This window comes from Polypterus senegalus, chromosome 1 (assembly GCF_016835505.1).
Source record: "Polypterus senegalus isolate Bchr_013 chromosome 1, ASM1683550v1, whole genome shotgun sequence".
Lineage (NCBI taxonomy): Eukaryota > Metazoa > Chordata > Cladistia > Polypteriformes > Polypteridae > Polypterus > Polypterus senegalus.
In genome coordinates, this window is record NC_053154.1 from 282,771,736 (window position 1) to 283,925,168 (window position 1,153,433).

General features: G+C 39.8%; 4 protein-coding genes and 1 long non-coding RNA gene across 34 annotated transcripts in view; 2 read left to right on the forward strand and 3 right to left on the reverse strand.

Moving 5' to 3' along the window:
* Window positions 1–8,688: 8,688 nt before the first annotated feature.
* Window positions 8,689–15,388, reverse strand: LOC120519172. Its single transcript, XR_005631405.1, has 3 exons — window positions 15,279–15,388; window positions 11,112–11,186; window positions 8,689–8,817 (listed from the first exon to the last, which is right to left on the reverse strand). It is a non-coding gene; the product is annotated as an uncharacterized LOC120519172 (long non-coding RNA).
* Window positions 15,389–176,060: 160,672 nt separating this feature from the next.
* Window positions 176,061–216,758, reverse strand: trub1 (TruB pseudouridine (psi) synthase family member 1). The gene is made up of 8 exons (XM_039775625.1): window positions 216,567–216,758; window positions 205,299–205,391; window positions 205,044–205,099; window positions 202,168–202,249; window positions 192,554–192,626; window positions 187,882–188,021; window positions 182,426–182,482; window positions 176,061–178,080 (listed from the first exon to the last, which is right to left on the reverse strand). Exons 1-8 carry the CDS (start codon window positions 216,751–216,753, stop codon window positions 177,821–177,823), a joined length of 948 nt encoding a protein of 315 aa, XP_039631559.1. The 5' UTR covers window positions 216,754–216,758; the 3' UTR covers window positions 176,061–177,820.
* Window positions 216,759–233,907: 17,149 nt separating this feature from the next.
* fhip2a (FHF complex subunit HOOK interacting protein 2) lies at window positions 233,908–288,952 on the reverse strand. Its single transcript, XM_039775638.1, has 17 exons — window positions 288,601–288,952; window positions 272,366–272,444; window positions 271,949–272,118; window positions 268,540–268,644; window positions 265,920–266,042; window positions 260,032–260,295; window positions 259,726–259,922; window positions 255,137–255,251; window positions 254,001–254,077; window positions 253,518–253,710; window positions 244,831–245,000; window positions 244,506–244,649; window positions 244,300–244,390; window positions 243,931–244,074; window positions 243,239–243,379; window positions 241,336–241,439; window positions 233,908–236,685 (listed from the first exon to the last, which is right to left on the reverse strand). Exons 1-17 carry the CDS (start codon window positions 288,643–288,645, stop codon window positions 236,580–236,582), a joined length of 2,268 nt encoding a protein of 755 aa, XP_039631572.1. The 5' UTR covers window positions 288,646–288,952; the 3' UTR covers window positions 233,908–236,579.
* Window positions 288,953–345,084: 56,132 nt separating this feature from the next.
* Window positions 345,085–858,167, forward strand: ablim1b (actin binding LIM protein 1b). 29 transcript variants are annotated; one of them, XM_039775700.1, is made up of 27 exons: window positions 345,085–345,284; window positions 595,315–595,449; window positions 650,010–650,193; window positions 655,075–655,184; window positions 683,483–683,609; window positions 702,835–702,928; window positions 758,207–758,294; window positions 762,034–762,092; window positions 777,209–777,253; window positions 785,903–785,980; window positions 789,296–789,451; window positions 789,908–789,952; window positions 793,768–793,812; window positions 797,720–797,755; window positions 805,114–805,243; window positions 809,123–809,242; window positions 822,152–822,256; window positions 833,871–833,918; window positions 836,840–836,986; window positions 837,689–837,774; window positions 839,553–839,679; window positions 842,156–842,220; window positions 843,924–843,984; window positions 845,679–845,686; window positions 846,352–846,426; window positions 848,491–848,571; window positions 854,318–858,167. In XM_039775700.1, the coding sequence occupies exons 1-27, from the start codon at window positions 345,272–345,274 to the stop codon at window positions 854,429–854,431; spliced, it is 2,382 nt and encodes a 793-aa protein (XP_039631634.1). In that variant the 5' UTR covers window positions 345,085–345,271; the 3' UTR covers window positions 854,432–858,167. The 29 variants fall into 29 exon arrangements, with proteins under 29 accessions (XP_039631634.1, XP_039631710.1, XP_039631649.1 ...); XM_039775665.1 differs by lacking the exon at window positions 345,085–345,284 and adding an exon at window positions 493,474–493,770 and having other exon boundaries at window positions 836,858–836,986; XM_039775649.1 differs by lacking the exon at window positions 345,085–345,284 and adding an exon at window positions 493,475–493,770.
* Window positions 858,168–940,267: 82,100 nt separating this feature from the next.
* Window positions 940,268–1,153,433, forward strand: part of afap1l2 (actin filament associated protein 1-like 2) — a 246,254-nt gene continuing 33,088 nt past the window's right edge. Inside the window, exons 1-12 of one of the 2 annotated variants that reach the window (XM_039775882.1) lie at window positions 940,268–940,707; window positions 1,046,832–1,046,960; window positions 1,047,890–1,047,967; window positions 1,065,093–1,065,184; window positions 1,114,510–1,114,600; window positions 1,124,264–1,124,353; window positions 1,125,832–1,126,037; window positions 1,128,715–1,128,894; window positions 1,137,223–1,137,309; window positions 1,139,562–1,139,646; window positions 1,141,884–1,141,988; window positions 1,145,390–1,145,601. In XM_039775882.1, the coding sequence (XP_039631816.1) occupies window positions 940,692–940,707; window positions 1,046,832–1,046,960; window positions 1,047,890–1,047,967; window positions 1,065,093–1,065,184; window positions 1,114,510–1,114,600; window positions 1,124,264–1,124,353; window positions 1,125,832–1,126,037; window positions 1,128,715–1,128,894; window positions 1,137,223–1,137,309; window positions 1,139,562–1,139,646; window positions 1,141,884–1,141,988; window positions 1,145,390–1,145,601 (1,371 nt within the window). In that variant the 5' untranslated portion in view covers window positions 940,268–940,691. The remainder of the gene's footprint in view (window positions 940,708–1,046,831; window positions 1,046,961–1,047,889; window positions 1,047,968–1,065,092; window positions 1,065,185–1,114,509; window positions 1,114,601–1,124,263; window positions 1,124,354–1,125,831; window positions 1,126,038–1,128,714; window positions 1,128,895–1,137,222; window positions 1,137,310–1,139,561; window positions 1,139,647–1,141,883; window positions 1,141,989–1,145,389; window positions 1,145,602–1,153,433) is intronic. The other variant, XM_039775894.1, reaches the window with a different exon arrangement.

Consider the following 1,153,433-nt stretch of genomic DNA (forward strand, 5'->3'; position numbering starts at 1 on the left):
AGAAAGAAATATGGACCAATTTACAACAAAGAATAGCTTTATTAAATGTAACAGAAAAGATTTAAAGTGCATTCTAAATTCAAAAAAAATGTAAAAGAAAAATAAAAAAGCATGTTCCCCGAGGTCAAACGCCCCCCTTGACGCGCCCCACTATTTGAGAAACACTGCCATAGAGGAAGGTTGCCACTCATGGACACGCTACCAAAGAAGACGGAGCTCACAACAGTGTTTTGTTTTTTAGCTGATTGACAATTTTGTTATTAAACGGGGCTACCCGGACTGAGACCCTGAACCCTTGCACCTGTGTCTCATGAATTTCTCAAAGTACAAAAGTCAGGTATAGTTTCGGCAAAACACTGTTTTTTGCTTCTCTTGCTTTTAAATTTTTACCTTTTGCTGCACCATTTGACTTTCATTTTAAATGACTATCAAACTTGCTTTTTATTTTCTTATGCGGCACAATAACACATCAAATGCATGATCCTATAAAAGTGACCTATTAAACACCTGCTCTAGTCGTGCCCTATTCTCTTGTGTTTTTCTTCTGAAATCTTTTTATTTCAGTTTGATTGGACAGGTTTATAATCATGATGATCGAAGTTTGGTCCAAGATGGCTCCTGGGTAGTGGGTTTCTGTGAGTGAAAATTTGGATTTTTCCTGTTATTGTGCATTTTTCTATAGAATATTCTAAAATCTATTTGGTAGCATTGCTGCTGAAAGTGCATCTGAGTACCACTAATGGTAGTATTATCGTGATATTTCCCACTACTTACCCTTTACCTGTTTTCTTCAGGGGTAAGTGATATATGTAAGTGATTTAATGATATTAGAAATAACATAGTATATCCCTCCAACACTAAGGATCCTCCTAAACCCCAGCATCCTGTTATAAACAAATTAAACTCTTTCACTAGGATAGATTTACCTGATTTACAAAAAATAATATCTCAATTAAAATCCTCCACCTGCGTCCTTGACCCGATACCAACAAGGTTTTTCAAAGAAGTATCAGGCGTGCTAATTGATAATATTCTTGACATAGTAAATTCATCATTAGATACGGGGGTCTTCCCAGACTGTCTTAAGACTGCTGTAGTTAAACCCCTTCTTAAGAAACATAATCTTGACCCCTCGGCTCTTGAAAATTTTAGACCCATCTCTAACTTGCCTTTCTTAAGTAAAGTTCTGGAGAAGGCAGTCATTATGCAGTTAAATGACCACCTAAATAAACATGCTATTCTTGATAAATTTCAGTTGGGTTTTAGAACAAATCACAGCACAGAAACTGCACTCGTTAAAGTAGTAAATGACTTGCGGGTAAATGCAGACAGAGGCCATTTATCTGTTCTCATCCTCTTAGATCTGAGTGCTGCATTTGACACCATTGATACATAATATTCTTAGAAATCACTTTAGACAATGGGTGGGCCTCTCTGGCAGTGTCTTAAATTGGTTTGAATCCTACCTGACAGGGAGAAAATATTTTGTTAGTTGTGGTAATTACAACTCGAAGACACATGATATTCGATATGGTGTTCCACAAGGCTCTATCCTGGGTCCGCTGCTCTTCTCAATCTACATGCTTCCGTTAGGTCAGATTATCTCAGGGCACAACGTGAGCTACCACAGCTATGCTGATGACACACAGCTGTACTTATCAATAGCACCTGATGACCCTGATTCTATTGATTCACTAACACAATGTCTGACTTGTATCTCAGAATGGATGAATAGTAACTTTCTCAAGTTAAATAAAGAGAAAACTGAAATCTTAGTCATTGGCAATAATGGATACAATGTGGCTATTAGAAATAAACTGGATACATTAGGATTAAAAGTCAAGACGGAGGTAAAAAGCTTAGGGTAATTGTTGACTGTAATCTGAATTTTAAATCGCATATTAATCAGATCATTAGGACAGCATTTTTCACTTAAGAAACATAGTAAAGTTAGACCTCTTATATCACTGAAAGATGCTGAGAAATTAGTTCACGTTTGTTTTCAGTCGACTAGATTACTGTAACGCACTCCTCTCAGGACTACCCAAAAAGACATAAATGTTTGCAACTAGTGCAGAATGCAGCTGCTAGAATCCTAACTAGGAAAAGAAAATCGAACACATTACTCCAGTTTTGATGTCACTACACTGGTTACCTGTGTCATTCAGGATTGACTTTAAAATTCTGCTTATGGTTTATAAAGCCTTAAATAATCTCGGCCATCTTATATATCGGAATGTCTGACACCTTATATTCCAAATCGTAACCTCAGATCCTCAAATGAGTGTCTCCTTAGAATTCCAAGAACAAAACTTAAAAGAAGTGGTGAGGCGGCCTTCTGCTGTTATGCACCTAAAATCTGGAATAGCCTGCCAATAGGAATTCGCCAGGCTGATACAGTAGAGCACTTTAAAACACTGCTGAAAACACATTACTTTAACATGGCCTTTTATAACTTCACTTTAACTTAATTTAACTTAATCCTGATACTCTGCATGTTCAATTCATCATAACAACTATTCATGGTGGCTCTAAAATCGTACTGACCCCTACTCTCTTTCTGTTTCTTTTTCCGGTTTCTTTGTGGTGGTGGTCTGCGCCACCTCCACCTACTCAAAGCTTCATGATGCTCCAACAATGATGGATGGATTAAAAGGCAGAAGTCTACGTGACCATCATCATCATCAAGCCCTTCCGTGAGAACCCTAAATCCAAAGAGGACTGTTTCATTTATGTTAGGTAGAATGCCCAGAGGGGACTGGGTGGTCTCATGGTCTGGAATCCCTACAGATTTTATTTTTTCTCCAGCCGTCTGGAGTTTTTGTTTTTCTGTCCCCCCTGGCCATTGAACCTTACTCTTATTCGATGTTAATTAATGTTGACTTATTTTGTTTTCTTATTGTGTCTTTTATTTTTCTATTCTTTATTATGTAAAGCACTTTGAGATACTGTTTGTATGAAAATGTGCTATATAAATAAATGTTGTTGTTGTTGTAAGTGTACTTATCAGGTTTGTTACTGGGTTGGTCTACTGTTGCACCTTAAGATTAACACACACATACATAGATATACACATACACACAGACCTTAACCACAAAAGTGCCATATAAAAGACGTATACACATTGTGATCTTTGGCCGGCTTATCATCCCGGCCAATATCCCCAGGCCGCCAGATGGAGCCCTCCCTGCAGTATGGAGGTGCCCCGAAGACCAGCAGGGAGTCATGGGATATGTAGTTTTTATACAAGACCCTGCTGGTTACCACAGGGGCCGCAAGAGGGAGCTGCAGGGAGGACCGAAGACTTCTTTGTGCCCTATAACCCGGAAGTGCGTCAGAGGAAGAGCGACGTGCTTCCGGGGTGTGAAGAAAAGGACTTGTACCTGACCCGGAAGTGATTGAGAGTCACATGGACTGGGGATTGGAACACTTCCGGGTTAAGATATATAAAACGACTATGAGAGCTCCCAGATGGTGAGCTGAGCTGGGTGGAAGGGTGGCAACGCATCTGGGATTTGGAGGATTTTTTATTTGTGATTGATTATTGTAATTGCATGAGTATAGTGGAGGAGAGGGTGCTTTGTGCACTGTGGAGATTTAATAAAGTCAGTTACAGTATTGGACTTTTACCTGGTGTCTGGAGTCGTGGACAAGGGTTCAAGGGAACGATTGCGCCCCCTATCTGTCACAACATGCATGTTATTCCCTAGCATTTTAACCCACACAAGTACTGCTTTCCTTAGTACTTCAAGAAACTGATTTATCATAGGCAAGGACAACGTGCAATGTCTTAGATATATCTCAGACCTAAATATTATCTTTGGTCTGCAAGAATATATTCAAAAATACAAAGGCTCTACATCCTTGGCTATAGGCCATTCATCAACCAGTGAATGTTTTACTTTAACGCACTGTTCATTATTGGACAGAACTCTTCTTCCACAGCTCGGTAAAATTTGTAGTATGGATCATATGCAATTTCGTACTGCTACAGGTTCTCTTAAAAAATTTCCTTATTACCTCAATCACTCTTGATATGAAGACAAAGTATAGAAAGTTAAAAGAAACATGGTATTTATGAAAGAGCAATAATACCAGTGGAGAGAAGCTTAAAAGAAAATTTGAATAGCAAAGTCTCTATATGTATAGTCTTTAGAAAAGCTTACGAAAAAGTAAAGATGTCAAGGATGAATGTCCCAGGCAGCTTGTGATCTAGCCCTCGAGGTTGTCCATGAGATGCTTGGCTGACGATCAGATGGAAATGACTGTAGTTGCTTCTGTTGTTGCTCTTAGACGAGGCGTATTTATTACAGATTTCTATGTGGGAGTTTCGCAACACATGATTATTACATACTCTGATTGGTTGGCTGTCAATATGATGGATTAATTCACTCAGACTCTTTAATCTATTTGAATACGTCCATTTTCCCAAACAATAAAGATTTTGATGTTTTAATAATCTCCTGTCTCAAACAGTAAACCAGTTTAGTGCTGGTGCCCTTCCCTTCACAGGTGATAAAATCATCAATACAGCTTGAGGCGTCTTCTGAATTCCTGCTCAGTTCAAACACATGGTGCTGCGATTGATATTGGTACAATCAGGAAAAGAGATTGCCTTGATGTTAAATGACCAGTGCAAGTGTCCTGTGTTTTTTTTTGTCTTGTGCAAAATATAATGAAAATATAGACCAAAATTTACAGATTTTGCACATCAAAACATAGATCCAGTCATGACTAGAAGGAAACAGATAGGCTTAGAAAAAAGAATTTAAAAGGCCTGGACATTCTTCAAATATGGGTAAAATTTCACTAACTCCAGTTCAGTGCGGCAAGTGCAATACAAGCTTGGAGAAACAGAGATAAGTGAAGCAAGTTCTGTTTATGCAAAATTAAAACTAAAATAAAATGCAGTATATATTTCCACCAGCACATCATAATAAAATACACTGTAGTTTACAACTGCATTAAGCCTGGGAAACAACTTAAGTTCAAAAAATGCACAATGCCTGAACAAAGTTATGAAGAAAGCCTCCTTCATCACAGGGTGAACTATGGACACACTGAAGCTGTCGTCAAAAAATTAATGGTAGCAAAATTGTATGCCATCATGAATAAATCCCCTCCCTTTAGTCACAGGCTCATTCCTCCCTGGCTAAGAATTTGTGCTAAGAAGCGCCTCTGGTGATCTTTTCTGCCTGCTGCTATCAAGCAATTCAATGCTTCCTCCAAACATCCCAGGCTATATATTTATATTCTTTAATTTGCTATGTCTGCGCAATATACATACATTATTTATTTATCTATCTACCTATTGATTGATTATATTATTTGTCCTGTGAGTCTATATCCATCCATCCATTATCCAATCCGCTATATCCTAACACAGGGTCACGGGGGTCTGCTGGAGCCAATCCCAGCCAGCACAGGGTGCAAAGCAGGAAACAAACCCCAGACAGGGCGCCAGCCCACCGCAGGAGTCTATATCTTTGTTTTTTATGTTTCATCTGCTTATGTTTATGTCAAACTAACAGAAACGGGAATTCAAAATAAAATAGGTGGGGGTTCAAAATAAAATAGGTGGGATTTCAAGTTGTTGTTTGTAAACGAAAGCAAATTTGGCTCAGTCACAGGAAGCAAAGGGTGATGGTGTGAGGAACCTCATCAGAATTGTCCGATGTTAAGAGTGGTGTTCTATAGGGGTCAGTGGTAGAGTCGCTGCTATTTTTAATATATATAAAAGATTTAGATAGGATTTAGATATAAGTAACAAGTTTGTTACGTTTGCAGATGATACCAAGATGGGTGGATTGGTAGATAATCCGGAAGCCATTAAATTATTACAGACTTGTACAGCATACAGGCTTGGGCAGATTTGTGGCAGATGAAATTTAATGTCAGTAAATGTAAAGTATTACACATAGGAAGTAAAAATGTTAGGTTTGAATACACAATGGGGGGTCTGAAAATCAAAAGTACACCTTATGAGAAGGATTTAGTAGGAGTCGTAGAGGACTCCAAGCTATCGACTTCCCGACAGTGTTCAGAAGCCATTAAGAAGGCTAACAGGATGCCAGGTTATATAGCACACTGTTTGGAGTACAAGTCCAAGGAGGTTCTGCTCAACCTTTATAATGCACTGGTGAGGCCTCATCTTGAGTACTGTGTGCAGTTTTGGTCTCCAGGCAATAAAAAGGACATAGCAGTGCTAGAAAATGTCCAAAGAAGAGCGACTAGGCTGATTCCAGGAATACAGGGTATGAATTATGAAGAAATATTAAAAGAACTGAGCCTTTACAGTTTAAGCAAAAGAAGAAGAAGAGGTGACATGATTGAATTGTTTTAAAGGGAATAAGTACAGTAGCTCGAGACTGTTATTTTAAAATGAGTTCATCAAGAACACGGGGACACCGTTGGAATCTTGATAAGGTTAAATTTCACACAAACATTAGGAAGTTTTTCTTTACACTGAGAACCACAGACACATGGAATAAGCTACCAAGTAGTGTGGTAGACAGCAGGACTTTAGGGACTTTCAAAACTCGACTTGATTTTATTTTAGAAGAATCAAGTGGCTAGGGACTTTGTTGGGCTGATTGGCCAGTTCTAGTATAGATTGTTCTAATGTTTGAATGTTGCTGAGAAGACAGGACTGAACTATAAATTAATACGAGCCAGGACATAAAACCAAAAATATCAGATTACAAATGTGCAAAGAGTTAAATGCCAGAGACCAAAAGAAAACCAAAAATACCAAAACCAAAACTGTCAGTGAAGCTCCTTTAAGGATTTAATACTGGCTCCACAAAGATCTGCTTTGAATGCAGACACTTAGGCACAGAAGCTATCTCAACTGCATCTTAAATATACATTGAATGTCCTGCAGTCATGTGATAGCATCCAGATGTCTTTACAAACAGCAACAAAAACTTGGAAGCGTGGGATAAATCAAAATGGCAGTTACCATAACCACATTTATAGTACTAAATGGCACCCTGGTGACATCAAAGAAATAACATTAAAAATATCCATGTAAAGAAATAACGTTTGAAAAAAAATATGAAAGAAATAGAACTAAGGGGTCCAGATTCAAAATTTACAAGAACCAGAGCCTAAGAATGAAATCCAGGGCAAAGGATAGGAGACAATACTGGATGGGTGTACAGTACCTGGTACTGTAAAGAGCAGAAGGTACAAACATCACAGAAACTGTGTGCAGTCCAGGAGTTGAAGCAGCACTACTAACTGCTGCACCACTCTGCACTAGAAAGTGATCACCAGGAACAAGCAGTATTAATCAAATATTTAGAAAGACTTCTGCAGAACTGACACGCACAATGACTTTCAAACAAGAATTGGCTTCAGATTAAGAAACTGGTACAAGAAAAAAATTTGCAGGACAAGGAATGAATGTCAGCATGGTGGGCAGGGGTTCCAGCATCCAGTGTTCAAATACTATACCTGGTCACTGTCTGTGTGGAGATTTTATGGTCTTACCCTATAAGTGGGTTTCTCTCCACAGCCCTCAAATATGCAATTTAATTTAAATTCCATGTTGTCTCAGTCTAGATGTGCGTGTAAGTCACTGCCCTTTGATGAACTGACTCCCTTTCCTGGGCTGCTTACTGATTTGCACCAAGTTTTTCCAAGACGTGTCTCTGTTGCCATTTCTTATGATTATTCTGGCTCCATGAAACAACGAATGTTGAGGACATCAAAAGTAGACCTCAAAAAAAAGTCTCAACCACGAGAGAAGCCTGGAGGTCAAGCTTTTAAATTCAAAAGGAATAACCAAGAGTATCAATAGCTTGTAGTATATCTCTCCAGGGGAAGAAAGATCAAAAATCTAGCTGGGGGTAGAGACAAATTCACAAGAAAACTTTTTAAAGTTGAAGATTCATAATCAAAAATATATATATATATAAAAATATAAAATGCTCAAATGGCAAAAAGGAGGCAAGTAGGATTTCCTAAACAGCAATCCTCAGCACACAAGTCTTAATACATAAACCAGAAAACAAAATCCTTAACAAAGAAACAGAAAACGCCCCAAAAAAGACAGTAACTACAAAGAGTAGCAATAATCAAAAGAAGGACTCACCAAGCCACCAAGCACATTCAATGAACAGCAAGGGACTACATTTCGCATCAGCCTTTATAGGGCTGGGAGCAATCCTTCAGAACCACCTACAAAATACAACGAACATCAGAGAATGACTCTAAGCACACAGAAACTAAATAATAAACAAAACCTACATAAAATACATAATTAGACAAATAAAATAATAACAATAACAACATAAATGATAATAAGCAAAGAAATAAAAATGAATTAAAGGACATAAAAAAGGAATTTAAACATAACCCTGACTTTAAAATAAGTGTTGACCACTGAAAGTTGGACTTAAAGTTACTTTTTGTTAAATAAAAAAAAAAACATACAGGGAGGTAACCAGGATGCAAACTCACAATCTCCTTACTGCGTGACAGCCATGCTACCATTGCTTGATTTCCACTTGTCAACTGCTGACATTCGACTCAACCATTACTATTCTTAGAGGAGCAGAGGCATATAATGCATTTCTTTTAACATATTCAACTTAAATTGGTTTTATTGACATGAAAATCTGTATTTTGTTGTGCTGCTCTAAAGGAAACAAAAGTCCTCTTCTTACAATGCAGAAGAACAGAACAGACTTTGATAAACTTCACATCAGAATGCGACGACCATCTCTGGGGTCACTGTGTTTTTATATGCTGCTGACAGGAAGGGGAGGAGCTTTCTTCAGCTGGATGCCCTCAAGGGGTGGCTCCTCCAGGCTGTAAGGGAAGAAGGACACAAGTCTGTCAACGGCAGCGCCCCCTCTTGCCCCAGGGTGGTATTACTTACTTTAAGATGGCTTTAAGGCCTGGAAGATGACACTCTGGCATGCATGCATGAATCTATTATATAAAAAAATCATCTCGGGGAGACACTTCTTCCACGTCACACCCTACTTACAAACAATTTCTTGGAGACACTTTAACGTCCTGGGAGACAAGGAAGTGAGACAAAAGGACAGTTGCTATACAGGATTTTAAACGTTCGTCACTCAGCACGACATGCAGATCACACAGCTCGGTAGCAGCAGCTGCAAGCTAGCAGCTGATTTGTCTGCATCTCCTTAGCATGTGTTCAGCCACTCCCTTCACAACGTGAGTGGCAGAGACGCGAAGTGGCAAGCATGAAGTGCACCCCTGGAGAGAGGGGTTGGTCGGTGGGTGAGCAAAGCCAGTAGGGGGCAAAGACCCCTAGTATATATATATATATATATATTGTCGGAGATGGCTGGGGTGGCGACCCGGCCGGGACGCCTAGGAAGAACGGAGGAGGGCTTACGCCTTCCCCAGACTATGTGGGGGCGGCCACCCTGGTTCCTTTGTGGGCCACGGGTACAGAGCTTAGAAGTTCATCCCTGTAGGGGCCCATGGTCACCGCCAGGGGGTGCCCCTGTGCCTTTAGAGCCCTGGACCTCTGCACTTCCGCCACACCCAGAAGTGCTGGGGGGAAGAAGACTGGGGACACCCGGAGTGCTTCCGGGTACGCAGCTGACACTTCCGCCACATGGGGGTGTGTCGGTGGGAGATTGCAGGGAAGCACCTGGAGCACATCCGGGTGCGTATAAAAGGGGCCGCCTCCCTTCATACGATGGCGAGAGTCAGGAGCGGAGTGGACTGAGATGAAGAGGAGAGAAGGAGGCGGTCTGAAGAAAGGCATTGTGTGGCCAGGACTTTGAGGACTTTTGGGGTTTGTGCACACTTTAAACCTGTAAATCCATATATATATATATATATACACTCACCTAAAGGATTATTAGGAACACCTGTTCAATTTCTCATTAATGCAATTATCTAATCAACCAATCACTTGGCAGTTGCTTCAATGCATTTAGGGGAGTGGTCCTGGTCAAGACAATCTCCTGAACTCCAAACTGAATGTCATAATGGGAAAGAAAGGTGATTTAAGCAATTTTGAGCGTGGCATGGTTGTTGGTGCCAGACGGGCCGGTCTGAGTATTTCACAATCTGCTCAGTTACTGGGATTTTCACGCACAACCATTTCTAGGGTTTACAAAGAATGGTGTGAAAAGGGAAAAGCATCCAGTATGCGGCAGTCCTGTGGGCGAAAATGCCTTGTTGATGCTAGAGGTCAGAGGAGAATGGGGCCGACTGATTCAAGCTGATAGAAGAGCAACTTTGACTGAAATAACCACTCGTTACAACCGAGGTATGCAGCAAAGCATTTGTGAAGCCACAACACGCACAACCTTGAGGCGGATGGGCTACAACAGCAGAAGACCCCACCGGGTACCACTCATCTCCACTACAAATAGGAAAAAGAGGCTACAATTTGCACGAGCTCACCAAAATTGGACAGTTGAAGACTGGAAAAATGTTGCCTGGTCTGATGAGTCTGGATTTCTGTTGAGACATTCAAATGGTAGAGTCAGAATTTGGCGTAAACAGAATGAGAACATTGATCCATCATGCCTTGTTACCACTGTGCAGGCTGCTGGTGGTGGTGTAATGGTGTGGGGGATGTTTTCTTGGCACACTTTAGGTCTCTTAGTGCCAATTGGGCATCGTTTAAATACCACGGGCTACCTGAGCATTGTTTCTGACCATGTCCATCCCTTCATGACCATCCCTTCATGACCACCATGTACCCATCCTCTGATGGCTACTTACAGCAGGATAATGCACCATGTCACAAAGCTCGAGTCATTTCAAATTGGTTTCTTGAACATGACAATGAGTTCACTCTACTAAAATGACCCCCACAGTCACCAGATCACAACCCAGTAGAGCATCTTTGGGAGCTTCGTGCCCTGGATGTGCATCCCACAAATCTCCATCAACTGCAAGATGCTATCCTATCAATATGGGCCAACATTTCTAAAGAATGCTTTCAGCACCTTGTTGAATCAATGCCACGTAGAATTAAGGCAGTTCTGAAGGCGAAAGGGGGTCAAACACCGTATTAGTATGGTGTTCCTAATAATCCTTTAGGTGAGTGTATATATATATATATATATAGAGAGAGAGAGAGAGGTTCTTTGGATTTAAGTACTTACAGCAAGAAGTGGTGGGTCCAGGTGGAGGAACACTTGCAGTTTTATCATTGATGGTAATGTTTTCAGTCTTCTGACCTGCAGAGGATGATGTAAAAAGGTGTTAGTACACAGCACCATCCTGTGGAATAGCAGGAAATTACCATTACTAGAGCCCTTAGCCCTAATACATGAATGGGGGGGGTCTCCAAGACCCCCAGTCGCAGATTATCAAATTCTTTCCCTTTCAAGGTAATACGATGGCCATGAAATTTCATGACTTTTCATTTTGTGCTGTCTTGAAAAATGTGCCAAAATCCCCTTCTCAATAGCTTAGTGCAGTAGTTGGGGGTCTCCGAGACCCCCACATTTATGGAAAAGTTACCATTTTTGTACGAGCGTTTTTGCTTTGTTTTATATTTTATATTTGAATTTTCTATTTAAATTTGTATTTTCTTTGGTTTAGATTTTCTTAGTCCTGCCTGAGACATTGCTGGTGTATAGTTTATTGAGGAGCAAGTCTAGTTGATTTGTTTATGAACAATGAGTTGACGACCAACAAAGAAATTCAATGCAAGTGAAGCCCTGGCTGAAATAATGAAGGAGTTGTCGGATTTTGATACATCAGACAACTCAAATGAAGAGGACAATGATGATGGAAGTGACACTATGTCAAGTGATGAGGAAACAAAAATTGATGTTGATTATTGTGACAGTGAAATGGAGTTATGTTCTGGTGACAGTGACTCAGAGGAGGAACAGGACAATAACAGATCAACAAGTGATGAGGAATCCGCTGAAATGATGTTGCGTGATGGCAGAATCAAATGTTTGATGAAGAAACCTTGCAACAGAAGAACCCCAAGTCGAAATATTGTCCGTGACAACCGAATGGGAATACCAGCTTCCGGACTCAATCCAGCAGATGTAAAAGCATGCTTTGATCTCTTTCTTAAACCAAGGATGAAAGACATTATTATTAGATATTCGAATGAAAAGGGAAGAAAAAAATTTCAAGACAATTGGAAAGACATATACAGTATGTCATAGAGTTTGATGGATTCATTGGCGTGCTACTGTTGATTGGAGTTTTCAAGGCAAGGAATGAAGATGTACAAGAATTGTGGGAAGAGAAGTATGGAAGGCCCCAAATATGAGCAACAATGAACAGTAAATGATTCGATCAAAGCCTAAATTTTGGATGGTAACCGATGCTGTTACAAGTTATTGTATAAACTTTCAGTTGTTCTCCTTGAAAGAAGGAACTGCTCCAGAAACTCGTCAAGGAGTAAGAGTAGTGCATGACTTATATAACCACCTGTACGGCACAGGCAGGAACATAACGTGATAATCTCTTCACAGACTACAAGCTGGCTTTGGATTTGATGCAGAAGCTTACTACAATCCTGGGCACAATGAGAAAGAGTAAGAAGGAGATCCCACAAGAGATGTTACCATTGAGAAAAGAGAATGGCATTTTCAACAGTTTTTGGATTCAGAAAAGACCAAGTTGCAATGTGCTCATACGTTCCAAAGAAGAATAAAGCAGTAGTTCTTCTAAGCACAATGCACAATGATGATAAAGTTGCCACTGATGAAACAGAGAAGCCCAGAATGATAACTGACTTTAATCATGAAAAAAGGGGGTGTTGATAATCTGGACAAAATTGTTCCCACGTACAGTGTCAAGCGCAAAACCAAGAGATGGCCTGTTGTTGTGTTCTCCAACTTGCTGGAAATTGGTGCCTACAATGCCCTTGTAATCTGGATGTGCCGCCATCCTGAATGGAATAATCATTGTCGACTCTTCCTGTGTGAGTTAGGTGAATCTTTGACGAAACCACTGACTGAGCGCCATTCTGAAACACAACAAGCACTACGACACAGTGTCAAACGTTCCATTGAGAGCACTGGAGTTGCTGTTCCGCTGAAACGGCCCCGTGGAGATGCAGCAAATGTAGCTAAGAAGCGACGCTGTCACATGTGCCCAAGGGCAAAGGAGAGAAAGATAAAGGCTGCTTGCTCCTAGTGCAAACTTCCGGTTTGCCAGGAACATTCAGAGCTTTCCATGGATGAGGGTTAAGCTGCCCCCTATGCATGTGGGTGCACGTGTATTATTTGTAGGTATTAAATAACATTTCACTGTCGATTTTCAATATTGTTAGATGATTATCACTTATAATGTACTTCCTATTTATGTTATATATTCAATTATGGTCATAACATGCTGGGGTCACAAATGGATATGTGCTTAATAAGAATAAACTGAATTAAATAAACAATTGAATATTGGTGCTTAAATTAGCCATATGTGTCTGAGTATGCCTTGAAATAGAATGGGGTCTGCCCAGGGTTGGTTTCTGCTTCCTTGCACCCACTGCTGCTGACAATGGCGGTACCCTCCTTGCGACTCAGGTGTGATTTGCATGAAATGGGTTTGAGGATACATGTTAAAGGAACAAGAACTGTGACTTAAGGCAATATAGTAAAAGACAGATAACTCAGTTTGTATCTTCTCTTAAGGCAGAGCAATATAATCCATTTGGAATGATTAGGGTCATAATAACTTAGTCACATCTCTTTATGAACTGAACACCATGTAGCACTCAGTGGAACTTACAGGTCCTAAAACAGAGCACTTTATTGCCTTTAGTTGGTGTCACCAGCACTAACGATTTTCAATAAGAAATAAATTGCATGTGAATTATACTGGTCTTGGCTGCTGCTAAAATCAGAAGACAGTAAAACATACTGTTCAGATTTATTTAGCTCAGGAGGAACAAGGCGAGCTCAAGGACTCTTGTGGAAATTGAAAGGGAATGAAAGCAGGGAGCACTTCTTTAAACATTTTGGAACAAAATGATCTGTCTTGTCATGCGAACGGACACCCTGCTGCTTTTTAAACACTCCCTCATACAGGCCTGCTACTGTAACAAATAGACAGCGGTGTTATATAAAGCACCTTTCATAGTGCACACCACCCCACGAGACTATGCATGAGCTCTTATTCACATACTTTAAATTTGGAGCATGGCCTGGTTAGGTGACGGTTTAGGATCACCTAATGAGAACTTTTGATTTATAGTCTGTAACTAAGAAACTGGAGGAGCTTTTTTATGATGTATATTGTATCTTTTATTGTGAGATTTGGTGAAATGCAAAACAAAACACATTTAACAGTATTTGAATAAAGAACAGCATGATATCACTACACTAAAATAAAAGGGGACCTGTTGCAAATATACCTGAACTCATTGTACATGAAGGAAGATGGACAGCACAGAAGAACAGGAGCCTTTATAGCTGGACCAGTAGAGTCAGTTCAGAAATACAGATAAAGATATAATTAGCCAAGATGCAAAGAGAAAAAAAAGTCCGCTTTTAGGTGTAATTTCATGCTTGGCCATTAACTGATCTTTATGGACACATCTAGGGAGGGCATCCGAAGAGCAAAAAGTGGAAAACGAAATAATAATTCAGCTAGAGACACATACAGTGACTACAAAATAAGGGAAGTTTTTACATTTTATTATTATTGAATCACAGAGGATTTCCTTTTGTTTTTTTATACGGATCGTAAGAACCATTTGCTAGTTATTTAAGTTATTAAGTGTTTGCCTATAAATTAGTGCATAGTCTATGGGAAGGTTCTTAAATCCCCCAGAAGCTGAATTGAATTGGTTTATTCTAACTGTTTCTTGTCCCTCTGACTATAAATTAGTCTCAGTTAGTGACCTGCCTTGCCGTGTGTAAGGTATGGAGTGCACACATTTTCAAACCGTGCCTTAATGTGCTCAGTTGTATGTGCAGAGCCATACGTGTATGGCATATTGAATATGAAGCAGAGCATAGAGAAAAACCTAATCTTTAAATATAGAAACAATTGAAGTTTAACAAGAAGAAACCTTTTTCCTTTTTTTTGCCTTTTATTCTACATGCATAACAACTTTTCTCTATTCTTGGGTGGACTGTCTGCTGTGAAATTTCATTAAACCCTTTCAAAATAACTTTTGGACTGAGAGATTTCTTTTGGTATGCATTTGGCTCATGCTTGATCCTGGCTTACTCACCAGCAGCTAAACTGATCAACAGAAAAAGACTCTTTGAAGTCAAAGTCAAATAAATTCTATGTAAAGTAGTCAAAGTTAATTACAAATATAAGACAAAACAATTAACTGCGTAATTACTCACCCCCTTCTAGTCAGTATTTAGTGGATGCATCTTTGGCAGCCATGATAGCCTTGAGTCTCTGTGCACAGGTCTCTCCCTGTCAGCTGTGCACATCTGCACACTGCCATCATTCTTCTTTGTTAAACTGCTCAAGCTCTGTCAGGTTGCATGGTGAATGTGAGTGAAGAGCCTTTAACAAGTCCAGCCACAAATTCTCAATAGGATTGAGACCTGAATGCTGACTCAGCCACTCTAGGACGTAACCTTTGTTGGTTTGAAGCCATTCCTTTGTAGCTTTGGCTTTATGTTTGTGGCCATTATCTTGATGGAAAACAAATGTTCTCCCAAGGCACAGGTTTCTAGCACATTACCTCAGGTTTTCCTCTAAAATTACCTTGTATTTTGTTGCATTCATTTTACTCTTTTAAGCCTTCCAGGATCTATTACAGAGAAGCATCCCCACAACATGATGCTGCCACCACCATGCTTCACAGTGGGGATGTTGTGTTTCTCATAATGTGCAGTGGTTGGCTTTTACCAAACATGGCATTTAGGCAGATAGTCATCAGATCATAAAACCTTCCTCCAGGAGACTTCAGGGTCTCCCGTGTGTCTTTTGCCAAGGTATTATGTTTATTTTTTTAGCAGTGGTTTTCTCTTTGCCATTCTCTCATAAAGCTGAGATGGTGAAGCCCCTAAGGCACAGTCTCTCCAGTCTTATGCACTGCAGTTTGCATCTCCTTCGGAGTCCTTATAAGTACCCTGGTGGCCTCTCTCACTCATCTTCTTCTTGTATGATCACTCAGTTTTTGAGAAAAACCTGCTCTAGCAGATGTGCAACTTTGATATACTCTTTCTATTTCTTAATGACTGCTTTAACTGGACTTCAAGAGATATTCAGACACTTGGATATTTTCTTGTCTTCTTAACCTGACTTGTGAATTTTAAGTCACCTCCTCATGGAGTTGCTTGGAGTGTTTTTTTTTGTCTTCAAAATAACTAATAACTCACCACAAGATGGACCATCCACGTAAGGTGAATTTGTACCACAATCAATTGAAGCCCCTGACAGTTGATCTCCAATGAACTAATTATGGGACTTCTAAAACTAGTTGGCTGCACTTGTTACGAAAGAGCAGCACACAGAACGGCAAAATGGTGTGAGGCCTTCGAAAATTCAAAATATGAATACATGTCTTGAAAATATCACAGTGCCTCACTCGGCAAAGGAGACAACCATAAAACCCTTTGGCCAAAGAAGCAGGCCACAACAAAAATCTTTCTAGAAGGAGAGTTTAATAAACAATAGAAAAATATAACAAAAATATTCAAAAAGGCAACAAAGATGTGCTCAGAAAAGACAAACAGAGGTAACCACAAGAGCTGAGAAACAGAAAAGGTGAGCAATCAAAGCCAAAAAGCCGTGCACACAAATTCCAACTAACTTCCCAGTCTGCTTTTTATGGGCTGGGGCAGTCTGTAGCAGTGATGCAAGGGATAGTCTCACCTCTTGGGGTTGTACCCACAAAATCCAAGGAACATAATGATGTTTAAAAAGACAGCGCATAAGGAAGGAAGGAAGGAACCCTGCCTTACACATAACAACACCAGTGATGATTTAGATGTTTCATATTAAAAGGGGGCGGCACAGTGGCGCAGAGGTAGCGCTGCTGCCTTGCAGTTAGGAGACCCGGGTTCGCTTCCTGGGTCCTCCCTGCGTGGAGCTTGCATGTTCTCCCCATGTCTGCGTGGGTTTCTTCCGGGCGCTCCGGTTTCCTCCCACAATCCAAAGACATGCAGGTTAGGTGGATTGGTGATTCTAAATTGGCCCTAGTGTGTGCTTGGTGTGTTTGTGTGTGTCCTGCAGTGGGTTGGCACCCTGCCCTGGATTGGTTCCTGCCTTGTGCCCTGTGTTGGCTGGGATTGGCTCCAGCAGACCCCCGTGACCCTGTATTCGGATTCAGCGGGTTGGAAAATGGATGGATATTAAAAGGGGCTAATGACTTATGTGATCAGTTAATCTGTGTTACATATTTATAATTAATTTAGATCACTTTGCAGAGATCTGTTTTCACTTTGTTACAACCCATGTAATGGCTTCAACTTTGACCGTTTAAAAAGGTAAGTTTCTTTTTTTTCACTCTATGTGTTAGTTGTTTTTACTCTTCTCTTAGAACTTTTCGTTTAAATTGGTAATGCCGAGCAGGCAGATTACCACACACTTAGACATTAATGAGTCATCTTCTGTTGACCAGAGTAAAAACATTCAAATTAAATCCACAGTGATTCAATGTATTATAACAATAAATTGTGAACAACTTTCATAAGCACTGTATCATGTCTCAAGAAAAATGAAAAGAATGACGCCAGAGCACCTCTGCTTGTTCGAGAAAGAAAGAAAACCCACAAATATCTCGGTTTTACCTTTTCCTCAGGATCCTCAAAAATGGACAACCCTGCATGCAGCTATCCCATTACTCATATTTCAGCTTTCCTCAACAGTGTTATGGGGCCACTGGATGAAGGTCTCAGTTTATACTTGGAAGATACAAACCATGCTTTCCAATTGTTTGACAGCTTTAGGTTTCACAGTCCTGACTGCTTTATCTTTACTAGGGGCATCACCTCATGGCACACAGTCATTCCTTACAATGAAGTGCTCATCACCCTCAGACAGGCAACCAACAGACATCTAGCCCAAGATCATCCTGTGAACACCCTCATCAGACTGGCAAAACTGGTTCTTACCCTCAATGCTTTCTCTTTTGATAACCAGGTCATTGACATTGCAATTGGATTTAGCTATGTGGACAACTTCGTCAGGTTGGTGGAGGAGTGTTTCTTTTCTTCTTACCTAGGCATTATACCGGACCTGTACAAAACATTTATCAACGATTATGTTGGTGCTGCCTTCTGGTGCTCCAGAAGTCGGCTACGGGAATTCATTAGTGATTTTACTTAACTCCATCCGTCTCTCAGGTTTATAGATGACATTTCCACCATAGTTCTACCATTTTTAGATATCAGTCTTTAAATCAGCTTTCAGGACAAAACCTTGTCTATTATAAGCCAAATGACTCACACAGTTACATTCTCTACAGCTTCTTCAATCCCTGCTATGCTGAAGACTCTCCACCTCTTTCACAATTCCATAGACCAATCCCTGGAGCCAATCCCAGCCACAGCTGCAGTGATAAGGTTGACTTCTGTAATGAAGCACTCAGAATGAAAAGTTTCATTATTGATAGAGGATACACTTCTCACATTGTGGATAGGGAACTCAATCAAGCCACGATTAGACCTTGTAACATCCATTCTTAAGTGGCCCCCCAATAATGAAACCCACATCCCGCTAGTCCTCCAATTCCACTAACACTCTATCCCCAAAAAAAATTTCCCAGATTTGCAGACAGATCCTTCGACATAAGCCTTTAGTCTTAAAGATCCCTTTATCTCCTTCCATTGACCACCAAACTTATATAAACTTCTTGTCCGAGGTGAGCTGCATTCTCCACCAGATACTTTGAGCTGCCACAGGAGCTGCTGTGTCACTTGCAAATATGTTACCAACAATGCCTTTGTATCTGGTCCCATCCATCATCCAACCCGCTATATCCTAACTACAGGGTCACAGGGGTCTGCTGGAGCCAATCCCAGCCAACACAGGGCGCGAGGCAGGAAACAAACCCTGGGCAGGGTGCCAGCCCACCGCAGGGCATGCACACACACTAGGGACAATTTAGAATCGGTATCTGGCCCCTCGGGTAAATTTAATACTTAACAATGGACCTACTGCTAACCTAAAAATTGTACTTATTGCATTTCTTGTAGGAGTGTTTCACCATCTAGCTGAAACAGGGAGACGGTTTGCAGACTGTTTCCGAGAACACATGTGAGCCATTAAATCAAACCCCTCACAAAGCCTGTTGTACCACACTTCACATCTCTTGATCATATGCACACTGATATCTGTTTGTGTTCTTTCACAGGGCTTCAAAGACACTTTTCAATGAAAACAGAAGAAGCTAAGCTCGGTCTAAGCCAGGGATCACACATTTCTCTAGATCTTAATGACTGACTAACTTTTTAATCTCTGCCTTCACGTTCTCACACCTACTGTCACCGTTTCTCCTTTCATCAGCCCTGGCTTTGCTCCATACTTCCCCTTCTCTATATGCTACCTGCTCTTTCATTTTCGGCTGTACACCTGATGTTTAACACTGTGTCTTTAACCTTCTTTCCTTTTCATTGAAAGTTATTTCTTGGCTGCCTTTTATCAGACACGCACTAGGTATGAAGGAAGGAGAAAAGAATACACAGACACACACTAGCTTGGGTCACCGACCAGCACTTTATATGTCATAACTTAAAGAATGCCTCCACTTCACTCAGGAATTTCTACTCGCTCCCACACACATGTCTTAATCAAATCCAGAGAAACTTGAACATACCAGGCAGAGAGGATGGCATGATAAGAGGTAGTCTAACGTGCAGAACCAAATTAATTGTCAGCTGTAATCTATAAACTGTAATTCTGGCAGTTAGTTTGATTTGAGCCTGTGAGTTGCTGAGTTTAAATTTCATCGCTTATCAGTCACTCCACACACAATGACAAATACACATCATGAGCCATAAACTACATACAATAGGCAGTAATATAATATGTAATAATGGCACGTAATGCAAAAGCTAAAATATGGAACTGGCAAGGAAAAAGCCGCTGCTTAAAATCCCATCATATGTAGCCATCTGCATGTCACTTGTAAATTATTTATTAAAAAGCCTGTGGTGTGAGGTCTGTGGAAGGCTTTGGGATTGTCAGTGTTAAATTAGGATCAAGTGTGGACATTTGTTGTTGAGATCATACACAATAGAGAAAAATTAGTCCTGTAGTTTAATCAAAATAATGTAAAAAAAAAGATAAATACAGATAGACACATCAGACAATAAAAAAACAAGAATTACGAATTGCAAGTTCAATGGAGGGTTGTTATTATGCGTGCTGACCTCATTTCTCTTCCCAAAGTAGGAAACTCAAAGGCATTACGGGAAGCCTCCACCAGATGTTTCCTGTGTCCTGCTAAATGTAGAACAGATAAATTGAAGTCATTCATCTATATCTGGTACCCAAATCTATGAGAAATGAAAGGCGACCAGAGGAACGGGTCAGGTTTCGAGTTCTGTGTGCCAGATTGCAGCACCAGGGCCTTCTTAGCTGTGAAATGCAAACTTGGCCTCCTCTGCTCACCACCTTCGTTTCTCCCACGAACAGCATTTCATGTCATTCTCAGTCCAAAAATGATGATGAATGATAGCAGTGGCAAAGCAACCCCACAAAGAATGTCTTTTTATCACTAAAGAGATCCTGTATGATTTTTTTGGCAAAAGTAAAATCATTGTGAATAATAACAGGAAATCTGATAAAAGTGAAAGGTGTAATTTATTTTCTGTGGGGATATAATGAAACATAAGGAACATATAAACTCTCAACAATATTCAGTTTTGTGTAAACATTTTCCTATTAGCCAACAATGCCAGGTTTGAAGTGTTAAGGGGCCAGTGGATTTCCATGTTCTGGTATCTCAGCCCTTCAGCTATATGAAAAATAGGAAAAAATGATGCATGAGTAGTGACACACAGCCTTTCAAACTGTGTGTGTGTGTGTGCTCTGATACATTTGAAAATGAGTCTTCTCAGTCAGCTACAGTGTTGAAAGGAGCTAAGACCTACTCCTAGAGCACTGGGTCAAAGACAGGTGCCAACACAACTCTGTACAGGGCATTGATCTACTGTTGGCCAGACACTCATTCACACTGGGACGTTTTATAATTTTCATTTATCCTAACTGGAATGTCTTTAGAATGTGAGAGGAAACCCAACTATTCAGAGATTACCAACACACACACACACAAAGTGACCACCAACAGTGGGATTTGAACCTAGGTTCAATAAACTGAGATTCACAAATGCTAAATACTGCACCCTAGTGTTGGTCGGTTTCTTTATTTAGTGAGTTCTACAAGAAACATTTGTCACTTATATTACAGGAAATGCAGGCAATCTAAATTCATTTCAAAGATGTCGCAAAAAAAATCCTATGGCTAAATGGACCATCTTGTAAGTAGCATTGCTTGGTTAAAAGGTGGAGAGATTGACACACTGGTGTCAGGCCAACAGTCTTCTACTGAAAGTCAGCAGGACAAAGCAGCTGATTGTGGACTTTAGTCCAAGCACATCTGCACCTTGTTGAAGAAGGAATGGCAACTGCCTCAGATGTCTCAGGCTTCCCTCACAAATACTAAAGAACTTCTATACATCCACCATCAAAACTTTTCTGTCAGAAAATATTACTGCCTGGTTTGGGAGCAGCATGTAGCAGGGCCGCAAGGCTCTACAAAGAGTGTGGACAGCTGAATGCATCATGGGGTGGGCACTCATTAACCTCTAGGATGTCTACACCAAGAAATGTCAAAGAGAAATTACCCATGATACCAAGCCATCCTCTTTTTTAGTGCTGCAGTCAGGTAAATTCTACCGCTGTCTAATGTGCAGTTCAGAGAGACTGAGGAGGAGCTCCTGTCTCACATTCCACCTGCATATCAAATAAGGAAAGTGTCTAGAAATACATAACACCCTATTGCTAACTCCCTCACATTGTTTTTTTTTAAGTTTAATCATCTATTCAGTTAATATTATCATTATTTACTAGCTGCGTGTGGTTTTCAGGACAAAAAGCAAACCAAAGACGCTCTAGCAGTTTTACTGTATTTGTGAACTTGGAGTGGCTTCAGATAACTCTTAAGAATTAACCAGAGCAGAGGACATGGACCCACCTTGGGCTTACTGCCCCACTGTCTTTCGTAAGAAGACACTGGCGATACCATATCTTAGCCGTATCACTGGCATATGAGTCCAATTAAACTTTGTCTCAAGAAAATACCACCAGATAGACAATGTGAAAAAGTCTTGCCTTCCATTGCTGAGGTGTTTCACTCACATGCTATTGAGCCGCAGCGTTTGCTTCCTTTCTACGTCGTGTCTCTTCATCTGTGTCATTAGCATGACGTCTTTGTTGTGTGGCACCGTTTGCTGCACACAGATCTTTTGTAGTGAGAAGTGAGGTTCATACACGTGCCGAAAAAATGTAAAAGTGCATGCATGTGCCATCTAGTGGCTGTCGTTGAGCATGAGCAGAGTGGACTACTTCAGATACACATACACACACACAATGGTCTATTGTTTTTATATGTCGAATTACGTATTTATTATTGTGTTAATGATTTTTGAATTTGTAAGAGTTATGTATTGTTATTGTCCCTAAATATTTGTCTCAAGGCACAGTCATAAGAGTTGAGCAACTATGCATTGTACAATATGTATAATTTGTATGTGACAGATAAAATTTGATTTGATTTAAAAGAAGGATGGATCATAAAATAAATGGAGAGAATGAACATCTATGCTATTGGCATCTAGTGGTCATCCAGAAATTCAAAGACCGGTCACCAATATGAGCACAATTATAAAAACGCTGGATAAATTCACTCACCTAGGGGCATAGGAGTGTTAAGGCGGGCACAGAGGGTTCTTGAGGTTCCTGGATGATAACAAAAGACAGTGAAGAGAGATGTCCATCAAGTCCACCAGTTGTTGGTGGAGCACAATCTTGGAATCTGGAATTGGAGAAGAACAGTGTGCTATCAGTCCTCATATTTTTTTGCAGGGAAAAGTGGTGTGGTTTCATATCATTTGCTTATCACATCCTTTTACAAAATTTACGATTTAATAGAAACAACAGCCAATAGCCTGCTGCTCTTTAGTTCCGCTTGCCAGAATATTGTGGTGCTCTTCACAGTGTGACTATATGAGGAAGGAGGAGTCAGGAAATGGAAAGCAATACCAGTAACTGTGGATGAAAGGGGTGCTCAGAATGGGTCTCTAACTGCCTCTAAAACAACTATAGTTGTAATAGCTCTCACATTCCCTTTTTATATTTTTATAACACCTTTAAATAAAATTCAGGAAGACAGACTAACATGCTACAAAATATTACGATTTAATTGGTTAAATACAGTTGTTCAGCTATTGTTAAAAATATAATTTTTGGCCTCTCCACCTACATGACAAGTTCTTTTGTGGTACACACACACTTTCACACTGTTAGTGCTTGCTAAACTGGGTGTTGGGCAAGGTCTTGAGGTTCAGCAGCTGTGGGGCATCTGATGGTGAAGAAAGATTCACGGATCTTGACTTTGCTGACGATGCTGTGATCTTTGCGGGGTCAATTGAGGTTCTGATCGGGGCTCTCGAGAGACGGAGTGAGGAGTCTAAGTGTCTGGTCTTGTGAGTATCCTAGATAAAAACCAAGATCCAGACCTTTAATGACTTCTTGGGCACAGTCATCAGCAGTGTGTCTACAGAGAGAGTTTCAACCTTGTCAAGAGGTTTACTTACCTTGGCAGTGACATTCATGTCTCTGGTAATTCTTCCTATGAAGTCAGTAGGCAGACTGGGAGAGCATGGGGGATCATGAGGTCACTGGAAATAGCTGTGGCTCTACTGTTATTTATGCAAATGGATGAAGGTCCAAGTCTTTAGAGTCCTGGTGCTTCATCTATTGTTATATAGTTACGAGACATGGACACTATCCAGTGACCTGAGATGAAGACTGGACTCCATTGATACTATGTCTCTTTGGAGAATCCTTGGGTACTGCTGGTTTGATTTTGTGTTGAATGAGAGTTTGCTCATGGAGTCTCAAATGAGGAACATTACCTGCATTGTGAGGGAGCGTCAGTTATGGCACTATGGCCATGTAGCGCGATTCCTGGAGGGTGATCTGGTTCACAGGATCCTCATTGTTGAGGACCCGAGTGGCTGGACCAGGTCAAGGAGACGCCCATGTAACACCTGGCTGAGGCAGATAGATGGTCATTTCTGGAGGGTGGGAGCGGAACGCATGTCTGCTGGTGGGTTGCCAACCAGGATCCCGAGCTGTTTCGTCGTGTGGTGGGTGCGGCAACATGCTGTACCAGTGCATGCACCCCAACCTGACCTGACCTGACACACTTTCTGCCAAAAGTCTACTATGCAATGCCACACGAAGAGCCCTCAGGTAAAATGATTCAATAATCAAACTTATTGGGTGCTCCTAAAGGTTGGAATCACAAAGGTGCAAAGCTTTGAACTGCAAAAAATGAAATCTTAGCAAGTGGAACATACTTATATCATGATATTAAATTTTGTTTATATTTTGTATGCCCCATAGAACAGATATGTTAGCTAAAGAAAAGCAAAACAACTCCCATTTAAAGTTTATTTATCTAGTTTTTGTATGTGTATTTTTTGCAGCGAATAGGATTTGGAGATATGCTGAATCTAGTTTTGCTCTTTTTAATGCATATTTGTTTAAATTATTTTTGAAGACATTTATAAATGTATAGGTGTTTTTTTCACAGCATTTTTCCCCTAAGGACAGGCAAGTGTCTTAAAGTCTTTAGGGCTACTTTACAATTCTAGTAAATTAGGGATCTTTGAGATTCTTTAAAGGAAGAGATTATGGCACCCACTTGGACCAATTTTATTTTTTATTCAGAATGGTGCCTTAGTGTACAGCCTGACTCAAAAACCTTTTTCAAAAGTGAGTACATTTAACACAGAAGGAGTTTGGCTAGATAAGGCTGTGATCTACATCTGTACATCAAAGAACTGGAATTACAGCACATTGCTGCCTTACTCCTCCTTTATGAATTGTGTTGAAATTACATGTCTTTTACATTTTATTATTAATTCTGAATAATTATGTCTCACACATTTATATTTTCACTATTGGTTTCATTGTGATGTTGTAATTATGTAATTACGTCTCCGTAAATGTACCAAAATTCCATGTCCTTTGTAGGTGGATCCCCTAAAAGGCGGAGCCAGCCTGATGTCATCACTCCTGGGTCGGCTCTCAGGCTATTTAAACTAAATGCAAAGTCCTGGGAGTAGGAACCATTGTCGTTTACTGTCAGAGTTTTGCAAGTATTGCTGTTTATGGTTGGATTTCCTGGTTATTGGTGATCCTGTTTCGGATTACTGGACCGTGTTTTGGGACTTTGCCTGCTTTTGGATTACCTTTTACGCAATTACTTTGCAATTCCTTTTTGCTGTTTTTATATTTTCAAAGAAAACTTTGCTAGGAAATGTTCTTTTTATAAAGACTCTTTACTTACCCTTTTCATGCAAGGATAAGATTGACAGTTATCTTTCTCCTTGTGGGATTTTTGTCATAAATTTTGAGATTTTTAAGAGTTGTTTTGTCAGCTTCTCACTTTTGAGCCTGCTTCACCTGAAACCAGCAGGTTGTCTTGGGGCCTGGCTTTGATGATAGCTACTATTCAGAGCATCTTGAAGTTGTGAAAAAGATTATTTGATTAAAAAAGTTGTTAAACTAAAATACATCCTAGGAAATGGTCTCATTACACCAAAGGGTCAAATTACATTTCTGTCATTTACTGTTATATAGGAATTGAAGCTGTTTTAATTTCTTTGTAATCAGAACATTACCAACTGAGGCATGAGCGCATTGTGACGTCACTGACACGATCCTTTAAAAGGTCAGTGCTGTGCACTCCTGGGTTATGTGAGATTGGATAAAAAGCCTTTCAACCAGCATGTGCATTGTGTTGCATTTTGACTTTTGGTTAATAGGTTTCTTTTTTTTTAATTTAAACCTTGTATTCATCTCAAGATCTTTTGGTAAATTAATACATTCATGACATATGTTGTCTAATTTTGATTTTCATTTATAGTATAATAAATTTCTTGTCAAGCCTTTTATGATTAAATAAGTTGAACACTTAAACAAGGCAAAGGGCCTAAGCTGAAAACTGGTGGCTTTTAAACAATCTGGAAATATGAGGCGGCATGGAAAGCACACATCATTATGAGCTACTGAAATAAAAAGAGATGCAGACATTAAGCAGATACATTATTATTTCATCCATGGAATATCACTTAGAAGGAGTGCTGCATTCAAGCCACTACAATGATAAGCAGTACTAAATATTTTTAAGTCAAAAAGAAAATTCTCTATTTTAGGGACTCGTATCAAACAGCAACCATACTCTAACCATAAAAAGCCCTCCATTAGTAATGAAGTATGGTACTAAAAAAAGGATATATCTAGTGCCTTCAGAAAGGATTCAGACCTTTTCACTTTCTCCACACTTTAGTTTATTGTAGATTAAATATTAAGTGGATACATTTGAAAAATGGAAAATAAATATGTAACAACAACAACAACATTATAGCACATTTTCATACAAATTTAAATCAGGTAAATCTATCCTAGTGAAAGAGTTTAATTTGTTTATAACAGGATGCTGGGGTTTAGGAGGATCCTTAGTGTTGGAGGGATATACTATGTTATTTCTAATATCATTAATTTTTTGATTGAAAAATACAGCAACAGCCTCACAGGTTTCATATATAATAAATATATATATGTATATATATATATATATGTATATATTATATTATATATATATATATAAATAAATATAAGCTAGGAAATCAACTCTGGCTGTAACATAAGAGCAGCCTCAAATAGTAAGGCTTTATTTATTGTCTAAAAATGTAATTATACATACATAACAGCATTGGGGCATTTAATGTATTTCTAGTAGGATTGACTACTGAAATGCAGTGTTCACTGGCTGTTCACATCCTTTTTTTATAGAGTTTTAAGTTAATTCAAAATGCAACTGAAAGACTTTTTACAAGAACTAGAAAGTACAAACACATAACTTCAGTTCTTAAGTCCTTACACTGGCTCCCAGTTAGGTTTAGGGCTGATCTGAGAATCCTCCTTTTTACATATAAAGCCTTAAATGGCCAAGGCCCCGCTTACTTACCTGAATTTATCATTACTTACAAAACAAAGTGCACATTAAGATCTCAATGCTGGTCTGGTTATGATTACCTGGATTAATAAAGTAACATTGGGTGGCCGAGCTTTTAGCTACAGGCCCCCGAAGCCCCCGTAAAATGATCTGTCTGCTACCATAAGAGGTGTCCTTTCAGTCTTAGCCTTAAAATCCAAGCTGAAGACTCATTATTTCAGTTTAGCATATCCTGCCTAGAGCTGCTGATTAGCTGTGCATACTGCACATCTGTTGTTGCTTGTTAGTACAAAAATATTATTAATATGATATTTATAAACTGTTACAGATCTTTCCCTATTCTGTTTCTCTTCTCAGTATTCTCATGTGGCACTTGGTGCCACTACCCTACTGCCAAGTTGTGTGCCTGTCTATGGAAAAGTCATCTCTGATAAAGGAACACTGAAATCATCGGGGAGAAAGAGTCCTTTCATCAGATTGGCCAGCCCATCACTGACTCAGCTATTGAATAGCAAATAGCAAGTGGTTGGGGGAGTATAGGCAGCTTGTTTGCCAAAGTCTCCAGGACTCTGACTGTGTCTGGCTTGTCTGTCTCTTTCTCTACGATCTGGCTGTGATGCTACAATTAGCTGATGGACGGATGTTGTTGTTTGTCATTCATGTTAATTCGTTTCTATTTAGTTTTCTATGTATTTTTATAAAATCTGTATTCTTATATGTGACAGTTTTATATTTAGTGAGTGGTATTATGTATTCTTGAATTTTGCCTGGAGAGTTGACACTGCACTGTGCACCTCCACTTTGTGAGGAATGCTGTGCAAGAATAAAGTAGTTTATACTGTTGTTTTGTATTTCTGAGGTGGCAATGATAAGTTGGCCTTCTATCTCTATGAAGAGATTTGTTTGTGTGTTATTTGTTTTGTGTGTTATATTTATCTAGTTTTTTAAACCCATTTCATGCTCTACCAACCTGGCAAGGGGTCTCTCTCTGAATTGCCCTTCCCAAGATTTCTTCCATTTTTTTCTACAAACATTTGGTTTTGGGAGTTTTTTTCTTGTTTTCTTAGAGAATCAGGGCTGGGGGCTGTCAAAAACAGGGCTTATTAAAGCCCATTGAGACATTCCTTTTGTGATGTGGGCTATACAACAAATATATTGTTGTTGCTTTTGCAGTGTTTTAAAAGCAAACAGGCTCATAGACCACTGCAACACACTGATCATTAGTTGTTCCTCACCTCGGGCTACATCATTCATTCATTTACATTTTCTGTATCCAGGAAAACGTAGCTGGTGCTATTAGAGGGAGATTTAGGTGTTATGAAGGATCACTGCCAGATAAACCTTTTGAGCATGACTGGAAGATGCGTGTAGGGAAACAAAAGGGTCTGACAACTAAAGGAAACTGAAGCCAAAACAAGAGATAAGATTTGAGGTTGAGAGAGTGGAGTCTGTGAAGCCTGGTTTAGTGATGTTTGGTGATGTGATGGGAATGTTTGTGTGCAACACCTTGGCTTAGGAAGAAGGAAACAAGTCTATTGTTGATCAGCAAAATTCGCTAAAGCGTCTTTCGCAGTGGATATGCTGTGACCTTGCTTTTTGAATATTATCCTGGAAATTTGCCATGCAGCTAGCTTAGGCGAACATTTTTTTCTCAACGCTTTATGATGCTTTGTGAGCCTAGCATGACAACACAGAGTTGTAGAATCCACGCTAAAAACTTTCTTGCACCTGTATTGAAAGATCGCTGCCCAATCTGCTTTGCGCAAGCATGATGTCTTAGCCTGATCCAGCTGGATATGTAGCCCACATACCTTAAAAAAAATGACAGTATTTTCATTTGAGTGGTTATAATGAGAATATTATGAATACTGCTACTACATATATAACACTGTTTCTGGGGACTCTCTTGATTTTCCACAGCACCACATGGTTAATTTGCATGTATAATTCGCCATGTGCTGCAATTAGAGTGGAAACGGGCCTTAAAGAGATCGACCTTCCCCACTTCTCCTCAGAAAACACAAGAGACCCTGAGAAATAATAATGATAACAAAATATTTATTTTTATTTACAAGACATTTGCACAGATTAATCGAAAAAGATGTTCCATCTGTGCCTACAGGTGCTTCTTCATATGCTGGAATGAACCATTGTCTTGTGGTATGGTCAATGTGTGCCCTAAGATTGGAACTGCGTGAACGCAGTGTTCTGCATGTTATTTACTTATTATGTTTGTGGCCAATTGTTGTATTTTGTTTGTGGTTAGTATCTCATCTTCATCTTTTGTTGTTTGAGGAACAGAAGTTCAGTGACTAGCACTGCTGTCTCACAGTGCAAATCACATTTTTGGCTTCAATATTCAATATTCTGCATAGTTGGCATATGTTTCATAGCCCTCGGGAACCCTTAGAAGACTGCAACATCATTATAATCCACTCAAAGCTAGTTCAGATCCTGCTTCTGCCATTGACTTCAAAACATTTTGTGGCATACAGCAAAGTTCCCAAACATTTCTGCCATTTTGACAAGCTCACAGTAATGTGAACTCCAGAGGTTCATGCATCACTATTGGTGACATATGAATATGGTGGTCAAAGATGCATAATAGATTATTTGTTGGTGATGGAAGTTGATGAAGACATGGTGAAAATGCTGAAGGTAACATTATGATTAACAATAATAATATTAATGATGCGTGGAAGAACCTTGAGAAGTTGTTGAATGAAGAGAAGAAATGGGATCATTGATGTTCTTTGAGAGAAAGCAGAATTATTGAGCCGTAAGATTTCAAATGAGATGGTTGCAAAATCACCAAAAAGGTTAAAATGGGTAAAACAGCAGGCCCCACTGGAATGGTGCTGAAAATGTTGTTAGGAGGTAGATAGTAGAAGGTAGAAGATCTTGGAATTGAATAGCTTGTGGAGCCAACCCGGACACAGACAGGTGGACATGTTGTTACTCACCACCACACGTGTTTATTTACAATAATATATACAATTAAATGGTCACTCAGTCCCAGTTTCGTGCACAAAACACCCCAAAACTCAGTCCTGGCCACTAATGCCTTTCTTCGGGCCGCCTCCACTCTCCTCTCTTGCCTCGTCCTCTTCCACCCGACTCCAGCCCTGAATAAAGGGAGACGGCCCCTTTTATAGTCTCCCGGATGAGCTCCAGGTGGCTCCCAGCATTCCCTCGTTGGCCACGCCCCAGCGTGGCGGAAGTGCCGGCTGTTCTCCCAGCAGCTCTCCGGGTGTCCTTCTTAATCTTCCCTCCAGCACTTCCGCCACACCAGGTCCCCAAGACATTGGGGCGCCTCCTGGCGGTGACCACGGGCCACTGCAGGGTGGGGCTTCCATGCCCTTAACCCGTGGCCCCCAAAGCAACCAGGAAGGTGGCCCCCACGTGATCCAGGGTGGGCGCAGACCCACATCCGGTCCCTCACGGCATCCCGGCAGGGTCGTTGCCCCTGGCATCCCTGACAAGCTGATAGACCTATGCAATATGATTTTGTGTCAAGGGAAGACTAGAAAAGAAATGTAAAAAAGTAAGGGTGATCAGTTGGAGTGTGTGCCATATTGAACAGTCAAGCTTTTGCAGCAGGTAATGATGGTGGTTGAAAGAGGTGTGGAAAAATAAATCGAGGTTAGCTAAAAGTTTAGGGAAGCAAGCTGAAGTATTGAGCAAACTAAACTAAACTAAAGGCATTATTTATACTCTGGATTGTTCTGGAACAACTACTAAAAATATATGAAATTCCTCAGCAACAACAGGAGGAACTCTTATCCATCAGCTCCTTTATCAATATTCACTCAAAGATTAAAGTTTTAACTTCTCACATTCAAATAAATTCTCTGTTTCAACCTACTGCAGGACAATGACCTCGTTGAAGAGCCTTGTCAAGGTCTACAAGCGACTGGATGCATTTTGGCTGTTTTTGTGCGCTTTTCTCATTTATATTATTCATTATTCATTGTACAGTATATTGTTGGCTTGGAGAGCTTGCTTTGTTTCAGAAATCCAAAATGGCTTCCAAATAATGAGATCACATTGAGAACAAGAGGTCCAAAAATCATGATTATAACAATGGTGATGTCAATACAATTAAGATAGATTTAACAATAACATTGAAAGCAAAATGAAAAACTTTAAATAAATATTATTACGAATCTGTAAGCTAGACAGTAAGATTACAACAGTTCCACCTTGGTGGTGCTCCTGCCCCAGTAGCCTTTTACCAACTACCACCCCTCAGAAGGTAAATTATTTTGAATCACTCAAAGAACATGGTCCCTGGTCAAATCAGACCAGATGCATTTAGGGAATAACTACTGTTGTTTAGCGTTTGTGTTTCCTAGTGTGATTTGTTTGTTTTTTTACATAAATAAATAAAAAAATTTAAGCTAAAACCAAACATGAGAGCTTCCTGAAGTCTGCTGTCACATAATCTTGTATTCTGCTCTTGAACTGATGGAAAAGCCTGCAGAATGTGTGCAGTGTACCTGTAACTTATGAATATTTTAAAGGAAAACTGCAGATAAACATCTGCAGACAGAAAGGACTAAAATGAGAAGCAGTAAATAAGGGAATAAAACAGAGACATAAAAGGACTCATAAAAGACAGAATCCTAAGATCTCAAACAGTAAAGCAGAATGAAGCGTTTCCAGTAGCTTAGCCGCCTTAACTCACTGATTTTAAGAGTGTGTCACATCAAAGGCATGAACTGTTTAGGAAGGATGGCACAATTTGTGTGGCAAGTGGGCTTTTCCTATGCCTAGGTTTTTGTGTGGGACCATAATACGTTCTCTTTGGAGGTTTTCTCTTTCACACTGGTGAGAGATCTAGCAGGGATTCTAAATACCTTGTGAGTGTTTTTCTGTGAGTGTTATAAAGACTGTATAAATGAGCACACATTTTTGTTCACAATATACTGAATGTACTATGTAAAAAGGGAGACAAAACAGAAAAAAGATTTGGGGATCCACCCTGTATATTATCACAAGCAACTGTATTCAATAGTGTGAGAGTAATCATAAAAGACTGAGTCAAAATGAGACTGTATGGGAAGGAGAGGTGGTTGGGTCTTTACAGGCGGAGGGCAGGAAGAGGCGGGTCCTTGGCGGAAGTGAGGAAAGTAGGAGGGAGTGGTCTGGCAGCAGAAGTGGGTGGAGCTCTAGATGTGTTTCCATTCTGGTGGTTTGTGGAAGAGAGAGAAAAGGCATTAGTGCACTTCATTAGACCCCGACTCTGCATCTTACCCTGAGTTAAGCCCTTAGACTGCCTCCCATGTGCACATATGTGACAACTACCAGTCAAATGTCTGGACACATCCAGTTATTTTCATGTTCTTGATAGAAATTGATACCTTTTCTGTCAAAATGGCATTACACTGATTTAAAAATATAGCCAAGGCCTTACTGTTATATCCTGTATAATGACTATTACTGCTTGAAATTACTGATTTTTAATTTATTACATGCATATGGCTGCAATTCAGCAACAATTTGTTCAGTGTCCAAATGGTCAACTCCTTTAGCTTATCCTTAGTCATATTTACATGCTAATTGGTTTTTAGAGAAACCTTTCCAATTGCATTTGCATCATTAAAACATGTTATTCTGTTTACTTGAGCTGCAACGTACTGGCATTCCTAAAGATCAGTTTTGGATTCACAAATGTCCAAAATGAAACAGCTTCTCAAGAATCATATCAGTCTATTGTATTTTTGCAGAATGAAGGCTAATCCATGTGACAAGTGGTAAAGATTTCATATGAAGTTGTCTTTTACTATCCTGACAGCACAGGGAAAACTGCATCTAACCAGGACAGCAAAAGAGTGGGGAGGCCAAGATGTACAACTGTGTAGGAGGACTAGAACATCAGAGTGTGTAGTTTGAGAAACAAATCACTTATAGATCCTATACATACATGGTCAGCAACAATACTCAGGTAGGCTGTGACATTTAAACGATGTTGAATTGGTACTAAAGGGCCGAAAGTGTGACAAGAAAATATCCCCCACACAATTACACCACCATCGCCAGCCTGAACCATTGATACAAGGCAGGATGGATCCATGCTTTCCTGCTGTTGATGCCACATTTCAACCCTACCATTTGAATGTTGCAGCAGAAATCAAGACACGTCACACCAGACAATGTTTTTCCAATCTTCTCTTGTCCAATTTTGGAGAGCCTCAGTTGCCTATTCTTACGTGACAGGAGTGGCACCTCGCATGGTCTCCTGCTGCTGTAGCTTCGATGTGTTGTGCTTTCACAGATGCCCTGCTGCAGACCGCGGTTGTAACTACTAGTTATTTGACTTACTGTCGCCTTTCTATCAGATCAAACCAATCTGGCCATTCTCCTCTGACCTCTGACATCAACAAGGCATTTTTGCCCCGAGAACTGCCACTCACTGGATATTTTTCCTTTTTTTGGACCATTCTCTGTAAATCCCAGAGATGGTAGTACAAAAAAGTCCCAGTAGATCAGCAGTTTCTGAAATACTCAGACCAGCCCATCTGACACCAACAACTATGCCACATTCAAAGTCACTCAAATCATCTTTCCTCCCCATTCTGATGCCCAGTTTGAATTTTAGCAGGTCATCTTGACAATGTCTACATGCCTAAATGGATTGAGCTTCTGTTATGTGATTGGCTGATTAGTTATTTGTGTTAACAAGCAGTTGAACAGGTCTACCTAATAAAGTGGCCAGTGAGTGTATATTAAAGTATTATTAATTACATATATTTATATGGGCAGCTTCATTAGGGGCACTGAATTGCTCTTTGTCTGACCCTCTTTGTCAGAAATAAAGGAATTCAGCATTGAGTAGGCTTGAAAAAATTCCCATATGTCAGACACTTTATATGTTTTTGAGACATCTTGAATTATTGGACAACTAGGAAAGTGAACCAGGCATTTAAAGCAAGCGATCTATGCCTTGGTTAAAAATGCAATCAAAATGTTATGATACTTTCTAAGTAAGATTTTAGTAAGACAAATGAAGGACGAAAAATCCTGAAGATAAACTTACTGGCACACCAGTTGTTAATATATAGGTTGGGCAGAATCAGCAGAGTTCCATGCAGTTTTACAGCTACAACTCACCAGAGGCCTCTGTGATCTGCAGTCATCCAGGATGTTACAAATGAAACTGACTTATGAATCAATATCCATACTTCTTAACATTTAAAATGCAATACAGAATGAAACACCTGTCCCACCCATCCCCTCCTCTGTCTCGATGATCTCTTAAGTGCAAATGAGTCAGTCTCCTGCCAACATAGGAAATGTTAGCCTGAATACTGGTGAGATGAATTAGGAGTTCATTTAGTTTTCTATAATGATTTACTCTTTTGATATTACAGCTGATAAAGTTCAGAGCCCAACCAGATGTGTTATATCACTTAATTCAGACCACATAAAAATGTGCAGGTAATATAAAAAGATAATCTTCTGCTTGAAGGAAAAAATAACAATGTGTCCCCCAGAGTAAGCAAAGTGAAATAAAAAGCACAGTAAAAAGGTTAAGTGAATGTAATAAAAATTCCCTGCATCTAGAAATATTTCTGTAAGTATGGCTGCTTTAGTAAGGTTTTATATTCAGTTGTCTGCTGTCAATTTAAAATATGAGAGAAAAAATTGCACCTCATGTGAAAGGCAATCGCTCTGAGGCATAATCACACAGCATCTTTTTGACAAAAAATTGCCCTTGATGTATTTATAAAGCAACTCATGGTGGTGTTTAATAAAGATTAATATATTAAAGCAAATGGCTTTTTTATTATGCTGTAGGACAATTGTTTACTTCATATCTTCCAAAAAAAGATAAAAAATAAGACAGATAGCTGGCACCCCATCCAGGGCGCTTACTACTGTGAGAGGTAACTGTCAGTAAGCCCCTGGCCACACAGGTAACTTAATTATAATTAAAGACATTTACTAAATGAAATAAAAAAGATAAGGAAAATCCCAAATCTAAGTAATTTGAATGTGAGTGTCAGTAGGCTTTGTGCCCCAAGAACCAAGTTACCCAAACTATTTTATAACAGTTCAGTAATTATTTACCGCTATTTACTGCAACTGATGAGAATAATTCATAATTAATTGCAGAATTACAGTATTTCTCTTACATAATATGGCTCAAAAACTAATCAGCACATCATCATTTCGGAACGGGCTTACATTTTGAGTTTGGTATTTTTTCCATCCAGCCATTTTAGCCCTAGACCGTCACAGACGCACACTCAGACAGACACATCCATCATCATGAGATCGATGTTTTTGCTATCAGGGGGTCCCTAAAATATCAAGATCCATCAAAAACCAGAGACCAAATTTTTGACAAATCTAAAGCTTTCACTCCTTCTCCATAGATGATAGGATATTGTGGGGGAGGGTGCAAAAAAAAAAAAGACTATAAAAAGTAAAAAAAATCAAAAATCTAAATGTCAAAGTAATAATAAATGAACAAAGAAAATCATGAAACTGGAAAAAAAACTAAAACACAGCCAAAATTCAGATTCCAAGTGTCTAATCCATAATTGCAAAGTCAATAATTAAAAGGAAAACAAATCATTAGAAGTCCAATAGCCAAAAGAATTGGAGCAGAAGAGCACACTTAAAGTTAATGCCACTGCACCTTAGCAATGGCAGCTGGCGCTTGCGATAGCTCTCAGTGTTAGGATTCTCGGTTTTGATTTGGGCTTTTTATTTTTTTCATTTTTCTTGGCCTCTGATAAAACTAGAAAATTTTGTTTGGTGTTGTTTTGGGTTTTTTGGATTAGATCCACTATTTAGATGTTTACTTTCATTTCATGTCTTTTTTAATGACATTTTGTTTAGCTCAATATTCAACACTTTATCTCTCTGCTTTCACATTTATTCTTTTCACTTTGTAAGTTCTTCAATCAATGAAGCAACAACAAACACACCTCTAACCAATGCCATGCCTCCATTTTGGGGGATATCCACCAAGTTTAAGAGATCCTCAAAGTGCTGCATCCATCTCTTAAAGGTCTGCACACACTGTGACAAATAAGATCCAGACGTTCAACTTCCATACAAGCCTGAATGTAGCAGAACATCAAATCATGGTAGGCTGTGTCCAAAGAAGGTGAGGAGTCTGCTTTTGTTCATGTCCCACATACACTTTATCAGAGACATTGGAGATAGTTAGAGCATGTGGGGGGCTCATTACCTTGTTGCAAAATGCCACCAGGCAGGACCCCACTTGCCATCTTAGATAATCTTAAAGTGAGGTTATGAGTCTGTGAATATATGAAAATATTAGACACCAGCACTTCCTTGCCATTTCATTTGTTTTCCTTATTAAGATGTATTAAAGGCCTTTTATTGTATTTTTTTATTGCTAAACAGCATAGTAATAAATAATGACGTAGTATAGACAGCAAGACCAAAGTGTCAACTGAAACTTAAAAAGGCCCTGCTGGTAATAGATGAATGTAAATGTAAAACTAAAGATAAACATGTCAGCTCTGGTTATTCTTTTTCTGTCATGACCATCCTTGTGAGCACTTTGTCTGAACTTCATCGATCTCTGTGTTTTTCCTAGTAACTAAACAGATAAGGCTTTTTCATTTTTGCAGTCTGTTTAAGTATCAGCTTGATGTATTAAAAACAATAATAGTCTTCACTTTCCAAGATAATATGTAGCCTGAAACTGCGGAAATTTGGGGAATTAGGCTGCACCAGTGGAAAATGTGAAAACTCCCCCCATGACAGCCATTGTGAGCAGACAAGTAAACGGGAAATGCACACTTACTTCAAGGAAATAGTACTAAAAATGTGTGATAAAATTTGATAAACTTTCAGTTTACTTTTGTTGCCACAGGCATCCGTCAGAAACATGGAAGGCATGTGTTTGTAATTTGAAACCTTTGCTGTTTGAAGTGATTCTTGTTTTCACATTTGGACCCTGGCTACTTTACCTCCATTTTTTAATGCAAGAACAAGTTATGTATCTTTTTAAATAAAAAAAAAAAATGCTTCCACTTAGAGCACAATTTTATGTGGTAAATTAATATATATACTGAATTAGCTCTAGTGTGTGGTCTGGATTGAGTGGGTCAGAAACTGACAAATCAATATCTACAAACGAGAATCAAAAAGTAAAGGCAACTTACCAGTTAATAGCAGTAACTGTTAACAGGTGAACATAACCGTTACCGTCACTTCTCCACATAGTCTCACTGCAGGTTGATGCACTTCTTGTATCTTTCCACTAACTTCTTCATTCCTATGGAAAAGAAGCTTTCAGTGCCTCCTGAGTCCACGTCTGCACCACTTCCTTAACCTCATCATCAGTGGTGAACCTGCAACTGCATAAAGTCTCTCTAAGTGCACTGAAGATGTGATAGTAACATGGTGCTGCATCATGGCTGTAAGTGGGATGTGGAAGATGTTCACACCATAGCTGTTGCATTGCCATACTTTTGCTGCCACTGTGTTGTCATAGAGCATCATGGATGTTTTTGACAGCATTCCTCTTCTTTTGCTGTGAATTGCAGGATTCTCTCTCAGCATACCACAATGTGTTGCACTAGTCATTGATTGTCTGTGTTCCTGGAAACGCACCAGAATGGACTCGTTGTGTTCCAAAAGAAGGTCATCATGATTTTCTTGGAAGAGGGCTGTTGTTTGAATTTCTTCTTCACTGGAATAGTTGGGTGTTTCCACTGCCTGCTTTGTCTCTGACCCATGTTTCATCTCCAGTGATAATCGGTTCCAATTGTCTTCTTCACAACATTTCAGCTGTTGCTTGTGTAGATCAAAAAGCTATTTGGGTATCCATCCTATGCAAACTTTACGGTATCCCAAAATGACATCTAAAAGTGCAGCAAGAGTAATCCGTCAGTCTCATCTGATGAAGGCTTTCGCCATGTTGATGTGGGCTTCTGTGAGCGATGTTGATGGTCGACGAGATTGAGTTTTGTCAGTTACACTTATTCTTCCAGCTTTAAACCTTTCTACTCATTCATAAACTTTTTGCTGAGTCATGCTATTTTTACTTCCATACTGAGTCAACATCACTCCCTCTACCCAAAGAAATCTCACTACAGCATGTTGTTCAACAATGATATAATCCTGCAGCAGAACATCTATGTTCATTTGACCTCGGTTTCAACAAAGCAAAGTGGTACTCTTTTCATGTTCAAACTACCCATAAGCCATCACAAATGTGTTGTATTGTGTCAACTTCTATCCATAGTGGTTACAGCGTTATTTTCAAATTGCTTTTACTTTATGATTTGCTCTCGTACTATTATTGTGAAAAAATAATTTCGATTTGAAAAATACCAAACTTTAAAGAACAGCACATCTTCATGCATGTATCAAACATAGGCTGTGCTTTCTACTAAGAGAATCTGACCCACGGAAACACTTATTTGTCAACTATCATATTCCTATCTGACAAAACACGACAGTACGAAACAGAACTGGCTAATGCTGCACCCACACGTTCAACCTGTAGGCCTCTAGACCAAACACCGCTGAGACCACTGATCTCTTCCTAAGACTGCCAAACCTGCCTCATCACTCTCTGAAATCGACTGCATGCTACTAAGTTGAAGCAAATCACTTTTGCCGTAACCCCTCATATAATTCTCTTTAATAAAAAAGGAACATCGATGGTGCTCAAAGTTCTTTATTCTGATGAGTTCCCTCACACCTATTTAACAAAATTGTAAACTGGAGAAGAAAGAGTTGAGACACACCTCTGTTGCAATAAAATGCCTCAACTCAAGGACTCAACTTTACATCACATATGTGGATACAAATCTCACTCCACAAATACTTGGACTGAATGGCATGCTGCAGTGTCTCAGGAACCCCATGCGTTTGAAACAGCTTCCATGAGATACTACAGACTACATGGTCTTAAACTTTTTGCAGATCCACAAATGAAATGTAGATAGGATCTACAAATTTACATGAGCCCACAGATGGGTAATGAATTGGTCCACATTGTTCCACCTAGATTTGAGGTTTCACACATTTCGTTTCAGAACCCCTACACAGGATTTCCCATGGAGGATGAGAAGTAGGACTCCTTGGTTATTAGAAACACACCCTCGTGCTCCCCTTTTTAAAAACAGGGACCACATCCCTCGCAACATTACAGAAGCTAGAGCTCATCTACATCTCTGGTTTGCCATTATAGAACTTTTTAACCACTACAGCAACCTCAGATACAAAGAAGGACCCAAAGCCAACGAAAGCTTCTTCCACTTCCTCCTCCATGGAGGTTGTACCCACTGGATTTAGGAACTTCAAAGATGACAGATCAGTATTTCTCTTATCCTGACTTCCCAAAAAATATGATTTCAGATCGGATGAAACATCTGTACATATCTGTAAAGTCTGCCCATGAGCTTTTGTCCAAAGCACTTTCGTACCTGACCCACGTATTAGCATCCTGTTATTCAAACATGTCTAGAATAGAAATCTAATACCCATTCATCACTCAGATTCAGATCAAGCGAACCATTCCTCTCAATAACATCCCTCCAGGTACTTCTCTGTGATAAATATTTTGTGGTTTCAAAATATACAGCATTTTAATTCATTTTTATTTTTCATTCATCTTCTTCACTGCAGGATTGAAAAGAACTGAAGCCTCTCCAGATAATATCAGACTAGGCCAAATTAGCCATTTAAAAAAATCTGATCAATTCCATTTCTCTTATCTTTTTTGTAGCTTATTGCTTGGATATAACGTCTAAAAAACGCTACAATATGGTGCATGCAGTATGTGAGATGATATAAGCAGCTGGGATCATGAGGGATGGATTTATGAGTAGTTTAAACGACAGACGCAGCTAGTAAGACAAAAAGCGCAAGGGAGCAGGTAAGCATGTGGTTAAGAAAAAGTGGAAGGATCTTTATAGAAATAATAAAAGTGCAAGTGATTTAAGACTGAAACTAGGAAGCATTTTGGTATGCAAAGAGTTCTGAGAATCTGGAACAAACTACCGGGTCATGGAGTTAAAGCAGAATCCTTGATAATCTTTAAGAAGCATCTGGATGAGATATTGGGACAGGTTAGCTATTAGTTAAACAAACGAGCCTGATGGACTGAATGGTCTCCTCTCAATTTTTGAAGTTCTTATGTTCTGAAAACTAAGAAAAAGACTAAACATGAACACAGTTTTCAAAAGCAAGAGACTATAGATAAGGAAAGTAGTAACTACATGAAAGATTTAGTGAAATGGAGACTTTGAGGAAGTTCTGAAACTTAATAATGATATTAATTATATTGTTTTTGTAACTCTTTAGTTTAGGTACTGCAAAAATGTTCATTTACTTGTATGTAACAAGCCCACGACAAAGGCTTCTTTTGGTCTTCATTATGCTCAGAAAACATTAGTGGATAGGTTATTCATCTCTGTGATCTGTGGCATAATGAGGCCCTCTCCCATTCTTGTAAAATTACTTGGTAATATGAAGGATTTGCAGATTTTATAATGAAGTATACAATATCAAGAGACACTTAAGCCGCCCTGACCATTTCAAAGGGATGTTTTGTTAGTAATTCATGCTGCATAGATGAACAACCGCTATACTGATGTTTTGTAAGTGTTAAGAAGACCAAAAGAAGTCGTTGTTAAGGTCTTGTTATATACGAGTAAATGAGTAATAGATGCATTTTTGCAGTACCTAAACTAAAGTGTTACCGTTCTTTTTTCAAAATTTTGCCTAGAAGGAATTTTATTCTTCTATGGGTATGCCTGATGCAGCCCAACGCTACCTCTTGGGTTACTTCCCATGTACAGTATGTGCTGCATATCCCCTGAGGTAACGTAATTTGAAGGGTCACCTCTGCCATTTCTTCTGTGACCAGTCAGTGTCACAGCAGTCTCTGTGGCCTCCATCCACATTCCCTTCTGGGATGTACCCTTTCCATTTTGTGGTATGTCCTGATCCTTACACTTTCTGCTGTCTAACACCTTCACAGAAATTCCCCCTGTGCTCCCTGAGAGTCAACACAATGAGACGGAGTGACAGGAATTCCAATATGCCATGATGTAAATGGGATCATGTTCAAAATAAATAAAGTAATCCCTCGCTATATCGCGCTTTGACTTTCGCGGTTTCACTCTATCGCGGATTTTAAATGTAAGCATATCTAAATATATATCATGGATTTTTCGCTGGTTCGCCGCTTTCTGCGGACAATGGGTCTTTTAATTTAGGTTACATGCTTCCTCAGTTTGATTGCCCAGTTGATTATATACAAGGGACGCTATTGGCGGATGGCTTAGAAGCTACCCAATCAGAGCATGTATTACATATTAACTAAAACTCCTCAATGCTATAAGATATGCTTCCCGCGTGGCGCTTGTTTTGTTTGCTTCTCTCTCTCTTTCTCGCTCTCTCTGCCTGACGGAGGGGGTGTGAGCAGAGGGGCTGTTTGCACAGAGGACACGGACGCTCCTCTACAAAATGCCGCTTTATCGCGGTACTTCTGTATACTTAAAAGCACGTATTGATTTTTTGATTGTTTGCTTTTCTTAGCGAGCTCTCTCTGACATTATCTGCTCTTCACGGGGCTCCTTTGAAGATAAGATATGTTTGCATTCTTTTAATTGTGAGAAAGAACTGCCATCTCTGTCTTGTAATGAAGCACAGTTTAAACGTTTGACTAAAGGGTGTTATTTCATGTCTAGAGGGCTCTAATAATGTTAACAGTGTGGGAGAGTTTATAAGGGCTTAAAATATATAAAAATAAAACATATGGTTTCTACTTCACGGATTTTCACCTATCGTGGGGGGGTCTGGAACGCAACCCCCGCGATCGAGGAGGGATTACTGTACTGCATTTATTTAGATTGACCCGGTTGGTGCAGAACATATGTGATTAACAAAATTATAAATGTGATTAAAAATGATTCAATGCTAATTTAAAAATGCTGCCAATATCGTTTAATTGCCATATATTATATATATATATATAGTGAACGCTGGCCCGGACACACACAGACGGACATCATAAGTTCACCCTACACATTGTTTATTTACAATTATTTACAAGTTTTGCTCACGTGCAACCCCAGTGCTTCTTGCACCGATTCCCCCAAAGTCCAGGGCTCACAGTCCTTGTGCCTTTCCTCTGGCCGCCTCCTGTCCTCTCTCCAGCTCTGCCAACTACCTCCTGACATCCACCCGACTTCCGCTCTAGACTGAAGGGAGGCGGCCCCTTATATAATGCTCCCGGATGAGCACCAGGTGTTCCCGCATTCCTCCTTGGTCACGCCCAGCGTGGAAGTGCCGGCTGTCCTCCTGGCAGCTCTCCGGCGCCACATTAAGTCTTCCCCCCAGCACTTCCTGGTGTGGCGGAAGTGCTGGGCTCCAAGGTTCCTCAGGCACCAGGACGCCTCCTGGCGGTGACCACGGGCCCCTGCAGGGTGGGGCTTCCATGCCCTTAACCCATGGATCCCAAAGCAACCAGGGAGGTGGCCCCCACGTGATCCAGGGTGGGCGCAGACCCACATCCGGTCCCTCACGGCATCCCGGCAGGGTCCTCCTGGCCCGGCCGGGGACCACTATATATATATATATATATTTCAGTTTTTCTTTTTTAATAAATCTGCAACAATTTCAAAAATTTTTTTTTTGTCTGTCAATATGGGGTGCTGTGTGTACATTAATGAGGGAAAAATTAATTTAAATGATTTTAGCAAATGGCTGCAATATAACAAAGAGTGAAAAATTGAAGGAGGTCTGAATACTTTCCGTACCCACTGTATATATATATATATATATATATATATATATATATATATATATATATATATATATATATATATATATATATATATATACAATATATGACACACAGAGTTTTGGGGTCAGAGCATAGGGTCTGCTATTTATACAGTACCCCTGGAGCAATTTTGGGTTAAGGGTCTTGCTCAAGGGCCCAGCAGAATAACATTTCTTCTGTCACTGCCACAACCTTTGAGTTACAAGCCCAGATTCCTAAGCCAGAGAGCCACCGCTCCAGCCAATATGCTGTATACTAGCTTAAAAAGTGTGACGAGGTGAGCTTTGCCTTCAGAGAGCCATGACAGAGTTGTTTTTATCGTGTACTGGAACTGCTAAAATTTTTGCTGGCCTCAAATGTATTTCAGAATTTGTTTTGTATACCAATAATATTATCAGTTCATGCATCTATTATCAAACCTGCTTATCCCAGTAGCACATCAGGGTGATGGGAGGCATAGCCAGTCAGGGCAGCATCAGGCACTAGCTAGAAATCAGTCCAAGGCACACATAATATTACCTCCAAAAGACATCCTCCATATCATCGATCAAAAGCATTTAGCCTTCTTCGCAGAAGCAAATGACAGACTGAGCACCTGCACAGCAAGTGCTAGCAACCTTTTGTATCCTGCAATTACACATGTGACTACTGGGAGCCATTTCATGTAAAACATCAGTTTAATTTTACTTTAATTATTTTATGTTGCAGTACAAAATGCCAACAATCCACTTTTCAAGTTAGTTATTCAGGTCAGGTTTTGGAAAGAAGATAGATGGCCTCGGGGGGGAACAGCCCTGGACTGAGCACCAAGCAGAATGTTTTTTTTTTATTATACTGTGTACTGATTTTATACTTTTTGCATGCTTTTAAGGATGAGAATGGAGGGGGGGCATCCCATGTGCCTGCAGGCAGTGCCAGTGCTAGGTTATTTTGTGCCTTAGGCCAAGATTATTAGTGTGTCACCGACTGTTCGGTAGCTAACTTGTGTGGCTAGGTCTCCCCCACCCTTATGATCTGTGCCCCAGGCGAATGCCTAATTCATCTTAATGGTTGCGCCGGCCTGAAAAAGGCAAACCTTAGAAGAACACTCCAGTTCCACATGGACAATGCCCCTAGTGCACAACAAAGTGCCCCCTTATGTCATTACATGAAGTATTTTGAAGTATTTGTGGGGAAAAAAACAGCTGATCTTTTGTCTTGTAGAGTATTGTGGTGGCCCTATTTTCCCCTTTAGACCCTTTATTGTGTTGACCTTCACAAAATGTCCTAAATGGCATACTTTCAGCATTCATATGTTACACCACCTTTTATATCTCAAGTCAAGTTGGGGAGCATGCACTGGTACAGTGCATTGCTGCACCCACTACACAATGAAACAACTCAGGATCCTGGTTGGCAACCCCCCAGGCAGGCACGCAGTCCAGTCCCACCCTCCGGAAATGACCCTCTATCTGCCGCAGCCAGGTGTTACGTGGGTGACCCCTTGGCCTGGTCCAACCACTTGGGTCCCCAACAATGAGGATCTTATGAGCCTGGTCACCCTTGGGAAAACGCACCACATGGCCGTAGTGCTGTAACTGACGCTCCTTCACAATGCATTCGGGACTCCATGAGCAACCGTTCATTCAACACAAAGTCAAACCAACGGTGCCCAAGGATTTTCTGGAGAGACACAATAACAAAGGAGTCCAGTCTTCGTCTCAGGTCACTGGGTAGCGTCCATGTCTCGCAACCATATAGCAAGACAGGAAGCACCAGGACTCTAAAGATTTGGACCTTCGTTCTTTTGCATAGTTATCGGGTGCGCCACATACCACTTTCCAGCAACTTCATGACCACCCCATGCTCTCCCAATCCGTCTACTGACTTCATAGGAAGAGTCACCAGAGACACGAATGTCACTGCCAAGGTAAAAAAACCTCTCAACAAGGTCGACACTGTCTCCACAAACAGACACACTGCTGATGGCCATGCCCAAGAGGTCATTAAAGGCCTGGATTTTGGTTTTTATTCAGGACACTCACAAGCCCAGACATTCAGACTCCTCACTCAGTCTCTCGAGCGCCCCGATCATAGCCTCCATTGACTCCGTGAAGATCACATCATCGTCAGCAAAGTCAAGATCCATAAATCTTTCTTCACCAACAGATGCCCCACAGCCGCTGGACCCCATGACCTTGCCCAGCACCCAGTCCATGCAAGCATTGAACAGAGAAGGAGCAGGAACACACCCCTGACGAACCCCAGAATCAACTGGGAAAAACACAGAGGTCCTGCCTCCACTGTGAACAGCACTCACAGTACCAGTGTACAGGCCGGACATGATATCCAGCAACCTCGAGGGGATCCCACGAACCCTCAGGATGTCCCACAGGGCAACTGAGTCGAATGCTTTACAAAAATCGACAAAGGCTGCAAAGAAACTCTGCTGATATATTCGATATTTTTTTATATCCACATCCTTAGTCAATTAGAGTAAAGAAACAAGCAGGAGAGAGTTATACTTTAAATGAATTAATACGTTATAGATAACATACCCAAAATAACAAGCAAAAATTAAATGAGTATGACAAATATACCATTGCAGCCTAAGTATCAGTGTATCTTGCATCTATAGGTGGCTTTCCACTTACTTTCAGTCTAGCATTGTTTTTGCTACCACATGGCCTTTAAATGGAATACTGAAACAGGCCAACATGGATGTCTCAATATGGTTGCCAGGATAGAGTTGTCTTCATCATGGAGAAATGGCAAGAGAGAAAGGTGGTAAATAAATAAGACGGAGTTAGGACAAGGGAGGCCCTTGTGTTATTCTAGTCAAGCATCTTTTGTTATACCTCTAAGCAACTCCCTTGGTTCATCCAGTCCTCTTTCAGCCACAATTCAGTTCCAATGACCAATAGGATATGTCTGCTTGTCCCTTCCTAAGCCATTCACCAATGAAATCACTCGGGTACAACCATCACCCAGTTTCTTTGTTCAGTTATAGCTGGGCAGTTCATGGCCTTCCAGTGATACCTAAAGGCTTGTGTAATGTCCAAACAAAGCTATAAGAAAGACCCTTGCCAACCAGCTTGATGCATACTCCCACCCTCCCTACCATACTTTTCACACCTCAAGTCAAAACTTACAAAAGACTGGTAAATTAAACCATGCCTCCTGAAACACTATCTAATATTGTATTCAGCTTGTCCAGATTCCTGACTCTTTAATATATATGCTAGATATCACTCAGTTACACTCCACTTCAATAGATTTTATCATACTCTAGTTTTATTGACACAGATATACAGTATGATCTCACCCAAAAATTGATCATAAATATTCAAATCTTAATTTTTGGGATCCAGAAACATTCAACAATATGCAGTTATGCTACTATGCATTTAGACTTAACCATTTCATGACATAATTTTCTTAGACTTTCAAAACGTTTTCCATGCCAAAGAATAATTTGGAAACAAGACGCTGCTGGCAGTGGATCTAACCTTCTAGAAGTTGACCGGCAGAATACAAAGAGTAAAACAAAGGTAGTAAAGCCATCAGTGGGCCCACCCAAGGGTCTGTCCTTGGACTGCTACATTTTCTAATTTAAATTAAGATAAATTAAGACATAGATTCTGGTATAGTGAGTACACTTGTGAAAGTCAAAGACCTGGACCATCTTCAGATCTGGGAAAAATAACTTTAAAGAAGTACTTCACCCAAAAATTTATAAATTTATATGCTACTTACCTTATGTAGTTTGTAGTAAATGCAGAGAAAAATTTAGACTTCAGGTTTTCATGCAGAACCAACAGATGACGGATGAGGTATCTTTGGTGACCAACACTGGACAGCAGCAAACAATATCAAAAAATCCATGTAAAAAATCTCACTTTACTTGTGTCATATAATTTATATGTCGCATCCAGTCCTATGCAAACTATGACCACTTCCAGAAAGAGCTCTTGTAAGAAAATGCACACAGATGCACCCAAGCAATTGAAAAGACCTGCCTGTGTGCCTCATTGATTGGTCAGGACTCCTGTTCAGTAACAGCTTATCAACTAGATAACAATGAGCCTCACATAATATCAAGGAAAAGTTGAAACATGTGAAACCAAAGATTAAGTGTTATAAAAAGTGAGTGAAACAATTATCAGAAAGAGAGTATGTCTTCGACTTGTGCCTATCCAAAATGCTTCAACTAGCGGAAGATCAGTTTCTGGGCATTGTCTGTATGGGCTTTTCTTTAATCCATCAAACAATATCCTGCTGTCCCACATCTTATCAAATTCAAGCAGAATAATTACATTATTCATAAATCTTCAAATTCCGTTAATCCAGTTCAGAATCTCAATAGTGCCTGTACCTGTTCTGATGGCATCATGTAGCCTGTCCTGGATGGGACACCAGTTCTTCGAAGGACATGTTAAGCCATATTTACACATTCACAGAGGGTAAATCAGACACCAATCAACCCAAAGTATATGACTTTGGGGTCTGAGAGGAAAACCCATACAGACACTTGGAGAAATTAAACTCCTAAAATGGGATTCAAAGGCTGGAATCTGGATCCATGTTGCAGTAGCACTAAGCACTGACACTTCCATTGTTAATCAAATGTTATTTTTTCTTTGGTTCTCAGTAGTCAAATGAGTCAATTATCAAGAATTAAGTAGTTAGAAAAACACAACAGTAATTTTTATTTGTAGCCATTGTAACAAAGGCGCTATATAGGAGCCCGACCCGACACAGAGGGACGTATAAACTAAACAAGACTTTTATTTTTTCTTCACCCATGGGAGCACGTCTTTCCCGTGACCCACAGGCAATACACAGTCCCCAAGCACAGCAAACACACCAACAATCCTTTTCCTTTACCACCACTCCTCCTCAAGCATAGTCTTCCTCCTCTCGACCCTGGCTCCTTGAGTGGTGGTGGCTGGCCCTTTTTATAGCCCACCCAGAAGTGTTCCAGGTGGTTGACCACCTGGTCCTAATTGCACTTCCGGGTCGGGCTGAAGATTCGTCCAGCCAGGCTGTTGAAACCAGACAGCGCCCCCTAGCAGCCACCCTGGGCCCCAACCAGGATCTGGAGGACTCCATCTCCCATGGAGCCCTGCGGGAGGTTGGGGAATCACCGGATCACAGGGAGGCTGCCACCCAGCGTTCCGGGGGAGGTACTAAGCTGCCCATGGTTGCTCCCCCGGAACAGATGCAGAAGGGGCGTCCCTGCTGGGCATGGGTCCCGGCTGTCCACCACACCATGGTTATAAATCAACAATTTCATTACATTTGTTTTAACAGGTGCGGTGGGCTGGCGCCCTGCCTGGGGTTTGTTTCCTGCCTTTCGCCCTGTGTTGGCTGGGATTGGCTCCAGCAGACCCCCGTGACCCTGTAGTTAGGATATAGCGGGTTGGATAATGGATGGATGGATGGATGGATGGATGTTTTAACAGGTGCAATTAGCACAATATCCTCATTACTGGTTTGCTCAGCTGTAAATTACCAAACCCTAATTAGTGCAAGAAGAGCTTGTCTACATTTAATTTCGTTCCATTTCTAAAATCTTTCATTTCAGTGGAGTGACATTGGAGGATAACATGACAGGCATGGCATCTGATATTGCCAAAAGACAAATAAAGATCTGTTGTTGGCCCATTATGCTGGGAAAGGTGAGCTCATGGAAAGAGGCTTCTGTGTGACTTCCCTAGTTAGCACCAACAGCTTTAGGAAAATTCAGGATCAGTCTAAGACACTTTTCCAATGTATGCCGCTCATCTACGTAGACTCCAAAAGTGATGCTGATTCAATGAGATGCTGTCCACATGACGAGCTGTGGTGAGGTGGGCTTGTATGTTCGCATGGTGAGGTTCAGTAACTTTGTAACGTGTGCTGCTCACATGTCTTCTTATGTTATCCTGAGCCTCAGAACTCCAAAGCAGATCATGAACTAATTGGATAAGCCCAGGAAAATCCAAAAGGCCATTCCTTTGAATATGAAAAGGTCTAGGGAAAGCGTTTTATTTAACATTTAATGCTGGGCAATGTCTTGTTAGAGTTTACTCTGATAATTAATGTCATGAATAAGCTAGTCTGTCAATGTCTGTGTAGTTTGGTGTTATTTGAGCAAAAACTGGGTCATTTTTGTGGCCAGGAAATGTCTTCCATTTAAAATTATTGTAATGAGGTATTTGCGTGGCAAAAATTCTCTTTACAAAGGGGGTTTTCAGGAACGGATTAACTTCTTCTTAGAGCAAAGAAAGTCTGCATGCCTCTCCTGTTATTGCCTACACAAATGAATTAAGATACAATCATTAAGATGGCTGCTCATGCTGAATCTTGCAGTTACTTGGCTCATACTTTAGTGATTGTAAGATGACTGACAGGCAACAAGGAGGCAACTTGAATTATTTACGTTTGTAACAATGATTTTTGACTGTATAAAACAGAATGAGGTCCTACATTTCCTTTTAATGCTCAAGTATACCTAAAGGACGAGTTTGGTATTTTTCAAGTTGAAGTTATTTTCTCACTAACATATGCATATTTACCAGACAAAATTGTGCTGTAAAGTTAAGCACTTTCTATAAATTGGAGGCTATGGGGCATGGAGGAAAAGCTTAAAAACTTACCAAATACATCAATTTTTCAAGCTAGGACAGTCAATGAGTATTGATCCGCAACTTGCAATTGCACACACATTATAAAATAGTTTATACAAGTAATTTTTGATGAACAAAACCAATATTACGAGATTCAGCCATTTCAACAGAAGACTAGCTTTCTGTGATTGTTCAGCACCTTTCGCCCATGCGTAGTGGTCTCCTCTCAAAAGACCAAATTACAGTAAACCAACATGTTTTTTGTTTTTTTGGATTTACATCTGTATTTATGTACAGTGGTATGCAAAAATTTGGGCACCCTTGCATAAAATGTCTGTTACTGTGAACAGTTAAGTGAGCAGAAGATGACGTGATCACCAAAAGGATGTTGGAAAGGTTTTCTTCTGCTGACTCTACCATGAAGGTCATATTTGTTCGGTAGAACAGTGCACCACCACTCCAGAGTCTGCTAATTCTTCCTGAAGGTCTTTTGCAGTCAAATGGATGGATTGTATTTGCTTTTCTAGCAATCTAATGAGCAGTTCTTTTAGAAAGTTTTCTTGGTCTTCCAGACCTCAACTTGACCACCACCATTCCTGTTAACTGACATTTCTTAATAACATTATGAATAGAGAAACAGCTACCTGAAAACTATTTTGCTATCTTCTTGTAGCCTTCTCTTGCTTTGTTAGCGTCAGTTCTTTTATTTTTTAGAGTGCTAGGCAGTCGCTTAGAGGGACCTTGGGACAATGTTTGAGGAGTCAGAATTTATAAAGCATTGCAATTTGCATTGCCTGGGGTTTCCTAATAATGACTGTGAACAAGCCATAGCCCTAATGAGCTAATGAAGGTCTGAGACCTTAGGAAAAGTTATCTGAAACCTCAGACATCTTGGGGTGGCCAAAAAATTTGCACGTAGGTTTCCTTTTTTTCACTGTGCAATTGTATAAAACATAAACAATAAACTAATATCACATAAAATGCTAAAAAAAGAGATAAAAAAAAGTCTTTATCTTTATGTGTTTTGGTGTTCAGTTCATCTTCTGCTCACTTAACTATTCACAGAAACAGACATTTTTAAATAAAGGTGCCCAAACTTTTGCTGCCACTGTAAGAACTCACTCAAGCAATAGAAAACATACAGTTGCCACAAGAAAAATAGGACCAGGAACATGTAGTAAAACAATTACTTCCAGATCCCTTTTGTTGTCACAGATATGTGTTGGAAACATGGAAGGTGCAGATCAATGCTTGACAAATGTCTTAGCTAAAAAGTGGTCGTATTTGATAAGTTGTTCAGCTTTTCCTCCATGCCCCAAACCCTCCATTATAAAGTACCAGTGTGGCCAAGTTTTGTTTTGTTTTTTCTTTTTGATTTATAGAAAGTGCTTAACTTTTAAACACAGTTTAACATGGCAAGTACATATTGCATATTATACCATGTTTGTGAAGAAATAACTTCAATTTGAAAAAATGCCAATCTTATCCTTTAATATCGGATGGTTTAAGGGCAGCTTAGCGTTACTTGAGTCACTTTCCAGACAGGCATCGCTACGTTTACTGAAGCAGGGCTGTTGCACACTTTGCACAGCACTAACAGTGGCCGTGACGAATCACACTCAGACTGGTGCGTCTGTGAATGGGATGGCCTGTAAGTCCCTGTTTGTGTGTGAGGCAAGTACAGAACAAGCTTAAAGCCTTTGTCTTATATGTGGCCTTCTATGCATCCTACAATCTGCACAGACACTTTTTTGGTGAATTTGAAAAATATTCTAAATAAAAGTAAAGTTCTCTTGCGGTTGAACCCAACAATAAAGCCTAAATGTTACAAATGCACAATGAACATGTTATCTTACAACAATGCTGCCTTGCAGTTCTAATAACTTGTGTGACCTGTAAGGGGTGTTGCAGCATCCCATACCCCTGAATCAACCAGAGTGACACAACTGGCTTCTGTCTTAAATGAAAAAAGACCCCCACAAAGTGTATAGCTTACAAGATGATTTAATATTGGACAACTAAGCCAGCAGGGTCAGAATAAATGAGGGGTAAGGTGTTCATTGCATTCTTATATTTTTAAATGTGTAAGGCAGTGTTATAGACTTCATTTTCAGGCCTGTTAATGCTAGTTTTGTTGATAAGGGTGATCATAAAATGAAGCAAAAAAAAAAAAAGTGCCTTAAACCAGTGGAGATGAAGCTGTGAAAGTGTTAAGGCAAGACCCACCACAGAAAATGTGGAGTCCAGCTGCCTGGAAGAAAATCGCATAAAACTCTCAGCATCATCTCAGTGAATCCCGAAGGCAGTGAATCTTAGGACATTTTGTAACACAAGACTGAAAACACAGTTTATACTTCAGTTCTGGGGGCTCCACTGCCCAGTGGTCACAAGGAGTTTGGCACACCTGACTACAATGGTTTAGCCCCTGTTAAAACAATCAGCCTTGACACACAGAAAAAGGTTTGGGGCAGCCATACTGTAGCTATACTTAATCCCTGGCTGCACAAGAGCAAATACAGTAAAGTTGTGAACAGGTTTGAGTCCAAAACAGACCAGAATACATGTGAGGGTTGTCCTGCTTTTATAGTAGGTTGATGGAAGTGACATCATCTGAGGGCCGGAAGCGGAAGTGACACCTTCATGGCCAGAACCAGAAGTGACGTCTTCATGGCCAGAACCTTAAGTGATATCTTCACGGCCAGAACCAGAAGTGATGTCTTCAGGGTTTCCTGTAGTTTATCAGCAGGAATATTAGAGGAAAGATTAATGTACCCTGCCGGCCCCTGGCCTGGCATGGAATTACCTTTGATTGGTCCCTCAAGCTGTCCCACATGTGCACGTGTGTGACACCTCATCACCCTTTTCACTGTGTGCCACTGAGGAGCTTGCTTCACCTGTTTGTGCTCACTTATTGAAGAAATATGGAAACAGCATACACTTCTGTTTTTAAATTGCATTGCATAAAAAATACACTGCCATGTACATGACATCAGGGACATAAATGATATACGAAGTAAAGAATAAACTCACTTCACGTAGGAAATGATACTAAAATACAAAATATTTAGGGGTCCTGAAAGCTGATACTATATCCTTCATTTTAATCCTCCCATTGGTAAGACAAGTTGACGAAACAGAATTTTGCTTTGTTTTGTTTTTTAACAAATAGGCCTTGCATTTAAAAGATGGCAGTTTCGGTCACCTTTTCTCCCTTCACTAGGCTCTGGTGACATTCTCCATATACTGTAGGTGTCTCTGCTCTGTCACAGTCTGTCAGAATGTTCTGAGATTTATGATTAACTTTAAATTGAATCACCGTTATAACCTTAAGAAATGTCACCTTGTGAATAAGACGCTAGACTACAACCCACAAGGCTACTGCTGCTCTGTGACCACGGGCACAGCGCTTAGCGTGCTCTCTCTACTGAAATAGTTGTGCTGCGTGTGCCCTTGCAATTTGTAAGTCACTATAGAGGAAGGAGCTTGCTAAATTAAGCCATTCAATTTGGTTTATTCTTATAATACACACCTCCACTTGAATGCCCAGTGCACCATGCAGTAATTTGAAGTATGAGGTCCTCCAACTATTTTCTTACCCACTCATTCAGTTTGTGGTAATGGAGGGCTGGAGTCTATCCTGTCAGCAAAGGGCACGAGGAGGGAATGAAACGAGGACAAGACAGACAGATAGACGTCACTCTGAATGTGGTCAAATAGTATTCCAAGGTGGCCGAAAGGCTGAAAGTTTGAGTGTAGTGTAATACTTTCTGCATATACTGTAGCTAAAGGACGTAAAGTAAAAATGTAAAGCACAGCTACATATTTGAGCAAGTAAACAAGTGAGCAATCACTTGATGTCTGTTGTCATGTTTTATTTTAAAGATAGCCATGCATGTGTCTAAAATGATGTCAATCCATCCATTCCTTAAACAGATATAACCGAGTGCAAAGCAGGAGCCAACCTTAAATGAATGCCAGTCCATCACAGGACTTAGTCACACACTGGGCCAGGTTAGACAGATGGTTCCTTACCCAGCCAGGAAGCCTTTTTAGCTGAAGGATGTGGGTGAACGGGCATCCCAACTGGGTAGGTTAGTGGATTCTTTCCCAGATGAGATGCCATTATAATGGATGGACTGGTGAGACTGCTTCTCATAGCCATATGCTCCCTGGGTGGAGACATCCTTCTGGCATGGGAGTTGTTGAGCTGGTGGGCAGCCATATTGGGGTCCCTAGATACTGCTAGGAGGAGCTGCTGGGAGCAGACTCTCTTGTCATGGGTGGGTTCCAAATGACCCAGTACAATAGCTTCTGGGTCCAATATAAAGGAAGCTGCTATGCTTCATCCAGGAGAGTTGAAGTCGGATGGAAGAAAACAAAGCTCACCTGGGAGGAGTGGAGGAAAAGGGAAGAAGAGAGCTGTGCTTGTGTTGTGGATATTTTTATGCAGAAGCCTTTTGTAAAGGTAAATTATTATAATAAACCTTTTATTTGAACATAGAACTTATGTCACTGTGGTTGTGTCTGGGGTTTGGGGTACTGCAGTGCCCTCTACTGGTCACAACATGTATGTTGAAACATCATCTTGGGGAATTTGAAGGCCAAGGCATCTAGTGTTTATTTAATCCAAGTTTATTTATCGTTTCATCATATTTTTTGGTGATGTTAACATGAAATGCTTTCTAATGTGGCACCATCTTATTATGCTTAAGAGCACCTTTTATGTATTGGTTCAAAGTTATGAGAAGACATCTTTTATTGGCTAATTAAAAAGATTACAATATGCAAGCTTTCGAGGCAACTCAGGCCCCCCCTTAATCCTCAATGGCTAACATGGTACAACACCCTACCACTTCAAATTATGAATATTTTATGTTTTACTGGTTTTGTTAATTTTCATGTCTTTGTATTATTTCTATTATTCTATTAAATGTTCTGCCATTCCTTGTTGTTTGTGGGTGGAGCCCCAGGAGGCGGGGTCACTTTGACAACTGTGCTCCTGAGCTCTCCTCTGGCTATATAAGTGAGCTGAGAAGGCTCAGGAGCAGGAGATCATTCGTTCATTGTGGAGTATTGTGAATATCGCTTTTTATGTTTGGTTTACAGTTTTTTTGATTATTTTTCAGCTCTTGGATTGTTCTTTTGGCTATCATATTGGGACTTGTTTCCAGGGGATTGCCTCTTTATGCAACTCCTTTGTGCTTCTTTTTGCTCTGCTGGGGAGGTACACTGAGTGCTTATCTTTCCCTGCAAGATGCTTAAATTGTCTTTATATTCCAGCTGACCTTAATTTTTGACAAGGTACAATTAATTTATGTGAGCCCAGTGACTAGTATGTGCTCAGGGAGGCACATCTCCATTCCCATCACAGCACTTGTGCACCTTAGTGAATTTATGTTCAATAAGGAAATGCTGACTTTTTATCTCAACTGTACAAATTGCATTTTTTCAGTCTTATGATAGGTAGCTCCTTTCACAGTAATCATCAATACAAACCCAAATATGACACAAAACAACTCAGCACAAGATAAAATGGTGACTGCAGTAATGAACTCAATTTATGTTGTATATGTACAAGATACAGTAAATCATATGGAAATGGAGGCAGAGTACAAAATAATGACCTGAATGTGATGTGATAGAATGGAGCGGCTGAGAATGTTGCTATAAAATAATCAGATACAGGCAAGATGGGCTTTGCTGCCCTTACTTTATATGCAGTAGCACCATTCCAAATACCATTCCCACAGTATGATAGCAAACTAAGATGTACCGCAAACAGTCCCACTGCAGATGAAGCACAAGTAGATGAAGTGATTTGTTCAGGGACACACAGTGAAATTAAAGTGGGAATCAAACCAGCAATTTAAATCCTCGATAATACACCAGAGTTTAAGGTACCATTGGAAAACTGCCAGTGTGTTAACATGCACACACAAAACTGGAGTAAGATGAGTAACCCGGGGTTAAGGCAAACACCTGGTTTCTTAAAACTTCCAATTACATGCTGTCGGGTACAAGTAGATAGACAAAGACCTAAGAAACTTGAGGGTGCCAACCTGGCCACCCCGCTTAATAGAGGAACAATAAAAAAGTGGCTTTAGTGGAAAACTAAACAGGTGCTCAATGGTGCAAGCACTGGAAAAATAACCAAAAGAACTGAAATGTAGAGTCTGTAGACCGAGGTCAAGACTGAGACACGTCCTTACAGGAACGGCCGCTTTTATATAGCTTGGAATGGAATGGTGAAATGTTTCAGAGCGTTTGGGGGGCTTTGTCGGGGGGTGGGGGTTTGTTAATGCTGGTCACTTACCCTCATAGCTACAGAGGAAAGAGACAGTGCCCCCTCTTGTCCTGGAGTGGTCTGAGCCGATAAGGTGATCCATAAACACACGTGCGTGATAATGTGCAAGTACGCTTCTGCAATTCTCCTTTGCCAAAACACTCCCATGACCTTAAACTGAACAAAAAAGACTTAAAAGTCATCATCAGCTGCCATGAACCTGAAAACAAACATAAAGCTTGTGATCATTTTCTTGTGTTTTATAAATATGTTTAGTCCTTCATGTTCTGTGAAGTTAACACCATCCATCTCCTTTTTACATCCTCAACCTGAGTGACCGATGAATTGTGGCATGGTCACTGGCCACTGTGTCACCTGATCACACTACCTCAGCATATCTATAGCAATTAACTAAACTGGCACTTTATCTTTAGGTTTCTGTTACCGAATCGCATGCAGCACATTCTTTTCTGCTATGCTGTGTGAGTGAGTCTTGACAAAGGAGCAGTACACGGGTACATGTGCTTATTGCCTTACACCCAGTGCTGCTGGGATAATATTAACACAAAATAATCATTGCCTCCAATTACTTATTTAACAAGTAATTGAACTATGTAAGGCACGTTACCTTTGACGTGTCACCTGTTACACTGCCCCTGACATTGTGCTGGTAAATCTTAGCACTGGTTGTCCAGCTCATCAACATAAATTTCGCAATTTCACAAATCTATATAAATAAAAGCCAAATACCACAGACTCACTCATCACGAAATCTCCCGAACCAAGAGGACTTGGAATTTGAAATTTGGAATGTAGGTTATCCTTGGCCCATAGGTGCTCGCTAAAAAACGGTTTAAAAATTTCGTGGTCCAAGCGCGCTCTGTCTGTATGTCTGTCCGATATTCACGAGAGAATTACTTAACAGATTTAAATCTGGTTGCTTTCTATAATTTGCTTGAACTTTCTGGTTGATTTTGCGACTTCTCTCATCGTGCTAAGTACCATAGTTCACTTGCCGATGTATTTATGCAAATCTAAGAGAGTGGCTGTGGGTGGAGAGCAGGGGGACAGGGCCTTCCTCACTCTTACGCCAGCCTCCGTTCAGGTTGGTCTACGTCTCACCATGTGTTGGAGTGAACCTTGTCTCTGCTTAGCTAGCAATACCCATTTGTGACTGACTGACTGACCTGTTTGTTCAACAGACATTATCATCTACAGATTGTTAAGGAGTAACGTTTGACATTTTTGAGAGAGAGATGAGTGCTCCATGTGTTTTAGAGGGTAGCTGTCGATTGCCAGAGATATCACAGCCATGTGCTTTTTTCCCCATGCGGGTAATGCTCTCCAGTCAGAGCTGAACACGATCAGATACAGTGCCAATGTCTATTGATTTTTAAAGTTTGTCCTGTTTCATTACTATGTGGGTGCATCCACGGGGTACAGCTAGTACTGCATATTGAGACAAATGATGTCAACCAGGAGAAGGAATAATGTGATCACAGATGATATTATTAATGGCTGCTGAAATCATGTGCAAAGCAAACACATGCACATTGTAAGAGAGTACAACAGACACGTGCAGGCTACAAAATCCTTAACTGTAACCTCCGTGTTTACATGACCACATAATTTGGTTATTTCCAGAAGAATCTCCCTTTGTTAACCTGGTTTGTCACAGGCCAATAATACAATTTCTCTAACTGCAATAAGTGTTTACACTTATTGCATCATAAAAGTCAGGTTTCTGTGAAATAATGGGGTTGTTGAAGCCCATGAAAATGCACTTTGCGACTGCTAGAGCAACACTACATGGTCAAAATTCTGTGGACACCCCTCCAAATTATTAAGTTCCAGTGTTTCCGTTGCTCCCATCGTTAACGGGTACATAAAATCAAACATGGGGCCATGCAATCTCCATTGTCACTGGCAGTAGAATGGGTCATGCTGAAGAGCTCATTGACTTTAGATGTGACACTGCCATAGTATGCCACCTTTGCTACAAGTCAGTAGGTAACATTTCAGCTCTGCTAGATCTGCATAGGTCAGCTGCAAGTGTTATGACAGTGAAGTGAGAGCATCAGGAGAAGCAATAATTCAGCCATGAAGTGGTAGACCACACAGACTCAGAGAGCAAGGACTGCCAAGTGCTGCAGCACATAGCACGTAAAAACCAGACTCACTCTTGGAAGCAACATCAGCAGAAGAACTGAAATGGGCTTTCATGGCCCAGAAGCTGTTCACAAGCATGAGGTCACTATGTGCAATGCCAAGCATCAGCTAGAGTGGCTTAAAGCAGGATGTCATTGCTACAGCATACAAGGGCATTTAAGAAAATGTGAGGAATACCATAACCTGTCAGAGGACGGCTGTGCTCTGGACCCAAAACCAGGTCCATAAAGATACGGAGGAACTTGAGTTGCCTGCCCTTAGCCCTATTAAACACCTTTGGGATTAATTGGAACACAGTTTGCAAGCCAGTTCTTCTTGTGCAACATTAGAAACTGACTGCTCATTTGACTGAATGGGCACAAATTCCCACTGACACACTCCAGAATCTCGTGGAAAGCCTTCCTAAAGGAGTTTAAGCTGCTGTAGCTGCAAAGGGGGTCGAGGAACTCCATATTAAAGTCCATGGTTTTGGAATGGGATGTCCAACAAGTCCACAGAGGTGTTATGGTTAAGTATTCACAAACCTTTGGCCATACGGTGGGTGGTGACACTGTGCTTAGTTCTTCTGTTGAATACCTGGTTTAATATAGAGCTTGCATGTTCTCCCTTTATTATTAGCTACTCCAGTCACCTGCCATACCTGTTTAGCCCAATTGACAATTCTACATTTTCCCATGGGTGCTTATTTGAATTCTGTAGCCTAATGTCCTCTCTCGTCACTGGTACTCTCAGAATAAGTCCTGGCTACCCATGTCCCTCAGAGCAGCATCAGGAAATGAATGATCAAATGACCAGCTTAAGGGAAGAGTGACTAAGGTGAATGAGCGTCTACTGAGAGTTGTGTAGCAGAGCCTTAAGACAGTCGTGGAGGATTTAAATTGTCATTCAGCACATGAACCACTGTAAATTGTCACAGCATCAATGGAGAGAACAAATCTGATTGAAGCAGTGAAGTCCAAAGTATTATGAGAAAATACTAAGATACAACAGAAAGCCTCCTGAATTTGGAGGACATTCTCCTGTAGGTAGCAATTTGATTCAATGAATATTCAATATGTCACTGTGGCAAGCATTTTTACTGTAGTAACACTGCACTCATACATACATAACATGTTTATGAAACATTACTCTTTCAAATGCAATATCTATCTATCTATTATATAGTGCCTTTATCTATCTATCTAATTATTATTATTATGTTTACAATTTATTTCTGCATATCCCAAAAATCACACAAGGAGTGCTGCAATGGGCTTTAGCAGGCCCTGCCACTTGACAGCCCCCCAGCCTTGACTCTCCAAGAAGACAAGAAAAAACTCCCAAAAAAACGCTAGTAGGGAGAAAATGGAAGAAACCTCGGGAAAGGCAGTTCAAAGAGAGTCCCCTTTCCAGGTATGTTGGACATACAGTGGGTGTCAAAAAGAAAGGGGGTAAATACAATACAATACACAGAACAGAACACAAGTAATCCTGAATACAATAAAATAGTACAGTAGTAATATTGCAAGTACATAGCAAAATTCAGCAGTAGATGATATCACGTAATAGGATTCTGATTTGTTCAGAGTTATGGAGACCTCAGCCATCAAGCTGCCTCCTCCTTACTGGCCATTCCACAGCCGAGTCAGTGGTGAGCCAGCCAATCTGATGAAAGGACCCCTCTACCCAATGATTCCTGCAATCCTCTATCAGAGATGGCTTTTTCTTTGGCAGGAAGACAACCTGGCAGGTTGGCAATGGCACCGAGTGCCACATTTGAGTACCAAGAAGAGAAACAGAATAGGTGAGGGTTAGTAACAAATTAGAACTATCACATTACTTATGTTTGAGTGCTAATGACTGACAACAGAGATGCAGTATGTACAGTTAATCAGCAGCTCTAGTCAGGATATGCTAAACTGAAGTAGTGAGTCTTCAGCTGGGATTTAAAGGCTGAGACTGAAGGGGCATCTCTTATAGTAGCAGGCAGACCATTCCACAGTTTTGGGGCCCTGTAACTAAAAGCTCGACCTCCCATTGTTATTTTATTAATCCTTGGAATGAGAAGCATCTTCAGATCTTAATGTGCACTCTGGTTTGTAATTCATGATAAGTTCAGATAAGTAAGCCGGACCTTGGCCATTTAATGCTTTATATGTTAAAAGGGGGATTTTTAAATCTGCCCTAAACTGAACTGGGAGCCAGTGTAAGGATTTAAGAACTGGAGTTATGTGTTTGTATTTTCTTGTTCTTGTAATAATTCTTGCAGCAGCATTACGTATTAACTAGAGGCTGTATAGAGAACAGTTTGAACATCCAGTGAACACCGCATTGCAGTAGTCAATCCTACTAGAGATAAACGCATGAATTAATTTCTCAGTATCTCACATATTTAGAAAACGTTTTAATTGCCAACATTTTTAAGATGGAAGAAACACATTTTGAATAATTTTATAATGTGCACTTTAAATGACATGCTAGAGTCAAAGAGAACTCCTAGATTGCGGGTTGGTTCAGTAAAATTAATGGTGATTCCAACCGAGTTAAATGATGACAGAATATTGTTGTGATCAGCGTCATTCCCTCCAACAGTTAACAACTCTGTTGTATCTGTGTTTAAAGACAAGTAGTTCTCATCCTTCCACTCCTTTAATTCACTAACACAACTAATTAAAGACAATATTGGAGAAAAATCATTTGATCTAAAAGACCAAACTGAGTGTCATCTGTGTACGAGTGAAAATGAATATGATGTTTCCTAATGAGAGATCCCAGTGAAAGGATATAAAGTGGAAACAGTAAAGGTGCCAGTACTGAGCCCTGCGGGACACCATATCTCTCTTCTGTGTATAATGATGGAGTACTGTCAGCACATTTCTGTACATATTGGAATCGATTTGACAAATAAGAACTAAACCAAGCGAGTACAGTGTGTATGAGCCCAACATCATTTTCTAGTCTGTGCAGTAAAATAGAATGGTCAATGGTGTTAAATGCTGCACTTAAGTCTAACATAGTTTCCTTCATCATTATGTTATATTGCTGTATCATCCAATTATGTTTTATTGCTTACTTTTCTTTCACTATTTGTTCTCATTATAATGCTTCATCAGTCTACAGGAAAATATTTCCTGGGATCTGACAGGAAAAAAGCTAAGAAAGTTCTTTGTTTTCAGAGGTGTCTAGCAAAAGAGGCCTGAAACTCCCAGTTAAACACCAACTGATTGCTTGAACCAAAACAATAACATCTTAAAGTTATAAAACCCTACAACTGTAGGACCCTGGAAACACTGCAGCACTACAGCCAGTGACCCATTCAACTCGAAGACTTTAGATTTACGGTCTTTCATTACCTTCCACCCTCCGACAGGATCTGGACAACATAAAGCCCGGAGAACACGTCGGCTAACAGAAAGATGCGGACAAAGAGAGCACAAGTGAGTGTCCTTGTGGCTGAATTTATTGTAAATATTGATATTTTAAGAACCTTTTTTTTGTTTTTTGAGCTAGGTGTTTTACAGCCCCCCTCTCCCTTTTTGATAAATATAGGCTTGGCTCTCTTACTAGTCCTGAATTTGAGTTTTGGGGCCAGTCTAGAATTTAAATAATAGTATTGAAGCCACTTTCAAGTTTCATGAACCCTTCATTAAGAACAGTTTGTAATTCTTTTAAACTTTGGCACTTGTTGGAGGTGGCAGGTTTACATTAAATACAGGAGTGTTGGCCATTTAAAAGAAAAGCAGTATTAACAAGCCATTAGTGAAGGATGGACTATTGACAGCATATCTTGAGTGGTGGGCCAGAAGAGGTTGACACTCTGATCTTATTTAACATTCAAGGTAAGAACACAAACAAAAAGATGCATCCTTTGCATTTTGTTAAACCAATCCATCATTCTTGTAGAAAGAAACAAACAATAGTGTTTCTTGGCTATCCCCAGTGGAGATTCTTTTCGATACATAGTATGTCACTGGCTGATGTTGATATAAATACACACACACACACACACACACACACACAATGGTTCTTGATTTTGTTCCCTTTTCAACACGTAATTTATGAAAACATTCAAAAGATGTCAAAGAGTCAGTTAGTTAGAACACACTACATTACCTGTCGTTCATAACCTAAGCCCCCAAAACAAACCTTAAAAAGCAGCCCCAAAGGAACTATTTGCTTTTATTTCTTTATAATGTGAAGCAACAGAGTTAGGAAAATTAGGCTGTTATTCCAGCACAGTCATTATGCTTCACCTTTGGGACAAGGTGTCATTCTGTCAAAGAAATCCTGGAGAACAAGAGAGGTAGCCTTGTAATCTCTTTGAATACCCAGGGCTACACAAATCCCAAATCCTCACTAATTGGCAACGTGTAGGATAACCTCATTTTCATACAGCAACCTCCGTTCTCGATGTGAGATATTAAAAAAATATGCGCATCAGAGCAGAGGAGGGACGAACCAACCGGTCCAGAACTAAAGGAGGAAATTACAATTAACACGCTTATTTGTATCCATTTTCTCTGACTTAGCCAATCAAGTCTTCCACTAAGAAAAAGGCATTTAACTTTTGTTAGGCTAATAGCTAAGTGGCCTGTCAGTGGTCATGATTAATTCATTTTTATTCCAACGAGAAAAGGAAAATAATTGAAAATATCACAGTGGAATGTTTCATTAGGGGCTGGAACATGATTGACATGTTAGGATACTGATAGTTGTGCCATCGCCGCAGAGAGGAAGATCTGAGACGGTGGGTTAGTGCACGCCATTAATACTTTGATTCTGCTTGGTTAAATGTATTATTTCAGGATAAATCTTATTGTACTAATACATTGAACATTTTAAATACAGAAAATGTTTTCTTTCATTTAGAATGACTAATATAAAATGTGTGCAGATTTAAAATTCTTGCTTGTGAGATACATTCACAATTTACTGTTGCAGGTTCAGGTTCAAAAATAGTATTTACAGTATTTAATAAGCTTTGAACTCAGATATGCAGCCTGCTTAATTTTATGAAAAATTGTGTTCATAAGAAATACCGTACTTATGAATGTTTTGAAATCACTTCAGTCAGTCAGTCAGTCATTTTCCAACCCGCTATATCCTAACACAGGGTTAGAATTTGTTTTTTGCCCAGTGTCTTCTGATTCACCGATACGAGAAAACCTCACATTTGATATACTAGGCCATTCAGCTCGTCTTGATATCTACTTATTGGAAGACATCTTTTTAAGATGCCTTTATTTTTGCCCACTAGACCTGAAAAAAACTCAATTTGGACCATATGTTGGCAGGAAATTACGCCCTTATGATAAAGAGTAAACTAATAGGTATGTCATTAAAAATGATCAGAAGGACTTGACGTTGCGAATGCCACATCAACCAATCCCAGTGCTTGGAGGAGTCAAAGTTACTCCTTGGGGATCAGTAATTTAGATATGTAGAATGTCATCTATTCTATTTTAAGGTTGCTGATCACAAATATGATAACGTTTTTGCTACTGGTGATATTGGTGGTCCTAGAAAGTCAAAAATGACAAATTTCAAACATAAGCATGTGGGGTATCGTTTTAGACTATTTCAAGGACACTGATTACAGATACACTATAATGTTTTATTTTTGTTTTGTTTTTTGATATACTTTTATTAATCCCCAAGGGGACATTAACTGCCTTGAGCATGGGAAAGGCACTATATAAATAAAATGTATTATCTCTATATGTAATTCACTAAGGCAAGACACCCATGGAAAACACGCCAGAAGGGGCGTGGATTCACTAAGCTCCCGACAAGTAAGACACCTATGGCGCACGCAAGGAGGAGCCACGCCCACCAACTCCAAGACCATTGGATATGACAATAACTTGCAGAGCCACGCCCACGAATTCGGACGCGACGACACAGAAAGAACAGTGTCATTTATATTCGTCTGTCGTAGAGGCCTCATGTATTTCTGAGCCACCTTGACTGTTCATAGAGGTATGTTTCTCGCGGAGGTGAATCGCCATATGCAGCGTGTGAAACGGTTTGCAAGGGGTATCCCATAGAATCCTTAAAACAATCCTTTCCAACTGAGGTTAAAACACAATGAAGTAAGCAGTCTTTAAAAACCGACTTTTCGTTCTGACGCGATCGCATGCATCATAGCAAACTGTTTTACACGCTACATACAGCAATTCGCATCCGCGACAAACATGCGTTTTCTTCACTCACGGACAATTGTATGTTGCTCTCTCCAGAGTTCCATCTTTTCATTCAATTTCTGTTGTATCCTCAAACCCTCCCTTTTTAGACAACTGTGTCTTTCCAGAAGTGTTCAACCATCAATAAATAATTATGCGCCGTTTGTTATGCCGCGGGTTCACTATTGTGTTGTATTTTGCTCTCTCCAGAGTTCCATCTTTCCATTCACTTACTGTTGTATTCTCACACCAACCCATTTTAGACAACCGTGTCTTTCCAGAAGTGTTTAGCATTCAATACATAATTATGCATGAGATTTAGCGTGTGTCTAGGCGATTGTGTGTTGGTTTGTTCCGTGTATTGTTACAATGTTGCTTTTCTTGCTGATTTATTACATTAGCGATTTTTCAAATGTTAATTTTCTCCCTGTGCTTAAAAATCATTAAAAAACCGATTATGCGGCGTATGGTACGCCGCGGATTGGCTAGTTATTATTATTATTATTGTCTTTTCACATGACCTTTGGGGGTCAAAGCACAGAGTCAGCCATTGTACAGCACCCCTGAAGCAATTTTCAGGTTAAGAGCCTTACTCAAGGGTCCAATAGAGCAGAATGTTTGATCCTTTACTAGGGATCTATCCCTCTGCGGCTCTCTATCAGAAGGTGAATACTCACAAATTTATTTAGACTAAACGTTTTAACTAAAGCACACACTTCAGTTTTTTAAATATTTGACTCAACTATTCTTGTTGATTGCCTACCTTAACCTCTGGGAGTAAATCATTCCATTTCTTATTAACACCCCCTATAAGGATAGCTTATGCAAATTAATACTTTTACATTTATCGTGTACTTTTTTTTTTTTTTTTACTTTTTATTATTGTAATAACACCCTGCGATAGACTGGAACCCTGCCTAGGAATTGTTCCTGCCGTGTGCCCTGTGCTTGCTTGTTTCCCTACAACCCTGCTTGGGATAGCACAAGTTTGGAAAATGAATTTATGAATGAATTAAGGAATGTTTATTTTGTTACATTTTCCTTTTTATTGAACATTCTTACTTTTTATTTCCATTATTATGCTGTAAAAAAGTATTTATTGGGCTCTGCCAGAAGAAGAAGCACTGAGAAAGATCTTTATTTCCAGAGATTTCTAGTAAATTGAGAGGCAAACCTCATGGTTAAACACGGATTGGTTTATTGTACCATAACAATAATGTCTTAATGCTATAAAACGTGTTACCACACCCTGGCATTTGCCCTACAACCCACTGGGCACCTGGATATGCTAGAGCACCACAACGACTGACCATCTTGAATTTGGTCTTCTATAACCTTCCACTCTCCAAACTTGTGCACCGTCTGACAACAGGAACATGGATGGTCAAGAGAGACAGAGAGACACACAGAGTCTTAACTACTCCATTCACCTTGATGATAATCCTTTGTGGCCTCAGAGGCTGTGAGAATTCTTTAATATGAACCAAGCATAAAATTTTTATTTGTGTTGTGATTGTTTTTCATTATTTTGGAGATTTTTACTTTGAGACAGCAGTTTGAACAGTATTACCTTTCATAGTAAAGAAGCAAATGTTGTGATATGCGGTCACAGATATTTGGCAAAAGGGATGTGAGGCAAACAAAAGCTCAACATGCAGGCCCAGACCTTTATAGACCTGTCCAGAAATGGCTTCAATTTAATGGCAGAGCAGCAGTGACATCAGGGTGGCCCCCACCTCCTGGGGTTCCACCCACAAAATACATTATTTAAAGATATAGTGCATAAAAAAACAAAAAAGAAAAACTAGCAGAAATTACATAAAAACTTGCAAAACAATAATTCAAAAACAACCATAAAACAGAAAATACACCTAAGCCAGGGAATAAACCATGCCAGAACAATAACAGTAAAATGTGATTTTTAACATATTATTTGGCATATTATGAATACTCTGGCCCCATTAAACAGTACAGGACGAAGCCTTTTAAAATTGCCCACAGAACAGGTCTCAACCCAAGGCAAGTCTAACCACAGGAAAATGGAAGGCTGAAAGCCTGACAAGGCCCCAAAATGGAGATCAGGCTTTTAGGTTAAAAAATCTAGAAAACAAAGTCAAAAACACAATCCATAAGAATACACAATTTCCAGAGCATAAAAGGTCAAAAGGCAAAAAAAAAAAAATCAGAAATCACAAAGAGAACAATACTTACAAAACACCAAAGCACAACTAAATGAACTGATGGGAGTTGCTGTTCCAGCTGGAATTTAAAGGTGGCAGGCAATCCTCTAATCGACAGGGTCAGGTTAGCCTTGCCTTGTGGGGGTTTAAACAACTTAAGATGTTCAAAAATATAACAAAAGCCACAAAAGAGGAGGGATGGATGTAAACCTTCAGATTAAATTAAAAGAGAAAACAAAGCAGCTTTATAAATTGAAGCTTTGTTCATCAAAAATACAAAAAGGGAAGTGTTCTAATAAGCAAAAAAGAAACACGGATTCGCTAAAGCGTTGATCCTCAGCAAACAAGTGAAAAAACACAATCCAGAATTCAGAATCCATAATACAGAGCAAGAAATTAACACAAAACAGTAAATCTCACAGACCACCACTTTAAATGAATGACCTCCAGCTCCTGAACCTTCTCAGTGGACTTGAATAGAGAGTGGGTGGGGTTCAGAGTGGTGATGTCCAACTGGCTCTGTCACGTGAGGCTCCATCTGCAAAGCATAAGGAACAGTAAACAATTACAGAATTACACCAGAAACCAGCAGAAAGAATATAAAGACATGAAAAATAATGACTCACAATCAACAAAAACAATACAAAATATACAAACTGTACAGTCACACTGATACATAACAGTCATATTGTACCTTTGAAATTCAACATCACCCCACAACTCTTTGGCTCTCTAATGTCACATAAAACATGCCCCCATATTCTACGATACAAATTAAATCTTGTGATCTCTGTGTTTAGCAGGAGCGTTGCACACAACTGACATGACTGACTGTACCCTACCTCTTAAATCCACTTGACGTGTGTCAACCTCCACCAGGCCCAGTGTGTTTCAGACTACAAATGTTTATAGTTATTGGTTCATTTTTGATACTTTAAGAGACCTCATGTATAAATGGTGCATAAGCACAACAATGTTGCATACACCCATTTCCAAGCTCACATTGCGATGTTTAGTTTTTATACTTGGCGTAAAGCTACACATCTTTTCACAGCAGTCTCAGATCACGCGTACGTACATTTCTGCTCAGTTTTGCAAGCTAGAAACACCCAGTATCAAAGCAGTGTTACTATTTCTGTGTGGTTTCCCTTTCTCTTTTAGATGTATCAAATACACTGAAATTAACTGCATATAATTTGCAAATATAATACACCTTGAATGTAATAAATCTGTAACAATATAATGGTGCGTGGAATGAACAAACTATTCCAACTACCAAGGCTGCATTAGCATTGTTAGAAGACATTACAAATGGAAACATTAGAGGAGAGCACGTATTTACAGATCATACTGATTTCTTGTCAAATGATAATGACTGGCATCTAATTCGACTTATATATTCAAGAGCTATCCTCTTGGAGCTGCGTGATGAACTGGCATCGGCTTTAGAAAGGCAGATTTTGAGAAACTGTGCTCCACTTGCTCTGTTACAAGTTCTGTCCACTCTCAGGTTTTAAGCCACAGGAACTTTTCAATGCGAACTGGCTGACCTATTAGGTATTTCTCAGTCATAACTGAATCGAGCCAGGTGGTTGCCTGATAGTTTCAAAAGCAGAAGTGCGTGTGCAGCCAGCGCCCAAAGATTTGCTTGGAACAGCAGCACCATCACTGCCTGGGGTCACCTTTTCTAATATTGTCTGAAACAGAATAAACAGTAATATTGCATCTGCTGCTTGCTTGTTTGTCTTATTAAACATGCTAATTATGTATATGAGTATGGATAGTGGCAATTGAAAAACAAAATTAAAACTCACCTCAACCTGCAGTGATGTTGACGTTCCCCTAACCCACCAATAATTGCAGCAGCTTACTGCTCAAACGGTGCGAGTCCCAGAATTCTGCCATTTCCTCCAAACAGTTTTCTTAGGCTCGCTTTTTCTTGTTGACTTTGATATCTGACCATTTATTATTTATTTTAAGCACTGTGCGAGTTTCTGAACTTGAGGTTTTGAGTGCCTTTGTCATGCTGTGCCAGTCCATCAGTTTCACTTTGTTGCTTATGCTACTGCTTAAGCCACCAAATAGTTCATTTTTCCTCGCCTCCGTTCCCCCGCCATTTCACATTCACTGAAATTCTTATTTCCACACACTTTTGCCACTGCTCCCGTTAGGTCAGATTATCTCGGGGCACAACGTGAGCTACCACAGCTATGCTGATGACGCACAGCTGTACTTATCAATAGCACCTGATGACCCGATTCTCTTGATTCACTAACACAATGTCTGACTTGTATCTCAGAATGGATGAATAGTAATTTTCTCAAGTTAAATAAAGAGAAACTGAAATTTTAGTGATCAGCAATAATGGATACAATGAGGCTATTAGAAATAAACTGGATACATTAGGATTAAAAGTCAAGACGGAGGTAAAAAGCTTAGGGGTAATTGTTGACTGTAATCTGAATTTTAAATCGCATATTAATCAGATCACTAGGACAGCATTTTTTCACTTAAGAAACATAAGTAAAGTTAGACCTCTTATATCACTAAAAGATGCTGAGAAATTAGTTCACGCGTTTGTTTTCAGTCGACTAGATTACTGTAACGCACTCCTCTCTGGACTACCCAAGAAAGACATAAATCGTTTGCAACGAGTGCAGAATGCAGCTGCTAGAATCCTAACTAGGAAAAGAAAATCCGAACACATTTCTCCAGTTTTGATGTCACTACACTGGTTACCTGTGTCATTCAGGATTGACTTTAAAATTCTGCTTATGGTTTATAAAGCCTTAAATAATCTCCCCATCTTATATATCGAATGTCTGACACCTTATATTCCAAATCGTAACCTCAGATCCTCAAATGAGTGTCTCCTTAGAATTCTAAGAACAAAACTTAAAAGAAGTGGTGAGGCGGCCTTCTGCTGCTATGCACCTAAAATCTGGAATAGCATACCAATAGGAATTCTCCAGGCTAATACAGTGGAGCACTTTAAAACACTGCTGAAAACATATTACTTTAACATGGCCTTTTTATAACTTTAACTTAATCCTGATACTCTGTATGTTCAATTCATCATAATAACTATTCATGGTGGCTCTAAAATAACGTACTGACCCCTACTCTCTCTTCTGTTTCTTTTTCCGGTTCCAGAGGGGACTGAGCAGTCGAATGGTCTGGAACCCCTACAGATTTTATTTTTTTCTCCAGCCGTCTGGAGTTTTTTTTGTTTTTTCTGTCCACCCTGGCCATTGGACCTTACTCTTATTCTATGTTAATTAATGTTGACTTATTTTATTTTCTTATTGTGTCTTTTATTTTTCTATTCTTTATTATGTAAATCACTTTGAGCTACTGTTTGTATGAAAATGTGCTATATAAATAAATGTTGTTGTTGTTGAACAGAAGGGGCTATTTATATTGATTTAAATATTCAAATAGGCAAAATTCTGTTTTTTGTTGTTTAATGTTTGTTAAAATTCATGTTGATCGAGATTTATAAAAAGAAGGTACGTAGAACTTTGCTTACACACAGTTTTATGCATCTGAATTTTTTTGTGCGCATGCACATTTCTATTCTTGTTCGCATACCAAGTTTTAGTGTGAATTCTATGCAAGGCTTTATACTTGAGGCCCCAGATCCTAATATACTTAGGGTTGCATAATGCATTCAAAGCCACTAAAATCTTTAGTTTCGCATATTCTCCTTCTGAATTGCCCATGTGATTTCAATAGCAGTATTTGCAGCTGTGATGTCGTCTCCAGTTGAACAGTTAATGTAGTGGAAAGGAGCAGCCAGACCTAACCAAATACAAAGTGGCACAACAATCATCGTGCATTATTTTCAAGTAAGATTCACATGAAACAAGACCTTAGCATATTATGCACCCACACACAGATTGATTTTCTTAATCTACTTTGACCAGTTATATTTGAAACATGCTTGCACCTAATCTCAGTGTCATTGTGCCAAGTTGTTGTGCCTGCCTAAGGTAAAGTCACCCCTGATGGAGGACTGCAGGAATCGTGGGAAAGAGGGGTCCTTTCATCGGATTAGCGCTATTTCAGCTGTGGAATGGCCAAATGGGGGAGGCAGCTTGATGGCTGAGGTCTCCAGATCTCTAAACAAATCCAAATCCTATTATGTGATATCATCTACTGTTACATTCTACTCCGTATTTCTAAAATGTTTATTTTTATACTGTATTGAGGATTTGTTCTGTTCTGTGCATTGTATTGTATTGTATTGTATTAACCCCCTTCTTTTTGACACCCACTACATACCCAACCTACCTGGAAAGGGGTCTCTCTTTGAACTACTTTTCCCAAAGTTTCTTCCATTTTTTCCCTACAAGGGTTTTTTGGGAGTTTTTCCTTGTCTTCTTAGAGAGTCAAGACTGGGGGGCTGTCAAGAAGCAGGGCCTGTTAAAGCCCATTGTAGCACTTCTTGTGTGATTTTGGGCTATACAAAAAATAAGTTGTATGGTATTGTATTGTGCACAAAGCCAGCCCTGCCTAGGACACCAGTCCTACACAATGCATGCTCGGCCATTTTGTCAGTGAACCCAGTTCTGATGAGTTCGACTTGAGCCACCCGCAGATCTAAACTGGATAAGCACGTCAGATAATAGACGGCTGTACGGCTTTGAAATGTGGGATGAAACCAGCATACCCAGAGACAAAGAAACACTTCACCGCTGTAGCTGTGAGACTAACCACTGGACCACCATTCCAGAAAGAAGTGATTTAGAAAAATTGAGCAATGCAGTCTGCAAATGACATTCAGCAACATCTTCTTTGTTCAATTTTAGAGGAATATTTTCTTTTGTCAGAACAAGCTGTAAGTCCAGTAGCTCGTGTGTACCCAACAAAGGCAAGAAAAAGAAAAAATGCATAATTCATGAAAGACAAATTTGATTAAAATCCAAAAGACTCCTCGGGAGGCAAAGAAAGTAATATCTTAAAAGAATTACTTTCTGTCAGTTTTAAACCCCTAGACAATCATATAAAGAAGTTATCTTTCTGCAGAATACCCTGGCAGACAACATTCCCTTTTAAACTATATTTAAATTGACCATTTCCCTGGGAGATGCAGAGAGGGCTCTCTTGATCCAGTATCTCTTTTATCATGCAGGGAGAAGATTTTCAACATTGCAGTAAAAAGCTGTTAAAATGAAATATTATTACAAGTCACAGTAAGAAGCAGACAACTGGCAATATATGACAAGCAAAACAGCATGATAAGAAAGAGAAAAAAATGTCAATGACAGCCATCGAGAGGCTCATCTCCATACTGCTGAATTAATTTCAGGGCGATGTTAATAAAATATATAGTGAGATAGGTGCAAAAAAAGTTATTTCCAACTTTCATACTCTATTTATAGTAAAAACCATAAGTGGATTCAGTCCAGTCCTGATAAACAACAAAATAATTAATTATATAATCATCTGAAGGCAGTATGGCGTGCCAGTTAAGGAATTACACTTGTAGCCATAAAGCTGCCACTATGTGACCCTGAGCAAGTCAGCAAACTTGTTTGTTCTTGGAAAGAGATGCCACCAAAAATAAATAAATAAACATTGCTCGCGTGCCTCTTCTTAAGTGTTACGATGAGTACATTTTATTATATTTTTTGCACCTTTTTATTTCTATTTTTTTGAGATCCACGTGGCTAAACTGGGGTTTTTATACTCAGGTAATTAAATTTTTCCATTGTTTACCTTCTTTTGGAAATGAAATATCATTATCTTCTTCCCATTTTGGATTGTTCACAGGCACTGCTGTTTTGTGACAGAAGTGTCAGTCATTGCCTAGGCAACTTTCCCAGAGTTCTGTGGGAGTGTGCAATGCAGGTCATCATCATTTGAATATATAAGTTCCAGAGCTTGTGATTTGTTACTGGATAAAAATACTTAACATGCATTTCTCTGTGCCTTTTTGTTCTTGGTTTTCTGGCTTTCTTTGTGTGCAACAGTTTGTGATTCTTGTCATATGTTTCTGGCTTGGCGAAGGACTGGTTTGACTTTATTTGGTAACAACCCCTGCTTCAGAACAATCCAGACAAGAACAGGCCATTCAGCCCACAAAGCTCTCCAGTCCTGTCCACTTAATTCTTCTAAAATAACATCAAGTCAAGTTTTGAAAGTCCCTAAAGTCCTACTGTCTGCCACAGCATTTAGTAGCTTATTCCAAGTATCTATGGATCTGTCTGTGAAGAACAACCTCCTAATGTTTGTGCAAAATTTACCCTTAACAAGTTTCTAAAGGTCTGTCCCCGTGTTCTTGATGAGATCATTTTAAAATACAAGTCTCAATCCACTGTACTAATTCCCTTCATAATTTTAAACACTTCAATCATGTCACCTTTTAATCTTCTTTTGCTTAAACTGTAAAGGCTCAGCTCTTTTAATCTGTCCTCATAATTCACACCCTGCAGCCCAAGAATGAACCTAGTTACTCTTCTCTGGACCTTTTCTAGCGCTGCTTTGTAATTTTTGTAGCCTGAAGACTAAAACTGCACACAGTACTCCAGATGAGGCCTCACCAGTGAGTTATAAAGTTTGAGCAGAACCTCCTTGGACTTGTACTCTACACCTCAAGGCGCTATATAACCGAACATAATCTTAGTCTTCTTAATGGCTTCTGAACACTGTCTGGAAGTTGACAATATGAAGTTTTCCACGAATCCTAAATCCTTCTCATAAGGTGTACTCTTGATTTTCAGATCTCCCATTGTGGATTCAAACCTAACATTTTTACTTCTTACATGTAATACTTTACATTTACTTACATTAAATTTCATCTGCCACAAATCTGATGTTGTCCAAGTCCCTCAGAAACGATTCAACAGATTTCTGGCTATGTTTCATCTCCCCATCAAAACAATTAAATTCTTTTTCACTGTCTTTCATTGAGAGAGTACATTAAGGTTATCCATTCATTTACTGAGCCAACTTCAGGAGCTTGAGATGGTTCTGTTGGTGCCCCTGGACAAAAACCTCAATCAGGTGTAATTCCTGAGTAGGTCCTTTTGCTTGAGCAGAACACGTTTGTCTTTTATCTGTCTGTGGTTACAATGGACTTTTTTCGAATTGCATGTTTGAAGTATTTCAGTACTTTTCATTTATTTTAAAGCTTTTGTTGTTTTTTCATTTTATGCTTATTCTATCTTTGGATTGGTTTTATCTTTTTACAAGCTATGTAATATTATGATTTTGGTAATATAATATTTAATTTATGTGTTTATGTATTGTGTTTCATTGGTATATCCCTTCTGATATGTAAGTGCATTCATAATTAGCCATGCGGTGCTGGTACACAGGGATCAGCGTCATTTATCTGTTGGCACTACTCATAATACTGTTTGTTGTTAATTTTTTTAAAGCATGTGGGATGGAAATCTGGCAGTGTTTCTCAACTGTTGTGGCTTCAGGGCCCATTTTTTAAGTTCATTGATGATTTACAGCAATTAAAGAGCCCTGGGGCTTGGAAGGACCACAAGCAGAAGAGACTAGTGCAGTTAGAGACTGGGAACAATATGGCACAACACTGCCTGAGGCTTTGTTTTGGTGGTCAGGGGCTTTAGTGCTTTTCAGTAGCTGAATTGGCATTTTTTTTTCTTCTTGTGCCTGTGACTTAGCTGCAGCCAAATCTTCTAGTAGGCATGTGTGAAAGTTCTGTGCAAGGCAGCTATAGCTCTGTGATGTCACCCTGTCCTCACAATGCACCATTGAGGGCTTGGAAAAAAATGTTTACCTAGGCTGGTCACAGGGTGTATTTCAAGGAAAATATTTGAACAAGATTCCTGGCCATCACACTATATATAAAGGAACTTTGTTTGCTTTTACCCTTTAAGCCAGACGTTTATGGTTATCCTCTCTACTGAAGAGTGCATTTGACTTTGAATTTTAAAAATCTGTACACCATTTTGGGCCCTTTCAAACCAGAAAGCCTTCCATTTGAATTAGGGGCTAGGCTGCCTGCTGTACGGCCTGTTTCTGAGGGCCAGGCCTAGTGGAGTCCTAGTCTGGCTATTGTTTATATTAAGGCCTGTTTACCGTTTTTGCTATTTTGGGGTTGCTGAAAATAAAAAGCGGGGGTGTTCTAGCCATGCCATGAACCAGAAATTGTACTGAGTGGTTAATTTCACTTGAAAGGTTCCTGGTTGAGGTGAATTCTGAAATTATCATATGATTGGCTGTAGGGTGGCCACCTGGAATTTTTAAAACCACTCCCTTGCAGTCATAAGTCAAAACCTCTTTCCATGTGAACCTACTAGATAATACCAAAATGAATTTGCACTTGTTCTGATTATCTTTGTGCCTAGCTTAATTTATTATGATTCTGTAACACACCTTTCTTGTCACGAATAATGAGCCTTCCCCTGAGTGTTCACACTGATTGATCAGTGTTTGAAAACTTTAATAACCAAAGGGGCTTTGGCCAAATGTGGGATGAGTAAAGGGCTCTTACTAAGGCCTGGACTCATTCTAGTAAAATGGGCCTGAAAAGATGAGGCAAGAAATGAGGTGTTGTGTTAGTAAAGCGATAAGATTTTTAAAGGGCTAACCAGGAGAGAGACATGAAACAGAAAATAGACAAAACCTGAAGATCAATAAGTTCCGAAACAATGAAGCCAAAGAGCAAGATGAAAAACGAAGTCAGAAGGACAATAGAATGTCCGGACCCCAAGACATCAAATCAGAAAACAAGAAATATTTGTAATAGGTTTAGCATCTAATTACTGGATTTCAGTTGAGACTTGTTAACCTTAGGTTGCCATTTTAGAGAAATCCTTTTTAGTTTCTTATTTCTTGCTTATGTTGTGCTTCTTTTATTATTTAATAATTTCTTAAATAATTAAGGACTATTGTTTTAAGAGAGAGGTTTGCAGTTATCCTCTCCCTTTAAGTGTATTTTTGAGCATTATGTTTGAAGTTGTGTATACCTTGAAGCTTGCCTTTGAAGTTTGGGGACAGGCTACCTGGGCTGAGGCCTGTTTCCGAGGAAGATCAGTACATTCATAATGGCTAAGACAGTCCAATATCCTAATACTACTGAGGACAATCAGTGAATGTGTGGTCTGCTTTTTGTTTATTTTGAGCCCTGTTCACCCTATCTTGCCATTTTGTGTTGCAAGAACCACAGCAGTTTGCATTCGTAGTTTCTTCAGATGCTCCTCTCTTCCTCTAACAACCTATTCAAACATGTTAGGTGAACTGGTGACTCGTTATGAGTGAGTGTGGGTGTGAGATAGTATGCACTTTGGTGGCCTGATACCCCATCCAGAGTTGATTTCTGCCAGGCACTTAATGACACTGGGCCCCTGGCAATCTTGAGTTGGATAAGTGAATTAGTAAAATGGATGAAGAGATCTTCCACTAGGAACCCAAACGGTTTCAATCGAGAATGCAATGTCTGGTTCTATGTGTCCCCTAAACACACCCAGGATTTTCTTTTCTGCTTCTCAGTCTGAGACCTACTGCTAGTTTCATCCTAATTAATTCCTCAGTAAGCTAATGGAATGTCTTTGATCAATAAGATGACCATTTTATGATTACATTCTGAAACCTCTGCCAGTTATTTTTCACAGAAAATTAAGTACTGTTTTGTGGATGCCCAAATGAACCCGCAGCCCCTAAATCTACCTTGCTTCCCTCTTATTTCTGTAGATATCTGTTTCCACAATGACATAATCTATCAATGGTAAGAAATCTCTAAATATATACACAAAGAGTTCACATTGCAACAATAAAATTAAGAGAAATCCAAAAGGGTGAATCATGAATGTAGTCATTCTAGATAATTCCTCCAAAATACTTCCAGTGTAACTTGAGGCTTTTGCTATATTTTTTTAATTAAAAAAGTAATGATATTAGACATAATATAGTACATCTCCCCATACTGATCCTCTTAAACCCCAGGACTCCATTATAAACAAAGTAAATTCTTTTACCAGGATAGATTTACTTAATTTACATAAAATAACTTCTCAACTGAGACCCTCCACCTGCGTCCTTGATGCAGTACCAACAAGATTTTTTCAAAGAAGTATCAACCGAAATAATTTATAGTATTCTTGACATAGTAAACTCGTCATTAGATATCTTCCCAGACTGTCTTAAGACTGCTGTAGTTAAACCCCTGCTCCAGAAAAATAATCTTCACTCTTCTGCTTTTGAAAATTTCTAACTTGCCTTTCTTAAGTAAAATTCTAGAGAAGGCAGTCATTATGCAGTTAAATGACCACCTAAATAAACATGCTATTCTTGATAAATTTCAGTCGGGTTTTAGAACAAATCACAGCACAGAAACTGCACTCGTTAAAGTAGTAAATGATCTGCGGGTAAATGCAACAGAGGCCATTTATCTGTTCTCATCCTCTTAGATCTGAGTGCCGCATTTGACACCATTGACCACAATGTTCTTAGAAATCGCCTTAGTCAATGGGTGGGCCTCCCTGGCAGTGTCTTAAATTGGTTTGAGTCCTATCTAATTATCTAATCTATCTATCTATTAAAAGGCAGAAGTCTACGTGGCCATCATCTTCATCAAGTCCTTTCATGAGAACCCTAAATACAAAGATGACTGTTTCATTTATGTTAGGTAGAATGCCCAGAGGGGACTGGGCGGTCTCATGGTCTGGAATCCCTACAGATTTTATTTTTTCTCCAGCCGTCTGGAGTTTTTTTGTTTTTTCTGTCCCCCCTGGCCAAAGAACCTTACTCTTATTCGATGTTAATTAATGTTGATTTATTTTGTTTTCTTATTGTGTCTTTTATTTTTCTATTCTTTATTATGTAAAGCACTTTGAGCTACTGTTTGTATGAAAATGTGCTATATAAATAAATGTTGTTGTTGTTGTTGTTATCTGGCAGGTAGAAAATTCTTTGTTAGTTGTGGTAATTATACTTTGACGACACATTATATTCTATATGGTGTTCCACAAGGCTGCGGTGGGCTGGTGCCCTGCCCGGGGTTGTTTCCTGCTTTGCACCCTGTGTTGGGTGGGATTGGCTCCAGCAGACCCCTGTGACCCTGTAGTTAGGATATAGTGGGTTGGATAATGAATGGATGAATGGATGTTCCACAAGGCTCTATCCTGGGTCTGCTGCTCTTTTTGATTTACATGCTTCCGTTAGGTCAGATTATCTCGTGGCATGACGTGAGCTACCGCAGCTATGCTGATGACACACAGCTGTACTTATCAATAGCACCTGACGATCCAGACTCTCATGATTCACTGACGCAACGTTTTACTTGTGTTTCTGAATGGGTGAGTAGTAATTTTCTCAAAGTAAATAAAGAGAAAACAGAAATTTTAGTGACTGGCAATAATGGATATAATGAGGGTATTAGAAATAAACTTGATGCATTAGGATTAAAAGTCAAGACGGAGGAAAAGAATTTAGGGGTAACTATTGACTCTGACCTGAATTTTAAATTGCATATTAATCAGATTACTAGGACAGCATTTTTTCACTTAAGAAATACAGCAAAAGTTAGACCTCCTATATCATTGAAAGATGCAGAAAAATTAGTTCAGTCGGCCAGATTACTGTAACGCACTCCTCTCAGGACTACCTAAAAGAGAAATAAATCGTTTGCAACGAGTGCAGAATGCAGCTGCTAGAATCCTAACTAGGAAACAAAAGTCTGAGCACATCTCTCCAGTTTCGATGTCACTACACTGGTTACCTGTGTCATTTAGAATTAACTTTAAAATGCTGCTTATGGTTTACAAAGCCTTAAATAATCTCGGTCTATCTTGTATTTTAGAATCTCTCACATCTTACACTCCAAATTGTAACCTTAGATCTTCAAAAGAGTGTCTGCTTAGAATCCAAGAGCTAAACTTAAAAGAAGTGGTGAGGCGGCCTTCTGCTGTTATGCACCTAAAATCTGGAATAGCCAATAGTCTAATCGCCAGGCTGATACGGTGGGGCACTTTAAAAAACTGCTAAAAACACATTACTTTAACATGGCTTTCTCATAACTTAATTTTAGTTTAATCCTGGTGGCTCTAAAATCCATACTAACCCCTACCTTCTATTCTGTTCTTTTTCCGGTTTGCTGTGGTGGTGATCTGCTCCATCACCACCTAATCAAAGCACCGTGATGTCCTTACCTTGATGGATTAAAGGCCAGAAGTCCACGTGACCGTCATCATCAAGTTCTTCCATGAGAACCCTGAATACCATAAGGACTGATTGAGGTCATTTCTGTTAGGTTGAATGCCTGGAGGGGGCTGGGTGGTCTCGTGGCCTTAAAACCCCTGCAGATTTTATTTTTTTCTCCAGCCGGCTGGAGTTTTTTTTGTTTTGTTTTTTTCTGTCCTCCCTGGGCATCACCTTATTTGAGTTGATGACTGGCAGCTCCATTCATCGATTATTAAACATGCTTAATGTACCTCAAGGTCATATGGTGGGCTGGAGACAGAAGAAATTAAAAGTCTAAACAACTAAGCCAAAAAAATCATCAAAGTTGATTCTGAAATCTGTGACTGAGGTTAGCACCCTTGTGACATTCAAAGAGGAGTAAATCCCACTCTACTGGTGACGTCTAACATTGCAGACTGGAGGAGATGCACGCCATCCGAAATTGTGGGCGGCAAAAATAATTTACTTTGGCACTGGACTCTGTTCTTTTGTCGTTTCTTTTGGCACTCAGTGTTATGACCTTGGTGGAGGCGTATTTGCCTTTATTGAAACAGCACACGGTCAACACAAAGCCTCTCTTTGTAAGGCCCAGTGACGTGTGTGCAGCCCGTCTCATACGCAGTGAAGATAAACAACATTAAAGCAGGCGGAGGAGCGGGTAGCTACAAAAGCCACAAACATCTGAGATGATAAGGTGTGTCCTGTCAGTCCGAGTTGACAAGTCTTATTTTATCTTAGCTCATTCCAGATAGAGAAGATCAAAAAAAACATGCATGGCATGTCATTGTTTGCTGTAAGTCAGGCCAACAATCCATTTTCTCAACTTAGCCTAATCCAGTTATAAAATCGTAGAGGATGACAATGCCAGTACATTGGCCACAGCTAACCCTGGTCATGGCATCAGACCATTGCAAAGCAAACGTTTGCTAATGTCGCATGTATTGTTATTATTATGTGTGGATGTTACAATTGGTTGTTTTATTAATCTGCTTTTGCTTGATTGTTTGTATTGTGTTTATTTTAATGCTTTTTTTATAGTACTTTGGCGCAACCTCTGTTGTTTTAAATGTGCTTTTATAAATAAATAATCTAAATCAATCATTTTATGATCATTAACTAAATCAGGGTGGCCAACTCTGATCATAGGGAGCTGCAGTGACAGCAGGTTTTCCTTCCTGCCACTGTCTTCGTAAGTGACCAATGTCTGCTTCAGTTCCCTTCACTTTAATTACCTTGTTTTTTTATGACTCAAGTCCCTAAATTGCTTCATTTTTCTTAAATGGCAGCCAAACAAAACAACAAGATGTGAAGTGAGTCGACAGATGACACGCTTAAGTCAGGGACTCAAACTCCAACCAATTTCATTCCAACCAGTTTCTTAGTTAGAAGCCAATTCTTGATGTTTATTTTATTTTATATATTATTTAATTCCATGGCTTGTTGTCCCTCTTATTCTGCTCCAACAGACTATGATGTCCTGTGTCCGTGGCCATCAGCACAAGCCCATAGTGGGGTATCTTGTTGTTAATCAGCAGTGAGAGACGGAGAAACTCGGACACCAAAATATGTAAAAATATTAATGGGGAATGCATTTTTCTTCAATGGATGAAGTGAAGACAGAGATGACAAGCCTCCAGCAAGAAGACCTCCAGCACTGTTTCAATCAGTAGAAGATAATGTACTGTCAGGGATGCCAGGGGCAACGACCCCGCCAGGACGCTGTGAGGGACCGGATGTGGGTCTGCGCCCACTCTGGATCACATGGGGGCCGCCGCCCTGGTTGCTTTGGGGGCCACAGGTTGAGGGTATGGAAGCCCCACCGTGCAGGGGCCTGTGGTCACCGCCAGGAGGCGCCCCAATGCCTTGGGGACCTGTTACCTCAGCACTTCCGCCACACCCGGAAGTGCTGGGGGGAAGATTTAAAAGGACACCCGGTGAGCTGCCGGGAGAACAGGCTGGGGCGTGGCCAACGGGGGAGTGTCGGGAACACCTGGAGCTCATCCGGGATATGAATAAAAGGGGCCGTCTCCCTTCATTCAAGGCTGGAGTCGGGTGGAAGAAGGACGAGGCACGAGAGGAGAGTGGAGGCGGCCCGAAGAAGAGGCATTGTGTGGCCAGGACTGTGTGTTGGGGTTTGTGGTGCACATGACTTTATTTGTAAATAGTTGTGAAAATAAACGTGTGGTGGTGGAAATCAACATGTCTGCCTGTCTGTGTCCGGGCCGGGTTCACAGTACGTATAGATTGGTGTAGAGATCAGGAGGGGGAGTATGTAGAAGGTGACAATGTTTAGAATGCTGTAATTCATCGATAAATATTTTTATTTTTTACCAATTTGGTTATTTTTGTGTCTCACCTCATACGTGTACCCGTTTTCTGTACCCACATTGTGTCCTCCAGACTTGATAGGTTCCAGCTAAAGGTTCTAAATTAAGAAAACAAATTCATCCATTTTCAGTTCCTACTTATACCATTTTGTTTCTTCATGCAGAAAAACAGACACATGGAATAAAACACTAAATAGTGTGGTGGAGTGTAGGACCTTTAAATATTGATTTCAAATTAGGTGGATAGATCTGTGGAGTGCTGGCACCCTGCCCGGGGTTTGTTTCCTGCCTTGCGCCCTCTGTTGGCTGGGATTGGCTCCAGCAGACCCCCGTGGCCCTGTAGTTAGGATATAGCGGGTTAGATAATGGATGGATGGATAGAGTGGGCGAGACCCATTGGGCTGAATGGGCTGTTCTTGTGATTTTTTTTTCTAATGATCTAATCCAGGCTTGTGTTTTGGCAGAGCCTATCCCAGCAGCACGAGGTACAAGGCAGGAGACAGCTCTGGATGCATCACTGATCACTTCCCCACCCACTTGGTCAATTTACGACCACCAGTTATCCTAGCTTGGACATGTTTGGAACATGACATGAAAAACTATACCAACCTGCATTATTTATGAATGTTTAATAGGTTATTAATTGATTTTATGGTTCTTTGTATTGTGGACATCTTGCCTGAGAAGTCATTATGTTGGATGTTAGGCTCAAGTCCAAGTGGAAGTACATTTTTTCATTTAATAACATTACTTGGCAAAGTGTCTCTCCCTCTCATTGTCAAAGTACTTACTGTGAAATTTCACTCTTTTAGCTAAGCAAAAACCCTGCAGGCACATACATTTGAAAAAATCATGGCGCCATTCTCAGATAAGAGTTTACAGTACTTAGCTTTACAAAGAATAAGAACCACATTTTTGCGTTTCCTTTTCAAATTTCTTTCAGTTCATCCAAGGAGATGTTGGCTTCCTCCCAGCTGCCCACTCTGCACTGCCCCAAGGGTATGACTCTTTGTATGGGGGGACCTGGGCATGAAACAGCATAGACTGTCATAACGTTTGAGATGCAATCTGTAATGACTCAGTAAGGTTCAGCGTGTTTATCTGTTGACTCATATTACGACCACATGATAGGCTCCTATTCGTGAAGCCGGAGGAGCTTAATGAAGTCCTCCTGAGAATGTCACAGTTCAGAAGAGACATGCGGTTTAACAGGTGAACTGTGCACAACATGCTAATGATGTAGCTGCTCCTCTGGCCATCCCATGTGGGCCTATAAAATGAAAAATACAACTCAAGAGCATTTGCATTGCAAATACAAGATAATTACCCAGTGATGAATCGACCCGCTCTTTAAACAATATCCGGTTATTATAATCTCTGGCATGTTTATTTAAAATGCCATAATGTGTTAGACGTACCACTTTTTTCAATAACAAGTTATCTGTACTCCTGTCCTCCTATCTCTGTCATTGTCACAGAATATCAGCAATAGCCTGAATTTCACATCCTGCATGTCGCCTCCAATTAGATAATACATGACTTTCTTAGCCCAATAATATTCTGAGGCAGGCTGTAAACCTACAGCCCACCCATTCAGCTGCAGAACGTTTCCCTGTCACTTGCTGTTCTGTTCACTTCCTTTGGGCTTAAAATCAAGTGTGGCAACAAAATGAAGAAAGACTTCTCATTCATTTTTCTACTTTAAGATGCCTAATCCATTCTTTGACAGGCAGTAAAAGGCAAGTAGTGTGGTACAGAGACTAAAGTATGGAGTTGAACCACCGGGCTGTTGGTTCAGTTCTCATCACCATCCGAGTGTCTGACCCTGAGCAAGTCCTTTAACCTGACAGTTTTTAACGTTGGTGTGGCCTGCAGGGGGCGCACCAGATCCCCAAAGCCAACACAGACAGAGGCAGGCAAGTTCCAGCACGGCACAGGCTTTTATTTTGCTGTGGGATACACTTCCCATATCTCCCATACAGTAAACACAGTACAATAAAACTCCAGGTACAATAATAAAGCAGCACACAGCCCTTTCTTCGCCTTCTTCTCTCTGTCTCTGTCTTCCTCCTCCTACAGCATGCGAATCTGGCACCTGGAGCAGTGCCAGCGGGCTTCTTTTATCCTGCAGCCGGGACTACTTCCGGTGGCCCATTAGTCCAAAAGCACTTCCAGGTGAGACGGAAACCTGAAAAAGTAGGGTTCAGCAACCTCTGTAGCACTTCCCTGTGGCACCCTGGAACACAAACAGGGCTGTACTGAACTCCAACTCCCATGAAGCCTTGTGGGAATCTGAGGCACTGCTGCAATCCCGGGGGGACTGTCATCTAGCGCTCTGCCCTGTGCATATTCTCTCCCCCAGTCCTTCCTTTATGAAGGAGTCCCAGCAAGGTAAAGGCCAAGCTTGTCAGCCACAGAAGGCAAAAAAATAAATAAATAAATAAAATTAATTGAAACATGGGAGGCACGGTGCGTGTCTCAGTAGAGCTTGCATGTTCTCCCCGTATCTGCGTGGGTTTCCTCCCACAGTCCAAAGACATGCAGGTTAGGTGCATTGGCGAGCTTAAATTATCCCTAGTGTGTGCTTGGTGTGTGTGTGTGTGTGTGTGTGTGTGCCCTGCGGTGGGCTGGCTCCCTACTTTTTGGCTCTAGCAGACCCCTGTGACCCTGTAGTTAGGATATACCAGGTTGGATAATGGATGGATGGATAATTTAAGCATATTAATTTTCTTATGGGGCAGCACAGAACTTAGAGTTGCTTCTTCATGGATTCTGCTCCCTTTTCACGCGCTTATTGTATGTTCTTTCAGGATTATGTTTCTTAAGAAAGCCTTTTTTGAAAACTCCAAAAAGCAACAATGCATAGATGAACAAGTTAATTGGTAGTGAGAAAAAGCAGAAACCAGCCAAGCAGAGCAGTAGTCCAATTTTAGGACTTCACTCATTGTTTGCAGGTCCTCCCTGTGTGCGCGTGGGTTTCCTCCGGCTGCTCCAGTTTCCTTCCACTGTTCAAAAAAAAGTTAGGTGAAATGGCAATGCTAAGTTAGTCCTGGTGTGTGGCTGTTTGCCCTACGATGGACTGGTGCCCCATCCAGGGTTTCTTCCTGCCTTATACCCTGTGCTAGCAGGGATGGGCTCCAGCTCCCCCTGTGACCTTAGTCTGGACTAAGCGGGGGGAATAATAATCAAACAAACTCAGCACAGTGGCTCCTGCCATTATTTTGAGGGTCTGGGGTGCGTTTTCTTGCCATTCTACCATTTGTTCTATCATTTTTCTTTGCTGTGACCATTGTTTGACTCTTCTGCTATTGTGCATTCCTATCCTTGGTGGACTCACTGAGACAAATGCACTGATAAGATACCAAATGCATGATTGTTCAGTTTTAGCGGAAACAATATGAGTGAAGCCATCTTGTGACATGTTCAATAGAGTCTGGCTACAGCCATCCACTGTCAGGCCAGAAGTCCACCTAGGTGACAAAAGTGGCATTTCATTGGTTGTGGAAATCCGGTCACGTCCACCATAAGGCTTGAAGTCTACATTGATGTTACAAAAGATTTGTTACTGCATAGTCTACATGATCAGATAGATAAATAGATAGGATAGATAGATAGATAGATAGATAAGAGGCACTATAAGATAGATAGATAGATAGATAGATAGATAAGAGGCACTATAAGATAGATAGATAGATAGATAGATAGATAGATAGATAAGAGGCACTATAAGATAGATAGATAAATAGAGATAGATAAATAGAGATAGATAGATAGATAGATAGATAGATAGATAGATAGATAGATAGATAGATAGATAGATAGATAGATAGATAAGAGGCACTATAAGATAGATAGATAGATATTTTTTTTTTATTTTTAAAAACAAACTTTGACAAAAACATCAAATATACAACTTACACATTATTATAAATATATTTACATGTTCATTTTTTTTTTTTTTTTTTTTTTTTTGAAAAACACAATTGAACAAACAAACCCCTAAAAAACAAACTGCAGTTCCTCATTATCACAGTCACACAGTACACTATTCACACACCATATTGTTTTAAACTTGTCCATATTCTTTGTGGATTTGTAAAAATTAAAATCAATCAAAATGCGACTAAGGCACAGTATTTTAAAAAACACAATCGGATCTTGTAAACCATTCCCTTCAATTTTGTGCTTTCTCGTTTTCCAAATAGCTAATTTACTTTGCCCCATAATAAAGTTTGCCAAATTCACATTATCTGTGTTTCTTTTAGTTTTTTTAAAACCAAACAGAAAGCCCACCCTAGTGTACACCATTTCCAATCCCCAACAAGCCTCTCTAGTAAATTAAACAAAGGCTCAAGCCTTGGACAAAACATAAAACAGTGAAACACGGTCTCTCTTTCCCCACAGAAACAACAACAGTCAGACACCCCAGGTATAATAATTGACAAGAAGGAGTTCACAGCTAAGATCCCATGTAAGACCCTCCACTGTAAATCACCCACCCTACTGGTCAATGGTGGCTTGTATAGCGACCTCCAGGCTGGCTCTGAGAATTCTGTGCAGTCCATCTTTCTCCTCCATGGAGTGTCTGTTATCATCCTCAGGGAGTCTCGATGTCTAACTTTTACGCACAGCCAGTACAATTGTTTCCCTGTAGCCGTTGGCAAAGGCAGGTCCATCAGCCTCTCCACGAAAGAAATTTGCTTGCTCCGCCGTTGTCCAGTCACCCCAGGAGATACCAAAAGTGTAGGAAAATCAGGATCCTCAGGTGGATGAGTCCGTTCATTGAACATGTCTCTCAGGAGTGCTGAGCTCTCAGCTGACAGTGAAGCCTTCACTTGTGTTAAAAAGGTCTGCACCACTCTCACTGACCGCACTCCAATTTGGTGGGCAATTTCATTTGCGTTTTTCCAACAAAACTTCTCACAGTCAATAACATGTTTTAGTTTTGTGCACACTCCATGTTTAAGATGATTAATGAAAGTTTGAGACAGTCCCACTGAACTACTGTACTTCACATTATTAACAATGGGCTCTTCCAAAACCCAGAACAATGACAGGCTGTCCTCATCCCCTTTAATTGTCACCATCTGCCAGGCTTTAAAAGACTCTTATAAAAGTCCGGTATGTCCGACATATCAAATTTATTCACCTGGCACAGCAGCAGAGTTTTTCCAAATTTCAGGTTTTCAATGTGGTCAAAGAAACGTTGTGCCAAATCCATCCACGGCTGGTGCTCAGAAGGATACAACAATTTTTGTAAAGTCTGTAGCCGAAATGCAGCAACTCTCCCGAACACATCTATAATGCCTTGCCCACCTTCATCCAGTGGCTGAAACAGGACACTTCTCCTAAGCCAATGCAGGCCATCCCAAAAAAAGTTGATTAAAACTTCCTGAATATTCTGAAGCAGCTGTGCAGGAGGCTCTAAACAAATGCATTTATGCCACAGTCCTGAGGCTATGAGGTTGTTAATGATGAGCATCCTTCCTCTGTAGGATAACTGAGGTAGAATCCACCTCCACCGAGCAAGCCGATCCTTCACCTTCTGCAGTACTCCATCCCAGTTCTTTCGTATGAAGTGTTCATCCCCAAGAAACACTCCTAAATATAACAATCCTTCAGAGGACCACTGCAGGTCACCAACCAGTTGTGGTGGTTTTAAACCAGTCCAGTTGCCCAGTAAGATAGCACTGCTCTTTCCCCAGTTTATTTTAGCTGATGAAACAATTTCAAAAGATCTCTGGCATTGAAGCAAAATGTCAACGTCCTCCTGATTTTTAATGACAATGATGATGTCATCAGCGTATGCTGAAACCTTAACAGGCTCCGCAGTGCAACATGGAATTGATAGACCAGTCAACACTCCTCTCAGTTTAACTAAAAAAGGTTCCAAGGCCAACACGTAGAGCATTCCAGACAAAGGGCACCCCTGCCTGACTCCTCTTCTGACATCAAAAGGTTCGCACAAACCACCATTGACCTTAACTACACCAGAAATGTCACTATACAATAGCTGAATATATTTAACAAAACGGTCCCCAAACCCAAAAGCCTGCATGACTTCCCATAAATATGAATGTCTGACCCTGTCAAAGGCCTTCTCTTGATCTGATGAAATAAGACCAATTGGAAAGTTAAAGAGTTTGGATACTGCAAAAATATCTCGAATTAAGAAAATATTATTAAAAATCATTCTATGAGGGACACAATAGCTCTGATCAGGATGCACCACCTGAGCTAAAACAGTTCGCAATCTGTTAGCTAGAGCCTTTGACAGGATTTTGTAATCAGCACAAAGGAGGGACACAGGCCGCCAGTTTTTGAGATTCTGTAGGTCACCTTTTTTTGGCAGTAGTGTTATTACGCCCTGCGGCAACTCTGAGGTAACACAGCCATTTTAATACTGTAGAGGAATACCTCCAACACATCAGGACCAATGATATCCCAGAAGTCTTTATAAAATTCCACTGGAATGCCATCAATGCCTGGGACTTTTCCATTATTCAATTCTTCCAGTGCAGCAGTGAGCTCTCCTAAGCACAACTCCTTCTCCAGCTCTTCGGAGTCTGCATCACGAAGGTGCGGTAAATCCTTCAAGAAGGTCTGCTGTTCCTCAGCCTCACCTTCCTCTGTTGCAAAAAGAGTCTCATAAAACCTCCGGACCGCCCGCCTTATCTCACCCGGGTCCTGAGTCTCCTCACCATTATCCTGTCTTATGCAATGTAAAACCTTATGTTGAGAGTTCTTTTTCTCAAGTCCAAAAAAATACTGGGTTGGTGCATCCATATCAGTTATCTGTTGGAATCGCGCCCTCACTAGAGCCCCCCGAGCCCTTGTTTCCAATAAGTGGGCAAGGCCCTTCTTTTTAACCCCAAGAGTTTCCAACAATTTGACATCTGGACCCTGCTGTAGAAGCTGCTGAATCTGAATGATTTCAGTTTCTAACATTGCCATGTCAGCCTGTAGTGACTTAGTGACATTTCTGGTGTATTCCTGACATAATAAACGAATGTGGGTCTTCCCAACCTCCCACCACTGTTGTAAACTGGTGAACTCCTTCTTCATGAGTCTCCAACTTGCCCAAAAAAATTTAAATAAGTCTTTAAAACTTTGGTCTTGAAGGAGGAGCGTATTAAAATGCCAGTAGGCACTACGGGGCTTATAATCAGTTAGGATCACAGAACAAGACACCAAACTGTGATCTGTGAACCCTGCAGGGGTAATGTAACCGTTTTTAAATAAACCAATATGGTGCTTGAAACAATAAAGACGATCAAGCCTCGCCATTGAAATAATCCCCCATGTATATTGTCTGGTGCCCCCATTTTTATTTGCCACACATCTTCCAGTCCCATTTCGCTCACAACTCTCTCTAATTCCTGGGCTGAGCGTGTGTGCGGCTCCAGCCCGTTATTTCTGTCTTTTTGAGTATCAAGGGTGCAGTTAAAATCCCCACCTAGAACGAGGACTTCATTTGTGCAACATTGTGTCAGCACACCCTCCAACTTCTTAAAAAGCGATTTTCTCATTCCCATCGTTCGGGGCGTATACATTAATAAAAGTAAAAGAACTGCCTTGTGTAGCCTCCCCTTCACTATTTCTTCAACATCACAAAGAACTACGTGAACATTCTTAGAAAACAGAATGGCTACTCCAGCACTAATATTTGTACCGTTACTGTAATAAATGTCTCCTTTCCAATCCCTACTCCACTCCCATTGATTTGCTGTCTATATGGGTTTCCTGTACAAAGGTAACTTTTAAGTCTTTTTGCTTTATGAATTCAAACAAAGCTAGCCTCTTATTATTACTTCTTCCACCATTAATATTTAAGCTTCCTACATTAAAGCAAGCCATGTTAAATGAAAATATAAAAATAGTCAAAATAAACCACAGATCCCAGAATATACAGGATCTTGGAAATGGTGCAGTTGCCCTCTCCATTACTGCTTATTTAGTTTGAACTGTTTCTTCAGTCTGCTTGACAGATTCTTTAGTCTAAGAAGCTCTTTATCAGTGAACAAGACAGAAGAGGATTTTTCTTTTCTTAGGCTTTGTATTGAAGAGATAAAAAGTTGCACATCAGGAAAGTAATCGGTCACATCTACACCCCTTCTGCCCTCAGTTTCCGTCACAAATGTTCTGATACTTTGAGCACTGTATCCCCTCTACCTTTACATTCTTGTAGGTCAGACACAGTTGAACTATCCGACATTTCCCCCTCCGCCTCCTCGTCTCCCTCACTCAGCCCAGCCGCGTTTTCACTGTCTGCCTCAGCTAGGGCCGCGTACCTGCCCTGCGTAACCGGTGGGGCTGCAGCGGGACCTTCGCCTTCCTCAGCAGCACAAGCCGTAACATTACTGCGTTTTCGCGCGGTTCCTTCCTCCTCCCCAGCTTGTCTTTTTTTAGCAGGCCGTTTAAACCCATCGTATGGCTCAGGTGCGTTATCATCGCCTTCCTCCATTTCAATCTCTCCCCACACACTTCCCTGTGCTGTAGCAGAATCTTCTGCTGCATTTTCATTCCCGATGTCCCCCATCGATGCTGGTCTGTGCATTTCCCCATCAAGCAACTCATCTCCCTTATTTAAAGGTTCAGAAACATTTACACTCTCCTCGGGCCGCGCTTCCTCTGGTGTCTTTGTGTTTTCATTACCATTAAGCAGTAAAGGCTGATCTTGTAAATCGTCATTAGTGGCATGCAGGTTATCACGAACAACGGCTTTGTTCACTTTCACTGGACAATTTTTAACTAAATGCCCCTCACTTCCACACCCAAAACATTTCATTTCATCCGAACTCAGAAAAATCACATAATCGAAACCATCAATCTTAAACCTCATAGCAACATTTAAACTTTCATCCATTTTGTTGAGCACCATGTAAACTTGTCTCCTAAAAGACATTACATGTTTTAACTCCGGCGACTTGCACCCCAAAGGAATATAGCGGATTTTTGAAACTAAACGACCGTGACGTACTAATTCTTTTTCTATAGTCTCATTCCTCAAAAATGGGGGGACATTCGATAACGTTACTTTACGTGCTGGCGCCGCCAACGGAGACACCTGCACGAACGAGCCATCGATCACTACACCCTTTTCTACAATTGTCTGCACCAGATCGACAGAACTCAAAAATAGTACGATTGCGCCGTTCATTCGTGAGGCGGACTTAATGTTCTCACAACCGATCACATTGCCTACCGCCAACACCGCACTTTCTAAGGGGAAAAAAACATCACACAGAAGTTTTATCCCATCGACTCAATCGTTCTAAATTCGCAGCCATTATGGCTGCTGTGGCCAGATGCCACTTCACACAAAAGAAAACGGAAAAACTTTCAAACAATTCACCAAGAAAATTGGTGAATTGAAAATGGGAAAGGGGGTAAAAAAAAAGTTAAACAAAACACTTCACTCACCAGACTCAGAGCCCACCACCAGCACTCGCGCCAGATCAACCACCCAACATGCACTGCGACAATGAAACAGGAAGGAAGCAGATAGATAGATAGATAGATAGATAGATAGATAGATAGATAGATAGATAGATAAGAGGCACTATAATATAGATAGATAGATAGATAGATAGATAGAGAAGAGGCACTATAAGATAGATAGATAAATAGAGATAGATAGATACGTAGATAGATAGATAGATAGATAAGAGGCACTATAAGATAGATAGATAGATAGATAGATAGATAGATAGATAGATAGATAGATAGATAGATAGATAGATAAGAGGCACTATAAGATAGATAGATAAATAGAGATAGATAGATACGTAGATAGATAGATAGAGAAGAGGCACTATAAGATAGATAGATAGATAGATAGATAGATAGATAGATAGAGAAGAGGCACTATAAGATAGATAGATAGATAGATAGATAGATAGATAGATAGATAGATAAATAGATAGATAGAGAAGAGGCACTATAAGATAGATAGATAGATAGATAGATAGATAGATAGATAGAGAAGAGGCACTATAAGATAGATAGATAGATAGATAGATAGATAGATAGATAGATAGAGAAGAGGCACTATAAGATAGATAGATAGATAGATAGATAGATAGATAGATAGATAGAGAAGAGGCACTATAAGATAGATAGATAGATAGATAGATAGATAGATAGATAGAGAAGAGGCACTATAAGATAGACAGATAGATAGATAGATAGATAGATAGATAGATAGATAGATAGATAGATAGATAGATAGATAGATAAGAGGCACTATAAGATAGATAGATAGATAGAAAGAGGCACTATAAGATAGATAGATAAATAGAGATAGATAGATAGATAGATAGATAGATAGATAGATAGAGAAGAGGCACTATAAGATAGATAGATAGATAGATAGATAGATAGATAGATAGAGAAGAGGCACTATAAGATAGAAGATAGATAGATAGATAGATAGATAGATAGATAGATAGATAGATAGATAGATAGATAGATAGAGAAGAGGCACTATAAGATAGATAGATAGATAGATAGATAGATAGATAGATAGAGAAGAGGCACTATAAGATAGACAGATAGATAGATAGATAGATAGATAGATAGATAGATAGAGAAGAGGCACTATAAGATAGATAGATAGATAGATAGATAGATAGATAGATAGAGAAGAGGCACTATAAGATAGATAGATAGATAGATAGATAGATAGATAGATAGATAGATAGAGAAGAGGCACTATAAGATAGACAGATAGATAGATAGATAGATAGATAGATAGATAGATAGATAGATAGATAAATAGATAGATAGAGAAGAGGCACTATAAAATAGATAGATAGATAGATAGATAGATAGATAGATAGATAGATAGATAGATAGATAGATAGATAGATAGATAGATAGATAGATAGAGAAGAGGCACTATAAGATAGATAGATAAATAGAGATAGATAGATAGATAGATAGATAGATAGATAGATAGAGAAGAGGCACTATAAGATAGATAGATAGATAGATAGATAGATAGATAGATAGATAGATAGATAGATAGATAGAGAAGAGGCACTATAAGATAGATAGATAGATAGATAGATAGATAGATAGAGAAGAGGCACTATAAGATAGATAGATAGATAGATAGATAGATAGATAGATAGATAGAGAAGAGGCACTATAAGATAGATAGATAGATAGATAGATAGATAGATAGAGAAGAGGCACTATAAGATAGATAGATAGATAGATAGATAGATAGATAGATAGAGAAGAGGCACTATAAGATAGATAGATAGATAGATAGATAGATAGATAGATAGAGTCACTATATGATAGATAGATAGATAGATAGATACTTTATTAATCCCAAGGGGAAATTCACCTACTCCAGCAGATCAGTACTGTTTTACTGTTAAATTATCCTACAACCAGCTGTTTTTTTCTATTTAATTTATTAACTGACAAATATCATGTAGACATCCATGTAGATTAAATTGTTAAGGCTTTCTACTTATTTTGAATTATGTTTGATAAATTTTATTTTGATTTTGGCCTGTTTTCTTTTTTCAATTTTTTGCAATGATTAATGTGAGGATATACAGTAAGCACGGTGCCATCTCCTTTATTTGTTATCTCTCACTTTGCTTCATGCACATCTCTTATTACTAGCAATCATCTTTACTTCAAGTAGGCCCTTGTGTCAGGTCTTGCTTTTCACTTTTGAACTTACAGCATTTTTATTTGGTTGCCTGACACTTTCATCTGCCAGTTCTGAACTTTTTCCTGTCTCTTACTACGAATTTTGACAAGCATTTTCATCTCCTGGGGCCTAATTTATAAAACTTTCCATGGAAATATGCACTAGCCAAAAACAGGGAAATGCGTATGTCAAAAAAAAAAAATCAGAATTATAACACCTGGCATATGCACATTTCTAAGTTATCTGCCCATTATAAATCTCAATCACCTTGTAAATATACTGTACATAGTTTAATGTGCCTCGAACACAGCCCTGAAACATCCATTTATGGATCATGCTAATTAACCTCATGCATATTCAATCACGATGCTGCAGAACTTCATTGGCTGGTAGAGATGCCTCCCACCTGACATACTGAGACCCTGCCAGTTACATTCAAGAGTATCTGACTGTGCAAGATCACGCACAGCTTTATATCACCTCTCCTCTGCATTCTGTGGGTCAGGGAAAGGTGAAAGTAACCACCGTCTGCATTTGTAGGCACTATTAACTGGCACATGTGAGATGTGGTTGCTGTTATAATAAGTAGTACTGGCCACACGAAACAGTGAGGGTCCAGCCAGTTACCTTACCAACAAGCCAGCCACCACATACAGCACCGTCACATCTGTCAAAGCTACAGTACTTTACCTCAAAATAAAGGAATCACAGACTGACCCAGGCCAACGGAGACGAGATGTTTGCCAGTCACATCTTTGAAGACTTGTTCATTAATTGAATGTAACTGTTTATGTTTAACAAAGCAACTTTGGTCTTGCTTGATGCTCTTATTGCAATAGGAATAAAGTAAAGTGCACTGATTAGATTAGGGGAACCAGAAACTGTTGCAAATTGCATTTTATTGTTGACAAAGACATATTATGTTTTACGTACAGTATGTGCACCTACACCACACGAAAACTGGATGTAGGGCCTCACCGGTCAGTTAATGGCTTTCAGTACCTCAGTGCGATTTACAAGCCTGATGGCATAAGGGAGAAATCTTTCTTTCAGCCTTGTTATTCTTGCCGTTATGCTCTTGTAGCATTTCCCTGGTGGTAGCAGTATGTTGTGGGTGGGTTGTGTCCTTAATGTCATGGGCCCTCCTGAGAACTCTGTTGTTGTGGATGTCCTCTAGTGCAGGGAGTGCTGCTCCAATGATATTTTGCACCGATTTTCCCACCCGCTGTAGAGCTTTGTGATCCCGTGTTGTACCGTACCCAAACCAGACTGACGGAGTAGGTGAGGATATACACAATCATGCATCTGGAAAAGTTGTTGAGGAGAATGCTTGGCATGCTTAACTTCCTCAGCCTTCTCAAAAAATACAAATGCTGCCAGGCCTCTGTGATGTTGTAGTTGCCAAGTGAGATCGTCAGAGATGTTAATGTCAAGAAATTTAAATGTGGCCACTCTCTCCACCTCAGTCTTTCCAATGTACAGACATTGGTGCTGACCTCCGTTTGTCAACCATCTCCATTTTTTGCTGATGCTACAAAAGAGATTACTGTCCTCATACCACTACCCTTTGGCTTGGTCCAGTTGCTCGGGTCCACAGGATCTTGTGCACCAAATCACTCTCAGGGAATTGCGCCACATGGCCATAGTGTTGTAACTGACACTTCCTCACAATGCAGGTAATGTGTCTCATTCAGGACTCCATGAGCAATCGCTCATTTGACACAGTCAAACCAACGGTACCCAAGGCTTCTCCAAGGAGACAATACCGAAGGAGTCCAGTCTTCGTCTCAGGTCAGTGGATAGTTACTTGGACCTTCATCCTTTTGCATACAGTTAGGTCTATAAATATTTGGACAGAGACAACGTTTTTCTAATTTTGTTTCTGTACATTACCACAATGAATTTTAAATGAAACAACTCAGATGCAGTTGAAGTGCAGACTTTCAGCTTTAATTCAGTGGGTTGAACAAAAAGATTGCATAAAAATGTGAGGCAACTAAAGCAGTTTTTAACACAATCCCTTTATTTCAGGGGCTCAAAAGTAATTGGACAAATTAAATAACTGGAAATAAAATGTTCATTTCTAATACTTGGTTGAAAACCCTTTGCTGGCAATGACAGCCTGAAGTCTTGAGCTCATGGACATCACCAGATGCTGGGTTTCCTCCTTTTTAATGCTCTGTCAGGCCTTTACTGCAACGGCTTTCAGTTGCTGTTTGTTTGTGGGCCTTTCTGTCTGAAGTTTAGTCTTCAACAAGTGAAATGCATGCTCAATTGGGTTAAGATCAGGTGACTGACATGGCCATTCAAGAATTTTCCACTTCTTTGCTTTAATAAACTCCTGGGTTGCTTTGGCTGTATGTTTTGGGTCATTGTCCATCTGTATCATGAAACGCCGCCCAATCAATTTGACTGCATTTAGCTGGATTTGAGCAGACAGTATGTCTCTGAACACCTCAGAATTCATTCGGCTGCTTCTGTCCTGTGCCACATCATCAATAAACACAAGTGTCCCAGTGCCACTGACAGCCATGCACGCCCAAGCCATCACACTGCCTCCAACGTGTTTTACAGATGATGTGCTATGCTTTGGATAATGAGCTGTTCCACGCCTTCTCCATACTTTTTTCTTGCCATCATTCTGGTAGAGGTTGATCTTGGTTTTATCTGTCCAAAGAATGTTTTTCCAGAACTGTGCTGGCTTTTTTAGATGGTTCTTTAGTAAAGTCCAATCTAGCCTTTCTATTCTTGAGGCTTATGAGTGGCTTGTACCTTGCGTGCACCCTCTGTATTTACTTTCATGCAGTCGTCTCTTTATGGTAGACTTGGATATCGATATGCCGATCCCTGGAGAGTGTTGTTCACTTGGTTGGCTGTTGTGAAGGGGTTTCTCTTCACCATGGAAATGATTCTGCGATCATCCACCACTGTTGTTTTCCGTGGACGTCCAGGTCTTTTTGCGTTGCTGAGTTCACTAGTGCTTGCTTTCTTTCTCAGGATGTACCAAACTGTAGATTTTGCCACTCGTAATATTGTAGCAATTTCTCAGATAGGTTTTTTCTGTTTTCGCAGCTTAAGGTTGGCTTCTTTCACCTGCATGGAGAGCTCCTTTGACTGCATGTTGTCTGTTCACAGCAAAATCTTCCACATGCAAGCACCACACCTCAAATCAACTCCAGGCCTTTAATCTGCTTAATTGATAAAGACATAATGTCGGACTTACCCACACCTACCTATGAAATAACCTTTGAGTCAATTGTCCAATTACTTTTGAGCTCCTGAAATGAACGGATTGTGTTAAAAAATTACTTTAGTTGCCTCACATTTTTATGCAATCGTTTTGTTCACCCCACTGAATTAAAGCTGAAAGTCTGCACTTCAACTGCATCTGAGTTGTTTCATTTAAAATTCATTGTGGTAATGTACAGAACCAAAATTAGAAAAAAGTTGTCTCTGTCCAAATATTTATGGACCTAACTGTAGATATTGGGAATGCCACACATCCCTTTCCAGCGACCTCAGGGCCCAAATGCTCTCCCAATCCGTCTACTGACTTCACAGGAAGAGTCGCCAGAGACATGAATGTCACTGCCAAGGTAAGTAAACCTCTCGATAAGGTCGACACTCTCTCCACAAACAGACACACTGCTGATGGCTGTGCCCAAGAGGTCATTAAAGGCCTGGATCTTGGTTTTTACCCAGGACACTCGCAAGTCCAGACACTCGGACTCCTCACTCAGTTTCTCGAGAGCCCCAATCACAGCCTCCATTGACGCCGTGAAGATCATAGCATCATCAACAAAATCAAGATCAGTGAATCTTTCTTCACCATCAGATGCCCAAAATGAATCACAATGGAGGTACTGCAGAACCGTATCAACATGTCAAAAAGAAAAACAGCAGAAGTCATGTCTGGAAATGCAGGAGAATTTCAGCATGCAATTGCAGGAATTGTGATTATTATTTAAAAAAATGCCAAAACGCACACAGGCTTTCATTATTGCCATTTTATCCCATTACAGTTTTAAATCAGAAAGAGATTTTTTTTTTTTTGTGCTTTGACAGCACAATGATGTGACCGATTAGATGTACGTTATCACCGCAGTGTCATCAAGTTATAAGAGGAGATGAAATGATGACAAGATTAATCATATTTTAATACCATCTCCTAGACTGCCTCGATAAAGAAACAGAGGCTTAACTTTTATTCTGCGTTTGTAATGAGTGAATCTACAGATGTCTGCCCAGGCCTCTATTCATTTTCTAACAAGCATGTACAGTTGGGGGTCACAAGAGAAACCTCGCATGCACCCACAATTGTGCAAATAGGGCTGTGCGATGTTGGAGGAGATTGCACACTGCAAATGCCAACTCCAGTTGTAGCAAGTAAAAATCAAGACAGGCTTCAGACAAAACAACTATTTGGCTTGTATACGCAGACAGTGAAATGAGCTGTTCCACCTGGTAATACCAAAATATAATGTTTTAAAGCACAAAGCATATCGCCTTAATAACACAAATACACTGTGTGAACAGAAACATGTATGCGTCGAGAGACCCAGTTCAGGCAAAATAGCATACTTCACAGCTGAAAGTGAATATGCGAATGCTAAAATCATGGGATCCATTTAGTGTATGAAGGCAAATTAACATTTATGAATATAACACTAAAATGTGATGACCATTGTAAAAGCACATGTGTCATATATTGGAATTGTTGTGATTTTTTGACTACAGATAACAACAGTCCAGTTTGTTACTACTTAACCTGTGTACTAATCCAGAATTAGAAAACAAAGTCTGATCACTCATATAAGACACTCTGAAAACAGCACAGCAAATATTGTTTTACAAGACCTCTGAAATAATGGAGTAATGTAAAACTGCCGAGAATGAGTTCACATAGGAAGCTTTAAAGTTTGGACAAATCTAAAAATGGGAGGAACAGACCTGGACAACTAAAGCGCCAGGTCATTTGATTTCATTTGACTAGTACAGTATATTTTTTATTCTATTACAGAAAAAAAGCACAATATGGTTCACTTGAACAATGAAGGTACCTTTAATAAAAACATCTTTAATGGGATTTCACTGTAAATATCATGTATCATAAAATTTCACCTGCATTGGTATCAAATGCAAAGATTCTGGTATTGCGACATCCTTACCTCAAAATATTTGGCGTCATTGTGCACCACCATCTTGTTTTCCTAATGGGTGTAATCATTGTGAGCAGTGTTTGTTTGTGGTTGCCACCACATGATGAAACAGTCAAAATGTGTAATGTCACCATCACTCTTGTATAAAGGTCAGCACTCTGCACGTCCCGCTGTCTGGATTCAGAGAACAAACTTTTCACAGTGTTATTTAGAGTAAAAGGCCTTTCAGGGAATTAGGATTGTGTGTGCTTTTGACAATGAGTTTGGTTAGTGTTTTCATTCCTTCTGATTTTCTAGCTGTGACTCTTCTCCGAATACTGGGTCACACACGTGTGTTTGCGAGTCAACCAAAGGGACCAGAAAACACCAATTCCACGCCAGGTCTGGGGCGGCGGGTTGCGCTAAACCTCTCTCTTTTCTCTCCGCAGACCAGATATGAGAAATCGTACCTGTCCCGGCCCCAAGGACGTCAACTTCCAGGGAACCGACTATAAAAACGCCTCATCCTCCATACTTGAGCAGTTCTACTTCGAACTTGAATCCGTACGCATTGTACTAAAACTTAAACCCTTTTGCAGCCAGGGAAACTAAACGGGTGGCTGCCCCAAACCTTCGTTGTGTGTCCGGACATTTATTTCACAACTGATTTCAAGTGCTCTTGCCTTTTGTAATCTTCTTTGTGCTTTTATCCCTCTGCCAGTTTCATTCTAGAATTATCCCAATGACTCTCTGTGTAAAGAAGTGCTTCCTAGCTTCTATTTCAAATACATTTCTCCTTAGTGCCTAACCATTGTTCCTGAGAGCCTGCGTCACTATTTAATTGAGAGGTTCTGCTCTCAAATTAATTGATGCCTTTTTAAGATTTCTGTAGTCCTATATTTGGTCCTGCACAGCCGGCACTCCTCACAACTGAAGAGGTTTAATTACCACAGCCTGTCCGAGTAGGGTACATCCTTTTAATACTGGGATGCTTTTTCTTATTGTACCAACATTTATTTCAGGGAACTTTTATGGCACTCCATTTGTCCAATCAGATTTCAGAAGCTTCTCATACTTATCTGGAATGAGACTTTATCAAGTAGGATCACAAGGTAGCTTTACCTCAACCTAAGAGCAGCCGTTCACACTTCAGTCTGTGCATACAGCAGACTGACCATCTCACTCACTTACAGGCTCCATTCAGCTTTGACTTGCTCCTCTTTCAAAGTAAAATAAAACTTTACTGGACAAATCTGAGAAAACATGAAATAGCCATATGCAATGCAAGCTGCTGAAGATCTTGATAGTCTGTGTGATAAACCCAGGGCATCAGTGAGCCCCAAACCATAACACGAACACACTTGTGCAGTCCCGCGTTCAAATAAGCAATGGTTTTTATTCTAACTATTTCCAAATGTGACATAAGCACAAGCAAATACTGGTCTCTCTCATAACAGCTCTCTTTTGCTCTCTACCGCACTGCCCTCCTCCACTCGAGCGTTGCTCCACTACCTCCCAGCTCCAACTTGCTTGAATAAGGGAGTGCAGTCTCTTATTACAGTCCCGTGAATACTTCTGGTGCCAGGGCAACTGCCTGATGAGATGTTTAATGTCACTATGCTCTGAACAAGAAATTATTTTATAAATCCATTCACATGTGCAGGCCAGGCCAAAAGAGGCTCTCAGCATTTAGAAGTGTTTAGCCAAACATAGGACAAGACGGACGGAGACAGCTTGAGGAATACATAGTCAGCCTAAAGACAGGTGCTATTTTGTCCTCTGTTAAGAGATGAAATTGAATCCTTTCCTTTCCTTGTTTGGAAACCAAAGAAGGGCCTACATGTGAAGAAGACCGTATGAATACTTGGGCAGCAGCCAAACACTTCGAACCCGAAGGACGGAAGATTATGTCATCTGTCCGGAAAATCCTTTCAGCGCGGTGACGAAAGATGGCAGACTGTATTTATCAAAATCCCACCTTGATAAAGTTTGTCATGGCTTCCTCGTCTGTAATGTTGCGTAAATCGTCATTAAAGAAAACTAAGTTATTTTCTGTTATGTGATTTTTTACTGCCATATCACTGTGGGAGGGATAGCGCCTTTTACATTATATCTGTATAGTTTCTGGTTACTTAAAACACCGCAATTTAAAAGAACTTATTCCAATTAGGGTTTTCCTAAAGGAAACATAAAAGTACTTCCGGGTCGCATGGAAGCCCATAATAGGGAGCTTGTCTCCCTACAGCACCCTCTAGCGGCACCCAGTGACCCCAGCAGGGCTGCTCTGCCGGACTACTTATCTCAGCATACCCTGCTGGCTTCTTACTGTGCACCGACCTCCAGGGCTGCTGCCATCTAGTATGTTGGGGGAATAAAAAACCTCCAATAACTTCTCCTTTTAATGGGCTGTCCATCCACCCTTTCTGGTCCTTCCTTCCAGGTCTGCTCCTTCTCCTGGCCGGGATGCCTGTCCAGCCCGTGTGGCATCTACACCTGTGAATTGAAAATCATGAGATAAAAATGAAAAAATGTCTCAAGAATCACACTGGAACAAATGACACACATGTTAATGAAAGGACAGAGCAAGTCTAAAGTCCAGTATTCAGATATTTTACTAGAACATAAGTCCAATACAAATCAAAGCAAAATATGGATTCATAGGGAGTAGTGAGTGCAGGTTTGGAATGCATTCTGAATTCAGAACTAAACAGGAAGGCAAGCGATGATAGGCCACACTCCTTAAAGCAGCGTTAAAAATAACAGCGACCAGCAATATGTGCCTTCGAACCAGTTAGTATAATATTTACAGCAGTCTTTAGTGTTTGAACCAGAAACTAAACAGCAGCCAAACTCTACTTCAAAAAAGATTCATAGAGTCAGGAGTTAACGCCTTGCTCCAATTTTATCTTGATTTTATAAAGTTAGAGTGAAGCTGAAAAGAAGAACATTACAAATAAATACTGATTTAAAATAAAAAAATATCACTTTAATACATATTTATCCAATTAATGTAAAATAATACACTGATTATTCGAGAAGCTTGCTGTCTAACAACTGACTTCCTGTAATTCTATTTCTGCTTCCTTACAACTATTTACCTGAATATTCAGAAAGTTATGTTAACATTCCTTTGAATAACAAACAGCTATTCTCCGAGGCAGATCAAGCAGTATATAGCTTGTTCATTTTTTTGTGAAATAAAATAATCTTTAAGAGGAAGCTGGATAAGGCAGTTGTTGCTCAGGCACATTTATGACCCTGCTAGATCAGATATGGACTTGTTAAGTGTTGGTCTGGGATGTGCAATTCCTTGTAGGGGTTTGAGAGCTCTGCACTGATCTTGTCGTAACTGATTGCACAACAGTGCTTTGCTATAACCTGCATCCCTGCTGAGTGCAAGCTGCTCCTTTGATACTCTGCTATGGCATCAAAAGTAGAATTTATGATCCTTTGGAATGAGGTCAATTTTTAAAAGCCTGAGCACCTCCTCCCCTTCTGGGAAGACAACCTGGGAAACACAGATGGCCGAGGTGAAAGGACAATTCGTTAAACGGTGGAATGGAGGCTGAGTTGTGCCTGAGGCTGAACTAGACACTCGCTGGCCAGTGAGGTGTGTCACGAAACCATTAAGAGAGGATAAATTAATGCTTGCAGAGGCAAGGTGTGTTTCTGCTACTCTATTCATGTAGATGACCATGCTGTGTCTCTGCCATTCCAACCAAGGGCCATGCCAGATCACATTGGACCAGAAACCAATCAACACACTGTCACACACGTGTGAAAAGGGGGACGTTGTGTGGACCAAGTAAAGGTAATTCCACGCCAGGCCAGGGGAGGGCGGGGTGCATTAAACCTTCTCCTGCTATCTCTACAGACCAGTTGCGGGAAAACCTATCTGAATCAAGAACATCACTTCCAGTTCCGGCGCCCAGAAGATTGTCACTTCCGGTCCCGGCTCCCAGGCTGATGTCAGAGAAACATTACTTCCGGTCAACCTACATCACTTCCAGTTAACACACATCACTTCCTGTCTAAATATTTTAAAATCGCCATCTTTTTCAACCTTCAGCAGTTCTGTCTTGGACTCTCCACAATCAACTACTCTGTTGAATGAAAAACCAAACCTTTGCAGCTAGGAATATTATACGGGTGGCTGCCCCAAACCTTTTTACATGTGTCCAGTCTCTTCCTTTTTACAACACTAAGACAGAGAACCAACTGGTACACTAAGCACACATGATGAGGTATAATGGACCAAAGTTATGGAGTGATTTGGAGGTGTTAAGTAAAAGAATTTTAAAATCGATGCAGATATTTACAGGAAGCTAATAAAGCTGTTTAACTCTTAAACTGCCACATACTGGGGGTTAATGCACCCCTGGACACCAAATACTTTTTTTGCTTCACTTTTTAAGGAAACATCACACTTCATCAAGAAAAAGCTGAAATTTTTAATGGATCACATTTTTTCATGCAAAGAGCATCACAATTACTGCAACACTGATTATTTTACACACTGTCAATGAACTATAAAAAAAAAACTACTGCACCAATCTATTATTATATGTACAAGGTGCAACTGACACCATTGATGAAATTCCGTAAATCACCGAGCCAACTGTGCTTGAACTGGCTATACACAAGCACACTGAGGCCAACGCTGATGCTTCCAGGCTAGTCTAGTGCAGCGGCTGAGTCCAAGGGACACTGATGCTGATTCGCTAGGGGGCGGCAGTGGTCATGAGCTGACTGCTCGACGGATGTACGCCACTGACTGATCAGCACCAGTGTGCTGGCAAATTACACTGGGAACAGACTATAGCCAGCTGCGGCTTTCAACGTATATATTTGGTTCCAGCGTGTTGGAAAATTGTATTTGGAACCAAATATAGCCAGTTGTGGCGGTTTAAGGGTTCAGAGTTTCTGAACAACCTAGGGTTTATGGAGAAGCTTTTTCAGGAGACCAAAGAGAAGAGAATTACAATAATCAATGCAGGAAGTGACCAACACGTGAGTATGGATAGCGGTGCTATTTATTATGTGGAAGTTGAAGAAAAGATGACAATATATTATTATTAATATTGATATGAAATCCAAAAGACAGGGTACTATCAAAGATAACCTCCCCAAACTCTTAACCTTAGGGGAAGGAGAGAGTGAGGTCTGTCAATGTTAAGTGAGAAACTACTAGATTTCGATAAAGTAGCCTTGAAGCCAAAGAGGAGAACCTCTGTCTTGTGGCTATTGAGTTAGAGGAGATTGGACCAAAACCAAGATTTTACTTCAAGTAGACAGTCATTGAGACAGGAACGAAGATTGACAAAGCTGGCCTTGGTAGACATATAGAGCGGAGTATCGTCTGCATAGCAGTGGAAATTGATCCCAAATGTCTTAAAAATGCCACCTTAAAGGAGTAGATATATTATAAACAGTAACAGGCTAAGCACCAATCCCTGGAGAGCACCTCTAGTGCCTGGGAGGGATCATGATCAAGAGTTTTTAACTGAACAAAATGAGAACAATTAGACTAGTATGAAGTAAACCAAACAAGGGGGGTATCACTAACACCGATGGTAGCCAAACAATTCAACAAAATACTATGTGATACAGTATCATAGGCTGCACTCAGATCAAGTAGAATAACGACTGTTAAAAGCCCAGCATCAGCAACCATTAATAGGTCATTAGTGACCTTGACCAAGACCGTTTCCATACTATGCTTTGGACAAAGCCAGACTGAAACATCTCAAACAGGTTGTTATCAGTGAGATGAACATTAACCTGTGCTGCAACTACTATTTCAAGAGTTTTTAAACGGAATGATAGATTTGATGTAGGATGATAATTGTTGAAGGCTTTTGAGGTCAGGACCAGGCTTCTTTAAAATTGGAGTTATTACAGCTGATTGGAGAAATAAAGGAACACGAGCAGATCTTAGGCAGGACTGCATGATATCAGTTATAAGTGAAGAAAGTGATGGCAAGTAGGACTCTACCAATGTGATCATCACAACAGATGGGTGAGTGCGGTGAAGGTCATCTCAATGTTTATTTCATGATTTGCATCCTAGTTTTATGTGCAAAACAGACTATGAATAATACAATAAATAACTTCTGAAATATCATTTGGTATGATGGTTATGGCTGATACCTCATAACTCCAGAATCATAAATTAAAAATCTTCACTCAGTCACTGGCAGTGTTCAGTTAGTTACTTTAGAGGAGAAGGGCTTATTATCATCTGCAACTGAGTAAGTGTGTGAATGAGCCTCATTATAAATAATAAACATAAAAAAGGGTGAGATGGTTAATAAAATAGTTGAAATAAAACAAAAAATAACATACAGTAAAAAAACAAAACAGTTCATTGAACAAATGGTACAGAAATATGGGTAAGGAGTGCAACAGGGAAGTTGCTTTTTGTTAAATAAAATGTTATGAATTTCATCATGGTACCATTATCATTGGTTGGGCATGCAAATATGAATATAACCGTAGTCCTGAACTGGATTAATCAGATTCAATAATGAATGGACGTTCAGCATTGGAAATTCAAAAAAAATCCTGCCATGATTGCTATTTCCAGTTTTGACTTAACTCCCCACCATTCACTCACTGGGTGACTCTGTATGAGTCTTTAAATTCACTATAAAATACGGTCAGGTCAGGTCAAGTTGGGGAGAATGCACTGGCACAGCATGTTGCCATACCCACCACATGAAAAAACACCTCGGGATCCCAGTTGGCAACCTTCCAGTCCTACCCCCTGGAAATCACCATCTGCCACAGCCATGAGTTACATGGGTGTCCCCTTGGCCTGGCCCAGCTGTTGGGGTCTTCAATAATGAGGATCCTGTGAGCCAGATCACCCTCAGGGAATCTCACCACATGGCCATGGTGCCATAACTGACAACCCCTCACAATGCAGGTAATGTGCCTCTCATTTGGGACTCCATGAGCAAACGCTCATTCAACACAAAGTCAAACCAGCAGAACCCAAGGCCACTCTGAAGAGACAATACCGAATGAGTCCATTCATCATCTCAAGTCACTACACAGAGTCCATGTCTCGTAACTAAATAGCAAAACAAGAAGCACCAGGACTCTAAAGGCTTGGATCCTCATCTCTTTGCATAGATATTGAGAGCACCACACACCTTTTCAAGCAACATCATGACCTTACATTCTCTCACAATCCTTCTACTGACTTCATAGGAAAAGTCACCAGAGACATGAATGTCACTGCCGAGGTAAGTAAACCTCTCGACAGGGGTTGACACTCTCTCCGCAGACATATACACTGCTAATGGCCGTGCCCAAGAGGTCATTAAGGGTCTGGATCTTTTATCCAGGACACTCACAAGTCCAGATACTCAGACTCCTCTCTCAGTCTCTCGAAAGACCCGATCAGAGCCTCCACTTGTGCTCAATGAGACCCCCTCAGTGCCAGGATGTGGTTGACTTCTTAGGCATAAAATCAGACAGCTCCACTCACTGGCAGGTGAGCAAGTGATCACGGATCCTATTTAGGATGACCTTAGCAAGAACCTCACCAGGCACTGAGAGCAGTGTTATCTAGTGATGGGTTGTTCTTGAATGAATCCTTAATGTGACTTGGGAAGAACGAGTTGTCTCGTGGGAGTGATTCGTTCAGTCACGCATGTGCATTTGCGCAAATTCCTATAGTTTCAGTATTGGAATTGATTCACCTGTTTCGAGTCTGGGTTTTTCGAGTCGTTCGTTCATCACGTGACAGCCCCATAAGCTTAACCAACTTAGTCTGAGCCGGAAACAGAATTGATTAGTTCATCTCTCGAGTCTTCGGGTTTGAGTCATTCGTTCATCACGTGACAGCTCCATAAGCTTAACCTATGCAGTCTGAGGCGGAAACAGAATTGAAAAAAATGACTCGAAAAATGATTCATTCATTTTGCTGAACGAGATTCAAAGGTCCGAGTCGGTAAAATGATCCGAATTTCCCATGACTAGTGTTATCCCCCTGTAGTTGCCACAATCCAGGAGATCTCTTCCCTTTCCAGATAGGGATGACAAGCCCCGTTTTCCAGTCAGTTGAGATGATGCCAGTCTCCCAAATAGAAGCAAAGATTGCTTGCAATGCCAGGAGGGCAGCCTTACCACCAGCCTGGAGAAGTTCACACCAGATATCACAGATCCCTGTAAACAAATAATTGTAAACAAATAAATGAATAAATAAAATGTTAGTGTCTTCTCCAGATCTAGCTTAAAAAACACATTAGAATTGTATTTAGTATAGAAAGACACTTTATAAAATGAAAGGTTTTCAGGACAGATCCATACCTGAAGACTAAAGTAGCTCTTCAGCACACGAGAGGCACTTGCTAAAAATAAGCAGTTAGTCAGGATTGGTTGCAAAGAGTCCACAAAGAAAAAGTGAGAGATCAGCACACAAAGAACAGCTTTCAGACCCCCCAACCCCCCCCCCTTTATCTCCTAGAGATGCCTGAGGCTGGGCCCACGCTGCTCCCACGTGACTCTTGACCTCTGCATACAAGTGTTCTTTTGCCAAGGGTGTAGGCATTTATATCAATATATCTAGCAATGACAAGGGTTCTTTGCTCGGGCAGTTTTCATTTACAGTAGCACACTCGAATGCACTTAAATAACATTAGAAGGGCAATTTATGGATTCAATGTACACAATATTGATAGCTGTGGCCCTTGTATGTGTGCATAAAACGCAATAGCCTTTCATAAAATGCCATTTAAGTCAACTTTCAATTATGTGACAGTGAAGTAGCACAGCCTCTTCAACATATTAATTATTGTTATATTTAAAACTATCCAGTAACTTTGCTGGAAAGAACACACAAAAGATAAGCACTTAAAGGATGATAAAGCTATAAATAACAATAAAATAAAAGAATGAAGTGCTCTGGGAATATATACGAAATGTAAACAAAAGAGCCTTGTTCACAATTGTGGAGCTTTACAAACCACAATTTATTGCAAAGTGTTATTGCACTGTCTCACACCAACACCTACTGGTCTCATGCTTTAAGGGCCCGACTCAGAACATCTCTCTGTCTCAAACTGCTGTGGAATGAAAAGCAAAGCCTTTGGGAAGGTCTGCCACTGAGCCGTGAGGAGCTAACCGAGGGCCAATACGTAGCAACCTATTCTAAAGCCATTGGCACTTTATACATCGTACTAAAACCAAACAAAACTTGTTAAGGTCTTGTTAAGTAACAGTAAGTGATAATCATATGGAATTTAGGAATCCCCCTATTGTGAAATTTTAAGTGAAAAACTAATTTTTAGAACATTGCAAAAGTTGTGACAAGTACATGTCATTCAGTTCAATGAGCTCATCCATCCCGTACACCTAGATTGTCCAAAATAACATCAAGCAGACATCTGAAGGTCTCTAAAGACCAACTCTCCAAACCATACTTGGTAAGTTATTCCACATGGGTAAACTTTCTGAAATTTGTGCAAAATATTATGCACAATAGGATCCGTGATCACAGCTGCATTCCGGTATTCTTGTTGCAGAATTTATGTTAAACTAACAAATGGAATCCACTATACATATTCCTTTCATAATTTTAAATAAATCTCTTAATCTCCATTTGCTTAAACTGAAAGGTTTATCTCCTTCAATTTCTCCTCATGTCTCATTCTGCTTAGTCACAGAATCTGCCTAGTCGCTGTTCTCTGGAGTACCTCTAGTGCTGATATGTCTTCTTCTTAATATGGAGACCAAAACTGCACACAGTAGTCCAGGTGAGTTCTTAGATTAAGCACAACCTCTGATGACTTAATTGAATGGGGGCGGCAAGGGGGGGGTCATCACTCGCCCACCACACAGTCACCTGCACTACAGTATCCTGCCTGCAGCGTCCGCCCACCGAGAACGAACACATTGCAGCCAAAGGCGGGTAATGAATCGCCCCAAACTGCCCCCATTCAACAGGCAGCTACCCGAGGAACACTACAATGCTACTCCCCGCCGCCCCGTTCACCCTCAATGGCCTCCGTTCAGCCACAACCGGGGAAACGTTTGCAGCATCACCAGACGCCCACCGAGAACCCCCTCGGCTCCATCCAGATCACTTCCAGTCAGGAACAGTAGCTGCTGCAGCAGCGTGGTGGATGGGCAGCGAACCACCCCATCACGCCTCCGTCCTGCACACGAGCGATAGCTGAGGCCCTGGTGACTATGGACCACGGGTCACCGCTTGCTGCTGGGAGCCACTCGAGGGACACTACACCGCGCAAGCAGCGAAATCGCCTCCACCCAGCCACCGCTTGCGCGTCCCCAGGCCGAAGATGACGGAGTGGCAGTTACTGAGGCACATGCATCGCAGCTGCAGCCCCGTTTATAAGTATACCTATATATATATATATATATATATATATATATATATATATATTGTGAACGCTGGCCCGGACACAGACAGACAGACATCTTTGTTCTCACCCAACACACTGTTTATTTACACTAATATTTACAAGAGTCTACCGTGCAGTCACACCCCAGTGCCTTCAGCACCGATCCCCCAAAGTCCAGGCCACACAGTCCTTTTCTGGCCACCTCCTGTCCTCACTCCAGCTCCGTCGTCTTTCCACCCAACTGTCGCCCCAACTACTGGGAGGCGGCCCCTTTTATGGGAACCCGGATGGGCTCCAGCTGCTTCCCGGCACTCCTCCGCAGACACGCCCTTGTGCGGCGGAAGTGCCTGCTGCGCACCCGGAAGCCGTCCAGGTGTCCCGTCGTCTTCCCCCCAGCACTTCTTGGTGTGGCAGAAGTGCTGGGCTCCAGGGCTGTTCAGGCAGCGGGGCGCCACCTGGCGGTGGCCACGGGCCCCTACAGGGCTGGGCTTCCATGCCCCCTACCCGAGGCCACCAACGTAACCAGGGCGGACACCCCCTCGTGGTCTGGTCGATTTACAGGCCCTCCTCCGGTCCTCCTGTGCATCCCGGCCCTGCTCCTGCCTCGGCCAGATGTGGCAGATGATGGTCTGGAAGTGGGGCGCCGCCTGGCGGTGGCCACGGGCCCCTACAGGGCTGGGCTTCCATGCCCACTACCCGAGGCCACCAGCGTAACCAGGACGGATGCCCCCTCGCGGTCTGGAGGAGGTACAAGCCCTCCTCTGGTCCTCCTGGGCGTCCCAGCCGGGGCGGGCACAATATATATATATATAGGAAATATTTTAGGAAAAAAGAATAAAAATATGACAACCTCAATGATGTGGTGTTGTGAAGCAGCTCTAAAAAAAACCTTCACTAGCCTGCAGAAAGAAGCCTCTGCCCAGGCATCCTGAATACCCCAGGCTAAATGTAATAATGTACTGTAGAATGGAAATGAAGAATCATATCTTGTTGAAAAAGATTAAAACTATCCCTCCCTGATTGTGGGACACAGATGAGAGCAAAAAACTCAAAATCGTTATCTCTGTACAGGATTCTGACACACAGACATTACTACAATGGTCACTTTGTGTTCACGGTTGTGTCAATTGTGTAAATTAAGTAGAACTTCCAAGTTCAAATTTTGACTCTGTGTTTTATAGTACAGGAATTGTAAGTGATGACTATGCTCTCCCTGGTAACATACAGTGCTAAACCCAAATATTACTTACTAACATTTGTACACATCTGCCCGTTCTTAAATCACAGACTTTCACAACTCTCTGTATTGTCGATTTCACGTACTTCTTTTAATTTAACCACTCAGTTCTTGGACAGTAAGTACAAAGAGTACAAAGGAACAAGAGAGTGGGTTTAAAATTGTAATCACTCACTATCACTTAAAACATCAATAAACAGGATTTAGCATTCCTAAATGTACCTAAAGCAAAATGGTTTTCGAAGTAACCCCAAATGGATGCATACAAGCTCTTCTTTGTAGAGATCTAGATGCCAAATTTACCAAGATATCAGGTTGCCCTTTCAAGCTTGCATGTGCTTTTGAGCGGATAGGTCTTTGATCCAAGATGGCCAAAGGATGGGTATTAATAAAAGGAGAGACAAACAACTGTTGGCAAGCCTTATATTTATGCCAGTCTTGCTCTTCCTTACCTTTGGACCAACAGGGTGTTGCAGTTTAGGGGCCCAACTCTCTTGCCATGTTCTGGCCTTATTCTTCCGGACCAATCTTGGCTAGGCACAACCTAAATTTTTGAATATAAGCAGAAGAAAAGGGCTTTTAAAGGTGGTGATCAGCATGAGCTGATCAGGGCGGTGAAGGAGCAGTACAGGAGAAAGCTGGAGCAGAAGTTGCAGAATAACAGCATGAAGGAAGTGTGGGATGGGATGAAGATCATCACTGGCTGCAGCTTGAAGCGGGGTGCCACCATCGAGAGAGACGTGGAGAGAGCAAACCAAATGAACAACTTTTTTAACAGGTACTGCATCCTCCAACCATCCTTCGGCTGATACCAGCCTAAGAGAGACATCCCCACCCACAATTACAGCAGCGCAGGTGAGCAGAGAGCTAAGGAGACTTTGTGCCAGCAAAGCAGTGGGTCTAGATGGAGTATCGCCACAACTGCTGAAGGCCTGTGCGCTTGAACTGGGGAGTCCTCTACAGCGCATCTTCAACCTGAGACTGGAACAGAGGAGAGTCCCGAGACTTTGGAAAACATCTTGTATCACCCCAGTCCCAAAGTTATCACGTCCTAGTGAGCTGAATGACCTGGGGCCTCATGTATAAACGGTGCGTACGCACAGAAATGTTGCGTAAGAACTTTTCCACGTTCAAATCGCGATGTATAAAACCTACACTTGGCGTAAAGCCACACACTTTTCCACGGTACCTCATACCTTGTCGTACGCAAGTTCTCCGCTCGGTTTTGCAGACTGGCGGCACCCAGCGTCAAAGAAGTGCTACTGTTCCCGTGTGGTTACTCTTTATTTTCCTGACGCGGCTTTATAAATACACTGAAACTAATCGCATATTGTTTATTAGTGTAATGCATCCGATTGTAATTAACTTGTAACAATATAATGATCCAGGGAATAGCCATAATATTCCAAATACCATAACTGCTTTTGCGTTGTTACTCTAACTGCACCTTCTTCTTCTTTGAGCTGCTCCCGTTAGAAGTTGCCACAGCAGATCATCTTTTTCCATATTACTCTCACTGCACCACTCGGAGTATTTATATCACTATATCTGAGTGTGAATCACAGCAGCAGCTGATCGGAAAAAGAATTATCGGTATACAGCTTCAAGGACACGCTGTCTCAGCCACGGCAAAACGTTTCAAAGCCTTTCCTGTACGGACCTCGCGGCTCAGAAACAGTTTCATCCCAAGAACTTTAAATGCACTCAATCAATTGCTCCTTGTAGAACGGTTTGTACTTATAAGTACAATCACCCCACTGTAAACTTGCACTACAGTTATAATATCTTACAACCTGAGCCACTTTATAAAGCGCCTAGTTACATATAATGACAATATCATTTTTAAGGTGAAATGCAGCAAAATATGTTTATTATATTATACAGATAAAACTTTAACTTCATTTAAATAATCTATATTCTTCACTGGGAGTGTCGTGAAGGATAGAATAATTAAACATGTACTACAAAGATATTTCAATGTTCCTTAAACGTTTTGAAGAATCGGCGCTAAGCTTACAGATGGCTTAACTTCTATTACAGAGCTGATTGTGTGGTGATTGGGTATTCGGGGAAAGAAAAGTAAGGACTGCAGTGGCGGCTACTCCAATATATATTGAATATAAAACAGAAAGAGAAAAAAACAACACAGCTAAAACGCAGCGACAAATTTCGGCAAAAGTTAAATGCTTGTGTCATGAGCACGAGGCGGCAATGCAGTGTCTGCAGCGGACGTGGCCATCCAGCGTGCATAAGCTACCTTACTGACATTGGCGGGCGAAGGAGCCACCGATTCTTCCTCTGCCCAGTGCCACCACAAGCCTAGAGCCGCCCCTGAGTACTGCTGCAATAAATTATTTCATCGAAGGTCGCACACAATCACTGCGCCGTGAAACTCATGTTTAATAACGTGCTTTAACTCCTATCATCATAAAAATGATATCACGTATACATCTCAGTATTTTAGTTATTTAGAGAGCTGTAATATCACAAATGTAATGGACTCTGTGTCCAGTTGGAGGAAGAGAGCCGGTTTAAGAAGCAAGAAGTGATTCACACACATAGAGCACATAGAAGATTAAATACAAAACAAAGCATTTAACATGCTACTTTAATTACGATGTGATTTGAGAAACTGGTTATTTAAACGATTTTAAGATGAAGATTATGATGTTCTACTTTAATGACAAAATAAACTACGTGATTAAAGTGGAAATGTCGAGATTGAAGTTGACATTTCGTGCTTTTTCCCCACTGTGTGCCCTTTTTTCTCTGTACCCTAATAAGCTTTCATATGACACTCAGAGAGTGGGCTAGAACTCACCTTTTCATGGCGACTTTGATATGTGACTTCTTTATTTCCGGTGTTCTGATGATTTGTCCTACTTTGTCGAAGTATCCTGCCGCAGTTTATTTAATGCCTGAAAGAGAGCCTGATGCAAAGATTTCACAAGACGGCCATTACTCGTGCATGGATACAATGGCCTGTACAAGATTAAAAGTCACACATGCAAAATATACAAGTTATAAAATGTTGACAGTAAATACCTATGCAGTAAACTGTAATAAATGCATTAATGTAGTAAGTCTAAGAAAATCATACGTATTACTGAAATACAGTAACACAAGCTTCGAGAAAAGTTGCGTAATTTTGGTCTGCGCATGCGTAGTATGAGTGAGTAGATCATTTCGATGGGTAGGATGTTTTGTTAGAACACCGGCACTGTGCGATTTTGTGAACGTGAGCTTTCAAGTTTCTCAAACACGCTTTGTTACTCGATCAACTTCCTTTTGTTGTTTATACCACGGTTTATTAAACAAATAGTATGTTTTTCCTTTGCCTCCACTTGGTATTTGCTGAAATTTTTATATTTTCCCCCGTGCTTTTCCCATTGTCTTTTCACAAAAGGCTGAGCTTAAGGGCGATTTATATTGATTTGCATATTCAAAGAGGCGTAATTCTGGGAGGAGTTGGGGCGTTACATAATCTTGCGTGCGGCGTTAGTTTTCACGCTGATCGGGATTTATGTAGCGGAAGAACGTGGAAGTTGGAGTACACACAGATTCCTGTATCTGGATTTGTCTGTGCGTAAGCACATTTTGGCTTTTGTGCTTACGCCATGTTATAGTGCGAGTTCTACACACGGCGTTATACATGAGGCCCCTGGCCTGTTGCTCTGACGTCACATGTGATTAAGACCCTGGAGCGGTTGCTGCTTCACCACCTGAGGCCACAGGTCCGCCAGGCCCTCAATCCTCTGCAGTTCACATACCAGGAGAAGGTGGAAGCAGAGGATGCCATCATCTATATGCTACACCGATCCCTCTCCTACTTGGACAGAGGCAGTGGTGCTGTAAGAATTCTTTGGACTTCTCTAGCGCCTTCAACACCATCCAACCTCTGCTCCTTAGAGACAAGCTGACTGAGATAGGAGTAGACTCACACCTGGTGGCATGGATCGTGGACTATCTTACAGACAGACCTCAATATGTGCGTCTCGGGAACTGTAGGTCTGACATTGTGGTCAGCAACACGGGAGCGCCGCAGGGGACTGTACTTTCTCCGGTCCTGTTCAGCCTATATACATCAGACTTCCAATACGATTCGGAGTCCTGCCACGTGCAAAAGTTCGCTGATGACACTGCTATTATGGGCTGCATCAGGAGTGGGCAGGAGGAGGAGTACAGGAAGCTAATTAAAGACTTTGTTAAATGGTGCGACTCAAACCACTTACACCTAAACACCAGCAAGACCAAGGAACTGGTAGTGGATTTTAGGAGGCCCAGGCCCCTCTTGGACCCCGTGATCATCAGAGGAGACTGTGTGCAGAGGATGCAGACCTATAAATACTTGGGAGTGCAGCTGGATGATAAATTGGGCTGGACTGCCAATACTGATGCTCTGTGTAAGAAAGGTCAGGGCTGACTATACTTTCTTAGAAGGCTGGCATCCTTCAACATCTGCAATAAGATGCTGCAGATGTTCTGTCAGACGGTTGTGATGAGTGCCTTCTTCTACTCAGTGGTGTGCTGGGGAGGCAGCATAAAGATGAAGGACGCCTCACACCTGGACAAACTTGTGAGGAAGGCAGGCTCTATTGTAGGAATGAAGCTGGACAGTTTAACATCTGTGGCAGAGCGACGGGTGCTGAACAGACTTCTGTCAATCATGGAGAATCCATTGCATCCACTGAACAGTGTCATCTCCAGACAGAGGAGTAACTTCAGTGACAGACTTTTGTCACTGCCCTGCTCCACTGACAGACTGAGGAGATCGTTCCTCCCTTACATTATGTGACTCTTCAATTCCACCTGGGGGAGTAAATGCTAACATTATTCAAAGTTATTGTCTGCTTTTACATGCATTTTTATTACTCTTTAATTTAATATTGTTTTTTGTATCAGTATACTGCTGCTGGATTATGTGAATTTCCCCCTGGGATTAATAAAGTATCCATCTATCTATCTGATAAGGTTTAATTGTGTTGGGTTCACTTTTAATTAAACTTGATATTTTTTACCATCTTCACCTCCAAATTTTGGGTCTGTCATTATGATCACATGCCATGTTTCTAGGGTTGTGGCCTACCAGGATACAATTGCCAGTCCATCGTCACTATGAGATTAAAAAAGGTCAGCCAAGAACTTACAGTATATCTTTATCCAATCTGTGGATACAAAACATTTTAAAAAAAAAATTGCTATGCTTTGCATCTTCCTTAAAATTTGACTTCTTGTTTGGTTTTGACTTTGATTGTTGCCTCTCATCTAGGCTTTGGTCACTATTTTTATTTGTATTTGATTTGTTTTGTTTTTACATATATTTCCTGGTTCTTCTCTGAAAGAGTTCAACTTTCATTTCTGAGGCAGGACAAATGGAAGTCATTACACTATACTATTTAGCCCTATACTTTACTCTACGCTAAAATACTGCACAATTTAGGGCGGAGTGGTGGCTCTGAGGCTAAGGATCTGCGCTGGTATCCCGAAGGTTGCTGGTTCAAATACCCGTCACTGCCAAAATAAATCCTACTCTGCTGGGCCCTTGAGCAAGGCCCTTAACCTTCAACTGCTCCAGGGGCGCTGTACAATTGCTGACCCTGCACTCTGACCCCAAGGGGTATGCAAAAACGAACAAATTCCTAATACGATAAATTGTATAAGGCGAAATAAAGAACAAAAAAAAACAAACAAACAGTTTGAAGCACTATAATATACTGTACTCTTCTCAGCTGTGAAGCCTGGTACCATACCAACAAATAATTACTGGGCTGATATTGTCAGTTTCCATTTATATTAATCTGCTTCTGTGTGTTTTAACAAATCATGTCTAGTAATAGTGTATTTAAGTCAGGTCAGAGAGCATGCCCCGGTACAGCTCATTGCCATACCCACCACATGACGAAACAGCTCAGGATCCTGATTGGCAACTCTCCAGGCAGACATGCGGTCCAGTCCCAACCTCCGGAAATGACCCTCTATCTGCCGCAGCCAGGTGTTACGAGGGCATCCCCTTGACCTGGTCCAGTCACTTGGGTAGTCAAAAATGAGGATCCTGCAAGCTGGCTGACCCTCTGGGAATCACGCCACATGGCCACAAGTGCTGTAACTGACCCTCCTGCTACCTATTGACCATGCAGGTAATGTGCCTCATTCGGGACTCTATGAGCAACCGTTTGTTCAACACAAAGTCAAACCAGCGGTAACCAAGGATTCTCCAAAGAGACACAGTGCCAAAGGAGTCCATATAGCAAAACAGGAAGCACCAGGACTCTAAAGACTTGGACCCTTGTCCTTTTGCATAGATATTGGGAGCTCCACACACCCCTTTCCAGTGACCACATGAGCCCCATGCTCTCCCAATCCATCTACTGACTTCACAGGAAGAGTCACCAGAGACATGAATGTTACTGTCAAGGTAAGTAAACCTCTCGACCAGGTCGACACTCTCTTGACAGACAGACACACTGCTGAAGGCTGTGCCTAAGAGGTCATTAAAGGCCAGGATCTTGTTTTTTATTAGGACACTCACAAGCCCAGACACTCGGACTCCTTGCTCAGTCTCTTGAGAACCCCGATCAGAGCCTCCATTGACTCTGTGAAGATCACAGCACTACCAGAAAACTCAAGATCAGTGAATCTTTCTTCACAAACTGATGTCCCACAGCCACTGGACCCTGAAACCCAGCCCAACGCCTAGTCCATGCAGGCATTGAACAGAGTAGGATCAAGAACACACCCCTGACAAACCACAGAATCAACTGTAAATAATGCAGAGGTTCTGCCTCCACTCTACACAGCATTAGCAGTACCAATGTACAGGCCAGCCATGATATCCAGCAACTTTGGGGGGATTCTGCAAAGTCTCAGGATGTCCCACAGGGCAGCTCGATCAACTGAGTTGAACGATTTACGAAGATCGACAAAGGCTGCAAAGAAACTCTGCCGATATTTGCATTTGCGCTCCATAAGAACATTCAGTGCCAGGATGTGGTCAATGGTAGATTTCTTAGGCATAAAACTCGACTGCTCCGGTCGCTGGTAGATGAACAAGTGATCATGGATCCTATTGAGAATGACTCTAGCAAGGACCTTACCCAGCACCAAAACCAGTGAAACACCTAATTCTGGGCACACTGGTAACACCAATACAAACCTCAACAACCTTCAGGGGCTTGTCACAGAAGTTCTCCCAAATCACATTAGCATCAGCAGTTGCACCCAAGTCTGTAGGTTCCTCACACAAACTTCATGCAGACTCATTAGACACAGCCTGATCTTGGAGTCTGGCAAGGTCCAGCCTCATTCTAGTAGTAGGTGGTAGACTACTAGACCTAAGATGGATCTTGAGAGAAGCAACAAGTCTGTGGTCATAATTCATAATCTGGGCACTTCTGTAGACCCTGTAGTTTTGTAAGAGCCTCTAGCTTCTGCTCATGAGGATTTGATCAATCTCTTTCACTGTACCTCCAGTATTGGAGGACCAAGTCCAATGATGTGCCTCTGGGCGCTGGAACCAGGATCCAGCGATCCGCAGCCCCTGACCTTTTGAAAAGTCAAGGAACATGGAGCCAATTTCACCCTGGTCACCAGACCCATGGGAACCAACACAATCGTCATAGCCAGCCATGTCAGTGCCAGTGGTCACATTGAAATCACCTATGACCAGAGGAGTGTTACCTTGAGGATACCCATCAACCCCGGAGTGAAGTTGCAAATAAAATGTCTTCTTCACCATGACATCACTCACTGCGGTCGGAGCTTACACAACAACAGACAAGGCACCCAGAAAGTGCCTTAATCTGAATCTCATAATACACTCATTTAAAGGAGTCACATCAGACACCATCGGCAGGAGCTGATCCACCACAGCAACACCACAGCTGTTCCCTAAGTATGACAGCCATCAGAGCAACAGGACCAATAAAAGGTGTACCCACCTACAGAGATCTGGCCAGACCCAGGTCTGCAAACGTCAGAGAGTATTGCCACTGAAATATGGAGTTTACAAAGCTCCTCCGACAGCAGAGGAAGGTGATCATCATGCCGGAGAGGCAAGATGTTCCACATGACTTCCCGATTGGGTTGCCTCCAATTGGAACCAGAGTGCTGCCGTGCGGCGGGCGATGCCTGAGAACTACACCAGTTCTGATCCCCAACAGAGAGGCCTGACCCTATTTTGACTCTTAATAATAATAATGATAATAATACATTTTATTTATATAGCGCCTTTCCCATGCTCAAGGCACTTTACAGAGTTTAAGAAAGAATGGCAGGGTATACAGTATATAGCATTGTACTAAACCAGATAAATAAAGAAGAGTAAGATAGTAAATTCAGAGAAAAGCCTAACAGACAACATAATTGATGGTCTAGCACACACACAGAGGTTACATGAACATTTTGACATAGAGGTAAAGTGAGAGAAGGATAGTAAAGTCAGGTAGAGCTAAAAACTTCCTGAACAGATGAGTTTTGAGTTGTTTTTTAAAAGAAGTCATGGAGTCAGCTGACCTGATTAATTTCAGTAGGTCATTCCAGAGTCTGGGCGCTATACACCTGAAGGCCCTGTCACCCATGGAGTGTAGATTAGTGTGGGACACAACAAGATTACCAGAATCAAAGGACCTTAGTGGGCAAACAGGCACATAGTGACGGAGAAGGTCACTAATGTAGTTTGGTGCAAGGTTGTTTAAGGCTTTGTAGGTTATTAGTAGATTCTGTAAGACACGGGGAGCCAGTGAAGGCAGAGCAGGATGGGTGTGATGTGTTCACTGTTGCTGGTTCGAGTAAGGACTCTTGCAGCAGAGTTTTGAATAAGCTGGAGCTGTGATATAAGATTAAAAGGGGCACCTGCCAACAGCGAGTTAAAATAATCGATGCAAATGTGATAAAAGCATGGACAAGTTTCTCAGTGTTAGAAAAGGAGAGGAAGGAGCGAACACATGATATGTTACGGAGCTGAAAGCAAGAAAGTTTCTTAATGTGATTTACGTGGGTGGAATAAGAAAGGGAGGAATCAAAATGACACCAAGATTCTTTGCTGTAGAGGCAGGTCTGATGAGATCACCGCCAAGATGGACTGGGAAGGAGCTCATTTTATTAAGTTGCACTTTAGTCCCAATTTGCAGGAGTTCAGTTTTGTTGCAGTTTAATTTTAAAGAGTTCTGCTCCATCCAGGTTTTAATTTCACTTAAGCCGCTTTTCCACTGCATAGTACGGCACGACACGGTTCAGTACAGCTCACCTTGGTTCGGCTCAGTTCAGCTCGTTTTGCGTTTCGACTGCAGTTTAGTACCGCTTTAGAGTGGGCGGGATTATTCACGTGTCGTTATAGTTGCGCCTCTACTGCTCGCTCTTCATTTTTTTTAACTTGTCCCTACAGTGTTTGTAAGTCCTATGGTAGCCGTGTGCGGCCAAGAGCTGAGCGACCTCCTGGAAAGTTTTTCATTCCGTCGCCCATCCAGCTCTCGCTGGATCCGCTCCTCGGCTACCAACGAGAGGAACGTCTGTACTTCCTCAACAGACCACGGAACAGCCATTTTTGGTTAAAACCAGTTTGAACCTTCGCGGGTCTGTTGTGTCTCGTGTCGCAAGTTCAGTGACGCAGTAATGAGGTTTTTCCCCGGCCAATCAGTGACCAGCAGAGTTTACACGTCACATTTTGGTAACGGTTTGGCACGCTTGGAACCTCGGCTGAGGTGGTACTAAAAAAAGGACCAGGTACCAGGTACTGTTCCCAGTGGAAAGCCCCGCAAAAGTGAGCTGTACTGAAACGTGTCGTGCCGTACTATGCAGTGGAAAAGCGGCTTAAGGCAGGTTGTGAGCTGAGAAAGCTCTGATGAAGTTTCACTTTTGACACTGAAATAGAGTTGAGTGTCATCTGCATAAAAATGATAACCCAATCCAAAGCTGCGAATAATATGGCCAAAAGGAAGCATATAAATACAGAAAAGCAGCACACAGACCTGAGGAACTCCTTATGTGACTGGCGCTGAGCTGGATCTGCCGTTACCAAGACTGACAAACTCTTGCCTATCAGTCAGATAGGACTTGAACCACTGGTGGGCAGTGTAAGAGATAACCAGCATGTTCTCCATTCTAGACAGTAGAATGTCATGTCTGACCTGAGTGTCAAATGCTGCACTGAGGTCTAACAGAATTAATATGCTGGTTTGTCCAGAGTCTGCTGCCATAAGCAAATCATTGGTTACCCGTAGCAGAGCAGTTTCACAGCTGTGCTGCACCCTGAAACCAGACTGTAAGGGTTCCATCAAATTATTAGAGGTTAAGTAATTGGTGAGCTGGGAGGCTACAATACGCTCAAGAGCTTTTGACAGGAAAGGTAAGTGGGAAATAGGTCGGAAATTGTTAAGATTGTCAGCATCAAGACCAGACTTTTTTAACATTGGGGTTACAGAAGCGATTTTATAAGTGAGCGGCACAGAGCCAGTGTCAAGGGATGAGTTTATTATTGTTATAATAGTTAGGATTATGGCATGAAGGCGGGATTTAAGTCACAGGTGTCGGACTCCAGTCCTGGAGGACCGGTTTTCATTCTAACCATCTTCTTCATTAGTGACCAGTTTTTGCTGCTAATTAACTTCTTTTGCATTTAATTAAGTTTAATTAACTTGACTCAGGCCCATTTGTTGTTTCTTTTTCCTTAATTAGTAGCCAAACCATAATGAGACACACAACAAGCCACCACATGACCAGCTCGCCTGTACCCATCACACAATATCTGAAAATAAAGAAAGGTGATGGTCTCAGTAAGGTTGATCTCATAGGTCACCAAAAGATTTTGATGGTGTTCTTAGAAAAAACAGAAAAATCAACAGTTTTGGAAATGTCTGCTGTGGCAGAATGAGAGCAGCAACAAGCCTTGGATTTAAATAACGGGTTTAAGTAACAGGAAGAACTGGCTTCTCATTAAGAAAGTGGTTTGAGTGAAATTGGTTGGCGTTTGAAGCCCCAATTTAGCTAGGCATCTGTTGGCTCATTTCACATCTCACTTCTGTTTGGCTGTCATTTAATGAAGGAATGAATCAAGTCAGAGGACTGAATTCTTAAGAAGAGGGATATTGAAATGAAGAGAAAAGGAGTTAATTAGCAGTGAAAACTACTCACCGATTGGGAAAAGGGTTAGAATGAAAACCTGCAGCCACTGCGGCCCTCCAGGCCCGGAGTTCGACACCCCCGATTTAAGTAGTGTGCTGGAGATGGGGTCCAGTACACAAGTAATCAGCCACATCTTAAAAAGCAGGTTATTAAAAAATGCAGATGTGACTGGTGAGAACTTAGAGAAGAAGCTGCCTGGAGTGGGAAAACAGAGAAAGATGTAAACAGATGATGTATTTATGTTAGTTGAATTATTTAGATCTTCAATTTTGTGAAAAGTTAGAATTAGAGTTTATGTAAAAAGTGGAGGAATTTCTCTCGGACTTCAGTAGAAGAGGTAGTTGGGCCAGATGCAGGTTGGAGTCGTTTATTAACTACAGAGAACAAAACCCTTGGGTTATCATGGCCACTTTCTATTATTTTGCCATAATGGGTGTTCTTGGCAGCAGTTAGTGCTTCTCTGTAAACTCTTTGGTGGTCAGAGAAAGCCTGGATGTGCACGGTGGGGCCAGACTTGCGTGACATTCTCTCAATGTGTCGGCCAGCTGCTTTCATAGATCGCAATTCTGAATTATACCAAGGAGCTGAACGCTTAAAGGAAACCTCATTATGTTTTAAAGGAGCTGATTATCTAATGCTGAATGAAGGGCTGAGTTATAGTGGTCAACAAGACTGTAGTGTTGATGGAATAGGTGAAGACAGTAAAACATCAGGAATGGACCAAAAAAGGATAGAGGGACAGACATTTTTAAGGTTTCTGTAAGAAATTTGTTGTTTACAGGGAAGAGGAGGGAAAGGTAATGACACAGTGAAAAATACTGCTTTATGGTCAGAGAGTCCCAAATCAGAGCTGTAAATATTGGCAACAGATAATCCAGATGTACAGATCAGATCCAATAAATGACCACCAGAGTGGGTGGGAAAATCAACATTTTGTGTCAAGTCAAAATAGTCCAGTAAGGATAGGAATTAATTTCTCAGTTTAGATGTGGGGATGTCAATATGGATGCTGAAATCACCAAGAAGGATGGCTTAGGAGGGTTAAAAGTTCAGTCAGATCAGATAAGAAGGATGCATTGTATTTTGGAGGACGATAAAGAACAATGAGTAAGACAGGACCTGTTTCCGTTATTAGTTTAAGAGCCAGACACTTGAAAGACAACGGACAATCAATTGGGCTTCTTTTGATGAGTAAATCCACTCTGACAATTACTGCAAGTCCTCCGCCTTGTCTCGTCTCCGCCGAGGCTCTGTGAGGAAAGTGTATCCGAGAGGTGTAGCCTCTGTGAGAGACGAAAATTCTTCTGGAGATGGGGCTCCGGGGGGCTTTCCTCCGTCCCCTTCCTGATGTGAGCTACACCCATGGAGAGCGGAAAGGAGTCCTCTCTGTCGTTTCAGAGCTGAATTAAGTTGTTTTGGTTTTTTTTATGGTGGCTGGACTGCCAATCCTGTCACCAATCCCCAAGTTTTCCCTGCAAGTTGGAGAACCGTTTGCAGGGCGGATGCAGTTTAACGCCATACCCAGGAGAAAGTGCAATTAGTAATTTAGTTATTAGTAATTTGTAAAATCAACAGTTTACCTCACAGAAATCTGTGCCTACAAAAATAAACTGAATTGAATTGAGCACTATACCATACTATACTATACTACACTCTGCTATACTAATACATTTTCACAGTTATTTAAATAGTGTTTTTTTGATTTTTTTCAACTGATAAACATTTTAAATGTACAATTGCTTAAATTATAGTTTGGTTTTGTTATAATGATGTTTTCAAAATATATTAAACTTAACCATAATAGTAATAATTGCAGACTAATAACTGTTATGCATTCTCAAATTGGACCCTAACCAGAATGATTTTCCAGCCATATGATTTTATTAAATCATTCTTCTCTGCCACCACCATTACGTCTTGCAGCTCTCTTTATAGCATCCTACTTTTTTCACCCTGTGGAGAACAGCAATAATTCATAGAATAATTGAAAGTCTAAAGCTGAATAAGAGTTTTCTGACAAACATGTCAGTTGCTCTTGAGGTCACTCCTATGGTAGTACCACATTTACAATAATGTAGCGTTTGGTTGCAAGCTTTTAATATGAAATATAAATTATAACAAGTGAAACAAATGAAAGAATCTTCCTGAATGCAAAGAACATGTCTTAATAATTCATACCACTACCGATTCAATTGTTCTTCACCTTAACATGCCCTTAAGGTATTACTTTGTCATTTTCTTTTTTATTTATTTATTTTTCCTTTTCATTTGATATAATCATCACAGTGATTTTTTGAGTGTAGAGGGATTGACCAGAATTAAGCTGAACAGACAATTGAAATATGTGAGTTTTGATTTTAAGTTTCCTAAAGTGTAAAGCAAGTCAAAAAATCTGAACTCTCCTATGAACTATACTGTGGAAGAACACACAGAGGGACTCAAGCCAGAGGGTAAAGGGAAACAAGACTGGGAAGTAAACGGGAGTCGATAAGACAAAGTCGAAAGTCATAGCTTAGAAGACGATAACATCCAGTGCCAATGCCAAATCGTAAACTCGTAGTCAAAAGTCAGGCACGAATTGCTGCCAAGAAAACAATCTTCTTCTTTTGGCTGCTCCCATTTAGGGGTCACCACAGCGGATCATCCGTCTCTACCTTTCACTGTCTTTTAAATCATTTTCTGCCACATCGACGGCCTTCATGTCCTCCCTCACCACATCCATAAACCTCCTCTTTGGCTTTCCTTTTTTTCTCTTGCCTGGCGATTCCATCCTCAACATTCTTCTTCTGACGTACCCCTCGTCTCTCCTCCGCATGTGCCCAATCTAGCATCTCTCACATTGTCATCAAACTGTCATCCCTGTGTTGTCCCTCTTGTTTCTTATCTGGTCTACCCTCGTTTCTGAGCAAAAAGCATAGCATCTTCAACTCCGCCACTTCCACCTCTGTCTCCTGTCTTTTCGTCAGTGCCACCGTCTCCAAACCATACAACACAGCTGGTCCGACTACAGTTTTATAGACCTTCCCTTAAACTCTTGCAGCTACTCTTCTTTCGCAAATCACTCCTGCCATTCTTCTCCACCTTTCTACCACACTCTCCATCGCTTTGGACTGTTGAACCCAAGAATTTAAATTTGTCTACCTCTACCACCTCTTCTCCACTTTCCCTCCTAGACAACAGTAACACTTGACTTTCTTTGGAGCTTCTGCAAACTCGAACAATGCAAAAGTCAAAGACACTGATCTTTATTCTTAATGGCCACTACACCAAACAACGTAAAATTCTAACATAACGTTACGTGCATCACAAACACAATGGTGTCCATGGAGTATTGTGAAGAAAAATATAACCTGATCTCATATTTATCAAGCATCTTAGAAATACTTCTCGGAATTGCACTTGTGACTCTAGGATAAAAATGTGTCCTATCTATGGGTAGGACGTAAGAAGAATGTACACAACGTGCTAAGAATGATGATAAAAAAAAGATATAAAACAAACAATATGACTTAAAGGACTTACTATACAGTACTATACATACGCTCAGGTCTAAATACATATACAACCGGTCTGTCGGAACTGAACGTGGTCGTAAGTCAACAACTACCTGTATCTAAGTAAATACAATTAAATGTACAACATGGGATCATCTTCTGAGTCATCCACATAGCATTTATTAAAGCGAGAAGGAAAACTACATGAAAAAGCTCATCCTTACCATGTTTTCTTAAATTTACCTGTTTGTGTGCACAAAATATAAAATGGTTGAGCCACCCGTCCAACGGGCCCGACTTAAGCTGGGCTGCTCTGATTGCACCTCACTGCAGACGTGTAGTTGCTGCCGTAAGCGCGCCCCACGCCAACCGCACGTGCATTTCCTTTTGCTCATCAGTAAGGCTGCAAATAAACACATAACATGGAACTGCTGCTTTCTTATCATGATAAGTACAATGTCCTCTACTGAGATACAGTAGAACTGCAAACAAACATTAAAGTCAAAGCTGTAATATATGAAAAAAAGTACATTTTGCTTTTCTGTGCAATTTCAGACTTTTGTTTTGACTAAGTTAACAGGTGAGAAAAGAATCCATCCATCCATTTTCCAACCCGCTGAATCCAAACACAGGGTCACGGGGGGTCTGCTGGAGCCAAGGTGAGAAAAGAATGATAAAATAAAACCAAGATAAAAGCCAGATTGCTACTGGAGACACCAAGATTTTTAGTTTAGAACAGCTAATTAGAGCCTCACTAATGAAACAAGGTAATAAATATTAGAAAATGTTTAAGAAGTAATGTGGCAGCATAGGAGCACAGTGTTCAGTGCTGCTGTGGGACTGTATTCCTATCCAGGCCTGTTACCGTCTGTGAGCAGTTTGAATGTTCTCCCCAAATGAAGAAGCCTCACAGATCCTGAAAGTGCAAACTCTACACAATCTGTCACTGTAGCCATACCCCCTGCACTTCAGAACAGGTCATCCACTGGAAGCTAAGTATGTTTGGGCCCAACCAATACTGACATGGGAGACCATCTAGGAAAAAAGCTTGGGTTGCTGCTGGATGAAGTGTTGGTGAGGCTAGCAGGAGATGTTTACCTTTTGGTATGTGTGTGGATCCCAATGCCCCAGTGCAGTAATGGGGACACAGTGCTGTAAATATGGAGCCGTCCTTCAGATGTGGCATAAAAATGAGGTTCTGACTCTAAACAGTAGGGTTTATCCTGATATCCTGACTAAATTGCCCTCCATGGCCTAGCCTTTCTGGCTTCCTAATCATCACTCGTCTCTAAGTGGCGATGTCTCTCACCACCAAACAGATAATGTGTGGTGAGCGCATTGGTGGAATAATGGCTCATCCAGGGAGGTGCTACACATTGGTAGTGGTTCAAGTGGTTCCCCTCTGTCTAAGAGCTTTGAGTAGCGAGAAGAGTGCTATATAAATGCAATTAATTATTATTATTACTGACCATTACCCCATCCCAATATTTAATCCAGCTCAAAGTTGCCGGGGAAAGAGCGTAGGCCTCAATACAGAACCAGTCCTGGATTGAATGCCAGCCATCACAGCATCCTCTGCCTCTGTATAGTGGCAAGAAAAAGTATGTGAACACTTTGGAAATAGCAGAATTTATATGTATAATGGTCTAATCTTAATCTGAGGAACAATAATCAACAAGCACGTCTGGTTTAACTAACAACGTACAAATGTTATAGTATTGTTCTTGCACGTATAAAATAGAGTATTCAAACATTGACTTTGTAGGTTGGAAAAAGTATGAACCCCTAGGCTAACGACTTCCACAAAAGCTAACTGGTATCTGGAGTTTACAAACCTGAAGCCCAATCAATGAAACGAGCTTGCAGGTATGGTTTAGAGCTACCTTGACTAATAATACCAAACATTTGAATATTTTAAGTTTGCTATTCACAAGAAACGGCTGATGTGAAGCATGCATTGCAAATAAAAGATGATCAAGAATTGTTGATTTGCATACAAAGTCACGTCAAAGAGTTCACATATTCATTAGTCCACAGTTAGACAAACTGTGTATAAATGGAAATGATTTTGAGCTGTGGCTACTCTCCCTAGAAGTGGATGCCCAGCCAGGATGACTCAAAAGGCAGAACAAAGAATGTTCAATGAAGTTAAAAAAGAAACCTGGAATAACAGCTAAAGCCTTTAAGGAATCATTGGATTACAAAAAATAGGATTGAAAACAAATCAACCCTGATCCCTGATAAAGAGAGCATGGTCAACAGAATAAAACTAAAAGCTAGTAAAAATACATAAATTGACGAGTTTATTATGAGGCAGATACAGATAAATGGAGAAGATAAAGAAATGGGAAGAGAATCTACTTCCTCAGTACTTTAAGAACTTAATCTAAAATATTATTGATTAGATCCCGCCAGGTTTTGAAAAAGTCCTGCATAGATCCTCTAAGTGAGAATTAGATTTTTTCCAATTTCAAATAATATAAAACATCAGTTACTCACTGACTTAAAAGAGGAGAGTTAGGATTCTTCCAGTCTGCATGCCAATAGTGTAGTGAAGGCAATCACAGTTTGTTTGTCCTTCTCCACTTTAAGCCCATCTGAGAGTCCACCAAACACAGCTGTTAGGGTTAGGAGGGATTGTGACACCAAGGCTGTCTGAAAAGCACTTAAAGATTTTTTGTCCAGAATGATGTTAATTTGGTGCAGGCCCAAAACGTGACCCAGTGAGGCTGGGACTTGATTGTAGCGTTCGCAGGTTGGATCCTGCCCTGGAAACATTTTTGGACAGTTTTAAGTGAGACAGATGTGCTCAATATATAATTTTGAGTTGAATAATTGTATGCTTTGTGCATATGGAGCTCGAGTGAATTCTCTGCATTGCTACCTTCCACTCCTTTTCTAAAATGTTGAGTGAGAGATCGTTTTCCCATTGTCCTCTTGGATCTTTGAAAGGTAGGAACTGTAAAATAATTTTATATATGCAGAAATACTGTCCGAGTCCTCGAAACTGAGCAATATTTTTTCTAGCACAGAGGAAGGTGGGAGATGAGGAAAATCGGGCAGGTTCTGTTTGACAAATTTCTAATTTGAAGATAGTGAAAGAAATGCGTTGCTGGAAAGTTAAATTTGGAATGTAATTGTTCATAGGATGCAAAGATTTTGTCTATATAAAGATCTCTAAGCAATTTAATCCCAAATGTTTTCCAGATATTAAAAACTGTATAAGTTTGCGAAGGCTGTAAAAGATGGTTCTCATGCAGAGGTGCCACAGATAAAAGATTCTCCATCTTAGAATTCTTTCTACATTGGTTCCATATTCTGAGCGAGTGAAGCACAATTGGGTTCTTAGTATATTGGTGATAACTTGCATTTATTGGGGCACAAAGAAGGCAATATAAAGAAGTACTGCAGGATTTTATTTCTATTGCGGACCAAGTCTGTGTATGTTCATCTATTTGTGCCCAGATTTTTATAGCTTGTATGTTTGCTGTCCAGTAATAAAACTAAAAGTTAGATAGAGCCACGCCACCTTCTGCCTTAGGTCTTTGTAGGGTCGCTCTTTGGATACGTGGATGTTTTAAGTTCCAAATAAATTAGGTTATGGTTGAATCTAATTCCATAAAGAATGATTTATTAATGTATATTGGAATGTTTTGAAAAAAGATCAATATCCTTCCCAAGCTTCTCTTTTTAACAACATAATTCTTCCAGCTAGAGTGAGATGAAGGGCTGACCATCTACTGTATGTTTACTTGTGATATTTATCCCTAGGCATTTAAACTGATCTGCAATAACAAAAGTGAAGGTGTCCAACCTAATATTATATGCTTGAGAATTCACTGGAAAGAGTACACTTTTATTCAAATTAATTCTGAGACCAGAGATCTTTTGAAAGTGCTGTTAAGACTGTAGGCACAGTATTTTGTTTGTCTGATATATACAGTACCATATCATCTGCATAAAGAGAAATTTTCTGTTCAAGTCCTTCTCTGATAACTCCCTTTATCTGATAAGCATTTCGACAGTGAATCGCCAGTGGTTCAATGGCGATTGCAAATAGCAGTGGTGACAAGGGGCATCCTTGTCTGGTACCTCGTTCTAGTTTAAAGTAGTCTGAACAAATGTTGTTGATACAAACAAAAGCTTCTGGATTGATGTACAGTAGTTTGATCCATGCACAAATGTTCGGGCCAAACCCAAATTTCTCTAATGTAGTGAAAAGGTGGTTCCATTCAATCATATCAAATGCTTTTTCTGCATCCAACGATATCATCATCTCTGGGGTGTTTGACTTTGCAGGTGAATATATTACATTAAACAGGTGTCGAAGATTGGAAGCTAAGTGTCGGCCTTTAACAAATCCAGTTTGATCTTGTGGCATTACCGAAGTCAGCACTTTCTCCATCCTTCTAGCTAGGACTTGAGAGTATCTTAACATTATTATTCAGAAGTGAAATTGGTCTGTATGATGCACATCGTAATAAGTCCTTATTTTGTTTAGGAAAGACGGTGATTAATGCTTGGCGAAAAGTTTGAGTTAGAATTTGATTGTCCCTAGCTTCCGTAAATGTTGCTAATAAGAGGGGAACTAGCTGATTGGAGAATTTCTTATAAAATTCGATAGGGTAGCCATCAGGGCCTGCTGTTTCACCGCTCTGAAGTGACGTTATAGCATCTAGTAATTCTGATAGCGCCAGAGGTTTATCCAGTTCCTCTGCAATAAAAGTATCTATTTGTGGTATCTGTGATGTATCCAGAAATGCATTAGATTGTGTGTTGCCTTCTTTAAACTCAGTAGCATATAAGGGTTTATAGTAGTCTTTAAATGTGTGCATTATATTTTTATGGTCAAGGATTTTATCTTCGTTCGTGTTGGTGATTGCTGGGATTGCATTGCGAACTTCCTGTTTGTGGAGTTGTTGAGCTAAGAGCTTATTAGCTTTCTCTCCATGTTCATAGTAATGGATGTCTTGATTTAAAAATGAGTTGTTCAGTTTCTTTGGTTGTTAAGAGGTTCAGCTCTTAATGCAAAGCCTGTCTTTTCCTATGAAGAGCCTCACTTGGACACCTGGCATGTTCTTCATCTACTCTAGTAATTTCACTGGTTAGTTCTTATACTTTCTTGGTTTCAAATTTATTTCTGTAGAAAAGATATGAAATAATCTGTCCTCTTAAGAAGGCCTTTAGAGTTTCCCAAAGTATTCCTGCAGAGACCTCTGAGAATGTATTTGTCTCTAAGAAGAACCCGATTTGTTTTGATATAAATTCTGTACAGTTCTCATCTGCTAATAGAAGTGGAATGAATATGTCGGACATAATGATTTTAGCTCCAAGATCAGAGGGGCATGGTTGGAAATAAAAATAGCAGGGGTCTGATAAGTTGTGGTCAGTTAAAAACTGTGCAATTGTCTTGGCAGTGTTAGATGTCATCCCCCCGTGACACGAGACCTATCTAAGAGTGGATTTAAAACACAATTAAAGTCCCCAGCCATTATAATTTTATGTGTGTTCACATTGGGAATGGATGCAAATACATTTTGCATGAATTCCCTATCATCGACATTGGGTACATAAACATTTATCAAAATTACTTTGCAGTTAAATAAATTGCCCATGACTATCACATATCTCTCTTCAGGATCAGATACCACATCTGACGCTACAAATGAGACTGTTCTATATATAAGAATTCCCGCACCTCTAGTTTTCTTTGTAAAGCTGGAATGGAACATTTGGCCAGTCCAGTCTTTTTGCAGCCGGAACTGATCCTTGCTTAGTAAGTGGGTCTCCTGTAAAAATACTATTTTAGCGTTTAAACCTGTTAGGTGAGAGAATACTTTCTTTCTCTTTAATTCGTGATTCAGGCCTTTAACAGTCCAGGTCACAAAGTTAACTGTCCCATCATGGAGACATTGATTCTGAATTTTTGATGTTATTTTGTAGTCTTAACTGGAAGTGGGGCATCTTTAACCTTCATTTCCAATTTTCCCACAAGTCACTGCCATGCAGCCTATTGTTACATTGGAAGTTATAGTTATAAGGATTATAAGGATAGGTTAGATATAGCTTGCTCTCTTGCTCTCCCCCCCTTATCCCCCGACCTCCCCATTTTGCCTCCCCACGTGAGGCTAAAGTCCCGGTCCTCTGACATACCTAGAGACAGAGCACGTCCAAAACAAAACAAGCCTCCCAGCAGCGGCGTTTGAGGATTAAAAAGTAGAAATATCTATTGCCGATAAAGTCTAAATACTATAAGCATAAAATATAATCTTCAACAGTCTTGAAATATTAAGACAGTAAACCCAGGGAGTGGTGTTAAAAAGTGGCCCTGGATAAGCACATTAAACCCTAATGCAATAATAACAATAACAATAAATCAAGGGTATGATGTTAAACAGTCTCCTTTAGAAAAGTAAAAAAAAAAACTAATTTCTTCCACATATATACGCATATAATTGTAATTAAAACAAAAACAAAAAGTGGCCGAGAAGAGAAAAGGATTTTCATTATGGTAGCCTTATCGTTGCAAGCGGATCAGACAGTAGGTAATGTCTTCTTGCCTTTCCATGACAGGATGCGACTCACTATCATATTTCAAAAAAAGTGTCAGGATCAGCTTTCTTAATTCTTTTTCTTCTTCTTCTGTGGAGAAGAAGATGTGACATTTGTCTTGAATATCCACTTTCAGTTTGGCAGGATACAAGAGGCTGTACCTGATAATAGCTTTCCGTAACCGCGGTTTAATGTTTAGACACATTTTCCTGAATGTGTTCCTCAGTTTTTCCCCAGCATACCTTTAAAGGCTGCATCAAAACGATTATATACACATTTTTCTTTATTATCTTGGCGCAGCTCTTGCAGCTCCAGCCACAGCTTCTCGTTTGTCTTGAGCAAGCCATTTATTTCTTTCTTCATATTTTTCTGAATGTCTTTCTTGAGCTCATTTATGGCCATGGCCAATGTTGCGATCATTTCCTTCAGTTCGGACAAATCGTTTCAGCTTTCATGCTCCGCGGGTGAAGTGGAAACCCCAGTTACAGCTGATGCTTCTGGCTCGCGAGGAGTAGATGAATGCACGGACTGCAAGGCCATTTCTAGTTTCAAATGATCTTCTGGAATCGGCGAGCAATCGTGACCTGCATCACTTGCACCTTCGCTCCCATTTTCACTCTTGACTGCAGGTGATGCAGTGGAGCGGGGTCCTGAGAAGTCTGTGCTTTCACCTGCCTGTTCCAGCTCAGTCTCTGAAAGGCCATACCTTGCACTTGGGCTTGATGCCTATCTAGGCTGGGGTGTAGTTTTAGGTTTCTTTTCCATTTCTTTCTGACCTCGTTTCTTGTTACTCATGGTTATATACTGTTGTAGAAACTCCTCTGGTTGGGTAAATACAAGATACCTCGGGATAATAAGAAATAAAAGAAAAAAATAAAGCCGCTGCAACAGATCTCTGCTTCAGACGTCCATCTCCTGTAATGGACAAGAACAAGCTCTAATTGGTTTTTCTTGTAAAGCACTTAAAGCTACATTCTGTGTATGAGAGAATGTGCTAAAAAATAAATGCTGTTGTTGTCATTGTTGTGTTATTAGCTTAAGCATATTGTGTTTACCTGTACTTGTGACTTAAATGAAGCTCAGATAACTCTTTATGACCAATTAATGCAGAAAACCAGATCATTGTTAAGGGTTTGTATACATTTTCTTGACACAGTATATTATTTTTGCTCAGTGTTAAAACTCTTGGAAATTGTGTTACCTCTGAACTTCACTATGTGTACTCATGTGCTAGTGCACTGGTGAGGCCTCATCTTGAGTATCGTGTGCAGTTTTGGTCTCCAGGCTACAAAAAGGACACAGTAGCATTAGAAAAGGTCCAGAGAAGAGCGACTAGGCTGATTCCAGGGCTACAGGGGTTGAATTATGAGGAAAGATTAAAAGAGCTGAGCCTATACAGTTTAAGCAAAAGAAGATTAAGAGGTGACATGATTGAAGTGTTTAAAATTATGAAGGGAATTAGTACAGTGGATTGAGACTGTTATTTTAAAATGAGTTCATCAAGAACACGGGGACACAGTTGGAAACTTGCTAAGGGTAAATTTTTCCCAAACATTTGGAAGTTTTTCTTTACACAAAGAACCACACACACCTGGAATAAGCTAACAAGTAGTGTGGTAGACAGTAGATCTTTAGGGACTATCAAAACTGGACTTGATGTGTTTTTAGAAGAATTAAGTGGATAGGATTGGCAAGCTTAATACCTTGTTCTCATCTAGATTGTCCTAATGTTCTTATTTCTTAAAGGATTTCTCTATATCCAGGTTTACTATTGCTTATGTGAGGTAGCTGGTGCTGCAGGATATTCATTAGTAGCAAACTTAGTAGAGGAGCTTCCAGATCTGTGACATGAATAGTGCAATTTGAAAAACTCCACAGTTCTAATGCCAGGTCGATTTCCTGAAATCCCCACTCATGAGCCCACAGGTGATCACAAACCAACTGCTAGACTGACTATGTGTTAATGATAATGGAATCCCCAAGATGCCTCACTGCATGACCAAACAGGCCTAAGGTAAATGTGCACAGACAATAGGTTCCAATATGAGTGAACTGGAATTTTGTGACAAAAGAACTTGCAACATCAGAAAGGTGCTTGCAGAATAATGAAGAGAGATTAAAAATAAACCTTGTCTTCAGATCTACAAGGTTTTGACTTTTAAATCTTGGCTGCTGCATACTGTGAGTGACAGGATGCCAATAGGCTTTGCATTAAAAAAAAAAAGAAAAGAAAATCTGGCTGATTAGCTACAGAAAGTAATATTTACGTGGGGCCACAAGGCAATTCTATTACAGACCAGTTGATTTAGGAAACGAGTGCCTCAGAGAGGCAATTAATGGAATGATTGTCAAGATATACAAGGACACTCACAGTCTTGGTCAGTTCCTAGGCAGACCAGACCAACAGATTGATCTTGATCACTAGTGACAGGTCAGGCCAAGACGCAGTAAGGCTGGTAGAGCTAAGCCTGGAATCAATTTAGAAACAAAAGCAAGAGCAGAGAGTTGTGAGTCAGTTCAACCTAAAATACCACTGCCGACACACAAGAGGGTCATTCGTCTTTGTCAAGATGAAAATAAAACAACTTCTGGGGAACCGTGTGAGAGGTTTGGCAAGTCTCTCTTATATACTGAAATAACATGCATACCTCTGTATACACAACTCCGTAGTCCAAAAATGAAGAAAGGCTGACACAGTGAAATGGGGGTACCACATACCACCTGAAGAACTTCTACAATCCGTGGTGTGAAAATTCAACATGAAAGTCCATCAACTTCAGATGTCTCACATGATGTTTTAGAATTGGCCCCTAATAAATACTGGATTATGAATGATATTGGGGGGGGGGGCTTTGGGGGGCAAAAACTGATAGACTTGCCAAAAAAAAAAAACAACCTTTATCATAAAATGTACAGCAGTTCCCTTTCAGTCATCCTCAAAATACTCTCTCTGAGATGTAATCCACTTGTCCCAGCGCTTCTCTCATTCCTAGTAACATTTCCTGTACTTATTTTTTTATTTCTGTATCCACAGCCTGCTGAATATTTTCCTCGGTTTCTTTCACAATAGCAAGTCTTTTATTTTGGAACAAAAGAAGAGGGGCTGCAAATCAATAACCGTATTGTTTCTGGTCAAAAACTCTACCTGACAATGCAGTGTGTGCAGGTGTGCGTCACGGTGCTCATGCAGCTTTGGGTGCGTCACTTCTCTAGACGTTTTCTTGCCCGATACTTTGAAGTAGGCACCTCAGCAGTTCAATGTAACATCAATGATTAGCAATCTGTCGGAGAGGAACAACACTTTATGAACAAATCGAGCAATGTTGAAAAATGCAGTCATCACTGTCTCTTAAAATCTGCCATCCCACGGGAGTGAAAAATCGGGAATGTGCTCCCCTCGACTTTCTGTATACTGAGATAGGGGAAAAGGTCATCAGAACCACTTCCAGTTGCACAATATTTCTCAGATTTCATATGCCTTTGTTTATATCAAAATGATATTTTCACACTTAGGGAGGTCGAAAACGGTGGTGGAATTTTTATATGATTACACATGCATCACCTAGATTACATGCAAAGTAAAAAAAATTATAGTCATCTAAGAACATCGAAAACATGTTAGTCTCTTTATATATAATACGCTACCGTGGCTGTTCGTTTATCTGTCCAGGATTTTAAATCACCTGTAGCTCACAAACCGTTTGACCTATTGACCTGAAATTTGGTACACATATACTATGTGACGTCTACTGTGCACTTTCGGGGTGATGATAGACCTCCAAGGTTATTCCTCTTTATATTTTTACTTTATTTTATTGTAGAATTAACTCTTGCCAGAGGCCAGTAGGGTGGCTGTGCGGTGCATGCTTAAGGGCGCTGTTCTCATCCCTACCACCTTCATCGTCACTTCGCCTACCTCTTGATATCTTAAATCATTCTTGAGGCAGATTGATGACTTAAGAGCCAGTATAAGTGAAAAATTAAGGAAAATGTACTAAGTGATTGAAATACAAACACTGACTTAATCGGTTTTAACGTGAAAGAAGAGAAGAAGCAGGCTGCTAGGGTGGAGAAAAGAAGAGCTGCTCAGGAAGCAGCAAGCGCATCAACCTCTGAGCAAACGAATGATAAACGTACAGAGAAAGAAAGAGGATGAAAAGTACGAATGCTCGAGACAAGTGGATTCACTGCAGGTTATCGTGCAGTGCGCCGTTACTGGCCTTTAATATGTCATGACCCCCACTATTACAAGCCTTGCCATCATCATCATCAGTACTTAATGTTGATACAGCCATATTAAAACAACAGTGTTGGAAAACATTGGTAATTCCACATGAACAGCTTGCTTTATGATTCACATTTGGCTAATGTACAGTACAGACCAGTTTTATTTAAGGTTTGCTGAATTGTAGCAAGGTTTGAAAAATGTATAATAGTGGTTTTGATAATGCATAGAAATAAAAAAAACTAATGTGTTTTACACTGTACTGTACTATTCCCACAGTTCTTAAATGTACATGCAAGAAGTAGCTATGACACACATTTAAAAATGCACAATAACTCAAGTAACCAAAGATTGTTTAAAATATGCAAAAGTAAATATAAAAAAATATTAAAAAGTAAATGAATTATATTCACCTTCTTAGTTGCTAAATAGAAATATGGCTTATATGGAATGGCAACCTGCAAATACAAAGATGCAAACAGACTGATATTTCATATTTAGGAAAAAAATAGACAAATGCGGTCTTAAGTACATCATCTTTAACAGAACACTAACATTAAACTACTGAAGAGATTTAAAACAGCATTATAAACAACACAATGACAGGTGAATGCATGATATTCAGAACACAAAAAGCACTTGAACCTAAGTGTGTGTGTGTGTGTTTTAGTCTCATTTTATGTAATTCTTTCTTTATAACGGTTCATTGACACCCACAACTAGTATTATATAATATTTGTTGCAATAAATTGCTATAGGTAAAACTGCATTTAGCTACATTTAATTATGATAATGATGGCGGAAATAAAAAAAAAATATATATATCATAAAATTAAATGTATTACCAGCAACACGACGGGAATGTAACAGCTTATTGTTCTTATTACATCTTTATATTTACATGGCATGTTCAAGGTTTACACATTATTGTTAAACTGATGATGTATTATTTCAAATAATATTGATAATAGTTATTGAAAGAATATGCATTATATTGAATACAGTTTTTAATATTGTGTACACATTTATATTTCCATGACACAAAAAATAGGTTCTTTAAATAAAATACCACTTCAGGTTGAGTAATTCTTCTCAAATTTCATATTTGTTTGCTTTTTATCATTATAAATATCTATACAAAATCTGAATCATCTATCTGTAAATATAACCACATATATACTTGAAAATGTCTCAAAATTGTTCAGTTGAAGTACTATTTCCTATTGTCGAAGTGGCCCAAAGGTTGATAGGATTCCTTAATTTTGATATAAAGCAGGTGTACAAAATCTCATTGACCGATGTCAAAGTGTTTTCAAGGAAGGTCTAAAAACGTCAAGATTCATCAAAATCTCAAGGTCAACTTTTTTCACGATTCCTATACATTACGTATACAAGAAAGTAAAAAGAGATCTTCGTAATATCGTTTGGTTTTTCCTAGACAACAATGAGATGAGAAAGAAATAAAAGGAGGCACTTTCTTTTGTTTCCTGCTTATCATATTTTTCTCCCGCGTGAAAATGCCCTGATATTTTCAGCAGCTATCACACAAAGTCAGCAGCAAAGTCACACAACAGACTCAGATTTTCCAAGTAGTGTCTTGACATGTTTTTCCAGTTTCAAAGTATTTGTATTGTGTGCTCAGTAATATGTGGTGAAATGTATGGACCATTGTCTGTGGTAATAAAAACACTTTATTGTGATTACAAAACTGTAGTCCTTTTCTTTCTGATGAATACTATTAGTTGCTGTGATTTATATTGCTGTGCTCCAGTTAGATCATAGTCACTCTGGAAAGAAAGGCAGGCAGTGTGGCCTAGTGGTTAAGACTTTGGACTTAAAACCCTGAAGTTGTGGTTTCAAATCCCACTTCTGACACCAAATGGCCATGAGCAAGTCACTTCACCTGCCTGTGTGACAACTGGGAAAACAAAAGACATGTAACCAAATACATCTCAGATGTTGTAAGTCACACTGGAAGAAGATATCAGTCCAATAATTAGTAAAAAATATGAAGTCTGGAAAGAGATTAATACCAGATTAGACAGCAATCTCACAAAATACAACGTGCTTTTCAAAACAAATTGACAATTTTCACTTCTTTTACCTCAGTTGTATCTCACGTCTCCTTTTTGTCTAAAGCTATTTCTCCAAAGGAATTTTTGGAGAAGCATTTGTGACAAAGCATAAAAAGAATCTCATTTAAGTCTCATGAGCCATCAAAGCAGTAACATTTTCCTATGGGATGGTGTCTTAGAGAAAACAAAATGCCCAAATCACATGCACAATTGTAGAATAATCACCAGAAATCCATTCTCGATCAACTCAATGGATAGATTAACCAAACTCTGGGCATACGATACCTAACAGCATATTCAATAACCACACCTTAGTCCTGTGCTCTCGTCTGATTCCACGAAGTTTTGTGCTCCCCTCGTATTGTCAGCCTTGCCAAGCCACCTATGGACTATCTACAAGGGAGAACCCAGACCAGATGGAGTGAAGATCACCACTCATAATCATCCATCATCTTTCTTCTATTCCAGTGGTTCCCAAACTCAGTCCTGGGGACCCCAAGAGGTTGCAGGTTTTTGTTCCAACCAGATTCAGTGTCAGTGATAATGACTGATCTCATTGAATTAGCTGGTCTTCTTTTCACTTTTTTATTCTGTATTTAGAAAGTCACAGCAGTATGATTTTTACATTTTAAAATGTCTATCTTTGCAGTACCTTGAAATGCTTAACTATTTTGTTGCTTTCCTATCATTGCGTCCTTTTTCTGTGTAGTTTACTTCCTTCATTGTATCCTAATAATGATAGCTAAAAAACACGCAGAGCACACACCCAGACAAACAACACTGAATGATGAAAGGCAGCAGCTATCTCAGTGTCAGACCCACTAATTAGTAAATAATGGATCAAAAAAACAGAAAACCTGGAAATGCAGAATGAAAATCAGGTGGAAATATTGGGGAAAAAGTAAAAAACAAACTACATTATCCCTTGTGAAGAAATATTCAGAGAGAAGCAGGTTAAGGTTTGGGGATCAATCTCTGTATAATCTGTGTAGCCCAAGAAGATGAATGGGTCTGACACTAAGGTCAGCATGAACCAACCAAAACAGAAGACACGAAGCAAAATAAGGATTGAGCTTTTATCCAATTATGACTGGAAGTATAGCAGACACATGAAACAAGGATGACATGGACAGCAAGTGACGGGGTTGACGTCATCAGCGGAAGTGAGGACATCGGAGAGGGACCGGATGGATTCAACACGGGAGGACAGAGGTATTAGGAAATAGACTGGGAGCAGAAGTGAGGTCGTCTATTGACGTCAGAAAGGTACATAGAGGAGTGAAATTCAAGGAGTTGTGGCTTTGTGGTGGTCTTGTTTTCTGGTGAAAAATCTGGTCTTAAATCCCTGTCTTGCATTTTTTTTCCGCTCCATCGGGCCAGTTGGCTGCTCCCTAATCTCGTGTGTGTGTGTGTGTGACACCCCATATAACTGCTTACTAAATTTTAATAAAGATTTACCAAACCTAGTTTTGTAATTTCTACACTGTTTCTGTCAAAACACAGAAAGTGAGAAATAACAGCTCACTTGAGTCCACATCAAAACAGAAGTTGGTTTCTGAGTTTGAGAACCAATGTTCTAAGGAGACATGCATACAGTGCATCCGGAAAGTATTTACAGCACATCACTTTTTCCACATTTTGTTATGTTACAGCCTTATTCCAAAATGGATTAAATTCATTTTTTTCCTCAGAATTCTACAAACAACACCCCATAATGACAACTTGAAAAAAAGTTTACTTGAGATTTTTGCAGATTTATTAAGAATAAAAGAACTGAGAAAGCACATGTACATAAGTATTCACAGCCTTTGCCATGAAGCTCCAAATTGAGCTCAGGTGCATCCTGTTTCCCTGATCATCCTTGAGATGTTTCTGCAGCTTAATTGGAGACCACCTGTGGTAAATTCAGTTGATTGGATATGATTTGGAAAGGCACACACCTGTCTATGTAAGGTCCCACAGTTGGCAGTTCATGTCAGAGCACAAACCAAGCATGAAGTCAAAGGAATTGTCTGTAGACCTCCAAGACAGGATTGTCTCGAGGCACAAATCTGGGGAAGGTTACAGAAAAATTTCTGCTTTTTTGAAGGTCCCAATGAGCACAGTGGCCTCCATCATCTGTAAGTGGAAGAAGTTCGAAACCACCAGGACTCTTCCTAGAGCTGGCCGGCCATCTAAACTGAGTGATCGGGGAGAAGGGCCTTAGTCAGGGAGGTGACCAAGAACCCGATGGTCACTCTGTCAGATCTCCAGAGGTCCTCTGTGGAGAGAGGAGAACCTTCAAGAAGGACAACCATCTCTGCAGCAATCCACCAATCAGGCCTGTATGGTAGAGTGGCCAGACGGAAGCCACTCCTGAGTAAAAGGCACATGGCAGCCCACCTGGAGTTTGCCAAAAGGCACCTGAAGGACTCTCAGACCATGAGAAACAAAATTCTCTGGTCTGATGAGACAAAGATTGAACTCTTTGGTGTGAATGACAGGTGTCACGTTTAGAGGACACCAGGCTCCGCTCATCACCAGGCCAAAACCATCCCAACAGTGAAGCATGGTGGTGGCAGCATCATGCTGTGGGAATGTTTTTCAGCGGCAGGAACTGGGAGACTAGTCAGGATAAAGGGAAAGATGACTGCAGCAATGTACAGAAAACCTGCTCCAGAGCGCTCTTGACCTCAGACAAGGGGTCTGAGGCGACGGTTCATCTTTCAGCAGGACAATGACCCTAAGCACACAGCCAAGGTATCAAAGGAGTGGCTTCAGGACAACTCTGTGAATGTCCTTGAGTGGCCCAGCCACAGCCCAGACTTGAATCAGATTGAACATCTCTGGAGAGATCTTAAAATGGCTGTGCACCGACGCTTCCCATCCAACCTGATGGAGCTTGAGAGGTGCTGCAAAGAGGAATGGGCGAAACTGGCCAAGGACAGGTGTGCCAAGCTTGTGGCATCATATTCAAAAAGACTTGAGGCTGTAATTGCTGCCAAAGGTTCATCGACAAAGTATTGAGCAAAGGCTGTGAATACTTATGTACATGTGATTTCTCAGTTTTTTTATTTTTAATAAATTTGCAAAAACCTCAAGTAAACTTGTTTCACGTTGTCATTATGGGGTGTTGTGTGTAGAATTCTAAAGAAAAAAATGAATTTAATCCATTTTGGAATAAGGCTGTAACATAACAAAATGTGGAAAAAGAGATGCGCTGTGAATACTCTCCGGATGCACTGTACAAGCATGACTACACAAAACCTACCAGCTGCTCAGCCCTTTCATGGACGACTCAATCATCAGTGTCACATTTCATGCCCATCTCATTCTGAATAGCTGAGCCCCTCACTATATACAAGTAGCATTTGAGGACCTTCTGGCTCCATGCATATCTGTCTAATTGATTATGGCTTTTAATGACAGATTCTTGTAACTAAAGAAAGATGAACGAGTCTTGTGTTGTTCTGTTCGGTGTAAAGGACTTCACTTGTGATGGACAATTTTGCAACCTTATCCTGTAGCACTTGTTCCCAAACAGTGTCCCCAACTGATGTTTACTTGATGATGTCAACTTCTTTTTGTAAGTCACTTTGGATAAAAGCATCTGCTGAGTGAGTAAATGTTATGTAATCATAGCCAAGGGGGAAGACAGGGCTCCTAGGTGGCTGGTTGACCACGTCAAGCTTGGTGCTCTGAACGGGAAATAAGTAAGGGCACCAGTGCTGACGAGGACATGAGTAGGTGCCAGGGGATATTTGACCCTGTATCAAGATTGGCAGTGGGGTAGCAGTGGATTTCAAGAATGACAAGTCATCAGCTTGGAAACTTATGACCAACTTGCCTTTTCAGGAGTGAGTTCAAGGAGGCCTAGCCGGAGACTTGCATGCTCCTGACCATCTGTGGGGGGTGGCATACAGTAAATGTGGTGACTACATCTCATTTTGGCGCCATCCTTTAGCAACATCGCAACTCAAAAAGCAATAAACCAAATGCTATTCAGCATCTGTCTATACACAAAGGGTATAAATTATAGCGCTACGGCAATGTAACTTTCAACGCTTAAGGCACACATGGTGGCCAGATTGAGCCCTGTAAGATTTCGAAGTCTATAGAGATGTCTGACTGGCAGCATTTAAAGGAGTGTTACAATAATGGATCATATTGCCTGAATAAAAGTTACCTTTTGTAAGGTTTGTATGCTGGACCTTCACAGTTACACAAGACTTCATTGCATCTTCAGTTTCAATTTCCTGACCTGCTTCATGCTCCATTAGGACTCTTCTTTGTCATTGTGCTGAGGAGGTAGTTTTCTTTTTTTCTTTTTTTTTGCTTAGGCCTGCATTCTCCTGAAGCCCCTGAGATGGGAAGTGTGGGAGCCTCTTTAAGCTGACACAATGAGATTTTAAACATGGAACTTTGCAATTTTTCAGGTGTCAGATGGTTTTTGACCTTTTAACATGCTGCAACTTACTGTCGACCAACAATGCCTCACCTACTGATCGTAATTAGCAGCAGTGCCACCAAGATGGAGGTGGGTGGCCCGACACCTTCCACAGCCATTCGACATGATTAGAGAGACCTTAGTGGGATGCTGTGCACTGAGTTCGAAGAAATGGCCTGCAGAGCTTAGGGACAAGAGTATGTGGAGGCACAGTTCTAGGGAAGGCTACAAAAAAAATCCTGCAGCATTGATGCTTCCCAAGAGCACAACGGCCTCCATAATTCTTACATGGAAGTTTGGAACAACCACAACTCCTTCTAAAACTCGCCACTGGGCCAAATTGATCAATCGGAGGAGAAGGGGCTGGGTAAGAGAGGTGACCTAGAACCCGATGGCCATTCTGCATGATCTCCAGAGAACTGCTGTAGAAAAGTAAGGAACTTCCAGAAGGACAATCATCACTGCAACACTGCAGTAACCTGGTCTTTATGGCAGAGTGACCAGATGTCACATGAAAACCCACTTGAAGTTTGCTAAAAGGTTCCTAAAGGACTATCAGACTATGAGAAACAAGATTCCCTGGTCTGAGGAAACCAAGACTGGACTGTTAGGCCTCATTTCTAAGCATCTGGAGAAAACCAGCCATCACTTATCACCATCCTACGGGGAAGCACGGTGGTGGCAGCATCATGCTCTGGGGTTGTTTGTCAGCAGCAGAGACCAGGAGTCTTGACAGGGTTGAAGGAAAGCTGAATGGAGCAAAGTACAGAGATACCCTTAATAAAAACCTGCTCCAGGAGTCCTGAGCGACCTGAACCTGAGAATGGGCTGAAGGGTCACCTTCCAAAGAGACAATTACCCTAAACATAAAGATGTCCGCATAAAGCTGCAACGTAACACACAGGGTTATTATTTTGTGAATTTCCCCTTGGGATTAATAAAGTATCTATCTATCTAACAAAATATCTAAAAAATGAATACTGAATACTTTGTGAAGGCTCTGCATATTAATACATACATATAAAATCCATAAGAGCCTGTTGAGGTACCAAGCAGGATCAGGGTCCCGGAGGGGGCTATACTGCACAATGTTGCATTATTTGGTGAGTTGAGAGGCTGGGCACATTGATTTAGCTTTATGCTTAAATTATCTGAGTAACTGATACATCTGTCAAAGAAAGCAAGCTTTATCGTGGCACTTAATTTCTTTTTTTTTGCCATATCTTAAATTATGTGCTTTTGCAAATGTCAACACGTGAGAAGAAGCATGGCCCACATTACCTGCCTATGCCAGGGTTATTAATTTTTTGGAAATTCTGCTGAGCACACAAATCAGGGGCCCTCCGTTGCCTGAGAGCTCCCACCGACTGAATACAAAACAAGCTGCTCTCCGCCACAGGAGATCTGCCTTATCAGCTGCATTCGTACTTTGGACCTCTAAACTCCGAGCCCAGTGCACAGAGGACACAATTAGGGGAGGAATCGACGGCAAGCACATAATGAACATGGATGTGCTAGGAATATTTGACAGGCTGCGTCAGTGAAGTAAGAAGACAAAGGAGGAGGCAGAGACAAAGGCAGAAGGCTGCCACCTCTGATCTCAGCTCATTGTAAGGCTCCTGTATAGGGGATCACACAACTAGCCGCCAATTAACAAACCCACCCTAGCAGCCCAGTGTGGGGTGCTGCCATATACCCCGATATCTGGATCAAAAAATGTTACAAAAGATTGTAAAATATCATTCTTTAACGTTGAGAGTTGGGGGGCATTGGCTAAAAGGCAAGAACAATCCTTAGATTGGGCACCAGTCTATCACAACACCCACTAACACACACACGACTACTCGGCCAATTTGGAGTCATCTAGCCTAACCAACGTGTGTTAAAGATGATGCCGAACACCCACCCAGACACAGAGGGAACATGCAAACTTCACGTAGGTAATAACAGGGCACAGAATTCAACTCCCCAGAACGCTCGATCTACAGGGCAGCAGTGTTACTGCAACTTCATGTCTCCCAGGCCAGACTGCTACATAATTTAACCTTCATTCATCCATTTCCTGAACCTGCTTACCCAAAGCAGGGTTACGGGGAAGCTGGAGTCTACTCCCAGCAAGCATTTGGCACAGGCAGGAACAATCCCTGGATAGGGCCCAGATCATTGTAGGGCAAACACACACACATCAGGGGCCAATCTAGCATTCCCAATTTACCCGCATGTCTTTGGACTGTGAGAGGAAACCAAAACACCCGTGGAGGAAACCATGAGGACATGTGCAGAACATGCAAACTTTACACTGGGAGCTATTGGCAATAATGGATTCAATGAGGTTATCAGAAATAAACTTGATGCATTAGGATAAAAAGTTAAGGCGGAAGTAAAAACTTAGGGGTAACCGTTGACTGTAATCTGAATTTTAAATTGCATATTCATCAGACCACTAGGACAGCATTTTTTTCATTTAAGAAACATAGCAAAAGTTAGACCTCTTATATCATTGAAAGATGCAGAGAAATTAATTCACGCTTTTTTTTTTTCTTCAGTCGACTAGATTACTGTAACGCACTCCTCTCAGGATGACCCAAAAAAGACAAAAATCGTTTGCAACGAGTGCAGAATGCAGCTGCTAGAATCCTAACTGGGAAAAGAAAATCCGAACACATTTCTCCAGTTTTGATGTCACTACACTGGTTACCTGTGTCATTCAGGATTGACTTTAAAATTCTGCTTATGGTTTATAAAGCCTTAAATAATCTCGCTCCATCTTATATATCGGAATGCCTGACACATTATATTCCAAATCGTAACCTTAGATCTTCAAATGAGTGTCTCCTTATAATTCCAAAAGCTAAACTTAAAAGAAGTGGTGAGGCGGCCTTCTGCTGTTATGCACCTAAAATCTGGAATAGCCTGCCAATAGGAATTCGCCAGGCTGATACAGTAGAGCAGTTTAAAACACTGCTGAAAACACATTACTTTAACATGGCCTTTTTATAACTTCACTTTAACTTAATCCTGATACTCTGTATGTTCAATTCATCATAATAACTCCAATATCCATACTGACCACCTACTCTCTCTTCTGTTTCTTTTTCCGGTTTCTCTACTCACCTACTCAAAGCATCATGATGCTCCAACATAAATGGACTAAAAGCCAGAAGTCTACGTGACCATCATCATCCAGTCCTTCTGTGAGAACCCTAAATCCAAAGAGGACTGTTTCATTTATGTTAGGTAGAATGCCCAGAGGGGACTGGGCAGGGGAATGGTCTGGAATCCCTGCATATTTTATTTTTTTTCTCCAGCCGTCTGGAGTTTTATTTTTTTTGTTTTTTCTGTCCACCAGACCTTACTCTTATTCTATGTTAATTAATGTTGACTTATTTTATTTTCTGTGTCTTTTATTCTTCTATTCTTCATTATGTAAAGCACTTTGAGCTATATTTTTTTGTATGAAAATGTGCGATATAAATAAATGTTGTTGTTGTTGTCTGGGAACCCTCCTTGCAAGGCAGCTGTGTTACCATGCTACCCGACCTAACGTTCTTAACCCTACTTAAGCCAGTTCATTTTGGTGGGGGACCGGCAAGGACTGACCCGTGAAGGTTTAAAAAACACAAAGCCCACATACGCACACGCTGACACTCATTAGGGGTCAATTCACGGTCACCAGTTAGCATAATGGATGCATGATGTTTCATTTGGCATTGACTGGCTATACATTATGAGGCTAAATCAGCTGTGTAGTGAGGGCACCACCTGGTGCCTCCATTGAGAGACACAGCTCACAGGGACAAAAATCACAGCAACCAGGGATCATATGCTGGAGTGATGGCCTTTCCTGCCTGCAGATGTCCCAGAAGTAAATTTGGACTGTGACTGTGAGAAGAGCAGCATTTGTCAAACTCAGCCCTCACCAGAAAGAGAGAGCAGAGACAGAGAGGCGAGTGTGAGCATCACAGGACCCTAAACCTCAGTGAGCCTGGATGTGCTAATTGGCGTGACAAAACTCCTGGGTGGGCCACAAATACACTGTGTCAAGACTGAGCCCTGCTTTCTTTAATCATCTCCATTTTCCTCAGAACACCAGTCTTGACCGCAGTTGATAAACAAGAACCCTCCGGCTGCCAAACACTCGTCTAATGTGGATTTTCAGTGGTTTACGGGGGCAACTCTGAGTGGTAAACAGCATCCAGTGAGGGCAGGCCTTTCATGTTGGGGCTCAGACGACGGGCACAAGTTTGCCTGCCAGTATTCATCTCTCAACAGTTACTCAGGGGTATCCATCCATCCATCCATTTTTTAGACCCCCAAATTCAGTCTGATTGTTTCTTTTTTTGTCCTTTTATTCTTAGAAGTTTCTTATTCACCAATCAAATCAAGATGTCCCTGTGAAAAAGGAGTGTGAAAATATGCAATTTATAAAATATCTTGTATGCATATTTGTGCACAATTTACACTTTATACAGCAGAAATTTGAAAAGGGCCACATGAGAGGTTTAGCATCAAAGTAAAAGAAGGGGGAGTTCAGGGAGTTGCATGTAGATGGGGAAAGAATTGGCTCAGACACAGGAAGCAGAGGGCGATGGTGGAGATGCCTTATCGGAACTGGCTGACGTTAAGAGTGGTGTCCAACGGGGTCAGTGTTAGGGCCATTTTTCATTTGTGACGCATGGCCGGGAGGCCATCGTAAAGGAAGGACCAGATGTGCACAGGGCACTGGCTCCCACAAGAGCTAGATAGCAGCCCCCTGGGTTGCAGCAGGGCTACATGGGAGTTGGAGTTTAGCACAGCCTTGTTGAGTTTCTTGGGGGCTGCCAGGGGGAGCTGCAGAGCCCTAATTTGGGTTTCCACCACACCTGGGAGTACTTCCAGATAATGCTGATGGGCCACCTGAAGTGCTCCCTGGTGCAGCACAAAGGGGACCACCTCACTTCATTCGAGGAGGATGAGGACAATCTCAATCCCATGCTTGCTGGAGGAGGATTGGAGGTGGAAGACAGAGAAAGAAAGAAAGAAAGAAGAAGAGAGTGCTGTACTGTGCAGAAAATAGTGAGAAGTCAAGCAAAATGACACCTTTTATTGGCAAACTAAAAAGATTACAATATGCAAGCTTTCGAGGCAACTCAGGGTCCTTCTTCAGGCAAGATGTAATAAAATGTGTGTGTTGTGGGACTTGTGCCTGGTGTCTGTCTGTGTTGGGCTTGGAGAGCTGCTGCGCCCCCTGGTTGCCACAACAAATATATATATATATATATATATATATATATATATATATATATATATATAATCCATCCATCACCCAACTCGCTATATCCTAACTGCAGGGTCACGAGGGTCAGCTGAGCCAATTATATATAAATCATTTGGATAAGAATATAAGTAACAAGCTGGTTAAGTTTGCAGAAGATACCAAGATAGTTGGATTGGTAGATAATCTGGAATCCACACTTACACCATAAAAAAACTGAATATGGTGCCTCATCAGGCTGTTAATTACTTAAAGCACAGCCAGCATGATGGAGCTGCAGCTTGGCAGAGATATTCCTGAGCTGTTGGACAGTTCCCTTTGGTAAGTTCCTGTTGCCTAAAAGCCAACTGTTGTTAAAACCTGGATACAGTGATCCCTCGCTATATCACGCTTCGACTTTCGCGGCTTCACTCTATCGCGATTTTTTTCTCATACACGCTTACGTCACTACGCATGCGCTTTCTAAGAACTTTTATCTAAGCCCCATGATGGCTCCTAAACATGCTGCTTTTTCTAAGCCTTCTGACAATAAAACTAAGTGCCGGAGGAAGATGCTTACTATCCAGGAGAAGGTGAAACTCTTGGATATGATCAAAGATGGCAATACCCTACAAAAGACTCCTCACGCATATGAAAAGACAGCGCCAGCAAGTGCCTATCAAGATGTTCTTCAGCTGTGCACCCAGATACCCACTGCCTACTCTTAATACTCCTTCAGCGGATGAAGACAATGATGCACCTGCTGAAGATACTGCACCACCTGAAGACTCTCCTACTGAGGTTGTGCCTTCATAGGTTAGTGGTTGTGTGTAAGAACTGTGTGTGTGTGTAATTAAATGTACAGTACAATAATCTACTATATAAAAGCTTTCGCAATTGTCCTTCCGTCCCGTGAGTGCAAAGCGTAGTGGTATTCCGCTTATTACAGACTTACTACTTGCGGCTTGAGGTACGAAATGACGCGATGTGAGCAGAGTTCTGGTGCTCTCATCGTTCCTTTGCTTTTGTGCGCAATACGCTGGAAAAATAGACAAAATGATGTCTCTGGAAATAATTAATGTTGATGGAGTACAAATGCCTCACCGCGTAGTAAATATCAGGGGAGATGGTGCTTGCTTATTCTCATCTATAGCTTATTTAGTGCATGAAACTCCGTCTTTAGCGGTACAGATTTGGGCTGACATTGTACAACTTTGGACAGGCACTCGAGGGGATAAAAAAAAACGTAGGTTTTTGGGAGATGTTATGAATGGGCACTTTGATGTTCTCATTCCCTACACTTACATGCCTGATGTACACATGGAGCGCACACAAATTGAGGATAAAAGTCGGTCGCCTTTAAAGGCGGGTGAGCCTAGTAATAATATGATATTTGTAACGTCTAATATGTCTTATTTTCTCTTATTTTGTCTAATATATTGGGTAATACGAGTGTAATGGTGACTAAAGGGTGTTATTTCATGTCTAGAGGGCTCTAATAATGTTAAAAAATGTATTTAGAAGGTCGTAAACAGGTTTTCTATACTCCAACTGTGAAAATATTCGATTTATAAATAAAGAATCCTACTTCACGAAAATTCATTTATCACGGTAGAGTCTGGAGCAGATTAACTGTGATAAACGAGGGTTCACTGTATGTACAAGTAGAGCCTGACTTCAGAGAGCCTGCCTTTCTGATGATGAGCCCAGTTCAGCACATTGTTTCAACAGACTGACTCTTTGAAGCCTAAATGCACTTGTAAGCCAGTCATCATTATGGGCAAAAACAAAAAATCCTCCCGGTCCTTTAAAGCTCAATCTCTCCAATACAGGACCATTTGCATAGTCTTGAAGCAGCATCAAACATGTCATGGTGTGTCAAACCATTAGACTAGGAATAGACTTAAGGCATGACATTTAGAGCTTTCTGTACACAAGGAGAGAATCCCACCTGTGTTTTTACCTTACACAATTATTGACAAGTGATTGCAAGGCTTTCTAATCCTGAGAAGAAAACAACTGGAAGCCAAAATAAAACTGCTGTTGCTATCATCTGGAATTTATCAGGGTGGAAGTGTGGTTGATGCTGCAGCCTTTTGGATTCTGTGTCCGAGACTTGTGACTTATTACACATCGATGTTGGTTTAAGCCGACATCACATTAGACAACTTCTAATTTAGCTTCAGCAGTTACTAATTTTATCGCCTGAGCGAGTCACTTCGCACAACTAGATTACAGTGGAACCTTGGATTGCAAGCATAATTCGTTCTGGAAACGTGCTTGTAATGTAAAGCACTCATATATCAAAGCGAATTTCCCCATAAGATAATGGAAACTCCGATGATTTGTTCCACATTCCAAAAATATTCATATAAAAATGATTAATACAAAATATAAAGTAAAAATACATACAACAAATTTACCTGCACTTTATCTTTGAAAATAATCGTGGCTGGTGTGAGGGAGACGAGAGAGAGGAGAGTTGCTGTGTAGGACGACTTTCACTCTAACTAACAGAATCACTGCTGTCTGTTGGCTCACTGGAATCACCTTTTTTTTTGTGACTTTAACAAGAAAACCTATCCGATGACAGTTGCTTTTGCCTGAAGAGTCACTACACTTGGACACAAAATAAAAAAATGTTTTACACACTGTAAGGTTTCTAAACTCTTTTGGGATTCCACCCAAAGAAAAGCGTCCCGAAGCAACCGCAGGCTCCCAGCTCTGTAACAGTTCGCCATAAGAGAGAATCCAAAAAGATCACGCTAGCGCTATAAGCACCTGATGTCGATGGGTGATACAAGGAACATTATAAATCCGGAGGGCACAGTATTACTTGGCGACTAACCTGGCCATGACGCTGCCTGACTGCTGTGTTTGTATATAGTAGAGTGGCAGATCCCGCTACAATAAATAACCGCGCTGTTCCTGTTTCAAGCTGAATAAGGCTGGTGTTGTTAAAGTACCGAGACTCAGCTTCATGTTTTGGGGTGCAAGACAGGGGCTCACACGTTACAACACACACACGCGGTCACAATGCTATAGTAAACGGTATACGCTCATACAGAGGTTGACTATATGAGTGAGGCACGGGAGACAACAACACCCACAATCCCGCAGCAACAGAGAGAGAACCACCATCAGCTCAGTTGTGATCACGTGACACTCAGCAGACAAAGCGTATACGTACTACTCGTATTGCAAGACCTCGCTCGTTTATCAAGTTAAAATGTATTAAAAAATTTAGCTTGTCTTGCAAAACACTCACAGACCAAGTTTTACAGTTTCACATTTCTAAAGTATTGCAAATTTGCCAGTTTCTGACAGCCAGTAACAGAGCTGGTGCTGTACAAATGATTTACAGTTCAGCCACAATCTCATCTCAGCCTTTTTTTTTAATAACCTATAGACGTGGTAAATCAAAACACTGTGTCTCTTCTGTTTGTAAGGCCCTAAACACTCACATTTCTAACTCCCCATAGCTGCATCATATGCCTTGTACTTCTGGCTGAGTGCTCATTGGCTGTTAGCCGTCACATGCACAGAGTCTGCCCTACAACTCGAGACACTGTTGGGGCGAATCGCAGGCAAGTTGGACGGGGTCTCTGTCAGACTAAACGACGCTAGGCATGGGAGTCTGTGACTTAAAAATCTCTGGAAAAATCGAATTTCTCTAATTTCAAGTTCTTACTGGGAGTTATAAAATGTGTATTTTAAATCTACACATGTTGCAGCGTGCTACGCAAAAATGAAATTGACTTGGCAAAGTTTATCCTGGCGGCACTGAGCACATGTAAACACAAAGTCAAAGGAGTCTGCATGTTCTCCCTGTGTACATGTGTGGTGTTGTGTTTCGTTTCTTTTGCAATCACTAGGCTGTGCTGGTAAAGTTGACTGGCATATCTGAATGCATCCTGTAATAGACTGGCAGCCAATGTAGGCTTGGCACTTGCAATGGACCCGACTCTGCACCCTGAATTGGGTTTAGGAGCTTAAGATGGTTTTAATTTAATATGATAGAGAAAACCTTCTTTTGAAACAATAATTGGATACTTAGCTCTAGATAGAATGTATGAGCACACTGGAAATAAAGTCACACTCACCATTTACTGCTTTATCCATTTATCTTGTCACATGCTTATCAACACTGGGCGTGGGGCAGAATCTGTCCGGTTCCAGAAGAAGGTGCCAGTCAATTGCCGTGTTGACTCACATGGGCCAGTTTAGAATCGCCAGCTAACATGCATGTCCTTAAGAAACAAACACCAGGAGAACATGCAGACATACAGACACAGCTGCTGATCTGAATCCATGTCTCTGGAGTAGTCTGCCACCATGCAGCCCCACTGTCCCTTGATTCAGCTGAAAATGTCAGCATAAAGCTGCTCGGCCACATACATTACACTCCCAATGGCTTTGGTTTTGCTTTGTTTGATGTATTACTGCCATACAAGAACAATCCCTTGTTTTTTGGTTATGTTGTACTTTTATGCACAATGCTGAATCTCAACACATAAAAAAATGATAAACTGCATAAGCTTATTGAAGAAAATGAAAAATGGAGAAACAGAGCAAATGGGCCAAGAACATTATAAACAGAGAATAATGAATAATTCATGGAGACGGAAGTCGCAGAGGACCGTGTCTCTTGCCTACTGTCATATGCAAAATTCATCTTAAGGATGCAAACCGCAAAAGGTCACATATTTATAAATAAAAAAAAAAATGTGGAAATGGTAAATCCACAGAAAAGCAATTAGTCTGAATTTTATATAGTGCCTTTCACAAAAAAAGCATTAATAAGCACACCTAAACATGACTCACTATGATCACTGCTTTGTATCCATTTCTAAATGATGTATGCTGAAGATCAAATGCAGGATTCCTTCGGTATACCAGACAGTAAAGACGTGCATGAGGCACTGAAGGAGGTTCCAAGCAGTAGAAGAACACATCCAGGCCTGGTGGCTTCCAATCAGCCCAGCAAAGGCAGGTTCAAAAACAACAGAGGCCACGGAAAGAGAGCCAGCATCAACGTTCATTACAAGGGTCACTCGGAAGAAGATCTGTAACTTGGATGGAGTCGACATCCAGACTGGAAATGGACAAAGAGAAGACTAACAGGCAGGTGTCGAGTGAGCCGAACAGGATCGTTCCACAGCTGAGTCAGCGATGGGCCGTTCAATCCGATGAAAGGACCCCTCTACCTGATGATCCCTGTGATCCTCCATGAAAGAGGACTTTACCTTTGGCAGGCAAAACAACTTGGCAGGTGAGCCGTGGCATCAAGTGCCACATTTGAGTACAAAGAAGAGAAACAGAACAGGTGAGGGTTAATATCAAATTATAAACTATCATGTTACTTATGTTTTAGTGCTAATAATTATCAACAGAGATGCAGTCTGTACAGTTAATCAGCAGCTCTAGTCAGGATGTGCTAAACTGAAGTAGTGAGTCTTCAGCCGGGATTTAAAAGCTGAGACCGAAGGGGCGTCTCTTATAGTAGCAGGCAGGCCATTCCACAGTTTAGGGGCCCTGTAACTAAAAGCTCGACCTCCCACTGTTATTTTATTAATCCTTGGAATCATAAGCAGACCGGCATCTTGAGATCTTAATGTGCGCTCTGGTTTGTAAGTCATGATAAGTTCAGACAAGTAAGCCAGGCCTTGGCCATTTAATGCCATATATGTTAAAAGGAGGATTCTGAAATCTGCCCTAAACTTAACCGGGAGCCAGTGTAAGGATTTAAGAACTGTAGTTATGTGTTCGTATTTTCTTGATGTTGTAGTAATTCTTGCAGCAGCATTACGTATTAACTGGAGTCTGCATAAAGAACAGTTTGAACATCCAGTGAACACCACATTGCAGTAGTCAATCCTACTAGAGATAAATGCATGAATTAATTTCTCAGAGTCCTATTTAGAAAGTGCCTTAATTTCCCAACATTTTTAAAATGAAGAAACATGATTTGGACAACTTAGTAATGTGAGCTTTAAATGACATGCTAGAGTCAAAGAGAACTCCTAGATTGTGGGCTGACTCAGTAAAATTAATGGTAATTCCGACTGAGTTAAGTGATGACAGAATATTGTTGTGATCAGCGTCATTCCCTCCAACAGTTAACAACTCTGTTGTATCTGTGTTTAAAGACAAGTAGTTCTCATCCATCCACTCCTTTAGTTTACTAACACAACTAATTAAAGACAACATCGGAGAAACTTAATTTGGTCTAAAAGACCAAACTGCGTGTCATCTGTGTACGAGTGAACATGATGATTTCTAATGATAGATCCCAGTGGAAGCATGTAAAGTGAAAACAGTAAAGGTGCCAGTACTGAACCCTGCGGGACACCATATCTCACTTCTGTGTATAATGATGGAGTACTGTCAGCACATTTCTGTACATATCGGAATCGATTTGACAAATAAGAACTAAACCAGCCAAGGACAGCGCCTGTATGTCATTTTCTAGCCTGTGAAGTAAAATGTAGGGTGGTCCAGATCTAATTATGCAAATTTTAATGCAATGCAGGAAAACAGTGCAAGACAAAAGAATTGTTTGAAATATCTTATAATAAACGAAAATGGACTTTCACTGATTTTCTATGTGATGTCCCAATTGTCCTCTCTTCAGTTGTGAATTCTCTATGTAACAAACTTAATAAGTTATAGCGTAATGAAAATTGAATAATTAGATCTGAACCACCCTGTAGAATGGTCAATGGTGTCAAACGCTGATTATACTAAATGATATTTGAAAACTTTGTAGAAAGACGCACCACTTTCCTGTGACATTCCCTGTCTTGCTGTTCAAACTATGTGCGATACGTTCGTTAAAGCTCTCTATAGGCTTCCCCCTTAGTTAACTGATAATAATTGGATAGAGGGCACCTATCAAAGTGGGCACAATTACAGTTAGACAGACACCTCCACAGTGCTACTTAAAAGACTCCAAATCTTGGGATCGCTCAGGCCAGAGGTTCTCAACAGGGGAGCAGTAGCTCACTGGTGGGTCTTAGTGAACTTTCTGGCGCTGCAAGATGAAAGAAAAATCATTCAAAAAAAAATAACTGCAAAGTACTCAGATCACTAAAAATCAAGCTACAGCACGGCTATCAAACTTCTCTTTTTTGAAGTGGACCACTTCATCAATATCCAAAATACTGAAGCATCTCGGCTGGGATGCAGTGTGGCCACTGAGAGACATTTAGATCTGGCAATGGAGGCAGAGCACCATGGAGAGCTGCCTGTCATGTAAATCAGGGCAACATGCAAAGGTGTGAGAGCGAGACAAAGAACGGGGTGGCACCGTGAAATACAAATGGAGGGCAGTGCAGTCGTGAACAAGTCGGCTGGGATGAAACGGTGTGGACTTTGGGTGATTTATGTCTATGGAGAACAGAACAGCAGAGCGGTTATTGGCTGTGCATTGGTGGAGCAACTGAAGTGAGTATAAAGTGGAGAGAAAAAGGGAATGGTGGTGGTGTGTCCTGGGCCTGACACCAGGTGGAAGATCCTAGGTAGAGGAGCATGCTACAAAACAGATAGAAAGTACTAGATGACACTTTGGTAGCTAGGGCATCCTTTACACCAAGAACAGTGAGGGAGTTATAGTCACACAGAAAAAGATCCCAGTTTGGTTCCTTTTATTACTGCTTTATATTATGTTCTATTTGCAATGGTTAAATAAGCCGTTTTCTGCAACAAATTCAATATTCTGCTGCACGTTCCTCCCAAATTGAGTACATGGGTCACTACAATATGTTACACCTGCTAGTTTTTTCAAAGACCCCCTTTAACGTTTGTTTCCTATATGCCCCAGTTGGAGTACTAATCTGAAGTCAGAATGGGTACAGGCTGCTAATGACCCAACAAGAACAGGAGAAAAGAAAGTGACAGCCTCACTGCCATAAAGATCTTTAATGTTTGAGCATGAAGGCAAAGAAGTCACATCTTCACAAAGGACATGGCAGGGTGACTTCACACACACACAGCAGTAGTGCTCACTTTTTGAAGCTGCAGAGGTGTCAGGGCTGCCTGTCCTTTCACGTCTTTTCCGCTGACTTGATCATCTGAGGCTAACCTGCCGGGTTCTGCTGATGCCTGCAGTGCCACCCTGGGGAGTGAGGGGGTGCTGGTGCTAACTGTATTGCCAGTGAAGGCAACTGAGCCTTACCCACAATGCTCATGGAAACCCCACCCCTTCTGGTCAAGCCTTATAAATCCAGACATCCCTGGAAGGAGCGGCGTCAGTTGGGAAGCAGACCTTCTGCAGGATGGATGTGTCTGACAGTCACTCGCTCCTTAGAGGAGACGTGTAGGTGACCAGGCAGTTATTACACCTCTCAGTGTTTATTAAAGTTTGATTTTTTTTGGACTCTTGCATTAAACTTCTCCTATGGACTCCTCTGCTCATTTGCCTGTTGACAGTGGAGAGAAGTGAACTAGTTTCCGTAATTAAGTTATGAAAACATGCCTGCAGAGATTCATTCTGTGTTTTAAAAATAAATGTCGATTTTTTTATATTCAAAAACATGTAATAATTTATGCTTCATTTAAAAAGTAATATACTTAAGCCAAGTGAGTAGTGAGCAGCTGTTATCAAAAACATCTGCATTTTGGAAATTACCGGTAATTACTTACTCTTAAGAAATACCTACTTATTGTAACTTGTGATTAATAAACTCATGCATAAGTAAAATAACTTATTTAATAAAATCACACATGCTGCTTTGAAACGGCTTCTTATTTTTACTTTAAAATTCAGCACTAGCACCACATATGACTTTGCTAACAAACAAAAATATGAGAAGGGTAAAATATCACGTAGAGGGGCTTCTCATACTCACGTGGTCCACTGGGGGTCCTGGAGTAATAAAGGCTGAGAAGCACTGACTTAGACTGTCTTTGCTTTTCAGGCAGGGGCTGACACCGAGGAAAGTGCTGGATTTCAAAGGAGCCATGACAGGCCAGGAGGTGAGATTTTCATTCATTCGTCTCATCACTCACCAAGTTTTGATGGCCATTCCACAAGTTATAATTGCATCCCAGGGATTGCAGTCACTCTCAGGATTTGTGTGCACTTCCTGCAAGGTCTTTACTTATTGCGAGTCTTCAGTGTGTTTGGAATTCATCATGCTCCTTCATCACAGGATTACAATGGACACAGACGTTGCACTGTAGGACAAAATATTCCCAAGAGCTGTTGATTTGCACATTTATTTATAACTGTCACATACGAGGTGTGACAGTTGTAATAAGTAAAGAAAACTCATGACAACTTCACAAAGGTTTGGGGGGTAGCCCCGTATAATGTCCATCCCAAGGACACAATAGGAAACACAGGATCAAAAACAAAATTGTTTGACCAAAAAACAGAAGTTGATACGTGGCTATTTATGCAAAAGAAAATCAGGAAATTAAATCAAAATATGGGGACGGAAGGGACATTATTGGCTCGTTTACAGACGAGACGTCGTCATTGGAAGTGACGTCATCAAGTCGGCATCAGACTCGGGAAGCGGTGAGTCATTGTTTTCCTTCGTTGGTTCTGTTGGCAGAGAGAGAGAGAGAGAGATGTTAGTGCCATGATTCACCCCTTTGTCCCTTGCGGTTTCACTCACCTTAGGTCTTGTTGGCCATCCCCTAAACACTCATGTGTGATGCAGTTTAATTCCCGAAATGGCTGTGTGGTGTCACCCGTGCTACTGAAACATTGGAGCGGTTCAAAGTGACGTATGTTGTGGATGCAATAAAAAATGTAAGTGTCTTTAAGTGGCATAAGAAGTTCAAGGAGGGGTGAGAAGATGTGAACGACGACGCCAGAAGTGGCTCACGCATCATGACAACACCCCAAGCCATGATGTTCCATTCCCAAATTCCATCATCCACTGACTCAGCTCCCGGATCTTCCCAAAAATAAAAACTGCCATGGAAGAATTAAGATTTTTAGACATTTGTGACATGCAGCGTAACGTGACAAAGAAACTTACGGGTATTCCAGAAACAGAGTGCCAGGTGTGTTTCCAACTAAATGCATAGCTGCAGAAGGAGCTTACGTCAAAGACGATATTCGATAGGTTCGTCCTGGAAATTAAATTGTTATCTGTAAATCTGGACCGTGTTTTGGGTTGTGTTGGTGGGCATCTAATTGTTTAACGTATGCTGATGCTGTGGGTTGTTTTGAGGGGTTTTGTGTCTATTTGTATTATGGTTGTGTATGGAAATAATAACTCTATACTTTTATATATTGCTTTTCTCTATGAGTGGGTAGCCACCTTCATCACCACTAATGTGTAACATCCACTTGGATGATGCAATTGCAGTCATTTTTGTGTCACACATGAGCTATTAGGTGTTGAAATGGTGAGAGAGAAAGTGAGAGAGATGGCCAATTAGAGACAGGGGATGATTAGCGACCCAGAATGACTAAGGCCATGGAGGGCAATTTAGCCAGGACATAGGAATACACCCTACTCTTTTCGAGCAATTCCCAGGGATCTTTCATGAACACAGAGAGTCAGGAGCTCCGGTTTTACGTCTTGTCTGAAAGACTGCACCACTTTTTACAGCACTGTGTCTCGGTCGCTGCACTGGCGCATTTGCCCTCCACATTCAGAGCACAGGGGAAGCGCCCCCTGCTGGCCTCGTCAGCCCGGGCTTTTCCTAGATGATCTCAGATCAGAGTATACTGGCCGGGCCTAAACATGCTAAGCTTCGGATGATAGATGAATGGGAGTAATAACGATTTATCTTATCTAATGTAAAAAGTTCATTTAATGTATTATTTTGGACCTTTTAATATCAGTGTCTCTGTGGAGGGGTTGTGTGCCGGACCAGGCCGGGATGCTGTCCTTGCGTCCCCATTTAAAACTAATAATTCACTATTTTTGAAATGATGTAAATCTGAGTTACTTACAGCTGCAACAATGACACACTACCATCTCATTACAGATCACCAAAAGTGGAGATCATCACTCCGCCATTGTTCAAATTGAACTGACTACACACACACACACACACACACTGTGATCCTTCCTACTTTAAAAGTTGTAAAGAGATAATCAAAGTAGTTGAATAGAACAGCAAAAACACAGGCCTTGTCTCCTCTACTCCGCCTGCACTCCAGAACAGATAAGCCACCTGAAAATAAGCAAATCTGGGTCTGGCCAATACTTGGATGTAAAACCAACTAGAAAAAGCTTGGGCTGCTGTTGGAAGTCTTGGTAAGGCCAGCAGAGGGTGCTTGCTCCATGGCCTGTGTGTGGAACCCAATGCCCCAGTGCAGCTAAACGGGGACACCGTTCTTCAGATGAGACGTAAAACCGCGGCCCCGACTCTATGGTCGTAAAAGAACCCTGGACGTCTTTCAGAAACAGTAAGGTGTACCGCAAGGTCCTGGCTAAATTGCCCATATCATCCCCTGTCCCTTTCTTCTCTTTTGTGTAGCTCCAAGTCAGATCTTTCTTACATTTAGGGTTTATAAAATAAATATCTGTTTTCCTTATCACTGTATTTTTTTGCTGCTTAGCTCAATGTTACAGATTATGAAAAATAATAATGATAGTTGGGATAGTTGAAGAGGAATAGTAAGATTTATTTGGACATTGAACAAATTAGTAAATGTTTTTTTTTTTTGGTTGGAGCATCACATCCAAGTTATTGAAAAATGGGTTATCCTTTATACAGGTAATAACAACAACAACATTTATTTATGTAGCACATTTTCATATAATCAAAGTGCTTTACATGCTGTAGAAAAGAAAAATAAAAGACAAAATAAGAAATTAAAATAAGACAACATTAGTTAACATAGAAAAGGAGTAAGGTCCGATGGCCAGGGTGGACAAAAAAAACAAAACAAAAAAAAAAAAAACTCCAGACGGCTGGAGAAAAAAAATAAAATCGGCAGGAGTTCCAGGCCATGGGACCACTCAGTCCCCTCTGGGCATTCTACCTAACATAAATGAAACAGTCCTCTTTGTAGTTAGGGTTCTCACGGTGTCACTTGACATTTTCATATGTAGCTCAAAGTGCTTTACTAGTTAACAAGAGAAGAAAAAACAAGATCAGGCAATAAAATTAAAGAATAAGTAACAACAAAACAAGGTAAGGTCAGATGGCTTTGAGGACAGAAAAAACTAAATGTTTGTTAAGATTGTTAAACATTTTGCTTTTGATGGTGATACGTATTAAATTTGTAGTCTTTGTAACATCAGAACTGCATTTTTGTTAAGCATTCAGCCGAGGTAGCATACAGCCCTGAAGAAGGGGGTGGGGCTCTCAAAACACAGCAGCTAATTGGTTAATTACATAATTGGACTTCCTATGTGAACCCCTTGGTGGTTGTGAAATGTGTAATGTCACAAGGGTTATGGACTTGAGGGAAGTATTATAAAGGTTTTCTTGCGTTGTGTTCCATTAGGTGGTTATTATATCTGGGGTGGAACAAAAAAATTGAAACCGACCGTGAGACGATACATAAAACCGAGGCCCTCACTCTCTTTGGGCTTAAAAGATCCCTAGGCATCTTTCAAAAAGGGTTGGGTCCTTCCCAGCGTTGTGGCTAAATTGCCCACCAAAGCCGGGACATTCTGGTCCCCTAATCAGCCCTGGTCTCTTATTGGCTAACACTCTCTCTCACTCGCTCTCTCTCACGCCTTCACCACCTAAATAGCTAGAGTGTGTGGCGAGTGTACTGGTGCAAAATGGCAGCCAAATGAATATTCCCCATTGTCGATGTAAAGTGCTCCAAGTACGTTAAGAAAAGGCTAATTATAGGTGGAATTAATTCATTATTAAAGCTGCAGAGCTTGAGAGGAACTACAGAGAAGAACAGCAGAAAATCTCCAAATCCAAGCAACACACCCAAGAAGACTACAAGCTGGAGTCACTGCCAGAGTAAAGCAGGGGTGTCCAGCTCCGCTCCTAGTGGGCTGCAGGTTTTCATTCTAACCATCTTCTTAGCTCAATGTTACAGATTATGAAAAATAATAATGATAGTTGGGATAGTTTAAGAGGAATAGTAAGATTTATCTCGACATTGAACAAAATAGTAAATGTCGTATTTTGTTTTTAAACTTTTTTGGTTGGAGCATCACATCCAAGTTATTGAAAAATGGGTTGTCCGATGGCAAGGGTGGACAGAAAAAACAAAAAAAAAAAAAACTCCAGACAGCTGGAGAAAAAAATAATATCTCAGAGTAAAGCAGGGGTGTCCAGCTCCGCTCCTAGTGGGCTGCAGGTTTTCATTCTAACCATCTTCTTCATTAGTGACCAGTTTTTGCAGCTAATTAACTTTTTTCATCTTAATTTTAATTAACCTGTCTCAGGCCCCTCAGTTGTTTCGTTTTCCTTAATTAGCAGCCAAACGATCATGAGACACAAAACGAGCCACCACATGACCAGCTCACCTGTGCCCATCACACAATATCTGAAAACCAGTAACGGCGCACTGCACAATGACGTGCAGTGAACACACTTGACTTATAGTTTCCATACTTTTCCTCTGTCTTTGTTTAGCATTTGTTTGCTCAGAGGTTGATGCGCTTGCTGCTTCCTGAGCAGCTCTTCCTTTCTCCGCCCAAGCGGCCCGCTTCTTCTCTTCTTTCGTCGGCATCTTTTCACGTTAAAACTGATTAAGTCAGTGTTTGTGTTGCAATTGCTTAGTACGTTTCCTTAATTTTTCACTTAAGCAGGCACTGAAGTCTTCAATCTGCCTGAAGAATGATTTAAGATATGAAGAAGAGACGGCGAAGTTGGTAGGGATGAGAACGGCGCCCGTACGCATGCGCCGCATGGCTGCCCTGCTGAGAGTCGATTCTACAATAAAATAAAGAGAGGAATAACCTTGGAGGTCTATCATCACCGTGTCAGCAGATAGTAGAGATAGTAGACGTCACGTAGTATATGTGTACCAAATTTCAGGTCGATAGGTCAAACGGTTTGCAAGCTACAGGTGATTTAAAATCCTGGACAGACAAACGAACAGCCATGGTAGAGTATTATATAAGAAGATAAAGAAAGGTGAAGGTCTCAGTAAGGTTGATCTGCGCAGGTCAGCAAAACATTTTGATGGTGTTCTTAGAAAAAACAGAAAATCAACAGTTTTGTAAATGTCTGCTGTGGTGGAATGAGAGCAGCAACAAGCGATGGAATTAAAATAACAAGTTTAATTAACAGCAAGAATTGGCTTCTCATTAAGAAACTGGCTGGAGTTTGAAGTCCCAATTTAGCTGGTCATCTGTTGGCTCGTTTCATGTCTCATTTCTCGTTGGCTGCCATTTAATGAAGAAAAGAATCCATTCAGAGGACTGAATCCTTCTAACAGGGTTATTAAAATGCAACAAGAAGTTAATTAGCAGTGATTAGGAAAAGGGCTAGAATGGAAATCTGCAGCCACTGCGGCCCACCAGGACTGGAGCTGGACACCCCAGGAGTAAAAGATCTCAATATTTGTGTCAAAGGGATATTTTAGTTTTTTTATGTTTAATAATGTACAAAAAAATTCATTCTGGGGCAGGGGTCCTCAATCACGGTCCCGGAGAGCCGCAGTGGCTGCAGGTTTTTGCTCCAACCCAGTTGCTCAATAAAAAGCACTTATTGCTAAAGTAACACTTCTGCTTCACTTTAGTGATTTTGAGCCCTTATTGCTTAATTTTGTCTTAAACAGCTATTTTAATTGCTCCTTATTATCAATAACATGCAAATGACAAGAGAGAGCAGCATTTCTCCATTTACCTTCTTTACATTTACACCTGTGTGTATTTATCTGTACTATTGGGTTTAATTAAATACTTGGAAGAAAAATGAAGAGAAAAAAGTGAAGGACTGAGAATTTCTCGTCCATTTTAGCCTTCAAATCATTTGCATGATAGAAAGGGAAAGAAAATCTAGGATATGAGAATGACCTGACATAGCAGAGTTAATTTAATTTCATAGCTTGTTAGTGCTTTATTGGCAAGAATTGCTTTCTAATTAAGCAACCAGGTCAGAACAAAAACCTGCAGCCACTGCGGCTCTCCAGGACTGGGACTGAGGACCCCTGTTCTGGGGTATTGAGTGCTGCTTGATGAGGAAAAATTGCATTGAAATATTTTTAGCATAAGGAGGCAGCGTAACAAGATGTGAGAAAGTCAAGGGGTCTGAATAGTTTCTTTAGGCCCCGTAACACTGACGCAGACTTGATACTCTGTTTGGGGGATTTGCATATAAAAAAAGAAAGAAAAAAAAAAGAAAGACTTTTCAGAATGCAGCTCTGCTCCTTTTGTTTAATGTGCATTTGAGCTGGAGGTTTATTTGCTCGATTAGAGTTCCTATAGCCGTCAATTATTGCCAGAAATACGTTATTTACTTTGTGAAATTGCATTTCACTTGGAATCAATGACCCGTACTTGTCACTGCTGCACAATTCTTTGGAGGAGACAAAAAGATTTATTCCAAATTTTAAACAAAGGGAGAATTGCTGGGTGCTTTTTCACATCATCAGTCTGGGTTTAAGAGACAGTCTATTAACGTCGCTCTTTTTGTGCTCCACGTTTGCCGGCCTGATGCCTTCACAATGGCGTTGTTTACTTTCTTAACAATGCCAACTATAAGATAACTGAAAATCCATATCAGTGTCTGCCGGCAGGACTGCCATCTCACATTTTCAGTTAATGCCTTGGGAAAAAAGAGAGAAAAAAAAATCAGAAGCAGCAGGCCTTCAAAGTGGCAGAGCTGCTCATGGACTTGCTGATCAAAATTAGCTTGGATTTTCGGCATATTTTGTTGTACTTTCCATATATTTTGTTTTCATGCTTCAGATCAGACACATTCCTCTGAGAAATCGAATGTTCGCAGTCTTTTAAAGAAATGAGATTTAGTGCTCAGACTACCATCTACCCGCTCTGTTGTCCTATTCACAGACTTCACCATGAAGATACCTAGAAAAGCAGGATTGTGAGGAACAGTTTGTCTGATCTTAATCCAAGTGTTGAAATGTTAATCAGTTTCTGCGCCAGTCATGGACTGCCCTTGAACATAAGAACGTTCATAGGTGTACCTGAGCATCTTGGGCTAAACTTCAATAGCTGACTTTATTGTTGCATTACCTGATCAAAGGTCAGATGTTCTGAATACTCAACAGGAGGAGCTGTCAGCTGATCACCACATAACGTTGAGTTGGCTCAGACTGATCTGGCACTCTTCTTCTGCATTTTGCCGAGCTCAGCAATGGAACCTAAACGGACTCTACTCAAGATCTCAATAGTAGAGGAAGCTGCAAGGAGATGACGTCAGAAGTTTTTTGGTGCGTGTCATGACGGCAACCCTAGTATCTGTTGTTACCAGCTGTAACAGGTCATGTAACATTACAAATTGGTACCAACAGGACAAAGAGGTGTCAGGTACAGCAGCAGATGAAGCAAAAGCAGGTTTGTAGGGGGCATTTGGTGAGGCCATGAAGAATCACCTTGGGACAGTCCTCAAAGACATTCTAGCAAACCACTCATTGGCTAAAGAAGGCTAAGCGGGAATCACCTTGGCAGGGCCATCTTAACATATGGGCACTGACCGGGGGCGCCAGGAGCATAGGGGCCCACCATGTTTCTGCTTTGCTATCAAAACAGAGGTCCCAGCGCACAACTTTGCCCAGGGGGCCTATGATGCTGTTAAGATGGCCCTGCACCTCGGTTGTTACTGGCAAAAGTTAAGAAATGATGACCACAGTCAATGTTGTCCAAAGAAGGAAAGAGTGTTTTTGAAGATCTCCGAAACGCAGTGGAGAAGCCCACATTGGAAGAGACAGTGGTGCTGGATGGGATTGTGTCCTCCTCTGTTGGCTGTGGTTAGCGCAGAGATTTAAAAGCTGTGCCATGGCAAAGCCACAGGGGTAGGTGAGATCCCACCAGAAATGTGAGAACGCCAGATATGTTAATGTTTTGGCTAGCACTGCTCTTCATTGTTGCATGGAAGACCGGAATGGTACTGTGGAACCAGCAGAACAGATTGGATGTCCCCATCTTTAAAAAGAATGTGTTCCAGTTTCCAAGAAACACAAACATCAGTCTCCCTGTGGACAGCTTATGCCTGGATACTGAAACTAGAAAGTCGAACATCAGGATCAGGATGAGCAATGCAGATTCAGTACTGGCCGTCGAACAGCACACCGACTCTTTGTCTTTACACAGGTAGTTGAGAGGGTCATGCAGGTTCACCAGTCCTGTCCTCCTGTGTGTTTTGAAGATCTGTAAGAAGCTTGTGGTTTTTCAGAAGTGTGGGGCTCCATCACTGCTGTTGTAGTTGCAGCGTTCGAATTTTGGCATCGAGTCTGATCAGTGCAAAAATTGCCCTCTTTCTTCGGCATCCAGCTTTCTTTTGCTGATACTTAATGACAAACCCCATTTCAACCAAAGTGTTAAGATTCTCTTTGAAATGCAGTATCTGGGCCTTGGTCTGGTAACAGTCGATTGCCGCTTTCTCCAGGCTTGGAGACATCTCAGTCTTGTAATGCTTTTTCACTTGCAGTTTGGAACATGCGCCGATACCCCACCCACAACACGACAAATCACCTAGATTGGGACCCGAGTACAGCAGGTGACACCTCAGCACCACACTGGAACAGTGTGAGGTTTTTAAGGCGGCTGGAGTGCCTAGGAGTTGGAGGACCTGCCTGCAGGGCTGGATGCAGATTAACGTCATACCCAAGACGAAGCAATTGCAGGTTAAGGGCCTTGCTCAAGAGCCCAACGTAGTAGAGTCACTTCTGGTGTTTACAAGACTCGAACACAGACCCCTATTCCTTCAGAGCCACCACTCTGCCACTTGGCCAGAGACAAAAATGGCTGTAACAGAATTGGCAAAGCTTTACATCAATTATCAACCTAAAAAGTTAGGTTGATGTTCATTCAACTAATGACAAAATTTTCATTCCATCCTTTATAACTCCATTTTTGCTCCAGCTTTCTGCTCTCCCTGCAACACCAAAGTCTTGGGTTCAACTTCTGCTCTACCGCAGAAGCCCCTAATGCCTATTGCAATGCCAGGGGTAATCTAGTGCCCAGTGTTAGCAGCAGGACAGCCTGTATCGGATTTAGGCTTGGGTGCCACATTGAGATCAGCCTTGCTAAGGAACAGCGAGGTGCACACGCAGGAGAGCTCTATACAAAAACACTGCATTTGTATTGGTAAGGAAAGAAACTGGATAACCGTCAGCTCTCAGCAAATATATGTTATGATCGCAAAAGATGATCACTGTGTAAAATCACAAAGACTGTACGGGTGGTACAGCCGCCCAACACAAGCTGCAACCAAAGAGAGAAAAGCATCTGGACAGACAAACACAAAGCACGCTCCTCACCTTTCTCAAATGAGACTCTCCATGGGTCCTGATGAGTGAAGACTTCAGAACAAAGCACTGCCTCCATCCTGAGAGACAACAGTAACTGCACCAACTTGAGCATCACTGAATATAAGAAACTGGACAAACGAGAGACCATTCAGTCCATCAAGCCTGTTTGTTTAGCTAATATCTATGCTATTCTAAAATCCAGATTCTTCTTAAAGGTTGTTGAGATTTCTGCTTCAAGCCCACGGCACAGTAGCTTATTATTGTGTCCGATAATTCTTTGCATAAAGAAGTTCTTCCAGTTTTAAATGCACTTCCCCTTGATTTCCACAAATGTCCTCAAGTATGTGATTCACCATTAAAATGAAAGAATGTTGCTGGATTTACTTTTTCAACATCTTTGAGGATTGTAGATCCCTGTATTAGGTCCCCCCTGTTGCCTCTGCTCAAGACTAAACAGGTTTAATTTCTAATACTTTCGATTTTCTGCTTATAACCTTGTGGAAATGCTCCCAACACGTCTCTCGTGTCCAGTAAATGACAGGGTGACTAGAGGAGTTGTGGTATTGTATATGGAAATCGGGAGAGGCAGAGAAGTACGTAATAGTTGTACAGGATATGTTCGAGGGAAGTGTGACCATCGTGAACTCTGTGGTAGGAGTGACGAATGCATTCAAGTTGGAGGTGGGATTACATCAGGGATCGGCTCTGAGCCCTTTCTTATTTGCAATGGTGATGGACAGGTTGACAGATGAGATTAGACAGGAGTCCCTGTGGACTATGATGTTTGCTGATGACAGTGTGATCTGTAGCGATAGTAGGGAGCAGGTTGAGGAGCCCCTGGAGAGGTGGAGATATGCTCTAGAGAGAAGAGGAATGAAGGTCAGTAGGAACAAGACAGAATACATGTGTGTAAATGAGAGGAAGGTCAGTGGAAAGGTGAGGATGCAGGGAGTAGAGTTGGTGAAGGTGGATGAGTTTAAATACTTGGGATCAACAGTACAGAGTAATGGGGATTGTGAAAGAGAGGTGAAAAAGAGAGTGCAGACAGGGTGGAATGGGTGGAGAAGAGTGTCAGGAGTGATTTGTGACAGTGAAAGGGAAGGTCTACAGGACGGTAGTGAGACCAGCTATGTTACAGTATATGGGTTGGAGACAGTGGCACTGACCAGAAAGCAGGAGACAGAGCTTGAGGTGGCAGAGTTAAAGATGCTAAGATTTGCATTGGGTGTGACGAGGATGGATAGGATTAGAAATGAGGACATTAGAGTGTCAGCTCAAGTTGGATGGTTGGGAGACAAAGTCAGAGAGGCGAGATTGCGTTGGTTTGGACATGTGCAGAGGAGAGATGCTGGGTATATTGGGAGAAGGATGATAAGGATAGAGCTGCCAGGGAAGAGGAAAAGAGGAAGGCCTATGAGAAGGTTTATGGATGTGGTGAGAGAGGACATGCAGGTGATGGGTGTAACAGAACAAGATACAGAGGACAGAAAGATATGGAAGAAGATGATCCGCTGTGGCGACCCCTAACAGGAGCAGCTGAAAGAAGAAAAACAAGAAGAATTTTCAGCCTGATTTTCATTCTGCTTTTCTAGGTGTTCTGATTTTTAAATTATAATCTAATAATTAGTGGGCCTGACGCTAAAGTTATTGCAGCTTTTCATCATTCAGTGTTGTTCACCTGGCTGTCAGTTCTGTTTGTTTTAATTATTATTAGGATACAATGAAGGGTGCAAACTGCACAAAAAATAAAAAAAGCAATAGGACAACAACAAAAGAGAGGTAAGTATTTCAAGCAAAAGTGGAAATATTTCAAAATGTCTTATCAATGTAAAAATCATACTGCTGTGCTTTTCTAAATAAATGAGATCAATTATTATCACTAATTTTGAATTTGGCTGGAATAAAAACCTGCAGCCACAGTGGGTCTTCAGGGGAAGAGTTTGGGAACCGCTGCATTAGCATATTTAATTCTGGGCTTTCGTGTTACTTCAAGTGAAAGTAAACACCTGCGTGGTGTGTAAACCTTTAGCTTTTACACATTTATTTTTTTAAACAGCGAGTCTCGCACACTCGCTCACAGTGGTGATGCATGTGGGAGGAAAGTGAGTGCCTACAGGTTGTAAAGATATCACTGCTGCGATGTCAAAACAAATCGTCACGGAGGAACTTCTAAACCACTGGTTTGCAAAACTGTGGCCAGCAGCAAGGTTGACTTGCTAAAAAAAAAAAAAAATAATAATAATAATAATAATTCATTATCATTTAAATTATTGTCATTCAATTGCCTTGCATAATTTTATATAAACATACAGGTAATGCAAAATGCAGAAGAATGATTCTTTCTAAATGTAGTTAAAGAGTACAGCAGCAGTCCTCATTGCTCAGGTGTGAATGCGAGGGAACAAAACACACAATTGGGGTACAAAGGAGGCCTTAAAAGGGCCACGAGGTACACAAGAGCCAAACCTGGGTCTCCATGCTCAGCTGCACTTCAGTTCCGCCGCTCTGTCTCATGGTGCTCATGTTACAAGACTCCACTCCCGTCTCTCCCACTCGTGTTTTCCTCCGCCATGCAGCCACTGCTCACGAGGTCACAGGTACAGTGACAGCTCCTTCTCACTTCCAAACTCTCTGCGCCGATTCATGCCAGGATGGAGACTTTACGGAAACGATGCACCTAAATCAAAAGAGGTTTGCAAAAGACAGCCTTGTAGGGTAAGACCTAAAATAAATTAGAAATGTATATCTCTTCGTAGTCCTGACATATCAATCGAATGCAAGAGCTAGCCCACAGCATTAGATTCTGCAAATGGTGCGCCTTGTCTCCTGGGATCTTCATAATGTTCCTGTACAGGATTGCAAGACACGCGTAAAGGATTGGCCAGCATTCATTGTGGGGACAGCAGGACTGCTTCTATGCTGCTTGTTACCTCTTGGCCTCAAACAGCGTTCTCTGCCAAGCACTGGAACAATTCACTGATTTGCGTGATGCGGCTAGGTTAGGGCCGATTTATACACTCAGAACACTTACACTCCCAGCATTCTTTTGACGCATTGTCTGAGCAAGGCATCAGAAATTAACAAGACGTATACAGTAATCCCTCGCTATATCGCGCTTCGACTTTCGCGGCTTCACTCTATCGCGGATTTTATATGAAAGCATAACTAAATATATAATGCGGATTTTTCGCTGCTTCGCGGGTTCTGCGGACAATGGGTCTTTTAACTTCCTTTACATGCTTCCTCAGTTGGTTTGCCCAATTGATTTCATACAAGGGACGCTATTGGCGGATGACTGAGAAGCTAACCAATCAGAGCACGCAGTTAAGTTCCTGCCTGCTGAATGCACTGTTAACCAGGAAGTCTCGTCTCGCTCATTCAGCATCAACGTGTTTCGCTGTGTAAAGAGTTGTGCTCTTTTGTGTTTATCTTTGTGCATAGTCAAGCCCTTCATTATGGCTCCAAAACGATCTGCTACTGCTTCAGGTGCCGTGCCCAAGCGCAAACGGAAGATGTTAACGATTGCCGAAAAGGTAAACATTTTGGATTTGGTGAAGGCTACGATTCTTTTTATTTAAAAAGTAGGAAAGGAATATAAGATCTACGGCCGCAGTGTCCTTTTAACCAGGGTGCAAAACAAGTTGTAAGTGGATGTAATAAGGCAGTAGTCTGGATGGAATCTGCTTTAGGGATTTGGACTGAAGGCTGCCAAGAGAAGAACAATGGCCTGAAGTGGCTCCTTTAAGGGCTGTAACGCTCTCCTTTGTTGTGCAGTAAAATAAAACTCATTGTTATCGGACAAGTCATCGTGTCACTGTTGGTGAGTAACCATAATTAATTTTCTACTTACAGTACTTAGTACATGTACGTACGTTTAGTGTCACTGTACACACACATTTACCGTATACTATTTTTCTTGCGTTGTACGTATTTATTGCTGGTGGCCTGTCTATCGTAATGGCTGTAACATATGTGATATCGGAGACAGTCAATAGCTTTAAAATAATATTTAGTTTTTACTGTATATAAGCAGTGTGCTTAATTACATAATTTCAATGAATCTTAACTAATATCTAAGAGAATACAAAGGGATGATGCTGTATAACTCTGCGGGGAATATTTATAAACAGTGTGGGACAGTTTATAAGGGCTTAAAATATATAAAAATAACCATAGAAACATATGGTTTCTACTTCACGGATTTTCACCTTTCGCGAGGGGGGGTCTGGAACACAACCCCCGCGATCGAGGAGGAATTACTGTACATAAGTTGCAGTACCAGCAAAAATATGGGTGGACGTGTGTGGTCTGGTTTTGGTACTTGACATCAGCGGTGTTTACTATCAACATGACAACAAGCTGCATTGCAGTTCCAACAGGATCAATCTGTGTGCTTTGATGTTTGATGAATGGTTCAATGCAGTGAAGCAAATCAGCAGACTTAACTGCTGACATGTGAGTATATTCATGGTGCTTTTCTTCATCCATTTCTCACTTATGCAATCCGTGTATTGCCTATTTCCCATCGCAATGACGCAATACATTTAAAAGGTCTAATATACAGTGGTGTGAAAAACTATTTGCCCCCTTCCTGATTTCTTATTCTTTTGCATGTTTGTCATACAAAATGTTTCTGATCATCAAACACATTTAACCATTAGTCAAATATAACACAAGTAAACACAAAATGCAGTTTTTAAATGATGGTTTTTATTATTTAGGGATAAAAAAAATCCAAACCTACATGGCCCTGTGTGAAAAAGTAATTGCCCCCTTGTTAAAAAATAACCTAACTGTGGTGTATTACACCTGAGTTCAATTTCCGTAGCCACCACCAGGCCTGATTACTGCCACACCTGTTTCAATCAAGAAATCACTTAAATAGGAGCTGCCTGACACAGAGAAGTAGACCAAAAGCACCTCAAAAGCTAGACATCATGCCAAGATCCAAAGAAATTCAGGAACAAATAAGAACAGAAGTAATTGAGATCTATCAGTCTGGTAAAGGTTATAAAGCCATTTCTAAAGCTTTGGGACTCGAGCGAACCACAGTGAGAGCCATTATCCACAAATGGCAAAAACATGGAACAGTGGTGAACCTTCCCAGGAGTAGCCGGCCGACCTAAATTACCCCAAGAGCGCAGAGACGACTCATCCGAGAGGTCACAAAAGACCCCAGGACAACGTCTAAAGAACTGCAGGCCTCACTTGCCTCAATTAAGGTCAGTGTTCACGACACCACCATAAGAAAGAGACTGGGCAAAAACGGCCTGCATGGCAGATTTCCAAGACGCAAACCACTGTTAAGCAAAAAGAACATTAGGGCTCATCTCAATTTTGCTAAGAAACATCTCGATGATTGCCAAGACTTTTGGGAAAATACCTTGTGGACTGATGAGACAAAAGTTGAACTTTTTGGAAGGCAAATGTCCGTTACATCTGGCGTAAAAGGAACACAGCATTTCAGAAAAAGCACATCATACCAACAGTAAAATATGGTGGTGGTAGTGTGATGGTCTGGGGTTGTTTTGCTGCTTCAGGACCTGGAAGGCTTGCTGTGATAGATGGAACCATGAATTCTACTGTCTACCAAAAATCCTGAAGGAGAATGTCCGCCATCTGTTCGTCAACTCAAGCTGAAGCGATCTTGGGTGCTGCAACAGGACAATGACCCAAAACACACCAGCAAATCCACCTATGAATGGCTGAAGAAAAACAAAATGAAGACTTTGGAGTGGCCTAGTCAAAGTCCTGATCTGAATCCAATTGAAATGCTATGTCATGACCTTAAAAAGGTGGTTCATGCTAGAAAACCCTCAAATAAAGCTGAATTACAACAATTCTGCACAGATGAGTGGGCCAAAATTCCTCCAGAGCGCTGTAAAAGACTCATTGCAAGTTATCGCAAACGCTTGATTGCAGTTATTGCTGCTAAGGGTGGCCCAACCAGTTATTAGGTTCAGGGGGCAATTACTTTTTCACACAGGGCCATGTAGGTTTGGATTTTTTTTTCTCCCTAAATAATAAAAACCATTATTTAAAAACTGCATTTTGTGTTTACTTGTGTTATATTTGACTAATGGTTAAATGTGTTTGATGATCAGAAACATTTTGTGTGACAAACATGCAAACGAATAAGAAATCAGGAAGGGGGCAAATAGTACAGTGGTGTGAAAAAACTATCTTCTGTGTCGGTGTTGCCTTCATTTTTTTTTGCACTTTCACAACAGCATCAAAAAGCAGAATTTTTTTTTTTTTTATCTTTAACATCTTTCTTCCCTCAACTCACAACACATTTAAACCAGATGTTTTCTGATTGTGATGATTTCTCACACTGCCAACTGGTGGAATCCTCCAGAGTTACTTAACGTACGCGCACAAGTATAGTCAGTGCACTGCTTGTGTAGCAGCAGCGTAATCAAGCCTATGCATCATGTAGCGTTAAGTATATCCCCGGCCTCAGACAAGGCATCTCTCCTTCTGAAGTCGAGCTCCTCTCTTGGACTGCTTTGTTTTGTTCCAAGGGGTGAGCAGCAGGCCCTGGCGGACAAGTTCAAGTACTCGTACATAGCTCTGCAAATGTTATCCAGTGCTTTCCTGTTTAATGAACAGAAAAATGAATCATGTTGTTATTGAAAAAATAATTTTGTAACAAGTCCAAATTCTGATTTTGATGTCCTTAATTCATCATCATAATTTTTTATTTCTTAGTGTATGGATCAGAGAACATCCGAAAAAAAAAACCAAACAAGAAAACTACGTGCCGTATTTTGCTTGCTTGGTGCCAGCCTCATCACAGAGTCGGATTTCACAGGCGCAGTAAATGTAATCGACCCAGCTGACATGACAAGCAGATACATGGAGTAGTAGTACTGATGTATTAATGTGGGCAGAGGAGGGCACATATGATTCCTAACCTGGTTAGTATCTGTCTGGGATTTGCCTATTCTCCTAATGTTTACATTGCTGGAGTGCAGAAGATTACGTGTTTAACAAAAGTTTATTCACGTGTTTTTGTTAATTCAAATCCACACCGTTTAGGCAAACAGAGTGCTACCAGGTGGATACCTCTGTGGGGCTCAATCACGCACCATACCAAAGCAGATAGTTAGAGAGAGGTATAGGAAGGGTGCTGCTAGCAATCCAGTAGTAGAAAACTATAAATAAAGCATCAGTTTAATTTTAAACCAGTCCTGCACTAGAGAGAACATTGGGGGGTCTAGTGGTGCAGTGCCTAGCATTCCTACCTCAGGGCTTCAGGCTTAATTCTTAGCCTTGTAACGCTCAGTGTGTCGTGTGGGCCAGTTGCCCTGTGTGAATACGTCCAATGAAATACAGGGGGGCTCTTTCCAGGACTGATCTCTGAAACAGGCGTTGGCATTACATGTTTTCCAATACATTTTGGGGAAGCAAAGTTGTTGATGCATAGAAACAGTAGAACAGCCCTATGGGAAGATGTACTGTAGCACTTGCAAGGCGCCAGGAGACAGAACGCTGATAAAATGTGAACTGCAAATTGCTTACGTTCTGACTGACTGGAGATATTGCTGTAACATGTGCAGCATGTGACATGTATAAATGAAATATATACATGGCAACACTGTCAACTATAATTACTGTTATTAACAAAGTTCACACAGTGACTTCAACAGCACTTTAAAAATAAACAAAGTAAGAATCCCCTGTACAAAAATGCATTTTGAAAGTTTGGAAATGAGAAATGACACAGTCCATATGAGTAAATATCAAAAATAAATACATGTAAAAGCATACAATGGGAATATTACCTACATATACCCTTCAGCTCCCAGATTGCAACCTTCTTCGAAAAAGTTTAACCTGACAAGCTCACCAAATGGGGAAGAATTGCTGGGGTCAGTAAGACAATACCGACAACTATATTCCATTTTAAACTGATGCTTATTTGTTAAGAAACCAGGCACATCAAATACAAGACGACAAATAGAGAGAAAAAAAAAACACAAACCTGAAAGATTCAAATCAATATTGCTAAAGCAAGCTTTGCATCAGTAAATCCAAGAGTATACACCGATAGGTTTCATTGCTTCTTCAGTACTCTCTCACATATCATCTATGTGCTCTTTCACCTTTCTTTGTCTTATAACTGTGACCCCCCCAATATCAGAACTGTGTGTCATCAAGTAATCTCAAACACAGCACACTGGTTTAATTATGTTAGCCTAAATGAGGAAAATCTACAAGTTACTTTGAGCTATGAGAATCATTAAATGCAAAGTCCCAATTTCTCATTTTCACATCTTCTTATAAGTATATACACACTGATTAATTTCCCCGAGTTCAAACATATACAGAAATAAAATAACAGCACTACTTTAGCATTTTCATATCTTTCATCTTATTTGAACATCTCCCCAGTCTAACATCCTATCCCTTGACAAACATCCCATGAGTGACTGGTCATACAGCCCCATTATGAGCTATGAGAGAATTTCACCTGCCTATTGTCTCTATTACAGAACATACAACAGCTTTCCCTTATGAACTCGGAGCAGTTTATTCACTTAAAATCTACACCTATATAATCCTAAAGTAACCCTAATATCCCCACAAATGAAAAATTACGATATTTATTTAACAAACTGTAAAAGGCACTATTTTTTCAACCTAATGCACTGACTGAACAGTAAAATTAATATACTCGTAATCTTTTTAAAATGAACATCTTAATGTCAGGAAGGTAAAAAATGATCTTAGCTAGTGCTCCTACAGCACTGCAGTAGAATCAGCCTGATGGATGCATACCGCAGGTTAACCTTGGTGTCATTTTATTAATTTTCACAAATTCCAGTCTATATTTCTTATTAATTGAGTTGAGAAGGTAACAGAATTAGACAAAATTAATATGAAGTAATCTAGGCTGTTGGCACTGCAACCACTTCAGTCAATTCATAATAGTTCTCCAAGTGAGGTGAAGGTCTTATTTTGAGGAAATTCAATAAGAGTTGTAAGGACAGTCTAGGGTCAATTCACTAAATGTTGAAGATATCAAAATAGAAAGTGCTCAAAAACAAAAAGGTACTGCACAGAAACTACAAGTTCAGGCAGTGACACTAATTTAAACAGGATGGTCATCAAAACCACACAACCACATGCCAATTATATCAATCTACACATACATAGACAATCACCTGGCAAGTGGCATCCCCACAGAAAATAAAATCCAAAATACTGAGATGACTCTCAAAATGTCAAAAAGTAAACAAAAGACAAAAATAAACTTTCTGGTACTTAAAATATATTTATATTTTTAAGCTTCAATTATTGATATATCTTTAATTATATGTACATTTTGGCTATAACCAAGTACACAGTTTTTGGACTTTACCTTCTCTACACAGCTACTGGGGGGTTCATTTCATTCTGGACATGCACTCTCTTGGCATGTCAGAGGACTGGGACTTTGTGAACTGTGGTTTGCCTCACTGGCAGAAGCAAAATTGGGGAGGGGAGTTTAGGGGAGAGAGCAATGCCATTTCTTATTTATCCCTTCTACCCCAATGACCACAAATGCCAACATAATAGGTTTCATAGCCATAACACCTGACGATAATATTAATGTCAAAGCTATTATATGTAACAATGTACTTACTTTAACTTAAGGTTACAAAATGTCAACAAAAGTTCAGAAGCACTTTCTCTATGATCAAATAGTGAACTTTGTGAGCTGGAATGTCAAGGGTCTCAATCATGAATAAAACAGAAAAGAAAGTACTCCTGCACTTAAGTCTAAATGCCAAGAATGTATTTTCACAGGAGACTCAATAAGTAAGGACCAATTTCAGCTGCAAAGAGAGTGGACTGGCCAAATTTTTCACTCCAGCTATATAAAGAAAACTAGGTATAGGAATCTTAATGCACAGAACTATTCCATTTGTATTTTCAGATGTAATATTTGATTCTGAAGGGCGATATTGTCATGGTGATGGGCAATTTATCTAATATTAAAGTGATTTTGATTAATATCTATGCACCTAACATGGATGATTGAGGTTTCTTCCAAAATGTATTTGCATCTATCCCTAATGTGAACACTCAGAAAATTAAAATGGCTGGAGACTATTTTAAATCCAGACCTAGACCGATCCTCACATACAGCCATAATAACATTTAATACTGCAAAGATAATTACACAGTTTGTAACAAATTTTAACTTAAATGACCCATGGAAGTTTTTAATTCCTAACTTAAGAGATGAAGGGACAATGGATGGACAAACATACCACATAAAATTGCAGGAGAACTTCTTCCAGCTTTCTATGAACTTTCAATATGACAATGACCCTCAGCATAATGCCAAAGCAACATGAGATTGGCTCAAAAACAGAAAGATGAATGTTTTGGAATGACCAAGCCATGATCTTGACTCTTTTGTGCAACTGTGGTGCTATTTAAAAACGTCTGTCCAGAGGTGCCATCCCACCAAACTAAAGGATCTCTTATCAATTCTGTCAAAAAGAATGGGGAAAAGTCACTCCTGAATAATGTGCAAAACTGGTACATACTTATACCAAAAGAAATAAGGCTGTAATTGCAGCAAAAGGGTTCTCAACAAAGTATTAATGTGTAAGGCTTGAATACTTATATAAATGCTAACAATAGATTTTCTTCTTCTTCAGTTAAATAACTACAGAAAATATTTTAATTTTGGAAAAGTATTGTTAGAGCATAATAGTTCAAATTAAAAATAATGAATGAATAAAAATGTGTACAAATCTTTTGTCATGCAGAAAATTATGATGGCTTTCCAGGATACTAAATACGTTTGTATGCCACTGTAGGTATAATGGTCAGGTGCCACAAACATTCAGTCATATAGTTTAACTATTAAACACAAGAATGACTGAAAAACTAGCTGGAATAAATATCTGCAGCCATAGGATACAGTGGGGGAAATAATTATTTGATCCCCTGCTGAATTTGTAAGTTTGCTCACTTACAAAGAAATGAACAGTCTCTAATTTTTATGGTAAATTCATTTTAATGGAGAGAGACAGAATATCCACCAGAAATCCAGAAAAAAAAAAACTTTACACAAAAGTTATAAATTGATTTGCATGTCATTGAGTGAATATTTGATCCTCTACAACCCAGCGTGAATTCTACAATCAAACAATAACAGATAACCCTGATCTCAACTCATTATGTTCATAAAGCACACATACAAGGAAATTTATATATATATATATATATATATAAATAAATAAATAAACTACTGAAATGAATGATGTGTGATTTTTTTCATAGTTGATGGAGATGCTCCATTTCAGAATGTGATAAGAAGTGAACAGGACTGTCCCTTTGAGTGAGTAAAAGTAATTGGTAACTTTTGTGGGGTTTGTTTTTTTTTTAATTCAAATCCACTCATTACCGAGGCAGTACTAATTTTAACCTTTGATGCTATCAGAGTCGAAGTATTAAGCAGTTTTCAGCTCTGAATGATTCAACTTTAAGGCACCCTTGCAAGATTATTGAAGTACTGCTTTAATACAGAGTTCTGTCGCAATCTCTTCACACCAAAACCACCAAGGACTGTATGTAGCTTGTTCAACAGTAAGCCACTCAAGTGAACTAAATATCTTAGCCACGATTAAAAAAGTCTAGATATTTTTTGACAGAAAAATGCTTAGTTACACAGTATTTCTGATATATCTGACGAATCAATGGGGTTAAAACTGAGGCCTAGTGACTTAGAAAATTTCCAGGGTGAAGCCAGGTAGCGCAGCTTGTCGTTTATAAAGTTAATATATTTCATGAACAGACTCAAAACTGAAAAATAACTGTTAAGTTTGTATTTCTTTCAACTGTTAATCTCATTAAAATTACATGAAAACTCATATTCAATACAAGAAAGCACTTACACTTGATTAGAATTAATTGATTAATTGATTAACTTACTTGATTGTTTTCACTTGTTTTATATTTCATTTAGCCCCAAAACTGACAGAACTGAGTAAAGTTTGTAATGTACTGTGTATTCTTAAATCTGTGTGTAGATATGAAAAAATAAATAGTTTTGGTCCTTGAAAATTGTCTCCACTTTTTCTTTTTTTTTTCCACAACTATGCATGCTTTTTAGCTCCAGCTAACAGATTTGTCAGGTAGATTCACATGACCAACACAACCATCATACCTCTATGTTATATCTGTAATATCTGAATTAAATTTGCATGACATTCAAAAATTCAAGGAATCTCATTTTTCATACATGCATTATTTTATCTTTTAAATAGAAACAAAGCTAGATATAACAATTTCAGATGAAGATTTGTATAATGAAATCTTAAATTAGTAAAATCCATTTAACTAAAAAAGCATAATATAAATAAGAATATTACATTATGTATAGCAAAACACTAAGTATACCTGTTTATATGTAAATATTTACTGAAAAAGTTCAAAATTAACTATATATGCTAGATCAATGTAAAGAATAGTTTTTCTGTGACAAACTAAAAAAAAATAAAAAATACAGTTGAAAGGGATGTATACAGTAACATTTAATCTACACTAATTATTTAGGATGACTGCTGGTCTCTATTAACCTGGGGATGATATTCTTATCTTTGTTATACAAACAATTGTCTTATTTTTAAAAACATGATATTCTGAATAACATACAACTTTGTAATTTTTGGAAATCATCATATATTATAAACAGAGGCTTTTAAATAGTTTCAATGAAAATCAAAATATCTACTTACTGTGAGAGTTTAAGGACATTAACCATAAGATATCAAATGTACATTACAAACGTTACTCCATACTGTTCACAATTTTATACATTTAAAAAAAATTGTAATGAATTAATTACTAATCCGTATAACTGGTAACATTCACTTTTTTGTTATTAATAGTTTTTAATGAAACAAAAATACCCATCATGGGTACCACATATGGCTATTTATAGTTCAAAATGAAAAAAGTTGAAGGCTAACAAAAAAAATATTTCTCGTAGTCACAAATGGCATAATTATGAAGTCAACCGGCCTAGTAGTCTTAGAAGGCAGAGGAAATGTAACATGGGCCACACATTACTTTATACTGCACAGTCTCCTAATATAATAGCTTGATCGATGTTCACTTTCGCCTTCAAAGTTCTTAAGTTTCAACTTTTCCTTCAATATTTTTAGTGCCTTCACGGTCTACATTAGATTCATCAGACTGTGGAATATCACTTGTTGTATCTAATTTAATTTTCTTTGCAGAAGATTCTTCAGTTAAAAGTGGAATGCCAGCTTGAATGGATTCTGCAATGGCATCTATTGTCCACTTATCTTCATGAAGTGCATGTTCCTCAAGTGTAAAAGGACCTTGTTTGGTTCTGATTAAATTTTTCACATGTGCACAAGAAGATAGCTCTGTAGTTTATAAAAAAAAAAAAAACAACATTATTTGGGTCAAACAAAAGATAAATTAAAATTGCATGAGAGGCTTTGGGGTACAATATGGGAAAGGTGGAACATCAAACTGTTTATGGACAGGTTCCCATGTACCTGTAGATGCATTTTAATTAATTCTACCAGATCATTAGCAAAATAAAATGAATACCTACACCAACATCAATTATCTAAACCTCCTCTGTCCACTGTTTCAAATGTTTAATGAATGCTACATTAAAAAAACATACACACACAAAATGCATGCTTATAGCTTGGTTTCTCCTCTATCTATAAGATGAAAAATAAATTCTAATAAACACTCTGGGTAAGTTTAAAGAATCAACATCACTTTCTATCTTTCTTTTTTAATATTTCATTATTTTCCATAAGTAACTACTGTACTGCCAATTTCCGTCTTAACTTCACAGCATTATTTAACCTAATGATGTATGACGTAAGTTTACCTACAGATGATTGCAGCAGCACTACACATTGTATACACAAGTACTTTAAATTTCATTATGAGACACTAACAAAAACCATGTGGAACTCTAACGTGAAATGCCTTGCTGTACTGGGAAAAATACTACATCAGCATCTGAAACAGTGACAGAATGGAAAAGCGAACAAGAAGAAATGATTCCCCCCCCAACTTTGCTAGGTCCATATTGATGCCACTTTAAAAAACATTAGGTATAAGGTACAAACAAAAAACTTCAACTGGAAAGACTCCTTGCCAAAAAATTCTACTTTTGAACAATCTTCCCCTTATGCTGTGGACATTGTCACATTTAGGATACAAAAAATTTAGGACCCCTCCTCAAACTGCCACCTTATCGTGGTGGAGGGGTTTGCGTGTCCCAATGATCCTAGGAGCTCTGTTGCCCAGGGCTTAATGCCCCTGGTAGGGTCACCCAAGGCAAACTGGTCCTAGGTGAGGGATGAGACAAAGAGCGGTTCAATAGACCTCCTATGACGAAGAAAAAATTTGGATGCCGTTTTCCCTCGCCCGGACGCGGGTCACCGGGGCCCCCCTCTGGAGCCAGGCCTGGAGGTGGGGCTCGATGGCAAGCGCCTGATGGCCGGGCCTGTACCCATGGGGCTCGGCCGGGTACAGCCCAAATAGGCAACGTGGGTCCCCCTTCTCATGGGGTCACCACCTATGGGAGGGGCCAAGGAGGTTGGGTGCAGTGCGAGTTGGGTGGTGGCCGAAGGCAGGGACCTTGGCGGTTCGATCATCGGCTACAGAAGCTGGCTCTTGGGAAGTGGAATATCACCTCTCTAATGGGGTAGGAGTCTGAGCTAGTGTATGAGGTCAAGAGGTTCCGGCTAGATATAGTCGGGCTGACCTCAACGCACAGCTTGGACTCTGGAACCAATCTCCTTGAGAGGTGCTGGACTCTCTACCACTCTGGAGTTGCCACCGGTGAGAGGCGCCAAGCGTGTGTTGGCATACTTATTGCCCCCCAACTTGGAGCTTGTACACCGGGTTTACCCCGGTGAACGAGAGGGTAGCCTCCCTCCACCTTTGGGGGTTGGCTGGGGTGTGGGGGCGGCTCCTGACTGTTGTTTGTGCGTATGCGCCGAACAGCAGTTTGGAGTACCCAACCTTTTTGGAGTCCCTGAAGGAGGTGCTAGAGCGTAAACCTTCTGGGGACTCCCTCGTACTGCTGGGAGACTTCAATGCTCACGTGGGCAATGACAGTGAGACCTGGAAGGGCATGATTGGGAGGAATGGCCTCCCCGATCTGAACCCGAGCGGTGTTTTGCTATTAGACTTCTGTGCTCCTCACGGATTGTCCATAACGAACACCATGTTCAAGTATAGGGGTGTTCATATGTGCACTTGTCACCAGGACACCTTAGGGCTCAGTTCAATGATCGACTTTAAGGTCGTGTCGTTGGACTTGCGGCCACATGTCTTGGACACTCGGGTGAAGAGAGGGGCGGAGACGTCAACTGATCACCACCTGGGTGGTGAGTTGGCGTCGATGGTGGGGGAGGATGCCGGTTAGGCCTGGTAGACACAAATGTGTTGTGAGGGTCTGCTGGGAACGGCTGGCAGAGTCCTCTGTCAGAAGTAGCTTCAACTCCCACCTCCGGCAGAACTTCAACCACGTCCCGAGAGACATGGGGGACATTGAGTCTGAATGGGCCATGTTCTGTGCCTCTATTGTTGGGGTGGCTGACCGAAGCTGTGGCCGTAAGGTGGTCGGTGCCTGTCGTGGCGGCAATCCCCGAACCTGTTGGTGGACACCGGCGGTGAGGGATGCTGTCAAGCTGAAGGAGTCCTACCGGACCTTTTTATTCTGTGGGACTCTAAAAGGCAGCTAATGGGTACCGACAGGCCAAGCAGAATGTGGCTTCGGTGGTTGCTGAGGCAAAAACTCTGGCATGGGAGGAGTTTGGGGAGGCCATGGAGAACGACTTTTGGACAGGTTCAAGGAGATTCTGGTCCACTGTCCGGCGTCTCAGGAGGGAGAAGCAGTGCAGTGTCAACACTGTATATAGTGGGGATGGTGCGCTGCTGACCTCGACCCGGACATTGTGGGTCGGTGGTTTTAGTACTTCGAAGACCTCCTCAATCCCACTAACATGTCCTCCAATGAGATAGCACAGCCTGGGGACTCTGAGGTGGGCTCCCCCATCTCTGGGGCTGAGGTCACCGAGGTGATCAAAAAACTCCTTGGTGCCAGGGCCGCGGGGGTGGAAGAGATACGCCCGGAGTTCCTCAAGGTTCTGGATGTTGTAGGACTGTCTTGGTTGACACGCCTCTGCAACATCGCATGGACATCGGGGACAGTGCCTCTGGATTGGCAGACTGGGGTGGTGGTGCCCCTCTTTAAAAAGGGGGACCGGAGGGTGTGTTCCAACTACAGAGGGATCACACTCCTCAGCCTCCCTGGAAAAGTCTATTCGGGGGTTCTGGAGAGGAGGGTCCGTCGGATAGTCGAACCTCGGATTCAGGAGGAACAGTGTGGTTTTCATCCTGGTCACGGAACAGTGGACCAGCTCTGCACCCTTAGCAGAACCCTGGAGGTTGCATGGGAGTTTGCTCAACCAGTCTACATGTGTTTTGTGGACTTGGAAAAGGCGTTCGACCGTGTCCCTCAGGGAATCCTGTGGGGGGTGCTCCGGGAGTATGGGGTACCGGACCCCCTGATAAGAGCTGTTCGGTCCCTGTACAACCAGTGTCAGAGCTTGGTCCGCATTGCCGGCAGTAAGTCGAGCCCATTTCCAGTGAGAGTTGGACTCCGCCAGGGCTGCCCTTTGTCACCAATTCTGTTCATAACTTTTATGGACAGAATTTCTAGGCGAACCAGGGTGTTGAAGGGGTCCGGTTTGGTGGACTCAGGATTGGGTCACTGCTTTTTGCAGATGATGTTGTCCTGTTTGCTTCATCAGGCCGTGATCTTCAGCTCTCTCTGAATCGGTTCGCAGCTGAGTGTGAAGCGGCTGGGATGGGAATCAGCACCTCCAAATCCGAGACCATGGTCCTCAGCCGGAAAAGGGTGGAGTGCCCTCTCAGGGTTGGAGGAGAGATCCTGCCTCAAGTGGAGGAGTTCAAGTATCTCGGGATCTTGTTCACGAGTGAGGGAAGAATGGAGCATGAGAACAACAGGCGGATCGTTGCAGCGTCTCCAGTGATGCGGGCTCTGCATCGGACTGTCGTGGTGAAAAAGCAGCTGAGCCGTAAGGCAAAGCTCTCAATTTACTAGTCGATCTACGTTCCTACCCTCACCTATGGTCATGAGCTATGGGTAGTGACCGAAAGAACGAGATTGCGAATAAGCGGCTGAAATGAGTTTCCTCCGCAGGGTGTCTGGGCGTTCCCTTAAAGATAGGGTGAGAAGCTCGGTCATCCGGGAGGGGCTCAGAGTAGAGCCGCTGCTCCTCTGCATCGAGAGGAGTCAGATGAGGTGGCTCGGGCATCTGATCAGGATGCCTCCTGGACGCCTCCCTAGTGAGGTGTTCCGAGCACGTCCTGGGTCTTCTCCCGGTTGGACACGCTGGAGGGACTGTGTCTCCTGGCTAGCCTGGGAACGTCTTGGGATTCTCCCGGAAGAGCTAGAAGAAGTGGCCGGAGAGAGGGAAGTCTGGGCCTCTCTGCTCAAGCTGCTGCCCCCGCGACCCGACCTCGGATAAGCGGAACAGGATGGATGGATGGATGGATGATGTATGTAAAAAAAAGAAAATTTTAATACATTATTAACAAAATATCTGTTATATTAATACATTTTGCTCAGTAATGTACCTATAAACTACAGAACAATGGTCACAAATATATGGATATTCTAAATGTTCAGATTAAGAGACGTCTTACCTTTGCCAATGTCACTGACTAAACTCCTTACATAAAAGCCGCCACCACATTCAATATCTACAACAGAAATACTGGTTTAGCTCCAGCAAAGTAAACAAAATATGCATATACTCTAAATTTAAACTAAGAAACCAATTTCATTAGACACATTAAATTTGTAGTTCATTGGGTAAAAGTAAATTAAATATTGTATCTGCATTTTAGTTTCCATGCAGAACGGTTAATCATTTCTTGAGATAAAATGTAACTGGCCTGAAACTTTAATTGAATATAAACTTCTCTGCAGTATTTTCATTTTTTAATCATTCATGTATTTCAGTGTTTTGCAAGCCCTCTTAGTTGAACAAAACCACAGTAACTTCTATGTTAAATTTGTACTTTGTGCCCAAGTCCACATGCAATTTCTCCATGTGCTCCTAGTTTCTCCTGCATCTGTAAAGCAGGTTTATGTGAACTGACCTGGTGAGACTGAATAGGTAAATAAAAGTATGTACAAAAACTACTATTGCCTTGGACTGTCATCCTATTAAGTGGTGGTTCCTTTCTAGCACCCAATGCATCCATCATGACCATTAGCTCCCTATGACATTAAACTGGAAAAGAAAAATTATTAAATGGATAGAAAAATTGAAGAGTTTTTCATCCAGAAACGGTCCTCTTTTATACAGAGAAAAATATGTGGACTGGATGGAATTACATTCAATTTTTTTAAGTAACATCCTCCTGACTACCAGGAAAAAAATATTGTCCAATCACATTTTTTTAAATTCTCTAATCTTTGTAGGGTAATTAGAATACTGAAAACATTTTTTCAAAAAAGTTTTTATTTTCCAGATATCATGTGTCCACAACAGTGGACATCGAACGCCATACATGTGAAACTGAATCTTGATGGCAATCAGTTAGTGCCAAAGAAAATACAAAAAAGTCAACATAAGAATGAGTTTAACATCCATAACTGTCAATCATAACTTTTGTTTGTCTGTTTTATTTTGCTTTGTTGTGCTTATTTGGTATGATACTTCAAAAAGCAATTCCCCTTCTTGGAAACACAAAGGAATACTTTGCACTTCGTGCACATCACATATGTTTTGCTCTTGCAGCCAGATCTGCGACACCTTGATGCATGTGTTTGTCCACCATCTCTGGAAGATGGATGGCCATAGTGTCTCAGAGCTGCATTTGGCTGCCGTTTCCACTTTTGGCGTGGGGAGTGTAGTCATCTTCGCTGTCACTTGCGATTCCTGCTTGAGCCCGGGTAATCAACTCCTCACCAAGGAGCAGTTTGAAGTCAAGGAACTTCAGTGGTTTCTTCCCCAGAAACTGGCAGTCACTCTTATACTGAAGCCACGAGTTGGTGATTGCCAAGTCAAAAAAGTGGAATACTGCACGCACTGTCCATTTCCGAGTCGAGGCCATCCTGTAGAAACTCAACATTCGGTCAACCAAGTCCACACCACCCATGTTGGTGTTGTACTCAGCAATTGCCAGTGGCCTTGACACCTGGACAAACCTTTGTCTTTCTTGGACCATCTTCTGCGTGTGTCCTGAGGTTCAATGCCATAGGCAGAGGATGCCATGACAACTGGCTTGTTGTCCAACCACTTTATGACAGCAAGTTCAGGAGGGTTTCGTCTAACTACCATCTCTGATGTCCCTCTTCCTTTCTTTTGAAGGGCTTATCCCTATGATCTTGCACTCCTTTGGAACCCTGTTATTCATGAGGGTTCCAGTTCCTGTCAGCCCTTTTGTCATCAGGGTGTCGAGGAGGTTGACCGTTGTAAAGAACCTGTCAAAGAACAGGTGGGTTCCTTGGGGAACAGACTCTGCCAAATGAAGAACAGCTTGTTCTCCAATGCCTTTTCCTCCTGTATCTCTGAAAGTAGTCTTGCCTTGGTAGACTACAAAATCCAAGACCAGACCATTTGGTGCAGCCAAGACAAACACCTTCAGTCCAGTTGGGTATGGTTTGCCCGGTACATACTGGCGCACTGGGCAGCGACCAGTAAATGGAACCATTTGCTCATCAATGCACAATTTTCCTGTTCTAGGCAGATTTAGACATCCTTGCCTTACTTTGGTCAAGAGGGCCTGATTCTCCACAAGAGATCACTTCTTTTTCATCGTCTGGAACATCAAGGTCGTTGGCGATCTTAATGGAATTTCTCAGCTTGTAAAACCGATTTCTGGTCATGGATTCAGAACAAAGTGGAGGAAATAACTACAAATGTCCACTACAGAGGACATTTTTTTAACACTAAATACTACACTAAAATACAGTTAAAATTATTCAGACAATGTTTAAATGTGTTGTTAAAAGACTTACATTAAATATGCCACCAACATTTCAAGCCAGAATTTGCTCAATAAAAGTACAATGCACTTACTTTTCCTCTTCCCATAAAATGTGCCTGCAGTGATGGACGCCATTTTCCTTAATGAAAAAGAGAAAGGTACCAAAGCCCCACCCCTTCACATTTGGCATCATTGAAAAGCCCTAAATGTCCTCAGTAGATGGCAAAAGGAGTTAATTCAGTAGTATGCAGTGGGTTGGAGATATTCAGGTTTACATATGTCCTCCAGAGAGGACAAATTTGAACTACTGGTAGTCAGGAGGGTAACAATATTTATTCCTCTGCATAAAGTAAAAGTGATTATCTTTTCAAGTGAGCCTTTTGGCTGATGTAATGTGAACTGCAGGTTTCCAATTAAAATAATTAAAAATCCATTTAAATATGCTATAGAAAACAGATCACTGGAGCTAATTATGCAATTAATTACAAAAAAAATGAATCCATTTATTATTTTATACAATATATTAATTCAGCAAACTTGTAAAAACAGGCTCTATAATAAATTAGCTGAAAATTACAGGTAATTGAAACCTATTGTTAAAATTTATTTTGAATGCAGAAGGTAATTAATAACAATTTTGTCTGCAAAGACATTTGCAAGAGCACAGCATGCACTGAACTAAAATATATGGATTCAAACCAAATCAGCATTGAGTAAATTATAGGAGTAGTTTCTAAAACAATTTGATGATGAAGCTGGCTGCAATAGTGCTAACTTCACTTATGTGTAACGCTTATTTCATCATAACATAGTACTGAGATTTTAAAAGAAATCAATAGGACAGAATTAAAGATGGCATGAAGAAATAGAATAAATGGTGACATATTTCCATAAAGTAAACAGAATAAAATAAGCATTCAGCTTGCATTTACCAATGTAGGACGAAAATCAGCAAAATGAAATTAAACAAACAAGCTTCCTATGCCAAAAAAACTTTTTATCGATGAGCATTTCTACAGAATGGCCCTTTGTTCTTAACTATTCTAGCAAACCAATAAAAAAAAAATATTCATATCAAACTCTCAACTTGTACTTTACATGAACTGCTTTACTAAACAGTGTGACGGTGTGGGTCGGCCCAACACTACCAGCTGCATCCCAGGAGCCTCTGGAACCCGCTACCGCAGATAAGGTACCTGAAGGAAGAGCCAGCAGATGAGAACACAATACACAAAGCAAGGAATGGTGGAAAAGTGCTCCAGTGCTTTTATTAAAAACAATCAAAAATCAAAACAAGTGTTCAAAATTGTGGAGGTTACAATCCAAATAAATAATCCGTTAAAACAAGGGTAAAAACACAGGCAGGAAACTGTCCTTTACTATTCTGAGCCCTGGTGCCTTCCTTTTAAAATGGGCATCTCCACAGCTTTCCCAGCTCGGTTCTGGCAACACTGTGAGACATCAAAACCAACAAGCGCAGACAACCTTTTATCTCGACTCATGTCGCCACTGCCAAACCCATGACGTTCCACGAGGAGTCGGCGAGCACTGCGCTACTAACACCACTGCCAATACCTGGCTCCTCCCGGCATGAGCACACACTGAGCATAATTGTCACTCAATAGAAGCAATCTCACAGTCCGTTCCTGAGCGTCGGCCACACACTCCTTCCTGGGGCTCACCTTTGTGTACGGCTGCTTCCTCACATTTTGTACAGGCTCTCCCATTCTGCTGCCTGTTAAGTCTCTGTTACTCTCTTTAAAATCCCTACTCTCTTTATTTTGTCTTCTTTTCGTTTCTCTTCCACTTCTCTTGGCTGCTCTCCCTTATAGGTCTCTGTGGACACAGCACCTTAATTGCTCACCTCAGAAAGCCAATGAAATAATGGAGACAGACCACACCCACATGTGCAGGTGTGTCTCGCTCCAATTACTTCAACTTCCCGCAGCTGCACGAGCGCACACATCCATGGACATCATAAATAAGAAAAAATAACTCAAATGTTTCCTTCTTGTGTAGATTATTGTGCATTTCTTTACAGCTTAAATATTATAATTACACTTATGGCATAATGCACTCAATAACTATGATGTACTTTGGATTCAATTTATTTTATTATAGCACTCTTAACAGGGAATAGGCTCACAGTACTTACATATAGTTATAATACAATATAGTATATAATATAATAGCAAATTTATTGGACCATAAATATTATTATCCATAAATATGCAAATAATGGTAGACACGCAAACTGTAAGTATGTAAGATCCTGTTAACATTTGTTGCATCTAGCTGATGACCGTGGTAAACTAAGCAAACACTGTAGTTAACAGTATTCCTGAAAAGTTTGCCTGTTCAATGAAAGTCACACTTTTGAAAGCCTAGGTAACCTGGCTTCCTTCCCACTTCTAGAAATTCTTAAACTACCATATGCACATGCTTAAAATGTATTAAAACAAACCAAACAGTAATCCCAATAAAAATCCAAGAAGTATTTCATAGTAAAATCATGTTAGGTGTTCCACCCGGTACGTAGCCATGCAAAAAGTGATGCACTATGAGCCATAACACATCCTTTGCTTTACAGCACACAAAATTGCATTCACTTAGTTTATCTGTATGTTTTGCAATAAGATAGACAGATTTAAGATGCTGTCAAAATAATACATTTGCAAGACAATAAATTGATGGATTCTATTCAGGTGGATGAAAGTCAATTATTGTAAAATTTGTGCAGACAAGTATAAAGCATTAGATAGTGGTAACAACATGGGATAAGTTTACACTAGCAACCAGGTCAGGCTCAAATGCCACAGGCAGTATCTGATCAGCATAGAATCATGATTAATTAACTAGTGTTTTTTTTTTTTTTTTTTACTGAAGTGGGATTTCCTGAAACTCCTATTTTGGAGTTGGAGGAAATTAAGTTAACTTTTATCATCAGGTGATTACTGATTACGGAAGCCAATATACAAAATTAAATTACATAATTTCATTAGACTACCTTACTTATTAATGTGAAAAACATGGTATGGTAATTTTTGTCTGCATATTTATGGCAACTTCCTGAATGCTTTGTGCATAAGAAAAGGCACTGCATAAAATTTAAAATAAAGAAAGCTAAGGATATAATCCTATCTGAACAACTGAAGACATACCAAGTGTGAATAGGGGCAAGCTGAAATTTTGCAACTCAAGATTAAAAACCATAACGGGCCTTGCTGGTTTGGCTTCTACAGGAAGTCCTTTCTTCACCAAAACAGAAAGTCTCTGCCCATCTTTTTTTAGTGCAGAGTATCTGGAAAAAAAGATATGAACATGAATTTAAATATAGTAAGATCAACAGAAAAAAAATCAATATTACTATCGTTTTTATTATATTTTCACTCAATCCAAATGATTTTACCATTAAAGCAAACATAATTATAGACACAGATACACATGCTTAACTGTACTGTTAAAAGTAGTGATGACCTGCTAGAGTGTATTGCTTGATTCAAGCTAGGTGCTGCAAGAGTGTATATTTAATGGTCTTTACTGTGAGGACCAATACGTTTATTTCATTTACCTGATCACTAAAGCTAGACGAGCATAGATTGAGGTGCTTTTCTCTGCCAAGAGTTAAAGGCAGCCAGGTTATGGAAGAAAAATACAAGAAAAGACTGCATAGGAGACAGGAGGTTAATAAGGAAAACAGGAAAGAAAGATTGTGTTCTGACATACTGCATGTTAAGTCAGCAGTGGTATCTCGCTGATCAGTACTGAAGCTAGCACTCTTCAGTTTAAACAAAAGATTTACAGAAAAACAAACAAAAGGGGCTACATTTATATAGACTATGACAAATTCAGACTCATTGCACGATTCCCTTGAGTCAGTAAAATTTCTGCAGAACACTGGAAGTGGGAAATCAGACTTGGTCAGACGTGGCAATTGAAGTTTAAAGTAAATAAAGAGTAAACTTTTAAAAGGAATAACTAAAACTGGACGCATAATTTACAGTTTAAACCAAAAAGTACACCCAATGCTGCTTTTATAGTCTGTGCTTTCCAGTTTTCATACAACTAGAATAGTGCAGCAGAAGTACTTGCTCAGAAAAATATCCATCCATCCATTATCCAACCCGCTGAATCCGAACACAGTATCACGGGGGTCTGCCGGAGCCAATCCCAGCCAACACAGGGCACAAGGCAGGAACCAATCCCGGGCAGGGTGCCAACCTACCGCAGGACACACACAAACACACCCACCCACCAAGCACACACTAGAGCCAATTCAGAATTGCCAATCCACCTAACCTGCATGTGTTTGGACTGTGGGAGGAAACCCACGCAGACACGGGGAGAACATGCAAACTCCACACAGGGAGGGCCCAGGAAGCGAACTCGGGTCCCCTAACTATGAGGCAGCAGTGCTACCACTGCGCCACCGTGCCGCCCTCAGAAAAATATAATTCTTAAAATTTAGTAATTGTTACTTGAAAAGTCACATAGATACGACAACACTGACCCTGCAGTCCAAATACTGTATGTGTATTAAATAATAAAAGAAACTAAAAAGCATTAAAAATGTTTTGATATATCTATATACACATGCACTTTAAATTATGCTCCGCATGTTATACCTATAGAATAGAGTTTCTCTGTAACAGTGAAAATCTTTACTATTTACCTTTACCATTTACTACACAGAAATTACTAAACATCCACCAAGTATGAAACAATTTGTGCAGGTTTAACTTTATTTGAACTTGTCACAGAAATACTAATTTGTTTTAATAATAATCACATACAATATCCAATAATGCATAGCAGTAAGTAAAAGTGAAAATAAATCTGAACAGTATTTGTTTAGCATTTTAACAAAAAGGATTAGAGACATAAGCTTTTTTTAATTGTATTAATTTTTGTTCATTAACCTACTGTGCATACAGTATAATAAAGCTAATATACAGTATACTCTTGATGTTTCTGATGTTGACCCAATAGTCTCTTTCCTTTTAAAATTTAAATTTTGACTTTCGTGTGTGTGTGTGTGTGTGTATGTACACAACACATTTTTCTCTGTTGGTGTAGAACGATTCTCAAAGCTGCTACAGCAGCTCTCTACAGCAGTTTTCAAGATGTTCTCATTATTCACATGTTCTTACCAGCTACTCTTCTCTACTTTTTTCGATTCCATTCGAAAACCGAATTTCTTTTAAGAAAATAGCTTTTACACTCACTCTTTCTTCAAGAACAGTATGGTGAAAGAAACACACTTGCTTCAGATCACCCATGCTTAATATCTATATATTTTTTTTTTAAACTGTCTAAAATGCCAAAACCTAACGGAAAGCTTTACTTTTAAAACAGAAAAAATGTATGCTTATGAACAGTAATTTAAAAGATGTCAATTTATTTATATAGCACATTTAAAACACAGAAATGCTGTGACCAAAGTGCTTCACAACAAAAGAAAAAATATACAACATAAATAACAAATAGAAATATAATAAAAGAACATAAAATACTGTAAATAGCAAATAGAAGTAAGATTACAAAATCACAATGAGGAAACCATCAGTATTACTGAAGGTCGTGGAAAGCAATAGAAATGAGTCTTTAATCTTGTTTTGAACAGTTCAATTGTAGATGACTTCTTTCTGTAAAGAGTTCCACAGGCGAGGAGCAGCAGCTCTAAAAGCCCTGTCCACCTTAATTTTACACTTAGTACGAGGGACAACAAGAGACAACTGATCAGAAGATCTAAACACTCTAGATCAGGGGTCCCCAATCCCCAGTCCAAGAGAACTGCCAGCAACAGAGATTCGCTCAGTGAAGGGCTACAGCAAAAAGGCTGCCCCCTTCACTGAGAACACTCTTCAGAACGCTAGGCGCAGAGAGAGGAGAAAGACCGAGGTGAGAGAGTATTACAACAAAGTATTTTTATGTTTCTGACAGTTTCCCCAAATCTCGTTACTACGAAGTACATTCACCAGCAGATACTTTCATTACAACACAGCACATTTGCACAACAATCCCCAAATAGAAACATCGTAAATTTGTTTTTCTTTCTTGAAAATTTCCTTGTAATGTTTTTTTTTTCTGTTTTTGTTTTCTGTGGTTTTCACTGATGCCTTCTGCTTATTGCTCGTCAACATTTGAAAAACATCCATTGGAATTTAACTCATTGTCGCCCTCCTATAGAAACGGCAGACACTAATAACGATAACAGTGTTAATGTGTGTGATGTGCAATATGTTGGAATGACAAATGCAATGCATATAAAGAAGAAAAATCTCGGGTTGCCAACGTATGCGAACTGTAGCATTTAAAGATGCCAAAAAAGCAGTTTTTATGTGGTTCAGTGATGCTTGTTCAAGAAACATTCCTATTAATGCAGCACTCATTCAAGAATATTTGAGGTTTTTAAACTCTCTTGGGACCTCTGTCAACGGGACAACACTGTGAGCCTGCTGTTGCCTTGCCCCGGTAACCGACAAACAATATTACACAGACACGGGAATTGCGCTTCGGGACGCACTTCAGCGTGTCATTCCTGTTGGGTGGGGGGGATCCCAAAAGAGTTCAGAAACTTCACAATATGAAGAAGAAAAGGATGATTTGACTTCTGATTGAAAACTGTGCTGCCCACAACATGCTTCCGCATTTATATAATGTTCACGTTTAATTCCTCCCACCCAATTGCATAGTAGTGCTTCATCCATTGGATTTGGGTATCATTCGCACCTTGAAAGTGTATTATCGCAAGGAAATGCTGAGAAAAATTCTCGTCAGCATAACGTGTAGACAGGAGATGATTAAAATAACGAGAAAAAAGCTATTGAAGCTGCTTCCATTTCCAACATCCTGTCTTTGTGAGGCAGCGTTTTCTGCAGTGACAGGAACCAAAACGAGATTACGGAGTAGACTGAACATAAGCAATACACTTCGCGTGTCATTGTCTTCCATCGTCCCCAGATGGGATCGTCTGGTTGCAGGAAAACAAGCTCAGGGCTTTCACCGATTCTGCATTATGATAATCTGTATAATTTCTATTACTAAATTATAACTTAATAATAATAGAAATGCAAGGTAAATTGTGTATAAAACTGCCCTACGAACCCGCCCATAATCACCCCACAAACCCCAGCCCAGCAACCCCCTCCCGTCCCCCACCAGTACGTGAAAAACTTTGCTTCAAGTAAAGCGGTCCTTGGTGTCAAAAAGGTTGGAGACCACCTCTCTTGATGGATGGTGTAAAGCACACAATCCAGATAAATAGGCAGTAGCAAGCCCATGTAAACATTTAAAAAACTAGCAATAAGAGTACCGTATTTACTCGTGTATCACACGCCCTCGTGTAAGACGCGCACCCTAACTTTTACAAAGAAAATTGCGAAAAAAGTTTTGCCCCGTGTACGACGCACGTTGTGATTGTATAGGAAGCGTGAGAGGAGGAGAGAGCGCGAGTGGGCTAGCGAGCGAGAGAGAGAGAGCGCGAGTGGGTGAGCAAGCGAGCATGAGCACGTGAGCAGGCGAGCGAGAGAGAGAGCGCAAGCAGAAGAAGTTTCCTCGTGTATGATGCACACCTTATTTTCTAATGCTAATTTTCGGGAAAGAATGTGCGCGTGGTACACGCGTAAATACGGTAATCAATTCGAAAACTGACAGGCAGGCAGTATAAAGAAGCTAATATTGGAGAAACAGAATCAGACTTTCTTGCCCCAACCAGAAAGCAAGCGGCAGCATTCTAGACCAACTGTAACCTGCATATCAGGGATTTGCTAATCCCAGAATACAGCAAGTTGCAGTAATCAAGGCAAGAAAAGATAAAAGTATGATACTTACAAAGGTGGAACTTGCATTATGTTACCAGAAAACTTCTTCAAAATCTTTATTAAGTCGTCCTTTTTAATGTGATCTAGGAGTAAAGAAAAGTCAGTAAAGTGAGAAATGTGAATTTACTTTTGGCCACTATATTTGGGGTGACCAATATTTACTTTTTAACATAAATTTCAGACTGGGAGACCAAGCAAAAATTCCACAGGACAATTAATCCATCTGAGACATCAGTTAAAAAATTACAGTTGTGAGAAGAATTTAATGTAATTCCACCCTGGGAAAAATCACTCCTTTTAATGACAAGACAACCTGGTCAGGCCTTAACTTAAAAAAAAATATTATTTATATAAAGTTTATTATTTTGTAAAATATAAAATATTTTCAGGGGCCTGCTTACAGCTCACAAATTTAAAAACAGACTATTAAAGTGTTTACAGATTAAAGGTTTTACAAATAATGCTTCCTGTTGATTAACAAATTTAGAAAATCTAATTAGCTGTAACAATTAAAATGTGAGAATAACTATTACAAATTCCCTTAAGCCCCGAGATCATTAATGAATGGCAAGTGTCCAAGTTTTTTCTAATCTCCCCTAAGCAATCCTCGAACACTTTTTTGCCGAATTACATTAAAATTATGCAAAATCTGTAAATGTAAGCCAACTATAAAAAAAAAAAAAAAAGTACATGCAGGTGATAGTTAAAATTAACAAGACATGCAAGGTGCTTTGCTCGCAAACCCCCCCCCCCCTTGCCTGTGCTATGCGCCAGCCACTTTGCGTCACTGCAGCTTGTGTTGTGAAGAGGGGGGGCTGAACGCACCCCAAGGAGATATGGGTGCTCCTCTGAAACCCCCTCTTGGGAAACAAATAGTTTGTTTTTTAACTTCCTCTTTTCTCGATCAGCTGCTGACTTGCTATTGCTTCCGTGCCGCGTGATCTGCATCTTGCATGGTGCTTTGAACATTTAAAAGCCTGTACAGCAGCTATCCTACTCTTTGTCTTATTTCCGGCCCTGGGCGTAGTTAAATGTTTTGGCACAAACTCTCGTCACGCAGGACGCGAGTATTTGATATTTTTTAGTTTATAAATTAAAAAAGGAGTAAGAGTCTGAAAATCTAACAACATCACATTAAAGTTCGATAAATTCTGAAAAGAATGATACAACACACATACATATATGTTTTAAAATAAGCCTGATTTGAAGCGTGATATAAAAGGTTACATAAAATCGTTGCACTTTTAGGCTTTAGACAGATAGATAAAGAAGACGCACAGACAGATAGACAGAAGTAGATTAAATCATTCCACATTTGCAATTTTAGTTTTTAGGATGCACACCATATAATTCACAACAAGATCATTAAATAATCACTCCTCATTTGCCACTTTGATTATAAAGACAAGACCTAGAAGCAGGGCAAGCTAGACTGCTCACCCCGACAAAACTAAGAGGCACAAATTGTTATGTGCACACCCAGAACCTTCAACCCCTGCATGTGCTTGCCAGTCCTTTCTGAATTTTGCTCCATCAAAATATTAGACATAAATGCACAGTTACACCACATCAGTGTTGATGGTCAATTCATAAAATGCTAGGGATATATGACCAGCTTCAAATGATATTCTTTGCAAAAACATGAACACAAAACGCAGCAGCTGCAACTGAAAAGAGGTACCTGTTTCATAGATTTACTAACATTATCTATTTATCACAAGCAACCGTCAAGAAAATGTTTAACATACACTGCTTTAATACTTCCACATGAGTAAACGGCTTTATTGTGCTTAGTTAATATCCATTTAGTTTAGAGGTGAAGGAACGGATACACATTCTTTTTCAATTAGTGAATGGGTTAGTATTATTCTGCTCTGATCATAGCTTATTTTCAAGGCCTTGAGTTTCTTACACTAGGCTTTAGACTATGGTGGATAACAGTCAGTGAATATGCCACACTTCTAAAAATTGGGCTCCTCACATTGCATTCTTATGGTAGCAACTGTTTCATTGCTGATCAGACAAGTCAGCTAGATATTACAGAGTGATAGCATTATAAAGATTTATTTTCTAATCTATTCATCAATAATTTTCCACTTGAGGCATTTTGAAATTTTTGTTACCTAACTTGGTTTGAAAAGTAACATGAAAAGTGATTTTTGAACGTTACTTACTGGCTAATCAGTAAAAAGTTATCTAATTGGGTACAACCACTGTTGCATTTAACGAAAAACAATATGAATTTAAATGTTTGAGCTCAGGACTTAATATAATAACAGCTGAATACATTAAGTGAAACATGTAAGTGATGATTCCTCATCTACCTTGCATATAAAATTTGACTTCAAAATTCAAGCTGCCTTAAATTGGGTATGATGTGAATAAGTGGGTGACTAGATGAGAATCTCCAAAAGTGAATGAGAGAGTGCAAGGGATGTGTATGGAATATGAGAGGGATATAGTAGGGTCTGGCTCAAACAGCATCTGCCCTGTGAGAATTTGGCCCCAGGTCAAATTTACTTTATGATCGTTGCTTTAATTTATTATTTATATGACTTTATAGTTGGCATAGAAATTAATCATAAGTTATGCCAAAGAATACTGAAGTCTTTATTACAGCTAAAGCTCAGTCTCCTAAATATAGGTTCAAGATTCTTTAAGATTAGCCCATTCTAAATTATTCCTCAATTAGTTAAAATCTGTCTCTCAATAAAGTTAGAGAAACTAACAAACCACACAGGAAGAAACTGTAATCTGTATGCACGGTTAACTAAAAATGTGCTACACAGCACTTCAGTTATCAATCATGACTGTTCAAAATGTGTGGAATTAACTTATTCCAATACTGTGAGATGCACTCCTTATTGGTCAATGTTCCTCCAGACTACTACTTTCTATGTTGAAAAATGAAAAATTCTAGTGTCCTGGGGCCTCATGCATAAACAGTGCGTACGCACACAAATGTTGCGTAAGAACGTTTCCACGTTCAAATCGCAATGTATAAAACCTACACTTGTCATTAAGCCACGCACATTTCCACGGTACCTCATACCCTCTCGTACGCAAGTTCTCTGCTCAGTTTTGCAGACTGGCAGCACCCAGCGTCAAAGCAGTGCTACTGTTCCTGTGTGGTTACTCTATTTTCCTGACACGGCTTTATAAATACACTGAAACCAACCGCATATTAGTGTAATGCATCTGATTGTAATTAACTTGTAACAATATAATGGTCCAGAGAATAGCCATAGTATTCCAAATACCATAACTGCTTTAGCGTTGTTACTCTCACTGCACCTTTTTTTTCTTCTTTCAGCTGCTCCCGTTAGGTGTTGCCACAGCGGATCATCTTTTTCCATATTACTCTCGGTTCCCCACTCGGAGTATTTATATCACTGTATCCGAGTGGGGAACCACAGCAGCAGCTGATCAGAAAGAGAATTATCGGTGTACAGCATCAAGCACACGCTGCCTCAGCCACGGCAAAACGTTTCAGAGACTTTCCTGTACAGACCTCGTGGTTCAGAAACAGTTTCATCCCAAGAACTTTAACCAATCAATCAGTCCATCATGTGCTCCTTGTAGAACTGTTTGTACTGATAAGTACAATCACCTCACAGTAAACTTGCACTACAGTTAATATTACACAACCTGCGCCACTTTTTAAAGCGTGTATTTACATATGACGACGATATCATTTTTAAGATGAAATGCAGCAAAATATGTTGATTATATTATATAGATAAAACTAACATCACTTAAATAATCTGTATTGTTAATAATTAAACATGTGAGGACACAGTTCTACAGCGCTAGCTTGTTCACGGATTGATCCTACCCTGTGCTGTATTCTTTCTGATGCAACACTGGAAGGATAGAATTAAATATGTACTACAAAGATATTTCAATGTTCCTTAAAGGTTTTGAAAAATCGTCATTGTAAGCTTACAGACGGCTTAACGTTTATTACAGAGATGATTGTGTGGCGATTGGGTATTTGGAGAAAGAAAATTAAGGACAGGAATTGGAGATTAGTACGTTTAAGAGACAGTACGGCTACAATAATTTCATCGAAGGTCGCACACAATCACGCACCATGATCCCGTTTAATGATATGTTTTAACTCCTATCATCATGAAAAAGATATCACGTATACATTTCAGTATTTTAATTATTCAGAGAGCTGTAATATCATGAATGTAATGGATTCTGTGTCCAGTCAGAGAAAAAGAAAGCGGAAGCACGTAGTGATTCACACACAGAGCAAAAGATCAAATACAAAACAAAAAATTTAACGTGTGACGTTAGTTACGATGGGATTTGAGAAAATAGCAAGTTAAACGATTTTAAGATTAAGTCTATGATGTTCTACTTTAATGACAAAATAAACTATGTGATTAAAGTGGAAATTTCGAGATTGAAGTTAACATTTCGTGCTTTTTTCATACTGTGTGCCTTTTTTGTTTTCCTCTGTACCCTAATAAGCTTTCATGAGACACTCAGGTGATGGGCTATGTCTCGCCTTTTCACGGCGACTTTGATATGTGACAACTTATTTTTTATGTGCGACTTTGTGAACTTGGGCTTTCAAGTTTCTCCAACATGCTATGTCACTCGATCAACTTCCTTTTGTTGATTATACCACTGTTTAAACCAACAAATAGTACGTTTTTCTATGCCTCCACTTGGTATGCACTGAAATGATTATATTTTCCCTCTTACTTTTGATATTGCCTTTTAACAGAATGTTGAACTTAAAGGCTATTTATATTGATTTGCATATTCAAAGAGGCGTAATTCTGGGAGGAGACGGGGTAGGACAGAAGGCACGTGCATTATTTTTCACGCTGATTGGGATTTATGGAGCGGAAGAACGCAGAAGTGAGCGAACGCACAGATTTATGCATCTGGATTTTTCTGTGCGTAAGCACAAATCTGGCTTTTGTGCTTACATCATGTTATAGTGCAAATTCTATGCTCGCCGTTATGCATGAGGCCCCTAGAGCTGACAAATAATAAAATGTCCTCATCTATCATTTAAAAGAAACCAGAGCAAGCCGACAAGTGTGGACAATGCTCTAACTGACCTTGGTAAGAATCAGTGTAACAACTTTTTAAAGTGAAAATTGCAAGAAAGTAGACATACTTTAAGGACACATCATGCCAGCCAGGCTGAAGTTCTTTATCAGACACCAGGAATTGACCACTTGACTGTTGCCAAAATAAACTGTAAAGTATTGCGCCAGAAATAGAAGAAAAGATGATACTTTTTTATTATTAACATATAATCTATACTACAGCACTGACTGACTGACTTCCCGTGCAGGTGGAAGGCTGACATTTGGCAGGCTCATTCCTTACAGCTTACTTACAAAAGTTGTGTAGGTTACATTTCGAAATTCTATGCGTAATGGTCATAACTGGAACCTATTTTTCTCCATATACTGTAATGGAGTTCAGCTCGATGGCCGTGGGGGGCGGAGTTTCGTGTGATATCATCACGCCTCCCACATAATCACGTGAACTGACTGTGAACGCAGTACGTAGAAAACAAGGAAGAGCTCCAAAGAGCACTGAAGAAAATATGCATTATACAATTGAGAAGGCAGCGAAACAAGCAGCGAGCGAGTGACACATACAAGCATATTCTTAAGTGCAGCAACTGCGGAAACAAAGCACGGTGTAAACCGTAACTTTAAATTAAGTTTACAGACACGCTCCCACTGCCGTTTGTCATGCACAGTGACGCATACAAGTATATTCATGACTGCAGCTACTTCGGAAACAAAGCACGGTGTAAACCTACAGTTTACATTAAGTTAATAGACAGGTTGCCGCTGGCGTTTGTCATGCCCACGACTAATGCGGGATACAAGTTTAATGAGAGGACGCAGGGTATAAACTAAAGTTTTGATCATTTTGTAACTAAGTTAAAATTGCTGGTGAAGGGCTGTGCTTATGCAAATTCTGAGAGACTGTTTTTGTGGGGGGGATTGACAGATGAGGCGGGTGGGGGAGTGACGTCATCATCTCCCCTCCCATTCACCTCATTTCGCTCTGAGCTAAGCTCCGCAGCTAACGTGGTCTTGGGGAAGCAACTTTGTGACGCTGCCACCAAATACTCACAGAAAAACCACAAGTTAATACACACGCGGTCTCTAGAGTTTCTCCACACTCTGAATCCTTCAGGCACTACTTACAAACGGTTACATTGACAATCATGTTATGTTATTTTTAAAATGTTTCCTTGTCTTAGCACAAGCACACCTGAGAAGCTTCAATGCATGTGCTCCATAACGCGTTAAAAAACACGTTTAATCACACTTTGCATTCCAAGCAAAGGGGAACTTCTCTCAATGCATGATTTCCTGGTACACCGACATATATGACAGCAACACTCATGAGAATAATAATCATGTTACGTTATTAAAATGTTTCCTTCTCTTTTTCATTACTTCTTTAACACACTACTTCTCCACTGCGAAGCGCGGGTATTTTGCTAGTCTATACAAATGAAAGCCGACTGACTGACTGACCAACTTCCCGTGTAGGTAGAAGGCTGAAATTTGGCAGGCTTATTCCTTACAGCTTACTTACAAAAGTTAAGTAAGTTTCATTTCAAAATTCTACACATAAAGGTCGATAACAGTCGACAACGTCCGCCATGTTGAACTTTCTTATTTATGGCCCCATCTTCACGAAATTTGGTAGGCGGCTTCCCTGCTCTAACCGAAACCAATGTACGTACTTATTTCGATGGTATGACGCCACTGTCGGCCGCCATATTGAACTTTCCAACGTCACTAATTTTCCAACTTCCCGTGTAGGTAGAAGGCTGAAATTTGGTATTTATTTTGGTGGTATGATGCCACTGTTGAACTTTTCAACGGTCTTTGTTACTTATGGGCCCATCTTCAAATTTGGTATGCGGGTTCCCAACGCTAACTGAATCCTACTTACGTACATATATACGTCCATAGCTTGCAGCTCGGTCACCGTGTGAGGCCGTCCGTCGCTCCAGTCTCTACATTCCCTTCCTTGCTTCGCCACAGGATTCACGTCTCCCTGCTGATAACTACAGCCTTTTTATTTAATCCACGGCTTCTCCGCTGTTTCATTGTTCATTTATTACGATTATAGTTATTGTGTAGTTTTTTTAGACTTACTTTACATTGTTCAGGTACCCATTTCCTTTATCATTTCAACCGTAACCCCATTAACATGTCTATCAAGCTGATCACCATTGATCAAAGAACTGTCACTTACCGAGTGGTTTCCATGCCCGAAGATGGCACCTGGCCTTTTCCATTCTCTTTGTTACATATTGCACGGCCATATCAGGCTCACTCTTGATATCCAGAGGAACATTGTGTCTTATGTATTGAATGACTTGGACAGGTTCAAGGTGTGGACTGATGACGGTGCAGGAGATAATTATACTACACAGGAGCACTATAAGAGTGAAATGCTTAAGCCCTTCACCTATGCATCTGCATGTGAGTTGATGGCTGCCGCTGAATTGTTCGGTTGTCGCTTTCAAGTGTACCAAAACTGCCAAATATTTTACACCTTTCGACAACCGCCAGTGCCTCTTAAACATCTTAGATTGACAGGTGACGATTTCAGTAGTGCACACTTTGATGTTTATGAATGTTTAAACTCTCAAAAGCTGGATGTGAAGTTATCGATGAAGCCGGTTGTATACTTACAACGCTTGACAGATGCCGAATGTCACTTCAACACAAGTCCTAAAAATACTGTCGTAATTGAAACAAACCATGAAACTCAAACCGATTAGGACAGCAGCAATCCAAGCTGTGAGATTTGAAACAAGATTACCGTTCACATGGCCAACTGTACGTTGCATGCTCAAGAGTAAGCTCAGCACACAGCTTGGTCATATTACAACCGGAGGGCAGGACTCACAATGTGGTATATAAAGAGATCCTTAACAAATAATTATTGGTATATTTTCCCTCAGTTTAAAAAGGTTTCATTTTCTTCTTAATAAAAATTAAGGCAGTACTTCGCCACTGCGAAGTGCGGGTATTTTGCTAGTAGCAGTTATAACATACAATGTGTAAGCTACTGAGCTGGGATCCTAACATATGACATGTTGAAGTTGTTGCAAATAAAACATATTTGGACATAGCCAGCTATACTTTAAAAATAACTCATATTTTGTTTATTATTAAATGCCAAACAGTTGTGTAGGGCTAGGAAATTAAAATTTGCTACAAGATAAATTAATGAATGAATACAAACTGCCACGGGTATTGGTGTGTTTAGGTACTTAATAACCATTGCAAAACTATACAGTAATCTTCCAGAGAGATTCACCACATATCTCCAAAGATACGTTACTTTCCACAAGACTATTATTTTTTTTATAACCGATTGTTACTAGAAGAGAAATGTTTATTTAAGTCATTAACTGCAAGTGAAAATTTGCAGTGCTCGTTATTATAAAGTTCCAGAGCATTTGGAGCATGGTCTGAAAAAACAATGGCATAATTGTACGACTTGCAGAAGGTAGCAAACTTTAATCAATAAAAAAATAGTTTGTCAATAACAATAAGTTTAAGATGAAATAACTACTGTCTTGAATATACAGTAGGTGGGGAAATCTCCATGGGTCCAACTGTTCATAATGCTTTATGAAATATACAAATGTGGATACAGTTTAGTGTAAATGTATCTGAACAAGAATGACCTAAGGTAGTTTTTAATACACAATTAAACTCTACTTCTATTAGAGGTTGTGACTGCACATACTAAGGAGCTTAAACTTTTGTTCACTGTACTGGAGACTGTTTTTATAACATACAAAAAAAGACATACTGTCAAGACTCTAGGCATTCAGTGTGAAATTTATAAGCTGCTGTGTAACTGTGCTTCAGATCCCATGCATAAACACATATTTCATGTATAGCTAACTTATATGTATTAGTTGTTGCAAGGGCAGAGTCTGGTTGGTTAACACCCTAAACTGAATGAGTGGGTTGATAAACAAAAAATGAGGCTATTTAATTAAAAAAAATTAACAGTTTGATCAATCCAATTAGATCTCATTAAATTCACTGTAATTTAGTGTTTCTTACTGTGCTTTGTTTGATTTAGTCCTCAATTAAAAACAACCAATATTATGTATAACTAAAAATACAAATTATCAGTGGCAGTAGCTTATACTTTTCTGTTTAGTCTTTAAAAATATTTGACATAAAAAAGAAAGTGAAAGCACTTTTAAAAATTATATATTATTGGGGAGCATTCAGTGTTACTTGGGAAATTAAACAAAATTACCACTCAATACACTCTCTGCAGCTTAAGTCTATGTTTCTTAAAATAGGTTTTTATGATTATTAAAGCCACAGGAAGTGCTTTTATTAGTTAGTCCTTTAACAGAATATTTTAATGAGTTTTATAAACATAAAATTGAAGGCAAATCACAGATAATCAAGTACAATTTTATTGCAAATAAAAGTTAGATGAAAACAACCAAACCTTAAAAACACAATCATAATTTACAACCGAGGACTTCCAAGTTGGCTTGTAAACATCATACATTTTATGAATTTATAGAATTACTAACTACATATACACACACTCAAGCACATTTACACTTACCATATGAGAGTTCTTCTGTTACTTTGCCTGTAGCGTCTAATGTGTCTGTAGTTTTTCCAAATTCACCAACTGTTGTATATTTCTAAAAATGCAAAAAGATGCAAAGATTACAAATAAGGGGCAATGCTTTTTAAGCTTACATGAATCATTAGCATGTTGTTATTAATCTGAATTAAAGTTATAAAGAAAGCACACATTAAAATGAACTTCTCTTTTTCAAAAGTATATATTTTGTGGCCTGTACATGGTATCCAATGGTAACCCCAAACCAGTGACAAAATTTCCACCACAACTGTTCAAATAAAAATATTTTTATTAATCAAAATTCTTTTTAGCAATTTTGCTGCATTCTCCTTTTGCTTCTCCTTCACTTTTCCAAACAAAGCTTTACAGAGTTCCATTCCCAACTCCGACTCACCTGGGATAGGCTATGGGCTCATTTTTAACCTGGGCCAAGGAATACTTCTGATACATCAGCAAGTACTTCCAGGTCAGGTGGAACTTTCCCTTAAAAGGGGAGCTTACCCCAAAGGCTCTCTCTGGCAGACCCTAACAGGCCTGCCCACCAGAACTACAACTCCCATGCAGCCCGGTGGTTGTCCAAATAGAAGCCATACCAGTCCAAGCTTATGTAGTACTATAATGAGTATTTTTTGTAACAAAAATTGACACTTATTTTAGATTGTTTTATTCAAAACATTCATAATTTAATACTACTTAAAGACATGAATGAGTGATAATGGTTCTGCTAGTTTTAGCTATGTATAATTAGACAAGTAAAAAACACAAAATAAGCATTTTTTTTAAATGATTCACCAAAAACAGATATCAATATAGATATCAATTCCACTTGGAGAAACAAATCCTCCAAAACCCAGCCCTTGGGTGGCTACTTTTATGATGTTACAGACTACTTGAAAATTAAAGGAAACTGGCATTTGCAGTTTTCGATTTGGAAGTGTAATGTTAGGATGTGATACAATACTTCTGGAATATCAGTGGCTGAAAGTGCTGGAAGGACCTAATGGGACTGAGTCCATTGCAAAATTGCTCAAGCTTTGTAAGGTTGCACGAGGATTGTGAGTGCACAGTCTTTTTCCAAATCTAGCCATAAGTTCTCAACCTGATTATGATATGGACTCTGACTTGTCCCTCAAGACATTCCTGTCTAGCTTTGTCTTGCTGTAAAACAAATCTTCTCCCAAGGTGCAGGTTTATTGTAAATTGCATCAGATTTTCCTACAGCAAGATGATTAGCTCATTAATAAAGTGCCATGTATAGTCCAAATAAAGAAACAAAGGTTTCACATTCATTTTCCAATTGTTATGAACATGGATGCACATATCCTTCAAACTCTCCAATCATAATGCTAAGAGCCTTATCCAGTTCAATGTCTCTCAAAACCCTCAAAACCAACTGTAGCTGGAACAACAAAGAATCCAACACGAAATAAAATGCCACAGTACAACTTAGATACAGATGATGTAGCAATTGCTGCTTATAGCTGAACTTCTTTAATGGTGCCCACTGTGTGGTGCCATGCTAATGCGAAGGGTAGGGGTGCAGCAACCATGATCTCACCCTCTGCACTGCAATTACTTGAAGTTTCTGGCTACTGAATGTTCAGAAAGTCTAGTACTCCAAGTACTCAAATACAGTTGTGCTTGAAAGTTTGTGAACCCTTTAGAATTTTCTATATTTCTACATAAATATGACCTAAAACGTCATCAGATTTTCACTCAAGTCCTAAAAGTAAATAAAGAGAAACCAGTTAAATGAGACAAAAATATTATACTTGGTCATTTATTTATTATGGAAAATGATAGAATATTACATATTTGTGAGTGGCAAAAGTATGTGAACCTTTCCTTTCAGTTTCTTGGAGAGCAGCGGCTTTCTCCTTGCAACCCTGCAATGCACACCATTGTTGTTCAGTGTTCTCCTAAAGGTGGACTCATGAACATTAGCCAATGTGAGAGAGGCCTTCAGTTGCTTAGAAGTAACCTGGGGTCCTTTGTGACCTTGCCGACTATTACCCGCCTTGCTCTTGCAGTGATCTTTGTTGGTTGACCACTCCTAGGGAGGGTAACAATGGTCTTGAATTTCCTCCATTTGTACACAATGTTTCTGACTGTGGATTGGTGGAATCAAATCTCTTTAGAGATGGTTTTGTAACCGTTTACAGCCTGATGAGCATCAGCAACTATTTTTCTGAGGTCCTCAGAAATCTCCTTTGTTCGTGCCATGATACACTTCCACAAACATGTGTTGTGAAGAGCAGACTTTGATAGATCCCTGTTCTTTAAATAACACAGGGTGCCCACTCACACCTGATTGTCATCCCATTGATTGAAAACACCTGACTCGAATTTCACCTTCAAACTACTAATCCTAGAGGTTCACATACTTTTGCCACTCATAAATATGTAATATTCGATCATTTTCCTTAATAAATAAATGACCAAGTATAATATTTTTGTCTCATTTGTTTAACTGGTTTCTCTTTATCTACTGTTAGGACTTGAGTGAAAATCTGATGTTTTAGATCATACGTATGCAGAAATATAGAAAATTCTAAAGTGTTCACAAACCTCCAAGCACAACTGTAGGTTTAACAGAAACAGTTAACAGGTACCAATTTTAGTTAAAAGTAAATATTGCACAGACATAAGGAAATAAAATAGACAAATACAAAGAAAAAAAAACGACTGCAGTTGAAAGTACAACCATGGAGATCTCCATTTCTCTACATAAAGGTCAGAATAATAATAAATGCTAAATGGCATCTACCTGTTAATTCGATTATGCTGTAAAAAAAATCTGTAATTCAAAGATTATACATTTGTGAGTAATGTAAATTATCTAATACACTCACCTTTGAGCCTTTTAGCATGTTGCTTAGCATTTTTGTTCCTTTACCAATTCCAACAACTGAAAAACATTATTAAACATAATTATACAACAGTTATAAATAAAGAACACTATTAGATCAGTAAAGTCCACTCAAGACATTTTTCACCTTATACATAGTCAATATTAGTACAGTTCCTTTAATTGTAAATGTTGTTTTACTAAGAGGTCTATAAAACTAATTACAAAGTTACCATAAATGATAGAAGTCCCTCCTCACCTAGTACACCAGATGCAGAATTATCCAGTGTCCCTCCATGTCCAACTTTCAGTATCTGTTTTTTTCTTTTAAGATTCTGCTCCATGCCTGCCTCTGTTCAAACAAAAGTAAACTAGTTATCAGAAAAAAAAATGAAAATAAAATATTTTGTAGGCAGGGGTTTAAGTAATTCTCTGGTACAACAGAAACAAGTAAAAAGAACAATCAAATAAATATTCCCACCACCGTGAATCCCCCCACACAACCCCCCAAACCCCGGTCCTGGCCTCAAATCTCAGCCTAGGCACTGTTTATGTGCGGAGTTGTCATAATTTACCCTGGCCTGTGTGTGTTTACACCAGTTTTCTTCATGCATTCCAAAAAAGTGAGGGTTAGGGTTAGTGGTGGCTGAACCAGGGACCAGGGACCTTATGCATAACGGCATGCTTAGAATTCACACTAAAACATGGCTTAAGTACAAAAACGGAAAGTTGCGTATGCACAAAAAATCCAGATGCATAAATCTATGCGTTCGCCAACTATCACATTCTTCCGCTCCATAACTCCCGGTCAGAGTATAAAGTAACACACATGCACACGCCTGCTGCCACTCCCCACACTCCCAGAATTACGCATCTTTGAATATGCAAATCAATATAAACAGCCCTTAAGCTCATCGTTCTGTAAAAAGGCAATGGCAAAAGCATGGGGAGAATATGGGGAATAAAAGAATTTCAGCGAATAGCAAGTGGAGGCAAGGAAAAAACGTACTATTTGTTGGTTTAAACCGTGGTATAAACAAAAGGAAGTTGATTCACTGACAGAGTGTCAGATAAACCTGAAAGCTCAAGTTCACAAAGTCGCACAGTGCCTGAAATAAAAAAAGAAGTTGTCAGATATCAAAGTTGCTGTGAAAAGGCGAGTCATAGCCCACTGTCTGAGTTTCATATGAAAGCTTATTAGGATACAGATAAAAAAATAGGCACACAGTGGGGAAAAAAAAGCGCAATACGTTCAACTTTAATCTCGTAGTTTATTTTGTCATTAAAGTAGAATATCATAAACTTCATCTTAAAATGACTTCATTTACTAGTTTCTCAAATCCCATCGTAACTAAAGTATTTGATTTTCTATGTCCTATGTGTGTGTGACACTACATGCTTCTTAAACGGGCTTTCTCTTCCTCTGAATGGACACAGAATCCATTACATTCGTGATATTACAGCTCTCTGAATAATTAAAATACTGAGATGTATACTTGATATCATTTTCATGATGACAGGAGTTAAAGCATGTTATTAATTATGTGAACACGGTGGTGCAGCGATTGCTCAAGCCTCAAGCAAGATGTTTGCTTTGCCGAATGCGACCTTTGATTAAATAATTTCTTGCAGCAGTACTGTCTATTTCAAAAGATACTAACCCCAAATTCCTGTCCTTACTTTTCTTTCTCCAAATACCAAATCATCACAGCTCTGTAATAGACGTTAAGTCATCTGCAAGCTTAGAACGCAGGTTCTTCAAAACTTTTAAGGAACATTGAAATACCTTCATACTACATGTTTAATTATTCTATCCATCTATCATTCCAGTGTCACGCCAGCCACAGCAAAAATACAGCGCGAGGCAGGAATAATCCGTGAACAGAGCGCCAGCTCCTTGCTATGTCCTTATATGTTTAATTATTAACAATATAGATTACTAGCAAAATACCCGCGCTTCGCAGCGGCGAAGTACTGCCTTAAAATTTTTATTAAGAAGAAAATTAAACCTTTTTAAACTGAGGGAAAATATACAAATAATTATTTGTTAAGGATCTATTTGTATACCACATTGTGAGTTCGGCCCTCAGGTTGTAATATGACCAAGCTGTGCGCTGAGCTTATTCTTGAGAATACAACGTACAGTTGGCCATGTGAACAATAATCTTGTTTCAAATCTCACAGCTTGGATTGCTGCTGTCATAATCGGTTTGAGTTTCATGGTTTGTTTCAATTACGACAGTATTTGTAGGACTTGTGTTGAAGAGACATTCGGCATCTGTCAAGCGTTGTAAGTATACAACCAGTTTCATCGATAACTTCACATCCAGTTTTTGAGAGTTTAAACATTCATAAACATCAAAGTGTCCACTACTGAAATTGTCACCTGTGAATCTAAGATGTTTAAGAGGCATTGGCGGTTGTCAAAAGGTGTAAAATATTTGGCCATTTCAGTACACTTGAAAGCGACAACCGAACAATTCACCGGCAGCCATCAACTCACATGCAGATGCATAGATGAAGGGCTTAAGCATTTCAAGAGTGAGCCTGATATGGCCGTGCAATATGTAACAAAGAGAATGGAAAAGGCCAGGTGCCATCTTCGGGCATGGAAACCACTCGGTAAGTGACAGTTCTTTGATCAATGGTGATCAGCTTGATAAGACATGTTAATGGGGGTACGGTTGGAATGATAAAGGAAATGGGTACCTGAACAATGTAAAGTAAGTCTAAAATACCTACACAATAACTATAATCGTAATAAATTAACAATAAAACAGCGGAGAAGCCGTGGATTAAATAAAAGGCTGTAGTTATCAGCAGGGAGAAGTGAATCCCGTGGTGAAGCAAGGAAGGAAATGTAGAGACTGGAGGCTGCCAAAAGCGTGGGAGGCGTTGGGATCGGGGACCCAACGCCTCACACAATGACCGAGCTGCAGGCTATGGGCGTATACATATACATAAGTAGGATTCAGTTAGCGTTGGGAACCCGCGTACCAAATTTCTTGAAGATTGGTCCATAAGTAACAAAGACCGTTGAAAAGTTCAATATGGCGGCCGACAGTGGCATCATACCACCGAAAACTTTTAAGGAACATTGAAATACCTTCATACTACATGTTTAATTATTCTATCCATCTATCATTCCAGTGTCACGCCAGCCACAGCAAAAATACAGCGAGGCAGAAATAATCCGTTAACAGAGCGCCAGCTCCTTGCTATGTCCTTATATGTTTAATTATTAACAATATAGATTACTAGCAAAATACCAGCCATAGCATGGCAAGTACTGCCTTAAAATTTTTATTAAGAAGAAAATTAAACCTTTTTAAACTGAGGGAAAATATACAAATAATTATTTGTTAAGGATCTATTTGTATACCACATTGTGAGTTCGGCCCTCAGGTTGTAATATGACCAAGCTGTGCGCTGAGCTTATTCTTGAGAATACAACGTACAGTTGGCCATGTGAACAGTAATCTTGTTTCAAATCTCACAGCTTGGATTGCTGCTGTCATAATCGGTTTGAGTTTCATGGTTTGTTTCAATTACGACAGTATTTGTAGGACTTGTGTTGAAGAGACATTCGGCATCTGTCAAGCGTTGTAAGTATACAACCAGTTTCATCGATAACTTCACATCCAGTTTTTGAGAGTTTAAACATTCATAAACATCAAAGTGTCCACTACTGAAATTGTCACCTGTGAATCTAAGATGTTTAAGAGGCATTGGCGGTTGTCAAAAGGTGTAAAATATTTGGCCATTTCAGTACACTTGAAAGCGACAACCGAACAATTCACCGGCAGCCATCAACTCACATGCAGATGCATAGATGAAGGGCTTAAGCATTTCAAGAGTGAGCCTGATATGGCCGTGCAATATGTAACAAAGAGAATGGAAAAGGCCAGGTGCCATCTTCGGGCATGGAAACCACTCGGTAAGTGACAGTTCTTTGATCAATGGTGATCAGCTTGATAAGACATGTTAATGGGGGTACGGTTGGAATGATAAAGGAAATGGGTACCTGAACAATGTAAAGTAAGTCTAAAATACCTACACAATAACTATAATCGTAATAAATTAACAATAAAACAGCGGAGAAGCCGTGGATTAAATAAAAAGGCTGTAGTTATCAGCAGGGAGAAGTGAATCCCGTGGTGAAGCAAGGAAGGAAATGTAGAGACTGGAGGCTGCCAAAAACGTGGGAGGCGTTGGGATCGGGGACCCAACGCCGCCTCACACAATGACCGAGCTGCAGGCTATGGACGTATATATGTACGCAAGTAGGATTCAGTTAGCGTTGGGAACCCGCGTACCAAATTTCTTGAAGATGGGCCCATAAGTAACAAAGACCGTTGAAAAGTTCAATATGGCGGCCGACAGTGGCATCATACCACCGAAATAAGTACCAAATTTCAGCCTTTTACCTACACGGGAAGTTAGAAAGTTCAATATGGCGGCTGACAGTGGCGTCATACCACCGAAATAAGTACATACATTGGTTTTGGTTAGTGCAGGGAAGCCGCCTACCAAATTTCGTGAAGATGGGGCCATGAATAAGAAAGTTCAACATGGCGGACTATGGTTAGAATAGAATAGAATGGAATATGGTTAGAAGACAGCAATTAGCCTCTGATGAAAAAAATAGAATGAAGTATAAACCTGTACCCTGGGCAGCTCACCATGGCTAATATTAAAACAATTCACACTGAAATATTTTCCAGAGATTACAAACAAATACAAATAATACTTTCACTCAAATCTTACTTCACTAGATAAACAGACCAAATCATTTCTATTCAAATAACTTATAAAAGTCAAATATGTATGGAAACAAATCCTTAAAAAACCATCCAAGCAGGAAAATGCAGCTACTACATAACAGTTATTCCAAAAGTAGATGCATGCAAAATAAGTAAAGCAAAACTCACATTTAGAAATGCATATAACTTTAAGATGCTTCATATTAACCACAACAGGATGACAGTCCCCAAAGGAATACAAGTATATTTACACTGTGGCAGGGATCTCAGTCAAAGGTTACCAAATCAGAAATGTTTTATTGATGGCTGCACACCTCAAAGCCTGCTCTTAATTTCCAATACTTCCATTAGATTTATTTACAGAGCAGTACAAAACTAACATTTTTTTTTAACTTTTAATTGACTAGCAGCAAACAAGTTGCATTATTAATAGCTATCAATAACATTACACTTTATCTATGTAATTAGCAACTTTGGTTTTCTGTAAAGCAGTTAGGGCACTTTGCCAAAGCACGCATTTCGTCTTGGTAAGGATGTCAATTAACAAAGGCTAACTTTACTTAATCATCACAGACGATGTCTGACAACTGGCAGATTTTTTTGCCTTTTATTTTATAAGTAATAAAAAATGAAGGGAAAAAACTTTTACCAAAGATACTAAACCAACTGCAAAAAACAAAAAAAATTACATACTATAAATTGTACTCTATAATCCACTTGAAAAAGCTTCAGTTTAATCAGTGATTACTCCGTCCTTAAAAGATGGATTCCAAGAGTATAGGATCAAACTTTCTGAGTAATGTGAAAGCAATTATAGCTCTACTTGCTTTATTTGCAAATGCAATGCTGTATGACAGAAACAAAATGCATTCATTAATACTCCTCAAGAACAGAACTTAAAAAAAAATAAATAAAATGTAGCTGAGCTTTATAAGAAAACATAGGCATATTTAGCATTCCAAGGAAAACAATGAAAATACTAAGCATATACAGTAATAGACTGCATTTATGTACATCTGCTATCTATTAGGTAAAAAGAGTCCTTAATCCTTCCAGTCAAGTAAGAGCCTATCAGAAATCAGTCCGCCAGCTTCTCATCCAAAACGAAAACAAGTCTATATTAAAAGCACATTTAAAAAAAAAAACAACAATAATGAGCAGCATAGATCTTTGACCCTTCAACATGCTCATACAGAGACTGGAGATGTATCACTATAGCATTCACCAACCCTTCTTCACACTACATGCAAAATGGTAAGAATCAAAAAAAGCCTGAGACTTGTTTACTCACTCTCTTAATGAACTTATCCAATGATTTCATGATATAAAAAGTTATTGAAATTAGTATGAATTTCATGTTATTTGATGTGCAGTTTAGGCTACCTGGACTTACACTGGCCTGCTTCTCGAGTCTGGGCACCTGTTGTAAACCTACTGACATCTGAAACATGTATTGGTGCATTGGACAAAATAACAGAGTAGTGAAAGGGTAGTACAGTATAGTAAATTAGACTCAGTAATAGCAGAAAAAATAAAGTCATAAATATATTTTCCTTTCTTTTTATCAAGAAAAAAAAGCTGTCAAGACATAAGAAATTTATTGATCCAATAAAAAAAAAAGTTTCCATGTAAGTTTGTGGTAGTCAAAGAGTTTCTGTCTAAAAACAAAGTTGCAAGTCAAAGATGCAGCAGATGTTAACCCAGTATTACTGAATCGGGTTTTCACATTTCCAGATTCCAGCTCATGAGCCGGAATAAACTTTTGTGCATTAAAACAGGTCAACAGCTGGAAGTCTGATAAGACTGAAGCAACAGAAGTGGCCTGCAATTAAAGGGATTATAATGGCCAGAGTTGGGCTCTCTAATGTGAAATCTGAAGACCTGCACAATGACCAATACTGGACAGAAAACAAGTTTTTAAAATGTGCTCATGCAGACAAAGTGAGGGGCTGATACACATGTCAATGTCAATGTATTTATATTGCACATTTAAAAAAACATAGTAGTAGTGCTGCGGCCAAAGTGCTTTACAATAATAGAATAAAAGAAAAAACAAACAATAAACAATAAAACATAAATAGTAATAAAATATATGAACATAAAATAAGATAGATAATAAATAGAAATAATGTTATATGATCACAAAGAGGAAACCATCAGTATTACTGAAGGTCACTGAATGCAAGTGAAAAGAAGTGAGTTTTTAATCTTGTTTTGAACAGTTCAATTGTAGATGATTCCTTTATATGATGAGGTAAAGAGTTCCACAGTCGAGGGGCAGCAGCTGCAAAGGCCCTGTCCCCCTTAGTTTTACACTTGGTACGAGGGACAACCAGAGACAACTGACCAGAAGATCTAAGCACTCTGGATGGCTAGTGTAAAACACACAATTCAGATAAATAGGCATGAGCAAGCCCATGTAAAGATTTAAAAACTAGCAGCAAGATTTTAAAATCAATTTGAAAACTGACAGGCAGCCAGTGTAAAGAAGCTAAAATAGAAGAAACAGAGTCATACTTTCTTGTCCCAACCAGAAAGCGAGCGGCAGCATTTTGGGCCAGCTGTAACCTGTGTATCAGAGATTTGTTAATCCCAGAATACAGCGAGTTGCAGTAATTGAGGCGAGAAAAAATAAAAGCATGAGTAGCTTTCTCAAGATCTTTAGAAGATGAAATAGGCTTGATCTTACCTAATAGACGAAGTTGGAAAAAGCAACTCTTGACTACAGAATTTACTTGTTTCTCAAAAGAGAGGTTATTACCAAAGGTAACACCAAGATTGCAGGATGGAGTCGAACTGAAGTAAAAGTTGTTAATGTGTGCTAAGAAGCCAGATGATGACATCTAGGTCTGAAACAATTATTCAGAATGTTGATAATATACATTTTTGAAGACTGTTAATTATTCACACAAATTTTCATGCTTACATCTTCTTTTTATAAAAGGGTCTCGGCACACTCTCACCTGCTCCCATTGACTGTAAAGAAAGAACTAGTGAATTAATAAACAGATGAAATACTCAGTATACAATTTATTTTTGTATAGCCCAAAATCACACAAGAAGTGCCGCAGATGGGCTTTAACAGGCCCTGCCTCTTGACAGCCCCCCAGCCTTGACTCTCTAAGAAGACAAGGAAAAACTCCCAAAAAACCCCAGTAGGGGAACAAAATGGAAGAAACCTTGGGAAAAGCAGTTCAAAGAGAGACCCCTTTCCAGGCAGGTTGGGCGTGCAGTAGGTGTCAAAAAGAAGGGGGTCAATACAAAACAGTACACAAAACAGAAAAGAACAAATCCTCAATACAGTATAAAAATAAGAATGTTACAAGTACAGAGCAGAATTAACAGTAGATATCACATAATATGATTTGGATTATCACAATGTTCTAATTTAAACCCAATTTCACATTTTTAGAGGAGATAAGGAATGTTTTAGGGAGAGAGTGCTGCTGCCAGAAAGTAAATTAATGACATAATTACATTTTAATAAAATAGTGAACTGTGCAGATTTTATGTGGAAACATACCCATGCACTGACTGCATTAATTATGAAGTAAACTATGCACATATAATAGATTGCCATCAATTTTCGGTAACCGCTTTGACCATCCTGTTAGCAGAAACCTAAGGCCAAAAAAATGTGCACAAAGTACAGAGGACTCTGATTTTTTTAGCTCTCCTAATTCAGCACCAGTTTTATATACACAAGTATAGTTACACCCTGAACTATACTCTGGCTTGTTTGAAAAATGAACATGTGGTAAAGTTCCAGACCCAAGCCGGGACAAACAATCACCCAACAACAGTGCCTAAATACTGTGATTCCACAGAGGACACCAGTATATTATCTGCTCAGGAGCAAGGGTAAAATATACATTTAAACTTTCAAGAGCACAGCAGAATATAATATTCTGGTAAACAGCAAACCTTAAGAGAGTGCTAATTGCAGCTGGTATGCTCAATGCAACGGGACCATTTCCAAAGACAATACGTACAAGCAGCACAAAATTAACATGCAATTGAAAAAGTAAAAATAAAAAAGATTAACTATGCTGAATGTACACAGTCATTGGCTCACTATTTAATTCTGAAATGAATGCATACACATGAAAAGTTTAATCAAAAGATTTCACTGAACTTACACACTATGACTTATACCCAATAACACAAGTGGCTGAACAAAATGAAACTCAAATTTCTAGTGCTGATTGGTAAAATGTTCCCAGTGTTTTTAACATTGAATATGCCGTGTTTGTGGGTGACCTTGTATGCAGGGAATTTTCCAGGAAATTAACCTTGCAAATGGGCCGGCTTAGGGGAACATCTTCTTCCAAGAGCCCCATGATACTTTATGAGGCATTACATCTAAGAGCTCTAGCAGCCCTGTGCTGAACATTCACACATGGTTTACTGTAAGATCACGGTAAGCAGACTGCAGCTGATGTATAATGTCATGACCCTATCAGGCCAGATTTGCATCAGCGTTATAAAAATAAATAAATAAATAAATGAAATAAAAGACACCTTGCAGTATTTTCTTTTGAGGGGTACATTACTTAAGCATAATGTGAATATTATGAGTACTGCCACCGGATACATAAGAGCGATCCCAGTGGTCTGGCAGCACAGTGCTACATGACCAATTTACATGCATAATTAACACACTTTAAAGAAGCCCTCCTTCTACCCCTAATCGAGTTACAGTCAGACTGTGTGACATAATAAAAACAAAAGATGTATTACTAGTTACAAGGCATTTCTAAGTTCTTAATGCAAAAAGAAAGTGCAAAGTATCTGAACAGCCAGATCAGAACAAAAATGACCTTGCAGATGAGCCCCGACTTCAAACAGTTTAACAAGCCAGTTCCACACTGCTGCTTTGACTCATGGCCAATGTGTGCTCCAACATTGAAACTCTCTGAGGATAATGATGTATAAATTAATTTATTGCTAGCTTGTGGCCATTTGATGTACTGTCTGTGGTTATCCTTTCCTCTGCATTTTCTGTTGTTGTTGGCCCTCAAGGACCCTGAAAAGACCACTGCACCATTATAATTCACTTAAAACTATTTCATTTCCTCCTTCCCCATTGACTTCATTGCATTTCATGAAGTCTGTCAAAGTTCCTAAGCATCCAAACTCAGTGGGGTTCACTGATTTCTATACTAAACTTGAACTGAAACAACTACTGCCATTTAAACCCAAAATCCTAAACACAAAAAATGAAAAATGCAACAGGGTTGCTCTGCACTGGTTCCAGTAAAAAAAAAAAAAATTACAATAATCAATAATGGCTGACCACTTTAAATAAACAAAACAAAGTATGAAAACCTTATTTCAGGAGCACCAATTAAAGAAAAAAAATCAACACAGTAAAATGTAATTTTTTAAACAGATATCTTTTCTTACTTATTCAAATTTAGCCTATGATGAAATTAATTAACCAAATAAATGCTTTTAACATAATTTTTCTTATCCATGCATCGTTACCAAACTTAACAGACTTTGGGAATGCAAGTGCAGGAGCCTATCATAAGATTACTGTTTACAAGAGAAGAACCAGTCCTGTACAGAAATTTTAGTATTAAGAAAGAAAAAAAAAAAAAACACCACAAGGAATTACAAAATAAATACTTTTTCCTCCAGTCTCTCTCGGAGAATGTTATATAGAAATTTAATTTCAAATCATGGTGCAATTCCATTTATTGCTTGTGTCAAATTTTTGAGCTTGGCAAATATTTAAATCAATGAATATTTCTGTAAAACAGTTAATCGATGCCATGAATTTACCTTCTCTTAGAAATGGTAGAAGCCCTTACTTAAAGCATCTTATGACTCCACTGAAAAATTCTCTTTAAATAAAAGCAAAAAACATGTTAAAGTCAAGGGATGTTGAAAACAATTTACACAAGTGTATTATGTCTCTGCCAAGTATCTCCTCTTGCTCCATGTCAAGTGATGGCCAAAACTGAGAAGTAAACTCAGATGTAAACTGTCATTTAAAAGAAAGTTGATTCAGCATTGTTCTCACACTCATACAAGAGCATGTACAAGAAAAAAAAATTAAAGAAAAAAAAATCGACACTGTAAAATGTAATTTTTTAAACAGATCTCTTTTCTTACTTTACCAATTTAGCCTATGATGAAATTAATTAACCAGATTTGTTTCCACTCTCAGTCCAATTTCTAGGCCTATTCCAAGGGGTGCTAAGAGCAGGTCAGCAACCAAGCGTGGGCGAAGCGCAAGTCCATTGAAAGAAACACAAAGGCACTCGGGTCAGATAGAGTGCTTGAAATGACGGATGACACCGAGTACTCAATGAAAAAGTACCTGAATACAGTGAGAAAGTGCAACTCTGCACCAGAGGGTCTCAAACTTAGTCTTGGGGATCATCTGTGGCTGCAGGTTTTTGTTCCAACCGACTTCTGTTTTTAAATGTGCTCCTGGTCTAATTAAACAGGATCATATTTCCTATGACATTAAAAATAGACTATGAATCCTAAAAATGTATTGCACATGCAAAACGGCGTTCAACATTAGAATCTTGAGTTGCACTCATTTTTAACAAGAAATGAGAGCCTGTCATTGTGAATGTTGTTTATGCTAGACAAGGAAGCTGAAAGGTTTGAGAACACAAACCACTTGTACACTTTTGAATATTAGCTTTATCCAAAAAGAAAAAATCCGTTCAATCGGTTAATATTTCCCTGACATATTGTATTTAAAACCCATTTTTAGATCATTTGACTTTAATTGAGCTCCATACCTTCTAAAAGCTTTAATTTTAGCGTATTCAGAACGTCTGCGGATGTGGGTCCTTCCTTTTTATACACAGCAAATACGCCATTCAAAGACTGCAATTTTGTAGCCTTCTGCAAACTTGTGCTTGCAGCCATGCTTCTACAGTTGTGTACGCGGACCAAGAGTCGCGCCGTGATGACGCATGTCTTCATGAGGTATTCTGGGAAATGTAGTGTAAACAGGCGTAACTGGGGCAATGCTCAAGCAACGTCCAAAGTGACGTCCAGTTTCAACCAGTGCGCTTAATTCATTTTGCTCCTCTTCATCTATGTGATTAAGGCCAACTCTGAAAGACTGACTGGGATGTGAGTAAAAGGTGTCCCAAGGGGTTGAAAAATTACAAAATGTAGTATTTTTTTGTTTGTGTATATAATAAACGTTTTCATTTTGATAATAAATGGGTTTGTGTGCTCTTCCCTGGTAAGAGATAAAACCAAACAATTACATAAATTAGCATTCTGTATTTTAATAAAAAAAATACTTTTTATAAACAATCTACAGGTATAACTGCTATTCCTCAATTTAGTCTGTTATAGAGCAAATAATCTTAACACTTTCACTCAAACTATACAGTTCTTATTATGTTGTAAAGAACTTTGCTTTGGATGTTTCAGTATAAAAGTAAAAGTAAAAGCCTCATGCTTATTTTATATTTAAAAGTCTTAATTATGGTTTAAGAATGTATATATCTTTCTCAGACTCACTTAAACCAGGGTCGTGAAGGAGCATGGAACCTTTCAGAGTAGCACTAAGCTCAGTGCAGGAGCCAGCGCTGGATGGTGTGCCAGCTCGTCACAAGGTCTACTTATCAATACTGACATTTAATTTGATACAAAAAGAAGGTACATGCATATTCATGAACTGTATCTCCTCATCATTAAAATGCAATTGCTATGTCATTTACTGAACAAATTGTAAAGGATGGCAGTGATGAACTGGCTTCCAAATTGGGTTGGATGGTTCCTTGTCTACCCAAAGGACCCATATACAGTAATGGACAGAGGACACAAATGGATGGATCTCCCAACTGGGATGGATTGTGTTCTCTTTCTAAGATGGGACTGTGTAATTGAAGGGAAGGGTGTGATAAAAGCCTATCAGAATGACATACTTCCCTTAACACATGCACTTCAGAACAGGTCATCCACCTGAAACTATGCATGTTCAAGCCTGGCCAATACTTGGATGGGAGACCAACCAGGAAAAACTTGGTTGCTGTTGGAAGAGATGTTGATGAGGCCAGCAGGTGGTGCTGACACTTGCCATTGCACATAATGATCTTAGGTTTGTTTGCAGCTGCTCGATCATAGAAACCCCTTTCCTGATGCTCAGTTCTTTTACTGATGCTTCTTCCAGAGGCAGTTTAGACCTCTGTTGTGAGTAATACAACAGAGGATAGGAGATCTTTACATGCATTTTCAGCACTAGTGGGCCCTACTCTGTGAATTTGTGTGGTCTACCACTTCACAGCAGAGCTGTTGTAACTCCTAGACAAGTGGTCTCAAACTCCAGATGGCCACAGTGGCTGCAGGTTTTCATTCTAACCCTTTTCTTAATTGGTGACCAGTTTTTGCAGCTAATTAACTCCTTTTCCTTTCATTTTAATTGACTTGTTTTTTAAGATTTCTTTCCCTGAATTTCTTCATTGTTCCTCTGAATTGCTTCATTTCTTTCCTTAAATGGCACCCAAACAGAAATGAAATGTGAAGTGAATGAGCCAACAGAAGACCAACTAAGTCAAGGCCTCAAACTCCAACCAATTTCACTTCAATCAGCTGCTTAATTAGGAGCCGATTCTTGTTGTTAATCAAACCCGTTCTTTAATTCCATGGCTTGTTGCTGCTCTCATTGTGCAATAGCAAACATTTCCAAAAGTACTAAGGGTACTTTTAAAATTTTTTGTGGACCTGAGCAGTTCAGCATTCCTGAGACATTCATCTTTCTTTATTTTCAGATATTGTGTGATGGACACAGTTTACTGCTCATTTTTTGTTTCATTTTATATCTCATTATTGTTTGACTGCGTAAAAAGGATCAAACTCAACACACTCAGAAAGATTTGGGGCAGCCACCCGTATGATCTCACTGGCTGAAAAAGGCTTTTAAAGGAATAGAGATGTTCACAAGACAGACTGTGCGCCGGAAGTGACGTTCTTCTGGGTGCCGGAACCAGAAGTCACGCCATGCTGGGTGCCAGAAGTGACATCATCAGCTCTGAATCAGACAGGTTTTTTCACAGCTGGTCTGTAGAGATAACAGGAGAAGGTTTAGTGCACACCGCTGCCCTCTGGCCTGGCGTGGAATTACCATTGCTTGGTCCATACAATATCCTCCTACTCGCACGTGTGTGACAACTGCTAATTAAGGAAAAAGAAACAATTAAGTCTTCAAGAACAAGTTAATTAAAATTAATTCAAAAGAATTAATTAGCAGTAAAAACAGGTCACTAATTAAGAAGAGGGTTAGAATGAAAACCTACAGCCATTATGGCCCTCCAGGACTGGAGTTTGAGACTACTGTCCTAGATACTTCTACTTTGCGATAATAGTACTTAAATTTGACTGGGGTAGATCTATCCATCCATCCATCCATTATGCAACCCGCTATATTCTAACTACAGGGTCACGGAGGTCTGCTGGAGCCAATGGGGTAGATCTACCAGAGCATTAATTTCACATAGTGACTTAGAGCAAATGTGGCATCTTATGACAGTGCCATGCTTGAAGTCACTGAGCTCTTCAGTATGCCCCATTCTCTTTCCAGTGTTTGACAATGGAGATCGTATGGCTATGTGGTTCATGTTATGCACCTGTTATATCACCTGATGTTGTATTCACCTTCTGCATTTCTATTCATCATCTGTTGCTGGTAGATCTTCATTATACTATGTACACACATGGCCAGATTTAGACAATAAGATTGTGAGACAAGCCTGGACACCATCAGACAGACACCGCATCTTTCTGAAAAGTTCTTTTATTTTTTCCTCCATCACACACACAACTCAGTCCCGCACAGTCCACTGGGCCTTCTTGCCCCAATCACCTTGATACTGGTCCTCTCTCACTCTGTCCCTTGGACCGCCTTTCCTCTCTCCACGGGAACCTCGTCCTGCTCCCACTCCCGACTCTAGCTCTCAGACTGTAGGAAGGCGAGCCCTTTTATCTTCACCCAGATGTGCTCCAGGTGCTCCCTCTGACGTCATTTTTTGGTGTGGCGGAAGAGCACTCGGAAGCACTCCGGGCGACCCTGGAGGAGGGATTTTCCTCCATCTTCCCGGGTGTGGCAGAAGTAAATCCATCCCGGGCCCCCTGAGACTCAGGGCACCCCCTGGCGGTGGCCACAGGCTAAAATAGGCATAAGCCTCCTTGTTCCTCTCGTGTGGTCCTCCTCTGTTCCAGGGCGGTTGCCCTCTCGTGGCCCAGAGGACATATGTGCCACTTTCCGGTCCCTCCTGGTGTCCCGGCCGGGTCGTAGCCCCAGCGACTCGCCACAAGATCAACATGTCACACCTTAGGAAATCACAGTCTGAAGGGATCTCTCAACATTTCAGAATTTCTTTCATTTGTTACAGTTGTACTTTCATCATTTTAAAGTGCTAATGGAGCAACACCCCCCCACACACGGGTTAGTAATGCAACGTAGCAGCATTCTTGTGATTGAATTATTACACAGCCTTATTCTCTGTTAACATTTGCCAAAAAGGACCTTCATAGCTTCCCAAAACTAGGAGCCTCACTATATCTAAATCCAGTTCAATGTAAACATGGCAGGAAGTGTGAACTTAAAACACATTACAGCTGAAGAAAGCAGCTCATTATCTCAAGTGTACTGTTGTATAGGTTATATGCAATAGTGAATCTGAAGCAGTGGGACACCCTTTACTTTAAATGATTTCTTTTATTCAGAGTGCACCACCCTTCACATCTGTTAAACCAGACCACAGATTTGCTTGTCTTCCAAAAGCTCCACATATCTACACTCTTTTCTAAAAAATCCCTCTAAATGTTATTCACTTCACATATGGCACATTCCCAGGTCAGCCATAATCACCACAATGGAGACTGAAAATATTCACTTGAAATGGAGACTGGAAGTGATTAACAGGAGACAGTAAGATATCCTCCTGTTGTTCATTTAAGAATCCATGCAGGTATTCCTTTGATAAGCTTTTTCATAAGCAGCTCCTCAAGACACTCATTCTCTTTGAAATGTTACTTTATTGTCATAAAAATACCAGCTGCAAGGAATTTGATTTAGTGAAGGCCATACAAATATGAGAGCATCAATACAAACGCACGACATAAGGACGACAGTAATTATCATTCCCCAACCTCCCGCAACCAACCACTTTAACAAAAGCACTTACACATCACACATAAAATGAAAAACCTAAATGAGCAACTGTGGATACATTAGTGTGTGTGTCAAATGTTCTGTGAGCAGAAGGAAGCAAGCCATTTTCCCTTTTTGATGCAGAACTCCACTTAAGATGGGTATTTTTTGATTTATGTAAGAATGAAAATCTACTTGAAACTATCTGCCTGTTTAACTAGCACATCCTGACACTTGTACCAGCACATTGCAATTACAAAATAAGGTCATATATAACATTTCACTTTATATTTTGTTCTCTGATAACAGTCTTGTTTCTTTGACCTAATACTTGGAATACGTTTAACTAATTTGGGACTTTACATAACTACAATTTACCATTTATCTGCGTGCTGATTTGAGTCAATTTCAGTAAACTTTATTTGTATGTTATGTACCTTAGTGATAAATGGAACTGTTCTCTTAAGACACACCAGTCATGCTATTGAGAGTTTTGCTGTTCGCAAGGCATGGCTTCACTGACCAGCTGTAACAGTGGAGGCCCATGTTTGAGTTCGTTATATGAAATGGCTCAAGGCTCTTCTTTATCTATTAAGTATTTTCCTCTACTCTTTAGTACTAGGTTGTTGTACCGTGTTAGCCATTATGAATGTAGAGAAAAGCCAAGCATAATGACACCTTTGGTGTCATTTTGCTTGGCTTTCCTCTACTCTTTGAAAGCTGCTTTGAAAGAAGCAGGTTTAGAAAATGAAGTAAAGGATGAATTTTTGATTTTTAATGTAAGGGTACCATTGTACAAGGATAAATCAAAAATTAAAGGCAATTTGAAAATTACATAACTGCAATGGATAGAAATCGATGCAATACAATATGTTCATGGTGGCTTATAGGTAGTTTGAATACGCTCTGCTGTTAGTTTAGTTGAAGCAAAGGTCAAATGAACATGGAAGCACCATGTAGTCAGATTTCTTTGGGCAGAGTTAGTGAAACCTGTTAAAAATTTACTGAAGGGTGTTGGCTTTTGCAGATCAGTAGGCTGTTTGAGTGCCCATCTTAAGCAAATCAAGTCCTTACTCACTATGGACTGTGCAGAGCCAGAGTTGATATCCAAATGTACAGCAACAGTGGACAACGTAACCTGCCAGTCTTCTCGGATAAAGGCATTCACCATGTCGATATGGGGTTATGTGAGCAATGTGGATGATCGACCAGATCAAACTTTGTTAATACAATTGTTCTTCCTGCTTTAAATCTTTATACCCTCTTCATAAACATTTTGTTGAGTCTTGCTGTTTTCACTTCTATACTGAGCCAACATCCTCTGCCAAAAGAAATTTCACTATGGTGTGTTTTGACTTCACCTAGACTAACAGCAGAGTACTGCGCTGTGTGTGTTTGAACTACTCATACATCATTTGGAGTGTGTTGTATTGTATAGGCTTCTGTTTGATGCAGTTATTGCGTAACTGTCAAAGGGCCTTTACTTTTTCATTAACCCTTGTGTGTGTGTATATATATATATATATATATATATATATATATATATATATATATATATATATATATATATATATATATATATATATATATATACACTCAGCAAAAAAAACATCCCTTTTTCAGGACTGTGTATTTCAACAATAATGTTTTAAAAATCCAAATAACTTTACAGATCTTCATTGTAAAGGGTTTAAACAATGTTTTCCATGCATGTTCAATTAACCATAATCAATTAATTAACATGCACCTGTGGAATGGTCGTTAAGACCTTAACAGCTTACAGAAAGTAGGCATTTAAGGTCACAGTTCTAAAAACGCAGGACACTAAAGAGACTTGTCTACCGACTGTGAAAAACACCCAAAGAAAGATGCCCAGGGTCCCTGCTCATCTGCGTGAACGTGCATTAGGCATGCTGCAGGGAGGCATGAGGACTGCTGATGTGGCTAGGGCAATAAATTGCCATGTCCGCACTGTGAGACGCCTAAGACAGCTACAGGGAGACAGGAAGGACAGCTGATCATCCTCGCAGTGGAAGACCACGTGTAACAACACCTGCACAGGATCGGTACATCCGAATATCACACCTGCGTGACAGGTACAGGATGGCCACAACAACTGCCCGAGTCACACCAGGAAAACACAATCCCTCCATCAGTGCTCAGACTGTCCGCAATAGGCTGAGAGAGGCTGGACTGAGGGCTTGTAGGCCTGTTGTAAGGCAGGTCCTTACCAGACATCACCAGCAACAACGCCGTCTATGGGCACAAACCCACCTTCACTGGACCAGACAGGAGTGGCAAAAAGTGCTCTTCACTGATGAGTCACAGTTTTGTCTCACCAGGGGTGATGGACAGATTCGTGTTTATCATTGAAGGAATGATCGTTACACCGAGGCCTGTAGCCTGGAGCGGGATCGATTTGGATCGATGGCTAGGGCCATTCCCCCCAGAAATGTCCAGAAACTTGCAGGTGCCTTGGTGGAAGAGTGGGGTAACATCTCACAGCAAGAACTGACAAATCTGGTCCAATCCATGAGGAGGAGATGCACTGCAGTACTTCAAACAGCTGGTGGCCACACCAGATACTGACTGGTACTTTTGATTTTGAGCCTCCCTTCATTCAGGGACACATTGTGAAACATTTTTATTTTATGTCTTATGGTGTTGACTCTCTTAGTGTTCATACAAATATTTACACATTAAGTTTACTGAAAGTAAAAACAGTTGAAAGTCAGAGGACATTTCTTTTTTTGCTGAGTATATAAGGGTGGGCCATTTATATGGATACACCTTAATAAAATGGGAATGGTTAGTGATATTAACTTCCTGTTTGTGGCACATTAGTATATGTGAGGGGGGAAACTTTTCAAGATGGGTGGAGACCATGGTGGCCATTTTGAAGTCGGCCATTTTGGATCCAGCTTTTGTTTTTTCAATAGGAAGAGGGTCATGTGACACATCAAACTTATTGGGAATTTCACAAGAAAAACAATGGTGTGCTTGGTTTTAACGTAACTTTATTCTTTCATGAGTTATTTACAAGTTTCTCTTTGTTTACAGCCATTGACATGTCGCAGAGGTTAACACGTGAGGAGCGGATAGAAATTGTGTTGATGTCTGGTGAACGCAGTAACCGTGTCATTGCAGCAGATTTCAATGCAAAACACCCTACGAGACCACCCATCTCCCATGCTACAGTTAGCAAACTGCTTGCTAAGTTTCGTGAAACTGGTTCAGTGTTGGATTTGCCAAAATGTGGAGGCATGAAAACTGTCATTAATGAAGAAACATCAGTGGCTGTCCTAGCTTCATTCAGCAAGAGCCCACAGCGTACCACTCGCCGCATGTCACTGGAGAGTGGCATTAGTCAAACATCCCTTCGGCGGATATTAGCTACTCACAAATGGCACCCTTACAAACTCCAGCTACTGCAGCATCTCAATGAGGATGACCCAGATCGGCGCACTGAATTTGCAGAATGGGCAAAACAAAAATTGGAACAGGACCCTCAGTTTACGCAGAAGATTTTGTTCAGTGATGAGGCAAACTTTTATGTGAATGGTGAAGTTAACAAACAAAACCACCGCTATTGGTCTGACACTAACCCACATTGGATAGATCCCTCCAAGACTGTTGGAACAAAAAATTGATGGTATGGTGTGGTATATGGGGTACAAAGATAGTGGGGCCATTCTTCATCAATGGAAACCTCAAGGCCACTGGATATGCGAAATTGCTACATGATGATGTGTTTCCCTCTTTATGCACTGAAGCTGGCACGTTCCCTGAGTTTTTCCAGCAAGATGGTGCACCACCACATTATGGGTGTCAGGTCCGAGCATTCCTAGATGAACAGTTTCCTGGAAAGTGGATTGGTGTCGTGGGCCAGTTGAATGGCCCCAAGGTCTCCGATCTGACCCCTTAGACTTTTATCTTTGGGGTCATCTGAAGGCAATTGTCTATGCTGTGAAGATACAAGATGTGCAGCACCTGAAACTACAGATACTGGAAGCCTGTGCTAGCATTTCTCCTGCGGTGTTGCTATCAGTGTGTGAAGAGTGGGAGAAGAGGGTTGCATTGACAATCCAACACAATGGGCAGCACATTGAACACATTTTATAAGTGGTCAGAAACTTGTAAATAACTCATGAAAGAATAAAGTTACGTTAAAACCAAGCACACCATTGTTTTTCTTGTGAAATTTCCCAATAAGTTTGATGTGTCACATGACCCTCTTCCTATTGAAAAAACAAAAGTTGGATCCAAAATGGCCAACTTCAAAATGGCCACCATGGTCACCACCCATCTTGAAAAGTTTCCCTCCTCACATATACTAATGTGCCACAAATAGGAAGTTAATATCACCAACCATTCCCATTTTATTAAGGTGTATCCATATAAATGGCCCACCCTTTATACTGTATGTATACTGTATATCTAAACTGCTCAAAAAAATTAAAGGAACACTTTAAAAACACATCAGATCTCAATGGGAAAAAGAAATCCTCCTGGATATCTATACTGATATAGACTGGGTAATGTGTTAGGAACGAAAGGATGCCACATCGTTTGATGGAAATGAAAATGATCAACCTACAGAGCCCTGAATTCAAAGACGCCCCAAAAATCAGAGTGAAAAAATTATGTGGCAGGCTAGTCCATTCTGCCAAAATTTAATTGCAGCAACTCAAAATTGTACGCAGCACTTTGTATGGCCCCTGTGTTCTTGTATACATGCCTGACAACATCGGTGCATGCTTCTAATGAGATGACAGATGGTGTTGTGGGGGATCTCCTCCCAGATCTGGACCAGGGCATCACTGAGCTCCTGGACAGTCTGAGGTGCAACCTGGTGGCATTGGATGGACCAAAACATAATGTCCCAGAGGTGTTCTATTGGATTTAAGTCAGGAAAGTGTGGTGGCCAGTCAATGGTATCAATTCCTTCATCCTCCAGGAACTTCCTGCATACTCTCACCACATGAAGCCAGGAATTGTCGTGTACCAGGAGCCACTGTACCAGCATAGGGTCTGACAATGGGTCCAAGGATTTCATCCTGATACCTAATGGCAGCCAAAGTGCCTTTGTCAAGCCTGTAGCGGTCTGTGTGACCCTCCATGGATATGCCTCCCCAGACAATCATTAACCCACCACCAAACTGCTCATGCTGAATGATGTTACAGGCAGCATAATGTTCTCCATGGCTTCTCCAGACCCTTTCACTTCTGTCACATGCTCAGGGTGAACCTGCTCTCATCTGTAAAAAGCACAGGGCACCAGTGGTGCATCTGCCAATCCTGGTATTCTATGGCAAATGCCAATCGAGCTGCATGCTGCTGGGCAGTGAGCTCAGGGCCCATTAGAGGACATGGGGCCCTTGGGTCACCCTCATGAAGTCTTTCTGGTTGTTTGGTCAGAGACATTCACACCAGTGACCTGCTGGAGGTCATTTTGTTGTCCTGTTCCTCCTTGCCCAAAGGAGCAGATACTGGTCCTGCTGATGGGTTATGGACCTTCTATGGCTCTCCCCAGCTCTCCTAGAGTAACTGCTTGTCTCCTAGAATCTCCTCCATGCCCTTGAGACTGTGCAGGGAGACACAGCAAACCTTCTGGCAATGACACGTATTGATGTGCCATCCTGGAGAAGTTGGACTACCTGTGCAACCTCTGTAGGGTCCAGGTATCGCCTCATGCTACCAGTAGTGACACTGACTGTAGCCAAATGCAAAACTAGTGAAGAAACAGTCAGAAAAGATGAGGAGGGAAAAATGTCAGTGGCCTCCACCTGTTAAACCATTCCTCTTTTGGGGGTCATCTCATTGTTGCCCCTCTAGTGCATCTGTTGTTAATTTCATTAACACCACAGCAGCTGAAACTGATTAACAACCCCCTCTGCTACTTAACTGACCAGATTAATATCACATAAGTTTCATTGACTTTATGCTATACTCTGATTAAAAAGTGTTCCTTTAATTCTTTTGAGCAGTATATATCAGAAATATTATCAAACTAACAACAACCTAACTACAAATACACAATGTTACATGAAACTATTGTTTTGAATTGAAATGGATAATTAGTAGACAGTAGTAGTGCTACAGTATAGTATTATTGTTCATTTTTTATTTATTTTTATTTTATTATAATGGCTTTATCCTGAATTTCACAGCCAGGCAATAAAGTTCAGACATTGAATTGTCGTTTCCTTTAACTTATTACGACATTGACGTTTACAGGCTACACATTGTTTTTTGATTATTTTGGTTTATTTTTTTGGTTTGATATTATTCATTAATTATTAATTATAATTATTTGATTAATTAATTAATAATTCCCAAAGGGAAATTGTCTTTTTGCATGACCTTTGTAGGTCACAGTGCAGGGTCATTCACTGAACAGTGCTCCTGGAGCAATTTTCAGACTTGCTGACGGGCTACAGCAGCAGGCCCTGCTGGGTTCTACTCCTGTTAGGTAAAGAGACCACAGTACAGGACATGTTATCACCAAAATTGGACGATTGAAGATTAGACAAATGTGAGTTTCTTCTTTGGCCTGTAGATGGTAGAGTCTGCATTTGGCAAAAACATGATTGAGCTTTTCTGGTGTTGATGGTACAGCAGCATGAGGAAAGTTATCCTAACATACATTAGGCCACTTAAAACCAGTTGAGCACTGACTGATTGCCTCAGTGTATACCAGTCAGAATGTTGTTGAAGGTATGCATTCACCTTTTTTCAGACTGACAGAAAGCGCCCACCATTTCAAGCTGGTTCCCTGAACACAGTGACTTCAGTTTCCTACAGTGGCAGATATCAACCCTAAAGAGCATGTTTGACATGAGGTAGAACAGGAGGTTGAAAATGTGGCAAAAAAATCCACAGAAATTGCCTGAGGTTATTAGGTCACATTGGATTAAAATCCCAAATTAACGTTTCTGGCAATATCTCTATTTATATAAAGTCCAACCTCTGTCTGTCTGTCCGCTTTTCAGGAGAGAACTACTTAAATGGGTTTAGATCGAGTTTTTTTCTATAATTTGCCTGAACATTCCGGATGATTTTGCGACTTCTCTCATCGCACCAAGTATCATAGTTTGCTTTCAGGAGTGATTTATCCACGCTAATCCGAGACAGAGACTATGGGCCTAGGGAAGGTGAAAGCGTGACGTCAGGAGTAGGGAGCTGGTTGGGGCTGTCCTCACTCACACGCCAGCCTCCGTTTGAGTCGCTCTACCTCTCGCCACGTTTTGGCCATTGCTTAGCTAGCAATACCTGTTTGTTTATTGATTGTTAAAGTGTGTCCTGTTTCACTACTACACAGGTGGAGCCAAGGGGGACGACGACTAGTACTAAATATAAAAAATTAAAAAGTAGTGCTCCTCATTACTGCAGAGATGGAGAATAATCTGCTTCCTAACCTCAAAATAGTGTTCCATGTTAAACAACAGACTCTTGCTGAATTTCCAGTGGTTGGGAAGGAATCATAATTAAACATTTATAGGGAGTTAAAAAAGTGTAAACAGTCATAATAACAGACAATAAAAGCACTGTTAGTTGTTGTGCTCATGAGTTCATAAAAAAGTCAAATGGAGCTCATTGAGCTTCCTCACTCCAGGCAGTCACCATCACCAGTTATTTTAGGATGTTGTGGCACAGCCTGTCCAAAGCAGAACAGCGAAGTGTGGGTTTTTGTTTATGGAATAGTTCTGCTCAGATTTGTGAGTGTAGGCAAGACGGGTGCCCACGGAGTGTTTAATAAAGGAATGGGCAGGGTGTTCCCTCATTACTGGCTCTGTGGATCATTTAGTGAAATAGATATAAAAGGTATGAGTAATCCAGTGAGTAGGTTGAAAATGGGGAATGAAAAAAGAAAGCAAAAGGTTTGTGAAGTGAGAGAGAGAGATGAGAATCTTCAGGTTAATGTAGTATGAGATAAAGAGAAAGCTGGTTGGGGGAAGCCCCTTGGAGGAGTAAGTAAAGGAGTGTTGTTCAGGCAGAGTGCAGATCTAACCTGCTGAGGAAGAGGGCGTAGGGGCAATTAAGGGCGTTGAGATCTTCTTGCGGTGACCGATGGAGGAGGTGGGGTGGTGGAGCCAAAGGAGACCGAATGTGCAGATGTCATATGTCTGTTGCACGAGACTTAGGAGGGAAGCAGGGGAGACAGAGAGTGAGTGAGAGAGGCTGGAGAGTAAATTTGGTAGCATGGCCGACTGTGACTAACTTTTGGTTTTATGTGTTTATTGTATTTCCTTTGTTTTGATTTTATCATCTTCACTGCACTGTTCTATGGATTAATTATTGAAGCCTTTTTAATTGAACTGCACAATGACACTTTTGCTTCTTGGTTTTCATTGTTAAATAAGCATGCACTTTCATACTTTACACCTAAGCTTGTTGTTGAGTGCTGTGGTATAGCAGGTCTGCGGCTCAGAATAAATAAATAATTGAATGACTGCCTCGATCTCCGTGGGTGTGCGGCTCATGCAGATGCGGGGGGTTGGTGAAGTAATTGGGGTGAGACGCACCTGCACGTTAGGGTATGCTCTCAATTGCATCATCAGCTTTCTGTAGTTTATGTTTGAGGCGCTGTGCCCACAGAGGCAGATATAAAGGGAGCTGGCACTGCATGAAGGGCTCAGAAAAGAATTGGAAAGAGAAGGCCAAAGGAGGAAAATTAGCCTGGCAAGTGAGAGAAAGACAAGCAAGAGAAAGAGATTAAATGGAGAGAAGACAGAGACGTGAATAGAGACAGTGAGAACGCCCGTGCTGCAGGGAGCGAGAGGCAGGTGGTCCGGAGTGAGCCTCATGGCTGCAGGAGCCTGAAGCTGAAGAAAGGGTGCTCCTCCTGTGTAATTGTCAGTGAGCCCGATTGATGTTGTCTCCCGCAAGGGCCAAATGTGGCTCAACAGACGGTGATGGAAGGGCAGCAAGGAACAGAGCCAGGATATAAAGGTTGAATGCACCTGTCGATCAGCGTTTCCTCCTCCTGCAAGGCCTGAACAGGATAAGGTAAGTGTCAGGTTTAAAAGGGCAGTATTCGGGGCTAAAAGTTTTATGGATTGTCTCTGGTTTTAACATCTGATTTTATTGGAGCATTTTGTTGTTTTTCTTCACCGTCACCTTATTTATTTATTGAGCATTTTTTGAACACTGCACTTATTGGACACTTTTTGTTGAATCGTTTTAGTAAAAGCACTTTTGCACCTACCCCTTGTTTTGCGTGAGTGTCCTCACCCACTGGCTCATCCCTTGGGTACATTATCCGCGGCATCAGGTTCAAGAGGCTCCCTAGATCAACTGGGAGTGTGGAGCCGACCTGTACCCTCACAAGTCCTCACTTCTCCTATTCTTAGTTACAAACTTCAAAATGCTCTGGAAAAGAAAAACTGCCTTTTGGCTGCATCATCTTCTTTCAATTATTTTTATTATTTATTATTTTTATTATTTAGCAGACTACTTTATCCAAGGCAACTTTGAAAGCAAGTTAAATACATACAAAAATGAAGGTGCAAGCATCAAAAGCAACAGTGAACAAGACAAAAAGCAAACACAAGGGAACTAGACCAACTGCATCGTTATAGCTGAAGCTAGAATATTACAGAAATCAGTATCCAAAACAGCAGCTATCCTGTAGGGGAGAAATGAAGCAGTTCCAAAATTTGATGCCTAAACACACGCACTGTAATAGATAAAGGGAGATCAATCCCACAGCTTTGAAGCAACAAAAGCAAAATATTTTCCAGTCTTGGCACACCTAGCAGAAGGAGGGACAGTTGGAAGACAGGCAGAAACAGAACAGAGACATCTTGAGAGGACAGAAGGAGAGACCAAGGATTGGAGCTATTGAGGAGCAGAAGCATTCAGAGAACTGTAGGTCAAGACAGGAGTTTTGAACTTGATCCTTCCAGCAACAGGAAGCCAATGGAGAGACTGAAGGAGAGGAGTAGTATGAGTCAAGCAAGGAACAGACAACACCTGGCAAGCAGCTGCATTCTAGAGAAGCTAAAAGAAGTCCTGCCAGAAGAGAGTGGCAATAGTCCACTAGAGTGAGAACTCTTCAACTAGTCCTGAACAATCCTCTGAATATTATGAAGGAAGAAACAACAGGACTGGATCATTGACGATGTATGTTCGATAAATAAAAGTGAGAAGTCCAGAGTCACGCCAAGACTCCTAACCATGATTTATTGGTGAAAGGGTGACATTTTCCAGGGTGATGCTTAGAGACAAATCTAAGGAAGGAGTATTAGAGGGCAAGTACAAGATACAGTATCTAACTTTGAAAGGTTAGGTTTAAGATGATGATCATTCATCTGTGATGAGATGACAGAGTGACAAGTTGAGAACCCTAAATACAAAGAGGACTGTTTCATTTATGTTAGGTAGAATGCCTTAGGTCTGTCCTCCCTGGCCATCGGACCTTACTCTTATTCTATGTTAATTAATGTTGACTTATTTTATTTTCTTACTGTGTCTTTTATTTTTCTATGCTTCATTATGTAAAGCACTTTGAGCTACATTTTTGGTATGAAAATGTGCTATATAAATAAACGTTGTTGTTGTTGTTGAAACCTGTGGACTGTCAGAGAGAAATGAGAGGAAGATCTGTGGTTCATCAGCATAGAGATGGTAGTAGAAGCCATGAGAAGAAATAACACTGCCTAAAGAACATAGAAAAGAGAAGAGGACCCAGTACTGATCCTTATGGCAAAACCATAGAAAGTTCTTGTGGATAAGACAAAGAGTTAGTCCAGGAGATACAACAGGATCAGTCCGAGAGGCAGGAATTGAACCAGTCCAAAGCAGAAACACTAATTCCAAATTTATTAAGAGATTAGAAGTGAGTATGTGTTGTTAAAATCTGAGAAGATCAAGGGATTGCAACCAGAATGTTTTTAATTAGGTAATCAGTATCTAAGCAAAGTGAATAACATTATTGACGTCTTGAGTTGTTTGAAAGAATGTGAACATTGGTTTCCATGAAGGCTGTTGATTGCCAAACCATATGGAAAAAGTATGTTTAGATTTGCCCTCCTGTTATGAGGAAAGCATGGAAACGTTAACAATCATGTTGAATCAGAGACCAAAGGATGGCCAAAGGAATGTCATCTTCCGAGTAAATTGTTTAAGGTTACCTCTTCAAGAGAGAATGTATTGTCCACTTCTTTTTGGGAAGTACATAGATTGATTTTGGTGGGTATTATGCTGCAGTATGTGGTTGCATTGCTAATGTAGACTAAGACTCACAAAAATAATGTTGAGGGAGGATTTCAGCAGCACAATCCAAGACCATACAACTTTGAAAACGTAAAGCAATCATAAAACTCACATAGACTGTTTTACATCCATCTTACAGCCCAGGTCTGTGCTCCATCAAATTGGGAGCTCTCGAATATGTCATCCATGGGAAAACGTTTGGGAGTATTTGGTTATTGAAAAAACATAAATAACCATGATTCAGACTAGTACAAAGAAAGAGATTGTTTCTCATTAGTGCAAGGTTGTTAAAGGTGACCGAATTATGTACAAAAACGAGGACTAGAGAAAATCAATCAGATTATCCTATGTGTACATTTAGACAATTATGGAATAAGTGACATTAGCATCCAGAAGTTTGGAATCACTTAGAAATGTTAATGTTTCTGAGATAAATTAATATTTCTTAAAAACATACCAAGACACTGTATGGCTATTACTGTTTCAAATGGCTTCTTTCTTCTTGTTCTTCTTACGGCTGCTCCCATTAGTGGTTGCCACAGCGGATGATCTTCTTCCATATCTTTCTGTCCTCTGCATCTTGTTCTGTTACACCCACATGTCCTCTCTCACCACATCCATAAACCTTCTCTTAGGCCTTCCTCTTTTCCTCCTCACTGGCAGCTCTATCCTTAGCATCCTTCTCCCAATATACTCAGCATCTCTCCCCTGCACATGTCCAAGCCAACACAATCTCGCCCCTCTGACTTTGTCTCCCAACCATCCAACTTGAGCTGACCCTTTAATGTACTCATTTCTATTCCTATCCATCCTCGTCACACCCAGTGCAAAACTTAGCATCTTTAACTCTATATCAACCTTCCTTCTCTGCATCATGTCTGCTAACTCTTTCCCCTTACCAGTCATACTGCCAACATTCAAAGTTCCTACCCTCAGTTCTAGTCTCTTTATATTCCTCCTCTTCACCTGCCTCCGGACACGTCTCCCCCCCTTTTCTTCTCCTTTGGCCAACAGTAGCCCAATTTCTGCCAGCACATTGTTGGCTAACAGTACTGGTGGTGGTCGTTGTTAACCTGGGGCTCGACTGATCTGGTATGGAAAATTGTATTGTTGTCCACATATTGATTTGGCAAAATTTTACACCGGATGCCCTTCCTGATGTAACTCTCCCCAATTATCCGGGCTTGGAACCGGCGTGAAGAAACACACTGGTTTGTGCATCCCCTGAGGCTATGCCATCGATGAGGCCATTGCCCTTGTTACTGTTGGTACTCCCAGACAGCATCTACTCATTCACATTTCTTTACCGTGTTCATGTTCAAAACTATGTCCTATCAAGGCAGCTGACAATTGTCATGCTCACTGAGCTACATAACCATTTAGTGAAAAATGAGGGATGGTCAATGGTGATGTTCCCTGTAACAAACCAGTTATTACTGTAAATAAATAATTATGTATTTGTTCCATCATATACAACTCATGTCTATCAGTGGTCACATTATTAAATGTTACTTACCTTTCTAACAAATATTCTGCAATAAAGCACTGAGTAGTCATTATGGCGAGGTGGAATTTTCTTTTGTTTTGAGTTTGGGGACATGTATGGATCTGACCTTGCCTGAGAAAGCCAACTCTCACATATCTACAACAAAATTCTTTTAAAGACTGACAATATTGATTTTGATCATTTTTAAATAGTTACTCCAGAGTCTAACTAAATAAACACACAAAAATGAGGCAATATTACTTTGATGTCTCAAATAAAACACTTTTGTTTAATGCAATGGAAAATGGATAGCAAAGTGATTATTTACAACAGCAATGTAAAGCAACCACAGCAAGTACATTTTTAAATTGCACAAATATGACATATGTTTAATTTTAAAGAACTTCCCAGCTGAAGGAGGATAAAAATAAGGTGCAAATGTAACATTTATATTGTGCACAAAATGAAAACAATTATATTGAAGGTAGCAGACATGACAATTTTTATTTATTTAAAAAGAGAACATTCTAAAATTGACCAATATGGTTTGTGGGTAAGAAATTCAAAATATTTTACAATATATGAAGTGATACCAACCTGGTTCCATTGAAATGCTTTAATTACTATATTTAAACTGAGCAGCTATACATAATGAGTAGGTTTTCTTTCAGAACAAGATATGAAAAATACTACCTGTAATGATTTCACCCATGTTGTGGCTAAAAAAAGCTACAATATATTATTTATACATGATATCCAACATTACGCAGTGGATTATGACTTTTTTTCTATTTAAATTTACACCTACAACCTGATCTTTACTATGGGATATCTGAAGTGAAGTATCTATATACCACGTGTTTACGCTACATGGAGTCATGGATAAGAAAAGAGTACAGAATTCTTTATAAAACAGTTTGTTACAGTGTTCATATTTCAAGGATGTAGCACCAGATCAATATTTCAATGACTAGTGCAGTAAAAAGACAAATACAGGATATTTCTTCTTATACAAAAAATGCCTAGTCCATCCTTAAACTAATAAATCTGTGATCGGGGTGACTCTAACCATTACAAACGTTTTTTCTTCATCAGGCAAGAGACTTTAAGTTTATTATCAAGGTTCTGCGAAAAGATCATTTTATTCTCCAGCAATCTGGAAACACTGTAGAATAATTTATGCTGTAGAGTGCATGTCTTAATAAATATTTGGTATTTGTGAATATAATTCTATTTCCACATCAAATGCACATAAAACAAATAAGATTTACCAAGTTTGACAACTTGTGAATGTGCATATATATATATATAATCCTAAATTTGCATGTGCTATGCATGCATAATAAATGAAAGTTTTTTTTGTTTTTTTTTACCCTATACTAAAATATAAAATAAAAAACTTTATCTACGGATAACCTATGCATATTGCACCAATATACAGTATCTATTTTATTACCTAATCCAGGTATTTAGGTTTATTCTTACCAAAAGGAATGTCTGCTACCTGGCAAATAATCAGAGATAATTATTAAATCTGCAGGCTTACAACAACCCAAACATAGAACTGTACAACAGAATTCGATTTGAAAGGTACACGTTTCTTTTCAAGAAAATCAGGAAAGTATTAATTGTATACTGTAGGTTGGTGCACCTTACATGAAGTTGAAAATCCAGAGTGCATGACATGTTTTAAAACACAACTGTAAACATGAGTGCAAAGTTTAACCACTAAATAATGGAAGAGATTCCAATAACAACTTAATGAATACTGAAAAATATGATCATGTATTATATAGAATTGGTGGACTTTTTAAGTCCATAATAAAAAAGATACTGCATTCATTTCACTATTATTAAACTGTCTGTAGTTCAAACAAGTTATCCATCATATAAAACATTCCCACAGTAATAGAAATAATACTTGTGACATGCCTATTGTCAAGGCACAGTTGATAACATTTTTTCTACAAATTCAAAAAAAAAAAAAAAAACCCCTACACATACACACACGCATATTGAAAAACTCTCACGTGGCCCACCATAGATTACACTGCTAAAAAGCTCCCTAGTTCCTGTCTATTTATTTTTAACATGGGGCCTTTCAAGCATAAAACTTGTGTGAAAGTGGAGGCTGGGATAAATACACTGTACACCCAGCAAAGTACAAAACAAAAAATGGCCACCGATGATAAAAGGGTAGCAAGACAAAAACCATCAAAGATTATTTTAAAGGCAGTGCTTCATAGCATGTTTATATGGACATTTTGTTTTGTGTTGACAGTGAAGGACAAAAAGAAAAGGCTGATTTTCCTAATGGACTAATCCTTTCCTTTACACATTGACCTTAAAAGAACGCAGCAAAGGCAGACTTGTTTCTGTTATTTAAAGTATTTTTTCATGATATCACCATTAAATGTATAATTTTCAGTTGTAACTCAGAAACATAAAAATGAAAGCATGCCCCAAACCAGGGTGGTAATCAGGCAGTTTTACGCAAATGCAACCTGTTTTTCTTTAAGGCAGTCAGAATGTTAAGGCATTTTATGCATGTAGGCCCCAGATGTTAAAGAATCTCTGGTTATTAAAGTGAAGTTAACACAGCTTGACACTTAATATAGTTCTTTGCACTATACAAAATAAAATAAAACAGCACTTGATCCAAAAGGGTTTTTCCTGGTTCTGTTAAAAGCCATTTTCTTTTTATCCATCATGATTCCCAAAGGGTAGAGGATTATACTTAGCAGATCAGTTTTATAATTTTTTAAGACCCAGTTGAATATTTCAAGAGTAGAAACTGGCATTTTATCCACAGTCAAATGAGAGGATGGATTGGATTAAAACAGCGTATTATCGCAGCTGTGCTATGCTGATGATCTGTCTCATCTCAACTGTATTCATGCTGAAGTGCCAGAAATTGTCTGTAACATTCATGAAGTTGCTTTAAGGTGTTGTAGAAGCATGAAATTTAACAAATGCTATAGCTGCTAATTCCTTGCAAAATTCTTCTAGGACAATCACACCTTCCAACAATGTCATGTTTTCAATGCTGCAATAAAATACATTTTTGTTAGGCAAGTTTGGTAATAGTCATATTTATATTAAAAAAAAAAAATAAAAATAAAAAAAAGAGCAAATACATAAACATCTATGTGGTCATTTTCGGTCACCATATATTCTGCTTCAGGCTTGAGAAAACAGGAAGAGCCTATCTGAGCAGTACCAGGAGTGAACCAAGAACCAGTCATCAATAGAACAACACACTACTCACTGGATCTACAAAAAGCTACAGGCATCATTGAACAACAAGCACACCATAGGGTGGAATAGGAGTACTCTGAAAAAAATGCATAGACACCACGAGAGAGTGCAAAATATATACAGAGAGTTCGGTGTCAATTTGCAAAATATTATTAGGATCTTTTTTATGTACCTGTATGCTAACTTTACAACAATAAAATGGAACTCACCAATCATCACTGGTTAGTAAATCAACAAAGCAAACACACACAAACAATAAATATAAACTGATTGTCCCAGTTCGAGAATTTTTCCTTGGTGGCCACCGGCAACCTTCAAGTTACAAAGACACAAAGAAGCTGTTTGCATTGCTGGACAGAAATAGATCATCTCCACTCCAATGTGGACAAGTTTCTGCTTCTAAGGTGTATGTGGTGGACTTCTGAGTTCTCTTTTTAAAATTTCACTGATGCTTGTACTCTGCTTCACCACACAGAGCAAATCTGGGTCATGGCACCATTTGTCTCAGAACGTGGTGCCTGCTGGGCAAGTGCTGCTCTAGAGACAGTGACCACTGGGTCCCAAGACACAAAGAAAACTGTTTGTATTCCAGAGAACAACAGGAAGACAACCCATTTCTTATGCTGATAGCACACGTTCTAAGCTACACTCGGTAAACTTAACCCCTAGTTCCAATGTGCACTGCCAGACATTGTTTTGATTGATCTTATTAGTGATAAAAAAAAATAGATTTTATTGCACCAAGTGAAATGTGGCTTAGCTCAGACTGCGCGGCTGTTTTAATCGAATATGCGCCTCCGGATTACAGTTTTACTCGTGCAGATCGCCAAGGAAAAAGGGGAGGCGGCTTGGCAAACATTTACTCGAGCCGGTTAAAATGTAAAGATGTTAGTTTTGGTAAATTCAAGTCCTTTGAGTATCTCGCCGTTGTTATCCATGGAGATTCTCAAGTTCTAGTATTATCCGTGTATAGACCTCCAAAATTAACGCGTCTTTTTGAGGAATTGTCTGAATGTCAATTTTAATTATGAACCATGACACACTCTAATAGTCGGCGAATTTAATTTTCATATAGATAATCAGTGTGACCAAAAAGTAAAAGACTTTATAAACCTCCTGGACTCTTTTGATTTGAGACAACTCGTTATTCAGCCTACACATAAAGCAGGTCATACGTTAGACTTAGTGATTACTAAAGGAAAAAAAATTGATATAAAGCAGGTCATTGATATGGGTCTTTCAGACCATTTTCTTCTACTTTTTAATATAGAAATAATGATAGAAAACACCCATGAGAAGCATATTGTTAAAAAACGCTTCTTTGACTCATCAGCAGCTTTAAAACTTACAAACATTCTAAGCAATCAGTCCGTTTATAGTGCCAACTATAATAGCGAGGATAATGTAAATAGTAAGGTGGAAAGATTTAATACTAAAGTGAGAGCTGCTGTTGACATAGTTGCACCTGAAAAGACAGTTAAAAAATCTTCTAGCATTGTTATACCATGGAAGACCCAAAGAGTGTCTGATTTAAAGAGAACATGCGTAGAGCTGAGCGTAAATGGAGGAAGACTAAACTAACTATCCACTATGAAATATTAAAAGTTAAAATAACAGAATACAATAACACTGTCCGTCTTGAGAGGCTGCTATTTCTCAAGATTATAAATAACAATGCTAGTAATCCCAGAGTCTTATTTCTACAATTGATCGTCTACTAAACCCAGGTAACTCAAAGGAATGCCTCCTAAGTACTTCCAGTAAAACCTGTGAGGCTATTGCTGTATTTTTCAATCAAAAGATTAATGATATTAGAAATAACATAGTATATCTCCCAACACTAAGGATCCTCCTAAACCCCAGCATTCTGTTATAAACAAATTAAACTCTTTCACTAGGATAGATTTACCTGATTTACAAAAATAATTCTCAATTAAAACCCTCCACCTGCTCCTTGACCCAATACCAACAAATTATTTCAAAGAAGTATCAGGCGTGCTAATTGATAATGTTCTTGACATAGTAAATTCGTCATTAGATACGGGGTCTTCCCAGACTGTCTTAAGACTGCTGTAGTTAAACCCCTACTTAAGAAACATAATCTTGACCCCTCGCTCTTGAAAATTTTAGACCCATCTCTAACCTGCCTTCTTAAGTAAAATTCTGGAGAAGGCAGTCATTATGCAGTTAAATGACCACCTAAATAAACATGCTATTCTTGATAAATTTCAGTCGGGTTTTAGAACAAATCACAGCACAGAAACTGCACTTGTTAAAGTAGTAAATGACTTGGGTAAATGCAGACAGAGGCCATTTATCTGTTCTCATCCTCTTAGATCTGAGTGCTGCATTTGACACCATTGATCATAATATTCTTAGAAATCGCCTTAGTCAATGGGTGGGCCTCTCTGGCAGTGTCTTAAATTGGTTTGAATCCTACCTGACAGGGAGAAAATTCTTTGTTAGTTGTGGTAATTACAACTCAAAGACACATGATATCCATATGGTGTTCCACAAGGCTCTATCCTGGGTCGCTGCTCTTCTCAATCTACATGCTTCCGTTAGGTCAGATTATCTCAGGGCACAACGTGAGCTACCACAGCTATGCTGATGACACACAGCTGTACTTATCAATAGCACCTGATGACCCGATTCTCTTGATTCACTAACACAATGTCTGACTTGTATCTCAGAATGGATGAATAGTAACTTTCTCAAGTTAAAGAGAAATCTGAAATCTTAGTGATTGGCAATAATGGATACAATGAGGCTATTAGAAATAAACTGGATACATTAGGATTAAAAGTCAAGACGGAGGTAAAAAGCTTAGGGGTAATTGTTGACTGTAATCTGAATTTTAAATCACATATTAATCAGATCACTAGGACAGCATTTTTTCACTTAAGAAACATAGCAAAGTTAGACCTCTTATATCACTGAAAGATGCTGAGAAATTAGTTCACGCTTTGTTTTCAGTCGACTAGATTACTGTAACGCACTCCTCTCAGGACTACCCAAAAAGACATAAATCGTTTGCAACTAGTGCAGAATGCAGCTGCTAGAATCCTAACTAGGAAAAGAAACATCAGAGCACATTTCTCCAGTTTTGATGTCACTACACTGGTTACCTGTGTCATTCAGGATTGACTTTAAAATTCTGCTTATGGTTTATAAAGCCTTAAATAATCTAGCCCCATCTTATATATCGGAATGTCTGACACCTTATATTCCAAATCGTAACCTCAGATCCTCAAATGAGTGTCTCCTTAGAATTCCAAGAACAAAACTTAAAAGAAGTGGTGAGGTGGCCTTCTGCTGCTATGCACCTAAAATCTGGAATAGCCTGCCAATAGGAATTCGCCAGGCTAATACAGTAGAGCACTTTAAAACACTGCTGAAAACACATTACTTTAACATTGCCTTTATAACTTCACTTAATTAAAATCCTGATACTCTGTATATTCAATTCATTATAATAACTATTCATGGTGGCTCTAAAATCTGTACTGACCCCTACTCTCTTCTGTTTCTTTTCCGGTTTCTTTTGGTGGTGGCGCATCTACTCAAAGCACCATGATGCTCCAACAAAGATGGATGGATTAAAAGCCAGAAGTCTGTATGACCATCATCATCAAGTCCTTCCGTGAGAACCCTAAATTCAAAGAGGACTGTTTCATTTATGTTAGGTAGAATGCCCAGAGGAGACTGGGTGGTCCATGGCCTGGAATCCCTACAGATTTTATTTTTTCTCCAGCCGTCTGGAGTTTTTTTTTTTTCTGTCCACCCTGGCCATTGGACCTTACTCTTTTCTATGTTAACTAATGTTGTCTTATTTTAATTTCTTATTTTGTCTTTTATTTTCTTTTCTTCATTATGTAATGCACTTTGAGCTACTTTTTGTATCAAAATGTGCTATATAAATTAATGTTGTTGTTTTCAGTCAAATCTGAAATTCAAGCATTTTGCATATATCTGGCATACTATATTTAGAAATCATTTTAAAATTATAAGCAATGTAGGAAATGGGTATTTGGTTTACTTTAATTACATTATTATTTCTTTAATTTCATATTAAAGGTTTAATTTTAATTTTTAATCTGTTTCTCCAAGCTTTATTTTTCAACAGTGGCAAAGTGTAGCTATGGGACAACAATGAAACCAGTCGTTCAGATATAGATATTAAAATTTAGATTTTACTACAGCTTTCAAAACCTTTTTAATTATCCCTCTTGCATTAAGCAACTGACTAGGAAACATCATAAAGGATAATATCACTAGAGTAATATTATATGATACAGTAAAACATCATAAAAGTATGTTTAGTCATTCTGTATATAAACAAAATTAGCCTGAAAAGTCTGTAATGTAACTATCCTTAGAACAGCAACTCAATACATGCATTTAAAAAAAAAAATTATATATATATATAAAAACTTACGTGGGGCCTTCAGGTTCTAATCCTAGTAATCTTTTTCTGACCAGCAGAAGTTTAGGGGTAAAATCTGGGATCCGCTGGATTCTCAACATAAGGTCTCCAACAACCTAGAAAAAGAATTATCTGGAAATAAACATGCTAACAGTTTTGAAGAAAGAAAAATGTAATTACTAATTATTCTGATACTATCAAAATTTTTTCTCAGATACTTAAAAGAACATAAAGCGCAAATATGGAAATTGGGCAAAAAGCACCGAAACCATGACAGATTTTTTGTTAAAATACCTGATTGGACAGACTAATAAAAATTGCCCCTTAACTGTAAATCAATAACATATGGAGGCAATTCTACTCTTTAGGGAATTTCCAAATTTTTAATTCAAGTATTGTTAAGATCCTCACAAAAACTTGATAGTCCAGCCAACTTTGTATATACAAGAAACATTATTATGTAAAAAGGTAATAATATGAGAAAAGCAACAGTCAATAAGAAGTGCTGAAATAAATTTTTATCTTCAACATTCTTGTTGCTTCACTTGCCAGCAAAGCCCACATGCAAAGGCAAATGATATAAACTTACACTACACTGCAAATGTGATATTTTCCCTTCATGAATTCAAGGAGGATGAATAGTTGCTCAAGACAACCTCAAACATGACTAAAGCAAAAAGCTAATTTCTTGCTGTATTAGAGATTTTATATAAAAGTACGTCTTTTTATCTCATCATGGGTATTTAGTCAATTTTTCTCTATTTACTTTCATCTGGACCCTTCTGTGAAAAACACATAGGTTCAGAAGGGGTGTGCAGTGTTGCCAAACCCTTAAGGAACAATGTGATATTATACATAACCAATGGGGTAAGTTTTGCTGTGCTGGACAAGGACAGTGGTCAGTCTGCTCTATGTTGGTCAAACATGCAGATAGGAATTTCACTGCAACAGGTACCCATGGCAGTAACTCCAAAACTAACCGATGACACTATATTTTTATCAAAGCAAAACCATTCATTTTTGAAAAAGATGATGCTATCTCACACCTCCATATCCTTAATATATGTGAAAGAAACAAAATTAAAACACATTTATAGTACAAGCTTTATTACTGTTCTAAACAAGAGAACCACTGGGGACAGCTTTGGTAACTTTTCCTTTATTAAATCCCATTTTATGAAGCAACACTTATAATTTTAGGCTATGACACCAATATAATGTTATTATTTACAGATATTTTAATTTAATGTTGAATGAATCATCTTTCAATTATCTTTATAACTTCATTGAATGCTGATACTGGTGCTGTCTCCTGTAATAATACAGTGACCTGAAGCGAGGTCTACAAAACCCATTGGCATCCCCTTCCTATTGTAGATGTTTTCCACTGTCCATGGATTCAATTGTTCAATAAGCCATACAATTTATTATGCCATATTAAACATCTTTTTGTGAAACCACACTAAACCAGGAAGTACAATGAATTACTGCTCATGGCTACAACTCAGAAAAGAGTTATGGCAAGTATGGAGTCAAATTATACACAAAAAGAACAAATTCTAGACTTATGAGAAAAGAGGAATTGATGGTTTTTAGAGAGAAGCATCAGACAATTACATTTCAGCCAGCACTTACAAAAGGGGCAATATTTAAAAACCATATACAGTATATTTGCTTTCTTACCATAACCCATTATACAAATATACCTGCGCAATACTAGGTACTTTGGCTCGTGCACTATTTAAAAACTCATGTTTATAGAGTTGTTAAAAATGTTTTATTATAGTTTTGTTTTTTAATGAGTTTTTTAATATACCAAACTTCTAATACACTATATAGAAACCAAGGGACTAAAACAAAAATTTCACAACAATACAATTAAGCAAATAACTGTTATTATAAATAACTTACTTACTCTGACAATGACAGAGAACAGAGACCTGCATCCTGGAGCAAGGTTGATATAAGGGTCTAATAAAAACTCATGCATATGAGGGTGAGGGAATAGGGAGAGCTTTGACAGCACTGATGTCACTTGTAAATTTACATCATATGGCTGAAATCACAAAATATAAACACTTTATTAATACAATTGCAACATTAGCTGCTTGTAAACATTAAATTAAGGTTACATAACAATAAATTTTCATTAAAATCAAGTAAATTTATTGAAATGATTTACATTGTACATAAATCAGCAATGTGTTCTCTCATATGATTTTTCAAAATAAGAACATGTCCTTCAGCCCAACATAGCTGATCAATCCCTAATAACTCAGAGTGAAGACAACAGTTTCAAAATTTGAACATTCTGAAAGTGCTACCTATAACTAAACTGCTTACTAACCTGTTACATATATCTAATGTTCTTTTTTTAAAAAAATACTTAGCATTAGCTTAGCTTTGTATTATTATTCTTAATATAATTTTCATTTTCACTAACATGTCACAAATCCACAAAATATTACCCTTGATTTAAAATCTTATCTAAAATATTGGAATCATTATTTTCTGGACAATAACTATTAAATAGTACACCTGTATCCATGTGATGTGTATTCATAAAATTACAACTGCACTAAAATAGTTTAGTGAAGGAAAAAATACCTGGTCAAGAATTCTGCCCATTCGATCAAAAAGGACTTTAAGAAAATGCCCCTCATAAAAGGTGGCATTAAGATCACACTTTTCAAAAGCTTTTGGCAATCCTGGCCAATCCCATCTCATGCAAATAGCACAGTAATCCCGGAACTAGCAAACAAAAAAGAATAAATAAATATGAATCACATAATGTTAATTTCCACTTTAAGTTTCAAAGGCCTACAAAAATATACTAAAACCTACATGGCTTGTGAAGAATGAAAGACACATGTTTTAATATGTATGGTTTATGTACAAAATAAAAAAAAAAATTATGTAATATAGATGAATGAAAAACAATCAGCTCTAACTGCGGAAATAAAAGAATAAAGGAACCTGTCTATGAGCATCTCTGAGGTAGGTATCGTATCCTGTCCCTTCTACTTGATAAGATGACTTTGCTTCATCAGGCACTAAACAAAGAAAACTACAAGAATAAAAAATAATTAGCAAATCTTTTATTTCTACGTTCACATAAGGTATATTAATATTTAAATATTTGGATGAAATGATTAATAACAGAGAATAATGTGCAATTTTACCTATTTACAATTTTGTGAACCTCTGTTTTCCCATCATTTTTTGAATGATCGGGTGTTTGTGGAGGGGATGCACTTAACCAATCAGAGTTACAAATTCTGTTATCTGGAGCAATGTCAGCAAAAATTGGATCTTCTTCTAGATCACTAAAATAAACAGAATGGGTCATTTAGTGTCATATTACTAAATGCATAAAAATGTAATTAAATTTACATTTTTGTATAATATGAGCAGGCAATGGCTAAAATAACACTTAATCAAAGTATTACACTTGTTTTAGTAAATATAACATTCTTTGAACAGTATGATTAAACTTTGCAAACTTACATTGCTTCAGCTATCTGTCCATTTTCAACCAAGTCTTTATCCTCTTGACAAGGTGGTTTGTATTCAGTATAGTTTCTCTCCTCCAGGTTTCTTAAGACTAGGTTGTAAAGGATGTGTTCATTGGGTTTTTGTAAAAGGTGCTCAAACAACCTTAATGTCATAATACTAATCTAAAACATATAAATATAAAGAAACTGTTCACCAACTCAAATATACCAATAATGTTATTTAAAATGTTCAGCTTTTGTCAGTTTGGTACACAGTTGCATATTCAGTGTTACTTACAGTAAATGACTTTAGTGAAAACATGGCATTATAGTTTTTAATTACCATAATTTGCTGTTACCTGTTAACCATAACAATATATTATCTTTTCAACATTATTTCTTCAGCTTTAAGAAAATTACATTTAATATAAATTTATGTATATTTTATATTTTCTGCAACTTTAACCAATATCATTCTAAGGGAAAATGCTGGCAGAGAAACAATTGATACGACAGAATTTAAGGAAATAATAAGATAATAATAATAAGAATAATCTTCAATTATTAATTACAAACACAGAACCTGATAGATTGTGTTAAGTAACTAACTTAATGCAGCATTACATAAATTAAACAACTTAAGTTGGATTTGGGTATTATTTAAACCCTGAGGTGGTGAGCCCAAACCCACTCCTGACCCTGTGTGACCAAGAGCAAGTCACTTCACCTACCTGTGCTCCAACTGTGAAAACACAAGAAACTGTATTTCAAATGTTGTAAGTCACCTTGGATAAAGGTGCCAGCCAAATAAGAAGAATAATATTATAGCTAGTTTTTATAATGCACTGTGAATGCAGCTAAACTACAGTATCTTCCAATTACATTTGACAACCTGAAATAGAAAATCATCTAAGGGACAGAAGAAAACAAAACATTTATAATTATCCATCCATCCATCCATTATCCAACCCATTATATTCTAACTACAGGGTCACGGGGGTCTGCTGGAGCCAATCCCAGCCAACACAGGGTACAAGGCAGGAAACAAACCCCGGGCAGGGTGCCAGCCTACTGCAGTTGTAATTATTTAAAAAGGAAATGTAATGTTTTGAAGGAGTGTGACTGAAGTTGTTCTACTTGAAAACCTCATGAACTTGTCATAGAGATTTGTCAGACAGATTCTAGAAAAACACTACTGGAAACATGCATTCACAGAAAGCTACTTAAAAATCTCTGGAATAAAGAGTAGGCCAATACAAAGTCTGGAGTGGCTATTATTTCAGTTGTCTACTGATGAATGCTTTATTTTCTCCACAAATCTGTAGATTTCAGTTTTGTTCATTCTCACTCTTTGCTGAACCACTGCTAATGTGCATACAAGTCTTCTCCAGTATAAGCTTGTGTCCTGAGTTATAATTTATTGCTAACTTTGGTCTTGAACAATTTTTTTTTTCAGTATGTTAAATGAAATTGCCTTCCTACAATCAATGCGTATCTTTTTATCACAAATGTAACAATATGCAGATTTAGTGAGAGAGAAGCCTAATGACTAACCCAGGGAGTGGCAATGAGCAACAAATGTTAAGGTATTAGCAATGTCTTTATGTCTTTTTCAAATACATAATAAAAAGATAAAATGTAAAATGTAGTCAGTACATAATGTGGACAATTCAGTTGGTAAATGTATATTTTGGTAGAATGATAATTGGTGATTAGTGGCTGATGCTATTGACTTAGTTTGAACTCACGTCTAAGGCATTTAAAAAAGTGAAGGCTACTGCATTAGGAAGATGCAGTTCTTACGTTATTAGTAACTGAAATCTTAACCTAGTATCAGGACAAAATATTGTAACTTAACACTGGCATTAATTTAATGTGTCACGAATAGAATATACACTCACCTAAAGGATTATTAGGAACACCATACTAATACGGTGTTTGACCCCCTGTCGCCTTCAGAACTGCCTTAATTCTATGTGGCATTGATTCAACAAGGTGCTGAAAGCATTCTTTAGAAATGTTGGCCCATACTGATAGGATAGCATCTTGCAGTTGATGGAGATTTGTGGGATGCACATCCAGGGCATGAAGCTCCCGTTCCACCACATCCCAAAGATGCTCTATTGGGTTGAGATCTGGTGACTGTGGGGGCAATTTTAGTACAGTGAACTCATTGTCATGTTCAAGAAACCAATTTGAAATGATTCGAGCTTTGTGATGGTGCATTATCCTGCTGGAAGTAGCCATCAGAGGATGGGTACATGGTGGTCATGAAGGGATGGACATGGTCAGAAACAATGCTCAGGTAGCCCGTGGCATTTAAACGATGCCCAATTGGCACTAAGGGGCCTAAAGTGGGCCAAGAAAATATCCCCCACACCATTACACCACAACCACCAGCCTGCAGAGTGGTAACAAGGCATGATGGATCCATGTTCTCATTCTGTTAACGCCAAATTCTGACTCTACCATTTGAACGTCTCAACAGAAATCGAGACTCATCAGACCAGGCAACATTTTTCCAGTCTTCAACTGTCCAATTTTGGTGAGCTCGTGCAAATTGTAGCCTCTTTTTCCTATTTGTAGTGGAGATGAGTGGTACCCGGTGGGGTCTTCTGCTGTTGTAGCCCATCCGCCTCAAGGTTGTGCGTGTTGTGGCTTCACAAATGCTTTGCTGCACACCTCAGTTGTAACGAGTGGTTATTTCAGTCAAAGTTGCTCTTCTATCAGCTTGAATCAGTCGGCCCATTCTCCTCTGACCTCTAGCATCAACAAGGCATTTTCGCCCACAGGACTGCCGCATACTGGATGTTTTTCCCTTTTCACACCATTCTTTGTAAACCCTAGAAATGGTTGTGTGTGAAAATCCCAGTAACTGAGCAGATTGTGAAATACTCAGACCGGCCCGTCTGGCACCAACAACCATGCCACGCTCAAAATTGCTTAAATCACCTTTCTTTCCCATTCTGACATTTAGTTTGGAGTTCAGGAGATTGTCTTGACCAGGACCACACCCCTAAATGCATTGAAGCAACTGGCATGTGATTGGTTGATTAGATAATTGCATTAATGAGAAATTGAACGGGTGCTCCTAATAATCCTTTAGGTGAGTGTATAACACTAACAAAAATTACAAAGTCGCGATTTAAATGTTCACCAATACTGGTCACTTTGGTGTTTTATTTGGAGTAAACTGTAAGCCATACATCACAGTTGTAAATCAGAAAGGAATAAAAAAAGTTGACTAATAAGTGCTAACTTTGATCAGTTGGTTCTTCGCTCACTGAGAGTGAATTGGTGAAGAATACTAAAGAAAAAAAATCTGATATGCAATGGACTATCATTTCTTACATGATTACTACTCACTGTTTCCAAGATTTATGGTACCACACAATAGTATCAAAATAGTAGTAGTAGTAGAATTGTGGTAAACACTATCGTGTTTCTACTGAAAGGTTACTAGGGTCAGAATGTGAACACAATAATCATTCAAACTTTTGGTTACAACATATGTGCAGTAAGGTTTGGGAACCCAAATAGATTATGAGGGGAACTATGTAAAGACTGTCAGAAAATGACATTCTGCAAGAATCTGACCAGTAACTGGTATAACTGGTAAATATTTTTAATAATCAAAACACAAATCTTTTTCTGTGTAAGCGAAGCAGGCAGACAATGTGTTAACTATTCATCTAATTTATCGATCAGGTGTTAGTAAGGTCATGCTTTAAAGTGACACACAGTTAGGGATGTCCTAACTGATTAGTCACCAGTCTAAATTGTTCAATTTTCACAATAAAGACTTGATCAGTGATATAAATTGACTAATCAGAAAAAACAGCTTTATATCAGGATCTCCTTTTCTAAGCTTTATGCTAGTTTTGTCATACTGCTCCTTTAGATGACATATAATGCTAGTTGAGCCTACACGTTTTTTGTTCTTTTTTTTTTTTGCTGCGAACTTACATTAAACAGAAAGAAGACTGGAATTTTAGTCTTTACAGTAAAGAAAGTGTAGTAATCAACTTACAAAAAGGAATCAAAGAAAACATCCCGTGCTGCACGACAAATGGTAAGAAAAACTACTGTAATAATGTGTTAAGTATAGAAGCTCACATTTTAAATTGAAAAAGAATAGATAATGAAGAATTTGAAATTGCTGCTTAGTAAACAATAGTTTTTTTTAGCTTAAAAGCATAATTTGTCTGTTTCACTTGTAAGCTTGCTAAGCAATTTAACCTTGCATCTTCTTGTTAAGCACCTTATGTAGATCTGTGGCTTTTTTAAGGGTTTGTACTGTTGTATTTGTTTGTGTGTGTCATATAGTGTAAATTTCAGTAAGAAACAAATACTGTATAATTAAAATGATAACCCATATTTATAATTACTCCTCAAGAATTACAAATGGCTTGCTGGAACACTGAAATAAAAGACAAAAAAACACCTTTATAAATATAGTACATGTATATTTTAACAGCACAAAAGCTGTAATGCAATTAATAATAGTGCTGGTCGGTATACTGGTTCATACCGAAAACCGTTTTTTTTTTTTTGTTGTTATGATATGGATTTTTCTTATACTGCAACACTGGTTTAAATTGCCTAAACAACTTTTGTAACGTCGCGCAGCGGGAACCTGTTTAAGGGGAACCCTTTTCACTGCTAAACCGGTAAACACATGCCACAGAGGTGTTGCGCAGGGGCTCTTTTTCACTGCTACACTGTTAAACAAGCATACAACGAAGCACATGCATTAGTAGAGGTATTGCGCGGTGAAAATGGACAGAGAACATTCCGAAACTGAAGCTGTAGCAGAAGATAAAGTTGAACATGATGACACAGAAGAACTTTTGCTAGAAAAAGGAGTCACATCTGTTGTCTGGAGAGATTTTGGATTTAAAAGGTTGGATGTGGACCATTATGTTCAAATGTGTGAATACTGTTTCTATACTACTGGACAATATTGCAAGCCAAGTTGTATTTTTTTTCAATACTGTGTAATGTACCTGGGTACTGTGTAATAGTGTGACAACATGTTGACTTTATTCTCGACACTTCCACTTTAATCTCGAGGCTTATGACAAGAATAAAGTCGACATTTCTACTTTATTCTCGCCGTTTGTTGAGATTAAAGTTGACATGTTGACTTTATTCTCGTAATTTGTTATTAAAGTAGAACATCGTAAACTAAACTTCATCTTAAAATAAATATTTAATTTTCTAGATTTTCTCAAACCCCGTCACAGGTTATGTAGCACATTAACTGCTTTGTGTTGTATTCCCGAGGCCATGTTAATCGCTATGTGCTTCTTAAACTGACTTCCTCTTGCAGTAAGAGGAGGCGCAGACAGCACACAGAATACATTAATTTAATGATATTCCTGCTCCCTGAACTTTTAGAATGCTAAGATAAATACTTGATATATTTTTCATTATAAAATGCATTAAAGCATGTATTAATCATGTGGAGGTTGCACTGCTGCCTCGCAGCAATGAGGTCCCGGGTGTTCCCTGCTTTGAATTTGCATGCTTTTCTGGTAGGTTTACTCATGTGCTTCAGTTTCCTTTCAAAGTCATGTAGGATGGCAGGTTTTGTTATGCTGCATTAACCCTGCTATTGTATGTGTTGCTCGTATTCACCCTGCGATGTGCTGGCGCCACATTCAGGATTTCTCCCATGCAATAAAGAAAGACCGCACAGAAGAACATCCATTGAATTCTGTGGTCGTGTCTTCAATCACCAGATCACGAACCCAACATTTACACAATATTTAAGTTAAAACTGTGCGATACCCATTCATACATCCAGTTTTTTGGAACCTCGTCACATCTGCCATAAAGTTCTCTACACTGAACGTACACCTGGGGACCTCTTACTGCGAGGGAGCAGCACTACCGCCACACTACCGTGTATGTTTAATACCTGTTTTAATGCATTTCATAATGAAAAATTATCTTAGCATTCTACATTTTCAGAGAGCAGGAATATCATGAAGTGAATGTATTCTGTGCGGCGATCACTGCCTCTTAGTGCAAGAGGAAGTCAGTTTTAAAAAAGCGTAGCGATTTACAACTGGGTCAGGGAACACTTAACAAGCCATTTAATGTGCTACATAACTTATGACGGGGTTTGAGAAAATCTAGTGAATTAAACATTGATTTTAGGATGAAGTTTAGTTTACGACATTCTACTTTAATGGCAAAATAAACTACGAGAATAAAGTGGAAATGTCGACTTTAATCTCGACATATAGTTTTTTTTTTCTTCACTGTGACCCTAATACGATTCCGTAGGGATATACCACAAATAGCATTATAAATGCAAGTTGCAGTTTTATTATTTATGTATATAGCTTAGCTTGAAGCAAGGTCCATATTAATGCAGTTTGCCTTAATGATGGTTCAGTTGGTAAAGATGTCATAACCAAACTGCAATTGTTTTATTTTATTTTTATTTGGTGAATACTGTGTAATGAACCTGGGCTTGAAGTTTTGGAAGTAATAGTATTATTACTGGACGTTGCACTATTATTTATTTTGTTATAATTTATTAGTTTAAATATTATGCACTTTAATGATGGTAAAGTTGTTTAAAAAGTCACTTTAACATGTCAGTTGGCAGAGATTGTTAACATTAACAAAGTGTAGTTGGTTTAAAAAAAATATTTACTATTTATTCCTTTTCTAAGACATTGATCAGTGCAATACAACTTTTGACAAGCAGCTCTGGATATTTTACTAAGTTTAAGTGCCTCTTTGGATGGTTGAAAATATGTTGTCAAAATTTTAGTTTAAACTGTTTGCAAATATCGTTCAATAAAAAGGCTGTATATTTTGACTGCATCTGTCATGCAGTGTGATTCCTTCTCTTTATTAGTGCCACCCCCTTGAAAACTATCACTTTATGGGGCCACGAAAACCTGTATTAATACTTGTGTGCACATTAACTCTTTCAGGGCTGATGTCGACTTTTGTCAAAAGAAGGAGTTGACGATGGTAATCAACTGTAAACTGTGCCAAAACAAACCATTATGTTTTAGTTGGACTGTCGTTGCTAGAAGGAAAGTTAGCTTCATTAGTTTGACCAAGATTTTCTGCGCTCGTGTGAGTAGTAAGGTGCAAACAAGAGCAAACATGGCACTGACATAATGGCGAGAGATCAAAGCTAATGAGTAAAGCAAAATACTGCGTGGACGACGTTTTGCCTATTATCTCTGAACTGCACTATGACTTGCTGAACTCAAGTCCAAGTGATCAAACACGAATATGAAGTTCCAGCTTCAGCTGACTAGTCCCCCAACTAATCGTGTAGCTGACATGCCTACAGCAATGTTCGCCAGGAGGACTGCCACTTAACAATGGTAAGACGTAGAAATCAGATTGCAATGCACTGTGACAGTGACTGCCGCTACGGCTGTGCAGCATGCAGCAACAAACGTTTTATGTTGATTTCTGTGTGAAACCTCTGCTTTTCAGAAACTATTTTTCGGAAAAAATATTCAGCCCTCAAAGAGTTAAAATGTTTTTGTGTACAATGTACAATTCTCATGACATTGGAATAGGTTATTCTTAACCAGTAATTGCAGTGGAAATGTGGTTAACATCCACTCGTGCATGGGAAAAAAAAATACCGTCCAATACCGTGAAAATACCGTATAATTTTGAAAAATACCGTGATATAGAATTTTGGTCATACCGCCCAGCACTAATAAATAATAAAAAAATATTAAAAACTTTGACTGTATATATATTTACATATAAGCAGTGTTTAACTGCAATATCAAATAACGGAATCGCTGTGTGAGAATACATATATTCTTTGTTATAGAAATGGTGAAAAGAACTTTTTAAAATTAATTGTTTCAGATGAGTAAACTACAGAAGAAATTGAACAATATGACAGCTTATATTTATGAGAAGCATTTTAGTTTCTTTTATATCATATGTATTATAGATAAATATTTTCTGTACATATAATTAAAAAAGTATGTATTTAAAGGTAATTTTATTTATTGTAGTATCTTTATGGTCACTGAAAAATATGTCTACAGGATTTTATTTTGTCAATAAAATAACGAGAAGGTTTTGTCAATAAAATAACGAGAAGGTAACACTTGTGGTCTATAGTTTGGTATTTCTAAAAAGTAAATACTGTAAGAGGAGCTATTTACAAAGAGACTTTCTACATTGTTTACTTTGATATTTTGTTTGTTTGGATGCTGACAATTTTCTTCTTCATGCATTGCAGAACTATTTATTGGTGATTGATTTTAATAGCTTTAATGTACTTGAAGTGTGCACCGTGCAACTGCATTATGTAGGAAAATACAAGTATCGGATCAGGACTCGGTATCAGCGGACAGTCAATATTATATTATTTCGGATCTGGATTAAGGGCCAAAAAAAAAAAAAAACTTGATCAGTATATCCCTAATTCCTATTTCTAGGTCACTGCCAATACATGGTTACACTTTGCCCTCATTTAAGTCCATGAAAAGAGAATGAAAATAAGGGGATCCAGATCACTGAATCAGATACACTGTCATCTGTTACTGTTAAACACTCAAGGATTAAACAATTCTATATAAACAGTTTTCTCTGAATGATTAAAATATAAAATTTGAGATTAAAATTTAAAATAGCAGACTAACATCAATCCTATAATTATAAGGTAAATCTTAAGAATCTCTTAAGACTCACTTCATCTGAAAGATGATCACAGTGTTCTATCAGTCGGTGCCTTAGAATATGTTTGTGGATATCAGCTGTGGTTTCTGATCCTCTCTGTTCCCCTAATATAAAGAAAACAGTCTCCTGAAGCAAAGCAGCTGAAGAGACCTGCCGAATGATGCGATTTAAGAGAGCTGTTGATGTCAAAATTCCAATCTCTGACCTACAGCACACAGAAATCACATAAAGTTAGTAATAATAACAACACAATGTTAACTTTATTTTAAAATATTTCCTATGTTAAAAGAATACTGCACTTTGAAACTGGAATCCAAAATTAATTAAATTTACTTTTTTTGAAAACCACATTATGAAGACAGGTAAACTAATAAGTTAAAAAAAACAAAACTATTACAGTATGTTTTAAACAAGAGCCTAAAACAAAAGCTAAAATGTATAATGATGCCAATAAAGCAATTATGACTTGTCTCATTTATAAGTATTATAACTTACGTCTGCATTAACTGAGGCTCCAAAACTGAAACAAAGAACCTGTCCCTTACAGCTCTGGCAAGATAATGAGCTGCAGTCTACAAAGAAGGGAAAGAAACATGTGTTACAGTATCTTTGAAAGTTAGTAGAGAAAATGCAGCAGCTGAACAGGATTTAGTTTTACAAGTAATTCAAATACTTAGGTGAAAAAGCTCAAGATCAGGTTAAGCAAAGCAAAAATCAACTACATAATTACTGTAAAACTTTAATGATAGTGCAATCATTTTACTCATTTGTGAGGTCTAATTTTTAAATGGATGAACACCCAACAAAATGTCTGGAATGTCCATATGGGAATACTGCTTCTGAGCACAATGCAAGTTAACAAAATGTAAGCCAACAGAACTAGTTAGTAAGCCTACATCAGTCTTCTTCTGGAAGACTCATGCACTGATACCCCCCCTCATGTATCTTACTCTATTTCAATATGTACATGTTTCCACATATGACACATTGTGATAGGTATTTAAACTAAATTAACAATGATCCATTCTTTACAAAGATTAACTATATAAATATGTATATTGGGCATGCTTTAGTTTGTTGCACAAGGTGTGATTTCCACAGCACTGCAACTTCAAGATGAAATGCGTGTTTCTACTGTCAGTCCTAAATAACACGGATCAAACCCACAGGACTACCAATCCAGTGCATATCTGTCTGCTAAGACATCCGATTTCTTGGCATCTTTCTTGCAAGCAACCTGAAGAAGCCAATATCCTTGCTGTCTTTTTTAAAAAGTCCATCAGTGAATATTGTAAAGAGCTCTCTTGACTTTACACTGGGATTCCCTGGAGTTCTATACTGTACTATGGGAGTTCTGTATTGTATTATCACAGACATTATATTTTAACTAATTAAAGCATATCCATATATCCATGTTGAAGGCAACATGGAATGGAAAGGAAGTTCTCCTTTACCCATCATTATGCCTGGCATCCAACTATCCCAAACTTTCTGATCCATAAACTGTCATTGTTGTTAAATAAGAACTGACAAAAACTGCATGACAGGCCCCCAATTCCCACACGTATTTTGATTTAATGTGAAATTTCTCATTTTATACAACAGACTTTTAATTAAATGTAAGAATATACCTTCTGTGCTTCTTTGATAAGCTGGTCACAATAATCCAACCAAGATAAAAAAGAAATGAGAGCTCGTTTCCCTGGGAATGCTGTAGCATCTTCTTTCACATTATACGCATCCAAACTAAAATAAATCCAAAAGTTTTTATATTAAAAATCTCACTAGGATGTTTAAACCAAAAAATTAAACAGAAGTGAGCTTTTGTACTGTATATGCAGAATTCAGTGCGTGTATACAGTTAGGTCCATAAATATTTGGACAGAGACTTTTTTCTAATTTTGGTTCTGTACATTACCACAATGAATTTTAAATGAAACAACTCAGATGCAGTTGAAGTGCAGACTTTCAGCTTTAATTCAGTGGGGTGAACAAAACGATTGCATAAAAATGTGAGGCAACTAAAGCATTTTTAACACAATTTCAGGGGCTCAGAAGTAATTGGACAATTGACTCAAAGGCTATTTCATGGGCAGGTGTGGGCAAATCCGTTGTTATGTCATTATCAATTAAGCAGATAAAAGGCCTGGAGTTGATCTGAGGTGTGGTGCTTGCATGTGGAAGATTTTGCTGTGAACAGACAAGATGCGGTCAAAGAAGCACTCCATGCAGATGAAAGAAGCCATCCTTAAGCTGCGAAAACAGAAAAAACCCATCCGAGAAATTGCTACAATATTATGAGTGGCAAAATCTACAGTTTGGTACATCCTGAGAAAGAAAGCAAGCACTGGTGAACTCAGCAACGCAAAAAGACCTGGACGTCCACGGAAGACAACAGTGGTGGATGATCGCAGAATCATTTCCATGGTGAAGAGAAACCTCTTCACAACATCCAACCAAGTGAACAACACTCTCCAGGGGTGGCAAGAAAAAAGTATGGAGAAGGCGTGGAACAGCTCATTATCCAAAGCATACCACATCATCTGCAAAACACGGTGTAGTCAGGCAGTGTGATGGCTTGGGCGCGCGTGGCTGTCAGTGGCACTGGGAAACTAGTGTTTATTGATGATGTGACACAGGACAGAAGCTGCCGAATGAATTCTGAGGTGTTCAGAGACGTACTGTCTACTCAAATCCAGCTAAATGCAGTCAAATTGATTGTGCAGCGTTTCATGATACAGATGGACAATGACCCAAAACATACAGCCAAAGCAACCCGGGAGTTTATTAAAGCAAAGAAGTGGAAAATTCTTGAATGGCCAAGTCAATCACCTGATCTTAACCCAATTGAGCATGCATTTCACTTGTTAAAGACTAAACTTCAGACAGAAAGGCTCACAAACAAACAGCAACTGAAAGCCGCTACAGTAAATAAAGGCCTGGCAGAGCATTAAAAATGAGGAAACCCAGCATCTGGTGATATCCATGAGTTCAAGATTTCAGGCTGTCATTGCCAGCAAAGGGTTTTCAACCAAGTATTAGAAATGAACATTTTATTTCCAGTTATTTAATTTGTCCAAATACTTTTGAGCCCCTGAAATAAAGGGATTGTGTTAAAAAAATACTTTAGTTCCCTCACATTTTTATGCAATCTTTTTGTTCAACCCACTGAATTAAAGCTGAAAGTCTGCACTTCAACTACATCTGAGTTGTTTCATTTAAAATTCATTGTGGTAAAGTACAGAAACAAAATTAGAAAAAAGTTGTGTCTGTCCAAATATTTATGGACCTAAATGTATATACAAACTCATATACAAGCTTAAGTAAATTCTGCCTACATTTCCACAGTCTCAACCTATGAGTATATCAGTAAATTTGTTTTTTAAACATTTTATCTTATACAAAAATGAACATTATCTTTGCCCCTTTAATATTCTAAATTATTCCTCCAACTCCTTTTTCTCAGGAAACAGGTAAAACAAATAAATGTGGAGTAACATTTTTTTCTATACGCAACATTTTTAGGATAAAAAAAATAAAAAAGGTTGCCATATTTTTTTTTTTTCAAATCACATAATTGTATGTAATTAATCTTAAATAGCCACATCTAACATATAATTATAAAATGAATAAATAAATCATGAAGTAAGCAAACAATGAATCACAAAATGAATGTAGAATCAACACAAAGGAATTAAAAAATAATGGCATAGTTTAAACTTAAACAATGACCTTAAAACCTAAACTTTTAACAAAATACTACTTGAGCAAGTACAGCCTGAATTTAAATGCATTCCTAAAAGTGGAATAAGAATACAAGGCCGTTGTATTAATTTTCAAATTGGCAAAGTATATGAGACATGGAGGTGCGAAAGTAAAAAAATGATCAAAATGATCCTCGACTTTGAATGCACTGCTAAAGACTGATTTCACTGAAAGAATATGCATCTCTTAAATGGGCATACATTAAAACGTGTGTTAAAACTCTACAAATACTGTCAATTATACTCCACACAAGTGTTTTTCATTTGGTGCGCCATGGAAATAACAGTGTAATGCCCATGGGTTTGACCTAAAAGAGACATGCTCATCAGGTGGTTGAGATCTGTCTGAGGAAGACAGGACTACCTGGAGAAGCTGACCTAAAATCAGCTCCACAGTCGCCATTTTGCAGACACAGCATTTAGCACTTTAGCAGCCAGGAGACATGTCAAGGGTTGCCTAAGTGCATGTTTGCTGGCAACTCTCGCAGAGCCAAGGGACAGAGGGCATACGAGTTGCCACTGATCCTGGGTCAGTTGAGTGAGGCAGAGAGTGGAGTGTCTGTATGAATGTGCAAAGGGATGAAGCAGCTGGGAAATGCCTCCAAAGATACCACTAAGAACTGTGCCTGTAAATGGCAATCTGAGGGCTACATTTTTGCCGCTCTCCTGTCCCGCCCCTTCAGACGGTTTAGCACGTCTAAGAGATTCAATGTTGTTTTTGGTTGGTAGAATTGTGGTGTGCCTTGGGATTTTTTGGGTTACAAAAAGTGTGCCACAACAGAAGAAAGGTTGGAAAACACTGTTCTACCTATACCCTTGCTCCTGACACTAAGAAGACCTCTGTGGCTGCAATTTCATGGGTATGTCATGTATTTCACTCATTGAGCAGAAAGACTTTTTTTCCTGGGAAAAGTTATCAAAGAGTATTGATAATAGTTGCATTTGCACAACACTGCATTTGCCATAATTATTTGGTTTATTTACCAAACACAGCTTTATAATCAAAATACCTATTATTAAATAACTATAAAAATACTTGAAAAGGACGTGTTTCAAATTGGCAAGTGTACAAAAGAAAGTAAGCTCTGGTGAGGATAAACACTGATATGACATTAGGCGTATCAGAAGGCAAGTTTCATTTACCTTTATGATGTTGCATGTTTACTCCTCTGTAATCACCATATGAGTGTACCCTCATTTCAAAACACAAGTCTACTGCCTTAATTCCTATAACTATTTGTTAATAATGTTCATTTTAGAATCTCTGATTAACATTTACTACATATGTCAAGGTAAGTGAACCTGATTATCTGCATTGTGCCTGAAAAACAACCACATTGAAAGGATGCTCCACCTGAGTGCATCACTTTTGTGATATAAGATTGGGGGATTGATTGTCAGTTTCAGAGGACACTACTATTCATATCTTGCAACCTCTCTTAATATTTGGTAGAATATTATAAAAACACTTAAGAATACTCATTTTAGTATTTTTCAATGCATTCCAACATATACCGACAAATTCTTAAAAATACAGGCCACAGTTTTGACTTCATTTATTGAGAATACAAAGATGCCTTTAGGGATACAAAAACCAAAGGAGACAGTGTTACTAATGTATTTCTTCTACCAGGTCACAGATATAAGTAAGAAAAGGGTAAGGAAGGAATCAGACAGTAATGAACTTGTACCTATTTGATTTACCATGAGAGAAAAACGTGCACATTCTCTGTGCACCAACTGCCATCAAAAAAACAGAAAACCGATGGATCAAGACTGATGCAGAATATGGTACTAGTGCTGGATAAAGATAATATTATTTAAACTTTTCCTAAGTTACAAAATATTTAATATTTGGAATTGGGACCCTCAAAGCCTGGAACAATGACAATATAATGTATTTCCATCACTGAATAACAGTCCCTCAAATGTAACCTTCCAATAAAATATTTCTTCTACAGCATAAAAATCAGACTGTTTTAAAACATTGCTACTTTTCCAACTATTCCTTTTCTATCTACTGTAAGAAAAATATATTCTCTAGTTGTGACAAGAATACAGGTAGTGTTTCCAAAGTATATCTGAGCTCTCCAAAGTATTTACCTCTAAATCTTAGGCAAAGCTAAAAAAATGTAACTTCTAATTCAGCTTCGGAATGTGAACAGGAATCAGCAAAAATAAAAGATTATATTCCTTTACTGTGTAAAACATGGGAAAACTGAACTCAAATCACATATTAAAGTTTTGTACCTCTTTGCTCTTTAAGTAGGTATGTGAAATCTCGAAGTCTGTAAGTGGGTAGGTGAATGAGCATGTAATACGAATAAAAGAATGAATGGTAGTACTGATTTGTTTTATTGATCTATAATGTATGCAGTGAAATCTAAAAAAAATAATAAAATAATGAATAATAAATACATAAAGAGGCATATAAAACAAGTTCAAGGTATGCCTACCCCCAGTTAACTGACTCTACTGTCTCAATGTCCAATGGATCCATGGACTGGGGTAAAGCTTTGTAGAAAACTGTCAGCCTGTCAGTCAGAAGTTCGCATAAGGCAGTATTCTCCATCAGGCATTTAGCAGCTGCAGCCTCAGGCAAACTTGCCAATAACAAGAGACCTTCACAGGCCTTTACAACTATTCGACCATCCTGTGAAATACAAGAAAACATAAAAAACATTAATAAAATACAGTTTTCACTTTATATCCAATGTATATTTTTCACAAATCATTATTATAAACACAAAGAAGTGACTCACTGGGCTCTTCGTGAGGTTTAGTAATGAATTAACTAAATTATAATCCTGAACTGGTCGATTTTCTGTAGTTTTTTGGGTTGAAGATAAATTTATATGATTCTCTGAGGCAGATGCATTGGTTTCCTGCTTGCAAGAAGCAATTTCACCTTCGCTTATAACCTGTGTCTGTCCAGTGTCTGGTCTGGATAAATCTTCACATTTACCCATGTCATTTTCTGCAACAGAAATGGAGGAATCCTTGACGGCTGCTGTTTTTGATTTATTCTTTGAAAAAACATAAAGATAAAGAAAACTTTTAATATTTCCATGCATAAAGAAGACTCATAGTATATACATTTTTAATATATAAAAAGTTATTCTGTATGTTTTTGATAATGTAGAAAATAATTTTCATACAAGCAAACTACATATTTCAAATATAGAAAAACACATTTCTAAATAGCTAGCATTCAGAGTTCATTTGCACACATCTCTATACAACAAAATAATATCAAAACAAACTAATAAAAGTCAGCTATTTATTTATATAGCACATATAAAAACAACAGGAGTTGACCCAAAGTGCTTTCCATTTAAAAATAATTAAATAACATACATAGCAAAAAATATAAACAAACACACATAGGAGAATATAATATATATAAATAAAATAACCTGAAAAGATACATACAAGAAGTAAGAAAATTAAAATTAAACTAAACGTAATACAATAAGCAATAGATTAAAAAGAAGTGAGTTAGGCTGGATTTATACTTCACGCGACGCGACGCATGCTGCAGCGGACGCTCCTGCTACGCAAGCGTTGAAGTGTTTATACTTGCCACCAGATGGCAGTGTGAGATATTATCACGGTGAGAACATGTTTGGCTTCTCTGTGTTGTGAATTGCCTAAAACACCTATTAAATTCCGATAACACCTTACCGCAATATCTGTGAAAAGGATGTTTATTGATTAAATCCATCAATCCAGGGATGTGTCCATTCCAACAAGCATTGGGCACGACTGAGAAACAATCCCTGGACGAGGTCTCCGCTCATCGCAAGGTGAATACAAGCACACATACACTAGCGTCATTTTAGCGGCACCAAATCCCCAAATCTGCTTATCTTTGGAAGGAAACCGGAACACTGTGTGGAATACAAGCAAGAAATACCAGCAACGTAACTCCCTGCGAGACAGCAGTGCTATTGCTCCGCCACCGTGTCACCCTCATGTGTGTAATTATTAACAGTATTCATTATTTAAATGAAATTATATGTAAAATGTAACATACACACTTTAATGCATTTCATCTTGAAAGTGATATCAAGTATGAATCTAAAGATTCTAAATGTGCAGAGAGTTAGAATATCATACATTTAATTTGTTCTGTGTGGTGATCTATTGCTGCTTGCCGCAGCAGTCAGGTACAAGAAGCTGGTAGCGATTAAAAACTGGGATGACGTTTACGATGGTCTGCTTTAATGATAAAGTAAACTACGAGGTTAAAGTGGACAATTCGAGATTAAAGCCGAAATTTCCACTTTAATCACAAAATACACGTTTTCACTGTGTCCTTTATTTTTTTCTCAGTGGCTCAAATATAACGCTATAGATTATGTTGCTGTTGTTAAGTTGCAAAAATAAAAAAATTAAAAAAGACGACACAAAAGATGGTATGTGAGACTTTTAAAATGTATCGTGTCATTACGATCGGGAATATGCGACGCTTGAATATAAAAGCACCACGAATGCATCTGTATGTCGGCATTTTGCTTCAACACTTTGAACCATTCATCAAACAGCAAAGCGCGCACATCGATCCCCAAAGGATCTCCATAGAGGCTTGCTGTCACATGTAGATAGTAAACAGAGACTCTGACGTCACGTTCCGACTTTTAGCACACTGCCCCGACTTTTGCTGGTACTGCAACTCGCGCGACGGTGGCGTTAATTTCTGAGGACCTGCTCAGAGGACGCGTGAAATGAACGCTGGGAACGTGTGGCAGCCATGATGCGGACGCGTACGCGTTCTGAGCGTGAAGTATAAATGAGCCCTAAGAGTAATTTAAATGAAATTAAAAGTAATATATTAGTGGACTAAAAAAACTCTGGGAGAACCTCAAACTGAAATGAAAGCAAGAGAAAAAAAGGTGGATCTTTAATTTAGATTTAAACTTATCAAAAGTAGGGCAGGACTTAATGTTGAGTGGAAGACTATTCTGAAATTTGGGGGCAGCTACATAGAAAGCCTGGTCACCTCTGAGTTTGAGATATACAGTCATATTAAAAAGTTTGAGAACCCCTCTCAGCCTGCATAATAATTTACTCTACTTTCAACAAAAAAAGACAACAGTGGTATGGTCTTTCATTTTCTAGGAGCATCAGAGTATTGGGGTGTTTTCCGAACAGATTTTTAGTGAAGCAGTATTTAGTTGTATGAAATTAAATCAAATGTGGGAAAAAAAACTGGACAAAAATGTGGGTACCCTTGTAATTCTGCTGATTTGAGTGCATGTAACTGCTCAATACTGATTACTTGCAACACCAAATTGGTTGGATTAGCTCGTTAAGCCTTGAACTTCATAGACAGGTGTGTCCAATCATGACAAAAGGTATTTAAGGTGGTCAATTGCAAGTTGTGCCTTTGACTCCCCTCTGGAGAGTGACAGCATGGGATCCTCAAAGCAACTATCAAAAGATCTGAAAACAAAGACTGATCAGTTCAGGTTTAGGGGAAGGCTACAAAAAGCTATCTCAGAAGTTTAAGCTGTCAGTTTCAACTGTAAGGAATGTAATCAGGAAATGGAAGGCCACAGGCGCAGTTGCTGTTAAACCCAGGTCTGGCAGGCCAAGAAAAATACAGGAGCAGCATTTGTGCAGGATTGTGAGAATGGTTACATACCACCCACAGATCACCTCCAAAGACCTGCAAGAACATTTGCTGCAGATGGTGTATCTATACATCATTCTAAAATTCAGCGCAATTTGCACAAAGAACATCTGTATGGCAGGGTGATGAGAAAGAAGCCCTTTCTGCACTCATGCTACATACAGAGTCGCTTGTTGTATGCAAATGCTCATTTAGACAAGCCAGATTAATTTTGGAACAAAGTGCTTTGGACTGCTGAGACAAAAAATGAGTTATCTTGTCATAACAAAAAGCACTTTGCTTGGCGGAAGAAGGACACTGCATTCTAAGAAAAACACCTGCTAGCTACTGTCAAATTTGGTGGAGGTTCCATCATGCTGTGGGGTTGTGTGGCTAGTTCAGAGACTGGGGCCCTTGGTAAAGTTGAGAGTCGGATTAATTCAACCCAATATCAACAAGCTCTTAAGGATCACAAAGTTGAAGTTACACAGGGGATGGATATCCCAACAAGACAATGACCCAAAACACAGTTCGAAATCTACAAAGGCATTCATGCAGAGGGAGAAGTACAATGTTCTGGAATGGTCGTCACAGTTCCCTGACTTGAATATCATCGAAAGTCTATGGGATGATTCGAAGCAGGCTGTCCATGCTCGGCAGCCATCAAATTTAACTGAACTGGAGAGATTTTGTATGGATGAATGGTCAAAAACACCTCCATCCAGAATCCAGACACTCTTCAAAGGCTATAGGAGGCACCTAGAGGCTGTTATATTTGCAAAATGAGGCTCAACTAAGTATTGATGTAATATCTCTGTTGGGGTGCCCAAATTTATACACCTGTCTTATTTTGTTATGATGCATTTTGCATATTTTCTGTTAATCCAATAAACTTAATGTCACTGCTGAAATACTACTGTTTCCATAAGGCATGTCATATATTAAAAGGAAGTTGCTACTTTGAAAGCTCAGCCTATGATAAACAAAAATCCAAAGAATTAAGAGGGGTTCCTAAACTTCTTTCAAATGACTGTTGTGACAGGTAGGGGGCGCTATCGCTCCCTTGAACCCGTGTCCAAAATGCCAGACACCAGATAAATGTCCAAAGTAGACTATATTTATTAACAACAGTGCACAAAGCACCCTCCTCTCCACAATACTCATTAATAACACAATACCAATACTCAATAAGCTCTCCACCACTCCCAGACGCGTTGCCACCCTTCCACCCAGCTTAGCTCGCCTTCTGGGAGCTGTCACAGGCCTTTTATAGTCCCTGACCCGGAAGTGTTCCAATCCCCAGTTCATGTGATCTTTATCACTTCCAGGTCAGATAAAAAGTCCTTTTCTTCATCCCGGAAGTACGTCACTTCTGCTGTTGCTTTGCCTATGACACACTTCCGGGTTATAGGGCACATATGACTCTTTGCTCCTTCCTGCAGCTCCCTCTAGCGGCCCCTGTGGTATCCAGCAGGGCTGTAGATGAAAACTCCATTGTCCATAATTCCCTGCTGGTCCTCGGGGCATCTCCATGCTGCAGGGAGGGCTTCATCTGGCGACCTGGGGGTATTGGCCGGGATGACAAGCCGGCCATAGTCTACATTGTACTGTATATATACGCTATGCACAAAACACTTTAAAAACACATCAGATCTCAATGGGAAAAATCTATACAGCCCTGTCCAGCTCTCCCAGAGTAACTGCCTTGCTCCTGGAATCTCGTCCATGCCCTTGAGACTGTGCTGGGAGACACAGCAAACCTTCTGGCTATGGCACGTATTGATGTGCCATCCTGGAGAAGTTGGACAACCAGTGAAATCTCTGTAGGGTCCTGGTATCAACTCACTACTCCTACCAGAAATGACACTGACCATAGCCAAATACAAATAAACAGTCAGAAAAGATGAGGTAGGGAAAAATGTCAGTGGCCTCCACCTGTTAAACCATTCCTGTTTTTGGTGTCGTCTCATTGTTGCCCCTCTAGTGCATCTGTTGTTAATTTCATCAACACCAAAGCAGCTGAAACTGATTAACAACCCCCTCTGCTACTTAACTGACCAGATCAATATCCCAGACGTTTCACTGACTTGATGCCATGCTCTGATTAAAAAGTGATCCTTTAGTTTTTTTGAGCAATATTATATATATATATATATACATACACACACACATATATATGTGTGTATATGATATGTATGTATGTATGTGTGTATATATATATATATATATATATATATATATATATATATATATATATATATATACATACACACACATAGTTGAATAGTTTACTGTCAAATACATTACTTGACAGTAAACTATTCAAACATTCTATGATCTGCTTCTCGCAACTGAAAGAGGGCACCTTGGCGGTTGTTTGCCGACTTGCAGACCAACCACAAGCGTTACCTGGTAGGTAAGCACCCATACAATCAGACTTTGAGTCAGACTACGAATGCCATGACTATATATAAATAAAAACTCAAATCCCACATACATTTTAAAAAGATATTTTGCAGTTTGTCCCAAGATGTGCCCATTTAAATTCATGTCTTAAGAGCAACTTTAAAGGTGAGTTTAGCTATCCAATATGCAATCTTTGCTACAACTTTGTGATGCACTGTCTTCCTGAACACCACCATAAAATGCACATATGTAGTGCATTTTATTTACTTATAACATATACATAATGTTCATGCATGTATGATGGATGAGTTGTTTAAGTAAAAGGATAGGGTTACTGGTGATAATGGTAGCACACATGTGATGATAGCAGTTACACAATAAAGCACTAGCTATATGCCAATAAATTCAAGGTCCATGTGCCTTGACAATTAACTAGATAATTCAGGTCTTTCTGTGAAACTAGTCAAACTATCAACTCATCCATTAAATGTTAGACTATACTTTATATAAACATGCTTAGAAGAAAAATGAACAGTACATAATTTTGGTATGCTTAGTTTTGACACCAACTATGTAATTCTCTTTAAGAAAAACCTAAAAATGTGTAATTTATAACATTGATAGTCTTACCTCAAGGAAGAAGCTGACAAGATAAGGGTCCTGCTTGAGTTTTGCGCAAACTATGCAGAGAAACTGTATTTCTTCATTTTCTGTAGGAGCTGCTAAGACTTCTCCACAAAGCCGAATAAGTTTCTAAAAAATTTAAAAAATCAAGTCAAATCCAGATTCCTCCAAATCATTTTAGAGTGAAAACTCTGACTATTGAAAAACTGACTATTTAAGCTATTTCTTATTTGAGTTCTATATAGTCTGATTTTTCTTGATTTATTACATTTCTTGGAGGAGATTCTTACAACCAATTTAAAAAGAATGTCTCTAGGTAGAGCAGGAAGATGTAATGTAGAATTCATCTTCTGCAAATGCACTTTAGGTACTTCTGGCATGTGCATTAGTTTAGTTTGCTAAATTTAAGCAACATATGAATCTTTTTTGACATTTAATATGTCAGCAGCTTTCTTCAAAACAGCCAACAGCTAATCAATCACACATCCTATGATTGTGGAGGTCACGCTTATGTTAATGTGCTCACTGTCAAGCTTGCTTTACCTATATACCAAATACAAATGATTGCTTCAAGTAGAAAGAAAAGCCATCAAATACAGAATGAGAGTTCACCACCTTACACTAAGGAAGAGAGAGTATTTAAATCCACTGTGTTTTTTTTTTTTTTAATTACAGGGCAGTGCTTGATGCTGCTTTCATTAATAGTACTGTCTCATTTTGATATGATTTATAGGATGTGGTTATCCTATAAGATGGAATGATTCTCATTGCTGGTTTGATGGGCACAACAGTTTGTAAATTCCAATGATAAGGTAGTCTATAATATGCGAGTGGCTTTACATAGACTCTTTTTGTGGATTGTCATATGTGTGAACAGTATTAATATAATTAAACAATATGGGTGCACATTCTAAAATCACTATTGCAAACTTTAGCATTAGAAAGCATTAGAAAATTTGAAAATGGGGGCAGGGGTCATTTTGTCTCTGGGAGAATCTTGCCACTCTATTTATATAAATTAACAAAACAATATTTACACTTTGGAGACATTGTGATGCAGTAGGTGGTGCTGCCACCAAAGAGATTTAGCATCCTGGGTCCAAATTTGCACTGCGTCTGTGTCAATGTTCCATTTGGCACTTTAGTTTTATATACATATCCATAAATATGTGCTGGTTAGATCTGGCCGACATTTTGAAATATAATTTATAAGCCACTGAATATGAAGGAGTCAGCCTGGTACAGGGCCTTTTTCTGCCTTGCACCTAGTGCTGCTAGAATAGTCTCTGGGCCCTACCAACCCCAAATAAGATTAATTGCTATGTATAAACTACAGAATTCAGATTAAAATATAGGTTTCCCCAAATTACTAACAACCGCTTTATGAAAATCTGTGCATATGAAGCAAGTGTTTTCTTCCCTCTTTTCGTTTTAAAAATGACAAAGAAGCTGAATTTTTTTGATCATGAAAACTAATTCTGGAATGACTCCATGGAGTGATATGAATTGATCAAACTAAGTCATTACCTATAAGTGAGCCACATGATTCTCATACTGAATCAAACCCTTGGTTCTTGGGTAGCTGACAAACTACACAACAAATTCTAAAACCAAATTCATGTTGGCAGCTAAGAGGTTTGTTCAGCACTGCAAAACTAAATGCTATTCATGGTGCCAACTCAGATCCTGCTGTTAAGTCAAAAAATTAACTTATTTAAATGAGTAGTTTAAAAAATCTAATCAGTAAAGTAAACCATAAAACTCATAACTACCTAGGACACTACACTTCCACTTGTGGAACTGAACACAATGGAAGCTTTAGTGGGGCTGCATACTGGTAACATTCACTCCCAGTCTCGGTCATTCTCACAGCTAATTCAGAGACTATATTTGTAGTAACCTGCTGAACGGGGCAGAGCTGGATCCATGTAGGGAAGTGTACTTGTGTGTTAACATGATATGGTTCAGTTACATTATCAAGTGTTGCTCACATATTTTCACACATTATCCTGAGCACCATAGCTCAAAATAATTTGAAGTGACAAAGCCTAGGTAAACACTCTTATTAAACATTCTTTAGCACTTGCCCTTATACTCTAGTTCATGCATAACATTCCTATGAGGTGCAGGAAAGCAGCCATCAAACTGCGCTCAGCATTCTGAGAGCCAAGTGATTTTGGTTATCCACCAGCACTAAGTTCAGCTTTATAGCAACAGACTATAGGTACTGGTTCACCATGACTCTGAACTGGATAAGAGGGATAAAAAGGTGGATGAAGTTTTATAGAAAAAAATGTGTGAAGCAGTTTGGTGGAGCCGGTATATCTGTCAGAACAACATGGCGTGGTGCATATGTGGCTTTTTTCCTAGAAGATGCATCTCTTAATCTAGAAGGAGCCTAAGAATTGATTGTGTCAAAGAATAGACTGAAGGAGGTAGTAAGATTGTCATCCACTGCTATAAGAATTACTTTTTTCTATTTAAAGGTTTAGTTTTTTCCTGTTCAAAAAATTGCTGGCAAAAATATTTCCTTGATAGAAAAAGCAATTATGCGTTTTTCATATCCCCTTTATTATGTAAAAGAGTTAAAGAACACATGTACTGTCATATCAGCCAAGCAACTTACCTGGACCGGCCTATGCACATTAATATGAGGAAGCAAAGGCTGTTTAATTCTTCCTAATAATTTGGTGTAAAACAACAACACCTGTTGCTTCATTCCAGGAGGACACTACAAACAAAAAACCAGTCAAGAATAAATAATTGCACATAACATATACAATACATAGGCATATGAATTTCAGTTTAGCAAAGAAAAAAAGCAATGTAATTGATAGGCTTTCAATATTTAACATTAAAACATTCATGCAAAATAATTAGGATAGACCTTTTTCAAAACATGGCAGGATCTAATCAGTAATATTTTAAAATAAGTTCATAAAGCACAGAGATTTTTTTTTTTAAATTAGGTATGTTTACAAGCCTTAAATTTAACGTTATTTGGCTTGCTCTCTCTCTCAGGGGTGGGGATCGATCTGTTCTTAACTCAATTTTTCTTTTTGTAAAATCTTGATTGCTTTGTATGGATTGTAATAAAATTAATAAAAAAAAAAATAAAAAAAATAATTAGGATAGACCCTAATATTATTTATTTAAGAAATATATAGAAAATGATTTACTGTTACTTTGACTGACATTTCTCTAAATATAGAGTGCCTCATCTAATGTATAAATGGTGCTTATGTACAAAAATGTTGTGCATGACTATTTCACAATCACAGATGTATAAAAACTAAACTTGGTGTAAAGCCCTGCACATTTTCACAGCTGCCTCAGACCACACATACTTATATTTCTTCTTGGTTTTGTAAATGGGTGGCACCCAGCATCAAAGCAGTGCTACTCTTTCTGTATGGGTTTCATTTCTCTTTTATATTTGCATCTTTGACATTGGATTTATCAAATACACTGCAATTAACTGCATATCGTTTACAAATTTAAAACACTTGAATGTAATCAATTTGTAACAATATAATGTTGCACAAAATGGACAAATTATTCCAATTACCATGGCTGCTTTAATGTTGTTAGAAGATATCACAAATGGAAAAATTAGAAGACAGCATGTATTTAGAGAACATACTGATTTCTTAAGAGTCCCAATGATGATGACTGGCTTCTAAGTCAATTTAGATTTCCAAGAGCTATCGTCTTGGAGCTTTGTGCTGAACTGGGGCTGGCTTTACAAAGGCAGACTGAGAAATTGTGCTCTACCTGCTCCTTTGAAAATTCTGTCAATACTTAAACGTGAACTGGCTTGACAGATCGGGTATTTCTCAGTCATCACTGAGTCGCACCATGCCAGCTGTATGGGATGGTATTTCCCGCTTGTCATCCAGATGTATAAGATTTCCTTACACTTTGGCTGAATGGGCAAACATCAAACTGCAATCCGCAGCAATGTCTGGTTTTCCAAATGTAATCAAAGCGATCACACGCACATTGCTATAAAGGTGTCTTCAGAAAATAAATTTTCTTATATAAGAAGAAGCATTTTCACTCTATTAACATGAAAATTATCTGTGATATAAAAATGCTACCTCCTCTAGTGGTGTTGTACTGCGATTCGCCATTTCACGTCGACTTTTATATCTGACCACTTCTTTTTTATTTTGGGCACTTTGCAACTTTCTGAACTTGAACCTTTGGGCGCCTACACCATGCTGTGCCACTTTATCAATTTCCTTATGTTGCTTATACCACTGCTTAAGCCACTAAATAGCATGTTTTTCCTTGTCTCCACTTCACTCAGCAGGACCTTCATTTTGCATTCACTGAAATTCTTCTTTTTTACATGTGCTTTTGCCATTGTCTTTTAACAAAACACTGAATAGAAGGGCTGCAGTGTGTTGGTGCCCTGCCCGGGGTTTGTGTCCTGCCTTGTGCCCTGTGTTGGCTGGGATTGGCTCAAGCAGACCCCCGTGACCCTGTAGTTAGAATATAGCGGGTTGGATAATGGATGGATGGATGAATAGAAGGGGCTATTTATATCAATTTGCCTATTAAAATAGGCAAAAGTCTGGGAGGAGCCGTAGGCTCATGTATGTGTGTTAAAATTCACATTGATTTGGATTTATAAAGGGAAAGTGTGAAGAGCTTAGCTTATGCACAGTTTTATATAACTACATTTTTTCGTGCGTACTCCTGTTTTGGTGTGAATTCTATGTAAGACATTATACATGATGCCCAGGCTCTCCATTTCAGTTTCTGCAGACAATTAATACCCATTGGTACATCATTAAATGCATTTGGACAGGTATGTCAAATCAGCCAAAAATTCAAGATTTTAATGTTCATATTAAAAACAGGTATTCATATGAATACATGTTAATGTTTATATGCATGCTGCAGAAGTGTTCCTATATCAGCTGCATTACAATAGCAAGGTTGTTAACATGCTGCAATTTTAAATTTTATATTATCATTAAACATCATTAATAGTAACTATCACCCAAACCCAAAGTAGTCACATTTGCTCGAATACATTAATCACTGTAATCAATTAATTGTTTTTTTTCTACCTATGCTTTTTTATGTTAACAAATGAAACACAAAACACTAAATGTTGAACATTTTATACAGTATACGTTATTTGAGACATTTAGCATCTGTAAGCAGAATACACTGCTGCAGATGAATTCCATCACGGCATCTCTTCCTTTCGCTTCTTTATGTCACTCACTATGCATGGATCATGATTCCTTCCACAACACCACTACATATTAATCTGTTCAACATATCCATTTTTAAACACATGCAGTTACATTTGCATATATAGTTTATGCAGCAATAATAAAAGAACCAAATGATATTAAAAAAGAGAGAGAACAGCTGCTTTGAACTCATGAGAAACTATAAACTCATGAACACTATAAACCAAAGCTCTTTTATTACACAGATTATATAAACACACTATACAGGTATACCCTCATTTACAACAATTTATATCAGGATTTTTGGGGCAAAGCACTTTCACAAAATATAAATTATTATAGTGAAATCTATGCATACCATAGGCTTTTGGGCATTAACCTTGAACACTGCTCACAGGTACTGAAAACAGGAAACTGTGCTAATGCCATAATCCACTTGTACTCATTTCTTCTTTTAATATAGAAAATAGACATGCTAGATCCAATTACGGAAATGTATTGCTGGACACTATAACATTTCTAAATCACAGGTGCAAGCTGTACAGTGTCTTAACTTTAATCCTGTGGATAAAGTGTAGAATAAGGTTGATGGACCTTGTTATAAAGATTTTTATATTTAAAACTGTATGCAAAACTTTCAACAAGAAACTTTTTCCATAAGTTAAAAAAAATATGTTATGCAAGATTCATAAAGTTAAACAAAACCTGTTAAGCTCCTTTTGCTTGACGCTTTTGCAAATGTAATTCTTTATTACCTTATAAACAAAATCAGTGAGAAACTCTAAATAAGATAGATGGGGCAGTGAGGGTGATGATTCTTACATCAGCTTTTCCAAGTGTATACAGGGTCTCTAAGATCTTGTGATGCAATAAATACTCCATGCAGGGTCCTGTCTCGCCACTCTCTCGTTCATTCTCCTCTTGAATCAGGATGTCTAGCATTTGCTCCATATGAGAAGGTATATTTGTATCTGTCACTGGCGCTTTATCATCTGCAAATAAGAAAATGTAAAAAGTATAAAATTTAAATAACTAAAAAATGTTTTTAAGCATGTATAATTGCATACAAATGTGAAAAATTCAGTCATGAAGAACTCATGTTTTATTTCTTTCATTGTTATCTCTTAAGAGTGTTATGAATTATTAAGTGTGCATATTCTTATAATTTAAGAAACAAAGTCTGTGGAGAATATCCAAAAGAAAGCAAAATAGGAAGCCATAGATAAGAACATCTTTTACCTGAGGTTTCAATATAGTAATGTGTGATAGCCTTCCAATGGTAGACAAAGTCTTCTTGAAGTGGTAGCGATGGAGCTAGCTGGAAGAGAAAAATTAAATAGGTAATTTACACAAACGTGTTGGAATATACAGTAAAGGCCAAAAGTTTGGACACACCTCCTCATTCAATGTGTTTTCTTTATTTTCATGACTATTTACAGCACTTCATCACTCTCCTTCTTGGTCAAATAGCCCTTACACAGCCTGGAGGTGTGTTTGAGGTCATTGTCCTGTTGAAAAATAAATGATCGTCCAACTAACCTGACTTCTGCACAACACAACAGCTGGTCCCAACCATATTGATAAAGCAAGAAATTTTACTAAATAACCCTGAAAAGGCACACCTGTGAAGTGAAAACCATTTCAGGTGAGTACCTGTTGAAGCTCATCGAGAGAATGCCAAGAGTGTGCAAAGCAGTAATCAGAGCAAAGGGTGGCTATTTTGAAGAAACTAGAATATAAAACATGTTTTCAGTTATTTCACCTTTTTTTGTTAAGTACATAACTCCACATGTGTTCATTCAAAGTTTTGATGCCTTCAGTGAGAATCTACCAATGTAAATGGTCATGAAAATAAAGAAAACACATTGAATGAGGAGGTGTGTCCAAACTTTTGGCCTGTACTGTATAGCCCTAAGCATTTTGAAAAAGGTGTCAATTTCTGCTAAAAAGAAGCACAAACTGTGTTAAACATCTGTCTAAACAGAAAACTCCCTTTGCCGCTATTAACACAAGCAAGGCAAGCATGTCAGCAAAACGAAACCTCAGAAGAAAGACAAAGTCATTTAGCCACTAACATCAGCAAAACGGTATCCCTTTTACTTTTCCTCCCACTGCTAATGCACAAGTGATATGAGCATATACATACATACACACACACACACAATCAGTTAATTGGTACTGGCAATTAAACACTGTAAATTCACCTGCACTTATAGGTTTTATTCATTTGTAATCATTAATTGTACTACAGCCTATTTTTTTTTACTGTTACCAAGTACTGTATACATTTATTATATTTATACAGGCGTGTTTTTTCTTCAGTGTATCAGATAGACATTTTTAATTCCTGAAATGTAGTTATAGATATGGATTACCATTTTAATAATACAGTACTTGTTTCTTACCAAAATTTACAGCATGACACACAGTAACAAATAATAAACACAGTACAAATCTTTAAAATAGCCACAAATGTATCAGATGTTCACAAGTTGTTTATCAAGAAGACACAAGACTAACGTGCTTAAAGATTTGTTAAAGATCTTGGTTGTTATACATGTATTTCCTTTCTTTTTATACTTCTATAATACGCTGCCACTGCTGTTCGTTTGTGTGTCCAGGATTTTAAATCACCTGTAGCTCACAAACTGTTTGACCTATTGACCTGAAATTTGTTACACATATACTATGCGACGTCTACTATCCGCTTTCGACGTCATTATTGACCTCCAAGGTCATTCCTCTTTTTATTTTTATTTTGTTTTTTTGTAGAATCAACTCTTGGCAGTGGCCAGCAGGGCAGCCGTGCGGTGCATGCGTACTGGCACCATTCTCATCCATACCACCTTTGCCGTCACTTCGCCTACCTCTTCATACCTTGAATCATTCTTGAGGCAGATGGAAGACTTAAGTGCCAACTTAAGTAAAAAATTAAATAAAACGTGCTAAGTAATCGCAACACAAACACTGACTTTAGTTTTAACGCAAGAAGAAGCGGGCCGCTAGGGTGGAGAAAAGAAAAGCTGCTCAGGAAGCAGCAAGCGCATCAACCTCTGAGCAAATGAATGCTAAACATACAGAGAAAGAGGATGAAAACTAGGAATGCTCAAGACAAGTGGATTCGTGCAGTGTGCCGTTACTGGTATTACTATATTAACCGTCACACAGCAAGAACAAACAAGCAGCAAAAAAAAAAAAACACCCTAGGGGCACTTGGACAACTGTTATTTAAATACAATTCACAATACATTTACACAGCAAGACCACCATATGAGTGCTACAAGACACACAGAACACTAACATATGCAATTTGTGAATTGTAAAGGCACTGCAAGTGGGGAAAAAAAAGAGTAAAAAACATTATTATGTAGCGGAGCATGGTCCCAACACACGTGGCTTGTAAGGGTTTAAGCTCCTTTTCGTGGCTGCTTTGATGGCAAGCTGTCCAGACAACAATCAGAACAAATACAGGTCAATTAGTAAGACCAAGACAGGGTGAGAATAGCCTTCATCTTTAAGTACTGTACATGCCAAATGTCAGTGTCATCTGCAACAGAAAAAAGACGATTCTGGGATGCTGGCCTTAGAGGCAGAGTTTTTAAAAGAAATAGCCATATGTGAAACTGGAAAATTGAAATGGTTAAAACTGGCAAAAGAACACAAATGTTAGACAAAAGATGACAGGAAAGGATCTTTTCTCTGTTGCAGAGGACATTTGATGTGTATATAGTGAAAAAGACAACTGAGGACCTGATCTGACTTATATTTATGAAGATGCGAAATGATCATGAGACACTGACTTGGAAAATTAAACTGGTGCATGATACAATATTGCATGTCCAAACAGCCATTATATGTCTGGTAAATTAAAAATGGTGCCGTTAGCAGTATGAGAAAAAGGCAAAATAACTGCGATCGAGTGCAAGGACAAGCAAGATATTAGCCTCCTATGCACTATTCACAATATGATAACTGTCAATGTTTGTGCAAGGAGAAATGTGGAAATCACTAAGCCTTGCACTGTGGTAACCTGCAGTAACACAAGGGGTGCAGATCAGTTACTGACATTTTACCCTCTAGAAAAAAATATAAGCATGCAACTTTTCTACTGTCTTGATCAGTTCTGGGCTATGTATTTGTGACTGTTTCAAAACATATCACATAAAGGACATGAATCTTAATCTACATCTGTACAGTTGTGGATGGACACCAGTTCAAAGTGGTACAGATATAACACAGATGTTATATGCAATACATTTTTCTTCTTGTTTTTGGCTTGTTTTCCCCAGGGTAAACATAATGCTAAGGAGGTTAAATAATAGTTGAATAACTGCTTGATGGATAAACCGTATTTTAAAGCTGTTGGCACTGTTAGTATTTATATATTTTACATTGTATAATAGAAAAAGGAACAATATCATTCACTTTAAAAATGGAAATGCAGTAATCCCTCCTCGATCGCGGGGGTTGCGTTCCAGACCACCCCGCGAAGTAGAAACCATATGTTTCTATGGTTATTTTTATATATTTTAAGCCCTTATAAACTCTCCCACACTGTTTATAAATATTCCCCACAGAGTTATACAGCATAATACCTTTGTATTCTCTTAGACATTAGTTAAGATTCATTGAAATTATGTATATAAACACACTGTTTATATACAGTAAAACCTAAATATTATTTTAAAGATATCGAGTGTCTCCGATATCACATATGTTACAGCCATTACAATAGACAGGCCACCAGCTATAAATACATACAATGCAAGAAAAATAGTATACAGTATATGTGTGTACAGTGACACTAAATGTACGTACATGTACTAAGTACGGTAAGTAGAAAATTAATTATGGTTACTCACCAACAATGACACGATGACTTGTCCGATAACAATGAGTTTAATTTTACTGCACAACAAAGGAGAGCGTTACAGCTCTTCTAAAGGAGCCACTTCAGGCGATTGTGTAGCACTGCCGTTGTTCTTCTTCTGGCAGTCTTCAATCTAAATCCCTAAAGCAGATTGCATCCAGACTACTGCCTTATTAAATCCACTTACAACTCGTTTTGCACCCTGGTTAAAAGGACACTGCGGCCATAGATCTTATATTCCTTTCCTACTTTTTAAATAAAAAGAATCGTAGCCTCATTGATGCTGTAATGGCGTCCTACAGCAGTGTAGCTTTTCCCTTCCTTCAGCAAATGCAAAACGTTTACCTTTTCGGCAATCGTTAACATCTTCCGTTGGCGCTTGGGCACAGACCCTGAAGCAGTAGCAGGTGCAGATCGTTTTGGAGCCATAATGAAGGGCTTGACTATGCACAAAGGTAAACACAAAAGAGCACAAAAGTTAACCTTTTACACAGCAAAACACGTTGATGCTGAATGAGCGAGACGAGACTTCCTGGTTAACACTGCGTTCAGCACACAGGAATTTAACTGCATGCTCTGATTGGTTAGTTTCTCAGTCAGGAGAACTTAACTGCATCCTCTGATTGGTTAGCTTCTCAGTCATCCGCCAATAGCATCCCTTGTATGAAATCAACTGGGCAAACCAACAGAGGAAGCATGTAAAGGAAGTAAAAAGACACATTGTCCACAGAACCCGCGAAAAATCTGCGTTATATATTTAGTTATGCTTACATATAAAATCCGCGATAGAGTGAAGCCGCGAAAGTCGACGCGCGATATAGCGAGGGATTACTGTACTTTAATCAAAAGACAGTGAATGGGGTTTCTGTTTTTGTAATGGTATTGAAAGGTAAAATTTCACTGACATTGGTATTGAATACAAAAATTCTGTTTTTCACTCTGGGATAGTAAAGTCTATCTAGTCTACCTAATTTCGGCATCGTGACATACTGTATATCAGGCATGTCAAACACACGGCCCGTAATAGAAATTTGTGCGGCCCGCATGACAGATCCTAGTTAACACCAAACTTGTACAAAATGATTACTATCATTTGTGATTGAATCATTCTGCATCTTCAGCGTTACTTATTGACTTTTCTTACTTCTGCCTTCTGTCAAAAACACATTTTCCCATGGCATTATGGTACCGGAAACGTCATCTGCTAGTATAGTTGCAGCCGCGAAGTCGCAACTGAAGTGCTAGGCTGCAGTCCGCGGCCCACTACCAGGCCACGAGAGAACTGCCAGCAATGAAGACTCACTCGGTGAAGGGCTACAGAAAAAAGGCTGCCCCCATCACTGAGGACACTTTTCAGAACGCTAGGCGGACGGGGCTTTGCAGCGGCGCAGAAAGAGGAGAGACAGCGGTGAGAGAGTATTATAACAAAGTATTTTTATGTTTCTGACAGTTTCCCCATATGACAAGAGTCCACAGAAATCTCGTTACTACGAAGTACATTCAGCAGCAGATACTTTCATTACAACAAAGTGACCTTGAAATGCTTGAATGAATCATCCACAGAGCAGTTAGTTCTGTGGTCACAGCTCAGTTTTGAATATTTGCACAATGATCTGCAAACAGAAATACTGTAAAAAAAAAATGTTCTTTCTTCAAACTATCCTTGTACTGGTTTTTTGCTGTTTTTGTTTTGCGTGGTTTTAAGTGATACATTTTCCTTATTGCTCGTCAACATTTGAAAAACATCCATTAGAATTTAACTCATTATCACCCTTCTATAGAAACGGCATACTTCTTATATGCAAAAAAGAAGAAAAATCTCGGGTTGCAAACATATGCGAACTGCTGCATTTGAAGACGCCGAAAAAGCCATTTTTATGTGGTTGCAGTGATGCTTGTTCAAGAAACATTCATATTAATGCGGCACTCATTCAAGAATATATGAGGTTTTTAAACTCTCTTGGGACCCGGACAAACAATCTCACACATGGCAATAGCGCTTCAGGACGCACTTCAGCGTGTCGTTCCCGTTGGGTGAGGGGGATCCCAGATCCCAAAAGAGTTCAGAAACCGCACAATATGAATAAGAAGAAAAGGATAATTTGGCTTCTGACTGATAACGGTGCTGACCACAACATGCTTCCGCACTTAGATAATGTTCACGTTGAATTCCTCCCACCCAATTGCATGGCAGTGCTTCAGCCATTGGATTTGGGCATCATTCGCACCCTGAAAATGTATAATCGCAAGGAAATGCTGAGAAAAATTCTCGTCAGCATAACTTGTAGACAGGAGAAGATTAAAATAACGCGAAAGAAGCTATTGAAGCTGCTTCCATTTTCAACATCCTATCTTTGTGATGCACGTTTTCTACAGTGACAGCAACCAAAACGAGATTACTGAGTAGACTGAACATAAGCAACACACTTCGCGTGTCACTGTCTTCCATCGTCCCCAGATAGGATCATCTGGTTGCAGGAAAACAAGCTCAGGGCTCTCACTGATTCTGCATTATGATAAGCTGTATAATTTCTATTATTATATTATAACTTAATATTAATAGAAATGTAATGTAAATTGTGTATAAAACTGCCCTACGAACCCACCCATAATCACCCCATAAACTCCAACCTCCAACAATCCACCGATCCCTGGTAAAATTTGCTTCTAGTAAAGTGGTCCTTGGTGTCAAACAGGTTGCGGACCACTGGGCTACACTACTGGCTGGGCTGCTGAGACTGGCCACTGGGCAGAACTGACCATCACGAGGAGTAATAGCTTGCATATTTTTATGTTTTTTTTGCTCTAGTTTTATGTGATTTTGTGCTAGTATTGTAACAAACAGTTAGTGCAGACTACAGCTGAAGATCTGAAGTGGACGCGAGAGGTTGGTGAGTTGTTTATAAACAGATTTTTGTGATTTTGAGTTTGTATAAAGTGTAGGTCAGGGGGCTTTTTGCATATCAGCTTATTTTACAATATAAACTTTCAAGTAAACTTAGTAAAGTAAAATTTGATTCGTTTTCCAACATGTATTACGGAGCAATGAATTCAGTGAGCGTTTTCATGATTTCAGTTCACACGAACAGGACTTTGTGCTGTTTACGTCACTATACTCTTACAACGTTGAGAATGCGCCTGAGAATATCCAAATTGAATTGATTGAACTGCAGTCAGATTCTATTCTGATGGCAAAATACAACAAAGTTGGTGTACCAGGCTTGTATGCTTACCTGCCACCCTCATATGTGCAGATCCATAAGTTGGCATCGAGAGTACTTTCTATGTTCGGAAACACTTACCTTTGTGAGCAATTGTTTTCATTAATGAAAGCTACCAAAACCCCACATCGCTCAAGACTTACTGTCGAACACCTTTCATCCCTCATAAAAGCTGCAGCTGCACAAGATTTCAAGCCTGATATTGACAAACTGGTTACTAATAAGAGATGCCAAGTGTCGGGGCAAAAGAAATAAATCTCACACTGTAAGACTCCTATATAAGCAATGAATATAATATAATGAATATAATATAATAATATAAGGACCTAGCTAAGAGGCTAAGACTCTAATTGTATGCTGTTGTACGGAGATTGTATGGAAATAAATTGCTTTTCTTTAAACTTTAAGTGTTACATTTTTTAAAGTTTTCAGTATTGGAAAGAAAGCTACAGTAACTTTGTATAATAGTGTAATAGTATTTGTTACAGTGCGGCCCACTGACGCACGTATGGCAGTCAAAGCAGCCCACCAATGGTGGCGAGTTTGACATGCTTGCTGTATATCATCTTTTTGTTTCCTTATTTTTGATTCTGGAAATGGTAAAATGGCACATAGAACAAATAACACCAGGAACACACACACAAATGTATTTGCAATCATGAAATCAAAGTTTTTTGGGTTTTTTTACACCTTTAAACTTTCAGTGTTGTTACTTTGCAGTAAAGGACAGCTTTCCCATTTAATCTGCTGTGACAGTATTTGTTCTAAAAAGCTTCATAACAAATTGTGCATAAAGTTAACAACGATGGCTTTATCACTTTGCATTTTACTTACATACTAAAATGTTGTTTATTGCTGTTTGGCAAAAGACTTTTCACAGTAAAAGCCAAAACAACTCAGAAATAAATCAAAATATAATTTACAGAAATGTTGACTTTAAAGGTTTGAAAAAATGTAATTTAAAGGTAAAAGCTGGCACTTAAATGTAAAAGCATGACTGTATGTTTAATGTTACTCCAGAAAAACTGTATAGTATCAGTGTATTTTACAGGTCATTTCTTGCACTTCATTTCCATGATCAGCCATTTCATCATTTTGTATGATTAGGACATATATCATTAGAGAAACGGATAACAGCTTCCCCTGGTTCTTAAGTACATGCTATAACAATGCAGCTTGGGGTGAGTTTTCTGCCACACTGTTCTGCTCTTCGATCTACAATTTGCCAAAAAATAGATTTTTAAATACTGTATTTATCTGACACACTAAAAAGTATTATTCTTCTTGTGACCTTATTTCAATCAGCTCTTCAACCTGCTCTTTGAATACTGCAGGCTTATGCTAGAGCTGTGAGGCATTCATCACTGCATTCTTCCTCATTAATGAGGAAGGAAAAATAAAGACCAAATCTCTGATTTTCTTTTTACTACTACTGTAACAGCTTTAAAAATGGACATTTTAAAGACTCATTTCAGAGATGGCATGCTCATTTAGCTACTTTAGGCAACATGCAATTTCATATGTAGCCTGTGTCTTAGCAAACTAAAACATTTTCCTCATCGGTTGGCTGCAACAAATGGCAGTGAATTAAGTGGCAGACTTTGTACAGTTGAGAAGTTTCCACTGCTTCTTCGGGTCCAGCGCACCTTTTTTGATTTTGGCAAGACAAATTGCAGTGCTAATGGTGTCAGCAATGTGTTGCAAATATACTTTTATTGGAGGACCTTGTTTTTAGGACCTTGGAGTCTCTCTGACAGGTCACATAGCACATATCTTATAATGGGTTCTTTTAGGTCTCTTTGTAACATGTGTCCTACAAATAAAGGACACAAATTACACTTTTTCTACAACTGTAAAGGTAAAAAACTCTCTGTATGTTATTCCTTGACTGACTGCCACTGTATATTGCAACTGTATCAAGTTCCCAAGAAACGACCATCCAAAAGCTGCGTTTTTTTTTAACCTGTAGCTTACGTTTCCTATAATTCAATTAAAAATTGGTTCTATATTGTCTGATAACTCATTTGTAGGGTATTTAAGTTGCTGCAGATAAGAGTGTCTGCTAAATAAGTAACTATAAGGAAATGCTTAAAGAGTTATTATGTAACAATCAGTACATTTAATTATTTAATTTGTTAAATATAGATGGTTCACCAATTTTTATAATTGAGAAACAGGTGGTGATGTTACATTTTTTGGTAACAACATATATTTAAATTAATCACTGTTTTGAACATGTTTTGAGTAATCATACATGATTTTTTTCTTCTGTTTCTTGTGCTTTTTGGCATCAAGACAACCCCTTTTACTATTTTCAAATGTCACATTTATAGGCTGTAGTCTTCACACGCATCTTTTAAATAGCAGTGCATAAGTAATAAGCAATTATGTACTGCTAGAAAAACAGTAAAATCATGAATAAAATATGAATGAATAGTAACAATAAAAACAAATACTTATTTTCAATATTAATATTTGATGATTCATTTTTGGCTAATTTGACAGCCCTAAACCCAGTGGCTATTTTCATTTATAAAAGTATCACTGGCATAAAACATACAAGCAACAGTTGTCCTGGTGTTCTTTTAATGGACAAAAAGAAAAGACCTTTGCAGAGTCAGAGTAACAACAGAATTTGTTTTATTTTGTCATATACAAGGTAGGGCAGTCCAATCAATGCTCCATCCTTCCAGGGAAAAAACATAACGGGAGTACTTTTGTAGCTGTCAAAAGAACACAAAAAAGGAAGACTGGAAGAAAATCTGTACTGTATGATGAGTCCTGGATTCTGCTGATCTGTTCCAATGGGAAGATCAAGATAAGGTTAAAACCTACACAAGTCCTGAACCCATCCTTCTAGGTGGCAACAGTGTGGGGTAAAATTAGTGTAATGGTATGGAATATGTTTTCATGGAACACATTTTGTTCTTCAGTATTAAGACTGCAACATCTGAATGCCAATGATTTTAGAAAGCCACTGCCAATCCACTGCATTTTTTTGCTGGCAGTAATGTACACAGCAGCAAAACTGCATTTTAAGGATAATGTTCTATGCATTGAGGCCAGAAAAGGCCTGGAATGGTTCCAGGGACCTGACAGTGAATTCAGCTTTATGAAGTGGCTTTTCCCGTAACCAAATTGCAATCGAATTACCCAAGTCGGTAGAATAAGTGGGAGCTATTCAGAGCAGGGATCATCCCCTTGCTAATTTGATGCAACGATGGGACACGATAGAACTAGTGCTGACTGGCATACCTGTGTCAGTATTTTAACACCTTAAGCCTTTTTAATGGTGAATATAGACTGTACTGGATGGTTTAATCCACAACCAGAAACACTGTTGACTGTATGTTGTTTTCCTCAATTAGTTTGTTTTTATCGTTTATATCCTGAGGACATGCACATTAGGTCAACTATAAACACTAGATTAGCTTGGTATAAAGACAGTGTACCCTGAATGGCCTGGTGCAACATATAGTACAAGATGAATCAATATATTTCATTATTTCTTCTTTAAAGACACAAAATAAGTAAAAAAATATTCTCAACTATATTCAGTAAGACAATATAATATACATCATTTTTAATAAAAGTATGGATTTTATAGATATTACTAGGGGGCTCCGCACCCTGATCGCTTTGCTTGCTCACTCCCGGGTTTGATTTACCGAATATACAATTTAAAAAGATTGTTAGTTTCATGGGAATTGTTACATGTGCATTATTTTTCACTTTTATTTTAAAACTTTTGTAAAAACAATACTTTATTTCCAGCCACGGGTGTGGTTACATCTCTTTCTCGCAGGATGTATAACAGTGCTTGCGTTGTGAAGGGGGTGTGGCTGAACGCACACGAAGGAGATGCCATCAGATCATCTGCTGTCTTTCTGCTGCTGGCAAGCTGCCTGTTCTGCTTGTCTCACTGCCCGATCATTTCAAAGCCTGTATAACAGCTGTCCTTTTGCCACTTCACGTCCTCTGCCACTCGCGTTGTGAAGGGGGGGGCGGCTGAACGCAAGCTAAGGTGAAAGGTTGGATCATCTGCTGTCTTCCTGCGTGTTTTGCTTGTCTCTTGTCTTTGTTTTAAGAGCTGGGAGCACAAGAAGCATGTCTGCCAACAGCAATCCAACAACTACTAGGTTAGATGTCCGTGGACTTGTTTTAAATGATGTCTCACGTGACGTTGTAAAAACAATGCTTGTCCTTTATTTCCGGCCCCGGGCGTGGTTAAATCTCTTTCTCGTGGGACGTATAATGCTGCTCGCATTGTAAAGGGGGGAAAGGCAGCCGAACGCATGTTAAGGAGGTGCCATCGGATCACCTGCTGTTGCGCTGCCTGTCAATCATTTTAAAGCCAGTACAGCAGCTGTCCTTTTGCCACTTTGTGTCTCTGCCGCTCGCGTTGTGAAGGGGGGGCGGCTAAACACAAGCTAAGGAGAAAGGTTGGATCATCTGCTGGGTTTCTGCTGCTGGCGAGCTGCGTGTTTTGCTTGTCATTGTTTTGAGAGCTGGGAGCAAGTTAATGTGTCTCTCGCGGGACTTCAAATTGTCTTCTGAGAAGACCACGTCTCGTCTCCCTAGTCTCCCTCCCAAAGATTTTTTTTATAACAGAGAGATATATTTAATTTAAAAAGAGTAACTAAGTGTTACTTGCACACAGTGGTGACAGGTTAAAGTTACGATACCCTGATAATTTGTAATTATCTCCAAATAGAATGACCTTGAAGTACAATGTCTTTAATATAACTGCTGATTTTGTTGTTCTCAACAGTAAACAAACACAATTGAAGTCTAACATTGAAATGTCCTTCCTTGGCAATATTTAAATAAAAATAATAAGCACCCTGAACAAAACACTCTAATACAACAATTCAATGACCAGACTCTTAAATTATTTTAAAGTTTATTTCTCAATTACCAGTCCTTTTTTTATAGTTACTGTATGTAGAATGGCAATAGGACTATAAATACTGGCTATAATCATGTTGTGTGTAGCTGAAAGAAGCAAGCAAACAAGCCTGTTTTCATTTACTGTTAGGTAGTGGTTATGTTTTTTCAGTTAATGCCCAAAACACAGCATTATGCCACATTGTGAAATTTCAATTTTGAAATCTCTGCATTCATCCACTCAGTTTATTGAATCTACAGCTCCAGCAAACAAAAATGGAGTTTTACACCAAGTTGACTATCTATACCCTTAGCAAGTCTACAAAGTTGTTCAAATGATTTAAATATTTTTCATTCCAAAACAAGATTTAAATGTCCATATTTCAATATTTCCAATTTGATCAGGTGCTCAAGCAGTTCAGCTCCTAATGCTACTGCTTTAAAACAGAACAATGAAGTACACCAGCTTAATGTTACTCTGTCTAATGTGGCAGCATATACATCACAACAAAACACACTTAGTAGAGGTATAAGTGAATTAGCAGATCATAAGACTGTGATGTCTGTTAGCCTTTTGAAGACAATATATTGTCTATCTGTTCAGTAATATGAAAACAGTGGAAACACATACATTATGTACAGTATTTAGAGCACACACTGACACAATGTGCCATTTAGGGCACAATTCACTTCTGTAATACTACAGTAGAACCAACAAGCAGTTTCAGTACTCTAACTGCCCCGCCAAGTGTCATCGGAGTAGTTTTCTTTTAACTAATGCCATGGGAACATTACATGACTTCTGTTCCAAGGGAATCCCAACTTTGACTGCAGATGCTGATCTTGTTGCCTTCAGAAATTGTAGAGAATGATAAATTACCAGCCTCCATAAGGACTTTTCAGTACACTTTCAAATTTCTGAAGTATCACAAGAACACCAGTGCTACATTAAGGCGTTCCACCAGTTCGGCTTTACTCTAGGCCCTTTTTTGGTTTTTTTTTTCTTTTCTATCATGGAATCACAAACACCAGACATCAGACAGATGAGCCTCTCTTCTGTTGGTGCAGTCCAAAACACCCATGTTCTTTCTTCCCTTGGGATTGTACTTTATGGCCTATATTTCAGGGTGAGTGTTCATGCCAGCTCTTGCACAACCCCATTATCTAGGACAGGGGTACTCAATTAGAGTCCTGCAGGTCTGCACTGGTTACAGGTTTTCATTCCAACCAGCTTTACAATTAGAAGCCAAGCCTAATAGATAACGAAATTTGGTATTAAATTATATGGCTTGTTAGTGCTTTCTTTCCTCCAAGACAAAAATTGTGTTTTTTTTGTTTTCTGAGAACATTATCCATGTGTTTTTTTGGTTCTTCATTTCTCTCTAATTTGTTTCTAAACATTGTCTTTGCATCGATAATTTCATGATGCTTTACACAAGTGTATACAGAAGACATTAGCTGAAAAGCTTGAGGTTCCTTTATCATTTGCACCTCAGTATTAACTGACGGCTGATTAAGAAAACAGGCAACAAATAAAACCTAAATGACGCAATTTCCAACTAATATAGGCAATTAATGGTAGTGAATTATAACAAACAAGTTAACTAAAACTAAGCCCAAAAAATATTGCTTTATTAGTAAATAAATGAATTCTAATTAAAAAACTAGTTAAAATAAAAATCTGCAGCCACTTCAGATCTCCAGGACCATAACTGAGTAACCCGACCTAGGATTTAAAAGAAAATCAAACCTGATTAATTTAGCGAGTTGGAGACCACTCTAACAGAGCTGCTAGGGATGTCAAACTACATGACTTGCACTTACGGTTTGCATGCCATGACTACCCCACACTCACTGCAAGTATGTAAATGAAGGTCTGCAGTGGAAAATGGCTTTAAAAATCCAATGTGAAAGGGCGTTAATGACCAATCAGCTCTGCATGCGAATAGTGCATACCTACTGCACCTTAAGGTCCATGTCTTAACAACTGCCACCTACTTCTAAAAACTAATCTGATTAAGAACATTTCTTCTTCAACTGTACTTCATTTCTATGTAGTGGTGTGACACACTGGTTACCACTACTGCTTCAAAACTCTAGAAGACCTGGCTTTAAACTCAGCACGTGCTACAGCTGCCAAGGAATTAGATTCTCGGCCATTTGAATGCCCAATTAACTGCCTACTTTCAGATCTTTGTACTTGTATGACATACAGCAGTCTTTAAACTAGCCAGTACATCAGTAATTGTAAAGTACAGTATCTTGGGAAGGTATATGCAACAGAAAGTTGCCATATAAAATAAATGTTAATTAATTCTAACAGTATGATGAATGATAGTGACTTTGTGTCTCTTTTGACAGACTGGTAATCATTCTAAGATTGGCTCCTCCCAGAGTAGGCATCAGCACCCTGTATTCTTGTAGAAGAATTAAGCTGTTTAAGACAATTAATAAGAGAATGGAAGGTTTAGCTTTCAAACTCACTACACTAAAAAAAAATACAGCAACCACAGCAGACAAAGACAGTGGTCAGTTGCCCCTGAACTATAAAGGTACAGTAAATTTTTAGATGATTCTGCATTTATGGGGTGTATTGATAAGTGGGATGAAGTCGAGTATGGGAGATAGGTACAGAACATCATTTGTTGGTGCAAAATTGATTGTCTGCATATTAACATCAGCAAAACCAGGGAACTGTTTATTGACTTTTGCTGCATCTAAGAGCCTCAATATCCGGCCACTACTCAAGGAGTGGATGTAAAAGTGGTCCAGTCCAAAAAGTACTTGGAGGCCAACATTAAAAAAAGGTCTTAGAAGACAGAAGAACTATATAAGAAATGGCAGAGTAGGCTCTTTTTCCTTGGAAGACTATGTTCCTTTAATGTGGGTAGTGACGTCCTTCACATCTTCTGCAACTCTGTGATGGCCAGTGCAGTTTTCTATGCTGTGGTGTGCTGGGCTGGTAACATCACTTTAAAAGAGTCCCACCAAAACAACATGCTAAAAAGGGCAAGCGCAGTTATTGGATGCATTCTGGACCCCCTGACCCTGGAGGTAGTAGCAAAGGAGAGTATTAAAATAAAACAGAGTGCCATTATGAACAACGCTGCACATCCACTCTCTAACAGCATGGACTTTCACCCAATGAATCATTCAGCAGAACTGTGTCAGGAGATGCTGCGAGGGCTCCTTTATACTGCATAATGTCTCACTGTGACTGCCAAGTCAGATGTTTTCTTTCTTTTTAGTCATTCTGGTGTGTGTTCAGACCATAGTGTGTCTGTGTATATATATATTTATCTACCTATTTAAGTTTTTTATTTATTTAAAGAGCTTCTGTAAAAAGCCAAATTTCCCCCTGGGGACAAATAAACTTCTATCAAGCTGTCTGTCTGCTGCAAAAGAACAGACCAATCCCAAAAAACTGTGCAACCCTTGATGTCAGATCTCAAAACTCGTAGTTTGTTTTGTAATTTTCCAATACCATAAAAAGGGTAAATATTATAGAATAAGACATTTTTGTCAATAGGTTGAGAAATCTAACATACCCTGTATTAAAGTACAAACCTAGCTGTATGAAAAGTAGGATACTTGTCAGGCATGGTGTTAAAGGTTCGCTGTCATACACTCAGCATGCTATTTATAACACATATTGCTTGGTCTTGGAAGGAAAAAACTTTGTGAAGAGGCAAAGATAAATGTGCAACTGGAGAAACAAGTAAACTGTTGTACTTTAACAACCTTGTTCCCTGTGATTAGTATGTTGTTTTTGAAAAAGTGTAAAGCGTAGTAGGCACTGCTGTTTCTTCTAGACTCTAGAGCAGAATTGAAGTGTCAAATTAATCCAAATATTAAAGACAGGCATCAACTTCTTGTTAAAATTCAAAGCATACTGCATAGGCCGTAGCCTAACAGTCCCTTGTCCTGGTCCAGTGAATCGCAGGTAAAAAGCTGCAATCATCATCATCATCTCCGCCGGTGTAGACTCTCATGTTTACCTGCTCTCCATGGAGCACAGGAAATGCTCGCTCCCCTCAAGCCCACTCATTCTTAACAGACCTTCAACACAAGGAGAATGAAGTCGACTTCACCATTCTTAACGCGTGTTGATTAAGAAGGGAGTCTTACGTACTGTTTCAGTAAAACTAAACGAAAACCACATCAGGATACCATGCGCCTGCCTTATGTATGTGGGCATCCCACGTAACATAAAAGCCAGAAATGACTTCGATCAACTGACAGCATTTTGAAACGTGTTTATGGTGACGTCAGTTTGTTTACATGCTGTATTCTCTCAGCTAACTACGAACCACAGCAACAATTTCTTTTTCAAAACACTTTGTTAATTCTAACAGTTACTCAGGTACGAAAGGCACAAAACCTTTTCCCCAATTTGTACTGCTAGGCCCTGCGACTCCCGAGAGCCCGGCCCTCTCGTAATGGAAGAGCCCGATAACAGCGCACCCTACATCGGGCTTCTCGGTAGTAATACTCACCGCCTCAACAGCATGCTGCAGGATGGAAGTGAATTTGGAGAACATTTTGCTTTTGGACTGTAGTATTTTCTCTCGAGAAGACCTGGAGAATTCCTCAATCTTCTTCCTGCTACTGCTGCCGCGATCCAGATTGGACGGTTCTTACGGTAATACTCGACACACAGAGAAAAGAATATAAATACATTAAAAAGAAAAAAAAAGAAAATGTCGCCGTAAATTAAAAAAAAATTAAAAAACGTATGACAGGAAAGCCGACTCTACAGTCCCCCTGTCAACACGCACATACACAACACTCACAAATAGACACACACGCACACACACAAGAAGACTTCGAGCGACACCGTGGCGTTTCTAAGACGACATGCGCTGATCTACCGCTAGGGGGCTACCGAAGACTGAGAAGTTCTCTATCGCTCACTAGTGGCCAATACCGAAATAGCCATTAAGATATTTTCCATTTTTTCTTATTTACTGGATACTTGTAATAAAAAAAATAATAGTAATAATGATGATGAAGATGAAAAGGAATTTTTATTCACTTCATGCAATGAAGTTACTTTCTAACCATCCACAAGAGAAAGAACATGGTCCTGATTTAGAGCTTGACAGAGGACTTTTCAGTTGAGTACAATAATAATAATCCTATTATTACAATGCACCTCAAAGATTAGGATGCAATTACGACGTCAAGACAGCATTACAAAGTCAGACATTTGCTCACTCCTGAACAGGGTCCATGGGGTCTGCTAGAGTCTATCCCAGCAAGCATAGGGCACGAGGCAGGAACAAATCTTGGACAGGGTGCCAGTCCATTGCATGGTGAACACACACACCCACACCCCAACACTAGGACCAATTTAGGATTGCCATTTAACCTAACCTGCATGTCTCTGGACTGTGGCAAGACACTGGAGCACCCAGAAGGGACCACTAGGGGGACATAAACCCTGGTCTCCTTTGTGTAAAAGTAGCAGCACTACCACTGCACCACAATGCCACCCAGCATTACTATGTGATGTATTAAAAGTTAATTAACTATTTGTAGCAGAGTACATATTATTTTTCTTAAGGACATGCAAATATTCATTTATTCTTCTTCCTCTTCATATTTTCCCATTTCTATGTGGAGTTGATGTGTTTCCTTACCCTTCTCCATACAGCTCAGTCTTGCACCTCATCCTCAGTCAGACCCTTTTCCTTCAGATCTTCTTTTAGTTTATCAGTCCACCTCTGCTTTGACCTCCCTCGCTTTCTCTTCCCCTGTAGTTCCATTCCTATCACTCTTTTGCTGACATATCTATCTATCTATCTATCTATCTATCTATCTATCTATCTATCTATCTATCTATCTATCTATCTATCTATCTATCTATCACATGTCCATACTACTTCAGCCTACTTTCCTGTACTTTCTCCGATATCTCTTCCACTTTTGTTGTACCTCTGATTGTCTCATTTCTTATTCTATCCGTCTCTTCTACAATATCCATCTCAACATACTCATTTGTGTTATATCTAACTTCTTCTCCTGTGCACCCTTTATAGGCCTCACCTCTGTACATTATTGCCTGTCCTAAAAACCTTACCTTTAACCTTTGCCTTAATTCTTTGATCGCACAATACGCCTGATACATTCTTCTAATTGTTCCATCTACACATCACTCTGTGTTTTTCTCTGCATCTAATTATCCATCTTGGACTACCACTGATCCTAGTTATTTAAACGTATCTACTCTTTTTAATAGCTCTCCCTGCAGGCTAATTTCTGAATCCTGATCATCATTAAACATTAAATACAGTATTCTGTCTTCTTTTTATTTATCTTCAGTCCTCCATTCTTACAACTTCCTCCCCTTTTCCTCTTTTCTAGTGCTACACAAAATAATGTCAGCAGCAAAAAGCCTACACTAGGGGGATTGGTCTGTTATCCCATGATTCAACACATTCATATCCAAATCAAAGAGGTAAGGACTTCAAGAAGATCCCTGGTGCAGACCTCCTCTAACTGGCATCTTGTCTGCTTCCCCTGTCCTCTCTCCCTCATATTTATCATGGACAATCTTCATATACTTCTCTGGTACTCTTTTCTATCTTATGAAGCTCCACACCGCTGGACAAAAACAACAATAATAATAATAATAATTTACATATAATAAACTGCTTAATCAGATTTACATTGTTTCATATAATTTTGAAGTATTTCAAAAACAATAATACATGGATTTTTTTAAATTTGTCATGCTTATTTGAACTTTTTTTATTTTACATTCTCAAGTCTCACTTAGAGAATATGCTTTGTATTTTTCAAGTCAGAGTTATTTTTTTGCAATCTATACATGACGCAAAGTTGCCTTACTGACTGACTCATTCACTTACTCAACAACAAAAATACTATTTCCTGTTTAGTTAAAAATTGCTTTCAGGCAATGATTCTCAAACTCAGTCCTGTGGACCTACTGTGGCTGCAGGTTTTTGTTCCAAGCAGATTCACAATCAGTGATAATAACTGATGTAATTGAATTAACTGGTCTTTTTTCTTTTCTCTTATTTTGCATTCAGAAAAGCATAGCAATATGATTTTTACATCTACAATGTATTTAGAAATATTCTTGCTGTGGCTTTAAATGATTAACTTTCTTTTGTTGTTGCCCTTTTTGTGTGTAGTTTGCTCCCTTATTTGTAGCCTAATAATAACAATTCAAATCCAGCAGAGCAGACACCCGGGCAAGCAGTACTAAATGATGAAAGGCTGCAACTTCTTCAGAGTCAGACCCAATAATTATTAAACAATGGATTATATAACCAGAAAACCTGGAAAAGCAGCATGAAAATATCGTTAAAGCATTAAAAAAACCTATATTATCCCCTTATAACTGTTTTGTCCATTTACAAAATATGTATGAAACTTAGTCTTGTAATTTCTGCATTGACCACAGAACAAAGAAAATGGGTGATAATGTAATTAGGCTGGGAGTTCAATTAAAAACAAAAGTTGGTTGGAACAAAAACTTGCAGTCAGACTGGGCCCCAGGATTGAGTTTAAGAACCAAAGATCTAGGGCACTCAGTGTATGCACTAAGAAAGGACAATTTGATATATAAATTTATAGAGGTAAAACCTCATAAATAATAGAAAAACTAAATACCACAAAATCTCCAAAAAGGTTTTATTGAAATTTGGTTATAGAATAAAGAAAATTAGCCTGACATGTTTTTTCATTTGTTGATATTTGTTGATAATAATGCTATAGTAAGTGAGCTATTCTTAGTTATGGCATCCTTTTTTTATTGACTTCTGAGAAGTGATAGCATGCAGAGAAATGGGACAACTGCTTTATACAAATGAATGATTAAATGGAAGTTCCACAAAACTTAAAGAAGACATGCTTAACAAGTTGTGTCCTGTAGACAGTACCGGTGACTGGTTATTTTTGTGCCCTAGGGCAAGCTTATTAGTGTGCCCACTGACTGTTTAGTAGCTAACCCATAGGGCTGGGTTTTCCACCCCACTTATGATCTGCTTCCAAAGGTGATTGCCTGATTCGCCATAATGGTGACTGCCTATAGGTACACACCGTACTCCCTAATCTGTCATCTTCTTACTCCTCGTGATATGGTATGGGATACGTACAAATTTGAGGGGGTTGGGGGGTATGTTTGTCCCCCCTTGGAATGTCAATCTAGCTTATAAAACAGTATGTATTTCAAACAATGGGTTGGGTGTGTGAGCCAATGGAGGTGAAATACATATAATACTGCAGAAAACCGGTGTGTCCCCTTGGAGGTTTGACCGTGATGTGCCCTTATGCTTCAGTTAGAATAACAGAAACAGTGTACTGGCCCCCTTCAAGCCCTCTATACAACACAAGCCAGGGGTGATGGTATGCCTTGATCAATTTAAACACTTGCACAACTCAGTAAACACAGACAGACAGAACATAGACAAGGTGGACATTGAACGGGGTGGTTGGTGATGTTAAGTGCATAGCTGGTCTTCTTTAAAAATGGCCAAATATTTGGGTGGGGGTTGAGTTTTGCTTTGTTAAGTTAGACTTGACTGCATGGATTGTTACTTGCTTTTAAATAAAATCAAATCAATTAAAATCAAATAAAAATGGCTAAATCTCACAACAATGATTTGCTTTTTGCTTTATTACCTTATTAAAACATCTTGGATACACTGTAATTCAAGACAAGGATCAGTACATGATAGGGTTAAAAAAAAATGGAAGCATTTGGCATTTTAAGGCATTTTATTCAACTATGGCCACGTGTAATCTTAAGCCCTATTTTAAGATGGATGAAAAGAGAATGTGTTTTTAAAATTTATAAAAATGCTTTACTTTAGAATGCAATTTTATGTAACAAATTATTATACACTATGATTGTGAAGAAAAAAACTTAGACTTAAAAAATACCAAACATATTATTTAATCCAGCAACCATACCACCTGCAAATCAGAACAGATCATTCACCTTCAGGTAAGCATATCTGGGCCCAGCCAATACTAGGAAAGTTTGTGATGATACTGGAAGAGGTGTTGATGAGGCCATCAGAAAGTGCTTTTCCTGTGGTCTGTGGGGGGATCCCACTGCCCCACTGCAGTGTGGGATACCTTGCTGTAAAAATAGGTGCTGCTCTTCAGATGGGACCTACAATTGAGGTTGAGACACTCTGTGCTCATAAAATATTCCTGTACAATGTTTGAAAAGAGTAAACTGCCCACCACAGCCTGTTTATTCTGATCCCCTAATGATCACCTGCCCTTTATTGACTAACTACATCTCTTACCTGCTAGCTAATGTGTGGTGACCATACTGGCACAAAATGGCTGCTGTTGCATCATCCAGGTGGGTGCTGCACATTGATAATGGTTGAAGAGGTTCTTAACTGTTCATGTACAGTGCTTTCAATGGGTAAGAAAAGTAATGGAATTAATTGTTGTTTCCATACTAAAACTGGAGTCCTCACACATGAAGTGGATTATTCCTACAGGAGCAGTTATATTTTGACCTGTCCTTAAAACAACAGAGTTGAAGAAATACTTATGGTAAGTCCATCTGTCTTTCCATTTCCTAAGTTAATTTAATCGAAGTCGAGATTGACAAAGTTATCTGTTATGCCCAGACCACTTCTAGCCATTTTGTCACTTAAGGAGGAGACTATTTAGGGGTAGAAGTGCTGAAATTCCATCCTGTCTATGGCCTCAAGCAATCAGGAAGCTTGTGTATGTAGTGCAGTCGAACTGAGCATCCCCAACCCCTACATGAGTAATGCCTTCTGGATGAACATCATGCATGTTTTATTTATTTGGCTTACATATTTACTCAAATTACAAGTACAATTCTACCCATAGTTTGAAATTTGGAGTGACAGGAGGTGACGTGACTCATTTAGGGTCATAGAATGAATCAGTGTTGGGGACTGAAGCAGCAGGCCTATGGTTTACAGTCCAACACCTTGACCACTAAAGTCACACATTTTGCATGAATTATTTTAACATGGTGCTGTTTATCAGAAGAAAACCAGTCACTAATGCAACTTAACAATTTTCCTCAGGTACCACTGTAACAATATTATTACACTGAGAATTTAATATCTAATGTGACTCTTGTCAAAACAGCATTTTTGGACATGTCCTAAGACGCTTGTACTAAAATCACAAGCCTGAAAGAATTTTATAATTAAAAAAAAAATAATCTGCCTTAGAAAACTGATCTACAGTGACCAGAATAACAGCACATCCTTCAGGCAAATCAGTAACAAGATCAACTGAAATGTCTGTCCAACATCTTTCATGCAGAGATGATGGGCCAACAATGACCCTCTGGGCAACACTGTAATGCCTTGCTTTAATTACACGCCTCACAAGTTATAGCACTACATTAAAACTGATTATAGGTCACTCAAAAAATCTGGATATAAGAATTCTTGGCCTTATGTGGACACTGCTGGCTCACAATAAGGTGACAGGGTTTGAATCCTGGGTGCTTCTTGTGTGGATTTTGCATGTTCTGCCAAAAAGCTTCCTGCTGGTGCTCTGGTTTCCTCCCACAGTACAATGACATGCGGGTTAAGTGGTTTGGTGATGATAAATTGGCCCAGTGTGTGTGTGTTCTCCCAGTGATCTGTGAATCTCCCAGTGAATCTTTCTTTACCAACTGATGCCCCACAGCCGCTGGACCCCACAACCTTGCCCAACACCCAGTCCATACAGCATTGAAAAGAGTAGGAACAAGAACTCAACCCTGAAAAACCCCAGAATCAACTGGGAAAAAAGCAGAGGTTCTGCCTCAACTCTGCACAGCACTCACAGTACCAGTGTACAGGCCGGCCATGATATCCAGCAATCTTGAAGGGATCCCGCGAACCCTCAGGATGTCCTAAAGGGCAGCTCGATCAACTGATTCGAATGTTTTACGAAAATCGACAAAGGCTGCAAAGAAACCCTGCCGATATTCACGTTTGCGCTCCATGAGAACCCTCAGTGCCAGGATGTGGTCGATGGTAGACTTCTTAGGCATAAAACCAGACTGCTCTGGTTGCTGGTAGGTCAGCAAGTCATCATGGATCCTATTGAGGATGACCCTAGCCAGGACCTTACCTGGAACCAACAGCACTGTTATCCCCCTGTAGTTGCTGCAATTCAGGCAATCACCCTTCCCTTTCCAGATAGGGTTGACAAGTCCCGTTTTCCAGTCAGTTGGGATGATGTCAGTCTCCCAAATGGAAGCAAAGATTGCTTGCAATGCCAGGAGGACAGTCTTACCACCAGCCTGGAGAAGTTCACCCCGGATACCATAGATCCCTGCAGCCTTCCATCCCCTCAGCTAGTTCACCACCTGTGCAATCTCAGTGAGATTGGGTGGTTCACAGATAATTGGAGGATCAACCTCAAGAACCATGGACCCAGAGATATCCAACATCCTAGCCAAAGGATCAGCTTTGAACAACTGCTCAAAGTAGCCAGCCCAGCGGGTCACAACTGCAGTGTCATCCGTAAGGACCGTTCCATCAGCTGCCCTGACTGCAACTCTCCGAGGAACAGATTCAAATGTGCATAATGCTTCGATTCCTTTGTAAGCAGGACATGGGTCGCTAGACCACAGATGGTGTGTCACTTGCTCACAGCCTCTTTATCTGCCCTCAGAGCCCTCACAGCCATCCTTCTCAGTTCCCAGTACAGACCAGAGTTGCCATTGAGCCATGCGCTGCGACTCCTCTCGATGATATCCAGGGTGCCCTGTGAGATGAAACACCTCCTTCTGGGAACACCGGTAACACCAACACAACCCTCAGCAACTTTCAGAGTATTGTCACAGAAGGCCTCCCACATCACATTAGAATCAGCAGTCGTACCCAAATCTAAAAGTTCCTCACATAAACTACGTGCAAACTCATTAGAAACAGCCTGGTCTTGGAGTCTGGCCAAGTCCAGGCTCATTTTCCTAGTAGGTGGTAACCTACTGGACCTAAGCTGGATCCTAAGAGTAGCAACAACAAGTCTGTCGTCAGAATTCACAAACTGGGAACTTCTGTAGACCCTGCAGTTTTTCAAGAGCCTCCAGCATCTGCCCACGAGGATGTGATCGATCTCCTTCATCACACCACCAGTATTGGAGTGCCAAGTCCAACGATGCGGTTCAGGGTGCTGGAACCAGGATCCAGCGATTCGTAGCCCCTGACCTTTTGCAAAGTCAAGGAACATGGAGCCACTTTCACCACGGTCACCAGACCCAAATGGGACAGAGACAATCCTCATAGCCAGCCCTGTCAGTGCCAGTGGATGCACTGAAGTGACCCATGACCAGAGGAGTGTCACCTCGTGGTCACCCATCAACCACCGAGCAAAGCTGTGAATAAAATGAACTAAGTCCCATCAAATAACATGTCAAGCCCCTGTACCAATACTATGGCTCAGGCAACATTTTAGGAAAATGGACATTGACATTGTCATGTAACTTTTTAAAATATTACTAGGGGGCTTTGCCCCCTGCTCGTTTCATTTGCCAACCCCCAGCGTTGGGTGCTGGGTGCCCGCTATCCTGCAGCTCAGCTGCTTAAAGTGTGTCGGGGTACCCTTCCATTAGAGAAAGCAATCATATTTAAAGAGGTGGAATACAGAAGAGTAAGCGGGGAGCAAGAGGAAGACAGTTTGATCCTTAGCTATTAAAGATAGAAAATCAGTTACTTGAGTATTTCACTTTAAATACCAATGAATAATAAAACGTAGTAAAAAGTAGAAGTAAAAAAGTTAAATATAATAAAAAGTAAATAAAAATGTAAATCACATTGACGCCTTGTCAAAAACAATATTATGAATTACCCTTATCCTGTAACTTACATTCTATAAACGTTGCTTTTTTGCATTTCTGTTTGCATATTGTTCAGGATATTTTTCTCTTTTTCATTTATTGGACAATTCTCTTTGTTCTTGATTTTTATTATATGCAGCTCTTCTTTGTTCATTTTCTTTTTTTCAATGTTCAGTATTAGCTCTTGACACTTTTTTTTGTATCGCAATCTAAAATTCAACATTCTTGAATAGATAATTTGCTTTTCTGCCTTGCCATTATAACAGACTGCTTTGAAGGGCGAGTTAGCACTGAGTGTGTCATGCGGTGGTATGCAGTAGGAGTAATGATTGGGCGAGCAGTGTGGAGGGGAGTGGTCAAGTATAACAAATGTGAAGAGTATAATCATCAAGTCATTGGTGATGCTGAATAACAGAGGATGGGATTTGCAGAGTTTTAATGCAAGTTTGAATGTAAGCTTATTTGAGAAATGCTTATACAGTACTACTTGGAAACAAGTCTTTCGCAGTGTATTCAAAGTCTAACGTTGTAGTCCTGCTTCCATGTTTTAAGTTTAATTTTACTTTGCTACATCTGTGTATTATAATAATTATTATTTCTATTGTTATTGTTGTTAATGGGTTATTATCTATTCTGAACACCAGGGGGAGTTGTAGCATCCCAAACCTCAGACACAGCCACAGTGACACTAGTCCCGGGTTCAAATGAAAGATTTATTAAACACAAACACATGACCTCCATCAGGTCCTTCATACTCCTGCTGCATGATGGGATTTGTAGTCCTGGTATTGATGATGCTTTTTTTGGGTTGCCCTTCTCCTGTTATAACCCATGTCTTCAATACAACATATAGTCCTTATTTTAAGTCAGACTAATGGTAAGACACATGCAAAGTTTCATAAAAACTGGTTCAGACATTTTTGTATGATCAGATAAACAGACATCTAAACGGCTTATGATTTTATTTATATAGATGTTACATATAATTGTTTCTGTGTATGTTTTTTTCATTTGTGTATGTCTCTATTTTTTTCTCTGCAAGGCAACACCAACAATGTGCTGAACGATGAATGCAACAGATGTATTTAAGATTACAATACAGTTTATTTTTGTATAGCCCAAAATCACACAGGAAGTGCCGCAATGGGCTTTAACAGGCCCTGCCTTTTGACAGCCCCCCAGCCTTGACTCTCTGAGAAGACAAGGAAAAACTCCCAATAAAAACCTTGTATGGAAAAATGGAAGAAACCTTGGGAAAGGCAGTTCAAAGAGAGACCCCTTTCCAGGTAGGTTGGGCGTGCAGTGGGTGTCAAAAGTAGGGGGTCAATACAATACAATATACAGAACAGAACAATTCCTTAAGACAGCATAATAATAAAAATTTTAGAATTACGGTTTAACAGTAGATGATATGACATAATTAGGTTTGGATATTTTTAGAGTCCTGGAGACCTCATCTATCTAGCTGCCTCCCCATTTGGTCATGCCACGGCTGAAACGTTGCTCAGATGAAAGGACCCCTCTTTCCCATGATTCCTGTGATCCTCCATCAGGGATGACTTTACCATAGGCAGGCAAACAACTTGGCAGGTGGGCCGTGGCACCAATGGCCACATTTGGGTACCGAGAAAAGAAACAGAATAGGTGAGGGTTAGTATTCAAATATAATTATCATGTTACTTATGTTATAGTGCTAATGACTAACAACAGAGATGCAGTATGTACAGTTAATCAGCAGCTCTAGTCAGGATATGCTAAACTGAAGTAGTGAGTCTTCAGCCGGGATTTCTTGGCTTTTTATCTCTAGTCACTAACCCTCATTAAGTTTTAGATGGGGACAGGGCACCCTGTGGCAATAGAAATTTAGGTGCTCAGATGGAATGACCACTGCTGTTTTGTGCCTAACCCCACTCATCATGGCTCTGGCTCATATTAAACAGACCTAAAAATTAACCAAATATTCTGCTTGAAAAATTATATATTTTTTCAAAGTTTCTGATCTCCAACATCTGTAATATGCTTTGTGCTTAACATTAATGTCTATATTTTAGTAAGGATTTTTTATTGTCAAATCAACCTCCACAACCATTTTAACCCCATAATGTCTGATTCAAGCCCTGAACTAAACCTCCATTAATCACTGTCAATTTCAGATATTCAGCTGTCTATTATTAGTATCTCAGTCAAAGCTGTTTGAGGGGTTTGACTGATCCATCAGTGATACATTCACTGGCTCTTGGCTCCATCACTGAATCTGTTCTTGAGTCAGATGAAAATTGAATTTTTTTTCCCAAATCATCTAATTAAGAGGCTCTTATTTAATCTATGAGGAGCTTTGTGTGCCAGCTCATAGTGCTGATTGCTAACTATGTTTTGTACACTTTAGATTCTGCTGTATATTTTTATTCTCTATGCATGTGTTTCATAACTCTTTTAAAGTATTGCACCCCCCTCATATTTATTATGTACAGAAACATAGCCTGGTGGCACAGTGGTTAGAGCTGTCCCACAGCTCCAGTGTCTTAGGTTACAATCCTGGACTGGCTACTGTCACTGTAGAGTTTACACATTCTCCTTGTGACTTAGTGTGTTTTTCTTTGGGCACTCTGACTTTCCCCCAAAGATGTGCTTGTTTGGTGATTAAAATAATCCACATATAACTGAATCTAGGTGTGTGTGCGCTCAAATGTCTATGGATTAATAATTAAAGAAAATTACTGCAAAAGATAAAGATTGAATAACTGCTAGCAGAAAGGAAAATCCCCATTGAAGGGTTCATAAAGTTTGACAAGAGTTATTAAATTTCTTATTTTTTCACTCATACTTTTTCCTGATTATCAAAGCGAACATAGCCCTTTTATCAGCTTTTGGACCTTCCTGTTCCAAAAAATTATAGACTGTAACTAGAACTGAGTACTGGTTGACAACAGATATGTAACACCAGAATCACAAAAACTCCAATCTGGCTGCACTGCACTGCACATGAATTAGTCTCATCTCATCTTCTCAACTGTTTATCCTGGTGTGGGTTGTTCAGCATGTCACCTAAACAGTTTTTTTTTTTCCATATGCAGTTGTTCTTACTAATCAGGTCTGAACTTCTACTCTATATCTATGTTTATCTGGACTCTAGACTGCCTGGTCATTTTAATTTTACTATCTCTTTATTTTTTGTATTGCCCTTGTATGCTGCATCATATTTTAACATTTATTTATCTTTTGTATTCTGTGTTGTCCTTGTATATGGCACCAGTACTATCAAGACAAATTCCTAGTACACATTAGCGTACCTGGCCAATAAAGTGAATTCTGAATCTGATTATGATTCTAGTGGCACAGGCCAAGCAGGCCAGTCCCAGACTTTCCTGTCACTATCTACAGATTCCATCTCTTCCTGAGGAATCCTTAAGTATTTCCAATTAGCTAAGCAATATAATCCCACTATTGTGTCCTGGGTCTGCTGCAGGGTCTCCACCCAGTAGGACATGCCCAGAACAGCTCCAGAGGAAGCAGCTCTAGAGGCATCCTTACGACATACTTAAACCACCTCAACTGGCTTATCTCAATTAGGAGGAGCAGCAAATCTACCCTGAGGCTAACCTCAGCCATTCATTTTCTCACTCTGACATCAGCCCAGCCACCCCGCAAAGAAACCTCATTGCTGCCACTTGTGCTCTCAATCTCATTTTGGTCATTACCAACAGCTAATGACCATAGCTAAGGGTAGGGATCTAGATCGACCAGTAAACTGAGAGTTTTGTCTTTAGACTCAGCTACCGCTTCATCACCATGGACTGGTACAGCTCCCACATAACTACTACCATCTCCCCTATCAGTTAGCCTATTTCACATTCCCTTTTCTGTCACTTGTGAACAAAATCCAGATATATTTGAACCCCTCCACTAAGGGCAGTTGTTTTTCCCTGACCTGAAGATAACAATCCATTCTTTTCCAAGAGAGGACTATGACTTCAGACTTGAAGGTGCTGATCCTCATCAATACCATTTCACATTCAGCAGTGAATCACATGAGTGTTTGCTGAAGGCCACAGTCAGAAGAGACAAAGGGGACAACATCATCTGCATCAAACAACAATGCTTCTCCATAGCTTCCCCAAATGTAACTTGATAAACACAAACAGGAGTGGTGACAAAAAACAGCTTTGATGGAGTCCGACACCAACAGTAAACAGATTCAACGGCAATTATTTGGACACAGCTCTCACTGCATTATTAAAAAAGCATAAATAGCATTCAAGAATGGCCCTGTTACTCCAAATTCCTGCAGTACCTCCAATAACACATGTCAAGGAACACGGTCACATGCTTTTTCCAAAATCTACAAAACCCATGTACTGTAAACTGGGTTATCATACTCCTGTGCACCCTCCAGCAACTGTGTCAGAGAGAAAAGCTGGTCTACTGTTCCAAGGCCAGGATGGAATCCACATTGTTTATCCTGTACCTTTATCTCAACTATCAGACCAGTTCTTCCCTCCATCCCCTCCTGAGGAGTGTGATCCCTCTGCATTTGGAACACACCCTGTGAATTAGTCTGTTCCATAACTACGATGTGCTATGAAAGATGTTTTTAAAATGTTGCCATATCTTTCTGTCTTCTGCATCTTGTTCTGTTATACCCATCACCTGCATGTCCTCTCTCACCCTATCCATAAACATCTTAGGCCTTCATCTGGCAGCTACAACAACAATATTTATTTATATAGCACATTGTCATACAAACAGTAGCTCAAAGTGCTTTACATAATAAAGAATAGAAAAATAAAAGACACAATAAGAAAACAAAATAAATCAACATTAATTAACATCGAATAAGAGTAAGGTCCAATGGCCAGGGGGGACAGAAAAAACACAAAAAACTCCAGACGGCTGGAGAAAAAATAAAATCTGTAGGGATTCCAGACCATGAGACCGCCCAGTCCCCTCTGGGCATTCTACCTAACATAAATGAAACAATTCTCCAGCTCTATTCTTAACATCCTTCTCCCATTATACTCAGCATCTCTCCTCTGCATATGTCCAAACCAACACAATCTCGCCTCTCTAACTTTGTCTCTTAACATGAGCTGACCCCCTAATGTACTCATTTCTAATTCTGTCCATCCTCGTCACACCCTGCAAATCTTAGCAAATCTAACAGAAATTATGGTAAATGTATGCATACCTGGATAGTATTTTTTTAAACAAACAGTGCATTTCTTTTATTTTTCAGTCTCCATTACACAGAAATGTTAGAACCAGATGAAATGATAATGTATTGCTATTACTTGTTTTATGCATTTACTTGTTTCATATGTTTGCTGGGATAGACATTTTTTCACCCAGAAAGAAAAAAATACAGATGTTTGAGAAATAACACACAAACTGCTGACACTCATGTTTCTAATTTTAAACTTGTTTTATTAGCATTTTTGTGATATTCCTTCCATCCATCCATTATCCAACCCGCTATATCCTAACACAGGGTCACAGGGGTCTGTTGGAGCCAATCCCAGCCAACACAGGGCGCAAGGCAGGAACAAACCCTGGGCAGGGCGCCAGCCCACTGCAGGGCATTTGTGATATTTTAATACAAATTTCTTGTTTCCATATACCTTTGACACAGTAAAAAATCTGAGCTATTTTAAGATAATATTTCTTGCTGTTGAATTTCCATGTAAGAAATTCTTCTATGTAAGAATGTTAGAATTGTCAGAAATAAAAAATGGAAAACTGGAATTAAACATTAGTTTTAATTATAAGCCATTATTAGGCCACCCTTCACAGGGTGCCATTTTTTCACAGAATATCTCTCTGAACACCTTTGACCTAATTTTTTACTTAAGGTAGAATCTCTATTGAAAAATATGTCATTCATATAGAAAATAATTCAGATCATATTTAAACACTTTAATAATGTGATTCTAATTACATATATGTGTGTGTTGTCGCACAAGTGCACTGGGGAGGCAGCTAATGGGCTTAAAAGAAGGTAATTCCTGGTCAGACCAGGGGGTGGCAGAGTGCACTGATCCCTTGTCTTTTTTCCCCACAGACCAAATGTGGGAAATTCTGCCTGGGCCCTATGATATCACTTCCAGTCACACCCCAGAAGGCGTCACTTCCTCCCTTCCGACTTTACAACCGACTTGTTTGTACCATAACCTCAGTTCTGTTTTGGACTCTTGTCTGTAGAGACCTTTTTCAACAAACCTTCAACTTTTTCAGCCACTCTACAACTATACAGGAGGCTGACCCAAACCCTCTCAATGTGTCAAGATTTGATTATTCCCACAGTGTGTATTGTGATTGAACGGTGCGCCAGCAAGCCCCCAAACCCCAAACACGAACACACCAAGACAAATTTCAAATAAATGGTTGTTTTATAATAAAATACCTTATATAAACAAGCAGAAGTAGAAGTCATCTCTCCTTCAATCACCTTCCTCTCCACTGCATTGCCTTCCTTGTTCCTCCCAGCTCCGATTTGCCTGGACAAGGCAGCACAGTTCCTTTAATTAAGGACCTGGGATACTAACAGTTTAGGCTGTTGCTCATTGGACGATTCTGGGTCACATGAATGTCCTACATACCAGGGAGTACATTTCCCTGCAGCGCCCTCTTGTGGCACCCATGGAAACCAGCCGGGCTGCACTACCAGACTACAAATCCAGACCTTCTCTGTTGGTTCCTGAATGGGCGTTGGTGTCAACGGTTGCTGCCATGTTGCGACTGGGGGAAATAAATATCCCCCAGAGACAGTTCTTCCCTGTCCTCCTCTTCTATCCCAGCCAGGGAAGGTGTCACAGACATGTTCAGTCGAGACACTGGTCCATTTGCTTGGGGCTTCCCACCCAGGTAAGAAGTCATCTTCTTCTAATAGACTATCCGTCCATCCACTTGGGCAGTCTCTTTCAAGTCTGGCACCTTTCTCTCCCTTAGCCAGGGTGTCTGTCTGCCTGCTAGGAGCCTCTCATCCAAGTAAGGAACCATTCCCTCTCCTGGTTGGGATGCCCGTCCAACCCATGTGGCACCTACAGTATACACACGTGAGCATTGTCACACACACATGAAGGGGAGACAACGTCAAGGCTTGTCATATCTATCTATTGTGGACACTAGAGGTCGCTGTTGCCCCGTTAAACCCACCAGACAGATGTCCAAAACACACTTATAAAAGCACCAAGAATAATTCTTTAATAATTTCTTCAATAAAGTGCACAAAGCACCACATACTCCACAATTCTTCCAATAATCAATAATCAATAATCACAATAATAAACACAATCCTTCACTCCCAGCAGCTCTGTTACACTCCCTCCCAACTCCGGCTCGGCCTACTGGTTTCCTCAGAGTCCTTTTATAGTCCATGACCCAGAAGTATTCCTTCTCCGGGTCAAACGCCACATCCTCCTACCTTAAGTATCTCGGAAGTACTGCGGGCTTCTGTCCTCATGACTCTGAAGTACTTCCAGGTTAGTGTAACAGGAATAGTCCCCAGGTTCTTAGTGAGCTCCCCCTGGCGGCACACATGGCATCCAACAGGGTTGAAGAAATGGACTCCATGTCCCATGCTGCCCTGAGGGAATCCGGGGAACCATTTCCGTCCAGGGGAGCTGCCATCTAGTGTCCTGGGGGATGTAGTGCCCTGAAAAGGCTGCTTTTCTTCCTGCTCTCTGTTGAGGGACATACCGGCCATACTGAAACGCTGACCATTCATCACACTATCTATCTATCTATCTATCTATCTATCTATCTATCTATCTATCTATCTATCTATCTATCTATCTATCTATCTATCTATCTATCTGTGTTTTTCTGGTTTTCTAAGGTTGCCACCCAAATCTTTTGCCTATGCTCTCCTCAATCTTCTGCATCCTTTGGTGTTTTTATATAATCCAACATCAACCCCCCTCTTAAATGATTTATTGTTGGAGTGTGGATGAAATGCTTTAGATACTGTATATCAAACTGAAGAACATTTGCAGAAGGCATTTTAAAATGGAAACGGAATCATAAAGATGTTAAGAGGATTACATGTTATAGGGTAAACCAAAGAAAAAAAAGAGCAATGCTCAGAACAGGCTTAAAGAAGACATTTACTAAAACCAATTGGAAGCAGAAAATGACACACAAAAATGAACACTGAACACTTTATATTTGTATTTTTCTGTTATGTAAAAAGGATACATTTTGCACGTTATTGGCTTTTTACAATTTTTACTCCATTATTGTGGTAGCCATTATTTTATTTCAGGGATTTACTACACTTTTTGTAGAGTATTTTAATTTGCTTTTAAGTAATTATGTGCATTTATTATGATACATGTACTTGTGAAATATGTGTATATGTTAACATATGTTCATTTTCTGTATAGTAAAACATGCTTGATGAGTATGGCTTCTCAGGGGAGCTAATCTGAAGCAAATGGATAGCAGCAAAGAAGAAGAAAAAGAAGAAGAGGAAAACTGAATCTTTTTGTGCAGATGATGTTGTCATCTTTGCCTCATCTGACTGTGGCCTTTGAAGAATATATATGTATTACCTCACCACTAGGGGGCAGGATAATATTATGCTGTGTGTCAGACCAGCCATATTCTACACCATGTAGTAAGTACATAGTCCATCCATCCATTTTCCAACCTGCTGAATCCGAACACAGGGTCACGGGGGTCTGCTGGAGCCAATCCCAGCCAACAAGGCAGGAACCAATCCCGGGCAGGGTGCCAACCCACCGCAGGACACACACAAACACACTAAGCACACACTAGGGCCAATTTAGAATCGCCAATCCACCTAACCTGCATGTCTTTGGACTGTGGGAGGAAACTGGAGTGCCCGGAGGAAACCCACGCAGACACGGGGAGAACATGCAAACTCCACGCAGGGAGGACCCGGGAAGCGAACCTAACTGTGAGGCAGCAGCGCTACCACTGTGCCACCGTGCCGCCCTAAGTACATAGTATTATCTGAAAATGATTCAATAGTTGCTGCCCATAGATGACAGGTTTTTACAAACATTTCTAGAATTATGTTGATATAAGTTTTGCCTTTGTGTCACCTACAACTTAGCCTAAAGACGTCTCCGCTGTCTTAAAACATTCTAATAAATGAAGCGGGTATTTGACTCAGCGGGGAGGGTACTGCACTGCCACCATATGGGATTTACACTATGTATTGCACAAATACTTAAGGAGGTCAGGCAGTACTTCCTGATGCTTATTCTGGGCATTACAAAGAATTAGATTTATACTTTTAGATAAAATACTGGTATTTTACGTTATTCACTTGGAGCCACGTAATAAACAGATAGCACTTTATTTTTGCCAAAGACGAAATTTTGCAAAAAAAAAAATTTTTTACAAAAGCTCAATAAACAAACAAATATTAAAACAAACAACATAAACACCACCTCCCAAATATAAACCAGAATTACATAGTTTAGATTATAGATAGATTAGATTATTTAGTTTGCAGTCCAAAGGCTTAGTGTAACCCTTCCCAATAACCAGTATCTTCATTAATGTTGTTATTTTTTTGAGTAAACTGCAAAATCACTCCTGAAGCAAGGAACAAAAATAAAAGTAGGAATCAGGCTATAATTAAATGTCAGAAGATATAAAAAACAGGACTAGTGATGCTCAGAGGTGTTTGAGATGTCTAAAGGAGTAGGCGCCCATAACTTCTTTAGAACAGCTGAGAGCAGAGAAGCAGAGCCTCACTTATCATCTTAGGTCGCTCTGCTGCTAACTTTTAGCTTTGAGAAGTGTTTTCCTTCCAGATGCTGCTGGTGCCCTTTGGTAGTGCCAATCAAGTATACTCTTTACACCAATGGGGCTCATAGGCCTATGGGTGTCTCCATTCCATTATGGATTCCTCATTCTTTCACTGATCTCTGACAGATCTGTCCCAAATCGTTTTCATGAGGTTCCTTCTGTTCTTGGCATTCTGTTATAATGTTAGCAGTATTTTACAGCATATATGCTACAAATAGTTCTACACTTAAGCCAGGGTCCAATGTGAATGTTGTACTGCATCGAAGGTCAGCATTGCTAACACACGTGACAAGGTGTGCAAACCAAAGATACTATTGTATTTATTTTATTATTATTAATTTATTTAGCAGATGTCTTTATCCAAGGTGACTTACAAAGCAAATTACAATACATATAAAATGAAGGTGCAAGTGTCAAAGCAACAGAGAACATGATAAAAAAGCAAGCACAAGGCAGTAGAACTACCACAGAATTATACCTACAACTCAACTAAGACAAATGTCAATATCTTAAACCCTATCAGTACAACAGCAGCTATCCTGTAGGAGAGAAGCTAACCAGATCTATAATATTTAATGAAATGGTGCATTTTCAAAAGACACCTAAACACAAGACAACTGGGTACAGTACGAATAGATAAAGGGAGATCATTCCACAGCTTTGAAGCTGGTAAGACCAAGGATGGTCAGTAGACAGCCAAAGGCAGAATGGAGGCTTCTTGAAGGGACTATTAGAAAGAGCAAAGGATTGAGATACTGAGGAGCAGACCCAATCAAAGAACTGTAGGTCGACATAAAAGATTTGAACTGGACTCTTGCAGCAACAGCAAGCCAGTGGAGACCCCGAAGCAAAAGAGTAGTAAGAGAAAAACAAGGAACTGAGAACACCAGATGAACAGCTGCATTCTAGAGGAGCTGGAGAGGTGTGATAGCAGCTGAAGGAAATCCAGCCAGGTCACTACTTGAAGGTCTTGTATCGGAGGAACCAAAAAAATCCAACGATGGATCAGAGCCGCATCAAGGCAGTCTCAGGATGTTTGAGCAGCTATTATAGCACACAATGCTTCTCAATGTACATACTCCCATTAGGACTGATCATTTCAAAACATGAAGTGAATTTTCCCAGTTATGCAGACAATACTCTGATTTCTTTGTTGAGAACACCAGATGACCCTGAGGCTCTAAAATTTAGAGTCTAAATCCGTAGTACTAGGGTGTTGTACCGTGTTAACTATAATGAATGTAGTGAAAAGTCAAGCAAAATGACACCTTTCATTGGCTAACTAAAAAGATTACATCTTGCCTGAAGAAGGAGCCTGAGTTGCCTCGAAAGCTTGCATATTGTAATCCATTTAGTTAGCCAATAAAAGGAGTCTAAATCCTCTAACCTAGTGTCATACTAGCATCAGCAAATGGAAGAGTAATTTCCTTAGGCTTAAAGAGAAAAAAAAACATTTTTTACAAACAAAAAAGTGAGGACTAGGCCATTTTGTTTTACAAGTAACGGTAGAAGTAAAGAATCTCTGTGTCATTTTAGATTCACAGCTAAACTTCAAATCACACATCAAGCATGTTGCCAGAAGTGCATTCTTTCACTTAAGAAGCACTGCATGTCTTAAATCTCTGCTATCACTACAAGATGCTGAAAAGTTTTGTCTTTAGCAGTGTCGATTATTACAATGCACTCCTATCGGGATTAGGAAAAAAGTTTTGGAATACATTGGCTGTAATTAGTCCAAAAATGCAGTAAAAAGGATTTTAACTAAAAAGAGCATACCTCCCCAGTCTTGGCATCATTGCACTTGCTGCCTATGTCCTTTAAGACTGATTTCAAAATACTTTGAATGTATATAACGCTCAAACAATTTAGCACCTTCTTGTATTTTGGACTGCTTGTCCCTCCACATTCCTAATTGTAATCTTGGATCCTGTACCATGGCTGGCTTGCTCAGTATTCAGAGAGTATTGCATAAAAGAACTGGCAAAGTGGATTTCTATTACTACTCACCAAAAATCTGGAATACTTTACCATTAGAGATAAGTCAGGCCAGGACAGTTGAGCACTTCAAAAACCACCAAAACACACTTCTGACTTTCTCTTGATCACTTTAATTACTAGCATCACTAGCTTTCCTGCATACTGGAGTTGGGAATGGGTTCTCTTCATTAAATGTAATTCTATTTGTTGTTTTATAGGCTGCTTGGCTAATCACTACATTTGTGTGTTGACCTTATTTTCTGGTACTCTGTGTTAGTGCTATTGACCACTGCCCCCTGGCCTACGTATGCTGCAGCCACCTGTGATGCTGACAAGATAAAGAGAAAGAGATCCAGAAGACTAATCCCGTTAATGTGACAGATTCATGGACAGCAGAAGGCCTAGTGGGGGTGAATGGTCTTTTGGCCTTGGGACCCACGCAGATTTTGATTTTTGTTTGTCCAGTCTTTCATTCTTGGAGTTTTTAAAATACTTTTTCTGCTCTCCCTGGCCATCTGACCATACCATTGGACTTTCTTTGTCATCTTGTAAAGCAATTTGAGCTACCGCCTTTGCATAAAAATGTGCTGAAGAAATAAGTGGTGTTGTTGTAAATGCTTTTTCATGAGGAGCGAAACACAAGAGTTTCATTTTGTACACGGTTTTGTGAAAGCGCCCCATGAATTTGTTTTGAATGTTATTTCACAATTGTACAATTCACCAAAATAGCTTTTTAAAATTTGTTTTCAGATAAAGCAGGAAATACTGCTCTCTAAGTTTATTCTTCAAAAAATGAAGTCTCCTTCTAAGCCACCTTCCATCACTACCCTGGACTTCAATGACGCTATTCATGCTCTACCAGCAGCTCCAATGTGCCTTGTGTACTGCCTGTCTGCATATTCACCCTGACAGTTTCTCCATTTACCACACATTTGTGGTCAGCATCATACTATCTATGCTCACTTTCCTGAATTCTATAAGACATTCCAAGTCAGGATCTTTCAGGAGGATCACTGGAGACCACATATCCAGGCCAGTGTTGTACATCATGGATGAATTTTTATGAAGAGACCAGGAAAAGAAATGAAGCAATTAAATTATACTAAATTCTAAACCTAAAAATCAGCCCTATCTTTCTTCAAAACCAAAATGTTGAAGAAAAATCATGGTGAGAAAAAAAAAATCAGAAGTCTGTTATTTTAAGATCAAAAACAAGCCAAGCAAACACCAACAAGTAAATATTTATCCAGTCTCAGATAACCAGAAATTTGTGGTGCTGACCTTAATATTATTGATTTGATGACATCACAGGTCATGACCTCAGGTCATCCCATGCTGGCAACCACCCTAGCAACAGCATACAAAGAACACTACAAAATGGCACCTCCCATTAAGACAACTCTCCCATAGAAAAAGACACAAAATATTTCTAACCAAGTGTCGAAAACTAAAAATAAATATAAGGAATAGATTCAGCAACATATAAAATTGCCTGAATAAACACCAAAATATTGTTGAAAAAGTGGCAAAAACAAGTAAAACAATACTAATTCCTAACTTCCAATGGATGTTAGCAGCAGAGGAGGGCTTCTGAGATGTTTCCAGGTAAGTGCTGTCCAGCTGTGACCCTCTCTTCTATGCTCTGTGCCAGAATAATTTTAGCTCTGTTTTGGCACAAGGAGAAAATGGCTGCAGGTGAAATGAAATGTATGTGCTAGTGGCAAGAATTTTGCATGTAGAGAAACAGCATTTGTTTTGCAGATATTTTTGCAAAGTGAAACTCGTTTCACTGCCATTTCAGTTTCACACAAATCATTTCACTTAGCACCAACAGTTATTTACAAATAAGTAAGTTTGACAAGGACAAAATCCTTGGATCTTGGCGAGGCAAGGGGACCAACTTGTCCTATTAAGGTAGGTGTAAACTTTATGGATGTGTCACTGGAGTGACACTGAGAACATCAGGAAGGATGAAGTCATGCCATCACAGTGGCTATGTCAGCACTTTCCAGCATCCACAAAGATCTGCCACCCTGCACGATTTGGTGAGGAACATGTCATGCCATGGAGGATGACTCACAAATGGGGCTCCATACTTAAAGCAGCCACTAGAAATGCCTAACACTGTCAACTAGATCTGCACTGGCATCATACTTTGGACAGTGCTCTTGAGACAGATAGCCACCGGATTTGTACATGGAAGTGCATTTTGAATATGTCAAGATTTTGTCATTTTTTGGGGTGCAAATTTTCAGTTGTGATCAATGTCTATCCTTATACAACTTGTGTTGTTTTCATATAAAAATTACCAGCACTGGTGCCTCCTCTGTTTAAAGGGTGCACCAGGAACACTAAACCATTACAGAAGTTGTGTGGAATAGGCAGAAGATCAAGTGAATCTTATCAAACTCCCAGCATAAGATCATGAGGGGAAAGGAAGAGCCCTCTGCACTATTATGGAAAAAGAAAAACCAAAGGTGGCCTTCTAATAGGTAATGATGATCGATGTGCAGAAATACTGGGCCCAAGGTGGCACGTAGTACTTATGGAGATACATGTACAGGTCTTTCTGATCACATTCCTAACTACAGGAGCCACCTGAAAATAAGGCATATGGTTATTCCTTGGACAATGGCTGTTTGAGCTTAGAGTTGAGAGGAGGAGGGACAAAGAGGAAAGAAAAGATGAAGAGAAAGAGAGATAGAGAATCGGAGCCTTTGGGAGATGGCTGGCATTTGGGTAAGATGACTGGGTCTTACCCTTGGGAAAAGTGTGCACAGTTACATGTATAATAAATCGAAGAGTATGGGGGTCAGCCTTGGATTTTTGACTGATTTTGTATTTGTTTATCCTGCCACCTTATAGTTCTATGTGCTCAATACTACCTAAGCTAAATCGTAAAGTGGGGGTTGCCTTGTCCCTGTTTTAAATTATTTATCGAAACATGCAGCCAAAACTGGGACTGTCCCAGGAAAATTGGAACATCTGGTCACCCTATGTTTTAGGAACGGTGATTAGGTGAGAGAGACACCCCACCTAATAGACTGGGTCCACAATTTGTGTGGCTACATCCCAGGTGGCAGCTAGGGATTTCTTTCTGTTTACTAAGTTCATACTCTGGGTTGACTGACATTTATTTTGTGTAGTAAACATTAATTTTTAATGAAGACCTTGTTTATGTGTCTCTTTTTTCTGGTTTTGGGCGGTGGTACACAGAATTGCCCTGTCACAATTTATAAACCTATAGAAGAAGGAATGGCATAAGTATGGCCTCCATGACTGCTGCCCTCAGAATGCCCTTCTTTGTCTTAACACCCGCAGTATAGTGACTTCTGATAATACAGATTAGCATCTCTGCAGAGCTAAGGTCAGGTCAATGTCTTGTAGCTCTCTTTGTGACTAAACCTCTGCTGCTAGGTGTTTATGATGCTTGCTCAAACTGACACGAGATGCTATTTATAGAATTAAGTGTCTCCTGCATGTAATTGTGATGATGTTTCATATATGTGGTGGCAAATCTGTTCTTTCTAGTGCTTTGTCAGCTTTCATTGCCTCCTTCCCCTGCCAGCTCTCTGCTCACATGGCTACAATGACTTAAATCAAAGCTTTTACAATCTCTGCAAAGACAACAGTGCAGTCACTTCACTAGGGGAAAATCAAATCACTATGCTATAATTGAGGTTAGCACAGTGGTACAACTGGTAGCTCTGCTGCTCCAGGAGACTCAGCTCAAATCACCAGCCTGGTCTGCTTGGTTTTGATGTTGTTTAATTCTAAATAATGCTTATAATATAAGGATGTAAATTAGAATATCAGAAGTGCAAAGCATTCCTTCCAAAATGGCTTTATTCATCTTACTTGTTTAAAATAATTGCATCCAGGATATGTATCCAGTATCTTAATAGAAAGGAAAGTAATATTCATTTAAAGGTCTTGCACTGTGCACCATGTACCATGCAATGAACTGAATGAATATTAAGATATAAAAAGAATCGAATAATTGTGCAAATGCTGAATTTAATTGTTCAAGGTGTCTCTATTTGTTAAATGCATGACAAATTCTGTTAGCTTGATCCTGGTCACTCTGATTTTGTCCACTAGATGGTGACCTAGGCAAATTTTGGAATTATGGCATTTCAGTTTTTACAAGCAACTGGGGTATCACAACAGAAGCGGCACCAAATGTCTGCAGACTGAGCAATCTCCAGTCTGATAATATTTTTTGAACCATTTTGTCAATAATTTTTTGCATGCACTTCCCTCAGCTCCTCTGTATGTTTCTTACATTTGTAATCTTAGTTGTTACCCTTCCCCAATCAAATGGATATGTGTAGTCAGTTACTAACAAACTGCTTGAGGTTCCATGGCATTATAAATTGCAAGGATTATTCTGAGTTTTTGTGTTTTCTATCCAAAGCACTAGGCACATATCCTAACATTCTTCTAGCTTTTCAATAGCATGTTCGCCATTCTGTGCTCCATACTCAAAACTGTACTGTACAGTAAAATTCCAACGGCAAATCAACTCTTAACAATTTGAATCAATACTTGATAGAACCTATATGTTTGTAAGTGAGACCCAACAGAAACCAGTTGAGTTCTGGTCATATTTAGGGTAGTGCCTACGCTTGCCAATGTTGGTAGTTCAATTCCCACCTCCAACTCACTCTGCCTGTATTCCATTTATAAAGAAATATATACAGTCATATGAAAAAGTTTGGGAACCCCTCTCAGCCTGCATAATAATTTACTCTACTTTCAACAAAAAAGATAACAGTGGTATGTCTTTCATTTCCTAGGAACATCAGAGTACAGTACTGGGGTGTTTTCTGAGCAAAGATTTTTAGTGAAACAGTATTTAGAAGTATGAAATTAAATCAAATGTGAAAAACTGGCTGTGCAAAAATGTGGGTACCCTTGTAGTGTTGCTGATTTGAATGCATGTAACTGCTCAATACTGATTACTTGCAACACCAAATTGGTTGGATTAGCTTGTTAAGCCTTGAACTTCATAGACAGGGGTGTCCAATCATGAGAAAAGGTATTTAAGGTGGTCAATTGCAAGTTGTGCTTCTCTTTGACTCTCCTCTGAAGAGTGACAGCATGGGATCCTCAAAGCAACTCTCAAAAGATCTGAAAAAAAAAAGATTGTTCAGTTCAGGTTTAGGGGAAGGCTACAAAAAGCTATCTCAGAGGTTTAAAGTGTCAGTTTCAACTGTAAGGAATGTAATCAGGAAATGGAAGGCCACAGGCACAGTTGCTGTTAAACTCAGGTCTGGAAGGCCGGCATATGCACAGGATTGTGAGAATAATTACAGACAACTCACAGATCACCTCCAAAGACCTTCAAGAACATCTTGCAGCAGACAGTGTATCTGTACATCGCTCAGCAATTCAGCGCAATTTGCACAAAGAACATCTGCATGGCAGGGTGAAGAGAAAGAAGCCCTTTCTGCACTCACGCCACAAACAGAGTTACTTGTTGTATGCAAATGCTCATTTAGACAATCCAGATTCATTTTGGAAGTGCTTTGGACTGATGAAACAAAAATTGAGTTATCTTGTCATAACAAAAAGCGCTTTGCATGGCGGAAGAACACCGCATTCCAAGAAAAACACCTGTTGACTGCTGTCAAATTTGGTAGAGGTTCCATCATGCTGTGGGGCTGTGTGGCTAGTTCAGGGACTTGTTAAAGTCGAGGATCGGATGAATTCAGCCCAATATCAACAAATTCTTCAGGATAATGTTCAAGCATCAGTCACAAAGTTGAAGTTACACAGAGGTTGGGTATTTCAACAAGACAATGACCCAAAACACAGATCAAAATCTACAAAGGCATTCATGCAGAGGGAGAAGTACAATGTTCTGGAATGGCCATCACAGTCCCCTGACTTGAATATCATTGAAAATCTATGGGATGATTTGAAGCAGGCTGTCCATGTTCGGCAGCCATCAAATTTAACTGAACTGGAGAGATTTTGTATGGAAGAATGGTCAAAAACACCTCCATCCAGAATCCAGACACTCATCAAAGGCCATAGGAGGCATCTAGAGGCTGTTATATTTGTAAAAGGAGGGTCAGCTAAGTATTGATGTAATATCTCTGTTGGGGTGCCCACATGTATGTACCTGTCTAATTTTGTTATGATGCATATTGCATATTTTCTGTTAATCCAATAAACTTAATGTCACTGCTGAAATACTACTGTTTCCATAAGGCATGTCATATATTAAAAGGAAGTTGCTACTTTGAAAGCTCAGCCAATGATAAATAAAAATCCAAAGAATTAAGAGGGGTTCCCAAACTTTTTCATATGACTGTAATATGTGCCAAAAATGTGGTTAACTGTAATTATTACTATTTGATTAAATTGATCTGATAGATCTTCTCATTTCCTAGGTAATTAATGTACACAAATCTTAGGGCATAAAAAGTATCAGTTAACATTCCTGCAGGAAATAATGAATGGTCAGACTTATAGTTGGCATGCTGAGGAGACAGAATCCATCAAGGTGTGATGAAGTTAATTACTTATCATTTATATCACTAATTTAAATTGTCATTAAGAATTTTAACTGTATTGCTGCATTGTAAAGCTAGTGTCACAAAAACAAGACATAAACAGATAAAGGTTTTGGAGCAGCCACCCGTATACAGTGATCCCTCGCTATATCGCTCTTCGACTTTCGCGGCTTCACTCTATCGCGGATTTTAAATGTAAGCATATCTAAATATATATCACGGATTTTACGCTGGTTCGTGGATTTCTGCGGACAATGGGCCTTTTAATTTATGGTACATGCTTCCTCAGTTTGTTTGCTTAGTTGATTTCATACAAGGGACGCTATTGGCGGATGGCTTAGAAGCTACCCAATCAGAGCATGTATTACGTATTAACTAAAACTAGTCATTGATATACGATATGCTTCCCGCGTGGTGCTTGATTGTTTGCTTTTCTTTGTCTCTCTCATTCTCTCTTTGACATTCTCTGCGCCTGACGGAGGGGGTGTGAGCAGAGGGGCTGTTTGCACAGAGGCTGTTTGCCTAGAGGATACGGACGCTCCTCTAAAAAATGCCGCTTTATCGCAGTGCTTCGGCATACTTAAAAGCCCAAAAGCACGTATTGATTTTTTGATTTTGTTTTTGTTTGCTTTTCTCTCGCTCTCTCTCTCTCTGACATTCTCTGCTCACGCATTCCTTTGAAGAGAAGATATATTTGCATTCTTTTAATTGTGAGAAAGAACTGTCATCTCTGTCTTGTCATGGAGCACAGTTTTAACTTTTGACTAAAGGGTGTTATTTCATGTCTAGAGGGCTTTAATAATGTTAACAGTGTGGGAAAGTTTATAAGAGCTTAAAATATATAAAAATAACCATACAAACATATGGTTTCAACTTCGCAGATTATTTTACATCCAGAAGCAGAACAGAAGCTTTCAGCAAAACTGAAATATAATAAACTTTGGTTGAGAGTAATGTGAGTGAAAGAATGATGAAGTTCATTATTGCTGTATAATGGAGACAAAAATATGGCAAAAAAGCTGTTAGATGTTCTATATGGTCCACTAAGTGGGCGAGGACCTTCTCTGGCTTGTCTAGAAATGACCTTGCTCCTTGCAGCCAGCCCCCAACTACCCACAGGCTTTGGCCCAGGCCCAAAATAATAAGATGGCTTTTAAAAAAAGGTTAAAAACACTTAAAATGTTAAAAAATATATTAAAAAGGAATTGCAAGGGAGAAGATAACTGTAAACCTCTGGCTTATTAAGGAAAATCAAAACAAAGCATGTATATAAATTGAGAGTTTATTTATAAAAAGTAAAAATAAACACAAAAAACAGAAATAAACTGGGAAAATGGGTAAAGCACACTCCAATGCAAAATCCACAAATAAAATTCAATAACAGAAACAAAAATCACCACACACCCACAGATCTCCAAACAACTGTCAATGATCCACTGCTACGGCCCTCTCTCTGACCTCAATATAAAGACAGAGGGCGGACCCAGCAGCAGTGATGTCAGAGTGGCCCCTCCTCCTGGGTCTTCACGCACAAGGAATGCTGGAACATTTAAACAGATAGTACACAAATAACAAACATTAAGTAAATCTAACAGAACTTACATAAAGACATAAAAAACAATAATTCACTTACGCCAAGTAATAAACACTGGCTAAAACATAACAACCATGAAAGTTTTCCTCACTTTATGTTTCCAATAAAAGAAGACTTATTATGTCCAAATCTTATTGAAGAATTTCATCCCGAAGGGTTTTCAACAGAAGAAATGAGTACAGGGGCAATCCAAGCACTGAGAAACGATGAAGTCAAACAAATTGACGCGAAAATTGTCGATCGGTTACTCAGCAAATTGGTTAAATCAATAGACTATGCAGCAACAGTTGGTGGTGATGGTGTGGAACATGAAAACATCATCTTATAATATCCCGCAGAATATCTACAACCGTTAACACCGTCCGGTCTTCCACCGGCTGAATTACTGTTGAAAGAAGGATGTATCATAATGTTATTGCGTAATTTATGTCTGACTGATGGGCTATGCAATAGAACATGATTAGCTGTATTCAAAATTGGTGGAACAATTCTGACATGTACAATCTTGTAACATTAGACACCAAAGGAGATCTTGATATACCATCCATCCATCCATTATCCAACCTGCTATATCCCAACTACAGGGTCACAGGGGTCTACTGGAGGCAATCCCAGCCAACACAGGGCGCCAGCCCATCGCAGTACCTTGATATGCCATACGTATTGAAATGTTTACAGTTTACTGTTAGAACAGCTTTTGCTATGATAATCACATGTGATAAAGTATAATATGCTTTGTGGCATCCGGCCGGGGCCGGAGCCTGCCTGGGACGCCCAGGAGGACCAGAGGAAGGCTTGTGCCTCCTCCAGACCGCGAGGGGGCGACCGCCCTGGTTATGTTGGGGGCCATGGGTAGAGGGCTTGGAAGCCCAGCCCTGTAGGGGCCCGTGGCCACCGCCAGGCGGCGCCCCGGTGCCTGTAGAAGTCTGGAGCCCAGCACTTCCGCCACACCAGGAAGTGCTGGGGGGAAGAAGACAGGGGACACCCGGAGGGCTTCTGGGTGCGCCGGCACTTCCGCCACACTGGGGCGTGTCTTGGAGGAATGCGGAAGCAGCTGGAGCCCATCCGGTTCCTATTTAAGGGGCCGCCTCCCTTCAGTCGAGAGCGGAAGTCGGGTGGAAGAGAGACGGAGCTGGAGAGAGAGGACTGGAGGCGGCCAGGAAGGCACAAAGGACTGTGAGGCCTGGATTGAGGGGGATCGGTGCTGGAGGCACTAGGGTTTGTGTGCACGAAAATTAACTTGTAAATATTGTAAATAAACATGTGTTGGGTGCAAAACCGATGTCCGTCTGTCTGTGTCCGGGCCAGCATTCACAGTGGCATAGTCGTCAGGATGCTCCACCTGGGTCGAGGTGGGCACCTGTTCTTAAAACAAATTGTTCTGTGGACGGCCCGGCGCAGCAGTGGACCCCACACACTCGCACCGGGAGCAGCACGTGCACAACCCCGCGGGAGCGGTTTACCCCATGGGCTGCCGCCGGACCACAGTATGACCATGATCCCCGGGTGCGGAGAAAGGACAGGATCCGGGAGGTGAGTGCCCTGCCCTGCAGTAATCGGCCCTTCAGGGTTGCACTTACCTTGTTTCCCACAGGAAGGGCGATCCGGATCCGCGTCCGTGGCAGGAGCACGGCGGGCCACAGACTGTCGACAGCGTGAGGGCGGCAGCGGAGGAGGCTGCGAAATTGGAGCCGCTGCAGCTCGAAGAATTGCAGCAGCTGCGAGGCTGCCAGGAGGCACGCCACCGCACCCAGAGAAGGGGAGACAAGATGGCCGCGGGCCGGATGTCCCGCCCGCTGACAGGCACGGGATTGGCCGGTGTGTCTTGTGTGCCCGCCAATGACGGTACAGAGGCGGGACCAAGGAATGTCAGTCTCGTGTTGGGAAGAGACCCAATTGGGCCAGAAGGAGTGTCCCACAGGAGGCAGACGACGAGTGCGGCTGATGGACAGGTAAGCCCACCGACGTCTGTCTCCTTGTTTTCGCCGGTGGCGCTGGGCGAACCGGAGGAGTCCCTTCGGCCTGTGGAGTCACCTTTCTCACAGATGCTAAGTGCTCTCGCCATCCAGCTGGAGAAGCTGAAGGGGAAGGCGGTCGCGTCATGGGAGACGCCGTTGGACACGGAGGATCGGCGCGACGCTGGAGCCTTTGACCGGCAGAGTACTGCGGGGAAGGTAGGTCTTGCCATTCCAGTACAGCATAAGGGGGGATTCGCCGAAAACGGCCGTGACTTTAATAAGGAGGACCGGCAACAAGTAGGCAATGCCGGTTCCTCCGATAGGATGGGACGTGTCGCTGGGTGCGCGTGTCCAGTGAAGGGCCGTCCTCTGCGGAGGGAGAGGGAAACCCCTGGGCGGGTGGAGGAGCTGCCTGCGAGAGTGGTCCCACCAAAGACGAACGGACGGGCATGGAACCTGCGGCGGAGGAGCCAGACAGGCAAGTCGTGGGCTGTTGATGGGGGGAGAGTGCTGCTGGTACAGAGACTGACGGGACGCTCGGGGCGAGTGTCCAGGCAGTGCTTCTGGCCCTCCCTTTTCTCTTTTTACAGGACCGAAGCCCGACGAGCGCTGGAGCCGACGTCGTTCGGAACCTGCCCTCCTGGAACGGGCCGCTCTGCGGGAGGACTCCCCACTGGAGAGCGGATGGTGCCCCAGCTGGTGGGGACGGTGGAGGTGACAGCGGCGCAGACCAGAGGGGCGTGTTGGCGTCGGAGGGGATGCCGAAGTAGGGTGTCCCAGGGTGCCGTGATGGACCCTGGGTACGTAGTAGGACCCACTCCGGGGACGTGCTGCTCTCTCGGGAAGTGGCGCTCGGACCGACATGTCTTCACTGGCTGTGGGGCACTGTGGCATCCAGCCGGGACACCCAGGAGGACCAGAGGAGGACTTGTGCCTCCTCCAGACCACGAGGGGGCGACCGCCCTGGTTATGTTGGGTGGAAGAGAGATGGAGCTGGAGAAAGAGGACTGGAGGCAGCCAGGAAGGCACAAAGGACTGTGAGGCCTGGATTGAGGGGGATCAGTGCTGGAGGCACTGGGGTTTGTGTGCACGAAAATTAACTTGTAAATATTGTAAATAAACATGAGTTGGGTGCAAAAGCGATGCCCGTCTGTCTGTGTTCGGGCCAGCATTCACAGCTTATAGACTGACTATGTTATGAACCCGTGGATCGATAGCAGGTGCCAAGATTAGATATTCATTATCTAATCTTCTGTGGCAGTTTCATAGATGGCACCTGGAAAGGCATAAAGGTGTTATGAGGTCCACCTTAGACGCACTTTTAAAGGTAAGCTTTCTGTTTTCTATTTTGGTATACTACTTTATGTCTTTATGCTTATGTATTATGTTTAAAGTTGTAAGTAATGCTAGCATGCCACCATTTGTTCTTCTTGTGTGTTGTGGACATTTAAGAATTACATTAAATATTAATCAAAATTACAAGTGCCCAATGACAGAGAATGAAGAAAATAAATCTAAACAAAAAAGCCCCATTCAAGCTTCATATTAACGGTTGACGTCCGTATTGTGCTCTGCTTACATAGTGATGCCTCCACCCACCGACACTTTGATTTATAGCTTTGAAACCAGAAGGAGCGTAGTCAGGTGCCATCGCTGGGCATCTTGGTGCTGTGGGAGAAATAGGAGAGGACATGATTAGCGACAGCTCCCTCTCTTGACCCTGGCTGGTATCACTTACCTTAGAGAAGCCCTGATGGTGATCCACAGACAGGCATATGTAGCAGTGTACAACTCAATGCTGTTTCCAGTCATGTTGGTTGGTTTTTGGTGTTGCATCACACAAAATTTTTATTAAGGAACCAAGAGAAGAATCAAAGTTGTTATATCAAACTAAAGTCTGAACTTAAAATCTGTCCTATCTTTCACCAAAACTCAAGTATTAAACAAAAATCATGACCAATAAAACAAAGCTCAGATGTCTGTTATTTAAGGTAAAACGTCAACAGGTTAAGCTTTTATCCAGTCTCAGATAATCAGGAAGTGAGTGGCACTGACTTTTATAGTGTGGACCTGATGACATCACAGTCTGCGACTCCTGGTTGTCGTCTGCTGGTAACAACGGTACTGAAATGGAGGCACTAATTAAAAACAAAATGACAGTGGAAAAGACACAACTAAAAAATAAAAATTGATATACCAGAAACAGACCCCCCTAATATAAATATAGTTTTGAAAATTGTGGAAAAATTAAAACAAAAACCATTCCAAAACAGTTGCATACACACTATTTAAGACTGAGGTGCGCAGTGCATGGTGTCCTTGTTTTGGGGTAAATGCCAAATGTACTGCCAGATATAGAAAAATATGACAGGACATGAAGCCAGAAAGTCATATCCGGGAGATAAAAAAATACCTAAATGCTAGTCAAGAATGAGTTGCAAAGAATTTTAATTAAGTAAAGATCTATAAACCACATATGGCAACTTACAGTTGCACAAACAATAGATGTGAAAAATATAGATACCCTTGTTTAATCAACAGACTAAAGTTACGGAATACTACAAAGTGCACCAAGGTAATAATAATAATAATAATCTTAAACAGGTGCTTTGAATGCAAAAATAGATTAAAGAACATAATAATCTCTGGAAGTATGCACATTTTATATCCCTTAAATGTACACAATAATAAATGTACAGAGCTTTAACAACTGACATTTAACAAAGTTTAAGGGTGACATGACATTGTTTTCCAGACACGTGAGGAAGATGTGTTTTCGTTGAAGCTGACTTTAGATATTGTAAAAGTTCATCTGAAATGACATAAATGACGGGGTTGTAAAATACATCTAAGTAGTTGCCTCTATTACTTTTTACTATATTATTTATCCATGCTATTAACCTCCCTGGCATTAATCCCAAGCTTAACTGGAGCTCGGAATTCTATATAAATACATTCAAGTCCAAGTCAGACTCACAGTGATGTGTAACAATCCACTTTACAGTGTTAAGCCCAAATAACTCTCAAGATAGTATTCTGCTGCCTTCTAGTGGATGACGTAACATGATGCTGCAAAAAATTATGAATATTTCTATTGTTTCTGAACCTTTATGGTAACTCTATGGTAACTAATTAATATTCATGAGTGGGTGGAGCCTTCAACCAAAAACACAATGGCAAACAAAAAACCCTAAAACCAGAACAATCTGAAATGGAACCATTACTCAAATAGAAGTGAGAGTGCTGTGAATTGCTCCTCGGATGTAAATGGACACTGACAGTGAAACTGACACCTACCTGTTTGGTAGCTTCGAACCTGCAAAGTTTTGTGTTTGCTGTCTGCTGACAATCCTGCACCTCCTTATTGCCTATTTCTGGGTTCCCCAAATCCCCCCCAAATGTCTGTTGATCATGATTATCTGGACTATTTATGATTTGTCGATTATAGTCTGATAAAGGAAGTTGTTGTTGACAATGAGCCACGATGCTGGACATTGCTGAAAAAGACGCAGTAGACCATTTTCTTGTCGTGGTCACTACAGACGACTTAGTGGTGTTTTTTAGGTGTTCTGATCGTGAAAGGTATTTTGTGTAAACCAGTCCAGAGATGTTACTGGTCCACACATCGGGTGTTACAGATACCCCTTTTTTCAGTGAAGTTATGAGTGAGTGTCAGTTTTCACTCAGTATGAAATACCTGCACTTCACTAGTAACGATGACTATGATGAAGCTAATCACTCAGCACAGAAACTGCACAAACTGTGACATGTAGCAGGTGTATGTTCTCGATCGTGACAGAGTGATTAACAAATGTCTCATGTGTTACAAGAGAAGGCCTTCATGGATACAATACATTGCATCCAAACAGGCATAATTTGGTATCAGGTTCTACATGACGTGCCAAGCAAGCTCTGGGTACATTTGGCGCTCGATACTTTACACTGTGTAGCGGGACCAAGGGGGATGACAAGTACAGTCAATACGTTGTCACTGCATCATCTGAGCTGTCACTTTTGGACCCTTTGCTTGACCAACTGCTTGATTTTACTTAAAATAAAAACGGGTGCATATGGCACATTAGGAGCAAACCACTGTGATATGCCTGGAGACTCTGGTTGAGTAAATGTGTCAAGCAGCATGGTGCTGTTGCTGTAGGCCATAAAGGCAAAATGAATGTGATTCAGTGGAAGACAAGAATGATGTCTACTTCCTAAGAACTGTTCACGATGCAGCAACTAACTGGCAGTGCTGGGGAAATGTGGAAGTCACTATGCCTTGAGCTGTGGTAGGCTACAATGGCGGGTGTTGATCATGAAGGTCAGGCACTATGTGCGTTAGTGATGGTTTCAAAACATATCACACAAAGCACATATACTAAACCTGCTCCAGGACTGCAATCACCACTATCTTTCCTACTGTGATTATGTTGATGTTTTGGTATTTACTGTACTGTACGTGCTTATGTTACATACTGTATAATAACATCTTTTATTGTTGAAAAAAATTCTATGCTCTTGGCTTATTTTTCTGGGGGTAAACATAACACTAAGGAGGCTTCATGCTCAGGGATATTAAACACAATCAAACCCTGGGGCATACTTCCTGTTCACTCAATATGATAATGGAGCACGCTTAGGTAGTAGGATTAATTAGGAAATTATTATGACATTGCAGCAACTTAGGCTAAATGTGTGAGCTCTTCCTTAAAATAACCTCCAGGCTAACTTTGCACATCCATTATCTACCACAGTGAGCTTATTTGGTTTTCACTTGTGCTAATAGTGACAGCAACAAGGCGATAAATCAAACACAATTTCCACAAAGACAGAAAGTTTGAACCTCTGCATTTTGTTCACCTCTCCTCTTCTTCATTTTTCCCTTTTGCACCTGATAGCTTTTGCTTTTTTATTCTGAAAAACTCGTCCTCATCCTCATTTTGCCACTTCACTTGCAACATACTTTTTTGGTGGTGGTGGTGGAAAGGGGACTCACACTAAACTAGCCTAATGGCAGCCTTGACATCTTTCCTATCCCTCAAATTGTGTAGCTATTCTGTGCTGGTGCTGCCAAAGTGTGTAGAGTGTGGTATGCAGGTTGTGAGACAAAACAAAATTGGCTTGCTAAATCAACCCTCAAGAAAAAAATGCTGCCACCCATGTTGCCTATTGGGTTTATTGGCCACAAACTTGGACAATCAGGAAATGCATAATGCAAACCTTTATACCTTCATAATGACTTCAAGCCTTGTGCCACTTCAGTCATCCAAATAAACACTTTAATAACAATACACACAAAAGGTCCCTAAAATAGCAGCACACAAAAAAATAAAATGGCGTTATGGAAATAAATACACCCAACAGCAAAAAAATAGTGACAAGAGTTAGAATCTCCTGTAGTGTGCGGATGAGGCCTTTGCCTTCTTGGGACGCCTCCACGCAGGGAGGACTGGGGATGCAAGCATGGCCAGAGTGTTACCTTCCTACTAGAAGGTAATGATGCCTCGGACTCCAGCAGGGCTTCATGGGAGCTGGAGTTTGGTGCAGCCCTGTTGGCATCCGCAGGAGCTGCTGAGCCCTTATGGGCAGTTCTTCCGTCACACCCGGAAGTGCTGCCAGAAAGGAGTCATCAAGCACCTGGAGCATTTCCGGGTGCCTTATAAAAGGAGCCAGCAAGTGGAGAGAAGAACATAAAGAGAAGGAAGAGAACTGTTTGTGGGCTGTGCTTGTGCTGGACTGTGTTGAGCTTGTGGGAATGGGGAAGGTGTTGCCCACAAGGTAGAAAAGAAAATAAAAAAAAATCAGTGTGTGCCTTGAATTTGTGTGCCACGCTTGTCTGTGTTGGGTTAAGCTGGCAGTGCAAGCCTGAGTGGTCTACACTCCATAACACAAAAAAAGTAATTCACTGTTTATTTAGATCAGTGACACCCTGGGTAAGATCTCATCCAGCTTCTCAGCTTGAGACTAACTTTTTTTCTGTTACTCTTTTCAAAACATTACTATTTTTTGATAAAAGGTACTTGTGAGACCTCAGGTTCAGGTCAAACATTCACAATCACCATAATTAGTTCTAAAGAAATCATCCAAATGTAATGTTGATCAGTTACTGAATGACCTTTGTTTCCTCCAAATGAGAATAAGCATTCAAATTTCTTGTAATTTCAGTTTATTTATTTTTTTCAAAGTGTAGTTTTTTTGCCATTAATAGAGACTTACAAAGGTGCCCTTGTTGCTGCTTATTCTTTGAATCACAAACTTCAACCACCTGACGTTTCTTCTCTATGTTTTTGCGGAAGCCAACAGCTCTGGAGGCTTAGAGTCTCCATTAAGAACTCTTTGAAACTTTGTTTATAGTTGGTGCTACTTTGTAATTGTCCCTTTTAAATGAATATCTTTTCAAAGCATTCTTTTGAGAAAATAGGATGGGATTTGTCACTTCATCAACTTCACCTGTTTAACAACCCACAATGCTTTATTAAGAATGATTATAGCATACCAAAATTTAAGAAATTACTAATACTTTACACTTTTGGAAATCCAAAGGGAAATGGCTTACACAAAGCATGAACCTAATGGGAAAGGGAGATTAACTCTTTACCTGATGCTTTCTTCAGGTGCACAGTACTACTGTTCACAAGATTCTAAAGTCGGGACAGTTGCAGGTGAAGTGACCTGCAGAGTCAAACGGGAAGTCAGCAGCATACAGTCTGGTACCTTAACCATTACAACACCACCATCTTTTTAAATCAAACTCCACCATACAATTACAGAAATATAATACATTTATTTATCTAGATGATTTTTTCCAGATCCTCTGATTTTCCTCCTGCATCCCAAAGAAATACATATAAGGTTGATTGATGTTCCCCAGATGAACCCACATGTGAGTAGGTCTTGTCCAAGAATGGTCTTTGCCTTCTCCCCCAGTTCTGCTGAGTTAGGCTTCAACCACTGTCAGAGTAAATCGAAAGATGAGGCAGTACAGAAGATGCTTTTTAAATAAAAAGAGACATGAGAGGGCACTCTCTTTAACATCTTCTCCTATTTTGTCTGCAGACCAGAGGATCAGAGAGTCGATGACACCTGATGATACACCCAATTCCTCGACAAGCATCTCCACTTACAGGGAATAACCCATATAAAAGCCACCACTTCCCAAATAAACAGTCATGTTTATGGACTTGTGTCTGGAATGATGTCAGTCTTGTTTTACTTTAAGCTTTCATTGTACAGTACTATCGTTTCCATAATTACACATTACTTCTGGATTCCAGCCCCCTGAGCTTGCCATTCTGCCTTGCCCACCTCTTAACTGGCTCCACTGCCATCTTGCCTCAGTCTAATCATAGACTCTGGTCTGAAAAAGCGTTATTTAAAGGACACATGAAACTTGTGTTTATTATTTTGTTTTCAAATATACAGTACTGGAATTGCATGAGGGTGCCCCGTAATCGCAATGCTTTGTTTGTGCTTCATTTACTATACTATATACAGTATATGCATGCTTGGTTGATGGTTTTATCCAAGTTGACTTACAAGATGAGCAGAGAGTGCAGTCTGCACATGTATTTAACATATACAGTATATACAGGGTTAGTCAAAATTATGTTAACACTAATGGTACTGCTATGTATATACTTATATACAATTTTTGTGGACAATTTATGTGCCACATATGGTACATGTGTTGATCATGATGGTGAAAAGGTTGAGACATTCCTGTAAATTATCTTGCACATATGAAGTATGTTTTATTAAGAAATTATTTCCGCCATTCAAATGTTAGCATAATTTTGACTAACCCTGTACATAAACATATATTATGGACACAAAGAATAAAAGGCAAAAGAGGGTTCACAGACAAAAGCGCAATAGACATATGCTCCCCGACAAAACCGTGACGGACAAATGAGCGCCGTCAAACCCACTATCTGGTTTTCAACAAATGCGCGCCGACAAAATCACGAGAGAGTCCAAGAAAGTGGGACGCCCTTGCTGCAATTCTTCCTACATACGCAGGGCGTGATCTAAAGGACTATCTGCGTGCCGTGCTGATGGCATGCCGCGTCTAATAATATTGACTTCTAAAATAAACATTATTATATATGCTTTAAACTAGTAATTCATGTTTAACGAAACTTTCGCGATTTTGTCGGCACGATTTTGACAGCGCATTTTAATCGGCGCTATTTTGTCGGGGCGCATATGTCTATCGCCTAAATGTCGGGTCACATAGAAGAGTCTGTTATTGTGGGAAACCCTTCTTGGACAAGCATTTCCCACCACCACAGCCATAAGTATAACCTCAATTCCAAAACAGTTAGGATGCTGTGTAAAATATAAATAAAAACAGACTGCAATTACTTGCAAATCTCGTACACCCATATTTCTGTGTTTAACAGAACACAGAAAACATATCAAATGTTGAAAGGGAGACATTTTACTATTTCATGAAATATATTATTTCATTTTGAATCTGAAGGCAGCAACATTTCTGAGAAAAGTTAGGATGGGGGCAACAAGAGGCTGGAAAACTAAGTGATACTAAAAAGAAACTGCTGGAGGAAAATTTTGCAACTAACTAGGTTGAATGGCAACAGGTCAGTAACATGATTGGATATAAAAAGAGCATCTTAGAGAGGCAGAGTCTCTCAGAAGTAAAGATAGGCAGAGGTTCACCAATCTGCAAAAAAACTGCATCTACAAATTGTGTAATAATGTTCCTCAATGTAAAATTGTGAAGACTTTGTATATCTCATCACCTACAGTAAATAATATCATCAAGATTCTGAGAATCTGGAGAAATCTTTGGATGCTCGTGATCTTTTGGCCCTCAGGCACCACTGCACTAAAACTGGCATAATTCTGTCATGGAAATCACTGTATAGGCTCAGGAACACTTCCAGAAATCACTGTCTATGAACACAATTTGCCATGCCATCCACAAATGATGCATGGAAGAAGCCATATATGAGCATGATCCAGAAAGGCTGGTGCCTTCACTGGGCCAAAGTTCTTTTAAAATGGATTGAGGCAGAGTGGAAAACTGTTCTGTGTTCAGACGAATCAAAATTTGAAATTGTTTTTGGAAAACATGGACGTGGAAGTAAAACCATCCAGCTTTTTTATCAGTACTCACTTCAAAAGCCTGCATCTCTGATGGTATGGGGGTGCATTAGTGCCTATGGAATGATCAGCTTGCACATCTGGAAAGACATCATCAATGCTGAATGGTATATACGTCTTTTTCAGGGAAGGCCTTGCATATTTCAATAATAGTAGTACAAGAGTCCAGCAGTCCAGATCTTTCACCAATCGTCCATCATGTAATGAAAAATACCACAAAGACGACCCAGGACTGTTGAGCAGCCAGAATCCTATATAAGACAAGAATGGAACAACATTCCTCTCCCAGTCCAGCAACAGGTCTCCTCAGTTCCCAGATATTTACAGACTATTGTTAAAAGAAGAGGGGATGCTACACAGCGGTAAACATGGCCTTGTTTTTGAGATGTGCTGCTGCCGTGAAATTCAAAATAATCTTATTCTTTTCTTAAAATGGTACATTTTCTCAGTTTAAACATTTGACATATGTTCTGTGTTCTATTTTGAATAAAATATGGGTTTTATAACATTTGCAAATTATTACATTCTGTTTTTACTTATATTTTACACAGTGTCCCAGCTTTTTTGGAATTGGTGTTGTACAATTAACCATAATCACAGCACAACTCTTTGCATTTTCCTCTGTCTTCCACTGCCTCCCCCACTCCTCCTCACAAGCATCATCCACCTTCCACCTGACTCTGGCTTGGTGATGTGAGGCAGGCAGCTCATTTGCTCTAATCCCCCAGGAGTACTTCCAGTGATATGATGCTGCAGCACCGAAGCACTTCTGGGTGAGGCTGGACCCCTACAGAATAGGGACTCCCAAATCCTGCAGCTCCTCCTGGCAGCCCACATGGGACCCAACAGTACTGTCCCTCAGGACTAAATACCCAGCATGCCTTGTGGGCACCCATACTGGGAACTGAACCTGGGCTTGTGGCCATCTAGCATACTGGGGAGACAAAGCACTGTGTAAACTGTCTCCCCCTGTCCTTCCATCCTAAGGGTGACAGGATTAACTCATCATATATATACAAGTTTATTGTAGATTTGGCGAAAGTATTTACATAAAACAACTTACAAGATCAGGATATAGCATAATTGCATACATTAATATTTTACACTGATACAGCAGACGGTTTATTGAATTGTCACACAATGAGTTGGAGGCCTTGTCATTACACCACACTCCCTACTTAAAATGGAATAAATGAAATAGATAATACAATATAAGGATTGTGATAAGACAGCCCACAGGCACAGACAGGCAGACAGTGGATGTCCAAAAACACACACTGTTTATTCTCACAAAATGTCCTACACACAACACAGTACACCAATCCACCCAAATGCAGTCCCTTCTTTCCTTGACTCTCTGTATTCCTTTCCACTTTTACTCCTATCCTCCAAAGCCTCATCTTTCTCCTCCCGACTCCGGCTCCTGAATGGAGAAAGGTGGCCTCTTTTATAAGCACCTGGATTTGATCTTCTGGCGGCACTTTCTGGTGTGGCGGAAGTGCTGCATGAGCACCCAGAAGCACTCCAGGTGTCCCTGGAAATTCTTCCGTCAGCACTTCTGAGTGTGGCGGAAGTGCTGATATGCAGGGCTCCACAATCATCCGGGCGCCCCCGGCGGTGGCCATGGGCCCTTACAGGGTTGAGCTTCCATGCTCAGTTCCCATGGCCCCCATACAAACCAGGGTGGCTACACTCTCGTGGCAAAGGGAATGTATAGTTCCTCTTCGGGTCCTTCCAGGTGTCCTGGCTGGGCATAGCCCCCAGCCATTCGCCACAGGTTATAAAATGAAATGTGAATTACATAGAAATTATAATGGAAAATCATATGTGCTGCCATCTTCAGCAAGATTTTATTTTTATTGTCAGTGGGAGTTCTGATTGAATTTTGAATAATTCCTCATGTTTCTGCATTTTCACTGAAATGTAATGAGTAGGATGTGAACTTCATGATTAGTTGCTTGGCTGACACTTTTAAGTAAAAGCAATTTATAAGCGACGAGCATGTATTACAACTGTTCAGGTAAATCTACGATGTGATCACTGTCAGGGTGCACTCTTTAAGCCAGACGGCCACACATAAAAGTGCAGTGGCTGGGGTTGGCCTGAGGCTAACACTAAAATGCATCTGACCTCAAAGATTTACAAATTAAATGGTGCAGCTGTATATTAAAACAGCAGTAAATGACTGAAGTAAATATGTTTTTTTTGTATGATTTATGAGGCTAGTACTTTCATTTTCCCATTCGCACATGGATCATCCATTTAAGAAGAAGACAATGAATAAAATAATACAAGACTTGAAGAGGAGAATTCCACTTGGTAATAGCAATGATAAACTGAAGACCTTGATCATTTAGCAGATGTGATAGACTCACCTGAGAACAGATAGCTGGAACACATATCAACAATGTATGGAAAGCATCTGTCGTGACACTCCTCTGTGACCAACAATCATGTTATCCTATTGGCTGATTACACTTAGATTGCTCTTTGATTGGCTGCTTTTCTAATAAAATGGCATGTCCTATCACTCTGTTGTCTTCATTAATCACTCCATTGGTGGACTATTTCCAAATATGTCCATATCAATTCATCACACTCTTGTGTACTTGTACATGCAAATAAATAAAGCATACACCGGTAAAAAAATGGCAGCATTTGAATATTAATAAATGAACTGTAATTATTTCAGATTCTATATGGGAGGAGTTTTGATATGATCAGTGGAATAGAAATCTTTGAGAACCGTAAGTTTTGAAAAAATCTTTGACTGCATCATGAAAGACACAGTTTCTATCTAGGCATCCAGCCAGAAATTGGAGACCAGGGGCCTCATGTATAACGCCATGGGTAGAATTCACAGTAAAACATGACATATGGAGAAAAACAGAAATGTACGTACTCACAAAAAAATCTAGATGAATAAATCTGTGTGTACTCCACTTCCACGTTCTTCCACTCCATAAATCCCAGTCAGAATAAAATATAACACACGTGCATGCACCTGCTGTCTCACTCTGACTAATCCCAAAATTACGCCACTTAGAATATGCAAATCAATATAAATAGCCTCTTAAGTTCAGCGTTGTGTGAAAAGACAATGGCAAAAGCACAGGGAAAATAGAAGAATTTCAGTGAATACCAAGTGGAGGTTGGTTTGAACAGTGGAATAAATAACAAAATAAAGTTGATCGAGTGACATAGACTGGTGAAGAAACTCAAAAGTTCAAGTTCAGAAAGTCACACAGTGCCTGAAATAAAAGAAGAAGTGGCCAGATATCAAAGTCACCGTTAAAACGTAAGTCGCATCTCACTGTCCGAGTGTCATGTGGAAGCGTATTAGGGTACAGAGAAAAGAAAAAAAACAGGATCAGAGAGGAAAAAAAGGTTGAAATTTCCACTTTAATCACGTAGTTTAGTTTGCCATTAAAGTACAACGTCATAAACTTTATCTTAAAATCATTTACTAGTTCCTCAAATTCCATCGTAACTAAAGTAGCATGTTAAATGCTTCGTATTCTATGTGTTCTTCTATGTACTGTATGTGTGTGTGAATCACTACGTACTTCTTAAATGGGCTTTCTCTTACGCCGACACGGCAGAGAATACATTACACTCATGATGTTACAGCTCTCTGAACAATTTAAATACTAAGATGTATTCTAGATATTTTCATGATGATGGGAAGTAAAGCATGTATTAAACATGTGGGCATGGTGGCGCAGTGGTAGCAATGAGCTGGCGCCCCGTCCAGAGATTGTTCTTTCTCCCGCAAGATGCTTGCTGCACTGTGCTCGACCCTTAATAAAATAATTTAATACAGCAGTACTGACTCTTTCAAACATACTAACCCCTGATTCCTGTCCTTTCTTTTCTTTCTCCAAGTAAGCAATCAACACACAATCAGCTCTTTAATAAATGTCAAGCCATCTGTAAGCTTAGAATGCATATTCTTCAAAACCTTTAAGGAACATTGAAATATCTTCATATTACATGTTTATTCTATCCATCTATCCATCGAGGGTCGCACCAGTCCCAACAAGCATAGAGTGCAAGGCAGGAATAACCCTGAACGGGGCGCCAGTTCATTGCTACCACTGTCCACCATGTTCACACATTTAATTAATAACAGTATACATTATGTAAATAAAGTTAAAACTCTATCTGTTGTGGAATATGGCCGATTGGCCGGCCATTCATCCTGGCCAATACCCCCAGGCCGCCAGATGGAGCCCTCCTTGCAGCATGGAGATGCTCCGAATGCAAGCAGGGAATTATGGACATTGGAGTTTTCCTTTACAGCCTGCTGGATACCACAGGGGCCGCTAGAAGGCGCTGCAGGGAGGAACAGTGTTTATTTACCCTACACCCTGGAAGTATGTCCAAGTCACATGGACAAGGGGAATGACGTGTTTCTGGGGTGAAGAAAAGGACTTTTGATCTGACCCGGAAGTGATAGGAGATCACATGGACTGGGGATTGGAACACTTCCAGGTCAGGGATGATAAAAGGGTTGTGGGAGCTCCCAGACGGTGAACTGAGCTGGGTGGAAGGGCAGCAACTCATCTGGCAGTTGTGGAGAGTTTATTATTGTGTATTGTGATTGATTATATGAGTATTGTGGAGATGAGGGTGCTTTGTGCACTGTGCAGAATAAATATAGTCTACTTTTGGACTTTTATCTGGAGTCTGGCGTCTTGGACAAGGGTTCAAGGGAGTGATAGCGCCCCCAGTCTGTCACACTGTATAATATAATATATATACTTTACTGCATTTCATCTTAAAAATGATATCAAGAGCACCCAGAAGACAACCCTTGGAAATCTAAATTGACTTAGAAGCCAGTTGTCATCATCTGTAAATACCGCACTCACTTCTATTGAATTGAATTGAATTCCTTTATTGTTATTGTATGGCACAATGAGATTCAATATGCAAATCCTCCATAAACTTCTTTTCCCATAAAATGGTAAAATAACAACAACAACAATAATAATAATAATAACAATAATATGATAAAAAAAACAATGAAAAATATATAATATGACTAGGGGGCTCCATCCCTGCTCGCTTCGCTCGCCCACCCCCATCTTTGGTTTACTGGATATACAATATAATACAATTTATTTTTTGTGTAGCCCAAAATCACACATGAAGTGCCGCAATGGACTTTAACAGACCCTGCCTCCTGACAGCCCCCAGCCTTGACCCTCTAAGAAGACCAGAAGAAACTCCCAAAAACCCTCGTAGGGAAAAATTTCAAGAAACCTTGGGAAAGGCAGTTCAAAGAGGTTGGGCGTGCAGTGGGTGTCAAGAAGGGGGTCAATACAAAACAGTAAAATACATAGAACAGAATAAACCCTCAATACAGTATAAAAATAAAAATTCTAGAAGTATGGAGTAGAATTTCACATGAGATGATATCACATAATATGATTTGGATTTGTTTTAAGTCCTGGAGACCTCATTCATCAAGCTGCCTCCCCCATTTTGCCATTCCACATCTGAAATAGCGCTAATCCGATGAAAGTACCCCTCTTTCCCATGATTCCTGCGATCCTCCATCAGGGATGACTTTACCTTACGCAGGCAATATACAATTAAAAGAGATTGTAATTTTCTTGTGAATTATTACATATGCATTATTTTCACTTTTACTTTAAAAACTTTTGTAAAAACCATACTTGTCCTTTATTTCCCATGCGTGATTACATCTCTTTGTTGCCAGACGTATAATGGTGCTCGTGTTGTGAAGGGGGGGTTTGGCTAAATGCACGCTAAGGATATGTCTTTGGATCATTTTCTGTCTTTTTGCTGCTTGCGAGCTGCCTCTTGTGCCTGTCGCATGTCGTTGTTTTAAGAGCTGGGAGCACATGATGCTTGTCTGCAAAATGCAATCCAACAACTGTTAAGTATGGTGTCTGTGAACTTCTTTTAAATGATGGCTCACTGCGGGGTCTCGTGTGACGGTGTAAAAACAATAGTTGCCCTTTATTTCCGACCCCAGGCGTGGTTAAATTCTTTTTTGTGCAGGACATATAACGCTGCTCCCATTGTCCGAGGGGTGGGGGTCGGGGGGTTTGCGAGAAGGGCAGCGCGACGATATTCTTAAAGCCTGTACAGCCGCTGATCCTTTTGCTACTTTGTGTCTCTGCTGCTCACGTTGTGATCGCTTCTCCGTGATCATAAATATACACCTCACCGAATTGTGTTTTCTTTTAAATTAAACTTGTAGTTGCTTTAACTGTTGCGGGTCCAAGATTCTCATACTGTATGTTCCATTATTGTGTAAATCTACGTTTTGTGCATTGAATGATGCGAATGCGAAAATACTTTTCTTCTGCTCTTTTCCTTTTATTTCTGACCTCGCTTTGACCTGTGTCAGGGATGCCAAGGGCAACGACCCGGCCAGGACACCTTGAGGGACCGGAAGAGGGTCAATGCCCACCCTGGATCACGTGGGGGCTGCCTTCCTGGTTGCTTTGGGGGCCATGGGTAGAGGGCTTGGAAGTCCAACCCTGTAGGGGCCCGTGGTCACCGCCAGGGGGCGTCCCAATGCCTTGGGGACCCTGGACCTCAGTACTTCCGCCACACCAGGAAGTGCTGGGGGGAAGAAGAGAAGGGACACCCGGAGAGCTTCCGGGAGAACAGCCGGCATTTCCGCCACGCTGGGACGTGCACTGAACTAAACGTGTGTGGAGGCGAGAGCAATGCAGACCAGAGGGGTGTGTCGGCCTCGGAGGGGGTGACGAAATGGGGCGTCCCAGGGTGCCGTGATGGACCCTGGGTACGTAGTAGGACCCACTCTGGGGACGTGATGCCCTCTCGGGATGTGTCACTCAGACCGACATGTCTTCGCTGGCAGTGGGGCACTGCCGCAGGCGGCTGGGGGTGGAGCCCAGCCGGGACCAGAGGAGGGCTTGTACCTCCTCCAGACCGCGAGGGGGTGACAGCCCTGGTTGTATTGGGGGCCATGGGTAGAGGGCTTGGAAGCCCAACCCTGTAGGGGCCCTTGGCCACCGCCAGGCAGCGCCCTGGTGCCTGAACAACCCTGGACCTCAGCACTTCCGCCACACTAGGAAGTGCTGGGGGGAAGATGAGCAGGGACACCCGATGGGCTACTGGGTGCGCAGCCGGCACTTCCACCACACTGGGGCGTGTCTGCGGAGGAATATAAGGGCCGTCTCCCTTCATTCAGTAGCGGAAGTCGGGTGGAAGAAGGACAGAGCTGAAGAGAGGACTGGAGGCGGCCAGAAGGAAGGCAACAAAGACTGTGAGGCCTGGACTTTGGGGGATCGGTGCTGGAGGCACTGGGTTGTGTACTAACTTATATATAGTGTAAATATTATAAATGGGTGTGTTGGGTGAGAAACCGTTGTCCGTCTGTCTGTGTCCGGGTCCCGTTCCACACCTGCTATTTTTTTAATGACACCTGGTCCTGATTAATTTCCTTTTTTTTGCGCTAATGCGATCTTTTATTTGTCAACGTTTCACTTATAACATATTGTACTTTATACGCTTTATATGCACTGAGACACCTGTATCGGTGGTGTGTGCTGCTTCCCGTTACACTACTGATTTCTTTTTTTTGCCCATTCTCTTTCGTCTAGCGCAGGGCTATTCAATTACAAATTCAGTTGGGCCAGATTGTCAAACCAAGAAGGTTAGCTGGGCCAGTCATTTTAGCGGCAAAGCAGCTCGTAATGACAAATTTTAAAACCAACACAAACAAATTTATTGAAAAACATAAGGTTTATTCGTTGTTTCTCTTTTAACTTTGGTCAGTTTGCAGAGCAAAAGGTGCATACAAAAAGAGCTGAATTAACAGAATCTGAGGTAGCCCCTATTTTTTCCACTTACAAAAGAAAAAAAACTGACCTAGGCTACATATCTGACCTATCTGATCACAAAGTGCATAAAACAAAATAGTGCACAGTAGTAGGCTATTAGAAATAACATTGTTTCCTTTTGAAACAAAATAAACAACTTGCACACATTTGACCCAGGAACATCTCAAAGTGCATAAAATAAAAAGTGCACAGTATTCACAACTATAACAACACTGAGGGAACATATTTTAAATCACCATGTGTGATTAGGCATGCCTCTGTTACACATCCCACATTATATTGATGTATTGTAGGCTACAGTTACCCTGCTGACTTAGTGGGAGAAGTGACATTTTTTTTTGAACGAGAGCAGTGACTTTAGACTCGTAATTTGTCAAGTTGTCAATGCAATTCGAAGGCATTGGTGGAGAGTATGGTCAGTCAGGGAGCAACGAGTTGCTTTTTATGGAGTTCATGTGTGAAAAACTTGACTCACATGTATATGTTGATCCAAACATACTGAGCATGACGATCGCTACTTTCTTAATGTTAGGGAACTGATGTGCGTTGACATCAGTCCAAAACATTGCAGGCCCGTTAGTGGAAAGCTCCTGTGCCATGGTTACAGATGACTGCATGTCAACAAGTTTGAGTGTGAATTTCCCCTCGTCAATGGAAGGGACCAGTTTCTTAGCTCTGGCGGATAAGTCCCATTCTATTGCAACAGTGAACGGGTCTCTGACAAAAATGGCCAACTCTGTGGGCAGATCAAGTCCATCCAATCGACCAGCAAAGTTATTTTTCAACATCGCAATGAAACCTGTCATCACATCCGTGATTTGTGCGGGGGATGAGATGCATTTGCGGAGTGTTGGAAAATGCAGCATTCGCCTGTGCTCAAATCATTTGCGAAAAGGTCCAGTTTAACTTGGAATGCGCGCATCTGTTCCACAAGGTCGATGACAGTTTTGTCTCTGCCTTGTAGTCCCAAATTGAGATCGTTCAGTTGTTTGAATATGTCGCTCATGAAAGCAGGCATTGGCCATGAAGTTGTTGTCCAGTATGCCACTCAAATGCGTTTCTGCCTTTTTTTGCTTGCTGCCGCGGAGGTAAGTTATGATCTCTTCTCTGAGACTGCAGAAACGCTCCAGTGCTTTGCCTTTGGACAGCCACCTCACGTCATTATGCAAAAGACATTTCTGACAGCAGCATGCGGAATAAGCGGTGTTGGAGGCTTGATGTGGAGCGAATAAAATTAGCCATAACGCTGTCCATTGTCGTTTTGAGTGCCCGCTTAGTTTTGCGCACAACACCGCCTGATGCACAATGCAGTGTAAGGAGATCAACTGAGGTGCAACAGCGGACCAACGTGCTGCCAAACCATTCACTTTCCCTGTCATGGACGGAGTCCCATCTGTCACAAGCATGCACACACGCTTCATATCCAGACCACTGTCTTTAAAAAAGGCAAATTTTCCCAAAGACTATATCGCCAGTTGTGTGTCCTTCTAACGGCAGTAGGCGAGCAGCTCCTCTCGGAAGCATTTGCCATCAAAAACGGACATATATGCACAACTGAGCAGTATCAGTTTTGTCTGTGGACTCATCTACTGCTATAGACATAGTATCAGCTTTCATCAGGTCTCCTAACAGCGTTTCATACACATCTGCAGCAAGAATTTCAACCCTACGAATGTTTGAAGTATCTGACAGGGGTAAGTTTTTTTATAGCAGATACCACGCTCATTTTAATTTTATCGTCATTTATCACCTCATCCACGACAGCCAGCATACAGTCCTTCACAGTTTCAGAGTCTGTGAATGGCCTTTTCTTTTTTGCCAGTATCCAGGAAACACGAAGGGATGCTGCAGTAGCTCTCTCTTGGGCTGTGAATGACCGCACCATGGTAGTACTGCTCGGTTGTAAGATGCAATCAAACTCTGCACTTTTGCAGCCCTCTCTTGAGATCCCTCTGGAAAATTGGTGCGAAAAGTGTGATGTTTCTCAAGTGTGTTTCTCATGATGCCTCTGCACATTGTAATCTTTAAATACTCCAACGCACTCATTACAAATTAAACACATCGGTTTGGCATTTGGATGTGGCGGTAAAATAAACAAGTATTTGTCAGTCCAGGCAGGGTTAAACTTACGGTTTTTATTGGCAATTTTACGTTTCAGTGTTGAGAAAGACATATTGATAGTAATCTAAGCTACTACCAGCACGCTCTGCATTGTTTGCGTGTTGCAGGCTACGTAATTTATGTAGGAATGCGCGTTTTAGGGGGACCATAGACATAATAAATACTTTATATTTATATTAATATACAGTATTATATATTTATATTAATATAATATATAAATATATTTATATTAAATTATATTAAGTAACAATTTATGAATAATATATATTAATTTATTATCTATGGGCGGAACCACGGGATGGGCCACTCGGAGGTTGATTCTGGGCCGCATGTGGCCCGCAGGCCGCCAATTGAATAGCCCTGGTCTAGCGGGTCTTTAAAATGTCTTTCGAGAACTTCCGAGAAGATCATGTCTCCTCGTCTGGCTTTTTCATTCAAGGATTTTGTTTTATATATAGAGAGAAAACATATGTGGCTCAGGTTGTGTAATATTACAACTGTGGTGCAAGTTTACAGTGAAACCCAGCCAGAGGGGATGCACAAACCAGTGTGATTCTTTGTGTTGGTCCCAAGCCTGCATAAATGGGTAAGTTTACATCAGGATGGGCATCCAGGGTAAAATTTTGCCAAATCAATATGTGGACAACAATACAAATTTCCATACCTGATCGGTCGAGGCCCAGGTTAGCAACGACCACCACCAGTACTGTTAGCCAACAGGGTGCTGGCCGAAATTGGGCTACTGTTGGCTTAAGAAGAAGGAGAAGAAGAGGGGGAGATGTGTCAGGAGGCAGGAGGAGAGGAGGAAAGTAAAGAGAGTGGAACTGAGGGTAGGAACTTTGAATGTTGGCAGTATGACTGGTAAGGGGAGAGAGTTAGCAGATATGATGGAGAGAAGGAAGGTTGATATATTGGTATGCAAGACACGGGGGAAGAGGAGTAAGGCCAGGTGGATTGGAGGTGGATTCAAATTGTTCTATCATGGTGTGGATGGGAGGAAAAATGGGGTAGGAGTTTTTCTGAAGGAACAGTATGTCAAGAGTGTTTTGGAGGTGAAAAGAGTATCAGGCAGAGTAACGATTATGAAGCTGGAAATTGGAGGTGTGATGATGAATGTTGTTAGTGCATATGCACCATAAGTTGGGTGTACAATGGGTGAGAAGGAAGATTTTTGGAGTGAGTTGGATGAAGTGATGAACGGTGTACCCAAGGGATAGAAAGTGGTGATTGGAGCGGATTTCAATGGGCATGTTGGTGAAGGGAACAGTGGAGACGAGGAGGTGATGGGTAGGTATGGTGTCAAGGAGAGGAATGAAGAAGGTCAGAGGATAGTGAATTTTGCCAAAAGGATGGACATGGCTGTGGTGAATACGTATTTTAAGAAGAAGGAGGCACATAGGGTTACGTACAAGAGTGGAGGAAGATGCACACAGGTAGATTACATCCTATGCAGAAGAGTTGATCTGAAGGAGATTGAAGACTGCAAAGTGGTGGCAGGGGAAAGTGTAGTTAAGCAGCATAGAATGGTGGTCTGTAGGACAACGTTGGAGATCAAGAAGAGGAAGAGAGTGAGGGCAGAGCCAAGGATCAAATGTTGGAAGTTGAATATGGAAGACTGCAAGGTTGAGTTTAGGGAGGAGGTGAGACAGACACTGGGTGGCAGTGAAGAGTTACCAGACAGCTGGGAAACTATAGCAGATGTATTAAGGGTGACAGCAAGAAGTGTGCTTGCCATGACATCTGGAAAGAGGAAGGAGGAAAAGGAAACCTGGTGGTGGAATGAGGAAATACAGGAGAGTATACAGAGGAAGAGGATGGCAAAGAAGAAGTGGGATAGTCAGAGAGATACAGAAAGTAGACAAGAGTACAAGGAAATAAGACTCAAGGTGAAGAGGTGGCAAAGGGTAAAGAAAAGGCGTATGATGAGTTGAATGAGAGGTTGGACACTAAGGTGGGAGAAAAGGACCTGTACCGATTGGCTAGACAGAGGACCGAGCTGGGAAAGATGTGCAGCAGGTTAGGGTGATAAAGGATAAAGATGGAAACATACTCACAAGCGAGGAGAGTGTGTTGAGCAGATGGAAATAGTACTTTGAGAGGCTGATGAATGAAGAGAACGAGAGAGAGAAGAGGTTGGATGATGTGGAGATAGTGAATCAGGAAGTGCAATGGATTAGCAAGGAGGAAGCAAGGACAGCTATGAAGAGGATGAAAAATGGAAAGGCTGTTGGTCCAGATGACATACCTATGGAAGCATGGAAGTGTTTAGGAGAGATGGCAGTGGAGTTTTTAACCAGATTGTTTAATGGAATCTTGGAAAGTGAGAGGATGCCTGAGGAGTGAGAAGAAGTGTACTGGTGCCGATATTTAAGAATAAGAGGGATGTGCAGGACTGCAGTAACTACAGGGAATAAAATTGATGAGCCACAGCATGAAGTTATAGGAAAGAGTAGTGGAAGCTAGGTTAAGAAGTGAGGTGATGATTAGTGAGCAGCAGTATGGTTTCATGCCAAGAAAGAGCACCACAGATGCAATGTTTGTTCTGAGGATGTTGATGGAGAAGTTTAGAGAAGGCCAGAAGAAGTTGCATTGTGTCTTTGTGGACTTGGAGAAAGCATATGACAGGGTGCTTCGAGAGGAGCTGTGGTATTGTATGAGGAAGTTGGGAGTGGCAGAGATGTACGTAAGAGTTGTATGGTATATGTACGAGGGAAGTGTGACAGTGGTGCGGTCTGTGGAGGTGGGAATACATCAGGGATTGTCTCTGAGCCCTTTCTTATTTGAAATGGTGATGGACAGGTTGATAGACGAGATTAGACAGGAGTCCCCGTGGACTATGATGTTTGCTGATGACATTGTGATCTGTAGCGATAGTAGGGAGCAGGTTGAGGAGACCCTGGAGAGGTGGAGATACGCTTTAGAGAGGAGAGGAATGAAGGTCAGTAGGAACAAGACAGAATACATGTGTGTAAATGAGAGTGAGGTCAGTGGAATGGTGAGGATACAGGGAGTACAGTTGGCGAAGGTGGATGAGTATAAATACTTGGGATCAACAGTACAGAGTAATGGGGATTGTGGAAGAGAGGTGAAGAAGAGAGTGCTGGCAGGGTGGAATGGGTGGAGAAGAGTGTCAGGAGTAATTTGTGACAGACGGGTATCAGCAAGAGTGAAAGGGAAGGTCTATATGACGGTAGTGAGACCAGCTGTGTTATATGGGTTGGAGACGGTGGCACTGACCAGAAAGCAGGAGACAGAGCTTGAGGTAGCAGAGTTAAAGATGCTAAGATTTGCACTGGGTGTGACGAGGATGGATAGGATTAGAAATGAGTACATTAGAGGGTCAGCTCAAGTTGGACGGTAGGTAGACAAAGTCAGAGTGGTGAGATTGCGTTGCTTTGGACATGTGCAAAGCAGAGATGCTGGGTATATTGGGAGAAGGATTCTAAGAATAGAGCTGCCAGGGAAGAGGAAAAGGGGAAGGCCTAAGCGAAAGTTTATGGATGTGGTGAGAGAGGACATGCAGGTGATGGGTGTAACAGAACAAGATGCAGAGGACAGAAAGATATGGAAGAAGATGATCCGCTGTGGCAACCCCTAAAGGGGGCATCTGAAAGAAGAAGTGCAAGTTTACAGTGAGGTAATTGTACTTATAAGTACAAACAGTTCTAACTGGAGAACTTGATGGACTGATTGAGTGCATTTAGAGCTCTTGGGATGAAACTGTTTCTGAACCGCAAAGTTCCTACAGGAAAGGCTCTGAAACGTTTTCTGTATGGAAGTGGTTCAAATAGACTGTAAGCAGTGGTGCACTGAGAGTAACAACACTAAAGCAGCTATGGTATTTGAAATAGTTTGGCCATTCTGTGCACCATTATATGGTAACAGGTTGATTACAATCACATGCCTTAAGCTAAAAAATGATATGCAGTTAATTTCAGTGTATGTGATAAAGTTGCATCAGGAATGTGAATCTAAAAAAATAAATGGAAACCACACAGTAACAGTATTACAGCTTTGATGCTGGGTGCTGCCAGTTTGCAAAATCAATCCGAAAACCTTAGTTTAGCTTTTATACATTGCGACATGAGCGTGGAAACGGGTGTACACAAAATTTTTGTGCGTACACACTGTTTATACATGAAGCCCCTAGTGAGTAGCAGAGAAGAGTTCAAGACCACTGGGTAAGTGCAAGGGCTGCATTAGACAACACAGTATTCTCCTGTGGCCCACTGTACATTACTGATAGGCAGATTCCATTATATTTATAGGTGCTTAGCTCTACCACAAAGTCTCAGCAGTATGGCGCTGCACAGGTGAAAGAACAAGCTGCAGCGCCCCATTAGAAGTTTGAACAAGGACTTCACAGTTACCTAAGCAAGGGAACCATGGCAATTCAGAATTTCAATAATAATGGAAGAAAGAAAATAAAGTGTAGTCTGCCTATCTTCATATAAAATGAAAGTTGGGCAAAGTAAATCAGGAGGGGGAGGAGGACAGGATATGTTAAGGGGACCGAAGACCCATTGCGAGTGTTTGAATAAATGAGTCCAAATGTCTGGACTCAAAGATTTCATAAGGAGTTCTACTTCATGGATTATTGAGGATCCTGTAGCTGTCACAAAATATATATTGTATCTTTCTTTGAATTGGATAAAAGGGTACAAAATAAATGTTTATGACTTTTTAATTTTTTTTCAGGTTATTAAGGCTCCTAATAATAATAATATAAAAAAATGGCTGCCGTCACATCATCCAGTAACTACGAAACACTTTTTGAGGAGTGAGAAAAGCTCTCTATAAATTTAAAGAATTATCTATCTATCTATCTATCTATCTATCTATCTATCTATCTATCTATCTATCTATCTATCTATCTATCTATCTATCTATCTATCTATCTATCTATCTATCTATCTAATAGGACATTCTATGATTTTCATTGAACATGGCTGGGGTCTGAGACAGAACCTAACAGTTTTGGTGCAGATTTGTCCTAACCACTCTCAGACACAGTTCTAGTGCTATGACAAAGAACCTGACCAAAATGGCACTGTCATCATAAGCAACCAGAGGATACTAAGTAAAGAAAGAAAATGGTTAAGGTTTAATAACAACCAATCACAAAGATTATTATTGTTGCAATTAACCTGTTCATTCTCACTGGCAGGTCTATCTAACAGGACTATGCCATGATTCAAATGCTGAGACCAAAGGACACAAATCTGTGTTTTGTAGGTAGATTTTTCTAGAGTTTAAGGACTCTCACTGAAAGCTCTGTCTTCTATACTAGTTTTATTCATCCATAAAATTTTAAGAGGATATTCATCTTGTGAACATGTTTTTGTTCTGGAGTATAGGCATCTTATTTTGTTAGAAAAGGGAGAGGACTAAACCGTTTATAACATTGTATGGCAAAAGGAAGATTCTACAGTCTTGCTAGTATTTTAACCCAGCCTACTGTTGCTGCCAGAGAGCGATGCCAAACACTGTCAAATAAAAATGTGCTCTCCTTGGTTTTACTTTGTCAAAGACACTGTTATAGCTGCTACCAATCAATCATACCAGCAAAGCAAGATTTTGTTTGTAGAAAGTAAAGATCTATGCATAAAATTAACATAACACAACTTTCTTAAACACAAATAATCTAACTGAAGTCTGCAGAGAGCTGAAGCCTATCCTGGAAGCACTAGGTCCAAGGCAGGACAATCCCTCTAGGCCATTAGAGGCTCTCATAGTTCCAGTCAGGGCTGGTGATACCATTAAGACAAATTAGGCATTCACTAAGCATGCATATCATAAGGGGGGGAACCCAGTTGCACTGGTGAGCTACCGAACAGACGGTGACGCACTAATAAACTTGGCCTAGGGCGTAAAATAACCTACCACTGGCACTGGTTCTAATTCATCTAGTATAGTCTTCTCTCTGGATGTCTTCGAGGGGGACATAAACATCCAGAGGAAAACCCACACAGAGATGGAAAACAACAGCAAAACCTACACTTACAACAAATCCATGATCTGTAAGATGTCATTGTTCTTCATCGTGCCACACTGTTCCAAAAATAAAGTCTGTTAACTCTTTTAGTAGTGAATTAACCACAACAGAAATGAAAAGACACAATTTTTTCTCATTTATGCCCTGAAACTTAAAAATGCTGATTCAGTTCTCACTGCTAATTTGCTGTTTCATGCCGAACAAGTCATTTAATCAAAAGGTGCTCCAGTTCTGTAAATATGGCAACAGTTTCACTGTTCTGAATCTGAACAAACCCCAATCAGTCAGTGTTTGCATTGCAGGGCACTATATACAACAAAGTGTGCGGATAGTGGGATGCAGTTAAAATTCATCTTTCTTGTATTTAACGTGCTAAATAAATCTAATGGTTCTTTGTTTTTACACTAGAATGTTTCTTGGTAGAGCACCATGAAGCCACCAAATATTGGATGCTGTAGACTTGAAACATACTGGATTTCTCTGTTGGTCCAGAATTGGTTTCCGCCAACAACTTCTGTTTTTTTAAAACACACGCAAGCTCTTTGAAGTCTTCTGCTAGAAAATAAATAGACGGATGGGCGTTAGTTTTACCTGCAATGTCTTCATTGTTGCCTTAAGTTATTTCTTGTCGGTAAAGGGTAAAGGCTTGACCCTGGTTACAGCAGGATTTTGTCTAAAATCATGGGAGCAGCGTGTCCGTGCGTCGTTAGGATACAACTGGATAAATCGCGTTGCTCCTGCTGGTCGGCAGGTACACCACACCTGCGATGCTCGAGTCCAGGCGGTGGTTTGCGTCTTAACTATGAAGTCACCACGAACTGCAGACGTCACATCTGCTCGAACATCTCAATCTGTGCCACTCTCTTTTAACCTTTCACCTAAAGTTAGTTATTCCGAGATTATTCTGAAATGATAATAATTATTCTTGCGTATTTAAATAATAAACCCACCCCCCACCTCCACCCTCCAGTACACTCGCCCTCCACCATCCCCACATGCAGTCTAGCCTCCTGAATCCCTGGACATTTGCAGATACACACATTTCAGCTGTCCTAATTAGGAGGGCATGAGCTTCATGTATAAAATATGTATACGGCTAACATGAATCTTTCATTATTTAACACGCAGTTTAATTACATATAATCCAAGCGCGCAGTTATCGCCACCCAAGAATGAAGGACACGCCCAGCGCGGTGCGCTCTATGTCTGTATTGGCTGAATTGTCTCCCCTGTTATTAATGTACACGCACCTTTTCGCTGTGATCGCGTTCTCGCTTCGCAGGCGCAGCTACATGAAACGGCAAACTGCGTCCTTCGTCCACGACCCTCCTCTGTAGTCAGCGCTCTAGAAATCCGTCTGGATTGGCCAGCATACCCGCAACAGCCGAACCTGCATTGGCAGACTAGTGAGGAAATATTGCCGCTGTTCCGCCAGACATGTCTGCAAGAGGTAAGCGATCCAACCTCCGGGATATGCGGCAGTGTATGTCTTGTGAGGGAGAATGGGGAGAACAGCTTGCCGTTTTGCTTGTACGATTACACCAAGGAAGCCTTTAATTTGTAAAGCGAGATTGCCGTCTGTTGCCGCTTCACTTCCTAAACTTCATTAGACTGTTTTGGGGGAATTTGGCTGTGGGTACTGACACGGCACGTTTCAACTGCAGGTTGCTCTGCGCTCAGCTATTGCAGTCCAGGCGGGTGGTACAGAGCTGTCTCGCTGCTCATTTGGGAACAGTCGTCCAGCCCAAAGCCTTGCTAATCTGACAGGCCAACATGCTTAAGTTGTGCTTTTTTCTCTCTCAGACATTCATGATTACTATTTACCCTTATCTCCTTGTTAACGTCGAGCTGTATGAATAATGGTTCAGAATTTAAAGGTATACTCTCTGTTTTTAGCGTCTTACTGTTTGCAAGTTGGTGACGTCTTGTTAATGAATTAAATACTCCAGAGCGCAGCGAGGTAGAGTTTATTAATCGTTTACATTTTTTTCGGAGGGTGGAAATATCCCCCGATCCTTGTACTCGTGTGTGAAGACACAGACATCAGAGATACAGATGTACTGCACGACGGCGCGTTAGGTTAACCAGGTGAATCCAGATTGGGTACAGTCCCTCTGTGTGGCATGGAATGCCTGTTTACACTTGACTGTCCGCGACTCAGAACTGATTAAGACGTGAATTGTAAGCGCCCGTGGCTCACAGTCAGGGTCCTGAGTTCGAACTACCGGTGCTTGTGCCTCAAAGGCGATGGACCCGAGTTCGAGTTCTAGAAAGACCAAGGATGGTGTGAAGTTTACATGTTCCTCGCGTGGGATTTTCAGTTCATTCTAAAGACGCGCAGTCAAACCTGCATTCTTCTGAAATAAGTGAATGCAGATCTGCCGTGACCTCCAGTCCAGGATTGGTTTCTCAGTTGTGGCTGACAACTGCCAGAACGTTTAGACAAGTAGCAACTCTTCGTAAAATGGATGAACGTATGTGATATTGGGAAAATATTGTATATACATAGGGTATATAAATAGATAATAATAATGCATTATAATAATACATTTAATTTATATGGCCCCTTTTCTATGCTCAAAACGTGTATACCGGTTAATCCAGTTTTAAATTGGTAAACAGCCGCTTCAACCAACCCTGGATGCGACGCTTCAGACGTCAAACTTGATTCAAGGTTCAACGGCCAAAACGATGCATTTACAACATTTTTTGAAAAAATACTGTTTCGGCATGGTTTACAAGATTCTGCAAATTACCTTTAAAGATTTCGTTGAAACGACGAGCACTTTACGATGCAGTGCCATTCCATCTACAGCGCCAGTTCATGTGTCATTCTTCCATCTCTCATTTAATTCACTTTTCCTGCGGTCAACGCTTTCATATAATTTGACCCAAGTGAGCATGTCGTTATTAATGTCAGGAATTTGAAGTATATTCTGTACACGTTATTCGCAGTCAGGTACAGTATTTGCTTTACAAACCGTTATATCCACCGGTTGATCGCTGGTACTACATTATGTGTTTAGAACAATGTTGAGTGCCAAAGGAGTTGGTGGCGCGTTCAAGAGCACGTGTTTCAATTTCTTTCCGAGCCAAATTGGCTCCACTTCTGTGCGATTGCGTAGTATGTGCTTCGGTGTGTGGCGTTCATCTTAAATACAGTATGTTGTTATGCGGCTGGAAAAAGACAGTGCATTCTGGGAATCGTAGTTTATATCTTAAAACACAACGAAGAGAGAATGACAGCGTGACACGTGTGCATCCGTGCTCGATATCCTCCAGCTAGGGAACAGCCAGGGCCGGATTTAGACTTGATAAGGCCCTAAGCTATTTGAGACATGGGGCCCTTTATAAGTCCAGATGTTCTATGTAAGTGCCAAATATGATTTGTTTTGGGGGCCCCCAAGAAGGCGGTGGCCCTAAGCTATAGCTTGTGTAGCTGAACAGCATGCGGTTCAGGGTTAATTCTGGGCTGTTACAGGATGCTGCTTATGCATAAGCTTCAGGGAGTCAGCGTGGAATAAACAGAATAAAAAAAAACTTCAAAAGTTACAAAACTGCACATCGTCAAACAATATACATGCATCCACAAACCTGCTTAACCCAATTCAAGGTCATGAGAGTCTTGGACATGTCGCCAGTCCAGTGGTACCTTTTTATATTCAGCATAAGAGATGCATTTTAAATTGTATAATAATAAATTACATTTATATAGCGGACTTCTCGCAAATCAAAGGACTTTCCGTCGCCATGGGAACCACTTCAACCACCACAGGACCAAACATAACTATTTAAAATATTAAATACTAATTTGAAGTACAGTTTAAAAGCTTAAACTGTATCAGTGTTGATCTTCCAGTTTCTTTAGCGCCAGAGGACAGAACTACCATTTTTCAACTTTAAATGGTATTTGGGTTTTAAATAGGTTTACTAGCTGATGTACCCAGTTTTGCCTGAGTATATTTGTGTAATGAATTAAGGTAAGAAAGTAAATATTTACTGTCTGTGTTTTTTAAATGTTAACCCTTTTGTCATTTCTGGCTGAAACGGTACTGTCCCATCTGTCATCTACAATACCTCGCAATCAGTTTCACTGCTGGCATGAGTTGAGAAGTTGTCTTTTTTGTGTATGGCTGGATTCCATAATTGTGTTATCTTTTTGCTGGGTTAGAGCCATGAACACAACTTCTTTTTTATATTCTAGTTTACTAAGCTTTCACAAATTGATGTCTAATGCCAAAATTACGAAACTAGCTGACTTGTAGAATAACTGAATCAATGATGCAGCATGTAAGCTGGGCAGAATGTTTGGTTTTTGTGTTGTTTCCTCAACTGATCCCCTAGTTATGAAGAAACCTTTGAAGCTTCTTATACTTTATATGTCAAGTTGGGTTAACTGTAATATACATGCAAAATTTAACAAACATGCACTCAGCTGTTTGGAATAATGTTTCATTTTTGTGGTGTTGCCCTCTCATCACGACTTCCCAATGAAATTCATAAAACTCCAGGAACCCTGTTTTAAATTCCATCGACAATAATATAAATACAATTTAGTGCAAGTAGAATTAGCCATTTTTGTGTGATACATAATTCTGGTTTTGGTAACCCAATCACATCACACAACAGACCCCTTGATATGACCACTGGATCACTAACGTGTAATGTAGTCTTCACTGTAAGTAGGGTCTAGCCTAAACAGAATGCTAAATTCATTAACATCAGCTAAACTGTTTTAATGTTTAAAGTTGTACCAACCATTATCCAACCCGCTATATCCTAACTACAGGGTCACGGGGGTCTGCTGGAGCCAATCCCAGCCAACACAGGGCGCAAGGCAGGAAACAAACCCCAGGCAGGGCGCCAGCCCACCACAGGGCACACACACACCCCAAGGACAATTTAGAATTGCCAATGCACCTAACCTGCATGTCTTTGGACTGTGGGAGGAAATCGGAGCACCCGGAGGAAACACAGGGAGAACATGCAAACTCCACGGAGGGAGGACCCAGGAAGTGAACCTGAGTCTCCTGACTGCAAGGCAGCAGCACTACCCACTACACCACCGTGCCACCCAACAGTAACATGCATGCAAAATTTAATAAACCTCAATTTAAGAGAAGAGAACTTTTGCCCAAGCACAAACCTCCTGATTTACAAGGCCCTTAACCTGCAATTGCTCTGTCCTGGGTATGACGTTAACCTGCATCCAACCCTGCAAGCGGGTCCTCCAGTTTGCAGGGAGAACTTGGGGGTTGGTGGCAGGATTGGCACTCCAGCCACTGTAAAAAACCTCACACTGTTCCAGTGTGGTGCTGAGGTGTCTATGTCTTACTGATGAAATATCTGAAACAGCATGTAGCCTGGATTTTACATCTTTCATCTTTATTATACACTAGCTGTGTAAGCCCGTATAGTAAAAAGCCTGGGCTCCTAGAAACCATGGATTCTGGTACTTCAATCAGTCAATCGCATTGGTTGTGTATTAGCGGCTAAGTGAGGTTCTTTTTCCTCGGTGGTTTTGTTTTGCTGACGTGCTCGCCTCTGTTGTCTTACCAGTGGCTAAGCATGTTTCTCTCTCCTCTGAGGTTTCGTTTTGCCGATGTGTTCCCCTCGCTTGTGTATTAGTGGCTAAGCGAGTTTCTCTTTTCTCGGCATTTTCACTCTGAGCTTCATGCTGTAGCCTCACACTTTATAATATATACTGAAATTTAAATTATTGTAAATAATTTACATTGTAAATAAATATTTGCATATTTCAGAGTATATGTATATTTTTTAAATACTGTCAACAATTTGTGTACTTATATTGCAGCTAGATTTAAAGATGGTCCATGCTGGGGGACGTGGCGTTGGCCAGGGTGAAATGTCAGACTCAAACAATCAAATGGGACCTGCCCATGCATTCTGATGGAACAGATGACGGTACTCACTTTGTATGGTGAAGAATAAATGCACAATACCTTTGCACTGAATGCATGTATTTACCTACAGTGCATCTGGAAAGTATTCACAGCGCATCACTTTTTTCACATTTTGTTATGTTACAGCCTTATTCCAAAATGGATTAAATTCATTTTTTTCCTCGGAATTCCACACACAACACCCCATAATGACAACGTGAAACAAGTTTACTTGAGGTTTTTGCAAATTTATTAAAAATAAAAAAACTGAGAAATCACATGTACATAAATATTCACAGCCTTTGCTCAATACTTTGTCGATGCACCTTTTTGCAGGAATTACAGCCTCAAGTCTTTTTGTATATGATGCCACAAGCTTGGCACACCTATCCTTGGCCAGTTTCGCCCATTCCTCTTTGCAGCACCTCTCAAGCTCCATCAGGTTGGAAGCGTCGGTGCACAGCCATTTTAAGATCTCTTCAGAGATTCAAGTCTGGGCTCTGGCTGGGCCACTCAAATACATTCAAAGAGTTGTCCAGAAGCCGCTCCTTTGATATCTTGGCTGTGTGCTTAGGGTCGTTGTCCTGCTGAAAGATGAACCGTCACCTCAGTCTGAGGTCAAGAGCTCTCTGGAGCAGGTTTTCATCCAGGATGTCTCTGTACATTGCTGCTGTCATCTTTCCCTTTATCCTGACTAGTCTCCCAGTTCCTGCCGCTGAAAAACATCCCCACAGAATGATGCTGCCACCACCATGCTTCACTGTAGTGATGGTATTGGCCTGGTGATGAGCGGTGCCTGGTTTCCTCCAAACGTGACGCCTGGCATTCACACCAAAGAGTTCAATCTTTGTCTCATCAGACCAGAGAATTTTGTTTCTCATGGTCTGAGAGTCCTTCAGGTGCCTTTTAATAAACTCCAAGTGGGCTGTCATGTGCCTTTTACTAAGGAGTGGCTTCCGTCTGGCCACTCTACCATACAGGCCTGATTGGTGGATTGCTGCAGAGATGGTTGTTCTTCTGGAAGGTTCTCCTCTCTCCACAGAGGAGCTCTGACAGAGTGACCATCGGGTTCTTGGTCACCTCCCTGACTAAGGCCCCTCTTCCCCCGATCGCTCAGTTTAGATGGCCGGCCAGCTCTAGGAAGAGTCCTGGTGGTTTTGAACTTCTTCCACTTACAGATGATGGAGGCCGCTGTGCTCATTGGTACCTTCAAAGCAGCAGAAATCTTTCTGTAACCTTCCCCAGATTTGTGCCTCGAGACAATTCCTTTGATTTCATGCTTGGTTTGTGCTCTTGACATGAATTGTCAAATGTGGGACCTTATATAGACAGGTGTGTGCCTTTCCAAATCATGTCCAATCAACGGAATTTACCACAGGTGGACTCCAATTAAGCTGCAGAAACATCTCAAGGATGATCAGGGAAACAGGATGCACCCGAGCTCAATTTTGAGCTTCATGGCAAAGGCTGTGAATACTTATGTACATGTGCTTTCTCAATTTTTTTATTTTTAATACATTTGCAAAAACCTCACGTAAACTTTTTTCACGTTGTCATTATGGGGTGTTGTATGTAGAATTCTGAGGAAAAAAATGAATTTAATCCATTTTGGAATAAGGCTGTAGCATAACAAAATGTGGAAAAAGTGATGCGCTGTGAATACTTTCCGGATGCACTGTAAATGTATAAAATAATTAACTAATAAGGTAAACATTTGAAGAGCATAAAGTACGTCTATTGTCATGCCCTCATTGTATGGCAATGATCTAACATTTGGCCCCACCCATTCTGCAGCTAGGATTACTTGAGGTTTTCTGTACTGTAACTGGCTATTTGAGACATGTAATTTTAGTTTTTTATGGACATTTTGATATTGTAATCAACCTGGGGCCAGCATTACTAATGAGTCACCAACAGTATGAGCAGCCATTCCATCTTGCAAGTAGGCAGCTTTAGGATCTGCTGCAGGGAAGCCTATAAAATAGCAAACTTGCCAAAGTCACTTGAATTCCAACTAGTGTGGCATCAGCAAACTGAACTTTCAAGGACAGTGAGCTTTACAAAAGCGAAATATTAAGATCCAGAATCCATTATGCTGGTAGTAGTGAGAACCTGCTTGGTGCTACAATATGTTTGCTGTTGTTCAGTGTTGGTTCACATTAACGCCTCTTGTTTAAGGAAATATTTGTTATCTCCATTCTCCATAAACACATAAGATTAAAAGCTTTTCTGCCATAACTACAAAGAATATGGGGTAAGTGGCAGATAAAAAAAATAAATAAATAAAAAGATCATTTTTAGGTGGAGTATTCCTTTAAGTAATAGGAATGGCTTGTGTGTGTGCACAAGTGCTGACAACCATTAAGCCTGCATCATTGAAGTTCAGTGTATATAATGTGACGTTGAGGCAGGTGGGAGTTTTGGTTTTCTTAAACAGGAGACAGGCTTCTCTGTTGGATGTTTCGTGTTTGTTGCTACTATACTACTATGATAAAATTGAAAAAAGAAAACAAAAGGACCAAGATTGCTGCTGAGCTTGGAAAGTCTTTGTACTATAATTCTTAGGTAACACATTCATTAGAATGCAGAGAGTGTGCAATACTTTGGAAATATGAAACTGCGCTGAAAAGTCTGGACTGAATTGTGTAGTTTGTCATCCCCTGTGGTTCCTGTTTGTGTAAACTGACATCCTCAAGGAGAGAAGATCCAGCAAATTAACCCATTAAGTTTGAAATCCCCTCCAACTAGAAGTCACGTGCTGCTGGCTTTAGAGGTATCTTTCATCATAGACAGTAATAATCAAATAAGAATAGTGCCTGCCTAAAGTTTGTGTTCATTTGGTTTGTTATACAAGGAAGATGTTTAAGCAGTGTATTACTTCTACTCTGACTGAATCAAACTGAAGCACAGAGCACATACCAACAGAGCAGATATGGTGGAAATTAATGTGCATATGTATATACATACAGTACTGTGCAAAAGTATGAGGCACTTTATGCAGTTTACAAAATTATTTGTCTTAGACGGTTATTTTATGTCTTCTAGATTATTGATTCAATACAATAAGATATTTGAATATCCTTAAGAAACAAACTAACAGAGTGATAGACCATTTTTCATTTAAAAAAAGAATGAGATCTTTGTATGCATATAGCCCAGTACTTGATTTGGGTGTACTCACACTAGGCACATTTGTTCCGTACTGTGCCCAAGTGTGATTGTCCCCGCCTCCCTACTCCCCCAATGCGCATAGCGTTCTGGGCACGGGCACGCTTTTGTCATGACCATGCGACTTCATTTAAAGCCAAAACAAGATCCAAACACAGGGTGACAACATGCATGTCAAAATGATTTTAATTATTTTGTGATTGTTTTGCAGTCGTGCAGGACAGGATAACACTCTACCTTCTTACAGATTAACTGAGTGTGTGGCGCAGCATTTTGCTGTTAATTGTGTTGCATGTGTGAGAAGATTTTTACGGTGACAAATGATGTTAAGGGAGGAATTTGTAGCTTTTCTTGCCAACTACAATTCACATTCATGTGTAAGGTGAGAATAAAAACCTGTTTTTAACTCAAAAGATATTGAATGAAATGAGATTATCACTATCTGACTTGTTGCATCATTGACGTCATTTCTGTTCTCCGTGCTCAGGTATGTTTAGCGATCACACTTCCTGAATGCTACTGAATCATACTCGGGCCCACCTCTTCTAAGCAGGCCAGGGCATGGTATGGTTGGCCTGGCATTGAGCGATCACACTAGTCAAGCAAATTAGACTTTGTGGGGTTACATGTGGAGAAACGTTCTCGGGCACAGAACGAATTGCCTGTGTCAGTACGCCCTTAGTCTAACAAATCTAATAAATGGGTGCTCATGATCAATAACATCACTGTTAGGTTGAACCAAAGGGATTAACTGAAACAGAACCAACTGTGTAGAAGGAATAAGACTGGGCAAGTGACAGCCATACTAAAAAGCTGAGGGTGCAGTGGATACGGAAGATTAACCTCCAAATCTTGCACCTTGGCAAAAGTGAGCATTGAGACAAGACACCAGGTTGTCATCCTGCATCACCAACATCATTCCCAAGGAGAAATGTTACAGCAGACATGTGTTTCCAGATCTGCTGTCCAAGATCTTCTGCAGAAGGATAATGACGACCCACAGTGCAGCCAGTAGTAACTACGATGTAACTGCAGCTTTGTTGAAGTATTGCATGTTCAGCCTGGGTCGAACATCCAGTACAGAAACAACCAGTCTAAGGAAGTTTAACTCCAGGTTCGAGAACATAATAGGAATGAAAGAGGAATTAGGCATATTATATCTGGTCCTGTTTGCTAGTAGGTAAGTGGCATAAAGAAAAGTGATTGCATTCCATTTTGTGGTTTCAGTAAATGGAGATACTGTATTTATGGATTTACAAGTTCCAGCTTTTGACTATAGTAGTGAAGAGGTGGGTGTTTAAAATCTAGGCCCTAGAGGAACCACCCTCACAAAGTAGGTAAAGAGCTCCAAAGAGTATGCATGTAACACAAAGCCATCGATGCCGCAGAGTAGGTGTAGCAGCGCTTTAAGGCTTTACAAAACAAAAGCTGAAAGACTGGCCAATGGCAATCTCCATCGTGATAGAGATTTACTTGGAATGAGCAGTAAAAAGGCATACTTGGGAGATTTGGAATCTGAAGCTTTGTGCTGAAGTAGAGTATCAGTAAATGTTTAATTAATTGTCCTTATGTATTCATTTTGGTTATGGCGGTCTCAGGCTAAAGAAATCAGAAATGAGTATTACTGAGCCAGGCAAAGATTTTAGTTAAAATAATACAAAAAGGGGAGGAAAATGAGGGTAATAATACAGAATGCAATCAAAAAAGTAAATCACCCACAGAAACAGCCTTCTATGGGCCTATCTTTGATGGCAACAGGACCATCCACTAGCTGATGGGGCAGTCAGCTTGCTTTCTTTTCTAGCTCTATAACTCCTCCCTACTTGGGGTAGCTGCTCACCCCTAACCTAAAGATAATAAGCCACCCTTTTCTAAAATAAGACCATGACCTCAAATTTGGAGGTGCCAATTCAATGGCAGTATACTTAGATGTGAATTATTCCAGTGTGTCCAGGAGGTCAGTCTGATGAAGCCAAAAGGACAACATCATCTGCAAAAAGTAAACTACCAGGAGTGTCTGGTGGGAAGATATCGTACCTAGGAAGAGAGTGGCGCAGCACAATGCCGTTTTACTGATTTTTCAGTGTAGTTTTTGGTTTTGCCATTGGTGTTCCAACCTCTGGATGCCCTTGGAAAAAACAGAACTTCTTGTAAGTCACACCACTGCACCAGTAATCAACGATAGCATTATCTTTGTGAAAATGGTGACCACACAGGTGTTTCCTCATCTCAAGAAAACAAAAAGAAGTCAGATAGTGTGAAATCTGGCAAATAAGGATTGTGGATCAACAGTCTGAAATTGCATTCTTGCAATAATTCCATTTTCATGTGCACTTTGTTTGGTGGGGCATTGTTGTGGTGAAAGAGGACTCCAAGGGACAACTTTCTGGGACTTTTTGCAGCACTGGCAGGAAGGAGAAACAGTTGTGGGGTTGAACGTTGGTGGGAATTACAAATAAGGTCTTAAGAAACGAAATGTAGCTGACATTACTCCTTCTTAGATAGGCTCACTTCCAATCAGACATCCCTCGTAGATATTCCTAGATCTATTATGTGTCCATGAAAATCATGAACAGGATCAGAGGCAAAGTGCAATCTTGGTAGAGCCATTGCTCATACCAATTGATCTGAACTTCCTTCCAAGTATGCTTTGGGAAAGTCTCTGGCCCCTTGACCCAAACCTGGGCTTGACAATGGATGGATTGCAGCAAGCAGTTCATGATTTTACATTGCAGAAAGCTGAACCCATAGGTATACTGCACTTCTGAAGACAGAAACATGAAGTTAGACCCGCATGCCAGGATTTTTTGTTACAGTGTAAACAATTAGTGCCCACTCCAGGGTGCCATACGTCACGTGACATAGAAGGCTTTTGTGGTATGTGACAGCTGCTGATTCCAGCATCCACAATGTTCAGGCAGGAAAGCACAAACATATCTCTCCTGAGTGGAAAGCAGTGGCCTATGAGGTTTGAATGTTGTAATTGCTTTGGTGAATTAGTTTAATTATTTTGCAATGCAGCCATGCGTTGAAGCACTGCAGTTAAATACTTAGAATTACTGAAATCCAACTAAAGGATATATTGGAGCGAGAAGTTCTCATTGGCAAGGCAGCTTTGGATTTTGAATTTTAAGTCACTGGAATTCAAGATGTGCTAATATGTTGCTTTGTGCCCACCATGTGAACTTTGTATTTGGGTTCAGCCTGATGTCTGTCTTATACCCTTTGTGGTATAGCAGGCACCAGGGCCAGTAGAACGGGCACTGCAGTTGTATTGTAATAAACTGGTCTACTTTAATGAGTTCTCATCAGCTTTGTCTCACTAACAGGATTTCCTATAATCCATTTTTTCTCTAGTGACTTGTAGGTCTCTGTATTAATGTGTCGCTGTGCACTCTGGATTTTGACCGTCAGTTGCTCTGGTGCTGTACTTTTGCTGAACTGCAGACAGTCATGTGTCTTAGATTTACTAATATAACATTCTCAAACCAGCTTATTCCAATCCAGGCTAACAGGGAGATGGAACATATCCAGGTAGCTTTGGGCACATGCCAGGAAACAGGCCTGGACAGAATGCCAGTCCATTGCAGGGCCCACTCACACACACACCAACACCTAAACTTACACTGGGCTAATATGGGATCACCAAGTAAGCTAACATGCACATTTTTAGAGATGTGGGGGGACTGGAGAAGCCAGAAGAAAATCCACACAGCGAAACAAGCAAACTCCATAAACACAACTAGAAACATTAGGACATTAGTAAAACGAGAACAAGCCATTCAGCCTAACAAAGCTCAGCAATCCATGTCCACTCAGTTTCTTCAAATTTATTCCATGTGTTTATAGTTCTCTCTGCAAAGAAAAACTTTCTAATGTTTGTATGAAATATACCCATAACAAATTTCCAACTGTGTCCCCATAGTCATTTTAAAGTAGCAGCCTGGATAGTTCAACTTCTTTAATGTTTCTTCATAGGTCAAAGCTCTCAGTCCAGGATTCCTAGTTGCTTTTCTCTAGACTTCCTCTAGTGCTGCTATATCTTATCTGTAGCCCAGTGAACAAAACTACATGCAGTACTCTAAGTGAGGCTTCACCAGTGCGTTACAAAGCATAAGCATAACCTCCTTTGACTTGTGCTCCACACATCATTCAGTATAACCTAACATTCTATTAGCCTTCGTAGTGGCTTTTGTGCACTGTCTGCATGTGGACAGAAATGAGTTCACTCTGTGTCCTAGGTCCTTCTCATGGGGGGTACTTTCAGACTCCAGACCTCCCATTTGAGACTTGAACCTTGAATGCTGGATCCACAAAGTGGCAGCACTAACCACAATACCACTAATGATTTAATTATACACTTTTTTCCTGCTTTTCAAATTAATGGGCTTTAGTTGTGATCCATAGCATTTCAAACACACTGCCTGCATAAAGTGAGGAGGACAGTGAATTCATTAGCAGACTTAACATGTTTACCTGATGGTGTTTTTGTAAACCCATACACATAAGACACAGAAACTGGCTTTACGAAAAGAATATCAAATTTCCAAAATGTTTGTTTGTTTTTGGGACTGTAAAACCCAGTCCAGCAGAAGGCTTAAGTAAACAGTCTTGGGTGGAAGCACCGTCACCAAAAAAAAAAAACAAGAGGCAGTGTGGGTGGGTGTACCACACATTCTGGGCATTTTGACAAAGTTTGGATCCAGAAATATTTATTGCACATTCTGGCCTTCTGTCCTTTTGAAACGTGTTTTGTAGCCCCTCCACTCTGAAGTGAAACTAGAGGAGTACAGTATATGAATTTGACAGTTTGATTTGGCGTAGTGGCGGAGGTTGTGGGATGTCAACCCCTAGGCTATGGGTTCAGTCTCCACCAGTCCATCACACACACTCACTCAGACAGGGACAATTTAAGTCACCAGTTGACTTTATTCTGCACTTCACCATAAGGCTGTGGAGTCGGTACATAAAACCTTCGATTCCAACTCCAGCTCTGACTCCTCAGTTTATAATACCACCGACTCTGACTCTGACTCCTCATCTTCTGGTACCACCAACACTCCCACTCTGACTCAGACTCCTCTCTTTGTAATCAGACTAATATATTTACTATGTTGATTAAAAGTACACGACACACAAGATACAAGGCACTTCAACACTGCCAGCGTGAATCATCAAGCTTTTAGCTCCCTAACCTGTTAAAGTTTGTGTTTAAAGGCAGTAGTATTGCTGGTGTGGCTTACAAACACTCAGTAACATTAACATAGGACTAAACTTAAAAAAATAAAATGGAAGATATATTATCAAAAGACTAGTATAAAAAATAGTTTAATTGAATTGGTATATGTGAAATTGGAAATTTTATCACATTACATTACAATTACATTTAGTCACAGTTGGAGTCGGAGTTGGTTCATTTCTACCGACTCTTACTCTAGTAACCCAATAATAGATTCTGATTCCGACTCCATGACTCTGACTCTGATTCCACAGTCCTGTTCTGGCAGGACAGATTTCAGCTACTAGTCCCTGTAGTTTGTTCCACATTCTCACAACTCATTGTGTAAAGAAGTGCTTCCTGGGTTCAGTCCTAAATGTTCTCGAGTATGTGATTCACTGTTAACCTGTATGGGTGGAGACCTAGGGCAGGCACCAGTCCATCACTGGGCACATCCATCCATTTGTGACAGCCACTTTATCTAAAATGACAATTTTGAGTCCCTAATTAATTTGTTTATGATGCGGGATTTCAAACAGAGAATCGGGAAAAAGCCCTATGTGAGCATGGGCTGAATGTGCACTCTTCATACAGACAGTGCCAGACCAGTACTTCAACTTAAGCAGCTGGATGTATGAAGCTGCAGTCCTGACCAATGTGCTTAGTCATATCAGATCATTTTAGTGTGAGAGATTAAGCCCGGACACAACCAAACGGACACCAACAGTTCATAAAACACACGTTCTTTACTAAACAAGTGTCCCCAAACATAAGTCCCGCACACACAGTGCCCCAGCACCACAATACCCTTCCTCTGGGCCTTTTAACGTCTATGGGCCACCTTTCTTCCTCTTGTCACTGGAGCTTCATCCACCTCCAGCTCCCGACTCTAGCACCAAAGCTGTAGGAAGGTGGCCCCTTTTATAATCACCCGGATGTGCTCCAGGTGCATGCTGATGACCTTCCGGTGGCATTTCCTGGTACTAGTACCGGAAGCACTTCGGGTGTCCCCAGAAGGTTCTTTCTCCACCTGCCCAGGTGTGGCGGAAGTGCAGGTTTCCCGGGCTCCACGATGCTTGGGGCGCCCCCTGGCAGCGGCCATGGGCCCCAGTGGGTTTGAGCCTCCTGGCTCCGTCCCTGTGGTCCCCTCCTTATCCAGGACGGTTGTCCTCTCGTGGCCTGGGGGATGTATAAACTGCCTCCCAGTCCTTCAAGGCGTCCCGGCTGGGTCTGCCCCTCAGCCTCATGCCACATTAGACTAACTAAGAGGGCATGGTGGAACAGTGGTATGCCCTTCTGCTTCATATATCAGCTATCCGAGTTTGATTCTCACACATGGTTATTGTCAAGGGAGACTTTGCAAGTTCTCTTTGTCTGTTTGTGTACAGTAATTTCCTCCCACATCCCGAAAATGTGTGTTCTAGCAGTTCTAAATTAGCTCCGCAGATCCACAACCTAAAATCGGATTAAGTGGGTTGTGTTATTTTCTGTAATTCAGTTCACCTGCATCACTTTGGGATTATGGTGGACGATTTAGTCACTGGAAAAAAGTCACACAGTGACCAGACCTGGAGTTGAACTCTGATCACTGTAACAGTGAGCCAGCAGCACTGAACACAGTTACTCGTAGTGTTAAAAATGTTATTGCACTTTAAGCCAAAATAAAATCTAAATCAAGACAACTAGATAGATTTTGATGCATATTAACAACAAAATACCGTGAGGCTGCTTAAGTTCCCGTGGTTTGTTGCTGGCATGGCCCTTGGAAAACATGAATTTCCAGGAAATTCTAGAATATGAGGAACGATAAAGTGCTCCTGGGAAGTGCCACTGCTAATGTGCTCACCACTTTTCATACTCCTAGGATTTGGATCTGTTTCAGCCTGCATGCAGGAGGGAGCTCTGTAGACAGCATGCTGGAGTTCACGGCCATGTATGGTTACCATATTTCCATCCTTCCATATTTCAAGCTTTTTTTTTTTATTTTACCCAAAGGTTGTGATTTTCAGGGTTGTATAATTTAGAAAATGTAGTCTATCAAGCTTACTGTTGTAATTTTGTTACATAATTATAAGGGCTTCCTAGCAGCCTGAGGGCCTTTAAAGTAAAACATTCAGACTAAGTATAATACTTAGCATAAGGAGCCTCTAATTAAAGTGGGTAAAACTGGGGATGAAACAATATTCAGACTAGTCAAACAGGAATTTAATGTTCACACGTGAGACAGTTGATAGGCTCTGTGGTACACTGATTGAGGACAAAAATGTCTAACGTCGACCTTTGGAAAGGGAGCAGCTGCTACAAGAGGTTTGAGCAATGACACTGGAAGAATACAAGGGTTCTTCTACATCCCAGGGTGGGGAACCCAGTGTTAATGCCTTAGTCTTCTGCTCTCCTACATTTCTGTCTGTCTCTGTCTGACTTTGTGTGTGTTGCCGCCATCTACGACCTTTAAGTGAAAGGAATGTGATATTTGGATCAGGAGATAGATTTGTTACTTAGCACTTAATAGGATGGTAGCAGTTGGTAACAGGTACATGTTAGGGGTCCAGCATAGAACACACTTACATACACCTGACCTCTGGCCAATCATCCTGATGATGTGCATGTGGACTGTGAGGGAAAATCTATATATGCCCAGAGATCAAAGACACCCTCGACAAAGTGAACTGTAAATTTAGATTACAGCTTTTTTTAAGTCCTTTCTATGCGAAGACATGAAGTCAGGAGGTGCAGCATTCAAACATTCAGAAAACTACTTTATTCCCTTCAGCATGCTTGTAGTGAGGCTGCTCCCTTATTTCTCCAAGTAATAAACCAACACTAGTACACGTTATGATATATTCTGATTGACCCTTGTCTGCTGTTTGTGGATAAGGCAAACAGTGTGACATACTGGACTATAAGACACAAGGGTGTCGTTTCAGTTTCTGCCTCCAAACCAAAGCACCTAACCTACTTGTACGCTGTCATGTACGCAGACAGTCTTTTAAGTCACCTTGGCATCAGCCAATAATACTGAGCACTTCTTTTCATAGTAAGGCACCGTTAGTCACACTAGACTGAATGTGCAACATTTGAGCCACTATGAAAACTGTTTGCACTGCTTGTTCAGATACCAACCCATTAGGCACTTATCATGGTGCTCACTCTGTAGCTGATAATACAGAAATCCCTTCATCGATATGTCTTAGCATGTCTTATCAGTGGTCAAATGTGAGGGCTCACAACATCCAAACTAGTGTTATCCGCTCCAAGGCTAAACCCATGAATTCTGCTTCAATGGCCCAACTATACTCAATGTGGTACCTTACATGAACTGAATGCGGGAGGCAGTCTCTCTGCAATATTTAACAGAAATTTATTTAGTTCTGAATTTTTTAAAAGTACGTGGCACAAGTACATGATTATTTGTGTAATGTGAACCTGGCAGGTTAAGTACTTGCTCTGTGTCACATAGTATCCACACCAATAGGCTGTACATACTGAAGTTCAATGCTTTAGCCAATAGGTCTCTACCCTGAAATGCAGTCTAACAGGATGGTGGCACCCTCTGTGTTCAACTGTAATGATTAAGGTTTTTGTATTCTTCAACTGTCTGTTCTAAACCATATTGTTCTGAAATTCAGGAAACATATGCCATGTGTGTCCAAGTGGGCAAGAAAACATTTAGAAAATGCATTTTAGTATGAAACTAGAGTAAAATTAATTTTGGGCACTAGTAAAGAATCTGTAGTTTTCAAGGTAAGGTCCATATTAGACTAGAATTCTTTGATGACTATGATGCTAGTGATTTTCAGGTTGGTCAGACATACACGTAAAGATGTAATTATCTAGGTACTGTGGCGGTGTGGGTGGCTCCACAATACCACATCCTTCCGGTAAGCCTCTTGCTCCTGCTACCACTGATGACGTACCCTAGAGATGAGCCAGCAGATGAGGACACAATATACAAATATAGCAAGGGGTAGGTGAAACAGTGCCAGTGCTTTTATTAAAACAATCAAAAACAAATCCATGTCCAAAACAGTGCAGTGCTCCAGTCCAATAAATAAATAATCCATAAAAACAGGGTGAAGGTGAAGGTAAAAATTCCAATAAATAAATAAATCCTTTAAAATCAGAGGTTAAAACCAGAGACAGTCCATGGAAAAAAAAATGAGCCCCAATGCTTCCTTCGTAAATCCAGCCTGCCAACAGGTACAGTCAACCTTCAACCTCAGCTCCCCATTACCCGGCCTTTGGCAATACTGGGGTGCCACTCTGTCAGCCCCTCGGCATCTGTGGGAACACCGCATATCAGGCCGCTCCTACTCCCAGGCAAACACTCAGTAGGAGCACCCTTTCATGCCCCAAGACTCCCACCCGACCACCTGCTCACCCAGTTCAGCTATCTCAGTCCCTGCTATTTTTCCATTCTTTAACCTTCTTCGTGTTACCCTTCTCTCTCACTGGTCAGTCTATTGTCTCTTCTTCTTTAGAAAATAACATTTATAAAATAATATAAAAAAAACTGAATCCTTTAAAATATTTTCTATTTTAATAAGAAACAGATAACATTCCATAAATCCATACATCCATCATCCAACCCACTAAATCCTAACTACAGGGTCATGGGGGTCTGCTGGAGCCGGAAGGCAGGAAACAAACCCCGGGCAGGGTGCCAGCCCATCGCAGGGCACACACACACACACACCAAGCACACACTAGGGACAATTTAAGATCACCAACCCACCTAACCTGCATGTCTTTGGACTGTGGGAGGAAACTGGAGCACCCGGAGGAAACCCATGCCAACACGGGGAGAGCATGCAAACTCCATGCTGGGAGGACCCAGGAAGCGAACCCAGGTCTCCTAACTGCGAGGCAGCAGCGCTACCTACTGTGCCACCGTGCCGCCCCACATTCCATACAGTTGAGTCAAATTTAACAAATCAAAGCATAATTCGACCCCCACCCAAGACAAAGAGGCCCAATAAGAGAGGCATGCCCCAGGAAACACTGGAAACAGACTTAAAGATGGAAATAAACACTAGTGGCCTTTGACAACCCAAAAATCATGCTATATCATGAGAGCGGTTCATGTAACAAGTCAAAACACAAAAAAGGATTTTATAACTAGAGAACCTTTTAACAAAAAATAATTACTCGACAGCTTTTAGGGTGAATTCACAACATTAGACAACCAAGTACATGATGCTGACCTTTATACCATTGATCTGGAGATGTCACATGCTGCACACTTCTGGTCGAACTTACGTAGCAACAGCATATCACCGTCAAGAAAACACTCAAAAACATTTTTTGTGTTTTCCCATGGAGCCATTTTTTTTTTTTTATGGGTGCTGCTGGTTAACACAAAACATTATTAACATAAGTAGAAACACATTGGAAAAAAAAAACAAAAAGTGACTTTTGGATTCCTGGGTCTCAGAGCTCCCCAAAAACCACGTATAAATTATTTTTAGAGCCCAAGGAACCATTTACAAAAAATAAAACCAGAATCAAATCAAGACAGAATTAGTCGTGTGGGTGCATTATCAGGTGTGCCCTGTGATGTATTTGTGTCCCACCAATTGCCTGCCACCCTGTGATGAAATAGCAGGTCCAGAAAATGTGTGTGAGGTAAAAAGAGTTTTAGGATTCAATTTACTGAAGAAGAACTCAAAAGTTATGAAAGGAACCGGCAAGTCAGTCATTCACCTAATATATCCAAAATAATGTTGAGGTGAAATTTAGGATGTTTCTAATATACTGTACTATTTTATATTCTCAATCAAACCATTAATGAATCAAATATCTTGTAGCATTTGTTTACCAGCTACAAGGGATATCCATGGATCTTTCATGGCCTCTCTTATGTTCATTGTTTAAGCTCTGCTCTTTTAATCTTTGTTTATACCCTGCATTGCCTATTAATTATTTTGAGACAGAGAGATGTCACCCTAGTTGCACATTACACGTCTTAAATAGGGCCTCTCTAGACTTGTACTCCACACACTGTGTTCACCAAGAAAGGCAAATTGCTGCCAACACCACTCTGTGCCTATTAATACTATTCAAAGCAGGCGACTTTTTACTGTCCAAGATTTGGGGAAGTAACCTTAAATGAGCTCCATGCCATAAAGATATCATCTGTTATGCAAAAAATAAAAATAAAAATAGACAAGACACACTAGATGTCCTGTCTATTCCACCATAGCACTAGCTTGTGTTTTTTTTTATTTTTGAGGGTCTAGGCATGCACAAGAACAAAATGTGGCACAGAGAAACATACTCTACTAGTGGGAACAGTCAATACTACATTCTTCATTCCTTCTATTTAAGTATATACGAGGGGAAGTTAAGCTAAAGTTAGAAAATGGGATTTATTAGAAAATGGAATGAACCTTGACAAAACTGATAATGTCACATCCATCCTTTTCAATGCATTTACACCACCTGCCTGGAAGTGCCTGGATTCCAGCAGAATAAAAAGATTTGTCTTGTCCTCGCAAACCACTCGTGCACCTGAGTTATTGTCAAACACTACATGTCGAGGGGTATCACAGTCACTAGTGAAAGTTACTGTGACCTGCTGGAGACCAATGTGAAGTCTGCTATTCGATCCTAGTGGCGGGGTCTGCTGTCTTAAGGAGTCCCTTTGCTGCAAGACAATGCCCACCCGCCTGCTGACACATTGCTAAGAACACCAAGGCTTGTCTGGAGAAACTGAAGTTTGAGGTATTGCCACATCCTTCTGATTTGCCAGATTTGTCAACCGTGTGATTTCCACCTTTTTGGACCACTAAAAAGCATCTGGGTGGTCATTGATTGAAGACAGATGATGACGTGAAGAAAGCAGTGAACGAATGGTTGTGAGGACAAGCCAAAACCTTTTATTCTGCTGGAATCCAGGCAGGTGGCGCAAGTGCATTGAGAAGGATGGAGACTCCATTGAGAAATGACATTATCAGTTTGTTAAGGTTCATTCCATTTTCAAATAAATCCCATTTTCTAACTTTAGCTTGACTCTCCCTCTTACAAATAGCAAGTGTGACAAATTTGGTCAGTTATGTTTACTGATTTTAGTTTTTGAAAAGTACATTGTGATAGATTTCATTCATATTGAAAGACCTTAATGATATATTCTTTGCATAGTACAAGAACAGATGTTTGTGGGGAGTCAATAAAAATCATTTTACACATCCAAGGAATTAATTTTAGACCAGTTTAATTTAATGACATTCTGCCTTACAGTGCTATTAAAAATGTTTTTCATCCATCCTGTTGGTGCAGAAAAATTAAACTGCAGTAGTGACAGAGCAGGCAGAAATTATTAAAAAGAGCATTTAAAATAAAAAAAAATAAATGCAAAAATAAAAATCAGCTATTGTAATATGTGCATCAAAACAAACTTGTAACATTAAGGCAGTAAAACTGAACCTGTAACTCAAATAGTAACATTGGCTATCAGGCACAAGGCAAGAACGATCCCTGAATAGGGCGCCAGTCTATCGCAGGGTGAAAGCACTCACACACAAACACACACCAGGGCCAGTTTAGCAGTGCCAGTTAAACTAACCTGAATGTTTTTGAATTGAGGGGGATTAGTTTAAATTCAAAAGCTTGAATTATGATTGCTGCCTGTTGGCAGCTTACATATTATCATGCTAATGACCTCTGTGACCACACCCCTGTTAACTCCACAACGTGTCGTGGCAATGGGATCACAAAAGGACAACATCTGCAATGAAAACAAAATGTCGCTGTGGTAATTTTCAAAATAAAAAATACTTTAAATTATAATAAATAGTAACGGGGTCATTTTGTTTGTAATAGCTGTGATTGACTCTAGCATGTCATTTAAAGTGCATATTACAAAGTTGTCCAAATCATGTTTGTTCCATCATAAAAATGATGGGAAATTCTAAATAAACAGGATTCTGAGAAATTAATTCATACATTTATTTCTAGTAGGATTGACTGCTGCAATGCTGTGATCACTGGATTGTCAAACTGTTCTTTACACAGACTCTAGTTAATCCAAAATACTGCTGCAAGAATTATTACAATAACAAGAAAATACGAACACATAATTCCAGTTCTTAAATCCTTACACTGGCTCCCGGTTAAGTTTAGGGCAGATTTCAAAATCCTCCTTTTAACATATAAAGCATTAAATGGCTAAGGTCCGGCTTACTTGTCTGAATTTATCATGACTTACAAACCAGAGTGCACATTAAGATCTATACTGCTATACTACTGCTACTATAAGAGATGCCCCTTCGGTATCCGCTTTTAAATCCCAGCTGAAGACTCACTACTTCAGTTTAGCACACCCTGACTAGAGATGCTGATTAACTGTACAGACTGCATCTCTGTTGTTAGTCATTAGCACTAAAACATAAGTAACATGATAGTTATAATTGGATACTACAGTGGGTACGGAAAGTATTCAGACCCCCTTGAATTTTTCACTCTTTGTTATATTGCAGCCCTTTGCTAAAATCATTTAAATTAATTTTTTTCCTAATTAATGTACACACAGCACCCCATATTGACAGACAAAAAAAAATATTTTTTTAAATTGTTTCAGATTTATTAAAAAAGAAAAACTGAAATATCACATGGTCCTAAGTATTCAGACCCGTTGCTCAGTATTTAGTAGAAGCACCGTTTTGAGCTAATACAGCCATGAGTCTTCTTGGGAAAGATGCAAAAAGTTTTTCACACCTGGATTTGTGGATCCTCTGCCATTCCTCCTTGCAGATCCTCTCCAGTTCTGTCAGGTTGGATGGTAAACGTTGGTGGACAGCCATTTTTAGGTCTCTCCAGAGATGCTCAATTGGGTTTAAGTCATGGCTCTGGCTGGGCTATTCAAGAACAGTCACAGAGTTGTTGTGAAGCCACTCCTTCGTTATTTTAGCTGTGTGCTTAGGGTCATTGTCTTGTTGGAAGGTAAACCTTCGGCCCTGTCTGAGGTCCTTAGCACTCTGGAGAAGGTTTTTGTCCAGGATATCCCTGTACTTGGCCGCATTCATCTTTCCCTCGATTGCAACCAGTCGTCCTGTCCCTGCAGCTGAAAAACACCCCCACAGCATGATGCTGCCACCGCCATGCTTCACTGTGGGGACTGTATTGGACAAGTGATGAGCAGTGCCTGGTTGTCTCCACACATGCTGCTTAGAATTATGGCCAAAATGTTCTATCTTGGTCTCATCAGACCAGAGAATCGTATTTCTCACCATCTCAGAGTCCTTCAGGTGTCTTTTAGCAAACTCCATGCGGGCTGTCATGTGTCTTACCTCTCCTTTTTGTCTGTCAATATGGAGTGCTGTGTGTACATTAATGAGGAAAAAAATTAATTTAAATGATTTTAGCAAATGGCTGCAATATAACAAAGAGTGAAAAATTGAAGGGGGTCTGAATACTTTCCGTACCCACTGTAACCCTCATCTATTCTGTTTCTCTTCTCGGTACTCAAATGTGGCACTTGGTGCCACAGTCCACCTGCCAAGTTGTTTTGCCTGCCTAAGGTAAAGTCATCCCTGATGGAGGATCACAGGAATCGTGGGAAAGAGGGGTTCTTTCATCGTATTAGTGCAATTTCAGCCGTAGAATGGCCAAATGCTTGATGGCTGAGGTCTCCAGGTTTCTAAACAAATCCATCCATCCATTTTCTAACCTGCTGAATCCGAACACAGGGTCACGGGGGTCTGCTGGAGCCAACACAGAGCACAAGGCAAGAACCCACCGCAGGACACACACAAATACACCCACACTAGGGCCAAGTTATAATCGCCAATCCACCTAACCTGCATGTCTTTGGATTGTGGGAGAAAACCGGAGCACCCAGAGGAAACCCATGCAGACACGGGGAGAACATGCAAACTCCACGCAGGGAGGACCGGGAAGCGAACCCGGGTCTCCTAACTGAGAGGCAGCAGCGCTACCACTACGCCACCGTGCCGCCCTCTAAACAAATCCAAATCATATTATGTGATATCATCTACTGTTAAATTCAACTCCGTACTTCTAAAATTTTTATTTTTATACTGTTTTGAGGATTTGTTCTGATCTGTGTATTGTATTGTATTGACCCCCTTCTTTTTGACACCCACTGCACGCCCAACCTACCTTGAAAGTGGTCTCTCTTTGAACTGCCTTTCCCGAGGTTTCTTCCATTTTTTCCCTACAAGGATTTTTTTGGGAGTTTTTTCTTGTCTTCTTAGAAAGTCAAGGCTGGGGGTCTCTCAAGAGGCAGGGCCTGTTAAAGCCCATTATGGCATTTCTTGTGCGATTTTGGGCTATACAAAAAAATAAATTGTATTGTATTGTATTATATTGTCTCTTTGTATCGTAATATAATTTAAAGCAATTAGGGTCCAGTGTGCACTTCTCCCTTGAGATTTTTGTAATCACTCCTGTTGTATTTTAAAATACTCCATCAGAGTTAACTGTTTACCATTATTGTTTAATTGCCTTCTTTCTTTATATTTACAGTTTAGTTTTATACATTTTATTGTTTTCCTGTTCCATTTAAGTTTCTAACAATTGATTATCAGTTTTATTCAAAGTTTCAAATATTTTCTTTGTTACATTAAATTTTGCTTTCTTAAGGCCATGTCACATTATGCAACTTTTTCAGCGATTTTCAGTCATAGCACTGCCCCAGCACTGTATTGCATTTGGTTCCTAGTAACTTTAAAGAGTAATCAATCTACACAACGCACATCACTTTTAATGTGTTACCCTACTCATCTCGAGATTGTGTTGCAGAATTAAGCACTGTACATTCAGCTCATCGACATAAACTTGGCAATTTCTCAAATACTGACACAGATTTTTTTCAGCTAGGAGAAGGAATAACGTGATCACCCAAACATTTGTCACTGAAAATGTATTTTGAGGACGCCTGTATGTGTGGCTGCTGAAAGTGTGTGCAAAACAAATAAATACGCAAGCTGACAGAGTGCAGCGGGCATGCACAGACTACAGAATCCTTAACAGTATACCAGTTAAGGGTTTACTTGCAAACATTGTTGCATTATTTGTGGAGAAGTCTACCTCTGTTAATCCTGTTTCTCACAGACCAATGGCTTGAATTCTCTAATTGGAATAAGGGTTTACATGGCATTTTAAAAATTAGGTTTCTGTGAATAACTGGGTTATCGAAGTACATGTAAATACACTATACAGTATGTGTGTTTGACTTCTCAAATAAAATAGCTACAAGGTGGGTCAAGCTGGAAAATAATTTACTATTTTCATGAACTAAAAAATGGTAGCATCCTGAATGTGCATAGTATATTGTGACAAATTTTAGGTTAGATAGACATTCCCAGAGGGAAAGAGGAAAGTTTGTTTGCAGCAGACATCTTACGCTTCAAATCTCATTGGACATCTCATTGTGTTATTATTTGTATATTTGGCTGATCATTTTATTTAGAATAAATGATGAAATCGGACTACATGACAGTTTTTTAAGTACATTTTTTATAGTTGGCTCCCAGACAGGTTAAGTGACTTTGTCAGTTTAAACTATAAGTCAGAGGCAGGAACTGAACTGCTACACTTGTGGTATAAAACCCAGGGCCTTAGCCACTACAGCGTAATCACAAGATCTCCCCTCTCTTGACACTGTCACTGTCATGTGTGAATGATTTAGACCCAGCGTAATAGTGAATACATTCCCTTAAGAGTGAAAAAGCAAGTCCCACTGATAATCTGAGATTTATCCATTAAGTTAAAGTGGCTTATGCAGGGAAGAGCATGCAAGATTGAAACCATCTACCAGACAAGGCGTATTTTGATCAACAGAGATTTCTTTAGGGATATGTGACAAGACTGGCATCAGACAGGAGTGTGGTTCTTTTCACTGGAGAGTCAAAGACATGGTTGTTTTCCCCTTTATTTTTAAACAAAGATCAGACTATTTACTTGAAGGGTGGCTCAACTTTAAACAATATGGCCAACATAATGTGAAACATTGTGTTGTGTGAATCCTGCACCTGTAAATGGCGTAGCAACAGTAGTGCAGAATGGAGAAGCAGGAGATGTGATTGCCAAGTGACACTCTGCAAATGTAATGACCCACAGGGAGACATTTTTATGTAAAGGACGGTGAGAAATGCGTAGTCGAAAGCAAGCTGAGGTCAGAACTGAAAGTCAATCACATCTTTCAAACAAACTTTAAATTTAATCAAAAATCAGAAGTCAGAAATGAGAGCAAAACATCAAAAATGAAGAAGTCAAAAATAAATGGCTCAGAAAGATTTTGAACACAAGGTATATTTGCAAAACTTAAAAGAAACATTAATGTCCGATCCGACCTTTAATCGCTAGACCCAGCGAGATAGGCGTCATGACTAGGAATGAGAAAAAATGTATTGAATTTTGCGATACAAAATACTGCCAATACAAAATGTGGCCGTATAATTTTGTATTGTTACCATAGGACATTTCCACATGATTGAAATGAAATTCCAAGGCAAACAAAAATGTGAAAAGCAGGAAGTTTAAATTTAAACAAGTGATTTAAAAACTAAGACTAAGGTATAAGGTGACAAACTGACAGCACTTTGGCAGAACCGTTATTCACAGAAATATAACATTACATGTTCTTAATAGATCCACTTAGGACCCATAGCTCATGGTCAGTAATGCATTCAAGAGGGAAATTAAAGAGCAAGCATTGTTGGAGTACTGTTTTGGCGCTTTTCCACTGCATAGTACGGCACGACACGGTTCAGTTCAGCTCACTTTTGGGGGGTTTTCCACTGGGAACAGTACCTGGTACCTGGTCCTTTTTTTAGTACCACCTCAGCCGAGGTTCCAAGCGCGAACCGTTACCAAAACGTGACGTGTAAACTCTGCTGGTCACTGATTGGCCGGAGAAAATCGTCATTACTGCATCACTGAACTTGCGACACGAGACACAACAGACCCGCTAGATTTTTAGCACAGCCAGCGAAGGTTCGGACGCACCATTTTGTTTTAACCAAAAATGGCTGTTTCGTGGTCTATTGAGGAAGTACAGACGTTCCTCTCGTTGGTAGAGGCGGCGCAACTATAACGACACGTGAATAATCCCGCCCACTCTAAAGTGGTACTAAACTGCTGTCGAAACGCAAACCGAGCCGAACTGAGCCGAACCAAGGTGAGCTGTACTGAACCGTGCTGTGCCGTACTATGCAGTGTAAAAGCGCCATTTGATGTTAACTTAGAATGCAAAAAAATAAATTAAAATGGATTGTTTTGCGCTGCAGTAACATTATAGTGTTGTTATTGTTATATTATAAGTTTGCAGGGTCACTATTGGCATGTGTACAAAGTACAGTGCAGTTCTTACTTGCATGTACTTAACTAAAATGCAACACATCTTATGTTACTACAGTGCAATTATTTTATGCTGATATCTTAATAAAAAAGAAAAAGCTTTTAAAAACAAACATTGGAACTTGTGTGTTTTCACACTGATATGAAATAATTTTTTAGTGTTTTGATTTATGAATGTCTAATAATAAGTAACATTAAATATTAATTTTACTATAAATGTAAATGTAAAAAATTTTTTTTACATTTTTTTAATGAAAATTTAATATTGTAAAAATTTCATACTGTGAAGACTGAATCACAATATGAATTATATCTTGAGATAAGTATACTGTATCATGCCTAGTCATAACTGCAGTGAACTCACCACCAGCGACTGGAGGATTCATAATAGCATCAGGATCCACAGGTGGCACCTGAGAGAAACAAAATGGCATTGCAATAAAATACAAATAAAATCTAAATTTTGCCAAAGAGCATTAAACAAAAAAATAATTGTCAGATTCAGAATCCTTGAGTCTCAAAGCCCTAAGAAAACATGTTGCTTACCAGACAACTGGCAGGAATTTGCACATTAAATTTTGAAAATTCACAGATCATAACAATGAGAAATTATAAACATAATATAAATGAATTCTTAAATAGCAGTGATTAAACAATATACATTATAATAATATCCTAACTGATCAAAACCAGTGTAGCTGACTGTAAAGTCCTCTAGTGAGACGAGAAACAACCACAACGGTGAAACAAAATAAACAATTGATAAGATGACCCTTAGAGATTCATTACTTCCTTTCCATATTTAAATAACTTTATGTCACAAGGCTTTTTACAACATGTACGAGTGTACTGTTTTAAACACTAACTAACTTTGGCATCATTAGTAAATTACTGGTTAACTGACTAAAACACATGTGTGTCATCCTGTAGCTGGAATGTATCTTTATAAAGACAGCTTATTGATGACTATTGTGTTCTTATATTGCACCATCAGAAGGGACCTATATTAAAAAGAAAAAGTAAAAGTCAATCAATTGTCAAAGAGACGTTTGAACACCCATCCACAAAACAAATTGTTAAATCATGGTACCAATTGCCTATCAGTGTGAAGCAAAGTAGCACCCAGGGGAGATTTAAGCAATGGTTTATTGATTAAGTAAATGAGTAAATGAATGGACGAATAAATGGACACAGCAGGAAAGAATTCATGGTGCTTAATCATGGCTTGGCAGGAGTGGTGGGGAGGCCTTTACTATACCTGGAAGTAATCTGAAATGCCATACATTTTGAAAATGAGGAGCTGCTGCATGGAGAGAGTTGGGACTGAGAAGAAGGTTTGGCAGATTACTACTTGCTGATTAAACATCTTACATCTTGCCTGAAGAAGGGGCCTGAGTTGCCTCGAAAGCTTGCATATTGTAATCTTTTTAGTTAGCCAATAAAAGGTGTCATTTTGCTTGGCTTTTCTCTACATTCATAATGGCTAACACGGTACAACAACCTAGTACTACTTGCTGATTGAAAGGGATCATCCTTCTTCTTGAAATCTCATTAAAGGGAGCATAAAAATATTAAATACATGTCTGAAAAGAGCAAACAATTCAGGGGAACACATACAAGGCGTACCCATCCCCATGTTAGTGCATTTTCTCTCTGGCAGTAATGTCAACTTTGAGTTGCCTGGCAGCTACAATTACCTGGGACTCACATGAGGCCATTCTGTGATAACTGTGACAGGCCTTGCATTCTTTATTTGCTTCCTGTTTCTAGCTTCTTCATGCCTTTTGATTGTTGCTGTTTTGAACTGAGTCATATTTTTGACTTTAAGCCACTTGTCTCATTAAATATAAACCTGCATTTAAATGAATCACAATCACATTAAATTATTTGTTCAGTTCTAATATTATTGTGATATCACTCCACCTCAATGCACAAAAAGGGAAATGGGCTTTCAAAAAGATCCACACAAAAGACCAGACCTGTCCATAATTCTGGTCTGAACCTGCTGGAAAGGCCTCAACATGAGTTGCCTAGACTGAAATTCAAAACACAGGCTTTGAGGCTTGCACAGGCCCAAAATGTTGCTAAGACTTTTAAAATTCAAAAAAGTTGATATTTTCACAATAACAAAAAGGGAGCAGAGCCAAAAAACAAAAAAACAGTATTCCCTGAATATTTCTCAGTTTATTTAAGAAAAGGGAATAACAAAAGGCAAGACAGAAAAAATACTAAAACCTAAAGCAAACAAATCCAAATAAATATCTAACCAGAAGACAGTATCTGAAAGACAATACAGGGGGTCCTCGGGTTACAACGTTTCGAGTTTACAACACTCACTCCCATAAAAACTTTAAAAAATTGAGACGAGAAGGAATAAAGGTAAGCATTTTTTACACTCATTTTTTTCTGTTACTACAGTACAGCGTACAGTACGGTATATTTATGTCCTTTTCTTTTTTCTCAGGCTTAGATTTTGTGTTTTTATGATTTAGACTAGCAAAATACCCGCGCTTCGCAGCGGAGAAGTAGTGTGTTAAAGAAGCAATGAAAAGAAAAGGAAACATTTTGAAAATAACGTAACCTGATTGTCAATGTAATTGTTTTGTCACTGTTGTGAGTGATGAGTGTTGTTGTCATATATATATTATATATTTACACACACACACATAAACATATATATATATATACATATCTATACATATACACATATATACATACATATAAACACACACATATATACACACAAATACATATATATATATACATACATACACACACACATATATAAGCATATATATACATATACATACATATCTACATATATACACACACAGCTATTTCGTATCAGTGCAATACGCTGTTTGTTAAAACAGTTGACTCCGCTCTTACGTGCAATAACAAATCAAATCATTCAGTTGTCTTTGCTCATATGTCATTTTAGAGCTGGACGCCTGGCATCTTTTTTTGGCCACAGGTTCGTTTATGTTTGGTGTGAGGTTCTGTGTTGTGGAGATTCTCAGGATGGATTGCAGGTGCTCATCAGTGAGGCGACTCCTGTGTGCTGTTTTGTTAGTCTTTATCACTGAGAAGAGCTTCTCACACAGATATGTGCTACCAAACATGCACAAGGTTCGAGCCGCATGTAGACGGACTTTTTTTGTTCTTCAAAGTCACCAAAGCGCCATGCAAACTCAGTGCGCAATAACTCTAGCTTCGCGAAGCGCTGCATTATGGGATCTGTAGTTTATTGTGTTACCAGCGCTTCATATACCGGGCTTTAATAACAATAATACAGTATATAAAATGATCTCGGGCGGATATAATTACGCGGGCGGATGTGGCCCGACCCTTGAGTTTGACACATATGGACTAAATAGAACTTGAAAAGGTATATTTTTTCAAATGTGATCGCGCAATTCAGATAGAGTTGACGCACAATACAGCCTGCATGCCTCAATGAGTCATCCTCCCCTCGCTCTTACTTTTTTACCGTTCATCTAATGAATACACTGAGTATGGCTTTACCAAAACAATCATTGATGGCGAATAAAGTATCCATTATTCGAGTATGTAGAGCGGGATATATATATATATATATATATATACATATATATATACCCGCGTATCGCAGCGAGAAGTAGTGTGTTAAAAAAGCTAGAAAAAGAAAAGGGAACATTTTAAAAATAACGTAACATGACTGTCAATATACAGTATTTGTTTTGTGAGTGTTACTGAGTGTTGCTGTCATCAAGGATTTGATTATCATTATTTCTTTCAATCAGGTTTGTATTTGTAGGATGTGTTGTGTTCAAGTTGCATTCCGTGTTTGTCAATCGTTGTAAAGATGACAGGTTTCTTTCATCGATTCGTTTCTTACTGCATCAATAAACAGCTCGTCTTCTTCTTTATCTGAGACCTGACACACTGCATGCACGGGTTTTTTACACTGTCTTCCTTTAGCGGGACATTGACTTTTTCCACCGTGTGCTTTGTTTCCACAGTAGCTGCATTTATGAATATGCTTATCAGACGCTTCATATTTTTGCTGCCTTTTCAATTGTGTAATTCAGTTTTGTTCAGCTCTTTGGAACTGTTGCCTTTTATCTGTGCACTCGTCAGTTCACGTGAGCCACTCGGTGTACATGCATCGAAGGTTCCCAGCTGTGCTGGTGCCATCTCGTGCTATGTCCGTGGCTGTATTTAATGTTACCTTAGTCCTGGCACTTAAAACTTTCTCTCACAGTTTCGCTGAGTTTGTGTCAAACACCACCCTGACCATCTCATCTTCCTCTCCATAAGCACAGTCCTTCACCCGTGAATATTTACCCGTGGCAGTTTGCTATTGGATTGCCGCTGACGGACGGCCTTATATGGGCAGGCACTAAATTACAAACGCCAGCGCAGCCTGTCTATGAACTTAATTTAAAGTGTAGGTTTACATCGTGCTTTGTTTCAGTAGCAGAACTCATGAATATGGTTGTATATGTCACTCGCTCGCTTCTTATTGTTTCGCTGCCTTCTCAATTATATAATGCATGTTCTCTTCAGCGCTTTTTTGAGGTCTTCCTGGTTTTCTATGTACTGCGTGATTACGTGGGAGGCGTGATGATGTCACACGAAACTCCGCCCCCACGGCGTTGAAGCTCATCTCCATTACAGTAAATGGAGAAAAACTGCTTCCAGTTATGACCATTACGCGTAGAATTTCGATATAAAACCTGCCCAACTTTTGTAAGGAAGCTGTAAGGAATGAACCTGCCAAATTTCAGCCTTCCACCCACACGGGAAGTTGGAGAATTAGTGATGAGTCTGTGAGTGAGTGAGTGAGTGAGTGAGTGAGTGAGTGAGTGAGTGCTTTGCCTTTTATTAGTATAGATTATGATTTTGCAAATGTGTTAAGATAGGTAAGTGACTTAGGCTAGAGTGTGTTTCGACTTACACCAAAATTTGGGTTACATCACTGTTGTAGGAGCGGAGCTGTGTCGTAACCTGAGTACAGGAGTCGAAGCCAAAAAAAAAAAAATAAGAATCAATCATATTTTGAGAATTAAAATCATGCACCTAAAATCAAAGCTGTTGAACTTTCTTCAACTTTGGCTTAAATTCTGCTGGGCCCAGTCCCCTAGCTGCCTAAGTAGGTGGCCCTGCCACTCCAGGCTTAACATACAAGGCACACTAAGACATAGAAACTTACCATAATACAAAATTGAAAAATAATGAATAAAACAGACAATATTAAATAAATAAAATACAAAAAAATCAAAGGCAGAACTACAAGTAATAAAAAAATATAAAAAAACATATTTGAAAAACAATTAAAAGTTAAATAAATGGAAAAAACACCTGAGCCAGGGACAACAAATCCCTGGCAGAACCGTGACAGGTATTGAGTACCAAACCACTAAGGCCGATTAAAGGGAAAATGCTTCACCTCCAGTAACTGGTTCAACTGGCCTGTACTCATTCTGTGCTCTTCTAATAGTATATTGTTTCTGTTTTGTATTTTTGAATTGCTAGTTATGTGGCTGTTGCCATGCCGTTGTTCACCTTACCTAGCTAATGATTCTTTTTTTTTTTAGTTTTAAAAGCATGGTTTGATCAGATCCATATCATCAGAGTAAGGTAAATGGTTATTCAGCTGGGCTACAGTATGTGGATACATCCAGTGGGTGCTCTAGTGTAGAGCACTGTGATAACTTAATCCTAGTGGTCACTGGTACTTATTTTCTCATTACAGACTTACGGTCTTTCTATAATCTCATTCAAGATACTATAGGATCTTAACAGAGAACTTTATTTTCAGAAGGTGGTCAGCACTGCCCCAAATCCTTAGCAACATAACATTTAGTTCTGATTTCCTGAATATGCAGAAACTTATGTCCACTAATAGAGATCTAAAGGTTGACAATGCACCATTAGGTAACTTGAACTATGTACTCACAGCTCTTGTTTTTAATTGTAAATGAAAAAGGTTCTTTTCATTCTACTCCGTTTTTGTGTTGTAGGTAATGTGGCGTAATGAGTAAGATACTGGTCTGCAAATTACACCTTGCTTAACTGGCTCAATGTGTGAACAAATCCATCCCTCTGCCAACTGTAATATTCTATATCCTTTATACAATGCTTTACTATACTTAAATATTATAGTGTACTGTATAACTGCTAGAACTTTCTTTCTATACATGTTCTTTATACTGCACTATATGACGGCACTAAATATGGAAGGATTGATCGGTCCATTTAATCAGCTAATTTAGGTCTTGCCACACATTTACACTCAATGAGGACTGTGAACCTCATATTTTTCTCAAGCTTTGCATGTCAATACAATCTTTGTTTCAATTTCCTCAATTGCCACAGTTTTCACTGATTAGTATTACAAAAATGATAAATAATTTTGTGTTTGTTGTCTGTGCTGTGACATGAGCAAGTCTGTTATAAAGAGTGTTAAATAAACACAAGTCAGTATTTTACTTATAATTCTTTAAATTGATTAATACAGTTTTAGGTCATGGGGCTGTAGTCTGTCTTGGCAACACTGGGTGAAAGAATTGGACCAACACTGAGCAGGGTGCGCTCTTAGAGGACCAGTTTAGAGGTGCCAGGGAATCTTCCATGTATATTTTGCAGGATTTGGAAGGAGCACTAGAGAACATGGAGGTAAATCAGGGGTGGGCAAAGTCTTTCCTGGAGGGCTGAAGTGGCTGCAAGTTTTTGTTCCAACCCAATGGCCTAATAGGAAGCACTTATTGATCAAGTAACACTACTGCTTTATTTTAGTTGTCTTGCTCATTAAGATTTTGAAACCCTAATTGCTTATTTTAGTCTTAAACAGCTGTATTCTTCGTTTTTAATTGATCCTTATTAGCAATAACATGCAAATGACAAAGGAAAGCAGCATTTCTCCATTTAGCTTGTTACCATTTACACCTGTGTGTATTTATCATGCACTATTGGGTTTAATTAAATACTTGGAAGGAAAGTGAAGAGAATAAAGTGAAGGACTGAGAACAACTTGTCTGTTTTAGACTTTAATCTAGGATATGAGAATTATTGGTAATTAAATTATTGGCAAGGATTGTTTTCTAATTAAGCAACTGGATTGGATCAAAAACCTGTAGCCACTGCGGCCCTCCAGGACTGACTTTGCCCACCCCTGAGGTAAAGCTATGTGTAAACTGACACTCTGCTTAGGCCTGGTCCTGGTTCCTGCATTTTAGGCAATGCTCACATGACCTATAATTTGACTAAGAGGGCTTAAAAATGGATGGATTCTAACCTATTCATATAATAATGATTTTCAATAATAAGAAATGTTTGTGTAACACTCTTTTAAACTGATTAACTGATTGATTACACAACTGTAAAACACAAACATTGGTTATTAACATTGAAAAGACTGAGGTGTAATGCAAATTTTGGCAAAAATAAGCCAGCGGGTGCTGAGGGTCCTCAAAAAGCAACCCTCTGGCGACCATACTACAACTGGGTCACCATCCAGTCTCCAGCAGTAACACTATATACAGTCGGAAAATGACCAGTACAGAGTACACGACCAAGGTGGTCGCGTGGAAAGGGTAATTTCAGTCAGGCAGAAGCCAACAGATAGGCATTCTGTTAAATTCATTTGAAGAGAATAATGGAGCGGTGTGCTTTTCTGTCTTGTGTTGGAAAATATTTGGATAATTAATATTGAGTCAATATATATTTTTACATAGTGTTGAGTATAGGTGCAGAGCACTATTCAACGATACAATGGTAATGTACACTCTTAAAAATGAAGGTGTCAGAGTGGTTCTTCAAAACAATGCCATAGGGGAACTCTTTTATGTTTCCAAAACACTCCTCCACATGAAGGTTCCAAAAGAGTCTTTATTTATTGAGATCTGTAACAGGCATAGTACAGTAAATAACCATTAATAGATGGTGACAGATTTGTGAAATACCAGTGAGTCGCGATTTTAAAAAGACTCCCGCTGCATATAATAACACAGGCTAAGTACAGCTGGTCCTTCATTTTTTTTCTACATATTAGAACATTTTTCAAAGCAGAAACAACCAACTTCATAGGCAAAGAACCCTTCTGAGAATGAAATGGTGCTTTGTCAAGTAATGGCTCTATGAAGAACTGCACATCCCAGCATGTGCAATTAAAGAACCAGTAATTTCTAAGGGTGTACTAACAGTAAGTTATTGAATTAGATATCATCTGTACTGTATACACATTACATGAACAGAATGAATCACACTGGTCACCTGTAAGACAAGTTACTGATGGTATGCTTTGAAGCTTCATAACCACCTCGCTGGGTTTTTGAATGGGACACAGTGATTCGTCTGAACTGTAAACTGCAGAGGTCTGCATGTTGTCCAGTAAGCACCTAAGGCTAGATTCCCTCTCAGTTAAGCACATTACCCATTGCTCATATGTTTTAGGAATGTTGCTCACAGATTTTACATGGTTGTTCAGAATAAGACCCGACTTTCAAACAAAATTAATGAAACTAAATTAATTGCTAAATAAGTTTCCAACAGAATTGTGCTATATGAAACCGTTTGTACTGTTGTTTCTTTGTAACCTCTGTTGTTTCTTTGCCAATTTAACGATGTCTAAGTGTAAAGCTGAATAGAGTTCACGTGGAAAATTGAAGAAATGGTGCTTGGGATTTAAGACAGAATGGTTGACAACATATTTAGTATAGTAAAAACGGACCTACCGCATAGTCCCTGACAGCACGTGCTTTGGGGAGAAATTTTTCATTACTTGAAGACGGATGGTGTCATTAAATCAGGATCACACTAAGGAGTTTAAGAAGTTATTTTCACTTTTGGACATTTGTGGCACGTTCCAGGCTTTGGGTGCTGACTGTGAAAGGGGATTTAGTCTAATGAATATTATCAAAACAAAATCTAGAAAATTCTTACAAACTTGGTGAGAATTAAACTCTTTAAATTCTGGACAGACTGTTAATGTTGATAGAATTTACATAAGAAAAAGAGAATACTCTGTGAAATTTTGAGAAGAAGTAATCTATACTAATAAAAGGCAAAGCCCTCACTCACTCTTAAACACTCGATTATATATATAGAAAAGCAGCCGGAACCGAAAAGAACAATGAAAAGTCAACGTGGCTCAGAGGTGTATGTGGACTGTAGCACGGACAAAAGCGACTGAGGCTGTGTTTGGTGAGTTGATGCGTGCGGGCACATGAGCAGGCAGTGCAAATGCCTCGAGAGCGATGGTAGACGCGTGAGGAGGGTTACAGTTGGCGGGCCTGGCCCTGTCGTGCATATCCCATGGTATCCCATGGTCTTACAGTTTGCGGGCGGGGCTCTGTTAGAGTTGGCGGACGTGGCTCTGTGTCTTCTGTGCGTCTTGCATGCCTGTGAATTATATATATAGATATCTATACTAATAAAAGGCAAAGCCCTCACTGACTCACTCATTCACTCACTCACTCACTCACTCACTCACTGACTCACTTATCACTAATTCTCCAACTTCCCGTGTAGGTAGAATGCTGAAATTTGGCAGGCTCATTCCTTACAGCTTACTTACAAAGGTTGGGCAGGTTTCATTTTGAAATTCTACGCCTAATGGTCATAACTGGAAGGTATTTTTCTCCATTAACTGTAATAGAGTTGAGCTGGAATGACGTGGGGGAGTTTCGTGTGACATCATCACGCCTCCCACGTAATCACGTGAACTGACTGTCAACGCAGTGCGTAGAAAACCAAGAAGACCTCCAAAAAGTGCTTAAGAAAATATGCATTATATAATTGAGAAGGCAGCGAAACAATAAGAAGCGAGCGAGTGACATATACTACCATATTCATACAAGTTTAATGAGAGGACGCAGGATATAAACGAGAGTTTTGATCACTTTGTAACTAAGTTAAAATTGTAGGTGAAGGGGTGTGCTTATGCAAATTCCGAGAGACTGTGTTTGTGGGGGATTGACAGTTAAGGCGGGTGGGGGAGTCATGTCATCATCACCCCTCCCATTTACCTCATTTCGCTCTGAGCTGAGCTCAGCTAACGCCGTCTTCCGAAGCAACTTCGTCAGACTGCCACCAAATACTCACAGAAAAATCCACAAGTTAATACACACGCTGTCTCTAAAGTTTCTCCACACTGAATCCTCCAGGCACTACTTACAAAAGGTCACATTGACAATCGTGTTACGTTATTTTTAAAATCTTTCCTTTTCTTAGCACAAGCACAGCTGAGAAGCTTCGATGCATGTGCTCCATAACGTTAAAAATAATGCATTTAATCACACTTTGCATTACAAGCAAAGGGAGCTTTTGTCAATGCATGATTTCCTGGTACACGATAACATTGATCAGCGCATCCCGATTCATTTTACCCTCGCACCACCTTAGTTTGAGAAGAAGTATGAAAAAATATGAGGTTAACACAGAAAAACAGATCACCAATTCAAGCTTTATGAATAATCGATTCGCCATCAATAATTGTTTTGGTAAAGCCATCCTCCTTCCATTTTATAATTTTTGCCATTAGCCATGATTAAATGACGGTAAATAAAGTAAGAGCAAAGCGAGGGTGACTTATTTAGGCAGGCATATATATGACAGCAACACTCATGACAATGTCAAGCATGTTACGTTATTATTAAAATGTTTCCTTATCTTTTTCATTACTTCTTTAACACACTACTTCTCCTGCGGTAGCGGGTATTTTGATATATATATATATATATATATATATATATATGAATGACCTCCAAAGAGCACTGAGACTTTTGATATCGTGAGCGTGTCTGCAAAACTGGGGTCTCCTGGCCAGCAAAAGTCGAGCAGCCGCGCGCATAGCTGTGCCAGGATTTGAGACGCTGACTGCGCTTCTGCCTTAATTCAAAGTAAGCACTTTTAATTTTTTTCATCCTCCCCCTGAGCTATAGCCCAGACAAGTGCAAACACGGGACCCCTTTTCTACACCACGGCAAAATAATATCAAGGCGATTCACACTTTCTTTTGCACGTATACGATTATGAGGTCCTCCCCTCGGATTATGAAGACACGCACACGAGTGGAGGACTGACAGTGCCATCACAGCCGATTAATGGCGGGGCGTCTCACCAGTCTACACAAGACCCACGCGACTGTCCCCAAAAGGCGATCATAACGTCAGCGAACACATCTCTCTATACTATATAAAAGAAAAAGGCAACTTTCCTTTCTTTACACCTTTTTCCTTTTATCCCAAACCAAAGCCTTTCTCTCTTAACACTGCAGAGGACACAAAACTAATTTTCTTTAATTGCCGGTAAGGCACATTACCAGAGACACAAATTTGAACGTTCACATAGAAAATGTAATTTCTATACCACAGCCGTCGTGTAGCGCCTTTCAAAAGGGATCTACTACCGAGAGATGATCCATATACATTTTAGCTGCTGTTAGTTACTTACCTGTTGTGTTACACAGTCTTTAAAATGTAGTTTACCCAACCACTCCAGTAGTGCTCAATGTACCTCCATCCATCCATTTTCTAACCCGCTGAATCCGAATACAGGGTCACGGGGTCTGCTGGAGCCAATCCCAGCCAACACAGGGCACAAGGCAGGAACCAATCCTGGGCAGGGTGCCAACCCACCGCAGCTCAATGTACCTGTACTTCTTAAAACGTTAATGTTTTACTGTTTAATAACTTATAGACTATATTTTATTATTTTTCCCTTGCACTCAGTGACCAAAGCTATACACACACATATAGACACATACAAACATACACACAAGTATATGTATGTGTATATATGTATATATATATATATATATATACACACACACACCCCTATCTAGATTATATATATATATATATATATATATATATATATACACACACACACACATACATACATACACACATATATATAATTTGTGTGTGTGTATGTATGTATGTGTATATATGATGTAGATAGGTATGTATATATATATATGTGTATATGTACATATGTATATAGATATGTAGATATGAAGATACGTATGTGTATATATGTATATATATATGTATGTATGTGTGTGTGTGTGTGTGTGTGTGTGTGTGTATATATGACAGCAGCAATCAAGCTGTGAGAAAACAGTAAAAGGAGGCGTGTCAGGCGTGGTGGTACATTTTCTGATGCAGCTACGAAAACAACCGTGGCGCTGCGCCAAATACACAAAACAATTACATTGACAATCATGTTACGTTATTTTCAAAATGTTTCCTTTTCTTTCTCTTTCCTTCTTTAACACACTACTTCTCCGCTGCCAAGCGCGGGTATATATATATATAGATAGATAGAGATATATATATATAGATAGATATGAGAACAACACTCATATCAATGACAAAACAATTACATTAACTACCATGTTACGTTATTTTTAAAATTTTTCCTTTTCTTTTTCGTACCTTCTTTAACACACTACTTCTGCGCTGCGAAGCGTGGGTATTCTGCTAGTTTTTTAATAAAAAAGAAAATCTTTATCATATCTGTTCAGTACGTTTTTCAATACTTAATATTAAATAGTCATAAGTGTGATGGTTTTTTGTGCTATATACAGAAATGAATTGCTAATACTGGTGCTCACAACTTGTTGGTTGTTCAAATGAAAAAAATGTGCACTCCTCACCAGGCCTCTCCTTAGAGAGAACGTTAGTTCTGTCTGTCAACAGTTGGTGACACATGTAGAAATGTCCAGGTCTTTGACATATTTAGTCCACACTGAGTGTGTCATGAATCACCACTACTCACAGACTGGGAAAGTTTGTTAAATAGATGTTTTTACTGGGATTAATCCATTTAAATATTTAATTTAAGTGCTGAATCTTTAGTTTATATAAGGTCTGTCAAAGTAAGTGGTGTATCAAAGTACTTCCTAAAGTGAATTTGTGTCCTTTGAAGGACATACTAGTGCCTCTGTGCTGGCTAATGTCAATACAGATGTTTCCAGCGGTTGACTTGTGATTCAACGTAAATGTTCATTACTTTGCCTCTGGTCTCCTTCTGATGCGTGCTTATTTTTCACTCGGACAGAATTACAGATACATTAAGCAGTTGTGCTCACAGACGAGAATGAGTTTTGTGACGCCTGATGATTTCTTCACATTTAAAGTGCATCTGGGACAGCTGGAAATGAATTGTTACATCATAAAAGACTTGAACTCTTAACTCTGCAATGGAAAATTATTTTCAGAAAATGAATGGCTCTACGATGTATACCAGCAGTTGTCTTCATTTTTGCCAGGTCTGCTAATGCCAGTCATGTGCTAATACTACCAGGCTGGGTGGGGAGAAACACATTAAACCATGTATGACATTGTTGTCATAGCGAGTCTAGCTAAGAGAATGATTTAACTGGAATAGAACTAAACTGAAAAAGGAAGAATAAGTCAGTGGACAACGACACATACCATGTCTCATGCACCGCACTACCCAATGTCAAACACCTGCAGAAACACAAGTTGACCAGCCTGCAAAAAAAAACCCCAGAGGTCATTCTTAGCACACCAATCGGAATGAGCCTCTGACTAAAAGTGCTCCAAGATAGCGCCCCCTGGAGGGGATGAAAGGGATTTTTCATGATTGGCCCCCATCCCATTTTCCACAATAGCTTCCCATGTGTCCAGTGTTTGCAAAGTTTAACTGCTGCTTTATTTATTTATTTGCTGGCATCCTTTTCAAGATTTTCAGATGCATTTTTATGATTGCTCATAGATTTTAAGGTAATGAAACTAGTGATGCCATCTTGTTTCTTGTTTAAGTTTGGTCATCACCATTTTGCACCAATCTTTGCATGACCATGTCCAAAATGTTTATGGTTGCTACATCCATTGCTTGTCATGTGACACAGAGGTCTTGTGACCTGTTATCTCATCCTGCCTATATAACACATAGCAGCATACCGCTACGGGCATCTCAACACTGGATCCATTCTATAAGAAAGATTAGCTTTAACTAATCAAACAAATAGTGTGAGGACTTTGCAATGCTGATTTTGACTATGACTTTGCTTTTGTGTTTTGGTTTTGACATTCGGTTCTGACAGCTTCTTTTGGTTTACTGACTCTTGCTAGTACCCAAATTATAGTTCTGTCTATTCGTTCCATCTCTTGGTCATTTTCTATCATTCCAGATTCCTCTAAACATCTGTCTCTTACCAGGTGATCATAACACTGATGATACCAGGGCATGATCTGGTCCCTGCCACTCAGAAATGTATTAAGTGGATTTGAAAGTGAATGGATGAGTCATAGTAATGTTTTTGAAGCAAATTAAAGCAATACACGGTAAAATGTTTACACCGTGACAGGCCATTGTAGACACTACCATACGACCTTGAGGTAAACAGCCAAACGCAGATCAGAAAATTAAGAATCTTATCTTTTTGACCTAAAGAAATTTAAATTTTACACAGGCACCTATTTAGTATAGGGTTGGTGATATCACTGCATTCATATTGTCTCTTTTGCTCAGTTGCTTTTATTTTGTTCTGAAAGACTCTCATATTCTGATATTAGGGTAAGGCGGCCGTGGAAAGCCCTCTAAACCTTGGTGTCATCCTGAACTCACACTAATCAACTTTGACATGGACTGGAAAAACATGGCTAAGTTTAGCACATCATTCACCATTCTGGAACATCCACAGCATTGTGCTGGCTTATCTCTTTCTGTCTCACCATCACAGGACAAGTGCATCACTACGCCAACACAACTGCGCATTTTCAGTTTTTTGGTGGACTGTGAAAAAAGATGTTCTAGGAATTCTTATGGTATGTCTGTGATCTGTTTGGTTACAATTTTCCAAAATGGTCAAAATGATAAATCAACAGTATCTAGTAAGCTGCAGCAGCATTTTGAAATAAAAACACCAGTCACAAATACAATGTTCAGTCATGCGGTGTAGCATTTAATGTTTAACAGTACTCAGGATATGTTCAAGGTCACTTTCCACAACAGTGTTAGTTTGCTGTGCAGTTGTTATAAAAACGAAGCACACATACATTGTTAAAGGAGAATTATGAATGAATGGAAAAGTAATGTGTTATGTACTGCCATGAGGTAGAGCTCAGTGCTTATTCAATGATTTTGCCACCAGCTACAGCAGATTCAGAAAGTATTCTTTTTCACTTTTTGCACACTTTATAGTGTTGTAGATTTAATTTGAAATGGATAAATTTGCCATTTTTTGCTCATCAGTCTACACTCATACACTCATTATGATGAAGTGAAAACATGTTTTCAGAAAGCTTTGAAAATTTATTCAAAATTGAAAACTGAAATCTCTCATTCATAGAAGTATTCAGTACTTAGTGGAAGCCCCTTTAGCAGCAATTACAGGTTTGATTCCCAAGCTCAATTAGATTGCATGGGAAGCATTTGTAAAGTGCCATCATCAAGTCTCTCCACTGATATTTTATGGGCTTTGGCTGGGCCACTCAAAGACAGTCAGAGGCTTGTCCCGAAGCCACTTGTCCTGGCTGTATGCTTTGTGTCATTGTCATGCTGAAAGGTGAACTGTCACCTCAGTCTTAGGTTGGGTGCACTTTGGAGCAGGTTTTCTTTAAGGACCTGTTTACATTTGGACCTCCTTCCCACAATTCTTACTAGTAACTCTGTCTAGGCCAATGAGAAGCAACCATATAGCATGATGCTGGTACCACCAGCTTCACTGTAGGGATGGTATAAGACAGCTGATGAGCATTGCCTGGTCTTCGCAAGATATAGTCTGCCCAAAAAGTTCAGTTTTTGTCTCAATAGACAACAGTCTTTTTTTCATACTCTCTGAGGATAAATACAATTTGTCAAACTCTCCAAGCAGGCTGCCATATGTCTTTTACAAGAGTGGCTTCCACCTAGTCATGCTATCATAAATGCCTGATTGATGGAACCCTTTTGAGTTGGTTATTCTTCTGACAGGTTCTCCCACCTCAGCCTTCTGAAGCTCCGTTAAAGTAACCATTAGGGTCTAGGTCACTGACTGACCAAAGCCCTTCTTCTCTGGTTACTCATTTTGGCTGATTGGCCAATTCTAGGAAGAGACCTGATGGTTTCAAACGTCTTCCATTTCACTGTTATGGATGCCACTATGCGGAAACACTCAAGCTTTAGAAATGGTTTGGTACCTTTGCCCTGATCTGTGCCTCACAACAGTGTGATTGTGGAGGTCTACAGAGAGTTCCTTGGACTTCATGGTTTGTTTTTTGACATGCAGTGTGATTTATGGACCTTATATACACAACTGGTGTGTGCCGTTCTAAGTGATGTCCAATCAGTTCAGTTTGCCACAGGTGGACATCATTCAAGTTCTAGGCTCATCTCAAGGAGAATTAAAGCAAACAGGATGCATCTGACCACAATTTGGAGTGCTACCGCAAAATATTGGCAGAATATTTACATGAATGAGAGTTTTCAGTTTTTCATTTTTAATAAATTTGCAAACCATACTGAAAACATGTTTTCACTTTGTCATGATGTGTTGAGTGTGCTGAAAATGAAGGGGTCTGAATCCTTTTTGAATCCATTATCGTATTATTCTGGGATAGGAGGCACTGTGCTGGGACAGCTGAAGCTCTGGGTTAGGACATGCCCACAATTCTCTGACACATCCCACCCCATTGTGGCTGAACACACTCTCAATGCCAGGTCACACTCCACTCCACTCCACATTAGGCTGCCATTCCAACTGGCCTGCCAAGTTTAACAAATATTCCTCCTCCAGAAAGGTACAGTTGCCCTGGTTGTGTGTGTTGGTGTGCTGACATCCTGGCACCTTTTGTAACTTGCTCACCCCGTCAGCATTTTATGATATTTTGGGTTGTGATTGTGCCTGTCAAAATGAACCTACATACCATATTACCCAAAGAGAGTATGTTTTTAACTGAGCTTTGTAACCGTTTCCATTTTGATTTAAGTTCAAACTGAGGCACTTAAAGAGACTTGTCGAGATTCACTGATGGTATTGAATCTGTAACACTGTATTTTACGGTTAAGCAGTTTAGCCATTCATTTTAAATGCCTTCCTGGAATTAAGGAAAAATAGTCAGAAAGCGCCACACTGGTCCATTTGTTGCCCCTCACCCCCTTCATCATGCTAGAAACAGTAGCTGACGTGAATCAGTAGTGCTGTGCTGAATAGGGAAAATGTGCTGTTAAATGAAGAGGGATTTAATTGTTTTTTTTACACTAATCGGGCATGAGTTCACCAGGAAGCTCTTTCTCTTTGGTAATTATTGCTCTCCACAGTGAGGCTTTCACTGACAATACTTAAGCATTCCTGTCGCTCAGATGTAACCACTGTTTTAGGCTGCATAATGAAACTGGACAGCAAGAACAACCACGTGTCAAAATGAACAGTTAAACATCCCCCAAAAATAAAGAGCGGCATAGTAAAGAAAATCTACTTCAGGGCCCAGTGTTGCTTGTTTGTTTTCTTTTTGTGCTGGAAATGTTATGCTTGAAAGCACTAAATGTAGTCTTATTAGTTATATAATTCATCCATTTTTTTAACTGGGTTATTCTATTGTGGTTTGTGGTTAGCTGACTGCAGCTCAGGCGCCCAGACCTAGACAGGGAATCAGTACACTGCTAGGCATAATGATGCACGCACCAGCATTGGTCTAAACTAATCCGCATGTTTTTGGGTAATAGGAGGAAAATTGGAATATCCAAAGAAAAGCCCTTGCAGAAACATGCAAGATTTGAACTTTGTTAGAACTCTGGGAGGCAGCAGCAATAGCCATCGAGCCATTCTGCTGTCATACTTTACCATTGACTGCACAAAGCCCAATCTGGATGGTATTCTTCTTTACTCTTTATGCAATTATTTACATTTGATTCCATTATAAACAACCGTAGTAGGTATCACCTTCATTTTAAAAATGAATTTAGGAAAGCTGTGATGGACTGAGAGAGGTGACGCTAGCAAAAGGAATTATCAAAGATATTGTCACAGAACAGGCAGAAGTCTGAAAAGAGTAAAGGCCACATCACTTTACATAACTTTTCCAGTGATTTTCTTTTGAATAATCTTAATGAATTTAGGCAGTCGCAACACGCTATCATGACCACAAGTCACGTAGTCTGACATACCAGTGATTCAGATAAACCCATCTTGTGATTCACAGACAATATAGAAACAGATTTGATTTCCATAAAGTGTCATGAGGGCGGGCTTGTCAGTGTGTAATACTGGACAACTAATTAGCACTTATGATGCAGCTACCACAGGAATTCTGAACTTATCAAACAGAAGAGAAACTTATCTGTCTTAGGTTGCGTGCTTTATGTTCCACAATAGAATGGAGAAAAAAGAAGAGAAAATAAGGTCTGAGATTGTGGCTGAACTCGCCGTACCTGTAAAGCCTTTGCACAGGCACCAGCTCTGTCAGGCAGCATGTTATTAGCTGTCAGAAAAAAAGGGTGAGCTTACAATACTTTGGAAATATGAAATCAACTTTGTAAAATTGTGCTGGAAAAGCCATTATTCAGTTGACTAATTTGACCTACACTTTAAATTCTGGTTGTATAAAATGACATGCCCAGGTGACAAGGTCAGCATTGCATTCATCAAGTCTGACATCCCCTCCAACTGGAAGTCATGTAATGTGGCGTTAGAGTAAGTCTATTGATTTTTTTCACCATAACATTATTTACAATCCTCAGTCCAAGTCTCACTGAAGTTGTTACAAAACTAAACCTATTATATCTTTGGTTAAGTCTAATTGATTTTATTTTCTTTAAATTGCTTTAGTGCTAAGCTATCACAAGTTTTGACTTTGAAGTTTAGATAATTGTCTGTGTGTGCTGGTATCTTTTTTTATAGTGGTATTGTGCTCACATTGTACACCACAATGCTGCTGGCTGTAATAGCGACTAACAGCGCTGTTGCTGTCAACAACGTGCCATTGCCTATGACAGACAACACTGGACAGGTCTTTGTCATTGTTTCTTCTCACCTCACACACTCTTGAGTGAATTTAGAGTTAATAGCATTTCTTTTGGCTGTGGGAGGAAATCAAAGAACATGTAAACTCCACAGGGAAGTATTGTGAGGAGTCAATGCCACCTATAATACTAATGTGTAGTGTTGATTAAGTAAATTAAAAGCCAAGTGTAATAATTTGCACACACTTTACTATAAATAAACTCTTAACATGCATGAAAGGACACAAGCAGTTTAGAGAAAACAAAATGAGGCATACCTTCCACTTGGATTCACTTGTACAATAAAGAAAGACTGGTTTCCATTGCCTTGCTTAAAACTTTATTGTAGATCATTAAAAAGCAAAAACATACATAAGACTAGAAGAATAATATTGATACTGTTAGGTCAATCACAATAGCACTTCTTATCATTTACACAGTTGTTCACCTGATATTTCCAAAATTTCATCGACTTGAGATTTTAAGGCCAATAAGCTGCTACTTTCACATACATTGCTCAACAAAATGTTCCATATTTCCATAGTTCTCTGTGTGAAGAAATACCTCCTTAAATTTACCATTAAGCATCTTCTACATTAAGGATTTGCCGTATCTAATCACCAGCGTTATTGAGTAATCTTGGGAAAATGTTATATGGCCCTGGAAGCTTGTTTGTTTTTAGCCATTATAGTTCAGTATGTGTAAATTTGTTAAGAAGACCCAATCACAATTCAACATTATTGTGATTTTTAAAAAATGTTTTGCAATATGCTGTATTAAGGATTGTAATTCTGTACTGCAATTATTTTTTTTATTTTTGTTTGTCAGAAGTTAAAATTGAAATCATATTACCAAAGTCAAAAATATATGTTGTTGCTGCTTTGATATGCTAATTTTAAAAATATTACTGACTCACCTGTCATTGTTTGAAATGTAATTTCTACCCCATTTAGGATTTTTTGTTATACAGAATCCATTTTTTTCTTCATTTATTTTTGTATCAAAAAAGTTTTTTGGATGCTGAAATATCTCCTTCCACAACGCCATGTTGTTTTTCATGGACACCACTGTTTTATCAATGGTTTTGTTGTTGCTACTACATATGGGTGACTGGTTGTCCAAGATTTTGGATTCAAAGCAAAACTTTTTGTGCGATTCTTGAGAGTTGGGATTAATGGCTTTGATCCTTTGATTTTTAATTTGTGATTTAGATTTTTTATTAAGTTTACGTATTAGATTAAATGAAGTTCCGGTAACAAACCTTGACACATGTCTTAGCAACTACATTTTATCTCCTAATCCATTTTCCTCAACAAATAAATGACCAAGTATAATATTTTTGTCTCATTTGTTTAACTGGTTTCTCTTTATCTACTTTTAGGACTTGAGTGAAAATCTGATGATGTTTTAGGTCATATTTATGCAGAAATATAGAAAATTCTAAAGGGTTCACAAACTTTCAAGCACAACTGTAGATAGATAGATACTTTTATTAATTCCAAGGGGAAATTCACAAAAAAAAAAGTTTACTACTTGAATAGACGAGTCTCGCCGTGTAAAAATCCATGTCCATGTAGTAAAACGTGTCCAGGGAACGAGTCCACATAAAAGAAAGTGATAGGAGTGATCAGTAAAATAGACAAAAAGATAGAAAAATAAAGTCATACACAGAGCTGCTGGAAAGGCTGCCACTCGCGGTGGCGCCTGAGAATTATTGAATTATCGATTTCAAGTATCTCAGCAGTTAAACAGCAAGGCTGGGAATATTTAGTTTTTCTACTTAACACAAATTCTTAGTTGTTGTGTGATTTCTTGTAAAGTGAACCCTTATGTTTGTAGTATGACTGACAGCAAACAATTTAGAACAGGATATTTAATTTTGAAACTATACAATTTGAATATATACATATATGAGTTTGCATGTAAAATACTGTTTGGCTATAGAAGTATAAGGGATTTGACTATTAACATGCTGTTTTCACAATAAATTATTTATTCAGGGCTCATTGTGTGTAAACACTACAACAAGATGTAACACACAGTTTCAGCATTAGAGCATTAGAAAAATTGTGACGACAGCAGACCATTCAGCCTAACAGGCTCGTCCATGCTCACCCAGATTGCCCAAAATAATACAGTATCAAGTTGAAATTTGAAGGTCTCTAAAGCCCTACTCTCCACCACACTATCTGGTAATTTATTCCTTGTGTCTATTGTTCTTTGTGTGAAGAAAACTTTTTTTTTTTTTAATATTTTTGAGAAATCTACCATTAAGAAGTTTCTAACTGTCATTTGTGTTCTTGTTGAATGTAATTTTGAAGTAACAACTGGAATCCACTGTACTAATTCCTTTTGTAATTTTAAACACTTCAATCATTTCCCCTCTTAATCTCCATTTGCTTAAAGTGAAAAAGGTTCAACTCCTTCAATCTCTGCTCATAGCTCATAACTCCCCATCGCTGAATCAGACTACAGGTTCTTTTCAGACTTTGTCTTGCACTGCTATGTCTTTTTTGTAATATGGAGACCAAAAGTATAACCGTCCTTGATTTGTGCTCGACACATCGTCATATAGAACCAAACATCCTATTAGCTTTATAGATCGCTTCTGTACATTTTTTTGATGTAGATAGCGATGAGTCCACTATTATTGGGAAAAGGATTCTTAGGATGGAGCTTACAGGTCAGAGGAAAAGAGGAAGGCCTAAGAGGAAGTTTATAGATGTTGTGAGAGAAGACATACAGGTGGTGGGTGTAACAGAACATCATGCAGAAGACAGGAAGATATGGGAAAAGAACATCTGCTATGGAGACCCCCAATGGGAGTGAGAGAAAGAAAGAGAGAGGGTGGTTGGAAGCATGTGTTGATAGTGTGTTGCCGCACCCACCACATGCTGAACCACCTGGATTGGGACTACAGTACAGTGGGTGACACCTCAACACCACACCGAAGAGTGTGATGTTTTTTCCGGTGGTTGGAGTGTCAATCCTGCCACCAACCCCCAAGTTTTCCTTGCAAGTTGGAAGACCTGCTTGTAGGCCTGGATGCAGATTAACGTCATACCCAGGATGAAGCAATTGTAGGTTAAAGGCCTTGCTCAAGGGCCCAATGGAGTAGAGTGACTTCTGGCATTTACAGGATTTGAACCAGCAACCTTGCAACTGCCAGCGCAGATCCCTAGCCTCAAAGCCACCACTCCACCTATTCACCTAAGCTCAGAGAGGAATACTAAAAACACTTGGCCAATTTAAAACTTAAAACTGTAAAATACAGTTGTGTCTAATTCTGATAACAGAGCAACAGGTAAGCTATTGACACTAATGTGAAGGGTGACACTGGGATCTGGACTTCAGTACACAGGCCAGGTCTGCTTCGAGAGCAGCAGTAGACAAACGTAAAATGTCACATAGTTGGGAGTCACTAAGTCTTGATCTCATCCGGTTCTTGTTTAAGTTCAGAACAGAGATAGTCTGCTCACACAAATATGTAGAGCTAAACAAGCTCAACATTTTCTTTGGAAATGTTCGCATTTCTGGAAACTTGCCTTTATCCAGCTGCCGGGAAAAAGGCATGAGAGAGAGAGCTGCTGCTGTTGGCTACGGCACACGTTGTCACACTGAAGCTCAATCAGCTGTAGCTGTAGGTGAGCTGGAGTCTCATCAGGGTCCACGCTGAAGGGAGAAGAGAATAGCAACAAGTAATCTCAAAAGCAGTCGTTGAACTTGCTAGCCAGAGATGCGATGATTACTGCATACCTCTTTGTTTGCACACCCATATTACCAACCATGACATCCTGCAAAGCTGGGAAATGTGTGGTGCAGGGCTCCGTTTGTGACAACTGTCTCTGGAAAAGTTGCAGTTTCATTTTAAAGGCCTTCATGTGTGAATATAGTTGGCTCACTACTGTGTTTTGTCCTTGAAGGCTAACGTTCAGTGCATTGAGATGCTTTGTTATGTCAACCAAAAAAGCCAAGTCTGCAGTCCACTCAGTATCTGACAGTTCTTGCATTGGCCGTTTCTTTTCAGCCAAATACTGTCCAATTTCCCCTTTTTAAAAGAGAAAAATCGCTGCAGTGCTGATCCCCTGCTGCACCACCTCACGTCATTGTGATATATTACATCTCCATATTCAGCCTGGATGTCAGTCAAGGAACTGCTGGAACTGGCGGTGGTATAGAGCTTTAGAACGGATGAAATGAATTGCCTTTACCACTGGATTCATGACATGATCAAATCTTAGATGTTTGCCACAAAGAACCTGCTGATGAATAATGCAACTGAGTTTAACAGCGTTGCCTTCTTCGTTGCTGACTTTGTTACAGATAAGCATGGACAATCCACTTCGTTCACCAGCCATGGCAGGCGCACCATCTGTAATAATCCTACAAAGCTTGTTCCACGGTAGTTTCATGTCATCAGCAGCTGAACAAACATTATGGAATAAATCAGTTCCTCTTGTTTGGCCTTTGAGGCTTTTAAGGTCCAGCATCTCTTCTGTTATGTTTAGGTCACCATCAACACCTCTGAACAAAATCAGTAACTGAGCAGTGTCTGACACATCTGTGCTTTCATCGCAGGCTAAAGAAAAAAAATCCAGATTTGTTGACTTCCAGTTGTCTTCTAACATCTGATGACAGCTCTTCAATTCTCCGTGCCACACTGTTACAAGCGAGGCAAATGTTGGCAAAGTCTTTCTTCTTTTCGGGGCAAATGTGTTCTTCTATTTTCAGGACACAGTCTTTAACAAACTCGCCTTCTAAAAGGTAAAAGGTTTTCCATGTTTAGCCACTTCATAGCTAGCTTTGGTGAAGTTTTCATTTGACTCATGAGCCTGTGTAAAGAACTGCTGCTGGGCGGCTAAGCTCTCCTCGAGTTGCTTCACTTTTTCAGCACAGTCAATCTCTGTTAGCTTGTCATATGTACTAGCATGTTTGTCTCGTAGTGTCTCTTCACATTATATTCCTTATACAAAGCAACAGTGTCGTGGCAAATTAGGCAGACAGTTGTTTTGGTTTTCAGTGGAAAAAATATTGTAACTTCTACCTTGCCTGGAAGCGGCGTCCTTCATTATCAACTTTCCTTTTTTTACTTGCTGTAGCCATGACAGTGGTAGGGTCACAGCAAATTTTACAGTGTACCTTCAAATTGGCAGCGTACACCTGCAGAATCCTCAGTGTTAATCCCACCAAAGCTCCACAGCATCGTGCGTCCAGTGAGAACTGGGTCCATCATTCAGTCTTTTTCTGTTTGAGGTTTTATGGCAGTTTGCAGACTCTGTTATAAAGTGCTGCCACCATGAGTTCAAAAGAGAAACTGCATGTTGAATTGGTATGATTTATTTATTCTGTTTGTGCATGCGGGCCAAAAATAACACATTTTGAGACAAAAGGCACGGGCCATATAAAATCTGATCTCAAGGCTGTGATTGGCCCGCGGGTCGGACTTTAGACATGCCTGGTTTGTACAAATCTAACATTTTTTTCTTCCTACGTATACTATTTTACATTTACCTACATTAAATTTCATCACCCACAAATATTCCAAAGCCGGTGTACTATCTGGGTTCTTTAATAACAGTTTAGCTGATTCTATATTATTCAAACCTAGCTTGGTGTGATCTGCAAACTTAACCAGCTTATTGATTATATTCCTGTCCAGGGGCCTCATGTATAAACGGTGCGTACGCACAGAAATGTTGCGTAAGAACTTTTCCACGTTCAAATCGCGATGTATAAAACCTACACTTGGCGTAAAGCCACGCACTTTTCCACGGTACCTCATGCCTTGTCATACGCAAGTTCTCCGCTCGGTTTTGCAAACTGGCGGCACCCAGCGTCAAAGCAATGGTACTGTTCTTGTGTGATTACTCATTATTTTCATGACGTGGCTTTATAAATACACAGAAACTAACCGCATATTGTTTATTAGTGTAATGCATCTGATTGTAATTAACTCGTAACAATATAATGGTCCAGGGAACAGCCATAGTATTCCAAATACCATAACTGCTTTAGCGTTGTTACTCTCACTTCTTCTTCTTCTTCTTTCAGCTCCTCCCGTTAGGAGTTGCCACAGCGGATCATCTTTTTCCATATTACTCTCACTGCAGCACTCGGAGTATTTATATCACTGTATCTGAGTGTGAATCACAGCAGCAGCTGATCGGAAAGAGAATTATCTGTATACAGATTCAAGGACACGCTGTCTCAGCCACTGCAAAAAGTTTTAAAGCCTTTCCTGTACGGACCTCGCGGTTCAGAAACAGTTTAATCCCAAGAACTTTAAATGCACTCAATCAATTGCTCCTTGTAGAACGGTTTGTACTTATAAGTACAATCACCCCACTGTAAACTTGTACTACAGTTATAATATCTCACAACCTGGGCCACTTTATAAAGCGCGTATTTACATATGATGACGATATCATTTTTAAGGTGAAATACAGCAAAATATGTTTGTTAAATTATACAGATGAAACTTTAACTTCATTTAAATAATCTATATTCTTCACTGGGAGTGTCGTGAAGGATAGAATAATTAAACATGTACTACGAAGATATTTCAATGTTCTTTAAACGTTTTGAAGAATCGGCTAAGCTTACAGATGGCTTAACGCCTATTACAGAGCTGATTGTATGGCGATCGGTTACTTGGGAAAGAAAAGCAAGAACTCTTGGGGCGGCTACGCCAATATATATTGAATATAAAACAGAAAGAGAAAATAACAACACAGCTAAAAACGCAGCGACAAATTTCGACAAAAGATAAATGCTTGTCATGAGCACGAGGCTGCTGTGCAGTGTCCGCAACGGACGTAGCCATCCACCGTGCATAAGCTACCTTACTGACATTGGCTGACGAAGGAGCCACCGATTCTTCCTCTGCCCAGTGCCACCACAAGCTTAGAGCCCCTGAGTACTGCTGCAATAAATTATTTCATCGAAGTGAAACACATGTTTAATAATGTGCTTTAGCTCCTATCATCATGAAAATGACATCACGTATACATCTCAGTATTTTAGTTATTCAGAGAGCTGTAATATCACGAATGTAATGGATTCTGTGTCCAGTTGGAGGAAGAGAGCCAGTTTAAGAAGCAAGTAGTGATTCACACACATAGATCACATACGTAGAAGATCAAATACAAAACAAAGCATTTAACGTGCTACTTTAATTACGATGTGATTTGAGAAACTGGTTAATTAAACGATTTTAAGATGAAGTTTATAATGTTCTACTAAATGACAAAATAAACTACGTGATTAAAGTGGAAATGTCGAGATTGAAGTTGACATTTTGTGCTTTTTCCCCACCGTGTTCCTTTTTTCTCTGTACCCTAATAAACTTTCATATGACACTCAGACAGTGGGCTTACAACTCTTCTTTTCACGGCAACTTTGATATGTGACTTCTTTTTTATTTCCGGCACTGTGCGATTTTGTGAATGTGAGCTTTCAAGTTTCTCCAACACGCTATGTCACTCGATCAACTTCATTTTGTTGATTATACCACGGTTTATTTGAACAAATAGTATGTTTTTCCTTTGCCTCCACTTGGTATTCGCTGAAATTCTTATATTTTCCCCGTGCTTTTCCCATCGTCTTTTCACAGAAGGCTGCGCTTAAGGGCGATTTATATTGATTTGCATATTCAAATAGGCATAATTCTGGGAGGAGTTGGGGCGTTACATAATGCGTGTGCACGAGCGTTAGTTTTCACGCTGATCGGGATTTATGTAGCGGAAGAACGTGGAAGTTGGAGTACGCACAGATTCCTGCATCTGGATTTTTCTGTGCGTAAACACATTTCGGCTTTTGTGCTTACGCCATGTTATAGTGCGAGTTCTGCGCACGGCGTTATACATGAGGCCCCAGGTGTATATTAAAAAGAGCAGCAGCCCCAGCAGTGATCCTTTATGGACACCACTTTAACATCACCTAATTCTGAAAAAGTTCCCCCTATATTACACTTAGCTTTCTGTGTTTAAACCAATTTTGTACCCACCTATAGACCGTGCCCTAAATTCCCACTTGTTATAATCAGTTTGTTATAATATTAAGTTTAATGTCACTGTCTCTGTGCACACTGTTATGGATTCATTCATACAGGCAGACCAAGTATGGTACACAGGGGCTAGGCTGCATTTAGAAACCATTAGCCTAGCAGTTTGGAAAATGAGACAAACTGCATTGTGCTATTCTTGTTGGAGGTGGGGTGTGAGTTTTTTACTGTCCTTGTTTGGAGACCAGAGAAGACCAGCACGTGGAGAAACCAGTATATAAGGCTTGAACTGCTGCCAAACCCTTTTAAGTTGATGGCCGGATGATATCGTCATTCGTCCCGAAAATCCTTTCAGCGTAGTGACGAAAACATGGCAGACTCTATAGATCAAGATCCGACCTTGGTAGTATCTGCTATAAGCTCCCTTTTGTCTGTTATACTGCGTAAAATCGTTATTAAAGAAAGCTAACTATAATTCTCTCATGTGATTCTTTTGTTTGTACCGCCATAATCACTATGGGAGGGATATCGCCTTTTAATATCATATCTCTGTATTTTCGGTTACTTAAAATGCCGCAATTTAAAAGAACTTATTCCAACAAGGGAGCTTTTGCTTCTAAAGGAAACACCACTTCTTCTAGTTTGATCACTGACCTTTTATGTGGTGCCTTATCAAAAGCTTTCTGAAATCAAGAGAATATCATATGCACCTACCTTATCATGTTTTAGTTGCTTCCGCAGGTAATTTCAGCATATAAGTGAAACATGACCTTTACACGTTACGTATTTGCTAATATTCTTGTACTGCTTGATTGCTTTCTTAATAACTGTTCCCATTAACTTACCTGTGATGCATGTGAAACTTACTGACCTACAGATAATTGGATCAGCATAATCACCCTTTTTTTATACAACTGAATACTTTTTGCTAGCCTCCAGTCTTTATGACTTATCCAGTTCAGTGAAGGTCACACAAGGAGTTCTTTAGGGCTCTGTCTTCGGCCCTCTGTTCTTCTGTATCTGTATGTTTCCCCTCGGCCTTCCACTAGACCTCCTTCAATGCAAGGAATCTTGGTGTCATTTTTTATTTCTTTTTTATTCCACCTACATAGACCACGTTATGAAACTTTCTTACTTCCACCTCCGTAACATATCCCCTGTTCACTCATTCCTCTACTTTTCTAATGCTGAGAAACTTGTTAATGCTTTTATCACATCTCACATTGATTATTGTAACTTCCTACTGGAAGGTGCACCTTTAAATATTATATCACATCTTCAGCTGATTCAAAACTGTGCTGCATGAGTCCTTACACAGACCTGCAGCAGTGAGCACATCACACCTATCCTGCTTTGCCTTCACTGGCTTCCTTTGTCTTACAGGATTGAATATAAAATTCTATTAATAACCTACAAAGCTTTGAATGGCCTTGCACTGGACTACATCAGTGACCTTCTCCAATGCTGTGCTCCTGTTTACCCATTAAGGTCTTCTGATTCTGGAAACTTTATTGTGCCCCACACTAACCTGCACTCAATGGTTGACAGGGCCTTTAGCCCTGTCAGTTTTTAGAGTTCTAAGTGGATATTATTTTTATCCAACATTACATATACCCTGTTGTTCTTTCTGAGACTCTGTAAGGTGCTTTGAACATGGGAGGGTGCTATATAAATAAAATGTATTATTATTATTATTATTATTTAATTTCCCCAGTGGGCAGGGATTTTTGAGAAATATGTGCCAAGGGTTTACACATGCACTCACTAACTTCCTTACACACTCAAGGATTTCTTGTACAAAAAATGATAGTAAAAGTCTGTGCACAATACAAAGAAAGAGACCAGAAGAGGAGAGATTGTCATAGTTTATAGTGCAGCGGATTGATTGGTTTTCATGTGTCGGTGTTTGCAAATTGCATGTTTCTTAAGCTCTTCCCTTAACATTTGACCTAAACTTTGACACAGCATTTTCTACTGGAAACTTGGCAACACTGTGGTGGGCTGGCGCCCTGCCTGGGGTTTGTTTCCCGCCTTGCGCCCTGTGTTGGCTGGGATTGGCTCCAGCAGTTAGGATATAGCGGGTTGGATAATGGATGGATGGAACTCTGCAACAATGCTAATGTTAATGGCGTACCATCCATGGGCAAGTAGAAGCAATAAATTTTGCTATGGAAATGTTTTTAAAATGCATTATGTGTCCATTTCTGAAAATGTTGCAAAAGAAGCAAAACAAATCTCAGCAATTATCCTCAGTATAATTAGGATCCATTATCACAAAACCTAGTGCAATACATTTACATTTACTTTTTCATGCTGTGGTAGATAGGGGGCACTCTTGCTCCCTTGAACCCCTGTCCACAACTCCAGACACCAGGTAAAAGTCCAATCCTTGACTTTATTAAACTTCCACAGTGTACAAAGCACACTCTCCACCACAATACTCCAGCTCCCAGACGCGGTGCCACCCTTCCACCCAGCTCAGCTTGCCGTCTGGGAGCTCCCACTGTCCTTTTATATCTCCTGACCCGGAAGTGTTCCTAATCCCCAGTCCATGTGATTCTCAATCACTTCCGGTTCAGGTAAAAGTTCTTTTCTTCAACCCGGAAGCCCGTCGGTCTTCCTATGATGAACTTCCGGGTCATAGGGCACGAAGAAGTCTTTGGTCCTCCCTGCACCTCCCTCTTGTGGCCCCCATGGCATCCAGCAGGGCTGTGCATAAAAACTCCATTGTCCATGATTCCCTGCTGGTCTTCTGGGGACCTCCATGCTGCAAGGAGGGCTCCACCTGGCGGCTTGGGGGTATTGGCTGGGATAAACGACTGGCCATCCTCCACAATACTTATATTACTTTATATTTTTTTCCCTATCCTTAAACACTACAGGCATACTTTGTCTTCACAGGTGAAATCTTAAAAAAGACAACTTGAGAGTGTACAGTATATTATTTCTATCTAAATATTTTATTAAACCCCCACCATGTTCTTAATGTTGAAACACTTTTTTAGGTTTGACGTTTTTATTTTAGTGGTGTTTTCCCATTAACCCCCCTTTGTCACCTTTAATTTTCTTTTACTTGTCACTCACAAATGTTTATCATCTCTGTGGCTTGCACTGGTGTTACATTTCTTTTAGTAGGTATGGAACTACCTTTTCTTTATTAATTCCATTGTTTTTCTTTTTCTAATCCGTTGAGGAGACCTCTTAAATTTCCTTCTGCTTTGATTGAATGTGTTTGGTAGGATGGGTTTCAGGTCTTAAGGAGCCACTTTTAGTGTCGTTGCCATAAGTGGCAGAGATTTCAAAGAGCTTTTATTTGGGAGATGGAAAGAAAGTAGATGGTGATGCTTAGTGGAGCTACTACATGGGGCTTGTTATTAATCTTTTTTTACGTTACTAGGATGAAACTGGAAACAAGGCCACAAAATAAACCATGAGTGAAAATCCTTACCCTAATTGATTTTTTTTGGTGTTTGAGTGCCAGTCTGTCATAAAGTCTTTTCTCTGATTAGTCTCAATTTAGTCTCTTTGCTGTGTGTGCCACCTTCTTTTGCAGTTCAATCAATCCAGCATCAGCTGCTGCATTGTTGTCTGCCAGGTGGCACGGCAGCACACTACATCTGTGGCCACAACAGAAAAAAAAATGATTGGCATTAAATACTAATGCATATCTTACAATCACTGCAATTATGATTGACAAATAATAATAATATGGAAATAAAAAATTACTAACATACTGTAGCAAAAGCAAACATAAAAAAATAGTTTTTGACACTTATTGTCTCTTATTTTATGAAGTGTACCTTTACCATTTAGAGATATAGTGAGAAGTCAAGCAAAATGACACATTTTATTGGCTACCTAAAAAGATTACAATATGCAAGCATTCGAGGCAACTCAGGCCCCTTCTTCAGGCAAGGCATTTTGCTTGACTTCTCACTACATCTATAATGGCTAGTACTACATTTAGAGATGAAAACTCAGTGATAACACTGAATGGACTCAGCAGCCATCCTCCCATTGTTACGCCTACTCAGGGAAATTCAGGTGCAAGGCAGGAACCCATCCAGAGCTTACAATAAGTGGTCGTCAAAACTTCTGAAAGTTTTAAACTTCTGACTTTTCTGATGAAAGTGTAGTAAATTTAAACTTGGGTATTAGCAATGGAGTGGTTTTGGGCAAAGTAAAGAAGTCTCTGTTACTTATAGTTAATGACCTGTTTAACACTGATGGAAATTCAGGTGCCAGCAAGAATGAGATGAACAGGAGCAAAATCTCAAGAGCTGCAACACTGACAATGAAGGGAAAATCTCTGTGTGAGGAGTCGCATGGTGTTTGAGAACAGGATGGATCTGATGAAGGTTTAACTTTAAGTTCAGTATAAAATGCCATTTACTTTCACCGCCAAGCTCATTCTGTGATATGGACACAATTTAGTCATCTGACAAGCACATCTTAGGGAAGTGGGAGGATAATTTACAGAAACACAAACAGAACAGGGAAACTCTTGTAGAATCTTGAGATTCTGTAACATATACCACTGCGTCACCAATCTACCAAAAATTTTAGGCCAGAAATATTATGGCATTACAAGGCCATTTGGCTTGTTGCCTGTGTAACTAATGCTGGCTTTGTACAGGTCACCAAATATCAAGAGGCTTCATGGAATGAATAAGCATGCTGAACTTCTTGAAATGTGTTAATCCTACCTTGGTCAATTTTCTAAATGATCTGTCATCTTAAACTACTTGAGACAAAATTATTGGCAGTGCTTAAAAGTAATTTCAGCAAGAGACACGGCGGGATTTTGTTCACAGTAAGTTAAACATAGTTATTTTGATTTGGATTCGGTGAAAGAGAAGGTCAGTTGCTTATTGACAGAGGCATTTTGCCTGCAGGGTAAAACCTTGGTGTGCGACTTATTAAAATGTATTTTTATATGCTCCACTTCGTCTCAGGCCACTTTGTTCTTTTGTGTTTCATTTACACTCTTACTGTATGCCAAAAAGGAAGAGGACACTGAAATGGAAAGTGGGTGTGCAAGAGAAAGGCTTGAAGGTCAGTGCAGGAAAGACCTAAATGATGACTGAAGATGAAGGAGCAGGTGAATGGCTACTCATCATTGGGTGATGGGAGAACTCTGGTCAGTGCACAGTCAATGTCTGCTGGAGATGGGCTTACAAAAAGTGGAGGGTGAAACTTCTGGCATGGTGTGTTGAAAGTGCAGTAAATATAAACTTAAGCGTTAGTAATGGAGTGGTCTTACTATGTATGGTAGGTGACATGTTTAACACTAATGGCGTTGCAGCTGTTAGTAAAAATGAGATTTGCAGGAATAAAGTCCCAAGAGCTGCCACTCTGACACTGAAGGGAAAATCCCCTTTGTAAGAAGTATGGTGTTTGATGACAGGCGTCACACATGTGCGTCTGCAGGTTGCCTTCCACGCTGTCATGAGGTATGCACTACCATCCCAAAGTGAGCGAGGCACTGACGCTAACTTTGTCACCTGTTTGCACTTCCACAGCTCAAAGAAAATGCCCACTGAGGGCAACTGACCCGTCCCTTCTGAGCGAGGTACTATAAGGCCATGTTTCCCCAGAGTTACCAGCGCTAACTGCAAAGATGAAGTTTCAATTAGTCTGACGAGCAATGTTCTGTTTAAGGAGGGAGGCAACCACCTTTGTTTTCAGTTTGTAGCACTATTGTGTGTTATTCTAGTTTTAAAGTAAAAGAATTAAATAGAACAACCTGTTGCGACCACACAGGGTGGAAGTGATGAAAGTTTATGTTTAGGTGCAAATTTTTTGTTATGTGCGCACAGTAAAGTTAAATTCTTTTTTGGTGCATACATGTCCCCCTCACCAAATTCAGGCAATGAATACAAACACAGTTACTACAAAATCATACATTAAATACATTAGAGATACATGCAAGAAACACACGTGCAGCAGTCAGTACTACTGGTTTCTGACTAGCCTTCTGATCTGGGGATAAACTGTTCTAGAATCTCATGGTCTGAGCGCTAACTATCCTGAACCATTTGCCAGAAGTGGAGGATAAAAAGTGCTTGTGCAGAATGGCTGATATCTATAATAATAATGTGTTTTACAAGTCCTGAACAATATGAAGTTTTGTGCCAATAATATTCTAAGCCAACTTCATGGCCCTCAGTACTGTCTTGGGGTCTTGAGCTGAGCAGGTCCCATACCAGGATCTAATGCAGCCAGTGAGAGTGGACTGTGAACCTGTAGAAGTTAGTGAGCATATATGGAGACATGCTGGCTTTCCTCAGACAGACATCTAAAAAAGACATTGGTGAGCCTTCTTTATGAAACTTAAGAAGTGTTGTGTCTACTTTTAAGTCATCAGTGATGGTGACTCGAAAAAAATTACAACCACTGGTCTTCTCCACAGAATCCCCAACTAATTTTAGATGGCAGTGTGACAATCAAATCTATTGCTTTTCTTAAAGGAGAGATTTTTGTGGCACCACAGGGTCAGAAGGCCAGTATCTTCTCAGTAAGCCATCTCATCACATTTGAGGTGCAACTAGAAGTTAAAAAGGACACAGGTGGGAACTGATCAGTAATATAGCAGAATGAGGTGCTTCATCAAAGTAGAATCAGTAACTTGCCAGATTTTAATGAGAGAAAACTGTGTAGCCAGCACCATTGTGGTCCAATGAAAGGTTTACTGTCAGCTTCTCTGACTGTGTGTTTGCATCACAGTGGTGGTGGTGGGGTCTTCAGCAAATGTAATGATGGAGGTGTATCAGAGTTTGGACATGTAGTCATAGGTGAACTACAGCACAGTGGAGGGTCCAGCGCAAGTTAGACTGGAAACCTTTTAACTGATCTCTTCCAGTGTAGTGGACAATTGAAATCATCAGAGCCTACAATATTTTACTTCATATTTCAAAGTCAATTGCAGAATGTGATGTTTGCTGTTGTCTACTGTGTGCTTAATTGTGTTTCTCTGATTCTGCTGACTTCTGCCTGTAAACTAATAATGTACACCTGGACGGATGGATTGATCCCATGTTTAGGGTTGGATCCTGCCCGGATAGAATTGGACTAATGGATGGATGGATGATTACATTAACATCTAAACACAATTCTATCTGTTATTAACAAGAGGCCCCTCTAGATAAACTGAAGTATATTAAATGTTGGAAAGAATTAAAAGAATGGATCCAGCATCTTGGGCTTCAGTCTTGCACTTGGTTATTGTCTGTGTGGATTTATACATCGCTGTCATGTCTATGTGGGTTCTCCTCTGGGTATTCTGATTTTACTGCAACTGTGATGAATCTTTGGAATCATTTAGTATTATTTTACATTTAGTGTACATTAGTGCTGGGAGGTATTCCGGTTCGAAACTGAAAAGAGTTTTTTATTTTTGTTATGATATGAATTTTTCTTATACCGCAACACAAGTTTAAATAGCCGAAACAATGTTCGGAACCAGGTGCAGCGGGAAACTGTTTAAGGGAGGCCTTTTTTCACTGCCTCAACACTAAACACACATGCAGTGGAGTAAATGCGTTAGTGGAGGTACTGAGCGATGAAAATGGACAGAGAACATTCAAAAACTGAAGCTGTAGCACACGATAAAGTTGAACACGATGACACAGAAAAACTTGCCGAAAAAAGGAGCCGTGTCTGTTGTCTGGAGATACTTTGGTTTTAAAAGGTCAGATGTGGACCAAACAACTATTTACTGCAAATTCTGTCCAGCTAAAGTTGTTGCCGGAGGCAGCAACACGAGCAATTTGCTGTACCACCTTAGCTGCAAACATGCTTTGGAGTACCATGAATGTATGGAACTAAGATTGGGACCCTCCACGTCCTCAGGTAAAACTGAAAAAGCTAGAGGACACTCGAGTCAGACGTCACTTGTAGACGCGTTTGCTAGAGGTACTGCCTATCACAAAAAAAGCAAACGGTGGATCGAGATAACCAACGCCATTACAATCAATATAGCCAACGTGTCAGTGGACAGTGATTGTTAACATTAACAGAAAGTGTAGTTGGTTTACAAAAAATATTTACTCTTTATTCCTTTTCTAAGACATGTTCAGTGCAATACAACTTTTGACAAGCACCTCTGGATATTTTACTAAGTCTAAATTCTTCTTGGGTGATTGAAAATATGCTGTCAAAATTATAGTTTGTTTTTTGCAAAATCTGTTTAGTAAAAAGGTTCTATATTTTGACTGCAGCTGTCATGCAATGTGATTCCTTCTCTTCCTTAGTGCCACCCCCTTGAAAACTATCACTTTATGGGGCCTTGCAAACCTGTATTAATACTTGTGTGCACATTAAAATGTTTTTTTGTACAATGTACAGTTCTCATGAGTGGAATAGGTTATTCTTAGCCAGTCTACTGCAGTAATTGCAGTGGAAAATGTGGTTAACATCCACTCACGCATGGGAAGAAAATACCGTCGAATACTGTTTACCTGGTATAATTTTGAAAAATACCGTGATATAGAATTTTGGTCATACCGCCCAGCACTAGTGTACATTTTATTTTTGAAGATTATTATTATGTTTGTGGTATCATTTTGAAATCATTGTCACAAATGCCTCCATTTTGTGTCCATCTTTGTATTGCTGTGGTCATGTTTATGGTTGTTATACCTGTTGTCGGTTGTGTGATGTGCCTTGTCATCAATTATCTTCCTGTATAAGATGCCAATCCTCAGTAGTGTGCATCAAGCGGGGATCAAGGAAAAAAGAAATTGTCAATTACTGATGTGAGTTAGGGGCAAAAAAAACTTAGTAGCTTCAGAAATGTTGGATTCATTAGTGATTAGTGATTTGGTTTTGGTGCACAGCTCCAAATGATGTTTGTTTTTAATCTCACCTTGGCAAAATAATTTGACTATGCTGCTCTCACGCTGTTTTGGAAATCTCCAGCCCCTTGTTCTTTATTATGCTCATTAAAATGACAAACACAATGCTCATGACACCCACAACCCCAAAGATTTTGTGTTCTAAAGTGGCCACATGCGAGTGTGGACCCTGCAATAGACTGGTTTTCTGTCCAACTACCACTACAGGCTCCAGCTTCCCGAGACCCTGAAATCAATTAAGAATATTTGAAAATGTTATTATTTTGTGCTGAGATATACGGTTATGATGTCATTAAATGCCACCAGTTGGAACTTGATTGCACTGATGCCATGTGATCCTAGGGTGTGTGTCTTATGTGCGTGTATTCATCGGGTGGTGTGCTCATATGTTTTTAACAGCCATCTTATATAAGGCTGGGTTTGTCTGCAAGTTTGGAAACCAAAGGAAGCCATTTCTTTTTGATTGTGACTAAATCTTTTGTGTTTGTTTTGTTTTTTTGTTTGGCTGCTGGTCTTCAGGCCCAAGTGTTACAATTTGTTTCAACATTTAGACACGTTTATGCCTTATACTCATAAAGAATCTCTGAAGAAGAAACTCATTATAAAAGATAAAGCCCGTACTAATCCAAATGGTCACAATACGTGTTAATGTTACAAACACTTGTAAATGACAATGCCAAGGGTGACCAGTAATTTGCTAGAACAGTGAATGGGGCAATGGCTTTTTTCTTGTAGTGTTAAGTGCTTTCTGTTGAGTTAGTAGGCAGGCAGGGGGTGTAGTGGTTAAGCCTTTGGACTTTAAACCCCGAGGCTGTGGTTTCAAATCCCACTACTAACATTGTTTGACCATGAGCACGTCTCTTCACCTGTCTGCAATCCAATTAGGAAAAAACAAAAAAAGTTTAATCAATTGTATCTCTCAGTTGCCTTGGATAAAGGCGTTAGCCTAATAAAATATTGACAAAGAAATTATTAACAAATGAAAAAATGAACTGATTGAAAAATGACTGATACAGTTAGACAGTATAAGAGCTGCAGTTTCAATAATATGTTTTATACTCTTTCCACTTGTGCTGGTGAGAAGAAATTATTGTCTTTCCATAAATATGATTCATAGCCATTCGACATATTGCATCTTTTTACCTTTGGGAAACGTAAATGTATTTGTAACAGGAGATTTGTCCTCATGCAGGATACTCTTAGCCATAGGCAGTCATTGTGTCCTCTTAGAAAGCCAGTGGATGTTAATTCTTGGTAAGACAACTGGGGATGATTTAAAATAAAAGGATGAAAAAGCTAATATGAGAAAGTAAATAAATGTGATACAAAGACAGGGCTTGCTCTGAGCCCCGTACTGCGAATGTAAGCACTGGCTCACCATAATGCTGAAATTGCACTATAATTGTATAAATTAAAGGATTAATTAAAGGATGAATCGATGAACAAACACACTCACATACACTGACTGCACTTACTAGGGAGACTCAGGTCTTTTGATGTGGGCAGCAAGCTACTAGAAATGTTGTACAAGTCCATAGTAGCCAGTGTGGTGTTCTATGCTGCAGTGTCCTGGGGAAACAACCTGCGCTCAAAAGACACACAATGCCTGAACAAACTTATCAGGAAAGCCTATGCCATCAACGGGTGAACGCTGGACACACTGGAAGCTGTTGTAGAAAAGAGAATAGCAAAATTGGATGCCATCCTGAAAAACCCCCTCTTTTCCCACTAGGAGGCATTGTCTTGGAGCACTTTTAGCCATTGGCTCATTCCAGCATGGTGTACTAAGAAGTACCTCTGGGGTCTTCTCTGCTAGCTGCTATTAGGAAATTCAGTGCCTCCTACTGGGGCACTTGATAAGTTTATTTTGAAATACCATTTTGAAATATCCAAGCAATAAACATTTTATTTATTTATTTTTATTTACATATTGATTGATTGGAAGTATTGTCCTGTGAGTCTCTATCCTTGTTATTTATGTGTCTGCTGCTGTATGCATGTGAATTTAACCTTAGGATTAATAAAATGCTGCGGTGGGCTGGCGCCCTGCCTGGGGTTCGTTTCCTGCCTTGCGCTCTGTGTTGGCTGGGAATGGCTCCAGCAGACCCCCGTAACCCTGTAGTTAGGATATAGCGAGTTGGATAATGGATGGATGGATTAATAAAATGTGACAGAATAAGTCTCAACACACTGAAAAGGTTTGGGGCAGCCACCTGTATATTGTCCCTAGCTGCAAAAGGTTTAACAAAGTTGTTGTCATGTTGCGTTCCTGGATCGAACTGACAAGGCTTTGGAAAATGGCGGCTTTATAAGCCATGAACTGGAAGTGATGTCATCCAGCCAGAACCGGAAGTGACGTCAGTCTGGGTGCTGGGGCTGGAAGTTTCGTCAGTCTGGGCGCTGGAACAGGAAGCAATGTTAAATCAGGCAGGTTTTCCCGTATTTGGTCTGTAGAAATAATAGAGGTAGGTTTAGTGCACCCCGCCACCTCCTGGCCTGGCGGGTAATTACCTCCACTTGGTCCAGTCAGATCCTTTCTAGTCGCACGTGTGTGACAAAAGTTTATCTAATCTAATTTAATGTAATATATACAGAGTGCAATGAAAAACTATTTGCCTCTTTCTTATTCCCTCTGTTGCTGTAAATGTTCAACGCTGAATGTTTCCTGAGTTAACCGACATCTAGTATTAAAGTAGTAGTAGCAGTTTTATTATGGTTACGTGTATAGGACATAATGAAATTTCTACAAGTCTAACCAACCTGCAATACATCACGACCCTCCGACAACTCTCCAACACCATGGTAAACAACACTGTATTAAAATACAGAACGTTATTTAATTTAATAGAAAACACAAGTCAGCAACCCTGATATGTTCCTATTTATTTGCTCCCATTTCCTGAAACATTCCTGAAAAATAAAACTCCAGTATAGTGTGAAAGCGAGACCCTAAAATCTTAGACAAGCATTGCACACTCACCCCCAGGATGCAACTCTCTCTTCCCTCTAGTGCTCCTGTTCTACTGCACCTTTTTGATACCACACACAACTACAAAATATATGGTGCTTTGTAGCCACATTAACAGAATAAGCACTGCACCTGACCTGTCTTTTGTTGTCTTCCCCCTACAGTTCTTGGCATAGCCTTGCCAGCCTGACAGCCCATCACATACATGTATAAATAAGAGTATTGGCCATACTTTAATGAATAAATGTATACACTCCATTTTCATTCTTCTGGACTACACTGCCATTATTCTCAGCAAGGAGAGAGACTCTGCTGGTGACAAATGATGGCGGTGATCATGCAGTGGAATGAAATGTGATTTGTAACGTGGTTTGTCCCTAAGGGCTACAAGAAGGCATTTCAACTCAGGTAAAAATGTTGAAAGATGTGATGAAAAGTGAGTTATTGGATTAGGACAGTCACTAAATTACTAACTGAAACTAAACTTGTACTAAACAAACAAAGACCGCAAAAGGCCAAAGTTGTGGACTTCCCTCACTCAGACAGACAGTTTTAATTGTTATACTGCATTTACAAATATCACAGCTTTTCTATGCCATTTACCTTAGCATTAAATAAAGCAATTGAATCTTCACTTTTGCATGCAAAAGACATTCAAGTGCACAAATGGTTTTTGCTTATGTCATGTACTGAATGAACAGTTTTCTAACATTAAATGCAGTGAAAAAGTAACCAACCCATACTTATAATAATTGTTTGTGCCACCATGAGCTGCAGTGACTGCAAAGAAATACTTTTTATAATTAAATATTCAGTACTATTGATAGGAAAGTCCTGCCACAACATCACTGTTACGTTTAGGTCTGTACTTTGACTGGGTCAGTTCAAAACGTTTGTTTTTCTTCTTCTTTTCGGCCATTGTGATGTCACCTTGCTTTTATGCTATAGATCAGTGTTTTTCAACCAGTGGGCCACGGCACAGTGGTGTGCCATGGGAGCTATAAAGAGGTGCCATTGAAATAATAGTGTAGCGCATGGTGGTCTGAACTTGAGAGGGACAATCTGTCTGAGAAATACAGGACTACCTAGAGAAGCTGGCATAAATAAACGCAGCGGCACAATTGCTATGTTGCAGACACAGCACTTTGAGCACTTTGGACGTGTCTCCTGGCTGCTAGAATCCATCTGCCTGGGTGTGTGATCGGCAGCAAGTCTCACCGGGCCAGTGGATAGTGGCCGTACTGTACACGTTGTCTCTGAAGCAGAGACTGCTGGGCAAAGGGAGAAGGGCTAGTTGGCTGTGTCTGCAAATGCTTATCTTGGAGCTACTTTTTTTTTTACTGGCTTCTCTAGTACTATTCCCGTTGGATAGTTGAGCACGAGTATGAGATATAATGAGTTTGTGGTCAATAAAATAGTGGTGTGCCTTGGGATGTTTTTGGTTACAGAAAGTGTGTCACCACAGGAAAAAGGTTGGGAAGCACTGTATAGATCATTTACTTGGTACATGACCCAACAATGATTTAGCCTGCGATCTTTTAAGAATTTTCTAATAAATAGTAGAGTTTATGATTTATTAATTATGTTAAGTCATCTAGGTCCCAAGTGCAGCACAGCATCTCTGCCTTATCATACCTCCACCACCATGTTTAACTGGTGGCATGATGCTCTCAGTAGAATGCTGTATCCTAGTTGTAATGGAACCCATGTTGTCCAGAAAGTTCCAATTTTGTCTCATCAATTCCATAGAAACATTCTCCTTAAAGGCTTGGGGAGAGGTTGTCATTTAGATGCTATTTGGTAAATGAGAGCGGAGCAGTAATAGCCCTTTTGGTTAGCAGTGGTTTTCTCCTTGCTACTTATTCTCCAATACATGCCATGCTCGACCTGTTTTTCTTTCTGATTGTGGAGTCATGAGCAATGACTTTTGTGTGAGCAAGAGAAACCTACGGTTCTCTGGACTTTCATTAGGATAATTTATGACTTAACTAGATAATTTTATGCCATGTCCTTACAGCAGTTATGGTCGGCTGGCCACCCCGGGGATGATGCGTCTCAGAGCCTTAGAAGTGACTTGTAGCCCTTTCTACATTTATAGATATTAGGGACTTTTTTCTTATAGTTTCTGATGTTTCCTTCAATGGTGGTATTATGTGCTTGTTAAATCTTTGTGTTGGCAACTTGATGAAACTAAGTGAGGTTTAGGTTGAATAAGGTTGCATTTAATCAAGCCTAGCTTACTGTTATTATCCTTTTAACTGGGTTCATTTAACTAGGGCGGCAGTTATTTGTTCACACGATGTTGGATGACTTTGCTCATTAACATAAGTTAAATAGATAAAACGTATTATTTGTTCACTCAGGTTCTATTTATCACGTATTCTATTTTAACTGAAAACCTGGAAACATTCAGTGTCTAAATTTGTAGTTATAAGGGTAATCAAGTAGGGAGGAAATACTTTTTCATTGTGTATGATATGATGAAAGATGGGAACTGAGACACTGACCAAAAGCTTAGTGAGGGAGCGGCACCACTGCAAGTGTTGAATTACACAATGGTGTTGAAATGGTTGCTAAATTCTAGGAAGAGTTTTTTCCTCTATCTGTTCCTCCATGTTGCCATCATAAGTTGTGAAGAAGAGCTATGTGCAGTGGTCAAAAAACAGATTGGACCAAGAGTTCTCTGAAGGACCACGGATTTTATTTTAAATAATTTGGCAGAAGGGTAATGGCAGTGCAGCAGGCAATGCTAAAAAGAGCTATAGCATTGTGGATTGAGATGAGTCAGCTGAGGAGCTGTGGGCCCTTTTGCCGTCTCCCTTTGGAGATGTAGCAGCATTGATCACTGGACAGAGGTTTGGAGCAGACCATGTTTATGACAGGCCTAAGGACAATTTTATAATATGGAGAAGTCTGCTTTGGCCTGATGAACCTTCTATCCTGGCATTACTCTGAGAAAAATGACGTGCGAGAAGTAGCCTTAGCTTGAAGGCAGAGTGACTAAATGTGTTGTTCTGTGATCACTCATTTTGATCATCTTGCTGTATGAACTCACTCATTCAAATGCAGAGTCCTTAGGCTCACTGATAATGTAAAATGCATACAGTATAACAAGTGCAAACTTGTTTTAGAAAACCTTTTCATTTACTTCACAAAAATGAAATGACTTTATTTGGCACAAGTAGAGCAATCACCATAATCACCTATTAGCACTGTCAAAAAGTACAAATTATTCAGAATTTACTACAAGAAATAGGACAACATGGAGAGCAATAGAAATTAGTAAAAGCCCAGGAGAGTCATTACATGTGTGGCTGTTCATTAGCACAAAGCCTTGCGGTGAAGGCTGAATGTGTGGCATAAAACGATTCCTTTATTTTCCATGATGACTTTAGAATTGACCACGGCTTGGAATGCAATCTAATTTAACCTAGACACTTGTAAATTGCACTAATTTGTAAGTTGTGGGATACTGTTAACATAAAATTGTTAAGACAGTGAACATCTCATTAAAAACACTACATGCTATGTGGTAAGACAAGCCTACATTATTGGTTAGGGCTACAAGTCGAATATGAAACCAAAAGGTTGCACCTTTAAGTCCCATTCTTGCTGCACTCAGCCTGGTGCTTTCATGTCAGGCCTTGAAGGGACTGCATATATTGGAAAGCAGATGTTGTTTCTTTTATGATCATTCATCAATATCTACTGTACATTTAGATCACATTTAGGAGTGACTAATATCAGACTTAATTCAGTATTACAAAATGATTCATATCATAAATCAGTTTACAAAATGAATAAAAACTTAGGACTGTATGTACAGTAAAATGGAGTAAGCAGAATATGTTTAAGCAGTGGATGGTGATAGCCGACTGGGCAGACCTCACACAGAACTGAAGCCAAAGCACTTGCATCAAGAAGAGACATGGTACACCTTTACCTCAGAAACAATGGATGAAAATACTGGGATTGTGGAAACTGTTCAAGAGTGGGATTGCCCCAGTGATTAACAAGCCTCATATCTTTGAGACTTCGGAGTACCTTGGAGGCCAATGTCAGAAGCCCTCATTTGTTACAGATGCAGGATTACTCTGGGGTGTTCTTTTTCTGAGCTCTGTGCATATGAGTTGCATAGCCAGAACACAGAAACTACAACAGAGTTTGTAGAAAACAAGCAAAACATCATCTCTACCTGGAGAATAAACATTGGAGTGGAACATGCGAGAAGTTTGTTATACAAACAAAATGGAATAGACTGTTGGGCAAATGACTTCACAGCATTTTCTTACCAGTTGCCTTATGAATTAACTGTTATTGGCATATTTGGATGTTATGGTAGTTCTCAAACATCTATCTATGTATTGAGAATTTGTTCTGTTCTGTGTATTGTATTGTATTGTATTGACCCCCTTCTTTTTCACACCCACTGCACGCCCAACCTACCTGAAAAGGGGTCTCTCTTTGAACTGCCTTTCCCGAGGTTTCTTCCATTTTTTCCCTACTGGGGTTTTTTTGGGAGTTGTTCCTTGTCTTCTTAGAGAGTCAAGGCTGGGGGGATGTCAAGAGGCAGGGCCTGTTAAAGCCCATTGTGGCACTCCGTGTGTGATTTTGGGCTATATAAAAATAAATTGTATTGTATTGTATTGTATTGTATTGTATTGTATCCATTCATTGTGAAATCTGCTTAACCCATCTTTTGAACACAGATAGCAGGTTATAGGGTACTACTGTTTCACAGCTCTAAAATCCACATGTTGCCGCACACTAAACACATGCTGGTTTGCCTGACTGGCCCTGTGCAAGTGAGTGTGCGAGGACAAGCAAGTGTGTCCTCTGTCCTCGTGGGTTCCTGTATTTTGCCCACTTTGGGGAGCATTACTTTTTAAAGTAGCTTAGCTGCATTACTCATTACTTAAAGCAACTTAAATATGTTCTATAGTTACTAATCTTCTACATAAACGTCTACGCGTGGAAGTGTGTGTGTCTGTCGGGCCCAGAAGTGAGAGGTGGAGTTGGGGTAAGGGCTCTGCCTCCGAGGAAACAGAAAACTCGCTTAACTGCTAATAACACAAGAGAGGCCAGAATGTCAGCAAAATGAAATGTCAAAAGAAAGAGAAAGTCACTTAGCCGCTAACATTGGCAAAACAGTATCCCTTTTACCTTTCCTCCCGTCGCAAATGCACAAACGATGCGAACACGTTGGCAAAACAAAACCTCATAGGAAAGAAATGCCCAGAGTAGTTCCTTTCAATTCCTTGACATCTCTATATTTCCAGATTTCAATAGTTTCTAGGACCCCAGGCTTTTTACAGCATGGGCTTACACAGCTAGTAAAACATAATGGATTACAGTGAGTTACTTTTTCATTACGTTTCTTCTTTTGTGTGAAAAACTTCACATTTCACTGGTCAGCATTTATTATTAAATCTTATGCCCATATATGAACCTTCATGAAACTGACAACAAACACAGCCATTTTTGATCATTTTCTTGTGTTTTATAAATACATTTAGTCCTTTGTGTACTGTGAAGTAAAATACATCCATCCAGTTTTTCCATCCCCAAAATCAGCCCAGGAAGATCTGCAGTATGGACACTACCTGATCTCACTGTTTCAAAATATCTATAGCAAATAGTTGGGTGCAAACTAAACTGACCCTTTATTAGTAGGATTCAGTTACTGAATTGAGACCTGCAAAGGACCGGCATACTGTCCACCATGCTTGCTTCTTCCCTTACACCCAGTGCTGCTGCGAACTGAGCTGATTAAATGTACACCTCCACACATGCAGGATTAAATGTATACTTCTAACTTTTTTCAGTTTTTTTCACTGGATTACATACTGCACGCGTGATTAACCTTCTCCTTGCTATGGCTTGAGCACATGCATTCATGATGTCACCACAAAAACAAAGTACTACTGTGAAATAAAGCAGTAGTTTTAATGCCAGGAATAAGCTATGGTAGTAAAGCAGTAATGCGCATATATATATATATATTTTTTTTTTTTTTTAAGTGATGCAGGTATTTTTACTTCAATACAATATGTGTCGTGTTAAGTTACTTGTTACTTTAAAAAGTAATTTAACTACATAATGCACATTACTTTTAATGTGTTACCTCTTACACTGGTTGTGGCTAATGGTGCTGGATGAAGTGGGGTTGATAATATATAGTTGTTGATTTTCAAAAGTCCATCCAGCCTGGTATGAATTGTAAAGGCCAACCCTGACACAGACAGGCGTAGGACACAGTTATAACAGAACACGTGATTTACGTTTTCTTTTCTCTTGTGGGAAAAACCTTCCCCATTTCCCACAAATATAACACACAGCCCCAAAGCACAATACGCTTCTTTTCTTTCTTTTTCTTCTCTTTCTCCTTCACTCTCCCACGGCAAGCATCGTCCTCCTCCTCCCGACTCTGGCTCCCCGAGTGGTGGCTGCTGGCTCCTTTTATAATGCACCCAAAAGTGCTCCAGGTGCTTGATGACCTGTTTTCGGCAGCACTTTGGGTGTGGTGGGAGCACTGCTCTGTAGAGCTCAGCAGCAGCTACACCACCCCCTGGTGGCACTTATGGATCCCAACAGGGCTGCACCAAACTCCAACTCTCATAAAGCCCTGTGGGAGTCCTAGGCACTGCTGCAACCCAGAGGGGCTGCCATGTAGCGTTCTGGGGGAGGTAATGCTCTGGATAGGCTGGATCCCCCGATCCTCCTGGCGTGGAGGCGTCCTGGCCAGGCAAGGGGTCCGGCCGTCCGCCACAGAATACACGTTTATATGCACATTTTAACTAGACATTTTCTTGTTCTCACTCCTTTTTTATTGTTTGTGAACAAACATGTGGCTAGTCTGTCTTCTCAAAGGACTGGCCCAGCCTATACGTATCAGGAAACCTTTTATTATAAGAACTTCCCAAAACCTTCTTATCAATCTCTTTCTCCCTCCCTCCTTTCCTGATGTTTCCTCTCAAGTACGCCTTTCTTTTATATAACACCTGGATTTATTATTTCTGTAGCAAGCTAAATAAATATGAGCATGAACAGAGTGTATATCAAAGTCTATAGACCCTTATCGAAATGTTACCTTTTGCTGACGTAAATGTTAAAATCAAGAGATCACCTTTTCAACATTTAATAAGACTTTGGAATTAAAAGTATTTATGTTAAAAACAAATGTTTGGGTGGAAAAAAAAAAACAACTTCCAGCCCGAGTTTGGTCTCTAGCTTTGAAACTCTTTTTCCAGCATGAGTATGTCGTGTTTATTTCATTTGTGCTAATATAGTTTCTGATTTACTTGGGAGTCTTTCTTTTGCTGTAAATGATGATTTTGTGTGAGATTATTAATATTTGCCAGTTGGCATTACTTAACTTAGATTTTTTTTTACTGGTCATTCATTTTGCTCTCTGCATTTCTCTTATAGCTTTGGTGTAAAAGATATTGCTTATTTAGTTCTCCTAGTTAGTATGTTAATGTATTAGTTAAGTCAGTATCCTTCTTTTAAAAAATGGTCAGTTTTCAGTTGATTGTCTTTGAATTTTTTTTGAGTGGTTTTGGTTTCCTGTGGATATTTCAGTTATTTATCTAGTTTATATAATAACTAGAAACTGTTTCTTTGAGTCAAGTTTCTTGTGGCAACATGATGGTTTCTTTTCAAAGTACTAGCTAACCCTAACACCAATATGCATATCTATGAAAGACAATTCTGCTCACAGACTACAGAAACAAATTCAGTATTTATTAATCACCTGTGGCTACATTACAAGTACTTTATAGTGAGTAGTTTCAGTCATGCACCTCCATAATAGTTCTTAATATTGAACTAGTTCGGTTAGACTGGTTCATGATAATGTATTTATTTGGTACTACACATTAACGTGCTTAGCTATTCTATAGGCTGCAGTCTAGCATAAACTTATTGTGCTTGGTGACAAATGTAGCCAAAGAGAAACATGTGTGAACTAACACTTATAGCCTGCTGTTAAGAAGTGTAGGTTTATAGTGAGACTGCATAATCTATTTGTCTTTAAACCCACTTTGCACAGAAGACTTTACTTGTGGAAATATTTTTTGTGTCGACACTGTGGTGTGCAAAAAATAATAGCAATAACTAGTACGTCAATGTGATTTAAGCTACATTTAGCCATACAGATATATTGCACATATAGTTTCTTGCTATATATTCATATTTACACATAGATTTAGTCTCCATAAATAAAATATAAATTTTGTACTGGCAATATGAGACATTACAGTTAATAAGCTACAGAAAAGGGCCCTATAGAAGGTTAAACATCCAGAGAGAAGCTAGAAAAGACAATTACAGGCAAAGGCCAAAGCTGAGCAATAGAATGGAGAAAAATGAGGCAAACCTGTATATGGAATTCTTTTATTGGGCAAACCTTACTAGTAACATATAAATAAGATGACACGAAGGGGGCCAACAACCATATTGTACTGCTGTTTGCCTTCATGAGGTAACATCTTAGAGCTGTCTTGTTGGAAGCCATCAGGCCAACCTAAGTCACCAGGACTCCGCTGAAGAGTCAAAAAGAAAACTCAAAGGCAGACAAGAACTGCAGTCTGAAGATGACGACGTTGATGATCATATACTCCTAGCCTCTAAAGCTGTTTGTTCCAAGTTAAACCATCATTAAAAGCCAACATAATTTCTATTTTTTTCTAATATTCAAGTATTCTGACATTTGCTGCCCTGTTTTGAGGTAAAATCAGACTTCCCAATTCTCCTGGAAGGCTGAATTTATGTGTTGTATTTAAACAATGGTTACAGGGAGAAAACATCATTTTTGGCTTGACTAAATGGGTTAAAACATATTTTATTGCTTGCTTTTACTCATTTGGTACATAGCAGTGGGCAGAAGTGGGCATAATGGAGGAAGACACTCACACATCCCACATCCTCCCCTCTCAAAGTAATAAATGTACAAGCTAAAGAACATTAGCAACATTAGAGAATTAGGGATTAGAATTTTAGATTTATACAGTGTTTTTCAATTGCTACAACTAAACAAAATAAAAATCAACAATGTCATGTATCACAATTTGTAACCTGAAGAGATTACATCTTTATTTAATCTACAAGATAATGTAAATATTGCACCATGAAATAGTGATAGTTAAATCCTTATCTGTTATAATCGTCTGCAGTATTGGCATAAATCAGTTGTACAGATAGAAAGACTTGTTGGATTACATTTGTGTTGCCAAGTAAAAGATGAATTGTTGCTTTTGTTACCTGGAGGATAAATGCTAGCAATTTTCTTCTGTCTAATTTCCTCCCTTCACCTAGTTTTCTGAATGTTCATGGCAGCAGGTGGCCTTGTTGTATGGCACATAAGTAATCCTTTACCAGTGGGAGAAGCCTTTCAGTTCTGAGCCAGAGAGAGATTGGCTCTTAAAAATATAAGGCAGCTGCATTATCTATTTAATAATTTAATTTTTATCTAACACATTCTTCAGCTTCAGTGATCGTTATATTCAGTAAATAATTGCAGAAAAACGAGAGGAGGTAGGCGTTTAAGAGAATAAAAAAAACTCTATACCAACATAACTTGAAATGTATTTTATGGGAATAAATAACAAGTATACATATTGGCTTAGTCGCAGTTAACATTCATCTCCTTGTACTCCTGTGTATCTCAGATAGGGTGGCAAAGTCATGAGCACAAATCCTGGTGTTGATGTCACAGAGAAGTATCGCTCCGAGAGGGACACAACTCCTCTGCATGGCAGTACTCCTTAGCAGCTAAGGTGCTGGACTCTTACTTAATAATCATTTAATTAGGAACTCGTGGCAAATGCACTGCACTTTGGACCTTAAGGCTAATGGTTTAGTTCCTGCCTTTTGCTCACTGTAAAGAAACGAATGCAAAAAAATTGTACTGGAGCTTTGCACTTGTAAAGCACCTTAGAATAGTATTCACTGTTGGAAGGTGCTATATAAAAATAGCAATATTTTGATATTGCCTTTCATAACTACCTTTTCTAAGCTTGTTATATTCTGCAGCAATAATGTGTGCATTACCATCCCTGAATAAGGCACAAATTTTCTGCATGGCACGCTCACACACACCTATATAGATTTATCAGTCACCTAAACAGCAGGTGAGGTGGTAAGAAAGTGGAGTCCTTACATGATGACCACCAGACTTGGCTAGAAAGCTCAACTATTACATTAAAGGGAAGTGAACCTGGGTTTAAAAACTATAAGGTGCCTGTACGAGACATTTGTTAGTTATTTAGGTTATGTTAAGTTGATACAAGTATTTTCCTAGTTAAGCTAAAACATTTGCCTATATATTAGTGCATAGTCCATTGGAGGTTCTATTATAAACCCCAAAAGCTAAATTGAAATGGATTATTCTAAGATTTTCTTGTCCTTCTGACTATAGATGAGTTGCAGTTTATGATCTGCCTTACAGTAAATAAGGTATGGAGGTCAAATAATTTCAAACCGTGCCCTATTGAATGCAACATTCACTACTGAACATGCTGTGCCGTATGAATGGAAAGTACTAAAGGTATTAAGTAAAGCTTATGTAAGTTTTCCATAGCGAAATAACACAACCTGTAAGTATACAAAACAACTGAAGTTTAACAAGAAAAAGCTTAAGTTTATGAAAGAGCCAAATTTATTCTGCGTGTTTAACACTTGTGAGAACTGTTTTGCTTTGATTTTTCATTAAACCTTTTTAAGATAAACTTTATTGGACTGAGAAAGTTCTTTTGTACATGTTTGACTCATGTTGATCCTGCTTTATCAACTCAGTAGCAGATTGATTTCAAGATCCTGGAAAAGACGCAGCTACAGTGACACTACTCTATCATCCACCTGTAGTTAAAAGATCAGTCAAGGAGGAAATGAAGTGTATTAGGAGTAGTAATGGCAGGCTAACAGACACAGACAATGAACCAGTGAATCCTCAAAAATGACACCTTCATATGTGCAGATGTCAATAACACCCCAGCAGTTCCAGGGTTTATGAAGGAGGTACTCCATGATTTGGAAATTGTAAGGAGAGAAGTGCTGCTTAGATCTAAAAGGTTAAAAGCAGAAAATTGCCAGAACCAGATGACATTGATCTTAGAGGGTTAGTGAGTACTAGGTTTGTCAGGTTGAACACCACTATTTGAATATAATTTGAATCTAACTGCTCACATTTGATTGTAAAAGAACACTCCTTTATTTTACCTTGCATTCATTTTGCTATTGAGTTACACTATAGACACTATGCTGCAATACTTCTGTACTTTGCATGTCATTTTCACATATTTTGCACATCACTTCCGTAATCAGTGTTTTCCATAATTTTTGTTAGTTTGTGCATTTATAAAATGTACAGATTTTGCTACCGCATTGCTCAGGTTTTTGATTAACAAGTGCACTAACAACAGACTTTAAAAACTTCTCCAGCATTCTAAACAGGTTGCTTTGCTCCTGATTCTGTTCTGTTTTACTCTTAAACTGGAGATTCCAGATTTGCTCTTTTGTATTAAAACTGTTAAGTATTTGTTGAAGCAAACCAAAAGCTGGTTTCCTTTCTCATTAAACATAATAGGAAATAATAACTGCCAGATTTCTGAATGTCCTCTTATTACAAGAGCTGTATAATCACCATTTTGAAGAGCATTTTTAATGTCAAGAAAGCATGCATAGCTACCTCAACAAATGTGTATTTTTGAGGCTTGATGCATAATTCCTGTAAAGGCGTAATGAAATATAAACATTAAGGTAACGTGTTGTGGCATATGGCTGAGGGTGTTACTCAGTTATGACACCCAGGTGGGACCGGAGGAGGGCTTACGCCTCCTCCAGACTATGAGGGGTCGACCGCCCTGGTGGCTTTGGGGACCACGGGAACTGAGCTTGGAAGCTCAACCCTATAGGGGCGCGTGGTCACCACCAGGGGGGAAGATGACCAGGGACACCCGGAGTGCTTCCGGGTGCGTAGCCGGTACTTCTGCCACACTGGGGAGTGCCGGCAGAAGCTAATCTGGATGCACCTGGAGCACGTCCAGGTGTGTATAAAAGAGGCCGCCTCCCTCCATTCGATGGCTGGAGTCGGGAGTGCAGAGGACAAGGTCTTGGTGGAGAGGAGTGGAGGCGGCCTGAAGGAAGAAGAAGCATTGTTTGAGGGCCTGAACTTTTGGGGAGTTTGGGTGTTGTGTGTCCACTGTAAATATATTAGTTTGTAAATAAAGTGTGTGTTGGGTGATTATAACGATGTCTACCTGTCTGTGTCCGGGCCTTGGCCCACAGTGTATTATTTTTTTTCTGACTCTATAAAGGCTGAAAGAACCCAGTTTAGATTAATCCTGTTGTCTTTTAACCATCAGCACCTCACTTTACAAACTTATCAAACTGTGCTGTTCCGCGTAGTTAATAAACCTTCCACAAGCTGCAAATGAGTGTGTTTAAGTAATCATGAGTGATTTTAGTATGGCTGTCATATGAGCATTAAAGGCATATGAAGTATCTCAGGTCCATATTTCTCTTTGATCTGGTCACTTTTCATGCACAGAAAGTCTTATTTGTTTGTGAAGGGCTGTGTTATCTACTGTAAATGAAGGTTGTGTTAGTGCACAAGTTATAAGTTACAAGTCCCGGGTCCCAAACAAAGATTATTATTTTAAAGAAATACCTCTATACTACAATTATAAGCACTCACTTCTCTCTTCTTTTAATTGTTGTTCATCCCAGGCGAGTGTTGCCTACCTCCTCTCCCAGCTCCGACTGGCCTGATCAAGGCAGTGCAATTCTTTTAATTAAAGACTGGGGAGTACTTCAAGTGCCCCAGCATCACCCTTTGGAAGTATTTCCAGGTCATACAGAGGTCCCATAAAGTAGGGAGTGTAACTCCCTGCAGCACCCCCTGGCGGAACTCATGGACCTCAACAGGGCTGCACTAATGGACTACAATTCCCAGCATTTCCTGCAGGTGTTCAAATGGGTACAAAAGCCCAGGGCTGCTGCCATCTAGTGGGCTGGAGGGCATAAAGCTTTAAAACAGAGTCTCACCGATCTCCACATTGTATTGACCTCCAGGCCAGTCATGGAACTGTGGACCAATTCCGGCAGGGACGCCAACCCATACATGTTGTCCATTACACTGCCTCACCCCAAGCTGAGACTTGTGTGGCAAGGTGGCCAGACCTGTGAGGGTTAAATTTCCACGAACTGTGTGTCCATATGGCCTGTTGGGAACAGAGGAACTATAGTCAGTAATGATATGGCCCTGCCCGCCACTATTTCGACTCTGGGCACTTTGCTGTATCTTGTAGGGGCAATGCCTCCATCCATGTCTCCGTCACTGACACTCGAAGCATCGTAGTCTCCCTGCTGAACGTTTTGTTCTATAGATCTGGAAGCAGGAGGGAAATCTTAGTTCGTTTCTGCCATCACAGTCTGGGTCACCAGAGATGGAGGTAGTATGAACACATAGCCACCAGGATTCTCATATTTGTCTGTCAGGGGAACCTGGTACGTGAACAGGGCTCTCCTTTCTATTTTGCGTTACGAGGACGGTCTGGGACGCTCAGTGGGCAAGAGACTAGCCCTTCACGGTCTGTATCATTTCAGTCTCTTTCATAAGTTTTATAGAGTCTGAATAACTTGGACGTACCAGCCCTTTTTATTCTGCACCCTTTTTCTCCAGCCCGACTTGAGCTTCTCTGTCTGAACAGACATTTCACTGACAGGGTGTTCAAACCTTGAAACATTTACCATTATACCTTGGTTACCTGTCAGAACTGTGGCTATTCAATTCCTTCCATATATGTCCAGAACCCCTTCCACTCTGCATTCCTATTTCTTTTCTCATCCTGACCTCTATAGTCTGAGTGGCAGCCTTGGAGACTCAAGGTTCAAGCAGAGTAAACCTTTCAAACATGTTTGTCATCTCTGTTGGACCGAGTGCTACTTACTTTCACGCGGTGTTTCCTTATTACTCACCTGTATAGCCAAAGTAATGCTAGGCAGCTGCCCCATTCCTAGATGGCGTAAGTTCTGATCCACTGTGTCTAGTGTTACTCTCACCAAACTTTCGAACTCCTTAATTGCAGTTTCCATGGTTTTAAAGACAAACTGAAGCATTCAAACTGGCTGCAGTAGCTAAGCCATCTTGTCTATGTCAACTGGCTGTTTGGACCTTTCTGATGGTTATTGGCGTGGGCTCTGTCAACAGCCTCCAAGTCAAAAGGCATGTGTACCTCTAGCACATGCCCTAGCAAGGAAAGTGGGGCATCATGAGAGAGATTTCAGGCGATACCTTACTTTGACTGATCAGTCTCTGTGGTAATAATTTATCCTGCCCCATCCGATTGCCCCTAGCAAAAACTTAACAGTCACTGAAAAACATTTTTTTTCCTGTGGGATTTTCCTGGGTTGTAGTCTGGTACTTGTGAGTTGATACTCCACTCATCATTGCAGCTTTCCCAGACATCCCAGGAGTTATCCAAATGACCATCATCCACAAATAAGGCCTCAAGGTTTTTGCAGCTAGACCAGCACATCAGCTTATTGTTGCCATCTTGTCAAAGTATGGAGCAATGCTTGCAAACTGTAAGTTGCATTTCGTCTGTCTAAAAGATATTAACATGGCACACAGTTATAGCTATTCTCTGGCATTTCAAACCCAGCGGTGGCACATACCTCAGTATCAGAACCTTTGCTGAAAACATCACTAAGGTTGTCCATAGTGCCCTGCAGCATCTCCATCTTTGTCGTGGATGAGGTTTATTGGGTTGACTCCCATCCCTGTCCTCTTTGCCTCCCACCAAATATGTCCATAGATGAACGATTTTATCTGGACACCTGCTCCTTGAAGGTTTTCTGTTCTTTTGTCAAGATTTTTTTCCCCATTTCAAAATGTATGCCAGTCAGAATAAAAAGCAAAAATGCAAAATTGTGTTGGAGTTTTTAGTCACAAAAAATTATAGCAGGTCCCTGCTACACATACAGTCACGGAAAATCTAACCAACTAATTCAATTGTGATCAACAGGGGCTGCTACAAAGCCTCAAACCCCAAGTACAAATGCACAGCCAAGTCCTAGGTTCAAAACAAAGGTTTTTGTTGTAATGCAACAGCAATACTCCATACTACAATTATAAGCACTCATGTCTCTCTTCTCCTCACTGCTGCTCCTCTCAGGCGAGTGTTGCCTGTCTCCTCTCCCACTTCTGACTTGCCTGGACAAGGCAGCGGGGTTCTTTTTATTGAAGACCCAGGAGTACTTCTAGTGCCAGGGCATTGCCCATTGGAAGTACTTCCGGGTCATATGGAAGTCACATACAGTAGGAAGTGTAACTCCCTGCAACATTCACTCACTAGTGGCACCCACAGATGCCAACAGGGCTGTGCAGGGGGTTCCCTGCGGGTGTCCAAATGGGTATTGAAGCAAGGGATGGAGAAGCATAAAGCTTTGAAATGGAGCCTCCCCTGATCTCTCCATTGTATTGGCCTCACGGCCAGTTAAAGAACTGGAGATGAATTCCAGCAGGGATGCCAGCCCATACATGTAGTCCATTACACTGCCACACCCCAAGCTGAGCTTTGTGTGGCTAGGCAGCTAGTACTGTGAGAGTTAAACTTCCACAAGATGAGAACTTGGGAACAGAGAAAACTATAGTCAATAATGATATGGCCCTGCCCACCACTATTTCGACCCTGGGCACTTTGCTGTATCTTGGCAGAGACGCCAGCCCATATGTGTTGTCCATTACAACTAAAATATATAAAGGCACATTAAGTACAATTATACATTTAGTAACACTTAGAATTTTCAACCTACTTTTGAATATATTCAGATATTTAACCTATTTTTAATATTAGTATTCAACACCTTAATTTTTGTTTAATTTGACAGCTCTAGTGAATATATACAATATATAAAACATTGACATTTTTTTTAAATAACTGCACCATGGGGAAATTTCTAAAACTGAAGCTAGCAAATGTTTTCCTATTAGATAACAAACAAGTAATCATGGAAATAAATGTCACAGAGGTTGACTAGAGGCATAGAGAAACGTTTTTTGTACATTTTAATAATTTTCCATTACCAATATTATATAAATTATTATTTAACTTTATTTTTTCTCTATTTTCACAGTGCCTTAGTGTATTTTTTTCCACTTGGCTCTTTATCTTTGGATCTTTGCTTTATTTTCTTCTCATTTTGAAAATGCCTTATTCCAAGTTTGGCCACAATAGCAACATACCATTTGATACTACTGAAACTAGATTGACCAAATACATAAGAAAGATCTGTGCAAAGGGAAACAAGTAAGGGACAGAAATTGTTATTTTATGCTGGTGAGTTCTTAATACTGTAACAATATAGCTAAACCTCATTTTGCTAAATCAGCGGATAGCAGAAGTAAATGTACAAAGAAGACAATAGTACAATAAAGCTTTCTCATGGAGTTGGAAGAATGTCAAGAAATAATGCTTATTTTTTTATAGTTCCGTTTCCGTTTTGAACACCATTTACAGTTACTTTGCAAATACAGTACCGTGCTAAACACTTTTCAAAAACTGGAGCTGAGACAGGTTATGGAACTTAAAGAATGGCAGTTGAGGACGGGTTTGAAAACAAGCCTCTGGGATATATGCCATGATGGCCGCTACTGTTCTTAAATTAACAGCTTTGCTGTGCTCTTGGAAGTGAGTTTTGTTTCTGGTTTGTCCCTTTCGTTTACCCTGAAGCAGTTGAATGTGAATGGCTACTTGGCTAATTCTAGCTCCCTGCAGGTGTCTCTGCTTACGTCACTGGGAGACAGAAGTAGTTAAAGCATCAGCAGTCAACTGGAAAAAGAGAGAGGAGAAAAAGAAAAACAGCTGGGCCATTTGTTGTGCTGTCAGATCAGTGCATAGTAAGCAGATGCCAAAAATGGAAAAGGAACTCAAAATAAGCAAGACAAAGAGCAAGAGTGCATCTTTTAAAAGCAGATTGTGATGTTGCTGTAAATATAAGCAAATCACAAGAGTGGTTCCCAAGGTAAGAATTCATGAACAGGGACTGAGAAACTTAGCAAGGTGCACATTATAACTACATTTACCTATTTAAACATGTTACAAATCAGATGGACACAAGGTAGCCATAAAAATGATAAACCACAGTTAATAAAACTTAACATTTTCAACCCATTTAATTCACTTCTCAGTCACAGGAGCATAGTTGAGATTAGATTATTTATTTATTAAAGCACATTTAAAAACAACAGAGGCTGCGCCAAAGTCCTTTAGAAAGAAGCATTAAAATAAACACAGTGCAAACAATCATCCATCCATCCATTATCACGGGGGTCTGCTGGAGCCAATCCCAGCCAACACAGGGTGCAAGGCAGGAAACAAACCTTGGGCAGGGCGCCAGCCCACCGCAGGCAAACAATCATGCAGAACCATATTAATAAAACAACCAATTATAACATCCACCGCAATCCCATTATATACAGTGAAAGGCGGAAGAAAACAAGTAGGTCTTAAGCTGACTTTTAAAAACCTCGATAGAGGATGAAGACCTGATGTGAAAAGGCAAGTCATTCAAAGCCTAGGAGCAACAACTGAGAAAGCTCTGTCTCCTCTAGACTTCAGCCGAGATCTTGGCACTACAAGGAGAAGTTGTTCAGATGACCTCACTGCAGTTGGTGCCACATAGGGGTGAAGGAGGTTACAGATATATTTTGGAGCAAGACCATGCAAGGCTTTAAAAACAAACAACAAGATTTTAAAATCAATGCAACACCTCACCGGTAGCCAGTGGAGAGAGGCTAAAATGGGGGAGATGTGATCCTTATTTTCTTGTCCCAATTAAGAATCTAACTGCAGCGTACACTGGAAGCATCAGTTGTAAGTCAGGAACAATCTCTGAATGAAGAGTTACTTTATCACAGAGCACACATCCACTTAGGACATATTTAAAGTTAACCTCACATTCACACTTCTGGAGATATAGAAAAAGTTAACCTCACATTCACACTTCTGGAGATATAGAAGTAAAATCCCACATAGGCAGGGGACACAATGTGCCCACTATATTGTTCTAGCAACCAGGAACAGGATTGAAACCTACAATATGAAGCTCTATTCCGTAAGTAGCTGCACTATCCATTGTGTCACTGAGTAAACAACAGACACTGTCAAATTTATTTCTACTGCATGTGGAGCTGTGATGCGAGGTACTACAGTACCTGCTGCTTCCCTCGCCAGTGAAGGGCTGGGCCATTGAAATCATGTCAAGCCACACATTCTGTTTTTACAGATTAAAGAATTTATAGAGATGCTGCTGCCAAAAGCCAGATGTTCTGTCAAAAAGGCTGAATAGCAGGGTGTCACATCAAGGTGATAAATTCTGTGCGTTCTGAGGAGTAAACAGGTTCTTTTGTGTACCAGGGTCACTTTGAATGTAAATTGGGTTATTTTAAGGATGGACTAGCACTTTGTCTCTTGTCCTCCTTGTACACTCTCAATGTGACACTTGCCCATTGTTACTTTATGGGTCTGTTCCTGAGTTGAGGCCTCACCCCTGTATCACCACCATACAGACAATTTCCAATAAAAAAGAAGGTTCAATAATTAAATAAGTTCTATACCGTGAGGAGGTTCTTTAGGAGTGGAGCTTATTTAAATATCAAAACAAATGTAAAAGGTGGAATCGGAAAAGCCTAAAAGTACCCTTACAAGTAGCCTCATCTTATACTAAAAGGCCTGTTTCTCACCTCTTGATACCTCAGGCCTGCATTGATGGAGGACCCCGTCTCTCCGCCTTGTTACAGATAAAGAATCCTTTTTTGCCAAAAAACCTCCATTTCTGAGAATGAAAGGTTAATTTTAAGGTGGGCCTGGAACTACTTCCAATATTATGGTTATAAAGCTATTAAGTACTTTTAGGTCAGGGGTCCTTTTCCTGAAGCTTCCTCCAATGGCCCCTGATCTTCTCCCTCAGCACCAATCACACTAATACACAGTGCTGTAGCATCCCTGGCATGGAGATTACACATTCATTTACATTAAATGACAATAAATAACATTAAAACAAAGGTGTCACAGTGGTGTAACATTTGATAACTTTGCCTTGCAGCTTCAGGGATTCAGGTTTGTTTCCTGGCCTGGTCACTGTCTCAGTGTGAAGTTTACACATTTTGTCACTGTGTGTATGTTATCTGATTACTTTGGTTTTCTCCCACATCCCAAACATGTCAGTGTTAGGATAGCTGCTGACTTTATTTGAACGAATGCGGCTGTATGTGCGAGTGTGCACAACAGTGGCTTTCCATTTTAGGCCTCTTTCTGCCACTAGCACCTCCTGTGTACGGGCCTGTAACCCATGTTCAATCTGGGAAGTAATGGCTACATGCAGTTTCATTTAATGTCTGTATTTAATACATCACAAACTTAGCTGATGCTGCAAAAAGATGTCATTTGTTTACTGTATTTGCACACAAACTGAATAGTCACAGTTGAATTTTTTTTAATAAGAGGAAAGCAACATTCCCCTGGATACACAATGCCAAGAGATTAGGTCCTTTGTTTCGTCACACTGTGCAGTGCCATTTGAAATGGTCCTAATCATTACTGACAATGAAATAGAAAGCTGTTTATTATCTGGAGTCATCAAATAACATATTTGTGCATAATTTAACTCCTTTTGATACTCCCCCCTTTGTCTAATGGATTTTTTTAATAGTGCATCATTTTGTGTTTTAAAATGTACATTTATTTCACCGTGCCCTAGAATTAAAATTCAGCTTTGTTAAAAAGCAGTGAATCACCACTCCTGCAATCCCATTGCATTAGTCACTCTGCAAAAATAAAGCAAAAAAACTGCATTCTTATAGGTGAAACTTAAAGAAACAGTTCAATAATGGTGAAAATATAAAAAGCCGTGAATTCTGATCCAAAATGTAAAAATCACAGGTAATCTACTGTTCTCAAAATTGCTTAATCCAATTCAGGATTTTATGGGGCTGTAGCCTATCCTAGCACCACAGGGTATACAACAGAATGAAGGTACACGCAGGGCACCTATTCATCATAGGGCTTATCCATGCACACAACCACACTGGACAGTCTAGAAATGCCAGTTAAGCTAACCAGCACAGAACCTAAGGCAAACCCACACAGTCACAGGGAGAATGTGTAAACTTCAAACTGGATAAGGGATTCAAACAGAGGACAATGAATCTGAGCAAACTCTTGTACTACAATGCTTTTCCATAAATTGCAGATAATTAAGGTTATTATGCATGTCATTTTTTTTAAATAGGCATTCTAGATATCGAATCATAAGTTATTTTTTAGCCATTTATTTAAGGAACTAATCTATCCCAGAAACACTTGGGCACAAGGTCTTGTTTTGTATAATTAACATATACAGCTGTATACTGAACACTAATGTGAATGTCAGTTCACTTTTACATGGGTCTGCCCATTTTCTTTTTAAGGGGTGTGTGGCTTTGTGGACCTTATCCGAGCAGTACATAAAGATGTAAAACAGAAACATAACCAAGATGAGGCTCCAACACCACTAGATGACTAACAGTACAGTCATCAATATTGCAACCAGGGTCCAAACACTATGGAATGGCAAAGATATATTCTGTGCCAACCATTCCTCCTAGCTACAGGCCAATCACAGGCTTTGTGCGGATCAGCTAATCTTGTTTTTATGCAAGCCATTAACAGCACACAACAATGAAAGGTGCTGCATAGGGCTATCAAGATTACAGCTCAATTTCTCTTTTTTTGATGTCTCTAAAAATGTTAAACAGATTAAAAAAAATGTATTTCTTTTTATTTAGTAAATAAAGCATAATAAAAAGTGCTGACTAATAATACAATGAAACATTCTCTAGGGGAACTGAAAACATGTTAAGTCATCTAGATATGCTATATAAACACCAAACTGGGAGTGTGTGGCTGAAAGAATGCAGATGAGTGAGCTGAGTAAAGTAGAAATATTTTGTTACAGTGAGAGCTAATCTTGTAGCACATAAGTAGCAACAAAATTAGTAAAAGATGCATAAATAACATTGCTGGAGGCTTTGCAGTGGATAGCAGCCATGCAGTTTGAATAAAGCAAGGCAGACAGCAGGAAGCTAGGTGACAGATGGTGGCAGCTGGAGCACCTAATGATATCTGGTTAACTCTTACCTGGGCTTGAGGTTGTACTTGATGAAGTCAAATCATGTTTCTGCCCTTTAATAGGAATGCCCCAAAATGATGTGGTCACATTCATCTAAAGCATTTTAAGATGATATTCACAATGAAAATAGATAACAAAGTTTAATGAGTTCATGCTACAGAAAGCATTTGTAAAGTCATGCCTGCAATACTTTGTGCAAATGTTTTCTCCACATTAATAGAAGGACATAACAGTGATAGACAAATTCCATGGAACTGTCACTGGACCGATTCCATGACTAGAAAGTGTGAGATATGAGGAAAGATGGAAATCTATGTCTTTACCTGTTTTCATTATGTAATTAGTATTTTGTAAAGTTTGTAATTAATTTAGCTGTGAACCTGTTGCAGTCTAGATGTGCACTCAGAAAAAACACTGAACAGAAATAAACTGAATTAACTTGAATTCGAAGGTGCTGAATAACTAAATCGGGAGAAAGTGTTTAAAACGTAATGTTCATGCCAAAACTAAGGAAAAAACTACATGTTAGTTAAAAAAAAATTTACAAAGATGTTAGAATGGACTTTCAAACAGCTGTATATTCCATGTATGGTACTAGCAAGAGTAATACTATTAACAATAAGGCTGATATTTAGATCTCTGCCTAGAACTAGTAAATATGCTTGTTCTCACATTCTAGTTTTAGCTTTCTTTCTGTTTCTTTATAAGTATCACAAAAATAATAAAGCTATGAAAGTTTTCTGCTCATATTGAATGTAAACAGACCAGTGGTTTGGTCTTGTGGCTAAGGAATTGACTTCAAAACACAAAGTCCCTGAGCAAGTGCCTTAACTAGTCCAGGCTGCAAGACCAGAACTATATCAAATTAACTTTTTTTTTTTACTTTACAAAAAAGGAGGTCTCTAATGCAAAAAAAAAACAATCTTTTGAGGTTGTAAGCATATTGGCAGCACAGTGATGAATCCATGTGTCCACTTACTCTCTGAATGGGGTTTGCTTCTTTTCCCTGCATCTACTGATGTTTTTGTCTGGGTACACCAGTTTCCTTACACACCCCAAGTACCTTAGCTGTTTTAATTTGGCCTTGTGCAGAAGTGTGAGAGTGAGCCCTACAATGGGCTGGCATTCAGAATAGGTATCTGCCATGTACCTGATTCTGCTGGGATAGGTTTTGGCTTCCCATGATGATTAAATTAATTAAGTGACCTTAAGATAGTAACATTATAATGAAGTTAAACTATATTCTGAGAATTCCAAGTCATACCTGTAGTAAAAACCACAGCACCTAATACAAAACTCTGCAAACAATATAGTTTAGTAAAATACATGCCCATCTATTTGCAAGAATTTTTCAGAGCATACAAACTATTAAAATATTTAGACTGGAGTATTATATTTGTTTACTTACTGGATCCTCTTCAGAGTCTGAGTCACTGTTTAATAGTGGACATTCCAACTTGTGTCTATGTTGCAATGTCAGAAAGACATAATGTACTAGTGAAATAAGAAAAAAAGATTAAAAGACAGTAAGTCAGAAGTATGTGAAACCCATCTGTCAATGCTATGCATACTGAAAGATCTTATTTAAAGAATTTAACTGTATTAGTTCTGAGTAGAATTTATTTTCAAGGAGTGGTTACCTGTTTAGGACTGATGTACTGTTAGATTAAATTAATTTAAAACAGATGTAAAACTCTGTATATTTGATTGTTCTATAATGTGTTGTGATATTCTCAGTCCTCTTTATTCCAGTTCAGGGTTGTGGGGAGCTGAAACCAATCCTGGTAGCATTGGGAGCAAAGCAGAAGCCAGCCCTAGACCAGGAGGGAGTCCATCACTTGACCCACTCAGGCATACACTGCAAAGTGCTAGTTAGACTAACCTGCACAGCCGCGATAAATGTGGGAGGAACACTGGAGTGCACAGTATATGGCTCTTCTGAATTATAATAAAAAGGATAAAACTTTAATATTTCACTCATTAATCTTATACTGCAACAGAGTGAATTTTTGTAATTATTTATATACTTAAAGAGAATGTGGTTTTCTTTTGGGAACTTAAATGAGTGCTACTGCCATCTTCCCTTGCCTTTTAAACATGAAGCCTATTCAAAAATAGCCTGAAGAACTGTAACTACTACTGCCAGAAGATAATTTATTAAATTGTAGTCACTCAAATAAAAATATAAGCTAATAAAAAAGTATTCTCTCATTAAACTTGAAATTTGGATCAAATAAAATTTAACATGAAAAACTAACAGAAGGTAGGACTAACAAAAACTTTAAAAAAAAACCCCAAAACATCTAATTACATAAATAGGTCATTGGTAAAGAGCAGAGGCTTTTGTATGTACTATTCAAAGCAATGAGAAAACAGCAAGCAGATATGTGATATGTCACTTACTTGGTAGAACCTATTTTTATAACACAGTGAAGTAATGAGGTCATTGTTTCTGAGCAGTAGTCCAGTGAAAAGGAAAGACAACGGCTGCATAATACTGGAGCAAAACCCAAAATGTACAAGCAACAGACTCTCAGGTGTAGATCTAAAATACTGTCACAAGATGATAAATATCAAAAGGTTTGGAATCACGGAATAGGAAGGAATAAAATAAGCATGCAGGGAAGATTTACCCATGTAAACAGCAATTCATTTTTTATTTTTTGTGTTTTTGTAAGCATTGTAGTCTTCTTAGGTCTGTAAAGTGTATGTCATTAGGTATGTTGTCAGTGCTACTATAGAAAGCAAATATTCATTGATTTATATCTTGCTTTTTACAAATAGGCATTGTCTGTTTGTCACTGTACAAACTCCAGTTCTCAACATACAAAAAAAAATCACTTTTTATTTTATTGATATCATTCCATACAAATAGATCAATTTTTACAAAAATAGGATTGAAAACAAATCAACCCCCACCCCTGAGAAAGAGAGTATGGTCAACAGAGTAAAACGTAAAGCTAGTAAAAATAAGTAAATTGATGAGTTTAAAAAGAGGATAAAGATAAATGGAGAAGAAAAAGAAATGGGAAGAGAATCTGCTTCCTCAGTGCTTTAAGAGCTTAATCTAAAATGTTATTGATTAGATCCTGCCAGGTTTTGAAAAAGTTCTGCACAGATCCTCTATGTGAGAATTTGATTTTTTCCAATTTCAAATAATATAAAACATCAGTTACCCACTGACTTAAAAGAGGAGAGTTTGAGTAAAATAAGTCTACGTGCCAATAGTGTAGTAAAGGCAATTACAGTTTGTTTGTCCTTCTCCACTTTAAGCCCATCTGGAAGAACACCAAACACATTGGGTGGGATTGTGACACCAAGGTTGTCTGAAAGGCATTTAAAGATTGTGGTCCAGAATGGTGTTAATTTGGTGCAGGCCAAAAACATGTGACCCAGTGAGGATGGAACTTGATTGCAGCGATCGCAGGTTGGATCTTGCCCTGGAAACATATATAAACATATATATGCTTGATATATAAATTTAAGTTGAATAATTGTATGCTTTGTGCATATGGAGCGTGAGTGAATTCTCTACATTGCTACCTTCCACTCCTTTCCTGATATGTTGAGTGAGAGATCTTTTTCCCAGTGTCCTCTTGGATCTTTGAAAGGGAGGGACTGTAAAATAATTTTACATATTGCAGAAATGCTTTTTGAGTCCTCGAAATTGAGCAATATTTTTTCCAGCATAGAGGAAGGTGGGAGATGAAGAAAATAGGGCAGGTTCTGTTTAACAAAGTTTCTAATTTGAAGATAATGAAAGAAATGTGTTGCTGGAAAGTTAAATTTGCAATGTAATTGTTCATAGGATGCAAAGACATTGTCTATGTACAGATCTCTAAGTAATTTAATCCCAAATGTTTTCCAGATATTAAAAACTGCATATGTTTATGAGGGTTGAAAAAGGTGGTTCTCATGCAGCACAGTGAAGCAAAATTGGGTTGTTAGTATATTGGTGATAACTTGCATTTATAGGGGCACAAAGCAGGGAATATAAAGAAGTACTGCAGGAAAAAATCAAAACCAAGCACATTTTAAATTCGAAGCATAATTACGTGAACGTCACTTATTAGTACAGAAACGTATTCCTGCAACATTATTTTGCAGAAGTATTATATTATTTGTCATATGTCTTGCTGCCGCACATGAATTGGTCATCAAGTGACAGCTAGTGATGTTACAGTCTAATGATACTAATTGAACAGAAGGTTCAGGTATACATTTAGTTTTAATCAAGTTAGATGTTTAGTGCAGACGTTTAAACACAGGCAGTGGTAGCACAAAGACAGCATTCCTGCCTAACAGCGCCAGGGTCTGCATTGCTTTTGCACGTTGTCCCTGTGCGTTTCTGGATTGATTAGTATTAGTGAGTGTTTTTAACTGAACACCTGTTTTAAAACTGAATACTGAAATATCCATCCATCCATCTTCTAACCCGCTGAACCCGAACACAGGGTCACGGGGGCCTGCTGGGGCCAATCCCAGCCAACACAGGGCACAAGGCAGGAACCAATCCTGGGCAGGGTGCCAACCCACCGCAGATACTGAAATATGTCAGTAATATTTCTCAGTAAGGCAAATATGTTTAGTCCTTCATGTGCTGTGAAGTAAATAGCATCCAGCCCTTTTTCAATCCCTAACCTGAGGCCCTAAGATTCAAGGTCTGAACAATAACTGCTACACCACCAGATCAAACTGTTTCAAAACATCTATTTGCAAATAATTAGATTTAAACTAAACAGTTACTTTATATGTTTTGTTATGGTTATTTTAAAACATCTGCACTAAACTAACTAAACTTTAACCAAAAACTCTTGTCACTTGACACATATTACAAGCTGCATATGTGCTTAATCTCTCCATCAGTATCTGTCCCTAGTCAACCAAAATATCCACATACAATAATGGCAGCACCCAGAAAGATGTTAGCAAAAATGTTAGCCATCGTTACAATATAATACTACTAAAATACAAAGCATCCCTTTTCTACTTCAGTGTAAATAAATGTAAATTATGATGTAATAAAGGCTAATTCCTGTCATGTTAAAATATTGTAATTAAATAGCACATTAATTACTTCATAACTACAATTATGCATGATCTTCAAATTTTGTGAGAGGGTTTCACTGTGACGATCTCAGTACGGGGGGTGAAAAGATCAAAATCACATGAATTAAACACAATCGAAGTGAGAAGTATTCTATTCTATCCATCGAATTGGCTCTAAAGCTACAAAGGACAAAGAATTGTGGGAAACTGAAGTGCAAAGCCCCACCCATTGACCCACACTATTTGCATGTTGAGAACTTGAAAACGAAAATGCAAAGTGGAAAAAGTGTTTTACTTTTCATGTTTACAGCTTCATTGCTGTTCAGGCTGTATATGAAATTGCAAATGGGGTTATTTCATTTTGCTTTTCATTTTTACAGAACTCCTGCATATAGACTTTTGAAAATAAAATTTCAAATGGTGTTATTTAATTTTATTTTTTGCAGTATTACTGCACGTAGACTTTGAAAATGAAATTGCAAAAGGGATATTTTCTTTTTTGGCAGAACACACCTCCCAATGGAAACAAAATATGTGAGCATAATTTGAAAACAAACCACTGCATTCACATTGAACACTCTGTTCTTGTTTTACTTACAAGGGCCTATTAATGGCAGTAACAAATACTTAAGAGAAAATGTGTAAATGAATATACTTTGATAAGATGATAAACTGCTATAAAGTTTCACATTCATTCTAAGATACTATTATGCATCAAAATTTGTGACAAAAGAAGGACAAACCCTTAGTTAATCAAAACATTTGCAGCAAAAAAAATTCCATCATATTTGCTTGTCAATGGGCACCTGGAGCAACATGTGGGAATCTTCCAGTTTTATGTTCCTTTTCTTTGGATTAGGATAAAGCAGGTTTTAAAAAGGTATGGATAGATTTGAAGTAATATTTCATTCCCTAATCAACAATTTACAAATAAAAATATATAATCTACAACTTTATAGATAAAAATATGAATGTATGCATCAGTAGGCCATACTATTATAAACAAATTATCCATAACTTATATTTTATTATAATTGTGCGTAACAGAATCATCGGTTTATTGTCAAACGCACTTAATATTATACTTGGATTCCTGCCTTTGCTCACGTGACAGTTCAGCTCTACTGTATTGTTTTATCTTCACATACCAATCTCGTGCAGCTTCAGGTGGCCCTCGGGATCAGTCGTGTTTGAAGTAAATGTTACAGGGCAGAGAATTAAGTCGCCTTCTAAATATGACCTCAAAAAAAAAGCATGTAAATTTACAGGTCTAATTAGTCAAACACCTTCGGGTGGTAGGTTGTCTGTTGATATGAATTACTACAAATGGCTGTCCTAAATGCAGACAGTACTTAAAAAATACACTGTACGGAGTAGACGCTCAATTGGTCTAAGATAAACACCGTAAACAGGGTCAGTCTTATGTTGCGTGTGCTCAACAAATTGAACAATTTATGACTCAGTTTCGTCAGCCTTTACTACTCGTGGCAACGCGAGATATATAAATCGGAATTTTAGCGCACTAGCTGGCCATCTGCATTTTTCCCAAACGAAGTAATTCCTCGACTGCCTACTTATAATAACCAAATAGCAAACCTCAGACCGAACAGGTTAAGAGAAGAAACACATTACATCGATAAACAGCAATTATTCACAGAGAGTTTGGTAGTGTAGACTATAGCCTAGCAGTATCCACTGTCCTGATTGGTTGGTAATATGTTGTTCATTGGTTGATAAAATGAATACAATTATAGACGTCATTGGTGTAGCTCCTGCCCCAGGATTGGCTAGTATCTCTGTTGTGATTGGTGGCACGCAGCATGCTTGGTCACGCCTCCTTATACTGCTCTCCTGGCACTTTAGATTGAGGTTTCCTCAGCAACTCAAAGCTTTGCCAAAAAAAAAAGCTGTCACTATATTGATGACCATAATTTGCAACCTGTATGACGATTTTAATCTTACTAAAATCTTATTTTTTGCAGGAAATACAAATGTTTGTATTTAGTGTTTTTTCAAATTCTGCACGATTGGAATATGACTAGTAGGCTCACATCAAAATGTATTTATGTATTGTTTATTTTTTGTCGACTTTCCAAGTATAGGTTGAAATCAACGATTATGTGGGCCACAGTTTTAACGTTTGCAGGGTACCATGCAATGTATATGTCTCAATTATACACATTTTGTATTGCATTTGTAAAAGTAATGTTGATGTTTCTGATGCACCTCTATTAGAATGGCAAATGCAATACATTTTTTACTTAAAAAGGATAAGAGTTTGTGATGCACCATCTTTTGGAATCAAAGAGACATAGAAATCTTTTGTTAAGGTGGATGACAGACATACACACAATTGATAACTACAACACAGAGAATGAAAACATGAATAAAAAGTTCAAGGCAGTGAAAGAAATATTGAAATACAATAAATACTGAAATTGGCATTAGTAACATGTAAGAATGTTGCAAGATATTGTAGCGACCTCCGTGTCAGGCTCGAAAAAAGAAGTAAAAAAACAGACAGACGTAGTAAAGTCTCACCAAAAAGTTTTTACTTGAACAATCAAGAAAAACGCCGACCTCAAAACCCCAAACACACCCCCTTTTAAGCACCCTCTTCAACCCCTCCTCTCATCCTGGGTCCGGGTCCCACTCTCCCTTATCGCCTCAATCAATACCCCTCTGTCAGTCTTCCATGCTGTACTCCGCCAACCCTCAATCGGACCTAACAATCGGTCAAAAAAAAGGCTTCAACCTGGCTGGGATGCTACAATATTGTTGGGGTCCCCAGACTTAGCAAGAACAGCCAAATTAATCATTTGTGAGCTTGATTGGTCTGTGAAAAGAAACTTTTCTTATATCTGCTTGTTTTAGTGTAGTTTAGTTTTTAACACCTGTCAGATGAAAGATGTTAAAAGAGGTTGTGGCCTCAATATGAGGAGCCAGCTGTGATTTCCATGCCAGCTTCATGACTCTGGAATAGTACAGCTCCTGTAAGGTAAGAATACTGGTACCAGTGATGTTTTTGGCAGACCTTACTATTCGTTGTCGCCTGTTCTTGTCATGTTTAGTTGCTGATTAAACCACACTGTATTGGATGATGCTAGAAGAGATCTGGTGATGGCTGTGTAGAACTGAATCAGCAGCTCCCCTGGTAGATTGAACTCTTGTCAGTTGTGGAGCCGACCTGGATACAGACAGGCAGACATGTTCTTAATTACCACCACACGTTTATTTACAAACTATTTACAACAATGTCACACAGACTCAGTCCATTTAGTGCACAATTACCCCAACAATCACAGTCCTGACCACAAATGCCTTCTTCTCGGGCCGCCTCCACTCTCCTTTCTTGCCTTGTCCTTCTTCCACCCAACTCTAGCCCTGAATGAAGGGAGATGGCCCCTTTTATATCCTCCCGGATGAGCTCCAGGTGATTCCCGACACTCCTTCATTGGCCACGCCCCAGTGTGGCAGATGTGCCGGCCGTTCTCCCGGCACCTCTCCGGGTGCCCTTTTAATTCTTCCCCCCAGCACTTCCTGGTGTGGTGGCATTGGGGCGCCTCCTGGCGGTGACCACAGGCCCCTACAGTGTGGAGCTTCCAAGCCCTGTTCCCGTGGACCCAGAGCAACCAGGAAGGCGGCCCCCACGTGATCCAGGGTGGGCTTTGACCCTCTTCCGGTCCCTCACGGCGTCCCGGTCGGGTCGTTTCCCCTGGCATCCCTGACACAGTGTACATAAGTACATCTTCTGCTATGGCTTTTTATTTATTATGAATTTTATGTTGGCCTTCCATGTTAAGTCCTGGGGGGGTATAGGATTTGTTACATTTTAAACTTGATACATGAAATGCCGAATAGATTTTTAAAAGCAATCGTTCACATCATAGTACTGTACATCAAATCAAAGATTTTTTTTTTGTTTCTCCATAAAATGCCTATTATTGGTCAAATATTTAGGAAGACACTAGAACTAACCATTTGGTACCATATGTTACCATTCTCTTTTGTTCAAATGACTATCATCAAGGAAAACTAACATTTTTTAGATCCAGAACCATGAAGTATACTGTGTGGGGAACAGCACGGACACAGACAGGTAGACATCTTTGATTGCCCCACAACACGTTTATGTACACTATATACACAATGTTGAACACACACAACCCAGTGCCGCTGCACCAATCACCCTCAGTCCAGACCTTCAAAAATGCCTTTCTTCACTGCCTCCTCTCCTCCAAGACTCTGTCCACTTCCACCTGACTTCAGTCGTCGAATGGAGGGAGACGGCCCCTTATATACATGCCCGGAAGTGCACCAGGTGCTTCCCGACACTCTCCCCTGTGTGACGGAAGTGCTGGCTGCGCACCTGGAAGCACTCCAGGTGTTCCCGGTCCTCTTCCCCCGAGCACTTCCGGGTGTGGCGGAAGTGCTGAGGTCCAGGGCTCCAAAGGCAGCAGGGCACCCCCCTGGCAGTAACCACGGGCCCCTACAGGGTTGAACTTCAGAGCTCTGTACCCGTGGCCCCCAAACCAGGGCGGTTGCTCCCTCGTGGTCTGGAGCAGGCACAAGCCCACCTCCGGTCCTCCTGGGCGTCCTGGTTAGGTACCACCCCCAGCCACTCGCCACAACTGTAAAATGATTTATGTTCACTATACATTTTTGCTTTTGTTTTCTATGTGTTGTCCAGCTTTTGAGTTTTATAGCAAAATCCTCCTTTTGGATTCCGTGTTTTGATAGGTAGCAATGGCTTCATCTGTGTTAATAGTGACTTCTTTCTTGGAGAAATCACACAGATTTATGAGATTGGTCTTAATTGCATTGAGTTTTGAAAAACTTTTTTCAGCAGTTGTTGTTGATACCAATCAATGTGACATACTGTAGATGTTTAGTAATTGAAACAATGCTGGAAGCACTAATTTAGCATAAAACCCTTTGTTCATACATAACAGTACTGGGGAATTGTAGGCACAGTGAAATACTCTCCACTCTGTTAGTAGAGCCAGACCAACCAACCTTGAATGGAACTGCCAATATCAGTCCCTTCGTCGTCCTCTCAGAGCAGTCAGACCCACCTATAGATATGGAGATGCAATCTCACAGATGCTTGTGGTTTTGCGATGCTTTGGTTTGCTGCAGTGCACTTGAGTTGATAGACAAAAGGTGGTGTGTAGTTTATAAATCTCTTAAAACTTTTTGTAGCTGATAACCTTAACCAGCCTACTAAAAAGTTACTATTACAAGTAAAATTAACATGCTTTTTATGTCATAACGTAATACAAACCAACACAACTCATTAACAATATTTACTATACATTTTTTGTGGAATTAGAAGCAGTAATTATCTTAGACCATACTTAATTTCCATATGGGTTAATATAAAGCAACCTAACTTGCTTTAACAAGGCACATTGTTGCTTTCTCTCTGTTTCTTACATTGGAAAGAAGATACTCATTTGTGCTTGGAAGCAATCAATTAGGCCCTAACATGTGAAAATGGCACTTGAGGGGAAAGGGACAGGGGTGTGAGTCCCTGTAGTGGGCAGGGGTTTGAATCTCTTTTGTACACATCCCTGGTTTGGGACATGCACGTGATGTCAAATGGTGGAAATTGCATATGAATTTAAATAGTGAACATGAAAAACAACATTAATTTATAAGGCAATTTTTATCAAACAATGTAACTTAAAGTAAGTAAGTGAATTTGTTGCTATATGCACAGCAAACATTCAGTTGCACTTAACAATGAAAATATTATTTTGCATGCTGTTCTGGCCATCAGTCTGGGCCGACACCACCATTAAGGCGAATTAGGGATTCACCTAGGGCTCTGATGTTTGGGGGGGGGGCATGGGGGCGCTGGTTGGGGGACCCAGTCGCATTTAGCTACCTAACGGTCGATAGGCGCACTAATCAGCTTGACCTAAGATGCATAATAACCTAGCATCGACACTGCCATCAGTATACACAAATTAAATGCAACACAATACAGTTAAGTTGCTAATAGTCATTAGATGATTTTCCACAATAAATACAGCAGTGCAATGTAAGCACATACTGTATAGTGCAATTACAGTATAATGTAAACATATTAATCAGGTAGTGAGATTGAAATGTAAAATCCAAAAACATAACCGGTACTGCAGATATCATATTTTAAAAGGTAAACAGAACATATAAATTGATGGTTAGATCCATGTGTCAGTAAACTCAGATATTGTGATTGCAAGAGGTATCATTCATGGGTCTAATTGCATGAAGATGAAAACTGTTCTGTACTCTTGCAGTTATTGATTTCACACTCCAATAGCATTTGTCTGATGATAGGAGTGTGAAGAGACTGTGCTGAAGATGGGTGAAGTCCTGTATAATTCTACAGGCCCTCATGATCGATTTAGCATAGTGAAAGTCATCCTAAGAAAGAAGAGCTGTTCCTGGAATGGTTTAGTAGTCCTGACCCCTCACTGTAGGGCTTTGTGGTCCTATGCAGAAAAGTTACCAAACCAGACTATGATGGCATTGGTAAGAATGATCTCAGTTGTGCCTAATAAAACCTACCAAGGATTGTGGATGGCATGCCAAAGTTCTTTAGTTTTCTCAGGAAGTTAAAATTTCTTTGTCAAATGACTAGGGTTGTGGGACTAGGTGAGATCCTCATTAATGTAAATACTGAGAAATGTATAGGTTTTCTCTCTTTCCAACTCTGCCTCACTGATATTCACAAGTATATTTACAAAAAGTGAAAAAAAGTAAAAGAGAAAATTACAATTACAAGAATAAAAATTACATAAATAAAAATAAAAAATGGAAAAGTCCTCAATGAATTTATGCAACGAACAACATAAATTAGATTGCTGCTAACCATAAGCAGTATAGTTATAATGGCTAAAGTCTAAGTCAAATTTTGTAACATATGCTATGGCTAAATGGCCAGGGAAGAAAGCTGCTTTGACCAGGTTGTCGTTGCTTATTGACTAGTGCCAATCTTTTAGTTTGTGATAGTGCAGTACCTACTTTAGTATAACTTACAGTAACTGGTGCAAAAAGGAATTATGAAAAGGCCAATTTTGAAAACAGGTTTTTTTTTTTTTTGTATTTCAGATCATTCCACATCATTAGTCTGGCATATCTCTTGTAAGTAAAGCATTCCAGAGCAACAAAGCACTTTATGTAAATAAATACTGAGTTCCCAGGAATAGTTGCAGCAATTAGGAATGATTTAAGAGAAGGCAACTTAGAGTAGAACCAGAAAAGGATGAGGGATGGCAAGTGGAAGCGCCTGGCACCCACAATACTAACAAGAAATGCACAAGATGTACTTTTAGATAGCGACCTTAAGACAACACACCATCAAAGGTGCAGTTTACAAAGTAAACTGATCAAATAGAGGGTCACATTTGTTTATGTGTCTGTTTGTTTTTTTTTTTTTGTTCTGCTTTGTCTAATTCAAACCAGGCAGGCAGAAACAACCCGGGATTGGGTCAAAATATAAGTTAATCAATTACATGACAGATTTGAAAGGGAAACAAACATGGAAGAGCTGCTATAAATTAGGAGGAACTAAGTATGGATTGACAATATGAGATGACAATAAGGTGCAGTAGATTGTTAATAAGGAAACACTTGCAGTACAAGTTTGGAAAATTCAGATTTAATTTACACGGTAGCTTTTAAACGTTCCTGTCAGCCTCTCCATTTGTGGTATCACTTGTCAGACACTCCTAATTTGAATATCGTTTGTTTCTGTTGATGGGTTTTATACCCTTAGGTATACATTGGGTTCATTTATTTTTGAAATATAGTTTTAATTTTGATTTGTACTTTGAGCCATTATGTCGCAGTGACTCTGACTATGCTTAAGCTGATTGCAATGGCTAGGATCATCCTGGAGTGGGCGTGTCCTCTGAGGCCATGGCCTGTCAATCACGATGCAATGGGATAAAAGGTCATCCGGGGTATGCTTCCCCATCCGACTACACAAATTCCAAAATCCTTTAAACCTTTTTTGAAAACAATTTGTTTCTCTGATTTTTGAAGTCTTTGTACTCCTTCTGACTTTGATTTTGTCTTGCGGTTATTGGCATAGGTTACTGATTGCTGTCCTGGTTTTGACTACTTGCTCTCCTGGTCCTTATCCTCCATTCACCCTCTGAATTCTCACATCTGCCAGTCATAAAAGCAATATGGTTGGTACTTCTGCCTTTCATCCACCCGAAGACTCATTTCCTATGTGCTTTGTTTATGTTTTTATTCTGTAAGAAACTTCTGCTTTCTCTCCCATATTCGGGAGGATGTGCAAGTTGATTAACTGATGGGTTAACCTGGATGAGTGGACATTTGGTGTTTTGCCTGTTCCAAATGTCACCAGATAGGCTCTGACCCCTGTGATCCCAAACTGAATTAAATGGGTACATTAATGGATGGAAGGAAATACTAGATTGAAACTCTGGTAGTCATGTGACTTGAGGGCTTGACTCCAACATGACATGCCTGACTTCATTACAGCTGCTTCATTTCCTTTTTTCTAAATTGTTTCCTGACACTAAATAAATGTCATTACATAAATGACTGTGTGCTGTTTATACTGTCACTGTGCCTGGCCATTAGACAACAGTCATAAGGATCTAACCAATCATGTAGCTGCACAACTGGGAGGCACCTAACTAGTAATGTACTGGCCATGAGCACATCTTTCATTTTGAGCCAATGATACGCAATAGCAGTGTGCATGGTCCTCGTAGACACTTTACATAAGGAGTTATGATTTTGTCTTTTAAAAAAGATTATGGCATAACTACTTAGCAGCTCTGCTGGAAAGTGCTATTTAACATTCATATCCTCATGTACAAAAAAGGAAGACTGAATGTAAATCTTGTAGTGTGTGGGAATGTTTAAATGGAGTAGCCAGTGAAAAGACACTAAAGAATTTTTGTGTCTTTGGCAGTTCTTTTTAGTTCGAGTTATACTGCCACATTTTCATAATGGACTTTGTGTAATTCTAAAGAAACCAGAAATGATTGAATAAAAGAAACTAATAAGCAGTGTTGGGAGGTGTGGTGGCACAGTGGTAGCGCTGCTGCCTTACAGTTAGGAGACCTTGGATTCGTTTCCTGGGTCCTCCCTGCGTGGAGTTTGCATGTTCTCCCCGTGTCTGTGTGGGTTTCCTCTGGGTGCTCTGGTTTCCTCCCACAGTCCAAAGACATGCAGGTTAGTTGCATTGGCTATCCTAAATTGTCCTAGTGTGTGCTTGGTGTGTGCGTGTGTGTCCTGCAGTGGGCTGGTGCCCTGTGTTGGCTGGGACTGGCTCCAGCAGACCTCCATGACCCTGTGTTAGGATATAGCGGGTTGGAAAATGACTGACTGACTAATAAGCAGTGGCTTGAAGCATGTAGATTTCATTGCTTATTGCTAAAAAAGTTCTCTTCTCAGCTGAACTATTTGCAATACAGCTGCTGTCAGAAGAGACGACCAGCTTGACTGTGTGTGTAATGGGCCGTTGAACTGAAGTTCGTCATCCAGAGTGGGAAATGACTTGTCAGCAGATTGTTTGTGCCTGTCCTTAAGTATTGACTTAGACAAAATAAGGCCCAATTTATGTGTATTAGTTAGTAATGGTGGATACTGTATTTTAAATATTCACTGTGTAGCCAGGTAAACAGGCCAGCGAAATGTAGTGATGTGCCCTAAACCCACTAGAGATACATTTTTCTGCTTATGAAATTAGGAAAAATACACTTGAAAGAGTGAAGATGCTTAAAATGATTATGAAGTTGCAAGTTTTAAGGTGGTAATGAACCGCATTCCCCAACTATCCATTCATTTTTTCACATTCCTTTTTTTTATTCTTTCCTTAATGGTTCCTGCTCATTTTCTTCTCCACGTATGTAGTTCATGGGCACAGTAAGCTCATGAATATCTCAAGAGCATAGAGAAGAGGCAGGATTCACCCTTGGAAAGGGCTGTAGTTTCTTGCAGGGCACTCTTATGCACAAATCATCTTATACATGCTGAGACAAAGAAAATAACTGGCATATCTTTGGGACTCAGGAGAGAACATGCAAACTCCATGCAGAGGCTGAGATCTGAACCCAGTGTCCTAGAGTTGTTACATTCCTTCATTTACAGAATATGCTTTTTCAAACCCTAAATATAAACATGGGGGATCCACCTGTATGGAGGCTGTCACTAATAAAGGGAAAACGAAAAAAGGAAAAATTAAGAACACAGACATTTTATCAGTAATCAGTCAAGGAAAACTACTACAAAGGTTGAATAGTGTAGCTCTCTACCTTTAATATACTACATGGGAAGGACTGGGCAGCAACGTGCATATGCCAGCCCTAGTGTTAAGCCATATTACCCTGTAAATGTTCATCTGTGAGATTTTCTAGGTGACAAGATGTTATCAAGTGGTGCCAAGGTGGCACAGAACAGTAGTAGAGCATATTCAGGTACAGAGAATGCAGTGATAAGAACTCCAAGCCCCTTAATAACGGTGCTGGTTGCAGTCATTCTCTTTGCCTCTTTCCAGATCTTAAAGAGTCTGACTCCTTTGGTGTTCTGACAGTTTGCTTTTCGTGTTCCTTACTAGTTGGGGATTTTGGGAGATTGCTTGACTTGCCCTATAGCAGCTGGCAGAAAAGATCCCCTTAGGTGCTTCTTAGTACAACATGGAGGAATTAGTTTGTGGCTAAAATTGCTCTCAGAGAGCACCCACTGGAGAGGTTGGAGGCATCGTTTCACAATGGCATCCAATTTTGCCACCATTCTCTTCTCCACAATAGCTTCCAATGTGTCCAGGGTTAACTGTATGATGGAGCAGGCCTTCCTGATAAGTTTGTTCAAGCACTGTGTGTCTTTTGAATTCAAGTTGCTTTCTCAGGAGACCACAGCGTAGAACACCTCACTGGCAGCTTACTACGTATTGACAGAATGTATTTCCAGCAACTTGCTGTATACATCAAAAGACCGGAATCTCCTCAGAATGTACAGGCTGCTCGGGTTTTCTTGTACAGCGACACTGTGCTGTCAGACCCGTTCAGTGTGCTATTTAATGAACTCCCAGTTACTTGCCGCTCTGCATCACCTCCACATCATCACAGTGAATGGTGACTGGTCTCAGTGGCTCTTTGGCATGCCAGAAGTCCACCACCATCTCTTTTGTCTTTTTGGTATTGAGCTGCAGGTGGTTCTCCTTGCATCACAAGATGAAATCTTCCATAAGCCTCCTGTACTCTGACTCATCTCCATTAATAATGTATCCTATGATGGTGGAGCCATTTGAGAATTTCTTTAGATGGTCTGATGGAAACCACGGTGTCCACCTGCCACAAGCTCCAACACGAACACAAAAATAGTCCCGGGTTCAAATAAAGGATGATTTATTGACAAAATTCCTTCAAAGGTAACAAAAAGCACATGTTTCTTTCACTCTCTCCACAATAATCTCTTCTCCTTCCACAATACTCTCTCTCTTTCTCACCACTGCACTGCCCTCCTCCAGCTGAGAATTGCTCTATGTCCTCCCAGCTCAGACTCGCCTGAACAAGGGAGTGTGGTCCCCTTTATAAAGGACACGGGAGTACTTCTGATGCCAGGGCCACTGCCCGATGGAAATACTTCTGGGTCACATGGAAGTCCCATTTTAGGAAGCACATCTCCCATCAACGCCCCCTTGTAGCACAAATGGACCCCAGCAGGGCTGTATTGCTCAACTATATCTCCCAGCATTCCCTACTGGTTCCCAAATGGGTGCCGATATGGAGGGCTGCTGCCATCTCCTGTTTTGGGGGAATAAAATGTCCCCAGCAATATCTTCCACTTCCCGTGGGCTGTCCATCCATCTCCTCCGGCCGTCACTTCCGGTTCTGGCAACTTCCTTTCTTTTGATCGGGATGCCCATCTGCCTGTTCGGAACTTTCTGTCCTCAAGTTAGGTTTGATTAAGGCAACGAGGGACAAGAATGGGTGGCAATGTGGAGCAGGGCAGAATAGTAATGACTTTGAAGTGTTTCAGCAGTTAAATGTTAAGCAGGACAGCCAACTGCCATGGCAGTGAACATATGAGCCATAAGTCAGTTTGGGATCCCCTGTCCTTCAGTTATAAGCTCAGCTGGATGCTATGGAACAGCAGAAAGTAAAGAAATGTATAGTATCCTTATGTGGCTCAGTGCATTCAAACCCATCCTTTTACTGAAATGGCTTAATACAATTTTAGGGTTGCAGAGAGCACAAGACAGTGTGGACTTAACTCGACACAGACGAGCGTGGGACACAAGTTCAAGGCACACACTGATTTTTATTTTATTTTACCTTGTGGGCAACACCTTCCCCATTCTCACAAGCTCAACACAGTCCTGGCACAAGCACAGCACAAACACAATATTCTCTTCCTTCACTCTTTTCCTTCTCCTCCACTCCTCTGGTCAGGCTTCATCTTCATCCTCCTGACTCTTGCTCCCTGAGTAGTGACTGCTGGCTCCATTTATAAGGCACCCAGAAGTGCTCCAGGTGCTTGATTACTTATTAATTGTGCTGGGTGTGGCGGAAGAACTGCCCATAAGGGCTCAGCAGCTCCTTTTGCAGCACCCCCTGGCGGCGCCTGCGGATCCCAACACCAAATTCCAACTCCCATGAAGCCCTGTGGGAGTCCGAGGCACCACTACAACCCAGGGGGTTGCCATCTATCGTCACGGGAGAGGTAACGCTCTGGCCATGCTTGCTTCCCTGGTCCTCCCAGCGTGGAGGCATCCCGGCTGGGCAAGGGTCCTGGCCGCACGCTACAGCAGAAATCGGAGCTGGATTGGGTGTCAGTACATCACAGGGCCCAACCTAACTCAAATACATAGATGGTCAACTTACAATCACCGACCAGCTTAACGTTTATGGAATGTGGGAGGAAAACCAATTGGGCACAGGGAAAATATGCAAACTTCATACAGAACTGGAAGTGTGACATAGCGCTGCCAACCACTGACTTCAACCTGCCACCTAGTGCAAAATTAGTAAGCATTACAAATTTAAACATACAAATGATGTTTGATGCATTGAAGTATTGTCCAGTCTGGCTAATTTGTGCTTGGACTAACATATAATAGTTATATTTCTTACAAATATCCATTCTCTTTTAAAAATGTTGAAATATAATTAGAAAGCACAATTTCTTGGGGGACAGTTGGTGGTTACAAATGGGTATAATTTATTATATCTAATTAAGAATATTTATGTTAGTCTAAAAGGAAGTAATTTTGATGAAATGAATATAAGTGAAAGAAAATTGAAGTCTGGGGACTTTTTACACTGGATGGCATGTCTTAGTGGCTAAGTCAAGGACTGCCATGAACCACTACTCACTCACTGCATATTAATCTAACTGGAAACATCATTGAATGTGCCTGAATTAGTCATTTTTTATGTTTAATTAATGCAAAATGAAAGTCTGCTGTCATTCTGAGTGTTGATAGTATCACTTTGTGGCTAAGGCTTGGAATTCCAGTGGGGAGGATGCTGGTTCGCTTAGCATGGCTGACTCAATGTATTTTAGTTTAACTGGTCAGTTAATTGATTATGACTAAGTGAATGAGGATTTACTTCTGATATGTAGTATGGCATAATGGTTAAGGCATTGGCCACCAGTGGTGATAATGCTGCTTCACACATCTCTGCTGACTTTACTGACTACTGCATTACTGCAATGATTGAACCTACTGGAGGGTTTCAGGTTGCTTTGAGAAAATTAGCAAGGAATACATACATGTGAATATCCCCTTGGGATTAATAAAGTATCTATCTGTCTACAGTTAAATAGAGAAAGAAACCGTTTTGCCAAAGCAATTCTAATGAAGGTGTGAGGCTACATTGTAACCGAGAAAACTGGCCTGCTTATTGACCAAGTCTGCCTTTTATAATTGCATGTATATGAAACATGTGAGAGCCCTATGGCTGCCAAGAATGTAAATCCTGTTAATTTATGGCAAGTGCTCTGCAATGATCAAAGAATCAGAGTGCTAACAACCTGGTGACTCATAAGGTTCATGGAATTTCTGTAACATTACTTTTTGTCATGCTTTTCATTTTTGATATAAATGATGTGCATTGGAATGAACCACACTACGCTCCAAGAAAAATTTAAGACATTTAAAATGAGATGCATTTTGGCAAATCCCGAGCATTGAAAATGTGCATAGTTGCACTGTGCAGAAAATCAGTCTTATTATTACTGAATGGTAACATACAGCATAGCAAATGAATAAGATCAAAAAATTACTGGAGAATTGAGAGGTGCTGTTATTATCAAAAAGACCAGCATTCCCATGTAGGTCATCTCGCCACGTTTTATGTCTAACTGTCATTCCTTTGAACTATGAACTGCATTGCCAGGCAATATATTTGCTATGAATTGCTCTTGGTGTCACATCCATACATGTACACAGGTAAAGGCACTTAAACAACTCAATGTATAATCCATAACACCATCACAACATTATATACTGTACAGTATTACAGTAATCCCCCGCCTATTGTGGAAGTTACGTTCCAGACCAACCCGCGATAGGCGAAAATCTGCGTTATAGAAAGACCACATTTTTTTTATAGTTTAAGCCTTAAAATACCCATCTCACATGCTTTAAACACATGTAAACTTATTAAAACACACTTTGTAAACACATATGATATGTGGAAGTCGAGCTAAGGATATGAGTAACATCTCTCTATTATAAAACATTTTAACTTCACACAAAACAAGGCAGTCATACAGGATAGGCTTTTAAATGATTGACACGCAGAGCGACAAGCTGAAAAAGCATTTTGGCAGATGCCAAAAGTCCACTTCTCCTTAGCATGCATTCAGCTCCCCCCCTTCACAACAAGAGCATAGCGCGCCTGGCAGGGGGTTTGAGCGAAGCGATCGTGACCAGATCCGAGCACTTCTCCTTAGCGTGCGTTCAGCCGTCATACCCCCTCCCCCCATACTCCTCCTCCTTCTCCTCCTCCTCCCTCAGAACACACAGATCAAACAGAACAGCAATCTTGGCAGAAGCAGCATAAAGCCAGTAGCTGATCTGTCCACTTCTGCTTAGTGTGCGTTTAGACTCCCCCCCTTCACAACGCGGGGAGCATTATAAGTGCCACGAGAAAGAGATTTAACCATACCCGGGGCAGGAAATAAAGGACAAATATTGTTTTTACAAAAGTTTTAAAGTAAAATGAAAATAATGCATATGTAACAATTCCCATGAAAATAACAATATCTTAAAATTGTTTATCTGGTAAACCAAACGAGGGGGTGGGTGAGCGAAGTGAGCATTACTAGTGATAATAATAGTAATAATAAATCCGCGATGTAGCGGGGGCGCAATAGCTGAACCAATATAGAGTGGGGGATTACTGTGAAAAATATATTGCACAAAAACACAAGTATCTCTTATATATATTTCTCTCCTGGTTTGTCCTGTTTCCACTTCAAAACCGGTCCCTCCCACACGCAGCCAACACAGCATTTCTCAATTCCTATTCGTCCTCTTCCAAACCCTTCCCCACGCTGCCTGCGGCCTCCCATACACCTTGCTATTTTCGTTATACTGTGACGGTTGTTTCCTAAGCCTTTGTTATAAAATGAACAACAGTATCTTCTCTGTTGACAGGTTTTTGTACAACGTCATCTCTATTCCGGGAACCCTGCAACTGCCTGTTCTTATCAATGGGTTATTTCTTGACACAAACGATTGAGGAAGTCAATGCACCGTTTTCCTATTCTTACACCGCCGTATGCTACAGCGGGCATCGGCTATCTAGTATAAAATAATGTTGTAAAGTAGAATTGCACCCAGTGGAACATATCAAGTAAGTCCTTATATTAAAGCTGTCATTTGGATTGGATGGAGGAGTTTAGAAATAAGCAAAGATGGAGACAAATAAGAGACAATGTTTAAACATAAATGACTGCAGTAGGAAATAAACTGTTTCTATGTCTTGTTGTTCTTGCCTTTAGTGACTGGTAATGTTTTCTCGATGGTAATAACTAAAAGAGATGATTGCCTGGGTGAGTGTAGTCTTTGATTATATTTCTGGTGCATTTCCTGACCCGAGATATACTGTATATAGAGGACCTCAATGGAGTCCAGTTTCAGACCTACAATCTTTTCTAATTTACAAATAACATTAAGCAATATGTTTTGAGTGAGCAGATGCATTGCCAGATCAGTGAGGATGCTTTAAGTAATGACACTATAAAAACTGTACCAACAAGGATTTGGACACGTAAACTTTTTAAGTTGACAGAGGAAAAACACACTGCTGAACTTTTCTGATAAGAACAGCTCTTTTTTCATTCCAGTTCAGATTGTCAATGATAGTTGCGGCACAATATTTAAATGGTTCCACCATGTTGACAGCAACATCATTTATATCTAGGGGTGTAGGAAATACGAATTGTCTTATAAAATTCACAATAATTTCTGCTGGTTTTAAGGAATTCAGGTTAACATTGTTGAAGGTGCACCAACTGGCCAGCCAATCCATCCTCATCTTTGATCAGGTCAATTTAAGGTGGTGTTATCAGCAAACTTCAGCAGTTTAACAGATGGGTCACTGTAGGTGCACTGATGTTGAGAGAGAAGAACAGAGGACACAGAACACAGCCCAGAGGGGACCCTGTGCTAAGAGTCAGGGGTGCTGACTGATATTTGTCCAACTTCACTGTCTGTCGCCTGTTCCTTAGAAACTCAGAGATCCAGCGGAATGTGTCAAAGAGCACAGTCATGCTAGAAAGTTTGCTTGGAGGAAGATCTGGTATGATCATGTTAAATGCAGAACTGAAATTCACAACTACGATTCTGGCATGAGCAGCTGGAGAGTCTAAATGCTGCCAGATGTAACGAAGAACCACTGACCTGTTGGCATAGTAAGCAAATTATAGTGGGTCAAGAACAGAAATTTTGACAGGTCTGAGACACTGACAAATCTGGCATTCAAATGACTTCAAATGACTTCATTTTTACAGAGGTCACTACCAGTGGCCTGTAATCATTTAGATTGTAATGTATGTAAATTAACTATTTTGCTTCTTAGGCATGAAGATGATTGTGGATTTTTTGAAACAGGAAGGGGCTTTTCATTGAGTCGAAGGCTGAGTGAAAATGTATATAAATACAGGTCCTTTCTGATCAGAACAACACCTTAATCTGGAAGGAGAAATGTTGTCTGGACCAGAATCTTTACAACGTATATGTCTCCAGAAGAGCAAATGGAATTCATGCTTTGAAATGTGGAGAGGACAGGTGCAGTTGGACTGAAAGTTTGATGTGTTGAGTGCAGGAAGGGGGCTTCTCAAACCTGCAATAAAAAGTGTTCAATTGGTCAGGTAAAGGAGGATTAGCGGTGTTTCGTATAGCACTTTTATGTAAAAGGCTGTTCATTTATCAGACGTCTTTATCTAATTTGGATCAAATTAAGTACCAGTCTTGTGTCTGATGATACTGGGAAAGGCTGTAATCCCCTGTGACTTGGAATTAGATTAAGTGGGTTTAAAAATATTATATTATGTAATTAGGATGTTAATGCACCATTATAGTTATACTGTTATACTGAATTACATTATTATAGTTATTCTAAAAATGAAGGCATCAGTATGAGTAATACATATATATTAGACAAAATATATGGTAATATAGTAGTATTACTAATTATATATATTGTGAAAGCTGGCCTCGACCGCGAACAGACACCAAGACAGCTATGTCCAAAACACACACATTTATTGTACTTTCTCTTCACAATATCACAGCACAATGCACAAGTCACTCACAGTCCTTTTTCTTCTCTTCAGGCCGCCTCCACTCCTCTCTCACAAACTTTCTCACGCTACCTCCCAATTCCGGCTCCTGGAATGGAATGAGGTGGTCCCTTTTATACAGCACCCGGATGTGCTCCAGGTGCTTCCTGACGAACTTCCTGCAGCACTTCCGGGTGTGGCGGAAGTGCTGCATGAGCACCCGGAAGCACACCGGGTGTATCTGTCTTCTGGTTTTCCAGCACTTCCTGTTGTGGCGGAAGTGCTGCAGTCCATGTTTCTTGGAATGTTCAGGCACCCCCTGGCGGTGGCCACGTGCCCCAACAGGGTGGAGCATCCCAGCTCCAATCTTGTGGCTCCCCTGCACACCAGGCCGACAGCCCTTTCGCATCCCGGGGAAGGTATTGTCGCTGTCCCGGTCTTTCCACATCCCAGGCATCCCGACTGTGCAGCCGTCTATCACTATATATATATAAAACAAAAGTGCAGTAAGGAAATAAAACTCTTCTTTGGTAAATTCCCAGAACAAAATGACACTACAAAATAAAATTGCCACTTAAATGAGTATAGTTCACAAAAGCTAAGGGAAAAATACCAGAGATAAACAGAGTTTTAACACATAAATAAAGAAATGATGATGATATTTTGCAAAGAAGCTTACAAATCATAAGGTTTCTGTATTTCATCAGGTTGCGCGCTGGTTGGCTTACTCAGTGTCACATAGTAAGTCTAAGGTGGGGACTGATCTATCAGTCTCAAAGTTTACTAGCTGCTAGTTTACACCATCTAACAGACTAAAATCTAAAGTTACCCCTTATATACTGCATCTCCTCCCATATTACAAAGACATGTGTATTAGGTTATTTGCTGTATCTAAACTGTGCGTGTCTATAAGTATGCCCTCAACTGGCACCCTGTCTTCTGTTGGTTTCTGTCTGGCACCCAGTGCTTCAGGGATAAGCACTCCTCTCCGCAAGACCTTGAACTTAAAGAATCTTTTGCTAATGCATAGCTGTACCTGTCCTTGTTCTTTTCCTAATATTCAAGTCTGTTCAGTAATAAAACCTTGCACCTACAACAGACACTGATAAATGAAGGGTGTTTATGGTGTGTTAGGCTTAGTTGGGGGAAGCAGATTTTGACGCCTTTCATTAGTTGTGCATTACTGCTTTGGTAATACCATTTAATGATGAGTTTCACTTGTTAATGAGGAGGAACTGTGTAAAGTATTGTCTCTTAGGGGTCACCAATTATGGACATTGGAGAACTGCTGTGATTGCAGTTAAGCAGCTCCTTTGTGCGATCTGTGGCCTGTTTGTTAGGAAATCTCTGATCCCTTAAGCAGCATGTGTAATTCAAATTAAATATTGTGTATTATAAAAGAATAAAAAGCGTGACTCTTACATTATTGCAAATCAACAAGAGCAGCTATTTAACAGCTTGAGGTCTCATTGCAGTCATGTTAAATAACAAGCTGCCCTTTGCTTTCTCAACCAGGTTTTCTTGTTTGTGCCATAATAATGATAATTCATTCCATACTAATGTAACAAATAATGACTCATTGCCCCCAACAGCTGGTGAAGCTGAATCCCCAGGAGTTTAAAGATCAGTGGTTCAAATGCCTCCACTTATTCACAGTTGCCAATATTAGTGCTCACCTCTGTAAAGATTTTAAAGTTTCAGTCATAAGGAAAGGTGCTATATAACATACAGTACAAAGAGAGTGAACTGAAAGAAAGTCCACTATGCTAGGTATTATATTAAATAAAGTGTTGTATCTTTTGGTTGGTTTTCACTATGAAAGGTCCATCCATCAATCCATTATCAAGTGGGCTCCTTCCAGTTAAGGGTGCTGGAACTTACTAAGGAAGATATCAGTTAAAAAATGATAGTGCTTTAGAGCACTGGCAACCAATCCAAGACTCATCCCTGTTTTCCGATAACAGACTTATGATTTGGGTTGCTGCCATGCCAGTGCAACAGAAAAAGCATATCGAGGGATGTCATGCCTCCTGATAATAGAAGGATTCGTGGAGGTACTGTATATGATCCAGGAATGATAAAACAATTAAGGGGCAGTATGGGACATTGGCTAATAGAGTAACAATCCCCAAGCCCTATAACTTGTAAGGGAAGATCATTATGCTATGCATGGCCCCTACCCCTACCACATATTGAATTATACAGTCCTCTTCAGGATTGCCTGACACTTTAAATTAAAAATGAGTGTCAGAACTGCAGGGACAGAGGCAGCCAGCAGGCAAGTGGCCCGTGGAGTTCCAGAGGGCATTCCTGGCCACTGAAGTGGTCCAGGAGATCAACCAGATGTGATTCTTATATGGAGCTGAAAAGCTATTTGCAGTCATTACTCTGTGGACAGAGAAATTCGGAAGATGGGTGTTTCACAATGGACTTGACTGTTAGGAGGAAGAGAAGGCACAGGTCATATTCTGGTTTGGAATGGTTCAAGATTGTTCCTGTTATCTACAATATGCAAAATATATCCTTCCATTCAGTTGAAGACCTGGGCATTCTAATTAGATGGTCATGGAATTGCAGGGCTCAGTCCAAGCACCACTGGGCACAACAAAAGAACTAGTCTTGGACAAGAACATTTGCCCATTGCAATGGCCTTCAAAAGATATATGTGTGTTGGTACAGAATTTAATGCTGCTCCTAACAGCTTCAGGGTTCAAGCCCTTCACTGTCTAAGCCGAATTTGCATGTGTTCTGTGTATGTGTGTGGATTTTTGCCCAAGTCTCTTAATTGGCTCCAGATGAGTATGTATGGATATGGACATAAATGTACCCCACCAAGGACTGCCACCACATACAAAGTTGGCTCCTGATGCTGCTAGAAAAGGCAATGGTTTACCAAGACCTGTGGATAGGAATTAGTAGATTAGATAATGGATGGATGACTGGGTGAATGGATGCATGATATCACACGGTTTATAGTTCAAACAATCTCCTTTTCTTATAACACCTTTCATCATGACCACCCATGGTCATCCATCATCTTGGATTGGTTTCCCGAACTCTAAAGTATGACAGATCTTTCTTTTTTTTTGTTTATCTTTTATAGTGGGTAGTGTGGTAGACAGAGTTTCTACCTCATGGATCTTGTCCCCATAGTTCAAATTCAACCCTGGTGGCTACATATGTGGAGTTTGCACATTCCCCCCATGATTTTAGACTTATCTACAACTATTCAGGTTCTCCTCTCACATCCCAAATATATATCTGTAGGTTATCTTGTGACTCTTAACTTCCTCCTTACATGTACATGTGTCCCATCTGGTACCCTGTCCAGAGTTACTACCTACACTGTGGCTGATGCTGCAGGGATAGGCTCTGCCTGCTACCATCCAGGATTAAATTAAGCAGGTTTCATGAAAAGTGGACTTACTGTAGGCCAATAATAAAATGAAATGTTTTTAATACAAAGTATGTTTAACAGCTAGGAGGTGGAGCAGTGCTGAAGTAGCACCACATATCTGGTTAGGTACAAAATCTGCAACCATCCCTGGATGGACACCAGTCCATCGCCCACAGTCTGAGCAACGTTAAAGTCATTGATCTATGGGATTAGGGTGGTAATCAGATAACATATACATATGAGATGTGTATTGTCTTATTATTCAGCTCTGCTCATTTTACTTTATCTTAATACACCATTTGTTCCTTTTTAATTTCGATATACAGTATATTAATTTCCGGTTACTACCGTTTGTTATTTTTAACCTTTGATTTAGAGGACTCCATAGTGGCGGCTTTATTGCTGTAATGTTTCTTAATTCATTTTGATGAAAACCTCATGACTGATGACTGGCTGCTAATCACAGACCTATAAGTGCTCCACTTGTGATCTCATCCTCTGGTATTTTGGCTCATACTGACTGCAAGGTCAATGTCAGACTCTTAGCCCTGCCATGGCTAAGCAACACAGAACAAGAGCTCTGCTTTGTCTGCAGGTCAGCAAATGCTAAACACCCCCCCAAAGGAGGCTTTCTTGAAGCAGCAGCCATTAGGAAGACAGGGGGAGCTGGGAGGCCTTCAGTGATGCCATGTCAGGGAAGAGGCACTAAATTCTGTAAAGCACCCAGACAGACTTGTGTTAAAACTTCACTTGATATGTCACATTTTCATATTTCATATTTCACAAAGCATGGTGTAGCATTTAGCACTTCTGTCTTTGTACCTGGTCTGTCAGCATTGTGTGCCTGGTATAGCTCACAGCTACGCTAAGTGATAATCAAATGGAACTATGGAAGAGGTTGAGCTTTGTATGATTTACCCTTCTATCCAGTTCTGTCCTCTGCCCAATCTCAAATACAATATTTACTTTTATCTTTTATGCTGTAAGGTACCTGTGTTCACTTCTTTATGTATAGCTACAGTAAGAGAGGTTTTTATTAGTTACAGACAGTAAATGTAATAACATAACATTCAAGCTACCATTTGCATAGTTGAGACAATCTGTCACATTACAGACTGATTTGTATTTTACCAAGTGTTATAAAACTTGCAAATTGTTTTAGAACAGTTGCATTCAATCAATTCACTTGTCATCACTTATGTAGGAAAAACCTAAAATCTTGGGGAGCACAGTGGCTCAGTGGCTAGTGTAGCAACCTCACAAATTCAGTATCCTGGGTGTGAATTCTTTCACCAGGTATTCTGGTTTTACCCCATATTCCCAAAAAACACATCGTTGACAGTAATGTCTTCCTGTATATGTAAGTGTGGTCGGTGATGCACCTGTCTCCTGTCTAGGATCTACTACTGAGATAGGCTCCAATCTCTGCCACCATAAATTGATATGAAATAGTTTGCTATATGTATTTTATGACAATTTACAAAGGAAATAACACAACACTGTGCATTTTAGTAGTGGAGGATTTGGGCTATAAAGCACATTGGTGCTGTTTCAACTCCCACCTATAATTCATCGTAGCACCCTGAGCAAGTCACCCGCCTGTATCCAATAAGTGAATAACTCCACTGTCATTTTTTGGTTGCTTTGGATAAATGCATTGTTTAAATCTAAATAAAGTTAGAGAGATATATGATAAGAAGGGACTAGTAATAGATAGAAGAGTCACTCTACAATAAAGAATTATATTGTAGTGAATGACTAATGATAGATCAGTAAATTTATAGACAGATACAATACTTTGAGAACAAGGGACTAGTAACAGATAGGATAGGCACTGTAGACTAACAAATTACATGATGATGAATGACTAAAAATAGATGCTGTAGACAGCCAAATAAGAGGTAACTACTAATAAGAAATGCACTTTAAATAAAAAAATGAGGTGATGAAAGACTATAGATAGATAGATGGATAGACTAAAGGACAGCACACGGGCTGGCATCCCTGCTGGGATCGGCCTAGTTGTCTTAACCTTCTGGGACGCCATTACAACAGAGAAATTGGGAGACATTCCATATCAAGGCGGTATGCTTCCCCAACCTGATAGATGGCAGCATCCTAGGGCTTCGGTACACATTTGGACAACTGTAGGGAATGCTGGGAATTTTAGTCCAGTTGGCAGCCCTGTTGAGGTCTGTAGGTGCCACCAGGGGGTGCTGCAGGGAGTTACTCTTCCAACTTTGTGGGACTTTCGAATGAGCTTTAAGTGCTTCCAATGGGCACTCCTGGGTTTTCAATAAAAAGAACTGCACTTCCTTGTCCAGGTGAGTTGGAGCCTAGAAAGGAGATAGGCAACACTCGCCTTTGAGGAGTAGTACAGTAGTGAGGAGAAAAGAGAAGAAGCGAGCTTGTGATTGCAGTACGGAGGTATTTTGTTAAAATACAAAGCTTTGTTTTGAACCTGGGACTTGTCTGTGCATTCGTGTTTGGGACTCTGTAGCGTCCCCTATTGATCACAAGAGATAGATAGATTATGAAGTGAAGAATGGAGCACCAATCTGACCACATCCATTTAATAAGAGAATAAAAAGTTCAAACAAAACAACTATTCCACAGGATACATAAAGCCCTCTAAATGAACAAAGTTTAATATGCATCTCACATGACTAAATGGTGCTGAACGTGATCTCTCTGTCTCCGTGATCCCCAGCAGGTCAGATGACATCATCCATAGCTTATATTCATCCAGACCTGGAATGGGCAGTGGTTGGTTTGGAAGGAGGGGCGGGGCTAGGCGTGGCAACGGGTCAATGATGTGGAAGAAACCAGAGATCCAGTTAGCGGCAGCTCCACTCCTGCTTAGCGGTGGGATTGTTCAGCTTACCTGAGCCTGACAAGACAGACCGATAGATACACAGTGTGATAGGGGGCGCTATTGCTCCCTTGAACCCTTGTCCAAGATGCCAGACACCAGATAAAAGTCCAATAATTGACTTTATGTATTAACAACAGTGCACAAAGCACCCTCCTCTCCACAATACTCATAAATAAACAAATCACTACAATAAACAATCCTCCACACTTCCGGACGCGTTGCCACCCTTCTACCCATCTCAGCTCGTTGTCTGGAGTTCCCAGAGTCCTTTTAAACTCCCTGACCCAGAAGTGTTCCCACAGTCCTTCAGTCCATGATTCCTTATTACTTCCGGGTCAGATAAAAAGTCCTTCTTCTTCACCCAGAAGCACGTCACTTCCGCTGTCGCTTTGCCTATGATGCACTTCCGGGTTATAGGGCACATGTGACTCTCTGGGCCTCCCTGCAGCGTCCTCTGTTAGCCTCTGGGGTATTCAGCAGGTTTGTAGGGAAAAACTCCATAATCCATGATTCCGTGCTGGTATCCGGGGCACCTCCATGCAGAAGGGAGAGCTCCATTTGGCGGCCTAGGGGTATTGGCCGGGATGACAAGCCAGCCATAGACCACAACAGATAGATAGATGTGTTGCGAACAATTCAGTTATTCTAGCAGCTACATACTATAGAATATCAAGTTGTACTGCAAAACAGCAAAAACAAACTGCAAATGATTACATCAGTACAAGACCCAGAAGTGTACACACAATGCAAAATCCCATGTGACGGCTTCTCAATGCTAACTACTTCCTGGAAATGGACTGCATTGTGTCCATGAGAAAAGAGTGAGCTCCTCCAGGGTCATTGCTCCATTAACAACAGGCTCCACAGAGTCTACTGATTAACAATCACTTCAAGAAAAAAGGATATTATATCACTTATAGCTCAATAACCAAAAACTGAATTGGCCAGATCTGTGATCAGTTACTCCCGGCCTCATTATTCTTAGGATGGGGGCAAACTGGGATCCATGTGCTTCTTGTTGGCAGCGTTGTATTCATCAGGCGCCTTCCTGCCACACTTAAACAGGAGAGATTACCTTTTACTGTTTGGTTAAGAAAAGCAATTGAACTTTGTCCAAGTAACGGTCTTCTTTAAAGAGGAAGGAAGTCTTTATTTTTTTATTTTCATTGTCTTGCTACTTTTTTATTATGCCATGAATTTATTATTAAGTTCCTCATAGCTGTACTCTCTGCCTTTACAAATATATTCTTGGCAGTAAATTGCCTTCAGCCATTGAGCCTTTGGCAGAAGCCCTTTCGGGATATTGAATGTTTAACAACAGTCTGCTGCCTGAAAAGAGTCTTTAACCAGTTTTAGAGCGGATGGTTTAAAAAAAAAAAATAGCATATTGGTACTGGATTTCGAGATGACCCTTGGGTTATTGAAGAAAGGAATAATTAACATAGTGGAAATCCATAGTTACTAGAAGAAAGCAGCAGTCTGTCTGTAGGCCAGATGCTTTGCATTATACACCATATGTTTGTGTGGCAGCAACTGCTGTGCTTGTAAACACCTGGTATTATGAATATTTTAATATGAAGGAACACTAAGGAAGTTTCATTTAGATAAAACATTTTTTATGAAAGGAAAGAGAATGAGATTGACTTGAACAAAATGACTCCACAGTACATTTCATGCACCTTAGCTTTACTGTTAAAATCTTTCTTCTTTTCATTTTCCAACTGGCTTAATCCAGTTTGAGGTCACTAGAGGCCACAAAGTTGCTGTACACAATCAAATGTATGCACAGCGGCACAGAGAAGCCGTGAACACAGACGTACCATCCATTTAAAAAATTTTAAGGTAGACATGCAGCAAGGTAAAGTTCTTTGTTGCTTAGTTTGCCTTGAGCTGAACGTGAAGTGACACATGAAGGTGTTTTCTGTAACATAAGTGGATATGAATTCATTCATCCATCAAGCAATACTTCCTGCAATGTTGTCAATGGTCTTTGAAGACATACACATACATCCACCAAAGTGAAGAGTTCGCATTTGCAAAAGGCAGACATCTTAAGAGCAAAGAAAGACCTGGAAGGGCTGTGTGTGGTAACATAAATAGGTTTTACTATTAATAATAGATGGTGTCACTTCAGACACGTCTTGATTCATATTTAAAAGAATCTATCCGTTCATCCATAAACCTGTTTAATTCAGTTCAGGCCTGTGGGGAGATGGAACATTTTTCAGCAGAATTGGCACAAGTTGGGAAACTGCTCTGACTGGGACACCAGGGTACACATGTGCAGATGCTCTTAGTCTCCTTAAAGCCACCGACAATTCTGTTCTATTCAATATTAAAATGTATGAAGAAAACTGAAGTGCTTGGAGAAAACCCCGCACAGACATGGGGAGAAGGTGCAAACTCCAGACAGTGGCCAAGCCAGGGTATCAAAAGTCTCTTGGAGCAGTGAGACAGCAGCACAAACCACGGCACCATACCTGTTCAAAAGAAACAAAACTAAATCACCACCAACAACAAAGAGCGATGAATGAAGCTATTATACAAAGTATGAAGGAAGTGAACGCTCTACATAAGATTAAAAAATAAACCAGAATGAATTCTGTAAGTTTTTGGGAACCAAACAAGCATTCTAATGGTCAACAGATTTTAGATTTGAAGAATCTTCTGTCCCCTTGGCTTACAGTTACAGGAAATGTTAGTCAAATTCGGACTGCAGTGCATACATTTGAAAAAAGCTCTTCAAGCTGATTTTCATAAATACATTTTGAAACTGATTCTAGAGTTTTTTTTCTTCATTTATTCTGTGTGATAACAGTTTCATTTCAAAGAACAAGTCTTCTCCATTTTTGTCTTTTGAGTCTCCATCTGTCAGTGTCCCCTTTGTTTATTTGCATTTATTCATTAACTAATATTCTGGTGCTTTTAAAATTTTGTGGATTTCATAAAGAAATTCAAATGGTTTCAATGTACTTTTTATTATAGATACTATAAATCAGGGGTTCTCAAACTCGGTCCTGGGGGACCCCTATGGCTGCAGGTTTTTGTTCCAACCAGCCCCTGTTTTTAATTGGACTCCTGGGCTAATTAAGTGAACTGTTGTTTCCCAGATTCCATGTTTTGGGAACAATATACAAATTAGAAAACTATCCATCCATCCATTTTCTAACCCGCTGAATCCACGGGGGTCTGCTGGAGCCAATCCCAGCCAACACAGGGCACAAGGCAGGAACCAATCCTGGGCAGGGTGCCAACCCACTGCAGGACACACACAAACACACCCACACACCAAGCACACACTAGGGCCAATTTAGAATCGCCAATCCACCTAACCTGCATGTCTTTGGATTGTGGGAGGAAACCCACGCAGACACGGGGAGAACATGCAAACTCCACGCAGGGAGGACCCGGGAAGCGAACCAATTAGAAAACTAAGTTTGGTTAAAAAAAAAGTATTAAAATGTACTAAGCAGTTATATGTATTTTTTTCTTTTTAACAGTATTGTCATCTTGATTATCATTCTACTTTTCTAGGTGTTCTAATTGTTTAATTAATTTGTTATTTACTACTTTGTGGGGCTGACGCTAAAGTAGTTACAGCCTTTCACGATTGAGTGTTGTTTGCTTGGGTTTCTGCTCTGCTTGTTTTTAATTGTCATTATTAAGATTCAATGAAGGGAGCAAACTGCATAGAGAAAGGGCGAAATATAATAAAAAGAGAGTTAAGCATTTAAATCCATAGCAAAACCAGAAATATTTCTAAGTTTCTTGTAAATGTAAAAATCATGCTTCTGTGCTTTTCTGAATGTAAAATAAAAGATAAATAATACCAGCTAATTAAATGAGATCAGTGCTATCAGGTGCTGTCACTGTTTAGGATTCTAGTTGGAACAAAAACCTGCAGCCACAGGGGTCCCCCAGGACCGAGTTTGAGAACCTCTGCTATAAATTATTTTAACAATAACATCAAAAAACTTTGTTTTGAATTTAATTTTTAGCTAAACGTCCATTGAGTTGTTATTGTTTGGAATCCAATTCATCAAAGTTTTTTTTTTCCTCTTTCATATTCTTTGCTTTGATTCCGTTGTAAAATTATCAGACAGATTCGCCTCTTTAGTCAAAGCTTTTGCAGAAAATTTGTACTTTACATATTTTTCTTCATTAAAAAAATGAAACTAAAGTCAAGTGTGATTTGAATCCACTTGATGTGGGTTTACAGCGACAGACTTTGATTGTAATTGTTTGCTTCTACAATTCATATAAGACAAAACGTCACGCTTTCCCATGTTTACTGCAGTTGATTCCGTTGTTACTGTGGTTTTTGAGTCCTTTTCTATATTTACAATTTCACTCAGTTCAGTCAAGTCAGGTTGGGGAGCATGCACTGGCACAGCACGTTGCTGCACCCACCACATGACAAAACAACTTGGGATCCCGGTTGGCAACCCTCCAGGCAGAGCCAGGTGTTATGTGGGTGTGCCCTTGGCCTGGTTCAGCCACTTGGATCCTCAACAATGAGGATACTGTGAGCCAGATCACCCTTGGGGAATCGTACTACATGGCCGTAGTTCCATAACTGACGCGCCATCACAATGCAGGTAATGTGCCTCATCTAAAACTCCATGAGCAACTGCTCATTCGACACAGTTAAACCAGCGGTACCCAAGGATTTTCCGGAGAGACACAGTACCGAAGGAGTCCAGTCTTCATCTCAGGTCACTGGATAGCATCCATGTCTCACAACCATATAGCAAGACAGGAAGCACCAGGACTCTAAAGACTTGGACTTTGTCCTTTTGCGCACCCCTTTCCAGTGACCTCATGACCCCCCCACCCAGTGCTCTCCCAGTCCATCTACTGATTTCATAGGAAGAGTCGCCAGAGAAATGCTGCCAAAGTAAGTAAACCTCTCAACAAGGTTGACATTCTCTCCTCAGACAAACACACTGCCAATGGTTGTGCCCAAGAGGTCATTAGAGGCCTGGATTTAGTTTTTTATCCAGGACATTCACAAGCCCAAACACTCAGACTCCTTGCTCAGTCTCTTGAGAGCCCGATTAGAGCCTCCATTGACTCCAAGAAGATCATAGCATTATCGGCAAAGTCAAGATCAGTGAATCTTTCTTCACCAACAGATGCCCCAAAGCCGCTGGACCCCATGACCCTGCCCAGCACCCAGTCCGTGCAAGCATTGAACAGAGTAGGAGTAAGAACACACCCCTGATAAATGACAAAATCAACTGGGAAAAGCACAGAGGTTCTCCCTCCACTTTGCACAGCACTCACATTACCAGTGTACACGTCGGCCATGATATCCAGCAACCTTGGGGGGATCCAGCAATATCTCAGGATGCCCCACAGGGCAGCTCGATCAATCGACACAGAGATCGTTTAACCATTAGTGAAGAGCATTAAAAATGTGCCAGTTTTGGAGAGCTAAAAAACATTAAATAGAGACTGAAAATGGGGGAAAAAAAATTATAATATGACTATGTTTTACAATTATCAAACTGCCAATTTGATATAATACATAGCCAATAGCATATGTGTAGACAATCTAGAAAATATCTCTCTATTATAAAAAAAAAATCTTGCAATGAGGCATGATTGTTGGAACAGAGATCTTTTGAAGGGAGACAAAGAGACACTTTCACGTCCCGTGAGATTGACAAATCACATCATACTTACAATCTTTGGAACCAAGTCCCGTGATACACATGCAGAGCAGGTTAGAGATAATTGAAGCAGGAAAATTCGAAAGTCTCAAACAAAAAAAAGAGAGTAAAGATCGCATTAGCGCAAAAAAAGGAAAATATTACTTGGTGAAATAATGAAACAGCAAAAAGAGATCGAATAGTGTTTGAGGATGTCTAGGGGGAAGAGAGACAAGGCAGTGAGACAAAAGGACAGCTGCTGTACAGGCTTTTAAACGTTTGAAGCGTTGCACGAAATGCAGATTACGCGGCGGCAAAGAGGAGGTAAAAAAAAACAACTGTTATTTGTTTCCCATTGTATCACCGTTAAAGAGGGGTTTCTGACGAGCGACTGCGTCTCCTTGAAGTGCATTCAGCCCCCCTCTTCACAACAGTGCTTACCACTGGTGGGGGGGTGGAAGGGGTAGGCAAGCGAAGTGCAGAAAATACGGCACAGCAGCAGCAGCAGCAATCCAGCAGCTGATCGAGCAAAGAGGAGGTAAAAAAAAAATGTACATGTGTTTGTTACCCATTGTATCACTGTTTAAGAGGGGTTTTGGAGGAGCGGCTGCATCTCCATGGGGTGCGTTCAGCCCCCCTCTTCACAATGGTGCGTAGCTGTGGTGGTGGGGGGAAAGGTGTTGGTTGAGCGAAGTGAGCAGGGGTGAAGCCCCCTAGTAGTATTAAATAAGATGTATAAATTAATTTATTAATTTATTAATTAATATGCCTTTTTCTATTGTGTGGCAAAAACCCTTCACACCTGCCACAAGCTGGCCCTGAATTTCGGGATGAGATTTTGAAGCAAGCTTGCTAATAGAACTAGCTTGATGGAGTCTGGTGCTAGTCTGTTCTTGTTTGTTATACGTTTTATGTTCTTACTTCAATCCATCAGGTATATTAAAATGGAAAAATTATGTTTACCCTCCGCAAACAAATCATTCTAAAATTTAAGGAAAACTGAGACATCTGAAAACAGAATGCAGTCCTTTGTTTAACTAGAGGCTTGGACACATTCTCTATGGTAGGCACTTTTTGTCCCTGTGTTTATGAGGGCTTCTGTTCTTTCACAGTCCAAAAAGAGCCCTCCAGATTGAGTGAGTGTGTCCCGATGATGGAATGCCCTTGCCATCTTGGATTGACTTTACACTGGGTGCCGAAAAATGTATTTTTTATTGTATGTTTTAAGCAGAAGAACAACTAACTGTATTTTATCTTTTGAAACTTTATACTGACATAGATGTACACATTTTCCATAATATGTTATTTTATTCCATTTCGCACACTAAGTTAGTCATGAGGACTGGACCTGCAACCTGATGCCTTATTCACTCATCTGTACTGCTAGGAATGAGTCGATAGCAGAGTTGAATACAGCCTGCTGATAAGCAAAGGACTGTGTTCAGATCACCAAGGAGAGTCCTTGGTCAGGCCATAACTGGTTCAAGGCTGTAAGTACAACATGATGTTTAGGGTGGAAAAACAGTTCAATAAAAGTGCAGTAGAGTGTGTTCTGTATGCCTGGGGCTCTGCTCTTTATATTCAGTAATTGTCCCCTTTGCAGTGGTCGTGACATGGTGTTGCTGAACATTTTCAGACTTGGTATTGTTAAACTCCAACATCCTAAGGTGAGATCTCTGGAAGATCTGACTTTACTGTTTTAATATATAACCTGTCATTATAAATGCAAAGTGCTTTAATGTAAATGTATCATGTAACGATTTTTTTCTTTAGACCACATTGTCTCCTGGCTCTTAATGGTCACTTAATTGGCTTACCAATTAATATTGTATGGGAGTGTAGTATTTTCCTGAAGATGACATGCCGTAAAATATAATTCTAACCTGGTAACATCAGAAGAACATGGAATGGGGTACACAACATTTAAAGGTGGCTTTTGTTTGGGGCAACTCATAACCTATGTTTATTTATTGCTGGAACAATATCAAATGCATAGAGTTTCAATTGATGAATCTCATAACAATAGAATGAAACTCCCAACTTAGATCATGGGTCAGGAATAATTATCAGCAATAGCTCCCATATTTAACACAAAGAAACTTAGTCATATTCATCTTCACATTAGTGTGGATGAGTCTTGAGGTTAGTTTAGGATAGATTCTGTATTTTAATTTACCTCAAGCAGCAGTAGTTGTGTTTTGACCAACTTACACTTGGGATTTTACCAGCTACCGGACCAGTAAAAGAGGAAAATATACAAAATATACTACTACCATAATTGAATTTACATAGAATATTAATCTGTGTTAAAACAGACAAATGAACAAATTCACCAATGCTCTTCAATGGGAAATTTTGAAATTCTAAAGTTTTATACATTGCACTCTATTGTAAAGTTAGTCAGTCAGTATCCAACCCAGGGTCATGGGGGTCTGCTGGAGCCAATCCCAGCCAACACAGAGTGCAAGGCAGGAACAAATTCCAGGCAGGGTGCCAGCCCACACACACCCACACACCAAGCACAATTTAGGATCACCAATGCAGCTAACCTGTATGTCTTTGGACTGTGGGAGGAAGCCCACACAGACACAGGGAGAACATGCAAACTCCACACAGGGAGGACCCGGGAAGTGAACCCGGGTCTCCTAACTGCGAGGCAGCAGTGCTACCACTACACCACTGTGCCGCCCTATTATAAAGTTACCTCAGAAATTGAATTGTCTTGACACATTTTCTCAATGAATAAGTATGCCAGATTTCAGCAAAATCTGTCCATTGGGAAACGAGTTGTTTTATTCGGAAAGACAGACAATAAGACATAGCTATTGCAGCAGATACTTTTCGCATTAAATGTAATCTCACCTTAAAACAGATAAAAACAAAACAAAATTAATTTTTTTAGCTATTCTTAGATTCAATTAATGATATTCTGGACTTGCTTATCCCATTGCAGTGTTGTTGCTGACTGTTTACTGTTTACAAGGCACCATTCTGTCACAGGTCACACACGCTCAGTCATTTACATTTGGCCAATTTAGTGTCGACTGATCACAAACGTCTTAGTAATGTAGAGCTTGGAGTACTTGAATGGCTGTATTAAGATGCAGAGTGGATATTTGCTAGACAGATGTTTTTTATTACTTTAATTATTTCAGTTATTCTTGCTGTTAGGGTAGTATAGTATCACACTGGGTAGTTTTCTCACCAGTATCTTCATTGTTTTTATGAAATATGTACTTTTCCCCATGTTTGCATTTTTTTTTCCACAAGTACTCAGATATCTTAAAGACATTGTAGTGTGTCGTGGTCAGGCAAGAATCTGAGGCTGTCCTGAATTGCTGCGCTTCTCACCCTGTTATGGAGTGTCAGAGCAGCCACCCTGCAAAGAATCTTCATTTCTGCCACTTGAACTTGTGATCTCATTACTTCGGTAGGTGATTACAGGGATGTAGAATCAATGGTAAACCGAGACTGTTGTCTTTATACTCAGCTCTTCCCTCACGACTATGGACTGGTAAAACACTTGCTGGACAGCTCCTGCTGCCCCAGTCCACTTGATGAACTCCTGTTCCCATTTTCCATTACTTGTGAATACGATTTTGAGATACCTGAACTCCTCCACTAAGGGTACTTGTTCACCCTCACCTGGACAGAGCAATCCACTGACCTCAGACTTGGAGGTGCTGATCCTCATCCCAGCTGCTTTATACTTGCCAGTGAATTGTATGAGTGCATGCTGAAGATCATATTCAGATGAAACAAAGTGGACAACATCACCTGCATAAAGAAACAATGCTACCCCTAGACTCCCCAAATCTTCATTACTATCAAGAAGTTCAAGATTATGTATAGTAACTGAGTTTCTAATGCTTAAGAACAATACGCCTTTGGAGATTCATTCTTGTACTTTCCTTTTTTATATGCAGCAAGTATATAATTGTTCATGGAGATGATATTGAAAAATCAAAAACTGATTTTTCTGGTGTTTATCTTAATTGGTTACCATAGGCTACCATGGTCAGATTCATAATGTGAGTATTGAGAAAATTCACGAATGAATTAAACAGCTAGTTGTTTCCTCTTCAAAACTTCATGTTTGTTTCCCAGCGGTGGAGTGATTGACAGGTTATTCCACCAATCGGCTTAGTTTCATGTCCATACCTAGCCTTTCAGCTTCAGTAGGTCTCCAGTGAGCGGTACAGCTGCGGCTGTGTCATTGGTGTGCTGCTTTGTGTTTCTCTCTTGTTTATTCATAGAAATTCAGCAGCCAGTAATGAAAGTCATGATTAGTAACACCACTTCTGCATAAGCAGAGCCTCTCCTTTTTATTGCCATCTCTTACACTTCTTCACTTCATCGACCCCACTGCCATTTTTTATTCCCAGCATCTCTTACATCTCTGCCAAGACCCTGCAGGGAGCTTAGCTGTCGCTTACTCAGCATAGGCCTTTTCTCTGGCTTTGCCTTCTGAACGCCTCATGGTGTTGGGCACCCCTGGAGCCAGCTGTGTGAGTCAGGCTTGCTGCCTCATTTGTTGGCAGGCAGATTTACTAAGGTCCATATCTGTGGATTTGTTTTAAGGAAACCATAAAGCAGCAACACGTCTACAGCATGGTTTATGATTTAAAAACATGTAGGTGTCAAAAGCTGAAATAAGCTAGAATATGAATTAGGTTTATTCCAGTTTTATCAAGAGCTTTGTGGATCTCGGCTTCCATCCATGAGCAGGGATTATTGGTATATGCCCTGTGACGGACTGGCACTCCAACCAAACATGAGCCTGATGCCCACAGGATAAGTCTGAAAAGCTTCAGCCTTTTTATGCAATAAGTAGGAAGAACGGTTTATTATGTTTTTTTTTTTTCATTTTCAGAATCTGCTAAATTCAGTAAGGGCTAATGTGGACCATAGAACCTTTCCTGCAACATTAGGCACAAGACAGGAATCATTCCTGGATGAAATGTCTGTATATCAGAAAACATAATAAGATAGGGCGCAGCTCTCCAAGAGACAGCAGTCCATGTTAAGGCAATCTCTTTTGACAAGCCGAGTCACAAATCAATTTCTGTAGTTTATAGTATCTCTCTAATATAAAATAAAATCTTGAGACAAAAGACTATTTCCAAGAGATTTTTTCAAGTCCCAGTCTCTCTATTATAAAAGAAAAGCTTGACAAGTCACAAGATTATTTCCAAGAGAGCTTTTCAAGTCCCACCCTCCTCTCATTCTTTTCAGGTTAATGGCCCACGCCCACGGTCCTCTCACCTCTCATTCGTACGAATGCTTTTGTCAGACACAGTTCCTGCGCTCTCATCTTTTATAAATTTTTAGGTTTTCCTCACTTTAAGTTCCCAATAAAAGAAGACTTATGTCCAAATCTTAATGAAGAATTTTATCCCGAAGGGTTGTCAACAGAAGAAATGAGCTCATGGGCAATTCTAGCACAGAGAAACGATGAAGTCAAACGAATTAACGTGAAAATTGTCGATCAGTTACATGGCAGATTGGTTAAATGTGTATCAATAGATTATGCTGAAACGGTGGTGATTGCGCGGAAGATGAAAACATCAACTTACAATATCCCGTAGAATATCTACACCCGTTAACAGTGTCAAACAAACAAATTACTGTTTAAAGAAAGATGTATCATAATGGTATTGCATAATTTATGTATGAGTGATGGGCTTTGCAATAGGACACGATTAGTTGTATTCAAAATTGGTGAAACAATTCCGACATGTAAAAGTTTAACAGGCGACAAGAAAGGTAATGTTGTACATCTTCCATGGATATGCCATTTGTATTAAAACGTTTACAGTTTCCCGTTAGAATAGCTTTTGTTATGACAATAACAAATTACAGGAACAAACATTTGAAAAAGTTGGTTTATTTATTAGAGAGAAAGAAATGATATTCACTCACGGGCAATTATACGTTGTGTTGTCACGATGTAACTTTAAACATGGAATCAAAATTCAAAGCGATATTGATGAAAAGTTAATTCCAAATATTGTTTTTACTGAAGTTTTACAGCAAAAGTGTAAGTTTAAAAAGTATTTGCATGTCAATTTTAAAGCCAAACAGAACGAAAACATATAATGCAATGAATACCTTTTAATGCACCATGAAACATAATTTTCTTTCAATTTATTACGTTTTACTATTTTTTACTATGGTTAATTACTTACTGTAATGTATGTAACAATTACCATGAAAATAACACTCTGTCTAAATTGTACATCCATTTCCCCATATGCGAGCGCCAGAGCCACATAGTGGCTAACGCGTAGCGTCCGCACGGGGGTTGGCAAGCAAAGCGAGCAGGGGGCAGAGCCCCTAAGTATTAATAAAAATATAAAGAGTTATGGTTATAAATACATTTACCTGTTTAGCTCTCAAATGAAGGGCAACGTGATGGCAGAGAAGTCATACCAGCATTGGGCTTCCCTGTCACGAGTCGTACACTGTCCTCTAGGCCTACATGTCAGATGTGCTTCTCCGGAGTTCAAATTGGACTGATGCTGAAGCATTTGTCTGATCCTACTGGGAGAGAAAGACACAGAGCTCTTAGATTAGTTCCTGGTATATATGTGTGTACTTTGAGTGCTTAGTAAAGCAAGTAAAGTTCATAGAATAACTAAATGAGTATGTGAATAAGTGACAGACCCAAGTGTGATGTGAATCATGTCCAAGAGAGAAGAAGATTTAGAGAATTTCCACTTAATCAGAGGCTGATGCACAGTGGACTTCTCTATATTCTTTGTGATTGGTAGGTCCCTAAAGGCATATATGAGGATTAGTCCAGAGGAAAAATGCTGGCCATGTAAAGTTCTGGTCGAAATTTTTAGAATATCACAGTTTTCCCAGTTTTTCTTCAAATGTAATGAAGTGAAATGCAATGAATGGCCTAAAATATTGAAAAGGTAAGTAGTAAACTGTCAGAGGTTTAAATTTAAAGTTTGGGTGAGCAAAAACTGAAAAAAAGTTAAATTTAAGAGTATTAAACATGGGCCTTCTTTGGGGAACAACTAATAGGTTACAACCTACAGATGTTCTGCAGCAATTAAAGTAAATTAAGCTTTGTAAGTTGAATCACACAATTTTTACAGGTGTCCCAGCTTCTGGTGCTTACTTAAAAACTCTCTGTCTGTCTTAAAGTAGAGTTCACTAAGGCCGCTCCTTTTAGTTACTTATTTGTAGGTTTGTTTTTATAAAATTTTCTTGGGCTGTGCAAATGTTTTCTGTCAAGCTTGTGTTTTAAATTAAAGGGCATTTAAATGTTATGTACTTTCTTTTTCTTATTAAATACATATTTGAGCCTAGTTAATTTTTTATCATTTTGTTATGAATATTACTACTACGATAACACCTTTTTAATTGTGCTATAACACAATGGGTGGTCACAGAGTTGTGTCCCAGAAGTCGCACCGCATGACATCATCAATGTGATGGTATTATGGTTTAGCCAGCTTAATTTGAAATCAAGGCTTGGCAGTATGGTAACTCAAACAAAAACTCATGTTTGAAATCTTAGTGTATTCAGCTGAACTCTAACTTGGCATTATGAGGGTAGTGTGACTTAAGTTCCAGCCATGTTTGCAATCATAGGCTGTTTGTTTGTAACTGAAATCCTTCCTTAATTAAGTTTCTGTCATCTAGTCAAGTAGTTTAACAATGCTTAATCAAGATTTCATTTTAGCTCACAGATCTGTAGTGTGTCTCCCTGGGAATCTTGTGAAAAAGGCCTTTCCATTAGTTTTGCTTAATTAATGCTGCTCCTCACATTGCTGCCATTTTTTGGTGTGTAAACCCAAACACATAGGCGTCACATTCTGCTCATCAACCACTAACCTGACATTTATGTGGAGAACTGGCTCACTTTCAAGAACTACATCAGCCTAATTACAGTTGTTAGGGCCCTGAAAATGTATAACCATTTGTGATATCATGGCAAAGAAATGTTGGAACAGGGAATTGTGTGGCCAGATTAAGCACTCGTGTATAAGAAGGTTTGAAGGAATATGGCAGGTAGGGAAGTCAGCAGACCCAGCACTGCTGGAGGAGCTCAGTCTGACACTCACTTGTTTATGAGGTAAAAGGCCAAGTTACAAAAGAATTCAATTAGAACTGAGAATAAAATATTGCTTGGAACTTAACATCCAATAGGAGACTGTAGGTAAGGCTGCCCTGTCATGCTGTATGGTGGTGGTGTGATATTCCACACACACGTGCTTTTGGTTAGATAGTTCCTGCTTTAGTACACTATAAATGTAAACACTCGGACTCTTTTAGACTTGTTTCTGGACACAACAGTGCCATGTTGGACTCTACAAAAGATTGGAACTCTGTTAAGAGATTGATTGGCATCTCTGGATCATTCTGGTGTCAGTCAGCATGAAACTGTGTTGGTTCTGTCCAGCGTTGGAACCAGCCATTATTTATTTGATGCTAAATTTGAGATTAGTTACTTACAACCCTAACTTGTATGAATGTGCAGGAAATTAGATAGTAATATTCTCCCAGCCAGCCATGTGAGAATACAATTGTACTGTTTCAGGGATCCAGTCTTTCACAGAGTCCGCCTACATTCACTGTTAAAGAGTAACCAACCTAATTGTGTAGCCAGTCTGCCACAAGTCTCACACACACACTCACCCACAGTACTGACTTTAAATGGCAGGTTCCTGTCACTGCATATTGAATTTGAGCAGTGGCCGGGGGAGGAGAGCTGAAGGTTTAATATTATAAGATTGTGAACTTGGCCCGGACACAGACAGGCGGACATGTTGTCTTAAAACCACCACACGTTCATTTACACTATATACAATATAATAATGGTCACAAAGACCCCAGTTCAATGGTCACACAGACCCAGTCACGTGCACAAACCCCAAATAACACACAGTCCTGGCCACAATGCCTTGTCTTCGGGCCGCCTCCACAGCTCCTCTTGCCTCGTCCTTCTTCCACCCGACTCTAGCCTCGAATGAATGGAGATGGCCCCTTTTATAGAGGACCCGGATGAGCCCCAGGTGTTCCCGGCATTCCTCCTCTAGCCACGCCCCAGCGTGGCAGAAGTGCCGGCTGTCCTCCCGGCTGCTCTCCGGGCACCGTCATAAATCTTCCCCCCAGCACTTCCCGATGTGGCGTAAGTGCTGGGGTAACAGGTCCCCAAGGCACTGGGGCGCCTCCTGGCGGTGACCACGGTGGCCCCCAAAACAACCCGGAAGGCAACCCCCACGTGACCCACATCCGGTCCTTCCTGACGTCCCGGCCGGGTCATGGCCCCTGGCATCCCTGACACGATACACAGGACTTGAGGACATTTCCTACACTGACAGTCTCTGAGAGTTATTCTCTGTTTAGTCTCTAGCAAAGAAGACCATGTAGGGATCTAATCCAGGTCTTCAAAATTCTGCAAGGCGTCAATAAAGTGGATCCAGCGGAATTCTTCCAACTTAATAGTGAATTGCGTACTCAAATACACCACTAGAAATTAAGGGGCAGTGTATTTAGCACTGAAACAAGGAAGCACTTCTTTATTTAGAGAGTTGTGGGAATCCAGAACAAACTGCCGAGACATCTAGTTGAAGCAGAAACTTTGATTGCCTTTGTTTCTGGATGAGATATTGGGACAGCTTAGCTATCAGCTAAACAAGCAAGCCTGATGGACTAATTGGTCTTTTCTCATTTGCCAATGTTCTTATGGTCTAAGGTTTAGTGTTAGCAGATGCCAACTCCTAAAATAACAGACATGATCAGGATACATTCCAGATGTTTTCATAAGTTATTTGCAACTGTAGTGACTATCTCAGGGACAGATTGAGAGCCTGAAGCAGGCATTGAACTGGCACTCATGAGGTTTAAAATCCAGTGATTTGGCCGCTACACTACACTGCCTTATTGTGAGCAAACCATCTGAACTGTTAGATGGGAAGTCAAGAGAGGTTTATGAAACATATCTTCTGTTGTTTATACATGTTTCACCTCACTATTACCCTTTTCTTCTCTTTTCTTTTCTTTTGTTTGTAGAAAAGAAACAAAAAGTCAAGAATTGTGTTTTCTAGTTAAAAGTCCTCCTGCATGGTGATTTTCCCCGTGTTCATAAGACTTTGCTCTGGAAATAGCAATTTCCTGGCACAGTCTAAAGATGTGTCGTTTTGATGGACTGGCAACAAAAGCACTGTCAAGTGTGTATGGCGTTGACCCGTGGAGGGGGGACTTTTTATTTAGAGATGGGTTTGGACTTACTTCTGTTACTGTTGACTTAGGCTAGAAATGGTGAGCGTATATTGGAAACTTTAAACTAGGTTTAAAGGATTGGCAAGCTTTGTTCGGCTAACTGGCCTGCTCTTGTCAAGATTTTTCCAGTATTCTAATATCATATTCTCTTTTATTGTTTATCAATTCCAAGTTGGTGCATTGTCAAAGTGGGTGGCTCTGCTGCTTCATAGCTTTCTAAAGTTAGGTTGGAATTCCAAATTAAGCTCTGTTTGCGTGTTTTTGCCATTTCTGTGTTGGTTTTTGTCCCACACCATAAAGATATGTGTGTGTTAAGTTAGCTAAAATCTCTAAAGTGGCCTTTTATGCATGATGGTGGGTGTTTGTGAGTGGCACTTAAGAGCTAAATGTGCCCAATGCTTTTGGAATGCTGTGCTTTTGCCCCTAAGACCCTCAAGAGGATTAAGCAGGTATGATAATGGATGGTTGGGTTCATTCATTCATTTTCTGATCCTGTTTAGGATTGATTAATGATAGATAGATAGATAGATAGATAGATAGATAGATAGATAGATAGATAGATAGATAGATAGATAGATAGATAGATAGATAGGTCATTGAGAAGAAAAATTCAGTTGTTTCAGTGACAACATAGTGTGGCAAATGTGTCAACCCGACACAGACTGACAATGGAGGCACATGTAAAATAACCAAAAAGAAATTATTATTCTTCAGCCGTGGGGCACGTCTTCCCGGTGTCCCATATGCCCAACACAGTCCCCAAAACACACACAAAGAAAAGAAGAACCACACCACAAAACACTCTTCTTTCTCCTCCAAGGCAGCTTTGTCCTCCTCCTCCTCCCAACTCGCCCGGAGTGGTGACTGTCGGCCTCTTTTATAGCCCAACCAGAAGTGCTGCTGGTGCTTGTTGACTTACTTCCGGCTGCACCTCCGGGTGTGGCTGCATTCCCGCCCAGATGGGCTCATTAGGCCGTGCAGCTCCCCCTGGTGGTGGCCACAGTGCCCAACAGGAATGAGCTTCGGTGTTCCAAACTATTTGCTCTGATGCAACCCAGGGGGGCTGCCAACAAGTGTTCCAGGGGACGTAGTGTGCATCCCATGACTGCTCCCCCGGATCCAGTGTCAAAGGTAGTCCCGACCGGGCATGTTTCCCGGCCATCTGCCACAATAGAAAACATAAAACTTACTGAACAATTGCCCAAAAATTGTAAATATTACATATGGCCAAGACCATAACTACTGTATATTGTCTCTATATAGTGTGTCTGTTTTAACTGACTAGGGTTTAGCCAGGCAAGATGAGAGGAGGCATTACGCAGTATGATAGTTGCAGACAAAACAAAATAGCTCCAGTAATGCCTCCTACCACTCCATGTATCTAACAACACTATCTACCACTACCACTTCACTCCATGATCTAATAGCTAAAGGTGCTCCAGGGCAACATATCATGAAGAGGATGGTCAGAACTGGCCTCTAATTTTGTCCTCAGGCTCTTTTCTGCCACTGCCTCCTGTTACTCCAGGATGATTTCTGTTATCCAGCAGACCCCCCTGATCAGTTTAATCTCCTGAGCTGATGTTACAAGACAGAGTAGAAGTATTTTATAACAAAGATATGAAAAGAATTTTTAAAAAGTTGAAAAAAAAAGGAAAAATAAAAGGAGAATTTTACATATTATAAGAAAAAAGACAATTCATCCTGTCTGTTAAACTCATCTCTTTAAAAACTGATTTGTTCTCCATGTGTATGTGATTTTATAGTTTGACAGGCAATATTTTGTTGTGTTATAGTGTTTCTATGGACTGGTAGAACACACAGGCAGCAAGTTAAATTACCTAAGTGTCCATTTTGTGCAGCTTATCTCTTGTTATGTTCCTAATCCAGTCTGCTTTTACTTGGACCACAGACACATGGAATAAATTACCAAGTAGTATGGTGGAGAGCAGGACATTTCTGACCTTCAGATTTCAATTGAATTTTATTTTGAACAATCTAAGTGAATAACATGGTCAAGCTTGCCTGACTGAATAGCCCGTTCTCATCGGAACTTTTCTAATTCTCTAATGGACTCCCAGGCACTTGTATTCCTGCACTTCCTCCACATCCCTTCCCAATATGGTGACCGATTTTGGCACCCCTCCCAACCTCCCCTGACATACAAGGACTCCATCACCAACTGCTTTGTGTTTCGTTAGGGTCATACCTGGAGGGTACAACCAAGACTTGCAGCAGGGTATGAGCAAAGAGCTGGCCTTGGACTTATGGACACTCATGGAAATTCATTATGGTCTATCAACCAAACCTGCACATATCTGTAATGGAGTAGAAAATCCACATGGATGTTGAGAGACTGTAAATACTCCAAACATACAAGGTCAAATTTGAACCCATGTCTGTAAAGCTGCTAGGCAGCAGCCATAACTACTATACAAGAGTGTTGCCTTTTATTTGCTTTATTTCTAAAACATAATAGAGAGGCTGAACTCATTTGTAAACTACAGCTTTAAAAAGAGTAAGAATACTGTTGTTCATTTATTATTCTGTGATCGGTTAAAAGGAAGAAGTAAACCTCCGATATTATTTAATATTTGCTTAAAAACAGGACAGACTGGCTGTGCAAAATATTTATGTAATAGCCTATACAATGAAAGGAGTGCAGACTTGTTGATCTGCAGGATGCCCCAGGGTGCTCCCGGATTACTTATTGTGTTGAAGTGTCTGTCAAAAGCTTTAACAACTGCCAGATAAAACAATTAGAGGTACTGTACATTGTCAAACATGTGAGTGTGGAAGAGAAATGAGCAACATTCAGAAGAAAACTCTCACCTTTAAATCTTTAACTGATATTTTTATCCAAAGCATCTTACAAAGCACAACTGTTGTTTCCATGGTCTGCTGATAAATATGAAAGGCAATGTATAATATAGATAGATAAATAGATAGATAGATGGATAAAGGCGCTATGCAGTATGATAGATAGATAAGAAATGCACTATATGATAGTGTGACAGATAGGGGACACTATCACTCCCTTGAACCCTCTGACAATACGTCAGACACCAGGTAAAAGTCCAAAAGTTTGACTTTTTATTAATAAACGTGCACAGAGCACCCTACTCTCCACAATACTCATAAACACTACAATAATCAATAATAATACAATCCTCCTCTCCTAGACGCGTTGCCACCCTTCCACCCAGCTCAGCTCAATGTCTGGTATCTCCCACAGTCCTTTTATAGTCCCTGACCCGGAAGAGTTTCTCATCCTTCAGTCCATGTGACTGTTCCGGGTCTGGAAGTATGTCACTTCTGCTGTCGCTTTGCCTATGACGTACTTCCGGGTTATAGGGCACAAACGAGTCTCTGGGCCTCACTGCAGCGTCCTCTGTTGGCCTCTGTGGTATCCAGCAGGTCTGTAAAAGAAAACTCCATCGTCCATGATTCCCTGCTGGTATCCGGGGCACCCCAATGCTGCAGGGAGAGCTCCTTCTGACGGTCTGGGGGTATTGGCCGGGATAACTGGCCGGCCATAGACCACAATAGATAGATAGATAGATAGATAGATAGATAGATAGATAGATAGATAGATAGATAGATGACAATAGATGGCACTATACCAGCGCTTAACCTGACACAGACAGACACGGAAGGCACACTGATAAAAATATAAGTGCTTTTTATTTTTCTTCATCCTCATCTTCCCCGTTCCCATGAGTCCACAACACACAGTCCAAAGCACAATACTGCAGGATACTTTTTCCTCCTCTCTATCTCCACCACTCCTCTCCAGCAAGCTTCGTCCACTATCACCCGACTCTCACTTTCGGAGTGGTGACTGGTGGCTCCTTTTATAACACCCCTGGAAGTGCTCCAGGTGCTTGTTGACCTACTGTACTTCTGGCAGCATTTCCAGGTGTTGCAGAAAACCTGCCCAAGAGGGCTCAGCAGCTGTTGCAGCACCACCTGTCAGCACCCCTGGATCCCAACAGGGCTGTAGATAACTCCAACTCCCACGAAGCCCTGTGGGAATTCGAGGCACCACTGCAACCGATAGGGGCTGCCATCTAATGTTCCGGGGAGGTACTGTTCTGCCCATGGTTGCTCCCCTGGTCCCCTCTGTGAAGAGGCGCCCTGGCCAGACAAGGACCAGGTCATCTGTGACATTAGATAGATAAGAATTGCACTGTCTGATGGATAGATTAGAAAGGCAATGTATGATAGATAAATACAAGAAAACAGACAATTGATACATAGATAGATACAGTAGTACCATTTAAGCCAATCTTACAAAGTCTTTCCTCACTCCTGTTAAACACTACCCCCAGCTTTCTGACAGCCCACTTGGTTGAATGCTATGAAAATGCTGGCGCTGCTGTGTAGTCTTTGTAGGAGGAGGCGCTACATTAATTACTTGAGTCAAAAATTATATTTCAGCTTTGAAGCCTGGCACACACCAACATAGGCTGCATTTGGTGACTAATTACAGCATGTAGGCGTTCTCATTTATTTTTGCATGTTCTGTAGAACAACATATAGCTGTGGTTGCCATCACTCTGCTCATCATGAATCCTCTCAAACACTTAAAAATGAGCCTTAATTATTCCCTGCTGGTAGGCTTGTACTGTGTTCATGGAGATTAGTGTTTGAATCCCTGCTGTGAGGTATACTCTGTGCAGGGATTCCATGTTCTCTGTATGCTTATGTAAGATTTATTTTGTTCCCACACCATGTTTTCAGGTTAACTGTTGACTCGGTGTATTTGATTGTGGGTTTGTGTGTAAGGTGCCATGTGCTTGTACTGGGGTTTCTAGAGGTGTTGCCACTGATGCTGAGACAATTTTGGGTCATCCGGTTCACTAAATATTTGGACCCAGGGAGAACATGCAGTCTCCACATGGACAGTACCCAGGTCAGTATTTGAACCCATTAGCTATGTAGCCACAGTGCAGTTTTCACATCCCATTTAGTATACTGTATTACTTGCACAGAGCGCATACGTTGCACCATTAACCACTGTAGCAGCATACAGTTTATTCAGTTATGATTATGATGGTTACTCTCAGATTATCCATAGTCTCTTGTCCTCTTTGGTTAATGTGTAAAGTTTTTCCAATCTTTTTTTTTCTACCTAGTTGTGTCTTCAGTAATCTAACCAGACAGAAATGATTGTTGGTGTATCACATCATTCAAGTGGCCACCCTTCCAAAGCTATTTTTTTTCCTCTCCTATTTTAATCAGTATATGGCATATACAAGTGCCTGTAAGACCCTAACATTTCTACTATATACATTTGACAGTCCATCCCTTCATTACCATACCTGCTTAATGCATTTCACGGTCATAGGGGTTAAAGGCTATGCTAGCCACACTGGTGCAAAGTGGAAAGAAACTGTGAATTCACAACATGGCACACTCACACACACACCAGTTATCTCATTGCACAAATCAGTCAAGTTTATAGCATCTGATTAAGCCAACTTTAACATGAGATGTGTGAGGAAACCCAGGGTGCCTTGAGAAACACCCTCTGAGATAAACTTGGGGGTAAGTCATTATAACTCTTACTATAGTTACTATAACATATACATACCTAATGTTACATTTTCAATCCCACTTTATCCTTTTCAGAATGACAAGTGACAATGCTTGATCCAACAGCACTGGGCAGGGCACAGCATAAGTAACCCTGAATTAGTGGGCTCATGCACGCACCCACATTTACTTTGGGTGAGATATGCCAATTAGCCAAACATACCTGTCTTTGATGATTTAGAAGAACAACTGGAATATCCATGCCAAAATCCACACAGGCATGGGAAGAGCCAGTGTTAGGGCATGGGATTCAAGCTTGGGATGCTACATCTGTAAAGTAGCACCATTGAGCACTGTGCCACTTCTTTACAGGTACAGTGCAGTTCTTATTAGTACGATTGTTCAGTTATGGCCCCCAGCTTCCAACCCCATCAGTGGGTTTACAGATATGGAGGCTCTAGGAAATAGTATGCGCATTTGCTTGTAGACACTGACCCTTTTATTGTAGTTTATTTTTCTTTTAAAGGGCACAAGAGTGATGCATTTCAAACCCTTTAGCGCCCTGTTGGTGCAGTTTGAGCACCCCATGTTACTCTTGAAGGCCGATATCTGACACGCTAGCATTTGTCAGATTGTGTTGCAGCTCTGCCACTAAGCCTGCTGGACGTTTTCAAGCTACAGAGCTGCTCAGGTTAACATTTTGAGCACAGACCTCAGAAAATTATAACCACAGCTTTTTTATTGTAATGAATAACTGGTTTTGAAAATATGTCTGAAATGGTGAAGCTATTTTTAGGCTCTTAATAATAGCTACAGCAGGACTCTAAGGAGTTGTTTACAAGGTTTTTACTCAATTTGGGCTAATTTAAGTAAGGTTACTGGCATTGACTGGGAATTAAACTACAACATTGTGCAGACATACATGGCAGCATTATATGTGCTGTTCTGCCATGTCCCATTTTTTTTTAAATGCAGTTAGTTGTTTTTTCTTTAAATATTACAACCCAAAGTAATGCCAGTGCCTCTTTATGGCAGGCAGTTTCACCCCTCACTGAACTAACATGCCAGTGCTCCAGTTACGAGTTTAACCCTAAAAATCATGCTGTTTTAGCATAATCATTGTCAGTCTTTCATTTATATAGCTCCTTTCACAGAAAACATTTTGCAAAGCACAGAAAACTTCAGTCTAGCACAGGGGTGGGCAGCGTCAGTCCTGAAAGGCCTCAGTGGCTGCAGGTTTTTGTTCCAACCCAGTTTCTTAATGAGAGGGCAATTATGGCTGATGAAGCACTTATTGCTCAAGGGACATTTTGATTCTTCATTTCAGTGGTCTCGCTTGTTAAGGTTTCCCACCCTTAATTACTTATTTGAGCCTTACAATGCTGCATTCTCTGTTTTTAATGGCTCTGTATTAGTAATAAGATGCAGAAGACAAAGGAGCCAGCAGTTCTCCGTCTGACTTGTACCCATTTACACTTACGTGGATTCATCCTGCACAATTTGGTTTAATAAAACACTTAAGGGAAGAATGTGACAGACTTAAAATTATCTGTTTTAGACTTCAAATCATTTGGATGATATCCTTGAGTAAGAACAAAATCAATGATATCAGAATCTATCATTGCGGACTAACAAGCCATTAAATTAAATAAGGTCTGAGATTGGCAAGGATTGGTTCCTAATTAAGCGATTGGGTTGAAATGAAAACCTGTAGCCACTGCGGCCCTCTGGGACTGACATTGCCCATCCATTGTCTAGATAATAAGATAAGATAATGACAAGTTGCAAGATAATTTAAGTGTGTGAAAAGTCAGAAGGAGAAGAGCTGGATTGGAAATTAGGAACCAACCCAGTGGAAATGCCAGTCTGCCACAGGGCACACTGCTTGTACAAAGCCAGTTTACAGTCTCAGACTAATCTAACTTTCACAGCTTTGTGACATTTAGGGATAAAGGAATAAGCAGAGAAAACCTCAGACTGGTAAAGGGTGAACATGAAAACTCCCCACAGACACTGTCTGAGCTGTCTGCTACACCATGCTATCCACTATTGTAGGAATACAAGTGATTTAGCTTGGTTAATTATCAGTTTTGCCTTTGGCAATGCTGGCAATTAATTTAATAATTTGGTAAAACTCCTAATTTATTTACATTACCTTTCTCTGTTGTAGGAGGCGGGTCTCATGCCATTAAACTTGTACCAAGGTAGCTGAAGCATACATAATAGTACAATTTATAGGTGAGCACAAGGATTATAGAAGTGTGATGATTGCATATAAACTGTATTGACATATAAGACAGGACACAGACAGACTAGACAGACAAATATGGAACACAGACGCTATTTAGACGCTTCATGCTATTTAGAGTTCTAAATGGATAAATAATTTTATGATACAAAGTCTTTATGGATGATGTCCATTGTTGTGTGGAGTTGCTGTTCCAGGTTCAAGTGGAGTATTCTTATTGTGGTGGAGTGCACTCTTGCGACGTGGTCCTTTGTCTATGGTATCCATCAACCCATTATCCAACCCACTATATCCTAACTACAGGGTCACAGGGGTCTGCTGGAGCCAATCCCAGCCAATACAGGGTGCAAGGCAGGAAACAAACCCCTGACAGGTCGCCAGCCCACCGCAGGGCACACACACACACCAGGGACAATTTAGAATCGCCAATACACCTAACTTGTATGTCTTTGGACTGTGGGAGGAAACCGGAGTACCTGGAGGAAACCCACGCAGACACGGGGAGAACATGCAAACTCCACGCAGGGAGGACCAGAGAAGCAAACCCAGGTCTCTTAACTGCAAGGCAGCAGCGCTACCACTGCACCACCGTGCCGCCCTGTCTATGGTATGCTATGGTTTTTCTCAGCTTGCTCTCTCCAGTGTCCTCTGCGGCTTCATAGTCAAAAGCATTCCAATTTCTGGCACAAGTGTTTAGATATGTGAAGTAATTGCTTCCTCTCAGGCTTCCAGATCAGACTCGGTGCTTGGCTTGGCAGACTGGATCTCAACTTTCAGGTCCATAAAGAGAGGAGGTTTCAGTTTTTGGCTCCCCAGAGAGAGAGCAACTCATCAGCTATTTCAGTTTCCCAGAGAGGGTTTCAGAGATTTTCAGTTATTTTGGAGAGTGAAAGCAAAGCTCCTGTGGAAGTTCCTTCAGAGTTCCCTCAAAATTCCCTTCAGAGTTTGAGTGCAGCTAGTTTTTGAATGAATGTGTAACCTCTTGTGATTGGATTAAAGTTACTTCCAGTTCAAAAATCAGTGCCTTCTCAATGACACATTATTTTGTTCATCAGAGTTGTTCTTCATTAAACTATAGCTCTTTGTTCTTGGGTGTCTTTTTCATGTCTTCTAGCTTCTGCAACAATGTCAGTTCAGCTCTCAATCACACTTTTGCTTTCATATGAAGTACAGGCTTAGATTTGTACAAACAGCAGTTCAACCTCTTAGACTGGAATGTAAGTAGGAGTTTGGTGTGGCTGGATGTTTGCATCTCTGTTTGCATCCCTGTTCAATCTGATGGGAAGTGAGCACAGTCCACTTTTTTGTCCTTTGCACAGGAATAATTGTTGTCTTTTAAAATACTGCAGACTGGGACCACAGATACTCTCAGTGAAATGTTAAAGTTTTCACTGAAGACAAAACTAAATGTTCACTAGACGTTTTTAAAATTTGTCATGGAATTATATCCAAACCAGACAACTTATGTTTGTTAACTCATTCAGAAAATCCTCCTTGGGTCTTACACAAAAGCACAGAAGGACGAATGACGAATCATTCACTCTATTTAAAGGGCAATGGAGACCTGGGGCCTATCCTAGCAGACTTGGGTACAAGGCAAGAATAAACTTTGGATGGGGCACCGGTCCATCAAAAAACACAATCAGGGACCTCAAATTCAAGCAGTCACACTGAACTGGTTTACAATCAGCAGCCTGTGTTTTGATTATTTTCAAGAGGCATATTTCTAAATTATCATCATTTAAGCATTACAGTTTTGGATGCTAGTTTTTTGTCTCACTTTAATTTTATTATTGTTAGAATTTATTTACAACTTTTCAGACTCTATTTTGTTTGCTTTGGAGGCCATGAAACATGACATCAGCAGTGTGATGCTATGAAGTTTAGGATGTTCACTTGCTCTTTATCTGAGTTTGACAGACAATCCCTGTGACACTTAGTTCTCTGTTTTTCTTCATTAGTGTTCCAGGTATTCGATTCTTTGGCAACATTATTTTGATTACGATTTTGGGTTTTGTTTTGGTTTGGTGAAGAACTTAATGTGTTTCCTTACTTATGTTTCATCATCTGGTATTTGATTCAGATTTTTTCTGCTTATTTTATCAAAACAGCCTGGAATTTCCTGTCATATTTTACTTGATGGCACTGTGGGTGTCCAATTTGGACAAACTGTTATCTTCAGGGTGAGTTACAAATGAATGAATTGTAAGCATATGGACAGTTCCGCATGGAGGATAGCTTTGTTTCATTTTGTTCTTCTGGTTGCACCAAAGAGTAAGACCATAACTGGGAATGTGTCCATTATGTTTAGGAGCACCAAAGGATTTTTATCCATAGTGCACATCCTGACTGGATCTCTGCTGTCCTCCATAAGTGGTCTGGTATGATGTGACTCCACAAAACAAGACCTTATAAGGCACTTCCATTACTACAGAGGACATTTCAAGAACAGTAGAGAATCGATCTTGTTGACCAACATCAGTGTTAAGTTACAAGTGGGGAAGAGATGTCCGACAATGTGCAATGCTGAGAGCTGGCAGGAAAAAGCAAGGCGCCATCACAGTGTTGCACTCAAGTGCAGTAAGAACTCAGAGCCACGAATCAGCCCATTAAAACATCATAATAAGGGCTTTAGCGTTTACAAATACACAGTGCTGGGTATTTGTATGAAGTATGCAGAAGAGAGTAAAACTTGGGTGGTTGTGTAATTTGCTTATATTATAATCGTAAATCTAATCCAGGATCAGGACTACACAAGTTGTGGCCACTTCAGACTTGCTCCAGATGTTGTTACTGTGTAGCTTACCATTCAGGGGACATATGCATGAAAAGTTCAGTTTTTTAATTCTGCATACACTGTATGATATAATCAGACTGGGAGGGGAAGCGCCAGATATCAGCATAGAGGCCACTATTTCTATAAATCTCAATTCCATATCTCATCTTTCATCAAGACTCAACAAAACAAGGATTGATGCAGCAGTTTGCAGAGGGAGATCTGGTTGATAAATTTGTATGTTTTTTAAAATTTTGTTTAATGTTGGTCAAACTATTTTACAATTTACTATTCTCAATATGGTAACTGCACAGCTTCCAGGGCAGTAAAAATAACTGAAACATGCTCAATGGATGATGCCCATCCATCCATATTTGAACCTGCTTAACCTGAAATTTGTCTAGACAGCACTGGGTACAAGGCAGGACCCATCGCGGGTCTTATTATTAAATTTCATACATTTTGTTGTACCTTTTGCATTGTAATAGACTGCCGTTCCTTCCAGGGTTTGTTCTTGTGTTTTCACCAGTGCTGTGGGGTGGACATCCACTGCAAGGTAGACCTCCACTCCTTGTGATCCTGTGTTATATGTCAAGTGCATTTGCCTATCTATGTAGAGCTCCTAGACAACCAACTAAGGAAGGTGCAACAGATTGAAGTTAAGTGACTTGGGCACAGGGTGGTCTGGTGGTGCAGTTGTTAGCGATGCTATCTTACAACTCTTGGTGTCTAGGTTTGATTTCCGGTCTAAGTACTGTTGGTGTGGAGTTTGTATTTTCTCCATATTATCATGTTTAGGAGTTACATAAATGAGGAAAAGGGAGTTGAGTCCCTCAAAGAGACCATAAAGGCAGGCCAGGACCTTCCCTGGCCAGTCCAGATGAGTGTCATCCAGTCCAGCAATTCAACCTTATTAGGCCCAAGTTCAAAAATAAAATGCCTCCCAAGAGGAAGAAACTATGGATAACTCCAGCATGTGACCAGAAGGCATCACAAATCCTTTATAAATGCAAAATATTTATTTTACAAAAAAGAAATAACAAAAAGGTGCTCAAAAGAACAGACAGGAGTTGCCTGCTAAGGTGAACAAATCTCAATAGACTTATCAAGAGATCGTAATCAAAATGCAGTATAAAAGTGATCAATTAACCAGCAACATGCCAAAAAAAAAAAATTCAATACTCACAAACACCTCAGATGACTTCAAATATAAGGCCTCTTGTCAGGCAGAATATACACCTGAGGAAAAGGAGGTCTCAGCAGTAGTGACTTCAGGGCAGATGCTGTACTCCTAATATTTTGTAAGTTGTGATTTTTTGTTTTTTTTTAAGCCTTGCTATATGGAAGAATAAGGTATGTGTTGAACTTACAGTAAGCTACCCTCCCAAATTTACCAAAGGTGTCTTGTCTTGGTAGGGTATTACGATTACCCTATTCTCCCATTATGTAGACCTGTTGAAAATGTCCAAAATCTCTGATGTAGCCCTCAATTGTTAAACTGCCTTTTGTATCTATGACCTCTGGCAACAAGACAGATTACCAGAACAAGCAGAAGAGAAAGTTACACATTCATTCAGAATATATTTTAAATAATATGCCCAAAGTAATAAACAAAATACAAATGTGAGTGTTGTCAAAATTATATTAATACAACCTGGATAATTATCAGATCATCTTGCTTAGGCTGCCAGGTGGGTTTCTGTTTCTTTCTTTGGTCTGGCTTAGTCTGGTCTGGCCCTTGATGCAGCATGCCAGGGTAGTATAAATGGCCTTTCATCAAGAAGAAAAATGGCAAAGACAGAGCATGGCCTTCTACATGGATGAAACACAGATGTTTTTCCTTTCTCTCAGCCCTTAATCTTCTCTTTGACACACCTGTTGATCATGTATTCTTCATCCCCATTCCAGTCCAGTTGGGAGCAGGCCCTGTCACTCATTCTGTCCAGGTTACACTCGGGATACACACATGTACTTTTGACCAAACAAGAAAGGAGACATATACAGGTAATCAACTCGTATACTGCCTTCTCAGTCCTGCTTCTTTCTCTGGGACATACGTATACTATATTTACTTGTCCCTTCCAGAGCAGGAAGCCTTATAGAATATAAAATGTTCCTGCACACCTGCTAGTCTAATATATAAAGCAGAGTCGATGTATGTATGTGTTTATGTATGTTTGTTTGTCCGCCATACAAATTTGCACCGGGCATCCGATCGCCAACAAACTGGGGATGGGGCTCCTTTGTGACCAGGAGGAGGTCATGGGGTATGTTTGGTTGGAAAAAATGTTTGTGGTGAAGCGCAGGGCACCTTTTCACTGACACAACGTTCGGCACACGTGTTGCAACAGACGTTCACGGCGGTGCCATCTAGCGGCATGTTTGGTCCCTGTGCATCGCTCTTTACCCATGTTTCTTTAAATTGCCAAGAGATGGCGCAAGTGTCCAAGTAGAAGGCCGACTGCTTTGATCGGGTGAAGGCGTACTGCCATATGGAGGTAAAACGTGAACGACCCAGTGCGCGTGACCAGGTGACACACCTGCGTTTCTGCGGGTCACACTCCCACGCGCACTGATAGCTCTGTATTTCATTCGCCAACGTCCGTTATATGCAAGCACATTTCAACAGAGACTCGCTTTAAAAAGACAGCATTCTTCGCCCACCATTTTCCCCAGACGCAGCAGTGGTTGTATGTCACTTCTCTCTGTAGTTACGGAATCCAGAGTGGAGCAACTTACAATAAAATGTGAATCAGAAAACTGTTTCTTCTATTTCTATGTTCTGTTTCTTTCATTAGCCTATATGCCAGATATTCTTCTACATGACAGAAGGTATATGTTTTAGGTGACTGCCAACAGCCAAGAGTATTATTTTTTCTTCCTCCACACCCTCTGGCACACTCATATCTGGTCACTCACATCTGCACCAGTAAGTTTGGCTAACTATCTGGTAACTAAACGGCTAAGTGCAGTGGTGTGACCTGCATCTGAGTGGCATCCTCTCCAGCGTTTGTTCTTGCCTTCCACTTCATGTTGCTAGGTAATCAATTGGAATAATCAAATTCAAAAATTGATGGAATTAAAAAGGAGAGTCTTTGGTTGTGTATGATGTGTCCTGCCGAAGCTGGAGAAATTGCAATTTATATTCAAAGGGGCTGAAAGACGAAACTTAACCATACTTTGAGCAAGTTCGAGACAAGAATTCAAACATATTTTTCAGTAAAGTCAATAATCCCAACTCATAGACATAGTAAAAACTTTCAAAGCACAAAGTCAGTACAAAGAAAAGCAAATCATGAAAACATATTCGCCACATACTAAAAGTGTTATTTTCCTAAATCTCACCAATCTCTGATAAACAGGAAATGTACAGCACCAAAACAACGCTATGGTGATGTTACACACCTTGCATCTCCATTTCCTCCTGCACAGGAATTCTATAGCAACCATACACAAAAATGGAGGGGCCCAGTTTGGGATAATAATGGTGGCATGGTGAAACACAAAATACGTCTGTATATATAAAATCCAGTGTCTGTCTGTCTCTATGTATGTCTCTTCACTTTTCACGAGAGCACTACTAGATCGGGTTGATTTTGTGACTTTTCTCATGGCGCTAAGTATCATAGTTTGCTTGTGGTACCAATGTATTTGCGTGAATCTGAGAGACGCAGTGGACCAAGGGGAGTGGGGCGGGAGCCTCCTCACTCACGCTGCAGCCTCAGGACGTACCTTACTTCTTCTTAGCTAGCGAACGAAAGAACTCCTTAATGGATTTAAATTGGGTTTTTTTCTATAATTTGCTCGATCACTCCAGTTGATTTTGCGACTTCTCTCATCGCGTTGCTTGCAAGAATGATATATTCATGCTAAATTGAGACAGAGGCTGTGGGCCGAGAGGGGGAGGAAGTGTAACGTCAGGAGTAGGGAGCCGGGCAGGGCCCTCCTTACTCACGCGCCAGCCTCCGTTCGAAACTCTTTACTTCTGCGTTTTGGAGTGTACCTTCCCTCCGCTTAGGTAGCATTACCTGATTGTTTATTGATTTTTAAAGTTTGTCCTATTTCACTACTATGCGGGAGGAGCCATGGGGGAAGACTAGTTTAACATAAAAAAAAATATTCTTCCTGTTGATGAAAAAAAAGGATTGAACTCTCCATCTAAAAAACCCTAACAAATCAAAAATTTGCCAAAAATTGTGCAGGAAAAAAACAAAAAACAAAAATACATCCCAGTCTGTAGTAGTGGCTCCACTGTGAAGATTGTAAGCATTGCCATGTTCCTTGGTATGCACATAACCGAGGACCTCACATGGACAAACAATTTCACTTTGAACTAGAAAGGCCCATTAGAGACAACACTTTCTGAGGTGACTGAAGCAAGTGAGTCCCCCATTTTCTGTTGTCACCATGTTTACAGATGCACCACTGACAGTGTTTTGACCATTTGCATTATGGCCTGATAATGGCCTCCCAAATCACCAAACTTCTCGTCCTATCACAGAGTGTCAACCCAGCCACCCTGTGAAGAAACCTCATTCCTGTCTCTTGTAATTGCTACCTCATTCTTTCAGTCATTACCCACAACTCAAGACTATAGTTGAGGATGGTGGTGTAGACTGTCTGGAAAACCAAGAGTTTTGCCTTTAGAGTATTTTCCCCTTAACTCCACCATAGACTGGTACAGCACTGCTGTTCCAATCCACTTGTTGACCTTTTTCTTCACTTGTGAACCCGAGATACTTGACCTCCTCCACTAAAGACAGTTGTTCTCCCCTCTCCTGAAGGGCGCATTCCTCTGTTTTCCCAAACGAGAGCCATGACCTCAGACTTGGAGGTGCTGATCCTCATCCCAGCCACTTCATACTCAATTGAGTGCTGAAGATCCCAGTCAGATGAGGCAAAGAGGACAACATCATCTGCATAAAGCAACAATGTTACTCCTAGCTTCCCTAACTGGGCATCCTCTTATCCATGGCTACGCCTTGATATCCTGTTCGTAAAAACCACAAACAGGAGTGTTCACAAGTCACAGCCATGATGGAGCCTGACACCAGCAATAAACAGATTCAACTAATTCAACTTAAGTATTTGGACACAGCCCTCAATGCATTTATAAATGGAATGAATAGCACGCAAGAGTGGCCCTGTTACCAACTCATACTCCTGCAGCACTTCCCACAACACATGCCAAAGTACACTGTCATATGCTACTTCCAAATTCACAAAGCACATTAAAGAGGGAGTTCTTGGCTCTTTGGCTGCTATATCAGAACTGCCCTACTGTCTGTTCCTTCATATTGAGGCTGAAGGTCAGGTGACCGAAAGCAGTAGATTTATAAATTCCTTCTTGGGACCTCACTGGGTGGATCTCAGCCTCTGGAGTTACAATGACCTTCCTGGTTGGGTCCTTTCTGGCAGTCCTCCAGATTTCACGTAGAAAGAAGAAAGAACAAACTTTGTGGTACCTGGAAGCCCTTTTCTTGAATCTGTGGTTTCCCGTTTATTCTCGTGCTGGACCTTACAGGAAGATGGTATGAAATGTGACAGAAGTAATCGGAAGGGTGCTAAGTACAATTTTTTGTGATGAATAACAGGCGATCCTACCAAGCAGGGATACATCAGACTATAAAGGACAGCTTTTTGCTTTGGACTACATTGCTGTTGAGGTTCGGCTTCTTAGCAAATGCCTCTGTGCACTTTTCCTCCATTTTAAAAGGTTTTAAAGGTTTTCCTCCAGTGTAAACCTAGGTGGGCTTTGAGTTGATAGATACATTGGTGTTTTATGTCCTGTGCAGAAAATCAATGAAATTAAGAGCTCTCCAACCAGCCTGCATTAAAAAAAAAAAAAGCAGAGTCATAGCTGTGAATGTGATCCGCATTACAAACCTGCTTCGTCTCGGACATCGCTGGACTGCTGGCACGCTTACCTCTCTTGTTAAAAGCTCTCTGGATCTTTGCTTTTGTAGCGAACAGACTGCTCGGGGTCAAGGCTGCTGCTTGTGCCAGGTAAGGCACTACATTTCTTAGGGGGCAGGACAGCTGCAGGGCTTACATTTGCCAAGTGTCTGTGCAGGGAGTGTCTAGAGGGCTGCATAAGCAAGGAAGAAATGGAGACTAAGCCCCCCTCACTTTAGATTTTTTTGATACTGAGAGGTGTTCTGCCTCTCCCAATTTTTAAGTACCGGATGTGAACCTCCTGATAGACATTAAGTGAGCAGAAAGCTCTGGCTGCAACCCCTTGCTTTATGAGCTGTAAGGTGACCGCCATCAAGTGCAAGACACACTTGACAGAGAGCTTTACAACAGTGAGTCGTTTTGCAGTGCCGGCAGCCGGCTTGCCTCCATTCTTTCTTTGGATTGTATGGCAGGGTGTGTGCCTGAAGCTGTGCCAAGCAGCTGAAGAGAAAATCGCACACCCCTGCTTTTCCCCTTTAACCAGCTAGCAAGCATACGGCCGTCTCGTTTTTGCCAGGGCCACACCCACCCCTCCGCTGCATTTGTGAGCAACCTGTTGCAATGCAGTAGCGTCGCGTCTGCGGAGACGGGGAGTGGTAACCCGAGCTCCCTTACAGTATTGGCAAGTGCACCAATAACATGGTAGTGCTTAAAAGGTGGCCTTGGGCAATGGATCTGGGGACTCAGCAGTTTTTTATTTGCAGCCTGAATTATTGATGGAGCATGAGTGAAAAAGCCTTGGTTTTTCTGGCTCATCAGCTCCAGACCTGTATCCAGTGACTGCATGCCTGTCTCAAAGAAATAGGAGCGAAGGTCCAGATGGAGGGGACAGAGTATCAAGGGCTGTGTCAGTACGCCCAGAAAATTACATCTTGCTTCGGTGTGGACGGTAAGTCATTCTTGATCGGTTGGGGTTCTGGGATGGATGTCATTTTTTATTTTTCTGATTTTATGGGAGGTGAAAAGATTGTCAAGAAAATCAGTGGTAGTTAAATGTCAGGAGGCAGAAGAAGGCTGCTGATTGGTGCACACCCGTCTAATGGAACAGCTGAACGGCAGACTTGTATTGCTTCTGGTGACCTTTCCTGCGCTCAAACAAAACACCCAGGTCCAGAATAATTTGTAGTTGTCATTTGTCCAAAGTAGTTTGTCCATTTGTCATGACCTTTAGGCTTCCCGCTTAGTCATTTGATGGTTTGTTTAGTTAACAGTTAAGTTGTTTAGATGGTTTGGCAGATTCCATCTAAGAGGAATTACTGCTTAAATCACTGCTGGACCACAGACCCCTGTCTTAATTCTTTGGACTGCAGGCTCTTCACTGGATAGGAAAATTTCCTGGTTAGCAACTCACACCTCACTGAACTACACTTTTGATATTTTGGTCTCGGTTTGTGAGTTCCGACATCATTTGTAACTTAGCATATTTTACGTAACTGGCTTGAAATTTGTTCTCATAAAAATAAAACACTGTCATTCCCGCATTTAATTACTGACGGCAATCATTTTTGACACTTTTGCTGTTATTTATGATTTCATTTTACTGTTGCTACTCTCATATTATCGTCTCGTTGACTTGCTTTGTCTATGGCTCAGTGGCATTGTTGTGAGTGATAATCTGGTGAGTTAATAATTGGGGTTCAGTTCTGGGCATGGATGAAGTTTGCATGCATTTCTTCATTCCCTATGAGGGTCTTCTCAAGATCATCAGATTTCCACCCACATCCCAATAATCTGTGTTTTACACGTTGGCGGCCGATGTGAAACTAGTCTGTTTTGAGAGATTATGGGTATGTGTGAGGTTTGTCTGGAATGAGCTGGTGTTCATCTGAGGTTGGTCCTGCCCATCCATTGATACTTGGAGAAGTTCCATCCCTTTGTGAACATGTTGTTATAAAAAAACAGATTCAGTATATGGGTAGATACTTGATACATTGTTTTATAATTATCTTTTAGCTACATTGTTGTATGAAAATGTGCTATAAATAAATATTGTTATTGTTATCTTTACTATATTGTTTTACAATTCCCTTACTATGAAATGCACTTATAAAAATAACTAATGAATTACTTACATGTTAATCTTAGTTTCTGGATGGCTGTTCCACAGCAAGGAAAGAGAAAACAGTGTTCCGAGGTATGAGACATAGCAGGAGGTAGAAGGTTGAGAACGAGTGCACCCAGTACACTTTATGCTGCTCATATCAGTGATCAGGGCCACCACCAGGCTCCGGTTTGTCTCTTTGTTGGGTTGACTCACTCATTGTTCCGTTTCATTTTGTACTCCATGGGCTCCCTCATTGGCCTTGTTACTACAATTGCTTCAAAGATGACCGTGAGAGCCACCTGCCAGTTGAAGTGATCACATACTCATCCCAAATTCGTGTTCCTAAGCATTGAAATTCAATGGTAAGATGATTCACTTTATGTAGAGAAGACAGATGCGCTAACACTGATTGACTCAAAGTGCCACTGAAAAGAGAAGTACTGTTGCCATCATGTAAGCCCCATGAGTTTCACTGCCCAAGATGAAATTGATTACAAATTTACAGTAGGAACGCCCTACAGGGAGTGACCTTCTCATGAAACTGGAGCTTTCTGACGACCACGCTTGGGTATGCTAACTGACCATGTAAGAATGACATACTCCTAGAGCAATATTTTAGTTCTTTAAGGGTTTATGAGCAGATCTTTTTATATAGTGTCTTTCTGTACTTAGTGCTGTCCTACGGGCATTTTAAGTGGAATAATACAGTTGTTTCCATATTTCTACAATGTAAGCAGTGCACCAAGTGAGTGTAAGCCAAAGACTAGACTGTGCCGTATATCCCAGTGCCTTAGTTACTAGGCCAACAGGCCTGGAAGATGACCAGTGAATGAGATCCCATTAAGAAGAGCATTTCTAAAAGCAGGAGAAAGTTATACAGACATAAAAAGGGCTAATCAGAAGCCATAACGAGCTAAAATAGCGAAAGAGATATCCTAGATGAAGTGGCGTGCCAACTAGAACAAAGATACTGTGTGTGGTTACTTCCCAACAGACCTGCCCAGTTTGTGCAGGAAGTCGGTCATTTTGTTTAGTGCTGGTGTGGTTTTCTCGCATTTGTTTTCAGCTATGATATGTAAATCACTTTGACTAAAAGCACCTGTATCTCAACACGATGTTAACAGGTTATTAATTATTAAAGTGATACTAAACTTCTCCATATTGCAGAAAGAGCCAGCAAGAGTCATAAAGAAAACGTAATTTGTACTGCTCATAAAGAGGAGCAAAACAGGATATCTGTGTTAATGGACACCATGTCCAGCAGCTCTGCCTGCACAGTCTGTCAAAGAAACTAAATTTAAAAGAGGAAGTCTTCCGGTTGAACTTAAAGTCTTAAGATTGACTGGATTGATAGTTGAAGGATTGTTCAAAAGGATTTAAATATTTTACATTACATTCATTATGTTGCCTCCATATTCTCTTTGCAGATAGTGAGTCACACAGTATCTACAATGACTTTACATTTAGGGTGTCAGATGTTTAGTCAGGTTAAGCCCCTTGCTCCTTTGTCAAACAATTAGCCAGCTATGAGGTTAGAATCAACTAACCAGTGGGCCATGGTGCTGGTGTCAAGATCAGTAAGAAACAAGTTCACCTCTGAATAAGAAATTCTGTTTATCCTTCATCAAATCCGCCGCTTATGTCAGCACTGGGTCCAAGGTTGGGACAGGATGCCGATTCGTTTGATGACCATCTCCTGTCCCTACAGTCACTCACACAAGGACATTTAGAGTGTCCTGTCAACTAAACACGGGTCTGTGAGAGGAATACCCACATGCACACAAAGGCTGAAATTGAAACCTATGACTCCAGAGCTAAGAGACAGAAGTTCTAAGCACTGAACCACCACCACCACCATGACACCAAAAGAGCAAATATACATATGCTGTTTTAAGTCCACATTTTCCAGAGGTTTAAGGTACCCAGGAAATAATGGGGCATACATGTTTTTCCCCTTATAGATAGATAGATAGACACTTTATTAATCTCCAAGGGGTTAATCTCCAAGGGGAAATTTGCATACTCCAGCAGCAGTATATTAATTAAAGAGTGATAAAAATGCAGTGCAAGTTAAAAAATACAAGGTGGAGAGTGCAAGGCAGGTATAACAGTCAATAACTTTGTATAATGTTAGCGTTTACCCCCCCGGGTGGAATTAAAGAGTTGCATAATGTGGGAGAGGAACGATCTCCTCAGTCTGTCAGTGGAGCAGGACAGTGACTGCAGTCTGTCGCTGAAGCTGCTCCTCTGTCTGGAGATGATACTGTTCAGTGGATACAGTGGATTCTCCATGACTGACAGTAGCCTGCTCAGTGCCCGTCGCTTTGCCACGGATGTCAAATTGTCCAGCTCCGTGCCTACAATAGAGCCTGTCTTCCTCACCAGTTTGTCCAGGTGTAAGGTATCCCTCTTCTTCATGCTGCCTCCCCAGCACACCACCGCGTAGAACAGGGCGCTCACCACAACCGTCTGATAGAACATCTGCAGCATCTTATTGCAGATGTTGAAGGATGCCAGCTTTCTAATGAAGTATAGTCGGCTCTGTCCCCTCTTGTACAGAGCATCAGTATTGGCAGGCCAGTCCAATTTATCATCCAGCTGCATTCCCAGGTATTTATAGGTCTGCACCCTCTGCACACAGTCACCTCTGATAATCACGGGTTCCATGAGGGGCCTGGGCCTCCTAAAATCCACCACCAGCTCCTTGGTTTTGCTGGTGTTCAGGTGTAAGTGGTTTGAGTCGCACTATTTGATTAGGTTCCTATACTCCTCCTCCTGCCCACTCCTGATGCAGCCCATGATAGCAGTGTCGTCAGCAAACTTTTGCATGTGGCATGACTCAGAGTTGTATTGGAAGTCCGATGTACGGTATATAGGCTGAAAAGGACCGGAGAAAGCACTGTGCCCTGTGGCGCTCCTGTGCTGCTGACCACAATGTCAGACCTACAGTTCCTGAGACGCACATACTGAGGTCTGTCTGTAAGGTAGTTCATGATCCATGCCACCAGGTGTGAATCTACTCCAATCTCTGTCAGCTTGACCCTAAGGAGAAGAAGTTGGATGGTGTTGAAGTTATAGTATATTGTAGAGCTGACTGTCTTTGAGTACTCAAGATTTTCATCCCAGGGGTGAGCAGATTAGACCTAAATAGACCCTGTGTTGATATGTGAGTAAGTGTGTGGTGTGATGGACTGCCATCTCAACCAGTGTTGGTTCCTGGCCCTAGCATCCCTGGACTGGATTAAATAGCTGGAATAATAAATGAAGGAATAGTACTTCCACTTGACCACACCAGAGTCCTGTTTTGATAAATTCTGACCAGGGCACATTCTCCCTATGTCCACATATTTTCCAGTATTCTGGTTTTCTTGCACCACCTCACAGATCTTTGGGTATGGATGTTTGAGTATGAACATGCCCTGTAAAGAACTAGCACTCCATTCATGCTTGGTTCCTGCCTTGCTCATAGTGTTGGTAGGTCAGGCTCTGGTTCGCAGTGACCCTTTATTGGAATTGATGGATGGATGGATAGATGGATGGATTCAAACTCGAAACAGACAGCATCAGGGCAGGGATTCAAATACATTATTCTAGAGCTGAGAAACCACAACACTAACCATAAAACCACCAAGACGCTGTAGATGAAAAACTACCTGTTAGTGTAAAGTCAAAGAAAGCGTTACTTAATGCAGTGCTTCCATTGAGCAGAAATGCGGGCAGATGAGTGTCAATATTATAATGATGTCTTCTAAAACCTGAGTACATCTTAATTAAAATGGGGTATAAAGATACTTTTACACTTCTGCTAAAACTATTATAGTGGTTTTTGTGCGGGCCGTTTACTTACAAGGACAGCACATTGGCTATCAGGCTGTCTCACACTCCTGGAGCTGTCTGTATGGAGTCTGCACGTTGACATCGTGCATGACAGGGGTCTGGGTGTGAAAGGCTCTTCCACAATTAAAGCAATGTGTCTAACAGCAGTGTGGCCATATCCTAACATAGCACTGTCAGTCTCTGAGGTTTCATTAGGATAATCAGCAAAGCACAAATATCCTCAGACGAAAGGTGATATGTCTTGAAATTTAAATATTCATGGCAAAACGACACATCAGAATATAAATAAAATACAGTAAGGATTTTTTGTGATTTGAAGAATGATCAAGGACATTAGAAAGTGCAAAAGTGTCCAAGTAAAACTGGAGGGTGGCAGTGCTTATAATGGCCAAGTATTTGGTTCAAAACCTGTGCATAATAATAATAACTAAAAAGATAATTAAATTTCCCTGTTTATACAAAGTCATTAACTTTTTCAATATTTTTAGCTGACCATCTGTCTATTTTATGGACCGTTTTATCTGGATTCTAAGTCAAAACTGAGTCAAGCAGGCAGGCCTTCTGTTTTTAAGGAAGCTGACTCTCAGAAAAGGCAGTAGCACCCTGCAGCCCTCTAATCGAATTAAGCGGGATAAGACAATGAACGAATAAATGAATGAGTCAACTGTTCAAGCTTCTTGTGGATTAATTACAAGCCAGAGGTGGAAGTCAGTTTAAACAGGAGAAAGTTGTCGTTGTGTGAAAGCGTTACAACAGACAGAGGTTACCGGCTGGTGAGCCTATAAGCCTATTGCTTAACAGAGTGCTTTATAATGTGTGAAAGGTGGTATAAAAATAAGATTGGTCAAGGAATGTGCATCATGGTGGCCTAGCTAATGCTGCTGCCTCATAGTTTCTAGAGTTCTGGGTTCAGATCATGAGTCGTTCATTTGTGATCTGACTCATTCAGTCTGCCATCATGAGGGTTTTCACTTTGATTTACTCCCAAATCCCAAACACGTGCAGTTTTATTTGTGTGAATGAGTATGCCTTGTGACGCACTTGCCCTGGACCAGGGGTGGCTTCATCACTGTTGTGATTGGCTCTAGTCCTTCTTGACACTGAATGTATTGTGCTCTTACACAAATATCCTATATACCTTCAGGTTATGCAGTATGTTCTTTTTTCCTGTAACCTAATAACTGGTTGAAATGAGTTCACTAAGTACCGACACCACAGTGGCTAACACTACTCCCTCACAGGTTTAGGACACTGAGTTTAAACCTCAGTTTTCATTTCTGCTGCCTGCTTCAAGTTTGCATGTTCTGTCGATGTCTAACCGGCTCCTTGTCCGGGTACTCCACATTTCTTCCAATTTCCCAAAGACATGCAGGTTATGTTGGTGACTAACTCTGAACTGACTTAGTGTGAGTAAGCGTGCCTGACAGTGGACCGGTGCCTCGTTTGAGGTTGGCAATGCTTGAGGACTCTGACCCTTGTTTGACCCTTGTGACACCGTACTGGACAAATTGTGTGGGTTGATTAAATGGACGAGTGAATAGAGATTAGTGAGTTATACAAAGTGGGGTCACCATCTGAAGGAAGTTCTCGTCCCTCATGATGACTTCTCTTAGCACTGTTACCAGAACACAGAGGCACACTATAGAGCGCTTTGTTGACTGTCGCTGTCTGGATTTATTTAAGAAGGACGATCCTTCTGAATAACAACAAATTTAAAAGATGAAAATGAAACAAGAGAGTCCTATGAGTTAAAATATAAAAAAAGATCTTAAAAAAAAAAAGTGAATCTGAAGTGATTTACTCTCCATCTAGATACTGTACCAGAGACGAAATAGCCAGCTAATCAAAACAGGAGTTAAATTAAAGAAAGAAACTTGGAGCTGATTTTGAAAAAGGTCCAAAAAAGCCCCCAAATATAGACATTGGGGACAACTCCGCTAACAATCTCCAACACTTCACAAAAACACAGCATATTGGGTGGTCCTGAATTCATATAACAAGCACCAGAATCAGATTTATAAACAGTGTCATTTAATACTAGTTTTAAAAAATGGTTGGAATAATAACTTTAAACACTTGTGGAATCCCAGCATCAGCATTTCCTCCCTCTAACCCAGAGAAGTGTGCCTTTGGTAGGATGTTTGTCTTTGTGTGTACACCAGGGGGCAGTGTTTTTTATATTGTATATTACAGCCTGCTTAATGTAGCTTGGAGTTATGGGAGACCAAACTCTATCCAGGCAGCGTTAGGCACCGACAGGCAGGAACCACAGCTTGATGTGGTGCATTTTAGGTTGACTGCAGCAATTCAGAGTAACTGATCATCCAGGCCTGCCCATTTTCTCTGATTAAAAACCAGAGTATCAAGAACCTCGAGGATCTCTCTGGATAGACGGGGAATATGCCTGGATTTAAACTGACCACTCTAGAAGTGTGAGGCAACAGTGTTATTATGCTGCCACTCTTTTGGACTAGATTATGTGAAAAGGATGATGTCTGTTTTGCATTAGCATTTTTGTTTTTAAAGGGAATTTTATATATTTAACACTTTCATTATGAATGTCTAAAAATATCAGGTGCAACTAATAGGAAAATTAAATAAGGTTCAGAGTTGAAGTGAAGACATGGTGATGCATTGGTCATGTACTGCTGGCTTATGGATTCAGTGGCTGGGGTTTGAATCCCACGCCCAGTTGCTCTCCATGTGGAGTTTGCATGTTCTCCCTGTGTCTGTGTGGGTTTTGTTCAGGTACTTGGGTTTACTTCCTACTTGCCCAACAACATGTATGTTAGGTTGAACGATGGTTCTAAATAGGCCAAGTGTGGGTCTGTGATGGACTGGCATCTAGTCCAGCGTCAGGTCTTCTAACACGGAAATGGATAAAGCAGGTTTAAGGATGTTTTAATTATGTTGTAATTTATTTTAGATATTTTAAGTAAATCAATAAATGAGAAGTGCATTTAGACTGCTTTACTCTGAAGAATATGAAGGTCAGGTTATACACAGCACTCATTAATGGTAACCAATCCACTTGCCTTCTTTACTCAAAACCTGCCAAGATTACGGGATGTTATGGAATGAGTTACAGAATGGCTTTCTCCTGCTTTGTTTGTGTATTTGTAATTTATTAATAACTCAAAAGAGAAATGAAAGTACATTATTTAGGAACAATTCAGCATGTTTTGATCCACGAGAAGGTAGAATTTCACCCTTAATGTCAGAAGGGACTCATTCAATTCCCCAGATGTGCTGTACGACTTTAAGTAAATCGCTCAAATCTTTCTTCTACACTGACTTTCGGTGAACATGTGAAGACTCAGGTTTGACATTTCTGGATCTAGAAGAGCTTTAGGATATGCTGGAGATCACCAAATTCATCAAAACGGGAGCAGTGCAGTTACAATTGTTTTCTTCATTCTGAAAGTTTAATGGTTATAACAGAAATGTGTAGAGAGACGTATACAAGGGTTGTTCAAAAAGTTTCCGCACTTTTATATTTTTGTTGGAAACAGTGAAGGTGGGTGTCTGAGAGTGTCATGTGACTAATTCTGTCTGGCAAGCTGGCTGCCCTTGCAGTGTGGTTATAAGAGTTGTCACCCTGTGGTGAAGATGGTTGTGAAACTTACAAATTTCTCCAAAGAGGAACAGCAAATTGGAATTTTTTTTTTCCCTTTCAAATAGATGTTACTGGAGAGGTATGGTGGTGCAGTGCTTAGCACTGCTGCCTCACAACTCTAGCAGTCTACCTTTGAAATCCCTGATTGGTGGCTCTTGAGTCTGCATTTTCTCCCTGTGTTAGGAGTGAATTGGTTTACTGCTCGTACTCCAGAGAAGGTGAAATTAGACTCCATCTCCGATCCGTCTTTTTTGCCTGCTGTTTACCTCGGCGCCTCCTATTAGCTAATGACACAGCAGTCATGTGATGTGAGGGGCCTGATCAAAGTGCTTGATGGGGTACACTAAGAGGCCAAGTTGAGACCCCATCCTGACCCCTGTTATATCAACTATAAACAGGCGGGGTGTGATGTACTTTGGGTGTCTTAGTGAGCGGACTCTGTGATGAACTTGTGATAAGGTGCTGCACCCTCCAGGTTTTCCTCCCATCATGGATCTCTTGCTCCTAGGATTGGTTTCAGACCAGGCAACCTTGAAATTTGAATGATGTGGGTTTCATAAATATGCAAGTTGCTATTGTCTCTTTCGTCGTCTAAAAGTAATCTTTTGGTACTAATATTAATTCAATACTGAAATGAAAAAATTTAGCTTATTTCAAAAAGTATCTTTTTTATTCATATATCTGTATACTGTGGCATTAAAACATAATGTAAAAGATTTGGGAAAACATCAACAATTGTCCTGGGGTTCAGATGCACAGATGTCGAAAAGCTTACTGAAAGCTCAGCAGTGAAGCAATTTGTTTTGAATAAAAAAAAGTTTGTAAGCTTCTTAAAAAAGACCTTTGCTTGGGATTTTAAAGTTGGCACCAGTTTTATTTAATATTCAGTGCTCACTGTGCTCTGTATTGAATGGAAGATCATTAACCGGAGGGGCGTAATGCCTTGGCCACCTGACCATCTTAGAAGATAATCACTAAAAATACATCATCCCTAATCTTCTTAAGTCAGAATCAAGGAGCTTCTTGGGAACTGAAGGCTACGCAGGAGACGTCCGTTGCCGGCTTTTTCACTTCGTCAGGTCTTTTCTGGTGGAGTGCTTTGAGGAAGCAAAGTTACCATGCCCTCACTTCCCAATTTAAACAGTCTAGGAAAATTATGTGGCTCATCAAGAAGCAGCAATGTCATTACGCAGAAGGTGAAGCGGAAGAATTCAGTCAAGAGGATGTCTATCATTGAGGATGGGCAGATAGCAGAGGTGTTGTATTTAATTCCCAAACAGTCGGTACTGAGACAATTGCCTAACCTGAACCCAGATGACTACTACTTGTGTGAACGTCTGTCAGATGTGGCAACTGATCCCGATCGAGGTAAAGTACAGCTAAAAACTTAAATCACATGTGTAACAATAGATGTTTGAAATGTAAATTCTGATTTTAAGTCATTTTGGGAGTGTGGGTTATTAACTTGTCAGATGAAAACTTCCCAAATTCTAATGTTATTTTCCATTTTGTTTTATATATTACTTCTTCATAGTAACACAAAGTAATAGTAGTGAGTGTTCCGTTAAAAGAGTAACATTCTCAAACCTCCGGTCATAAGGATGCAGAATTTTAGCCTAGTATATAAAAGTTTGTAAATATCATGGGCGGCACGGTGGCGCAGTGGTTAGCGGTTGCTGCCTCACAGTTAGGAGACCCAGGTTCGCTTCCCGTGTCCTTCCTGTGTGGAGTTTGCATGTTCTCCCCGTGCCTGCGTGGGCTTCCTCCGGGTTCTCTGGTTTCCTCCCACAACCCAAAGACATGCAGGTTAGGTGCATTGGCGATCCTAAATTGTCCCTATTGTGTGCTTGGTGTGTGTGTGTGTGTGTGCCCTGTGGTGGGCTGGCGCCCTGCCTGGGTTTGTTTCCTGCCTTGTGCCCTGTGTTGGCTGGGATTGGCTCCAGCAGACCCCCATGAACCTGTAGTTAGGATATAGTGGGTTGGATAATGGATGGATGGATGGATGGATGTAAATATCATCAAGGCCTCTCATATATGAACTTCCAGAACTGTTGAGAATAATACAATAACAACAAAAAAGTTTAACTGGGATGCAGTATACAGTTACTGTATATACTATACATACAATATAATATAATATACTCACAAAGTACTTGTTTTACCATATAGTAGTGTAGGGCTGGCTATGGCCTTGTGCCTGAGTAGACTCTTGACTCCAAATGTCCCTGTAATTAAATAAGCAGCTTCAGAAAAAGGATGGATAATACTATATATCATTATTTTGTGTAAGAATCATTTGCAAACATCCCCATGACTCTGGTCTGGATTAAGCGGAGTAGAAAATGACAGGACATGGCAAGACATTTGCAAACACGTTCATCCATCCGCATTCTGAACCGGCTTATTCCAGGTGAGGGTCACAGGGAGAGGGAGTCTCACCTAGCAACACTTAGCACAAGGCTGGAAGCAAGCATGGATGGAGCAGCAGTGCATTGCAGGGCATAGTCACACATGTGGCTGATTTGGCAGATACCTAACATGCACAACTTAGACGCGGGAGGTAAATCAGGTTACGGAAATAGATGTGAGGGGACCCAAACCAAAACAATTTCCAAACTTGTGAAAAATGACAAAACTTTTATTTTAAAATTCCCTTTTAGTCACCTTCAAAATACTCTACTTGAAATGCAATGCTCGTGCAATGAAGTGCTGAAGCGTCTGCAGAAAAGCATCAAGAAAAAATATTCACAGAAGTGGCGCACCCAAAATTGATTTTTACGCCTTGACATTACGTTTTCAGTCAGTTTTTGACCAAAATACAATGTGGTTGATGATTTGTAAATGCCACCGTTCATATGATCTCACTCCCTTTGACTTCTATTTGTTCCTGAAATTAAAATTGAGTTTGAAAGGACAAAGATTTGCTACTGTGTTAGAAATCTAGAAGACAATGCAGGAGGCTCTGCACGCGGTAATAGAAGACGAGTACAGGAAATGTTTCCAGGAATGAGAGCAGCGCTGGGACAAGCATATTGCATCTGATGGTGAGTGTTTTGAAGGTGGCTAACAGAAAATTTATAGTATAGTTTTATAGTAAAGATATTTTATTTTTAAATTCCAGGAAGTTTTGGGTCCCACTCTATAAATGGATATGGGGAGAATGTGAAAAGTCCACAAAGATAGTGCATCGGTCAGGATTGTGAAGTGCCAAGACTCAATTTATTATTAAACCTCTTTAATTCATTCTGAAGAATTTGGTCAAGTGGGTGTCTATCATTGAAGAAGTCTCAATTTATTATTAAACCTCTTTAAGCCAGTCCTGGCGAATCAGTGCACAACTATTTTGGTAGCCACAGTTGCAAGACAGCAGTCAATGGTGGATGGGCACACCAGTTTAGCACAAGACACATTCACCCACTAACTACTGCAGGGCCAGTTTAGAGCTGCCAACGATCCTCCATATCTATGGGGTGTGAGCTGAAAACTTGGTGGGGAGTGAAAGGGTTAACTCCCAGCGTCTTTCTTGTCAGGGAACATGGATGTGCTGTAAGGTATACCTGCCCTTAAAGAGCGACTCGTCTGGGGCAGCATGAAGTGCACATTATCACTTTAGGACATTGGCACCCCATGGCAGCAGCATTTCAATCTAACCAATTCTGAGATCGGAGGTTAATTCCATCCATCCATCCATCAGCATCCTTTAATCCAGTTTAGGATCGTGTTGTCTGGAGCTCAGCATTAATTATTTCTATCTTAAGTAAGTCCGCCATCATTTCCTAAATTTCACTTTTACAAACTAGAAATACCCAAAAGGTTTGTTCACTTTTAAAAGAATGTTTCAAAGCTTTATGATTTTCAATACAAGTGAATGCCTTTGTCTTATCATTGTATTTGTTCCTGGCCTGTTCCTTTAATTATCTTCTATTATGCTGTATTTTGTCCAATGTGGGGATCTTAATTTCAGGATGACCTCTGATCCACAATCTTCAAAGGGCCTTAATGGTAGACCAAAGGCTTTTAAGGAAGACAGGGAGAAACTCTGTTGCTTGAGGTCTTGAAATGGCAGGGCACAGCTTAACAGTAAATAGTGTTATACCATTTCTCATTATATCTTACTTCTTGCTGTAAGGAGACCAGGGCGTGTGCCCTGGGTGCTGCCTACATGGAGTTTGAATGTTCTCCCTATGTGTTTTTGAAGGTGTTCCGATTTCCTCCCGAAGTCCAAAGACATGCAGGTTTGGTGAACAGCAAGGATAAATTAGCTGTAGCATATGTCTGTGTTTATGTGAGTTCATCCTGTGACAGATTGACAACCCGCTCAGATGTTGTCCTGCCTTGCACCTGATGATTACTGGGATAGGCTACAGCTTTCTCCTGACCCTTCCCTGGATAATCAGGTTGGATGGATGAATTGATTATATCTTAAGGACAATTAACTTTAGAAAAATGTAGATTTATATTTATTTATATATATATATATATATATACTAGCAAAATACCAGCTTCAAGAGAGAAGTAGTGTGTTAAAGAAGTTATGAAAAAGAAAAGGAAACATTTTAAAAATAACGTGACATGATTGTCAATGTAATTGTTTTGTCACTGTTATGAGTGTTGCTGTCATATATATATATATACATATACACATATCAACATATATATACACATACATATACATACATACATACAGATAAATATACATATATATACACATACATACATACACACACATATATATACATATCCATATATATATACACATATATACATATCTACATATATATATATACTGTATATAGCAAAATCCCCGTGCTTCGCAGCAACGAAGAACCTATATCTATAGATATATATAAATATATATCTATATCTCTATCTCTAGATATCTATCTATATATATCTATATCTATATATCTATCTATCTATATCGATCTATTTCTATATATATATATATATATATATATATTTCTCCCTTGGGATGCGAGCAGCTGTTGCTGGGGGTGCCAGAAAATTGTCATTGTGAAGCAGAGCCTTACTGGAAATTTGAGGCATTTGAATTGAAATGGGAGATCAGAGGGTATAACGGTGATGCGAGTGTGTCACTCTGCTGTTTTTTGTGTGTAGCTGCCTTCACACAGCTTCTCCGCTGCTTTATAAACGAACGCCATATAAGGCCGTCATTTCTCTTTGCCTCGCGGTTCTGTACTGTTCTATTGTTCGTTTATTACGATTGTTATAGTTATTGTGTAGCTATTGGAGACTTACTTTACTGTTCAGGTGCCCATTTCCTTTATTTAATCCGCGGCTTGTACGCTATTTTTTGTTCATTTATTACGATTATAGATATTTATCGATTCCCTTCTTTAGCTGACTGCCTGCTCATATAAGGTGCTCCGCTGGTTTTTTGTGAAGCAGCCTTTACATAGCTTTTCCGCTGTTTTATAAATGAATCTATACTAATAAAAGGCAAAGCCCTCACTCACTCACTCACTCACTCACTCACTCACTCACTCACTCACTCACTGACTCATCACTAATTCTCCAACTTCCCGTGTGGGTGGAAGGCTGAAATTTGGCAGGTTCATTCCTTACAGCTTCCTTACAAAAGTTGGGCAGGTTTTATATCGAAATTCTACGCGTAATGGTCATAACTGGAAGCAGTTTTCTCCATTTACTGTAATGGAGATGAGCTTCAACGCCGTGGGGGGAGTTTCGTGTGACATCATCACGCCTCCCGTAATCACGCAGTACATAGAAAACCAGGAAGACCTCAAAAAGCGCTCAAGAAAACATGCATTATATAATTGAGAAGGCAGCGAAACAATAAGAAGCGGCGAGTGACATATACAACCATATTCATGAGTTCTGCTACTTGAAACAAAGCACGATGTAAACCTACACTTTAAATTAAGTTCATAGACAGGCTGCGCTGGCGTTTGTAATTTAGTGCCTGCCCATATAAGGCCATCCGTCAGCGGCAATCCAATAGCAAACTGCCACGGGTAAATATTCACGGGTGAAGGACTGTGGAGAGGAAGATGAGATGGTCAGGGTGGTGTTTGACACAAACTCAGCGAAACTGCCAGAGAAAGTTTTAAGTGCCAGGACTAAGGTAACATTAAATAAAGCTATGGACATAGCACGAGATGGCACCAGCACAGCTGGGAACCTTCGATGCAAGTACACCGAGTGGCTCACGTGAACTGGCGCAGTGCACAGATAAAAGCAACAGTTCCAAAGAGCGTGAACAAAACCGAATTACACAATTGAAAAGGCAGCAAAAATATGAAGCGTCTGATAAGCATATTCATAAATGCAGCTACTGTGGAAACAAAGCACACGTTGGAAAAAGTCAATGTCCCGCTAAAGGAAGACAGTGTAAAAAAAACCCGTGCATGCAGTGTGTCAGGTCTCAGATAAAGAAGAAGACGAGCTGTTTATTGATGCAGTAAGAAACGAATCGATGAATGAAACCTGTCATCTTTACAGCGATTGACAAACACGGAATGTAACTTGAACACAACACATCCTACAAATACGAACCTGATTGAAAGAAATAATGATAATCAAATCCTTGATGACAGCAACACTCAGTAACACTCACAAAACAAATACTGTATATTGACAGTCATGTTACGTTATTTTTAAAATGTTCCCTTTTCTTTTCTACCTTTTTAACACACTACTTCTCCGCTGCGATACGCGGGTATATATATATGTATATATATATATATATCCCGATCTACATACTCGAATAATGGATACTTTATTCGCCATCAATGATTGTTTTGGTAAAGCCATACTCAGTGTATTCATTAGATGAGCGGTAAAAAGTAAGAGCGAGGGAGGATGACTCATTGAGGCATGCAGGCTGTAGTCTTGCGTCAACTCTATCTGAATTGCGTGATCACATTTGAAAAAATATATCTTTTCAAGTTCTATTTAGTCCATATGTGTCAAACTCAAGGGCAGGGCCACATCCGCCCGGCGTGTAATTATATCCGACCGCGAGATCATTTTATATACTGTATTATTGTTATTAAAGCCGGGTATATGAAGCGCTGGTAACACAATAAACTACAGATCCCATAATGCAGCGCTTCAGCTGCCTTGTCGAACACTTACGCGTTAATCAAGTCTACCTTATGATGCTGCAAGTTATTGCGAAGCTAGAGTTATTGCGCACTGAGTTTGCACGGCGCTTTGGTGACTTTGAAGAACAAAAAAAGTCCGTCTACATGCAGCTCGAACCTTGTGCATGTTTGGTAGCACATATCTGTGTGAGAAGCTCTTCTCAGTGATAAAGACTAACAAAACAGCACACAGGAGTCGCCTCACTGATGAGCACCTGCAATCCATCCTGAGAATCTCCACAACACAGAACCTCACACCAAACAGAAACGAACTTGTGGCCAAAAAAAGATGCCAGGCGTCCAGCTCTAAAATGACATATGAGCAAAGACAACTGAATGATTTGATTTGTTATTGCATGTAAGGCGGAGTCAACCGTTTTAACAAACAGCGTATTGCACTGATCTGAAATAGCTGTGTGTGTATAAATGTAGATATGTATGTATATGTATATATATGTTTATATATGTGTGTGTGTATGTATGTATGTATATATATATATATATGTATTTGTGTGTATATATGTGTGTGTATGTATTTATATGTGTGTATATATGTGTGTGTATATATGTAGATATATATGTATGTATATATGTGTATATGTATAGATAACAACACTCATCACTCACAACAGTGACAAAACAATTACATTGACAATCAGGTTACGTTATTTTCAAAATGTTTCCTTTTCTTTTCATTGCTTCTTTAACAAACTACTTCTCCGCTGCGGCGTGGGTATTTTGCTAGTGACATATAAAGCCATCCTTTTTCCTAGCTTTACCAAGGATGCTGCCTTTTATTTAATCCACGGGTTCTCCGCTGTTTTATTGTTCGTTTATTACGATTATTATAGTTCTCTTTATATATCACGTTGTCAGTTCAGCACTCTGGTTGTAATATGACGAAGCTGCGTGGGCTCACTCTTGAGAATGCAACGTATAGTTGTCCAGGAGAAAAGCAATGTTGCCTCAAATCAATGGCAACCTTTTGTAGGGTCTGTCCCTGAGACTTATTACTTCTCATCGCGAAGCTCTTCCTTCTTTTCTATTTACTGCGTTGACAGTCAGTTCACGCGATTACGTGGGAGGCATGATGATGTCACACGCAGCTCCGCCACGCCATCGAGCTAACGTCCATTACAGTATATGGAGAAAAATAGGTTCCAGTTATGACCATTACGCGTAGAATTTCAAAATGAAACCTGCCCAACTTTTGTAAGTAAGCTGTAAGGAATGAGCCTGCGAAATTTCAGCCTTCTACCTACACGGGAAGTTGGAGAATTAGTGAGTGAGTGAGTGAGTGAGTGAGTCAGTGAGGGCTTTGCCTTTTATTAGTATAGATATCTATATATATAATTCACAGGCATGCAAGACGCACGGAAGACACAGAGCCACGTCCACCAACTCTAACAGAGCCCCACCCGCCAACTGTAAGACCATGGGATACCATGGGATATGCACGACAGGGCCAGGCCCGCCAACTGTAACCCTCCTCACGCGTCTACCATCGCTCTCGAGGCATTTGCACTGCCTGCTCATGTGCCTGCACGCATCAACTCACCAAACACAGCCTCAGTTGCTTTTGTCCGTGCTACAGTCCACATACACGTCTGAGCCACGTTGACTTTTCATTGTTCTTTTCGGTTCCAGCTGCTTTTCTATATATATAATCGACCAAGTCGCCCGACCATGGGGTACGCACGACAGAGGCCCGACTGCCCACTCTAACCCTCCTCCCGCATCATGGGGAACACACGACAGAGCCCCGTCAGCCAACTCTCACCCTCCTCCTGCGTCCACCCTCGCTCTCGAGGCATGTGCACTGCTTGCTCATGTGCCCACCCCCAACACGCCACCAAACACATCATCACTTGCTTTGGTCTGTGCTGCAGTCCTCATGCAGCAGTAAGCCACGTTGACTGTTCACGTTGATAATTATGTGGCGATTGCTACGCCGCGGGTTGGCTAGTGTGTGTGTATACAGTATACGTATATATATGCTGTTTATTTGTGTGGCATGGTAGTACACAGATTGTCACTGCTACCTCTTAGCTCTGGAGTCCTTGCCACAGCCGCAAGACATGTGGGTTAGACTACTTGATGACTGAGTTGGGGGTGGCTTACACTTAGTGCTGCTTTAATTGTCTTTGACCCACCCAAGATCCATAACTGCATAAGGCAGATTAGAAAATCTATGTATATGTATCTGGTATGTTGTAATATATTAAGTAACTACTACTTCTTCTTCATCATCTTCTCCCACTTCTATGTGAGGTCAATGTGCTTGATCAAATTTTCTTCAAAAAAAATAATATATTGATTAACTGCTCTCTAATAATAGACTTATAGTATATATTGCTGTTGGGTTTGTAACAGTTCAGATTCAACTCATTGGTCAGTTTATGGGTTTTCTGGTAACCCCAATAATTTTTTTTACAGTAAATGTTACATAAAGTACTTAATTGAACAATGCCATCAACAACATTTATGTCTATAGCACATATTTATACACAGAATGTAGCTCAAAGTGCTTTACATGATGTCAAAGAAAATACTACAAGAAAAGAAAAAGCAAATTAAAATTGCATAAGAATAATAATGAATTCATAACATTCAAATCATAAATAATACATAAATATTCATAGTCAATCTTGCTCAATAAATTATTCAGGATAATATTAAAAAATACATTAAAAAAACCCTTACCTCGATGTAATAATATGATGCTACCTCAAAGACTGAAACAACAAGATCTATCTATCTAATATGAAAGCCATGGAGACACGTTTAACTGGAGACTTGAAATTGGCCCACCATGTGTGAGTATACACTGCAATCTGCTTAGTAGTTTCTGTTTTGCAAATAGTGCTGGAAGCATAGTCAGGGCATGGCTTAGGTAACCTAAGCGACTGCAAAGGACCCTTACGGCCACCAGGGGGGTCCCATCTGCCCAGTTTGCAGTAGGAAAGATGGGGAAGTGAAAGTTGACAAATACAGTCATATGAAAAAGTTTGGGAACCTCTCTTAATTCTTTGGATTTTTGTTTGTCATTGGCTGAGTAGCAACGCCCTTTTAATATATGACATGCCTTATGGAAACAGTAATATTTCAGCACTGACATTAAGTTTATTGGATTAACAGAAAATATGCAATATGCATCATAACAAAATTAGACAGGTGCATACATTTGGGCACCCCAACAGAGATATTACATCAATACTTAGTTGAGCCTCCTTTTGCAAATATAACAGTCTCTAAACACCTCCTGTAGCCTTTGATAAGTGTCTGGATTCTGGATGGAAGTATTTTTGACCATTCTTCCATACAAGATCTCTCCAGTTCAGTTAAATTTGATGGCACGAGCATGGACAGCCAGTTTCAAATCATCCCATAGATTTTCAATGATATTCAAGTCAGGGGACTGTGACGGCCATTCCAGAATATTGTACTTCTCCCTCTGCATGAATGCCTTTGTAGATTTCAAACTGTGTTTTGGGTCATTGTCTTGTTGAGATATCCAGCCTCTGCGTAACTTCAACTTTGTGACTGATGCTTGAACATTATCCTGAAGACTTTGTTGATATTTGGGTTGAATTCATCCGACGCTCGACTTTAACAAGGGCCCCAGTCCCTGAACTAGCCTCACAGCTCCACAGCATGATGGAACCTCCACCAAATTTGACAGTAGGTAGCAGGTGTTTTTCTTGGAATGTGGTGTTCTTCTTCTGCCATGCAAAGCGCTTTTTATTATGACCAAATAAGTTAATTTTCATCTCATCAGTCCAAAGCACTTTGTTCCAAAATGAATCTGGCTTGTCAAAATGAGCATTTGCATATAACAAGCGACTCTGTTTGTGGTGTGAGTGCAGAAAGGGCTTCATCACCCTGCCATACAGATGTTTTTGTGCAGATTGCACTGAATTGTAGAACGATGTACAGATACACCATCTTGCAGGTCTTTGGAGGTGATCTGTGGGTTGTTTGTAACCATTCTCACAATCCTGTGCATATGCCGCTCCTGTATTTTTCTTGGCCTGCCAGACCTGGGTTTAAAAGCAACTGTGCCTGTGGCCTTCCATTTCCTGATTACATTAATTACAGGTGAAACTGACAGTTTAAATCTTTGAGATAGCTTTTTGTAGCCTTCCCCTAAACCATGATACTGAACAATCTTTGTTTTCAGATCTTTTGAGAGTTGCTTTGAGGATCCCATGCTGTCACTCTCCAGAGGGGAGTCAAAGGGAAGCACAACTTGCAATTGACCACCTTAAATACCTTTTCTCATGATTGGACACACCTGTCTATGAAGTTAAAGGCTTAACGAGCTAATCCAACCAATTTGGTGTTGCAGGTAATGAGTATTGAGCAGTTACATGCATTCAAATCAGCAAAATTACAAGGGTACCCTCATTTTTGCACAGCCAGTTTTTCACATTTGATTTAATTTCATACAAATAAATACTGCTTCACTAAAAATCTTTGTTCGGGAAACACTACAGTACTCAGATACTCCTAGGAAATGAAAGACATACCACTGTTAATCTTTTTTGTTGAAAGTAGAATAAATTATTATGCAGGCTTGGAGGGGTTCCCAAACTTTTTCATATGACTGTAAGTGCAGCTTACTCCAAGGGGAATAAATGTGGTCTTCAATCAGATTCAGTACTCCAAAGGACACTCCCCCTACTCATTGATTGTGCTGATTACTTCAAGGTGGACCAATATCTTCGGTCACAGTAATTATTTGAAGGGGGACCATCCCACTCCTCAGACAGGCTGCCTAGATCAAGGGGATCCACCCTGCTCCCCTCTTTAATCACGCTGCTTCCTCCTACTTTTCCCAAGTGATGCGTCAACCTTTGTGAGATCTTTTAGTAAAACGTGTTAACAAGGAGCTCTTTAGCTCAACAAGAACAAAACCGACAGTGGTTGGCAAGATAGGCTCTGACTTCCTTGGAGATCTGAATTGCAATAAATGGGTTTGAATGAATGAGGTCCAAAAATCTATACATGAACACATCTCTAGTAGGTGATTGGATTAGCTTTATTTCTACTGTATGATTGTGTTCCCAACCTGCCAGACTTTAGCTATTTTGTTTGTTTGCTGATTATGACATTCATTTCTTATCAGATGGCTGTGCAGTAGCAGTCTCAGTGAAAATCCTGTCAGTCGTGCTGTGTGCGTGCGCCTGTTGCCATGCTGAACTGTGGTAGAGAGAACATTACTGCAGTGTTACAATGCCTGCATACCAACTAGCACATTTCCATACAATTATTACATCTTTGGAATTTTGTATTATTTTAAAGTGCAGCAAAAAAGTGTGACGTAAACATTTAGATGCTGTGGGGCTGATGAAGAAATCTGAGAAACTGAATTTCCCTGGTTGTCTAGCTGTGAAAGTGGACAGTACTGACTTGTGTTTGGAAAACATTTTAAATATAAGCCAATCTAAAAAAGTCATTTAATATTCACTTTAGACTGTAGTTTTTATATACCTTATCTCTTTTCTAATTCACGGTATTTATAGACTTCAAGTATACTATATGTGTGTCAGTTTTTCTTTCCACTCGCCAGACATTTTAGTAATTTCTGGAAGATGCAAAACATTAAGACTGTTATGCTTTTTTATGGCAAGCAGTTAGAGAAGAGTGGCCTGCATCACTTCTAAAATTAGTTACCTTCTACTCTCCACTGTAGATTCATTCTACTTTTCTCAGAATGAAATGTAAAGCCATTGAGATCTTTTATGGCCAATTGTACTGTGCTTATCCTTTGTTCACTCTTCAGACCACCTGATGAACGGCATAGGTCAATCAAGACCAGGACCCTCAGATTTCATAATTTTAGCCATATATAAGATGTGGTATGCGTAAACGTAACATTTTGACTATTAGAGCATTCACCAACATGATGAATATGTATAGGTATGTTTTTGTTGATTTGGTTGCTCAAATGTTGTTGTGATATTAGGAATACTATTGTCCTAATGCACTATTTCTTTTATCAGTTTATTGTTTCTTTAATTGTATAATCTTCATCAAATCAAATTGGTAAAGAAAAAATTCAGTTCTGTGGCAGAGCTGTTCCACTCTTTCACATCCTATTTGCCCCTTCCTTGACTCCTCTACCTTATTGTTTGGTAACAATACTGGCACTCAGGTGGTTGAGTACTAGCTTAGTTCATGTTAGTGCTCGAGCATTGTGCTAAGTGGCCATCCATAAAATGCAACATAATTCTCTGAATTGTTTTTGGCTGATTATGCTCTTTTTGCTCTGCCACAAGTTGATAAATGGCAAGCAACTCCTCCTGAAAGAAAGGAAGGGCTGGGAGATAAAGTAGTCGGGAATGGGAAAAAAATATCAGTACCAGAAAAACTTGTAACCGTGTGTCAAACCCTAAGATGCTGTTTTGTCAGCAAACTGGCAGGTAAACTTCGGAAGAAAAACCGGGAGATACACTTAAAAAACAAAACCAAAAAAAAGAAAGTTACAAAGTGAAATGAAACCGAAGCCCAACAGAAGAGACAATAATTGTGGCTGAGAAAACAAGAGGGTCAAAACCGAAAGTACACTCGTGTGACGGTGCAGGTTGGCTCCTTGCTCCATCTTCGCTTTTGGGAGCCTCTTGAACCCGACATGTCGATCATTGTGGCTGGGATAAGTGTAGCAGATGAGGACAAAACACACCAGGCAAGGGGATGGTGAAAAGTGCAAGTACTTTTATTATTAAAAAAAAACAAATCCAAAAGTGTTCACATGGAGATTAAAATCAATAAATGGAAAAATCAATTAAAAACAAGGTTAAAACAACGCAGTACAGGAAACTCATTTTAAAATCTGACAAGCCCGGTTGCCTTCCTTTAAACTAGATATTTCTCTGGTTTATCCTGTCTGGACCTTGCAGACCAGAGAGACGTCGACCAACAGGTGCAAACGCCCATCTCTTTGAAAGATTTCTGTTAAGGCTATTAAGTATTACTTCTATCATGTTAGCAACGTTCTGAGCTTGCGGCTGCACTGGGCTTAGTCTCCTGGGGTAGCAGTGCACTTTTATATTTCTTTAAACCTATGCTTTACTGCTTTATTGACAAATTCTGTATTGACCATGTTTTCTGTTTCCCAGCTATTCATCTCATTTATGTGAATCTTTATTTAATAATGTTGAAGGCTGCATTAGCCATCCCCCACTTACAGTAACTAAGATCTCTATGGTCACAATACTCCCTCAGTAATGGGCAGCTGGGTATGAATACCAAAATTAAGATGAAGGTTGATTGTGCAATAAGGTGAGCAAGCAGTGGCATGACAGATTTGTGTTGGTGTGCACCAGATGTGCAGTGGCCCACGCGTGAAAAGCAACTGACAGAAGACTATCGTCAATGACAATGTCAATCAGTGGGTGCCTGATGATCTGTCTGTCTACTGCATTTTGCTTGACGTTGCAACAAAATGCTTGGAACTCTGTCCCATATTTGATTCTCATAAACTGTGGTAAAGAAAAAATCCCACTTTTATTCTGTACTCTACAGACCAGTATTGGTATAAGTGGGTTTAGTAAATGAGTACCCAAATGAGTAAATGAGTGAATGTTAACTTTAATATAAAATCGACGTACTGTAGCTACTGGGATGTGCTGAGGCATTAATGACTGCTGTTACGTCACACTTTTTTAAGGGTGCCTTAAACTGTGGATACATTTTGTACTTTATGGACAAGAGGCAGAATTGTACATAACAATGAGCTGACTATAGGTCATTTGAAACTGCCTTTCTGTATTGTTGTGCCATTTTCTTTTTGCTATACCGGTAGATTGCATTTTTGTTATTGGCAATCAGCAATTTTTATGCTTTCAGCTTGTTTTTTTTTTCTGATTTCACTGCAATTGTTTGGACCAATAAACACAACATTACGGAACTGAAAAGCCAGAGATGGTTGTTTTGTGAAAATGTGCCCTGTCTACTGATAGGTTACCTTGGGACAAAGGGGCACAGAGGGGGCACACAGAATTTAAATATTTAAGACTACCTATGTGTGATCTAAAAAAAACAAGCCGAAGACTCTCTAGCAGTTTTACCATATTTATGAACTTTAAGATGTGTGAGCTAACTCTTAAGAATTACCCAGTGCAGAAGACGTGGACCCAACTTGTGCTTGCTGCCCCTTTGGCTTTCGTAAGAAGACACTGGCGATACCATATCTTAGCCATATCGCTGGCTTATGAGTCCTATTATCTTTGTCTCCAGAAAATACCCCTAGATAAACACTGTTTTTAGTTATAACTTCAAGCCTTGCCCTCTGTTGCTGAGGTGTTTCACTTCTACATTGTTGGGCTACGGCAATTGCTTTGTTTCGACATTTTGTCTCTTCATCTGTGTCATTAGCACGACGTTGTTGTTGCAGGGCACCGTTTGCTACACAGTTCTTTCGTAGTGGTTGTGTTTGAGCGTGAGCAGAGCAGACTGCGCCATACACACATATACACACACACAAAGGTCTTTCATTTATATATGTCTAATTTGTCTAATTACACAACGCATGTTACAGCCATTTCTTTGACAGTCCCACCTTGGCTACGTCTTCAATTTGGAAGTTGGTCCACAGTAGGGAAGTCTGAATAGAAAGAAGCATTGCCATTTAGGAACTGAAGAGACATACAGGAGACAAGCAGCTGAACCCTTCCTGTCATGACATACAAGTAATAAGTACAATCAGGCTCTTTAAGTGTGGATGAGTATGGCCAGGGGGATCTATCAGAGTAGGGGACCCTGAAACAGCAGCAGCATGAATTGCTACCCTGCACATTTGAAAAATCTTTGATTCTGACTGCAAAAGAGAAAATGGCAGATTAACATGGAAATGCTAAATGCTTTCAGTGGCAAAGGGTCTTATTTTGTATACGAGGTGAGACACAAAAATAACTGGATTGGTAGAAAAAAATATTTATTGATGAATTACCTCATTCTAAACATTGTCTACAGTTTACCTTCTATATACTCCCCCTCCCGATCTCTACACCGCTCCATACGTATCTTCCATTGATTGAAATAGTGCTGGAAGTTTTCTTGCTTGAGGCTCTTCAACAGGCTTGGTGTTTCTGTCTGCACTTCATCCATTGAAGAAAAATGTGTTCCCTTCAGGTCACTTTTGATTTTCAGGAACAAGTAAAAATCACCGGGAAATAAATCGGGCGAATAGGGAGGATGATCAAGGACAGGAATGTTTTTGTCAGTCAAAAACAGCTTTACAGAAAAAACATTGTGTATGGGAGTGTTGTCTTGCTGAAGCACTCACTCTCCTCTCAACCTGGGCTTTGAACGTTTTCCACATTTTCTTGTCCTTCCTTGAAACGTTTGTGCCACTCAAAGATTTATGTGTGAGACAAACAATTATCACCGCACACTGTTTCTATCATTTCATAAGTTTCTGTGGCCGTTTTGTTCAATTTCGCAAGATTCGCTGTTTGATTTTTTTCACCTCACATTATAGCGACAACTCGTGTAGTGATTGTTGTGCAAATACTGACTGGGCTATTCACAGGATATACCAAGCTGGTCGGCGGTTTGAGAGGGCATGTACGAGGGGATATAGTCCTATGATTCACTTTTGGCCGACCTCCAGAGGGTATTCCAGGAAAGCCCCAAGCCCAGTCCGGTTATTTTTGTGCCTCACCTCGTAGACAGAATCAGAGGTTCTGGCTGTGAAACAGTAGACCATATCTTCTCTCTGGCGCAATTGCTGGAGAGTGCATCGGAGTATGATAACTCAGTCTATGTCTGTTTCATTTATATGAAAAATGAATATGACTGTGTACCTTGACATGTGTTGTGGGAGGAATATGGAGTGAAAGTCCATGCTACTCATTCCCTATATGAACTCTGTGAAAGCTGTGTCCAAAAATTTTGATGTTATGTTGAATTCATCCACTGTGGGTGCCGGACTCCGTGAAGGCTGCAACTTTCCATCAATCCTGGTTGTGTTTCTATGGACTGGATATCAAGGTGCAGCTGAGGATGTGAGGATGTCCAGTTTGAGAGTCTGAAGTAGCATCATTGCTCTTTGCAGATGATGTTGTCCTGTTTGCCTCCTCTGACTGTGATCTTTAGCCAGCAATTGAGCAATTCACTACTTAGGGTGAAGTGGTAAAAACGAGGATCAGCACCTCCAAGTCTGAAGGTTTTCTCTCTTCAGGTCAGGGGAAAAATCTGTCCTTAGTGGAAGAATTCAAGAATCTTGGGATCTTTTTCATGTGTGATATGTGAAAGGAATATGACACTGAAGTGGATTGGATCGGCAGCAACTCTTCTGCGGATGCAGTATTAGTCAATGGGGATGAAGTATCTAAAGTCGAAACTTTAAGTTTATTTGATGATCTATATCCCCATCCTCACTAATGGTCATGAGCTGTGGGCAAAGAAAGAAAAAAATTACACCTTGAATATAAGTGGCATAAATTGGTATTTTTTATAGGGGGTACACTGCTTGAAATTGTGAGAAACTCAGCAATTAGAGAAAGCCTCAGAGTGAAGTCCCTTCTCCTCTGGATTGAGTGGAAGCAGCTGAGGTGTTTCGGGTATCTCATAAGGATGGCCACTGGAAGCCCTTGGGGCTGCTCTGGGTATGTCTAACTGGGTGGAGACCCTGCTGCAGACATGCTGGAATGATTATATCTCTCGACTGGCTTATGAACACCAGGGAGTTCTCCAAGAAGTGCTAGAATGTGTAACTGGCAACAGGGAAGTCTGGGCAGGGCCCCATGTGGGGGATAAGGGGTTGTTGCTGTGACACTCACCAGGAGAAATGGATTGGGATAATGAGGTAAATGGACAACAGCCATCATGGCAGCCTCTGAGAAGGACATGACCCCTATTTATTCAAGAAAGTGTATACCACATCTACAGAAAAATGACACATTTACAGTGTGCTCTGTATGCTGCTTGGATGATGGCTACCTGTTGCAACCCCTCAGCGGTGTTGAGTGTTGAATTTTGCTTATTGGTGATAAGGACGCATAGAGAAAAATGGTGCAAATACAAAACTGGGAAAGCAGGATCCAATGTAGCTGTCAGCAGGGGGGTACTCAGCCCAGTGGTCGGAAGAAAACAAGAATATGTATAGTTGGGCCTAGTGGGGTAATGGAATAGGAACCATTTCTGCGTGTCAGACTCTCTCTCTAATCTCTCTTTCTCTCAGTCTTTCTGACTTCACTATTTTCTTGCTAGGTGATTCTTACTACCAACTTATTTCCTAACGACATCAATACAACATCATCAAACGAGAATACATGTCTGGGGCCAATCCATTAAAATGTTTGTATGGAATAGTGACAAAATATGCATTGAAAAGGCTCCGCCCACGAGGCTTCGCTTAAAAACCTGCCCCCAGGTTCCTCCAGTCCATGCAGTGGAAACAGTTGGGGTTGCAGCACCCCATTTCTACTCAGGTATTAGAGAAATACACAAAAAACTATGGACGGGGTAGGAGTAAAGAAACTAAACTGAAGACTTGACATTGATAGAAGATAGAAAGCTAAAACGCTTTAGGAGCTTAATAGCACAAGATAACAGAAGCTTAATGGTTAATTTGTATATTGTAATAAGTGCAAAGACAGTACAGACAAACACACATGTAGACCAAAGCAGGTACTTGGCCCCACGTGTTTGAGAAGTGCTTCTATCTGCCGTCATATCTTTCCGTCATTTTGGTTATTGCACCACTATACGGAATAACGATAGCAAACAGAGTTTAGATAAGCGTTGTGGTTTATGTTTACACCACATTTTAAAACACTGCGGCTATATTTTGGGTTGACATGTTTGCATTTCCAATGAGAAAGCAATGTTATCTTACTTTAGTTATTTGTTTAGATGTGCCAGCAGAAGGTAGATACTGTGCCACCTGTGTCGGTTGTTTTGAAAAGACAGGAGAAAGAAAAAGGTTTTGGGAATCCACCCCGTATGATGACAGGCAACAACAAACAAATGCAATGAGAAGTAAAAAAAAAAAAAACGGAGCCCCAAATAGACTACCTGAGGAAGGAAGGTGCGGGCTTTTATAGTTGTTATAGAGGAAGACGTGGGTCTGCGCAGGGGATGGCGGAAGTGAGGTCAGTTGCAGGGTGTGGTCTGGACAGGAGGACGGATGTTTACATGGGTTTCCCATCTGTGGATCTGTAGAAGAGGAAGAAGAGAGGTTATTGCACTTAATCAACTCTTGAGCTAAAATCTTACACTCAGATAAGCCCTTTGACTGCCTTCCATGCGCACATGTGTGACACGGTGTTGTTAGGCACCTTTACTGAGTCAGGTGTTTTGAGTATCAATATGTACATCTCCTGTGGTTCTTCATCATCAGTTCTCTTAATGGCAGTCCTTTTCACTTGTTTTTAATGGGGTATATATAACACACTGATCTTTCGCAATTCATATTTTTACAAATGTAGCAGCCAGTTCTTTCATCCGTATATCTGACACTATCAATGTAACTTTGAACAACACTGATAATGTATCGTTCACTTTTACCACTAGTCCACTGATGTCTTTAAATACCAATATATAATCTAAATTTATAGAAAGGGGTTTCCCTTGCAACAGATCATGTTTTTTTTTTAAATATGTAATGCGCTCTCTGCAAACGCAGCACACATTTATATGTCTAATAGAGCCTTTTTTAGAAGACTTTTTGACTATAGACCATTCATGATAAACAGATTCTTGCTGTCTTTCTGACCAGGTTATCAAGAGCACCATTTTTCTTTGTATTTCAGAATCACCACCCACTACTTTGAGCGTCACCTTCATGAGGCGTTGGATTGGTTTAGAAATGTGACACTCAGTTAAGTCATCTAATTGTTCCCACCCACTTTTAGGCAAAATTCACTCATGGTTGTCTCCAAACGTTTATATTATATGTTTGACTCTGCTGAGACTAATGGGTCATGATAGGCAATGGCCACACTAGCATACACACACAGACCGGACCAGTTTAGATTAACCCAATGATATGTTGATGAAGTTCACCGAGGAAAAGCCAGGCAGAGAAATGTGCAAATGCCACACATGCAGTGCATGAGACCAGAATGTGAATTTAGGACTGTGGAGTCGAGAGGCAGCAGCGGTACTCCCTGAGCTGAGTTGCTATCAGAGTAAGATATGATTGAGGTAGTAGAGGGATGAAGAGTGATGCCCTGCCGCTGTGTAATATGATACCCTACCTGTTCACTTGCCTGATGGTTCAAATAGGGATGAGGGAGGGTCCCTTTACTTCAACTGGGTGAGTTGCTTCTTGCTGATTTGGAGGCCCTGGGTGTCCCTGTGTTGGAACGTTCAACAAAAAGTGCGTGCTGGACATTTAGTTTAGTTATATAGCTTGCAAGTGTGTTGTCTCATTATTTATACAGATTTTTAATGTGTTGACTGAACTATTGACTATTGACTTGTAACTAATGAATGTTCATGTGAAGCAGCAGCAATGTTAAAGTAACTAAAGAAATCACATTGAAAACGTGTGACAAGTGAGGTGTTTGTGATTTTCATAAACTAAAGGCATCTTTTGTTATGTGCTGTTATCTTCCTCGAGAATCCATTTCCTGAAATCTGTTTCCTTGAGTTTAAAAAGACGTGCCTGTCTGTGAGGGTTATGGGGATTCATGTAAAGGAAAAAAAGAATGAATTTACGATATTCTGTTCGTTATTGTCAAAACAGGACATGGCATGGCTTTAATATATGTACAATTTGTAATCTCGAGCATGAGTATATTCGAGAGCAAAGAAAATTAAAAATGGATAATCCTGTAATACTGTCTCAGAATTCAGGTTAAGAACCGTCTGTAGGATTCACATAATCCAAATTGTTGTATAAGAAAGAAAGCCAAAAGGGCATCATTGGTTTTTAAAGAAAGGGGAAAAACAAATCTGCTGAACCTAAAATGAAAAACAATGACAACAGCCTATATTTTGATTTTAATACCAAGAAGCTTATTTATGCTTGCACTTATCTACCCTACTACATTTGCCAGAGTCCTAGTAATATGTATTTAATTAAGCTGCAAATTAAATTAGTAGCTGGCCATTACATTTACAGTTCACTTGTATTTTGCATCCATTTGCTGCCAGTTCAGTATTTTTTCTAGTTTGCAGATGTCTTAACTTTATTATTTGTCATCCTGCCAAGACTGCAATAATTTTGCACGTTTTTGTTTTCTGTGGTCTCTGTGAAAGCAGTGAGACTTTGTAACCCACAAGGTTCCTGGTCCGCCTTCGGTGACTTTTTGCATGACCTACCTCAGCCTGTAGTCCAACAGAGCATTTGTGGAAGACTCCTTAGTATGGTGCTTATTACAAAAGCGGGTCGGTGGTCAAATCAGTCTCAGTTACTGCTTTGCTCCGTGTCTATAAGCTAATCACGTCTCTATTGCTCTATTTGTGGGGCAAAGAAACAATTATATGAATGCACTTGTCACTGTGCCAGGCCCCCGAAAGCCCACTGTGGCTTCAAGTTTGCATAATATTCTTAAGAGCTGCTACATTTATATAATGGCGACACTTGGAAACCAGTCCTGGTTGGGGGCTCCAGTCTGTTGTACTGCCCATTCACACACACCCACCCACATTCATGCTCATAGTGGGCAAATGTAAAATCACCAATTAACCTAACGTTCACATCTTTAGGATGTTGTGGAAGACTCAGAGAGAAAAATGTAGAAACCCAAAGAGACAGCAGCAAAATGCAGGATACAAACCTAGCTAGGCCACTGGTGCTAACCACTGTGCCACTCTGCAGCCCTAGTCTAAAGAACCGCTAAACAAATACTTGAAATTGTGCAGAATTCAAAAGAAGACTGCAGCAATAAAATAAAAACCTTTTAGCCTTTTCCATGTTTTCTGTTTTTTATTAGGCTTAGGTTAATATTCAGCACCTCAATTTAGTTTGAGTTCACTGCATATTTTCTAGCGAATGCTGCAGATGATCTCACACTTTAAACCTCTTCCACTTCTGTTTCATTTTAATTGCCTTGATTGTCCCTCGAAATAACCTTAAGCAGATTAGCAGAGAGATTGGATTGATAACCAGAATCCCTTTGACTTCAGTTGTAAATTATTTAATCCTGTACTTCCACTGCCTAGTTTGCCTCGCTTAGGCCCTGTTGTCTTCCTCACCGTTTGCCCAAAAGCAAACTTAGGACTGGTAATATTCTACAGCGCTCTTTCTCTAGCCTGAAGATTTTTGATGTATTTCCTTTGTTTTATTGTAGGCTCCCTATCAACACAAACACAAAATAAGAGTTTTCCTACTGCTTTAAATAAAAGTCTATTAGTTCTTTATTTGAATCTCATAAGGTAAGACACTGTCACAAGAATACTCCAAAGACATCGAAAAAGGGTTGGGGCAGTCATCCGTATATTGTGCTCTGGCTGCAGATGGGTAATTTGTATTGAGATGTTTACAGGTCTGACTCCAAAACAGAACTGCCTTAAAGGCTGTAAACATGGCGGCTTTAAAGGCCGTGACGAGAAGTGATGTCATCGGAACCAGGACTAGAAGTGACATCATTCATGGGTCACGGAAATGGAAGTGACATCATCTGTGGGCCCGGAACCGGAAGCGGCATCATCCAAGGGGCCTGGAAGCAAACAGAAGTGATGTCATCCAAGAGGGCAGGAAATAGAAGTGACATCATCAGTGGCGGCAGAACCATGCAGGATTTCCCGTTGATGGTCTGCAAAAGATTGAGAGAGAAAGTCAGGGCAGCTCGCCACCTCGTCTCTGACATGGAACTACTTTTATTCAGACCTATTTTAACTGCCTCCCACTCGCATGTGTGTGACAACACATAGTGTTTTTTAAAAGTCATTGTCCCATCTAACCTCTTGCTAATGACGTACTCATTTGCTGTGCATTAATTAAATTTGTTTATTAGAGGTTGGTGTTGTTGGTAGCACTGCTGCCTCCCAGGGCCAGAGTCCTATGCCTAATACTGCACCTCAGTGTTGCCTGCGGTGTGGTAATTTATATTCTTGGGTGGGTTTTCTACACCAATTGGCCAAATGTATGTGGAAACCCCTTTAAGTTCAAGTTCAAGTGTTTAATTAGCAGGTGCATAAAATCAAGCACAGAACTATTCAATCTTCATTGGGAAACCCTGGCCATTGAATGGGTCGTACCGAAGAGGTCAGTGACTTGAAACGTGACGCTGTCATAGGATGCCACCTTTGCCAAAAATCATTTTGTGAAATTTCTGCTCTGGTCGGCTGAAAGTGCTATTACTGTGAAGTGCACGCGCTGCTGAGGAGCAACAACATCTCAGCTATGAAGTGTTAGACCCCACATACTCTCAGAGCTGGTCCCCCAAGTGCTGAAGTGCGTAGCATGTAAAAATCTCCTATCCTGTGGTGCATCACTCGCAACAGAGATCCAAACTGCCTCTGAAAGCAACATCAGTGCAAGAACTGTGTGTCAGGGTCTTTATGAAATGGGATTCCATGGCTGAGCAGCTGCATGCAAGCCTAAGATCACTATCTGCAATACCAAATGTTGACTGAAGTGGTATAAAACATGCCATCATTGGACTCTGGAGCAGTGGAAATCCGTTCTCTGGTGTGATGAATCAAGCTTCACGATGTGGCAGTCTGATGGATGAGTCTGAGCTTGGCAGATGCCAGGAGAGCACAACCTTCTAGACTGTGCAGTACCAATTGTAAAGTAAGGTGGAGGAAGGATAATAATCTGGGGCTGTTTTTCAGGGTTTGGGTAGGCCCCTTGGTTCCAGTGAAAAGTACTGTTAATGCTACATTTTAGACAATTGTGTGCTCTTGACTTTATTGCAACAGTGATGGGGAAGGCTTTTGTATGTTCCAGCAAGACAGGTCCATAAAGACTTGGAGGAATTTGAGAGGCCTGTACAGAGAACTGACCTCAACCCTACTGAACACCTTTGAGATGAATTGGAACACTGAGGCAGATCTTGTCATCCAACCTCAGTACCCGACGGCACAAGTGGTAGTTTGGCTGAATGGGCGCAATCCTAGAGGAAGGGAGGTTACTGTAGCAGCAAAAGGGGGGCTGGCGACTCGGCATTAAGGCATATGGCTTTGGAATCGGAAATCCATCAAGTCCATATTGGTGTAATAGTAAGGTGTCCTTTTGAACTGTTTTAGTTATTTTTTTGTGGAGAATTTGATGTTGTTAGAATTTGATGTTGTTAATTATTTTGGTTTTTAAGAACTTGTTTATTTTGCTTTTATGCAATGGCATCCTGTGGTCATGTGACCTATTAGGACATAAGGACTCCTAGTTATAAATTCAGCAGTGTCAACATGAGAAGGTATCCATTAGTGGATAAATAAATGATTTTTTGTGTTTTCTCAGTAGTTTAGCTTTTAAATTTTAGGAGAGAGATTTGATATTTGTGTTGTTTTGAAGACTCTTCTTTTGGTTTAACTTGCTGCTCAGTATTATATTTGCCTGTCTGACTAGACTTAGAGCTCTCTGCTCTCGTCGTCTCTTGCTCCTATTTGCTCTCACAATAACATTCGAGTACCTCGTATGCTCATAATAACTAGTGGCAAATCACAATGCAGTCATGAGAATGCATCACGTTCAGTGCTGACACCATTGTAGTTGCTGTTCCTCAGTAAATTAGGATCGCCATGTCAGCCTGCCTACTCAGAGTCGTGGGGGTCTCAGTAACTCAGAAACCACATCTGTGCAGCACCACCAGTTCCCAATATATTGTCGCAGGGGTAAAATTCAGGACCACCCAGGAAGGAAATTGGCCAAAATTATCAGCCTGAACCCAAATCCTGTAAAGAATCCATCCATCCATTATCCAACCCGCTATATCCTAACTACAGGGTCACGGGGGTCTGCTGGAGCCAATCCCAGCCAACACAGGGTGCAAGGCAGAAATAAGCCCCAGGCAGGGTGCCAGCCCACCGCAGGGAATGCGCACACACACACACCAAGCACACACAAGGGACAATTTAACCTGCGTGTCTTTGGACTGTGGGAGGAAACCCACGCAGACACAGGGAGAACATGCAAACTCCATGCTGCAGGGAGGACCTGGGAAGCGAACCCAGGTCTCCTAACTGTGACGCAGCAGCGTTACCCACTGCGTCACTGTGCTGCCCCCTGTGAAGAATAAATAAATAAAATAGTTGAGAAGTAGACATGATTAAATGCAGTAAATCCATGAAAAAAAAATAAAACAAAAGAATCTTAACTGAATAATCAACAGAATTGAATCAGTTAACCCAGTTAACTTAAAAAACATTTTATCATTAAACACCTGTGGCAATAAATTAATAAAACAGTCATTAACGGTCAAACACAGAAAACTTCAAACCACAAAATGAAGAAGTGAATTGGGAAAGCCAGTCGTGGTGGCCCATGACCATGAACTCGATACAGTAAATTACTGCAGACTCGAATGACTGTCTAAAGCCAAGAACAGAACTTGATCTTCACAAACAAAAATAATAAAATGGAAACTGCAGTTAAATAGCAAAGTGTGGCCACTAGAAATATTATATAAAAAAATAGGATTATTAGAATACTTTTAAGGAGATGAAGTTTATGTTAAACTTAAACCAAGAGTCAGGATACAATGGAAATCCAAATAAAAAAAGTAGACAAAAATCTAAAAACCACCAAATATGACTAATCCTTTAACACGAGTGTCAGGCCACACAGCTGCACAAACCTGATACCCACTAAGGACACTGGCAATGCTTGAATGCTTTTTATTTGCTCGGAGCTCAGGCAGTCACTAGCAGACGTACCAGTTAAAGCAATGACAGATACTTAAACAGTAATTAGAGGACATGCGTGCTACATTGGGGTGGCATGTGGCGCAGTAAGGAGACCAGGGTTTGTGTCCTGAGTCCTCCCTGTGTGGAGATTGCATGGTCTCCCCATGTCTGTGGGGGTTTCCTCTGGGTGCTCTGGTTTCCTCCCATAGTCCAAAGACATGCAGGTTAGGTGCATTGGCAGTCCTAAATTTGCCCTAGTGTGTGTTAGTGTGTGTGTTCAGTGTGTGTGTGTGTTTGCTCTGCAATGGACTGGCACCCTGTTCACGGTTTCTTCAGGCCTTGTGCCCTGTGCTAGCTGGGATAGGCTCCAGCCTCCCCCACAACCCTGCTCTGAATTAAGCGGGTTACAAAATGATATGACTTATTACATTTAGTAACTGGTGGACGTAACGTGTTCAGAGAATGGTAACAACCCAAGTATGGCAATCCACTTACACTCTACGTGAAACAGCATAAAAAGCCACACCTGAAAACAATCATGTGCCGTGTTCTTCTCTGAGTGGGTCTCTTGCTGGATTGTGACATTCTATACTTGGCCAATGCACATGATAATACAACTACTACTGCTACTTCTATTACTATATCTTTATTGTAGGGAATGTAAAAAGTATTGTACAACCAAGAGACAGAGGAATGGATTCAGCCAGCTTACACCAGACCGCTGGTGTGGCCCTAAACAGGAGTTTTAGCTTCATCAGTGATGCCTCCACCACACTGCCCAGGATGGCTGCAGTGCCACAAGCTCCCAGCTGCTTCTTTTCCTTGGCCTGCACACACATGCTGGCTAGCTCCACCTCACTTCACTTTCCCGGGGTCAGGGGCAACCCAACTGCCACACTGTCCCCCCAACCCCAGGTTCCACAAGCCCATTCAAAGCTAGGGTTCACACCTGAGGCTCGATGGCAGCCACGCGTACTGGCCAATAGTCCTCAGCAGCAGGAAGACGAGGACTTAAAAGTTTACTCACAGTGCTCTGTCTGCAGCCCCCTCTCTTGGTGTTCACGGGGCTGACTATATAGTTGGCGTCTCCGGGTATCCAAGCCCCCTCTGCTAGTCTGCTGCCTCCTGAAGAGCGCGTCCCTGTCAGGTCAGGATCCTGGGGACTATAGTATGTAGTGTGTGCAGTAAATTAGTGGCTGATTAAGAACAAGGGGCGACAGTCATGCTCTTCAAATGGCTCCTTTGCCAAATTCTTATTTTATATATTCTGTACATACTGTATATGACAAGGAGTTTTTCCATTACTACTTTTTTTTTTAAATTCAAGACAAGTGACAGAAGGCATCTGTTTTTACGCAAGCCCTGCAATAGGATAAGACGGAGCAAAGAGATTAGATGATGAGCAATTTTACATACATTTCAAAATGATCTGGGCGAGCAAAGCCGCTTAGGGGGATTTGCATCCTTTCACTAGTTAAGCATATCTGCTGTTCGAGTTTACTTTTGTGACTTTGTATTAACTTTGGGTTTTGGTATTTTAATATATTTTTATAGCTTCCCTTCGTTTATAGACAACTGATGACATACTGTAGTCTGATCTGTATCCTTGGATGAAGTCAGTGTATTCTGAAATTGCTGATATAATATTTTGTTATGTTTTTATAATTATTTACATTTTTTTTATTGTTCTTTATTTTGCCTTATATAATTCCTTGTATTAGGAACATGTTATTTTTTGGATACCCCTGCGGGTAAGAGTGCAGGTTCAGCCATTGTACAGCACCCCTGGAGTAATTGCAGGTTAAGGGCCTTGTTCAAGGGCCCAGCAGAGTAGGAGCTCCTTTGGTAGTAATGGGGATTCGAACCGACAACCTTCCAGATACCAGCGCAGATCCTTAGCCTCAGAGGTACATAAATGAAATACACCAAAAATACAGTGGGAGCAAAATGTCTGCAGAAAAACGGTACATTTACATGTGGTGTTTGTTGTCAATTTTCTGTGTTTTTGTTTAGTTCACTAGATTGTGGAGATTTGATGTCATTTTGCAACTGTCCATTCTGTTAGTTTGAAGGTCTGCGTCATATTCTGCTGGCATATTAAGCGCAGAACAGACTTACTGTGGAATGCATGGTGGGGATGGACAGCCAGTTGGCCGAGGTCTCCAGGACGCTGACTGTGGCTAACTTGGTCTGCTATAACTGACTGTGGACCCCTAGACATTTAGTTTCTCCACGGATGCTACTGACTGGAATTTTTGTTTTCCTCACCTCTGTTATCAACAATAGACTGAATATTCTGGGCTGAACGTATGGTACTTAATTTCAAACTGCTTTTTTTTCCTGTCCCTTTAAACAACTCTGTGTCTTTATGCCTTCTCATTGTGTAACTGGTAGTTTGTATGGTTTGCTTTTGCTTTTTACTTGTGAATTTGTCACAGTGCTGTGCCCCTGCTCACAATGAGGAGCGCTATACAAAACAAAACCAAATTGAATTGGTATTGAATAATGTTTGACATCATGTAACAAATAAACATAAATGAATGGCATCAGTTAAAGCAAAGCATCAAGAACAGTTTCCTGATGTAAAGAACAAGTCAAATGAACGTCAAGTTTATGGGCATGAGCACATTATAGACTTGTATATCTCCTCATATACAGGGTGAGTCAAAATTATGTTAACACTAATGGTACTGCTATGTATATGCTTATATATGATTTTTGTGGACAATTTATGTGCCACATATGGTAGATGTGTTGAACATGATGGCGAACAGGTTGAGACATTCCTGTAAATCATCTTGCACATATGAAGTATGTTTTCTGAATAAATTGTTTCCGCCATTCAAATTTTAACATAATTTTGACCCACCCTGTACAGTATATGGTGTATACAGTGTATATATAATATTTATCTATTGTGGTGGACGATGCACATGGGCGGGCATCCCAGCTGGGATAGGGCGAAGTTATTTACCTGGATAGGAGGCCCGCCCTTCGGAGGCACAAGAAGGAAAGCAAGGATTGTTCTGCCTCGGGCAGGAGATGCCAGTGCAGAAATGGGAATGCTGGCATCTTGGCAGGGCTGGACAAAAGAATAATACCTTAATGGAAGGCTAGAGGGACACAACCTATCAGAATTACATGCAAGATTGATGATGAAGATGGGAGTGGGTTCACACCGAAGGGACACAGGGTGGCATAGACATTACACACTATGGGGCACTCAGCCTTTTCTTCCTCTGTTGTCAAACAAATATTGCAGAAATAGTAGGTGAAGGTGACTTTTCTATAACTAGTAAAGGAAATGTGGCGTATGTATATAATTAGAATTGACCGAGTTTGTCATTGAGATATGTCTGTGGTTAGGTACTGATTTACAGATTTAGCTTATCTGCCTTTCAGAAAACAGATGTCAAGCTTAGCAAACCAAGAGAATCAAACGCATTACTGTACTCTCATTCACGCCCCAGTCAGCATTACTCACCTAATAACAGGATCCCCATCCTAATGGATTTGCTTTAAATGTTTTAGCAGCTTCTGCCTCTTTTGTAAGAAACCAGAATGCCAATCAGCACACTGAAGTGTGATTCTGGCTGTAATGATGCAGTTCCCATTTCTCTTCATATGTATGTACGAGGTTATCCTTGTGTTTAGCTTCCACATTTGTGCAGAAGCTCAGTTGTCTTGCTAACACTTCCTGTGCTTCTAGGTGGAATAACAACTGAGGCCAAGCTGCATGAATCGGTAATCCATAAGTTATTCACAAAAGTGTCTTTAATTAAAGAGGTAACCAAATCCTTTAGTTGTGGAGCAGGCTTTGTGAGCTTGAGAGCTGACGACCAATGAGCACTCACCATAACGTACAATTCATAGAAAGTAGCAACAAGGAATTAGGAATGCGGGCATTTTGGAACTCACAAACAAAAGGGAAGCACAAGTCTCTGATGTTTCATGTTTTACATACCACAACACAATGGAAATAAGAAAAAAATGTCAAATTTATGGTTGAACATGCTGTGCCTGTTAACCCTTCGTACGACACCGACTCCATCAGGCAGCAAGATATTGGCTGTTAGAAAAAGGGGTTGAGGAAGACTGTGCTGGAAAGTTCTCATGCTGTTGCCTTAGTTGACATGGCCTGTGATTTACAGTCATATAAGCTGGCATGGTCCAGTGGCAAAGAGATCAGCAACTGCAGACCTACAACAAAACGTGCAGCTTCAGGCTTTATTCTGCTTGTAGAAGAATGTCTGTGTTGTGCTACTTGTGTCATAGACAAGTCCTAATTTGTTGAAGGCACTGACCGACTTTGCTGTCTTTGTGGTTCACATTCATAAGTACAAGTGACTTGCATCTATCTGTAATGTTAATGCATCTGTCCCCCGAAACGGCATGCATGCACACATTGAGGGTATTAAAACTGACAAAATGAATGTCTTTGTCGTTAGTGTATGCATTGCATTGTGCTCTGGAGGATGGCAACCAGTTCATCAGCTTTACATGATTAAGTAAGAAAGGTGAAAAAAATCCAGACGGCTGGCTATTGTTGTTTTTGTAACTATTGCTGGCACTGCTACACCAAGTGGGTACAAGAAGGGACTAGCAATGGTGGGACCGTGACTGTTTTCACAGGTATAGCTCTCCTCCATTGTTGTTTTGCTGCACTGCTGGTGCTGGCTGATGACGACAGCGCTCAATCCATGCGTATGGGCAAAAAAACAGATGAATTCCAATCTGACCGTTCTCATTCATGTCACAAGGCCACGAATCGGAGACATATCCAGTCTAGGATCACATATGAAAGTGACTCAAATCTGATTTGAAAAAATTGGATTTCTGTGTCCACACGCCCCTGAAAATATCACATTTGTGTCAAATTAGGGCAAAAAATTGGATTTGAGTAACTTTAGCCTGGTAATGCAAGCAAAACCTTTGTCTTCTTTAACACTGCGTGAAGTGATTGATACATGATAAACACTCTCAACAAAGCCATGGTAACATCACAGTCGCTGATTGGGTTTAACTCTGCATCATTATGCAGATTGTTTTCTTTTATGTAAAGCTTTATTTCAAACATAACTGTGGGAGCAAAACTAAGGAGTACATCTGCATTGCAAAAAGGAGACAAAACAACCTCAAAGTGTTGGGGTATCATCGTATAGCTCAGAATTGACTCAAAATGACCAAACTTCCAGGCAGAAGGGGCAGGTCCAGGAGGCGGATAACAGAAGTGGTGGCACAGCTGTCAATCTTCCATTCAGTAGAGGAAGGAAGAGAGACGTCATTAGAGCACAGCACCAACCCCTGGTTCAGCAGGTAATTAATATCACCAGAGCCCATAAGCTGTCTCCCATGAGCACACACGACTGTATATACTGTATATATTCATCTGCCTATTATCCATCTGTTATGTCAGTCATGAATACTTAAAGTGACTTAGCTTGACCAAAGCACAAACCTCCTTCATCTACTTTTTTAACTCCAGCCATTCTCTTCGTATTGTCTCCTGACAAAATGGGCTGCAAGCAACTGCAAAACTTTTTAAAATGGATTTGGGGATGTGCACATTTTTTGAGAAAATGGACCAAGTGCAGTATTGTAGCATACTGAAATATTTTTATCCCACAAAATACACATGTTGTGAGATGAGATCTTAAACTTTGCAAATGGGTGTGAGACCACCAAATACAAACCAAGAAGCAGGCCAAAGGCTCACCCAGTCCAATTTGCCCAAAGCTATGATTACTGGGCATCTGGCCTGGAATTCTGTGAAAAAGAGAGCTTGCAAAAGAACTAGAAATGTTCCTAATAGAAAGCAAAATCCTACAAGGAGGAAGGTAACCATAAACCCCTGGCTTGTGCACAAACAAAATAGAAAATTGCAATGATTAGCTCCAAAAGGCAAAAAAAAAGGAGTTGCATTCATAAAGCAAACAAGTCCCAAATCACAATCCAGAAACATTGAATCCTTAAGATAGAGCAAGAAAGTCATTAGAAACCAGAAAAATCGACGTAATACTGAAAACTCCTAACAAACGCAATGATCTCCTGATATGAAGCTAATGCTCAGCACTATGTCAGATTGCTTGCCATTAGTCAAGTTTAGATGGTGTTTAAAGAGCATAAATTACATGTAATAGAAGACTCGTCTTTTCTTGTGAGGTGACAAAGAAAGAAAAATAGGAAAGTTGAACCACTGCCCTTCTCTGGTCACAATAGTTTATAGTCGCTGGTCGAAACTATCAACATCTTGAGATATTGTCATGGCTAAGTACTCTGAAAACCAGAAGAGTAGAGACCAACAGTGGGTCGGAGGTAGATATAGTGATGTTCTTCTGGGCCGTTGTCTCCAACTGTGGAACAAAAAGACAAATGGGAGAGATGGGGTGTAACCTCTGAATCCTTTGCCTGTGTTCCCTTTAAGGGCGATGATTACACCCCAGAAATCGTTTTAAATAAAAATGAAACCCTTAAAATAATATTCTTGCTAAATATTTTTGAAAATATTTGAAATCAATATTAATTTATTAAAATTATATTTTGACATCTAATTGAACAATTTTAAAGATGCCATTTGGATAGATAATTCACCATTTAACAGGAAATGTAAGTCTTTTTGTGTAGTATGAAATTCATACGCATGTTATAAAATAATAAATAATTGACCAGAATTCCAGTCAACAGTATTACGAGAGAAAATAAACCTCAGGGTTCTGCGTTCATTTGTAACAGTGAAAGTCACAGTCTGGATGACCAAGCCCAACTGTGGAAAGCTGGGAATTCTAAATTGTGATAAGTACCGGATATACCTGATAGCCTAATAAGACTCTGATTTAAGTGGTAGGTGCCTCCTCAAACCTAATGTCCACTGCTAGTGAACTCAGGCATGCCAACAGTTTCATCTATAAGGAACACATGCCAGGCAGCTTCAGGTTCTAGATTATACAGTATATTGAGCACTTCTGCACTGAACAGTGTCTGCATGTTTTCATAATTGTAGTGTTTGAACCCTCACCTATGAAGTGAGGTTCTACTTGCAGTTCAATGCCTCAGTCACTAGGCTACGCTGACAGGCCAGGATCATGTTGCAGTTTTTGGGGTCAAAGTCTTCTTGTAATCTTGTGGCCTGCAATAGGACTTATCAGATGACAGTGGGCAGAATGACCTTTGTTTGCCTAACTCCATCCTGAGTGTAAAGGGGGCCTCTCTGGAATGCATTACGAGATGGGCGTCCACAGGGTGAGGCTTATTGTGGAGTGCTGCTCAAACAGGCGAACAAACCAGATGATCAATGGAATGCCTTCTCTCCAATTACCACAGAGGGCAAGCCTTGCTAAGCTTCTGGTAAGTGGCAGAATCAGCAGTCAAGATCATAAAGTGACACGCAACCAATGATTAGAATTAGAATGTCTACGATGTTTTTAGTTCTCCTTTGTAGTGTTTCTTCTCTAGTATACTGTGCATTGCAAAGTCGTTATTATCAACAGTGGGCCATTTGGGAACAAATCTAAAACCCCTAATCAGAGTGTGCTAAGCATACAAGCTGCTCTTTGTCTAGATAAGGCTGAGCTGAAACTAAGAATATCTATAAGATAAAGATTTGTAAGGCAACGTGAACTTCTTGTATACATGATTGTTTTCTGTCCACCCTGGCCAACTGGACTGCCAATCCAGGGGGTTCGTTGTGTTGTGGGTGCTATCAGCGCATTCTATATTTAAGGACTATTTCTCTTAATTATATATCTGTCTTATGCAAGAGAACATTTTTTATTTTTGTAATCCTAATTATGCTGTAGTTTTTTTTTTATCTAATTTTTCTTATTATTGTAACTACTTTTTGACATCTTGCAAAGCACTTTGACCTTCATTATTTGTAAGAAAATGTGATATGGAAATGTTGTTTTTGTTCTGAGTTCAGGCAAGTGCTTTATGCTTTTGACTTCAGGATTTTATTGAAGATTATCTCTCATCTGCCTGGAAAAAATGGTACAGTTTTTGTAGACAATGAGAGACATTTTAACAATGTAATACTATTAGGTAGAACCCATCTTCAAAAATGACGCACATTCAATGCTGGATACTCAAAGACCAAAAGCTTGTGATGTGGGTATGAAATAGTACCATAAAAAGATCAAAAATAGTAGAATAAGATTACTTTACTAACACAGTGAAATACTTAAATAATTTACAAGCTTGTCATTCCAGGAAATTATCATCCACTACTTTTTCAACTAAATAATGAACTGATCAATATTTGATATAGAATGTGTCATACAGTACGCTATGGCACCAGGCACTTTATACACCTGACAAAAATGAATTTCAAAGACAGAGGAAAATATACAAAGCTTGTAAACATATGTATTGTGGAAAAAAAAAATCAGTAGGGAATGCAGTGTTGTGCATGGAATCATCTATCACAGACCAGGTGGGGGCTTTAATAACAGTTTTACAATTTTAATTGAGTTGTTCTTGTGTAGAAGAGTGGAACAAATATAGGCAGTACAGTAAAGTTATAAGAGGTGTCCATCCATCTTACGATTTCAGGACGTCTTGTATAAGATCAGGGCCCGGCAGCAGTGGGTACAAAGCAGAAATCAGTCTTGGCTGGGACAATGGGCAATAGGTTGATGGGGTCATGATTGTCACATGTACAGTGAAATTCTTACTTGCATGTGATAATCCAAATGTAACACGTCACCTCTTTCTGGTACCAGGGTTAGTGAGTCTGACTGATTTACCTGGAAACTTCTTTCTTCCTTACATGAAATATCTCAGAACATATTTGTATTCACCAATGCAAGTTAAATCTAAAGACCTATTAGATATATTATATACAGATATATTAGCTGGGATTCTGAAATGATCACTCCAGTTCATAGGGCACCTTTAAACACAGACAACTTTGGACTCTTGGAGTTCCAATTACTAAAGGGTGGTGATGGGTCAGGATGCTACAGTCCATTGTGCAACAGAACAGTACTTTAAAGTAGCACATCATTACGTTCAAAACAAGAACCAGTTGTGAATGGTACACTAGTCCAGTTCAGTGTTGATAGTTCATTTTCTACATTCACTATGTCCAATTCAGGATCACGGGGGGTCAGTGCCAACTATAGCAGTGTGACACACAAAGCAGAAACCAGTTCTGGATAGGATGACAAATTCACGGGTTATACAGTTTTCACTCCAGACCAAATTAAACCTGTCAGGTAACCTAACACAGCATTTGAATGCTGGAAGTAAACTGGAGTGTCTGGGGGAAAAAGTGTATGTGGACAACAGGGAGTGGACCGGGATCTAAACTCGGTCTGCAGAAGCCACGAGGCAGCAATGCTAACCCCCGCGTCAGAGACATGACATCTGTTCCCACATGTATCTACCATCGCTGTACTTGTCTAAACATATTTAGTGAGTAGAAAAAGCTACACCGTCTACTTTTACCTTCATTTCTTATCTTATAAATACTTAGTGTAGTAGTACTCTCTCTATATATACATACAGTATACCGTACTCATCTGTCCATTATTCATCTGTTATGTCCGTCACAAATACTCAAAGTGGCTTGGCTGGACCACAGCACAGACCTCCTTTTTTTACTTCAGCCATACTCTTTGTATTGTCAGCTGTCAAAATGAATTGTGAGCAACTGTGTAAATATTGTTAAAGACGGACCTGGATATGTTCACAGTTTCGGTAAAATGGAACAAATGCATTTTTTTTGAATTCCAGTATTGTTATGGTGGACCCAGACAAGTAAGAAGAAGACAAGTATTAAAACCAGAAAATGAAATCAGATTGGAAAACAAGATGAAATTCATTACTTGCAGGAAAGAGAGATTGAAAATGACTAAGCCAAAGCACAAAACAAACTCAAAGTCAAAAGGACATGCCAGAAAAGCAGAATAAGCAAATGTGATACATATCAATGGTTTTTTACTTTGTTTATCAAAACACAGATAACAAGATGAATATCATGCAATGTATCAGAATTTAAACATGTTTCTCCACATGAAGGAGCTCCTACAGCAACCAACTAGCATCTAGACAGCAGACAACCAAAATGGTGTGGTGCGCAACAAACATCTAAATAGTGATGTACACAACGCAGTAATTAAGGGTATAATCCAGCTATAATTAAGGTATAATCACAACAGATACATTGTTAGCAGTATATCAAAATTGTGAGACAGCAAATTGGATGTGAGACCTCCCAATATAAGCCAAGAAGAAGGCCAGAAACTCATCCAGTCCAGCATACTTGAAACTATGACCAGTTAGCTCCCCACCTAGCAAGCCTTGAATAAGGCAAACTGAAAACGGACCAAGAAATGTCCCAAAATAAACTAAAAATCCCACAAGAAAGAGGATAACCATCAACCCCCGACTTATGCACAAAAGGCCAAACAAAGACTCTTTATACATTAGAATTTATTCACAAAAAGTAATCCCAAATCACAACCCAGAAACCAGAATCCAAAGAAAAACAGCAATACTTCCAAAACTCCCAACAACCACACTGATCTTTTGATCTAAACTCTCTCTACTCTGGTCCAAATAGTCAGAGGTAGGGCTCAGGAGAAGTGATGTCACTCACAGAGGGCAAGGAATGAAGGGACATTTAAAGTAACACAGCATAATTACAACCATAACAGAAGATACATGAAAATATGAAAAAATAAGAATTGAATAATGACAAAAACAACATTAAACATAAAATAGAGCAATTCATGCTATGAAACAGCTAAACCATAAGTGAAGTCAAAACAAAAATTGCTAGGAGTCGTTCCAAAATTATGAAAATAATACAAGAACGCTAGGACTGTGAACCAAAACGAGGAGTGGGAAGCTATGAGTTGTTAACCATAGTACCTAACACTGTGTTAACTGTTCAAGGGTTAAATCCGTAATCTCGGACAGCGAGCCAAAGTGTTGCACTGAGTTTTATAGCAGAGCCTTCATCATGAGCTATGCAGTGCCTCTTGGGAAGAGTTTCTTTACAATGCTTCTGTACATCTTAGCAACTCATCAAGAAAAATGGCAGTGCGAGACACTTAAAATTAAATGATGAAAATATAGATATTGTTCTCAAACTCCAGAATTAATTCAAACCACATATATGGTCATGCTGTTTAAAAGTAAACCTTTAAGAATATTGTTTTTCAGTCAGATGTCTGAGGTTTTCTGATTCATGACACCATATTTTACTGTGCAAGTGTGTCAGTGCGCTCACCCTATGATGGTTGGCACCCTGCCCAGTGATTGTTCCTACCTTGTGCCCTGTACTTCCTGGGTTAGGTTTCAGCCCCCACGTGACCCTGCTGAGAATTAAGTGGGCTTATAAAACAGAATGGTTCGGTATACAGCTGTATGAAATGGGCAGTATTTCACACAAGAAGAGCCATCCTTAAATGAAGGTGCCAGTCTGTTTTAAGGCACACTCATGCATGTGCCCACACTAAAGTTGCCTACACAACGGGTTATGGAGCAAAAATACAATGGTAAAGAGCACAAAGCCACTGCTTTGGTGCTGTGCTTCTCAATTTTTATTTCAATTAGAAGATAAAAAACGCAAACCATTTTAGTGAAACAGCAACAGAAGAGACATGCGTCATCATTTCAGAGACATTGGTTTGAATCCTATGCCCAGTCGCTGGCTTTGTGGAGTTTTTCTGCTTCATCTTGAGAGATATGCCGGTTAGCTGGCATCTTTAAACTAACTGCAGTGTGAGTGAATATGGAGTTGTCTGTGAGTGACCCCCCAAACCCATGCTCAGTTCTGCTGGGATAGGCGGTGGTCCCGTGACCTTCAGTTGGATTACAAAGGTTTACAAGTGGCTTTATTTGTACACTTAATTTGTGCCATTCTAATGTAAGTCAGTGGGTGATATCATGAAACTGTCCTGTAGCCTTTTTCATTTTAATTCTTTGTGTTTTGAGTGCATATGGTTTATAATCACTTCTCAGTGTTTCTATATTGTAGTTATTGCTTAAACTCAGCTTTGTGGTGCTTGTAGTGTGTCTCGATATATTGTTACTGATTCACATGTTCTGGTTATGAAGTCAGTACTGGCGAATAGATGAAAAGTAATTCAACAATGCTCTGAAAAGAGAATTACATTCTGAATGTTAACTTTAAAGGTGATAATTAGATTTAAAATGTGATTATCAGAGGGTGTGGGACATTTCACAATTATGACAAATCCCACTGAGTCATTCAGGACTAACAACATTTCTGTAAGTAAATTACTTTATCATAACTGAGAGATACTGTAGAAACGTGAATTAATGACTTAATTAACTATTCACGATTCGGCCTTGATGTCCAGTACAGGGTGCTAAGGTTCAGCCCTTTTGATGGTCATTATGGTAGCAGGTTTTTGGTTCAAACCAATTTCTTAATTAAACAATTACAATTAGTGCTCAAACTTGTTTCTGTGTCTCATAAGAACAGAAGACAATTGAGAGAAGATCATTCAATCCATCAGGCCCGTTTCTTTAGCTAAGCAGCTAAGGGCTCCCCATAGAACAGGGGTGTCTAACTCCGGTCCTGGTGAGCCACAGTGGCTGCAGGTTTTCATTCTGACCATCTTCTTAATTAGTGAGCTGTTTTTGCTGCTGATTAACTTGTTTTGCCTTAGTTCTAATTGATGTGACTCAGACCCCTTAGTTGTTTCTTTTTTCCTTAATGAGCAACCAAACAATAATGAGACACAAAACAAGCTGCCGCATAACCAGCTATCCTGAAAGTAAAGAAAGGTGAAGGTCTCGGTCATGTTGGTCCAATTTAGCTGGTCATCTCACATCACATTTCACATCTCATTTCTGTTAGGCTGCCATTTAATGAAGAAACAAATTCAGAGGACTGAATCCTTGGAAACAGGGCTATTAAAATGAAGGGAAAAGAAGTTAATTAGCAGTGAAAACTGCTCGCTGATTAGGAAAACGGTGAGAATGAAAACCAATGCAGCCCACCAGGACCGGAGTTGGACACCCGTGCCACAGAATGAAGGCTTTAGATTAGAACCCTGAGCTTTTCAACGCCAGGCAGCAGCATTAGCTCTGTGCCACCGTGTCACTCATTTTAGTTGACCTGCTTATGAAGTTTCCCAACCCTTAATGGATTCATTTAGTCTTAAACAGCTCCATTTTTTCTCTATCTAAGTGCTTCTTATTTTGTGTCTAGTTGAGAATTAACAATGAGTTGCAGCAGCTCACCATTTAACTTGGTCCCGTTTACAAATGTTTGGGCTCATTAAGAAGTATCTGTTTTAAAAAATATTAAAAAAAAAAAACAAAAGAATCGTTAAGGACCACAAATCATATAATAATATCCTCAGTTAAGGAAATCTCTATAAGAATGGCTAGGTGTGAGGTATTGAGATACAGTAGGTTGTCTTCTCAGCAATTGGTTTTTGCTTAAGCAATGCTTTTGGAATAAAAACCTGCAGCCACTGCAGCCTCCCAGGGCCGAATCTGAGCACCCGTCGATGAATATCAAGACCTCAAGGAAGGCACATCACTAAGACTCCTGCCTGCGTAGTCTTTAAGCTAATGATGGTCCTAAACTGGAATAAGCAGGTGCACAGATGGATAGGTGCATCTGTGTGTGTGTGTACAGGACATCCATATTAAATTCAACTATCTAAAAACTTTATAGTTTATGATATAATCCATCACTACACAGAGTATTGTTGAAAATGTTACCTTCTTTAGTCTTGATGTGAGCACTTGGTGACGTCAAGGTGATGCTTGGTTTTTCTTTGGTTTTTGTCAGCCACGCTTGACATGGTGATTGCTGCCATACAACTGTCAGATCTCCCAGATGGCACTTTTTTCAAGTGTTGTTTACTGACTGGATGCCAACCTTAAAATATCTAATGGTGACTTTTGACCATTTGCCCCAAGTTCACTTGCCAAACGTAGGTAACACTGGTTACCCTTTGGATGGATGACTTATACATGTAATGTTTGACAAAATCTGCAGACGATGAAGAAAAATGGGTATATTTTGTGTAGCTGTAAAGATTATAGCAGAGTGTTTAGTGGCACAGAAGGTGCTGGAGCTATCCCACCTAGCATAGGGCGCAAGGCAGGATGGCAGTTCATCACAGGAAGAACACACACACACACACACACACACACACACTAGAGCCAATTTAGTAACGCCAATCCACCTCACCTGCATGTGTTTGGACTGTGGGAAGAAACCCACCAGACATGGGGAGAACATGCAAACTCCACACATGGAACACAAACTCCTTACTGAGAGGCAGTTTCACTACCAACTGTGCCACCATTCCATTCTTGGCTGGTGTTACTCAGCTCATTTTTTTCTATGTACATCTGTATATACGTAGTTTATGTCTTGCTTTCTGAGTTTTCATGTGAAAGCATCATTTGTTGCTGTGTGAGCACACTGCCATTCTTCAGCAGAAAGTGCTGGTTTGCTGTTTGGTACTCAACCCAGTTATGTTTCGATGTGCCTGAAAAAGTGGAAAATCAAAAATAGTGTTGGAGGAGCGTAATGCACATTACAGTTTCAAAAGATTCTCAGGGCGAAGTGTGCAAGTCGTCAGGTTTCTGGAAGATGAACAGAATTGCTAAGACCTTTAGTTTAAACAGTTTAACAGAGCTCATGGCAATGAGCGAACAAAACTGAAACACACTGGAGGATCTGGTTTGGTACTGCTACACTTTAAAATTTTCTTTTACGAACATTTAGGTACCTGGAGAGTTTATTATTAATGTTTGCCTGACACATTTATTTAAGGTGACTTACAACGTTTGAGATACACTTGGTTACATTTTTTTTCTTTTTCCAGTTGCAGCACAGGCAGGAGAAGTGACTTGCTCAGGGTCACACAGTGTTAGTAATGGGGTTTGAACCCACAACCTTAAGGTCTGAAGTCCAATGCGTTAACCATTATGCTGTATGAACCTGAGGAGCGAGGAGCACAGAGCAGTGGCTTTGAGTATCGCAACACAATTTCTGTGGCTTCCTTATTAGAAATTCAAGTGCTACTGTTGTACCTAAGACCAGTGTTGGGTTATTTTGCTATTGTAAGTATCACCATTGAAGATCGGGTGATGCTGGTGGGGTTTGGGGTACTCCAATAATGTTTAAATGTTACAATTGAGAAGGCGGTGGTAGGTGGGGATCAGACCCCCTTTGAGTTTTCAGCACTGGAGGTCGATGGAGTGGAGAGTCGTTACGCACTGTGGAATATAACCCGACCACAGACAGACACACTTTCACACACAGTCCCTTATACAACACAGTGCACAAATGATTCACGTGTATTTCAGTCCCTTTTTTCTTGCCTCTTTTCCCTCTTTTCTGCCGCCTCCACTCCCTTTCCTGCAAGCTCCATCCTCTGCCTCCTGACTATAGCTCCCTGAATGGAGTGAGGCGGACCCTTTTATACTACACCCGGATGTGCTCCAGGTGCTCCGTGAAGACCTTCTGGCAGTCCAAGGCTCTGTAGTCATCCGGGCGCCCCTTGCCGGTGGCCACGGGCCCCAACTGGGTTGAGCTTCTAAGTTCTGATCCCATGGTCCTGATGCAAACCAGGGCAGCTGCCCTCTCGTGTCCCGGGGGAGGTTGAGGTATTGTCCCTCTCCTGGTCCTCCCATCTTCCAGGCGTCCCGGCTGGGCAGGATCCCCAGCCGTCTGCCACAGCATCTATGAGTGTCATGTCATTTTCTAACCTGCTAGGGTCACAGGGATGGAGCCTATCACAGCTAACACAGGACACAGGACAGGAACAAACCCTAGACAGGGCACCAGTCCATCGCAGGGTGGACAAACACACACCCCCCCAACCACACACCAAGGCCAGTTTAGTGTTTAATTTGTCACCAGAAGAAACTCATGCAGACACCGGGAGAACATGCAAAATCTATGCAGGGAGGTCCTGGGCTGTAAACCATTACGCACTCCACTGCCCCACCATGCCACCTGCATCTAAGAGTGCTGATGGTCAAATGCAAAAAGCAGCGCTTGCTAACCAATGAGCTTTACCTCTTCCTTGAGCTTCGACAAACTTTCTCTTTCCATTTTAAAATGTCATCACGTCTCTTTGTTCCTGTCCAGGACGCCGCACTGTCCCCCCTATTGGTTACTGGTGCTGTTCATGTGGCCTGCCAATCACTTCTGCTTTGTCTTTTGTTTGCAGTGCAGTGCAGCACATTAAGCTAGCATAATATCACTAAATAGCAACAAATGAAAAAACACATGTTGGCTAATTTTTAATTAGTAAATGAGTCGACCTTGCATTATATATTTATATAGATTACATGATTAATAGTAATAATAATTTAATGGAAAAGTCAATTGTATCATAAATAATACAAATTATCTTCCCTCTTGCCCCTTCCCGTCTCATTTCTTTTTGAACCAATAAATCCCAGTACTGTATACTGTTGTGTGCAACCAGAGAGCCTGCTGAAAATGGAGGAAGCAACCCAGGACAGGACACCCATCACTAGTCCTAGCTGGAGTCCTCAATCAGCCTAACCTGAACGTCACTGGGATGTGGGAGGACACCATAGTTTCTCAACAGACAATGTCCAGGCCAGGATTTGCACCCTGGGCTCTAGATTTGTGAAGTAGCAAGTATCAGCTATGGACCACCAGGGGGCGTACCAGCCACCCTAGCCCACACAGACAGGCAAAGACACAAGTGCAGGTGCAACACACGTTAGTTTTTCCATGTGGGAACAGCTTCCTCCTGCTTCCCACCTTTACAGCACAGTTTTCCAGCACACAAAGCTCCAAAGTGCACAGCTCACAGTCCTTTTCTTCTCTTCTTTCTTTGCCGCCACTCCTCCTCTTCCTCCTCCTCTTCCAGCAAGCTTTGTCCTCTTCCACCTGATTCTGGCTCCCGGAGTAGTGCCTGCTGACTCCATTTATAAGGCACCTGGAAGTACTCCCGGTGTTCGTTGCAACCCTGGGCTCTGACAATGTCCAAGCGCCCCCTGGTGGAAACCACAGGCCCCAGCAGGGTGAAGCTTCCAAGCTCCAAACCCTGTGGCCCTACAGCAAGCCAAGGGGGCTGCCCGGTAGTGTTCTGGGGAAGATAATGCCCTGAACGCAGTCTCTCACCTGGTCCTTCCATTAAAGTGGCGTTCCGGCCAGGCAAAGGTTCCGGCTGTCCATCACACAACTCTACTTCTCAGTGAGTTGTTGTGCCATCCTGTTCCCATCGCAAATATTCCTTGTCGAAGTTCCCATTTAAAATGAGGGGAGAAAGTTAAGTTCATTAGTGGCATTTGGTAGAAACGAGCAGAAGACACTGATAGTACTTTATCAATTTGTAAAGGGCATACGATTATATTTTTGGTGCACATTCAAGTGAACTGTTAGGGGTGTTGGGAATTGAGACTCTAATTTTACAGCTTTCCGTCTCACTTGATAAACACCAAGCAATGTCTCCCTTACCTAAATGTTTATTAATTATTAATAGATATTTGGTGGCACCGCGGCACAGCTGTCTAACGGCTCCAGGACGCCAATTCGACACTGTCTCGTTGTTGTAGTGGTTCTCCTTTTTCTTCCCATGCTTATGTCTAAAGCAGGGCCGAATGTGAGCTCTGAACCGGCCCGGTCTGAACATGCCTTGTGATGAGCTTCCACCCTGTCCACAGATGGTTCATGGCCCGCACCCAGTAGCGATGGCACAGGCTTTAGTCCCCCATGACCATATCCTGAAAGAAGCAAGTCCAGATAGTGAAGGGGAGGCTTATGATTACTCGTATTTGTCCAATAATGCGTTTTTCCAGAAGAACTGTCGGCCTCAATTTTAGGGTAATAAATATAAATGTTACAACAGCTGTGCATGGTTTCTTGTAGACTCTGGTCCTTTTAATATAAAAAATTCATAAATATACTATCTAATGTGAATTGAAAGAGGAATGATGAGCATTCATGCATCACAAGTACTTTCATGAAAAAAACGCAAAAAACTTGAAAGTGTATTCACTGTATTGTAGGAATGAGGGAGTAAATCTACAGGAACATCGAAACTCCACACTAAAGCTTGAAAATAACTTGTTTTACCAAAGGTTAAATGAAAAACTTGGCTAATTTATATTCAACAAAAATACATATTCCTAATGAAAAGAATGTTAAAGAATAGCTAAACATAAAAGTAATTTGAAAAGAAATCGCACTCTTTCTTAACCACAAATTAGGCAGACAGGGAAATAAGCGAAAGCAGTCCTGATCTTTTATACTTTATACAAAAGCAGACCAATATTTGATGATTCTCTCCTGACTTTACACAAGTGTGATTTTCTTCACCCAGTGTGCCTTCAGTAACAGACCGCCGCCAACAGTCTCAAAGCACTGCAGTATGCGCATCTTTGCATTTCTGCTGCTTTCTATGGTGGGCTTTACAAAGTCAACAGTCAGCCTTCCAGAATTTAAGGTGGTGTCACTGATTTGTCACAGATCAACGCTGCTGGAATTTGCATTTGTTACCCAGGAGCAGCTGCTGCCTGATTATTGCAGCAAAAGAGGGCAGAGTCCACACTGGGAATGTGCTGTCATTCCTGACAAGGGAAAAAAAAAGTGAGACAAGAGGGACAGAGAGCGTCAGAGAGAGAGAGAGAGAGAACACGCCAGCAGGCATTTCACTGCCTTTCTCTGCATCTCTGAGCTTTGAGACTTCATTCAGGATCTGCTGCTCGACTTGCACTACCAGGAGATCTAAAGACATAGAACAGAACTGGGAGTTTCACCGCAGACAAGCCCTCCATAGCCTCATTAAGACTCTTCAGTACAAAGAGAGAAGGCGAAGGCGAGCCGATGGTCATGGTCAAAGAAAAAGGTATTGTACCGTATGTCTTGATGGCACACGTGTAGAAGAAAGGAGCAAATCTTACCAAAAGGAGAAAATTCTTAGTGAGTCTGTGGATAGATTCTGACAGGCTGAGCACAAGGTTTGTGTGGTTGTGTGAAATGATAAGAGTAAAGGAAAAGATAAAATGAATAAGGCTGTCACTGGCAAGTGTTTCTAGTACAGCTAGCCTAGTACAGAGTATAACAGAAGAATGAGAATCTGAATAGCAGGATCCAGAAAATTCATAGCACTTTTAAATAAAAGTCGTGCCGCTTTATTTCATGTGACAGTGAGCAACAAAAACAGGCGGGTTAGTCAATTGTGTGAAGGGGGACATGGAGGGGAGAAAAACTGAAAGTTTAGAGATAAAAGTAATTCTTTGTAGTCTGCTGATTGCTGCCAAAATGAGCAGAGAGGAATTCCCAACTCCTTTATTTACAAACTGCACTCTGCTTAAATTGGCACTACTTAATATTCAAATATCTATCTATCTATCTATCTATCTATCTATCTATCTATCTATCTATCTATCTATCTATCTATCTATCTATCTATCTATCTATCTATCTATCATATAGTGACTCTATCTATCTATCTATCTATCTATCTATCTATCTATCTATCTATCTATCTATCTATCTATCTACATATGCATATCCTATAAAATTGGTCCAATTTGAAAATTAATCAGATTCTCTGTTTTAAAACCGATAGAACAGATGTACATTTATAAGTGCAGATGTGTGCATATCCTATAGTTGTTGTTGGACTGGCATTCAGTCAGGGGTTGAGTATGAATGCACAAATCAGTTTACTTAGTAAGCCATCCCAACATTTTCAGAACTTGCTTCTTTAAGGATAATACTCTGTCCTCTATGATGCTAAAGTTATACTATACTGTATGTGCTTTAGATGTAGATACATAGAAAATATATGTCTCTCTAGTATATAAAAAAAAATCCTACGACGAGACAAGACTTTTTATCCTGGGATGAGACGAGACTTTTTCAGGGAGATAATTTCACGTCCTGCGGAACGAGACTCTGTGCCAAGAGATTTAACCACGCTTGGGGCCAGAAATAAAAGACAAAGAGTAGAAGACAAAGTAGAACGTCGTAAAGAGGTTCAAAAACGTCGGCGTGATACACATGCAGCGAAGGTTTGAGATTATGAAAGTGTTAAAATTTGAAAGTCGCAAAAAACTGATAGTAAAGGTCACATTAGCACTAACAAATGGAAATTATTCCTAGGTGAAATAATGGAACAGCGAAAAGAGATTGAATATATGGACATATCAGAAGTATGTAGATATTGTTCAGCTTTAAAGTTTAAGTCAGAGACTTGTAGATCGTCTAATTTGTGATGAGATCAGGGATAAGTAGTGTTTCTTCCCAATGAAGGGGCATATCCACAAGAAATAAAAGATTTGTTATTTGGTGAAAGTGAAATCCACAAACACTATAGGCAAAATATCTGAATCTACAATAATCTGGTCGCGTTCGCATCATTCAATGCTCAAAACGTAGATGTACACGATTGAGGACCATACACTATGTGAATTTGTGGTCCTGCAACAAATAAAGCTACTACAAGTTTGATTTCAAAGAAACCACAGTTTGGTCAGGTTTATATTTATGATCACTGAGAAGTGCTGCAACATAGAATCGAAAGAGTTAAACGATCAATTGTATTAATAAATTCTACAGCCAATTTTGGATACAAATCCAGGCATCCAAAAGTATTGAACTTTACATGAAATTTATCTAAAAAACACAGACAAAGAAATTTTCTTGGATTTCTATATGAATCCAAAAGATCATGCTCGCATATAATAAATCAACATGTGATGAATTGTCATTGATAATAGTTTTGAAAGACGGAGATATCAAAAACAGTCGATATTCATGCTTATTCAAAAGCGCAGCATGATTCGTCGCAAGTGGCAGATATGGGAAATGACTAAAGCGTAGGGCCCTCAAGGGGGTTGGTAAGCGTAGCGAGCAGGGGACAGAGCCCCCTAGTAATTTATAAAATAAATATAACATATAGAGAGAGAATTTTCTATAATTTATCAACTACAAAGTAAGAGTTTGCATGCAGCGCTGCCGGGATATGAGTCTCAACTTCATGTAATTCATAACTGAACTAAGTAGTTTGTGAAAAAATGGATTGATAGATGGATGACTGAATAAGCTTCAACATGAATAGATGTAAACATTACAACTTAGTCATAGCCCGAGTCTGCCTGTGTATTTACTGTATATATTAGTATATATGCATACACCCACACTGTAATGAATGCTGTATGTGTATGTATGCTATAGCTTTATATTTCTTTAAATATAAACTATACATATACACTGCCATTATATCTTGGCTGTTAAGTAATGTTTTCTTTAGTAATGCCTTATAATTCACATACATATGCGAGTCACCTTATTCACGTAACTAAGCTACATTTTAGTATTGCTGGAGTGTATGGAGGATGAACAGGAGCTGTATGCTGTAATTTTAATGACTCCGCACTCTTCTAGGCGCTGTATTTTGACGACGATTTCAAAACAGCACACATGCCCCAGCACATTGTGTCTCACGTTTCCTAGAACTGTGTGTTTTTTTTTTTTATTCTGCAGTGCTAATTATTTTGCCAACAGTGCTTCATGTATGGACTGAACAGTTGACCAGTGGTTAGCTCTGCAGCCTCACCTCACCATGGTTGTTGCCTGCATGATCTTTCTGTGTCTGCTTGGGTTTTTATCTGCTTAACTGGGGATTCTAAACTGGCACTGTGTGAATGTGAGTGTAGGTGAGTGTACAAGTGGTGTGGAGCGGCTCCCAGATCAAAGTTTATGACTTGCTGTCAGAAAGTGTGTCCAGTGCTCACACAACCCTGAATCGGGTTAAACAGCCTTGGAAATGTTATGGTTTGTGTATTTGGCATCATCTGGACATGACCTCCAACATGTTTACTGCTGCGGTGTTCTTCTTGCAGGTTTCTGCTGTAACCTTAGGCTCCCTTTACATCGGCAAAACATGAATGTTCGTATAGTTGCCCAATCAGGATTTGTGTATAAATGTACCATTCAGTGTTCTTACCTCCCTGCTTGATGATGTTAGGCAAGGCTTTGTCTCCTTGTAACCCCGTAATGACAGACGTCGGCTTAAAAAGTGGATTTATACTTACAGTACAGAGTAGGATGTGTGCATTCTGTATGGGCATTTATGTAACTGATTTTGGTGGGTTTATAAATTATTTGGATTCAAGGCTGCACTGCGTGTTTTACTGTAGCCTACGTTAAAGACAAGTCTATGTAATATAATGTGTGACATATTGATTAAGGTGTGGGCAGTGGGTGACCCCTAAGCAAGCCACTTCACCTGCCTGTGTTCCATTTGGGAAAAAAACAAAAGAAACTCAGCCAATTGTATGGTTTAAGTCACCTTAGATAAAGGCATCAGCCAAAGTCATCAAAAAAATAATATCTCCATTTCTCAAGTGGAACATGGTTTTCAGTCAGAGTTGTGGGCATTGAGAACGAACTGCAGGTCAAATCAAAAATTACCTTCCATCCAACTGAAACATGATAACCCTAATGGTCAGACATTGGCATGTAAAATATTTTAATTATGAAAAATCTGTATTCTGTCAAAACAATAATGAACTGTATTCACATTATTTCACTCAATATTCCTGAAATCCAACGTTTTATGACAATTAGCTTTTCTCATCATTCCAATGGTTCTCTGTCTACTGATGGTTTATCTTTTCCATTTTTCCATGAACTCTCTGCCTTCTGACATTGAAGACCTGAGCGTTCCCCATCATCACTTTCATTTGTTCCTACCCTCGTATCACTTATACCATTCAACTGTCCATTCTTCTTCTTCTCCCCTTCGTGTCTCGTCTATTAAAAAATGTTCCTCTGTTTGTCTCCTTTTCAATTCATACTATCATTAGATAATAAACAATACAGATATTTTTTGACGCCACACTGTGCTTTCTTTCCGTTATAATAACTGCCCATGTGTTGCCTTCTGACCAGTCTTTTCTCAAGATTGATGGCTTAAGGGAGTGAGAAACTAATATAGGATCATTTAGCTATGCTGGGCAAATAAGCCCGGCCTAGTTTTATCTGTGTTCCGCTGCCAGATGTCTCCGACTGTTCTAAGTGGCATTAATTATCTACCAGCATGGCCAGCCCTGGGGGTTCTGGGGTCCTAAACAAGTTACGCCTGAGTTAATGTGTAGGCATCATTTACCACTAATGGACTGTTTTAACTACAGGCTGAGGGTCCATTTGTGGTTAATGTAACTCCTGGACATTTTATAGTAGAATACTTCATTTATTATGTGCAGAATTTCCGACAATACTTATTAAAAATGTTAGTTAATATTCTATGTATCTGTTAGTAGACTCTCCTCATCTTAGCTATAGAAATATGGTAAAAAAGTCTCCTTCTTTCGGATACTCCCGTTAGGGGTTGCCACAGCGGATCTTCTTCTTCCATAAAATATGGTAAAAAAGTACCAGAACCATACAAATTTAACATAATGTTACTCTAGACAGATAAGTAGTGATTGACTAATTAGATAGATAGATAGATAGATAGATATGTAGATAGTATGAGATTCTTACATGCTGTACATGATAACCCACATACAGGTGGCAGTAGTTCAAGACCAACAAAAGACCATCAATACACCACGAAGTGAATATAAAACTATACATTAAATGTAATGGATTCTACAAATTGGTGGTGGCTGGTGTGGCTCCCCTCTGTAAAGTGCTTTGAGTAGTTTAGAAAAACACTAAATTAATTAATTGATTGATTGATTAATTAATGAATTACCTCCTACCCCCTCCAGCTCCTCAGAAGTTCTGTTTTTCTATCAATTGAACTAAACACTTAATTAATGTTAGACAATAAATATTAGTTCTCAACACAGGCCTAATGATCTGTGGATAAACCGTCTCTAGATCTCAAGGTATAAATTCTAATGGTCCTGTACTATTTGGCACAATGGTGAAGAAAGAAAGTGACTGTGCAGGATGGCTCTGGTCTTTAATAATACATTTTGACATTTTAAGGTAGCATGTGTCATCTATGTCCTGATAAAGGGAGCTACATCCCAGCAAAATGATATAATATAATATAATAACTGGCTATTTGTCACTCTTTTCATTATTTTTTAGTAACTTTTTAATATTCATCTTTATAAAGAGCAATGAGCATTACCTTCCTCCATTGCCTTCAGTCCCACTCTTGTGTTACAAACTGTTGCCTCTTGTAAAGAGATCATCTGAGCAATGTGCACATGTGAGTGAAACAGCACTTAACTTGGCATTTTATCAGCACATTCTCTCCTACAGCCCATAAAAAAGTAGAAAATCACGAATGCATTATTTACTTTCTTTATAATATCACGACTTTCTCTAGAACACTAAGGCTGACAATCGTTGCTTGTTTTATGTAATATCTTTTTCAGGCACAGTTTACTGGGGCATGTTCTCACCTAACCGCCTCCTACCCCCTCCAGCTCCTCAGAAGTTCTATTTTTCTATCATTTGAACTAAATACTTAATATCTGTTAGTGTTTGTATTTATAATGTTGTATTTATATATTTTCTTCATAGTGCACATGGGTAAATGTGTGTGATAGAAATTTAACTTCAGATTACTTTGCACATAGTGCAGTTAGGTGAAAATGTGTTTTTGAGTATTTACCACAGATTATTACATTTATTGTTAGTTTAAAAGCTTAAAATCAGGAGGGTTTTAATTGATCGATGTTAAGGTGCACTATGCTGCAATCATATTCTCATACGTTGAGGAAATCTCCATGAAACAGAAACCGCACTGTGTTAATTAAAGTGGCTGGTGCTCGGGTGTATGTAATGGACCTATGGGTGTGGGTCCTAGAAACTAATGAAATCGGCAGAAAAAAAAATTGAAATGTAGAAATGAGGGGTAATTGAAAGGAACTCTCTCTCCTAGGAGGTTTCATTTTGCTGACGTGCTTGCCTCGCTTGTCTATTAGTGGCGGGAGGAAAAGTAAAAGGGATACCGTTTTACCGATGTGCTCATCTCGCTTGCGTAACAGTTTCTCTCATTTCTCTGTGGTTTTACTTTGGCAACAGAGTCGCTTTCTACTTCCGACTCGTTAACTTAGGGCTGCCTTGCTAGCTCTCTGAGCTTCATGCTGTAGTAGCCTCGCACTTCCAGGCCAGACAGACAGACAGACAGACACACACACTTTCATGCGTAGACGTTTAGTCATCCATTTCCTTGGAGGTGGAGCCCTTACTCCGACTCCTTTCCTCTGTGTAGACGTTTATATATATATATATATATATATATATATATATATATATATAGGGTGAGTCAAAAATATTTATAAAATTAAATTATTTTACACTAATGGATGATTTTTATCTCAACCACATCTTTCCAGATCGTGGTGGACCATTGCCATGGCCTACACACTCCCCTGATTCGACACCCTGTGATTTCTGGTTATAGGGTATGGTGAAGGGGTGCGTATATGGCAGGAAAGTTTGTGATATCAATGACCTGAAGGACAGAATATGGGCTGTGGTGTCATCTATTCCCCACAAAATGTGTGCCCAGGCTTTAAATGGTACCGTTGCTCATTGGTTTTTGTGTGCTGACCATGATGGCAAACAGGTTGAGACAATCCTGTAAATCATCTTGCACATATGAAGTACTGTATGTTTTGTGAATAAATTGTTTCCGCCATTCAAATGTTAACATAATTTTGACTCACCCTATACATATATATATATACTATATATATTGATATATATGTATATATGAGACCCCATGTTTCAGGGAGATTGCAGAGCACACTACGTGCTTAACAGGCTGTGATGCCACATACTGGCAGAAAAGTAAGTTGATTCCATTTTTTTGTAGAAAAACATGCAAGAAACGCTCAATCCCTCACACAGTGAATTACAACACAAGGCAAATTTTGAATCAATCGAGAAGAATGTTATGGCATCGTCAGAACTGCAGGTATTCTAACATGTCATTGTATTTCATTCTCAAACCCATTAAATTCAGTTCATGTGCAAGGCAGGAAACAATCCTGGGCCATTATAAAATATGGCAACATTAAAAAACAAGAGGTGCCCTAACTGCAGTGTGCCATAACACAGTATTCAGTTAAATATGGTGTGCAAAAGTGGCACTTAGAAATTAATTTATTTGAAACAGTTCACTGCTTCACCACACTGAATCAGGTTCTTACACTGTTACAATATAAACATTAAAGTGATTGAGAATAAAAGAAACACTCAAGCAGATGAGGAATACAAGACATGTCCAAGGTGTTTAGGTCAACACAAGTGCTTTCATTGACATAACTGGTTCAGGTTATTCCTAAAAGTGCAGATCAAACACAGAAGCTCATTATGTTAGTTCTTCTGGCTGAGAGAAGAGATTTCAGAAACAAATGTTGTGTTTGTGTCGTGGAGGCTTTTTGCTTCATGAGGAAAAGTGGCTAAGGTGGGTGATGGCATGGAGATAAATGGGAAGAATATCTTCAGCATGGATGACAGCCAATGAAAGCATTAACCATTTGACTGTTATATATAACACATACTGGATTTCATGTGTGTGAAGTAATGCGACTTAGCCTGTCTGATAAAAAGAAAGACGTGGCATGATTTATGACGTTGGTGCATGCGACTGCTGTGCCCTTTCTCTAACATTGAGCTGCTGTTCACAACAAAGGTCCCTGCATGGCACTTAGTAATATGCCATCTTTCAGTTCTTTATCCACTTATTTTTATTCCAGCTTCCCAAAAAGCATAAAGTGCTCAGATTTATTGAGGGCTGTTGCCCAATACCTAGTAGCGCTTTTAAGAAGGGAAGGCGTCCAACATGTCTAACATATTTAGTTAACTAATAGCTATCACACTATTTACTCACAATGACAACCACTTTCCTACAAATGCATTTGGATTACTTTACTGCTGACATGCCCCCCCCCAACTTGAGTACAAGGCAGGCATTTGTGGTATAAAGTGATGATCATGAGAGGTAAAGGCAGGGTACTGTTATTTTTGTGGAGATTTAAGGGTGGTCATCAAAACTATCGTTTGTGACATCGACAGCATGTCCATTTTCTGGGGCACAGAATACAAGAGAGAACTCAGGAAGAAACTGTGAGGGAAGTGTTAAGATACAAGGGCTCTAATGACGGGCTTTAATGATTTTCTGAACCCTTTGGTGTTTTTTGGTTTATCTTTCCTTCTCCCTGCTTGCACCTTGTATACTGTGGGTAACACATTGTTACATTGTGAATGGCTTTGTTACACATCTGAATTATGGGATCAGTAACGTTTTATATAAAATCAGGCAGAAATATCACAAATGTTTGCAGTTCAGTGCAAAAATCTTTCTTTGTGGTTAAGTTAAGGTAAAAAATGAGTAAAAATTTGCAAAACTAGACGTACAGTATGAGCCAAGGAGACTTGTTTTTAGTCTACAAGACTGAGACTAAAGGTATAAAATGTGTCATTCATCTTGTACGTTGATTTTGATCTTAGTCTGTTTCTGGCTACAATTTTTAGAAATCAGTTTCCTACTAGCAAGCATGTCTAGACTTCTGCATTTGTCAGTTGCTCAGGCTGTGACTTTATTTAGCCATTAGTTACCTTTCTAGTAAGCAATTTAACATACTCTGCTAGAATGTGGGAGATGTTGTAATTGATTGTGAATTCTTTACTCCAGTTTGCAATTTAAATTTAAAAATGCATGGGGGTGACATTCTAGTGGACCCCTACTCTTGTTGTTAAACAATTTTCGAGCTCATTGTCTCTACAGATCAGGTGCGCTTAATGCCTCTCAGCATGTTGGCTTCAGTATTTTATATCATCTCCATAATGCGTTCTGCACATGAGTAGTTCACAGTTGAGCTCCTGACAAAGAGAGAGAGGTGCAGAAATGTGTAGAGAATGGGCCTCAACTGCTAAAGCCGGCCAGATCAGAAGAGACCATGTCCTCATCTGTAGGAGGTCTATAACAACACTGAGAGTATCTTCTCTGTAGGGGTTGTGAAGTTTCGGCTTCTGAATCGCTACTGCAGTTTAAAAACTGCAGTCCAAAGTTAGTCCTTGTTTCCCTTTTAATATACGAGGGGGATGTCAAGCTAAAGTTAGAAAATGGGATTTATTAGAAAATGGAACAAACCTGAACAAAACTGATAATGTCATTTCACAGTGGAGTCTCCACCCTTCTCAATGCACTTGTGCCACCTGCCTGCAAGTTCCTGGATTCCAGCAGAATAAAAGGTTTTATTTTGTCTTCACAACCACCGGTGCACCCGAGTTATTGTCGAACACTACATGCTAAGGGGTACTACAGTCACTAGTGCAAGTTACTGTGACCTGCTGGAGGCCAATGTGAAGCCTGCTGTTTGATCCTAGCAGCAGGGCCTGCTGTCTCAAGGAGTCCCTTTGCTCTAAGACAATGCCCACTCGCCCGCCCACACTCTGCTAAGAACACCAAGGCTTGTCTGGAGAAACTGAAGTTTGAGGTATTGCCACATCCTCCTTATTTGCCAGATTTGGCACCGTGTGATATCCACATTTTTGGACCGCTATAAAAACATCTGGGTTGTCGTCGAAAACCGTTTATTCTGCTGGAATCCAGGCATTTTCAGGCAGGAGGCACAAGTGCATTGAGAAGGGTGCAGACTACATTGAGAAATGACGTTATCATTATTGTAAGGTCTATTCCATTTTCTATTGAATCCCATTTTCTAACTTTAGCTTGACTCCCTCTTGTTTTATAGTATTCATAGTATTCTCCTAGAAATTTAAAATCGTACAAACCCATTTATAGTAACTAAATTGTGCTATATAAATGCAATTTTAACTAAAGCTTCTTTTTTAAAAGCCACTAAATATAGGTTATTGTGATTTCTTTTAGTTCTTCTATAATGTATCGTTTATCCCAGGCAATAGTTGCTTTTATGTCGCTTATGCCAGAAATAGAAGCAGCGATTAGCCACAAGCTGCACTGTCCTTAATATTGCATGTTCTAAGAGTGTTATGCCTTCAAAAAGTATTTTAATAAAACAATATCTGAGAAACCATTCAATGAAATATTAATCAGCCGATCTTGGCTGTATTCTTTATTTGTAGCTAGCATTTTAAAACGTGTAATTTCTGCATGTTTGGGCAGAGTAAGACAGACTGCACCTCATGTTCATAGGGTCATGAGAGTTGCAGAATAGACAGCATAAGACGTCTTTTTATGAGCTCCAAATTTCCTTGTGTCTACGCCTTTTTATGGAATAAATGAGCCCCTCCATGGCTTATTTGGTAAGGGAAATGCAAATGAACAGTGCTATGCTGTATTGATCATTTCAGGCAGTAAGGAAGAAGTAATTGATCAAGAACTGAACACAACTATATTTGAAAGTTATATGCACCAACACCTAATGTATAAAGCATAGATAAAGGGGTGTACATTCTCCCAAAAGAGTCACAAAACACCCAGCCTGACCAGAAAAGGCTCACGCCAAGTCAGGCAGCCCCCAACTGCTACCTGCAGGTCCAAAAATGGGGGAATGGCTTTAAAAAGTCCAAAATATGTACAAATGCCTACTGAGAAAGAGGAACAGTTTAAATCTCTGGATCAATGAGACAAGTCCTATAACCAATATTTATAAATGAAGATGTGCAGGAGTCCTCAAGAAAAGTTTAATGCCAAACTCCAAACAAAAGAACTAAAATAAGTGCTCAGGGGTGCAAGAACAGAAAACTGGCATACAATCTGATTAGTTAGCCTGTTAGGGTTGTCTCTTTAAAGGCTTCATCCAGCTGGTCAGGGTCTGGGATGTCCAACATGCATCTCATTTGAAGTGGTTCCTTCTGGGGACATCAGAACTTATCGTTCAGGTTTCTGAGAGGGCCGTGGGCAGGAATCAGTTGCTGTCACTGGTTGTTTTCTTGGCACTGCAGTGGATGAAAGAGAAGATAGAGTTAGCGGCAGTGCCCCTCTCTCACCCAGTGATGGCATTGCAAGTGTCAGCATAATCTGATTGGTGATCCTTAGATGCCCATGTGTGACATCTGACAAAGACAAAAACTGAAAATGTAACAAAAAATGCTTAAAGAGCAAAAAAATGGAATTGTCTAAAAAGGCAATCTGAAGCAAACAAGTCCTAATACATTAATTGGAAGGAAAACCCAAAATTAAATGAAAAATCCAAAATAAAAAGCATAACTTCTAACAACTCCAACACAAACTCAATGATCCACTGCTGAAACCCTTTCTCTGCCTAAAGAGCAGCATTTGAGGGTGGCAAGTGTAGCGACCGCCCCAGGCCCTGCGCCTAACAGGGCCCCGCTTTTGAGGTCTGCATGTCCCGTTCGAGTGGATTTGTCAAGTTATATTCTCCAGTTATATTTTGATAAAGTCCACGTTTTATCATGCAAAAATTTAGCTGAATACTGTAATGAGAAAATCTGGTGTATGTTAACATTATTTTTATTTAACTTGCGCTCAAGTTTATACAGTCTACACATATTGGTAACAGTGTTTAACGTAACCGACCCCGTGAGGGGTTGGCCAGCCCTAGGCCCCGCACACCCCTAAGGCCATCTCTGCTCTGACTAAATATGTAGCCATTGACATCAGTGTGGCCCAGACACAGTACACATGGGATGGACTCACATTTAAAGACACAGTACATCATAAACATACATAACAGAAATTACATAAAAGTAGGAAAAATAACAATTCAGAATTAAAGAAAAATCACAAGAAAACAATGAAGCCATGGTGAAGAATAACACAACACCATCTTTTCCTTACGCTGGCCTGTATCCTTAAATTAAAAGAATCAAAAACGTGTTGGGTGCTTCTTTGGGTTTCAACAACTGCATGTTTGTTCGTCGATGAGGCAGGTAACTCTGAAGGTGTTTGTGCACAGAAGTCAGAGTTGTGGATCTTTATCTGTCCTGAAATTTTAAGAAAAATTAAAATACGACCAAAGAAAGTGCAAAGATCATATGAATAACACGACATTTGAATAAAGAAAGGTCAAAGCTCACTTCTTGCTATATTAAGAAAGAATATTTTTAGATGAAGTAATTTAGTCATAATAAACCTTTATAACCTTTATAACCTTTATAGACCTTTATATATTGAATAAGTCCTGATTACCCAGTAGTTATTAGATTGAACACAGTGTAATGTCATCCACACTGTCACGTCTGTATAAGCCGAACAATCTTCACTTTTCTAAAAATAACAAATTCCTAAAACTCACTGTTTCCGCTAACGTTTAAGTCACTAACTGTTGGTGGGCAAATTGCTTGGCACCTCTTCATCTATGAGATATTTACTATCAGTTATCTAATAAAATGTATTTTAAGTAGCCATGTTTTTATTATATGTATGTAGAATTTAAATAATACTTAACATACAGTATCTTAATATAAAGTTTCCTCCTACGCTGTACTGGAGGAAATGGACGTGGAAAATGAATGGCAGAATGCAGATGGGGTACTCAACTGGTGATTTGTAGTGGGTGCAGGTTTTCATTCCAACCAGTTTAAAAACTAGAAGCCAGGCCTAGCAGATAATGAAACTTTGCATTTAATCATGTGGCTTGTTAATGATTTCATTCTTCCAGGACAAATCTTTATCATATCATAGATTTTTCATTTTCTGAGAACATTCTCCATCCATTTTGTGGTTCCCCACAGATTTGTATTTCTTAATCCTTTCCTTCTCTGTTATTATTTTAAAACACAGTATTAGCACTAGTCCTTAACCTTAAAATTGCTTCAGGGGTGCTGTACAATGGCAGACCCTGCTCTCTGACCTGCTTGGTTATGTGAAAGGACACCTTATCCTCAGGGATTAGTACAGCATACCCAATAATTCATGATGCGTATACACAGGTTTACATGGAAGCACGTTACCTGAAGAGCTGGAGGTCCCTTTGTCATTTGCACCTCATTATTAGCTTATTGCTGGTTAAGAAAACAGACAACAATTAAAATCTAAATGTAGCAATTTAAAACCAAAACACGTTATTAAAGGTTCTAAATTGTAACAAATGAGGTAACTAAAACCAAGCCAGGAAAACTACAGTGCATCCGGAAAGTATTCACAGCGCATCACTTTTTCCACATTTTGTTATGTCACAGCCTTATTCCAAAATGGATTAAATTCATTTTTTTCCTCAGAATTCTACACACAACACCCCATAATGACAATGTGAAAAAGTTTACTTGAGATTTTTGCAAATTTATTAAAAATAAAAAAATTGAGAAAGCACATGTACATAAGTATTCACAGCCTTTGCCATGAAGCTCAAAATTGAGCTCAGGTGCATCCTGTTTCCCCTGATCATCCTTGAGATGTTTCTGCAGCTTAATTGGAGTCCACCTGTGATAAATTCAGTTGATTGGACATGATTTGGAAAGGCACACACTTGTCTATATAAGGTCCAACAGTTGACAGTTCATGTCAGAGCACAAACCAAACATGAAGTCAAAGGAATTGTCTCGAGGTACAAATCTAGGGAAGGTTACAGAAAAATTTCTGCTGCTTTGAAGGTCCCAATGAGCACAGTGGCCTTCATCATCCGTAAGTGGAAGAAGTTCGAAACCACCTGGACTCTTCCTAGAGCTGGCCGGCCATCTAAACTGAGCAATCAGGGGAGAAGGGCCTTAGTCAGGGAGGTGACCAACAACCCGATGGTCACTCTGTCAGAGCTCCAGAGGTCCTCTGTGGAGAGAGGAGAACATTCCAGAAGGACAACGATCTCTGCAGCAATCCACCAATCAGGCCTGTATGGTAGAGTGGCCAGACGGAAGCCACTCCTTAGTAAAAGACACATGGCAGCCAAAAGGCACCTGAAGGACTCTCAGACCATGAGAAACAAGATTCTCTGGTCTGATGAGACAAAGATTGAACTCTTTGGTGTGAATGCCAGGTGTCACTTTTGGAGGAAACCAGGCACTGCTCATCACCAGGCCAATACCATCCCTACAGTGAAGCATGGTGGTGGCAGCATCATGCTGTGGGGGACTGGGAAACTAGTCAGGATAAAGGGAAAGATGACAGCAGTAATGTACAGAGACATCCTGGATGAAAACCTGCTCTAGAGCGCTCTTGACCTCAGACTGGGGTGACGGTTCATCTTTCAGCAGGACAACGACCCTAAGCACACAGCCAAGATATCAAAGGAGTGGCTTCAGGACAACTCTGTGAATGTCCTTGAGTGGCCCAGCCAGAGCCCAGACTTGAATCCGATTAAACATCTCTGGAGAGATCTTAAAATGGCTGTGCACCGACGCTTCCCATCCAACCTGATGGAGCTTGAGATGTGCTGCAAAGAGGAATGGGCGAAACTGGCCAAGGATAGGTGTGCCAAGCTTGTGGCATCATAATCAAAAAGACTTGAGGCTGTAATTGCTGCCAAAGGTGCATCAACAAAGTATTGAGCAAAGGCTGTGAATACTTATGCACATGTGATTTCTCAGTTTTTTATTTTTAATAAATTTGCAAAAACCTCAAGTAAACTTTTTTCACAATGTCATTATGGGGTGTTGTGTGTAGAATTCTAAAGAAAAAAATGAATTTAATCCATTTTGGAATAAGGCTGTGACATAACAAAATGTGGAAAAAGTGATGCGCTGTGAATACTTTCTGGATGCACTGTATATTGCTTTAGTAATAAATCATTGGGTTCTAATTAAAGATTTGCAGATATCCAGGACTGAAGTTGAATACCCCTGAAATACAGTATTATGTGTTAAGTTCATGTGAAAAAGGGGATAAATAATAGTAAATAAAATCCAAAATGAAATCAATACCAATAATATCCAAACAAAAAGAAACACCATTTTATGACAATGAACACCATGTACTACGCAAATATGACACGTTTAGCTTGAGGATTAAAACAGGGACAAACATTAGAATATTGTGAAGAGAACAAGCCATTCAGCCCAAAAAGCTCGTCCATCCTCTTCATCCAGATTGTCAAAATAACGTCAAGTACAGATTTGAAGGTCCTTAAAGTCGTACTCTCCAAAACAATAAGTTTAATTTAAATTTATTTTGTAATGGTTCTTTGCATAAAAAGAGAAACCTTCTAACATTTGTGTGAAATCTGCCTTTAACAAGTTTCCAGCTGTGCCCCTGTGTTCATGTTGCAGAATTTATTATGAAGTAACAACTGAGATCTGGTGTAGCCAATCAGAATTGTAGAGCAAGTATATTAATGAATGGATCGAAAACGGAACATAAAACCAAGCTAAAGCTACGGACAACTGATTAATAGATTAAATGTAAAGCCTGTGATCTTAAAACATAATTTATCAGTCAATGGGTGTGTGCAATTGCCCAGAAAGGAGTGAAATGTCCTTTACTCATGATATATTCACTAGTTAGTTTAAAAAATAAGGGTTTAATTTGCTAATATTGATCACATTCTGTGAGCTGTAAAAGATATCTTGGTGACATATTAAATATTATTTGGTACTTTATAATAAGTGCTTAGCAGGCTTGTTAAAACTGACAAGGCCCCAGTGACATTTGCCACAGGGTCTCCCTCTACCATCTCCTTCAGACAATGAAATTCTATGTAATAAACTTTAGCAAAGGCTTTGCTTGTGCTATACTGTGAGCAATGACAAAGAGACACACTGTGGCAAGGCTTTAAAGCCCTGGTTCCAAAATGTTACTGATATTTTGTGTACAACTGCAAACATACTGAGTTCACTCTGTAATCTGCTCATCAATTCATACGTTTATTTTTTTAGTGAAATTACTTTCAAGGGTTTGGATATTCAGTATGGGATTTCAAGAATCACGCATTGTAGTTATGAAATCTCACACAAATTAAATTAGTCAAGTAGGAAAATCAAAGTACAAGTGAAATAAAAGCCAACTGTTATTGAAAAGTCTGTCCAACTACAGTGCAATTTTTTTTATGGATTTAGTGTTTATTTCATGTTCTTTGTATATCTTTAGGGATTTTGAAATATGGAGACTCTGTTTTTGCATTTCATTCTGTCCTAAAAGTAATCATTAAAATATTTAACATTTTCATGTAACACCATTTTGCTTTTGTGGGTGCTGCCATTTTAGGCATAGTTTGTGTACTGTTGCTAGCTGAGGTCCTGACCCGTGATGTCACCACAGTCAAGATTTAAAGATCAGGATGTTGCACATCCTGTTATACAAAATCGTGGATAGAAACTTAAATGTTCAACAGTGTTTGTATGAAATATTTGGCCTCCCTTGTTTCAGAAATGTACCCAACAATATCATGACCCTGGCTTTGTTCATGGTTTGGTTGCATCAAAAATTAGATTGGCTCATGGTTTTCACCTTACGTTGTTCGATCTCTATTTAAAAATGCATCACCATTTTTCTCAGAAAGCATTGGAAATGCATGCTTTGTACTTGCTTTGAGAACACAGTAATGCGACCAGTCACATATCTGTGATTGCCAAACCTTTTAACTTTTACTGTCTCATGGTTAACAAAGCTAATTGAATGAGAGAATTAGAAGTGATAGTGAGATGGATTGCTGGCTAATAAAGAAAGAAACAGTATAAGGAAAGGTGTCCCATAAGGAGTCTTTGTTTTCATTCTCTAAATATTATGTTTTTATAGATGTGGCAAGTAAAAATGAAGGCAACATTCAAATTAAGTGGCTATGTTTGTACCTGTGGTTATTCTTTAATGCTAAAGGAGCTCTGTATTCATTGCCATATAAACGTTATATGTCTTTTTTTTTAAAACTCTTCTCTGGCCAGCTCATGACACCACCTGGAAATGAACAAATGAGACAGACCCCCCTAATTAAAGTGTAATGTCTCATGCAGGTGCACATGGCGTTGTGGGCAGTAGGAGTAAGGGAACTAGCAGGACCTAAAGAAAGAGAAACGAAGGATTGTGGGATACCTACCTAGAGAGCCGATTGCCAGGAGTGAGGGTTAAATTCAGGTACACTAGTGCTGAGATTTAGGACATTTTTTATGTAAGGAGTAAAGAAGAGTGTGATAAGAAAAGGATGGCACAAAATAGGAACAACAAAAACCTACTTTATCATTTAGAACTTGACATGATCCAGATTACAGGTCAAACACCAAAAGCTCACTTTTTGGGCTCATTCAGCGAAGCGGACACAATACCTCAGACTGACGGCAGCTCAGCCTCACAGAGAGGTGCAGTTGCGTAGGATGCTCAAAACAGCCTGCTGTTTCTCAAAACAAATAAGCCAACGTATTTCATTCTTGTATAATTTTTGAAGGCAGTGGAGTTTCCATCACTACAGCAATATTGAGGTAATCTCACTGAAAATACATTTGTGTAGCAAAGGGTTTATTAAGATGCAGTCTTCAATTGTGAGTTCATTGATGAATTTAAAGTCAGTCCTGTTATCGGGCTAATTCTGGAAAGCGGTGTTACATAAACAGCTTTAAAGTGTCGCAGTACATGGACGTATCCTGTAAAACTACAAGGTTTGCTGGTTCATATTGCACTGGTACAGTGATATTTGATTTTGATTTTCACTGTCCTCAGTAAGCATTTATTTTTTTCAGTCACTGAAAATGTAATATACTGTAAATGAATAAATTCAGTATGTGCACATCTTGAGATCAATTAAGCAGTTTGTGGAGATTACTTACCTTTTGTTTTAGAACTCACTGTGAAATCCCTTATGTGAATACACCCTGTGAACGATAGGGGGCGCTCTCGCTCCCTTGAACCCCTGTCCACGACTCCAGACACCAGGGAAAAATTCCAAATGTTGACTTTATTTCTCTTCCACAGTGCACAAAGCACACTCTCCTCCACAATACTCATATAATCACCAATACTACACAATAATACAATAAACCAATCCTCCAGCTCCCAGACGCGTTGCCACCCTTCCACCCAGCTCAGCTCGTTGTCTGGGAGTTCCCATAGTCCTTTTATAATCCCTGACCCAGAAGTGTTCTCAATCCCCAGTCCATGTGATCCTCAATCACTTCCGGGTCAGGTAAAAGCTCTTTTCTTCAACCCGGAAGTCCGTCGCTCTTCCTGTGACGAACCTCCGGGTCACAGGGCACGAAGAAGCCCTCGGTCCTCCCTGCAGCTCCCTCCTGTGGCCCCCACGGCATCCAGCAGGGCTTTGCATAAAAACTCCAATGTCCATGATGCCCTGCTGGTCTTCTGGGGAACTCCACGCTGCAAGGAGGGCTCCACCTGGCGGCTTGGGGGTATTGGCCAGGATAAATGGCCGGCCATCCATCACAACCCAAAAATGATATTATTTTTTTCATGTTACTTACCCCATGTAACCATCAAGGTGGTCAAGAAAAACAAATTCATGCCTTCATACAGAATTGAGAGGAAGAACTTTATGTAGTTTACTTAACTATGTTAACCAATACTGTAAATTGGCAAACGATGTGAAAAATTTCCATTGAAAAAAGAACACAGGACTCTTGACCAATAAATGAGGAGGAGAGGCAGGAAAATTAAAAACGTATGAGGCCCTATTTTCTTGTTTATGATGTCCATGGGTTATTCTGCAGGTATATAACAATATACTGTATAAATTGCTGATGGGTGTGTCCTTCTATCATGCAATTACTCATGAAACACTGGGGCTAGAATCTCAGTCTTGGTCTTAATCAAAAGCTTATGACACGACACTCAATGGTGAAGCAAATGTGGCTGTCAGCAACCTCCACAAGTTTATCGGGGTTATCAAAAAGCTATAGAGAGATACTGGATCAAGCCACATAAGATCAGAAGTGATTTAACCTCAATGCTAAAAGTCAAACATTCAGGACGAAGCAGTAAAATTAGCATTATTGCACAGGAATCAAAGTGGACATATCTCCGTCAACATCTGTAAGGCAGCAGAATTAGACTAGAATTGATTGATCCACACAGTGGTGGCCTTTAGAGTGCTAACGTGCTGTACATGAAGCCTTTCTAATAAGGAACATAATAAACTAACAACTGACTAGAGACCAGGACTTTCATTGTATATTCTGGTTTTAAACAGCCAGACTGGTAAATCTGAATCTGCTCGTAAACGACATCGTGCCTTATGATGAGTCTGAGGTTTGACATAGAATTTATTTTTAGTGGTGAAATATTTAATAATAAATCATCAATACAGAGAAACAAAGGTAACAGCTTAGAATTCTGGACACTACTCTCGTGAGGAATAGGCAAGCAATAAGGATAAAGAGATTCTCCTCCCCACTGGACATCTGTTCCTCAGCCATCAACATGTCAGCACTGCTGGGGGAATGAAGTGACATGAGGAAGGTGACAAATGCCTAGTCACACCAAAATGAGAAGTGCAGTCCAGGTAGCAGGCCCTGGAGCTCTTAAAGAATTAAAGGGAAGGTTAGCAACAACTTGCCTCTGGACTTGCTGAAACATAGTACTGTATTCTGCATTGCAATTCTAGAGTCTATAGGCCTTTAAATACTCATAGCTGAAGCTTCAAGAAAAGCAAGATAAAAAAAAGAGTTCTAAAAAGTAAAGGATCATAGTATACTTAAAAAAAGCAAACAGTTGTAAGAAATTGCTTATACTATCTGATAGTATCTTTACTCAACAAATACTAATTTCTTTAATCTCAGATGAGTGATCCATGGGAAGCACTTGACGTGTTTTGTCCGACTTTGCTTTGCTTCCTGGTCCAAGTAGCACACACATTTGACCCAAAACTTTCCCAAAGTCTGCAAATGTGACATATTTATTTTACTGTGTTTGAGACCTACTAAATATATATATGAAGGCAGGCTTCACAAAGAGTGTTGAGCAGTCCCACATGTTAAAGAATTTCCACCATGCCTGTTTTGTAATGCAGTTTGATCTACAACATCAGCGGTCCTGTTTTGGGTGTTTTTCAATAGTTTTGTGGCCTGATGACTGAGGCAGTGATGATGTTTCCTTATCTTATACATACTCTGCATGCTCAGACAGTGTAAACTGATGTGCAGAGTGACTGAAAGAAGACCAAAAGAGAGAACAACTCTGTTTGAAAGTTATTGTTTCTTCAGTCAGTCACCAAAACACATCCAATAGCATTTTTCACTTTTCCCAATTAAGATATTTCAAGGTCTGCCATGGGCTCACATATTTGGCCTAAACCATCATGTGGATTGAGAATGAAAATCTCCCAATTCCGATGACTGGTTGATCAATCAGCAAATCTCCTGTGACCTGATCGGTGTTTGGGCGAGCCCCTGACTCCAAACACAAGAGCACACAAACACAGTCAAGGGTACAAATGAAGTGTATTTATTTTACTATACTGCTCAAAAGAATTAAAGGAACACTTTTTAATCAGAGTATAGCATCAAGTCAATAAAACTTATGGGATATTAATCTGGTCAGTTAAGTAGCAGAGGGAGTTGTTAATCAGTTTCAGCTGCTGTGGTGTTAATGAAATTAACAACAGATGCACTAGAGGGGCAACAATGAGATGACCCCCAAAAGAGGAATGGTTTAACAGGTGGAGGCCGCTGACATTTTTCCCTCCTCATCTTTTCTGACTGTTTCTTCACTAGTTTTGCATTTGGCTACAGTCAGTATCACTACTAGTAGCATGAGGCGATACCTGGACCCTACAGAGGTTGCACAGGTAGTTCAACTTCTCCAGGATGGCACATCAATACGTGTCCTTGCCAGAAGGTTTGCTGTGTCTCCCTGCACAGTCTCAAGGGCATGGAGGAGATTCTAGGAGACGAGCAGTTACTCTAGGAGAGCTGGAGAGGGCCATAGAAGGTCCGTAACCCATCAGCAGGACCAGTATCTGCTCCTTTGGGCAAGGAGGAACAGGATGATCACTGCCAGAGCCCTACAAAATGACCTCCAGCAGGCCACTGCTGTGTGAATGTCTCTGACCAAACAACCAGAAAGACTTCATGAGGGTGACCCAAGGGCCCCATGTCCTCTAATGGGCCCTGAGTTCACTGCCCAGCAACATGCAGCTCGATTGGCATTCGCCATAGAATACCAGAATTGGCAGATGCACCACTGGTGCCCTGTGGTTTTTACAGATGAGAGCAGGTTCACCCTGAGCACGTGACAGAAGTAATAGGGTCTGGAGAAGCCATGGAGAACATTATGCTGCCTGTAACATCATTCAGCATGAGCAGTTTGGTGGTGGGTTAATGATTGTCTGGGGAGGCATATCCATGGAGGGTCACACAGACCGCTACAGGCTTGACAAAGGCACCTTGGCTGCCATTAGGTATCAGGATGAAATCCTTGGACCCATTGTCAGACCCTATGCTGGTACAGTGGCTCCTGGTGCACGACAATTCCTGGCCTCATGTGGTGAGAGTATGCAGGCAGTTCCTGGAGGATGAAAGAATTGATACCATTGACTGGCCACCACACTTTCCTGACCTAAATCCAATAGAACACCTCTGGGACATTATGTTTTGGTCCATCCAATGCCACCAGGTTGCACCTCAGACTGTCCAGGAGCTCAGTGATGCCCTGGTCCAGATCTGGGAGGAGATCCCCCACAACACCATCTGTCATCTCATTAGAAGCATGCACCGATGTTGTCAGGCATGTATACAAGAACACAGGGGCCATACAAAGTGCTGCGTACAATTTTGAGTTGCTGCAATTAAATTTTGGCAAAATGGACTAGCCTGCCACATAATTTTTTCACTCTGATTTTTGGGGCGTCTTTGAATTCAGGGCTCTGTAGGTTGATCATTTTCATTTCCATCAAACGATGTGGCATCCTTTCGTTCCTAACACATTACCCAGTCTATATCAGTATAGATATCCAGGAGGATTTCTTTTTCCCATTGAGATCTGATGTGTTTTCAAAGTGTTCCTTTAATTTTTTTGAGCAGTTTATATACCAATCACAGTCTCCTTGCAATATAATAATTTCTAAACTCTCCTCCAGGCAAGCCTAGTCCTTTGCCTCCTGACTCCAACTCCCTCAGTGAGGCTAGAGGCCTCCTTTTATCTTGGACCCGATCTGAATCGTATTACGTGATATCATCTACTCTTGCGCTTTTCTCTGTACTTGTACTATTACTATTGTGCTATCGTATTGCATTGAGGATTACTTGTGTTCTGTTCTGTGTATTGTGTTGTGTGTACCCCTTTTTTTTGACACCCACTGCATGCCCAACCTACCGGGAAAGGGGTCTCTCTTCAAATTGCATTTCCTGAAATTTCTACCATTTTTCCCCTACAAGGGTTTTTTTTTTTGGTGTGAATTGGGTTTCTTGTCTTCCTTAGATAGTCAAAGCTGGGGGGCTGTCAAAAGACAGGGCCTGTTAAAGCCCATTGCGGCACTCCTTGTGTGATTTTGGGCTGTACAAAAAATAAATTGTGTTGTGTTGTATTGTACTGGACCCGGGAATACTTCCGGTGCCATGACATTACATGACTGAAGCACTTCCAGGTCACATGGAAGGTTCTCTCTCCACAGCGCACCCTGTTGGCACCCAAGGACCCCAACAGGTTTGCTCTTCCACACTACAAATTCCAGGCAATCGTGTGGGTGTCCAAAATGGGAACCAGTCCGAGGAGCACTGACACCTCTCATTCTTGGGGGAAGAGCTGTGCATTCATTAGATGTTCTTCCTGAACGGGATAAAAATGTAAGATTTTCCTGGCCGAGTTGTGCCTTCATTTGTACACTCTTTGCATTACATATCCTTGAACCCTGGTGGAACACCAGTCTACCCCATTCTACATCTACACTCTATAACTTGCATTTTTAAAAGCAGTAATTCAGAGTTGGCCTAATCTTCTACTGGAGTCACAGCATTGCGTCTTTAGAGCTGGCATCAGTCTGGGCTGAGATTCTTGCTGTGTTCATGTAGCTTCTCATTTGTCCTCATGCAGTCAAAGCAGGTTATTAGTTATCTCCAAGTTGCCCAGTGTGTGCGGAGAGAGGAATGCCACATTAAACTCTAGTGACTCTCTGAGAAGCAGAAATGATTTTAGGAAATGTCTGGAATTACCATAGTTTCTATTTTAAGTTCACTTTTAATTTGTTGTTTTTAGTGACATAATGCCATGAGTATGATAATATTGTGTGAGGTGTCGGGGTGGGAGCTTTCTTCCCCTTGCTGCTTACAGATGAGGTCAGAGAATGGATTAAAGAGCTCCTTTGGCATGGAGCCCCTGGTCCTACGTGAGAGGTTTATCAGGAGTGCTGGCGATGTCGATAGGAGCAGGAGCTACAGAGAGCAGTGACCAGCGATAAATATGGAGAGTTAGGATAGTGGAGGGCTGAGAAGTGAGAAGAGGCAATGACATCCTACAAATCCCTTGTCTTAGGTCATCTCTTCTGGCCCTGACAGTGGAGGGACATTAAAGGTAATGTGTCCAGTGTCACCTTGGGGCTTACCTGCCATTCCTTTGGTAAAAGTCTATATTTCAGTGCTTGTTACTGCCGCTAAAGTTTGGGATGTGCCCACTTAAGAGCACCTGAGAATTTGCTTTTTCCCTGACCTGGTGCCTACCAAGGTGGAGTTTTAATGCTCACATTATGTTGATGTGAAATTATGATTTCCTCATTCAATCCAAGACTTTCACTGGGTTAACTAGAGACTTATAATGGACCTATCATGTGTGAGGTTGTTATCTGCTGGCTAATGTTTGCTATGTTGTCAAACAGTCCAGTACAAAGACATGTTTTAACCTTTTATTTCATTGCTTACTAAAAACATCTCAGAAATGTATTTCACAAATGCCAGGCAGCTTTGAAAATACAGTTCACTGGCACCCACAGGGATTGGTAGATGATGGATAAGTGTAGTTTCTGGTTGCTTGAGAGTTACAATTAAAATAGGCCTAATATGTTAGTCCATAGAAATTAAAGGCAAATTAAGTATTTGAGGGTGAGTGGAAGGAATGCGGAGCAGAGCAGCTTACCGGCTGTAGCCAGCTGTCCACATGACCTTCATCATCAAATTCTTCCACGTGAGCACTGAAAACCATTAGGACTGATGGAGATAATTTATATTAGGTAGAATGCCTAGAGGGGGCTGGGTGGTCTTGTGGCCTTGGAACCCCTGCAGATTTTTTTTAATCCTCCAGCTGTCTGGAGTTTTTTTATTTTTGTTTTTTCTGTCCTACCTGGTCATCGGACCTTACATTTATTTTATGTTAGTTAGTATTGCACAATTTTATTTTTATATTTTTTCTTTCTTCATCCTATAAGCACTTTGAGCTGCATCATTTGTATGAAAATGTGCTATACACGTGCTAAATAAATATTGTTGTTGTTGGTGGGAGAATGTGCAAAGCAAAATACTCCATAGACAGTGTTTTGTGTATTATTGCTGAATCAGACTCTGACTTATCACGCACCGATTTTGCTGCCAGTGATCTGGAGATTGAAAGCGAAAGTGATGTACCAGGGTCAGTTGATCGTAGTGCTGAATGCGTTTGCGTAGTGGCGGTGACCGCATGAGGATGTGCGTGACAGTTATCAGAACTTTACTATCCACTGACATTCCTTTCTTTCTTAAATTTTATTTGACATTGGTAATAAACGAATGGTGGAACCACTTTGTGAAAATTTCAGTATCCATCCAACTGCACCTCTGTGGATGGTAATCCACAGGGAGGTTAGTTATGCCTTTAAGGCACCTTGGATTGGCAAATTTGCAGATCACATGTAACTTTACCTTACGAGTTCCTCATGCGTTTGCACATACAAACACAGTTATACGCTCTTTATTTGAATTGAACCTGTGAGCTACCTTTTCATTACCACCAGCCAAAGTACAACTGGGCAAACACTTCCACATTAACCTAGTCTCATCTGCATTATAAATCTGCTTTGCAGTCAAGTCATTTTCATCGACCAGTTCACTAAACACATTATGAAATGAAGCTGCAGCTTCAAACTCTACCAATTTCTGCTCACCTGACAAGTCAAGTTTACGACTGCCATGGCGATTCTTAAATCGAGTAAGCCAGCCACTTGAAAATGAACAGACTCAATATTTTAAATCAAAAAATACCAATTAACCGCATTATAGACAAAGAAAGGGTAGATGAGGTTAGATTATGTATTTATACACACGGGAGAGGTAGATAAGTTTGTGGTGCGCGAGGCAACCCTTATTTTTATTTTTTTAACATCTTCTTGCTTCCACTAATCTTGCACCAGTTTCTCAGATGCATCGAATTTTATTGCAGCCACGCAGTTACCAATTTCCTTCTTTACTTCAACAACATTTAATATAAAACCAGATTCATATTTTATTCTGATCGAACGGTCCATCGTAGGTAAAGGATGCTCTTACGATAAAGGTGTATGAGGATGTGAGATACAAAAAACACAAATCAGTGCAAAAGTCGCTTTAGAATAGTTTGGGTATTACCTTGTGGTCGTGTAGGCACGACACAGAAAAAAAGGCAGTGTGCTCCGTGGTTACTCCCTCAGGTGGGTGTTAGCATATCATAATCTCTTGGACCAATAGTGTGAGTTTTCCGTATTCAACTTATACAACCGACATTATACAATAGCAGAAATTATACGGTAAAATCAAGTCCCGACTTATCCGCGAATATATACAGTATTTTATTTTGAAAATTTTTTCTTCGATTTTTTGCCGGTTGCTTGAGTTCCTGTTAATGCAGAATCTATTGTACTGCATTTCTTTACATAAAGTTGTGAAAGTCTGGAGTGACAATACAAAATCTTGCTGAAGCTGAAAAGATGTTCAGTTTCCAGAAAAGACTTAAGAGGCCATCTGGACAATCTACTATTAACACAAAGATTATTTTGAGTGGTTTAATGACAAGATAGCTTAGTGGATATGGGATTTAGTTATAACCACTGATCCCCTTCATGACACTGAGAAAATTCCAAATATGAACCGTATAAACAATTTGTAAACAGTTTATCACACTCATTATCAGTAGTGTGCTCTTGAGTAAGTGACAAGATGCATAATGTGGGCTCCAGCAGAAGAATTCATGGTGTGCTAACTGGCCAGCAGAATGTAACAAGCATGTCAGTGTGTTTGTAATACGGCAAATAAAGTGTAAGCGTTCCCTTCACGTGTGGCCAGGAATTGCCACAAGCACACTTCTTGCTGTATGCTGAAGTTAAGCACTTTCGCTGTACGTTCTTCTACCTTGCTGACAGGTTCGGCTGCAGTTTAAGGCATTTTTGTTATTACCTTCATAATTTTCAATATATTTTGCTATTTGCTTCTATTTTTCCCCACTTACTGTCATGTTAGTTTCTATCACATAATTCTGGGTTGTTGTTCCTTTTGCTAGGTATGCACTTGTGTGACCCGACATTTGCGCGATAGACATATGCGTGCCGTCAAAATAGCGCCGAATATAACGCACCGTCAAAATCGCCCTGACAAAATCGCAAAAGTTTCATTAAATATATATTACTAGTTTAAAGCATATATAATAATGTTTTTTTTTAGAAGTCAATATTATGAGACGCGGCATGCCATCAGCACGGCACGCAGATAGTCCTTAAGATCACGCCCTGCATATGTAGAAAGAATTGCAGCAAGGGCATCCCACTCTTTTGGCCTCTCTCGCAATTTTGTCGTGACGCATTTGTCAAAAAACAGTTAGCGGGTTTGTCGGCGCTCATTTGTCCGTCGCGGTTTTGTCGGAGCGCATATGTCTAGCGCGCTTTTGTCGGTGAAACATGCACTTGCCACTGCACGGTGAACTCTGTACATGCATCAAATTGATTATTTCCTTATGTAAGTAGGGTTGTTAAACTTACTTCTCCTGTGAACTTTAAATTAAAATAAAGGGATGACTCACTCTCGTTAACAATTTTTTAAGCATTTTGGTTTTTCAGCCACATTTCTCTTTTTTTGTTTTTGCCCTTAATACGAGGGACGTTCAAAAAGTTTCTGCACTTTTACATTTTTTTTTAACGATGAAGGCAAAAACAATTTTTGCTGATGGCATTAAAAAGTTGGTACGATGCTGGGAAAAATGCTTCACAAAGGAAGGTGACTATGTACTGTAGAAAAGTGATGGAATTTATTTTTGAAATTCTTAATAAATAGAGTTTAAAAAAGTGCGGAAACTTTTTCAAAGTCCCTCATAAAAATGTGTCCAGTTGATTGACCCCAGCTTGCCTTTGGGTTCTGCTCTTATAACCTTTTGACAAGAAAACAAAGTCAGCTCTACCTTTTCTCATGGAAGGTGTTATACTTTTTGTGTATTTTTTCATTCAAGTATGGAATTTTTTAATTCATTCATTTTATCAATATTAAAATATTTTACCTGCTTATTTTAGAAGGCATTTTGTAGTTTTGAAGGCCACCACAGTTTGTTTGTATTGCCATGAAGGTGAAAGCAGATGGAGTAATTTTAAAAGCAGGAATTGTTTTGCAAAAATAAAATGGCAAAAAAGTATTATGTTAGTGAACTGGCAAAGTCTTACAAGTAAACTAGGAGACATTTTTAAGCAGAGGATCGAAATACAAAGATTAATAACGTGTGAAATTTCCAGAGGGGCGGCACGGTGGTGCAGTGGTAGTGCTGCTGCCTCGCAGTTAGGAGACCCGGGTTCGCTTCCCGGGTCCTCCCTGCGTGGAGTTTGCATGTTCTCCCGTGTCTGCGTGGGTTTCCTCCGGGCGCTCCGGTTTCCTCCCACAATCCAATGACATGCAGGTTAGGTGGATTGGCGATTCTACATTGGCCCTAGTGTGTGCTTGGTGTGTTTGTGTGTCCTGCGGTGGGTTGGCACCCTGCCCAGGATTGGTTCCTGCCTTGTGCCCTGTGTTGGCTGGGATTGGCTCCAGCAGACCCCCGTGACCCTGTATTCGGATTCAGCGGGTTAGGAAATGGATGGATGGATGGTTGAAATTTCCAAAATGAGAGACAAAAGTCATAGGCAGTAATATCAAGTGCAAAAACCAAAAGGGTATAAATAAAGAAAAAGTCATGGCAGAGTAGCTCCTCGAATGAAGAAGTGAGCAATTGGCTGGCTTTTTAACTCATTGCGTTGTTACCAAAAGGTGATGACCTCTGAGGACACGCCCATAACAATGTGGGAAGTTGCCTCGGCAACAGCTGACGCGGAAGTCACAAAACAGAACCTTCCCCTTCAATATTCAAAATGGCTCCCTGGTAAGAAGCTACAAATTTACAGCTTAATCAGGAGCCAATATAGGATGAAATAAACACCTTATATGCCTTACTGACATTCCCAAAATAAGCACTACGATGTTCCAAAAACTCCTCAGGAAAGTGTAAAAAAAATTAATAAAGATTACTAATCATAATACCAACTAGCCCTTAATGGACAGAAGTTCATATTGGTCTTACCTACCCTGTATAATTTTGCATAAAAAGTGATAGTATTGTTTTTTTTCCCAAATACTGTAAGTCATTCACTCCTGCTTTACCCAGATTAACTCCCAATGGAGAGGGTCTGATTACCACCACAAGTAAGTATCTTACAACCTTTAACACTACATGGGGCTTTAATTTGACTTTAATGCCATTTTGTTCTGCCTTGGATCTTGAACACGTATGTGCCTTCTGTTTACCTGCAGTGTTATCAATAGACAGAGCTGGTGCCAATTTAGCAGCCATACCACATGCACTTCACAACAGGTAACAACCTTCAGCTGAGCACGTTCTGGTCCGGCCTGTACTTGGATAGGAGATCATCTAGGAAAAGCTTTGGATGAGACGTAAAATGAAGGTCCTGACTCTCTGTGGTCATAAAAGTGCCCATGGCATTCTTTGTAAAGAGTAGGGTGTTTACAGATGACCTGGCTAAACTAAATTGTTCATCACGGCCTAGATGTTCTGGCCTGCTGATTATCTATTTCTCTAATTGTCTCTATCTCTCTCTCACCCCTTCACCACCTAATAGCTAATGTGTGGTGAGCATACTGGTGCAAAATGGCTGCCATCACATCATTCAGGTGGATGCTGCACATGGGGAGTAGTTGAAGTGGCTCCCTACTCTCTTTGTAAAGTGCTATTTAAATGTAATGTCATCTTCTTCTTGTTTATGCTATATAATTAGAATTTTAGCTTACTTTTTATTGCTGTTTTCTGTGAATACATAAACTACATAAAAATATGAAGCAAATGCTGCAAACTGTATGAAGAATCGTAATTATCTGCAAACCCCAATATATGACAACATTGCAAGCAGTAAGTTAATATTGGCTTAATCAGCAGCTGTACATGTACTGTACATGTTCTGGAACTGCACATTTATCCATTTAATATTAAAGCTCTAATTATTGAAGATTTGATTCTGTATCTTTGAAATGACAGAATTCCTTTAGTAATGGAATAAATTGACATTTCTGAGCGATCCCTCTTGATCTGTTATGTAAACCATCAAGTGATTTTTAAATGATCAGTGCGAATGGTTAAAAAATGTAGCTTGGACATGACAGTTACTGGAGACAAAGCCCACTGCTCTGTGCACACGCTTTAGATGAGCATACCAGAATGACATTTATGGAAAACATGTAAGCCCCCGGTTCAAAGCAAGATCCCCTTAACTGTGTATTTACTACTGCCGGTCTCCATTTACATTCCTTCCCACTCAATGTCATTGTTCAGACAATTTAAAGTGGCTGCTGTGCATCTGCCCTGTTTATCACTGATGCTATTTTAAACGGCTGCTCCAGCAGGTGCCCTGTCGTGATTTTCTTTAGTCGTCCATGTTGAAGAGTGGATCGATGAGTTATAAAAAAAACGCCTGGTGGGCATTACTGCTCTGCGCTGTTCTGCTCTTACCACTGCTTCAGTTGCAATGCAATAGAATTTTAATTGGATAATCAGTTAACACTTTAGATAGTACATTAAAAACACACAAAAAGCTGTACTGTAAGTTAATAAAAATATGAAAAACTAAGTTTAAGCTAAGAGTTTCTTTTTAATACTGGCTAAACTGTTTCCCCAAATTCAAATGGTTTTGCCTCCACACTGTTAATTCAGTCTTTCTTTCCAATTAGCCACCAAACATTGATGTACCTGCACTTATTTAGGACCTGTTGGCACACTCTTCAGTTATTTTGTTACCGAATTAAAACAAAAGGCGCACATCCTGGAATGTAACGCAAAGCAATTCCCTGGCTCTCATAGGGCCGGTTTATACTTTATGCTCAGAATGCATAAGCACACACAATATGGTGCCACACGTTCCCAGCATTCTTTGATGCATCCTCCGAGCACGTCCTCAGAAATTAATGCAACAAGTGCAAGTTGTAGTACCAGCAAAAATATGTGTGTGAAAGTTTTGGTACGTGACATCAGCATCGTTGTGACGTTGACATGTGACGGCAGGCTTGCAGCTCTAACTGGATTAATCTGTGTGTTTCGATGTTTGATGAATGATTCAATGCGGTGAAGCAAATCATCAAACTTAAACGCTGACATGCCAATGTCTTCTTGTTGCTTTTCTGCATTGATTTCTGGCATCGGCAATACAGTCGTAATGACGCGATACAGGCAAAGGTATCACATATTGCTTTCACATTCTGTGTTGCTGTTGGCGTTTTTTGTTTTTTTTTTTGTACCTTCGCAACAGAATCAGAATGCAAGTAATTTTTATTTTTAACATCTTTCTTCCCTCAACTCACAACACAGCGAAACCAGACATTGTTTTCTTCCCATGATGATTTCTCGCACTGACACCTGGTGGAATCCTCCAGATTTATTTAAAGTACGCGTGCAAGTATAGACGGTACATGGCTTGCATAGCAGCAGCATCCTCAAACTCAGGCGCCAGGCGTTATTTATTAATTGGCACGCTGCATTCATTGAATAACCCTGCACAATAATAAACTGAATTGAATTTAATTGAATGCATGTCACAGTTAGGTCCCTGTGTGTTCTAACAGAAATCAGAAAGCAGTAAATATTTGAGTAAGGCACCAGAAGAATAAACGTGAACCAGAAAAGCAGACGATTTATCAGAAACACAGACATCACACCAAAAATCTGAGCTCTAAATCATAATCTAGTCTATATGTGCAGGGATTTGTTTGTTTGGAGAACTATGAAGAATAACACACCAATCTGTTTGTTTTTATTCCTTAAACTTGAATGCATTATGAGTATTTAGTGAAATAAATTTATTGTGCGATGGCAAATAGTCTTACCCAGGGTTTGCATTTGGAAATGTTTATTTTAGGGTTTATTGAACACTGTCAGACTATTTTCCTATTTTTTCTATGCAGTATTGAGTTAGTGTAGTTTATTATTTTTATTTATCATTACATTCCGCAGCACCATTATGTGGGTGCCATTTCCGAGATGCTAATCCAGGTTGGCAGGTGTGATTGTGTTCGTCGTAATTCTGAACGTCATCTCTGTGATGCGTTAAACACCAGCATGTTGCATCACTGTCTATCCGTGATTTAGATTTAAAAACTAAAAAACATTGTGCACATGTCTCTCTTATTTATGCCTGATCTTGAATTTTTTCCTCTACTTTTGACTTCGATTCTTGGTTTGTGCTCTAGTTCCGGAATTTTGGTTTAGGACTTGTTCCTGTTTTACCGGCTATGTTTCATTTCCAGGTCCCATTTGTTCTTTCTCTTTCTCACAGTTCATGTCACTGGTGGTATAAAATGAACAGGAAGTGTTTGTTGTGGTCTTTATACCCACAGCCCCGTGATGTTACCAGCGGTGTACACGCTGCCATTTTTGGATATTAAAACAGATCTTTGCAGCGTGTGGTTATTTCAGAGAGTTAGGATTTTTCTCTGCTGTTTTTGCTTGGGGCAAAGCTGAATTTCCTAATAGGCCTTGTACAAAGTATTCAGGCATAGTTTTCAAGATTTACAAGTCTTGCATATCATAAGATTGTGTAAGAATTGTCATTCACATGCGCCACAAGTATTCATTTATATGCTGCATTATGTCTGTCATACTGTACGTCTGACACATGTCCACTAGCTTGTGACAAACAACAATGCTATTAAACGGAGCTAATTTTAGTGGGGTCTGGTTGGTGACTGAACTGTTAAATAAAAGATTTTTGTTTTTTATTTTTTGAGATGGCTAAATAACTGTTGCTGTTGGCTTTCTAAGTCTAGACCGTAGAGCCCTGGGCTGAGTAGAGGCTCTTGAAAGAGAGATTAGAATGAGTTGCTTAGTGCTGTGGATTGATCCAGCCATATTATGTGTTTTATTTCCTCAAGAGAATGTGCTTAACTACGGGCAGTTCCCAAATAGTTCCACTGGCACCACACAGTGTTCTAGTGCTGTGAGTCAGCGTAAAGGAGTCTCTCTCCTTTTGTCTGAGGAGCCAATGTGCACTGTAGAAAGACACGATCACAACAAAAAAGTGTTGGGGATCCACCCTATATATTGTGGTGCAAACGAAAACCTAATGGGGGAAAAAAGAGACTGAGCCTGACAAAACATGTATTGACTGGTTGATTGTGGATGTTGACTACTTTTATAGTGGGAGGACAGGAAGTTGAAAGAGGTTATCAGTGTGTACCGGAAGTAAGGTCAGGAACAGAGGCGGAAGTGATGTAATCAGGTGGTTTTCTCTTCTGAAGATTTGTGGGGAGGGAAGAAGATGCATTAGTGCTCACCAATAACCCTTGTAAAAACTTTGATTTGAGCCCTTTGACTGCCTCCCAAGAGCACATGTGTGACAACACCCTGTGCTCTCTTCATCTTCATCTTGTCAGCATAGTGTTTTAGCTCTTGGGCCAGCCACGATCCCCCATACTTAGCAACTACACCTCTTTGATTATGTCTTTTCTGTGCAGCCAGTTGAGCCTCAGTATCCTTCCCATTTCCACTTTGTCTGTTCAGATGGCCCAATAGTCTAGGCATTCCCTCTCGTTTATGTCTTTCTTACTTCATCTTGCAGTTGATAGCTGTGTGAGTGTGTATTCAGGTGACCCAAGTGACAGCAGTGGGTTCATTTTTATGAAGAGTTCCAAATTCACATTCCTATTGTCTCTAATCACAATCTTATCCCCACAGACTAAGATGGCCTTTTTGAAAATTCTTTGTTCCTTTTCCAGTTTACCCTAATTCTGAATTTTGCGTCTTCACTTTATCACTCTTTATAACTCTGTCAAGTCCACAATTATGTCCATGGCGTCCATCTCCATATAGTACTGAATATCTTATTGATGACCCCTGCTATTTTTCTTGATATAACATTTGCATTGCACTTGGTGCTTGGCCTTTGCTAACTGAAAGAAATCGTACTGATGCTAGTCCTTGGGCAAAAAGTTTCTTTAATCCTCTGGATTATGACAGTGCATTTTCATAAAGTAAAAGTCTAGCAGTCTCCCCATCCTTCCCTCGCCTTTCTTTCAACAGACAGCCAAAATTGTGGCAAGCTGCGGCAGCGACATGTGAAATGATTTAGTAATTATAACTCAAACATCACACAGCAGTGAGACTACTTGATGAGGAGGCCTCGACTTGTGGCAGAGAGTTGTCACTAGGAGTGGTAAGAAAAAAAAATAAAACATTAGGCTTCTGCTCCAGCGTTGTGTTTCCAAAGAAAGGTATGTAGAACTGGATGCAGGTTTTGGGTCACGTCATTTATACTTAAGATGATGTGAATACAAATCTGACACAGAGGAGAGTCCACTGGAAATAATGACAAAGGGACACTGGGATTTAGCAGAATTAGAACAGGCTTGACTTAAAACACAATAGGCTGTTTTAGACAAGATTTTCTTTTCAGAAGTGCAGGTTTACTTCTACATAATCTGATCTTTAAAAACATTTATGGTGTTCTTTTACCCTCTTCTACCTTTTTGCACTTTTTCCACTTCTTACTTGTTTCCAATTCCAGTTTTAAACACTGAGGGTGTACTGTACGCATGCATTGTTGAATTTCTCATTCAAGTGTTTATTTTCTAAAGTTGGTTATTCTGGTACAGTCAGGGCAAGGCTGTTTAAAAAGAGATAACTGCAAGGTTTGAATGTTTCAATATCAAATATTATCCCATTGATGTTTCCTACTGCATAGAGTTATTACTGATGTTTAGGTTTTATAGGTTTTATTTATTCATACAGCACATTTAAAACAACCAGAAGTTGACCAAAGTACATAGAATAAAAGATAACTGTATTAAATAAAATGAAGATATGGAATTGTTAACAAGAAAAACAAAAGGAAACATTATACATACATGAATGCATAAGTACCAACACACAAACATTAATAGCAATATAAAATTATGCAACTCAGTAGTAAAAAAATAAAAAGAAAGATTTAACCACTAAAACTCACAAGATAAAAAGACTAAAAGTGCTTTTTTAGCAAAAACGTAAAACTTTAAAGTGAAGTGTGGGAGCCGATCTTATTACGAGGGGCAGACTGCTCCACAATTTGGGACCAACCACCACAAAAGCGTGATCGCCCCTCAGCTTCAACCGCGTGCGTGGGACAGTGAGAAATAGTTGATCTGAAGACCTCAGCTGCCTGGCTGACGCATATATGGAACAATAAGATCTGCCATTTACAGTGGAGCCAACCGATGAAGGGATTTAAAAACAAACACTAAAATCCTAAAATTCACCCTGTAACTAACAGGGAGCCAACTAAGAGAGGCCAACAGCAGAGAGATGTGCTCTGTTTTGTTTTTTTTTTGCTGGTTAAAAGTCTAGCAGCTGCATTCTGCACCATTTGCAGACGAGATAGTGTCGTACAGGTAAAGCCAACATGCAGGGCATTACAGTAATCCAAACGAGACATAACAGAAGCATGAGTGAGCTTATGTAGGTCGTTGATGTTCCATTATCATCCATATATCTTAATGATAATTGAGTAATTGTTTAATGACATTGTGCTTGATGACAATCTAATATAAATACCCTAATGTCCATTTAATGAGCAAACAGGGAATCAGTTGCACTTCTAGAAACAATCTGATTCTGACTAACATAATACTTCTTTGCAGTAAAGCCCCCATAGGCATCATAATCAGTATTGATTTACCGTTATCATTGACTGTTGACACATCGTCTAAAGCGTATCATAAGAAGGAGATCAAAACCCCTTCATTTGACTCACCTTTCAAGCTGTCTACTCATCAGTGTCCATTATCCATACCTCCGTTTGGGCATTAGCCCTTGGGACAGCCAAGTATGGAGATGATGAACTCTGCTGCATTGCTGTATCCCCCAGCCAAGAGGGTATCCACAAAGTCTACCTTTCATTATTTAATGTTTCATGCAGTTCATCCTATTCTCAACATGCCTATCCCATCAACTTGAATGTAAAGCAGGAACCAACCCCTTTAAGAGTGTGATAGTCCATCATGGACCACACTGCCACACAAACACACATGGTACCAGTTTGACATCACCCATCAACCTTATGTACACGTGAAGAGAAAAAACTGCAGAACCTGGAGGAAGATCCAAGTAGACAGGGAGAGAACGTGCAGAGATAACAAAGACAGTGTCCAAATGTGGGATTTGACATTGGATCATAAATTCATCCTTTTACTTTTCAGATCAACATAAGCACCGTTCAAGCTATTTAGATCTTACCTTTTCAAGCAGCTTCTCTGGCTTCTGTGAATCTCCACTTTGCTTTGCAGACTCTTGCTGAATTGGAATTGAAGATTTGCTCTGTGTTCAAAGCATAATGGGGCAGTGGAAATGTCTGCAGCGTTATGAGATTCCATTTCCATCACAGTTACCACATTAAGTTTGTACATTCTCTTGATGTCTACATGGATCTTCTTAACACAGTGTCCCAAAGACCTGCATTTTTCCAGTTCTTTTCGTATGGCTACTGGTAAGTGAGATCTATGATAAAAGAAGTGCCCTATTCAGGTTTGGCCCAGTGCTGCTATTGATACAGTAGATAGGTTCATGGATAAGAAACCTCAGAAATGGATGAATGAAGGATTGAACCATTGAACCATACCTGTGTTCACTAGGGCTTATTGCACTGAACACAAATAACACATAACACTGGGCGCCTTGCCCCATGCTTGTTCTAATCCTCTCATTCCACTTGGCTTTAAACGCAGTTGAAAGAAATGAGGAGTCAACTTAATCCAGTAGAATTCTTGCTTCTAAATAGTATAGTACTGGAGGACACAGATGCAAGTTCAGGTGACATGCTTTGAGAATGGAAACCACAATGGACTTCTTCACACAAATTGCAATCGGAATCTGCCACTAACTATACTGTTAAGTCATCTGTTAAGCCCAATTGCTTTCATATTTTGCACTCAGTAATTGCACAGTTATTGATTCAAGACCTGACATTTTGTTTCTTTTGATCTATTGATCTCTTTTGTTCATTTGGATCTATTTTTGTGACTTACAAAGTTGTTAGACTTTTTCTGCCTAGCTAGAAGTTTTCCACCTGGTTGGCATAGGGCACCCTTAAGATTGAAATCCCGAGAGGTAGGGAGAGCCAGACTGGCAGTTGGAGAGGTTCTGTGTCTGCCAAATATATCTTATTAGTATTAGCAAGTGAGTTCACAAAATGAATAAATAATAGGCAGTTACATCCATCTTTCTCATCGTCTTAATTTTTAGGTAGGAAAAATAAAAGGAGAAATTATATTCTATGCCTAATAGCCAGAAGTGCTAACCTTGACTATATATGACAATAATGACCCTATAGACACCCAAATCAATAAACATCCAATTCTTATAACTGACTTTTGTCTTCCCCAGACTGGTCATTACATCTTAGATGAAGCAGTTTGCCAATTGTTGAGGTCATTGTCTGTCCATCAGATTTTGATTGAAACCATATACATGTAGTCTGTTCTGGTAACATGGTTAAAGTTTTTTCTCTCCTGGCCCCTTATGTAAATTTTGTAATCAATATTTTTTTTCTCACAAAATGCAAAAATGAAACAATTACAATAATTTTCAAATTTTTTCACTCATTCCACCCAAAGTCATATGAGGAATAATAGTACAAAAAGGAAAGTGCAAAATAAGGGAGGAACCAAATTGTCTGTTAGGGGAGGCGGACAATGCTCCCCTAGGCCAAGAAAGAGAAAGGCTAGAGAAGTGTGGCTATGTGGATTAAAAATAATTAAAAAACATCCCAGACACTGCTATTCCTTGGCTAATCCATCCCCCAAGAAGCTTGGCATTGAACGTGGAAGGAAGGCCTGTTGATCTGCAGCGCTGAGGTTTCCAGAAGAACCAAATCAGTTTATTAAAAAGGTCAGAAGACACAGAGTGAGGCGCTTTGGGGTATTTCCACTGAAAGACCAAAGCCAGCTTGGCTTGAGTGATATCATGGGAGAAAAGCCTCCGTGCATAGAGGTGAGGTGGAGATTGAAGAGGACGAGAAAAGCAAAGAATACAGTAGTTCTAGAAAACTAGCGTTAACACATTTTGATGAAATACTTTGTGTAGTCTAACATGCTGATTAATCCTCGTGATATTAAACTGCCTCCAAAATTGGTCCTGCTGAGTGTGGGGTGGGGACCTTTGGTTACTCAGAACCCTGTAGATTGTAGTTGGACGCCATTCTGTGTGAGTCACTTGCATCTTCTCCCACAGCATGCGTGGTTTTCTTCTTGTTGCTGTGATGTTTTGCTATAGACTGAAGACACAAGAGTGTTAATCTGGTCAAATGCTTGGGGTCTATAAACTGTATGACTTAAATTTCTGTAAATTGTTTTGAGTGAAAAAGGCTGAGTTGTGCATATTCTAGAAATCTTGCATTTTAAATTTAAAGGCTGAAACTGAGAAAATTCATATAGCTTGCCTGGTTTTGACTTTAGGTTAAATAGTCGTGTGAACATTTTCTAGTCTAGGTGGAAAAAATGTTATTAGTAGGTATAAAAATTAGATTTGAGGAAATATTAAAAGGATAATTAAAAGTTATTATACTGTAAAAAATCTATTCATGCAAATACCTGATGTGTAAGATCCTGCAAGGAAGAAAATGCCAGTGAGTGACCCACCATGACTGCACTTCATATTCATATTTCATGTGGTCAGCCGTGTGCTTTGCAGTCTGACTGGACGACAAGCAGAAAGACAATACAAGTTAGCAGGCCGCAGGAACAGCAATGTAGTAATTGGAGTTGTGATCTAATGGTTTAAGGGCTTAATGCACATAATCCAATTCATTTATGAATGGATTCATGAGCTATTTATTTCTTTATGGCACATGTTAATTTTAGTATGGCTGAGTCAACATGCAGAATTCCTGGACTTCTGGAATGTTCCATTTAGTAGCTGCTGAGTTTACCTACCATTAGTTAATGTTTACTCTCACATGGGAGGCAGTTATGTATTTGGTTTTATTTACATATTTATTGCCTCTATGTAGTTTTTTTATCATATTAACAGACAAGCTCTCTTTACTTGCCTTTCTCCTAGTCTGTTTACTGGTAACCTGCAATATGACGATCATTTCCCGTGGCAGTCAAACTATTTCAGTATATCGGTGCACACCTGGACAGAAGCTCATATTTGTCTGCAAACACAGAAGTTGTATGAAAAGGGCCATGAGAAGTCCTTTTGTGTTATTAACAATATTTCTGCCTGTCTCTGGATTCTAGAGGGCTGTTTTACGCAGTAATATGTTGGGGCAAGTAGGAAAAGAACTGGAAATGCCAACATACTTGGCAAATTAATCAGGAGACAGGCCTTTAGCTCAGGGTTGATGGGCCTTCACACTCCCTTAACTCGTTGGATTCTTTATCTTAAGTGAATCTGATCTCTCCATTATATAGTGTCCTTCATATTTATCTTCAGTACAAAGAAAAAAGGCGAGCCGATGGTCATGGTCAGAAGGTATTGTACAGTATGTATTGATGGCACACGTGTAGAAGAAAGGAGCAAATCTTACAAAAGGAGAAAATTCTTAGTGAGTCTGTGGACAGATTCTGACTGTGGCTGAGCATAAGGTGTGTGGTTGTGTGAAATGATTAAAGTAAAGGAAAAGATAAAACGAATAAGGCTGTCACTGGCAAGTGTTTCTAGTACAGCTAACCTGGTACAGAGTATAAAAGAAGAATGAGAATCTGAATAGCAGGACCTAGAAAATTCATAGCACTTTTAAATAAAAGTTGTGCCGCTTTATTTCATGTGACAGTGAGCAACAGAAACAGGCGGGTTAGTCAATTGTGTGAAGGGGGACATGGAGGGGAGAAAAACTGAAAGTTTAGAGATAAAAGTAATTCTTTGTAGTCTGCTGATTGCTGCCAAAATGAGCAGAGAGGAATTCCCAACTCCTTTATTTAAAAACTGCACTCTGCTTAAATTGGCACTACTTAATATTCAAATATCTATCTATCTATCTATCTATCTATCTATCTATCTATCTATCTATCTATCTATCTATCATATAGTGACTCTATCTATCTATCTATCTATCTATCTATCTATCTATCTATCTATCTATCTATCTATTTATCATATAGTGACTCTATCTATCTATCTATCTATCTATCTATCTATCTATCTATCTATCTATCTATCTATCTATCTATCTATCTATCTATTATATAGTGTTCTTCATATCTATCTATCTATCTATCTATCTATCTATCTATCTATCTATCTATCTATCTATCTATCTATTTATCATATAGTGACTCTATCTATCTATCTATCTATCTATCTATCTATCTATCTATCTATCTATCTATTATATAGTGTTCTTCATATCTATCTATCTATCTATCTATCTATCTATCTATCTATCTATCTATCTATCTATCTATTATATAGTGTTCTTCATATCTATCTATCTATCTATCTATCTATCTATCTATCTATTTATCATATAGTGACTCTATCTATCTATCTATCTATCTATCTATCTATCTATCTATCTATCTATCTATCTATCTATTATATAGTGTTCTTCATATCTATCTATCTATCTATCTATCTATCTATCTATCTATCTATCTATCTATCTATCTATTATATAGTGTTCTTCATATCTATCTATCTATCTATCTATCTATCTATCTATCTATCTATCTATCTATCTATCTATCTATCTATCTATCTATTGTCATTTACTTTTCAACATGGTTTTCTTTGCAAGAAACAATATGATCTGTACCTCTGTAAGTCCTGTAATATTGTTTAAAGTCACAATATGTAGACGTTCATTGCTTCGCTTAGCTATGATGCTACTCTTTTCACAATGAAGGAATTTTAAACACCTTCATAGTCTGTCCAGCATTTATAAAAAGGTCAGTTTCTTTAAGGTTTTATTGCTTGAACATTTACGAAGTCACATATATTTAAGCATTAACATGGTTTCCTACTGTAAATATATTTTTCTTGACACAAAATGGATTTGTAAAAGGTTATTTAGCACGTACTGCTGGAGTTTGTGATGTGTTGCCTCCCTGACTACCAAGCCACTCAGATGGTATGGGAGATGCCCACATGCAGATTGGTATTGTGTATCTGTTTTCTTTCCTGGCATGTGGATCTCAGAGTTGGCATGACTTTACGGCTGTGCAAGTGGAGTACCCGTTGCTGTTCACCTGTAACAAATAATGTGTTATTGTCAGGGCCAGTGTGGCACAGCCTCATCAGATGCTGTGCAAAATTAGTAACATACTTTCCTTGGTAGTTTAACTTGTTATATGTGTAGTCTGCTTGGTTTCATCCATTGTTTTCTGACCATTTTCACATCAAAGCCCTTTGGATTCCAAACTTAAGCTGTTGTATCCTCAATTTTCCTGAGCAGCTGGAGCTTGCATGGCTTTCAACTTACTTAGCATTTAAATTTCCATGTCTGTATTTTGTCCAGTAATGACAGAGGGTATCGTTATGATCTGATGCTAATTGAGACTGGCCAGGCACCAGCATTCCATTGTTTTATAGATTTTTTTGTAACGCAAGCAGTGTTTCAACTTGCACTTAGTAGTAATTGTAAAAAGAAGCACAGATATTATTAGCTAGGTAAGTTAATATTAGTGTTAGGGAAGCTTTAGGCTGTATTATAGAGATATCCTGCATCTCTATCTCTGCAAAGCTCCAAACACAGACTGCACTATCACAAAGTAAGTAGGGCATTCAAACTCAGGCCTTTGGCTTCACATACCAAAAGGAGATAAAGCATATGAATCCCTAAATGGGAGAGGGGAACCATGAAAACCCCTGGCCAAAATAATAATGCTGAGACATTTTATTATTAGTCCTGCCACTTAGATTCAGCATACAGTGCCTGGAGCAGACTAAAATTAACAAAGTACAAATGCATCAATATTTACAAACCTAAATGGAAAATACAGAAACAACAGATAGGTAGGATTAACAAAAAAATTAACTTAGATAGAAACCAGGAATACACCTTACTCGAACCAGCAGCAGCGAGCACATCACACCCATCCTGCTCTGCCTTCACTGGCTCCCCGTGTCTTACAGAATAGAATATAAAATCCTACTAATAACCTACAAAGCCTTAAACAACCTTGCGCCAAACTACATCAGTGACCTTCTCCATCACTATGTGCCTGCCTGCCCACCCAGTAAGGTCCTCTGCTTCTGGCAGTCTTCTTGTGCCCCACACTAATCTACACTCCATGGGTGACAGGGCCTTCAGGTGTATAGCGCTCAGACTCTGGAATGACCTTCCGAAATTAATCAGGTCAGCTGACTCCATGAATTCTTTTAAAAAACAACTCAAAACTCATCTGTTCAGGAAGGCTTTCAGCTCTACCTGACTTTACTATCTTTCTCTCAGTTTACCTCTCTGTCAAGACGCTCATATAACCTGTATATGTGTGTGTGCTAGACCATCAATTATGTTGTCTGTTAGGCTTTTCTCTGAATTTACTGTCTTAATCCATCCATCCATCTTCTAACCCGCTGAATCCGAAGGGTCACGGGGGTCTACTGGAGCCAATCCCAGCCAACACAGGGCACAAGGCAGGAACCAATCCCGGGCAGGGTGCCAACCCACCACAGGACACACACAAACACCAAGCACACACTAGGGCCAATTTAGAATCGCTATTCCACCTAACCTGCATGTCTTTGGATTGTGGGAGGAAACCCACGCAGACACGGGGAGAACATGCAAACTTCACGCAGGGAGGACCCGGGAAGCGAATCCAGGTCTCCTAACTGCGAGGCAGCAGCGCTACCACTGCGCCACCGTGCCGCCCACTGTCTTAATCTTCTTTATTTATTTATTTGGTTTGTACAATGCTATATACTGTATACTCTGCCGTTCTTTCTTATATTCTGTAAGTGCCTTGAGCATGGGAAAGGTGCTATATAAATAAAATGTATTGTTATTATTATTATTATTATTATTATTAACAAAAGGAAACAGAGACCGGGAAAACAGAGTCCTGGCTAATTAATAACAGGTAGGGCTCCCTGATATCTTCATGCCAAAAGTCCACAAGCTGTTATTTCTGTTATTATGATTGTTTTTACACTTTTTAATGAGCTCATCAAACGGCATCTCTACTGTGTTTGTTGTGCTCTACATTTAGTGGATTCCTTGAGTATTGATCTTTGACAGATTTGCTTAACATCAGCTTTACATAACTTTAGCAAGTCGGAGTCAATCGGCGTTGTGCTTCCGTGACTGCCAGTTGCATAATGTGACAAACCCAGCTACTCACTTCAACTAGTGAACAACTCACTCTAACAGAATTAAAATGTTTTAAATTTTGTATTTAGTCATTGAGGCAGGCCCAGTATGCATGATAATATGATATGCAGAGGGGACTGGGCGGTCTCATGGTCTGGAATCCCTACAGATCTTATTTTTTTCTCCAGCCATCTGGAGTTTTTTTTTTGTTTTTTCTGTCCACCCAGGCCATCGGACCTTACTCTTATTCTATGTTAATTAATGTTGACTTATTTTATTTTCTTACTGTCTTTTATTTTTATATTCTTCATTATGTAAAGCACTTTGAGCTACATTGTTTTGTATGAAAATGTGCTATATAAATAAATGTTGTTGTTGTTGATAAATGACAACCAATGAATCAGCTCAGGTCAGGTTGGGGAGTATGCACTGGTACAGAGTGTTGCCACAACCACCACACGACGAAACACCTTGGGATCCTGGTTGGCAACCCCTCAGGCAGACAAGTGGTCCCGTCCCACCCTCCGGAAATGAAAGTCTATCTGCTGCAGCCAGGTGTTAAGTGGGCACCCAGAAGTACAATGCTTATAATGCAGTGACGAAGAGTAATGTGTCTCGTTTGGACCAACAAACACAAGGGAAGCTTGTTTGTCTGATGTCGTGTTTCACGTGCCATGATAGAATGGAAAAAAGAGAAAAAAGTCGAGATACTCTACTGGCTGTCACAAAAAGAAGCGAGTATGACTTTGCTGGAAGGATGTCACATTGATTTTCAGTCGATTATAAAGACCTGGTCAGGCAACAAGATCAACAACTGGACAGTCAGCAAGTCTGATATTTCTCATAATGTGACTTTGGCTTTACTTAAACAACCCCTCAAATGGCTAGTTGTGAGTTGTTGTAGCTGCAAAACAAATATGTAAAGGAAGAAAAATCTGTCTTTAAGAGAACGTATTATGACATCAGGAGTGAGTGCACACCTCCTGAAGTCTGCGTTAATTGTTGTTATTAGAGATCATAAAATTGTGCCATTTGTGAGAAACTGTGTCCTGTGAAGTTACATTGAGTGCGTCGGAGGTTTTTATTGCTACTCCCAGACCCACTTTACTGCAGAAATGCCTTGTAAGCCTGCAACTCAACAATTTTTAGTCATACATAAACTTATCATGCACAAATAATTTCTACCTTTTTTGCATTATTTTTTGTTTAAATTAGTAAACCCTATTAAGCCTTTGCCCCGTTTTCTGTCAACCGTGTCTGTGTTGTCCTAGTCAGTCCATCCTTATTCCCTGCTGCTCTGAGACTTGTTGACCTCTCAATGGTAAAGGTGCGCAGTGGTAATGGACGGAGCTACAAAGTCAAATGATTTACTGATTTAAATCCTTCTGAAGACACTTCGTAAGCAGTACATGCCATTAGCATGCACTGCACAGGGAATGATAAGATCATCTTCCAGATATTGTTCAGTTTTATTTCGGTTGTAAAATCTTTTTGCTTAAACATTGCATTTAAAGCCGCTAACTTAATTTTATTCTTGAATAAATGTTTTTCACCAGACTTGACAAGCCTGTTATTTAAACAGCATGCCAATGTTCTGATTGTCATCAAACAAAATGAACTTCCATTAATGAGGAGAGATTTGCGAGAAGAGGGTGGCGGTGCACAGTGAGTGGTTTGTAATGCGGCATTGAGCAGAAAGGACTAAATGACAGGATCAGTGCGTTGAGCGTTCAGGAGGAATGGTAGGCCGGTGACCTAAGTCATAAAGCCTTGTTTGGCTCCCAAAGCCTATTGCATTACATCCTATCAAGTGTGCCGTACAGTGCTGTGAAAAAGTATTTGAAAAAGTATACTGATTTCCTCAGTTTCTGAGGACCAGTAATGGCACACTGCACAATAATGTGCTGTGAATACACTTGACTTGAGCATACGTAATTTTTCATCCTCTAATCCTGTACGTTTAGCATTTGTTTGCTCAGAGGTTGATGTGCTTGCTGCTTCCTGAGCAGCTCTTCTTTTCTCCACCCTAGCGGTCCGCTTCTTCTCTTCTTTCGTCGTCATCTTTTCACGTTAAAACTGATGAAGTCTGTATTTGTGTTGCAATTATTTAGTATGTTTTCCTTAATTTTTCACTTAAGCTGGCACTTAAGTCTTCAATCTGCCTCAAGAATGACTTAAGATATGAAGAGTTAGGGGGAGTGACGGCGAAGGTGGTAGGGATGAAAACGGTGCTCGTATGCATGAGCCGCACTGCCGCCCTGCTGGCTGCTGTTGAGAGGTGATTCTACAATAATATTAAATAAAAATAAAAAGAAGAATAACCTTGGAGGTCAATCATCACCCTGAAAGTGGATAGTAGATGTCATGTTATATGTGTGCCTAATTTCAGGTCAGTAGGTCAAACGGTTTGCGAGCTACAGGTGATTTAAAATCTTGGACAGACAAACAAACAGCCACGTTTTATATAAGAAGATTTTACGCACTGAGCGTTTCCAGGTCTACAATCAAAACCTAATATTAGGCAAAGGGCACCTGTGTGAACAAATAACACATTTTTTTAATTTAATTAGCAAAGTTATTCATTGCCAAATGCCATTGTGTGAAAAAGTAGTTTAGTTAAATCAACATGATTAAAAGGATAATTGGTAGACAGCCTTGATATAAACTATACTTATTTTAACAGCGATTGTCAGAGTCAGGCTGACAGTACAGAGATATAAGAAGCAAAAAAAATTCCTGAAGAGATCAGAGAAAAATGTGGCTGGCATCTATCTGTGCGGAAGGGGCTACAAACTCACGTCAAGGCTATGGAATTTCTCTGAACAGTGAGAGCCAAACTCTTGAAATGGAAAAGCAGTGAATCGTCCCAGGAGTAGCCGGCCAGCCAAAATGACACCATGGGCGCAGCGTGAAATCATCCGAGGAAGTCACAAAGGATCATAAATAAACTTCCAAAGAATTGTAAACCTCAGTTTAACAGTAAAGGTCAATGTTCATGACTCCTCAATAAGAAAGACATCAGGCAAAAGTGGGCTTTATTGGAGAGCAGCATGGCAGAAAATATCGCTAACAAAGAAGAACAGACGTGCTTATATCTTATTTACCAGGAAGCACCCGGATGATCCCAGCCCTGTGGGGGAATATCCAATGGACAGGCGAGATAAACGTGTCACTTGTGTGATATACAAGGGTCTCAATCTATCGAGTGTAAAGCAAACTCTACATTCCAGAGTAAGAACATCATACTGATGTCAAGCATAATGGTGGGGATCCTGGGCTGCCTCAAGATATGGGTGATCTGCCCTTAATAAAGCAACCCTGAATCCTGCTCGATTTCTGAAAATTGTTAAGTTGAATGTCCACTCATCAGTCTGCAAGCTGGAGCTGAAATGTAGCTGGGCATACAGCAAGACAGTGGCGCAAAATACAAAAAGAAAGTCCACATCCGTGTTTTGTGTGGAGTGTAAAGCATCCTGTGTTGGCACTAAGTAAAATGAAGATAGAATAATAAATTAACAGAAGTCATAAGAGGGTAACAGCATTTTAACTTATTCTGTGTCTACACTACTATGTTTTCATTTAAAATGCAGACAATTGTCTCTGTTTTGGCCTCTCACCCATTTGAAATCCACGAGATTTTTGAAAATGTTCTCCAAAGTCAGTTACTTCTGAAAACACCAGCTCAGCATTGCAATGAGGACAGGTGGAGATGCAGACTTAATGAAAATGCAGACTAATAAAGCTCTGATTTGTTAGCACTTATTATGTAGCCCTTCTCTGACTGGGCTCTGCTCATTGCAACCTCTCACTCCCTTTCGGGTTCAACATGATGCCTTTATTCTGTTTAGCACTGCCAAGTCTTTTAACCACCACTTGTAAAAAACATTAGAAAAATTGCACTTTTGAAGTGTTTAACTTCCATCCATCCATTTATCCATCCATTATCCAACCCGCTATATCCTAACTACAGGGTCATGGGGGTCTGCTGCAGCCAATCCCAGCCAACACAGGGCGCAAGGCAGGAAACAAACCCCAGGCAGGACGCCAGCCCACCGCAGGTGTATAACTTTGTAAAGTATTATACTATATGTGCACTGTATTAATAAAGCTTACCATTCCCATGGCTGTGACCCACTGGGCATGTGCATGGCTTGTTCTTTATCCCACAAGCCATCCACTCCCTGCTGACCTTGACTGGATACCACAGCTCGTCCAAATGAACCTGACCAAAGTGACAGGTGTGGGTTTCTGCTGAACACGGTGTTTGCCAGCTGTTTTCTACAGAACATTAGACGATCTTTTGATGAACTGTAATGTGTCACATGCTGTATACACAAACCTTGCATCAGTGCTTTGCTACGCTCATCAAAAGTTCACTGGAACATTACGGCAGCCTAAAAATGAGCCAGAGCACAAACACATAGGCAAAGGGACAGGTGGAGGCAGCCGTTAAATCAATCATAGTTTACAATTATTTGCTTAGCAGGCTAACACTTTTATCCAATGCGACAATCGAGTGACATTAGGCCTCGGCCTGTTTGTTCAGCAAATGTAACAAAAGTGGATTGCTACAAGTGAAAAGATGTAATAACTAACACATTTACAATCATACAGCAGATTACAATCATTAAAGCAATTAAACTTAAACAAATTAACCAAGAATATAAAAATATTGCAGAGCAAAGTTTTTTTTTCCTGATCTTTTCACTTAGATATCCACAGAACAGATGGGATCGCTTCTTAAAATACATTGAGGGAGTCAGCAGTACGGATGGAGGTGGGCAGCCCATTCCACCAACTAGAAACTACTCAGGAAGAGAGTCTGGATTGAGGCATGATACCACTTAGAGATGGCATCACCAGACTCTGTTCACTGGCAGACCTGAGTGGTCGAGAAGGAGTACAGCACTTCACTAGTGTCTCCATATACTCAGGTGTGGACCCATTGATTACTCTGTAGGCAGGCATCAAGGATTTGAACTGAATGTGTGCTGCTACAGGAAGCCAATGTAGCGACCTGAAGAGACGGGTGACGTGTGTCACATGTGTCTGTCTTGGCTGGTTAAAGACAAGACGGTCTGCTGCATCCTCAATCATCCACAGTGGCTTGACAAAACACGTGGGTACTCCTGCCAGAAGTGGGTTGCTGTAGTCCATACGTGACAAGACCAAAGTTTGGACCAGAAGTTGTGCTGCATACTCTTTGAGTGCTACTGCACTAGCGCTGCTATGTCTTTTTTTGTAACATGGAGAGTAATACTGCACGCAGTATTCCAGAGGACGCATCTATAATCCACCTTATACTCCGCACAAATCCTCTTCAGATATTAAAGAATACAGGCTTCAAATTCTAAGTTTAGTAGTGTCAATAATCCAGCGAAAAAAGTGATAATTATCTAAATGCAGTACATCAGCGCACAGAGATGAGTGTTACATACTGTAAAAATTGCTGTTGTAACACTAGATGGTTCGGCGCTTTGAAATGGTGCTCATTCTTACAAGCGCTATAGTATATATAAGAAGCTAAGGACTTGATAGTGTCCAGCCTGTTCTACTGGTGGGGGTCACCTGGTGAAGGGTTTATGGAGGAAGAAAATGGGGCTAATGTATGATTATCAGCTGGAAGGGATGACTCAAAGTAATAACTTCTCTTCTTTGTTTCAGTGGCACATGCACAGGACACACACCACCACACAGAAAAACCAGTTATCCACTGTAGCAAATGTGGAGAACCATGCAAAGGAGAGGTGCTGCGAGTCCAGTCGAAACACTTCCATATCAAATGTTTCACCTGCAAAGGTAAGAAAACTCTTCATCTCTTCTGCTAAAAGGTGCTGTTCTCTAACGTGCCTCAGAGTTGAATGCAGATGGGACCAAATGCGATACACAAAGAAAAAGCCTCAGTGTACTTTAGTTTAAGGGCCTGTTAATGCAAGCATACAGTAGGTGTTGAGTTTGTGTGATGGTGGTTGGAGGCACAGACCCCCTTCAGTGGTACAACAATACCTGACGTTCACTTCCAGTCCTTTACCTCTTACTCTTGTGCTCCATCACAACCAGCTACAATGAAGAAAACCACCCTGTTAAAGTGAAAATGTAACTTAAAACACACATTCATAGCTTGTGAAGAACATGGAAATATTGTCTAACTTGTAAGTTTGGAATTACGAAACTGCAGAAAAATTATTTAAATTGGGTTAGCGGTTTATGTCAAAGTTATAATCATATGTGAGTAATAAATGCAGTAATTAGGTGATTATCTGCTTACTCATTTATAAACCGTAATAATTCTGGCCCTCTATAAACTATCAACAGTTAATGGAAGTAAATATTAATAGACATCTTCTTAATTGATTATGCACTGTAATGAATTTCTATGGTCATGCTAGCCAACCACTGACTGTGCTCTCGTGAGTTGAATATTTGTTCTTTTTGTATATGATTGGAGTCCATAATTGTGTGATCACCTTGCTGTGTTAGAACAATGAACACTACTTCTTTGATCTTCCTGGTTTACTGAGTTTTCTCAAGTAGATGTTTAATCCCACATTAACAAACTGGATGGCTTATTGAGCAACGGAATCATTGATGCAGCATGTAAGCTGGGCAGAACTACCAATTTTTGTGCTGTTCTCTTTATTTATCCCCTGTTTATGATGAAACATTTGAATCTCCATCAACTTTACCACACACATTTCATAAACATCTACTTCACTGTTTTGGAGTATTTTATGATTTTTGTGGAGCTTAGTGCTGATCATTGAAATTTACTGCAGTGTTTTTTTGCTGCAAATGTGTGGTGTTCACCGATGGCATTGATTGCTGAATATTTTCCTGGAAATTCATTGTGCCACCAGCTTAGGTGAACATTTTTTTCCAAGAGCCCCATGATGCTTTTCAAGGCCAATGTCATATCACAGATCTATAGCAGCCATGTGGAGATCTTTCACTTATGCCTACCGTATGATTGTTGCCAACTTGGCAACTTGGTCATTGCTGTGTTGCAAGCACATGAGGAAAAAAAGTTCCAGCCACTGAGATGTGCAGAAACCACCCCCTCCACTGAACAGTGTTGTACGATATTTTTTCTCGTCTCTAACTGCTCTTGTTTCTTACACTTGTGGTTATTTCATCCACCTGGGTTCTTTAATGGCAGTATGTGGGTCATTAGTGAACTTAAAAGGGTAAAAATGTGTCCCGAAGTCACTTAATTTAAGAAACACTGTAGATTTTAATAAAGTAGTTTAATAAATAAATAAATACATAAAAATAAAAACTTGCAGTATTGATAATAATAATACATTTTATTGAATAGGCACCTTTCTAAGCCCTCAAGGTCACCTTACAATGAAATTAAACAACATTAGTAAAATAAAAACAAAGAATGATAAATCATAAGCGAATAGTTAGCAAACAAAGATAATAGTCAGTTACAGTGCAAAATTCCTGAGTCGAGGAGCACTATGAGAGACTCTCGAGCTCCCATAGAACTGAGTTTGATGTGTTGTACAGAAAGTAGAGCTGCAGATGCGGATCTGAGTGAGCGAGAGGAGTGTAAGCCTGTAGGAGATCAGTGAGGTTGTGGAAAGCTTTAAATATTAAGAGTGGTATTTTGTATTGTATTCTGTAGTTAACAGGGAGCCAGCGACATGTACATGTACTGCCAATGTGTATAGCAATTTTTACAGTATGTAACACTCATTTCTGTGTGCTGGCACCACCGCACCGCATGGCTAATTATGCATGCAATGTAGTCATGTGGTCAGAAATTAACTCAAAACAAGCCTTGAAGGAGCCCTCCTCCTCCTCCAATTAAGAAAAAAAAACACAGGGCACAAAGTAAAATAATAAAAACAAATGCTTTATTACTATTTACAAGGCATTTCTTTATTCTGGCCATTTGTTGTATTTTGTTTGTGATTATCGTTTCTTCTGCATGTTTTGTTGTTTGAGGCATAGGGGCGCAGATCACATATTTGGCCACAATAATTGGCCCAGAATTGTTTCTTTTCCTGAGCCCTCATGGATTCTTGAAATACCACTGCACCATTATAATCCACTCTATACTAGTTCAGTTCCTCCTTCCCCATTGACCTCAACGCATTTTGTGGAGTTCGGCGAAGTTCACAAAAGTTTCAGTGATTTTGCCAGACTAGATGGGAAGTGAATTCAGTGGGGTTTATTCATCACTAGTGGTGCTAACTTTCCTATTACAACTTTCCAATGAAATTCCAATGAAATTCGTAAGCCCATTGCAGCACTTCCTGTGTGATTTTGGGCTATACAATATATTATTGTATTGTATATACAAAGCGTATATTTTAAGTTCCATGAACAATATGTAAATGAAGGTTTAGTGAAACTAGACATAATGTAGTTGTTTTTAGGCAATGCATGATTTTTGAATAGTTCCTCCATCACACCCTTCCCTTCCCATCACTTTAAGCAGAGTCAAACCTAAACAATATGCCAGATTGATTAGCAAGTCTATGCATGCAAACTTTTGTGAACTTTGACGCAGCTATATTGGAGTGAAGCAATTTTTGACTCTAAATTACAATTACATTTTTGAAATGTTGTTTCAGGTAGGACCAACAGCATCCTACATGCAGGACTTTGTGAAAATCGTTTCAGTCATTTTTGTGTCAATCGCGAGCAAACAAGCTGACTAACAGACTGACTAACATACATGATTAAATCAGTGTGTGTGCAAAACAAATCTCTCTATTATATAAAAATCCTGGGACGAGATGAGACTTTTTCAGAGAGATAATTTCAGGTCCCATGAGATGAGACTTTGTGCCAAGAGATTTAACTACGCCCATGATCCACTCACCTCTCATTCTTGTGAAAGCTATTGTCAGACACAGTGGCTGTGCTCTCAGTTCTTAGAAATTCCTCATTTTAATACAAGACATACAATCTATTCATTTCCTTCCATGTAGTCCTTTTCTGGACAATAATTTTATATGTTCTAGATGAAACGTCAACAACTAAATGATGAAGGGCAGCGCATGAAAAAGAGGCCCAAAAGCATTGGAGAGAAAAGAATTCAAAAAAGAACAATAATAATCTAAGTGCAAATTCGGAAAATAAGGAAAGTTGTATACAGCCCGGACCAAGTGGAATTGAAAACCTAACAGGTCCAAGTGGGGGCAGAAATAAAAGACAAAGAGTAGAAGACAAAGTAGAATGTTGGCGCAATACACATGCTGAGCAGGTTAGAGATTATGAAAGCAGTAAAATTCAAAAGTCTCAGAAAACTGATAGTAAAGATCGCATTAGAGCAAACAAACGTAAATTATTACTCGGTAAAATAACGGAACAGCGAAAAGAGATCGAATACAGTACACCCCCAAAGTTCGTGGGGGTTACATTCCTAGAACACCTGCGAATTGTGGAAAACAGCAAATTTTCGATGTGGTTAAAAAAATGCCTATTTTTATAGTTTAACACTAGAATTACCAGAGCCCAACCTTAAAACGCTTCGCACCTCTCCGTCAGCATCGTTTATCCTTTAAATGTGTCGATAAGCAGCAAACAGCAAGCAGTCTGCTATCACATCCCCCACCCTGCACAGTCTTCTCAGCTCAAGTCTGTTTACCTGTGTGTCAGTTGCTTAGAGTTGTATAGAGTGAGAAGTTAAGCAAAATGACACCTTTTATAAATACTATATCGTTATTTGGAACACTTGCATTTCATGTGTGTTCCGTGTCTACAACGATCTATGCACAGTAAACACATTGTTAAAACAGAAACGTTTTTCATGTTTTAGTAATAATTGACAAAAAGTAGACATGAAGTGTATAATGTTTGAAGCCTAAATTCCAAATATCAAAGAAACACTTTCACAAAAGAAACAAGAATAACAGAACAAATTCACTTTTTTCCAAGATTATAACCAAAGAAAAAGAAATCAGGTTAGTGTTTCTTGTTGTCCTAATGTGTAATGTGTAAATTACAGTAAATGGAGAAAAATAGCTTCTAGTTATGACCATTATGCGTAGAATTTCGAAATGAAACCTGCCCAACTTTTGTAAGGAAGCTGTAAGGAATGAGCCTTCCAAATTTCAGCCTTCTACCTACACGGGAAGTTGGAGAATTAGTGATGAGTCAGTCAGTCAGTGAGGGCTTTGTCTTTTATTAGTATAGATATATATGTATATATTGAGTATCAGAGGTGGGTAGTAACGAGTTATATTTACGCTGTTACATTTACTTGAGTAACTTTTAAAAAAAATTGTACTTCTGATAGTAGTTTTACTGCACCATACTTTTTAATTTTACTTGAGTACATTTGTGAAGAAGAAACGCTACTCTTACTCCGCTACTTTGGGCAACACTCGAATCGTTACTTTTTTTCCATTAGATAAAGTCTGACAGACAATTTTCAATCTGCCCTGTAGCATATGCTGTCAAGTTGCGCACATGCCTTCCATTGCGTCTCAACTGCGATTTTAGTTCCCTCTCCTTTCTCTTTCTCAGATCGCTTTTTGGAAGGAAGTCAGTTTCGTAGTTTTTATGAACAGTTTGAAAGTGCCTTTCTACATTTTCATTCTTTGGAATAGCAATGATAGATTGATAGATCAGTCAAACGCACTTCGGTTGTGACATTGTGAGAAAAAAAATCCTCTTCCAATTCCACATCCAGCCCATAAACAACAATTTATTTATTTTTTAAATCCCTTCTTTAGTCGATATAAATTGGAAGGCTAACTAGATCACAGCCGGAATTTTGCAGTAGCTCGCGTGCGGGATGACCAGTGTGTTAGAAGAATTCATCAATCTCAGACTGGCCGCCCTGTATGTCAATCAAGTGGCAAATGCCATTGGGAGGATATATGATAGACTAACGTTTAAAAAAAAAATATTTTGAATGCAACGCGATCTACCTGCATAACCTTTCCGATCTACCATTCAATTGCGTTTGACGCATTGGGCACCCCGATCTATCTTACACATTAGATATAACAAAGCACAAACAAAACAAACACAGTAAATCATGAAAAACATCAAATGTAGTGATGAAAATAGATAGTCCAGAGATCCTCACGTTGAATGGGAATGTAAAGATAGTCCTACCGGTAGTTCCTGAAATGGTGAAGACGGGTGGACAGGTTCAGGAGCGCTCCTTTCTTTGCAGGATGGCTATGAATCCACTTAAAGTCCTCAAGTACACAGGCATCCGGCAGACTATCCAAACGCATGAAACGATCCAGGACAAAACAAATAAGTACAGGTAACCCAACAGAAGGCAGACATGCAGGAACTTCTAACACAAATTACAAAAACTTTTTTTTTGCTTTTGGTCACCGGCCCCCATTTTAAAAGACATCCTTTGACCCCCAACAGCTCCAGCACCCTCAGCAGAAGACCAATCAGAGTCACTGCAGGGACTGTTGGGAGTTGCAGTTTCAAATTCTATTGGCTACTTTCACCATCCCAAGCCATGTTTTCCTCTACAGTTGCTTCCTGTTCTCTCTACAGTAGAGTATTGCCACGAAAAAAGGCATAAAAATTGTGGAGGATATTTGCGGTTTCCGCTAACAATTATTAGATAGGTTCTAAGGAAAAATCCACGAATGACTGAGGCAGCAAACTCTGAACTGCAACTTTGTGGGGGGTCTACTGTATATGGACATAGGTGATATGACAGAAGATTGTTTGGCTTTAAAGTTTACGTCGGAAACTTGTAGATTGTCTAATTTGTGTTGCCATCATGGAAACGTAGTGTTTCTTCCCAATGAAGAGGCGTATCCGCGAGAAATAAAAGATTTGTTATAAGGTGAAAGTGAAATCCACAAACACTACAGGCAAAATATCCAAATCTACAATAATCTGTTCGCATTTGCATCATTCAATGCTCAAAACGTAGATTTACACAATTCAGGACCATACGCTATGAGAATTTGTGGTCCCGCAACAATTAAAGCTACTACAAGGTTAATTTCAAAGAAAACAAAATTTGGACAGGATTATGTTTACGACGATGGAGAAGAGATGCAACATTGAATCAAAAGAGTTAAACGATCGGACGTATTAGAAATTCTACAGCCAATAATGGATACAAATCCATGCTTCCAAAAGTATCGCACTTTACACAAAATTTATCTGGAAGACACGGACAAAGAAGTTTTCTTGGATTTCTATATGAATCATAGGGCCCGCATGGGGGTTGGTGAGTGAAGCGAGCAGGGGACAGAACCTCAGTAAATAACATAAAAATGACAGACAGACAAGGTATTACAGTTTAATGTGTGTAGATGAGCTACGTAGCTATATAAGGTCTATGATGAAATTGATGAGACTGATTAAAATTAACAAATGTCATGGATGGACTGGCATCCTGCCCGTGATGGCCACTGTTAGTATAATGGAAGGAGATGAAGAGAGGCATGACATTCCCCGTCTCTGTCAGGAAGCTGGCATGGAGGTCTACTGACACAGATGCAATGCTGGGGGAGGCATCTTGGCAACAAGGAATGGAAATCAGTAACCCGGCTGTGAGGTGAGAAGAAATGTGGGACCGTGGACCATTGGCTCCCATGGCCATGTTGTTCCTGGTACATGGGATGGAATCATCCTTCCTGGTAGCCCCTGTCTGGACACCCCTAGGGCAGCTTGGGAACTGTGGTTCTATAGGGCTGTAATGTTGGGTTCAATGGGTGCCACTAAGGGGAGCAGTTCACCTGACCAGGAAGTGCTTTCTGGAGACAATGGTTTTGGCATCAGAACTACTCCCGCGTCTGCTTTAAAATGGCATCATCCATTGGGCCCAGGGAGAGGGAGTCGGCTGTGGAGAAAGGACAAAAGAAGTGTGAATTACTGTCATTTTATTGGGGATGGAGAAGACAGCTTTGCTGCAAAATAAAGTACACAGTGCTTGGTTAGAGTTTACATACAATATTGGAAAAAATGTTCTGGAGTTGTAAGCCCCAGAGCCTTGGCTTTTACCAGATGAGGCAGTTGACCTTTCTTGAGCAATATCCTGCTCAGAGGCATGTACTGCAACAGCCCGAGAGGAAGAGCAGATAAAAGGAAAAATGATTTGAGCAACTCTTAAGAAATAATTGAGGGTGAGTTCAATTTGAGTCTGCTTTCTCTGCTTCTTTTTCCAGTTGCGTTTCATTAAAGGTCAGTATATAATGGATGCTTCTCTCTTTAATCAAATCTGATTACGGTTTCCATTGGCAGTTGATCCTTTGAAATGTTCTGTAGCAGCTGTCTGTTCTGTTAGCTTTACTACATAAAAGTGTGCTTAGCCTCGTCAGCCTGCTGCATGCACCGTGTACCTGAATTGACAGGAGCGTCTTACTATTGTTAAGATAAGCATGGGGGTGACGGGCACTGAACGTGTGTCCTGTCCCTGCTTTGGTGGCTCCAGGGGTGAGGCTGATTTCTGCCAGACAGAGTCTGTTATAGGACGAGAGATTTTAAGCTCAGGATTGACTGTGTATTCTGTAGCAGCACTGATAGGAATTAAAAGTAACACTTTTTAAGAAGAAAGCTCTCATTCTGTTATCCTGGATATCCAGTATATGCTACCAAAATCAGGTGTATAAATACGCACAAACGTAAAAAGCAAAACTGATCAGCAGGCTCAGATCTTGGGTGTTAAAGAGATTAGGAAGCTTCAGTTAAACGGCTTTAACTTGGTGGCTGAGGTGCTTTTGCTCTTTGACTGATGACAGGATTCTGATATGGTCACTGTAACCGTTCAGCTTTGGGTTGTTATAACTTGAAAGCTGGATGATAGAAATAAAAAATAAAGGAAACTTAGCAGTTTGCTTTCAGATAAAGCAGAATCTCCCATGTTCTGGCCAAAAAAAGGAAGAGATGAATGCCTGTTGCGGTTTAAGGTTTTATCACTGTTCTCATTTCTTTTCTTGCCATTCACACCCATGGGTGTTGTATGAGGCTATGGCCACAGTATTCAGTTTTATAATGGTCTTTACGTTGAAAGGAATTACATAAAGTACTTTTTATAATCAGTTTTCTATTCATGAAATTGGTATGTAGAAGTAATACAGCAGCTAAAATTCAGATTAACAAACAAAATGGAGAACTCAAAACCCTCTCATCACTGTATGTGCTCAGTACGTGTTACATAATTGAAGCATTAGAAAGCCAAAACACAATTGTTTAGGGCGGTCCAGTGAGTACAGAGCTGGAGACTGACCCTGCTCTCTCCTGAACCTCGTGGCCGGTGGCCCTGGACTAATGCGTTTCATTCCAACCATTCTCTTGGTGTTATTTGGGTGTTGTTTTTTGGAAGTGCATTTTATTGTTTCTGCTTTCTTCTATTAATTGATTGCTTATATGGGAATGTGTGAAAAAAACTGAATCAGGAAGGTGTAAAGAGTTGGGGTCCAAAAGGCTTATCCCCCATTTAATGAAATGAAGCAGTAGAAGTTGGTGGGTACAAAAGGGCACCACTGGCAATGCCTACAACACCAAGTGAGACAGCGCTAGAAGTGGTTATCAGACATGGCGAGGTTGTGCTGGCAGCCTTTTTAAATTCTAGTGGATGTCCCTTGCGGCTCTGCCCGTGTAGTAATTAAACAGGACAAACTTTAAAAATCAATAAACAAACAGGTATCGCTAGCTAAGTGGTGGCAAGGTATGCTCCAAAATGTGGCGACAGGTAGGCCGACTTGAACAGAGACTGGCGCTGAGTGAGGTGGGCTGCACCTGGCTCCCCACTCCTGATGTCATGCTTCACCCTCCCCTCGGCCCCCAGCCTCTGTCTCAGATTAGCGTGAATAAATCACTCTTGCAAGCAAACTATGATACTTAGGGCAAAATAGTAGTAAGTAGTTCTCTTGTGAATAGTGGACAGTCAGACAGACGTTGGATTTTACATATATAGAGATGAGAGGAGATGAAGGTGGAGTGACAGATGGAGTCAAGATTTGTGATCTTCTTCCAGGTTAGCCATGTTGGGTCAGTGGAGGTGGACACGTATGTACTCCCCTAATTTCCAGGGAATCCTTTATTTAAGTGCCAACAACTGCTTTTGCCAGACTGTTTGCAAGACTGAGCTCGCTCAAAATCAAGTAGACAGTATGGCTTAATGGTTAATACTCATTGTGTTTACTTCACCTCTGACTCCCTAAGTGACTTTAATCAAGTTGGCTGGTGGTCCATTTCTGAAAACTGCATAGAAACTTCATATTTGTCACAGCGTTCACTTTAAACGTACAGCATATAAATAAATATAACATGTTAATGCTATTACATTATAACCTGCAGCTCACTTCTAGTACTGTTTGTCTCTGTTTCACTTTCCAATGTTATATTTATGGAGCACTCTTGCTAACGGGGAGATCAGCCGAACTACTCAGCTCCTTCATCTTTAAAAACAGCTCAATCGTTTGACGAGAGAAGTGTGACACTAATAGGTGACCTTGCTACTTTTACACTTCATTTCTGAGAAGTGGTGTTAAGCGTAAGTCTCATCTGTTGGTGGGACGTGTCATTGTCAGGCCTGACACAAGGCACACTAACAACACCCTGGCTGGGAGGAATTCCAGTGCCCCCCTCAGAAGCTGGCTCATTAGTTCTGTCTGATCCACTGTGTGTTGAAAGTGTTGCTGTACATGAGGGACTTGGAACAAAACAACGGCGAAGAGTAGAATACACTGAGGACTGACGTGCAGGCTTTGTTATTTAGTATCACAAGGCTGGTGTGGCGCTCTGAGACCCGGGCAAAATCAACCGGAATGTTCAAGCAAATTATAGAGAAAAACCCGATCTAAATCCCTTAAAAATCCAATTTCTTTTTCTTGGTTTTATTGGACGAAGGGCAGAGGGGTATAGAGACAAAACCTGTAAAATGTCCAGGCTTCCATATTACAGGAAGGTATTGCCAAGCAATGCATACCTGGCCATAAAGAAGGCAGATAAATGACCAGTGTACTCTGTGACCTGTCATGGGTCAGGATCAGGATCTTTGTTTTTGATTTTTTTTTTCATAAATTCACTTCTAAAAATTATTTTGACCTTGTTTTAGACATCAAGGAATCTTGTAGTCACATGTCTTTTGGTGCTTGGTATTTTGTTAGCTGTATTCGAATTTAATGTGTGAAGCATCTGTTGTGATAGCCATGTCTGTCTGTCCACAGGAACAACGCGGCCCCCCCACAGACCAATTTTGTTGAGCTGTAGCACACTTATTCTTCAAGGAAATGTGTTGAGACAATTCAGTTTTCATTTAGATATCTCAAACAGATTGCACCATGCAAAGTTTTAAAATCCCTTTTAAAGGCAAAGGCAAATTTAAGAACTTGTCTATCCTAAAAACACGTAATGTCTGCAGATTTGTCAGCTGCACATTCATGCTGTAAATCTCCCATTCCATCACATCCCAAAAGTGTTGTGTTAGATTCAGATTCAGTGGACTCATTTGTCATATTTATGAACCAGTCTGAGATGACTTTTGCTTTGTGATGTGGTGCATTATCATGCTGGAAGTAGCCATCAAAAGATGTGAAAATTGTGTCTATGAAGGGATGCGTATGGCCAGTAATAATACTCACGTAGGCCATAGCATTTGAGCGATGATTGGTTGGTATCAACAGAGTGTGCCAAGAAAACATTCTCCACATCATTACAACACCACCACCACCGGCCTGGACTGTTGAGACAAGGCAAGTTAGGTGTGCGGATTCATGGTGTTGGCGCAAAATTCTGACCCTACCATCTGTTTGCCTTAGCCGAAGTTTTTTCCAGTCTTTAATTGTCCAGTTTTGTTGTGCCTCTGCTCACTGTAGCCTCAGCTTTCTGTTTTTGGCTGACTGGAGTGGAGCCCAACGTGGTCTGTTGCTGTTGTAGCCAATCTGCCTGAATTTTAAATGTGTTGTGCTTTCTGAGATGCGTTTGTGCTCACCATAGTTGCACAGAGTGGTTATCTGTGTTACTGTGGCCTTTCTGTCTGCTTAGACCAGTCTGTCCTCTCTTACAACAAGGCATTTGTGATCGCAAACCTGCAGATCACTGGATATTTTTTGTTTTTCGTACCATTCTGAATAAACTTTAGAGACTTTTTTGCATGCCTCGCAGTTAGGAGACCCGGGTTCGCTTCCCGGGTCCTCCCTGCGTGGAGTTTGCATGTTCTCCCCGTGTCTGCGTGGGTTTTCTCCGGGCGCTCCGGTTTCCTCCCACAATCCAAAGACATGCAGGTTAGGTGGATTGGTGGTTCTAAATTGGCCCTAGTGTGTGCTTGGTGTGTGGGTGTGTTTGTGTGTGTCCTGCGGTGGGTTGGCACCCTGCCCAGGATTGGTTCCTGCCTTGTGCCCTGTGTTGGCTGGGATTGGCTCCAGCAGACCCCATGACCCTGTATTCGGATTCAGCGGGTTAGAAAATGGATGGATGGATGGATGGATGGACTTTTTTGCATGATTATATGCATTGTGCTGGTGCCACATGATTGGCTCATTAGATAATTGTATGGATAAGCAGATGTTCCTAATAATTTGAAAAGTGAGTATATAAAGGTCATACCGTCAGTTATCTGTGTGTGATGCGACAGAGCAAATAGCCCAAGGTAGCCCAAAGTGGTTTTCAGGAAACCAGGAGGCATCTATTAATTTACCAGACACCTCCTCATCATCATCTAGCAGTTGCTGCAGTTCACTGCTGTTTGGTGTGTTCAACTCTCATCAGGTACATGTGGCCACCATGACACCACCTCCTCAACGAAAAACAGGTGTGGATGATAGATGGGCTAAAGTGTGTGGTCCCTTTGTGCTGTGAAGGGGCAACATAAGGTGGATACCACTGGACAGAGAATACCTTCACTGAGCATAGTTTATACTTCTATAATAATTTTATTTGTAAACACTAATTAATTAAGAAACCCACCTAATCAGTCACACAATGAACAACAGTGTAATTTAGACCTGTCGCATTATGGTGTAATTTTTATGAAAAGAATCAAAGAGTTTTGTACTTGGTGGAGCATATTCATTCATGGTGGGGGACATGTGCTGATACAAAGCATTACCGTACCCACCACACAATGATCCACTCAGATTGGGACCTGAGTGCAGTCGTGCAACCAGTGACACCTCTGCCCCACACTGGAACATACAAATAAAAGAAATAGGAGTGGAGTCACTCAGGTACACCAGTTGTATATTTATAAAGAAGTGAGATGGATATCAACACAAACCTGAGTGAACCAAAGAGAATGAGGCCCCACTGGTGGTCCTGCACTTTCTATCCCAAGGCGCAATACACGTACCACAAAGTCTTCACAAGTTGGAGCAGAGGCTGGCGAGCCCACAGACTAACGGTTTAGAGATCAATTGCGTAAACTGCACTATGAAAAAGGCTTTCAGATCTGCACTATAAGGTGTTCTGCAATTAAAGAACAATTGTCTCCCAGGAAGAGCAACACATATCTTTATTAAGATTATTCAAAGTATGTTTTTGACAAAACTCAAACTATGAACAGTGTGCCGGCCTCACAAGGTCATATGTTTTGAAAATTGTTAAAAGTAATCATTGAAATTACATTAACATCCACTGTGGAGTCTGGTGTACACCAAATTAGATAATTGAAGATAATAAATCAGAAATGGGGACTTGCAGTTCTTCAGAGTCTCCTTATAATACAAGCTAAGCATGAATGGCCCTTCCATTCGGCATCTGCATTCATTAATAAAGTTAGGAGACCCTCCCTGCTGTCACGCCAGCTCCATGTTACATAAGGACCATCTGCCATTGCTGCATTCTACTTGTGCAGCATCAGAGTGGGGGAGTTATAAATAACGAAGACTTGGGAGTGAATGAAAAGGCAGCCGAAAGTCATTCATGGAGGATACGTAAACCTGCTTGTCTTGCACCGCTCTCAGATAATGTGCCATTGTGTTTAACTTGTACAGTATACATGAAGCAGACCTAATGGACATATTCAGGTCATGTGGGTGGCTGCCCTCTTGACCAGCACTGCCAGCTGGGATGGCTTACCGATACGGCAGGTGGCCTCCATTTGTGCTGGATGTTGGGATGACCTAAACAGAGAAAAGTGTTGCTAATTATAGTGTCGGCGACAACCAAAATCAGCCTGCAGTTCCTTTTTTGCTTGTATTGATATTTCACTTTACGAAGCTCATCTAGTCACAAGGAACAAGATCATTTAGTTACGAGTTTCAATAATGAACAGAAATCAGTCATTCATCGGTTTATGCAAAAATTGTAATTCACATACATCCGTGTCAACCAAGATTATTAAAAGTGTATCGAGGAGACAGGCCGGACTGTGAACAACGTTATCAAGCACAGGCCCTGGTAGGTTAGATATTTTGGGCGTGGCGTACACTCTGACCCTGTTTCTCTTGACTGATTTAGAAGGCACATCGGCCTAAGCTTGTCTCCAGCGAGGAAGAGAGTTGCCATTGTCATTGGAATTAGAAAAATGATTGTAATAATAAACAAAAAATAATCATTTTTAGCAAGCCAAAAGTAACTTAGTAGCTAGATCAGTGGCCAGATATACTAATTGAGGAAATCAAATAAACTAAGAGAGAAAGAGAAGAAAAAGATTTATAAACTGAAGAGGGAACGCACACCACTTAACAAACACTGTGTGGAAAATTAGGCCAAGACTAATTCTGCTGAAACAATTATGAAATTACAAACCAAAGAAAACGACTTGTAATACCCAAAAAAATGCAAAAATACCCCAAAACCACACAGAACAGAAAAAACCAAACCAAGCAATATGTTAACATTAAACAAACCAGCAGTGTAGCTTCGTCTGTAGCTCTGCTCTGAGTTGACAGAAGTGGACCCCAGCACAATTTCTGCTGCTGCTACTGCCGTCCGTCTGTTTCACGGTCATTAGGAGACGCCCTTCGGCACACCCCTGTTGTAAAGAGCTGCTCTTTGAGTATTTGTGGCCTTTCTTTTAGTTCAATCGAGTCTGACCGCTATTCTCTGACTTCTCTCATTCATAAATTGTTTTTGCCCACCGGACGGCTGCCCCCACCCCCGGATGTTTTGTGTTTATCTTGAGAGCACAGTGTGTGAAACTCCCAGCTGCTTCTGACAGGCTGGAACGACACTCATTCCATGGTCAAAGTTACTTGGAACACATGTCTGAGCCTTTCACACCACCGCTAGACCTCGTCACCATGTCCGCATGCTACTGTATATCCAGGAGACTGAGCTGGAGCCTCATGATGGGCTTCTTGCAGGAGAAGACTACTAAAGTTAATGAGCAAGTAGACCTAATAAAATGGCCGCCAAGTGTCATGTCTAATGTAAAGTGAAATGCTTTTCCAGCAAAAACCAAATACTTTAAATATGTAGTTAAATACTGGTGGCGTCTCAGACACCCCAGACACAACACATAGACACAAATTCTGGATTCTATAAGCACTTTTATTTTGTTAAATACATTTTCAAAGGCTTCTACAGACAATAATAAGGCAATTCTGCTTTTGCTGCACACTTTGCCTCTCCCTGTCTTCCTTCATTGAGCTTTGTCCCCTTCCTTTCCCGATTCCCTCAACCCCTGATGAGGTGGAGCAACTTCTTTTATGCCAGACCCAGTGTAATACAGCATCCAGGCAGCCATTGCAGGTCAGGCAGAAGCTCCTTAAGACAGGGGAGCTTCCCTCTGACTGCAGGGCCACCCATTGGATTTACAGCACTCAAGCAGCTCTGTGGGTGGGATGCTGCCAACTGAAACACTGGGGAAGCACATGGCCGCAGGAAGTGGTCTCCAATATGGTTTCATCCCAAAAGGGTGAGGGGACGCTCACCATCTAGCCAGGATGCCCATCCCTCCATTAGAACCACCTGTTTTAAAGGCCATCCTTTCCAGTTAGGATCCCAAAGGATGCTGTGTTTAAAGGCCAGAAATATGTGAAGGACAAAGAAAAGAAAAGTTGCAAAAATGGCGATGGTTGCTGCCTCATAATGTTTCCAGGTTGTGGAGGTCCATACTTGATAGAAGCAGGTTCCTGAACGAATGCTGACTTCTTGTTGGTATTCATCTGAAATACCCAGGAGAGGCAGGACAAGTGATGATCTGGTGGATGTGACATCAGGGGTATTCCGTGTCTTCTCCTCCACTCTAGCAATGGAGACAGAGAACAGGCTAGTAACTTTGCCCCATCTGTATGCCTCCCTCTATGTTTTCTCCTCAACCAAAACCTATGAACCTCTCCCCATGTTTGCGTGTGTGACAATAAATATAAATACAGTATACAAATTCACACTTGAGGTTCAATACGCTTGTCCCAGTGCTTCTTCCATTTCTGGAGACATTTCATGTACTTACTGTTTGTCACCATGTCCAGAGCCTATTGTGTAGTGGCATACTGCAAGTGCACTGTCATGAAGCAGAATGCCGCTGCTCCACACGTTGTTTTCGTGATGTTTACCAACAGACACCTGAGCAGTTTAGTGCAATGTTGCTGTTATTGGAGAAACTCTTTATTAACACGTCACTTAATGCCGGAAAACATAACAACAACAACAACATTTATTTATATAGCACATTTTCATACAAACAGTAGCTCAAAGTGCTTTACATATTAAAGAATAGAAAAATGAAAGACATAATTATAAAAAATAAATCAACAATAACATCGAATAAGAGTAAGGTTCAATGGCCAGGGGGGACAGAAAAAACAAAAAAAAACTCCAGACGGCTGGAGAAAAAATAAAATCTGTAGGGATTCCAGACCATGAGACCGCCCAGTCCCTCTGGGCATTCTACCTAACATAAATGAAACAGTCCTCTTTGGATTTAGGGTTCTCACGGAAGGGCTTGATGATGATGATGGCCACGTAGACTTCTTCCTTTTAATCCGTCCATCATTGTTGGAGCATCATGAAGCTTTGAGTAGGTGGAGGTGGCGCAGGCCACCACCACAAAGAAACCGGAAAAAGAAACAGAAAAGAGAGTAGGGGTCAGTACCGATTTTAGAGCCACCATGAATAGTTGTTATGATGAATTGAACTTACAGAGTATCAGGATTAAGTTAAATTACGATTAAAATGAAGTTATAAAAAGGCCATGTTAAAGTAATGTGTTTTCAGCAGTTTTTTAAAGTGCTCCACTGTATCAGCCTGGCGAATTCCTATTGGCAGGCTATTCCAGATTTTAGGTGCATAACAGCAGAAGGCGCCTCACCACTTCTTTTAAGTTTTGTTCTTGGAATTCTAAGGAGACACTCATTTGAGGATCTGAGGTTACGATTTGGAATATAAGGCGTCAGACATTCCGATATATAAGATGGGGCGAGATTATTTAAGGCTTTATAAACCATAAGCAGAATTTTAAAGTCAATTCTGAATGACACAGGTAACCAGTGTAGTGACGCTAAGACTGGTGTGATGTGTTCTGATTTTCTTTTCCTAGTTAGGATTCTAGCAGCTGCATTCTGCACTCGTTGCAAACGATTTATATCTTTTTTGGGTAGTCCAGAGAGGAGTGCATTACAGTAATCTAGTCGACTGAAAACAAACGCGTGAACTAATTTCTCAGCATCTTTCAGTGATAAAAGAGGTCTAACTTTACTTATGTTTCTTAAGTGAAAAAATGCTGTCCTAATGATCTGATTAATATGTGATTTAAAATTCAGATTACAGTCAACAATCACCCCTAAGCTTTTTACCTCCGTCTTGACTTTTAATCCTAATGTATCCAGTTTATTTCTAATAGCCTCATTGTATCCATTATTGCTGATCACTAAAATTTCAGTTTTCTCTTTATTTAACTTGAGAAAATTACTATTCATCCATTCTGATAATCATCATTGTTTTAACGTACGATGACCTGATGTGCTTTTTCTGCCTTGCAGAAAAAAAAATCACCAAAGTCATCTGCTTGACTGTAGAAAAAAATATCAGAAATACGCACCTCAGTCACCTTCGCGCAGTGACACATGGCAGACGTTAACAAGACTGTAGGCATGTAATACCAAGTACCAGAGTAGATAACTACAACCTGCTCCGCTGATCATTCTGAGAATTTTTGGGTCCCTCCTCATAAATATAAATAGCGGTTATGAATGTGAGATAAAAAAAATATACAAATGTATCCTGCTATATAAAAGCCGTCAGGATTGTCCTTCTGTCCCGTGAGTGCTACGCAGGCGTGGAGGTTCACACACGCCCCGTCCATTTTGCAATGCATGATGGGATTTGTAGTTTCGTTTTTCCAGGTAAAAGATGATTTTCTACTCCAGACTGTGCGATATCTTCTTCTTTCTTACTATATAAAAGCAGTCGGGATTGTCCTTCCGTCCCATGAGTGGAAAGCGTAGCGGTATTCCGCTTATCACAGACTTACTACTTGCAGCTTGCGGTACGAAGCGACGTGATGTGAGCAGAGTTCTGGTGCTCCCATCGTTCCCCTGCTTTTGTGCGCGATGCGCTGGAAAAATAGACAAAATTATGTCTCTGGAAATAATGTTGATGGAGTACAAATGCCTCACCGCGTAGTAAATATCAGGGGGGTTCAAAAGGGCGACCTCAATATAGAAAAAAAGTTAAAATTTCATCACAAAAATAACAGAAACTACGAGTATTAAAGTAATACCGCTCAAATGCAATATAACCAAATTAATGAGTTTGTATAAAATATCAAATTGATCTACATATTGAATTGCCTTAAGAAGTGGTCAACTTAAAAGTCAGTCACCTTAAAAGGCGGGTCAGCCTAGTATATATATAAAATATATAGTATAGCAGAGATATATTGTACTGTATATATGTCTACCAAGCCAAGCACAAATCACAGCGACCTACTAATTTACTTTATTTCTTCCTATATTTTGCTCATATAAACAGTTAGCTTGCATTGAATTACATTTATCTGAAAGACATGCATATCATAGTACTGTACTTGATGAGATTTTGCCCTACTGTCATCAGTCTTGTGACTTGTGACCAATTCTACCAGGACAGATGCTTGTTTGCTGCAATACTGAAGTGGATGAGTGTTGTAGACAATGGACAAATGTGTAAATAAGTGACACTTTTATTGAAAGGAGCTTACAAATCCCGAGTGTGCAGTATAAATGTCAACATATTTTTACAACTCTGGTAGTCTCCGGTTAAGTGAGTTGTCATGGTCAGGAGATGACTGAGATGTTTGTAAGTGAGCCTTCTTCAGAGGCCGGTGAAGTGGCACCTCACAGCTCAAATCCTGCCCGAGGCACTGTTTGTGTGGAGTTTGCACTTTCTGCCCATGTCCATTTGGGGTTTCTTAGGTATTTGGTTACCTGTCACCCCCTTAAACAGGTGCTGTTTAGGCCCATCAGTGACTCTTAAGTTGCCCAGTATGTACAGAGTGTGCTTGTGCCTGCTGCGTGCCATATCCAGGTTTGGAACCAGGAACATGTACAGTACTACAGGGATACACACCGAATCCAAACAACACACAGAAAGGTTTAATCAGTTCAGCAGATGGATGTTTGGGGCTTTTGCTTACAAACCCTCTGTGAACACAGATACGGTATACAAGCAAACTAACAGCTGAGCACCATTTGAATAATCTGAACGTGGTGGACATGTGTATTCTCATGTAAGCAAATTACCAATAAACAAGCAAGAACTGGTGCTGACTTATCATTAACATTAAGAGCCAAGAATCATAGGTCAGAACCTAAAGAACAGTTCAGTTTGGCTGCATTTAATGGCCAACGCTGACAGCACTGACTGCTGACTGACGGATTTGAAAAGAACCACACTAGGGCCTGTTTAAATACAGTATGTTTCTATATAGTTAGGCATTCTTATTGATTGTGGTGCCAGAGAGTGGTGATGGTCAGACATCCAAGCGAGAAGTTCCCTACAGTCTGCGTATGTGACAATGTTACTACTAGAAAGGGATTTTGAAGCCCGGTGGCTGGTATCACTGCTACTTGTGACATGATGCAATCACTGGCTTCATTACAGACTTGGCTATCCAATGCTGTTACAATAATGAATTCATCAGGTTTTACATGTAACCTACTCAAAGTGCTTAACAAAGTTTGTGAAGAACCACTTCAGCCACCACCAATGTGCAGCAGCCACTCTTGCCTCCGTACGCTCACCACACATTAGCTATTAGGTGGTGAAGGGCTGAGATAATTAGCCAATAAGAGACGGGGCATGATTAGACAGCCAGAATGAGCCGTCATGGGCAATTTAGCCAGGATGTTGGGCTGACCCCCAACTAGTGATAGAATCCTCTGCCAGTATACACTGGCTTTATAGAAGTCTGCCTAGTCCTCTTCTCGCCACACCTACATACTGAGTGCCAATGGCCTTGAGTGCCCAGGAGTCTTAAGTGCCCGACTATAGCCTCAACAGCTGTACTCCTGTGGGATCATCCTGATGGCTACAGTATGTAAAATATGCCAGGGCTGTCCAGCCACTCTGTGACAAACTGTTGCCTTTAATGAATCTAAATAATAATGAAATATTTCCTTTGCTCGACTTATTGCCTGCTCTCCTGATGAGGACAGAGAACTCCTTCTCAAAGGTATGCCTTTCAGATAACAAGAATGCCAGCCCTGTTGTTATTTAGATATGCCTTAAGATGTTTTCACTCCTCACTTAGCCTTCTGTCTCTAGGCCCATAAATGTCCACGTAGCTCCACATTGTTTAACTGTTGCTATTTCGGGCCCAGTCTTCAGGAGCCTGATAAAGAGCTGTGGAAACTGAAATAGCTTTTCTTATCCCTGGGGAGGTGAGCCGTGTCGAGGCACTGATATGCCAAGAATCGAAATCACTTGGCAGCTGAGGATTTAGGCTAACAAGGCCTGGCAACGCTCCCTTAGACTGAGAGCGAGATAAGAGCATTTCACCGTAAAACCATGCACAACGTGGTGGCACTTAGGTTTGGGTTATTGAAAGATTTAGGCAAATTTTGAATGTGTATAGCACACAGAGTTCTGCTGTTCAAAGTAAAAAAGGAGCCGAATGGTAAAATAGAAGAATAAGAGGGCATAAAAATGAAACAAAAAATGGTTAGCTGCTTTAAGAATCTGGCATCCACGCTTGGTAATTGTTCATGTTGACATTGCATGTTCTCCTCATGTCTGAGAGGGTTTTAACTCCCATATCTCACATGAATTGCATTTATATTTTACATTTATTTCCTTAGCGGGCACTTTAATCCAAAGAGGTCAACATAATTTAGTCTGGGGGGCTGTTTGAGAAGAAGTGCTATAGGACAAGGCTACAGAATTGATGGTCACAAGGGAAGAGCTCAGAACAACGAAGACGAGTAGTTACAATTATTTGGTTATCAGTTAGAGAGATACTCACCAAACAAGAGAGCCTTCAAATGCTTCTTAAACACATTGAGGGAGTCAGCATTTTGAAGTTGGAGAAACATACGAGGGAGAGTGTGGATTGAGATTTGATACCACGCGGAGGCCCTGTATATGTATTTATGAGTGGGTCCTTGTTGGACTGGTGCCTTCTATCAAGTGCTGTTCTGAAAACAACTCGTAATAAACAAATGAGCTGACAGGAGTTACAGTTGCTGTTCAGTTATTGAGCTTCCATGTTTAAAATTCCTTTTGATTCTTGGAAGGGCAGACCCCAGGGCCCCATGATCCTGAATTAAGTGGGTCACGACTCAGTCTTCATTAGATTTAGTATCTTTTAAGATTATCGACACAGAGGTTTACACTGCTGCCTCATGGATCCCTAGTTGGCAGTCTGATTCCCTCATCTGGTCTCTGCGTATACAGCATGGATGTTCCCCCCATGGCCGTGTTTTTTAGTCCAGGTATTCTGACTTTCCTCCCTCATTCAATTGATACCTGTTAGTTTAATTGGCGCTTCTAAATTAGCAGCCTGGGTTGCAGTATGGGTGTGTGGGCCCCATGATGGGGTCTTGTCTAAATTGGTTCCTGCATTGCACCCATTGTTGCTGAGGTAGGCCCCTACAACCCAACATTTGATTAGATAAGTTCAAGAATGTTATGTAACGTAATCTTTCTATACATTGAGGTGAAATAAAAGGTAAATTAGTAAGAAGGAGATCAGAAACGTCAGAATATTACAGCAATGGAACTGATGTGTATTGTGCTTGGTTGTCAGTCCTTCTTAGCAGACTTCACAGTTGAGTCAGTTTAGAACCGTTTGTTATACGAGGGAAAATCAGAAAGGAAAGGCAATTTGAAAATTACGCATCAGCTGCAATGGGTTGAAGCTGACAGAATACAGCACATTTGTGATGGCTTATGGGTAGTTTGAACACACACAGTGCCGCACTCTGCCATTAGTCAAGTTGAAGCCCAGGCCATATGAACATGGACGCTCCGCTGCAGGATTACACCGTTATTGAACATGAGCCATGGTGAGATTTGTTTGGGCAGAGGGAGTGAATCCTGTGTGACGGACAGCCGGGTCCCATGCCCGGTCGGGACGCCCCTGCTACATATGTTTCGGGGGAGCCATCATGGACAGCTCATTACCTCCCCGGGACGCTAGGTGGCAGCCTCCCTGGCCAATGTTCATTTCCCACTCTCCCACGTGGCTCCCTGGGACATGGAGTCCTCTACAGCCTGGTTGGGAGAGGGGGTGGCTGCTAGGGGGGCTGCCACAACTCAAGAGCCTGGCTGGACGAATCTTCAGCCCCACCCGGAGGTGCAATTAGGACCAGGTGGTCAAGCGCCTGGAACACTTCTGGGTGGGGTATAAAACGAGCCAGCCTCCACCACTGGGGAGCCAGAATCGGGAGGAAGAGGACGAGGTTGCCTGGGAGGAGTGGTGGTACCAGAGAGGGAAGAGTATTGCTTGTGCTTTGGGACTGTGTTTGGGCTGTGTGGCACGGGGAAGACGTGTCACACAGCTGAAGAAAAATAAAAGCCTGTGTGTTTTTGTACACGTGCCTCTGCGTGGTCTGTGCCGGGTCGGGCGCTATATAGCGCCTTTTACACAGGCCCACATCAATATGGCGAATGCCTTCATCAGAAAAGATCGACAGATTGCATTGTGCTCTTGCTGCACATTTGGATATCAACTATGGATCTGCAAAGGAAGCAGCGCATGGTGACTTGGGGTACCGTAAAGTTTATGCAAGATGGGTACCCAGATAGCTTATTGATCTACACAACAATATCCATCAGTGAATTTTAGCAGGTTTCACAAAGAAATCTCACTGCAGCGTGTTGTCGAACAGCAGTTGTGAGGGTCTTATAGGTATAATGCCATGTCTGCTTTGGTAATTAGGTAACGCATCGTAATACTGAAAATGCAGTGTATAGTAATACTGATGAATTGTAAAAAAAAAAAAATAACAGTCTAGTCCTTAAAATAAAATTCTTCACATGTGTGAGGAGTGTATAAATCAAAATAATAATTAACTGTAATCTACTTGCAGCACACGCTTGCCTAGAAATAATAAGGCTAATAATGTAAAGCCGACATCCTGAGCAGATATGCATTACTGCTGTATGAGCTCAAGTGGAATGCGGTGCAAAATTAGAGTCTGCAGTGGAATTAAAAGGAGATATATTGGGAACGAGCACAAAAATAGAATGATTCCTGGGACACACCGTACTTAAAAAGAAGAGGCTTAGTGCATGTAATCTTTTTCACCTCAGAGAAGAGACAAAGGCGAGATTTAATTGAAAAGAAGGAAATCTTAAAAGAAGTTGACTGCTGGGAAATTCAAGCCTTCTAATCTAAGGAAAACACTGCAAAGATGGCTCACTGAAAATAGGAAAAGGCAATAGTTTCTTTTTTATCCTCTCTTGTTATACGCTTTTACATATTCTGTTTGGATCTTTATGTTGGTAAAATTAAGAAGCAGCCAGCACAAGTAACATAGCCAATGTGATGTGACACTGGCATTGTATACTTTATATACTGAAATTAATGCGAACTATCATTGAAGGAATCAAATTAAAGATCCACATCTATAAAGGAGAAGAGAAAAGGGGGCTATAAGAGTGGCATAGATAGACAGACAGAGCTGGGTGAATGATGAGGCAGGGCAAAGGCCAAATGTTTGCAGTGCTGGGCAAAAACCTTCTTTAATTCCAATAAAAGATAAAAATAACAAACATATGAGCTTGTAGGTACTCTCTGTGAGATGCAATTTCCTTTAGTTATTGGTCTTGATCTACATGTTATCGTGATCAGGTCAGAAATGAGACGTCACCTTCCAAGAGCATCTTTCTTTTACACCAGGTGGACCGGAAGGGGCATGGCTTCCTTGGCTTTGTTTCCTTCAAGACTGTTAGTGAGAATGACCAGGGTGGTACCGTGTGCTTTAGGGGAGCCCGGAAGGTGACCCTCTGGCGTGCATGATTGATAGATAGATAGATAGATAGATAGACAGACAGACAGACAGACAGACAGATTGTTGGCTGAAAGTCCTTAATGCTAGTGTGTCAGAGAGAGGATGTTCAAAATAGCATTACATTTTGTTTTCATTCTCTCTTCTGCTACTACCTCCAGAAGGTTCTGCAACTGAGCCTGCCTTTATAATGAGTTTGTTGATTTGGTGGGCCTGTCTTGAAGAGATGTCACCAGCCCAGCACACCACAGCATACAAAATCGCATTGGCCATCAGAGTTATAGGACATGCAAAAATGTCACTGCCCACATTAAAGGAGTGCATCCTCCTAAGAAAAAAAGCATCTGCTCTGCCCTTTCTTAAATAGTTCCTCTGTTACGAGACAAGTTTAACCTGTCACTGATGTAGATCACCATGTACTTGTACCAGTGCACCACCTCCATATCTACTCCCTGAGTAGATCACTAGATAGAGTAGGTGGGTGACAACTAGCACTAAGGTCCAGGAGAAAAGTTTAAACTGTAGTCCTTCAGTGTTCCTACCATGCGTCCAGTGCATCTGAAATGGGCTGTGGTCCATCACTAGGAATTGGATTAACAAGGTGGAAAATTGATAGAGAAGGAGTAACAGATAGATAGATAGATAGATAGATAGATAGATAGATAGATAGATAGATAGATAGATAGATAGACAGACAGACAGATGTTTCTTTTGAGAATACCACTTCTCCTAGCATATGACTAGAGCTAAATGAACTCTTGCTCAGCAGACAGCATCTGAACAGCTCTAAACCTTAGTGTTCTGAGTCTCAGGCCAATTTACTAAACAAAAGGAAATGTACTCACAATGGACCACAGTGTTTGAAAGATCTGAAAGCTGTGCCGTCAGGAGGTTGAAAGCGCAGCAATATCCTGAAAGTCAAATGCGAGTGGCTGTTTTATAAAGTTGCAACATGCGGTGTAAGCTGCCATGAACAAAAAGCTGAGTCCACTCCAAATGTAAGTCTCAGCACACAGAGGTCAGAAGTAAATTGCACAAAAGGGCTGAACTCTGCACCCCTGAGGAGGTGCCCGAGGGCTGGCACAAGCTGGTGCCTGCTGCTCTCACAAAGTGCATCGTGAGCTTTCCCAGCACCTGTTCTGCACTTTCGTAAGCAGGAAGCCTCAGCTGCGCATCTGTCACGTGGAGTGTTTACAGAGTGAAGCCATTATATTTGATGTGTAAGGCTGAATGGCGTGACCTCCTCACTGGAAGTACAGTCCTGCACATTTAGCTTTGGATTGCTTCAGATGCCCCGTGTTCATTCTGAGGCCGCCAGTTTGTAGCTGAGTATGGAAAAAAAGGAGAGCCATTATATTGCTGAATAGGCAGGAGAATATGAAGAAGCTCTCTAACAACTGGTCTGCTCAATAATGCACTAATGTAGACCCCACTGGGAATAAGCCCACGTTAATTATGCTGCTGACTGATACGTACTATAATTGAAGTAATTATTCAGATTTGTTAGAAACATTGCCACTTCCAAATCAGAGATCAAAATAAATAGTGAATACTTGTATTTGTTAATTTGCTGTATGCCTTACCATAAATTTGGACAAAATGTCTTGTTATTATGTTAGTGATGATGCAGATTACTCTTATGGGTTGTCCAGTTCATCAAATCTTGTGTTACTTTGATGGGATGTTTATTACATGAGTCTTTTTAGTCAGTTATTTACCCGACTCCAAATAGCTTCCACAGTTTCTAAAACTGGAACATCGGCAGATGAAGTAACTCTCTTTGGGTGAGTCAGTGGCTGATTGAATCAGTAACCTTGCACTTTATATTTCAAAACCTTTGCCACCTACACATATTTTATCATAAAGACAAGAAATATTGCATACAAACAGCTACTAACATACCACTGCACAACTTTAGCTTTTACAACTTAAAACATTTCAGCTCCAAATCCATTTTTTATTCCCAGTGTCTTAACTGACTTAGGTAAGAAGTCATTTTTCAATTTCATATTTATATTTAAGTGAAGTTAGCAGGTTAAAGAAGGCTAAAAAGAAGCATAGATATGGCCACTTGGCAAAAGAAAGTCTGTTTTTGGATACGAGAGTGGTGAGCCTGTGCAATGAGTGATGGCATGGGGTTAAAATAGATGATGACCCCAACCACATTGCCTTGTTACGATTTAGGTACAGTCTGAAGCTCTCTTATCTTTAGGGTCATAGCTGACACCTTGTTGTGGATTGTGGCATCTCAAAGCACAAAAGACCCAAACAGTACTTTCAAAAATACTCACTAGAGGGGAAAACTGTCAAACCCGGCTAGTAACAAGGACAATCATAGAACTTTATAAAAACAAAAAGGTTTTCTTTCCACAAAAATGATCTGTCAAAACAGTGAAGCTCTACAGACCACAAATGGCATAAAGGATCTGCTTTTCTATATTACAAAGAGAGGTCAAAACACAAAGATCCAGAAATATCAAAAAGCACTGTAGAAACAAAGAAACTCAACAAAACTCCCTAGTGCATCTGAATGAACCATCAGAACTGTGGGAGACCCTCTGGATTTATAGGCTGAAGGGTGCTGTTAACTGGGAGTATTTGTAAAAAAAAATATATATATATATATATATACTGCTCAAAAGAATTAAAGGAACACTTTTTAATCAGAGTATAGCATAAAGTCAATGAAACTTATGGGATATTAATCTGGTCAGTTAAGTAGCAGAGGGGTTGTTAATCAGTTTCAGCTGCTGTGGTGTTAATGAAATTAACAACAGATGCACTAGAGGGGCAACAATGAGATGACCCCCAAAACAGGAATGGTTTAACAGGTGGAGGCCACTGACATTTTTCCCTCCTCATCTTTTCTGACTGTTTCTTCACTAGTTTTGCATTTGGCTACAGTCAGTGTCACTACTAGTAGCATGAGGCGATACCTGGACCCTACAGAGGTTGCACAGGTAGTCCAACTTCTCTAGGATGGCACATCAATACGTGTCATTGCCAGAAGGTTTGCTGTGTCTCCTGCACAGTCTCAAGGGCATGGAGGAGATTCTAGGAGACAAGCAGTTACTCTAGGAGAGCTGGAGAGGGCCATAGAAGGTCCATAACCCATCAGTAGGACCAGTATCTGCTCCTGTGGGCAAGGAGGAACAGGATGAGCACTGCCAGAGCCCTACAAAATGACCTCCAGCAGGCCACTGGTGTGAATGTCTCTGACCAAACAACCAGAAAGACTTCATGAGGGTGACCCAAGGGCCCCATGTCCTCTAATGGGCCCTGAGCTCACTGCCCAACAGCATGTAGCTCGATTGGCATTCGCCATAGAATACCAGAATTGGCAGATGCACCACTGGTGCCCTGTGCTTTTTACAGATGAGAGCAGGTTCACCCTGAGCACGTGACAGAAGTGAAATGGTCTGGAGAAGCCATGGAGAACATTATGCTGCCTGTAACATCATTCAGCATGAGCAGTTTGTTGGTGGGTTAATGATTGTCTGGGGAGGCATATCCATGGAGGGTCACACAGATCGCTACAGGCTTGACAAAGGCACCTTGGCTGCCATTAGGTATCAGGATGAAATCCTTGGACCCATTGTCAGACCCTATGCTGGTACAGTGGCTGCTGGTGCAAGACAATTCCTGGCCTCATGTGGTGAGAGTATGCAGGCAGTTCCTGGAGGATGAAGGAATTGATACCATTGACTGGCCACCACACTTTCCTGACTAAATCCAATAGAACACCTCTGGGACATTATGTTTTGGTCCATCCAATGCCACCAGGTTGCACCTCAGACTGTCCAGGAGCTCAGTGATGCCCTGGTCCAGATCTGGGAGGAGATCCCCCACAACACCATCTGTCATCTCATTAGAAGCATGCACCGATGTTGTCAGGCATGTATACAAGAACACAGGGGCCATACAAAGTGCTGCGTACAATTTGAGTTGCTGCAATTAAATTTTGGCAAAATGGACTAGCCTGCCACATAATTTTTTCACTCTGATTTTTGGGGCGTCTTTGAATTCAGGGCTCTGTAGGTTGATCATTTTCATTTCCATCAAGCGATGTGGCATCCTTTCGTTCCTAACACATTACCCAGTCTATATCAGTATAGATATCCAGGAGGATTTCTTTTCCCATTGAGATCTGATGTGTTTTCAAAGTGTTCCTTTAATTTTTTGCAGTTTATATATATATATATATATATATATATATATATATATATATATATATATATATATATATATATATATATATATATATATATATATATATATATATATATATATATATATATATATATTTGTAACAAAAATGTAGCACAGCAAGCTCTGAACAGCTCAAAGAAATTGCCTGAGAATGCAAGGCAATCCTAATACAGAATTCAAAATGAAGTCAAAAGGAGAGCACGGGTTCAAAAATCTAGTAATCATAAAACCACTCCTTAGCACATTCAAAATGATCTGCCAGGGATTATCGGAGACCCTCCATATTTATAGGGCATAGGACAGTTTCTGGCAGTGATTAGCAGGTGGTCACATCTCTTGGGGAACCAAACGCAAAACACAAGGAACATAACTCAGGCATTAGCAACAAAACAGATAATAAACATAAGTAACGTTAACGGAGATAAATAGCACAAAAATGGACAAAAGAGACAATGAAACACGACTTTCAGGGGAGAAACTCTGACTGAAACATGACAGGGGACAGTGAAGGGGAGGTGGCCCACTATCAAAACACATGGAACATAACACAGGCACTGATGCATAGACAAAGTGAAAAACAAAGAATAAACAGGAGCAATATCAACGCAAACAAAAGAATCAAAAATGGACATAAAACAAAGATCTGAACACCAGCCAATGGGGGAATCCTGGCTGTAAGATAACACTTTTAAAACCTTATGTGATGATGTAGTTGCTGGAGAAGTAGGCAGAGCCAGTTAGAGTTTATTGGCCTTATTTTTTATTCTTATCTTTGCCTGTGTTTGGCTCATCCTGTTGAGCTTAGTTGGTCATCCTCTTGACTCCAGTCAGTAGTTTTTCTGGAGAAAACAAACATCAGGTGGGGCCCAAGGTAGGATTTAAGAGATAAAGTTAGCATCAGAGTCAACCCAAGTGATGGGTTCTAGGCCAGCTTGTGTCATTATGCATTGACCATCTTGTTTTTCATTAACCTCCTTAGTGTTAGTCCTGAGTGTCACTTGGGCAACGGTATACACTCACCTAAAGGATTATTAGGAACACCATACTAATACGGTGTTTGACCCCCTTTCGCCTTCAGAACTGCCTTAATTCTACGTGGCATTGATTCAACAAGGTGCTGAAAGCATTCTTTAGAAATGTTGGCCCATATTGATAGGATAGCATCTTGCAGTTGATGGAGATTTGTGGGATGCACATCCAGGGCACGAACCTCCCGTTCCACCACATCCCAAAGATGCTCTATTGGGTGGAGATCTGGTGACTGTGGGGGCCATTTTAGTACAGTGAACTCATTGTCATGTTCAAGAAACCAATTTGAAATGATTCGAGCTTTGTGACATGGTGCATTATCCTGCTGGAAGTAGCCAGCAGAGGATGGGTACATGGTGGTCATGAAGGGATGGACATGGTCAGAAACAATGCTCAGGTAGCCCGTGGCATTTAAACGATGCCCAATTGGCACTAAAGGGCCTAAAATGTGCCAAGAAAACATCCCCCACACCATTACATTACCACCACCAGCCTGCACAGTGGTAACAAGGCATGATGGATCAATGTTCTCATTCTGTTTACGCCAAATTCTGACTCTACCATTTGAATGTCTCAATAGAAATTGAGACTCATCAGACCAGGCAACATTTTTCCAGTCTTCAACTGTCCAATTTTGGTGAGCTTGTGCAAATTGTAGCCTCTTTTTCCTATTTGTAGTGGAGATGAGTGGTACCCGGTGGGGTCTTCTGCTGTTGTAGCCCATCCGCCTCAAGGTTGTGCGTGTTGTGGTTTCACAAATGCTTTGCTGCATACCTCGGTTGTAACGAGTGGTTATTTCAGTCAAAGTTGCTCTTCTATCAGCTTGAATCAGTCGGCCCATTCTCCTCTGACCTCCAGCATCAACAAGGCATTTTCGCCCACAGGACTGCCGCATACTGGATGTTTTTCCCTTTTCACACCATTCTTTGTAAACCCTAGAAATGGTTGTGCGTGAAAATCCCAGTAACTGAGCAGATTGTGAAATACTCAGAGCGGCCCGTCTGGCACCAACAACCATGCCACACTCAAAATTGCTTAAATCACCTTTCTTTCCCATTCTGACATTCAGTTTGGAGTTCAGGAGATTGTCTTGACCAGGACCACACCCCTAAATGCATTGAAGCACCTGCCATGTGATTGGTTGATTAGATAATTGCATTAATGAGAAATTGAACAGGTGTTCCTAATAATCCTTTAGGTGAGTGTAGATGTGTCTCATGTAAGACCAGAGGATTACTTGGGATGTAAAAGTGCCGAATGTTAAACAGGCAACAGTAAAAGCATGTCTTGCGTAGGCGTCAGGCCCGAGTGTTACCTGGGCGATGGTGTAGACGTATCTTCTCCTAGTAATGGTGTCTCATAAGAAACGCCACTCATCAGCAGTGATGACGAGGTGAGTCTGCATCAGGCAGTGAAACTGAAATAGTCAATGAAACCGAAAATTATTCTGGTGAATCCAAAGGTGACACTTACATCACTTGCACATGTGCAGTGTGCTGTTTATATTATTATTATTATTATTATTATTTGTATCATTATTATATTTTCTACACTTCTGACTTTGCACTTTTAGTGTTTTGCACGTTTTAGAGTAGAAAGATGAAATTTAATAAAAATGTAATTTTTCAATCAAAAAATGCAGCACATTTTATATCTTTTTTTGAGAAAAAATGTAACACTAAGGAGGTTAAGTAGCTGTCTTATGGAGGAAGATGATTACTGTCCGGGAGTGTTGTGTTATAGCCAGCATTTTTTTTTTCCCCTGGCCTGTATTTATTTTCTTTTTTATGATTGCTTTTGTTGTGTTTGCGTTTTTATTTTTTAATGTGGTTTCTGTTAGTTGCATTTATTGTTTGTTGCTGATGTAGTTTAACTTTAAATGTACCTCCATTCCTTCTTCTTTGTTGGAAGAGTCCTCCTTCTGTCTTTATATTCTCATTCAGAGGTGAGACCCGGCAGCGGATCATTGAGTTTGTATTGGAGTTTAAAGGGAGTGCTGGCATGTGTCTCTGGATGTTTTGTACTTGTGTTTATTAGATTCCGATCTTGGATAGTGCATCGGCACTTCTTCATTGTATTACATTTTAGGCAATTCTTTCTTTCGCTCCCTTGAGCATTTTGTTTTATTTTTTCATTTTTGTTAAAACACCTTGATTTATAAAGATTCTTTGGGGGACTTGTCTTTGTAAGGCAGTGTTTGATGGTTTCTCTCCTTTTTGAAGGATTTTAAAATTATACTTTGTACTTTGTCTTTTGTCTTTTGTACTTTGAAAGTTAGATTCCTTTTTGGGCCTGTGTAGGCCAAGGCCGCCAGGTTGGGGAATGGCTGATTTGGGGTGAACTCCAACTTACAACAAAGATTTAACTAGGCGTTTAGTTAACTATAGTTTAATATATTATTACATTTGGCTGTTTACTACACTTTAAGACCTACTGTATAACTTTGAACTTTCACTCTCTGAATATAATGTTCATCATTTGCTTTTAGATTTAATTTTTTCAGTCTTTTCCAAACTTCCTTTTCCCCATTAATAGTTTTGAGCACCACAGAATTAATTTCTGCTCTTGTGCTCTTTAATTTTATTTGAGAATAATGTTTGGCAATGTCTGCGGTGGGTTGGCACCCTGCCCAGGATTGGTTCCTGCCTTGTGCCCTGTGTTGGCTGGGATTGGCTCCAGCAGACCCCCGTGACCCTGTATTCGGATTCAGCGGGTTAGAAAATGGATGGTTGGATGGCAATGTGGATTTTGGTTTGTGTGTTTTGCCTTTCAAGTTGCCATTATTTTCTACGTTTTCTGTATATTGTTGCCACCATAGGAGGGCTGGGGGGAGGCACAGCAATATAAAGATCCTTCCTTGGTGTCCGAGTTTGAATAACAACAGACATCTTTTGTGTTGCTGTTGCTTGTTGAGTTCATATTTAAATATCTGGTTCAAAAAATTCTTGCTTTGTTTTTCTGACTTTGCTTTTTGATTATCACTCTTGGTTCTGTTTAAAGATAGGATAGGCTTCTGGTGATTGAAATTAGAGTTGACTCACATTTGTGCTTTTCTTCTTCTTCTGACTGCTTTCTGTCTGTTTCACAGCAGACATAACGCTAACAGAAAGAAACGATGAGAAATTGTGAATTGCTGCCATGAAAAGTCCCAGAACAGTCTTCTAAGATCTGAACATTAATCACTGAATAATGCAATTCGTCTGAACCTGACAAGAGTGTGGTCTCAATTGTAACATTAATGAATGAAACATCAAGGTCCTTTGCTTTTCAGTTGTGTTTTCTCCACCTCTCTTAAGTGATCAGTGATCTTCTGATGGGGTGAATTAGACATGTATACAGCTTGAGCTTTTCTTCAAGAATACACAGTAAGGGGAAAGAGAGCACGGCTACCCATGACAAGCTTTGTAAAGTGTGACAGCAAGTGTTTGTGGCTCTGCTCCTGCTTTGCTGTCTCTCCAGCCATTTGTTTTCCTACAGAGTTACAGGGAGCTTTGGCAGTAACAGAAGGAACTGAGAATGGAGTGATAATCTTCCTCAGGGTTTACATTCGGACACACACACATACTTGAAGAGGAGTAATCTGGAGTCTCCATTCAGCCCCTCTGTGAGAGGAAGTTGCAGGCCTTAAAACAGCATTAGGAGAGCCATTGTGAAGACGTTTTTGTATTGTTAATTTTTACCATTTTACTTATGTCACAGCAGTGCCCCATTTTGTTACTATTTTATTATCATCCCTGTCATTTTGTTGCCATTTGCTCATGGCTTCAGCCATGTTGTTAATTTCAACAGTGCTGGTCATGTGGTTCAGCGTTGTCATTGCGGAAGCCTATTTAAGATGGTGATGTGATGGAGATGTTTTGAAGGATGTGTGGAGTAACAACACTTGATAAGATCAGGAATGAGAAAATCAGAGGTACAATTACGGTTTGGGAAATACCAAGGAAAATATAGGAAAGAAAGTTGTGAAAAAGTGGTATGGACATGTCATAGAAGAGAGCATCTTGAATAAAGGGGTGTTGGGATGGAGAAGAAGAGGACGACCAAAGAAAAAGTGGATGGGCTGCGTGAAGAGGGGGGAAATCGGGATCAAGCAAGGAAGTGTACAGAAGACAAGAATGGATGAGGCTGGCCAAAAATCATGACCCCACATGAAAGTGGGAGAAACTTTAGAATAGGGGTCCCCAACTTCGGTCCCGGAGGGCCCCAGTGGCTGCAGATTTTCATTCTAACCCTTTTCCTGTTTTTGCTGCTAATTAATATCTTTTGAATTCATTTTAATTGACATGTTTGTTAAGATTTGTTCCCCTGAATTTCTTCATTGTTCCTCTGAATTGCTTCATCTCTTTTCTTAAACGGCTCCCAAACAGAAATGAGTGAGCCAACAGAAGTCAAGGTCTCAAACTCCAATCAATTTCACTCCAGTAAGTAGCTTAATTAGGCTCTAATTCTTGTTGTTAATCAAACCCGTTCTTTAATTCCATGGCGTGTTGCGTCTCTTATTCTACAATAGCAGACATTAACAAAATTGTTGATTTTCTCTTTTCTAAGAGCAGATCAGCATTTCTGAGACCTTCACCTTTCTTTATTTTCTGATATTGTATGATCGACAATGTTGGTCATGTTTTGGTTCATTTTGTGTCTCATTATTTTTTGGCTGCTAATTAAGGAAAAAGAAACAATTAACAGGTCAGAGTCTTCAAAAGCAAAGCAAGTAAAATTAATTCAAAAAAAGTTCATTAGCAGCAAAACAGGTCACTAATTAAGAAAAGGGTTAGAATGTAAACCTTCAGCCACTGCGGTCCTCCAGGAGCTGGGGACCCCTACTTTAGAAGCAGAAGATGTGCATCACCTGTCATCCAAGATTTTGGATTTTAAAACAAATAAAAGGAAGAACGAATTCTCAGAAGAAGTGGTTAGGGGCAGGGGTTTAACTTGGATTATGACCTTCTAAATGTTTTTGAATGAGAATTTGACACTTCATTTGTGTCCTGGTTATTTGCCATCAGTAGTTTCTTAGGCTGTTAACTGTGCTCTTTTTAACGACTACTCGCCTTTACCTTAATAGCTCCTATCTCACAACCCGTAATTATACTATTTTTATCCTTCTTGGATATGCGATTTCCCACCTTGCCTTCAAAAAGAGGAAATTAGTTGAGAATACAACCCTGAGCTTAAGTCCCTTGAGGCAACATGCTTCAAAGCTCAGCCATCAGAGCTCTTTTATCTGAAATCTGTTACATTTTTTCTTTGCAAAAAAAAAGACATTCTGAATATAAAAGGGGATTTGAAATAGTGAGCTGATGTTATAAATACATAACAACATTCTCAAATTGACGTTCTCCAGTTCAAGGTCAGAGCCTGTACTGGTAGCATCAGGCCGGAAGGTGGTGGTCCTTTTGTAGGGCCCACTTGCCCCCATCTGCAGAGCGGCTGGTTGACACTAGTCAGACTTAGTTAGGAGCAATACACCAAAGCATCAAAGCCTAAACGAAAAACTGGACCCTGAAGCCAGACTAAAGCAAAGTTCAAATCACTATATGAATTCTTGCTCTAGAAATTCATTGAGTTTATTTAGCTTTAATTTCAAGGTTTGGACACATACAACTTTGAAGGGTCATCTTTTATATTAAGGTCGCTATGATCAATTGACTTGTGCATCACGTGCCTAGAAAGCAAAATGGTGGCACCCTGCAAACAATCATGCAAAAAGACAACACCAATAGATAAAGACAGCTACTACATGGTATTTAATTGATCTAAATAAAATTAAAATAAGGCAAATGTTTAAATTATAATTCATTCTAAACAAAGATTAGAAAAAATGATGATCTTGTGCTATATGTGCATGACATTAAACTTGACTTCACAAGTTCAGAGCAATATTGGCTGAGACTGTGTCGTGATCTACAGTACAGGAGTTCGGAAGGCACAGCTGCCTGAAACACTTCCGGAGTGGCACACTGGAGGGAGAAAACGACGTCAAAATACCCCGACTAGAAACCCAAAGGGCCAAGATGAATCTTGATAAAAATAAAAGGTTTATTTTCACAAAATGGCTGAACAAGCACAAAGGAGATGCCTGAACAGGCAAGGCAGACACAGCAAACAAGTCCCAAAGGCAGTAGAAGAAACAGAGCAGAGGTTCAGAAAAAATGAACAATCACAAAGTTGAGAAACAAACATAGGGTCAAAAATCCAGAAAACACAAGCAATAGCAGAGAAACTCACAAAAAATACGAGGAGCCATGTAAGGTCCACCCATAAATAAATAGGGTGGACGGCCGTTCTCTGCGGTGATTGGCAGGCCCCTTGGGGAGCCACCCACAAAGCACATGGGACATAACAGATTGAATGTTATACAAATAGTAAAAGAGTTGCCATATACTGCAGAGAGAGGAAGAGACAAGGTGTTAGTAAATATCGCCATCTTGTGTCCCAGCGGGAAATGAACATCACCGAGCCGTTAAAAATGTCCACAATGCACACGCACGTGACAATGTACATTCACATCTTTAACACTAGAATTACCAGAGCCTACGAAAAAACTCGTAGATCCGTCCCACCTTAAAACGATTCTCACCTCTCTGTCAGCGTCTTTTGTCCTTTAAATGTGTTGATAAGCAGCAAGCAGACTGCTATCACATCCCCCCACCCCACACATATTTTTCAGCTCAAGTCTATTTACCTGCGTGTCAGTTGCTTAGAGTTGTATAGAGTGAGACGTCAAGCAAAATGACACCTTTTTTAAATACTATATCGTTATTTGGAACACTTGCATTTCATGTTTGATCCGTGTCTACAGCAATCTATGTACAGCACAGTAAACACATTGTTAAAACAGAAACGTTGACATGAAGTTTATAATGTGTGAAGCCTGAATTCCAAATATCAAAGAAACACTTTCACAAAAGGTACAAATATAACAGAACAAATGCACTTTTATTCAAAAATATAACTGCAGAAAAAGAACCCGCGTTTACCTGTGACATTGACATGCATTCGTTATCACAGCTTCGGTGGCGCAACGGTATCAGCCATTGACTGGTAATTAAAGCTTCCTGGGCGAGTCCATTTTGAGAACCCATCCCAACGCGCATTTGACACTGCTGTTTTCACATAGATGCTCTATAACAGAGGTAAGCTCAAATCATGACGATGGTTCTACATCGGATCAAGAATGCACTTTTGCCATCGCTGTACTTTGTATATGTACATGGGAAGCTCTGCACTCGTGACTTTACGCTGTAGATCTGGCTCTTACATACCAAGGATGGTGCATGTGCCCAAAATATTCACATTTATATATTACTTAAATAAAAGCCAGATCTAATGTTATTTACCTATTTACCGCGTAAAGTCACAAGCGCGTGGTCAGGGCATTACATTAGATGGGAGCCTCAATTCCCAAATGGCACATTGGAAGGTGCAGTGCCTTACTTTGGATTTTCACCACACCAGGGAATGATTCCAGACCTCGCTAACGAGTCTACCTGGAGCACTCCCTGGTGCAGCTTAAAAGAAGCCGCCTGCCTTCATTCTGTCCAAGTCGTAACAAGGGGAGACGATGCATGCTGAGAGGAGTGGAGGCCGAAGGAGAGAGGAAGAGAAAGAAAGAAAGAAAGAAAGAAAGAAAGAAAGAAAGAAAGAAAGAAAGAAAGAAAGTCCTGTGTGCTTAGTTTACTGGGCTGTGATGTTCTGACCAGGTTGGAAACTAAAGAAAAGAGTTTCCCACTTTACATTAAAACATGTGTTGTGCTGTGAACTTGTGCTTGGCGTCTGTCTGGGTGAGGTTTGGGCAGCTGGTGCGCCCCCTGCAGGCCCATAATGAAAATGTAGGTATTGCATAGCACTTCTTATACACCTGATTAACGATATACAGTAACTGTGGTCCATTGTCATACAAAACTTCCAAGCCGGGTAACACAGCTTACTTTTTATATTAGCCTTTGCCTTGTGCCACCAGCATTATTAGCATTTATTTTCCTGAATAAAATAAAGCTAAATAAAACTACAGTGAGCTAATTAGCCCATCTTTTAATATACAACTCCCAGAATTACACCAAACTTTGACCTTTGCCAGCGCTCACATCACTGACGTGTATATGAATGCCCCCTGACCTTTTGATAGCACAGCCAACTCTTGTTCTCCTGCACACATTTTGAGTCCTTCATACAAAAGATAAATACAGTGTGCAGCTCCGTGGCATCTATGGCAATTGCAGGTAAAGCCATTTGTGAACTTTATTGGCTTGAGATGAACTATACGAGTGGGAAGGGCTTCCCTTTGGTAATAGACCAGATATCACAAGTTTAACACACCGCCATGTCTGTCCTGTTAATTCATCTTGGACCTTCTTTTTGGCATCAGCACTCACCTGCTGAGCTACTCTCCAACGTTCAATTAGGACTGAAAGGTAAAGTAGGCATTTTTGCATTTTTCCTGTCAACATGAGCTCTGTGCTACAACTATGGGAAAGTAGCCAAGACCGACTTAGTTTATTTAATTAAAAAGATTACTTTAAGCTTTGTACATAATAAGATACACGGCTCTATCTGGATACAAGAACAAGATTAATGAAGTCATTTGCAGAGTTCACATTAGAGAAGAAAGGGAGTTAGAATACAGCATGCAAAGTCTGAAATGATTAAAGAGTGATATTCTGTAAAATTTTGCCTTCTGGAATGATTCCCAGACATTCCAACCAAATGGAGAAAGCACTGTTGGTCATGGAAATGTTTGGGGTCATTGATATCTCCATATATTACCCAGTGTCTCAGCACCTCACTGCTGGTCAACAGCCTTCAATAACATACTGTATAAGGAACGTGCATGAGCAGAAGTTGGCATCCCTGGGTTCATTGTGACATTACTCCAGCAGTGTCCTCTTCACGCTGTCCTAACGGTGCCATCCCATGACCCCCATGCCTATCCAGCCCTCCCTTGGCATGCCACAAGAGAGATCAGAGACCTTGTCTAGCCATTAGGAGCATTCCTGTAGCCTTGGAGGTAACAAATGATTATGATTGTGCCTAGTGACACCATTGTATCATTGTAGATGATCAGTCATTAAAAAAATCATCCAGTTTCAGAGGGGTGATGTGCCAGAGCCCGTGCTGGCATTTAATCAGTTAGTGACTGATTATTGACATGCTGAAAGCCTGAAATGTTCTGAATGGTTGGCCGGGCTCTTTAGAATGACTCCACTGCATGTTGTTATTCAAGGTATAGACGTTCAGTGAATGACAGGCAGCATTTGGTGTCGCTTGGGTGTACATTGTCGCCATGTCAGTATCCTGCTCTTACAGGTTAACCAAAGTCTGCTCTTCTTTTCACACTGGTCTCCTCTTTAGCTTGGTTTCCGATGTGCAGGCTGGTTGATACTGTGATGACATATTTCTTCTGTTAAAGATCAGCTTTTGTGATTTTCTTGTGTGTGGAGGCCATTTGCTTCTCTTTTAGGTAGTGCTTAAATTGTGTCCAAAGCCTCTGAGATCTTTATAGCCCTGTGCATTTGGTAGGTGTTCTTCATTCAATATTTTTAGGAAGATGTTCTTAACCAAAGTTAGGCTTTTCACTCTGATCTCAAACTCATTTAGAGTCACTATCATTGATGTCGCCACTGCTCAATCTATGGTTGCAAATGCCAGAGCCTAACAGGGAGATGTGACTGCAGGCAGAGCAGAAAAGGAAACTGTCTGACTCCATGTTATATTGGTCTCTTGTCTTTTATGGGCCTTTGGCACTCTAAAGGGCGTTTGTGAGTTCAAGGAATTCATCTATGATGTTGTGTTCTGGTTTGCAGTTTATATAACCATTTTTGTTATCTATCTATCTATCTATCTATCTATCTATCTATCTATCTATCTATCTATCTATCTATCTATCTATCTATCTATCTATCTATCTATCTATCTATCTACCTATCTATCTATCTATCACATACAATGTTGCCTGTCTGATTAATTCAGTGCACAGTGTTGTTTAGTTCAAAACATTTGGTTTCAGCCTTTAATATCTCCTTGCTTCTGAAAATAAATGCTGAGAAGTCATCAACACCAAACTGGCTATAGATGAGTAAGATCTCAATATATTCTGTTTTTATGGAATTTTTTACACAACTTAAATCCTGTTCTACCCAAAAGCCCCTCCTAACAACTTCTGTTTCTGACTGATAAAGAAAGATGTCTTCAAAGCACTTCACGTGTAATAGAATCAGTGCTGTTTCTCTGAAGCACTGAAGTTTCATTTTAGGAAACTAAGAATAGGTCAAGACTTCAGGATTGTACAAGAATTGAGTGAAGTGTGAATTAAAGGTTCTGTCACATTTCCTGCGATTTTCAGTTGTAGACTTCATTCACATACATGCACAGTCCTGTGACTCCTACGGATGTAGTGTGATATCCCCAAGTCACTCAGTCAGACCAGTCCACAACACACCCTGACTAAATAAAACATGGTTTGATTTTGTTTTAAGTCAAAGGGTATGTGAGAACTGATGAGCTTTCACCTGGAACTACAATTTCTATAATAAATCTACTAAAACACAATTTATATAATACATCTAATAAAATACAATTTATATAATACATCTTTGAAGAATAAGGAATGTAGATGTTTTGGACCATACAAACAGAAGAGGGGCTCATTGTTGTGGTGTCTCTGTAAGCTCTATAGATAAGAAATGATTTTATTAATGTTAATTTTACTTTTGTTGATGATTTGCATTATTCTTGGTCTTTGATCTTGTTTATGTATGTAAGGTGCCTGTTTTATGTTCCTTGTGTTTTATAAATGGTCCCCTAAGAGGTGGGGCTACCTACCAATCCCCTTAAGGAACTGCCCTCCACCCTGTAAATCCAGACGGTCTTTCACAGTTCCTGGTGTTTCATTTCAAATGTTCTAGGGAGTGTGACGGAGTGGGTTGACGCCATGCTACCTGTTCCATCCTGGAGCCTCTTGAACCCTCCACTATTGATAGTCAAAACCGAGATGAGCCAGGCAAATGAGGACACACACACGCAGCAAGGGGTCGGTGCAAAAGTGCATAGTGCCTTTATTTAAAATCATTCAAAAACCAAGTGTTCAAAAGTATAGAGCATCTATCCATAAATAAATAATCTATAAAAACAGTAATAAACAGTGGAGGTTAAAATGAGTCCATGAATAATCCTGTAAAAGTGAGGTTAAAAACACAGGCATGAATCTGTCCTTTAAAACACATGAGCCCTGGTGCATTCCTCTTAAACTGGCATATCCTGTGCAGCAGAGGAGATGTCTAACCGACACACACACAGCCAACCTTCTCCTCCAGGTTTGGGTCCCTGCTGTCCATGGCTCTTAGCAGGGCACCATGCTGGACTTTATTGCTTCTAGGCCCAGGTCCCTGCAGCCATCTGTGACCCCAGCAGAGCACCATGCAGAGCCTACCCGACTCCCGCTACCCCTCCTCAGACTTACGGGGCACACCAGCTCTCTAAGCTTCTCAGCTCAAGTGATTCACTTCATCATCTGAGTGTTGGCCTAACACCCCCAAGGGCCTCTCTTCTCAGTTGACTGCCTCTTTTCTCTCATGCCAGCGATCTCCCGTTTCTGCCCTTCTCTCAGTCCTTTAACTTTCATCTGTTCCCTTCTTTCACTGAAGACATCAAAACTATGAATGAACACATGTGGAGTTATGTACTTAACAAAAAAACGTGAAATAACTGAAAACATGTTTTCTATTCTAGTTTCTTCAAAATAGCCACCCTTTGCTCTGATTACTGCTTTGCACACTCTTGGCATTCTCTTGATGAACTTCAACAGGTAGTCACCTGAAATGGTTTTCACTTCACACGTGTGCCTTTTCAGGGTTATTTAGTAAAATTTCTTGCTTTATCAATGGGGTTGGGACCAGCAGTTGTGTTGTGCAGAAGTTAGGTTAGTTGGACGATCATTTATTTTTCAACAGGACAATGACCTCAAACACACCTCCAGGCTGTGTAAGGGCTATTTGGCCAAGAAGGAGAGTGATGGAGTGCTGTAAATGGTCATGAAAATAAAGAAAACACATTGAATGAGGAGGTGTGTCCAAACGTTTGGCCTGTACTGTATATATACACACACATACGTTAACTTTTATATATATGTAGATTTTCCCGACATCACAGAGCACTTATCACAGGGAGTCGATGAGTTTCTTGTGGTTTTGCCGTGCCTCTGTTATTTTTGATTTTCTGCCTTTTTGACCTTTTTTGCCCTTTTTGACTTTGCCTTGGATTCTGCGTTAGGACTTTGTTCAACTTGAATTGCCTTTGTTTCAGGTAATTCCTTTTGCCTTACATATTATGCAGAGCTTGCTTTTGTTTCAAAGAGCCTTAAGGCTCAAGATTTTGTTTTCTTATTGTGTCTTTTATTTTTCTATTTTTTATTATGTAAAGCACTTTGAGCTACTGTTTGTATGAAAATGCGCTATATAAATAAATGTTGTTGTTGTTGTTAAATTTCACAAAGGTCCTGTGTTTTCCATTATTACTAGCTGGGTTTTGACGATGTGTTTACATGCACTCAAAAATCAGAATAAGGTGAGTACCTCGGTTAAGGCAGAAGCCTGGTGTCTTTAAAACCCACAAGTCCACGTATGAAGTTTTCCTTTGTCAAAACACCCCAATGTCATCACAATGTGCTCAAAAATGACTAAACATCATTAATGGCCTCCATGAATCCAAAAACAAGCATGGCTCATGTATCTCACAGTACATTCAGCTCATCAACATCAACAACAACAACAACATTTATTTATATAGCACATTTTCATACAAACAGTAGCTCAAAGTGCTTTACATATTAAAGAATAGAAAAATGAAAGACATAATTATAAAAAATAAATCAACATTAACATCGAATAAGAGTAAGGTTCAATGGCCAGGGGACAGAAAAACAAAAAACTCCAGACGGCTGGAGAAAAATAAAATCTGTAGGGATTCCAGACCATGAGACCGCCCAGTCCCTCTGGGCATTCTACCTAACATAAATGAAACAGTCCTCAACATCAACATAAATTTAGTGATTTCTGAAATATTGGACAGATTATTTCAACCAGGAACAAAGAATAATGAGATGGCTCCAGAATTTGCATCATGAAATTTATCACTGTGGGCACTTTCACTGTTTTCTACCCATGGATGCTTGTGCGACGCAAAGGCAGGTGCTAAGCCGGTTTCTCAGAGACCAGCATCCCAGTTTGTTTAACTGAAATATGGATATTCTTAGCTTTTGTGAATGACCAGATTATTAAAACAAAATAAAAAATGCCGTGAGAGCTGCTGAGATTGGGTCAGGCCTCCTAAAAACCCTGAGGTTCGGGGATTTAAATAAAGGCACACTTCTTAGCCATCATACTTTCAAGAGGAAGAAATAAGAACATGTAGAAATGTAGGATGAAAATATTACAACTGGATAAGTCAGATCCTCTTGAATTAATATTTAGTTAACCAAATTCATCATCATATGTGTTTTCATCCAGAACCATGCACAATTACACAATTTATGATTATTGAAATAGACCCAACATGATTAGAGAATGCAAAACAGAGAAGAATAATTAACTCTCTACTATTACCAATCTTTCCAAAACTCCCCATATGAATGATTTGTACCATAATCTCCTGATCTGTTCTACAGACATTATGGAATGGACCATGGAATTATCTAACGGATCCAGCAGAATTCTTTCAACATAAGAGTGAATCACATACTCGAGGACACCGGTGAAAATGAAGGGGATGTGCATTTAGGACTGAAACCGGGAAACACACAATCTACTGAGACATGCAGTTGAAGCAGAAACCTCGACAACCTTTAAGAAGTTTCTGGATGAGATATCAGGACAGCTTAGCTATGAGCTAACCAAACACGCCTGATGGACTGAGTGGTCACCTCACGTTTGTAGAATCGCTTATGTTTTAAATATAACAAGAAGCCGTGTGTGGCTATGGAGAGCAGGGCATGAAGGACTGCACTGTTGTTCTATATGTTGATGGCTTATTCAGAGTTCTTTGTAGAGAAAAAGGTAAAGAGAAGTCAAGCAAAATGACACCTTTTATTGGCTAACTAGAAAGATTACAATATGCAAGCTTTCGAGGCAACTCAGCCCCCTTCTTCAGACATGGTGTAATGAAGATGTTTAGATCTTGCCTGAAGAAGGGGCCTGAGTTGCCTGGAAAGCTTGCATGTTGTAAACTTTTTAGTTTAGCCAATAAAAGGTGTCATTTTGCTTGACTTCTCATTACAACATCATAGTACTAAAATGCAACAGTATGATTCATCGATGCAAGTCAGCACAGGAAGCAGCAGCACTAATAAATAAGTTTCAATTGATACGTTACTTTGTCTGCTCCAAGTGCTGAGCTCTTAATGGCTGTCCTCACTCTCCTGCTCTCTTTGAAGTGAGCTTTCTGCTTACAGTCATTTCCGTCCTTATAGAATCACTTGATTTGACAGGGCTCATCTAAGGAGTCAAACTAAGCAGTTTCTTTGTTGTAAAATGGGCTACAAAGTATTCAGTAATGCACTGTCAATACTAATAAACAGGTTTATTCTAAATTGATGGAAGTATCCTGACGCCTCCTGTTTCCGTCTGTACCTCCCCCTTGTTAGTGTGGATGGATCTGATTGGGCGTCCTTATTGACCGCAAGGCTCCTCGGTTTTCCGAGGCTGATGTGTTTGTGGCCGGATGTCGCTCGTACTGCGGACTGAGAGGGGAGAGCAGGCCTTTCTGTCTCCCCATACTCTTCAGCTAAGCCCTAATCTGTTAATTAACACTGAATGAGTAATGGTTCACCTTACATCTAGGAGAGATATATCAGGTTAAGTGATGAATGAGGCTGGAAATGATTCCTGATTTAACCTAAATGGCTTCCTAGACGAAGCGTAACACTGAATTCTGTCATGGTTTGCATTTTGTTGAGAGTAGCAGAAATAGATTTTATGGGCTTTTTAGGCTAGAGTGCCTCTCCTTTATTAATCTATCAATAAACACAACAGTCCTGCTTTCAACGACTGGTGTTGATTTCGATTCTTGTAATGGAAACTCATAGCTTAATGAAATAATATTCAATAATATCACAGTATCCATTCATTTTCATAAATATGTTTTTACCATTGCAGAATGGTAGAAAGTGGAAGTTGACTTCAGGGATATTACGTATATAGTTGGAAGTAATCACACATGGGGTGCCAGTCTATTGCAGGGCACACTTACAGGCAATCACTTTGGAATGGGGAAATCAAACTAGAATACCAGGAGACAATCTATATGGATTTGGGGAAAGGACTTTACAAACTCCACACTTGCAGTAATGGCGTAGGAATTGGACCTGTGAAGCTGCAGCACTAACTGCTGACCCAGAATGCTACACAACATAACAGCAAGTCATTGTGATCCTTTGGTTTAGCCAACCTTGGCACTAAAACACATCTGTATAGTAATTATTTCCAAGTACTTGTTACTGGTCTGGTGTATGTCTTGGAAATATTTCTACTTTACTTGAATTTAAACTTTTTTGTTTAGTTTCTCTTTCACTTCACAAAACTTTCAAAGCAAATAATGTTGTAAAAGCATTTTCAATGGTTGCCCTCTAAGGTGGGAAATACCATCTAAACCCTGGCTAGACACAAAAAGGGTCGGGAAAAATGTTTATAAAATAAAAGGGTTATTTCAACAAAAGGCTTTGCAATACACAAAGCTCCTAAGACCACAAAGGAACTGCTTGAAAATATAAGGTGATCCACAATAAGCAAAGTCCCAATACAGAATCCAAAGTTGAAGTCAGAAACAGAGCACAGGTTCAAGAATCTGGGAATTCACAAGCAATAGCAGGACACAGCAAAAACACAAATGACACTCCACTCCCTAGCACATTCGTAATGAACTGCCAGGAGCGACGGAAGGTCCTCCAATATGTAGGGTGGAGGGCAGCTCCTTGTGGTAATAGTCAGGTGGCCCCACCCCTTGGGGAACCACCCACAAAGCACATGGGACATAAGTTAGGCCAGTTTTAATTGGGCTTACAATAGTGCACTAAAAAATTACCCTACTTTTAATAGTAATTTTGAATTGAACTGAAAAATATGGAACACAGTGCATTTGATTTGACGTCAGTTAATCACTTTTTTGTTGCTGAGCTTTAATAGAAAGGTCTAAAGTTAAAGGTAGTTTGAAACCTAACCCAAAACTCCAGATATCGAGACACAAATCCCAGCACTGCACAGGCTTTATTTGCAGTTTCAAATCACCACACCGCTCACAGTTCCCTTCTCTGCTTGTCTCTTCTGCCTACACTCCATCTTTTCCTGGCTCTGTCTCTCTGAGAGACCCTTTTACAGAGCACCCGGAAGATCTCCAGCTGTTCCAGGATCTCCTTCCGGATCAGCTGTTCTCCATACACCCCCTGGCGGTGGCCACGAGCCACAGCATGGTTGAGATTTCCTCTGGGAGGTATTGCCCCATGCCAGCTCCTTCCCTTAGTCTTTCCCTTAGGCAGGTGTCCTGGCCGGGTAAGAATCCCAGTTGCCTGTTACAGTAGGTACTTTATGAACTTCAAGCCCAAGCAAGTAGCACTAACTTCATCTGTCAGTCGGTTTGTTTTGTCCATTTTAATGTTGTTTAATGCTAAGAATAAGGTCTCACAAAAGTATAGCATGGAAAATAAGCCAGTTTTACGAGGGATTAAGAGGGATAGTTGAGAGAAATGTAAAATGTCGAAAACAATGCACACTACTTACCCTTTGCAGAAGTATAACCACGGAGAGAAAACCACATCAGTGCTGCCCTTTGCAGACTCTATTGAGACAGTATGCCGAAATAGCCTTTGAGGGTACCTACTTTCTTATGTATGCTACAATGTTGTTTACGGAAGCTCTAAACCACACAATAAAAAAATGATGCGTTAACCCTCATCTCCTACGTATCCTGTACGAACGTGAAAATATCACAAACGCAGCACATACGGGATACTTATGAGATGAGGATTATCCCATCATGTTTTTTCATTGTGCGGTTCAGAGCTTCTATAGTTGTTGAATTGGCTCATGGTACAAAACAATTCATTGCACTTCACACAAGCAACGAATGCAAAAGCTGATTTCACACAAATGCTGATAAGTGCGCTCATTTTGGAGACTGCAGTTGCAGATATCGCACTTGTACAGAGGTGGGAAGTCGACTGAACTGTGTGGCTGCCATGATGACAGATGAAGTGCTGATACGCGTAGTGAGAATCCATTTTAAACTCTGGGTGGTGCAGGGTCTCATATTTCTAATATTTTTGTTTGTCCAGTTTCTTTGGTAACTCTGTTGTTGGTGAACGCTGGTGTGTCACCCAAGATGTTGTAGCATGTAACCTTTGACATCTTCCTCTCTGAATTAGGATGCAAACATTAAGATGTCTGCATGCACCGAGTGTCACTGCTTTATGATTGCAGTTACGTCATACTTTAGTGGTTTCTAATATGCCTGACACGCAACAAGAAGGTGGCCTGAGTTATTTTACATTAGTAAAAACGTTTTTGACTATGTATAAAACAGAGAGATATCCTATGTTTCCTTAATCTTTTAATACTTAATCTCCTTGCCATTAACCCCGAGCATCTTTTAGGCACAGAATTCTGTGTTAAAATGGTTAACCCCGAGTATTGCACATTAAGCTGTTAAGATTCGATTAACAGTGTTAAGCCGAATACGACTCAGGAGAGTATTCTTCTGTCATCTAATGGATAAGAAAACATCATGCTATAAAAAAATCACAAATATTTCTATGTTTTGCCACCCTTTGGTAATATTAATGAGTGGGGCAAAGTCCTGAAGAAAAGCAAAAAACTGACAATTTTAGAACAAGTGAATCGTAAGATCAACCAAGCGATAGTAATGACAGTGTGAGCTGGTAACCAAACATTGACATGGATAGCCAAACTGATGCATATGCCACATTACAACCGAGCGGCCGTGATATGCCTGGTAAATTTGGTCACGTGAAGCAAAAATTGTGATCAAGTGCAAAAACAAGAAAGATGCTAGCCCCCTAAGCACTGTTCACAAAGCAGCAACTGTTAATATTCATGTCAGGGGAAATGTGGAAGTCATTTTGCTTTGTGCGATGGTAGCCTACAATAACCCAATGGGCAGCGTCGATCAGGCACTAACATCCTCTCTCATGTGCAAGCAACAGAAAAAATATTATAAAAGAATTGTGCAAAGAAACACGCTTGTGCAGGGCCGTCTTAGCAAAACAGAAACATACATAGGTGTCAGAAACCCAATACTCTGGAGCCCCCAGGCAGTGCCCATTGTGCCCATACGTCTGCTGTCCCCATTGCAACATCGGGCTGTGTGTTGGTGACGGTTTCAAAACTTGCCACACGAAGGACATGTAATAAGTCTACATTAGTACAGCAGTGGACACTAGACATAACTTTCCTATTGTGTTTATGTTGAATATTTACATGTTTGTGTTTTACATAATAACATTTTTTCTTGTTAAAAAAAAAATCAACCTCTCTTACTCGCTTTTCCTGGGGTAAACATAGCACTAAGGAGGCTACGTACACTTAAAATACTTTAACACTTCTACTTGTGTAGTTTTCACACAAACACCTTTTACTTTTACTTGAGTCACTTGTCTGTCTGCTTGTACTCAAGTATGGCTGAGGGGTACTCTGTCTAGCTCTGTATACAACGCTGTGGCTTGTTTGCTTCTCTGACGTAAGCTCCTCTCCTGTATTAATATGTTAATCGACCGTTATTTAAGTAACACCACTAATAGCATTCCTAATTGTAAAGGGTATTAAAGAGACCCTAGGAAACGTCTGGCCATCAAGGAGATTAAAAAGGGAAACTGGAACATCAGCTCTGTGATGGCCCAGCACCCCATCCAGGACTGCTTCCTGAATTGTACCTGCTGCTGTCAGGGTGGGCACTGACTCCCTGGTGACCCTGAACGTTTGAGAATGGATGAACAAATGAATGAATGGACTTATCATGGTTAAACACATTCTGCATCGGTCCATTTCAAGAGAATTAAGTCTGGACGTGCCCTCCTAAAAAGCTGCAGTCGAGGTGCAGCGTCCAAGTAATAAAAGACAGGGCAGCTTTGGCAGAGTTTCTCATCGTCCTGTTGCTATTTTATTTGTGTGCCTCAGGAGAACAAGAAAATAAATAAGTTAGTAAAAAAATAAATAAGCATGAGTGTGAACTGGAGATTCTGCTTTATAGTTGGATTCTGATATCCCTGCTTTTCTGGAATTGAGGATCTTTATTGGTGAAAGGCATAAGCTGCAACAAAAAGAGAGCAGAGAGCCTCATTTGAAACTCATCAATCTTGTCGTCTTTGCAATATTATTTTTGAAAGGGGGCTGATATAACAGATGGCCAGCTTTGTTACTGCAGTGTTCGGTCATACATCACACATACTGCACATAACATATCATAGGCATTCGATCAGCACAAGTGAAGCTGGTTACTACTCTCTACCGTCCTTTGGGATACGAAGGGTCAGACATCCCCTCATCCATTATCTGAATTCACGTAACCAATTCTGACACTCAAGCAGGCAACACTGAGTGTGAGCCGGGAACAAACGCTAGACAGGATTCCAGTCTGTCACAGGGCACACTCACTCTCATGCCCACACTGAATCATTGCCAATAGACATCTTTGGGATGTGGGAGAAAAATGGAGTAAAGTGAGAGAGCCATGAATAAAAGGAAAGATGTGCAAACTCCAGACAGACTGAACCCTGGGATGTTCTTAGGGCTGAGAACATCTCCACTGGAGTGCCCATATTGTTCACCAACGTGATGATGTTTCCACTTTAAGGAAGTTTCTTGCCACATCTTAAAGACCTGCAAGTTGGGACTGTAAATAGGCCCAGTGTGACGTATGGTGCCCTGTGTTGAACTGGCTTCCCATTTAGGGCCCTCTGGCATCAGGAAAGCCTTCAGCCTCCTTGGCTTTATAGTGGACATGGCATGCTTAGAAGAATAAATGGATGGGTGATCCAGATAATATAGTCCCTTTATTGAAATGATATGTCTTCATTTTTTGTAACTTCATAATAGCTAAGAAGTAAACTTTAGTTTAATAAGTCCAAAATATGGTACCATACAGTTATTCACATCTTAGTGAAAGTGCTAATCGTTTTCCCTTTTTTTATAGTACTAGGCTGACCCGCCTTTTAAATTGACCACTTCTTAAAGCAATTCAATATGTAGATCAATTTGATATTTTATACAAACTCATTAATTTGGTTATATTGCATTTGAGCGGTATTACTTTAATACTCGTAGTTTCTGTTATTTCTGTGATGAAATTTAAACTTTTTTCTATATTGAGGTCGCCCTTTTGAACCCCCCATGATATTTACTACGCGGTGAGGCATTTGTACTCCATCAACATTAATTATTTCTAGAGACATAATTTTGTCTATTTTTCCAGCGCATCGCACACAAAAGCAAGGGAACGATGGGAGCACCAGACCTCTGCTCACATCATGTCGCTTCGTACCGCAAGCTGCAAGTAGTAAGTCTGTGATAAGCGGAATACCGCTACGCTTTCCACTCACGGGACGGAAGGACAATCCCGACCGCTTTTATATAGGAAGAAAGAAGAAGACGATATCGCACAGTCTGGAGTAGAAAATCATCTTTTACCTGGAAAAACGAAACTACAAATCCCATCGTGCATTGCAAGATGGACGGGCGCGGTGTGAAACTCCGCGCCTGCGTAGCACTCACGGGACGGAAGGACAATCCCGACCACTTTTATATAGAAGGATTCCAGAAATCTTTACTTCTTTGAGCAGTATTTATTTTATATAAGCAGATATAGGCGGTGTAGCCCACAAATGCACGAGAACTGAGCTTTTGTATTGAAACCGATTTAAATTATAAACTATATTCACTGCTTTTACATTCAAAAGTAACACAAATTCCAAATTGTGCTTAATACGTAAATGTGTTCCAACGGGTACTTGGGGGTCCACGTCAATGACAGGTTGTGCAGGTCTCAGAACACGGAGGATCTGCTGTATATAAGAAAGGGCAGGGCAGACTCTCCTTCCTTAGGATACTGCGTTCCTTTAATGTGGGAAGTGACATCCTTCATATCTTCTACAACTCTGTGATGGCCGGTGAGCTTTTCTATGCTGTGGTGTGCTGGGCTGGTAACATCACTTCAAGAGAGGCCCATTAAATTTCATCTGTTCAAGCCTGTATGCCGTCCAAGTCCCTCTGTAATGATTTAACGGATTATCTCAAAGTGTTATTGTTGATGATGTGCTAGGTTGCCAGGATAGACCCTGGTTTACATGTGCCCACCTGAAGTCATCATTTCCCAACAGAGAACCTTGCAGAGTGGTGTAATGTTCTTCCTCAGACAATTCAGCTTCATCACGTTTGGATGAGTTTAGCCGTCTTCAGATATGGCCGTCTTCCTGTGGCCCTCCTGAATATTGCCACTACGTTCTTAATCGTTATCATTGTTAGTTTCCATGTTGTCGCTACCAGCACAGGACACACTGCAAACAAAATACCTTTGGGATTTGTAGTTTGTTTGGCTGCTTCGAACTTCATGGAAAAATGCGTACATTTCATGATTGTAATTATGAGGTAATGAGGTGGCAGAATTGTGTTCAGTATTTAAGGACATTTAGTTAGAGCCAAAAAAAATTTAATAATTTGAACAATCTTTTGGTGATGTGCTCTATTTCATGGCGTCTCTTTGGCTCTGACTGGCAAGGCTTCTCTGTGAACTTTACATTTGATTTCTCGTTTCTTCCTTCTGTTCCAAGACTCCCCTTCCTCCATTGAAGGCTCATTGATTGGCACCGAATGTGTATTGCGTGTGCCCCTCACCATGTGAGCCTGTGCACAGGTGCTAGCTGGGATATCATCCACTCAGTCCCATCATTATTGTTAAATGATGCCAGCTGGAGTCACAATTTAGTACCAGAAGGTGTTTTACAAAGCAAAGGATATTCCCGGCTGTATCGGCCTCACGCTTACTCATCTGCTGGGCCCACCCATCTGTTTACTGAACTTGCATAATCCTGTAGATGGCGGCTCAGGCATATCCAGCAGAAGGAAGTAAACAGTGTGGTGTACCAGCAGTGGCTGGCATGAGGAAGTGTTTAGGGCATTGGACTGTAAACCACTAGGTGGCCAATGTAATTCTCACCTCTAATTCACGGTGTAACCACGAGTAAGTGCTCCAGCTGTAAAATATGGATGTGAACAGTTTAGCGTATCCTGTTGTAGCAAGTCACCTTGGGTAAAGGCATCAGCCAAACGTACAACTGTAATAATAAATTTAGATGGAGCACCAGTCTATTCAAGGTGCATCCACACACACACACGCACACACACACATTCACTCACGACACAGATCCTTCCACAGAAAAGAACAGCTTTGACGAATGGACTGCAGAGCACCCTTTGGAAAAATCATCCAGTGACATGCAACACGTTACGACTGCAAATATGTGGCTTGGAGATTTCAGCGGCAAAGAACGACACTGCATTTCTTTAAAATGTATGCATCTCATATCCAAGGTGGCGGGGTCTGTGTGGTTATGTGCCTTGAAGATTTTGGAGCTCTTGTCTGCAACTCCTTTTGTCAATACAATATGCTAAACAAGACTGTTTATTGCTTAGTGCCTTTGAAGATTCTTTATATGAATGCAATTTCTCCTAAAGTCTCACATGCTGTGTGTGTGTGTGGCTGAATGCCCACTAAGTTGTAAACGGCGCCATTCCATCAATAGTGCATTATTGTGCTATCAGTTTCAGTTTTAAATATAATTAGGAGGAGAGTAAACTCTGACATGTTCCGCCAAAGGAATAATGTAAATCTTTCTTATAACACGCATGGATCACTCTTTTTAAATCAAGTCAGCCATCTTTATTTTATTTTATATTAGGTCTTTGACAACAGGCTTTTATAAAGCAATAACAATGCAGTGCAAAGCAACAAGGTAGGTCACAAATGAATTCAAGCCTAAAGCAATAATGAGGTGTTGGACAGCTGGACAGAAACCAATTCCAGTAATATAAACCTCTTATTGAGCAATTAGGACACCACAGTAATCATTTTCTTACAGGATACTCTCTAAGAAATCAAACAGGCCAACTAACATACTATGACTGATGATTTGGAGTTCAAGATTGTCAAGTCTGAGGTTTAGATCACCTGTCTGAGAAGCACATAAAGAGCTTTGAAATGAGGAATGGAACTGAAAGGCACTAAACAGTACCAGTTTTTAATGGATGTTATGTTACAATCAGAGCCGCTCAATTCACTAGTTGACAGAGGTGGCCTCCTAGGATGCTGTCATCTTAAGGGCCTCATTAATGAAAGCTGAGGGACACCGTTTGTGTTTTTGAAGGCAGGTGTGTGCTCCGGACACTGAGGGGGACCTCCCCTCTACTCGGAAATATCAAAATTATGACGAGTGGGCACCATTAATGAAAGTAAACCCAAGGGAGACCCAGCTGTTGTCGAGCTCTGATGACAGTGAGTTAGTGCTGTAAGTAAAGTAAAAGTGCACGCCATCTGTACAGCAAAGGGCATGTGCTCCTTAAGTTATGAGGTGAAGGAGAAATGGACCATGTTTGTGCTATTGAAGAGGTGCCCATTCTGAACACCGAGAGAAAGCCAGGACCCCCACATGTCATCGAAGTCTACTAATACTGCCTAGCCACTATGGACAATGACGGGTGACATCTGACCACCCCGCCTAGAGCTCCAGATGGAATTTGACCAACACTCTCTACAAGATATTACATTAAAATATCGTAAACACTTCAGTTTAGGGATTCATTGTAAGTCTGCGTGTTATAAAACATATTGTAAGACTTTTACACGAAAGTTCCATATTACAAAGCCTTATTATTTGTATGGATAGTATATTACTGTTAATTTCATCATTAATAAAATGGTACACAGACTGTTGTGGAATGAGCCCCGGGCACAGACAGACGGACAACACACACATATTTATTACTACTAATATTTACAAGTAAAGGTGCACAACCCAGTGCTTCCAGCACCAATCCCCCAAAGTCCAGGCCTCTCTCTCCAGTGCCTTTCTTCAGGCCGCCTCCACTCCTCTCTTGCAAAACTCCCATCCACTTCCACCTGACTCCAGTCATGAAATGAAGGGAGGTGGCCCCTTTTATACAGGCCTGGATGGGCTCCAGGTGCTTCCCGACACTCCTCCGCGGACACTCCCCTGTGTAGAGGAAGTGCCTGCTGTGCACCCAGAAGCCCTCCAGGTGCCCCCAATCTTCTTCCCCCCAACACTTCCTGGTGTGGTGGAAGTGCTGAGGTCCAGGGATCTCCAGGCACCGGGGCGCCCCCTGGCGGTGACCACGGGCCCCTACAGGGTTGAGCTTCCAAACTCTGCATCCATGGTCCCCAGTGCAACCAGGGCGGTCGCCCCCTTGTGGTCTGGAGTGTACCCCATTTTATCTGTCGCAACTGCTGCACCCTTATGTACCATCATGCCCTCTCAGGTCCTTGTTCCTAAGACATGATGCAAACTCAGAGGTGATTAGGCTTTTTCAGTTGCAGCTCCAAAACTCTGGAACGATTTTCCACTGCACGTTAGACAGGCCTACGGTGGGCTGGCGTCCTGCCCGGGGTTTGTTTCCAGCCTTGCGCCCTGTGTTGGCTGGGATTGGCTAACCCTGTAGTTAGGATATAACGGGTTGAATAATGGATGGATGGACGTGAGGCAGGCTCCTTCACTTGCTGTCTTTAAATCTTATTTAAAAGCACACTTTTACTCCTTGGCCTTTAACCCAGTGTGAGCTGTTGACTGGGACCTTAGTTGACTATCTGTGTACTTCTTTATTATGAATTTCATCAGCTCTTATGTGTTTCTGTTTCTTTTACCCTTTGGTTATTGTGTGTCTTATATGTTAGGTTTTATTGTACAGCACTTTGGTCACCCTTGATGTTGTTTTTAAAGTGCTTAATAAATAAATAAAAGTAACAAGGCAGACCTGGGGTGCGGGACCATAAAGGTTGTAAGTGGGCCAAAAGCTTAAGAAATGATCTTGTGGGGTAGCGTACATCCAAACAAACCTTAAAGGGTCCTCCAAAACTCCATGTGGAATAATAATAACAATAATAATAATAATAATGAAAGGTGTATTACTGCATTGTTTTCCTGTAGCCCTGGGCTGTGAGTATGAGTCGCCTCCATCAACTCAGTCAGCCATAATTCAGCGCATGACTGTATTTATATAGTAGAGTCGACTGTCATCATATAGAGAGTGCTGTTACATTCCCCCCAAACCCGTTTGTGGACCTCTCGGTGCCCTCAGAGTGTAGTTTTCACGTTCTTCTCTTTGCAGGAGTTTCATCTGTAAATCTTGGGTTTCGTGCTCAGCTCTACATTGACTCATAGTAAATGTCCGTTGGTGTGAGTGTGCCCTGTGTCTTTTTCTACATTGGCCATTGCTTTAAAGAGAATGGAAGATCGTGCTGTTAAAGTGAATGTGTGCTTAAACCGACCTTTTCTCCATCTTTCTTTTCTTTACGTTTCCATCTTTCTCAGCCCACTGACAAACGCTATTCTCGTAAGCCTGTTTTCATCCCATCATGAGTTCGCTAGAGTGCAGTCTGGTGTCCAGACTACAAGTCACAAGGTTTCCACTAATTACTCACTAAATGGTCCTGAGTAACACATACAATCTGTCAGTGATCCACCTGAAGAAACAATTCAGGTCATTTTATAAATGGGATATTACATATCATGTCAATTATTCAGGTCTTAAGATTAACTGAACCTTTTATCTCTTTCTTCTCCTGCAGTCTGTGGCTGTGACTTGGCACAAGGTGGCTTCTTTATGAAGAATGGCGACTATCTATGCACTTTGGATTATCAGTGCATGCATGGGACCCGGTGCAATGGCTGCGGGGATTTTGTAGAAGGAGAAGTTGTCACCGCCTTGGGAAAGACGTACCATCCAGCTTGCTTCGTTTGTACCATTTGCAAGTAAGAGGGTCTGATCAAGTATTGTATTGTGTATCCATGTGCTTCATCTCACTGCTGTTTACAGGTTCCAGTTTTAGTTGATAGATGGCTTCTTGTAAATAACCAAAGTACTGGAACCCCTATGGTGTACGCTCTTTTTTACACTTTCAGGTTATGTTAATACTAATGAAGCCTTTCAATAAGTGTAGAATAAACACATTGTGAAGAAAACACAGATACACAGATTGAGTGTTGGGGATTCTGTCCCCATATTGTGTAAACCACAGTAAAAGGTTGAGAGAATTCTCAATAACGGTCAGGTTTGTAAAGTACAATTGATAAAGAATGGTGGTGACACGGACGAATTTATGAGATGTGGAATAAAAGTAGGAATGCTGGGAGGATCTTGGGACAGTGGTGACGTCATCTGTAAGTGACCGGAGGTGAATTTACAATACAGAAGCGGCTCGGACATCTGGACGAGGCTTTTGAGACAAATTCAAGGTGCCGTGGGTTTTTGTTGTTTGTCTTTCCTGTTAAAATAAAGAGAGAGGTGTTAACATGCTTTCTTAGTCCCCAGTCTTGTGATCTTGTGCGACTTGTCGGGTCCTTTAGCTGCCCCCTAATCACTTATGTGTCACAACATAAAAGACCCCACTAACAAGTGATGAACATGCACATGAATTTCCAAATATTGTGGAGGGCACATGCACTGCTGGTGACAGACTGTTAATGAGTTCTCAGAGTGATACAGAAGCAGCTTTGGTTGTTGCAAACGCACATTTTGTCACAAGCTACTGTTGGGAGAGAGAAATCAAAATGAATTGTTGTTGCATTGCAATACCCGATATACCGTAGACTTGCTTTGAGACGGGCGAATTTAAATAGATACATGGGGGTGGCATATCAGCTGTCTGTCAGATCATTTACATATTCAAGCAGAACGGGTGCCTAGAAAAACTGAACTTAAGTTTGTGGATATTGTGAACTGATTCACTGATTCACTGAAAAAGAGGAATACTGATAGATAGATAGATAGATAGAGAGATAGATAGATAGATAGATAGATAGATAGATAGATAGATAGATAGATAGATAGATAGATAGATAGATAGATAGATACAATGCAGGTATAACAGACAGTAACTTTGTATAATGTTAACGTTTACCCCCCCGGGTGGAATTGAAGAGTCACATAGTGTGGGGGAGGAACGAACTCCTCAGTCTGTCAGTGGAGCAGGATGGTGACAACAGTCTGTCGCTAAAGCCGCTCCTCTGTCTGGAGATGATCCTGTTCAGTGGACGCAGTGGATTCTCCATGATTGACAGGAGCCTGCTCAGCGCCCGTCACTCTGCCACGGATGTCAAACTGTCCAGCTTCATTCCTACAATAGAGCCTGCCTTCCTCAGCAGTTTGTCCAGGCGTGAGGTGTCCCTCTTCTTCATGCTGCCTTCCCAGCACACTACCGCTTAGAAAAGGACACTCACCACAGCCGTCTGATAGAACATCTGCAGCATCTTATTGCAGATGTTGAAGGACGCAGTCTTCTAAGAAAGTATAGTCGGCTCTGTCCTCTTTTACACAGAGCATCGCTATTGGCAGTCCAGTCCAATTTATCATCCAGCTGCACTCCCAGGTATTTATAGGTCTGCACCCTCTGCACACAGTCACCTCTGATGATCATGGTGTCTGATACTGTGCAGAAATAGTAAACCAGCACCTCTATGAGGACTTACCACATATGAAATAAGCCCACTACCGGTGGGGGTGGACCTGCCATATTAGCGGTATTAGCAAGAAGAAAGTATAGCGGCAAACTGTCAGATAAAATTCACAAGACGCTAACAGTCAGCATGATTAGCATCCAAGGCGTTTGGTAGCTGAGCATTTATCTTGAGCTAGGGTATCATATTCCATCTAGAGGCACAGTCATCAGCTCTATTGAAAAACATTAAACTGAGGAGAGTACAAGAGCTAAAACATCTCGAAAGCCAGAACCAGTAACCCTGTGCTCACAACTAACTTTTGGATTGTTTTAATAACAAATTGTTTTATCACAGCAACATCTCACTGCGTAGATGAAGAAAGGAAGGTGAAATTGATACCACTTCAGACACAACATTTTTCACCTAGAGACAGGCTGCCATGTAGAAATACAAACTTGCATAAATGGTCATTTGCCCTTATGAATTCCTCAACCCCATGAATCAGGTCTCAGTAGCAGGTTTCGCTCATACACTGCAGTCACAGTCAGCGGTAGATTGAACATGTGTCCTAACCATTGCAAGATGCTACCTTGTATACCTGGAATTACGATGCGTTTTCAGTGATCCACTCCCACCAGGGCTAAAATTGTGCTAGTGTTTGGATCAATCAGTACACATTCGGAGATTGCTGGAATCCCATAGTGAGCACGTTTAACATAGGCGAATGGATGTTCTATCCACAAACATCTGAGGGTTACATAGAATCTGGACAGTATGAGGATACGGAGTGTTGTGCAAGGCGATGTACCCACACCACTTACGCTTCCTTTTCTTTAAAACTGTCACCAGGTCTAGAAATGGTTCATTAGTCTCAGTCAGGCCAGGGAATTATGGCCTGCTACTGGTACCGTGTAACCCAATACTACTTGTCGCAGGTGAGCACATGGGACTTATAAGCCTTGGTTGGCAACCCATCTAAGAAAAGGCTCCTCCAAAATCAGATGGCCAATGCTCTGCCTTTTCACAGAAATAGCTTTGGCAACAAACCATCTATCTATCTATCTATCTATCTATCTATCTATCTATCTATCTATCTATCTATCTATCTATCTATCTATCTATCTATCTATCATATAGTGACTCCTATCTATCTATCATATATTGACTCCTATCTATCTATCTATCTATCTATCATATAGTGACTCCTATCTATCTATCTATCTATCTATCTATCTATCTATCTATCTATCTATCTATCTATCTATCTATCTATCATATAGTGACTCTATCTATCTATCTATCTATCTATCTATCTATCTATCTATCTATCTATCTATCTATCTATCTATCTATCTATCTATCTATCATATAGTGACTCTATCTATCTATCTATCTATCTATCTATCTATCTATCTATCTATCTATCTATCTATCATATAGTGACTCTATCTATCTATCTATCTATCTATCTATCTATCTATCTATCTATCTATCTATCTATCTATCATATAGTGACTCTATCTATCTATCTATCTATCTATCTATCTATCTATCTATCTATCTATCTATCTATCATATAGTGACTCTTATCTATCTATCTATCTATCTATCTATCTATCTATCTATCTATCTATCTATCTATCTATCTTTCTGTCATTTGTCACTCTTCCTCTGTCTCTTGTAGTATTGTAGTCCCTTCCTATCTGTTCACTTTCTGATGCTATGGTGTATAATTTTTATAATGTGGATGCTGATGCTGCAGGCTGATTGTTGGTGCCAAGCTGTTAGCTATGCCATTGTCTGAATTTGTAATATACTTCATACGTTGTGTCGCATGCTAACAGCAGCAAATGCCATCAGTGAGGTTAGTGACAAATCGCTGTACACATTTTGTTAGTTCTGTTATTTGTTTGCTTGCTGCAGAGAACACACGCCATATTCATTGCAACACCGTATTTTGACTTTGCAGCTTGATGTTCATGCCAGCTCTTTGAGGTTGACGTATGAGGGGATTGTGGTACAGCATGTTGCTGCAAGTGCTTCTGCAATAGCTCATCATTTCAGGAATTGGTGACAAAGTGGGGTACTGCAGCTTCTGTGAGCAAAGCACTGAAGCCATTACCTCCGCTGTTCTTATCCCAGAGGTATCCAACAGGTGCACCATGACGGTTATATCAGCCTGCACTCCAAGATCTGTGGGCTACTTTTTCATGCACCACCTGGTATAATTTACACAAAGTCAATAGTTTATATGTGTGTTTGCATATTATGTAACTGATCCAAAGTCACCCGTGCGAACGGAACCCGGACACAGTCAGGCGGACATGTTGTTTTTCACTCACCACACGTTTATTCACAAATATATTTACAAGTTCAAAAGTGCTCACACAACCCCCAAAGTCCTGGCCACACACAATGCCTTTCTTCGGGCCGCCTTCACATTCGCCTCTCCTGCTTCGTCCTCTCCTCACCCGACTCCAGCCTCGAATGAAGGGAGGTGGCCCCTTTTATCATTACCCGGATATGCTCCAGGTGCTCCCTGGCAATCACCCGCCGACACGCCCCTATGTGGTGGAAGTGCCGGCTGTACTCCCGGAAGCACTCTGGGTGTCCCTGCTTCTCTTTCCCCCCAGCACTTCCTGGTGTGGCGGAAGTGCTGAGGTCCAGGAGTTCCCAAGGCATTGGGGCACACCCTGGCAGTGACCACGGGCCCCTACAGGGTTGGGCTACCATGCCCTCAACCTGTGGCCCCCAAAGCAACCAGGGTGGTGGCCCCCACATGATCCAAGGTGGGCACATGCCCTCTTCCGGTCCCTCAAGGTGTCCCGGCTGGGTCGTCGCCCCTGGCATCCCTGACACCCATTTATAGGTGACTTGTAATCATGTTAAGAAGATCATGACAGATTTTAGTTTTGTTCACCCCACTCTGATTGCCTGTCACTCGTTTTTAATCCGAAAGCACTTTGTTCAGCGGAGGCACAGCGCAGATGAATTACTGAGTGCAGCCTCCAGGACTATGATAAGCCTCAGGTTGTGGATAACCTTTCTCAAAGGTTTATTAAAATGTAGACCTCTGTTTCTCTCATTAGACTTTGTCTTCCCTTCAAGAGAAAGTATCTAAAGTTGCTGACAGATATTGATCTTTTCCTGATGTGTACTATCAAGTAACATTGAATCCATGTGTCTTCCTCACAGACGACCATTTCCAGCAGGGGACCGAGTCACCTTCAATGGGAGAGACTGTCTTTGCCAGCGCTGTGTTCAACCAATGTCTTCCAGTCCCAAAGATATCAGCAGTTCCAGCAGTGAGTACCACCATTTGTTCATCTTGCTTGTTCACAAATACAGAGCTATCCAAGGGCAATGTCATTTCCACAGAACTGTTCCTTCCTGAGCATTAATCTGAGGCCTCAGGGTTGACTGAGCGCTTCTGAAGCTTGGAGCATTTTTAAAAGACACCACATGGTCAGAGTAGATGATTTTCAAGAGGATTGAAGCCTCAATGGTTTTATTATTTATTGTATGAATACGGAGCACTGCCTTGTGATGGAGACCACTTCAAAGGTGCTTTACAGTATAAAACCATTGGCAAGACAGCCATTACGAAGGGGAGATTTGAGAGTTTAGATTTATTCTCAAGTTCATTATAGAAAAAATAATAATTTTGGAAGGTCTAGTATTGAAGGTGCAAATTAGGGAAGTATTTAGTATTTAAGTAGCAGTCGCCACTCTGAAGTAGATCAGCTTTGCTGCTTAAGTGAATCCCTTGACAAGCCGTGATTAGAGCAAGTGAAGCCAGCAGAAATTGTCTGTTGTTCTATCCCTTTGAAGGTAGCCATAAGAACTGTCCAAGCCACAAATGAGAATCTGAATAAAGAACTATCTTGATTTTCTAATGTTCCATTTGCATAGAGCCCCATCAAAACGCACAACATAAAAACAAACTCAAATGCAATGGAGTGTATCTCAGGATTAGGCCAATGAAATGTAGGACATGCAGTTTAGAGTCATGGCAGCCTACCCAGCAGCCCTGGGCACAAGGTGAGAAATGGCCGTGGACAGGGTGTGAGCCGTCCTTCCACCCCTACCTGACCAAACAATGGGTATCTTCTATGATGTAGGCATAAAACACATGAAGACCCTGAGATAATATGCAGACTCTACACAGACACCAATGGAGAGCAGAATTCAAACCCATAATCCACCAACTGCCAACTTCAGCACCAACATACCCAATACAAATAAAATAACATTCTCAAACCCATCCACAATTAAGGATAAAAGGCCCAGCAGCAGTGGGTTCAAGACAGGAAACAGCCTAGGACATGGCACCATTCCATTGTAGGGCGACTCACACTCAAACCAATTTGGAACTGAAAACCATTGTAGACACAAACTCCATATGGACCTCAAAGTCCATTGAACCCAGGCCATTTATAAATGTATTTATTTACAACTGAAAAGGGATTGCCAGATCAGCTGGCCTAAGAAGGACCATTAGGGCTGAGAAACATTTGCTCTCTTAACGTAAACAATGATGGCAGTTCATACCTATGGTTACCATGACCCTCACATCCATCTCTATTCAAAGATAGATTATCCTGACCAAAAAGTACCAAGTGCTAATGAATCCACCATTTCACCACAAGGCGGATAGAAATCATATATTCAGCCACTCCACAGGACATGAGAGATGTCGTTCAACTTGATTGCATATCTTTGGTCTACGAGAGGAAGTCGGAATCAGCAGATAAAACTTACAGAGGACAGGTGCCTTCCACCGAAAAGGTTAACCTCCACTACGTGAACTGAGGTGCGAGGTGTTATGTAGGCCTTGTACTGTTAGTTACTTTAACATTCCCAGAGGATCAGCCTGAAGCGCTAAGAGGGAGGTTTCATTGGGTTTGAAGACGACGCAACGTAAGCAGCAAAGCACTGCAGTGAAACCTATTGATGGGTAACGTTCATCTGCTCAGTCTAAGAGTTGAATTGCATGGTACGAACTAAAGCAATGCCATGCCAACTCTACAAAGAGGGCACCCCACCTGGAAGTGACACAAGTGCGGTGAGGTAGCAGTGCCACTCGTTAGGGTACAGTGGATTCTTTCATTCGGTTTTGTCAACTTTTGTACTGTATTCCGATACAGGATAAGGGGAGCTGAAGGTTATCCTTGTAAAAATGGGTGTTAGACAGGAATCATCTAAAGATGAAATGATTTTCAATCACAGGGCATCAAATGTTTCTTACAACACATACTCCAAAGAAGGCACATTCCAGCAAGTTTAGAAACTCTTTAGTTTAGAAGTTTAGAATTAAGATTCAACCAACTGCATATCGAAAATACTCAAAAAGAAAAAAAAATCCATGGATAACACTCTAGTTTAGGAATTACAAAAATGCATTTATTACTCATTTACCCTTAAGTAATAAGATCTTAACAAAGCCCTCTTTTGGTCTTAATTATCCAAATAAAGCATAAGTAAGTAAGTATTTCATCTCTGTGTAGTGTGGCACATTAGGTGCCTTTAATAAATTGGAAAAATGACTAATGACTATGAATTTAATATAAATATGTCTCAGTTAAGTCACTTGTGACTGTTCTGGCTTTGTAAGTGTCATTAACACCAAAAGAAGCTTCTTCCAAAGCCTCGTTATTTGAGGGTAAATGAGTAATAGATGCAGTACCTAAACTAAAGTGGTACCTAAACCACATAAATGAAGTGATCTGTAGTCATACCCTGCTGTATGCTCCCACCAAAGGAGTTGAATAAAATGGCTTACCACTCCTAAATGGCAGCCAATTGCTGAGCCACCACACTGCTCTTCAGTTGGTTACCTCTGGTCACACAAAGCACCGTTGCTTTACTCTGTAGATCAAGTGATCGACCCCATTCTCTGGCGATTGTTGCTAGTGGTTTGCAATGAATAAAACAACTCGTTATTTTGTTCTTGTCTTGGTTTATGGACTAACATAACTGTACATTGACATCAAAGAACAAATCTTTTGCACAGGGCATGCTACATTTTACATTGCATTCCACAACAGACCAGAGTTATCATCTTAACTTCACTGAAATAGCTGCTGTCTTCAGGAAACAGCCCATCAGTAAACTGTTTCAGCAAAATGGTCATGACGATCATTGACTAGCCATTGACTGACTTGGTAGATAACACCAAACAGCAGTCATTGATCGATTTAATCAGACTGAGTGACTATGACCGCCTCAGTACACTGACTGATTGAATGAACGAGTATATCCCTAGTGGACCGGAGAAACGTTACAAGTTTGGTCACAAACTACAGAAAAGAGACTCACAGTACAGTACACTGAACTAGTTCACCAAAAGAATCAGTTTGTGTACTGAATTTAGGAACGAACTACAGACAAGAGACTCACAGTACACTGAATTTCAGTTCAGTTCACTGATGATATATGTATGAGTTTGTAACAGAAAGAATGGGATATAAAAGAAGGAAACTGTGGGAGATTAATCCAAAATTGAAATCAGTTTTATTTAGTCATATTTCAATGTTCAGATAAAACAGTTTTATCATGATGTGTGCACTATTCTAAGGTTCTATTTGGACGATTGTTTTTTTCGATTTATTGTTGAAATTGTATTTATTGTCAAAATTCAAAAAAAGAATTATTATTATTAAAGGTAAAATACCATTACAACGTCTCAGGGACCTAAAAAGTATTTTGTTTTAATGAGATTCTGCATTTGTTACTATAGTGCTTTCTTTAACTTGCGTCCACACATTTGCAATCATTTCATTTGCTTCTTTCGCGTTAATTTTAATCTCCTCCTGCCTACACGTTATGCTGACAAGAATTTTTCTCAGCATTTCCTTGCGATAATACACTTTCAGGGTGTGAATGATGCCCAAATCCAATGACTGAAGCGCTGCTGTGCAATTGGGTTGGAGGAATTCAACGTGAACATTATCTAAAAGTGGAAGCATGTTGTGTGCAGCACAGTTATTAATCAGAAGCCGAATCATCCTTTTCTTCTTCATATTGTGAAGTTTCTGAACTCTTTTGAGGCCCCCCCTCACTCCCTACAAAACGGGAATGACACGCTGAAGTGTGTCCCAAAACGCAATTGCAGCGTCTGTGGAAGATTGTTTTGTCCGTTGCTGGGACAGGGCAACAGCAGGCTCACAGTGCTTCAGTGAAGCGACACAGAAGCAAATCCTAAAAGATCGGGGTCTCGCTATAAGTCCCTGTCTTACACCCCAAAACACGAGGCTTAGTCTCAGTACTTTAGCAAAACCAGCTTTATTCAGCTTGGACAGGAACAGTAGGGTTATTTATTATAGCGTGATCTGCCACTCTCATATACACAGACACAACAGTCAAGTAGGGCCGTGGCCATGTCATTGGCCAAGTAATCCTGTTATCTGCATTTACAATGTACGTGCTCCTAACCTTGCATCACACATCGAGATCTTTTCTGTTTACTTTGGCGGAGAGACACAGCATAGCTGTGAGCCTGCTGTTGCCCTGTACAGACTCGGAAATCGCACTTCGGGATGCTCTTCGGCGTGCCGCCTAGTTGGGGGAGGTCCAAAAGAGTTTACAAACTTCACATTTTCTTGAATAAGTGCCGCATTAATAGGAATGTTTCTTGAGCGAGCATCACTGAACCACATAAAAAATTCTTTTTTGACGTCTTCAAATGCAGCAGTTCACATACCCGAGATTTTTCTTCTTTTTTTGCTCTGTCTTTCAAGAAAGTTGACATTGTCGATGGCAAAATTCCAAATTCACTGGCAACGTCTTTTTCGTAATCGAGAGCTGCAAAAATTTAAAGTTTCTTTTTGTAATATGAACTGTTATCGTTTTTTTCGTGTCTGCCATTTCTATAGGAGGGTGACAATGAGTTCAGTTCCAATGGATGTTTTTCAAATGTTGATGAGCAACAAGCAAAAGTTATCACTGAAAACCACCAAAAAACAAAAACAGCAAAAAAAAAACAGTACGAGGAGAATTCGAAGAATGAAAGAAAAATTACAATGTTTCTGTTTGGGGGATCATTGTGCACAACTGAGCTGCGGCCACTGAACTAACTGCTCTGTGGATGATTCATTCAGGCATTTGGAGGTCTTTTGGGAACTTCATTGTAATGAAAGTATCTGCTGAATATACTTCATAGTAACGAGATTTCTATATACTTGAGTCATATGGGGAAACTGTCGGGACCATAAAAATACTTCGTTGTAATGAAAATTTCGTTGTAAAGATATTCGTTGTAACGGAATTTTACCTGTATTATTATTATGTGTGAATTACTTATTATGCTGGTTGCTTTTGATATTGTTTATATTGCTTGGTGTTTAAAGTTTTTACATGTTATGATACTATTGTAGATTTTAAACTAGAATTTAGATTGTTGTTCCTTTTGAAATGAACGAATCAAAGATTCAAATAATTTTGGTGAACTGAACAAAATGAATCAAATCACAGGAAAGAATCGTTTTGTACAAACTCTAATCGTTGTTTTAAAAGGAAAGCTCTTTTTGGCTCAGCTCTCCTACCTTAGCTCTGAATGCCGCCAATTGCCAGTTTAGGAAGCAACTTCCATCTTTACACTCCTCGCAGAACTGCAGCTCTTAAACAAAACACAAAAGACATACGGGACACACATTCTGGAACATAGTGACAACTAAACAGTCACTAACCAAAATTGTAAACGGAAGTCGGGCTTTCTTAAAATGTTGTCCCCCCAGGCCAGTGAAAGTGAGTCCATCCATCAGCCTGCTGGCACCTGCCCAGCTTTAAACCAAGGTAAGGGTATCCTCAGTATGCGATTGTGTGCAGACTAGAAACAGCTTGGAAACTCACAAACAGTCTGTAGGTAATCAGCACACTGTAAAGTAAATAGTAAAGTTTCAACTGACAAAACCATTTGTTATTGACAGTGACACACACGTGCATACATTGCCAAGTGCTGCCCCGCATTTCTTTAAGCAAAAGCCATTCAGTTGGTAATTGCGTCTGTGAGGCACTGTGAGGACCAAAGTGTTACATTGTGTGCTTGTTTCTGTAAACAAATTGCCCCTAAAAAAACAATGAAATGGTCAAAGCATTTCCTCAAAGGCTATATGGGAGCATGAAGTGCTATCTCTCAACGAGACAATTCAATTCGTATGAAAAGTGACCTGTTGCTTGCTGAAATCATTTCTTCCTTAACAATACAGTACTATTTACATAGCTGTGATGGGTGGCCACAGCCATTGCCTGGCCGGGATGTCAGCTGCATGGAAGGATCAGGGGAGAGAGTATGCACAAGGCACCACCTTCCCCAGGACGCTAGAGGGCAGCCCTCCTTGGCAGCTGTAGCACCACGGATTCCCGCAGGGCACGCTATGAGTTGGAGTTTGGTACAGCCCTGTTGGGTTCTGTGGGGCCACCGGGGGAGCTGCAGAGCTCTATAATGGACTTTCACCACACCTGGGAGTGATTCTAGGAAATGCTGATGAGCCACCTGGAGCACTCCCAAGAGCTGAATAACAGGAGTCAGAGTCGGGAGGAAGAGCACGAAGCCTGCCAGAGAGGGAGTGGAGGCGGAATGAGGAAGACAAACTACAGTGTGTATGGGACTGTGCTTTAGAACTGTGCTTTAATGGTGGGAATGAGGGAGAATATATAAACTGTGTGTTGTGCTGCACTTTGGTCTGTGCCTGTTGTGCCAGGGTCGAGGCAGCCTGAGTGCCCCTGCTTTCCACAAACCGTTTATGTTGTATCAGGGAGTATAAGTAATTTACATTGTATTTTAAGTAATCTGGAGATGATTTAAAGTGCACAGGAGGATGTGTATAGGTTATAAGCAAATATACAAAAAGAGAGAGAGAAAGGTTAGGAGCACGTACAGTGCATTGCCGCACCCACCACATGACAAACCAACTCAGCATCCAGTTTAGGACCCGAGTGCAGCCATACAACAGGTGACACCTCAGCACCACACTAGTTAAAATGGAATGGAGCCAGTGTGAGGTGTTTTTATGGTGGCTGGAGTGCCAGTTCTGCCACCAACCCCCAAGTTTTTTCCTGCAGGTTGGAGGTCCTACATGCAGGGCTGGATGTAGATTAACATCATACTCAGGAACCAATGGATATGGAAGTCCAACTGTGATTGACTGGACCCCAGTCAATGTTTCTCCATCCTTGCTAGAAACGTTCTGAGTGATGCCGCGCCGAAACTTTCCTTATCTGCTGAGTGGTCTTCCAGAACGTGTGTGAGGCCACCTGAACGTTACTCTGCTTGGCCGCACTAAACCCCCCACTGTCCTTTGCTACAGCTGATGCCATCTTTTGGTCTGCCAGTATGTCCTGATCATTTTATTGCATTGAAGGCACGTTGCTTAGATGATGAAAATGTCTCAACATAAACCTCTAAATCCTTTTCCGAAGTTGCTTCCTGTAGGGCAGCGTCCCTCATCTTGTGTTTATAATTGAAGTTCCCTTTGCTCTTGTGTAGCGGTATACACTTTTCCACATTGAACTGTAAGTGTTCACCCAGTTGTGAAGCTTGCTCAAGTCTTTATGAATTGCTTTTGCTGCCTCCTGAGGGTCCGCCAATTATCCAATTTTAGCATTTTCTGTGAATTTGACAGTTTTACTTAATACACCGCCAGAATTGATGTAATTAAACTAAAGTACAAAAAGTAACGGTCCAAAGATAGACCCCTGAGGTACTACAAGTTCTTCCAGAAGTCTCAACCAGAGTTATCTGCTAGCTGGTCCTGTTACATCCTGACAATCCATCTTGTCTTTTCAGGGTTATCTAAGAAAGGCTAAAATGCCAATGATTAGTTAAAAACCCATCATTTTTGCCTATCAGACTGCCCAGCAGCATTCCACTTGAGTTCAAAGGTTCTTCTTCCCAATAATGCTCCTTCAAGTCCGACATAAGTGCTAAAATACCCCAGCAGTGTAAAATGTCAGGTGGCTCTTGAGACTGTTCTCCTGACAGGTACAGAGCCTATTTGGTGGCTTCAAGCTGCTTGTCTGTGTCAGCCCACCAGCAGACAGTGGTCTGTGAACACCACTCCTGACCTGAAAAATAGTTCCAGTCTGGGTATCCCTGAACTATGCAAGATGTGACAAAATGTATTCTGAGCCGTCATGGTAGTCTCGGTTCTGGAATTCTCCTTGTTTGGCCAATTGCCTTTAGACCTGCAGTATCACAAGGCTCCCAACAACAGATCTCTGCTGATCATCCAGATGAATATCCCAGGATGAGAATGTAACATCATACTCATCATCATCATTATAACAATAATAACAGTTTTTCTAAAAATACAGGAAGCAGATTGAAGTACACCAGTTAGACAGAGGAATGGTCTACAAGGCTGTGCTCAAGCAGTAGCATACATCCATCCATTATCCAACCATTATTTGCCCCATGTATCCTAACACAGAGTCACGGGGGTCTGCTGGAGCCAATCCCAGCCAACACAGGGCACAAGGCAGGAAACAATCCCTGGGCAGGGCACACACACACACACACACGGGACAATTTAGAATCGGCAATGCACCTGACCTGCATGTCTTTGGACTGTGGGAGGAAACCCACGCAGACATGGGGAGAACATGCAACCTCCACACAGGGAGGACCCGGGAAGCGAACCCTGGTCTCCTAACTGTGAGGCAGCAGCTCTACCTACTGCGCCACCGTGGCATACACTTCTTATAAATTTAATGTCTAGGCAAAAAAAAAAAAAGATTTTGAAGACATTTTAAAAATTGCACAGTTTGACTCTGTTGTACATGAGGGCATCTTCTATTTGTTCTTGTGCTTGTAAAAGGCGATGTAACTAACAAGATCTTACCGCACAGTGACAGGCTAAAAGAATTATTCTGTCAATTACTGCTGAACTGTATGTACGTCCCTCAGCCCTGTGATGTAACCGCGCCAGCTGGAAATAGCGCAGTGGCATTTTAGGGACGGCCCATCTATCGTGGTTCTGCAGAGTGGCACCCTGGATAAGATTGCTGATCACATAATCAGTCAACCATGCAAGCATTCAAGTAACTCTGACATGCAAATGTCAGTCAGCATTAAGACCATAAGATGTCTTTTTGGATATTTCATGTATTTAACTATGATTTTTATTTCCATTTTTTGAACATTTTCCATTTTCACCAACAAAAAGATACTGCTGTGACTCACCTTTTGTCTCAATCTTGTATGCATTTGATGCTATATATGTTTAAATGCAACAAATATCATAAAGAACTGGCTGAAATTCCTGATGCTGCTCTTCTTTGTCAGGTGCCTCGTTGCTTTCCCTTCAGACTCCTCTAAATGTCGCCCCAGGCTCATTTCCTCTCTCTTCCCCACTGTCCTCGTCCACTACCACCCAGCTACAGCCTGTCTACTCATTGCAGACGTCTACATTTATAGTTTTACTTCTGTAGGCTTAAGTCACCAGGCAATGCTGCCCCCTGATGGGGTCGTGGTCTTAGCAAGGTCATTTTAAGGCAGACCTTTGAGGTGCCTTTAATTCTACATATGAAATGGAGAAACCTGCAGTGTAGCTTTTACCAAGTGAGTTACAAACAACATAACAGTGTCTTCATCCATCCATCCACCCATACATCCACCCATCGTACAAACCTGCTTATCCAAAGCAGGGTTGTAGGAAAACTGACAACTACCCCACTGAGCATCAGGCACAAGGCAAGAAAAATCCCAGGATATGACATCTGCAACATCAACAACAGGTTGGACTGGTCCTATAACGAAGATGAACTGCATAAGAAAGGGCAGGGCAGGCTCTTCTAACTTAGGTTACTGCATTCCTTTAATGTGGGAAGTGACATCCTTCACATCTTCTATAACACGGTGATGGTGAGTGGTGTGCTGTGCAGGTTAACATCACTTCAGGAGAGGCCCACCAAGTTGTCAAGCTAATAAAGAGGGTAGGCTCAGTTATGGGATGAACCCTCAATCCCCTGGAGCTTGAACCAAAGGAAGGAAATAAAACAAAACTGAGTGCCATTATGAAAAATGCTGCACATCCTCTCCATTTCACACTAACACTGAGGACTACTACTATATAGTGCCTCTCCTCTATCTATCTATCTATCTATCTATCTATCTATCTATCTATCTATCTATCTATCTATCTATCTATCTATCTGTCTATCTATCTATCTATCTATCTATCTATCTATCTATCTATCTGTCTATCTATCTATCTATCTATCGGGTGGTCCAGATCAAATTATGAAAGTATTATTGCGCTATAACTTATTATTATTAAGTTTATTACATAGAATATCACCCAGAAAATCCCAGACCATCGAGAAGTGTGCGAACTGACGACATGATGAATCGTCTTCATGCCAAACTTGAATTGTCCCCACATAAATCAAAGTCATCCAGACGATGTGGATCTGCATAATTAGATCTGGACCACCCTGTATCTATCTGTCTATCTATCTGTTATATAGTGACTTTATCTATCTATCTCTTTATATAGTATAGGGTGGCTTGATCTCTCTATCTATCTATCTATCTATCTATCTATCTATCTATCTATCTATCTATCTATCTATCTATCTATTGTTATGTTAGAATGTTTTACTTTTCTTAGGCACTTGAATTAAGTGACCAAGATGTGTGGTGGACAGTAGGATATTAGGGACTTTTCAAACTCAACCTGATGTTATTTTGTAGAAATCATGCAAACAGGATGAGTGAGCTTTGTTGGGTGGACTGGCCTGTTCTTGTCCAAGTTGTCCTAATGTTCTAATGTCACATCTCAGCCAAGTGGATCACAACAGTACCCTGTTTTTCTCTGTTCAGCTTGTGCACACTTTTTGCTGGTGTCACTTGAGACCTGTGCTGGACATGGCACTCTAAAGCCACTTTCATCATTATTGTAGGCCTGTAAGAGCAAACATGGCATATACTGTAGCACAGTGACTAGCTTTGCTCCATCATGGATTCAGAATCCTGGGCTCCAATCCTGTTCCTAGTTGTTGTCTCTCAATGTCTGTGTGGGTTCTCCTCTCAAAGCAGGGTTGTAGGGAAGTGGCCCCCGCCTTGGTTGTTTTCTACTCTGTGACTGAGGCTGCTGGGAGAGGCTCTAACCCCTCATAAATCTGAACTGGACCGAGTAGATTTGAGAATGTTATGATATTAATAGGACTAGAGTTTTAAATGAACAGCTTGGTCAGGTTAAGGTCATATTTTTATTATGTATCTGTTTTTTCAAGTGGCACAGTATCATGGGTTCAGATCCTAGCTCTGTCATTCTTTGTTGGCACCTTCTCACTTTGTTCTTGTGAGTTTTCTTCCAAATAAGTTGGTAACTCTAAATTGGCCATCGAGTGACAGCAAGTCCAGCGCTGGCTCCTGCGTGCACTGCACCCATTTTGGATACATTATATATATTTATAACATTTTTGAATTATAACGCTTCCTGCATTTTGGTTTGTGGTGCCGTTGTGCATTAGCCACCTGTCGGTGCCTGCTTTAGCCCTGGCGCCATGCTGAGGCCAGCTGAACATGTACTGCGCTGCGGCCTGAGCTGTGTTGTTTAGTAAATTGCTCACATCTGTTGTTAAATGACTTAGGAAGAATAAAAAACAGCTAGCCAGCACTTTGAGTGGGTAACTCATAAATACTCAGCTTGAAATGAAAGGGGTTACAAATCACCAGAGTTTCATAAGAAAACAGCAGAAAAAACTGGGCAAACTGTGCAAAAAACAATGTCATTATTAATGAAACAAAATGTTATTTTACATGGAATGAATTTCACTCCATACTGCCTTAACAGTGTCAAGCTTATATGTCAGTGGTGTTCAGATATTCTTTATACACTTCTAACTCAGTTGTAGTAGTTTTGCTCAGGCTCCCGCAGTGACGCAGCAACAAGCTATTCGTGTTTTAACGCCCATTTTCCCATTCAAATGGCCATGTTATCTATACTAATAAAAGGCAAAGCCCTCACTGACTGACTGACTCACTCACTCATCACTAATTCTCCAACTTCCCGTGTAGGTAGAAGGCTGAAATTTGGCAGGTTCATTCCTTACAGCTTACTTACAAAAGTTAAGCAGGTTTCATTTCGAAATTCTACACGTAACGGTCATAACAGTCGATAACGGTCAACAACGTATGCCACGTTGAACTTTCTTATTTATGGCCCCATCTTCACGAAATTTGGTAGGTGGCTTCCCTGCGCTAACCGAAACCAATGTACGTACTTATTTCGGTGGTACGCAATATGGTCAGCTGCCATATTGAACTTTTCAATGGTCTTTGTTACATATGGGCCCATCTTCAAGAAATTTGGTATGCGGGTTCCCAACGCTAACTGAATCCTACTTACGTACATATATACGTCCATAGCTTGCAACTCGGTCACCGTGTGAGGCGGCGTTGGGTCCCCCATCCCAACGCCTCCCACGTTGTTGGCTGCCTGCCTATATAAGGCTGTCCTTCACTCCAGTCTCTTCATTCCCTTCCTTGCTTCGCCACGGGATTCACGTCTCCCTGCTGATAACTACAGCCTTTTTATTTAATCCACGGCTTCTCTGCTGTTTCATTGTTCATTTATTACGATTATAGTTATTGTTTAGGTATTTTAGACTTACTTTACATTGTTCAGGTATCCATTTCCTTTTTCATTCCAACCGTACCCGCATTAACATGTCTATTGAGGTGATCACCATCGATCAAAGAACTGTCACTTACCGAGTGGTTTCCATGCCCAGAGATGGCACCTGCCTTTTCCATTCTCTGTGTTACATATTGCACAGCCATATCGGGCTCACTCTTGATATCTGGAGAAACATTCTGTCTTATGTATTGAATGACTGGGACAGGTTCAAGGTGTGGACTGATGACAGTACACGAGATAATTATTCTACTCAGGAGCACTAGAAAAGTGAAATGCTTAAGCCCTTCATCTATGCATCTGCATGTGAGTTGATGGCTGCTGCTGAATTGTTCGGTTGTCGCTTTCAAGTGTACCGAAACTGCCAAATATTTTACACCTTTGGACAACCGCCAATGCCTCTTAAACATCTTAGATTCACAGGTGACGATTTCAGTAGTGAACACTTTGATGTTTATGAATGTTTAAACTCTCAAAAGCTGGATGTGAAGTTATCGATGAAACTGGTTGTATGCTTACAACGTTTGACAGATGCCGAATGTCACTTCAACACAAGTCCTACAAATACTGTCGTAATTGAAACAAACCATGAAACTCAAACCGATTATGACAGCAGCAATCCAAGCTGTGAGATTTGAAACAAGATTACTGTTCACATGGCCAACTGTACGTTGCATGCTCAAGAGTAAGCTCAGCGCACAGCTTGGTCATATTACAACCGGAGGGCAGGACTCACAATGTGGTATACAAAGAGATCCTTAACAAATAATTATTGGTATATTTTCCCTCAGTTTAAAAAGGTTTAATTTTCTTCTTAATAAAAATTTTAAGGCAGTACTTTGCTAGTCTCTTATAAAATAATACTGGGTAATCAAGTTTGCTTCTTGAACATTTTTGGGTGTAGCTTATGGTTTTTTTGGCCAGCTGAGTGCATAATGTTTTCCTATCATGTACTTTTTTATTGCAATTAATTTAATTTCCTCTCCTATTTGAAGTCTACTAAATGTTGCCCACAGAGTAAGCTGTTTTGTTTAGTCCAGGCAGGCAATCCATGCAGGTTGAGCAACATGCACTTCTTGTGTCCCGGTAAGTGCCAAAAGCACTTCCAAAAATGCTCATTAGAGGGGGAAATTCTGTGAAAAACCCCTGCTGACACAAAAAGGGCCTTGTAGAGGTTAGGAGCACACACTGATAGAGCACATTTCCACACCCACCACGTGCCAAACTATGTCAGGATCCCAGATTAGAACCCAGGTGCAGCCATGCAATGGGTGACACCTCAGCACCACACCAGTTCAGATGGAATGGAACCAGTGGGAGGTTTTTTATAGTGGCTGGAGTGCCAATTCTACCACCAACCCTCATGTTTTCCCTGCAGGTTGGACAGCCTTCATCCAGATTAACATCATACTCAGGATGGAGCAATTGCAGGTTAAGGTGCCTTGCTCAAGCGCCTAACGAAGCAGAGTCACTTTTGGCGTTTATGGGATTCGAACTGGCAACCTTCCGATTACCAGTGCAAATCCCAAGCCTTAGAACCACGCTTCTGGCCTTGTAGAATATTCATAAAATAAAAACTGAATATCACAAAAAATGCTCTTCGATGACAATAAAGCTCCTTGGAGCACAAAGGCAAAACGATTTGCCCTAAACAATTAGGCAATGAAATGTAACTAGATTCCCAATACAATAAGCCAAAAAACAAAGTCAAAGACAGAGCATGAATTCAATCTCATCCAGAGAATCACAAGCGCATAAGAACTCACTACTCACTTGTACAATACATTCAAACTGAACCAGCAGGAATTGTGGGAGACCCTCTGGATATATTGGGTGGAGGACAGTTCCTGGTGTTGATTTGGTAGGTCACTTCACCTTTTGGTGGACTACCCACAAACCCCATGGAACATAACACAGGCAAAGAAAATACAGCAGATACTTAACAAAAATAACAGTAACGTTAGTAAATGGCGCAACAAAGAACAAAATGGACATAAAACAAGACTTTGAACCCCAGCCAGGGAACAACCCTGGGCTGAGATATGGCAGCAGTGGACATGCTAAGGCTTGGGCATACCAGGGCCTGCTTATTCAAGATGATGGACTCTAAAAGCAGCTCACATACACAGATGCTTTGCTTTGTGTTGCAATATGGAGGTACTTTTGAAATATATACAGTAGAACAACTACAGCTGGAGTGTCTGTGATGGCACTGTGCTATGAATGCAGTGTGGTCCGGGACGTCCAGGAGGACCAGAGGAGGGCTTGTGCCTCCTCCAGACCGCGAGGGGGCGTCCGTCCTGGTTATGCCTGAGGAACCCTGGAGCCCAGCACTTCCGCCACACCAAGAAGTGCTGGGGGGAAGACTTTACGTGACGCCCGGAGAGCTGCCGGGAGGACAGCCGGCACTTCCGCCACGCTGGGGCGTGGCCAAGGAAGGAATGCCGGGAACACCTGGTGCTCATCCGGGAGTACTATATAAGGGGCCGCCTCCCTTTAGTCAGGGCGGAAGTCTGGTGGAAGAGGACGAAGCTAGCAGAAGGACTGGAGGCGGCCAGGAGAAAGAGAGGCACAGGACTGTGTGGCCTGGACTTGGGGGATTCGGTTCTGGAGGCACTGGGGTTGTGAGTGCACATAATTGTAAATAATATTGTAAATAAACGGTGTGTGGTGAAAATATGATGTCCGTCTGCCTGTGTCCGGGCCAGCGTTCACAGCAGCTAAGCAATACCAAGTGCTGATGGATCCTCTGTGAATGAGAGAGCCATGCCAAAGAGTCTCGTTACATTAAAAAGAAACGGCCAGTCCATAAGCATGTGGCTTCAGGGCAGAAGAGCACATCACATAAACCTCTAGTTGGCCCAATAAAGATATTTTTTCCTCCTCTTCATGTAAAAACTTAGACTGATGAAAAATTTTGTGAAAGCAATGAACAAGTGAAGGATTTTGATATTTGACAGAGGTTTTCATGAATAACTGATGCCAAAAATTAGGAAGGCATTTTTGTTAGTCCTCAAATTGGACATGTCTTCAATGATGAGCAGTTTGGAGATCTGCTAGTGGAGCCCGGGGACATCACATGGAAGGCATTCAAGGATGTTGTTTAAAATTTCTTGGCTACTATTGAACACCAAACTACATCCAGCTGGTTGACAACATGATTCAAGCATACAAAGCCAGGAAGTGAAACATGTCGCTAAAGAATCATTTTCTGCTTTCACACTTGGACCTCTCTGACGAACATGGATTAGGGTTTCACCTGGACATTGCAATGTTGGAAAAAACGGCATTAGGGCAAGTAGAATCCATTAATGCTGGCCAATTATTGACGGACCTTTTACGTTCTTTCATGTAACATTTTGAAAATAACAAAACCATTAATGCCACTTCTTTATGAAAACTTGTTACTATGTCTGTGGGAGGCAATAAGCAAGCCAAGAACATGCAAATACAAATGTCAGAACTTTATCTGAGGTTTCAGTTTTACACACATATCTGGATTTTTTGTAAGAGATGATAGTCAGTAGAAGAGGTGCTTTGCTTTGCTTTGCTTTTTTAGTATCTTCACATTATTTATTTTCCACAAACATAACTATAGCTTGCCGTTTTACATTTTTAATAACTGGAAAAATATTTAGGACAGAAGTATACAGTACATGCTCCATAAACTGAGGAGCTATAATTTGTGGTGGTAATAAAATGGTTGGTCAAGTGTTAAATCATCCAGTGAAACATCCTCTGTTCCTGCTTATTGGAGCGGAGGGTTTGGAGCCTTTTGCTGCTACAGAATTTGACGATGCTCTTTTCTTCTGGGGTTTTATGTAAATGCCATTTCTGAGCCACCCTACATTTGCTTTTGGCGTTTTCTATTATTTTATTAGCAAAGCTTAATTTTAAGAGAAGGGAAAACCTCAGATCTTTGGAGAGAAGGTGAACGAACTGAACCACTGGGAAACTAATCCAGCATGAGAGCACTTAAAATCATGAAATATGGAAATATGCAAGAATCCAGCAAAATGAACATTCATCTTCCAAACAGTTCATATGTTTTATATAACATACTGTACATACTTTGTTGACTTAATACATAACGTATGCACTTTATGTTCTTTGTCCCTTGGGTGCTTGGTAGCCACATTTTTTTTTGGATCTCCAAGGCATTGTTAATAATTCGAACAAATGACTGTATGTGCTAAATATGTCTTGTTTATGCCAAAGTTTCTTTTAGCCTCATTTGTCAAAGCTAAAACATAAAGGTAATATGACATTTATTACTAAAATGATCATACTGCAGTTTTCATTGTATTTGTGAGTTGCTACAGCTATTCTTGGTTACTGTGAAAGCATTAATTAAGGCAGTCGTGTTACGAAATACAGTGTGATGAGCTGTTGTTCAGGGCCTATAAAAATATTCACCCCCTTTGAAAGTTTTCACATTGTAATATTATACAACATTGAATCACAGTGAATTTCATTTGGCTTTTTTGGCACTGATTACCCAAAAAAGACTCTTTAATGTCAAACCTAAAACAGATCTCTGCAAAGTCATCTAAGTTTATCACAAATATAAAACATAAAACACTTGATTGCCTAAGTATTCTCTCCCTTTAATATAATCATCGTCGGTGTCGTCCCCTGATATCCCTCCTGGGGTCTTGGCCACAGACAAAGTTCCTGCAGTCATTTCTGTCCTGTGCCTTCTTCTCCAGCTGGCTCCAGTTGCACCCTGTTCTTGTGTTCCTTGACCTCCCCCTTTTTCACTTGCCCTGAGGATTCCACCATAATGCCTGTCGAGTTCTGTTGGTCGCTGGTTTGTGAAGTGTATCGCCTATCCGTCCAAAGCACCTCTTCCGTATTGCGTCTTCTGCAGTTAGCTGGTTAGTCCTCTGCTAGAGGCCACTGTTGCTGACCGTTTTGGTCAGTATATCCACAGCATCTGGCTTAGGTAGCTGTTTAAGAAATCTTACACTCTCTTGACTATACCTGCTGTGATTCTCCAAGTCTCTGTGCCGTACAACAGTACTTAATATGAGACCCCCAAATCATTACTGGTGTGGTCATCTGGTTTTAGACCTAACAGAATTAGCTCAATGGAGATCATTTGTCTGGGTTTTCCATTGATTGCAGTATAAATGCAGCTGAATGTGGAAGGTCCAGCTTGTTTTGACTCAGTATGGTGGCCTAACAATACAATACAATACAGTTTATTTTTGTATAGCCCAAAATCACGCAAGAAGTGCTGCAATAGTCTTTAATAGACCCTGCCTTTTGACAGCCCCCCAGCTTTGACTCTCTAAGAAGACAAGGAAAAACTCCCGAAAAAAACCCTAATAGGGAAAAATGGAAGAAACCTTGGGAAAGGCAGTTCAAAGAGAGACCCGTTTCCAGGTAGGTTGGGCGTACAGTGGATGTCAAAAAGAAAGGGGTACACACAATACAATACACGGAACAGAACACAAGTAGTCCTCAATACAATATAACAGTAAAATAAAAATATTACAAGTACAGAGCAGAATTCAACAGTAGATTATATCACATATTAGGATTTGGAGAGACCTTGGCCATCAAGCTGCCTCCCCTACTGGCCATTCCACAGCTGAGTCAGTGCCGGGTTAGCTAATCTGATAAAAGAACCCCTCTACCCGACGTTTCCTGTGATCCTCCATCAGGGATTACTTTACCTTAGGCAGGCAAAACAACTTGACAGGCGGGCAGTGGCACCGAGTGCCGCATTTGAGTACCAAGAAGAGAAACAGAATAGGTGAAGGTTAGTATCCAATTAGAACTATCATGTTACTTATGTTTTAGTGCTAATGACTAACAACAGAGATGCAGTCTGTACAGTCAATCAGCAGCTCTAGTCAGGGTGTGCTAAACTGACGTAGTGAGTCTTCAGCTGGGATTGAAAAGCTGAGACCGAAGGGGCATCTCTTATTGTAGTAGGCAGACCATTCCAAAGTTTAGAGGCCCTGTAACTAAAAGCTCAACCTCCCGCTGTTATTTTATTAATCCTTGGAATCATAAGCAGACCGGCATCTTGAGATCTTAATGTGCGCTCTGGTTTGTAAGTCACGATAAGTTCAGACAAGTAAGCCAGGCCTTGGCCATTTAATGCTTTATATGTTAAAAGGAAGATTTTGAAATCTGCCCTAAACTTAACCGGGAACCAGTGTAAGGATTTAAGAACTGGAGTTATATGTTCGTATTTTCTTGTTGTTGTAATAATTCTTGCAGCAGCATTTTGGATTAACCGGAGGTTTTATAAAGAACAGTTTGAACATCCAGTGAACACCGCATTGCAGTAGTCAATCCTACTAGAAATAAATACATGAGTTAATTTCTCAGAATCCTGTTTATTTAGAAAATGCCTTAATTTCCCAACATTTTTAAGATGGAAGAAACATGATTTGGACAACTTTGTAATTCGAGCTTTAAATGATATGCTAGAGTCAAAGATAACTCATAGATTGTGGGCTGATTCAGTAAAATTAATGGTGATTCCAACTGAGTTAAATGATGACAAAATATTGTTGCAATCAGCGTCATTCCCTCCAATAATTAACATCTCTGTTTTATCTGTGTTTAAAGACAAGTAGTTCTCATCCATCCACTCCTTTAATTCACTAACACAACTAATTAAAGACAACATTGGAGAAACTTCATTTGATCTAAATGAAAGGTATAACTGGGTGTCATCTGCATACGAGTGAAAATTAACATGTTTTCTAATGAGAGATCCCAGTGGAAGCATGTAAAGTGAAAACAGTAAAGGTGGCCCTGCGGGACACCATATCTCACTTCTGTGTATAGTGATGGAGTACTGTCAGCACATTTCTGTATGTACTGGAATCAATTTGATAAATAAAAATTTTCCAAATAGAATGGTCAAATGTGTCAAACGCTGCACTTATGTCTAACGACATAATTACAGTGGAGTTTTCTTCATCAGAAGATATCAGAATGTCGTTTACAACCCTCGTTTTTGCCGTTCATGTACTTTTGAAAAGTGCAGAAATCAGACTGGAATTTCTTAAATAAACTGTGATGTGTAACGTGTGACTGAAGCTGATTGGCAACTACTAACCCACACAATGAAGACAAAACAACACTCCAAGCAACTCCGTGAAAAAGATAAAAAGTACAACATGGGATGGAGACATGAAAATATCTAATTCACTGAATATCCAATTACGTCAGTCATTAAGAAATGAAGAGAATATGGATTGGCTGGAAATCTGCTGAATCAGGAATTGTGTAAGAAGAACACCAGTGAGGGGCGCCACCAAGAGACCTCTAAGAACTCTCACACTACAGTAGATAAGAATGGAGAGACTGTGCAGACCACAACTGTGGCCTGGGTGATTTGTGATTGCATCACAAATATACCATTTAATAATTCATATAATAGTTTATGTATGTAAATTTATAATGTATATTTTTGCTTGTTAAGTTATATTTAATTCATTGTCTATATATACATGATTAATTTCTGATCTCTCCAACAATTCTGCCTGGTTTCCATCACGAATGGAGCTCTTTTTAATTTCCAGTGATGGCCATTATTCACTGCCCAGATGAACTATCTGTATGACTCTTAGAGATCGGGTAACCTTGATGTGGTGACAGCCCACCAAAACATCACTATTCAGGATAAGAAGACTTGGTTCTGTTAACCTGTCAGAGAAGGGTCACCTTTTAGTATCGGAAAGCACTTGTTTGATTTATTTTGCACATCTTTCTATGTCTCTTTAATAGGGTGGTTCAACACAAGCACACAAGCACATCACAGGGTATGACCACACTGTCTCATGATTTGAGTGTCCTGTGGAGTCTGCTTTGGAAGTATGGGGTACCAGGCCAACTGTTCAGTCCCTGTACAACCAGAGCAAAAACCACCGGCAGTAATTTAGACTTGTTCTTGTGGGTGTGACACTCCGCCAGGGCTGCCCTTTGTCACCGATTGTATTCATAATTTTTGTGGACATAATTTCTAGGCGCAGCCATGGGCTGGACGGTGTTGAGTTTGGTTGCCTAAGGGTGTGTGCTTTTTGGGGATGATGTGGTCAGCTGGCTTTGTGGGGCTGAGACCTTAGACATGCCCTGGGGCGATTTGTGGTCGAGGTGACGATCAGCATCTCGAAGTCTGAAGTCATAGTTCTCAGTCGGAAAAGGGTGAAGTCCTCTATCCATGTTGGGAATGAGGTGCTGCATGAAGTGAAGAAATTTAAATATCTTGGGTTCTTGTTCATGAGTGAGGGACAATGGGAATGGGAGATCAGAGTGATGTCAGCAGTCATGCGGACAGTGTACTGACCAGCTGATGAAAATGGACCTGAGAAGAAAAGCAAAGCTCTCGATTCAGTTAACCTACATTTCTACCCTCACCTATGGTCACGAACTGTGGGTAGTAAGCAAAAGAACTAGATTTTAGATACAAGCGGCATAAATGAGCTTCTTTGCAGGGTGTCTGAACTCAGCCTTAGAGATGGGTGAGAAGCACAGACATGCGGGAGGAGCTCAAAGTGGAGGCACTGCTCCTCTACATTGAAAGCAGCCATTTGGGGTGGTTCGGGCATCTGATTACGATGCCTCCTAGATGCCTCCCCGGGGAGATGTTATGGGCATGTCCAACCAGGAAGAAGCCTTGGGGCTGACCCAGGACATGCTGAAGAGATGATATCTCTCAGCTGGCCTGGAAACCCCTTGGTATCCCCCAAGAGAATATGCAGGAGGTAGCAAGGAAACTGTCTGGGCATCATTGGTTAGACTACTGCTCCTGCGACAGAAAATGAATGGAAAGTTAGATAGATGGTCCCTTGATTTATGCTAAACAGTTTCCATGATATCACCTAACTTTGTAATGATCTTCTTAATAGATTCCATGCATAATCAGTCACTGCAGTGCAGACCAGCTGTAGCTTCCATTAATATGCATCCCAACAAAGAAATTCCCTGAGCTTTATTCAAATGACAAATGTTTTAACAAATTAACAGAATTTATAACCGTTTTGTGATTCAGCTACTACACTTTTCCTGTTTTATTCCCAAATGACCAGCACATGAACAACTCACATCTGATTAATTAAAGTTAAATCCAAGTCCAGTTTTTATTCTACCCCTGTGCCCACCCTAAATGACACACGTGGATGCAGATTTACAGCCGCAACATTAAAGGCAAGCAGTGAGATGGAGTGTTTCCATAAGGAGTGTTGACATTTTTAAAAACATTTTAAAATATTGCATTTGCCACTCTTTCAAAATGGAGTCAAATAAAAAAAAAAACTAGCAAAGCAGTGAGATGAACATTGAATCCATTTTTAGTTCTAATTTAAATTAGCATGTAACAAAGCAGTTTAAATTTACCTGCAGCTGTTGTTTGGGCTTTTTCTATTTTTAATCTCTCATATACTTACTTTTGATTTATTTTGTCCTGTTCACTTTTATCTCCAAATCTTCTCCATCACTGCCTTGAGTGGTTGCAGAGGGCCAGAGACTGTCCTGAGAAGCATCAAGCCTCAGGTTGGACCAACATCATCGGGTACCCTCACACCCACTCGAGATGAGCTCAGTGCCAATAATATTTAAACTTGGAGAAAAATGTGACGGCTCTGCATTGGTGTCCATTTCAGCCGTGGCGCCTAAAGCTTAATGTTCAGCTCCTATCATATGCCTCTGTTATTAACCTGCCATTTGTCCTGTTGTGTGGTGGTAGTGGTGGCAGTCATAAAATATTCAGAACATGTGTATAGTTTATTATGGGAAAATGTAGTGCATCACAGTGTTTGAGTAAAATGATGTTACGTAGAATCTAACTGTGTGGTTTCCACAAATGATAAAGCAGGCCCTATGATTTTTACCATAACGTCTTTCAATACTGATAAAGGAGAGGTTAGGAGCACGCGCTGATACAGCATGTTGCCGCACCCACCACATGACAAACCACCTCAGGATGCCAGATTAGGACCCGAGTGCAGCCGTGCAACGGGTGACACCTCAGCACCACACTACTTCAGATGAATTGGAACAGTGTGAGGTTTTTTATGGTGGCTGGAGTGCCAATCCTGCCATCAACCCCCACGTTTTCCCTGCAGGTTGGAAGGCCTACATGCAGGGCTGGATGCAGATTAATGTCATACGCAGGACGGAGCAAATGCAGGTTGAGAGCACTTGGTCAAGGGCCCAACGGAGTGAAATCAATTCTGGCATTTACAGGATTTGAACCAGCAACCTTCCGATTGCCAGTGCAGATCCCCAACCACAGAGCCACCACCCCGGCCGATAGGGAAGAAAACAATATTAAACTAGCATTCTCCATTCCACTCAATCCAATTCATGGTTTGCTGGGCCAGAACCTACTGTATCCCTATCGCAGCAGCAGTGGGCAACAAGCAGGAACCAGCAGTTCACAGGGTCCACTCAGGTAACACAGGACCAGTTTGGAATCGCCAGTTAACCCAACATACATATGGCTGAAGTACGCAGAGGAGCTTCACATGGACATGGGCAGACCATGAACCCAGGGCACTGGATCCTTGAGGAAGACCTTCTAACAGCTCTGTCAAAGTGCTTCCCATTGAAACATCACAGATTCAATGTAGTGTACTGTAAATGACAAGTGTAGTCATTTCTTCATATTTTCTTCTAAACAACTAATGGAGATCAATACATTTATTCATATTTTTTATACTGAAAGCAACATTAATGATTTATCATAAAATATTCCTACAAAACAAATCTTACGGTATATTGGTGACAATATTGTTCAGCTTTTTGCTGCTATGTTTTTCCAAGCAGACATATCATTTGAATGTATTTACACGTCTTCTTCCAGGGCGTGTTTATAGCCTGAACTCCAGTGTCTTGTGAGGCAGACGCTTAATGAAGTGTGTCGTGGGACGTGAGGCCGGTGGCACATCTGAATAATCTTTAGTCTACTTCAAAGAGTAATGTGCAATTAGTAGCTGAAAACTGCAAGAATCTTCTTGTACAACAGATTGTCGCAAGGCTAACAGAAACGTTAATGTTCGCCTGTTTTACACGTGAGAGCACTCTCCTTACATTCGTCACTGGCTGTCTTGTAGAAGATTTGATGATTTGCTCTTATATGATACATTGGATTCAGAAAGTATTCAGACCCCTTCACTTTCTGCGCACTTTATTGTGTTGTAGACTTAATTTTAAATTAACAATTATTCTATTTTTGCCCATCAATACACTCAATAATTCATAATGACAATGAGAAAACATTTTTAGATACATTTGCAAATTTATTAAAACTATAATCTCTCATTTCTACAAGTATTCAGACCCTTTGCTGTGGCACACCAGATTGTGGTCAGATGCAGACTGTTTGCTTTAAGAGAAGTGTCTAGAAAGTGACTGGAGTTTACCAGTGGCAAACTGAATCGATTGGACAGAGTTTAGAAAGGCACACACTGGTGTACTGTATATAAAAATCCCACAATGCATGCTGCATGTCCGGAGAAAAAGCAAGCCATGAAGTTTTTCTGTGGACCTCCATGATCAAATTGTGGTGAGGCACAGCTCAGGGCAACGGCACAAAACCATTTCTAAAGCTTTAAGTGTATAGAGGAGCACAGTGGCCTCAGTGCTTTTGACATGGAAGAAGTTCAGAACCACCAAGGCTGACCAACCTAACTAACTGGGCAAGAAGGGCTTTGGTCAGGGAGGTGACCAAGAATCTAGTGGTCAATCTAACAGAGCTTTCCGAAATCCTCTGCTAGGATGGGAGAACTTGTTAGAAGGACATCAATCTCATCAACACTCCATCAATCAGGTGTTTAGGGTAGAGTGGCGAGACATAAACCACTCTTGAGTACAAGGCCTACATGTGTGACAGCCTGCTTGAAGTTTGCCAAATTGCATTTAAAGGATTCAGAGATCATGAGAAAAAAGATTCTCTGGTCTGAAGAGACAAAAGCTGAACGGCTCTGAGAGCATGAGGCAAAAAACAAAAACTGAACTGTTTGCACAGAACTCCGAGCACTTTGTCAGGTGAAGACCAGGCCCTGCTCATCACCTGCCTTTTCCCACCTATGGTTATTTAGTACAGTGCTGACAGCATCGCATTATGGCGGCTGTTCTCAATAGCAGCGACAGGGAGACAGGTCAGAATTGAGCGATGGAGGAAAGTAGCCAAATACTGAGAGGTACTCAAAGAAATCCTGCTCCATAGTGCACAAGACCTCAGTCTGGGGTGATAGCTCACCTTTCAGCACAACAACGACCTAAAACAGACAACAAAGACAAAGCTGGAATGGCTTTGGGATAAGACTCTCAATGTCCTTGAATAGCCCAGCCAAAGCTCAGACATAAACTCCATAGAACATCTGTGGAGAGACCTGAAGATGGCAGCTTACAGACACTTCCCATCCAATCTGATGGAGCAAAAGAGGATCTGCCAGGAGGAATGGGAAGCAGTAATCAAAGCAGTCATTGCTGCCAAAGGGGCTTCTACAAAGTACTGAATAAAGGGTCAGAATACTTCTATGAATGGGAGATTACAGTTTTTGAGGCTTAATACATTTGCAAACCTTTCTGAAAACATGGGCAAAATCGTCACTTTTAACAATTTCAAATTAAATTCACAACATAGTAAAATGAATACTTTCTGAATCCAATGTATAGTGAGAACTGAAAATAATAAACCATTACAATATATTTTTTTTTGTGAACTTTCATTTTTTTTAAGCGATTACTGCCATCTGCTGTCAACTTTTGATAATCAGTCTACTGAGGTTCCCAAAATACATCTTTGTGTGCATTCCCAGATATTCATGCCAGCCTGTTTTTACAGTTTGAATAGTGTTTGTGTGTATATATATATATATATATATATATATATAGCAGACCCTCGTGACCCTGTAATTAGTATAGTAACGGGTTGGATAATATATAAAGTGCGGACGGAAAGTATTCAGACCCCCTTCAATTTTTCACCCTTTGTTATATTGCAGCCATTTGCTAAATTCATTTAAATTAATTTTTTCCCTCATTAATGTACACACAGCACCCCATATTGACAGACAAAAAAACGAATTTTTGAAATTGTTGCAGATTTATTAAAAAAGAAAAACTGAAATATCACATGGCCCTAAGTATTCAGACCCTTTGCTCAGTATTTAGTAGAAGCACCCTTTTGAGCTAATACAGCCATGAGTCTTCTTGGGAAAGATGCAACAAGTTTTTCTCATCTTGGTCTCATCAGACCAGAGAATCTTATTTCTCACCATCTCAGAGTCCTTCAGGTGTCTTTTAGCAAACTCCAAGATAGAACTTTTTGGCCTTAATTCTAAGCGGTATGTGTGGAGACAACCAGGCACTGCTCATCACTTGTCCAATACAGTCCCCACAGTGAAGCATGGCGGTGGCAGCATCATGCTGTGGGGGTGTTTTTCAGCTGCAGGGACAGGACAACTTGTTGCAATCGAGGGAAAGATGAATGCGGCCAAGTACAGGGATATCCTGGACAAAAACCTTCTCCAGAGTGCTAAGGACCTCAGACTGGGCCGAAGATTTACCTTCCAACAAGACAATGACCCTAAGCACACAGCTAAAATAACGAAGGAGTGGCTTCACAACAACTCTGTGACTGTTCTTGAATGGCCCAGCCAGAGCCCTGACTTAAACCCAATTGAGCATCTCTGGAGAGACCTAAAAATGGCTGTCCACCAACGTTTACCATCCAACCTGACAGAACTGGAGAGGATCTGCAAGGAGGAATGGCAGAGGATCCACAAATCCAGGTGTGAAAAACTTGTTGCATCTTTCCCAAGAAGACTCATGGCTGTATTAGCTCAAAAGGGTGCTTCTACTAAATACTGAGCAAAGGGTCCGAATACTTAGGACCATGCGATATTTCAGTTTTTATTTTTTAATAAATCTGCAACAATTTCAAAAATTCTTTTTTTTTGTCTGTCAATATGGGGTGCTGTGTGTACATTAATGAGGGAAAAAATTAATTTAAATGAATTTAGCAAATGGCTGCAATATAACAAAGGGTGAAAAATTGAAGGGGGTCTGAATATTTTCCGTACCCACTGTATATTATGAAAGATAACCCCGGACACAGACAGACACTTAGACAGCCAGATGTCCAAAACACACACTTTTATTTTAGTTCTGCACAACACAGCCACAATAACTCACACGGCTCAAAGACTTACAATAACTCAGTCCTTTCTTTTCTCTATTCCTTCTGCCGCCTCCACTCCTCTCTCGCAAGCTCTGTCCACTACCACCCGACTCCGGCTCCCTGAATGGAGTGAGGTGGCTCCTTTTATGGCACACCCAGGTGTGCTCCAGATGCTCCCTGGTGATCTTCCGACAGCACTTTTGGCGGTGGCCACAGACCCCCACAGGGGTGAACTTCCCAGATGCTATCCAGGGGTCCTGCCCTCTTGCGTGCCCGGGAAGATATAGCCCCTCTCCCAGTCTTTCCCTTATCGAGGTGTCCCGGTGGGGCAAGGTCCCTGGTCGTATACATATACATACAAGGGGGAGTCAAGCTAAAGTTAGAATTTATTAGAAAATGGCGCAAACCTTAATGAATTTCCCCTTGGGATTAATAAAGTATCTATCTATCTATATCTAATGTCATTTCTCAATGGAGTCTCCACCCTTCTCAATGCACTTGCGCCACCTGCCTGGATTCCAGCAGAATAAAAGGTTTTGTCTTGTCCTCCCAACCACTCATGCTCTTCACATTGTCATCTGTCTTGAATCGACGACCACCCAGATGTTTTTTAGTGGTACAAAAAGGTGGAACTTGCACGGTGCCAAATCTGGCAAATAAGGAAGATGTGGCAATACCTCAAACTTCAGTTTCTCCAGACAAGCCTTAATGTTCTTGGCAGTGTGTCAGCGGGCGGGTGGGCATTGTCTTGCAGCAAAAGGACTCCTTGAGACAGCAGACCCCGCCACTAGGATCGAATAGCAGGCTTCACATTGGTCTCCAGCAGGTCACAGTAACTAGTACCCCTCGGCATGTAGTGTTCGACAATAACTCGGGTGCACGAGTGGTTGGGAGGACAAGACAAAACCTTTTATTCTGCTGGAATCCAGGCAGGTGGCACAAGTGCACTGAGAAGGGTGGAGACTCCATTGAGAAATGACATTATCAGTTTGTTAAAGTTCATTCCATTTTCTAACAAATCCCATTTAATAACTTTAGCTTGACTCCCCCTCGTATTTAGAGAGAGAGTATATGGTGTATATAAACCTGATGGACTTCTTTCTTAATAATAATAATAATAATAATAATAATTCTTTACATTTACAGAGCACTTTTCTCACTACTCAAAGCACTTTACACAGTGAGCCAATTCAACCACCACCAATGTGCAGCGTCCGCCTGGGTGATGCGACGGCAGCCATTTTTGCACCAGTATACCCACCACACATTAGCTGTTAGGTGGTGAAGGGGTGACAGATAGTTAGATAATTAGAGACAGGGGATGAAAAGGAGGCCAGAATGGCTAGGCCATGGAGAAAGGATGCCCAGGGATCTTTTATGACCACAGCAAGGCAGGACCTCGCTTTTACGTCTCATCCGAAGGGCGGCACCATGGTTACAGCATCGTGTCCCCAGCACTGCACTAGGGCATTGGGATCCACATTAGACCACAGGGTAAGCGCCCCCTGCTGGCCTCACCAACATCTCATCCAGCCGCAACCTAAGCTTAGTAACAAATAAAAACGTGTCTGTATTTAACACTGATATTTAAAAGTCCTAATATCTAGAATTACATACTCTTAAGATTTTTTATCCATAACTAGGTCAGTGAAAAGACAGAGTTGTTTAATGCTTAAGATTTGTTAATTGAGACGATCTTCTGAAGGTTGAAATTTCTTAATCCTCTATTGCATCAAAGGATTTAATGTCTGGTATTCTGGTAATTTTTAAGTTCAAAATTATTAATTGTGGTTTTATTTTCTTCCAGATTGTGCAGGCTGTGGCAGAGACATCAAGAATGGTCAGGCGCTCTTGGCTCTTGACAGACAATGGCATCTGGGGTGCTTCAAATGCAAGGTCTGCAACAAGGTGCTCACGGGAGAGTACATCAGCAAGTGAGTGCTTCATCCATAATCCATATCGTTGTATGTCCGTGTTTTTTATTTAACTTATAGCCCATGAACGTATAAACCACTATAGAGCTGTACTGGGAGGCTTGAGGATTTTGGTTCAGCCCCTAACACTGACTCACTGGGTGACGGTCAGCAAGTCTTTTAATCTGTGAATGAACTTGTTATGGCAGTAAATGAAGAAATACACTTTGTGTGTGACTATGTGGGGTGGAAATTCATTAAGGAAAGGCACTATACTGTATAAATTCAAAAGGCTGCTGGCAGAGTCGACTCACGGTGAGGCCCAGAGTGACTAGATTTGCTCCTCAGTCCTCCACTATACAAACATGGACACAATTGTAATGCGTGCGTGTGTGTGTGTGTGTGTGCAGAACTTGTTGGGATTATATACGTATATAATGGAAAGGCACTCTATAAAGTCACAGAATGACACGCTGTATGACAAGTCCCTTGACCACCCAATGTGCCAATCATAGTAATATGGAGCTCCTTCCATTATCTGTAGAAAACTCCCCAGGATGATGTCCATTATGGAAAGGCACTATATGCTGTGGTTTTTTCCAAGTTCCATTACTGTTTCACTACGTGCTCCTAAGAAGGTCACTTTACCTTCTGGTACACCAGTTGGAGACCCATGACAGCAGTTACAGTGTAACTTAACCTTGTGACATAAAATCACATGGTTAAGTGCTGAGCACCAACTCACTGCTGATGGAACTTGACACATTTGTTTACGCACTTGAATTTGGAAGTTGCTTTGGACTGAACTGTCAGCCTTACAGAAAAAAATAATTGACTGGAGCACAGTGCAAATATGTTATTGAATTTGCAGGCCGGACCCCTGTGTCCTCTACTTTTGTTATAATCTGTCATACTCAGGAGACTGTACATGGGGTGCTCTTGGACAAGCCGAGGATCTCTCAAATCTCCCTCATCTCCAGAGTACTTGCCAGAAATGTATTTTTCTGTTTATTAATATGGAAACTGCTGTTCTTTAACAAAGAAGGAAGTCCTTTGAATTTCAGTCTATTGTGATTGTATATACTAAACAAGATTATATAGCCTGGAAAAAAAGAAGTGAGCAAGTGCTGAAACGGAGATGGTCCATCTGCTTATCGGAGTGGTACAAGTCAGTCCCCGGGTCGGAGGCGTAAACGCTGTGGAGTGCAGTGTGCCCTGAATATAACAACACAGCACTTCCTTACTGCTGAGCTGCTGTTTCCTCTATCAGCCTTTGTCACGGCTCTCAGTCACGCTGGACCCATTTTGCTTTCCTTCACAGATTTTTGTTACGTGTCATGCCAGGTCTGGTTCTTCTCAGTCTTACGCATGGGAGAATACGCAGCCTGGAGTATCGTGGGCATTAATACAAGGGAAGCGAGCAAGGAGGGCGCTTGTGTTTATTCAGTTGTGCTCACTTGAGGTATAACCTGTTTGCGGCCTCATCTGGTCACTAGAGAGCGGGACTTTAGGGACCTTCAGATCTCAACTTGATGTTATTTTGGACAGTCTGGATGAACAGGATGGACGAGCCAGTTGGGCTGAATGACCCGTTATGGCCACAATTGTTCTAATGTTTGTCTTTACGTTTTAAAACAAACAAAAATATATTGTACTTATGCACTACACATTCTTTATTGCAGTAAATGGTGTATGTTAGGTTACTTTTTATTTTCTGTTTTGGATATTAAATTGTATTGATGGAATTTTTGATTTTATTTACTTTACTTTTATTTATCTCCTTTTTGACATGAACTGCTATATTCTGTCATTCATTTTCCACTTCCATTTCTTCCAGTACAGAGTAAGAGGAAACTTTAATAAGTTAAGATATCCATCCATCCATCCATTTTCCAACCCGCTGAATCCAAACACAGGGGCACGGGGGTCTGCTGGAGCCAATCCCAGCGCACAAGGCAGGAAACAAACCCCGGGCAGGGTGCCAGCCCACTGTAGGTCACACACACAGTATGCACCAGGGACAATTTAGGATCGCCAATGCACGTAACCTGCATGTCTTTGGACTGCGGGAGAAAACCCACACAGAGGAGGACACAGGGAGAACATGCAAACTCCACACAGGGAGGACCTGGGAAGCGAACCTGGGTCTCCTAACTGCGAGGCAGCAGTGCTACCCACTGTGCCACCGTGCCGCCCAAGTTAAGATATGTTAAATGTTATCCAAATTCCACATAAGTACGATAAACAAAACACTGCTAATTAAAATAAATGTTATTACATAATTAATAGTGAATATCTCATAGCTCAAGGGCTCAAAACTATTTTCAAACTAAGGACCCCTTAGAAGGTAGAAAGAAAATTTTGGACCCACTCAGTCACAAAACTCCAAACAAATCATATATTACCACCAATTGCATAGAATCATTTAGAATTACAGCTGCACTTACTGACAATGGCCGTGTCCCTGGTCAGTCAGTGAGATGTCTGTGACGATGTGCCAGGAGTGATGGATGACACAAAGACTCTGAGAGCCTCCTCCACATGCAAACGTCTCCTGTACTTTGTCTTGATAGCAGCAAGTGCTGAGAATGACGACCTGCAAAGCCAAAATCTTTATAATTATCGTCATAGCTTACTTTTTTACCAGTTTAGTGGGTGTATTTTCATTAGATGATATAGCTTGACTCAAGAACCTTAAAAAGTAGGATATATTAACGCGGCCACATGCACACACGGACGTGCTGTCTGCAAAGTCTGTACGTTGTTTAACACTTTTTTGGTTTGTTCAATAAAGGACATTGTTCTTTGCCTTGTGGTTATTGTTTAAAATAAGTGAAAAGGAGACTAACCAGACTGTTAGCACACCAAGAATATGTGATATTTATTAAATTTTAGTGAACCTCCGTGCCGTGTATCTCAGACCCCACTTTGAGAAATACTCATCTAGAATTTGAATGTTATTGTGCCTCACATTTTACAGTTTCTCCTGATCTCTTCAATTAGTCTTTAGTTTTCCGAAGGTCTTTTATTAGCTGATTTGATCATCAGTCAGTGTTTCATTTTATCTTATTATTATCTTTTATCTTTTATTTTGGTCACGGCTCACCAGGTCTCTGGATCAGTGGGTCTCACATTCTGGCCTGGACGACTGCATTTCCTTCCAACCATCTTTTTCTTTTAATTGAACTCTTACCTTCATTAAGTAAGCTGTTACTTCCAGGCTTCTATGTTGCAGTTTGAAAACAGAAATTGCTAAACCTGGTGTGATAAATGTGGACTGGAATGTAGCAGGCGTTTATGTATGCGCTGCATATTACATGGGGATACTCTGGCCGTCTTTGTCCTGCTTTTTAAGATTTTCATCATCATCGTGATTTTCATTCAACTTTTCTAGCTGCCGATTACTAATGAGTGTTCTTGTGTTCATGACACTGACAGAGCTGCAGTCCTTCAGCATTTGGGGTCGTCTATTCTTCGGTCTACTTCACTTGGCATTAATAGACCACAATTAAGGGAGACTGGCCATCAGCACGTGCTGCCATATTGGACAGGCACTTCTGGCTGTAAACGCAGAAGAAGTAACTTGTTATAAATATACCTGTATGCGTATGTAACACCTTACTGAATTACATAACAAAAAATACACAATATTTTATATTCTTCATTGGTAATTAGTTTTCCTTGCTTTTCTGTATCAAGAACTTTAACTTTTGCTTGTGAGGTTGTTCTAGTAACATACCACATGCTTAGCCATGTGTAAAAACTGGCGACGATAAATAAAAATACCATGGAGATAAAGGAAATGGTACACTCTGATATGTAGCACAAAAATGAATGCAGTAATACGGTTATAAACATTCACATTTGCATCAGCCTTAAAATTGGTATTCTTTATTCTGTATTTGGTTGTCCAAGCTGGACTTTGTGGTGTGTGTTTATTACTGTCTACATATTGGCTGTATTCGTTTCTGCATGTAGCTTTATGCTATATGCTCCTTGGTTATATACATACAAGATTCAGTCAGGCAGCCAGTCAATCCTTTTCTAGACCAAGGGTTGCGGGGGTCTGCTGGAGCCTATCCCAGCTGGCATAGCACGCAAGGCAGGAACAAACCCTGGACTGGGCGCCAGTCTATCACCAGGAAAGCACACACACAACGGACAGCTTAGAGTCACCAGTCCAACTAAGCTGCATATCACTGGACTGGTGGAGGAAACCCACGCACACACGGGGAGAACATGCAGACTCCACGCAGGGAGGACCAGGGAAGCGAACCCGGGGTTTATGAAGTGTAAAGTGTCATCTGTGAGTCGTACATTGACTCAAGGCAGGCTGTATTGTAGGCACAGAGCTGGACAGTTTGACATCCGTGGCAGAGTGACGGGCGCTGAGCAGGCTACTGTCAGTCATGGAGAATCCACTGCATCCACTGAACAGGATCATCTCCAGACAGAGGAGCAGCTTCAGTGACAGACTACTGTCACCATCCTGCTCCACTGACACACTGAGGAGTTCGTTCCTCCGCCACACTATGCAACTCTTCAGTTCCACCCGGGGGAGTAAATGCTAACATTATACAAAGTTATTGTCTGTTATACCTGCATTGTTATCACTCTTTAATTTAATATTGTCTTTTATCAGTATGCTGCTGCTGGAGTAGGTGAATTCCCCTTGGGGATTAATAAAGTATCTATCTATCTATCTATATTATATAGAGTCTATCTATCTATCTATATTATATAGAGTCTATCTATCTATCTATATTATATAGAGTCTATCTATCTATCTATCTATCTATATTATATAGAGTCTATCTATCTATCTATCTATATTATATAGAGTCTATCTATCTATCTATCTTCAAGGCAAAAAATGGTTAATAGGAAAATGGCAAAAGAGAGTTACGCTTTTAATATTTAGAAACAAATATTTTTAAATTGATTATACAGTATAATATCACTCTGTAACATTTTACTGAATGTAGAATAAAAAAAGGAAAAAGAGCTGCTAAATCAAACAGTCAGATCAAATAAAGAGCAAACTGGTTTCAAAACAAACCTGCAGCTGCTGGGGTCTCCAGGACCCCACTGTTCAGGCTGTGGCTGCCCAGGACCTTGCGTATGCATTGCAAGTGTTACCAGCCTCATGGTCTAGGGCACGGGTGTCGAACTCCAGTCCTGGAGGGCCGTAGTGGTGGCAGGTTTTCGTTCTAACCATCTTCTTTATTAGTGTCCAGTTTTTGCTGCTAATTAACTTCTTTATCTTTAGTTTTAATTAACTTGCTCAGGCCCCTTTGTTGTTTCTTCCTCCTTAATTAGCAGCCAAACAATAATGAGACACACAACAAGCCACCACATGACCAGCTTACCTGTGCCCATCACACAATAATTGAAAATAAAGAAAGGTGAACGTCTCGGTAAAGTTGATCTCTCAGGTCACCAAAACATTTTGACGGTTTTCTTAGAAAAAACAGAAAAATCAACAATTTTGGAAATGTCTGCTGTGGTGGAATGAGAGCAGCAACAGGCCACTGAATTAATTAACAAGGAGAATAACCTTCTCATTAAGAGTCCCAGTTTAGCTGGTCATCTGTTGGCTCGTTTCACATCTCACTTCTGTTTGGCTGTCATTTAATGAAGAAAGGAATCAATTCAGAGGACTGAATCGTCCAAAACAGGGCTATTAAAATTAAGGAGTGAATTAGCAGTGAAAACTGCTCGCTGATTAGGTAAAGGGTTAGAAAGAAAACCTGCAGCCACTGCGGCCCTCCAGGCCTGGAGTTCGACACCCCTGGTCTAGGTGAACCTGGGCCAGGTACAATCCACTGTAGCTACAGGGCATAGCCACAGCGATATGGTGCAAAGTATAAAAGAAACAGGCAGCAGTCCCGAGTCTCAGACCATACTTCTCTGTTCTACTTTATTCTCCTTTTACCAGAAATATTTATTTGCTTCAGTTTCTGCATAGATCAACATGGCAATCAGTGAAACAATGGTGCAAGCCAATTTCTCCCCTTGAACAGACGGTGTAAACACATTTACTTTGGTTCAACAATGGTATTGTGGCCAACTATCAAAAAGTACTTGATTAGAAACCAATGTCCTCAGAACTCGTTCATTTTCCAAGGAAGCAGACAATTCTGTTATCACCACATTGCGTGTGGATGAGATACTTAATCAAATGACACTAAGCAACACACAGAAATGTCATTTTCTTTAGAATACTGAATTCTAGCCCATTACACAAGCACACGATGGCGGCTTTTCTTGCTGGCTTTCTGCTTCGTGCCACTCCTAGCTGGTGGACACATTGTCAGTTGTTGTTTTCAGATTTCTGAGCTCCGCGTGTCTCCGGCTCAGAGTGAATACAATTCAGGAAATCAAATGAAGCTAACGAGCACCCAGTACGGCATATGCAGTTGAAAACATTTACCCCCATTAAATATTACCATAGGTGACTCAATGGTTAGTGGTGCTGCTGCCCCGCTTTAGTGTCCCGAGTTCAAACCCTGGCCCATCCACTCGCATACCTGACTCATGTGCTGGCTGCGTGCTGAAGTCGTGCAGGTTCCGTAAACTTGTCATGTCAGACTGGCTTAAGGTGCCCAGTGATGTCCCGGTGCTCCACGTGGTGTTGGCTGCTGTCCTGTGTCTGATACTATTGAGGCTGGGACTCTTTATTAGAATACGTAACAGATTATTTTCATTTTCGTCACATGAAACATTCAGTGTGGCTCTAAGCAAATTATTATGTTATTTGATAGAGAGAACAATTATTCTGTAGATTTCTACAGAATAGACTCCATGGCAATTAAAAAGACATTTTATTAATTTCAATTTATTCAGTTTTCGGAAGTCAAATAACATAAAGTGTTCAAGGAAGCAACTCATTTATATAATAAAAAATACTTTTTCATGTCAGTCCTGTAGGAGCCCAAAATTCAAAGCTTTTATTTATTTGAACATCATGAGAAGGCAGAAACAAATCAATGAGAGGACATCAGTGTGAAACACCAGCCACTCATTCACATCAGGCCAGTGTTGAGCTGTCAGGAGGGTGGACTGTGAGGGAGACACATGAAGGTGAGGAGAACTTCAAAGCAGCATGGACTGTGAGGAAGATGCGTGATGAGGAAAAAACAAGGGTGTTACTGCCATCTAGAGGACAGTCGTGAAAACTAAGAACTGAACTGTTAAAGCTGTGTGCCTATGCTGTATATACAGCATACACTTACTGGACATTCTCAAACACACATCAAGTGATTCTGGGTCAGTGTTGATCTTGGCCCCCCACATGTCAGGCATGGTCATGTGTTCTGGACAGAGCATCAATCCACCGCAGGCCCCATTTGAAATCGCACTTTAACCTAATACACGTGTGTTTGGAGATGTAAGAAGAAACTGGAATATGAGGAGAAAACCTTTTATGGACATGAAGAGAATGTGAAAAACAACAATTGGATTGTGAAACAGAGATGTTAGCCACAAGACCACCATGCTGCTCTAGCCATGTAATAGAAGTATAGATATTCTTGAATCACTTTCTGTTTTAAAGTTGGTGATAATCCAGTGGTGTGTTGCCAGCTTTCCAGTCAAAAATGATGTTCACAAAACACACATCGATGGGTCTTTATTGGGGCTACAGATATCCTACAGAAACACATAACAGGCTGACCTGCAGTTAACAAAACTTTGGATATATGAACCTTCTTAGTATCCTGCAGAGGTGCTTAACATCACAAACACCTTGAACAAGTCACCACTTTTGACGTTAAGCTTTACAGTGTGTGGGAAAAATTAGTATGACCAGTGATGGAGTCGCCACCAGAGAGTCGTTGTGGTCCTCCAAAACTGCAGACACTTGACAGCCCTACAGTATATTGACGAATGTTAAGGTCACGGCTGTGTTCATGTTGAGTGATAATTATATTAAGAATAAATTCTGTATACTGGAGTTTGGATTTCCCCTCTATTGCTGTTTGATCTTCACTGAAAATACTTTAAAATAGCATTTACAGATATGAATACTGTTAAGAACCCAACCTAAAAATGTTTATGCATATTCAAATGTATGGTGAGTTTAGATAGATAGATAGATAGATAGATAGATAGATAGATAGATAGATAGATAGATAGATAGATAAAGAAAAAACACAAGAAATCGACAGCAGAAACATGAAACGCAGCGTACAGCATTCCATGCAGCTCGTGCTCAGTGGTATACATTGGACAAACTTCAAAAAGAATCGCAACATGTATACAGGAACACCGCAACGCCGTCAGAAGAAAGGACTCACTATCATTGATCTATATGCACACTAAATCAACAGGACATACATTTAACTGGGACAATGTACAAGTAAAATTCAAGGCCAGTACGAAAAGTACCAGAGAGCTGGCTAAATCCTGGTTATCAAATGAGAACACCATCAACAGATACTTGGACATAAATCCAGCATATGCAAACTTAACAAGAACATATTCATAATAAACAAGACTTCACACCCAATAACCCAACACCGACCACCCCCCCGACCACACGGACTTAGTCACCCTCCCCACCACCCTCCACGTAAGTTATTACTATATATTGCCTTTGATTCATGTAAGTCTAAGCATTATCCTCTGATGAAGACCCCTGGTAGGGGTTGAAAGCTCAGGAATAAAAACTACTTTATGATACGTCATTCATTTTCTCCCTTTGTGGATCTCCAGCTGCAAATAGATAGATAGATAGATAGAGAAAGGGCACAATATAGATAGATAGATAGATAGATAGATGCACTATATGATTAGATAGATAGATAGATAGATAGATAGATAGATAGATAGATAGATAGATAGATAGATAGATAGATAGATAGATAGATAGATAGATAGATAGATAGATAGATAGATACTGTAGATAGATAGAAAGTACCAAGATGGAAATACATCACGATGAAGTGCTAACCAGCCTGTTAATTTCACAACAAACACACAAGTGCCACTCAGATGTCTCCTCTGCCCTGATCTTCACCTTCAACACTAATGATATTTATTTGTCACGAGGGGGAAATGTAGCTGTTTTTACTGAAGCTCAAGAAATAAAGAAATCTTATAACAAACAACAACAACCCCCTCAAATATACACAAAAATTACAAAAAAGAAGAACATTTTTGACTTGGCTAAAGATAAAAAGAGCAGCTCCAGTCCCAGTCCCAGTCCCAGTGAGGCATTATGCAGACGTATTTCTGTTGGTATAAAGGAGCTCACATAGGATTTCTTGACACACTTCTGCTGAATAATTTGTTGGCTGAAAGTCCTCAGTGTTACTGTGTCAGAGAGAGGATGTGTAGCACTGTTCATAATGGCACTCAGTTTTTTTTTTTTAATTCTGTCCTCTTGAAAAACAGTGTTGGAAATCTCACTGGCCATCACACAATTGTGGAACATGTGAAGTAACGCAGTGTTCTAAGAAAAAAGAGGCTGCTCTGCCCCATGTTATGTAGTTCTGGTGTTATTGAGACCAGTCCAACCTGTCATTTGATATGGATCACCAAGTACTTGTAGGAGTGGACCACCTCTACATGCACTCCCAGAATAATGACCAAGTGTAGAGGCTTTTAGATGAGGTGGAAGTCAATAACCAGTTCCTTGGTTTTGCTGATGTTGACATGCAGACAATTCTTTCTTCACACAAAGTGCTCCATCTGACGCCTGCACTCCGTCTCACCCCCCCTAATCAGTACACCCCATGACTGTGGAATCATCTGAAAATTTCTGCAAGTGACATGACCTGGTTTTACATTAGCAGTGTTGCTCACATCCACATCAGAGACACAATCCTTGAGCCTCACAAACTCTGGTGTGCCAGACACAGAGTCCCTTATTCAGAACACCACTGGAAGTGTTGGAAAAACAGAGTGGAGGTCAATCCACCAAAGGACAACAAAGAATAAAAAAGTCATTGTGATCACAAGTGACAAAAAGAATGAGCTACCAGACTGGCAAGCACAGAAGTAAGGAACAAAACAAGATCAAACGCAAAAGCCTCTGAACTATGGAGAGGATGCCTGCTGCCTGCTGCTTGCTGCTTTGCTCACGACCGCACCTGCTTTTAGATGGCAACAGGAAATGCTCCAGCATCATCTCAGGCGCTTTTACGTTTATTAACTTTGTTATTTAGGCAGCAACATGGCAGATAATCACAATCCATTTATGGCCTCTTCTTCTTATTCTCCTGTCTCCTGTTTTGAATCTTTCACTGGTATTTTATCAGTTTGACATGAGGCTAACCTTTTTTTAAATCTTTGCCTTAGTCAGTTTGTGGTTTTCTTGTCAGCTTGTTTTTGTATTTACTGCCACATCCTCAGGCGCTCACCGTCCCAGACTCTTTACTCAAATCTCAACGGATGTCCATTTAACTTTGTCACCTCCTCCTACAGTCTTGAATCTATTCAGTTCATCTTTATATGTATAAACTCTATTATTTATCCATCCATCCATCCTCTACCGCTTATCCGAGATTGGGTTCCAGAGGCAGCAGCTTGAGCAGAGATGCCCAGACTTCCCTGTCCCCGGCCACTTCTAATATCTATCCAGGGGAATCCAAAGGCATTCCCAAGCCAGCCGAGAGACATAGTCCCTCCAGCGTGTCCTGGGTCTTCCCCGGAGCCTCCTCCCGGTTAGATGTGCCCGGAACACCTCAACAAGGGAGGCGTCCAGGAGGCATCCTGATCAGATGCCCGAGCCACCTCATCTGACTCCTCCATTCCATTATTTATCCATCCATCCATCCATCCATCTTCTAACCCGCTGAATCCGAATACAGGGTCACGGGGGTCTGCTGGAGCCAATCCTCCATTATTTATGTTGACTTTAAAATAATCATGCCTTGACGGAAGTTACATTTTATCCTGTTACTTTTACTTGCCCTGTGACGGTGTGCTCCTTGAAGAGTGCTAGATAAAATAAAGGTTGACTATCTTGATCTGTACTTGATTAGCTTGCTGACCTATTCATTACCATCATGTTTCTGCCCTTTCTAGCTGTCACTTTAAATCTTTTTTAAATTATCCACAACAGTCACCAACAGCTTCACAGTCACACTTACATGAAGCTCTAACCTCGATTGGACTTCACAAAAACACAAGGACATGGACAGGACATTCATACCCGAAAGCATATGGTGTCACAAAAAAAACTGAGGCCCGGGTTCAAGTTCTGTGAGCAGTTACATTCTCTGCAACGGCGTTTCTTGAAATTTATTTCTGCAAATCTGAAGGGTGACTTCATGCTTTATACCATTCACTGAATAATATTGACAGAGCGAAAAGCACATAATGGTGCTTGAAAATGAAGCAGAAGAAACTACCTGTGGTGCAGTGACAGGTCTTGGCAAATACTGTTGATCACACCGTTGAAGTGCAAATGTTGAGCAGGTAGATGAAAGTCGTCTGAATTTGGGGAGAAAATCTAAGCAGCACCCGTTTCAGTTCAGTGAGAATGTTGCGAAGTTCCTGTTACTATGTTTGTGTGTCACACTTTACAAATCAAGCAATTAACTCGCTAATACATTACCGTCCAAATGAACAGTGCAGGAAGCAGAATCCGATTCTTTACTCTCCAGCGACACTTCACGATACAGACACGATTAAGATTTGACTTCCTCAGCCATAACAATTGTACAAAATGTTAAGATGAATATTTGGTGATGGTGACAAAACCAACAATCCGTTGTACTGAAATTCTGATTCTCAGTAATAATTTTCACTAGTCACAAACACGTCAATCGTGCAGAATGAGAAAAAAAAAAGATGTTCTGTGAATTTTACACTTACACTAAAAAAATCCACCATTTACTACATGCAGCAATATGAGTGAATCTCAGCTTTGAAATTTGAAAAGACAGCCATCAGAGTTAGCTGCTTACCTCTCCTGTCATGTAGACGACGACTCCCTCAAAGTGCCCTAGCCAGTCCTGCTCAAAAGTGATGTGATTGGAGGAGTGTGGGCATTTACACGGTCTCGGCCTACCCACAGACCTCCACTGCAGAGTCATTTGTGCAGTCGAAAGACAACTTCTTGGATTTTTGACGCTGTGGTGCAGTCGTCAGTGGAGCGGCCTCATAGTCTCGAGTCTGTCCACTTGCCCATCTTATTTGTGTCTGTTTAGATTTTTCGTGTACTACTTCAGATTCGGCTTATCTTAAGTATGCTTGTGTTAGGTTTATGGTATGATTTGGTTTAGTTTTCATTTTCTCTCACTATGCATCTGATTTTGAGTTCTTTTTATCAGTTTAACATTACAGACCCCCAATCTTAACATTTATTTATACCTTCTGAGTATTTTTGAATGGATTAGAATTATTTAACGTTTTACTGTGATGACATTGTTGTTCAGGTATGATGATAGTGTAGGAGTCAGATGTGAGGATGAAAGAATCAGCAGCTATGTTCATGAACATATGAATGGCAGAATGGTAAAATAAGTATTTGTCATAAACCATGTGTCACATCACATGAAATGAGGTAGAAAGGGCAGTCATTAAAAGAGCTGATAACAAAGAGTCACAGCAGATGCAGATTTCAGTACTCAACACACCAAATCAACAAGAGTGCCTGACGACATCAATAGCAGCACGATGAGGCTGCACAGCATAAGCCTCCTGATGGTTCATCTAAACGAATAAGTAAGGAAAGTCAATATTACTGTCCGATTGGAAATCAAACATGACATGCCATAATAGCCACAGCATTTTAACACTTAATATATCCATAGACCACAATGCTTTTCTAAACCTTGTTCACTGTTATGACACATAGTGAAGAAATTGTCAAAATGACAGAAGCAAACAGAAGCACTTCTCAAACACATGGAGCCAAGTAGCTGTCTCTTCTGTCACAACAATCATTAAAATCATTGTCCTCGTTCAAAAGAAGGCAGGCACCTCTCCACCTAATGATTACAGACCAGTGGCACTTACGTCTCACGACTTGGGAGACTTCTAATGGACTAGGTGAATTCTCTTGTGGTAGACCACCTGGAGCCACAGCAGTTTGCCTATTGGAATGGCGTGTCTTCTCCACAAGGCTTATTCTCACTTGGACAAAACTGGCAGCACTGTGAGCATTATACTTTGTGATTTCTCCACCGCCTACAGTGCCATCCAGCCATCTCTGTTAAGGGGTAAACTCAGAGATATACAGGTGGACAAGCCTATGGAATCCTGGATAATGGACTATCTGTCAGGCAGACTGAAGTTTGTGAGACTCAAGGACTGTTTTTCTGATATGAATGTGAGCAACACTGGAGAAATTCTCAGATGATTCTGCACTTACAGTGTGTATTGAGAAAAGGGATGAGACAGGGGAGAGGGGCCAGGTGGAGAAGTTTGCTTCTTGGTGCAAAGATATTTGGCTGCATCTTAACATCAGCAAAACCAAGAAACTGATTATTGACTTTCGCCACACCAAAGAGCCTCTCTGTCCGGTCATTGTTCAAGAAATGGATGTAGAGGTGGTCCACTCCTACAAGTATTTGGTGATCCACACTTCAATGACAGATTGGAATACAGAGGAACTATATAAGAAAGGGCAGAACATGCTCTTTTTCTGTAGTAGACTGCATTCCTGTAATGTGGGAAGTGATATTTTCTAGAACACTGAGATGGCCAGTGCAATTTTCTACACTGTTTTGTAGAGGCCCACCAAATCGAACTAAATAAAAGGACAGACTCAGATATAGGACACACTCTGGACCCCCTGGAGGTCATAGAGTTGGAGAGAATGACAACAAAACTGAGTGCCATTATGAACAATGCTGCACATCCTCAAAATTGTGGCAAAAAGAGCTACGGAGGCTCCTTTATACAAATAGCAGTACACCAGTATAATGCCTTACTGGGACTGGGACTGTCAAGTCAAAAGTTTTCTTTCTTTTCTTTTAATTTTCTTTCATTTTAGTCACTCTGGCATGTGTCAAGATCATAGCGTGCATGTATATTGTAACAAAGGTGCTATATAGACGCCTGACGCGACACAGAAAGACACGGAGGCACGTATAAAAAGTACAGATACTTTTATTTTCTTCAGCTGTGGGACACGTCTTCCCCGTGCCAAACAGCCCAAACACAGTCCCAAAGCACAAAACACAATTCTTCACCTCGCTCCACCACTCCTCCCAGACAAGCTTCGTCTTCTTCCTCCCAACCCTGGCTCGTCGAGTGGTGGTGGCTGGGCCCTTTTATAGCCCACCCGGAAGCGTTCCAGATGATTAACCACCTGGTCCTAATTGCACTTCCGGGTGGGGCTGAAGACTCATCCAGCCGGGCTGTTGGAAGAAGACAGCCCCCCCTAGCGGCCACCCCGGGCCCCAACCAAGCTGTGGAGGACTTCATCTCCCATGGAGCCCTGCGGGCGGTTGGGGAATCACCGTCGGCCAGGGAGGCTACCACCAAGCGTCCCGGGGGAGGTACTGGAGTGCCCATGGTGGCTCCCCCGGAACATAAGCAGCAGGGACGTCCCTGCCGGGCATGGAACCCGGCTGTCCTTTACAATATTTATTTATATATCTATGTATTTTTGTATTTATTTAAAGAGCTTTTATAAAAAGGAACTTTCCCCCTGGGGACAAATAAATTTTAGGAATACTTTAATACATATCCAAAATGATCTGTCAGTCATAATGCAGGAACTGAACATCTATCTATCTATCTATCTATCTATCTATCTATCTATCTATCTATCTATCTATCTATCTATCTATCTATCTATCTATCTATCTATCTATCTATCTATCTATCTATCTATCTATCTATTATATAGTGTTCTTCATATCTATCTATCTATCTATCTATCTATCTATCTATCTATCTATCTATCTATCTATCTATCTATCTATCTATCTATCTATCTATCTATCCATCTATCTATAATGTACAAATCAACTGTTTAGCTTCAGTTATCTTGTGCTACTGAGCTCCTGAATTGATAGCAGCACTTTTTGCTTTTTATTTCCTCTCAGCGTCCTCTTTTGTTTAAGTATTTTTTTCTCTCTCCCTGAACCTGGCAGTTTAAAGTGTACAGACTGGAGGAATTGGAGGTGGGTGTTTTAGGAAGAAGCCCCTGGGTGTAGCCTTTGCAGCAGTGGGTGTCACCTCAGCTCACTACAACCTTTTCAATGAGTTCTCTCCAGATGTGTATTTTCACTTGAGAGCCACATCTGGCCCAGCGAGACTAGCCTGGACGTTGTTCATTTAACTGACAAATGCATTACAATTTTTTATTTGTGTGGTGTGACAGGTGTGCAAGTAACTCTAAATTCCCACAATCCAACCGTATCCACCCAGTATAGATATTGCCTTTTGAGGGTGAGTTAGGTTTCCAGGTTTCCAATGACAGTCGTGAGCAGACATGTTTTCCATACCTGAACTTTTTGATGCCAGTTTGTTGCAAATTGAAGTACTGCTTTGGGTGTGGGCTGTCAAAGATTGCATTTTGTTACAACCATCTAATTATTAGGAGTAACTTTATAAGAGGCAAGTGATTAAAGGTTTTGGAGAATTTTCCTGCAGTAAAAATGCAATAATCAGCCCCAAATTACAGTATTCAAAGCACTGAAAACATGGAGACATTATTGATTTATTTTATGAAAACATTAGTACATAGCATATGGTTAACTGCTGTAATCATACTGGTAAATAAACTAATGATAAATTATTTAGCAAACTTTTTTTACAAGAATATCTTAAATGTACAGTGATAACACAAAAATGGGAAGTGAAAACATGAAACTGTGCTGTTTCTCATTGCCAGGATGTCCGGAGCCAAATGTTGCTAATAAGCATTATGGCCTCCTAGCAAAGGTGTAGCCACAAGACTACCAGCCTTATTCACCAAAGAGACTTACTGCTTGTCCCTTTGAGAGTCCGCTGATGAGCCAGAAAAACAGAACCACTTGCATCTTGCATTTATGATGTGGAATTTATTATAATGAAGGCGTCCACCAAGCAAGAACAGAAATGAATGGTTCCACATGAATGGGATTCAACACCTCTTGAAGCCGAGTAGACAAACACAGATACACAGCGTAGCACACGTGCATTCCTGGGCATCACAAGACCTGTCATTGTTTAATCTTAGGTGCCACTCAGATGCGATAGGCCTCTCTGAATTTTTTTTTCTGCTGCATATGACTGCGAGTACAACCTTCAATGTTCCTTCTCTGCCCCATGCCATGGCCCACAGCAAGGACCTTACCCACAAACTGGACGATTAGAATGTGGGTGTCACAAAATGGGCTCCACTTTTATAACAGTGGATAAGCAAATCAGCAGATAGAGAGGACTTACTGCACATGCAAGTGTGACTTTCTTGGCACTTTACATAGTGCCAAGTGAATGGCATTTCTTATATATTCTGAGTTCTGTCCACATATACATAAACAGTTACAGACTTTTGGACGATGGAGCAAGCAGTCAGACACCTAGCTCAAGCAACAATACTTACCCCTCTAAATAGGTCCTGGTAAACTCAACATAAGGATCCCACTACCAAATCATAGCAATAAACCTGCAACAGTATCAAATGGAAAAGTATAAATATCAGACATGAATATGCAAAATGTATCTGTCATGATTTGGACTGTAATGTATATATAAGGGTAAATCAAAAAAGTAAAGGCAATTTGAAAATTTCGCACTTTTCGCAGTGAATAGAAGCTGACACAACACAACACATTTGCAATGGCTTTTGGCTAGTTTGATCACACAGAGTGCAGTGGAGCGCCATTCACCATTCATTCTAACTATTCATAAACTTTTCACTTCCAAACTAAGACAACATCCTTCAGCGAATTTCGGGAGGGTTCACTCAAATTGCCCAAAGAAATCTCACTACAACGCATTGTTAAACAATGATGTAATCCCACAGCAGAGTGTCCATGTTCCTTTGACCTTGCGTTCAACTAGACAAACTGAAGAGCAGTACTGTGTGTGTTCGAACTACCCATAGGCCACCACAAAGTTTTGTATTGTGTCATCCTCCGTTGCAGTTACGGCCTAATTTTCAAATTGTCTTTACTTTTTGATTTACCCTCGTATCATATATGGGGGTTTAGAGGTCAAGGAATTTAATGATCAAGGTGGTTTTCTGATTCAGAATGTGTATGAAGACATTATTTCTGACATATCTCTTGCCGCAGCTCCATTTTGTTTTTATTATGGGTGCTGCCATTGTGTGCTGTTTGAGATGCAGGGTTGCCAAGCTCTTGCTAGGTCGGATGACCAGAATTAGTGACGAGTGACAACATTACTGCAGCTATGTAAAGGACAGCATCATACACATCCTGATTATGCAAGTTTGTGTATGAATCAAAGCTAAATAAAATCCTTGTGCTATTATTGTTTGAAAATTTCTCTGGTTATCAAATTCTTTTCAGTTATTCATCTTTGATTTACATATTACGCTTTGGCTGTGAGAAATATCCCGGTTATTGATCCTTTCACTGAATTTCTCAGTCTTCAATTTGGTCTCACATCATGGCTTTAGTTTCTTTAATGTCTGCTGTGAAGTTAATTTGGTTACTGGTATCGTTGTTGAACGTTAGATGGTACCATCATAGCAGATGCTCATTCAAGACCCCGTAGGTCACAATATGAGTCCTATTGTGGGGTTTGTGGATTCCACACACCACTAAGGATCAATATGTTGTAGCCTTACAGGCACCCTGGGAAGGACAGACTGTACTCCCAGCTATAACCTTTTCTAGTTATTATACATATGACCCATCTTCTAAATCCATCTTACTGTAAACTGCTGCCACCCTGCGCTGTCAGTAGTGAATCAGGGGAAAAAGTAACTGTGTTACACAATGGTCCATAACATCAAACTGACAGTGCAAACTGATGGGCAGTTCCAGTGCTTACATGATGGATTCTTGGTTGCCTATCAAGCAGGTGATTGCACTGTATATGAATGGTTGCTTAATGGCCTATGAGTAAAGGCTGTTTGCAGTTCTACTGCTTTGACTTTGATTGATGAAATATTTCTTTCCAGAGAGCAGACAATCAAACAGTTTGTTGCTGGGATGTACAGGTTCTATCACAATGAAAGGACTTTCTTATCATAAATATCCTGTATGCATGAGAGCTTGCCTTCAGTGATTAACTGGGCCCGATGTGTTGTGGTCTTCCACATAGCATTGGCCATGAAAGACTGTGATGTAGCCAGTCAGTAAGCTATCAGCCTAGCATCTGTAGAAGTTAGTGAGGATCTGGTGGATGGACTGACTTTATGTGGCCCACTCAAAAACAAAGGAGCTGTTGAGAGGTTTTAACAAAATACGTTGTTTAGTGGGACAGTGAGAAATCTCAGTGATGTGATGTGGACCTCAACCGTAAGAACCAAAAGCTGCTTCAGGCAGGCCTGTTTATGTTGTCAGGCTCATGGCCCCCTCCACATTTCCTGAAGTCTACCGTCAGCTCATTTATTTTGTTGACATTGAGAGAAAGACTGTTACAATGACCCAATTAGCAATTAGTTAAACGTCCTTTCTATATCTAATCAGACTTACCAACATCAGCAAGCTTGATGACAGAGTTTGCGTCATGCTTGGCAACACAATAGTGTGTAAACAGTAAAAAAAACAGCAGTGGGATGAGCACACAGCCTTGAGGTGATCTGATGTTTGGAGTGATACTGTCAGGTGTGACAGGCTGATGTCCACCAGGTAAGGAACTGAAAAATGTGCCACAGCTCTCTCAATCAGTCTGCTCTCGAGTTTTTAAGTTATGTACTGTATATTGTAAAGTACGGCATGTTTGCTTGGGTTTAGGTGGGTTGTGCAACTCGCATTATGGCCTGAGAAGTTTCAGGTCTAATGCTAGGAGAACGGGTTACCATTGGAGAAAAAATATATTTGGCAAGTCATCCATAGATAACATGGGCCCATCTTTGCACCAACCAAGTTATGTGTCACTCGTTAACACATCTCATCCCAAATGGAAATAAATAAAAATGTCAAAAAAAAACTCCCTGCTCAGGATGAGACATCAAACTGACTTTGTATCCTGCATTCTAGGCTCCAGTTCTGCTTGCGTAACAATCCTAGTATTTATAAAAGCATCAGGACCGACCTGACAGCTCTTGTGGGTGTAGAACCTTAAGTTGCCTCGATAATGTTCACATCCACTTTTTAATTTCAGAAAAAATCACTTCCCAAGTCATTAAATGGATTTGTTTTTATTTCTTTATTTTGTTTAGAGATGGAGCACCATACTGTGAAAAGGACTATCAGATACACTTTGGGGTCAAGTGTGAAGCATGCCATCAGTTTATCACTGGAAAGGTATTAGAGGTAAGTGTGGGATGCAGTGAAATGTGCTGCCCTGCTAAGCTGGTAAAGCGCGCTTTACTTTTGCTGTCTTCATTCATTTTCTGACTTCATTATTGTGCTCTCTAAGACCAATGCTATGTAAGGGCTGAGTAATATCATTGCTCAAAATTAATTGTCAGGACATTTTAACATAACATCACCATATTCATTTAATACAAATCAGAACTGGCAATGGACAGAGCACCAGTCCTTTGCAGGGCCCACTCCCACTCACACAGGGTCAGTTCTATACCTGTATTACACCATCAGCCTAACTCGAATGTCTTTGAGGATGTGTGAGGAAGACCGGAGCACATGGAAGAATCCCTCTAGAATCAGGTAGAATATGCAAACTAAATACGGATAAGAAAAGATTCAAACGCAGGGCACTGGGTGTGTGAGATGGCAACCACTACCCACTACAACACCACGTCACCTCCCACATTATTATAGAAATGGCTGTTTAAGAAACTTAACCTAACAAGTGAGGCAATCCCTAAATCTCATTCATAAAATATCTTCAAGATGCATCTTATGTGAAAATGTTCCCCTGCCTACATCTTTCTTAAGCAAAAATGGCCAAATCACACCTCAAGATATGAAACTCAAAGCTACCATTTATAGCTTCCAACAGATTCTTAACGCTCACTGTGTTGTCTCACAGCACTATTGCTGAGTGGCAGCAGTAATCTGAATTGCCGAATCCTCTTCCCGTTTTTAAAAAAGATTGAAGAGCCACTTCTTCAGGCTTTAAGCTCTGAGGCCTAACTTACATGGTGCCTCTAATGTTACCTTGTGTGAATGATTCTGCACCATAACCTCCATAGGATGACATTAATTATGCCTTTATGCTTATGTTGTCAACAGTTGTGTTTACAGTATATTACAGATTCCAATGTTGATGCCACCTGAATCTCGATCAAATGTACCTTTCCTGTAATGAGGCACAGATCTGTCTAACATAGTTACATTTTTTCTATCCCAGATAGTGGAGGAAATGCTCCACCATGGCGGTTCCTAATCCTTTTCCTGGTGAGACCATGTGGAAATTTTGACATCAGCTTTGGCATGCTGTTTTATCTACTCATTGTTGCACTGAGGACTGTGGATATTTCAAGTATTCACAATGTTTTGGGTGTTAAACATTAACTCTAGAAATACTGTGTTGCTGCTAGGCCTCGTGTAGAAGGTACGCTCATTTTATCATCAACTTGGGCGCAGTGGTTATTGCTACAGAGCCACAGGGATGAATCTGTGGTGTCCGGCCTTCTTCCCACATCTCTGTGTTTTTTACTGTTTGTACTGTCAGTCCATTGCTGTGATCATTTTCTTTAGTAAAATATTCTTCACATACTATAAAATTGAATGAGTTCACTGAAAACATTTTTAAAAAGTTTATTGTTTCTCATTAGGTGGCTTCTGTGGTTGATCAACATTTTAGTGTCTTCTGTCTGTGCTCTTTTGGGATAATCTCCTGCAGAATTTTTGCTTTCACAATTAAGTTCCCTTTAGCATACATACAATTCTAGTCTTGTGTTGTGCTCTGTAAAGTGTCTGTGATGATACTCTTTGTTAAAATTGGTCTCATAAATTGGTCGAATCTTTTGCTGCCAGGAGTGAATCTGTCCTGTTTCCATTACCAGGTCCTAATCTTCACTGAAAGTAAACATTTACTTCATGTTATCAATGTTTTGTAGGCCTAACTGACAGCCAGATGATATCGATCAGAAACGTCAGTGGCTAAGTAATATAATGGATCTTAAATAAACACTGGGCTTTGAAGTCAGCAGAAACTAAGTAGCAAGAACAGTCGCCATATCTTCTAAATCTGTAGCAATGTACATGCAGGTAAGCTGCGCAGATAGATAGAAAGATAGATAGACTAGAAGTGACTAGATAGATAGATAGATAGATAGATAGACTAGAAGTGACTAGATAGATAGATAGATAGATAGACAGATAGATAGATAGATAGATAGATAGATAGATAGATAGATAGATAGATAGATAGATAGATAGATAGATAGATAGATAGATAGATAGATAGATAGATAGATAGATAGATAGATAGATAGACAGACAGATAGATAGATAGATAGATAGATAGACTAGAAGTGACTAGATAGATAGATAGATAGATAAATAGATAGATAGACAGACTAGAAGTGACTAGATAGATAGATAGATAGATAGATAGATAGATAGATAGATAGATAGATAGATAGATAGATAGATAGATACTTTATTAATCCCAAGGGGAAATTCACCTACTCCAGCAGCAGCATACTGATAAAAAAAACAATATTAAATTAAGAGTGATAAAAATGCAGGTATAACAGACAGTAACTTTGTATAATGTTAACGTTTACCCCGCCGAGTGGAACTGAAGAGTCGCATATTGGGGGGAAGGAACGATCTCCTCAGTCTGTTGCTGAAGCTGCTCCTCTGTCTGGAGATGATCCTGTTCAGTGTATGCAGTGGATTTTCCATGACTGACAGTAGCCTGCTCAGCGCCCGTCGCTCTGCCACACATGTCAAACTGTCCAGCTCCGTGCCTACAATACAGACTGCCTTCCTCACCAGTTTGTCCAGGCGTGAGGCGTCCTTCTTCAAACAAACAAACAGACAAACGTCTGATAGAACATCTGCGGCATCTTATTGCAGATGTTGAAGTACTATAACTATAAATAGATGAATCTTTAGTTCCTGCATTATGACTGACAGATCATTTTGTATCTGTATTAAAGTTTTCAATCAATTAGTATACCTTGGTAGCTGAACACAATAGTATACAATAAGTCAGATTGTACATCAGAGAGCAGGACTAAAAGCCTTAGCATTATTTCTATCTCTAAACCTTTAAAAGTGAACACTGTCCAGAATGTTGTTCATTCCTGTTGAAAATGTCTGAAGCCATTTGTCTTTGTATTTTCCCTTGTTATTATGGGTAGAATTATTGCTATTAATGTTATGTTATAAATAAATGCAGCATTTTCACTCAACTACTCCCTGTCAGGCACCAGTAATAAGATTTTACCACCTTCATGTATTGTAGCTCCAGACTCAAACTCAGACTGTTAAATTTATCTCTCAAGTTCTTACTAGACATTAAGTTCATATCAGTTAAATGCACTTATGAGCCCAGCACACTCAGTATAGCATGATTATTAATATATAAATATATAAACATGTTGCATGAGATAAATATTGCAGAGCATGTCAAATTACATGACTCAATGTTGACTTTCCAACAGATTTTCGTATTTCCAAAATGGAGTTGGTGTCCATGTGAAGGTCTACAGGTAGAGCGAGATCACTCTTAATCTCGGCCATCTTTTTCTTTTTCTGTTTTATTGTGGTACATAAAATGTAATACATCACGCAGATGAGCCTGTCTTCTGTTTGCTCCTTATTCCTTGTCTCAGCATTCTATACATTGTATGTCCAGATGAGCGCTCACTGCTTATCAGCTCTCATGAGCACTACGCACGTTCAATCAAACTTGTTTGGTTTGTCTGGGCAAGTCGTGGACGGGTTTGACTGACTTACTGAATGTATCACACTAGATGACTGGACGACTGCCTCTTACTTGCTAAGATCTGCAAATTAAAGATCACTAGGAAAGCTATGTAAAGTGACAGGGCCTAAACAGAAAAAAATGATCATTTTTATAAAGCAGAGTGTAGCCATCCATCTGTTCATTTTGCAAGTTCACATTTTTAACTTCAGGGCCACAAAAATGTAGGATATTTAGAAGCCTGCTTATTTAAATGTCATTTCTCATCTGTTTAAACTTCTTAAAAAATGCACATCCAGTAGCAATATGTGAAGGTCAGCCTAGTTTCAAAGAATGAGCTCCTGTCCTTTCAATTAAAACCCACCACTTTTTTTTTTTATTATCCACCTATAAATTTTATTATATGGTCAAGGGACCACCAAACCTCTAGTAAATGAGTTTCCTTCCTCTTCTGAGGGCTGTGTGAGGCTATGGAGCTGACTCCCTTTATTGTTGTTGGAAAGCTGATGGGCATTGTTGTCATGATCATTATTGTGAGGTTACTTCTGGTTTGAGATTTCATTTGTAAACACAGGACATCCGTACTAGCTAGCAGTTCCGCTGCGTACAGGGCCATGCACGAGGAATTGATACAAAGGTCTTCAAGTGAGCTCTTGTTGTGACATTTTCTTGTTCTATTCTTTCTATTTATAAGCACCGGTTTTAGCTGCAGGAAATAAAAGCACATATTGAAAAGTGTATAGTAACACTAAAATGTGTTTTATTTCTCCCGTAGAGTATTAATTATCCACTATTGTATGGCACATCAATTTCAGTTTTACTATTCCAAAAACCACCTGCTCAGCTCTGACTTACAGCTCATGGGTGGTCCGTGTGGAGTCTCTGTGTTCGAACTCCTTCGTGTTGCATGGGTTTTCCTGTCACATCCCAAACTCATGTTTCTTAAGTCACTTGGCTACACTAATCTGGTTCAGTATGAGTGAGTATGAGTGTGCACATGAGTGTACCCTGTGATCGCCTGCTTCCCATCTGGGGTTGATTCCTGCTTTGTGCTAATGCTGCTGGAATGGATAATGGCGCCCCCAAAACCTTAAAATAGGTTGGTGACTGTACAGTAGGACGTGTAAGGCACGGGTAGAAAGCTATTGGAAGAGCATTAGATAGAGAATGGGAAAAGGTTTTCTTCTTTTTATTTGGGATCTCCAGAAGAGAAGTCAGACAGGCAAGATCAGATATAATAAATCAAGCGCTAAGTCGTTAAACAAACAGATTTGGTTTTGTTGTGGGTCTTGCCCTGGAGTTTGGTTTTTCTATCATTTGCATTTTGCCATTGTTATTTTTCCACAGCAATTCCAATTTTGTTTATATTTTGCTAGTTGTTCTATTTTTGTTGTTCATTTTGATGTTAGCTTAAATAGTTTTTTCTGTCTTTTATGTTAATGATGTTATTAAGTGTTTTCAATGGCAAGCCCCTAATTGGATTTCAGCTGCTTTAATCAGAGTCATGGCAGCACTTGGGAATTATTTAAGGTTACCTGCAGTCACTGCTTCGATGCAGTGGTATTAACTTTAGTTTATGTTCGTTGCTGCGGTGGGCTGGTGCCCTGCCCGGGGTTTGTTTCCTACCTTGTGCCCTGTGTTGGCTGGGATTGGCTCCAGCAGACCCCCGTGACCCTGTAGTTAGGATATAGTGGGCTGGATAAAGGATGGGTGGATAGATGGGTTATGTTAGTTGACTTTCTTGAGATTTGTGTCTGATCTGGCCCGGTCAGGCCTGGTTGGGCCTGGAGTCTTCTAATCTTCAGGTTTATTCTTTTGGATTTTTTAGGCTTTTCACTGTCTTCAGGTTTTAGCTTTTGGTTTGTGCATTTTGTGGCTTTGTAATAAGTGCTGTTTCCATTATTTCCATAATTTAAAGGCGAGAGCTGTGGATCCTTCTAGTCTGAAGCTGATAATATTTTATTAAAAGTCTTTTCACAGTTTCAAAAGAAAATACAACTTTTTACATTTGCAAATTGAATTGCTTAGCATTTCCTGACCTCTGTCACCTGGCCCTCAAACCAATGCGTAGTACAAGTTTTTAAACAGATGTTGCCTTACCTCTCTGCATCTGTCTAGGCATCCCACACTAATAGATCTGATGTAGGAACTGCTTCAAATGAAGTGCCGTTGTGGTTCTGATGGGCTTCATGATGGGCAGTCACTGTGTTTTGGAGATGTGGTTGAGAAGTGCGTTTATGATGTGTGGAGCCGACCCGGACACAGACAGGCGGACATGTTGTAAATCACCACCACACGTTTATTTACACAATTATTTACAGATTTCACAGGTCACACAGACCCCAGTCACGTGCACAAAACCCCAAACAAAGTCCTAGCCACAAATGCCTTTCTTCGGGCCGCCTCCACACCTCCTCTGTGCTTCGTCCTTCCTCCTCCCGACTCCAGCCTAGAATGAAGGGAGACGGCCCCTTTTATACAGGACCCGGATGAGCCCCAGGTGTTCCCGGCATTCCTCCTCTAGCCACGCCCCAGTGTGGCGGAATTGCCGGATGTCCTCCCGGCAGCTCTCCGGGCGCCGTCCTAAGTCTTCCCCCCAGCACTTCCTGGTGTGGCGGAAGTGCTGGGGTAACAGGTCCCCAAGGCATTGGGGTGCCTCCTGGCGGTGACCACGGGCCCCTACAGGGTGGAGCTTCCATGCCTTGTGCCCGTGGCCCCCAGAGCAATCAGGAAGGCGACCCCCACACGTGATCCAGGGTGGGCGCAGACCCACATCCGGTCCCTCATGGCGTCCCGGCCGGGTCATGGCTCCTGGCATCCCTGACAGATGATACAATCTTTCAGGCGTACTTTGCTAAGATGTTAAGTGCTACACATTACAAAGATATTTATATTTTGTATAAAAGCAGTTGACTTTCATTTCAGGTTGGTGATTCTTTTTATGAGCTTAAAATCCTCTTCAGACATGAGTGCAACTTTTCTTCTGGCCTGATACTTTTATTGACAATCTGTGACAAAGAAGCAGACGTAAAGTTGGGAACAGACAACACCATCTCATCACTGTAATACGCTGTACAGAGAGTGGGCAAGACTTTCAAAGCTGACTGTGTGCATATGTTATTGAATATTTAGGGAGCTTTTATAACTTCTAGAATGAAAATGTGCTATTTGTTAATATTATTCCTGGAAATATGTGCATGTATATCCTGTCAACTCCTTATAAAAAAAAAAACTCTGCATATCTGTGAGTTTGGATAATGCAAAAAGAAACGAGGCATTTTATCTTGTCTTTGAATTATTTATTTAATTACAGTGGAACCGATTTGGTCGTGATCCGAACTAATTTCCCCCATAGGATTGTATGTAAATACAATTAATCCGTTCCAGACCGTACAAACTGTATGTAAATATATTTTTTAAAAGATTTTTAAGCACAAAAATGGTTCATTATACCATAGAAGGCACAGTGTAATAGTAAACTAAATGTAAAAACATTGAATAACACTGAGAAAACTAACATTGCAAGAGTTCCCACTACAGCCTTACGAACCGCTCGCTGTAAACACTTTTTTTTTATGAGTTTTAAACACAGGGAAAAAAAATGAAAATTTGAAAAATCCTTAATTTATACAAAAACAAACCATAAACAACCAAGAAAACTAACCTTGCAGCAAATCGCCATGAATCTTCCTGGCTTTCTCGTATAACATCACCTTGCTTACGCCATCCCCTGCAAGTTGCTTCTCGTTCAACCACACTAGCTACAGTTTTTCCACCTCTTCCAGCACTTAAGGCCTCTACCTAGTTAACTCTGTAACTCCTTTTGCAACATCAGCTGCTTTAATGACCTCTTTCTGCTTTAGAATAGTCGAAATCGTAGATTTTGACTTCTTGTACTCGGTGGCAAGATCAGTAACATGAACGCCACGCTCATACTTTTCAATAATTTCTTTATTTAATTCGATTTCAATTTTCTTTGAACCTTTCTTCTCACCAACACTACCACTCTTCACTTGCTTAGAGGCCATGGTTAATCGCAAAATTAATGCAAAAGCACACGAAATAGAGCACAAAGAGTTCACAGCGAATGCATGCACATGTACAGGGAGAGACTGAACACGTGCGAAAATCATCGGCGTATACGAACCGGAAGGGAAACTGGCTTGTTCGTCACCCGAGTGTGTGGTCGTGAACAGATACAAAAGTTTGGCAAACGTTTTGGTCGTAACCCGATTTGTACGTGTTCCGAGACGTTCGTGACCCGAGGTTCCACTGTACTTTGTTTTGATGTGTATTATATTATTGTTTGTTTTATAAAGACTCTTCTGATTGTACTTCTCATAAAATAAAGCCTCAGGGCTTGAATGTTGGGGCTAAAGGAAGATAAACTTCTAAAACCTACAATATATTAAGAACTATGCATATTTTGAAAGAAGATTACAATACTAATATGGAATAAGAGAATTCATAACATGTCAATTATTTAGGCAACAGAGATTCTGTTATATGCAGTTCCCCAAAACAGAAGTGATGCCAAGACACATAGACTTAGTGAGGGGATGTGGTAAGGGTTCTTACTGAAGTGATTCTGTAAAGTAGATATTACGGGGGTTTCTTCCAAAAATATTCCTTTAGATTGATCATGAAGTAAAAGTACATTAAAATGAGAATGCATGCAAGTTAACATAAAGATACTCATTTTCTCTGTATAGTGCTGCTGCAGACCAAAAACCAGGAGTCCCCACTTCATTTCTAATCAGTGTCTATCTTCTCTGGTGCAATACTATATGTCAAACAGTTCTCGAGGGTGCACAGTAATTCTTAATTCACGCAAACCTGAATATTCAAATTTTCAGTTCACTCTACGATTGAAATGTCAGAAAAGCAGATACCAATTCTGTGCATCAAGCTGTGATCAGGAACCTTCTATAGAAGAAACTGCAAGTGACACTTGTAGTTTTGATTGAGCCAACTCTTCTTGGATTTCTCTGACACACCCCTGGAGATATGAGGTAATGGAGCATACACATTACTTAATGCAGATGTAATGCAGTCTCGCCCTTCTTCTATCAACAAAGAAATATAAGGAAAGTGATTCAATTACAGCAGTTTGTGAAATATTTCAATCATTTTAACTTGGTGCTTGTTTTAAATACAATATAACAAGCATTAAATGTTCTCTATAAGAAATGTGCATTTAAATCAAGAAACGTTATATTTTTACTTTTAGTTACAACGTAATTAATAGTGTGGTATGCTGTAGCTGACTCAATATAATGTGAAAGCCACTGCACGCTGAGAGATGGCGCGTCTGTCGAGTAGCACTGCTACAGTGTAACCTGACTGTGAACTGGCCTATGTCAGGAAAGACTCCGAGTCCAGGTTATTTAGCTAAGCTAACTAATACAGATGGCCATTTTCACTTCTGACACCTAACTAAAATTACTTAACACTTAATGTATGTTGCATAACATATTCAGTATTATTTGCTATTAATCAGATGACAGAGGCCACTGTTCCTTTATGCAGCCTCCAGAATTTCCTCCTGTGTGTGAACACTTTTGACCCAAGAAAGTGATGAGACATTCTTATAAGCAAAAAAGAGCAAACAGATCCTGACCCCCTCTGTTTCTTATCGTGTAATGTGTGAAGGTGGCCACCATGAGTTGATTGCACCCCTGAGCCCTGACTGGCTCATTCTGCTTGCACCTGCCCATGCCAAGGACCACCTGTTGAGCTCTGTCGGTGACAGCAACATCTAAAGTATATAAAACGGATAACTAAACATATAACTCACAAATATGTGAATGTTTTTACCATCTTTAATAGTCTTTTTGCATTAAATTAATATTTTAGTGCTTTACGAGAGCTTCTGTTCAGATCAAGTGCTGAACTATCTAAAGAGTGCTTCACAAAACGATCTGGAACTTATTACTTTGTATAAGTTAGATTTTTTTATAACAAATCTGATAGTTAAACTGAAAGGAGAGGCCTAAAAACGTTTTAAATACATTATAAGAGAACACATCAGTGTCCAGCCAGTCTAGCCAGAGTTTTCATAACCTAAGATATGCTGATGACACTGTGTTGATGGCAGAAATGGAAGGAAAATTGCAGATTTTAAATGATGGTAATGAAGTGAAGATGAAGAAACGAGGCAGTGCCAAAGATCAAAATCAGGACTGATGAAGAAGACACAGAGCAAGTAAAAACATTTGCAAAACTGAGTCATACAATAATATAAGATAAAAGGTGCAATTTAGAAATTAACAAAAGAACTGAGATGTCCATCACTGCATTTAACAGCATGCAAATGATTCTCACAGAAAAGTCCATTAGTTTAAAAACAAGAAAAAAGAATCATTAAATGTCACATATACTCAACTTTATTATATGGCCGTTAACCTGGGCGTTCACGCAAGCAAGCAGGAACAAGACAGAAGCATTTGAAGCGCGGGTGTGTAGTATGCTGATGAAGATACCTTGGACAGTGAAAATAAGTCACAAGGAAGGTGAAATCTGGTAAATGCAGATGTAGCACCCATGATCAAGAAAACAAAGTTTCATATTTTGGTCAACTTGTAAGGCTGGACATGGAGAGGTTGCTACCTGAAGGACACCTAGAAGGTAAATGAAGTACAGGAAGATAAAGACTTAAATGGCTGGTGAACTTCTAAGGAGTTGACTGGTATCAAAAAATGTGAAGTACTCGAGAAGGAAAGGTCAACAGTGAAGAACCGTGACAGCAACTTCTGTATGGAAAATGGCAGTGAATGATGATGATGATGATGATGTGATCTATTTACATTTATTTTTTAGGTGACACTTTTATCCAAAGCGACTTACAACATTTATGACACAATTGGTTGCATTTCTTTTCTTGAAGTACTGGTTGCTCAAGTGACTTGCTTAGGGTCACACACTGTCAGTGGCAGGATTTGAACCCACAATCTCAGGGTTTGAAATGTTTTAAACACATTTAGTTTTGTATAAGTTCATACCTTAAATTCATTTAAACCTTGGTTCTGTAAGTGGAGGTGAATGAAAAAATAAATAAATGTTCTTCACCAAAATCCTCCCTTGCAAAAAAAATGATGTACTTTATAGACGTGGGTGTGATGGATCAATTTCTGAAACTGGAACTTCTCTACCACAAAACATCTCCGTCAAGTATGGGATTCAGTGTAAAACGGCATTTTGAAAAAAATGATTATGTTTGTTTTATGGCATAAGTATTTTCATTACTAAGAATATTATTTGAAGTATATTTTGAGCTGAAAAATGGTAGTCTTCCTCATTCTTAACTTTACTTGAGGTGGAAGCAACTCAGAATTAAGCATTTGCTACACATTTTTTGCTCTCAATCAGTATTGTTTTTCTCCTGTTATTCCTGTAGTATATCCAGGAATTCATATTCAGAAGGTTAGAAAAATGCTTTTCCATTATCCACAAGAGGGAATGTTGTTGTTTCCATGATTTGTTGCAGGAATACAGTATGTAAGGTCGAGGTATCCATGCATTGTCTTGGCCAGGTAACAGGTAGCAATCAATAAAAGAATGAAACTCTTCCTTTATTTAAAAAAGGGTCTGCCACAATTTTCTTGGGAACGCAAAGGCGGAAAACTGCAAGAACCTAGTTAAGGAGCTTCTCAATTCCAGCGTAGCACTTTGGTAGAACTTGCCTTTAAAATTTCATTTCCAACACTTCCATTTGAATTTTTCCCCAAGAACATGGGGGTGGTCTCTGATGAACAGGGGGAGAAGTTCTACCAGGATGTCACTCGGATGTTATATTGGGAAGTGCAGTGAGTTTATGTTAGCAGATATCTGTTGGTCATTGCACCGTGTAACACCTTCAGAGGATTGTAAGAGGAAAACTACCAAGTGACTTTTTGTAAGTAATAATTTATTTAAAACAATTATATGGGTAATCTTTTGAAACCTAAATAATTAATGTAAAAAATATATCTTTTTTTCTCTGAAAAAGAGCTAAACTTTTACCATTTTCACTTGTATGTGTGTTCATCATGAAGTACTTGTTTTAATAAAAAAAAAAAAAGTGAAAGGATTGAGGGCTTCAAATCCTCCCCAATACACTTTGCAGTTTATCTAACAAATGCAAAATATGAGCTGAATGAACACAGTAGAATTATAACTTGTAAGAATGCTGGGGGTCGCTGTCGCCCCGTTAAACCCAACAGACAGACGATGACTCAGGGTAAAAGCACCAAGAAGTGTTCTTTTTATTCTTTACTTCTTGAAATAGTGCCCAAAAGCACCTCCGCCATCATACACAGGCAAAACACCAATAATCAGGACAAATCTCTCCTCTACTCCTCCCAGCTCCAGCTCGCCTGCTGGGTCTCCACCAGTCCTTTATATATTCCTTGACCCAGAAGTGCTAACAAGTCACATGGACGGAAGGACAGAAGCAGATAGACAATTGTATTTTTCTTCTGCCCAGAAGTACTTCTGTGGTTCCGTCCCTATGACTTGGTAGTACTTCCGGGCTATACGGAAAGTAAAGATTCTCAAACCTCCCTGCAGCATCTCCTGGCGGCACCCACAGTACCCAGCAGGGCTGTGAAGCCGAACTCCAAATCTGATGGTGCCCTGTGGGAATCTGGGGTACCGCTATGCTACAGGGACATCTCCATCTGCCGTTCTGGGGGAGGCAGTGTCCTTCAGTAGCTGCTTTCTCCTCTTTGGGCATCCTGGCCGGGTTGAGCAGCCAGCCTTCCGCCACAATCTGATACAAGGTGATGAGTATCTAAATAAGTGACAGGCTTAATAAAGCAAAATAATTGTTTTCTAATTAATAAATTGGAACAGAATCCTGTATTTATTATATGCTTCCAGGACTGGCATTTTCATTTTCCAACACTGAACTAAGGAATTTTAGATATTTATTTCATATACTGATCCATTTGTTTTTTAAGTAAATATTGTTCAACAATTTTATTACATTTGAAAATATCTTGATTTGATTAGTCACAATTTCAATAAATGTGTGTAAACGTTTGGTATCAGACCTCAAACATTAGGAGCTGTAAATGAAATTATATACAAACACTCGGGGGAACAGAAGAAATGTTTTCAGGCTGTTCAAGGAAAGACAATGATTTGCAATATTACAATTTTATCGTGAAAGGGACAAAATGCGGTTTTGTAAAATGTGCCAGCAATATTCATATTCACTTACATTTGCATTCTGCAGTGGGCTGGCACCCTGCCCGGGATTTGTTCCTGCCTTGTGCCCTGTGTTGGCAGGGATTGGCTTCAGCAGACCCAGTGACCCTGTGTTAGGATATAGCAGGTTGGACAATGACTGACTGACTGACTTACATTTGCTGTTTTGTAATTGACACGTGATGCCATGCTTGAAAATGACAAAATCATTGAAGTCTGCTTACTTGGAGACTTTAACTAACTGTAGCCTTGCCACAGCATTCAAACAAGACTGAATATTACTGGTGGAATGTCTAACAGTATAATAGTGTGCTGTCACAAAATTGGATGAATCTCAAACACTGCTGATGTGCCTACATAGTCCAGAGATCTTTATGAGTTTCATTGTAACCAACGTCCAGGGCAGGGCTTTAGTCAAGACAGCGTGCCAGTTCTCACGGCAAGTCCTCTTTATTTCTGTCTGATTTAGCTGTCAAAGCCAAGTGTAACAATGAGTGATGCCAGCCTTTCAAGTGCTTCCCATTACTATCCGGTTCTAAGTAACAAGTTTCTCTAGTAACCTCCCTTGATTGCCGATTTTCTCTGCCTGAGACGCTGTCTCGGTCTCCTTCTTATATAGAGCCATTTTCCTTATAATTGGAGGCGGCTATTCCAGTTGCCATGATGAGATATGTGTTTTTCAACTTTCATTGTCCTACTTGCACACTGCTGCGTCTGCTTATTCCCTTGAATTGGATTACAAGTGCATTCTTACACAGGCAAGAAAATGGAGAATAAACTGAAGTGAAGCCAGCTTACAGTGGAGAGCTGTTTTATTTAGGCTGCCTTCTTGAAACAATTTGTTATGAGCATTTACATGTTGCTGTTTTAGGAAAACAGTTTCCCCATTATTCTTTATAAAATATATTTGATATGTCTTTATAATTTTTCCTCCTGGAGATGTTCTGTCAATTCCAAATGGTGGTAAGTGCTAAGTGAAACTGGAACCTGTTGCAGGAGCAGACGCAACTACAATTGCTTTTACAGACGTTCAATTTGGCACCGAGCTTGCCACCTTTGCTATTTAGCCTGTTTCTCCTCTCTTTTCCCTACAGATTACAGGCTGACAGGGTTTTCTCGCAGCTTACACAAACCTGCTTTTGTAGCAGGAAATGGTACCTTCCTATTATATTTAAATGCACCACCCCTTACACTCAAACAGTGGCGCATTCCAGCGCTTGCCGGATCGTACTGTCTATGTAGGAGAGAGAGAAGTCTTTTATTTTAATACTGTCGTTTAAGGCACAGATTTACTTTTTAGGTACTGAGCAGAATTAACTATTGTTGCCAGTTTGCCCTGGCTTTCTGAGCACTTGGATTCCCTGAATTTGCAAATGCACAGATTGGCAGATTAGACATTCAACAGAGTTCATGCAGGCAGAGCCCTGAGAGGTAAGGTTTCTTTAGGTATTTTTGTTTTGGCATAATAGACTTTAGAAATAAGAAGCAGTATTCTGTAATTAGTCATAAGGTGTGATGAATTGTATTTCAGACATATATTGCAGGAAGCATTGCTAAATTATAAGTGCACGCCAGACTGACAAAATGCACTCCAAGCAAACCTCCTTCTCCAGCAGAGAGCTTTGCATGCACAGTCATGAACAAATCTTTATCACGTTTTAGGCAATACAGAAACACAATAGTGGAACCTATGTCATGTCTTCATCTCAGGCAGCTTTTTGCACTACCAGTTTTATTCTCTTCTTCAAGACCGATTTTTCAAACGTTCTTTATGTGCTTCTTCAGTAAGGACTGTCACTTACATGGTTGTGCTTCTCAAATTGTTCACTGAATGCTTTAGACACACACCTCAGTCCCGTGGTAGGGTGGGTACACTGTTTTAATGAAGGATCTCTACCTCAATACTGATTTCTCATACTGGAAAAATTGGTTCTGCACACACATTGGTTACTTTGAGGAATTAGAGATGGAGAAATATCATGCTCAAGCTACCAAGTGCAGCATTTTTCTTCATGTTTAAGATGCTTGTTACATGATTTAGAAAGGATTGATATTTAGAGAAGAATGTAATTTAAAATGAATATGTTTAAGAGTATTTTGAGTATACAGTTTAAGCAGGCTCCTTATATACTTATTAACATATTGACACACGCTATGCAATATCTATCTTCTACCTACCTGTAACTAGTAAATATGCAGTATATGTACTGTGTATGCATGTATTCTCAAACCCACTTTCATTGTTGCAGGGGCAAGCAAGGCTAACTCCAGGCAAGGTGGCAGCTCATTGTGAGACCCACATACAAAACGCCAGGTTAGCATCACCAGTTCGCCTAATGTGCATATATCTGGGGAACCAACAAATTCTATAGTATTCTACATTTCAGACACAGGGTTTGAGTCCCAGATCATGGAAATAAAAGACAGCATCCATGACCGCTGTGCCACTATTCTGCATGCACACACACACACACACACATACACATTAATATATATATATATGTGTGTGTATGTGTGTGTCTGCAGTATATATATTGGTATACTAATTAGCATTTTGTATCAAATAAGATAACACATTTTGTTCCTTTCGTTTTGTCCCTCTTCCTCTTTTAAGGTTTCTATGGATGTAGCAGTTTCATTTTTAGAAAGAAAGACTTATGGATGATTCAGGCACTTAAAAGCAGTTTGACAATAATAACATAGTGACATCTTAGGGAGTCAAGGCTTGTTGTTAAAAACAGTGTCTGTTAAAGCATATTGAGGCATTCTTTGTGTGATTTTGGACTATAAAAGAAATAAAATGTTGTTGTTGATGCTCAATTTGAAATATTAAATGGTTGCTGCTAACTGATTAAATCAGTGCAGTGTACTGCTCAACTTCTTTATCCTTAGGGTTTGCAGACAAGAAACACATTATACAGCATACAATGCATGCCCAGCAGTATACATGGGACAAACATCTAAAACACTCACAACAAGTATATAGGAACATCGTCATACTATCAGAAAGAAGAACCCATGTTCTCCAATTTATGCACATGCAAGTTCCACTGGACACACATTTAACTGGGACACTATGAAAGTAAAATTCAGGTCCAATAGCTCCCTAATGAAAATGCTGTTAACAGACACTTGGGCTTGAACCCAGCATATGTACATCGCTTAAAAAGAAGAACATCCAAATAATAAACAAAAGACTTTATGACCAACACTTTCCAAACCTCACCTTATCAATCCACTCATTTGCTATATATTACAAGTCCTTGGAGTCCTAATCATTTTCCTCTGATGATGACACCTGGTAGGTTGAAAGCTTAGGAATAAAGACACAATTTTAAGATATGTGACTATATATAAAAGTATATATATATATAAAATTATATACAATATAATTATATACCATACCATTTTCCCAACCCCCTGAATCCTAACACAGGGTTGCGGGAGCCAATCCCAGCCAGCACTGGGCACAAGGCAGGAATAAACCTCGGGCAGGGCGCCAGCCCACTACATGGCACACACTAGGGACAATTTAGGATCGCCAATGCACCTAACCTTCATGTCTTTGGACTGTGGGAGGAAACCCACGCAGACACGGGGAGAACATGCAAGCTTCACGCAGGGAGGACCTGGGAAGCGAACCCTGGTCTCCTAACTGTGAGGCAGCAGCGCTACCCACTGCGCCACCGTGCCGCCCTAATAATATATAATAGATATAATCAATAAAGAAGTGTATCATATCAATAATCAAAGCTTGTACATATATACAGTATGTTTTTTTTCCATATATTCTTTTACTGGCAGCATGGTTGTGCAGTTTTTAGTGCTGCTGTCTCATGAAGTCAGTGTTGTGTTGTGGGTATGAATCCCTGGTAATGTATGTGTTGAGTTTGCACATTCTCCTATTTTGGCATATGTTTTGCACTGTTTATTACCTTAACTAGGGACTCTAAACTGGGCCCAATATGATTGTGTATGTGTGCTTGAATGGACTGGCGCCCTGTCCAGGATTGTTTTCCTGTTTTGTGCCCTGTGCCAATATCCTTTCATCTAGTTATTTTACTTAAAGTGCAAGTATGACTTGGATTTAAATGGTATTGGTTACATATGGAAAATAGGTTCTAACGTTGAACATAAAAGCGCACAACTGTATGTTTAAAATATCCAGATGATGAGTTTCTCCGATCCCTTTTGGGTGCCCCCCATTCCACACTATGAAATTCTGATTGCAACTGAATGTTTGACTTAACAAATCAGAGACATGCAAATCACATGGGACCATTTTTAACTGTAATCACCTTACGTCATTGCTACAGCAGATGGTCTCTTTGGCTACCACTTGAAAACTGTGAGGTCTCGCTGTTGGAATCTTGTTTGGTCCTATGGGTTGTACTTTAATTCAAAGAAAAAGCTATTTATTTAATTTTATTTTCTGTAATCTATAAACTTGGAATGTGGACCCAAAGAATTGCATCTTAAGGTGCAATAAATTTTACTGGCACAGAGAGCTTTTAATGAAATCCTGAACAGTATAACCTAAACTTTTATGATTTGTAAGTCAATCATTTTAAAATCAACGAAAAATGTTCATTTGTCTTCTAAATTGCAACTGAATAGGGTGAAGGCACTCTTCTAGTCTCGTTCCTAATGTAATAAAGCAGCCTGGAAAATGTAGTTTTCAAAAGTCAGAATCAGAAATGCAAAACAGTTACTATTAAAGGGGAAGTTTATTCTTTTTGAAATATTGGCTTGTTATAATACTTTCCATGGTCTATTTTCCTGCCCAAAACATGTTGCTTCAGTTTTTAATAATTTATATATGTTTAGGTATGTTGTTCCCTCAATTCAAATATGTGATGCGTTCTATCGTATACTGCATGAAAAAATCAGCTACCCTGTGAATATTGTATCGAATACTAGCATTCTAAATAATAAAAAATGTCAATGGTTAAGAAAAAAAAAATCAAAGCCCTGTTTTTTGTCAACATGTCTTCCTTAGCCAAATTTTTCAGTATAGGATTAAAGCAGACTAGCCAACCCGCGGTGTACCAAACGCCGCATAATCAGGCCGGTTTTTTTAATAATTTTTAAGCACAGGGAGAAAATTTAACATTTGCAAAATCGGTAATGTAACAAATCAGCAAGAAAAGCAACATTGTAACAATGCACGGAACGAACCAACACACAATCGTCTGTGCGGCGTAGCGAGGTGGGAGAGGGGGTGTGTACAAAGTGCAGGAGCATCTAAGAAGACGCATGTTTGTCGCGGATGCGAATTGCTGTATGTAGCGTGTACAACACTTTGCTATGCTGCACGCAGTCGTTTTTAAAGACTGCTCACTTCATTGTGTTTTAACCTCAGTTGTAAAGGAATGTTTTAATGATCCCATGGGATACCCCTCGCAAACCGTTTTACACGCTGCATATGGCGATTCACCTCCGCGAAACATGCCTCTATTAACAGTCAATGTGTGGGAGAGGGGAGTGTACAAAGGGTAGGGACGAAAACAGTGGGAGCGTATGAGTCGCACTTAGTGGCAATTCCACGGTTTGCAGCCCGAATGGGGTTCAACGGCTTACCCACGCCTAGACACACGCTCAATCTCATGCATAATTATTTATTGAATGGTAAACACTTCTGGAAAGACATGGTTGTCTAAAACAGGTTAGTGTGAGAATACAACAGTAAGTGAATGAAAAGATGGAACTCTGGAGAGAGCAAAATACAACACAATAGTGAACCCGCGGCATAACAAGCGCCGCATAATTATTTATTGATGGTTGAACACTTCTGGAAAGACACAGGGACACCCCTCGCAAACTGTTCTACACGCCGCATACAGCGAATCACATCCGCGACATGATTTTTCCTAGATGGTCCTGTTGCATCCACCCTCGCACTCGAAGCATACACACTGCCTGGTCATGTGTCCGCTCGCAAGAGAAACTCACGGAGAGCCGCCCACCAGCTGCCTGTGTGTGTGCCTCTGTCTGTCTCTGGCGCGGCTTTCTCTTGCGCTTCTTTCTCTTGCGCTGCCTCTGTGTGAACCGGTCAGGCACAGAGAAGGTCAGCTGCTGACAGAGCGTCTCGACTGTTGCAGGGCCTGCATTGGTGAAGCAGGTGAGACGGTAATGAAACAGAGGCACAGGGCTTATTGGTTTTTAAAGACTGATTCCTTCATTGTGCTTTAACCTCAGTTTTAAAGGATTGTTTTAAGGATCCCATGGGATACCCCTCGCAAACCGTTTCACACGCTGCATATGGCGATTCACCTCCGTGAGAAACATGCCTCTATGGACAGTCAACATGGCTCGGAGATGTATGTAGCATCTACGACAGACGAATATAAATGACGCCGGTTTTTCTGTGTCGTCGCGTCCGAGTTGATGGGCGTGGCTCTGCAAGTTGTCGTCGTATCCAATGGTCTTGGAGTTGGTGGCCGTGGCTCCTTCCTGCGTGCGCCATAGGTGTCTTACTTGTCGGCGGCTTAGTGAATCCACGTCCCTTGCGGCGTGCTTTCCATGGGTGTCTTGCCTTAGTGAATTATATATATAGATGTTTAAGTTTCTCCCTATATAACAAAATGTGAACAAAGGAAAATATTGTTCGGCTGACAACTTTATCGAAGGTGATTTCTAACACTTGAGAGATACAGTTGGTTAAATGCCTTTTGTTTTTCTATTCGGAGCACAGTGTCTGAGACCACAGCTTTAGGGGTTTGTGGTCAAAAGCCTTAGCCAGTATGCGACACTTAACAACTTAAAAGGCATATGAGAAAAACTGTGCCAATAAATGGTTTTCAAGTAGTTTTTCATCTACAGGAATGAGAAACATGTTTTTATGAAGTTTGCAATTTAAATTTGGATGGAGAATGGTTTTCTCTGAAGAACTGTAGGACACCTTATACTTAATAAAGTTTGTCTTTTTGTGCAAATATTAGTTATGAAAAATGCTTAAGGGTATTAACCTGAGGCCTGGTAAGTGCTGTAGTTAGCTCATATGTCAAAAAAGGTGAAATTACAGTTGAAAGCATTTTATAATAATGGCAAAACATAAAGACGTGCAATGTAAAGCCAGTTAAAAAAATAATTGGTTTCTGTTTGCAACAGAGTCCCAACTATTTTTTTGCTTTATATGTTAACTGTTCATTCATTCATTCATTCAAAAATCTAGTTACTGCTGGGTGCAATTTGGGTGAATTTGGGGGCAAGACTAACCTAACAACCACATCTTTGAAATGTGAGATGAAACAAAAGAACCCGATAAAAGCCCACACTGATGGTTGAAAAATGTGCAAATGTCCTCTCAAATGTGTAGTGAGGCAATTGCACTATCCACCGTGCCACCTTTTTCAAGTTTCATGCCTTCTGTTCATGCCCTTAATTTTCCTAATCCAGCCTCTGTGCATTGGAGAGCCCATTTCTGCTGCATTTGAGAAAAAGGTAGAATGAGGCTACAGCAGGCAATTGCACCCACTCCTTTAGAGTTGCCAATTAACATAACCAGCACATCTCTGAGATACAGTATGGGTGAAAAACCAGACTACCTGTAGAAAGCCCTAATGACACAAATACAGTGTCTGGGCTGGGGTGTGAATCCGGTGATCTGTGTGAAGCGGCAGCAGCAGTCACTGAGTCCTGGGCCACCCTCTTCATATCTCATGTATTTTGGTTGCAAGACAAAAATTGAGTCTGAAGCCAATTGTTGTGCAAAACACATTAAAGAACATTCTGTAGCTCATAGAGCCCAAGCCTGCTTAAAAAATGCATCCAGCTCTCTTAGTCAGTATCCACACCCTGTGTGTCTCGGGGGGCTCAGAAATATTACTAGGAGAAAGGCTGACGTACGATGTTAGACTCCAACTGAGGGGCCCCCATTAGGCTAGTACCACCCCTGTCTCTGTAACCACAACACAGATGATTTACATTACAGCAGTGCTTTAAAACCATGAGATGGGGAAAGCGCAGGAAACAAACAACTCTGAGGGTGTCTGTCTTGAGGGTCATACACTGGACCGTTTAACTGTATTTATTTTAAATGCAGCCAGTTATGAGTGTCATGGCTGCAGACGTTTTGGCACGTTTGTGGCTTTGGACTTTGAAAGTCTCGGGGAGTATATAACAGAAAGGTCCATTTAATTTCCTTCACATGTGGTTGGCCAGCATTTGATGGATGCTCATGTCAGTAATCTGTCATCTAGAAATCACATTATGAACAGACAACTCCATGATTTAAAAAAAAATCTAAGCTGGACTGGAATGTGGCCTAACATTTATAGTTTATGTATATATGTATGTAATTTCCACACTTTTTTTAACTCTATTTATTAAGAATTTCAAAAGCATCACTTTTCTACATCGTCACCTTCCTTTGTGATGCAATTTTCACAGTGTCTTACCAGCTTTTTAATGCCATCAGCAAAGAATGTTTTTGGTCGAGTTATGCTTCTGTTTTTGCAAATCAGTTCCAGGGTTCTCTCTTCATTCCTCGTGGTCGTGGCTGTAGCTAGACGTCTGGCGCACTCTGCATCCGTCACACTAGTACCACCATTTTCGAACATTTCAATCCACTCATAGATGACTCTACGAGAGAGAACTTTATCCCCATACTGACTGCACATGCAGAGATGAATTTGCGCTACCGGCACACCTTCTGCCCATAAACAGCGTATGACAGAACACTGTTCCTCTTTGGTGCAATTTATAAGTTTTGCAGCCATCTTCACCACAGGGTTACAACTCTGTCTAAACTGCAAGGGCAACTGGCTTGCCAGACAGAACTAGTCACATGACACTCTCAGACTCGACCAATTACTACTCATCCCGACTTCACCGTTTCCAACAAAAATATAAAAGTGCGGAAACATTTTGAATGTCCCTCGTATAATATATAAATTGCAAAAACACTATTTCCCATTTTAGTTAAAAAACTGAAATTTATCACGATGGTACATCTTGGGCAGTAGTTATTCGCTAAGAAAGGACATTTTGATATATACTGTATATAATTCGGGAGAAATTTGATGACATTATAGAAAAAAGAACATTTTCAACCTGCCTTCCAATAATATTAGCCCTTGGCAAAAGAATGAAAATATTGTAAGCAGAAAAGTGCTTCATTGTATTGTACTTCTGATTACCTGACAACACTATAACGGAGTCCAACTATATCAGGCAAAGCCAGGTAACACAGCTAGTTCTTATATAAAACTAGCAAAATACCCGCGCTTCGCAGCAGAGAAGTAGTGTGTTAAAGAAGTTATGAAAAAGAAAAGGAAACATTTTAAAAATAACGTAACATGATTGTCAATGTAATTGTTTTGTCACTGTTATGAGTGTTGCTGTCATCAAGGATTTGATTATCATTATTTCTTTCAATCAGGTTCGTATTTGGAGGACGTGTTGTGTTCAAGTTACATTCCGTGTTTGTCAACCGTTGTAAAGATACAACAGGTTTCATTGATAACTTTGTGTCCATGTTGTCAGAGTTGAAACATTCATAAACATCGAAGTGTCCACTACCCAAATCGCTACCTGTGAATCCAAGATGTTTAACAGGCATTCCCGGTTGTCCAAAGGTGTAAAGTATTTCCCCATATCTATACACTTGGAAGCGACAACGAAGCAATTCCGTGGCAGCTATCAGTTCACATATGTATAGGTTGAGAGCTTACGCATTTCACTGGTATAGTGGTCCTGTGTAGTATAATTGTCTCCTGTACCAACATCAGTCCACACCTTGAACCTGTCCCAGTCATTCAGTACATAAGACACAATGTCTCTGTGGATATCAAGGCTGAGACTGATATGGCCATGCAATAAGTAAGAGAGAGAATGGAAGAGGCAGGCAGAATCTTGGGACATGGAAACCACTGGATATGGGTCAGTGAAATTGTGATCAACGGTGATCATGTTATTCAGGGTAAACTTGCACCCATTGAGAAAGAAAGTATGAAAGAAGACGAGAAGTGGCGGATCAGGGAATGAAAAGCAGAAGTCAGCTCCAGGAAGGTGTATGTGAGCAAGTAAGGAAGCCCAACAATGACAGCCTTGAAGCGGTGAAGTAAACGAAAAGGCAGGAGTCACCAGCAAGAAGACGTGAAGCAAGGCCAACAATAACAGGCTTGAAGCAGTGGAGTAAAGAAGAAGGGAGCAGTGAGCACGACGAACAGCTGAGGAAAGTAAGGAAGCTAGTGAGGAGGCACATGAGCGTGGGATGTCGTTAATGTATATAGGCAGGGAGCCAACCACGTGGTAGGTGCGTGGACAGCGGCTGTGCGGAAAAAGGAAGGGGGACCAGGGGCGGCCCTTGTGTGTCTCTACTGTGAAATAAATCATCCGTTAATGGAAATAAGGAATGAAACCGCCAAAAGGAGAGGTCAGTTCCGAAAGTTCCTTATGGCATAATGGTGAGAACCACCAAAAAGAAGACGTCATTTTCGAAAGTTCATTATGGGGTATGGTGCAAAATTAAACATACTTAACGTTTGTAAGTACAGTGCAAAGGATTAGCATGGGAAATTTAGGCTTCCTACGAATATTGGAAGTCGCAGAAATAGTGAGGAGGGGTTTCCCCTATCTATATATACAGTTTAGGGGGTACACCCGCTTCCCCGCCTTGGGTGTTGCAATAGGACATGAAACATGCCTAACTTTTGCAAGTCATTGCAAGGAATGAGCATGAGAAATTTCAGCTTCCCACCTATATGGAAAATGGGAGAATTAGGGATGAGTCAGTGAGGGCTTTGCCTTTTATATGTATCAATGTCTTAGGAAGATGTGTCTGAATGGACACATTTGAAGTTAATGCTATATGTCAGTGGCTGTTGGTGGCCAGCGAGTCTTAGTAAAGCAGGTAAGTAATAGGATCAGAGAATAGAGTTGGTCTATGGTATAACCTTCATATCTGTATTATCTGAGGTTTTCAACCCTGAAAGGTGTGACTTGAAATAAAGTGTGATTATTTTATTGGTGTTCGTTATGTTTTGTGGGGCGGCACAGTGGTAGTGCTGCTGCCTCGCAGTTAGGAGACCCGGGTTCGCTTCCCGGGTCCTCCCTGCGTGGAGTTTGCATGTTCTCCCCGTGTCTGTGTGGGTTTCCTCTGGGCACCAAAGACATGCCTGTTCGGTGGATTGGTGATTCTAAATTGGCCCTAGTGTGTGGTTTGTGTGTGTCCTGCGGTGGGTTGGCACCCTGCCCGGGACTGGTTCCTGCCTTGTGCCCTGTGTTGGCTGGGATTGGCTCCTGCAGACCCCTGTGTTTGGATTCAGTGGGTTGGAAAATGGATTGTATGTTTTGTGATAGATTTGTGCTGTCTAGACAAGCAGGCCAGCATCAGAAATGGGCCAGAACTCAACTCTTAGCCGTTCGTTGTGTAGGCCATTTGCCTCTGGCCTCTCCTCTTCTTGTGTGTCGTTAAGCAATGCTTATGGTGAAGCAGAGTTGGGGGCATAGACTGGTGGTGGAGCTTGGATACTTTTAGTTGGGGATTGTGCTTCAATGATGCAAGATGACATCTTGAACGCCTTTCAATTAAATTTATGTTCAGTTTGCTTAGTGTTTTGCTACCTCTTAATTCTCTTCCCTGTGCATTTGTTTCTGATTTTGTACCCTTTACTAGAAGCATATTTTTGTCAGGTTTAGATTAATGGTCATAGTTCAGCAGAGGTTTAGTGAAATAAAATTAATTGCCAGAAGTTATAGCTTCAATAATTGTGTGTTTGCACGTGTTGGAATGCGTAGTGTAGCATGTTGTTAAAACTATACTGCCTGACTTCCATTAAACAAAGGAGATGGCTTAGGTACATTCCTTTTTAATGAGCCGTGAAGGTAATTTGTGTAATCCCGTTCCATCTTCTCTATTGGCAGACCTTGGAAGTAAACTGTTTTTTGGTATTTTGTTTTAATTTAAATGCATTTTGTCAAGATGACTTCCAGTTAGGATGAGGACCTTCTGCCCTTCGTGCAGTTTCTTATTTTTACAAAAGACTGAATATGAGTGACTTTTATTAATTGTTCCTCTTACACATTTGCCAGATATTTTACGATGTGCGTTTTATGCAAAGTGATGTTTGACAAGGGCCTAATGAGTGAATTATGTTAGGGAAACGTTGTAGTTTTAAATGAGAGCCCTAGGCATTATAAGTTACTTTAGTTAAACTAACATGTGTACCATACAATTGTTGATGGATTTTCATTAACAATACTGACATTACGTTCACATTTAAAAAGGTGGTGTGGCCTTGTTGATAAGTGTGCCCTGTTATCCCTGCTATTAACTCTAAGCGAAACCCCCATATTGCCTGTGTACCAGCTGAAAACAGCGTAAAGAATGTTAGGATGGTGCACACTAATGAACGGCACTGTCCAAAATGAAACATTGTCAACGGTTCAAAGTCACGGTGGGAGCTTATCCTGGCCATGTTAGTAGCCTTCCTTCTTTTTACTCTTCCCATGACATTTTTTTGACTCCTTTGAACCTTTCTTTATATATTTGCTCTTACATTTATACGTTAAAGCCTCGTTTGTAGGATTTTAATCAAATTCTGCGTCTCTCTCTCTCTTCTAATGGTGAAATACTTGCTGCCACTCTGCTTACCACCCAAGCTTAGCTTGCAAGAAACTGCATTAACACCAAACTTATTAGCCTCTGCACCCACCACAATAATGGATATTCCTTTAAGCCTAAACTGTAATTGTAGTGAGTCTGGCGCATTTGTCATATCACTCGCAGTTTTATATTTTACTGTCTGGGTTAGGAACAAAACAGAGCCTTCGGTCTTCCACTGTATAAATCAAATTTGAACACTGGATAAACGCAGACACACACACACACACACACACACACATTGAGCTTCCAATACAGTTGCTTCTGCATACATTTTATTATTTTGTATATTGGGGCAGACACTGCCAGCTTCACGTTCTCTCTAGCTAGTCACTGGGGTCATGCTAAAATAAGCCTTTCTTATTTTTATTTGTTCATGTTTGTTTTTGTGCATCTTATCCCTATGATAAATTATTTTTGATCTTCCATTTTTCCATATGCCTAATATGACATTTTTTATGGATAATCAAAGTGTTTGGAAACCCTACAGTTGTTTATATAAAATAATTTTTCTTCTCAAAATGTAAAACATGCTAAACCTCAATTGCTCGAAGAATGGTCAGAATGCCTCAAGCAGAACACATCTGGAAATGGAATTATTCCAACTGTTTGTAGAAAATGTGAAGAGGATGACAAAGCATGTCATGCTGATCAGCGCTGCACATGGGTTTAGAGGAAAAGAGTGAAGCAAAGATAACATCTTGAGAATTCGCTGGGGCAGAACACAGGAAGCCTCTGTGTTTCTGGTTTCACATGCATGCTTTAATCAACTAAATGCAATGCAACTTTAATTTGTCATGAAAGGCCGCATACACAATTATTTTAACTTTTGCTAATTATGCAAACAAATCAAAAAAGCAGTTTTACTTACTTCCTGTGCCGCTCTAAATCAGTTCTTTCTTAACTTGTTATCTGACAACACTTTACTTTAAAAACATCATGAAAGACAGATGACTTCTTAGGGGCTCAAGTCTTTGAAGCTTAAAAATGAGAATTTGAACAGAAACAAAAAAAAAGATGCCTTTGTAGGGTCAGGTTATGTTTTGTTTCTTAACAAAAAGCACCTGCTTTGCCTGATGGAACATTTACTACATTATAGTACATGTGTGAAATGAGAAATCTGGCAAAAGGAAACACTTTTAGGGCGAAGTGGTGGCTCTGAGGCTAGGGATCTACACTGGCAATCGGAAGGTTTGCTTGTTCAAATCCTATAAATGCCTAAAGGGACTCTGCTCTGTTGGCCCTTGAGCAAGGCCCTTTAACCTGCAACTGCTGTGCACTTTGAGTAGTGAGAAAAGCGCTATAGAAATACAAAGAATTATTATTTTTTTTTTATTTTATTTGCTAACTAAAAAGATTACAATATCCATGCTTTCGAGGTAACTCAGGCCATTTCTTCAGGCAAGATGTACCGGTAATCAGGGGCCTGAGCTGCATACTGTAATTTTTTTAGTTAGCCAATAAAAGGTGTCGTTTTGCTTGTCTTCACATTATATTCATGATGACTAACACAGTACAACACCCTAGTACTACAGTACATGTGTGAGAAAGTCAGACACTAGTGGTAATGTTCCTTTTAAATATTTGATTAGGAATCAAAGAAAAGATTAAAATATTACTATACTGTACCAAATATAAACAATGAATAGCAGAAAGACTGATCGAATGGACAAATGTAAAAAAGAAAGCTCAGCTTCAGCAGCCTTCATAGAAAATTCAAGCATAATGAAAAACGCTCAACAAAAAGTCCCCTCTTTTACATGCAGCACTAAAGGCCAACAAGAATATCCTTGGACAAGTAGTGAAATTTAAAAAAAAAATTATGTATCAATAAGTTTCTTTTACATAATGAAAGTAAAAGTGGTCCACACAAGGGCATGCATGTCAGTACGCTCCAGCATCCTGTTATTGTCCAGACTCATCTGGAACTAAAAAACAGTAACATTACATTCTCAGAATCGCTTAGTCCAATTCTGGATCAGACAGTAACAAACCCTGGATAGGGTGCCAGTCCAGCTGTGGCCCCATTCATGCCCAAACCCACTTATGGCAATTTAGAATCTGCAATTAACCTTTAACACACATCTTTTGGTATGGGATGAAAACCCAAACAGACACTGGGAGTATGTGACGACTCCATTTAGACAATGACCAGGCCCAACATGCATATATACTGTAAATATTTTACTTTTCTCCCAACAGCATACATACAGAATACAGTTCATTATTACCATTGTGGCAAGGTGATAAAAACAATGTAGTGGCATGTGATGTTACCCCAACAAACCTAAAACACAGCTAAAAGAAATGATGAAAAAGTCAAAATAGTACTCACATAGTTAGCCCACAAGGACTTATTTTGTCCATCTGACCCCAAGACATCAACATGGATATTTGCCTAAATAACAAGCAAATCAAAGCACCACAATACTGTAAGACACTGGTTCGTACTTTAGGCAGACTCAAAAAAGACTCAAATTCAAAAGTAATCCTTTACTGTATATATCATCGTTGTATTGCTCAAGCCATTCTTTATAAAATTGAAATCTATACTAATAAAAGGCAAAGCCCTCACTGACTCACTCATCACTAATTCTCCAACTTCCTGTGTAGGTAGAAGGTTGAAATTTGGCAGGCTCATTCCTTACAGCTTACTTACAAAAGTTAAGCAGGTTTCATTTCGAAATTCTACGCGTAACGAACATAACTGAATCCTACTTACGTACATACACTCACCTAAAGGATTATTAGGAACACCTGTTCAATTTCTCATTAATGCATTTATCTAATCAACCAATCACATGGCAGTTGCTTCAATGCATTTAGGGGTGTGGTCCTGGTCAAGACAATCTCCTGAACTCCAAACTGAATGTCAGAATGGGAAAGAAAGGTGATTTAAGCAATTCTGAGCGTGGCATGGTTGTTGGTGCCAGACGGGCCGGTCTGAGTATTTCACAATCTGCTCAGTTACTGGGATTTTCACACACAATCATTTCTAGGGTTTACAAAGAATGGTGTGAAAAGGGAAAAACATCCAGTATGCGGCAGTCCTGTGGGCAAAAATGCCTTGTTGATGCTAGAGGTCAGAGGAGAATGGGCCGACTGATTCAAGCTGATAGAAGAGCAACTTTGACTGAAATAACCACTCGTTACAACCGAGGTATGCAGCAAAGCATTGTGAAGCCACAACACACACAACCTTGAGGCGGATGGGCTACAACAGCAGAAGACCCCACTGGGTACCACTCATCTCCACTACAAACAGGAAAAAGAGGCTACAATTTGCACAAGCTCACCAAAATTGGACAGTTGAAGACTGGAAAAATGTTACCTGGTCTGATGAGTCTCGATTTCTGTTGAGACATTCAAATGGTAGAGTCAGAATTTGGTGTAAACAGAATGAGAACATGGATCCATCATGCCCTGTTACCACTCTGCAGGCTGGTGGTGGTGTAATGGTGTGGGGGATGTTTTCTTGGCACACTTTAGGCCCCTTAGTGCCAATTGGGCATTGTTTAAATGCCACGGGCTGCCTGAGCATTGTTTCTGACCATGTCCATCCCTTCATGACCACCATGTACCCATCCTCTGATGGCTACTTCCAGCAGGATAATGCACCATGTCACAAAGCTCGAATCATTTCAAATTGATTTCTTGAACATGACAATGAGCTCACTGTACTAAAATGGCCCCCACAGTCACCAGATCTCAACCCAATAGAGCATCTTTGGGATGTGATGGAACGGGAGCTTCGTGCTCTGGATGTGCATCCCACAAATCTCCATCAACTGCAAGATGCTATCCTATCAGTATGGGCCAACATTTCTAAAGAATGCTTTCAGCACCTTGTTGAATCAATGCCACGTAGAATTAAGGCAGTTCTGAAGGCGAAAGGGGGTCAAACACCGTATTAGTATGGTGTTCCTAATAATCCTTTAGGTGAGTGTATATACATCCATAGCCTGCAGCTCGGTCGCCGTGTGAGGCGGTGTTGCGTCCCCCCTTCATCACACCTCCCACGTAATTGACTGCCTGCCCATATAAGGCCATCCATCAGCAGCAATCCAAGCTGTGAGAAAACAGTAAAAAGAAGGCGTGTCAGACTTTATGGTATATTTTCTGATGCAGCTAGATGGAAACAACTTTGTGATGCTGCCGCCAAATACTCGCTGAAAATCCACAAGTTAATAGAGACGCTGTCGCTAAATACTCGCAGAAAAATCCACAAGTTAATAGACACGCTGTTGCTAAATACTCACAGGCGATTCTACAAATTCATAGACACGCTGCCGCTAAATATTCGCAGGCAAATCCTCAAGTTAATGCCGGGAATGCCTGTTAAACATCTTAGATTCACGAGTAGCGATTTGGGTAGTGAACACTTCGATGAATGAAACCCGTTATCTTTACAACGGTTGACAAACACGGAATGTAACTTGAACACAACACGTCCTCCAAATACGAACCTGATTGAAAGAAATAATGATAATCAAATCCTTGATGAGAGCAACAGTCATAACAGTGACAAAATAATTACATTGACAATCATGTTACGTTATTTTTAAAATGTTTCCTTTTCTTTTTCATAACTTCTTAAACACACTACTTCTCCGCTGCGAAGCGCGGGTATTTTGCTAGTGCATTAATAAAGCAGAAAACTTATCCTTGCTGTACCGTAACACACTGATACCAGAAAGCTGCTATTCTGTCGTGCCTTTCCTCATTGCTTCCATTATTTTACCTGTAGGTTATCTATATTCTTTGTGTTTTTCATATTCAGAGTACCAGGGCATGTAGTGCAAATAAAGGCAGTTGGCCCAGAATCTTCTTTTATATAATAGCAGTGTTAGGCAACCTTTAGCCCCTAGAAGTCTCCACAGCTTACTGACCTCTGAAAAACCAATGTGTAGGTTTAGTTTGTATACCATTGTACATGACAGGGCAGCACAATGCTATCATACTCTGCTTCATGGATGCTGGGTTTGAATTCTACACCCTGCTACTAACTGTGAAAATATTGTGCGTGTTCCCTGTGTCTCAATGATTTTTCCTCTAAATGTCCAAAGATATCCATGTGGGTTTAACTGGTGTCTTCAGTGTGGTGGGTATTTGTGAATGAGGTGTGCAGTGGACTGGCACTTTGTCCTGTCTAATCCCAATGCTGCCTGGATAGGTCTTGCACCCCCTTTGACTCTGTAATAGATGAAGTGGGCTCGGGAATGCTATATTCTGTATATTTCTTAACATCATTAAGAACTCTAAGTCCAAGTCGTTACTTTTGTTTTAAAATTTTAACATATTTTTATTCTCAAATCAGTAGCCAATCCTACCACAGAATCATTTATATAACTGAGTAAAATATAAAAGCTGCTCCAGAATGTATACATCCTGGAGTTTGTGAAAATATTTTCTCTTGAAGTTCTTTGACTTCATGTGACAAATCTGAAATGGCACCACTTTTATGTGGGGGATACACACGCCAGCCTTGCAGATGGTTCACCAGTCATTCCATCTGGGAGAACTATGTTTACAAAAAGATTAGAAATAAGAAAAGCTGCTATGGTTACGAGGTTACACAAAGGCAATTGCTGGATGCTTTTACTACTGACTCGTCGGATGTTTGAATTCTTTGGGCTTTTTAATACAGTGTTTTGACACAAATCCAAAGATATATGTCAATGTTTTATCCTACAATAAATGCATTTGAAATGGTTGCCTCGGTTTTTGAAAATAACAATCTTGTCCATCAGTATCTCAAGAACTTTATATTTGTATTGCTATAGTCAGTAATATCCATGCATCCATCCGTCCATGTGCCAATATATATTTATAGTTCTCAGTCAGCTTTTTCCATAACAGAGTCACAATAAAGAAAAGTCTTTTCTGAAAGCAGTGGGTGCAATGTAGGAACTTAACACCTCCTGATCTCAGTCTGCCATGATGCTCACTCACACAATTAAGGTCAGTTTAAGGACACTAGTTAAACTTGCCCACATTTCTTTGGGATGTGGGAAGAAAGAAGAGCATTTGGGCAAAGCCAAGGAGACACTAAAAGGCCGCCAATACTGCAATGACTGGACTTGAATGCTAATCTCTGCATCACTATTGGTAGCTGAATTAATAGTCCAGTACAAGTGAATGTGGCCTATGTACATCTAACATTGCAAAGTGCCTAAGAAAATTGTTACGTACATACAGACTGTGTAGTGTGAGTGAGTGAGGGTGCCCCATAATTGACTGGCACCCCATCAAGCGTTGCTTTTTGCCTTGTGCCCATTATTGCTAGGAGAGGCATGGGCTCCCTGTGACCCTGAATTGGATAAATGAGTTAAAAAATGAATCAAGAGAACATTCAATACCATATCACAAAAACAAACAAGCATGACATTTGCCTACTGTAATCTTGGCAGAAAGAGTTAAGTGTGGGCAATCAGATTTCCTTGGATTTTGGCAGTTCCAGCACAATAATTTATTTGCAATCACTTTTAAAGTTAGCATTTGACATCATAAAGCATCATGTACAATTTATTTGAAGGAAAAAAAATCCCTTTTCACAGAAATCTCATAAAATCATTAGAAAAAAATCCTCTTTTAATAAAGGACATAGAATGCTGTACCTTTGTCCAGACAGTCCCTACTTTATGGCTGAAAATATATACATTTCACAAAGGAGATCAGGAGTCCCACAGACTACTTTGTATATTTTATCACAGATAGCAGACTTTCAGTAGTATGGCAGCAGTTGTAATTAACTTGGCTGTCTTCATGCTGTTGTGGTTATCTGTGATAAATTTGAAAAATAAAGATGTAAAGCCTTTTACTTTTGACCCCACACATTCAGCATGTTTTAAGCAGCCAATTTAAATGTACTCTACAGTTAACATACTTGGAATAAAAAATACAGAAAATAAAAACACAAAGGGGAAGAGGTAATAATTAATAATTTGAAGTATGTATTAAACCACACTGCTTTTTATATCTCATGTTTGGAAGCCAGATGGCAGTCCCCTAGGTGTCCAGAGATGATACTGCCATGGTAAAATAATTCATACAGTTATTTTAGGACAGTTAGCTTCCAGTGACCCTTGTTTTGTGTTTTAGTCCAAAATATATCTGCATCTACCATCGATAAAAGATTATATTTACCTCTGGTATTTCTCCATCCAGTACTTCTCTCAAAATTGTTTTTTTACATCACTTAAATTGGAATCTGCTGTCTAAGAAAACTATTGAGGCACCACAAGATTTATTTTTACGTTTTTAACTACAAGTGGAAGGATCTGTACACTTTCAGCTTGAAGCAAACAAAGAATCTTTATAAATAAAAATATTTATTTCATGAAAATGCTCTGAAATAATGAAGCTTTGAGCAGCACAGAATACCCAGACGGAGATGTTTTAAACAACAAAGGCAATCCAGGGCAAACAAGTCCTAAAAACACAAATCCAGGAGGCAAAGTCAAAATCAGAGCATAAAGGTGAAAATATCCAATAAATCCACAAAAGCACAGTAATCATAAAAATTCACCAAAACCATTCAAACGCATTCAAATGACCTGCGTTAGACATTTGGTAATGGCTGGGAGCAGCGCCAACTGGGAGGCAGACAGAAGAAAACTAAAAGAATTATGGCCTTATGATAATGCAAAAATAAAAAAAATAAAATAAAACATTTAAGTGGCATGATAGCACCCAAACTATAGACACCAGTAATAGCCTACAGTGAACAACACTGTCACATGAATGTTTTTCTCTCTCGAGTTTTCGTTCAGTTTCTTAATCTACATGACCTTAACAAACAGTAGGCCTATTACTAAAGGAATAAAACACACAATGTATAAAAAGAAAAGACAGAGTCAGAAGCACAACATCCTGAGTCTATTGTCAGGTTGTATGCAAATCGTTTTGCTTTTTTGTGTTTATTAATATTTAGTTTCTATTTTATGAAATAAATATCATTACTTAGCACAGCTTTGAATTGCTTGTGTGATTACACGTTGTGGGTATTTTGAATTCTTAGAGTTGCAAGAGCTGTAGAACACCTAGTAAAAGAAGACCCTTTGTTATCAAGACAACTATTGTTACATTGCAGGTTTAGGCACCACAGTGTTCTCATCATTTTTAGTGCATTGTTTGGAGAAGTGATCATTTTGGGCTTATCGGAGCTCTTGCTCTTTTCATGGCTATGCAAAGCCAATTCAGATGCTCCACAAAATTTCACACAGTCTATCATTCTGGACAGGATATGTTGATTTTTGGCTAACTATTTGCTGTACCTTCTAAAGCCAATCCTGTATCATTCATCTTGCTTTTAAGCAATACTAAGCCTGTCAAAAAATGTAGCCTCATGCTGTTGTCTAGATGACTTCAGCTACTGTCATGCCAGTTGTTTTTTTTTAGAAAGATGTTTTAGGTTTTGTATCCCCGTTGTTGTCCACAACACCAACACTTTGAAACAGCAAACAGAGAAATTAAAAAAGGCATTACTTACAACCCACCCAGTTAACCAATTCCATTTGTTATAACAAGAGCTGGAAAAAGTCCATGTATACTCTTGTCCTCCATTACTTGTCTGCTGTTAAATTTTTCAGTCAGGTCAGTCTGGTCCAAACTCCTTTATCTTCTTTTTTTGTTCAAGTGAACAATTAATGAAAAGGTGTTTCATTAAAGAAATAACCAAATTTGATTTGATTCTGAAGTTCGGGTTTAAATTGCCATCTCTAAAGTCACGCTCACTCATGTGTAGTTACCTTAACGCTAGAATTACCAGAGCCTACGAAAAAACTCGTAGATCCATCCCACCTTAAATCACTTCACACCTCTCCGTCAGCGTCTTTTGTCCTGTAAATGTGTGGATAAACAGCAAGCAGCCTGCTATCACATCCCCCCACCCCGCACAGTTTTCTCAGCTCAAGTTTGTTTATCTGCGTGTCAGTTGCTTAGAGTTATATAGAGTGAGAAGTCAAGCAAAATGACACCTTTCATAAATACTATATCATTATTTGGAACACTTGCATTTCATGTGTGTTACGTGTCTACAACGATCTATGTAAGCACATCGTTAAAACAGAAACGTTTTTCATGTTTTAGTAATAATTGACAAAATGTAGACATGAAGTATATAATGTGTGAAGCCTGAATTCCAAATATCAAATAAACACTTTCACAAAAGGTACAAATATAACAGAACAAATCCGTTTCCATTCAAAAATATAACTGCAGAAAAAGAACCCGCGTTAGGGTGCAGCATTGACACACATTTGCTATGATTGTTTCGGTGGCGCAACGGTATCAACTGTTGACTGGTAATCAAAACTTCACTGTTTGCTGCTTATCGATACATTTACAGGACAAAAGACGCTGATGGAGAGGTGCGAAGCGATTTAAGGTGGGACGGATCTACGAGTTTTTTCGTAGGCTCTGGTAATTGTAGTGCTAATGGCGGGTGTAAACTGTGAACCACTAAAATCAACATGACATAGTGCAGTGATGATTGTCCAATCACATTAGATTAAAAAAACCTAAAACAATACTAATTTGATGTGGGAATGTTCGGGATGCAGAGAGCTGCGTCTCCGGAAAAATCTGAAAGCAACAAATTAAAGTGCAGCCTCAGGTCACCTGCTTGCCAAAAGATCAATGGCTTACATAGGCTCTTATTTGGCCGGTGTCCTTCACTCTGGAAATATACAGTAGGTATTCACACAGATGTTTTTTTTATTCACACAGAAATTAAACATATACAAGTCAGAACCAATTCTTAATGGATACTGACAAGCACTGGCACCAGGCACGTTGTGCAAATAAACACATTTTTTTCATGATTATTTCACATTACCTAATTAATTTAAGTAGAGTTTTTAAAATGTCTAGGGGGTACACTGCCCCAGCGCCCCACATTACAAACCGCCACTGGTATTTACTCTTCTTGTCTTGCCTGGTTTTCAGCTCGTTGCCTGTTATTTGACCTTGATTTATGCCTCACATCAGGTTTTCGGTCACTTTGGTTTATTTTTATTCCCGGTTTACTCACGTAATTAGTTATCTGTTTTCCTGCCAAGTCAGAACACATGCTAAATGAACCAGCTTCAGATAGTGCATTTTTTTTGACATGGCATATTATATATCTTTAGATAAATACCTTTAAAAAAGAGTGCAATGTGACCATAAAGGAATGTACAAGACAAGTGAAAATCCTTAAGTATGCCATGATGTTCAAAAGAGGATTGGAAGGAATGCATCTGAATCTCCTAGCAGAAATTGAAATTTAACAAATCAGCCAACATTTTTATGTTTAACTATTGATTTTTGGTGATCGCTGTAGCTTTATTGTACTGGTCGTTGCTGGCAGGAGAGGAACGCAGACTATCATTTACTGCCATAGGCCATCCACTGGTAAGCTCTCTCTCGTTCACAAGATGCTTTCATTGTATAAACTGATGTTTATTGTTTATAAATTCTTTATAAACACTACAGGCTATAGTGTGTGAAACGTTTAGGACAGCTGTTCCTAAAATGTGTGTGGCACAAACATGAATTTTTGGTCCAATGTCAACTAAACCTCTGCTTGCTATGTGTGTTGAATGGTAGCTACATGACTGGCTGTTTGTAGTAGGGGTGTCACAAGAACTGAAACTTAAGTACCAAATCGATACAAAAATTCCAAAAACAACGGGAAAAGTTTTTTACAGTATTGGTAGTAGTACAAAGTAAAAGTCGGTATTTCACTCATGTGAGACAACAAGTACACATACTACTTTGAAAGGCAAAATAATACACAAAAAAGATGAGTAAAAGCTATATATAAAAATGTTACACAGTGGTGATAATACAGCACCACATCAAGACATGTCGAAAAGAACAACAGCACAAATCAAGTCTGGAAATGCTTTGCATTCAAGGCAGGAGAATTTCAGTGCATGACTGCAGGAGTCAAGCTTATAGTTATATTTAAAAAATATATATAATTTGTTGTTGTTAGTTAAATTAGGTTAAAAGGAGCAAGTCTTTACTGAGATCATGATTTACACCAATGGAAAAGTAAATTCTTTCTGAAGTACGTTCTTGTTTGTCCTATTGGTGATCTCATTTTAAAAAGGAAGAACTTGTTAGCATGTGCTTTAGAATAGGAAGCGATGCATACTGACCTTAAACCCCATTTGGAATTGTTTTTCTTTGGCAAGATGTTGCTGTAATAAATATTTCCAGAAGTGAAATATTATATCAATACCTTACAAATGTGGTCATTTCTTTATTATAGAGTTGTTCAAGCAAAACAATTGTTTCCCTCATTGAGGAACTTGTTCTTGTTCCATCTTGAGTTTAGTTTCTTGCTGTTTCCTGCATCAAACATTTCTAAATAATGGTGAAGAAAACAGGAATGACAATCAGTGTTTCTTCAAAACTTTTACTACTATAATAATATAAATTGTAATACTAGACTCCAGTACGCTGAAGTGGTTTAAGCTGATGTGTGATGCAGATTATTAGCAAATTCTCTTCCATGATATAAATATGCAAATTACTTTCTTACAAAATAGAGGCCAACTGGGACAGTGCCGACCTAAAATGTAAAGGATGCAGACGGTGACTTTTTGTAAAACAAAATAAAAATTACAAAGATGGCACTGTATATTCTGTCTGTCTACAGTATCTAGCATTGTTTAGTGTGTTTCTATCTATCTGTCTATCTATCTATCTGTCTGTCAGGCATCGCTTCTGGTGTCTTCAGTTAACAAAATAAACACAGGTAGCAACATGCAATAGAGAGAATACAAAGTGCAGATAAAAGGGAAAACAACAAAACCTATGCTAACTCTCTTTGCTGACTAAACACGTCCTAAACATTTTCGAGTTCAGTGGCTTGGCTCACCTACTTGCCAGCTATAACTTGTGTGTCTTTCTCTCGGATATTTTTGTCTCTTCCACCAGTTTAATCCCAACTCTGTACTCTTTAGGCCTATGGTGAACAACATAGTGTACAAACCAGAAGTAAATTACTTTAAACAGATACAGTTGGTGTCAAACATTTGGGTAAACTTTCAGAAACGTGAAATTTTTTACTTTTTTCACACTTATTTTGTCTTCAAGTCTTAACTTGAATGAATTTTAGAAGGTAAGAATGGGATCATCTGCATCTTCTAACATCAGATAAGATGGTGACAGCCACATCATTTATAGTTATCTGTGGTGTAGCACCAGGAGGTGGCAGAACATACTGTAACATTAACAATGAAATTATAAGAAACATTTTAAATCAATCTCAGTCATTTGTAGATCTTGATATCCAGAGCTGCATGCACAGGAAACATCCTGTTAGCAATGTGTCTCTTTCTCTTTCTCTTTGTCTTTATATCTCTCTCTCTCCCAGAGGCTGTATTTAAGATGTTGCCCTGCCCTTTGCAATTCTATACATGCTCTTGCCCTGGCATGCTCTTGTCTTGCCAGCTCAGCATCCCCACACACTGTGTATATACTTTGCATTTAATATAGCAGTCTCATACTTCCAGAGTTGAAATGTTTACCAAGTCACTTCCTGTGTGAAATTCCCATGTTTTCCCCATACCCTAATTGTTTTTTCAAATTAAAATGTGGCTCTCAGTGGACAATAATCTGAAAAAATAGGGTCAGACAAATGTAGATGATCTTTGGCAATACTGGGACAGATTGTCTCTATCAATATCTCAGACAAGGAGTGGAATTTGATTATTCATAGCATTAAATCTTTATTAATTTGTACAAAACATTATATGATTAATTTTCAAATTTTATACCAGACATGCCCCTCAAGATTTAAAGTATCTAAAATATATCTATGATTAGACCAAATTGTGAATAGTACCACATAGTTTCAGCTTCATTAGGTCATATATTTAGTAAATGTAGTCCATTAAATCATTCTTAGGGCAAAGATATTTTCTTATACTTCAGATAGCATCAAATTAAAAATGATACCAAATTCTTTTACAGCAGCGTTTGGCTTAACATCAGATAGGATTGGACTGGTATGGTATGGTGGCGCAGTGGTAGTGCTGCTGAATCACACCAAGGAGACCGGGAACCTCTCTTGTGTGCTCCTTGCATGGAGATTACATGTTCACCAGTTGTCTGAATGTGTTTCCTCGGGTTCTTTTCATTTTCTCCCACTGTTCAAGAGACATGCAGGTTGGGTGGATTGGTGAAGCCAAACTGGCCCCTGGTGTGTGTGTGTTACCGCTGTGATCAGCTAGTGCCTGTCCAGGAAATGTTCCTGTCTTGTGCCCAGTGCTTGCTGAGGCTGACTTCGGCTTCACCACAGCCCTGCTCTAGATAAGTGGGTTTAGTAGATGGATAGATGGGATTAGGCTAGGAAAAACCTCACTGGGATTTTTCCTACACTACACAGTTAGTGTGTTGACAAATCATCTTCAAGTAGTAGACTACTAATGAACCATCCATAACTCAATGGAAAAATGATCTCCCAATTACTACCTAAAACTAGCAACAATGTAATTGTCTTTATGTGAAACTATGTAGAGCTTCTTTAGAATCTGGTGTGAATTTATCTGGATTCTACCAAAATTTCTGTTTGACTCCTGTTGTTTTAATCAGTATAAAAGAAATATATTATAATGGTCTTTTCTTTATTATTATTATTATATAAATTATTAAATTATATTATATATATATATTAATACACTAGTGGCTTTGCTCGCCAAACCCCATTTTTGTTTTCCCGGATACACACTTTTAAGATTTTTTCTTTCTTTTCGTTATTTCTTTTTCTTTGCGCTAATGCGATGTTGACTTTCTTTGTTCTGACATTGTCGTTTTTTTCTGCTTTCATATTCTGTATCTTGCTCTGCATGTGTTTCACGCCTACATTTTTTTTTAATCTTCTGAATTCCAGTTTTCATTATCTCTATCCTGCTCTGCATGTGTTTGCCCCCCTTGTTTTTTAATCTTTTTATGACGTTTTTCTTTGTTTTCTACTCTGTCTTTTATTGCTGACCTCGCTTTATCCTGCTTTTTTTTAATGACACCTCGTCCGTGGTGATTATTTTCCCTTTTTAGAGTAATAATTTCCGTTTGTTTGCGCTCCTGCGATCTTTACTTCCTTTTTTTTATACTTTCTAATTTTCCTACTTTCATATTCTTTAACTTTCTCCATATGTGTATCGCGCCAACTTTTTTTTTTTTTTGAGCCTTCCGAATTTCACTGCTTTCATAATCTCTAACCTGCTCTGCATGTGTTTAGCACCAACGTCCAGATTGGACGTGCTTTTTTTTCAATTCCTCTTGTTCCGGGCTGATAATTACTTTCCTTATTTTCTGAATTTGCACCTAGATTATTCTTTTTCTGTTTTGTCTCTCCAATGCTTTTGAGTCTCTTTTCTCCACTCTGCTTTCTTCTTTGCTTAGTCATCTATGTTTCATTTATAACGTATTGTCCTGATACGCTTTATATGCGCCGAGAGACCGGGATCTGTGTGTCCTCAAAGCCAAAACACGACTGAGTGTGTTGCTGCCCGAGCTCTTATTTATTTGTAAGTAGGGCATGTCTTGCAAGAATCTCATGTTCTAAGGTCCTGGGTCAATCTCTTGGCACAAAGTCTCATGTTTAAGGTCCCCACGAGACGCTCCGTGGCCAATCTCTTTAGTCTTGCGGGTCTTTTAAGTGTCTTCTCGTCGACCTACTGTTTCTCACCAGGATTTTTTTTTTTATAATAGAGAAATATTATATATTATTATATGCTCTCCAATAATTTGGTAATAGAGTTTTTTTAATGTTGCTTGTGATGAATGAATCTTTTGTGGCTTACAGGATTGATTGTATTTGTGTTTGGACCAATTTATTTGGTCTGATTATAGGAATTTGTGTTTGATTGTTGTGTTATAACTCTTCTGTTGTCATGCATCTATTTGGAAATTAATAACATTTCATTAAAAAATTAAGAGCAGACAAATTAGTAAGTAGAACTGACTGTTTGCTTCTCATTTGTAAATGATGAGGTCTTTTTGTAGGTGTAAGTCATTTCACATAGGAATCAATGACCCTAATGTGTCATGTAAATCAAGACTGACCCCAGCCTAGTCCTGATATTTTGTCTGTGTTCTATCATAAGGGGAGACAGGAAATAAGTAGAGCCGACTACCAGCATTTTAAAAATGTAAACCATTCTTTCAAAGGGCTTATCTTAATGTTAATCTGTATTCTAAAAGTCTAACAATGTCTGTTTAGATTGTGACAGTGACTCTTACTGGTTTAATATAGATTAAAGCAATTGTGTAGAGCTTGTGAGGAACATGCAAATCCTCCAAAATTAAAACATTTAAAAAATAATAAAAGTCTTGTTATACTGTTGCTTTCCAAAATTTTCACTGTAGATATACAGTAGTATGTGCATAGACTAGAGGTATTTGGAATGCAATGCTCACATTGTGTATATATATATATATATATATATATATATATATATATATATATATATATACTGTATATATACAACGAATGTAACTATTACAGTTTATGTGGATGATACAATTAAGGTAAGCATACTTTTCAATTGTTGACAGATGTTTTTAATTTATTTATTTATTTTCAAATCACAGAGAAGGCAGATTAAGGGACTTGCTTATGGTCAAAATGTGGCAGAACTGAAAACTAAACAAGAAACTTTGTGGCTAAAAGGCCAGTGCCTTAACCCAAAATATAACGCATTCTGATTAATAGATTCAGGTTATGCAATATCTGTCCAGATATAAACTGAGCCATTTTATATGTTTTGGCACAGTAGTTTGTTTTTCATTGGATACTTGAGTTTCTCTCACACTTTTTAAAGATGTGCATATTACTGATATCAGGCGATCGTCGAGAATGGTTACAGCTGTACCCCATTTCCTGGATGAATAAACACCCTTGCCAGGAATTTTAAAGTGCACTCAGAAAGTATCCGGGATCATCCACTTTCTGAATCCACTGTGCGTCTGCTTTAGTCCATTCAAGTACACGTGGTAAGGAAAAGCAACCAATTAAGGTAGAAAAGTGCATTAGAAGGTGAAGAGGCATGGGACTGCAGGAAGGAGTCTATCCATCATGTCACTTGCCCACAATAATCCTAAGTAGATTGTGGTTCATGTTAAACTGTTGCCACTTTATACCTAATGCTACTGGGATGGCCACTAGTTTAAGCATAAACATGTGAAAGGATGGTAGCCTAGGGTTATTGCTTCTGCCCACCAGCTCTTAGGGACTGAATTTAAATCCTGGTTAGGCATCTTTGCTGAGTTTGCAAGCTCTGTTTTTGTCCTGGGCTTTCTCTTCTGCACTACATTGTGATGGAACCAATTAAAAAAAATGAAAGTAAACTAAGAAACAAATGATGAGGTAACTTTATATCCAGTGTGATTTTTTTTTTTCGATAAATGTCTAATTACTGTATGTTACTAAAAAACCTTAATACAGTCAAAAAGGTAACATTTTAACATACAGATGTGGGAGGTAATGCTGTTAGGATTGGAGAGCATTAGATAGATACTGAGACATGACACATAAGGAGAACACCATAATGTACAAAGCAAAGGCTTACTGAAAAGTATCGATCCACATCTGCAGATTCCTCTGGGTTTTGAAGGTACCTTCATTTATACTCTAATACTCTTCTTTTACTACTGTAAAACACTTTAAAGATTTTTAACATTAGCTTCCAGGCAGTCATTAGCCTTTTTGTAGGGTAGCGGATGCTATCACCCTTCCCTGCTCAGTGTCTCTGTTTCATTTGTTTTTAACGCAGTTGAACAAACATCACTCATATCCATCGTCACAAAATAGGAGTGAGAATTCAAGGATTAAGCAGAAACCGGTTTTCCTAATGCCAATTTCTTGGCACTGATACCATCACCACCACTCTACAAATACAGTCCAGTTACTTTTAATAATTTTAGTCAGTCCCCTAATGTTATTTCTGTTCAATGGTTATGACTATTACAATTCCAGTCTGTCTGAAGCTGTAGTCCACTGCCACGCTAAGCTCCCATGTGCCACTCAATTTAAGCCCCTAAGTGTCTCATATTTAGATTTATAAAGTAACCTCTTACTACAAATTTAATTTTAACTTGTATCTCACAAACTGTAAAACTCAAACTGTCTTGTGAACGGGCTAATCCTGCTATGCAGTATGCTGGTGTGCATTACTACTCTGGACAACTTATGGACCAACGGGCAATCAGTTTAGGAGGGAGATTTTTCACTTAAGTCTGTCCTTTATCTGATCTCAGCTCTGCTGACACCATTAAGTGCAAGGCAGGACCAGCCCCAGGTAGAAGGCCATTCATTCCATTGAAGAGAACACACCAAGACTCATTTACTGCACTGTCAACTGAAGGTGACGTGTCCACGGACACCTTTGAAAATGTGGCAGTTGAATTGCACAATGAAGTCACTCCATTTGATTTCCAAATCTATTTTTTTTCTTGTTAATCTGAGTAGTGTAATTGAAGGTTAGCACATAATTCTTCAAGGCATTGTTCATTGATTCCTTAACTCTATCAAAAGAAACATTTTGTAAGAAAGTCAACATAATGTAGTGTGTGAACATTCTTGAAATGACTTAAAATTAATAGCTTAAAATTCTTTTTAGTAAGAGTCAAAATAAACCATTCAAAACAAACGGATTTCTAAGTCTGTGGAGACATCAATTGCGCAATCATGTTGGACCACATCATGTAAATTCCGCACAGATTTTTTTTTTTTGTATGTTTGTTTCAGCAGTAATCTGTAAAAACAGCTATGAGTGTTGAAAAAAGCAGACATGCACACTTTTAACCCTAAGAAAAGTGTACACTTACAGAGTTGTGAAAACTGAATTACTTTGAAAACTGATTATGGGATCTTATGGCTCAGCTACTGAAGTACTGTTTGACATTTAGTAGGACTTCACTACTCATCTACTGTTTATCTTTATCACATTATTCCTCACACACAGGATTGTATTTGATCTGCACATAAGAAAATATACATAAGAGTATTCTTTCTTATAAAACAATAAAAAGAACACGTGGGTTTGAGATGAGCCTTTATAGAGTATGCTGTTTTGCAGCCCTTGTCTAACTTCTTAATACACAGATGTTGAGCCATCCAGGGACACAGTGAAGCAGTGTTTAGCGCTACTGTTGAATCAGGGATGCAGAATCCTGGGCTGGAAATCCATGGCCAGCTGATGCCTATGCAGACTGTTTACATTTTCCCCATGTTTGTGTGGGCTTTCCTCCCACGTGTCTAAAGATGTGCAGGTTAGATCAAAAAGAGATTCAATATTGGCCAAGCATGGACATGGGCATGGGTGGGCCTTGCAATGGATTGGTGCCCCATTCAGGGCTGATTCCTGCCCTGTAGCTCAAACAGGCTGGGATCCCCATGAATTTTATTTCATCTGTTGGACAATGTTCTGTTGTCCATTCATTTATTAAATTTGTGGTATAGTTTTCAGGTGATATGGAATTAATCCCAGTTGAGGTACCAGTCAACTTCAGAGCACATTCATTCATGCCCCCTGACTTGAATGGTTTCAGTCAGAATTGCCAATACAGCTAATCTCCATATATTTGGAATGCAGAAAAATGTGCAGGGATTAAAAAAAAAAACAGAATCTGGGAGAATGTTCAAAATCCACAAAGTCAGCAAATAAGGCTGGGATTGATGCTAACTAGTCTTCCTCCCTATATAAGTACCCATATACTGCACATCTGTTATCTAGCCTCCATCAAAATCAAAAAATGAAAATGTGCAAGCAACAGTCTAACAGCCAAATGCAAATCAGATGAATCCCCCTTTTCTTTCACCCTAATACTTATTTTTCAAGGGTGCAACTAAAGTCCAGTTTGAAGTTAAAGGCAAATGTATGCTTATCTAAATGAGTTTAAGATGCACAAAAAGCTGGCATAGCTTTTTAATTACAGGCCTGTCACAACAAGTCCAAATGCCTGTTTTGCTTATAAATTTGACATTACCTTTATGGAGGAGTTGAAGAGTGATCTGTTAGTTTATATCGTGCCAAAGAGAAGTCTTTGAGAAACTTAACAGTGAAAGAGTTCAATCACACGTCCAGACTGCAGTCTGGGGATTTGCTTTACCCCGATGTCAAGGGATCATACACTTTTACTCGGTGCTTAGGGCCGTTTCATGGTAAGCTGGAAGAACTGGCCATAATAACAAAATTATTATTTAATACCTGTCCTGGTTACTTCTGTTTAGAAAAATTGTATAAAAATATTACACAATAATATTAAAGAAAGAAAAAACAATGCTTGAAACGTTTAGTAAGATCTTCAGTAAATACAGTATTTTAAAGTAAAGACGAGATCACAGTTTATGTGATAAACAGAAGGCGAGTCTTCATTGAATAGTAAAAACAAAAATTATAACAGGTGTAAAATCCTTAATGTGGAAGGAGATAAGAATTAATGTTCCACATCTGAGAATAATTGAGGAGGAAATGTGTGATGTTAGCTCAGCTGTGAACTGTTAGGAGTCAAATCAGATGTATACCAATATGGGATAAACGTTAGAGAAATTGGTGGGGATGTGAAAGTTAAATGAGCTTTAAAATACTGGTTACACTAATTGCACTGTAATTCCATAATGTTGCCTTTCTCTATGTAATCACTCTTTACTGTGTATACTGTGTTTTTTAGTGCAGCTCAAAGAGACTCAGGACTTCAATGGAGCCAGTGTTAATGTTCTGAAAGTATTTGTTTTCTTAATCTTTTATTCTTTAAAATGACATGGTCAAGAACAGCTCCAAATAATGTCTGGAAGGGGACCTTTTGGGATAAGAATTGCAGGTAGGCTCACGTAATTCAAGAGCTGGGCTGTTAAATGATCAAATTAAGACTGCAGAGGGGGTGGCTGCTTGCTCTGCAGTCTACTTGTGACTTTACGCTGTAGGAAGATAAGTAAATCAATCAAGGTAAATAGGTAAATAACATTCAGTCTGGCTTTTATATAAGTAATATATAAATGTTTTTAAAACATAATCACAAACAGAACTGTGCACAATACCTTGGCGAGCTTGGTATGCCCTGCTGTTTCGCTGAAGGACATGAATGTGGCAGATTCACTGACAGGATGATGCCCAACCTCCTGCTACATCCAAACGGTGCAATCTTTTGCCTTTACACCTGGTGCAGCTACGTTGTTCTTATGTGTGACTGGATGTTTCTTGCAGGGAGGGCTTCTGTTCTCTTTCGCAGATGTGGAACCCTCATCCTCATCACCTCTTGTTATAGCACGTCTTCATTTGAAAACTAGCAGTGTCAGATCGGGAGGCGCACGAATGTGACTGAGAGAATAAAACTAAATAATGAAAAAAAAAAAGGCTAGCTTTTATAAGTAGCACAAATTTACACCGTCTGTTACAGACTTCAAATATATCAAATGTATGTTTTTATTCTATAATATTAACAACAAGAGCAGCTCACTACTCAAAATGATAAATCTAGAAAGTGCCCACGACCTCTTGATTATGAGTTAGCAATTTTTACCTCTGCACCACCCAAGCGGTTATGTCAGCATCATACCCAAACCCGATTTCTTTTCCTTCAGTTGTATTCTTGAATAAAAGCACACTTGTTTTATTATACAGTACTTGTACCTTTTGTGAAAGTGTTTATTTGATACTAGCAAAATACCTGCGCTTCGCAGCGGCGAAGTACTGCCTTAAAATTTTTATTAAGAAGAAAAGTAAAACTTTTTAATCTGAGGGAAAATATAACAATAATTATTTGTTAAGGATCTCTTTGTATGCCACGTTGTCAGTTCGGCTCTCCCGTTGTAATATGACCAAGCTGTGCGCTGAGCTTATTCTTGAGCATGCAACGTACAGTTGGCCATGTGAAAAGCAATCTTGTCTCAAATCTCACAGCTTGGATTGCTGCTGTCATAATCAGTTTGAGTTTCATGGTTTGTTTCAATTACGACAGTATTTGCAGGACTTGTGTTGAAGTGACAATCCGCATCTGTCAAGCATTCTAAGCATACAACCGGTTTCGTCGATAACTTCGCATCCAGCTTTTGAGAGTTTAAACATTCATAAACATCAAAGTATCCACTACTGAAATCGTCACCTGTGAATCTAAGATGTTTAAGAGGCATTGGTGGTTGTTGAAAGGTGTAAAATATTTGGCAGTTTTGGTACACTTGAAAGCGACAACCGAACAATTCAGCGGCAGCCATCAACTCACATGCAGAACCATAGGTGAAGGGCTTAAGCTTTCACTCTTCTTGTGCTCCTGTGTAGTATAATTATCTCATGTACCGTCATCAGTCCACACCTTGAACCTGTCCCAGTCATTCAATACATAAGACACAATGTTCCTCCGGATATCAAGAGTGAGCCTGATATGGCCGTGCAATATGTAACAAAGAGAATGGAAAAGGCAGGTGCCTCTCCGGGCATGGAAACCACTCAGTAAGTAGTTTGATCGATGGTGATCACCTCGATAGACATGTTAATGGGGGTACGGTTGGAATGATAAAGGAAATGGATACCTGAACAATGTAAACTAAGTTTAAAATACCTATACAATAACTATAATTGTAATAAACGAACAATAAAACAGCTGAGAAGCCGTGGATTAAATAAAAAGGCTGCGGTTATCAGCAGGGAGACGTGAGTACAGTGGTGAAGCAAGGAAGGGAATGAAGAGGCCGGAGCGACGGACGGCCTTATATATGCAGACAGCCAACAATGTGGGAGGCGTGGGGATGGGGGACCCAACACCGCCTCACACGGCGGCCGAGCTGCAGGCTATGGACGTATATATGTACGTAAGTAGGATTCAGTTAGCGTTGGGAACCCGCGTATCAAATTTCTTGAAGATGGGCCCATAGGTAACAAAGACCGTTGGAAAGTTCAATATGGCAGCCGACAGTGGCGTCATACCACCGAAATAAGTACGTACATCGGTTTCGGTTAGCGCAGGGAAGCTGCCTACCAAATTTTGTGAAGATGGGGCCATAAATAAGAAAGTTTAACATGGCGGATGTTGTCGACCGTTATGACTGTTACGCGTAGAATTTCGAAATGAAACCTGCTTAACTTTTGTAAGTAAGCTGTAAGGAATGAGCCTGCCAAATTTCAGCCTTCTACCTACACGGGAAGTTGGAAAATTAGTGATGAGTGAGTGAGTCAGTGAGGGCAACAAAGACCGTTGGAAGTTCAATATGGCGGCCGACAGTGGCGTCATACCACCAAAATAAGTATGTACATCAGTTTCAGTTAGCACAGGGAAGCTGCCTACCAAATTTCATGAAGATGGGGCCATAAATAAGAAAGTTTAACATGTCAGACGTTGTCGCTGGTGGACGTTGTCGACCGTTATGACTGTTAAGCATAGAATTTCAAAATGAAACCTGCTTAACTTTTGTAAGTAACCTGTAAGGAATGAGCCTGCCAAATTTGCCTTCTACCTACACGGGAACTTGGAGAATTAGTGATGAGTGAGTGAGTCAGTCAGTCAGTCATTGTGGGCTTTGCCTTTTATTAGTATAGATTTGGACTTCAGTCTTCACACATTATAAACTTTATGTCTACATTTTATTAATTACTAGCAGAATACCCGTGCTTCGCAGCGGAGAAGTAGTGTTTTAAAGAAGGTACGAAAAAGAAAAGGAAAAATTTTAAAAATAACGTAACATGATTGTTAATGTAATTGTTTTGTCATTGATATGAGTGTTGTTCTCATATCTATCTATCTATCTATCTATCTATATATCTCTCTATCTATCTATCTATCTATCTATCTATATATATATATATATATATATAGCAAAACCAGCTTGGCAGCGAGAAGTAGTGTGTTAAAGAAGGAAAGAGAAAGAAAAGGAAACATTTTGAAAATAACGTAACATGATTGTCAATGTAATTGTTTTGTCACTGTTATGAGTGTCGCTGTGATATATATATATATAGCAAAATACCAGCTCAGCGATATCATGTGTTAAAGAAGTTATGAAAAGAAAAGGAAACATTTTAAAAATAATGTAACATGATTGTCAAAGTAATTGTTTTGTGTATTTGGTGGCAGCGTCACAAAGTTGTTTTCGTAGCTGCATCAGAAAATGTACCACAACGTCTGACACGCCTCCTTTTTACTGTTTTCTCACAGCTTGGATTGCTGCTGTCATATATATATACACACACACATACATATATATATAATATACATATATACACATACATATCTTCATATCTACATATCTATATACATATCTACACACACAAATTATATATATGTGTGTATGTATGTATGTATGTGTGTGTGTGTGTGTGTGTGTGTGTATATATATATATATAATCTAGATAGTGTGTGTGTGTATATATATATATAATCTAGATAGGGTGTGTGTGTATATATATATATATATATATACACATACATACATATATATACTCATACATATACTTGTGTGTATGTTTGTATGTGTCTATATGTGTGTGTATAGCTTTGGTCACTGAGTGCAAGGGAAAAATAATGAAATATAGTCTATAAGTTATTAAACAGTAAAACATTAACGTTTTAAGAAGTACAGGTACATTGAGCACTACTGGAGTGGTTGCGGGTAAACTACATTTTAAAGACTGTGTAACAAACAGGTAAGTAACTAACAGCAGCTAAAATGTATATGGATCATCTCTCGGTAGTAGATCCCTTTTGAAAGGCTACACGACGGCTGTGGTATAGAAATTACATTTTCTATGTGAGCGTTCAAATTTGTGCCTCTGGTAATGTGCCTTACCGGCAATTAAAGAAAATTATTTTTGTGTCCTCTGCCGTGTTAAGAGAGAAAGGCTTTGGTTTGGGATAAAAGGAAAAAAGGTGTAAAGAAAGGAAAGTTGCCTTTTTCTTTTATATAGTATAGAGAGATGTGTTCGCTGGCGTTATGATCGCCTTTTGGGACAGTCGCGTGGGTCTTGTGTAGACTGGTGAGACGTCCCGCCATTAATCGGCTGTGATGGCACTGTGAGTCCTCCACTCGTATGCGTGTGTTCATAATCCGAGCTGAGGACCTGATAATCGATATCGTGCAAAAGAAAGTGTGAATCGCCTTAATATTATTTTGCCGTGGTGTAGAAAAGGGGTCCGTGTTTGCACTTGTCTGGGCTATAGCTCAGGGGCGGATGAAAAAATTAAAAGTGCTCACTTTGACTTAAGGCAGAAGCGCAGTCAGGTCTCAAAGGCCGGCACAGCTATGCACGCGCTGGCTGCTCGACTTTGCTGGGCAGGAGACCCCTTTTGCAGACACGTTCATGATATCAAAAGTCTCAGCTCTTTGGAGGTCATTCATATATTATATATATAGCAAAATACCCGCGCCTCGCAGCGGAGAAGTAGTGTGTTAAAGAAGTAATGAAAAAGAAAAGGAAACATTTTAATAATAACGTAACATGATTGACATTGTCATGAGTGTTGCTATCATATATATTCCTGCCTAAATAAGTCACCCTCGCTCTTACTTTTTACCGTTCATTTAATCATGGCTAGTGGCGGAAAAATTATAAAATGGAAGGAGGATGGCTTTACCAAAACAATTATTGATGGCGAATCGATTATTCATAAAGCTTGAATTGGTGATCTGTTTTTCTGTGTTAACCTCATATTTTTTCATACTTCTTCTCAAACTAAGGTGGTGCGAGGGTAAAATGAATCGGGATGCGCTGATCAATGTAATCGGTGTACCAGGAAATCATGCATTGACAAAAGCTCCCCTTTGCTTGTAATGCAAAGTGTGATTAAATGCATTATTTTTCAATGCGTTATGGAGCACATGCATCGAAGCTTCTCAGCTGTGCTTGTGCTAAGAAAAGGAAAGATTTTAAAAATAGCGTAACACGATTGTCAATGTGACCTTTTGTAAGTAGTGCCTGGAGGATTCAGTGTGTTGAAACTCTAGAGACAGCGTGTGTATTAACTTGAGGTAAATGGGAGGGGAGATGATGACGTGACTCCCCCACCCGCCTTAACTGTCAATCCCCACAAACACAGTCTCTCGGAATTTGCATAAGCACACCCCTTCACCTACAATTTTAACTTAGTTACAAAGTGATCAAAACTCTCGTTTATATCCTGCGTCCTCTCATTAAACTTGTATCCCGCATTACCTGTGGGCATGTGAAACGCCAGCGGTAGCCTGTCTATGAACTTAATTTAAAGTTTAGGTTTACACCTTGCTTTCTTTCCGAGGTAGCAGCACTCATGAATATGGTAGTATATGCCACTCGCTCGCTTCTTATTGTTTCGCTGCCTTCTCAATTATATAATGCATGTTTTCTTAAGCGCTTTTTGTAGGTCTTCCTGGTTTTCTACGTACTGCGTTGACAGTCAGTTCACGTGATTACGTGGGAGGCGTGATGATGTCACGAAACTCCGCCCCTACGCCTTTGCAGCTCTACTCCATTACAGTTAATGGAGAAAAATACCTTCCAGTTATGACCATTAGGCGTAGAATTTCGAAATGAAACCTGTCCAACTTTTGTAAGTAAGCTGTAAGGAATGAGCCTGCCAAATTTCAGCCTTCTACCTACACGGGAAGTTGGAGAATTAGTGATGAGTGAGTGAGTGAGTGAGTGAGTGAATGAGTGAGTGAGTGAGTGAGTGAGGGCTTTGCCTTTTATTAGTATAGATTACTAAAACATGAAGAAAATTTCTGTTTTAGTTATGTGTTCAACAATTCCTGCCTCGCATTTCCTGTAATCCTACATTTACATAGATCGTTGTAGACACAGAACACACATGAAACGTATGTGTTCCAAATGACCATATATTATTTACCCTCTACAATTCCAAGCACCTCACATCCAGATAAACAGACTTGAGCTCAGAGAATCTTCTGTGCGACTTGAGCTGTGTCAGTGTGGGGATGGGATAGCAGGCTGCTTGCTACCTGTGCTACTTGACACATTTGTAAAACAAAAGACACTAATGGAGAGGTGCGAAGGAATTTAACGTGTCCCAGGATTATAAATTTTTTTGTAGGCTTCAGGGATTCTAGTGTTAAGAGCATTATGCTCCTTGCTTTGTAATTATGTGGTTAATTGCTGCTGTTTAGGTAGGCCTAAGAGGCAGTTAGGACTTTGTTTTTTAAGGTTATTCTAGGACAGCACAGTAGCATAATGTTTAGCACTACTTCTTCACCTACAAATGGTCCTGTGTTCAAATTAATGTGGAGTCTGCCCTGTTTCCTTTACTCTGGGTACTCCACTTTCTTCCCACAGTTGCAAAGACATGCAAGTCAGATTAACAGGTAATTCAAAACTCTGTCTATGTGAGTGTAAGCATGTGGTTTTGAATGGACCTGCGATGGATGTATTACCTGTCTATTTATATTTCTTGTGTTGTGCCCAATGCCCAGGGATTGATTCTGTTTCCATGTTACCTTTAACTGATTTAAGCTCGTTTGAGAATATATTTTGATACTGTTCCCTCCTTTGTTGATAAATAATGTTTTTGTTTTCTTTTGGTTTTATTAGCTTTATTCTGGGTTAGGGAAAGATCAAGGGCACTGCCTATAGGAGGCAATATTTTCATATGTATTTCTGCCATTTAGAGTTTTTTGGGGCTCTAAATTTAGATACATTGGATTGGCTGACATCTCTGTCCAAAGCAATTTACAACATTTGAGATACAATTGGTTACATTTCCTTTGTTTTTCCAATTGAAGCACAGGCAGATCAGGGGACTTCCTCAAAGGAACACAGTCAGTAGCATAATTTGAACCCACAACCTCTGGGTAGTGGGGACGTACTTGTAATGGGTGATTTCAACTTTCCGAACAATGATTGGGAAGCCCCTATTGGGAATACAGAAGAGGAAACTGAAATGATATAGATAGCAAATGACTATTTTTTCACCCAGTTTGTCTCAAGCCCAATGCGTGGTGACACCTGCCTAGATCCCCATCTTTTCAAACAATATAGACAGAGTGAAAAGAACAGACGTTACTGATATTGTAAGCAACAGTGATCACAACATGGTAAAATATGAGATAATCTTTGAAAACACGCAAATGTACACCAAAACAAAGACTTGAGGAAAGCAGACTATATGGGGACAAGGAAATATCTACAAAATATCAAGCAAAAACTCAGCAACTATAAATGAAAGTTGGTGTCACTTCAGAGATCTTCTGGTCCACGCTTAAAGTAAGCAATAAAACAAAAAGACCAAAGAACTGTTCAATACATTTTTTTAAAAGCCAGGTAATTCTGACATAGAAGAATACCGGTAACTACAGCAAGAGATTAAAAAAAAGCATTTGAAACATCAAAAGAGACCATGAAATAAGAACTGCTAGAGAAGCCAAAATGAACAGCAAGCAATGTTTTCAGCACTTCTACAATAAAATGATGATAAAATTTAAGAAACCTTAGTGACACAAATGGAAAAAACATTGAAAATGAGAAGGAAATAGCAAATGAACTGACCAAATATTTCACCTAAGTGTTTAAAAGGAAGAAACAAGTGAAATGCCTCATTCAGAAGTAAAAACAATCTCTGAATTCACAGATTTTAAAATAGAAGTGTCAGATGTACTTTAAGCTCTCAATAAACTGAAGATGAATAAAACCCCTTGAATATGATGGGTTCTTACCAAATATATTGAAAGAAATGGAAGCTGTCTAAACCCTAATTAGGCATATTTCATCAGTCACTTCAGATAGGCGAAGTACCTGAGGACTAGAAAGCTGCAAATGTGACTTCAAGAAGGGAGACAAAATGGATCCTAGTAATTACAGACCAATTAGTCTTACTTCTGTGCCATGCAAAATTATGCAAACTATAATAAGAAATAAATTAGAAAATTACCTAAGCAAATATTCTAAATAGCAGCCAGCATGGGTTTATGAAAGTAAGGTCCTGACAAACCAATGTTTTAGAATTTTTTGAAGAACCAACCGGAACAGTAGACATAAACAAAGCATATAACATAATTTACCTACCCTTTCAAAATTGCTTTGATACAGTCCCACACCAAAGATTAATTCTTAATCTAGACGTTGTAGGCATCAGAGGTAACCTACAAACCTGGATATCTAGATGGTTAACCGGCAGGAGACAAAGAGCACAAGTAACGGGAGAATTATCCTCATTATCAGAATTATCAGCAGTCTGTCCTTGGCCCATTCCATTTTCTGATTTATATTAATGACATTTAATCTGGTATAATCAATAAACTTGTCAAATTCATACATGACACTAAAACTGGAAGGATGGCAGACACAGAGGAGGCAGCAAAAAGAATACAAAAAGACCTGGACAACCTTCAGAACTGGGCAAACACCTGAAAAATGCAGTTTAATGTAGAAAAGTGCAGTGCTACACCTGGGCAAAAGGAATATCAATTATAAATACAAGATGGGGCACACTGTCGAACAGGAAGCAACTTCTGAAAAAAAATTAGGGGGTTATGTTGACGCAACATTTTCATTGACTAAGCACTGCTCAGAAGCAATTAAAAAAGTAAATAAAATGTTAGGTTATATCATAAAACTGTTGAATTCAAGTCAAGGGACATTATCCTCTAACTATGTAATGCATTAGTAAGATCACATCTGGAGTATTGTGTGCAGTTCTGGTCACCATGGTACAACAAAGTTATACCAGCATGTGAAGCCGTGCAGAGGAGAGCAACAAAGTGCATCCCAGGACTTAGGGACATGCTCAAATCTGACAGACTCAGAGAATTAAATCTGTTTAGTCTTGAGCAGATGAGACTGCATGGGGACTTAATCCAGGTATTTGCAATCCTCAAAGATGTTGAAAAGTAGATCCAGGAACATTCTTTCAGCATAAGGGCGAATCACATACTCAAGGACATCGGTGGAAATTAAGGGGAAGAGCATTTAAAACTGAAGCCAGAAAGCACAGAGTTGTGGAACTCTGAAACAAACAACCAAGACATGGAGTTGAAGCAGAAATCTTGACAACCTTTAAGATGAATCAGGATGAGATATTAGGACAGCTTAGCTATTAGCTGAACAAATGGGTCTGATGGACTGATTGGTCTCCTCTAGTTTGTCAAATTTCTTATGTTCTTATATTTTCATTCCAAAGTCTTAGCCACTACATTACACGTTATAATAACCAGATTAAGACAATAGTGCCACTGATTGTACTGTGGCATCCTTGGGCATGGTATTACAAACAGAACAAGAATTAATTAACTGTGATCCATGTGTTACCATTTATTTTACAATAATGAGGTCTTTGATACGGAAGCCGAGAGAGGACATGCAATATCTGTTACTGTTTTCTAAACTAAGGCATAAACATATTTAAGTTTGCGTCAGCCCTTGATTGAACAAAAATGTGACGTGCTGATCAATACAGTTCTGCTCTTCTGCCATTTCAGACAGGATGTGGCTTATTTCATAATTTTGAGAAAACAAAATCTTTTGTTTTATCGAGATTAAGATAAAATTGTTCTGTTATCTTGAGAAAACAAAGTTCATTTTCTCGAGTTCTCGATTAATTTAGTCTTTTATCTCAAGGAAACAATTAAAAAAAAATAACGATATTGCACGTCCTCTCTCGGCTTCCATTCTTTGATCTATCTTTGTCTATCCCAGTTATAATTACCAGCTGAAACCCCATGAGAATTCTGACATATTTTATAGAATGCAATATATTTCTAGATTTCAAAAAAGGTGACAGGAAATATAGAGTATATATTTTTGTAACATTAAATTTAATGTAATTTGCCAAATGCTGTGACTCAGTAAGCCCATTCAAGGACCAGTGTCATCACATCTCCTAAAGCAACATGCAGGAAAAAAGAAAATCACGTTAAATACTGTATATATCTGTTAATGCCAGTAGGCTGCTGGTACAGCAGGAACAATGCTGTGCTTTGATTAACTCCAGTGAAGCAATAAATAACAAGAAGGTGTCATGTTCTTCTGTATTCTAGGCTGGAGACAAGCATTATCATCCAAGTTGTGCACGATGCAGCAGGTGCAACCAAATGTTTACAGAAGGAGAGGAAATGTACCTTCAAGGTAAGTCAAGCTTTGTCTCCTGATAATACTTCTGATGAAAAATGCATCTTTTATTCAGTCATCGATGATTAATCTCCCAAGGGGGCATAAGCATGAGTAGTGATGTCAATCAAAAGGAATTCAAAGAGAGACTTGTGTGGTGCTGAAAGCCTCTAATTTTGAGATACTATCAATCAAGAACTTGCCTTTAAAAAAAAAAAATAAAACAACCAAAAAATGCTTCCACTTGAAATGGCACATCAAAGTCTTAAAATCAGTAATTTTAAATATTAATTAAATTTTCTTGAATGAATGGATTGATATCTGTTGGATTTTATTTATCCATTATTAGTAGTTTCAAGTGCGCACCAGATAGTTTTAACCGCACAGTAACTGAAAAGGTAAAAAAAAGTAACCCTAACCCTATACATAATTTCTGATGCATATTAGTTATGTTTTATGGTTGCACTTAGCAAAACCCATCTAGCGCCTTCAATATCAGACAAAAATCTTTCTTATTCAGATGCAGACCATTTTTTGGATATTTTGTGTGCATCAATCGATAGCCATGAAGCTGACCTGAGCTTTGCAATTGTTGCTGTATATCTCCAATGTTACTATAGACCTTACGATGAGATAAGCCTTTAGACTTCAATATATGTTTTATGTAGGACTCCTTCTTCCGCTTGACGGCATGCCTTACCGACGGTGTCCATCAACGGGTTTGGGAATTGCCACCACGACAGGCACCAACCACCTTACGGCCATAGCTCCAGTCAGCCGTCTCAACATTAGAGGCACGGAACATGGCCCATTTGGACTCAGTGTCCCACACCTCCCTCAGGACATGGTCGAAGTTCTGCCGGAGGTGGGAGTTGAAGCTATTTCTGACAAGGGATTCTGCTAGATGTTCCCAGCAGACCCTCACAATACGTTTGGGCCTACCAGGCCTGACCGGCATCCTCCCCCACCATCAAAGCCAACTCACCACAAGGTGGTGATCAGTTGACAGCTCCAACCCCTCTCTTCACCTGAGTGTCCAAAACATGTGGCCACAAGTTTGATGACACGACCACGAAGTTGATCATCGAACTGAGGCCTAGGGTGTCCTGGTGCCAGGTTCACATATGGACACCCCTATGCTTGAACATGGAGTTTGTTATGCACAATTCGTGATGAGCACAGAAGTCCAATAACAAAACACTGCTTGGGTTCAGATCAGGGGGGTCATTCCTCCCAATCACGCCGTTCCAGGTCTCACTGTCATTGTCCACGTGAGCATTGAAGTCTCCCAGCAGAACGAGGGAGTCCCCAGAAGGTATGCTCTCTAGCGGCCCCTCAACGGACTCCAAAAAGGTTGGGTACTCCAAACTGCTGTTCGGCGCATACGCACAAACAACAGTTAGGACCCATCCCCCACCTGAAGGCGGAGGGAGGCTACCCTCTTGTTTACTGGGGTGAACCCCAATGAACAGGCTCCAAGTCGGGGGGGCAATAAGTATGCCCACACCCACTAGGCGCCTCTCACCAGGGGCAACTCCAGAGTGGTAGAGAGTCCAGCCCCTCTCAAGGAGATTGGTTCCAGAGTCCACGGTGTGCATCGAGGTGAGCCCGACTATATCTAGCCGGAACTTCTCGACCTCACGCACTAGCTCATGCTCCTTCCCCTTCAGAGAGGTGACATTCCATGTCCCAAGAGCCAGCTTCTGTAGCCGAGGATCGGACCGCAAGGTCCCCGCCTTCGGCCACCACCCAACTCACACTGCACCTGACCTCCTTGGACCCTCCCACAGGTGGTGAACCCATGAGAAGGGGGACCCACGTTGCCTCTTCAGGCTGTGTCCAGCCAAGCCCCATGGGTGCAGAGCCAGCCACCAGGCACTCGCCATCAAGCCCCGCCTCCAGGCCTGGCTCCAGAGGGGGGCCCCAGTGACCCGCATCTGGGCGAGGGAAAAGTTTTCCAAACTTGTCCAAAGTTTTTATTCTTCATGGTAGGTTTTCTGGACCGCTCTTTGTCTTGTCCCTCACCTAGGACCAGTTTGCCTTGGGTGACCCTACCAGGGGCATAAAGCCCCCGAAAACAGAGCTCCTAGGATCATTGGGACATGCAAACCCCTCCACCATGATAAGGTGGCGCCTCGAGGAGGAGTCTCCAATTTCCATTTTTCTTAAGTGCAACTATAAAACAGAACTAATATGCAGCAGAAATTATGTATAGGTATGGATCATATTTTTCTACACATCTAATCCATTTTTTAGATTAGCATTGGGTGTGAGGAAGGACTTAAATCAGAATGGGACACCATTACATGCCAGGATACACTCACATCCTAAAATTACATTAAAGTCACCAGTCTACTTAAAAAGTATGTAAATAATTCAGAGAACTCACAGAAAGCCTACAAACTTCCCACTGAAGGCACTTGCACAGGGTTTAAATTCCATGCCCTGCTTCCCATACCTAACGTTTGCATATACCAAGACTATTAAGACAATTTTGAAATGAAAATAAATAATTTGATCAGTTTGACATTAACTAAATATAAAGTGTTGCTAGTAAATGAAAGGGAAGGAAGAAGGCTGCTTTCAGTGTTGAGTATTTGATATTGATGTTGAGATACCCTGCGGTGGGTTGGCACCCTGCCCAGGATTGGTTCCTGCCTTGTGCCCTGTGTTGGCTGGGATTGGCTCCAGCAGACCCCCGTGACCCTGTATTCGGATTCAGCGGGTTAGAAAATGGATGGATGGATGTTGAGATACCCTTTAATATTGGCTTTTGGTGGTTGACAATGTGTTGATAGATCTTCATTTTGTGTGTGGCATTACTCGGCTGACATTTTATCATCACTGGTGCCTGTAGCATAATATATAACAAAACAGTGTCTGTTGTTCACTGCCTTATATGAGGTTAACTGTGGCCGTCTACTTCCTTGCCACCTTTCAACCCTGATGTCACCACTCACACCTTCCATAGCTCCTTCATGTGGCTTTACTTTTATCTTTTTTCTTCCACATTCCCTAACTGCACATTCACTCCACTAGCTGTGCCTCACACTGCTCATTTGAAGTCACAAGTCAAGTCCATGAGCTGGTTCAAGCCAGTATCTTTGCTGAGATTGCCAGTAGCCACATACCGAAGCCAAAGGATTTTAGCATAGGAATGGTTCTAATGAGTGCTGTCTTTTAAGTGTCTGATCCTCTCTCTCTTTCTTTGTCTCTAACTTAAACCCAAAGTCAACCACACACCACACAGACCCTATGCACAGCTTCACAGTATGAGTATGGTGTTTCTATGACCCCACCAATATTTTCGTGGTTAAGCCACTGTACAAATTTTCAACCTCTGGTTGCCCCACCATGTGTCAGTGTGCTGTATATTGTAAAGGTTTGGGCTTTATTAAGTTATGCTGCCCATAGTTAATTCTTTCTTTATATTATGTCCTTTTCTTAACAGTGCAATTAAATGTTAAAATGGCATTTGTTTAAAATTCAGATAAGTTTGTTTCTATTTTCATAATGTTAAGATCAGCTGTTTTTAGTAATAAAAGATAAATTCAGTGTGTAAGAAATGGTATATTAGTAGAAACAAATATTAGTAGTTTTGTGTCTTCAATAAGGCATCTGTAGGGTGGTGGTTATCCTGAGTTTGCAACTCTTTGTATTTAAAAGTTCAAATTTAAACTAGTTCATTAGAAGGTATTTAGGCTAGTTGGAATGTGTTTCATTCTTGAATCTATAATTTGCTTTATTTGTCTCTTAGGATCAACTGTTTGGCATCCAGACTGTAAGCATTCAACCAGAAGTGAAGAAAAGCACAGGGTAAGGTCCCTAATGATTTAGTGCATTATTTGATTAACTTGTTAACTCCTTCTGAAATTTAAAAAGTCTCTTGTTTGACTAAATGGATTTATCTAAAGTGTTTTATTTGCTTGACTTTAGGCATCTTACATATCACTAATAATAATAATATGCACATTTCCATATGCATATCCATTTTAATTTTATTGGCAACCGCAAATATGTCATGAAATGAGTGAGTGTAGGTGTGTGCCTTGTAAGGGGGACATTGAATCCTTCCTCATCCCTGATGCTATCAGAATTGACTGTGACATCCAGTGGCTCTGTTCAGAAATGTGTGGCTACATAAATATCGTAGAATTTTATTGGAATTTTACTCACTCTGTTAAACAATTAGTTGTATACAGAATATATATGTTAAATATCCTTAATTGGCTCACTTACTGACTGAAACAAAATTGTTGGCTATTTGTAAACAACCTAATGAGAAGTACTACAAACAACCTAAGAAAAAACATTTCCATTAATGAATCGATCTCATGGCAGTGAGGACCACAAAAATCCAAACTTACCAAAAAGTTAATTTACTTGTGAAAATAAATGGAGAAAAGTCGATGATATTTCACATTTAACAGTCAAAAAAGGAAATCTTAGTGCCAGTTGGTCTATGTCAGTTGCACAATAATGCAAATGGTAGTATATAGTATCCGACTGAAAATCAGCAGCATTGATCTGCTTGTGTACTTTTATTTCTCTTTATTTTGCATTCCTTATACAAAAATATACAGATATAAATAATTGTCAGCATTACAGAAGTGATATGAAAAAGGAAAGTTTACACATAAGGGTACCTCTTGATTTATGATTATGTGCTACCTATAGTTTGAGCTACTCATTGTAGGCACCAGTATACACAGTGGTCTGGTTAATCTTTTCAAGTTAAGTTTATCACTGTGCTGCTGTACTTGTAGTGACACTACTGCTCTAGACTGTGCATATAGTGGCCCTTCATACTGTTTGATTTATGACTGGTATTCATGTTCAAATTTTAAAGTTGTAAATGTTTGTAAGAATTTTTGGATTTTCCTTTTCATCAAATCCTGAAATGAATCATGTGAGTATATTAGAAAGTCAGCTGGAACCAAACTGAGACATGAGTATAGGCAGTCTGAACTTTACAGATGGTGCCACTCATACTTAAATAATGCACTAAGAGTGCATAAGTCAAACTTTAGTAGATTCAGTTAGGGTTTGTTGCAGTGAGCAAAAATACATAAACCTGAATAACAGGAGCTTTCCTTTTTTTATTTTATCTTCTGACATTCGAAGATATCGCTGAATACATCTGATTTAACACTTCTATCAGAATGAAATTACTCCATAGTTTGTCAAGAAGACATTTGTTACCAATACAATTTATAAATATCTTACATGTCAATGTCTCTTTATAAAATGAATAGCAAATAGAACTGGAGTTCAGTTTTTGAAAACTGTAATAGTACAGAGATTGGCATTGGTAGAATAAAATATTAGCCCATGTTATAATAAATAAGGAGGACTGATGGAGTGAGCGTTTCCAATTTGTGATTTTTCATTGAAGGGCTGAAAAGCATCAGGGCAATAAGCATACACCAGTGATCCTCTGCCACATTAACATCATGATGATAAAGCTGTCAGTTAATTTATGGTCCCTAAAGGCCCTTTAGAGATTTCACGGCTGCACTAAAAAAAGGGTTACATTGGACTGTCTTTCACTGGCTTTGTGAATCACTGTAATTATGCGCTTTCCTATTTAGGTTTCTGAATCACTATGGAAACAATGCTGGCAAAGTCTCTAAGGAAATTGTATCGAGTACAGCGTAACAGTGTTACACACACACATATCATGTCCCACCTTGTCACATGGACATAAGGCGCTAAACATGAATGCTCGTGCAGCATGGCACCAATCATTTTAACTCAAGTACAAAAATGTACCGAACTGAACAAAAGTCTAAGGCCACTCAGTTTAATTGTATTAAAATTATTTCCTATTGCTGTAGCTAAGGAAAACCGCTTGTGGAAAAACAATATACAGAAGAGACTTCAGTATACAAAAGATCATCATGTATGGAGAGACAACTGATAGCAGAATGTCTTAAGCAACAAAGCTGAAATTTTTGGTTCACAGAGATGCCAGTATGTCAGAAGTACAACGATGCCTGCCTATAGCCTTCTGTGACAAATACTGTTGGCTCTGTCATGATCTGGGGGTGCATTTCACATTTGTTTTAAGGAATATGGTCAGCCTTGATTGAGTGATGACGGCTGTATTTGAGTCAATGTGCTATTCCTTTGAGTAAAAAGCCTAACTGGCAAAATCTTTATCTTTCAGCACAATAATTCCCCAAATATAATCAAGACCTTCCTGGAGTGTATGTCTGCAAGAAGGAGTATAAATAGTAGAAGATTGGCCACCTCAGAGCCCCAATCTCAGCATAGCTTAAGCTTTTATTTATTAAGAGAAATGAACAAAAAATAGCAAAAGTCAAAATAAGAGTTATGGCTGATATGGACAAAATTATACTGCAAGATACCAAAGCAAACTGCTTCAATTTTGCATTCTAACAGAGGTTACACAAAATACTGACATGGTCTTAAAATACGAGACATTCTTGTTAATACTTTGTATTGTTTATTTGGGTTTATTCTAATATCATACCATATTTTCATGAGCATATTAGCACTTACTGCCCAAATAACAAGTTTGGATTCCAGCATGTGTAGTGTACACACACACGCAAACACACTGAAGAAATAACCGCACATACATCTCATTTCTCACATGAGCAGATACACAATTTTAGTACCCATTCTACTCTTTAAGACTTGTATACAAATTCTGAGATGCCTTATTCTGGTATGTTGGCATACCTTTTGCAAAAGAAAGTCAAATGTAAAATGCTCAAAGAAAACTGCCATTTACTTGGAATGAGTTTTGTGTAAGAAATTCATGCTCACTTGTTTTGGGAGCAACAGGAACGGACACTTAAATAAAACAGCCCTGATTACTGCATCCTGAACAGTTTTCTGTTGCTTGCCAGAAGATGGTTCTGAGGCATTCAGGCACAGGCTTGAGCTGCTTTTAGGCTATTGTATTATGTGTTGTGTGATATTTGCCCGGAGACCACATCTTTATAAAAGCACACGTTTATTTCTCCACAAATAAACACAGGTTTCAGTCCCGAACAACACACATAGCACTTAGCAATAATCCCCCGCAATGAACTTCTCTCTCTCTCTGTCCTTGGCCGCCTCTATTCTCCTCCTGGGAGCTTCGTCCTACTCCCACTCCCAACTCTGGCTCTTCGATTGCTGGAAGGCGGCCCCTTTTATTCCTGCCTGGATGTGTTCCAGGTGGCTGATGACACACTTCCGGCAGCACTTCCTGGTGTGGCGGAAGTGCTGCCTTTTACACCGGAAGCACTCCGGGCGTCCCTGGCAGATTCATCCGCCATCTTGCCTAGTGTGGCGGAAGTGGCAATTCTCCAGTTCCTATGAGGCAGGAGGCGCCCCCTGGTGGTGGCCACCGGTCCAAGCAGGCCAGAACCCTTTTTCTCCTTTCCCGTGGTCCTCTCCTAGTCGAAGCTATTATTGTCCTTTTCCAGTCCCTCCAGGCATCCCGGCCAGGTAATGACCCCTGCAATCTGCCACAGTTGTTATATTTTACAAGATTCAGAATGGCATGTGTTGTAATTCAGTCATGCATGCAAATATGAATTTTATTGCACTCTGTATACTTGACAAAAAACTCTTAACTGTATGATTACATTTTATTATGTTTTTTGTCAAATCAAATCCTTCCATTTGTGGAAAAGTCAATGCTATTGGCCCTTTGCATGTGGTCACTAAGTTTGCAATACCAATCGACATTCATTGTTATGCTCTTTGTGTAGCATGATCTGAACTCACGACAGAAACAACTCAGAGGAACAATATGCAGATTATGCAATAAAGTTAAGCCATGAGGCAAACAGAATAAAGTGGCAGAAACCAATTACTATTTTTTTTAAAGTGCACAATAAATAACATTAGAAAGACAAAAAAAGAGAATGCATGTTTGAATGAGTAAAATTAATTAGAAACTTTTACTGTTTCATGTCAATAGACATTTATTCAAATCCATGATATGATCGTTTGATGCCAATACAGAGTTGTGATTCACAACAATTTTGCAAGTATTTTTAAATATCTTTCTAACATTTCCGAATACCACTTCTGTGGTTGTTTTCTGTAGTAAGGAACCGAACAGTAAGCTCTGTGTATCTGTCCTCAAGTCCACATACCAAACTCCCCCCTGTTCTAACTTGGGTGCCAAGAATGCTTTCTGCAGTTCATAGTATTTATGCTTCTGGGGTTTAGGGTAAAGACTTTTGCAAACAGTGTGCCTTTCTCTTTTCGTTTTACTTAGTCACACTAGCCACCAACCCATCTGAGAAACATCTGACATAGGTTCAAGAGAGCACCAAAAACATTCTTACCAGTACTTAAGGCCTTGCAAATCTCTAGAAATCTCTGACCTTTGAATGCTTCTCCATCCTCCGAAGAATGAAGTGAAACTACACACATGCTAAACAAGATATTGGTACATTTTGCTCACCAAAGCATCACAGTGTACCCAACCATGCCTAGACTGTTCTTTCCTTGAAATAAAAGTTGTATCAATGATCAACAGTTGAATTATAGCTCTTTTAAATTCCTTCCCTCATCCCATTTATTTTCCTTTTCTGTCCCCACAGCTGAGCCTGAGAAACATCTGTCAGACAGTTGGGTGTAGAATATGGTGATGATCAGTTTTTTAAAAGTCACCTCACCGCTTACTCTCAGAATTTATCAATTAAACTTACAGTATTTTTTTTCAGCTCCCTAAATTTCCCCAAATATACAGTGCATCCGGAAAGTATTCACAGCGCATCACTTTTTCCACATTTTGTTATGTTACAGCCTTATTCCAAAATGGATTAAATTAATTTTTTTTCCTCAGAATTCTACACAAAACAACCCATAATGAGAATGTAAAAAAAGTTTACTTGAGGTTTTTGCAAATTTATTAAAAATAAAAAAACTGAGAAATCACATGTACATAAGTATTCAAAGCCTTTGCTCAATACTTTGTCGATGCACCTTTGGCAGCAATTACAGCCTCAAGTCTTTTTGAATATGATGCCACAAGCTTCGCACACCTATCCTTGGCCAGTTTCGCCCATTCCTCTTTGCAGCACCTCTCAAGCTCCATCAGGTTGGATGTGAAGCGTCGGTGCACAGCCATTTTAAGATCTCTCCAGTGATGTTCAATCGGATTCAAGTCTGATCTCTGGCTGGGCCACTCAAATACATTCACAGAGTTGTCCTGAAGCCACTCCTTTGATACTTCGCTGTGTGCTTAGGGTCGTTGTCCTGCTGAAAGATGAACCGTCGCCCCAGTTTGAGGTCAATAGTGCTCTGCAGTAGGTTTTCATCCAGGATGTCTCTGTACATTGCTGCAGTCATCTTTCCCTTTATCCTGACTAGTCTCCCAGTTCCTGCTGCTGAAAAACATCCCCACAGCATGATGCTGCCACCACCATGCTTCACTATAGGGATGGAATTGGCCTGGTTTCCTCCAAACGTGATGCCTGACATTCACACCAAAGAGTTCAATCTTAATTTTAGTTTCTCATGGTCTGAGAGTTCTTCAGGTGCCTTTTGGCAAACTCCTGGTGGGCTGCCATATGCCTTTTACTAAGGAATGGCTTCCGTCTGGCCACTCTACCATACAGGCCTGATTGGTGGATTGCTACAGAGATGGTTGTCCTTCTGGAAGGTTATCCTCTCTCCACAGAGGACCTCTGGAACTCTGACTAAGGCCCTTCTCCCCCGATCGCTCAGTTTAGATGGCCGGCCAGCTCTAGGAAGAGTCCTGGGGCCTCATGTATAACGCCGTGCGTAGAACTCACACTATAACATGGCGTAAGCATAAAAGCCGAAATGTGCTTACGCACAGAAAAATCCAGATGCAGGAATCTGTGCGTACTCCAACTTCCAGGTTCTTCCGTTACATAAATCCCGATCAGCGTGAAAACTAACGCTTCGTGCACGCGCATTATGTAACGCCCCAAATCCTCCCAGAATTACGCCTATTTGAATATGCAAATCAATATAAATCGCCCTTAAGCGCAGCCTTCTGTGAAAAGACAATGGGAAAAGCACGGGGAAAATATAAGAATTTCAGCGAATACCAAGTGGAGGCAAAGGAAAAACATACTATTTGTTCAAATAAACCGTGGTATAATCAACAAAATGAAGTTGATCGAGTGACATAGCGTGTTGGAGAAACTTGAAAGCTCACATTCACAAAATCGCACAGTGCCGGAAATAAAAAGAAGTCACATATCAAAGTTGCCGTGAAAAGAAGAGTTGTAAGCCCACTGTCTGAGTGTCATATGAAAGTTTATTAGGGTACAGAGAAAAAAGGCACACGGTGGGGAAAAAGCACGAAATGTCAACTTCAATCTTGACATTTCCACTTTAATCACGTAGTTTACTTTGTCATTTAGTAGAACATTATAAACTTCATCTTAAAATCGTTTAATTAACCAGTTTCTCAAATCACATCGTAATTAAAGTAGCACGTTAAATGCTTTGTTTTGTATTTGATCTTCTACTCGTATGTGCTCTATGTGTGTGAATCACTACTTGCTTCTTAAACTGGCTCTCTTCCTCCAACTGGACACAGAATCCATCACATTGTGATATTACAGCTCTCTGAATAACTAAAATACTGAGATGTATATGTGATGTCATTTTCATGATGATAGGAGTTAAAGCACATTATTAAACATGTGTTTCACTTCGATGAAATAATTTATTGTCTAAATTTGTCACTGCGTTTTAGCTGTGTTGTTTTTTTCTCTTTCTGTTTTATATTCAATATATATTGGCGTAGCCGTCACTGCAGTCAGTGCTTTTCTTTCCCCAAGTAACCGATCGCCATACAATCAGCTCTGTAATAGAAGTTAAGCCATCTGTAAGCTTAGCGCCGATTCTTCAAAACGTTTAAAGAACATTGAAATATCTTACGTAGTACATGTTTAATTATTCTATCCTTAACGACACTCCCAGTGAAGAATATAATTATTTAAATGAAGTTAAAGTTTTATGTGTATAATTTAACAAACATATTTTGCTGCATTTCACCTTAAAAATGATATCGTCATCATATGTAAATACGCGCTTTATAAAGTGGCTCAGGTTGTGAGATATTATAACTGTAGTCCAAGTTTTCAGTGGGTTAATTGTACTTATAAGTACAAACAGTTCTACAAGGAGCAATTGATTGAGTGCATTTAAAGTTCTTGGGATGAAACTGTTTCTGAGCCGCGAGGTCTGTACAGGAAATTAAAACGTTTTGCAGTGGCTGAGACAGCGTGTCCTTAAAGCTGTATACCGATAATTCTCTTTCCGATCAGCTGCTGCTGTGATTCACACTCAGATACAGTGATATAAATACTCCGAGTCGTGCAGTGAGAGTAATGTGGAAAAAGATGATCCGCTGAGGCAACTCCTAACGGGAGGAGCTGAAAGAAGAAGAAGAAGAAGAAGAAGGAGAAGTGAGAGTAACAACGCTAAAGCAGTTATGGTATTTGGAATACTAGGCTGTTCCCTGAACCATTATATTGTTACGAGTTAATTACAATCAGATGCATTACACTAATAAATAATATGCGGTTAGTTTCTGTGTATTTATAAAGCCACGTCATGAAAATAATGAGTAATCACACAAGAACAGTACCATTGCTTTGACGCTGGGTGCCGCCAGTTTGCAAAACCGGCGGAGAACTTGCGCACGACAAGGCATGAGGTACCTTGGAAAAGTCGTGGCTTTACGCCAAGTGTAGGTTTTATACATCGTGATTTGAACGTGGAAAAGTTCTTACGCAACATTTCTGTGCGTACGCACTGTTTATACATGAGGCCCCTGGTGGTTTCGAACTTCTTCTACTTACGGATGATGGAGGCCACTGTGCTCATTGGGACCTTCAAGGAAGCAGAAGTTTTTTCTGTAACTATCCCCAGATTTGTGCCTTGAGACAATCCTGTCTCGGATGTCTACAGACAGTTCTTTTGATTTCATGCTTGGTTTGTGCTCTGACATGAACTGTCGACTGTGGGACCTTCTATAGACAGGTGTGTGCCTTTCCAAATCATGTTCAATCAACTGAATTTACCACAGGTGGACTCCAATTAAGCTGCAGAAACATCTCAAGGCTGATCAGGGGAAACAGGATGCACCTGAGCTTAATTTTGAGCTTCATGTCAAAGGCTGTGAATACTTATGTACATGTGCTTTCTCAATTTTTTTATTTTTAATAAATTTGCAAAAACCTCAAGTAAACTTTTATCACGTTGTCATTATGGGGTGCTGTGTGTAGAATTCTGAGAAAAAAAATGAATTTAATCCATTTTGGAATAAGGCTGTAACATAACAAAATGTGGAAAAAGTGATGTGCTGTGAATACTTTCCGGATGCACTGTACAGCACTGTGATCCATATTCATATGATAATTGCAGGCAATACCACATATGTGCATTCTTGAAATGTTGAATCCACAACTATTTAAATGGATAACAATGAAAACAAAAGTTAGAATGTTAAGGAGTACTGTATACTGTGTGTAATGTGGCGTGCAATGGCACTGGACTAAAAACCACAAAGCTGCAAGTTCAGCCCCTGCCTTTTACTTACTAGCTCCAAAAAAAAGTACTTTAGATTTGGACTTTCAAAGCACTTTGTGTTCACTACTGAAAGAGTTGCATAAAATTTAGAATATTTGCTTGTTCCTGTAAGTAGTCGAGAGTCTGAAAGTTCAGTCATATTTTATGCTTTGTGCATGTGCTAGTATACCAGGAATGATGACCTGAAAGAAAACAATGTGCCTGTCACTTGTAGAAATACTCGGACTACTAGGTATTTGTCATGTTTATCATTTAATTTATTTAATATACAATAGTTTTGTAAATGTGCCATCTCAAGTGAGTTACTGTCTGGATAATGCTATTTATAGCTTGAAATATTGTATTGGTTGGCACAGTTAAATGTTTTTATTCTTCATTATGAATGTAGTATTTTACATTATTTAATTTCCTTTTCTGCAGCAATGCAGTTATAATAAACATCTTTTCAGTGAATTATAGAACTTTACAAAACAATGTTGTTGTGCATATTAACTAATAAGCCTTTTAGTATAACTAATAGCAGGAAGACAACTTTGAAAATCACATAATTTTTAGGCAATGTAAATCATCATTACTTTTCACAATATGTTCTTTAGATTTTTCAGTTCACCTGAATAAAGTAAAGGGCAGCACCATGGCACACTAGTAAACACTGCTTGAATTCTGGTTTCACTGCTTGTGTGGCTTATGATTAAATTTCAAATAAACCATGTATATCTTTTATGGAGGAAATATTTAATATTACCCCTTGACCCTCTGAATTAATAAGTTCTGATAGTGTAAGGATGAATTGATTCTAAATATTACTTTGAAAGAACCCTTGACGCTGTAGGGCAACATCATGAAGCACAGCTGTGGTCTTTTGCTACTTTACTAAGTTGCCTACTACCGCTACATTTTGACACAAGAAGTTTATTGAAGTTTTTAATCTTGAATACATGATTGATAATGAATGGAAAGGCTGAAGACTTTTTTATTACTCAGAAGGTTAGTGCCCTACTGAGTCCTCTTACTGACAGTTTCCCCAGAAAGCCATTTTTATGAGAAAACAGCTATGAATGCCTCCATATGGCATCTAAAATAACTGTCTATGATTTACCATCTGTTGCATCCATATTGTCCCATTGCGAATTTTTGACCACCTCCTGGGCTAGATTCTTCTGTCAGTCCTCCCTAGTCAGTGACAAGAATTATATAACAGACTCAAAGAATAGGAAATTAGATGGTCAGCACAGTACTACAGTGACAAATTTACCTAAGGTGTCTGGAAAGAGCAGAGAGATTTTCAGGAAAGCAATTTTCAGTAATCTAAAGAAGAAAGAACAGGAAGGAAGTAGCAGGTAAAGATGTAGTTGAGTTTAGATCAGAGATAAAGGATGTGAAAATACAGTAATCAGAGGCTTAAAAATGAAAAAAAAACATACAAAACATCACATAATTAGAAGCCAAAGACATTCTATAAATAATGAAAGACACATGAGAAAATACATCAGCATTCAATGCAAAAAGGGCATGGATGAGTGCAAAGTAGTAGTTCTACTTTATCTTTGTACAAATAAAGCAGTTTTATGATAGTAATGCAGCATGGAAACGTACATTGTTGCTCAAGTCAAGAATGTGTAATAAACATTGAAATTCTCTCTTGAAGTAATAATTCCTCAGCTATTTTGAGTTCAATTACTGGAAAAGAATTTTCCTTGGAAAGTGCATCTTAAAGCTAGTAATCCCCATGGAGTTCAGATGGATATCAGAGTGTGTGTCTAAGAGCTCTTGGGAAAGTCATTTTGAGGATCCAAAATACACAATGCTTTCAGTTCCCAAGAATCAGTGAGTTAGCTTCCTGGCTTGAAACGGGGTCATTTCAAACCCCAAAAGGAATGGGTGAGCTCCCTGGCTCCAATGAGTTTTTAACAGAAGGTGTTGGTTCTGCTCATTGGATTAGGGTCCATTTCTCAGTACAGGTAAACTGCCTGTTTAAAGGTGAATGAGTCTGTATATCAGAGTAAGCTTAAGATGTATCCCTTCCAGGTGACCCTTGGTCTATCAGAGCATACAGATAGGCCATCTGCTCAATAATTACCACTTTTGGTTATCAGGTGAAATGCAGAAAGCAAGATGGCCAAATGCTGACTCACTATAGAACTGCAGAAGACCTCTGTCACTAGGGAATTCCCGGACATTTTTCATTCCCGCATTCCCGGGAATGAAATTGCTGTAATTCCTGGGAAGCCGGGAACAGCCAAGTTTGCATATATAGCGTGTAAAAGTATAAAAATCGATCAAGAAATAACAGAGTTATAGTTGAAAACTGAAGACTTCATTGACGTCTGTCAGACAAGAGCTTTGAACAGCAACTTGAAATTGCAATGCATCAGTCTGTTACATCTGCATTATCTGTGCCTTGAAACTTGCCCTCACAGAATGATGACAAGAAACTGGATGCATCAGTAACAGCTGAAATGGCGGTGTTTCACAGCAACGGCAAGCAAGATCGTTGTTTAGAACATGTGTATCTGTATCTGATGACTGTGTTGCCTACTTCAATGGAGGCAAAGCGTGCTTTCTCAGTAGCTGGCGTACTCTGCATGAAGTACTCTCTCGCCTGGACGACCGCACGCTGGACACGTTATGCTTTCTACGCTCTTATTACCGCAACTAACTTGATCAGCGGTGCCCACAGTTTTTCGGCTTGCGAGCTACTTTTAAAATGACCAGGTCAAAATGATCTGCCTACATTAAAAAGTATATATATATATATATATACCTGTATATACTGTATATACACACTGAGTATACTTTATACATAAAATATATGTTGCTGTACCTTGCATAACTGAATAACCTTTATGGCACAATAACAATTCAATACATTTATGGTCACTACAGTATTTGGATTTAATAATCTTCATGTGGGAAAAGGCCGACTCGCATAAATAAGTAGAGCCGAATAATGCAGTCAAGGAGCTTTTGAATTCAGCTGAGTGAAAAATGACGGCTGTCCGATTAACTGCGATTTTAGTTCCCTCTCCTTTCTCTTCCTCAGATCGCTTTTTGGAAGGAAGTCAGTTTCGTAGTTTTTATGAACAGTTTCAAAGTGCCTTTCCACATTTTCCTTCTTTGGAATAGCAATGATAGATTGACAGATCAGACAAACGCACTTGGATTGTGACATTGTGAGAGAAAAAAAATTCTCTTCAAATTACACATAAAGCACATACCCTCCCCAAACAATTTTTTTAAAATCCCTTCTTTAGTCGATATAAATTAGAAGGCTAACTAGACCACAGCCGGAGTTTTGCAGTAGCTCGCGTGTTTGATCGTGCGTGAGGGGTGACCAGTGTCTTAGAAGAAAGGAGATCTCAGACTGGCCTGTATGTCAATCAAGTGGCAAATGCCATAGGGAGGATATATGATAGACTAACGTTTAAAAAAAAATTTTTTTTGAATGCAACGCGATCTACCTGCACTACCTTTGCGATCTACCAGTACATGTGAGATGCCCGTGCACTGTGTCATCCCGGGAAGCCCGGGACTCCCAGGAATGACATGCGGGATTCCCGAATACCTGGGAATGAATTCCCTATCTGTCACTTAAATAAGTGTTCTTCTGGAATGCAGGTGGGGTAGCATCTGGCATTCCACATCTGCCAAGTGTGTTCTTTTAACAGCGTAATCTTTGTGTGCCACTGAACCCCTAGCAGCATAGAGTAGAAAAGTGGACTTGACCTTTTCTGGATCTTTTGTGCATAGTGTACACTTTTTATAACATATATAAAAACATATTATTTTGCAACACAACATATAGTTACAGTATATAGGATCATTACTGTCATATGTACAGAGTACAGCAAACTCTTACTTGCATGTGCTAATCAACATTCAACACATTGCCACTGTCAGGTTCCATGAGTAGTAAGTACAACTACTTTATATCAAAACTTCTGCCTTCCTTACCTGATGAAGAACAATTACACAAACCTCTACACACACACTTTTGGGGCCAGGATCCTGGGGAGCTGCAGCTGAAAGGTAGGCACCAGTCCATGGCACTAAATCAATTCTTCGAATGGGCTCACTCAAACACATTTAAACCGGGGCATTTTAGAGTCCTAGATTAACCTAAATTGAGCATCTTTGGAGCAGAGGAAGACACCAAAATACTTGCATTAATATTAAACAAAATATATTGCATTATTTATATTATATTATATTATATTATATTCACAAAATCAGTATTCAAAGCAAGATTCAAAACCAGATCGCTCTAGATGTGAGCCTGCTATTCTAACCTTTATACCACCATGCCATCTGTTATATAATAAATATGTTATAGAAAGAACACTAATTATGAGTTATTCTTATATAGGATAAGTATCCCAAGGAGAGAACAATAATCAAAAATAATGTGTTTAATTAATGCTAAAACATAAGGCTGAACACCATGTATGAATTAAATATTCTTCCTTTCCTTTGTTTTCTAAAACATCCATTTTAGTTCAGAATTGCAAGAGTAGTTGATGTCTACTGCAGCAGCAATAAGTGCATGGCAAAAATCACCCACAAGAGGCCCCTGTCCATCTCAGGGCATACTGTCACACACAACCATATTAATTTATACTGGGCCAATTTATAGTCACCAGATAGCTATACCTGTCATTGACATAAAGGTGGATGTGAAGGTAAGCTTCATGTACTGTAGGCACTCTCTTAAGCAACGGGCAAACCTGGGACTCTGGAACTAGCAGGTGGTGGCACAAACAATTGTGTCACTATGCTGCCTCATGTGTTCCTTTGCTGCAGATTAGCAGGTACTGTCTTTTTTAATGCAACGCAGAATTTCTCCTAAGCCGTCCACAGGATTTTTTTCAGAATCATGATTATTGCACTGAATTTCTTGTTCTATAGGCCACGCTGTAAATACTAGCACTAACTAAACCCCTGAGCCTTCTATTGTTAAAGTGGCAGCTACTTTTTGGACTGCCTACCCACTTCTGTCCTCAGTGGGATTTTGACAGATGCCTATTGGATTGATCAACTGCTATCTAATGTCATAAAGGGTTAGGTGTTGCCCCTTTACCTCTTATGACCTATGTCTACCTGTGTTGTGTGCCTCCTTCGCATTGATTTGTTGAGAGGTTTTTTCAGTTGTTCTATAGTTTCTTTGTGCAATTGACTTCTCTTGGGTTTTTTGCCTGTCCTTTCCCATCCTCATAGTTTTATGGTTCTTTTACCACATAGACAGCTAATCACACAGATCAGATCTCGGTACTCATTTTATTCTTCTGTTGCCAGGACACTTACATAAAATCACACCTTTTCTTAACTAGTTGGTCTGGTTTAGCAGGTCCTGGAATTAAACACAAAATTAACTTTAAAATTATAGGTCTTATGTTGCCTAATGCAACAGATTAGCACTAAGACACACGATAATGGAAACTTGAACTAACAGCTTTACAAATGCTCTGAAATTATGGAAAATGTAAGTCATTTATGAGATGTTTTATTTACCTGCATAATGTTTTATATTGCATCCTGGTTGTGTTATGTGGTGTCATATTTTCAAATATCAGTGTTTGGCACTTTACATAACAGAAGGCTTGGTGGGTTAGTTACTCCTGGAGTTGGCAGAATAGTCTGTTGAGACTGGAATTTATTACAATACCCATGATTCCGAAAAGAATCCTGGGAATGACCTAGGAATATTTCAAAGGTTAAGTTTAAAAGGTCATTGTCTGTCAATCTGGGCCAAAGGTACACTTACAGGAAAATAGAAAGGTTAATTTTTGGATGATGATTGACAGAGTGGAAGGCAGAAATGAGCACTGTAGCATACTTTGTATTGTTGGACACAGCATGGTGGGTAAACCGCTCCCTTATCGTCAATAAGTGACTTCCCTTATCGTCAATAAGTGACTCACCTGAGGTGCAGTAGATTGTGCTTCGGAATATTTGTGTAAGGTAATAAAGTAGCATAGTGGCTGCAATTCTGACAGAGTTTAAGAGTTCTGGGTACAAATTATAACCTGAGCACTTCATTTATGTGGTTTTATACATGTTTTTCCCCATGTCAGCATGGGTTTCTCCAGGAATTCCAATTTGTCGTATATCTCAGTGCTGTGTAGGTTAGAATGATTTATGACTTTGTCCCAGTAAAAGCGGGTGTCCCTGTTTTGAACCCAGTATTGACTAGGTAGGTGGCTGTGTACTGCGATGGAAAAGTAGGTTATCAAATGGATGGGTGGACGTGAATATGCTTAGTTTTTCAATAAAATTTTTTTATACAAACAGCATCATCACAAGCACATGGACTACTGTGAATAATAGACATTTTAAGAGTGGGTGTCATCTGTCATGCAAAATGAAAAATGTTCCTTCTTCCACAGCTCTTACCTCCTGCAGTAATGAGTCTCAACAAAACAGAAAGGCAGGTACTGTATAAGCTATTGGCTGTGAATTGGCATCATTCTGTACATTCGCCAGCTGGAGACTAAAGAAAGGGAAAGCCATCTTATCTTTCTGAAGCTCCTTGCACCTGGCGACTGCTATAGTTTTTAAATAATATCATTGAATCACCTCCATCCACTATGTAGTATTGTAGCCCTTATCTGAAATTTTCTGTTTCAAATGAGGATTCTAATATTGCTGATGCAGAAGTCTTCATGGCCCAAGCCATGGCTTCTGTCTTTGCATTAAAAATTTAAATCATTCATATTTGATATCTTACTCCATTTCAGATTTATGAGCTACGATTCGCAATTGACTCACCTAAACATGCATGCTTTAGTGTTCATGTTGTATTTGTAGCCAAATTTAACACCATAAATTATAGTCATCTTAATTTAAATATTGTATTTGCACAACTCCACCCTTGTAGTGCCCAGAATGCTGCTTCCATCTAAGAAAAATGTTTGTTTGTTTTTTTTTGTTTTTTTTAAAAAAGTCATAGAGCACTCGCTTATTTTTGTTTCATTATGTACCTTCCACATCATTTGACTGCTTTAACCCCACAGGTTCTTCATGGTTGCGGTCATTTTTTTGTCTTATCAAGCATTGAGCGTTGCAATCCAAGAAGCTTATTAAATATGTGGAACACATTACTGAATTTATGCATGAGCTCCCCTAGGCTTTTGCAAAGCAAAGATCTGCATTACTTTATTATGCTGTGTGTTGTTGTTGTAAATGCACCTAACGTTTTGTATCACAGTGACTTCTGCTCATTTAAACTCATACAGCAAGTATCGCTTAAAAGAAATGTAACAGTGGACCAGCAACTTATGCAGTGGCTTTATAATACACTAGTGGAAAATGAAAAATAAACACACTGCAGGTGCCACGCAGCAGAGTTGGGATACTGGTAGGAGAATCATCTGAAAGTGTTAAGAACATGATTATGTGACATGGTTTATTTGGTACACAGAATATGAAACCTTATAACATACCTTCAATAATATTAGATGTTACCTCCCTGTGCAATTCAGGCCTGCACTCTGGCAAGCAGACAATCACACAGTTCACGCATGTCCTTCTGAAGAATACTAGCCTATGCCCTTTTGACCTGGAAGTGTAAACTGATCAAGTTTAATCAGCTGTGGATGGGTGTGGGAAATACATGTTCCATTCCATTCTTGTATGTGTTCAATCTATACATGCTAACCAGGACACTTGAAGAAGTACCTTCACTGTCATGGGCAGAATGAGATTTGTCTAGCTGGAAGAGCACATTTTGCAATGTTACCTCAACAAACACCAAAGGTAAACAAGCAATGTATTTGACTGCACTCCACACCAAGATGCCTATTATAGGCCCTGTGGATCACTGTTGTATACACAATGAATGTAGCTACTCACCAGGCCTCTGTTGAATACATACTTGACCATCACTCATTCTCAGGCTAAGTCTGCTTTCATCACAAAAAGGGCACAGACTGTCACCATTCCTTCCTGACAACGCATTCAAGGCACCACTGCAGACAGTCATGTCAGGGGAACAGTTACTGTAGTCCTGCTATGAGAAGGTCATTGCATATTGTCCAAGTCGACACTTACAGTGTGACAGTGGCTCTGGTTTGTTCTGCTGTGGCCATTTAGTCTGTCAAGGCCTACTTCTCTGATGCACTGGTCTTAATGTGCAGCTGTACGTCTGGGCTATCCTGAACCATGTCCCTAGCTGTGGATACCCTCCTATTCTCACTGTCACTAACACTGTAAGAACCAATCTTAGAAAGTACTGAAATTCTCTAAGTTAAATTAAATTCATATTAGTGTTTGCTTAGTCATAGACATAGACAATGGTATAGCCTTTTACCCCTTCTAAGTTAATAAGAGATAGAACTCTCTTGCTATAACTGAAATAGAGTATGACAATTGAGTCAGTTGTTGTTTAGAATAGGTCCCAGTGCACAGGGACTTAAAAGACTCATTTTCAGCATAGAAATGGGATAGGCATACAGTTTTCTGTCCGTTCTTAAATGGTTCAGAAACATTTAGAAATGATTTGTAATGATTAGAAATGAAACAAGAGTTAAGCTTTGAACAGAACTTTTCTTTAACAAGAACTTTTCTCTTTTTTTGCTATATCAATTTTCTCTCTTTTGTGTGAACTGTTTTATATTGAATTTTTACTAAAGCTTTTAAAAATGAAGATATTTTGTCTGTGGAATAACTTCAACATGTCAGGCTTTTGCTGAATCCCATTTCGTATGATAGAGCTGCTGAACTATGTTCATTTTGGGAAAATGCAGCTACACATTTTGTCAGAAAACTTGCCATCTGAAGGCATTGAACTTGAACATCTATACATCTGGGCTATCCTGAACCATGTCCCTAGCTGTGGATACCCTCCTATTCTCACTGTCACCACCACTGATGCAATGTGGACACTTCCTATCCAATTCATTCCTTAGAAGGGCTATCCTGCTTTGTGAAGGCAAATTTTATGACCTAGCTCAAACTCAGTTAATTGCATAAACGGTGTACAATGACATCTAAGGTGCACGAAGAACACTTCACAGAGTACTGTACAGTATGTGTCAATACAAACAACATTTTTCATAACCCTGTGAACATCTCCTATTGATTGCAGTATCGTGTTCTTCACCATACTCTGTCACTATTGGGTGCTCCATTGACCTTTAAATTTTGATCATACCCTTGTCTGCCTTCTGTCTTTACCATATTGTATTATAGTATTCCAAACTGGTTACCTTTTGGGGTTCTTTTTCACTTTCCACTAGTTCAGATAATACATACCCTTCATAGTGAGCTGTACTACAGAGACAGTTACAAAGTCCTGCCAAAATGAATTTTTCAATCAATTCAACCCCTTGCATAAACTGGCCAGAAAGGAAAACTTTAGACTGAAAAACATAAAGCCAAGTGTTCAGTTCTTTGAACTCTGAAGAGTGTTATGATTACTAAAAAAAAAAATCCACCAATTGTACTATAGGCAGAATATAAAGGTATAGAGAGGTGCCATATAAAGAAAAGATTGCTGTTGTTGCCTTAGGGCAGTGGTGGCAAACCTATGGCACGCGTGCCAAAGGGGGCACTCAGAGCCCTCTCAGTGGGCACGCGCCGCGCCCGAGCACAGAGTTCGTTACTATAAAGCCAGAGGAATGCGGAGCCGGGCTGCTCCCCTCACCGCTCCCCCTCTTCACGCGCGGGAGGACTTTTCTCACATCACCCGCCCCTCTGCCCAGCAGCCCAATGGGAGCGCTTCCTTCCTCTCCTGTCTGGGGTAAGGTGGGCTGACACACATGCTGCTTGAGGGTGCGGCATGGACTGCAGCCTTTGAGTCTGTGATTCCCGTGGTAGGGTTGGAGGGGATGTGGTATAGCGGGTCCACAGCTCAAAATTGAAAAGGCCAGTTTTAACAGATAATTGCTGCACTCGCGCTTAAAGGGTTATGGTAGAGTGGCCAGAGCGGTTTCCGGGAGCTTTGTGATGCGGGCAGTCCTCGCTTAAGCGCACAGGTGAGGAGTCATCCGCATCTGTAATTATTGCCGGGAGTTGCTAATCGCCACACCTGATCCACGACCCCGTAATATATAATAGAAGCTTTGGGGGGCGGAGCTTAATAGGGAAGACCTGCGTAAAACACTTGAGAGGATCGAAGGGATGACAAAGGACAGCACAGTTAGTTATGAAAATGAAATCCTTCAAGTGTGGAATTCTCTGCCAAATAATCTTAAGTCAATGAAGGCACTTGAGATTGCTTTCCTTACTTTGTTGGGAACATCTTATGCTTGTGCGCAGCTGTTTTCAGCTTTGAATTAAATCAAATCTGACACCAGAAACAGACTAACAGATGACCTGAGTGCTGCATGTGTTGCTCTCAAGCTTACAAAGTATGAGCCAAGGTTAGACAAATTATCAGCATGCATACAACAGCAAAAAGCACATTAATTGTTCAAAAGCATACCGAATGCAAACTTTTACCTTTCAACAAAAAGTTGTTTGTATCATTGAAAGCTCCGCTATTATGTTTTTCTTTTAAGACAAAAGATGTTAATGTATGAGTGGCTTTTCTAAACTAAAAGCTCAGTAGATAGACAGACAGAGCATCAGTATTGGCAGTTCAGTCCAATTTATCATCCAGCTGCACTCCCAGGTATTTATAGGTCTGTACCCTCTGCACACACTCACCTCTGATGATCACAGGGTCCATGAGGGGCCTGGGCCTCCTAAAATCCACCACCAGCTCCTTGGTTATGCTGGTGTCCAGTTTTAGGTGGTATTCAGGTTTGCGATAAATAAGTGGGTTTTGGATTGCAGTTTGGGCACTTGGTTTTTAAATGGTTCGCCATCACTGCCTTAGAGGGTCTGATCCTAGTGGCAGGCAACCAAGTTACAGAGTAGTATTTAAGGTGAGGAAAGGCAAAATGAAAATAACATTTTAGCTCTAATTTTAATTTGGGGTTATATAATATAAAAAGCAAAGCAACTATTGATTTCTGATTCCCTAACTTTAGTAATTTATGGTGCAATAATATTGTATCTCTGTAGAGTAAGTAATAAGAACCATTTTGTGGTAACTCTGTGCAATGGGGAATTTCTGTAGTGTATTAATTAACCTCTTATAGGTAACACAAAGCTCTTGTTAAATTCTTGTTGTATAGCAATAGTTGACTAATACACTATAGCTTGCCCATATACTAATGTAGTGCCACTGGTATTTTGTAAATTTCAATAACAAGCATTTGTTAAGCTCTTGTTACATGGCATAACTAATATATATACAGATCTAAAGATCTTGCGTTCCAAAGTGTTACCCATTTTGTTAACACTTTAATCACAGTTCAACAAAGGTGGCACACACGTTAACAATACAGCCACACAGCCCTAAAGATATCTGTACTAATCTCAACCCAGTTACTAACTGTGTGGAGTCTGCACATTCTTCCTAACCTTGTGTTGGTATATTGTTAGGAGTACTCTGAGTATTCCAAATCCCAAATATACCTAAGGTTTTTAAAAAATCTGGACTGATGTTGTGTGCTGTGTGTTTCCTGTGACAAAACGATACCCCATTTGGACTGAATACCAATGGTGCCTCACATTTTTAAGAATATGGAATACACAGCTGATCAGAATGTGGAATTTATGTACTCTCACCATATATTTGTGTGTAGCTCCTGTATGGGGTTTCATTCCATATGCTAAAAATGTACATCTTAGATTACCTGGTAATTCTTAAATGTTCCATTGTTAGTAAATGTGATATTGTGATCTTATTTTTACTCAGTGCTGCCAGGTGTGGCAAAGGCGCTATATAGGCGTCAACCTGACACAGACTGACAACAGAGGCACGTGTAAAATAAACAAGAAGACTTTCAATTTCTCTTCACCTGTGGAGCACGTCTTCCCCGTAATCCCCACAGGCACAACACAGTCCCAAACACTCCTCACAGGACAGCTTTGTCGTCGTCGACGTCGTCGTCATCCTACTCCTCCCGACTCTGGCGCCTTGAGTAGTGGCTGCAGGCCCCTTTTGTAGCCTTCCCGGAAGTGCTCCAGGTGGTAATTGGCCTAATTAGGATGCACTTCCGGGTGTGGCTGCATTCCAGCCCACAGAGGCTCATTAAGCCATGCAGCTCCTCCGGGTGGTGGCCACGGAGCCCAACAGGTCTGAGTCCTGAAGTCCCACATCTGTGGCCCCGATGTAACCCAGGAGGGCTGCCACCATGCGTTCCAGGGGACGTAGAGTGCATCCCATGGCTGCTCCCCCAGATCCAGTGTTGACGGAGTGTCCCAGCCAGGCATGGGTCCCGGCTGTCCCTCACACAGGATAGACACAGCCCTTTATGATGCAGTAGTATCTGGGGATAGACAGTTTACATTTTTGCAGTTTTACATTATTGGAATTTAGCATTAGCAATATTGCTTACTCAAAGAAAACAGTTTTAAACTTAAAAACTATGACATACATGGTGAGGAGTATGCTATCATTTTCAACATAAAATCAAGGAACAGGCAAAGGATCAGTTGAACACTGCCTAAAATGCTGTATACAGTACAGTGATGTCATCAATTTTCAAGCCACTGTCTATATTATATACACAAATTCCATGTTAAGCATCATTAAAAGGCACATTATGTTTTTCGTACACAGACAGTTTAAGTGACTGGCCGAAAATTGTGAAAATCCCCTCCTTAACATCAAGATACCATGTGTTAAGTGGCAAGTCTGTACTGCTTTATCCCCTGCATTGCAATCAGGTTTTCATTGCAAGCATGATCATATAGTATATGATTCAAAATCACTTCATTTAAACACCTGTTAAAATAGTATCCAGTTTTATTTCAGATTTTATTCTGAAGTTTGCATTTGAAGGTTTTCTGAATCATGAGTTTATTTGTGTTGTTAAATTTATTGTTTTATTTTCTTCCTGTCATGACTCTTTATTTTAAAATGCATGTTTCAATTCACCATTGAATTAATTGTTGTTAGAATTTCTTTTATGCTCAATGGAATTCAACCTACTCTTATTAAACTCTTATTACACATTACAGTGTAGATTATAGAATTTTGACATAAAATCAGCCTGTACATTTTATATATATACTGTATATACGCTACCAGCCAAAAGTTTTACAACACCCTTATTTTTTGTCAGTTTTTATTAAAATGTAAGCAGTTCAAGTCTAGCGAATAACCGAAAATGCTGCAAAGGTATGCAGTAAATTGCCAAAGGTTAAAAAAAAAAAAAGATTAGGTTACCAAAAACTGAAAAGTAATGTAATTTACAGAATTATACAAAAAGCCTTTTTCAGGGAACAACAAAAGCCTTGGTCACATTACATGACTTTTCCAGCAGTTTTCAGTTTTAGCCTACATTTACATTATCCTAGCGAGTCAAAGGCAGTCAGCGGCACACTTTCATGAAGCAGATCACTGAATATGACATAGGCAGTGACTGAGACCAAATAGTCTGCGCCTTGCTACCCGTAAATCAAACAGGTTGGATTGTCTTTAGTTGGAGGGGTAATAAGCCATGTGTGCAGGAGGATGAGCTGACAACCAATGAATACTCATCTGGAGGTAGAATGCATACAATAAGAAACATGCATGTTTTAAACTTCACAAAGAGAAGAGAAGCTTTTCTGTCTGATGTCTGGTGTTCTATGGAGTAAAGCAGTATATATAAACATAGATAGATAGATAGATAGATAGATAGATAGATAGATAGATAGATAGATAGATAGATAGATAGATAGATAGATAGATAGATAGACACTTTATTAATCCCAAGGGGAAATTTACATAATCCAGCAGCAGTATACTGATACAAAAAAAATATATTAAATTAAAGAGTAATAAAAACGCATGTAAAAGCAGACAATAACTTTGAGTAATGTTAGCATTTACTCCCCCGGGTGGAACTGAAGAGTTGCATAGTGTGGGGGAGGAACGATCTGCTCATTCTGTCAGTGGAGCAGGACAGTGACAAAAGTCTGTCGCTGAAGCTGCTCCTCTGTCTGGAGATGATACTGTTCAGTGGATGCAGTGGATTCTCCATGATTGTATATACAGTACTATATATACAGTATATAGTCCAAATAAAAAGTATTACTCAATAGGCAAATGAGGGTATTTTCCTTTGGATCAAGGACATTTGAAAATCAGCCCATCATATGTGACGGGGATGGGGATTATACACTTGCTTATACTCATGCAGTAAAATTCATCTCAGCTTTGGATATATATCTCTTAATGTGGCAGCAATATTTCACCATGAATGTAATTTTATGCATATTGTTTATGCACCTGAATTAGGAGATGACAAACTGACAGTTGGCAGAGTGGTGGCTCTGAAGCTAGGGACCTATGCCAGCAATCGGAAAGTTGCTGGTTCAAATCCCGTAAATGCCAGAAGTCTACTCCTTTGGCCTCTTGAGCAAGGCCCTTAACCTGCAATTGCTTCTACCTGAGAATGATGTTTCTCTACTTCCAGCCCTGCAAGTAGGTCCTCCAATTTACAGGGAAAACCTGGGGGTTGATGGCAGGATTGGCTCTGCAGCCACCATAAAAAACCTGACACTGTTCCATTGTGGTGCTGAGGTGTCACCTGCTGCACTTGAGTCCCAATTCGGGTTGTTCATTGTGTGGTGGGTATGGCAATGCACTATCAGCCCATGCTCCCAACCTTAACTAACAATGACATCAGGTGGATGAGCCTGTCACAGCCAGTAATGCTGTTAAATAATCTAAACAGTCATTTGCTCTAAGGTTCTACTCCTTTCTCTGACTTCATTTAGAGGCTCACAGAGAGAACCGCTATAACAGCAGAGCAACTCACAACAGCAGAGGCTGTACTACTCTATATTCTACTCTGTACCACCACTCTATACAAAGGTTTACTTGATCTCTAAATTACAAGTGGCACTTGACTTGAATGTAAGTTCAAAGGCTGGGACATGTTGCACTTTCTTGTCAATATGCATGAAAGGTCTCTGTTGCTGGCAAGATTCTTATTACGTCTGTGTCTCTGTGTGGATTTTAAGAATGGATTGGGAAGAAATTTCTTCCCAATCATGTAAATCTGAATTTTAATGAATGACAATACATTTTATTGCAGCCCACAAGATCTTCTTCCGAAAGCATTTCTTCCAGACCTGGTTCAAGCATACCTGGCTCACCGGGTCACACAATCTATGTGAGTATACTAAAATTTCCTTGTGTTTTACAAAATGCATGTAATTTTGTCACTTGGTCCTTACTATTAGATAATATCGGTATAGAGGGGTAATACATTTATACTTATTACACTCCAGCATGCCCTATGTACACTTTAAAGATGTTGCCAGCATGCCCTATGTACACTTTAAAGATGTTGCCCAAAAGTAGAATTTACACTAAGTTCTATTGTATTTTTTATTGAACTATATCATATATAGAAACAAATTCAATGGTTTTCTCAACTTGCTTTTAAAAACAATTAGAAATGACTAAAACTGACTACATTTAGACAGGAGACTGAGCGTTTAAATGTTATAAATGACGTTCTTCCCCTTTTCCTCTAAATGGTGTAATAAAAGTCATCTCCGTGTTGGCCATATGTCTTTTTGATAATTACAATTAATGCACTACCAGCCTGTCATAGTGTCTGAGCCATGCATTCCTCCTTTATCCTAAGCATTACAGTTTGTTAGATTCTTGTAACTATCATTCCACTGCATCCCCACCTCTCAACACCCACATTTATTGCATTGCCATAACAGTAGTGTACAAAGTGCAGTTCAAGCCTGGAAAAGAAATCATTTAACTTATATTAAATTTTGAAATCAGTGTAATCAAGATGTAGATCTAAACACATAAAATGTTAGTGTATTGTAAAATGAATTTAGTCTGTGTAAGTCACACTGCAGTTCATTTACTATAGCACTCTTATGAAGAATGGGAAGTAGTTACTCCCTTCCTGTTTGGCATAGCTCTTCAGGTCTGTTTTAAGTTCTTCCACTCTTTGAAATCCATCAGATAAATATTCTAATTATAGCTGCAACTGATGCTTACTGTTTTAATCACTGATATCTTATTCCAGGCGTTTTCCCTCTTACCTTTTAGTGTGAGTCGAAGAATCTTCCTTTTCCTCCCATCATCATCTCCAGTAACCTCCTATAGTTATTTACTCAAATGTCCCTGCTATATTTCTTTTCCCATCTTAAGGATTCGTTTACTTTCAGTACCTGTTTTCTGTCCCTGGTGTTAACTTAGACTCTCAAGCTAACATTTGTCTAAGCACAGTTCTTTAAGCAAACAACCTACTTTTTGACAATATCCTTAGAAGTAGTGTCCCAGCTAGACATGTATTTCACAGATAGTTGATGTACAAGGCTTTCTGTGGATATTTTAATGAGATGTGTGCTGTACCTGCATCATTACTGGCTAGAACAAGTTTTTTTCTAAAATAGTTTTGTGGACAAAGTGGGCATGATGTAATGCTTTCCAGGTTTGTAACTATATTGCCCAATTGATAAACATTAAACAACTATAGCAGAAACATTTGAATCTGTAATACCACCCCTATAATATTTGTTTTATATGAATAACCTCTTTTCATCTTACACAGTGGTACTACATAGAAGTCAGAAATATCCAGCACAATTCTTTTTTAGTACACATAAATATGTATGTATGGTAGGAAAGTTCACAGAAGACTTTCACATTTGCTGAAGGTTTTCAGTAGTCTTGCTATGGAAAAACTAAATAAGGAGTGAAGCTCAAACTTTATAATGCCTCTTGAAACAAACTCTATTTGAACCCTTACAAACAATCAAGCTCTACATCTGTTATGTACAAATTTGGCAAAACTTTCCCTCTCTGAGTTTTGTTAAAAGTGTACTCATTTTCATTATGTCCTACATTGTTTCAGCAAACATACATCATATTCACAACATGTAAAAAAATATATCCACTAATTTTAAAACTTAAAATCAAATTAAGTAAATGAGGGTACATGCCGCCTTTTAATGCTGTTTAAGGCACATTTGCAGTACGCTATAGTATTAAGTACACCAAGTTCCAGACTGCAAGGAGCAATTTATTTTTTCTGCTCCATAAGGAAGACTACTGTATATGATGTGTTTAATAGTCCCTCCAATATCTATATACCTCCTGAAGCAGTCCGGCACATAACGTGAAAACCTCTGGGAAAATAATGCTTATGATTAGCTCAAAGCAACAGCAGTGTACTTCTGTAAAGATGATGATGCAAAGTGTTTTTACATATTTAATTTAAAAATGGCTGTTACATATCCCAAATTTGCCAATATATTAAATGTTGAAATTCAGCTCTTTTTCAATAACCTGGTAGGCATTACATGCTAGTTGTACAGAAGAAGTATACTCATTGTACGATGGATATAACTATGCCTTCACAAATCAGTAATAATAATATGGGAATATGTAATTCCTTGCTGCAAATTACCTGTATAAAATAATGGACTAGAGGTACAGCACCAGTCTCTTAACAGAAAAATACTGTACACCCTTTAAAAATTGAAAGCAATCAATCTAAATCTACAAATATCTTGCTAGTAACAAAATAATAAAATAAAGGTGAGGCTTTATCTATTATATTATCTAAAAGAAAGAACGTGTAGAATTTGGACTAAACCAGAATTGTAACTACATTTACACTTGCTTAAGACAGACATGTAAAGCAAACCGTAAAAAGGAAACTGACTTAAACGATACTTGGGTGGCCATCTGGAGCTTGTTTGGCTGGACCAGTTACTCTCTTTTTGATTTTCTAATTTACCAATTTTATAAACTGTCTTTGTTAAATTCACTTCATTTGAATGATGTTCATGAAAATGTGTCACTTCCCTGTTGATATGAATATAAATATTCTATGAATATATTTGTTTGGGCCACGCAGTTTAAGTGCTATCGAGTCAATGCTTGAAAATTCTGCCCAATAAGGATATCCCACTATAAGAAACAATAACATTTCTAGGCATATTTCATAAAAACTGGGTTTTCACAAGGTGAACAAAGTAGATGAATAAGTACAGTGATGAGTGAAAACACTCAAAAAAGCTTCCAGAGAAACTATAGCCGGATGGTCAACCCATTTGATATTTTAAAGGGATCCTGTACTTTACATATTGTCAAAATATTGTGCACCTTCTGTTTGTTCCAAGGAGGCCTCCATACTCCCTGTATTCTGTATTTGTCATGAAGGAAATGCACTTGACAAAGGAAGATGTATTCCATTCTTTGCAGTTTGGAAGTTTCACTTATAATGTCTCCATGTACTGTGAATGTATTTAGTATTTGCCAGTGGGTAGTCAAATTTAACAGAGTGGGTGTTTTAATTCTGAAGTGAAAACAAATGAACTGGGCATTCACAATACAGAAGAGAAGATGGCTTGCATCTGCCTTGAAGTGACCATTTGCCTTCATGAACTGCCATAGTGTGTGTCTGTGTTTTTGAATATACGATTTTCCTTCCTCTCTGTCTCCCCAGGCAAAAGTAGACAATGAGATCCTTGATTATAAGGACTTAGCTGCAATTCCCAAAGTCAAGGCAATTTATGACATTGAGCGCCCAGATTTGATTACCTATGAACCTTATTACTCCACCAACTACGAGGACAGACAGGAAAGGCAGAGTTTGGGAGAGGTAATTAAACTTTAGACAGCTTTTTTATTTCAACACTGGTATCCCAAAACGTAAAGGGGCCAAAGATTGCCATTGACAGCTCTCCACATTTAAACAACAGAAGATGGGATTGCACTGAATAGTATTGTATGTAAAAACTTCATGGTAATTCATTCAAGTCTTTATTAGACGTAATGAATAGCAATGTAAGGTAAGTGTATCAATTTCCTTGTACTTACCTGTTAATAATCTGAAAGCTGTGAAGTGACTCGCTCGGTGGCCTGTTGATTTTTCTTCGATCCACAGCAGAAATTATGGGATCCTTCCCACAATGGCTAGAATTATTTTACCTATTTGATTTAATAAGCTTCAGTGATAACATAAACAATGAGTAAAGGTAATGAATAATTAAACTTCCTGAAATTAACCTGGATTTTTCTACAGTACTTGGTATTTATTTCATCTCTTTATTGACAGCCACAGACTCCTGGAAGCAGCACTTCTCCTTTGCAGGACAGTCATGTAAGCTGGTGTTGTGTTTTATACTCATAAGTAACAAACTAACATATTTGTTGCATAAAAACAATAAAAGCATGTTCCCAAATTTAGTGTATTTATTTGTAAATAATAGTGAAAGAACATTTGTATTGCCGTTTACATGAGTAAATCTACAAAATATGACAGTAAACATGATAAACTGAGATTTTAAGGTTGGGTAGGTTTTATGGAGTACATTTAAAAACTTAACTGGTTGTTGTTGTTCTGCAAAGCATTATGTGCAAAAAATATTGCGAACAAAGTTACTTCAGGCCTTCTACATGTTCTTAACATGTTTAGGGAATGAATAGAGGAATAGATGAGCATTTGTACGTCCAACAAAAAGTGGTGTGAACTGCCATCAGTTTCATAAGTAATAAAATAAGCCAAACTTACTATCAGCCTGCCAGTGTGGAAAAAGGTTTGAAAAAGAGCATTGCAAAGCAATCAACAGCAGGAATATAAAATGTATCGAAGAATACCGAGGTGGATGAAAGAGTACACAGCATATGGGAAAAGCTAAATTACTGTACACACAAAAAAATGGTAAGTTTCAGAGTAAGGCCTGTAATAGTGGAAACAGGACACTACATTTTTAAACACTGAAACTGTTGGGCTACAGGATGTTTTTTGTTCTGCAGTTTACTTGCCATAGCATAAATTTCCACAAAGGTTTATGTGGCATAGCTCTGGAGTAGTTTTCATGAACAACAACATGAGAAAGCTGTTGTAACAGGCTAAGGTGTTTCACTATTAGGTAAATATAACATTTGTTAAAGAAAATTTTGGAATTGTGGCTGAGTAATCATTCCTTGAAACTGGTATTAGGGAATGTCAGAAATATGGGGAGAAGTGAAAGTTAATCTTATAAGGCAGCTTGTGCAATCTATTACAGTGCATCCGGAAAGTATTCACAGCGCATCACTTTTTCCACATTTTGTTATGTCACAGCCTTATTCCAAAATGGATTAAATTCATTTTTTTCCTCAGAATTCTGCACACAACACCCCATAATGACAATGTGAAAAAAGTTTACTTGAGGTTTTTGCAAATTCATTAAAAATAAAAAAATTGAGAAAGCACATGTACATAAGTATTCACAGCCTTTGCCATGAAGCTCCAAATTGAGCTCAGGTGCATCCTGTTTCCCCTGATCATCCTTGAGATGTTTCTGCAGCTTAATTGGAGTCCACCTGTGGTAAATTCAGTTGATTGGACAGGATTTGGAAAGGCACACACCTGTCTATATAAGGTCCCACAGTTGACAGTTCATGTCAGAGCACAAACCAAGCATGAAGTCAAAGGAATTGTCTGTAGACCTCTGAGACAGGGTTGTCTTGAGGTACAAATCTAGGTAAGGTTACAGAAAAATTTCTGCTGCTTTGAAGGTCCCAAGGAGCACAGTGGCCTCCATCATCCGTAAGTGGAAGAAGTTCGAAATCACCAGGACTCTTCCTAGAGCTGGCCAGCCATCTAAACTGAGCGATTGGGGGAGAAGGGCCTTAGTCAGGGAGGTGACCAAGAACCCAATGGTCACTCTGTCAGAGCTCCAGAGGTCCTCTGTGGAGAGATGAGAACATTCCAGAAGGACAACCATCTCTGCAGCAATCCACCAATCAGGCCTGTATGGTAGAGTGGCCAGACGGAAGCCACTCCTTAGTAAAAGGCACATGGCAGCCTGCCTGGAGTTTGCCAAAAGGCACCTGAAGGACTCTCAGACCATTCTCTGGTCTGATGAGACAAATATTGAACTCTTTGGTGTGAATGCCAGGAAACCAGGCACCGAGCATCACCAGGCCAATACCATCCCTACAGTGAAGCACGGTGGTGGCAGCATCATGCTGTGGGGATGCTTTTCAGCAGCAGGAACTGGGAGGCTAGCCAGGATAAATGGAAAGATGACAGCATCAATGTACAGAGACATCCTGGATGAAAACCTGCTCCAGAGCGCTCCTGACCTCAGACTGGGACGACGGTTCAGCTTTCAGCAGGACAACGACCCTAAGCACACAGCCAAGATATCAAAGGAGTGGCTTCAGGACAACTCTGTGAATGTCCTTGAGTGGCCCAGCCAGAGCCCAGACTTGAATCTGATTGAACATCTCTGGAGAGATCTTAAAATGGCTGTGCACCAAAGCTTCCCATCCAACCTGATGGAGCTTGAGATGTGCTGTAAAGAGGAATGGGCGAAACTGGCCAAGGATAGGTGTGCGAAGCTTGTGGCATCATATTCAAAAAGACTTGAGGCTGTTATTGCTGCCAAAGGTGTATCAACAAAGTATTGAGCAAAGGCTGTGAATATTTATGTACATGTGATTTCTCAGTTTTTTTATTTTTAATAAATTTGCAAAAACCTCAAGTAAACTTTTTTCATGTTGTCGGTATGGGGTGTTGTGTGTAGAATTTTGAGGAAAAAAATGAATTAAATCCATTTTGGAATAAGGCTGTAACATAAAATTTTGAAAAAGTGATGTGCTGTGAATACTTTCTGGATGCACTGTAAGTACTGACAGGAATATAAAAAAATTCTGGATGTCAGATAGCCAGTTGCTTGGTGCCAGAATGCAGTGGTGAGACAGGGAGACTCATTAAGGCAAACTGGAAAGAATGCCAAGAAAGCTGGTGGTACAAGGCAGAGTGTATATTTAGTGAGAACGCATTAAAGATAGTTTGAACTAATGAGAGCTTTTTGGCTTAAACAGCACTGGCAGCACTTAGCTTACTTAATTTCCAGTGTATTTAATTAAGTTGGAGTGTCAGAAGAAGATTCTGTGAAGTACTGGAAGCCACTGCAGTGAATGTAGCTGTGTAGTCATGGTGTCTGAAATGTATCAGCCCACTCCTAGTTCATTATTGTTTGTTGGATAGGTGTAACATAGGAAAAATGTTGAGGAGAGAGCTGCTGTTCACAGTCTGTGTAGAAGCTTAACAGATGCAAGGTAATTTCTAATCTTATTTTTACAATATTGCAATATCTATTCAGGTTCATTGTCTGTTTGGAGAACATTCTCAGTGTGTCTTTGTGTTTTTTTTCCTGGGGCTCTGTATGTTAGTTTGATTTCAGATTCTTAACAGGCAGGTGTGAGTATGTGTGTAGACGTGTATATGTGTGTCTTTTGATGAAATGGATCCCATTCAGGTTTGGCTCTTACCTTGCACTTCTGAAATATGTTGTAGCTCCACCATCACTCCAGAAACAAATAAGTAAGTATCAGGTAATGGATAGGTGGATGGATGGATCATTTGTTCATTGGTTATCATTCTGTTTTAACAGACAATGGATATATACAATATCGTATATTTGACAATCCTTTAAAGAAACCGATTATAAACATTTTTGATTTTGTGTTAAATGTAACTCATTGATTTAAAAAAGCTGTTCTCTTACAACGACATGTGACCATGTAACAGCACATGCAAAAGTGAATAACAAACATTTATTGTAGATAAATAAAACTAAGAGGCAGGGTTTTAAATATTTAGCCTCTATACCGAGTGTAGGGAATCAGGCGCGCCATTAAAAACATTTAGCATAACATAATTACCCTGCTTTGAACTATGTGTTTAAGAATAGTTTAGGAAGTTTTTGTAGATAGGCTTACCAAATCCTTTTTTTTTTAAATTATTCCTTCTTTTTTTTTCTACTGTTGAAATTTCTTAAGAGTCATCCAAAGTCCATATCCATTTCACAGTCCAATTTATTTTATAAGTAAAACTAATTTTAAAAGGTGTATATGCAAAATGTTACCTCTGAAGCTTGGAAACCCTGCAAGTGAATGATATAAATTCTTTATTGACAGCCTCAGCAGCCTAAACACGACTGGTCCCCAGTGCAGGACGATCTCGTAAGTTGGGGTTGTGTTCTGGTATGAAGCATAACCCACTAACTCTTTTATATGCTGCATGACTTTGGGATGACAGAGCATTACAGGGTTATTTCCATGAGCTTGATTTCTCTCTACAGCTGGGCTGCGCAATAACTGCAGTTTTCTGAAAACTTGTTTTACCTGACCATCTTGTTCAAACTGATTTCTTACTTGTTTCTGCATTGCTCTCCTCAAAAAAAATATTGTAGCTAATTACTGTTATCTCCACAGGATTATATTCAGGCTGCTTGATCTGCTTGTTATTGTAAACATTTTTATCTTTTCAAGGACAAACAGTATGCAGCAATTAAAAACCGTATGTGGAATTTTTAACATAGTAATGGCCCATTTGTACTCGTGTCCACAGCTCCTTGTCATTCTATAGCTGACAATGATGAAGAACTATTAGGGAGAACACAGTAAACTTAAAATAAACATGTGACCACTGAAGCAGATTAAACTCACCAAGCTACAGGAAAAACTAACACCTTTCCACTTGCACTTATGTCATTTTTGGTTACTTGCTAACACTTTGTGAAAATTTTCATGTTAAACCACATCAGCTCTATTTTAAAGTGTAATTACTTATAGTGGTCACCACCACAGGGCTTACATATTCATGTAACTTGGGCCTTGTAAAAATCAAATGGTGGGTGTGTCTGTAGTGTTTGGGAAAAATGAACATTCAGTTCTCTGATTTGCAGATAGTTGTTTTATCCATTAGGCACACAATCTGACTGTCATTTAGACAGACATAAAGGTGAAATATCCTTGGAAGATAGTGTGGTGTAGTAGGCCACTGGACTTTATTCTTTGAACCACTCTGTGCAAATTGCTTAAACTGTGTGAACTCCTACTGTTATATATCCATCCATCCATCCTCTTCCGCTTATCCGAGGTCGGGTCGCGGGGGCAGCAGCTTAAGCAGAGAGGCCCAGACTTCCCTCTCCCCGCCACTTCTTCCAGCTCTTCCGGGAGAATCCCAAGGCGTTCCCAGGCCAGCCGGGAGACATAGTCCCTCCAGCGTGTCCTGGGTCTTCCCCGGGGCCTCCTCCCGGTTGGGCGTGCCGAACACCTCACCAGGGAGGCGTCCAGGAGGCATCCTGATCAGATGCCCGAGCCACCTCATCTGACTCCTCTCGATGCGGAGGAGCAGCGGCTCTACTCTGAGCCCCTCCCGGATGACTGAGCTTCTCACCCTATCTTTAAGGGAAAGCCCAGACACCCTGCGGAGGAAACTCATTTCAGCCGCTTGTATTCGCGATCTCGTTCTTTCGGTCACTACCCATAGCTCATGACCATAGGTGAGGGTAGGAGCGTAGATCGACTGGTAAATTGAGAGCTTTGCCTTACGGCTCAGCTCCTTTTCACCACGACAGACAGATGCAGAGCCCGCATCACTGCGGATGCCGCGCCGATCCGCCTGTCAATCTCACGCTCCATTCTTCCCTCACTCGTGAACAAGACCCCGAGATACTTGAACTCCTCCACTTGGGGCAGGATCTCTCCTCCAACCCTGAGAGGGCACTCCACCCTTTTCCGGCTGAGGACCATGCTCTCGTACCCCTTCAACACCCTGGCTGCACCTAGAAATTCTGTCCATAAAAGTTATGAACAGAATCGGTGACAAAGGGCAGCCCTGGCGGAGTCCAACTCTCACTGGAAACGGGCTCGACTTACTGCCGGCAATGCGGACCAAGCTCTGACATCGGTTGTACAGAGACCGAACAGCTCTTATCAGGGGTCCGGTACCCCATACTCCCGGAGCACCCCCCACAGGATTCCCCGAGGGACACGGTCGAATGCCTTTTCCAAGTCCACAAAACACATGTAGACCGGTCGAGCAAACTCCCATGCACCCTCCAGGACTCTGCTAAGGGTGAAGAGCTGGTCCACTGTTCCGCGACCAGGACGAAAACCACACTGTTCCTCCCGAATCCGAGGTTCGACTATCCAACAGACCCTCCTCTCCAGAACCCCCGAATAGACTTTTCCAGGGAGGCTGAGGAGTGTGATCCCTCTATAGTTGGAACACACCCTCCGGTCCTAATCATAAATTACATGATTGCTCAAGTAAAGTACAATGAGCAGCAGCAGTTGAATGCAGAAAGGCACTATATAAACTCACAGAGTGAGTCGCACAACCTCCCTTTGACTCAACAGTTAAATTAAAAGTTTGTGTCCTTGTCTTGTTACTGTTGTGAGTTGCATGTTGGTTGGACATGCAAGGAAGAATTCTGCAAAACACTATACAAATAATAATACTACTACTTCTACGACTACTGCTAAACTGTAGATCCTAATAAGCAGATCAATTAGTTTGAATATAGTACTGGGATCCACAAGTTTATTTGACTTCTTATTAATGCTATGCTTTATGATTCAATTGACTAAGTGCAGGAAGTGGAACTTTGAAACAGTTCACATCATGATTAAGAGCTCAGTTGGAACAAAACCCAATAACCACGACTTTGAAAGACATGTTTGTGCAGCTGAAATAGGGTTATCAGATGTGTTTTGCCCCAGTAAATTTGTCACCTGATAATTACTTTATGTGACTTTACCTTGCAGTGGACTTCTATCTGATGAATATGTTGGTTCATCCATTAAGCCTATTACAATGAGTACAGGGTGTAGCTATCTATGTAAGCAGGTATGGAAAATGGATGAATGGGTGTATCAGACATCAGTGAGGTCTCTCAGATACCAAGGGGCTAAATATTTGATTATACTCATGTTTTAGCACACCTAACAGCAACATAGAACATGGCCTAATTACTAAGAGTATATTCTATTTAATTTTGTATCACATCATCTTGTAACCCTATCAAGTTGACAAACTGTTTTGTACGCATGAGAAAAAGACCCAGCACGATACCTAAGTACAAAATGGCAAAAAACATTTTTCATTCTAAAGTTGCCTGTTTCAATGAACTTCTAAACTTTCATTTTCTTTCAGTTTTTGTGTCTTAAATAAGAAAATGCTCTTAATTACAAGAGTGCCTACTTCTGTAAGGATGGGTTAGTAACAGTGAACAAAATAAACATTTCTTTTCCTTTATGTGAAAAATGGCTAAACCTGTCATGGAGAAAAGATTGAAAAATTTAAGAACAACCAGCCAAGCTAGAGTTCCTGCAAATTAGCACGTCCTATAGGTCAACATAAAGCAAACACAAACTTGAAAAATAATCTTAATAAATTTAAGATCAAATAAAAGTAATACAATGCTATAATGAAGTATACAGTAGAAGCACAGTGGCTAGTGCTGTTTGTCACTGTGTCAAGGACCGGAACCTTAGTTTGCATGTTCTCTCCATGTCCATATTTTCTCTGAGTACTCCAGTTACCTGTCATATCCCAAAGATGGGCATTTTATTTTGATTGGTGACTCCACCTTGGCCTGGAATGAGTGAGTATTGGTATTTGGGTAAATGTGTGGTATGGTGAAATGTCACCCTGACCAGCGCTTCTATCTGCCTTGCATACTTTGCTTCCAGGTAAAGCTCTGGGACTGGACTAAGTAGAATCTAAATTTGGATAATCTAATGAATTTATAGCCGTATTGAATACTATTAGATTTTACAACAGTGCCACCTACTGTAAGTCTGCATTTGTAACGGTACATACTGTATAATTTCTTTTTTTCCTCTGATATATTAACAAATGTACCTTTGATTTAACTCTAAACTTACTGGTCTTTCAATGTAATTTCAAAAATGTTTCATGCATAGCAGTTTTTGATGATACAAATGTAGGTGTTCGTTAAAATATGTTTAAAGTATCTGAATGCTGTAAAAATTATGCATGGATACAGATATGCCTAAAATGCATAAACTTTAGTTTTTTCTCCAGAGAAATAAATTATAATCCACTTTTCTCTTTCAGTCTCCACGAACCCTTTCACCAACGCCATCTGCTGAAGTAAGTAACTACAGAAATAAAGTGCTGCATTTTGTGGAAATATAATATCATAAAGTGTAAACACTACTGGAAATATACTTTGCTTACTTTTAGTTCCTGTATGAATTAAGTTATGACTCACTTTAAGAAATGACATCTTATTTGACAAAATTTTGTAAATCATACTTAGAATGGCATAATGCCTCAATAGTTAGAGATGACCCTTCACAGCTTCGGAGCTCTAGATTCGAATGACAATCTGAGCACGGTCTATAGGGAGTTTATTGCCTACATTGTTTTTTCAATGCACTCCATCTCTTGTCCCACAACCAAAACACATTTGTGTTATTTGAGTATAGATTGACTCTTATATGACCAAGTGAATGCATACTCTATTATCATATATATTCATTGGGACTCCTTTAGTGTATGTCTCTGCCTTGCACCTGATGTTGCTGGTATAGGTTTTAGCTCACTGCTGACCTGAACGTGATGAGGTACATTTGATGATAAACAGTTAGGTAAGCATTGCATATCATGATGATACTTGAATGTTTGAAAATCTTATTCTACCTAAGAAATGTGCTAGCGCTGCTGCCTCGCAGTAAGGTGGTTTCACATCCCATGTCCTCCCTGTGTGGAGTTTGCAAAGTGCTTTGATTAGTGAGAAAAGTACTATATACATGTAAAGAATTATTATTATTAAATGTGATTAGGCCAAGTTATTATTAAGCAGTTATATTTATTATTGCACATTAGCAGGTTATTTTTAGCCTTGTTACCTTCTCTAATCCTTTATTAGGACAAACTAGACAAACACATTTTTGAAGAGCAGCACTTCAGGGCTTGCATATCTCATTTCCTTTTCTTAGTTCAGCATTGGATTGATGCAAATTTTGGATACTGTAAGAAAAAGCAAAGACCACAATAAAGAGTTGGGCACCAGATAGTGAAACCCTTGTTACTGGCATGTGATTGGTCAAAAAGAAATGAATAAAATAATTCTGACAATATTTAACTAGTGCTGTAGATGACAAGTTAAAGTACTCCAAAGCTGGATACCTGCCTAAGGCTGAACTGGTCTGCGTACACTTTACAGCATTGACTTTTCTTGATTTTCATATTTAATACTATGTAGATTGTGCCTGTTCTATATTATTATAATTATTCTATACTATTAATGAGAATATTTTGTGAAAATAGTAACAATAATAAAAAACAGTCATTTGTGTGGTTTATATATATATTTTTAACGCTTACCTGAGTATTTTTGCATATTTATGCATTTTTACATTTTAACATATTCTGTTATGTGTTTACACCTTATTAGGTTGTGATGTTTATTATCATGAAACTTGGGCTATAACCGAATCACATTGCAATCTTTTATATTTTAAAATATTAAAGGATACATTTATTATTTTTCAAGTCAAAGGTATTTCTTCACAATCATGATATGTATTAATTTGCTGCATTAGACCGTTTTTAAACTGAAGTGTTTTTTTAATGATTTTTAAAATATACCTAGCCTGTTCTTGCATTTTAAAATGGAGACGATGGAGCCAGGGTCCAAACGTGAAAACAAAAACCTTAAAACATATCAGATATGTTAGTTTTTAAGCCAAGAGTGTTATCGAGTATTGATCCATGTCTTGAGATGCACACCTAATGTAAAACAGCACATCCATGTTGTTTCAGGAAGGCAAAGAAAGCAAAAAGCTAAACATTTTTATTAAATTTAGTCATTTTAAAAGGGGACCAGCTCTGCACTTAGGCCCCAAGGGTATGTTTCCACTTTGAAAAGTCATCTCCAAACGTTGTTATTGGCATTACTGAATGTTGATGCAGACGTGTGAATTGCTGTCTCTGGTCTGTAGACAAACTAGACCAGGGGTTCTCAAACTCGATCCTGGGGGACCCCTGTGGCTACAGGTTTTTGTTCCAACCATCTTCATTCTACAGTGGGTCAGATTAGATTGGCAGCTATAAATTTGTCTAGAATGAGTAAGTGTGTCTTACTATGGACTTGCAGCTGATGCTCCTGGGTTAAGCTATAGTACTCCATGACCCAGTGCTGGATTAAACAAGATGGAAAAATGAATGACAAAACTCAGCTGTGAATAAAAGCAGAAAATTAATAATTCTGCAATTGTTAATCCTTGGCTAATTAAGTGAACTTTTGTTTCCCAGATTCCCTGTTTTGGGAACAATATACAAATTAGAAAACTAAAAAAAAATTATTAAAATGTACTAAGCAGTTACTGTATATGTATTTTTTTCTTTTTAACAGTATTTTCATCTTGATTGTCATTCTACTTTTCTAGGTGTTCTAATTGTTTAATTAATTTGTTATTTACTACTTTGTGGGGCTGACGCTAAAGTAGTTGCAGCCTTTCACGATTGAATGTTGTTTGCTTGGGTTTCTGCTCTGCTTGTTTTTAATTGTCATTATTAAGATTCAATGAAGGGAGCAAACTGCACAGAGAAAGGGCGAAATATAATAAAAAGAGAGTTAAGCATTTAAATCCATAGCAAAAACAGAAATATTTCTAAATATTTCTAAAATTATGCTGCTGTGCTTTTCTGAATGTAAAATAAAAGATAAATAACACCAGCTAATTAAATGAGATCAGTGCTATCAGGTGCTGTCACTGTTTAGGAATCTGGTTGGAACAAAAACCTGCAGCCGCAGGGGTCCCCCAGGACCGAGTTTGAGAACCCCTGAACTAGTCAACAGTCAATGAAAAAAAACATTCAGTCTTTTACTATATGTGATACAAATTATTACAAGTTGGTTTAAAATTGCTACTACTCACAACACAGAAGTACTTCATCATATTATGGGTTTGAATAAATGTCTAACAGGAAGAAACAGTGAAAGTTACTCTTTACAGTACATTTTCACTCTCAGATAATTGGTTTGTTGCACTTGAGTCTGTTTTGTCGTTGTTTGGTTCTTTTGCATAATGCGCCTTTTTTAATTTCTCAGTATTTTTTCAGCATGTATACCACACACCAAAGAAACTGAGTAATGCTGAGGGTTGATTGGCACTGTGAACTTAGTGGCACTGGTTCTTTAAAAAATCTAAGGGTTATGTAAAAGTGCTGTACAGTATAGTTCAGTTTAGATTTATTGTTATGTGTACCAAGTATAATGAAACTCAATGAATCTTGGTCTGCAGGCTATGTAAAAAATATAAGCACAGAATTTAACAAGCATGTACCGTAGGTGCCGTTTAGGGCAAAATCATTATATTATTTGAGTGCACATTTTTTGTTAAACCACTAGAAATCACTATATGTGTTCACTTTGTGTGCCAGCATTGCCTATAAAAATATGATACACTGAATTACAAAATAATATGATTTCAGTAAGCATGTGCTGTTGGTGCTGGCACATATTTTATATCATGGCAGATGTATACTAAAATAGATCATTTTAAGTGCATACTGAAAAGTCTGCCACTATATCAGACACTTAACAAATGATGCTCTGCACAAAAATGTGCTGTAAGACGGAATATAACCAGTAAATAACCAGAACTGCAGGGAAAAAGTAAGATATTATGAAGCCTGAAGCTACAAGAAATTTTGCAAATTGGTGATGCACCTGTGGAAAATGTGAGAGCTCCACGCAATGACGTCCACTTCGAACAGACAAACGGGAAACAGATTCTTACTTCAAGAAAATTTCACTAGGAACCTGTGATAAATTGTATTACTTCCAGTTTACTTTTCTTGTCACATGCATGACTCAGAAAAGTGGAAGTTACATTTCTTAAGTTGAAATCTTTGCTGCTTCAAAGCAGACATATTCAGTAAGTTTTAAGGCTTCAGTTTTCACATTTTGACCCTAACCCCATTTTAAAATGCAGCAATGGGCTAACTATTTGTTTTTGAAATTTATAAAAAATGCTTCACTTTAGATCATAGTTTTATGTGTCAAATTAATACATACTATGTTTGTGAAGAAGCAACTTTGACTTGGAAAATAAACAAACTTTGTCTGTATTGTGATTTATTTTTGCAATATAGTGCAATTAATTATTTCCACTCCATTTGTAATGTTTAAACTGTATTGCAAAAGCTGAAATTGACTCAATCATATACACCTAATAGGAAAGCCTTTTACTTTATTACTTTATTAATCCAACTTACATAATATAATATGGCAGAGATGATCTAATGTCTTTACTATTGGAAAAGGCAAAGAAATAGTAAACATTCAGGGGTCCGTTATATGTGTAGCTTTTTTCAAAACCAAAATGCTAATCGGAATTCAAAGTCAAAAAACAAAATGAGAATCAAAACTAAATAAATTCTCTTAGATGAATAACAACACAAAATGGTGACATAAAGGCAATGCAACAACAATGATGAGATGTTAAAAAAAGAGGAATGTGTAGAAATCAGTCACAATGTAGATCATTACCAAGTAATACTGTATAAGCATGATAATGTATTAAACTTTCATACACAAATAAAAAGGGTTTGTTATTATCCAGTTCTCAAATATTGATGAATAGTTCCATGTTAACTAAACATAGGAGAGAAATATCCTGCCATGCTTTGAACTCCCTCACATTTTCTTACTTCAGTGGCGTTATCTGTCTTTTCTTTTGCTTTTTGGTCATGATGTTCAGGATTATTTTACACTTCTCACTTACAAGAACTTTGTTCACGATAGGAGTAAAAAAAGCATCAGCAGCAGTTTACAAATTCTGTAGCCCGATGTGATTAGTAATAGGCTTTCATGCTTCTCTACTGTGAATGAAGAATTTAAACTCAGTATAAATCATTCTGCAAGGGTACCAGTCAGTTGCCAGAGTACAGTACTTGATATTAGCATAATGATGGTTAAAATTATACTTTTCATATTAAGTTATTTGTTTTTTTAATTTCATGTAATAGTAGAAAATTTGGCACGTAAATCTAAGCAGCTGTGATTTTATGTGTAATGAGTAAAGTAAACATTCTCTATGAATTTGATTCTGGCACCAAAACAGCAAAAATAGGCCTTCAAGGCCCTGCCCAGAAACAAGTCTCACTGTAGGGGAGCCTGACACTTGGAAACTGGTAGACTTCAGCCTATTAAGCCAAAAAAACAAAGAGACCTGGCAAAATAATTTGAAGTGTCAAAAAATATATCAATAATATTAACAAAAGACAAAACAAAGATTATGAGATCTATAATGGTGGTCTAAATGAATGAAAAAGTGGGAGCTGTTCATTCATATATGGTGTGAATGCACTTTGAGCTACTTTTTGTATGAAAATGTGCTATATAAATAAATGTTGTTGATGTGTCAACTTCCTGACGAAACTCCTGTTTTTCTAACGCTACATTGGAAAAACATATACTGCTCAAAAGAATTAAAGTAACACTTTTTAATCAGAGTATAGCATAAAGTCAGTGAAACTTATGGGATATTAATCTGGTCAGTTAAGTAGCAGGGGGTTGTTAATCAGTTTCAGCTGCTGTGGTGTTAATGAAATTAACAACAGATGCACTAGAGGGGCAACAATGAGATGACCCCCAAAACAGGAATGGTTTAACAGGTGGAGGCCACTGACATTTTTCCCTCCTCATCTTTTCTGACTGTTTCTTCACTAGTTTTGCATTTGGCTACAGTCAGTGTCACTACTGGTAGCATGAGGCGATACCTGGACCCTACAGAGATTGCACAGGTAGTCCAACTTCTCCAGGATGGCACATCAATACGTGTCATTGCCAGAAGGTTTGCTGTGTCTCCCTGCACAGTCTCAAGGGCATGGAGGAGATTCTAGGAGACAAGCAGTTACTCTAGGAGAGCTGGAGAGGTCCATAGAAGGTCCATAACCCATCAGCAGGCCCAGTATCTGCTCCTTTGGGCAAGGAGGAACAGGATGAGCACTGCCAGAGCCCTACAAAATGACCTCCAGCAGGCCACTGGTGTGAATGTCTCTGACCAAACAACCAGAAAGACTTCATGAGGGTGACCCAAGGGCCCAATGTCCTCTAATGGGCCCTGAACTCACTGCCCAGCAGCATGCAGCTCGATTGGCATTTACCATAGAATACCAGAATTGGCAGATGCACCACTGGTGCCCTGTGCTTTTTATAGATGAGAGCAGGTTCACACTGAGCACGTGACAGAAGTGAAAGGGTCTGGAGAAGCCATGGAGAACATTATGCTGCCTGTAACATCATTCAGCATGAGCAGTTTGGTGGTGGGTTAATGATTGTCTGGGGAGGCATATCCATGGAGGGTCACACAGACCGCTACAGGCTTGACAAAGGCACCTTGGCTGCCATTAGGTATCAGGATGAAATCCTTGGACCCATTGTCAGACCCTATGCTGGTACAGTGGCTCCTGGTGCACGACAATTCCTGGCCTCATGTGGTGAGAGTATGCAGGCAGTTCCTGGAGGATGAAGGAATTGATACCATTGACTGGCCACCACACTTTCCTGACCTAAATCCAATAGAACACCTCTGGGACATTATGCTTTGGTCCATCCAATGCCACCAGGTTGCACCTCAGACTGTCCAGGAGCTCAGTGATGCCCTGGTCCAGATCTGGGAGGAGATCCCCCACAACACCATCTGTCATCTCATTAGAAGCATGCACCGATGTTGTCAGGCATGTATACAAGAACACAGGGGCCATACAAAGTGCTGCGTACAATTTGGAGTTGCTGCAATTAAATTTTGGCAAAATGGACTAGCCTGCCACATAATTTTTTCACTCTGATTTTTGGGGCGTCTTTGAATTCAGGGCTCTGTAGGTTGATCATTTTCATTTCCATCAAACGATGTGGCATCCTTTCGTTCCTAACACATTACCCAGTCTATATCAGTATAGATATCCAGGAGGATTTCTTTTTCCCATTGACATCTGATGTGTTTTCAAAGTGTTCCTTTAATTTTTTTGAGCAGTTTATATAATGTTGATAAATTATTACAATAAATAGGCAGAAGCTGCATTATCCTCTCAAATTACATCTGTTACTGAATTACACTACTCACATCAGTTTTTAGCAGAGACTGATATGCAAAGGAATTGATTTTAGAGAATGAACCTTAGTTCACCTCTTTGGATACCAAACCTTTCCTGAGATAGAGACATTTAGCATTACATCCTTTGATTCCTGTTCACTAGGTTTATGATAGGGTCTAATGTTTTATTTGCATTTTAATTGTGTCAGAATAAGCTCTTTAATTCTTTTGAGACTTTATCTTCATTTTAGCTTTCTAATTTATTTCCAGATTCCTGTGTTAGGATTATGAAATGATACCTTTTATTAATTTGGAATAAACGCAAGAGAAAATGCGTAAATTACTGTTTCAAAATTTGGACCATCCATTTATTTACAAATTTATTTTCCTCATTAACAGGGCTACCACGACATGCGGGACCGAATGATTCACAGATCTACCAGTCAAGGATCAATTAGCTCTCCAATCTACAACAGACACAGTTACACCCCTACTATGTCACGTTCACCACAGCATTTCCACAGGCCAGGTATGTTAAATGCTCAAAAAATGCATATTTGTTTATCCGTTCACAAGTGATGAAAAGAAATAGCTGTACAGTACATTTATCAAAGTGATAAAAAAATGTTTCAATTTAGTTTCTCAGCATCATGTCTTGCTGTATTTCTGTGTTTATGCTGCCTTTTAAATACTACTTGAATATTTTTTAAAAATTGACAGTTTCTTTGTTTTTACCTTCCTACAGAGTACTGTTTATATTTATAGTAATACATCATGAGTTCAAAATTCCTTTAAATCTCAAAAATCATGATAATATATCTTGTCCTCAGAAATGAGATTTGCTAAAATTAAATGACTCCATGCTGAACTTAAGTGTTAATTTAACAAAAACAAAAAAAAAACTGTCATGCATTTTTATTATACAAAAAAGTGGGAAATGCAATAAGGATACTAATTCAGTTTACTAGTGCATGTTTTAATACTATTAAGACAAATTTGTTTCATTCAGTGATAAACATGGATGAACACTATAATGATGAAGAATCACTTTTATGACATCATTTTGAAAATTTTGCAGTTGTGTTGTAAATTAACCATTATTAATTTTCATTTATTACATCCATCATTGATGCTTGGCAATATGTGAATTAAGAATTAGATATACAGTATTTGCCAGAATTATATAAATTAAATGAATAGCTTGACAATTAACTGCTGACAAAATAAAAAGATCATAATACTTTTAGGTGTACAGAACATTTGGCTGCTTGTTTGTTTTTGTTTTCATAAAGATTATAAAAAACTCTTTCATGACTTCAACGTTGCCTAGACTGTGCTGTTTTTTTTTCATATTTTGAAATTAGTTCATTATGCTGACAAATGAATATTCATTGAATTAAGTAAAAAAAAAATGATACGTCTGAGAAAAATTACTTCCCATTGGTTACCATACATTCTACAGAACACACTTTTAAAATTTCAACCTTATTTTTCTATCGATTGATTCTCAAGGCATAAACCTATGTTTATTAAAAAAAGAAAGAGTGCCCTTCACTGATCTATCCTATCAGCCTGAAAATGAGACACCTGCCTGTTCTTTCTGTTGCAGTTTTCTGCTTTGTTGATGAGAACAGCACAATGCATATTACTTGTAAACAGTATACAGTACAAACTTCATCCTTGGATTTTTTTTTTCACTTTGTTACATTATAATATGGTATCTTAATGTATTTTGTTTGTCAGTGGTATCTGATTGCCATTGATCAAAACACAAAACTTGATAATATCTAAGTGAAAACAATCATCAATCAATGGTTATTTCATCAAGCACCCTTCACAGAGCAACACATCATAATTCGAAAGAGACATCTGCAGATATCTCTTAATTATACAAAAATAAATAAATAAAATAATGTATTACATTATAATCCACCTTTTTTCCATGATACACCTAAGTAGGCTTCAGCTTTGCTAATTTTCTCTAGAAATAACATTTAACAGAGTCAATTAATGTGCAGTTGAGTCTAGGCTGAATACACCATCTTGTGAGGATTCCTGCAGGTGTTTATTACAGCTCTTAGACTTTACTCTGTTACTGAGTATTTATTAAATTTTTGTTTTGTAAGGAGGGGCAATAAGGAATGATTACTTGGCTGATGTCTTAAAGAGAAGATATATTGTTTAAGTGATATAATCGTAAAGCATTGTATTACATTATAGAGCTTTCCAAAAACTCAATATAAAGTATTCAAAAATCAAAGCTAAGGAACAATCAATGAATGCGCTTGCCAGGGAAGCCACCAAGAAGAGCCTCCTGGCTCTTTAATTTTCATATTTCTCTCACGGCTGAAATATGAGATTTTAAGTATATGTCTGTTTGACAAATGTTGACTTCATGGGGGTGTGGGAAAATTAAAGCTATATCAAATCTCTAATACAGTTTGTCTGAATCTGAGACCAAATGAAAGAAGATTCTTTGTCTGACAGACCAAAATGTACATTTACATTCTTACACCATTCTTATAGCACTACTGTGAATTATGGTGATAACATTCTAGGCATCAACAAAATCAAGTGTAGACCTGTCACTTGGGATTTGATCATCCTTCCAGATGAGCTTATTAAAAATATTGCATCTAGAAACGTAAAACTGGTGGGGATGTTGTCTTTAAAAGCTTGAAGCTATAATTTATAGCAATTGTGCCATCACTTAATTTTATTGAAAGAGGATTAACAATTGCAGAATTATTAATTTTCTGCTTTTATTCACAGCTGAGTTTTGTCATTCATTTTTCCATCTTGTTTAATCCAGCACTGGGTCATGGAGTACTATAGCTTAACCCAGGAGCATCAGGTGCAAGTCCATAGTAAGACACACTTACTCATTCTAGACAAATTTATAGCTGCCAATCTAATCTGACCCACTGTAGAATGAAGACAGAAGTCAGAATCTTAGGAGAAAACCCCTCATCAAATACATGTAGACTTCACAGACAATATCCTTGGTGGATCCTGAATCCAGGACACTGGAATTATGAAGCCCACAGGCAGTAGTCAGACTAGATATTAAACGCAGGATGCTGGAAATGAGAAAATATAGTGCTTGACACTCACTATCAGTCACTATGCTGTCCATAATTAAAATTAAAAGAAACAAAAGAATTCTGTTTTCACCTTGGCATTATACTGTAGAATTGCATTGTGTTGATCAACAGAAAAAATCCCATTTAAATTATCTTACAATTCAGTATTGTAGCAAAATACAATATGGAAATATCTCAAAACAGAGATAGCAACAGAGATAAAAACAACTTAAGATATATTTAAAGGTATTGTTATGCAAGATAATCTAAATTTAATGTACACAAATGATCAAAATTGTGATAGGTGACAAAATATGAAAACAGATGCATCTGTGATGCATGGAGCCATCTTGTTTTAAAAATGGATGGATAATCTTTTCACTGCTTTGAGCCAATCAACAGCGACAAATACTACATCAATGCCACAGTATTAATGAAGAAAGTGTGTTCAAATGAATGCTAATAATGGTTAGTTGACAGTATTTGCACAATCTTGTTTAATAGTCTAAACAGACTGATATTTTTTTACTGGCGTCTTTGCTAGAAAAAAATCAGCCAATGTTTTTCTGTTGTGTTATCAAAGGAGGCATAAAGACTTTATGAAAAGCCTTATATTTGTATATGTTACTGGTAAAGCCCAAAATTTGGATAATCCTAGCTTTACCCGGGAAAAGCTCACACAGAGCTGGAATGAAATACGAGTTTCTAACATTATCCAGGTAATCTTAGATTTATCCACCCAGATTTTAACAAACTGTTATTTCCAATTCCAGCTTTACCCAGGTTCCTTGGATAACACAAGCTCTACCCAGGTAATGCTAGGTTTAACCAATTTTTGGGGTTTACCCGTAACATATATATTTGAAGAGAATAATTGCACTTAAATAGGGAGATGGAAACTCAAATGACCAGGAAGACACAATAACACTTTCTTATAGTCTCTGTTAGTATATGAACAGGAAAAGTTGTCAGATTCATCATTAATTAATTAATATGTCCGTCTTTTAAGATTTTAGTCCTCTTGTAGGACTTACTTTATCACATGTTTTGAGGTTGCTGAAACAGACTACCAAAAAGCCTAAATGATTTTTATGCCTTCCTTACTTCCATTACCTAACTCCTGTTTACTTTCCTGTCTGATACTGTATGTATTTTAGATCTTTTTTTTTTTTAATTGCCTTTTTTCTGAATTGTTTGTTTCCTTTTGCTTTGGAACTTTTCTCCCCCTATCTCTATTTCCCCCCTCTTTGTTCCTGTTTCTTTCCTCATTTTGCCTTTCCTCACTCTAATCTTTCTCCTGATCCCATGATCCCTTTTTCCTACAGAGCTGCTCTCTACTGGTGTGCAGCGTTTGCCCTACCTGCGCACTAGCAGTTTCAGCTCGAATCACAATGACTCCCGCCCTTCCTCCCCATTCCGACACCACTTCATTCCCCATAATAAAGGTAAGGTGCCAGGTCTTTAAAGCTTCCTGCAATGTCTTTGCAATCCGCTTCCAAAGCTAAAACACCATAAGAATAAGGTTAATCCCAACAGTGCTGCAATTTGCTTTGAATGTTTCAAGTCGCCTTCGGGGACTATGTGCAAAATGGCAAAACATAAAAAAAAAAATGAGCAATATTTTTTTCCATGCATGCCTTCCTGAAGGTATGGTGATCTAGCCTGCCTCCTTCTTACCATAAGAATGGCAGGTACCAACAAAAAACAAACAAGTCGCTCTTCTCTTTGTAGTAAATGGTGTGCTGATTTACTAACATAAATATGTTTCTAAATTTAACAACTTAAAATTTCCAAATAACTGGCGGAAATGTTTCTGCAATTTTGTTATCCTAAATACAAGAATTTTAAGAAATGAAACCCTGTCTGGGTAATATGATTAATTTAATATATATACTGTATATATAAAAGTAGAAATAAGTAGAAAGCAGTTGCTGGAGAAATTCCCAGAGGGATACCTGAAAGCCAAACCTGTACTGTTGGGATACGTTTATTAAACAGATTATGCAGAAACTTCTCACAATTACTTTAACTTTCTCATAAAGCAAATAGTAAAACAAGGTGTGTTTTTCTTATGTACATAAAGCATAGCAAAATGGAAATTTCAGACTGTGAGAGGAAAACAAAGCATCCTTTGAACAGAACTGCGCCCTGGTATAAATCGTAATCATTAATTACGATTTATGCTGCAGAGAGTTAGTTCTCCTACTCCATCCTATTAAACCTCATGTGCTTTTGCTTCCTTCATTCACTTTTCTTCACCCACACATTACCTGGTAGAATTTGTTTTGTCGTCCATTACTGTGAATTCCCATTTCATTTATTTTTAAGGATACTGTAAATAAGATGCACATTGCTGTTCATGCATGCTGCAGAAGTGATGGTGCAGTTGAGGGTGGGAAGGGTTCCAATAGAGTCCATGTATCCATAAAACTATTAAGGGTGGCTTACTGGCTTTAACTCTTTCAGGGCTGATGTCGAGTTTTGTCAAAAGGTGGAGTTGATGATGGTAATTAACTGTAAACTGTGACAAAGCCAACTGTTATGTTTTAGTTGGACTCTCGTTGTCTGAAGGAACGTTAGCGTCATTGGTTTGACCGAGATTTCTTGCGCTCGCATGAGTAGCAAAAATGGGACTGAGATCTGGTGAGAGATCAAAGTAAATGCGTAAAGCAAAATACTCCGCAGACAACATTCTGCCTATAATCTCTGAACTGGACTATGACTTTTCGGACTCTGATTTTGATACAAGTGATCGAAAACGAATGTGAGGTTCCAGCTTCAGCTAATTGATCCACAGTTAATTGTGGTACTGACAATGTTCACCAGGTAGAACTGCCACTTAACAATGATAAGAGGTAGAAAGATAAGAGGTAGAAACCACATTGCAATGCACTGTGGCTGTGATCGCTGCTGCTGCCCCAGCCACGTGAAGACAGCCTGGGAGCAAACCTGCTGCATATTTTTTGGCAAACTGGCAGCCACATCATGCAGCAACAGATGTTTTATATTGATTTGTGTGTGAAACCATTGCTTTTCAGAAACTGTTTTTTTGGAAAACATATTCAGCCCTCAAAGAGTTAAAAAGACAACTGAACTGCTTGTTTTCTCTTTCATCTTACTATAGAATAACATGGAAACTGGCCTCACCATGCCCCTCCAGGGACCCAGTTGTTTTGTTTTTTTTGACTCCCACTTTTTTGTTTGAGTACTAATCTCCAGGTGCATTTTTCCTGGTGAGTTTGCTTAGCCCAAGTTTCTGAATGCAAATTTCAGGCTTTACTAAACCAGCCTCTTCATGACCCATTCATTTTTGTGTTAAAATACAACCTATGGTAAACAGGCGATCCTGGGAAAGGCTTCACAACATTATTTACTGTAAAACATTGCAAGTTAGGGAAAACAAATCTTGTGCTTCATAGGTTTCCTCTATAAAGATACTCATTGATGTATAGATGGTCAGTGCTATAAAATAAATATCAGGATGCAATGTGGGAGGACTATACAACAGACCAGCAACTTATTCAATTTAAAGTGTCTATTAAATATAAATGAAGGACGCTAGGCATCTACAGCAGCTCACATCACGTCTACAGCATGGATGTATCGCCCTTAAGAATTTATCAATTAAAAAAGGGAAAATGATCATGATTAATCTACAGTATCCTTGGCTTCATACAATTCTTGGTTTTTGCAAACCCTGCTACCTCATTGAGTGCTGGATGTACGTGGAACTGCTGTGAATATTTGCTAATGAAAAACATTTGGTTCCAGAGTATGGGGCGGTCACCTTTGAGAATTTAGCAGTAAAGTTGGCTTGATGATAATTAATTATTTTTTTGAGTTTCATCACTCTCTCTCCAAGGTGCATGTGTCACTGGTGTCCGTATGAAGGCCTACATTCCCCACTAAGCTTGCCACTGGATGTTTTTACACTTGTGGTTTCTTCTGTGACTATTGTCCATTTAAAATACAATTTTTTTTCCTGTTTTAGCTAAAAAAAAGCAAAAGACCCAGGAATAACAGAAAAACACTACCAAGTATAGAGATTTATTTGGCATAATTTAGTACTTAGACAATTAAAACAGTTCAAATAGTCACTATAATGCAGAAGTGGCCAAACTATTGGTGCTGTTGCATTTTAAAAATGTCAGATTACTGTTATAGTTTATTTTAGATATCAAGAAATAAACCTCCTTGGACAATGTACTGATATAAACAAATGCAATGTCCTTAAGCACCTTTTCTGCTATTATTCTTTTTGCATGATGAAGAAAATACATGTTTTTCACTACTGCTGGAAATACTTCCATATGATATAATGAAAGCATTTAAAAAAGCTTACAAAAGAATGAGATTTGTTTAGGAATAGAAAAGATGGACACACATTTTTTTTGTTTTCAATTGGTTGATTAATACTAGAAAAAAAAGGGTGGCATTGTGGTGCAGTGGGTAGCGCTGCTGCCTCACAGTTAGGACACCCGGGTTCTTCTTCCTGTGTCTGCGTGGGTTTCCTCCCACAGTCCAAAGACATGCAGGTTAGGTGCATTGGCGATTCTAAATTGTCCCTAGTGTGTGCTTGGTGTGTGTGTGTGTGGGGGTGCGTGTGTGTGTGTGAACCCTGCCCGGGATTTGTTTCCTGCCTTGCACCCTGTGTTGGCTGGGATTGGCTCCAGCAGACCCCCATGACCCTGTAGTTAGGATATAGTGGGTTGGATAATGGATGGATGGATACTAGAAAAAAACATGTATTGAGGATATTTTTGTACATAACACTTGCATCAGAGGTCTATCAAAGCAAAGTCTGTTACAGTGATATACATGCATTTGCATTAAAATACACAGTATTAAGGTCTTGTATAATATGGAAAGGTAACATTGCTTTAGTTTTTAAATATGTATGTGAAATAACAATTTCATCCATAGTAGTTTCGAAAGCAGCCTTGGCATTTTACACGTTTAAGATTTTAGTTTGTTTTTCCTAAAACTAAAGTAAATACAAACAGAATCCACTTTGATGTCACCATATTATGGGTAATACTTACAATCTGTTCTGAAACTTAATTGTGGAAGTTTAGCGTAATCTGTTTTTGTTCTTTTTAAAGACACCCCAGCATGATTATAAAATGCATGACCAATCATTCTGCAAGCAGGAACAAAAGCAGCCATTGCTAGTAATAATTAATGATTCTGATTATAGACTGTAAAATAACGTTCTAAATAACTACTATTTTCAGGTTTAAGGGATATGATAGACTTGCTGGTTTTCATTTCAAACAGATTGTTAATAAGAAACAGACTTGGGTGTTAGCTTAATGCATAGCTATAGTACACTCCTTCTTTACAAGACTTACAATCCTGCAAATTCAGGAGGAGCAGACTGAGATTTAAATGAATGTTAACAACAAATAGATTCCCAAAACAACTCAGCTGCTTAAAGTTGCCAAAACAATGTTTATACACTATCCAAAGGTTCAAAGTGGTTACTGGTTTTGTACTACCCGGCGTGTTCATATAAGGCCAGCTCTTGCTGTTATTGGCTGCACTTTGTTAGGTTGTATTTTTTGTTTATTCTGCTATTAGCATTATTTGGAGTACCACCAGAAGGGACAATATTATTCCACAAAACGTTTGTTCTGATATCTGTATTGCTCTCTCATCATCTTATCTTAATCAAATCAAAGAATCCTAATTTACTTACTGTAACTCACTGGGAAAACGATATCTTGTTAATAAAAATAAAAATTTCTCTATGAGGAACAGTCCAACACTTTTTCATAATTTCGCAAGAATTTAGTAATGATTTTTGCCTCTGTTTAACCTCTGTTAAAGTTTCAATATACATTATATGAAGAACTACTTACTTTAACTCTCTCCGAGTTGGGTAGATCTGTTGAGACAGATCTAATGTGAAAGATGTTTTAAATGCAGTTTTTTACATTTGGTTGAACTACAGTATATATGATTCGTTATAATAACATTTATAAAACAAATAAAATTAAATAAAACTTGCTGCTATAGGATCTTGACATTTAATTAAATACTGTACTATGTTTTTGTATTCATTTCAGAGCATTAAGAATTATTTTACTCTTCCCAGAACACAGACAAAATACTTAGAGGGCTGAAAGAGATCAGTATCCATTACTTCCCTGACTTCTTTCTAATATGTTGTTAAAAAGGTTACTTTCAAATGTACACACATAAGTTAAAGTAAGAATGAGGAACTGATCAGTTGTTGGTTACCATGTTGTTCATACCACATGTGCAAAAACAAGCTCTTCTGAAGTAAGATTCTTCTTTAAAAATTGAACAAAAGTGGAGCAAAGAGAAAAACGTGCATTGCAAGCTGTGGCTGCTGTAAACGTTTTTATGAATTTCATAACAAAATGTAGTTTAAGAAACAGCAGACAGGAGGCTGGATTTAGTCATTTGATTAAAAATGGAGTTTAATTGTCTCAGATTTAAAAACTGTTTGGAATGAAAACCAGCGGCCACACCAGGCCACTGCTTCTTATTGATAAAGGGCTCCTGAGAAATGCCATGATTAATAAAACATCACATTTACAAAAAATATCACAAACTGATATCTGTCCACAAAATCCCATTTGCCAATATAAGTATATCAAGAAAATGGCACTAATTTATACATAAGACATACAAATGAACTACTAGGCACAACAGCCTAGTGTGTAAAAAGAAAAAATGAAAAATAAAATCTAACCAAATAATCCATTTGCATTAATTCACATTAATTAAATAATGTGTTAAACTAAAACTGTATTAGTAGACTACTTCTTTCATTTTAAGTATACCATTTTAATACCATCTACATTTTTCTTTGTAAACTATTAAATAGCATTATTTAGTAAAAATTATTTGAAGTGTGTATTTTACATTAAAACAAGAATGTATGTTATTCTAATTACGGCATGCAAATTAGAACACTACTCAGCTCTCCAAAAAAAAATCATTCGTCACATTACTGCATGCTTTACTTTTACATCATCTGACATTTACAATAATTATTACTCATTTATTGTCACTTATTTTTACATTTACATTTTACAATTTGAAGATGTATTTCTGTTTGTTACTTTTAACAAGTTGCTGCTTGTAGTTTCCACGCCACTACCAGCCTTCCTCAGAGTGTCATGCATGGTGTCTTTTGAATTTATTATAGCTTGCTAGATTAAATGATTTTGACTTTCAAGTCTTGGTGTGTTAATCAATTAATTTTCAGTTCCTTACTTTCCAAATGCAGGTATTCATTATTTCAGACGCATTCTATTACGATCAGTAATTGAATGCTTTAACTGTTCTTCACAATCAAACCATGAAGAAGCAAATTTGTTATTATTGTAGTTAATCCATCAGAGTGTTTGGATTGTTTTACTCAATCTATTGTGTGCATGCATTAACCAAAAGTTTCATAATAATTTTGATAATAATATGATATAAAGGAAAACCAGAATGCTTTAAAATGTGGTGGAATAATATATCCAAAAGTTGCAAAGAGTAAATGAATTGAGCTGTCAGAATGACCAGGATACTTTCAGTGAAGCTTAATCAGTTGTTATCTTTTACCCACAGTGTAATTTACACTGCTCTTTTGTTTTCAGATTAAATGATTACTTTCCAGTGCAATTGTATTTGTGAATCTTGGATTCTCCCAGGACATTATCCGGTTATCTGAAGCTTATAAGTGTATCATTTCTTTGACACTGACTGCTTTTAGTGCCTCATTTCCATTGCTAGTTGTAGTGATATTTATGGTCTTTTTAACAAGTGAAAAGTATATTAAAATAATCAAAAATGCTTTCATCTTTTTTCAAACTGAAAATTTAGAAATCAGGGGAATACAACATATTTGATGAAATGAATGACAGTATACTATATATGTGCAGTGTTTGTATTTTATTTAGCTAACACTTTTGTTCAACATAAACTTACAAATAGCATTGGCATAATTATTTACTTATTTTAGTGTAAGCCATCATACATTGTTTTACACAAAGTACAATTATTCCCATATTTTTCTAGTATGAGCCGTGGCAAGGTAAATTAATCCCCCAGCCAAATGTTTAGTCACTAGGCCACACTGCCTATGCAATATTTCATATTATTACTCTGTTTAAATTATAACTTATTGGCTTTGGTTATATAGTTTAAGCACAGTTTAACATATATACAAAATAATACTTTAGACAGAATCACAGTTTGAAAAACAACATATTTTTTAATGGTGTGTCAATACTAAAGCATAGGAACCTTTGGCAATGTTATAAAATATTTCTGCCAAAAATACAATAACATTCCTAACATTGGGTGATTTTACTGCCACATGAAGAGGGATGTTGCAGCACCCACTTCTGCAGGCCACAGTGCCTAAAGCTTGTGTTGAATAATAATATAATGATTCCACAGTGACACAAATCAGTTGCTTCTTGTTGATGATGACAGTGAGACTGTTCCATTTCTAAATAATTTGCTGAAAATATATATACAGTACTTGCATTATAGCTAATCTTAGCCCTCTACTGCCATCAGACCGTAAAAGCAGAGTAGCCTTGTCACATACCAGACATACAAAAATGACAACTGACCAGAAACGTTGTAGATTTTTAAATAAATACTTTTATGGATGCATACTTTTTAAATTCCCTTTAATCCACTTCAGTGCAACAAGGACATAAGCCAAGAGTCTACCTTGGATACAAATAATGTTACATTCTCCAAAGACAACAAAATAAAAGTAAAAAAAAAAGTGTCAGAATGTCAGCAGTTGCAATCAAAAGCATTTAGCCAGCTTTACAGTAGCCAGTGATAGACAGAGCATCAGCATTTGTAGATCTGTAGCTATCTAAGACCATTGCAAATTAGAGATTAGTTTAATTTTTAATTGCTGTGCAGTTTCCTTAATAATGCTGAGGACAACACAGGGCATTTATGTGTATTTCAAAACTCTTTTTTGTGATGCTGATGAAAATTGTAGCCAAATCATACATTAATAAGGCATCTGTTATTCGCAGATGATATGAATTTATACTGAAATAATGTACCCAGATTGTTTTGTTTTATAGATGAAATATTGCTTTGTATGTGTTTTTATAGTAAAGCTGGGCATTTTAGTGAACTGTGACAAGTCTGAAAAAATCATGACACTGTAGTTCAGTTATGTACACATGATTTGTGTGTGCTATATGTGGTACATAATAAATGTAAATGATGCCCAAGTGTATTTTTGTAGCACATGCCCATTATTCATAACTGCGTGTAAAGACTTCAAGAATTTACTATAAATTGGCAACACCAATCCCCCCCAACATATTATTCTGTGCCTCTCATCATTAACATTCCTCTATTAGAAAACTCTAGCAGCTTTGGAAATAAAGGTAAGGATGTCAAAAATGTAAACATGCTGTACAAATAATAAAAATAATATTATTTATTATTAGGCAGCTACTCACCCCAATCTCCATTTAAACATACTGTACATATGTACAAATATAGTAATTGTGTAGAAGCACTCCAACAACCTACACAAAAACTCCCTAATAAGGTGTCCATCCCAGAAAAGTGAGAATGTGTTTAATGGCAAATTAAAATGTCAAAAAATGTCACAATCCAAGCAAAATATATACGTACATGGCTTTTTTCCTCCTAATTTTTTCTGGGTTTTTTTTTCCACCATATTAACAGGTGAAATTTATTTTTGCACTAAACAACCATCTCATTTAAAATACTATTCTTTCTGTCTGCTTATAGGTTTTCTGGGTCAATGTATTTGACTAGGGCAGCACAGTGGCACAGTGGTAGCGCTGCTGCCTTGCAGTTAGGAGATCTGGGTTCGCTTCCTGGGTCCTCCCTGCATGGAGTTTACATTGTTCTCCAGGTACTCTGGTTCCTGCCCACAGACCAAAGATATGCAGGTTTAGGTGCATTGGCGATTCTAAATTGTGCTTGGTGTGTGGGTGTATGTGGGCTGGTGCCCTGCCCAGGGTTTGTTTCCTGCCTTGTGCCCTGTGTTGGCTGAGATTGTCTCCAGCAGACCCCCGTGACCCTGTAGTTAGGATATAGTGGGTTGGATAATGTTTGAATAGGAAAATTTTCCTGTAAAATTTGAATAGGACTCATACAGTCACTCACATCAACTAAAACTCTATTTCCGGTTTAGTTAAATAGTAAATAGTATATCTAAGACAACAGGTATTACTAAGAAAAGAAACTCCTACAATAAAAAACACTAAATACCCCAAAATCTGGAAAATGCCTTGACAGATTTGATTGATTTGATTTGGTGATTTTAGAGGAAAAAGAAAATTAGCCAACACATATTTTTTTGTCAACTTTCATGATCTGCTCTGTGCTGGGAGCATGCGTTATGCAAATGAAGGATGTAGCATGAGTGATTAAAACTAGAATCATTGAAGCCTATGAAAAAAGATGCAATGCTGGGCCACATTAAATTCCTTCACACCTCCTCATCAGCATCTTTGTTTTGCAAATGTGTCAATCAGCACAAGCAGCAAGCAATCTACTCTCCCATTCCCCACCGTCACAGCTGAAATGAAACTCAAAACTCTCAGAGCTCAAGTCTGTTTAACTGGGTGTTAGGTGCCAAACAGAAAATGTTCTTACCTCTAAACCAGCCATGCAATTGATACTTGGACTTTGGTTTTTACATATTGAAAACAACATGTAAATTGAATAATTTCTTTTTCTTTGTTTATATTCTTGAATAAAGGTGCACTTGTTTTGTTATGTCTGTCTTTTGTAAAAGTGTTTATTTGATATTTGGACTTCAGTCTTCACACATTATACACTTCACGTCAGCATTTTGTCAATTATTAGTAGAACATGAAAAAAGGTTCTGTTTTAGTTATGTGTTTAGCATTTCTTGCCTTGCATTTCCTGTCATCCTACATTTACCCAGATTGTTGTAGACATGGAACACACATGAAATGTATGTATTACAAATAATGATATATTATTTACCCTATACAATTGCAGATATCTCACACCCAGGTAAACAGACTTGAGCTGGGAGAATTTCAGCTGTATCGGTGGGGGATGAGCGAGCGGGCTGCTTGTTGCTTGTGCTGATCGACACATTTGCAAAACAAAGACACTGATGAGGAAGTGAGAAGGAATTCAAGGTGGCCCAGCATTGCAACTTTTTTTGTAGGCTTCAGGGATTCTAGTGTTAATGGGCCAGACAGCAGCGCTATCCAATATGGTGGAAAGACAACTGAAGATGAGGATGGCGTGCTTGACAGGAAAAAAGTGAGGTTGTGAGGAAGATGCAAAGAGTTGCTGTTTGGGAAAGGTTTGATTTTCCCTAGGATGACAGTCCGATAATTATACTAATCAGTAATTCATGTCACACCAGAAGGCAGATGCCTACATGGCGTAAATCCTCATCTACCAATTTAACACATTATTGAAATGTTATAAATGGGAATAAAAACATCAGCCTTCATAATAATAATTCATTACATTTATATAGCGCTTTTTTATCAGTTACTCAAAGCGCTCAGCAATTACAGGTTAAGGGCCTTGCTGAAGGGCCCAACAGAGCAGAGTCCCTTTTTGGCATTTACGGGATTCGAACCAGCAACCTTCCGCATAGTTTTCCTTTGTTTGAATTGTTCAATTTTCGTGTATTAGGTATGGCACAAACTGCATCCTGGTCAATTTTATTTTAATTTTGGAAATTTTGCTTAGCATTCTAATAACAAAAATTGATATTCAACATGTAGCGCATTTATGCTTAATTAACATTAATAATAACTGCTGTAACGACCCATGGGTGAGAGAGGCGGAAGGATGAATTTAGCACTCTGCGGAAAGCTGGTGTTATTTAACCCAGCCTCTGAACATGCCACCACATTTCAAGGCTACTCCTCCACACACCCCCAACTGCTTCGTCCCAGTGCCTACGCATACACACCACCAGGCTCAATGATGGTCTTTGTCAGCGGTGACACGCAATCAAAGTGCTCTGTAACCCCCTTAATATCACCTGAAAGCGTATTGTATGACCGCCATCTCCATGTATGCTTGCCCCTTTTGACAGTCCATGACTACCTGAGAATCGTGCCTCTTAGGTCTGAAGCTGGGGAGTTACTCTGCGTGGTCTTTGTGAAATCTGAATCTGTTAGTCAAATATTCAGCCGTATTGCTTTGTGAGCAGAAGTTAGTTACAAGATAAAAAAATATCAATTAATGAAATAAACGTCTGCCTGATTGTATAATGGCAGATTTAAATTGGAAAATGTTACTTTAATGTTTATTCAGATTGAACGTGAATGTTAAGCTTCACTGGGTCATTAAATGCCAATGAAATATCACTGCCCACTTCATAATTTCAAGTGCCCCTTACAGATTCTTACCTGGTGACACCAGTGTCTACTGCTTATATATACAATAGAGAAATAAGACTTCAAGAAGCTTTTAAGGGAACTGAAGCAAAATTTGAGTCTCACGGCCAGCATGCACAGCAGTGTCAGCAGCAGAATTTGAACTCACAACCTTAGGGCCTAAAGTCCAAGGCCTGAAACACTACACCTTCCTACCAATAAAATTAGCCCTTAAACCTACAAATAATGTACAGAAAAGCATGGTTATAGTTACATAGTACTTCTGATACATCCGATTAACTGATGCCAATTGTCTTAACAAAATTTCCTGCTCAAAGCCCGGTAACACAGTTAATATTAAAAAATGGTAACGCTAAGAAAGTAAATATGTTGATAAGTATCATATACAGTACAAAGCAGCACACTAAAAGTTTTATTTATTCTCTTAAATAATGTTTGACAAGAAAATATCCAAATAGGTCCATACTGACTAGAGTCTAAAACACACTTTAAGGATATGCAGATTTTTCACATAATACAAGCACACCTTGTTTATTATATAGCATTTATATGTGTATGTATGCTTGAAGCATTAAAAAGTGTGGTCTAGTTGTTACTAATCTGAACTTGTTTTAGATTTCTGTCTCCCACTGTGTGGCCTTGGACAATATATATAATTTCCCCCAGCTGAAACCTGGCCATTATCCAACTTATTGAAAATTTGTACAACATTTCTTTCAGTGAAGTGTTGAATTTTTTGAGTGGTCAGCCTACTGTTTGTACAGTAGCTCTTTTACTGTGTTCATTTATGAAAGATGCTATAAAATGAAGGATGAGTGGCCCAACTGCAATAACTAAGAACACCTATTTGTCTACTGTAGGCTAGAAACAGTTCAGGACGGTCATAGGGATCTGCACTGGCAATCAGAAGGTTGCCGGTTCGAATTCCATAAATGCTAAAAGGAACTCTGCCCTGTTGGGCCCTTGAGCAAGGCCCTTAACCTACATTTGCTGAGCGCTTTGAGTAGTGAGAAAAGCGCTATATAAATGCAAAGAATTATTATGTTCTGCACTCACATAGTTCATTATAACATAATTAGGAATTCTAATCTATTCCAACAACATCAGGATAAAGTAGGAATAAATATTTTGAGCATCAGTTCCTTGTAGGGCATATTTAAACACACATTTATTGTTACAGTACTGTGCTAGTTAGAGACATAATATAACCAAGGATGTAAATCTATAGAATATCAAGGAAAAGTAAGGTAGATGGAGAAGATATTTACAAAGAATACAAAATATTCCACCATGACAGTGAGCAGGCTCAGAATTCTACCTGCTATAGGTCCATGAAGCTGTGAAGCAGCAGTGCTAACCACTGTGCCAGTTTAACTCCTCATTTTCTTTAAAATTTTTCATTTCATTTACTTTGGAAGCAAAATAAAAATTGACCATTCAGTCTTTCTTTACTGCTTTCTCAGAAAATATGGTTTCCTTTTTTGATTCCCCATGCAGCCCAGCTGTCATGGGCTAGCTGACAGCCCAGAAGACTATACAGTAACAGAAAGTGAAAAATTATTATGGATATGCTAAACTAGCAGTGGAAATGGGGCATTACAGAATGTGCAGGTTTAAATAAAATAGACACTGAGATGCCAACAGTAAAAGAGCATGACCAAATTTTTGCCAAAATGAGCAGTCATTTATAATGTGATGTTAAATCTATGAATTATAAGAAGGTATGACCTTTATTGAGAGGGAGATAGAAAGGGAGAGAGAGAGACAGAAAGGATTCACAATTGTTTTGCAAAATATATGTACATTGTAGATACACTAACTATATTTAAGCCTGTCTTTTTTTATGGATACATAACTGGTATAGTTTTATGTTAACCTTCCTTTTTTGGTTATTCATATCCTTTTTTTGTTTCCTGCCTGCATTTCTCTATCTTGCTTTACCTCTTCTCATTTTTCCCGTTTTTCTCATTGGAGGCAATGAGCCGTCCAGCGGTCGGAATTCCCCTCTCCCCTTTCGACCCGACAGCCGCCCACTCACTCCAACTTATGCTCTGACCCCTAAACATTTCCATGTACCAGGTAGGAGCTGGCGGCGTGTTTGTTTTCACTGTCCATGTGTGACTGTATAGGCTCTAGCCTTGTCTTTCTGTCTAGCCCTCACTTCCTTTCCTTATTGTCTGTCTTCATCAGCAATCACTTTTTTTGATTAAATCAGTGTTAGTAACATGAATTCACTCAGTAGATCTAAGATGTTTTGACAATAAACTAAATAATCATATAAGCCATAAAATGTCATTTTTAAAGATCTCTTTTTGCACTTTAAACAAACAATCCATTTTAAGACTTCCTATATCAATCTTGTGTTACTCTAACTAACTGCATAAACGAATTGTACTATTAATATAATAGCTAGAGACTTTGCCTCTTTGCAAGAAGAGAATCAATTACTGGTAAAATCTGTGGTAACAACAAGGTTAATTGATAATTAGATTTTAGCATGTGATATCAACATATTACAAGGGTGGACATCACAATAGTTTGCACTGTTGCCTCAAAGTTTAGGAACTGGAGATCAATTCAAATGCCAGCCTACCAATACCTGTGCATGAGGATTTCTTTGGGCCTTTAGTTTCATTTCGAATATAAAAGATATGTCTGCTAGAGTAACTTGGTGACTCTAAGTTATCCCAGAGTTAGATACTGCCCTGTGCCTGAAGCTGCCACATTTGCAATATGGTTTGACAAATGTGTATTCTAGCAGTCTTTGTTACTTATCAATTTAGAAGTCCATTCATTGCTTATTAAATAAAACATCACTGCTTCTTTTTATTGTTAACATTACAATTTTCAAAAATCAAATGATTATTGAAGTTTTAATCCCTCAATGCTATTTTTAGAGAGATTTCTGACATTAAGGATTACTTGCTGTTTAGCTATTTCTATGTTCTACAACACAAAAAAGCACCATATAATTTAAATAGAAGTGCTTGTCCATTTTAATTACCTGTCTAGTTATGCTATGACTACTCCATCATCACTTGTATGAAGCAGTCTTGAAGTCACACCTCTGTAGACACAAAGTTGTTTAACTTTGCATCAGTGATTTTTTTGTTTTCCTCTCCTCCGTTGTCAACTTAATATATCTTGATATTAATGAACATATATTATTAGGATTTATGCAAATCAGTTGGAAATTCCTTTCTTTTACTGCATGTACATTATGTAGATTAAAATGTATAATTTGTATTTCACCTGTAAACTTGTTATAGTGCTCTGTATGTGTATTTAATGAAGAGCATTATACAAAAATAAACTGAGTATTTAATAGTCTTCAACAGGGTGTCAAAAGTAATAGCCTTCATAATATACCAGTATATTATTAGGCTTTTACACAACCCTTTATTAGTTGATTGTCTTTGGATCTAAACCCTTATTTATTTAAGCTACGTCATACAGGTCACAATAATAAAACCCCTTTCTATCTTATTATTTTCGTAGTCTATTGATCCAATTTAGAGTTTCATGTGCCAGCGCCCAGCCTGGAAGCAACTGACATAGAGCCATCAGCAGCCTTAGAAAAGACAACAGTGCATGACAGGACCCACTCCCACACACACTCACATTCACTCATCAGAGGCTTATATAGCCTTTAAGGGAATACACATAGTCCCTCACAAATGCATTTTATCACCATCACTGTTGTATGCTAGAAAGTCCTTGTACAAATTGTTTAGTAAGCTTTTGAGTTTGAATGTGAATGGAAGGAGCACTTATGTATAACATGAATATATTCTTAACAATGGCAGGAATCACCCAACTCACCATGTACCTGCCTGCCTACCTGTAAATTGTTGTGTCAGAGGAGAAATTAAAAACATTACCATCAAGGGACAAAGTGAATGTGGGGAATTACTGTTTTCATTATTTATCACAGAAATTGAATTGATTTTCAAATGTTTTGGATTCGTTATCCATTATGCATCTTTCTCAATCTAGTACAGGGTTGCAGGAACTGGGGCCTGTTTTGACAGCACTGGGCACAAAGCAGAAACTAAACATGGAAGGGTGCCAGTCAATCATAGGGTGCACACATTCATTACAGTCCAAATTATGGTCTCTAAACCTGCACTCAGAAAGACCTGGAAAAACAACTTGGCAGGATTTGCAAAACCCAAACAGATAGAAACTGAATTTGGATTTATTGCTAGGATTCTGGGGGTGTGAGATAGCAATGTCAGTCTCCAGAAAAACTCCTTTACTAATAAATATTTTTATTTAATATTGAATTTTATTTTATTTAGTACATTGTCAGGGGGGCAGCATGGTGGCACAGTGGTAGCGCTGCTGCTTTGCAGTTAGGAGACCCGGGTTTGCTTCCTGGGTCCTCAGTGCGTGGAGTCTGCATGTTCTCTCTGTCTGTGTGGGTTTCCTCCAGGTGCTCCGGTTTCCTCCCACAGTCCAAAGACATGCAGGTTAGGTGCATTGGCGATCCTAAATTGTGCTTGGTGTGTGTGTGTGTGTGTGTGTGCCCTGCGGTGGGCTGGCACCCTGCCCGGGGTTTGTTCGTGCTTTACGCCCTGTGTTGACTGGGATTGGCTCCAGCAGACCCCTGTGACCTTGTAGTTAGCATATAGCGGGTTGGATAATGACTGACTGACTGACATTGTCAGGGCTTTCATTTATAAAGATACCAAATACAAAGCTCAAAAATGTAAAAACTGCACCAGGAACAAACAGTGATATAAGAGAAAGGCCTCAGAGAATTGCCTGGGAGTTTTTCATAGCCTGACTATTCAGTTGCACTTTCAACCTGACTTGTTTGTGGATCTAACTTGGCAACAGCAAAAAGCAAATAAAATCATTCCGTTGTTAGTGAGAATTATTTCAGGTTATAATTTCTTAATCAGTGAAGTTTCATTTGAGAATTATTAATAATAGAGCGATTTACTTTTTTTTTTTTACACATTTCACATTTGATTACTCATTAGATCTTTTGTTTGCATTTAATCCTCAGTTTAAGAAAGAAACACAAATGTAAACCAAAAAGTATGCAAAAGCATAAACATTGTGCAAAGTGGAAATTTAAGGTGTTGTATTATTTATTTATTTTTGTATGTTTATCAGACACCTTTATCCAAGCTGATTTTCAAAGTCAGGATACATTAAAGTTGTTACGGTGGTTGTTGTACTTTTTTGCATTTAGAACACAATAAAAATGACTTGCATAAGGTCACACATAAAATCAGAGGTGAGAACTGAACTAGCAACCTTGTGGTTTACATCACACTTATTGGCAGATCTGTCTTTCCATAAAGGAGAGCATTAAAGGATCAGATGTCTTCCATTATTCACAATACCTTCCACTTTTGATAAACACTTTTTTAAGGCCTGTTGTAATGTTGTAATGCTACAGTATATTTTTTTAATCATAAAAATGTGAGCTGCTACTGCCTAGAATAGGTGGAATGCATTATCATTTTATAGGTATTATTTGTTGTGTCTTGATGATGTTCACAACCCAGCTGAGACATTGTCATACTGGCCACATCATTGCTGTATGCACTCGCTTTAAGGGTTTCTGGTCAGACTGGTCATTGGGACATCAAGAATGTAGATATATTTCGGTGTACATTTGTGGGTAAATAGTGAGTAAAATCAAATATTGATGTTAAAGCACTTATGGTCTGCCTGGTAAGAATTTATTAGATAATTATATAAAATAGTCCAATGGTAAATACCATTAAATTATCAGAAGTAATTGTTTTGGGAACACAATAGGTTAGGTACTACTTATAGGCAGTTATTAACAATTTATAAACATATGCCATCAGCAAGACGTTTGAAATATGATAGTCATGTTGCTTTATTTTATATCACAATAATTACATTTTCCCCTGCCCCGGGTTTGTTTCCTGCTTTGCGCCCTGTGTTGGCTGGGATTGGCTCCAGCAAACCCCCATGACCCTGTAGTTAGGATATAGCGGGTTGGGTAATGGATGGATGGATAATTACATTTTATAGCCTGCCTTATATGCCAGGCTATTAAATATCAATATTTATGACAATTTCTTCTGGGGAAAAAAACATTACACTAAACAGGTATTATAAAGAAAGTAATAGAATACAGTATATTACTTACATAGTTTATAAATGCTTACTTTCAGGTATTTAACATACTATTATAAAATGTATTGTATTAAAAGTGTCATATTTTGAATACATTTCGAACACATCCCTAAACATTGTCAGAGAATTAGCAACACCATAACAAAACACACCAAAGTTTTCCATGCATCATAGGAGCAGAAACATGAAAGCAAGAGTGTCCCATCGAGATGTTAGACCAGCAACAGGAATCACACATGTACAATAAAGAGGCTAGTGCCCTAAAGTTATCATGTTATAATTTACTTTGTATCAATGCATAATTGAAAGACTATTGAGACTTTGAATTGGACTAAGCGGGTCTAAGAATGTAATTTTATGTCCCCGACAGGCTGCAGCACCATATAGCAAGTTACCAAGTCACACAGGACAGAAAGGTCATAAAGAAAGTGGTCCACTACTCCAATAAAAATCACAAGACATGATTTCTGACTAATTATCTACAGTATAGTTAAGCATCATTGTTGGAAATTGATGCTCAGTCAAAAAGGATGCAATTAACTATCCAAGGTACAAACTACGTGGGATATGAATGGTTTCTAAACATGGTCTGAACACATGACAATGATGACACTATAAACAGTTTATGGCAGGTTGGGATGCAACCCTTAATAATAAGATGGCATTAAATTGTCAGCATTTTCATTTGTTCTGTGCAATTAATGGTGAGTCAATTGAGTATATATAATTATTTACTGGATATATCATGCACATTAAGCAACATATTCTTTTACATACAGTTTTTGATAATATCTTCTTGAATGCATTCACATATTTCTGGACAGAGTGTTAAGAATAAAGTGGTATTTAATAGCCTTAGATATAATGCATCTAATAACACATATTACAAGCTGTATTTTGCAGGTGCCTTATGCTCCCCAAATTGAAAAAAATAAATAAATAGCATTTACATTAGCTTTACGTTTAAAACTGTCCTAACTTGGAACAAACAGCTGTGAAAGTACTCCACAGGGTTGTGGTTCTCCATTTGTGACCATGTTGCTTGATCTTTAGAAAAGGTTCATGTTAGAAAAAAACTACTATTATTTGTGCATAACCATGCATCAGAGAGAAATTAATTTTTTATTATTTTTGTTGCACGCTACCTCAGTCTATTAACTTGATTTAGCATCATACAAAAAGTATAATGATATTTTTTTACAAAGTGTTTTTATTTCCATTAATAATTTATTTTTGAAAATTGGTTTATTAATAAACTAGCTGTCACCCGCAGAGTAGTGAAAAAGGACGAACTTTAAAAACCATTAAAACAATTTTTAAAAATTGAATTCTGGGCAAGTGGAAGGTAGGTACACTCCACCGTCAAATGTTGGCACTGTATTTGATTGTGTGGGGAGAAAAGCTGTGGCCGTGATATCTCTGGCAATCGGCAGCTACCCTCTAAAACACACGTAGCTCTGATCCCTCTGTCAAAAACGTCAACCATTAGTCCTTAACAATCCGTAGAGGATAATGTCTGTTGAACAAATAGGTATCACTAGCTAAGCCATGGCAAGGTATGCTTCAACACATGGCGAGAGGCAGACCAACTTGAATGAAGGCTGGCGTGTGTGAGAGAGGAGGAACTCAGCCCCCCTCCCCTCAGCCCGCTGTGTCTCTCTCAGATTTGCACAAACAAATCTGTACTGCAAGTGAACTAAGATACTTAGCACGATGAGAGAAGTCACAAAATAAACCGGAATGTTCAAGCAAATTATAGAAAAAAACCTGATCTAAATCTGTTAAGTAGTTTTCTCATGAAAAGTGGACAGACATACAGACAGACAGATGCTGGATTTTATATATTTAGATAGATTGTTAATAGCTGCCTATATTGGATACTTTAACTGGGTTTCTAGTTAACTAAAAATACAAACAAATCAGAGTACAGAGATTATACTGAATTGGTTTCATCTTTGTATTTAAGTACTAGCAAAATTATATTTTACATTTATGGTTGCTCATCATTAAGTGGGTAATATAAATGTATGTATCTTAAAACACATATGAGAGCCAAATCTTTCATTTTTCTTTTAGGAAAAACAATCTGTCTGATTATGTGAAACACCCTGCCTGATTTTTTTAGATTAATTAAAACATAGAAAGATAAAAATATTGTTGACTTATTAGATAGATAGATAGATAGATAGATAGATAGATAGATAGATAGATAGATAGATAGATAGATAGAGGAGAGGCACTATATAATAGATAGATAGATAGATAGATAGATAGATAGATAGATAGATACTTCATTAATCCCAAGGGGAAATTCACATACTCCAGCAGCAGTATACTGATAAAAAAACAATATTAGAGTGATAAACATGCAGGTAAAAAATATTATAAAAATATTATCAACTGAGAGAAAGAGAGAGTGCAGAAACAAAGGAGCAAGATGTTGAAGGTGATGCTAAAATTGTCACAAGATGAAGGGCAGGTTAAAGAAACAGCTATCTGTCATCATACTTCCCTGCATCAGAATCTGCATCAGGGTTTGACCAGCAGACCTCAAATGTGAAAAAATGATTTTGGTTCTAATTTTCAGACAAGCTTAATGTGTGGGGTCTGGTTGTTGGAGTCCGGTAATTTCTTAAATTATTTTTCTTGTATCCTAAATGGTCCCTTCTTTCTCAAAAGACAAGACTTACTTTTCTTATGTGAATCATTCATTTTTATTTTCCATTCTAAAGATGGGTTAAATTCACCATTTGTCAGCAATGATAATCATCAAGTGAGTATAGGATTAAAGGAAAAAAATAAATCACCAAAGGTACATTAAGCACAACACATGAATAATAGCTGTTTGATTTATCGTTAAAAAGCTGTTTGATTTATCATTAAGTACAACACTAGTTATAATGAAATGTTGATATCTGGGTAATGCAGCAGCAGGAATGTGACCCATTTAATTTCTATTTTCAACTAAATTGCCGAGTGTGGGGCATCTTTTATCTTTGATATCAAGATGGCACTGCTTCCCACTGACCGTTGTAGGTGCACTAAGTAGTGCAATGACACGCTGTAATGGCACCCAACAAATATCGTCTCTAGGTGGTCAATGGAAAGACTGGGCAGGATAGCTTGGGTGCATGAAACATATCAGTATGTCTAATTCACTTCACTCTTGCCACGAATAACACTAACCCAACATTTTTCATCATACATGCACCCAACATAGCCAGCAATAGGACACTAATGTGAGGGACACATCTGATCCATCAGGACTGCGATCGTGGGAGGGCAGGATCTCAACTGCTGCTTCAATGGTGAATATTCGGACATTCAATTGACTGTCTTCTCCAGACACCCGGCTGATTAGGAGTTTGCCATCTTCTATAGGGATGTAACAGCGGTATTCTCAACCACCAGGTACTCTTTCTGCCATGGAGAACTGCATTCTCTGCTAAGCAACATCAGATAGGACATCATCATTTGATATGAAAAAAACTGACATTTTTGATAACTTACTGATTGAAAATTCAGTGATTACCTTTATTGACACATGGCACATTCAACATATGTTTAGGATGGAAAATAAACATACAAGATTTGCATAAGAAAAGTAAGGTTTGTGTTTTGAGATAGAAGGTATGATGTGGAATAAATAAAAAATATTGTAAAAATTATCTGCACATTCCCACGTGCCATTAGGGTGGTCTGAAAACGAAATGCAAAATAAGTTTTTGGATTTGAGAGGTCTGCTGTTCAATCCCTGATTCAGTTAGTTTTCTATTTATTGCTTTTTTCAGAAAGCCTATATAGTTATGTGAATAAGGAAAAAAAATCAAAAGTCCGTGTTTGTTACAAACATGTGTTTCTGAGGCTTAAACATAAGTAAGCCAAGAACTCAAATTAAATTTTGGTCAAGGGGCTGCTTTGACCATGCAGGGTCATCTGGACAAAATGGTTTAATTTCGTCTTATAATATACCAATTAATGTATCAGCATGGAAAGTCTGAGCCTGCTAGGTAGTTTAATTCTTGAGCTATGGACTTGTAAAGTTTGATGAAAAAATAAGGCCGGGTAAAATCAACCTCGGTAAACTGGCTGTATCTTGGAAAATATTGATCTTACATTTTTATACATTTAAAAATTTTACACGATATCTAGTGACTAACATGAGTACACCTGGTAGTTTTTTCAGAATGTTTTGTGTCCAAAGTATGTGAGAAATTGGTTGATTTGACATGGAATTACCCTACTTTTGTATTATGTGTCTAATTAATGCATGCATAAGATATTAAAAACACAGAGCACCTATTTATTCATAGACCATCCCCATATCACTAGGCTTTGGGGTATGGGAGGAATACAGAAAAATTGCAAGCAAGCTCCATGTAGGACAGTCTATTTTAGAAACACAGTGATATTTAAAAATGAAATTAAGCATTTATACTATAATTAAAGGATTTAAGTAAAATTTTATAACCCTATGCCAATTAAATTTTTTAGAAGTTTCCAGATTATCTTCTATAACGGATACAGTTTGTAGTCCTTCTTTTGGATTCCAGACATATTAATACTTTTTTTAAGAAAGAAATGTTTAGCTTATACTGTAACATGTTTTAGACTGTAAGGCAACTAAATATAAAATGAAATTGACCTCAAATGCACATGGGTGGTATGGAACATGTTCCATGTCATTATCCATTGTGACATATAGGGGGCGCTATCGCTCCCTTGAACCCTTGTCCAAGACACCAGATAAAAGTCCAAATGTTGACTTTATTAATAATGCACAGTGCACAAAGCACCCTCTTCTCCACAATATTCATTAAACAATACACTAATCAATAATCCTCCACTCCCAGACACATTGCCACCCTTCCACCCAGCTCAGCTCAACATCTGGGGATATCCTACAGTCCTTTATAGTCCTCGTGACTAGGAATTCTTCCGGGTCAGATAAAAATCCTTTTTCTTCACCCCGGAAGCACGTCATTCCCCTTGTCCATATGATTCGGACATACTTCCGGGGCATAAGGCAAATAATATTCTTTGCTCCTCCCTGCAGCTCCATCTAGCGGCCCCTGTGGTATCCAGCAGGGTTGTGGATGAAAACTCCATTGTCCAGGATTCCCTGCTGGTCTTTGGGGCACCTCCATGGTGCAGGGAGGGCTCCATCTGGTGGCCTGGGGGTATTGGCCGGGATAAACGACCGGCCATTTGCCACACCAGGTAGAGTTTACAGATATTCTTTGTGTCTGTAGTGGTTTTCTGCATTCCAAAGATGCACATGTTAAGTTAGTTGGCCGCATTACTCTGCTCCATGTGGGTGTGTGCATGATTCTGTGATAGGCTGGTGCCTTGTCCACAGTTGATTTCTGCCAGTTTCCTAAAGATAAGCTCTGGCCCCTTTGACCCTGAATTTATTAAGCCAGTTTGAAAATACTTATGATATGTTAAATGCACATTTCTATATATTTTACATACAAGCTATCAAGTTAGAATATCATTAAGTTAAGCTAATGGTTATCAGTTGTCCTGGATATAGAACAACATGACTGCTGTTTGATTGCTTTGGATTTACCGAAAAGTATCTAGCTTTTATTAATAGACAACAGCAATTTCTGTACATACAATGTAACAACTTAAACAGATTTAATTGATTAGAGGGAAAACAAAAATAATTGTACGGCAAACAAAATCATCATATCATATCAATTGTATGTAACTAAAGATGAGTACATAAGCCCAATACTACATAAGAAAGTTTACCAAAAAAGTAGTCCATCAAGTTTACTAGCAAACTGCTTAGCTGCCCAGTATCTAATCCAGTTCTTTTTTTCAACATACTGTTTTAATAATTTGTTCCTAATCCCATATTGTATTGTGTGAAGAAGTGCTTCCATTTTTCCATTTTCACTTATGTCCAGTTTTTAATCACTATATTTGATTCAGTGATCACTCCATATTTTACTACCATGTTACTAACAGGGCAATACTTAAAAAAATAGAATAATAATTCTCACATATTCTTTCTACATTTTATACTTGCAATAAATTTGTTTAACATTATCACATTTGTACATAGGCAGGTTTGTTCTATTTGTTTCTCCATTTCACAATTTCTTCTGATTTTTAGGAGACAGCAATGCTTTTTGCTACACTTTCTGCGTATACACTCTCTTCAAGCACTTGGTTTACCTACAGCAGTTGAAAGACATGCATTTAGTCTCATATGAATTGAACTAGTAAGGGTGTATGACAGTTCACTGTGATGGTCTGGTGTCCTGTCTTTGGCTGTGCACAATTCTCCTGGATTGGAGTCTAAATCTCCAACTCCTTGTACTAGATGCCACATATATATTACTGACTTCTAGCTTTGGACCACCACAGACTGCATCCCTGTTCTGCACAGTATGTAGGAAGGTTTCACACCTAAGGAAAAATTACAATGCGTATCCTAATTAAAGGCATGTTGGCATTTGGCACTTGGATGCAGTTTGATTTCCCCACCCTTAAAGGTCTGATACTATAAAAAAAAATATGTGAGAAGGAGAAGCATAAAGTTCAGTACAGAACAAATCTCCTTATTTACCAATGTAATAAACTCTATCTTAGCATGCAGTGTAATTTCTTAAACAATTTGACAACATTAAGAATGCTGTAGATGTCCTTATTCTATAGTGTTGAAAATGGCAAATAAGCATGTAAAATAGTTTCCAGCTCCTTTTGATCATGAATTGGCTTAAGCTTATTGGAAATGTTATGTTAGCAAACCATGTAAGAGTGTCTGTTAGGGTGATTATTCATTTACATTTCAAAGCAGTACATTTAAAAATACAATCAGATAATTGTTGTATTTAAATGACACAAGTGCCACAATAATGCATGGGTTAGCACTGCCGTCTCATGTATCCAACATTTTATTGTTGTGTATCTGAGTTTTCCGCCCATATCTTCAAAGATATGAATGTAAAGCTTACCATATGATTAGTCTTTTAATTCTTAAGTTTTAAAATTACCTGCTTATGAGCAGCTTGTCAGTTTTTATCTAACTGATTTATTCATTGCAGAATTGATGAGTATCATAATGTTTTAGATGGACTATCTTATAGTGACAGGTTTCTTTAAAAGTATTTCACAGCTCAAAGTGTTTAAAACTGGAAGTTCAGATTAGGCAAACAAAACATTAATAATATAGTTTTGTATAATCAGTTTCTGCTATCAATATAAGACCTAATATAGAAATATAACCTAAGGAAATATCAACTTATACTGATTAACAGTAATCCATTTCTCTGTGATGTACAGTTAGAGTTCAGTAAATTACAATTGCTGTATTTAAGTGCTCTTAAATTCGCCAGCTGGTTAACTTTCTTGTTGGTCTGAACAGAGTAGGTCCCCAGTAAATGTATTTTCATTAAACTCTTTATTTTGACCTTTTCATCTGTAACGTCAACAAATGTCCGTCTTTTCTCATGACATTGCAACTGTTTTTGTCAATAGGAGGACAAAAATGTTCCAGATTTTTTCTAAAGTGAGTTTAAGCTAACAAAATTTACTGTTTTTAATTTCACAGACCAAGGCATCAACATCTATAGAAAGCCACCCATTTATAAACAACATGGTACAGTATATTTATTTTATTTTGTTTACAAAAACTGTGTATTTAAAATGGCATTTTCATGTGTGTTTCTAAGTAAACATAAATGTAGCAACTGAGACATTTTTAAAAGTCTGATGCTGCCTGGGATAGGTTTCCAGTGACCTTGAATGTGATAAAGCAGGTTTGAGAATGTTAAATATAATACAAACTTAACAGAACCTTGTTCTATTGTCTTAACTATATAGTGATTCAGGTATAATAATCGGTATCTAAATGTAAAAGGGCAATGCCAAAGCATGGTGTTTCACTTGGAGCTGTAAAGTGCAGAACAGGAGAAAAATTAAAACAGTAGCTCTGATGTGTGGAGTGAGGTGGGGATGTGATGAATTCTTAATAGATAAGCATCTGAAGGCAAGAATATTAGTAATAATGGTATGAATCAAGAAATAGTTCAATACGTAGACACATCACGTTATTGACAGAAATGGTGTTTCAAAAGAGTACATTTTACCAATTTCATGGTAAATTGTATTGAAATATAACTTGACTAAGTGACTTCTAGTAGTTACATTTAAGTGTCTTTTAACAGGTATGTACTGTTTATATTGGGTACACAAATCCTCAAAAGCCATTGTTATTTTGTTGGCAGTATGCCCACTTCTAGGTGAATTTGGTTGTGAGGAAATTCATGATTAATGGGGTATAATGTCTGCCTGTTTTCACACTGGTTCAAAACCAGTAATATAACAATCCCGTCTCCCTAACAGCCTTGTATTCTCATAATTAGAAGATCTTGAAATCATAAACTGAATTGTTAATCAGATTTTTTAAGAACAAAGTTCTTTCTGTTTACTACAAAGAGAACTAAGTAAAAATACAGATGAATGTCCACGTAGTTAATAAGAATTTATATAATCCCCCATTCTCATGAGCATCTGGATCCTTAACTAATCCATCAAAATCCATTCTTCATATGACCTTGCATTTTAAAATTGCTGTTTTTACATGAATGTTGCTACAGTTACAGGAAGTGAGAATAAAAGTCATTATGCATTATCCATTGTTGTTTTGTGGTGCTTAGTCATTTTTGTGTGTTTACCATTTATTCTTTTTCTGTTGTACTTGTTGTCCTTAATGTTGAGTCCTCCATCCCATTAACGTTTGATTGTGTACCTTTTGGCTGCAACAATATTAACATGTAAGTACTGTTTGAAGTCATGTTTTTATTTAATTAGTAATCTATTGAAACTCTTTTAAATATACTCAACCCAGACAAAGAAAAATTTAATTTGAGATTTTCTCAGCATGAGAAAATGTCAATGTTTAAAATAAAATGTATTCAGCTATAAGAACTTGGTCATTCCATATGTGATGTAGCTACAACACAATTATTTGCATGGCTTATATTAACACTGGCATTAGCCTAACATCATCCCTTTGAATATTTGGAGTTCAACTCATCCTTTTAGAAAACTCTGGTCCTTTAATTTCTAAAATGTATCAAGTGATCACTCAGTGGCACAATATGATGATCCCTGTATAGCTAATACTTTTTTGCACACACACACACACATATAAAATACAGATATAACATAATTAAACTCTTACAAATATATTGTTTACCTCAAAATAAAGAGGAAATAACATTTCTGATACCCTAATAGGACTCAGTGTAAGCAACTTTTATAGCTTGAAAGTCATCAACGCAGTGCTCGGTTTCATGGTAGATCCTGTCTGTCATATTTGATGTGATAATTATAAAATTGGTATATATTTTCTATTATAAATGACCACCAGCCACAATAAAGTGTATTTTTCATATACTGTACAACTCTTGATTAAATCCAGCAGCTTTAGATCTTAAACTTCAGGAAAAGTTTATAAGAAAAAAGTCTAAGTCCAAGATATCCCAGTAGAGGGTTACACCAACAAATTATATAAAAGAGGCTCCAAATAATCTGACAGAATTTCATTTTTAGATATTGCAAACAACTACAATATAATGGCATTCTCTATCAAGGCCACTCTGTGATTAGTTGTTTTAACTTAAGCAGTTTATAAAAAAAAACAAAAACAGTAAACTTTACCTATTATTTCTGCTTTTTTATTTCAGAAACTAATTTTACATACATTATACAAAAGGTCCAACTTTACTCCTACTCCTATATTAAAAAAATTAATGCACTGTTGTTGCGTACCCTTAACCAACAGTGGCCTTAAGTAACTATATGGTTGCACACTTATATGAATCAAACAGGCCAGGTTAAAAGTTTACAGAAGGCTGGATATGCCATGTTGCCCACAACTTGACAACCACTTTTCTTTATTGATCAGAAATTAATTGTAATACTCCATGCTTTGCTAACTTAAATTTCAGTAACCTTTATTATATTTATATTTCATAGCAATATTCATTTAATCATTTAAATACGAATGTGTCATTAGACAAAGTATAAATATCATTCTATTCTAAAGCTTCTGAAAACATTAGTTATTTTAAAGCTACAGTAACATGGCATGTTACTTTAACTTTCAGGGTTTATTTAAAAAAATGGAAAACAGAACTGCCTTTAAAGATATGTCTCTGGTGACTGGTAAAGCATCCTACAAGAACTGCACACATTCTGTGTTTGGAACGGGGAAGATAATCTTTTCACTGTTAGACTCCAGGGAATGGAGCAATACCATAAAACTTTAAATGGATAAAAAAACAAATATTAAAATGAAAAGAATCTCTAACTCACCTGGTGCTGAATATAAAAATATACTGTATTGGAAAGGAATGGAAAATTAACATGCCCTAAAACTAATTCATCAATTGCTAAATTTAATATTTTATACTGTATAAGTGTTGAAATATGAAGCTAATGAAATATTGTATTCCTAGCTGCTAATAAATATACATCTGAACTCATAGTCAAGTTCCCTGATTGCTAATTTAGATTCAGCTGCCCTGGCAGTGCAAAGCAAGTCTACAGAAGATATCATCAAGTCTGCCAAGTTCCCAGCAGCCCACGCTCCAAACCCTGAAGACACACCAAAGATTGAGACAGACTACTGGCCTTGCCCTCCCTCACTTGCTGCCATAGGTATAGTATTAAACCACAGTAAAAGATCAAATACTGCACAATAAAAACTTGTAAGCTGAAGATGCCTGGAAATTCTTTTTTCCTAAAATGAGTGGATAAATAATTACCGTGGCAGAAATTTACATCATTGGGATTTCAGCAAAGGTGTGAATTCCACCATTAGATATTGGAATAAACAGTGTTAATTGCAAAAGATTCCAAATTTCAAATATGACTTACAAACAGGCTTTTTTTTACATATTCTACATTTACCATTTTCAGTGTCTGTCTTTTATGGTATAATCCAAAAGGTGTCTGGATTTACCTATTTTTGTTATAGCTCTCACAATTGACATTTTATTGTATCTCATAGTACAGTCTTTCATTGTGTTATTTTTCATCTAGTATTCTTTCAAAATAAATACATGTTTAATTGTTTCTAGTGTCACTATGAAGTCTGTAACATCTTCATTGCAGTACTATTAATTCGAAAAAATAACCAATTAATTTACAATGATAAATGTTAAAATGTTAAGGTCCTAGATATGTAGGGGAGAGAAGAGTATGTGATATGTTTTGAATAAGATATATGTGTTACTAACTTGTAATTTGCATATTGTAATATAATCCTTAAAATAAATAAAATATATTTTTTACAAAGAAGAGTTATGATCAACCTGTGTATATGTATGTTTATTGTTAATATATTTACGAACTGTTCAGGATCAGATTCACGGCGCAGGTCACGAGAAGAAGAAGAGGAAGAAATACAAAAACGCAGACAGATTCAAGAGGAACACCTCAACAAGGTTCTAATCTAACATTATTCCAAAATGATACCTTTGGTTTTATGTTTGGTTCATCTCATGGGAGGATACAGGGTAATGCCACCCTACTTATTATTTGATATATGTAGAAATGCACTAGATTTTGTACCAGGTAGTTTAAGGCCAGTGCCCATTTCTAATATGTTCATACTACACTAGATTCCAGTGACATCCAATCTTCAATTGCAAGCACTCCTCCACCTCAACAATTGTTTTAAGTATGCAGTACATTTTTCTGTGAGGTCTGTGCATTTTATCATGTAGCTTTGCAATGATAGTGAATAAATAAAAAATCTGAAGTTTAATAACTATGGCTAACAGCTTTTCCAGTTTGTATCTTATATACAGCAGCAAAATATCCTCTGAAGAATTTAAAGTTACGGAATCATTACTATAACACATGCCCAATCTCTATCCATCCATTATCCAACCCGCTATATCCTAACTACAGGGTCATGGGGGTCTGCTGGAGCCAATCACAGCCTGCCCAATCTCCAAATTTCATATAGCCCTTCAAAAATATTTCTGCAAACACATCATTTTAAAACAGTAACATGACATTTAGCAGTACATTTGCAAGTAGCCCCAAATAAACATAATATTGTGAATATATATTTCAGTAATGCATTTGGTTTTTTTAACGTTAATCCTAAGAAGCAAATACACAGTGGAGCAATATAAGAGAATGTACACAAATAAGATTTTGTAAAAGTTAATTTATGTCCTCTATTATGATAATCCAGTCCTTGTATTGTACAACAAGATGTACTTTTCTTGGTTTAGTTTACCCACATACAATGTATATGAAATTCTAATCTCTATAATATGAGTGGGTAGCAATAATAGAAACTGTTTAGCTGCTTTATTTTAATATTGTGTGTGTGTGAATTTATGTGCAAGTACACATGTATTTTACTAATTCTCAAAGATATCAGTAAAACAGATCCAGTAGAATTCTTTCAATGAATTACATATTTAAGGAATTTAGCAGAAATTATGGGAAAAGTAAATTTACATTCAAAACAAAAACCAGGAAGTACTTCTTCATTTAAAGGGTTGTAGGATTATGAAACAAACTACCAAGTTTATATACCCAAAGGGAGAAAATAAGTCATGTCTTTCGACAACCTACCAGGTGTCATCATCAGTGGAAAATGATTAGACATACAGGAATCAAAGGCAATATATAGCAGGTGAAGGGTGGGGGTGGATGGGGAGGTTGTAAGGGGTGGTGGTGAATTAATAAGGCGAGATTCAGAAGGCGCTGGTCTCTCTAATGAAAACACCATTAACAGACACTTGGACTTGAACACAACATATGCAGGCTTAAAAAGAACACCCAAACAATAAAAGAGACTTTATGAATAACACATTCTGAACCACACCTTATTAATCCCCCTTACAACCTCCCTTTCAGCCCCACCCTTCACCTGATATACAGTATATTACCTTTGATTCCTACATGTTTAATCATTTTCCTCTGATGATGACACCTGGTAAACTGTCAAAAACCTATAAATAAAAAACTATTTTAAGATATTCAAGTGACTTATTTTTTCCCTTTGTGGATCTCTAGCTACAAATATACAAACTATATCACAGACCTTTGCTTCCATAAATATATATACATTTAAAGTATATATATATATACAGTATATATATATATATATAGTCTAAGTTTGATAGATTGAATACTTGTGCTGCCTCTGTTTCTCGTTTTAATAAAATTGCAACTCAGACAGCTGATCTTGATATTTCAGATCCAGTCGGGCTTAGGTAAATTAATTTTAAAGGAAGAAATGGAAAAAGAGATGAATCGAGACAGATACTCAAGGAGTCTTTCTTCTCATCGCTGTGATGTCACATATGCTAACTCCTACAAGTCAGGTATGAGAAATAATGAGGTGACGTAGAGTTTGTTCTAGGGATGATTTCAATTCCTGTCATTATCTGACTGTGCAATATTAACTACACCCCTTTCTCAATGTTCCTAATTTTTTAAAGATGAAGGACTGCTTCAAAATTGGGTTCACCATTAAATATACTCTATAAAGTAAACAATGCAAAGGAAACTAAATGAAACACCAGGTTTGGAAAACGGACAGAGAATAGACGTAATTAATCACTTCATTCTCAATACACTCATCCTTGTCTGGGTTATGGTAGCAGCTTTCCAAAATAGACAGACCAGGGGCCTCATGCATAATGGCGTGTGTAGAATTCACACTGTAACATGGTGTGCGGACAAAAGCAGAAATATGCTTACGCACAAAAAAATCCAGATGCATAAATCTGAGCAAACGCCAACTTCCACGTTCTTCCACTCCATAAATCTCGGTCAGCATGAAAAGTAATGCACGTGCACACGCCTGCTGTCCCGCCCCAACTCCTCCCAGAATTACGCTTCTTTGAATATGGAGGCAAGGAAAAACTTACTATTTGTTGGTTTAAACATTGGAATAAACAACAAAAGGAAGTTGATCAAGGTGATCGTAGCCCACCGTCTGAGTGTCATATGAAAGCTTATTAGGGTACAGAGAGAAAAAAAAAAGGCACACAGCGGGGAAAAAAGCACGAAATGTCAACTTTAATCTCAAAATTTCCACTTTAATCATGTAGTTTATTTTGTCATTAAAGTAGAACATCATAAACTTCATCTTAAAATCATTTAATTTACTAGTTTCTCAAATCCCATTGTAACTAAAGTAGCACATTAAATGCTTTGTTTTGTATTTGATCACTACGTGCTTCTAGGCTTTCTCTTCCTCCAACAGGACACAGAATTCATTACATTCATAATAATACAGTTCTCTGAATAATTAAAATACTGAGATGTATATGTAATATCATTTTCATGATGATAGGAGTTAAAGCATGTTATTAAATATGGGAACACAGTGGCACAGTGATTGTTCATGTCTCACGCAAGATACTTGCTGCGCCATGCGCGACCTTCGATGAAATACTTTATTGTAGCAGTACTGCCTCTTTCAAACGTACTAACCCCCAATTCCTGTCCTTACTTTTCTTTCTCCACATACCCAATCGCCACACAATCAGCTCTATAATAGATGTTAAGCCATCTGTAAGCTTAGAACACCGATTCTTCAAAACTTTTAAGGAACATTGAAATATCTTCGTAGTATGTGTTTAATTATTCCATCCATCATTCCTTCCAGTGTCTCGCGAGCACCAGCAAGAATACAGCGCGAGGCAGGAACAATCTGTCAATGGAGTGCCAGCGCCTCGCTAGCGCTGTGGCACCATGTCCTAACATGTTTAATTATTAACAATATAGATTATTTAAATGAAGTTAAAGTTTTATCTGTATAATATAATAAACATATTTTGCTGCATTTCATCTTAAAAATGATATCGTCATCATATGTAAATACACGCTTTATAAAGTGGCTGAGGTTGTGCAATATTTTAACTGTATCGCAAGTTTACAGTGAGGTAATTGTACTTATAAGTACAAACAGTTCTACAAAGAGCACTTGATGGACTGATTGAGTGCATTTATAGTTCTTGGGATAAAACTGTTTCTGAACCACGAGGTCCGTACAGGAAAGGCTCTGAAGCCTTTGCCATGTGAGAGCAGTTCAATAGACAGCATGGCTGAGGCAGCGTATGCTTGATGCTATATACCGATAATTCTCTTTCCAGTCAGCTGCTGTACAGCTGTGATTCCCCACTCAGATACAGTAATATAAATACTCCGAGTGGTGCAGTGAGAGTAATATGGAAAAAGATGATCCGCTGTGGCAACACCTAACGGGAGCAGCTGAAAGAAGACAAAGAAGATGCAGTGAGAGTAACAACGCTAAAGCAGCTATTGTATTTAGAATAGCCAAGTTCTCCTCCGATGTATTAATTACATTAATTAATAACATTAATAACATCTGTGAATTTCCCCTTGGGATTAATAAAGTATCTATCTATTAAAGTATCTATCTATCTATCTATCTAATCATACTTAAAGGCAAATGTGCATACACAACATGTTTGCTCTGCAAATGTAGGATGCAAATGATAAACAGCAGTGGACCCAAAACCTCACACTGTGGCAGCAATTTCTAAAAGATATTATGGGCTGCATAGCCATAAGACTTCTCCAGTTCTACAAAACACCCAGATATCTGTGCAAGGAACATTATTTGGCTCACTACACAGCCAGGTTTGATTCTGTGTTGCTCTTTGTCAAACTCACCACTCCTAAGCACACTTTAAAATGTGTTTTCATTAAATAAAGAAAAAGAAGAAATACCTTCTTATGAATAAGAAAAAGACATGAATTTCCTTCTGTCAGCATGATAATTCATTAGTGAAATCTGTCTTTAATATTTAGTCTTTTCTGTTATAGATCTCAATGCCTCTACATCCAAAACATCTTCACTTCCTGGATATGGAAGAAATGGGCTGCACAGGGTAAGGTGACAAATAATCACATTCTGAAAAAAAAAAAAAATCTTATGGCTCTCTTGATTGGACTTTAATGTTTGCTCAGTGGCTTATTATTCAGAAGTTCTTAAAAATGTTATCTATTAACTAAAATGCACTATTAAGAAAGTTACATCACCTGTTTAAAGAACTTCATTGATGGGTTTAGCCTACATGCTGTGGTGACAGTGCATCATATGTGCAAGCTGCACCAAATGGCAATTTGGCAAGAAATAACAAGGAAAAGGTGTAATGTTTTGTGTTTATGCTTATATATAATTTTAATATAATTAAGTATTTTTTTCAATTAAATTCAGCTTTAATCATATATAGCATATATAACACAGAGTATATATTCACTGAGATAACACTGAGTGCTTAAAAATATTTACACCTACGATACAATAATTCTAAAGCACACAACCTTGCATTTGCATACATAATGATTTAAATTAAACAATCAGTAAAATAAAAAAATATGCAATTGGTTAAAGACAAGTAATATTATAGTAGTGTAAATTCCAATTAGCATAAGAACTGAGACATGGTCAGCTACCAGTACAGTACAGCAATGAAAAAGAATTTCTAGTTGACAGCAGTCTTACTGTTAATTCATTTCTGGGGGGTCTACGGTCTTTTGGCTGACTACTCCACCCCCATTATACAAGTTATTGCTGATGTTGATAATTTGTATAAACTAAAGAAAAAGTATATAGTCTGATCTAATGTCCATCACCATTAATTGCTAAGGTTTCCATTTACTCTGATGTCTCATTCCATGGACATGAGGAGTTGTCTGGAAAAGTAGCAGTAGCAACATCAAGATATTGAGAACTGAAACAGAATAGAAAAGGTTAAATAACAATTCATAATGATTACCAAGCTTTGATTTTTAAGCAGGAAACTAGCAAAATCTGTCATTTGAATAGCCTCATCGTTGATTTAACTGGGGGCTATTAAATAAATTAGACCAAAGATATTCAAAGAAAATGCAGTGACTTAAAAATAAGTGATATATGGTTGGGCTTCATAGTCCTCTTCCAATCCCGTATAACCAAATTTGTAATAATGCTTATTACAGTGCTGGAATTCATAAATATAAAATTAAATAATTTGATAATAATGAGAATCAGTATACCCCATGACTACATTGGAAAAAGTCAGGTTAGAAGATGAATTACTGAATAATTTGATAAATTATTAACATACTGTAAGCTGCTTTAACATTAACCATGAGTTTACCTGAATAATATGCATCCAAACAGTGCTGGATGTTTAGTGAAGATTGTTGTTGTAGATAATCTTTATTATGTAGATCAAATTTCATGAAAAATCTATATATTTGTCACTCCATGAGATTCACAACACACCTTCAAGTTGGTAAGCCAAAACAATGACTTTTTAGGCTATGGAGTTTAGAGAAAATTCTCAAGTTTTCTGGTCATTCATTCTCATTTGGCAGACTGAAGTGGGCTGCCACATTTGTGACTATTTTTTATCATTTTGCAAAAATCATTTTATTGTTGTACCTAAGACATCAGTTCTTGAGCCCACAAAGATGAAATATTCAAAAGTGAAACGTGTACCGTATTTAACTCTTCCCATTAATATTTTCTGGAAAAAAATTGAGTAAAGTCAGTTTTCATATTATTTCTTTAAAATAATTGTAATATTATTTCTTTGTCTCCTAGCCACAGTCAACAGATTTCACTCAGTACAACAGCTATGGGGATGTGAGCGGAGGTCTCAGAGGTAAAACAAAAAAGTTAATAATGTTTTTTACACCTGGCACTCATTCACGGTTGGCTTTTGACTAGAAAAACAGGTCAATGGATAGACTTCCAAAACAAAATTATTTGACAGAAAATGTGCTTTTGCTTAATTATGTATTTAATTACTGTAAATGTCCTAACTTTTAACTTGCTTTCAATATAACTTTGTTATATTAGAATTTATCTGAAACTGGGCGCCACTCAAAGGATTATAAATCCACAGAGTTCATTGTAGCAGTAGAAGAACCATTATACTGTACAGTTAGGGACACCAGTGATTAACTAACTTTAAAATCACAAAGAAAAAGTATGTGTTTTCTGTAACACCAAGGCAGCATCAAATGTGAAAATGGAACGTGGAGGAGGAAATTTGTTTGTAGAAGTGGACTATGAATTGTTTGGCAGAAAAGGATCTTGAATTCACACATTAAGTAAAAGAATAAACAGACATACTCATTGTGAGTAGACTCTCTCTATCTCTGGAGTTGTCCATAATGAGAGGTCTGTGGTCACCTAGGGAATATACTCAAGGCCCAGGATGAAGATTTTCCCATTGAGTGACTAGTCCCCCTTAATGTATCTACAGTATATTTCCCAGGGAGAAAAGCTTTCACTGTAGTTAGGATCTAGCGGGTTGGAGTACCACAAAATGGGTAAAGTTCTCAAAAGTGTACCAGTTAACTACTGAGTGGTGTTTAATGCATACGTTGAAAGTGGATTATGGTTGTACATTACCTGAAAAGTAATGATTTTGATGAGCTTGTGCCAAGACAGCAATCTAAGTACTGAGTTGTCATACACAGCAATTATATTATTTAAACCTGAAATCTATAAAACATTCTCTGGGTGGCGAGTTGGAGTCTGCAGACAGTAAGGCACAAATAGTTTGTGAAGATTTATTAAGAATCCTAGTGGAAGCTTCTGTATGAAAAGATTCAATTTACAACAAGCAATCTCTCTAATACTCTGAATATTTTGAGGTATTAAATTTAGGTACATATAATTTCAGAGATTGATTATTAAGGAAACCTCAGGGTTGTAAGACCACATATTTTTATGGCTTAAGGGCACCATCAGTGTTGTTTGCAGATGATAATGCTATTTGTTGATCTTGACCTACTGTGATAACCAGGGACATTTGAAATGTGAATTTAAAAATATTTGGATTTTTGAGTGAAGGAGTATGCATTTCTGGGTCTTGTTTTTGACTAGATGTGTTGTGTTAAATATATACCTCAGCTGACACATTTTGAGGAAAACAGAAATGAGGCATCTTCTTAGATCACTAGGGAGGACATTACAGGACAAATCCAAGGACATGTTGCAGGGATTATTGTATATTATCTTTACTGACTTGGTAATGTCAGTCTTTTCTAACCTGCCCATCATGTCCCTTACTACAATGTAATAACAATACAAACATGAATGAGTAAATACAGATGTACTATAAGGTTTCATCTCATCAGTAAAAATTTCTAATGTTCTTCTTGAATTCATCAGAAGAATCCTACAGTTTTTTACATGCCTTTAAGACTTTTCAGTGGAACTGGACAAAAAGGCATTGACAAACATTTCAGTAATTTAACACAAATTAGCAATAAATAAATCTGTTGCATTTCCAAAATGAATTTAATTGTATGTACTAATTTGTTTTTTTGTTCTTATGTCTTTCAGATTTTCAGGTATGGTATATAAAAGTGACTTCACTTTTTTGCACATATACATGCACTATCAGTATATGGAGATGCAAATCTGCTTATGTGAAAATGTATATGAATACTGCTAAACACTGTTTAGAAGAAGCTGTATTGAATAGCTAAAATTCTGTGCTTCAGGTAATTATTCCTTTAATTAATTTTTGTTCTCTAAGTGTTTGAAGGTAGAGGGTAGTAGACAATTAGTAATAAACCCGGTACATGAACATTTTTGCACAAATGTGAGTTGTAATCCAAAATTGCTGGACACCTTTCTTCCACAGCCAACATTTTTTATATACACTTGAAACTAATGATGTTGAAATTGGCACAGAGTCTACACAGGATTAAGTGCAACAAAGTGTATGCTAGCATATAGTGGTATCTGTTATTATGTTATTAAATTTACCAACAAACAAGGGCACAATTTATTTCAAATTATGTCCTCATCTTCCTTGTGTAACACTTTGACATTAAACATTGGTCATTAGTAAATGTTTTAAGCATTTTACTTAGACATCTTCAAATATCAGAGAAGTGTATTTTAACATTGCTATCTTAAACATTTTTTTTATTTTCTCTGTGTTATAAAAGGTATTAATCAAGAAGAACTACCTGTGGTGTATCAAATAACATATTTTTCAATTCTTTAGCCTATCCAGGATGGACATGTACCCGTTGCCAGGATGGACAGAGGAGTGTCAATGCCCAATATGTTGGAGCCCAAAGCAAGTATTCTATTTCCTCCAGTTCGGTTTTATCACCCTCTCTATGTGCAAATAAATTATGAAATGAGTAGCTTATGTGACCAAAAATAAATCTGCAGCTTACATTTTGCCTTGACTACTTAGTTTTATAAATGTTTTGAAAACAAAAAAAAATGCAGCATTTATTCTATACAAGGCAAAGCACGTATAATTTTCTTTTGAAACAAAAATAAAAAAGCATGTAATAGTAACCCTTTTAAACAGTCCTTTAAAACAAATAGTAAGTGTAAAAGTGCTACTGAAAGGCATAAGGAACATTAATTAAATAGACAGAAATGCAATATGGATTATGCTTAAAAACAGGAAGCAAACTATGAAAAAGGATTTAGGTGTTTGTGGTAATACAGAATTCTTATCATTGTGATAATTTGAAGGAGAAATAAAAGTAAAAATAAACAATTAGGTTATATTCTAAAATTAATTGACCATATATCAAAAGATGTCATGTTTGTTTCTGGAGTAATATATACAAGTTTATTTGGCACACCACATAAAAAGACACGGTAGCTCTAGAAACTATAGGACAGCAGCTATGTACATCCTAGAACTAAATGGCTTGTCCTACTCTGACAGGCTAAGGGAATTAGACCTGTTTAGTCTTAAGCAGAGGAAGCTGAGTGTCTCCAAATTCTCAGGGGTATGATAAAATTGATTCTGCAGAATTCTGCATGGAATTATGGCTCAGTAAATTAAAGAGACGTTCATTCAAGCCGGGAAGCAGTGCTTTACACAAATAATTGTTGGAATCTGAAACAAACTATAAAGTCTTACAGTTGAAGCAGAAACGTTAAAAATGTCAAACTAGTTCATTGATATATAGGGACAGTTCGGCTATTAGCTAACCAAACAAAAATTGATGGACTGAACTGACTTGTCTCATTTGCCAAACTTGTTATGTTCTTATGTAAATAAAAAATTCCATATTTGTAATATGTATTAATCAGACAAAATGTTCTAATTTTTCTGCAATAGCAATAAATAATAGCATCAGAGTGGACAGGAAGCAACCATTGATAAAACATCAGTCCATCACAAGGCCCATTCATATATACATCTAAAAACTCTCCCATCAGTATAGAGCAGCTATATACTGTATTTACTAGCTTAGCTGACACTTTTTATTCAAAGCGACTTACAAGTGACGTCAACATAATCGAGTAAAGGGGACTGTTTTAAAACAAATGTTATAGGACAAGGTTACAAAATTGTTCATCACAAGTTAGAGGCACAGAACAAAAAACAAGCTGGTTACACTTATTTAGTTACAAGAACCTAACATAGCCATAATCAATTAGACAGAAATTCATAAAACAAGAGAGTCTTCAAATGTTCCTTAAAATTTTGAGGGAGCAGCTGTCCGAATGGAGGTTGGCATCTCATTCTATCAGATAGAGCTGCACGTAAAAAGTTTCTAAATTGAGATTTGATGCCACGTAGAGGTGGCACCACCAGATGCAGTTCATCCACAGACCTGAGAGGGTGAGAAGGAGTATAGGAGCTTAAAAGTGTGTTCATATTAATAGGTTTTGATCCACTGATTACATACTGCTACAAGGAGCCAGTGTAGTGACCTTAAAAGAGAGTGACTTGTACCTGCCTCGACTGGTTGAACAACAGATGTGCCCCTCCATTTTTAATCCATATACTGTATGCATAATTATCCAAAATTATTTGTATATGCTCAACTTTTTATACATGACGTGAAATACTTAGTATCAGGAAATATACAGAGAACATGAAAACTCCACACAGCCAGAAACCACAGCAGGAAACGAAGCCATTGTTCCTGTAACAACCCTGACCACTGCATCACTGTGTAAGTAGTAGTTGTAAATGAATGACCTTTGGTAGCATTTTTAGATTCATTACAAAGTGGGAGCTCAGCAAATACATAAAGGAATTAATTCAATATGAATCTTTAATGCCATTGCTGTTGAATTTGTATATATTTCAATAATTCTTTCCTTTTTAATTTAATTTTGTTGTAATTATTATTTTCTGAAGGAATACATTTTTGTGTTTCAGGTATATCCATATGAAATGCTTATGGTCACCAACAGGGGGCGAGCCAAACTGCCAAGAGATGTGGATCGAACTAGACTGGAGGTAAAATAAGACAGATAGGTAGACAAATAGGTACACTGCAGCTGTTGTTTTTGGAGGAGGAAATGGTGGTTAGTAAGTGAAATGTAACAAACATTTTAGTTGCGGACATTACAATAAATTAGAAAACCACGTAAATACGTGTGAAAAGAATTTGAAGAGTGAGGAAAAACGTTGCTTTTCTTAAGGAAAATTACCAAATGCCATAGAGAAAAAAGATATTTAACAAATTCACAAGAAGTAGCATATGCCCACTAGATGTTAAACCAGTGAAAGGCAACCTTTTTCGAGTCCAAGAATTTTCTTTCGCGGCGCACCTGAGGGACTGCCCATAAATAAAGTCACGACGACACAATATATGGACAATCACCAATAAAAACAGTTAATTTTACAAGTTTGAAAGACATTTTATTAATAAAGGAATCAACGGATAAATCTTAAATTTAATTAATGTGAACGTTGAGATTGTTTTTCAGCACATATGAGATTGATGCGAGGATCAGTTTTCGAAATACAGACGCGCAGTTCCTTGTCAGTCATTTGAAGTCTCTCGTGTTTTTTAGGCTGGAGTTATACTTCACGCGACGCGACACATGCTGCAGCGGACGCTCCTGCTACGCAAGCGTTGTAGTGTTCATACTTGCGCGCGTACTTTACGGAAATCTGGAGGAATCCACCAGGTGGCAGTACAAGATATTATCACGGTGAGAACATGTTCGGCTTCTCTGTGTTGTGAATTGCCTAGAACACCTATTAAATTCTGATGACACCTTACAGCAATATCTCTGAAAATTATGTTTATTGATTAAATCCATCAATTCAGGGATGTGTCCATTCCAGCAAGCATTGGGCACGAGTGAGAAACAGTCCCTTGATGAGGCCTCAGCTCATCGCAAGGTGAAAGCACACACATACACTAGCGTCATTTTAGCGGCACCAGATCCCCAATTCTGCATATCTTTGGAAGGAAACCGGAGCACAGTGTGGAATACAAGCTGGAAATACCAGCAACATAACTCCCTGCGAGACAGCAGTGCTATTGCTCCGCCACTGTGTCACCCTCATGTGTGTAATTAACAGTATTCATTATTTAAACGAAATTATATGTAAAATGTAATATACACACTTTAATGCATTTCATCATGAAAGTGATATCAAGTATAAATCTAAAGATTCTAAATGTGCAGAGAGTTGGAATATCATATATTTAATTTGTTCTGTGTGGTGATCTATTGCTGCTTTCCGCTGCAGTCAGGTCCAAGAAGCTCGTAGCGATTAAAAACTGGGATGACGTTTACGACGGTCTGCTTTAATAATAAAGTAAACTACGAGGTTAAACTGGACATTTCAAGATTAAAGCCGAAATTTCCACTTTAATCACATAATACACGTTTTCACCGTGTTTTTTATTTTTGCAACTTAACAGCAGCAACATAATGTATAGCGTTATACAGTATTTGAACCACTGAGAAAAAAATGCTTGTATTCCACACTGTGCTCCGTTTCCTTCCAAAGATATGCAGATTTGGGGATCTGGAGCCGCTAAAATGACGCTAGTGTATGTGTGTGCTTGAGCTGAGGCCTCGTCAAGGGACTGTTTCTCACTTGTGCCCAATGCTTGCTGTAATGGACACATCCCTGAATTGATGAAATTAATCAATAAACATCCTTTTCACAGATATTGCGGTAAGGTGTCATCAGAATTTAATAGGTATTCTAGGCAATTCACAACACAGAGAAGCCGAACATGTTCTCACCGTGATAATATCTCGCACTGCCACCTGGTGGATTCCTCCAGATTTACGTAAAGTATGAACACTACAGCGCTTGCGTAGCAGGAGCGTCCGCTGCAGCATGCGTCGCATCGCGTGAAGTATAACTCCGGCCTAAGACTTCATTTCTGTAAGTGTTCCGTTATCTGTTTTTCCAACATAAAATATTTTTAATCAACCAAAAGTTCAAAAACAGTAACAATTTTAAATATTTTACAAAAGTTTTCGCAGCGCCCCTAGAAAATTCAGCGCCGCACTGTTAAACTATGCACAAATTCCACGTCCAATCAAAGATCTACAAAGGGAATCTCTTGTAACTGTGCTTCAGTTGTCCATAACTTCTGTATCCTTTGCACAGGAAACTGTTTTAAGACAAAGAGGAAACCCCAGTGTACAACTCTGACTAGGCATTTGTGGACTGAGGATAATAAAATTGTATTATATATACTACTTCCCCTTTGATAGATCATTTATAGTAAACTCATAGGGTGTTATGTTTACCATTGCACCTATTAAAAGAGTGGGTTCAGTGCAGATAAATCATAGAAAACAAACATTAATGACCATCAGAAGAGTTTTGAAACATTCCTAATCAAGTATTTAATACATTTTTCTCTTTAAAGAGCACAGTCTATGTCTTTTATTTTTTTTTCATAAGAAAAAGGACAGACAGGAGTGTATATGTTTATAGTAAATCATTGTCTGCTCCTCAAACTACACACTACAAGTTAACAAACCTGTCAACAAAATGTCTGTGGTATATGTAAGCCAAAAAGTTAGCCTAGCAAAACATTTTATACACTCTTATGTATATAACAGTATAGATCAGTGGTTTTATTATCATGAAATACAAGAGAAAACTCTCAGCTCATCAAGTATATGATTGCATTAAGAAATTAAAGAACAGGACTAGCCCTTAATCTCTTCAGTCCCATAAGTTTTATTTCTGTCTTCAGCATTCACTTTGTTTTGCGCTGTTGAACATGAAGACTAATGTGAACATTTTGCTCCATTATTCAACATGTCTTATGGAATTCATTTTTGCACTTTCTTCCTTGACCTACAATGCACTGTTTGTGTCTCATTTTAATGTTATATACGGAGTGACATTTATTTATTTAAGTCACAGGTAAATCCTCTTTCATTATCCCTTTCTGCCAGCTTAAACCCTTGCAAAAATGTTTTGTTTATTTTCTTGAAAGATTCCCACAATTCTGCCATGGGCATCACTAATTTCCTTACACTGCTGTGATTTAACCCATTATCTGGGCTTTCCCTGAACATCCTATAACTGCTGGATTTTGGTGAATATGTTACGTTATCAAAAAAGACACTACACCCTAATCTAATGTGCAAATACTTTATTCTCCTAATACAGTATAACACATCATAATAAGATAAAAGAGAAAATAAAAGATTTCTAATCTAGGATTTGAAATAAAAAAGAGTTCATATTATTTTCTTTTCATTAAGTGCCTTTTGTGGGTCAGATATTTAATAAGCCTTGAAATGGTGGCCCAGATAGCAATAACTTGAAATGAAAAGGTTAAGGCACCACTCCGGTAATCTCCTTTAATAGACACAAAAAAGGCAGATGACAAATGGCTCAAACAAATAAGTGTCAAACACAAGGACAAGACTTCGAGAGCCCTGTCCTTCACTAGTGTCAGTTTGACATCTGACACAACCTCACAGGAATGGGCCGGATTTATAGGGCTGTGACCAGAAGGAGTGGAGCTTTCTCTGGGTGGCAGGGTAGGGACAGTCGTCCTCCTTGGGCATCGGAGGAGGAAGGAAAGGATAATATTAGCACCAACACCCTTTCATCCCAGGATAGAACAGCTTATTTTACCAGAGTGAAGAAGGTGGTCCCCAGACGTGCATGCATGACAGCCTCTAGACATGTCCATTGAATTATTTTTCAGAGCCATGTAGTGCAATGTGGATTTGTTACAGTATATACAGTATATTATATATATTAAGACCTGTGTGTAACAAAAACAAAGCAAAAATAATATTACTCCTTTGCTTTCTAGGTGTTGTCAGGTTTTGGGTTTTATAGCAGAATCTTCCTTTGGGATCTTAAGTTTTGATACATTGAAATGTCTTCAGCCTTGTTAACAGTAATGTCTTTCTCTGTCACCAGAGACATAAGATCAGAGTGTCATTTTTATCAAATTTTTTATTTAGTTTAGACTTAAATCATATTTGAGTTTGGAAAAACTTTGTTCAGTAGTTGCTGAGTATACAAGCAACGTGACATTAATGTTCACCAATTGAAACAGTGTTGTAAACACTAAATTAGCAATAGACTATTTTAAATTTATTTTTAAATAGCATTGCTTTGGCGCTTATCTTTTTACAGGTGTGTGCTTAATGAAACACCCTTAGCTCTGTAACAGAGCTGACCTGACTGAGCCAAATCACTTTATCTCTTTTCCTCTTACAGTAGGTATACAAACATGCAGACACGGAAATGCATTCTTACAGATGTTTCCAGTTTGAGGAAATTTTTCTTGTTTGCAGTGTGTTTGAGTTGATAGGCATAAAATGTTTTAAACTGTTAAAAAATAGTTGTTTTATTAATCTATAATATTTTTGATAGTGGAGAGTGTCTAATAACTGTAACAAGTCGACAAGAAGACCTAGTTTTACAAGTAAATTAAATATTTGCACCTTATATAAAGACATTACAGCAACCTTCCACATCATAACATAATACAAACCAATAAGAGCAGCACACAAATATTTTTCTTTATTTTTGTATAATTAATAGTAATAATTATCATATAGTTTACGCTGTATTTCCATATGGGATTATAAACAGTAGCCTAGCTTGATATAATTAGGCATGTTGCTAAGGGGGCACTTGGCCAGTGAGGGAAAGGAGTAGGGACTTGACAAACTGTGTCACTCTTTGTGCATTTCCCTGCCTTTTAGTATAGCTTTTAAGATGTCGCAACTTTATGAAATGTTTAGTCACATTGTATCTCACACAGGTTGAATTCTGGATATTTAGAACTTTCTAATTGTTGTTGTTGATGGCACTAAGGTGTGCCTTTCAATTAACATTTTTTCTGCAATTTACTTGCAGTTCTGACCAGATAACTATTCTACTGCATTCTGTTTTTCTTCTCCTGTATTCATGCAGTCGTACGCAATCATCGGATCAAGACAGACAACTTACTTTTTATTAATAACCCTAGACTTTTCAATGTTGCCATCACTACATTTACATTTCTTCATGCTCCTTTTCTACGGTTACTGGAGTAGGCGAATTGTAAAATAGCTTGGTGATATATTTATGCACTAATGACTGTTGTAGCTATTCTTCATCCTGTTTACCATGTTAATCACAGATTGACACAATAATTTGCAGAAGATATATTGCCATGTTGTTTTGACACTAATTATGGTTTGGCACTTGTTCTTCTGTCCTTTTCTACAACTTCATGGCCATCCAATGTATTTATGTAATCCATATTTCTACATCTTTTAGTCACTTGTTATCAAAAGCTTCCATCTGTTTGATTTGGTTCAGTCCTCTAGTTCTCCAGCATCATTTTAATATAATGATTTATTAACTGTGCATTTCATGGAGTGGGTTAAATTATATGGATTTTGGATGGATGTAATTGACTGTTAGGGCAACCATCAAGGTTGAAGAAACTACTAAGGTGGACATCATTCTTGGGAGCATGCATTTTTGATGGCTGTCTATAGTTGTTGAATTTATACATTCAAATATTCAACAAAAATAAGTACCATGTGAAAAAAATCTCCCTTACATGTAACAGTATCAGAGAAAAAGAGATAAATTACTTTAAGGGACTGTTCAAATAACATTTGAACATTAATTTAATTACTGCAAGTTTAAGTATTTAATAATTTGTTTTATTTTTTGGTACCAAGAAAAAAGTAAAAACAGATGCAAAACAATCTATCATTCAGACTAATGCTTGTTTTTCGGTTTTCAGAGACATTTGGCTCCAGATGTTTTCTTTGATATTTTTGGAATGACAATCCAGGAATTTGACAGGTTACCTCTCTGGAAACGCAACGAAATGAAGAAAAAGGCAAAACTCTTCTAAACAATTCAGTGCATGTCTTATTTATGAGCAAAACAATACTATCACTAGAATATTGTTATATACATGTAGAATTTTTTGTGGCAACTTAAATGAAGCAAAAACCAATATAAATATATATTATTAAGTCAATCTGCTTGGCTTTCATCTAAACAGAGGGGCACCCTCATTTGCAAACATCATAATTAGCAATGAGGAAACACACATCATTTATTCCAAGAAACAATACATATGATCTTTCATTTGTGTGCTGTTATATGTAAAGGCTTTGAATGGAAATGGCTTCTTTTTATTCCTTTTATTTCTACTTCATATTGTAACTGCCCTTATAAAGCTGAACTTTACTGGTAGAACCTCATGAACATTTTGAAGCTAATAATGTGTAAAATAATATAGCTGTTCAGAAAGGTATGTCTGACAGCTATTAAAAATTAACATTCATGTTATATATAAGTGCTTTACAGAAAAAAAATAGGAGAATTAAAAATAAGTGTATTATTTAATACCATTTTGCCTACCGGTATTTGGTTACTTGAATTGCATATGTCCCTGGAATTAAAGGCCACGTCCCACAAAATAGAATCTAATACTTTTTTCTCACTGGAGAACAGAATCTAGTGCCATTTAACATTACTAAGTAAAAAACATAGTAATATATTGCAGCATAAGGTTTACTTTTATATGGAACTATATTTAAGATAATACAAGAGTTTTTAAAAATTTTTTTTAAAAATTGTGAATATTAATTAATAGCATACTCAGTAGCTTTTCAAATAAGTCTACATGCCACATGGTGGTGCAGTGGTGCCAGTCTGTAACCTGGCTTTACAATTCATGTAACTACACGCAGAATATTTCGTGTTTTATAAGAGGTTGTCTGGGACCATTTGTAATAATAATGAAAAATCTACAGTCATACTTGTATTTTTCAGTCTCGAGCCTTGTTTGAACTTCAGATCTAAAAGTGTCATTCAGGTATATTAAAAAAAAAAAAACATAAACTGTATTTCAAGCAGGGTTACAGGGAGCCAAAGTGTATCCTAGCAAACGGCCCTAGATGAGCCACTGTCCCTTCACAGGGCACAGTCAGTTTAATGTAATCTCTTTGGATTATGCAAGGAACAATTCATTAAGACTTTTTTAGTGCCCACTTATCTACTGTGTAAAGTGCAAGACATGAACTAACCCTAAATGGGATGCTAGTCCATCACAGGGCAAGCATTTGTTCACTTACTCACATCAGGGCCATTTTATTGTGCATGTTTTTAGGGTGTGGGAGGAGCCATCCATTCATTTTTCTGACACTGCTGTACAGTAGTATAGGATAAAGAGGATATTCCAGCCACATCATGTGCCACACATACTGTAAAACAGCCCCACTCAGAATGCCAACAGGGTCACACATATTAATGTACCAACACACCAGTCACCCCACATACTCAGGATAATATAGAACCACCAAGCAAGCTGAAAAGTCAATATGGCACATGTTAAAAATGTTGTGCCATTAGTACTACCAAGGTGATCACTTTGTTTAGAAGAAGGCAATAGAAAATTAGTAACATGATAATTACTGACCCTCCCCACATCTACCACTAAAAGAGTGTCTACCAGTAAAGGGCATCTAAAGATACTGGTTTTGTGTGTTTTTATTTTATTTTTTTGTAAGTAAAAATTATAGGGAGTTTGCTATGTCATTTTGTTTTATAAACTGTATTTTTGTATAAAAAAGACTTTACAAGATTAACAGTGCTACTGAAATGTTTTATTTTTATTCTTTTCTGCCCAGCACTGTGAAAGCATGGTTTGTGAAAATGACTTTGTAGCTAGATTGCAAATCCAGTTGTGTTTTCAATCTTGTCTTGCTTCAAAACTCTGTTCATTGTGTGTTATCTAACTGTAAATGGGTGGGAGGGAGGGTGGGTGGGATGGGGTTTGTAAAGCTGCTGTATATATACAATATAAAATGAAGTTTGATTGGCTGCCAGAAAACTTCAAAATGAAATGATGGACGCCCACAAAAGTAACTTTTCAGCCAATTCCTCCCTTTTTATGTGACTTCTTATATGTCAAAAAAACAAAAAAAAAAGAACAGAAGAATTACGAAATGCATCCAGAAGCCAAGGAGCTAAATTTAGTCTTTGCATGGACATGGTAGGTAGGAATTTGGAGTGCTGGTATAATAATTTTACTTTGGAAATGTATAGAACCACTTCTCTTACTGAAGGGATTTGCTATTTTTTCTCTATTTGTGAGTTGTGATCATACTTTAATTATTATATTTCTTTTTCAATTCATGTTATGGACAGTATGCTTACTGCTTTCAGGATACATTTATCTAAGGTGCTATCCAGCTCTGCTTTCTGTGGGCACAGAAATGAAAGAGAGCTTTTCGATATTGAGCATTTTAACTTTTTCAAATGATGGGTTTTACCAGAGTGTGTCCAAATGGTGCAATCTTATCTTGCAGAACCGTTCTGTTGATTGGAAAATGCACATTAATTCCATACAGAGTGGGAAAAGGAATTTAGGAAAAGGGTTTATGGAAATTTAGTGCATATCCAACAGACCAGTGCCTTAGGCTAGTCCCAACACAGAAGATGTTGCTTATGCTTCATTTGAACATTTATGTTCTAATTTCTCTCTGCAAAGACAACTTCCTTCTTCACGCACTGCCACCAGGTCATTCGAATTAAAACACAAAACGAGAGGTTAGTGTGAGCCTGTTTTGCAGCATACAGGAACTGGAGCAAAGCTAATGACCGTTTTGGGCCAGGTGGTTTTTTTCTTACTTCTGTGTATTTTTTAAAATGATGTCAACTTTACTTCATATGTTTCTGTCTTGAAGGATCAAGTAGTGACCTGTAGGTCATGCTTGAAATTATCCCTTTTGCAGTACCATTGATTTGATTATGCATTTGAAATGTAGGCAGCCAACAAGTGGCAACAACTCTCGTGGTCTATTTTCAGAGGGCATATATATTCAAATATCGGCATTTTCACTTCCCCTGAAACGCCGGCTGCTATGTTTCACTTTGCAAAATAATCATTCAGCAGCTATGGACAGCGCTGATAGGGAACCAGTTGCTGGAGTATCATTTTTTCAATTAGTATATTGAGCAGAGCATCTATGGTAAAAATAAGCAATAAAACAAAGTGGAAGATACTATTACAATGTAATGTTCTGTTTGTTTATCATTTCGTCCTTCCCACATTGTCATAGCTTGTGAACAGCAGTGTAGGCTTAGGTAAAGTTAAAAGGTTTAGGTCAATGCAAGTTGCCCCGTCTTACCCAAAGACATTAACCTGCAAATGTCTCAGGCCAGCAGTCCACTGAAATGCCACTGTATTTCAAAACAAAGCTGACACTCCTGCCAGCAAAGGAATAACACTGTCCCAACTGACTATATTTATTACTGTAAATGCCAAGCACCTTGTATTATGTAAATTGAGACTGAAATTTTGTGAACTGGAATATTACTAACATTCATTTGACTTGAATCCATTTAAACTGGAACATTTTGGATTCTTTGTTTCCTTCTTTCTCTCTTTTATTCCAAAGCAAATAAAACAACAGCAACTTTGGCAATTGAATAAAATGTGTGCTTGTTTGTTTGCCTCAATGTTACAAATCAACATGTGTCCAATTTCTGATTGATTTCTTGATCGTAAGGTTTATGAAACATGTTTAAAAATGAAGAGCCTGTGCAGGTTTTTACATTAAATGTAATATTCAGAACTATCTAGTAATGATTTTAAGCCTAAAATTGAGTTAGGCTTTTGTTTCTCAACCAGTGTGCTGACTGGATGGTTGCTCCTAAGACTGTACATGAATGCCAACAAATGACATCCAAAAAAGCAGAGGTTTCTCAAGTGCAGCGCACTTCTCAAGTCCAGTTTTCTTCAGTTGTGAGATAGAGGAGTATCGCTTTATATAAAATTTCTGACCAACATTACCTAAAGGTACTGTACCACCCCACCTTCTGCCTGATACTCATCAGCACGACTATGATAAGGATAATGGGAGTATTCCACCACCAGAGATGGTTACATTCATGCGTACAAGATGAGGGCAGGGAGGCATGGAAGGGTGCTGCACTCCTTGAGAGAATGCAGTCGGCCATTGTTCCATAAAATTTGAGTGAAGGAAAAAGTTAGGTTTTTCTTTTTTTTATTTATGTAAACTGCATATGAGTTAACCTGGAAACTCTGAATGCTGACCAAAGGACTGCAAACCTCCACTACTTAATGCTGCTTTTCTACTATCAACAGGAACTACAATAGAGCCAATGGCCTGGTTTCAGATGTGTTTATAGTGCAATCATGAACTCCAAAAGGAGTCTTTACTTGTGTTGTAATTCTGTTCACCTTTAAGAGAATGGCATTTGTTGATTTACTCACATTATACTTAAGAAAGTAACTACTTTGGGTCTGTCTTTTCTTTTTGCTGCTTTTTATTCTCTTCTCGGTGATGTTTTCTGTACTGTTTTATGATGCTCTTCACGCTTATGCAGCATTTTATTACAGATCAAAGTTTCAAAAATTAATTGAATACTTTTTTATGGTACAGAACACAGAAAAAATTGTTACAATTAACAGGTTTAAAAACACTGTACAAAACAATAATGCTTTCTAAACACGCTTCATGTCCACTGGCTGCCTTTTTGAGGAGTTACCAGAGTAGCACAGATAGATAGATAGATAGATAGATAGATAGATAGATAGATAGATAGATAGATAGATAGATAGATAGATAGATAGATACTTTATATCCCATACACAGCAAGAATCAATCAGTCCCAGAAACATAAGAGCTGTTAATCCACCGCCATACACTTGTATCACTAGAACATCCCTCGTCCACCTTCTCTCTTACACGTGGTCCAGCACCCCCAAATACAAATTTGTTCCCAGCCTTCTGTATACAACTTCAAGGCATAAGATATGCAATCAAGCATAACATAATGACAGATAAAGATAATCTTATTTCAGTTTTATTCATTTAAATTAGATGTAACAAGTGAACAGTAGCACTTTAAACATACAGTAAATCCATGATCAAAAGCAAAAGAGACTTCAGAATAATAAGATTAAAGTATGATGCCCACAAATATGCACTGTGAAAAAAGAGAATGCAAATTTCTACTTCCTGTTTTTATTTACAGTATATATACGGTATACATGAAACTATGCTAACAGGGTCACAGTTTTTAGCTTTGAGAGTTATACAGTTTAGGTATCATCCAAATGTATCTGGCCACCTTACGACTGATGTCTGCTTGTGTATCAAGTCATTAGACTTTAGACACAGAAACTTTAAAACATCACTCAATGTGAATGAAAATTAATAGCCAACAGCACTCACAAATTCTTAAATCCTGTTGATTTTGAGAAAAATAGCTCCAGTAGGCTTTGGTTTATAGAGATAAAGTAGCTGTATGCTGTAGGTATATATAGTACATAAGAAAAACATGGTGATGCGGGTCAAACGTTTTGTGTTTTAATGAATTTACATGTTTTAGGCATCTCTGAGTGTGATTTGACCCCTCTCAGAACAGGATATGAGTCTATGGATACAAATAACAAATGAACAAATCATCATAGGGCCCACTCACACAGGTTCAAAATGGGCTTAACAATCAACCTAAGGAGCCCATCTTTGAGATCGTGCAAGGAAGAATGGAGTACCAGGAGGAAAGCACACACAGCCAGAACGTATAAACTATATAAAATGCACCGGATTCAAACCCAGGATGCTGTTTCCATGAAGTGGTTGTACTACCCACTGTGTCACCGTTCTGCCCAGGAAAGTAATCTCTAAACTCAGTAATACGATTATAATAGGGACATTTCCACTTATGCATAGTTAATACTGTAAAACCGATTATTGGATGAGAGTCAGCCATTTTAGTATTTGCCAGTCAAAACAACACATTGAAATCTGCATACATGATGGGATAAAATTGAGCTGTAACTGCACTTGTGATATGGAAGATGTGAGGACTAAGTGGAGTGACACAACAGGTTGTGTGTATTCATAGTGTTATCTACCAAGAACCACTTGCTTCAAGCTGCCGACAGTGTTCTGCAGAAAGTAAAAAAAGGACCCCCAAATGCTATGTTAATCAGACATTTTATAATCAGTACTAATACTCACAGAAATCTGGGTTTTATGTAAAAAAGACATATCTGGTACTGCTGTGCTATTGTTCATCTTATTCAGATGATCTGACTAACCATGGCCAGTGTGACCTATTTGTAGACATTTTTGTGAATCTGTATGTGCTTAATTTTTCACTACAGGTTTCCACTGCATAGTAACAACACTAATGTACGTGTTAGGAAATTAAAACAAACAATATCTTATGTTCACTTTACTACATACCCCAACACAGAAACACAATACCAATGGCCATTCACAAACATTTCTTAAACACGTGAAAGACCTGCAATGCCGAGTGGTGGTTTAGATAAAGCAGTTTTTTCTTAACTCCAAGGAAAGATGTCAGTTAACGTTTTGAGCAGCATGCTGCACTGATGGGCGTAGGCAGTGATAGATGTCAGAGAGCAGAACACAATTACAACTACAAGCTACTGTATCTCCTTGTCTAGTGATTCTGGGATTGTTCTGACTGTTAGTTTTTTCTGTTTATTTGTGAGAGGGACAATATTATCCAAATAAGATGCAAAATCTAGAACGGGGCTCCTTTACTTTTCAGGAAAAAACAAGCTTCTCACTATAGGCTCTAACAATCTTACTTGAAAGACTGTTTTACATCAATATTCATGTTCTAACTTCTACAGATGCTAAGTGAAGTCCTTTCTCACTGGCTACATCACATCCTGGTACAGCACTTGCACAGCTCAAGAGTATAAAGCACTGCCAACGGCAGCACAAAATATTACCGACACCCACTGCCACTGAAAGACAAACAGTGTTACAAAAGACACCCAAAGGTCATCTTGCACAGTTGCTTTTCTCGCTCCTTCCTTCTGGCAAAACATACAGAACAACTGGCACTCTCACCAGTAGATTCAGGGACACTTTCCATCCACAGGGTGTAAGGCTGCCGAAAAATCAATCATTTTATTTATATTTGTTCCATGCTATGTATACTAGTTTGTGTGAGGGTCTTTTGTTGAATTTGTATTATTGACAGCTGTTCTAAAGATACATGCAAGTAACAATTTCATTGTATTATGTACAGTACGTATTATGTATACATGACAATAAACTTGAACTTGCAGTTAATGTTCTCAAAGTGATTTTTTTAATAATATGATATTCTTAAAGTTTAGTAGTCACTGTAAGTTGTTATTATTGCATGGAGCAGATGACTGGGCAGGACTGCCATGCGAGTGTGTGAGTGAGTGAGTGTGTGAGTGAGTGAGTGAGCGAGTGTGTGAGTAAGCGAGTGTGTGAGTAAGCAAGTGTGTGAGTGTGTGAGTGAGCGAGTGTGTGAGTGAGCAAGTGAGTGAGTGAGCGAGTGTGTGAGTGAGCAAATGCGTGTGAGTTTGGTGGGGTGGTTGTCATCGAGTTTGAACCCTGTAAACGGCACTATATAGCGCCTGACCCGACACAGATTGGACACTGGAGGCACGTGTAAAATAAAATGCTTTTTTATTCTTCTTCAGCTGGAGGGTACGTCTTCCCCGTAATCCCCCCAGCCACAACACAGTCCCAAGCACCAGTAACCACCAGTGCAGCACAATCACAAACACCCCTCCTTGGCGGCACCACCACTCCTCCCTCACAACCTTGTCTTCCTCCACCCGACCCTGGCCGATGAGTGGTGGTCACTGGCTCCTTTTATAGGTCACCTGGAAGTGCTCCAGGTGTTTGATCACCAAGATCTGGCGGCACTTCCAGGTGTGATGAAGCTGCTGTCCATATGGGCTCAGGAGTCCCAAACACAGCACCCCCTGGCGGTACGTGCGGGACCCAACAGGGCTGCCCCCAACTCCAATTTCCAGGGAGCCCTGTGGGAAACTGAGGCACTTCACCATGCCAGGGGGGCGGCCATCTAGCGTCCAGGGGGAGGTATTGCACTGTCTAGGGCTGCTCCCCCTGAATACAGTGTGCAGGGGCGTCCCGACTGGGCATGGACGCCAGGCGCCTGTCACAACCCATATTGATTTGGAGTGTCACTTGTGCTTCAAGAGGCTATACCTAATACCCTAAAAACATAATAGAAAGAAAATGTGAACATGGCAGAACATTAAGGTATGTTCTGGTTAACAGTTTTCAAGGTTTTTGTTTAATAACCACACCAAAGAGCCAGTTATCACATTTTAGTGCATTAAATATTTCAGTAATCATAAATACAATTATAATGGAATTCAGTAATATATATTAATCAGAGGTGTAAAATAACAAAAGTACAACTACTTTATTATTTTACTTAAGCACACTTTCAGATATTTGTTCTTTACTTGAGTAAAATTTATTTACCAGTAAGTCCTTGTTACTCACAGACCAAATTATTATAAATTCAGAGAAGCCGCCTGTTAGGTGTGCTGTCAACTTATGGTATAGCTCAGCATTGCTCGGATACTTCCAATAGAATGTTGTATGTCATTCGAAAATAAAAACAGCAAAAGGGCACCTTGTACTGCTCATTTGGGATGTCATTCCCATGCCTCCCAGTCACTGATGAGACGCAGAGTCTGAATGTGCACTTTCACAAAAGGTATATTTGAAAAAAGCACCTGAAGAAATCTCTGCTTTCAAGAATTTATCTTCATATTTAAAGACGCATGTTTCAGTAAGCTTTACCTTCTTCTCTTAAACTGTTGTACATGGAGCCATCAAGGTCACAAAAAGTAGTGTCTTTTTAATTTTGTGCAAATAAGATTTTACGGGCAATATATTGTGTATCATATGTTGTATGCACAAGATTTTGTAGAAGGTTCTTTTGAGCACAATTACTAAAATTCTAGAGGGATCCTGGCCATAAAGGTTGCTGGTTAACTGGAGAAGACAGACTTATGGGTTCAAGTGAGATCTTATAAAGTTTACGATAGATTGTTGCCCCTTGTTATGTGAGAACTAATAAAAGGGATGTCAACTTTTCTTCAAACAGAGTTAAGTTTTTTTACACAGTGAAAGCTAACAGATCACTGCCAATAAGAATCTACTATGAGCCACAATGCCTAAAGAAGAGAAGGGTGGCTCATTATGTGCATATTCTAGTTATGAATGCAAGGGAGATCATGACTACATTTATATTTTGTCTTAATGAATTACTGGAAAATTACTCCACATCTGTTATTCTGTCTTCCACTGAATTGTAAACTGTGTGACATTTATTTTCTCTGAGCTGTTCTTTTAATTAGTCATTTACACGATTCAGCAAAAAGCATTTAAAATTAACAGAATGGACACAGGTCCTGAGCAATCTTCAGTATAACACTGACTCACAGATTTGTAATTGTCATTTTATTTTGTTGTATTGAAGTTGAATTATTGTAGTTTAATATTAATGAAAGTTAGTTTAATTGCTTATATGTGTTGTTCATAGAATTCATCCATCCATTAACCCGCTATATCCTAACTATAGGGTCATGGGGGTCTGCAGGAGCCAATCCCAGCCAACACAGGGCGCAAGGCAGGAAACAAACCCCAGGCAGGGCGCCAGCCCACCGCAGTGTTCATAGAATTTAAACTGTTAATAGGAGTCTGTTAATAATAATAATATATATTATGAGACAACCAACTGATATACATCTGGTTATATTGGAGAGTTAATAATATGCCTTAAGTTTAATTGTGTTCAATTCTATCATCTACATTAGTGCTTGAGTGGGTAATTTAAAGTTAAAAGTGGGTAACAAATTGAACAAGGCAATCACAGCGTTCTAAAGAGAATTCTTGTTAAAGATAACAAAACAATTCTGAAATTGTTGTAGTACTCTTTAATGTAAAATCTATCTTTACTTCAGTGAAGTATGATAAATGAACATACTCGTATTCTATTCTATTCTAATGAACCTTGCACCTTCTCATTATTATAAAATATACTGTACTTTTAATTTTGGTACCTGAGTACTTTTGAAGGTAGATCCTTTTTAACTTTTATTTTTTAACTGAAACACTTCCTTACTTCTTACTCAAGTATTATTTCTCTGTACTTTTTACAACTCTGGTATTAACAGAGCATATATAATACATGTTTTAACTACATTTTACAATATCATGTAGTTAAAAAGAGCCAAATAGGTCTGCTGTTGGCTGAAATATCTTTCATTAGCAGCAAGTTCCAACTCGACTAAAACTGTTATAAAAACTGCATTTTGTTATTGGTCTATGATTAGTTTAGTTAATATGTATTAAACATAAAAAAATTGAAAGTGATCAATAGAGCTAAAATCAGTTGAAGTTTCCAGCTAACATTGTTGGCTGAACCACAATGAATAGCAGGGTGATAGTAGAAGAGAAATACTGAGTCATTACAATCTACAGGCAATGCAGCCATTGGTTTGTTTTTAACGTAATACTAGGGGCCTTTACCCCCTGCACGCTTTGCTCACCAACCCCGGTTTTTGGTTTTCTGGATACACACTTTTAAGATTTTTTTTTCTTTGAATTGTTGCTATTTCATTAGTTTCACTTTTATTTAGAAGTTATTCAACTTCAGTAAAAACAATATTTGGAATCTTTCGTGTCCCAATATGCTGAATCTTTTAAATGAGGTCAGTGAGACTTGTGTTTAATGACTTTGGACCATAATTCAGGATAGGTTTCTCTGTTTGCAAGTTCAGCACAGACAAAACGATCATCATCAGCAGTTAATAATTTTTCTTGCAAAGTAACCAATAAATGCATGTGAGGTAAACTCTGTTTTTGAAATTCTCTGACTTGCAATATTTACATACTTCTGACATATCACATCTGTCCATATATTCGATCTCTATTTGCCTTTTCGTTATTTCTCTGAGTAATAATTTCTCTTTTTTTGCGCTAATGCGATGTTTACTTTCTTTTTTTGACACTGTCGTTTTTTTCTGCTTTCATATTCTGTATCTTGCTTTACATGTGTATCACGCCTACGTTTCTTTTTTGAGTCTTTCCAATTCCACTGTTTTTATTACCTCTAACCTGCTCTGCATGTGTTTGGCCCCTTTTGTTTTAACCTCTTCATGACGTTTTACTTTGTTTTCTACTCTCTTATATTTGTGACCTCGCTTTGTCCTACTTTTTTTTTAATGACACCTTGTCCGGGTGATTACTTTCCCTTTTTCAAGTAATAATTTCCATTTGTTTCCGCTACGGCGATCTTTACTTTCTTTTTTTTATACTTTTTAATTTTCCTGCTTTCATATTCTTTAACTTTCTCCACATGTGTATCACGGCAACTTTTTTTTGAGCCTTTTGAATTCCACCGCTTTCATAATCTCTTACCAGCTCTGCATGTGTATAGCAATGTTTTTGAACATCTTTATGAAGTTCTACCTTGTCTTTTACTCTTTGTCTTTTAATTCTGATCCTGATTGCACGTGCTTTATTTTCAATTCCACTTCTTCCGGGCTGATAAATACTTTATTTTCTGAATTTGCACCTAGATTATTCTTTTACTTTTTTGCATTTTTTTCTCTTCAATACTTTTGAGTCTCTTTTCTTCATGCTGCTCTTTCTTCTTCGCTTAGTCGTCTACATTTCATTTATAACATATTGTCCTTATACGCTTCATATGCACTGAGAGCCTTGGATCTGTGTGTGCTCAAAGCCTTTGCACGACTGAATGTTTTGCTGCTCGTGGTCTTATTTGATATTGGCTGTAAGTAGGGAATGTCTTGCAAGAATCTCATGTTCTATGTCCCCACGAGACGGTCCTGGGTCAATCTCTTGGTACAAAGTCTCATGTTTAAGATCCCAGCGCAACGCTCTGTGGCCAATCTCTTTCGTCTCATAGGTCTTTTAAGTGTCTTCCATGATCTTCACGTGAAGTTCACGTCTCATCTCCCTAGTGTTTCTCTCCAGGATTTTTTTTTATAATAGAGAGATAACTATGAAAGTATTCTTTATGCACAAAGGCTTACAGAGCCACAATGATGGGTATTTGTTCATCTTCAATTAATTTATAGATAAGTGACTTTTTGCTTTCCTTCCTTTTTTACTTTTACGATTATGAAAGCCATTGAACTTAGCTGGTATGATTCTATCATGCAAGCTGCTGATATGAAGAAAACTTTTCATCCAACACAACACTACTAGCACTACAATAATTTGGATTTAGTTTGTCTCCCGCAGCAGCTATCGGATATGTAAAAAAGGGAAAACATATTGAAGTAAACTCCCTTAAGGTAAATTTGTAAAACTAAATTAATATGTAATTGAGGTTGTATTGCATGCTTCTCTATTTTAAGATTGACAATTTTGAAAATTTGCAAATGACTATTAAATTGGAGTTTTTCAAATTTCAAAAATTTGTACAGACTGCTCTATTTGAGATACTGTATCTAAACAAAAATATAAGTTTCCTGACAAATTTCCATAAATAATAAGTGTCCCAGAATATAAAATCTTCAAAATTTATAACTACAGACTGCTTATATTAAGTTTTGCTCAAACAAACCAGGATAAATTATAAGACAACTTACACTATGGGTAAAAAGTTTTAGAACACTTCAGCTTTTCTAGTTTTTCTTTAAATGTAATCAGTTGAAATGCAATGAATGGCCTAAGAGGGTGACAAGGTAAGCAGTAAATTGCCAGAGGTTTAAATTTAAAGTTTAGGCTAGCAATGACTGAGAAAAGAAAATATCAGAATATTATAAATCAGCCTTCTTCAGGGAACAACTAATAGATTATGACTTACAGATGTTCTGCAGCAAGTAAAGTAAATGAAGCCTTTTGAAGCTAACAATTTGCACCGGTGTCCCAACTTCTGTTGATTACTTAAAACTCCTCTGTCTGTGTTAAAGCAGAGTTGGAACAGACAACAACCTCTAAAGTACTACTTGGACAATATTACACTGTAGAAATGTGTAAATTCCAGTGATAATGGCAAGAAAATGACAATTAACACATGAAATGAGACAGAGCATTATTGCTCTTACTGTAGAAGTGTAGGGCTTTAATTAAGAGAAATTGCAAAAAAAAAAAAAATCAAAGCGCCAGTGAGTATGGTGTCCTACACAATCCAAAGGCAATTGGAAATGGGAAGATACTCTGATAGGGAGAGATCAAAGTCACAAGCCAATCAGAAGACAGATTTCTGAGGGTCACCAGCTTGTGTGACAAGTGCCTCACAGCTTAACAGTGGTTGAAAAAAAAACAAGCCACAGTTTCTACTGTGAAGAGGAGACTTTGTGCTGCAGGTTTGACAGGGAAAGTGACAGTAAGAAAGCCATTCCTTAAAGGACAAAATAGGGCCTTAAATACTGGCTATGGACTACTGTAGACTGGAAGAAAGCCTTATGGACCAATGAAACACAATTTAAAATCTCTGGTTCATTATGCCGAGTGTTTGTGCGCCGTTGAGTTGGTGACAGGACGGCTCCTCAGTGTGTGACACCAACTGTTAAACATGGAGGAGGGAGTGTGATGGTCCTGGGTTCTTTAGCTGGAGGCAGAGTTGGTGGCTTGCACAGTGACTAGCATTCTGAATCGAAAGGGTTACAAAAGTTTGGCTATTGTATCAGAAAAGATGGCTACTTTGTTTAATCCAAATTTTGAATACAATTTTGCACACTTAATAATTTCTTGACTTATTTTTTTATTTACCATTGTTTATTTGTTCTATGCCTTGATTTCATGAAACATTAATACATTAAATTGTGTGCATTTCCATAATAAATACTGAAAAAGCAGAGGTGTCCTAAAACATTTCACCAACAGTATAACTAAAGGAGAAATTCACATTGAAAGTATTCTCTTATATACTTTCTTCCTGTATTGCAGCAGTAATTTTTAATTTTCTTTTTTTGAATATATGTACTTTTTGGCAACTACAAAGTAACTAGTGGTTTACAGAGTTTTTTTTTCACATGTACTATCATACATTACCTCAGCCTCTAAGGAAGCTGTTTAACATTATTCCCAAGGTTTATTTTATTGGTACTGTACATTCAGAAGATACCTCAATTTGAACCTTTTCTACACCATGCGGCTTTGGGTTCATTTTGTTCTGGACATGCTTTGCCTCTGTTGGCATGTCAGAGGGCCAGGACTTCATGAAGTGTGGTCTACCTCACTCGAGGAGATAGATAGATACAGTTAGGCCCATAAATATTTGGACAGAGACAACTTTTTTCTAATTTTGTTTCTGTACTTTACCACAATGAATTTTAAATGAAACAACTCAGATGCAGTTGAAGTGCAGACTTTCAGCTTTAATTCAGTGGGTTGAACAAAAAGACTGCATAAAATGTGAGGCAACTAAAGCAGTTTTTAACACAATCCCTTCATTTCAGGGGCTCAAAAGTAATTGGACAAATTAAATAACTGGAAATAAAATGTTCATTTCTAATACTTGGTTGAAAACCCTTTGCTGGCAATGACAGCCTGAAGTCTTGAGCTCATGGACATCACCAGATGCTGGGTTTCCTCCTTTTTAATGCTCTGCCAGGCCTTTACTGCAGCGGCTTTCAGTCACTTTGTTTGTGGGCCTTTCTGTCCAAAGTTTAGTCTTCAACAAGTGAAATACATTCTCAGTTGGGTTAAGATCAGGTGACTGACTTGGCCATTCAAGAATTTTCCACATCTTTGCTTTAATAAACTCCTGGGTTGCTTTGGCTGTATGTTTTGGGTCATTGTCCATTTGTATCATGAAACGTCGCCCAATCAATTTGACTGCATTTAGCTGGATTTGAGCAGACAGTATGTCTCTGAACACCTCAGAATTTGTTCGGCTGCTTCTGTCCTGTGTCACATCACCAATAAACACAAGTGTCCCAGTGCCACTGGCAGCCATGCACGCCCAAGCCATCACACTGCCTGACTCCACCGTGTTTTACAGATGATGTGGTATGCTTTGGAAAATGAGCTGTTCCACGCCTTCTCCATACTTTTTTCTTGCCATCGTTCTGGTAGAGGTTGATCTTGGTTTCATCTGTCCAAAGAATGTTTCTCCAGAACTGTGCTGGCATTTTTAGATGTTCTTTAGCAAAGTCCAATCTAGCCTTTCTATTCTTGAGGCTTATGAGTGGCTTGTACCTTGCAGTGCACCCTCTGTATTTACTTTCATGCAGTCTTCTCTTTATGGTAGACTTGGATATCGATACGCCTACCCCTGGAGAGTGTTGTTCACTTGGTTGGCTGTTGTGAAGGGGTTTCTCTTCACCATGGAAATGATCCTGCGATCATCCACCACTGTTGTCTTCCGTGGATGTCCAGGGGCCTCATGTATAACGCCGTGCGTAGAACTCGCACTATAACATGGCGTAAGCACAAAAGCCAAAATGTTCTTACACACAGAAAAATCCAGATGCAGGAATCTGTGCGTACTCCAACTTCCACGTTCTTTCGTTACATAAATCCCGATCAGCGTGAAAACTAACGCTCGTGCACGCGCATTATGTAACGCCCCAAATCCTCCCAGAATTACGCCTATTTGAATATGCAAATCAATATAAATCGCCCTTAAGCGCAGCCTTCTGTGAAAAGACAATGGGAAAAGCACGGAGAAAATATAAGAATTTCAGCGAATACCAAGTGGAGGCAAAGGAAAAACATACTATTTGTTCAAATAAACCGTGGTATAATCAACAAAATGAAGTTGATCGAGTGACATAGCGTGTTGGAGAAACTTGAAAGCTCACATTCACAAAATCGCACAGTGCCGGAAATAAAAAAGAAGTCACATATCAAAGTTGCCGTGAAAAGAAGAGTTGTAAGCCCACTGTCTGAGTGTCATATGAAAGCTTATTAGGGTACAGAGAAAAAAGGCACACAGTGGGGAAAAAGCACGAAATGTCAACTTCAATCTCGACATTTCCACTTTAATCACGTAGTTTATTTTGTCATTTAGTAGAACATTATAAACTTCATCTTAAAATCGTTTAATTAACCAGTTTCTCAAAATTACATCGTAATTAAAATAGCACGTTAAATGCTTTGTTTTGTATTTGATCTTCTACTGTATGTGATCTATGTGTGTGAATCACTACTTGCTTCTTAAACTGGCTCTCTTCCTCCAACTGGACACAGAGTCCATTACATTTGTGATATTACAGCTCTCTGAATAACTAAAATACTGAGATGTATACGTGATGTCATTTTCATGATGATAGGAGCTAAAGCACATTATTAAACATGTGTTTCATGAGCCTCGTGCTCATGACAAGCATTTATCTTTTGTCGAAATTTGTCGCTGCGTTTTTAGCTGTGTTGTTATTTTCTCTTTCTGTTTTATATTCAATATATATTGGCGTGGCCGCCCCAAGAGTCCTTGCTTTTCTTTCCCCAAGTAACCGATCGCTACACAATCAGCTCTGTAATAGAAGTTAAGCCATCTGTAAGCTTAGCGATTCTTCAAAACGCTTTAAAGAACATTGAAATATCTTCGTAGTACATGTTTAATTATTCTATCCTTCACGACACTCCCAGTGAAGAATATAGATTATTTAAATGAAGTTAAAGTTTTATGTGTATAATTTAACAAACATATTTTGCTGCATTTCACCTTAAAAATGATATGTCATCATATGTAAATACGCGCTTTATAAAGTGGCCCAGGTTGTGAGATATTATAACTGTAGTGCAAGTTTACAGTGAGGTGATTGTACTTATAAGTACAAACCGTTCTACAAGGAGCAATTGATTGAGTGCATTTAAAGTTCTTGGGATTAAACTGTTTCTGAACCGCGAGGTCCGTACAGGAAAGGCTTTAAAACATTTTGCAGTGGCTGAGGTAGCGTGTCCTTAAAGCTGTATACCGATAATTCTCTTTCCGATCAGCTGCTGCTGTGATTCACACTCAGATACAGTGATATAAATACTCCAAGTCGTGCAGTGAGAGTAATATGGAAAAAGATGATCTGCTGTGGCAACTCCTAACGGGAGGAGCTGAAAGAAGAAGAAGAAGAAGAAGAAGAATTGAGAGTAACAACGCTAAAGCAGTTATGGTATTTGGAATACTATGGCTGTTCCCTGGACCATTATATTGTTACGAGTTAATTACAATCAGATGCATTACACTAATAAACAATATGCGGTTAGTTTCTGTGTATTTATAAAGCCGCGTCATGAAAATAATGAGTGGTCACACAAGAACAGTACCATTGCTTTGACGCTGGGTGCCGCCAGTTTGCAAAACCGAGCGGAGAACTTGCGTACGACAAGGCATGAGGTACCGTGGAAAAGTGCGTGGCTTTACGCCAAGTGTAGGTTTTATACATCGCGATTTGAACGTGGAAAAGTTCTTACGCAACATTTCTGTGCGTACGCACCGTTTATACATGAGGCCCCAGGTCTTTTTGCATTGCTGAGTTCACCAGTGCTTTCTTTCTTTCTCAGGATGTACCAAACTGTAGATTTTGCCCCTCGTTATATTGTAGCAATTTCTTTTTAAAGAAGTAATTTAAATAAATAAATACATAAATAAATAAATATACAAACACTATGATCTGAACACACACACCAGAATAACTAAAAAAGAAGAAAATTTAAAAAGAACTGACTTTTCAGTCACAATCACAGTGAGTTATGTGGTGTATTTTTGTTGGTATAAAGGAGCCCAAGTAGCATTTATTGACACACTTCTGCTGAATAATCTGTTGGCCGAACATCCTCAGTGTTGGTGTGTCAGAGAGAGGATGTGTAGCATTGTTCATAATGGAACTCAGGTTTGTTTTATTTCTGTCTATGCTACTACCTCCAGAATTATTAGAAGTATTAGAAACTATTATAGTATTAATTAATTATAATAATCTAAGTAAATGTGGTATATATATGTTTTTGTTGATTAATCTGTGGAAAGCACCTTGAGTTGGATGTGACTGTTTGACAAGGTGCTATAAAAATTATTATTATTATTGATTCAGTGGGCCCATCTTGAAGTGACATTACCAGCCCAGCACACCACAGCACAGAAAATTGCACTGGTCATCAAAAAGGTTTGGAAGGTGTGAAGGATGTCACTTCCCACATTAAAGGAACACAGCATCCTAAGGACAAAGAGCTTGCTCTGCTCCTTCTTTATTTAGTTCCTCTGTGTTCTGAGGCCAGCCCAACCTATCACTGATGTGGAGACTGGAGTACTTGTATGCGTGCACCAACTCTCCATCCACTCCCTGAATATTGACTGGTTGTTCAGGCTCTTTGGTGTGGCGAATGTCAATAACCAGTTCCTTTGGTTTGCTGTTAAGATGCAGACAATTCTTCGTGCACCAAGAAACAAAATCATCTACCTGACTCCTATACTCTGTCTCATTCCACTTATAACTACACCCAATAAATGCAGAATTAACTTAGAATATCTGCAAGTGACATGTCCTGATGTTACTGAACATTTATAGTTGCATAACTAACCATAGGTTTAAGGTACTTTAAGACTGTAGAGGGGAAGAGGAGTGTTTGGTTGGTTCAGAACCAGTATTGCTGGGTAAATTACACAAGAATGTTAAAATCACTGTTATTTTACTCCCTTTCGCATCTTTTATTAAACATACATTAAATATTTGATTTTTTTCACTCTCACACACATAAATTATTTCTCTACACCCTAACTGATTCTCTGCATGCACGCACCCACCCTACTTAAACTTCCCTGCCTCCCTTTGCCATTGTGCATAAAATTTTCTAGATCCACCATTCCATACATTTCAAAATTGCTAAAAAATTTAAATCCACAAAACCTTTGTAGCAGAACAGATTTTATATATTACCTTTTTATCCTGAGCACTTCTCAAATACTGGACTATGGTTCAATAGCGTTTACGTACTTTTATCAGTTGAAGTACTGGAGAATTGAAACTCTGTGTAAAGGAACGAGTATGATTCCTGTTAAGTTTATCTGGGATTGTTTCTGAATGTTATCAATTTTTATTTCCTTTATTAAAACATTTTATCTTTTTCTGTGGTTTTTTTTGCTACCATTTTGTGGCTGCTAATGTAGCATTTTCAGAGGCACTGGTTCTGTGTCTGCATGTTTAAACAAGGCATTGTGTATATGGAGAAGTGTCAGAACAGTAAATAAATGTCAGAATAATTTGAAAACACACTAAAACAAAAAAAAAGTTTGGTTTTGAATCTCATTATTTTTGACTGGTTAGCATTTTACACTATGTTGTAAACTATGAGTACGATGATTCAATATCTGTCTCAGACTTGCTCTGCGACCTTGAGCGTGCCACTTAACCTACAATTATAACATTTCACCAAGCAAGAAACAAACAGGATTGGAGGTCCACCACAGACATCCCCAATTTATGCTATGTAGGTAAAGGTAACTGCAGCGGGCTGGCGCCCTGCCCGGGGTTTGTTTCCTGCCTTGTGCCCTGTGTTGGCTGGGATTGGCTCCAGCAGACCCCCGTGACCCTATAGTTAGGATATAGCGGGTTGGATAATGGATGGATGGATGGATGGATGAGGTAAAGGTAAAGTATGGAAACAACAAATATTAAATGAAAAGCTTTGTTGTTATGTCACACCAGTGTGCCTCCATCATTCATTGGTCTATACTAGTGAGATTTTACTGTTTCTTTTGGGCAAAATATGTTTGACCATGTGTTCTCAAGTTCTGTTTTGGGACGCTGCTTGTCCTTAATTGTCCATATTTGGATGCAACTAATTCACAAAAAGGTTAATTAAAAAGAAAGTGGTAACAGAAAGTTAAGTGATTATAAAATTAGGAGAGAAGGGGCCAGCTAATTAAACAATTAGATGCAAACCTGTCCCTTTGATTTGTGAGACAAGATGAAATAAAAAACATGCAGCTACAGTAGCACCCCTGGACTGAAAATTGAAACCATTGTTCTAGATATGAGAAGGGGACATGTTACATGTAACTTGGAGGTGGGAATTCTTTCTGGTCATGGCCCTCCTACCTGTACAAGAAGACGACAAACAGTAAGTTGACGGTGCCACCTCTAAGTAGGCCTCTGTAAGGCTGGTGACATATCAGCGAATGCAAGAGCAGCAAACATGAGTAGGTTTCCAAAGGGCAGGGTGCTCTGGCATCCGGCACTTATAAGCCATTGCCTCGCACATACCTCTACCATATCCACCGTACAATCGGTCATCATACCTGTGTCCACTGTAGGTTTTGCGGCTACCTGGTGTGCGGAACTGACCACTACCAGCGCCCCTTCGGACTGCATCCCTCTTTCCTTTACAGTACAGGTGTCACCTACCTGTACTGCCGCATCACATCAGTTCTGCACCACGCCGCCTCTGCCACTCTTGTGGTTCCTTCAGGGGTGCCTCAGCTGTCCTCTCCAGCCACCTAATCGTCTGCTTCAGCAGACTCAGTACCTGTAAGAAAGACTCTACGGGCTGGAACATGTCTTCCAGCTCACAAACAGCTGACAGCAGGTTAATATATTCAGCCAACAGCGAACTCAGGCTTCCCTTGTTGATTTCCGTCAGCCAAAAGCCATTGGTGCCATGCGCTTCCTGCGCAGGTGTCTTCAGGTGTCCTCGGAGATCAGGGTGGAGGTTTGCTGACCCCTTTAGAGGTGGGATCCCGGTACACACCCACTACCCTTTTACCTGCTTTAAGGAGGGCTTCCCAGCACCATTGTCTTTCAGCGAGCAGCAGGCCCAGATCAAAGTTGCTCTCACTTGAGCTCACCCCACTGTCGCCCCATGGATTGACATGCTTAGACCAGCAACACTAATCCATCATTTCATCATCTAGGCGGCAGACACACGAAATAGATCATCCCTGGTAACAGCATCTACCTCTTTGCGAATCCCATCTCCCAGAACTTCCGTCTTCCAAGTGGCCTTCCCCGTTCCCACAAGCCCAGCACAGTCTCACAGCAAGCACAACACAATTTCTCCCTCTTCTTTTCTTTCTCTTTTTCTCCTCCACTCCTTCTGTCAAGCTTCGTCTCCCTCCTCCCAACTGCTTGATGACCTACTTCCGGCAGCACTTCTGGGTGTGGCAGAAAAACTGCCCATAAGGGCTCAGCACACGGATCCCAACAGGGCTGTATCAAACTCCAGCTCCCATGTAGCCCTGCTGGAGTTTGAGGCACCGCTGCAACCCAGCCGAGCTGCCACCTAGCGTTCCAGGGGAGGTAACGTTTTGGACATGCTCGTTTCCACGTCCTTCCAGTGTGGAGGCGTCCCAGCCAGGCAAGGGCCCTGGCCCCTAAACCATATTAAAATAATGGGTTTTTAGCAGTTTTTTTAAAATGCTCCAATGGCCTTGCAAATTTCTATCGGTAAACTATTCCAGAGTTTAGGTGCATAACAGCAGAAGGCTGCCTCACCACTTCTTTTTAGTTTAGCTCTTTGATTCTAAGCAGACACTCTTTTGAAGATCTAAGGTTACGATTTGGAGTGTAAGGTGAGAGGCATTTTGAAAAATAAGATGGAGCAAGATTACTTAAGGGTTTGTAAACCATAAGCAGTATTTTAAAGTAAATTCTAAATGACACAGGTAACCAATGTGGTGACATGAAAACAGTAAAGATGTGCTCGGATTTTCTTTTCCTAGCTGGTATTCTGGCAGCTGCATTCTGCAATAGTTGCAGTCGATTGATGTCTTTTTGGATTGTCCTGAGAGGAGTGCGTTACAGTAATCTAGTCGACAAAAACAAAAGCGTGAACTAATTTTTCAGCATCTTGCAAAGTTATAAGGGATCTAATGTTTTAGATATTTCTTAAGTGAGAAAATGCTGTCCTAGTGATCTGATTAATATGTGATTTAAAATTTAGGTTAAAGTCAATAATTCTCCCTAAATTCTTTACCTCTGTTTTGACTTAAAAGCCGAATGGATCAAGTTTATTTCTAATGTCCTCATTATATCCATTTTTGCCAATCACAAAGATTTTTGTTTTCTCTTTATTTAGTTTGAGAAAAGTACTATTCATCCACTCAGAAACATAATTAAGACATTGGGTCAGTGAACCAAGAGAGTCGGGATCATCAGGCGCTATTGATATTTATATCTGTGTGTCGTCAGCATAGCTGTGATAGCTCATGTTATGCCTTAAAATAATCTGACCTAATGGAAGCATATACAGTAATCCCTCGCTATATCGCGCTTCGACTTTCGCGGCTTCACTCTATCGCGGATTTTAAATGTAAGCACGTCTAAATATATATCACGGATTTTCCGCTGGTTCCCGAATTTCTGCGGACAATGGGTCTTTTAATTTATGGTACATGCTTCCTCAGTTTGTTTGCCCAGTTGATTTCATATAAGGGACGCTATTGGCGGATGGCTTAGAAGCTACCCAATTAGAGCACGTATTACATATTAAGTAAAACTCCTCGATGATATAATATGCTTTGCGCGGTGCTTGATTGTTTGCTTTACTATATCTCTCTCACTCTCTCTGCCTGACGGAGGGGGTGTGAGCAGAGGTGCTGTTTGCACAGAAGCTGTTTGCCTAGTGCAATGCCGCTTTATCGCGGTGCTTCCAAAAGCACACTTATTGATTTTTTGATTGTTTGCTTTAATTTCGCTCTCTCTCTCTCTCTTGGACGTTCTCTGCGCCTGACGGAGGAGATGTGAGCAGAGGGGCTGTTTGCACAGAGGCTGTTTGCTTAGAAGATACTGACGCTCCTCTAAAAAATGCCGCAGCAAACTTAAAAGCACACGTATTGATTTTTTGATTGTTTGCTTTTCTTTGCGAGCGCTCTCTCTCTCGCTGTAATTCTCTGCTCCTGATGCAGACACTCTTTTGAAGAGAAGATATATTTGCATTCTTTTAATTGTGAGAAAGAACTGTCATCTCTGTCTTGTCATGGGGCACAGTTTAAACTTTTGACTAAAGGGTGTTATTTCATGTCTAGAGGGCTCTAGTAATGTTAACAGTGTGGGAGAGTTTATAAGGGCTTAAAATATATAAAAATAACTATACAAACATATGGTTTCTACTTCGTGTATTTTCATCTATCGCGGGGGGCTCTGGAACGCAACCCCCGCGATCGAGGAGGGATTACTGTAGATCGAAAAGAGCAGTGGACCCAGGAGAGATCCTTGTGGAAGACCATATAGAACAGAGGTGGGCAAGTGCGGCTTTCAAGGCCTCATGCAGCCTTCGAGGTCTTTTTTTGTGGCTGTCATGAAGGTATCAGTAAAACAAGTGATTGCGGCCTTTTGGCTTGTTCACACTAGACGAAAATGTTCAATGAAACAAACAAAGTAAACGAAGATTCGTTTGTTCTTCATGTTCATACCTGACGGAATGGTCAATGACAGCTAACGAAATACAGCCAAACTGAATGCAAGTTATGCCAATAGTAGTCAAGCTAGATATTTACTGTGGATAGAGTGCATGTGCACTGTAGATTTTTCTGAGTACAGCTGTAATTATTTACCGCGGTAACTAAAGTGGCCAATCAAATGGCACCGAAAAGGATTAAAGTTCAGCATGCTTAAATTTCAACGAAAGTAGTGGGATCCATCATTTCCTCATCTGATAATTATTGTTGTGTTTTACTGTCCATATAATGCAGTTACCACCGTCAAAGAAATCCAAACATGTAGACGATGAAAATCGACAGTTCCGCAGTGAATGGGAGTTGGATTTCTTCATGTCAAACCAAGGAAACTCCATGATGTGCCTAAGATGCAAGACCCAAAGAAGAACATTAAAGATATCAAATGCAAAACAGCACTATGAGAGTTATAAGTCACACATGAAGTACATCAATTTAAAAGATGAGGCCAGAAAGCAAGCGTATGATTCCTTGAACAAGGGCCATACAAAAGAAACATCAATGTTCGCCAAATTCAAATCATCCTCTCACATTTCGAGTCGCCTTCCAATTGGGTGCCGCTGGAAAACCATATATTGATGTAGAGCTATTCAAATCATGCATGCTTGAAGTTGTTCAGTGTCTTGAACCATCTCAACTTCAAAAATTTAAAGATTTACCTCTATCACGAAGGACAATTGCGCCAAGGTGAGATCACGGTTGACTTAAAAAATCAACTGAACAAAATATGTCAAGAGTACTTTGTATTCTGTAGCGTTGGATGAATCCTGCAATACAACAGATACGGCACAACTGCTTATTTTCATCTGAACAATGTCACCAACATTTGACATCCATAAAGAGTTGTTGTCCCTAATCAGTCTCAAATCAACAACAAAGGCACAAGATATTCTCACAGCATTTAACAACACTTGTGTAGAGAAGAAATTGGATCTAAAGAGACTTGTTGCTGTGTGTACAGATGGAGCTCCTGCAATGGTAGGAACAACAGGCAGTTTTGTGATTTAAACAACAAATTCACTCTGAAAATCCAGAATCTCCCACAGTATTGTCACTGCATTGTATTCTACACCAACAAGCTGTATGTGCCAAGTGTGCAACCTTGAACAACACATTGGAAGACGCCATTGGTATTATGAATTTCATTCAAGCTTGAGCCTTCAATCATCCCCAGTTTAGAGAACTCCTCCAAAATGATGATTCAACTGAGAAACAGGACATTTTATATTACTCAAACGCTCGTTGGTTGTCAAGAGAATCCGTTATAAATAGAATTATGAATTGCAAGGCACTATCAAAGAGTTCTATGCATCCAAAGGAGTGTTTGTAAACTCGATAACATCAACTTTTGCATGAATCTGGCTTTTCTCAGCGATCTTTTGAGTGAACTCAACAGTCTAAATAAGCAACTCCAAGGCAGAAATCAATGTCTGTGAACTCTGGCGGAGTATAAAAAATTTTCAGCGCAAGTTGAAATTGTTTCACGGCAACTTTCAAAAGCAGCAGCTCTCCAAATTCTTTCTGTGTCCGAGTAATTTTGCCAGTAACAACCCATCTGTAAAAATACATTTTGATGAGATGAAGTGCTCGGTTCACTAGTCGCTGAATTTGAGGCTCAATTCTCCGATATCTGCATCGATGACAATGTTTTACGGCTGGTTTCAGAGCCACACCTGATGGAACCTGACAATGTGCCAGAGAAGTTCCAAATAGAAATGTTGGAACTTAGTGAAGATCCAAATGCTCAACACAAGCTATCCCAAAATTCAGTGGATTTGATATTTATTTTGGCGTGATGCTCACATCTACCCCATTCTGCGCGAACATGCTCGACGGATGTTAACATGCTTTGGTAGCACGTACATTTCTGAATGTACATTCTCTCATATGAAGTACATTAAAAATCGATACCACACAGTCCTGACAGATGACCATTTGGAAGGCCAGCTACGTTTAAGAACAACAACTTTTGAACCAAATTTAAATGAATTGTCAACCAACAAACACATTCAAAAAAGTAATTGAAAATTACAGAATTTGTGTTATGGATTATTCTTACACTTTTACACACTTTGGGGTAAGTATAAAGTTTAATAATAAATAATTAATAAAAGCATGCCTATATATGTTGTTAATAACTTCATAATGGTGCGGCCTTGTTCGAGTTAAAGCAGTCGTCAGTGGCCTTAGTGCGAAAAAAGGTTGCCCACCACTGATACAGAATATCATGTGTCTTTGAAGTATAATTACTACAACTAACAAAGAATTTTCTACCTGCCAGTGATCAATGGCATCAAATGCGGCACTCGGATCTAGAAGGATGAGAACAGATAAAGAGCCTCTGTCTGCATTTACCCACAAGTCATTTACTACTTTAACGAGTGCAGTTTCTGTACTGTGATTTGTTCTAAAACCTGACTGAAACTTATCAAGAACAGAATGTTTATACAAGTGGTCATTTAGCTGCGTAATGACTGCCTTTTCTAGGATTTTACTTAAGAAAGGCAGGTTAAAAATACATCTATAATTTTCAAAAACAGAGGAGTCAAGATTATTTTTCTTGAGCAGTGGTTTAACAACAGCAGTCTTAAGACAGTCTGGGAAGACCCCCGTATCTAATGATGAATTTACTATTTCAAGAATACTCTAAGTTAGCACATAAGATACTTCTTTGAAAAAGTTTGCTGGTATTGGGTCAAGGACGCAGGTGGAGGGTCTCAGTTGAGGAATTATTCTATATGGAGAGCCGAGCGTAAATGTAGAAAAACTAAACTGATTATCCACTATGAGATATTGAAGGTTAAAATAACAGAATACAACAACATAGTCCGTCTTGAGAGGCGCTGCTCTTTCCCTAGAATTATAAATAACAATGCTAGTAATCCCAGAGTCTTATTCTCCACAATTGATTGTCTGCTAAACCCAGGTAACTCAATGGAATTCCTCCAAAATACTTCCAGGGAAACTAGTGAGGCTTTTGCTGTATTTTTTAATCAAAAAATTAATGATATTAGAAATAATATAGTACATCTCCCCAATACTGATCCTCTTAAACCCCGGTACTCCATTATAAACAAATTAAATTCTTTCACCAAGATAGATTTACCTGATTTATATAAAATATTCCACCTGCGTCCTTGATCCAATACCAACAAGTTTTTTCAAAGAAGTATCGGTGTGCTAATTGATGAGTCTCGTCATTAGATACGTGGGGTCTTCCCAGAACGTTTTAAGACTGCTGTAGTTAAACCCCTGCTCAAGAAAAATAATCTTGACTCCTCTGCTTTTGAAATTTTTAGACCTATTTCTAACCTGCCTTTCTTAAGTAAAATCCTAGAGAAGGCAGACATTATGCAGCTTAATGACCACCTCAATAAACATGCTATTCTTGATAAGTTTCAGTCGGGTTTCAGAACAAATCATAGTACAGAAACTGCACTCGTTAAAATAGTAAGTGACTTGTGGGTAAATGCAGACAGAGGCCGTTTATCTGTTCTCATCCTCTTAGATCAGAGGGCCGCATTTGATACCATTGATCACAATAGTCTTAGAAATCACCTTAGTCAATGGGTGGGCCTTCAAAGACACATGATATTCTATATGATGCCCTAATTGATTAAAGGCCAGATGTCCACATGACTGTCATCATCAAATTCTCCCATGAGAACCCTGAATACAATGAGGACTGATTGAGGTCATTTCTGTTAGGTAGAATGCCTAGAGGGAGCTGGGTGGTCTCGTGGCCTCAGAACCCCTACAGATTTTATTTTTTTCTCCAGCCGTCTGGAGTTTTTTTTTTGTTTGTTTTTTTCTGTCCTTCCTGGCCATCTGACCTTACTTTTATTCTATGTTAATTAGTGTTCCCTAATTTTAATTCTTATTTTGTCTTTTTTTGTAAAGCACTTTGAGCTACATTGTTTGTATGAAAATGTGCTACATAAATAAATGTTGTTGTTGTTGTATATAGATTTGGTAAATCTATCCTGGTGAAAGAATTACATTTTCTTAACATGGAATACCAGGGTTTAATAGGATCAGTTTTGGGGGTGTACTGTATTACTTCTAATATCATTAATTTTGAGATTAAAAACTATAGCAAAAGCCTCACAAGTTTCACTGGAAGTTTTTTTGAGGCATTCTATTGAGTGACCTGGCTTAAAGCAGACAATCAATTGTAGAGAATAAAACTCTCGGATTACTACCATTGTTATTTAGAATTTTAGACAAATAGCACCACCTCTCAAAGTGGACTATGTTGTTGTATTCTGTTATTTTAGCATTCAATATTTCATAGTGGAAAATCATTTTAGTTTTTCTCCATTTACGCTCAGCTCTCCTCCATATTTACTTTAAATCAGACAGGTCTTCCATGGTGTAACAGTGCTGGAGGATTTTTTAACTGTCTTTTCAGGAGCGACTATGTCAGCAGCAGCTCTCACTTTAACATTAAAATTTACCACCTTACTATTTACATTATTATCACTATTGTAGTAAGCACTACAAATGGACTGGTTGCTTAAAATGTTTGTAAACTTTGAAGCCGCACATGAATCAAAGAAGTATTTTTTAACAATATGCTTCTCATTAACTTTATCTATCAGTAGTTCTATATTAAATAGTAAGAGAAAATGGTCAGATAAACTGATATCCATGATCAAACCAGTCACCACTGCCAGGATATAAATCCAGTCTTCTGGAATGTTGAGGCTGCAATGACTGCGTGAATGTGTCACTTGGAAAATACTTATAAAGGAGACTGGATGGAGTTCTGATGTTTAGTGCAGCTTTCTATCAGAACACAATTTGTTTCAGAACTCCTTTCAGGTGTCATCTATGCTTTAGCAGATCAGAGTGGTAGTTTAGTGAGCAATGAATAATTTACATGACTTTTCATCTTTAAAATTACTCTGACATGCTCATTTCCATCAAGTGCTATATTAAATAATGAAGTATGTGGACATACACAGACAGAATTCTTATTAATTTCATCTTATGACAGAGTTGGCATACCGCAAAAAATAGAGAAAAAAGTGACACCACCAGTTTTAAATTCCTTAAATTAACAGTACACTGTAATGTGTAAATGGGAATGATTGAGAGATCCCAAAATGAACTAAAACAAAAAAAACTTCTGTGCCTTATGAGTCAGGATGAAGGAATGTGTTTTTTTGTTCCCAATGGCAGCAGTGACCATCTGGATGCTGAAAATGTTTTTATTCCTCAGCTAAAACTCTTCTTATTTTGTAGTGCACTTTATTGTACACAACCATTTACATAGCATACCCAGCTTTCAGCTGAACTATTTTGTGAAAATAATATGTCAGTGTAGTTAATGAGATAAATTTCACTAAAAACATCATTGTGTTCAATCATTAAACTACAACTTGCAACAGCTGTAATCAGGGTATTCTGTACCCAGAAGAAAACCAACATGGATATGGGGATAATGTGTAAATTATACACGAACAGTGACCAGGCAATTAGAACCCAGGACACTGTAAGGCATCTGCAAACCCATCACACCATCTGTCATTTAAAACAACACTTAAACATATAAACCAGGTCATGTTAAGTCCAGGCATCTACTGAAAACTGACTTGGTATGGATACTTAATAAATAACTAAGTTGAGAATGAACAGCAAAATCCATCACAATCAATAATGTACTGGAAACAGCGCCATTCACAGAATTTAGTATCATACAATGCTTTCCAGTTTAGAGTTAAAGTGAAAATTTCAGAAGTACAATAAAACTGAAGTGTAAGCAGAAGGAATAATTTGAGACATGAGGAAGAGCCGAGAAAGATGCTGATGTGAAGAACAGAGAATATCACAGAATTAAACCATAGAAATAAACTGAACCAGAAGAAGCAGCCGCACATAGCAGAGTCCATTTTAGAACATGATTGCAGGGAGAATATTTAAGTCAAGTCAAGTTTATTTGTCATGTTTGCATCATACAATGAAATTCATATTTGCTTATCTTCTCAGAACTGTTGACAAAAATACAATATAAAAACTATTTAAAAAATAAACAATTATGCAATCTGTACATATACACTCACCTAAAGGATTATTAGGAACACCATACTAATACGGTGTTTGACCCCCTTTCGCCTCCAGAACTGCCTTAATTCTACATGGGCATTGATTCAACAAGGTGCTGAAAGCATTCTTTAGAAATATTGGCCCATATTGATAGGATAGCATCTTGCAGTTGATGGAGATTTGTGGGATGCACATCCAGGGCACAAAGCTCCTGTTCCACCACATCCCAAAGATGCTCTATTGGGTTGAGATCTGGTGACTGTGGGGGCCATTTTAGTACAGTGAACTCACTGTCATGTTCAAGAAACCAATTTGAAATGATTCAAGCTTTGTGACATGGTGCATTATCCTGCTGGAAGTAGCCATCAGAGGATGGGTACATGGTGGTCATGAAGGGATGGACATGGTCAGAAACAATGCTCAGGTAGCCCGTGGCATTTAAACAATGCCCAATTGGCACTAAGGGGCCTAAAGTGTGCCAAGAAAACATCCCCCACACCATTACACCACCACCACCAGCCTGCACAGTGGTAACAAGGCATGATGGATCCATGTTCTCATTCTGTTTACGCCAAATTCTGACTCTACCATTTGAATGTCTCAACAGAAATCGAGACTCATCAGACCTGGTAACATTTTTCCAGTCTTCAAATGTCCAATTTTGGTGAGCTCGTGCAAATTGTAGCCTCTTTTTCCTATTTGTAGTGGAGATGAGTGGTACCCCGTGGGGTCTTCTGCTGTTGTAGCCCATCCGCTTCAAGGTTGTGCGTGTTGTGGCTTCACAAATGCTTTGCTGCATACCTTGGTTGTAACGAGTGGTTATTTCAGTCAAAGTTGCTCTTCTATCAGCTTGAATCAGTCGACCCATTCTCCTCTGACCTCTAGCATCAACAAGGCATTTTCGCCCACAGGACTGACGCATACTGGATGTTTTTCCCTTTTCACACCATTCTTTGTAAACCCTAGAAATGGTTGTGCGTGAAAATCCCAGTAACTGAGCAGATTGTGAAATACTCAGACCGTCCCGTCTGGCACCAACAACCATGCCACGCTCAGAATTGCTTAAATCACCTTTCTTTCCCATTCTGACATTCAGTTTGGAGTTCAGGAGATTGTCTTGACCAGGACCACACCCCTAAATGCATTGAAGTAACTGCCATGTGATTGGTTGATTAGATAATTGCATTAATGAGAAATTGAACAGGTGTTCCTAATAATCCTTTAGGTGAGTGTAAAAGGCAAAGCCCTCACTGACTCATCACTAATTCTCCCATTTTCCATATAGGTGGGAAGCTGAAATTTCTCATGCTCATTCCTTGCAGTGTACTTACAAAAGTTAGGTATGTTTCATGTCCTATTGCAACACCCAAGGGGGTAAACAGGTGTACCCCCTAAACTGTATATATAGATAGGGGAAACCCCTCCTCACTATTTCTGTGACTTCCAATATACGTAGGAAGCCTAAATTTCCCATGCTCATCCTTTACACTTTACTTACAAACATTAAGTATGTTTAAGCGCCGTGCTCTGTAACAAACTTTCGAAAATAATGTCTTCTTTTTGGCAGTTCTCACCATTATGCCATAAGGAACTTCTGGAACTGACCTCTCCTTTCGGTGGTTTCATTCCTTCTTTCCTTTAACAGACAATTTATTTCATAGCAGAGACGCACAAGGGCTGCCTCTGGTCCCCCTTCCTTTTTCCGCACCTACCACGTGGTTGGCTCCCTTCCTATATATGTTAACGATGTCCCGTGCTCATGTGCCTCCTTATTTGCTTCCTTACTTTCCTCAGCTGTTTGTTGTGCTCACTGCTCCCTTCTTCTTTATTCCACCACTTCAAGTGTGGAAGGACTGCTCATTCTTCTTTCAGTTTACCTCAAAACCTCACCCATACTGATTCCAATTCAAACGCCTCCAATTTCTAGTAATGGTCTGCTTCGCTATGACGATAAATAAGTCACAGGGCCAGACTCTAAAAAAGGTCGCCATTGAATTGACACAAGATTGCTTCTCACATGGCCAACTGCATGCTCAAGAGTAAAGTCAGCAGACAGCTTGGTCATTTTACAGCCCAAGGGCAGAACTACAAACATCGTTTACATAGTGATTCTTACAACCTAAAAATGTGCATTTCTCATACACAACATTTACAATCATAAATTAAACTATTTATAATCATCAAATTCACTCTCAATACTAAAATAAGCCTATGACAACTACATTGACAATCATGTTACGTTATTTTTAAAATGTTTCCTTTTCTTTTTCATAACTTATGTAACACACTACTTCTCCACTCCGAAGCGCAGAAATTTTGCTAGTACTGTATATACTGTGTAGATATTGTCAAGCATGGCTGCCTGTGGATCACCTTTATGATTCAAACAATGTATGTAGTACCACTCCCAAATGAGTAGCTAACAGTCTTGACTCTGTAGCTCCTGGAAGATGCCCCCTGTGGGTGAATGATCTGCCCACAGTGCCTAGAGAAGGCCCCGCCCCTTCTAATCAGCACATTATAAATGAGGCATCTCCAGAAGGTGGTGTCGGATTTGGGCCCAAACTTTTCTGAGGACTGAGTTCCCAATCCAAACTGCTAAAAATGAGCATTATTAGTAGAAGCTTCCCCAGAGATGGGCCTATTTGTTTTTTTTTTATTTCAGTTTATGGGGTGCCATTATGCCCTCATTTTTTTGTATTCTATAATTGAATGTGGTGGCTAAGTTGGATCCCCAACTATTGCCCTGTACTTTACTGATTTACTCAGGCATTTACTATATAAACAGGGCTGGGAAATATACCTTATCTTTTATTTGATTCAACATTTTTTTCAAAAATCAATATGCAAAAGCCCATTCTAAATCCATCCATTATCCAACCCGCTATATCCTAACTACAGGGTCACGGGGGTCTGCTGGAGCCAATCCCAGTCAACACAGGGTGCAAGGCAAGAAACAAACCCCAGGCAGGGCGCCAGCCCACCGAATGGCGCACGCACAAACACACACACTAGGGACAATTTAAAATCGCATGTCTTTGGACTTTGGGAGTAAAACCGGAGCACTCAGAGGCAACCCACGCAGACACAGGGAGAACATGCAAGCTCCACGCAGGGAGGACCCGGGAAGCGAACCCAGGTCTCCTAACTGCGAGGCAGCAGTGCTACCCATTGCGCCACTGTGCCACCCCCATTCTAAATTTTAAATAAAATCTACAAATCTTCCAGCGCTCAGAGTAACAATAGGAAGAGGAAGAACAGGTAGAGTTGGCTCTGCAATGATTTGGTTTTACTCAGCATAACAGTATAAGCAAGTGGAACAACTACAGATAAAACCCATTAATGCATATGAAGAGGCCATCCAGGCACATGTGGCACCTTCAATATGCCTTCCTGCCTCTGGGGAAATGGGCCCTACCTAAATGAAGTCTCATAAAATGGTGACCGTTCCGTTGCATATATGAGTGGGAATAATCAGCTGGTTGAGGGAGATAATAGCTGCCGTGACTTACAGTATTGCAAAACACACTTTCTCCTACTTATTTTTTGCCCTAAAAATATGTATACTTTATCAGTGTTCAGATAATACATTAATACTACTAATTTATATCACCCTAGCAAAATACCCGCGCTTCGCAGCAAAGAAGTAGTGTGTTAAAGAAGTTATGAAAAAGGAAACATTTTAAAAATAACGTAACATGATTGTCAATGTAATAGTTTTGTCACTGTTATGAGTGTTGCTGTCATCAAGGATTTGATTATCATTATTTCTTTCAATCAGGTTCGTATTTGGAGGATGTGTTGTGTTCAAGTTACATTCCGTGTTTGTCTAGTCTATCCCTGACCATCTCATCTTCGTTGTCAATCGTTGTAAAGATAACAGGTTTCATTTCATCGAAGTGATCACTACCCAAATCGGTACTCGTGAATCTAAGATGTTTAACAGGCATTCCCGGTATTAAGTTGTGGATTTGCCTGCGAATATTTAGCTGCAGCGTGTCTATGAGCATAATTTAAACTTAATCTTTACACTTTGCTTTCCTATTGATATGTCTACAAAGGCTTGTTCAGATTCAGAGGGTTGTTCCTTTCCTACTGCATCAATAAACAGCTTGTCTTCCTGTTTATCTGAGACATCACACACTGCATGCACGGGTTTACCTTTCCCAGTCCTGCAAAGTCAGTTCATGTGAGCCGCACGGAGTACATACATCAAAGGTTCTCAGCTGTGCTTGTGCTATCTCGTGCGATCTTGCGATGTCCACGGTTTTATTTAATGTTAGCTCAGACACTCTCGCACTTTTGCTGAGTTTGTGCCAAACACTATTCTATCCCTGAACATCTCATCTTCGTTTGCATAAGCACAGTCCTTCACCAGCAATTTTAACTCCGTTATAAAGTGATCAAAAGTCTTGTTTATACCCTGCGTCTTCTCATTAAACTTGTATCTTGCGAATATTGCATTCGTTGTAGGCATGACAAACGCCAGCAGCAGCGTGTCTATGAACTTAATTTAAACTTAAGGATTACACCGTGCTTTGTTTCCGCAGTAGCTGCACTTATGAATATGATTGTATGCGTCACTCGCTTCATATTCTTTTGCTGCCTTCTCAATTGTGTAATGCGTTTTTTGTTCAGCGTTCTTTGGAGCTCTTGCTTGTTCTCTGTGTACTGCGTTCACAGCCAGTTCACGTTAGCCGCTCGGAGTACATGCATCGAAGGTTCTCAGCAGTGCTTGTGCTATCTCGTGTGATCTTGCGATATCCATGCCGATGTCCTTTATTTAATGTTAGCTCAGACCCGGCACTTAAAAATTTCTCTTGCACTTTTGTCGAGTTTGTGCCAAACACTAGTCTATCCCTGACCATCTCATCTTCGTTTGCATAAGTACAGTCCTTCACCCGTGAATATTTAGCGGCAGCGTGTCTATTGGATTGCTGCTGACAGACGGCCTTATATGGGCAGGCACTCAATTGCGTGGGAGGCGTGACAATGAGGGACGCAACTCTGCCTCACATGGTGACCGAGCTGCAGGCTATGGCTGTATATATTTGTAAGTAGGTTCCAGTTATGACCGTTACATGTAGAATTTCAGCCTTCTACCTACACGAGAAGTTAGAGAATTAGTGATGAGTCAGTGAGGGCTTTGCCTTTTATTAGTATAGATAAGATGTGAGACACCCATTCAGTGCAAGCCTCTACCCACCAAGAGTTACTTGTCTGTTATTTTAGATTGAAAATTAAAATAAAGTTTTACTGGGTAGCTGAAAGAACTCCATATACATCAAAATATCACCAACCTCCTCAGGGTTTCTAGTGTCCCTTTCAGATTCTTCCCTGGCACCAGCCATGTAAATTACAACAGCTACATAGTTGAGAGAAACAATTCAAGAAGCTGTCAAGAACAATGAATGCAAAACAGAAGTTCCCTGGATAAAGGCAGTACTTACTATGGTAGTAAATATTATAAAGCTAGCAAAATATCCGCGCTTCGCAACGGCGAAGTACTGCCTTAAAATTTTTATTAAGAAGAAAATTAAACCTTTTTAAACTGAGGGATAATATACCAATAATTATTTGTTAAGGATCTCTTTGTATACCACATTGTGAGTTCGGCCCTCCGGTTGTAATATGACCAAGCTATGCGCTGAGCTTACTCTTGAGCATGCAACGTACAGTTGGCCATGTGAACAGTAATCTTGTTTCAAATCTCACTGTTTGGATTGCTGCTGTCATAATCGGTTTGAGTTTCATGGTTTGTTTCAATTACAACAGTATTTGTAGGACTTGTGTTGAAGAGACATTCGGCATCTGTCAAGCGTTGTAAGTATACAACTGGTTTCATCGATAACTTCACATCCAGCTTTTGAGAGTTTAAACATTCATAAACATCAACGTGTCCACTACTGAAATCGTCACCTGTCAATCTAAGATGTTTAAGAGGCATTGGCAGTTGTCGAAAGGTGTAAAATATTTGGCCATTTCGGTACACTTGAAAGCGACAACTGAACAATTCAGCGGCAGCCATCAACTCACATGCAGAACCATAGGTTAACGGTTAAGCATTTCACTCTTCTAGTGCTCCTGTGTAGTATAATTATCTCCTGTACCATCATCAGTCCACAGCTTGAACCTGTCCCAGTCATTCAATACATAAGACACAATGTTCCTCCGGATATCAAGAGTGAGCCTGATATGGCCGTGCAATATGTTACAAAGAGAATGGAAATGGTAGGTGCCATCTCCGGGCATGGAAACCACTTGGTAAGTGACAGTTCTTTGATCGATGGTGATCACCTCGATAGACATGTTAATGGGGGTACGGTTGGAATGATAAAGAAAATGGGTACCTGAACAATGTAAAGTAAGTCTAAAATACCTACACAATAACTATAATCATAATAAATGAACAATAAAACAGCAGAGAAGCCGTGGATTAAATAAAAAGGCTGTGGTTATCAGTAGGGAGACGTGAATCCCGTGGCAAAGCAAGGAAGGGAATGTAGAGACTGGAGCGATGGACGGCCTTATATAGGCAGGCAGCCAACAACGTGGGAGGCGTTGGGATGGGGGACCCAACGCCGCCTCACATGGTGACCGAGCTGCTGGCTATGGACGCATATATGTACGTAAGTAGGATTCAGTTAGCGTTGGGAACCCGCATACCAAATTTCTTGAAGATGGGCCCATAAGTAACAAAGACCATTGAAAAGTTCAATATGGCGGCCGACAGTAGCATCATACCACCGAAATAAGTACCAAATTTCAGCCTTCTACCTACACGGGAAGTTGGAGAATTAGTGACGTTGGAAAGTTCAATATGGCGGCTGACAGTGGCGTCATACCCCAAAATAAGTACGTACATTGGTTTCGGTTAGCGCAGGGAAGCCGCCTACCAAATTTCATGAAGATGGGGCCATGAATAAGAAAGTTCAACATGGCGGACGTTGTCGACTGTTATCGACCGTTACACGTAGAATTTCGAAATGAAACCTGCTTAACTTTTGTAAGTAAGCTGTAAGGAATAAGCCTGCCAAATTTCAGCCTTCTACCTACATGGGAAGTTGGAGAATTAGTGATGAGTGTGTGAGTGAGTGAGTGAGTGAGTCAGTGAGGGCTTTGCCTTTTATTAGTATAGATAAATACCCGCACAAATCACACAGACTTTTACAGACAAGAAGTACACATACAGAACTATATCATTTTGAACCATTATAAATTATGTAAATCATAAAATAATATATGTATAATATACCTGGTAGTTCGGGCATCTAGTCAGGATACCCCCTGGACAAGGCCATGGGGCAGACCCAGCACACCCTGTAGGGACTATGTCTCCCAGCTGTCCTGGGACTGCCTCGGGGTCCTCCCGGAGGAGCTGGAGGAGTTGGCCGGGGAGAGGGAGGACTGGGCTTCCCAGCTTAGGCTGCTGCCCCTGCGACTCGACCTCGGATAAGCAATGGATAATGGATGGATGGATGGATGGATAATATATACATAGTACATTAATGTATTTTTGATCAACACAGTAATTAATCAAGTGCTTTGTTTTTTACTTATATAAAACAGTCAAACAGGGAAACACAAAGAGAAACAAAAAATGGTTGAAAGTGTTATTTAAGCTGTTTCTTTGAGGCACAGCTATTTATGAAATTGTTACATTTTTGAAAGAAATTCCTTCGCTAATATTACACATTATTATTGTGAGAAAACATTTACTAGGTTTTGGACTCTGTCTAGAAAACAAGTATATATATCTATATGGTGCCGATGGTCAGTCTGTAAGGCAGTGGTTCCCAATCTTTTCTATGCCCCGCACACCTAGAAAATGTTTGATTTATGCACCTGCTACAAAAGTAATATCATATTTGATGATGAAAAGTGAAATTTGAAAATTTTGAACCACATATGTACCGTGGGTGAACAAACTGAACTAAAAAAAAAGCTTTTAACTTAGTGCTTAAAATTTAAATATAAATTGATTCATTTTCCTTTATACATTTAAATTATCTTGTAAAATGTGTCCCCCATGAAGATCAGACACTCTATTGACGATTGCACTGCTAAGCAATGGAACACAGTCAACAAACTTTCTCCTCTGATAACACCTGCACTGCAACCAGCAGGTGTTGCATCCAAATTCAGTTCCCCTTGTTCAAACAGGAAAAAATATTAATCAAATCTCAAAATCAGTAATGTTTGACGATCAGGTCTTGCACAAAATCAACACAAAAACTCACCCTTTTCTATGGATCATTACAAGGTCCAAATTCCATTCTCTTCAAAAGAATTGTTCGAAATTACGAATGCTCCGCCCACAGCAAGGAGAATACGCCTCGGCTTGTTCACGGGTGGCAATTGCTCGTAATGTTGTATTCTTTTCATATCATAGAACAGCAGCACAAACTAATGAATGACCTACAAATGACGGCACACTGCAAGACACAGATTGTTACAGGATGAAGTTGGACGATGCACCTTACTCAATTTTTGCAAATCGCAACGTAGCCTTTCTCTTTTTCGCAGTTTTTCCTCTCTTTTATATACACAGTTATATACTATATGCATTTGATTTACAACTAGTTTACAATAGTCCTGTACTGTTTGAAAGAAGTGAGAAAAGTGACTGTGCAGGATGGTTGAGGTCTTTAATTAAACTGCCATTCATAAGCAGCAGTTATTGTAGTTGTTCTGAAAAAAAGGCAGCTTGGTGCTTATGTTCTATCGAACCACGCAACCTATCGAAATGTGCTTTTGTTCATTGGCAATATACATTTATTCTAAAATAAGTCAATAAATACATTTCTTAAATAAATACATAAAATTAATTAAAACAGACCCTACTAAAATTATTTCTTGTTAAAGCCACTAGAAGCAAATGTATCCAATGCCTCAATCCAATGCCTTTCCCATTTTAATCTCTGTTTTTTTGTCCAGTATTGTTTTGATTGTAAGCAGAACATAACTGGTATGTGCATCCTTAGAAAATACCATAAAAATGTTATGTTCATTTCGAGGTTTTCACTTTTAAATGTGTAAATATTTGCATATATAGCTTATTTCGACAAGGCAGCACAAATCGACAGAACACTGGTAATATTCTGTGCCACCTTCACAACCCTTCGCACTGTTTTACAAACTTGAACCAAGCAGGTGCCATACCAGTTGTGATGCTGCCTGTAAGGATTGACTCCACTGTGCATCTGTAGACGTTTGCGAAAACAGATGGAGAAATGCAAACTGTCCTCAGATATTTAAGAAAGTAAAGGTGCTGATGAGACTTTTTCAGAAAAGCTCAAATGTGTTTTGCTCACTGTAGTTTATCAGTGATAATCACTTTATGAAATTTAAAGCTGCTCACTCTCCAACAGTACCCTCTCTGGTGTAGACATATATGCGTGTCTGCACATACAAGTCTACCTTCTGCTTTCTGACATTAACAACCACCTCCTTAGTTTTGCTTACATTAAGGGTAAAATTATTGTGCTGGCACTGCTGTGTCAGCAGGTAACCCTTTTCTCTGTAAGCTGTCTCATCATTGTTGGCAATCAGACCTATGATGTCATCAGCAAGTTTAACAATGGAGTTGAAGCTGTGTCTAGGAAAACAAATGTATTAATTCAGTACACTTGTGATGCTCACGCTCCGTCATTTGGGAAATATGTAAAGTAGCCAAATAATGGTTGGCGGACTAAATAAAAAGAAAATACACAGACATGAGGAGACTATGAAAACTGCATACATATGGCAACTGTGGAATCTGAACCCATTAACTACTGTACCTCCAAATATATGGGACTCAAACTAAGATTTAAACTCAGACATGTCATTACACCAACAAGGAGCAATAAAATTAACTTCTGGTACCAGATCTGTTGGTTAAGAATTCAACATGACATATAAGTTATTGTTGGGAAGAAAACTACACCTTTTTATTTTTGTAAATGTAAACTAATTAATAATTACAGATCTACTTTTATGTCATTTACAATTAAGTTTCTTTTAAAATATACATCATTTTTAAAACTGTAAAATATTTTCAGATAAACAGATTTCAGATGCCTGTTGGTGGGCTAAAGCAAACATTCACTCAGATAGTAATGATCATAAACTTTATTGAACAGATTACAGGGGGTCCTCGGGTTACAACGTCTCGACATACAACATTTCGAGTTTACAACGCTTACTCCCATAAAAACTTAAAAAAATCGAGACGTGAGAATGATTAAAGGTAAAGATTATTTTTTACACTCATTTTTTTCTTTTACTACAGTACAGTGTAGAGTACAGTATATTTTTGTCCTTTTCCTTTTTCTGCGGCTTAGTTGTGTTTTTATGTTCTAGATTATGATTTTGCAAATGTGTTAGGATAGGAAAGTGACTTAGGCTAAGGTGTGTTTCGACTTACACCAAAATTCGGGTTACATCACCGTTGTAGGAACGGAACTGTGTTGTAACCCGAAGACCCCCTGTACTTGAGTCAATAATTAAACACTGTATAGCATTAAGTTCAGTGAGTTACAATACCAAAGTAAACTTTACAGTGTTGATGGCTCGAACAGCCGACACACATGTGCACAATACATGACCTGCAGGAATCACACTAAGAATGGTATTTAGGTATTCACTTTGACACACACACAATTAAAAGGCAAATAAAGTGTAAAGTATGTTTTCTCACTTGAACAAAAGGAGTTTCCTTTAGCTCAGCTGGATATGCATGTGCTTTCTGAATCCAAGGCCCCAAAGTCTGCAATGACAGCAGCACTTCCATGCTATACATGAAAATGAGAGCAGTATGGTCCTGAAACATTGTTCTAGGTGGAAAAAATGGCTGCTGTTATGGCAAAAGTAAGTGAATAAACTGTTTCTGACAAAATCAGTGTTACCCTGGCAGTCTTCCAAAAAGGTCATACTGTGCCATAACTATTGACATTATGCCTGTCCCAGAGATTTCTTATCATGTAGCAGGTAAAAATGAGGCAAAGAAGAAGGTGCTGTTTGGCCAAGAGTATTGTTCTTCCTCTGGGTTTTCAGCTTTCTTGCTAAAGAAAAGACAGACGCTTGAGGTGCTGTGCATATACCTTTAAATCATTACACATACAGTATAACACATTTTTTAATTGACTTGAATACTGTAACCGATTTCACTGTTTCATCGGCTCTGAATGACATCATCAGCAGTAGAACGAGATGGCATTCTTATTATTCAAAAAGAAACTTCAGTGCCAGCAACAAGGGGTTCAATACAAGGGTGTGCTGGCCACCGCTGCACAATCACCATTCTAGTGTAGCTAATGTGAACATGTCCCTCTAACGATAGTGGGCTACCTAAAAGACAAATTAAATGAGGAAAAATCCAATTGGTCAGGGCTGGTAATAAACGGTATATCCTACTGACTCTAGGAATAAAATTAAATACACCAAACACAAATGTAGGCGAAAGCCTCAAATATTATTTTATCATTAAATTTGCCAGGAATTCATTTTTGAATTATATTTTATGCAAAATATATTTTTATTTTTGTATTGACTTGTTTTCACTGTTTTGATGATTTCATTCCATCACTGTTTTACTTGAATTTTTCCAATTGGCGCTGCCATTTTGTGGATTAATTTTGATAGGCATCCCAGTATTACCCATTAATAGTCACGTAACACTCCGGTGGCATTACATGTATTATCATCAAATGGAAGTTATAAAAATGACAACTTCCTCAGCAAGATATGCAAACTTTGCTATTTAAAGGGATGACTTCCAAAAACAAAAGTAAATATTTGATATATAAAAATGTGTATTTTTACATATAAAAAGTGAAAGGTTATACAGATTTAGAAACTTTATTTATAATTATTTTTAACTCTGGGTTTCATTTTGTTTTTGGCGTTTTTTCTATGTTCTTAGCAACAGTTGATTATTTATAAGAAAGAGAAAGTTAATGTTAAATTTTTATTTAAGTGTTTGCCTAATTTGATCAATGAATATGGCATCCATTTTTCTGACCATTTTATTAACATTGTATGTACTTTTGTGTGATACTTGGACTGTGGAATTATTTGAATATGCATCACACTACAGAGTGCATTCTATGAAATAAGCTGATACTGCAGAACTTTGGAAAAATGCAGTTACACTATTATTTTTCACGTTCCTAAGAGAGATCCTAGTTAATCTCTGCCACACTCCAAATAAAATTCAGTCACATTAGGTTTCTCCATCTATCCAAATAATCATTATAGAATTTGATCAATTCAGCAAAATTACATTAGGAAAAGGCAAAATGGCGGTGAAGTGGTTTAGCACTGCTGCCTCCTGGAATCACATCTTAAACTTGAATGTCTTGTTGTGAGGTAATTTCAGATTTTCCCCACGGGTTTTCATTTGGGTATACAGTAATCCCTCATTATATCGCGCTTCGACTTTCGCGGCTTCACTCTATTGCGGATTTTAAATGTATATATATCGCAGATTTTTTGCTGGTTCGCGGATTTCTGCGGACAATTGGTCTTTTAATTTATGCTACATGCTTCCTCAGTTTGTTTGCCCAGTTGATTTCATACAAGGGACGCTATTGGCGGATGGCTTAGAAGCTACCTAATCAGAGCATGTATTACATATTAACTAAAACTTCTCGATATAAGATATGCTTCCCACGCGGTGCTCGATCGTTTGCTTTTCTCTCTCTCTCACCCTCTCTGACATTCTCTGTGCCTGACGGAGGGGGTGTGAGCAGAGGTGCTGTTTGCACAGAGGCTGTTTGCCTAGAAGATACGGACACTCCTCTACAAAATGCCGCTTTATCGCGGTGCTTCGGCATACTTAAAAATGCGTATTGATTTTTTGATTGTTTGCTTTTATCTCGCTCTCTCTCTGACATTCTCTGCTCCTGACGGCACTCCTTTGAAAAGAAGATATGTTTGCATTCTTTTAATTGTGAGAAAGAACTGTCATCTCTGTCTTGTCATTGAGCACAATTTAAACTTTTGACTAAAGGGTGTTATTTCATGTCTAGAGGGCTCTAATAATGTTAACATTGTGGGACAGTTTATAAGGGCTTAAAATATATAAAAATAACCATACAAACATATAGTTTCTACTTCGCGGATTTTCATCTATCGCGGGGGGTTCTGGAACGCAACCCCTGCGATCGAGGAGGGATTACTGTATTGCTATATATCACCAAAGATTTGTAGGTATGTTGAATTGACCCTGTGTATGTGTGTGTGTTTAAATGATTGTACCCCAAAGTGGGACTTGCTCCCTGTACAGTGCTGGTTTTAGTGGCTAATGCTACTGGGAATGGATTTGCCTTCAGGCAACCCTACATGAGAATGGCCAGGTTTGAGAATGTTGTACTACATTTGTATAGGAAAAGCCTTATTAATCCTTATTATTACACAATAAATTATAACTAGATATGAGTTTTATTAACTCCATCAATAAACAAGTATCAGCGACTTTACTGCTGTTCTTTTAATGTTAACATAAACAAACATTGACTAATGAAATATGAGGTTTTTCTGTTGAGCAAAAGGCACACATCGTCATTTACATTAAGCACAGCAAAATATACAGTGGATGACATTGATTTTTCAAGCTCACTGCTTCCATAGCCACCTTACTCTACCTAATAACATCTCCTCAGACTATTGGATCAAGAATGACAGACATGTTACATCATTAACTTTCTTCTCATTGCTCTCTTATCGTCCTCACAATCCCATCTCTGTGATCCACCAATACTGTTCTTGTATATGAAATTGTGCAGTACATGTGACAACTACAGTAACTGTTGTTAGGTGAATAATGATGCATTCACATAATGTTGTAAAATCATAGATACAACTTCTCCGACTTGACATAATATTGTCACTTTAGCCTCTAAGTCTGAAAGTTGTGAAAATATCTGTAGACCTCAGATTATCTCACTTCACAACCTTTGAATTTTAACATAAAAAACTATGCCCAGATGGCCACTATGACAACTATTGTCAGTTAAAACAAAACCACAGTTTAAAGAATCAAACATCATTAAGACTTCTAAGACATCTTTCCATATTGCCAGCTTGTTTCTCCCAGTATGCCACCTTGATGTTAATGCATTATAATGATTCACTTTCTGCTATGGAACAGGCAGGAAATATGAGTTTCCAGGGAGGAAATTTCAAATGAATGGCCTATGAAATGGTAGCTCCTAGGGGGGACAATTCACAGAAAATAATACTGCTTAAATTAATGTTCTTGTCGCAACTCTTTTAATAAAGAAATATGTAAAATAGCCAGGTCAGCCAGAAACAGCATATTTGTGTTTCATTGTATTTTTGAAAGATGAAATGCATACATGCTTAACTTGAAAAATTTTTAATTATTTTTGCATCTTTTCAGGGCACCATGTTTGTTTTATATGGACACCACTGTTTTGTATTCATACTATGATGACCGTGAATGAGCGGTGCATAATGTCATTACCACGACAATGCCGTGCACTTCCCGGTAATCTGAGATTTCTGATAGGTTCCAAAAAAAAAAACTGTTTTAGCATGCTCTCTTGTTTAGTTCCTAGTTTCCAAATTCCCACTTTTAATGTTTAACTATGTATTAGTTTTGTGACTTGGCTCTGATGATTTCGAGTTTTAATCACCTGGAGCCTCATGTATAATGCCATGCGTAGAACTCACACTACAACAGGCGTAAGCACAAAAGCGGGAATGTGCATATGCACAGAAAAATCCATATGCATAAATCTGTACGTACGCAAACTTCCACGTTCTTCAGCTACATAAATCCCAGTCACCGAGAAAAGTAACGCAACGTGCACGTGCCTGTTGTCCTGCTACGTCTTCTCCCAGAAATACGCCTCTTTGAATGTGCAAATCAATATAAATAGCCCTTAAGCTCAGCCTTCAGTGAAAAGGCAATGGGAAAAGCACGGGGGAAAATATAAGAATTTCAGAGAATACCAAGTGGAGGCAAAGGAAAAACTTGCTATTTGTTGGTTTAAACAGTGGAATAAACAACAAAATGAAGTTGATCGAGTGACAGAGTGTAAGATAAACTTGAAAGCTCAAGTTCACAAAGTCGCACAGTGGCCGAAATAAAAAAAGAATTTGTCACATATCAAAGTCGCCGTGAAAAGGCAAGTCATAGCCCACCATCTGAGTGTCATATGAAAGCTTATTAGGGAACAGACAAAAAAAAAATAGGCACACAGCGTGAAAAAAAGCACGAAATGTCAACTTTAATCTTGAGATTTCCACTTTAATCATGTAGTTTATTTTGTCATTAAAGTAGAACATCATAAACTTCATCTTAAAATCTTAATTTACTAGTTTCTCAAATCCCATCGTAACTAAAGTAGCACGTTAAATGCTTTGTTTTGTATTTGATTTTCTATGTGCTCTATGTATGTGAATCACTACGTGCTTCTTAAAACGGGCTTTCTCTTCCTCCGACAGGACACAGAATCCATTACATTTGTGATATTACAGCTCTCTGAATAAATAAAATACTGAGATGTATATGCGATATCATTTTCATGATGATAGGAGTTAGTTTATTAAACATGGGAACTCTTTGGCGCAGTGATTATTCATGTTTCACGCAAAATGCTTGCTGCGCCATGTGCGACCTTTGATGAAATACTTTATTATAGCAGTGCTGTCTCTTTCAGACGTACTAACCCCCAATTCCTGTCCTTACTTTTCTTTCTCCAAATACCCAATCGCCATATTATCAGCTCTATAATAGACGTTAAGCCATCTGTAAACTCAGAACACCGATTCTTCAAAACTTTTAAGGAACATTGAAATATCTTCGTAGTATGTGTTTAATTATTCTATCCATCTATCCTTCCAGTGTTGCGCCAGCACAAGCAAGAATACAGCGCGAGGCAGGAACAATCCGTGAACAGAGCGCAAGCTCTTATCTAGCACTGCGGCACCGTGTCCTCACATGTTTAATTATTAACAATATAGATTATTTAAATGAAGTTAAAGTTTTATCTGTATAATATAACTAGCAAAATACCCACGCTTCGCAGCAGCGAAGTACTGCCTTCAAATTTTTATTAAGAAGAAAATTAAACCTTTCTAAATTGAGGGAAAATATACAAATAATTATTTGTTAAGGATCTCTTTGTATACCACATTGTGAGTTCGGCTTTCCGGTTGTAACATGACCAAGCTGTGTGCTGAGCTTACTCTTGAGCATGCAACGTACAGTTGGCCATGTGAACAGTAATCTTGTTTCAAATCTCACAGCTTGGATTGCTGCTGTCATGATCGGTTTGAGTTTCATGGTTTGTTTCAATTACGACGGTATTTGTAGGACTTGTGTTGAAGAGACATTCGGCATCTGTCAAGTGTTGTAAGTATACAACCGGTTTCATCGATAACTTCACATCCAGCTTTTGAGAGTTTAAACATTCATAAACATCAAAGTGTCCACTACTGAAATTGTCACCTGTCAATCTAAGATGTTTAGGAGGCATTGGCGGTTGTGAAAAGGTGTAAAATATTTGGCCATTTCGGTACACTTGAAAGCGACAACCAAACAATTCAGCGGCAGCCATCAACTCACATGCAGATGCATAGGTGAAGGGCTTAAGCATTTCACTTTTCTGGTGCTCCTGTGTAGAATAATTATCTCCTGTACCGTCATCAGTCCACACCTTGAACCTGTCCCAGTCATTCAATACATAAGACACAATGTTCAAGAGTGGGCCTGATATGGCCGTACAATATGTAACAAAGACAATGGAAAAGGTAGGTGGTATCTCCGGGCATGGAAACCACTCGGTAAGTGACAGTTCTTTGATCGATGGTGATCACCTCGATAGACATGTTAATGCGGGTACGGTTGGAATGATAAAGGAAATGGGTACCTGAACAATGTAAAGTAAGTGTAAAATACCTAAACAATAACTATAATCGTAATAAATGAACAATAAAACAGCGGAGAAGCCGTGGATTAAATAAAAAGGCTGTAGTTATCAGCAGGGAGACGTGAATCCCGTGGTGAAGCAAGGAAGGGAATGTAGAGACTGGAGCGACGGACGGCCTTATATAGGCAGGCAGCCAACAACGTGGGAGGGGTTGGGATGGGGACCCAATGCCGCCTCACACGGTGACTGAGCTGCAGGCTATGGACATATATATGTACGTAAGTAGGATTCAGTTAGCGTTGGGAACCCGCATACCAAATTTCTTGAAGATGGGCCCATAAGTAACAAAGGCCGTTGAAAAGTTCAATATGGCGGCCGACAGTGGCATCATACCACCAAAATAAGTACCAAATTTCAGCCTTCTACCTACACGGGATGTTGGAGAATTAGTGACGTTGGAAAGTTCAATATGGCGGCTGACAGTGGCGTCATACCATCGAAATAAGTACGTACATCAGTTTCAGTTAGCGCAGGGAAGCCGCCTACCAAATTTCGTGAAGATGAGGCTATAAATAAGAAAGTTCAACATGGCGGACGTTGTCGACTGTTATCGACCGTTATGTGTAGAATTTCGAAATGAAACCTGCTTAACTTTTGTAAGTAAGCTGTAAGGAATAAGCCTGCCAAATTTCAGCCTTCTACCTACACGGGAAGTTGGAGAATTAGTGATGAGTGAGTCAGTCAGTCAGTGAGTCAGTGAGTGAGTGAGTGAGTCAGTGAGGGCTTTGCCTTTTATTAGTATAGATAAACATATTTTGCTGCATTTCATCTTAAAATGATATCATCATCAAAAGTAAATACGCGGTTTATAAAGTGCAATACAGTGGAACCTCGGTTTGCGAGCATAATTCGTTCCGGAAACGTGCTTGCAACCCAAAACTATTCATATAAAAATGATTAATACAAAATATAAAGTAAAATACATAATACAGATTAACCTGCACTTTACCTTTAAAAAGAATCATGGCTGGTGTGAGTTTCTAAACTCATGTGGGATTCCACCCAACGGGATGACACGCGGAAGAGCGTCCCAAAGCAATCACAGTCTCCCAGCGCTGTAGCACTTCAGCGTATAAGCGCATCCAAAAAGATCGCCGTCAATGGGTCATACAAGGAACATTATAAAGATCCCGCTACAATAAATAACAGCGCTGTTGCTGTTTCAAGCTGAATAAAGCTGGTGTTAAAGTACTGAGGCTCAGCTTCGTGTTTTGGGGAGCAAGATGGGGACTCGCACTTCACAGCGCACACACACACAAGCCAAGTTTCCATCCAGTTTTTTGCGACGTTTTGTTATCTGTTTCCATCCAACTGGCTTTTTATCGATAAAATGGTGTGCGTAATGACGTCATCCCCTCCAAAATGAACTGTCGCATAAGTTTTGTTGTATCGCGAAAAAAATCTGCCCTTGAGCTGTTTCCATACATAATTTTGTGTATGTCGCAAATTATCTACCTTTTGTTTTCCACGTTACACCCCCTCCACTAAACAAAGAAACAAAGAAATGGAGAGATTATTCAGACAGTTTTTTGAAATTTGCCAGCTTACTGTTATTTCAGTTTCACAAATAATTGGAATTGTACATAATATCCGAAGACGACAGCAGAATGAAGCAGTTGCTTGTCTGATAGCCCTAGAGCTCGAAGAAAGTACCCCAGTGCGACAAAACCCACGGGTATGGGAGAGAGACGGAATAAGACCTTCTGGGGGAGGTGGTGGGAGATACTTCACAGAAAATCTCTGGCTGCAACATTTTAGAATGACACGGCCGACGTTTGAGATGTTGTGTGGATTCATCAGTCCTGATGTTGCGCCCATCACAGGTTGTCACCGACCACCGGTTGCAACCCAAAGCGGATTGCCATCGCCCTTTACAAGCTGGCATCCTGCGCCGAGTATAGAGTAGTTGGAGAAACTTTCGGGTTAGTAAAACTACCGTCCATCGATGTGTATATGCTGTGTGCACCGCTATTAAAGAAAAATTAATGCGCCGTTATATCAGACTTCCGACTGTAGCGGAGGCCAATGAAATTGCATACCGCAATTCCTTGGTGCATCTTGTGCCACAGATTTACGGTGCGCTGGATGGCACGCATGTGCCTATTCTTCCCCCGACGGAAGGCTACCGCGATTACATTAATCGCAAAGGGTGGCCATCTATTGTTCTCCAGGCCCTTGTTGATGACAGGTGCATGAAACGAGACATTTGTGTTGGCACTCCTGGAAGTGCCCATGATGCAGCTGTGTTTGCAGCATCGGATCTGTACAGGTGAGCCTACCTTTCAACATCCCTTCTCAGTGCGATAACAACTGAATTAGTACTGTAACCTGCTTTCCTTAAGGTTTTAATTAAAACTGAAATTTGAATTAATACAAAATAACAACGTTTAATCAAAAAACTAAAGTTAATATTAATGAGAGAATTTCTCATATATGCTAAAACATCTGCCATTTAATAATAAGAAAAAAATGTTTAGATAATGAAACACACGGTTTATTAAATATTTTGACTGGCACAGTAAATTACCTTTGCGGTTTTTGTATTATTTAGACATCCTGAGAGACACCCCCAGGCTACAGTTGATGTGGAGGGAGTTCAGGTACCCCTTTTAGTAGCAGGAGACCCAGCCTATCCGCTATTGCATTGGCTCATCACGAGAAATAACAAGTCTCTTCATCAGACCATGCGAACCGCTCCGCTATTCTCGTTTTGATTGCACGTGATGAAAATGTATCATGTGACACATTTATTTGCGTTAAAGCCCTTTTTTCCGACAAAAAGTGTTTCCAATGTAGTTTTTGCGACATCTGAAGTATCGATATGGAATTTATGCGCTAAAGTTAAACGGAAAAATATTATGTCGACATGTACAACATTTTATCGATAATTAGCATTTCCATCAGCTAAAATTTGAAGCGCTAAATATTTTTTCGCAAAAACTCCTTGGATGGAAACCTGGTTACAGTCACAATGCTGTAGTAAACAGTATACGCTCGTATGGATGTTGACTATATGAGTGAGGCACACAGACTCAGACGGAGAATAGGAGACGATTGCCAGAGAGAGAGATGGGCGAGCGAGATAAGGGAGAGAGAGAGAGAGAGAGAGAGGGAGAGCGAGAGAGAGACGCACTGGGCGAGCGAGATAAGGAGAGAGAGAGACGCTGGGCGAGCGAGCGAGATAAGGAGAGAGAGAAGAACCATCAGCTCAGTTGTGATCACATGACGCTCAGCAGACAAAGTGTATCCATACTACTCGTATTGAAAGACATCTCTCGTTTACCAAGTAAAAATTTATTAAAAATTTTTGCTCGTCTTGCAAAACACTTGTAAACCAAGTTACTCGTAAACCGAGGTTCCACTGTATTATAACTGTGGTGCAAGTTTAAAGTGAGGTGATTGTACTAATAAGTACAAACAGTTCTACAAGGAGTACTTGATGGACTAATTGAGTATGTTTAGAGCTCTATGGGATGAAACTGTTTCTGAACCGCGAGGTCCGTACAGGAAAGGCTTTGAAACGTTTGCCGTATGAGAGTAGTTCAATAGACAGCATCGCTGAGGCAGCATGTGCTTGATGCTGTATACCAATAATTCTCTTTCCAGTGAGCTCCTGTAGGTCTTTGATTCCCCACTCAGATACAGTGATATAAATACTCCGAGTGGTGCAGTGACAGTAATATGGTAATAAAAAGGTGATCCGCTGTGGCAACCCCTAACGGGAGCAGCTGAAAGAAGAAGGTGCAGTGAGAGTAACAACGCTAAAGCAGCTATGGTATTTAGAATAGTTTATTCCGTGGACCATTATATTGTTACAGGTTAATTACAATCAGATGCATTAAACTAATAAACAATATGAGGTTAATTTCAGTGTATTTATAAAGCCACGTCAGGGATGTGGATCTGAAAAAGAAAGGGTAACCAAACAGGAACAGTAGCACTGCTTGCGTATGGCAAGCATTTAGCTACCGTGGAAATGTGCGTGGCTTTACGCCAAGTTTAGGTTTTATACATCGCAATTTGAGCGTGGAAACATTCTTACGCATCATTTTAGTGCATACGCACCATTTATACATGAGCCCCCTGGTTACAAACTTAGCTCAGTATACTATATCTCTGCTTCTGGTCCCTTATTCTTTAAATCTGTCTCATCCTTTAGACAGTATACTACTTCTGTGGAGTAGTCATATATGCGAGTAGTGTTTATGGGATTAATCCAAGCAGGAATTCTTATACTAGCATTTTAGCACATAGTTATAAAATATATAAAAGGATTATACATCCTTATAGGATGTTAAAAATCAAGAATAAAACTCAGTTAAAACCAGGGTCATTTCCTTCTCTACAGCAAACTTCGGTGCTTCTCTCTCTCTCGCCTTTCTCACACACCCATCATGAGTGCTAAGCAGGGCTGAGACACCAGCAAGCACAGTCCTCTGTTAAATAACTTTCTTTCCACCCAACTCAGATGGTCACTTCTGAGATGCCCAAAGCCCTGCTCCATTATCCGCCCATCATCCTTATGCATCGCTAGGATGACCCTTGAAGCCAATTCCACCCCTGGAGCACCATTCCTCTCACTTGCCAAGGGGCCTCCTGATCGCCCAGTATCCTGTCCACTGCACTGGCCCAAACTACAGGCCGGTATTCCTTGTTCTATCAAACATCACTCTTCAATCCATTACCTTTTCTCTTTATTTCTCTAATCTCTCTTTTCTCTCTTGACCTTTCTCTGTCTTACTCAGACTCCTTTATATTACATGGGTGTAGGTGCTTTGATTAACAGCTTGCAGAGTGTCAATGAGGAAAACGAATGAATGCCACCTAGACAAGTTATGAGCGCGCAATACTAAACCATAACATCTGTCACTAAATGTTCAGATAATATGCTTACATAATACTTTACTATATACTGAACAGCCAGAATTCATCAGAAGCCATCTGAGTATGCACCATATGTACTTTTGGTATGATTGATAATATTATTCCTTCATTTACACTACACATTTATTTCTCAATAATTAATCCACTAAATTCATAAGCCTTATGATTTCATATTGGTAATATTGTAATGGCATTGACAAGTAACACCAGCCAGGGATAAGTCACCCAAGTATGAGCTGGCATTACATCTCCAGTGTCAATGGCACCTATTTAAATGGTAAGCCTGAAAAGTCGAGTGCTTTTCCAACTGGTGAAGCAAAAGGCAAGCGGTCCTTTTAACGATAGCAAGCCTCCTCAAAATGCTATATAAAGAGCAGAGAATCCATCCATTGTGGCACTAAGCACCAACTCTGTAATATATTTTAGTAATGTTTAAGAACAACCTTTTCATCAGAATTTTCTTATTGGTTGAACAGTGGTACTGTGTTAGCAGTGGCCTTTTTGAAATGAAAATTCTAGTTGGGACATGCAGATCTGAGAGGGAGATGTTGTCAGAAGGGGGTTGAATCATCTTGAGAAGAAGTCCACAAGGTGTATATGTGTGATTGACAAGAAGAGAGAAAGACAGAGATAGAGAGAAAATCAAGCACTTATAGAGCAGAACTTACAAAACTTACTACTCTGGTTAAATTATTTGCTTTCATACTGTACTGACTTGGTAGGAAAGCAGATAACTAGTTTCTTGAGTTAAACTGGGAGATGTGTGCAAAAGGGAAAACAAACGAAAATAAAAATAAAACGAATTGACTGAAAACCGGACAAGAGGCAAAATGTCAATCAAGACATTAAAAATAATCACAAAGAGAATTTAAAAAGGTTTATAAGATTTTATCTGCAGATCGGAAAGGGCTGAGTGCAAAATCTGACCTTTTATTCCACCCCTAAGACAACACCCCTAGAACCCCTAGAAACGTGGGACATGTCCCTGACAATGGTAAACAAAATGGCTTTCATAATGGGGCCAATGAGAGAGATTTCCTCCAGTATACGGTCTTTTGCATGAGGAAATTAATTAAAGCCACAGAATTTTGCAATATACTAGGTTGCTGGTTTCAATGATAATTAAATGCCATTTAAATAATGGCATAAATAATCACAATATGAATGTCTAATCAGCATATTGTGATATAGTACAACAACTAAAGGATAGTACTGAAAGATATCCACTTTAATAAAACCCTTGTGTGCGTCTAGTGTCCGTGTGTGTTTCTTCTGGTGAAGTGCGCATGCGCGGGGCCACACAGCACGTGTTCAGTCTCTTCCTGTGCATTCCCTGTGCAGAGAGAGACAGACACACACACAGGCGCGCACGAGTCACACACACAGGCCCGCGCGAGTCACACACACGCACACACAGACTTGCGCGCATCGCACACGCACACGCACACGCACACGCGACAGACAGACACAGACATATACACACACACACACACAGGCGAGAGACAGACAGACACACACACACACACACAGAGGCGCGCGCTTAAGAGACACACACGCGAGAAACACACACACACAGGGGCACGTGTGCATTGTTGCAATGTTACTTTTCTTGGTTGTTTATTAAATTACAGATTTTTGAAATGTTCATTTTTTACCCTGTGCTTAAAACTCATTAAAAAAAGAGTTTTTAGCGAGCGGGTCATAAGGCTATAGTGCAAATTCTTGCAGTGTTAGTTTTCTCTGTTGTTCAAGGTTTTCTTAGTGTTATTCAATGTTTTTACATTTAGTTTACTATTACCCTGTGCTTTCTATGGTATAGTTAACTATATTTGTTCTTAAAAACTTAAAAATATATATATTTACATACAGTTCATACGGTCTGGAACGGATTAATTGTATTTACATACAATCCTATGGGCGAAATTACTTCGGTTCATGACCAAATTGGGTTACAACCAGAGTTTTGGAACAAATTATGGTCGTGAACCGAGGTTCCACTGTATTACTGTCAGACAAAATTACAGGCATTTTATGGAAATACAAACCAGTATTACTGAGAGAGAAAATTAAAGGCACACAATACAGTGACACATATTACAGCCACATACAAGGTCCCTTGCCATTTAATATAGACTGTTCATACAAATGTTTATGCACTACTGTTCTAGCGCCTGTTATTTTAACGGGCTTAATGTCTAGTCTCAATATAAACATCAAATTCTCAATACTGAAAGCAGAAACAAACAAATATTCATAAATTATAATGGCAAAGTGCTAAATTGTATTATACATAAGTAATTGACATGATTCACAGTAATGACAATTACTCTAAAATAGTGAGATCTGCAAATTCACACATCATAAAAAATCAATCAATGTGTCATTAAAATGTTTCTTGTCTTCAAACCCCAAGTCAGAACATAAGCAAAGGTATGACTACAACACTACAAAGGTTCAATGGTCTGCCCAAGTAACCCAGAAACAAGCTAGTGGTGCCAGACACAAAGAAAATTTCACATGCTCCAAAAAGAAACATTTTTCTACATAAGATATTGCATTGAGCATAACAGGGAAAATTTGAAAACATGATTATGATAACAAATATGAGTTTCCATAAACATTTTAACAACATGCTAAGTTACTGATGCAATTATACTACTTAATTCATTTTTACATAACCCAACCCTCTGCTGGGGTATGGGGGGTAGTCCCTTAATGCACAGATAACACTGGCTATTATTCATTACCAGCAAAATACCCGTGCTTGGCAGCGGAGAAATAGTGTGTTAAAGAAGTTATGAAAAAGGAAACATTTTAAAAATAACGTAACATGATTGTCAATGTAATAGTTTTGTCACTGTTATGAGTGTTGCTGTCATCAAGGATTTGATTATCATTATTTCTTTCAATCAGGTTCGTATTTGGAGGATGTGTTGTGTTCAAGTCAAGGTTATTATAGTTAACGAAAACTAAAATCAAAACTGAAACTATTATTAAAAAAAACATTTTCGTAAACTGAAATAAAATAATTAACAAAACCGAAATGAAAAACTAAAACTAAACGAAACTATTAAAGTAGCTGGAAAAACTAACTGAAATAAAATAATAATTTACTAAAATATTTGTAGTTTTCGTTTTTGAATGAATATTCTTGCCGTTAGTCTTTAACCCTTGTAAGTTTTAACTCTAAAACAGAAAGTCATCCACCACGAGCCGCCCGCATATATTCATCCAGTGAACGGCAGCTGGTGAAGGAGGGCGGCAGTTCACACAGCATTTGCGGTGACAGAGCAAGCTGAGTGCGGGTGCATAAAGCATGTGAAATAGAAAGCGATTTGCGTGCCGCCTTTCTTTGTGCTTTTTGTGTATCAAGATGTAATTCAAATGGCTGAAATCAGAATGTGCTGGTCAATAAAACGTTTACCATAGAAAAATCACAAGTGAGTAACGTTTCAGTTTATTTCTCAGGTGTCTGCTATTTGTTGACAGCAATTCACCTGCCACTTAGCACAGGACAAATCGTTTTACTTTCTCATATACGAAGTATACAGAAAGTATAGTAATCATGAAAAAATTCGACCTTGATATTTTGATGAATCTTGACGTTATAGACTAACAGTGTCCAACAATACTGTTTTTGGAATTGCGTGTGTGCGCGTCTCTGTGCGTGTGTAAACACGTTATCTCAAAAACGTAGATAGATGGATGAAATTCGGCATGTGGTTGTTACACCACAATTGTAGATCTGTATTAACTTTTGGGCCAAATCCATCACCCAGAAGTGGTACTTTATCTGAACACATACTCAACTTTTTTTATTTATACAGCTGCAGAGTCCGATTTATTCAACTTTACTTTTTAATAATTGTTCAATATATTATTAATTTGATTTGTTGTTGATGGTAATGTACATAATATTAAAATATAATCATTGTCTTGCAGTTTACTCCTCAAATATCCATCCCCATATCTGAGTATACAAGAAAGTCAGGGGAGACCACTCCGGATTTTAAAATAAAACAGCGCCGATCGAGAGACTGACTAGGTCTTCATACAAGATCAGCATATTGTTACTGACCAATCACTTTTGCTTTAAAAACATTGTTTAAAAACGAAGCGATACAAACAAAGGTAGGGAGTCTGACAAGTAATGAAAAACTACTAGTGGGTTTTTGTATTTATTCCATATTTATTAATTTATCTTTTTTAGTTCATATTCACAACTCAAAATCCCTAATATTGTGAAAGTAATCCATTAGCAGAATATTTTAAAATATTTGTCTCCCTTTTTCAATGTTTTTCTCTCTCCCAAAATAGATAGTTGAAATATCATATTCTTTTGTTTTAACATCAGCCTTATCATATATATTGCATACCAGGGATTTTTCCTGCCTTGCATCCAAACCTGCCGCGGTAGGCTCCAGGTTTTCTGAAATCCCTCTGGATAAACAGGTTTAGATAATGTATATATTGTTCCTAATCTCAGACGCTGTCTCTGTTGTTTTGTGCCTGTCCATACTCTTATTACCTGCTCTTGCCCTGCTCATTATGGGTTTACTGTTCTTATGGTGGGCTATTCAAGACTCACCACACTAACCTTGACACTACATGCTTATTGTTCTTTGTTTCCCTCAATACAGCTAGGTGGGGTCTGCACACTGATTCAAGTCTAAGAGCCCTGTTCTTCCTAAGCCCATGTGATTTTCATGAGAAAATAAAATTATAAAAGTGTCTAAAATTGTTCATATTCAGTGTCTAGTTTTGATTATGCTTGATTTTATCAGACAAAAATAAAACCAGATAATAAACCAGGCAGTACAGTAAGCTTCCACTAACATTAAACTCATATCCAAATCTGTTAAGTGTACAGTTTTGTCTGATTGTGACATAAATCTAACTCCGTAGGGCTCCATGCCATAATTACTAAAACTAAAACTGAAACTAATATATATAAAAATAAAATAGAAATGTCTTTGTGAAATAAAAACTAAACTAAAACTAAAAATACATGATGAAGGAAAACTAAAACTAAACTGAATTTCCAAGTAAGGTCAGAAAAAATATAGAAATAAAAACTAACATAAAAAGGCAAAACTATAATAACCTTGGTTCAAGTTACATTCCGTGTTTGTCAACCGTTGTAAAGATAACAGGTTTCATTCCTCGAGTGATCACCACCCAAATCGGTACTCGTGAATCTAAGATGTTTAACAGGCATTACCGGTATTAAGTTGTGGATTTGCCTGTGAATATTTAGTGGTAGCGTGTCTATGAACCTAATTTAACCTTTCCCAGTCCTGCAAAGTCAGTTCACGTGAGCCGCTCGGAGTACATGCATCGAAGCCTTTCAGCTGTGCTTGTGCTATCTCGTGCAATCTCGCGATGTCCATGGCTTTATTTAATGTTAGCTCAGACCTGGCATACCAGCAATTTAAACTCCGTTACAGCAATTTAACTCTGTTATAAAGTGATCAAAAGTCTCATTTAAACCCTGCGTCTTCTCGTTAATGTTTGCTCAGACCCAGCACTTAAAAGTTGTATCTCGCGAATATTGTATTCGTCTTAGGCATGACAAACGCCAACAGCTGCGTGTCTATGAACCTAATTTAAAGTTAAGCTTTACACCCTGCCTTCCTATTCATTTGCATAAGCACAGTCCTTCACCAGCAATTTTAACTCCGTTACAACAATTTTAACTGTTATAAAGTGATCAAAAGTCTTGTTTAAACCCTGCGTCTTCTCATTAATGTTTGCTCAGACCCAGAACTTAAAAGTTGTATCTCGCGAATATTGTATTCGTCTTAGGCATGACAAACGCCAGCAGCAGCGTGTCTATGAGCCTAATTTAAAGTTAAACTTTACACCCTGCCTTCCTATTCGTTTGCATAAGCACAGTCCTTTACCAACAATTTTAACTCTGTTACAGCAATTTTAACTCTGTTACAAAGTGATCAAAAGTCTCGTTTATACCCTGCGTCTTCTCATTAAACTTATATCTCGCGAATATCGTATTCGTCGTAGGCATGACAAACGCCAGCAGCAGACAGTCTATGAACTTAATTTATACTTTAGGTTTACACCGTGCTTTGTTTCCAAAGTAGCTGCACTTATGAGTATGCTTGTATGCGTCACTCGCTTCATATTCTTTTGCTGCCTTCTCAATTGTGTAATGCATTTTTTGAACAGGTTTCATTCATCGAAGTGATCGCTACCCAAATCGGTACTCGTGAATCTAAGATGTTTAACAGGCATTCCCGGTATTACGTTGTAGATTTGCCTGCGAATATTTAGCGGCGGCGTGTCTATGAACGTAATTTAAACTTAAGCTTTACACCTAGCTTTCCTATTGATATGTCTACAAAGGCTTGTTCAGCGTCAGAGGGTTATGAATATGCTAAGCACAGTCCTTCACCCACAAATATTTACCTTATATGGTCAGGCACTCAATTACGTGGGGGCGTGATGATGTGGGACGCAACTACGCCTCACACGGCGACTGAGCTGCAGACTATGGCCATATATATGGACGTAAGTAGGTTCCAGTTATGATCGTTATGCGTAGAATTTCAAAATGAAACCTGCCTAACTTTTGTAAGTAAGCTGTAAGGAATGAGCCTGCCAAATTTCAGCCTCCAACCTACACGGGAAGTTGGAGAATTAGTGATGAGTGAGTCAGTGAGTGAGTGAGTGAGTCAGTGAGAACTTTGTCTTTTATTAGTATAGATATTGATTTTGGTAACTTTCATTAATGTATTCTGGTTTGTTAGAGACTTACATATACAATATGTACTACAAGCTGTTTACACATTTTCAAAATGAAAGATAAAGTAACTTAATGTTAGGCCACAAAAACGGTCATTGGTAAAGATGTATTCAGTAAATTTAACATCTATCATGGTCAGCTTCATTTTGATAGTACAAGAAACCCCAGATACAGTGCTTTCACACAGATGCATTTGTTAATAATAACCAAGATGTTTTTTCTCTGTCAAAATGAGTAAATCAGTAAATTGCACCAGTATGTGTTTCATTACTTGAATTAATGTATTGTTTCTAATAATCATAATTCTCCAAAAATACACTCCAGGAATTTATTCTTTAATACTAATAACAACAGCAACAAAACCAACAACAATAATAATAATGCATTTTATTTAAAAGCACCTGTCAAGGTACCAGAGGACACTGTACAAAAATATAAACAACAAACAGTCCAATATACAAACATTATTAATGAGAATAAGAAAAAGCAACATTAAAAATATAGGTTTAAGTTTAAATTTAAAAACAGCCCACTTTGTAATTAGGAATTTAAAATAAGTTTAAATAATTATAAGAATTTTTTAAAAATCTTATAGCGCAAAAGATAGCAAAGTTTGAACAGCAACTTCCACCCAATTTTCAAATGGCATTACTCATCTCCTTTAAAGCAAATGCTGGTGTTCCATTTCATTTAGCCTGCTTGGCTGCATAGGAGGCACCATTACTCTAATACTTTTAACATTTTACCTTTTTCTCTTTCTCAGAGGACTCTCACTCTGCTAGAACAAAGAAAACAAGACTTCTCCTTATGGTGACATACTGTAGCTAGTACAAGACTTTATAAGACGCTATGGCAGGCCAGTCTGTTTTGTTGCTTCCGGTCAGTTCTGTGAGCACACGTGCTTATATATGTGGAACTTTCAGGTCAAGTAGGTATATCAAGAGGGTCAAAAAAAATAAATAAACACATACCAGATAATTCCATTTGTAATACTTGGTCCAGACTCCCTATACTTGAATCAGTATTCATGCTTGATCATGTTAAAAAAAAGTACATTTTTGTACTCTGTGTAGTGGCAATGGAAAAGTAAATTAAACTTTCTTCAACAGAAGATATCAAGAAAGGTCAGTTTTGATTAGTGAATTTGTGAATGGAGGGGTACTTACTGATACACATATACAGTGAGCTTGCTTGTTAACACCTGGTTTATTTTGATGACTACCCTCTTCTAAACTGAGAAAAATTTTCATAATTTGGAGAAATACAAATATATAAAACATATACTAAATAAACAGATGTATTATTACAGATTAACTGCTGTGTTGGGTGCTTGCTTGCAATTTATCATTTTTAGTTATTGTTGTTACTATGCTTTAAAAATTTTACTGTGTTAACCTTTGGGGTTAAAATTGTGTTATCAACTATGATGTCTAAAAATAAAATGGCTATGAGCCTTATGACATTAATCTGCATCCAGCCCTGCAAGCAGGTCCTCCAACCTACAGGGAAAACTTGGTAGTTGGTGGCAGGATTGGCACTCCATCCACAAGTCAAGTCAAGTTGGAGAGCATGCACTGGTACAGTGCGTTGCCGCACCCTCTACACAATGAAACAACTCGGGATCCCAGTTTGCAACCACCCGGGCAGACACGCGGTCCAGTCCCACCCTCTGGAAATGACCCTCTATCTACCAGAGCCAGGTGTTACATGGGCGACTCCTTGGCCTGGTCCAGCCACTCTGGTCCCCAACAATGAGGATCTTACGAGCTGGATCACCCTCGGGGAAACGTGCCACATGGCCGAAGTGCTGTAACTGACACTCCCTCACAATGCAGGTAATGTGCCTCATTCGGGATTCCGTGAGCAACCGCTCATTCGACACCAAGTCAAACCAACAGCACCCAGGGATTTTCCAGAGACACAGCCACCATAAAAAAACTCACACTATTCCAGTGTGGTGCTGAGGTGTCACCTGCTACATTTGGGTCTCAATCCAGATGCTTCATCGTGTGGTGGGTACAGCAAAGCATTATCAGTGCATGCTCCCAACCTCTCTCGCTGTCTCTATGAACCCTTGTGCAGATATATTCATACATACTGCCAAGGTTTTGTTTCCCCTGCTTATCCATGCTGGATTTTTTTTGTGTTAAGAAATGAGATGATTGATGATTATAAAAATGATTGAAGCTTGTACAGAATGTCTAACTGTCAGAAGATAAATAATGCTGTGTATTTTTTTCAAAAAGGTTACATTGAATTTCCTTTTTTAACAATATACTGTATTTGGTGGATTAGTTAAGTATTTGTGTGAGTGTGTGCTTGTGGGATGCAGTTGGGGGTTCAGGCGAACATGTAATAGTGTGCCTTCCCATACATTTTTATGGGTTTGTTTGATCACCAATCTATCATTCTTCAAATCTCTCTTCACTGTCTGTGACTGTACTGTGGCTGACTATCATGCCTTCCTGGACCTCACTTCCTCGATGCCTTTTCTGGCAATAGCAACAAGGCTGCCTTCTACTTAGGGTAAACATTCAAGACCACTGCCAAATTCTCCACATCCAACTTGGCTGGCCCTCAGCCTACATCCAGAATAACCACTCAAAGGCAGAAATCCTCAATAGCTACCACATGCCCTGCTTCCAGCATGACTGCTGCCTCTCAATGCTTGGAACTTACGTTAATACAAGTATATCACTGGTGCACGGAAGTACTCCTGGTGTGGAAGAATGAGATTTCTGTAGAATATATTATGCTAAATGGTCGAGAACATCTTCCAAAAACTGATGATGCATGGCTATATCTGCTAATGTCTGTTTCTGATCAGTCATTTTGGTATGTGTGTGTGTGTGTTTGTTGGTTTAAATGTCCTGTTAAACAACGTCCCCCATGCTTATTTAATGCCAGATGCACAACATAAGGACAAGAGTAGCAACACAACAGGAAGTGAAGATGTAGTATAGATTAATGATACCATCATCTAGTGACACTGGGCTTCAGGCCGAGTTAAAAGAATTGATTAAGTACAATGTTCAGTTCTCTGAAGCAGTCTCGAAAAAATTGTACATTTGAGAGATTAAGAAGCTGGTAAATGACTTCAGAGTGTGCTTACCTCTAACAATGTCTAATGGAAACATCCAAAAGCAACACAAAATTATAGCAGCACAGGCTGGCCAACTGCAGGAAGACACCACCAACCTGTCAGGAAGCAGTGACAATTAAAGTGTTTACATGTGCTTTATTAACCCAATTATTCACAGGAACCTGATTTCTAAATAAAGAAATCACATTATTGCAATCATGTGGCTAGGTAAACTCTTAATCACAGGTTATTGTTAGGAATTTTGTAGTATGGCCTGTTTGTCGCACTGTGACAATCGTCTCCTGCGTTTGCTTTACACACTCATTCTCCAGCCATGGATAAAAGCGTCCACAAAATACATATTCCTTCTCCAGGCTGAAATAATCAATATTTAAGAAATGTCTAAATGTGTGTTGATGCGCTGAACGTACAGTGCTTAACTCAGCAACACAATCGGGAGAGTAGCAGGGTAATAGGTTGAAAGTAACGTGGGTTAAGTATTACGATTACTTTTTAAAGTAATGAGTAACCTAACACAGTTCTCATCATAGTGAAGTAAAAATTGCTGCGTTATTATTATTTCAGCTGCACTGGAGGAAGTCAAGAACCACACGTAGCGGGGCTCAATCACACAGCCATGCGGTTTGCGGCACGCAGTCTGGTAACAGAAACCTATAAATAAAACGTCTATTTGACACATTTATAAAACACAAGAAAATGATCACAGGCGTTATGTTTATTTTTAGATTCACGATAGCCGATGATGATGTTTAACTCATTTTTTCCGCTGTTTGATGGCGTTTGACCGTTTTGATAAAGAACTCCAGACGATTGTTCATATAAACGCGGATTATTAAGAAACCTTTGCCGGGTTTCACTGAATGACATGTGAGTATGCTTACCTGTAATGATGTGTAACGAAAGCGTTTCAGTCCAATGCAGCACAAAATGAAGGCAGCACAGGCTGCTGCGAGACACCAATCTGTTAGGAGGAAAAATCGTATTGTGCTTTACTTTCCAGAGCACAATAAATGAGAATAATCGCATCCAATGTTCTTGAACAAAACGAGACAACCATGAATACAAATTTCTTACAAACTTAAAAATGTATAACAACTTTGTATGCTCTTGCAGTCCCCCCTCTCAGGTGCAAACTATCACACTCTTGTTTAAGAAAAACAAAACAGAGAAGGCAGCGCCTTTCAAGCCAACAAAAGTTTGCTTGGAATATTTTGATTTAAATTAGAATTGCTAAAAAGAAACAAAAATCAGATTAGCTCAGTTTCGCTTTTCTTCTTACCCTACGTCAAAAAACACACGCCCTTCCTTTCCACTTGTCCGAGTACGTATTTAGTTTCAAACTGCCCACACCAACTCAGTCACGTGCAGTGCTCCCGCCTTAATCGATCGCGCGCCTTTTTGTACCAGCTGGAGTCCATGTGCGTTGTGTTTCGCGGTAAATGCAACAACAGCAACATGTATTTATATAGCACATTTTCACACAAATAACGTAGCTCAAAGTGATTCACATGACGAAGAAAGAGAAAAAAGACAACGTGAGAATTAAAATAAGAGAACACTAATTAACATAGAATAAAATTAAGGCCCGATGGCCAGGGAGGACAGAAAAAAACAAAAAGATCTCCAGATGGCTGGAGAAAAAATAAAATCTGCAGGGGTTCCAGACCATGAGACCGCCCAGCCCCCTCTAGGCATTCTACCTAACGTAATTGATCAGTCCTCATTGTATATCAGGGTTCTCATGGAAGGACTTGATGATGACCATCGTGTGGACTTCTGGCCTTTAATCCATCAATGCAGAAACATCATGGTGCTTTAATTAGGTGGAAAACCTTAAAAATAACAGAAGAGAGAGTACGGGTTAGTACGGATTTTGGAGCCACCATGAATAGTAATGAGAATTAATTGAATATACAGAGCATCAGGATTAAACTAAAATGAAGTTATGAGAAAGCCATGTTAAAGTAATATGTTTTAGCAGTTTTTTAAAGTGATCCACTGCATTAGCCTGGTGAATTCCTATTGGCAGGCTATTCCAGATTGTAGGTGTATAACAGCAGAAGGCCACCTCACCACTTCTTTTAAGTTTAGTTCTGGGAATAATAAGCAGACCCTCATTTGAAGATTTAAGGTTACAATTTGGAGTGTAAGGTGTCCGACATTCCAAAATATAAGATGGAGTGAGATTATTTAAGGCTTTGTAAACCATAAGCAGTATTTTAAAGTCAATTTCAAAGTCAAATCAGAGCTACACTGTTCACCCAGTATGTTCTTCTTCTGCGTAGTGTAACGGCCTGTGTAAATAACTACAAGAGAACGCACAACTTTCAGTGCCTCTCTGAGTTTGTTTTTCTTTTCAGTTCTGAACCAATGGAGCACAATTGCATAAGAAGCGCTACTTTGAGTTGCGGAACACACAAGAAGTGCCCAGCTGCAGTCAGGACAGTTTTAGGCCTCTGACAGATCCAAGCACTTCGGACCATAGACATAGAATTACTAGATGCCGTATGACCAGCAGCATTATACATCAATGTCGCTGCCATATTGCGAGTGGCACTGCTGTGGAGTGAAGTAATGGATAAAGATGCCTCACACATCTGCTGCTTGGGATTGTATAAACTGCTGTACGCTCCAAACTAGATCCCAGGGGATTACATTTCATAGGTAAGGCTGAACAATTGTTTTGGTTATATTTGGTTATTAGAAAATCCCATTTTATAATCTTAGCACTCAAGGTCACCTTACAATAAAATTAAACAACATTAGTAAAATTAAAACAAGAGAATAATAAATCAAAAATCAATAATTAGCAAACAAACAAAGATAACTGGCAGTAACAGTGCAAAATTCACAATTGGTGTGTCAGTTTGAAAAGATAAGTTTTGAGGGCAGTTTTAAAATGTGTTATTGAATCGAGCTGACATATATGAGAGGGAAGAGAATTCCCTCTGAGGAGCACTAGGAGAGACACTTGAGCTCCCATAGAACAGAGTTTGATGTGTGGTACGGAAAGTAGAGCTGCAGATGAGGATCCGAGTGAGCGAGAGGAGTGCAAGTCTGTAGGAGATCAGTGAGGTGGTGGAGAGCTTTACATGTTAGCAGTATTTTGTATTGTATTCTGTAGTTAACAGGGAGCCAGTGAAGTTGAGAGAGAATAGATGTAATATGTTCAGTTGATTTAGAACAGGTTATTATCCTGGCAGCAGAATTTTGAAGAAGTTATAAGCAATGGATACGTGTGGGATGCCAGATAGAATAGCATTACAGTAACCTATACGTGAGGTGACTCTGGCATTAACCAATACTTCAGTACTGTGTTGCGTAAGAACAGGATGAAGTCTAGAAATGTTTCGGAGATGGAAGAAGGAAGTCCGAGAAATTTTACTTATATGGGAGGAATTATTTTATAATTATTATTATTATCTATACTAATAAAAGGCAAAGCCCTCACTGACTCACTCACTCACTCGCTCACTGTCTCATCACTAATTCTCCAACTTCCCATGCTTACTTACAAAAGTTGGGCAGGTTTCATTTCAAAATTCTGCGCGTAATGGTCATAACTGGAAGCAATTTTTCTACATATACTGTAATGGAGTTGAGCTCGAAGGCCGTGGGGGCGGAGTTTCGTGTGACATCATCACGCCTCCCACGTAATCACGTGAACTGACTGTCAACGCAGTACGTAGAAAACCAGGAAGATCTCCAAAAAGCGCTGAAGAAAACATGCATTATATAATTCAGAAAGCAGCGAAACAATAAGAAGCGAGCAAGTGACATATACAACCATATTCATGAGTGCGAGTGCGAGTGACGCATACAAGCATACTCATAAGTGCAGCTACTTCGGAAACAAAGCACGGTGTAAACCTAAAGTTTAAATTAAGTTCATAGACAGGCTGCCGCTGGCATTTGTCATGTCCACGGGTAATGTGGGATACAAGTTTAATGAGAGGACGCAGGATATAAACGAGAGTTTTGATCACTTTGTAACTAAGTTAAAATTGCAGGTGAGGGGCTGTGCTTATGCAAATTCCGAGAGACTGTGTTTGTGGGGGATTGACAGTTAAGGCGGGTGGGAGAGTCACGTCATCATCTCCCCTCCCATTCACCTCATTTCGCTCTGAGCTGCGCTCCGCAGCTCACGCAGTGTTACGACTTTGTGACGCTGCCACCAAATACTCAGAGAAAAATCCACAAGTTAATACACACGCTGTGTCTAGAGTTTCTCCACACTGAATCCTCCAGGCACTACTTACAAACGGTTACATTGACAATCGTGTTATTTTTAAAATGTTTCCTTTTCTTAGCACAAGCACAGCTGAGAAGCTTCGATGCATGTGCTCCATAACACGTTAAAAAATAATGCATTTAATCACAAGCAAAGGGTAACTTCTGTCAATGCATGATTTCCTGGTACACCGATTACATTGATCAGCGCTTCCCGATTCATTTTACCCTTGCACCCCCCTGGTTTGAGAAGAAGTATGAAAAAATATGAGGTTAACACAGAAAAACAGATCACCAATTCAGGCTTTATGAATAATCGATTCGCCATCAATAATTGTTTTGGTAAAGCCATACTCAGTGTAATCCTCCTTCCATTTTATAATTTTTCCGCCACTAGCCATGATTAAATGAACGGTAAAAAAGTAAGAGCGAAGCAAGGGTGATTTATTCAGGCAGGCAGGCGACAACTCAATAGCTTGAATTTGGATATAAGTAGGTTCTATTTAGTCGCCAGAAATATCTTTGTTAGGAATGGAAGTTGAATTTAGTCTTTAAATTTCTATGGTAAAGAAAAAGTTATGCAATGATGACTACATTTAACTATATAAAGTCAAAACTTGTATATATAAAGTCATTCGTGAATATATAAAGTCAAAACTTGATTATATAAAGTCACTGTTGGAATAAATAAAGTCAAAACTTTAATATATAAAGTCAGCGCTGGAATATATAAACTCAAAACTTGAATATATAGCCTAAAGTCATTCCCAAATATATAAAGTCAAAACCTGGGTATATATGGAGACAATCCCAACCAACACTGGGCCCAAGGCAGGAACCAATCCTGGGCAGGGCACATGCATCATTTTCAAAACATTAACCGTACAGTGTTTTTTTAATTTATTTTTCTGAATACGTTTTTGTTAACTTAGTTCAGTTCAGAGTCGTTTAAAACAATAGATTTTGACTTTCACTTTATATATTCAGGAGTGAGTCTATATATTCTGATGTTGACTTTATATAATCAGGAATGACTTTATAAATTCCGACGCTGACTTTATATATTCAGGTTTTGACTTTATATAGGCCTATTCCAGCGATGACTTTATATATTCAACTTTTGACTTTATATATTCCAGCGCTGACTATATATATTCTGACGCTGACATTATATATTCAAATTTTGACTTTATATATTCAGAAAAAAGTTTTGACTTTATGTATACCGACGCTGACTTTATATATTCAAGTTTTGACTTTATATATTCTGACGTCGACTTTATATATTCACAAAATCTATTTATTTGCCTGGACAAAACAATTACATTGTCAATCATGTTACGTTATTATTAAAATGTTTCCTTTTTTTTACTTCTCCGCTGCCAAGCGCGGGTATTTTGCTATATATATATATATATATATATATATATATATAGATATTGATAGATAGATAGATAGATAGATAGATAGATAGATAGATATGACAACAACACTCATATCAAAGACAAAACAATTACATTAAGAATCATGTCACGTTATTTTTCCTTTTCTTTTTCATAACTTCTTTAACACACTACTTCTCCGCTGCAAAGCGTGGGTATTCTGCTAGTTATTTAATAATTGCCATTATTAGTGTATAAATGGATATAAATAATTGCATGTAAACGATTCACGAAAATCTTTTGTATGTAAATGATACTGTTTTAAACGTTATTGTTTTTTCATCAGAAAACCCGGTTTCCACGTCTACCTGTATTCGTTTAAATGGCATTTTTGCCACTCGCAATAGGGCGGACGCGCTGACATATCGTGTTGACTGGGCAACACAGTGAATGCGGGCGCCGATTCAATAACACATTTTAAAACTGCCCTCAAAACTTATCTTTTCAAACTGCCATACCAATTGTGAATTTTGCACTGTTACTGCCAGTTACAGTATCTTTGTTTGTTTGCTAATTATTGCTTTTTGATTTATCATTCTCTTGTTTTAATTTTACTAATGTTGTTTAATTTTATTGTAAAATGATCTTGAGTGCTAAGATTATGAAACAGAATTTTCTAATGGCCAAATATAACCAAAACAATTGTTCAGCCTTACTTATGAAATGTAATCCCCCGGGATCTGGTTTGGAGCGTACAGCGGTTTGTACAATCCCAAGCAGCACATGCGTGAGGCATCTTTATTCATTACTTCACCCCACAGCAGTGCCACTCGCAACATGGCGGCGACGTTGACATTCAATGCTGTTGGTCATGTGGCGTCTAGTAATTCTATGTTTATACCGTGTCCCATGGACCGTAAGCTTAATATTTGGAGCTGTTGTCACAGAAACATTGCGCTGCTTGGAGATTGTCTTATATCTTTTGCCTTTAACTTGTCTTTGATTTTCTTTTTGTCCTCAGACAATTCTCTTTTCTTTCTCTGGTCCAGGTTCACTGTGGGACACAAGCCAAACAGCAGAGTGAGTACTTTTTTCCATTTAAATAGGCTGTATGAATAATTGCACCAATGGAGAGACGTATGATAATAATTAAAGAAAACATCTAGTTTAAAGGGCGGCACGGTGGCGCAGTGGTAGCGCTGCTGCCTCGCAGTTAGGAGACCTAGGTTCGCTTCCTGGGTCCTCCCTGCGTGGAGCTTGCATGTTCTCCCCATGTCTGCATGGGTTTCCTCCCACAGTCCAAAGACATGTTGGTTGGGTGGATTGGTGATTCTAAATTGGCCCTAGTGTGGGTGTGTTTGTGTGTGTCCTGCGGTGGGTTGGCACCCTGCCTGGGATTGGATTCCTGCCTTGTGCCCTGGGATTGGCTCCAGCAGACCCCTGTGTTTGGATTCAACGGGTTGGAAAATGGATGAATGGATCTAGTTTGAAAAATCAGTCTAATCCAGTTATTAATGATATTCTCTAGGGGTACCAACAAATGTGTCCAGATCGTTTTAGAATATCTTTGTGGAATAGACAATAGTTTATTTCTTTTCACACTTGTTCTGTCTTACTCAGTGACATATCAAAGGCATTTAGGTATACATGGGACACTTGCCTTTTCTTTAATCTTAATCACTTTTCAGAAAGGAATAAAGCACTTTTTCAATGAGCTGTAAGGGTACCAACACATTTGTCCAAATCTGATGTGTGTGTGTGTGTGTGTGTGTGTGTGTCCTGTGATAAACAGGTGCCGTGTCCAGGTGTTATTCCTGCTTTTTGCCGGTGCTTGCAGGATAGGCTCCTATTTCCCCATGAACCCTGCTGTAGATACGCAGGTTTGGAAGATGAGTGCATGATGGCAATGTTGAACTGACCCCATTGTGTGTGTGTGTTTATTTATTTTCACCTTGTGATAGACTAGCACCCTTCCAGGTGTTATTCATGGGTTGGGTGTAGTGATTGGCTCAAGCTGCCCAGCGATAAGCAGGTTAGAGAGTGGATGGATAGGTGGATGGATGATGTTGCCTATCTGTTGCAGGTGCTTTGGACTGGAATAGACAGCTGCAGAATTCACTAATCTGATTTTCTTTCCAGTGAAGTAGCAGTCAAAGGTGTGGACAAAGTGCAATGCTCTGCGTTTAAGGTGCAACTGAACTTTATTAAAACATGCAAACTCTACTGAGTTTTTTTTAATATTTAGTTTTTTTCTGAAGGGCAGAATACATTTTGTCAGTTTGATCATGGATCTTGTTTTGCTTACATTATAAGAAGACTGTTTTAAAGAAATTAGAAGTGGCATAATTTTAAGTTAACAAGTGTGTTCTATTTTTATTTATCAACAACTGTGAAATGAACCAACACCTAAAGACAAAATAATCACAAAATGTAACAGATAATTTAAAGATTATGATGTACAATCAAGTGTTCATGGTGGCAAATATCAGAGAAAAACGTTGCAAAATCCCAGGAGGACTAATTAACACCATTTAATACTGTATGTCTTGCGAAAAGTGTAAATGATCAAATAATGCAGCTAACAAAAATGCATGAATGTCTGTAGTGATACAATAGGTTATTTTTTGTCATAGCAGCAAATCCATTAGCCTTAAATTATTATTTATTTGCCAGTACTGATATTGAAAGAGAAACTTTACTGCACATGTATTCAGTTTTTCTTCAAGAAATCACATCAATTATTCTCAAGAAAACTGTAATGTTATTGGAGAGTACTCAGTACTGTTATGTGTTTTAATAATCTGCAAGGTAAAATGAAGGACATGCTCATTTCTTTAAATATATGATAACAAATAAAAAACTAATAAAATAAGAATAAACATATTCTGTTTTATTCAGTAATGCAGACTATGGTTTTCAGGAAATGGTTGTGGTCTGCTTCAGAAGCAACGTGGGAAAGTTTCCAGTTCTGTCACATTTGATATGGTAGACATGTTAAAATGGTGGAGAATGTAAAAGACAATTCATTAGTATTTTTAGATCGCCAGCACATATGTTTGCAGCCTTTCATTTCAGTCCATTTATTTTAAGACTTCCTAGTACATCTTCATGTGCAGAGCTATTGAGCAGTAGGACTCCAAAGCAGATGGCCTGTGAGAAATAAATATCTGTAAATCATCTCTGTACTTAATGAAGCACAAATCCAGTATGCAGCCATTTCACTCCTGTCCTATGCTTCCTTTTTCCATCCAGGGCCTTTGCCAGTCCCCCTCTGGTGCAGTCTGCGTGTGTGTATGGGGGGCTGTTTGTTGAAATGCCTATCAGTCTCTTCAAGTATGTAAGTTAAAAGCTTTCTTTCTTTCTTGCAAAGTTGTACCGTGTATCTGTAAGTGCCTTGAGATTATGTTCATTGTGGTAAAATACTATGTAAAAGACAATTTATTTGCTTTTTCTTTTCTGTTACATAGTATGATCATTTAAACAAACTAGAATAGTCCTGAGATTAGAGCCAAAAGATCCCATATGCATAAATCTCAGATATTCATACATAGCTCTTATTATTGAGGTTAAATTTAATTATGATTTTACAATTGATAATTTAATAATAAAGCCGGCCTTCCTCGACATAAAAATGTTGCTGCCTGAAATAAGTTTTTAAAAAGTTTATTGCTTATCATTTTTGACAAAATCTTGTTGTCATTCTGACATATTTCAGTTTCAGCATAGCATTTTCTGGCCAATACTGCAGAACTTTAAGCTCATTTGCTGTTTAATGAGAGCACTTTTTTAACTCAGAAGAAATGAGTGGGTGGTGTGCTGACCCCGGTCTTCCTGTTAGCCTCATGGAGGACGCCAGTTCTCATCGGTCAGTTCTCACGAAGCTTCATCATATCCAGCTGTGCTTCAGTGTGCAGAGTCAAGCTAACGGACTACAGTTGTGACTGGATTGCAGCCAAACTCTGTGTTGGATATCACTGTGTGTGCACATGCAGCATGGCCACTGTCAGGGTTGAGCAGAGACTGCAGTCTTTAAGGAGATGTGCCTCATCACATAGCACACACATATTGTATTTTAACAAACCAGAGAATGCAGGAGATCTTATCCATGCCCCATGTCTCTCCATGTTCCTCCTGGCTACTTTTCTGGCCAGCTTCTCCAGGTGGCTATGCCTCTTCAGGTTGTCTGTCATCATCTAAATACATGTCCCTCCCTGGTCCGAATTTGGGCAGATACAGTATTTTAAAACTGCACTGGGATGAGCTTTAAAACAAAAAAGACATTCTGCACAACGCAAAGTAGCTGATTGTAGAAATACTTGGTACCATTTTATTTTTGATACTATTTTTTAGAACATTTCCGTATAAATAACAACAAATGAGATTATTTGTGACTACATATGATCACTGTTAATGGTTTAAAAATGATTACAGTTTCAGAAATAATTTGTCCATTTATTATTGAACCTAAATAATCCAATTCAAGACATCTGTGTCAGGAGCCTATCTTTCCATCATCAGGCATGAATAGAAAGAAATCCCAGACAAGCTATCTGTTGAGGACACACACCCACATTCACACATGCTGGGTCAGTTTATAGTTGTCATTTACCCAAACCTAAATACGTTTAAGAAGTGAAAGTAAAACTTAAATTAACGTAAAACACAGACACACAAGAATAAAGCAAAAATGTGCAAACTTCACACAAAGTGCTGCTTGGGATTGAAGTCCAGGAGCTGTTAGGCTGTAACTTTTATAAAATGTAGGGAACAAAATATTTTAAAACAGAATGGGCAGGTGAAGTAGGGATTCATGAGATAGGCACAAGACCTTCTTGGGTCGATGAGGATTTAATTATCACCATGCAAATGGTAAAGTCCAACAAAATGATGCCATTACACATTCAGGTTAAATAAATTAAATGAAGTATTACTGTGTGCTAAACAGTGAAACAAGAGTTACTCTTAATTGTAAGTGACTTTGACCTTGTGCTGTGTGGTATACTGGTACTAAAAGAGTACCAAAACACACAGCTTTTAAAATTATTCAGTACCATGCTTTTTTAAATTTTAGTACTAAAAGTAATGTCCGGCATCTCAAGCTCAGTCATTTATAAGCACAATTGGAACGCCAAGGGGACCATCATCCACCCTCAACCCCATTCCTCAATCTAACATACTTATTGTCACACACACACGATTAGGGGGCAGCCAACGGGCCCGATTCAGCATTAAAGAACAAAAGGTGGGGGTTTAGAACAGAGTACTAATGTCTTTCTCCCTTCCTCAACAGAAAAAAAATGAAGTTTAAAGAACGCACTCCACAGGGTAACGTCCGTTCCAGCTCCATTAGATGACTTCACTCCTGGTCCCTTACAAATTATTTAATTTCCGGCTCCTGGTTATAACGTCATCTCCGTCCTTCACCATCAGTGTCATTTCCATCATTACTTAATTCTGTTTCCTGTTCTAATTTTCACTTCCTGCCATGTATGCATAAAAATCCTGTGAAGCTTTGTTTTGGTAGTCAAATGTCCAGTTTATTCAATTTTGACCACAGTTTCAGGATTTCACGATTACTAGGATCCAAAGATATTATATGGGGAATTCCCCAACCCTTAATCTGTGCTATTTGTCTTTTATTTCGTTAAAGAATATAACATCTAACCCAAAACACCAAGGGGACCTTTTCCTCTCTTGCTCTTTACACAAATACATTTATATAAACACACTGAAGACTGCAATGGGGAACAAGTCCTTATAATGATCTGCGGAATGCACTGTAGCAGGAAGACACACCATTGTGCCATGGATCTGGGAGGCGAGTGTATTTGTTGGTTGGCAGGACGAAACAACTGTGAGATGTGGGGGTGGGGGCATCCATTATTTGTTTCTGCATCACTTTGGTACCAGTACTGAGGTCTGAAGCTGGAACTAATACCAAAGGCACAATTTTAGTACTAGTACAACACTAGTGTGAACAGTATGGACAATTCAAGCATCATGAGGGAGAAATAAATTTACTGCGCCTCAGTTTTCATTATAAACAAATCTGCAACAAGAAGGACATTCATTGTCCTCTTTTTGATGATATTTTAAAGATAATTGAAAACAGAATTTTTAGCTTCTTTATCTAATGGGATGTATTAATAACAATGTTATTTAAAACAATGGCCTCACGTAGACCAATACATTTGTAAATAAATCACTGTTGCAGTTTAAAGCGGTTTAATCCTCAGAACAATTGCAACGGCAATAGGCCATTCAGCCCAAAATGGTGTTCCAGTCTCTTCAGGATTTCATTTCCGAAACCAGACCTTATCAATTTCATGTAACAATATTACTAAGACACAAAAAAAATAAATCTACTGCAAAGTTATATTATTAATATCTAACACGCAATATATAACAAATTATATGACACCCCAAATGCCAAGAGTCATCTGCAACAGAGAAGAGATGACTCCAGAATGCTGACCATAATGCCTTTTTCCAGATATCTTCCATTCAATTTCAATATTCTTTTGTCAATTTTAACTTTTCCTTTTTATTTACCAGCTTCAGATATGGTTTTTTTTGTAACTCTGCCTCTTAGTTGAGACTCCTACAGTTGTCTTTTCTTTGAAACAGATGACACTAATATTTGGCATTTATTTAATGAAAAATCGAACTAAGGACCAGTAAGGGATTTGCTTTTCAAACTACAGACTCGGATGTTCTTATCCTCTAATGCAGCTGTGGATCTGAGCCGTGCCCTTTTTTTCTTTCCAGGTTAGATTCAGTTTGTTCTCTTCTCTCAAGGCAGTAATAGCTGCATGCAATAACCTTAGTTTTCTAAATAAATAATACACTAATATTTTGGTGATTTTCGAAACCAGAACTGAACTTTAGGAATGCCAGTGCCTTGGAACCCAGTTAAACAAAATAACAGGTTTCAGTGGTGCTAATAAATTACAAAAGTTTCTCTAATAACCAATTAGTGTTTAAAATAACACTATGATGGTGCTGCTGGAAGATGACATTCCTGTTTTCTCTGTTCAATTGTGTCTGAAGTCTGGGGCTCTGGGGCACCCCTTTTGGTCAAATATATATATATATATATATATATATAGTGACAGATAATGGGCGCTATCGCTCCCTTGAACCCCGTCCAAGATTCCAGAAACCGGATAAAAGTCCAAATGTTGACTTTATTAATTCTCCACAGTGCAGAAAGCACCCTATCCTCCACTATACTCATACAAATCAATAATCACCAATACAAATACAATCCTCCTCTCCCAGACGCGTTGCCACCCTTCCACCCAGCTCAGCTCGCCGTCGGGGAGCTCCCACAGTCCTTTTATATACCCTGACCCAGAAGTGTTCCCAATCCCCAGTCCATGTGATTCTCTATCACTTTCGGGTTAGGTACAAGTCCTTCTTCTTACCCCGGAAGCATGTCGCTCTTCCTATGACGTACTTCTGGGTTATAGGGCACAAATGATTTTTCGGTCCTCCCTGCAGCTCCCTCTTGCGGCCCCTGTGGTATCCAGCAGGGTCGTTTATAAAAACTACATAGTCCATGACTCCCTGCTGGTCTCCGGGGCACCTCCATACTGCAGGGAGGGCTCCATCATGTGGCCTGGGGGTATTGGCTGGGATGACAAGCCGGCCAAAGACCACTATATATGTATATATATATATATATATATATATATGATTAGGCACACCTGATGAAGCCTATACAACCAAAACACTGTGTCTTTTAACTATTTTTTTTTCAGCATGGAAATAACCTTTAACCGTATTGTCCATTATATATATTGTGCTGGATGGCCGGGGCTGTTGCACAGCCGGGGTGCTTCTGCAATGGAAAGAGCCTGATAGAGAGCGTGCTCAGGACATTTTCTCCCCCAAAACGCTAGAGGGCAGACCCCCAAGGTTGCTGCGGCACTACGGACACCCAAAGGGCTTCATGGGAGTTGAAGTTTGCTACAGCCCTGATGAGTCCCATGTGTGTCTTCAAGGGGTGCTGTAGAGACTGGGGGCCCTTTATTGCAGGACAAGTATTGAAAATTTCACTTTTCCTGAATGAGTGGCTTTAATGTTTTTCAAACACCACACATGTCATGGCTGCTAAGCATGAAATTCTCACTGACTAACCATCCACCTTCACACATGCAGGCCATCCGACTTACTTAACAATAAATTGCCCACTTAAGGGCATGTGTAAATAATACCAATTAAGAATCCCTCAAAGGCCAACCCAATGATTTCTCATATCATCACCTAATATAATTTGCAGAAATCTCCCAATGTCAGTTGTGTGAGCAAAACTACAACATTTAGGCTAAAGTTTGTAAAACACTGACCTCACACTAAACAGTATAATATTTATGTGACTGAATTGATGTTACGTGACTTGAGTGGCTACATAAAAAAGCTAAAATAGCTCAATCATTTTGTGGAAATTACATTTCTAAACTGAGCTGTTTGAAAAGTGTAAAAACTGACAGGATTCTCTTTACAGAAGATATTTTTCATCCAAGCCAAGGTGAAAATTGTTCTGCCCAATTACCGCCTGATGCAATTTGTGCAGATTTTGTTTTCCAACAGTGAAGGGTCTGACACACATTTGTGATAGTAAAACTGCAGTGAGGTTGTATTGAGTGTTGGTCAGTTAACTTTGTGCAGCATTCAAAAAGGGCAAAAGTGCAGGAGTCTGCGTCTTTGTATTCTGGCTGTTTCCTCTGCTGTTCTTCAGATTTCCATACAGGTGTTATTTAGGTCCTGAATTTGATTTTACAAGTTGAGTACATTTTGAAAAGTAATAAACAGAAATCAGCACTCAAAACATGTATATCAGAATGAATGGTACCCTTTAATTGGCCTGGTGTTGAAATGGCTTGTGCTTTTACTGCTAGGATTGCTTGAATCACCAAGCAGTCCTTGTAAGGATGTTGCCGTACCTGCTGGGCGAGATAGTCCGGCATGGCGTTAACTAAGCCCTCATATGCCACTTGTTCGACCACCCGGAGGGCTTGGGTGCCTTCTGGTTTTAACCAGCAGCCCATCTTGCCCCAGAACTCAAAAGCCTGGGCCCAGACAGGACGATCTGGGTCGAACTGCCAGTGCCTCCACTCACTCGCCTGCTGGTCTGACGTGATGCCGTAGCAACTGAGGATCTCCGCTTTCAAGAGGTCATAACTCACAGCTTCCTCCTCAGGGAGGTCATGATAGGCCCGCTGCGCTATGCCTTTCAAATACGGCGCCAATATAGATGCCCACTCCATCCGCAGCCATTGGTTCCGAGAGGCTGTCTGCTCTAAGATTTCCAAATATGACTCGATGTCATTCACTTCAGAGAGCAGAACTATAGGAGGAGGCAGAGGCCGTGCGGGTTTCGCTCTTACCGCTTCCGTTATAGCCAGTTGTGCTTTAGTCTCCTCCAATTCACGCTTCGTCGCCGCCTGTTCAACCTGAGGAGTCTGGAGCTGTGTTGCCAAACTGTTCAGTACGGCGTTCAGGTCCTGTCCTTCTGACATTTTGGACGTTTAATCCTGCCGACTACGCCACTGTAAAATAAACAAAACACACAGCATAAAGGTTTTTGGTTGTCCGGCCCCGTATACTGTACAGTTTGTAAAATACGTCAGTGATTCATTCAAAGAATGCAACAGACAACAACATGATGAATGGGGGGAACATTTATGGAGAGGGACCAGAAATGGATAGATGGAATGCTGGGAAGAAAACGAGGTGGTAGATGGGAGCCGTGATGTCATCTGAAAGAGACAGAAAGAGGGGAAAAGAACGTGGAAGTACGTGTTAAGATGTCTGGGTCGATTCATGGCGGCGTGGCTTCTTTCTTTCTGTGGGAAAAAAGAGAAAGAGGTTAGTACCCCGCTTTTCCTGTTTGGCCGGAGTTTTCGTGCTGCATTTCAGGTCTTTACGCGGCTCCCTATGCGCACGTGCGTTACACTACATATTTTTAGTCTGTTAAGAATGAAAGCTTATCCTATTTTCAGGACACGGATTGGCTCTCTGATAAAGAAAGTGGGATCAAGAAGCACTAATCTACATCAACTATTATCAGGAAAGGTAGCTTGAGTGGGAGATTACAATCAATACTACTTTTAATGAATTGAACTTTATAGCACTCTTATAGTGCAAAAGCATAGAGCAAATATGATCATCACAGTTAAATCAATTCATCAAAAGACAGACCAGGTGAAGCACTGACATTTACACTGTGGCTCTTTAACCTCTATATTCTGTTTAACCTTTTAACTTGTTCAGCTCACAGAAATTGTAAGAGGATTTGCAACCAAAATTTAGACCAGAATTTTTAGCAGATGAGGAAGAATGAAATCATCCAGCATGTATACTAAGATGAGAGTTTTCATTGCCATCACTTAAACGTTAAAGAGTGTAATTTACCAAACAGACTCTGTAATTTGCAAACATAAAATTGAAAGCTTTAAATTACTGTACCCAATATAGTCGAGGTGCATTTTAAACCCCCTCTGTGTTTTATTTACACATTCATGACATCTTCTGCATGCTTAGAGACAGTTTTAGAAATGTTTTTTTAATATACAGTATATATATAGATTGTTACCAGGTTAGTGATGTATATGGAGCAGAATCCTGAAGTAGCAAAATTAAAACCAGATAACTCAGAAACAGCAAAAACTAATGGCAGTGAGCATGCTTGCACTTTGCAGGTGCCGGCACATTAGTCTGACATTTTATAACCCAGGATGCTATTATGCACTATAAATAAGAATACAGCTGTCCAGTATGGTGGCATAGGACAGTGTTTCCCAACCTCGGTCCTGGGGGCACACTGTGGCTGCAGGTTTTTGTTTCAATCAGCTTTTGTTTTTAATTGGACTCCTGGGCTAATTAAGTGATGTTTTATTTCCCAAGTTCTGTGTTTTGGGAACAATATAGAAATTAGAAAACTAAGTTTGGTAAAAAAAAAATCTCTATATATATATATATATATATATATATATATATTAAAATGTACCAAGCAGTTATATGGGAATAAAGTATTTTTTTTCTTTTTAACAATATTTTCATCTTGATTTTCATTCTACTTTTCAAGGTGTTCTAATTGTTTAATTAATCGATTATTTACTACTTAGTGGGTCTGATGCTAAAGTAGTTGCAGCCTTTGATTTTTCAGTGTTGTTTGCCAGCGTGTCTGCTCTGCTCATTTTGAATTGTCATTAATAAGATACAACGAAGGGGAAAAACTGCACATAGAAAGGGCAAAATATAATGAAATCAACAAAAGAGAGTTAAGCATTTAAATCTAGAGCAAAAGCAGAAATATTTCTAAATGTCTTATAAATGTAAAAATCAGGCCGCTCTGCTTTTCTGAATGTAGATAAAAGAAAAATAATACCAGCTAATTAAATGAGATCAGTGTTATCATGTGTTGTCACTGATTAGGAATCTGGTTGGAACAAACACCTCCTGCCACAGTGTGCCCTCAGGACCGAGGTTGGGAAACACTGGCATAGGAGGTAGCATGAATTCCTTGTACCCCATTTTAAAATTTCTCCCAAATGTGGTAAGGTTTCCTCTGATTTGCTTTGCCTAATCATCATGCCTTGTGATATACTACTGAGGTAGGTTTCTACTCTCTTTAGATGAAGAGTGGCTTCAGAAAATGGAAACAGTATCAGTCTTATGCTTGGGTATTTTTGATTATGTCATGAATTGAGTTGCAAGGCATGAAAGGATGACAATGGACAGACACAGTTCCCAGCAAACCCTCTAAACACAAAGTTATAGATGACATGAATTCTAGAGTGGCAATATCTGATCCTCCAAAGAAAGGAATATCTTTAGATTATGGAAGGTTGCCATGACAGGAGCATATGTCCTACCCAATGGAGGACAGTACAATATGTAACTCAGACACTTAATCAATAGTCATACTAATTTATATTGTCACTTCAAATGTTAGGATTGACAGGAGAACCATTATAACCCCCTAGCCCACTGGTCAGCAGCCCAATGTTTCTGACTGAAAGCAGGTGGAGTGTCTTATCAGTCTTGAAAATCCTAGCCTTTGAAGTCTAGAAATAATTGTGGTTTTATTGGGAGGTGACTCAGATGGGATTATAAAACCACATCATTTCAGGGAGTTTCTTGAGTCTGGATTTGGGACATAAGCTGGGACATGCTCTCACCTGGCTTAGTCTAAAAACAAAATGAAAGTGGAAGTAAATTGAGTGTTTTAATTGCTGTACTTTAAGGCGGACAAATGGGTTACATACTTCACCTGACAAACTAAACCCTCTCTGTTTATTTTGTAATTTTGTTTTTTCTCTGTAGTAATCTCCTCCTTGATTTCATTTTGTGAAAAAAAAATGCTAAACCTTTGTGAGTGGTATTTAACATATGATCATCCACAGGGTGGTTGTTTGCAGAATATACAGTGGAACCTCGGTTTGCGAGCATAATTCGTTCCGGAAACGTCCTCGCAATCCAAAGCACTCGTATATCAAAGCGAATTCCCCCATAAGAAATAAAGGAAACTCAGATGATTCATTCCACAACCCAAAACTATTCATATAAAAATGATTAATACAAAATATAAAGTAAAATACATAATACAAATTAACCTACACTTTACCTTTAAAAAGAATCATAGCTGGTGTGAGTGAGTTTCTAAACTCTTATGGGATTCCATCCAATGGGACGACACGCGGAAGAGTGTCCCAAAGCAATCGCAATCTCCCAGCGTTGTAGCAGTTCGCTGTATAAGTGCATCCAAAAAGATCGCAGACATGCTATAAGCGCCTGCCGTCGATGGGTGATACAAGGAACATTATAAAGATCCCGCTACAATAAATAACAGCGCTTTTGCTGTTTCAAGCTGAATAAAGCAGGTATTGTTAAAGTACTGAGACTCAGCTTTGTGTTTTTCTGGCACAAGATGGGGACTCACACTTCGCAGCACACACATGCGCGCGCGCACACACACACATGCAGTCACAATGCTGTAGTAAACAGTATACGCTCATACGGCTGTTGACTATATGAGTGAGGCACGCAGACTCAGACGGAGAATAGGAGACGATTGCCCTCAAGAGAAGAGAGAGAGAAAGAGAGCGAGATAAGGAGAGAGAGAGATACGGGCCAGCGAGAGAGATAAGGAGAGAGAGAGACAAAATTTATTAAAAATTTTTGCTTGTCTTGCAAAACACTCGTAAACCAAGTTACTCGTAAACTGAGGTTCCACTGTTCTCTGATTACTTGAAATACCGACAGATATGAATTGTGCAAGGTATTACTCGTACATACATTACATTACCAAACCCATTTAAGTCCAATCAGAATTGTAATTAGTCAGAGCCAATCCTGAAAAAATGGGTATAAAGTATAAAACAGAACAGAGTGTCATTCCATCGATTGGCCCACACATATATCCATTCTCACACTCATACAAGGTCATTTTAGAGTCACCAATCAACCTAATCTGCACATCTCTAGGAATATGGAGCCTCACAGATTCAGGAAGAATGTATAAACTCCGCACAGACAAGGATAAGGGCATAGGATTTGAACCCTAAGTGGTAGATCTGCAAGAACACAGCACTACCCACTGTGCCACTCCATATGACTAACAGCATGAGTGCCCATTTATTAGAAGCACTGCCTAATTTTGATTCTACCCACAGTTTCTGTCTTCATCAAATCACAATGTTGAAAATGTAGGACAGAGATATCAGCTCATGTTACCGTACTTATTGCAAATTAGCTGTAGGTGGGTCTATACTTTCAGTACCTTACTTCATCACATCCCACAGATGCTAAAGTGGATCTGGGGAAGGGGGAAACTGCTTTATTTATTAGAGTTCACTGTCATGTTCCTGTAACTAACCCAGGACTTTCCTAGCCCTTTCTCATGGAGCTTCATTACTGCCCTGCTGAAAAAGTGTACTTGAGAGGGGCACACTGCTGCCATGAAGGGGAACAAATGATGGGCTATGATTTTGAATATTCTTTAGTACATCTTCAGATGTTATCTGTTTGTGTCAAGGGAACCAATATTTTCAGAAAAAAACACCCCATACCTCAGTGTCCATATTTCATTGTTGATACATAACAGGGTAGATTCATATACCTGAGAAATTTTCCAAGGTTCTGGTACTCCCTTTAGAGTGAATCAGCAGGAAACAAGAGTAACACTAATAACCTACATTCAAAGCCCTTAAATCATTAGCCTTGCCCAGGGTCGGCTGTCCCATATAGGAAAACTAGTTGGTTTTTGGGGGGAGGCATTTTGTTAATTATAACAGAGGTAGCCAGAGGCATCGGGAGGGGGTGATTTCAGGTGATCTTTGGCACTCTGACATGCATGTACAATTTGCATGAAACTTGATAGGTGACAACCCGTGCGCCCTTATATCTGCATTAATTTGTACAGTGTAAAAGGCGCTATATAGCGCCCGACCCGGCACAGACCACGCAGAGGCAACGTGTACAAAACACTCAGGCTTTATTATTTTTCTTCAGCTGTGTGACACGTCTTCCCCGTGCCACACAGCCCAAACACAGTCCCAAAAGCACAAAGCCACAAAACTCACTTCTCCACCTTCTCTTCCACCACTCCTCCGCAAGCTTAGTCCTCCTCCTCCCAACCCTGGCTCTCCGAGTGGTGGTGGCTGGGGCCTTTTATAGCCCACCCGGAAGCATTCCAGGTGATTAACCACCTGGTCCTAATTGAACTTCCGGGTGGGGCTGAAAGCTCGTCCAGCCGGGCTGTGGGAAGCAGGCATCTCCCCCTAGCGGCCATGCCGGGCCCCAACCAAGCTGTGGAGGACTCCATCTCCCATGGAGCCCTGCGGGCGGTTGGGGAATCACCGTCGGCCAGGGAGGCTGCCACCAAGCGTCCCGGGGGAGGTATTGGACTGCCCATGGCGACTCCCCCGGAACAGAAGCAGCAGGGGCGTCCCTGCCGGGCATGGGACCCGGCTGTCCGTCACAACAGCATTTGCCAACAATTTGTTTGAGATTCACATTGTAACTGTTGTCTACTGCACCAAAAAAGCTAAAGCTAGTACTGGCCTTGCCTATCGTACTACAGTAATCCCTCCTCGATCGCGGGGGTAGCGTTCCATAACCCCCCGCGATAGATGAAAATCCACAAAGTAGAAACCATATGTTTGTATGGCTATTTTTATATATTTTAAGCCCTTATAAACTCTCCCACACTGTTAACATTATTAGAGCCCTCTAGACATGAAATAACACCCTTTAGTCAAAAGTTTAAACTGTGCTCCATGACAAGACAGAGATGACAGTTCTTTCTCACAATTAAAAGAATGCAAATATATCTTCTTTTCAGGAGCAGAGAATTTCAGAGAGAGAAAGAGAGCGCGAGAGAAAAGCAAACAATCAAAAAATCAATACGCGCTTTTGGGCTTTTAAATATGAGGAGCGTCCGTATCCTCTAGGCAAACAGCCCCTCTACTCACTTCCTCTCCGTCTTGCGCAGAGAATGTCAGAGAGAGTGAGAGAGACAGAGAAAAGCAAACAATCAAGCACTGCGCGGGAAGCATATCGTATATCATTGAGGTGTTTTAGGTAATACGTAATACATGCTCTGATTGGGTAGCTTCTAAGCCATCCGCCAATAGCATCCCTTGTATGAAATCAACTGGGCAAACAAACTGAGGAAGCATGTACCATAAATTAAAAGACCCATTGTCCGCAGAAATCCGCGAACCAGCAAAAAATCCGTGATATATATTTAGATATGCTTACATTTAAAATCCGCGATAGAGTGAAGCCGCGAAAGTCAAAGCGCGATATAGTGAGGGATCACTGTACTGAATTTGAGATGCTCAAGATCCGTGAGTACTTACCCACCATACTGTAGCTTTATTGCACATATGACTAAGCAGTCAGTTATGCATACCTAATAATCTAGACATTCCACAAATGGATTGGAAATTATATTTCTCTTTTACCATCTGTCTGTTGTCAAACCATTTAACCTTAGTTGGGTTATGGAAGGAGAGAGTTTATTTTGGCAGGGTGCAATGCAAGAAGCAGTCTATAACTCCGCTTGCAGGAACATCCCCATGCAGGGCTTATTAAGGGTCACCAGTTCATTTAACCCTCACACCACTGGGGTATTTAAGGAAAAGTGGAGCATTACGTGCACATACGAACAGGTAATCCACCTAAAGCTAAGCATGTTTGGGCCCAGACAGTATTTGGATGGGAGACCAACCAGAAAAAACTTGGGCTGCTGCTGAAAGAAGTTTAAGTAGTAAGAAAAGCTCAATATAAATGAAATGAATCACTACTACTACTATTATCATTATTATTACTCTGAGAAAAATGAGCATGGGAATGGAGCGAACATGCAGACTCCACACACAAACAAGGAGCTATTAATTATTCAAACCCATGTCTCTGAAGCAGTGAAGCAGCAGAATTTACTATTATGACTCTGTTACACTTCCAATGATCATACAGTATATGCATGTAAAATCAATATGAGAAAAAAAACAGTGTATATCTTTTGTTTTACAACAGTATGAATGTTTGCATTCACCTTACACACTGCTTGTTCTTGCTTGCTTTATTTTCTCCCATTATGCTTATAAATGTAGGGGTTTTGAGCCAATGATTATATTTTTGCCTTATCTTTTGCCAGGATCTTCAAGTTTTCCATTGCCATCCCTCTCTTTCTGGCTGATTCTTTAACCTTTTCTTTTCATACCTTTCAAGGTTTTCCTATTGGTCTTTTCCCTTCACCCTTCATTTCAAAGACCTGTTTGGAATGTCTTATTTTACTCATCCTTATTAAATGTCCATACCACTGCTTTATTTTTATGGTTTTCACAAGTGGCTGCATTTCCAGTTCTTTGTGGATTGTTTTATTTCTTATCCTGTCTCTTTTTCTTTTACCTATCACTTGTCTTAAATACTTCACTTCAGCTGCTTTTATTTTAGATCTTTATTTATCTGTTATTGTCCAGGATTCTGCAGTGTATACTGTTGTTGGTATATGGTTTTATCTAGATGCACTTTTTCCTTTGTACTTATGGGTTGTTAATGTGACAGTATACTTCACTTGCCTTGTTTAGTCAAATTCTGTTTCTGAGTTCTTCATCTATCTTTCTACTTTCGCTTATGATTGCTCCCAGGTACTCACCCACTGGCGTATTTTGTAGTTGTTTTCCATCATTCTGGATCCACATTTGTCATTTCTCTTCTCGTTCTTCCCTTGGTATTTTCATTACTTTACTTTTCTCAGCATTTATTATAATATGTTGTTCTTAAAGTTCAATTTACTAATTCCTTTTGTGGTCTCTTTTTCTCTTAAAGCTCTATGGATTCTTGTCAGCATTTTCTGTTTCCAGAACTTGTACTCATCATTTATTCATATATTTTCCTTATACCCACTTATTACAATATACAGCCTCAGATGGCTGGAGCCAATCCTTGCCACAAAGTGCACAACCAGTCAATTGCAGGGCTCATACTGGTTTGATTTTCAGAGGCTAGTTCACCTACACAGCATGTGTTTGGAATTCAGGAACAAAACACATATGGATACACAGGGAGAACCTGCTAGTTCTGTAGACAGAGTAAGACTGGAACAAAGACTCCTGCTAAAAATTAAACAATGAATGCACGTCAGTAGTCTATCATTGTAATGCTTCGATTCCTGTAACCAATGGTCAAGTAGTGTAAAAGTAAACGACTGTTCAATTGGTTCCATGCTGTTATAAACTGATATGCCGATAGGGGAAGTCTTGCGCCCCCAAATGTTACGTAGGTGAGTAAGTGACAGGTACTGTCGGGTGTGTCTTCTCATAGACAGCACATGGAATTTACTGCCACTGCGTTTTTGAGGAAGACATTTGTTACGTCTGCTGTAAAACTATGTGTGGCTAACGGATATAAGAGGTGTTCCTCTATGATTAAAACGTCTCTTACGCGGGTTGGAACACGCTGCGGATATGTCATTCAGATTCTTACAACTGAATTTGACGATTACCTCGTATAAATGCCCAGTGTTTTTATTCTATTTATGTATGGTTTATGAAGGACTGTAAAATTGGCCTGTGGGTTACTACAACAAGCTATATACTTGATTAATGAATAATAGCATATCCTCCAGTTTTTAGAACCCGTTTATTCCCATGAATTTCGCTTCTGGCTATCATAGTGAAACCCACTCTGCGGCGCCAGACCATCGTAGTGGACACACCCACACTCTGAAACAATTTGGAATAGCCAATTAAATTATGCACGCCTTTAGATGGGAGAGGAAACAAAACAGTATTGACACAGGGAGAAAGGGCAACCTCCACCATGGGTTTAAGTTTAAAATTTATTTAAATACTTACCATTTTAACAGTTAAATGAAAGGTAGGCATTGCGAATACAGAATCACAGTCAAAGAGAGACTAAATTGTTCCGCTGCAGTTTTAATTGAGAGAGTGTGTTCTTAGACGGATTGTAATCTTCTCATACCACCTATCCAATCCATTAAATGTGAAGGGGAGGATATGAAAAAAAATAGTTTCTGGTGGATTAGCATTTCTGTGAGTTCTTGCACAGAGCTCGCCCTGTCAAAGATATGCATCCGCTCTTCTTCATCCTGTAATATGAAAGGAGACAAATTTGGGAAATTAATGGCTTGGTCGATGGTCAATATACCAAGAGAAAATAAATTTTTAGCGTAACGCTGCGAGCTCATGAAATGTATGGATTGATAAAAAAAAATAAATAAATAACGGCGGGGTGGTGGACAGTGGTCACGCTTCATTCTGTTGCCCCAGTCCTGTCTAACTTTAATAGAGGAAAACGGATCGACGGGCAGTCATTATTACGTGCCCTTGCAGCTGAGATTCATTTAATTGCATTTCCCCGAAAATCGCTCAGTTTTCATTTAAGAAGCTTTGTTTCTTGTATTAATGCTTGTGGTCTAATCTTGCCATACTTTCCCAAGTTTAAAAAAATTCCCAGGGGAACACTTAATGAGAATTTAAGAAGTTTGGTTTTGGCAGCAGATATATATATATATTTTTTTCCCAGAGTAAAAGTGCCTCGATTAAAATAATGAGCTAAACATTGTTTGGTGTTTATATGATGAGCGAGGTGTCATTAGGTGGAGTAGATGCCTTCCGCTCGTTCATGCTCTGTGGGTATGTGCGTTTTATACGGTAGTTTAATGTTAAACATACAGAATACTATTTCTGATAATTGTAATAGAAGATCGTTTAAAATTTATTCTACATCCTAATGGGAGAATGCAGCGCGGATTTTCATAAAGTAAAGTCGACAAGACCTGAAGCTTTGTGTGTCCGCGAAAGTTGGGGGTGCAGCTAGGAGAGTAAGTAGCCGTATCGGTGACGTGACGAAGGGCTGTGCTTCAGGGAAAAACAGTCAGCCCCTAGAATCAAGGCTTGTTCTCACAGCTGGACTAGACAAGACAGGACTATACGGGCGACTGCTTGTGGATTGTTTCATCGCCGAGATTAAACAAAACCAAGGAAGAGCAGCGAGGACACTGGACTAAACTACCCCTCCGTCTTGTCATGGAGAAACATAAAGGTACCGATCTCAGTTTTCTTTCTTTTTTTCTTTCTTGGTCATCTGCATGCATTTGAACGAGCTCGCATTTTATACGGGAAGCTGTCTCAAGTTTGGATGTCAGTACCAATCGATCAAGGAAATGGACTGTTTGCTAGTTGCGGTGTTTTGTCTAAAGTTGGATTCCGGAGAGCAGCATGAAACTCGGCAGATGTTCGAATGGCCTTCTTTGCAATGGCATCTTTTTGCTTGTTCTCCAGCAGAACTTGGCGCACACCCCTTTCGCATAGCAGAACAACTCTTAGTAAAGTAGCATAACAAACGAGAGATCCGGTGGGGACAAATGAGCTGCTGGGCTAGATCTAGGAATGGATAAATAAACGAAAAGTAACTAGTAAGGGGAAGAGAGAGAGAGAGTACTTAATGAAATATCTTATGACGGGTGATATATTAGATAACTAAAAGAGAGCTCAATGGAAGTAAAAATCACAACACTAGGCAGGTTCATGATAGGTGTTTCATTAGGTAGAAAACATAAATGAGGAATGCCTAATGACAGATTTATGATAGACATTTTCTTTCATATCTAATTTAGTGTTTGTATTAAATAATGATGAATGGCTTCATGGACGATACAGTACTACATACTACAGATAAGCATGAAAAATGTTACATTAGGTAAAAAAAGAAATGCTTAAAAGTAGATTCAGAAAGGCACTAGATAGAATCATGAACTAAGGCATGGCAGATACAGTATATAGATAAGGACTGCCTAATAATATATTGCTAAATTTATGAAATGCACCGAATCAAGCTCACTCTTAAAAACAAAAATGCTAGTGTTGTTCTTCAGAGCAATGCCATAGGGAAACATTTTTGGTTCCCAAAAGACTCATCTATATGAAGTTTGTAAAAAGACTCTTAATTTATTTAGATCTGTAACATGCTCCATACTGTAAATAACTATGACTGGGTGGTAACAGATTTGTAAAACACCAATCGGTTCCTGATTTTGGAAGGATTCACACTGCAATGCAGTAATACAAGCTAAGTCCAAGTTTTCTTAATCTGTTAGTGTCCTGCTCTGAATCCTACCATTGACTTTGAAGCACAAAGAACCAGCTTCAAATGCAGAGAACCCAGAATGGAATGGTGCTTTGTCAAGCAAAGGTTCTATGATGAATCACACAACCCAGTAAAGAACATAAAGTGACATTAAAGAACCAGGATTTTTAATAGTGATAGACGGATAGTGAAAGTGTTAATGAATATAAACAATAGCACTACTAAAGGCACAAACAAGCTCTTTTTTTTCTTGTGTCGAAACCCTGCTGTGTTTCAATGGGGAACTGTCTTATTTCTGAGTTCCCTTTTAGGAGGAGGAGGCTGCATCACTGTTGGAGATGTTGTAAGTGTGAACTGATGATAAGCATGCTTCATTTAGGACAAAGCTCACTCTGTTCACACCTTTCCTCTTTATCAAAGATACAGATACTGTTATCATGAGTGATCAGAAGCCTCCATTGTATGAGAGAAAAATAAATTGTTATGTAAATTAGAAAGATTAATATATTTTTAGTTATCGTTTCTTGGCAGTTGTCACTTCCACAATTGAATTAAGATTTATTAATATGTAATCAATTTGGATTGAAAGTGCTTAGTGCATTCACTCCGTTAAAAAAAAAAAACAAAAAAAAAAACAAGCAATAATTTCATTAATTAACTTTGTCCTCCACCTTTTCAAGTGTGAACACAGTGTTGTAGTTCTGTATTTCGCTAATGAACAGCAGTGGCAAAAATTGCTGGATTTGTTTGTGCAAAAAATTTGGTGGAAATGCTAGCAACCCTTCAAAATGTGTTATAAAGTTTGGTGTGGGTGCTTTTGCTTTGGAGGAAGCTGTGATTTGGTGATGTTTTTGAATGCAGTCTGTAGAGGTAAGACATATACATGAAATAAATCTGAATGTGTAAGAATTTGCACTGGCTTGCACTGTTTCTCAGAACTTTTGTGATTTATTTTAGGACACTTGTCAATAGTTTAAGTGGACTGTCTAACATAACATCTCATTTTCAGTTCAGGGTGGTGGGGTGCTGGAGCCTATCCCAGCAGCACTAGGCACAATCCAGGAGACCGCAATGGACAGGGTGCCAGGCCATTATAGAATTCACTCATGCATAATCTCGCACTCATACAGAACTAATTTGAAATTGCCAATCAGTTGAGCGTGCATTTAGTTAGGTATGTGGGATGAAAATAAGGCTACCAGAAGGAAAGGTAACTAACACGTGGGGAAAATGTGCAAACTACACTGATAAAATGACCAAGAAAGGGATCTGTTCCTGGCACACCATATCCATAAGGCAGCAGCACTGCTTACTACATCAATTTGCTGCCCTCTTCGGGATTAATGTGGAGCAGAGATGATGGACAAATTATTTAAGTATCTAAATACAAAGATGATGCTGTAGATAAAATAAAAAGTTTTTGGTTAAGCCATAAATATATATTGTAGCTCATAATTAGGTATGTCTATACCTTAAGTAATTAGGAGAAATATTGTTGAAAAATGAACACACAGTAAAAAAAGGAAAAATGGAAGTAATGAGAAATAGAAAAAATAAACCCAAACTTGCAAACTGACTTTGGAGGGTGTAATAAAGTTTGAAAAAACAGAATGATCTGTTAAAGGTGGAGTATAATTCACAAGATTACAAGATGCTGTATTTCCAAGAGCGCTTTGTTGAACAGAAGTTTGCCTTGTTCATTTGACAAATGGATGACCATGGAGGTATTTTACACAGAACAATCACATTTGGTTCATTCATTCATTCATTCATTCATTCACTCATTGTACAAGAATGCAAAGTTGGTCTTTGCAACAGTTTCCACAAGGCAGGAGCCAAACCCAGATGAGACATAATCCACACTGTAATGTGGTGATATAGTGGTTAGTGCTGTCGCCTCGCTGCTCTGGCCTCCTGGGTTCAGATCTCACCTCACTCACTGCGTGTGTGTGGTATGCACTTTCTCCCTGTCTCTGTTACTCTCATTTATCTCACATACCAGTGACCTACTGTATTACTTTAATTTAGTTAACTGTAAGTTGACCCGTTGTCTGAGTTTTTTGATTTTTGCCCTGAGTACACTGGCACACCATCCAGTTGACTGAATTCAGGCTGTTTTCCCAATTTGTTGCCAGGATAGGCCACCAGCCATATGAAAAAAATTAAAGGAAGGATGGGTAGATTTTAGGTACCCTGAGGCCTCTTTCTGGTGGATTTCAACATGCATGTATATAAATGTACAGTATGTGAGAGATAATGTATGACTGCTAGCATATAAAGAACGCTGAGGAGACAGCTCAGGACTCACAGCCAAGCATTAACTTCCTTTATTAATTTCCTGGCGGCTCTAAGCACCTTTGTAAATCCATCAGAAGGCACACATACCCAAAGTCACTCACATCAGGCCAGGTCTCCACTGACCTGCATATGTTTGGTATGTTGGTGGGAGAATCTCCTTCGGGGTACTCCTGTGACACACATCTTACTTTACACAGGAATTGGAAGGCATAACTTGCTTTTTAATCCACTAAAGACAGCAATCTACAGTACAGCTCATGAAGGGGAGAGGCTTTATTATTTGTAAATGTCGACATCTCGACCTTTGACAGATAGCACAGTTGCTCAACCCTATACTCTTATCTTGGTACAACTGCAGTATAACTGCAAGGGGGAAAAATGTCGAGTTGTAATAGTCAGGTATTTTACCTGCTCAAGTCTACGGTTACCATTTACACAATGCGGCTTCATTCCTCACTGAAGTGCGGAATAAATTAGATATTACACTCGATCTAGCCTCTCTCTAGTTTTAAATAATTACTGAAGAAAACAAACCGTTGTGGATTAATTCTTTTTCTTAGTTGGATCAAGGCAATTTGGTTGCCATTAGCACTTTTTATTGAAGAACAGCAGTCAAAAGAAATTCAAATACAACCAAGAGAAAGAGTCCGATTGGCGCAAGGCAAGTCCATTTCCTACGCACAAAAGCCGATATGTGTGGCGAAAGTGTCTGCGCTCGGCATTTTTTCTCTGCTCGTCTCTAATCTGACACACGAGCTGAGAGACTCTGCAGTTAGGTTTTATCAGCTCCTTTGGTGCAAGTCTGCAAGTAACATCGTTAATCTCTAACTAAGCGTCATTACGTTTGGGAGGGGACCGCTCCGGCACTTGCATTCAAAAGTATTGGGAAACAGCTAGATTATTTTAGCTGTCAATTGGATTGACTGACACTCCCTAAAACAAAGATATACTGCGTGGATTACAGCATGGCCAATGCCTGCGATACTGAAGGGACAGGCCAGTGATGGCCAGGGCGCTCTGATTCGGGAGAGGTGGTGAACATCAAAATTGTTGAAATATTACTCAAAATAGTAAGATTGGGAGAGAGTGGGAAAGAAGCCCTCCCCTGGTTTTAAATATCAGCCTGCCCTTTGTATAAATAAGATAGTAGTGGGGTAGTGAGCTGCAGCATATGGAGATACGCGGTTACCCAGGACGGGTGGCCAGCCCAAGGCATGTTTAGTGTCACCAGTCGGATGTGTGTTAAATCTTGATAAGCTTTTTTCTTTCAAATAGAAACTGAATGGAAAACAAGTTAAAAGACAAACCTCTGCACTTTTAAGTGAATGTGCCTAGTCGGTTGTCATTTTGCTATCTTTATCAGTAGGTGTATTAGTACAAAAGTGGCCTTAAAATTTCAAGTCAAATATTCATGTGATTAATAACCAGGATAAAGTAAAAAGGTCTACTCGAAAAGGGGAACAATAAAGGGAACCTGGCTTAAATATTAAATACATTTTTAAATGCACCTTCCAGGGTTGCTTCCTGCCTTAAACTAAGTCTCCATGACTCTAAACTGGATTAATCCAGTTTAATAATGGATGTAGTGTAGTGTAGTTAGGTGACTGGTAAGTGTAGACTGTTACTGTAAATGGCCACTGGACCTGGCCGAATCGTTATTGTTCTTCACATTCTTAGCTCATTCTTCATTTCATATTAATGGTCCATTCGCCATCATCTTGTATGCTTATTAATATTTCACTAACATTCAGTAATTTCTCTCCATTGTAATGCACATTTATCGATTGCTCCACATGCTCCGAAGGCAAATCCACATAGAATCCACTATTTGGCGAGATCAGAGCCTACGACTACTCTGAAAATTGCAGCTGACAAAGTTATAATAAAATGAAGTATTACATAATAAAATACATAGACACTAATGTATAGTCATTATCAGACAGATTTAGAACACACTAACTGTATAAGTGAGTTGGAAAACAAATGGGCTGATCTCAGCAGTTACAGTAAATACAACCATAAATTCCCAAGCTAAACTTTTAGCTGTTCAAGGTGTATTAGAATCTACTAACTTAGGATAAAATGTTATTTCATTTCATATCTTAATATAAATATATATGTCGGCCACTGTATGTGTCTTGTTATCGATTCACGCTTCATCAAGGCTCAAACTCTCACTTGCACCTTCCACTCCAACCCCGACTTGAATAAGTGGGTCACAAATGGAAGACTGGAGACGTTTGTCATCAAATTGCTTTGGTAGTTGTAGTAATACTGCGCCTCTGCTGTTTATGGGTGATAATACTCTCTTTGCTTCATCAGACTGTGATCTCCAGTACACACCACAATGTCTTTCAACCAAGGGTATTATGTTTGGGATAAAAATTAGAAAATTCATATCTGGATTTGTGGTCATTGCCAGAAAAGTGTGGCTTGGTATTTGCAGATTAGTAAGGGCACGGCCGTCTCCGTGGACTCTTGGTGTAAGTTCACTAATTGGTGCAGAAAATGGAAGCTATGTCTTTATATTCAACTTTCAATTTACATCCTGAACCTTTGTGATAGGTAGGAGCCCTGGCATGTCAGAAAAACAATGACATCACTAAGTGCAAGCATCTAAAATTTATTTCCTTCACAAGGCTGCTAGATTCATCTTGAATGGTAATTGAGGAACACAGAAGTTTTCAGGATTGAACAAGAGTGGATGGTGTGGGATAGAGAGTGTGGCGGATGGCTGGGGATCCTGCCCAGCCGGGACACCTAGAAGGACCAGGAGAGGGACAATACCTCCTTTAGGCCACGAAAGTGCTGCCACTCGGGTTTGCATCGGGGCCATGGGATCAGAGCTTAGAAGCTCAACCCTGATGGGGCCCGTGACCACCGCCAGGGAGTTCCCGGATGATTACAGAAGTGCTCCAGAAGAATTCAGTCACACCCGGAGTGTTTCTGGGTGCTCATGCAGCACTTCTGCCACACCAGGAAGTGCTGCCGGAAGATCAATACAGAGCACATCTGGGGCATTATAAAAGGGTTCACCTCACTCCATTAGAGTCTGGAGGAAGAGGATGAAACTTAGGAGTGGCAGAAGAATTGGGAGAGACAAAAGGAAAGAAGGGACTGTGAGCAGTTTGTGGCCGTTTAATACATTGTGTGGTGGTGTAAAGGCAAGATGGAAAATAAAGGTGTGTTTTTTGGGCATCTGGTGTCTGTCTGTCTGTTCGCGGGCTGAACTTCCATAAGAGAGAAGACCAAGACAGACTCTGGAGAAGTGAAGATTAGGGATAGCGTAGTCTAGTCTGTTCAGCTAAGTGTGTTTGAAAGACAATGTGTACTGTATGGAGGTGAGCACCTACTTAGGGGGAGATCCCACTTTGCACCCAACTGCGATCTGTAACAGTCATGTTTACTGCTAAGGATGTCCATTAATGTTTAGACATGGTTTAACTGCAATTCTCTAGACAAATGACATGATTTCCAAACATTTTCCTAAAGTTCATTTCCTCTTCTGGGAGAGCCCCTTTCAGCAGTTAGCAAATATTAGTTGTTTTGGAAAAAGAGCAGCAGAGATTGGACTAGGGACAATGATCTTGACACTCGGCCATGGCAGCTGCCTCCTGAGTGATGCTTTTATGGTGCAGGTGACATTCTGTATACTGCAGCAGAAGATTAGAAATGTTTGAACTGCCAGCAAAGTCCTATATGTTAGAGTCAGGAAGTGAAAGACAGTAAAAGTAAATGAAAAGGATTTTTTATCCGGTACTCTCATTTGCCTCATTTAGTGTTCACTCAGTGACAGCTTTCTGTAGTTCAATAAAGTGAAAGCGTAGTTAAAACACAGCAGGTTTTGTAATCCAGCATCTCTCACATTTTAAGAGTCTCTAGTCTTTTATTCCCCTGGGGGTATAGCTTGCTGAGTTTACAGACGTTTAGTCTACCTGGAGAGCGGGGTGCTTGGCTCAAAGACCATGAGTTCCAGGGCTGCTGCTTTCATGTAGATGCCTCTCTGTTCACATGTTCCACCCTTAAAATTTGTCCAACTTTGGTTTTATGTAGCTATTTGGGTCATTTATTTACAGGAAGGAGCAATCTTTTTTTATTACAGTAAGGACATTAAAACAAGTTGTTTCTAATTCCTTAAGTACTGCTACTGTATTTAGACAGAGACCTGTGACTAGTGGATGTGCTACACTAGTTTAGTGTGCCTGGGATAGCTGACTGCTAAGCGATGAACTGTAGACATAGTTTAACTTGATAGCCTCATAAATGTGAAGCATCAAGTAGCCCTTCTGATGTCGGCTTACAACTCTGAGTCATTTCATGTCATTTGTTGTATGTATTGTTGCTCACTTCCCCTCTGATTTATTCACTTATTAGGATAGCTGCTGCTGTTTTGGTTTGTTCCCTCATTTTCAAAACCCCTCACCCCTTTGGTGTGAAAACTAAGTAGACAAATAAAATAGACCTTAGACTTCCTACTGTTTCTGGTCACAAAGGAATTTCAATCTATCCATTAGTCCATCCATTAGTTTCTTGGCTGTGCTTATTCTGGTCCTAGGTCGTGAAGGGTCATGTAATGCAAGGTAAGAAGCCATCCTGGGACCACAGGTTCAACAAGCTTTAGTAAATATACTATATGTACCCACATGCATCACAATCAGTCACACAGTCACAGGCATTTTAGCAGGGGCTCATAGGTAGGCAAACATATCTGAGAGGATTCATGTTCAAGATGACTGAAGCAAGGAAAGAATGGATGGCGATTAAGGATGAACAAATATACAGATGCATGTATTAATTGATAAAGGGGCACACATGTAAATGAATAGGTGCATGGATAGATAAAAATTATTGTCAAGTTTTACAGACTTCACTATGTAGCAAAACCAGAATCAATCAAGAAAACTCGCATAACCTTCTAGGAAAATGTGAAAACTCAACACATTTTGCACCCCAACACAGTTTTGTGCACAAGCCCAGGCACGATGTCCACCCTGACATGAGAAGTTTTGTGAAATATTTCACTGCTGTTATTCCTCCAAATCTGACTTGTCTATCTGATGTGCTCTTTTGTTAGTTGTTAGGCCATCCAATTAAAGACATGCAAAGATGTACAAGTAATTCGTATACTGCTGTTTAAACAGACTTGAATAATCCATCTTAGGTTTATGGCAAACCAAAGCATGTCCCAGTGGCAGCAGGATGCAAAGCTGGAACCAAAAAACATAAATATAAAACAGTAAAATGAACATTTAGCAACATATAATAACACTTAACATTGATGTTAGCACACATACCTATAAATGATAGTAGATTGCTAAAAGTAAAATTTTAAATATGCTTTATTGGAATCCTGGAAATGTAAGTTAAGCTAACATTTAACATCAAAGGTTTCAATATGAAAAAAATCTAATGGACAGCATTTCTATACAAAGTAAGCCTGGCTGACCAAGCTCTGATGGCTGGCCATTCCCACTATGAGTTTCATGCAATGCTCATTAAGTATATAGCCACAGAACAGTTTAATACTGTGCTTGTCACCACTGATGCTGTTTTGTCTCCGCTTCTGTACCATCACGTTTCATGGAAATGGATGCTGTCAAAGTGGAATTTGCATGTGCCCCCCATGGGTTTTCTTCTAGATAACTCCACCTTTTCCAAACACCTCCAAAGACACACTAGGGTGACAGGGGATTTCAAATTATATCTGTCTGGGCCCTGTGATGCATTGATGTCCTGTCCAAGGTTTGTTCCTGCCTTGTACCCAGTGCAGCGTGGGATAGGCTCCTTGTGGCCCTCAACTGGATTAAGGGAGTTTGACAATTGTAATATTATGTTGTGCGTTGTTAGATAACTAACAGACATTTTTCCAGGAAGAACAGCTGAACAAGCAGCACTTTTCTGCACCAAAGTAATGGGTTTTCAGCCTCTGAATTAACAATGAAGCCAATAGGGCTGATCATTCCAAAGGCTCTGCCTCCTACAAGAGGATCAGCTGCATTTTTCTTAACAAGCCTTAAAAATCATCCAGTATTTTATTTTAAACCCCCTGTTGAAATCATGTACGCACTAAGCAGGACTTTGTACTGAGAAGTACGATAAGAAATTAAGGTCAGTTGATTATTCTTTTTATTTTTCTTTGTACATACAATAGGTATATTCATACAGGGAGAATGTATTGTGACTGAGTCAGAATTTTGACTTCAAGTTTTGAAAGGATGTACACATGTTGTACAGTACATTGCGAAACATGATTTGAGCTATTTCAGAGGGATTTCTGTCTATCAGTCTGTCTTACAAGGTGTGAGGCCTTAGGTAAGATAACTCACACGCATAACTCTCATTCCAAACAAAACTTGGCATAGTTATTAGATTCAGAATATGCTTGAAGCCCACTGATTTTACTCAAAAATTATAGATTTTATTCTATAGAAATAATGATTTGAGTTTTTTAATGTACATTTGTTTCACAAGTTGAGCAAAATTGTTGAAGCAGATTTTTACATTTTATTCCACAAAATAAATATTGGCCAGTGACCACTGTACACAAGACAGGGTCAAAATCAGTCTCAGGCAAAATATAATCTGTAACAAAAATCCTAACAACAATACAGACTGTATTATAGGAAATCAGAAAGGCTGTCCCTGTAATGAGGATAACACAAAACAATTATTGGCCATTGGCCATCAGTGAAGGGTTGCATGATGAGACCATCCATAATGTGTTCTCATCAATTCAATAGCAAACATGCCCCTTCAGTTTCAGTTGGTTTAAAATTCTTGTTCTTCTTATTCTTTCCATATTCTGATTTACAGTTTTTAGTCCACTAAGCAACCTTTCTTTTTAGGGATGCCATTAGATGTATCCACCCATAACTGGCAAATGCATATTGTGCACAAAGGTGCAAAAGAGTGTTTTGAGGCCCCTTACCTCATCTTCCATGACACTGTTGTGGAGCAGTCCCTTCTAAAATGCCCATGATTTTGTTACTCAAATTGACTCTTTTACGTTTTTTGGACAGGTGAAGAGGTTTTATTCACAATTGTGGGGAGTATAAACTTGGGTTGATTTAGTGCAGCGACCTTAAATAATTAAAGAGCAGTGCAGTGTTTCTTGGGTCCTTGGCAGTCGCCATGGGTATGGTTTTGTGTAGCCTTTGCTCCATTTTACATCTTTGAGAGCTGAGCCAGTAAAGTGGAGAAGCATCCTGTGTGCCCAAATGCAGTTGAACCTATTTGCGCCCTATGTGTAGCCATCAATCCATGATCCACTGCCTCTCTTTAGGTAAGTAAGTGGAGTGATGACATCTTGTGGCAGGCAGACACCCCACATGTGGCAGTCAAAACCTGTAGTGCCCCCTGGATATGGTTTGCTTAGTTTAAACCGGGTTGTTTCTTTACTTTTTCTGGCATGATTTTATTTATAGGAAACAATTTTAACTTTGCAGCATATTTAGCTTTTCAAATTTTGTTGCGCAATTTTTTCATTACCATCAAATTAGACCATGTGTTTATATTTATTGGATTCCTTCAATCCACCCTCAAGCAAAAATCATTTTAATCTTTTTTTTGTGGCTGTTGGTTGTTTTGTTTTTTGTTCATTTTTCCATTGGGTAAGTGGGAATGCAAGTCATTGCAACCCTAAGGCTCACCTCCCTGTGCTTTAACATCATTTATGGAATGATCTAAAAAAAGATTTGAACAGGAAAAAATGAACTGTGCGCTTTAGCTTAGTGAGAGTTTTGCATGATAAGACGATATGGTGGTGTGCCCCCTTGCAGAGAAAGTCAGACAGCTGATACAAGGCACAGACCGGATTATATCATAACATTTCATAATATTTCTTAACCCATTTCATCCGACTCATGGTTGCCTATTCTGGTGGCCATCAGACTGAACTCCAGTCCATCACAAGTCCCCCTTACTCAGAGACAGTTTAGACTTACCAATTAACCCAAGATGCATGCCAGCGGAATGCAGCATTATTTAGTGCCATACGCCACCCTTGTCCACACACATCCACGCTGTTATAGTGTCTGTTTGTTACCCCCTTCAGCTGTTCCACATGTGAATATTTAGTCTTATTGTGTCTCCTCTTTAGATCATCCTGTCACAAGGACCTCATCAAAGAATGTCTCTATACAAAATGACAACTTTTTAATTTCACTAATGTAAATTATAATTTAATTTCAATGGTAGTAGGTGAAGCACAACAACACCTCTACTTTCTGAGAAGGGTAAGGAGAGCTAACCTCCCTCAGAAGCTGTTGGTCAACTTTTACAGATGCACTATAGGGAGCATCTTGACTAACTGAATGGCAGCCTGGTACAACAGCTGCACCAAAGCCCCCAAACAAGATCTGCAGTGCGTCATCAAAACAGCACAGGACATTGTTGGTACTGAACTGCCATCACTTGAACATCTATACAAGACTCACTTTGTGAGAAGGGCTAAAAACACCATCGAGGACATCACTCATCCTGGATATAACTTGTTTAAGCTGCTCACATTAGGCAGGTGCTTCAGGTTACACTCACAAATAGACTAAAAAAAGAGCTTTTTCCCAACTGCCATAAACTTGTTGAACTCTTATATCTTCTCAGTCTGAGATCATTTCTTATACTGTTTGCCTTTTGGATTTTAAGTGCCCCTTTGGGGTTGTTAAAAAAGTAATTCCATTGTGTTACACAATGAAAATAAACTACCTGATTGGTTGATTGAAGTGAATTATACTTAATAGAGATCCAGTTTTGCAGGTATTGAGATCCTGCAAATCTGGATCTCATGCTGTATAATCAGCAGGAGACAAAGTGTGCAGATAAGAGGACAAAGCCCTGGAAGGAATGAGGTAATCGGTGAAGTCCCTCAGGGGTCTGTCTTAGGTCTGATACTTTTTCTAATTTATACAAAGTATTAATGACTTGGATTTTGGTATAGTTTGTAAACTTGTGAAATTGACAGATGATAATAAAATTGGAGGAATGGCAGATGCTGAGGAGGCAGCAAAAACAATTCAAGAAGACTTGGACAGGCTTCAGAACTAGACGCACACTTGGAAAATGGAGCTCAATGTAGAAAAGTGAAAAGTGCTACATATGGGCAAAAGGAACGTCAGTTATAAATACAAGATGGGAGACGCTGTTTTAAAGGAGTCAAACTCTGAAAAGAATTTCCTGGCATTTCGTGTTTACACTGGCATTTTCATTATCTAAGCAATGGACAGACGCAATTAAAAAGACAAAATGTTAGGTTATATCATAAAACTGTTGAATTTAAATCAAGCAACATCATGCTCAGATTATAGCACTACTGAGACAGCATCTGGAGTATTGTGCACTATAAGAAAAACACAGCAGCACTTGAAGCTGTGCAGAGGAGAACAACCAAGTTCATCCCAGGACTGAAGGACTGTGACAGACTCTGAGAATTAATCTTGTTTAGTCTCGAGCAGAGATGACTGCAGGGGGACTTAATCCAGATCTTCAAAATTCATGAAGGCATTGATAAGGTAAAGCCAGCAGAATTCTTTCAACTAAATGATGAATCACATACTTGAGGACAAGAGACAAAATTATGGGGGGGTGCATTTAAGACAGAAGCTAAGAAGAACTTCTTTACTCAAGGAGTTGTGGGAATCTACAGTAGAACAAATTACTGAGACATGTAGCTCAAGTAGAAACTTTGACAGCCTTTAAAACCTGATGGACTGAATGGTCTCCTCAAGTTTGTGAAATTTCTAATGTTCTTACAGTATGTTCTAATACTTAAGAGCAACTGGTGCCAAAGATGACCATGCAAGAGTTCATCTGAATATGGCTAATTCTGGGGTTGATTCCAGTGTTGTGCCCAGTGCGGTGAGATGGACACCAGCTTCTTGCGCCTTTGAAACTGGTTAGAAAATAATTGGGTGGAAAAAAGAGACACTTTATCAGCTACACAATTTAGAAACATTTGTATTGTTCCCCTCAGCTTTGTTCTTGGTCCATTTCTTACTATTAGATGTCCCAGCCTTTCTACATTTTTTTCACCATACCAGATTTTTCATTGCTCATTAATCTAACAAAGAAACTTCTTATTTCATGACTGTGGTTTCTATCCTTATGAACTTTGAGTCCAGGAAGACATCCTCTTTAGCAGTCAGTTTGTCTTTGTATTCCATCTCCATTAGAACAGTGAGGTCAGCTGACAAAAATCCAATTAACTTTACATGAAATACCACAGGAAGAAACAGGAATAAGCCCACTAGTGAAGGGAGCAGGGGTTGAGAGTGATGGAAGGTTGCAGGTCATGCAGGTTTCCAACCCTAAGGTAAAGCTGCAAGTAAATCAAACGCACTGTGTACAAAGAGTACCTTTTGCGATCTGATAAAAGACCGTGGTCATGTGTCATCTTTTCAAAATTTGTTTTGGTGTAATTTATTGTGCACTAAATGACATGTTTAAGTTTTATACTTGGAATTGTACTTTTAATTTGTCAAATGTGTTCTCTGAATAGGACTCTATAAAAGAAAAAGAGACTGACCGGCAAGCTTTATAAATTTACAATCTGGAAAATTGTCTCCATATTCTCAGTTTAAATATACCCTCACATGGTGGCATATTTGCTGAGTCTGCACCTTGAGTATTCATTCAAATTCCACTTAAATTCTTTTGAATTTTGATGAATCGTTGCTTTATTGTATTCCCTGTGTTTATCTCACTCTTTTTACTTTGTTATAAACATTTCTCTTGAATATATGGGAATCTTCATATGAAAGGCACTATATCAAATAAAGATTGATTGAATGGAACTGGCTGAATAAACTCTGGAGTCTGGTGATTAGATGAGCATCATGGCCTCACTATCTCTTACATTTCTAAGGAGGTAGTGAGTAGAATTGTGCCCCTCTGAGTTTTGTCCACCAGACTGTGATGAGATTTTCTCAGTGTGATATTTTTAGTATATGTTTTCAATGCTCTCCCCTTATTTGCTTTTATTTTACCCCCTCCAACCACAGACATGATCACTCTGATTAGAGATGATGTGTGTGAGTGCAAAAGGTTGACCAGCTAAATTTAGACAGACAGAATCTGGTTATTCAACAAGCCAAAAACGTGATAAACGCTGACACGAAAAGCAATGAGTGAAAATGATGTGATTTTAGAATTTCTAAGAAAGCTGTGCTCCCTGACTAAATGTGTAAAATAACCAAGAACTTTATTGTGCCACCTTGGTGACATTTGTAAGACTGCTTTGGTACTGGTCAGTTAGTAAAGCTTCTTCCCATCCATTTTCTTAACCAGCTTATGCCACCAGGATGTTAGCTGTATAGACTACACATTCTCTCCATGCTCTTGTGGCTTTCTCTCCCACAGAGACATGCAAGTTAGGTTAGGTGTAGTAAGTTAGTTCATGTTTGCAGATATACATTGCAGATTATTTGACTAGTTATTACCTATATGTTGATTGACAATTTTCCAATAGATAAATAGAGAAAGGCACTTTATATTAGATAGATAGATAAAGGCACTATCTACTTGATAGATAGAGTATCTATCTATCTATCTATCTATCTATCTATCTATCTATCTATCTAATAAATTTAAAAAGTAATACATATTTATTTATTTAATGAGCTTCTGTAAAAAAGCCAAATTTCCACCAAAGACAAATAAAGTTTTATCTATTTGTCTCTGTAAAAAAACCTCTCACTGTTCCACACCATTCGAACGAGTGTGGTGCTGAGGTATCACCTGTTATACGGCTGCACTCTGGTCCTAATTTGGGATTCTGAGTTTGTTCGTCATGTGCTGTTTGCAATGATGCGTTGTATCAGTGCACGCTCTCAACCTCCTAAGTGTGCTGGGAAGCAAACCCAGTTCCTTAGAACTGTGAGTTAGCATATAAAGGCCATCACAAACTTCTTCCAAATGCCATACTTTAAGCCAGTTTAAAAAAATGAATCAAATGCTAAAGTAACTGATTTCCGCATCCAACCATCCATCTGCCAAATGTGCTTATTCCATTGCAGGGTCACTTATACCATCATCACTGATGCAGTCAGATTGGTTCAGTCCTCTTCAGGAAGTGTAGAATTAAAAGGCATTATGGCCTCCAGGCTAAGCATTGGGGAGGTGCTTCAAACCCCTCTGCTGTCTTACCATGTTCTCCTACAGAAGGCATTGTTGTAATCTTCTTGCCTTGGAAGGAAAGGAAGCAGCAGGGACGGTTTTATTTGTAGGTTTCTTTGGATAAAGCGTAATATAACCCTTTCACAATGACTCCAGAGTGCTTAAAATCAAACCGTTGAGTTTAGTTTTGTCTCTGCAACTTGAGTTTCAACGACTTTGCAGTAATTACTCTTCAGTCACTCACTTGTTTGTCAAGGGTGTAAATACCCATCGGATATGAGTGAGTGTTCACAGGCAGAAAGTCAGGATCTTTGATGGTCTCTCTAGTATAGGGCCTAGCCCAAACAATTTGGGAGAACAAAAGACGAGTATGTTATCAACAGGAGAAAAAGGAGGGCCGGTGACACCTCTACTGTTGTCTCAGTGTGATGTTCGTCATTAAAGCATAAGACAAAGCAGTGGGGCTGAAGGAATGCGCTGCTCAGACGCCCTGTTTGCATCTCCTGGGAGTGGGGGGTGGACTGCGTGCATTTTTGTCTTCCACATCCTCTGCCTACTTTCCTGTTCCAGAGGTGAGGGCTACCCACATAAATCATCAGAAGATTAATTTCAATCCCTGCCCCCATCTCCTTGGCTAGCCTGCAGTATAGCCTTTTGAAAAGTTAGCTCTTATCCCACGGCCTTGCAGTGACAGATGAGATGCACACTCAAAGACTTATATTGTTACTCTGACATTACAAGAATTTCTTTTAATTGGAATTGAGCAGGCATTTTATGTTACTGTATCTTCAGCTGAAGGGGTCATGTCCATAGCTAGGCCATAAAAGCTTTACATATTACACATGACCTTTCTATAAATGACTAATCATTGCAGACAAGTAATGGTAAGTTAAAAAAAAAAAAAAAACATTTTATCAGTCATACTCCATTTCTTTATTGTCCTTTTATAGATGGGCTGCAGTCCCAATCATTTTATATTCATGCATCTTTGGGGTAGCTGGGAGTTGGAGCCTAACCCAGAAAAAGTAAGTGGAAGGCAAGGACCAATCCTAGATGAGATGTCGGACTGCAGTGAGGAACACTGTTTTGTACAAACATTGCCACACTCATTCAGACTCAACGGTGGGCCTTTGGACCGTGAAGAAGGAATGCTCTCCTTGGACTGAACAGCTCCATATTATATGTATATACAGTATGTGTAATATCTTTGAATATGTATTGTAAAAGAATATAAGTACAAAAAGAATTGGTTGGGGATCCAGGGGATACCCCTGTCTGTTGGAAAAGAAATGAAAGCATGAAAGAAGTCAACATCATGGCTCCTCCTCCATGTATTGATAAAAAAAATACCTTTTAGAGTTGGAGTTCCATCCTTTTAAAACCAGATCCAAAAATGAACAATGTCTGCCACTGAGGTGGTGATTTAAGTACTGTGATAACCAGAAGAGGCGAGGCTTGTCGCCTTAGTACCGGAGGTGATGTTATTCATCTTCCAGTGCTGCCTTATCGTTGCATTTTATTCCATAAAAGCATGTAAACAGTGTTGCATTTTATGGCATGAAAAATTAACATTTTCATTAAATCTCTGAGACAAATAATAATAGTAATGATTAATAAAAATAATATGAAATGAACAATAATAACAAAAATAATAAGAACAGTAATAATGCTACTAAAGATGCCAAAACAGTATATAATCTCAAAATGAGTCCTTTGTGTGGCAAATCTTTAAGCATGGTGAAAGACACAATCCAACGTCGGAGGACAATAATAGCGTGTTTCTTTTTGGATTTTCTTTCCAGTTTTATGAGTTTTTGAACACCACACTGCACAGTGTAAACAAGCGCTATATAGCGCCCGACCCTGCACAGACTACGCAGAGGCACGTGTTCACACTCAAAGGGCTTTATTTTTGTTTCTTCAGCCGTGGGCACACGTCTTCCCCGTGTCCCACAGGCCCAACAGAGTTCAAGCACCCAAAACTCACACAAACCAACCGCTTCCTGGCACCACCACTCCTCCCAGGCAACCTCGTCCTCTTCCTCCCGATTCTGGCCTCGAGTGGAGGTGGCTGGCCCGTTTTATACCCCACCCGGAAGAGTTCCAGGTGGCTGACCACCTGGTCCTAATTGCCCCTCCGGGTGGGGCTGAGAATTCAAGCAGCTGGGCTGCGGAGTCCATACAGCTCCCCCTGGCGGCCACCCGAGCCCCCAACCAGGCTGTGGAGGACTCCATCTCCCATGGAGCCCTGCGGGTGGTTGGGGAATCACTGTCCGCCATGTAGGCTGCCACCAAGCGCCCCGGGGGAGGTACTGAGCTGTCCGTAGTGGCTCCCCCGGAATATACACAGCAGGGGCGACCCGGCTGTCCGTCACAACAGGTACGGATTGGATTATGTTTTTTTTTTTTTTCTCTTTGAGGTACAGTATATAATCAATAAAATATCTACCAATAAGGCGTTCTGGATTGATTCTCGATGTGCTTGGTCGACTGTGTCTCTTTAGAGGTAGTGTGGGCGGTGGATGTGCAATGATTTGTTCTACACACAGACATGTAACGTTTGCATGAGATACAGTTTCTCCAATTTTTTATTTGTGCTCTGCCTCACCCAGTGTGGTATAGCAGGTCTGTGGCTGGAGCCTGTTTTAAAAAATAATGAATTAGTTGTCTGACTTGATCTCCATGGGTATATATGCTTGCACAGCTAAGGGAGGTTGCTGAAGTAACTTGAGGGCGCTGTATGTCTTGATTGCCTGATCAGATTTCAGCTGTTCGTGATTGAGGTGATGTGCCCACGGAGACATATATGGGAGAGCCGACATGAGAAAAAGGAAAAAAGGCAAATGGAGGAAGGAGGGAGTTTGAAAAAAGAAGAAGAGGCAGAGATAGAGAGCATCCGTGCTGAACTGAGTATGGCAGGAGGTCAGGTGAGGGTCTCGGGGTGTAGGAGCTGGAGGCTATGGAAGGGGAGCTCCTGCTGAGTGTTTGCCTGGGAGTAGGAGTGGCCTGATATGCAGTGCCAAGGGACTGGCAGAGGAAGACGTATGTGGCTCAGCATGGCTCTTCAGGATTGCCAAAGGCTGGGCAATCAATCAATCAATCAACATTTATTTATATAGCACATTTTCATACAAAAAAATGTAGCTCAAAGTGCTTTACAAAATGAAGAATAGAAAAATAGAAGACACAATAAAAAATAAACATAAGTCAACATTAATTAACATAGAATAAGTAAGGTCCGATGGCCAGGGTGGACAGAAAAAACAAAAAGACCAAGAGACCAACCAGAGACCGCCCAGTCCCTCTGGGCAATGGGGACCTGTGCCAGGATTTGAAGGTTGACTTCACCTGTCAGCAGATTAGTGAAGGAAACATTGGGGCTCTTTTTTTCTTTCTTCATTGATTGTCTCTGCTTTTAACCTCTGATTTTAATGAGTTTATTTACTGAAACTTTTTGAAACTGCTTTTATGTATTATTTATCTAGTGGAGTTTTTGTGCACTTTTGTACTTTTATGCACCTAACCCTTACCATGTTTGTGTGTTGTGTCCTCTTCTGCTGGCACATCCCTTGGGTACATTATTGGCAGTAGTGGGAGCATGAGGCTCCCTGGAAGGACCCGGTAGCGTGAGGCCGACCTGCACTGTCACATCCAGGTCATGTTCAATACAACGAATTGCCACAGGGCTATGCCTCCACCAGACTAGACTGTGCAAGTTGCAAAATGGCAAATTTATCAGTTAAGTGCGAAACAAAGCACAGCGAGAGAAAGGATGTGAAGTGTTTTAAGTTGGGAGTACATTGCTTTGTATTTGCCTGCAGTTTCCATTGGGGCTTCTATACGTTATTTACATTGTTCTAATTAAATGCACTTCTTTACCTTGAGATCAGTGCTGACAATCTTCTTGGCTCTTCAACAATAAGAAATTTCAAATAAAGCCACACAAGACACCTCCCCCATTGTTTCTCCCTCATACCCGTGCTGGGACCCATTTTGTTTGTGGGTTTGGCGGTCTGCTCACCTTACATGGTGGTCCCTTTCCCAGTCACTCTTTCCCTTTTGTTTTCCTCATCTTCATTTCTTCAATGCCTCTGCAACTCAAGTTCCAATTCTGCTGGTCAAAGAAACAGTCTGTTAAAGCTCTCCCAGTGAGGAAACATTTCCATGGTCTGGGAGACAGCGTGTCAAGACAAAAGATACTTTTCAAGTTATGCACTCCATATTTATAAAAGGAGGGACATGCATATGAAAATCTATAAAATGTGGGAAAATACTTCCCAGTCCAATTCAAGTAAGTATTGCCCCATGTCTTTCAGAAACCTTTTATCTTTGTGTCATTGAGAGCTCAACATGAATGCATGTGCCAAATGTTTGTGTTTCATTTCAGAAGATAACGTAGGTTTGTTATTGAACTATTATTCTCCACTTCCACTTTGCATGCTAAAATAGATGGATGGATATAATCCTCACCTGCGCATTTCCAAGAAGTACAAACATTGCCAAAACCCACCCTAAAAGCCTTAAACACACATTATTCTTCCACAAGACTGCAGAACTCCATGGTCTGCACAGTCTTCTTCTCATATTTTATTGCAATAGTTTACAGCTGTTTTATATTTTCTGGGGTTCTTTTTTTGGAATGGGGACATTGTTAACATGCAGCTTTCATCTTGGACATGTAGTCTAGAAGTGACATGGGTTGCAGTTGAATGATCAGTTTCCTGTTTTCTTACTCAAAGTTGCTTTGAAAGCTTGCATATTGTAATCTTTTTAGTTAGCCAATAAAAAGGTGTCATTTTGCTTGACTTTTCACTTCACTCATAGACTAATAGTGAAAGATGTATTGTCCAGACTTTTGCAATCATGGAAAAATCTACATAACAAGTAACGTTTTTTATGATTTAATTTTCTAAACCACCTATTCCTATTTAGATGTTGCATGGTGCTGAAGCCAATAGGGACCATTTCTGCATGAGGTGCCAGTTTATCCCAGGACATACTTACTCAGTAAAACTAACAACGATACCGCAAGTCTTTGCAATGTGTCAAGAAGACTGGAGTATCCTGAGAACATCCCACACGGATATGGCAGAAAAGTTACACACAGACAGCAACCAGGCCATGATTTACAGGCAGGCAGCCTTCTTAAGATGTGCTGCATTAGTTCTTACCACTGGGTCACATTGGCTTCATTTGTTTTCTTAAAGTGTTGAAATGTGTTCAATTTTTCCTGAAAATGTCAGAATTCAGTTGTTTGTTGTAACACTGTATGTTGATAAAATGTTGATTATATTTCACTGCACAAGCTAAAAAGATGATTGCTTTTGGCCAAATCACCTAGGGGTACCAAAAAGGCTATCATTATCTTTAAAAAGGCAAAATGGGATTCCAGTAGAAGGAAAAATATTGTTAAATCTGTTACCTGTGTGAGTGGGAGTCCGAATTGACCTTTTAATTACAGCATAATAAAAGTTAAAGTTATCAGGGTTCTTATACAGTATATGGCAAGTGTCTCTGAAATGTTTTAGTTTCCCATCATGATGTCAGAAGTAGTCTGTCAGACAGAGTTTCTGACACTTGGAAGAAGTCCAATAAACTAAATTTTTTCACGGTCTTAACCGTGTGCTTACCTGGTCTCCCTCAAGACTTTCATGGGCCAAGGTGACCAGCCTGGGAAAATTTCAGGAGTCCCTGACATGTCCTGAATTGCTGTCACTTTACAGTACCTGTAACAGCGAAAAGATTGACCCTATGAAGCACCTAGATTTGCCTGAGCCTTTTTAATGGCAAACCCCCTCCCCCCCCCCCCAGTGCTACTTGGCTAGAGAAGAAGGAAGTAGAGAAAACCATGCCAATGTGAAAACATTACTTAGGTTATTGAGTGAGGACAATCCAATGGGTTTTTTTTAGATTTGGAAAATGTAACTAAAGGTAATTTCCAAAGCGTCTCATTTTATCTTGTGACTCGTATAACACTTTGAAGGAATTAATAAATAAACCGGCCTGATTCATGGATTTTTTTTTTAGTAATCACTTTTGAAAACCATTATTCTGCAATTTTTCCTCTGCCTGATTATGATAGAAATGACAAACTTTTATTGCAGTGTTATCTAAAATTGTAAATCTGTATGTTTGCGTTCATCCATTTTGAGACCCATTTATACAGTTCAGGGTTGTTTGAGGCTCATCTGTGGACGGATGACCTAACTCTGCACAGCTTTGGGATGAGGGAGGTGAGAAAAAATGATGCTATAAGAGTGCCTGTCAAATAGTATAAAGAGCACGCAACACGTATTTCACCCTAATTGGAGTTAATTAGGTGTTGGGTGAAGTTAGAGTCAAGAAGAGAATGGAAAAGGGTTCAGAAGGCAGGAGGAAGAGCAGAGAAAAAGGTTTTTAAGTTGAGTTGACCCCCTATTTTATGTGCCTTTCTGTACTGTTGCCCTTTTGATTGTAAGATAGCCCCCATCAGGCCCCCATCTATATATGTATATAGATTTGATATATACATCTATATGTATCTTTATCTATCTTTGTGTGTGTGTGTGTGTGTGTATATATATATATATATATATATATATATATATATATATATATATATATAATATTTTGTGGAGGCTGGCCTGGACGCAGACACGTCACCCACAAACACGGTTATTTACACAGTTCAGGGTGCACCACAAACCCCCAAAGTCCCCAAAGTCCTGGCCACACAATGCCTTTCTTTAGACTCCTCCTTCTCTCTTCTCCAGCTCAGTCCACTCCACTTCCGACTCTCGCGCTGAACGAAGGGAGGCGGCCCCTTTTATCATCACCCGGATGTGCTCCAGGTGGGTTCCAGCAATCTCTCACTGACACGCCCCCGTGTGGCGGAATTGCCGGCTGCATCCCCGAAAGCACTCTGGGTGTCCCTGTTCCTCTTCCCCAGCACTTCCTGGTGTGCCGGAAGTGCTGAGGTCCAGGGCTCCAAAGGCATGGGGGCACACCCTGGCGGTGACCACGGGCCCCTACAGGGTGGCACTTCAAAGCTCTGTACCCGTGGCCCCCAAAGGAACCAGGGTGGTCACCCCCAGATGGTCTGGGGAAGTCGCAAGCATTATCTATATATATAATTCACTGAGGCAAGACGACCATGGAAAGCTGGCGTGGATTCTCTAAGCCGCCGACAAATTAGACACCTATGGCGCACGCAGGAAGGAGCCACACCCACCAACTCCAAGACCATTGGATACGACAACAACTCGCAGAGCCACGGCCACCAACTCAGACGCGACGACACAGAAAAAATGGCGTCATTTATATTCGTCTGTCGTAGAGGCAACATGCAGCTCCGACCCACGCTGACTGTTAATAGAGGCATTTTTCTCGCGGAGGTGAATCGCCATATGCAGCGTGTAAAACGGGGATCCTTAAAACATTCCTTTACAACTGAGGTTAAAACACAATAAAGTAAGCAGTCTTTTAAAAAATGAGTTTTCGGTTACAACGCACGATGCGTGCACCCTGGCAAACTGTTTTACACGCTACATACAGCAATTCGCATCCGCGACAAACATGCGTCTTCTTAGATGCTCCTGCACTTTGTACACACCCCCCTCCCACCTTGCTACTACCGTGGTCGGGTGTCTTGGTGGATTATATATAGAAAGGCATCCAAAACCGCACAGAGCAATGAAAAGTCTACGTGAGTCACAGGTGCATCTGGACTGTACAAAGACGACAACAACTCGAGTGACGAGTTGAAGGTGAGCACATGAGCAAGCAGTGCATACTGAACAAGAAATCAGCAGACTAGCATGACGGAGGGAGCGGAGTGGATGTCCTTCTCCTCTCCTCCCGTTCCACCCTTAGCGCCACACGGACGATTGTGTGTTGGTTCGATCCGTGCATTGGTTAAAACCCAATGAAGGAAGCAGTCTTTAAAAACCAATAAGCCCTTTGCCTCTGTTTCATTACCGTCTCACCTGCTTCACCAATGCAGGCCCTGCAACAGGGCAGCCAACCGGGTAACCAAAGTCTTTGGGTTCAGGGAGGAGTATGGTTACAAAACTGAAACTTAAAGGAATTGACGGAAGGGCACCACCAGGTGTGAAGCCTTTCACTTCATTTGACTCAACACAGGAAACCTCACCCGGCCCGGACACGGAGAGGATTGACAGATTGATAGCTCTTTCGATTCTGTGGGTGGTGGTGCATGGCAGTTCTTAGTTGGTGGAGCGATTTGGCTGATTATTTCCGAAAAAGAACGAGACTCCCACTTGCCAAATAGTTACACGACCCAATAGCGGTCGGCGTCCAAATTCTTAGACGGACAAGTGGCTTTCAGCCACGTGAGATTGAGCATTAACAGGTCTGTGATGCACTTGTATGTCCGGTACTGCACGCGCGCTACACTGAATGGATCAACGTGTGTCTACCCGGCACGGGGAGCCGTGCGTAAGCCGTTGAACCCCATTCGTGATGGAGACCGTGGCTTGCAATTGTTCCCCACGAGCGAAATTCCCAGTACGTGCGGGTCATACGCTCGCACTGATTACGTCCCTACCCTTTGTAAACCCCACCCCCCACCCCCAATGGTCGGGTGACTTGGTGGATTATATATAAAAAAGCAGCCGGAGCCACAAAGAACAATGAAAAATCAACGTGGAAACCGACTGAGGCGATGTTTGGAAAATTAACAGTCAACGTGACTCACAGGTGCGTGTGGACTGTACACAGACAAAAGCGACTCAGGTAGGGAGTTTGGGGCGGGCACATAAGCGGGCAGTGCGTACTGAACGAGCGCCGTTCAACCCCGTCCTTCGCTTTGGAAGGAGAAGGCGCGATGGCGCTCCTCCGGTTTTCAGTCACGGACAATTGTATGTTGGTTCGTAGCGTGCATTGTTGCAATGTTACTTTTCTTGGTGGTTTATTAAATTACGGATTTTTCAAATGTTTATTTTTTATTCTGTGTTTAAAAATCATTTAAACAGCGGCCTGATTATGTGGCGTATGCTACGCCGTGGGTTGGCTAGTTGGTATTAAAGCCATTAATCTTATGCTCTGTAAAGGGAGAAAAAGAAAATGTGTTTGTACACAGCGCCAACCTGTGGAGTGGTGGGGTATTACCATTACCAGTGCCCTCAGACTGTCCCCTCTGTGCATGTGTATGACAATATACTATTTACATATATATATAATACTGTGTGTGTGTGTTTGTATATGTTGTGGCAGGAAGCTGGGGGCCAGACCCAGCTGGGACGCTTGGAAGGACCGGGAAGTGGTATATCGCCCTGGATGATGAGGGGACCACGGGGATGGAGCACAGAGGCTCAAACCCAGTATCCTGGAACCCGGGAGATCGACACTTCCGCCACACCTGGGAAGGTGGAGGAAGGACCTTCCAGGGACACCCGGAGTGCTTCCGGGTGCTAGTGCAGCACTTCCACCACACCAGGAAGTGCTGCTGGAAGGTCATCAGGAAGCACCTGGAGCACATCCAGGTGAATATAAAAGCTGGAGGAGGACGAAACTCCAGTGATAAAAGGAAGAAAGGCGGCCCTCGGACACCCTTGTAAGGGTGTTGTGGTGCTGGAGCACTGTGTGTGTGTGGGACTTGTGTTTGGGGACACTAGTTTAAACAAAGCATGTGTTTTTAAGAACTGTTGGTGTCTGTTTGGTTGTGTCCGGGCTGAACATCTCACAATGTGTGTGTGTGTGTATATGCATATATATAAGATATATATATATATATATATATATATATATATATATATATATATAGATATATAGATATATATATAGATATATATATATATATATATAGATATATATATATATATATATATATAGAGATATATATATATATATAGATATAGATATAGATATATATATAGAGATGAGAAAAACATTTTCATTGTAATATAAGTAGGGTATACAATTAATTGCCTGCAAAGCCAAACTGATTGCTGTCCAGCGACTGAATTTTTTTAAATCATGAATGTAAAAGAATTAAAGCGGCAGGATCTGCACAAACTTTTTTGTGTTTTGCCAGCATGTCTGGACTGGTGTCCCATCCAAGGTTAATTCCTGCCTTGCGTCCAGTGCTTCCAGAATAAGCACTAGCTTCTCTCAACACTAAGTTATATGAGAAAGATGGAGAGTGGGTCAATGGATGAAGACTCTGTCTTGTTCTGCTGGCTTATAAGTGTTCAGCATTATTAGATCTGACTGGTCTCCTTTTCTCGGCGTGCTGCCATTGTTGCAACCATATCAAATCTGTCTTTTTAGGAGTTACTTTCAGCTAGTGCGCTTTAAAGTCAGACATCATAAAACACAAAGTGCATGGAAATGCAAGAAAAAAAAGCTGCATGTTAGGTGAAAAAATAATTTCTTTCCCTTCATGAAAATAAATTTAAAATCCTCAGAACTTAAAGGAAAAAAAATAGTATAAAAAAAGTTAAATTTCTAAGGAGGTAGATTTTTTAAACCATTTCTTAAGAATGTAAAATCATATATCTTTGTTTGTGTGGTTTATGATTTCCGACATTGACTTTAAAGTTGTTTCTTTAGAACTGAATAACATTTTAGGAGTAAAATCCTTAATGTCTTTCTAGGAACAGCAAGGTAACTTATGATTGTCAGGTCCACATTAAAAGATCACATAGATCTGCTTCCAACCAGCATGTTTTTATTTTTCTCTTTTGTGTTGACTCCTAATATTTTGGCGTTAGATGTCAGATCTTCCTTAAATGACCACCTGGGTCTGCTTTTTCCCAGCTCATTCTTCTTTGTTCTCTTTTATGTTGTCTTAATATTTTGTAATGCATTTTGCATTTATGCTTTAATGTGTTTTGACTCTTTTGTAGCTGTTAAGGCTCATTTTTCTCTTTGGAGGTGTTATTTGTTTAATAATATGAAGGGGGCTCTATGGGAAGGCTGTCGTGTTTCTGTTTCATCTTTTATTGCAATTGAAAAGTGATGGACTGATTATTGCTGACACTTCTAAAATGTATAGTACATGTAAAGGGACACTCCAGTTTACAGGTGTCCAGTATTAAAAAAATGAAAACAATTCAAAGTGCTGCTCATTGGCAGAGAATGCTACCATTGTCATGTGTCCTGCAGGTCATCAGAAAAAGGCCTGACTTAGGCAAATGTTCAGTAATGTACTTTTAAATCACTCCTGACAGGAACGACAAAACCTCACTCATTTAGAAACCTCACTCTGGGCTGACCTAGCTTTAGCTATTCCATTAATCAAGGATCTTAGTAAGATTGCAGAATATCAGCTCTGCCCTCTAGTCTGCCCTGGATTTATCAGCTGCTGTCATTTCTCCAGCAAAATGTTTTTTTTCCCAGGAGCAAAACCCGGTATTCCCAGGAAGATAGTGTGCTGTTATTTACTTTTGGTTCATGAAACTTTTGAAGAAACCTGTTCTCATTTAATAGTTGTTTTCTTGTCTCATTTGAATGCATTGTTTCAGTCCTGTCAAATCCTGGCACTAATGGACCTTACCATGAAAGAGTGTGTACAATCAAATAGATGCTTCTTTTAAACCCAGCTAGAAATAAGGCAGATCTCAGAAAATGAATGAGTGATTTGGGCAGCCATTGGACCACCATCAGAAATGGAAGGCAGATAGTGGGAGTACGTTCCTCTTGAGTTGGTTGGTGCATATAAAGCCAGCCATAATGGAGAGAGTGCAACCCAAACAAAAATACAAGCCATCTGTAAAACTTGTGTGCATTTATAAAAGAAAAAACAGGCATATAAATGTAATAGTAGCAGGTTCAGCAAAATATTCATATCTTGGCATTATTCAAAATTCCAATAGATTAGTAAATACTGACATAATGTATTTGTATGTACTTCTACTCTGTGAAAATGCTTGTTAACACTCTGCTTCTCAAATGGGCTCAAAGGCAGGTATTCACCTCATTGGCTTGAACCAATAAACAGAGCGACATCTATCTTTCCTTCTCTTTCTCATTCACTCACGGCTTTTTCTTTTCCTCTATCCCTGCTTTAAACAATTGGTCTTATATATCCATACATACTATCATGACCTGCATTTTATTTTTACGATGTTCCTGGAATTTTGAAATATTATTCAGATAGTGTTTTTGGAGTTTTAGAGGTGAAAGAATTCATTGGCCACATCTAATTTTGGTTTACATACATTTTTGACATGGTAAAAATGAAATGTGTTTTCCAAATGATTTCAGGTTGATTTTGTTATGGGTGGCTGTGACGGTGCAGGTCGGCTCCTTGCTCCCTCGTTATTTTTGGGAGACTCTTGAACCCAATACGTCGATACTCATGGCCCAGTATGAACTGAGCAGATGAGGACAAACACACCAAGCAAGGGGATGGTGAAAAGTGCACATGTTTTTGCTAAAAAGAAGTCAAAACAAGTGTTCAAAAATTGCAATGCTTCATCAATAATAAATAATCCAACAAAAATGAAGGTGAGGTGGAGGCTAGAATTCAATAAATAGAAAGATCCATTAAAAACAAGGTTAAGGCCTTGTTCACACGGGCGTTAAAATCGAGCGTTTTTTTTGCGTTCGTAGCGTCCGGTGAGCATGGATCAAGCACCGAGTGTTTTCTACACGTAGGAGTCAATGAAAGTGTTCACACGGGCTTTGGTGACGTGCGTTTGTCCGGCAGCGCGTTTATACGGCATAAAAAAAACGTTGCATGCAGCTTTTTCTTGCCGCTCAAAACCCAACGAACGCAAGGAAACCGCTTCTAGTTTGTTTTCTGCGCGTTTATTTTACGCTTCGGAGGACCGGATATATCCCATGATATTAATATTTTTATGTTTTCATATACAACATATATATTTTCATATATGCTTATTTTATTTTATTGTCTCATGTAATTTGTAAACCATGAACCTATTAATTTATGTTCTAATATAATATTTGATAACGATTATGTAGGGGGTCAATCCATGGCGGGAGGGGGGTGGCATTTCAGTGCATAACACCGGTGTAAGCGCACACTCGACTACTGTTTCCTTACCTCAAAGTGACAAGTAGTGTTTCTTCGGGGCTAACACCAAGTCGCATATTGTTGATCGGCGTGCAATGTGGCATTGCACCAGCTGCAGCAGACAATCAAAAGTGGAAACCGACATCCGACAGTAATTAAAAAACTTGCGTGGAAATTTTCGCATTTCTTCATAAAGCACAAAAAAACTTCCTTTAACCCGACGTTGTGCAGTCAGAGGATGAACCCAGTAGCGGCGGCGATTTTTCTCTCCCTACGTCGCCAGATTACGAGTATTTTAAAACAAGAAGATTAATATCTAACATAGCAAAATGGTCCATATTGAAAGGAGGCACCTCAAATAAAACGACAAGGGCTTTCATATCCAGTTCCCGACACTGCCTCCACAGGTTAACACACAAACTACAATTTGGGCTGCAGGCTGGCGTTAGACAGAGACAAACGAACGCCGGTGTAGAAGTCAATCGATCGCCACCACAAAATGCAACATAAACGTCTAGGACGTTCAGAGCAAGTTCTTTTATCCAAAAACTTAATGCCCGTGTGAACAAGGCCTAAAATCAACTAATTCTTCTTGCTCACTGGCGGCTCTCCTGCTTATCCTATATGGGCCTTGCAGCAGAGGAGTCGCTGTACCGAAAGATACAGTTGCCATCCCATGGCTATGGTAAGGCTCCCTCTCTGACCTAGGCTTGGCTCCCCAATGGCCATGGTGCTCACATTGGAGCTCTCTTCCCAAGCCTTCTCGAACCCTGCTGCCTTCCTGGTCGTCTGTGCTGAGCCATTCACACTCCTGGGGCCTCATGTATAACGCCGTGCGTAGAACTCGCACTATAACATGGCGTAAGCACAAAAGCCGAAATGTGCTTACGCACAGAAAAATCCAGATGCAGGAATCTGTGCGTACTCTAACTTCCACGTTCTTCCGCTACATAAATCCCGATCAGCGTGAAAACTAACGCTCGTGCACGCGCATTATGTAACGCCCCAAATCCTCCCAGAATTACGCCTATTTGAATATGCAAATCAATATAAATCGCCCTTAAGCGCAGCCTTCTGTGAAAAGACAATGGGAAAAGCACGGGGAAAATATAAGAATTTCAGCGAATACCAAGTGGAGGCAAAGGAAAAACATACTATTTGTTCAAATAAACCGTGGTATGATCAACAAAAGGAAGTTGATCGAGTGACATAGCATGTTGGAGAAACTTGAAAGCTCACGTTCACAAAGTCGCACAGTGCTGGAAATAAAAAAGAAGTCACATATCAAAGTCGCAATGAAAAGGCGAGTTGTAGCCCACTGTCTGAGTGTCATATGAAAGCTTATTAGGGTACAGAGAAAAAAAGGCACACGGTGGGGAAAAAGCACAAAATGTCAACTTCAATCTCGACATTTCCACTTTAATCACGTAGTTTATTTTGTCATTAAAGTAGAACATCATAAACTTCATCTTAATATCGTTTAATTAACCAGTTTCTCAAATCACATCATAATTAAAGTATAGCATGTTAAATACTTTGTTTTGTATTTGATCTTCTTTGTGCCTATGTGTGTGAATCACTACTTGCTTCTTAAACCGGCTCTCTTCCTCCGACAGGACACAGAATTCATTACATTCGTATATCGGATATTACAGCTCTCTAAATAACTAAAATACTGAGATGTATATGTGATATCATTCTCATGATGATAGGAGTTAAAGCATGTTATTAAATATGGGTTTCACTTCGATGAAATAATTTGTATTGCAGCAGTACTCGGGGGCGGCTCTAGGCTTGTGGTGGCACTGGGCAGAGGAAGAATCGGTGGCTCCTTCGCCTGCCAATGTCAGTAAGGTAGCTTATGCACAGTGGATGGCCACGTCCGTTGCAGACACTGCATAGCCGCCTTGTGCTCATGACACATTTAACTTTTGCCGAAATTTGTTGTTGCGTTTTTATCTGTGTTGTTATTTTCTCTTTCTGTTTTATATTCAACTAGCAAAATACCCACGCTTCGCAGAGGAGAAGTAGTGTGTTAAAGAAGCAATGAAAAAGAAAAGGAAACATTTTGAAAATAACGTAACATGATTGTCAATGTAATTGTTTTGTCACTGTTGTGAGTGATGAGTGTTGCTGTCATATATATATATATATATATGTATATATATATATATAAATATATATATATATATTTACACACACACATAAACATATATATATACATATCTATACATATACACATATATATACACACACACATATATACATACATATATATATCTACATATATACACACATACATACATACACACACATATATATACATATACATACATATCTACATATATACACACACAGCTATTTCAGTATCAGTGCAATACGCTGCTTGTTAAAACGGATAACTCCGCTCTTACGTGCAAGTCTGCATGGATATTATGAACTATCGTATTTGTTCAAGTTCTATTTAAATTTTAAATAGAAGGAATTTTTATTTAGTCGACAGAAATATCTTTGGTAGGAATGGTAAAACAGACAGGAATATTATTCCTGAATAAATCAACTCAAACCTTAAACAACTTATAATATTTTGCTCTCCATAAAAATATATCCTGTCTAAATTATACAAGTTAGAAATAAAGTAAACGTTAAAAGAACAAACATTCAAATTTCTTTACTCTTATGTAATTTTATATAAAAATAAACTTAGATTTTAAATATCCCAAAAGATTTTGCTCTCCATAAAAATATATCCTGTCAAAATTATACAAATTCAAATATGAACATGCTGCATAACAAAACCTGGAAATATAAATAAAATGTGTTCCTTTCAGCAATAACAAATCAAATCATTCAGTTGTCTTTGCTCATATGTCATTTTAGAGCTGGACGCCTGGCATCTTTTTTGGCAACAAGTTCGTTTCTGTTTGGTGTGAGGTTCTGTGTTGTGGAGATTCTCAGGATGGATTGCAGGTGCTCATCAGTGAGGCGACTCCTGTGTGCTGTTTTGTTAGTCTTTATCACTGAGAAGAGCTTCTCACACAGATATGTGCTACCAAACATGCACAAGGTTCGAGCCGCATGTAGACGGACTTTTTTTGTTCTTCAAAGTCACCAAAGCGCTGCAAACTCAGTGCGCTCAGTTTATCAGCAAAGTGCGTATTTGGGAACACCGTAGTGACGACTTGGTTTAACATTACTTGGCAACAGGGAAAGTGGGGCAAGTTGCATTTGTGTCTCCCATAAAAGCAGCTTCACTTGAAATCACTTTGTGATTGTGCACGGTTAAAACGTCCGCTGAAGTGTCAGATTCTTATTTAATTCTTCTGCTTTCTGTATCTTCTGCATTGTATTCAGGTCTTTCAGGTTACCCTGATGTTTTGTCTCATAGTGCCGTCTTAGATTAAATTCTGTAATTACAGCCACATTAGCTCCACAAATGAGACACACGGGTTCAGTAAACATATACTCAGCCTCCCATCGGTTTTAAAGGCTCTATTTTCAGAATCAACTTTTCTCTTCAGCATCGTGTGAGCTAGCTTCGCAATAACTTGCAGCATCATAAGCTAGACTTGATTAACGCGTAAGTGTTAGCAAGGCAGCTGAAGCGCTGCATTATGGGATCTGTAGTTTATTGTGTTACCAGCGCTTCATATACCGGGCCATTAATAACAATAATACAGTATATAAAATGATCTCGGGCGGATATAATTACACGCGGGCGGATGTGGCCCGACCCTTGAGTTTGACACATATGGACTAAATAGAACTTGAAAAGATATATTTTTTCAAATGTGATCGCGCAATTCAGATAGAGTTGACGCGCACTACAGCCTGCATGCCTCAATAAGTCATCCTCCCCTCGCTCTTACTTTTTTACCGTTCATCTAATGAATACACTGAGTATGGCTTTACCAAAACAATCATTGATGGCGAATAAAGTATCCATTATTCGAGTATGTAGATCGGGATATATATATACATATATATATACCCGCGTATCGCAGCTGAAAAGTAGTGTGTTAAAAAAGCTATGAAAAAGAAAAGGGAACATTTTAAAAATAACGTAACATGACTGTCAATATACAGTATTTGTTTTGTGAGTGTTACTGAGTGTTGCTGTCATCAAGGATTTGATTATCATTATTTCTTTCAATCAGGTTCGTATTTGTAGGATGTGTTGTGTTCAAGTTACATTCCGTGTTTGTCAATCGTTGTAAAGATGACAGGTTTCATTCATCGATTCGTTTCTTACTGCATCAATAAACAGCTCGTCTTCTTCTTTATCTGAGACCTGACACACTGCATGCACGGGTTTTTTACACTGTCTTCCTTTAGCGGGACATTGACTTTTTCCACGTGTGCTTTGTTTCCGCAGTAGCTGGATTTATGAATATGCTTATCAGACGCTTCATATTTTTGCTGCCTTTTCAATTGTGTAATTCGGTTTTGTTCAGCCTCTTTGGAACTGTTGCTTTTTATCTGTGCACTGCGTCAGTTCACGTGAGCCGCTCGGTGTACATGCATCGAAGGTTCCCAGCTGTGCTGGTGCCATCTCGTGCTATGTCCATGGCTGTATTTAATGTTACCTTAGTCCTGGCACTTAAAACTTTCTCTCGCAGTTTCGCTGAGTTTGTGTCAAACACCACCCTGACCATCTCATCTTCCTCTCCATAAGCACAGTCCTTCACCCGTGAATATTTAGTGGAGTTTGCTATTGGATTGCCGCTGACGGACGGCCTTATATGGGCAGGCACTAAATTACAAACGCCAGCGGCAGCCTGTCTATGAACTTAATTTAAAGTGTAGGTTTACATCGTGCTTTGTTTCCAAGTAGCAGAACTCATGAATATGGTTGTATATGTCACTCGCTCGCTTCTTATTGTTTCGCTGCCTTCTCAATTATATAATGCATGTTTTCTTCAGCGCTTTTTGGAGCTCTTCCTGGTTTTCTATGTACTGCGTGATTACGTGGGAGGCGTGATGATGTCACACTAAACCGCCCCACGGCGTTCAAGCTCATCTCCATTACAGTAAATGGAGAAAACAGCTTCCAGTTATGACCATTACGCGTAGAATTTCGATATAAAACCTGCCCAACTTTTGTAAGGAAGCTGTAAGGAATGAACCTGCCAAATTTCAGCCTTCCACCCACACGGGAAGTTGGAGAATTAGTGATGAGTGAGTGAGTGAGTGAGTGAGTGAGGGCCTTTGCCTTTTATTAGTATAGATATATATTGGCGTAGCCACCACTGCAGTCCTTGCTTTTCTTTCCCCAAGTAATCGATCGCTACACAATCAGCTCTGTAATAGAAGTTAAGCCATCTGTAAGCTTAGAGTGCCGATTCTTCAAAACGTTTAAGGAACATTGAAATATCTTCGTAGTACATGTTTAATTATTCTATCCTTCACGACACTCCCAGTGAAGAATATACTGTAGATTATTTAAATAAAGTTAAAGTTTTATCTGTATAATTTAATAAACATATTTTGCTGCATTTCACCTTAAAAATTATATCGTCATCATATGTAAATACGCGCTTTATAAAGTGGTGCAGGTTGTGCGATATTATAACTGTAGTCCAAGTTTTCAGTGGGGTAATTGTACTTATAAGTACAAACAGTTCTACAAGGTGCAATTGATTGATTGTGCAATTCTTGGGATGAAACTGTTTCTGAACCGCGAGGTCTGTACAGGAAAGGCTTTAAAACGTTTTGCAGTGGCTGAGACAGCATGTCCTTGAAGCTGTATACCGATAATTCTCTTTCCAATCAGCTGCTGCTGTGATTCACACTCAGATACAGTGATATAAATACTCTGAGTGGTGCAGTGAGAGTAATATGGAAAAAGATGATCCGCTGTGGCAACTCCTAACGGGAGGAGCTAAAAGAAGAAGAAGAAGAAGGAGAAGTGAGAGTAACAACGCTAAAGCAGTTATGGTATTTGGAATACTATGGCTATTCCCTGGACCATTATATTGTTACAAGTTAATTACAATCGGATGCGTTACACTAATAAACAATATGCGGTTAGTTTCAGTGTATTTATAAAGCCGCGTCAGAAAAATAAAGAGTAACCACACAGGAACAGTAGCACTGCTTTGACGCTGCGTGCCGCCAGTCTGCAAAACCGAGCAGAGAACTTGCGTACAACAAGGTATGAGGTACCGTGTAAAAGTGCGTGGCTTTACGCCAAGTGTAGGTTTTATACATCGCGATTTGAACGTGGAAAAGTTCTTACGCAACATTTCTGTGTGTACGCACCGTTTATACATGAGGCTCCTGGTCTCTCCCGCTCTTCAACCCTGCTCAGCCGGAGTGACCCATTTGAACTGCCCCTGAGTGTTGGGGACACACTACTCTCCAGGGGCTCTCTTCCCAGCTGCCTGCCTTCTCTCCCTCAAGCCGGCTCCGTCCACCTCCTACCTTCTTCTGTCTCTTTCTCTCTATAACCTCTATTCATTTCTTTTAAGCTTTAATTTTTCTCCCTCGCACTCGTGCTTCCCTTTTTAAACAGGGAAGTGGCACAGCTGCAGCAATCAGCATCTCCCAGCATCACGGGCGATCCTGTCCCTGTTCACTAAGTGCAGGGGCCTCTGCTCTCACATCACTCACAGGAACCGCTCTCTCTATGCTACCACACCAAACACACACACACAAAGACGCAAACGCAGCAATTATTTATTTAAAAGATGCCAGTCAGCCGCGAACATCACTTTAGCACAGTGGCAGGATTTTGTGCCATCGTTATCAGGCCATTGCCAGGAGTGTATGACAAGGGACATCATTAAAGCGACAGGTTAAAGGTCAGAGTTATGTAATTTATAAAACTGTTAACTAGTTTACTTCTTTAAAAATCTAACGTTTATTCTGTATAAAACAATTCTGTAAAACTTGTATGAAGAGATCTGTAAGAAGCTGGTGTGGCATTTAAGTGATACAGGAGATCTCAATTCTTAACCTGGGCAGAAACTAGATTAGCCAGTCAGTTAATTGTAAATGGTTATATGTGGCCTTAAATCTTGAACATTGTTTGTTTGTTTTATTATTATTATTTTATTTCAGGAATTGTTTCCTCTGAATTATATGAAATTATTTTTTTAGTTGGTTGGCTGTTGGTTAGCTGTAATTACAGTTTTTTTCAGTTGTATCTCCTATAATACCAGTACTACATACAATACAATTTATTTCTTGTATAGAAATTACACAAGGAGTGCTGCAATGACCTTTAACAGGCCCTGTTTTTTTAACAGCCCCCCAGCCTTCATTCCTTTAGAAAACCAGAAAAAACTCCTAAAAAACATTGTAGGGAAAAAAAATGGAAGAAATCTTGGGAAAGGCAATTCGGAGAGAAACCCCCTACCAGGTAGGCTGGGTATGCAGTGGTTGTCAAAAATGGGGATAATACAACACAATACAAAGAACAGAACACAAGTATTCCTCAATACAATACAAAACTACAATAGTAATATTACAGATATTACAATATGTACTGTAATGTAATGTACAATATTACAGTAAGTACAGAGCAATATGCAAGAGTAGATGGTATGACATAATAGGATTCCAATTTGTTCAGAGTACTGGAGACCTCGGTCATCAAGCTGCAAACTGGCCATTCCACAGCTGGGTCAGCCAATCTGATGAAAGGACCCCTCTACCTGATGATTCCAGTGCCCCTCCATCAGAGATGACTTTATCTTAGGCAGGTAAACAACTTGGCATTAGGGCAGTGGCACCAAGTGCCACATTTAAGTACTGAGAACAGAAACCGAATAGGTAAGGGTTAGAAACAAATTATAACTATCATATTATTTATGTTTTAGTGCTAATGACTGATAAAGAAGATGCAGTATGCACAGTTAATCAGCAGCTCTAGTCAGGGCGTGCCAAACTGAAGTAGTGAGTCTTCTAGTGGGATTTAAAAGCTGAAACGGAAGCGACATCTGTTATAGAAGCAGGCAGACCATTCCACAGTTTAGGGGCTCTGTAACTAAAAGCTCGACCTCCCACTGTTATTTTATTAATCCTTGGAATCAGAAGCAGACCGGCATCTTGAGATCTTAATGTGCGCTCTGGTTTGTAAGTAATGATAAATTCAGATAAGTAAGCTGGACTTGGTCTTTGTATGATAAAAGTAGGATTTTGAAATCTGCCCTAAACTTAACTGGGAACCAGTGTAAGGACTTAAGAACTGGACAAAGCACACTCATGTTACCATTGCTTGCACATTGAACAACTCCACAGAATTAGAAGTAAACCCTATATAACTGTTTAAGTCATGCAGGCTGCAGTATTAGTGCCACATGTTACAGGAGACCACCACATAAAATGCAAAATCCTACAAACACATTCTAAAATTGTAGATAAAATCCAGTTAGCAGTGTTATTGACTGATGATAATTGGCAAAAACTGAATTGAAAAATGTTCGTTCTTAGTTGAAGATGCTGGGCTTATTTTTTGCCCAAGGATTATACTTTTCAGTAATATTTTGCAGTATGCATACATGGCTAAAGCAAGTTATCTGGCAAGCATGTGATTGACTTTTGGGATGTGCAGGACATCATCTTGGTTTTGTTTTTTGTTTTGTGAATAGAACTCTTGTGATTGGAGATCAAACGTAGAGCCCTGATGTATTTATTATAGAAAGGTACTTCATGTAAAAACGTGCACAATGCAATGAAGACATGACAGAAAAAAATCATATCTGAAATATGGGACTAATAAAGATTTTTTTAAGAGTAAATGGAGACATGTGAATTTCGACTGATATTCAGGGCTGAAAATATGGAACATCTAACCATCCTCAGTTAAATTAAAGACAAGAGAAGCAATATATAACATTTAAACCCATGTCACCCTGAACCATGAAAGGAGGTCACCTAAAGATACCCTAATGAACATCACAGTCAAGAACAAAAATAGAATCAACTTGTTCAAGGTAAGTGGCAGTAAAAAAATTGGCAACTGAATGAAGACATTGATAAAATAGTCATTGCAACAGTAGTCAGATCACTTTGATGAAAGGTTAATACACTCAGGGCAGTAAATTAGGTTAGATTAGATCAGATTAGATTAGATCAACTTTATTAATACCAAAGGTAATTTTAAAATGCAGTACTTTAATTTGTAAAGTAAGTAGATAATGGAAATGGCATATTAAGAAAATTAATAAGTAGGAGGAAGACTCTGAGTCTAAGGATCTGTGCTGGTATCCGGAACATTGCCGGTTCGAATCCCCATTAATGGCAAAAGCAACCCTACTCTGCTGGGCCCTTGAACAAGGCCCTTAACCTGCAATTACTCCAGGGGCGCTGTACAATGGCTGACCCTGCGCTCTGACCCCAAGGCGTATGCGAAAACTAACAAATTCCTAATGCAAGAAATTGTATAAGGTGAAAATAAAGAACAACAAAAATAAAACAAGACAGAGATGAGTTCTAAGAAAAGAAAATAAAACCTTTTACAGGCGATTTAACTGATGTAAGGCAAAGGAAGATCAGGCAAGAGAAGAACTAACAAGCCTGACACTCAGACAGATATATGAATGGAGAAGACCAAAAGGGAGTGAAACAAGGTGCAGTTTATTAAAGATACAGTAAAACACCTCTAGTGTAAACTAGTTTAGGACAACTGCTGTGTACAAAAGAAGAAATTAAAGAATATATGAAAGAAACACAAGTACATCCACCGGAAGGAAGAGCTAGTGAAAAACCAAATACTAAAAAAGGTAGATGTACCAAAAGAGGAACTAAAAGTCAGTGAGCCTTCTTGTAAATAATATAAAGAACTGATGAAAAAAGTTTGAGCCAAGTCAACACCAAGTCAAAGTGGGTCCTGTACAAGGTACTGTATATAGCAACTGCCCAAAGCCGCTTGGACAGCCATGCAAGCTATTCTGAAAGATAAACAAGAAGGGCGCAATACCATTAAGTTGGATGAGAGCAGGGGGCTGATATGCTCCAAAAGAGAGGGTTTCCTCACCCATCAGGCAGTTTTGAATGATCTTTCTTCTGAATTAGGATTACTGATTTTCTTCTCAGCATTAGCCAGATGATTGGCAACTTATATGGCTAAAAAATGAGTATTAAACAAATGCATCTGTACTCAGTGGTGGTGGCAGCATCACTCAGTGGTGATGCTTCTTTGCAATAGGGTAAAGGAATGCAGCAAAATAAAGGGAAATTCTGGAGAAGAACCAAATGCTTCCTGCAAGAAACCTGTGTTTTGGGAAAAAAATGATATTCTAGCAAGACAACAACCCCAAGCATAAAGCCAAATCTATATAGGAATATCTTGAAAATGACAATGTTAATGTCCTGGATTGGTCAAGTCAGAATCCAGCTCTCAATCCAGTTGACAATGTGCTGCTGAAGTTATAAACATCTGTTCACTCAAAGAGCTTGGGTAGTTTTACAAGGAAAACTGGAGAAAAATGGCAGCGTCCAGATGTACCTAGCAGATAAAGAGAGACCTGTGCACAGAGACTCAAAGCTGTCATGTTCTGTTGATCAATTTTAAACAGTCAAAATAAATCAATTGTGATTCAGTGTTGTACAACAGTAAAATGTGAAATCTTCCATGGGGGGATACAATTTAAAGAAACTTTAAATGAACCAATAGAGATAATGATCATATTTTAAAAGGAAGAGACACCATCAGAAAGATCTTCAAGGCTCAGTTGTAACACTTTGCTTTCCATAACTCTTCTTTTTTGTTTCATTTCTGAAGAGCGTGTATTGTCCTAGGACCTTCATGGGCCATCTTTGGTTTTTCTTATGGCATCAGACCTTATGGCATTCAGTATCAATCATCTTTGAGCTGACTTTATTTATAGCAGATAACAAGATGAAACTTTACTTCTGTTTTTTGGGTAGTGTAATAGTGAAATAGCTCTTATCGCTTTCCTTTTCGTGTGATATTATTTCTTTTGCAGAATTCATTGTCTTTTAATTAGAGTTTTAGCATTATTATTATTTTTTCCTTAAAAGGTTTATATTGTTATTTTATTTTTATTTTTTTTTGGGGAGAGAGTTGCACCATCCTGGGTATGACGTTAACCTTCATCCAGCCCTGAAAGCAGGTCATCCAACTTGCAGGGAGATCTTACTACTTACATATATCATATTATTTAAATAATTTTGATTTGAATTAAAACTTAAATTACAAACTCTGTTTGTCAAATTCATATTATCTTGTTCTGTACCAGTAATAGATGTGTGCTTTCTTGTTGAAATTATTGTGAGGTAATACATGGAGGCCACAGGAAATTTGATCTGTTTGATACTGTCTTGCCTAAAGCAAAACAGTTTTCCATAGCACCATTTTAGTGCATCATTTTTGTTTTGATAAGGTACATGAAGACCACTTGGAAGCTTCCAGGTGGTCCTTTCATCAAAACCAGTGAGCCTACACAGCATATTTTCGGTTATACTAACATGTAATAATAGCAGTAATAGTCTCTGCAGTCCCTCTGTTGGAAGGCAGAAGGTGATGTGACACGAAGCAGAAGGTAGCCTCCTAAAGCGTTTGTCTCCTTTACCCCGACCCTCCACCCACGGTAGAGTTTGTGTTATGTAGTTCTGTGATTGAAAAAGTAGTAGACACTTTGCACTAGCCACCCATCCCAAGAATGCAATGGGTCTACAGTGTTATGGCGCCAGTAACATGCAGACCGTCAGAAGATGTATGTTTTAAAATGTATAATGAAATCAGTGCAGTAGAACCCCGAATATCCAAGGTATTGTGGACTGATGATACCTCAGGTAGCTGAAAACTCAAATAAAATGGGTGGCCGCTGTGCACAGAATGTGGGAGCTGACAGAGAGAGAGATAGATCAGCTGACATCACCAAGGAAGCGCACCGCTCGCAGTGTTCAGAGACAGGCTCTGCACAGCTGATGGATCGAGGTCCCCATTTAGCTCACATGGTAAAGTTCTTGCTTCTGAGTCAGAGAATGCAGGTTTGCAGCTCACCACTGGCAGTTCATCACAGTGCTTTGAAATGCATAAACACAAAAAGCCCAAGTGAGCAGAACAGTAGAGCTTATGTACACAGTCAACGCTGGCGACACACTGAGTATAGTCGAGAAGTGCAAGTTGGGAAGGAGTGAGCGAGTCACACCCATAGTCCCACACTCCCCAGCTCCCCAGCCGCTCACTTGCTAAGGTTAAGGTTAAAGTATAGTATTCACACGCTTGGTACTGTATTCAACTACAAAGTTTCTAGGAAATATAAGAAGAGTACACTTACAAGTTCTCCTCAGATAACGTAGAATCTCGGTAAATTGAGGTGCAGATAACGAGATTTTAGAAAATATGTTAGATAATATATATCTGCCAGCTTTATGGGTTTATCATATATTTAAGAGGGCATTTCTTTTATGCCTACTTCATGTTTCTCACAACAAATGTTTGTAGTCATAACACGTTTTATAAAACCTTATTCATGCAGAATTTCAGACATATTTTTGAGAAACTGGCATAACTCTAATTATAAAAAAACAATACTTGATTAATCGAATTCCAGTTCAAAACTTCACATGGATGCATTGAGCACAAGGCAGGGTGGTCTGCTGGTCCATTGCAGGACCCACACAAACCTTCACTGACACCAGGCCAATTTAGCAATCTGTGAAAGCTCCATACAGAACATGACTAGGACTGCAGAATCTGTGAAGCAGCAGTGCTAACCACTGCACCACCCTGCTGACCCTTTAGTTGACCACTGAGTCTGATGAGTCTCATTAAAGCAAAGTCAGCTAAGCACAACTTTAAATCCACACTGATCAATTGAAAATATACAGCTGTAATATTCTTTTAATATTCTTATTTTGCTTACAGTTTTTAAGTATGTAGACTAGGCTTGATAACTGCTACTAATAAACCCATTGTTTTTCTAAATCTTTTTTTCCAGTAATCAGTGCCAGTGCTCGGTTATTTTGTACCATAGGCCAAGCTTATTTGTGCGCCAACCAACAGTTCGGTAGCTAACCCATGCGGCTAGGTCAACCACACCCCCCCTTATGATATGCGTCCTAGGTGAATGCCTAATTCATCTTAATGGTGCCAGTAATAACAGAAACTCATGTAGCCAAACCTGTAAGGGGTGCCCGTCCATTTTATAAAGACACCCAAACACATACCTAGAGCTGATGTTCCAATTTTGAGTTTCTATTTACCATAAGAATGGGCTAGGACTGTGTGGAGAATTTTCAGTTCCCAGGAAGAAATCTGTACAAATACATCACAGGCTAACTTCAGTTACTAATATTTTTTGGTATTTGGTATGCTGTATTAATCTAATTGGTCACAATCAAACAGTTACACTTCAGTAAGCTGTTTCACTAAACCCATTTCTAAAAGCTGCAAAGACATTAACAGATTTTTGCTCCAACTTCACAATTTTCATCCTTTTCCTGTTTAAAATTTGTGGAGAGACACTTGGGATGTATTGTATATCCTATATATCCTAACTGTCAATTTTGTGTTAACCTTTAGATATGCCAGTTCTAAAGCAGTATCACCATTTTTTTTATCACATTTTAACCTTGGAATAAAACGTAGTACATTCCAAAATCTGGAATTTGTTTTGCCATCTTTGAAAAAATATGTCTAGTATTTATAATGAGTTGGTAACCATGTGGAAGAAGTGAATTTTCTATCGCAAAAGACAGTCCCCAAACATTCAGTCATGTCTTTGAGTCAAAGAAAAGAGAATGAAGCAAATCTCAAGTGTGCTCAAAATGAGCCCCTGTGCTGTTTTGGAGGAATGTGCTGACATTTGCTGATGCAGCTGAGTTTGTTAAAAGACCTCCTCTGTTCCTTCTAAGATAAAAGGTTAAACAGAGTTCCAAGCCTGTAAATCTCTGGAGTTTGTGATCAAGTGTACCTCAAGCACTATAGCAGATTAACTGGAGACAATCAATAAAGCATGGAACTCTTTTTACTCTCAAGAAAAATTGCATTCATTCCAGAAATAAAATTGAAGAGATAACACAGTAATCAGCGTAATTACACACCGATGTACAGAATGATTTGTGCTCACAATGCATTCCCAAAGAAAGGTGAACTTCATAAGATTGTGCAATCATGGCACAGTGACATAGAATTAATTATGTTTAGTTACACTAATATCTAGATATCACCTTCTCTACCTTATGAATACAATGGATGTTTGCATATTTTAAAACACAATCAGTGCTCTGTCTTTTTGGAGCAAGAGTGGATGGTGGCTCAGAGGTTAGAATGTTTTAACTCTAAACTGGATTAAGCTAGATTGGGATGAGTTGATGAATTAATGAAAGAATGCTTTTCGCTTTGTATTGCTTTAGGCCCAATTCTGTGCCACCAGAATAATTTATGACAGGTCTGTTTAATATAGCTTCAGTGTTCCCTAATATTAACAACATTTCTCAACACTTCTGCAATATCACAATGCAGGCATTTTGTCATGTCTTTTTCTATATTGTTTTCGTGGAGGCAGCCATATTGTTGTTAGCAACAGCACTCCTGATTTGCCAGCAGCATCACATGTGATGCCATTGTGAGGTCAGCTGTAAAGAGGAGAAGACAAAGATAAAGATTTCGGGCTACACCACAATCCCTTATATTGTAAAGGCAACAAAATAAACGTAGTGTTTCAGCATAAAAACATCCCTAAGGATGCAAGTCTCAGATTAGACTATCCAAGATGGTGACCCTTCCAGTGAAATGCCAGCCAGGCAGGAAGAGGCAGATCCAGGTGGACGGACACCAGAAGTGACGTCAGAGGTGGGGAGATTGTCAATCATCCGGTTGAGGAAGAGAAGAGAAGTTAGAATACAGTGCCACCCTGTGGATGGTAAGGAATAACCACCACCAGAGCCTTTAAGGACTGTTTCATTTATGTTAGGTAGAATGCCCAGAGGGGACTGGGCGGTCTCATGGTCTGGAATCCCTACAGATTTTATTTTTTCTCCAGCCGTCTGGAGTTTTTTTGTCTTTTCTGTCCCCCCTGGCCATTGAACCTTACTCTTATTCGATGTTAATTAATGTTGATTTATTTTGTTTTATAATTGTGTCTTTCATTTTTCTATTCTTTAATATGTAAAGCACTTTGAGCTACTGTTTGTATGAAAATGTGCTATATAAATAAATGTTGTTGTTGTTGTTTAAGGTGTCCCCAAGGGGCGCGTGTGTGACAGAGTATAAAAGAAAACAACACACATTGTGCTGTGTCTGAGCTTTGGATTCAAAGGATAAAAAGCAATCATGATAACAGATTTAGGATTTTAGGAACTTTCGCTTTGCTGTTTTAGGTTTTGAATGTTCTCTTTAGTTTTCGTTCTGTCTACTTTGTATACTAGTACAGTATTTATTTGGTTTTGATCTTAACCTAAATATCTAACCATCTCTTTTGATTCCCCTTTTCAGTTTAGTCTTCATCTTCTGGCCCATTACATATATTTGCTGTTTGGGTAAACTGTATTCAAAACAACCTAGTCCCTTTTCAGTAACGTATCACAGGTTCATAAATTTGTTCTGTTATCTTCTATCAGATGGGTTTCTCCTAAGCAATCAACAATGAGGAAATACAACTGTCTCGTATAGCCTGCGTCTTCCATAAGCATCGATATCGGCTGTCCTAGGTTCACGTCTATCTTCAACACTCCAATTCATGATTAGGCTACTCAGATATTTAAAAAGCAGAATTTAGTAAACTAAATAAATATTCCTTTAGGTTGGAATGTTGCTAAAGTGCTGCCTTCTGTATTCTTCTCATATAATTGATTAAGTCTGTTACATGTCCCTATTTAATCTTGCCAGCCATGGCAAATGACTGCTTGTTCTGACACCAATGCAGTATATTTACCCTGCACCCTACACAGGTCATTCCGTCATTTACCTCAAACCAGAACCTCACACAAAGAACTAAAAGAAAGGCCATTTACTTTTGGATGCTACTCTCTCCTTGAGTGAAATATCATACCCTGTATTGTAGAATAAAAAGAGATAAGGACATAATAAAGGGTTTTGGTCCACCTAGGCACCCCATTTAATAATGTTGAGAATAAAAAGAAAAAGAAGAGCAAAGAGCAACAAAAATTTGCTGAGTGTCTATCATCTGCTTCTTGTCTATAGTAGCTGGCTCTTTTGAGATTTAAGGTCCAATTATAAGTTTCTCATGTCGGAGGTGCATCCCGTTTTGATGTGGGTTCATTAATGAAAGAATGCTTACTTCTGATATCGTTTTACTGGGGTGGAAAAGGTGGGACCTCTGAGCGAAACTCAAAAGTGATGTCTGAAGTCATCTCTGGACTTATCATCCAGTCTGTGGGTGAAAGCGAAGAAGGCATTAGTGGCTGCAAGACGTTAGAGTAGGTGTCACCTAGTCAGAGCCTTGTAGATGCTCCCTATGTTAATTTTATAAGCATTGTATTTCTCTTAATATTTTCATATATTTCAAGATTCAAGATTACATAAAGTAATGTATCTAAATTATTTTTACAAAATGTATTTTCATAAAATATGTACAGTCGACCCTTGGCATACGACCGGCTTGACATGCGAACAACTTGATTTAAGACCAAAATTTTTGTTTTGATTTACAACCAACATCTTGTGTTACGACCCGAATGCAGTCATGTGTATCCGCTTGTGCGATTGTAAACAAACAGCCGAGAGCGTTCGTAAGCGTCATTCGGAGCCCAGATACATGTGTTTGTGGATGTAATTTTGGTCATTGCAGTGATTTACCTATATATATATATATATATATATATATATATATATATATATATATAATTAACTAAGACTATGGCAAGCAAAACGCATAATTGCTAAGGAAGGAAGAGAAGCGTAACGAAGGTAAGGAAAGCGATTGTTAAGGGATCTTAGCTAGCGGGCTGGCGCGGCACATGATGATGTCATCATGCTGAGTCAGCACCGGCTTGCTTTGGAGTGTATTATTACAGCAGTTCACAACACGGCCAGCTTTGAACTGAGTACTCGACTACTGTCATTATTAACTTAAGAAACAGCGATCACAATCGAAACGAAGAAGGAAATTGTGCGGAAATATGAGAGTGGCGTTCGTGACCGATCTCGCTAATATGTACAGCATGTCGAAATCCACCATCTCGACAATTTTACAAAGAAAAGATTTGCATAAGGAGGCTCCTTCTAAACAATAACCACCTTCTGTTTCATTCTCCTCCTCCTCCCTTCCTGCAGCCCAAAGATGTCAAATTAAATGGTAAGTACAGTATGAAATTGTTGTTTCTGGTAGGCTAGGCACTTTTTATAACTTTTTGGTTAGTACATTAGAAAAATTATTGGTGTTTTGTTAAATTATGAGCATTATACAACCCTTTTTTATTATGAAAAGGTTAAGCAAGTGTTGCTGTGGGAGGTTCGGAGCGCATTATGGGTATTTTCATTATTTCTTACTGAAAAAATAGTCTTGACTTACAACCAACTTGAGTTACAACCAGCACTCGCGAACGAATTGAGTTCGTAAGTCAAGGGTCCACTGTATATAATAATTGTATTTCTTGCATATACAATTCATTCTAGTTATTGAATACAGAGCCTAATAGATTTTTCATGGTGTTCATATTATTAATAATGGATTTGGGTACCATGCAGAACTAGCTAGCGTATCACAGATTTTGATAATGATAGAAATTGTTCTCCTGATTGTTTAATATTTAAAAAAAAAAAATCAGATTAAAAAAAACAAGCAAAGGGAAAATTTGTAATTAAATTCAACTTCAAGTTAACACCTTCCTTTCAGTGTCAGTACTGTTAATGAAAGTACAGTATGTGAACCCGGCAATTAGTAAAATGAGTGATATGAGACACCCCTAGTTCAGCTCCACTGTATGGAGAGGTCAGGTCAGGTTGGAAAGCGTGTGCTGGTACAGCATGTTGCCATACCCACCACATGACAAAACAGTTGGGAACCCCTCAAGGCAGAGATGTGGTCTAGTCCCACCCCCCAGAAATGGACACCTATCTGCAACACCAGGCGTTATGTGGGTGTCCCCTTGGACTTGTCCAGCCACTCGGGTACTCAACAATGAGGATCCTGTGATCCGGATATCCTTGGGCAATCGTACCATATGCCCATAGTGCTGTAACTGACGAAACCTCACCATGCAGGTAATGTGCCTCATTCGGGACTCCATAAGCAACCGCTCATTCAACACAAAGGCAAACTAGCGGCACCCAAGGCCTCTCCGTAGAGACACAGTACTAAAAGAGTCCAGTCTTTGTCTCTGGTCACTGGATAGCATCCATGTCTCACAACCATATAGCAAAACACAAAGCTGATGTATGGAGAGCTTACATGGAAACCTCCTGTTACTAAAGGGAGCTCCTCAAGGGCACCAGCAGACCTTTGAATGGTAGCTGCATAACCTGGGAACATTACCGAAGTGTTCTCTGGACATTTACCTAACTCCACGTTTAAAAGCCCCACTGGGGAGCTTGCAGTTGAGATGTAGCCTGTGAAAATCAGAGCAGAAGGAAAGTATTCATCATTGAATAAATGGACCAACTACCTCATGGAGTAGTCAGGTACTATCGTTGTCCAAAAAGGACAAAATGACAGTTTTTGTTATTTTACCCCGTATATTGTATATTGTTCTTTTTTCCTGGTTTCTGTTAATAATTTGATTACTTTAGCTTCTCTGGTAGTTATATATTTGGGAATGGCTTTCAAGTTTTACCTAAAGTCCACACAAGTTGATTTTGAAGAAATTGCCTTCTTCCTATAAAGATGGCTTTAACAGGATCCTTAGTGACAGGGTGTTACTGATAATCTGTTTTTGGTCAAAACCTTGATGTTGCCAGGCAGTTAACTTTTAAATGTTGCCTTCTTTGGGCAAAAAGAAAAGAAAATCTTTCTAGTTATTGGTCCAGACTCCTTACAAATGGTCCAGTAGAGATCTTATCTCTCTCTCTCTCTCTCTCTCTCTCTCTCTCTCTGTCTCGGAGCAAATAATATGAAATAAAAAAGTGCTTGACACATTTTCCTGTGTTTATAGAACTGTGCAGGAAACTCAGTGCTTTCTAATATCCTATCCAGGAAATCATTTACTGCCTGATCATTTTCCTTTAGTGTGAAACTTCCACTTGTAGCACACATCCAAGAATAGACTTTTATGTTTGCCTTCTCTTATCTGTCCAATCAGCCATCAATTTATCTGTCCAAACAGTTGGCATTGGGGTCTGAGGAAAAGAATTGCAGGCTTCCTTGTCTTTCCCAGCGAATTAGCAAGGACAAAGCAACGAGTACATTCATCCCACTCTTCATTTTCAAACTCACTTATGTTGCTCGGCTGTGATTGAATTTCCAGGGAGCTGATGCCTATTCTGGCAGTTAGTTTTAAGTGTAAAACAGGAACCAACCCTGGACTGGATGCAAGTGAAAAGTTTTGTAAATCATAAAGTGTACAGTTCAGCCTTCATTGTTCAGTTACAAACATACAAAATGTTAACAAATCACAAATAATAAGTACATGTCAAAGTTCTATGACAGTGACGGGGAAAAATAATCCATCTTGTGGCAAACTCTTACTCTGAGGTCCAATTGAGTTGGCATAGCCTCATTTAATGATTGTAATAAGGACAGAAGAGTCACAAAAAAGTTTGGGGATGGTCATCCTGTATTCTTGAAAAAAACTGTTGAAAAAAGAAAGCAAAATAAGTACATCTTTACAGACAGGAGTCCAAAACTGAACTAACTAACTAACATAGGTATAAATATAGTGGCAGCAGGAAGAGGAGGGTTCAGGGGAGGCCGGAACTGGAGGTGATGTCTTCTGCAGGAGTGTTCTGGAGAAATGACTTCATTAGTGGGTGGGTTTCGGGGACTGGAAATGAGGTCATTGATTGGCAGGTTCTTCGGCTGGTCTGCAGAGGAACAAGAGGTGAAAGCATCAGATGACAGCACCAACCCCTGATCCAGCTGTGACATAACATTATTTGAGCCAGTAAACTGACTCCCAGGTGCACGTGTGTGATATTTACAGTAAATTTCAAGCCCAATCTGACAGTCGAGTCCAAAACTGTGATGATGCCATTGGCAGAACCTCTTGTTTAGGGACTGTGTCTCAGAGCCTGGAGAAGTCACTTGGACAAATGCTCCAATCTAAATAGTAACCTCAGAGACTAAGGATTATGGGTTTCAGAGGTACTGGGGATCACAGGGAAAGATATGAGAGTCAAGAGGTGGTCTAGTTAGTCAGATCTTCATGTGCTCTGTGCTAGTAATGTGTCAAAATGTTATTAGCATTTTACTTTTTAAAGTATTCCAAGTTGTAAAAATTCTTCAAACTTCACAAGGTAAAGCTTACCTTGGTCAGGGCGTCCCATCAGATTTGGTATTAGAACAGAAGTACTAATATTACTGATTAAAACATGCAGCAAAGGTCAACTGTAAGCCATGTGACAGCATTTAACTACTTATTGCTTGTTTGGCTGCCATTTTCACTGTTAGTAGGGCCAGGCTCAGACACGTAGCCACTGGAAAGCCTGCCACTCTGATTCATCTTAGTTTACGCAATTACTCCAAAGTACAGTAGTTATGCATTTTACTTTAATCTCAAATACATGTTTTAAAATTAATTTTATATATCATAAAGTGGCATAAAAGTATTGCAATTCAAAATGGCTTAGCAGTCGAGATAATTCTGTTTATATGTTTGAGAGATGAAGAAAGTATGTAACTGCATTCAGCATGGGGGTCACAACTGTTATTTAGAAATGAGCATGGTTTAACTTAATAAAATGGAAATATCCCAAAGCTCTTTCAGGGGAAAACATTTTTCATTACTATTTTATCCAATTACACAGTTACTTTGCAAATTAAAGTACATGATTTGTGCATGCAGTAAGTTGCAGTTGCTTTAACTTATAGTGGCACATATTAGTTTGAGGACATTAGTAATGACACAGATTCATTCCTTCTTTTTAACAGTACAGTACATATTGCCATCCTCTGATTGTAACACATATGGCAACAATAGTTCATCAAACGAATGATTTCCTACCCAGCTTTTCCAGGTCAGGTGTGTGAGGTGAGGGAGAATTAGAGACGAAGCAGCAGTAGACCTTGGATGGGATACCACAATTGCATGCATCCACACATACTCACATGAGGTCGATCAGATAATTTATCTTTGCTTGTCTTTGGGATGCAGGAGGTAAACCAAAAAATCCAGCAGAAACTCAACATGGGCAATTCTAGCTAAAATTATAGCAAATAATAATCAAGGTCAGGTTCAAAATTAGTGGCCATCTCTGTACCTGTTATTAGTCTACAATGGTGACAAAAGAAAGAAACATTGTGCTGTCTAAGTTCAGAAAAATGCATGTAAACAGATGTATTAGATTTGTGTATTGAGAAGTGTGTTGGGATGATGTTTATTATAGAAAAACATTATATAAAATAAAGGGTGGTTGTGTATATATATTGTGATGCCACCAGGGGACGTACCACCACCTTAACCCAGACAAAGACAAGCAGGACACAGGTTCAACACACAACACCCGTTTTTTTCATAATAAAAGTGCACAAACCACCAACACCACCATACACAGTCCAAAACCTTCCTTGCCGCCAGTCCTTTCGATCTCCACTTATCCTCAGGCTTTTTTCACTCCTTCCTCACAACTCTGGCCTCTGAATTGTGAGACTGGCCCCTTTTTATAGGGCACCTGGAAGGCCTAACAAGCTTCGTCCTTCTGGGTGTGGTGGAAGTGTGGCCAAATAAGGCCCTGGAATGGTACATGCGCCCCCTGGCAGTGGTCACAGGTTCCAACATTGTTGAGGTCCCATGGTCACAACCCGTGGCCCTGCAGGAAACCAGGGAGGCTGTCCTCTGTTGACCCAGGGGAGAAACTGTCTCAAAAATACTCTCTCCCCTGGTCCTTCCCAACACTGGGCGTCCCAGCCTGGACAAGAGTTCTGGCTGCCCACCACAATATGTAAAGTAGCCATCCCCTGTGGCTCTGCCCGCATAGAAGTGAAACAAGACAGCGAGTAGGGCCTTGCCCGGCTCCCTATTCCTGACGTCACGCTTTCCCCTCCCCTCTCCCCGCAGCCTGTGTCTCGGATTAGCATGAACATATCGCTCCTGCAAGTTAACTATGATTCTTGGAGCAATGAGAGAAGTCGCCAAATCATGTTCATGCTTATGTTCATCAAATTCTAGAAAAAAAGCCATATCTAAATCCATTAAATAGTTCTTTTGTTCGCTAGCTAAGGAGATGTAAGATATGCCCGAGGCTAGTGCATGAGTGAAGAGGGGTCTGGCCCCCTCCCATCAGCCCGCTGCGTCTCTCTCGGATTTACGCAAATAAATCGGTACCGCAAGCAATTTCTCAGTTTTTTTATTTTTAATAAATTTGCAAAAACCTCAAGTAAACTTTTTTCACGTTGTCATTATGGGGTGTTGTGTGTAGAATTCTGAGGAAAAAAATTTATTTAATCCATTTTGGAATAAGGCTGTAACATAACAAAATGTGGAAAAAGTGATGCGCTGTGAATACTTTCCGGATGCACTGTATATAGAGAAGTACAACACATACTAATTCAATTCTTTCACTACATGACCTTAAGCAAGCACTTGAACTTGCTGTACTAAAATTCAAGATTAAAATAAAACATAAAATAGGCCCTTTCAATAAAAAGAGTTAATTTTGCAGTCAAGAGATCATGGTTTTGCCTGCTGGTTCCTCCCTGCAGGGAGAGTGCTTTGAGCAGTGAGAAAAGCACTATAAAAATGCAAAGCATAATAATAAATTCATAAGTGTCTTTGTTTTGAGTTGTATTTTTAAAATAAGTTATGTGAAATTAATATTGCATGATAAATATTTGAGTGGCATAGCAGTTTGTTAAAATGTCTCACAACTCTGATAACCTTGGTTTGATTCCTGGCTGGGTCATCCTCTGTGTGAAAGGTGCACATTCTCCCTTGCTTCATGTGTACCTCCCCTGTTCCTTTCCATATCTGAAACACTTACAGTAAGATTGGCCAGTTAAATTTGTCACATTTTGAATGAGTTTAGTCTGGTCCAGAATGGGATCCTTATTTATGACCAAAGCAGCTGGCATAAGCTCCAGCATCTCACAATCCATTACTAGAATAATAAGCTTAAGAAAATGATTGAACGATTAATTTAGTGTCTCACAGCTCTAAAGTTCCAAGTTTGATTTCAGCTGCAGATACTGTTTGTGTTGAGTTTTGATGTTTCATCACATATGCAGGAGCTTTCAGTCAAAAAAGACAGTGAGTACAACAGAAGACATTATTAGCTACAAAGGACTGCAGCTGCTGAGTAGTCTTATGACCTGTGGATAAAAGCTGCCCCTTAATGTCGTGGTGTGAGTACCAATGGTTCGGAATTGTTTGCCAGGACAAAGAAAAGAGAACAGTGGTCCATGCAGGATGGCTGACGTCTTTAACGTTTGCTATTCTAATGAAGCATCTTGTACTGTGTGAGGCCTGGACAGAAAGCAGGTGGGAGTTGGTGAGATTCTGAGCCTCCATTTACCCTCTTTATACTTTGTGGAACTGAGCTGTACAGGTGCCGTACCAGGACCAGTAAAGATGGACTCAACTGTACATAAATAGTGCATCGATGGGGACGTCACATATTTCCAAAGAGGAAGTGAAGACATTTGTAAATCTTCTTAATGATGGCTAAGATGTGTTGTGTCCACTTCAGGTGGCAGGGCTGTCCTAACAGCACCATAGGCCACTGGGTAAAGTAGTGCACTGAGGCCCCTGTTTTGGTAGGGAAACAGAAACATACTGTACATAGGCATCAGAAACATATATGCTCCTGGAGACACCGGTCAGTGCCTATTGTCCCTATGCGTTAAGATGGCCCAGCATAGAAGAAGTGGTATTTTCTTGTGTACAGATTACAGAATAATTCTTAGTTTGCACAAGCTGATGTGTGAGGTGCTGTGCAGGTCATCATTAATGTTCAGTCCCTAATGTTTAAAGATGATGATCCTTTTTTAATCATCCTCTCCATTCTAGATGGCAGTGTGGACTGCCTTCTGTTTCCTGAAGTCAATGACCAGCTCCTTAGCTTTGCTGCCATTAATGCAGCGATTGTTCTCGTGGCACAAATGTGTGAGAAGGCATAACTGGACTAAACTCAGATTGGAACATATTCAAGATGTACGACTCGCTGAGATTATTAAATGATATTAGATGCTTTCATTCATGACTTCCTTCCCATTGTATTGTAATGCTTACATTGGCTGTGTGAAATGCAATAGCTGTGTTTTATAAAAAAAAATAATTTATTTCTTTAGTTTAGTTTATTGCTTTGGTTTTATTCCTGCTTCCTCATAGAAACCTAGATGTTGGATACGTCTGGGCCAAGCCATTATCTACAGGTTAAGATATTTGATGGTTTGAAATATGCCCACAATAAGTAAGTTTGGGGTTAGGTTTGTTTGTGAGAGTGACCTGTGATGGGCTGGTGCCTAGTCTGGGGCAGAGATGGGCACAGAGCTCACCTGACCCTGATTGGGAGAAGCAAGTTCTGAAAATGATTGGAGTGGACGCTTTATTGATCATTAGTATAAAGGTTAGCAATGCTATCATTTTTTTTTCAATTCAGTTGAAATTATTCTTATTAAGTACATTTCCACTTATAAACCTAGTGGTCTATATAATAATTACAAATGTAGCATGAAAAAATGAAATGCAGCATACAGTACATACAGGGCAGTTTTAAGTCCAAATTCTGAAAAAAATCATTGCTATAGATTTGTCTGTTCTCCCTCTGACCATGTGGGTTTTATCTTCCAGACAGCTTGAGTAATTCCACTTACAGTAGGGCTGCTGTTGTTTTGGCAATTATTAGAAATATTATTTTTTACTTGACCCACTGTTTATGGGAAATTATGTGGACAGGTATATTGCAACTTGTCTGTGTTCTGAGTGAGCTGATGCCACATTTTTAAGTGATGGCCCTTCCTCGATTCACTTTTATAGCACCAACTAGTAAGCACGACAATGGCCCACAGATTTTTTTGTTTCTACTTGGGCTGTCATTAATGCCAGCTGCCTCACTGCAACAGATTTTCTCTCAGTTTTAAATGTAGCTCCATTGGCTGAAGCTGCCTGTGAGGTTTGCTGCTGTCACCTACTTGGATATTTGCCGGTTTGGTTTGGCTGTGTGTACACAACTGCAGGCCATGCACTTAACAAAAGGTATTTTTGCCTTATTGATGACGTTTCCACAATGCCGGCTTATTGGACTGCAAGTTTATGTTGGAAGGAGACTGTCTTCAGCATCTGGTCCTACTTTTCCCAGTAGACAGCACAGAGTTGTTGGATCAAGTATAGAGGGAAGGCTGAAACCCCATGCTGTATTTAACACGGCTTTGTCGTTTTTATAGGGGGCTTGATTAAACTTTACTTACTAGGGGCTTCTCATTGAAAGTCTTTGAAGTCCTTGCTGGATGAAAACGTTCAACTCTAATGAGCCTCGAGCCGGCGAAATGCCACAGCACAAACTGTAGTGAAAATAAACACTCTTCTGTCTGAAAAGAGAGAATCTGAGTGGCACCTCCAAATAAAACAGCAAAAACTTACACAAATAAAAAAGAGCTGAGAAGCCGTTCAGTTGAAAATTGATAGATTTTAGTCTGCATTCAAAGCCGAGGCCTCGCCCATGACTTGTCACATAACCAGGCTTGCCTTTGTGATTTGAGAAGGCAGTGCAAAGCGGAAACTGTGTGCGTGAAGAACAGGAATTCAGTCCAATTCGGTGTATCACAGAGGGCATAGAAACATCAAAAGACGTGTCAGTCAGTCATTTTCTAACCTGCTTGGTCCTGAAGAGGGTCACAGGGGTCTGCTGGAGCCTACTCCAGCTAGCATAGGGCGCAAGGTTAGGAACAAACCCTGGACAAGGCACCAGTCCATCACAGGGTACACACACACCACACTCCCACACACCAAGCACACAGTAGGCCAATTTAGGATTGCTAATTCACCTAACTGGCATGGCTTTGGACTGTGGGAGGAAACCAGTGCATGAAAGAAATACTGTAGGTGAAACGTCAGAAATGTCTTCTTAGAAGCTCTGTTTTATTTTTAGTACTTCATGTTTGTGATTTTAGCTTATATAGGGTAGGGAAAGTCTTGAGTAAGGGGACTCTATATGTCCCAAGCATGTACATCATGAAATGGCTCAGTCGGCTGGACACTCGCCTCCTCACTGACTGTTCATCTCAGCGACAGAAGAAGAGGACCTGGAAAGAATTTACATTTCAAAGGCTATGTGGCAAATTCATTGTAATGCAGTTACTGTTGATCTAAATCAGTGCTTCCCAAACTACATTCTGGGGACCTACTGTGGCTGCAAGGTGTTTGTTCCAACCAACTTCTGTTTTTAATTGGACTCCTAGCCCCATTAAGTGAGCTGTAATTTCTCAGTTTCTGTGTTTTGGAGTCAATGGAGAAATAAAACTAAATGTGGTACATTTTTATTAAAATGTACTAAGAACTTATAAGGGGATAGTTTTTAACTTTTTAACAATTTTCAGCCTGATTTTAATTCTGCTTTTCAATGTGTTCTGATTATCTACTAATTAGTTTGCCTGACACTAAAGTTATTGCAGTCTTTCATCTTTCAGTGTTGTTCACCTGGCAGTCAGTTCTGTTTGTTTTAATTATCATTATAAGGATATAATGAAGGGGGCAAACTGCAGAAAAAATAACAAAACAATAGGACAACAACAAAAGAGAAGTAAGCATTTAAAGCAAAAGTAGAAATATTTCTAAATCTACTCTCTCTATATAAAATGCTAAGCCTAAAAGTGCAACGATTTTATGTGACAGTTTTTTGTCACACTTTAAATCAGGCTTATTTTAAAACCTCCATATATATATATATATATATGTGGTATCATTCTTTTCAGAATTTATTGAACTTTAATGTGATTTTTTTTTTTAGATCTTCAGATTCTTATTCTGTTTTTAAATTATAAACTAAAAAATATGAAAAAGTCACATCCTGCGAGACAAGACTTTTTGTCAAAAGATTTAACTACACACGGGGCCGGAAATAAAACACAAAGAGTAGGGCAGCTGCTGTATAGGCTTTTAAATGTTCAAAGCGCCACATGAGAAGTAGATCACGTGGCGCAGCGGCAAACTAGCAGCTGATCGAGCAAAGAGGAGGTAAAAAAAATTGTATTTGTTTCCCATTGTATCACCGTTTAAGAGGGGGTTTCGGAGGAGCGACCGTGTCTCCTTGGGGTGCATTCAGACCTCCTCTTCACAAAGCGAGCAGCAGAGACGCAAAGTGGCTGGTGTGTAGCGCAGGCCAAGGGGGTTGAAGAGCGCAGCGAGCAGGGAAAGAACCCCCAGTTATATTATACATGTAAAAGTCATACTGCTGTGCTTTTCTAAAGACAGAATTATAGAAGGGAAAAAGACCATCTAAGTAAATGAGATCAATTATTATCACTAATTGTGAATTTGGCTGGAATAAAAACGTGTAGCCATAGTGGGTCCTCAGGACCGCGTTTGGGAACCTTGATTTAAATCATATCTGTGGGACAGAAAATAGCTGTGATAATTTAAACATTGGAGTTCTACAAATATAAAACATGAGTTATTAGGAAATCTTGGAAGCCCTCACCCTCACGGACTTCTGAATATCCTCAGATAGGATGTTGAGTTTCAAGAGGATGTTGGCTTCAACTGTACAGTGCACTTGTGATGCCTTGTCTGGAATATTGTATGAAGTTTTGTTCTCATTGTTAAAGGAATAATATAACTACTATTTCCTGGATGCTATAACATTTATAAAAGAGAATGCTACTATTTCAGCATCTATGCTCAGTAAGGAGGCTGATGACAGGGAATGTAAAGGAGGCCCTTAGTCTTTATCAGGTTACATCACAATACACAACTTCCATTTAACTAATAGGCAGACTTCTAAGTATGGGTTACACACACACACAAAGTATTTCAAAATACTAACTGCGTCCAGAAAGTATTTTAAAATAGGATTTATCTGATAGACCATCTCACAAACAACACTAGAGTAAACCAAGAGAAGTGCATCTAGACTGATTCCAGGACCATTAGGTATGAGCAACAAAGGAAAAAATGAGAGGGCTAAATCTTTTCAGTTTACGTAAATGGAAATTAAGAGAAGGCCTGATTTGAGTTCTTTAAATTATCAGACTCCGCTATTTAGGAAAATGTCAGCATTTGATTAGTTAGGAATTCTTCAATGAGAACTTGGAGATTTAGATGAAAGTTGTTCATGAGTAAATTTACATGCACAGTTACGGCACTATGGCCATGAGGCGCGTTTCCCCGAGAGTGATCCGGCTCAAGATCCTCATTGTTGGGGGACTCGAGTGGCTGGACCAGGCCAAGGGGTCACCCACATAACACCTGGCTGAGGCAGATAGAGGGTCATTTCCGGAGGGCGGTACTGGACCGCGTGTCTGCCTGGGGGGTTGCAAACCGGGATCCCAACCTGTTTCGCCATGTAGTGAGTGTAGCAATGCACTGTACCAGTGCATGCTCCCCAACTTGACTTGACTTGACTTCTAAAAAGCATGTCTTTACATAGGGAAGTGTGGATCCTTGGAAAGCAGCTGGATATTTAGCACTAACACCTTAAAGACCTTCTTATTTCTACGTAACACCTTAAAAAAATTGAGAAATTGATGTGCCACTTTATGTGAATGGCCTGTTTTCAACTAAACATGTCCTTAGGTTCCCATACTTAGGGTCATCTCACACCCATTTATGTTCTTCAGTCCCTCTTTACTACAGTCCTGCTCTCTACTTGCTTTTGGACTGGTCCAGACTATGGCAGTGTGTGATTGAGCAGATGTATGGTTTCTTTCTATCAAGCCGCTGATTGACCAATATTCGGCAAGCAAAGAATCAGAGTACTGTACTTATATGTTCCTTACTGGTATCCTGTCCATGTAACCAGCTGAATCTCCTGACTCAAGTGCCTGCAGTCCATTACCAAAAATGTTTTATGGCTCTGGCTCTGGCTCTGAAGTGAAGCCGTGTCCATAGCTAATGAAGCCATGAGACACCTGATATCCTCAGGAGGCAGATGTGTCGCATTTAAGCGCATAGTTTGCACATTTATTTCAGGGAAGGCTTAATCAAAAATAATACATCACCTAAATACATCAGGGTGGTGGTGAAAGTTGGTGGGTGCTGATATGGCTCTCCATGACACATTTGGGTAAACAATGGGTAAAACTCAGAGGCTGATTTTAGTTTATTTTGTATTTCATATTTGGGACTTGAATTTGTAAGGTTGTAGTAAAACCAAAGCCATCTTTGAAAAGTTAACTTTGCATGTCAGCTATGCTTTGGCGAAAGTATAAGTAGAATCAAATGGGGAAGACTCTGTGGTCTGCTCAAGCAAGAATTGACCAACTTAATCTTAACGATAGCCATTATACTTGCAACATGGGTGACTGTTAACTTTATCCTGGGACCATAAAGGTGAAAGTGAAATCATCATATTAAAAGAGTGCTTGCTTTTTGCAGAATTCAGGCAATTAGATTAGAAAAAAGGAAAAGTGCTGAAACATCTCATAGTGGAAATGTATGGCTGATCACTCAAAGACCTGACATAGAGAGACAGTCATACTGGAGACAGTGCTGTGACCTAATCAAAGGCTTGATCTCAGTTCTTTCAAGAATAAATGTCTCATTAGCAGCAACCTCCAGTTAACTTAAGGAAACTTGTATGACCTAGAACAGAAGAAAGGATCATCACGACAGTTTTTGTGTTGTAAGGTTTCTAAACTCTTTTGGTACTCCTCCCAACGGGATGACTAACCGAAGAGCTTCCCGAAGCACAATCGCCGCACCTGTGGAAGACAGCCTATCAGTTCCTGGGGCAACCGCGGGCTCCCAGTGCTTTAGCAGCTCACAGCTAGAGCAGATCCAAGTCGATCACGGTCGCATTGTAAGCGCCTGCCATCGATGGGTGATGCAAGGAACAATATAAATACAGGCAACGGTATTACTTGGCCACTAACATGACCATGACCCTGCCTGACTGCTGTGTCTGTGTATAGGAGAGTGGTAGATCCTGCTACAATAAATAACCATGCTGTTCCTGTTTCAAGCAAATAAAAGCTGGTTTTGCTAAAGTACTGAGACTTCGCCTCGAGTTTTGGGGTGCAAGACAGGGACTCACTCGTCACAGTGTGTAAACACATCCTAAAGAGGACTGTAAGATCTGTCGATCTTACAAAGGGTGAATGCTAATAGAATCTATTCTTCAATATTTTTATTAAGAGTTAATTCAACAAAAATGTTTTAATTTTCATTCACTTTCATATTAGAGTTTTTTAGTTGTATAATGAAGAAGATTCAATTAAATGTTATAGGATTCCATAGGGAATATGAATTCATTAAGGGATATGAATGAATTTTGTTTATAGCAGCTGCAGATAGATAGATAGATAGAAGCAACATTATATAATAAATAGATAAATGTACGTATATGATCTCAAAGGTGAAATCTACAGTATTTGCTTCAGCAACAACATAGAGCTTAAAGATGTAGTGCAAAAAATTCAAAAAGAAGAGGAGCCACAGCTATCCACACAATATTCCCAGTACACATTAATTGTATAGTGTCTCTAAAAAATATTATCCTTTGCCTATGTGCCTGTAGGTAGCTATGGTAAAGATGCGGATAACTGAAAGAGGCATTTTTTAGTCTGATGGATGCATCCAAAAATGATCCCTGTTAGAACGTCTAAGTGATCTAAGATAACACCTCATGGAGGAAATGAACAGCATTAGTCATGATGGCTTCTAATTTTGCCACCATCAGCTATTCCACCACATTTTCTAGCAAATCTGCTATTTCTTATACTCGTTAAGAGCTGAGGCCCAGAGGACATGGAACAGTACCAATATCATTATTAAAATGAACAAACCCAACACCTCTGACATCTGTGCCTTTACCTGCTTCATTTCGTTATTGTTTTACTGCTTATTTACATTTGATTTGTGTTTAATTTTGGATATTCTATACTTTACTGACTGTCCGTTATGAACTGTTGCCAACACAGAAGCTTTGGTTTTGTGCATAGATCCCTGTCACGAATAATTTTGAGGTTAAATTGAATCATAGAATGTGGTCATTAAATACATGTAAATATTAAAATGAATGAGCTTTATGCAAAGATGGATTGAATTTCCAAACCTGTTTTTTTTTTCTTTTCACTACTTACTACTGTCTAGCCCCTCAGACATGAAGAGTGAAGGAGTAATGTATAAAATTGCAGCCCAGTAGTTAACAGGCCATGGGTTCCTGATGTGACAACTAAAAGATTTGATCTACCCGGGATCCAAGTGTAGAAATGCTGCACATCATGATTAAGCTCACCACTAAAGAAACTATGTAAAGTAAAGGCTGCTTGTTTAATTTATACTTTGTGCACAAGTCTTTGACGTTACTCTTGAAGCAGCTGTTGAAGTGTGAATTTGTTTTGTGGTGGTAGGAACAAGAGGAGACATTCACCCTGCTCCAGTACTCAAGGAGTTAATGAACAACTGAGAAAGCTGCCTGAGGTTTCTAAACTGAGCATGGCTATAGGCTTTTCCACATAAGGTTTTACCTTTGCCTACAAGACACTATACAGTACATTCATTAGACGGTAGCATGCCAGTAAATGCATAGGGAGCCACAACGCAATTATCGGGAAGGTTTTGTAAATGCTGCCAGCTGTTCCTTAAGAGGGTTCATTAGCTTCTCATTAATCTTACCATCTCTTTTCTTATATCCTTGTTGTCTGGAATAGCTCTTGTGGACATATTTTTTCCTGAACAATCCTGAACTACTCCCCATTTGTGATGTAAGATAGATAGATTTTGAAAATGCTGATCAGAGGTGCACGTTTTATATAAAAAGGCATTATTGAATGCATTCTTCATGTTTATATCCCATGTTCTGACATTCCATGGCCCACACAGGCTGGACCTTGTAGTGATTCATCTTTCTCGGTTGTGATTTTAAACAAATGCTATCAGAGCTGAAAAGCAGAGAGGGGTTATTGCGTCACTTTCACCTATGATATACATCTGTCAGCTAGAAGATTTTGTAACAGGAATCCAAGAGTTTAGCCCTGGGAAGATAAATTTCATTTGGCATCTCTTATAAACTCCATATAGGCCGCTAGACTTACTCTCTATGCTCTGCAGCTGGACCCCCACATTTTACAACCAGACATCACCCCTCAATCTGCTCTTTCCTGTACCCTACAAGGCACCTCAGCAAGGAAGTGAACCTGCACCTGCACCAGTACAAGTACTTGGATCCACACTCGGGCTGCACACTTTATACCCAAAGAGTGCCTATCCAGACAATTAGACTGCACTTCTATTACACGTGAAATTATCCATGGAGGCACATGAACCTACACTTAACCTGCATCTCCATTGCTCTCAGAAGGGTACAAGGCCTAGTCTTTCTACTGCCCACTTATAACGCAAAGTCCACTGTTATTGCATACCCAACAGGGCTCATCTACTGGTTTCTGTCATGGACTTGCACAGTCAAAGACACTTGAACAGACAGATGAGCAGGTGTTCCCCCAGTAGCTGTACAACAAGAAGAGGGAGTAGTTGGACTGTAGAAGGTTAGACTTGAGGTTAGTCTGTGAGGCTATGGAGCAACAGTGAGCAGTGGCTGCTAAAGGTTTACAGTAAGCACTGAAGTTCATTGTATTATCCCTGGAGCCATCTTGTGGGAACAGGTTCCAGGTACATCTTAACCTTACAGAGATCACCTATTTTCTTCTACAGGATCCTCTCTTTCACAACTAAAAATGTTTCTCGTATTTGTAGAATAACACCCCAGATTCTGGGGTTTCTTTTTGTGTCCGAGTCACCTTTAATTTGAACTCTCACATTCTTCAGCCTCACCCAGATGGCACCGAAGCCCTCCACCAGAGTGCTGATTCTGCACTTGGTTACACAATTACCCTTAAGCTGTTTTAATGACTGCTTCTCTGCTTTAAAACCATTTACAAAAACAATGATTTCCACCTTAAGTACAAAGACAAACAAACCTTCTGGACTGCTTTTTGCTGGGTTGGATTCTGACATCATGGGTTAAATTCAGCAAAATAAAAAAGAAAACAAACCCTTTGAGGCCTTCCTTGTAGGCTGACTGGCATTCTTCATGTCTAGCTCAAACCTTCCTTGTCCTTTGTGGAGTTCTTTTTGTATAACATTCTTGTTTCTCTGAGTGAAGACATCCAAAGGCTACCATGGGATCAAATAAGTGTGATCACGGCTTTGTCTTGCTGCTTTCTCAAGGGCGCTGAGCTGATTGTAAGAAAGAAGCTAACATTATATGATGTAGTGTAGTGGAGGCTTTGGACTTTAAACCCTGAGGTTGTGGGTTCCAACCCCACTACAGACACTGTTTGACCATAAGCAAGTCACTTGACCTGGCTGTGCTCCAATTAAAAAAGCAAAAGAAATGTAACCAATTGTATCGTAACTGGTGTAAGTCGACTTACAATTGAGAGAAACTTTACATATATTCAAATTGTAACATAGTTGGAATTGCATTCACTACTGGAACACTGGTTTGTGTGTTTAAGTACTAATGAAGAATCCATCCATCCATCTACCTATCTATCCATTTTATGGACCCTCTACTGTAGTTTAGGGCTATGGAGTGTTAAGCACAAGTGCTACATTCAGATTCACCTCACCCACATAAAGTCTTGACCAAAAGGTTGTGAGCTTGCACCTTAAAGTAGTGTTCTGTCTGTGGAGGCTGATGAAGAGAAGTGTACCCACAAGCACTGCCAATCCCACATGCACTCCTCAACATACAAGCAGCTTGTCTATTCTCTGGCTCTCTATCTTCTTACTTCAAACCCCCTTTAACCTTTGCAGACTTTGGCATGCCACATGGGGTCTGTTTCAACCCAACACAGACACAGTTTATTTTCCATTTTTTTAAAGTCTACCCATTTTCTGCAAGTTTTGTTGCTTTTATTGAAGGAATGGCAGATTTGTCACACAAATTCAGATATTTTGTCTGCTCAATTGACATCTGTAGGTTGCTCCAGTCATTGAGGAAGTGTTTGTCATGTCTATGTTTATTTACTACTACTAATAATAATACATTTTATTTATATAGCGCCTTTCCCATGCTCAAGGCACTTCACAGAATATAACAAAGAACGGCAGGGTATACAGTATATAGCATTGTACAAACCAAATAAATAAATAAAGAAGATTAAGACAGTGAATTCAGAGAAAAGCCTAACAGACAACATAATTGATGATCTGGCACACACATACAGGTTACATGAGCGTCTTGACATAGAGGTTAGCTGAGAGAAGGGTAATAAAATCAGGCAGAGCTAAAAGCCTTCCTGAACACATGAGTTTTGAGTTGTTTTTTAAAAGAATTCATGGAGCCAGCTGACCTGATTAATTTCGATAGGTCATTCCAGAGTCTTGGCGCTATACACCTGAAGGCCCTGTCACCCATGGAGTGTAGATTAGTGTGGGGCACAACAAGATTACCAGAATCGGATGACCTTAGTGGGCGGACAGGCACATAGGGATGGAGAAGATCACTGATAACCCTAACCCTAACTCTACAGAGCAGTGAAACAGAACAAACTTTAAAAATCAATAAAAAAAATGTAAAAAATGTCATTCTGGCCAAGTAAGGTAGGTATGCTCCAGTGTCAAACATTGGCACTGTATCTGATCGTGTTCAGCTCTGGGAGAAACATCCCCCGCATGGGGAGAAAAGCACATGACCGTGATATCTCTGGCAATCTGCAGCTACCCTCTAACACACACTTAGCTCTGATCTCTCTCTTCAGACATTACTCCTTAACAATCTGTAGATGATAATGTCTTCTGAACAAACGGGTATCGCTAGCTAAGCGGAGGCAAGGCATGCTCCAACAAGTGGCGAAAGGCAGACTGACTCAAATAGAGGCTGGCAAGTGAATGAGGAGGGATCCATTCCCTCTCCCCTCGGCCAGCGGCATCTCTCTGAAATAAATTGGTACCACAAGCCAAGTATGATACTCAGCAAGATGAGACCCGTTAAGTAGTTGTCTCGTAAAAAGCGGACAGACATACAGACAGGTAGACAGACATTGGATTGTATATATAGATATAGATATTTGACATACAAATCACAGTGGTAAACATTCCATGCACATTTCTTGAAGTCCCCACAGGCTTATTGGTATCTTCTGAAATCTTCATTTCATGTCATTGAAATGAGCCACTAGACTGGACATCCTGGCCCTTTCTTGAGCACACATTTTAGCCTTGTAACTGAGGCTACCGAGACAGACTTCTGTTTCCCATGATCCTTACTGAAATTGTTTAATGAAAATGCATGTACAGTAATACAAATTATTATTGTTATTGGGTGAAATGTGTTCACTGCACAAATCAATTTAAATTATCATCTTTGTTTTAAATTTCATATGAAAGAAATCATGTTAGTTTGCCAACACAAAGCCATATTTTGGCATTGATGAAGGGCGATGTCCCCCCCAGGCTCTCATCTCATTGCTATTCTGTTCATCCAGCCTTCAGGGTTAAAGTTTTATATAAACATCTGGTTTAAAATTGAGTATAAAAAAGCTCTTATCCCAGCTTTCCACACTAATAGAGACTAGAACATTTAGTCAGAATTAAGTATATCTGAACAAAAAGAAGCCATTGAACCCAGGGTACAATAGTTTGTTGGTTCTATTCACCCGTCCCTTAAATTATGTACTTGTTTTATTAGGTGAATCTGATTTTTGTCAGTTTTGCTATTTATCCATTAATTCTCTCTAGTTCAGGGTCAGGCAGGACCAGTGCACATGCAGTCTGTTGCAGGGCCGACTCACAGCAGACTAACTTAGACTTGCCATTTGACCTTACCTGTATATTTCTGAGATATTACAACTAGCATGCATGGAAAAACAATGAGATACCAGAAGAATACACAAACTCCATGAAAACAGTGCTCAGAACAGGATTTGAACTGAAGACGCTGGAGCTGCAAAGCAGCAGTGACCACTGCATCACCCTGTTTACGCTGTTAATAAAAATAAGAATTATTCCTCCCACACCGCAGACTTATAAACTTGTTATGAAAGAGTGCGGATGTTTGAGTGAGTGTGGCCTTCATTGGGCTTATGCCTTATTTAGAGTTAGTTTCTGCCTTGAGGCTGATGTGGCCAACAGAGGCTCCAGGTCACCCTGACAGTGCAATCAAAAACAGTGGCAAATTGTTAGCTGTTTTTCATTTGTGTACATCATTTGCCCTGACCACAGTGACCTTTTAGGTGCGAAAAGTAACACTACAATAGCCCCTGTCTGTCTGTGTGTCTGTCCACAAGAAAAAAACTCCGCTCCCTGTGGATCAATTGTGTTAAAATTTTGTGTACTTATTCTTCAAGGAAATTTGCCAGGACTTTTCCATTTTCACTGAGATATCTCGAATACAGTTCGCTGTACACATTTTTGAAATTTCAGAATCCCTCGTTGAAAAGCGTTGGTGAATTTGCAAACTTGACTTTCTTTAAACAAAGAAACATCCTGTGTGAATTTTAACTATGAATTAGCTTACTGTTTCAGTTTTACTTTGAAAGCGGTTCCTTCAGCTTGTATGCTTTTTATACTTTTTTAACTCATTCAACAGCTGACAGCTAAACAGTGAAACAACAGCAGTCCTGCAAAGGCTGAAGCTATTAGTTCTAACTGCAGGAAATTGGATGGGGTGGGGTCAGATGTAGGCGGGGCTGGGTGAATGAGTAGTGCCATATAAGAATGATATGGTATGATGTTAAATGTGTGTTTACCTATCCAATTTACTTACAATAATGGTCTTACTTTTTCAGTATGGTAGCAATGATATGGTCTATTCATCACCTTACATGGTAAGCCTCGTCCCTTACTGTACCAGAATGCAGTGGTAGGTCTCATGATATGCTAGCAGTTTTGTCCTCCACCCCATCGTGCACTTATCTCTGCAGCTGCATGACATCTTTTGCAAACCTCAGTCACAGCAGCTCACTTCTCTGCACTCTTTGAAGTGCGTACATGACATGATGTTCATGTCCATAAAAGGCCAGTTACTAATTGATACATTAATGTATTCATTATTTCCTGGCTGCACTGTGGAGCAGTGGTTAGTCTCCAGGTTGTGAACCTCATGCCCAATTGTTAGCTGTATAGACTCTACACATTCTCTCCATGCTCTTGTGACTTTCTCTCTCATAGAGACATGCAAGTTTGGTTAGGTGTAATAAGTTCATGTTTGCAGATATACATTGCAGATTTTTTGACTAGTTATTACCTATATGTTGTTTGACAATTTTCTGATAGATAGATAAAGGCAGTTTATACTAGATAGATAAAGGCACTTATCTATCTCTCTCTCTATATAGTATATAGTGCCTTTATCTACCATGTTTCTATCAATCTGGTATAGAATGCCTTTATCTATCTATCTATCTATCTATCTATCTATCTATCTATCTATCTATCTATCTATCTATCTATCTATCTATCTATCTATCTATCTATCTATCTATCTATCTATCTAGTATAGAGAGATAGATGAGGAGTGGCAATTAATAGAAAGATTAATGTAGAGATTGATTACTGGCACCCTATGACACATGCTCACACAGTCTGCCTTTGTTTCTCCTATTCTTTATATTTCTAAGGCCCTACCCGTCCAAATGCTACAGCTGATAGAAATTGCCAAAACCCATGAGGGTTTAGCATTTACAGTTCAACACGTCACAGTAAGTGGTTAAAAAAGAGTACTTCCCCACAGGGTTGATCGGAGTTCCTGTCCGTGGGGGCACATTTTCTCAAAATGTAATGTAAACGAAAGGCACACAACTCACATTCTTCCCCAAACTTTTTTTTCTTTTTCCCTGTAGTTTATTTGAAATAAAGAATTAATAAAGTGCAGCTTGAGATATCTGTTACTCAGCCTGTTTAGAGTTACATCTTTTACCCACATTGCCTGCAAGCCGAGTAAACTATATATGGGAATTTAATTAAAGTAAATGATGGAAAATTAAGCTTGGTAACCCACTCTTCATTACGGACAGGGTTTCTCCTGCTTCCCCTAATCTCTGAGCTGCTAAGTGAGGTCAAGCCAAAAACTCCAGAAAAATAGGATTCCCAGAGTGGGAGCATCTGGTTTTGTTTAAAGTGTGACCGCTATCATGGCTTTCAGAAATATAAGCCACAAATATTACTTTCTGAACCGTATTTGCATTGTTTTGTCTTATTATTTTAGTTAAAACAAAAAAAGAAAAGAGAAAAGTATCAGTGTTACTGGCACCTTAGATGAGACATATCTGAGCACAGTTAGGTGTCTGCTTGCATTCAGATGGGTGGGCTTCCCTCTAGAGTACCACTTCCTCTACATTATGCATTCTCATTGGATGTGGTGGGCCGTGGTGGAGTTAGGGGTTTGGAAAGCTGCCAGCCATATCTGGTTAAGGATAATTAGGCATATAATGTTAGATAGCCGTTGGGTAGCTGTTTTATTAACCAGTTTCTACAGATCACAGTTTTGTTCTTTTTAATTTGTTTACTTTTTTGGCAGTGTGAATTTGTTTCTTTGCCATGCTGGAAATGGTGGCTTTTGCTTTACCACCCTCTGTGATGGCTTTTCATGTTTCTTCCTGATGTTAACAGAACAGACTTCCATTCAGACTGGTATACCTGTGAAGCCTGAGGATACTGGACTGTATACTATTGTAAACAGTCAGTTGGTGTCTGTTGCTTGTTGGGGCAAGGGGGTGGGGGTGGGGGGATACTCAGGCATGGCAAAAGTGTGCTGTTCATCACTCCCTGAGTTCAATAAAACATAACATTATTAGACATGCACACACCAATTCAGGGATGCGGGGGTCCACAGCCTCGCCTGGTGACATTAGGGACTAGGCAAGAACCAACTCCAGTTCACAGCATGACAGACTTACAATCACATCCAGGCTCACTCTTTCTGGGGCAATACCAACAAAGTACAAGCATACTGAAGTTTTGTATTATATGTAGATTTAGCAGGTGGCATGTTGGCACAGTAGTTGGCATAGTTTCTACAACTGACTCTATAGTTTAGTGTAAAGTGCGTATGCCCTGCAATGAGCTGCCATTCACAGTTGGTTCCTTCTGGCACACTGTCAGGATAGGCTCTTGGCCCTCTAGGAGGGGAACGGGCATTCTAGTCCTAAAGAGAAGAAGCCATTACCTGGCTGGGTGGTGAGCAAAACAATGCAGATGGATTGGCCAGTGGAACAAATAAATAACTTTGTACCCACCTGGTGTAAATTAATGGATTGGACCAGCAATAGGCAGGAGTCGGGAACAGTTCAATTCCCCATATGATAGGTGACAGTGGTCCTCTCACAGGAACAAAGTCAGGACACTTGTGTGGATGCTTGGGAGATGAGTCCAGAAGTGCAGTCTTGTTGAGGTCCTTGGGTATCATTAGAAGAAGCTGTCGGGGAGGAACTCCCTACTTTTTATATGGTGCAGAATTGCTTCCTGGAAGACCTGGCATAGCCGCTGTTTCAATTCAGTTGAGTCAGAGTTGGGAGGCAGCAAGCAACACTCAATGGAGGTAGAGAGGAGAAAGAATTGGTGCTTTATTGTTCATTTATTATATAACTAGCCATCCCCCGCGGCTTCGCCCGTGTAGTAATGGAATAGGACAGTGAGGAAGGCCTGGCCCAGCTCTCTACTCCTGACATCCCCTTGGCCCAAAGCCTCTATCTCGGATTAGCGTGAATATATTGCTGCTGCAAGTGAACTATGATCCTTACCGCAATGAAAAAAGTCACAAAATCAACCGGAATGTTCAAGCAAATTATAGAAAAAACACGATCTAAATCCATTAAGTAGTTCTCTCGTTCACTAACTAAGCAGAGTTACGGTTACGCCCCGAGGCAGACGAGTTAGTGAGGAGGGCCCCACCCCCCTTCCTGCAACCCGATGAGTCTCTCTCAGATTTGAACTAATAAATCAGTACCACAAGCGAACTATGACACTTAGTGCATTGAGAACGTCGCAAAATCAACGGAATGTTCAAGGAAATTACAGAAAAGAGCGCAATCTAAATCCATTAAGTAGTTCCCTCGTGAAAAGCGGACAAACATACAAACAGGTCTAAAACTATAAGAAATTTCGTGCTTGGACAACACAATTTTTAAACCCGTTTCTTAGAGAGCATCTATGGGCCAAGGGTAACTTACATTCCTAATTTCAAGTTCCAAGTCCTCATGGTTTGGGAGATTTTGTGATGAGTGAGTCAGTGGTATTTGGCTTTTTATATATACCTGTATATATGTGTATATATATATATATATATATATATATATATATACACATTGTGGTGCATTGCTGTAAAGAGGTTTGTGAAAAGTGGCTTTTTGTGGAATCATACAATGTCTGCTGTGTTACTGTGTCTGTGGTGTGGGGCTTTCTGGCACCCCCTTCTGGTTCCAGCCCTTATGCCTGAACACTTTTATCGACAGAGATTGATTAGGCTGGAATATATAAACCACTTTTTATTTTTTAATTTTGTGCAGTTATCCTGATTACAGAAATTTGACAGAGTAGAACATGTGACAAATATTTTCAAAGATGCTGGTACCAGATTATAATTTAACCAAAATTATGGTTAAATCTCCTGTGCAAGCAGTTTATAGACATTTCTTATCCAGTCTAAAGGAGCATGAGACAATCTTCCAGTAAAAATGAGTTAAACTCCCCAAATACAGGAGAGCAATGCTTGGAGAGACTCACTCAAGAAGACACAAAGCTGTAATTGCTACCAAAGGGAATTAAGTCTAAAGAGAAAATTCAGCTTTTAATTTCTAATACTAAAAATGGCAAATTTATCCATTAAAAGTTAATTTATACCACAGCAAGAGGTGCTGAAAGTGAAGGGGCCTGGAAACTCTCTGAGTTCTCTGTACACAGTATACTGTATTTCTTCTATTATTCTATTAAAGTATAGAATGCGTGCTATAGGCACATAACAATTTGCTTTACTTTCTTGCAAAAACACTTAACATTTCAGCCCAGATGGAGGGCCGTGGGAGTTGCTCAAATGTAGTGACACCATAATGGAGATAACGCTCCCTTGTCACCCTCATTAGCTCTGGCAGTACCTTGGAAATGCCATCTGTGTGCCCTGCACCGCGTTACATTCCATGCCAACAATCTTGGGAGCTCTTTCTTGCTGGTTTTGTTTTGCCTTCTTTTCTCCTTTTCTTTTCTTTTTTTTACACAGCAACAGCCTTCTTGACTGATGATGCATGTCAGAAACATATTTTTTTTTTGCCACAACACAATTACCAAAACACAATGTCTGCTTGCTAATGAGGACAATTTCCTTTAGACATCCATCCAAGGGTGACTCTTGAAGTAAACACAGACAGATGAGCTTTCAAGAAACATTAATGGGAACAAAGCCCAGGCCTCCTACAAGCCTCAGCAGGTACATTGTAAAGCCACAGGTAAATGTTGCGCTGAATGCCAAAGATTTCAGATAATGATATCCACCCAGACTCTTCAGACCCTTCGTAATATGAATTCTTTCTTAGTTATGTAATTGGCTATCAATGTGAGGTCTGTGGCTTAACAATTTGTGTCGATTACCATGTTGTGGATGGCTTTATGGATGCTAAGCCCTTCTCTTGAGGTTTCATGCCCTGCTCAGACATCCAGTCTAACCAAGACTGAGTGTCTGGGCCAGTGGTGGTCATTCTGGATTTTGAAGCACAACAATTTCGTTTCAGCCCTCTCTAATTTCTAATACATGCTGAAACCTCTCTTTAGCTGCAAAGACTTGAGAAATTTCTTTTGGGTCCCATTGCTTCAAATCTGAATTATGTGTGCCACAATAACTCAGAACATTGAATACCTAAATTAAAAATTATATACAGGAAATAAAGACTATTTATAATTGCACAAACACACAAGAGTGCAACAAATCCTGGCTAACCAGATAGGGACAATCCTATAACTATAAGGTGAAACCCCTCAAACACTTCCCCACCAGCTGAAACACACACTGTCTCAAACACAGAGTAGCTTTCCTAATATTTCTGACAGTCCTAGTAGCCATCTTATGAGAGCCTCTCTGGCAGCCCCAGACATCATCAGCTGGAGGGTCAGACATCCTTTGTGGGCCCAGTAATCCCTTTACTCCGTAACATACAACAAGGGCTTAATGGTTCTGCATAGAAGCTCTCTGCTACCTCCTGATCATTTTATGGAAACTCTTTCTTATTTTATTAAGAATATAAGAGATGTTGTGCTACGAACAGGTCATTCAGCTCAGCATAGCTAACCAATCTGTGTTTGTTTAATTATTTCAAAGTGGAGATTTGAAGTTGTCCAGACTACTGCTATGGTATCTTCCTCCTTGTATCTGTGGTTCGCTATACTAAAGAGAGTAGTTTATGCCATTTGTGAAGTTTTCACCTGTGCCCCTGCATTCTCACCTAAGAGCTCATTTTGAAGATGCAGCTGTTGTGGTGTGAACGTTTGCATACAAGTTGATAAATATTTTGTATGTCTTTATTTGTAACCAAGGCAAAGCAATTTAATATTAGTATTTCATTAGTGAGAAGCATTCATGTTTACCCCATAGGACTAGATAGATAGATAGATACTTTATTAATCCCAAGGGGAAATTCACATAATCCAGCAGCAGTATACTGATACAAAGAAACAATATTAAATTAAATAGTAATAAAAATGAAAAAAATAAAAATAAAATTAATGTTAGCATTTACTCCCCCAGGTGGAATTGAAGAGTCACATAGTGTGGGGGAGGAACGATCTCCTCAGTCTGTCAGTGGAGCAGGACAGTGACAAAAGTCTGTCACTGAAGCTACTCCTCTGTCTGGAGATGACACTGTTCAGTGGATGCAGTGGATTATTCATGATTGACAGGAGTTTGCTTAGTGCCCGCCGCTCTGCTACAGATGTTAAACTGTCCAACTTTAATCCTACAATGGAGCCTGCCTTCTTAACAAGTTTGTCCAGGCGTGAGGCGTCTTTCATCTTTATGCTGCCACCCCAGCACACCACCGCGTAGAAGAGGGCACTCGCCACAACCGTCTGGTAGAACATCTGCAGCATCTTACTGCAGATGTTGAAGGATGCCAACCTTCTCAGAAAGTATAGTCGGCTCTGACCTTTCTTACATAGAGCATCAGTATTGGCAGTCCAGTCCAATTTGTCATCCAGCTGCACTCCCAGATATTTAAAGGTCTGCACCCTCTGCACACAGTCACCTCTGATGATCACAGGGTCCATGAGGGGCCTGGGCCTCCTAAAATCCACCACCAGCTCCTTGGTCTTGCTGGTGTTAAGGTGTAAGTGGTTTGAGTCGCACCATTTAACAAAGTCTTTGATTAACTTTCTGTACTCCTCCTCCTGCCCACTCCTGATGCAGCCCACAATAGCAGTGTCATCAGCGAACTTTTGCACGTGGCAGGACTCGAGTCATATTGGAAGTCTGATGTATATAGATTGAACAGGACCGGAGAAAGTACAGTCCCCTCGGCGCCCTGTATTGCTGAACACAATGTCAGACCTGCAGTTCCCAAGACGACATATTGAGGTCTGTCTGTAAGATAGTCCACAATCCATGCCACCAGGTGTGAGTCTACTCCCATCTCAGTCAGCTTGTCTCTAAGGAGCAGAGGTTGGATGGTGTTGAAGGCGCTAGAGAAGTCCAAAACATAATTCTTACAGCACCACTGCCTCTGTCCAGGTGGGAGAGGGATCGGTGAAGCATATAGATGATGGCATCCTCCGCTCCCACCTTCTCCTGGTATGCGAACTGCAGAGGGTCGAGGGCATGGCGGACCTGTGGCCTCAGGTGGTGAAGCAGCAGAAGCTCCATGGTCTTCATCAGATGTGACGTCAGAGCAACAGGCCGGAAGTCATTAAGCTCACTAGGACGTGATACCTTTGGGACAGGAGTGATACAAGATGTTTTCCAAAGCCTTGGAACTCTCCCCTGTTCCAGGCTCAGGTTGAAGATGCGCTGTAGAGGACTCCCCACCATCGATACACCATCTGGACCCGCTGCTTTGCTGGCACAAAGTCTTTTCAGCTCTCTGCTCACCTGGGCTGCTGTAATTGTGGGTGGGGATGTCTCACCTATGCTGGTATCAGCAGAAGGATGGTTGGAGGATGCAGTACTCCGAGGTGAGAGTGGGTTACTGTGATCAAACCTATTAAAGAAGTTGTTCATTTGGTTTGCTCTCTCCACGTCTGTCTCGATGGCGGCACCCGCTTCGAGCTGCAGCCAGTGATAATCTTCATCCCATCCCACACTTCCTTCATGCTGTTGTTCTGCAACTTCTGCTCCAGCTTTCTCCTGTACTGCTCTTTGCGCCCTGAGCTGGACTCGAGTTCCTTCTGCACGCACTTGAGCTCATGCTGATCACCACCTTTAAAAGCCCTTTTCTTCTGGTTCAAAAGGCCCTTGATGTCACTTGTAACCCATGGCTTGTTGTTAGCATAGCAGCATACTGTTCTTACTGGAACTACAATGTCCATACAGAAGTTGATGTAATCAGTTGTGCATTCAACAGCCTCTTCAATGTTCTCACTATGTGACCCAAGCAATATATCCCAGTCTGTAGTTCCAAAGCAGTCTCTCAGAGCCTGCTCTGCCTCAGGGGACCACTTCCTGAATGAGCGTGTAGTTGTAGGTAGCGCCTCACTCTTGGTTTGTATTGAGGCTGAAGCAGAACCAGGTTATGATCTGCTTTCCCAAGCGCAGGCAGCGGGGTGGCGCTGTATGCGTCTTTAACGTTTGCATACAGTAGGTCGATAGTCCTGTTTCCCCGAGTGTTACAATCCACATACTGGGAGAAGGCAGGTAATGTTTTGTCCAGCGTTACATGGTTAAAGTCTCCAGCGATTAGCACAAGTGCCTCAGGGTGCTGCGTTTGTAACTTAGCAACTGCGGAATGGATGATGTCACTCGCCATCTCCGTGTTCGCTTGAGGGGGGATGTAAACAATAACAGCAATCACGTGTCCAAACTCTCTGGGCAAGTAATAGGGGCGTAGACTTACGGCCAACAGTTCGATGTCCCTGCAGCAAGTGGAGATTTTAACGTTTACATGTCCTGAGTTGCACCACTTTGTATTGACATAGAGAGCGAGTCCTCCTCCTTTCTTCTTTCCGCAGGTACTTGCATCTCTGTCCGCTCTAACTGTGCTAAACCCGGGTAGCTCCACGTTAGCATCTGGGATGATAGACGTTAGCCACGTTTCACTAAAACACAGCAAGCTGCATTCTCTGTAGGTTTTGACATTTTTCACCAGCACAGCCAGTTCGTCGATCAGTCAGGGTAGTAAATTTTTACAACATTGGGGAAGTGCCTCAAACAAGTTTGGCAAATATTTCTCTGCAGTTTTCTCTCAGTCAACCCCCACAGGAAAGCCAGACTACCTATGTGGCAAGCTTCACCTTAACACTTTGTTTTGGGGGCAGGTGTGAAGGTATTCTATGCCCCATTGGTCTGAAGTATGGCTGTTTGGAATTGGCCTGTATCAAAAGCCTTTAAGTACCGTGACGCCCTACTGGCTCTAGGGGTTGGACAGAAAACCTGCTTGCTTTACTCTCCTCTCTCTCTCTTACCAAACTGATGAAAGACATTCTCACACACCATGAACTGAAAAGGACAACACATTGAAGAGCACAGCTTGGCAGCCATATTTAAACAGGCATGCGGCCTGTTCTGAAGAAAGTTGACCAAAACTAAAGACTTAACTAGAGACATTTTAAGTAATTAAAAAGTCTGTGTGCCACCTGAAACTACACATCAACATTTATCAGGTTGTTTGGTTGCCATTATTCAAATGTACTTTGCATATTGGTATTATTTATGAATATTATCAATAATACATTATTTAAAGTGTACCTTAACTCCTGCTTGTTTTTTACTACACCTAATTCCCTGAGGTTATAAATGTAGAAGGGAAAATGGGAAGAGTTATATGGTACAATACCTTATAAACAGTGGTAAGTCTGTGAGATTTGAGGCATTCTAACAAGGGCTACATATTAATAATATAAAAGGGGAAAGTACAGTAATATATTACTCTACCAAGACAAAACAGCAGCTAATAGCTGCCATTCTAATTCTCTTCATAATTTTATTTTTTTGTCCTCAATGACCATTTACCCACACCCTCCAATCGCTAGGGTGGGCTCCTCATTTGAAGCACTGACTCTGTCAGGGTGTGATCTCCTGTCATATGGCAACATCTTGTCATCTTGGCAACCTATCACACTTTGTTCTGTACATGGAAAGTGCCATACAGTAGTGTTCACTATAGAAAGATCCTATAGGATATGAAGGTTGTTTTCTTGTTTACAACTGACTGGTGTTTCAAGTGACTGGTCTAGGTATTTTGGTTAAAGGGAAGTTTTCAGCAGAGTGAAGGCCTGTCAGGCAACAGTAACTAAGAGGTCTAGCTTTGTCTGTCAAGTCGGACTTGCAGTGTGCAAACACAAGGTTAAAAATCGATTAGACTTATGTGTCCTGGCTTCCAATCATGTGCCCTGCTATTCAGTAGTGTAAAGACACTTGAAGGCTGGTGTCCATTTAAATTCAAGTCTCAAGTGTCAAGTGGGGGTATTTGGTCACCCCCATTATCAACTCTAAATTGAGTCCAGTGTGAATGAGCATAGTTGTCTATGTGTGTGTGCCTTGTAACAGACCAGGGTTAGTTCCTGCCTAGCTACTGGGGTATGATTGTGAAGAACAGGGTTAGGGTTCTGTGGCATTGCAGAGTTTTTAGTAATAAAGACAGTGCAGCTCAGGCAATGAAGTGTGCAGGTGTGTGCTGCTACATCCTGCGGCCGAGAAACTGTCTGATTGCGCGTTAATCTGCAGACGTGATCAGCTCAGCCGGTTTCCTCATTGATACTCCATGGGTCACTAGTGAAAGTACCGGCAACTCATACATTATTAAGGAGCCTGAGTAGGGCAGTGGAAAAAAATATTGAAATAGGTGAAAGGAAATCAAGAAAGGGTATATAAAGAGAAGAATGAGAAAGAAGAGGAGGGAGAACAATTTAGAGAAAGGAGAAAAACCAGGAGTAAGATTGGGAGAGTGGGCCAGGAGGCAAGGTGGTCAGCAAGATGGGGAGTGAGGGGAACGGGGCTTCAGGGGCAGGTCACTCCTTCTGAGCATCCAGAGAGAAAGAGTGGGAGAAGGGCTTCAAAAGGAAACTGGGATTTGGGCATCCCAGCAGGTGACCGACTGAGGTGGTTAGGTGGAAATCGGTGTTGATGGATGATCATGCTTGCTGATGTCTCAGCCCACTGATGAGACACAATGTGTGAGCCAGGGAGACAAGAGAGCAGGTTACAGGAGAATAAAGAGAAAAGCATCCCAATTTTAACCCTTGTTTGGATTATTTCTTTATTTATTTATGCAATGAATATAACTACCACTTGAGCATGTGGATTATTTATGGAATATTTATTGAATTATATATTTAATTGCAGAATTGAAACTGCACTTTATTTATTGGATGTCACACTAGCACTTTGCACCAATTTGCTTGTTTGTGTCCTTACTGCATTAGTCCGTCCTGGTTATAACTATCGGTGGCCTCAGCTACTGGCAAAGTGGGGCCTCTCAAAGACCTGACATACCAATTGCTCAGTGTCACTGCCAATCCCATAGCATACACTGTTACATTAAAGCTGAGATGTTTGTTTTTTTCTGGTTGTCTCCATATTATAATGATGCTTTCATATTGACTGTCATGTCTACATCACCATCCTTATGCCTCTACCAATGTCTGAGTTCATGTGTGTTGTACTGCAGCCTGCTATCTAGTTCAGGGTAAGCAGCTTCCTTGATTGGTTCTATCTTTCTTTTGTCCCTGGTTAGGATTCAGCGTGTATTAGAAATTGATAGATGAGCATATTCAGATGAAGTGTCTTGTCAGCAGTGAGATATGGTCTGATTATCCCTTACACCAACAGGGTATTGCACCAAAGCAGTTCAACACCAAAATCGGAATCTTGCTTCCCTTGTCCTTCAAAAGTGAATAAATCAAAATGACAGCAGATACCACTTGATTCTTCAAAGTTATCACTGTCTGAATCAGTCAAAAGTTGCTTAACAACAGATTCCCCAAATGGTCCAAAAGCATTTTTAACATATCTCCCTCATGTAGCAGAGGATGAGAGAAGATGGCCTAATGAGGGAATTGCCATCATTGGACCTCATTGAGTACCACCTTTAGTCCACTAAATATTCAGTCCACCACGCTTGTAACATACAGTATTGAGTATCAGTCCATATCTGTAACTTTGGTGAGAATAAAAAAGTGATGATAATGAGTAATGACCTTTTGGTATCCAAAAATCAACAGTTAGCTCAGAGAAAGGAAATCATCCAACTGTCTCTTTTCTTGAAACATTGCTGAATGAATACATTTTCCTTAATTTGTGGTGCGCCCCTGGCATTCTTAATGCATTCTCAGACATAAGCTGCACCAACAAAACAGCAGTCTGTGGAGCTGAGCTGGCCAGAATTGCCTGTTCTCATCAAACATTTTATTTATGTGTTCTTTATTCCAGCCATGAGATATGGCGACGGCTGTAACGGTAACACTGCCAGACTCTCAGTCTTATCGTTGGAGCGCAAAGCATTGTCAGTCATCCTGAAAAACAGCACTTGTGGCTTGTGAAATCGGATTCCAGCCTTCCACTCAACCCATTTTCTTTCACACAAATTATAAGGACCTTGTCATAACACAGGCATGAATTATATTTATAATATGTTACTGAAGCACAAGAAAACTGCAAACATGATTTTCAGGAAATCCAATGTTAGAAAGAGGCAAAATGGTAATAGAACTGTCAAATATGGTGGGAGTGCCAGTTGAAATAAACTTTGGGCTTTTTTCACAGAAAACACATTCAGTATGGGCAAAGCACACATTAACCAAAGTAGAACTCAACCGAACAATTCAGTATACTGTATATTAACTCTTATTTGCCTCATTATGTTTCAAGATCACGAATAGCAATATAACATGAATGGCACAGTGGTTAGCCCTGCTGCCTTACAGTTCCAAGAAACTGGATTTGAACAGGTGTAGGAGGAGAACGGGCATCCCAGCCAGGAAGGTGGATCATTTATTACCCAGGTGGGAGGCCAGCATGGAACAACAAGCAAATTGGCCAGCAGGATGGAGAAATGCCAGGCCAGTATGATTTAACAGATGGACTGGAAGTGATTCCTGGAAGACATGGCATGGCAACGGAAGCATTCCTGGGCCCGTAAAAATGAGCTCACTGCCTCCCAACTCTGACTCCCTGATGTGAGGCAGCAACCTTCAGCGAAGGACAAGAGGAGGAAGATTTGTGTATTCATTGTATAATTGTGGCTTATTTCTGGAAAGGTGATTGTGGATAAGTCTATTGTAGAAATACATTATCTTATTTTATTTTAAAACATGTTAGGTATTACTGTATCTTGGGTTTGGCACTCCCTTGTAGTCACACAGGGTATGATGTTTTGTTAAATTATGTAGTGTATGTGCTACTGGGAATATAAGTTGCTTTGTCGTTTGAGTGTGCCTTGAGTGACCTAATTTGCCATTATGTTCTTTATTTTGTTCACCTTAAAAGAATGCCTCAAATCCCATACTTTTATTACCACTGTGTCAGGAATGACTGCTACTAAAGTTCAAGATGTCCCATTTTCTTTTACAATCTACAACGCCATTCAAATACATAGCTTACCAGAGTGGGCAGAAGAGAAAAGTTAGACATTTATTTATATATAATAGATAATATGCCCAGAATAATAAGTAAAAAAATGAGTGTGGAAACAATACCAAAACAACTGAAGTCGATGCTTGCTACCAGGTAGTACCCTGTATTTTGTTTTAGTCTGCCTTGGTCTTTGGTTCCACGTGGGCTTTGAATAGAAACATTGTTTCTTTGTTAGTTCTGTCTCACAAATCAATAGGATAAACTGACTCACTACTTATTATCACTACTTATTAACAATTCTGTTCAGCCATAAACCCTGTCCTGTTTCCATTCCAGTTTAGGTTTTGTTCCTGAATGGGAAAGGGACATCATAAATTCTGCTTACTTATCCCTTCCATTCCAGGCTATAGCAGTTAGTTAATGACCTCTTATGTCAATCCACCTGTATTCCCCCAAGCTAGCCAAGCAGTCAGTTTCTGAGATTTTATCATTACAGTACTAGTTTTAACCACGGGAACAGTTCGGGATTCCCCAGGAAGAGCTAGAAGAAGTGGCCGGGGAGAGGGAAGTCTGGGCATCTCTGCTCAAGCTGCTGCCCCCGCAACCCAACCGCGGATAAGCGGAAGAGGATGGATGGATGAATGGATGGATAGTTTTAACCTGTACTAAATTCAGAAGTATTATTTTTCTAAGTACGGTAATGCACTCACTTACGGCCATATGCTGGTCACAAAGTGTACAGGTCATTGCATTTGAGACTCGGTGAGTCTGGTGTGGGTCACTGGAATGCATACTTTAACAGCTGGTACAGAGTAGCACAGACTGATATTCATATCTTGGCATCCACATGCTGGGTCCATGTAAAGTAGTGTTTCTCAATCACTGGGTCATGCCACAAGTAGATTACAGATTGCTGTTGCTGGCTCATGCGTGGGTCATGGTAGCTCACCTAGCCAGTGTATCTAAACCACTGGGCCATGACCCTAGTTGTCTCTGTTGAGTCAGCTGCCATCATTGATTCGTGACTGGACAGCAGTGGGTAATCTAAGAAATTGACAGTCCTGCACAATATGTTTCCCCATTTCTAAATGAGTTTTTTTTCACCAAGAGAGATATCCTGTAGCACTCTTTTCACGTAAGGGTGCAATTTGCATTACTGCTAGTGGGTCGTCAATGAATTTAAAACAGGAAAACTGGGTTACGGGACCATAAGGGTTGAGAAACACCAGTGTAAGGAAGGCAGTGTGGCCCAAAAGCATACAAATTAACCACATGCGCCTGGTTTTGAGTATTTCTGTTATTATTGTTAATAGCAAAAAAAAATCTTGTTTTCAGTTAATCTCTTGAAGTGTTTATCTGCCGTTATATTTGACATACCATTCTCAAACCTTCTTGACCCAGTTAGGATTGTGGGTGGTCAGAGTCTATCCAGGAAGTATTGGAGGCAAATCAGAAAACAAGCTTAAATGGAGAATCAGTCCAGCGCAGGGCACACTTGCTCACACACACATCTCACACAGGGCCAATTTATCATTTATAATTAAGCTAAATCTGTGAAAGGAAAACTGAAGTGGAGCTATGTATTATATTATATTATATTATATTATATTATATTATATTATATTATATTATATTATATTGGTTCAGAACACGAGAACCGCAATTATGATGTCTTCTTTGTGAAGTTAGGATGAACTTGGGCTCCAAGGCTATGAGGCAGCAATGCACCAAACGCAGTACTGTTACACCCACATGTGTATTTGTTTGTCTGTGTGTTTCTGTGCCATTCCTACATTTTTTTCATGTTCAGTTATATGACCATCTAAATGAGAAGTATCAGGACACATTGGCCCTGGTGGGCAATGGTATTTGTGGGAGGCGTTGTAACATTTGAAGATGATCAAGACAAAAATAGAAACAAGTAATTAAAGGTGTATCAGAGAAGAGAACATTTGTCTGAGCAACCATAATGTGCCTCTGTACATGCCTGATGTTGTTCTGTTGTTCATTGTCTGTTTTTTTATTCTTTAATGCTGAATTTAGCTTCATTCTGATGGGCCTTGGCCTATTACTGTATGTCATCCTGTGGTAAACTCTGGGGTTAAGCAGTGGCTTTTTCTACTGCTATTTTGCACACTCTGTCTGAGCATACTGTATCTCTGTATTTCACTCTTGTCATGAATCAAGTGGCTACATAAATGTTAGCTTACCAACAATGGCAGACTTTGCTAGAAAAAATGCAGGAGCTGGTGAGTTAGACATCAGTGGCTAAGCTGTTCAATAGCATCCAGCTTTTTTAGAATAATATCCTTTATTTCCGCATGCCTGGATGCCATTCTTTTAAGTGCTGCATTGTTCTCACCCATTGGTGCCACATAATTTGGTGAATCACAAGAGACCTACGTGAAGCTGTTCAGACCCTGCTACACATGGCTTCATTGAATCGTCTTTGTTGCAGGTGAGCCGTTTAAGTGAGTCATACAAAAAGACTGCAGCGGTCTGAAGTGCCTGTGACTTGCCTGTGAGGCGTGGATCTTTTTAAGCTACACAAAGACCAGGAAACAAGCTAAAGGCAGTGAGCTCTACAGTAAAAATGAGCATAATCAGTTGTGCTCCTGGCCATCCTACTTTTAATTCCATTATAGAATATCTTCTCCAGGTCTAGTTTCATTACTGTATTCATTGTTAAATTCACGCCTTACCCCTTTTATAAACTCCAATAAAGTTCCCAGTTCTGATTTCAAATGTTTGTTTTTAATATCTCATCCTACAAAGAAAACTTTGGGCACCAGGGCTCTGCTTATTATTAATTTGTCAAACCTAAGATCCCAGTTGCGTTCAGTACCCCCACCATAACTTGTATTTTCAACCCCCTATTTTATTTTTGCTCATATTAGGCAACATTAATAAAAATAATATTTTCAAGGCTGGGGGTTCTCCCTTTTATTGAAAATCAGTTGAATGAGCACATCTTAGGGATGTGGGTTGAAGCTGAAATACTGTGTAAAAGCGCATACCGACTTGTTAAGAGCATTTAAATTCCACACAGACACTGAATGGGCCACAAATTAGACACACACTCCATAAAGATGTGAAGCAGCAATGCTAAGTACTGTTCTACCTGATTACTAAAAAAGAAGTGTTGTTCTCACATTATCACATCGAGCTTTTGTGGCAGAATTGCATGGCAGGGTCCCTGAAAAATATGCATGGTCCCTATTAACCTGCTATGGCATCTTTAGCTTTTTCTTTCCAATTAACAATCTAAGTAGAAGCTGGCAAAATTTGGCTTTTTAAATAAAGGTGGACATTTTTTCACTTAGATGATATGCTACACATTTCTTTCATCCTGATTAAATGACTACTATATATGTGTGTGGGTGTGTGAAATACCTAATGGTTGGCACTATAAATAGAGTTGTTGTACCATTACGTGTCAAGCATGTATTCAGAGCCAGCTCTAACATATAGTTGAAGCAGGTGGTCGTCTAGGCTGTCAAAGGCTTTTTTTGCAAAATTTTGACAACTGTAATAGACAAGGGGTGGCTTCTGGCTCTCCTGGGCATCCAGCTCCTGATTTTCCCTGATTGTTCATTGTCATCCCCAAAAGATAGATAAACAGATAGATAGATAAAGGCACTATATGATACTCTATATACAGTATATATATAGAGAGATACTGTGTGTGTGTATATATATATATATATATATATATATTGTGTATATATATATATATATATATATATATATATATATATATATATACTGTGTATATAAATATATATATATATGGTTGAAATAGTTTTACTGTCAAATAATGCAAAGAGTGCGCGACACGTGTTTCTCACCAACCACAAGCGTTACCTGGTAGGTAACCACCCATACAGTCAGATTGTGATTCAGACTACGAATGACTTTAATATATATATATATATATATATATATATATATATATATAATACTGTATATATTATATATTCATGGCATTCATAGTCTGAATCACAATCTTATTGTATGGGTGATTACCTATCAGGTAACGCTTGCGGTTGGTCAGCAAGTCGGTTAACATCCGCCATGGTGCCCTCTTTCACGTGTCGCGTACTCTTTGCATTATTTGACAGTAAACTATTTTAACCATTCTATATGTGTTTTAACCTTTCTATATGTGTGTATATATATATATATATATATATAAAATAGAGAGAGAGAAAATCAGACAATATAATAGATACATAGACTGATTTCTCTGTATGAAATAACTGCCTCTTCACTTCACTTCTCTGTATTTCAAGTTTTTCTTCACTTGTTCATTCAGCTAAGCCAATATTCTGGCTAAAGTTCAGAGATTCCTGGGATGATGCAGAATGAATAGCCACACTGTTAATCAAAGGTCCGAAAGCAGCCCACTCAAGTGCACCGGGGTGAGGACAAGCGCCACTGCCTTCAGCCAATGAGACGCTTGCTTGTTTCCCATGCCCTTAATTGCCCTGGAGGCTCTGCATTCTTTCACAAAGGGTCCTTCACGCTCATTCAGCATGCTGCACAAAATGTTGTCCTCCATGTGTTTGACACAGAGCCCCCAAATGTGAGCAATATGTTAATTTGTTCAGGGGGGTGGAGGCGAACATAACAAGATCAAATCCAAAGCACGACCCTGCAAGTGATATGCATGTAATAGCTGCAAGGCCACAACACTTGGTGACCTATGTGGTTTTATAGGTACTCTGAACCTATAAGAGTATCCACATGTGTAATTTCAGCTGGAAAGTCCTTCGTTCTAAAAAAAAAAAGACGGTGAGGATTTAGATAAACGTTTGAGAGTATTGGCCAGTCCTGTAGCTTAGTGGCTGATTTGTTGCACTCTTAACCACAAGGCCGCTGGTTCAGTCTTCTCTTCTGACTGTCAGAGTGAGTTGCTTAGCCTGTCAGTGCTCCTGTTCCATAAATATGGATACTGACGTGCCGCCCCTTGATGCAATTGTGCTGTGCCCTTTTAGATTATTAAGTATTTTGGAATAAAAGCATCAATTAAATAAATGCAGTTCTTCCTTGAGGTGCAATTGAAACACAATTGAATATAATGAGCCCCACCACTTCAGGAAGGGAAAGACTTCTGTTATTTTTCTCTCGGTTCATTCTCTCCTTTATCTCAGCAAGTAGTTGCCCATTCTCACCTTGCACAGTGAAGTACCTCACAGTTACAGCCCATAATATAATCTGTGAAACAAGTCATAGAATACATTGGAGATGAAGACCAAAGAAGCCACATCAGACATGCAGGAAGGTGTTTTCTGGACCCCAACAGAGAGCAGCCTGCAAGAGCAGATCATGATTGTGTTTTGCTGTACATTCAGCCACCATACTGACTTCTGAGTAAATGAGAAAGTTAACAGACACAGAAACACAGATAGGTCCGTCTTTAATCAGTTTCCACTTCGACAACAAGACCATGCAGATTTATATTGGCTTGTGTCTGCTTCAATGGTGTGATTGGGTGGGTTTGTACGGAGGTTTTCATTTAGATGGTTTTGAAGTATCTGAGTTTTCACCTCAATTATGGGGTTGCATAGATTTATGCAAGGCATGCTATCTGCTTCAGGAAAATAAAACAAAGGTGGGTTTAAATGAGAGCATGCAGTCAGTCCCCAGTGTCCACTTCAGTGATATGGCTGAGTAAATACATAGAGAGGGTACGGTCTATGGGCTCTCAATTGTCAGAAAGTCCCCTTCGATAGCACAACTCAGCAAGTTCATACAGGGCTATGTATAGTCAGTCAATCTGAAAGTGTCTGGGTGGCCACTTCAACATGACTGAGTCATTCTATAGAGGATTATGCAATCAGTCAGCCCTTAACTGTCAGAAAATGCACTTTGACAACAGGAATGAGTGGGTTTATCCTTGGGCATGCAGTCAGTCAATGTGTAGGTGTCTGGGTGTAAACTTCAACAATATGGCCGGGTTATTTGCACTGGGGTTGGCACTTAGTTGGTGTTTAATAGTTCGACTGTTCACTTCAATGACGTAACATGGCTTGGTTGTTTTATTCAGCTGTGTGCAGTCAGTCATCCCTTAACTCCATGCATGTCTGCCTTAACAGAATGTCCAAGGAGGTTTATTATATATTGATTTAACTTCATTCCTCACTACATACACCACATCAACAAAATAATTGAGCTTGTTAATATGGGATGTTGAAATTAAAAGCTTAAATTAAAAACTAAATTAAAAGATTTTAAACTTCTCGATATGCACCTCAACAATATGATAGAACAGGTTTATTAACTCTTAAGCATTCTCATGTCTGCTTCAGTGATGTCATGAGAAGGTTTCCCACAGTTGGGTTCGGGAGCTTTTAGATTCAGACATTTTGAGAATGCAGTATTGTCTTTAAAATGGATTGCAGAATGAAGGGGATGCCAATACAGCAAAGCCAGTTGAAGACGGACACTCTAGGACTCATTCAGCAGTGTTCTACTGTATTCCAAATGTGATGGGTCCTGAACAGCCCGCTCACAAACTTGGGTTTATATGTCACCTCTGCTACAAACCTAAACAGGACCATATTACTTCAGGCCACCTCAGCAATCCATTCTTTTGTTCATTTGCCCATGGTGGGTGGTATCTATTCAGGCCTTGTTTGGGTCAATTTTAATATTTGTTTTTGCATCAGGAGGTACTGCCAAGGTAACACTGTCTCCAGGTGAAACTGCATTTTTGATTTCCAAATTCAGTTAAAGGACATTGACTACATTCCAGGCCCCAGCTATACATGATGACATGACCACCCCTGAGTGTCCTCTGCTTAGGCCATATACTGGAGACCCCTCATACCCGCCACATCACGTAATTAAGGATCTGGGTGGTCCATAAGCAGTTCATTCCCACTTTGCACGATCTAATCTGCTGTAGTTTCATAGTTAAAATGACCTTCTGCACTTCTCTTGTATTCCATCTTATGTCAGATATGATGTTACAGGCACATTGGTGTGTTCAGATCCAGTTACTTTATTTAAATTGGCCTAATATTCCATGATCACAAGCTCAGTTAACAAATGTAACATTTAACATTAGCCCAGATGCAAAAAGCAAAGCTCAGGCTGCTATGAAGAGTGACGCCAAGGCTGGACATAGGAGGGGATAGAAGTAGTGGCCAAGATCTGGGAAAGCGTCAAGTGTTTTGAGTTGTGCCGAGACCTCACAAGGAGCTTTTCTGTTTTACTGTAATTCATCTGTACAAAGGTTTTGACATTAAAAGGCTGACATCACTCAGCTTTTCCAGACTTGAAGGTTGTCCAGGAATGATCATCACATACATATAGCTAGGATTCATCAGGCCTTGTGTGGATTCTGGGTCATGGTGGGGTAAAAAGGCCATCCAAATTGTACAAAGAGAAGCAGACCAAACACAGAGCCCTCAGTGTCAACTCAAAGTCTACACAAGTAAATCGGGACACACTAGGAAGGATGAAGTGTGGCTTTTCTATGCTGGGAATTGTTTAATGGACGTCATAGAGCGTGTGCACTTTGCACAAACTAAAAGCTTGTAAAGAGGACTATTAGAAGGCCGTTTTACTTATTTGCTCCTCCACATCCATTGGCAAAACCAAATTAATTCAGGTCAAGACAGTGGGGTGTATTTCTGTCACAGGACAGGATGCTGCACTCACCTAAACTGAAAAGGCCAATTTACATTTAACAATCAAATCAATACAAACTTTTTTAGATGTGGGAGGGAAAAAATCGGAGCATTAAAGCCCACAAAGACATGGGGAGAACATGCAAAGCTTTAAGTGTCGATCCAGCATTCAGACGCAGGATGATGGTGCCTTGAGGCAGCACTGTTAATCAACACACCGCCGTGCTGATTACCTACAAAACTAAGAGGGTACAAATACAATAAGTGGAAGAGGCCTTCATTACAAGGCCATCACATGTGCTGCGACGTCTGACTTGAACCGTCATACCAACTTTTACTGGAGTTCTAATCGTATTTACAGATATTTAGTGTATGCTGTTATTATTGTGTATATCAAAAAGATTAAGGACTGCTTAATTAGTTTATAATATCAGCCAACTCACCATCAAGCCTGCAGATAAAGACCACCAGTATCCTTCTCCTTTTGATGGCTTTTCCAAGAGCCAGACATTATTGTTACCACAAAAGCAAACCAGTCTGTTACCTGATTAAAGTCCTCTCAAGTCTGGTTTTAAAACGCAATATATATCTACTGTATATATATAAAATCCAACATCTGTCTGTCTGTCCATTTTCACAAGAGAACTACTTAACAGATTTTAATCTGTTTTTTTTTCTATAATTTGATTGAACATTCTGTTTGATTTTTGCAACTTCTCTCATCACGCTAAGTATCATAGTTTACTTGCAGGAATGATTTATTTGCGCGAATCCAAGAAACAGAAGCTTCGGGACGAGGGGAGAGGGAAGCGTGATGTCAAGAGTGGGGAGCCGGGCATGGCCCTCTTCACTCATGCGCCACCCTCTGTTTGAGTCAGTCTACCTCTGGTGATGTGTTACAATGTACCTTGCCTCCACTTAGCTAGCTATACCTGTTTGTTTACTGGTTTTTAAAGTTTGTTCTGTTTCTCTGCTACGTGGGCAGAGCCGTGGGAGCCACCTAGCTAATGAATAAACATAAAATTTTAAACTTATTTTAGAACAATTTAGCTTTGAGAAGGCCATGGCCTACCCTGGAAACACTGGATTTAAATCAGGAAACAAGGCCAGGTGGGGTGCCAGCCTATCATAGGGTCCACTCAGGCAGGTACAATAGTTACATTTTGACAAATCTCCCACACCCTGTAAAGCACAAGCCTGCAGCTTCTGCATCTTTGGCAGTTTTTATTCACAACTCAGAAGGAGATCAGGTTCTTTAAACATTTTCCATTCATATGAGGGACTTGAAAACAATCCTACTGTAATCACCATCCTATGACTTAGAGCATCAGCACAATCTCTGAACGATTTTCATCTTCTGTTTGATATGACCCTCCATACCATGGCTTAGAGTAAGGGAAGGGAAAGATAAAAGGGCTCAAAATGTCCTGCCTGTTAAACCAGGACATCCTGTCAGGGCCGTCTTACCAGCATCATAGGCCTCCGGGCAAAGTAATGTGCTGGGCCCCTGTCTTGAGAGCAAAACAGAAACATACATAAGCATCGGAAATATTGTGGGCCCCTATGCTCCTGGTGTTCCCAGCCACTGCCTATTGTATCCACACGTTAAGACGGCCCTGCGCTGACTTCATTTGTACCAGCACATTTTTAAATTAGAAAAAGAGATCATATATAACATTTAAATTTGCATTTTGTACTGTGATCGAAGTCTTTTTTTTTCTGAGGCTTGTAACTTTTAATATGTTTAACTAGTTTGAGACTTCATATAATACTTAATTTAGAGTGCTTCATTCAGATGTCTGCTTCTGGAATCTACCATTTATCTAAAGCTGATTGGTAAAAATGAAAACATATTCAAATGTCTTATGTAAATGAACCTACTAATTAAAGGAAACTTTCTATTTGATTTCTTTAATCTGCCATGATTCTTTGAACAAGGCATGTGGGGGCTCCACCTGTTGCTGTAAATATAGGATGTCCATGTTTAAAGTTCATATATATGAGGAGGAGTCAAGCTAAAGTTAGAAAATGAAGCGAACCTTAACAAACTGATAGATATTTTATTAATCACCAAGGGGAAATTCACATATTCCAGCAGCAGCATATTGATAAAAAGAATATTAATTAAAGAGTGCTAAAAATGCAGTGCAAGTTAAAAAATGCAAGGTGGAGAGTGCGAGGCAGGTATAATAGTTTATAATTTTGTGTAGTGTTAACATTTAGCCCCCCAGGGTGGAACTGAAGAGTCACATAGTGTGAGGGAGGAACGATTTCCTCAGTCTGTCAGTGGAGCAGGACAGTGACAGCAGTCTGTCGCTAAAGCTGCTCCTCTGTCTGGAGATGATACTGTTCAGTGGATTCTCCATGATTGACAGGAGTCTGCTCAGTGCCCGTCGCTCTGCCACAGATGTTAAACTGTCCAGCTCCGCGCCTACATATGATGCTGTCAAATGATGCTGTCATTTCTCATTGGCGTCTCCACCCTTCTCAATCCACTTGTGCCACCTGCCTGGATGTGCCTCGATTTCCGCAGAATAAAAGGTTTTGTCTTGTCCTCACAACCACTCGTGCACTGCTTTCTTCACGCTGTCATCTGTCTTGAATCGACGACCACCCAGATGTTTTTTTAGCGGTCCAAAAAGGTGGAAATCACACGGTGTCAAATTAGAAGGATGTGGCAATACCTCAAACTTTAGTTTCTCTAGACAAGCCTTGGTGGTGTTAGCAGTGTGTGGGCGGGTTGGCATTGTCTTGCAGCAAAGGGACTCCTTGAGACAGCAGGCCCTGCTGCTAGGATCGAATAGCAGGCTTTGCATTGGTCTCCAGCAGGTCACAGTAACTTGCACTAGTGACTGTAGTAGCCCTTGGCATGTGGTGTTCGACAATAACTCGGATGCACGAGTGGCTACGAGGACAAGACAAAACCTTTTATTCTGCTGGAATCGAGGCACTTCCAGGCAGGTGGCACAAGTGCATTGAGAAGGGTGGAGACTCCATTGTGAAATGACATTATCAGTTTTGTTTAGGTTCATTCCATTTTCTAATAAATCCTATTTTCCAACTTTAGCTTGCTTCCCCCTCGCATAATGATGGCTCACAACTGTGCTTTATTTACTGAGTATTTTCCACAGTATTTATTTGTTATGCTGCTCGCTGCACTTGGCATAAACTGATCCACAGGCAGAAGGAATTGCGGGAAGTAGCACAACTGTTTTTGGCAGGAAGCGACTGAAGGACCTTTGGCAGTCTCAGAAGAGAAATTGCTTTGTTCTCCTTTACTCTTTAACAGGAGGCTCCCGCAATGTTAATCCAATCAGTCCTGCCACAGGCACAACTAATCGACATCGCTTAATTAAAAGAACAGCACAAATTCAAAGTCCAAATTACATAAACAGGAGTGACTATGAAAAATATGAAAAAGAGTTTCTTACTAGTTAACTAGTTCTGCAGGAAGTACATACAATAAAGTATATGTCTTTGGCAAAAAGAGTCAAGTGTGTATGCATAATTGCAGACGTTATGCATAAGGGTGCATCAAAAAATGTTAATAATAGCACAATCGTGTGTCATTGTCACACTCTAGCCACCAAAGTGCTACTTTAAAGACTGATTATGTCAGGCACATTGAACCCTGAACTGGATGATTGACTGGTAGGCCTTATAGGCCTGGAATCAATCTGATTGCTTAGCACTTTTTATGGAGGTTTTGCATTGAAGATAGATGGGCAAGTGGGACTGACAATATATAAACTATAGAAAACACAAGGGTGGTAACAAAGTGGATGGTGTAAAAACTGGGATTCAAATTGAGGTCCTGTGAGGCAACAACACTGACTACAATGTCACTAACCACTGTGCCACCCAGTGTGCCGTCAGTACATTGAAATTTGTATTCAAATTTTCTCTCTCAGCAAGTCTAAGAATATCAATAATAATAATTTGAACAGATTTAATATCTAGTTAGTGGCCCCTTGATGCAGTAGATTGGGCTCCTGCTTCATGGATTCATCTAGCCTCAGTTTTAATTAGGCATCCGGTTGTTGTCCATGTGCTTTATACATTTTCTCCATGTTTGTGTGTGTATTCTGGTTTCTTCCATATCACCAAAGACTTGCTACCTAGATAAGTGCAGGTTAGCCCTGTATGAGTTTTTGTGTGAATGTGTCTGTTAGTGGGCCCTGCAATAAACTAATGTACCAGGGACACTTTTAGCCATCAACCCAGTACTGCCCTCCATGACCCTGCATTAGATTAAGTCGCTTTGAGAATTCTACACTTCAGAACAGTATGTTTAAGCCTGGCCAGTACTTGGATGGGAGTCCATCTATGAAAAGCTTGGGTTGCTGTTGGAAGAGGTGTTGGTGAGGCCTGAAGGGGACTGCTCTGAATATGGATCACAGTACCCCAGTGCAGTGATGGGGATAGTGTGCTGTAAAAACTGGCACTGTCCTTCAGATATGACATAAAACTGATCCCAGGGCCTCTTTCAAAAAGAGTGGAATGCTTCCTGATATCCTGGTTAAATTGCCCACTGTGGCCTCATCCATTGTGGCCCCCTAATACTCCATGTAATCATCTCTCTTACCCCTTTACTACCTAGCAGTTAATGTGTTTTGAGTATGCTGGTGAAAAAATGGCCACCATAGCATCATCCAGGAGGATGCTACGCATGGGTGGTGGTTGAAGTGGTTTCCCACAGTTTATGTAAAGCGCTATGAGTAGGTTAGAAAGCTAGGTCAATGTAATTACTTAATTCGTTATGTTAAGTTAAATATGGAGGGTGACTGCATTACCATCATATATGATCCAATAGAGTACAGACAAGCAGTAAAACTTACAGCAATTCAGACAAAACTATTGATGAGTTACCAGTCTGAAGTATAACACCTCACTGGGCACCCAGTGCACTGCTGGCCGGAGTTTGACATTGAGGCTTGGGTGGCCAGATGAACCATATAAAATTACTGCTATATATTTAAATCATATTCCAAAACGCATATCTTAAAATTGTACATAGTATACAGTTACAATATAACCATATCACACTTACAAGTTCCATTAATGATATCGAAATGACAGAAAACTTGCATCAGATGCTTACTGGGATAAGCTCCAGCTTCCCTGTGTTCCTTCTCTGGATATGTGAGTTTAGATTTTTTTAAAACCTGGCAGGATCTAATCAGTAACATTTCAGAATAAGCACTTATACTGGGGAGAAGGACATCTTTCCCTCTTTACTACTCTCAAAGTGTTACTCTGGCTGTTGGCCCTTCTCTTTTTCTCATGGGTGGGGGATGAACTGAATTTATTTTGTTAAGTTTAACTTGATTGGATGGAATGTTAAATACTTTTAATAAATTTAATAAAAGATTAAAAAAAAGAAAATGGATGGATTGATAGGAAGTAAGAGCACTTTTAATATTTGATTTACTTTTACTGTTTTTGTTTATTACATGTTTTGTTATGGTGGTATGTGTCATGTGAAGTTAAGGTTTGCTCAGACTGCCGCATCACTGCCATGGCACATTCATGATGCTGGACCTTGCAGTCATTTAAAATAGTTACGCGAGGAAGAGCAGCTGTCTGATTTATAAAAGAGGAAAATACAGAATATACAATGACATTTACATATTTGGCTGACGACTTCATCCAAGACAACTTATGACATTTATGACACAATTTGTCACATTTCTTTGTGTTTTTCCAATTGGAGCGCAGTCAGGTCATGTGACTTTCTCAGGGTCACACAGTGTCAATAGTGGGATTTGAACCCACAGCCTCAGGGTTTGAAGTCCAAAGCCTTAACTGATGTACCACACTGCACCACCAAGTAACCTCCCTCAAGCTGAATTAGAAAAAATGAAGTAATTCAAAATGTATATTGCATAGAATGTTCTCTCTGTTTTAAGAGGAGGGTGACATTAAATTACCATATTTGATAATTATTAATATACCAGTAATGGCGCACTGCACGATAACTTGCAGTGAATTCACTTGACTTGAGCATCCCTAGTTTTCATCCTCTTTCTCTGTACGTTTAGCATTCGTTTGCTCAGAGGTTGATGTGCTTGCTGCTTCCTGAGCAGCTCTTCTTTTCTTCACCCTAGCAGCCCGCTTCTTCTCTTCTTTCATCGGCATCTTTTCACGTTAAAACTGATTTGTCAGTGTTTGTGTTGCAGTTACTTAGTACATTGTCTTTAATTGTTTACTTAAGCTGGCACTTAAGTCTTCAATCTGCCTCAAAAATTATTTAAGATATGAAGAAGTAGGGAAAGTGACGGCGAAGGTGGTAGGGATGAAAATGGCGCCAGTACGCATGCACTGCACACCCACTGTGCTGGCGCTGCAGAGAGCTGATTCTACAATAAAATAAAATAAAAAGAGGGATAACCTTAAAGGTCCATCATCACCCCGAAAGCAGGTAGTAGACGTCATGTAGTATATGCGTACCAAATTTCAGGTCAATAGGTTAAATGGTTTGCGAGCTACATGTGATTTAAAATCCTGGACAGACAAGCAAACAGCCAGGGTAGTGTAGTATATATAAAGATTAACATTATCCGTGGTCTTAAAGAGGAAATTATTAAGGAAAAAAACAACCCTTTATTGGATATTTATTTAAGTAACACAGTATGTCCATTGGTATGGGCTAGGCTCCCCCATAAAGACTACCTATGTCTACTCTACATGCTGTACAATCGAGACTCAAGCAATTCAGACATTTTCAGTTGTGTCAGGCCATCACAGGGCACAACGTCACACACCGTCCCACACAGGCCAGTTTCGAGTCAGTAATCAACCAGACTTACGTAGAAGTCTTTAGGATACAATAAAATACAATTTAATCATTGTACAACCCAAAATCACACAAGGAGTGCTGTAATAGGCTTTAATAGGCCCTGCCTTTTGACAGCCCCCCAACCTTGACTCTTTAAGAAGACAAGGAAAAACTCCCAAAAAAACCCTTGTAGGGAAAAAAATGGAAGAAGCTTGGGAAAGGCAGTTCAAAGAGAGACCCCTTACTAGGTAGGTTGAGCGTGCAGTGGGTGTCAAAAAAAGGAGTAAAAACAACACAATACACAGAACAGAACACAAGTAATCCTCAATAAAATATACTAGTGCAACAGAAATATTATAAATACAGAGCAGAATTCAACAGTAGATGATATCATAATACAATTTGGGTTTGTTCAGAGTCCTGGAGCCATCAAGCTGACTCCCCCTATTGGCCATTCCACAGCTGAGTCAGCACTGAGCCAGCCAAGCCGATGAAAGGACCCCTCTACCCGATGATTTCTGCAATCCCCCGTCAGAGATGACTTTACCTTAGGCAGGCAAAACAACTTGGCAGTTGGGCAGTGGCACCAAGTGCCACATTTGCGTACCAAGATAAGTTAAGGTTAGTAACAAATTAGAACTATCATATTACCTATGTTTTAATGCTAATGACTAACAACAGAGATGCTGTCTGTACAGTTAATCAGCAGCTCTAGTCAGGGTATGCTAAACTGAAATAGTGAGTCTTCAGCCGAGATTTGAAAGCTGACACCGAATGGGGCATCTCTTACAGTAGCAGGCAGACCATTCCACAAGATGAACAAGGAAAACTAAAGTATTCCCATGAACACTCCACACAGACAGCAAGCAGGCCAGGATTTGAAAACAATAAGAACTGCTTTGCCAACAGGCAGCCCAGGTTTAATAATGTGATAGCACTCACTGTCAAAGTTGAAAGCTTTTAAATCTCATTGTGTTTTTATTTTCCTTAAAGCTGCTTAAAGTTTCTCATGGGACAACCTGAAATTCCTGTGAGCAAAATGTTTTTCTTTTGCTTTTTATCAGCTGTGTTTTTCGAAATACAACTTCAACCGACGACCTTTTCCTGCCCTTGGATATGACTTGAGCAGATTCTCAGGCACTCCCCAGTTTGGTGCCTCAGCTCTAACAAACATGGCTTGACCGTGTCAGGCGGCGTATCCCATCAAAAACAAACAAGACATACTTTGATTGTGTGTTCAGAATTCAACAGTGTCCTTTAAAACAGAGCAAAATCCACACCTTAGGGACGTGCATATACTGTATACCGTATTCTGAAAACACCTCTGTCTTTGTATGGCACAAATGAGTAATAGTGAGTGACGGCAAATATCAGCACATTTTTTCCACACTTTTATTAAGGCCTCCACTGGGTGTTGCTCTCCAGTTTTATCTTTCTTAACTTCTTCCACCCTTCCTTTACCAAAAGATAATGTCACCCCAAATGAAGTGTTAAATCTTGCACAACTGTATCTACAATTTCATTCTTTACAGCGCATTTCTTTAAGAGTATGTGACACTTCACACAGCTGGCTAAGTTTTCCTTTGCTGATCACATTGGTTCAGCTCCATGATGGCTTATAAATGTCTAGAAAGTTATTTCGTAGTTAAACAACCACTGTTTGCAATTCTGGTGCAAAAGTAAACTCCTGGTGATAAGACTGTGTGGCCTGGCCAGCTTCCCATCCCAAGCATGTACTGTAGTTTTGAATCCCACCGCTGATTCACAATTTGACTCAAGTGCGTCATTCAACCTTTTTGGATTACTGAACCTTTAACTACAGTATGACTGCCTGAAGTACCTGCTCCAAGTAGAAGTGTGAAATGGGACCTGTGTGGGAAGCTGTCCGATTGGTCCCTGTGATGGCCTGACATGACTAAAAAAATGCCACAAAGGCTTGATGCACAATGCTACCATGTTTGCTTTTATCTAAAACAAATTATGTGTCTTCGCTACTTAAGTTTTGTAGGGTGGAATGGGTAGGAGTGATTTGTGACAGATGGGTATCAGCAAGAGTGAAAGGGATGATCTACAGGACGGTAGTGAGACCAGCTATGTTACATGGGTTGGAGACGGTGGCACTGACCAGAAAGAAGGAGACAGAGCTGGAGGTGGCAGAGTTAAAGATGCTAAGATTTGCATTGAGTGTGACGAGGATGGATAGGATTAGAAATGAGGACATTAGAGGGTCAGCTCAAGTTAGGAGACAAAGTCAGAGAGGTAAGATTGCATTGGTGTGGACATGTGCAGAGGAGAGATGCTGGGTATATTGGGAAAAGGATGTTAAAGGTAAGAGGAAAAGAGGAAGGCCTAAGAGGAGGTTTATGGATGTGGTGAGAGAGGACATGCAGGTGATGGATGTAATAGAACAAGATGAAGAGGGCAGGAAGAGATGGAAAAAGATGATCCGCTGTAGCAACCCCTAACAGAGGAGGAGGAAGAAGAAGAAGAACTCAAACTCTTTTTTCATTGCATGACAGTTGTGCCTTTTACTTTATTGCTCCAGTGTCATCAGAATGATGTCTATGATGGGTTAACTGGACACTGTTAATTATTATGAGTGAGTGTGCCCACCAAGTGTCCAGGCATATTTTCTGCCTTGAGCTCAATGCTACTTCCTAACAGCTTTTGTGTTACCAATGAGCTCCATTACCTTGAATTACAACCAATTCCTGCATTTGTTGCAATCTTATTTTAAGCTAAACCTGCTAATATTTGACAGTTTTTATCTTTAATGTGTCTAAAAGTTTCCAACAGGGCTTTTTATGAGTATTAAAATACGAGATTCTCCATTTTGTCACTTAAATCATGTTTTGCTTTTAATTACTGTATATAAGTAGAATTGTCACTAGAGAAGCTGTTCTTCTTCATCATTTATTGTGATTCACACGTAAGTTAACTCTTCATTCATATTGTAGAGGTGGTGATCAAAATTATTTGATGGGAATTGAACGCAAGAAGTGAGACAAATGAGACAAATCCGTTCACTCCATCAGACTGTGGTTAGCCGAGTGCCAATTTTGTTGTAATGTCTCACGCAGACCATTTTTAAAAGCTGCTGAGGTTTGTGTCACATCTCCATTTATTTTCTGTTGCGACACAGGAGTTACTTTCATGTCATATGATTTACTTATTTACTTCTCTGTGACCTTCCCATTCTGTTAAATATACAGTGGATTCAGAAAGAACTGAGACACCTTCACTTTCTGCTGCAGATATAAATTTAAATTATTAAGTATTCCATTTTGGTCCATCAGTCTACACCCAATAACCCAGAAAACACATTTTTGTAAAGATTTGTAAATTTACTAAGAATCAAAAACTGAAATCTCTCATTTCTCTAAGTGTTCAAACCCTTTGCTGTGGCACTCCAAATTCTGCTCAGGTGTATCCTGCTTGCTTAAATTCTTCTTCAGATGTGTTTAGAACTTGACTGGAGTCCTCTTGTGGCAGACTGAATTGATTGGACATCATTTAAACAGGCACACACCTGTGTATGTAGTGTCCCACGATGCGCCCTTCACGTCAGGACAAAAACCAAGCCATGAAGTCCAAGGAACTCTCTGCAGACCTCCGTGATGAAATGTTGGTGAGGCACAGATCAGGTCAAGGATGTAAAACCATTTCTGAAGCTTTGAGTGTATATAGGAGCACAGTGGCATCAATATGTTGGAGTTTAAGTTTGGACCCACCAGAGCTCTTCCCAGAGTTGTCCGTCTGGCCCAACAGGGTTATTTGCCACACAGGGGCTCAGTCAGGGAAGTAGACAAGAACCCAATGGTCACTCTAACAGAACTTTGGAAGTCATCTGCTAAGATGGGACAACCATTCTAAACGGCACTCAATCTATCAGGTGCCTATGGCAACCTGTTTGGAGTTTGCCAAATGGCATGTAAAGGACTCTTTAAATTCACTGGTCTGATGACACAAAAATTGAGCTCTTTAGGATGAATTTGAAACACGATGTTTGGCAAAGACTAGGCCGTGTGCATCATCTGCCTAATACAATCCCTACGGTGATATACAGTGTTGGCATCTTCGTGCTATGCTTCTACTTGTCAGTGACAGGAACAGGAAGACTGGTCAAAATTGAGGGACGGATGAAATTAGCCAAATACAGAGAGGACCTTAAAGAAAACCTGATCCACAGTCCACCAGCCTCATACTGGGGTGACAATTCACTTTTCAGCACGAAAATAACTCGGGGCACACAGCGAAGACAACACTAGAGTGACATCAAAGCAAGACCCTGAGTGACTTCGAGTTGCCGGCCAAAGCCCACACTTAAACGCCATAGGACAGAGGCTCTTACACTCGGTCCTGGGGCCCACTGTGGCTACCTGTTTCTGTTCCAACCAACTTCTGTTTTTGATTAGATTAGCAGCCTAATTAAGTGTGCTGTTTATTCCCAGTTTTTGTGTCTTGGGGTCAAATGTAGAAATGACAAAACAAAGTTTTTGAGATCTATATTAAAATGTATTAAGCCATTATTTTGAGATAATGTGGCTTTCATCATTCAGTGTTGTTTTTCTGGGTGTGTGCTCTGTGTGTTTTTAATTATCATTATTAGGATACAGTCAAAGGATCAAACTACACAGAAAATGATAGGAAAACAACAAAAGAAAGTTCAGCATTTAAGTCTCCAGCAAAAATCCAAATATTTGTAAATGTCTTATAAATGTAAAAATCATACTGCTGTGTTTTCTAAATGAAGAATAAGAAAAGAGAAAAATGGATCAGCTAATTAAATGACATAAATTTTTATCAATTATTATAACTGCTTCTTAATCTGGTTGGAACAAAAACCTGCAGCCATGACTGGGTTTGGGGACCACTGGCATAAAACCTCTGTGGAGAGACCTAAAGATGGCAGTTTAGAGACACTTCCTAAACAGTCTAACGGAGCTTGAGAGGACCTGCCATGAAGAATGGGATAAACTGCCCAAATCCAGATGTGCAAAGCTTGTAGAGACTTACCCAAGAAGACTCAAAGCTGTAACTGATACCAAAGGGTCTTCTACAAAGTACTGAATTAATTGTCTGAATAATTATATGAATGACAGATTTCAGTTTTTGATTTTAAATGAATTTACAGAACTTTAAGAATACATGTTTTCACTTTGTCATTATGGTTATTTAGTGCAAATTAATGGGCAAAAATGGGAAATTTATCCATTTATAATATAATGTATAATGCAATAAAGTGGGTAGAAAGTCAAGGGGTCTGCATAATTTCTGAATATACTGTAACTGTATATTATCTTGATGTCATGAACAATAGACAACTACACTGCCGTATTTCTCCCATTTGCAGCTTTTATTTTGCGCACCATATTGGAATGAGAATTATGCATAGCTGTTTCTGGCAAATTTCTGATAATCATAGCATTAATGTTTTTTTACTGGTGAGTGTATTTAAAACTATCACCCAGGGCTGGGACTGGCTCCAGCAGACCCCCCTGACCCTGTGTTAGTATACAGCAGGTTGGACAATGGCATTACTATCACCCAGTGGCCTATTGCAGTTGCCCATGTGGTGGACATCCTTGGAAATGCCTTGCCTTTCAACAGTTGACATTCCTTTTAAAAATGAAATAATTTCAGATTTTAAGGATAGTGAACTGTTCTGTAAAATAAAGAATAGGCAGGTTTGCCCAGTGGTTGAGTCGCATACTAACTTTCAAGCGGTTGACCTGGTAACATCTCTACCACACCTACAGTATACGTCCTCTTTCAACGTATCAGCTATGGGGATTAGGAGATCAACTGACAATGGTTCCCAGTCAGGCTTCCGCCTTTGGCCACAAGAGATTTCCATTAAAGATGTCAAATGTTTCAGCACTCCTACATCCTAATCACCAATTGTACCGCAACCAGAAAGTCGTAAGTAGCTAATAAATGTAGATCTGTCAGCAGATACAGCTCAGTCGTTGAACTGCATGAATCCTGAGACATGCAGAATGAGCAAGCAGAGGTACGATTTAAAAATGGAAGATTTGTGGATTAAAGTTTTAATCCTTATTCACTACACCAGACTGAAGATAAACTGCTGACAAATGGGCTAATCAGATAAACTACTGCAGGGACATCTTGAATTTTAACTTCCATCCATCTATCCATCCATGGTCAGAAAAAGTTGATGGGGTTTTGAGGCTATCCTGGCATCCACAGGCACCATACAGAAACCAGCCCTGCACAGCGTGTCAGTTGTATTTTATGTTGTTATTCTTGTACCGTCAAAGCACAGAAGACAATGTTTCTTAATTTTTATTTAAATGGTTTGTGACACCTTGGACACAGAGCATCTGATCTGGAGGTTCAGTTAGGTTTGGAAGTCCTTGCAATATAATTAAATGCAGGCCACTTTCAACTGGTGTTTCTTCATGTCGAGCTTCCTGGACAATTTTACAATCACTTTTAGTAGTAAATACTTCCATGCCTCTTTTGCAGTGTGGGGATAAGACAGAAAAAACTAAAAGTCATCAGATGGGCAGCCGTCTTCTTTGACGTTTTATTGATTGGCTCAAGACATCTCCAGAGGGTTTAACAGTGTCACCTGTGTGCCAAAGTGGACAAGCAGGATCTTCTCCAACCCAATGGTTGATAATTTTAGGAGCAGACAATGCACCATAGGTGGCTCTAATTATGAAGCTAATTCTGCTTACTTCCATTTCCCAGATATTTGCCTACACATACGTTGTTATTTTCAGCGTTTTCTTGTAGCGTGTCTGATAGTCCTTTTTATTGTTCCACGCACAGATCTTGTTGATGTAATCTGAGATAGTTGAGACGCGCGCCCTCTGTTTTAACATACGCATCTACGACATACTGTTGGAATAGTTTGCCACTGGAGTGCAAAATACTAAATGTATTCCTCATTGCTAAGCTGTATGCGTAAAATTGACATTGAGTAAGCCTTATTCGCTTGGCGGTTCTTTTATCGGGAACATGTTGTAAATCTTTTGTGCCAGCCAATGTCTCCATAAGGGAATAAAAGTGGGTAAACCATAGGATCGGAATTCATATTAAGCGTGGAAATCTGTTTACAGGAGTTGCCTATGGGATAGATGCAAATCGATTTCATGCATGTGTTTGTATGATTTAGTGAAGGCATTGATGGTTCTGAGCATGAAATCTAGCTGGAGAATTACATTTTCGCCTAATGCAGAGTTTGCTTTATCTTGTAAGCGTACTTCAGTAGCTTGTCGAGAAATACCATGTTGGCTGCATGGGGGCGGGACTGGTTTTGAAGAGGAGCCGCCGGCAGCTTGGGGAAGGATTTGGGAGTGGACGAATAGGAATCGAGAAATGCTGTGATGGCTGTGTGTGGGCGGGACCGGTTTTGCAGTGGAAGCAGGACTTACCAGAAAAGAAATATATATATAAGAGATTATCATGAACCATTTGGAGAAGCACTTTTCTTGCCCTATATGATGATGATAATATGCTTTATTAATGCACTTTCTCCTTAACTTCTACCAGTATGTGATTCATTATTTAAAGGCAAGACCAATTAGATACAGGAGCCAACATAAGGGTAACCATTTAAGGAGATATGTAATCGAGGAGACCCATCCCTTTTATAACCACTCGAGTCTCTGTTTTTAAAAGTCTTTGTTTTGTGCTGTCTACATCACAAAGTCAAGTCTGTTTTCAGAGGTATATGGCTATAGAGATGACTTGAGGTAATGTGGATGAAAGGTTCCCTCTCCTGTTACTCTTGGCTTTAAGAAATGTTTTTGACATACACCATGGGTTATAAAGTTAGAAAGGCCGTTTGACGTACCTTACTGAAAGACAAAATCCATGGGTTTTAAGTTATTTAAGTCCAAGCAGACTACGTTACTGCTCTTCAGCTATAATAAGGTTAATAAAATCTGTATATTGTCATTTAGACACTCAAGAGTGTGGCATATAAGGCCCACTTGGTGTCCAAGGCAAGCTGAGCAGCATTACCTACCAGTTTTGAGAACTGTACCAATAAAATGGTTTAAATCTCTTGGAAAATGAGGTTGGCAGTAGAGGAGCATCAGAGGATCAGTGTTGCCAAATGTGCAGAGTACAGTATAATCCTTACTTACATGTGATAATGTCACTCTTCAGCGCCATGATCAATAAGTACTGCTAGCTTACCTTGAAACTATCCTCTTACAATACTCACTTTGGGTGCAGAGTGGATTGCTGATTAGTAATTGAGAATTAGAAAACCCCTCATTTGAACTGTGGAGCTGCTGTCTCGATTTCAACTCTAATCTTACTGTGGCATATTAGTTGATGCGTTGGGCTTTGAGAAGGAAACTAGAGCAGTGAGGGGAGGTGTGCAAAAAGGTCACACTTTTCTACATACCATATAAACTTGCATATAAGTCGGGTCCGACTTATATGCCCATTCAAGAATATGACACTTAAATTAATTAATTAATCTTCTTACCTCCTCCAATCTTGCACCAGTTTCTCAGACACATCGAATTTTGTTTGTAGCAGCGCAGTTACCAATTTCTTTTGCCACTTCATTGACTTTTAATTTAAAACCAGCTTCATATTTTCTGATATGATAAAGGTGTATGGGGGTGTGAGATATAAAAAAAACACAAAACAGTGCAGCCGTTGCATTGGAATAGTTTGGGTATTACCGTGTGGTCACCTAGGCACAATACATAGAAAAAAAGGCAGTGTGCTCTGTGGTTACTCTGCCAGGTGGGTGTTAGCATATCATAATCCCTTGGACTAATAGCATGACTTTTCTGCATTTGACTTATACAACCTAACATTATAAAATGCCAGAAATTATACGGTAAAATCAAGCCCCGACATATCCGTGGGAGAACTTAAACGCGAGTATATATGGTACTATTTTCTTTAACTTTCTTTGTATGTTTCTCGAAATGAACTTTCATGCCCACCATGTGGAGTCACAAACTATTCCTTATGTCAGCCTTTGCTGAATATAGAATTCTTATTTAGCAAGATGCCTAGCCTTGCGTGTTAAATATTAGAAGCACTATACTCTGCAGATGTGTCTGCCAACATCATACGTAACTGTTGTAGTGGTCTGGAATGGCACTCAGTACAATGAGTATAATGTGCCTTATTAATACCCAGACTGCTGTTTTTATTATTTGTGCATTTTCCTCTTTTGCTGACAACAACTGGCAGATTACTTTTCCTTTCACATTCCCAATCTAGCCTGCCTGATGTTGGCTTCTTCCTTGGACTTAATTGTGCCAGTCTGGTCTTGGTTGGTTCATTCAAGTGATTGTAAAAAAGCTTAGCCAAAAAGCAGCTGAACTTCGATTCTCATAAAAGCTAACCATTTTACACCGATGGGCCACAACATTAAAAGCATCTGCCTAATATTGTGTAGGCCACCCTTGTGCCGCCAGACAGCTCTGACCTGTTGAGGCATGGACTCCATAAGGCCTTTGAAGGTGTCCTGTGGTATCTGGTACCAAGATGTTAGCAGCTGGTCCTTTAAGTCCTCTAAGTTGTGATGTGTGGCTACCATTGATGAGACTTGTTTCTCCTCCCAAACCCTCAGATGCTCTAAGGGATTGAGATCTGGGGAATTTGGTGACCAAGTCAACACCTTGAACTCTGTCATGTTCCTCAAACCATTCCTGAACATCGTTTGCACAATGGTAAGGCACATTGTTCTGTTGAAAGAGCCCACTGACTTCATAAAATACCATTGCCATGAAGTTGTGTACATGGTCTACAACAATCTTTAGGAAGATGTTATGTCTCAAAGTAACATCCACATGAATGCCAGGGTTTCCTGGCTGAACATTGCCCAGAGTATTACACTACCTTCTTCCCATAGTACATTCTGCTTCCATCTCTTTCCCAGGTAAACAACACGCATGCACCTGGCCGTCCACATGATCTAAAAGAAAATGTGATTCATCAGACCAGGCCACCTTCTTCCATTGGTCCAGTTCTGACACTCACATGCCCATTGTAGGTGCTTTCTACCTTGGACGTGCTGCCAGAATAAGCTTGTTGGGAACCTGGAGTCCTAAAAAGGGGCCAGTCCCTACCATTCAAGCCTGAGGAGGAATGGAGGTGACAGGATAGGTGGAAGAAGGACTGTTGGGCTCTGTGGTTTGCCTTGTGTGCTATGCAAATAATTTATGTAGATAAACCAGGTGTTGTGTGATAAACACATCTCTCTGCCTGTCTGTGTCAGATTAGGGTGGCTGAATGCGCCCTGGGTTCTCACAGTACTAACCACTGCATACCGGGAACTCCCCACAAGCCCTGATGTTTTGGAGATGTCACTCAGATCCTTACAATACTTGCTTCTAACACTTCACCTTCAAGATCTGACTGTTCACTTGCCTCCTAATACATCCCAGCCCTTGACCGGTGCCACTATAACAAGACAATTAACGTTATTCGCTTCACCTGTCAGTGGTTTTAATGTTGTGGCTGGTTGGTGTATATTTTAAGAGAACCAGAGAGGGTAGTGAAAGTTTTTTGCTGTAGAAATGTTGCTTTCGGAAAGCATATACCATGAGAACTCAGTCCCGAAAAATGCAACTATCTCCAGTTTACTGCCATCAAGACTGGTGGGTGTAAGTCTCAATAACTGTTATTGTCTCAGATACAAAGAAGAAACCTAAAAACATCTGAACTAAAACTAGAGTTTAAGACACTCCACAGGGAAGGCATGTTGTAGATGTGTGTACAGAGCTATACCAAGTGGTAGTTTCCAATTGTTTCTCTAATACTGATGATTTGATAATTTCTAGACATTTCTGAAGTTAACTTTGTGCCAGAAACAAAGTTGCAAATATCGTGTCCTTTCTCCAACAACAATAACTAGTTTCTTACCCGATCTGATATCCCAGTTAGCACATCACAAATGCCTCTGCTGATGGACTAGCAGGCAAACTAAATGCACTTAGGTCAGGAAATTAAATTTGCTTTACTATCATCAGCCACTACTCAACTAAACTTATACAGTTACTTCAATAAAAAAAAAACAACTTTATTTTACCTAGTTCTTTTCTATGATGGACATAATCAAACACTTAACAGTACAAAGTTATATTATACAGTAGCTAGCTAAGTATTTGTTACATTGTGAGCCCAGGCAGGTTATGTGTCTGGGTCAGGGAGATACAATGATCAGAAGCAGAAAACTGCATGCAGTTTATAAGTCACGACACCACATGGGCTACAAGTGAGCTCAAGTCTGTGTTAACTGCATGGCAGACGGCTTTCTCCTTGGATGGCCCCACAATTCATGTCTTGGTTCTTGACAGCCTATATACTAATAACAGGAGGAGACCTACAGTATGCAGATGTGACAGGCATGGAAGAGACTACAGTATATTAAACGGTTTAATGTGACAGTAGTGAAAAGTCAGTATTTTTATTAATGCTACATTTAGTTTCAAACCAACTTAATCCAATTCAACATCATACACTCCAGAGTGTTTCCTGATACCCCACATGGAGATGCCAATTAACCTATCATGGACACTTCTTGGATTAAGGGTGGAAAACTGGAGTACCTGGATAAGACCTGCTGAGACCCACGAGAACATGCAGACTGCACATAGACTGCGATTATACTTGTAATTAAACCCAGCATTATTGAGGCAGGGTTACTAACCAATGTGCTTCCTATCAATATTCCAATTATTTTCTTTTACCAGCTTCAAAATGTGTAATATATTGATGATGCCAGAGAACTTTAGGTCCAATTACATTATTTAGAACTGCACAGCTACTAGAAGTTTATTATTATAACCAAACTACTTGGTACTGTTAAAAAAAGATGCAATGCTGCTGAATCATTCTGCTAGAGAAAGTAGCACTGAGCGCCCAGCAGCTCTGCTCAAGTGAGTCACACTGCAAGAGGAACTGCACTTGCAAAAGCCAAAAATGGCTCAGATATTTTTGTTCGCTTTATTTATTTGGTAACTTTTATTAAAGTGTCAAGAGTACTGCGTATCATAAGCGTCTGTTTCTTGTGAATCTTTTTGCTGCCCGACTGAAAAACAATGACTGTTGATTGTGAAGATATGCACAGCAAGATAAAAGTTCTTTGGTTTGAGTAGTGAAAAAATTCCTACACTGTATAAATGTAATGAATTATTATTATTATTCAAAATAAATGTGCTGAAATATTTTATATAGTTTTCACTTGAGTTGATGCCATGGTTAGTGCTTCTGCCTCATTACTTCTTGGATCAAATCCTGGCCTGGTTATTATCTTCTTCCAGTTTGTACATTTTCCTTGTAACCACTAGCTCTTTATCTGAGTACTCCACTTTCCTCTGACATCCCAAACACAAAGTTAAATTGATTTGCACTACAATTAGATCCAGGATAGGTAACTGCTTTACACACAATGTTACTGGGTTCAAATATGACTATAACATCAGATTATATAAGTATAGTAATGTGGAGGAAATATAACACATGTATGTGAATTTGCAATTTGGCTATTATAGAAGTAAAATCCACCCAGACTTGGGAGGGTAATATGTAGACTCCACACTGAAACCAACGTAACATGGGATTTGGACCCCAAATCTCATGATAGTACCATAGATGCTCATCAAAAGGTTCACATAGCCCATCAAAAGAGCACAGGCAGTTGAAAACCTTGGCATTGTGCACAGAACAGTTTTCCTTTCTAGGCCTTGTCTTTGAAGCGCTGCTGATCTACATTGTAGTCAGTTGAAAGTCTTTCTGTCAAACAGGAGTATCAGCATGTGTTACCAAGCCACTGAATGTAATTCAGAATGAAGTTGCATGTCTGGCATTCAATCAGCGGAGGTGGGCACATGTCACTCCTCTTTTCATATTGCTACATTGGGTCCCAGTAGAAGCCTGTATTAAGTTCATATCCTTGATGCTAGCCTACAGAGTAGTCAGCATATTGGCACCTATACTGTATATGGAGACACTTGTGAAGTCCTTCTCAACTACTCATGTCTGTTGATGAACAGTGTCTGGTGAACAACATCTGCATGGCATCAAATCACAATCCAGACTCTTCATGTGTAGCTCTTAGCCGATGCTCACTTCTACAGTAGTCGGATTTTTGACTCCCTCAATGTGTTTAAGAAGCATTTGAACTCGGTTCTTTGCTGAACTTCTGTCTAACTGAGCAGTTAGGTTTTGTAACCTAGGAATTGTAACATGCTTCCTTTTTGTTCTGTGCTCTACACTTGTGATGATCAATTTTGTAACCTTGTCCTGTAGCACTTGATTCCCAAACAGACTCCCAGAATGATATTTACTCAGTAGTGCTGAACTCTTTTGCAAGACACTTTGGTTTTGTAATTTACTTTGGATAAAACTGTCTGCTTAGGAAAGAAAGGTTAATATGATGTAAAAGTAAACAGCACCCAAGTAGAACTCATTTCTCTTCTCTTTTTTGCTCTCCAGTGTTGGATCAGCTGCTTGTTGAACTGGAAGAATTCTTAAAGATTTTGGACAAGGAGAATCTGAGCAGCACTGCAATTGTCAAAAAATGTCTTCTCTCCGAGCTCCTACAGAAACATGTCAAATCTGATGGTTAGTACCATTAACTACAAAGAGGACTATTTCATTTATGTTAGGTAGAATGCCCAAAGGGGACTGGGTGGTCCCGTGGCCTGGAAACCCTGCAGATTTTTTTTTTTCTGTTTTTTTTGTCCACCCTGGCCATCGGACCTTACTCCTTTTCTATGTTATCTAATGTTGTTTTATTTTAATTTCTTATTTTGTCTTTTATTTTTCTTTTCTTCAGTATGTAAAGCACTTTGAGCTACTTTTTGTATGAAAATGTGCTAAATAAATAAATATTGTTGTTGTGGTTGTACCCATTCTGTGTACCATGTGCTGGTTTTGTGAGGTGGTTAAAGTTGTCTTGTTAGGTAAGATGAGTACACGTTTTTTCTTTGATTTCCTACTAGCGTTTTGTCTTCCTGAGTTTAACACACACTTGTATTTAACAACAGGCAAAATAAATCAGATAAACTGTCGTAAGGTTATATCCTTTTGATAAATTAAAAAAAAACAAACTACATAGCAGTTTAGACCACTGTAGAATCTGTCTTTGTGTGATATACAAATAAAAGAGGACAGCTAAGCAAAAGAAAGATATGGCAGCAGTGGATATAATACATTAAATCCCTGAAACAATTCCAATCTTTTAGTAAAGTTGACTCCTGGGCCACGTCCGTCACAAGTTTTTAGTTTTCTGCACAGCTGCTGCATAGAGCTGAACATGTAGGTCACAACGTGCAACATCTATGGTGTTACCAGTGACATAATCAGTGCTGAGTTCCAAGGAAATGAAGATTTCCAAATATCTGCTTGTAGCTGAGAATTTTCCATCTTGCAAATTCAAACTACAAGGCCTGGTCACAGTATAGTCCGTAGGCAGTCCAAGTGTGTGTTTTTACACTGCCTCCCATTGGTTTCCTAAAAACCTTACACCTTTCTAATTTTGTTCTCCACAGGCAGCGATGAGGAGTACATCTACATGAATAAAGTCGTAATGTGTGGGCAGAATCAAGAAAAACATGTATTTGATGGAGGTAAGAATATGTACTGTACATGAATAAATGATGAAATCCAGATGTCTCTTAAAAAAAAAAGAAAAGGTTTCATTTGACAATACAACGAATAGACCGACAAATACATAACCAACAATCCTTACCTGGAGATCAGTGTGCACAAATTTCAAATGTAAAGCCTATGCTAGAGACGGGATGGGAAATGGGCAGAAGAAACAAAAGCCCCAGTGGAACTCATTGGAGAGGATACAGTCACCCAGTGATTAGAATCCTTTTTGCTGTTGTTAGAGGTGTCATCTGGGTAATTTTCAGGGTCCGAAACTCTAGTATGAATCTGTCAATCTAGTGACTCAACTGGAATCTGCTGAACACTAATTTAGAGTTGTGAGGTGGGGTCCTGCCTAGTTACATTTTTTTTTTTTAAAGTTGCGTTTTTTTTAATTATATTATATGCCTCGTGCTCAGTGCTACTATCTCCTGCATTGTACTTGTAATGTTCATGTACTGTATGCTCAGGAACCTTATACCTGAAGCTAGTGTTTAGTATGTAGTTGTCCAATTACAGGAAAAACCTCTTCCCTCCTGTAATGCAATGGAAATGTCAATAGCAAAGACACTTCCATTTTAAACAGCATGTGTACCATGAAGAGATATTACTCCTTAGTGTATTTAACAAAGACATTTGTTGCTGGTGGGTTTTACGTACAGGTTGGAACTTACCATGTGAACAGTCGCCAAAAAGTAAAATACTGCTGATCCTGACAGGACATTTTCATTCTCAATTGCTGCCTCCCTAACACCTGTCAAGCTATGACTGCCTCGTCCATTAAATCAAACAAGAGGATTGATAGGTTAAAAAATTGAATTGGAACAGCAAATAGTTTACAAAAACCAGAGCATTAAGTACATCATTTTGAAAACCACAGCCACATTTGTATTAAAACACTGAGAGGGCACGTACAAACAAACTATGAAAGAGACCAGTCCTTAAAAGCACACGGATTTTGGTATCTAAAAGCAATACTGCACTGGTTGGATACCACTCATGACCAAAGTGCTAAACGAATTATAGTAAAAACCACATCCATTTCAAAAGAAAAATATAAAGAAAATATAGTATTCACAAGTGATGGCCCCATCATGACCAGAGTGTGAAATGGTTGATTGTGTGAAGTTTAGTTGAAAGAAAAAATTGTAAAGACTGATGTCTTTTTTCCCATGACTTGAGCAACAAGCAGTTATAACAAACATGAACATTTTAAATACATAATTCAGAAGAGGAGGCACACCAATGAGTAGTGCTGCTTCAGGGTTCAAATCATACCTGGATGTTGTCAGTGTGGAGTCTGCATGTTACTGTTGTAACATTAGACCATTAGAACAATCTGGACGAGAACAGGCCATTCAGCCCAACAAAGCTCACCAGTCCCATCCACTTAATTCTTCTAAAATAACATCAAGTCAAGTTTTGAAAGTCCATAAAGTCTTACTATCTACCACATTACTTGGTGGTTTATTCAATGTGTCTGTGGTCCTCGGTGTAAAGAAAATATTCCAAATGTTTGTGTGAAATTTACCCTGAACAAGTTTCCAACTGTGTCCCCGTGTTCTTGATGAACTCATTTTAAAATAACAGTCTCGATCCACTGTACTAATTCCCTTCATAATTTTAAACACTTCAATCATGTCACCCCATAATTTTCTTTTTCTTTTACTGAAAAGGCTCAGCTGTTTTAATCTTTCCTCATAATTCATCTCCTGTAGCCCTGGAATCAGTCTGGTCGCTCTTCTTTGGACCTTTTCTAGTGCTACTTTGTCCTTTTTGTAGCCTGGAGACCAAAACTCTACACAGTACTCCAGATAAGGCCTCACTAGTGAATTATAAAGCTTGAGCAGAACCTCCTTAGACTTGTACTCCACATGTCAAGGTGCTACATAACCTGACATTCAGTTAGCCTTCTTAATGGCTTCTGAACACTGTCTGACAGTTGATAGTGTCGAGTCCACTATGACTAATAGATCCTTCTTATAAGGTGTACTTTTGATTTTCAAACATCCCATTGTGTATTCAAACCTAACATTTTTACTTCCTACATGTAGTATTTACATTTACTGATATTAAAAATGTTATCTGCCACTAATCTGCCCAAGCCTGTATGCTTTCCATGTCCCTCCGTAATGATTCAACGGAATCCAGATTACTGCCGCTCCACCTAGCTTGGTATCATCAGCTTGCTATGTATATTTCTATCCAGCTTTGTGTGTGTTCCTCTGTTTTAACCCCACATCCTCAGTGACATGTAGATTAGGTTAAATGGCATCTCTTAAGTGGCCCCAATGTGTGCACTGCAATCAACTGATGCCCTGTCTTGGGTTGTTTTTCTGCTTTGTATCTGGTGCTGCCAGGCTGCCATGAAAGATTCTCATTCCCCACAACCATGAATTAGGTAAGGCACCTTGGTGAAAACTCTGTTACCATGTCATCCCAAGATCATTACAAAGACCATAACAATTCTGATGGCACAATACTGAGAAATGGTGCCAACAGTTTCAAGAAATCATAATTATAAAATTATGCAAGGAGGCACGACACCCCTCGTGAATGTACGTTCCATGCAAACTAAATGTAAAAAAAAGTCCATTTTGAATGGAAGTTCTAGAAACAGCTCATCTGGCATGAATGGGGCATCTCAAGATAAGCTATGAAAAACACATATATTATACAATCACATAGAGTGAAACCCCAAGATCCATGACTTAAGCATCAACTAAGCAGTCATGAAAAGCCCACCCACTTTAAAGTAAAAATGCCAAGACAGGATGTCCATATGCCCTGTAGCCAAAGGGGCAGCATGAAAACTGAAACCCATTTGAACTGCCCCCTCTGGCCTAGTCATGGATCATTGGACAATGTGAGGTTTATTTGCCACTCCTCCTGCCAACACACCCAGCATTCAGTTGTATAAGATATGTCACTGTGGGAATATTTGTAAGCCATTGAAGGACAAGATCTTAATCGAAGTGCAGGTCTCAGGCTAACATATTAACCATGTTTTGATTAGTTTAAAGTTATTAATCCTATTACATTTCTGAAATTAAACCATCACTTTTTAGTGACAGGCTGGTAAGACCTTAATTATGTAACTAACAACAAAATCGCGCATCTCATTGTTCCCATTGACAATGTTGATTACTGGATCAAAACACTGCAATTAAACAAAGTGAATCAAATGTAGAATGGAGATGAGTGACAACAGCAGTTAATGCATGAGTGTACTAAACTTGTAATATACATATAATTAAATGAAGGAACAGCAAATTAAAAGTGAAAGAGAGAGAAGTGGCAAACTGTACGTGATTTGAATATTATGCTTGAGCGACCCTCACAGCTGAAAGTTACTGAAAGTATCCGCCACTGTAATGGCCAGCCCTGACACAGACAGATGCAGGACACAAGTTCAGAACACACAGGATTTTTATTTCCTTTTTCATCCTTTGTGGAGGACATCTTCCCTGTTCCCACGAGTACACAACACAGTCCCAAACACAATACTGCACAATAGTAATTCTTTTCTCTTCCACTCCTCTCTGGCAAGCTTCATCTCCCTTCTGCCGACTCTGGCTCCCACAGTAGTGGCTGCTGGCTCCTTTTATAATGCTCCCGGAAGTGGTCCAGGTGCTTGAAGACCTAATTCCAGCAGCACATCCGGGTGTGGCGGAAGAGCTGCTCTGTAGGGCTGTGCAGTGCCCACGGATCCCAACAGGGGTGCACCAAATTCCAACTCCCATGAAGCCCTGTGGGAGTGCTAAGCACCGTTGAAACCCAGGGGGGGGCTGCCATCTAGTGTTCCGGGGGAGGTACTGTCCTGACCAGACTTGCTGCCCCAGTGAAGAGGCTTCCTGGCCGTCTGTGACACACAAAGCAGACTAACTTTCACTGAGGGGTATGCATCAAGACTTATGGAAGTTCTAAAATTTGCCAGAAAGGATGCCAAAAGGAGAGGGAAAATGTTCCAAATCCCTGGCCACTATACAAAATGTTTAATAATTAAATTTTTTATTCCATCAAATTACAGCAATAATAAAACATTTTCAAAAATGTTATGTTTAAAAGAAAATATATCAAAATAAAAATTTCCACAAGCTAAATTTAAAAACAAATGTGCAAATTTCAGAAAGCAATTTTAAAAATGCAGTCAGTTAAGAAAATGTAAAAATCCACAATACTAAAACTATATCCAAGAAAAAAGCAAAAAGTAAAAAAAAAAAGGGGGAAAGGAGAAAAACCTGAAGGTCAGAAGACTGCAAACAAAAGAAATGCCACTGCATTGAAGTACCGACTGAAGCGACATTGACGACTGATATTTATTTTGGATTAAGCAAAGATGGAACGAAATCAAAGTGAAGCTTCATCTGCTCTGACAATTAACAATTCTTTCTACCAAAGAGAAGTCTGAAAAGTTCCTGAGATTTCAACTGTACTGCAGCTAAGAGCATGTATAAGCAATGAGCTTGGGACATTTTATAGGAAGAGTCTGGATACTAAAGAGGACCCCCTTGTACAAGTGAAAGAAGCATAGATTTCCTGAGCTGTCAAAAATAGTTTATGAAGTAGCGGTGCCACCAGCACTCGCTCTGAGCGCATGTTCAGTATGGCTGAGAACATTACTGCTCCAGAAAGATCTGCAATGAAGTTAAACAACATAAATATGCTGGTCTTTCCACCATGGAACCTCTGTCATTTGCCTTATTTTTTTTTGAAATGTTTGTTTTTTTGTTAGGATTAATTCTATAGCAGTTACAGCTTCTAGTCATATTTTTGTTTGTTTTTTGTCACAAATAGGCTAGATTTTGCAGTAAATTGTTATTTAAATATAAATGTGTACTGTTTGTTTAAATAACAAATTGCACCATATTACTAAATAGAAAACGCATGTTATATTTCCAGATATCCTATAAGCTACTGTTAATAGTGAAGTAATTTGCATCCCTCAAATAAAGAAATACACGTTCAAATGAAAATAAAAAAAAATCACATAATTTTTAAATAAGTACATTTAAATATTTGTCCAAATGGAAAAAAATGGACCCTAATAGAACATTACGCACCTAGTTCCTTCAGAAATTGCCAGTAGACCTTTTCCGCCGCAAGAACTTTGTTCTCAAGAACCAATGAGTTCCTGTATGATGCCAGCCTTGGGCTACTTGTGGTCAATGTCCACTTTCGTGTGTTGTGTTCCCATAGCATAGCAGGACCTGTAACCTTTATATAAAATACATGACCTGCATAGAAGAGTGATGAGGTGCGAAGTGTGGTGAATTCAGGAGCTCACTGGGGGCACCCCTACCTTATTGTTTCAATGCAGTGTATGTATAGGGTGGTCCAGATCTAATTATGCAATTTTCATTATGCTATAAATTTATTAAGTTTATTACATAGAAAACTTGCAGACCATCAAGAAGTGTGTGAACTGACGTCATGAAGAATCGTCTTCGCGCTGAACTGGAATCGCCCCCACATAAATCAAAGTCATCCAGACGATCTGGATCTGCATAATTAGATCTGGACCACCCTGTATGGTGGCTATGAAGAGTGATGCGGTGTGAAGTGAGGTGCATTTGGGTGTTCACAGAGCAGGGAACTCCCTCCTTATTGCTTCAATGTGGTGCATGGCATAGAACCCCATAGAGGCAGCTATGAAGTAGGATGCGGTGCGAAGTGTGGCATTCTGTCTTCACCAATAACTCTACAAAGTCCAAACTACCAGCAGATTTGTAAATGTGCCACTGCTTGTGGTCAACCAATCAAAACAATTCATCACCCGAGCCCCAGTTCCTGGTTGAATGAAAAGTACATAACCTGGAGTTGGAGCTTACAAAAGTTAAAAAAGTTCTAGGAACTACAAATGGCCCAAGCTCCTGTGGTGGGAATGCTATAAAAGTTACTGAGTTTCTAAAAACGTTCCCAGTTCCTGAAAAAACAGTTCCTGTGGTGGGAAAGTACGTTTTGTTAGTTATTCAAAAATGATAAACAACCTACTGTCACAACTGGCAACAGAAAGGAGAAATAGTGTATTTAAAGAAAATAAGTTGACAGAAAGCCAATGTTTTAAATAAAAAAAAGGCACAGATGAAAAAAAACAAACAAAGTCCAGGGTAAGATCCACGATAGGACATCTCACTGGAACAGAGAAATGGTTAGAGCTGGGTTATGGAAATGTAAAAGCTCAGATGTCCTCATAAGTTTATGGTGTGTGAGAAATTCTTATTACTTCCAAGTTAAACAAACTATTTACATGCAAACACCAAAACGCATGGCAATGAGGCCAACCTGTGACAACTAAAATGTTGAATTGATTTCCAACTGTGCCAAAGCCTCACTAAACATCTCTTTGTGAGGATTCACTTAGAAATACAGTAATTCTCGTTTCAATACCTTTCCTCAAAGCATTTTCCATCTTTTGTAACTCAGAAGTGCATGCTTTGTGTCTGAAGATAACAAAGGTTTCTCAAGGGTGTGAAACTGGGCAAAAGCAGGAAACTGGTGTATCTCTGCAGACTCTTTGTGTTTTTCCTTCTTGCAGCTCTGTATCTTGTGAAGGCCATTATCCAAATGTCAGATCTACAGTACTAAAACAGCTGCATCCTGGAACTCCTACAATGTCAAATAAAGCTGGTCCCTAATATCTCAATACCCCATCGTTTCAATTGAATTATTAGGACTATAAGCAATGGAGGTTTAAGAAGTATGAAATGTGGTGTTTTATATTGATATGTAGAATTTACAACAGAAAACATCTAAGGTGTTTAGGTTTGTGTCTAACAGTGCAAGAATAGATTTATGCCTTCAGACCACAAGCCGGCCTGACCACAACTGTGAACACAGACACCAGTAAGCCTTCCTGTCTCAGCTACACTACAAATACGCCGGCCGTCAAAGATACACAGATAATGCCACTGCTGTCTTTTTTCCATTTAAATTCGGAAAGGGATAACACAATCAAAGAAACCGACAGATTCCTTCCCAGTTCCTAGTATTCTGTTCAGTTTGGTTTTTTTAGGTGTGTCTGCCTATCCGTCTGTTTGTCCATATGAAACAACTCTGAAATGTGGCACAATTTTTCTTCAAGGAAATTTGTTCAGACAGTTCAGTTTCCATTGAGAGATCGCAATACTGTATACATTTTAGAAATTTCAAAATCTTCCATTGTAAAGCATTAGAGAATTTGTGCACTTGTCTATTTAAAAACAGAAACATTCCGTGTGATTTCAATTACAGGTTGGTTTACTGTTTCAAAGTTACCTTGAGAGGGGTCATGTCAACCCGTTTATTTTGTATATTTTCTTTTACTCCCCTGAAATTTGTTGCTGATGGCAAAACAGATCCCCACTCTAAGGTAGTCAAAAGCTGGGAGAGGAGCACATGAGAGCAAACTACATCTCTGGCACCAGTTCACTGCCAGAGGTAAGTTACTGTATATACTTGTGGATAAGTTCTCTCACAGATTAGTCGGGACTTGATTTTACAGTATCATTTCTGGTATATTATAATGTCGTCGTATAAGTCAAATACGGAAAACTCACGCTATTGGTACAAGGGATCATGACATGCTAACACCCACCCGAGAGAGTAACCACGGAGCACACTGCCTTTTTTTACTATGTGGGTGCGGCAATGCGCTGTATCAGCGTGTCCTGCTAACCTCTCTCTCTCTCTCTATTGTGCCTACGTGACCACACAGTAATACCCAAACTATTCCGAAGCAACGTTTGCACTGATTTGTGTTTTTTTTTTTTGTATCTCACACCCTCATGCACCTTTAGTGTAAGAGCATCCCTTAACAACAATGGAGCGTTCAATCAGAAGAAAATATGAAGCTGGTTTTAAACTAAACGTCGTTGAAGTAGCAAAAGAAATTGGTAACTTCGCTACTGCAACACAATTTGATGCGTCTGAGAAACTGATGCAAGATTTGAGGCGGCAGGAAGATGTTAAAAAAAATATACTACTAATAAATTAAGAGTCACATTTTTGAACGGCCATATAAGTCGGGGTCTGATTTTATGATCGATTTTTCTGGTTTCAAGACCCAATTTATAAGTGAGCATACACGGTAACTGTTTAAAAAAAAAAAAAAAAGTTACCTAGTTGGAGATGAATCACAGAGAACATGGATAATAGTAAAAATAAATATACTTAGTATTTGTGTTATACTAAAAACACATTATGATGATTCACTGCTTTTCTGACACTGTAATTTACCATCATGGTCTGAGGCCGCCAATAATTTTACTTTAAGACTTCGACAGATTTTAACTCTCCACTGGGTACTTCTTTGAAATGTGTTGCATTTAAGACATTTGAACACAGGATGTAAGCCCAGGATGCTGGATTCATGAGTGAACAGTTGGCAACCCTGTGACACTGTGCAACCCATGGGCAAAAAGTCAGTAGGTAAATGTGCAAAGCTGCTTCAGACTATGTCTGTATGTAAGACCAGACTGCCAGACATGCACTTTATCAATGAAGCTCTTATTTTTTCATTATATGTTATACTAGCTGTGTAAGCCTGTGCTGTAAAAAGCCCAGGGTCCTAGAAACTATTGAAATCGTCAGAAAAAAATGAAATGTAGAGATGTTAGGTAATTGAAAGGAACTACTCTGAGCATCTCTCTCCTAGCAGGATTTGTTTTGCCGATGTGCTCACATCGCTTGTACATTAGCGGCAGGAGGAAAAGTAAAAGGGATACCGTTTTACCGATGTTAGCAGAAAAGCAACTGTCTTTCTTCTGAGGTTTTGTTGTGCCGATGTGCCCACCTTGCTTGTGTTATTTGTGGCTAAGTGGGTTTTCTGTTTCCTCTGAAGCGGAGTCCTTACCCTGACTCCACCTCTCACTTCCAGGCCAGACAGACACACACACACAATTCCAAGCATAGACATTTATATATAAGATGAACACAATACAGTAAGATTCTTACTTGCGTGTCACAAACAACGTGTGAATACAACAGCATTCCAAAGAAGGCCTCTTCACTACAAACCGGGGGGGTGCTTACGTCTCACATCATGAAGACCTTTGAGTTTCTGATCTTGGACTATCCGAGTCCTCTTGTGGTAGACCACCTGGACCCACTACAGTTTGCCTAGCGGACAAAGATTGGAGTGCAGGATGGAATTATCTGTGTTCTGAGCAAGGCATTTTCTTACCTGGACAAAGCTGGCAGCACTGTGAGGATTATGTTTTTTTTTATTTCTCCACCGTCTTCAGTACCATCCAGCCATCTCTGTTAAGGATATAAACACTGAGATATACAGGTGGGTGAGCCTATGGTGTCCTGGATAGACCACATTTTGTGAGACTCATGGGCTTTATTTCTGATATGGATGTGAGTAACGCATCTTCACTCTGTACACCTCTGACTATAAATGTAACAGCAGGTCATGTCACTTGCAGAAATTCTCAGATGATTTTGCAATTATGGGGTTTATTCACAAGGGGAATAAGACAGAGTATAGGAGTCAGGTGTAGAATTTTATTTTTTGGTGCAAAGAGAATTCTCTTAACATCAGCAAAACTGAGGAACTGATTATTGACTTCCATTGCAAATATCTGGTCACTATTCAGGAAGTGGATGTGGAGGTAGTGTAGTCCTACAAGTACTTGGGGGTCCACATCGATGACAGGTTGGGCTGGTCTCTTAACACAGAGGAACTATACATGTGGTGTGCTGGCCTGGTAATATCACTTCAAAAGAGGCCCATCAAATCAACAGTCTAATTAAAAGGGGAGGCTCTGTTATGGGATGCAGTCTGGACCTCTTGGAAGTAGTAACAAAGGAAAGAACTAAAACAAAACCGAGTGCCATTATGAACAATGCTGCACATCCTCTCTCTGATACACTAACACTGAGGACTTTCAGCCAGTGAATTATTCAGCAGAAGTGTGTCTAGAAAAGTTACTGAGGCTGCTTTATACCAACAGCAATACACTGGGATATACATAGGGACTGCCAAGTCAGAAGTGTTCTTCATTTTTAATTTTATTCCTTTTCATTCATTCTGGTGTGTGTGTTCAGACCAAAGTGTGTATGTATAATTATTTATTTATTTATTTTTTATCTATTTATTTATTTTAAACTTTCTGTAAAAAGCCAGATTTCCCTCTGGGAACAAGTAAAGATCTATCTATCTATCTATCCATCCATCCATCCATCCATCCATCCATCTATCCATCTATCTATCCATCTAACCAACAATACATCAGTACACTCATGTTGCTGTGAATGGCTGATGGTGGGGTTAGAGTCTGCCTTGGCAGCACAGGGTGCATGGAAGAAGCCAATCCTGGATGTGGCACCAATCCAGTAATGGGCACACACAGGATTAACTTAGAGTTGTCAATCAATATGTTAGATGTTTTTTAATACAAGAGGATTTTGGGAATAAAAACAAGGTAAGCAGACACAGAATGTTTAAAGTACATATAGTGTGTGACCAGGCAACAGCTTGAACCAAGGGCATTGTAACAGTAAGTACTACATCACAATGCTGCCCTGTTTTCCTTATTTATAATTTAAAATAATAAGGATCAGTAGAAATTTGTTTTTACCTTCACATTATAGCGTTCCTTTGAGTTAATCAGTGACACAATATCCCATTAAAAAGATTATAAAAACATATAAAATAAATGACAAGATTCTTTAGGGTAACACAATGAAATCTAAAAAGTTTCACTACACATTATTACATGAGTGGCAATTTAAACTCTGCAGATGAAGTCCCTACTTGAGAATATAAATATTGAATTTACTAGAGTAAATAGTGATAATTTGCAAGACAGAAAGAATAAAAGTTTCTCCATGAAATCTTCAGTTAATCATAGTACTTCACCTGTTACCACTAAAGCATAAAAGAGCCTCTTACAGAAAGAAAAAACATCCCAAGAGTGGTTTGAGGCAGACATGATCCCAACTCCTGGAGTTTTTCTGAGGGCCGCTGTGAACGAGACTACGGGCAAAGCCAACACAAACTGTAGGTCACCGCGGGCTGGAAAGTAGGGGCGAGACAAAGAATTGTACGCGATTGGCTGAAGGAAACAAAGGATTGAGCGTGATTGGCTGAGGGAAAGTCTTCAAAAGGGAAATTTCACTTGAATGGGTGGGCCACAGTATCATTATTGCGGTGCTGCTGGGTAAAATAATGTGAAGGATGGGCAATAAAGAAGATGAGGTGTAAAAAATATTTTCAGCAAGGCTGGTGTGAGTCAGGTTTTTGTATTTTATGTCCAATAGGCTGTTTTTATTCCTGGTAAATGTACTCCAATGTTATATAGTCTGAATATAAAACAAGAAAGGGTGCCGAGGATCTTGTGTACGTCTGTAGTATCAGGAAATTCATATTTGTGGTTGTGGCTCTGTAAAAGAGGTTTTAGTAACTTTGGCAGACTGTGCTGAGGGATTGTAATCCTTTTTGAGTCCTTGTGGTGTATTTTATAATAACATTTTTTACAAAACCCATCCAATTTCCAAACCCTTCTGCATGTTTGAGGGCCAGATTACAGGCTAGGCACTATAGCTTACAAAAAAGGAGCCCACAAAAACAGCATGTTATTCTCTATGGCAGCAGTTGCATCTAATCGTATAGAAGACACTAACAAATCTTGAAACATTTGCTAAAAAAATGTGTTTAGGGCAAGTCTCATCAGCTGGTCCCATTCATTAATCAACCACTTTATGCTTCTATAATACATATTTATATATATGATTGAAGGGGTGCAAGCAAACCACTGGCATGGACTTTTGCACTCAGAGAAGATGAATGGTGTTCTGCTCCCATGTGATCATAAAACTGATTAGTTACAAGCAATAGGACAATTTATAGTGACAGACTCCTGGACATGGTTGTGTGCACTCTGGAGTAGGTTTTCTCCAGGGACTGCTGCATGCATCACTGCCTCAGTTCTGCCCAATCGCTCTGTCCCTGCCTCTGAGAAGCCCTCCTAAGATATGGTGCTGCCACCACCATGTTTCGCCATAGGGATGGTATTAGGCAGATGATGAGCAGTGCCTGCTCTTCACCAGACATAATGCTTGGAGTTCTGCCCAGACAGTTCAGTTTTTCTTCTCATTGGAGCAGCGAATCTTTCTTTTTTCGCATGCTCTCAGAGAACTTTAAATGGCATTTGGCAATATCCTGATATCCTGATTGATGGAGTGTTGCTGAGATGATCATCCTTTTGGGAGGTTCTCACATCTCAGTAGAGGACTTCTGCCGCTCTGATAGAGTGAATGTTTTTGGTCACCTCCCTGATTGAGGCCCTTCTTGCCTGGTTACTCAGTTTGATTGGACGGCCAACTCTAGGAAGAGTCGTGGAAGTTCCAAACTTCTTGCAATGAAAAGCCTTGAGACCACTGTGCTTCTGGGAAAAGTTAAAGCTTTACAAAGCATTATAAACCCTTGCCTTAATCTATGCCTCACACGGTTTGATCATGGCAGTCTCCAAATAGTTCCCTGGACTTCATGGCTTGGTTTTTGTTCTGATATGCAGTGTAACTTCAGTTTGTCAAAGGTGAACTCTAATCATGTTCTGGACGCTCCAAAGGATAATTACAGTCAAAAAGGGCACATCTGGCCACAATTTGGAGAAATTTGGAAAGCAAAAGAAATGTAACCAGTCATATCTCAAATGTTGTAAGCCACTTTGGATAAAGGCATTGGCCAAATAAATAAATGTAAGTATCAGTACTTTGCAATGTTGAAGCAAATTCAAGTGATGTCTTATTACTATTTGCAGAGGGTCTGTTATGGATGACTATTTCAGCCATAATTATGTGCAATCCAACGTGTTAACTACACTGAAAGCAATACATCTGCAAGTGGGCTATTTAATTTTGTCATGGTTTAATTATGTCATTATTAAAAACATCAACCAAACGACGAATTGCTTTTCACCACGGCACAAAATGTTATTGTCAGTTTAAAATGCAATACAAAAGCACATTACATTTTAATTCGTGTTCATAGATCGCATGTCATAACTAAAAACAAAGCAGACGTATTGCGGTTCACTTAGTGGCAGTTCCGTGTGTATTGCATTTCGATTTGAGGCCTCACTTTAATTGTGCCACAACTGAAAGTAATAAAATGACCAATCAGCGTCAAAAGATGGGACAAGGGGCGTCAACAGTTGGGAAAAGAGGCGTTCCATCACAAGTGCGTTATACTGGAAAGAAGGTGAACAGCTGGGGACCCAACGTCTCATCGAACAGGTGGAAGCTGGCGATCTAAATCACAATTTCATTCTCATGCATGTTGAAAGAAAGGGAAACTACATAATATCTGGTTATTAAAGAGGGAAGAATAAAAAGGTATGAAGAAACCAAGCTCTGTGATGGTAACAGGTGTTTCTCTGTATTCAGTTAAGATCGCTTACAGCCCACATCTCAAAAATGTAATTACACTGCTTAATTGAACATGTATAAAAACACTAAGCAATAAGAATAAACTTTTTCAGTGAGACCTAAAACATACTTTCGCCATTTCGGATAACCACCCTGCCGTCCACATTGAATAAACTTACCTTACCAGTCTCCAGACTGCAGAACAGTTTAGAAGTGCAACCCCTCTTTCTCCAGCTGTTGGCACCCATTGACCCACCTTTTGACGCTGATTGGTCTTTTGATTACTTTTCGTTGTAGCATCGCTAAAGCATATGGGAGGCATTTTCTACAAAAAAGAAAATGAAAACTAAAATTGTAAAATGAAAAAGCAATCTCTCTTTTTCAATTTCATTTTCAAAGTCTGTGTGCAAGAATGCTGCAAAAATGAGAATTAAAATGAAATAACTCCATATGCAATTTCATTTTCGACTGATAGAACGCTTCTCACTTCGACTGTGTTTAATTCACGTGATTTTGATCTTCACAGCAACACCGTCTCACAAAATCCGAAGACCTCACATAATTGTAGTTCTGAAGTAATTTAAGCGTGGTTTCAATTCGGAATGCAATACACGTGGAGCTGCTGCTAATGCAGTACGTCTGCTTTGCTTGAAGTTACAACATGCGATCCATGAGCATGAATTAAATTGCAATACGCTTTTGTACTGCATTTTAAACTGCAAGTCGCAGTGAAAAGCGATCAATCGTTTGGGTCAGGGGTGTCTAACTCTGGTCCTGGTGGGCCGCAGTGGTTGTAGGTTTTCATTCGAACCCTCTTCTTAATTAGTGAGCCATTTTTGCTGCTGATTAACTTGTTTTGCCTTAGTTTTTATTGACGTGACTCAGACCCCTTAGTTGTTTCTTTTTCCTTAATGAGCAGCCAAACAATAATGAGACACAAAACAAGCCGCCACATGCAGTGGTGTAGCTAGCTTGCTGAAGTCCCCTGTGCAGCATCCTGAGGTGAGCCCCTCCTGTCTAGCATAGTAAGTTAGTAATTTATTTGCAACTTGATCCTAGGGGCCGGCTGGGCAGTGGTGTTACGCTGGTGACAAACAAACCGGCTCTGTAAATTAAATTTGTAATAACTTTTTAAATCGCTTTATTACAGCCGCTGTAAGTTAGCAAAAATTAAATAAATTGTGAGAATGAGATGTGGGAGCTGTGGGTAGTAGTACTAGTACATAAATATATGTAAAATGTGGACCCACTTACTTTTCCAAGACAGCTTTATGAAAGAAGATGATTAAAATGTAACGTAAGCTAGAAAGTAGAAACTTTTCTGTGCTATAAAATTAAACAATTTCAATTGGTTACAAATTGAAATGACAAGACTGGCTGACAGGATACGACTACACAATCAACCCGTTTTGTGCTGAGTGCCAAGTGCTGAGAAAATGGATATCATAAAGTGGTGATGCTCACAAATCCTCACGGTAGTGACACTAATGCACAGTCAGCCATACTAAGGTACACAATATAACAGATTACAGATTTGTTAAACTTTTAAAGCTTACAAAAATAGAACTGACTGACAAGTCACAAATCATATTACTTATAATATCACTTCTTCTTCTTCTTCTTCTTCTTTCGTCTGCTCCCAGTTAGGGGTTGCCTTGGAGGGTACCTTAAAATACTTGTTTGCATGCCTTCTGTTGCACAAATGTCCCAACAATGTTTGACACGTCAAGTTGTCTGGCTCGCTCGTTTTTGAAAGAGAGTACAGGCAAGCCACTAAGTCTGTCTTGCTACGTGGTGCTTGTGAGGTCATTTTTGATGGGTTTTAACTTTGAGAACGATCGTTCACATGCAGCAACAGTCACTGGTATAGTCAGCAGTAACATGTAAGCCGTGCAAACATCACTGGAAGTTGACAACAGTTCACAGTGATCTATCAGCAACAGTTCGGCTACTTCGAAAACAGTCGACTTAGTTGACAGGGTGGATTGAAAACATGCACGAAATGACAATAATTGAGCGGAAAATGTTGGTGAAACGGTGCTATAGCATTCAACGAGAAGATCGGCAGCAGCATATAATTCGTTGTCAGCCATCAACGTCAGAGTTGATCTTAACAAGACATTGAACGTTGGAGCCACTGCATCGAGACTGTGAAACTGCTATTTTAGTTAAGTTGTTTAAAAATTTTTTAAAAATCTATAGAGCCCCGTGTGGGCCCCCAAGCTCATAGGCCCTTGTGCTTTACACAATCTGCATAATCTAATTTTTCAGCTAACCTGAAAATAAAGAAAGTTGAAGGTCTCGGTTATGTTGGTCTGCTCAGGTCACCAAAACATCTTGACGGTAGTCTTAGAAAAAAACAGAAAATCAGCAGTCTGCTGTGGCAGAATGAGAGCAGCAACAAGTCATGATATTCAATAACGGCTTTAATTAACAGCAAGAATTGGTTTCTCATTAAGAAACTGGTTGGAGTGAAATTGGCTGGAGTTTGACGTTCCAATTTAGCTGGGTATCTGTTGGCTCGTTTCACATCTCATTTCTCTTTGGCTGCTATTTAATTAAGCAACGAATCAATTCAGGGGACTAAAACACGGCTATTAAAATGAAGGGAAAAGGAGATAATTAACAATGAGAACAGCTCGCTGATTAGGAAAGGGGTTAAAATGAAAACCTGCAGCCACTGTTGGACACCCCTGGTTTGGGAGATATGTTTTTAATTATGACATGATAAAACCGTGCCAAAGCCAAATGTTCTACTTGCGTATGGATTGCATTTCCACATATTTAATACGTTGGATTGAGTTTAATTTTGGCACAAATAATATTCCATGGTCTATAAATTATTCAGTTTTGTTAAGCATTAAATATTTTTTGAAAAAGGTACCTGAAGATGAGTTCAAACCTCTTTAACTCTCATAGTGCGGCCAAGTTTCTTTTTCAATATGTAAACACTGAAAACATACTACAGTGTTTGTTAGCCTTATATTTACAGATAAACACTTACGTCATTATTTTTTTTATGTATTTCTAGATAAATGTGTTTTTTTGATTTTTTTTTTTTTGTTTCTTTCGCATAAACATACCACAGCAGAAGATATCTGATGTTCGTCAGTCTGCACACACACCTCTCCAGGGTTCAACAAACTCGTTCTGGGGATCTGTTTAGCCATCAGCAATGACTTTTGGGTGTCTAAAACAGAAAAATATACCAAAAAATACTTAGTTAAAGTGACCCATCTCAAAATAAATTTAAATTAAATTCTAAACTAATGTGTAATTGAGGTTGTACAGAATGTTCATTTTAAGGTAGAAGAGTTTGAAAATTTGCCAGTGCTTCCAATTAGAGATTTTGAAATTTCAAACATTTGAACCATTTGCTTTATTTAAGAAATCTAAATACAAACTGAACTCTCCTGACAAATTTCCTTGAAGAACAAATGAGGCAAATTTCAACAAAATTGGCCCACCAAGAGCCGAGTCGTATCATGCAGACAGACAGTCAGACATTGCGATCACAGTGGGTTCTTTTTACTTTATAGACAAATGCATTTCAAATGGTAGAGGCTTAAAAAAGGAACGGTTAGCGACGCAACGTTTTGTGACGCTAACTTACTCTCAGTTGGGTAAATGCTTGATTTTCAGAGTGTTTGAGTGGCATGATCATGTTAGTTATATTGGTATACAATTTTTTTCCTGTTTGTACAGTCTAATTATTTAAAATGCATTTTTATGTCTTTTGACCAGATGGCCTTGATGACTCTTTTGGAGAAAGAAGCTTGGAGAAGCATCTACCAGCCCCTCAGAAGAGCCTACCTGATCTTCCCCATCCCAAAACAGTATGTCAATTTAGTCTTGTTATTCCATACCAGTGATTTGACATTATACCTGAGTATTGTTTTAGTTTGAATAAAATTTTGAAATTCATTAACCTGGATGATTACTTAAATTGTTATGTACAGTACAGTATGTTGTATACATGTCACAGTGGTTAGTGATGTTTCCTCCCATCCTGGGTTCAAGTCTTGTCCATGTAGTCCCCACGACTCCAGCATCCCAAAGACTTGAGAGATGTTAGACTGTCTGTCAGCTCTACATTTGCACAGTGGGAGTGTGAGGGTCAGCGTGTGCACAACTTGGTCCTGCAGTCGACAGGGGCCTTGTCAAACGGTGGTACCTGATTAGGGCCTCACTCAACTCTAAGACAGATTGAGACTTTTATGTGATGTTGTTCATGATTGAAAAAGGACTAGCATTTATGTTTCAAAATGTACATTTTCATGTTGATTTGATACTTTCAAAGAAACAAGACAAAAAGTCTTCTTTGAAAGAACAATTCTGTACTGCTGTACTATTATGGTAAGATTGTCATGGAAGGAATTTAAATTGCAATATTAAAATGAAAAAGGAGTGTGATAAAATTGCAACCAGTGCTAAAATTTCAGAAAAAGAATGTAATTCAGCAATTCACACCGCATAATTTAAGTAAAAATGGTTCACTGTACATGTGTATGTAGACTAAAATTGAGTTAAATGTACCCAGCGTGAGAGCCAATCTGTGAGTAACTGCATCATTAAGTCAGACATTTTGGAAAAGCCTTAATGGGAAAAAAATTTAGTATATCCCTCCTAACACCTAATAGCAATACCAGAGGGGATAAAACTGTTCTATGAAAAATCTGCCATAATACCAAATACCACATTACTTAAGACTTATTTTGCTCAGCTGGAAGAAACTCAGACCACCTTCTAGAATTCCTTACTAGGCTCTTTTCAAGAATGGATTCGTCTAATTCTAAAGTGAGCATTCTGTGCTGCGTGTCTTGTTGTTTGATTGGGTTTTATTGAGTTTCAGGGAACGTCCACTGAACATTCTGTTGTACTTGCTATGTTAATTTCATTTCACTGGGTTGTGTGTTTACGTCCTTGTAAATGGAAGTTTGGTGATGGGGTCAAAAATTTGATGTTGAGTTGATTTTAGCATGATGACTGTATGTATGTCTGTGGAAAATCAAAAATAGATTTTCATGCCTTAAAATTACAATAGTTGTCAAATAAAATGTGTGTTTTTCTGAATTGTGTAGCATTCCTGGATGAATAAATCCTAGCAAAAGATATACAATTTAGAACAACTGGTTATTGAGATATCCACCTGAGGCATATGTACAATGATAACTTCTTTATCAATCTTTTTCAAACCAGTTGCATTGTACTTGTAGTCTGATTCATTTAGACATGGGATCGGGCCTATTGATTTGTAAAAAGTTTTCAGGAGTTGTCCCTGGTGAGGTGTTCCGGGCACGTCCAACCGGGAGGAGGCCCCAGGGAAGACCCAGGACACGCTGTAGGGACTATGTCTCCCGGCTGGCCTGGGAACGCCTCGGGATTCCCCCGGAAGAGCTAGAAGAAGTGGCCGAGGAGAGGGAAGTCTGGGCATCTCTGCTCAAGCTGCTGCCTCTGCGACACGACCTCAGATAAGCGGAATAGGATGGATGGATGGATGGTAATTTATATCATTTTAAATATAAATATAGAAGGCTTATGGAAGCAACCACAAGTGCATGCATGCACACAGGTATGCACACACACACTCAAAATATGTATAAGTAAAGATAGCTGACAGCTTGTTCACCCTAGCAGTGGACATGCTGAGTGATGAAGAGAAAGAAATTAACACACACACAGATCTGTTATGGCTGACATGCACAGAGACATCAAGCCACCACGTACCAATCTGACTGATTATGCAGCCTGTATACATCAAATTGACCAAAAATTATTTAGGTTTAAATTAAAAATTGTTCAAAGTTGTTCACTTCATTCTATTTTCTGTTCATTTTACCCAACATCTATTTCTGTACACAACACATTTGATGTAAGTTAATGTATTTGATCGTATACAGGGTGGTCCAGATCTAATTATGCAGATCCAGATCGTCTGGATGACTTTGATTTATGTGGGGACGATTCCAGTTCGGCGTGAAGACGATTCTTCGTGTCGTCAGTTCACACACTTCTAGATGGTCCAGGATTTTTCGGGTGATTTTCTATGTAATAAATAAGTTATAGTGTAATGAAAATTGCATAATTAGATCTGGACCACCCTATATTATTGCATAGTACAATCAGTTGTATTTTATTGTGAGTGATTTCCTGCAGTGTTACTATTACATGGAAGTACTCTAAGGACCATTCCATACTGAATTTTATTTAGCTTTATGTAAAAAAAAAAAAAAAGCATATCCTGCAATGTGTCAAAGCAGCAGTGTGTGTAGTTTACTTGCATGTGGGGAAAGAAACATCCCCAGAGAACGAGAGAATGAATGAGAAAAGAAAAACAACAAGAAAGGAACAATTTTGCCTCCCAGGTAGTGTCTGTCCATTTTCTAACCTGCCTTTACAGATCCAGGTCACGCCACCCAAAGCCACATAATAATTACCCTAAATGACTGTCTTTTTCTGGAGGGGCAGTCAGTACCATGATTGCAGTAAGAGGGAATTTCCAGGTTATGCTAACCTATCTGGAAACTGTAGTGCGTGTTGTACTACAATTATTAAACAGACAAAAACCAAACACATTGCCTAGGCCACACATTCACCCAAGTGTTTTTGAACGTCTGTTGTTCAGATTTCACTGCAAGCCAGCAGAATTCTTGAAAACTGGGAGCTAGACAGGGTTGTGAGTGCAGGTAAAAAATAAAACTGAGTCAATAGTGACAATTACAGCTAGATACCTGAATTTGTGTTAATTAGTAGAAATGATTCAAGTGTAGCACGTCACGTAGCAATCGCAGACACACTTGATCCGGGGGTCAGAGTTTATTTCTGCTGCACTGGGCACAAAGCAAGAAAAAATCCTGAACAGGGTGCCAGTCCATCACAGGGCACACATATGTTCTAGGTTGCCTGATGTGACTCTGACACCTAGCAGTATCTGCCCAAAAAGTAGAATTCACACCATCTTGTTTACAGTATCCAAGAAGTCTTTAATCTCCAAAGTTAATTGGTGATTCCATTTTGGCTCTGCGTGAATGTGTGCATGAGCTGGCCTGTTGATGGGCTGTTTCCTACCTCCATAGAGAGAGTGCCTGACCATCCAAAACCTGAACCACATTAAGCAGGTTTGAGAATATTATCTTCATATCTTACTTTTGACAAGTTTTTGCATATCATTTTATTCCTCTGTTCATCATAAGTAACAGCTGTGCTGCTTTTGCATATTTTCTTCGTTCGGATTTCTGTGTTTTGTTTCCTTCATTGCCAAATCCATCTTCTCTTGTCCTTAAACGGCAGCAGCTGGAGCGGAAGAGCCTCTGGTTTGTCCTACTTCCGCTGATCCCTTTTTGTGCCCTTAATAGTCTAATGTTGCGTTCCTCTCAAAATGGCAAACATGTTTTGAGTAGGAAATAGTTATGAACATGACCTAAATACAGTAACTTCACAAAACAAACTACTTGAATATCATTCTAGGCCGTCTCCTACATCTGACCTTTCAAAGCCTCTCAGTGCAGCTCTCCACTGAAAGACTGAAGTGTGCATACAACACGATCTGGAAGTGTCTGTATTTCTCTTTGAGGAGGATATGATGTCATGTGAAAAGCAGAATCAGATGTGAAGAAAATGGAGACAACGACAATATGCCTGTCTAGAGTAGAGTGTATACACTCATACAGCACACACCAAAGACTTAATAATGTCAGAGAGCAGGAAACAGCATCTCTACTAAAACATAAATCATCTTACAATTTAGGTTTAAAGAAAAAAACTAGATAAACTTGAGCCAGCTAGCCTCTATCTATCTATCTATCTATCTATCTATCTATCTATCTATCTATCTATCTATCTATCTATCTATCTATCTATCTATCTATCTATCTATCTATCTATACTAGCTGTGTAAGCCTGTGCTGTAAAAAGCCCAGGCTCATAGAAACTATTGAAATTGTCAGAAAAAAATTGAAATGCAGAGTTGGTGGTTTCATTTTGCAGACGCGCTCGCACCCCTCTATCAGCGGCTAAGTGAGTTTCTCATTTGTCTTTCCTCGGTGCTTTCACTTTGGAGATGGAGCAGTCTTTCTTTCAGCTTCATGCTGTAGCCTCGCACTTCTTTAATCTTCCGCCTTGTTAACTTAGGGCTGCCATGCTGGCTCTTTGAGCTTCATGCTGTAGCCTCGCACTTCCGGGCCGGACAGTCAGACACACGCACTTCCACATGTAGACGTTTATATATAAGTGTTCTTTCAGCTGCACCCATTAGGGGTCGCCACAGCGGATAATCTTCTTCCATATCTTTCTGTCCTCTGTATCTTGTTCTGTTACACCCATCACCTGCATGTCCTCTCTCACCACATCCATAAACCTTCGCTTAGGCCTTCCTCTTTTCCTCTTCCCTGGCAGCTCTATCCTTAGCATCCTTCTCCCAATATACCCAGCATCTCTCCTCTGCACATGTCCAAACCAACGCAATCTCGTCTCTCTGACTTTGTCTCCCAACCATCCAACTTGAGCTGACCCTCTAATGTACTCATTTCTAATCCTATCCATCCTCGTCACACCCAATGCAAATCTTAGCATCTTTAACTCTGCCACCTCAAGCTCTGTCTCCTGCTTTCTGGTCAGTGCCACTGTCTCCAACCCATATACTGTAACATAGCTGGTCTCACTACCGTCCTGTAGACCTTCCCTTTCACTCTTGCTGATACCCGTCTGTCACAAATTACTCCTGTCACTCTTCTCCACCCATTCCACCCTGCCTGCAGTCTCTTTTTCACCTCTCTTCCACAATCCCCATTACGCTGTGCTGCTGATCCCAAGTATTTAAACTCATCCACCTTCACCAACTCTACTTCCTTGCATCCTCACCATTCCACTGACCTCCCTCTCATTTACACACATGTATTCTGTCTTGTTCCTACTGACCTTCATTCTTCTCCTATCTACATCATATCTCCACCTCTCCAGGGTCTCCTCAACCTGCTCCCTACTATCGCTACAGATCACAATGTCATCAGCAAACATCATAGTCCACAGGGACTCCTGTCTAATCTCGTCTGTCAACCTGTCCATCACCATTGCAAATAAGAAAGGGCTCAGAGCTGATCCCTGATGTAATCCCACCTCCATCTTGAATGCAACGTCACTACTACCGCAGACCTCACCACTGTCACACTTTCCTCGTACATATCCTGTACAACTCTTACATACTTCTCTGCCACTCCCGACTTCCTCAAACAATACCACAGCTCCTCTCGAGGCACCCTGTCACATTCGTCTTTTTGGACCTGGAGAAAGCATGTAACTCCTTCTGGCCTTCTCTAAACTTCTCTATCAACACCCTCAGAGCAAACATCGCATCTGTGATAGATAGATAGATACTTTATTAATCCCAAGGTGAAATTCACATACTCCAGCAGCAGCATACTGATTAAAAACGATATTAAATTAAAGAGTGATAAAAATGCAGGTAAAACAGACAATAACTTTGTATAATTTTAACGTTTAAAAGGGTTGGAATTGAAGAGTCGCATAGTGTGGGGGAGGAACGATCTCCTCATTCTGTCAGTGGAGCAGGATAGTGACAGCAGTCTGTTGCTGAAGCTGCTTCTCTGTCTGGAAGATGATACTGTTCAGTGGATGCAAGTGGATTCTCCATGATTGACAGGAGCCTGCTTAGCACCCGTTGCTCTGCTACGGATGTCAAACTGTCCAGCTCTGTGCCTACAATAGAGCCTGCCTTCCTCACCAGTTTGTCCAGGCATGGTGTTCTTTCTTGGCATGAAACCATACTGCTGCTCACTAATTATCACCTCATTTCTTAACCTAGCTTCCACTACTTTCCCATAACTTCATGCTGTGGCTCATCAATTTTATTCCTCTGTAGTTACTACAGTCCTGCACATCCCCCTTATTCTTAAATATCACCACCAGTACACTTCTTCTCCACTCCTCAGGTATCCTCTCAGATTCCAAGATTCCATTAAACAATCTGGTTAAAAACTCCACTGCCATCTCTCCTAAACACCTTCATGTTTCCACAGGTATGTCATCAGGACGGACGGTTTTTCCATTCTTCATCCTCTTCATAGCTGTCCTTACTTACACCTTGCTAATCCATTACACTTCCTGATTCATGATCTCCACACTATCCAACCTCTTCTCTCTCTCGTTCTCTTCATTCATCACCCTCTCAAAGTACTCTTACCATCAGCTTGTTTCCATCTTTATCCTTTATCACCCTAACCTGCTGCACATCTTTTCCAGTTCAGTCCCTTAGTCTAGCCAATCGGTACAGGTCCTTTTCTCTCTCCTTAGTGTCCAACCTCTCATACAATTCATCATACACCTTTTCTTTGGCCTTCGCCACCGCTCTCTTCACCTTGTGTCTTATCTCCTTGTACTCTTGTCTAGTTTCTGCATCTCTCTGACTATCCCACTTCTTCCTCTGTATACTCTCCTGTACTTCCCCATTCCACCACCAGGTTTCCTTTTCCTCCTTCCTCTGTCCAGATGTCACGCCAAGCACCCTTCTTGCTGTCACCCTTACTACATCTGTAGTTTCCCAGCTGTCTGATAATTCTTCACTAGCACCCAGTGCCTGTCTCACCTTGTCCCTAAACTCAACCTTGCAGTCTTCCTTTTTCAAATTCCACCATTTGATCCTTGGCTCTGCCCTCACTCTCTTCCTCTTTTTGATCTCCAACGTCATCCTACAGACCACCATCCTATGCTGCTTAACTACACTTTCCCCTGCCACCACTTTGCAGTCTTCAATCTCCTTCAGATCAACTCTTCTGCATAGGATGTAATCTACCTATGTGCATCTTCCTCCACTCTTATATGTAACTCTATGTTTCTCCCTCTTCTTAAAATACGTATTCACCACAGCCATGTCCATCCTTTTGGCAAAACCCACTATCCCCTGACCTTCTTCATTCCTATCCTTGACACCATACCTACCCATCACCTCCTCGTCTCCTCTGTTCCCTTCACCAACATGTCCACTGAAATCCTCTCTAATCACCACTTTCTGTTCCTTGGGTACACTGTTCATCACTTCCTGCAACTCACTCCAAAGATCTTCTTTCTCATCCATTGCACAACCAACTTGCGGTGCATATGCACTAACAAGATTCATCATCACACCTCCAATTTCCAGCTTTATAATCATTACTCTGCCTGGCACTCTTTTCACATCCAAAACACTCTTGACGTATTGTTCCTTCAGAATAACTCCTACCCCATTTCTCTTTCTATCCACACCATGATAGAACAATATGAAACCACTTCCGATCCACCTGGCCTTACTCCCCTTCCATTTAGTCTCTTGCATGCGTAATATATCAACCTTCCTTCTCTCCATCATATCTGCTAACTCTCTCCATTTACCAGTCATACTGCCAACATGCAAAGTTCCTACCCTCAGTTCCACTCTCTTTACCTTCCTCCTCTCCTCTTTCCTCTGGAAACGTCTCTCCTCTTTTTCTCCTTCTTTGGCCAACAGTAGCCCAATTTCTGCCAGCACCCCATTGGCTAAAAGTACTGGTGTCGTTCATTGTTAACCTGGGGCTTGACCGATCAGGTTTATACACATATATAAGGATAAAAGATAAGTGTCTATGTATTGGTGTATCTGACTATGTCATGCTGCATCACAAATGTTAGCACTGCTTTTACGAATCCCATACCAAATGGCATGGGATTGTTTTTGTCATTCCAACAGGTGGTACATCACAAATATTTATAGTAATGCATTTTGTTACTACATGCAATATAAAACAGATACATGGTGCATGGCAAACGTTAATGCTAAGGTCCACATTGATAACTTAGTAATACGCTCATAGATAAATATATCACCAGTGATGACTTTAGGTACAGTATGTCATATTAAGGTGAGATGGATACTTATCACTTCAGTTATGTTTTATATTTGTAATTAATTTAGATAACTTTGCAAAGATCTGTTTACTCTTTGACATTAAGAATCTTTTTCTGTTAATCAATGCCAAAAAAGCCAAATGAAATCCATTGTGATTCAAAGTTGTATAAGAGTGAAGAGTCAAAAACTTCCAAGGGGGGTAAATACATTTTATAGGCACTATATATACATATTGTAAAAGATAGGGGGTGTCACTGAGCCCCAAACCCTGGACACAACTAACACAAACACAGTCACAGGTTGAAATACAGTGATTATATTCTTTTCAGTACCTTTACAGACCCTTCTAGAATCCTCTGTATAACAAAGCACAGCACACAATAAATATTTTTCCTCCTTCTCCATACTACTCCTCTCCCCTCAAGTATTTTCCTCTGCCATCCAACTCCAACTTGCTTGAATGGGGTCAAGCGATTTCTTTTTTTCTGTGACCGGGAGCACTTCTGGTACTAGAGCATAGCCCACTGGAAGCACTTCCAGGTCAAATGGACGCCTCTGAATGTAGGGATGACTTATCGTGGCAGCTCTCACTCGCAATCCCCATGGAACCCAACAAGGCTGTCCCACAAGACTGTAGGTCCCAGCGTATTAGGGGATAAATGATCCAAATATTGTTCTCTGCCCCTGTTTTTCCATTATATTGACCTTCCAGCTGGGTGTAGGTTCCTGTTTACTCCCAGCTAAAATGCTTATCTGTACCTTTTCCTTTATTACGGCGTCCTGGCCGAGCAAGGAATTATCCTTCATCCTCTTCAGGATTCCTGTCTATCCACTACAGTGTCAGAATATATATAAAATATATAAATATGTACAGTATATATATTATATATGTATAACGTGTTGTCAATTCGCTTAGAATCAAATGCATAGAATCAATTCCAAATTGGTTAACAGCGAGTCACAAGAATTTTCTTTCAGTGACTGTGCCTCTCATTTCTTTGACTTTTGCTTCGGTGTTAACATTCATTTGTCTTGCTTTCTGTGCTTCTCCTGTTTGTTTTTCACCTTTTCTAGTGATGCTTATTTTCCTAAGCTGTGACCATAAAATGTTTCCTGTGATATGTACGTCTTGTGTTTCTTACCTTCTTCTTTCTTAGCTGATTTTTCTGATCAAGGTGTCTGTGAGTGTTCATCTACCCTGATAGCAATGGCAACAAGATGAGAAACCTGTAACGGAATCCGATTCATCTGAAGCCTACTCTACAATCTTATCAGCAAGGAAAGGCAACTAACGTGCCCCACAAATACTCAGGGTGAAAATGCAAACCCCAGTTGTACCAAGAAGGGTCTTGCTGCAGACCTCCAGTGGCAGAGCGCAGACACACAACCCTGCAATGCCATAAACAGGCCTGTGGCTGGAGGTATGAAGCGAAGTGTCCTGGCACAGCACGATATGCGCATGTAGAAGTGGATATAGTTGTTTAGTATAATAAAGTGCTTGCATTTCTCTGAAGAAGACTAATATTACAAATTAACAAGTGTACGACTTCAGTACCAAAAGTACACTGCATATACATTTATCCAGCCATACTATCGAAAAGTGTGCTATCACAACTTAATACATATGCTATAATATTATGGTCACACAATAATACAGTTTAAAGCTTGCATTGTTAAGTTTGGTGATATAATATTTTATATATATTTTATATCTGCATGTGATGTCATTCCTGAGCCTGTGGCTGCTGTGGCTGCTTCAGCCACTGGGGGGTCTACCACTGGAGGTTGGCAGGCAGATTCTATTGGCTGTAACACCTCCTTCATATTCTCTCATTCTTTTATTATAATACACACTAATGCTGCAGCTCTGCACCTTGGCATGGGCACTACTGCCCACATAATTTGACACACAGAGACTAACCTGTTAGGTGAAGCCTCTTCCTTAAACTGCCCTATCAGGGCTTTCAGAGTGAGCCCCCAAATAAATGTTCTGATTTTTTTGCCCTGTCTTGAGTACAGTATACATGATTTGGATTATATTATAATCTTACATTCATGCAGAAAAATGTGTCTAAGCAGATTTAAATCAATTGCTTGTTTCATAGTACTTTGGAATGAAAAGCTGGTTAACCTGTACAGAAGACTAAAAATCTACAATAATTCTAAAGTAAGAACCTGCGTCTCTGCACACTTCCACTGTTGTGCCTTAATACCTCTACCATTAAAAAAGATTAGTCACAGCAGCGGAAACATCCTGTGGGCGTAAATCACTAAAACCATGATGAACTTCTAGGGGGAAGCTGATTAACTCCTGCCGAATTCCCCATGCTAGCGTGAACAAGTTGAGACAGAGTGGTCTTCTCACAATACACTTTTGGTTTCCATGTTTGTATTTTTTATTTTTACTAGAAGTACCAAATTGTGGGATATTTGAACATAGAATTACATAGAGTAGAATGCGGTGCAGATGGAAGCATACGTAATATTTTGCTCCACACGCTGACCTAGGCTGGCATGTACACTCGAAGGTAACGACAGAACTGTTGTGTGGATTTACTGGGAGCACCCCGTGGTTTTGGCACTGTTATGTTTATCAGTTTCTTGCTTGTGAAAATATAAGGTTCTATTTTTTTTACTGCACAGTAACTCTAGATATTTTATTACATTCTGCTTTATGTTACAATAAAATGAGAAATGACTCTATTCAATTTCTACTGGGGTAGGAGCTCCGCCAAGGTTGGTATAGGCATGAGAAAAGTCCAAGAAACACCCATAAACGTAATGGGAGGCTTTCTCTAAAGGTATATAGGAGTAAGTAAAAGTAACTTCAAGGTTGTCCAATCCCAGCCAAAGGTACCTGGCATCCCTAAGGAAGAGAAGGAAGGCAGGGTCCACCAATCTTACAGAGTTTAGTTTAACTTGGGGAATTGGAGCCAACTGGGAGTACTTACCACTCTGGTCCCACAGATGTATCCAAAACATTTGCAGCAGCTATAGAAAGTCTCTTTATTTTTATTTGTGTTAGAATAGATCTTGTTATTTATCTCCAAGTCACCAAGCGCTATGGACTAGCAGTTACACAAGCCACAGCACTAACCCGACTGTTCAGAACAAGTGGCCCGAAGCTCACCCAATCAAATACAAGCAACTTTAGTTTAACTCCCACTGCATTAACAAATGATTGACTAGCCGAGTAACAAATTCAGGTGCTCTGCCCAACTCCGCCTGCAATTCAAGTCAGGAGTGTGCCTTTAAGTTTTGCAACATTTGCTGTAACCTCGCTAAAGTCAGATGTATAATATATATACGTCTGGAGACAACCATAAGTGACCTTTACTTAAAACTGGGTTGGAACAATTAGATGATTCATTGAGTGCCACATTTCTAAACCAATCTGAAGCCTCATTAATGTGGAGTACAAAGTAGGGGGCGGGGATTTTGAACTGCAAAGAACGGTGATGTTCTTGTTTAAACTGGACCAACAGACAGCCAGCTTCTGTTTATGATGAACCATCTTCAGTCAAAGTCTCCTAAAAGACTCGTTTGAGAGTTAAGTCAGGCTCTGTGAGACTGCATCATCTGCAACCATTGTTTGAGTTTTGATGCAGTGGTCCCCGCTTGGCACGTGCCATTTGGGGCCAAGCACATACCCAGCTGATTGAAGGGAAAACTCTTTTATCCGAGTTACGTGGAAGGCATTAGTACACAAAGATTATACAGTAACAGCGTTAAAATATAATGTAAAAATATTAACAGTAATTTTTAAAATAAAATAACATTCAAAATGGTGTGACAATTGCACTTAAGTTTGTCCTATTGCCCTATGGTGCTTGGGAGCTTAGTATTATCTTCATGGGGAATCCCTTTGCCTTGCGCATATCAGACATTAATGCTGATTCTATAAGTCAATCTGTATTTCATATAGTACTTATTACATAAACTCACAAGGTGCTTTACAGAGTAACACATTATAACAATGCAATTACAATATAAATAGCAGTATTGACTAGCAGAATTTAACGATACACAAAGGTCACTCACTAAATAATTCATTAATTCAAACTTCCACCTAAACCAATCAAATAATTCAACCACAGTTCATTGTTAAGTTAACAATCTGCAAGTTAGTTACTCTAACCGCAGCAGAATTAGGTTAACATAACATTTTTGAGATTTTCAGTCCTGTTTTAAATGGTATCTGCTAAACAGGTTTGCTAATCCAAATGACTTAATGTTGAATGAACAAAATTTAGTTGTGTTGATTGCATATTCTCTTGCATTATGCAGTAAAATCCTGTCTATGAAGTAAACTTAAACAGCAGTTTAGCTTTTAGAAACTTTATCTCCATATATACATCCATCATCCTAGCCCACTTTTTAAGGGCAGGGTCAGAGGGCAGCTGCAGCACCTCCCAGCATTCATCGGATGCCATGCTGGAACAACACCCGCACGGGGCACCAGTCCATCTCAGGGTGAGCACACACTTTAGGGCCAATTTAACATCATTATCTCTCCTACGCTGCTTGTCTTTGGACTGTGGGAGGAAACCGGAGCACCCGGAGGAGAACCACATAAGCAAGAGGAGAACAAGCAAACTCGACGCAGGAAGCACCTGAGATATGGACCTCAGTTTCTTTACTGTGAAGCAGCAATGCTACCATATCACCTCCAATTGCCCCAAATCAAAAAGTAAAATTTCTGAGTAACAGATTACACCAAACAGTATAATAATCAGGATTTTATTTTTCAAAGGGCTTCGGTTGTAGAAAAAATGCAGAATGTTGGGGTGTTGAGGTGATATCATTTAAATGCACATTAATTTGCACAGCGGCAGAGAATTGTAACCACTCAGAAGCCTTATGAGAGCTGCTCTGTCCCATGTAAAATGTATGAGGAATGCTAGTTGTAACCTGTATTCAATCAATCAATCATTCAATCAATCAATCAATCAATCAACATTTATTTATATAGCACATATTCATACAAAAAAAATTAGGCTCAAAGTGCTTTACAAAATGAATAGAAAAATAGAAGACACAATAAAAGATAAACATAAGTCAGCATTAATTAACATAGAATAAGAGTAAGGTCCGATGGCCAGGGTGGACAGAAAAACAAAAAACTCTGTAGGGTTCCAGACCAAGAGACCGCCCAGTCCCTCTGGGCAATCTACCTAACATAAGTCAAACAGTCCTCTTTGTATTTAGGGTTTTCATAGAAGGACCTGATGATGATGGTCACGTAGACTTCTGGCTTTCAGTCCATCAATGTTGGTGCATCATGATGCCACCACAAAGAAACCGGAAAAAGAAACAGAAGAGAGAGTAGGGGTCAGTATGGATTTTGGAGCCACTGTGAATATTGTCACAAACATCTCGAACAGACTTGAGAGGGCCAACACGTACAACACCTTAATTGTAGTAATTAAATGTAATATTTGCAGCCTGTTTAAAAAATCATTTGGATAAAATGCAGCTTTGTGCCTTTGTAGAGTCATGAAGAACCTTTGGCTCATTGTTTTTAGTTTTCTAGGAATCCATCGCTCATGGAAGGTCAAACCTTCTTCGAAATTGAATAACATCAAGTTAACATTAGGAGCTTTTTATTTGACATTTTATCGGGAATTTTCCTTCTTCTCTCCCCCATAAAAAAGTTTAACAGAACGCTCCTGAAAGGATATACATGGCGATTGCCAGCTTACTGAGTCAAGGAGTAAGTTGGCATGAATGGTAACACAGCCACAGTTCCAAGGTGAAAGGGTGAAGGTACATTTTAATGGAGCCAATTATTTTTGGTTTTTTAGTTGTGTAAAATTCATTTAGAAGCATCATAGAATTTAGTTTTTACTTTGATTTTAAGAATGTTTCTGCTTATTAAGTGAAAAAGCAAGTCAATCACTTTAAAGGAGTATTCACTTTTTTTACCTCAGGAAATATTTGTAAGTGTGGTAAAATGAGTCCATTGTATTAACTGATTAATTTATTTCATTGTTTTAATTGATTTTTTTGTGCAACCTGTTTTAATTTAGACAGGTGTGAGGTGCGCACATGAAATTGTGTTTTGATTTAATTGTTTAATGAATATTTATGGTGAAGTGGCACAGTAATCGGCGGGCACCAACTTTGGGTTGAATGGAATTGAAGGGAGTGGGTTAGCACAGGAAAGAGCGAGTAGTTTTTGTAGCAGAAAGAGTGATTGCATGTGGGAGAGGTAACTGGACAGAGGACAGGAAGGGCAGCATTGGTAATGTGGACGACCAAGACATAGCAGGACCAAGGGCTGCATAGAGGTTCCAGGTTGTGGCTGTGATGGAGAAGCTGGCAGAAGGTGCAATGGACCAGGATGTGGCAGCATATGGGGACGAACAGGCTTCTAGGCAGCTGTGGCCACTGAATGTGATGTCAGTTTGGGTCTGTATGGTGGATTGGGATGCGGTGGGCTACGTCGTTGCAGACTCCTGATGATTTGGAATGAGAACGCAAAGAGTTTTACCTCTTTGGGATTTTAACTTGCTTATTCAGATTAGATTTATTTATTCAACACCAGCACACATTGGTTTGTTTTATGCCACTATTTTATTGGATTTATTTATAGAACAATCTGTTCATTTTCGGACCTGCACAGTTTTGCATACTTTTTGCGCTATTAATTCTCCTTCCTTTGACATTCTTTTGATTAAATGGTCTTTCTTGTTTGCTCACTTGCCCTGGTCCATCTCTTTTTATGACTCTCAATGTCCCAGAATTGAGGCTTATGCCAGTGCAAGTCCAAGGCATCACAGGAGGTAATAGGAATCCACACTTTCCAGCACAATTATTAAGTTATTTCATCCTTAGACCTTGTAGCACTTATAATGCTACTCATCGCTCTGTAATCAAACAGTGTGAATAGACTTGAAAAATCTCCACCTTCACAGTCACGTTCAGCAGTGTCAACGCATGTGTGGTGGTGCAGGTCTCAGGAGTTGTAGAGCAGTAACCATCAGACCGCCATGCTGCTCTGCTTCATTTTAAAGTTTACCTCTTCAGAAAAATTACAGAGAAATTTACCAAGCAATATTATTAAATAAACACAAATGTTCATTGAAAAGGAGACACTAAAGAGAATACATCAGCAAATGAATGAAGCTGCCCCTCTTTTAGTTTCCCCCCTTCCTCTGTGGGAGTCGGGCGCTCAGCTGTCACCCTCCGCATTCTCAGCTGTTGCGCCGCTGACGGGTACCGAATGTTCATTCTTCTTAATATTCCCTGCTTAACGGTTGCTGGCAGCCACTTGGTGGATCCGAGCTTAGAGCTGAGCGTCTTCATTTCGTTTCCATGCTCATTGAAAAAGTGCTTATCCGAGAAAGGCAGCTGTGGCTTACTGATTATTGTTACCATAACTATGGCTTCATTTCCAGCCAGTAGTAGTGGGTGTTTTAGTCTAATTTGAAAACTATCAATTTTCTAAACAATTACTGTTATTTGGGTTAAAAATAATATTTTGGACTTCTTTAATTATTTTGTTCTGTGTGGTCAGTCTGGTGGGAGTTTAATGAAAAACAGCCATTCTGACATCAGCTTGAAATCTGAGAAGGGCCTTTTAAATTCATTTGAATTCCAATTAAAGAATTGCCCCTTTAGTGTTTAACTGTTTACAAGTGTTTGTTTTGAAATAAAGTTGTTTTAGGCCATTAAGAACATAACCCGTCTACCGTTTTCTGTGCCCTCTTTCTGCCTTGTTAATTGAAACAAGTTTGTTTAAGATGCCAGTCCATTGCAAACCCCAGGGCAACATAGACCAGCATACCAATCTACCTAACCACACGTCTTTGTGCTGTTTAAGGAAGCGCAGGGAGGACATGAAGACGCTACACTGAATACAAGCAGCAGATAAGAACTGGGATGCTCTAATGAGATGTGTCATTCTGCCATGCTGCCCTTTAAAGGGCACGATCTGCCAAACTAAGGGCCTTCAGTCAGCCTTCTTTGACACTCTGGCCTAGAGCCTAAAGCTGATGTCACATTACGCATCTCCTAGTCGTGCAACTTCTATGTCAGACTTGCCAACAGCAGTTACTGATCTAATCACTGGACCATGTTCATTTAAATGACTGAAAATCGTAGGGCATGTCAAATTTAGAGGCCTGCCTTTCTACTTTTTGTGCTACCTGACAGAGCCTGTGTTGTATGAAGAGTTAACTGGTACAGCGTGATCAGCTGCAATCTTTGTCCTTTTTGTTCTCTTTTTTCCATTCTGTTGTATTATGTAAAACATGAGACATCACAAAGGCGAGATTCTCTTCCGTTTGTCAGGTCCAAAACACCCATGTTCCCTTTCCTCGACACTGCATTCTCTGCATTTTATGGTTAGATGACCATTCATTGGATGTCCGCTCTCATGCACACAGAGCCCCCCCACTACGATTAAAGGCAAACTTTGATTTTGTCAGACTGAGTCATGGACTAGTCAGAGTGAGTTGTGGGGAATGTCAGATTAGGTGACTGACTTCACTGGAGCAGGACAGTATGGTGAAGCACATCCGTGGTCCATGGCGGTGTATGATTTTAATAAAAACAGTATGGCTCAGGTTTGGGGGTGTGGGTGCATGCTGGTGGAAACTGTATGTGGCCGGGGGGCATCCAGAGACAAAATTGGCCGATAGCTTGTTCACATGTAAACGTCAGCAGCCCAGTCCTTTACAGTCCCGTTTAAGTCAAGCATGTGCACCGACAAAGAATGTAAGGCATCAGAGTAGGACAGACAGGAGGAAAAAGAAACACAAGAAAATGAGAGGAAATTCAGATGGAAAGTTTGGGGTGGGCAAGAAGGAAAAATCAGGACAGGTGGCCCCGCAGTAAGTGAGGGGAACGGCACACCATTGGGGGGCAATCAAAGGCTTCAAGGGCCATCCCAAGGACATGAGGGATCGTGATGGGACAACCAAACTGGGCTTTGGACATCCCTGCAGGATACCAGCTGAGTGGAAAGCCTAAAGATGGTTGGCCAGCATCTCCGTCTGCTGAGCAAACCAGTGGGTGAACAGAGAAGACGGGAATAAGAGTCGCACTGGAGGCTCAGAGAGAGACATACAGGCCGATTTTAGACTTCATTTTAACATTCTTCCATAAAGACACTTGTTTTTATGGATTATTTATTTAATGAAGACTTTCCCTCTTTGAATACGTTTGGACTTTATTTGACTGCCAGTAATAAATTTGCATCATCTTATTGTTTGCGTCCTCATCACAGTGGTCCATCCTCAGTACATGACCATCAATGTCCAGGAATTGGAAAATACCAAGGCTGCTCGTACCCAGGCAGCAAATTGTTGGCTTCTTACAAATTCTTTTCTTCTTGAATTCTGATGTAAATTTGTAAGATTTTTTTTAATTGATGAATATGTATAGGCCTGCGGTGGGCTGGTGCCCTGCCCGGGGTTTGTTTCCTGCCTTGCGCCCTGTGTTGGCTGGGATTGGCTCCAGCAGGCCCACGTGACCCTGTAGTTAGGATATAGCGGGTTGGATAATGGAAGGATGGATACGTATAGGCTTTTAGATGGACAGAGTCTCAGCTTTTTATAATAAGATTATTATACTCCTAGTGTCCATTAAGTTGCCGTACAGTTGAAGTGTGTATTTTTCAATAACGTCTCACAAATCTGAAATTTTGTAGTGTTACATTGAAAAACAGCTCTATTGTCGTATTGCTATATCCTTTATAACACGTGTCTAATTGATATTAATGATTAAAGATAGGAGTGAATAAGTGATGTCGAGTCAGAGTGAATCCTGGTAACATTAAGCACAAGGCAGGATGAAGCTCAGGAGAGGATGGCTCTTATAAAAATATCTCTAAGCCAAGCAGCAATTGACGCTGAAAATCTATGAGGAAGCCAAAGGCAAGGCAATGCCGCATGCTATCTATATTCAGTTGGTGGAGTATTTTGAGCCATGCCCAGCTCTGGCCAAGACACAGTGATTTCCATGGCTCCAATTCAGCAGTCAGACAAGCAGAGTGGGTGACTCGCAACAAAACTAAAAACAAGAGGCTTCCTGTTTCCGAACACATCTGCTGGAATGTAACTCAATGGGGTTCTTGTTTCTTTTTATTCAAGTGCCTGAACAACAGGACGGTTAGACAGTGCATGAAAGAGACAGAGACGAATAATCTTACAAGCAGTTCATAAAAGTGGATGGTCTGAAAAGAAACGAAAATAAAAGAACAGACCTCTGCATGGGGTGTAAAGCTAAATTTTTGAAAGCACCTAACCAAAGTAAACAGCAGGCTTGGCGAGGTGATGGTATATTTGGACCACAACAAAGGAAAAGGAATCAACCACATTTGTATGGGGCCTGAAAAATAGAAAAAGATACTTTATTAGATGCTTTTAAATCGACTCACGGTCAGGAATGATGTGCATAGACAAGAAAACAAACGGGCAGCCCAGCCAATGTGTGGGCAGAGCGCCCACAGAAGATCACAGGAAATGAGTCTTCCTCCGCAGCCCCTTGGACCTCGGTTTCTTTTAAACTCTAAGATGTCCAGTAGTTATGTGTTGTGTTACAGTTTTTTTTACAATTGATAACAAGCGTTTACCTATACTTAAGAGTTTTGATCAAGTCTCTTAACACAGCAACACAACTACATCACACAATTAGCCAAATAGGTCATTTTCTGCTCAGAGCCACATTTTGTTCATTAAACGCCAACTCTGCATTTCAAAATGCAAAAACTCAGAGACCAAGCAATGGCAGTCAAGCTGGTGCTTTCCACATTAGTTGTTCTCTTCAGTTCTGGTCTGAATTTCTTTCAGCTTTATTGCATTGTCAGCAATGACCATGCCTACAATAGCATTCTCTTGGAATTCACTAAGGAGCTTTCCTCTTCCCCCAGAGGGAGGAAGATGTTGCATCCTTTAGAGGAACAAAAATGCAACATACTGTATGTATTAGCAGTGGGACTGATGGCCTACAGTTACTGTATGACATTGCAACAGTAATGACAGAAGAAGCTCTTTTGAAATGCATTACTTAATTACCTGTTGACTTGATGAAAATTCTGGAGAATGGAAGTCATAGTTGCCTGTCTGAGATTAAACTGGACTCTTTCACTATCCTCTCTCAGTGATAGACCATGGTTTATCACAAGGTCTACAATGATGGCTCTTTTAAGTGCCACCACACATTCATACTCCTCTCCATCTACCTCTCCTTCTCCCTTGTCCCACTCCAACTAGTTCTAACCCATGTCCAGCTATTCCTTTTCCTTGTACAGACATTATTTTTTCTCTCTATGCTCCTCTATGTTCTTCTGTATGCACATTGAACAAAATTAGTCTAATAATCCCTTTTGTGTGTCCATATAATTGAAAGAACTTCAACACCTGGCTAAGTCTCCGACTGAGATTAGGATCAGTTGTGGTTGGTCTATTGTATATACTTAAATTAGCTATTTCTCAATGACCTGTTCATTCAAAAATGCTTATTGGCTCTTTCAATAGAGCTTTGAGATGCCGCTGTTGTTGCAGAAGTAGAGGTTTTATACTTCAGGTTGGCCCTTACAATTAACAGGATTGTGATTAGTGGATCTGCCTATTTGTGGGTTTGTCATTAAGAATTAAATTGAAATTATTTAGCGAGTTTTGTGACCTGTTGCAGAAAACCATAGAAAATGATGAAGCGCCACTACCTTCAATAACTGGACTGCAAATCCCATCAGCTCCAGGAGTACTACATCACTGGGCAGCTTCCATGGTTGCCATGAAAAAATGTTATTAGAAAAAGGGCCACCGTGGAACCATGGATGTGGTGCGTCAGACAGGAGTAAAAATGACAATGTGTACTTTCAATCTCAAGTGCTGATTTGGTCCTGCAGTAATGCCAGATTGGTCCTTACACCGCTGAGTGCTTTGTTTTGCTTTTGATGTCCTCCATCAACAACAGCAGAAGGGAAACAGGTGAATGAAAGACCAGGACACTAATTTTAAAAGCAATCCATAACAAGCCAGCAAATCACAATTGGATTACAATTCCACCCATTGGATTACAGTTTTCTCTGGATTTATGTTCTCGTCCTGTGCCTGCTTGTTTGTGTAACCTTGTCTGGGTTGGAAAACATCTTTGTCTGGGAGCATTCACAACTGTTGCAAATCTTCACATATATCAGCATCATGGTTGGACAAAACTTTACATAACTTTCAGGAGGCTGTTCACAGTGGAGTTCATTTCATAATTACACCACCATCATCTGCATCTGCGAAAACGAACTGTGTCATGCGTGTTTATTATGTTGTGCTTAGTGTTTTATCTTTTATATCTGTAATATTAATCATTTTTGTTGGTTACTACCATAAATATACACGTGCATTTATTATAGTAGGTAAAATTTAGTATAAAGTTACAGTTCACTGAAGAACTGCTCAACTAGATAGATAGATAGATACTTTATTAATCCCAAGGGGAAATTCACATAATCCAGCAGCAGCATACTGATACAAAAAACAATATTAAATTAAATAGTAATAAAAATGCAGGTAAAAACAGACAATATCATTGTATAATGTTAACGTTTACCTCCCTGGGTGGAATTGAAGAGTCGCATAGTGTGGGGGAGGAATGATCTCCTCAGTCTGTCAGTGGAGCAGGACAGTGACAAAAGTCTGCCGCTGAAGCTGCTACTCTTTCTGGAGATGATCCTGTTCAGTGGATGCAGTGGATTCTCCATGATTGACGGGAGCCTGCTCAGCGCCCCTCGCTCTGCCACAGATGTTAACCTGTCCAGCTCCGTGCCTACAATAGAGCCTGCCTTCCTCACCAGTTTGTCCAGGCGTTAGACATCCTTCTTCTTTATGCTGCCTCCCCAGCACACCACCGCGTAGAAGAGGGCACTCACCATAACTGTCTGGTAGAACATCTGCAGCATCTTATTGCAGATGTTGAAGGATGCCAGCCTTCTAAGGAAGTATAGTCGGCTCTGACCTTTCTTACACAGAGCATCAGTATTGGCAGTCCAGCCCAATTTATCATCCAGCTGCACTCCCAAGTATTTATAGGTCTGCACCCTCTGCACACAGTCACCTCTGATGATCACGGGGTCCATGAGGGGCCTGGGCCTCCTAAAATCCACCACCAGTTCCTTCGTCTTGCTGGTGTCCAGGTGTAAGTGGTTTGAGTTACACCATTTAACAAAGTCCTTCACAAGGCAAAATAATGGCAGAAATGAGATGAATGTGTTTTGTAAATGTTGATATGTGTAGAATTTTGCAAAAAAAGGTAATAAGCTCATCAATGTGCATCTGACTAGGTGAGCATTACTTAAGGCTTGGCCAAAAGAGCGACTGATTCAATATTTGAGTTTTGGGCCTTTGGCGGTTTTGTTCTCAGAATCCGGTTTAGCAAATCAGAAAAACTGCAACCTTACTGGGCTTTTTCTTTGTTTGCTTTTTAATTGTTTAACCTATTATTATTATTATTCACTCTTTCTCTCACTCTATACCAGGGGTGGCCAACTCCTATCCTGGACAGCCACAGTGGCTTCAGGTTGTCATTCTAACCATTTTCTTAATTAGTGACTCATTTTTGCTACTAATTAACTTAATTTAACTTATCTCCTATTTAACACTCAGACCCTTTAAATCAGAGCTGAGCAACATCTGTCCTGGAGGGCCGCAGTGGCTTCAGGTTTTTCTTCTAACCCAAATGCTTCATGAGATATGATTTATTACTGATGAAGCGCTTATTACTCATGTGACACTTTTCTGGTTCATTTTAGTTGTCTTGCTTGTTAAGATTTTGAACCCTTAATTGCGTTTTATTTTGGTATTAAACAGCTGCATTCATTGTTTTAACTGCTCCTTATTAGCAATAAGATGCAAATGACAAAGGAACCAGCAGTTCTACATCTAGCTTGTCTCCATCTCCAACAGAGTGTATTCATCATTCACTATTTGGTTTAATTAAAAAGTCAGAAGGAAGCTGCATAGAAAGTGAAGAACTGAAAATTACTTATCCATTTTAGGCTTCAAATCACTTGGATGTTATACAGTATGTATCATTAGAAAGAAAAAGAAAATCTTTGATTTAAGAATAAACTGATATGGTAGAGCTAAACACTAAGAAGCCATGAAACTAAATAAGAACTGTTATTGGTGAGGATAGGCTTCTAACTAAGCAACTGAGTTGGAACAAAAACCTGCAGCCACTGCGGCTGTCAAGGATCAGAGTTTGCCAGCCCTGCTCTGTACATCTGGAGTCAAAGGGGTAGCAATGGTGAAGGGAAGCTCCCCTTAATTATAATGTCTGACGTCTGATTTAACATTAAAGTGATCAGAATTGATCTCAGCCTGAACTCGGGTCCACTGGTGACCAGCAAGAAGATTAATGCTTCGAGAATGCGTTGAGGTTGTGCATGGTTGCTAAAAATTGTTCACACAGTAAAACTTTGGCCATTTCCCAAAAAAGATAAACAAATATTGTAGGTCATCCAGTTCTGATCAGAATTTTCTTTTGCTAAATGTAGAGACGGTTTACCGCAAAGCAAGACTTCCCAAAAATGAGCCTGATGTCTTATTAATATCTTCAGCTGGGGAAAAACAAATAAATAGTTTTCAGATGTAGCCAGAAATTTAGAAATTTTTGCAACTTTGGGAAAACTCTATAAATTTTTAAAAAGTATTTGAATAGTTTGTTGAAGTCAGCAGTTCTGGAAATGTTCCTGATTACTCAGCTCTTTAGGTGTGTGAAGCAATTTGTTGTTTTCCTGGAGGGGTGCAAAAAATTAAATACACCATAGCCTCATTTGGTGAAAATGATCTCCAGCACATTGTACATCTGAAAGCGAACTGTGCCCAGGTCTCTGCATGTGGAAAACACTTCATCAGCAGATGCCACTGCTATCGCAGCTGAAATGACGTAGGCAAAAGATGTTAAAAAAAAAACTGGGAACAAAGCAGAAAAGATGGAGTGCCCGTCTATCGTAGAATACACTCACTCACTAGCACTATCACATTTATATATGGATTTTGGAAATATTCAAAGATATATTAAAGTTTAAAGATTCAAATTGAATTGAAAATGTTAATGAAATAAAATGCACCCTTTAGCATAGTGTATGCATTTCACTAGACAGATACTTTGTAGATAAAGGGACAATATGATAGATAGAGATAGATAGATAGATAGATAGATAGAGACACAATATAAATACATAGATAAATAGATAGATGCACTATATAGATAGATAATGGCACTATATAAATAGATAGATAGGTAAAGGTACTATATACAGTGGGTACGGAAAGTATTCAGACCCCCTCCAATTTTTCACTCTTTGTTATATTGCAGCCATTTGCTAAAATCATTTAAATAAATTTTTTCCTCATTAATGTACATACAGCACCCCATATTGACAGACAAAAAAAGAATTTTTGAAATTGTTGCAGATTTATTAAAAAAGAAAAACTGAAATATCACATGGTCCTAAGTATTCAGACCCTTTGCTGTGACACTCATATATTTAACTCAGGTGCTTTCCATTTCTTCTGATCATCCTTGAGATCACCTTCATTTGAGTCCAGCTGTGTTTGATTATACTGATTGGACTTGATTAGGAAAGCCACACACCTGTCTATATAAGACCTTACAGCTCACAATGCATGTCAGAGCAAATGAGAATCATGAGGTCAAAGGAACTGCCTGAAGAGCTCAGAGACAGAATTGTGGCAAGGCACAGATCTGGCCAAGGTTACAAAAAAATTTCTGCTGCATTTAAGGTTCCCAAGAGCACAGTGGCCTCCATATTCCATATAAATGGAAGACGTTTGGGATGACCAGAACCCTTCCTAGAGCTGGCCGTCCGGCCAAGCTGAGCTACCAGGGGAGAAGAGCCTTGGTGAGAGAGGTAAAGAAGAACCCAAAGATCACTTTGGCTGAGTTCCAGAGATGCAGTCAGGAGATGGGAGAAAGTTGTAAAAAGTCAACTATCACTGCAGCCCTCATCCAGGCAGGGCTTTATGGCAGAGTGGCCTGTCGGAAGCCTCTCCTCAGTGCAAGACACATGACAGCCCGCATGGAGTTTGCTAAAAGACACCTGAAGGACTCTGAGATGGTGAGAAATAAGATTCTCTGGTCTGATGAGACCAAGATAGAACTTTTTGGCCTTAATTCTAAGCGGTATTAGGCACTGCTCATCACTTGTCCAATACAGTCCCCACAGTGAAGCATGGCGGTGGCAGCATCATGCTGTGGGGGTGTTTTTTAGCTGCAGGGACAGGACGACAGGTTGCAATCGAGGGAAAGATGAATGTAGCCAAGTACAGGGATATCCTGGACAAAAAACCTTCTCCAGAGTGCTAAGGACCTCAGACTGGGCCGAAGGTTTACCTTCCAACAAGACAATGACCCTAAGCACACAGCTAAAATAACGAAGGAGTGGCTTCACAACAACTCTGTGACTGTTCTTGAATGGCCCAGCCAGAGCCCTGACTTAAACCCAAATGAGCATCTCTGGAGAGACCTTAAAATGGCTGTCCACCAACGTTTACCATCCAACCTGACAGAACTGGAGAGGATCTGCAAGGAGGAATGGCAGAGGATCCCCAAATCCAGATGTGAAAAACTTGTTGCATCTTTCCCAAGAAGACTCATGGCTGTATTAGCTCAAAAGGGTGCTTCTACTAAATACTGAGCAAAGGGTCTGAATACTTAGGACCATGGGATATTTCAGTTTTTCTTTTTTAATAAATCTGCAACAATTTCAAAAATTCTTTTTGTCTGTCAATATGGGGTGCTGTGTGTACATTAATGAGGGAAAAAATTAATTTAAATGATTTTAGCAAATGGCTGCAATATAACAAAGAGTGAAAAATTGAAGGGGGTCTGAATACTTTCCGTACCCACTCTAAATAGATAGAGAGATAAAGGCACTATATAAATAGATAGATAGGTAAAGGTACTATATAAATAGATACACTATATAATAGATAGATAGATAGTAAAGGCACTATATAAATACATAGATAAATAGATAGAGGCACTTTATAAATAGATAAATAGATACATAGATAAAGGCACTATGTAAATACATTGATAAATAGATAGAGGCACTATATAAATAGATAAAGGCACTATATAGACAGACAGATAGACAGACTATTCACCTCAGTGTGGGATGGACATACAATTAAGAATCCATTAGGTCCTAACTGGCCCCGCATGTGTTGATTAACACTAAATAACTCAATTCAAGTCAGCAGACCACTCTGATATTGCCATATAAAGTACCACCTCATACTGTCGTGACTGTGAGTGACGATGACTGTTTCATCGTGTGCAGTGGCAGTGCTGAGTGGCAGGATGTGCCCCACTTGCAGTGCTCACAGGGTCTCAGTCCCGGAGTCCTCGTATGGCTCTTGCCCTAAAGGGTCTGCTCCTGAGGACCTTTGCAGTGTAGACTTTTTTGCATTCACAGCTCGCCACTGGCAGTTAGCACAGTGCAGATGACTGGACTGGGATGGATTGTGGTCTGATTCCACAATAAAACAGTAATGATTGATTGATACGAATCTGTAGCTGTTTGTACTAAAAAGAATGGCTACAAGTAAGAATAGTCTTTTTTTTTCTAAAATATGATTTCAGGACAGCATGAGAGTCTATCAATGGTGTTTCTACATCAGAGGTTCAAAAAAATCTGTTTATCGTTTCTAGCCATGAAGTGTTTCATTTATCTTTACAGTCTTGCATCTTTGCATTAGGCTACTCTGTTTTCTAAGTACTTTGCATAGTGTTATGTGTATTGTGCAAAATAACATTTTAAATAAATAAAACAAGCAAAGCACTTAAACATTGCTGTTCCTTCATACGCCTTGCTTTAGAAATATAAACGCACACACGCTGGCTAGTTCCAGACCTCTCAGAAACCCTGCCTCCTTTCCTGTGATAACACTTTCATGTCTAAATGGCATCAGCCCTGCAAATTGCCAGGTTGGCCTGGTACCGTAGATGTGAATGAGTGAGTCCAGCAAATTTCTTAGATTGTTAACCCAAGAATTGACCAAGTTGCATATGTGTTTTTTGTAATATTTGTGAATAAAATGGAGCATCAAAAGACTAGACAGCCATGAAATGAAATACTTTTCAGGTGCAAGCAGATTCAAATTCAGCAAACATACAAATGTGAAAATTTGAAAATGTCAGTGTTTTCATCTAATGAGATATTCTTAAGACAGACATGCCATCTTGAAGAGTTGTATTATTGTGAGTTTCGACCCAGGCGTCTGGCCCAGCTCTCCTTTTTTCGGTTTGACTACTAGGGGTTTGTGTCTTTTACTAATACAAGACTTGGGTATAATGTTCTGCACATGTCGCAGTTCTGTTCTCTTTAGTTAGTATGCCCTTGCTAATAAATTAGCGACTACTTTATGTAAACTTCACTGCCCGAGCTTGTATTGAGTTGGTCGGTGAGCTCATTTCTGCAGGTCTTTGCCGAAAGCCAACTGGATAAAGATCAATAAGCGTGTAAATGGACCTTTTGGTTAACCAGAGTCCTTGTTTAGTCCATATATTTGAGGTTACGGTTTTACATTTTGTATATTTCAGTCATGTTTGTCCATTTTTCCTTCACAAACTTTAAGCTGTAACTGACAACCCTGTAAACAGAAGAACGCTGAGATCTTAAATGTGGTCTTTAGACCAGTGGTTCTCGACCTGTGGTACATCTGAGCGAACGCAGAAAGAGGGAGAAAAAAAAACAACTTCATTTTTAGCATCTTTATCTATTTATGGACTTGGTTTAGAAATAAAAAAAATACCCAATTCATGCTTGGTTTGAGGGTATTAAACTAGCGCCATACATGGCTGCAATAAATAGTCGCATTGACCCTCTGATTGTAATGAAAATGTCTTCAGTTGTGCGTTGCATCCATTTTATAGCCAACCTATCCAGCTCGGGATCAGTGGGAGCAGGAGCCTTTCTGGGCTGCACTAGGACCACTGGGTGGGGCGGGCGCTACTCCACACGAATCACTGCTCCATATGTTCATTCCAAAAGTGTTTCAAAGTGTCCACATTACCCGGACATCAGTGTGTAAGTGCAAATTGAGGAGATGCACAGTTTGTCAACTGGCCAGAGTACAAGAATTAATCAGTGGGCTGATAGTGTTGTTTCCATGTATGTTAATCAGTTTCTACTTTGTTTTCTGTGTGTTTTCATTCTGGATTTAGTCATTTGTAAAATCCGTACTTTATCCATGAACTTCCCACAGCGATCTGCGCCTTTACTCTGTGAACAGCGCTGTAAAAAAATAAACTGCATTGAATTTGTGGCACCACTGAAACAGCATACTTCATTGCTGACAACAAGTCATTTGCGTCATTTGAAATCAAATGATTGTTCATTAGTATAAGAATTTAAACAGAGCTGATTCTTGGATGGGACGGCACGGTGGCACAGTGGGTAATCGCTGCTACCTCGCAGTTAGGAGACCCGGGTTCACTTCTCGCTTCCTCCCTGCATGGAGTTTACATATTCTCCCTGTGTCTGCGTGGGTTTCCTCCGGGTACTCCGGTTTCCTTCCAAAGACATGCAGGTTAGGCGCATTGGCGATCCTAAATTGTCCCTAGTTTGTGCTTGGTGTGTGTGTGTGTGTGTGTGCACCCTGCCTGGGATTTGTTCCCTGTTTCGTGCCCTGTGTTGGCTGGGATTGGCTCCAGCAGACCCCTGTGACCGTAGTTAGGATGATGGATGGATGATTCTTGGATTTTTGCTGCCCTAGGCGAAGTTGTAAATGGAGGCAGGCCTGGGGACAGCAAAGTATTTAGGACCTCAAATTCACGATCTGAGAATGTCGAGTTATAGCAAAGTCCAAAAAAAACGCTCTTTGCCATTTCAGAAATTTAAACCGGAAACAGGCTGTATTTAGCAGTGTAAATTTATTGCTTTTTAATGTTTCACTAAAGAAACCAGAAACAAACACTTGCTAAAACTATAGTGAGGGTGCTATAGTTATCTATTTAAACCACCAGCTAAATGTGTGCTTTTTGATGATGGTATTATTCTATAAATATACTTTCTTTTTTTAACTAAGACATTACCATAACATATACATGTCATTTAAATTAATAAAGAAAACTGAAAACAGCATAATGACAGCATTCAGTGAAATTGAGAATATAATGAGTATCTTTAAATAGGAATCTTTACCCACAATTCTTATTTTCCATATGCTTGTGTATGCAAATAATGCAATCTATCTAGCCCAAAAAAATGTATAACTGCTTTAGCATGCCCAGAGCAAATCTAACAAATGTGGTGAGTAACAGAGGACGATATTTTTAAAGTACGTCAATATGGGAGACGATCTTAGTTTGGGTCAAATCAGCTTTTAGCAAGTCATTCAAGACCTACAGTCCTGTTGCCATCTTGATCGTTTAGTTTTATTTCACCATCTTTTCTGTGCGACAGTTTGAGGGTTATTATTATTGACATCATCATCATCATTGTTGTTGTTGTTCGTGTTTTTGTTGGACTGTGTAGGTCGTCAGACGTTAAGACCAAACATTGCTAGTAGGCGAAAATAATATCAAACAATATAATTGGGCCTTCACTGTGAGTCTGAGCATTCGTAGGTCGGTATTGTTTAAATGAAATGTCGCATCACCTAGGGCCATTTCTGGGCAATAGATTGTGCTGAGCACAGTGCAGACAGTGCAGGCGCTGCTGAGGTGCACACCATAAACCTTTTTCTTTGTGTTCCAGTCCAGTCCATTTTTTATAACAAAATAAAGGTAGGAATCTCTACATGAGGATACGGTAATGCGTCCTGAACACTAGCGGATGTCCTAGACGTTTGCCTAGACTGCCTATGCCAAGAGAGTGTGCCAAAAGCACAAGCAACACATCTTTGGACGGCACAAGATTGCGTGCAATGCCATCTGATTACTGCCATCCAGCTCAGTGGCCAGTTCTCAGCTAAGTAACTGCACAGTCAGGTCAACTACGTGCGGCAAGTAGAAAACAACAGAGTAAAGGCTGTTTTAGAGGAATTCTGAAGTAATACTAATCCTATATGGGCAACTAATACAACGAAAAAGACATTTTATTCCACATGCTGATGCCAGTAGAACATTTTATTCCACATGCTGATGCCAGTAGACAAAGATTGTCTGACAAACCTGATTTCAAAAAGTGTGTATTGTCGAAGGCGCAGGATAGTGTTGGTGGTCAGATGGTGTAAGGAGCGTTTTCCTGGTGCCCAGTAATCTATTAAAATCAGATAAGCATCCTTTGAATAGCACAGTGCATCAACTTGTTGTTCTGGCCCCAGTCCACCTTTTTTTTCCAATGTATAATTTCAGCAGACTAGTAGATCATTCTGTCTCAAACTGGTTCCATGAACATGTTTTCAGTCTACTCCACTGTCCTGCACATTCCCCACATTTCAAACCAAGAGGACACTTTTGAGACAAGATGGAACAGGAGGTTCACATTATGAACGTGTGGCAGAAAAATCAGGAAGAATTGTGCGGTGCTCTTGAAGGGGCCAAAACCAAGGAAGGTTAGAATCCATGCCTTGAACATTTCGGGCTTCTCAGGAGGCACTATAGGTACTGAATTGGTGAGACGGATATATTTGCCAATTGGTATATGTCTTATTAGACATGCTAGCTGCGCTACCTGTCTAAGACGGTTTGAAATCTAAATAATCGACGTAGATTTCGGCGTTAATGTTTGACCATCTATTGGAAAGTATTTTTTAATGCAGGTCGTTAAAGAAGGCGTTGCTTTTGTCATTCCAGCAGGCAAACAAAAATTTGCAGTAATGAACAACAAAACATTAGCACTGCTTTTACAAATCCCGTACCAAATGGCATATAACAGAGACATAGCAACTAGACAGGCACACAGACACTTGTCCTCTTATGAAAGTGGATACTGATTGGGTTGATTTCATTTTATTATTATAATTATCACTGTGCTGTCTCAATAAGAGTCTGCTTCATTTAGAATGCAATGTTTTTATGTTTAATTAAAGGCTTCAAATTTTTACTTTGTAACTAGATCATTTCATGTGATATCGCTGACCTGTATTGGGAATGTCCCATCAGCAAGGATCACATGAATATTTCATTCTAAGTGTTCAGGCCTTTTATTCTGAGGTGGTAGAAACCAACATTAAACAATGACTGAGTGTAGTACTTCAGGCTAGAGCCTTGTCCAAAAATACAAGCACAAACTTTGCAGATTATACTGCACTCGTGTTTTTATTACACTTTCATACGCATTGGCTAGGGTCCAAGATAAGAAGACTGTGAGAAAACTGAGCTGCACGTTAAGATGAGCCTTTGGTGTGAAACCCTGCATAACATACCTGCTTTGGTGAACGGAGATAAAGAATAAAATTCAAAGAAATGGAACAGGCAAGTAAGAGAGAGAGAGCGAGCAGGTGAGAAAACGCAAGAGCCTCAGAATGTTAAGAAACAATTGTTTCTTCTACTGCTGGGACTGTTCACAAAACTCTTAATGGGTATTCAAGCTCTCCCAGCTATTAATATGGCTCACCCACGTGCCTGCTTCTTAAGCCAGTACTACCAGAAACGGTCCCTCATCTCCTCTTTGATTTTTCTTTCTCTCTCTTTAATGATGCTGGCCCCTCTTTCTCCCCCTTTCTCTCTCTTTAATGATGCTGGCCCCTCTTCCTCCCCCAATGATGTGTCACAAGAGCTCACCTTCAGCTGGAAACTCAAAGTCCTTCTCATTCAACAGGGCTGAACTTTTTCTCCTACAGGAAGACAAGAATATAACTCCCTCTAGTGGCTCCTGGTGCCCTTATAACCCTGAGCCTTTGCTTACCCTAAAGGCCTTGTCACATTAGGTGACTTTTCCATCGATGTTCATTTGGTGTCGTCTTCATGTAGGAGGCAGTCGGTGACGCTCAACCAGGAAGGCTGATCATGCAATGTGACGGAGCTAGTGACTCATTCCACCTACCCTAGCTAGGCTCTGTGTGCCTATGAGAGCTGACAACCATTGAATGTTCATCTGGAAGTACAATGCATCCATCCAATGTAGTGATGAGGAATGGGGGTGTTAAAAACTTTGCATCTGATGTTTTGTGTTTTATGTACCATAACAAAATGAAGAAAAGTGAAAGGGGCAGAGATTGCATCTGAACTTGCATTAGTCCTTTGTACAGCACCAACTCCGTCAGGCAGCCCGCTACTGATTGTCACAAAAATGGGCGGAAAGTCGGCATGTAATTGGTAAATGGGATGCAGCCAGCGATTTCAGTTGTGTAAATTGACAAGGCCTGGTGAGGAGATCCGCAAATGTGGTCAGCAAGTCTGACGTGCCCAACGTCTAAAGGTCACATAACGTTACTTTGGTTTAAAAGGTTCAGTGTCAGGGTCTCATTAGTTATTGTTCTGGTTTGTTTTATTTTTCAGTTGTCATTGTTTTTCCTGTTATTATTCATGGAAAACTGCTCTGAAAATATTCTGATTCATTTTGCCTCATATTTCAAACTTCTGCTGTTGTTATTTTGGTTGATATACATTTTTCTTAGTTTTGTGATGTCATTGAAGCCCCATATTGTTAACGTTTTTTTCTTGGCAGATGTCACAATTGTGCATTATTTTCATGGGTGATGCCATGGCATTGATGGCAACAATGGCCTTTGCCATGTTTTTGGGCTTATTGGTCATGGAATGCATGACGTTAGCTCACCACCACTATTAAAGATGGTGTTCTGCACAAACTCATATCCACACTTTAGATCAACAAAAAGAAATAAGGCAGAGCAACTCAAGAATATTACAAATACAGCATAATATCAATTTGGTTAGAAATTCTGAATTGTGTTTTGGCTTTAGCATTAGGCTCTTGTGATCAACGTGTTCCAGACATGTGGCTACATAATGTCTACTCTGTGGGCTTAACCTAAAGACACAACTCTTTATCTCTACTGCTTTAAACAGTCGTAAGTCCATTTGGATAAAAAACTTAACAGCTGTGCTGCCTCACAGTATATATAAATTAGGGGAAAGCCCCCCTGGCGCCTTTGGCGCCCAACCCCCAGTTGCGGCCAGAAGATTAGTAAAATCTGTCAATGTACAAAAGAAAAATGGTTACTTATTGGAGTCAAAATCACGAAATTCTATAAATATATAAAAGAAAAATTAATTATGTAACAGAGTAAAAATCATGAAATGAGAATAAAATATTTACTCTCTTACCGATTGTAGTATTTCCGTTAAACTGAGGTCCACTATGCTTAATGCATGACTTTCTTGATATAGTATTTAGTAATTTAAAAACAAAATAACAATCTGAAAATCTAACAACATCACATTAAAGTTCGATAAATTCTGAAAAGAATGAAACCGAATATATATATATATATATATATATATATATATATATATATATATATATATATATAGGTTTTAAAATAAGCTGATTTAAAGTGTGACAAAAAACGTGACATAAAATCGTTGCACTTTTAGGTTTAGGATTTTCTATATATATATATATATATATATATATATATATATATATATATATATATATATATATATATATATATATATATATATATATATATATACTGTGGTGGGTTGGCACCCTGCCCAGGATTGTTCCCTGCCTTGTGCCCTGTGTTGGCTGGGATTGGCTCCAGCAGACCCCTGTGACCCTGCGTTCGGATTCAGCGGTTGGATAATGGATGGATGGATATATATATATATATATATATATATATATATATATATATATATATAGAGAGAGAGAGAGAGAGAGAGAGAGAGAGAGAGAGAGAGAGAGAGAGAGAGAGAGAGAGAGAGAGAGAGAGAGAGAGAGAGAGAGAGAGAGAGAGAGGATAAATATATAAATCAAATTTAATATTGTTATTATTATTAGAGGATCAAACAGTCAGTTAGTAGTGCCCAATGCACAAAACAAAAATCAACGTTCTTAAATGAAAGGTGTAAATCAAAAGCCATACGTTTTACAAGATTTGTAAGTAATCGCTCAAAGAATCCTAATCTCAGACAACCAGAGAGCACACACCAACCTGTTTATTCGGTCACACCAGTGGTCACACATTCTCAGGAATTCTGAGAGTGATTGTCATACCAGCAGGCAATCATTAGAAAATGACGGCACCCATAGTAAACAAAATAGCATCGTGGGATAACACAAACTAAATTTCAGTTTCTAGGAAACATCTTAAATAGAAAAAACAATGTTGACAATAGGTTCCTCAGCTTAACTCATTTAGGGCAGATGTCGACTACTGTCAAAAGGTGGGGTTGACAGTGGTAATCAACTGTAAATGGTGACAAACCCCACCGTTATGTTTTAGTTGGACTCTGCTAGAAGGACATGTTAGCTTCATTGGTTTCAATGACTTCCTGTGCTCGTGTGAGTAGCAAGGAGCAAACAAAGGCAAAAATGGCATCTCCATCTGACAAGAGATCAATGTGAATGTGTAAAGCAAAATTCTCCATGGACGACATTTTGCATATTATCACTGAATTGGACAAGTGAACGAAAATGAATGTAAGGTACCAGCAATTAGCTGATCGGTCCCCAGCTGATTGCAGTGCTGAAAAGGTTCGTATTGCTGACACACCTACGGTGACAATCGCTTGGGTAGTCCGCCACTTACAATGACAAGCGGTACAAACCAGACTGCGATGCACTGCAACTGCCATGCAAGACAGCCTGGCAGCCAGCCTACCACCCATTCCTGGTGAACTGGCGGCCATGAACTGCGGCCACGGCAGGCTGCAAGAGATGTTTTATGTTGATTTCTGTGTGAAACAGTTGTTTTCTGTGCTTTTCCTAAAACTGTTTTTTGGAAAAAATATTCAGCCTTCAAAGAGTTAAAAAACCCAGAATAGACGCTTACTTTGTGGTTCTCAACCTTTTTGGCATCAGGACCCAGTTTAACTGTTGTTGGGGGGTTGCCATGGTAAAACAAGCATGATTTGAGAAGAAGTATAATATCAAAGAGCTAATGACAAATAATATCCTGAATTAATAAAAATAATCACATAAATTAATAAGAAGATATGATTATTGCATTTATTATTGTATGAATAGCACACAGATACAGCAGGGGATTAATTGTGAGCCAGTTAGCTGCAGAAATTACATTTTCTTATTTACACTTGTGACCCAGCGACGGTGACAGTCACAGCCCAAAGTTTGAGAGACCAGTGGAAATTAAGGGGGTGTGCATTCAGGACCGAAGCCAGGAAGCACTTCTTGGTGCAAGGAGTTGTGGGACTCTGGAGCAAACTCCTGAGACATGCAGTTAATACAGAAGCAGTGACAACTTTTAAGAAGGACCTGGATGAGATACTGGGACATCTTAGCTATTAGCTAAACAAATGAGTCTGATGGACTGAATGGTCTCCTCACATTTGTCAAATTCTTTGTTCTTATAACAACATACATCCTTACTCCTCTTTCTTTCTCTTTACTTTCTCGTATACAAAGTATAGGGAAAGTATTGTAATCGTCCAAAAATTTGATGTTGAGCTTTTGATGAATCTCGACATTTTAGACCTCCCTGACTGTCATGAAGTACAGGAAATGTAATGGAATCCTCCAAAAATTCCATATCGCGATTTTGATGTATCTCAAAGTTTTAGACCTCCCTGAGTCCAAAAATACCATTTTTGGAATTACTGTATATCTGTGTGTCTGTCTGTGTGTATGTAAACATGATAACTTGAGTACGCTTTCACTTGGGTCAACCAAATTTTGCATACAAGTGTTAGGTACAAAACGTAGATTTCTATCAACTGTTGAGATATTTCTGCTAAATGGAAGTGGTACTTTACCTTTTATTCATACAGATGCAGAGTCCGATTTATTTAGCTTTACTTTTATAATAATTGTTTAATATATTACTTGTTGTTGATGGTTCCTTAATGTACATAATATAAAAATATAATCATTGTCTTGTGGTTTACTCCTCAAATATCTGTCCCTATATCTCCATATACTAGAAAGTCTAGAGGAGACCACTCCCCATTTTTTTGTTTTGCTTTGGTTCTTCTTAGGTCGTTTGCCTGTCCTATGCCACCTTTTCATACCTGCTAACCTCTCAAAGTTGTAACAGCACAAAATAAAAACACTTCACACCAGTACATTTTTTCTTGTAGTTTACCACAGAGGAGCTCCCCAGAAGTATCCAGCTGTTGCTTCTTCTTGTAGAAGCACACAAATCAAAGTTAAGTACCTTGTACACACTGACAAATTCTCTTGCAGTTCATTCTGGCTACAAATATAATGTTTGGAAATGTGTTTATTTTATGTCATCAACACATCACAACCTGCATGTCCGCATGGCCGTTCTCTTCATAAACTCAGAGCATATGTTTGGACCTTCTGCTCACAACTTTCAGAGCTCAGCCTTTTAATTATAGAAATGCTGACCCGGCCATTTCATAGCACCCTGCTAACCCAACCACACCCTGTGCACTGTGAGCGAGGTGGAGGGAACAAGTCGGGGGGTGTCAGTAATAAATAAAATGAAAGGTACTCATTAATAGAAGACTTAATCCACGTGATGGCTCTCTCTCCGGAGAGGAAGATTTACTTGACACCCTATCGATTCTGGCGGCTCCAGGTTGATTAGTTGAGGTGGGAGGCTGTTCCGCAGAAAACTAAGGTAGATTTGATAGTATAGGAAATATTTTCCTTCGGTAACGGGAGAAGTCAAATGTGGAATCACAACCAAGATGAAGTATAATACTAGAGCAGGAATCTGAAGTATTCCAAAGCCAGGCACATGGGAAAGTAAAAGGTGTCCAAAGATAAAAGCAACGTTGAGAGATGTCAACTGGCAGGACCCCCTTGTAATTCCAGATGAGAGCCTCCTTGGCACCCTGATGAAGTTTTCAAGGTGACCAGTGCACAATCGGCTCAACGGTGAGCCATAAAACTACAAATGACAGATCCTTAAGAGAAAACAGTGGACAGGAAGGCGTCCAGTTGGGAAGAGTGAGCCAACTTTGTTTTTGTTTCACTTTAAAACAACGTCTGCAATGTGGGAGCGTAGGCCTTTCCCAGCCTTCATCTGTTTATGATGCAGAGGAGTTTTTGGCGGCAGTGACGGGGATTTTCCACACGCTGAAGTCCTTTCAAACAGTGCCTCTTTATCTTTATTTATGCCTGTCTCCTTATTCACTTCCTCTTAATGCTAAATAGAACAACAGGCCTTGCCTAAAAACAGCCAGTATCTGTGCTTATTAAGAAACTATTAGAAGCCATTGCATAAAAGAAGATGTAAATCTGTGAAACTGATTAATGAGGTTCTCTGGTGTACTCCCATCTTCAAAACATGTCACTGTCTGGCTAATTGGTGACTGGAACCTGGAACCGTGCGGATGAGCCTTGAGACTGGCACCCTCTCCAGTTCTGGTTCTCTCTTGCACCCGGTGATGCCAAGACAGGGTCTGCTGTCCTGTTATCCTCATACGTTGATTAGATAATGGGTTGATGAATGATAGACTCTCTCTAGCCCATTCTGATTCATGTGATATAGAAGTGCATTAGTCAATTTGTGTAGACATCATGTCAATAAATATGGTGGCAAGACTGTTGGACTCTCCTTAACATGATTACACAGATTATGATTATGAGTCTCAACGGTGCTTAAGGAGAGGCTAATCATCAAAGTCCAAGAGACGGGGGCTCAAGATGCGGCAGGCAGAAGGGGTTACAATAGCAAGTGTTGTTGCAAAGACGCCTTTCATCGTGTGCTATTGTAGTGAATGTACCGTGGCTGGCGTGCACCTTAAACTGAAACTGTAAATATCGATAAACATTTACCAAAGAGGTTTTTTAAAGTTACAGAATATACCTTAAGAATCTATTTTAATATGATTAGCAGGTAATCCTATACCTGTGGACTTGAACACTTAAGCACTTTGAGCTGCATTTTTTTGTATGAAAATGTGCTATATAAATAAATGTTGTTGTTGAACAGGCAGGTTTATGGTGACAAACTACTTATCTTTGAATGAATTACATTTACTTCTATGGCACATTTTCATAAATGGCATGGAGCTCAAAGTAGTTTACAAGATGTCCAAAGGAAAAGGTACAATTAAAGAAAAACAAATTAGATTAGTTAAGAATAATAATGGGCGGCACGGTAGTGCAGTGGTAGCGCTGCTGCCTCGCAGTTAGGAGACCTCGGTTCACTTCCCAGGCCCTCCCTGCGTGGAGTTTGCATGTTCTCCCCGTGTCTGCCTGGGTTTCCTCCCACAGTCCAAAGACATGCAGGTCAGGTGCATTGGCGATTCTAAATTGTCCCGTGTGTGTGCTTGGTGTGTGTGTCCTGCGGTGGGTTGGCACCCTGCCCGGGATTGGTTCCTGCCTTGCGCCCTGTGTTGGCTGGGATTGGCTCCAGCAGACCCCCGTGACCCAGTCTTCGGATTCAATGGGTTGGAAAATGGATGGATGGAAGAATAATAATGAATAAATAACGTCCAAAGTCTCTGAAGATGCATCCAATGATAAGGTCAACAGAGAACAGAAAAAATAAATAAAACTCCATTTAAGCTGGAGAAAAAAAAACACACAAAATCTACAGGGGTTCCAAGGCCACCCAGCCCTCCCTGAGCATTCAACCTAACATAAATGTGCTTCAGTTGCTCCTCATTGTCTTCATCCCAGAGGACTTGATGCAGCGGGTCTCATGAGCAGTTGGAGTCTTCACTTTCATTTCATTCAGACATCACCGGCAGCTGCACAGTGACAGACTGGCCATCTAGATCTGCGAAGAGGATTACTTATGGTCTGCTTTATGTGTTGTATTTACCACATTTTTTTTAACACCATTAGGACTTACCTGGAACAGGGTCTCTCTGAGTTGCCTTTCTCAAGATTTCTTCCAATTTTTGTTTTAATTACAAGCGTTTTTTTGTTTTTTTTAATTCTTGTCTTCTTAGGGTGCCAAGGCTGGGCAAAAAACATGGCCTGTTAAAGCCCATTGCGGCACTCCCTGTGTGACTTTGCAGGAAATAAATAGTTTTTGCCTCGATCGGTTGGTGGTGGTGTTGTTTTTCAGAAAAGCAAGAAAAGAAGGCAGGGAATAATAGAGATTAATGAAGATTGTAGATCCATGAAGAATATGATCATTCTATGCATGTACTGTACATTCTATTAAGAACAGAACTAAAATGTAGCAACAAAAAACCTAAATTAAAAAGTGCTTTTTTAGGAGTTTTTTTTGAAATGATCTACAGTGTTCTATTGGAAAGCATTCCAGATTTTTGGAACACCACATCTTTTATGCTTAGGTCTTGTAACAATAAGCAGACCACCATTAGAAGATCTAAAATTACGACTGAGAATGTAGGGGCAAAAATACGAGGTGAGACACAAAAATAACCGGACTGGGCTTGAAGATTTCCTGGTGAACGTTCTGGAGGTCGGACAAACGTGAATCATAGGACTATATCCGCTCCTACACGCCCTCTCAAACCGCCGACCGGCTCGGTATATCCTGTGAATAGCCCAGTCAGTATTTGCACAACAATCACTACACGAGTTGCAGCTATAATGTCAGCTGAAAAAAATGAACAGCGAATCAACATCAAATTTCTTGCAAAAGTGAACAAAACGGCCACAGAAACTTATGAAATGATAAAAACAGTGTGAGGTGATAACAGTTTATCTTACACACAAGTTTTTGAGTGGCACAAACATTTCAAGGAAGGACAAGAAAATGTGGAAGACGTTCAACGCCCAGGTTGCCCATGCTCATCTCGGACGGATGAAAATATCAAAACGGTGACTCGGATTGTTCGAAATGATCGTACTGCTTGACTGACAAAGACATTCCTGTCCTCGATCATCCTCCCTATTCACCCAATTTAGCTCCCTGTGATTTTTACTTGCCCCTGAAAATCAAAAGTGACCTGAAGGGAACACATTTTACTTCAATGGATGAAGTGCAGACAGAAACGGCAAGCCTGTTGAAGAGCCTCAAGCAAGATGACTCCCAGCACTATTTCAATCAATGGAAGATACGTTTGGAGTGGTGTAGAGATCAGGAGGGGGAGTATAGAGAAGGTGACAATGTTTAGAATGCTGTAATTCATCAATAAATTTATATTTTTTTCCAATTTGGTTATTTTTGTGTCTTGCCTCGTATAGGAAAGAATGACATTTTTTTAAGGCTTTATATACAATTAATAGTATTTTAAAATCAAGTCTAAATAACACAAGTAACCAATGTAACGACGCTAAAGCTGGTCAGATGTGCTCAGATTTTCATTTCCTAGATTTGTGCCACTGCTTTCTGAACTAACCACAGTTGATTGACATCTTTCTTAGGTAAATCCTGCTAGGAGTACATTACAGTAATCTAGTTGACTAAAAACTGAAGTGTGAAATAATTTGTCAGCATCTTGCAATGTTATGAGAGGTCTAACTTTTGCAGAAGAATGCAGTCCTATAATTTGGTTTAGATGAGAAGTCTATTATTACACCTAAATTCTTTACATTTGCCTTGCTTTTTAATGATAAGGGATATCCTGTTTGTTTCTAAGACCTTCACTATTTCCATTTTTACCAACCAATAAGATTTTTCAGATTCAGAAACACAAGTAACACATTGGATCAGAGAGCCCAGCACGTCAAGGTTATCAGATGCTATGGATTAAGTAAAGGTGCGTGTCATCTGCATTTTGCTTAAAGTGAAATGCATATTAGATGTGCAAGCTGTACCAGCAGCCTCAGAATTTACCTCAAATAAAGACTGGGATGTCCTTTTTGACAGGCAGTTTGTAAGAAGTAGCTAAGATGTTGGGTAATTCAGTGCCTAAGCTCTGTGGTCTGCAGAAAGAGTAGAGCTAATGTCTGTGTCGGTCAGTGTACTTCCACAATGTGTGTGGATTTGGTCTCCATATTATAAGAAAAAGATAACCACACTGGAGCAAGTTCAGAGAAAAGCAATCTGATGAATTCTAGGCCTGAAAGATTTTACTTTAGCTAAAGCTAAAAGAGGCTTAAGAAAGAACAGGATTAAACTGTTTAAAATATGTAGGGAAAATGGCAGCTTTAACATCGGCTCTTTAAAGAGAGCACAGGGGTACAGGTGAATGCTGGGCAAGAATACGTTTAACAAAAATTTTAAATAAGTAGAATGCGCAATTCATGGTCTTTAATGCATCAGTTTTCTGAGCCTACTATTACTCTAAATTGACAGCAAGAAGCCAGCAACCTATGAAGTGCAGGAAACAACCCTTGACCAGATACCAGCCCATTGCAGGGCACACTCATGTAGAAGCCCACAAAGAGGCCGTTTAGAGTCAGCAATCAACCTAACAATTACATCTTCAGGATATGGGAGGGTGGTGGAGTATTAGAGAAGACCCACTTCGACACAGGGGAGGAGTGCACAGTCCGCCAGCACAGTGGCTGGGCCAGATTTGAAGCCAGTGGGCCACCCATGCAAGTCTACCTGTATGCTTCCTATATAATGACTTATTGATTGATCTATTGTTGTTTACTAAATATATATTCATCAATATGAAGACGGATCTGCGGTGGGCTGGCTCCCTGTCCGGGGTTTGTTTTCTTCCTGGCGCCCTGTGTTGGCTGGGAGTAGCTCCAGCAGAACCCCGTGACCCTGTAGTTAGGCTATAGTGGGTTGGATGATTGATTGAATAGATGGATGAAGACCTGTAAATTTAAATCTTGATTTACCAGTCGATCTTCTGTACTTCCCTACCCTCATCGATGGTCATGAGCTTTGGGTAACCGAATGAACTTTTGGGATGACCGAAAGAATGAGACTGAGGGTACAAACGTCCGAAAAGAGCTTCCTTCACAGGGTTCTTGACTCTCTCCTTTAGAGATAGAGTGAGTAACGCAGACATCCAGGCAAGACTCGGAGTAGAGCCGCAGACCCTCCGCATCAAGAGCAGCCAACTGAGGTGGTTCAGGTATCTTATACAGATGCTTACCTGTTGAGGTTTTACGTTTTACGAGCACAACTAGCTGGGAGGAGAACCCAAGGAAGACCCAGGAGGGCTTATATCTCCAAGATGGCCTGGGAACCCCTTGGGATCCCATAGTATGAGTTGGCAAGTGTGGCTGGGAAAGGAACGTATGGGCCTCACTGCTAAGACTGTTGGCCCCGCGTTTGGATAAGCAGAGGAATATGAATGAATGAATGAATGAATGAAGATCAGTAATACTGTACTACTTTAAAGAGGAAACAGAGGCAGCATGTTGTTAAAATAATCCTACAGTTCTAGAACAAGATAAGGCTTAAACAATTGCAAGTCATTTTTCCTCAAACAGCTACACACACAACCATCTCAAATCTATAATTTGAATCCTTTATTTTAAGAGGGCAAATTCAAAGAAACAGTCAGCAATGGGTTTGGGGGGGATATCATTCACTGTCAGCATATTGCTCCTGTCACTAAAAGAAGTAGATTTCTTTGTTGGTTAGGAGGTGCTGTACCTTCTCACATCGTAAGTCCATAGAGTCAGATACTTAGATGGAAAAGGAGGGAAAGAGTAAGAAGTGGAAAGAAAGAAAATGGAGTGCTGCTTTTTACTCAGTAGGTGAGGCAACCACACAGATACACAATAATTTTAGTACATTATATTTCCCTTTTGTTCATCCCTCCCTTTACGTTTATTAATTTAATAAATCAAACATTTCTGTATATTTTGGCATTTGCTCTGGGTAGGAGTGCCAATACAATAGCTGCCACTTTTAGCTATCTTTAACACATTGTACACGGTGTGGTGTAATGGTTAAGACTTTGGACTTCAGGCGCAAATCCCACTACTGACACTGTGTGACCACCAGCTGGTCACTTCACCTGCCTGTGTTCCAATTGGAGAAACAAAAGAAATGTAGGCAGTTGTAACTCATATATTGGAAGTTGTCTTGGATAAAGAAATCAGCCAAACAAGTACATTAAAAGATGTGATTCTGACCTTTATGACATCTTCTTTATCTGCAATTAAGTTTCCTGATTAACTTTCTTTCTGGCTATATTTAGGTTATTTAACTATAAACTTTAATTTTAGAACCCATGGGTTCTCAGAAACAAGCAAAAAAGAAGCAGATTTGTTTTTTACACTTACTGTATGAAACTTATGCCAAGCCCAGAAAGGTTACACTGCTTGATCAATATAAGATCTAAGAGAAACTGCAGGACGCTAGCGACCCCCTTCAGCATCATGTGACTGAACGAAGGCTGTCTGCACAAACTGTAATTATGAAAGCTGTGAGGACATGTTAGAGGCTGCGTTTTCTTTGGCGTACAGTGTCTTCTCCAAGAGTCAGAGAGAAGTTGCTGAGTATCAGCTTTTAGCAAACTCTGAATGACGTAACAGGCAAGGAACAGCTTAAAGCAATAAACGCAGGTTTAATGCCGAGTTCACATGCTGTGGGGCACATGGGAAAAGCAAACTTCCCAGTGGGAAATTCCGTGTTAATGCCCTTTGAAGTGGTAGCCCCAAGTGGGACAATTAGAAGAAAGCAATGCTACCCAACTTAGTCAAGTTGTGAGGTAGAGTTAACTGTTCAGTTCTTTCAATAATATAAAATAAAAACATGACTACCCGATCAGGCAGAAATGCTGTTTTTGTGGTCACACTGTATTTGCAGTAATGTGATGCAAACTTAATGTGTTTAGTTAGCTTTTTACTTTCGCAAATTAAATTTCAGCTAGTCCTTAATTGTTTATTCAGTGGGTCAAGTAGCCAATCAGCACTGACCTCGTGGTTCTCCCAAAATGCCAAGCTTTATTGTGTAACTAGAATAAGTAGGTTTGGCGAGACATCTCAACTCTGAAGATTCCTACAGCACACAAACTCAGAAGAATCCGTGTATTATGACGCTCTCGGGGTACTAGGGTTAATTTGCATACCATTTTTGCATTCATTTTGACTTTTTGTTTTTATTCGGTTCATTTTGCTTTATGTTTAGGTGTTAATAGCATTACATCAGGACAGGTCAGTTTGGGGCACTTGCACTGGCACAGCACGTTGCTACATTCACCACACGACAAAATAGCTTGGGTTCCTGGTGGGCAACCCCTCCAGGCAGACACACGGTCCAGTACCACCCTCTGGAAATGACCATCTATCTGCCGCAGCCAGATGTTATGGGGGTGTCCCCTTGGCCTGGTCAGCCACTTGGCTCCCCAACAATGAGGATCTTACGAGCCGGATCACCCTCAGGGAATCGCGCCACATGGCTGTAGTGCCGTAACTGATGCTCCCTCACAATGCAGGTAATGTGCCTCATTCGGGACTCCATGAGCAACCGCTCATTCAACACAAAGTCAAACCAATGGTACCCAAGGATTCTCTGAAGAGACACAGTACCAAAGGAGTCCAGTCTTTGTCTCAGGTCACTGGATAGCGTCCACGTCTCGCAACCATATAGCAAGACAGGAAGCACCAGGACTCTAAAGACTTGGACCTTGGACTTGGAGAGCCACAGACCACTTACCAGCGACCACAAGACCCATCTCAGTCTGTCTACTGACTGCATAGGAAGAGTCACCAGAGACATGAATGTACTGTGTGTAAACCTCTTGACTCGGCTGACATTCTCACCACGGACAGACGCACTGCTGATGGATGTGCCCAAGAGGTCATTAAAGGCCTCACATCCTAAAACATTTAAAAATGTTTTCTTATATTGAGTCCATCCTGAGCTCATCTGTAACTGTCTGCTTTGGTGGTGTCTCTTCAGTCTAAGGCCAATCTGCAGCACATCATCACAACCTGGGGAAAGATCGTGGACTGTCACTTGCCTGTCGTTCAAGTCCTGTATGAGTCCAGCGTAAGGAAAAGGGCCTCAAAGATCATTGCTGATCCAGCTTACCCAGAACATCACATATTCTGAAGAATTACCTCCAGCAAATGCCTTCGTGCAGTGAAAACTAAAACACGTCACCTTAACAGTTTTTTTCCACATGCAGGTATTCTGACAAATCAAGTCTGAGCTTCTTCTCAGTTTCTATGTATACCTGCACACTGGACTGCCTGGACATTTTAATCCTCTTTTATCTTTTTATTTTTTGTATTTCTCTTGTGTGCCACATCAACAAAGTGAATCCTGATCTGATTCTGATTCTGAATGTGACAATCAGATATCCATACATCTGAATGTTATTTTTGTTGGCAGTGCCAATCGAAGCTCATTTGGAGACTTAGACAGGGTTGATGGACATCAGCCCTCGTTGTCCATAGCAGGTAGTAGGTATTATTAAACATTGATAAGTCCAGAGAACACACATCTTCAGCATAGCATGCACCTCTTGGTGTACGGCATGTGCGCACTTTTACTTTCATAAACAGCCCCCAGTGCGTAACAGAGCCCACTCGTCATCATTATAGTTTGATGACTGTGTGGGTAGGGGGCTCCCTTCAGATGACGCCACTCTGGGCAGCCACCTATTGTTTGTCCCCTAATGGATTGACTGGCTCTGCTGTTAGGTAGGAAATACACCACTCATTTAAGCAATTTTATTGGCTTCAATTACAAAGGCTGCCACCTTTTGGGTAATCAATGGGTAATCTTTAAAAAGAAACAAAGACATCTGTTGCCTATGCGTGATATTTGGGCAAGGGAGCTCTTCTACGTCTTTAAATTAACATCACTAATTCAGGGAAGACAAGGCACTCTTTCTGCTGTCATTCACTTTGAAAATGTACTGCAAAACCACAAAGGTATTTCCAGTACTTTTGGAGACACGTCTCACCTAGCAGGGCAAGGCAAGACTGCGAGACAAGTCTGTGGGTAGGGGAGTAAGGAAGACGTGAGAAAAGTCTGCTGCATGGCTCAAGTAATAAAAGAAACAAAAGGAGACATTCTACCTTGTCAGTGCAATCAGCAAACTGCACCGTTAAGCTTCAGTTTTGTTGCACAGGAGAACATGAGATCATCGAAGGACCAAAAGCACACTCTCATCAGACGTCTGGCCCAGAGTTGTTTGCACATGTGTAACGTGCTCTTTGCTGAGAGATGCAGAAACTTGTCTATAATTAAATCCCAATTGAAACTGAAACAAGTGCATCACTGTCTGTCTGAAGTGCTGCCAGCTCAGTGCATATCAAGTACGAGGAGCCATGGCCGATACAATCTCGATTTCACGTGTTCTGAGCACACTGTGGGACTGCGTAAACTCGGCCATCGGTGCACTTGATGGTCCTCCATGTCAGCCTCCTGCTATAAAGTTTTCTTAATGCTGGCTTTAAATCCGGCCTTGTTTTAACTCCAAGTCCACAATCCAGAAATGTGCTGTAGCGAGAAGTGACAAGAGAAGTGTAACATTCAGGTGTTCTATTCATTAGTTTGACTTGACTTTTTTTCGTGTTCATTTTATAATTTTAACCACAGCATAATAAAAGCATTTAGTGTAGTGTTTAGCACTGAAAGTCCACAGCTCAACACCACTGCCTGTGTTACATCTGAATATTCCACCCTCTGTTTCTGTGGTTGTGTGTTTTGTTTTTTATCGAGTACTTTGATTCCCCTTCCACTTCCACGACTGACCGCCACATTGTACTCAGCAATGCTGGGATAGGCGTTGAGATCCATGACCCTGAGCGAGTGTGAGAATGTATGAATGTGAGCTCTTCACATGGTCTCCAAGTGAAATAAATTACAAAGTCGCACATATCAGAGTTGCAGGCCCACTTCAGAATTTGGCACCAAGAGACCAGGACACTATTTAGCAGCCATGTTTTACTTATGCGATGGACTGACGCCTTGTCCAGGGGATTGCTATGCCTTGAGTCCTGTGCTTGCTGGGATAGGCTCAAGCTCCCTGCAGCCCTGCTCAGGATTTAGCAGGCTTCGAAAATGGTGTGGGATGATATCTGACCAATGCGGAAAACGTTATTTTCAAAAACTACAATGCATTAAAGCTGATTAGGAATCGAAAACAAATAAGCATACTCCTCCAGAACATATGAATAAATATGTAAGGGGACAGCATGAATATAGGAAATGTTGATAGGGGCATCAGATTTGACCCCCAGGCTTTACATACCGTACAGTTAATCTGCCAGCAGAGGGATATTCAGTGAAGCATTCAGGTAAGTTCTTGGTTCTATTAAACTTTTGCTGTTTGATCTTTGGCTCTGTCACCTTTTGTATTTGTCTCTGGTCTTTGTCTCAGTCTATACTGTCTAATATTTCCAGTAAAATTTAAATATCTTTCGATGTGTGGATAAATACAAGCTAAATCTCTGTGTGAATATAACACAAAATCATATACAGTATATGTTTCTGTAACTGTTTGAAGAATAAATCACAGAGATGTACTGATCACTGATTATTTCTGGGCACAGTGCGCCATATCTCTGACTCTGACTTTGGCTTGTCTGCAGTGTCTTCCAGTGGGATATTGAATTATTTCCAAGTCTCTGTGACTGGACAATAAAGCCATTTAATCCAGCAGCCCACATTATCTGTCTAGCCAGCGTATGTAGCAGAGTTCTATTGGAGAGAGCCTGATGTGAACAAGATGTCCCCTTGCATGTAGAAGTCCAATTATTCGAGGTTCACCATTGAATCAACTCACTAAGATGGCTCTCTTATCACACTCTGCATGGAATGTGGATCTAAGTTCACGTTCAAGGAGCACAATGAACTGTCAGAAGGCCGGTCCTAATTTCTGTCATGCAGCTCTTGTGGCTGTTCTCTCTAGAGCTTTCTTTCTCAATCTTCTCATGAAAATCCACATAGAAGAGCCGCATGTTCACTCCATCCATTCATCCATCCGTCTATCCATCCATGTGTGATTCTCAACTAGCCCGGTCACAGTTGCACTATATAATAAACAGTTTGGCTTTGCCTGCTCTACCTGGAATCCGTCAGTTCATCCTTCACTCCTTCATTGTCATTCTTGTCTGCTGTTTGTACTGTGACATGTCAGATTAGTGGAGGTCCTTGCCATCAAGTTATTTTGCAGTTGCGCCTTTAAGTTCTCTCTGGTGTCTATCACTACTCAATTTGCTGATATGATACTTTATGCTTTACTCAGGTGTGATAGTTGATGTCATATTATTATCTGATTTGGTTTATAAAGTGATTTGTGATGGTGCCAACTGCTAATGACGCTGCATATGTGAGGAACAGAAGGCAAGAGCTAAACATGTTGCATTTTGGTCAGACATGGAAGTAAGGATTTCATTGTATTTTGTACAATTAACTTGAACATGGAACTGGGCAGCATCATTTCCTCTTACTTTTCAAATTTTAATAATACCTTTCAGATTCTAATAATACTTTACCTGTTGACATTTAATGGTTTTATTTGAGAAAGTGCAGATAAAGGGCACAGTGACGCACAGATTCATAATTCTGGGTTTTTGCTCTTCTTCTTTCCTCTGGGTTTTTTCCTACATCCCAAATATGCGTGTGATAATTTGTGGACTTCTGCATGAATATGTCTGGCCATGGACAGGTGTCTGATTAGTTAGTCAAGATCTGAGCATAGCTCCTATTGTTTCAGCATCCTTTTCTATTTATTTCCGGTTTAAACATTTTAAATCATTACTACATTTATAATTTCTTGTTGAGTATTCTTGCCAATGATATTACCAACCTTTCCCTTCTGTGTTTTTGTTGCTGTGACATAATGCCATTTCAAGGTGTTGTGACATCGTAGCAGCCATTTTGTTTAACACTAGAATTACCAGAGCCTACGAAAAAACTTGTAGATCTGGCCCACCTTAAATCTGTTCGCACCTCTCTGCCAACATCTTTTGTCCTGTAAATGTGCCAATAAAGACAAGCAGCAAGCAGCCTGCTATTCCATCCCCTCACCATCGCAGAATGTTTACTAAGTTCTCCCAGCTCATGCCTTGATTGATTATGTGGGAGTGAAGTGCTGGAGTTTTAGAGTGGAAATAATAGATCGTTATTTGGAAGACGTGCATTTCATGTGTGTTCTGTTTTTACAGTTATCTATGTAAACACATTGTTAAAACAGAAACGTTTTTCATATTTTAGTAGTAAATGACAAAATGTTGGCATAAACTATATAATGTATAAAGCCTGAGGTCCAAAGATCAAATAAACACTTTCACAAAGGGTTCAAGGAAAAGACAACAGCTTCCATATTTGGAATTATTCATTTTATGACCTGTATAGTACATTTCGGAAAACATTGTGGCACTGATGCAACATTATTCATATTCATTCGCATGACATCTTGCAGTTGTAATCAGTGACCGTGTGTTTTTTTATTTTTTCCTCGATCTTGCCAGTCTCCATGTTGCTGTATTTTGTTTCTTTTGTATTCCAGGACATGCAGAGGAAAGAATAGTACAGAGAGATTAGTTCAGCGCTATATGCAACAGGTACACACGTCGTAAATGTAGGAAGGACAGTCCTTGTGTGTGTGTGAACTGTTAGCATTTGAATTTGATGATTGCATATAGCACTAAACTGACCTCTCTGTACTGCTCTTTCCTCTGCTCGATAGCACTTGGAGAGTGCATATCTTCAACTGTGTGAATCGGGAAACAAGAAACGACAGATGCTACGTAATCAGATGATGGTTGTCTCCCTATGTAGCGAGACTTAACTTCTTGGGAAAGAATATTAATTTGGAAAATATGTGGCATGTCACACTTTTTAAAAAAATGCGCATGCTCTTCTGCGATGATGTGAACGTGGGTCTTAAACAGAGTTAAAGATTACATGCATTACACAAATGCAGAAAAGAACACTGATAGTGTGGGGAGCAGTATTCCTTATTTAACATGTCAAAATAAACATTTAAAACCTCCTAAAAACTTTTTAGTCAGTTTTGTGTTTTGCAGTTGCAAAATCACCTGCAAATAGAATTTTAGAATCAATTTCACAACACTGTTTACATATCAAAATTTACTTGATTTGCTCATCCTAACTCTGATCACCTGGGTCCAGGTTCCTGCCCTGGCTCGGCTGTCTGCTGCCCTATTTCATCTGGGAATATCAGCTTTTTCCCCACAGTCCACATACTGTACATGCTGTTAAAAGTAAACCCTGTGTGCTTCTGAGTGTATCTATGAAAGACGGAGAGGGTAGTTTGATGGTTCCTTTCTTGCACCTGATACAATTTGACTATGAAATTCCCAAAAATGTTTCAAAGAATGGATGGGAGTACAGACTGTCCTTAGAAGATGCTTTTCTTCCCTTTCCCCTTTCTGTATCCTCCAAGTTACTGTTCATGTTAGCACACAGCTGTGATGGCTGGAGGGTCAAAGCACATTCAGTCTGATAACTGTTTCATCTTTCTTTATTACAGTGTATTGACAGAGATCCATATCCACTGCCCAAGCCACCATCACCAGAGGGCTACTATGAAGAGGCTCAACCATATGACATGGCGGCTAATGGTAAATTATGCTCTGGAGTCTTTCCTTTGTCTTGACAGAGGGTGCAGATTTAATGCTTAGACTGAATTCCTCATTGTTTTTTTGAGAAAAATTGTCATAATACTTATCAAATGTAATGCTAATTTATGTTATGGTGATTTGGTTTCTCTCAGTTTTGATGTACTAAGTTTTACATGCTTTAATGTTTACTGATGTGTTGTGAGAGCAGCAGTCTACATGGGGCTCACAGTGTACATAGCTGCACTGCACAATGTCACTTATGGCAGTCTGAGTCTACAGTGGTGACTACTGGAAAACAGATGGATGACGTAAAACACAAATGATCTGGGGCCTCATGCATAACACTATGTGTAAAATTCACCCTAAAACACTAAAATGCACTAAAACATGGTGTACGGACAAAAGCAGAAATGTGCGTATGCACAAAAAAATCCAGATGCGTAAATCTTTGCGTTTGCCAACTTCCACGTTCTTCCACTCCATAAATCCTGGTCATCGTGAAAAGTAATGCACGTGCAAGCACCTGCTGCCACTACCCAAACTCCTCCCAAAATTACGCCTCTTTGAATATGTAAATCAATATAAATAGCCCTTAAGCTCAACGTTCTGTGAAAAGGCAATGGCAAAAGCACAGGGAAAATAGAAGAATTTCAGCGAATACCAAGTGAAGGCAAGGAAAAACTTACTATTTGTTGGTTTAAGCAGTGATATAAACAAGGAAGTTGATCGAGAGTGTCGGAGAAACTTGAAAGCTCAAGTTCACAAAGTCGTACAGTGCCCGAAATAAAAAAGATGTCAGATATTAAAGTCGCCGTGAAAAGGCGAGTCGTAGCCCACCGTCTGATCATATGAAAGCTTATTAGGGTACAGAGAAAAGAAAAAAAATAGGGACACTGAGAAAAAAGCTCGAAATGTCAACTTTAATCTCAAACTTTCCACTTTAATCAGGTACTTTATTTTGTCATAAACTTTATTTTTAAATCATTTAATTTACTTGCTTCTCAAATCCCATCGTAACTATAGTAGCACATTGGATGCTTTGTTTTGTATGTGCTTCTATCTGCTCTATGTGTATGAATCACTATGTGCTTCTTAAATGACTGGACACAGAATCCATGACATTCATGATATTACAGCTCTCTGAATAATTAAAATACTGAGATGTATACTTGGTATCATTTTCATGATGATAGGAGTTAAAGCATGTTATTAAACATGGGAACACGGTGGCGCAGTGATAGTGACAAGCTGGCACCCTGTCCAGAAATTGTTCCTGCATCCCGCAAGATGCCTGCTGCGTCGTGCGAGACCTTCGATGAAATAATTTATTGCAGCAGTACTGTCTCTTTCAAATGAACTAACCCCAAATTCCTGTCCTTCCTTTTCTTTCTCCAAGTAACCAATCTCCACACAATCAACTCTGTAATAGATGTTAAGCCATCTGTAAGCTTAGAATGCAGATTCTTCAAAACTTTTAAGAAACAATGAAATATTTTCATAGTACATGTTTAATTGATCCATCCATCTATCCATCCAGTGTCACGCCAGCCCCAGCAAGAATACAGCGCGTGGCAGGAACAATCTGTGAACGGAGCACCAGATCGTCTCTAGCGCTGCGCCACTGTGTCCTCACATGTTTAATTATTAACAATATAGATTATTTAAATGATGTTAACATTTTATCTGTATAATGTAATAAACATATTTTTCTGCATTTCATCTTACAAATGATATCGTCATCATATGTAAATACGCGCTTTATAAAGTGGATCAGGTTTTGCGATATTATAACTGTACTGCAGGTTTACAGTGAGGTGATTGTACTAATAAGTACAAACAGTTCTACAAGGAGCACTTGATGGACTGATTGAGTGTGTTTATAGTTCTTGGGATTAAACTTTCTGAACCGCGATGTCCGTACAGGAAAGGCTCTGAAGCGTTTGCCGTTTGAGAGCAGTTCAATAGACAGCATGGCTGAGGCACCATGTGCTTGATGCTGTATACCGATAATTCTCTTTCCGATCAGATTGCACACCCAGATACACTGGGATAAATAGTCTGAATAGTGCATTGAGAGGAACAACAATAAAGCAGCTATGGTAATAGTTTGGCCATTCTGTGGACCATTATATTGTTACAGGTTAATTACAATCAGATGCCTTAAACTAATAAACAGTATGCAGTTAGTTTCAGTGTATATGATAAGGCCGCGTCAGTGATGTACTGTAGATCTAAAAAAGAAAGGGAAACCACACTGGAAGAAAAGCACTGCTTTGACACTGGGTGCCACCAGTTTGCAAAACCGAGCGGAGAACTTGTGTATGCCATGCATTGAGCTAGGATGAAAATGTGCGTGGCTTTACGCCAAATTTTGGTTTTATACATCGCAATTTGAGTGTGGAAACGGGAGTACGCATCATTTTTGTGCGTACGCACCATTTATACATGAGGCCCCTGGAGTTTATATTTTAAATTTATAGTTTTTTGCATGGACATGGTATTGCAATTGTTAGTACTGGTGCCTCATGGTCCACAGTTCTGGGTGAGAATCTCAGCTCTTCTACCATCTAGATATATAGATCGAACTTTATTTGTCCTTAGAGGGAAATTTGGCATTTTTACAGAATCTCTTTAAATAAATAAATACATAAATAGGTAGATAAATACATATACAGTATATGCACACACACACCAGAATGACTATAAAGGAAGACAAGTCCCCGTCACCATGAGGCATTATGCAGGTGTATTGCTGTTGGTATGAAGGAGCCCCATTAGTGTTTCTTGACACACTTTTGCTGAGTAATTAGTTGGCTGAACGTCCTCAGTGTTAGTGTGTTAGAGAGAGGATGTGCAGCTTTGTTCATAATGACACTCGGTTTTCTTTTACTTCTGTCCTTCACTACAGCCTTCAGGGGGTTCAGAGTGTGTCCCATAACTATAGCTTATTGATTCAGTGGGCCTCTTTTGAAGTGATGTTACCAGCCCAGTACACCACAGCATAGAAAATCACACTGCCAATCACAGAGTCACAGAAGATGCGAAGGATGTCACTTACTACATTAAAATAATGCAGTCTACCAAGGAAAAAGAGCCTGCTCTGCCCATAGTTCCTGTATGTGCTGAGACCAGTCCAACCTGTCATTAATGTGGACCCCCAAGTATTTACAGAATACACCTCTACATTCACTCATTGAATAGTGACCGGGCAGAGAGACTCTTTGGTGTAGCAAAAGTCAATAGCCAGTTTCTTGGTTTTGGTATTATTAAAGTGCAGACTCTTTGCATCAAGAATTAAAGTTCTCCACCTGACTCCTCTCCTCTGTCTCGTCCACTTTATTAATACACCCATAAGTGCAGAATTCCCTGAGAATTTCTGCAAGTGACATGACCTGGTGTTATATTTCTAGTCTGAGGTACCACAATGTTGGTCAGCACAGACCTTAAGAACTCAAGAACTGACTCCATCTGGTCCCGGCGGGCAATCCTGTGCGTAGTTTCCTCGGTTGTTTCCTTACTTGATCTTCAGTTATGGACAGTCCACACTAATCATTAGAGGTGGACTTGTCACTGGCCATTCCAGATGACGTGGTAGAAGTTGTTGATGTAGTAGGGATGATGTGGAGAGACAGGTCATTGGAAAAAGGTGGCACTGAGAGGGTACATCTATTAAAAAATTGGTTGTTAGCTTTGTCTACATCCCCTTCTAGCACCTGAGCCCTGGATTGCTTGAATCCCATAATTATAACCAGTCCATTCCAGACATCCTTCATGTTTTTCTGAGTGAATTAGTTTTCTATTTTAGCTTTGTAAGCTTCCTTTCCTTCACTCATCTTTTTCTTTAACACTCGCTGTATGCCGTTCAGAGCCTCTTTGTCACCAGATTTGAATGCTCTCTTTTTCTCGTTTAAAAGACCTTAATAATCCAGGGCCTGTTGTTGGACAAACAACACACTGTCTGTGTGGGTACCACTGTGTTGACACAGAAATTAATATAGTCTGTGGTGTAGAAACAGAGTCCCTCAGTGCTCATGTGGAAGCAGTCATTCAGAGCCATTTTAGGCTCCAGGCTCCACTTTCTCACCACTCTGGTAACCGGTTTGTATCTGGGAATAATACGAATCAGGCTGTGGTCAGATTTGCCTAAAGGTACCAGCAGATTACACTTAAGCACATTTGTAACATATGAATACAGCAGGCCCAGCTTGTTATTTACTTGAGTAGAACTGGTCGCAAACTGATAGAAATCTGTTGTAGTTATTTCCAAAGGCACATGGTTGAAGTCACCACATAGTATAGCGGCAGGATTGGAGTGACTCATTTTTAAAGTGTTGGTGACAGAATGAATCATTTCTGTTGCTAGGTCCCCATTTGCGAGGGAGGAATATAAACATTAATAAGGATGATGTCATTTCCCCTGGGCAAATAACATGGACGAATTCTGACCGCCAGAATTTCAATGTCTGAAATACAACCTATAATTTAAATCTGTGTGGAGTTTGCATGTTTCCTTATATCCACATTTATTTACTTGCATCACCATGGCATTCTCCCATATCCCAGAGATGTGTCATGCTAGGTTTAGCAAGTTTGATTATGGATGGATGGATGGACAATTCTTAGAAAATGTCAAGTCCACTTGGCTGTAACCCTGCTCTGTAACTGTTATTGCCACCCAAAGCCAGAAAACTCTGATTAGGCAGAGGAAGCACTTTCAAGACACCCTCAAGTGCTACCTTACAAAATGACACATCAGTAAGCTAGTTGGGGGACTCTAGACCACACATTCACTTTGGGACTGCATTCACCAAGCAGCAGTTGACTATGAGATCATCAACATCCTCAATGAAATGGACAAAAGATGGTAGCAGAAGGAGAGGCAGGAGAAACCAGAAGGGCTGAACCCGATTGGCTCCCGCATGTAATCTCCTATTTTCACCTTCCCTTAGGCTTTGGCTCAAGCACTGGAGCCCCTAAGCCGTTTAAAGTCATCACACAAATATAATGGCACTTGTTATTCTTCTTTTGGTGATCATCAATGTTCATTGTGAAAGAGTTTTGGCCCCAACATTTTCAGTGAAACTGTAGTGGGGTTACATGAATGAAGATGACTTATTGTGTTTTGTGCCGAGTCATGTCTTTCATAGCGTTGTCCTGTTTGTGTAGTCTATTGTGCGTCTGTGTAAATGTTGTCCCCTGGAAACAAAGGGGGAAGGAGAAAGCTGCAGGACCGTGAACCCTCAAGGTAACTTTCCTGTCCTCCCATCAAGTTCTACCTGGGTTATTTCCTATAAAACAAGAGGAGAGAAGGAGAAAAATAAAAAACACAACACGACACAGAAACGCATCAAGAAACAGAGAAACGCTGGTCCGGGTCGTCACACACCTTTCCACAGCTTACTGCTCTCAATGCCGGACCTGTAACGATCTCACCATTTTCACAAAACCCCGGGGTTCGGTAGTAACAGGACACGCCAAGGACCTTATGGTGAGACCGTTTCTTTTTATTTCGGGAAAGGAGCAAACAATCAAGTGCTTTCATATCGCAGTTACCGCTGGACAGTTTCTAACCGGTTCAAGTTCATTATCATTAATCACTCTCTGAACACTTTCCTGGACTTTACGTGTTTTGTGTTTCGTGTGCATCATATCTGTTTTATGTTCAGTGTAAGGTCAAGGGAGGGTTTATGCTGTATATTTATTGCTGCACCATTTATTATAATATTCCGCCGTTCACTCATGGGCTTGTGTGTGTTAGGAGAGGGGAAGGTGAGATACTTAGATATATTATATAATATACTGCTCAAAAGAATTAAAGGAACACTTTTTAATCAGAGTATAGCATCAAGTCAATAAAACTTATGGGATATTAATCTGGTCAGTTAAGTAGCACAGGGGGTTGTTAATCAGTTTCAGCTGCTGTGGTGTTAATGAAATGAGATGACCCCCAAAACAGGAATGGTTTAACAGGTGGAGGCCACTGACATTTTTCCCTCCTCATTTTTTCTGACTATTTTTTTCACTAGTTTTGCATTTCGCTATGGTCAGTGTAACTACTGGTAGCACGAGGTGATACCTGGACCCTACAGAGGTTGCACAGGAAATCCAACTTCTCCAGGATGGCACATAAATGTGTGTCATTGCCAGAAGGTTTGCTGTGTCTCCCAGCACTGTCTCAAGGGCATGGAGGAGATTCCAGGAGACAAGCAGTTACTCTAGGAGAGCTGGACAGGACCATAGAAGGTCCTTAACCCATCAGCAGGACTGGTATCTGCTCCTTTGGACAAGGACAAACAAGATGAGCATTTCCAGAGCTATACAAAATGACCTCCAGCAGGCCACTGGTGTGAATGTCTCTGACCAAACAATCAGAAACAGACTTCTTGAGGGTGGTCTGAGGGCCCAACGTCCTCTAGAGGGCCCTGTGCTCACAACCCAGTGCAGTGGAGCATTTACCATAGAATACCATAATTGTCAGGTCCACCAATGGTACCCTGTGTTTTTTACAGATGAGAGCAGGTTCACCCTGAGCACATGTGACAGACGTTGAAGGGTCTGCAGAAGCCATGGAGAATGTTATGCTGTCTGTAACATCATTCGGCATGACCAGTTTGGTGGTGGGTCAGTGATGGTCTGGAGAGGCATATCCATGGAGCGACTCACAGACCTCTACAAGCTAGACAAAGACACCTTGACTGCCATTAGGTATCAGGATGAAATCCTTGAACCCATTGTCAGACCCTACGCTGGTGCAGTAGGTCCTGGTTTCCTCCTAATGCACGACAATACCCGGCCTCATGTGGCAAGAGAATGCAGGCAGTACCTGGAGGATGAAGGAATTGAAACAATTGAATGGCCTTCACGATCCCCTGACTTAAACCCAATAAAACATCTGTGAGACATTATGTTTCGGTCCATTAGGCACCGCCAGGTTGCTCCTCAGACTGTACAACAGCTCAGGGATGCCCTCATACAGATTTGGGAGGAAATGCCACAAGACACCATCCGTCGTCTCATTAGGAGCATGCCACGACGTTGTCAAGCATGCATACAAGCTCATGGGGGCCACACAAGATACTGAAAAGCATTTTGAGTAGCAGAAATTAAGTTTTTGAAAAATGGATTAGCCTGCCACATCTTCATTTCACTCTGATTTTAGGGTGTCTACACAATTGAGCCGTCTGTAGGCAGAAAACTTTTATTTCCATTAAAAGACTTGGCATCCTTTTGTTCCAAAGACATTGCCCTGTCGTTATTTGTATAGACATCCAACTTCATATTGAGATCTGATGTATCTAATGTGTTTCTTTAAAGTGTTCCTTTAATTTTTGTGAGCAGTGTATATATATATATATATATATATATATATATATATATATATTCACTTTAATAACTTACCTACTTGTCTGTTTGATCACTGAGTGGGGAAGTAATTGGAAGAAGTACGTCTTGTCTAAGTCTAATGCTCCTCAGGTTGCCAGGCCATAGGTCTTGGCGGGTGTAGTTGCTGGTGCGGATGATTGGGACGTCCGTTACAAAACATTAAAGGATAAGTTCAGTATTTTTTCAAATCAAAGTTGTTTCTTCACAAACATGGTGTATATACATTTGCAATGTGAAATTGTGTTGCAAAATCCATCGAGGTCTATACATTTTTAAACATATCTTGCCCACACTAGCATTTTACTTTGGAGTTAACACGGCATGGGTATGGCGAGAAAACAAAAGCCTTAAAACTTACCAAATTCAACCATTTTTCAAACCAAGGCAGTTGTTGGTGATTACACACACATTGTAAAATAGCTTATAGATGTTATTTTTAAACAGGAAAAAAATATAATGAAATTCAGCTGTTTTAAAAGAAAACCAGCTTTGTGGTCTACCTTCATAGTCTTCGGCTAACCTTTCCCCCCCAGGGTGGTTTCCACCAAATCGCAGTAAACAGTTTGTGCTAATTGGTTGGTTTTGTTTTGACTTACTTCTGTATTTATTAGTAAATTCACACAAATAAATAGAAATTGAATTCTTATCTCGAGAAACATAGAACCAGGAATACGCAATAGAATTATTATTTCCAGATCCCTTTTGCTGTCACAAGCATGTGTTGGAAACATGGAAGGCATGTTTCTTGTATCGAAACTCAACTAAGTTTTATGCTATTATTTTCAAGAGATGCTTGATGCCTGCTGCTAGTCATTTAGTCCAGCAATTATAAAAAAAAATATACATAAACAGTTTGTAAACGATAGCCCGGCCACAGACAGACACGACTCCAGATGTCCACATCACACACGGTTTATTTTGTGACACAATTCCCCACATACAAAGCCAACTACAGTGCACAACCACCACCCTAAACTCAGTGCTTTCCACTTTTCAGCCGCCTCCACTCCTCTCTCGCAAGCTCTGTCTTCCTCCTCCCGACTCCGGCTCCTTAAAGGGAATGAGGCAGCCCCTTTTTTCACGCCCCAGATGTGTTCGGTGATGGTCCTCCGGCAGCACTTCCTAGTGTGGCAGAAGAGCTGCCCTTGCACCCGGAAGCACTCCAGGTGTACACAATTCCTGATTTGGCAGCACTTTCTGGTGTGGCGGAAGTGCTGTCCTCCAGGGCTCTAGGACCGTCCAGGTGCCCCCTGGTGGTGGCCACAGGTCCCCACAGGGTTGAGCTCCCCAGCTTCATTTCCATGGCCCTACTGGAATCCAGGGGGGCTGTCCTCTTGCATCCAGGGAAAAACAGTGCCCCTCCCACAGTCCGACCCTCTTCCAGGCATCCCGGTGGGGCAAGATCCCTGATCGTCTGCCACAAGTTTTAATGCATAAAGGTGTTGCGTCAGCCATATGTACTTAATAAGTAAATAATAATGTCTTTTCTTGTACCTGTGATGGACTGGTAGCTGGTCTGGGGCCGTTTTATGCCTTGTGCCCACCGCTGCTGGCCATGAATGGGATAAAGTGCGTTTAAGAATGTTATGTTAGGTTACGTTATGTTACGTTGGTTCACTTTTTGTGTTTTAAGATTTATGTGCTCAGGTTCACTGAAGAGCACACAAGATGTTAAGCACAGAACAAAATGAAAGGAAAGAAACTGTCTCACTGTCAGTTTAATATAATTAGTGTATAGATGCTTGTATGGTCTCTTAATTTTTACTTATTGCTTTATAGGGTAAGTATGAAAGTGTGAAGTAATGATAAAGTGAACCTTACTGTAAAGAACAGTATAAATAGAAAACTTGTCCATTTTGCTGTGATTCCATCCTTCAGACCAGACACGCTGGACCTTCTGTTACTTCCAGCATGCCTGAGTGGCCTTTACCTGCTCTTTATGGACACCTAGAGCCTGGTCTTTGTGATTACCATTCTGTCACCTCTTCGTCTGGTGTCAGTCCACTCAGTCCTTGTGAAGAAACTCCCTATAGCAGGAGAAAGAGGAACACCGTCAAGCTTACAAAGCCGCACAGGAGAGAGTTTGATGTGTGACTCCCATGGTCAGCCTGCTCCTGTACTTCAGTACTTTAGTTACCAGCTAGGCCAGCAAACTGAGCAGGACACGTGGCAGCAAATGCTAATGTGTGTTTTCTAACTCGTCTATCATCCATTTCTTCCTCTGTGTCTCCCTTCCCTCCGATCATCTCTTGCTCTCCTTTCTCTTTGTCTTTCCTGTAGATGTCGGTTGTTTCCACAGACTAATCATCTCTGGGACTCGGACTCATATTGAGGCAGCAGAGGGGGTCATTTATGCTACAATCAGCCGGGGTACCTCTCCTTTACTTTTGAAGTGCATGCATTTTTTGTGTAACAATCCATGAAGGGGAAGCAGCCATTGACTGATGTAGACAGTTTTCCAAAATGGCACACTGGTTTGCCAGCATGTAGACTTTTATTGTTAATAACTGGCAGGTCTAGAAGTCTCATTTCTCTGTTGCATTATAGAACAGTGGGTTTCCTGTACCAGTCCTATCTACGACTGAAGCCCACTGAACATCTGTTTATGCAGGATGAAGGTGAGGAGATGTTGCTCTTTGTAATAACGCTTTTCCAGTAACACACGTTGTTTTCACCATGTATGAAAGCAGGCCGTCACTTTAAATCTACATCAATGGCCACTGTAGTGCAGGGTGACTCGCTGCTCAAGTGAGACTCCTTCAACTAGCTCCCAACTTACCTGCAGCTGCCCACACTGTGCCATTTTCTGCTTCTTGTAGCTAAAAGGCCTTTATCTGGAGGATTGACGACATTTCTTAAGTAACTTAAGTGGTTGACTGTCTGCTAGCTACTTCCTCCAGTTAATCACATAGTAAGACCATCGCTGTGCCACATGGAGCACTCTAAGTGTGCAGACTGATTTGAATGCAGTGTCCTTCTCGGGCACCAGTGTTCTAAAGCCCAAAGCCCTGAACTTGAAAGGACAATGTCCCAGGTTGAAATGTGACTTCTGCACTCTTTTGCTAGGCTTTCTGTACCACTTTTCATGACACATGGCATCATACAATTTGTTAGCAGTCATTGGGCAGAGTTACAGGCTGGCACAGCACAGCTCCACAATCCTAGCTGGATTCTGAGTCCACGTACCATCTGCATGGAGTTTACTCTTCCACCCCACCATGTCTGTTGGCTTTTTTTTTTGTTCAGGTATTCCAGCTTTTTTTCTCCTAAGTTGGCCCAGTGTGGCTGAGTGGGGCCCCGTGGTGGACTGGCATCCCTTCCAGGGCTGATTTGTGTGATAGCCAGTGGCCCCCACAGACCTGACCCAGATTAAAAAAACAAATGGATAGATGAAGGTGTTCTAACAACTGGTGGACAGGCGGGTGAATTGTCATTCTACACACTTCTCTGTTTCCCTGCATGCCAAATGTTAAACTCAGTAAAGTTTGTATGTATTTGTTTTCTGCTGCAGACCACCACTGACCTCCTGCCTTCTGTAACTTCAAATGTGAACATACTGTATTCAAATTTGTCATAGTGGTGGTGTGTAGTATGAAAGGTGCTACATAAGATCTTGACAGAGAAGTTCAAGCTGGATATCTATTTTATTATTATTATTATTTAAATTATTATTATTATTTTAATTATTATTATTGGGTCTCCCAGATGCTAGGGTCTACCCTATGAGATGGTACAGAATTGACCATAACACACTTGTTGTCAACGTGAGCATGAATATCGGGGGTCCTGTCCATTTTAACAAGTATTTTCTATAATTGTGGTAACCCATTTTTTTATAATCTTTATAGATGATGGAGATGCAGTCAGCAGTTCCTATGAGTCATACGATGAAGAGGAGGTGACCAAAGGGAAATCAATGACCCACCAGTGGCCGTCCACCGAGGCCTCCATTGAGCTTATGAAAGATGCCCGAATTTGTGCTTTCCTGTGGAGAAAGAAGTGGTTAGGCCAGTGGGCCAAGCAGCTGTGCGTCATCAGGGAGAACCGACTACTGGTAAGGGAGCCGCGTCGTGCAGGAGTTAATGGCCAACCGCCAGTGAGTTCACTCTCAATAGTTCTGTAGCAAAACAACACTGAATGTTGTAATCTCGTTTGTCAGGTTAAAGGATAAGTTTGGCATTTTTAAATTTCTTCATAAACATGGTATATTTGCAATTTGTCGCATGAATCTGTGTTCTAAAATTAATCACATTATATAAATTTTAAAAAATTATCTTGCCCTCAGTGGTACTTGGCAATGGAGGCAATGGGGCATGCAAGAAAAGCTTATAAACTTACCAAATACATCCAGGTTTCAAGCCAAGACAGTTATCGACTTTTAACTCACGCCTTCCAAACAGGGATCAAAAATACGAAAACAAAGGGATCTGTAAATAATTATTTTATCGCATATTCCTGGTACTATTATTCTTGTAGTAAGGTTTTGTTTTCAATACGCTTGTGAGAGTTCACACATACGTAAATATGGAAAAAAATTCAGACAAAACCAACCACTTAGCACAAAACGTTTACAGTGAGTACATTTTTTGAGATAACCACATCCCCTGGAGAGTGAAAGGTTGTTGATCAAGAAAACTAAATGCTGAACTATCGGGCACGGCTGGTCCTCTTTTACAATGGCTGAATCTCGTAATATCGGTGTTTTTTTGTTCACAAATGACAAGAGTAAACCATTTTACAATGTTTGTGTGATCACAAGGTGCAGATGATTATTCGACAACTGTCTTGGCTAGAAAATGGACACATTTGGTAAGTTTTAGGCTTTTCTCTGTGTCTCGTATTACCCACAGAGTGGTCTTCTATTATAATGGCTGAATCTTATAATATTGGTCTTCTTTTGTTTTCTTCAAAAATTACTTGTATAAACCATCTTACAATGTGTGTGTAATCACAATACTCGACAACTGTATTTGGTAAGTTTTTAAGCTTTTCCTCCATGCCCCATAGCCTCCAATGTAAATCGTAAGTGTGGGCAAGATATTTTTTAATTTACAGGGAGTGCTTACCTGTAGAACACAATTTTGCAGGCATATACATATGTGCCATGTTTGTGAAGAAATAACTTTCACTTGAGAAATACCAAACCTATCCTTTAAGTGCCTTTTGCTTAGGCATACTGGCTGTTTAAAATGAAGGCTTGATCGATAAACTAAAAATCCTTACAACTTAACCGTATTTGTTCAGTCACCGAACAGTTATGTGTATCTGAAGGGATGCAGAATGAAAACACTGCAATCTGAGCCACCATCCAGGATACCATTATAGCAGAATTGAGTGTCACATAAGTTGGCTTACAGTGACAAGCTTCACTGGTGCAGTCAGTCCTACTGTAAATTACACATACAGTTGGGATTGGATGATTTCAACAAGACCAAGCTTTACACTTTATTCAGATTTTTCTGTACTCAACTCTATCTGTGCGTGGCTGTTGTTAGTTGGTGGAGGGATTTGTCCGGTTAATTCCGGTAACGAACAAGACTCCCTCCTGCTAAATAGTTACGCGACCCCCGAGCAGTCGGTGTCCAACTTTTTAGAGGGACAAGTGGCTTTCAGCCACATGAGATCGAGCAATGACAGGTCTGTGATGCCCATAGGTGTCTGTGCATCTCCTGATTGGAACAATGTGTGTCTATCCGGCACTAAGAGGCGTGGGAAAGCCATAGAACCCCATTTGTGATGCAATTGCTCCCCACAAATGAGGAATTTCCAGTAAGTGCGGGTCATAAGCTCGCACTGATTAAGTCCCTGCCCTTTGTACACATCGGCCGTCACTACTACCAATTCGATGGCTTAGTGAGGTCCTCGGATCGGCCCTGCGGCCTTTAGCAGAGTGCCAAGAAGACGATCAAACTTGACTATCTAAAGGAAGTAAAAGTCGTAATAAGGTTTCCGTAGGTGAACCTGCGGGAAGGATCATTACCTTTCAATGATTTTGGAAGGGCAGTGACTTCATCATTTCACACACAAGTAGAAGGACAGGGGTATTCTTTTTCTACAGTAAGCAATGGAAAGCGTGGCAGGGCGTCGATGTTAGGAATGGGATGGCTATTTTACGTGGGCACTTTAAAGATTAAAGTGCATTATTAACATCTTTCTAATTGACAGGGTAAGGCGACACACATTTTTAATTATTAAAGCAGACTGCCAAATATTCATTGTAAACACTGCACGTTTTCTCATATAAATAAAATAAATAAGAAATGGATAAATGTGTAAAATTCTGTGACATTAAAGAAAATTACCAGTGGAATCGACATAATGACATTCTCACATTCCCCTGTTTCCAAACCGCACAAAAAGTAACAATAAATATTAAATTCAAGTGACATTTATCATGTATCAAACCTTCCAGTCCAATCTTTATCCCAGCTTCCTGTTGAGATTTATCTCTTTACTACGACCTAAAGGGAGTCCAAATCACTGAGCCTGTCCTGTCAATAAGCCTGGTGATTCAGCGGGCCTCTCTTGAAGTGATGTTAGCAGCACAACACACCTTAGAAAATATCAGTCCTGATTAAAATAAATTTGAACGTGTTTTGATTTTTGCCTTTAAGTCAAATCTCTTCTGTCTCTGTTGCTTCTAAGATTCAATTATTATACTTCACCTCTGTTAAACTTGATCTTTGGTGACATGCATAAGAAAGTGGCCTCTATTGTTCTCCATTTGACAGTGCTACAAAAGTTCAAAGGACCAGAATCCTCAGCTAGACGTGAATCTGGTTGGCAGCAGTGTCATCTACAAGGAGAAGCAAATGAAGAAGAAAGAGCACAAGCTGAAGATCATCCCACTGAGTGGAGACGTGATCGTCTTGGGGCTCCAGAGCCGCGAACAGACAGAGCAGTGGCTGAAGGTACCGTACCGTAGAAACTCCTCTGTTATTTAATCAATGCATGCATCTTCAATTCTGTAGAGCATCTTCTACAATAAAAACCAACAGTGCAAAGGTAACGTAACAACCTAACATAACATTCTCATACCTGCTCAATCCAAGTCAGGGTCTTAGGGAGTCGAAGTACTGACTACAAGGCAAGAAAGAGCCTGAGACAGGGCGCCAGTCCATTACAAGGACCCCTCAAGCAGACACTCCCACTCAAACTGGAGTCGAGATTTACCCGTCTTGCTTTCAGTTGTGGGAGGAAAGCCCAAGGATCAGGAGACATTGCAACACAGGAAGAGCAAGCAAATCGAGTGAGTGCAGGATATGAAAATGCATCTGGGAGGCAGATAGGACAACAACACATGGCTAATATCATCACCCTGGTCATTCTGTAACACACACATGAACCTACTGAGCCATCACTTCTAATTTTCTCTCTTTAAGATTTGTGTTTTTCTCATTCATACCACATTTAGAATGGGAGACACAATCAAGGGGGGAAACTGCTTGAATGCCTTAACAGTTCTTAACAGCCTTGAGCTTCAACATCAAAGCAAGAGCTTTCTGGGAGTGCCAGTAGTCTGGAGCCCACCAACCAGTCCTCTGTGTGTCTGCCAGGCCTGTGTGGGTGTTATGGACTGCTGTCATTTGCACCTCTTTTGAAAGGCACAACAGCTGGATTCTTTGAGGACAAGTGGAACTGAAAGCTCACATCAATCAGGCAGATTTCATGTGAGGGGCTTGTATGGTGGGAGCCCTGAGCTGAATAGAGTGTGGGTGTCTTGCCTGAAATACGAGGAAGTGAGTCTACAGAGGGCAGGGGAGGAGGCAGGGTGGCGCTTTGTCCATTGTAATGCAGGTGGGCTTTGAAGTGCACGTCACGTGGTGCTCAAATAACGACGGCATGCCGTTTGTGGCATTTAGTGAGGGGAACATCACTCGCCTGTGCAGCAATCGGGTTGGTAGTCTCCTATACAGAGGTGCAAGAAAAGGCTTCGTCCTGAATGGACTAACAGAGCTATAGAACAACTTTTATAGTACTACAAAATAAATCTCTAAAATCAAGGAATGGATGATGTGGTCAGATCTGCTGCTCCACATCGCCTGGTCCATATCCTGGCCAGTGTGCATGTTCTCCCAGCATCTATACTGGCTTTCCCCCTGGCATTCTGGTTTACATCTCACCTCCCAAGGGTGTGCAGCTTACTTTAAGAGGTGACTCAAAACTGGCTTAGTGTGGGGCGCGCTTGGCTGTGCCACACCATCCAGGGTTGGCTCCAGATTGGCAGCTGCAATAAACTGTAATTTCTGAAAAGATGAATACAGAAAAGGTTAAGGGGGCAGTAAAAAATAAATGAAGAATCTCTGAATGATGTGGCGGCCGCATGCCATTGGAATTTTCTCAGTTACCATATTTTGATGTCTCACCTTTTCCTTTGGTTGTATCCAAGTGCAGTCCTTCCTGAGCATTTTGGAGAAACACAAAGTCTCTGTTCCTCGATTTCATGCTGTAGATTTAGCATTGCAGCATTCAAATCTAACACCCCATAGAGTCTGCATGTTCTCTGTGTGTCTGTGGGGGTTTTCCGGTAGAGGCCACCATTTTCCTTAGACTTTCACCAAGATGTTGCGACCACAAGGGGGCACCAGTGACCCCCCCCCAAACCCAAGATACAGCAAAGCACGAGACGTTATGCTAATAAACTATTTTGATTCTTGCAAGGCACGTCTCTCAATCCTCTTTCCAGCAAATCTGCCACATTTACTAATTAATAAACAATAATCTTCCTCCTTACTACGTCCTACTAAGTGTTGACTGACTCATTGATGATCCTGTGATGCTTCTGCTGCTATGCTGTGTCTCCCTGGAAGCACTTCCAGGTTGTAAAGAAAGTAGGGAGGTTCCCTGCAACAGGACCCCAGGGAACCCAACAGGCCTGCACTTGTGGACTCCAACTCCCAAGCACCCCTGCGGGTGTCCCCACTTGGCTGCCACATGAGGACCACTGCCACCTGCCATATGGGGGATGGGACTGCTCCCAGGTTCTGGCTTCCACTGGTCCATCCATTAGTTTAAATAACACAAAGTTATTTTATTCATTTATTTTTTTTGTTCCACTGGCCGATCCATCTGCGTCATCATGTTGGCCTCCCATCCAGGTAATGCATTATTCTCCATTCTGGCCAGGATGTCTGTTCTCCTCCTACAGTGTGTAAGGAGCACATTTCATAGGCTTAATATATGACCTGTGACTGCTATTACTTTATTTACATTTATTTATTTGGTTTAAACGCCCTTCAAGCCAAGCTGCTCAGAAATCACAAGTTACCAGTAGTGCTGTCTCTCCATTTCCATTTTGACGAGTTAAGTGAGGCGCTCAGGGTCACACAGCCGCTACACTGCAGCCAGCAGAGAGGACTGAACAGAAATACTTGGTGTATGGTTTACAGTCTACCATCTGATAAGTTGTTCTTGCATTTATTTTAAATAACAAAGAGAATAGTTCTTGTAATTTGGACTGCTACCCAGCAGCCATCTATTGAAATACACGCTGCCTCATTTCATCAGCTCCATAGTGATATCCAAACACAAACACTCCCTCCATTCCATTATGCTGCACAACATCCCTACAGACGGAAACATTAGGCAGTGCCGCAAGCTCACAGGTCACTAGTAAGAGCACAGAACAAAGGGGAACATCTGAGGGAGATGATCAAACGTCTCTGTGCAACCCAGAAGGAATCAAAAGGTTGTTTTGTGACTAAAACAATCCCCCATTGATTCTTCTTTGTGCCTTGCTCAGTGGAAGCCCCCATTCAACGTTCGCTTTTCTACTTGAGGCTCCCTGTTGTCTGTGAAAAGAGCCCACATGTAATTAAAAGCTTAGGCCAAAGCTGTGAGCCATGTTATAACAAATTGCCTTCATGTGGCACAAAAAAAGAGCAAATTGTGCCACAGTGCACCGCCTTGCTCTTCTCTGGGTTTTTGTGTTTGGCCCCTCTGATTATTTGATAGATTTTTCTATTCTTCCACCCAGAGCCCCCTGCTTCTTTATGTATATTTTATATACAGCAATGCCCCGACTTGCAGCTCCATTTGAGACCAGCCATTTGGCTGTATGAGTGTGCAGGTCATTGCAGTTGAGGCTCTGGGTGTCTGGTGTGGGTCATCACTACACACACTTTAACTGCCATTATAGAGAAGTGCAAACCGATCTTCGAGTCTCAATGGCTGCACACCTTGTCCAATCGGGGATGGTGGTGCGGGGTGCGTGCATAACAATTAGCCATGTGGAGTGGCACCAATTGAAACAAACCTTAAAGGGCCCTCCAGGAACCAGAAAACATGTGAGATCCTGTAAAATAATAATTATGAAAGATTTATTACAGTTTACAAGGTGGATCTATCTTCTTGATGGAAGAAAAAAGTACAAACCATGCGCGAAGATCGGAAACAAAAGGGCTTATGCCCTTCTACGGCCCTCTAAAGCTCTCTTCACCCATCTCCTGGTATCTCCTCCATGCTCTTGAGACTGTGCTGGGAGACCCATCAAACATTATTGTGATGACATGTATGGATGTGCCATCTTGGAGGAGCTGGGCCACCTGTGCAACCTGATTCAGCTGCAGGTAGCGCCTCATGGTACCAGTAGTGACAAGGACAATAGAAAACGCAAAACTAGAGAGGAATCAGCCAGGAAAGATAAGGAGAGAGCAATTGTCTATGGCCACCACCTGCCAAACCATTCCCTTTTTGGGGTTTGCTTTGCTGTTGTCACTTTCATTTGCACCCAAGCAGGTGAAGTTGATTCACAGTCGCTTATGCTTCCTAACTGGCCAGACTGATATCTCTGAAGCTGAACTGACTTGGTGTTTGACTGTGATGATTTAGCGTTCCCATCATTTTTCTTGAGCAGTGTACTATCTACATTAGGCCCACCCATTGCATGGATTTTCATGGTTTGGTTATTAAGGCATGAATAATGTAGTGGTACGGTGGTCTGCACTGCTGCCTTAAAGCTTCTGTATCATGGAACACAATCAGGGTCCTCTCACTGTCTCCTCAGTTATTCCCATAAAGATGTGTGTGTGTGTTGGGTTAATTTAGCACTCTAATTTTGAGCAGAATGAGTGTGTGTAAGTGTGGGGGTGAAAGAATCTGCCCTGAGATAGACTGGCACTTCATTAAGAGAGACTCCCTTCCGTCTTCCCAATGATCAGCTTTCACTTTAGGCTTATTTTAGTGTTTGTAGTTCATATTTGCATGTCTCTCTCAGACACTGATATATCATTGTCAAAAAGAGAACAAAAAATACAGAATCCTAGATTGAGCCCAACATTACACACACACACACACACACACACATACATATATATATATATATATATATATATATACTAGCTGGAGTACCCGCCGTTGCCCGGGAATCTATAACCGGTAAATTTACCAAATGAAAGAAACAGAACAAAGTTTTGTGATTGAAATTTTATTGTAATAGGTAATATAAGTGGTTATTCCAGAGCCTTTGGATATAGTATATTTTTTGTTTTGCCTCATGGTGCGAAAATTAAAAAATTCTGAGGATTGCCCACTCTAGAACATGATACATAGTGTGGCCTTGAGTGCTATTAATTGTCATAGCAAAAGCCAAATGAACAGGAAATTGTTGTAGTTTAAAATCAAAGGGTAAATCATTCGGAATTAGTGGAATTGTTGGTATATAAACATCGTCACGTCGTGCGCAACGCCCTTAAAATAGACTTTTTTTCTGGCATCGGAAGTGTACTTTCTAATTCTACGTCTTTTTTTCGGTGGCATGGGTATAATAGTGAAAAGCAGGACAATTATAATGTGTTACATGGTATTACTTATGGAATAAGCACCACAGTGAGATGAATGCACGTTATTTACAATACGTCGCAGAGCGAACAAATAGCACCAGTCCGTCAGAAAGACCAAGACTGAAATCATAATGTGAGTCGGAAAGCGAGCAAATAGCACCACAAATACGGAAAGCCAGTAACGCGCAGTGGGTCTGTCACGTTTTACATTCATGCGGCTGTTCCCCTTCACCTGATGAAAGCAGTCAGCCTTCTCATACTTGGACACTTCCGCCATCTGTTGGCAATTTAAAGAAACATTGGTAAAGAGCGACGAACAGGGACCAAACGTGCCACTAGATGGCACCGCCGTTAACGTCTGTTGCAATGTGCAGCCATCTTGTCGATGATAAGTACTGGCACCTGTGCCGAATGTTGTGTCATTGAAAAGTTGCCCTGCTCTTCACCACGAACATTTGTCCGAACCAAACATACCCCATGACCTCCTCCTGGTCACAAAGGAGCCCTATCCCCAGTTTGGTGGCGATCAGAGGCCCGGTGCAGATTTGTATAAAGGACAAACAAATAGCACCAGTCAGTCAGAAAAACCAGCACTGAAATCGTATTGTGTTGGCAGACAGCCTGCCTTCCCATTCTTCAAATGTTTCATCCACTCCTGCATCAGCAGCCCTTCTCCTGTTGGCAGACAGCCTGGATTCCCTTTCTTGAGATGACTCATAAGCTCTTGAAGTAGCAGCTGTAATTGTTTGGCACGCCAAATGGGATTGCATGGGACGTGTGCCGAACGTTATGTCGGTGAAAAGGTGCCCTGCGCTTCACCACGATCATTTTTCCCAACCAAACATACCCCATGACCACCTCCTGGTCACAAAGGAGCTCCATCCCCAGTTTGGTGGAGATCGGACGCTCGGTCCAGATTTGTATAAAGGACAAACAAACATACACACATACATCGACTCAGCTTTATATATTAGATATATATATATAGCGTATATACCCGCAGATAAGTTCTCCCCTGGATAAGTTAGGACTTGCTTTTACTGTATAATTTCTGGTATTTTATAATGTCGGTCATATAAGTTGAATGCAGAAAACTCACGCTATTGGTCCAAGAGATTATGATATGCTAATGCCCACCTGAGAGAGTAGCCACGGAGCACACTGCCTTTTTTTCCTATGTGGTTACAGCAATGCGATGTATCAGCGTGTGTTCCTAACCCTAACCTCTCTCACTCTCTAATGAGCCTACGTGACCACTCGGTAATGCCAAACTATTCCGAAGCAACATTTGCACTGATTTGTGTTTTTTTTTGTATCTGAAACCCTTATGCACCTTTATTGTAAGAGCATCCCTTACCTACGATGGAGCATTCGATCAGTAGAAAATATGAAGCTGGTTTTAAATTAAACGTCGTTGAAGCAGCGAAAGAAATTGGTAACTGCGCTGCTGCAACAAAATTCGATGCATCTGTGAAATTAATTCAGGATTGGAGGAGGCAAGAAGACGTAAAAAAAAAAATTTAAGTGTCACATTTTTGAATGGCCGTATATGTTGGGGTCTGATTTTATGATCGATTTTTCAGGTTTCAAGACCTGACTTTTACATGAGTATATATGGTATATATAAAGTTTGGCTTTGCTGTGATTGGTCAGTTTAGCTTTCGAAACAGGAAGCGCAAGTGTGAGACACACGAGGAGGAGAAAAGACATAAGAGCCACACCGAGAGAGTCACTTTCAAGGACAGGGAAGTATAACGCCAGACAAGAACAGAGGACAGAGTCTTGAAAATAATGACAGTTTGAGAAGCAGGCATTACAAGAACACACTTGGCAGAGGGGACGTCGGTCAAGACAGATTCAAACACACACACAAATAAAGGAAAGGTGCTAAAGGCTTATGTAGGCCAAGAGATAACAAATATTCTTAAATTATTCTATTACTTGTCTGGAAGGTAGCATGCCGAGTATAAACATATACAGTGTATCTCTCCAAGAAGACACAGTTTTTCTGCATGGGTGGTTGTTGAGTAAAAAAGTGACCCTAAATCAACTGCCGCGATTGCCAGTCGTCCTGTAAAATCTGTTAGAATGGAGGAGTAGGAAAAGTGACTCTGTGCCTATAAGAAGGTGGAGACAACAGGGCTCTCCTCAGCCAATTTGAGGAATCCAAGGGTTTGTTGATGAACAGCAGAAATCTCGCTTCAGGTCATCAGTGATGGTGAGCCTAGAAAACTTAAACTACTTCATCTTCGTCAATATACATACAATGGAAGTCTATGAGCAGTGTCTTGGTTTTGAAGGCATCATTTTGGGAAATTATTGTCCTGGCATCACTGTGTCAAAAAGGAAATCGCATCTCTGGGAGTCATCTTACCATGGTTGGTGATCAGGCATACAATGGTAATGTTATTAGCAAATTAAACGACGGAGCTGGAACAGGAGGCTCAGCATACTACACTGTGAGGTGCCTGCGTCTGAGGAACACTTTAGAGGAGGTGATGCTACCGATCTGTATGGTACACACCAGATGGCGCAAAGTCCCAGGTCTTAGGAGCATGTTGATCAGCTATGGTGGTACAACAGTGTGACATAAAAAACTAAAATGCCCAAAAATAAATGAGTTGGATGTGCACAACTGACAAAAAATACTAGGATGTCTCATAAAATTAAAACTATAAAGCCAACAGCTTTCTGGTTTTTCACAGACCAAGTGGAACATGACATCCTCAGATCTGCTTAATAGAGTGAAGAGTCACGGTGGGCTACAATACTGGACCAGTCCATCACAAAGCCCACTCACTCTGACCGATTTAGAATCACCAGTTACTCTAACTGGCATATCCAGAGTACCCAAAGCCCACACTGAACGATAACCGCTGTGCCACCATTCCATCCCCTGTTTGAGTTTACTTTTGTGACTTTGTATTAACTTTGGGTTTTGGTATTGTAATATATTTTTAGATGATTCCCTTCATTTATAGACAACTGATGACATAGTCTGATCTGTATCCTAGGGTGAGGTCAGCATATTCTGGAATTGCTGATATGATATTTTGTTATGTTATTTTTATTATTTATTGTTCTATATTTCACCTTATACAACTTCTTGTATTAGGAATGTGTTAGTTTTTGGATACCCCTTGGGGTCAGAGTGCAGGGTCAGCTGTTAGTTTGAAGATCTGCGTCATATTCTGCTGGCATATTAAGCGCAGCACAGACTTTACTGTGGAATCCATGGAGAGGATGGACAGCTAGTTGGCCGAGGTCTCCAGGACTGTGGCAATCACCTTACAATATCAATGTGCCTGAATTTACGCAGGTTTGATGTCAATCGGCCTCTCCTGATCCTGGGCCACCTGATACCAGTAACACCTTGCTGTATTCCTGTGGGCTTATCATGAGGCTGGGGGCCTTGCTGAGCTGAGATTTTAACCCGCACTTCTGTCGCTCTGTCTGTAGGTCATTCAGGAGATCAGTATAAAGATAATGGACTTCCAAGAAGTAACACCTTACGGTTTAGACTCGCCTCGTGTGAATTCTGCAAAGGTAAGTGTTGTTCCCACATTCCTGATTTCAGTGCTGTTGTGAATCTGTGTGCCTTTCATAATCATAGTAATCAGATAGGTCCTCCATGTATGAATTAGTTGGACTAGCAGGTATGTCCTGGGCACAGCTATCTCGATACAAATGGTCTTCATCGCATTCAAAATCAAGCTGATATGTGGCAAGTCAGGTTGACGTAAATTGTAATGCAAAACCAGTTTTAGACAAAATGGTGCAGGTGGAGATTACAGTTCTGGAGTGTGCTGCAGTGTCTCATTGGACTCCTCATCACTCACGTGTACCAGCAACTGAAAGCGATGGTGTGTCCAGTAATCGGAGTGAAGTAAAGGCCTAGAGAGGCTCTGCTGCAATGCACGTGTAAGGCCACATTACAAACCCTCGTCCTCTTATCACGGGGCTAGAAAGGAGCGGCCACACTTGGTTGAGCAAAAATGTTATCAGAACAAATGATGGAAAACAATCTGCTCATTCCAAGCAGATGGAGACAAAGAAAGGGGAAGATGGAGGAATTCAAAATTATCAAGAATAACTGGAAAGAGCCCAGGAGACTGCTAGAGATAAGAACGAAAGGAGAGCGACAGGGTGGAGAGGACTGAGGCAGGGATGTCCCCCTTTGCCCGACTTATCAGCAACTGTAAAGAATTGCTTAATGGGTGCCACAAAGTGTGTGATAAAACTGAAAAGGCTATGAGGGTCACTGGGAGATGCAGCCGTGCCCAGGGTTTTCAAAGGATGAAGGACCAGCTAAATGGAGTCTTAGACGAAGAGTGGAAGGAAAGTGAGCATCAGGACAACATGACATGGCCGAAGGGTCTGAATTTTTGGCATTGTGACCTGCTGTACGATTCTGAACACCTCAGACAAACACGAAGAAGAGCAATGTGAAAAGAAGTATAGAGAAACGTCAAGAGGACTATGGCGGAGAGGGTAGGGAGGCCTGGGCCATGAGAAGAGAAGATTGTGAAAGACTGAATGTCTTTAATCACAGCTCTTCATGGGGTGAACAAGCTGGACTGAATACAAACAGAAATTAGTCCTTTAAACAGCTTGATGATTTGGTCGGACATCTTCTGAGAGGAGAGCTGGAGTTGAACAGGGGGCTTCCGAATAACACAAACTCCTCATTCTGAGTGGCTGGTGGACCCTCGTCACTAAACAAACTGAAGTGACACTACAGGAGGTCATCGTGGGGCTGTGCAGGCTGCAGGCCTCCTCTCATTGTCCAGCATGCTCACTCATTTCTGGATTCATCTCAAATGCTGCGGTATGCTGGGAGAGTGGCTTGTTCACACCTAAGCCTCCTGCCTTCTGCCGTATTTAAAAACCAACTCTGTTCTCCGATTTCGCTTCGACTTAGGGGGAGAACTGCCATGGTATAGATTTAATGTTACTGTGTATGTAAGAGGGTTCCAAGTCTTTAATATTAAATCGAATAACATCCATGTGAGCTGCAGAAACAGATTGTGTATTGGTCGATTTTGTAAAATATTCCACAGTTCTTGACTCTCATTCAGTTTGTAAAACACTTTCACCCTGTTGACATCTCTGTGCCCTTTTAGAAACTGACCAGCGATGACTGGTGAGCTGCTGGTGTTCATGAGCGCCACATGCACTTCACTAATCCCACCTTTGTGTGTCCGCCAGAGGGGGATTCTCTCCAAAAATGCTGCCGCCTTAAATGCTTGTTTTGTTGCCAAAGTGTTGTATCTTCTGAATTCTTTTCGATTGTGGTAACACTTTTCCTGGAATTTATTTCTTCGTTTCTGGAAAAACATCTGACCTTTTTTTTTTTTTTTGGTGGATGCCCCCATTTTGAGCTTTACTTGATAAGAGGGCTCTTAAGAAGGTCTCGTTATTTGAGGCCATCAGCACAATGCTTCTTAAACTGTCATTGAAGCTCCATCCTTGTACACGTTTGAGGAAAAGCTCTCTGACGTGACTCCTGCCTCCTAGTTAATTTAAACTTTAGGTCTCTCTTGGACAAAGAGCTTTACGCACTGGTGACGGTACTGACCTCGGCTAATTGTCTGGTTTATGTTTAGTCTCTCATCTCCTGCTTCTGTTCCTGAAGCGCTCTTTAAATGCTGCGAGCCTTTCCTCAGTGTTCTGTCAGTCATCCGTGAGGACAGAAGACCCCCACGTGTTCCCATAGTTCACTACAGGGTGCCTGCAGCCCACCTGAGAGCATGTCGTACAAAGTGTCCACGTTTCTAACGTCATTTATCTGTGGCCAGGCTGACCAGAACGAGAGGAACTCCATGGCATCAGAGAGCGGAAGCAGCACAGACAGCCACACAGAGACCCCCGAGACAAAGGATGGTGAGCCTGCACTCTTTTTGTTTAAGCTTTATTGGAAAATAGTTTCTTCTCATCCAAATTGATTTTACTGTTTAAAAGAAGCAATGAAGGCAGTAGAAAAAAATAAATGTAAGCTTTGGACTGCGGGGACTGTTTACAGGAATGTTCAGAATAGAATAGAAAGCATTTCATCAATTTATTAATTCAGTGCCTGTTATATAATATAAGCTGTGGGTTAGGTTTGCTCCAAATCTGTCTGTCTGTCTGTCTGTCTATCTGTCTATCTATTATATAGTGCCTCTATCTATCTATCTATCTATCTATCTATCTATCTATCTATCTATCTATCTATCTATCTATCTATCTCTCATATAGTGCCTCTATCTATCTATCTATCTATCTATCTATCTATCTATCTATCTATCTATCTATCTATCTAGATTATTTTCAAGTTGTTTGTCACAAGTGCACCATACAATGATCTTCTTACTTGTCTTTGTCCTCAGACAATAACACAAAACCAAGAAAGACCCCCAATCCCAATAACCACATGTGTGCCTAAACATATTGCCTTTTTATGGTGTCTTTAGTTAGAGGTGCCAGATTTGAGTTGTCTCAAGATGCCTACTCCAGTTCTTCTAGCCAGACATTAAATGAGTGTGAAGGCCGTGAGGAGGTCCATGTGCCAGTGTATTGACAGAATGTCCGCTTCATGAGTCCTGTCTGACAGACATGAAGAACTAACTCTTTCAGAGGCGCCCGTCCACCACTGGCCGTGTTGACTTAAAGATAAAGTCAGCAAGTCTGTGTGATGTGGGGAGACACTGGAGCACCTAGAGAACGCACACAGAACGTGTAAAATCCGCACAGACAGAGCACGGGCCATGAGCTGTCAGATAGAGACAACAACAACAACAACAACATTAATTAATTTATATAGCACATTTTAATACAAAAAGTAACTCAAAGTGCATTACATAATGAAGAAAAGAAAATAAAAGACAAAATAAGAAATTAAAATAAGACAACATTAGTTAACATAGAAAAGGAGTAAGGTCCGATGGCCAGGGTGGACAGAAAAAACAAAAACTCCAGACGGCTGGAGAAAAAAATAAAATCTGCAGGGGTTCCAGGCCATGGGACCACCCAGTCCCCTCTGGGCATTCTACCTAACATAAATGAAACAGTCCTCTTTGTAGTTAGGGTTCTCACGACGTCACTTGATGTTGATGGTCATACAGACTTATGGCTTTTAATTCATCCATCATTGTTGGAACATCACGGTGCTTTGAGTAGATGCGCCACCACCAAAAGGACACCGGAAAAGGAAACAGAAGAGTGAGTAGGGGTTAGTACAGATTTTAGAGCCACCATGAATGGTTATTATGAAGAATTGAACATACAGAGTATCAGGATTAACTTAAATTGAAGTTATAAAAAGGCCATGTTAAAGTAATGTGTTTTTAGCGGTTTTCAGGGGGGCTAATCTTTGTTCCACCATGTCACCCATCATGATGCTAAGTGTTCCAGCAGCACATGAATCATAAAATGCCATTCTTGAATATTATAACACAATCATCCTCCTCTTATATTATAAAGCTAGTTATTGTGCAGTATTTAATTGCATGATTTTATTTATTTTATCTTCCTGTAATCTGGGATTATAAATACTGCTACCTGACAGGTACAGCAATGTGGATTTAATCCCAGCCCGCTCCGTGTCCTTGTGTCGTCTTCCCGTTCTTCTCATTTCTGAGTCAGTTTTCCTCCAGACCCTCACACGTTACAAAGATATGCCTGATAGGCAGATAACTTCAGTAAAATCTGTCCTCTGTGTGTGTGTCTGTGTGTGTGTGTGTCTCCTGGACTTGAAACCGCAGTGTGCTGTGACCTTAAGCCAGCTGTTAAAGGACATGCAGGTAACCGGGGTGGCTTTCAGTGCAGAGATGGCGCCTTGTACAATAAAGGTGTTGGTTTTAACCCAATTCTGCTGGGTAGACCCTGGCACCTCACCACCTACCCTTAAATAGGAAAGCAAGTTATGACAGATGTATGGATGGGTCGGGAGGAAAGGGGACTACAAGCCACAAAACAAGGCCTCCATTTACATGGAGGTAAGAGAACAAAACATCAGCAGTGGGAAAATAACCAATAATTAATAAAAATATCAATCAAAACAGGTCGAGCCAATGGCTTCTAGGCTTATTTCTCTTAATTTTGGTGTAACCTGAGTTTTATGTCATTTTCTTTTTAATTAGTTAAGAAAAAATATGGAGCAGGACTGAAACTGAGCAACTTGATGAATATTGGCAAAAAGAAACCATCAGCACTTGACAGTCCGGAGAAGTCTGTGGACACGTCTGGTAAGAACCCAAGGAGCGGCCATGGCCTCTCAGTCACAAAACAGGAAACGTCTTTAACTGCCTCAGTGACCTCAGCTACACACACACACACACACATATATATATATATATATATATTGTGGAGCCGACCGGACACAGACAGGCGGACATGTTGTTAATCAACCACCACACGTTTATTTACAACAATTACAAATGGTCACTCAGACCCAGTTCGTGCACAATACCCCAAACACACAGTCCTGGCCACAAATGCCTTCTTCTCGGGCCGCCTCCACTCTCCTCTCGTGCCTCGTCCTACTTCCACCCAACTCCAGCCTCGAATGAAGGGAGACGGCCCCTTTTATCCATTCCCCGGATGAGCTCCAGGTGTTTCTGACACTCCCCCATTGGCCACGCCCCAGTGTGGCGGAAGTGCCGGCTGTTCTCCCGGCACCTCTCCGGGTGTCCTTTTAAGTCTTCCCCCCAGCACTTCCTGGTGTGGCGGAAGTGCTGAGGTAACAGGTCCCCAAGGCATTGGGGCGCCTCCTGGCAGTGACCACGGGCCCCTGCAGGGTGGGGCTTCCATGCCCTCAACCCGTGGCCCCCAAAGCAACCAGGAAGGCGGCCCCCACCTGATCCAGGGTGGGCGCAGACCCACATCCGGTCCCTCACGGCGTCCCGGCCGGGTCGTGGCCCCTGGCATCCCTGACAATATATAAACACTCCGTGTGTGGGTGTGTATAAATATATACATACACTACATGGCCAAACATATTGGGACGCCTGCCATTACATACACATGAACTTTAATGACATCCCATTCTTAATACATAGGCTTTAATATGGAGTTGGCCCACCCTTTATAGCTATAACAGCTTCAGCTCTTTTGGGAAGGCTTTTCACAAGGTTTAGGGGTGTGTTTATAGGAATTTCTGACCATTCTTCCTGGATAGTATTTGTGAGGTCAGGCACTGATGTTGGATGAGAAGGCCTGGCTCACAGTCTCCACTCTAATTTATCCCAAAGGTGTTCTGTCAGGTTGAGGTCAGGGCTCTGTGCAGGCCAGTCAAGTTCATCCACACCAAACTCACTCAACCATTTCTTTATAGACCTTGCATTGTGCAGTTGTGCGCAGTAATGTTGGAACAGGAAGGGGTCATCTCCAAACTGTTCCCACAAAGCTGGGAGCATGAAATTCTCCAAAATGGCTTTGTACGCTGAAGCATTAAGAGTTCCTTTCACTGGAACTAAGGGGCCGAGCCAAACCCCTGAAAAACAACCCCAAACCATAATCCCCCCTACACCAAACTTCATACAATGCAGTCACACAAGTACCATTTTCCTGGCAACAGTCAAACCCAGACTCGTCCTTCAGATTGCGTGATTCATCACTCCAGAGGACACGTCTGCACTGCTCTAGAGTCCAGTGGTGGTGTGCTTTACATCACTGCATTCAACGCTTTGAATTGCATTTGGTGTTGTAAGACTTGCAGCTGCTCAGCCAAGGAAGCCTATTCCATGAAGCTCTCTCTCTACAAACTATTCTTGAACTTTTGGAGGTCTATAGCTATTGACACTGCAGAAAGCTGGCAACTTCTGCACACTGTGCACCTCACCATGCGCTGTCCCCGCTCTGTGATTTTACGTGGCCTTTCACTTTGTGGCTGAGGTGCTGTTGTTCCCAATTGCTTCAGCTTTGTTATAATACCACTAACAGCTGACCGTGGAATATATAGTAGCGAGGAAATTTCAAGAATGGACTTATTGCACATGTGGCATCCTATCACGGTACCATGCTTGAATTCACTGAGCTCCTGAGAGTGACCCATTCTTTCACAAATGATTGTAGAAGCAGTCTGCATCCCTAGGTGCTTGATTTTATGCACCTGTAGCCATGAAACACCTGAATTCAATGATTTGGAGGGGGTCCCAATACTTTTGGCAATATAGTGTATTTATAAATATATGGTGCCTATTAAAAGTATTTTAGCCCACTGGAAGTTTTTTATTATTATGCTACATTTAATTGCAGTGGACTTCATTTGGATTTTTTGACACTCTTTAATGTCAATGTGAAAACAGGTCTCTTCAAAGTGATCCAAATAAGTTAAACATATAAAATTGAAAATAATTGATGGCATTGTCGGGCAACCGGTGCAATTTTCGAAAACGTTTGTAAAATATTTAAAATTGCTAGTGTTTTTGAACTTTTGGTTGATTAAAAAGATAATGTTTAAAAAATATATTGTATGTTGGAAAAACAGATAACGGAACACTTACGGAAATGAAGTCTAAGAAACGCGAGAGACTTCAAATGATCGACAAGGAAATGCGCGTCTGTCTTTCAAAAATTGATCCTCGCATCAATCTCATACTGTATGTGCTGTAAAACAATCTCAACGTTCACATTAATTAAATTTAAGATTTGTCCTTTGATTCCTTTATTAATAAAATGTCTTCCAAACTTGTAAAATGAACTGTTTTTATTGGCGATTGTCCATAGATTGTGTCGTCACGACTTTATTTATGGGCAGTCCCTCAGGTGCGCCGCGAAAGAAAATTTTTGGACTTAGTGCGTCACAACTCGAAAAAGGTTGCCTTTCACTGCTCTATCTGGAAAAAAATCACGTGCAAACAATGCTAATTTAGTCCAATCACCAAAGGTAAAGATGTCTCCTAAAGATCAGATTATTAGTATTCAATGCGGAAGGAGCCACAGAAAGACAGAGGAGGCCCATGGGTGACACAGAGTCGGGGAGTCGAGCGCCAGATAGACGTTGACCAGGCCCAGGTTTGAGTCCAGTCCCATTATGCCCACGCAGAGCTGGAAACTTACCTGTGTGCCAGTTCTCCTATATCAGGGCAAAATGGCCGGCCATCGCATCACATGACCACACCCTCCACATCCGCCATGGCCAGATTAGATCTGAGGAGGAAAGAAAGATCAGCTAAGAAGCAAAAATGAAAAAGTCAATGGGAACGTGCGTGAAATACGGCACAGGAGGAACTGGCGTGTGTCAGTGGAACAGGAAATTAAACTCCTTCTGTATTATTATTGGATAGCATGAACATTGAACCAGCCATTTTTGGAGCCCTGTCCTCCCATAGTAGGGGCACTCAGTCCTGGCCAATTATCCTACCATAGCATCTTGTCCACAATTATGTTATTTTCTAGAAATTCTATCCATCCATATTACATTGCATTTGCATATTAACAGGTTTGGATCATACCACATTAATCAAGTTCTTGCATTTTTTGAAGTGGAAAAACTGTACAAGGGCTCCACCTCATTTTTCCCATAGTTGATATTATTAGTGAAGGGAGATGTTGGTGCCGCTCTGCTCAAGTAAAAGATGGAGTCGTTTCCATGCCGCCTGCTCCTTTGCCCCGATGTCCACTAGTGTGTCACTTTGTCTTCCAGGCTACCTGAATGTGTTGGTCAACAGCCAGTGGAGGTCACGCTGGTGCTTCATCAAGAATGGTCATCTTTACTTCTATAACGACAAAAGCAAAAATAAAACGGCTCACCAACCTCTAAGCCTGGAGGGCTGCATCGTCCTTCCTGATCCGAGCCCTGAGCACCTTTACTCCTTCAGAATCATGCATGATGGCGAAGAGATGGCAACTCTGGAGGTGAGAACCATTTTCTTGTGTGTACTTGTCACTTGGAGATCTCTGGGAGGATTTCTTAGCAGGGTCTTTGTAGGCATGGCTGATGTTTTAGACCTATGAGAAGTGCTGATGTTTCATTTGAATTTAAGTAAACGTGAGCTGTGGCGCCTTCTCCTAGATGGCACACTGGGCTCCACTTCTGAGACGTCACTGTTGGTGATGAGAACAGAGTGAAGAATCAGTTGAAGCAGTCCTGCAGTGGAATGGACATTTTTGTGTTAGCTGCATCTAATCTAGTGGTCCATCTTGTATTGCTAAGTGTCAGTGAACTTGATGCTCTGGATCTTACTGCTCTGCAGTAACCACACCGATATCAGGGGGCCGCAGTGCTGCCGTGAGACTGGCTTCAAGTCCATCCACGCCAAGTGGAGTTTGTCCGTTCCTGCACTGTCTGCATCCGTTCTTAGGTTAATGGCTGACTCTGCATTGGCCGAGTGTGAGTGTCCACCTGACCCAGTGGCGGCCAGTGAAACAAATTGGGACACAGTTTTCAGGGGAACAAGCTGAACAGCACTTATATAGATAGACTGATAGATAGATACTTTAATAATCCCAAGGGGAAATTCACATGTATCTATTGTATTGTTCTTTCAGATCTATCTACCTATTGTATAGTGCCTTTCACATCTGTTTATTATATAGTCCTGTCCTTCTCGGACAGGTCTCAACTATCTGAGGAGGTTGTCTGTCTCAGGTTCAAAACCAGGTGTGTTACACTATTATTTCAATTGCACATCTTGGTAGCTCTCACAGTGCACCTTTGTGCCACGGCACACTTGTTGAAAAACACTGCTCACTGTGATTGTGGCTGCTTGCATTTTTCAGAAGGATGTTTTAGATCTCGTACTCTCATCATTGTCCACAATGTTTTGACACTTTGAAAGAGCAAACAGGGAAAGCAAAAAAGGCATTACTTACACCATATCAAGTTAGCCAACTGCATTTGTCATAACAAGAGCAGAAAAGGTCTGTGTGTAAGCTATCCTCAATCACTTGTCTGCTGCTGAATTCTTAAGTTAAGCCAGTCTGGTCCAAGCTCCTTTATTTTCTTTGTTTCTTCAAGTAAACAATTTATTTCTGAAATTTTGCTTGAAGTTGCCATTTCCATAAAGTCACGCTCACTTGTCTGTAGTTAATTTAATGGCAGGTGTGAACTGTGAACTTGAAATAATGCGTTGACGATTGTCCAATCATGTTAGATTAAAAAAAAAAAACAATACTAATTCACTGCCAATAAATGTGCGAGTGTCCAGGGTACAGAGAGCTTCGTCCCGAGAAAAATCTCAAAAGCAACCAACTAAAGGGCAGCCTCAGGTCACCTGCTTGCCAAAAGGTCAAAGGCTTACATAGACTCTCATTTGACAGGCATGTTTCAATTGGAAAATATAAGTATTTACACAGAAATGAAACAAGTACAAGTTGGAACCAACTTTTAATGGATGCTGACATGCGCTGACGCCATGATTCATGATTATTTCACCTTACCTAATTAATTTAGGTAGATTTTTTAAAATATATGGGGTCAGCGCTCCAGCACTCCACATTACAAAGCGCCACTGGCCGGACCACTGCCCTGTCTAGCGTTGGTTCCTTCATTGTACCCAGCGCTGCTGAGACAGGACCTGGCACCTCTTTGGACTGCCAGTTGGACCAAGTGGGCTTGTTTATAGACCAGCTGACTTGCCACCACTAGTGACCACGCTTCATCTGTAATCCGTGACTTTCCAAGAAATCCCAGCCATTCATGAACGCAGGGTCAGAAGTTAACATCTCAGACACACAGCCAGCTAGCTAGGACAGGGGGTTAAATGGTCATTATTGTCACATGTTCATTCTTACCTGCACGTGCTACTCAACATACAGCGCATCTCCGGCACCATCAATGGCGAGTTCAGCTACCTTACCTTAAAACGTCTGACTTTCTCACCTGAAAAAATCTCACCTACTTGTTTGTCATACCTCGGCAGAGAGACATACCAAATGTTAAAGAGTCTTTTCAATAAATATACAGTTCCAGATAACAGAAACATCCAAAGCACACTGATAAACTATCGTTCAGATAATCGGTAAAAGGTGTGGGGCTCAAATACACACTGTGGTGGGCGGAGGGACCGAGAACAAGCCACACACGAGGGGCACGTCCAACATTGTGAAATAGTCCTACCTGAAGGAGTGACAGGACAGCCACCGCACCTTTGCAAGGTCATGGAGGGCTAAGGCCAATCAATCATCAGCCCTGGACAGGAGACCACCTCCTTTTACGGCAGACTCCTCCTCGTTTACTGTGTCAACTGTTAGCCCAACACATGTTTGGCATGTAGGAGTTAAGTGAATAACTGGGCAAAAAACACACAGCCAGAAGGACGGAGAAGAAGCGAACGCCATCCAGAGAGTGACTGAGCTGGGCCTTGAACCCTCAGTCAGTGCCATTGAGACGCTTTACTGACTCAAAGTTCGTTTACATATCATATGTGCTTTAAGCCTGGCATTAGGGAAACAAATAAAAAGTAGTCCTGCATTGGGCCATCTTTATGTGCTGCAGCTCCATGCTTGACGGCAGCAGTAAGAGGAATCACAATGACCCCCGGAAAACCCGTGTGGATACAAGGGGGACATGCAAAGCTCACTCAGATTGTGGCTGGACAAGGAATTGAAGTCGACACTCTGAAGCTGTTCTGCCACAACACTAATGCCATTGTCAAAATATATAAAAAATATATACGTAAATGTGTGTGTGTGTCATATTTCAGAAAGATTAGGTTTTCTACAAACCCTCTCTGGGCAGAAGGGCCATCACCTTCAAGAAAACAGCACAAAACAGGTGAAATGACAAGACTAAGAGCGGCCCCACGGTTACGTCAAACACTGTTACTGGTATGTGTGGACTGCGTAAACTTACACGCAAATTTAATAAAAATAATGTTAACATACACCGGATTTTCTCATTACAGTACTCATCTAAAATTTTTGCAAGATAACACGCAGGCTTTATCAAAATTTAACGATATAATCTATTAAAATAGTGCAATTCATAATTCATGACAATACGACAACAATGCAAAATGCGATGCGTGTCATACGGAAATGAGCAGGGCCTCTTCTAGAAAAGAACCCAAACTGCAGGTCTACTCTGAGTCTGTCATAGTCATAACTCACAGTGATGTCATGTCAGCCGGTTATCATCAGTGATGTTTTTGTGTATTAATATTCAGACTATGGAATGTTTTCAAAGACGTACATGTACGGAATTTGACCTTGAAGAGGGATTTTAAAAGGGTTCCTCTTAGAAGCATCTCAAATATATATACTGGAGAATATAACTTGACAAATCCACTTAAACAGGACACGTGGACCTCAAAAGCGGGGCCTCCTTAGGTGCCACACTTGCCACCCCCAAACACGACCTTGAGGGGCACAGTCCTGGGCCAGTAAAAGGCCTTTTATTGGTATAAAGTGTGTACCTTTTACGGGCTTCGTTTTTTCAATTGCTCAGCACAAACACAACTTTTCCTTTTCCGATTCTTTGTGTTCTCCTCCACTCCTCCTAGTCGAGTTTTGCCTATCCTCTCTTTTCCAGCTCTAACTCCCAAGGCCAAGTGGGGGGCCTCTCTTTTAAAGCCAGACCCAAGAGTACTTCCGGTGCTAAATCTACGCCCGCGGGAAGCACTGTCGGCTCAAACAAGATCACAACAGTCCTTGTGTTGTCAAAATCCTACAACTCCCCTGGTAGCCCCCGCAGGATCCGACAGGGCAGCCTAATAGGACCACAACTCCTGTGCTGCCCTGTGGTGATCCATAGTGGGCCACGCTGGGCAGAATGTTGCCTCCACGAGTACGGGGGGGACACTCTACCCATAGCAGGTAGTCCCTCACTGTCTTGTCCTTCCAGACTCCCAAACCCATCCAGTCTCTCCTTCCTTCCGGTGTAGCATGGGAGTATTGCGGCCCCTTTTGTTGACCTGTGTTTTTCAGGGCCTCATGGCCAGGCTAAGGAGCAGGGTCCATCCCAACTGGGTAACTGATTCTTCCCTCACACTATGCATTTAAAGCTCAGGAACCCTATGGCAGACCGCTTCGCTAGCTGGGGTGGTCTCTACTTTCACTCCTTTACTGGACACAGCTAGACAAGGAAAGGACAATTCAGGCTCTCGGCTCTGCTAATAGCAATCAGATATAGTTATCAATTTAAGCTTTCACTTAAAAAGTTTATATTAATTTGCATCAAAACCAATGGTAGCAAATATAAGCAATACAAAGATTAATATAACCAGAGCAAAATCTTCATGGCATTCCAGGTGGGAGATACAAATAAACGTCTATTCTTAATCAAGAAGAAAAGAAAGCAGAGAAAGAGCTCTTGTCCAGGTGTTCAGCATGTACGAGACAGAACTCCATGAAAGTGTCCATATTCGATTTTACAGAGTAGAGGTAGAGAGAAGGGCTCCTTGCCAGTGTCCCAGTTTTACCAGGCAGTGACTGAGCTGAGCTCTTTACAAAAGTGTCAGAAAAGCAGCAACCGATCAAAAAGAGCCATGAAAGTGTCCATGTCAGCACATGAACTCTCTTTGGAAAAGGTCTGATGAGAGGCGGCCGCTCCCTCCCTGTCTTCTTCTCCAATTTTAGTGTGCACCCCTGACATTTTTTTTTCTACTGGACATTTTACAGTCTCTCAAAACACAGGAAATGACACAGAGTCATTATCACCAAGCTCAAGGCTGATTCCTATGGGAATCAAAAAGCTGCACACAGACTGGTTCTGTAAAATATTCGGAGGTCCTGCTTCACTTTCTAATTACACAAAAAGCTCTGAATCCTACTTTGCCTTTCAGCTTTCCCAGAATGCACTTCACTGTAATCTGCCAGCTGAAATGGTGAATGTATCTGCCACACTACAAAAAGAAGATGAAAAGTCATTCCAGTGAAAAGCAAAATTGATTCAGAAGATCACAGGAGGGTTAGGACTCATTAACCTTAAACAGCACTAAAAGGACCACCCTCACCGATGCAGAGAGCTAATTAGTTACAAGAAGTCCATTATAATTTACATCTGCTCTTTGATTAAAAGAACGGACATGTTGGCAGGAGTCCAACAGACTCGATTTCCAGTACCAATAATGAATTCTGGCCAGGGCTCTGCGCAGCTCCATATCAATTCCTCCACACAAGGAGACCTGAACACCAAGCGTCTTCAGAAACCCCATAACTAACTTGACATCACCGGCATGAAGGATGGTAGAAAATGACTTGGCGTTCATATTTTAGAGTTCGTTATTCCTAAAAGAACTTTATCTCTCCTTTCACGCTCATGTGTTTCAGAGCAAGCGCAGTGTGCACAAACATTGAAAGGTCTGAGTATCCGATGACGAAGTTTACATCCGGATTTAGAGGGCACAGTCTTCTAGGCAAAAAACAAGGAGCTAAGGTGGATAAAGATAAAAAAAAAAAAAAAGATCAGTGACCAAATATAAAACAAAGAATATGAATTGAACAAGCAAAAAAATCTAAAATGTAGAAACAGTAGAGAAGGTCGTCACACCTCAGGCTAAGATTCACTCAAAACAGGCCCTGAATATTCTGTTGTAACTCCAGTTAAGATGAAGCAATCTGAACCAAAAAAATTTGCTATATACCTTGACGTATGTGTAATCGACTGCATTACGTGTGATGCTGGATGTCGTTTCCGTTTTGTGCCAGACACATTTCGATGCAGCGCTTCATGTTCCTGAATGTATCGGCAAGCGTCTCAAGGGGAATAGCAGCAATTTCACGTTGGAGGCTTGTTCCGATAGACTTTTCATTTGAGCATACCCCAAAGGAAGTGGTCTGGTGGTATCAGATTAGGTGACCGTAGTGGCCAAAGCCCTTTTGTAACGACCCTGCTGCTGAAGAAGCACTCAGTTTCTGCGTTGCTCCATCTTGCTGGAACTAACCTTCCATTAACTCACGATCATCCAGTTGATTCTGACATCGCTTAAATGAATTGGTGACCCAATAGGTTTGCACTATGAAGAGGCGCTGCTCAACACTGTACACCATCATCCTGATGAGAAGTCGAGTATGGGCGGTATGAATCCAGAAGTTGTAAATAGAAGTTAAACGTCGTGATGGCTGTCCGGCGCCTACCTAATCGCTCCTACGCAGGGGCATCCCGGCTTGTTCGAAGCTCCATATACAGTATTGAGGAGCACGTTGCACGTTGTGTTGTTCAGATTGATTCGTCCTAGCGAGAGTTACTACAGAATGTCTGGGGCCTCTTTCAAGTGAATCTCCCTGTATGTTTTCATTTAAGAAAGACGTTTTCACACAAAAACCATCTCTGCCCATAATAGCCTTTTGAAACTGTTCATCTCCGTCCACACTAAAACGAAAACGAAAATACATATGATATCGAAATTCACCTTCACTGGGCATATGTGCATTGGTGGAAAAATCCTTGAAGTGATGGTTGCACCAGCAGCCACAGGATTTATGGCAAAACAGTAGCAACCATTAAATTATTTGCCTTTTGTGGATGTATGCAGGGGCGGCATGGTGGCGCAGTGGGTAGCGCTGCTGCCTCGCAGTTAGGAGACCTGGGTTTGCTTCCCGGGTCCTCCCTGTATGGAGTTTGCATGTTCTCCCCATGTCTGCGTGGGTTTCCTCCCACAGTCCAAAGACATGCAGGTTGGGTAAACTGGCGATTCTAAATTGTCCCGTGTGTGTACTTGGTGTGTGGGTGTGTGCATGTGCCCTGCGGTGGGCTGGCACCCTGCCTGGGGTTTGCTTCCTGCTTTGTGCCCTGTGTTGGCTGGGATTGGCTCCAGCAGACCCCCGTGACCCTGTAGTTGGGCTATATAGCGGGTTGGATAATGGATGGATGTATGCAGCCTCTACACTGTACAAAACCCCATTTAGCTGCATACAGGTAAGCAACACAACACACCTGTCTGTGTCTGCTGTGTTGGAACACGCGTTTCTTCAATGATGGGTAACCAATCAGAGCATGAGACATGTTAATGAGCAGGAGCCAATCAGGTGAGAGCCACATGATCAGCACAAACAAATCAGAGGGCATTTTCAAAAGTCTGCTGTATGTCTTTGCTGTCCACATTGTAATGCTGTGCTAAGCTGGCTCTGGGGAGCATTTTCAAAAAGTCTCCCTTTTGAGGTCAGAAATGCTAAGAATGAATGGCGATTAATGTTTGCAGTTTTAAACAAAAACGTAGTAGCGTGGACGTAATCTTTGATGCAAATGTCAGATATACCAGAGAGTAAGAATCAAAAGAATTCCTTGTGAACACTTGGACTCGGAGAATTCCTGGGAATCCACCAGAAGGGACTAAACGCAAGAACAAACTGAAGGGCACAGGAGACGAAGTTGAGCACAGGATGGGTGTGGCCAAAAAATATCAAAATGGGTGTGTCTGGGGGGGGGTCACGTGATCCAGGGTGGATACACAATGAGATGCTTTCCTGTTAATTGTGTCGGATGGCTGGGGGGTGGTACCCAGCCAGGGCACCCAGGAGGACCGGAGGAGGGCTTACGCCTCCTCCAGACCACGAGGGGGAGACCACCCTGGTTGTGTTGGGGGATACGGGTAGAGGGCTTGGAAGCTCAACCTTGTAGGGGCCTGTGGCCACCGCCAGGGGGCGCCCCAGGACCTCAGCACTTCCGCCACACCAGGAAGTGCTGGGGGGAAGAAGACTGGGGACACCCAGAGGGCTTCCGGGTGCGCAGCCGGCACTTCCTCCATACAGGAGCGTGTCCGCAGAGGAGTGCTGTGAAGCAGCTGGAGCCCATCCGGGTTGGTATA

Bases quoted from the DNA above. Each gene is read 5' to 3' on its own strand.
- trub1 (XM_039775625.1), bottom strand. From the start codon at position 216,753: ATGAAGACATGCGTCATCACGGCGCGACTCTTGGTCCGCGTACACAAC. The intron at 205,392-216,566 runs GTATGGAGCTCA...TTGTTTGAACAG, and splicing joins AAAATTAAAGCTTTTAGAAG to AGGCAGGCATGGAGCAGAAT. The intron at 182,483-187,881 runs GTATGTCTTCAG...TTTCTGTTGTAG, and splicing joins CTTGCCCCTATTCACACTTG to ATATTGAATGTGGTGGCGGC.
- ablim1b (XM_039775649.1), top strand. From the start codon at position 493,701: ATGGAGGGGACAGAGTATCAAGGGCTGTGTCAGTACGCCCAGAAAATT. The intron at 809,243-822,151 runs GTAAGGTGCCAG...TTCTCATTGGAG, and splicing joins CTTCATTCCCCATAATAAAG to GCAATGAGCCGTCCAGCGGT. The intron at 833,919-836,839 runs GTACAGTATATT...TTGCTAATTTAG, and splicing joins ACCCATTTATAAACAACATG to ATTCAGCTGCCCTGGCAGTG.
- fhip2a (XM_039775638.1), bottom strand. From the start codon at position 288,645: ATGTTCTCCAAATTCACTTCCATCCTGCAGCATGCTGTTGAGGCG. The intron at 272,119-272,365 runs GTAAAAGATGTT...TCTTATTTGCAG, and splicing joins TTACTATATTGAAACCTCAG to ATGATAAAGCGCCAGTGACA. The intron at 244,391-244,505 runs GTAAAATTGCAC...TTATTCTTGTAG, and splicing joins GTTCACAAAATTGTAAATAG to TTTTCTTTGTTTAGTGCCTG.